The sequence below is a fragment of the Chiloscyllium punctatum genome, chromosome 11 (assembly GCF_047496795.1).
Source record: "Chiloscyllium punctatum isolate Juve2018m chromosome 11, sChiPun1.3, whole genome shotgun sequence".
Classification (NCBI taxonomy): Eukaryota; Metazoa; Chordata; class Chondrichthyes; order Orectolobiformes; family Hemiscylliidae; genus Chiloscyllium; species Chiloscyllium punctatum.
The window spans coordinates 39,617,231-40,770,663 of record NC_092749.1 but is presented as its reverse complement, the minus strand read 5'-3'; the positions used below and the strand labels follow the sequence as shown (position 1 = coordinate 40,770,663).

The 1,153,433-nt window shown below is 40.9% G+C and overlaps 5 protein-coding genes and 2 long non-coding RNA genes across 17 annotated transcripts; 3 read left to right on the top strand and 4 right to left on the bottom strand.

Annotated features, from left to right (window-relative positions):
- Nucleotides 1-142,879: 142,879 nt before the first annotated feature.
- LOC140482923 (uncharacterized) lies at nt 142,880-156,829 on the top strand. 2 transcript variants are annotated; one of them, XR_011961820.1, is made up of 3 exons: nt 142,880-143,022; nt 147,225-147,274; nt 156,175-156,829. It is a non-coding gene; the product is annotated as an uncharacterized lncRNA (long non-coding RNA). The 2 variants fall into 2 exon arrangements; XR_011961819.1 differs by having other exon boundaries at nt 142,880-143,031.
- A 234,761-nt stretch (nt 156,830-391,590) lies between these two features.
- On the bottom strand, nt 391,591-509,726 carry LOC140482922 (uncharacterized). The gene is made up of 4 exons (XR_011961818.1): nt 509,664-509,726; nt 463,352-463,407; nt 442,943-443,019; nt 391,591-391,870 (listed from the first exon to the last, which is right to left on the bottom strand). It is a non-coding gene; the product is annotated as an uncharacterized lncRNA (long non-coding RNA).
- A 53,114-nt stretch (nt 509,727-562,840) lies between these two features.
- zfp36l2 (zinc finger protein 36, C3H type-like 2) lies at nt 562,841-566,484 on the bottom strand. The gene is made up of 2 exons (XM_072580671.1): nt 565,862-566,484; nt 562,841-565,664 (listed from the first exon to the last, which is right to left on the bottom strand). The coding sequence occupies exons 1-2, from the start codon at nt 565,913-565,915 to the stop codon at nt 564,402-564,404; spliced, it is 1,317 nt and encodes a 438-aa protein (XP_072436772.1). The 5' UTR covers nt 565,916-566,484; the 3' UTR covers nt 562,841-564,401.
- A 32,004-nt stretch (nt 566,485-598,488) lies between these two features.
- thada (THADA armadillo repeat containing) lies at nt 598,489-953,769 on the bottom strand. Of its 4 annotated transcripts, XM_072580668.1 has the most exons (39): nt 953,710-953,769; nt 953,469-953,610; nt 951,261-951,355; nt 948,334-948,464; nt 938,745-938,893; nt 938,179-938,211; nt 936,648-936,696; nt 933,895-934,085; nt 933,640-933,734; nt 932,530-932,753; nt 929,000-929,700; nt 924,780-924,934; nt 921,649-921,804; nt 921,405-921,533; nt 911,505-911,628; nt 910,396-910,547; nt 906,325-906,565; nt 898,533-898,668; nt 897,486-897,622; nt 893,108-893,272; nt 886,798-886,955; nt 879,850-879,915; nt 874,017-874,126; nt 864,769-864,901; nt 864,103-864,225; nt 856,347-856,469; nt 851,834-851,925; nt 811,358-811,447; nt 808,391-808,522; nt 775,565-775,733; nt 733,610-733,725; nt 713,748-713,833; nt 697,836-698,266; nt 697,393-697,517; nt 673,368-673,440; nt 673,116-673,272; nt 671,235-671,366; nt 602,137-602,303; nt 598,489-599,185 (listed from the first exon to the last, which is right to left on the bottom strand). In XM_072580668.1, the coding sequence occupies exons 2-39, from the start codon at nt 953,542-953,544 to the stop codon at nt 598,856-598,858; spliced, it is 5,952 nt and encodes a 1,983-aa protein (XP_072436769.1). In that variant the 5' UTR covers nt 953,545-953,610; nt 953,710-953,769; the 3' UTR covers nt 598,489-598,855. The 4 variants fall into 4 exon arrangements, with proteins under 4 accessions (XP_072436769.1, XP_072436768.1, XP_072436771.1 ...); XM_072580667.1 differs by lacking the exon at nt 953,710-953,769 and having other exon boundaries at nt 953,469-953,703; XM_072580670.1 differs by lacking the exons at nt 879,850-879,915; nt 953,710-953,769 and having other exon boundaries at nt 953,469-953,703.
- Nucleotides 953,770-954,322: 553 nt separating this feature from the next.
- On the top strand, nt 954,323-1,070,319 carry plekhh2 (pleckstrin homology domain containing, family H (with MyTH4 domain) member 2). 4 transcript variants are annotated; one of them, XM_072580661.1, is made up of 30 exons: nt 954,324-954,644; nt 966,174-966,351; nt 997,043-997,105; nt 999,215-999,364; nt 1,001,862-1,001,945; nt 1,002,451-1,002,532; nt 1,003,464-1,003,604; nt 1,006,910-1,007,862; nt 1,009,660-1,009,735; nt 1,012,860-1,012,954; nt 1,017,429-1,017,579; nt 1,021,897-1,022,036; nt 1,023,376-1,023,486; nt 1,025,496-1,025,582; nt 1,029,854-1,030,012; nt 1,030,918-1,030,998; nt 1,033,723-1,033,902; nt 1,034,634-1,034,742; nt 1,037,534-1,037,646; nt 1,039,283-1,039,462; nt 1,046,137-1,046,234; nt 1,047,362-1,047,539; nt 1,048,111-1,048,266; nt 1,051,366-1,051,463; nt 1,056,896-1,057,037; nt 1,058,343-1,058,488; nt 1,058,791-1,058,920; nt 1,059,752-1,059,838; nt 1,060,771-1,060,920; nt 1,063,891-1,070,319. In XM_072580661.1, exons 2-30 carry the CDS (start codon nt 966,229-966,231, stop codon nt 1,064,074-1,064,076), a joined length of 4,449 nt encoding a protein of 1,482 aa, XP_072436762.1. In that variant the 5' UTR covers nt 954,324-954,644; nt 966,174-966,228; the 3' UTR covers nt 1,064,077-1,070,319. The 4 variants fall into 4 exon arrangements, 3 of the variants coding, with proteins under 3 accessions (XP_072436762.1, XP_072436761.1, XP_072436763.1); XM_072580660.1 differs by having other exon boundaries at nt 1,021,894-1,022,036; XM_072580662.1 differs by lacking the exons at nt 954,324-954,644; nt 966,174-966,351 and adding exons at nt 980,563-980,583; nt 995,096-995,155 and having other exon boundaries at nt 1,021,894-1,022,036.
- A 4,403-nt stretch (nt 1,070,320-1,074,722) lies between these two features.
- Nucleotides 1,074,723-1,089,089, top strand: mcfd2 (multiple coagulation factor deficiency 2, ER cargo receptor complex subunit). 4 transcript variants are annotated; one of them, XM_072580664.1, is made up of 4 exons: nt 1,074,723-1,074,793; nt 1,084,666-1,084,854; nt 1,086,267-1,086,426; nt 1,087,816-1,089,089. In XM_072580664.1, exons 1-4 carry the CDS (start codon nt 1,074,738-1,074,740, stop codon nt 1,087,945-1,087,947), a joined length of 537 nt encoding a protein of 178 aa, XP_072436765.1. In that variant the 5' UTR covers nt 1,074,723-1,074,737; the 3' UTR covers nt 1,087,948-1,089,089. The 4 variants fall into 4 exon arrangements, with proteins under 4 accessions (XP_072436765.1, XP_072436766.1, XP_072436767.1 ...); XM_072580665.1 differs by lacking the exon at nt 1,074,723-1,074,793 and adding an exon at nt 1,080,050-1,080,151; XM_072580666.1 differs by lacking the exon at nt 1,074,723-1,074,793 and adding an exon at nt 1,080,191-1,080,337.
- Nucleotides 1,089,090-1,091,418: 2,329 nt separating this feature from the next.
- On the bottom strand, nt 1,091,419-1,111,459 carry prop1 (PROP paired-like homeobox 1). Its single transcript, XM_072580118.1, has 3 exons — nt 1,111,323-1,111,459; nt 1,097,697-1,097,938; nt 1,091,419-1,091,954 (listed from the first exon to the last, which is right to left on the bottom strand). The coding sequence occupies exons 1-3, from the start codon at nt 1,111,432-1,111,434 to the stop codon at nt 1,091,562-1,091,564; spliced, it is 747 nt and encodes a 248-aa protein (XP_072436219.1). The 5' UTR covers nt 1,111,435-1,111,459; the 3' UTR covers nt 1,091,419-1,091,561.
- Nucleotides 1,111,460-1,153,433: the final 41,974 nt, after the last annotated feature.

Below are 1,153,433 nucleotides of genomic sequence, written 5' to 3'. Positions count from 1 at the left end.
AAGCTTCGGTGAGAGTCAAAAACAAATCTGCCAGATTTTCTATTTCATGACCCTGATGGATATCGGGTGAAAACACAAAGTTGTGACTCTCCTCCAAAGCAGAAGAGTTTGCCAACGTCCAACATGCATGAGACACTTCATTAGAAGATCATTGTAGCCCGTGAAGAATGGGTTAATGTCTTCAAAAGAAAACAAGGAGGGGAAATGTTCTAAAGCAAAGCATTCTCTCAGTCAGCCTCTCTAATACTATCAACTTAAACAAAAGAGAGATCTTCTCAAATCAAGTAAGAACCCACTCACAATCAAACACCCTTCTATTTACACTGGAGAGGGGCAAGATTTTTCAGTGAACACTCATTTGCTTTCAGAATGCATTGAGGGTTGAACTAAAGGAAAGCAGATAAATGTGGCAGTCAGCCGAATAAACTGGCTGTCCCAACTTGAATCTGATGTGATCGGCCAACACAATTTCCCCCAACCTTATCTCCCAGACGGAGAGCTACATATTTCTTTAGAACGTGTATGAATATTTCTTCTGGCATTTTATTGTGAAGACATTATTTGAAGAGATGAACATCTGCACTAGACAAAGTGATTTCCAAAAGATTCCTTGCATTCCTGTATGATGAAAAAAACAAAGGTAATGATTTAAGAAGTGGCTAGATTTTTATTACATGCTGATCACCCAATTTCTCCTCCAAGTTCCTATGTGCAGCGGAACTTTAAATTATTCAGCTTACAAAGGGACTGTTACATTTTCTTTCAAAATTAACATTTTGCTGCATGTGTTGCAGATCTGACTCCAGCAATGAATTCTTAGTCAAAATGTCTGCATACGAATTGAATGCATTCAGTTTAAAGAAAATTCTTTCTCAGTCTTCTGGATTTATAGAATCCCTTAAAACATAGAAACAGGTCGCTCAGTCCATCGAGTCCACACTAACCCTCAGAAGAGCATCCAACTCACATAGTCTGGCATTACCCATAGTTTAACCAACTTACCAGCACATTACTGGATACAATGGCCAAACCACCAAACGTGCACATCCCTGGATACTATGGACAATTCACCAAACCTGCACACCCCTGGATACTATGGCCAATTCACCTAACCTGCACACCCCTGGATACTAAGGCCAATTCACCTAACCTGCACATCCCTGGATAATATGGCCAATTCGCCTAGCCTGCACATCCCTGGATAATATGGCCAATTCACCTAACCTGCACATCCCTGGATACTATGGCCAATTCACCTAACCTGCACATCCCTGGATACTATGGCCAATTCACCTAGCCTGCACATCCCTGGATACTATGGCCAATTCACCAAACCTGCACACTGCTGGATACTATGGCCAATTCACCTAACGTGCACATCCCTGGATACTCTGGCCAGTTCACCTAACCTGCACAACCCTGGACACTATGGCCAATTGACCTAACATGCATACCGCTGGATCCTATGGCGAATTCACCTAAATGCACATCCATGGATACTATGGCCAATACACCAAACCTGCACATCCCTGGATACTATGGTCAATTCACCAAACCTGCGCACCCATGAAGACTATGCCCAATTCACCTAACCTGCACATCACTGGATACTATGGCCAATTCACCTAACCTGCATCACGAGATACTATGGACAAACCAGCAAACCTACAAATCCCCGGATACTATGGCCAATTCACCTGACCTGCACATCTCTGGATACTATGGCCAATTCACCTAACCTCCACATCCCTGGATACTAAGGCCTATTCACCTAACCGGCTCAACTCTGGATACTATGGCAAATTCACCAATCATGCACACCGCTGGATACAATGGCAAATTCACCTAACCATCACATCCCTGGATACTATGGCCAGTTCACCTAACCTGCACATCCCTGGATACGATGGCCAGTTCACCAAACCTTCACAACCCTGGATTCAATGGCTAATTTACCAAACCTGCACATCCCTGGATACTATGGCCAATTCACCTAACCTGCACGTTCCTGGATACAATGGACAATTCACCGAACATGCACATCCCTGGATACTATGGCCAATTCACAAAACCTGCACACCCCTGGATACAATGGCCAATTCACCAAATCTGCACATCCCAGGATACTGTGGCCAATTCACCAAGCCTGCATATCCCTGGATACTATGGCCAATTCACCTAAACTGCATAGCCCTGGATACTATGGCCAATTCACCTAACCTGCACACCCCTGGATACAATGGCCAATTCACCTAAACAACACATTGCTGGATACTATGGCCAGCTCACCTAACCTTCACATCAATGGATACTATGGCCAATTCACCTAATCTGCACATCCCTGGATACTATGGCCAATTCAACTGACCTACACATTCCTGGATATTATGGCCAATTCACCTAACCTGCACATCCCTAGCTAGTATGGCCATTTCACCAAACCTGCATAGCCCTGGATACTATGGCCAGTTGACCTAACCTGCACACCCCTGGATACTATGGCCAATTCACAAAACCTACACACCCCAGGATACTATGGCCAATTCACCTAACCTGCACATCCCTGGAAAGTATGGCCAATTCACCTAACCTGCACATCTCTGGATACTATGGCCAATTCACCAAACCCGCATATCCCTGGATACTATGTCCAATTTACATAACCTACTCATCCCTGGATACTATGGCCAATTCACCGAACCTGCACAACCCTGGATTCTATGGCCAATTCACCAAACCTGCACATCCGCAGATACTATGGCCAATTAACCTAACCTCCACATGACAGGATACTATTTCCAATTCACCTAACCTGCACATCCTAGGATACTATAACCAATTCAACTAACGTGCACATCCCAGGATACTGTGACCAATTCACCTAACCTGCGCATCACTGGATACTATGGCCAATTCACCAAACCTGCACATCCCCAGATACTATGGCCAATTCACCTCACCTGCCCAGCACTGGATGCTGTGGCCAATTCACCAAACCTACACATCCCTGGATACTATGGCCAATTCACATAACCTGCACATACCTGGATACTATGGCCAATTCACCAAAACTGCTCATCCCTGGATACTATGGCCAATTCAACTAAACTGCACATCACTGGATACTATGGCAAATTCACCAACCCTGCACATCCCTGGATACCATGGCCAATTCACCAAACCTGCATATCCTTGTATACTAAGGCCAATTCACCTAACCTGCACATCGCTGGATACTATGGCCAATTCACCAAAGCTGCACATCCCGGGATACTTTGGCCAATTCACCAAACCTGCACATCCCAGGATACTGTGGCCAATTCACTTAATCTGCGCATCCCTGGAAAGTATGGCCAATTCACCTAACCTGCACATCTCTGGATACGATGGCCAATTCACCAAACCCACACATCGCTGGATACCATGGCCAATTCACCAAACCTGCATATCCCTGGATACTATGGCCAATTCATCTAACCTGCACACCCCTGGATACTATCGCCAAATCACCAAACCTGCACATCCCTTGCAACGTTGGCCAATTCACCAAACCTACACATCCCTGGATACGATGGCCAATTCATCTAACCTGCACACCCCTGGATACTATCGCCAAATCACCAAACCTGCACATCCCTTGAAACGTCGGCCGATTCACCTAACCTCCTCATCCCTGGATACGATGGCAAATTACCTAAACTGCACATCGCTAAATACTATGGCCAATTCATCAAACCTGCACATTCCGGGATACTTTGGCCAATTCACCAAAACTGCACATCCCAGGATACTGTGACCAATTCACCTAATCTGCGCATCCCTGGAAAGTATGGCCAATTCACCTAACCTGCACATCTCTGGATACTATGGCCAATTCACCAAACCCGCATATCCCTGGATACTATGTCCAATTTACATAACCTACTCATCCCTGGATACTATGGCCAATTCACCGAACCTGCACAACCCTGGATTCTATGGCCAATTCACCAAACCTGCACATCCGCAGATACTATGGCCAATTCACCTCACCTGCCCAGCACTGGATGGTGCGGCCAATTCACCAAACCTGCACATCCATGGATACTATGGCCAATTCACCAAAGCTTCACATCCGTGGATACTATGGCCAATTCACCAAAACTGCAAATCACTGGATATTATGGCCAATTCACCAAACACGCACATCCCTGGATACTATGGCCAATTCACCAAACCTGCATATCCATGGATACAATGGCCAATTCACCTAACCTCCATACGAGTGGATAATGTGGCCAATTCAACTAAACTTCACACGGCTGGAAACTGTGGCCAATTCACCATACTTCAGCACTCCTGGATACGATAGCCAATTCACCTAACCTGCATTCCCTGGATACTATGGCCAATTCACCAAACCCGCACATCCCTGGATACTATGGCCAATTCACCCTACCTGCACATCCCTGGATACTATGGCCAATTGACCAAACCTGCAAAACCCTGGATACAATGCGCAATTCACCAAACCTGCACATCCCCGGACACTATGGCCAATTCACCAAACCTGCACATCCCAGGATACTGTGACCAATTCACTTAATCTGCGCATCCCTGGAAAGTATGGCCAATTCACCTAACCTGCACATCTCTGGATACTATGGCCAATTCACCAAACCCACACATCGCTGGATACCATGGCCAATTCACCAAACCTGCATATCCCTGGATACTATGGCCAATTCATCTAACCTGCACATCCCTGGATACTATGGCCAATTAACCTAACCTGCACACCCCTGGATACTATCGCCAAATCACCAAACCTGCACATCCCTTGCAACGTTGGCCAATTCACCAAACCTACACATCCCTGGATACGATGGCCAATTTACCTAAACTGCACATCGCTAAATACTATGGCCAATTCATCAAACCTGCACATTCCGGGATACTTTGGCCAATTCACCAAAACTGCACATCCCAGGATACTGTGACCAATTCACCTAATCTGCGCATCCCTGGAAAGTATGGCCAATTCACCTAACCTGCACATCTCTGGATACTATGGCCAATTCACCAAACCCGCATATCCCTGGATACTATGTCCAATTTACATAACCTACTCATCCCTGGATACTATGGCCAATTCACCGAACCTGCACAACCCTGGATTCTATGGCCAATTCACCAAACCTGCACATCCGCAGATACTATGGCCAATTAACCTAACCTCCACATGACAGGATACTATTTCCAATTCACCTAACCTGCACATCCTAGGATACTATAACCAATTCAACTAACGTGCACATCCCAGGATACTGTGACCAATTCACCTAACCTGCGCATCACTGGATACTATGGCCAATTCACCAAACCTGCACATCCCCAGATACTATGGCCAATTCACCTCACCTGCCCAGCACTGGATGCTGTGGCCAATTCACCAAACCTACACATCCCTGGATACTATGGCCAATTCACCTCACCTGCCCAGCACTGGATACTATGGCCAATTCACCAAAACTGCTCATCCCTGGATACTATGGCCAATTCAACTAAACTGCACATCCCCAGATACTATGGCCAATTCACCTCACCTGCCCAGCACTGGATACTATGGCCAATTCACCAAAACTGCTCATCCCTGGATACTATGGCCAATTCAACTAAACTGCACATCACTGGATACTATGGCCAATTCACCAAAACTGCTCATCCCTGGATACTATGGCCAATTCAACTAAACTGCACATCACTGGATACTATGGCCAATTCACCAAACCTGCACATCCCCAGATACTATGGCCAATTCACCTCACCTGCCCAGCACTGGATACTATGGCCAATTCACCAAAACTGCTCATCCCTGGATACTATGGCCAATTCAACTAAACTGCACATCACTGGATACTATGGCCAATTCACCAAACCTGCACATCCCCAGATACTATGGCCAATTCACCTCACCTGCCCAGCACTGGATACAATGGCCAATTCACCAAAACTGCTCATCCCTGGATACTATGGCCAATTCAACTAAACTGCACATCACTGGATACTATGGCAAATTCACCAACCCTGCACATCCCTGGATACCATGGCCAATTCACCAAACCTGCATATCCTTGTATACTAAGGCCAATTCACCTAACCTGCACATCGCTGGATACTATGGCCAATTCACCAAAGCTGCACATCCCGGGATACTTTGGCCAATTCACCAAACCTGCACATCCCAGGATACTGTGACCAATTCACTTAATCTGCGCATCCCTGGAAAGTATGGCCAATTCACCTAACCTGCACATCTCTGGATACTATGGCCAATTCACCAAACCCACACATCGCTGGATACCATGGCCAATTCACCAAACCTGCATATCCCTGGATACTATGGCCAATTCATCTAACCTGCACATCTCTGGATACTATGGCCAATTCACCAAACCCGCATATCCCTGGATACTATGTCCAATTTACATAACCTACTCATCCCTGGATACTATGGCCAATTCACCAAACCTGCACAATCCTGGATTCTATGGCCAATTCACCAAACCTGCACATCCGCAGATACTATGGCCAATTCACCTCACCTGCCCAGCACTGGATGGTGCGGCCAATTCACCAAACCTGCACATCCATGGATACTATGGCCAATTCACCAAAGCTTCACATCCGTGGATACTATGGCCAATTCACCAAAACTGCAAATCACTGGATATTATGGCCAATTCACCAAACACGCACATCCCTGGATACTATGGCCAATTCACCAAACCTGCATATCCATGGATACAATGGCCAATTCACCTAACCTCCATACGAGTGGATAATGTGGCCAATTCAACTAAACTTCACACGGCTGGAAACTGTGGCCAATTCACCATACTTCAGCACTCCTGGATACGATAGCCAATTCACCTAACCTGCATTCCCTGGATACTATGGCCAATTCACCAAACCCGCACATCCCTGGATACTATGGCCAATTCACCCTACCTGCACATCCCTGGATACTATGGCCAATTGACCAAACCTGCAAAACCCTGGATGCAATGCCCAATTCACCAAACCTGCACATCCCCGGACACTATGGCCAATTCACCAAACCTGCACATCCCTGGATACTTTGGCCAATTCACCAAACTTGCACATCCCAGGATACTGTGACCAATTCACTTAATCTGCGCATCCCTGGAAAGTATGGCCAATTCACCTAACCTGCACATCTCTGGATACGATGGCCAATTCACCAAACCCACACATCGCTGGATACCATGGCCAATTCACCAAACCTGCATATCCCTGGATACTATGGCCAATTCATCTAACCTACACATCCCTGGATACTATGGCCAATTAACCTAACCTGCACACCCCTGGATACTATCGCCAAATCACCAAACCTGCACATCCCTTGCAACGTTGGCCAATTCACCAAACCTACACATCCCTGGATACGATGGCCGATTCACCTAACCTCCTCATCCCTGGATACGATGGCCAATTTACCTAAACTGCACATCGCTAAATACTATGGCCAATTCATCAAACCTGCACATTCCGGGATACTTTGGCCAATTCACCAAAACTGCACATCCCAGGATACTGTGACCAATTCACCTAATCTGCGCATCCCTGGAAAGTATGGCCAATTCACCTAACCTGCACATCTCTGGATACTATGGCCAATTCACCAAACCCGCATATCCCTGGATACTATGTCCAATTTACATAACCTACTCATCCCTGGATACTATGGCCAATTCACCGAACATGCACAACCCTGGATTCTATGGCCAATTCACCAAACCTGCACATCCGCAGATACTATGGCCAATTCACCTCACCTGCCCAGCACTGGATGGTGCGGCCAATTCACCAAACCTGCACATCCATGGATACTATGGCCAATTCACCAAAGCTTCACATCCGTGGATACTATGGCCAATTCACCAAAACTGCAAATCACTGGATATTTTGGCCAATTCACCAAACACGCACATCCCTGGATACTATGGCCAATTCACCAAACCTGCATATCCATGGATACAATGGCCAATTCACCTAACCTCCATACGAGTGGATAATGTGGCCAATTCAACTAAACTTCACACGGCTGGAAACTGTGGCCAATTCACCGTACTTCAGCACTCCTGGATACGATAGCCAATTCACCTAACCTGCATTCCTTGGATACTATGGCCAATTCACCAAACCCGCACATCCCTGGATACTATGGCCAATTCACCCTACCTGCACATCCCTGGATACTATGGCCAATTGACCAAACCTGCAAAACCCTGGATACAATGCGCAATTCACCAAACCTGCACATCCCCGGACACTATGGCCAATTCACCAAACCTGCACATCCCTGGATACTTTGGCCAATACACCAAACCTGCACATCCCTGGATACTATGGCCAATTCACCAAACCTGCGCACCGATGGATAATATGGCCAATTCACCAAACCTGCACACCCATGGATACTATGCCCAATTCACCTAACCTGCACATCACTGGATATGATGGCTAATTCATCTCACCTGCACATCCCTGGATACTATGGCCAATTCACCTAACCTGCACACCCATGGATAGTATGCCCAATTCACCTGTACTGCACATCACTGGATGTGATGGCTAATTCATCTAACCTGCAAATCCCTGGATCCTATGGCCAATTAACCTAACCTGCACACCCCTGAATACTATGGCCAATTCACCTAACCTGCACATCCCTCAACACTTTGGCCAATTCACCAATCCTGCACATCCCTGGATACTATGGCCAATTCACCAAAACTACACATCCCTGGATACTATGGCAAATTCACCTCACCTGCACATCCCTGGATACTACGGCCAATTCACCAACCAGCACATCCCTGGATACAATGGCCAATTCACCAATCCTGCACATCCCTGGTTACAATGACCAATTCATCAAACGCGCACATCACTGGATTCTATGGACATTGCACCAAACCTGTACATCCCTGGATACTATGGCAAATTCACCAAACCTGCACATCCCTCGATACTCTGGCCAATTCACCTAACCTGCAGATCCCTGGATACAATGGCCAATTCACCTGACCACCACACGACTGGATACTGTGGCCAATTCAACTAAACTTCACATGCCTGGAAACTGTGGCCAATTCACCTTACTTCAGCACTTCTGGATACGATAGCCAATTCACCTAACCTGAATTCTCTGGATACTATGGCCAATTCACCTAACCTCCATACGAGTGGATAATGTGGCCAATTCAACTAAACTTCACATGCCTGGAAACTGTGGCCAATTCACCTTACTTCAGCACTCCTGGATACGATAGCCAATTCACCTAACCTGAATTACCTGGATTCTATGGCCAATTCACCTAACCTCCATACGAGTGGATACTGTGGCCAATTCAACTAAACTTCACATGACTGGATACTAAGGCCAATTCACCAAAGCTGCATATCCATGGATACTATGGCCAATTCACCAAACCCGCATATCCCTGGATACTATGGCCAATTCATCAAACCTGCACATCCCAAGATACAATGGCCAATTCACAAAACCTCCACATCCCTGGATTCTATGGCCAACTCACAAAACCTGCACATCCCCTGATTCTATGGCCAATTCACCTAACCTGCACATGCCTGGATACTATGGCCAATTCACCAAATCTGCACATCCCTTGATACAATGGCCAATTCACCGAACCTCCACACGACTGGATACTGTGGCCAATTCAACTAAACTTCACAGGCCTGGACAGTGGACAATTCACCTTACTTCAGCACACCTGGATACGATTGCCAATTCACCTAACCTGCAATCCCTGGATACGATGGCCAATTCACCAAACCTACATAGCCCTAGATACTATGGCCAATTCACCAAACCTGCACACCCCTGGATACCATGGAAAATTCACCTAACCTGCACATCCCTGGATACTATGGCCAATTCACCAAACCTGCACATCCCAAGATACAATGGTCAATTCACAAAACCTACACATCCCTGGATTCTATGGACAATGCACCAAACCTGTATATCCCTGGATACGATGGCAAAATCACCTAACCTGCACATCACTGGATACTATGGCCAATTGACCAAACCTGCACATCCCTGGATACTATGGCCAATACACCAAACCTGCACATCCCTGGATTCTATGCCCAATTCACCTGTCCTGCACATCACTGGATGTGATGGTTAATTCATCTAACCTGCAAATCCCTGGATCCTATGGCCACTTAACTTAACCAGCAAACCCCTGAATACTATGGCCAATTTACCTAACCTGCACATCCCTCAACACATTGGCCAATTCACCAATCCTGCACATCCCTGGATACTATGGCCAATTCACCAAAACTACACATCCCTGGATAGTATGGCAAATTCACCGCACCTGCACATCCCTGGATACTATGGCCAATTCACCAACCAGCACATCCCTGGATACAATGGCCAATTCATCTAACCTGCACATCTCTGGATACTATGGCCAATTCACCAAACCCGCATATCCCTGGATACTATGTCCAATTTACATAACCTACTCATCCCTGGATACTATGGCCAATTCACCGAACCTGCACAACCCTGGAGTCTATGGCCAATTCACCAAACCTGCACATCCGCAGATACTATGGCCAATTCACCTCACCTGCCCAGCACTGGATGGTGCGGCCAATTCACCAAACCTGCACATCCACGGATACTATGGCCAATTCACCAAAGCTTCACATCCGTGGATACTATGGCCAATTCACCAAAACTGCAAATCACTGGATATTATGGCCAATTCACCAAACACGCACATCCCTGGATACTATGGCCAATTCACCAAACCTGCATATCCATGGATACAATGGCCAATTCACCTAACCTCCATACGAGTGGATAATGTGGCCAATTCAACTAAACTTCACACGGCTGGAAACTGTGGCCAATTCACCATACTTCAGCACTCCTGGATACGATAGCCAATTCACCTAACCTGCATTCCCTGGATACTATGGCCAATTCACCAAACCCGCACATCCCTGGATACTATGGCCAATTCACCCTACCTGCACATCCCTGGATACTATGGCCAATTGACCAAACCTGCAAAACCCTGGATACAATGCGCAATTCACCAAACCTGCACATCCCCGGACACAATGGCCAATTCACCAAACCTGCACATCCCTGGATACTTTGGCCAATTCACCAAACCTGCACATCCCAGGATACTGTGACCAATTCACTTAATCTGCGCATCCCTGGAAAGTATGGCCAATTCACCTAACCTGCACATCTCTGGATACTATGGCCAATTCACCAAACCCACACATCGCTGGATACCATGGCCAATTCACCAAACCTGCATATCCCTGGATACTATGGCCAATTCATCTAACCTGTACATCCCTGGATACTATGGCCAATTAACCTAACCTGCACACCCCTGGATACTATCGCCAAATTACCAAACCTGCACATCCCTTGCAACGTTGGCCAATTCACCAAACCTACATATCCCTGGATACGATGGCCAATTTACCTAAACTGCACATCGCTAAATACTATGGCCAATTCATCAAACCTGCACATTCCGGGATACTTTGGCCAATTCACCAAAACTGCACATCCCAGGATACTGTGACCAATTCACCTAATCTGCGCATCCCTGGAAAGTATGGCCAATTCACCTAACCTGCACATCTCTGGATACTATGGCCAATTCACCAAACCCGCATATCCCTGGATACTATGTCCAATTTACATAACCTACTCATTCCTGGATACTATGGCCAATTCACCGAACCTGCACAACCCTGGATTCTATGGCCAATTCACCAAACCTGCACATCCGCAGATACTATGGCCAATTCACCTCACCTGCCCAGCACTGGATGGTGCGGCCAATTCACCAAACCTGCACATCCATGGATACTATGGCCAATTCACCAAAGCTTCACATCCGTGGATACTATGGCCAATTCACCAAAACTGCAAATCACTGGATATTATGGCCAATTCACCAAACACGCACATCCCTGGATACTATGGCCAATTCACCAAACCTGCATATCCATGGATACAATGGCCAATTCACCTAACCTCCATACGAGTGGATAATGTGGCCAATTCAACTAAACTTCACACGGCTGGAAACTGTGGCCAATTCACCATACTTCAGCACTCCTGGATACGATAGCCAATTCACCTAACCTGCATTCCTTGGATACTATGGCCAATTCACCAACCAGCACATCCCTGGTTACAATCACCAATTCATCAAACGCGCACATCACTGGATTCTATGGACAATGCACCAAACCTGTACATCCCTGGATACTATGGCAAATTCACCAAACCTGCACATCCCTCGATACTCTGGCCAATTCACCTAACCTGCAGATCCCTGGATACAATGGCCAATTCACCGGACCACCACACGACTGGATACTGTGGCCAATTCAACTAAACTTCACACGCCTGGACACTGTGGCCAATTCACCTTACTTCAGCACTCCTGGATACGATAGCCAATTCACCTAACCTGAATTCCCTGGATACTATGGCCAATTCACCGAACCTGCACATCCCTGGATACTACGGACAATTGACCAAACCTGCACATCCCTGGATTCTATGGCCAATTCACCAAACCTGCACATTCCTGGATACTATGGCCAAATCATCAAACCTGCACATCCCTGGATACTATGGCCAATACACCAAACCTGCACATCCCTGGATACTATGGCCAATTCACCAAACCTGCACATCCATGGATACTATGGCCAATACACCAAATCTGCACATCCCTGGATACTATGGTCAATTCACCAAACCTGCGCACCCTTGGAGACTATGCCCAATTCACCTAACCTGCACATCACTGGATATGATGGCTAATTCATCTAACCTGCACATCCCTGGATACTATGGCTAATTAACCTAACCTGCACACCCCTGGATATTATGGCCAATTCACCAAACCTGCACATCCCTCAAAACTTTGGCCAATTCACCAAATCTGCACATCCCTGGATACGATGGCCAATTCACCAAACCTGCTCATCCCTTGATACTATGGCCAATTCACAAAACCTGCACATACCTGGATAATATGGCCAATTCACAAAACCTGCACATCCCTGAATACTATGGCCAATTCAGCAAACCTCCACACAACTGGATACTGTGGCCAATTCAACTGAACTTCACTTGCCTGGACACTATGGCCAATTCACCTTTCTTCAGCACTCCTGGAAACTATAACCAATTCAGCTAACCTGCCATCCCTGGATACTATGGCCAATTCACCTAACCTGCAATCACTGGATACTATGTCCAATTAACCAAACCTGCACACCCCTGGATATTATGGCCAATTCGCCTAACCTGCACATCCCTCAAAACTTCAGCCAATTCACCAAACCTGCACATCCCTGGATACTATGGCCAATTCACCAAACCTGCACATCCCTGGATACAATGGCCAATTCACCTAACTAACATCCCTGGATTCTATGGCAAATTCACCGAATCTGCACATCCCTCGATACTATGGCCAATCCACATAACCTGCACATCCCTGGATACAATGGCCAATTCGCCTGACCACCACACGACTGGATACTATGGCCAAATCACCTAACCTGCACATCCCTGGATACTATGGCCAATTCACCAAACCTGCACATCCCTGGATACTATGGCCAATACATCAAACGCGCACATCACTGGATTCTATGGACAATGCACCAAACCTGTACATCCCTGGATACTATGGCCAATACATCAAACCTGCACATCCCTGGATACTATGGACAATTCACCAAATCTGCACACCCATGGATACTATGCCCAATTCACCTAACCTGCACATCACTGGATATGATGGCTAATTCATAAAACCTGCACATCCCTGGATACTATGGCCAATTACCCTAAACTGCACACCCCTGGATACTATGGCCAATTCACCTAACCTGCACATCCCTGGATTCTATGGCAAATTCACAAATCCTGCACATCCCTGGTTACAATGACCAATTCATCAAATGCGCACATCACTGGATTCTATGGACAATGCACCAAACCTGTACATCCCTGGATACTATGGCCAATTCACCAAACCTGCACATCCCAGGATACTATGGCCAATTCACCAACCCTGCCCATCCCAGGATAATATGGCAAATTCACCAAACCTGCACATCCCTTGATACTCTGGCCAATTCACCTCACCTGCAGATCCCTGGATACAATGGCCAATTCACCTGACCACCACACGACTGGATAATGTGGCCAATTCAACTAAACTTCACACGCCTGGACTCTTTGGCCAATTCACCTTACTTCAGCACTTCTGGATACTATAGCCAATTCACCAAACCTGCATATCCCTGGATACTATGGCCAATTCACCAAACCTGTGCACCGCTGGATACAATGGCCAATTCATCAAACCTGCACATCCCAAGATACAATGGCCAATTCACATAACTTCCACATCCCTGGATACTATGGCCAACTCATGAAACCTGCACATCCTTTGATTCTATGGCCAGTTCACCTAACCTGCACATCCCTGGATACTATGGCCAAATCACCTCACCGGCTCAACCTTGGGTACTATTGCCAATTCACCGAACCTCCACACTTCTAGATACTGTGGCCAATTCAACTAAACTTCACACGCCAGGACACTGTGGCCATTTCACCTTACTTCAGCACTCCTGGATACGATAGCCAATTCACCTAACCTGCAATCCCTGGATACTATTGCCAATTCACCAAACCTGCGTACCCCTGGATACTATGGCCAATTCACCTAACCTGCACATCCTTGGATACTGTGGCCAATTCACCAAACCTGCACATCCCAAGATACAATGGCCAATTCACAAAACCTCCACATCCCTGGATACTTGGGCCAAATCATCTGACCTGCTCTTTCCTGGATACTATGGCCATTTCACCTAACGTGCACATCCCCGGATACTGTGGCTAATTCACCAAACCTGCATATCCCTGGATACTATTGCCAATTCACCAAACCTGCACATCCCCGGACACTATGACCAATTAACCAAACCTGCACATCCCTGGATACTATGGCCAATACTCCAAACCTGCACATCATTGGATATGATGGCTAATTCATCTAACCTGCACACCCATGGATACTATGGCCAATTCACCAAACCTGCACACTCATGGATACTATGCCCAATTTACCTAACCTGCACATCATTGGATATGATGGCTAATTCATCTAACCTGCACACCCATGGATACTATGGCCAATTCACCAAACCTGCACATCCCTCAAAACTTTGGCCAATTCACCAAACCTGCACAGCCCTAGATAATATGGCCAATTCACCAAAACTGCATATCCCTGGATACTATGGCAAATTCACCTCACCTGCACATCCCTGGATACTATGGCCAATTCACCAACCTGCGCATCCCTGGATACTATGGCCAATTCACCAAACCTGCGCACCCATGGATACTATGGCCAATTCACCAATCCTGCACATCCCTGTTTACAATGACCAATTCATCAAACGCACACATCACTGGATTCTATGGACAATACACCAAACCTGTACATCCCTAGATACTATGGCCAATTCACGAAAACTGCATATCCCTGGATACTACGGCAAATTCACCACACCTGCACATCCCTGGATACTATGGCCAATTCACCAAACCTGCGCACCCATGGATACTATGGCCAATTCACCAATCCTGCACATCCCTGTTTACAATGACCAATTCATCAAACGCACACATCACTGGATTCTATGGACAATGCACCAAACCTGTACATCCCTGGACACTATGGCCAATTTACCAACCCTGTACATCCCAGGATACTATGGCCAATTCATCAAACCTGCATATCCCTGGATACAATGGCCAATTTACCAATCCTGCGCACCCCTGGATACTATGGCCAATTCACCTAACCTGCACATCCCTAGATACTATGGCCAATTCACCTAACCTGCACATCCCAAGATTCAATGGCCAATTCACAAAACATCCACATCCCTGGATACTATGGCCAACTCACGAAACCTGCTCATCCCTTGATTCTATGGCCAATTCACCTAACCAGCAAATCACTGGATACTATGGCCAATTGACCTAGCCTGCACAACCCTGGATACTATGGCCAAAATACCAAACCTGTACATTCCTGGATACTATGTCCAATACACCAAACCTCGACATCCCTCAAAACTTTGGCCAATTCACCAAACCTGCACATCCCTGGATACGATGGCCAATTAACCTAACCTCCACATGACTGGATATAATGGCCAATTCACTAACCTGCACATCCCTGGATACTATGGCCAATTCACCTAACCTGCATACCACTGGATACTAATGCCAATTCACCTAAACTGCACATCCCTGTATACTATGGCCAATTCACCTAACTAACATCCCTGGATTCTATGGCAAATTCCCTGAATCTGCACATCCCTGGATACTATGGCCAATTCACCCTACTTGCACATCCCTGGATACTATGGCCAATTGACCAAACCTGCACATCCCCGGATACAATGGCCAATTCACCAAACCTGCACAGCCCCGGATACTATGGCCAATTCACCAAACCTGCACATCCCTGGATACTATGGCCAATACACCAAACCTGCACATCCCTGGATACTATGGCCAATTCACCAAACCTGCACACCGATGGATAATATGGCCAATTCACCAAACCTGCACACCCATGGATACTATGCCCAATTCACCTAACCTACACATGACTGGATATGCTGGCAAATTCATCTCACCTGCACATCCCTGGATACTATGGCCAATTAACCTAACCTGCACACCCCTGGATATAATGGCCAATTCACCTAACCTGCACATCACTCAAAACTTTGGCCAATTCACCAAACTTGCACATCCCTGGATACTATGGCCTATTCACCAAACATGCACATCCCTAGATACTATAGCCAAATCACCAAACCCCCGCACTCCTGGTTACTGTGGCCAATTCACCAAACCTGCGCATTCCTGAATACTATAGTCAATTCACCTAAATTGCACATCCCTGGATACTATGGACAATCCACCTAAACTGCACATCACTGTATAACATGGCCAATTCATCAACCCTGCACACCCCTGGATACTATGGCCAATTCACTAAACCTGCACATCCCTCAAAACTTTGGCCAATTCACCAAACCTGCACATCCCTGGATACGATGGCCAATTCACCAAACCTGCTCATCCCTAGATAATATGGCCAATTCACAAAACCTGCACATACCTGGATAATATGGCCAATTCACAAAACCTGCACATCCCTGAATACTATGGCCAATTCAGCAAACCTCCACACAACTGGATACTGTGGCCAATTCAACTGAACTTCACTTGCCTGGACACTATGGCCAATTCACCTTTCTTCAGCACTCCTGGAAACTATAACCAATTCAGCTAACCTGCCATCCCTGGATACTATGGCCAATTCACCTAACCTGCAATCACTGGATACTATGTCCAATTCACCTAACCTGCACACCCCTGGATACTATGGCCAATTCGCCTAACCTGCACATCCCTCAAAACCTCAGCCAATTCACCAAACCTGCACATCCCTGGATACTATGGCCAATTCACCAAACCTGCACATCCCTGGATACAATGGCCAATTCACCTAACCTGCATACCTCTGGATACTAATGCCAATTCACCTAGACTGCACATCCCTGTATACTATGACCAATTCACCGAACTAACATCCCTGGATTCTATGGCAAATTCACCGAATCTGCACATCCCTCGATACTATGGCCAATCCACATAACCTGCACATCCCTGGATACAATGGCCAATTCGCCTGACCACCACACGACTGGATACTATGGCCAAATCACCTAACCTGCACATCCCTGGATTCTATGGCCAATTCACCAAACCTGCACATCCCTGGATACTATGTCCAATACATCAAACGCGCACATCACTGGATTCTATGGACAATGCACCAAACCTGTACATCCCTGGATACTATGGCCAATACATCAAACCTGCACATCCCTGGATACTATGGACAATTCACCAAATCTGCACACCCATGGATACTATGCCCAATTCACCTAACCTGCACATCACTGGATATGATGGCTAATTCATAAAACCTGCACATCCCTGGATACTATGGCCAATTACCCTAAACTGCACACCCCTGGATACTATGGCCAATTCACCTAACCTGCACATCCCTGCATTCTATGGCCAATTCACAAATCCTGCACATCCCTGGTTACAATGACCAATTCATCAAACGCGCACATCACTGAATTCTATGGACAATGCACCAAACCTGTACATCCCTGGATACTATGGCCAATTCACCAAACCTGCACATCCCAGGATACTATGGCCAATTCACCAACCCTGCCCATCCCAGGATAATATGGCAAATTCACCAAACCTGCACATCCCTCGATACTCTGGCCAATTCACCTCACCTGCAGATCCCTGGATACAATGGCCAATTCACCTGACCACCACACGACTGGATAATGTGGCCAATTCAACTAAACTTCACACGCCTGGACTCTTTGGCCAATTCACCTTACTTCAGCACTTCTGGATACTATAGCCAATTCACCAAACCTGCATATCCCTGGATACTATGGCCAATTCACCAAACCTGTGCACCGCTGGATACAATGGCCAATTCATCAAACCTGCACATCCCAAGATACAATGGCCAATTCACATAACTTCCACATCCCTGGATACTATGGCCAACTCATGAAACCTGCACATCCTTTGATTCTATGGCCAATTCACCTAACCTGCACATCCCTGGATACTATGGCCAATTCACCTCACCTGCTCAACCTTGGGTACTATTGCCAATTCACCAAACCTGCACATGCCTGGATACTATGGCCAAATCACCAAATCTGCACATCCCTGGATACAATGGCCAATTCACCGAACCTCCACACTTCTAGATACTGTGGCCAATTCAACTAAACTTCACACGCCAGGACACTGTGGCCATTTCACCTTACTTCAGCACTCCTGGATACGATAGCCAATTCACCTAACCTGCAATCCCTGGATACTATGGCCAATTCACCAAACCTGCGTACCCCTGGATACTATGGCCAATTCACCTAACCTGCACATCCTTGGATACTATGGCCTATTCACCAAACCTGCACATCCCAAGATACAATGGCCAATTCACAAAACCTCCACATCCCTGGATACTTGGGCCAAATCATCTGACCTGCTCTTCCCTGGATACTATGGCCATTTCACCTAACGTGCACATCCCCGGATACTGTGGCTAATTCACCAAACCTGCATATCCCTGGATACTATTGCCAATTCACCAAACCTGCACATCCCCGGACACTATGGCCAATTAACCAAACCTGCACATCCCTGGATACTATGGCCAATACTCCAAACCTGCACATCATTGGATATGATGGCTAATTCATCTAACCTGCACATCCATGGATACGATGGCCAATTCACCTAACCTGCACACCCATGGATACTATGGCCAATTCACCTAACCTGCACACCCATGGATACTATGGCCAATTCACCAAACCTGCACACCCATGGATACTATGCCCAATTCACCTAACCTACACATGACTGGATATGCTGGCAAATTCATCTCACCTGCACATCCCTGGATACTATGGCCAATTAACCTAACCTGCACACCCCTGGATATAATGGCCAATTCACCTAACCTGCACATCACTCAAAACTTTGGCCAATTCACCAAACTTGCACATCCCTGGATACTATGGCCTATTCACCAAACATGCACATCCCTAGATACTATAGCCAAATCACCAAACCCCCGCACTCCTGGTTACTGTGGCCAATTCACCAAACCTGCGCATTCCTGAATACTATAGTCAATTCACCTAAATTGCACATCCCTGGATACTATGGACAATCCACCTAAACTGCACATCACTGTATAACATGGCCAATTCATCAACCCTGCACACCCCTGGATACTATGGCCAATTCACTAAACCTGCACATCCCTCAAAACTTTGGCCAATTCACCAAACCTGCACATCCCTGGATACGATGGCCAATTCACCAAACCTGCTCATCCCTAGATAATATGGCCAATTCACAAAACCTGCACATACCTGGATAATATGGCCAATTCACAAAACCTGCACATCCCTGAATACTATGGCCAATTCAGCAAACCTCCACACAACTGGATACTGTGGCCAATTCAACTGAACTTCACTTGCCTGGACACTATGGCCAATTCACCTTTCTTCAGCACTCCTGGATACTATAACCAATTCAGCTAACCTGCCATCCCTGGATACTATGGCCAATTCACCTAACCTGCAATCACTGGATACTATGTCCAATTCACCTAACCTGCACACCCCTGGATACTATGGCCAATTCGCCTAACCTGCACATCCCTCAAAACCTCAGCCAATTCACCAAACCTGCACATCCCTGGATACTATGGCCAATTCACCAAACCTGCACATCCCTGGATACAATGGCCAATTCACCTAACCTGCATACCTCTGGATACTAATGCCAATTCACCTAGACTGCACATCCCTGTATACTATGACCAATTCACCGAACTAACATCCCTGGATTCTATGGCAAATTCACCGAATCTGCACATCCCTCGATACTATGGCCAATCCACATAACCTGCACATCCCTGGATACAATGGCCAATTCGCCTGACCACCACACGACTGGATACTATGGCCAAATCACCTAACCTGCACATCCCTGGATTCTATGGCCAATTCACCAAACCTGCACATCCCTGGATACTATGGCCAATACATCAAACGCGCACATCACTGGATTCTATGGACAATGCACCAAACCTGTACATCCCTGGATACTATGGCCAATACATCAAACCTGCACATCCCTGGATACTATGGACAATTCACCAAATCTGCACACCCATGGATACTATGCCCAATTCACCTAACCTGCACATCACTGGATATGATGGCTAATTCATAAAACCTGCACATCCCTGGATACTATGGCCAATTACCCTAAACTGCACACCCCTGGATACTATGGCCAATTCACCTAACCTGCACATCCCTGCATTCTATGGCCAATTCACAAATCCTGCACATCCCTGGTTACAATGACCAATTCATCAAACGCGCACATCACTGAATTCTATGGACAATGCACCAAACCTGTACATCCCTGGATACTATGGCCAATTCACCAAACCTGCACATCCCAGGATACTATGGCCAATTCACCAACCCTGCCCATCCCAGGATAATATGGCAAATTCACCAAACCTGCACATCCCTCGATACTCTGGCCAATTCACCTCACCTGCAGATCCCTGGATACAATGGCCAATTCACCTGACCACCACACGACTGGATAATGTGGCCAATTCAACTAAACTTCACACGCCTGGACTCTTTGGCCAATTCACCTTACTTCAGCACTTCTGGATACTATAGCCAATTCACCAAACCTGCATATCCCTGGATACTATGGCCAATTCACCAAACCTGTGCACCGCTGGATACAATGGCCAATTCATCAAACCTGCACATCCCAAGATACAATGGCCAATTCACATAACTTCCACATCCCTGGATACTATGGCCAACTCATGAAACCTGCACATCCTTTGATTCTATGGCCAATTCACCTAACCTGCACATCCCTGGATACTATGGCCAATTCACCTCACCTGCTCAACCTTGGGTACTATTGCCAATTCACCAAACCTGCACATGCCTGGATACTATGGCCAAATCACCAAATCTGCACATCCCTGGATACAATGGCCAATTCACCGAACCTCCACACTTCTAGATACTGTGGCCAATTCAACTAAACTTCACACGCCAGGACACTGTGGCCATTTCACCTTACTTCAGCACTCCTGGATACGATAGCCAATTCACCTAACCTGCAATCCCTGGATACTATGGCCAATTCACCAAACCTGCGTACCCCTGGATACTATGGCCAATTCACCTAACCTGCACATCCTTGGATACTATGGCCTATTCACCAAACCTGCACATCCCAAGATACAATGGCCAATTCACAAAACCTCCACATCCCTGGATACTTGGGCCAAATCATCTGACCTGCTCTTCCCTGGATACTATGGCCATTTCACCTAACGTGCACATCCCCGGATACTGTGGCTAATTCACCAAACCTGCATATCCCTGGATACTATTGCCAATTCACCAAACCTGCACATCCCCGGACACTATGGCCAATTAACCAAACCTGCACATCCCTGGATACTATGGCCAATACTCCAAACCTGCACATCATTGGATATGATGGCTAATTCATCTAACCTGCACATCCATGGATACGATGGCCAATTCACCTAACCTGCACACCCATGGATACTATGGCCAATTCACCTAACCTGCACACCCATGGATACTATGGCCAATTCACCAAACCTGCACATCCCTCAAAACTTTGGCCAATTCACCAAACCTGCACATCCCTAGATATGATGGCCAATTCACCAAAACTGCATATCCCTGGATACTGAGGCAAATTCACCTCACCTGCACATCCCTGGATACTATGGCCAATTCACCAACCTGCGCATCCCTGGATACTATGGCTAATTCACCAAACCTGCGCACCCATGGATACTATGGCCAATTCACCAATGCTGCACATCCCTGTTTACAATGACCAATTCATCAAACGCACACATCACTGGTTTCTATGGACAATGCACCAAACCTGTACATCCCTGGACACTATGGCCAATTCACCAACCCTGTACATCCCAGGATACTATGGCCAATTCACCAAACTTGCACATCCCTGGATACTATGGCCTATTCACCAAACATGCACATCCCTAGATACTATAGCCAAATCACCAAACCCCCGCACTCCTGGTTACTGTGGCCAATTCACCAAACCTGCGCATTCCTGAATACTATAGTCAATTCACCTAAATTGCACATCCCTGGATACTATGGACAATCCACCTAAACTGCACATCACTGTATAACATGGCCAATTCATCAACCCTGCACACCCCTGGATACTATGGCCAATTCACTAAACCTGCACATCCCTCAAAACTTTGGCCAATTCACCAAACCTGCACATCCCTGGATACGATGGCCAATTCACCAAACCTGCTCATCCCTAGATAATATGGCCAATTCACAAAACCTGCACATACCTGGATAATATGGCCAATTCACAAAACCTGCACATCCCTGAATACTATGGCCAATTCAGCAAACCTCCACACAACTGGATACTGTGGCCAATTCAACTGAACTTCACTTGCCTGGACACTATGGCCAATTCACCTTTCTTCAGCACTCCTGGAAACTATAACCAATTCAGCTAACCTGCCATCCCTGGATACTATGGCCAATTCACCTAACCTGCAATCACTGGATACTATGTCCAATTAACCTAACCTGCACACCCCTGGATACTATGGCCAATTCGCCTAACCTGCACATCCCTCAAAACCTCAGCCAATTCACCAAACCTGCACATCCCTGGATACTATGGCCAATTCACCAAACCTGCACATCCCTGGATACAATGGCCAATTCACCTAACCTGCATACCTCTGGATACTAATGCCAATTCACCTAGACTGCACATCCCTGTATACTATGACCAATTCACCGAACTAACATCCCTGGATTCTATGGCAAATTCACCGAATCTGCACATCCCTCGATACTATGGCCAATCCACATAACCTGCACATCCCTGGATACAATGGCCAATTCGCCTGACCACCACACGACTGGATACTATGGCCAAATCACCTAACCTGCACATCCCTGGATTCTATGGCCAATTCACCAAACCTGCACATCCCTGGATACTATGGCCAATACATCAAACGCGCACATCACTGGATTCTATGGACAATGCACCAAACCTGTACATCCCTGGATACTATGGCCAATACATCAAACCTGCACATCCCTGGATACTATGGACAATTCACCAAATCTGCACACCCATGGATACTATGCCCAATTCACCTAACCTGCACATCACTGGATATGATGGCTAATTCATAAAACCTGCACATCCCTGGATACTATGGCCAATTACCCTAAACTGCACACCCCTGGATACTATGGCCAATTCACCTAACCTGCACATCCCTGCATTCTATGGCCAATTCACAAATCCTGCACATCCCTGGTTACAATGACCAATTCATCAAACGCGCACATCACTGAATTCTATGGACAATGCACCAAACCTGTACATCCCTGGATACTATGGCCAATTCACCAAACCTGCACATCCCAGGATACTATGGCCAATTCACCAACCCTGCCCATCCCAGGATAATATGGCAAATTCACCAAACCTGCACATCCCTCGATACTCTGGCCAATTCACCTCACCTGCAGATCCCTGGATACAATGGCCAATTCACCTGACCACCACACGACTGGATAATGTGGCCAATTCAACTAAACTTCACACGCCTGGACTCTTTGGCCAATTCACCTTACTTCAGCACTTCTGGATACTATAGCCAATTCACCAAACCTGCATATCCCTGGATACTATGGCCAATTCACCAAACCTGTGCACCGCTGGATACAATGGCCAATTCATCAAACCTGCACATCCCAAGATACAATGGCCAATTCACATAACTTCCACATCCCTGGATACTATGGCCAACTCATGAAACCTGCACATCCTTTGATTCTATGGCCAATTCACCTAACCTGCACATCCCTGGATACTATGGCCAATTCACCTCACCTGCTCAACCTTGGGTACTATTGCCAATTCACCAAACCTGCACATGCCTGGATACTATGGCCAAATCACCAAATCTGCACATCCCTGGATACAATGGCCAATTCACCGAACCTCCACACTTCTAGATACTGTGGCCAATTCAACTAAACTTCACACGCCAGGACACTGTGGCCATTTCACCTTACTTCAGCACTCCTGGATACGATAGCCAATTCACCTAACCTGCAATCCCTGGATACTATGGCCAATTCACCAAACCTGCGTACCCCTGGATACTATGGCCAATTCACCTAACCTGCACATCCTTGGATACTATGGCCTATTCACCAAACCTGCACATCCCAAGATACAATGGCCAATTCACAAAACCTCCACATCCCTGGATACTTGGGCCAAATCATCTGACCTGCTCTTCCCTGGATACTATGGCCATTTCACCTAACGTGCACATCCCCGGATACTGTGGCTAATTCACCAAACCTGCATATCCCTGGATACTATTGCCAATTCACCAAACCTGCACATCCCCGGACACTATGGCCAATTAACCAAACCTGCACATCCCTGGATACTATGGCCAATACTCCAAACCTGCACATCATTGGATATGATGGCTAATTCATCTAACCTGCACATCCATGGATACGATGGCCAATTCACCTAACCTGCACACCCATGGATACTATGGCCAATTCACCTAACCTGCACACCCATGGATACTATGGCCAATTCACCAAACCTGCACATCCCTCAAAACTTTGGCCAATTCACCAAACCTGCACATCCCTAGATATGATGGCCAATTCACCAAAACTGCATATCCCTGGATACTATGGCAAATTCACCTCACCTGCACATCCCTGGATACTATGGCCAATTCACCAACCTGCGCATCCCTGGATACTATGGCTAATTCACCAAACCTGCGCACCCATGGATACTATGGCCAATCCACCAATGCTGCACATCCCTGTTTACAATGACCAATTCATCAAACGCACACATCACTGGTTTCTATGGACAATGCACCAAACCTGTACATCCCTGGACACTATGGCCAATTCACCAACCCTGTACATCCCAGGATACTATGGCCAATTCATCAAACCTGCATATCCCTGGATACAATGGCCAATTTACCAATCCTGCGCACCCCTGGATACTATTGCCAATTCACCTAACCTGCACATCCCTAGATACTATGGCCAATTCACCAAACCTGCACATCCCAAGATTCAATGGCCAATTCACAAAACATCCACATCCCTGGATACTATGGCCAACTCACGAAACCTGCTCATCCCTTGATTCTATGGCCAATTCACCTAACCAGCAAATCACTGGATACTATGGCCAATTGACCTAACCTGCACAACCCTGGATACTATGGCCAAAATACCAAAGCTGTACATTCCTGGATACTATGTCCAATACACCAAACCTGCACATCCCTGGAGACTATGGCCAATACACCAAACCTCCACATCCCTCAAAACTTTGGCCAATTCACCAAACCTGCACATCCCTGGATACGATGGCCAATTAACCTAACCTCCACATGACTGGATACTCTGGCCAATTCACTAACCTGCACATCTCTAGATACTATGGCCAATTCACCTAACCTGCATACCACTGGATACTAATGCCAATTCACCTAAACTGCACATCCCTGTATACTATGGCCAATTCACCTAACTAACATCCCTGGATTCTATGGCAAATTCCCTGAATCTGCACATCCCTGGATACTATGGCCAATTCACCCTACTTGCACATCCCTGGACACTATGGCCAATTGACCAAACCTGCCCATCCCCGGATACAATGGCCAATTCACCAAACCTGCACAGCCCCGGATACTATGGCCAATTCAAAAAACCTGCACATCCCTGGATACTATGGCCAATACACCAAACCTGCACATCCCTGGATACTATGGCCAATTCACCAAACCTGCACACCGATGGATAATATGGCCAATTCACCAAACCTGCACACCCATGGATACTATGCCCAATTCACCTAGCCTACACATGACTGGATATGCTGGCAAATTCATCTCACCTGCACATCCCTGGATACTATGGCCAATTAACATAACCTGCACATCACTCAAAACTTTGGCCAATTCACCAAACTTGCACATCCCTGGATACTATGGCCTATTCACCAAACATGCACATCCCTAGATACTATAGCCAAATCACCAAACCCCCGCACTCCTGGTTATTATGGCCAATTCACCAAACCTGCGCATTCCTGAATACTATAGTCAATTCACCTAAATTGCACATCCCTGGATACTATGGACAATCCACCTAAACTGCACATCACTGTATACTATGGCCAACTCATCAACCCTGCACATCCCTGGATACTATGACCATTTCACCAAATCTGCACAACCCAGGAGACTATGGCCAACTCACAAAACCTGCACATCCCTTGATTCTATGGCCAATTCACCTAACCTGCCCATCCCCGGATACAATGGCCAATTCACCAAACCTGCACAGCCCCGGATACTATGGCCAATTCACCAAACCTGCACATCCCTGGATACTATGGCCAATACACCAAACCTGCACATCCCTGGATACTATGGCCAATTCACCAAACCTGCACACCGATGGATAATATGGCCAATTCACCAAACCTGCACACCCATGGATACTATGCCCAATTCACCTAGCCTACACATGACTGGATATGCTGGCAAATTCATCTCACCTGCACATCCCTGGATACTATGGCCAATTAACATAACCTGCACATCACTCAAAACATTGGCCAATTCACCAAACTTGCACATCCCTGGATACTATGGCCTATTCACCAAACATGCACATCCCTAGATACTATAGCCAAATCACCAAACCCCCGCACTCCTGGTTACTATGGCCAATTCACCAAACCTGCGCATTCCTGAATACTATAGTCAATTCACCTAAATTGCACATCCCTGGATACTATGGACAATCCACCTAAACTGCACATCACTGTATACTATGGCCAACTCATCAACCCTGCACATCCCTGGATACTATGACCATTTCACCAAATCTGCACAACCCAGGAGACTATGGCCAACTCACAAAACCTGCACATCCCTTGATTCTATGGCCAATTCACCTAACCTGCACATCCCCGGATACAATGGCCAATTCACCAAACCTGCACAGCCCCGGATACTATGGCCAATTCACCAAACCTGCACATCCCTGGATACTATGGCCAATACACCAAACCTGCACATCCCTGGATACTATGGCCAATTCACCAAACCTGCACACCGATGGATAATATGGCCAATTCACCAAACCTGCACACCCATGGATACTATGCCCAATTCACCTAACCTACACATGACTGGATATGCTGGCAAATTCATCTCACCTGCACATCCCTGGATACTATGGCCAATTAACATAACCTGCACATCACTCAAAACTTTGGCCAATTCACCAAACTTGCACATCCCTGGATACTATGGCCTATTCACCAAACATGCACATCCCTAGATACTATAGCCAAATCACCAAACCCCCGCACTCCTGGTTACTATGGCCAATTCACCAAACCTGCGCATTCCTGAATACTATAGTCAATTCACCTAAATTGCACATCCCTGGATATTATGGACAATCCACCTAAACTGCACATCACTGTATAACATGGCCAATCCATCAACCCTGCACATCCCTGGTTACTATGACCATTTCACCAAATCTGCACAACCCAGGAGACTATGGCCAACTCACAAAACCTGCACATCCCTTGATTCTATGGCCAATTCACCTAACCTGCACATGCCTGGATACTATGGCCAATTCACCAAATCTGCACATCCCTTGATACAATGGCCAATTCACCAAACCTCCACACGACTAGATACTGTGGCCAATTCAACTAAACTTCACAGGCCTGGACAGTGGATAATTCAACTTACTTCAGCACACCTGGATACGATTGCCAATTCAGCTAACCTGCAATCCCTGGATACGATGGCCATTTCACCAAACCTACATAGCCCTGGATACTATGGCCAATTCACCAAACCTGCGCACCCCTGGATACCATGGAAAATTCACCTAACCTGCACATCCCTGGATACTATGGCCAATTCACCAAACCTGCACATCCCAAGATACAATGGCCAATTCACAAAACCTACACATCCCTGGATTCTATGGACAATGCACCAAACCTGTATATCCCTGGATACGATGGCAAAATCACCTAATCTGCACATCCCTGGATACTATGGCCAATTGACCAAACCTGCACAGCCTCGGATACAATGGCCAATTCACCAAACCTGCACATCCCTGGATACTATGGCCAATTCACCAAACCTGCACATCCATGGATACTATGGCCAATACACCAAATCTGCACATCCCTGGATACTATGGTCAATTCAAAAAACCTGCACATCCCTGAATACTATGGCCAATTCACCAAACCTGCACATCCCTGGATACGATGGCCAATTCACCAAACCTGCTCAACCCTAGATACGATGGCCAATTCACAAAACCTGCACATACCTGGATAATATGGCCAATTCACAAAACCTGCACATCCCTGAATACTATGGCCAATTCAGCAAACCTCCACACAACTGGATACTGTGGCCAATTCAACTGAACTTCACTTGCCTGGACACTATGGCCAATTCACCTTTCTTCAGCACTCCTGGAAACTATAACCAATTCAGCTAACCTGCCATCCCTGGATACTATGGCCAATTCACCTAACCTGCAATCACTGGATACTATGTCCAATTAACCTAACCTGCACACCCCTGGATACTATGGCCAATTCGCCTAACCTGCACATCCCTCAAAACTTCAGCCAATTCACCAAACCTGCACATCCCTGGATACTATGGCCAATTCACCAAACCTGCACATCCCTGGATACAATGGCCAATTCACCTAACCTGCATACCTCTGGATACTAATGCCAATTCACCTAAACTGCACATCCCTGTACACTATGGCCAATTCACCTAACTAACATCCCTGGATTCTATGGCAAATTCACCGAATCTGCACGTCCCTCGATACTATGGCCAAATCACCTAACCTGCACATCCCTGGATACTATGGCCAATTCACCAAACCTGCACATCCCTGGATACTATGGCCAATACATCAAACGCGCACATCACTGGATTCTATGGACAATGCACCAAACCTGTACATTCCTGGATACTATGGCCAATACATCAAACCTGCACATCCCTGGATACTATGGACAATTCACCAAATCTGCACACCCATGGATACTATGCCCAATTCACCTAACCTGCACATCACTGGATATGATGGCTAATTCATAAAACCTGCACATCCCTCGAAACTATGGCCAATTACCCTAAACTGCACACCCCTGGATACTATGGCCAATACTCCAAACCTGCACATCATTGGATATGATGGCCAATTCACCAAACCTGCATATCCCTGGATACTATTGCCAATTCACCAAACCTGCACATCCCCGGACACTATGGCCAATTAACCAAACCTGCACATCACTGGATACTATGGCCAATACTCCAAACCTGCACATCATTGGATATGATGGCTAATTCATCTAACCTGCACACCCATGGATACTATGGCCAATTCACCAAACCTGCACATCCCTCAAAACTTTGGCCAATTCACCAAACCTTCACATCCCTAGATACTATGGCCAATTCACCAAAACTGCATATCCCTGGATACTATGGCAAATTCACCTCACCTGCACATCCCTGGATACTATGGCCAATTCACCAAACCTGCGCACCCATGGATACTATGGCCAATTCACCAATCCTGCACATCCCTGTTTACAATGACCAATTCATCAAACGCACACATCACTGGATTCTATGGACAATGCACCAAACCTGTACATCCTTGGACACTATGGCCAATTCACCAACCCTGTACATCCCAGGATACTATGGCCAATTCATCAAACCTGCATATCCCTGGATACAATGGCCAATTTACCAATCCTGCGCACCCCTGGATACTATGGCCAATTCATCTAACCTGCACATCCCTAGATACAATGGCCAATTCACCAAACCTGCACATCCCAAGATTCAATGGCCAATTCACAAAACATCCACATCCCTGGATACTATGGCCAACTCACGAAACCTGCTCATCCCTTGATTCTATGGCCAATTCACCTAACCAGCAAATCACTGGATACTATGGCCAATTGACCTAACCTGCACAACCCTGGATACTATGGCCAAAATACCAAACCGGTACATTCCTGGATACTATGTCCAATTCACCAAACCTGCACATGCCAAGATACAATGGCCAATTCAGAAAATCTACACATCCCTGGATTCTATGGACAATGCACCAAACCTGTGTATCCCTGGATACGATGGCAAAATCACCTAATCTGCACATCCCTGGATACTATGGCCAATTGACCAAACCTGCACATCCCTGGATACTATGGCCAATTCATCAAACCTGCACATCCCAAGATACAATGGCCAATTCACAAAACCTCCACATCCCTGGATTCTATGGCCAACTCACAAAACCTGCACATCCCTTGATTCTATGGCCAATTCACCTAACCTGCACATGCCTGGATACTATGGCCAATTCACCAAATCTGCACATCCCTTGATACAATGGCCAATTCACCGAACCTCCACACGACTGGATACTGTGGCCAATTCAACTAAACTTCACAGGCCTGGACAGTGGACAATTCAACTTACTTCAGCACACCTGGATACGATTGCCAATTCACCTAACCTGCAATCCCTGGATACGATTGCCAATTCACCAAACCTACATAGCCCTGGATACTATGGCCAAATCTCCAAACCTGCGCACCCCTGGATACCATGGAAAATTCACCTAACCTGCACATCCCTGGATACTATGGCCAATTCACCAAACCTGCACATCCCAAGATACAATGGCCAATTCACAAAACCTACACATCCCTGGATTCTATGGACAATGCACCAAACCTGTATATCCCTGGATACGATGGCAAAATCACCTAACCTGCACATCCCTGGATACTATGGCCAATTGACCAAACCTGCACATCCCTGGATACTATGGCCAATACACCAAACCTGCACATCCCTGGATACTATGGCCAATTCACCAAACCTGCACACCCATGGATACTATGCCCAATTCACCTGTCCTGCACCTCACTGGATGTGATGGTTAATTCATCTAACCTGCAAATCCCTGGATCCTATGGCCAATTAACCTAACCAGCACACCCCTGGATCCTATGGCCAATTAACCTAACCTAACCAGCACACCCCTGAATACTATGGCCAATTTACCTAACCTGCACATCCCTCAACACATTGGCCAATTCACCAATCCTGCACATCCCTGGATACTATGTACAATTCACCAAAACTACACATCCCTGGATACTATGGCAAATTCACCTCACCTGCACATCCCTGGATACTACGGCCAATTCACCAACCAGCACATCCCTGGATACAATGGCCAATTCACCAATCCTGCACATCCCTGGTTACAATCACCAATTCATCAAACGCGCACATCACTGGATTCTATGGACAATGCACCAAACCTGCAGATCCCTGGATACAATGGCCAATTCACCTGACCACCACACGACTGGATACTGTGGCCAATTCAACTAAACTTCACACGCCTGGACACTGTGGCCAATTCACCTTACTTCAGCACTCCTGGATACGATAGCCAATTCACCTAACCTGAATTCCCAGGATACTATGGCCAATTCACCTAACCCGCACATCCCTGGATACTATGGCCAAATCAACTGACCTGCTCTTCTCTGGATACTATGGCAATTCACCTAACCTGCACATCCCTGGATACTACGGACAATTGACCAAACCTGCACATCCCTGGATTCTATGGCCAATTCACCAGACCTGCACATCCCCGGATACTATCGCCAATTCACCAAACCTGCACATTCCTGGATACTATGGCCAAATCATCAAACCTGCACATCCCTGGATACTATGGCCAATACACCAAACATGCACATCCCTAGATACTATGGCCAAATTCACCAAACCTGCACATCCCTGGATACTATGGCTTATTCACCAAACATGCAAATCCCTATATACTATGACCAAATCACCGAACCTGCACATCCCTGGATACTATGGCCAATTCACCTAACCTGCACATCCTTGGATACTATGGCCTATTCACCAAACCTGCACATCCCAAGATACAATGGCCAATTCACAAAACCTCCACATCCCTGGATACTTGGGCCAAATCATCTGACCTGCTCTTCCCTGGATACTATGGCCATTTCACCTAACGTGCACATCCCCGGATACTGTGGCTAATTCACCAAACCTGCATATCCCTGGATACTATTGCCAATTCACCAAACCTGCACATCCCCGGACACTATGGCCAATTAACCAAACCTGCACATCTCTGGATACTATGGCCAATACACCAAACCTGCACATCATTGGATATGATGGCTAATTCATCTAACCTGCACACCCATGGATATGATGCCCAATTCACCTAACCTGCACATCATTGGATATGATGGCTAATTCATCTAACCTGCACACCCATGGATACTATGGCCAATTCACCAAACCTGCACATCCCTCAAAACTTTGGCCAATTCACCAAACCTGCACAGCCCTAGATACTATGGCCAATTCACCAAAACTGCATATCCCTGGATACTATGGCAAATTCACCTCACCTGCACATCCCTGGATACTATGGCCAATTCACCAACCTGCGCATCCCTGGATACTATGGCCAATTCACCAAACCTGCGCACCCATGGATACTATGGCCAATTCTCCAATCCTGCACATCCCTGTTTAAAATGACCAATTCATCAAACGCACACATCACTGGATTCTATGGACAATGCACCAAACCTGTACATCCCTGGACACTATGGCCAATTCACCAACCCTGTACATCCCAGGATACTATGGCCAATTCATCAAACCTGCATATCCCTGGATACAATGGCCAATTTACCAATCCTGCGCACCCCTGGATACTATGGCCAATTCACCTAACCTGCACATCCCTAGATACTATGGCCAATTCACCAAACCTGCACATCCCAAGATTCAATGGCCAATTCACAAAACATCCACATCCCTGGATACTATGGCCAACTCACGAAACCTGCTCATCCCTTGATTCTATGGCCAATTCACCTAACCAGCAAATCACTGGATACTATGGCCAATTGACCTAACCTGCACAACCCTGGATACTATGGCCAAAATACCAAACCTGTACATTCCTGGATACTATGTCCAATACACCAAACCTCGACATCCCTCAAAACTTTGGCCAATTCACCAAACCTGCACATCCCTAGATACGATGGCCAATTAACCTAACCTCCACATGACTGGATACTATGGCCAATTCACCAAACCTGCACATCCCCAGATACTATGGCCAATTCACAAAACCGGCACATCCCTGGATACTATGGCCAATTCACCTAACCTCCACATGACTGGATACTGTGGCCAATTCAACTAAACTTCACACGCCTGGACACTATGGTCAATTCACCTTACTTCAGCACTCCTGGATACTATAGCCAATTCACCTAACCTGCAATCACTGGATACTATGGCTAATTCACCTAACCTGCTCACACCTGGATACTATGGCCAATTCACCTAACCTGCACATCCCTGGATACTATTGCCAATTCTCCAAACCTGCACACACCTGGATAAAATGTCCAATTCACCTAACCTGCACACCCCTGGATAAAATGGCAAATTTACCTAACCCGCACATCCCTGGATACTATGGCCAATTCACCAATCCTGCACATCCCTGGAAACAATGACCAATTCACAAAACGCGCACATCGCTGCATTCTATGGACAATTCACCAAACCTGTTCATCCCGAGAAACTATGGCCAATTCACCAACCCTGCACATCCCTGGATTCTATGGCAAATTCACCAAACCAACATCCCTGGATTCTATGGCAAATTCACCGAACATGGGCATGCCCGGATACTATGGCCAATTCACCTAACCTGCACATCCCTCGATACTATGGCCAATTCACCTAACCTGCACATCCGTGGATACCATGGCTAATTCACCTAACCTGCACATCCCCGAACACAATGGCCAATTTACCAAATCTGCACATCCCTGGATACTATTGCCAATCCACGTAACCTGTACATCCCTGGATACTATGGCCAATTCACCTAAACTGCAGATCCCTGTATACCATGGCCAATTCACCAACCCTGCACATCACTAGATACAATGGCCAATTCACCGAACCGCCACACTTCTACATATTGTGGCCAATTCAACTAAACTTCACACGCCTGGACACTGTGGCCAATTCACCTTACTTCAGCACTCCTTGATACGATAGCCAATTCACCTAACCTGCAATCCCTGGATACTATGTCCAATTCACCAAACCTGCATATCCCTGGATACTATAGACAATTCACCAAGCCTGCACATCCCTGGATACTATTGCCAATTCACCTAACCTGCACATCCCTGGAAAAAATGGCAAACTCACCTAACCCGCACATCCCTGGATACTATGGCCAATTCACCAATCCTGCACATCCCTGGAAACAATGACCAATTCACAAAACGCGCATATCGCTGTATTCTATGGCCAATCCACGTAATCTGCACATCCCTGGATACTATGGCCAATTCACCAAACCTGCGCACCCCTGGATACTATGGCCAATTCGCCTAACCTGCACATCCCTAGATACTATGGCCAATTCCCAAAACCTCCACATCCCTGGATACAATGGCCAACTCACGAAACCTGCTCATCCCTTGATTCTATGGCCAATTCACCTAACCTGCACATCGCTGGATTCTATGGCCAATTCACCTAACCTGCACAACCCTGGATACTATTGCCAATTCACCAAACCTGCACATGCCTGGATACTATGGCCAAAATACCAAACTTGCACATCCCTGGATACTATGGCCAATACACCAAAACTGCACATCCCTGGGTACTATGGCCAATTCACCAAACCTGCACACCCATGGATACTATGCCCAATTCACCTAACCTGCACATCACTGGATATGATGGCTAATTCATCTAACCGGCACATCCCTTGATACTATGGCCAACAAATCTAACCTGCACACCCCTGGATACTATGGCCAATTCACCAAACCTGCATATCCCTCAAAACTTTGGCCAATTCACCAAACCTGCACATCCCTGGATACTATGGCCAATTCACAAAACCTGCACATCCCTGGATAATATGGCCAATTCACCTAACCTCCACACGACTGGATACTGTGGCCAATTCAACTAAACTTCACACGCCTGGACACTATGTCCAATTCACCTTACTTCAGCACTCCTGGACACTATAGCCCATTCACCTAACCTGCAACCCTTGGTTACTATGGCCAATTCACCGAACCTGCAATCACAGGATACTAGGGCCAATTCACGAAACCTGCGCACCACAGGATACTATGGCCAATGCACCTAACCTGCACATCCCTGGACACTATTGCCAATTCTCCAAACCTGCACATGCCTGGATACCATGGCCAAAATATCAAACCTGCACATCCCTGCAAACTATGGCCAATTCACCTAACTTGTGCATCCCTGGATACTATTGCCAATTCACCAACCTGCACATGCCGGGATACTATAGCCAAAGCACCAAACCTGCACATGCCTGGATACTATGGCCAAAGCACCAAACCTGCACATCCCTGGATACGATTGCCAATTCACCAAACCTGCACATCCCTGGATATTATGGCCAATTCACCAACCTGCACATCCCTGTATACTATGGCCAATTCTCCAAACCTGCACACCCCTGGATAAAATGTCCAATTCACCTAACCTGCACATCCCTGGATACTATGGTCAATTCACCAATCCTGCACATCCCTGGATCCGATCACCAATTCACCATACGCGCACATCACTGGATTCTATGGACAATTCCCCAAACCTGCACATCCCTGGATACTATTGCCAATCCACATAACCTGCACATCCCTGGATACTATTGCCAATTCACCAAACCTGCACGTCCCTGGATATTATGGCCAATTCACCAACCTGCACATCCCTGGATACTATGGCCAATTCACCAAACCTGCACATCCCTGGATACAACGGCCAATTCTCCAAACCTGCACACCCCTGGATAAAATGTCCAATTCACCTAACCTGCACATCTCTGGATACTATGACCAATTCACCAATCCTGTACATCCCTGGATCCAATCACCAATTCACCATACGCGCACATCACTGGATTCTATGGACAATTCACCAAACCTGCGCATCCCTGGATACTATTGCCAATCCACGTAACCTGCACATCCCTTGATACTATGGCCAATTCACCTAAACTACACATCGCTGTATAACATGGCCAATTCACCAACCCTGCACATCCCTGGATACTATGGCCAATTCACCAAATCTGCACATCCCTGGATGCTATGGCAAATTCACATAACCTGCACATCCCTGTATAACATGGCCAATTCACCAACCCTGCACATTACTGGATACTATGGCCAATTCACCAATCCTGCTCATCCCTGGATACAATGGCCAATTCACCAAATGCGCACATCACTGGATTCTATGGACAATTCACCAAACCTGTACATACCTAGATACTATGGCCAATTCACCAACCCTACACATCCCTGGATACTCTGGCCAATTCACCTAACCTGCACATGCCTGAATACTATGGCAAATTCACCTAACGTGCACTTCCCTAGATACTATGGCCAATTCACTAACCCTTACCATCCCTGGATCCTATGGCCAATTCACCAAATCTGCACATCCCTGGATGCTATGGCAAATTCACATAACCTGCACATCCCTGTATAACATGGCCAATTCACCAACCCTGCACATTACTGGATACTATGGCCAATTCATCAATCCTGCTCATCCCTGGATACAATGGCCAATTCACCAAATGCGCACATCACTGGATTCTATGGACAATTCACTAAACCTGTACATACCTGGATACTATGGCCACTTCACCAACCCTACACATCCCTGGATATGCTGGCCAATTCACCAAATCTGCACATCCCTAGATTATCTGGCCAATTCACCTAACCTGCACATGCCTGAATACTATGGCAAATTCACCTAACGTGCACTTCCCTAGATACTATGGCCAATTCACTAACCCTTACCATCCCTGGATCCTATGGCCAATTCACCAAACCTGCACATCCCTGGATACAATGGCCAATTCACCAAACCTGCACATCCCTGGATACTATGGCAAATTCACCTAACCTGAACATCCCTGGATACTATGGCCAATTCACTAACCCTTACCATCCCTGGATCCTATGGCCAATTCACCAACCCTGCACATCCCTGGATACGATGGCCAATTCAACAAACCTACACATCCCTGGATTCTATGGACAATGCACCAAACCTGTATATCCCTGGATACGATGGCAAAATCACCTAATCTGCACATCCCTGGATACTATGGCCAATTGAACAAACCTGCACAGCCTCGGATACAATGGCCAATTCACCAAACCTGCACATCCCTGGATACTATGGCCAATTCACCAAACCTGCACATCCATGGATACTATGGCCAATACACCAAATCTGCACATCCCTGGATACTATGGTCAATTCAAAAAACCTGCACATCCCTGAATACTATGGCCAATTCACCAAACCTGCACATCCCTGGATACGATGGCCAATTCACCAAACCTGCTCAACCCTAGATACGATGGCCAATTCACAAAACCTGCACATACCTGGATAATATGGCCAATTCACAAAACCTGCACATCCCTGAATACTATGGCCAATTCAGCAAACCTCCACACAACTGGATACTGTGGCCAATTCAACTGAACTTCACTTGCCTGGACACTATGGCCAATTCACCTTTCTTCAGCACTCCTGGAAACTATAACCAATTCAGCTAACCTGCCATCCCTGGATACTATGGCCAATTCACCTAACCTGCAATCACTGGATACTATGTCCAATTAACCTAACCTGCACACCCCTGGATACTATGGCCAATTCGCCTAACCTGCACATCCCTCAAAACTTCAGCCAATTCACCAAACCTGCACATCCCTGGATACTATGGCCAATTCACCAAACCTGCACATCCCTGGATACAATGGCCAATTCACCTAACCTGCATACCTCTGGATACTAATGCCAATTCACCTAAACTGCACATCCCTGTACACTATGGCCAATTCACCTAACTAACATCCCTGGATTCTATGGCAAATTCACCGAATCTGCACGTCCCTCGATACTATGGCCAAATCACCTAACCTGCACATCCCTGGATACTATGGCCAATTCACCAAACCTGCACATCCCTGGATACTATGGCCAATACATCAAACGCGCACATCACTGGATTCTATGGACAATGCACCAAACCTGTACATTCCTGGATACTATGGCCAATACATCAAACCTGCACATCCCTGGATACTATGGACAATTCACCAAATCTGCACACCCATGGATACTATGCCCAATTCACCTAACCTGCACATCACTGGATATGATGGCTAATTCATAAAACCTGCACATCCCTCGAAACTATGGCCAATTACCCTAAACTGCACACCCCTGGATACTATGGCCAATACTCCAAACCTGCACATCATTGGATATGATGGCCAATTCACCAAACCTGCATATCCCTGGATACTATTGCCAATTCACCAAACCTGCACATCCCCGGACACTATGGCCAATTAACCAAACCTGCACATCACTGGATACTATGGCCAATACTCCAAACCTGCACATCATTGGATATGATGGCTAATTCATCTAACCTGCACACCCATGGATACTATGGCCAATTCACCAAACCTGCACATCCCTCAAAACTTTGGCCAATTCACCAAACCTTCACATCCCTAGATACTATGGCCAATTCACCAAAACTGCATATCCCTGGATACTATGGCAAATTCACCTCACCTGCACATCCCTGGATACTATGGCCAATTCACCAAACCTGCGCACCCATGGATACTATGGCCAATTCACCAATCCTGCACATCCCTGTTTACAATGACCAATTCATCAAACGCACACATCACTGGATTCTATGGACAATGCACCAAACCTGTACATCCTTGGACACTATGGCCAATTCACCAACCCTGTACATCCCAGGATACTATGGCCAATTCATCAAACCTGCATATCCCTGGATACAATGGCCAATTTACCAATCCTGCGCACCCCTGGATACTATGGCCAATTCATCTAACCTGCACATCCCTAGATACAATGGCCAATTCACCAAACCTGCACATCCCAAGATTCAATGGCCAATTCACAAAACATCCACATCCCTGGATACAATGGCCAATTCACCAATCCTGCACATCCCTGGTTACAATCACCAATTCATCAAACGCGCACATCACTGGATTCTATGGACAATGCACCAAACCTGCAGATCCCTGGATACAATGGCCAATTCACCTGACCACCACACGACTGGATACTGTGGCCAATTCAACTAAACTTCACACGCCTGGACACTGTGGCCAATTCACCTTACTTCAGCACTCCTGGATACGATAGCCAATTCACCTAACCTGAATTCCCAGGATACTATGGCCAATTCACCTAACCCGCACATCCCTGGATACTATGGCCAAATCAACTGACCTGCTCTTCTCTGGATACTATGGCAATTCACCTAACCTGCACATCCCTGGATACTACGGACAATTGACCAAACCTGCACATCCCTGGATTCTATGGCCAATTCACCAGACCTGCACATCCCCGGATACTATCGCCAATTCACCAAACCTGCACATTCCTGGATACTATGGCCAAATCATCAAACCTGCACATCCCTGGATACTATGGCCAATACACCAAACATGCACATCCCTAGATACTATGGCCAAATTCACCAAACCTGCACATCCCTGGATACTATGGCTTATTCACCAAACATGCAAATCCCTATATACTATGACCAAATCACCGAACCTGCACATCCCTGGATACTATGGCCAATTCACCTAACCTGCACATCCTTGGATACTATGGCCTATTCACCAAACCTGCACATCCCAAGATACAATGGCCAATTCACAAAACCTCCACATCCCTGGATACTTGGGCCAAATCATCTGACCTGCTCTTCCCTGGATACTATGGCCATTTCACCTAACGTGCACATCCCCGGATACTGTGGCTAATTCACCAAACCTGCATATCCCTGGATACTATTGCCAATTCACCAAACCTGCACATCCCCGGACACTATGGCCAATTAACCAAACCTGCACATCTCTGGATACTATGGCCAATACACCAAACCTGCACATCATTGGATATGATGGCTAATTCATCTAACCTGCACACCCATGGATATGATGCCCAATTCACCTAACCTGCACATCATTGGATATGATGGCTAATTCATCTAACCTGCACACCCATGGATACTATGGCCAATTCACCAAACCTGCACATCCCTCAAAACTTTGGCCAATTCACCAAACCTGCACAGCCCTAGATACTATGGCCAATTCACCAAAACTGCATATCCCTGGATACTATGGCAAATTCACCTCACCTGCACATCCCTGGATACTATGGCCAATTCACCAACCTGCGCATCCCTGGATACTATGGCCAATTCACCAAACCTGCGCACCCATGGATACTATGGCCAATTCTCCAATCCTGCACATCCCTGTTTAAAATGACCAATTCATCAAACGCACACATCACTGGATTCTATGGACAATGCACCAAACCTGTACATCCCTGGACACTATGGCCAATTCACCAACCCTGTACATCCCAGGATACTATGGCCAATTCATCAAACCTGCATATCCCTGGATACAATGGCCAATTTACCAATCCTGCGCACCCCTGGATACTATGGCCAATTCACCTAACCTGCACATCCCTAGATACTATGGCCAATTCACCAAACCTGCACATCCCAAGATTCAATGGCCAATTCACAAAACATCCACATCCCTGGATACTATGGCCAACTCACGAAACCTGCTCATCCCTTGATTCTATGGCCAATTCACCTAACCAGCAAATCACTGGATACTATGGCCAATTGACCTAACCTGCACAACCCTGGATACTATGGCCAAAATACCAAACCTGTACATTCCTGGATACTATGTCCAATACACCAAACCTCGACATCCCTCAAAACTTTGGCCAATTCACCAAACCTGCACATCCCTAGATACGATGGCCAATTAACCTAACCTCCACATGACTGGATACTATGGCCAATTCACCAAACCTGCACATCCCCAGATACTATGGCCAATTCACAAAACCGGCACATCCCTGGATACTATGGCCAATTCACCTAACCTCCACATGACTGGATACTGTGGCCAATTCAACTAAACTTCACACGCCTGGACACTATGGTCAATTCACCTTACTTCAGCACTCCTGGATACTATAGCCAATTCACCTAACCTGCAATCACTGGATACTATGGCTAATTCACCTAACCTGCTCACACCTGGATACTATGGCCAATTCACCTAACCTGCACATCCCTGGATACTATTGCCAATTCTCCAAACCTGCACACACCTGGATAAAATGTCCAATTCACCTAACCTGCACACCCCTGGATAAAATGGCAAATTTACCTAACCCGCACATCCCTGGATACTATGGCCAATTCACCAATCCTGCACATCCCTGGAAACAATGACCAATTCACAAAACGCGCACATCGCTGCATTCTATGGACAATTCACCAAACCTGTTCATCCCGAGAAACTATGGCCAATTCACCAACCCTGCACATCCCTGGATTCTATGGCAAATTCACCAAACCAACATCCCTGGATTCTATGGCAAATTCACCGAACATGGGCATGCCCGGATACTATGGCCAATTCACCTAACCTGCACATCCCTCGATACTATGGCCAATTCACCTAACCTGCACATCCGTGGATACCATGGCTAATTCACCTAACCTGCACATCCCCGAACACAATGGCCAATTTACCAAATCTGCACATCCCTGGATACTATTGCCAATCCACGTAACCTGTACATCCCTGGATACTATGGCCAATTCACCTAAACTGCAGATCCCTGTATACCATGGCCAATTCACCAACCCTGCACATCACTAGATACAATGGCCAATTCACCGAACCGCCACACTTCTACATATTGTGGCCAATTCAACTAAACTTCACACGCCTGGACACTGTGGCCAATTCACCTTACTTCAGCACTCCTTGATACGATAGCCAATTCACCTAACCTGCAATCCCTGGATACTATGTCCAATTCACCAAACCTGCATATCCCTGGATACTATAGACAATTCACCAAGCCTGCACATCCCTGGATACTATTGCCAATTCACCTAACCTGCACATCCCTGGAAAAAATGGCAAACTCACCTAACCCGCACATCCCTGGATACTATGGCCAATTCACCAATCCTGCACATCCCTGGAAACAATGACCAATTCACAAAACGCGCATATCGCTGTATTCTATGGCCAATCCACGTAATCTGCACATCCCTGGATACTATGGCCAATTCACCAAACCTGCGCACCCCTGGATACTATGGCCAATTCGCCTAACCTGCACATCCCTAGATACTATGGCCAATTCCCAAAACCTCCACATCCCTGGATACAATGGCCAACTCACGAAACCTGCTCATCCCTTGATTCTATGGCCAATTCACCTAACCTGCACATCGCTGGATTCTATGGCCAATTCACCTAACCTGCACAACCCTGGATACTATTGCCAATTCACCAAACCTGCACATGCCTGGATACTATGGCCAAAATACCAAACTTGCACATCCCTGGATACTATGGCCAATACACCAAAACTGCACATCCCTGGGTACTATGGCCAATTCACCAAACCTGCACACCCATGGATACTATGCCCAATTCACCTAACCTGCACATCACTGGATATGATGGCTAATTCATCTAACCGGCACATCCCTTGATACTATGGCCAACAAATCTAACCTGCACACCCCTGGATACTATGGCCAATTCACCAAACCTGCATATCCCTCAAAACTTTGGCCAATTCACCAAACCTGCACATCCCTGGATACTATGGCCAATTCACAAAACCTGCACATCCCTGGATAATATGGCCAATTCACCTAACCTCCACACGACTGGATACTGTGGCCAATTCAACTAAACTTCACACGCCTGGACACTATGTCCAATTCACCTTACTTCAGCACTCCTGGACACTATAGCCCATTCACCTAACCTGCAACCCTTGGTTACTATGGCCAATTCACCGAACCTGCAATCACAGGATACTAGGGCCAATTCACGAAACCTGCGCACCACAGGATACTATGGCCAATGCACCTAACCTGCACATCCCTGGACACTATTGCCAATTCTCCAAACCTGCACATGCCTGGATACCATGGCCAAAATATCAAACCTGCACATCCCTGCAAACTATGGCCAATTCACCTAACTTGTGCATCCCTGGATACTATTGCCAATTCACCAACCTGCACATGCCGGGATACTATAGCCAAAGCACCAAACCTGCACATGCCTGGATACTATGGCCAAAGCACCAAACCTGCACATCCCTGGATACGATTGCCAATTCACCAAACCTGCACATCCCTGGATATTATGGCCAATTCACCAACCTGCACATCCCTGTATACTATGGCCAATTCTCCAAACCTGCACACCCCTGGATAAAATGTCCAATTCACCTAACCTGCACATCCCTGGATACTATGGTCAATTCACCAATCCTGCACATCCCTGGATCCGATCACCAATTCACCATACGCGCACATCACTGGATTCTATGGACAATTCCCCAAACCTGCACATCCCTGGATACTATTGCCAATCCACATAACCTGCACATCCCTGGATACTATTGCCAATTCACCAAACCTGCACGTCCCTGGATATTATGGCCAATTCACCAACCTGCACATCCCTGGATACTATGGCCAATTCACCAAACCTGCACATCCCTGGATACAACGGCCAATTCTCCAAACCTGCACACCCCTGGATAAAATGTCCAATTCACCTAACCTGCACATCTCTGGATACTATGACCAATTCACCAATCCTGTACATCCCTGGATCCAATCACCAATTCACCATACGCGCACATCACTGGATTCTATGGACAATTCACCAAACCTGCGCATCCCTGGATACTATTGCCAATCCACGTAACCTGCACATCCCTTGATACTATGGCCAATTCACCTAAACTACACATCGCTGTATAACATGGCCAATTCACCAACCCTGCACATCCCTGGATACTATGGCCAATTCACCAAATCTGCACATCCCTGGATGCTATGGCAAATTCACATAACCTGCACATCCCTGTATAACATGGCCAATTCACCAACCCTGCACATTACTGGATACTATGGCCAATTCACCAATCCTGCTCATCCCTGGATACAATGGCCAATTCACCAAATGCGCACATCACTGGATTCTATGGACAATTCACCAAACCTGTACATACCTAGATACTATGGCCAATTCACCAACCCTACACATCCCTGGATACGATGGCCAATTCACCAAACCTGCACATGCCTGAATACTATGGCAAATTCACCTAACGTGCACTTCCCTAGATACTATGGCCAATTCACTAACCCTTACCATCCCTGGATCCTATGGCCAATTCACCAAATCTGCACATCCCTGGATGCTATGGCAAATTCACATAACCTGCACATCCCTGTATAACATGGCCAATTCACCAACCCTGCACATTACTGGATACTATGGCCAATTCATCAATCCTGCTCATCCCTGGATACAATGGCCAATTCACCAAATGCGCACATCACTGGATTCTATGGACAATTCACTAAACCTGTACATACCTGGATACTATGGCCACTTCACCAACCCTACACATCCCTGGATATGCTGGCCAATTCACCAAATCTGCACATCCCTAGATTATCTGGCCAATTCACCTAACCTGCACATGCCTGAATACTATGGCAAATTCACCTAACGTGCACTTCCCTAGATACTATGGCCAATTCACTAACCCTTACCATCCCTGGATCCTATGGCCAATTCACCAAACCTGCACATCCCTGGATACAATGGCCAATTCACCAAACCTGCACATCCCTGGATACTATGGCAAATTCACCTAACCTGAACATCCCTGGATACTATGGCCAATTCACTAACCCTTACCATCCCTGGATCCTATGGCCAATTCACCAACCCTGCACATCCCTGGATACGATGGCCAATTCAACAAACCTGCACATCCCTGGATACAATGGCCATTCCACGTAATCTGCACATCCCTGGATACTATGGCCAATTCACCAAAACTGCACATCCGCGAATACTAATGCCAATACACCTAATCTGCACATCCCTGGAGACTATGGCCAATTCACCTAACCTGCACAACACTGGATACAATGGCCAATTCGCCTGACCACCACACAACTGGATACTGTGGCCAATTCAACTAAACTTCACACGCCTGGACACTGTGTCCAATTCACCTTACTTCAGCACTCCTGGATACGATAGCCAATTCACCTAACCTGCAATCCCTGGATACTATGGCCAATTCACCTAACCTGCACATCCCTGGATACTTTGGCCAATTCACCTAACCTACACATCCCTGGATACTACGGCCAATTCACCAAACCTGCACATCCCTGGATACAATGGCAAATGCACCTCACCTGCACATCCCTGAATACTGTGGCCAATTCACCAACCTGCACATCCCTGGATACTATGGCCAATTCTCCAAACCTGCACAACCATGGATAAAATGTCCAATTCACCAAACCTGCACCTCCCTGGATACTATGTCCAATTCACCAACCCTGCACATCACTGGATACGATGGCTAATTCACCAAATCTGAACATCCCTGGATACTATAGCAAATTCACATAACATGCACATCTCTGTATAACATGGCCAATTCAACAACCCTGCACATTACTGGATACTATGGCCAATCACCAATCCTGCACATCCCTGGATACTATGGCCAATTCACCAACACTGCACATCCCTGGATACTATGGCCAATTCACCTAACCTACCCTGGATACTATGGCCAATTCACCAAATCTGCACATCGCTGGATACTATGGCAAATTCACATAACCTGCACATCCCTGGATACTGTGGCCATTTCATGAACCTGCACATCCCTGGATACCATGGCCAATTCTCCAAACCTGCACATCCCTGGATACTATGGCCAATTCACCGAACCTCCACACTTCTAGATACTGTGGCCAATTCAACTAAACTTCACACGCCAGGACACTGTGGCCTATTACCTTACTTCAGCACTCCTTGATACGATAGCCAATTCACCTAACCTGCAATCCCTGGATACTATGGCCAATTCACCAACCCTGCACATCCATGGATACTATGGCCAATTCACCTATCCTACCCTGGATACTATGTCCAATTCACCAAATCTGCACATCGCTGGATACTATGGCAAATTCACCAAACCTGCACATCCCTGGATACTATGGCCAATTCACCAAATCTGCACATCACTGGATACTATGGCAAATTCACATAACCTGCACATCCCTGTATAACATGGCCAATTCACCAACCCTGCACATTACTGGAAACTATGGCCAATTCACCAATCCTGCTCATCCCTGGATACAATGGCCAATTCACCAAATGCGCACATCACTGGATTCTATGGACAATTCACCAAACCTGTACATCTCTGGATACTATGGCCAATTCACCAAACCTGCACATCCCTGGATACTATGGCCAATTCACCTAACTTGCACATCACTGGATCCTATGGCCAATTCACCTAACCTACACATCCCTGGATACTATGGCCAATTCACCAAACCTGCACATCCCTGGATACAATGGCCAATTCACCGAATGCGCACATCACTGGATTCTAAGGACAATTCACCAAACCTGTACATCCGTGGATACTATGGCCAATTCACCAAAACTGCACATCCCTGGATACTATGGCAAATGCACCTCACCTGCACATCCCTGGATACTGTGGCCAATTCACCAAACCTGCACATTACTGGATACTATACCCAATTCGCCAAACTTGCGCATTCCTGGATACAACGGCCAATTCTCCAAACCTGCACACCCCTGGATAAAATGTCCAATTCACCAAACCTGCACATCCCTGGACACTATGGCAAATTCACCTAATCTTCACATCCCTGGATACTATGGCCAATTCACCTAACCTGCACAACCCTGGATCCTATAGCCAATTCACCAACCCTGCACATCCCTGGATACGATGGCCAATTCACCAAACCTGCACATCCCTGGATACAATGGCCAATTCACCTAACCTGCACATCCCTGGATACTATGGCCAATCCACGTAATCTGCACATCCCTGGATACTATGGCCAATTCACCAACCCTGCACATCCCTGGATTCTATGGCAAATTCACCAAACTAACATCCCTGGATTCTATGGCAAATTCAACGAACATGGACATGTCCGGATACTATGGTCAATTCACCTAATCAGCACATCCCTCGATACTATGGCCAATTCACCTAACCTGCACATCCGTGGATACCATGGCTAATTCACCTAACCTGCACATCCCCGAATACAATGGCCAATTTACCAAATCTGCACATCCCTGGATACTATTGCCAATCCACGTAACCTGTACATCCCTGGATACTATGGCCAATTCACCTAAACTGCAGATCCCTGTATACCATGGCCAATTCACCAACCCTGCACATCACTAGATACTATGGTCAATTCACCAAATCTGCACATCAGTAGATACAATGGCCAATTCACCGAACCGCCACATGTCTACATATTGTGGCCAATTCAACTAAACTTCACACGCCTGGACACTGTGGCCAATTCACCTTACTTCAGCACTCCTGGATACGATAGCCAATTCACCTAACCTGCAATCCCTGGATACTATGTCCAGTTCACCAAACCTGCATATCCCTGGATACTATTGCCAATTCACCAAACCTGCACACCCCTGGATACTATTGCCAATTCACCAAACCTGCACATCCCAAGATACAATGGCCAATTCACAAAAACTCCACATCCCTGGATATTTTGTCCAAATCACCTGACCTGCTCTTCCCTGGATACTATAGCCAATTCACCTCACAACCATCCCTGGATTCTATGGCAAATTCACTGAACCTGGACATCCCCGGATACTATGGCCAATTCACCTAACCTGTACATCCCCCAATACTATGGCCAACTCACCTAACCTTCAGATCCCTGGATACCATGACTAATTCACCTAACCTGCACATCCCAGGATACTATGGCTAATTTACCAAACCTGCACATCCCTGGATACTATGGCCAATTCACCGAAACTGCACGTCCCTGTATAACATGGCCAATTCACCAACCCTGCACATCCCTGGATACTATGGCCATTTCACCAAATCTGCACATCCTAGGATACAATGGCAAATTCGCCTGACCACCACACAACTGGAAACTGTGGCCAATTCAACTAAACTTCACACGCTGGACACTGTGTCCAATTCACCTTACTTCAGCACTCCTGGATACGATAGCCAATTCACCTAACCTGCAATCCCTGAATACTATGGCCAATTCACCAAACCTGCGCACCCCTGGATACTATGGCCAATTCGCCTAACCTTCACATCCCTAGATACTATGGCCAATTCCCAAAACCTCCACATCCCTGGATACTATGGCCAACTCACGAAACCTGCACATCCCTTGATTCTATGGCCAATTCACCTAACCTCCACATCCCTGGATTCTATGGCCAATTCACCTAACCTGCACAACCCTGGATACTATGGCCCATACACCAAACCTGCACATCCCTTGATACTATGGCCAATACACCAAATCTGCACATCCCTGGGTACTATGGCCAATTCACCAAACCTGCACGCCCATGGATACTATGCCCAATTCACCTAACCTGCCCATTACTGGATATGATGGCTAATCCATCTAACCTGCACATCCCTTGATACTATGGCCAACAAACCTAACCTGCACACCCTTGCATACTATGGCCAATTCACCAAACCTGCATATCCCTCAAAACTTTGGCCAATTCACCAAACCTGCACATCCCTGGATAATATGGCCAATTCACCTAACCTCCACACGACTGGATACTGTGGCCAATTCAACTAAACTTCACACGCCTGGACACTATGTCCAATTCACCTTACTTCAGCACTCCTGGACACTATAGCCAATTCACCTAACCTGCAACCCTTGGATACTATGGCCAATTCACCTAACCTGCACATCCCTGGATACTTTGGCCAATTCACCTAACCTGCACATCCCTGGACACTATTGCCAATTCTCCAAACCTTCACATGCCTGGATACTGTGGCCAAAATACCAAACCTGCACATCCCTGCAAACTATGTCTAATTCACAAAACCTGTGCATCCCTGGATACTATTGCCAATTCACAAAACCTGCACATGCCTGGATACTATAGCCAAAGCACCAAACCTGCACATGCCTGAATACTATGGCCAAAGCACCAAACCTGCACATCCCTGGATACTATGGCCAATTCACCAAACCTGCACATCCCTGGATACTATTGCCAATTCACCAAACCTGCACATCCCTGGATATTATGGCCAATTCACCAAACCTGCACATCCCTGGAAACAATGACCAATTCTCCAAACCTGCACACCACTGGATAAAATGTCCAATTCACCTAACCTGCACATCCCTGGATACTATGGCCAATTCACCAAACCTGCACATCCCTGGATACAACGGCCAATTCTCCAAACCTGCACACCCCTGGATAAAATGTCCATTTCACCTAACCTGCACATCCCTGGATACTATGGCCAATTCACCAATCCTGCACATCCCTGGATCCAATCACCAATTCACCATACGCGCACATCACTGGATTCTATGGACAATGCACCAAACCTGTTCATCCCTGGATACTATGGCCAATTCGCCAACCCTGCACACCCCTGGATACTATTGCCAATCCACGTAACCTGCACATCCTTGGATACTATGGCCAATTCACCAAAACTGCACTTCCCTGTATAACATGGCCAATTCACCAACCCTGCACATCCCTGGATACTATGGCCATTTCACCAAATCTGCACAACCCAGGATACTATGGCAAATTCACCTAACCTGCACATCCCTGGATACAATGGCAAATTCGCCTGACCACCACACAACTGGATACTGTGGCCAATTCAACTAAACTTCACACGCCTGGTCACTGTGTCCAATTCACCTTACTTCAGCACTCCTGGATACGATAGCCAATTCACCTAACCTGCAATCCCTGGATACTATGGCCAATTCACCAAACCTGCGCACCCCTGGATACTATGGCCAATTCGCCTAACCTGTACATCCCTAGATACTATGGCCAATTCACCAAACCTGCACATCCCAAGATACAATGGCCAATTCACGAAACCTGCTCATCCCTTGATTCTATGGCCAATTCACCTAACCTGCACATCGCTGGATTCTATGGCCAATTCACCAAACCTGCACATGCCTGGATACTATGGCCAAAATACCAAACTTGCACATCCCTGGATACTATGGCAAATACACGAAAACTGCACACTCGTTTGATACTATGGCCAATACACCAAAACTGCACATCCCTGGGTACTATGGCCAATTCACCACACCTGTACACCCATGGATACTATGCCCAATTCACCTAACCTGCACATCACTGGATATGATGGCTAATTCATCTAACCTGCACATCCCTTGATACTATGGCCAACAAATCTAACCTGCACAACCCTGGATACTATGGCCAATTCACCAAACCTGCATATCCCTCAAAACTTTGGCCAATTCACCAAACCTGCACATCCCTGGATACTATGGCCAATTCACAAAACCTGCACATCCCTGGATAATATGGCCAATTCACCTAACCTCCACACGACTGGATACTGTGGCCAATTCAACTAAACTTCACACGCCTGGACACTATGTCCAATTCACCTTACTTCAGCACTCCTGGACACTATAGCCAATTCACCTAACCTGCAACCCTTGGATACTATGGCCAATTCACCGAAGCTGCAATCACAGGATACTATGGCCAATTCACCTAACCTGCTTACGCCTAGATACTATGGCCAATTCACAAAACCTGCGCACCCCAGGATACTATGGCCAATGCACCTAACCTGCACATCCCTGGACACTATTGCCAATTCTCCAAACCTGCACATGCCTGGATACTATGGCCAAAATATCAAACCTGCACATCCCTGCAAACTATGGCCAATTCACCTAACCTGTGCATCCCTGGATACTATTGCCAATTCACCAACCTGCACATGCCTGGATACTATAGCCAAAGCACCAAACCTGCACATGCCTGGATACTATGGCCAAAGCACCAAACCTGCACATCCCTGGATACTATTGCCAATTCACCAAACCTGCACATCCCTGGATATTATGGCCAATTCACCAACATGCACATCCTGTATACTATGGCCAATTCTCAAAACCTGCACACCCCTGGATAAAATGTCCAATTCACTTAACCTGCACATCCCTGGATACTATGGCCAATTCACCAATCCTGCACATCCCTGGATCCGATCACCAATTCACCATACGCGCACATCACTGGATTCTATGGACAATTCCCCAAACCTGCACATCCCTGGATACTATTGCCAATCCACGTAACCTGCACATCCCTGGATACTATGGCCAATTCACCAAACCTGCACATCCCTGGATACAACGGCCAATTCTCCAAACCTGCACACCCCTGGATAAAATTTCCAATTCACCTAACCTGCACATCTCTGGATACTATGACCAATTCACCAATCCTGTACATCCCTGGATCCAATCACCAATTCACCATATGTGCACATCACTGGATTCTATGGACAATTCACCAAACCTGCGCATCCCTGGATACTATTGCCAATCCACGTAACCTGCACATCCCTTGATACTATGGCCAATTCACCTAAACTACACATCGCTGTATAACATGGCCAATTCACCAACCCTGCACATCCCTGGATACTATGGCCAATTCACCAAATCTGCACATCCCTGGATGCTATGGCAAATTCACATAACCTGCACATCCCTGTATAACATGGCCAATTCACCAACCCTGCACATTACTGGATACTATGGCCAATTCACCAATCCTGCTCATCCCTGGATACAATGGCCAATTCACCAAATGCGCACATCACTGGATTCTATGGACAATTCACCAAACCTGTACATACCTAGATACTATGGCCAATTCACCAACCCTACACATCCCTGGATACTCTGGCCAATTCACCTAACCTGCACATGCCTGAATACTATGGCAAATTCACCTAACGTGCACTTCCCTAGATACTATGGCCAATTCACTAACCCTTACCATCCCTGGATCCTATGGCCAATTCACCAAACCTGCACATCCCTGGATACAATGGCCAATTCACCAAACCTGCACATCCCTGGATACTATGGCAAATTCACCTAACCTGCACATCCCTGGATACTATGGTCAATTCACTAACCCTTACCATCCCTGGATCCTATGGCCAATTCACCAACCCTGCACATCCCTGGATACGATGGCCAATTCACCAACCCTGCACATCCCTGGATACTATGGCCAATTCACCAAACCTGCACATCCCTGGATACAATGGCCAATCCACGAAATCTGCACATCCCTGGATACTATGGCCAATTCACCAAAACTGCACATCCGCGAATACTAATGCCAATACACCTAATCTGCACATCCCTGGAGACTATGGCCAATTCACCTAACCTGCACAACACTGGATACAATGGCCAATTCGCCTGACCACCACACAACTGGATACTGTGGCCAATTCAACTAAACTTCACACGCCTGGACACTGTGTCCAATTCACCTTACTTCAGCAGTCCTGGATACGATAGCCAATTCACCTAACCTGCAATCCCTGGATACTATGGCCAATTCACCGAACCTGCACACCCCAAGATACAATGGCCAATTCCCAAAACCTCCACATCCCTGGTTACTATGGCCAACTCACGAAACCTGCACATCCCTTGATTCTATGGCCAATTCACCTAACCTGCACATTCCTGGATTCTATGGCCAATTCACCTAACCTGCACAACACTGGATACTATGACCAATTCACCAAACCTGTGCACCCATGGATACAATGGCAAATGCACCTCACCTGCACATCCCTGAATACTGTGGCCAATTCACCAACCTGCACATCCCTGGATACTATGGCCAATTCTCCAAACCTGCACAACCATGGATAAAATGTCCAATTCACCAAACCTGCACCTCCCTGGATACTATGTCCAATTTACCAACCCTTACCATCCCTGGATCCTATGGCCAATTCACCAAACCTGCACATCCCTGGATACAATGGCCAATTCACCAAACCTGCACATCCCTGGATACTATGGCAAATTCACCTAACCTGCACATCCCTGGATACTATGGTCAATTCACTAACCCTTACCATCCCTGGATCCTATGGCCAATTCACCAACCCTGCACATCCCTGGATACGATGGCCAATTCACCAACCCTGCACAACCATGGATAAAATGTCCAATTCACCAAACCTGCACCTCCCTGGATACTATGTCCAATTTACCAACCCTGCACATCCCTGGATACTATGGCCAATTCACCAAAACTGCACATCCGCGAATACTAATGCCAATACACCTAATCTGCACATCCCTGGAGACTATGGTCAATTCACCTAACCTGCACAACACTGGATACAATGGCCAATTCGCCTGACCACCACACAACTGGATACTGTGGCCAATTCAACTAAACTTCACACGCCTGGACACTGTGTCCAATTCACCTTACTTCAGCACTCCTGGATACGATAGCCAATTCACCTAACCTGCAATCCCTGGATACTATGGCCAATTCACCTAACCTGCACATCCCTGGATACTATGGCCAATTCACCAAACCTGCACACCCCAAGATACAATGGCCAATTCCCAAAACCTCCACATCCCTGGTTACTATGGCCAACTCACGAAACCTGCACATCCCTTGATTCGATGGCCAATTCACCTAACCTGCACATTCCTGGATTCTATGGCCAATTCACCTAACCTGCACAACACTGGATACTATGACCAATTCACCAAACCTGTGCACCCATGGATACAATGGCAAATGCACCTCACCTGCACATCCCTGAATACTGTGGCCAATTCACCAACCTGCACATCCCTGGATACTATGGCCAATTCTCCAAACCTGCACAACCATGGATAAAATGTCCAATTCACCAAACCTGCACCTCCCTGGATACTATGTCCAATTTACCAACCCTGCACATCACTGGATACGATGGCCAATTCACCAAATCTGCACATCCCTGGATACTATGGCAAATTCACCAACACTGCACATCCCTGGATACTATGGCCAATTCACCTAACCTACCCTGGATACTATGGCCAATTCACCAAATCTGCACATTGCTGGATACTATGGCAAATTCACATAACCTGCACATCCCTGTATAACATTGCCAATTCACCAATCCTGCACATTACTGGATACTATGACCAATTCACCAATCCTGCTCATCCCTGGATACAATGGCCAATTCACCAAATGCGCACATCACTGGATTCTATGGACAATTCACCAAACCTGTACCTCCCTGGATACTATGTCCAAGTCACCAACCCTGCACATCACTGGATACGATGGCCAATTCACCAATCCTGCTCATCCCTGGATACTATGGCCAATTCACCTAACTTGCACATCACTGGATACTATGGCCAATTCACCTAACCTACACATCCCTGGATACTATGGCCAATTCTCCAAACCTGCACAACCATGGATAAAATGTCCAATTCACCAAACCTGTACCTCCCTGGATACTATGTCCAAGACACCAAACCTGCACATCCCTGGATACAATGGCCAATTCACCAAAACTGCACATCCCTGGATACTATGGCAAATGCACCTCACCTGCACATCCCTGGATACTGTGGCCAATTCACCAAACCTGCACATCCCTGGATACTATGGCAAATTCACCTAACCTGCACATCCCTGGATACTATGGTCAATTCACTAACCCTTACCATCCCTGGATCCTATGGCCAATTCACCAACCCTGCACATCCCTGGATACGATGGCCAATTCACCAACCCTGCACATCCCTGGATACGATGGCCAATTCACCAAACCTGCACATCCCTGGATACAATGGCCAATCCACGAAATCTGCACATCCCTGGATACTATGGCCAATTCACCAAAACTGCACATCCGCGAATACTAATGCCAATACACCTAATCTGCACATCCCTGGAGACTATGGCCAATTCACCTAACCTGCACAACACTGGATACAATGGCCAATTCGCCTGACCACCACACAACTGGATACTGTGGCCAATTCAACTAAACTTCACACGCCTGGACACTGTGTCCAATTCACCTTACTTCAGCAGTCCTGGATACGATAGCCAATTCACCTAACCTGCAATCCCTGGATACTATGGCCAATTCACCTAACCTGCACATCCCTGGATACTATGGCCAATTCACCGAACCTGCACACCCCAAGATACAATGGCCAATTCCCAAAACCTCCACATCCCTGGTTACTATGGCCAACTCACGAAACCTGCACATCCCTTGATTCTATGGCCAATTCACCTAACCTGCACATTCCTGGATTCTATGGCCAATTCACCTAACCTGCACAACACTGGATACTATGACCAATTCACCAAACCTGTGCACCCATGGATACAATGGCAAATGCACCTCACCTGCACATCCCTGAATACTGTGGCCAATTCACCAACCTGCACATCCCTGGATACTATGGCCAATTCTCCAAACCTGCACAACCATGGATAAAATGTCCAATTCACCAAACCTGCACCTCCCTGGATACTATGTCCAATTTACCAACCCTTACCATCCCTGGATCCTATGGCCAATTCACCAAACCTGCACATCCCTGGATGCTATGGCAAATTCACATAACATGCACATCCCTGTATAACATGGCCAATTCAACAACCCTGCACATTACTGGATACTATGGCCAATCACCAATCCTGCACAACCCTGGATACTATGGCCAATTCACCAACACTGCACATCCCTGGATACTATGGCCAATTCACCTAACCTACCCTGGATACTATGGCCAATTCACCAAATCCGCACATTGCTGGATACTATGGCAAATTCACATAACCTGCACATCCCTGTATAACATGGCCAATTCACCAATCCTGCACATTACTGGATACTATGACCAATTCACCAATCCTGCTCATCCCTGGATACAATGGCCAATTCACCAAATGCGCACATCACTGGATTCTATGGACAATTCACCAAACCTGTACCTCCCTGGATACTATGTCCAAGTCACCAACCCTGCACATCACTGGATACAATGCCAATTCACCAAACCTGCACATCCCTGGATACTATGGCCAATTCACCTAACTTGCACATCACTGGATACTATGGCCAATTCACCTAACCTACACATCCCTGGATACTATGGCCAATTCTCCAAACCTGCACAACCATGGATAAAATGTCCAATTCACCAAACCTGTACCTCCCTGGATACTATGTCCAAGTCACCAAACCTGCACATCCCTGGATACAATGGCCAATTCACCAAAACTGCACATCCCTGGATACTATGGCAAATGCACCTCACCTGCACATCCCTGGATACTGTGGCCAATTCACCAAACCTGCACATTACTGGATACTATACCCAATTCGCAAAACTTGCGCATTTCTGGATACAACGGCCAATTCTCCAAACCTGCACACCCCTGGATAAAATGTCCAATTCACCAAACCTGCACATCCCTGGACACTATGGCAAATTCACCTAATCTTCACATCCCTGGATACTATGGCCAATTCACCAAACCTGCACATCCCTGGATACGATGGCCAATTCACCTAACCTGCACATCCCTGGATACTATGGCCAATTCACCTAACCTGCACATCCCTGGATACTATGGCCAATCCACGTAATCTGCACATTCTGGAGACTATGGCCAATTCAACAAAACTGCATATCCCTGGATACTATGGCCAATTCAACAAAACTGCATATCCCTGGATACCATGTCCAATTCACCAACCCTGCACATCACTGGATACGATGGCCAATTCACCAAACCTGCCCATCCCTGGATACTACGGCCAATTCACCTAACTTGCACATCACTGGATACTATGGCCAATTCACCTAACCTTCACATCCCTGGATACTATGGCCAATTCACCAAACCTGCACATCCCTGGATACAATGGCCAATTCACCAAATGCGCACATCACTGGATTCTAAGGACAATTCACCAAACATGTACATCCGTGGATACTATGGCCAATTCACCAAACCTGCACATCCCTGGATACTATGGCCAATTGACCAAAACTGCACATCCCTGGATACTATGGCAAATGCACCTCACCTGCACATCCCTGGATACTGTGGCCAATTCACCAAACCTGCACATTACTAGATACTATACCCAATTCGCCAAACTTGTGCATTCCTGGATACAACGGCCAATTCTCCAAACCTGCACACCCCTGGATAAAATGTCCAATTCACCAAACCTGCACATCCCTGGATCCTATGGCCAATTCACCAACCCTGCACATCCCTGGATACGATGGCCAATTCACCTAACCTGCACATCCCTGGATCCTATGGCCAATTGACCAAAACTGCACATCCCTGGATACTATGGCAAATGCACCTCACCTGCACATCCCTGGATACTGTGGCCAATTCAACAAACCTGCGCATTACTAGATACTATACCCAATTCGCCAAACTTGCGCATTCCTGGATACAACGGCCAATTCTCCAAACCTGCACACCCCTGGATAAAATGTCCAATTCACCAAACCTGCACATCCCTGGACACTATGGCAAATTCACCTAATCTTCACATCCCTAGATCCTATGGCCAATTCACCAACCCTGCACATCCCTGGATACGATGGCCAATTCACCTAACCTGCACATCCCTGGATACTATGGCCAATTCAACAAACCTGCACATTACTAGATACTATACCCAATTCGCCAAACTTGCGCATTCCTGGATACAACGGCCAATTCTCCAAACCTGCACACCCCTGGATAAAATGTCCAATTCACCAAACCTGCAAATCCCTGGACACTATGGCAAATTCACCAACCCTGCACATCCCTGGATACGATGGCCAATTCACCAAACCTGCACATCCCTGGATACAATGGCCAATTCACCTAACCTGCACATCCCTGGATACTATGGCCAATCCACGTAATCTGCACATTCTGGAGACTATGGCTAATTCAACAAAACTGCATATCCCTGGATACTATGGCCAATTCACCAAATCTGCATATCCCTGGATACAATGGCCAATTCACCAAACCTGCACATCCCTGGATACAACGGCCAATTCTCCAAACCTGCACAACCATGGATAAAATGTCCAATTCCCCTAACATGCACATCCCTGGATACTATGGCCAATTCACCAACCCTGCACATCCCTGGATACAATAGCCAATTTATCTAACCTCCACATCGCTGGATACTATGACCAATTCACCAACCCTGCACACCCCTGGATACTATTGCCAATCCACATAACCTGCACATCCCTGGATACTATGGCCAATACACCTAAACTACACATCCCTGTATAACATGGCCAATTCACCAACCCTGCACATTACTCGATACTATGGCCAATTCACCAATCCTGCTCATCCCTGGATACTATGGCCAATTCACCAAACCTGCACATCCCTGGATACTATGGCCAATTCTCCAAACCTGCACAACGATGGATAAAATGTCCAATTCACCAAACCTGCACCTCCCTGGATACCATGTCCAATTCACCAACCCTGCACATCACTGGATACGATGGCCAATTCACCAAACCTGCACATCCCTGGATATTATGGCCAATTCACCTAACTTGCACATCACTGGATACTATGGCCAATTCACCTAACCTACACATCCCTGGATACTATGGCCAATTCACCAAACCTGCTCATCCCTGGATACAATGGCCAATTTACCAAATGCGCACATCACTGGATTCTAAGGACAATTCACCAAACCTGTACATCCGTGTATACTATGGCCAATTCACCAAACCTGCACATCCCTGGATACTATGGCTAATTGACCAAAACTGCACATCCCTGGATACTATGGCAAATGCACCTCACCTGCACATCCCTGGATACTGTGGCCAATTCACCAAACCTGCATATTACTAGATACTATACCCAATTCGCCAAACTTGCGCATTCCTGGATACAACGGCCAATTCTCCAAACCTGCACACCCCTGGATAAAATGTCCAATTCACCAAACCTGCACATCCCTGGACACTATGGCAAATTCACCTAATCTTCACATCCCTGGATACTATGGCCAATTCACCAAACCTGCACATCCCTGGATCCTATGGCCAATTCACCAACCCTGCACATCCCTGGATACGATGGCCAATTCACCAAACCTGCACATCCCTGGATACAATGGCCAATTCACCTAACCTGCACATCCCTGGATACTATGGCCAATCCACGTAATCTGCACATTCTGGAGACTATGGCTAATTCAACAAAACTGCATATCCCTGGATACTATGGCCAATTCACCAAATCTGCATATCCCTGGATACAATGGCCAATTCATCTAACCTACACATCGCTGGATACTATGTCCAATTCACCAAATCTGCGCACCCATGGATACTATGGCCAATTCACCAAACCTGCACATCCCTGGATACTATGGCCAATTGACCAAAACTGCACATCCCTGGATACTATGGCAAATGCACCTGACCTGCACATCCCTGGATACTGTGGCCAATTCACCAAACCTGCACATTACTAGATACTATACCGAATTCGCCAAACTTGTGCATTCCTGGATACAACGGCCAATTCTCCAAACCTGCACACCCCTGGATAAAATGTCCAATTCACCAAACCTGCACATCCCTGGACACTATGGCAAATTCACCTAATCTTCTGTTCCCTGGATACGATGGCCAATTCACCAAACCTGCACATCCCTGGATCCTATGGCCAATTCACCAACCCTGCACATCCCTGGATACTATGGCCAATTCACCTAACCTACCCTGGATACTATGGCCAATTCACCAATCCTGCACATTACTGGATACTATGGCCAATTCACCAATCCTGCTCATCCCTGGATACAATGGCCAATTTACCAAATGCGCACATCACTGGATTCTATGGACAATTCACCAAACCTGTACATCCCTGGATACTATGGCCAATTCACCTAACCTACACATCCCTGGATACTACGGCCAATTCACCAAACCTGCACATCCCTGGATACAATGGCAAATGCACCTCACCTGCACATCCCTGAATACTGTGGCCAATTCACCAACCTGCACATCCCTGGATACTATGGCCAATTCTCCAAACCTGCACAACCATGGATAAAATGTCCAATTCACCAAACCTGTACCTCCCTGGATATTATGTCCAAGTCACCAACCCTGCACATCACTGGATACGATGGCCAATTCACCAAACCTGCACATCCCTGGATACTATGGCCAATTCACCTAACTTGCACATCACTGGATACGATGGCAAATGCACCTCACCTGCACATCCCTGGATACTGTGGCCAATTCACCAAACCTGCACATTACTGGATACTATACCCAATTCGCCAAACTTGCGCATTCCTGGATACAACGGCCAATTCTCCAAACCTGCACACCCCTGGATAAAATGTCCAATTCACCAAACCTGCACATCCCTGGATACTATGGCCAATTCACCTAATCTTCACATCCCTGGATACTATGGCCAATTCACCAAACCTGCACATCCCTGGATACGATGGCCAATTCACCAAACCTGCACATCCCTGGATACAATGGCCAATTCACCTAACCTGCACATCCCTGGATACTATGGCCAATCCACATAATCTGCACATTCTGGAGAATATGGCCAATTCAACAAAACTGCATATCCCTGGATACTATGGCCAATTCACCAAACCTGCATATCCCTGGATACAATGGCCAATTCATCTAACCTGCACATCCCTGGATACTATGGCCAATTCTCCAAACCTGCACAATCATGGATAAAATGTCCAATTCACCAAACCTGCACCTCCCTGGATACCATGTCCAATTCACCAACCCTGCACATCACTGGATACGATGGCCAATTCACCAAACCTGCACATCCCTGGATACTATGGCCAATTCACCTAACTTGCACATCACTGGATACTATGGCCAATTCACCTAACCTACACATCCCTGGATACTATGGCCAATTCACCAAACCTGCACATCCCTGGATACAATGGCCAATTCACCAAATGCGCACATCACTGGATTCTAAGGACAATTCACCAAACCTGTACATCCGTGGATACTATGGCCAATTCACCAAACCTGCACATCCCTGGATACTATGGCCAATTGACCAAAACTGCACATCCCTGGATACTATGGCAAATGCACCTCACCTGCACATCCCTGGATACTGTGGCCAATTCACCAAACCTGCACATTACTAGATACTATACCCAATTCGCCAACCTTGTGTATTCCTGGATACAACGGCCAATTCTCCAAACCTGCACACCCCTGGATAAAATGTCCAATTCACCAAACCTGCACATCCCTGGACACTATGGCAAATTCACCTAATCTTCAGTTCCCTGGATACGATGGCCAATTCACCAAACCTGCACATCCCTGGATCCTATGGCCAATTCACCAACCCTGCACATCCCTGGATACGATGGCCAATTCACCTAACCTGCACATCCCTGGATACTATGGCCAATTGACCAAAACTGCACATCCCTGGATACTATGGCAAATGCACCTCACGTGCACTTCCCTGGATACTGTGGCCAATTCAACAAACCTGCACATTACTAGATACTATACCCAATTCGCCAAACTTGCGCATTCCTGGATACAACGGCCAATTCTCCAAACCTGCACACCCCTGGATAAAATGTCCAATTCACCAAACCTGCACATCCCTGGACACTATGGCAAATTCACCTAATCTTCAGTTCCCTGGATACGATGGCCAATTCACCAAACCTGCACATCCCTGGATCCTATGGCCAATTCACCAACCCTGCACATCCCTGGATACGATGGCCAATTCACCTAACCTGCACATCCCTGGATACTATGGCCAATTGACCAAAACTGCACATCCCTGGATACTATGGCAATTGCACCTCACCTGCACTTCCCTGGATACTGTGGCCAATTCAACAAACCTGCACATTACTAGATACTATACCCAATTCGCCAAACTTGCGCATTCCTGGATACAACGGCCAATTCTCCAAACCTGCACACCCCTGGATAAAATGTCCAATTCACCAAACCTGCACATCCCTGGACACTATGGCAAATTCACCTAATCTTCACATCCCTGGATCCTATGGCCAATTCACCAACCCTGCACATCCCTGGATACGATGGCCAATTCACCTAACCTGCACATCCCTGGATACTATGGCCAATTCAACAAACCTGCACATTACTAGATACTATACCCAATTCGCCAAACTTGCGCATTCCTGGATACAACGGCCAATTCTCCAAACCTGCACACCCCTGGATAAAATGTCCAATTCACCAACCCTGCACATCCCTGGATACGATGGCCAATTCACCAAACCTGCACATCCCTGGATACAATGGCCAATTCTCCTAACCTGCACATCCCTGGATACTATGGCCAATCCACGTAATCTGCACATTCTGGAGACTATGGCTAATTCAACAAAACTGCATATCCCTGGATACTATGGCCAATTCACTAAATCTGCATATCCCTGGATACAATGGCCAATTCATCTAACCTGCACATCCCTGGATACAACGGCCAATTCTCCAAACCTGCACAACCATGGATAAAATGTCCAATTCCCCTAACATGCACATCCCTGGATACTATGGCCAATTCACCAACCCTGCACATCCCTGGATACAATAGCCAATTTATCTAACCTCCACATCGCTGGATACTATGACCAATTCACCAACCCTGCACACCCCTGGATACTATTGCCAATCCACATAACCTGCACATCCCTGGATACTATGGCCAATACACCTAAACTACACATCCCTGTATAACATGGCCAATTCACCAACCCTGCACATTACTCGATACTATGGCCAATTCACCAATCCTGCTCATCCCTGGATACTATGGCCAATTCACCAAACCTGCACATCCCTGGATACTATGACCAATTCTCCAAACCTGCACAACCATGGATAAAATGTCCAATTCACCAAACCTGCACCTCCCTGGATACCATGTCCAATTCACCAACCCTGCACATCACTGGATACGATGGCCAATTCACCAAACCTGCACATCCCTGGATATTATGGCCAATTCACCTAACTTGCACATCACTGGATACTATGGCCAATTCACCTAACCTACACATCCCTGGATACTATGGCCAATTCACCAAACCTGCACATCCCTGGATACAATGGCCAATTCACCAAATGCGCACATCACTGGATTCTAAGGACAATTCACCAAACCTGTACATCCATGGATACGATGGCCAATTCACCAAACCTGCACATCCCTGGATACTATGGCCAATTGACCAAAACTGCACATCCCTGGATACTATGGCAAATGCACCTCACCTGCACATCCCTGGATACTGTGGCCAATTCACCAAACCTGCACATTACTAGATACTATACCCAATTCGCCAAACTTGCGCATTCCTGGATACAACGGCCAATTCTCCAAACCTGCACACCCCTGGATAAAATGTCCAATTCACCAAACCTGCACATCCCTGGACACTATGGCAAATTCGCCAAACCTGCACATCCCTGGATCCTATGGCCAATTCACCAACCCTGCACATCCCTGGATACGATGGCCAATTCACCTAACCTGCACATCCCTGGATCCTATGGCTAATTGACCAAAACTGCACATCCCTGGATACTATGGCAAATGCACCTCACCTGCACATCCCTGGATACTGTGGCCAATTCACCAAACCTGCACATTACTGGATACTATACCCAATTCGCCAAACTTGCGCATTCCTGGATACAACGGCCAATTCTCCAAACCTGCACACCCCTGGATAAAATGTCCAATTCACCAAACCTGCACATCCCTGGACACTATGGCAAATTCACCTAATCTTCACATCCCTGGATACTATGGCCAATTCACCAAACCTGCACATCCCTGGATCCTATGGCCAATTCACCAACCCTGCACATCCCTGGATACGATGGCCAATTCACCAAACCTGCACATCCCTGGATACAATGGCCAATTCACCTAACCTGCACATCCCTGGATACTATGGCCAATCCACGTAATCTGCACATTCTGGAGACTATGGCTAATTCAACAAAACTGCATATCCCTGGATACTACGGCCAATTCACTAAATCTGCATATCCCTGGATACAATGGCCAATTCATCTAACCTCCACATCGCTGGATACTATGTCCAATTCACCAAATCTGCGCACCCATGGATACTATGGCCAATTCACCAAACCTGCACATCCCTGGATACAACGGCCAATTCTCCAAACCTGCACAACCATGGATAAAATGTCCAATTCCCCTAACATGCACATCCCTGGATACTATGGCCAATTCACCAACCCTGCACATCCCTGGATACAACGGCCAATTCTCCAAACCTGCACAACCATGGATAAAATGTCCAATTCCCCTAACATGCACATCCCTGGATACTATGGCCAATTCACCAACCCTGCACATCCCTGGATACAATAGCCAATTTATCTAACCTCCACATCGCTGGATACTATGACCAATTCACCAACCCTGCACACCCCTGGATACTATTGCCAATCCACATAACCTGCACATCCCTGGATACTATGGCCAATACACCTAAACTACACATCCCTGTATAACATGGCCAATTCACCAACCCTGCACATTACTCAATACTATGGCCAATTCACCAATCCTGCTCATCCCTGGATACAATGGCCAATTCACCAAATGCGCACATCACTGGATTCGATGGACAATTCACCAAACCTGAACATCCCTGGATATATGGCCAATTCATCAACCCTACACATCCCTGGATACGATGGCCAATTCACCAAACCTGCACATCCCTGGATACTATGGCCGATTCACCAAACCTGCACATCCCTGGATACTATGGCCAATTCACCTAACCTACCCATCCCTGGATACTCTGGCCAATTCACCAAACCTGCACATGCCTGGATACTAGGGCCAATTCACCAAAACTGCACATCCCTGGATACAATGGCAAATGCACCACACCTGCACATCCCTGGATACTGTGGCCAATTCACCTAACTTGCACATCCCTGGATACCATGGCCAATTCTCCAAACCTGCACAACCCTGGATACTATGGCCAACTCACCGAACCTCCACACTTCTAGCTACTGTGGCCAATTCAACTAAACTTCACATGCCAGGACACTGTGGCCAATTCACCTTACTTCAGCACTCCTGGATACGATAGCCAATTCACCTAACCTGCAATCCCTGGATACTATGGCCAATTCACCAACCCTGCACATCCCTGGATACTATGGCCAATTCACCTAACCTACCCTGGATACTATGTCCAATTCACCAAATCTGCACATCGCTGGATACTATGGCCAATTCACCAATCCTGCTCATCCCTGGATACAATGGCCAATTCACCAAATGCGCACATCACTGGATTCTATGGACAATTCACCAAACCTGTACATACCTGGATACTATGGCCAATTCACCTAACCTACACATCCCTGGATACTATGGCCAATTCACCAAACCTGCACATCCCTGGATACTATGGCCAATTCACCAAACCTGCACATCCCTGGATACTATGGCCAATTGACCAGAACTGCACATCCCTGGATACTATGGCAAATGCACCTCACCTGCACATCCCTGGATACTGTGGCCAATTCACCAACCTGCACATCCCTGGATACTATGGCCAATTCATCTAACCTCCACATCGCTGGATACTGCACATTACTGGATACTATACCCAATTCACCAAACTTGCGCATTCCTGGATACAATGGCCAATTCTCCAAACCTGCACACCCCTGGATAAGATGTCCAATTCACCAAACCTGCACATCCCTGGATTCTATGGCAGATTCACCTAACCTGCACATCCTTGGATACTATGGCCAATTCACCAAACCTGCACATCCCTGGATACAATGGCCAATTCACCAACCCAGCAAATCCCTGGTTACGATGGCCAATCCACGTAATCTGCACATCATTGGACACTATGGCCAATTCACCAATCCTGCACAACCCTGGATTCCATTGGCCAATTCACCAAACCTGCACTTCCCTGGATACCATGGCCAATTCACCTAAACTGCACATCCTTGTATAACATGGTCAATTCACCAAACCTGCAACACCTTTGGATTCTATGACCAATTCAACAAATCTGCACATCCCAGGATTCTATGGCCAATTCACTCAACCTGCACATCCCTGGATACTATGGCCAATTCACCAAAACTTCACATCCGCGAATACTAATGCCAATTCACCTAATCTTCACATCCCTGGAGACTATGGCAAATTCACCAAAGCTGCATATCCCTGGATACTATTGCCAATTTAACTAACCTGCACATCCCTGGATACAATGGTCAATTCACCAAACCTGCACTTCCCTGGATACTATGGCCAATTCACCAAACCTGCATATCCCTGGATAATATGGCCAATTCACCTAACCTGCATATCCCTGGATACTATTGCCAATTCACCAAACCTGCACTTCCCTGGATACTATGGCCAATTCACCAAACCTGCATATCCCTGGATAATATGGCCAATTCACCTAACCTGCACATCCTTGGATACCATGGCCAATTCACCTATCCTGCACATCCCTGGATACTATGGGCAATTCACGAAACCTGCGCATCCCTGGATACTTTGGCAAATTCACCAAAACTGCACAAACCTGGATACTATGGCAAATTCACCAAACCTGCACATCCCTGGATACTATGGCCAATTCACCAAACCTGCATATCCCTGGATACTATGGCCAATTCTCGAAACCTGCACTTCCCTGGAAACTATGGCCAATTCACCAAACCTGTACATCCCTGGATACTATGGCAAATTCACCGAACCTGCACCTCCCTGGATACCATGGCCAATTCACCTATCCTGCACATCCCTGGATACTATGGGCAATTCACGAAACCTGCGCATCCCTGGATACTTTGGCAAATTCACCAAAACTGCACAAACCTGGATACTATGGCAAATTCACCAAAACTGCACAAACCTGGATACTATGGCAAATTCACCAAACCTGCACTTCCCTGGATACTATAGCCAATTCACCGAACCTGCACATCCCTGGATACTATGGCCAATTCACCAAACCTGCATATCCCTGGATACTATGGCCAATTCTCGAAACCTGCACCTCCCTGGATACTATGGCCAATTCACCTAAACTGCACATCCCTGTATAACATGGCCAATTCACCAACCCTGCACATTACTCGATACTATGGCCAATTCACCAATCCTGCTCATCCCTGGATAAAATGGCCAATTCACCAAATGCGCACATCACTGGATTCTATGGACAAATCACCAAACCTGTACATCGCTGGATACTATGGCCAATTCACCAACCCTACACATCCCTGGATACGATGGCCAATTCACCAAACCTGCGCATCCCTGGATACTATGGCCAATTCACCGAACCTGCACATCCCTGGATACTATGGCCAATTCACCTAACCTGCACTTCCCTGGTACTATGAACAATTCACGAAACCTGCACATCCCTAGATACTATGGCCAATTCGCCAAATGTGCACATGCCTGGATACTATGCCCAATTCACCAAACCTGCACTTCCCTGGATACTATAGCCAATTCACCTAACCTGCACATCCCTGGATACTATGGCCAATTCACCTAACCTGCATATTACTGGATGCTATGGCCAATTCACCAAACCTGCACATCCCTGGATACGATGGCCAATTCACCTAACCTGCACATCCTTGGATACCATGGCCAATTCACCTATCCTGCACATCCCTGGATACTATGGGCAATTCACGAAACCTGCGCATCCCTGGATACTTTGGCAAATTCACCAAAACTGCACAAACCTGGATACTATGGCAAATTCACCAAACCTGCACTTCCCTGGATACTATAGCCAATTCACCGAACCTGCACATCCCTGGATACTATGGCCAATTCACCAAACCTGCATATCCCTGGATACTATGGCCAATTCTCGAAACCTGCACTTCCCTGGAAACTATGGCCAATTCACCAAACCTGTACATCCCTGGATACTATGGCAAATTCACCTAACCTGCACTTCCCTGGATACTATAGCCAATTCACCGAACCTGCACATCCCTGGATACTATGGCCAATTCACCAAACCTGCATATCCCTGGATACTATGGCCAATTCTCGAAACCTGCACTTCCCTGGAAACTATGGCCAATTCACCAAACCTGCACTTCCCTGGATACTATAGCCAATTCACCTAACCTGTACATCCCTGGATACTATGGCCAATTCACCTAACCTGCATATTACTGGATGCTATGGCCAATTCACCAAACCTGCACATCCCTGGATACGATGGCCAATTCACCAAACCTGCATATCCCTGGATACTATGGACAATTCCCCAAACCTGCACATCCCTGGATACTATGGCCAATTCTCTATACCTGCACATCCCTGGATACTATGGCCAATTCTCTAAACCTGCACATCCCTGGATACTATGGCCAAGTCGCCAAACCTGCACATCACTGGATACTATAGCCAATTCTCCTAACCTGCATCCCTGGATACCATGACCAAACCACCAAACCTGCACATCCCTGGATACAATGGCCAATTCACCAACCCAGCAAATCCCTGGTTACGATGGCCAATCCACGTAATCTGCACATCATTGGACACTATGGCCAATTCACCAATCCTGCACAACCCTGGATACCATGGCCAATTCACCTAAACTGCACATCCTTGTATAACATGGTCAATTCACCAAACCTGCAACACCTTTGGATTCTATGACCAATTCAACAAATCTGCACATCCCAGGATTCTATGGCCAATTCACTCAACCTGCACATCCCTGGATACTATGGCCAATTCACCAAAACTTCACATCCGCGAATACTAATGCCAATTCACCTAATCTTCACATCCCTGGAGACTATGGCAAATTCACCAAAGCTGCATATCCCTGGATACTATTGCCAATTTAACTAACCTGCACATCCCTGGATACAATGGTCAATTCACCAAACCTGCACTTCCCTGGATACTATGGCCAATTCACCAAACCTGCATATCCCTGGATAATATGGCCAATTCACCTAACCTGCATATCCCTGGATACTATTGCCAATTCACCAAACCTGCACTTCCCTGGATACTATGGCCAATTCACCAAACCTGCATATCCCTGGATAATATGGCCAATTCACCTAGCCTGCACATCCTTGGATACCATGGCCAATTCACCTATCCTGCACATCCCTGGATACTATGGGCAATTCACGAAACCTGCGCATCCCTGGATACTTTGGCAAATTCACCAAAACTGCACAAACCTGGATACTATGGCAAATTCACCAAACCTGCACTTCCCTGGATACTATAGCCAATTCACCGAACCTGCACATCCCTGGATACTATGGCCAATTCACCAAACCTGCATATCCCTGGATACTATGGCCAATTCTCGAAACCTGCACCTCCCTGGATACTATGGCCAATTCACCTAAACTGCACATCCCTGTATAACATGGCCAATTCACCAACCCTGCACATTACTCGATACTATGGCCAATTCACCAATCCTGCTCATCCCTGGATAAAATGGCCAATTCACCAAATGCGCACATCACTGGATTCTATGGACAAATCACCAAACCTGTACATCGCTGGATACTATGGCCAATTCACCAACCCTACACATCCCTGGATACGATGGCCAATTCACCAAACCTGCGCATCCCTGGATACTATGGCCAATTCACCGAACCTGCACATCCCTGGATACTATGGCCAATTCACCTAACCTGCACTTCCCTGGTACTATGAACAATTCACGAAACCTGCACATCCCTAGATACTATGGCCAATTCGCCAAATGTGCACATGCCTGGATACTATGCCCAATTCACCAAACCTGCACTTCCCTGGATACTATAGCCAATTCACCTAACCTGCACATCCCTGGATACTATGGCCAATTCACCTAACCTGCATATTACTGGATGCTATGGCCAATTCACCAAACCTGCACATCCCTGGATACGATGGCCAATTCACCTAACCTGCACATCCTTGGATACCATGGCCAATTCACCTATCCTGCACATCCCTGGATACTATGGGCAATTCACGAAACCTGCGCATCCCTGGATACTTTGGCAAATTCACCAAAACTGCACAAACCTGGATACTATGGCAAATTCACCAAACCTGCACTTCCCTGGATACTATAGCCAATTCACCGAACCTGCACATCCCTGGATACTATGGCCAATTCACCAAACCTGCATATCCCTGGATACTATGGCCAATTCTCGAAACCTGCACTTCCCTGGAAACTATGGCCAATTCACCAAACCTGTACATCCCTGGATACTATGGCAAATTCACCGAACCTGCACCTCCCTGGATACTATGGCCAATTCACCTAAACTGCACATCCCTGTATAACATGGCCAATTCACCAACCCTGCACATTACTCGATACTATGGCCAATTCACCAATCCTGCTCATCCCTGGATAAAATGGCCAATTCACCAAATGCGCACATCACTGGATTCTATGGACAAATCACCAAACCTGTACATCGCTGGATACTATGGCCAATTCACCAACCCTACACATCCCTGGATACGATGGCCAATTCACCAAACCTGCGCATCCCTGGATACTATGGCCAATTCACCGAACCTGCACATCCCTGGATACTATGGCCAATTCACCTAACCTGCACTTCCCTGGTACTATGAACAATTCACGAAACCTGCACATCCCTAGATACTATGGCCAATTCGCCAAATGTGCACATGCCTGGATACTATGCCCAATTCACCAAACCTGCACTTCCCTGGATACTATAGCCAATTCACCTAACCTGCACATCCCTGGATACTATGGCCAATTCACCTAACCTGCATATTACTGGATGCTATGGCCAATTCACCAAACCTGCACATCCCTGGATACGATGGCCAATTCACCAAACCTGCATATCCCTGGATACTATGGACAATTCCCCAAACCTGCACATCCCTGGATACTATGGCCAATTCTCTATACCTGCACATCCCTGGATACTATGGCCAATTCTCTAAACCTGCACATCCCTGGATACTATGGCCAAGTCGCCAAACCTGCACATCACTGGATACTATAGCCAATTCTCCTAACCTGCATCCCTGGATACCATGACCAAACCACCAAACCTGCATATCCCTGGATACAATGGCCAATTCATTTAATCTCCACATCCCTGGATACTATGGCCAATTGTCCTAACCTGCACCTCCCTGGATACTATGTCCAATTCACCAAACCTGCACACCCCTGGATACTATGGCCAATTCTCTAAACCTGCACTTCTCTGGACACTATGAACAATTCACGAAACCTGCGCATCCCTTGATTCTATGGCCAATTCACCAAACCTGCACCCTGCATACTAGGGCCAATTCACCAAACCTGAACAACCCTGGATACAATGGCCAATTCATCTAAACTCCACATCCCTGGATATTATTCCCAATTCACCAAACTTGCACTTCCCTGTATACTATAGCCAATTCACCTAACCTGCACATCCCTGGATACTATGGCCAATACACCTAACCTGCACATCCCTGGATACTATGGCCAATTCACCAAACCTGCACTTCCCTGGTACTATGAACAATTCACGAAACCTGCACATCCCTGGACACTATGGCCAATTCACCAAACATGCACATGCCTGGATACTATGCCCAATTCACCAAACCTGCACTTCCCTGGATACTATAGCCTATTCACCTAACCTGCACATCCCTGGATACGATGGCCAATTCACCTAACCTGCATATTACTGGATACTATGGCCAATTCACCAAACCTGCTCATCCCTGGATACTATGGCCAATTCACCAAACCTGCATATCCCTGGATACTATGGACAATTCCCCAAACCTGCACATCCCTAAATACTGTGGCAAATTCTCTTCACCTGCACATCGCTGGATACTATGGCCAATTCACCAAACCTGCACATCCCTGCATACTATGGCAAATTCACCAAATCTGCACAAACCTGGATACTATGCCCAATTCACCAAACCTGCACCTCCCTGGATACTATAGCCAATTCACCAAACCTGCACATCACTGGGTACCATAGCCAATTCTCCTAACCTGCATCCCTGGATACTATGGCCAAACCACCAAACCTGCATATCCCTGGATACAAAGGCCAATTCATTTAATCTGCACATCCCTGGCTACTGTGGCTAATTCACCTAACCTGCATCCCTGGATGCTATGGCCAATTCTCCAAACCTGCACCTCTCTGGATACTATGGCCAATTCACCAAACCAGCACACCCCTGGATACTATGGCCAATTCACCAAACCTGCACATTCCTGGATACTATGGCCAAATAATCTAACCTGCACATCCATGGATACTATGGCCAATTCCACCTAACCTGCACACCTCAGGATACTATAGCCAATTCACGTAACCTGCACATCCCTGGATTCTGTGGCCAACTCACTAAACCTGCACATCCCTGGATACTATGGCCAATTCACTAAACCTGCACTTCCCTGGATACTATGGCCAATTCACCAAACCTGCACTTCCCTGGTACTATGAACAATTCACGAAACCTGCACATCCCTGGACACTATGGCCAATTCACCAAACGTGCACATGCCTGGATACTATGCCCAATTCACCTAACCTGCACATCCCTGGATACTATACCCAATTCACCAAACCTGAACATTCTTGGATTCAATGGGCAATTCATCTAAACTCCACATCACTGGATACTGTGGCCAATTCGCCAAACCTGCACACCCCTGTATACTATGGCCAATTCACGTAACGTCTGCATCCCTGGACACTATGGCCAATTCACCAAACCTGCCCTCCCCTGGATACTATGAACAAGTCACGAAACCGGCACATCCCTGGATATTATGGCCAATTCACCAAACCTGCACATCCCTGAATACTATGGCTAATTCACCAAACCTGCACTTCCCTGGATCCTATGGCCAATTCCCCAAACCCGCACATCCCTGGGTACTATGGCCAATTCTCCAATCGTGCACATCCCTGGATACTATGGCCAATTCACCGAACCTGCACATCCCTGGATACTATGGCAATTCACCAAACCTGCACTTCCCTGGATACCATGTCCAATTCATCTAACCTCCACATCGCTGGATACTATGGCCAATTCACCTAACCTGCACACGCTGGATACCATGGCCAATTCACCTAAACTGAACATCCTTGTATAACATGGCCAATTCACCAAACCTGCAACACCTTTGGATTCTATGGCCAATTCAACAAATCTGCACATCCCAGGATTCTATGGCCAATTCACTCAACCTGCACATCCCTGGATACTATGGCCAATTCACCAAAACTTCACATTGCGAATACTAATGCCAATTACCTAATCTGCACTTCCCTGAATACTCTGGCCAATTCACCAAATCTGCACATCCCTGGATACTATGGCCAATTCAATTAACCTGCACATCCCTGGATACTATGGCCAATTCACCTATCCTGCACATCCCTGGATACAATGGCCAATTCACGTAACATGCATATCCCTGGATTCTGTGGCCAACTCACTAAACCTGCACATCCCTTGATTCTATGGCCAATTCACCAAACCTGCACATCCCTGGATACTATGGCCAATTCACCAAACCTGCACCCTGCATACTAGGGGCAATTCACCAAACCGGCACATCCCTAGATACTATGGCCAATTCACCAAACCTGCACAACCCTGGATACAATGGCCAATTCACCAAACCTGCATATCCCTGGATAATATGGCCAATTCACCTAACCTGCACATCCCTGGATACCATGGCCAATTCACCTATCCTGCACATCCCTGGATACTATGGGCAATTCACGAAACCTGCGCATCCCTGGATACTTTGGCAAATTCACCAAAACTGCACAAACCTGGATACTATGGCTAATTCACCAAACCTGCACTTCCCTTGATACTATAGCCAATTCACCTAACCTGCACATCCCTGGATACTATGGCCAATTCACCAAACCTGCACATCCCTGGATTCTATGGCCAATTCACCAACCCTACACATCCCTGGATACGATGGCCAATTCACCAAACCTACACATCCCTGGATACTATGGCCAATTCACCGAACCTGCACATCCCTGGATACTATGACCAATTCACCTAACCTGCACTTCCCTGGTACTATGAACAATTCACGAAACCTGCACATCCCTGGATACTATGGCCAATTCACCAAACGTGCACATGCCTGGATACTATGCCAAATTCACCAAACCTGCACTTCCCTGGATACTATAGCCAATTCACCTAACCTGCACATCCCTGGATACTATGGCCAATTCACCTAACCTGCATATTACTGGATACTATGGCCAATTCACCAAACCTGCACATCCCTGGATTCTATGGCCAATTCACCAAACCTGCATATCCCTGGATACTATGGACAATTCCCCAAACCTGCACATCCCTGGATACTATGGCCAATTCTCTAAACCTGCACATCCCTGGATACTATGGGCAATTCACCAAACCTGCACCTCCCTGGATACTATGGCCAAGTCGCCAAACCTGCACCTCCCTGGATACTATGGCCAAGTCGCCAAACCTGCACATCACTGGATACTATAGCCAATTCTCCTAACCTGCACTTCTCTGGATACTATGAACAATTCACGAAACCTGCGCATCCCTTGATTCTATGGCCACTTCACCAAACCTGCACATCCCTGGATACTATGGCCAATTCACCAAACCTGCACCCTGCATACTAGGGCCAATTCACCAAACTGGCACACCCCTGGATACAATGGCCAATTCACCAAACCTGAACAACCCTGGATACAATGGCCAATTCATCTAAACTCCACATCCCTGGATATTATGCCCAATTCACCAAACCTGCACTTCCCTGGATATTATAGCCAATTCACCTAACCTGCACATCCCTGGATACAATGGCCAATACACCTAACCTGCACATCCCTGGATACTATGGCCAATTCACCAAACCTGCACTTCCCTGGGACTATGAACAATTCATGAAACCTGCACATCCCTGGACCCTATGGCCAATTCACCAAACGTGCACATGCCTGGATACTATGCCCAATTCACCAAACCTGCACTTCCCTGGATACTACAGCCTATTCACCTAACCTGCACATCCCTGGATACTATGGCCAATTCACCTAACCTGCATATTACTGTATACTATGGCCAATTCACCAAACCTGCACATCCCTGGATACTATGGCCAATTCACCAAACCTGCATATCCCTGGATACTGTGGCAAATTCTCTACACCTGCACATCGCTGGATACTATAGCCAATTCACCAAACCTGCACATCACTGGGTACTATAGCCAATTCTCCTAACCTGCATCCCTGGATACCATGGCCAAACCACCAAACCTGCATATCCCTGGATACAAAGGCCAATTCATTTAATCTGCACATCCCTGGATACTGTGGCTAATTCACCTAACCTGCATCCCTGGATACTATGGCCAATTCTCCTAACCTGCACATCCCTGGATACAATGGCCAATTCATCTAAACTCCACATCCCTGGATACTATGGCCAATTTACCAAACCTGCGCACCCCTGGATACTATGGCCAATTCACCAAACCTTCACATCTCTGGATATTATGGCCAATTCACTTAACCTGCACAACCCTGGATACAATGGCCAATTCATCTAAACTCCACATCCCTGGATGCTATGCCCAATTCACCAAACCTGCACATTCCTGGATACAATGGCCAATTCACCAAACCTGCACACCCCTGTATACTATGGCCAATTCACGTAACGTCCGCATCCCTGGATACTGTGGCCAATTCACTTAACCTGCACAACCCTGGATACTATTCCCAATTCACCAAACCTGCACATTCTTGGAATCAATGGGCAATTCATCTAAACTCCACATCACTGGATACTGTGGCCATTTCACCAAACCTGCACATTCCTGGATACTATGGCCAATTTGCCAAACCTGCACACCCCTGTATACTATGTCCAATTCACGTAACATCCGCCTCCCTGGACACTATGGCCAAATTTACCAAACCTGCACATTCCTGGATACTATGGCCAAATCACCAAACCTGCCCTTCCCTGGATACTATGAACAAGTCACGAAACCTGCACATCCCTGGATATTATGGCTAATTCACCAAACCTGCACATCCCTAAATTCTATGGCCAATTCACCAAACCTGCAATTCCCTGGATACTATGGCCAATTCACCAAACCTGCACATCCCTGGATACTATGGCCAAATAATCTAACCTGCACATCCATGGATACTATGACCAATTCACGTAACCTGCACATCCCTGGATTCTGTGGCCAACTCACTAAACCTGCACATCCCTTGATTCTATGGCCAATTCACCAAACCTGCACATCCCTGGATACTATGGCCATTTCACTAAACCTGCACTTCCCTGGATACTATGGCCAATTCACTAAACCTGCACTTCCCTGGATACAAAGGCCAATTCATTTAACCTGCACATCCCTGGATATTATGGCCAATTCACCAAACGTGCACATGCCTGGATACTATGCCCAATTCACCAAACCTGCACTTCCCTGGATACGATAGCCAATTCACCTAACCTGCACATCCCTGGATACTATGCCCAATTCACCAAACCTGCACATTCTTGGATTCAATGGGCAATTCATCTAAACTCCACATCACTGGATACTGTGGCCAATTCGCCAAACCTGCACATTCCTGGATACTATGGCCAATTCACGTAACGTCTGCATCCCTGGACACTATGGCCAATTCACCAATCCTGCACATCCCTGGAAACTATGGCCATTTCACCAACCTGCGCATTCCTGGACACTATGGCCAATTCACCAAACCTGCCCTCCCCTGGATACTATGAAGAAGTCACGAAACCTGCACATCCCTGGATATTATGGCCAAATAATCTAACCTGCACATCCATGGATACTATGGCCAATTCCACCTAACCTGCACACCTCAGGATACTATGGCCAATTCACCTAACCTGCACATCCCTGGATACTATGGCCAATTCACGTAACCTGCACATCCCTGGATTCCGTGGCAAATTCACAAAACCTGCACATTCCTTGATTCTATGGTCAATTCCCCAAACCCACACATCCCTGGGTACTATGGCCAATTCTCTAAACCTGCACTTCCCTGGATACTATGAACAATTCACGAGACCTGCGCATCCCTGGATACTATGGCCAATTCTCCAATCATGCACATCCCTGGATACTATGTCCAATTCACCTAACCTGAACATTACTGGATACTATGGCAAATTTACCAAACCTGCACATCCCTGGATACTATCGCCAATTCACCTAACCTCCACATCCCTGGATACTATGGCCAATTCACCAAACCTACACATCCCAGAATACTATTACCAATTCACCAAACCGGCACATCCCTTGATTCTATGGCCAATTCACCAAACCTGCACATCCCTGGATACTATGGCCAACTCACTAAACCTGCATATCCCTGGATACTATGGCCAATTCACCAAACCTGCACATCCCTGGATAATATGACCAATTCACCAAATCTGTACATCCCTGGATACTGTGGCCAATTCACCAAACCTGCACATCCATGGATACTATGGCCAATTCACCTAACCTGCATATCCGTGGATACTATCACCAATTCACCTAACCTCCTCATCCCTGGATACTGTAGCCGATACACCTAACCTGCACATCCGTCGATACTATGGCCAATTCCCCTAACCTACACACCCATGGATACTATGGCCAAGTCACCTAACCTGCACACCCCTGGATACTATGGCCAAGTCACCTAACCTGCACACCCCTGGACTCTGGAGGAAACCCCTCCAGATACAGGGAAAATGTGCAAACTCCACAAAGGTTTCCAAGAATGGAGTTGAACCATGATTCCTGGCGCTGTGAGGCAGCAGTAATAACCACTGAGCCACCCAGATTGATGGATGACGTTTTTTACAGCATCATACAGGTTAATTCCTATGTGCCAATTTTTTTAAAGCTGAGTTCTCATGTTGAGTCTTACCATTTTCCTTTGACTATTATTATGGGAAGAGTCAATGGAATCACTCAGCTTATTTGTTTCATTAACACGTGTAATCTGAGAAAACTGCTCTCAAGTGTCGTCAGGCTCTTCCACTGTGGAAAATATCACAGCATCGATAAATTCTGTGCTCTCCTGCCATTACATAACTGCAGTTTCCACAACAACAACAAACCAGTTTATCTTCAAAATAGTAAAACTCAAGCCAAGGCACTTCACAGGAGCATTATCAAACAAACAATGACACCGGGCCATTAGAGGGGATATTAGGGTAGGGGATCAAAAGCTTGATCAACCAAAATGGTCATAGGGAACATCTTAAAGAAAGAAAATGAAGTAGAGAGCCATAGAAATGTAGGAAGGGAATTCCAAGCCCTTGACAACTAAAGGCACACCTCCAACGATGAAGCAATTCAAAGTTGGAATGTACAAGACTCTGAGCATTTAGGGATAGGTAATAAATGCTGGCCCAACTGGTGATGCTCTCATTCCACGAATGAATCAACAAGACTAGAATTAAAGTAGATATCTTGAAGTGTCGGTCAGTTGTGTATATTGAGATAGAGCAGGATAAAGCCAAGGAGGGATTGGAACAAGGATTCAAATTGTTAAAACAAATCCTTGTTCAAATGCGAGGCAACCAGTGAGCATAGGGGTGATAGGTGAAGCAGATGTGCCATTACAGTGTTGATTCAGACAAGTTTATGTCAGGTGGAAGATGGAAATCTGAACAAGAAAGACTGGAATAGTCAAATCTAACAATGGTAGGATTCAGCAGCGGGTGAGTTTCCAATAAGGATGACAGGAATCTGATATGAGAATCCAACCTGGTCCAAAAGCAGAAGCCAAATATAGAAAACTCGCCCCATTATCCCCTCTCCATTTCTTAAAGACAGCTAATTTAGTCCAGGTCAGAAGCCTGGCACCTTCCAGCTCCATATGAATTTGTGTTCTGACATGTTCAAGTATCATCTGAATGAAGATTGAAACAAATTGAGTCTTTGCACAGCAAAAGGAGATAGCACAGAATAGTTGCGTTTGTGTTTTCCTTAGATGCCAAGATATCACAATATCAACACACCAACTCCAAACTCCCAGCCTACCTCGACCCCCTACAATTTGCCTACCAATGTAACAGACCCACAGCGGATGCCATTTTCCTCGTCCTGTACTGATCTCTGGAACATCTGGATATTAAGGACATCTATGCCAGACCCCGGCTTATTGATTACATCTCCGCCTTCCACACCCATTATACCCCCAGACTGATCTCAAAACTCCGAGACCTTGGTCTCAGCTCTGCCCTCTGCAACTGGATACTCAGCTTTCTGACCTGCACACCACAATCCTTGAAGATAAACAACTGCACCTCCTCCCTGATAACACTCAACACTGGAGCCCCCAAAGGATGCATCCTCAGCTCTGGACAATACTCCCTATATACGCACGATTGCATAGCCAAATTCCAAACGAACACCGTCTACAAGCTTGCTGACGACACCACTGTGGTAGGATGAATATCCATCGACAATGGGTTAGAATACAGGAAGGAGACAGAGGGCCTGGTGACATGGTGCAAAGATGAGAACCAGTCTCTCAGTGTTAGCAAAACAAAATAACAGATTATTGACGTCAGAAATGAAAGGAGTTGAAAATGGCGCTGGAAAAGCCACCCTTTACAACGGGACTCTCCAGTAACTGCAGTCTTCACTTTCTCCTAGCTTCAAAAAGAAAGGAGGTGGACACCCTCATCTACGTCAGTGGAGTAGAGGTTGAGAGGGTGGAGAGCACCAAGCTCCTAGGAGTGACGATAACCGACAATCTGTCCTGGATCTCCCACGTAGATGCGACGGTCAAGAAGACACAACAGTGCCTCTCCTTCCTCAGCAGGCTCAGGAAATTTGGCATCTCCATAAGGACCTTCACCAACGTCTGCAGCTGCATCATGGAAAGCATACTGTCCAGTTGCATAATGGTCTGGTACAAAAACCGCTCTGCCCAGGACCCTAAGAAACTACAGAAGGTTGTGTGCACATCCCAGACCATCACAGAAGCCAATCGTCCACCCATGGACTCCATTTACACAGCCCATTGCCGCGGAAAGGCCATCAACATTATCAAAGACCCATCACACCCTGGTAAGACTCTCCTACAGCCTCTTCCATCAGGCAGACGATACAGAAGCTTAAACACATGCACCAACAGGTTCAAGAACGGCTTCTTCCCTGTCATTATTAGACTAATGAAGAGACTCTGCAACTTCAAATAATGCTGATCTTATCAATATTGATCTTGCTTCGCACATGTCCTGTACAGTGTAACCTGTACGCCTCACTCTGTCCAAGTTTTTTTTTCACCCTATGATCTACCTGTACTGCTCTCAAACAAAGCTTTTCACTGTACTTTGGCACACATGACAATAAATCAAATCAATCAATCAACAATGGTGTTTCTTTGGTTACTATCATAATATCACCATGACAACACACACCTCCTTGAGGTTTGTAGCTCGGACATGGCAGCAGCCCCCATGGAACCATAGGCAGAAGTCTACACCATCTTGTGAAGCAAGGAGAATATTAGTGAAAAGACGTAGGGCTTTTCAAAGCAGACTGTACTGAGTTTGCCCTAACCTGGCCAAGGCTGCCGTTTAAAAAGAATCTTGCACTTACATTCCATACGAAGTTTAATCTGCATTTGGTCTCCTTCAATACTCTGATAGGACAAATTCTTACTTCATAAAGTAATACATACAGCCTTGACAAATTTGGTAATTGTTTGATTTGGTATGAGATCACAACAACATAATTCCCATTGAAAATAAGGACAGCATCTCATGATAGACCACCAGTGCAAGGACATCTTGCAGTTAGCTGCCAGTGAAGTTTTAATCTTTCCCCTGACATTTAGATTTTCCTCCCAAGATCTAACTTTCATGACATGGCTGTACGTACAAGTAACTGTGAAGGTCAGATTGTAACCCATTCAAGTCTGGTAAACTACATTAGATTAATTGACTGCAGTAGGTTTTGTAGGTAAAAACAATGATTGCAGATGCTGGAAACCAGATTCTGGAAGAGCACAGAAGTTCAGGCAGCATCTAAGGAGCTGTAAAATTGACGTTTCGGGCAAAAGCCCTTCATCAGGAATAAAGGCAGAGAGCCTGAAGGGTGGAGAGATAAGCTAGAGGAGGGTGGGGGTGGGGAGAAAGTAGCATAGAGTACAATAGGTGAGTGGGGGAGGGGATGAAGGTGATAGGTCAGGGAGGAGGGTGGAGTGGACAGGTGGAAAAGAAGATAGACAGATAGGACAAGTCATGGGGACAGTGCTGAGCTGGAAGTTTGGAACTAGGGTGAGGCGGGGGAAGGGGAAATGAGGAAACTGTTGAAGTCCACATTGATGCCCTGGGGTTGAAGTGTTCCGAGGCGGAAGATGAGGCGATCTTCCTCCAGGCGTCTGGTGGTGAGGGAGCGGCGGTGAAGGAGGCCCAGGACCTCCATGTCCTCAGCAGAGTGGGAGGGGGAGTTGAAATGTTGAGCCACAGGGCGGTGTGGTTGATTGGTGCAGGTATCCCGGAGATGTTCCTTAAAGCGCTCTGCTAGGAGGCATCCAATCTCCCCAATGTAGAGGAGACCGGCACCACTCCCCACCTCTTCCTCCGTTACATTGATGACTGCATTGGTGCCACCTTGTGCTCCGTGAGGAGGTTGAGCAATTCATCAACTTCACCAGCACATTCCACCCTGACCTTAAATTTACCTGGACCACCTCTGACATCTCCCTCCCCTTCCTGGACCTCTCCATCTCCATTAATGACAACCGACTTGACACTGACATTTTTTACAAACCCATCGACTCCCACAGCTACCTGGATTACACCTCTTCCCACACTACCTCTTGCAAAAATGCCATCCCGTATTCCCAATTCTTCTGCTTCCGCTGTATCTGCTCCCAGGAGGACCAGTTCCACCACAGAACACACCAGATGGCCTCCTTCTTTAGAGACCACATTTTCCCTTCCCAAGTGGTTAAAGATGCCCTCTAATGCATCTTATCCACATCCTGCATCTCCGCCCTCAGACCCCACCCCCTCCAACCGTAACAAGGACAGAACGCCCCTGGTGTTCACCTTCCACCCTACCAACCTTCGCATAAACCAAATCATCCGCCCACATTTCCGCCACCTCTAAAAAGACCCCACCACCAGGGATATATTTCCCTCCCCACCCCTTTCCGCTTTCCGCAAAGACTGTTCTCTCCATGACTACCTGGTCAGGTCCACGCCCCCCTACAACCCACCCTCCCATCCTGGCATCTTCCCCTGCCACTGCAGGAATTGCAAGACCTGCGCCCACACTTCCTCCCTCACCTCTATCCAAGGCCCTAAAGGAGCCTTCCATATCCATCAAAGTTTTACCTGCACATCCACCAATATCAGTTATTGTATCCGTTGCTCCCGATGCAGTCTCCTCTACGTTGGGGAGACTGGACGCCTTCTAGCAGAGCGCTTTAGGGAACATCTCTGGGACACCCGCACCAATCAACCATACTGCCCTGTGGCCCAACATTTCAACTCCCCCTCCCACTCTGCTGAGGACATGGAGTTCCTGGTCCTCCCTCACCGCCGCTCCCTCACCACCAGACGCCTGGAGGAAGAACGCCTCATCTTCCGCCTCGGAACACTTCAACCCCAGGGCATCAATGTTGACTTCAACAGTTTCCTCATTTCCCCTTCCCCCGCCTCACCCTAGTTCCAAATGTCCAGCTCAGCACTGACCTCATGACTTGTCCTACCTGCCTATCTTCTTTTCCACCTATCCACTCCACCATCCTCCCTGACCTATCACCTTCATCCCCTCCCCCACTCACCTATTGTACTCTATGCTACTTTTTCCCCACCCCTACCCTCCTCTAGCTTATCTTTCCACCCTTCAGGCTCTCCACCTTTATTCCTGATGAAGGGCTTTTGCCTGAAACATCGATTTTACAGCTCCTCAGATGCTGCCTGAACTTCTGTGCTTTTCCAGCACCACTAATCCAGAATGCAGTAGGTTTTGTGACAACCTAGGCTATCTAGATTCTCAACTATAATCAGATTTAATAATATATAAAACAAATTATACTTTAGTATTATTTGAGGTGACTGATACCAGAACTGGAAAACATTGTGCTATGTGTTTCAACATTTATTTCCAAATCAAGCCCAAGGTCTGAGTATTTAATACATTACCTGCCTTATTTGTCTAATTGGAGCTTTGCTTCAGTATCCATGGGGCCCAGGATCTCAGACTGAATTGTTTGTGTGCTGGGTAATCACCCTATCCAACTTTATGAAAAATTGTACCTGCGGATAATGTGTTACCTGCAGAGTGAAGTGATCTGAGCTGTGACTGAACAATCTCTCTTCATTCCATCCTCAAAGTCTGATTGATTCTTCTTTGCAACACTCTCTCATTCAGTACAACCTACCTTCAGAGACTCACTGAGCCAAACTGCTTGCTTAGGTTAGTTTTCAGCAATGTGCCCAAACCCACCCATTCAGACCACCTAAGCCCATTTTATCATGGCTACTTCAATGCTTCTGCAAGCTTTTTGCATTAAAAAGTGGTCCCGTATGCGCACCACTCGCTGAGTGAAAACGTTGCCCCTCAGGTCCCTTTTAAATCTTTCCCCTCTTACCTTAAAACTATACTCTCCAGTTTTGGACTCCCCTACCCTGGGGGACAGGGAACAATGTGTAGAGCCACAGGGAGAAGGCAGGGGAATGATACGAGGTGAACTCATTGACTCCTGCCTTCTTGTCACTTGCCATTTGAATTCTCTTACTCGTTCCATTCAATGAAGAGGGTTATAGACATGGAGTCAGGCAGGTTAGAGGACCCAACATAGCAGTTCAGCTCACAGCATCATTTAAAGGCCTATAAATCTCTTCCATCTGTCCCTCACCAGGATTCACACCCTTACTCCCTCTGTCCACCTAGATCACTGTGCCACCTACATGACCGTCACCCACCAGATGCCTCTCAACCTAGTACCCTGAGCCCCCTCACCCACACTATGCTCCTCACCCTCTTATCCAGCTCAAGCCTCTTCAGAGTCCCCCTAATACTTCCATGCCCCCCTATACTCTCAGTTTCCTTTCTCCTTGAAAACATTTAAATGTCCATTTAAAAAGATTTATCCTTATTCATCCTTATTTAGAGGGGCAACTAAGAATCAATCACTTTGGTTGGTGAGGATTCACATGTAGATCAGACCAGGTAAAATCAATCTGTTATACTGGACTTCAAGGAGCCTGTTATATATTTTCACAAGAACTTGACAGCAATGTGTTCACTTTTCCTAACATCGGCTTTGTGTTTCCACATTTGAAAAAAAAAACTCAATTCAAATTTGCAAACTGCCAAAGGATGATTTCGAGTTGAGGCTTTCTGGATTATTAATCCAGTGACATTACCACTATTTGTCGGATATCTTAGCGTCAGCTCATCACTACCTCTGCTGCCATCATCTCATAAAGTATCACCCCCTCAACTATTATTCATTTCTTCACTGACATGTTTTGGTTCTCAGAGTTTACACTGTGCTCCTGCAGATCTTGCAGCTGACTCAGAGCAAGGTCCATGGACAAAGCTGTGGAAAGCAGGGCAGTGATTGGGCCCTGGTGATGGGGAAGGTACCATTGTTGAGGGTATGGAGGATTGGCCCTTGCAGTGACCTCTGTAGGCCACAAGCTGTACAAGCATGAGGGTCTGCTCCTGACCCTACAGAGAGAGGGCCTGCCTTTACTGAGTAGCCTTCCCATGTGGTGGCGTCCACTTAATAGTCTCAACTGGTTTCTGAACAAAAGACCTATTTTTTATTCATTCCTGTGACATGGACATCACTAGGCAGGCCAGTATTTATTGCCCATCTTTAATCATCTAGAGAACAATGATAAGTCAATCACCTTGCTATTTTTCTGGAGTCACACATAAGCCAGACCAGGTAAGGAATCATTCTACTTTCTCTAAAAGGGAAATGTAATTCAGTCCATTAATATTGCATTACAATTTCTATTCATTTTGTTCAGTACAGTATATCTTGTACCTCTTAACATCCAGGAAATAAGGAAATCATTTTAAGACAGATCAAATAATATTTAGGTCTTATTCCTCACGTTTATTCACTTTTCGCTTGTGTGAGATGCACTTAGCATCCCTTGATACTTTATTTCACAAATGTAGCCAGTGGCTTGAACATACATAAACACAGCTAATAGTACCACATTCAAGATTTTATATGCATCTACTTGTGCATTCTGACTGAATTTCCTACCAGACTGAGTTAACTTTATTTTATTTACTTACACTTCTAAGAAACTTGTTGTAGGGAGGTAGAATGCTTTCATATAGTTCCTAAATTTAATAATTAATGTCAATGATTATTAAATGTTTAATGGGACATTGTTTCCACAATTGTTGTATTTCACAGGTTAAAATTGTTTTCAGCAAAAGCTTCACTGATGTCCTTTCAAAAAGGCTATCTCCCATCATTACACTATATGGCCTGTATGTGATTTCAGTCTCACATTGGCAATGGATGACTAAAGCCATTGAAGTGGCCCATAAAGAATTAAACTGGACAGACATTCAGCTACAAGCAAAGCATTAACGAAAATAGTCAAATATTGAAAAAAGTACACCCAGTCCAAATGCCCCTGCAAAGCTCTGCTCACCCTGTTGACAATTCCTTATATCAGCGATGATTCATTCTTGCAGGTGACTGAGTGGAAGTGATACGTCAGTGTTGCCTGTGGGTTTGAAACTGATTTATAAGCCCTATCTTAACTTTACAGGCTTTCCCACAGGGAGGATATCGGTTGCCAACAGGTAGAGTGGTGGTAGATTGTTGGTTCAAGTATCTACCATTTCTCTTTCCATTCTGTCACTGGCTGCTGTTTTTGATAAAGAAAGCTTGACACCATCTTTGATGATGAATCACCATTTTGATTGCAGTTGGTGTGTGTAGTATAAGTTTCATGGAAGTTTTGAAATTATGTTTGAAACATTTCCTTCAACTTCCACGTCAAACAACTCCCAAACTTAGCTCTGAGTACAGCTCCTGTCGGGACAATCTGATGTCATGTCTTGGCCATCTGTGCTGATGTGAAATGATATGGCCTTGAAACCTGGGCAGGTCTATCTTTCATAGGACACTCATTTTCGTTCTTTTGTACTCCCACTTAATCACAACTTCCTTCTATGGCGGCAATGTTGATGTTGCACTGGGGCCTCAATATTTTGGCGATAGATTATCCAAGTTACACACTAACATCTGAGTGTTGGTGCCAATGTTTTGACAGCTGACCCATATCTTCACATAATAACTGGCAGATGCTACGCAACGTGTAGGCTTATGGTGTAAAATTGGATTAATGACCTTTTAATCTCACAAGATCTATTTGGTTTTAAATAAACAGCAAATGTATGCACATGCAAATCAGAGTTTCAGGTGTGGTTTAGTCAGGGAAGTTTGCAGATTGAAAAGTACTTCATTGAAATATACACACAATCGCACGATAACATTGCACAAGGAGAGGCAAAACCAAGTATAACAAAGACGTAAGAAAAGGTTTGAGGGCAGCTTTAACTGGACTGAGACACACAGACATATCACCATCCGAATTTCAAAGCCATATACTCTGTCCTTACTTTTAAAGAGCACTTTGATTTGCTGTGAGGTTTTTGGACAGTACTGTTGGTAAAATCATAAGGAAGTTTCTATGATGTGAAAGTGTGCACAGGCACTTAGGATACAGTACTCAGATGTGTCAAGCTACTGGAGATAATGCTTTAGAATCTCAGAAGCTCTGTGAGGGGGGCACACTGTGTCTGTAGCTGCTTTCTCTGTGGGTCACGAGGGCCCACACCAAGAAGGATGTTCCTTGCATGCACTGGAAGCTTTTGAGCTCGTGGTTTCACTATGTTTGTCAGCACCATAAAGGCATGTTTTTGTTGTGCATGTGGGAAGTTAAATGGGGGTCCGTTCAGTTATCGGACCTGTCCGATACCTCGAATGTATGGAACTATACCTTTATACAAGTAAGAAATGCCCTTGGTGTTTTTGCTGGATAGAGTCAACTCCAATATTTGTCTGTTTCTTCATATGCTACTGTACGGAACTTTAGGGGCTATGCATGTATTTAAAGACGTTTTATGAATAAAATATATTTTTGAAATAAAGGCATGTTGACCACGCAGTTTCATTCAACCTATTTGCTGGTCACTTCACTAAAGAACACAGGGAGATGTTGGCGTTAGTAGTAATGTCACTGAAGTATTAATGAGCTAATGGTCTCAGGCCACGGGTGACGGGATTAAAATTCAATTATAAAATCGGAAATTGAAAGTTAATCTCAGTAATAATGTCCATAAATATATCATCAATTTGCATAAAAGCCCATCTGAAGCACTAATGTCCTTCAGGGAACTAAAACTGCCATCCTTATTTGGCCCAGATCCAAAGAAACATAATGTCTTTCTGAAATGGTCTATCAAGCTATTCAAGGGCCACTGGGATGGACAACTAAGGCTGTTGTAAATAGCAATTGCCACATCTCTTGAATGAATAAAAACAAAACATGTGTTCAGCTGTCAGTGAGGCTCAACATCATCAAGGAGGATGTGGAGAAAGGTGAGAAGAAACAGGAACTGAAGAAGACAGGGAAGATGCAACCCAGACACCTTAACCAGGCAGACTGTCAGCATATTATCCAAAGTGCTGGAGAAGCTCAACAGTGTTGGCAGCATCCATCAAGAGAGAAACAGAGTTAATGCTTCAAGTCCAATATTCATACAGATTAACTTGTCATGGACTACCATATATTCAAAAACAAATAGGCAGCTGACAAATATGTTATAATGAAGATAGAGTCCTTTTAAATGTTAGCATTCAGACAAGGAACGTAAAGAATGCTGGCTTTTTCTGGCAGCATGTAACATCATCTAAATCCTTGATTTGATTATAGATGAGAAAGTGATCTAGTATCAACCCTGCATGTTGAAAACAAGAGAGATAATAATGTGATTCTGTGGACACAGTCTACAAAAATACTCTGTGCTTATTCTCTTCACAACTTGAAACCATGTTGATATGTGAGTAATGAATGATGCTTTATGGCCAATGCTGATTGGATATCTGTCAAACTTACCAAAATAAATCACTTGGTTCCTATCAGCTTCTCATGTGGAGGTTTTGACCATATCCCACTGCTCAATATGAATGCTCTTGTCTGGAAAGATATCCAAGTACATTTTACAATCGTAACCCCCCCAAAGTTTGATGTCAAATAAAAATGCCACGTAACTGGTTTTCTAGAAAACTTCAGAATCATTAAATGTTATTTCCTGAGCTTGAAACACATGGCAAGAAATAAAAGTGGTAAGCGCTGAGTTCCCACTACAGGTTAAGTGTGATGTGCTTTAAGTCATACAGGGCAGAATTCAATTGCAGGTCTGTTCCGAGGAAACCAATCTCATTAGTAGTCCAATCAAGTACTTACGTCTATTTAAAATGTAGTTAATTGTGCTAGAACTTATTAAAAATAGTGCACACGTGGATAGGGTAAATGCAGGATGTAGTTTGTTTCGAAAGCCTCTGGCACCATGCTTTACCATGCTGGCTTGTAAAAGGAACAAGAACAAACGTTCATAAAAGAAACCAGGGTTGAAGTCAGGGGAACCTTTCAAACAGCAAGTAGTTAGGTATGGAATGCACAGGCTGGACATGTGGTTGAGGCTGGTTCAAGTCTTCCAAGAAGACATTGGAGGATTATTTACATAAAAATAATGTGCGAGGGTATCGAGAAAAAAAGAAATTGCACATTGGCCATAATTAATGATGCTCATTTAATGAGCCAGTGTAGGCATGATGGGCCAAGTGGCCTCCTTCCATGCAGTAATACTTCTGGGATTCTGTAGTTCTGTGAAATACAGTCAAATCTTCCACCTACAGTCACTGTGTGGGTAACCACAAGAAGAAGGACCTCATTGGTGAGATGATCAGGAGCATGCTTTAAGTTGAAACCTGGTGTATGTTAATCAATGTGGATGGGAATAAAATTGAGTCTCGAGGCGGGTGAGAAATTCACAACACTGTGTAGAATTCAGTAGCAAAACATGATAAGTATCACCACAGTCTCATTTGAACAGATAGTTTTGTCAGATTGCTGGCCATGAAACATATTATATGTTTGTTTTGCAACACTGGGTGACCCATCATGGAATCAAGGACCAAACAGCAGGAATGAATGACATGACTCCATTGAGTTAGCAACTCAATGCTCACTGTAATTTGGCACCAGACTGCGCTTTGTTTTCTGTGACTATGCAACATCCGTTGATCGGTTGTCAGCTGCATCATATCAGGTTTAAGCAAGACTTCAGGCATAATGGTTAGAAACGTCCCTGAACTGTGGCAAAGAACTAATCACAGGAAGAGTAAAAGCATCCAATTAGACTAAACTAATCACAGCCCGGAGGAGGCTAGTCTTCCTGTATCTATGATATCAGAGACCTTCGGTGGGTAGGGGGATGGTTTAGAATAGAAGTCTACACAAACAACCATTTCAACAACAACAACTTATATTTATATAGAGCCTTTAATGAAATGAGACACCCTTCGACATTTCACAGCAGCATTATAAAGAAAAATAATCCATCAAACCACTTATTACATTCAGTCTGTGGGTGAGCTTCTCCAAGTTATTACAGTGCCAGACAGGATAGCCCCTAGTTGTTAACTCTCAGGTGACGAAGGATGAATTTGCTCTTCCTTCATCCAACCCCTTGGATGATCACAACATGGTGTATTTAAAAAAAGGTTCCCTTCCCTAGTGGATGTCTTTCTCCGTAACCAAATGAATTTATGTTTTAAAGAAGCTAATTTAACCAGGTTTGCGAGTTAACAAGAAGTGAGTTCATTCATTACTGAACACAAGGACAAGTAACAACATCACATACATGAACACAGATTAGGAATGAGTATAAAAACAGATAAAAATTTGAAAAGATATTAGGTCTCTGAGTTCCATGAAGAACAGGCAATGTTGCGTTAGGTAATAACTGTAGCACACATATTGGTAGGCCAGTAGCTTATTCTGAGATACATGGCTTTGCAGCTCAATTGAAAGGCCTTTGTCTTGTTTGCTTCTGAGCGCAGTTTTATTTGCTTTCTAGCTTTCAGCAAAGAGAAAGAGAGGACTTTTTTCCTTTTTACCTGCAACGTCGGGATAACCAAAGGTTCTCAGTGATGACACTCACAGCACAGACCTTCACCTGACAGTATGCACAGAGGAGGGTTGTCATTGCCTTTTAAGCTCTTTTCTTCTGGTTTCTTGAAAGCAGAGACCATGAACATGCCTGCAGAATTGGTTTGTCACTGAGAAGCTGAGGGGGTTAGCTGGCCCTGTCTTTATCTTGATGGCCACAGGAGATCATAGGTCAGTTTATTTTGACTTACCCTTTTTGTTTGAAGGATTGCTATCCCCCAAATATCTCTTGGTACATTCAGATGTGACATTCCAGAGTAGCTGCACGGACATCCATAGTCATCTTTTGTCTGTATATACTCTTTCTAATAATACATGCTGCAATTAAAAGTTCCATATGTCCATATGTACTTTTGAGTTCTGATCCATCATTGTGACAAACTTATGAAACTATTAGGTCAGATGAGCTAAAGCTTAGTTAAAGAAGTAAGTATAAGGAGTATATTAATGGAGGAAAGCAAGGTGGAGAAGTATAGAGGCATCGGGAGGGAACTACAGAGCTTGGGACCCAAAGGGAAGGCCAGTGACAGTGGAGTAATTAAAACTAAGACTGTACCATCTATACAAATTAGAGATTTGCAATTATTCTGCAGAGTTGCAGGCTGGAGAATATTACAACAATATGGAGGGGCAAGGCCATGAAGGGCTTTGAAATTTTCAAATCATAGTCATGAAATTGCGGTCAATTGTTGTAAAAACCCATTTGATTTGCTGACATCCTTTAGAGGAGGAAATGCCCTCACTTAGTGCAACCTAGATATGACTCCAGATCCACTGAAATAGCTGTGAAAGCCACTCAGTTATATCTAACAACTACTAAAATTGGAAAAAGAAATGAACCCAGATGGATCTCCCAGCATCAATGAAGGCACAGGACGGTAGCATATAAGTTCTCCCAATCTGCAATGTGCTCCTTACTAATAAAGGCAAGGTTGGGTGTGGGGTGGTGGGGTGGGGTGGGGGTGGGGGGGCGGGGGGGGTGGGGGGGATGGATGTTGGTGGGTGGGGGGGGTGCATGGTGCTTATGCTAAAATAGGAAGAGCTGTCCAAAAAATTAGGCAAGCATCTGACATGGTCATACTCATGGAATCATATCTTACAGATAATGTCTCAGACACTATCACCATTCCTGTCTCTCCAACAAGTCAGGCACAATAGAGGGGTTGACACAGTGTTACATCATCAGGAGAGAGTTGGCCTACAAGTATTCCAACTTGTCCCTGGATCTCATGAAGTCTCATGGCATCTGGTCAAACCGTGGCAAGGAAGTCTCCTGCTGATGACAATATTCTGCAACCCCTCAGCTCTTGAATCTACAAACACTCCAAGTTAAATACCAATTACATTACAACAACTCCTGGATGATATTCCCTACTTGGTTACTTTCCAAATGGGAGAGCACAGATTGCTAAATTTCAGCTGTAACACTTCCTTTTTATTAAACACATGTTCAAAATTTAAGTTTAATAAGTCCATAAATACTTTGGGGTTCTGATCTGTCATCATCATACTTGGAGGATTGTCTGGGTAGGAGACTTCAATGCTTATCAACAAGAATGGCTTGGCAGTACCCCTACTGACTGAATACTCTTATCTTTTTGAAATAAAGGACAACATTCTACTTATTTTTCTTCCTTGTTACCCACTGAACTTGTATGCTGGCTTTTTGTGATTTAAGCATGAGGACCTTAAATCCTTTTGTGCTATAGCTTTCTGCAGTCTTTCTTCATTTAAATATTATTCAATTCCTCAATTTGTCCCATCAATGTTTATAATCTTTTTTTTCCCCAGATTGTAATCCATCTATCAAATTTTTGTTGATTCATTTATTCTGTCTACGTTCCTTTTTGGACTCTGCGTTATCTTCACTACCTGCCTTCCGATTTATTTTGGTGCTGTCTATAAACTTGTCAATAGTATGTTCACTTTCCTCATCCATGTAATTAATATTGTCAATAATTGTGGCCCTACACCGATCCAAGTAGCACTTAACTGGTTACAGATTGTCTTCCTGAAAATGTCCCTTATCCCAGTTCTCTGTCTTCTATTAGTTAGGCAATTCTCTATCTCTGCTAATATACTTCCTGTAACATCATGAGTGCCTATCTTATTAAGTAGCGTTATATGTAGTACTTTATTAAATGCCTTTTGGGGATCCAGATATATTACATCTGCTGCTTCCGCCTTATCTATCCTACATGTTAATTGGCCGATCAATAATAAATTTTGTTTATTTTCTACTAGCAGGGTGATTAGGGAGGCAATTTCCTGATGTAATTTAGCTAAACTATTAATCCAGCGACTCAGGTAATGTCTGGGGACCTGGATTTGAATCCTACTATGGTCCTTGATAGAATTTGAAATCAATAAAAATTTGGATTTAAGTCTAACGATAACTGTAACACTATTGCCAATTGTTGGGAAAATCACATCTAGTTCACCGATGTCCTTTAGGGAAGAGAAAGACCATCCTTACCTGGTCTGGCCTTCATGTGACTCCAGACACTCAGCAATGTGATTGACTCTGAACTGCCCTCTGGGCAATTAGAAGTGGGCACTAAATGCTGACCTGGCCAGTGATGCACACATGCAGTGAATGAATAAAAAGTGTAACCAATTTAATAGCAACTGAAGTAAAATTTGAAGTTGGAGATTGTGAACCTAACCATTCATAGAATATTTGCTTTCTTGGCCACACTGGAACTGAAAGATCTACAAATCACTCAGTTGGGAGGATTTGAGATTGAGTATTGGTTGAGGCTGAGACTCACAATGATACACTTGGACAAATCTTCAACTTGCTGCTGAGAGGAATTCTGGTCCTGCAGCCTGACTGCCCATTGCAGAAACCATCTGATTTTTATTTCCGTTGAGTCACTTGAAAAAATATTCCAACCTTTTCTAATTCTTATTTTTTTCTCTAAAATAGACAGTTAATCAGTCACATATGTTTTGCAACAAATGGTTGATTGAAAATTCATCCTAAACATCACACTGAACTGAGAAGAGATTTGGATTTGATCAGAAATACTGACTAATGTTCCATTTGTATTGTGGAGGTGTAAAAATCTAACAACACTCTAAATTCACAATGTTTGCGTTAGGTATTCAAAGCTCCAAGAATAATTTTGAAGCAACACTTGTTGTATTCAGTTGCGTTAATATTTATTCCATTCTATACAGTACACCATACTCTGACTGAGTAGAAGGTGAGAAAAGTAATTAGTTCAATAAAAACAGCAAAAAATAAACACCAATGGATTTCACTTATTGAAATTCTCTTTCCCATTTTTTGTACACTCCAGTTTCAGACATGAGCAATTCAGTTCTGGGCGCAGTCAATGTGTGTTAGGCTTTTGATCATTAAGTTAAACCAGTAGGGGGATTACTCAGCCTGTAACAGCTGTGGATGACTACATCATGTTTTAAAATAACTCTTCCAATACAAATAACACCCCACTCACGCCTTTATCCCCTTTTCACTTCCCCTCTATCTCTCTGCACAACCATCTCTCTAATTCTTTTATCTATATATAGTTGCAAACCCGCAAAACAAACTGTTGCAATGTGGCCTAGTTAAATATTTGATAATAAGGAAAAAAATCATGGAAAATGCATGAAATGCTGTCAGATTATCAACTTAAGAAAATATGAAGTAATTGACTTATGATTAATTAACTTCAATTATTCCCTTGCTGCTCTCGGACTCTAATGCACCCTTCAACAATTCATAAACTGCTCTGATGCACTGCCAGCAAAAATGAGTGTTTAAACATCTTTCAGTATTAAATATGTCCAATAAGCTTGATGATGAAGCATCAGTAGACTTGAAATATTAACCCTGTTCTTCTCTCCAGAGATGCTATCAGACCTGTGGAGTTTCTCCAGCAATCTGTGTTTAAGCTTCATGTGTATCCCTTTGTCATGTGAGAATTGGAAGCCCTTCCATATTTGGAAAAATAACTGGCAAATGTAAATGTCATCTTTTTTCTTTATTTTTTCACCAAATATCTTCTCATTCTTTCCTGAATGCCAACAATTCCATAGAAACAAATTGAGTACGCCAACCTGAAGATATTGTAACGGCTATTAGAGCAACAACAAATGGGGTGATGTACAGAGCACAAGAGCAGGAAAACCTTACGATAGTAAATGATAAGGAGATCTGACCAGAGAGTCAGAAAGTATCATTTCTCTACTTTTAAAAGACTCCTGCCAATGCCCATCAATGATGTCCTTTCTTTTGCTGACTGCTGTGCATTATCCCTTTTTGTTCTTCTCAACCTATCTGCAACACTTGAGTGAGTACACCATCCTGTTTGAACTCTTCCGTAATCCAACTCTGCGAGAATGTCCTTGCATGGTTCCATCCTTACCTTTATCAAAATCCAATGACTGCATCTCCATCAATAGTCTCTACTCCCCACCATAATCTCCAGAATATCCCAAAGATATAGATTGAGTCCTTTCCTATTTTTGATCGATGTATCTCCTTAACAACATACTCAGATGTTAAATAACATCAACATGTGATTTTTTTTTTAAGCAATCTATTGTCACGTATATTTTTACAAAAAAACCAGTACGAAGGTTCATAAGTTGCCACACCATCTAAATTAATGACGGAAGTCAAAAATAAGAAGAAAATAAAGTAAAAGTTCATCACAGTTCAATTAACAGATTCTGGGTTTAGAGTAGGCTGGAAAACTAGGCTGATATGAGACCTCCACGCGGTGACTAGACCTCCATGCCATGCTGCTGGAACACCCAAACACCACCAAAGAAGGTCTCCATAACAGGACACGACCTCCACGCTGGGAGAAGAATGCTACTCCAATCCAAGACCACCTCTCCTGGATGAGACTGCCACATCAGGAGACTGCCACACTTGGAGGGAGACCACTCCATCAGGCCTATACTGCCATTCCAAGCTATTAGAAGCCACGTTCTCCATGGTCCTGGGCCCAGTAAAGACATCTACTGACAAAGTCAGCAAAAGAAGGTAAGGCTCCAACATAAATGGAAACATCCAATAAAAGGTAGACAAGCAGGAGGCTGGAAGAACACAACTCGACAGGCAGCATCAGGAGCTGGAGAAATCAACATTTCGAGTGTAACCCTTCTTCAGGATGGGATGTGGGTGTAAGGGAAGCTGCAGATAAAAGATGGTTGAAGAGATTGGGGTGGGGGGGGGGGAATAAGGGTACAACCTGGTTGGTCGATGGGAGGAATGAACCGGGTTGGTAGCTGGAAGGAAGGGTCAATCAGAGGAATGGAAGGGAGGGGGTGAGGCTGGGAAGGGAGTCAGGAGATGGGAAGGGAGGTTATTTGAAATTGGAGAACACAATGTTGAGTCCTCCAGGCTGTAGGTTGCCCAGGCAGAAGATGAGGTGCCATTCCTCCCATTTCCAGTCTGATTTGCTGAGGCTGTGGATGAGGCCAAGGATGGTTATGTCAGACTGGGAGTGAGAAGGGAAATTAAAATGTCGGAAAGGAAGTGGGAGGGTGACTGGGAGGTCAGGTCGGCCCTTGCGGGCCTAACTGACATGCTAGGCAAAACCTGCCCTGTGTTTATGTTTGGTCTCCTCGATGTAGAGAAGACCACAGCGAGATCACCAGACACTGAGCATCTCAGCCGGGCCCACAGGGGCTGACCTGACCTCCCAGTCACCCCCATTTTAATTTATTTTCCCACTCCCTTTCCTACATAAACATCCTGTGCTTCCTCCATTGCCATAATGAATCAGACCACAAATTGGAGGAGCAACATCTCATCTTCTGCTTGGGCAGCCTACAGCCTGGAGGATTCAACATTGAGTTCTCCAATTTCAAATAACCTCCCTTCTCATCCCCCAACTCCCTTCCCAGCCCCTCTCCCTCCATTCCATTCCTCTGATCGTTCCTTCCTTCCAGCTATCAACCGTATTCATTCCTCCCATCAACCAAGGAGGTCACACCCTCTATCTGTGTTCACTTATCACCACCACACCACCTCACTCCGTTCCCCATCCAAGCCTCCCCCCCCCCCCCCACCCCCCTCCACCTATCCCTTTATCTGCAGCTTCCCTTACACCCACCCCGCGTCCTGAAGAAGGGTTACACTCAAAATGTTGACTTCTCCACTTCCTGACGCTGCCTGGCTTGCTATGTTGTTCCAGCCTCCTGCTTGTCTACCTTGGATTCCAGCATCTGCAAAACAAAAGCATATAAAGAAAAAAAAGTGGACAAAATGAGCTCTGGGCACCTGGGCTATGGAGCCTCATGTTTCACTGCTACTCTGCTGCTATCTTGAAAATGCATGCATTTGTTTATCTATGCATGTTTGTGCAGTGGTATCAATGGAAACAGATAACACAAGGGAAGGGAAGAAAATCAGAAGTTGCGTTAACCCCTTGCAATAATTATAATGTAAATTAATCAGTGATTGATGGATGATTTCAGTGCAGCCAAAAAACACGTGAACCACTTTGCAAAAATGTAACAAATGTAAGGCAATGATTGTATTAGAATGTATGTAGAATCCCTAAAATTGTATTGCCACAGTCACAAGCATTGAGAATATAGGCTTTTCTTTGAAATATAAATAACTTTACGAATCAACTATATCATCAATAAAAGTCAACTTTCACTAATCATCTACTTTAGTTTGCAGTCATAAAGTAATAGAGATGTACAGCATGGAAACAGACCCTTCTGTTCAACTTGTCCATGCCGACCAGATATCCTAACCTAACCTAGTTCCATTTGCCAGCACTTGGCCTACATCCCGCTAAACCCTTCCTATTCGTACACCCATCCAGGAGCCTTTTAAATGCTGTAACTGTACCAGCCTCCACCACTTCCTCTGGCAGCTCATTCCATACACATACCACCCTCTGCATGAAAAAGATGCCCCTTCGTTCCCTTTTAAATATTTCCCCCTCACCCTAACTTATGCCCCCTTGTTCTAAAATCTCCCACCCCAGGAAACAACCTTGTCTATTTACCCTATCCATGCCCCTCATGATTTTATAAACCTCTATAAGGTCACCCATCAGCTTCCGACGCTCCAGGGAAAACAGCCCCAACTATTCAGCCTCTCCCTGTAGCTCAAATCCTCCAACCCTGGCAACATCATCATAAATTATTTTCCAAACCCTTTCAAGTTTCACAACATCCTTGTGATAGGAAGGAGACCAGAATTGCAAGCAATATTCCAACAGTGGCCTAACCAATGTCCTGTACAGCCGCAACGTGACCTCCCAGCACCTATACTCAATACTCTGTCAACTGCTAGTAATTCCTTGAACTCTTAATGAATATACATTTCTTTTCACACCTTTTTTTTAGAAAAGCAAAGCACTCTCATGTGGTACAGACTTAGTTAAAAATGTTTTATTCCCTATGGATGTGACACAATCAACTTCCACCGTGAGAAGAAGTTGAAGGTGAAGTCTTCATAGATGTTTAAATGCAGTGAAGTTCAGCCCCAACATTTTCTCAAGGGCTGGTATTAAAATTGTGCTATTGTATTAAACAGATCATAAGGTGGATGTTCTGGAGTTTGATCAATGTAGCAATTTACTAATCATTTTTCACTCACGGGACCTGAACTTGTTTCTTTGTCCCATCTGGCAACCAGACGCTTCAGCAGAGCAAAGGAGGATTACTGAGAGGGTAAGGCACCTCTTAGGTCTATTGGGAACACTTTTTAGGAGGCAGCATAATCAAGACAGTTAGCAGCTCACCCATTTTTTTTTCATAGGATGCGGGCATGACTGGCAAGGCCAGCATTGGCTGCCTATCTCGAATTGCCTTTAAACTGAGTAGCTGGCTAGGCTATTTCAAATGGCACTCAAGAGTCAGCCGCGTCTCTATGGATCAGGAGCCACATGTAAACCTGAGCAGGCAACATTCCCTCAAACTTCTTTGTCCACGCTGCGGATCTTGAAGCTGTGCATCGGCACCAGTCAGCATATGTGGAGCACTGGAGTGGCTGCATAATTTAGTACGAACATTGACATCATGTAAGGATGATAGATGTCCTTCCCTAAAGGCCATTAGTGAACCAGGTTGACTTTTACAACAACTGGTAGTGGTTTTATGATCACCATTTCTAAAACTATTTATATTCCTGATAATTCAACCAGCTACCATGGTGGGATTTGAACCCATGCCCTCTGAATGTTATATGGGGACCTCTGGATTATGTCCCAGTGACCAATGTGCTAGACTCCCCCCCAAGCAATCATGATAAGTTACATTGTTATCTGAACTGTCTACATTAGGAAAATATTAGAATTGAGATTTAAGATTAAAAGGTGAAGGGCAGATATAAGGAACAAAGTTTATTTCTGAGATATATCAAAACAGATGATATCTAAAACAGAAATGAATGAAACTTTATATCAAAGATAATGGATACATTAAAAAAATGAAAGAACTGCAGATGCTGTAAATCAGAAGCAAAACAGAAATTGCTGGAAACGCTCAGCAGGTCTGGCAGCATCTGTGGAGAGAAATCAGAGTTAATGTTTCGGATCAAATGATCTGCTGAGTTTTTCCAGCCCTTTCTGTTTTTTTCATGAGTAGGGCTGCCTCATTCACTTTTCATTGTCCAGAGTTGAAGTTTCTCTCTGGAGAGTGAAGAGTTAAAGCGTCAGAAAATAGTTCTTTCTTAAGTTATATTGATTGGTAAAGAATACATCTGTTTTGTAATTCATCGTATATTCCTGCTTACAAAGTCTGAACCAATTTAGACATTACTATTCATGATCATAAAGCCTAGTGGTCTCCTATCATGTTCAAAATGTGTGGTGCTGAAAAGGGACAGCAGGTCAGGCAGCATCCGAAGAGCAGGAGAGTCAAAGTTTCGGGCATAAGCTTATGCTCGAAACATCAATTCTCCTGCTCCTCGAATACTACCTGACCTGCTATACTTTCCTAATGCCACATTTTTCAACTGATCTCCAGCATTTGCAGTCCTCACTTCCTCTCGGCCTCCTATCATGGTTTCATTTGATGTCATGAACCATCTGGTGCTTTGCTCATGTTGTTATTCTTAACATGAGACTGAATACCATTCAGCCATTCGATCTTAGATGGCATCATTGCTGACCAGAATCCAGTCAATACCTTACACCCATGCAAATATAATTAATTCAGTTGGCAGGTTGGCTGGCTTGTGATGTCAGCAACATGGGTTCAATTCCCGTACTAGCTGGGGTCATTGTCTTACTCCTCAACCTTGCCCCCAGCATGAGATGTGGAGGGCCGTAGGTTGAACCATCACCATTGCCTGTCTCTAATGAGAGGGTGGGACTGGGTGATTTTACCCGCTTCAAGGACAAGATGCTGAAGCCTACTGTAGTCGCCCCCCCTCCCCCACCCCCACCCCGTCTTCCCCGTCCCCCCATCCCCCGCTGATGTAGAACAGATTATAGCTGGAACCTGATTGACGCAGCTGGGAGCTATTACTTTCTGTTTAATAATGCTAATACAAAAGCAGGAAGCTCCTGCTTTGAGGATTTGTAGTTGACCTTGGTGTATATATAGGGTAAGGGTCAGTTACTTTATGATGCAGACTGATGCCAACAGCATGGGTTCAATTCCCAAATCAGCCGATATTACCATGAAAGTTCCACCTTCTCAACATTGCTCCTTGTCTGATGCATCATCGCCCGAAGGTTAAACCACCATTTAGTTATTTCTTTCTGGTGAGACAGCAGTCTATGGTAACTCTACCTTTGTATCTAGGTTATATCAGAGAAATTAATGTTTTTCTGTTCTTCAGAGCCAGCAGCAGCAGTACGAAGGGCGGGAGCTTAGACCAGGGGCCTGCCAGGAGCGGTGAGTCACTGATGTGAGTTCTTACATTGGAGATCAGAGCTTTCTGGGAAAGGAGGGATTTTTTTATTTCCTTCCAGCTATATAAGTCAGTGTTTTCTAAACCCAAGACCCTACCTTTGTAGGGCCTCCCACCCAACCACCTCCTCTAACCTAAAACACCAGCGGCACATTAGGTAAGCTTCTCTTCTTTTTTACTTTCTGATAAGGGGACTAGCAGGGATGACAGTGCAGGGAGAGCAGTGTTCCTCCTGCATGATGTTTGAGGTGAGGGACGCCATTAGTGTCCCATCCAAGTCCATCTGCAGGAAGTGCATCCAACTCTTGCTCCTCCAAGGCCACGTTAAGGAAGTGGAGCGAGACCTGGATGAACTTCGGATCATTTGGGAGACAGAGTCTGTGATCGATAAGAGTTGCAGGGAAGTAGTTACTCCTCGGCATGAAGAAAGTTGAGTCACGTTGTTTCCCTGAAAAACAAGTATATCGCTTTGGATGCTGTTGGGGGGAGTGGGGGAGACTTGCCAGGGGCATGCATTGGGGTGCAGGTCTCTGGCACAGAGTTTGTCCCTGTTGCACAGAAGGGAAAGAGGGGATGGAGAAGAGTGTTTGTCATGGGGATTCAGTAGTTAGAAGTTCAGATAGAAGGTTTGTTGGGAATGAATGAGCCTCACATTTGTGTGTTGCCTCCCAGGTGCCAGGGTCCATGATGTCTCAGGTCATGTCTTTGGGGTCCTGAAGGGAGAGGTTGACCAGCCTCAAGTTGTGGTCCATGTAGGTACCAACAACATCAGTAGAAAGAGGGATAGGGATGTAAGGCAGGATTTCAGGGAGCTAGGGTGGAAGCTGAGAGCTAGAACAAACAGAGTTGCTGTCTCTGATTTATTACCCGTGCCACATAATAGTGAGTCAAGGAATGGGGAGAGATATCAGCTGAACACATGGTTGAAGGGATGGTGCAGGAGGGAGGGTTTCAGATACATGGATAATTGGGGCTCATTCTGGGGAAAGTGGGATCTCTACAAACAAGATGGTCTTCACTTGAACCCAAGGGGTACTAATATCCTGGGTGGGAAATTTGCTGGTATTATTCAGTTGGGTTTAAATGAGCTCAGCAGGGGGATGGGAACCTGAGGTGTTGTTCCAATGCACAGGAGGATGAGAGTAGGTAGGGCATGGACAGGACTTCATGGTCACAGGAATGTGCTGGCAGACAGCAAGCTGGTCTGAAGTGTATCAACTTCGACGCTAGATGTATCCGAAATAAGGTAGAGGAGCTTGCAGCATGGATAAGTACCTGGGACTTCAATGTTGTGGCCATTTCAGAGACATGAATAGAGAAGGGTCAGGAATAGATGGTGCAGGTTTCAGGGTTCATTAAGTGCAGGGAAGGCAGTAAAAGAGGTGGAGGTGTGGCCTTGTTAGTCAAGGACAGTATATCGGTGGCTGAAAGAACTTTTGACGAGAAGTAGTCTGGGCTGAGGTTAGAAACAGGAGAGAAGAAGTCACACTGCTGGGAGTTTTTTATAGGCCTCCACAGAGTTCCAGGGATGTGGAGGAGAGGATCAGCAAAACTATTCTGGGTAGGAATTAAAGGAACAGGGTGGTCATTATGGACTTTAACTTTCTCAACATTGACTGGAAATGCTGTAAGTCTCTTACGTCAGATGGATCAGCTTTTGTCCAGTGTGTGCAGGAGGGTTTCCTGACACAATATGCCAAAGGGCAGACAAGAGGGGAGGCCATCTGGTGTTTGGTAATGAACCAGGCCAGGTGTTTGATTTAGTGGTAGGTGAGCACTTTGGAGAAAGTGACCATAATTCAGTTACGTTTAGTTTAGCGATGGAAAGGGATAGGTTCATGCCACATGCCAAGAGTTATCGATGGGGGAAGGGCAATTATAATGCGATTAGGCAAGACTTAGGATGCATAAAATGGAGCAGCAAAATGCAGGGCATGGGGACAATCGCAATGTGGAGCTGGATAAAAGAACAGATATTGTGTGTCCTTGAGAGGTATGTCCCTGTCAGGCAGGGAGGAAGTAATAAGGTAAGAGAACTGCAGTTTACGACAGAAATTGCATCTCTTGTTAAGCAGAAGAAGGAGGCTTATGTGATGATGAGACAAGATGGTTCAGATGAGGCAATGGATAATTACAGATGAGCTAGGAAGGATTTAAAGAGAGTTAAGAAGAGTAAAGAAAGGACATGAGCAGTCTTCAGCAGGGAGAATAAAGGAGAATGCTAAAGCTTTCTATAGATATGTGAGGAATAAAAGGATGACTAGAGTAGTAATAGGACCAGTCAAAGACAGAAGTGCGAAGTTGTGAGTGGACCCTGTGGAGCTGGGAGAGGTGCTAAATGAATATTTCTTATCGGTTTTCACTCAGGAAAAGGAGAATATTGTCGAAGAGAAGAATGAGATATGAGATATTAGATTAGAAAGGATCAAGGTTAGTAGGGAAAAGGCATTATCAATTCTAAGAGTGAAAGTAGACAAGTCCCCTGGACCAGATGGGATTTATCTGAGGGTTCTCTGGGAAACTATGGAGGAGGTGTTGGAGCCTTTGGCTTTGATTCTTTTGTCGTCATTGTTACAGGTTTAGTGCTGGAGGACTGGAGGATTGCAAATATTGTGCCCTTGTTCAAGAAGGGCAGCAGAGATAACCCAGGTAATTATAGACAAGTGAGCCTTACATCTGTTGTAGAAAAAGTTTTGGAAAGGATTATGAGAGATAGGATTTCTAATCATCTAGCAAGCAACAATTTGAGTGCAGATAGTTAACATAGTTTCGTCAAGGGCAGGTCATGTCTCACAAGCCTCATTGAGTTTGTTAAGAATGTGACCAACCATGTGGATGAGGGTAAGTTGATGTGGTATACATGGACTTCAGCAAAGCCTTTGACAAAGTTCCACATGGTAGGCTATTGGAGAAAATGCAGAGGCATGGGATTGAGTGTGATTTAGCAGTTTGGTTTAGAAACTGGCTTTCTGCAAGAAGGCAGCGAGTGGTGGTTGATGGAAAAAATTCAGCCTGGAGTCTGGTTACTAGCGGTGTGCCACAAGGATCTGTTTTGGGACTACTGCTGTTTGTCATTTTTATAAATGACTTAGACGTAGGCATAAGACTTAGACTTGGACGAGTTGGTAAATTTGCAGATGACACTAAAGTTGGTGGAGTTGTGGGCAGTGTGGAAGAATGTTGCAGGTTGCAGCAGGACTTGGATAAACTGCAGAATTGAGCTGAGAGGTGGCAAATGGAGTTCAATGCAGCTAAATATGAGATGATTCACTTTGGGAGGAATAACAGGAAGACTGAATATTGGGTCAATGGAAAGATTTGTGGTAATGTGACTGTGCTGAGGGATCTTGGAGTCCATGTACATAGATCCCTGAAAGTTGCCACCTAGGTTGATAGTGCTGTTTGGAAGCATTGGAAAAGGTGCAGAGGAGATTTACATCGATGTTGCCTGGTCTGGAGGGAAGGTCTTATGAGGAAAGGCTGAGAGACTTGGGTCTGTTCTCATTGGAAGGAAGAAGGCTAAGAGGGGATTTGAGAGAGACATACAAGATGATCAGAGGATTAGATAGGTTAGACAGTGAAAGTCTTTTTCCTATGATGATAGCATCAGCTTGTATGAGGGGACGTAGCTACAAATTGAGGGGCGATAGATTTAAGACAGATGTCAGAGGCAGGTTCTTTACTCAGAGAGTGGTAAGGGCGTGGAATGACCTGCCTGCCAATGTAGTTAACTCAGCCACATTCGGGGGATTTAAACAATCCTTGGATAAGCACATGCATGATGATGGGATAGTGTAGGGTGATGGGCTTAGCTGAGTTCACAGGTCAGCTCAACATCAAGGGCTGAAGGGCCTGTTGTGCACTATAGTCTGTGCTCTATGCCCATTGTCAGTGGTTACTAAGTCATTCACTGTATTTAAGAATAAATGACAAATAAGTTTTATTTTTGATTATGGAATAAATTAGATTACCTACAGCACAGAAACAGGACCTTCAGCCCAACAAGTCCACACCAACCCTCCAAAAAGTAACCGACCCAGACCCGTTCCCCTACATTTACCCCAGACTAATGCACCTAACCTGCACATCTTTGGATTGTGGGACAAAACCCATGTAGACAGAACATACAAGCTCCACACAGACAGTCACCTAAAGCAGGAATTGAACCTACATCCCTAGAACTATGAGGTAGCAGTGCTAACCACTGAGCCACCATGCCATCCTTCCCACAAAGGCTGTCTTTTGCCTGGTTTTGTCTTTCTAGAGCAACTACACTGATGACATACATGCTTGATTTACTTTGAACACTTTGGTAACTCTTTGTGACATTATGACTTAGAAGTTCAAAGGAGGGCCTCTTCAATCACACTGTTATACACTTGCTGAATCTTTTAAAAGCCAGTTGAAAAGGGAGTATAAAATATGCTGGCTCTTTTACAGTTCCTACATCTGTGCTCTGCTCAGCTGCCTGTTAGCTTGGTGTGCCATGTTGCCAGCCTGATTAATGAAGGCCAAAGTTACCCTCCATATCACTCTAACTATGGCATAACATCTTTCCACAAACTCCATGTCAACATATACTGGAATGCTCTTCCTCCTATCCTTGTGCATCCAGAGGCTACATTAATAAGAAGAAATGTATTCTATGTTTTAATAGAAGATGAAATAAAAAGAATATTAACTTAAAATCACATTACGCTTCAGCATTACATTCTTGCAGTGTGTCAAGCACAGTCGCCAACCGGACTAATTGCAGCAACACAATAGCAGCTTTTATGACCTTCGGCAATTTAGCACCGCAAATTCAGAGGTACTGATGCTCCCTGCAATGTCTTTTTCTTTTAATGATTTCTGCTATCAATTGTAAAGACTGGTGGTAGCTCTAAATACCGTTAAATTCCTCTTTGAACAGGAGAATGCCCGTTTTCATTCATAATTAATGATTCAGTAAACCGTAATCTAACAATTGCAGGAACAAGTAACACTGAATCGCAGTTGCTGCGAACGAGATTCTGCAAGCGAGTCCCCAATTACAAAGAAAGCAGACAATCTCTCATTTCTCCTGAATAGAGAAGTTTCATCTCAAAATCTTGCTCATAATTGCCAGCTCAGTTCAGCCTCTTGCATTTCATGCTCTTAAACGATTCCCCAGCTCAGCAGAGCTCCCTGTAATGAGTGCAGCCTCCAGCACTTTGGGGAGTTTTCCAGAAGTACAACGCTGTCCTGAAGGAGCTCACTGTTTCCCAGGGTCAGTGCTGTACAAACTTGGAACCTTGCGGTATCTCACTTAAGCACATGTTCTTCAAGAACATGGGTATGGCCTATTCAAATTTAGATTACATCACAGTTGAAGTTGCTCTTCATCCAAAACCTGATTTTGACAAATTTCCCTCCTCTTTCTCTGTGTTCATAGGCACCCTGAGGGCAATTTTATCATCCCAGCAATAACATGGCTGAAATTCACTTATCCTATGTTGTTTAGTGTGACAATGAATAACAACCATTTAAATGTACAGCAACTCTGATGATGCCCTGAGATCCACCTTTTCTTGATCTATAAGTTATATGCAGGCACTGGGTAACTACATTTATATTGAGAGTGATGGTACCGAGCCTGTCCCTCTATTCAAAGAGTTGTTGCTTCCTCTTTATTTTAAATGCTGTTTATGTGATTTTATTCAGCGCAGATTTGAAGGCAATTAGAGTCATAGAGTCATAGAGATGTACAACATGGAAACGGACCCTTCGGTCCAACCCGTCCATGCCGACCAGATATCCCAACCCAATCTAGTCCCACCTGCCAGCACCCGGCCCATATCCCTCCAAACCCTTCCTATTTATATACCCATCCAAATGCCTCTTAGATGTTGCAATTGTACCAGCTTCCACCACTTCCTCTGGCAGCTCATTCCATACACGTATCACCCTCTGTGTGAAAAAGTTGCCCCTTAGGTCTTTTTTATATCTTTCCCCTCTCACCTTAAACCTATGCCCTCTAGTTCTGGACTCCCCCACCCCAGGGAAAAGACTTTGCCTATTTACCCTATCCATGCCCCTCATAATTTTGTAAACCTCTATAAGGTCACCCCTCAACCTCCGACACTCCAGGGAAAACAGTCCCAGCCTGTTCAGCCTCTCCCTATAGCTCAAATCCTCCAACCCTGGCAACATCCTTGTAAATCTTTTCTGAACCCTTTCAAGTTTGGAAAGACATTCTGGTTATTGAGGGAGTGCAGCATAGGTTCACGAGATCAATTCCTGGAATGGCGGAACTATCTTATGTTGAAAGATTGGAGCAACTGGGCTTGTATACCCTGGAGTTTAGAAGACTGAGAGGGGATCTGATTGAGATGTATAAGATTATTAAAGGATTGGACACTCTGGAGGCAGGAAACATGTTTCCGCTGATGGGTGAGTCCCGAACCAGAGGACACAGCTTAAAAATAAAGGGTATGCCATTTAGGACAGAGATGAGGAGAAACTTCTTCACCCAGAGAGTCGTGGGTGTGTGGAATGCTCTGCCCCAGAAGGCAGTGGAGGCCCAGTGTCTGCATTTGTTTAAGAAAGAGTTGGATAGAGTTCTCAAGGATTGTGGAATCAAGTGTTATGGAGATAAGGCAGGAACAGGATACTGATTTAGGATGATCAGCCACGATCATAATGAATGGTGGTGCAGGCTCGAAGGGCAGAAAGGCCTATTCCTACACCTATTGTCTATTGTCTATTTCACAACATCTTTCTGACAGGAAGGAGACCAGAATTGCACGCAATTTGCTTTGAGACTAGTTCAATACAGAAATTAGGTGGCCCGTGTGTCTGACACATTGAAACTATCTTGCCTGACTTCTTTTTTCGAAATGACAATTGATGTATGGAAGTGCTTTTAACCCTTTATTACTGCAGCAGCACATGGATCCTGTGCCTAGTAATCTTCATGGGCAGGTTATTGCTGAACTTGGCACTGTCTTACTGTTCACTGAGCACAAGTTACTTCAGCCCCAAATGGTACGAGCCTTGTTTGCTTCACCTGCAGGAATGACAATGTTTAGATTTGTGGATGCTTTTGAGTCACTTGCAACCCTTACTTGTTGAGAATTACTGTCAGAATGTAAAATGAAATTTTCATCTGCAATTTTCTTATACTCAGGCCAGGTACTTGGACACAACAACCTCCTGCTAAGCTAAGTCCCAAAAGAATTTGGACAAGAATTCCGTCAATAGGTGGTGCAAATAAGATACACAATGGAACACAATGATAAATTCCAAATTACAAACTTAGACTGTGCTTGTGCTTGAAACACATGTCAATAAGCGAATCAATACCATATTTTTTCTCTACATACAGTCTTTTAGAAACAAACTATTTCAGAGGGGCTTTTGACTCGGAGCAATCTGCTTTATCCTCATTTCAGTGACTTTTCTCTAGATCTTAGAAATTAAGCTGATCTATTCTAAACTGGAGATTTTTACCCAAGTAGATGACCCTATGGTGTGTTAACAATAAATTCTAGGGTGCAGTCTCTCTCTTAAATAACCCTACTTGTATTCTCTGTCTTGTTCCCTTTCTCTCTCACTCAGTTTATCTCTTGCCTTATTTCTCTTTCCTTTTCATTCTCGTTTTCCTTCCAGTGTGCTTGTGCTTCTTTTCCCTTCTTTCCAGAGAATGGGTCTGCAGAAACATTTAAGTCTCATTTTTATGATGGTAGATGTGGGAAAATGCTCTCTGTTGACTTCAGCTAGTCCTTTCACATTCCCTGTGCAATTCCATGATCTGATCACATTTCATCCTCATCTCCATTTCCACCAATTTCTACCATCTTTTCTCCAAACCTCCCCTTGAACTCACATATCACTGAGCTCATTCATCCTGTGTTGTGTTCTATCCTAACAGCGCTCTCTCATCTGCCATTGTAATACCTGGCTCTCTTGGCCCTACGACTCACTACTTCTTGCCAACCTTTAAGTTCCATGAGCCTACCTTCACCCACCCTTTTCCCTTCACTTCATTGCATCTTGCTGACCCAAAAGCCTGACATTAAAGGCTCACATTTCGTAGCATCTTTCTCCTTTTCCCCTAATGACATACTGTTTCTTCACCAGTTACCCACCATAGAGGCATAGAGATGTACAGCATGGAAACAGACTCTTCGGTCCAACCCGTCCATGCCGACCAGCTATCCCAACCCAATCTAGTCCCACCTGCCAACACCTGGCCCATATCCCTTCAAATCCTTCCTATTCATATACCCAACCAGATGCCTTTTAAATGTTGCAATTGTACTAGCCTCTACCACTTCCTCCGACAGCTCATTCCATACATGTACCACCCTCTGAATGAAAAGGTTGCCCCTTAGGTCTGTTTTGTATCTTTCCCCTCTCATCCTAAACCTATGCCTCTAATTCTGGATTCACCCACCCGAGGGAAAAGATTTTGTCTATTTGTCTATAATAGGATGGAGTCCTAACTGGTCAATTCCTTCAAAGAGTCAGCTCATACAAGTGCTATATGATTTTGACTGAGAAGCTGCCAATTTATTTTCTAACTGCCTTATAATACTATAACTAGAATATAATGTTATATTCTATTTATACAGCTATGCATTAAAATGAAACTCTGTTTGTTTCCTAATGTTGGTAAACTGGCAAAAAAGGACAAGTTGGCAAACCATGGAACTGGTGAGAAAAATGAGCACTAAACCACTATAGGAAGGGAATCAGAAATGGGGCATAAGGTGGGAAGAGAATCAATGAAGCGTACAAAAATAAGACAGCATGGTAAAAAGAGGCTCATTGTACTGCAGAGGCAGAAAATGATAAGGGAGATTAAGATTCATAGAATCCCTACAGTGTGGAAACAGGCCCTTCAGCCCAACAAGTCCACACAGACTCTCCAAAGAGTAACCTGCCCAGACCCATTCCCCTACATTCACACCTGATTAGGACCCCTAAGCATAATGGGCATTTGAGTATAGCCAAATTCACCTAACCTGCACATCTTTGAATTGTGGGAGGAAGCCAGAGTACCCAGAAAGAACCCATGCAGATATGGGAGAATATACATACTCCACACAGACAGTCAGCCAAGGCTGGAATTGAACCTGGATTCCTGGCACTGGGAGGCAGCAGTGCTAACCACTGAGCCACCATGCTCATGTGACTCAAAGATTTGAGGTTAGCAGAAGACTTCAGACAGGAGCTAGATGATGGACATGGGAGCAAGGTTCAAAGCTACCCTCTGTGTGAGTGGCATTTTGTATTGTAAGGACAATAGGACAATTTGAGCAGTTCCACGGTATTTCAGGATTGGTAACTTGTTACTATTCGTCTATTAATAATTTGTAACAATAACTTTTGAAAGGTCTAAAGTCTTCTAGGACCATTGCAAGCTCAGATCAGAGAACCAGGCTGCAAAGTAATTGTTCAGCTTCCAAACTGCACTAACAGTGGATGCCAACAAAGACCGCCCTCTCTCATCCATCCGTGTTCCTGCCTGGCCAATTTTTTTTTGTTGTTGAATCATCAGGTTTGACTCTTTTGCAATCTTAGATCTTTGCATTTGTCATATTTATGCCCCTAACTGAGAATGGTGATGCAGGTAGATGTTACAAATCTGGAAGTTATACAGAATGAGAGATGACTAACAAGTTAATTTTGTTATGAATTTCTAAAAGTACCTTTATTACAGCAAAGATGTTTAGTACCCAAGAGATATAGCCAATGGGGGACAAATTATACTCTTTCCATTATTTGAACTTCAAATCATAAATGCCTTACTCTTGGGAGGTTCTATCGTTTGAAAGGAGTTAGTTTGAGGAAGGTAAAGATGGGACATTTCTTTCTCTGTCTTTGGCCAGGTGTTGCAGTTTGGCAACTGGCTCACAGTTGTAAAACTACAAGTGGGATAGCAGTACATGGAGGTCACTGGGCCCTCTCTTCCCAAACAGGAATAACAAAAGCAGATAGTGTCTAAGTGTCTAAAAACATGCTTTGTTTGTCCTTTGAGTGAAAGGTGACCAGGTCAGCTGTGATGGGAACTGCTACAGAATAGTGTTAAAGCCAATCTACACCCAGGAGGTCCTGCTGCAAATAGGACAGGATGTCACAAATTGGGCGGTGGATGAGTGCCTGGTTCAGGATGTCGTCTGCCTGTGTTTTCTCTCTGCTTCATAGAACATAGAACATAGAACATTACAGCGCAGTACAGGCCCTTCGGCCCTCGATGTTGCGCCGATCAAAGCCCACCTAACCTACACTAACCCACTATCCTCCATATACCTATCCAATGCCCGCTTAAATACCCATAAAGAGGGAGAGTCCACTACTGCTACTGGCAGGGCATTCCATGAACTTACGACTCGCTGAGTGAAGAACCTACCCCTAACATCAGTCCTATATCTACCCCCCCTTAATTTAAAGCTATGCCCCCTTGTAATAGCTGACTCCATACGTGGAAAAAGGTTCTCACTATCAACCCTATCTAACCCCCTAATCATCTTGTACACCTCTATCAAGTCACCCCTAAACCTTCTTTTCTCCAATGAAAACAACCCTAAGTGCCTCAGCCTTTCCTCATAGGATCTTCCTACCATAAGCCTTTGCTTTCAAAGGTGGCTGCCTTGCCTTTGATTTGATTGCGTCAGTAACAGAGGTCCTGGGTGAAAGTGTACCAGACCCCAAAGTCGATATCAAAGTTAAAGAAGGTTTCAGAATAGAGCCATGAGAATGCACAGCAGATTCAAACTCTTCAGAGAAGATTTCCTTTGTAGATGGATGCCAGGTGTCCAGTCAGTATGACCACCCTAATTCAGTGGTGACTGGCTCAATATGCCACATCAGCTAGCTGAGCACCTCTGTGTCCGATGTTTTGTCTCATCTGATCTTCAAAGCTTCTGACGTCAACTCAAATGAAAGTGCTTGACTTTATTGGCATTGGTATCGACACCGGTGTTCACAAAGTCCAAGGCTGCCATGAGTGTGCAGAACTGTGGCTCCATAGAGTCTCAGTTAGGTAGTCAGATTTAATCATCTTCATTCCCAAACCGATGTTCAAAGTTTGCTGGAAGTTGCACTTGCTTTGGCAATTCTGGCATGACTCTGCCTTCAATGTAGACAGTTTGAGGGAGTGTGCTGCCTTGTTCAGTGAACTTATCCACTGTTGACACGTCAAATATATATAAAGGCTCAAAGGAATGAACAAAAGCCTCTGCAGTTCAAACAGTGACAACGAATTGTTTTAAAGTTGCTTGAAATTTTCCTCCATCAAACTTTTTTTTGAAAAGAGCTTAGTTCTGTTTTGCTAGCTTCCTCCTCCCACAACCCCTTCCCCCACTGGGAAGGGACATTCTGCTCTGTTTTCAACACAACATACAGAGAATTTAGTGAAAGACAGGTCGACCGTGAGCACAAATACTTTCTTTCACGGTCTACGATTTGCAGTGAAAGGAACAAATGAAACTTGGTGTTGTCATGGCAGCTGCTTTTATCTCCCTCCCTGATTGGCATGTGTAATAAATATGAATACCGTCGATCTTTCTTCCAGTGTGCTTCTTACATAATCCTGGATCTTATCCAGAACCCTCAACATAGCCCGTTCTATTTAGAATCCCGCTCTTCAAAAAATAAGATGCTGAAGTTCCCAACAGACCATTGCAAATTGAAAAGTTTCCGAAACTCTTCTTAAGAACATTTCCTAAAATAGCCAGTGGTTATTTCCCAAGTCACAATTTTTGTGCTGTCAATTCTATGTCATAAGCTAGGGACTATATGTTATATTTTTCTTTTTCTTTTTTCACCAATAGTCATCCTCCCATCACCTCATCCCCACCCCCATCATCTGAGGCTATTAACTCTTTGTCAAAATGGAGCAGACCAGCTTTTACTGCCCTGTCATAATTTACCCAAAAGGCCATTACCTATCTGTTGACCACAAGCCTAGTCCAATCAAGGGCTCTCTTGGCAACTAGACATGTGGGTGGGTGGGAGGAATCTCTGAAGAGAATTAAAAGGAGGTGGCTTGAGCCAGATTAGAGTCATACAGATGTACAGTACACAAACAGACCCTTCGGCCCAACTCATCTATGCCGACTAGATGTCCTAAATTAATCTAGACCCATTTGCCAGCATTTGACCCATGTCATTCTAAACTCTTCCTATTCATATACCGTTCCAGATGCCTTTTAAATGCTGAAGTTGCAGCAGCTTCCAATACTTCCTCTGGAAGTTCATTCGATCCAAAACAATGCAACAATTTATAAAACAATAATTACTGCTCCTAGAAATTGAGGAAATCATCTCCAACACGGAAAAAAACCCTCAAAAAAGGCACAGTTCTTCCAGATACAACTTTCTCCCTTCCTCCATCTTGGATTATCCAGAATTCCATATATTTTACTCTGTTGAGCTTTGTCTGTTATCCAATCTACTATCCATCAAATTTTCACTGTCTTTTTCAAGTCTTAATTTGAACCTGACTGTTGTGGCCACTGAAGAATCAGCGTATCTAGAACATTATATGTGCTGTGATGTTAGCAAAACTGCTATATTTACACATTCCTGCTGCAGACCATAGGTGAGAAAGAAATTTGTTTGACTCAGGATGATTACCAAGGTAACTACTGTTTTACTTTACAATGGTGAGTTACAATACAGGTTGATAACACAAATAGAACGGGCAAGGTTCTGGATAAGATCCAGGATTATGTAAGAAGCACACTGGAAGAAAGATTGATGGTATTGACGGTATTGATGGTATTGCCTGATATGGGATGGGAAGCATGAAGCATCCTGTCCACTCTTGTTATGACAGGGGGCTGGCTTCAATTTTCCCAGCGAAGTTCATCACCACAGTTCTTCAGTGAAGAAGCTGGCTGCAAGCTGTCTGTAATGAAACAAAGGTGTTTAAATTTGACAGCTGCATTTATTTATTACTGAGAAAAGATGAAGCTTTCTTTTTTAGAATCTGCTGCCCTTGTTTGTCAACTAATTATGTGCTTTTTTTCTTATTGATATGACAAGACCCAACTTACAATAAGTTGGTCTTTTTTATGTAATTGCTGTAGGTAACGGTGAGTGATAACCCTCGATCCTTTCTTTCTTTGAAAGGAGTTGTTTCACATGCACACACGCGCACACACACATGCACACACACATACAGACACATGTGAGCACAGCAGAATGGGATCCAGCAGCAAGTTTTATTTTCCTAACTAATCTGACCGAAGTGGAGCTCCGCGTGACCACTGGCTGAGCGGTCTTCAGGATTGACTTCAAAGTTAAGACTGCCACAGTGGCGATGAGGCAGCACCAAACAACTATCAATTACTCTGCAGAAATTTGATAGACTGAAATAAACAGTGTGTACTGGAGTTATCTTGTATGTAAACATGTTGTCAGATGCTGAATTTTTTTTTGTTTTTTTGTATTAAGGTTCAGAAATATTGATATATATGAAAACAATAAATGGAGGAAACCATTATCTCCCACTGAGAAAAAAAAAATTTGGGGTGGCATGGTGGCACAGTGGTTAGCACTGGTGCCTCACAGCGCCAGAGACCCAGGTTCAATTCCCACCTCGGGCGACTGACTGTGTGGAGTTTTCACATTCTCCCCGTGTCTGCGTGGGTTTCCTCCAGGTACTCAGGTTTCCTCCCACAGTCCAAAAACGAGCAGGTCAGGTGAATTGGCCATGCTAAATTGCCTGTAGTGTTAGGTTAGGGGTATGGGTGGGTTCCGGGTCAGTGTGGACTTGTTGGGCCTGTTTCCACACTGTAATCTAATCTAATTATATGTTTGTGGAGAATCACAGATAAAGCATGCGCCTCATTCTGACAACCATTTATGTATCTCTGATATACAGGGACGTGCTGTTGTTTTTCCTCTTCAACCCGCATTCCTGCCTTTAAAACAGTAGTGGAGATTTAACTGAACAAATGGAGGGAGATAAATAGAACCACCATCAATTTCAGGAAGGAGGTATCTGCAAATGAAAACTGAAAATGCTCGTGGGCCAGTCAGCAGCTCTGTGTCAGGCCAGATGGTCACTTCAATCAGAACTGAAGACTGGACAGCAAAGGTTATTAAGCTAGAGCTGGAACAAAACAGCTAGCAATAGGTTGGGAGATGATACGAAAAAGTACACATACAGCGAGCACATTCATGGATGAAGTGTTTTGCAAACCATTTAATAAGAAAACTTAGACGATAGGTCCAGTGAGATAGTGCAGAGGTTTGAAAAGAATAAATTAGTGTACATGGGAACTGAAAATGGGAAAGCTCTGCACAAATGAAAATATGAGAACTGAGAGGCAAAAAAGGAAGAGAGGAATAGTTGCAAATGTGGTGACGTGAAATTAAAACAGAAGGAACAGATAAAATGTGATGAATGCAGTTGTAAGTAGAGGACAACATCAGGTCCTGTCAGGTGGTCAGAGTTCACCAATATTATCCTTTGACACACAGTCCACATGACTCTAATACTCTTTGAGCTAAATCATACCAGAAATCGGCCAGGTTAGTATCATCAAGCTTCATAGAGAGCTTCTCTCCAAAAGGCTAAATGGAATTTGTCACCATATCGTCCCAAGCTCACCTGATTAACTGGACACCTTGTCTCCCTTCCGCCCCATTATCCAATGCTCGCCTGATTTTCCCAAATGCCGTAGGCAGAAATATTTACCACTGCTGAGATATCCCACAATCCCTGGCACCAGCACCATTGTTGTGCACCCCATAAAGTGCTGGCAGTCCAGAGTTGCCCTGCTCATTTGGAGACGTTTGCCCTCGACATTGCAGAGAATGGGAACTTGTTGCCTCACTTTGTGGGCAGACATCTGGACATCCTGGTGGACAGCATGGAGCAGACAATGGATGTCCTCTTCCCACACGAGTGACGAAGGAGGCCATAGCACTCAAGCCCTGCCAGCCTAGTCTGTGGTAGTCTTCTGGGTCAGAGTAGTCTCAACAATCTGGAGGGATGTGTAACAGTGCCACAGGAAGATCAATGGCCTTCTCCATTCAGGTATAAATGCCTCTGTCTTCGCTCTGCTAACTCACACTTACTCAATCTCTACTACTGCATCAACTTCCCAACAAGGGTCATGCTCTACCACTCGCAATGTTGCATGCAACATCTTTCCTCACTTGATCTTACCCAAACTTCCCAGCACCCCAGCCAAGCCATTAGTGCTGCATGGCCTCTGCACTGCCTACTCACTCCCTCAGGACATCTCAACACTTGCCAGTGTAAATACATTTTCAAATATGTGAATAAATATTCACTTAACTTCATGAGCTGTGTGCATGTGTCTCTGTCTAGCCGTATGTACAACATTGAAGGAACACAGCCTACCCGTCTTTTGTATTATAAAATGTTTGATGGTTCATGGTGTAAACTGAGCAGCTTCCACACCATGTGCAGGCTATTTGCAAATCGCAAGTGCTTGCTACTTTAGCAATGAGGGTCATTCCGTCCAGGAGCTAAACATTGCTATTGTACCAGAGCAATTAGTAAGATTCATTCGTAAAGTTCCATGAAATGGTCATAGAGTCATACAGCCCTGAAGCAGACCCTTCGGTCCAACTCAACCATGCTGAGCAGACATCTCAATCTGATCTAGTCCCATTTACCAACATTTGGCCCATATTCCCCCTAAATCCTTCCTATTCATTTACCCATCCCAATGCCGTTACTTTGGAAGGAACAATGACAAGAGACAACATAGAATAAAGGATACAATTCTAAACAAGATACAAAAATAGAGGGACTTGTGGGTATTTGTGCTTAAATCATTGAAATTGTCTGGACAGGTTAATAATAATGTTAAAAAAATACAGCATCCTGAGCTTTATAAATAGGCATAAAGTACGAAAACAACAAGTTATCATAAAACCTATATAAAACATTGGTTCAGCCTTAACTAGAGTATTACGTTCAGTTCTGAGCATCACACTCTAGGTAGGATGTGAAAACTTGAAAAAACTGAAACTGAAATGAATCAGGAGAATAATTCCAGAGATGAGGAACTTCAGTTATGTCAATAGATTGGAGAAAATAGAGCTGTTCTCCTTGGAGGAGAAGATTTGAAAGAGGCATTCGAGATTATAAGAGGCCTGGATAGAGCTGATAAGGAGAAATTGTTGCCATCAATAGAGAAAACAAGAATCAATAGACAACAATTTAAGACAACTGCAAAAGAAACAATGGCAAGTGATTTGGATCTGGAATCCAATGTTTGAGTGTGTTGGGGTGGCAGGCTCAATCATGACTATACGGTGATGAGAGATTGGAGTAAGGATTTGTACTGCACACAGGAGGTTAACGCATAAGGTTTACGCCATATTTATTGGTCTCAGGTGCCTTTCACCTGTATGTATGGATGTCTGTGTTGTACTGTTGCCCCTTGAAAGACCTTTCATCACTGAAGGTAGAAGCTCCCTTCCTCATGGCAAAAAACACCTACCTGTCCACTCTGGGTGGAGCTGTTTCTACCTTTGCTGCGCTTCCTATTCATTTACCCATCCCAATGCCGTTACTTTGGAAGGAACAATGGAAGGAACAATAGGTAATGGAAAGCAACAGCAGTCGCTCATCCTCATGCTCAGTTTCTTTTCAGAGTTTAACCCTTAAATGTGAATGTTCCCTTCTTGGTAGCCCTCCCCAGCAACGCTGATGACTTTGAACCTCCCCTCATAGAACCACCCAACACATCTATTTAAGACTGCACCTGCTCTCTACCCCAGGCACACCAAGTAAACCTGCCAGTTAAAAAAACATTTCTCACGAGAAGAATTACAATCTATGGAGCCGATGCTCACATGTAGCTGAATTTCTCAGTTGATAAATGGTCGGTGCCACAGTGAAAAGTTCTGCCCTAAACTGTACTGTAATCCACTGTCACCCCTATTGAAACCAGAGAGCTGCTGTTTGTTGATGAACTCCCCCCCTCTGCATTACCCCCTTCCATGCTCAATTATCTCTCCTTCCTTTATCTATTGAGTTGTTCCTCCTTGAATACTGTAACCCTCTCTGCATCCCAACATTCTAGTTGCAATCACAATAATTGAGTTCCCCAAGCAGCAGAACCTGATAAACACCCACCTCGCCTTATGGTGGGCAGACCCCCAGGACTGCTTTTGGTCCAGCCCCTTGAATGACTTAGCCAGACAGTCCTTCACAATAAGCAACCCTGACTGATATCTATACAGTTCCTTGACTTGTGTCTCAAGGTACTGGAATTGGTTGCACTGGATCCATAGGGCTGATGGTGACCCACTCCTCCAGACTGAAGAGGTATGGATCCCTTGACTCTGACTGACCTGACAGCTACCTGTACCTAGGTAGCTGTGTACGTAAGACGGTGGTGTAAATGGCAACGTATAAATTTTCTCTGTAGTCATTTGAGTACATGTGACAATAAAGCGAATTCAATTCAATGGTATTCACACTCACTGTGAAAGAAAACAGTTAAGACAATTACGTTCAAAAGCATTACAAACATTTACAAATTTTAACAAGTTCTGGAACAGATCTTGAAGTTTATGAGTTAGGACATAGGCTCTAACCAGAGACAATGTTAATAAAAGTCTACCCTACGCCATTATTTTAAATATTTAATTCTCAACGCCAGATTTCCAACTGAGCTTCTCATCCGAGATATTTTTAAGAGTTGATTTATTTTCTTCACTGGCAGACTAGCTCAGTGCCTCATTGTCCAAGTCATGCTGATTATGTTTTAAAAAAAAACTAACCCTGAGAATTACCATCTTTTTCGGATGGATCATTTCATGAATAAAGAATTGTAGCAGCTGGTGTTGATTTAGGAATTTGTTAAGTGATTTTTCCAAGATGTGATCATTTTTGCCAGGAGAAATTGATTTGGATGTTGGCACACAGAACGCATTGTGGTGTGCAGCCACACAAATTGTAGCTTCTTCCAATTTTTTTAAAGTAACTCCACGCATTGAACTTGTTAATGGAATAGGTTACAAATATGTAAATTTTCCAATCTATTCAGCTGGATATATTCAAGTAACATTCCTTAGGTCTGAAGTACATTTCCTCAATGCTAAATTATTGGATTCATGATTGCTTTAAGGTGTATTGTACTTTCAAAATATTTGGGAAGGTGTTTATTTAAGGCTGCTTTGTTGCGAAGAGCAGCAGTGCTCTCAGCGAAGTCTGAAAAGGTTTCTTAACGGCCTGGCTGAAGCAGCCTACGTTTCGGGGGGGTGGAGGTCAACAGGTCACACGTAGTTCTTCCTGCACTCAGCTAGTGAAAAGGCATTCAAAGCATTTTAAACACTGTCATGATATTGAATTAGAGCAAGCCTTAATTCCAGTGCTAAAAGGGCCTGTGGGAAGCTGGTCTCTGCACAGGACGATGATGGGGCTCCACGATTATTAATCAATGATGAAAAACAGACCCTGTTGGTGCAATTTAAAGATAGGCCCGTCTGTTTCATGCCGCTTCGGTTGACTCAGATAAAAAAAATGCTGCTCTTTGAATAGTGTTACTTGCTGTGCTTTTGTGCCTTTATAGTCATTGCTGGCCACAAAAGGTGTTATGTAACAACTGACTATCGAAAACATTTAGTCCAAAAAAGAAGCGAACAGTTACACACTGATGGTTTTCCTTCAATTAGTGATTTTACAAGGATTGCCAAATTCACAAGTATGAATGGCAAAATAATGTTTCTTCTGCTAGCTCTTGCAAATCACATTGGGTTCTAATTCAAAACCTCTTTTCAGATTATTTTTGCAGTTTTGTTTTTAAATGCTTTAACACGTAAGCCGACATTTGCAGTGCTAAATAACAAATAACATCATTGTCCCTCACCCCTCCATCAAAATAAAATCTACATTTTGAAAGCAGTTTTTATATTGGTAAGGATGAGAGATTTCAAAGAACATAGTCTTGTCTCTTTTAATGTTTCTTTGGGTACTGCGGAACGATGTAGTTCATTCACTTAATGATCCAAACGATGTAAGCTGCCATAACTGGTGAAAAGTTAGCAGTTTGAGTTGTGAGCAAATGAATAAGGAAGAGGGTGCAGACAACAAGTTTTATCTTCATTGCCCCTCACCTTCGCTACCACCCTCGATTTTCTCCTCTGCAATTTGCCTGTGGAATTGCTACCCACGTCAGCAGCAACTCCCACCTCCTGCAAGTGGGAGGCAAGACATTGAGTGCCAGTAGGTTTTCTAGCTCTGGGAAAGCAGAAGTTGATCTTGATTGCATTCTAGCTAGCATCTGCACATAGCACTTGATCACAAGCAGAAGAACCCCTGGCAGGTTTATCCCTCCCCTCCTTCCTTGTTGCACTGAGGCTGGTCACAGTCCCAGTTGCTTTATTTTGGCTGAGATCAGTTAACTCAGCAGTGACTCAGAAATCATGGGGCCACACATCACATTGGTTGGCACAATACAAAATCTACTTATTAAATTGTTGCATTCATGCTTACTTTTCAGAATGACTTTAATAAATCACAGTTTTAAGTAACTAATAACTGCAATCAGAATGAGTGAGTTTTGCCAAAGCTGTCACTTTTTACTGGCGAATCAGTTTTAACTTGAATCAATGAGCAGAACATGGCTTCTGCTCTCCCAGCCACAGGCAAGACTTTCTGTCTCCTAATGTATCAAATTATAACAAGTAAATAACAAATCAAACAATCGTTATGAAGCTTATTATTTTAAACACCGCAGTTAGATCACTTCTTAACATTATATAATCAAGGAAATATAAACTCTTGTCCATACAACCTATCCTCATATTTTGATCTTTGCACTTTCAGTTATCAAGCAGGTAAACCTGTAACCTATCCCCTCTGAGACAATCCTGAGCTGCGGGGATGAATTTTTGCAGAGGCGTACAGGTGCGATCAGCGTCGATGATGGGTATGTGATTTCCCACCTCCGCCTGGACTGCCAGTGCGCCATCGTGACACCATCTCTGAATGGGGTGGGGGTGGTGTGGTGTTGAGGGGTGTAGCTCCCTATCCACTGTCAGCAGGTAAGTTCTGACGAAGGGCCCATGCTCGAAACATCGACTCTCCTGGTCCTCGGATGGTGCCTGACCTACTGTGCTTTTCCAGTGCCACACTTTTTGACAAGGGCCTGTTGAAACCAATTTCCGAGTGCCATTTGTTTTTTACTTGCTCAGGGGGTCCCCAATTGAAGCAGCCTGCCAGCAGCAGGTTGGAGGAGCAACCAACATCCCATCCTGCTCAAAGAACACTCCCTTGCAAATCCACAATGGCTATTGAGCCAAAGCTGCAGCCACTGACCTTCCAGCTTCAGCGGGGTTGTCACTCCATGGCCATTTTAATGTTTCCACTTTTACAAATCTCTTGTAAAGGCACCTCCATCTTGAGGCCCCACCCCACACCTCTCCACATTTCTTAATTATATCAACAACAACCATATCTGATGGCAGGTCTACCAATCTGCCCATAAAGGAGGATCCTCCTATTGTACAGTAAACAGAGCAGCACCCTGGTTCCTAAATAGCTTGCTTGTCAAATTCAGACTGCAGACAAGGTAATGGGCCCAGTACCCAAACATTCACCTGACATTGAGGTCCCAGCTCCAGGACACAAATTCAATCTAGGGAATCCAGAATCGAACACAAAGGGGTGATGTGACCAGAGTTTTGTCTAATCTAGAATAAAACAAACACCTCCCCAACTACTTCAGGATTGGGAATCCCAGACGATTATTTCCTTGGTTAATTTGAGGAAAAAGTCAACAGCGCAGCAGAGAACCAACTTTGAGCATAGAAGCACCCAAGTCTGTAAAGCAGAAAATTGTCACAAAGTATTGACAGGCCCTTGTGAGACTTTAAATGAGCTCATTGGCATTAATTTTCAGTGAAATGGCAAACCGATCGTTAGCACAATACCATGAAATGTTTTTGGAAATACTAGAAACCAGAGGATAGTAGTTTTACAATAGCGACTCTTAATGACACGATAAAGCATCGTGCTTTTATTAAATAATTCTGTATCATAATTCAGCAGTAACTGTTGGTGGAACAAGGGGTGGTTAGAGATGGTTCAGGGTGGAGGTAACACCAGTCAAGAGAGAGTTATTAATCACATTAATAGAATGTATCTATGAATTTACTCCGTCTGTTTACTGTATAATCTAACAGTATAATTCTGCTCCATTCCTTTGTTTACTGAATGGGTCAGATGTCATTTTCTGGCGCAAGTTTATTTAGTTCTGTTTATGACAGCAGAAAATAATAAAATCTCACGTAATAGAAGATGAAGTCAAATGACTAATTTATCAGATTACTCAAAGAAATCCATTTCCTGCAAATAATTAAAAACATACTTTCTAAAACAACATTAGATATAAAAGTGTCTAATCTGCGACATGTAGCTTGTGAGATTTGACTGCGTGATGTTGAGAAGGTTTTCGCATTCTATATTTGCATTAGTTTGCAGACAAATATGAGATGTTCAAACCCTTACAAGTTTGTTTTTGCATTCTGATTTGTTAAACCCGTGCTTAAGATGTGATATTTGCTGAAGAATTCAGTTCACCTGCTGGTGGACCAGCATGTTTCTCTTCTTTGGCTGTCTCTCAGGACCCAGGATGATTAGCTTTCAGTGATGTTGGATTGGTTTGGAGGTGGCTGTTAAATTCAATGTGCAAGGCAGGCAGGGCAGGTGGTGCTTAAAGCTATTTGAGATATTTGGAGATTTGTGCACTCTCTCCAGTGCCTTGACTTCACCCCTGTGTCTTCCTGCAGAAGTCTCCCAACGTGTTTGATGTCTCCCTTAATGAGCTTCCCCTGTTTGGTCAGTCACAAGCCAGGCGAAAGTGGGTACTGCAGATGCTGGAGATCAGAGTCAAGATTCAAGTATTGCTGGAAAAGCACAGCAGGTCAGGCAGCATCTGAGGAGCAGAAAAATCGACGTTTCAGGCAAAAGCTCAGCCAATCTCTGTGAGCCAATGTGTATGTTCGACTTCTTTGGGGATACTTTGAGACATCCCTAAGATGTTTTCGCTGTTATCCTGCCACAACTAAGTAGAGAGTGGAACAGCTCCTTCAGGCATCTGATGTCAGGACTGTGAATAAAATGCATTATGCAGCAGAGTTCATTTCAGTACTGAGTGCTTTGGTGCTGAACATATTGGACTAGGAGCGTATGCTGCGGTGAACGTTATCCTTACCACCAGATGTGGAAAAATCTTCTGAAGGCACAGCTGATGGTATTTCCCTGATGCTTTGAGATCAGTAGGTCAGGCAGCATCCAAGGAGCAGGAGAATCACTAGTTTTCCTACTCCTCGGATGCTGCCTGACCTGCTGTGCTTTTCCAGCACCACACTCTCGACTTTGATCTCCAGCATCTGCATTCCTTACTTTCTCCTGGTGCTTTGAGATGCCTGTTTTATGTTGTCCAAGACTCCAAAACATTTGGGATTGTGAAGGTCACAGCTGCCTAGTAAATTGTACCCTGAGCAGAGTCATAAAATGCTCTTTTCCTCATACAACTGTAACCTGAGTTGGCACGCATAGTACTTTCAATTGAAAATCAAAATCCCTCCAATCTTGGCCATTGTGTACAATATCCAAGATAGTGGATAGGAAGAAATTATGGTTGTAAGAGCTGCTCCTTTTTTGAGGTGTTTTCAGTGAGGGAGTTGATTTCCTCGAATGTTTGGAGCAGTGACTATTTTTTTTAAGCTGTTGCATTGGAAATTTGGAAAAAAGTGAACAAAACAATAGCACTTTAATAAAGGAGAAAGAGAGAGAGCAGAGACCATGTTGGTTGTGAAACAAATGGTGCAGCAAAACTGCACAGCTGTCTGACCCAGCAGTGGCATTTAAAAGGCATCTGGATGGGTATAGAAATAGGAAGGTTTTAGTGGGATATGGGTCAACTGCTGGCAAATGGAATTTAGGTTATCTGGTCGGCATGGACAAGTTGGATCAAATGGCCGGTCTCCATGCTGTGTAGCTCCATGACTTTCTGACTGCATGAATGTGCAGATGACAATTGTGTACTCAGCCACATCATCAACATATCCTCCAAACCATATGGAAAAGCAGCTCTTTCGTAAATGCCACGAATTAAGGACCCCTTCTAACCCTTCTGATACCTCCTCCAATTTATTTAAATCAGTGGGAAATACGAACCATTTTTTGGGAGCCTCCTCTTGGTGAAGGCAAACCCAGGTGACAAATCGTCTCCAACAGCTGAACAATGTCGACTAGGAGGTTGTATACAGCATCTCCATTTCCTATTATATCAGGGAGGTGGTGGTGTAGTGATATTATCATTGGACTAGCAATCTAGAGTGGCATGCTAGAATTGGAATTCAACAAAATATGGAAATTAAAAAACAACTAGCCCCTCATATGACAAGCTCTATATCCTTGGGATCGTTCTTGGAAACCTTTTCTGAATCTGCTCGAAGGCCAGCACATCCTTCCTTAGGTACAGAGCCTAAAACTATTCATGACACTCCCAATGAAGTCTGACCAGAGCCTTATACAGCCTCAGCAATACATCCCTGCTCTTGGTGTAGCCCTTTTGAAATTAATGCTAACATTGCATTGGTCTTCCTAACTGCCAAATGAACCCACTTTGGGTAGCGGCTGAACCCGAGACACTACACGTCGAGTATCTTCCTCCCAAACTCCTCCTCTAACCAAACAATAAGGGACTCTGCGGTGAGTTGGTCAGGCAAGGATTTTCTATTTCCTCTTTTTTATTGTTTTATTGAGTGATTTGGTGAAAACTTTCCTTTTTCATTTACTTAAGCAAAGACTAAAGTTAAATTTACTGTTAAAAATGGTAGGAGATCTCAGACTTGTGTTATGGTCATTTTGCTCAATGTGGGAACTCAGGGACATAGCTGATATACCTAGCTCCTTCTCATGCAGGAAGCGTGTCCAGTTCCAGCTCTTGTTAGACTGCATGATGGCTCTGGAGTTGCGGATGAACTCACTTTGGAACAAATGTGATGCTGAGGGGGTCGTGGATAGCACATTTAGTGAAATGGTCAGACTGCAGATTAGGATTGCTGAGGGAGAAAGGGAATAGGTGACCAAAAGGCAGAGAAAGAGCAGGAAAGCAGTGTAGGTGTCCGCTGCAGTCAACTCCCTCCAAAACAGTATATTTGTTTTGGATACTGTTGGGGGAGATGGCCCACGAGGGGGAGGCAGCAGTAGCCAAGTCCATGGCACCGTGGCTGGCTCTGTTGTTCAGAAGGGCGGGAAAAAGAGTGGAAGGGCTATAGTCATATGGGGGATTGTAATTGATATTCAATCAATATGGGGGATTCAATATGGGGGATTGTAATTGATATTCAATTGTAAGGGGAGTAGATAGGTGGTTCTGTGGTTGAAAACGCGACTCATGAATGGTATGTTGTCTTCCAGGTGCACAGGTCAGGGATGTCTCGGAGTGGCTGCAGAACATTCTGAAGGGGAAGGGTGAACAGCCAATTGTCGTGGTGCGTATTGGCACAAACAACATAGGTGAAAAACGGGATGAGGTCCAACAAGCAGAATTTAGGGAGTTAGAAACCAAGTTAAAAAGTAGGACCTCAGCAGTAATAACCTCAGGATTGTTACCAGTGTCACGCACTAGTCAGAAGTAGAAATGATAGAATAAGCAGGATGAAGACATGGCTTGTGGAAGGGGTTTAGATTTTTGGGACATTGGGACCAATTCTGGGGGAGGTGGGACTATTAAAAATTGGACAGTCTCCACCTGGGCCAGGTTGGAATCAATGTCCTTGGGGGTGCTTTTGCTAACGCTGTTGGAGAGGGTTTAAACTAATGGGGTTTGGAACCAAAGGAAGTTAGAGGACATAAGGAAGCAGTAACTAAAGCCTGTAAGGAACTAGATAATGAAGTCACTGTGACTAAGGGGAAGAGGAGGCAGTGAACAGATGATGAATGCAAAGTGACTGGTGGCCTGATGTGCATTTGTTTTAATGCAAGAAGTATAGTAGGTAAGGCGGATGAACTTAGGGCTTGGATTAGTATCTGGGAGCATGATGTTATTGCTGTTACTGAGACTTGGTTGAGGGAAGGGCATGATTGGCAACTAAACATCCCAGGATATCGATTTCTTCAGGTGGGATAGAGAAGGAGGTAAAGGGAGTGGAGGAGTTGCATTACTGGTCAAAGAAAAAAATCACAGCTGTGCTGAAGGAGGGTACTATGGAAGATTTGAGCAGTGAGGCAAGATGGGCAGAGCTCGGAAATAGGAAGGGTGCAGTAACAATGTTGGGACTGCACTACAGGCCTCCCAACAGCAAATGTGAGATAGAGGGCAAATATGTAAAAAGATCATGGAAAGATGTAGGAGCAACAGGGTGGTGATGATGGGAGATTTTAATTTTCCCAACATTGAATGGGATTCACTTTGTGTTAGAGGTCTAGATGGAGCAGAATTTGTGAGGAGCATCCAGGAGGGTTTTCTAGAGCAGTTTGTAAATAATCCAACTCAGGAAGGGGCCATACTGGATTCGGTGTTGGGAAATGAGCCCAGCCAGGTAGTTGATATTTCAGTAGAAGATTACTTTAGGAATAGTGATCACTATTCCATAAGTTTTAGAATACTCATAGAGAAAGACGAGTGTGGTCCTCAAGGAAGAGTGCTAAATTGGGGAAAGGCCAACTGTATCAAGATTCAGCAGGAGCTGGGGAATGTAAATTGGGAGCAGCTGTTTGAAGGGAAATCCACATTCGATATGTGGGAGGCTTATAAAGAGAGGTGATTAGAGTTCAGGAGAGGTATATTCCTGTGAAAATGAGGAATCAAAATGGCAAGGTTAGGGAACCATAGATGATAAGTGAAATTGTGTGACTAGCTAAGAAGAAAAAGGATGCATACGTAAGGTCTAGGCTACTGAAGACAGACAAAGCTTTGAAAGAATATCGGGAATGTTGGACCAATCTGAAACGAGGAATTAAGAGGGCTAAAAGGGGTCATGAGATATCTTTAGCAATGGGGTTAAGGAAAATCCCAAAGCCTTTTTGTTCATATATAAGGAGCAAGAGGGTAACTAGAGACAGGGTTGGCTCACTCAAGGACAAAGAAGGAAAGTTATGTGTGGAGTCAATGAAAATGGATGCGTTTCTAAAGAGTACTTTGCATTGGTATTCACCGAGGAGAGGGACATAATGGATGTTGAAATTGGGGTAGATCTTTGAGTACTCTAGGTCAAGTCAGCATGAGGAGGGAGGAAGTCTTCAGTATTATAAAAGGCATTAAGGTAGACAAGTCCCCGGGTCTGGATGGGATCAACCCCAGGATACTGAGGGAAGCGAGAGAGGAAATAGCTAGGACTTTAACAAATATCTTTGCAGCATCCTTGAACATGGGTGAAGTCCTGGAGGACTGGAGAATTGCTAATGTTGTCCCCTTGTTTAAGAAGTATAGCAGGAATACTCCAGGTAGTTATAGACTGATGAGTCTGATGTCAGTGGTAAGGAAGCTGCTGGAGAAGATACTGAGGGATAGGATTCTTCCCATTTGGAAGAAAATGGGCTTATCAGTAATGGGCAGCATGGTTTTGTGCAGGGAACGTCATGTCTTAAAAAGCTAATAGAATTCCTTGAGGAGGTGACAAAGTTGATTGATGGGGGAAGGGCTGTAGATGTCATATGGACTTTAGTAAGGCATTTGATAAGGTTCCCCATGGTAGGCTGAAGGAGAAGGTGAAGTTGTATAGGGTCCAGTGTGTTCTATCTAGATGGATAGAGAACTGGCTGGGCAACAGGAGACAGAGAATAGTAGTAGAAGGGAGTTTCTCAAAATGGAGACCTGTGCCCAGTGGTGTTCCACAGGGATCCATACGGGGACCACTGTTGTTTGTGATATATATAAATGATTTGGAGGAAGGTATCCGTTGCCTGATTAGCAAGATTGAAGATGACACCAAGATTGGTTCAGATAGTGAAGGGCATTGTCAGAGAATACAGCAGAATATAGATAGATTGGAGAGATGGGCAGAAAAATGACAGATGGAGTTCAATCCGGGCAAATGGGAGGTGATGCATTTGGGAAGATCCAATTCAAGCGCGAACTATACAGTAAATGGAAATGTCCTGGGGAAAATTGACGTACAGAGAGATCTGTGTATTCAAGTCCATTGTTCCCTGAAGGTGGCAATGCAGGTCAGTAAAGTGGTCAAGAAGGCATACAGCATGCTTTCCTTCAGTGGATGGAGTATAGAGTGCAAGAGATGGCAGGTCGTCTTACAGTTGTGTAGGACTTTGGTTCGACCGCATTTGGAATATTGCATACAGTTCTGGTCGCAACATTACCAAAAGGATGTGGATACTTTGGAGAGGGTGCAGAGGAGGTTCACCAGGATGTTGCCTGGCATGAAGGGCACTACCTATGAAGAGAAGTTGAGTAGATTAGGATTATTTTCATTAAAAAGACGGACGTTGAGGGGGGACCTGATTGAGGTCTACAAAATCATGAAGGATATAGACAGGGTGGATAACAAGAAGCTTTTTCTCAGAGTGTGGAACTCAATTACTAGGGGTCATGAGTTCAAGGTGAGAGAGGAAAGGTTTAGAGGAGATATACATGGAAAGTTCTTTACGCAGAGGGTGGTGGGTGCCTAGAATGCATTGCCAGCAGAGGTGGTAGAAGCGGGAACAATAGCATCATTTAGGATGTATCTAGACAGATATATGAATGGGCAGGGAGCACAGGGATACAGATCTTTAGAAAATAGGCAGCAGGTTTAGATAGAGGATCTGGATCAGTGCAGGCTTGCAGGGCTGAAGGGCCTGTTCTTTGTTCTTTGTACATGTTGACCTTAAGAGAATCCTGAACTAGGACTCCCAAGTCTCTTTGTGCTTCAGATTCATGAAGCCTTTCCTCACTTAGAAAATATTGTGCACCTCTATTCTTCTGAGCAACGTGTATAACCTCACACTTTCCTACATTGTATACCATCTGCCACTTCTTCATCCATTCTCCTAGCCTGCCCAATTCCATCTGCAGCCTTTTCGCTTCCTCGACATTACCTGTCCCTCCACATGTCTTTGTGTCATCTGCAAACTTAGCAACAATGCGCTCAGTTCCTTCATCCAGATTGTTCATGTTTAACATGAATAGTTATGGTCCCAATACAGACTCCTGCGGAACTCCACTGCCCTTGGTTAACATCCTGAAAAATATCCCTTTATTCCTACTCTCTGCCTTCTGTCTGTCAGCAAATCCTCAACCTATGCCAGTAATACCATGGGGTCTTACCTGGCTTAGCAGCCTCCTGTGTGGCACCTTGTCAAACACCTTCTGGAAATCCAAATAGATCATGGTTATTCGCTCTGCTTTGTCTAACTTGTTCGTTATCTCCTCAAAGAATTCTAACAGATTTGTCAGGCACGACTATCCGTGACTAAGCTGTGCTGACTCAGCCCTATTTTTTGTATTTCTCAATCTCATCCTTAATATTGGACTGTGAAGATCTGCTCGAAAGGTGACTCTAAAGTCCAAAGATGTGTAGGTTAGGTGGATTGACCATGTTAAACTTACCATAGCGTCGAGGGCTGTATAGGTTAGGTGGGTTAGCATGGGAAGTGCAGGGTTTCAGGGAAAAGGTAGTGAGCTGAGTCTGGATGAGATGCTTTTCTGAATGTGCACTCAATTGGCTAACTTGCCTGCTCCCACACAGTAGGGATTCTATGATTCTAAACTGTTACTAACAACTGAGGTCAGGCTAACCTGAGTATAACTGCCTGCCTTCTGCCTCCTTCCCTTTTTAAACAGGGGTATTAAATTAACCATTTTTCAACGCTCTGGGACCCTCCCTAACTCCAGCAATCACTGAATGTTTATCACCATGCCTCTACAATCTCCTCAGCTATCACCTTCAGAGTTCTGGGGTCTAGTCTATTTAGTACATTTGGGGAGGTTATGCCTGACAAACCTGTTGGAATTCTTTGAAGAGGTGACAAGTAGGTTAGACCAGGGAAACCCAGTGGATGTGGTCTATCTAGACTTCCAAAAGGCCTTTGATAAGGTGCCACACTGGAGGCTGCTGAGCAAGGTGAGGGCCCATGGTGTTCGAGGTGAGCTACTGGGATGGTTTGAGGATTGGCTGTTTGACAGAAGGCAAAGAGTTGGGATAAAAGGTTCTTTTTTGGAATGGCAGCCAGTGACAAGCGGTGTCCCTCAGGGTTTAGAGTTGGGGCCGCAGCTGTTCACATTATATATTAATGATCTGGATGAAGGGGCTGGGGCATTCTAGTGAAGCTTGCCGATGATACGAAGATAAGTGGACAGGCAGGTAGTACTGAGGAAGTGGGGAGGCTGCAGAAGGATCTAGACAGTTTGGGAGAGTGGTCCAGGAAATGGCTGATGGAATTCAATGTGAGCAAATGTGACGTCTTGCACTTTGGAAAAAAGAATACAAGCATGGACTACTTTCTAAACGGTAAGAAAATTCATAAAGCCAAAGTACAAAGGGATCTGGAAGTGCTAGTTGAGGATTCTCTAAAGGTAAACACGCAGGTTGAGTCCGTAATTAAGAAAGCAAATGCAATGTTGTCACTTATCTCAAGAGGGTTGGAATATAAAAGCAGCGATGTGCTACTGAGATTTTATAAAGCTCTGGTTAGGTCCCATTTGGAGTACTGTGTCCAGTTTTGGTCCCCACACCTTAGGAAGGACATACTGGCACTGGAGCATGTCCAGCGGAGATTCACACGGATGATCCCTGGAATGGTAGGTCTAACATACGAGGAACGGCTGAGGATCCTGGGATTGTATTCATTGGGGTTTAGAAGATTAAGGGGAGATCTAATAGAAACTTGCAAGATAATACATGGCTTGGAAAGGGTGGACGCTAGGAAATTGTTTCCGTTAGATGAGGAGACTAGGGCCCGTGGACACAGCCTTAGAGTTAGAGGGGGTAAATTCAGAACAGAAATGCGGAGACATTTCTTCAGCCAGAGAGTGGTGGGCCTGTGGAATTCATTGCCGCAGAGTGCAGTGGAGGCCGGGACGCTAAATGTCTTCGAGGCAGAGATTGATAAATTATTGATGTCACAAGGAATTAAGGGCTACGGGGAGAATGCGGGTAAGTGGAGTTGAAATGCCCATCAGCCATAATTGAATGGCGGAGTGGACTCAATGGGCCGAATGGCCTTACTTTCACTCCTATGTCTTATGGTCTTATGGTCCAGATGATTTACCCACCTTCAGACCTTTAAATTGGCCTAGCATCGTCTCCTTAGTGATTGCCATTGCACTCACCTCTTCACCCCTGACCCTTGAATTTCAGGTATGCTGCTGATATCTTCCACTATGAAAATTGAAGCAAAATACCTATTCAGTTCCTTCTCCATTTTTTTTGTTCCCATTACATGCATCTCCTGTCTCATTTTCTAGTGGTCCAATATCCACTCTTGCCTCTCTCTTACCTTTTTGATACCCCAAAAATAACTTGCAATTTTTTTTATTACTAGTTAGCTCATATTGCATCTTCTACCATTTATTGCTTTTTGATTATCCTCTACTGGTTTTCAAAAGCTTCTCAATCCTCTGGCTTCCCACTTTGTCACCACATTGCAAACCTTCCCTTTTGCTTTCATGCTGTCCCTGACTTCCCTTGTCAGCCAAGGTTGCCTCATCCTCCCCTCAGTATGTTTACAGTCATAGAGATGTACAGCACGGAAACAGACCCTTTGGTCCAACTCGTCCATGTCAACCAGATATCCCAACCTAATCTAGTCCCAGTTTCCAGCACTTGGCCCATATCCTTCTAAACCCTATTCATGTACGCATTCAGGTACATTTTAAATGTTGCAATTGTACCAGCTCCTCTGGCAGCTCATTCATTACATGCACCACCCTCTGCGTGAAAACGTTGCCCCTTAGGTTCCTTGTATATCTTTCCCCTCTCACCTATCTACCTGCAACTCTACCTTCAAGGAGCTATGAACCTGCACCCCAAGGTTTCTTTGTTCAGCAACATTCCCAAGGACCTTACCATTGAGTGTATATAAGTCCTGCTCTGATTTGCTTTTCTAAAATGCAGCACCTCACATTTATCTAAATTAAAGGCCATCCGCCACCTCTCAGTCCATTGGCCCATCTGATCAAAATCCTGTTGTAATCTAAGGTAACCTTCTTTGTTGTCCACTACATCTCCAATTTTGGTGTCATCTGCAAACTTACTAACGATACCTCCTATGTTCACATCCAAATCATTTATATAAATGACAAAATGTAGTGGGGACTCAGCACCGATCCTTGTGGCACTCCACTGGTCATAGGCCTCCAGTCTGAAAAGCAGCCCTCCACCACTACCCTCTGTCTTCTACCTTCAAGCCAGTCTGGATCCAAATGGCTAGTTCTCCCTGTATTCCATGAAATCTAACCTTGCTAACCAGTCTCCCATGGGGAACCTTGTCAAATGCTTCACTGAAGTCCTTATAGATCATGTCCATGGCTCTGCCCTCAAAAATCCTTTTTGTTACTTCTTCAAAAAACTCAATCAAGTTCTTCTTCCTTGTGATGAATTTCTATTGTGTATCTTGAATTACCCCCAGAATTTCCTGCCATTGCTGTTCTATCATCTTTTGTGCTAGGTTAACTCTAGCCAGTTCCTCTCTCATGTCTTAGTAGTCACCTTTACCCAATTGTAATACTGTTACATCTGATTCAGCTTCTGCCTCTCAAACTGTAGGGTGGATTCGATCATATTATGATCATTACCCCTTAGGGGTTCCTTTACTTTAAGTTCCCTAATCAAGTCTGCTTCATTACCCATCACCAAATCCAGAGTTGCTTGTTCCCTAGTGATTATACCACAGACTGCTCCAAAAAAATTCTCATGGACATGCCATGAATGCCTTTTATTGGGATCCAATAGCAACCTGATTTTTCCTGACCATCTGCACATCAAAGTCCCCATAACTATACTGCCTTTCTTATATGCCCTTTCTATCTTCTGATTAAATTTCTTTCCCAGATCCTGTTCACTGCTGGGAGGCCTGTATACAAATCTGACTGTTTCCTTTGCAATCCTTAACTCTAACCACACAGATTCTATACCTTCCAACTCTTATCACTTCTTGTTATTGATTTAATTTCATTTCTTCCTAACAAGGCAACCTCACTCTCCCTATCCATCTGCCTGTCCCTTCAATATGACATGTATCCTTCGATATTCAGTTCCTAGCCCAGATCCCCTTGCAGCCATATCTTTGTGACACCCACAACATTGTTCCTGCCAATTTTAATCTGCACCAAAACTCATTCACCTTGTTTTGCATAATCATTCATTTAAACACAACACCCACACTCTGCATTGACTGCCCCCTTCTCATAATTGTCCCCTTATCTGCTGTGCCTGAAGTTAGATTCCCGACCTTTCACATACTCTCTGTCCTAATACTTGTTCTGGAAACTTTAATAACTCTGCCAAGCCCTCCTTGCGTTTAGCCATCTCCATAGTTTTTCATACAACTGAACCCAGCACGCACTACTTTGCTTAAAGCCCTATCCTAGTTACGTGATTCAACAGAATACTGATTCCAGCATGATTCAAGTGGGACGGTTCAATTGGAAAAGTCGCCTCCTTCCCCAGGACGGGTGCCAATGTCCCATGAATTTGAATCCATTTCTCCCACACCAATCTTGGATCCATGCGTTTACCTCTTTAATCTTATTTACCCTGTGTCAATTTGCTTGTGGTTCAGGTAGCAATCCAGAGATTATGACATGTTTGGTTCTGTTTCTTAATTTAGCTCCAACTGCTCATGTTCCCTCAGCAGAAGTTCTTTACTCTTTCTACCAATAACATTGGTAACTATGTGGAGCATGACAACTGGATATCTCCCCCCACCTCACTTCAAGTTCCACTGCAGCCCAGATCAAATTTGCTGAACCTGGAGACCAGGCAGGCAACACTGCATTTGCACTCTCAAACCTGGCCACAGGGAACAGCATCTATTCTCCTGACTACATTATCCCCCGATTACAACTACATTTCTCTTTTCTCCCCAACTCTTGAATGGCTTCCTATACCGAGGTGTTATGGGTAAATTCTCCCCACAGCCACAGCTCTCATCTGCACAGGGAACAAAAATCTCAAAACTGTTGACAAGCTCAAAGATTGAGGTTCCTTCAGCACTACCTCCTGGATCCTTCTACCTGTCATAGTCTCACACTCCCATCTCTGACCACTGACTGAACTTGAGGTGGCTAATCTGACGGTGTGAGTGCCTCCTGAAACACAACATCCATGTAACTCTCCCCCTCCCTCATATGTCACAGTATTTGAAGCTCAGACTCCAAATCATCAGCTCTGAACTGGAGATCCTCAAGCAACCACAATGGGGTCTACCAGCTCCCACATCATGCAGATATACAAAATATTACCTGGTCCTGCATCTCTTATTTTAATTACTTAATTCTTAATTTGATTTTTAAAAAATTGCATTGGTCTTTTAATTTGTAACCTTCAATCTGAATGTAACCTATAGTAGCTACTACCAACCTGTGATGTCTTGTACTGGACACCTAATTCCTGGGCTTCAATTTATCCTGCTTAACAAAAATGTTACAACCTATGAGCTAGAAAAAGCAATACAAAGCAACTCTTCCCCTCTGCACCGAATTCCCACATTGCCTTCAAATTTACTGAACTACATACTCACTCGGTCTGCGTCTCATTCCAGTTATCATCTCTTCATCCTAACCATGCAAAACTTACTGATCCAAAAGCCTTGGTTGGAAGCCAGCAGCATTGGCCAGAATGAGGATTGAACCCATGACCTCAGCACTATTAGCACCACGACCTAACCATCGGAGTGAACCTGCCACATCAATTACCGTCTACAAGTGGCCATGTGTGCTCTGGTCAGACTAACATATGGATTGTTGCTTCATCATTCTAGCTAACTTGTAGGATCAACAAAAGTGAAACAGCATTGATGATCTGCCCATTCCAACCACATACACAACTTGAGCACGAGAGAGACTGGGGAGCAAGGATTCCTCTCAGTCATAGTTGCTTCTGCAGAAGGTAGACCTTTCAGGGCCCTTCAGTATTTCAGGACATACTCTGATGTATAACAAAGAGGAACTCCCTCCTGAATTCATCATTATTTTTCATTTAACACTTGTCAGCCAGAAATCATTTTTGTTTCGAGATGTCTATTTTCTGTCAGGAACTTATCAGTTATATTATCTCTCCATGATTAACCACCTCCTTCCTCCTGGTATCTTAAACAAAAGAGTTGTTATGAATTCAGAGATCTCTATCAAGAAAAAGGATTCCTGAACATAATCTTCATGACATTCTGATGTAGTTGCTTCTCTAGTTTTTCTTGCTTCTGCAGGATTACCCAAGATAAAACTTCCCACTTTTCATTTTTTTTGACTATTTCTCCCCTTTCAACAAGAAAATAAATTTTAATGCTGAGTAATAGAACAGAACAAATTTTTGGCTCAGGCTTTCAATGTCAAAAACGTCATGGTTAGTTGCAAACAAGTAGTTCTTTCAATTGGACCAATGTACCTCAAACCTAATACCGGCAAAATATCTTCTTTCATTGCACTTGTAAGCAACACAGCAGTAACCCTTTTTAAGTGCCTGAGCAAGATTGCCTATTTTTGCTGAATTTTATCTTTGCTTATTGTATATGCTTACTTTTCAAACTCTATGTGTGTGACACTTTCAGAAATGAAAATTACGAGGTTTTGTGGTGACAAAGATGTACAGAAGAATTTTGTCAGTGTAGAGGGTTTAACCCTTGATTTTGGGGTCATTTGCATCTCCATTTTGCTGTAATCTAAGACAGTTTTCTAAAAAAAACTGTTGAACTAATATGTTTCATATTAAATGTTGTGTATTATTCTTCTGGAGCAACTTAGAGTCCTGCTGTCAGCTGGATTTGCACCCATAAGTGAAGTTAACAATGGGATTTGTATTTACTGGGAAGTTGGATAATTGTCTTTGTAGTACATTTGCAGATCAGGGATATATTTATATAACTACTTAAAACCGACAATTTATTTTTTTGTTCCATCACTCTGTGAAGGAGTTGAGTTTTGCAGCATTGCCATTTCACATCTGTTTGAAGCCCTGCAGTAACTTTCCAAAGTGCCCATTCTTCAGTGAAGGTTAGACTATCAACCCATAAAAGGGAGCATAAGTAACTCTGATGTTGTCCTTATGCGACATCCAAACACATATACTTTCTCGCAAAAGTCTTTGGAATAAACACAGAAGGAATCCCTGAAAGAATTTTCCCCTCCCAAAGGAATATGGGCTAAGTTGTACGTTATGGACTGTAATCAATTACAATAGTGCCACACAAATCTCATTCATTGCTGCATGTTTATATCTAACGTTTTCTGTCTAAACACTTTGCACATTTCTGCTCCTCCACGAACTTCATTCCTGAACCCCACATTTGTTCTGATTTGCTCTGCAGTGATGTGTAGGTTCATCTCCTGGAGTAACTTCTGAGAGCTATCCTTTCCTTCTGTTTATAAGCAAAGCAATTCCATTTTAAGATAATGCACCGACACAGGCAGAAGGAACAAGTACAAATAACTGCCTTTGATTAATGTCATGATGGTGATTTGTGTAACAAATCATTGACAGGATAATCTGTTATGGCCCCCTTACCAGTCTGTTCTTTAATGATCAAAACTGCTGTTAATAATCATTCAAGAAACACGCCAATAGAAACTCAAAACTATTTTAATCTCATGATTCTAAGGTGCAAAAATGGGTTCAATCAGTCACTCATGGACGAGTGATTTTACTGTATGCTTTTCAACAGAGGGAAATCACTTCTTAAAGAAACAAAGACAGATTCAATTACTTCAGTTATGAGATTTCCCTCAGGACTTGAAACACACACCCATGCTGATAAATATCCATGTAGAGAGGAGGTGGGAGGGAAATAAATACATTTAATCCATAGAGGATTAGTATAAGTAAAGTATGGGGTTCATTCTTGCCTTAGTCAGATTACTTAGTCAAAATCTAGAGTGGGAACAACAAATAATCTAGATTTTAGTAAAATAGTCCATCTTCCTGATGATGTAAGTTATGTGGTAAGTTTATGTTTTATGTGGGAAAGAAAACTAACTGAAAACAAAACACAGTATTATGATTTAACTTCAAAGAACAATCTGATTCAAATTCTGACTTTTACTGCGTGAGCTTATTTTAATTGGCCATCAGTTTGTTGTCTATTCTTGGGAGTGGGGGCTTGGGGCTAGAATAGAGGGATCTACAAATTAGCCTCTCAATAGCCCTGGATTAGGAATGGAACAAAGCAAGCTGTATTCCCATTCCTCATATCTTTTCAGGCGATCCTACTAGATATCACACGGATCAGGAATGACACTGATGGTTGCTTCAGTTAATTAGGCATGCCTTTGGTCATTGCCGAGTCTCCCACATGAAGAATTGTCATTTGAGTAAGATACTGAAGCCATTCTGTGCTCTTGGCACTATCTACCAGGACGGTTAGCACCTTCTAAAGGAGAAAGGGTGGAATAAAGAATAGGGGGAAATTCATTTTGATATATCAGTTCTATACTAAAATCCTGTTCATTACAATTTTGTATCAATATAGTTAAGTCAATACAAAAACTATCCTCAGAAATTAACTGTCAGCTGAACTCAGGCACAAATCCAATCATAGCCACTTGAAAACTGTCCTCTAATACCACCACAAAACGGTTACCACGCAGAGTGAGGCTATGATGTCCCAAGATATGCAAGAACAATTCATCCAATGCCATTCCCCACCTGTCCCACTGCAATGTGTCTCTCTTTGGATAATTATCCAATAAAATTTTGGCAGGCAAGAATGAGCCTTCCTCCAATAACTCACAGGCAGTGCTTTTCCAGTCATCACCATACACTCTTTTACTTATTTCTTTTGCTTTGTAATTAAAGTTAAATCACTTTTCTTTGGTACTCGACCCTTCCACCAAGGGGAGCAGTTTCTCTTTATCTGCTCTATTTTGGAATTCTCATGATTTGAACATATGCGTCTGCTCTCAACCTTCCCTACATTAAGGAACAAACTGATCTCTCTTTTACAAACTACCCACATAAATGAAGTGGCTCAAGAAACAAGGTCAGTAGTGACAGGAGTTACATAAACATAGTGGAGGATGAAATATGAGTGATTGAATTTGGACAGTTTGGAGTCAATGTAGAGTTGCAATTCAGAGGCCAGTGCAAGGTCTTCAAACAAAGTTTGGAAGGGACAAAAAAACATGGATAAGCTTTTTTTGCAATGTTGGAAATAAGGCAGAATGGATGTGGCAGTGGAGAATATATTTGAACTTTTTAATCATACTTAATGTTGCATATAAAAAAGTAAAGTTCCACTCCAAATCACACAGAATCCTAACTTTGACATATGTGACTAGTTTTTTTAGCATCACTGGACCACCATGCTAGAATTCACATAAAATATTACTACCACAAGAGCCACAGCATTGCAAGACCATTATAACCCTTAGTGTAAGTAAAGATGACTTTTAAAAGCACCAGCAGCCTAAGGATGCATTTTTGAAAATGTCAGTTCTGACTCAGCTGTGGCGCGGTTTAGAGCACACTTGCCTGTGAAGTTGAAGTGTGTCACTTCACATTCCTGCTCCAGAAACTTGAGTCTGAAAACTTAGGGCAACCCTCTCCTTCTCTCTCTCTCTCTCTCTCTCTCTCTCTGTCTCACACACATACACACCTCTCTGTCTCACACATACACACCTCTCTGTCTTTGCCTCCCTCCCTCTCTCGGAATCTTGATGGGCTAACGTGCCAGATGGAGTTTAGTTTAGATAAATGTGAGGTGCTGCAGTTTGGAAAGGCAAACCAGGGCAGGACATATACACTTAATGGTAACATCCTGGTGAGTGTTGCTGAACAAAGAGACCTAGGAATACAGGTTCATAGTTCCTTGAAAGTGGAGTTGCAGATAGATAGGATAGTGAAGAAGGCATTTGGTATGCTTTCCTTTATTGGTTAGAGCATCACATATAGGAATTGGGAGGTCATGCTGTGGCTGTATAGGACATTGGTTAGGCCACTTTTAGAGTATTGTGTGCAATTCTGGTATTTTTCCTATAGGAAGGATGTTGTGAAACTTGAAAGGGTTCAGGAAAATTTACAAGACTGTTGCCAAAGTTGGAGAGTTTGAGCTATTGGGCGAGGCTGAGTAGGCTTGAGCTGTTTTTCCTGGAGCACCGAAGGCTGAGGAGTGACCTCATAGAGGTTTGTAAAATCATGAGGGGCATGGATAGGGTAAAGATACAAACTCTTTTCCCTGGGTTGGAGGAGTCCAGAACTAGAGGGCATAGGTTTAAGTTGAGAGGTGAAAAACTTAAAAGGGATCCAAGGGGTAATGTTTTCACGCAAACAGTGGTGTGTGTAAGGAATAAGTTGCCATAGAATAAGTGGTGGAGGCTGCAATATTTAAGTAGGCATCTGGATGGGTATATGAATAGGGTTTTCTGGGTTTGATCAGATTAGATTAGATTACTTACAGTGTGGAAACAGGCCCTTTGGCCCAACCAGTCCACACTGACCCGCCGATTTAGATGGATATGGGCCAAATACTGGCAAATGGGACTAGATCAGGTTGGGATATCTGGTCTGACTCTATGATTCCAGTGTAGGACTGAGGAAGTGCAGAATTGTTGAAGGTGCTTTCATTTGAATGAGATGTTAAACCAAGGCCTTGATTACTTACCTAGGTGAATGTAGAAGCAATGCCATGACAATATTTTAAGGAATAACAAGGAAGCCATTCCAATGTTCTGGACAAAGTTAACACCAGGTTATAGTCAAATAGGTTTTCTTGGAAGCACTAGCTTTCGGAGCACCACTCCTTCATCAGGTGTTCTGGACAATATCTATCTTTCAATCAATATCACTTAGAACAGAGTATATCTATTCATCATTCCATTGCTTTTGAGGGGGTTTACTATGTATAATTAGCTGCCTTGCTTCATACATTAATCCAGTCAATACACTTCAAAACTAACTTGGCTATAAAGGAGTTAAGGTAGTGAAACGTCTTACATCTATCCAAGTTCTTTCTTCTAGGTTTGAATGCTGTTAAAGTGTGTGATCTCCCTGGACAATGCAATACAGCTATAAACCACTGATACAAATAAAAATATCATATCGAAAAAAGAGGCAAAATGTCCCTTGGAGAATGTAAAGACAAATGTTAAATTGATGATACATTGTATCAGGTCTATTTGTATCCCCATTGATTCAAAATTTCAACAATTGCTTTTCTTGTGGCATGACACATAATTGCTTTGACAAGCTACAGCATGGAGTGTGTGGACAGAGTCTATAGTCTGTTGATTCACAGTATTGTCTGTCCTGGATTTTAAAGGTAGCTGTCATCAGAGGTGTTAAATAGAAGAGAACCATTCCTAAATGAGTGGGAAAACAGAAAGTGAGTCAGTCCAGAACAGTCCCATACACCTCCTACTGAGTGGTACTGTCATCGGATGTTTGCCTGTGATCGCAATTGGGAAACCTTTTCTCCCAAGGAAGGGGTCTCATTAATAATGGTGTTGCAGCAGTTGGAGTAGGATTTAAGAAAGAAAAAAAGTTGCAAAAACTGTTAAGAAAAGACTTAACTTGCTAATTCATGATAAGCAAATTCTTTGACATATCACAATTTCCTTAAAGGCTGACATTTGCCAAATGTTGCAAATTAACAAAGTAAGGGAAATGTGACTTATGTGTTCCTTACATTAAATTTCATGATAAATGTTGCAAAACACAGAGTCTGCTTCACATGTGATTCTTTGTCTATTGTTCTGTACTTTGAATTAATAATTATTCTTTTAAGCAGTAATACAAGCAAAGGGGGAAGACTGGTTTGTATCAGTTGAATGGCCACCTGTGAAGAGTCTACGTGAAAAAAGTTTTGCTCAAATCAGCTTCTAAATGATAATAGTCAAGGTTACTGAGTCACAACTATTTAAAACTTTTCAATTGGTGTTATTTTCATTCTTACATTGCTTTCAGGCTTTACCACGGCTTCTCCTCTGATTTAAATGAGGAGCATTTCAGTTCCAGGGTCTGCTCTTTTCTTTAATCACAAGGAGGTCTCCTAATTCCGGGCTCTAAACTGTGTTCTGCAAAGCATAATGAATCTGCCTTCATATAAGCCCAGACAATGGCCTCTTTCAAGGCTGAAACCCTTCCTCCTGAGATATTGTTATAACTAATAACTCCTGCCAGCTGTGCTGAAGGGAACCTCAGCTCTGTGGGAGAATGAACAAACTCCAGCCCTCAGAGGATTTGAAGTAATTCTGAGCCGAAATTGGATTATGAAGGGGAAAAGGTCATTCTACGCTCACAACTTATCATTTATGTTACACCAAATGAGTGAGCATATTTATCCCATTATCCATGAATTAGTTGGAGAGAAATTCATAAGAGAAATTTGTACGAACAACTTGAAATATCTCGCAGGAAAATTAAAGGCAAAAGAAGCAAACAGACCTCACAGTCAAAATGCCAAACACAGGTAATGGCTGCAAATAATTCAGGTTTGATCAGACAAATAATGCATCCTGCAGTATTAATTCTCTAGGCTGACTGATTTCTTTTATAAGCTTTTCACTGAATGTTCTTGCTGGCTTGTGGATATCAAACTGTGCAAAATCCTACTGCTTCCTCAGTCCGAGTGTTGATCTCGAAAGAAAACTTGCCATGGCAACAGGTCAATGTGTTTGTCTCCTAGCTCTGTGAAATGTGAGAAGATATGAGCCTGACACCATATTTCACTCTTTGTGCTATCTTTGTGTTTGTATCTCACTGTAAATTATAAAGTGGAGGTGACCCTTTGTGGCTGATGGGATGTAGTGGGTATAATAAAGAATTAAGATTCAAAAAGTCTGTTTATACATGGAATGATTGAACAAGGGAGCAAAGACTAACAGATGAGACATCCTGCCTCTAATTCACTCCAGCCTGTAAACCCATCCCCCAGTAAGGTTCATGCTGAATTAACCATGGGTCTCATTCCTTTTAAGTGAAATTTGAAGATGTTTATTCAACTTGTAACATCCTATGCTTGGAGAGTAATAAGCTTGGTGGCATTGTTTAAAGAAGAAAGTGGCAAGAGAATTTAGAATATTGAAAGGCAAGTCAGGTAACAAATAAATAAGTGCTGTATTGTTAATGTCTAGATTCTGAAACACAGATGGTTAGCTACTGGGGTGGAGTTGTATTTAATCTTGCCTGTGCCTGTAAGGGGGTTTTATGGTGCACTTTGTGTTTTTCTGCCTTTGAGCCAACATCTCTGGGTTCAAAGACTTGATGGCCAAGGATAGGCTTATTGTAAATTGGCCAAATGGGGTTGATTATCAACTTGTCAGTCCTTTATAGAACGAGACACCATAGTTTAAAAATAAGGGGTCGCCCTTTTAAGACAGAGATGAGGTAACTTATTTTTTTTCTCTCAGAGGGTTGTAAGTCTTTGGAATTCCCCCCTCAAAAGGCAATCAGAATTTTAATACCTTTAGGGTAGCATTAGATCAATTCCTTATAACCAAAAGGTTGAATAATTATTGGAAATGTACAGGAATGTTGAGTTGAAACTAAACTCAGATCAGCCATGATCCTTTTGAATGACAGAACAGGCTTGAATGGTCGGTTGGCCTGCTCTTTTTCCTGTTTGTATGTTCATATGTTTCAACACCTGCTAGCGGCAGGTGGTAAGAGTGGGAGAGATTCCTCGTTAGCTATGCGATGGAAAGTTAGTTGAAGCCTCTATCATCACTATCTATAGGCTCCAGAAATACTTGTGAGACTCAGCCTCCATGAGTAACCTGTAACATGCCAACATTCCTTCAAGGCTGTGAAATACTCCTTGCAAAAAGGCGATCAGAATTAACCAATCCAGATGGAAGTGCCTGGTCAACCCTTGTAGTCACTAGCAGTTAAGTCGGAACTGTAAATTTATAATATTTGCTCAGAAGAACTCAGCAGATATAAAATATATTAATTATATAACTCGAAAGAACTGTGGATGCTCTAAATCAGAAACAAAAACAGAAGATGCTAGAAAAGTTCAGCAGGTCTGGCTGACTGGGAAGGGTCAAAGGAAGGGCCAATGGACCCAAAATGTTAATTCTGATTTCTCTGCACAGATGCTGCCAGACCTGCTGAGCTTTTCCAGTAACTTCTGTTTTTGTTTCTATTTACATAACCCCTCTATTTATTAAAGCGTTATATTTTAAAGTGTGCTGCACAAGGACATAGACTAATTTGTATTAGAGAACTGAACAACACAAAAGAGGCCTATTAACCCATCACAACCATGCTAAACCTTTTAAAGAGTCATTAGTTTGCCTCAGTATCCCTCTCTTTCCCCTTATCCCAGCAAACTTTTCTCCTTTCAAGAATATATCCAATTCTTTTCAGAAGTTACTACTCAATCTGTATCCATATTCAATCAAGCAGGGAATTCTAAATCATTACCATTCATGATGTAAAATGTTTTTCCTCATGTCACCTTTAATTCTTTCATCAATCAGCTTAAAAACATTCTTCATTATTGTGTCTTTATCTATTGGAAACAGTTTCTCTTTATTGACTCTAACTCTCCTGATTTCAATTATGCACTTCTTAGCACTTTATGGTTGAAGTACTAGTTTTTCAAATCTATCTATCAAATTTATCCTACATTATTGTAAACATTTCAGTAAATCTCTTCTTACCCTCACAAAATCTATATGTCCTTCGTAAAGTGTGGGTTGCAGAGTTGGGCACAATATTCCAGTTAAGATTGAACTGGTGTTTTATATGGATTTAGCTTAATTTCCTGGCTTTTGTATTTGATAGCAGAAATATTGGATAAAACAGGTACAACCAGGTACCAGATACACCCTTATCTATTGGATGTAATATGAGTGTTATGCTGAATCAGAAGCTCAAAGGTTTATTTTAACTTTTAGTTCCAAAATGTGTTGTTTTAAGAAGAGTTTAGATCAGAGTGGTGCTGGAAAAGCACAGCAGGTCAGGCAGCATCTGAGGAGGAGGAAAGTTGATGTTTCGGGCTGAATGATGAAGGGCTTTTGCCCGAAACGTCGATTTTCCTCCTCCTTGGATGCTGCCTGACCTGCTGTGCTTTTCCTGCACCACTCTGATCTAAACTCTGGTTTTCAGCATCAGCAGTCCTCACTTTTGCCCTGTTTTAAGAAGAGGCCTGGTACAGAAATTTGTAGATTTAAATTTGTAGACTGTCTGGTAAAGACCTGTGTGAAGCCACTGTATTATTGCATATGTAAATTGTCACAGAAATTCAAACAAGGAGATACTTAGCAAAAAGAGATAATGCAGTAGTTGGCTATGTCCCTCTCAGAAGAAATCTACCTCTGGCAGACATATTTGTTCTACTCTCCAGGAATACATAAGTGCCAGGGTTGTAAAGCCAATTTCAATTCTATTGGAGTGGACTAGTGGGACTGAACACTGTCACATACCAGCCTGGGTTTGAGTGTCAGCATGCAAGTTATAAATGAGGAATTGACTCCTAGTCACCTCTGTGTTGCAAATAAAGACCCTCTAATTTCATGTGCTGCAAAACAGTTTAAAAATCAAATGAGGCAACAAAGGACTCTCTTTCTCAACTTGAATGCTGGAATTCAGGATCAGAACTATAGAATCCTCATCAATTTACAGAACTAAGGATCGTGAAGGTGACTGTTTACCTAGCAACATTTACCTCGTAACTTGCACTGCAACATTCAAGTATCCACTCTTTGGTACATTTCAAAGACTGATCCTTTTTTTAACTTTTATATTTAGGACTCACCTCATGTATCCAATCTGTGTGTATGGGTATTGCAGCAGTATATCTTCACACATGCAGCAATGAATAAACTTGTTCTTTTAGTTAATTCAAGAAAGCATGCTTAAATTTGCCACTTGTAAAACCATAAATTCAGTTAGGTCTGGGAGTAAGGTTTTAGATCAGAGTGGTGCTGGAAAAGCACAGCAGGTCAGAGAGCATCCGAGGAGCAGGAAAATCAATGTTTCGGGCAAAAGCCCTTCATCAGGAATAGAGGCAGGAAGCCTCCAGGGTGGAGAGATAAATGGGGGCTGGGGGGTTGGGGGGGAGGGGAATGTGGCTAGGGTGAAGGTAGCAAAGAGTACAATAGGTGAACAGGGGTGGGGATGGAGGTGACAGGTCAGAGAGGAGGGTGGAGCGGATCGATGGGAAGGGAGATTGGCAGGTAGGACAGGTCATGAGGACAGTGCTGAGCTGGAAGGTTGGAACTGGGGTAAGCTGTGGGGGAGGGGAAATGAGGAAACTGGTGAAATCCACATTGATGCCCTGGGGTTGAAGTGTTCTGAGGCAAAAGATGACTCTTTGCTACCTTCCCCCACTCTCCCCTCTGACCTATCACCTCCATCCCCACCCCCATTCACCTATTGTACTGTTTGCTACATTCTCCCCAGCCCCACCACCACACCCACTGCTCCTCCCCCCTACCCCATTTATCTCTCCACTCTGGAGGCTTCCTGCCTCTACTCCTGATGAAGGGCTTTTGCCCAAAACGTCGATTTTCCTGCTCCTTAGATGCTGCCTGACCTGCTGGGCTTTTCCAGCACCACTCTGATCTAAACTCTGGTTTCCATCATCTGCAGTCCTCACTTTTGCCCTTGGGGAGTAAGATGACCACAGGGAAGGGATCCTTTTAAAATTGATCCTGTTGCAACAGGTTGAGGGGATGAGCAAGTGAGAACAGGATCCAGTTCAACCTGGTAGTACTACTGAATGATTGGACTCCTCAGCAAAAGATGGTTCAAGTTTGTCTAAGGTTAGTACCACCTTAAGAAAGGAGCTAAGGAAGAAGACCCGACCAACAAGAAGGGTAAATAGAGTCCTGCAAGACAGAGGTCATTCTCCAAGTTTCCCTAATAAGTCACTGGCTGCCTTAGTGCAGTCAAACGGAGAACAGAGGTCCCACTGAGCCAGAAAGCCACTTAGAAGACAGTTGTGAATGTTATTGCCAGACATTAAGAATCTTGATGCAGTGCTGAAAGATGTACAACATGAGTGGTCAAGGTCAGTGAAGTCATCTTTAAATGCCACCTGTCTACAAATAAACCACCAGCTTTACACACATACTGCTCTATTCATTCCCCATCTCATCACCATTCACTCACTACCAACAAGCTCTATCAAGCTTGATTCTTAATTTGCATTCATATGTTCCCTTCACTCTCTCCTACACTTTACTGTTGTAAGCCTCATTCCTATACCTCACAGCTTGCACACACTGACTATGACAAACGTATCACTATAACCTGACACACTGCCATTTTTTATTACAGGACAAAGCAGCACATAACAGGAGGTGGCAGCAGCAAGTAGCAGAATACAGGTATGGTTTCATGTCCCTCACCATGACAATGACTCAGTAGTTGCCATTGACTACAACAAAAGCTGTGACTAGCAGTGGGGCTAAACCATAGAAGGTGATATTCCCAATGAAAGTATCTTCCCACAACCTACTTCACCTTATCATCCAATCTCTTTTGATTAACAAGCTATAGATGTGTGAATATGCATATCCCTGTGCCTTTCCCCTTTCAGATACCCAACAGCTAATACCTGGTCAAACCATGGTGCAGGGCACTGAAAGCCAAAAGTCTGATGAAGATCAAACATTGTAGCTCAATCTCACACCAAAAGCCACCAGTTCAAAGAGTGGCATTATAATAACTTTACAGAGTACTGGATCAGCCAGGAGTATAAACATAACTTGAGTGTCTTTTCCAACTACAACTGTCTTCTTCAGTCCCTCTTGTTTCCTCCACCCTCAATTCCAACAATGTAGAATGAGCTCATGCATTTCTTTCTCACCAAAATCAGGACAACTTGATTAGCTCCCTCTGCTATTTTATTCCCTTCCCAGAGTCCAATAAGCCAAACTTCTTTATAGGATCCACCCAACCTATACTGAACTTGCGCCTGAGGATAGTTTCACTCATATTCACTCTAAGTGCATTTTAACCACAAGGTCTCATTGTCTCTCCCTCTCCAAATCCCATTAAGCTACTGATTACCTAAATCTATGGAGAATACACAGGGGACATGGAACAGGCATGGGAGGTATGCCACTCTTAACAGGTCACTTTATTCAGTTGTGGCCCATCTCTCTTTGTGGTGTAGGTCAATTAACTCAGATGGTTAGCATGTGGTGCTGATAATACTAAGGTCATGGGTTTAATCCCCATGTTAACCTGGTGTATTGTGGGGATTTCCAAGTCATGAGTTCATGTTTGTAGATTATGTGTTGGTCCTTATTTTAAGGGTGGCTCAGGGGTTAGCACTGCTGCTTCACAGCACCAGGAACCCAGGTTCAATTCCAGCCTCGGGCAACTCTCTGTATGGAGTTTGCACATTCTCCCCATGGCTGCATGGGTTTCCTCCCATAGTCCAATGACATACAGGTTAGGTGAATTGGCCATACAAAATTGCCTAAAGTGTTCAGGGATGCGTAGGTTAGGTGCATTACTCAGGTGTGATAGTGGGGTATGGGAATTAGTCTGGGTGCGTCGATCTTTGGAGGGTCGGAGTGGACTTGTTGGGCTAAAGGGCCGGTTTCCACACTATAGGGATTCTACGATTCTATCTCTAATTTAAAATACATCACCCCCAAAACTCGTACCCTTGTACTCTTGCTTCAGTTCATCTGCTGTTGCAAACTTCATTCATGTTTTTGTTTTCCCTAGACATGACCATTCTAGTGTACTTCTAGTTGGAGTCCTCCATTGTACCTTTTTGGAACCTTGAGATAGACTTAAACTCAACTGCCCAAAATCTTACTCACATCAAGTCACTTGTGGTCCAACACTGGTTCCTAACCCAGCAAACCTTTTGTTTTGAAATTCTGATTGTAGATTTTAAAACTCACTCTGGCTTCACCCCATCCTATCCCAAACATCTCCATAATTTCCACAATTCTCTGAGACATCTGTTTTATAAAGTCATAGAGTCATAAAGATGTACAACACGGAAACAGACCATTCAGTCCAACCCGTCCATGCCAGCCAGATATCCCCACCCAAACCAGTCACACCTGCCAGCACCCGGCCCATATCCCTCCAAACCCTTCCTTTCCATATACTCATCCAAATGCCTTTTAAATGTTGCAATTGTACTAGCCACCATCACTTCCTCTGGCAGCTCATTCCATACAGGTACACCCTCTGCTTGAAAACGTTGCCCCTTAGGTCTCTTTTATATCTTTCCCCTCTCACCTTAAACCTATGCCCTCTAGTTCTGGACTCCCCGACCCCAGGGAAAATACTTTGTCTATTTATCCTATCCATGCCTCTCATGATTTTATAAACCTCTATAATGTCACCCCTCAGCCTCTGACACTCCGGGGAAATCAGCCCAAAGCCTGTTCAGCCTCTCCCTATAGCTCAAATCCTCCAACCCTGGCAACATCCTTGTAAATCTTTTCTGAACCTTTTCAAGTTTCACAACATCTTTTCAATAGGAAGGAGACCAGAATTGCACACAATATTCCAACAGTGGCCTAACCAATGTTGTGTACAACCGCAACATGGCCTCCCAACTCCAGTAAGTACTCTGACCAATAAAGGAAAGTATACCAAACGCCTTCTTCACTATCCTATCTACCTGCGACTGCACTTTCAAGGAGCTATGAACCTGCACTCCAAATTCCCTTTGTTCAGCAACACTCCCTAGGACCTTACCATTAAATGTATAAGTCCTGCTAAGATTTGCTTTCCTAAATTGCAGCACCTTGCATTTATCTGAATTAAACTCGACCCGGACCCAATATACCAACCACTGCAGCGGACAGCTGGAACTGACAACTGGAAGTGGCAGGTACAAATCACTATAAATGCCGGAGGAAACATCACAGAAGCGCTTCACAGGAGGCTCCCAAGCACTGAGGATGTCACCTAGACAGGGGACGAAATGTCTGCAACACAAATTCCCAGCTCGGCGGACAGAACCACAACAACGAGCACCCGAGCTACAAATCTTCTCCCGAATTAAACTCCATCTGCCACATCTCAGCCCATTGGCCCATCTAATCAAGATCCCCTTATAATCTGAGGTAACCTTCTTCGCTGTCCACTACACCTCCAATTTTGATGTCATCTGCAAACTTACTAACTGTACCTCTTATGCTCACATTCAAATCATTTATATAAATGACGAAAAGTAGTGGACCCAGCACCGATTCTTGAGGCACTCCACTGGTCACAGGCCTCCAGTCTGAAAAACAACCCTCCACCACCACCCTCTGTCTTCTACCTTTGAGCCAATTCTGTATCAAAATGGCTTGTTCTCCCTATAATCCATGGGATCCAACCTTGCTAACCAGTCTCCCATGGGGATCCTTTTCGAACGCCTTACTGGAGTCCATATAGATCGCATCTCCCACTCAGCCCTCATCAATCCTCTTTGTTACTCCTTCAAAAAACTCAATCAAGTTTGTGAGACACAATTTCCCAAGCATAAAGCCATGTTGACTATCCCTAATCAGTCCTTGCCTTTCCAAATGCATGTACATCTTGTCCCTCAGGATTCCCTCCAACAACTTGCCCACCACCGATGTCAGTTTACTGTCTTGTCCTTACTACTTTTCTTAAACAGTGGCACCATGTTAGCCAACCTCCTGTCTTCCAGAAACTCACCTGTGACTATTGATGGTATAAATATTTCAGTAAGAGGCCTACCAATCACTTCTCTCACCTCCCACAGAGTTCGAGGATACACCTGATCACGTCCTGGGGATTTATCCACCTTTATGCATTTCAAGACATCCAGCACTTCGTCCTCTATAAGATGGACGTTTTTCAAGATGTCACCATCTATTTCCCAACATTCTATATCTTCCATGTCCTTTTCCACAGTAAATCCTGATGCAAAATACTCGTTTAGAATCTCCCACATCTCTTGCGGCTCCACACAAAGGCCGCCTTGCTGATCTTTGAGGAGCCCTATTCTCTTCTCAGTTACCCTTTTATGTATTTAATGTATTTAATTTATTTCTGGCACCTTAAGCTTTAGGGGGGAGGCAATAGCCTAGTGCTATTATTGCTAGACTATTCATCCAGAAAAGTAGCTAATATTCTGGGGACTCAGATTCAAATCACACCACGGCAGATTGTAGAATTTGAATTCAATAAAATATCTGGAATTAAGAATCTACTAATGACCACAAAACTGTTGCTGACTGTTAGAAAAATCCACCTGACTCACCGATGACCTTTGCCTCACCTGGTCTGGCCGACATGTAAACCCAGATCCAAAGAAATGTGTTGACTCTCAAAGTGCCCTCTGAAATAACCTAGCAAGCCACTCAGTTATATTAATCATTACAAAGTCTCAACAGACAAATGAAAATGGACAGAGCCCCCCAGCATATCCCCCATTTCCATCAAGCCAGGGGATCAACCCTCGGTCAATGGAGATGCAGGAGGGCATTCCACAAACAGCACCAGGCACACCTAAAAATTAGGTGTCCACCTGGTGAAGCTATGAAACAGGACTAATTGCAAGCCAAGCAACATAAACAACAACAGCATAAAGACAGAGCTAAATGATCCCCCAAACAATAGATCAGATTAAAGCTCTGCAGTCCTGCCGTGTCCATTCGTGACTGGTGGTAGACAATTAAACAACTCACTGGAAGATGTGGCTCGACAAATATCCTCATTCTCAATTATGGAAAAGCCAAACACAACAACGCAAAGGATAAGGCTGAATCTCTGCAGCAATCATCAGCCAGAAATGTCAAGTGGTTGATCCATTGTAGCCTCCTCCAGTGGTCCCCAGCATCACTGACACCAGTCTTCAGCCAGTCTGATTCATTCCAAGTGATATCAAGAAAAATTGAAGTCACTGGATACTGCAAAGGCTAAGGGTCCTGACAACATTCTGGCAGTAGTACTGAAGACATGTGCTCCAGAACTTGCCACTCCTGATGTCATGCTCTTTCAGTCCAGTTACAACACTGGCATCTACCCAACAATGTGGACAATTTCCCAGGTATGTCTTGTAAACAATAAGGATAAATCCAACCCAGACAATTACTGCCCCATCAGCCTACTCTCGATGATCAGTAAAGTGATGTCTTCATCAACAGTGTTATCGAGTAGCACCTGCTCAGCAATAACCTGCTCAGTGACGCCCGGTTTGGGATCAGCCAAGGCCACTCAGCTCCTGACATCATTACAGCCTTGGTTCAAACATGGACAAAAGAGCTAAATTCCAGAAGGGAGGCAAGTGTGACAGCTCTTGACACCCAATCTGCATATAACTGAGTGTGGCATCTAGAATGAATGGGTACCAAGTGGAAAAATCTCCATTGGTTGGAGTCATACTGGACACATAGGAAAATGGTTGTAGTTGTTGGAGATCAGTCATTTCAGCTCCAGGTTATCTCTGCAGGAGTTCCTCAGGACTGTGTTCCAGGTCCAACCATCTTCATCAATAACCTTCCTTCCATCATAAGGTCAGAAGTGGGGATGCTTGCTGATGATTGCACAATGTTCAGTACCAATTGCAATTCCTTAGATACTGAAGCAGTCCATGTCCAAATGCAACAAGGCCTGGACAATATCCAGGCTTGGGCTGATAAGAGGCAAGTAACATTTGCGCCATGCAAATGCCAGGGCAACAATCATGTCCATTAAGAGACAATCTAACCACCACCCCTTGACATTCATTGTGGTTACCATCACTGAATCCCCCATTATCAGTATCTTTAGGTTTACCGTTGACCAGAAACTCAACTGGACTTGCCACAAAAACACAGTGACTACAACAGCAGGTCAGAAGTTAGGATTATTGTACCAAGTAACTCAAATCCTGACTCCTCAAAACTTGTCCATCATCTACAAGACACAAGTCAGGAGTGTGATGGAATACTCCCCATTTGCCTGGATAGGGGCAGCTCCAACAATAGTAAAGACGCTTGATACCATCCAAGACAAAGCAGCCTGCTTACAGCATGCAAGTGCATGGGGACACTAAGGAGTCATAGAGCTACATATGGAATGTTTGAGGAGCCCCTCTGCTCACTCATATCTCCCATGCTTCCTCATTCACCCATATCTCCTCTCCTATTCCTTAATCTCTGATGGCCCTTCCATGCCCCATCCTATCCCAATATGTTTCTATGTGTGCCATGCATTTTCTGTACTCATTCTCCCTATATCTACTATATATGGAATTAATGAGACATTGGCAAATAAGATAAGTCTTTGAAATATGCAGAAACAGAGCATATGAAAACATCTTGAAAGACAAGTTAGTATGGAACCACGGATAGTCATAGAATCCATATCAGAAGCTTTTATCCATTTCAGATTTCCCTAGGTAGCGTAAATAATCTCGGACAGTGTAAAAAACCTTTCAAAAATTGCAGATTATTATAAGATAATAGAGATAATCAAACGAAACTGCCCATCTCTTCTGCAAATGTATAAATACTACTTGCTGAGATATAAGTGGATTAACCATTCTTGGAGCTCAGCCAAATATTCATATTGAAACCAAATGGTATCTGTATCAATAAAAGCATGAAGGCAAGAATCTCAGATTGGACCCTGCCAACCGTTTTAAATGTCTCCCCAGTCAGCTTGGCTGACTGAAAATCTGAGCCTTTCTACAACAGTGATATTTTTTGAATCAGTCTATTTAATTCTCCAGACCTATATCTTGCACTAGATGGGAAACACACTGTTGGAGAACACACTTCAGAGATTTCTCTTTTTCTCTGCTTTAACACAATCACTTCCCTATTCAAGTCTCCCAGTCATTCCTCCACAGTCCTTACAGGTCCCAGTGATTTATTTGTAAAATTGTCCCTTTATCTCCTGACTCTATTTGATGGCCTGTAAAATCATTATTAGATGAATAGCTCCTTTGTTGTTCCTCAATTCCAACTGAGAATGTTATCTTTGATTCCTCAAGGATGTTCCTTCTTTCAAACACTGAATAATTTCCTTAATCAAAATTGCTGTCCCTCCTCCCTTTTTCACCTGAACATACTTTATCTTGGAATACTAGATATCCATAAGATCATAAGATGATAAGATATGGGAGTAAGAGTAGGTCATTTAGTCTAGTCTTCTACAGTGTTCTTGACTGATCTTAAAATAGTCAACTCCACTGAAATGGACTTCCCATATAAATACAAAGGCTGCAACAACAAGCCAAAGGCTGGGAATGCTGCAGCAAGTAATTCACCACCTTACTCCCCAAAATCTGTCCACTATTGACAAAGAACAAGACAGGAGTGTGATGGAATACTCCCCACTTGCCTGGATGAGTGCAGCTCATACAACATTCAAGAAGCTTGACACCATCCAGGACAAAGCCGCCCACTTGATTGACATCACATCCACAAACATTCAGTCATTCCAGCGTATATCCTCACTTGCAGTAGCGTACAATCTACAAGATGTACCACAGAAATTCATCAAAGATCCTTAGCATCATTCAAACCCATGACAAGTTCCATCTGGAAGGACAAGGGCAGCAGATAGATAGGAATACCACCACCTGCAAGACCCCAATGGGATAAATCATCTTGACTGTGGAATACACATTCAAAATGAACCTCGAATTGAATGATGTGGATGCAGGTGTTGAAGCAGAGGTCATGCATGAGAAGTTCACAATTTCAATTAGTCACCGATGGTTATGAATCATAGTTAGAGATTTTTATGAAACACAACAACTTGACCACTAAGTCTCTTAAGAGAAGCCAAAAACTTTCAACAATCATGTCAGTTGCATAATTTAAAATCATGGTCATGATATCTAATCCATGAAGTAATTTTAAAGCTTGTTCCCTCAATAGCACAAAAGTAACATACTAATAGAATTCTGTTTTTCTTATTGAGTTAAGGTTTAGCAGTAATGGCAAGACCACCGTAATTCATCATATTTTATGGGCAGTTCTCTCAGCAACTTCTGGCAAGGACAGTTTCTGTTTGAGATGCACAGTAGCTCTCTTAGTTTCTGGAAAATGGCTTTTTTTTTTGCATAATCACCAGGCAAAAGTATTGAATGGTGTGAGGATCCTGTTCTTGCACAGTAGAGACAGTTAAACTCACCAGAGAAGCTAGAATTTGCTCATTTCAATCTGAGTATCCTTCTGAATGTTTGACAAGATTTAATTACTGGAGGACAACTTTCTCTCACTCTAAGTTGTCATGACAATGAATCATAGCTCTGAATTTCTTTAAACCGATTGAACCTTTAAGTAACTTCTTGTTAAAAAAAATTGAAAAATGAAGTATGTGCCAAAGAAGGCTAGGAATCTGAATTATGAGCATGTCATTCAGAAAATGTCTGGAAAATGTGCATGTTGATTATACTCTGTCCAGAGAGAGACCGTGGAATGTCTTATGTCAAGGGCAGAGAAATTTCAAAGGGAGAGATGCAATACAGAAATTGAACTGTAATCTCACATTATTGCAGAGATAATGGAGACCAATTACTAGCTCAGCAGAAACTTTCTCCCATGAGTCTTATGCCAGATTATGGAAATAATGTGAGGTAACATAAAACAGTTCTGGTTGAAAGATATGGTTGACTTACTCCTCTTTCAAACATCCACAAAAGAAAGGTTTAAAAAACAACTCCAGGCCTCATTTTTGCTGATCTGGTGTTCTAGTTGAATGGATTTGGTATTTTCTGTGAAGGTCACAGTTGTACACCAACTCCTAAACACCCCATGATTGCATGTAAAAGTAAAAAGCTTTCTCTCCCTCTCTCTCTTTCACTGATTGCTGGAAGGAAGTCGCAAGCCATCAAATTTATTGTCAAAAAGGAAACAGAGAATCTTGTTTCAATTAATGAGCAGAACTAAGGGTGTCCAGACTGTTCAACTGCCAAAGTTAGTAGTGCCGGAGACAAGAGTGTGTTGTTGGAAAAGCGCAGCAGGTCAGGCAGCATCCGAGGAGCAGAAAAATCAACATTTTGGGCCGGAAACAGTGATTTTCCTGCTCCTTGGATGCTGCCTGACCTGCTGTTTTTTTCCAGCAACACACTCTCAACTCTGATCTCCAGCATCTGCAGACCTCACTGCCCCCTAGTACCGAAGTCACCCAACTTAACAGCATTAACATTCCACTGCCTACTCCTCATGGACAAGACAAAGACTGATCCTTCTTTTTTTTCTTACAATTATGTGTTTCACATTTCTAAACTGTGTAACTGTATTATGTTTCTTTATTTTCCTATAAAACAATTAACTCATTCTTTCCTTGATCTGAGGAAACCTGTGTGAGCAGGGAGCCCGAGGCGACGGTGTGAGCAAACAGCCTGCGATCTCATAGTATCTGTAGTGACCACGAGCACAGGCAAGATGGATCCAGCGCAGGGAGATTGAGTGCTTGTGGGGATGGCAAGACCAGCATGACAAAGCACTTAAGAAGGACTGTAATATTGAATGGCATGGGCTGCATGATGGCGCAACGGTTAGCACTGCTGCCTCACAGTGTGAGGGACCTGGGTTTGATTCCAGCTTTGGGTGACTGTATGTGTGGAGTTTGCACATCCTCCCCATGTCTGTGTGTGTTACCTATGGATACTCAGGTTTCCTCCCAAAGTCCAAGTATGTGTATGTTAGGTGAATTGACTGTGCTAAATTGCCCATAGGGGTGTGTAGGTTTGGTGCATTAGTCAGGGTAAATGTAGGGGAATGGGTCTGGGTGAGTTATTCTTTGGAGGGTTGGTGTGGGACAAATGGCCTGTTTCCACTCTTAGGGATTGTATGAACTTTATTTCTTTTTTCTACTTTGTACTTAAGATTTTGTACCAAGATAATTTTGTACCTAAGTTGGCATTAAGAATGGTGACTTTGTACACTTTGCACAGTTCTCTTGTATCCCTACACTTGCGTACATATAACAATAAAACCTAATTCTAATTTTTTTTAGTCATGGGATGAATGACTAGGCCAGCATTTATCACCCAACTTTAGTTGCCTCGAGGGCAGCTAAGAGTCAACATTTTGCTGTGAGTCTAGAGTCACATGTAAACCAGACAAGGATGGTAGTTTCCTTCCCGAAAGGACATTAATGAACCAGATGGGTTTTTCCTCACAATCAATGGTGGATTCACGGTTATCTTTCAACTCTTAGTTCCAGATATTTATCAAATTCAAATTCCACCATTTGTTGTGGTGGGATTCAAACTTGGGCCTCAGAGGATTACTGCATCACTGGATAAGACCACTAGGGCATTGCGTCTCCTTGGCTCCCTCTAAATCAAAAGGAAATCAAAAACTTTCCAGCGATCATGTCAGTTTCATCATTTCATATTGGAACTGGGAAAGGTATTCTTGAGGGAGGGGATCCCTTTTTAAGTTGATCTTGTTGCGATCAATGAGGTGAGGGGACGTTGACTAAAGTTGGGGAGCTTGTTCATTCGGCCCCACTATTGACAGTAACCCTTCTGGAATCGTTACGAACATGGAATCTTTGCTTACAAACTGATCAGAACAAAATGAACTACTACAATTCATAACATTTCCATGCCACTTCCTTTAATGGGATGATCAGAATGGGCTCAGGTACCTGACACCTCCATAACTGCTGTCAATATTGACCAGTGATTGGATCAAGTTCAAGCATAGTCTTGGAAACAAATCTCTAACTTTAAAAAGGAAAATAGTTTGAGCCTAGCCATGATGCTAATGGACTGACTGTGAGAATAATACATTGTTCCTCCTCCATTTTTCTTGAGCTCTCCATAGACTTCTAAATGATTCTCCAACTCATTTGTTCCATTGGCCAGCTGGGTGAGGCTACTCTCAACAGGTAGCATTCTTATTTATCTGATTGCAGTTAGAAATTTTCTGTGATTACTCCTCCACTCCCTTCACTATTTCATGTGAAATCTGCCAAGGAACTAAACGATAAGGTGGGGGGAGGGGGTACACTGTAAACACATTATTGAGTTAGATGATCAGCTATCAGTGGAGCAGGCTTAAGGGGCTAAATGGACGTGTCCTGTTCCTACTTTCTATGTTTCTATCATTCAATTTCTCTTATTTCCCAATTGCATGCTACCCTTCAGGAAGATCAAAAGACATCCTATAAGGCTTTGCGTGTATAGTGACAAAAGCCAAACTCACCTCCATTGCTTCTTCATCCCTCCACTATCTCGACATTGCTTTTTCATCAATTTGTTCCATGGATGGGAGTGTTGCTTGCTCAAGCAGCAATTATTGTCCAATCCTGCAGAATGTGGGCATGAGCTGCCTTCTTCAACCACTGCAGTCTTTGGGGATAATTACATGTCCAGTGCTGTTAGGAAGGGAGTTTCAAGATTTTAAACCAATAGCAGTGAAGGAACAGTGATGGAGAGCTTGCAAGTCGTGGTGTTTTCATGTATCTGCTGTTCTTGTCCTTCTAGCTAGCAGAGATTTCAGAAGATACTATTGAGGGAGGCTGGCAAGTTGCTACAGTGGTGAAGAGACTGAATGTTGAAGGCAGTGGATAGCTTGCAAATCAAGCAGGCTGCTTTCTCAGTCAACATATTTATATCTAATCTTTAATAAGCTACAGTTTCCTCCAATAAGCATTGAGAAGTCCAAAGTTATTGTCTTTTGCTCCCACCCAGCTCTGATTTATCAGTAATTCCATTCCCAACCCTGACAATCACCTCAAGCTGAATCAGAGTGTTTGCTATATTAACATCCTGAGTGATGCTGATCTAATATTCTATCCTGCCATCACCGTGTCTTCTTATTTCCATTGCCATCACATCAGCAATCTCTACTCCTGCCTCAGGTCATCTACTGTTACAATCCCCATTCATGCTTTTGTTAGTTTCAGACACCCTTATGGCTGACAACATACCCTTTCATACTCTGTAAAACCTGAACTCATCCAAAGCTCTGTTACCTTTATCCTAACCAGCAGCAAGTTCTGCTCCCTTACTCAGTGTCTCATTGGCTTCAAGTGCATAGAACACCTCAAACATAAAAGAAATCTCTGTTCATAGCCCTTCGTGGTGTCACTCATCCTTATAATTGTAATCTCCACCAGGCTTACACAACCCAATGTTCCTCCATCCCCACTCCATTACTCATGACTGCCAACAGTCATGATCTAAGACATCTAAGCCATTATCTCTGAAGAGACTTCCATACACCTCTTTGCCCTTGTACCTCTCTGTCCTTTTTTTAATAAGGATTAAAGATGCCTCTTTGAATAAGCTGGTTGGCACCACGTTCTATCCCCTTTTTTGGATGAGTGTCAATTTTTGCTTGATTATGCTCCTGTGTAGTCCTTTGAAACGTTTCCTCCCTCTGTAAGGGCATTATTTAAATACAACAGTTGTTATTGCTTAGTCTTTGTAATGGATTCCATTTCCGGTCAAGTATTTAAAAACTAACATTTAAAAATACATGGAATATCATAACAATATTTTTGAAAGATAAACTCAGCTAACATTTCGATGGGAAAGGCCAGGGGGTCAAGTAGGGGGCTTCCTAATCCTTTGCATTTTCCATTTCTAGTACGACCGTTCAAAGAATTGATGAAGTGCCAGGAAGCAAATAAGTACTGACAACTATTGTTGGATGTGGCTCCAGCTGTTGCAGAGACAGCACATTATCTCTTGCATCCACAGCTTCAGTGCCAGTAATGCCCTGGGAGGGCTGCACTACCCAACGGTAACCCAACACCACAGTTGTTTCTTCCACTCAGGGAAAAAATTTGACACAGCCCTGGACTCCAGAATAGACAACCATGCTTTAGAATGTCAATGAAGGGGTCAGTTATAGAGCTAACAGTATATTTTCAATGCAGTTGTACACCGTCAATTTCAACCTTCTTGTTCATCCCTATGCAATATGTTTGTTTGAAATGGCCTCAGTAAATAGTTACGATACTGAGAAGTCATTCAAAAACAGCAGTTTGAAATTTGCAGCATGGTGTGGAGACTCCAATATGTATGGCTTAGTTAAAGAAAAACAAATTTTGTTGGTGGTAAAGATTCACCCATTACAGGAAATGATTCTCACACATAGAGTTTGGACCTACGTACACTGCACCTACGTCATTCCTGTTGTGTGCTAATAATTATTTGCTACCTACGCCATCCAGAACCCTCATGTTATTGAGTGCAGCTATCAAATCATGTCATAACCTTCCCATTTCCAAAATTAATGACCAATTTTCTGTTTTTGAGTATTGAGACATCCAGTTGGTGTGATTGTAGTCAAGGTAGGGTTTCCATCTGCCTTCGTACTGTGGGCAATGCCAATCCAGCAGTAGGATTGACAGCAGTGCCTTCAATGGGAGGGAAATGGCAGTAATTGAGGCAGAGCAAGCATCACAGAAAGCATCCATGGAATGGCTGCAAGGACATAGACCCCTTTTATGAATTACAGCCGACAAATAAATCCATGCCCTGAAATGAATTGCAGTTTGATCGTCTCTCTGTGAAGACATGTGCAATCCACAATGGTGTGCCCACATGCCAAAAACTGCATGCCTGTCGCAAAATACACCTCCATTGTCATCTTAATGAACTTAATTAACTGCACACTGCTTCTGGGTGGGTAGCAAACATCCCCAAGCTGCAGCTCCAGAAGAATTCCACAAAGGCAGCCCATTACCATGCAGCCAGCAAGTCACATGTTTGCGTGGAATTGCTGGCACACCAACCTCTACACCCATGTGTTCAACAGCAACCTGGGTGATAGCAGGGCTCCATTGTACGAGGTCAATGAAGAACTCTGATTGAGTTCAGGGGCCTAAGTGTCTCCAATAAGCAATCACTTTGTTCGGATTTTCAAATGCTGGAGGCATCTAAGATTAATATGGAATAAAAACATTTTGCGATTTTCACAAAATCATGGAGGTCCCATTTCTATTGTCTGAAACCACCGAGACATTCATGTAGAGACACTTCTTCCATTGGTACCTTTTCCTTTTCATACATGTATTTCAGTTGGCATTAAAGCTCAAATAGGCATGAACTTCATCTCTGCTGCTCTGTCCTCTGTCAGGTGGCAAACATTCTGCATTCTTCTGCATTTGTCACCTTCTTTCCATTGAGAAGGTGGAAGTAATATATACTCTGGTGAACATGCTCTTTTTAGGTTGCCCGATTTATTCAGGTACAAACTTCAGAACGGTCTATCTGACTGAGTTTGGTAATCTGACAGGATCTGGTAACAGGGAAGCCTAATGCTATTCTGACCTTCATGTTTATGGAAAAAGTTACATCAGTTGTCGCAAGTTGTCAGTAAGTTAGCCTGCAGACCACAGCATAGCTCTGTGTCTGCACTAGAACAGGGTTAGCGCAGCCTGGTTTCTTTTGGTAGGTGTGGCAGGCCTGTAAAGATGGGCCCTTTGATATTGACGGGAGGGAACATAACGCCTGAGTTGCTGTTGAGTGAACAACATTTTTGCACGCTATTTTGAGAAACCCAGTTGGATTTGTAGCTCTGATATAAGCATACACACTGAATTTATAGTGCCAATATGTGAATGGTAATATGAAGGCCCCGTCAGAAACCGTTTTGGATTCCAAACTGTGCTGTTAATAGCATCAAGGACAAGCACAGACATGCGATGACACAGTACATTAATCTGTAGAACAGTTTAGTTTCTGACACTAGTATGCTTGAAAGTCATCATGATGCCCTTTGAATGACAACCCTCTTCCTCTGACCTTTACCTCTTTCTATGAATTTGTAACATCTTTCTTCACTCCCTGTGCTCCTTTCCTCACACTTCTGATTATATTAATGTCAACTTAAGTTTGCTTGAGTCTCCAATGGATTTTCATTTATCAAAACCTTTCTCATGGCAAGAATATGTTTGGAATAATTGGGTTTTGGATTACTAACCAGAAAAGCTGGTGGAGAAGCTAAAACGAGGTTCTAAGAGAGGGGTGAAAAGTCAAGCTGGTACGAGCAATGGAAACAGTTTCGCATTATCGCAGAGGTGAACCTATTAGTGATGATGCGAAGATAAATTGTTGAGGCTGAAAATAGTGACCTTTGCTAAATACTTGGACTAGGCTAAATTTTGCAGGGTTAAGCTTGACATGGACAGTAAATTCAAACAGCAAAAGTGGTCATTCTAATTAAAACAATCTGACATGGAATAGGTTAGTCAAAGGAAAGTATGAACCCTCCCATCCTGGACAGGCCAATGTGTCTCTCATACACACAACAGTAAGCTTCGCAAGGTCAGGAAGGAGGGATCACATCTGGGGTGACACACAACCTGAGTTAGTACATCGTTCAGGACTTTGGAGGCAGCATGGGAATAGAACACATAAATCTTCCTTTCCTTTTCTATTTTAAACGTTCTGTAGTCTAATTGGAAGGTTAATAAGGGTCAAGCCTACACCACCTTCGTAGGCAGTGTGCTCCATATTTCCACCACCCTTTGGTGAAGAAATGCTTCCACAAATCTCCTCTAAGTCACTTACTCCTTAACTGAAACTTGCACCCGCTAGTCTGAGGCACGTTTACCATGGGGAAAAGATTCTCACGATCTACCCTGTCTATGTCTCTCATAATCTGATCCCCCTCAGCCTCCTCTACTCCAAGGCAAACGAACCCTATCCAATCTCTCCACACAACTGAGACTTTTTATCCCAGGTAATATCCTGGTGAATCTCCTCTGCACGCCTTCATGTACAATCACATCCTTCTGAGCGTGTGGGGACCAGTCATTACAGCATTATTTAAGAGGGAGCCTATTGAAAATGTGACAACCAGCAAGCTTTGCTCAGTCAGGAAAGAGAGATCACACTGGGGGTGAGGCACAGTCTGAGTGGGTATATTATTTAGGGACTTTGGAGGCAGCAGAGGAATTTGGTCCAGAGGGGAAGAAGTGATTTTTACTGCTCTCTTGCCTAATATTTTAGGGGATTTTTTTTCAACAGAATAAAGAGAAGATTGACATGGGGGCCCAGCACAATCAAAGAGTGACATTACAGGAAATTAAGTTATTGCTTGGTAATAGCTACTAATTTGACTATCTATTATAGGTTACTTTCAGACTGAAGATAAATCAGAGAAATATATACAGGTTACAAACTAAAAGATGAGTAGGAGATTTAATAAAAAACAAACTAAGAACTCAGTGAATAAAATAGAGTTGCAGAGCCAGGCAAAGCCATAAATGATATGGGAGCTGTTGGACCTTAGTGTGTCTCATAATTACAATATCTGTAGCAAGTGTGTGGAATTCTAGCTCAGAGTTTATGAGCTGGAATCGGAGCTTTGAGTCGTAACCCATTAAGGAGGGGAAAGTTACCTGGTTGCTGTGTTTCATGAGGCAGCCACACTCTTTAGCTCCTCAAATTTGATCAGTGGGCAGGGGCAGGAGGCTGTGTCTACAAGTGAGGCAGTTAGAGGAGGGAGAAAAGAGAAATGCAGTTGTAATTGGAGATAATATAATCAGGGAATAGACATCATTCTCTATGGCTGGGATTGAGTCCTGAAGACTGTGTTGCCTACCTGGTGCCCAGGCTCAGGATATCACATCTGTGCTGCAGAAGAACTTGGAGTGGGAGGGGAATGATCCAGTTGCTGAGCTCCACTTAGGTACCAATAATATAGAGAGAAAGAGGAAAGATGTTCTTCTGAGGGAATATGAGCAGCTAGAGGATAAATTAAAAGCACAATCAAAAAGATAATAATCTCCGGACTATTTCCTGACCCACAATCTAAATGGCACAGGGTAAACAAGATTAAAGAGTTAAACATGTGGCTGAAAGATTGGTATGGGACAAACAAGCTTGAATTCAGGAAACCTTGGCACCCCCAGTACTGGGGAAGGAGAGTGCTGTTCTGATGGGATAGGCTCACCTGAATCATGTTAGGCCCACAGTCCTGGCACATCACATAACTCGGGCTGTAGATAGGGCTTTAAACTAAATAGCACAGAAGAATGGGGTTCAGTTGCATAGAAAACTGGAAAAACATAAATGGGTGGGGAGCTCAGCAGAGGTTATTAAAACTTCTAGAACACGTAATAAGACAGGGTGTATAGAAAGGGTCAGGTATCTAACTCCAGGCACTGCAGATAAGGGGACAGCCATGAGCAGGAGACAATCAATCAATGTAGAAGTGAGAGTGTTGTACTTAAATGCACAGTCTATAAAAGAAGGTAAATAAGCTTGTAGTGCAGATTGAAATTAGCATGTGTGATGCTGTGTTTAATCACTGGGACGTGACTGCACAGGGATCAGGGCTGGGATCTAAATATTCAAGGATACACGTCCTACTGAAAGGTCAGGCAGATGGGCAGAGGTGGATGGGTCTGCTTTGCTAGTAAGAAATGAAATTAAATCACTGGCAAGATGTGTTATTGAGTTGGAAGGCAGAAAATCCGAGTTAAGGAACCACAAAGGAAAAAAAACCCTCATGGAATTATGTATATGCCTCCTAGCAGTAGTCAGGATGTGAGGCAGAATCTCTCTCACTGCACCCAAGGTCATCTCCTCTGCCCTGAAGTTACCTATTACCTTTCCAGCTACCTTCCCCCCAAGCCCCATCCCCACCCTCCTATTTATCTCTCAGCTCCCTTTGCCCACCCCAAACCCCCCAACATTCCTGATGAAGGGCTTATGCCCGAAACATTGATTCTCCTGCTCCTCAGATGTTGCCTGACCTGCTGTGCTTTTTCAGTGCCACACTTTTCGACTCTGATCTCCAGCATCTGCAGTCCTCACTTTCTCCTAGATAGAAAAGACATGGAAGAAAGGCACTATTACTATAAGTATGGGGGACTTCAATATGCAGGTGGACTGGAAAAATCAGGTTGGTAGCGAATCCCAAGCAAAAGAATTCATGGAATATCCACAAGATTATTTTTGGAGCAGCTAGTAGCAGAAGCCACTAGGGAGTAGGCAACTTTGGACTTGGTGATGGATAATGAGGCAGACTTGATAAGGGAGCTTAAAATGAAGGAACTCTTCATAGACATTGACCATAATATGGTAGAATTCACCCTGCAGTTTGCGAGGGAGAAGCTGGAATCAGATGTAACAGTATTATAATTGGGTAAAGCTAACGACAAAGACATGAGGGAGGAACTGGCAAGAGTTGAAGTGCATGGCAAAATAAGGATGAGACACCAAGGCTTTGTCAAGGGAGGTCATACCTGATAAGTCATTAGAATTCTTTGAGTAAGTAACAAGGAAGTTAGACAAAGCAGAACCAGTGCATCTGCTTAATGTCTTACGTGCATTCGATGGATGAATGCATTAAATGAGGGTGACTACGAGGCAATTCTGGACTTCGATCTATGTAATGAGCCAGACTTTATAAAAGATCTTAAAGTAAGTGAACACTTAGGGGACAGTGATCATAATATGGTAGAGCTCAGTCTGCAGTTTGAAAGAGAGAAGGCAAAATCGGATGTCATTGTGCTACAGTTAAATAAAGGTAAATACCGGAGCATGAGAGAGGAAGTGATAAAAATTGACTGGAAGCAGAGCCTAGTGGGGAAGACAGTAAAGCAACAATAGCAAGAGTTTCTGAGTTTAATTGAGGACACAGTACAGAGGTTCATCCCAAAGAAAAGAAAGGTTATCCAGGGAGGGGTTAGGAAATGTATCAAAGAAAAAGAGACAGTCTATAAAGTGGCCAAGAGCACTGGGAAATCAGAAGGTTGGGAAAACTACAAAAACAAACAAAGGATAATAAAGAGAGAAACAAGGAAGGACAGGATCAAATATGAAGTTAAGCTAGCCAGTAATATTAGGAATGATAGTAAAAGTTTCAATACAAAAGAAACAAATGAGAGGCAAAAGTAGAAATTGGACCGCTCCACATTGATGCTAGAAGGCTAGTGCTAGGAATTAAGAAAATAGCTGAAGAACTTAATAAATATTTTGTGTGAGTCTTCACAGTGGAAGACATGAGTAATATCCCAACAATTAAGGAGAGTCAGGGAGCAGAGATGAGTATGGTAGCCATTACAAAAGAAAAAGTGCTAGAAAAGCTAAAAGGTCTAATAATCGATAAATCTTCTGACCTCAATGGGCTACATCTTAGAGTTCTTAGGGAGGTGGTTGAGAAAATAGCAGAGGTGCTGACTGTGATCTTTCAAAAATCGCTGGAGTCTGGGAAAGTCCCAGATGATTGTAGTAACCCCCTTATTCAAGAAAGGAACAAGACAAAAGGTGGAAAATTAGACTGAATAGCCTTATCTCAGTTGTAGGTAAAATTATGGAATCCATTAGGATGATCATCCTTCATTAAGGATAAGATTTCTAAACTCTTGGAAATGCAGGGTCGGTAGAATAAGTCAGCATGAATTTAGTAAGGGGAGATTGTGCCTGACAAATCTGTTAGAATTCTTTGAAGAGGTGATAAGTAGATTAGACCAGGGAAACCCAATGCATGTTATCTATCTAGACTTCCAAAAGGCCTTTGATAAGGTGCCTCACGGCAGGCTGCTGAGTAAGGTGAGGGCCCATGGTGTTTGAGGTGAGCTACTGGCATGGATTGGGGATTGGCTGTCTGACAGAAGGCAGAGAGTTGGGATAAAAGGTTTTTTTTCGGAATTGCAGCTAGTGACAAGTGGTGTCCCGCAGGGTTCGGTGTTGGGGCCGCAGCTGTTCACTTTATATATTAATGATCTGGGTGAAGGGGCTGGGGTCATTCTGGTGAAGTTCGCCGATGATATGAAGTTAGGCGGACAGGCAGGTCGTACTGAGGAGGTGGGGAGGCTGCAGAAAGATTGAGACAGTTTAGGAGAATGGTCCAGGAAATGGCTGATGAAATTCAACTTGAGCAAGTGCAACATTTGGAAAAAGGAATACAGGCATGGACTATTTTTTAAACAGTGAGAAAATTCATAAACCCAAATTACAAAGGGATCTGGGAGTGCTAGTCCAGGATTCTCTAAAGATTGATTTGCAAGTTGAGTCTGTGATTAAGAAAGCAAATGTAATGTTGTCATTTACAAGAGGGTTGGAATATAAAAGCAGCGAAGTGCTTCTGAGACTTTATAAAGCTCTAGTTAGGCCCCATTTAGAATACTGTGTCCAATTTTGGGCCCCACACTCAGAAAGGACATACTGGCACTGGAGCGTGTCCAGCGGAGATTCACACGGAGGATACCTGGAACGGTAGGCCTAACATATGATGATCGTCTTAGGATCCTGGGATTGTATTCATTAGAGTTTAGAATGTTGAGGGGAGATCAAATAGAAACTCAGACGATAATGCATAGCTTAGAAAGGGTGGACGCTGGGAAGTTGTTTCCGTTAGGCGGGGAGACTAGGACCTGTGGGCACAGCCTTAAAATTAGAGGAGGGCAATTTAGAACAGAAATGTGGAGACATTCCTTCAGCCAGAGAATGGTGGGCCTGTGGAATTCATTGCCACAGAGCGCAGTGGAGGCGGGGACGTTGGGTGTCTTCAAGGCAGAGATTGATAAATTCTTGATCTCGCAAGGAATTAAGGGCTACGGGGAGAATGTGGGTAATGTGGAATTGAAACGCCCATCAGCCATGATTAAATGGTGGAGTGGACTCGATGGACCGAATGGCCTTACTTCCACTCCTGTGTCTTATGGTCTTAAATGTTTCAGGAGTGCTTCGGACATACATTTAAGGATGTGGCAAGAACTGAGCAATCTGATGCATGCAATCAGATAGCATGTGAAATGTGGCAGAGGGAGAATGGGGCAAGGGAATCTGCTGAAATATAAATTGATATGAGAAATGATGCAATGGAGTAGCCTTGACAAGGTACTGCAGGTATAGAGAGAGAGGTGAAGCAGGAGGTGCTGTTTAGAATTTGGGTGAACCTGCAACTATGTTCAACTTTCCTGACATGGTCAGACCACTAAATCATTTGCTGTATGGGATCCAGGCTCTATACTCTGTTACTGATTCCAGCAACCTTGGCAAACCACATCTTTTTAATCACAGCTACAGGTTTCCCCTTGCTGTCCCTTGGAGAGTGTACCTCCTTCAGGTGCATTTAAGACAATGAGCAGATCCACTAGTTTCTGCTTTGTCTAACTTCCTTGTTACCTACTCAAAGGATTCTAATGACTTATCAGGTATGACCTCTCCTTGACAAGGCCTTGCTGTCTCATCCATATTTTATCATGCACTTCCAATCAACTCTCACCAGTTCCTCCCTCATGTCTTTGTAGTTAGCTTTACCCAATTATAATACTGTTACATCTGATTCCAGCTTCTCCCTCGCAAACTGCAGGGTGAATTCTACCATATTATGGTCAATGTCTATGAAGAGTTCCTTCATTTTAAGCTCCCTTATCAAGTCTGCCTCATTATCCATCACCAAGTCCAAAGTTGCCTACTCCCTAGTGGCTTCTACAACAAGCTGCTCCAAAAAAAGTCTTGCGGACATTCAATGAATTCCTTGTCTTGCGATTCGCTACCAACCTGATCCTTCTCGCCCACCTGCATTTTGATGTCACCCATGATTATTGTAATAGTGCCTTTCTTCCATGCAGTTCTGTTCCATGTGAAGAGAAAAGGGAGCAGGCTTTGTCTTGATTGCATCTGTGAAATTTTGATCTTAATTTCTACTTTTCCTTCTTCAGGGTATTGTTGATAATTCGAGGGTCAACAAATCACAGCCTGTGCCATGTGTTTACTCCACACAGTTCCCATGTTGACATCATCCAAACAGGGATCAGGATGCATTTTGCCAGGATTATTTTGAACCTCATGCTAGCGGTCTAGATAAAGAAGCTATCTGCATCCCCCTAAAATGCTCTTACTGCTTCCAAATTCCAATTCTGCATGCTGTCCACAAAAGGAAAATGTTCTAAACCACTTCAGAAGTACCATCTACTACTATTCTAACATATTGCTAGTGAGGACTTGCTGTGCACAAATCAGCTGCATTGTTGGAAGAGCAGATATTATATTTCAATAGTACCTTGAGATGGTTAGAAGATGTAAAAAACCAAACCCTTTTCTTCTCTCTATGTTTTGCTAATTTTGCAACACAGAACTTTTTGTTACTCTTCCTCATTGTCCTCAGAAAAAAGGAGTGCATTCCTTTTCCTGTTTCTCTGGGTAATTTTTCTATTGCCCGATAATGCTCAGAGTTTACTGATAAACCTATACACCAAAACAAGCCATTGAACACACACGAAACTGGGAGAGCAGGGTTAAGCAATCAAAAGGACCATTTAATGTCTCCAGAAGATACTGAATGCTAATCACATTAAATATTTCTTTTACAACAGGAATATGTATTAATATAGCATATGTAACACATTTAAATATCCCAAAATTTTTCATAGCTCAGCTATTCTTAAAAAATCTTGCACTGAGCTGCACAAGAAGGCACAAGGATGGGTGATCAGAATTTTAGTCAAGGAGCTATAGGAGTAATTTTAAAGGAGAAGAGACAGAGAGTGATTACAGACTGAGAGGTTTAGGGCAAGAATTCCTTTGGTCTGAGGCAGCTGATTTGATTTAATTTGATTTGATTTATTGTAGTCATATGTATCTAAGTGCAGTGAAAAGCTTTGTTTTGTGAGCAGTACAAGCACATCATAGCAAACAAGGACATACAGATCCCAAGTGCTTAGGCAGAGCAGGTTACACAGCACAGGAGGTGCACAAAGCAAGATCAACATTACCAAGATCAATATTATGTGTCTTTGTTTGGCTTGTCCTAGGATGGATATATTGTCCCAGTCGAAGTGGTGTCCTTCCTCATCTGTATGTGAGGATACTAGTGAGAGAGGAACATGTCTTTTTGTGGCTAGTTGGTGTTCATGTATCCTGTTCATGTTTACACCACTTCGACTGGGACAATATATCCATCCTAGGACAAGCCAAACAAAGACATGCACGAGAATTCTTAGAAGCATGGCATTCCAACCGGAACTCTATCAACAAACACATCAGGTTAGACCCCATCTACCACCGCCTGAGAAAAGGAACAGGAAGTGACTTCACCACAGGAAATAACATCACCACAGGAAATGACAACACCAACCCAAAGAAACCCAAACACAAATAGAAAGCAGGAATTTTCAGCATTGCTTCGCGTGAGGCCCACTGAAGATGTTACCTAGCAAGGTAACGAGACACCTGGAAATGAACCTTTCAGTTCAGCAAACAAACCTGCACCCAAAACCTCAACCTGAGCTACAAATCCTCTCAAAACCTGCTTATTTCTATCATGTTTTTCATCTAGCCAGTCAAAAACCTAATTTTCAAGCATGCAGCTGTTTGTCACTTTCTTAAAAGTTTGTTACTCTTTAAAGAATCTGTCTTTAAGCTAAGAAACACAGCAGAGAGGAAACCCATAAACTACAAATTAAACAATCTCATTTTTATTATTGTTTTGTTTCATTAACTTGAAATTGCTCAATTGCTGTTTATCAGGGATTATGAACACTGCATTAGGTAAGGAATAAATGAATGGTGGTGTGCAAAATGGATGTCTCTAGGCTACACAATTAATTGTGTTACAAACTTTAACAAGTTATAGCTAACTGGAGAAGTGCTGATACTCCTTGCCTAATTTACCCTATTAGACTGAGAGGAATGGCTTCAATATGAACTCCATAGAGGGAGCGAGCTCGAAAACAGAAGGCCATGGTTTAAGTCCTACCTGGTCCAGAGGTTGATTTTAAAAATATCTACGAATTCCATAGAATGGATGGGAGACGGTCTGAGGGTCTAAAAATGAATCATTCAAAGGAGAAATACCCAAATTACCTCACACGGTTATTCCACCATTTTGAAGGGTCAAGCATCAAGGTGACCAATTTCCTGTGGAGATACTCAAGATTTTTAAAACAGATTCCTACAGTTCAAATGGGAGTCTTGTTAAATATTAACCAACTCCAGGTAACTCAACATTAGAATGGTAATGGGAGCTGACGGATCTCGGGGAGTGTGTCTTTCAGCCCCCTTTTGTGTGTCTGAAGATGCCAGAGGTAATCCCTTCAAACCAACAAAGGAAGCTTTCATTCTCCTCTACTTTCTGATTGCCAAGTATGCCCACCTCTTAATTCTGAATTTTTTGTCACAGGAATTCCTAGTGTTACTGAGTCATAGAGTATAGAGTCCTACAGCATGGAGACAGGCCCCTTGGCCCAAACTGGTCCATGCTGACCAAAATGTCCCTCCACGCTAACCTCTGCTGGTAGCTCTTGTTCTCTGAGCAAATGTCTAGTTCGTCAGCTGCCAGGTGAGAAACGGAGCTCTAAGATGTTAATGATTCCTGCCATTAGCATCAACATATCTTAGCAGGTTCTTCAGCTGTTCTGAGCCTCATCCTCTTCAACACATAAGAAACACTTGGGCCAATTTGTCAGGTACCTATGTATGATGTGACCTGAAGAAAAGTACAGAGAGATTGGCAATGGTAGGATTAAGCAAGAGCAAAGGGAGATCAGCAGTTGACCAGAATGTTTCCATCCTATAATTATTTTTTCATTGTTTTTCCACAGGACATGGTTCAATTATCCTTTTGTTTCTTGAGTTCATATGAGTAGATTGTAATTTAATATCATACAATAACGTTATGTTTGATCTTAAAGCAAAGTATCTTAAGTCGGTAATAGTGACAATGCCAAATATCATGTGGTTATGCTAAGCTGTGGTTTCAGAGTTTTTTCAAAGTAGTATAACTATCCATTCTGTATGAATCATGAGCTCATTCTGATGAAATGGCAGGACTTGAGTTGAATTCATTTGAAACCTTGACAATTGGCAATGACTCAGCAAATCCTGGCCCCCAATCCAGTGGTTTTGGGTTCGTTTTCACTAAGGCAACTTGAACAAAGTTGTATTCAGTAATCCCAGTTTTCAAGTTGCACATTAATATGGTTTATGGTGTGAGATACAGGAGATTGATCAATATGCGAATGAGTCACTGTTTTCCTTACTTCGAATCGTATTTGCTTAGCATTATTAGAAATGTTTAAGCCTAGGAATATTTTGGGGCAACTTTCCTGCAAATGAGAACTCTGGAAAGTTCCCAAATTACATGTCACCGCAGTATTAGCATGCACAGATTAATGGACTAGATTGTGGAATCTGGAGGATAAATGGATAAATTCTAGGAATAATGTTTGGTGGAAGATCAGATAGGAAAATGGCAGGCCTTGCAATCATTTCTGTAGAATCCGAATGCTACTGGCAAGGGGTGAAAAAAGTTAGGTTCAAGGTCTGGAGGAGATTGGGATGAAGGTTGGAGTTGAGAATGAGATCTTGGAATAACCTGAGAGACAATAACATGGCAAGGATAATAATAATTTTAAGTTTTTACCATTTTAAAACTTAACATGGGTTTTCCCAGAGACAATCAGCACTGCATGGCATTGGCTCCTTCCATGCAAATTGAAGATGGAGCAAGGACCAGAAACGATCATCAGGCCTCTTACTTCTTTCTGGAAATTGCCTAATACCTCCTTCATATGTGAATAATAGAACCACTTGTTTGTCCTTTTACCAAGATGATGTATAGCAAGATTCTCAACAGAAGTGTGCATGTACAGGTCAAGCAATATGTTGTGCCTAAAACTATGGCACTACAATAGGTACTACTGATGCAAATTTTGCCCTAACCAATATAAAATAAATGTCAGTTACCTCAATTTAAATGTAAACCTGAGAATGACACTCATAGCACAGATTGTCAGAATATGCTCTACTTTTATCAATTCCTATGGTACTCTATCATTTCCACATTTCATCTGTGCTTTTACATATCCTGCCCTACCACGACGACTTCATCTTTCAGCACAGAGAACAATAATCCTATTTATTTTTAAGAATGTGTATTTAGTTACATCTTTGGACTTGCATTAATCTAAGTTTAAACTGGTTTGTAACCCTGTCTCCCCACTCAGTGAGCTTTCTTTCTCTGCTGTGATTTACTGCAGCCAACACAGAAACTTATGTACACAAATGATATTGAATTTATTTTTTAAAACTCGCAAAGGGACACTATCCTCTGGCAAAATATTTTTCACAGCAATTTATTATCAATGGATGTTAAAGCATGTGCCATGCTATAAGAAGTCTTAAGTCAAGAAATGTGTACATCATTAATTTTTTTATCAAAAAAGGTGTGGTGATGGAGAAGCACAGCAGGTCAGTCGGCATCCAAGGAACAGAAGAGTCAATGTTTTGAGCATAAGCTCTTCATTAGGAATGAATGAAGAGCATATGCCCAAGACATCAGTTCTCCTCTTCCCCGGATGCTGCCTGACCGGCTGTGCTTTTCCAGCATCACACTTGGAGTCATAGAGATGTACAGCACTGAAACAGACCTTTTGGTCCCACCCGTCCATGCCGATCAGATATCCCAACCCAATCTATTCCCACCTGCCAGCACCTGGCCCATATCCCTCCAAACCCTTCATATTCATATACCTATCCAGATGCCTTTTTAATGTTGCAATTGTACTAGCCTCCACCACTTCCCCTGGCAGATCATTCCAAACACATACCACCCTCTGCATGAAAATGTTGCCCCTCAGTTCTCTTGTATATCTTTTTCCTCTCACCCTAAACTTATACCCTCTAATTCTGGACTCCCCGACCCCAGGGAAAGGACCTTGTCTATTTACCCTATCCATGCCCCTCATGATTTTATAAATCTCTATAAGGTCACCCCTCAGCCTCCAAAGCTCCAGGGAAAACAGCGTTAGCCTATTCAACCTCTCCCTATAGCTCAAATTCTCCAACCCTGGCAACATCCTTGTAAATCTTATCTGAACCCTTTCAAGTTTCACAGCATCTTTCCGATAGGAAGGAGACCAGAATTGCACTCAATATTCCAACAGTGGCCTAACCAAGTGACCAAACCTGTATAGCCCCAAGATGACCTCCCAAGCTCATGTACTCAATACTCTGGCCAATAAAGGAAAGCATACCAAACACCTTCTTCACTATCCTATCTACCTGCAACCCCACTTTCAAGGAGCTATGAACTTGCACTCCAAGATCTCTTTATTCAGCAACACTCCCGAGGACCTTACCATTATGTGTATAAGTCCTGCTAAGGTTTGCTTTCCCAAAATGCAGCACCTCACATTTATCTAAATTAAACTCTATCTGCCACTTCTCTGCCCATTGGCCCAGCTGATCAAGATCCAGTTGTAATCTGAGGTAACCTTCTTCGCTGTCCACTACACCTCCAATTTTGATGTCATCTGCAAACTTACTAACTATACCTCTTATACTCATGTCCAAATCATTTATATAAATGATCAAAAGTAGTGGACCCAGCACCGATCCTTGTGGCACTCCACTGGTCACAGGCCTCCAGTCTGAAAACAATCCTCCACCACCACCCTCTGTCTTCTACCTTTGAGTCAGTTCTGTATCTAAATGGCTAGTTTTCCCTGTATTCCATGAGATCTAACCTTGCTCACTAGTCTCCCATGGGGAACCTTGTCAAATGTCTTACTGAAGTCCATATAGATGGCATCTACTGCTCTGTCCTCATCAATCCTCTTTGTTGTTCCTTCAAAAAATTCTATCAAGTTTGTGAGACATGATTTCCCACACACTGAGCCATGTTGATTATCCCTAATCAGTCCTTACCTTTCCAAATACATGTACACCTTGTTCCTCAGGATTCCCTTCAACAACTTGCTCACCACCGACGTCAGGCTCACTGGTCTATAGTTCCCTGGCTTGTCCTTACCACCCTTCTTAAACAGTGGCACCATATTAGCCAACCTCCAGTCTGCCGGCATCTCACCTATGACTATCAATGATACAAATATCTCAGTAAGAGGCCCAGCAATAACTTCCTGAGCCTCCCACAGTGTTCTAGTGTCCACCTGATCAGGTCCTGGGGATTTATCCACTTTTATGCATTTCAAGACATCCAGCACTTCATCCTCTGTAATATGGACATTTTTCACGGTTTCACCATCTATTTCCCTCCATTCTATATCTTCCATATCCTTTTCCACAGTAAATACTGATGCAACATATTCCTTCAGCATCTGTTCCATCTCCTGTGGCTCCACACAAAGGCCACTTTGCTGATCTTTGAAGGCCCTATTCTCTCCCTAGTTACCCTTTTGTCCTTAATCCATTTGTAAAAACCCTTTGGATTCTCCTTAATTCTATTTGCCAAAGCTATCTCATGTCCCCTTTTTGCCCTCCAGATTTCTCTCTTAAGTATACTCCTACTGCCTTTATACTTTTCTAAGCATTCACTCGATCTATCCTGTCTATATCTGACATAAGCTTCCTTCTTTTTCTTAACTAAAACCTCAATTTCTTTCATCATCCAGCATTCCCTATGCCTACCAGCCTTTTTTTTCACCCTGACAGGAATATACTTTCTCTGGATTCTCGTTATCTCATTTCTGAAGGCTTCCCATTTTGCAGCCGTCCCTTTGCCTGGAAACATCTGCACCCAATTAGCTTTTGAAAATTATTAGATTAGATTAGATTCCCTACAGTGTGAAAACAGGCCCTTTAACCCAACAAGTCCACACCGACCCTCTGAAGAGTAACCCACCCAGTCCCATTTCCCTTTGGCTAATGCACCTAACACTACGGGCAATTTAGCATGGCCAATTCACCTGACCTGCACATCTTTGGACTATGGGAGGAAACCGGAGCACCCAGAGGAAACCCACGCAGACACGGGGAGAATGTGCAAACTCCACACAGACAGTCGCCTGAGGTTGGAATCAAACCTGGGACCCTGGTGCTGTGAGGCAGCAGTGCTAACCACTGAGCCACCATGCCACCCTTTCTTGCCTAATACTGTCAAAATTGGCCTTTCTCCAATTTACTACTTCAACTTTTCTTCAACACTGATCTCCAGCATCTGCAGGCCTCAGTTTCTCCTAATTTTGTTTTGTATACTCCAGTTTTATCCCTAATTTTATCACAAAAGCTAATCTGGTGACTGTCAAGTAATGATTCAGCAAGTCTCAGGTTTAATGTTAGGCTGTACTGAGTTAGCCAGTGAAGAAATAATGGTGCTCTTTGTGCCCACAAATGATCAGACAGCTCCAGGATACTATCCAAGGGCTGTAGATGCCAGGTTAGAACAAAATCTGTAATATCTATCCAGTGGTTGATTATTATTCCAAGTATCAATGCCAAGGTTCATAATTAGTCAATCGCATCTTGTCCCACAGGCTGGAATTTTAAACACCAAAGCGCAGGCCCATATGCAGGAATGTACGTGGCATACCCTGGATCCCAATGTGATGTGATTTTAAAAGCAAAAGGATATCTGGAAGCCTCTCACCTTCAGTTTGCTGGTTTTCAAGCTCACTAGCATAAGACCATAAGACATAGGAGTGGAAGTAAGGCCATTCGGCCCATCGAGTCCACTCCGCCATTCAATCATGGCTGATGCGCATTTCAGCTCCACTTGCCAGCGTTCTCCCCGTAGCCCTTAATTCCTCTAGACAACAAGAACCTATCAATCTCGGCCTTGAAGACATTTAGCGTCCCGGCTTCCACTGCACTCCGTGGCAATGAATTCCACAGGCCCACCACTCTCTGGCTGAAGAAATGTCTCCGCATTTCCGTTCTGAAATGACCCCCTCTAATTCTAAGGCTGTGTCCACGGGTCCTAGTCTCCTCGCCTAACAGAAACAATTTTCTAGCATCCACCTTTTCAAAGCCATGTATTATTTTGTACGTCTCTATTAGATCTCCCCTTAATCTTCTAAACTCCAACGAATACAATCCCAGTATCCTCAGCCGTTCCTCATATGCTAGACCTGTCATTCCAGGGATCATCCGTGTGAATCTCCGCTGGACACGTTCCAGTGCCAGTATGTCCTTCCTGAGGTGTGGGGACCAAAACTGGACACAGTACTCCAAATGGGGCCTAACCAGAGCTTTATAAAGTCTTAGTAGTACATCTCTGCTTTTATATTCCAACCCTCTTGAGATAAGAGACAACATTGCATTCGCTTTCTTAATCACAGACTCAACCTGCATGTTTACCTTTAGAGAATCCTCGACTAGCACTCCCAGATCCCTTTGTGCTTTGGCTTTATTAAGTTTCTCACCATTTAGAAAGTAGTCCATTCCTATATTCTTTTTGCCAAAGTGCAAGACCTCGCACTTGCTCACGTTAAATTCCATCAGCCATTTCCTGGACCACTCTCCCAACCTGTCTAGATCCTTCTGTAGCCTCCCCACTTCCTCAGTACTACCTGCCTGTCTACCTAACTTTGTATCATCGGCAAACTTCGCTAGAATGCCCCCGGTTCCCTCATCCAAATCATTAATATATAATGCGAACAGCTGTGGCCCCAGCACCGAACCCTGCGGGACACCGCTCGTCACCGGCTGCCATTCTGAAAAAGAACCTTTTATCCCAACTCTCTGCCTTCTGTTAGATAGCCAATCCTCAATCCATCCCAGCAGCTCACCTCGAACACCATGGGCCCTCACCTTGCTCAGCAGTCTCCCGTGTGGCACCTTATCAAAGGCCTTTTGAAAGTCCAGATAGACCACATCCACTGGGTTCCCCTGGTCTAACCTACTTGTTACCTCTTCAAAAAATTCCAACAGGTTTGTCAGGCATGACCTCCCTTTACTAAATCCATGTTGACTTGTTCTAATCAGACTCTGCTCTTCCAAGAATTTAGAAACCTCATCCTTAATGATGGATTCTAGAATTTTACCAACAACCGAGGTTAAGCTGATTGGCCTATAATTTTCCATCTTTTGCCTTGATCCTTTCTTGAACAAGGGGGTTACTACAGCCATCTTCCAATCATCCGGGACCTTTCCTGACTCCAGTGACTCTTGAAAGATCTCAACCAATGCCTCTGCTATTTCCTCAGCAACCTCTCTCAGAACTCTAGGGTGTATCCCATCGGGGCCAGGAGATTTATCAATTTTAAGACTTTTTAACTTTTCTAGCACTATCTCTTTCGTAATGGCAACCATACTCAACTCAGCCCTGTGACACCCTTTAATTTTTGGGATATTACTCATGTCTTCCACTGTGAAAACTGACGCAAAGTACTTGTTAAGTTCTCCTGCTATTTCCTTATCTCCCATCACTAGGCTCCCTGCATCAGTTTGAAGTGGCCCAATGTCTACTTTTGCCTGTCGTTTGTTTCTTATGTACTGAAAGAAACTTTTACTATTATTTCTAATATTACTGGCTAGCCTACCTTCATATTTGATCCTCTCATTTCTTATTACACTCTTTGTTATCCTCTGTTTGCTTTTGTATCCTTCCCAATCTTCTGATTTCCCACTGTTCTTAGCCACTTTATAGGATCTCTCTTTTTCTTTAATACATTTCCTGACTTCCTTTGTCAGCCAAGGTTGTCTAATCCCTCTCTGGTTAATCTTTCTTTTCTTGGGAATGAACCTCTGTACAGTGTCCTCAATTATACCTACAAACTCCTGCCATTTTTGCTCTAGTGTCTTCCCGGTTAGCCTCTGCTTCCAGTCTATTTTAGTCAGTTCCTCTCTCATGCCCTCATAATTACCTTTATTCAACTGTAACACCATTACATCAGATTTCGACTTCTCCCTTTCAAACTCCAGACTGAACTCTACCATATTATGGTCGCTACTTCCTAAGGGTTCCCTTACTTTAAGATCTTTTATAGAGTCTGGTTCATTGCAAAGCACTAGGTCCAGAATAGCCTGCTCTCTTGTGGGCTCCATGACAAGCTGTTCCAAAAAGCCATCCTGTAAGCATTCCATGAATTCCCTTTCTTTAGATCCACTAGCAACATTATTTACCCAGTCCACCTGCATATTGAAGTCACCCATGATCAATGTAACCTTGCCTTTCTGACATGCCTTCTCTATTTCCCGGTACATGTTGCGTCCCTGGTCCTGACCACTGTTAGGAGGTCTGTACACAACTCCAATTTAGCAGGTGGGACTGGTGTAAGTAATCTAAAATAGGTTCGTTGTGAGAGTAAATAAATGACATCAAGACATTGGATAGGGCAGTGCCATCAAAATGGAGGACAGTATTCATGATCTGAAGTTGTTGAGAGCTCAAATGCTGAATCCTGAAGGTTGTAACATGCTTTACTAGAAAATGAGGAGCTGTTCCTCCAGTTTGCAATGAAGTTTCACTGGAACACTGCAGCAGGATTAGGATAGAAATGTTAGCATGAGAGCGTGACAAAGCCCAACAGTCTTCAGGTTGCAACACTGAGTTCAGGAACATCAGAGCATGAACACTGCCCTGCATTTTAATTGTACTGCATTCTCCCTGGAATGTCATGCTCTTGAGAGGATGAGAGGGAGAGAAAGGAGAAGTGGTAGGGTTCCTCAACCCAGAGTCAAAATCCAGCCCAAAATGTTGAATTAAGCTTGCAAATCCATGTCAGTTTATAGTTTACGTAAATGACCTGGATGAAAGGATGACAGGTATGATTGCTAATTTTGGATTAGTGGTGCTGGAAGAGCACAGCAGTTCAGGCAGCATCCAAGTAGCTTTGAAATCGACGTTTCGGGCAAAAGCCCTTCACCAGGAATAAAGGCAGTGAGCCTGAAGCGTGGATAGATAAGCTAGAGGAGGGTGGGAGTGGGGAGAAAGTAGCATAGAGTACAATGGGTGAGTGGGGGAGGGGATGAAGGTGATAGGTCAGGGAGGAGAAGGTGGAGTGGATAGGTGGAAAAGGAGATAGGCAGGTAGGACAAGTCCGGACAAGTCATGGGGACAGTGCTGAGCTGGAAGTTTAGAACTAGGGTGAGCTGGGGGAAGGGGAAATGAGGAAACTGTTGAAGTCCACATTGATGCCCTGGGGTTGAAGTGTTCCAAGGTGGAAGATGAGGTGTTCTTCCTCCAGGCATCTGGTGGTGCAGGAGTGGTGGTGAAGGAGGCCCAGGACCTCCATGTCCTTGGCAGAGTGGGAGGGGGAGTTGAAATGTTGGGCCACGGGGCGGTGTGGTTGATTGGTGCGGGTGTCCCGGAGATGTTCCCTAAAGCGCTCTGCTAGGAGGCGCCCAGTCTCCCCAATGTAGAGGAGACCGCATCGGGAGCAACGGATACAATAAATGATATTAGTGGATGTGCGAGTAAAACTTTGATGGATGTGGAAGGCTCCTTTAGAGCCTTGGATAGAGGTGAGGGAGGAGGTGTGGGCGCAGGTTTTACAGTTCCTGCGGTAGCAGGGGAAAGTGCCAGGATTGGAGGGTGGGTTGTTTGGGGGCATGGACCTGACCAGGTAGTCGTGGAGGGAACGGTCTTTGCGGAAGGTGGAAAGGGGTGGGGAGGGAAATATATCCTTGGTGGTGGGGTCTGTTTGGAGATGGCGGAAATGTCGGCGGATGATTTGGTTTATGCGAAGGTTTGTAGGGTGGAAGGTGAGCACCAGGGGCGTTCTGTCCTTGTTACAGTTGGAGGGGTGGGGTCTGAGGGCGGAGGTGCGGGATGTAGACGAGATGCGTTGGAGGGCATCTTTAACCACATGGGAAGGGAAATTGTAGTCTCTAAAGAAGGAGGCCATCTGGTGTGTTCTGTGGTGGAACTGGTCCTCCTGGGAGCAGATCCGGCGGATGCGGAGGAATTGGGAATACGGGATGGCATTTTTGCAAGAGGTAGGGTGGGAAGAGGTGTAATCCAGGTAGCTGTGGGAGCCGGTGGGTTTGTAAAAAATGTCAGTGTCAAGTCGGTCGTCATTAATGGATATGGAGAGGTCCAGGAAGGGGAGGGAGGTGTCAGAGATGGTCCAGATAAACTTAAGGTCAGGGTGGAATGTGTTGGTGAAGTTGATGAATTGCTCAACCTCCTCGCGGGAGCACGAGGTGGCGCCAATGCAGTCATCAATGTAGCAGAGGAAGAGGTGGGGAGTGGTGCCGGTGTAATTACGGAAGATCAACTGCTCTACGTAGCCAACAAAGAGACAGGCATAGCTGGGGCCCATACATGTGCCCATGGCTACCCCTTTGGTCTGGAGGAAGTGGGAGGATTCAAAGGAGAAATTGTTAAGGGTGAGGACCAGTTCGGCCAAACGAATGAGAGTGTCAGTGGAAGGGTACTGTTGGGGACGTCTGGAGAGGAAAAAACAGAGGGCTTGGAGGCCCTGTTCATGGCGGATGGAGGCGTAGAGGGATTGGATATCCATGGTGAAGATGAGGTGTTGGGGGCCGGGGAAACGGAAGTCTTGGAGGAGGTGGAAGGCGTAGGTGGTGTCTTGAACGTATATGGGGAGTTCCTGGACTAGGGGGATAGGACAGTGTCGAGGTAGGTAGAGATGAGTTCAGTGGGGCAGGAGCTGGCTGAGACAATGGGTCGGCCAGGGTGGTCAGGCTTGTGGATCTTGGGAAGGAGGTAGAACCGGGCAGTGCAGGGTTCCCGGACTATGAGGTTGGAAGCTGTGGGTGGGAGATCTCCTGAGGTGATGAGGTTCTGTATGGTCTGGGAGATGATGGTTTGGTGATGGGGGGTGGGGTCATGGTCGAGGGGGCAGTAGGAAAAGGTGTCCTCGAGTTGACGTTTGGCTTCAGCGGTGCTAATTCTGTTGATGACACAAAAGTATGTAGGGAAGTAAGTTGTGAAAGGACATATGGAGAGTACTAAGGGATATAAATAGTTTAAGGGACTGGACAAAGATGTGGAAAATGTGAAATAGTTCATTTTGGCAGGATGATTAAAAAAGAAGCATGTGTCTACATAGCGAGAGATTGCAGAGCTCGAAGACACCAAGGGAGCTGTTTGTCCTAGTGTACAAATCACAGAAGGTTAGTATGCAGGTACAGCAAATAATTAGGAAAGCTAATAGAGTGTTATTGTTTACTGTGAACAGAGTTGATAACAAAAGTAGGGAGTTTACACTTCAGTTATACAGGGCATTGTTGAGACCATGTCTGTACAGTATTAGTCTCCTTATTAAAGGAAGGCTGAAAGTGCATTTGAAGCTTTTCAGAGAAAGTTAACTGGATGAATACCTAAAATAGATGAGTTGCCTTGTGAGGAAAGGTTGGACAGGCTAGAAATGTGTCTGTTGGAGTTTAGAAGAGAAAGAGGTGACTTGTTTGAACAAATACGATCCTGAAGAATCTTGACAGAGTAAATATGGAAAGGATTTTTTTTTGCGTAAGAATCTATAACTAGGGGTCACTGTATAAAAATAAGGGATTTCCCATTTAACACAACAATAAAGAAACACCTTTCTCTCAGAAATTCGTGAGTTGTTGAAAGTTGATGGCTTTGAGTATTTTTCGGGCAGAGGTTGACAGATCCTTAATACAGAAAGGAGTGAAAGGATATTGGGGTAGGCAGCAATGTAGAATAATCAGAACAGCCATGATCTTACTGAATGGCAGAGTAGACAAGTGGGTTCAATAGGCCTATTCCTATTCCCAACTTGCCTGAACATATCCAACCACAGAAATAATGGTTAACAAAGAAAAGTGAATTGTGAGGGATTTATTTGAATTTAAATAATTCAGGGGTAAAATTCTTCTTAATTTCCAAAGTGGTCTTCAATGGGGTTAACGCATGTAAGTTTTTTTTTGAACTGCAAAACATAGCTTCACTCTCACATCTGTTGGAAGCTTAGATATATTAGGGTCTTCTAAAAATAAGGTACAACTGTAGCCAATCCCAAAAATACCTGTAAGAATGTGAAACATTTAACTAAGCAGTGCTTTAAGAGATATAAATAGCAGCCTGAGCTAACGTATTCATGGGCAGTGCAATTTCTAGAGGAAATGGAGGCCTTGCACAGACAGCAGAAAGCATGCATGACAAACATCTGCAAATTTAGTCAACAATATGAGGGAAGTGACAACTCTTGTACAATACAGAAATGAAACCATGAATAGCCAGCTAGACCTACGGGCTTCAGAGGGCACCAGCTTCAGCTTGCATATAAGTGGAAATTCATGTGAATAGTGGGAGTTATGGACAAATGTGTTTAACTTGAATGACACAAAAAGCAAATGTGAAAGGTAACTGTGAAAGCAGGTGAACAGATACAAATCAATGGTCATTGATGCAACAAGAATCACAAGGGTTGTTTGCTTACCTTGGTATATTTAAAGTGAGTGGAGAATGACAGAATGACAGAATAAAGAAGGAGTCCATTTGGCCTTTTGAACATATTACCCAATTCATTCCACTCTCCTCTTTTCACTTAGTCCATGCCCCCCCCATCAAGTATTTATCAAATTCCTTGTTGAAAAGTATTATTTGATGTTTCTGATTCTGAAGGTGGTAATGTTCATCTCACATTAGCTCAATCCATTGTACTTATCTCTTACTGTTTGAGGGTGGAGCCAAAGGGCTGAATCTAACTAGAGACCAGTCAAGTGTCATGGATGGTTTCACTCTGGTGAGATTTCTTATGCTGTTGTCCCAAACTCAGTTCATTAACTAGGCACCACAACCAAATGGCAGCCTACCTGCTATACTCTCCCGCTTGCCAAAGTCATCACTTTGGTATTCACGACTACCTCGATATCCCAGCATCCCTGGCATTGGCACCATCTTTCAATCCCAGTTGTGCACCATCATTAGCAAACAAAAACGGCCCTTCACCATGCATGCAATGGGACAGCAAACCCCAGGTCTACAACTGATACCTTATCTTACACGTAATTGCACATTCATCCATCTATCACAGATTAAGCACCAAGCTATACTGTGTTTTTTACTGGAGCAAAGGAGGTTGAGGGGTGACCTTACAGAGGTTTAGAAAATCATAAGGCACGTAGTTAAAGTGAATTTCAAAAGTCTTTTCCTAGTGTAGGTGAGTTCAAAACGACAGGGCATATTTTTAAGGTGAGAGGAGAAAGATTTAAAAGAGACCTGAGGGGCAACCTTTTCCACACAAAAAGTTGACATGGGATAGTGGGATCCCCTTCTCCCAGCACTTTAGTATCCATCACACCCTCTCTTTGCCTGCTTCAATTGTTCAAATCCTCGTACTCAACGATTATACAGCTCATTGTGTCCAGTGTGTACAACAGAACTTTCCCATCCCATCTCCCCTCGCTAAACAGATCTAAGTATTGGAACCTTACCTTCAGAAGACCCATTGTCTCCTCTGCCATGGTCCTGCTTGAAGAATGGGTTACCTTGCACATAAGCTCTATCTTAGTCTGGGATTGCATAATGAACACGTCAGCCACAGTTGGAGTTGGTAGCCCTTGATTCATCATAACCATCCTTGTAAGACATCTGGTCCTTGAAATGCAGTAGGAACATGAGATGTCACATTGGTATCATGGCAGCTGCCAGTATACCTGGTGCAGACTTCTAAGATGCGGTATCAATGATCACAGACCTTGTACATTCATGGGATTGGAATCCTTTTCCTTTGATGAATTCAGTTACATCAACTGGAATTACATTATTCAGCTGTCATTTTTACTTCCTGCATTTAGTCCTATTCATTATCAATCTCCACATCCTCCAGCACCTTCCCCACTTCCCACCCCCACCAACCCCCCACCCCCAATTTGAGGCCATGATAGTAGTGACTGCCAATAATATCTGAGCTGAAAAATGTGTTGCTGGAAAAGCGCAGCAGGTCAGGCAGCATCAAAGGAGCAGGAGAATTGAGCAGGAGATTTCCTGAAGAAGGGCTTATGCCCGAAACGTCAATTCTCCTGCTCCTTTGATGCTGCCTGAACTGCTGCGCTTTTCCAGCAACTCATTTTTCAGCTCTGATCTCCAGCATCTGCAGTCCTCACTTTCTCCATTGCCAATTACATCCCCTGCTATAGAAACCCATGTCCATGTGTTCATTATTGCCTCTCCATCTTGATTCAAATTTCCCCTCTTCATTATCCTTGTCCCCTTTGCATTCCATGAAGTAGAGATGCTGGTGTTAGACTCGGGTGGACAAAGTCAGAAGTCACATAGCACCACGTTATAGACCAACAGGTCTATTTGAAATCCCATACCTGTACCTGACGAAGAGGCTACATTCCAAAAGCTTGTGTGATTTCAAATCAACCTGTTGGACTATAACCTGGTATCGCGTGACTTCTCCCTTTGCCTCCCAGTTGCTGCCTCCAATCCCAGGCACTGAATTCATCAACTGCCTGCAAACAGCAGTGTCCCCTGATAATCCCAGCTCCCCCCTTTAATTTTCACCCTACTCCCTTCAGGATTGACCATGACAAATCCCTTTGACTGACATCGACAGATAGTCCCGGCTGTCCTGAATGAACTGTGTGCAGCTCCCCGATTGACTGACTTATCGAGAATCCCCTGACTGGGTGCACGTGACCTGCCAGACTACCCATGGTCCACCTCCCATACTGTGATGGATTCTCTGACCATAACTGCCCAAAGCAGCTGACTGACTGACTGACTGCACACAAACCACTGGATTGAGATTGGGATGATGCTGTTAATTTCTGTACCAGACCCCCTGAGTAATGTTAGCCTCCCTTGCCATGACTGTGGATTACTCACATTGTACCTTGAGACATTGCCACTTCGTTGCAGTGAGCTTGCTGCGAGGTTGCTGGTGCACACTTTAGGAGTGAGATTGAAATTGTGCCATACAGCAATATGTTTGCCACCTTCCCAACATGTCCTACATAAAAACATAATAAGCAGAAGTATGACTTTTGTCCCTCAGGCCTACCCTGCCATTCTATAAGATCAAAACTAATCTGCCCCAGGCCTCAACTTCTCTTTCATCTGGATCAGCATAGCCATCAGCTCAATATTTCAAGTATCTATCTACCACTTAGTACCTTCAGTAATCAAGCCTCCACAATTCTCTGAAGCAGAGAACCCCAGACATTAACTACCCTCGAGGGAGAGACATTTCTTTGCATCTCAGTTTTGAATTAGTGACCTCTTATTTTGTAACTAAGTCCTCTAGTTCAAGATTCCTCTGTAAGTAGAAAAATCTTATCATCTACCCTGTCAGCCCTCTCCAAAGCATGTATGTTTACTTAAATCACATCTTATTCTTATAAACCAAATGAATAAAGGTGTAATTTGTTTCATCATTCTTGGTAAGTCAACCCCTTCATCCCAGGAATTAGCCTAATGAATCTCTTTTGAACAATCTCCAAGGCCAATAAATCCTTGTTTAAAACATGGACCAAAACTGTGTACAGTACTCTCAGGTGTTTTAAAATGCCAACATATCCATTTTGAAATATGGGGACAAAAGCGATGTACTGTGATTCAGGCATGGCCTCACCAAATACCCTGGACAATTGTACTAAAGACTTCTCTTTTTTTAAAAATTCCAGCCCCTAGCAATAAAGGATAAAATTTCATTTGCCTCTTTAATTGCTTGCTCCACCTGCATGTTTTGTATTTCATGCACAAGAATATCCAGATCCAGCTGCACGGTACTTTATTGGAATCTCTCTACCGCTTAAATAACAGTCGCCTTTTGGGTCGTCCTATCAAAGGTCAATTCGGTCTCCTCCAGAGGTTCACAGCATCACAGATGCCAGTCCTTAGCCAACTTGATTCACTCCACATGATTTCAAGACATTGTTGAAGGCATTAAGTTAAAAATCACACAACACCAGGTTATAATCCAACAGGTTTAATTGGAAGCACACTAGCTTTCGGAGTGATGCTCCTTCACCAGGTGATTGTACCTGATTGCACAACCACCTGATGAAGGACCGTCGCTCCAAAAGCTAGTGTGCTTCCAATTAAACCTGTTGGACTATAACCTGGTGTTGTGTGATTTTTAACTTTGTCACCCCAGTCCAACACCGGCATCTCTAAATCTTGAAGGCATTAGATACTAAAAAGGCTAGGATCCAGAGAACATTCTGGCAATGGTATTGAAGATTTGTGCTCTAGAACTTGAAAATTAACCCAAAGGTTTGTGGCATTCAATTTAACACACACAGGTAAAATAATAAAGATGATTGAAAATTATCACAACAAACCAAACAAGATCATTTACGTTGGTGTAGCTGAGAAAGATTGACAACTGACCATAATCATTCACACAATCCATTCCTGCCATTGCCTGAAAAGAACATGTCGTAAAAAAGTCAAATGTTATTGTAAAAATAGAAAGAGACAACAAGAATCTAGTCAAACAAGCTTAATGTCCAGAAGTAGGCCATAAGTTGTAAAATATCCCATTTTCAAAATATATTTATTACATTGTATATTATATAATTAAACTTTTGGATGAAAGAGATTTTGTACACACAGTGATGCAATTCTCTGTGCACGCATTCTGTGTTGACCTATAAAGTCCCAGCACCAATTTCAGGAATTGAACTGAGCTAAAATTTCCAGGCAAAATCCAAGTTCTTATATAATTTCTGATGTACCAAGGATACGCTGTATTACCAATGTCTAATAGCACATTGTGAAGGATTATTGTATGGTACACTAAAATGAATGTATCCTTGTTATCTGGGTGTCACTCTGACCTAGGCCTTAAATAATGTAGATTTTGAGCTGCTTCTGAAAACAAAACTCTCCTTAGCTATTTAATTATTAGATTGATTGAAGTGAGCTGTATTCCTGTAGCTGACCTGATTGCAGTGTCTACTTTGATGTTTAGTAAGGAATGATAGCTCCTATTTTAACTCTAGATGTTCCAAAATAGTATCAAATAAAATACAGAAATTTCCCACATTTAGGAATACAGGAACTTGGAAATTAAGAGTAAGGACAGACCGTTGGCCTATTAGGTCCATTCAACCATTCAACATGATCATGGCTGATCATTTATCTCAATGCCATTTTTCCAGTCTCTCTCCATATGCCTTGACTCCTAGAAATCCATCTATCTCTTTCGTTAATCTGAGTAGTGATTTGGCCTACACAGCTGCCTTTGTTAGAGAATTCCATAGGTTCATCAAACTCTGAGGAAATGTCCCCACATCTCGGCTCAAAATGGCCTACCATTTATCTCGAAACCATGACCCATTGTTCTGGAACTGGCCAGGGAAACATTATCCTTGCATTTAGTCTGTCCAGCCCTGCCCGAATTTCATACATTTCAATAAGATCTGCTGGATGTTCTTCTTCCCCAGTCACTGAAAGTAAGCATACAGGTGCAGTAGACAGCGAGAAAAGCAAATACTATGTTGATCTTTACTACAAGAGGGCTCCCAAGACGATTCAAGAGTATCCCATTTGATACTGCTTTTCACTCTGACAGAAACCCATTTATTCCTACTTTCTGTTTCCTATCTGATGAACATTTCTTGATCAACTCTAGTTTCTTACTATCAATCTCACGTGCTTTGACTTTGTGCAATAACCTCTCATAGGACTTTACCTAAAGCTTTCTGAAGGCCCATATATATTACACAGACTGGGACTCCCTTATTGTTTAACCAGTTACATGCTCAAAATATTCCATCAATTTATTTCATAAGTCCATATTTGCTTTGTATGAGACCCTTTTGTATTTTCTAAGTGTCCTGTTATCACATTATTTATTATATATTCAAGCATTTTCCCTACTCCTGACTTTTGGCTAATGGGTCAGTAATTCCTTGAGTTCTCCCTCTATCCCTTTTAAAACATTGGGGTTGCATTTGCCATCCTCCAAATCAGGGACTGTTCCAGAATCAGCAAAACTTAGAAGACAACAAGTAACGCACCCACCTATTTTCACGGTCACCTCATTTAGTACCTTGGAATATAGATTATCAGGCCCAAGGGATTAATTAATTACAGTTCCATTTATCTCTTCAGAACATTTTTTTATTAATGTTAATCTCTTTCAATTCCACTTTCCCAATAGACTCTTGCTTCCCTGGCGTTTCTGGGCATTTTTTAATGTTTGTGAAGATAGCACTAATTGCACCACCACTTCTTTGTTTTCCATTATCAGTTCTACCATTTCAGACTGGAGGACTTTACATTTGTCTTCACTAATCTTTTCTTTTTACACATGTACAGAAGTTCTTAAAGTCTAAGTTTATTTTCCTTGCAAGTTTATTCTCATACTTTACCCTGTTAATAAACCTCTTTGTCCTCCTTTGCTTAATTCTCCTTTGCTCATTGTCCCTAGGGCTGCCATCTTGCCCAACAACTTTCCGTGATTTCTCTTTGCATCTAGTTCTTTACTTAACTTGTTTCGTTAACCATGATAGGAACACTTCTCCTGATGTGTTCATTGACCCAAAATGAATTGATAGTTGCTGCAACATATGCATTCATTTCTAAAATATTAATCTTTGCTTGGCCACTGTCTTGCTTTTTTAACAAAGTTACCATTTCTATTACAGCCACTATCATACCTTCATAGTTTCCCTTGTTTAGGTTTAGGATCCCACTTTCAGATTGGATTACTTCATTTTCTATCCCAAAGAAGAATTCCATCACGTGATAGTCACTTATTTTTTCTCTGAAGCACCTCACACAAGATTATAAATTAGCCCTTCTCATTACCACTTTTCAAAAGGAGAGTGAGATTCAGGGTAGAATGGGAGAACAGTGAACTCGAAAAAGACAGAGCATTAAGTGAGAAAAGAAAAGCTGAAAGCTTTCAGAAGGTCAGACAGTGTCCTTGGGGAGAGGGCAGTGGGACCGACACTCAGATCAATGACCAACCCAGAGAACAGAGTCAGGATTTGAAGTATTAGCCAAAACCTCCTCTCCCTGTCTACAGTTGTTTTACCAGTTTTATTCTAACATTATAACACAACACTATGTCAGATCCCATTGGTTTTACTTGGTTTGGGTTTTTACCATTTCAGAATACATTGGAAAACTGATGTTGATATAAGCCTAATTGAAAGCACCTTCGATTTGAAGACATCATTCTATGTCTGTTTTTGGCAGAGGAGTGAAACACTGCTTCTGTCACTGTATAAATTCCAAGCATATTGCTCTTCAATGAGCTCTAAATCAGTCTCTGTTTACCATTCACAGAACAACTTTAGTAATAGTGGTTTTTGATTAGCTTTCTCCTTTTCCTAGCTCTTCTACTTCTCATTTAACATCTCTCCAGAAGTATTGTGTATTCATTTTGCACTTGTCCACCAAAGCATTTAAGTTGTTCCTTTTATTATCTCCCTCTGTGCTCCACGCTCAGCAATTGCCAGCTATCTTCAATTTCTTAATGTCACCTTTTAGAGTAAGTATTGTTAACATGATTTAGGCTACATAGTAAGTATTGTCAGTGTGATGTAGACTACAATGCAAGCACAAGTAAATCCAACTTTTAATTTGCATTTACCAAACCAAAAAACCCTTAATGCTGGGAATGTGTGTTACCGTGTGTGCTAAGCTGGTTTAGGTCTGAGACGAATTTTAGGAGCGTGGGAAAATTTACTCAAAGATCTGCTAAAGTCAATGAACGAAATTACTTTACATTAACACACTCTTAATGCGTCAGTTCAAATGCACAGAGGGATTTGACCCTTGTGTGTCAGCACACCACTTGACAATGGGAGCCATTTCAGTTATACCCGATAGAGGTATTGGCTCACTGTGGATAAGTACTTTCTGGTGCAGGTCACAGGATAGTGATTAAGAATACGAACCCAGGCTAACTTCTTTTTATTATCATCTGACCCCATAGATGCTGAAACCAATTTTAATGCCATACTTCTCTTTCAGATGAGATCTTCTCATCAAGCAAATCTAAGCAGGAATACAATTTTGGAGATTTAGCTAAGTATTACTCAGCATCACACTGTTGAAGGAGCTTTCTCTTAATGTTTTATGACTGACATTCAAAAGAAATAAAACAATAGATTGCAAAAGTCTGTGTTGAAATAAATGCCAGCTACAATTTGTCGGTAGCTCTATCGGCAAGTTGGTGAAATGACTTTGCAACTTGCACATCAGGAATTTCCAAGGAAATTTCTGCAATATGTAGACAAAGCCTTTCAAGCCAAAGCCTTTAGAAACACATGCAACAATCATATACTAACTCGCCAGTATCACTTGCAAGGTAGCTGTGTAACAGTGATATGTTTAACAAGTGATTATAGGCAGTATGGTTACTAAGTTTGCAGATGTCACCAAAATTGGTGGTGTAGTGGACAGTGAAGGAGGTTACCTCAGAATCCAATAGGTCTATGATCAGATGGGCCAATGGGCCAAGGAGTAGCAGATGGAATTTAATTTAGATAAATGTGAGGTACTGCATTTTGGAAAGGCAAATCAGAGCAGGACTTACACTTAATACACTTAATAGTATGTTTCTGGGGAGTGTTGCTGAACAAAGAGATCCTGGAGTACAGATTCATAATCCCTTGAAAGTGGAATCGCAGGTAGAAAGGATAGTGAAGAAGATGTTTGATATGTTTATCTTTAGAGGTCAGTGCTTTGAGTGTTGGAGTTAAGAGGTCATGTTGCAGCTGTACAGGACATTGGTTAGACCACTTTTGCAAAACCACATTCAATTCTGGTCTCCCTGTTATAGCAAGGATGTTGTGAAACTTGAAAGTGTTCTGAGAAAATTTACAAGAATGTTGCCAGGATTGAAGGTTTTCAGTTATAGGGAGAGGCTGAATAGGCTGAGGCTGTTTTCTTCATATACCCATTTGGATGGGTATATGAAGAGGAAGGGTTTGGAGCATTATGAGCCAGATGCTGGTAAATGGGATTAGATTTATCTCGAATATCTGGTCAGCAGGGACAAGTTGGACCAAAGGGTCTGTTTTTATGCCGTACATCTCTATGACTACAGAAGCTACTTGAAAAATCCAGATCACCAAAAGCAAGTGTCAACAGAAATAAGATTCACATTTCAGGTTGTGATGACTCTTGTTAGAATAGCTGAAAGATTATCATGACACTAGAGTGGATTTTACTCAATTCCACTTATGGGTTTGAAGGCAGAGGTGAACTAAAATCCATAGAAAGACCTTCTCATTACCTACTCGTCCACTCCCAAACTGTCTGAAATTTGACAGGGGTGCAGGGGAGGCATCGGGAAATTAATGCACAATTAAGGGCCTCCACCCACTGCCACTAATTATTCACTGCGTAGAAGAAGGCCTGTGTCATATGGAAAACCCTGCTGCTTTAGATGTGTGAGCAAAGTGATGAGCAGAGGGATTTACTTTGTGTGCTCCTGGCATATCAGAGGCCTTCCCAACAATATCATTTCCTCTCCCCTTAATTGTCTACTCAGCCTCTTGTAATCATCCCACTGCTCCTTCCCTGACAACACCCCACAAAGAGACCCCTAACATGTAGACTTTTCTGGGTTACTCGGTGTGTTGGGACTGTCTGTATTCCCAGCTGTGCTCACCTCTCCCAGCTGGGATTACAGGTTTGCCAGCCTTCTCATTGGCAGGCAACTCCAAGGCAGAGCGCCCAAGCAGAAGTCTAATCTTAAAGCATCTTATCTGCTCTCAGTATTACAGACTGAACCGTGGTCATTTTCCAAAGTCTTGGATCCATCTTGGTTTCAATCTGAACTGAAGATCTTCCGTAGATCTATGATTTTCAGGAATTGATTTATATCAACAAGAAACCCAGTGAAAGTCATCAAATTCTGTCCTTTACTTTTAAGCTGTTACCAATAGCAACACTTTTAAAATAAGACACCTCACTTCAGAGACATTTTTTTGTGTCACATGAATGTCTCAGTTTTTGGGATTAAGGGGATACAGTTCTAGTTCCAATTTATATCCTAAATGTTAACCAGTATTTTATTTTATTGCAAATGGATTATTTTTCAGTTTGTTAAAGAAACCTGAGAACTGTTTATTTTATTCAAGATAATAGGATGAAAGAGGAGCAATTGGCCAATTTGTTGATTGAATCAACACATTTAAGCTAATGTTGTGACTGGTGGAGAAGTGGGGCTTGATTATCTATACATTCCACCTATTACAGATGTAACATATGTAACTTTACAATTTACATATATTCTTCACATATATTCTTTGTGATGATTTGATGGATGAATTTCTTTACATTTATTTTGATGATGTCAAAGTTAAACCTATTATGAAATGCTTCTCCATATGAACAAGGTGTTCTATAACAAACACCTTGGATGCTGCCTGACCTGCTGCGCTTTTCCAGCAACACATTTTTCAGCTCTGATCTCCAGCATCTGTAGTCCTCACTTTCTCCTAATTCTATAACAAATACAATGGTACAGTGTTACTTCAAGAACCAGTGAGATAGTGACATGACAGTGTGAACAAAAATTGTCAAGAGTGTTTCAAACCTTGTTAAAGACAAGCAGAAAGTTAAAAGGAAAACATAAAATAGATTAGCAATTAGTGTCTATTGTCTTTGAAGACATGAAATGTTACAACTAGGCAAAGTATATGAGAGAAAATGGAATACAGTAAAATCACAATAAGGCAGCCTACAAATTCCTCTTAAGTGAAGTTTTCAGAAAGTCAAGGAAGCCCCCACGTGACATCATTTTCCAATGACAATGTAAAAAAAATTGAAAACATGATGTTGTAATATGCAAAAATTGTACTTTTTTCCAATTTATTCACAACTTACACAGGCCTGATCTTGAATAGTGAAAGATATTGAAAGCTGGGAGTTGTCTTTGCAAAAACTCAGTTTCTACTTATGATGGTGAGGAGTACAATGCAGTCTGCTCTGTTGAAAGCTCAGACTTTGAGTATATTTAAATAAGAGGTTAAAAAGTTTTGATTATCAATGGCACAAATGGTTATGGGGACAGGGTGGATAAAAGGTGTTAAAGTGTTTGAACAGTTATGATCATATTAAGTTGCAGAGTAGATGGGTTGAATGGTCTTCTCATGTTCCTATATTCTTATATTAGTACCCTGCAGTTGACCACTGAAACTAAAGAACAATTGGTGAATGTTCACATTTCCTAATCAGATGGTAATCCAGTAGAGAGCATTGTCAACCAGATGTAAAAACAATGAGAATGTGCATTTTCACAATGGTTTTTATAACCTCAGAGCATCCCAAGCCACTTTACAGCCAGTTAAATCCTTTTGAAATGTATTAACTTCTAATTTATATTAAAAAATCCAGAAGCCAATTTGGACACAGTGAGATAACCGAGATATGGAATGATAATCTTTTTTTTGTAGATATTTTCTAATTAATCTGTTCAGAAATGTTACTACACACCTCTGGAGCATGTGGGACTTGAACACTACCAGGGGCATTACCACAGCACCCCTACATCCTTAATCTATTTTAATATATACATTTGTGTCAGTTGTGGCTGAGTTGGTAACAGACTCACCTCAGATCCACAGGCTCTTGGGTTCAAGTCCTATGTCAGGGATTGAGCTCAAAGTCTCGGCTAACACACCAGCGTGATACTGACAGAGTACTGCACCATCAGATATGCTGTCCTTCCAGTAAGTAATTAAATCAGGCTCCACTCAGATGTGTGTAAAAGAACCCATGACAATATCTTGGAGAAGGATAGGGGAGTTAACCATGGGGTCCTGACCAATATTTCTTCCACTTGATAATCAGCAGATTATCGAGTCATTACTGCACTGATGATTGTGGAACCTTGATAAATACAAATTCAGAAGCCAATTTCCTAAATTCCAACAGAATTACAATTAGATACTTTTGTCACATGACACTTCAATAAGGACTTAAGTGACCGTACAGCATTTTTTGATATCGAGTAGTCACTTAAAGTGCTGTATAAAAACAAATCATTTTTTGAGTGATAATGTTTGAGGAATATGTATTGGTAACTGAATCAACACTGAATGAACTCCTCAGAGTCATAGAGATGTACAGCATGGAAACAGACCTTTCAGTCCAACTCGTCCCTGCTGACCATGCATCCTATATAAATCTAGTCCCATTTGCCAGTACTTGGCCCATGTCCCTCAACTCTTCCTATTCATAAACCCATCCAGATGACTTTTAAATGTTGTAATTGTACCAGCCTCCACTACTTCCTCTGGTAGCTCATTCCATACACATACCACCCTCTGCATGAAAAGATTGCCCCTTATGTCTCTCTTAAATCTTTCCTCTCTCACCTTAAACCTATGCCCTATAGTTTTGGACTTCCCCAAACTGTAGAAAAGACCTTGTCTATTTACCTTACCATGCCCCTCATGATTTTGTAAACCTCAATAAGGTCACCCCTCAGCCTCCAATGCTCTAGAGAAAACAGCCCCAGCCTATTCAGCCTCTCCCTATAGCTCAAACCCTTCAACCCTGGCAACATCCTTGTAAATCTTCTCTGAACCCTTTCAAGTTTCACAACATCCTTCCTATAGCAGGGAGGCTAGTATTGCACACAGTATTCCAAAAGTGGCCTAACCAATGTCCTGTACAACCACAGCATGACCTTCCAACTCCTATGCTCATTGCATGGACCAATAAAGGCAAGCATATCAAACGCCTTCTTCACTATCCTATCTACCTGCAACTCCATTTTCAAGGAACTAAAAAGCTGTATTCCTAGGTCTCTTTGTTCAGTAACACTCCCCAGGCTTGACCATTAAGTGCATAAGTACTGCCCTGATTTACCTTTCCAAAATACAACACCTCACATTTATAAATGTTACTCCATCTGCCATTCCTCAGCCCGTTGGCCCATCTGATCAAGATCCCATTGTACTCTGAGGTTTTCTTCTTTGCTATTCACTACACCTTCAATTTTGGTGTCATCTTCAAACTTACTAGCCATATCTCCAATGTTCACATCCAAATCATTTATATAAATGATAAAAAGCTGTGGATTCAACCCAATCCTTGTGGCACATCACCGTTCACAGGTCTGTAGTCTGAAAAGCAACCCTCTACCATCACCTTTTGTTTTCTACCTTTCAGCCAGTCTGTATCCAAATGGCGAGATCTCCCTGTATTAGGAAATTGGAGAAGTAGGCCATTTGACCTCTCGAACCTGCTCCACCATTCAAACACATCATGACTAACCTCGCAATGCTACTCTCATATCCTTTCTGTTGTTAGTATTCACATTGTGTCCCCTGTTGTAGGCTCCACAGCAGAGAATCATCATATCCCCCTGCCACACCTTGTCAGAGGTCTTTATAAGTTTCAGCGTGATCTTCTTTGAATTGTACCATTTGGTCTTTAATGCCCACCTTAAAAGGCAAATGAAGCCTCATCTGAAAGTTAGTACCTACACACAGCACTCTATTTTATTGAGTTAACAGGAAAGAAAATCTGCTGGCTTCTGCAACAAGCAGATGTTGGACTCTACACAATTCCCAGGTGAAGATAACAATCTATCACAACCTCCTTAACCTCTTCATCACCAGCCATCGGTCTCATTTCTTTGATTTGTGTGAAGACGCAATCATGGTGATGTTTCACTGTTAAAGTCACACTCTGATATCTCCCACTGCAATCACCTTTAGCTGTGAAGGTGGTTGAGCTGAAGTTTCAGATGTTTCCAATGTTGATTACGTGACAAAAGGTGTTTTGCTAAAGTATCATAGCCTTCCCCTGAATTCTTTTTCCCTAAATAAACTCTCTTTACTTCACTATCTTTAATTTAGCTTTTTCTGTTTGCATGATTTTATACTTCCGAATCCTCATACGTTTCACATTCATTTAGTTATGAAAGATAATAAAATCAAATACAGACATGCTCAAGTAAATATTGCTGTGAAAAGAAAAAAGAGAAATGGAGTCAATCTAAGTGCCCAAAACACTGTGAATTCTATTTATTCACATGAGCCTACTTCAAATTCAAACTCCAAATTAAAAGTTGCAACCATTAAGAGTATTTATGAAATTTTCTCTACACTGGAATTATAAAATTAAAAGGCTTCCCAAAGCACAATATGGAGTTTTCGAGTCAAAGAGATGTACAGCACGGAACCAGACCCTTCGGTCCAACTCGTCCATGCCGACCAGATATTCTAACCTAATGTAGTCCCATTTGCCAGCACTTGGCCAATATCCCCTTTTCCAAAATGCAGCACGTCACATTTATTTATGGTAGAGGTTACACTGATCTTTGAGAAACTTAGAAACAGCTTTCTATCCCAGTTATCACAGCTGATTGTCATTAGCAGCAATAGCTATAAAATGTGTGCATATATCATTATGCTAGCTGGCTTTATTAAGAGCCCTAATTACATTAAAGTGTCATCTTGATAACTAGCTGACAAGCTAAAGAACTCATTTTACTGCTTTAACATATAAACGCTGATATTTGGTGATGAGATTAGAGGATGTTGCTGCTTACCTATATGGTATCATTAGACAATACTTGTCATCCAGCAGTAATGATGTTAGAATTAAATGGTAAACACTGATTAATTGTATTTCCTTCTTTTGTATATGCATACTGAAACACATGAGGCTACCATATTAGCTGGTTGTTCATGGATTTGGTCATTATAACCCAGTGTTCCATTTTTACATTAAATAGTGATGTCAACATTTCGGAGTTAGTCTAATTTTCAACTTTAAATTTATAAACACAGAGTTGTATTGGTTATGAGTGGGATAGTGGCAAATTCCAGCCTTACACTACAAGCTAACCAATATATTTTTAAAAATGGCTTAAACATGTACAATTTCATCTTTCATTTTCATCTATATTCATCTTTCATACTAATGAGACAATCCAGCCAATTAATTCATTGATATGAATACTTCCATGTATAGAGCTGAAAGATATTTTGTACAGGTCCAAAAACGAATGTTAGATAGAAATCAGAAATGCTAGAAATGCATAGCAGGTCCAATGTTTAATTCAAAATTCAATTCCTGATATGGACAATAGAAAGATGTGAGGTGTTTGCAGAATAAAAAAACAGCAAAAAAAAAGTCACTTTGCTTCAATTTAGGTTTTGTTATCTGTAGGATTTAAACTTCTGATCAGTTTTAGTGTTAAGTGCTGAGGAACTGGGTGGTATACCTTGCAGCAGGAGTTGCATTGACACCTGGCCACTTAAGACTTACTGCTTCAGGCAAATGAAAACTCTAACAACTTCACTGTTGTTTAAAACAAAAACAACAAAATATATTAGCAAAGCACAATAGCAAGAACAGTCAGCTTAATGGCTTTGCCACTTTAAGCAAGAGCTTTAAGTGCAAAGAAATTTAACTTTGCTATGACTGGAGATTCCTAAAAAAGATGTTTTGCAACTTCTTGCCCTGTTGTGATAGCTACACAATGTATTAAACAGCTAAGCAAGGAATTGCTGAAATAATGTTAAGAATTTATTGAAATTGTAAAAAAAAACATTAACACTGGTCATAAACAACTGTGAAAGACAGCAAGACAGTGAAAAAATATATATTTAAAATATGGAAAATATCCACTCAAATAGTATTTTATAACTTCATGTATTGTTTATTTACATACATAAAATGCATATATATTAGACATCGACAACAATCTGCTTCACTCCAAGGACTGATTATCAATTTGCTACCAGGGCAACATCATATGAAGCTGCATTCAAAATGTATAGGGATTACTGGTTATCACCCTGAAATAGTCTAAGTGATGTCTAGTGACCTCATGATATAAGTGGTTAACAGCCATTACATACAGTTTTATTTAATCTTAAAACTATTCAAGGCAAAGGAAATGAGGAATGGCATCTTCAGAATAAAAATTTCACAAATTATAAAAGCTGTATTACAAATAGCTCATATTACAGAATTGGCCCCGTGATCTGTTTGTGCCAATTTTAGGGATTTTACAATGAAATAATTGACTGGTAGCTAAGCAACCAACCTGATGGCTACTGTGGAAGCACAATGGGCAGGTTTTTAGAGCAGACACTGTCATGAATTTCCAACACAGAAAAGTAATGTTCTTTCTCCAGGTTTCTATCAGCTACATTGGCCTTCTAGCAGTCAATATTACTTCATTCCTCTCATTACAACCTCTTTTAATGGCACCATTCCACATCCCCAACATCCTCTTTTGTTAAGTTTCCCACCCAGTGTTTTCCTCTTCCTAACCTCATTGTCAGTCCATTGACCTTTATCTGTTGCTGACCCTGTGGATTCTACCAGTAGGTCAACAACCATGCTCCTCTCCACATCTCCTTCCAGAATGTCTGTTCACTTGGCAAACAAGGTTCTTGTCATTTATGATCTTGTTGTTGATGATTGCATTGGCATTCTGGACTGAACAGAAACTTGGCTGCTGGGTGATGATACCTTACCTTTTATTGAAGCTTACTCACCTGGTTGTATTTTCCACCATCTGTTGCATTCAAACAGCTAAGGTGGTCTTCTCGTGGGGCGGCACAGTGGCTCAGTGGTTAGCACTGCTGTTTCAAAGCGCCAGGGATCTGATTTCAATTCCTGCCTCGGGCAACTGCCTGTGTGGAGTTTGCACATTCTCCCCGTGTCTTGTGGGTTTCCTCCTAGTGGTCTGCTTTCCTCCCATGGTCCAAAGATGTGCAGGTCAGGTGAATTGGTCACGTTAAATTGCCCATAGTGTTAGGCGCATTTGTCAGGGGTGAATGTAGTGGAATGGGCCTGGGTGGGTGGCTCTTTGAAGGGTTGGCGTGGACTTGTTGGGCCAAGGGGCTTGTTTCTACACTGTAGGGAATCTAATCTAATCATAAACTGCCCCTTGGTTTGTCCTCTTATCCTTTGGTACTTTCAGCACCTTCACTTAATCCAGTCCTCTTAAAATTCCTTGGTATCCATTCCACGCTTTTCTCTGTGAAAACTTTACTCCTTTCCTCCTTCAATCACTGCTCTGTGAAATTTCACATACTCTATAACTTCAAATCCAATTTCCATTAACTTTTCCCTCTCTTTATTAAGTGCTCTGTCCTAATGCCATCTGTTAACCTCTTCCTCCATAACCTCTTATCCATTTTTATGGAATCCTTGAACCTTTTCCCTCACATGGCTTCTCTATCCCTACCATCTCACCCACAATTGAAATCCTCTTGGATCATTCTCTTCTGACTATTAGCTTTTCTTCCATTTAAAAAAAACTTTTCCCTAAAACTTTTGAACTGTCAAGGGTCTAGCTTTTGGATCTCTACTCTTGCAATTCGTACTTCTGTACATGTTTTGATGTTTCCCCAGAAAAACCTTTAATCTCTGTTCCTCTGGTTATACCATCTGGGATAATCTCTAGCTATGCCCCATTATGTCCAGTGGCTGTAGACTTGAATGGATATGGCACACAACAGATGTAGTCAGTCATTCATCACCAGCTGGACAATCACCATCACCACGAGTCCTTGCTGTCTTCTGTAAAAGCTGCTCAACACTCCAAGAATGCATGAATGCAAAGGCAACCTCCACTTCCTTTTATCTAAAACCAATAATCTCCTTAAAACTCTTTTCCCTAACCTTCCTTGCTTCTAGCAGAAAAGATATGAAGCTGACAGACTTCTTGGTCACTAAGGTTCAGACTATCCATTTTGCTGTCTCTACCATATCTCTCCCAACTAACCCACAGTTCTCTTTTTTGCTTTTTTGTACTTTCCTGAACTAATATTTATGTTAGCTCTGCTGTCTGAGCTAATCTTTTCCTCTGCAAGCTCCCACATTGCTATTCTAACCGAAATGCTAAGCAACTAACTTCATTTCCAATATCCCAAGCTCACTGTTATTGAAAATGATTCCCTTTCCTCACTGCTGTCACACTTCCATACAAATGTCCTGTCTCACTCATCAAAAATAATCATCTTTTAATATTTCTTTCATTGTAACCAACCACCCATGTCTACTTTACAATATCCTGGGGGAGTGTGAGTGGGCGTGCAAATGTACAAAATCTCATGTGATTTCACATCTTCTCTACAACTGATGTGTGTTCAAATTTCTCCCTCACTTCATCCCTCCTTAGTCTGTAACCTCTTCCAGCCCTACAATACTTCAACAATTCTGCATTCCAACTTTGACCAACTCAATTTCTCCTGCTCCACTATTAGTTGTCCGGCTCTCAGCCATTTAGACAATGGAGTCTGAACTTTCCCCCCTAAACCTCTCTGTCTCCCGCCAACCCCTTTATATCCCCCTTTAGGAGCTCCTCATATGATCAAGCTATTAGATAGCTGCCATTATATTTCCCTCTTTGGCCTGGTCTTCATTTCAGTCTTCTTAAGCTTCCATGAATGCAAGATTCCATTGTTATTCCAGAAGCATCACTGTAACAAAAAAACAGTTGACACTGCTATCTCTAGAGCCAAAACAATCTATTGTACAAGATTTATTTTTAAGGACAAGGCTTAGTGGAAGCAGCCTTCAGCAGGGCTGGAATGCCAATCTGTGACAAAGAGGTCAACCTGCCCAAATCAGCTCATGATGCCCTTGTTTTTACTTCACGTATTTTGATCAGTGTAGACTTTCCTTGCCATCTCAGAAGGTCAGTTTCCAGACAAGTAAAGGTGCAAAAAAGACATTTGACTTGTTCACCACATGGGTTCATGATTGTAATTTTCCCATGAGTGAGTTAGCCAAATAAAAAATTAAGCTTGTTTTAGATATTATATTGCTACATCGAAAAATACTGACATGAGGAACAAGAGCGGAATCTTATCGTATTTTGACAATGTGTTACTTTCATCGAGTTTCTCTCCGCAAGCCCTAGCGAATTTTCTCATGTTATTGTCCCACACTTGACTCTTTAACTCCCTAACACCCCTCAATGATGCCCTCTCATCTGACATGAGCCTGATTCTCTCACTTGCTGTAAGTGAACATATATGCAACTGCTGGGATCCTTGGCACCAGTACAATCGTTAAAAGCTTGTTATGTCCTTGGTCAAGGACTATCTGTCTGGAACTGCCCTATATGTTGGATGACTTTGCTCCAGACATGACTAAGAAGGAGAAACTAACACTTAGCTTTGTGGAGAAGGACCTGGGAGTTCTAGCAGACAGGGTAGTGCAGAGGAGAGCACTGCTCCAAACCATGTCATCCCGGTCCAAGTTGCCACAAGGTCAGTGCCGTTACAGCCATCTGAAGGAATACCCAGCATTGTTGGAAAAATGTCAATGGGCATTCTTTACTGCTAGTTTATTCTCTCTGCTACCTCACACTCCAATCTATATCTGCTACTGTCCACACTTCCCACCAAGGCTCATGCTCGAACACTGTCACTATGAACTGCAACATCTTCCTTCATTCATTGTCACTCACCCCAAACCACCAGCTTTTCAAGCCCTTTGTGCTGCCTGCTCAATCACTCAGATTGCCCCTCCAATTTTCCTCCATATGCACTATCACTAACAGCTATCATCTCACTCAATCCCTCCCTATCTGTCATTCCAGAGGTAAACAGCCCAGAATAGGACGGAAAGAGCCAAGTGGGATGGGATGGTGGGTGCTCAACATTCTGCTCCTTATCCCCTATGAGGAGAGAATCCTGACCGTGACTGACCTGAGCAGCCATTTGACCATGCCCAAACCCTTGGACTAATGTCAGACCTGCCTTTGACTTACTGCCATGGTAAGCCTTGACTGATGGGTGTCTCTCTGGACTGCACAATGGACCTCTCCCCTTAGACTTTGAGACATGATTCTTTGATTGCAGCACATGCACTCTGTTTGCTGTATTTGCTGCTGATACATGCTGTGAGTGTGAGATTGATATAATAATGTCTCATTGAGCAAGATGCCCATCCCTTGACTGCTGACCAGCATGGACAAGATGCTTGGTCTTATGTCTGTGGTAAGCTGAAAGGCCATACAACATCATTCGGATTCTTTAAGAACAACTGAGGAGACAAAGCATCAAAAGTCAAAGAAAGGTGAGGCTGGGATGTTGTGATCATCCAGGTAGCTGCTAAGTAAGTGAGCGCCAGGAGAACAAGTAAACAGTCCTGAGAAGTAGCTTGTTATGGTCCTTGACCTGAGTGCCCGTTCCTGTGCACAAGGTGTCCTTACAGCAACATTGCAATGTGGGATACTGGTGTACTGCAAAGTGCACTGTGGAAGTGCAGAAGTAGGTCAGAAATGTTTCAAGATGTTGTGGAGAGGCTGATATGTGTCAGATGCCAGAATCTGTGGACACAGGTGTGTGGGGCGTCTGCCTATGAAGTGTGCCACAAGACATTGGCACCAGGTATCCAGGATGGAGTCCAACAAAGCAAGTGGTGAGCTGGAGTCACCGGGTACCCTCTCAAACTTTAATGTTGGGATTTCTCAGCATTCAATTCGAAAGGTGGTAGAATGGGTACCTACATACCAATGAGGTGAAATCAAGTGACAATTTTTTTTACTCTGTCATGGAATGAAGGTGTCACTAGCTGAGCCAGCAACTGTGCAGAGGGCAGTTTAACAGTCAACCACATTGCTGTGTGTCCAGAGTCACATATAGGCCAGACCAGGTAAGGATGGCAGTTTCCTTTCCGAAAGACATTAGTGAACCAGATGGGTTTTTCCAAAACTCAACAATGGATTCATGGTCATCATTAAACTCTTAATTTCAATTTTTTAAATTGAATTCAAATTCTGCCACCTGTGGTGGCGGAATTTGAACCCAGCTCACCACTTGCTTTGCTGGACTCCATCCTGGGTACCTGGTGCCAATGTCTTGGGGCACACTTCATAGGCAGAGGCCCCACACACCTATGTCCATAGATTCCGGCATCTGACACATACCAGCCTCTGCCCAGATTAATAGCCCAGTGATCATGCCACTAGGCCATTACCTCCCCCTTATAATAAAGGTGATAATGAGCATTGACTCTGTAATTGTCCTGTTTACTCTCACTTGTGAGAATTTTGTCTTGACATCCAGAACTCTATTGGATAATGTGACACTAAACATTGAGAAAGGCCTCACTCGAGCAATTCTTTCAAATTCCTCACCAGAACCCATGTCAACTAGGACCTGGGAAGATGCTGCCCACAACCCTTTAGACAAGTAAAACTTCACTTCATTTTGAAGTAAAGTAATGAAGAAAATGCTCCCTCTAAACTGTTGTTTGCTTCGTTGCTGTCTCTCAGACTAGTACATATAAACATCCCTGTGAATAATGGACACCACATCCTGTTTGTCAGCAGACACTCTGAAGAGATTTCTTAACAGCGAACATGATCCTGGTGAAATGCGAGCTGTACCCAAGAGGAGAGCATGTCAGGGCTTGGTGAAGCAGCAATGTCTAGAATAGCTCTAATGACTGTTATGCATTCAAGTTATCTTACATTACAGAGATAATTACAGTTGAAGGACTCACCCTGGGTCATGTTTTAACTCTTTTGCATTGGGTTAGTTGCCATAAACATTCCATGGAGATTTAGATGAGATAGAAGTCTACTTTCTTTTCTGCTTTATAAGCGCTGTATGTTATGGGGTCTGGAGTCTGGGCTGTTAAGATGCCTGACAACAAAAATAACTTCAGCTAAAAGCTACTTGCACCACCCTGGAGCTGGAAAACAGATGCATCTGATCATTGCTGTAAATATAAATCACAAGCTGCTTCCCAGGAGCTGTTTCAAGAGATGATCATGCTGACATCTTTTGATTAAGACAAATTGCAATTTACCCTTAAGATAGATGAATTCTAAAGATTCAAAGACAAAATGATCTGAGGATTGAATAAACAAAATTCTAAGTGGTTGTCTTTCCCTGCCAATATATGTTCCATTTGATACCTCCCAAAAAATTAATTCTCAAATCAGCGAGTGGTAACGTTACATGTTACATGTAAAACAATGGATAGTGAATGAAAGTGAGAACCTGTAATCTTCCATCACAGAAAATTTCACAGCCTATTCTGTATTTATTAACTATGATAATGTGGGCATATGCAGCAGCATTTGGTGGTCTATCCACATCATACAGACAGCAACAATTTGAGAAGGCAGCCCACCACCACTTTCACAAGAGCAACTAGAGCTGGGAAATCAATAAATGATGGCCCAACCCAGTGACCCCTGCATCCAATGACTTAATAAAACAAAAGCAGTTTGGGTCCTGCAAGGTGTCACAAACAGGAATAAGATATCAGGCAAGATAAATTATGTTGAGTGATGTTCCTTGAGGGATAAATGATGATCAGGACACAGGGAGAAATGCCTAATCCTTCTTCAATTGATGCCACAGGATCTTTTGCATCTAGCTAAGTTGGCAGATATGAGGCCTGAGTTAACGTCTAATCTAAAAGATAGCATCTTTTAACAGGGTCACAGTCCCTCAGCATTTTCTTGTATTTATGAGCTCCTACCTTACTCACAGTTGTTTCTGTCCGTATGATGTAGTCTCGTCCTCAACTTCTTGTCTGCATCCATACCCTTTGATTCCCTGAACAAAGAAATCCAAGAATCGCAGATGCTGAAAATCATAAACAAAAACCGAAATTGCTGGGAATACTCAGCAGGTCTGGTAGCTGCTGTGGAGAGAAAGCAGAGCAAACATTTCAGGTCCAGTGACCTTTCAGAACCTATTCTGACGAAGGCTCGCTAGGCCCGAAACATTAACTCTGCTTTGTCTCCACAGAATTTGCCAGACTGACTGAGTTTTCAAAGCGATATCTGTTTTTGTAGTCTCCAATCCCTGGCTGGTCAAAAATTTACCTAACTCAGCACTAAAATAAATTCAACAACCAGCTTCCACCAATGTCTGGGAAACAGAATTCCTCAGACTAATGACCAGTTGAGTGAAAATACTGTACCTTATTGCCATCTTAAAAGGGAACTTTCGTTTTTCTCTTTATAGTCTTACTCCATGAGAGAAAACATTCTCCCAGGAATCATCCCAGCAACTTTACATAAGATCTTACTGTGTTTCAATGCAGTGAATCTTCTCTGAATTGTTTCTAACACAACCACATAGTTTTTTTAAAATTAGGAGACCAAAACGAAAATTTCCTCCAGAGATCTTACCAAGACCCTATCCAGCTGCAGTAAGTTTCTCTATTATTCTATTCTAATCTCCTTGCAGTTCTCATCAATATTACATTTGTCTTCCTAATCACTTGCAGTAAAAGGGCTTTAGGATGACCTGAGAGCATTGCAAGATGTTATCTAATATAAGCCTTTTTTCTCATACTTCAGATCCATTGTCTATTACCCAATTTGTGAATAATACCTGGGCATCCTTTATTTGGTATAAGATATTAAGTACCGGTTATCAATTTTTATTTATTTGTGAAGATGAGGGAAAGCACATCTAGATTAGAGATTACGACACATCATTCATTCATGCCAATGGGCATGGGACATCACATGTTGGGAATTCAAAAATGCAAGGTGTTAATAGCAGCGTTCATTTACAAAAAAAAAACGAATGTACAATCAATATTTACTTTTAAAAGAAATCAGTTTTTTTTATTATTGTAAGCTGTGGAAAATTTGTGACTTAAGGGTGCCCTGCAAGAATAATACAATTGCCATTTACAGTAATAACAGGAACAATTGTGGCTTGCATAAGATTTTCTTTTAAAATATTTTTTAAACAAGATTTATTTCTCAATTCTGTTGAGAAAAGTTCACTGACAAACTTAATTGGTTCCATTGAGAACTATGGTTAGAGAAATTACAATGAAAGAACAAGGTATTTACGAATTATGATTTGCCAATATCTTCCTGAAAAAGAAAACAATATGTTGTGCAGATAAATTCTTTAAAGCTCTAAGACTAAAGCACAATTATGAAAATCTGAAATAAAAGCAGAAGATACTGGAAATTCACAGCAGGTTAGGCAGCGTCTAATGAGAGAGAAATTGAGTACTGTAAGCATTTCAGTTTAATAACCTTTTACCGGATCCGAAAAGTATTTCTGAATTTTATCAGGCTGGGAGTGGGAGGTGTATAAAATGGAGGTGGAGAGTGTTGGGAAGGAAGCCTCATGTGTTCTTCCCACCACAAGATAACAATCTGTCGCAGCAATAAGCAGCAGCTCAATAACCTGCTGACTGCTAAACAATTGAGGTGCTTTCACTAGGCTTCCAGGATTTTTGAAACCACGTAACCAAAGGTGTTAAGTTTGCTAGCTACACTGCAGCAACTTGCCAGCAGCTTCCCAGGCAGAAGGTTTTTGTTTCCAAGGTTTCGCGGCCCAGAGAAGTCAACAGGCAGTAATGGTGCCCCAGCCAACACTATGCCCTCCAATTGCTGTGTTCAAGCAATTTTTTTTTAAAAATCCATTACCTACAAGAGTGTCTCAAAACAGAGGCACCCTCTCCATCACCCTGTGACCTTAGCAGTGACTACCTTGAGTGGCCCAGAAGCTCTAAGAGGTGGGCTTGTGGTAGCAGCTGTCAGCTGATCAATGCCAGTGATACTGCTCACACAGCCCCGGGATCTGCAAAATGCCAATAAAATGCCTTTGGCCAACTCTATTTCCCTCTCTAGAGATTCCACCCAAAAAAGAAGTTCTTCAAGATTTTTTGTATTTTATTTCTTAAAGCCTGTTTTCTTTCAAAATCTTTTTTTGATGAGAATCCATTCTTGATTCTGCTAAGACAAGTTGAATAATTAATTTAATTGGTTCCAATGTGTACTATGGTTAGAAAAATGACAAAAAAAATGAACAAAGTGTTTACAATCTATGATTTGTCTTTACCTTCCCTGCCCCAGAGAAAAAAAGTCACTGGTTAAAACACAACCTTCAATGATGCAATATGTTGTCTAGATAAATTCTTTGAAGTTCTAAAACCAAAGCGCCATTCTACGGCTGCTGAAAATCTGAAATAAAAGCAGAGAATGCTGGAAATTTACAGCGGGTTAGGCAACATCTAATGAGAGGGAAACGGAGTAAACACTTCAATATTTTCTGTTTTATTTCTTATAGCCTGTTGGCCCACTCTGCGAGATTCAAATGACAGAGTTACTGAGTTTAAATGTAATCATTTTTGCTTCTGCACAAACAGGGGTTAAACGCCATTGCAAAATAAGTTTTCACACCACTGGGATTGTGATTTCCATATCTGTAAAACCACTTATATCAAAACACATCTTTAAATAACTAGTTGGTCTATATCCTGCCATGACGTGTTGAGGCATTCTGGCACAAAGTCAATGTTGTAATTTCCACAGCACTGCATGTTCATTTACCACCAGTGATACGTTAAACTATCCAGTAGTAAAATAGTTGAAATAATTTTGATGTAGTGCTCTAATAACAGGAAATGAGCCACTTAAACTTTTCGCATGAGTCTAGCTCATAGTACCTTTTGTACTAACAGTGACTGCAACCAAAGCCGCAAGAAAACCAAATGCTGCTTTAATGAACATGCATCACATATATTCATGAGGATAGTTATGTCAAGAAAAAAGATGATCCTTCATTCAAGCAGGACAATTCCAACCATCTGTTAGAGGTTGCACTCTAAGGCGGTTGCCTTAAAAATTGATTGTCATGTAAAATTGGCAATTCACGAAACTGAATCAGATTAGGGTGGCCCACATTAAATGCAATTGCTATCGAAAAGCTGCTTTGCCATTAAAAGAATCTAATAAGATGATAAGATAAAGGAGCAGAATTAGGCCATTTGACCTCTTGAATCTGCTCTGCCATTCGATCCTGGCTGATATGTTTCTCAACCCCATTCTCCTCCCTTCTCCCAGTAACCCTTGATCCCACTTACTGATCAAATCAATAATGGTTACAAAATGATAAAATGATGGTAGATGACCAGTGGTCCTATGATAATCATAGAGACTTAGAGATGTACAGCACAGAAAAAGGTCCTTCAGTCCATTGATTCTGCACTGGTCAAAACAAGCGGCAAATAGTCTAATCCCATTTTCCAGCATTCCACATCCTTGTATGCCATAGCATTTTAAGTGCACATATAAATGCTCCTTAAATGTAATGAGGGTTTCTGCCTCCAGCACACTTACAGGCAGTGAGTTCCAGATTCCCATCACCTCCCATCACCAATAAGAAAAATCCTCCCATCCCCTTGAAGCCTCCTGCCCCTTAGCTGAAATCTATGACCCTGGTCATTGATCTCTTCACCATTGGTGGCATGGTGGCTCAGTGGTTAGCACTGCTGCCTCACAACACCAAGGTCCCAGGTTTGATTTCTACCTCGGGCAACTGCCTGTGTGGAGTTTGCGCATTCTCCCTGTGTCTGCGTGGGTTTCCTCCGGGTGCTCCAGTTTCATCCCACAGTCCAAAGATGTGCAGGTCAGGTGAATTGGCTATGCTAAATTGCCCATTGTGCTAGGTGCATTAGACAGAGGGAAATGGGTCTGGGTGGGTTACTCTTTGGAGGACTGGTTGAGCTGAAGGGCCTGTTTCTGCACTGTAGGGAATATAATATAAAAGGCGAAAAGTTTCTTCCTGTCTACACCCTCATCATTTTATACATCGCAATCATGTCCCCCTCAGTCTCCTCTACTCCAAGGGAAACAACCACTGTTTATCGAATCTTTCTTCATAACTGAAACTTTCCAGTGCAGGCAAAATCCTGGTCAATCTCCTCTGCACCATCTTAAGTGCAGTCACATCCCTCTTATACTCTAGCTGTGGCCTAGCTAACATTTCATACAGATTCAGCATAACCTCCCTGCTCTTAAATTCTATACTACATCTAATAATGACATGTATCCCACATGCCTTCTTAACCATTTTATCCATCTGTCATACCACCTTAAGGGGATGTATGAATATACACACCAAGGTCCTCTAACTGTCAATACTTCACACCATTCATCATGAACTCCCTTGATATGTTTTTCCCACCTATGACCGTCAGCCCACTTTATTCAGATTGAATTCAATTTTCCATTTATCAATCCATCCATATCCCTCCTGTAATCCAAGGTTACCTTCCTCACTGTTTACCACCCCCATCAATTTTTACTGTATATCATTCACAAACTGACTGATCAACCCACCTACAAAAGATAGGCCTGAAGCATTTGCAGCAATCTTCAACTAGATGTGCCAAGTAGATGATTCATCTCTGCCTCATCCACTGGTCCTCAGCACTAAAGACACTAGTCTTCAGCCAATTCAATGCGATATCAAGAAATGGTTGGAGGCACTGGATACTGCAAAGGCTATGTGCCCTGAGAACATTCTGGCAATAGTACTGAAGACTTATACTCCAGAACTTGCCCCTCCCCTAGCCAAGCTATTCCAGTAACACTGGCATCTACTCAACAGTGTGCAAAACTTCCCAGGTGTGTCGTGTAGACAAAGATTAGGACAAATCCAATTTGGCCAATTACTGCTTCATCATTCTACTCTCAGTAAAGTGATGGAAGGTGTCATCAACAGTGCTATCAAGCAGTGCCTGTTGAGCAGTAACCTGATCAATGACGCCCAGTTTGGGTTCTGCTAGGGCCATTCAACTCCTGACCTCATTAGAATCTTGCATCAAGCATAGACAACAGAGGTGAATTCCAGAGATGACAGCCCTTCACATCAAGGCCACATTCGACCGAGTGTGGCATCATGAACTAGCAAAACTGGAGTCAATGGAAATCGGGGGAAAGCACTCCATTGGTTGGAATCATACTTGGCACACAGGAAGATGGTTGTGGTTATTGGAAGTCAATCATTTCAGCTCCAGGAGGTCTCTGCAGGAGTTTCTCAGGGTTGTGTCCTAGGCCCAACTATCTTCAGCTTTTTCATCAATGACCTTCCCTCCATCATAATGTGAGAAGGGGTGGTGTTCATTGATGAGTGTCCTATGTTCAGCACCATTCATGACTCCTCAGATAATGAAGCAGTTCATGTTCAAATGCAACAAGATCTGGAAAATATCTAGGTTTGAGCTGACTAGTGACAAGTAGCATTTGCACCACACAATTGCCAGGCTATGACCATCACCAATAGGAGACAATTTAACCACAGTCCCTTGACATTGAATGGTGTTACCCTCACTGAATCCTCCATTATCAACATCCTGGTGGTTACCATTGACCAGGAACTCAGCTAGACCTCCCAGATAAATACAGTGGCTACAAGAGCAGGTCAGAGGCTCGGCATTTTGCAGCAAGTAACTCACCTTCTGAGTCCCCAAAGCCTGTCCACTATCTAAAAGGCATAAGTTGGGGGTGTGATGGAATCCTCCTCACTTGCCTGGATGGGTGCAGCTCAAAAATATTCAAGAAGCTTGACACCATCCACAACAAAGCAGCTCAGTGATTGGCATTGTCTCTGCAAGTATCCACTCCCTCCAGGACCAGCAGTGTGTACTAGCTACAAGGTGCACTGCAAAAATTCACCAAAGAGCCTTAGACAGCACCTTCCAAACCCTTGACCACTTCCATCTAAAAGAATAACGGCAGCAGATACATGGGAACACCAGCACTTGTAAGTTTCCCTCTGAGGCATCCTGATTTGGAAATGTATACCATTCCTCACTGCCACTGGGTTAAAATCCTGGAATTGCCTCTCTAATGGCATTGTGGGTCAACCCACAGCAGGTGGACTGCAGTGGTTCAAGAAGGTAGCTCACCACCTCCTTCTCAAGGGCAAGTAGAGATGGACAATAAATGCTGAACAGCCAGCAGCACTCACATCCTACAAATGAATGAAGAAAAACATTTAAATTTGAATCATGTATGTATACCACAAACAGCAATGCTGCAACACTGATCCCTGTGAAACCCCGACTAAACAACAGCTTCCAGTCACAAAAACACTTTCGACCACCGCTCTCAGCTTCTTGCCACTCTGATACGAAAGGTTCTGCCAAGTGATATTTATGCATAATTGCAGCATCTGTACCACATATAGAGAAATATTATGCATAAAGGAATATGGTTGTGGTTATTGTAATGTAATCACTTTGTTGCAGGCTCTAAAAGAAACTCCAAAAACCATCCCAACTTTGTGCTGAGTTGGCTAATCTTAGCCAGGGGTTTGGTCGAGGTGTAACAATTCACCTCACTGTAGGCTGAATTGAGGAGGGAAATCTTTCAGAATTCCTGCTTCTGATGATTATCCATTGATCCCCTATCACATGTGGACATCAAGTGAGGATCACATTCACAGCCAAAGCTCCAATATAAATACTGAACAAACAGGATGTGGTGGTACCCACTGATCTGTATCGTAGCAAGAGACAGTATATTGCAAGGTGGAGAGGAAATAAATTATCATTCAGATATGTATTATACTTTCAAATTTGATCCTATTCCTTCTGAAGACTGACTTGTGAACAGCAGGTATTATTATTGTTACTTTGGGACAGAGGATTAGAGAGGAGAAAATTGGGTGGCAGGGTGCAGTAGGTGGGGGAGTGAGGGAGGGATCATTGAATTACTCGCATTATTTCACTGAGTGTGGGAAAAAAAATCTTACGCATGTGATAAGCTTGACTTAAAAACGGGTCATGTCCCTTCCACTGGATTAGTTCAACTCAAGTAAACAATTTAGATTTAGTGCAAAAACATTTTATATTAGGCCATTGTTGAACTCAGCTTTTTGTCTCCATTCAATGAAAAAAGCATGCAATGTGATATTGATGTATAGAATAATCTTTACTATATAGTCAGCTTCAGGTAAATACTGTTCAATGCAGCCAAGCAGATCCCATTCACTTTCATGTTATAAAATTTCTGGTCCAAGTACTTTAGGAGCTTAATCACTTTTGCTTAAAACGTAAGTTCCTGTTAACCGTTTCCTGATGTTTTTGTTGGAATTGAATTTCTAAATGAATGATTAAATAGCTGTCACGAGATGCACAAAGTGTCTCATTTTATCATCAGTCGAACTGTTTATAAAATGCTCCCCACACAATTGTCCAGCATATTGTGCTACCTTCTTTTCAAGTTTTGAACAGATCGAATTCCACGGGTATCAGCAGTCCTTCTGTACATGGGTACCAATTCCTCATGAATGTGTGTAAACAATGGCCTAGATTTTCATCCACACGTCAGGTGCAGGGACTCCAGGGAAAGTCTGCCCGCGTGTCAGATTTTCATCCAGGGCTAGTAGGGATCGCTGGGTCGAGCCAGGTGACTTTGGGCAAAGAACGGAGAATTCTGTCTGGTATTAACCAAACAAAGTATGTAAAAGCCTTCACCCTCAGATCTCATCAAACATCCCCCATATACTCTCCACGTGCCACCCCTGCTAACTCATGCCAAATCATGACATGGACCCAACCCCACGATAGCCCTTCATACTTTCCACAACAACTTATACACGTCATGTACATCTCCCATGATTTCTCATATTCCATTCCAATCTATGCCAGAGTACACATCCCGTTGTCTCTCATACCCTCCATGCTAATCCATGCCACTATACAGGTGGTTTTGCTATAACATGCGTTTCTTCAACTTGAATTGGCTATAACAGGATTGAAGATTTTAGACCATTATTTGTAGAATGCAAAGTTTCCCTACCTGTATTAGCCATAATGCGAATCCGGTTCAATTGGTTTAAATGGTGCTGCTATTACACAATTTATTTTATATAACAGGGGACCACACGGGATCAGAACTATCGTGTCATATCAGAACAGACTGTATCAAACTTCATGCCCTCTCTTACACACTATTTCGCCAAATGGCATTGGCGGTCCCTCACAGATGAGGACGACTCACTTCCATTCTCAGTGTGGCTGTACAGACCAATGCAGCTTCCACAGGCTCTGCTACACTTGGGGCAGAAGGAGGTCATGGGAAGGGGTGGGTGGGGCATTAATGTGGCAGTGCCCCCCCCCCCCCCCCCCACTTAGGGACATTAGAGTCAATCCTGAGATTGTTGAGATCAGCAGACGTCGATCCTGAAGTGTGACTGATGATAGCTTGCATGAAAGTCTTTTAGAAATCTAGGCAGCATCTGTCCATAATGGGTAAAGTCTTGATTTAGTACCCATTTAATCAGTTGGTCAGAGCCAGGAGCAACTGGCTACAATGTATCAAGTAACCAGCTCTCAGTAGCAGAGGCCAACCAGGTAGAGAAACAGAACTGAGTGAAAATAAGTTGGGACTCAGTGCTAATTTCGATAATCACAATGTTGAGCCACATGAAAGGAAAATTAGGAGCAAAATTGCTTTTGGAAATTAAATTTTCAGTAAAGGATTGCTAATAAAGAACTTAAGTATATATCTCAGAGAACCACATCAGGTATGTATATCTAACAACATAAACAAACTGAGCTAAAATAAATACTTTATGGACTGTACCTTACCATATTTCTAATTTTCATGTGGACGTCCCAAACTTGCCTCATTAAGTACCTACCATAACCCTATGATGACCCACTAATTTGATTCTAGACTAATTCTCCAACTTGCCATACCCAAAGATCCAGAATAACCCGATGGATACACTGGCATCCTTGGTGTTGGTGCCATTTTGGAATCTTAACTATGCAGATGGTCAAGTGTTGGAAGTCCGGAGTTGTCCTTCAAAAGCCAGCATAATAACACAGCAGCTGCAATCAGACACTTCTTGTGACACAGAGGTGACACTGCTGACACCTTCTTACACATACAACTGCACATCCCTACACCTACTGATGTTTAAGCACCAGGCCACACAGCTTATCTTTCCTTAGCTACAGCTTATCTTACAACCCTCTCTCAGTCACTGCTGCTCTTTCCCCAAGGTCCGCTGTAGCACAACAATTTATCATCATTCAATGCGGAACTATCACAGACAGAAAAGCCTTCAGTTACCTCAAAAAATCCACTTCTTTTCGCAAATATCAAAGTGAACAAACAGAAGCTGCTTTTGTCTCTATGAACTGGATCAAATTGCTAGCCACCAACAATTTTACAGTCAATGAGTGATCACTACACCCAACTTTCATCTTAGAATTTAGAGATAGGTTTTATTGTCATGCGTACTTAAGTACAGGAGTACAGTGAAAAGTTTACAATATCGCCCCTCGTGGTGTTACCTTAGGTACACAGTACCTACGTACAAATCTTAAATACAAAATGAGAAAAAAAAGAAAAATGTTACATTATCTTACAGTGATTCCTAGTATCTACTGGAACCGGGAATTCCTGACTGGCTTGAAGCTCCCAAGACTGCTGTGCACTGTCTGGCAGAAGATGATATAACTCCTGCTAAATATCCTAATTTTCTCCTTGGAAGTCTGCTCCCACTCTCCCACTTCATCTGCTTGCGTAAGCGCATGGGTGAAGGTGGGATAGTGCAGGGGGATGAGCTGAGAATAGTTCACAGATCGGTGCAATATTGAGGGCCGAAGGGCCTGTTCTGTGCTGCATTGTTCTATGTTCTATGTTCGAGGTTCTATAACCTTCTCACTCTGCATGTTCCAATTATACAGAGTACAGCATGAATGGATTATGCGGCACACCCTGTCTGGAATCTCATCTTCAACAGGCCTATCATCTGCTCCATCATGACACTGGTCAGAGAGCGTGCAGCATTGTGTGTGGAATTATGCTCCAGTCAGTGGGATTGCATATCAGGGTCAGCCATAGTGCAGTGCATTGGCCTCATCTCCCAAACTAATCTTGTAAGTCATCCAGACCATCAAATCCAGCAGGAACATGAGAGTTCTCAAGGATGTAGCTAAAATGGCAGCTTCGAGGTACTGGATGGAGACTCCTAAGAAGTGGAAGCAATGGTCATTGATCATTAGGGCAGGTGACTGAGGTGTCAGTGGGGGAGCACTTTGGGGCCAGTGACCATAATTCTATTCATTTTAAAATAGTGATGGAAAAGGATAGACCAGATCTAAAAGTTGAAGTTCTAAATTGGAGAAAGGCCAATTTTGACGGTATTAGGCAAGAACTTTCAAAAGCTGATTGGAGGCAGATGTTCGCAGGTAAAGGGACGGCTGGAAAATGGGAAGCCTTCAGAAATGAGATAACAAGAATCCAGAGAAAGTATATTCCTGTCAGGGTGAAAGGGAAGGCTGGTAACTATAGGAAATACTGGATGACTAAAACAATTGAGGGTTTGGTTAAGAAAAAGAAGGAAGCATATGTCAATTACATACAGGATAGATTGAGTGAATCCTTAGAAGAGTATAAAGAAAGTAGGAGTATACTTAAGAGGGAAATCAGGAGGGCAAAATGGGGACATGAGATAGCTTTGGCAAATAGAATTAAGGAGAATCCAAAGGGGTTTTAAAAATATAATAAGGACAAAAGGGGAACTAGGGAGAGAATAGGGCCCCTCAAAGATCAGCAAGGCAGCCTTTGTGTGGAGCCACAGAAAATGGGGGAGATACTAAATGAATATTTTGCATCAATATTTACTGTGGAAAAGGATATGAAAGATATAGATTGTAGGGAAATAGATGGTGACATCTTGCAAAATGTCCAGATTACAGAGGAGGAAGTGGTGGATGTCTTGAAACGGTTAAAAGTGGATAAATCCCCAGGACCTGATCAGGTGTACCCAAGAACTCTGTGGAATGCTAGAGAAGTGATTGCTGGGTCTCTTGCTGAGATATTTGTATCATCGATCGTCATGGGTGAGGTGCCGGAACACTGGAGGTTGGCAAACGTAGTGTCACTGTTTAAGAAGGGTGATAAGGGCAAGCCAGGGAACTATAGACCAGTGAGCCTGACCTTGGTTGTTGGAGGGAATCCTGAGGGACAGGATGTACATGTATTTGGAAAGGCAAGGACTGATTAGGGATAATCAACATGGCTTTGTGCGTGGGAAATCATGTCTCACAAACTTGATTGAGTTTTTTGATGAAGTAACAAAGAAGATTGATGACGGCAGAGCAGTAGATGTGATCTATATGGACTTCAGTAAGGCGTTCGACAAGGTTCCCCATGGGAGACTGATTAGCAAGGTTAGATCTCATGGAATACAGGGAAAACTAGCCATTTGGATACAGAACTGGCCCATAGGTAGAAGACAGAGGGTGGTGGTGGAGGGTTGTTTTTCAGACTGGATGCCTGTGACCAGTGGAGTGCCACAAGGATCGGTGCTGGGTCCTCTACTTTTTGTTATTTACATAAATTATTTAAATGCGAGCATAAGAGGTACAGTTAGTAAGTTTGCAGATGACACCAAAATTGGATGTGTTGTGGACAGCGAAGAGGGTTACCTCAGATTACTACAGGATCTGGACCAGATGGGCCAATGGGCTACGAAGTGGCAGATGGCGTTTATTTCAGATAAATGCGAGGTGCTGCATTTTGGGAAAGCAAATCTTAGCAGGACTTATACACTTAATGGTAAGGTCCTAGGGAGTGTTGCTGAACAAAGAGACCTTGGAGTGCAGGTTCATAGCTCCTTGAAAGTGGAATCGCAGGTAGATAGGATAGTGAAGAAGGCATTTGGTATGCTTTCCTTTACTGGTCAGAGTATTTAGTACAGGAGTTGGGAGGTCATGTTGCGGCTGTACAGGACATTGGTTAGGCCACTGTTGGAATATTGCATGCAATTCTGGTCTCCTTCCTATCGGATTCAGAAAAGATTTACAAGAATGTTGCCAGGGTTGGAGGATCTGAGCTACAGGGAGAGGCTGAACAGGCTGGGGCTGTTTTCCCTGGAGCGTCAGAGTCTGAGGGGTGACCTTATCGAGATTTACAAAATTATGAGGGGCATGGATAGGATAAATAGGCAAAGTTTTTTCCCTGGGGTTGTGGAACTAGAGGGCATAGGCTTAGGGTGAGAGGGGAAAGATATAAAAGAGACCTAAGGGAAAACCTTTTCATGCAGAGGGTGGTACGTGTATGGAATGAGCTGCCAGAGGATGTGATGGAGGCTGGTACAATGGCAACATTTAAGAGGCATTTGGATGGGTATATGAATAGGAAGGGTTTGAAGGGACATGGACCAGGTGCTGTCAGGTGGGACTAGATTGGGTTGGGATATCTGGTTGGCATGGACGGGTTGGACTGAAGGGTCTGTTTCCATGTAGTATATCTCTATGACTGTATGACTCTATTTGCACACTGAGGAATGGAATCTTTCCCCACTGATGAACTCAGCTCTGTTATAGTACGGTTCTCTCAGCACAGCATGTTTACAATCTATTCACCCTGCTCCTGAGAGAAGCCAGATCTGTTGGTAAATCCTACTGCTCAGGCTACAGCCACAATTAGAATGGTTCAGCGACTGTGTCTCAGAGCAGCCTCAGCCAATACCAACATCAAGCCTCATTCATCTAGAGGAAAGAGCATTGAGGACCAAGACTCAGGCTGTCTCTCCTGGGCTATCCAGACCCAAAGGGTCTGTTACCTCCAATCTCTTCCTGTGGTGATTTCTCAGTGTCTGCTGGAGATTGCGGCTAGTCCTGGGCTTGCTGGGGCATCTATTCCTCTTCCATTTCTCTGTGCCTTCGTTGCATCACAGAGACAATGATGATAACCTCTGTTGGGGTTGGATCCATCAGTTCCACTTCCAAGGACCCTGTATTAGAATATCAGAAACAGAACAGGTTCTTCACAATGAGAGCAGTCAGCATTCACATCACATACAACTTTACACGTTCCTCCACACAGTTGGATATGGGGGTCAAGGAGACAAGAAGGACTGTGGAATGACTCATTTTGGTGCTTTGACATTGGACTTTATTGTGATGAATGAATCACCAATGAGGCAAATAGATGGGAGATTGTAGTTGCTGCATGATTACTGAACCCTTTTGCTGCTGGACCCACATCATCCATAGATGGTATCATGCTTACTGTTCAGGATGAATCAGCTCCATGTCCCTGTGCACCCCAGGGCCTTACATTCGTTTCCCACAGGTGTCTCTTCAAAGGTTGCCTGTGGTTACTGCTACCTCAGAGATGCCTGTGTGCAAACTGCAATGAGCAATGACATGGTCACCAGGATTTACATACACACACACACACACACACAAACACACAACTCTTGAAGGACATCCTGTTGTTCAGAAGTGGAACCTACACTTTTTTCACAGTAAACAGATCGTGACTCTATACACTCCAGGTATTCTCCACTCATAGATCATTTACCACTTGGCAAATAATGGCAGGTAATACAGGTTGTGTTTGACACAGTGAGTACCAGGGCCAGCCTGTTTGTCAGGTCCCTACTCCTGAACCCCCAAATGTTCCCACACTCCACCTTGAACTACGACTCCAACTTTCATCCTTACTCCCTGAACTCAGTCATTACAGTTTGGTCACTTCAACAGACCCCCATCATGACAACAGTGATCACGATAGCCAAGCATCCCCTCCCACAGCATCCTATATCGTCCTGTGCACTAATGAGTCACCCCACTAACATATCAAATTCAGCCTCTTCACCATCCTTGTACTTTCTGAATCCCAGGTTACTGCCTCCAATCTTCAATGCTAAGTACTCCACCTCCCTACCCCAATAACATCTCCTGATAAGAATTCAGTCTGCTGACTCCCAGGCTCCATTCTCCTGACTGACCTGGATGGACAGCCCCAAATGATCACTGGGCCAGATCCCTGACTGATTTCCATGAATCTTCCCAACTGATAATCCACTAACCTCCTGACTGTGAGCAGGGGTGAGACCTCTAATTGGTTCTTATTATGGGGCCCAGTTGTGAAGTGGAGTGTGAGCTCCTTGCTGCCAAGTAGGAGTGTAAAGGCCAGGGTTATCATATCCCATGGATCATAGCTAGAAATTATTTTCATGATACTCTGCATAATGTAGCTCATTCATATCACATTTCCCCTGTCAACTATTTTGGTGGTGACCCTTAAAGGGTTAACACTTGGAATAATGAACAGGGAGGTGACATGCAATGATGCTACCATGATAAGAATTAGAACAAACATGGAATTTTGTAACATTTGACAAAAGCTCACAGACCTAAAATATAGGCAGGAATTTACCGGTCCTTGGCTGATGGGCTAGGAGACTGAAAGATTGACAAGATGATCTGAGATGACATCTAGTGTGGTGCTCAACATCCCCCAAAACCACATCATTTCTCAAGCAGCAAGAAAAGTGTCAGATCAACCATCTGCTGAATGCCCAGTTCAGCCAGTGTGCTGTCCACTGGAAGAATAACCCCTGCCTCCAGATGCATTTTTACCCGCTTCAAGGTGGACCACCACCACATGGGGAGGTCCCCATCCAAGACCCGGCAGCCACACAGCAGACTGCAAGGGACTCGGGACCTCATTTTTGGGAATAGCCCAGTAGCGGCAATGACCAGTCATTTAACAATGGCAGCACTTAACAATATACCAGCTCTCTTCCACTCCCCCCAAGTGCTTCCTCACCAGCAAGACCTCTCTGCCAGTCCCTGGTATCTCCCAGTACCATTTACCCACCTGAACTATTCCCAAGATTCCCTCCCTGTGCCGCTGCAGCTCCAGCACTGGCCACCTATGGGTGTTGCTGGGCTGGCAGCATGCTGACTGGGCTGGCATTCCTGGAGGCAGAGTTACAATTCTTATTTGGGATGGCAGCCCTTGTTGGCAGTCAGCCATCCCAGCAACATGCCAATAGCCGAAATGGGCACACCTTTCAGTGCTGATAGCAGAATATCTGCAGATATCTTTTTGCTTTTGTAGTTCAGAATGTTGGCATTTTGAGATTTTACCGTCATCTTCAGTTACACCATATCACCCTAAATATCCTTCAGGCTATCCACAGGTATGTGCTGCTTAAATTAATACCCATATAAAAATCACATTTTCCACAGCCTCTGCAGCTTCATGGGGCCCAGGCAGGAAATCAGTCCAAAGATCATGCAGATCATAAAGGCAACAAGATTGAGGGGAAGAGTCTGTACAGATGGAAAGAAAGAAGAGTTAGGAAGGAAAACAACTGAGGAAATTAAAATTTCTGGAAAGGGATCCTATTAAGTCATTTAGAAATCTGACAGAAACAGTTCATTGTCCATTGTTCAGCAGGTGGTGCAGTCAAAGAAAACAGCTTCACAAAATGGATAAAAATAAATCTTTCACTACACCAGAGTTTGAACATGCTGCACACGAGGGGCAGAATTTTACAGAGCCCTGAACAAAGTGGCCTATGGTGTGACTTGTGGCAGTAATGTCTCCCAAGGCCTCTCAATTCTTTTGTCAGCGGGTCCCAGAACAAGAAGTCAAGTGCTGCCTCTAATACCAGTTGAAGGATCAGCCTGGTCAGGTGTGTGGTTGGTGTGTGTGCGAGTGTGTGTGTGTGTGTGTGTGTGTGTGTTCTCAGTCAGGGGGTCTGTGCCCCTCTAGCCCATGGAGTGGATCTCTGTCAGTCTTGTGGTGCCACAGCAGCCAGTTGGACTTGGCTCTCTATTGCTGCCGCCAAGCTGTCTGCGGAGGAAGACAGACGGCTGCATATTTGGGGCAGGTGGGTGCCCATAGCATCACTGAATTCCTGCACAGATCTGGGTGCCCTCGTGCATGAATTGCAAAACGCTACTGGGCAGGTACTAATGTAGATGTCAAGCAGATGTTTCCTCTTGTGGAGCATTTGAGAACAAGAGATCATAGGCTTAGACTAAGGGGTGGCGGATTCAAAACAAAGATTGGGTCATGAATTTGTGGAATTCACTATCCCACAGTGCGTGATATATGCCAGGACATTGAATAAATTTAAGGAGGAGATAGATTATTATAGAGCAATAGGTTAACAGGTTGTGGGAAGCACATAGGAAATGGGAGTTAAGGTAGAGGTGAGATCACCCATGATCATATTAAATGGTGGAACAGGCTAAAGAGGCTGAATTATCTACTCCTGGTCCAGTTCCAATGTTTTCTCCTGGAACGAGGGCCAGGGAAGGATTGAGGGAACTGAAAATGGGTGATGTGGCAGTTAATGCTGGCCTAGGTGGTTGGAAGGTTGTAAGGCATTCTGAAGAAGTGAGGAGTCAGCACAGAGGACAGGATTAGGATTAGTGATGTGAGCAGTTGGGGAGGGAGTAAGAGCGGGTGAGTGAAGACTTTGCAGGCAATAGTGAGAGTGGCAGAGCATGAGCATTGGTGGGAATTGGGTGCAGTAGCAGAGACAGAGTAGGTGTGAGGCAACAGAGAGTGAGGTGTGGAATTTCAGTGGACTGCAAGAGGTTATTGACCTTCATGCCATACTGTTGGCTGTACCTCCATGCCATGGAGTCTACACAACTCAGCTGGTGACCTCAGACCAGGCGGCTGGGACCTGGTGTTGTGGCATCCTCTGCTGGTGCTCTGTGAGGACAATGCCTCTCCTATGCATCAGCCCCTCCAAAAGAAGTTCCAAGTCCCTGTTCGACAATCCCTCCTCTGCCATCTTTGCCCTGTGGGCCTCACCCAGCCGGGCAGACTCACTCGAGTGCACAGTGGCTTTTAAAGATGGCAAGAGCACCAGGGATGTTGGTCTTTTGCCAGTTTTCTGCTGTGCAATGAGTTGTTCCAAGAATGTCTCATGGTAAGATGGGCATAGAGTCAGACAAGAGGGACACCACAGGGGCAGGGGAGGTAGTTAAGGAGATGGGTTTTGTATAATACAGTGAAAAATCCCATTCAATCTTGTGGCAAACAAACCCTCTAAACACCTGATGGAGCTCACACTTAGCCAAAAAAGAACCAAAAGATTATGTCAATGCCATAAACCTCCCACTCCATCCTGACTATCTACAGGAAAACTTGGCAGGGAATAGCTATATGTTTACTCGCTGCATAGATGTCTCATTGTGAGAAATAGGTCAGTGGCCTGCAGATGTGAACACACTAACACATAGGAGCAAATTTTATCCAGCCTCTATAAACAGCTAAAAATGCCAAACCTTCATTACTGTTAATACTTGGTCCATTAGATTCTTCAGTGTAGCGGATTCTAATAATTTCCTATTTATTATTTCAGTGAAGATGAGACATAATTAATAAACTAACACGTATGTTAAACAGCAGGGAGAGAAAATTTGAATCTTTCAGGTAATATTGCTCACAGTAATCTTGCTTAGAACTCTTTTGACTGAATTATTGGGAGAAGGCCCACATGGTCATTTAGGAAGAAGAGAAACGAAACAGATCGCAGCACTGATATTCTGTGGAGAAAGTGAGGACTGCAGATGCTGGAGAGTCAGAGTCACAAAGTGTGGCGCAGGAAAAGCACAGCAAGTCAGGCAGCATCCGATGAGTAGGAGAGTCGATGTTTTGGGCATAAACCTTTCATAAGACATTCCTGATGAAGGGCTTGTGCCCGAAACGTAAACTCTCCTGCTCCTCGGATGCTGCCTGACCTGCTGTGCTTTTCCAGCCACAGTTTTCGAATGTGATGTTCTGTGGAGGGGGGGTGTACTGTCTGAGTAAGCTTTGGTCTTGTTTGCAGTGGGCACACAGAGGCTGCAGTCTTGCAGCCTGACTTGATAGGAAAGAAAGGAATGTAGAAGCCAGAGATATCCATGATCAGACTGTGAAGTGCTCTGGTCAGACTGCACATTGCATTGAGTACTGTGCTCAAGGTCTTCTAGAAACAAGGAGACATTTAATGTTTCGAGGCAGTGCATAGATGAGTTATTGGACTGTTGCAAGGATTAAGTGAGGACTGCAGATGCTGGAGATCAGAGCTGAAAATGTGTTGCTGGAAAGCGCAACTGAAGAAGGGCTCATGCCCGAAACGTCGATTCTCCTGCTCCTTGGATTCTGCCTGACCTGCTGCGCTTTTCCAGCAACACATTTTCAGCTGTTGCAAGGATTGGCAGCAACGTAATGCAGGATGCTGGGGGTGATTTCAGCTTTTTCAGCCCAGGAAAAAGACATCTAGGAAGTGATTTTTAAAGGCTGATTAGAACTGTAAATTGCAGTGAAACAATTAATCCAGAATATTATTTTCAATTGAACTGTGAGATAAGGACCAAGATTTAAACAAATAAAAGACTAACTTAAAGAAGATATTACCTGGTTTATTTACCATGCAGAGAATGATTGACATTTGACATGAAATTCCATGCACAATATTGATGGTGAAACACTGGAACATATAAAAAAAATGCAGTAAAAGACAGATATTAGGATTTCTCTGGACAAATTAAGATGGCCGCCTGGCCTTCTTTATCTGTAAATAGCTAGTGATATTGAAATTTTGTGTGGCTACCAACTTGGGCTTGTTAAATATATCAGCTTTTCAGGAAAATATTAGCATTCATTTTCAAAAGACCATGTGCTATCAGAGCAGAATTAGGCCATTCAGCCCATCAGGTTGGTCCACCATTGGATCATGGCTCTTATGTTTCTCAACCCCATTTTCCTGCCTTTCACCATAACCCTTGATCCCCTTACAAATCAAAATATTATCTATGTCTGTCTTAAATACGTTAAATGACTTGACCTCCATTGTCTTCTGTGGCAATGCATTCCACAGATTTAACACCCTCTGACTGAAGAAATTCCTTCTCATCTCAGTTGTAATCGGTCGCCCCTTCACTCTGAGGCTGTGCCCTTGGGTCCTAGTCTCCCCTACTAGTGGAAAATACTGTCTTTATGTCCACTCTATCAAGGCCTCTCACTATTCTGTCAGTTTCATCCTTGTAAGTACCAACAAGTACAGACTAGAATTCACAACCACTCTTCATATGACAAGTCCTCTGTCCCCAAGATCATTCTTGTGAACCAATTGTGAATCACCCTCCAGAGCCAACACATCCTTCCTTAGATACGCAGTCCAAAACTGCTCATAATATTCCAAATGCAGTCTGATCACAGCGTTATACAGCCTCAGCAGTACATCTCTACTCTTCTATTCTAACCCTCTTGAAATTAATGTTAACATTGCAGTTACCTTCCTAACTGCCAACTGAGCCTACATGTTAACCTTAAGAGAATCCTGAACTGGGACTCACAGTCCCATTGTCCTTCAGCTTTCTGAAGCCTTTCCTATTTAGAAAATAGAAAATAAGTCTTTGTCACCCCAGTGGAAGGGTTCATGCATCACTTTGGGAGGTTTGTGGAATAATGAAATTAAAACAATAGCTGTTTATGAATTGTCCTTCTGAGTAGCAGCATTCTAAACGTAATCAGAATATATTGTTTTTCCAGTTACTGTTCTAAGTGGGATTATAAATACATCAAAAAGAACAAATTTGATCCCCCACAGCAATCCCTCACCCAATCCAATGACATGACCTTAACCTTGTCGGTCTAAACTTCTCCAGTTGAAAAAGGAACATTGAGCTTTTGATCCTTTCCCAAAGCTTTCCAAGAATACAGCAGCACCTTTGAACAAACATAATGATGCGACAGCAAATGATGATTCATATGTTCCTAAATGGTTGAGCAACTAGTTGAGAAAAGAAAACGATTCTCAACAGACTGTTCATGTACATATGGTGGCAACAATTATTACTTGCAATAGTTCTATAAGAGGTTTATGTATGCCAGAATGTTCAGACTTGGTTACCAAGGTCGAGTTCCATTAGAACAAACAGAATGGCAAAGTGCTGCGGATGCTGGAGATCTGCAATAAATACAAAAACTGCATGAGATGCCCCTGGAAGTACCAGTGGAGAGAGAAACAGAGTTAAATTTTTGAACTCCACAATGATTCCTCAACATTTCCAAAGTACAGTCACACCTAAGTCAAAAGTCACACCTAAGTCAAAGTATTAACCCTTCATCTCTCTGCTGTATTGCTGCCAGACTTGCTGACCTGACACCAGTGCTGTTCTCTAAATTTTATTTCTTACAAGAAATGATAGTGGGGCAAGTCCTCTTGACGATGTCCTGAACTCCCAGCCCCAGCACGGACTCAGACTCTGGACCTCAGCGCAAACCAGGCATGGCAATCTCTCGGCATGTTGTGGCAATTTCTCGGCATGCCGTGGTGGCCTCTTGGCCCGGTGTGGCAGTTTAGCTTGATGGTTCCTCGGCACAGCATGGCCGGTACAGTGTGGCAGTCTCTTAACGACCCGACAAGGCAGTCTCTGAGCGGCTGGGTGTGGCAGTCTCTGAGCGGCTGGGCGTGGTAGTCTTTTGACAGCCTAGCATGACCTCAGTGAGGAGTTCCAGAGCAGTTCCTGGCCTCGGGAGCCTCAAGGTGATGCTCAGCATGGTCTGGAGTCAAAGCCTGATGCAGACAAGAGGCTAGGTGCCAGCATGAACTGAGTTGGAAGGACTGTTAGTCTCAACTTTCTATTTCTTTATTTTTCTATTTATTTTCTCTGACAGTTTGAATTTAATAATCTGTACCAAGGTGCTTTTGTATCTAAGATGGTAAGTGGCGACTTATAAACTTTTCACAGTACTCATTTAAGTACATGTGACAATAAAGCTAATCCTAATTCTAACATTGAGAACCTCATCACTGTTTCTGAGAAAGCTTTCAGATTTTGTAAATTTCAATAGCCAAAACAGAGACTGATCCTTCACTGGTTTTTTTTTAAGATCCATTAGGAGGATTGATATGGAGGAGCCAGTATTGGACTGGGGTGGACATACCACAGCAAGAAACCATAATGATCTCCTCAGGAGACAGCCAATAGGCTAGCCTTCGTTGTCCAGTACTTCACAGGCTGCAACACATTATCGATGAGGATGAGCACCTCACCAAGACCTTCTCTGCACTTCCACCTCTTGCCTTTAAACAACCGCCAAATCTTAAACAGGTCATTGTTCGCAGCAAACTGCCCAGCTTTCAGGACAACATCAATCACAACTCCATACAACCCTGTCATGGCATCCACTGCAAGACATGTCAGAGTGTCAACATGGATACCACCATTACACGTGGGCCACCACCCATTATGTACATGGCAGGTACTCGTGACTCAGCCAACATTGTCTCTCTTATACGCTGCAGGCAAGGATGCCCCAAGGCATAGTACATTGGCAAGACCATGCAGATGCTATGACAATGGATGAATGGACACCACTCACAATCACCAGGCAGGATGTTCCCTCCTGGTCAGAGAACACTTCAGCGGTCAAGGACGTTTGGCCTCGGATCTTCAGGTGACCATCCTCCAAAGCAGACATCGGGACAGGCAACAACACAAAGTGGCCAAGCAGAGACTGATAGCCAAGATTGGAACCCATGAGGAAGGCCTCATGGCTCATGTCACACTACAGGTGACCCCACTACACTATACACTCTTTTACACACACACATATACACACACACACTTAGATATTCACACACTCATGCAGACCCTCTCTCATACGCACGCTCTCTCATACACACACATATACTCCACACACTCACACCCATGCACACACCCTCTCACAGGCTTATACCCCATCACACTCACACACACATTTTACCAAGCTTGCACACACGCAAACACACACTCTCTCACATGTACTCACATTCACACTCACATGCACATACTCACATGCACATACTCATTCTATCTCTCCCTCTCTCTCTCTCTTTCATGCATGCCCAGACACATGTAAGACTATGGGGTGAATTTGTATTTGCAGAAATATATTTGCAGATACATTTTATATTGCTCAAACAATGCACAATCTGCAGGCAGTTAATGCAGGAAGTTAATCCATATTTGTAAATTCCACCTTGGAAATAGAACCAGTCTGACTCAAGATTGGGATACAGACAGACTAACCTCCCACCTTTACTGCATTGTCTGAGCTGAGATGTCACCTGTTTTTTTACCTTAAGTTATCTCGAGAATGTGACTTAGAAGAAGTTCTGGGATTTACATATTAATGAATCAAAACCTGCAACCCATTCTAAAAGATGAAAGACTTGACAACAATCTGGATTTGTTTAATACATCATTCTACTTGCACGACACTCTAATCCTTTGCTAAAAATTCTGTGTCTTATGGTCCTGCTCCACAGCTACCTGATGAAGGTATTGCTAACCACTGAGCCACCATGCAGCCCCAGTTTGGGGTCTGCCAGGGGCACTCAGTTTCTGACTTTATTACAGCCTTAGTTCAAACATAGATAAATAATATGAACTCCAGAGGGGAAGTGATAGTGAATACCTTTGATAATAAAGCTGCTTTTGACTCACGGCAGCATTAAGGAGCCCTAGCAAAACCTGCAAAAATGGGAACTGGTGGAATCAGACCTGGCACATAGGAAGATGGCCATGGTTGTTGAGGTCAGTCATTTCAGCTTCAGGCCATCTCTGTAGGGTTCCTCACGGAGGTTTCCTAGGCCCAACATCTTAACCTTCTTCAACTTCCTTATCATAATGTCAGAGGTGAGAATGTTCGCTGATGATTGCACAATGATCAGCACCATTCGCAACTCTTCAGACATGGAACTAGATCATGTCCAAATGCAGCAAGACTTGGGCATTATTCAATTTAGGGCTGACATGTGGCAAGGAGCATTCATGCCATACTGTTGCCAGGCAATGAACGTCTCAAACATGGAAGAATCTAACTTTCAGCCCTTGACTTCAATGGCATCACATCACTGAATCCCCCTCTATCGTCATCTTGGGATTTACCATTGACCAGAAACTGGAGTGGACTCAACATCCAAATACTGTTGCTACAAGAGCAAGTCAGAGGTAAGGAATCCTGCAGGGAGCAACCCATCTCCTGGCTCCCTATTGCCTGCTCACCATCAAAAAGTCACAAATCAGGAGTACAATGAAACATTTCCCATTTGGCTGGATAAATTCAGCTCCAACAGCACTCAAGAAACTTAATACCATCATGGACAAAGCAGCTCGCGTCTTTTGGCACCACATTCTCAAAATTTCACTCCCTCCAACACTAACGCTCAATAGCAACAGTATATACCAATCTACAAGATGCATTGCAGAAAATCACTTTACCTTTACTGGAGCTAAATGGCACTTTCCGAACCCATTACTATGAATTCTCCTTTCCACATCTAATTTCCACTTTACAAACTTGTGACCTCTGCCACCTAGGAAGGTAAGGGCAGCAAATACATGGGATTATGACCATCTGCAAGCTCCCCTCCAAGCCACACAGCAACTTGACTTGGAAATGTATCGCCATTCCTTTAGTGTTGCTGGATCAAAATCCTGGAACTCCTTCCATAATGAATGTCCTGTATCAAGTAGACTGCAGTTGTTCGAGAATTAAGCTCACCACCTTCTCAAGGGCTACTAGGGATGGACAATAAATGCTGGCCCAGATAATGAATTCCACATTCCTCAATGAATCAAAAAGTCTGTTGAAAATAAACAGGATAATTAAGGATTAAATCTATAACATTGTAGGTTTTTAAAACTACAATGGTACTGATATGTTCCTTTCTTAGGAAAATGTTAGTACATTAAGTGGAGTTGGTGGAAATAGGCTGCTTCACTGGTTGGGATGGTTGGAGACAGGAAATCATGTAATGAAACCTCCAGGAATGCATCCAACTGGAGTTGGCAACTCTGACTGACAATGATTCAGTAAAATTGGGAAACGATCTCTGAAGCTCTCCATTTTGGCAGCATCTTCGCTCATCTTAATTTGGTGCTTTTGTTATTTAACTGGGTAACCATACTCCATATAAATCAAACTTACATCTCACCTCATCTCTACTCAACGGTTCAGCTTGTCTCTCTATTACCATTTTTCTCATCTGTTCATTTACTTTCTAAATTAACTGCACACAGGCTGATATCTCATCATCAAGTCACCTTGTATTTACATGTACACAGTACATGGGCTCTGACCAGCCAGCTCAGGGCCAGTCCTTAGAATACAGAGAGTCGCTAACACTCCAGCTTATTTTTTCTTTTTTTTTCTTTTTTAAAACCCCCACACTATTGCCTAACTGCAGTAGTGCTTATATTTTCCCCAGCACCCATGTTGTGTTGTGCAGGTGTGAGACACAGTGAAAGGCACAAAGTGTATGAATCTTTATTCAATTTCCACCACCAGGAAGAAAAGAAACACCAAAGTGGCCAGCGATAAGCAGTGCCCTTCACATCAAAGAGCAATGCTGCATGATCAAACAGTGAAGGGGAGGGCAGGGATTAAACCAAAATAGAATTGGACGGGGAAATAATATACTCCACTCCCTGCGGCGCCCACCTCTCCCTGAACAACTCCACCACGTGCTCCTTCTCCAGAGATACCCGGGCTCTAACATAACCGTGGAAGAGGGGCAGGCAGTCGGTCCTAATGACCCCCTCCACGGCCCTCTGCCTGGACCTGTTTATGGCCAGTTTGGCCAGGCCCAGGCGCAGAACACTCCTGCTTATGTTTTTTGCAGCTGTGCGACACAATGAAAGAATGTCCTATTAATTTATTTGTCTTTTTTCTTTGTTTTTGACTTTTTCCTTTTTTTTCCCTTTTACCCCCCCACACTACCGTCTAACTGCAGGTGCAGGTGTGGGACACAGTGAAAGACACAAGGTGTACAAATTTTTATTCTATTTCCACCACTAGGAAGAAAAGAAACACCCAAGTGGCCAGTGACAAGCAGTGCCCTTCTCATTAAAGGGCAATGCTACGTGATCAAATAGTGAAGGGGAGGGCAGGGATTAAATCAAAATAGAATTGGATGGGGAAATAATACACTCCACTCCCTGCGGCACCCACCTCTCCCTGAACAGGTCAAGGGTGTTGGTGGACACCATGTGCTCCTTCTCCAGAGACACCCGGGCTCTAACACTCCTGCTTATATCTGTCAGCCAGGCCTCCCAGTTGAACAACCCCAATCAAGGATCACATAATCAATTCAATCCACTAGTCCCTCATTCCAATCACTACACCTTCCCTTTGAAAATATCTAGTTATTTGACACAACACTTCTTGTGGCAATGAGTTCACCATTCTAACTATTTCCTGAGTAAAGAAAATCAGACTTATCATCCTCTTTGATTTCTTAGTGACTACCAAATATTTGAAACCATCATTATGAATTCTCCCAAAGCTGAGTTCCTTCCACATTCTCCCTTGTCCAAACCATTCACAATTTTAAACAACTTTACTATATTACCTTTAAGTCTTTCCTTTTCTGAAGATAAATGTTCTAAATGGCTCAATCTTTTACAAGAACAGTAATTTCTTAGTTCAGTTATTATCCTTCTGATTTGTTTTTGCAATTTCTCCACTTTATCCAGTTGTTTTATACATTTTAGAGAGAGAGTCAAGGAAAACTGTGCCCAATACAATGCATTCAGCCAGATCAGGGTTCAAAACGCATTTAATTCAACTTGCCTATTTTTGAATTCAAGTCCTCTAGCAATAATACACTGTGTTGTGCTAGCATTTTGTGCTGTTGACCTCCAAAGTTGTTTTAATGAGTGGTATCCATGGATGCCTTTGTGAGGACACTACTTTTGACTGTAAACACCAGCACAAAGTAATTGGACAGAATGGCCCTATTTGTGCTGGACATTGTACATACGTACTTACATGTTTTTTAAATGAAAGACTTTAAACTAACCCCATTTTATGATTTGTATACATTTTGTTCACCATGTGTATGAGCATTTCTCAAAGGGACAGGATCTTTCATCTACTCTATTGTCTATTGTATGTTTTGAATGAAATGGGGATATATTTTCACTAGGCAGAATAGACTCCTTAAGACATAGGCATTCAGTGCACTACATGAAAGTCTAACAACATGTAAACAAGGCCTTTGCTCAAGATGCAGGACTTTACCATGATTTAGTCACTGCTACATAGTGAAAAGGCCTAGCGCTGTAACCTAATAATGTAATGTTATATAGCTGTGAACATACCCTCGCTTGTTCTATTGAACAGGTTGCAGAAAACAAAAATGAACAAGGCAGTCATTCATTATTCATCTTTAACCCTCATCTTACTGAAAGAAATTACACTCTAAACAGGTTGCTTGTGTTTAGGAAAGAAAGCTTGCATATACACACTGCCTTTCACGATCGCAGGACATCCCAATGCACTTTTACAGCCATGTACCTTGGAAGTATAGTCACAGTTGCATTGCTAAGTTACATGGAAGTAAATTTGCAAACAATGAGGTCCTAAAAGTAACATTTAGACACTTACTGACAGGGATGTATCAGAGAGGAATCTCTGCACTTTTGGATCATCCTAGGGGATTTTTTTTATATCCACATAAGAAGTCATACCAGGATTTAATGCAATTACTTCTGCAAAATATTGTACATCCAGCAACACAACATTTGCTCTGTATAGCAAAGCAGTGTCAGCCTGGATTATGCTCTAAAATCTCCAGTGCCTTCTGAGTCAGATTTGAAAATACTGCCACTGGGGCAAGGCCTATTAACCTAAAGATGTACGTTTCAAATTAGTACCTTGGGAAGATAATAAAAGCCCAAATCTTCTAATCTGGAGCAGCATCACTAACTCTGACCCAGCTAAGAGAAAACGTTAAATATATGTCTTCCGACAAGTTTCAGGCTTGAGTTCCAGTGGAAGATCCTTCATAACAGTGTGATACAACAAATTTCACGGGCACCAGCTCAGGGAATCCACCCCCACCACCCCACATATGGCAGGAGTTGCTGTGTTCCGATAATCAAGCAGAGTTTAAAAGTAAAGCACCAAAAGAAGGTAAGTGTGTAAGGTAAGGGGCTGAGGGGAATGGGGTGGCAAATAAGTAGGTGTGGAGGTAAGGCAGCAGGGGCTGGTTGGTGGGGAAGGGTTTAAGGTGACAATTGCACAAGTGCACAGCATGGATTGGGAGCTCATGAAGGAAATCACATCATGACGTCAGGTCAGCCGATAGGTGCAGGTGATGAGTTAGGTGTTCAGCGATGATCAAGTGACCAGAGATTGGGATTTGGGATTTGTGGTGTCTTGGGTTAATCATTCAGATTCAAAGTGAATGAGTAAGATATCAGTGATACAGTTATCCAGGAATCAAAGCAGATTGTAATCTGTTGTGAGTAACAATCCAAGTAAGTAAGTCAGAGCACTCTAAACTCTCAAACTCTAAATAAGAGTTGAAGAGATGTTTTCGAAGGGTTCCGGATGCCAGGTAATTGCCCATTGGAGTTTCCCAGGTAATTACCTCATACTTTTTGCATTGTTATTTTTGAGGTGACACAGCCCACATTTTCCACGTCCAGTCTCCAATTATTCAGGAACCAGAAGATCTGGACCAGCTAGTTTCTCAACAAGTCCTTCAAAAACGCTTGATTCACTCAAGGAAGTGTAATTGGAGATTTCTGTGTAACAATGAGGAAAGTGAGCCAGCTGGCTTCCTTCATCTATATTTATTTCTGGCATTTGCCTTATCTTATTCTGCATTAAATGATGGCTGCACATGTGTAGAAATAATAGTCACTATATTTCAAAGTAACTGATAGCATGTGTGGTAGTTGGAGAATGTAATAAAACGCTGAATAAATAAAAAATGCTACAGAATTCCACAAATGCACTTGGGAGGAAAAGCATCCCTACAAATGTAAAATCAGTATCTTTTTGTCTTTATGAAATCTTTCATAGGAAAGCAGGCTTTTTGCTGAAGTATGCTTTAATTTTTTTGTTATGCAAAAGCAGAACTGGTGCAATCCATAGCGCTTTGCAGGTTCATGCAGTTTCTCATACTACACAAACATCAATGGGAATGTAACAAGAACCAATACACTCTAGAGCACAAACACACAAACACAAACAGAATGAGAAAAGCTAAACTATCTGTCCTTCATCTGTATCGAACGAGCCACAAATCAAATGTATATTCTTGAAGAAGATAATTTTTGTTCCACTTTTGTCACCTGCTCTTGGACAAAGGGTAGATGGAGAGTCATAGAGTCATAGAGATGTACAGCATGGAAACAGATCCTTCGGTCCAACCAGTCCATGCCGACCAGATACCCCAACCCAATCTAATCCCACCATTTCCTCTGGCTGCTCATTCCATACACATACGACCCTCTGCATGAAAACATTGCCCCTTAGGCTTCTTCTACATCTTTCCCCTCTCACCCTAAATTGTCCTCTAGTTCTGGACACCCTCATAATTTTGTAAACCTCTATAAGGTCATCCTCAGCCTCCAATGCTGTAGGGAAAACAGCCCCAGCCTATTCAGCGTCTCCCTAAAACTTAAATCCCCGACCCTGCAATAATACAAAATCGCCCTGCATCTACCTAATAACTGACTGCTTGGTTTCCAATTCTCTAAATAGCTGGCATTCATCGTCAAGTCTTGGCACCCGACTGTAAGAGGGATATGAAGACATTAGTAACAACGAAGAAAAAAATTCACTCGAGTTGTCCTATGGATAAGGACCTTCAGTTATGTTGATAGATTGGAGTTGGGACCATTCTCCTTATAGAACAGAAGATTGAGAGGATATTTAATAGAGTTAAAAATCACACAACACCAGGTTATAGTCCAACAGGGTTTATTTGGGAGCACTAGCTTTCAGAGCGCTGCTCCTTCATCAGGTGGTTGTGGAGTATAAGATCATAAGACTCAGAATTTATAGCAAACGTTTACAGTGTGATGTAACTGAAATTATATCTTGAAAAAGATCTGGATTGTTTGCTCAGTCCCTTACCTTTTAGAATGACCATGTTAGTTCCAGTCCTTTCACATGTAAATCCTAGAACTTTTTTTTTTAAAGTTATATTTTCAAGTGAACTTTAACAGTAGGTGCCATGTCAGTTCAGATAACGCATTGAAGGTGTGAGGTTAAAGTCTGTCTGTCTGTGCCTCGATGTTCAGACTGATTCAATTTCTAAACAAGGGATTTACAGAATCTACCATGGATTCATGCAGTTTTTGAGCAAAATAAAATGTAATTCTGCAAATATAAATTCATCCAACAAATTTATATGTGTGTGTGCATGTGGGTGTGTGTGGGGGAGGGGGTTGTGAGTATCTGAGACAGAGTGTGTGTATGTGTATGTGTGTGAATGTAAAGGGTATAAGTCTGTGAGAGGGTACATGTGTGGGTGTGATGTGGGGGATGTGTATGTGTAAGCGTATGAGAGGGAGCTTGGGTATGAGAGAGGATCTGCGTGAGTGTATGGGTCTGTAGGAGTCAGTGTGTGTGTGTGTGTGTGTGTGTGTACGCATGCGCGCACTTGCATATGTGTGTGTAAGAGAGTGCATTGGTGTCACCTGTAGTGTGACATGAACCCAAAGTCACAGCTGAGGCCATCCTCATGCATACCGAACTTGGTCCTGCTCGGCCACTTTGCATTGTTGCCTGTCCTGAAGTCCGCCTTGGAGGATGGTCACCCGAAGACCCAAGGCTGAATGTCCAACACCGGCATCTCCAAATCATATTTAATCGACTTAGTCATAAGTGAACAGAGTAGATTAGGAATGATTGCTCCTATTGATGTAAGGATTGAGAACCAGCAAGCGTGGATATGAGGCAAATGTTTTACATGCAACAAATGGTTAGAATCACGAATGAATTGTCCAGATTCATTCCAATGGAGGCAGGTTCTACCAAGGCATTTAAAAGGGAGTTGTATTATAATTTAAAAACTGAGGAATGTACAGGCTGTAGGTAAAAGTTAGGAAAATGGTTCTGGGTGGTTTGCTTCTTCAGAGAACCAGTACAGAAGTAAAGGATTGAGTCTCTTATTTTTTGTGCTGCAACCATTCTATGAATTTGTGCTTATGGATTTTCCTGTTCTTTTGATGTCTCAGTAATGAATTATTACTAAAGACAGTTAGGCAGCAATATTTAACTGGTTTAGCTATTTACCATTAGTTCTGGTGGGGCTTTTACAAGCAATATTGGAATCTGCTCTTGTTTGCCGAAATAGATCATTATTCTAGCATTATCAAAGAATGCAAAGATAAACCCTGGGTTTATCTTTTTTCACTGAAATCACCTTCTTTAATACCTCTCCCTCAACTCCCCACTCCCCACCTCCAACAATGAGTGCCAGAAGTTCATGGTTCAATTAGTCACTAAAATTGGGACCATTGGATAAGCTGATCAATAAAAATTGCGGACCAACTTCCAGTGTTCCACTCTCCATATATTTGAGATCATTTAGAAAATTGCTGCCATGTGCTATTTACCTTTGTATTTTACCAGCTGATGTAATGATTGGATGCCAAACTGAAATCTGACATGATAGTTTTTTTTGTCTTTAGCACTGTGATCTTGAGCTGAAACATAATCATGCAACATTACAGATTTGGTATTAACAATAAAACAGAAGTTTATTCTAAAACAGAAATAAAAATAAAGAGAACATATTTACATGCAACAAAATTTGGAAGACTTCAAATACATGGCAAAACAAAATCCCATCATTTCTCGTTCTCAATATCAGTGAGAGTTCCCTTCTCTCTCCCATCTGTTGATTAACTTTCTTTCAATTCCACCTTGAGAACAGTATAGACTTTCTAACAAGGTAAAAACAATGACTGCAGATGCTGAAAATCAAATACTGGATTAGTGGTGCTGGAAGAGCACAGCAGTTCAGGCAGCATCCACTTTCTAACAACTGAGCCAAAATATTCGTTATTGACCAATATGCCCAAGTCCACTTCCCGTTGGGTTTTGTTTTGATGAATTCTCATCATGAAGTCTAGCAAGTTTTCTCACTCTATCTTACCAAAGCTGCCTCCTTAATTATCGACGACAGCCCTATGACATCTCTCATATCTAATTTCTGCCTCATGTTACCACATATTGTTCACACAGCAACTCACCATTCAGTGGCTGTCAGCCAAAAGACTGGCATCCCTTGAGCACACTATGTTTAACATGCTAAAGTACATCCAGACAAGCATGAGAATTCTGGAGCTGTCCTGCTCTGTCATGGACCGAGTCAGATAAGAGGAAGATAGCATTGTGTTTCTCCATGGACATCCTGGTGAATGGGATGGTGCACAGGAGAGGAGTCCACTTTGCAAGGTGCAGTTGAGGACATTAAGCCAGGTGACCATGCCAGGCTGATCTGAGGTCATCACCTGAGTCAGTGCCATTTCCAGGGTGTGGAGAAACAGCAAGAAATGTAGAAAGAAGATCAATAACCTTCTCCGCTCCTCCAAAGTAAAACCAACATATATAGGATTTAGGAGCAAACTTAGGCCTTTCAGCCCATCAAGTCTGTCACCACTTCTCTCTGCCATCTCACGCCTGATTTATCACCGCTCACACTTTGCACCAAAGCTCATGCCCCTCCATCCTCACTGTTGGCAGCAACACATTCCCTCCCTCACTCTTCCCCTTTAGCCTCCCACCCCACCACCCTTGCATGCCCTCCATGATGCTTTCTCAGTCTTTCCGAACACCTCAACATCTTTTCCCAACATGCACCACACCTCCCACTGTCACCTCACTCTTACCCACACGCTCCCTCCACCCCCTTTTCTCATTACAGCAAAACAAAGTGGCACTGTGCTCAGTGGTTAGCATGGCTGCCACACAGCACCAGGGAGCCGGGTTCAATTCCAACCTCAGGTGACTGTCTGTGTGGAGTTTGCACATTCGCCCTATGTCTGCGTGGGTTTCCTCTGGGTGCTCTTGTTTCCTCCCACAATCCAAAGATGTGCAGGTCAGGTGAATTGGCCATGCTAAATTTCCCATAGTGTTCAGGGATGTGTAGGTTAGGTGCATTAGTCAGGGGTAAGTGTAGAGTAATAGGATAGTGGAATGGGTCTGAGTGGGATACTCTTTGGAGGGTCCGTGTGGACTTGTTGGGCCAATGGCCTGTTTCTACATTGTAGAGATTCTATGAAAGCTCATAACAGGGCAAACAGATTTGACATGGGTGGGACTGTACCGATATCCATGTCCTTACCCCTTATGAGGGGAGAGTCCTAGACCTCACATGTGAAGACTAGGGCCACTCCTGCCAGGGTCCCACCAAATGAGTAAGCACAACTCTGCGTACCACTCTCAATCATCGCACACCAAATCCAAACGTTGGCCACAGCACCTTTTATGTTTTTTAACTTGTAGGTTGCACAAGCCTCCCAACGACGGAGCCTCAGCAAGGCTGCCGCCTGCAAACTCCCTCCAGCCTAGATACAGACACCTTGCTGGGAGTGGTGACTTTAGAAAATGTGAGTACACAATGTGAGTTAGTACATCACTGCAACAGTTCTAGAGCTGACCGAGGGAGAATTCCTCCAGTTTGCTGGTGATTGGTGGACTGTTGGAGACCAAGCAACCAGCCCAGTGCTCGGCAGGAGACAATCCTGTGGTGTCAGCAATCAGAGACTTTGTCCACATGCACAGGAAGGAGCAGCGGCAGCTCTCATTGTTCAAAAGTTGTATTAGGCAGCCGGTCATGTGATCATTTGACTGCCTCCATGGACAGATTGGTGACTGTTATGGAAACCCATGCCCAGCATCCGAGACCCTGCTGGAGAGGTGCACATACCTGTCCTCCATCACTCCTGCCACTGATGGTGGGGGGCAGGGGGAGGCTGCAGGAAACTTTGACCCGAGTTCAGGTTCCCTTTCCAGAAAATCAGTCGATAAAACCAGAGGTAACAGAGCTAATAAAAGAACAAAACTTAAGGCACTGTATTTGAATACCTGTAGCATTTAAAACAAAATAGATGAACTTGTAATACAAATTTAGATCACTAGGTACAACCCAATGGCCATTACTGAAATATGGCTGCAGGGTGTCCTAGATTAGCCCCTGAATATTGAAGAGTATGTGACATTTAGGAAGGACAGGAAGCTGGGAAAGAGTGTGAATCTGTTCACTAAAGATGATGCTAGAACAATAGAGAAGAAGTATCTAATTTCAGGAGACAAGAATATAGAATCAAGCCAGGGTGGAGATGAGGAATGAAAAAGGCCACGTGTGGGAGTTGTGTACAGGCCCCCTGACAGTAACCACATGGTAGGACAGGATATCAATGACATCACTGGTGACACCACATTTGGGGTACCGTGTGGAGTCTTATTCCACCATACTTACAGAAGGATGTTAATGCATTGGAAGTTATCCAGAGAAGGTTTACTAGGCTAACATCTGGAATGAGTGGATTGTCTTATGAGAAAAGGCTAGTTATGCTAAGTCTGTGTTCTCTGGAGTTTAGAAGAGTCAGATCTGATCCAATTGAAACATGTGTGATCCTGAGGGATCTGGAGTAAGTGAATGTTGAAAGGATGTTTCCTCTTGTGGGAGTATCTAGAAGTAAGGATCATAGTAATAAATAAATGGTTGCCCATTTATGACAGAGTTGAGGAAACATTATTTTTGGAATTCCCTTCCTCAAAATTAAGAATCTTTAAATCTGTTTTTAAAGGCAGAGATAAGTTGATTACCAAGTGGATAGAAAATTATCAGGGATATACAGGAATGAAAATTTGAGACTAAGATCAGATCAGTCATGATTGTACTGAATGACGGAACAGGCTTGAAGGACAAAGAGGCCTACTCTTGTTTTTTTTGCATGTTTGCATTGATTAAATAGTGCCTGAGGTAGAAAATTAGTCGGAGCCCTCCCAATTAAATATTCCCCCATCCACCTCCAAACTCTCCACAAGAGAGGGCATTAAATTCTTCCTCAATTGGAGAGGAAGGACATCGGGACAGGCATAAAGCATTCCTATTGGGGTTTGGAATAGAGGGGGAGAAAGAATCCTCCAGTGACTGTAAGGACCGGGGTAGATCATTACAGACTTAGAAAAACTGAGCAAAATGTGTGCAAAGTGACTTCATCCAATATTTGCTGACTTCAGCAGTAAGGTCCTAAAAACGGCAGTAGGCATCAATGACCACATTCCAATGGACGTATGCCTAGGTGGAGTTGGAGGTGATGCAGACATTGGCTGCTAAGTTGATGCTTGGCAATCTTAACCAAAAATTGGTCGTCATATCCAATTTCTCACATAGAGACAGATGTGACAGAAATCAATTTCTACGGCTCATAACTGCCAGTGAAAGCAGATGTCCGTCTTAACTGAGTTGTACCACAGAATGTTTTCCCACAGCAAGTAGTAAAGGTATGGAATGCACTGTTGGAAATAAGGGTGAAGACAGGTTTTAATTGAGGCTTTAAAGGTGGCACTGGAACAAAATTTGGATAGGAATAATGTGCAAGGGCATAGGGTAAAGGTAGCAGATTGGCACTAGGTAATAGTACTCGATTGAAGAGCCGTTGCAGGCATAATGGGCTAATTATGCCCCCTCCATCTTCTGCACCATATCATTGCTGAGCGTCTGTGACCTCCCTAACTGACAAAATTGCCCAAGGTGTGTCTTTATCCAATTCATGGAAATTGCTTGTGCAGGTCCCATCAGTCAAGACCTCGAGCAGTTCTGGAGACAAAACTGACAGAATTCAGTGAAAAGCAGCTGTTCTAGCTTTGCAGCTGGAAAGCCAATGAATAGGCATGAGACAGTAGGATAGAGGATCAATCTTCTTGCTCCCAAGTTTTCAATTCCACCATGGCCAGGATATTGATATATACTAAGCACTTTCCCTCCTATGGGAAACAGATGGCAGGAAGAGATTTTAGGCCAGTTACCCCCACCTAAGGCCAATTAAAACTCTTGAAACTTTCAACTGGTGTCAACAGGTTTTTCTTCTTCATTATTTCAATATTTCAATTGCTTAAACATGTTCCAGTTTTCTGCCTGTTTGGACCCATATGCGATTTTCTCGGCTATGATTGAGCTGTTGAAAGACGAGTTATGGTCAGCTCTCTTGTTTTGTTCCTTTGCCGTTTTGGCAGAACACCCGATCCTGGAGTGAGAAAGACACTTCTCGACATAGAGTCATAGAGATGTACAGTATGGAAGCAGACTCTTCGGTCCAAGCCATCCATGCCGACCAGATATCCCACCCCAATCTAGTCCCACCTGCCAGCACCCGGCCCTTATCCCTCCAAACCCTTTCTATTCATATACCCATCCAAATGCCTTTTAAATGTAGCAATTGTACCAGCCTCCACCACTTCCTCCGGCAGCTCATTCCATACATGTACCATCCTTTGCATGAAAAAGTGGGCCTTTAGGTCTCTTTTATATCTTTCCCCTCTCACCCCAAACCTATGCCCTCTAGTTCTGGACTTACCCTATCCATGCCCTCATGATTTTATAAACCTCTATAAGGTCACCCTTCAGCCTCCAACACTCCACGGAAAACAGCCCCAGCCTAGACCATAAGACCATAAGACATAGGAGTGGAAGTAAAGCCATTCGGCCCATCGAGTCCACTCCGCCATTCAATCATGGCCTGTTCAGCCTGTCCCTATAGCTCAAATCCTCCAACTCTGGCAACATCCTTGTAAATCTTTTCTGAACCCTTTCAAGTTTCACAACATCTTTCCAATAAGAAGGAGACCAGAATTGCATGCAATATTCCAACAGTGGCCAAACCAATGTCCTGTACAGCCACATAGCGATGTCCCAACTTCTGTACTCAATACTCTGACCAATAAACGAAAGCATACCAAACGCCTTCTTCACTATCCTATCTATCTACAACTCCACTTTTAAGAAGCTATGAACCTGCACTCCAAGGTCTCTTTGTTCAGCAACACTACCTAGGACCTTACCATTAAGTGTATAAGTCCTGCTGAGATTTGCTTTCTCAAAATGCAGCACCTCGCATTTATCTGAAATAAACTCCATCTGCCACTTCTCAGCCCATTGGCCCATCTGGTCCAGATCCTGTTGTAATCTGAGGTAACCCTCTTCGCTGTCCACTACTCCTCCAATTTTGGTGTCATCTGCAAACTTACTAACTGTACCTCCTATGTTCACATCCAAATCATTTATATAAATGACAAAAAGTAGAGGGCCCAGCACCGATCCTTGTGGCACTCCATTGGTCACAGGCCTCCAGTCTAAAAAACAACCCTCCACCACCACCCTCTGTCTTCTACCTTTGAGCCAGTTCTGTATACAAATGGCTAGTTCTCCCGTTTTCCCATGAGATCTAACCTTGCCAATCAGTCTCCCATGGATGGGGAACCTTGTTGAACGCCTTACTGAAATCCATATAGATCACATCTACTGCTCTGCCCTCATCAATCCTCTTTGTTACTTCTTCAAAAAACTCAATCAAGTTTGTGAGACAGGATTTCCCATGCACAAAGCCATATTGACTATCCCTAATCAGTCCTTGCCTTTCTAAATACATGTACATCCTGTTCCTCAGGATTCCCTCCAACAACTTGCCCATCACTGACATCAGGCTCAACTGGTATATAGTTCCCTGGCTTATCCTTACCATCTTTCTTAAACAGTGGCACCACGTTAGCCAACCTCCAGTCTGCCGGCACCTCACCTGTGACTATCAATGATACAAGTATCTCAGCAAGAGGCCCAGCAATCACTTCTCTAGCTTCCCACAGAGTTCTAGGGTACACCTGATCAGATCCTGGGGATAAATCCACTTTTATGCGTTTCATAACGTCCAGCACTTTCTCTCTGTAATATGGACATTTTTTTTAAGATGTCACCATCTATTTCCAAACATTCTATATCTTCCACATCTTTATCCACAGTAAATACTGATGTTAAATACTCATTTAGTATCTCCCCCAGATCAGGATTAATCCCACTTTGCAAGATTGAGACAAGCAAGAAGGCTCAATTTCAAGTACTAACCACCCTGCATCTCAAGGACCTTAGAAAAATATCTGGCTCAAAATTGAGCTATTTATTAGGCATGTGGGATGGGCAACTAAGAAAGATGTGATGCCCCTTGCATAGTCTAATTGGTATCAACTGCTTATTTTAACACCCCTCAATGAAACTCTGGTATGCTGCGACGAAACAGCCATGAAATAACTCTTCACTCCTCGGGTTTTCCATGTGTCGATACTATTCCTGTGGATACTATTCCACAAAGGTAACTAAATCATTTTGTTAACATTCGTGTGGAGAGTGAGACCATTCCTCCTCGTTACTGGCCTGAAATGCGACTGCAGTTCATCCAAGTTTGAAATGTGGACTCAGGCACAATGTTGGCAGATGAAGCATATACAACCTGGGCAGAGTTGATTGTGGACCCAGGTTCTGCAGCTAATGTAACATGCCTATTTAACAAGGGAGGAAGGCAGAACACAGCGAACTATAGGCCAGTTAGCCTGACCTCAGTCATTGGTAAAAGTTTAGAGTCCATTATTAAGGATGAGATTGTGGAGTATCTGAAAGTGCATGGTAAAATAGGGCTGATTCAGCAGAGCTTTGTAAAGGGGAGTTCACGCCTGATAAATTTTGTTGGAATTCTTTGAGGAGGTAACAAGTAAGAGAGGCAAAGGAGTGCCAGTGGATGCAATCCATTTGGATTTCTTGAAAGCCTTTGGCAAAGTGCCACACAGAAGGCTGCTAAATAATATAAGGGCCCACAGTGCTCGGGGCAAGGTATTGGCATAGATAGAGGATTGGCTGACTGGCAGAAGGCAGAGAGTGGGTATAAAGGGGTCTTTTTCAGGATGGCAGCCGATGACCAGTGGAGTTCTGCTAGGGTCAGTTTTGGGACCATAACTACTCATGTTATACATTAACGACCTGGACAAATGAAATGAGGGCACTGTTGTTACGTTTGCAGATGACACAAGAATAGGTAGGGGGCAGTGAGTGTTGAGGAAACCAGGGAAGCTGCAGAAGAACTTGGACAGGATTGCAGAGTGGACAAAGAAGTGGCAGATGGAATTCAATGTGGGAAAGTGTGAGGTTATGCATTTGGATAGGAAGAGTAGAGACATAGACTACTTTCTCAACAGAAAACGTTTGGAAATCTGAAACACAAAGGGATTTCAGAATCCTAGTTCAGGGTTCTCTTAAAGTTTACATGCGGGATCAGGTGGCAGTTAGAAAAGCAAATGCAATGTTAGCATTCATTTTGAGAGGGTTAAAATACAAAAGCAGATATGTACTGCTAAGGCTATATAAGGCACTGGTCAGACCATATTGGGAATATTGTGAGCATATCTAAGGAAGGATGTGCTGGTCTTGAAAAGGACTCCAAAGGTGGTTTACAAGAATGATCGTGGGGATAAAGGGCTTGTCATATGAGGAGTGGTTGTACTCAGTGGCTTGAATAGAGTGGAAGTGGAGAAGATGTTTCCATTAGTAGGAGAGACGAGGACCAGAGGGGATAGCCGTCTGAGTGAAGGGACGACCCTTTAGAACCAAGTTGAGGAGGAATTTCCACAGCCAGAGGATGGTGAATCTGTGGAGCTCATTGTCGCAGAAAGCTATGGAAGCCAAGTCATTGAGTATATTTAAGATAGAGATAAAGAGGTTCTCGATTAGTAAGGGGATCAAAGGTTGCAGGGAGAAGGCAGGAGAGTGGGGTTGAGAAACATATTGCCATGATCAAATGGTGGTGCAGACTCGATGGGCTGAGTGGCCTAATTCTGCTGCTATATCTTAGGTCTTACAGACTTATGTTCTATATTGTTCACTTACAGCAATCATTCACAGACTTCCTACTTATATCTATAGCTGCTTCATTCCTCAGCCAAATAAGAGCAGTCAAATCAGATCTTTAACTGAAGTGGTAATATCACCGGACTAGTAACACAGAGACTCCAGTTAATCCTCTGGAGGTGTGTGTTTGAATCTCACTGTGGCAGATAATGAAATTTGAGTTCACTGTGTGTGTAATTAAATGATAGTCTAATGTTGACCATGAAGCCATAGTTGCTTGTTTTAAAACTTCATCTGGTTCATTGACACCCTTTAGGGAAAAAAGATCTGTCGTCCTTACCTAATCTGGCCTACATTTGACTCCAGACCCAAAGCAATGTAGCTACTGTTCTAAAATGGCCCACACAGTTTAAGGACCAACTCAGGATGGACAATAAATATGGACCCCGCCTGCTACAATCACATTCATATGAATGAATAAAAACAAATTCCTGAAATTCCAACAAAAAAAGTCATGTCCATGACTTCGTTATCTCGTTTTCAGCAGAAATGTTGTTTGCTGCGAGTCAGTTGAACAGTGTGAGGCGTGGTACTTAAAACAAAATGTCCAACTCATCACCCTGCATGCCCAGTTATTTTATAGTGTGGTTGTAACAATTCAAGAGGAAGCAGGCCCCAATCCTTTATAAACTCTGCATCCTTTATAAAATCACTGTTCTGTGAGCACTCAAGGCCCACCAACGGGACACTTCCATGAAATGTTGTTCAAAGCCATCAAGCAGCAACAGCAAACCCTTTGATGTAATCCCATGCACAAATGAACCTTTTGAGTTTAAGCAATTAGCGCTGAAGGAGTACTTTAACCCAGAAATCTGTGTATAGGGCCCGTGGTGTGCAGCTCGAATCCAATTGGTGGGTACAGCTGTGCAGATGTTAAGTAATGCTGATTGCTGCCGGAGCAATGAGACGAAATGTGAGGAGGGTCCAATTGAACTCCCATAATCTCCCTGTCAACCTTGTTTTTATGGTGGCGCAAATGCCATCAGCTGCTAACTCGCCTGTGACAGACCCAAACAGGAAATTAGCACCCTGCTGCTCTGCAGTCTGAGCCCTTGGGGATGAGCTGTTGATTGTGTGAGGCCTGCCAGACAGGACTCTATAAACGTAAGTGCTCAGCCCAGCCTAGCTTTCCTTCAGTGTGGGCTGCCAAGGTGGGGAGATGGGTTGGTAAGTAAATAAAACCCTGATCCCAAACCTTACACTGAGGCTTAATTCTTTTGATCCCGTGATTTCATAAAGGGCAGAGTTTATAAAGGATTGGGGCCTGCTTCCTCTCAAATTGTTACAGCCATGCTGTAAAATTACTGAGCATCCAGGTTGATGAGTTGGGCTTTTCATTACTTGGCAAGATTCTGCCACTGCCCCAGTCTGTCACAATCTTGCTACAGCCCGGGTAGTGCCCTGCTGTTGAAGGTAAATGTTGAAGGCATTTTGCCAAGTCTTCTTTGGCCATTTCCATTTTCTTTTATCATCTGGTGCTGTGTCCAATCTGTATGTCCAGGAGGCAAAATATATGTCCTGGCATTGTCAGAGTCTCTCCAGCAGTCTCTTTGTGATCTTACAGGGAACTGAACGACATGGGCTACGATTAAATGTTGGGCAGAATCAGGCAACAAGTACAACAACTCGTGCCATCCTTTAGGCTTTTCACAAGTGGCATGCTGAGATTCTCACTAGGCAGTGCCCAGTTGCCTCACACTTCCTCACATGTGCACACACACACACACACACACACACAATCTATGGGGTGAATTTGCAATTGTAGATTTGTATTTGCAGAAATATTCTATTTTGTTCAAAAAGCACACAATCTGTCGGCAGCCAGACCATATGACATTTTATAAATTCCTAGTTTGGAAATAGAACCAGTCTGACTCAAGGTTGAAATACAGACAAACTCTACCTCCATACCTTTCTTGCATTGTCTCAGTTGAGATCTCACCTTTAAGTTAGCTCAGGAATGTGACTTGAAAAAAGCTCCTGGATTACATATTAATGGCAAAACCTGCAACCCATTCTAAATGATTAAAGGCGTAACAGCAATCTAGGTTTGTTCAATACATCACATCGGTTTTATAACACTTTCACCTTTTACAATAAATTCTGTGTCCTATGATCTTGCTCTACTAGCTACTTGCCGAAGGAAAGCTTGCTCCGAAAGGTTGTACTTCCAAATAAACCTGTTGGACTATAACTTAGTGTTATATCATTCTTAACAGTTGCCTATTGATAGAGGTTATTGCTTGTTAAACACCTTGTCGATTGTATCACTTACCTTATTAATACCCAGCCTGGTGTCATGCCTACTCCATCGCCACTCCCTAACCACCCAACGCCTGGATGATGAACACCTCATCTTCCGCCTCGGGACCCCCCAACCCCATGGCATCAATGTGGATTTCACCAGTTTCCTCATATCCCCTCCCCCACCTTATCCCTGATCCAGACTTCCAACTCAGCCCTGCCGTCATGACCTGTCCTACCTGTCATCTTCCTTCCTACCTATCTGCTCCACCCTCCTCTCTGACCCCACCTCCATCCACCTACTGCACTCTCAGCTACCTTACCCCAGCCCAACCCCCCTTCCATTTTTCTCACCACCCTCTTAGCTCACAGTCTCATTCCTGATGAAGGGCTTTGCCTGAAACTGTTCCTCGGATGCTGCCTGACCAGCTGTGCTTTTCCAGCAACACACTCTCAACTCTAATCTCTATTTAAGAAAGGTGGTAAGGACAATCGAGGGAACTATAGACCAGTGAGCCTAACCTCGGCGGTGGGCAAGTTGTTGGGGGGAATCCTGAGGGACAGGAGGTACATGTATTTGGAAAGGCAAGGACTGATTAGGGATAGTCAACATGGCTTTGTGCATGGGAAATCATGTCTCACTAATTTGATTGAGTCTTTTGAAGAAGTAACAAAGAGGATTGATGAGGACAGAGTAGCAGATGTGATCTATATGGACTTCAGTAAGGCGTTCGACAAGGTTCCCCATGGGAGACTGGTTCGCAAGGTTAGATCTCACGGAATACAGGGAGAACTAGCCATTTGGATACAGAACTGGCTCAAAGGTAGAAGACAAAGGGTGGTGGAGGGTTGGTTTTCAGATTGGAGACCTGTAAACAGTTGATTCTAACCAAACTTGTCAAACAAGATCGATATGAGGTAAATGAGAACAGAGCAGGTAACAGGTAGATTCAGCACGCCACTTGTTCCAAACCACCTGCTTGTTGCTGATGACAAACTGCAGCCTGGGCATGAGCTCCAAGTACCAGTGGCTCAACTAATCTAGCACCTACCTCTTGGCATCAGTGCCTTGCCTTGTCACGCTGTGCCAATGAGTACAGTCACACAATCAGGCAGCTAGCCTTGCTGCTCAGCAGTCCTCAGTCTGGGGGATGCACTTGTTTTACAACAGTGTGTTAAGTTAATCTCACATCTGCACCATGTGTCAGCACCTTATGTAGCCAACACACTGCATGTGCAGCAGGCAAGTAGCCATGTCTCAAAGTGTTCGGGGAGTAATCCCCATTGAAGCTCACGGAGATGCCCATAACTGTGAGTCAGGGGCAAACTCGAATATCAGTATAGGGAATCGGCCGCAGTCAGGCATCCAGTCATGGTGTGATCAGTTGGGTGTCCATACCTAGAGGTGGGTCCCAGTGAGTCCTGAGGCTCCAGTCTGGGGGCTGGGCACACCTTGTCTGGAAATGACTGGTCAGGCCAGTTAAGGGAGGGGACACAGTTAGTCTGTCCTATCCAGCCACAGAAATGAAGCAGGAAGGGGGCAACCTGGGGGTTGTGGAGTAAAGGGTGGCCATTACCATGAGACCAAGTCTTAGCAGGTTACTCCCCAGAATGAGACCTTCAGGATCTGAGGCATGATGCAGTATAGTTGTGAAATCAAACAGTAGGATTTACAAGGAAGGGGGCATGGTAAAGCAGAGCTGGGAAGGCGTCAATGGTGGAGGGTGTGGGGAGGAGGAGGGGAGGATGTTGGCCACAACGAGGGGCACCCTGCCTTCAAATGGGCTGCAGTGTACGACCACACCAAGCATGGTCATCTCACATGCCAGGAACTGAGTGGGAGAGGTGGGCAAGTGTAATGTGTTGGGTCGGGACTTGGGGAAGCGTGAACCCTGTGTATTTACAGCATGGGCCACGAGGTAGAGGAAATGGATATCTAGGGGCTCACCACTATATTCAGGCTGTGACTGGAAGCTGCTGCAAGACGATGCACTGACTAACACCTTCCATCATAATGCAAATCGAAAATACATCAAATAAAATTGGTTAGGAGCACATTCAGAGTGGGCGTAGAAGTGATGTGACCTGGGAGGAAGGGGACTGCAGCAATCGGTAATCTTTTAAAGGGAAAGAACATTGGCCATAAACCCACATAATGTCCAGCAGGTCAGGCCTGTATGCTGCCTACTCCCTGCTCATCCTCCAGCATTGACCCATTCTGTATAGTGCACCTCCCTGGCACAGCCACTGCTGGTCAACTCATTGACAACAGCACATTTGTGTTCAGAGGAAGCAAAACATTAGGGATGATGGACAGGGAGTATCAAAGATGTCCCCATGACCCAATGCCTTTTTTATGTATTGTTGCAGATGTTGCCTAAGGCTCTCAGCATAGATCCCCCTAGCAGGAATCTCATCTGTGGCCATAAAGTGATGCTGGAAGATGTGACAATGCATTTAGTTCCTACACAGAGAGACTAACAACAACCACATAAAAGGTACAATCAGTGACATACACAGAAACCGAGAATCACATACAAGCCATCATCACCCAGGCCATAAAAGTGCCCAAAATAAGTTTTCTTCTTCCTCTCCCTCCCACTATGTTGTAGGCTATCCCCAGGCTCAGCAGCTGGGGTGGAGGGAGCATGCTCAGCTTGGAAGCCTATTGGCCCTGGAGAATTGGTCAGGAAGCCCTGGGTGTGATGGGTCACATGCACAACAAGAGGAAATTGACATTCCTCAGCTTAAACCTCTGAGGGTCGGGGCGGGGGGCGGGGAATCAGGCAGGTTGGACAAGGAGAGCCCAGTCACACCACAGGATCCTGAGTGGAAATGCCAAAAGGATTGTGTGTGGTTTCTCCTCCAGCTGGGTACCTCCTGGCACTGCCCTGTCACCTTGTGAGGAAAGGGTACCTGGAGTGGGGTCAAGATTCCCTATCTCACTGTCTCTGCGCCTTCAGCCCTAAAGACCAATGACTAGACTAATGGTCTGCAGATATGTGCAGCACTCCAGCAGCCCCTGAGGATGCCAGTCCTGACCCTCCATGGCAATGCCAACCTGTGAATGAACGAGAGTGACAGCAGCTGAATATGAGTGTTGCTGTGGAGTTAAGAGTGGCACAGGGCAATCCCACAGGAGATGTTCGGTGTCCCTCACCCTATTCAGGCTCACTACTCCCTGTTATGGACTGAGAAAATAGGTGAGATTACAATGTTAATGCTGGTGCATGTGAGGGATAGGCACTGAGGTGGTCTAAAGGACTGAGGAGGCAGCACAGAGGGCCTGCAGGATTAGTAATGGGGTAGTTTGGGGGATCGAGAATGAAGGAGGCAAACTGTTGTATGCAGTCGTGAGAGTGAGTGAGCATGAGCCTTGGTGGAGAGGGATACAATGGCAGGGGTAGGTTGAATGTGAGGTCGTAAAGAAAAAGAGTGTGGCACATACCCCCGGTGGAATGGAGATGGTCATTGAGTTTCTTATGACCCTGCTGGCTGTTCCTCCGCGCTGTGGAATTGGCAGTGACCTAGGACTGGGCTGCCAGGGTCTGGGTGGCTGAACTTTCTTTGGGAATAGGACAGCGATTTCCTGATGAAGGGCTTTTGCCTGAAACGTTGATTTTCCTGCTCCTCGGATGCTGCCTGACCTGCTGTGCTTTTCCAGCATCACTCTGATCTAAAGTCTGGTTTCCAGGATCTGCAGTCCTCATTTTTGCCCAATATTCCACTGGACCACTCCTCGGGTCCCTGTTGAAGAATCATGGTGCCATTTTCTTCTTCTCCGCCATGTTCCAGCTATAGCTATGACCACGATTGAGAGTATGGTGTTGGAAAAGCACAGCAGGTAAGGCAGCATCTGAGGAGCAGAAGCCCGTAATGTCGATTTTCCCTCACCTCAGATAATGCCTGAACCTGCTATGCTTTTTCAGCACCGCACTCTCAACTCTGATCTCCAGCATCTGCAGTCCTCATTTTCTCCTATGTCTGCGACCAAGCAGGGCAGCTTCAGAATGCCAGGGATCACCTAGGCCTGTATGTGGCAGCCTTTCAAAGATGCCATAGAAGGATGCCATTGGAGTGTGGTAGCTTGCAAGTGAGGCAAATTTATCAAGATACAGTGAGAAAATTTACTAGGCCACAAGTTGCATAATCTTCAAAACTCAGACTTAGCCAAAGAAACATAAGCCTTAGCTCTATATTCTTGAGTGTCAAGATCTGCTTGTATCAAAATCTGCCAGCTGTGAAACCTGCCTGTGCTTCACAAACAACACTGTTTATTTCTGTTTTCAATCTGTTGGGAAGGACCATGCTGTGGACCTTGCTGACTGTTGATACCAGTACTGTCCTTCTAGCTGTTCTAGTCACTGAAGATCCCTTTCTCTGGCATCTTGATGATTATCCCATGCCTCCATCCAGTTATCTGAGATGCTCTCTGCAGTTTGGATCTCCTTCTCTTGTGGTACTGTTCTTTCCATGTTTCAACAATTCTTCTGGTATCTCATCAATGCCACCTGCCCTTGTTGTTCTTCAAGCTCTTAATAGTTCCTTGATCCTCTGTCCTGGCCATTTCTCACAAGTTGACATTCAGCTGTCGTAGTGCAGTGTGTTCATTGAACCTCACTATGGAACTAGGGTGAAGCTGGATGGGGATCACCTGAAGCACCTTACATTCTACTGACCAGAGATCATAATACCAGATCACCTCAAGGCATATCAAACTTGTAAAGCCCAACAAATGTTTTTAGAACAGAGCTGATATAACCAAGATGGCCACATATGTAAATTCAGTGTCTAGCTGAAGAGAAATCCTGGAATGTCACACCCGTGCTGAATCAGCGGAACTTCAAAAGCAAGGTCTAAAAAGGAAGAGATAATGAGAGACTTACTACCCAACCCTTTCACAAGGGAACGCTTTCTTGCATATATTTATGTTTTACTCTTCCAGGGATGTACAAAAAATTGAGTTTAAAGTGAGTTTCAAACTTAATCTGTTTACGTAAGTGACCTGACATCCTAATGTGTGTACTAGTGTGCTGTGAAGGTCATAGCTTTGAGAATAGCAACACAAGTAAAGAAAAGGGAGAAGGCAATCTCTCACTTTGAATGCTTAAAGCCAGCTAGCCAGCAGACACTATCGAAAGCAACAGATTGACAGAGTATCAATTAAGCCACAAATTGATGGTTCTTGATCATTCGAGAAAACCATGTTCGATTGATTCCTTTTAAAGTATAAATTAATCTGGAAGAATGGTATTCTCAAGAGAGGGGATCTGTTTGTAGATTATTCGCCATGCAACAAACCAAAGAATCCACTTCACCCCCTCCATTATCCAGCAGCTTAATAGTGTGAGATATTACCACTGGAATCATAACAAATTATAGGATCTCACCCCAGGGACAGATCAGAACAATATTCCTTGTCCCTACATCCCATTGTCTTCGATTGATACAATGGTGTTGCTTTTTGTGTGAATTAGCTCTCAACAGGTGCTGCACAACAGAGTCCAAGAGTTATTCGGATTTGCTGCTCTCTGTGCCTTTTAACTCTAACTTTCCTTGTCTATCTCTCCTGTTCCTCTCCATGGTTTTATCTAGTGTGCCTTCCTTCTCATTATCTTCTCACATTTGCTCAATGTTCTGTTCCTGGTTCCTCTTGCTCTTTGCCAGCTTTCTTTTACCTATCAATTGTGTCAGTGATCCAATGTTCTCTCCTGGCTCCACTCCTCCTTCTGATGGTAACTTCTGCAATCTCTCTATTCCTCTTTGGAAGATTTTCCACTGCTCCTCAATGTTTCCTAACCTGATTAGTACTTCACTTCTGATGGAAAGGGCCAGCTGGAGATTGTCCAGCATATTCCAATGTTTCAGTTTCTCCCTTGTTAATGGCTATTGCGAATTTCTGTTTGTGATCTTCTTCAGCTTCAAGTGGATTTCACCTAAGACAACTCGACATGTCTTGTAGGAGTATCCTCAGTACTGCTGATGGATATGAAAGCAGTCTCTTTAAGAGTGTTATGTTTCTGGAGACAACCATATCTATTTGTTGATGTCCCTAAACAATGTACTGCACAGAAAATGGGTGCATGCTTCCTGTCCACCAGACTGGGCATAGTACATTAGAAATAGGCATTATGTGGTCAATATCAACAGCCATTGTTTTTTTTGTCACTTCAGTTACATTGCATTAGGGAATTCCTTGTTTTATTTCTCAATCTAGCTTGTTTCTTTTTCCTATGCTGCAATTGGTATCCCAATTTTTTTTTCTGATTTAATAGTAGGTGGCTGGAGCTGAAATAAATCGCTTAATGCTTTCTGTTAATGGCATCCTTGGGCAAATAATCATTTACTGTCTTTTTAAACTAATTTACAGGCGTTACAAGTTGTTTGTGTATACTTGCAGGTATACACCAGAATATTAGACTTCTACTGATTTTTGAAGTTAGTAATGGTGGAACTAAAAGTAAGAAAACACCATTTTCCTTCTTTAAAGATAGGCACAATGTGTTCAGATAAAAACCATAATTTTCACTGTTTTCTAATTGCTACTCATCAGTCCCATCTGACATTTGGGAATCTAATTGTTTGGAGAAATTAAATGTACAGTACTTTCAATACACTAACTGGCTTACATAGTCATGTAACCTCCCTCTTCTACTGTATGTAGCTTTGTGGGTAGTCTATGGGAGCTATTAAACACACCACTTTTAACAGGGTGTCAGCACACTGCTGCTAAAAATGTGGAGATTTTCAGACCTGTAAGGTATCTGTGATTGAAGGAACAGCAAGGAAGAATGTTTTTTAAAAAAAATCTGTAACTTTGAATTCCTTGCTGAGTCAAAATGGCTGCACATTTTCCATTCTCCGCTGTTGATGAAAGGAGATATCAGACTGGACTGGAATTTCTTTCTATTCTTAGTGGTAAAACAATTAGTCCACAGCAGAATTATTTTTATTTATAAACTGGCAATGTAAGAATTGCAATCTTGCTGTCACTGCTGTGAAAAGTGGGTGACGAGCTGCATTGAAGCCTAGAGCTCAATGAGGAGCAGAAAAGGCAGAGAGGAGATAAATTACAGGCTTTGAAGCACATTTTAAAATCCAATATTAATGTCACTTATGAATGATATGTGTTGAACAATGGAGCTGAAAGGGGTAAGGAGACAACTGAGCAGCACTGAACTACACTAACACATGTGGATTTACATTTTGGTTTCAGTTTTATTGTCAAGTACAAGTTCGAAGAATACAGTGAAAAGTGTACGATGTCACTACACACCATCTCAGGTACAAAGTATCTAGGTACAAAATCTTAGTTACAGAAATAGAAAAGCAAATAAATAAGTTAAAAGGGTCAGCACTACAGTTTTCTTAGTATAAAAGTAGAAAAGTAAAGAAATAAACTTAATTTTTCTCATTGGAATGAAGAATGAAGAGATGACTTGATAGAAATGTACAAGATGATGAGAGGCATAGATGGATAGCCTGAGACTTTTTCCCAGGGCACAGGCATAACTTTAAGGTGATTGGAAGAAGGTTCAGAGGAGATGTTAGGGGTAGGTTCTTTATACAGAGAGTGGTGGGTGTGTGGTATGCACTGCCAGTGGTTGTAGTTGAGTCAGGTACATTAGGGGCATTTAAGTGACTCTTGGATAGTCATATACATGATAGCAAAATGCCAGGTATGGAGGTTAGTTTGATCTTAGAGTAGAATAAAAGATCAGCACAACATCGAGGGCAGAAGAGCCTGTACTGTGCGGTACTGTTCTATGTTCTATGTTCTAAAATTAACAAGTCAAACATTATAATCCTTTCTTAAATCATAAGCCTGCAGATGCTCCGAATTGGGCTTTCCCCAGGCGTGCTTGCTCTCCCCTGCGCTGAGCTAAGACCTGCCTGTCCTCGCCAGTCGCCCCTCGGACACATGAGGCTTCGCCACTGGATCCTGTGCTGTAGCTGGACTCTGTGCTGTAGCTGGACTCTGTGACTTTGGACCACTGAGAGACAACCTTATCAGAAATAGGAATGTTCTAGGTATGAGAAATCCTACTGTGACAGCAGACTTTGGATTTCCAGTAGGGATTCAATAAGGTGCCACATAAAGTGTCATTGCACAAGATTGGAGCTCTCTGTATTGGGATTATGTATTAGCATGGGTCAAGGATTGGTTAACACACAGAAATCCAGAATTGGGATTAATTCATCTTTTCAGGTTTGAAAGACATAACTTGTGGAATGCCGCAAGTATCTGTCCTAAGCCATTAATTATCTACTATCTATGTTATTGACTTGGAGGAGAGGACAGAATTTAATGGTCCAACATTTGCTGATGATACAAAAACAGGTGTGAGTGCATGTTGTAATGAGGACATAAGGAATCTGCAAAAGGATGTGTTGAGTGAGTGGGCAAGAAGGTCACAGATAGAGGATGTAGGAAAGTGTGAGGCCATGCACTTTGGTAAGAAGAGCTAAAAGGCACACAATTACTCAAATGGAGAGAGACTCCAAAAAGTTAGCATGCATGGGCAGTGAGTAATTAAGAAGGCAAATGGAACATTGTGTGTAGTTTTGGCAAAGCAAGCTATTGAAACATATAAGGTTCTGAGGGACTTGAAAGGGGTAAATATTGAAGAAAGTTTCCGTTAGTGGCTGAATCTCAAACTAGGGGACGTAGCCATTTAAAACTGAGATGCAAAGAAATTTCTTCATACGGAGGATAGGTAATATCTACAATTCTGTACTCCAGTCAGCTGTGGAGGCTAGATCACTGGACGTATTTAAAAAAGAGAGCGTGATTTTTAAAAAAAATATCAGGGCATTGAGCGCTGTGATGGGCTGATAGAAGACAGGAGTGGAAGCCTGGGGTAGATCAACCATGATCTCGTTGAAAGGTACGGTGAGCTTGAGGGGCTGAATGGCCTACACTCCTGTTCCTATTTCTCATGTTTTTATGTCTGCTGATGGGGGGAGTCTTACTGTTTGTTGATAGCTGTTGTCATGCGAGGAAGCTCTGAGATTGTAAATTATTTAAGATTTAGATTAAAACTTTTGTAGTATTTTTGCTCATATCTAGGCACAGTGAGAACTGGGTAATATTGCCACATTCGGCGCCATCTTGGATTACAGAATAAATTAATGTATAAATTGTACAAATGATAAAACGGTGAATAAATTAATGTTAAATTTATATTAATAAAACCAAAACAACTTCAAAAGTTCATCCTTCTCTCTCCATAAACTTAACCCTCTTTGCTCCTTCAATTGATGCCATCCAACATCGTCCCTGGGATCCTGGAAATGTGCTCTTTTTCTGCCGCTACCAGTGCTATTGCTTCCACGTCAGCCATCTCTGAGCGGAGACAGTCACCTTGCCTCGGTCCTGTACCTCCTCCGACACTGGACATCGACTGAGGGGGCCCTGGTTCCAAATTGTCCTTAATTCATCTTCCGATGCCGCTACCCGAGGTGGAGCAGGAATAGAGGCCCCAGGGCAACCAAAACAAAAAAAAATGTGACCGAGCTAGAAAGGCAATGATCCAGCCGTGTGGATGCAGCAGAACCCAACACATGAACCATGAGCGGCCAAGCCCCGCGGTCAGGAGCCAAACGCTGCTGACCCTGCTGTCGCCGCCATCTTGGATTTCAGCTGCAGCATGTTAATGTCAGAACAAAAGAGGATTTGCACTAAGGCTAAGTGACTTTCCAGGTGGACTGAGATCTACTGTTGGAAAATAAAGAAATATTTGCCAAATGAAACAGCAGAAAGATCAAGGCCAGAGGAGAGGAAGCAAGTACCATAAAAGAGAAGAAAGCTGTGATCTAACTGCAAGAAGCTAAATCACTTTCCACACATTCGTTTAGCGAGAGAGGAGCAAAACAAACCAATAAAAATGGCTGCTGGAGAACTATCAGCAAATGATTCTGATTAATCATTTTAAACCACATAACAGATTGGTCTCGTCAGGTCGAAAGATGCTAAATGGTTTGTGACCTTTAGAATGATGACTGCAGAGGAAGAACAGAGTGTGAAGTATCAGAAGACAGTGCTTCATACAACATCATGAGTATCACAGATCTGCTTGAGATGTTAACTCAAAAGTAAAGCCCTCAAAGGTAAGGGTGAAGTAGCGCAATGGAACAACACTCATTCCAAGAAGACAAATGAAGCTGACAGCTCAATGTACTGGGAGCAATGAAGATTTACAGCTCCAGATAGCATTCAATAAGCAAAATGTGCTCATCTCAGCTATTCAATTCTTACTACATTATTAAATGACAAATCAATTCTTTTAAGCTTTAGCTATGATTGAACTTTAAGCAAACTATATAGCAAGCATCTGAATCACTAGAGAAAAAGAAAACTGTTTAAAAACTTTTGTACATTCATGTTTTTTGGTGCTGCTATGTGCAAAAAATTTACAAATGCAGTTTAACACAGTGAAAACCCAGAGCAATGAGGCTGTGAAACCACCAAGAAAACTGCAACGTGCTAATCATCTCACTTTTATGACACTTCCTGCTCAATGTAGAAACACACGAGTACTTAGCACAAGCCATTCAAATTCCACGAAACGGTTTTGTGTAATCATTAAAAAAAGTAATCATTTTTCTAATAAAGTCTAGAATGAGAGTGGTGGTCACACATGATCAAAGCTCCTAACCACAAGCATGACCATTTGTCAATGGTATTGATATTGCAGCAAATAAATAACATGTTTCACAGAGCACTTTTCTTGAGGTCAGGATATCACAAGGCACTTTGCAGAAAGTGTAATACTTTTGAAGTGCATGTATTGTTGTAACGCATGAAACACAGCAATTAATCTAGCTACAGGAAGATCCCAAAAGGACTCTCTTCACGTGATTTGAAGCTAACAGCTGAATATTCTCAAAATCGTTGCACCATGTTAACATGGACAAGTTGGACCGAAGGAGCTATTTCATCCTAATTCATCAAGTTCCATTTGCCAACATTTGGCCATATCCGTCTAAACTCTTCTTATTCACATACCCATCCATAGACTTTTAAAATGTTACGAGTGTATCAGGCTCCACCACTTCCTGGCATCTCATCCCATACACCCACCACCTTCTGCGTGAAAACATTCTGCATCCCTTTTAAATCTTTCCCCTCTCACCTTAAACCTATGCCCTCTAGTTTATGACTCCCCCACCCTGGGGAAAAAACCTTGTCTTAGCGGGTTTTGAGAAGATTTGTAACTGAGGTTGAGGTTTTGGATGTAGGTTTGCTCACTGAGCTGGAAGGTTCATTTCCAAACGTTTCATGACCCTACTAGATAACATCTTTAGTGGGCCTCAGGCGAAGCAATGCTGAAAATTCTTGCTTTCTATTTATATGTTTGGGTTTCTTTGGGTTGGTGACGTCATTTCTTGTGGTGGTGTCATTTCCTTGTTGAAGTCACTTCTTGTTCCTTTTCTCAGGGGGTGGTAGATGGGGTCTAACTTGATGTGTTTGTTGACAGAGTTCCAGTTGGAATGCCATGGTTCTAGGAATTCTCGTGCGTGTCTTTGTTTGGCTTATCCTAGGATGGATGCGTTGTCCCCATCGAAGTGGTGTCTTTCCTAATCCGTATGTGAGGATACTAGTGAGAGAGGGTCATGTCTTTTTGTGGCTAGTTGGTGTTCATGTATCCTGGTGGCTAGTTTTTTGCCTGTTTGTCCAATATACGGTGTTTTGTAAATGACATTAGTTTTGCTCGTCGTCTGTATAGGATCTTTCAAGTTCATTAGCTGCTGTTTTAGTGTGTTGGTGGGTTTGTGGGCTACCATGATGCCAAGGGGTCTGAATAGCCTGGCAGTCATTTCTGAGATGTCTTTGATGTAGGGGAGAGTGGCTAGGGATTCTGGACGTGTTTTGTCTGCTTGTTTGGGTTTGTTGTTGAGAAATCGGCGTTCGGTGTTCATTCGGTACCCAATCTTTACTCAGTCATGCAACAGACCATGAATGGATAGATACAGTACAACAAGCCATAGATATTAGACAGCAACAAACACAGGAAATGAAAAAACTAGACCTACAGAAAAAACTAGACAAAACTTACACAAAGTAACAACACTGACAACACAGAAGCATGGATTAAAAACTTATCTGACCCTTAACAGACACTGAAAAAGCCATCTTTGTAAGAGGATTAAATTACAACTGCCAGGATGCAGACAAAAAAGATTTCTTAGCACCATTAGAAACAACACCAAAAGCAACCAACTCACAGACGAAACCCAGCAAACCATCAAACAGGTAGTCGCACCAACATTAAGTAGAAAAAAGGAAGGAAACACACTCAATACACAAGAGAGAAAGGCACTAGAAAGACTAAAAAAAATACTGTTATCCTACCTGCAGACAAAGGACGCTTGACAGTCATTCTAATTTGAAGAGACTATATTTAAAAAGCGAACACACTACTTACAGATACCAACACTTACCAACGGTTGGTGATAGACCTGACTCCACAACTAGAGAACCGAATCACAGCCCTACTCAAAAACCTCCAGAAATCTGGAGAAATAAGTAAGACTGACTTCCAAAAAATGAAACCAGACAGATCCAACACACCACGCTTCCATGGATTACCCAAAATTCACAAACCAGGAGTCCCCCTCAGACCCATAGTCTCACTACATGGAACACCAACTTACAGGTTGGCCAAGGAGCTACACCAAAGACTAAAATGCATAGTAGAAGATTCACGCCACTCCATCCACTCCACCCAAGAATTCCTGAAGATCATCAAGTTGTAACAAACACTACATTGGACAAACAGGCAAAAAACTAGCCACCAGGATACATAAGCAACAAACAGCCACAAAAAGACATGACCATCTCTCACTAGTATCCTCACATATGGATAAGGAATGACACCACTTCGACTGGGACAACACATCCATCCTAGGACAAGCCAAACAAAGACACACATGAGAATTCCAAGAAGCATGGCATTCCAACTGGAACTCTGTCAACAAACACATTGAGTTAGACCACATCTACCACCCCTGAGAAAAGGAACAGGGAAAAACATCATCACAGGAAATCACATCACCAACCCAAAGAAACCCAAACATGTAAATAGAAAGCAGGAATTTTCAGCATTGCTTCATCTGAGGCCCACCGAAGATGTTACCTAGTAGGGTAACGAAATGTCTGGAACTGAACCTTCCAGCTGAGTGAGCAAACCTACATCCAAAAGACCTTGTCTATTTACCTTATTCATGTCCCTCATGATTTTATAAACCTCTATGAGGTCACCCTTAGCCTCCGATTCTCGAGGGAAAACAGACCCAGCCTATTCCACCCCTCCCCATAGCTCAAATGCTCCAACCCTGGCAACCTCCTTGTAAATCTTTTCTAACCCTTTCAAGTTTCACAACATCTTTCCTACAAGGGATACAAGAATTGCATGTAATATTTCAAAAGTGGCCTAAACAACACCCTGTACAGCCCAACATGACCTCCCAACTCCTATCCTCAATGCACTGACTATTAAAGGCAAGCATATTAAACATCTTCTTCACTGTCCTATCTACCTGTGACTCCACTTTCAAGGAACTATAAACCTGCACTCCAAGGTCTCTTTGTTCAGCAATACTCTCCAGGACCTTACCATTAAGTGTATAAGTCCTGCCCTCATTTGCCTTTCCCAACTGCAGCAGCTTGCATTTATCTAAATTAAACTCCATCTGCCGCTCCTTGGCCCATGGGCTCATCTGATCAAGATTCCATTGCAGTCTGAAGTAACGTTCTTTGCTGTCCATTTCCCTCCAATTTTGCTGTCATCTGCAAACCTACTAACTATACTTCCTATGTTCACATCCAAATCATTTATATACATGATGAAAAGTGGTGGACCCAGCACCAATTCTTGTGGCACTCCACTGGTCACAGGCCTTCAATCTGAAAAGCAGCCCTCCACCACCACCCTCTGAACCAGTTCTGTATCCAAATGGCTAGTTCTCCCTGGATTCCATGAGATCTAACCTTGCTAATCAATCTACCATGAGGAACCTTGTTGAACGCCTTACTGAAGTCCTTATAGATCACATCCACTGCTCTGCCCTATCAATCCTCTTTGATATATTTTCAGCAAACTCAACTAAGTTTGTGAGACACTATTTTCTCACATACAAAGCCATGTTGACTATCCCTAATCAGACCTCTCCTGTCCAGATGCATATAAATCTCATCCATAAGGATTCTCTCCAACAACTCCGATGTCGGACTCACCGGTCTATAGTTCCCTTGCTTTTCCGTACCACCTTTCTTAAATAATGGCACCACGTTAGCCAAGCTCCAGCCTTCGGGATTTCCCCTGTGACTATCGATGATACAAATATCTCAGCAAGGGGCCCAACAATGTCTTCCTTAGCTTCCTACAGATTGCTTAGGTATACCTGATCAGATCCCAGGTATTTATCCGCCTTTATATGTTTTAAGCCATCTAGCACCTCCTCTTTTGTAATATGGACATTTTTCAAAATGTCGTTATTTATTTTCCCATGTTCTATATCTTCCATATCCTTCTCCAGCTCTGATGTAAACCTTGCAACATTTTCTAAATTAGAGATAATTGAGATTGCATGAAATATTCAACAAAGTAGAGCACTGAAAAAGTTAATTAATTGCAACAAACCTGTCTTTTGTGAGTTCAACTCCACTCCTCCACCTTCTGTTTAAATCTTCAATTTATTTTATATTTGCAAAATTCATCTGAACATCCTCTTGACATCATTTTTTTAAAGAAAATCTTATAAGGATTTATATCAGTGTCTAATAATCCTAATTTTACTATCTTGGTCAAGATTTATTTGCAATATTTTGTTGAGGTAGCAGGAAGCAGTTGTGATGGAATGTGTAAAATGTGTTGGCAAGGTGTAGATGAATTTATGTCCATACAGTTCAATTGCAAAATCTTACAACCCCAACCTCCCAATGACTAGTCTGCCTTGTTTTGCATTTATTTTTCTATTTTACCCATACCAACCCAACTTGGAAACGGTACACATAAATATTCATGATATTGATCAGAACCCCTGATCCCAAAAGGAACATAAGGCCCAATGTTGACTACAGATGTAAATTCAGTGGTTGTTGAAAGAAAGAGAGAGAGATCTTGGAATATCACACCTTATGAAGTGTCAAGGAAGCTTCAAAGGAATGGATTTCATAGGAGAGAAATAAACCACAAATTGAACTGTAATCTCCAGAGAGTTATCTCAAACTGGGAATGTGATGGGTGAAAAGATTGGGATATGCACAAGTGACAGTAACCAGGTTATATGTGTGAACAGGTGCTTTATCACAATGCTTCACAATATTTGCTGTGTCACGTTTACTGCCTAGTTCAATTCATGTAACCACAGCCATATTGTTGCATACCAGCATAGAATGGTGACCAAATACACAAATCAAACACTGAAGAATTGACACTGTTTTGCAGTTAGGTTTTTGAGAATGGGAATGAAAGCAGATTTAAAGGGAAGGTGAACTTAAATATAAGGAACTGATTCCAACAGCTACTAATATGGGTGACTAGAGAGAGGGTTGAGTATGTAACAATTTAGTGAAAAGAGAGAGAGAGCAGGAAATATGTATAATGGAAAAATTAACCTTTAACAGAACATGGGGAAGAATAGGAAAGAAAATAGAAAAAGTTGCATGTTCAGATATAGGATATTAGCTTTTCCTTCCAAATCGCTTTACTCTGTGTTACTGGACTAGGTATACTACTGTTTGGCAATTATTTTTCAATAGCTACTCAATTACTCACAGTCTATCCTGTTGAAGTGATTTTATTGTATAATTGGCTTCTAGCACAGCTTGGTAATAAACAGTTGGATTTGCTATTGATGGAAACACACTAAAAACAAGATTACAGAAGGACTCTGCACACAGATGCTATCAAAGGGACTAATACTGCTATGACTACTCTGACATATAACATAGTTTTATATATATATTACTTCCTGTGATGATTATGCTCTCTCAGTATATACATGTCCAGCTATATGCTAATCAGAATATTGCATGACATCTATGTGGGTTGCATGATGCACTTTCTATCATATCATATGAAATCTCTGTATTGAGGTTAGGATTGTTGTCATGTCAAAAAACGTTTGCTTCTCCATAAAATCTTCTTTCAGATGTGATCCTCACTGCTGTGTCAGATGTAGAAGGGAGAGAAAGGCAAAATAATTCGGATAGTATTGGGAGTCTCCATAACGGTAGAAAGCATACATCACAATCCACTTTGTCATGGAGACATTAATTTGATGTTTTGCTTGAGTTTGATAAATATATACAAGTAATTAAGGAAACTTCTATACAGTGGAGCAGATATACATTCCTTTATTTTCTGCTACTTAGTGTCGTACAGTCATATAGCACATTCAGTCCAACTTATCTGTGCTGATCAGACATCCCAGTCTGACCTATTCCCATTTGCCCCATATCCCTCTAAACCCTTCATATTCATAAATCCATCCAAATGCATTTTAAATGCTATAATTGTCCCAGCCTCCACCAATTCCTCTGGCAGCTCATTCCATACAGGCACCACCCTTTGCATGAAAATGTTATCCCTGACGCCCCTTTTAAATCTTTCCTCTCTCACCTTAAACCCATGCCCTCTTATTTTGGACTCCCTCCACCCTGGGTAAAAGAACTTGGCTATTCACCCTATGCACACCCCTCATGATTAAGTAAATCTCTATAAGGTCACCTTTTGGCATCTGTTGCTCCAAGCAGAAAAGCCCCAGCCTATTCAGCCTCTTAAGACCATAAGACCATAAGACCATAAGACATAGGAGTGGAAGTAAGACCATTCGGCCCATCGAGTCCACTCCGCCATTCAATTATGGCTGATGGGCATTTCAACCCCACTTACCCGCATTCTCCCCGTAGCCCTTAATTCCTCGAGACAACAAGAATCTATCAATCTCTGCCTTGAAGACAGTTAGCGTCCCGGCCTCCATTGCACTCTGCGGCAATGAATTCCACAGGCCCACCACTCTCTGGCTGAAGAAATGTCTCCGCATTTCTGTTCTGAATTTACCCCCTCTAATTCTAAGGCTGTGTCCACGGGTCCTAGTCTCCTCAACTAACGGAAACAATTTCCTAGCATCCACCCTTTCCAAGCTATGTATTATCTTGTACGTTTCTATTAAGTCTCCCCTTAATCTTCTAAACTCCAATGAATACAATCCCAGGATCCTCAGCCGTTCCTCATATGTTAGACCTACCATTCCAGGGATCATCCGTGTGAATCTCCGCTGGACACGTTCCAGTGCCAGTATGTCCTTCCTGAGGTGTGGGGACCAAAACTGGACACAGTACTCCAAATGGGGCCTAACCAGAGCGTTATAAAGTCTCAGTAGCACAACGGTGCTTTTATATTCCAACCCTCTTGAGATAAGTGACAACATTGCATTCGCTTTCTTAATCATGGACTCAACCTGCATGTTGACCTTTAGAGAATCCTCGACTAGCACTCCCAGATCCCTTTGTACTTTGCTTTACGAATTTTCTCACCGTTTAGAAAGTAGTCTGTGCTTTTATTCTTTTTACCAAAGTGCAAGACCTCGCATTTGTTCACGTTGAATTCCATCAGCCATTTCCTGGACCACTCTCCCAAACTGTCTAGATCCTTCTGCAGCCTCCCCACTTCCTCTGTACTACCTGCCTGTCCACCTAACCTCGTATCATCTGCAAACTTTGCTAGAATGCCCCCAATCCCTTCATCCAGATCATTAATATATAATGCGAACAGCTGTGGCACCAACACTGAACCCTTCGGGACACCGCTCGTCACCGGCTGCCATTCTGAAAAAGAACCTTTTATCCCAACTCTCTGCCTTCTGTCAGACAGCCAATCCTCAATCCATACCGATAGCTCACCTCCAACACCATGAGCCCTCACCTTGCTCAGCAGCCTCCAGTGTGGCACCTTATCAAAGGCCTTTTGGAAGTCTAGATAGACCACATCCAGTGGGTTTCCCTGGTCTAACCTACTTGTCACCTCTTCAAAGAATACCAACAGGTTTGTCAGGCATGACCTCCCCTTACTAAATCCATGTTGACTTGTTCTAATCAGACTCTGCTCCTCTAAGAATTTAGAAACCTCATCCTTAATGATGGATTCTAGAATTTTACCAAAAACCGAGGTTAGGCCAATTGACCTATAATTTTCCATCTTTTGTCTTGATCCTTTCTTGAACAAGGGGGTTACAACAGCGACCTTCCAATCATCCGGGACTTTCCCTGACTCCAGTGACTCTTGAAAGATCTCAACCAATGCCTCCGCTATTTCCTCAGCCACCTTTCTCAGAACTCTAGGATGTATCCCATCGGGGCCAGGAGATTTATCAATTTTAAGACCTTTTAGCTTTTCTAGCACTATCTCTTTTGTAATGGCAACCATACTTAACTCAGCCCCCTGACTCCCTTTAATTGTTGGGATAATACTCATATCTTCCACTGTGAAGACTGATGCAAAGTACTTGTTAAGTTCTCCTGCTATTTCCTTATCTCCCATCACTAGGCTTCCAGCATCAGTTTGAAGTGGCCCAATGTCTACTTTTGCCTGTTGTCTGTTTCTTATGTATTGAAAGAAACTTTTACTATCATTTCTAATATTACTGGCTAGCCTACCTTCATATTTGATCCTCTCCTTTCTTATTACTCTCTTTGTTATCCTCTGTTTGTTTTTGTAGCCTTCCCAATCTTCTGATTTCCCACTGCTCTTGGCCACTTTATAGGATCTCTCTTTTTCTTTAATACATTTCCTGACTTCCTTTGTCAGCCATGGTTGTCTAATCGCTCCCTGGATAATCTTTCTTTTTTTGGGGATGAACCTCTGTACAGTGTCCTTAATTATACCCACAAACTCCTGCCATTTTTGCTCTACTGTCTTCCCTGCAAGCCTCTGCTTCCAGTCTATTTTTATCAGTTCCTCTCTCATGCCCTCATAATTACCTTTATTTAACTGTAACACCATTACATTCGATTTTGCCTCCTCTCTTTCAAACTCCAGACTGAACTCTACCATATTATGATCGCTGCTTCCTAAGGGTTCCCTTACTTTAAGATCTTTTATAAAGTCTGGTTCATTGCAAAGCACTAGGTCCAGAATAGCCTGCTCCCTTGTGGGCTCCGGGACAAGCTGTTCTAAAAAGCCATCCTGTAAGCATTCCATGAATTCCCTTTCTTTGGATCCACTGGCAACATTATTTACCCAGTCCACCTGCATATTGAAGTCTCCCATGATCACCGTGACCTTGCCTTTCTGATATGGCCAATCTATTTCCCGGTACATGTTGCGTCCCTGGTCCTGACCACTGTTAGGAGGTCTGTACACAACTCCCATTATGTTTATTTTGCCTTTGTGGTTCCTCAATTCAACCCACACAGACTCCACATCATCTGACACTATGTCATTCAGTGCCAGAGATTTAATTTTGTTCTTAACTAACAAGGCAACCCCACCCCCTCTGCCGACCTCCCTGTCTTTTCGATAAGTTGAAAATCCTTGGAGGTTTAACTGCCAGTCCTGACCCCCCTGTAACCAAGTCTCGGTGATGCCTACCACATCATAATCATTCACTATGATCTGTGCCATTAGTTCATCTGCTTTGTTATGAATGCTATGAGCATTCAGGTAAAGTGCCTTAATGCTAACTTTCTTATCATTAGAGATATTGGAAGTCATATGATGTCCTAAGTTATCCTTGCTTTTTTCTGCATTCCCAGTCTGCCTCAATTTTAAATCCACCTGGACACATGCTATCCTGCTGCTTATCTTTCCATTTAACGCCATACTCTCTGTCGCTTTCCCTTTCCCTTCCCCCCAGCTCAGAAGTTTAAAGTCCTACTGACCACCCTATTTATCCTCTTCGCTAGAACATTGGTACCTGATCGGTTCAGGTGGAGAGCGTCCCAACGGTACAGATCCCCCCTGTTCCAAAATTGATGCCAATGCCCCATGAAGTGGAATCCCTCTTTCCCACACCAATCCCTTAGCCACATGTTTACTTGCCTAATTTTCTTGTCCCTATGCCAATTGGCACGTGGCTCGGGCAGTAACCTGGAGATTATGACCCTTGAGGACCTGTGCTTCAATTTCCTGCCTAGTGCTTCGTAATCCCCAAACAGATCCTCCTCCCTAGTCTTGCCTATGTTGTTAGTACCAACATGGACCACAACAACTGGATCCTCCCCCTCCTGCTCCAATACCCTTTCAAGCTGGTCGAAGATGTCTCGCACCCTGGCACCGGGCAGGCAACACACCATGCGAGACTCCCGATCCGGCTTGCAAAGGATACTATCTGTCCCCCTAATTATAGAATCCCCTATAACCACTACTTGTCTATTAACTCCCCCCTCTTGAATGGCCTTCTGCATCATGGTGCCTTGGTCAGTTGGCTCATCCTGTCCAGAGCCCTTTTCCTCATCCGAACAGGGAGCAAGAATCTCGTACCTGTTGGACTAGGTCAAGGGCTGAGGCTCCTCCACTACTGAACTCAAGTTTCCCCTACCTGCCTCACTTACAGTCACACTCTGATGTCCCTCATCACGAACTGAATGTGAATTACTTAATCTCCCAGGTGTGACTGCCTCCTGAAACAAAGCGTCCAGGTAACTCTCCCCCTCCCGGATGTGCCGCAGTGTTTGAAGCTCAGATTTCAGATCATCAACTCTGATCCGGAGTTCTTCCAGCAACCAACACTTGCTGCAGATGTGGTCACTGCCATTCACAATGGGATCAGCCAGCTCCCATATCATACAGCTACAGCACATCACCTGCCCAGCCATCTCTGCTTAGTTAATTAATTACTTAGTTACTTTGTACAAGTTTGAGTTAGAATACTTTGATACCTCTCTGCTATAGTCTTTCCCTAAAAAAGAATTTCTATATATATATAATATATACACACAAAAACAAAGTAAAGTTTTAACCAGTCACTGGTAAAGAAATAGAAAATCCTTACCTTAAAAAAAACCCTGTGTAGTTAAGGATGTTAGAGGAGGAGGGTGGGTGGGAGATACTACAGGTGTAGAATCTCGGGTTTAGCCGCCTTCCTGATTTATATACTCACTGCTTTCCTTCCCGGCTGCCCCTCTTCCTATGGTTCAAATCCTCCAAACTTGGCAACATGCTTATAAATCATTTCTGCACTTTCTCAAGTTTAACAAAACCCTTCCTTTCGAAGGGCAACCGGGATTGTATGCAGTATTCTAAAAGTGGTCTCACCAACGTCCTGTACAGCCACAACATGATGGCTTAACTCCGATACTCAACAGTCTTACCAATAAAGGCAAACATGCCAAAACCTTCTTCACCACCCTGTCAACCTGCAACCCTACTTTCAAGGAACTATGCACCTACACCTCTAGGTCTCTTCATTCGGCAACACTTCCCACTGTCCTACCATTAACTGTACAAGTCCTGCCTTGATTTGTCTTACCTCACATTTATCTAAATTAAGGTGAATCTGCCACTCCTCGGCCCATTGGCTCATCTGATCAAAAGTACCTTATACCCTGAGATAATCTTTTTTATAATCCATACACCACCTACATTGGTATCATGTGTGAACTTATTAACCATGCTTCCCATATTCACATTCAAATCATTTATATAAATGACAAAAAGCAGTGGACACAGCACCGATCCTTGTGGGCACACTATTGGTCACAAGCCACGAGTCTGAAACCGACCCTCTACCACCACACTCTGTCTCCTACCTTCAAGCCAATTTGTGTCCAATTGGCTAGCTCAGTCTGGATCTTATAATTTTACCAACCAGTCCATCATGCAGAACCTTGTCATATGCTTTGCTGAAGTACACACAGCCTTCATCAATCACCTTTGTCACTTCTAAAACAAAATCAATCAAGTTCATGAGACACTGACTATCCCTAATCAGTCCTTCCCTTTTCAAATACATATAAATTTTTTCTCTCAGAATTCCCTCCAACAACTTGCCCACTGCCAATGCCAGACTCACCAGTCTTTTCCTGGCTTTCCTGGCTTCCTGGTTTTTCCTTACAGCCTTTCTTAAATAATGGCACCACATTAGCCAACCTCCAGACTGCTGATTCCTGACCCATAGCTGTGGATGACACAAATATCTCAGCAAGTAGGTCACCAATCTGTTCCCGAGCTTCCCCTAAATTTCTGGGAAACATCTGATCAGATCTCGCCGATTTCATACAATCCCGACAGTGTAGAAGCAGGCCATTCAATCGATTGAATCCACACAAACCCTCTGAAGAGCATCCAACCCACTCTCCTACTCTATTCCTGCAACACTGCATTTCCCATGGCCAATCTACCTAACCTGCACATATTTGGACTGTGGGAGGAAACCGGAGCACCTGGAGGAAACTCATGCAGACATGGGGAGACCGTGCAAATGCAAGGGTGGAACCAAACCTGGGTCCATGGTGAAGTGAGGCAGCAGTGCTAAACATTGAGCCCACCAGGCTGCCCATTTATGTGTTTTAAGACCTTTATCACCTCCTCTTCTTTAATAGGAAAGGCTGCATGGTCCTTTCCCATTTTTGTTCCTTGCATAATTATTGTGCTCCAATATTTCTTGCAAAAAAAGACAAGAGTCAATGAGAGGATGATGGACAGGAAAGTGTGTTATCAGGTTTTCTTCTTATTAAATCATGTGATGTGTGTTGCTAGCAAGGCCAGCATTTATTGCCCACTCCACATTGCCCTGGAGAAGGCATGACAAGGCTGCTTTCTGGAACTGCATCTGTCCATATGATGTATGTAAACCTACAATGTTGTCAGGGAGACATTTCCAGGATTTTGATACCATAATAGTGTTAGAATGGCAATTGAGGAGAGGTGTAACTTGGAGACAAGCTTGCAAGTTGTGGTATTCCCATACATCTCCTGCTTTTGTCCTAGATGGGAGACATTTCCAGTTTAGAAGACACTATTATGAATGGCTGGGTCGGTCACTGTGATACATTTTGTACCTCATACATACTGATGGAGGTGATGGAGGCATTGAATTTTTTAAGTATGATCAAGTAAGTTGCTTTGTCCTGGATGGTGTTGAATTCTTTGAGCACTGAAGCTCACTCAAGTGAGCAGACAGTATTCCATCACATTCCTGATGCGTGCTTTGTAGCTGGTGGATAGACATTGGAGAGTCACTGGGGTTGGACAGACATTGGAGAGTCACTGGGGTGGGTCATTTGCTGCAGTAATCTCAGTCTCTGACTTGGCTTTTGTAACCCCAGTATTTATAGGGTTTGCAGGTCAGTTTCTGGTCAGTGTAAGGGTTTCAGTGAGTGTAATGTCATTCAACATCATCCGGTGATGGTCGGATGTGTTCTTTGCTGTGGTCATTGCTGCGTTTGTTACAAAATATTATTTGCTATTTACCAGCCCCAGTTTGAATGCTATCCAGGATTTGTCACATGAGGGTACAAACCATTTCAAGTAGCTGCAAATGATATTGAACATTATGTATTCATCAGAGAATAACCCCAAATCTGACTTTATCACAAAGGTAAACACAGTGATGAAGCAGCTGAAGACAGTTGGATATCTATATGTTGAAAAGGTGAAGACATATGAAGTACATAGGACTTCATAGGACTGTACATAGGACTGTAAAATGGGAAGAAAATCTATGATGTTCGATGTGAACAAAGAATCTGGAGAAGTTATCAATATTGAATACGCTACCAAGTGAGAGGAGAATGCTGCTACTATGTGGCAAGTGAGTAAGGAAAAGGGACTGTGATTTTGGAATGAAGGTAACATGTGGTTTCTGAATCCTTGAGAAGGATGGTGAAGAATCAGATTCAAGAAAGGAAATTATTGTTGCCATGTGTTCAAGGGCGTAAAGGATATATGAAGAATGGCACTCACTCATGCTATTCCAATGAGATCATAATGAGTCTAAGCTATACCCTGGTGTTGAAGCTGACAGTGTGGGAGGTGATAATATCTGCATTCACTCTTCAAATCTGATGAATGCTGAGTTCTCACCACAACAAGCAAGTTTTAAACAAATTGTGTCTGACCCAGACAAACCCACATGGATGTTAAATTTCGAACCATTGTCCCTAATTGATATGTGCAAGATTCAGTGCTGAATTCGTTGTTTCTAGCAGTTTTATTAACCTCAATGAGTGATATCCACTCCAGATAGATGTCAATCCATCCACACTGAAACACTAGGGAAGGACATTTCTGACCTCAGTAACAATGTCATTCACAGTTGGTACATGCGCTTGCTCCCAAGCTTATTCATGAATAATAGCCACTTAGGTGAGGTATCAGAAGACACCTGTCACCTTTACAGCTGCACCCAATGAGGGAATGCATGCCTTGTGGTAAAGAGATGAGTGTGTAGAGAAAAATAAAAGTTCATCTCAAAGTAATGGACTAAAGATCCCTAGTTCTATTTGCATGTTAACTCATACTTGCATGTGCACTTGAATCAGAAGATAATGAATTGAAAATTGTTCTGTGGAATTTTTTTATATTTCAGCACTGTATTAAGGTGACAAGATTGGGAGAGCATTACTGCCCTGGCTAGTGTGTGGGATCTAAATGAACAAATTAATCATTAGCATGGCAACACAGGTTAATTTTCCTATTTGGATTACGTGCGACCTAATCTGTCTTCACTGGGTTCAGTAATTCGTCAACTGAATACCTCAGAACTTGCTTATGTAAACAAAAATGTATTTCTTTTAATCAAAAAAGACAGAAACCAAACATAAGTCATTGCAGATGTATGACCTTTAAAAGAGCTAATGACAAAGCTATGTAGATGAATGTTGACAAACTCCTATCTCATTTATCAAAATGCATTGCATGTTTTTTCCAAACTTCCCTCTTCACACTGATAATTGCTGGTGTATGTATTAACCAAGGAATTTTGGGTCCTTCTGGTCTGTGTCACTAACATTTAAAGACAAAACCATTTCAGAAATTGATAAGTCATATTTGATGTGGAGTTTCATAGACTGAATGTGAAATCAGTCTCTCCAGAAGACCCCCTTACTCTTAATTGTCACTCATTCAACAAGTGATTGTGAAGTAAAGAAGAAAAATCAAGATTTCACTCAAAACCAATCTCAAAGCTTTAGATTCTGCTATAAACACTTGGAAGGGCTGAGTAGTGGGTTGACCAATAACAGGCAGAGATGGAGGAAGATTTTCTGCCTGTCACAGGATTTTGTGTTCAATGTTATACTTGGATCAGGAAATTTACACAATAGGAGTGAACGGAAAGTGGTTTTGGCTCCCTGGAATTCCATGCTTGGATCAGAGTTATTCTTGGATCAGGTATGTGTTTATCTGGAGCCAGGTGGAACAGAATTTCTCACCAGTGTAAAAGTTAGAATATTGTGACAATCATTAGTGCAACCAACGTCTCTAAAAAAAAACTGCTGGACTTCCTTGTTTCTTCACTGTTATTTTGGGCATGGTTGATGGATTTTGTTGCAGTTATGTTCTGAATTTGTAAATTTGTGTTCTCCTTTTATTGGAGAACTGATTCTGATAGCAATGATCATGTGATTTGATGAGGTTCTGGCCTGTTTCGTTCAGGGTAGAAATTAGAAATACTGACAGCTAGAAGAAAGCATCGGCCCACTTATTTCATTCTGAAAGCAAGTTTAATTTTCTGAATGTGGAGATTACTGAATGGAAAAATCAGCAGAGTGGAATTAGTACCACTGACCACAAGGGGAGATGGTGACTTGTGGCAGCTTACCTCATCAAGACTGGCAATATACAGAGAAGCCTCGATTATCCAAAGGACACAGGCAGGGAGTATTTGGCTTTGTTAATTGAATTCGGGATAAGCAAATGCCAGACAACATAGTTTAGCCAAGCATTGGAACCTTGCAATCTTGCCGGATAATCCGATATTCGGATATTTGAATGCCGGATAATCAAGGTTCCTCTGTATGTTTGTCACTAGAGGCATAGAGTAGGGAAGAGTTAATCTCCTGTTGTGATTGAATACTGTTGCTAAAATTAAGGTTGCCATTAGTGATAGCAAATGACCTAACAGTTTTCTTTTACTGTACTCTTTAACTGAGTAACCCTAACACATTTGCTTCACAAGAAGATTATTAAACAAAATTTGGCATCGGTCCATTAGGATAGTGGAGAGGGAGATTTAAAACAGTATCTCAACAGGAGAGAGCTAGAGAAGCAAATTCTTTTGAGAATAAATTGTCATACTAAAGGCCTAATGATAGAGTGCTGGAAATCAGGAATGCATTTAGAGTCAAGAACTGGATGGGAGGTTTTAGGATTGCAAATGTAAAGAAAGCTGATCATTAGCTTTGCAGAGTTGACATGGGCAAGAAAAAAATCACAGTGACCATCAAAGAAGCTGTAAATAAAGGCATGATGACCTGTGAGAACCATAGGTTAGTCTGAAAATAAAACTGGAAATGGATTTGTTCTAACTAAAGCTACAGGCATATCAAATATGCCATCAGTGTTTTTGCAAAAGGAATGCAAAGGCAGAACACTGGCAAACACATGAAACTGCTGGAGGGTGAAATTATGAAATTTATTGCTTCATGTGGTCTCTTATTACCCTTAGACAATTTTGATCTTTGATACTTTAATCGCTGCATTGCTCATGATTTGACCTTACTGCAATTGTGCCTTTCAATATATCCTGGGAGGGCTACAGGAATTTCAAAATTTCAAAAATGTCAGCAATTGTAGTTTTGCAGTATTAAAAACTTTTTAAAAATTAATACCATCTTTCGAAACCTAGCCGAGATACAAAATGTTAAATTGTGAACTGAAACTTAACTATTCCATCTAAAATTAATTTGAGGCAGAAGGTTATGGGTGATCAAGCCTTCTTTTAATGTACATACCAGCTAAACACGGAGATTGCTGGTGTAACTCAGCAGCTCTGGCAGCATCAGCGGAGAAAGAAACAGAGTTAATGTTTTGAGTCTAATATGGCTCTTCATCAGCTCAACTGGCCATGCAGGTGACATTGGAGCTGCCATTTCTTAAATGAGATATTGGGCAAAATCTTGTGGTTTTTTTATCACAAAGTGTGAGTCACACTGAGTTTTGTGGAAGGATTTTTGTGTGAGGCCAATCACATTTTTTCAGTGTATCTAATTAAACTTGTCACATTAATCAGCATTTCCTGGAGACAAACATCTAGTCTGATTTCTGCCTCATCTGACCATGCACCAACTGACATGTGGAAGCTGAGCTGCTTGACTATAGAAGGAGTCAGAAGTGATCAGAACATGGGATGAGTTGGGATGTCAACAAGCGATAATGAGCATCAACTGGGAACATGCCACTGCCCAGCGAGAAACTCTCCATGCCATTTGAGAGAAGTGAACAAATTATGAGCAAAATGATCGTGATGTCAAGACGGTCCTCACAGAACATGCCCTATTCTACCACTCATCTCACCATAGCCCATATTGCACAGAGTCTGGTAAGATGCCAAAACTTGATCTGAGGCCTCATTTGCCATCTTAGATGGCATAAAAATTCTAACCGAACTCTTTGTAGAAAGACAAGAAAGTTCTCCAGTGAGCTGGACTATTTGTCCCTCAATGAGCATCACAAATAGCTCCAGATCATTTAATATAGATTAAATTAGGAAATGCTGGAACCACTCAGTAAGCCAGGCAGCATCTGTGAAGGAATGATTAGTTGATGTTTTAGACCAAATGAGCTTTCATCAGAATTAAGAGGCATTTCTGGGACCTTGTTGTCCAGTTCTATGACAACAATAAGAAAGCAGGTGTGAAGGAAGGCAGCAGGGTATGGATATCCTGGCAAGATTTGAAATGCGAGTAACACAGTTGCCCTGGCACCATTGTTGCCTTTCTCCTTCAGCTCCCACCTGAAAACTGGCCGAATTCACAATACACCTTGCCAGGTGATCCAATGGCAAGAGACTGCAACAGATCTTTAAAGACATTTTCTGGCAAGGAAGGTCAATGTTTGTATTTACGGAGGGCAGGGGAATGTCAGAAAATTGGGCCTGCTGTGTAAGATGGGCTATAATTGACAAGACTGGATGGAGAGAGAGAGAGAGAGAGAGAGAGACAAGGACACAGAGAGAGAAGTGTTGGGGATGAGCAAAGTCATGATCAGCAGAGAGAAGTCAATGGGTCACTTCAGTTCTGCTTCACTGGGTCCACAAGGCATGGTGCAAACCAGCTGACTGACCCAGCATCCAGTTCACTGCTCCAACTCCTGACACATGGGAAACATTTGAAGCATCTATAAAATTTTAGTCACAGTCCTAATTATACAGTGCTAGCCCATGTTAAATGTGCTAATGAAATGATCTGTCCTTTCAGGGAGCATCAGCAGGTGCTGAAGAAGGCTTACACCCAAAATGTTGACTTCTGCACCTCCTGATGCTACCTGGCTTGCTGTGTTCTTCCAGCTTCCAACCTGGTCTACTTTGGATTCCAGCATCTGCAGTTTATTTTTGTTTCTAACTGTAAAAATGGTGAGCAGTATACTGAGTTGAGGGAGCATTCTCCACTTTTACTTTCTAAACTAACCCTCGCACGCCTGTTGATTTAATATCAAGGTCAATGTTTCATGTCAGAGGTGCACAGTTAGCTGCAAACCAGTCTGAGCTGCTCCTGGGTCCTGATAGAATTGCTTTCATCTAACTGATAAAATAAAAAATAAGTAAACAGCTACAATTGCAGTTTCTCATTTTCCTTTTCTGCACATCCATATTGCTGTCTTTGAGGACCTAAAGTATGTTTTCTTTTTAAAAGAACACTCTTCTGTGTTTTTTAAAACAAAACCACACTCCTAAACACTGGTAAAGTGGAATGAAAGCAATATAAGAAGCATTTTCAAATGAATATTGACCTCATGGAAAAGCTGAGCAATTCATTGTTGTTGCCAAACATATGTCAATTTATGTTATAGGCCATGTCTTAATTATTGTTATTAGAAACACTGGAAATACAAGTGAACAGTCAAAGTCCTTGGTATAAATCAACAAGATTGCAAAGACCACCAAAAGTTATGAAATAAGTAGAAGATCATCTTAGACTGGCCCCACACGTTTGAGGATGACTTGCTTCTATACTACAAATGAGTTCTCAGATGACTGAAGTGTCCAATGAATAACCTATTTAACTGCATTTTGAATATTGTGAGCAGTTTTGGGCTGGAATCTAAGGAAGGATGTGCTAGCATTGGAGGGGATCTATAAAATATTTACAAGAATGATCCTGAGAATAAAGGGCTTGTTATTTGAGGAGCAGTTCAGCATCCTGGGACTGGACTTGATGGAGCTTAGAAGAATGAAGGGGGATCGCATTGAAATGTACAGACTACCGGGGAGTCTGTGGACACAAAGAACATGTTTCCTCAAGAAAGCAAGTCTCAGATCTGAAGTCACAGCTTTGGCCAGGGTTTCTCAGCTATCTATGTTATACTTTCTCAAGGAGGCTTTTAGACTGTTTGTGAAGCATTTTTGTCTGCTCTCAAGGGATTGACATGCCATGTCAGAGCTACAAGTACAGTGTTAGTTCTTGAGAGATGTTAATACTTCAATGCTAGGGACATTGGCCTAAGTGAGAACTCAGACGATAGTACAACAATCCTGCCAATGGATTTACAGGATATTGCAGAGTCAGCACTGGTGGGCTTCTCCAGGCTTATGAGGAGCCTGCTGTACATATTCTACATTTCTGAGTTGTGTGGGAGGATGGATGTCACTACTGTCCTGCAGAGCATGCAGTTCATGTCAAGTTTGTGATTCTGGTCATCACACACTGTCTTCCTTAAGCACGGGAACATTGTTGGACCTCAGTATCAATGTTTGCACTCATTGAAAGCTTCCATAATATGAAAAGTGATTGAGGTTATCCAAGGCCTTATCATGGATTCTGATGACCAAGGGGGCAGTAAAGTGTATAGCAGGCAGGTCGGTAGACTGATAGATTCCTATGAATGTTTAGTGTAAGACCCATGCTCTCATATGCCTCAATGACAATGGTTTGGAGCTCAGCCTCCAAATGTGTGTAGAGCCATCTGCATATTGTGGTTCAATGACAGAAGATGAGACAGCGTTCTGTCTTGACCAGCAGTAGAGTGGATCCCTAAGTGCATGAGCAGTAGGTGATCTTCACAACTTTAAAAAACAGCCATGTATATTGTGGTTATCAGCTAACTGATGGATTTCCTGCAGCTTCTGCACTACTATCTGTTCTTGAAGTCAAAGTGTTTTTTTTAATCTGGTGGACTACAGATGTTAGCTGTCTGTGGAACTGCTTTCTAGTTCTGTAGGTGGGGTGCTGTTTCAGAAATGCCTTGTGCTTGCCACTTATCAAGTCCTGGAGCTCTTGCTCTTGCTCATGTTCATCGAAATACAGCCTTGGTGTTTCTTGAAAAAGAGACTGATTATCTCTTCACAGATTCTGATTATAGACCCCCTAAGAGCAGACTGAGCACTGTGGACACCCCAAGTCTTCAGCTTGGCAATGAAGCACAGACTGAAAAGGTCTCTCCTATCAAGGTCTACAAGTGTTTCCGCATTGATATTCATCGCTGCAGCGTTGTTTCTATTGTTGACAATGCTTTGAGACAATGTTGATAGTAACAGAGTGAATCAGACAATAGTCCTGCCAGAAGTCACTGGCTCCTATCAGGGCATGGGTCAAACACAAGTCCTTGCAGTTCCTCATGTGGATAAGGGCACAGTTGAGCTGGTGCCAGTGTTTGGAGCAAGGATGATGCCATGAGGCTTTGGACTTGTCTTTCAGAGATAATAAAGTATTGGCTATGATAAAGCCATGTTCTTGCCATTTTGTAAGGACTAATTGCTATTGGATTTCCCTACACCGTCTCCGCCAATTACATCTCCCCAGAGGTCTGTATCCTTTTCAACTCTGATATTGAAGTTATCAAGGAGGATCAGCTTGTCATCATTTGCAGTTTGGGGCAGGACTGTGCAAGGTTGGTGTCAATTCCCCTTTGGACTCAGCTGCACTATACAGTACAGGGCTGTACACACAGAGAACTATAACTTACTGGTGCTGGGCAAAAGTGAGACAAATGCTCATGCAATATTTGTTTATCTTACAATGCAAACCTCTGAGATGGCTAATTGGTTAATTTTCAACAGCAAAGCCCATGGAGGTCATTCTCCTCTTCTGAAGGGCAATCCAGAAGAAGGTGTAACTGCCACCTTGTTCCTTGGGCTGGCCTGCCCCTACCTACTGGGTCTCCCACTGGCTGGGCATGTCAGTGTCAAAATGTCTATGCACCTGCTCAATGATGGCAGTATGCCATTCAGGTCTCTTACTGTTGGGGTTGGCCTTGTGGGTCCTGATATTCCCAGTTCTGAACTTCATTTTGAGGGTGGAAGATACCTGTGCAAGAATTATTTTAACATGGGGTGTCCATTCAACACAGACTTGGTGGAGCTTTGGCCCAGTGGCAAGAGTGTCCAAGATAACTGGAGACCAGGCCCTGCTGCATGAGCCGAGGATATACAAACCCATACATTCTATTGTCCATGACAAAATGTTTCTTGATGTTGATGAGGTCTAGATTAATCAATTAGATACACAAAAGCTGATGAATAAGTGACACCAACTTAGTTTCAAACCACAAAACATTTGGAGAGGGTGATGATTGAGAGTAATGCTGGAGCCTTGAGAAAGATGCAGGAGGAAGCACAGTGACAATTGAGTGTAAATGTGAGCAACACTTGAAGAACACTTGAGGCATAGTGGTTAGCACTGCTGCCTCACAGCGCCAGAGACCCAGGTTCAAATCCCACTTCAGGCAACTGTCCATGTGGAGTTTGCACATTCTCCCCATGTCTGTGTGGGTTTCCTCCAGGTGCTCCGGTTTCCTCCCACAGTCCAAAAACGTGCAGGTTAGGTGAATTGGCCATGCTAAATTGCCCGTAGTGTTAGTTGTAGGGGAATGGGTCTGGGTGGGTTGATCTTCGGAGGGTCAGTGTGGACTTGTTGGGCCGAAGGGCCTGTTTCCACACTGTAAAGTAATCAAATCAAACCAAGGAATTTTGTTTCGGGGGACAATTGATTCAGCACCTACGAAGAACATATTCACAGAAAAGCAATTACCAAAGTCATATTGTTAAATTAGAGAAGCCTACAACATCAAAAAAACCTTGAAGTCAACCTTTGTTGATTGCATAACAAGTAATATACAATATGTGGTGAGTAATTTTCAGAAATGTAAAGTTTGACTTGTTCCTTGAAAAACTGTTACTTTTAACAAAAAATAAGTTGCACACCTGACTGTCCCTAAAGTTTTTGCCTATGCTATATTTGTTTACTAATATAGACAACTGTTCTTTGATGATATCTTGATAGTACCTGTTGAAATATACTTCCTTCAAGATAAAAGACACTGCATTACTGATTGTGAGAGTACAAGAATCTGAAGGACACAGGCACAAGAGAAAGACAAAAACTGAAGAAGATGTGCAACTCTTCATCATCTATGGACTCTCCAACTAACTGACTCGTGACTCCTATCAATATGGAATAGGATTTAAAAAGTTGTTTTTCTCACCCCTTCCCCTCTTAATGCTGTTACTCCCTTTAAGTCTTTCACCATTCTTCTTTTATACATGTTTAATCTTGCAAAGATCTCACTGCTATTTTTATAGCCTCCCTCATTTGCTCTCCCCCTTTCTTTTCCTCTCACACCCACACCACATATACACATCCCCCCACCCCCCTCAACCACCTCCACCCCACCTCTGTACTCCGAAACTCAGTGGCCAGCATCCTCCTTGCTGTGAGGGACAAGTAATGATCAGAAGAATCTGAGCCCTTTCAGGAGAAAAAGAGGAAGCAGGAGATGAGTGAGTGGACATATACTATATATAAATATATATTATAAACATATATATCACTATGACTCACAGATTATAGTTGTGCTGAGTGCATATTTGGGTGCATATCCAGCTGCCTGTAACTTTTCAATCACCTCCTCCATAATTAAAACATCTACCCTGTCGTGAACTTGGATAATAATCATAAGAGCTGAATTTCTTTTGTGTTTTACCTTTTTTGTCAAGAAAATCAATATAGCTATTTTTACTTACCTTATAGTGTCAAAAATAGCCCCGAAGTGTTTAACACCTACAGCTCTGCCTGCAGTCACTGTGTTGGCAGTGTGCATAATATTTTCCATACAGCATTTCTAATGAGTGACTAACTGTTCGGAAGAATTACAACATCAAAATGAATGAGTCAATTTAACAGCAACATAAACATCTTAAATTGAACAGCAGTTCTCAAAACTAAAGAAACTGTAGGTTGCTGAAAGTTACCAATGATCAGACAGAAAAGGTCAAGCTTTGCTTTTAAAGTTAGGGCTGAAATAAGCCAATCCAGAACCAGTGCAGGATCAGACCAAAGAATCTGGAAGTCAGCATAATGTCAAATTATTTTAAAACTTACTTGTCTCTGTGAAAACTATTCTATTTCAAATCATTTATTTTTGGCCAAAGAACAGAGGTGACATATTGTATGGAATCATTCAGTACCAATCTTGTTTACATGGCTCTGCTAAGGTCAACTATTTTCATATTCCAGTAATAGTAGAGAAAAAAAGGTAAGTTTAGAATTAAAAGTAGATTAAAGGAGAACTGACTTCAAAATTCGAAATGTTCAATGTTATTCATTCATTCATAAACATCATACTTTATGTAAATCACTTTAAAATCCATTATCTTTATTATGGTCTCTGCACATAATTTTACATTGAATTCAATATTCTAATTTACTCTCCCCGGATCAGACTCTGCCTGCCTCAGTTAAACATAATTGCCTTTCCAGACTTACCAATCTGATTGGTTAAACGGGCACAGTCTCATAACACAGTTACCAGATGCTCTATAGAGGGCGCTACACTGTCTCAGACTCTTGATAACTGTAAGTTGTCGCACAAAAGGTCATAAAAACTCGTGGGCAGCTCTGAGCGTAATGAACAGTGAGCTGCATTTGTTAACCGCACACTGCTGAGAAATGGCAAGAAAGAAGTCAAGCTGAAAATGAGCAGAAAGTGTAGTTAGGACGTACGACAGATGAGGTATATGATTAAACTAACTGAAGCCAAAGACTCTGGTCACCTCAGCAATTGATTAAATTAACAGCGTGAATGATACTTCCCATAGGCCAAAACAGGAGTGGCTATGACTGCTGAGGGTAACACAAAGAGAAAAGAGGATCATAGAGTCACAGAGATGTACAGTATGGAAACAGACCCTTCGGTCCAACCCATCCATGTCGACCAGCTATCCCAACCCAATCTAGTCCCACCTGCCACCATCCGGCCCATATCCTTCCAAACCCTTCCTATTCATATACCCATCCAAATGCCTCTTAAATGTTGCAATTGTACTAACCTCCACCACTTCCTCTGGCAGATCATTCCATACACACCACTATCTGTGTGAAAAAGTAGTCCCTTAGGTCTCTTTTATATCTTTCCCCTCTCACCCTAAACCTATACCCTCTATTTCTGGACTCCCCGACCCCAAGGAAAAGACTTTGCCTATTTACCCTATCCATGCCCCTCATAATTTTGTAAACCTCTATAAGGTCACCCTTCAGCCCCAGCCTGTTCATCCTCTCCCTATAGCTCAAATCCTCCAAACCTGGCAACATCCTTGTAAATCTTTTCTGAACCCTTCCAAGTTTCACAACATCTTTCTGATAGGAAGGAGATCAGAATTGCACACAATATTCCAACAGTGGCCTAATCAATATCCTGTACAGCCACAACATGACCTCCCAACTCCTGTACTCAATACTCTGACCAATAAAGGAAAGCATACCAAACGCCTTCTTCACTATCTTATCTACCTGCGACTCCACTTTCAAGGAGCTATGAACTTCCACTCCAAGGTCTCTTTGTTCAGCGATACTCCCTCAGACCTTACCATTAAGTGTATAAGTCCTGCTAAGATTTGCTTTCCCAAAATGCAGCACCTCACATTTATCTGAATTAAACTCCATCTGCCACTTCTCAGCCCATTGGCCCATCTGGTCCAGATCCTGTTGTAATCTGAGGTAACCCTCTTCGCTGTCCACTACACCTCCAATTTTGGTGTCATCTGCAAACTTACTAACTGTACCTCTTAAGCTCGCATCCAAATCATTTATGTAAATGACAAAAAGTAAAGGACCCAGCACCAATCCGTGTGGCACTCCACTGGTCACAGACCTGCAGTCTGAAAAACAACCCTCCACCATCACCCACTGTCTCCTACCTTTAAGCCTGTTCTGTATCCAAATGGCGAGTTCTCCCTGTATTCCGTGAGATCAAATCTTGTTCATCAATCTCCCATGGGGAACCTTGTTGAACGCTTTACTGAAGTCCATACAGATCACATCTACTGCTCTGGCCTCATCAATCCTCTTTGTTACTGCCTCAAAAAACTCAATCAAGTTTGTGAGACATGATTTCCCACGCACAAAGCCATGTTGACTATTCCTAATCAGTCCTTGCCTTTCCAAATACATGTACATCCTGTCCCTCAGGATTCCCTCCAACAACTTGCTCACCACCGAGGTCAGGCTCACTGGTCTATAGTTCCCTGGCTTGTCCTTACCACCCTTCTTAAACAGTGGCACCATGTTTGCCAACCTCCAGTCTTCCGGCACTTCACCTGTGATTTCAGTTTTCTAACCTTTTTAGCCTTAATGATGCTGCCTCGTTCTGCCTTGGCACCACTCTAGCTGGTACCTTGTCAAATTAAACATTTGAATCTTAGCAATAGCTGGATGTCATTGAACTTTGGATGTCACATCCTGTCTTCGCTGTGATCAATCCTTGGCAACCCCTGATGATACAATCTCAAGGCACAGCCTTAATCTTCACACCCATACACTGTTGACACTCAACTCTACCTCACCATTACCTCATTAGCTTTTGCTAATTATTCAATATCTAGTACTGGATGAGCAGAAGCTTCTTCTCATTAAATAGTGACATGATTGAAGACATTTGTTTTCAGTCTCTGCTCAAACACTAATTGCTGGATATCAACTCCATCCCTTTCCCTGATAAGAGTTTGAGCATAAATGAGGTTTACAAATGTAATGAGGCTGGTGTGCCCACTTGGCACACCAACCGCATTCCTGAAGAAGGGCTTATGCCTGAAACGTCGATTCTCCTGCTCCTCGGATGCTGCCTGGCCTGCTGCGCTTTTCCAGCACCACATTTTTCAACTCTGGTCTCCAGCACCTGCAGTCGTCACTTTCTCCTCCTTTACAAACGTAATGTCAAATTTTTTCATTTGATGAACTTCCAATGGTAGTTTGCATGATCAACTAGGACAACCTATTTCAATTTCTACAAAAACACTTAAGCTTTTCCTCATCTCAACTCACTGCTACTTGGACCTTCATGTTTTTGTTATGTCTAGCCTTGGCTATTCAAATGCATTCCTGGCTGCTCACTGCATTCTGCTCTCCATAGTCAATAGACAATAGACAATAGACAATAGGTGCAAGAGTAGGCCATTCAGCCCTTCGAGCCTGCACCGCCATTTAATATGATCATAGCTGATCATTCCTAATCAGTATCCTCTACCTGCCTTATCTCCGTAACCCTTGATTCCACTATCTTTGAGAGCTCTATCCAACTCTTTCTTAAATGAATCCAGAGACTGGGCCTCCACTGCCCTCTGGAGCAGAGCATTCCACACAGCCACCACTCTCTGGGTGAAGAAGTTTCTCCTCATCTCTGTCCTAAATGGTCTACCCCGTATTTTTAAGCTGTGTCCTCTGGTTCGGCACTCACCCATCAGCGGAAACATGTTTCCTGCTGCCAGAGTGTCCAATCCTTTCATAATCTTATATGTCTCAATCAGATCCCCTCTCAGTCTTCTAAACTCAAGGGTATACAAGCCCAGTCGCTTCAGTTTTTCAATGTAAGGTAATCCCGCTTGAATAGTCTTGAAGATAGTATTCCAAATTTGGAAACATGAACCAAACTAGAAGTAGTTCACCAAAACAGTTGGCTAAAGCTGAAAGAAAAGCCCATGATTTGGACAAAGAAGGCAGTCTATATCTTCAATAAATTCAACTCCTTACTACTTTCATCACTGCATACACACACGTGTGCCTTCAAAAAGATTTTTCTGTGCCCTAAGGACGTGGTAACACTGATAAAATCCAATAATAGCAAGACTCTTCTCAAAGACAGACAGCATCAACACTTGCTGGAAAGAACACTTGAACTAATCAAGTATTTCTCTACATCGGGCAGGTTTCAAAGTTTCCCATGTCATATGGTCAGATGCAGTCCAACCTGCTCCAGGTATGTACACAGTAACAGCATCTCTGATTGATTAACAACATACAGTCAGAAGTGACCGAGACAATGATTCACAAAGTGATAATTGCTATCAACCAGATGAAGAAATAAAAAAACTTTCAGTACTGACAATACCTCTGTTGAAGTACTGAAACACATACGCAATGTACTGATCTTTTATGTGAATCTCTGGCACAACGAAGGCATTCTAAGTGACTTTGGAGATGCTCACAACCTTCAAGAAAGGAGACAAGTCAAACTGCAGCTGATTCCGGGACAAAACATTATTTGTGACTAATAGCAAAGACCCAGCTAGATTATCTCTTAATTGCAGTGGAGATCCTTCCAGAGACCTTCTTTGAAACGGACTGAGGTAAAACCAACAATGATCATCCCACAACACGCCAGCTTCAGGACAGTACAGAGAGTGGAACATCCCCCTGGACATGACTTTCATCAGATTCATAAAAACCTTCCATTTAGCAAAGCTAATGGAAGACATTACAATGGTATGGGTGCCCAACCAAGTTCACAAATATCATTATAGCCTACATATAATATGCAATTAACTGGAGCTTGCAATGGCTTCACCGCCGATAACATTTCACTATCAAAACAGGCCTCAAATAGGGTTATGTCATTCACCCACAGTATCCCCAAGCTTTCTTGCCACAATGTTGCAAATTATTACTGACAAGCTCTCCAAAATGTGTTAATGTATCACACTAAAAGCAAACTCTTTAACTTCAACTGGCTGAAGACTTCAGTGAAGGCATTAATCACTTCTGTGATGGGCCACACTGTGCTGATGATGCACAAGTCAGTCCTCACTCTGAAAAGCATTATAATAGATCATTGGCATATTCATTGAGGTCCATGAAAGTATGATACTTCCCCTGAACATAAAAAAAATTAAAATTCTCTACCAACCCACATCAATGTGCTCAATACAATGCTTACAATCGAGATTAATGAAGAGTTGTAAAAGCCCCTAATTCCCATTATATGAAAGTCAATTATCCCAAAAAGCTAATGTTGGATTCAGTGCTATACATCTTTATCAATGTGCTAATCCAGCCTATCATAACTTAAGAATCACGATATCAGACCTGACATTAAACTCAAACTCCATCCGGTAGTGATTCTCCCTACACTTCTCCCTGTTGCTGAAACCTTGGTAACTTTCAGGTACCATTTCAAAGTTTCGAACAATAACATCAACATTGTCTTAGAAGGATCTTGCAAAACAATGGGCAGGACAAAAGAACAAGCACCGGTATTCTCCAAGATAGAGAGTTATCAAGTATAGAGGCCATCAAAATCTCACAGCAGTTGAGACGGATTGAAACATAGCATTAGAATGCCCAAAAAATGCATGCCTCAGAGCTGTGCCAGGGAGTTAGGTTTACAATAGGAATGCAAAGAAACAGCTCAAATAAAATCTCCGAGTCTCCATGAAGATCTGTTCTCTTAATATGTGGGAAACAATTATCCAATCATGATCAAAATGGTCATTCAATACAAGAAATTGAGCCAAAAAAACTAAGAGGAGCAGCCACAGAGAGAGAATACTGAGAGGGATGGATGCTTGAGCCAGCATTCTTTCATTGTCTCCCATAGCTGACAGCTAATGTCTTCATTCTGCAGTAAAGATAGTGCTTACAAATCACCTGTCAACCCATCACTAGCACTGATAGATCACTTCATCCATCCATCTACAAGAAGGAATCATCTTCTGAACAAAGAATTGTCAACAAAGAGATTATCTAAATCTCAGGTCCATTTTAATTCACACCAAGTCCAGTCTCTTGAGCATCCCCCATATTAATGATCCACCATTGATGGCTGTACCAGTCACTAAGTTCGAGAATTTCATCGCCATACTGCTCCATCTCTCTCAATTCACTTTCTTCACTTAAGATGCTCCTTTTAGCCTACCTTTTTAACTAAGCTTTATATCATGTGACCAAATATCTCCTTATATTCCTTGGTGCTTCTGCAAAGTGTGATCCTGTGAAGTGCTTTGAGGCACTTTTATGAGAACTGCTAAATAAATATAAGTTACTGTTGTTCTGCATGCTTTCAAACATCAGTTTCTGGAGAATGAGTTAAAACTAATTTCTCTCTGCTGAACCTGGAGCCCTGCCTAGAAACAGCTAATTCAGCACAGACAAGGGATTGTATCTAAAGTCTCTTTGTTAATTAAATCACTAGCCCTTTAAACAGCAGTTATCCTGAAATCTAAACTAATCAGTTAAGTACCCTCCATAAAACTGCAGGAACATCACGAGTAAACCTTAGCTGCTTTTCGTGAAGCATCTGTGGTATTTCTCCAGACAATGGAAAAGGTGAACATAAGAACCAAAATATATGTGGTTGTGGATAATTATAGGTGATTAGTAGTCATTTAATCAAGGGATTAAGGTGGCAACCCAGCAACAAAGATGATTCTTTACTCCAACCCACATTTTCCCGAAACCAAACAATGGAAGCTGTATGAAGTGCAGAAAATGATAGAAAATACTGAAAACTATCAGCACACAACATGGGCATGGGTATTATGCAGGGTAGATTTTCCAACCTTTTTTAACTAGTAACGTGAAATTTTCAATAAGAGGTTCAAAAAATTAAATACATTTTTTGAAAATAAACTAAAACTGATATTAATCATATAGACTTAGTAGTTTATTAATGGTACCTATGCTGCTTAAGATTTGTTTCCCATTGAGACAGCTAGTAATATACATCAACGACTCCTTGGGCTTTTCTCATAAATCCATTGCTCTCTGACTTTCACGTCAAACACTTCATTGCCTGAAGGGGAGGAAGGTGTGAGAGGAATACTTTCAGTTTAAATTAGTCTCCCAAACAGTCTCCTGTAAAGATGGATTTATAACCCTTCATGTTGCCTTGTTTAAATATCTTTAATGCTAGTACCCTCAAGGAGGTTGGCTTTCTGTACCTCTACATCCCTTCACATTGCTGTAATAACACAGCAAGGTGTGTTCATAGTGACTCCATTAATTTTAATGGGGCCAACACCTGCCAGTGGGTCAATTCAGAATTCCTCTAATGGTAAAAACTGTATTGCTTGAGTACCTAGTCTGTACTGATATTCTCCAGTACATAGCATCTAATGTGCAAATACACGCACGCACAAAGACAGTGGTTGGAAATGTTTTCATTCAAAGAGTTCTGAGCATACAGAATAAATTGCGTTATCAAAGTCCCATCTGGCACAGTATTCAAAAGGGAATTAGACAAGTACTTAAAAAGAGAAAAGATGAAAGTGCACAATGGAAAAGAAAGAAAATGAAATTGAAATCGGTGCTTATGACACACAGCTTGATAAGACAAATGGCCTCTTTCTCTTTAATAATATGCACATTAACATGAACAACTGGGCTAGATTTTTGCCATCAAGATCAGAAGCTCAAATTGGGAAATTTGATGATTTGTTGGAGTCAACTATGTAAAAATGGCCTTAGCCTGCACTACTTTTTGCCCTAGAGAAATGGGAACAGGATTTACTGCTCACTGAGCAAGTAATTCAGCTGTGGCTATGGAGGGATATGAGAATAGACTAGTTAAAAGGCCAGGACTTCATCCCAGTTGTGCTAAAGACTGATAGGCCTCAAAACTGTGTCATCAAACCATACTCCAATCCATTTTGATAACCTCCCTGTATCCTCCATCCCCATTCCCCCATATGCATTACATCACCAATGACTATATAGTAATATAGGAGGTCTCAAAATTCACATTAAAAAAATCATCCATTCAGAAATCTCCTTTGAATGAAAAGCTATAGTTCTTTCAACCTTACAAAAGAAGTGTAGTCAGACAGAGCCATTGTAGGACAAGTAGCAGAAGCTTCACTCCACTTCACACTTTTTAATCATCTTTAAATAAACAAACATTAAAAGAAACAATTCAAAGAAAGAATAACTTGTCATAACCTCATAAAGATTTCAAAGAAAACACTCCGTTTAATCTTATTCAAACAGAGCCCCTGCTTTGCTCATATGTTAGTGAGTCATGGATCTCAGCCAAGCATTCAGAATAGTGCTGTCAGGAACATCAGGTTCTGTTGATGCTGTTCATTGGCTGAATGTTTGGCTGAGCTCTAAGCCTCGTAATAGATTAATTCAACAGGAGCCTGTGTTCAGTGCCAGTGTTGCCAGTGCCAGGTATAGAAGCAAGAATCCCAAAATCAGGTCCTGCTCACTATTTTTAAAGGAATCTGGAGATGACCCAATTCTATGAAATTCTGGTTCTGTGTCTATGTTTCAAATTAATAATGTAAAATAGGCAACTGCTTTCTGACTATATGCAAATAATTGTATAGTACAAATATAGATAGTAGAGACAGTTTATGAAATTAGAAGTCTGCGTATATATGGAGGTAGTATTTAACTACATCAGGGACAGAAATTGAGTAGCAGTATATTGTTCATCTATTGAACACCACATTTAATTTTCCCTTCAATTGGTTTCAATTCGAATCTTATCTCAATATGTCTGTATGTATATAGAACATAGAATATCACAGCGCAGTACAGGCCCTTTGGCCCTCAATGTTGCGCTGCCCTGTGAAACCAATCTGAAGCCCATCTAATCTACACTATACCATTCTTTTCCATATGCCTATCCAATGACCATTTAAATGTCCATAGAGTTGGCAAGTCTATAACTGTTGCAGGCAGTGCATTCCATTCCCCTACTACTATCTGAGTAAAGAAACTACCTCTGATATCTGTCCTATATCTACCACCCCTCAATTTAAAGCTTTGCCCCCTCATGCTAGCCATCACCATGCTAGGAAAAAGGTTCTCACTGTCCACCCAATCTAACCCTCTGATTGTCATATGTCTCAGTTAAGTCCCCTCTCAACTTTCTTTTCTTGAACAAAAACAGCCTCAAATCCCTCAACCTTTCCTTGAAAGACCTTCCCTCCATACCAGGCAACATCCTAGTGAAACTCCTTTGAACCCTTTCCAAAGCTTCCACATTGGTCCTATAATGCGGTGACCAGAACTGCATACAATACTCCAAATGCAGCTGCACCTGAGTTTTGTACAGCTGCAGCATGATCTCATGATTTTGAAACTCAATCTCTCTACTAATAAAAACAAACACTCTGTATGTCTTCATAACAGCTCTATTAAGCTGGGTGGCAACTTTGAGGGATCTATGAACATGGACAATGACATATGTCTGCTCATCTATACCACCAAGAATCTTACCATTCACCCAGTACTCTGCATTCCTGTTACTCCTTCCAAAGTGAATCACCTCACACTTTTCTGCATTAAACTTCATTTGCCATCTCTCAGCCCAGCTCTGCAGCTTATCTACCTCCCTTTGTAACCTACAATATCCTTAGACACTATCCATAACTGTACTGACCTTAGTGTCGTCTGCAAATTTACTAACCCATCTTTCTAAGCCCTCTTCCAGGTCATTTATAAAGCTGACAAACAGCAGTGAATCCAAAATAGATCCTAAATGTACACCACTAGTAGGAGTGGATATGGTGGCTCAGTGGTTAACATTACTGCCTCACAATGCCAGGGACCCAGGTTTGAAACCAGCCTCGGACAACTGTCTGTATGGAGTTTGCACATTCTCCCCATGTCTGCATGGGTTACCTCCCACAGTCCAAAGGTGTATAGGTGCATTAGTCAGGGGTAAATATAGGGTAGGGGAATGGGTCTGGGTGTGTTACTCTTCAGGTCGTTAGTGCAGACTTGTTGGGCCAAATGGCTTGTTTCCAAACTGTAGGGAATCTAATCTGAAAAAAAAACTTAGGTCTGGGATGAACAATTCCCATCAAGCATGACCCTCTGTCTTCTTTCAGCTAACCAATTTATGATCCAACCCGCTAGATCACCCTCAATCCTATGCCTCTGTATTTTGTGCAGTAGCCTACTGTGGGGAACCTTATCAAATGCCTTACTGAAATCTATATATACCACATCAACTGCTTTACCCTCATCCACCTGTTTGGTCACCTTCTCAAAGAACTCAATAAAGTTTGTGAGGCACGACCTACCCTTCACAAAATCGTGTTGACTATCCCTAATAAACTTATTCCTCTCCAGATGATTACAAATCCTATCTCTGATAACCTTTTCCAACACTTTACCTATGACCGAAGCTCACTTGTCTATAATTACTAGACTTGTCTCTAGTCTCCTTCTTGAACAAGGCAACAACATTTGCTATCCTCCAAGCTTCTGGCACTATTCCTGTAGATGACAATGTAAAGATCAAAGCCAAAGGTTTGGCAGTCTCCTCCCTAGCTTCCCAGAGAATCCTAGGACAAATCCCATGTGGTCCAGGGTATTTATCTATTTTCACACTTTCCAGAATTTCTAACATCTCCTCCTTGTGAACCTCAATCCCATCTAGTCTAGTAGCCTGTTTCTCAGTATTATCCTTAACAACATTGTCTTTTTCCAGTGTGAATACTAATGAAAAATATTCATTTAGTGCTTCTCCTATTTCCTCTGGCTCCACGCACACCAAGATGTGCAAGCCTGTATGTATATATGTAGGTTTGTTTTGTTTATGTGCACATATTCCTAAGCATCAAAGTTTGGATGTCTTTACGCATGTGTACATGTACATACATATATAGAGTCATAGAGATGTACAGCACAGAAACTGACCCTTCAGTCCTACTCATCCATGCCCACCAGATATCCCAATCCAATCTAGTCCCACCTGCCAGCACCTGGCCCATATCCCTCCAAACCCTTCCTGATGCCTTTTAAATGTTGCAATTGTACTAGCCTCTACCTCGTCCTCTGATAGCTCATTCCATGCATGTACCACCCTCTACATGAAAACGTTGCCCCTTAGGTCTCTTTTATATCATTCCCCTCTCACCCTAAACTATGCCCTCTAGTTCTGGACTCCCCCATCCCAGGGAAAAGACCTTGTCTATTTGTCATACCCATGCCCCTCATGATTTTATAAACCTCTATATGTTTGTATGTCATCATGAAGCCAATGAAAATAATTAATTAAGACTGGTAAAATATTTGAAACTGCCTGTAACTTAGTCCTGACCTTCATCCAGTATGCTAAAAATATGCAGAGCAAGTAACTCTCCTCACATAATGTCTCAAAATGTTTACTGAAGAAGGTAAAACCTAAGAGGAAATGTGAAAAGGGAGAAAGTTGCACTTAGGAACTTTGCCAGATTTGCTTACTGTCTAATTACAGTAATGGCATTTATATATGCCCCTGTTTATTACTACGTACTAAATATGGTCAGCTGATGATGAAGTAGAAGGGATTCATTCAGTGCATAAGCATTTAAAGATGTTACCTAAGTGTGTCAGTTTAAATTACACATTACACATTTTAAATTATATCTGATAAATTATATATATTCAAGACCTGCAGGCAGGCTTCACTTCTCAACTTTCTGATGTAGAAGTAGGACTGTCATCACTGAACCAAGCTAAACATTTATCCTGGTGTTATGAAGGAATTTGCTGAACAAATAATGGTGTCTGGACAATGCATGCTGTAGTAATCAATGCACAAATCAGTCTGCAAATTATGATAAGGAAGAAGGTGCCAAGCATTGTAAATTGTCATGAAAGAGGCGCAAATGATTTGCACCATTTCACCATCAGAAAATTGCACCTTTGACCTCCCTTTGAATTTCACATTACATTCCTTAATTATCCCTAAACTCATTGGAGAAAGAAAGAATTCATTTGGCAGCCATTTGTCTCATGAGATGATAGTTTGTGCTGTGATGCTGATTAAGGCTGGATATCTGGTGAAGCTCAGTCATCACAGTCTATATTGCATTTGTTGCAGAGAAAAACAGTGGGTTGAGAAAGTATAGTGTTTGCTAGCCTTTGTTTGACACGTCTTCTTCTCACCCAACTGAGCTCCCATTCCTGCTCCCCTTATCCAATGTCCCTTCAGTCACTCAGCCTCCACAGTCCATTGCCATTGGTGATCCTCTCCCAGTGTTTCTGATTGTCTTTCACATTGGATGTTAAATCGTGTTCCAATCTGCCTGCTCATCTAACTGTGAACGCTCCAGGATATGATCATTAACAGGATAAGGACACCATTGACAGTGTGATCATTGTTAATGACTGAAAATCCACCCCTCCGGTTGAGAAAGTGAAGAATTAAACATTCAAAGATGAGAGGTTTTGCGGAACATGTTGCAGGTGACACCAAAATTGGAGGTGTAGTGGACAGCGAAGAGGGTTACCTCAGATTACAAGAGAATCTGGAACAGATGGGCCAATAGACTGAAAAGTGGCAGATGGAGTTTAATTCAGATAAATGCGAGGTGCTGCATTTTGGCACAGCAAATCTTAGCAGGACTTATACCCTTAATGGTAAGGTCCTAGGTAATGTTGCTGAACAAAGAGACCTTGGTGTGCAGATTCATAGCTCTTTGAAAGTGGAGTGGCAGGTAGATAGGATAGTGAAGAAGGTGTTTGTAATGCTTTCCTTTATTGGTCAGAGTATTGAGTGCAGGAGTTGGGTGGTCATGTTGCGGCTGTACAGGACATTGGTTAGGCCACTGTTGGAACAGTGTGTGCAATTCTGGTCTCCTTCCTATCAGAAAGATGTTGTGAAACTTTAAAGGGTTCAGAAAAGATTTACAAAGATGTCGCCAGGTTTGGAGGATTTGAGCTATAGGGAGAGGTTGAACAGGCTAGGGCTGTTTTCCCTGGAGTGTTGGAGGGTGAGGGGTGACCTTATAGAGGTTTACAAAATTATGAGGGGCATGGATAGGATAAGTAGGCAAAGTCTTTTCCCTGGGATGGGAGAGTCCAGAACTAGAGGGTATAGGTTTAGGGTGAAAGGGGAAAGATATAAAAGAGACTTAAGGGGCAACATTTTCATGCAGAGGGTGGCATGTGTATGGAATGAGCTGCCAGAGGAAGTGATGGAGGCTGGTACAATTGCAACATTTAAAAAGCATCTGGATGGGTATGTGAATAGGAAGGGTTTGGAGGGATATGGGCCGGGTGCTGGCAGGTGGGACTAGATTAGGTTGGGATATCTGGTCGGCATGGACGGGTTGGACCGAAGGGTCTGTTTCTGTGCTGTGTATATCTAGGACTCTCTGAAGTAGTGTCCCTAATTCTGGGTCAGAAAGTTTAAACAATTGGAGTCTCAGTCTTTCACAGAGTAATTATTTTTTTATTAGGTAATATATTTTTATTGAGAAAAAATAGATTTTTAAATATTACAACAAATACAAAACAATGCAATTCAAAACAGTACAAAAATAGTACAAAGCTAAACCCAAATAATAAAATTAATTCCCCAGCCCACCCTCCTTTACGAATGTATAAACATATAAAGAGAAGTAGAAAATTAAAAAAAAAACCTAAACTAGCTATTTAACAAACTATATAAATACCTAACAACAAACAAATAAATAGTAATAACTCAGCCCAGCCAAACAAAACACTCATACATTCACAGTTCCTCCTCCCTGGATATTAGATTCATGAAACACAATCGTTACGGCTATATAAAAGCCCTTGTTCGTGTGGCAGATAAATCTGTGTCCAGGTATTTCAAAAAGGGTTGCCATGTCTGGTAAAAATTCTCAGTTTTGTGGTGTACCATATTTGTGAGAAAATCCAGGGGAATATGCTCCATAACAATCTTCCGCCAACCCAACAGGCCTGGGGGGTTTTCTGATATCCAACCTAGCAAGATATTCTTCCTTGCACAGAATGTAAGAATATTGAAAAGTTTTGCAGGAAATATAATGGGTTGGCCCAAAATGAGCGAAATAGGGTCCTTCTCCACCCCTACACCTAAAGTCCTCTTCATTGCATGCACCACAGTGCTCCAATATGTTTGAAGCTTGTCACAAGACCAAAGACAATGGGTAAGAGTACCCGTACAGACCTTGCACTTGGGACATGCTGAAGATACCCCTGGTTTAAATTTTGACAAACGGTCTGGGGCGAAGTGGACCCTGTGGAGAATCTTCAACTATAAAGCATGGGTCCTATTGAAAATTGATATCTTCCTCGCATTCTCCCAAATATCCTCCCATGCCTCTGAAGAAACTTCAACACCCAGCTCTCTTTCCCACATCTTGCAGAGTCGATCAGACTCATCTGAGGTGGCACCCCCCAATTGGTGATATAGAGTACTGACAGAGAGTTTACTCTTAGCCCTTAGTACCCCTCCTTCTATGTCAGATTTGTAGGGATCAGTCAAAAGTGTGGTCTTTTTTTGAATAAAATCCCTAACTTGAAAAAAACGAAAGAGGTCTCTATTAGGTAACTCGTACTTCCGTACTAACTGATCGAAGGACATCATTACATCTCCCTCAAATAAATCACCCATGCAAGATATACCCCTAGCTGCCCAACGTTTAAATCCTGAATCCATTCATACCTGGTTGAAAACTCGGCACACCCACTAAAGGTGTAAACAAAGATGTTTTGCCAATATTACCTTCCCTCTGCCGAATTGCCCTCCATGCTTTAACAGTATTGATGATGATTGGGTTATGGCAATATTCCCTAACTGTCCTCACCTTGTCCAATAACAGCAAACTGGTAAGGGGGCACCTTGCCTGGGAGACTTGGATATCTATCCATATTGAAAGAGGGTCCCCACAAACCCAATCACTTACGTAGGTCAAAAGCGAGCTTAATTGGTAATTTTTAATGTCCAGAAGGTCTACTCCCCCCAATCTGTGAGGCAACTGCAGTTTGGCTAATTTAATGAGGGACCGTTTATGGTGCCAGATAAAGGAGCTGAACCAACTGTTCAGTCTCCTGAGTGTTTGTTTATAGAAAATCAGGGGGGCCATCTGTATAGGGTATAGCAAACGAGGGAGAATATTCATCTTAATAAGCGCTATCCAACCCAACCATGAGACTGGAAGTGCCTCCCATATTTGGACATCTTGTTTAATTTTTTTCAAATAATTGAGTAAAATTGGCTTTGGATAGCCAATCCAGAACTGGAGTAATGAATATGCCCAAATACACAAAACCTCCTGTGACCACCTAAATGGGAATCTATAGTCACTCTCAAGAGCCAACTCTTTCGTAAGACCACCCATAGGCATAGCCTCTGATTTAGCAAAACCAATCTTATACCCTGAAAAAGCGCCAAACACATGAATGCATTGTATCAGGCAAGGCACTGAATCTGCTGGATTTGTCAAGAAAATTAGAACATCATCTGCATACCCGGGAGCTTCAGATCTCTAAAAAAGGATTCCATTTTGGCCTGCCCCTCCTCACAATTCTCAGACTGATATAATTTAGAGTTAAATCTCTGGAATGTCATATTGATCATTTTAGAATCACATGTTAGGTTCCCAGACCCTTCCCGAATCGCTGTAATGGTTTGTGGGGCACTTCTCTTTCTGGCAAGGTATGCTAAGTATTTGCCTGGCTTGTCACCATGCTCGTATAACCTTTGCTTTGCAAAAGCCAGCTCCTTCTTTGCCTTCTGTGTGAGCACGGAATTTAGTGCAGACCGCAGTGCCGTAATTCTCTGTAGTTTGACCAACGAGGGTATGTCAAAATAGGCCTTCTTGGCTGCCTTCAACCGTGCTTCAAGGAGACGTTGCTGCTCACCCTTCTGCCGCTTCCTACTTGTGGAATTTGAAATAACTAACCCGCTGGCATAAGCTTTGGCAGTTTCCCGAAGAACAGATGAGCTATCAACCGAGCCTATGTTGATGTCTAGGAATGCCCGAAATTCCCTGGAGAAATACTCCACAAACTTGTTGTCCATGAGAATAAAGGGGTCCATTCGCCAGTACCTTGAATCCACTGTAACATCCTTAATTTTAACCATAAGGTACACTGGAGCATGTTCAGAGATGCCACCAGATCCAGGGTTACCGCAGGGGTCAGAAAAAAAATAAATCCTTGTGTGACATCTGTGCGGATTGGAGAAAAACGTGAAATCCCTACCTGTAGAGTGGAGACACCTCCAGATGTCCACCAATCCTAATTCCCCACATAAACCCAATAACTGTTTAGTTTGTGCAGAGGGTATCGAGAGACCTTTAGGCAACCTGTCTACTGTGGGATCCATGAGGCAGTTAAAATCTCCCCCTATAATGATGTGCCGAGACTTGAGACTTATCAGTTTAGAAAAAGCATTTACCAAGAATTTAAGAGGATGAGCTGGGGGACAATAAACATTTAAAATGCCATATTCTTCCCTATTTATCTAGGCTTTAAAAATTACAAAACTCCCGTATGTGTCTTTAACACGTTCCAACAATCTAAATGAGAGATTTTCCCTCACCAATATAGCCACTCCCCTACTTCTGGTATTAAATGATGAAAAATAAACTCACTCAAAGCTATTCTGCTTTAATTTCAGATGCTCCTTGTCATCCAAATGTGTCTCCTGTAACAAAGCAATATCCACCTTCTCCTTTCTAAGACTCAAGAATACCTTCTTCTTCTTAATTGGTGAGTGACTTCCCTTGATATTCCAGGTACACCATTTAATCAAATTATTAGCCATAATCTTCTGCAATTACATTTAAATTCCAGAGAGGAGGAACCCGAACCACAAATTGCTGAGCCTTAGTGTCGCATGGTCTACCAAATATAAAAACTACATAAACTAAAACCACTACATTTAACAAACATACAAAATTATTAAAAATAAAAAACAACAAAAACCAGAAAATAAACCAACATATAAAGCGCTAATAGCGCTGAGTAGGGGAACTCACCCCCTGCCCGGAGGGGGCAACTACCCGTCCCGAACTGCCCATATATAGGCATCTAACCATCTCAACCACCTTCACTTCTCCCAGCTAGAGCCGCATCGCAAGCACAAGCTAAAAAGAATAAACACCCCATAGAATATCAATATGAATAAAAAAAACATTCTTTTATAAAAAAAGGGGGAATAAATACCCCACCCATCCTTTGGTATGTCCTAACTTAGAAATTTAAAATGTACACCTTAACCACCGCCAGACATAGTTTGAACCAAATTATTATCAATAGAGGCAAAAAAAGGGAGAAAAACAAAGCTCCAACCGGATTTCCTCCATTTCTTTTACAGAATGATAAACACATACCCAAGCAACAATATTTATACATACTACAATTGTTTAAATTAGGTTAGTTTGTCCACAAAGTCTCTTGCCTTCTCTGATGTGTCAAAGAGATGCATGGATCCATCTAAGGTGATCCGAAGCACTGCCGGATATCTCAGGGAGTACTGAATCCCGAGCTCCTTCAATCTTCTCTTGACACCATCATACGATTTTCGTTTCTGGATCACTGCCACTGAAAAGTCCTGAAAAAACATGATCTTAGATCCCTCGTAAATTAGGGCCTTTGGATCCTTCCCCTGGAGTCTGAAAGCCTCCATGACTCTCTCCTTATCCCGGTAATGATGGAACCGCATCAGGAACGGTCGAGGGCGTTGACCCAGACCCAACCCCCGTGCTGTGACCTGGTGAGCCTTCTCTATCTTCAATCCTCTCATGCCAGTCTCCAAGTCAAGGAATTTCGGAAGCCAATCTTCAACAAATTCCGCAGACCGCTCACCCTCCTTACCCTCAGGCAGACCGATGATCCGAATGTTTTTTCTCCTGCCCCTGTTTTCAAGATCATCCACTTAGTCACGCAAATTACGAACCTGCGAGTTCAGGGCTTGGATCTCTTCCTTGAATGAACTGGCATCAGCTTCCACCACTGTGACCCTGTGCTCCACCTCATCCGTCCTCTTCTCCAGGTCTCCCAGCTGCTGCTCATGCCTCTGCAGCATGAGAGAGACTGGAGCCAGCTTCTCTTCAATCTGTTTCCCCAACATCTCGCGAGATTTCGAGAGCTGGTTCACCAGGTCCTGGAGAGTAATCTGCTCTGAGGCTGCTGCAGGCCCGGCCTCAGATGCTCCTCTCCCTTTTTTAGGCATTTCTGGACAGTTGAAAATACAGGTAAGTCAATTTTTAAATGTTTCTTGGGGCTCCATAATCTTTCCAACACCCCAAGAAATCCTGATGGCCTGGGTTGGGCAGGTTAAAGGACCGTCCTGCTCCTGCTGCGATGCGAAGCTCTGCAGTGTGATCTTCTCAGATCGCCGCCATCTTCAATCCCCCCGTGAATTATTATTTTAGAGGTTTAACAATATAGTTTGATATTTTTTTCCTTCGTTCTCTATTCTGACTCTTTCTCCTCTCCTTTCATCTGCTTCACTGTCCATGATATCTATTTACCAAGCTTGAAATCACATTGATTAAGATGATACACCAATGGTCCCTTGTTCAGCAATGTTCCAGATGCCCTGTCGGCCTTGTCATGCTGTTATCAGCTCCCATATCCCAAGAATGGACAGGGCAAAACAATTTGGACTGAAGAGAACAGGAAATCATTTTATTTATATCCAGCAAAGTCAAGCCTATTATCATTTATGTTTCAGAAGGTCAACAAACACAAACACAATTCCAACATTTGAAATGCAAAGTCTTATCAGAAAACTATATATACAGAAACTGGGTCTGTGCAGCCACTGTCATGAAGAGAGAATGCTGGAATCACTGGAAACTGTACAAACATGAGGAGTCAGCATGTGATGGCTGGAGAGGATGGCATTATGGCAATATCAACAGACAGCCATCCAGAAGCCCACACCAATGCTCGGAGGACATGGTTCAAATTCCACCATTCAAATGTGGTTTATAAACCTAGAATATAAAACAAGTCTCAATTGTGGCCACAATTAACTATCATTGATTTGCATAAAAATCCATGTAGTTCCATAATGTCCTTTGAGGAACAAAATTTATCATCCTTACTCAGTTTGCCCTATATGTGACTCCATAACGCTCAACTCCCCTTTTGAAAAGGTGTACCAAACCACTCAGTTCAAGGGCAGGCCAGAGCCAATTGAAGAAATATTAGTTGCCAGGTCAGTGTGGGAGAGAGACAGAGGTTAGAGGTGGAGGGAAAAAGGCTACAAAGGTAAAAGCAGGGAAAGAGACAGATAGGGGTGGCTATAAAGATGAAAAAGGAGGAAGAGAAAGGACAGAGGCTTCAGTAGCGGAGAGAGGAAGGAGGACAGAGGAATGGCTCCAGGTGTCAATGGTGATGATAGAGAGAGAGAGAGAGAGAGTATCTTCAAGGGTAAGGGGGGAAAGATTGCGAGAGTGATGCTGGAGTGTGATGGGAGAACAAAGGGAAGAGGCGTTTGCAAGGATTGGTTTGGAGGACAGATAGAGGGGATGCTACAGGAGTGGTGGTAGAAGATGGAGAGAGTAAGACACTAAAGGCATTCGTCAAAGAGAGATGCTGGAGGGACGCTGGAAAGGACAGGGAAATTGTAAGTGTGGCAGGGATGGGAGGGAAGTTACAACGTGTAGGTGCAAGATAACAGAGGCTGCAAAAGACAGCAGTACTATACCTGACAACAAAATAATACTCGGCCAACAGGAAGCCAGGTTAACCAGAAATCATTAAAACCAGAAAACAGTTAATACCCTCCTGAATGTCTCAATTGAACCGGTCTCAATCACATTTTGAAGCAGTGCTTTTCAATCACTAACAACTCGCTGAGTGAAAAAGCCTTTTCTCTCCTCACCTTTGTTTCGTTTGCTCATCACTTTAAAGCTAACTACGTGCATAAATTAGTAAGTTCATTAGTGCATGGGTGGGTCGTCAGGTCAGTGAGCAGTCGGGTCAGGTTGTCATGGATATTTGCATTAGGTCAGGTCAGGGGTTAGTTGAGTAGTTGGCTGAATAGTCAGGTCTAGTGGCAGCCAGGTCAAAGCACAGTTGTCGGGGTGCTGTGAGGCATCAGGGGCGTTAGTTGCATTGTTGCGGCCTTTTTGCAGAGCGCTTCAGAGAATATCTCCGGGATACCCGCACCAATCATCAACCCCACTGCCCCGTGGCCGAACATTTCTACTCCCCCTCCCACTCTGCCGAGGACATGCAGGTCCTAGGCCTCCTCTATTGCCATTTACTTATCACCCAACACTGCGAGGTAGAACAGATGAACGGCTCATCTCCCGCTTCAGGACCTTTCAACCCCAGAGCATCAATGTGGACTTCACCAGTTTCCTCATTTCCCCTCCCTTCACCTTACCCCAGTTCCAACCTCACACCTCAGCACCGGCCTCATGACGTGTTCCATCTGTCAATCTTCCTTCCCACCTATCTGCTCCACCCTCCTCTCCGACCTATCACTTTTACCCCCACCTCCATCCATCCATTGCACTCTCAGCTACCTTCTCCTCAGCCCAAACCCCCTCCCATTTATCTCTCCATCCCCGAGGCTCCCAGCCTCATTCCTGATGAAGGGCTCCTGCCTGAAACATCGATTCTCCTGCTCCTCGGATGCTGCCTGACCTGCTGTGCTTTTCCAGCAACACACACTCTCGACTTTGTTGAGGTCAGAGGTCAGGAGTCATGGACGGGGCCGTTGAAGAATCAGTTGTTTAGTTACCCAGTTCTTAGACTAGGTTTTAATCTGCCTGATATTTCCTGGATAACCATCCAGTTCTATACTAAGAATCCAACTCTAGCTCAGAGCTGAAGATTTCATGGACAGCTCTTGAGAGCAGGGACTGTCAGAAGTTTAAACTTCCCAGATATTCACACATAGATATGTGGATCGGGTTTAAACTGGATCCTGATACAGTCATACGTTCAGTCTCCAACTGATCTGATGACCAGAAAATTTGCTTCATGTGTTGTGTCTTTTTTATTATCTGTATAGTGGAGCAAGATCTTTGTTACATTAAACATGGAATAATATAACAATAATATGTTATATGCAGCAGTGATGTCAACAATTTGTTGAACTGGCAAGGTTTAATTTTCTGTACTCATTCTCCTGTCAAGGAGCCTTGCTGTATTTTGGAAATTTGAATTTCTGCACCCATGCAATTTTCCAGCCATTGAAAGTAAATCTCGAGTTCCTAAATTTCCATTAATATTGCCCCATTGTACACAGTGGGTGTAAGTAAATTGTACCCTGCACATTCAGAAAATGATAAAGTTATTACCACTTGCCAAAGAGAATGCAAGTCTGAAAGAGAAAGTTATGCTCCTTTTCCTACATCTTTCAATATGAAGGTGAACTTCAAGCCGGGCTATAATACTCTTCTTTTTACCGGAGAGCACAATTTGATGTGAAAATATTAAACATTTATAAAGAGTCCTTTCTTAAATTCTCTGCATAACAAGTTGTTCTTCAGAATAAAATTAAATAAAGGCACCTCGGAAATTTGAGTTCAATAGCTAACAAGAACATGTTCGAGTGAAAGTACAGTGAAAATTTGATAAGCTCAGGATAAAATTGTGGCTGAAAGCAACCTGTGACCTTTATTCCTCTCTTGCACTAAGTGGGTGTGTATGAAATGGGACTTTCACATTTGCAAGACTAACTAATTTGTCTCGGTCACATTTTGACCAGAATTTCCACTTCCTACAACTGCACTAATAAACAAGGTTATCACAGCGCTGTAAAGCAAAGTGCTCCATCTCAGTCAGTGGATAGATTGTGCTCTGGCCTGTACAGTAAACACTGGTCATTTTTCAACATCATGTGATGATTGAAGTGCCTCCTTTGTTGTTTTCCACTCATTGAGTTTTGAACTATTGAAAGGCCTTATAGGTTAAGATGGAAACAGTGTGAGGGATTGTGTGGAGGCACAGCATGTTATAGTTCCATGTGCAGTTCTGCAGCATGGCAAATTGTCCTTGGGATGCCCCCACATGATTAGTTTCCACTCTCAGCGATTCTGTCCTCAGTACTTCCAGAGTGGACGGTAACAATAGGACATGGAAAATCTAGGCAACATCACCCAAGTCAGTGCTGCCTTTCACACTTGCCAGTTATGAATTATTTAATTGTAGTGACCAAGCAGTAAAGGGAATATTCAAATTTTGAAATGGGGACCTGAAGATGAAATATTACTGGTTAAAGGTTGTGAATGAAGGCAACACATTTATCCACTGGAAAAGACAAACTGGATCAGAAATATTCCCTTCCTCAAGATCATCCACTGAAATGTAATCAGTGTAGGAGCTAATGGAAGGGATATCAACCTGGCTGGATAGAATTCACTGAATGAGCATGAGGAAGAAGGTATCTCCAATGTAGGTTCTCTTTTCCAGTGGATAGATGTGTTGCCTGTAAACTATGAATATGAACTAGAATTTTAGCAATGGAGTTCCTAGCTTGGGTAAAATGAACCAAACCCACCTTACATCTAGTTACCTCAATTACTAATACCCAATTATTGCCTTCCATACATTAACATAACCTAGCAAGTATTGTGTTTATTGCTTACCTTCAGGCTTGAATATAATTATTTCATTACATGCTATTTCTTCTTAGAAGTTATTCTCTCTCATCCTTTTGTTATTTTTACTTTCTTCAGATTATTCTCCATAATGGAGAAGGCAAATCAACTGTGCCGTTTTGCTCTTCAAAGTTGCCTCTACCTCTTTCTTCCCACATACATTGTTCTTAGCTCCCTGGAAATCGGAAAGCTGGAAATTGCTATAAGGGTGGCACAGTGGTTAGCACTGCTGCCTCACAGCACCAAAAACTCAAATTTGATTACCTTGGGCGACTGTCCATGTGAAGTTTGCACATTCTCCCTGTGTCTGCATGGGTTTTCGCCAAGTGCTCCTGTTTCCTCCCACAGTCCAAAGATGTGAAGGTTAGGTGGCTTGGCCATGCTAAATTGTCCCATTGGGTGGAGAGATGGGCAAATTAGGTGGGTTAGTCATGGGAAATGTGGGGTTACAGGCTCAGCATGGAGGAGCTGGATCTGGGTGTGATGCTCTTCAGAGGATCAGTGCAGACTCAATAGGTCAATGGCTGCTTTCCGCACTGTAGGGATTCTATGAAGTGTGTTACAGATGCAGATTACAGCCTATGATACATCAGGTTAAAAATCACACAACACCAGGTTATAGTCCAACAGGTTTAATTGGAAGCACTAGCTTTCGGAGCATCGCTCCTTCATCAGGTGGTAGTGGAGGGCTCAATCCTAGCATCCGTTGTCGTAGCCTTTGCTCGGTTTCCCCAATGTTCAGTATTTCCCAGGAGCTGAAAAACTACGCCATGTTCTTCGTGATGCAACACATTATCAATGAGGATGAGCACCTCACCAAGGCCTTCCCCACACCTCCACTACTTGCCTTTAAACAACCGCCAAACCTCAAACCGATCGTTGTTCGTAGCAAGCTGCCTGGCTCTCAGGACAACTCCATACAACCCCATCATGGTAGACACTGCAAGACGTGTCAGAGTGTGGACATAGATACCACCATTATGCGTGGGGACAACTCCCAACTCGTACATGGCAGGTAGTCATGTGACTCAGCCAACGTTGTCTATCTTATACGTTGCAAGCAAGGATGCCCAGAGGCATGGTACATTGGGGAAACTGAGCAAAGGCTACGACAATGGATGAATGGGCACCGCACAACAATCAACAGACAGGAGGGTTCCCTCCCAGTTGGAGAACACTTCAGTGGTCCAGGACATTCGACCTCGGACCTTCAGATGACCATCCACCAAGGTAGACTTCGGGACAGGCAGCAGCGAAAAGTGGCCGAGCAGAGGCTGATAGCTAAGTTCGGTACCCATAGGGAGGGCCTCAACCGGGACCTTGGGTTCATGTCACACTACAGGTGACCACCATTGCACTATACACACACACAGATACTCCTACACACACACACACACTCTCACACACACACAGGCACTCCTATACACACATATACACGGACACACATATACACAGACGCACACACAGACACCCACATACACCCTTACAGACACACACACTCCCACACTCACACATGCACCCCCTCACAGACTTAAGACACTCTGCACTCACTACATACACACATATGCTTTCTCACACTCACAACCCCCAACACAGACACACACACACAGACAGACAAAGACCCACATGCACACATATATTTTGTGGGGTGAATTTGTATTTTCAGGGTTACATTGTACTTGTCTCAAAAACTGCATGAATTCACGTAAAACTCCATTATCTCACTTTTTAGATTAGAATCAATCTAAACATCATGGCATAGACAGAGAACACAGGGGGTTAACACCTTCAACATATTGTCTAGCTAACACCATTGTTAACAGCTAACCTTTTTAAAAAAGATGTTGTGATTTACACACGAAAGAAGTGAAACTATCGTGATATTCTAACAGATGAAAGGCTTAACAGACAATAAATTTTTCAATGTATAATTTCAGTTACATCACACTGTAAATTTTTGCTCTAAATTCTGTGTTAGGATTGAGCCCTCCACTACCACCTGATGAAGAAGCAACGCTCCAGAAGCTAGTGTGCTTCCAATTAAACCTGTTGGACTATAATCTGGTGTTGTGTGATTTTTAACTTTGTACACCACAGTCCAACACCGGCATCTCCAAATTATGATACACCAACTCACAATATTATCAGTGGCTAATCTTTACAGTTTCTGTGGAATTGTTAGCACTTTCTTTGATGTTGAAGCTATCTACATTGTGAATGTGCTCTTTTGAATATTCATTTTTACTATCATAGTATCAGTATGACTTTGTTTTAAATGATTGGTTAAACTGTCGCCATAGCAATTAAGTAATTGATGACAGGACAATATATATCACCTGACTATTTCTGGTGACAACTTACCAATATTTAACTGCTCCATTCATTACGGGATCAAATGATGTTCTGGTAAAATTGATTGTTGATAAAATATCTTAAAGGGTAGAGGAAATGTGCATGGAACTAAAAACAAAAATTGCAGAATTTCTGACACACCCTCATGTTCTTGAGCTCGGTTTTTGAGCCATTATAGCTCTTTGGTCTGTCCAGTGCAAAGAGTCAACCTCAACCAAATATTACACAATGACACATTTCTAGGTCGAGGACTACACGCTGAGGGACACACTAAAGCCTGGAGCAGCTGCCGCCAAGTTACAGTGGGGAATGGCTACTATCTAATGTCATTGATATAATGAGGGTCTGTAGCTTTAATTGCAACTGAAGTATATTCTTATTGTGTGTGGTAGAGGTTACATTTTTTTGCACCCACTTGGTGAGCAAAATTACGAATGTCATAATTTCACTGTACTTTCTGCAATGTCCATACTGAACTATTTTGTATTACACATAGATAAATTATGAATAAAGTATATGTTCACAATTAAAAATTATAACTGTTCGTAAATTTCTGACGAGATCAGAAAACCACAGTCAAAAATGATTAACATTCTTTCTCTTTTACAAAGATTTTGTTTTGTATTTGCCACAAAATGTGACAGGTTACTGGCTTAACATATCTACATAAAAGTAGATGACTCAAGTTTGTTTTTCATTTCTTTTCAGTCTCAGTGCTATCTACAAAATTCCACACATTGCAGGCAGAACGTCTGTTTGTTTTTTTCACAATCTTCAGGGGTACAGAAATCTTGAATTTGCTGCTTCATAGCACTGACCCGTCTCTGTAGTTGTTATTATGTGGTGGTTTGTGGCTATCGCAGACGCAATTGTGAGCTGTTACACCTAAATTAAGACAAAGAATACAACCTTTACTACCTGTGAGAAACATTTCTAGATCGAAGTGCATGACAAAAAAAAATGGGGTCATAGGACTGTTGCTCTATCTCTGATGCAAATTGGGAGGAGAGGGAAAAATTACTTAGATGTGTCTTCATGATGATAATAGGATCAAAAAGTAACACAATTAAAGAATTAGGTCCTTTAATTTTCATGACCTAGAAAAGTGTACAGTGTGGATCATGTATGGACAGCAGTGAAGCTGCTGTAAGAGTTTAATGCTGACATAATTACACATTACTAAGTAATCAATCAATTAAGGGTGCATATCATCATAGAATTGGTACAGGGCAGAATGAGGCCATTCAACCCATCATGCCTATACAGGCTCACTATATAAACATCATTAATTAGTGCCTACCTCTTGGTTATCTTCCCCCATATCCTTGCACATTATTTTTTATCCAAATACTCATATACTCATTCAATGCTCTCTTGAATGCCTCAATTGAACCTGCCTCTACCACCCTTCCAAGCCGTGTATTCCATACATTACTCACTGACCAAAAACATTTCACCTCATTTTACCCTTGCTTCTTTTGCAGGTTACTTTAACTCCATGCCCTCTTCTTCTTACTCCTTTTACAAGTGGAAACACAAGGTTGGATCCAACCTTGGGATGACAGCAGAAATAAATAGATCATTCACACTGGTACCAAGAGAGATGGCAGGATTTCAGTTTACAATCAATTCATAGAATCCTTACCATGCAGAATAGAGGCCAGTCAGCCTATCAAGTCTGTGTTGTCTCTCCTAAGAGCACCTTTGTCCAATCCCCATAACCCCAAATTTACTGTGGGTAACCCACCTCACCTGCAATTTACCACAGCTAACCTGCACATCTTTGGACTGTGGGAGGAATCCAGAGCAGCTGGAGGAAACCCACACAGACACGGGGAGAATGTGCAAATGCCACACAGTCACCCGAGGCTGGAACCAAACCTAGATCTCTGGCACTGTGAGGCAGCAGAGCTAACCACTAAGCCACCATGTTGCCACAGTTGTCTGGAAGATTACAAAATCCTTGCTCTTCAAGCAAAAGAAGTCAACAATGCAACTTTTTATCATCACCAAAGTCAGGGCTGTCTAGAGATTGGGGCGGGGGAGAGGGTGGTGTATCGGGGTGGGGGTTGTGTTAGAGAGGAAGGCAGGGGTTACAGTGGACCAGTTGGGGAAGGTGGTAAGGAAATCAAAGGCTCTCTGCCCGCGAAGGTTCTGTGTTTATACTGCAGCATTCATGCCTGCTGTAACATTTCCTCTGAAGCGATTTTTATCTCATGTATATTCCTGAACTAGACCTGATAAATAACAGGGAAATGGAGACAGGATCTATGTGTTATACATGAATCAGTATGCCTTACATAAATCTACACTCAGATCATAGTGAGGGAAATGCTGTCTGTTTTGCCAACAGCCGTGAGCTGACAAACACAAATGTGTTTCAATTTGGGTGTGGTAACAAGTAGATTTTCTTTTCTCCCACAATAAAAGGAGCTAATGAAGAAAACACATATAGCCTGTATATATCTGCAATTCAAGTTACATTGCATCAAGTGCATCAAAACTCTATTCCCCAAATCACTCAGAAAAGCCAAGACTGCCCAGCTCCTGCTTACCAGGTCCCATTGTGGATGACATTGTTGAGGTCACCCACCCATTAGCTACCACCCACTTGTCTCCCACCTAACTAATGTTCCACTGCATTGTCAGGTTTGTTGATTTTCTGCTTACCTGTGTAAATATTGTCAGCCCTTGCCTTCCACCCACTCAACTCAGCCATTCCATCCACCCTTTAGCAACACTTCAGCAGCAGTTCCCACCAGCCCTATTGCCTGCCACTTTGGAGCACTTTGATTCCAATAAATTCCCTTTTCCCACCAAGCAATAATTTGGTTCTCCTCACCGCCAACGACGAACAGCCAATCTACCTCAAAGTGACAAGATTTCAGTCTCTGCCCCACTTTCATTGATTGACTTTTGCCTATATTGCCCTCTCCACTCCTGATTAATGATCTGGCATTTTCAAAAGAACTGCCACAGTTGATTATAACATCTTAAAACATAATAACATATTTCTCTATTCCTACAGCTAGCCCAATGCAAGATGCCAATGTGAAGGTAGAGGAGAGAAAAAGGTGAACAACTGTCTTTTGTTTAGCCACCCACACTTCCATTGTCATCACCTTTTCTTTCTCAGTTACTAGTCCAGGGAAAGTTATTTAGTGAACACAAGTATTTCTGGTGAGGGATTGTTACTGTGTGAGGTGCAACCCATGCAATGTCAGAAGTGAAAGTGGAATTTGACAGTCTGCAGAGCTTGGCCCTACCTGAGGGCTGCTGAACATGTCCTGTGAGAGTGCTTCTCTAAAACGATAGGCATGGAATCACTGAGGAACTGAGTGAGGATTCTCTAAAAAGACTTGGCAGGCGTCACAGCAAAGTTCAAAGTCATCTTCACTGCTAATAGGTGAATATTCAATGAACATCAACACTGCTTGAAGTTAGCAACTATCTGGAATTCTTCAAACCCTCACTGTTTACAGAAATGTCCAGATTAAGCAGATTATCTAACATGGATGTTTCAATCACTGGCCTGGTGACCTATCAAGTGACCGAAGAGGCTCCATCTCATCTTTTTCCAGTGTTTATTGAAACAGTATTTTACATTTTCTTGTCTGTTACCTTTTGTCTCCTGGGCCAGTATGAGTTGTGCCCACTTCAGGTGAATTTTCTCTCCGTATGCCAGTGAAATGAAAAGCAAATGTCAGAAAAAAGCTAAGACTTGGCCCTAAAAATGGATCACACTAGATAATGTAATTGCCAAGCACAACTAAGAATTAACAAATTGTGATTCGAGTAATGTCATATTATTAACAGTTGCATCCTTCAGACAGGCATTTAACAAAACTGCATTGCAACTTTATTTGTCAATGAGATGCCATCGCTTTAAACATGGAGTCTCAGTCCAGCAGCTTTGTTCTTCCGGTTAAAGACTGAATTTCCTCAAGCTGATTAATTGGAAGCTTTCCTAATTACTCTGAAAATAAATATTCTTCAGGGCGTAATACCTTGCTGTCAGACCTGAAATTTCCAGTTTTAACTCTATAAAAGGTGAGAATTGAACTAAGGTTATCTAAGTCAGTGCATTAGTAAGGCACTACAGTTGACCTCTGTGTATAGAAGTGGAAACCATCAACCAGTTTTCTGCTTTGGATGACTATTGGATGGTCAGATAGCCTCTTGTCATTCAGATGTAAGACACACACATAGATAGACAGACACACACACACAGAAACACACCCCACCATTGGAATTTAAGTGAATTACCAACCGACAACATTTCTGGAACTTTAACTCAGTAAGAAGCAACTCTTGAAGGAGAGAATTGGAAAAAATATGTAATTAAAAGCAATGCAAAATATCTCATATATGCATTAAAATAGCAATGATGTTGAGGAAGCTCACAAGAAAGAGGCTCCTATGCAGTAACAAATACAATGAGTCATAAGGAGCCAATAAGGGGGCCAAATTTTCTTCCGATAGCAAATGTGTGGTCATCTAGTGGAACAGTTTGGTCATTTATCCATTACTTAACTCACCCAATTTTCCACTGACGGCATTACAATTATTGGGTGATCCACTGTGTCAGATGCCACTCAGATGGTGAATGTGGAAATCTTTTAACCAGGTGTCCTATATTTTGAAATTTACTGTGATTCTTAAACAACTTTAATGTTTAAATTGACAAGTGCTTTATGTTTTGTAAAATTGACTACATTCTGAGTATCATTAGCAAGATCAGCACTTATTGCCCATTCAAATTGCCTTCTTAAAATGCTGCGGTCCTTGCATTGTAGGCAATTTCAGGATTTAGAGCCAATGAAAGTGGGTCTAAAGTCAGGATGGGGTGTGTGTAGCTTGGAGGGAAACGTGTAGGTAATGGTGTTCCCCTTATTGCTCAGGCATTAGCACATTGTGTTTGTGGGACTTTATGATGTGCAGATTGGCTGCCACATTCCCTACAAGGTGGCAAAGGCTGCACTTCACAGAAAGTACTTCACTGACTGAAGTCACTTCAGTACATCCTGAGATCATAAAAAATGTTTTATGAATGCGGCTCCTGTCTTTATCATTTACTGACCCAGGGTGAGCATTTGCATCTTCTGCAATGGAACCTTTAGATAGAATTGGACAGCAATGTTTTTAAATGCATTCCCTGCCAGGAATTTACAAAGTACTTTGCATTGTGTGTTTTCACAGAATGATAAATTATGCTTTCTTCAGTTCAATTGCACTGAGCTCGGATTCACTCGAATTAAGGTTGCTTATAGTGTTCTGCTATAACCATAATTTGCACCTAATGTTGCACAGTTTAGCTCATTTAGCAGCATTTGCCACATTGATTTTTTAATGTCACAGGGTCACGTTCCACTGCATCAGATTTGTGAGATAAGTAATATTTCCAGCAGGTACCTCATACATCCTGTACTTTTATTAAAAGATCAAAAACTTAAATATCAATGTTTTAATATGCAAATAAAGTACAATCCAAAATTACATTTTACCAGACCCCCGAACGCGAAGAGAATGCAAAACAAATTGAAATAACAGCTATGATGCCGATGCAAGACTTCTTAAATAAATTTCGTTCAATGGAATTGCTCTGCACGCAACAACAATGAGGTCCATTCAAGTCACATAGTAAGCTCCATAGCTCTGATCGAAATATTAATTTATCTATACTATTTTTAAGTATATCAGTGAAGCTTCCTCCATCATTTAGACCTCTTGAATATAAAATCATAGATTTGAATTTAAAAAAAAACATTAAATTCTGCATTGCTTAAACCTCAAATGTCATAATTCACAAAGCAAACAACCTAATTATCTATTGATTCAGCGTAGAGCTGAAATCCAAGGCAACAGATTCTGTTGAAAGATCGCCTAGAAAATGCTTATCTACCTCCTTTCAGATCCAAACTCTTTGCGATTTCAGATTTTCTGTATTTAGCTTTGCTAATGTTTAAAATGTATTAAAATGGCATTCAGTTAAATTGTCATGCACCTGCACGCAATACTCTTGTTGCAAGTTATTTCAGGTGAGTGCAATGAAAAGATAAAAGTGGAACATAATAAAACCTCACTAATTACACTGCTCTCAGTTTCAAATGGAACATTTCCTTTCACAGGTTTTATCACTGCATCCTCCCAAGAGGTATCTGATGGAACATTGAGCCACAAATTAACCATGGCTATACCCACCAACCTTACAGCCAATACACTCAGCGCACAACCTGCGTCACCTACTAAGTCTTTAGCCTCAAATTCTAGAAAACAACAGTTTGCCTGCTTCCCCACCGATGCATATCGTCAGCTGTTTCTTATTGCAGCCAGCAAACTTTGTTGTGGGTCAGAGGTGCATAGAGGAAGCTGAAGGAACGCTTGATAAAATCAAGTAAGCTGAAATATGCAAAATCTTCCAAAACATCTGAAAAGTGCTCATGAGGGGAAATATGTTCGTAATGGCACACAAACTAATTAAATTAATGGCTTGAATGATTTGCTAACTGTTGGGCTTGAAGGGGAAAATATTCAACCTTTGAATAACTTAAAAACAGGTAATCAGTTTGACAATAGCTTATTATAATGAAGAACCCTTATCATTACTAGTGTTAGAGTGTGCATTCACTACTTTCTCACATTTAGTGTACTGTCTAAACTGGGGTAGTTTCCCTAATTTGAAAGAAAAGATAAAAAGCAAAAGCAGACAATTACACCTCATTCCAAGATTAAGACAAGACATAACAAGAAGGCTTACGAAATGAGCATAAGTGACAACTAGATCTTCCTGTCACAAACTATTTCTCCCTCTAATGCTTCACCTTCTTACAAAGTCATAGAAAGTTACAGAACTGCAAGAGGTCCTTCAACCCATCATACCTGTGCTGTTTCTGGAACTGTTGATTTGTTTGAGACTGGAAGACCCCTTTGTAATTCATGCATGTAACATTCCTTCCAAAAAGCTGGCTGGGGGAGTAGTTTTTGTAGACCTACAAAGGTAGGCAGCATGGCATGTGGACTGACACAATTAGTTGGCATGTGAAACCTTGATGTCCTGACAGTGGGTTAAGATGCAGAGATAAAGTAAGCAATGTGTTTCCAGCGTGCCAAGCTGGTCAGTGATAGGTTCATAACCAAAATACATTGCACCCCTGAATACTCATTAGCATTTAACATAGAGAAAATGATTCAAAGACATCAACACCTCTGAAAAAGGCCCTTCAACCCATCATGTCTGCATCAGTCAAAAACAACCATCAAAATATTCTGTTGCTATTTTACCAGCATATTGTAGCTATGCCGGACATTCATGATAAGATCAGCAGCATATCACAGTCATGTTGCATTCAGTTCACTCTTGTTTAAAGATAGCACGCATCAGTTAGCTTTCTGAAGCAGTGTTCAAAGTTAGCAGGTTTCCTTGCTGAATTCTGTGACACAAGGGACAGAATGGTGAACGGTGGCTTGGGTGGAAGGTAGAAACCAGCAAGGGTGAGTCGGGTTGTGAGGGGCAGAGATGTGGAGTTGGGGTCAGAGGCATGGAGAATGGAAGAGGGAACCAGGTGAGGACAGAAGATGGAGTTGGGGGCCTAGATGCATGGAGTTGAAAGGGGATGATGTCCTGGGTGGGATCAGTCAGTCAAGCTAAGAAAATGAGAGCCTGAAAGGCAGTGTGAATGCTGTCCAAATGTGTTTGTGTCTCTTAAGATGTCAGCTGCAGGGTCCTTACAGCACTTTGAGTTCACCTACAATATTTGATTTATCTCTGCTGAAGGTGATTTCAGAAAATATCCAATGCACAGAAGGAGGCCAACTAAGGCTGCAAGTTCAGTCTACAGAGTGATAAGTACAGATCTAATGTGGAGTTTGCACATTCTCCCCGTGTCTGCATGAGTTTCCTCCAGGTGCGCCAATTTCCTCCCACAGTCCAATGAAGTGCAGGTTAGGTGAATTGTCCATACTAAATTGCCCATACGCTTCTGGGGTGAGTAGGTCAGGTGCATTAGTTAGGGGAAATGTAGAGTAAAAGGTAGGGGGAACACGTCTGGGTGGGTTACTCTTCAGAAGGTCGGTATGGACTTGTTGGGCCAAATAGCCTGTTTCCACACTGTAGGGATTCTATGAACTTTTAATAAAGACAGTGAACAAAGAAAACACAACATTGTTTGTTTCTTGAATAAAGGATATATCCATAACTCATCTATAGCCATCAATACCTGACAGCCTTGAGGTGTGCCAATACAGTTAACTTTCTGATCATGTTGATCATAGAGTCATACAGATGGACAGCATAAAAACAGATCCTTCAGTTCAACTCATCCTTCCCAACCAGATATCTTAAACCAATCTTGTCCCACTTGCCAGCATTTTGGCCCATATCCTTTGAAACCCATCCTGTACATGTACCCATCCAGATGCCTTCTAAGTGTTGTGACTGTACCAGCCTCCACCACTTTCTCACCCATGTGAAAAAGTTGCCCCTTAGGTCCCTTTTAAAATTTTCCCCTCTCACCTTAAATCTATGCCCTCTAGTTTTGGACTCCCCTACCATGGGGAAAAGTTTTGGACTCCCCTACCATGACTGTTTACTTTATCAATGCCCCTCATGATTTTATGAACTTTTACAAGATCACCCCTCAGCCACGGCTGCTCCAGGTAAAATAGCCTGAGTCTATTTAGTCCCTTCCTATAACTCAAGCACTCTAAGTGAGGCAACATCCTTGTAAATCTTTTCAGAACCCTTTCAGGTCATACAGAACAAAAGATGATGAGTGCCTATAAAACACTCAATTGGAGTATCATATCCAATTCTTGAAACCATTTTTTAGAGAGAATGGAAAAGCATTAGTGATGATGCAGAAAATATTTACTGAAATGGTTTTGGGGATATGGAACTGTAGTTATGTGGATAGATTGAAGAAGCCTTCATTGTTCTCCTTAAAGAAGAGGTGAGAGGAAATTTAGAAGCATTGCTGTTATTTTTAGTTTATTTGCTACAATAACCATCATAAAAGTTGAATTCTTGCTATGAAATCCTTCCAGTCAGTCACTGGAAATTTGACTATCTTTCTAGAACTTATTGGTCTCCAATAATTGTCATTATATGGACCGCTAAGAGAACAATGAGATGAGGAAAGCAAAGATTGAAAGGAGCTTTGATATGGGTTTTATAATCATCAGGATTCCAGACAGGCAAACGTGAGGACTGCAGATGCTGGAAACTGGAGTTTCGATCGGAGTGGTGCTGGAAAAGCACAGCAGGTCAGGCATCCGAGGAGCAGGAAAGTCAACGTTCCGGGCAAAAGCCCTTCATCAGGATTCCAGATTGGGTAGATCGGGAGAAACTGTTCCTGTTGACGGAAGGACCGAGAACCAGAGAACAAGAAATGAAGATGATTGATGAAAGGAGCAATGGTATCATGAGGAAAAATATCTTTACACAGTAGTGTTTAGGTTCCGGAATGTGCAGCCCAAAAGGCAGATTCAATTATGACTATCAAAATTATACATAACCCTGAAGAGAAAAGATTTGCAGGGCTAAGCAAAAGGGCCAGGGAGTGCACTCTTCTGCTCATTATTTGTTTCCATTAAAATACATCTTTTTAAAATAACTTTTCCATTCCTTTTTGACTTGGCATCAATAATGGATTCTGGCAAGAAGTTCCACAAACTAATCAACTTCTTAGTAAATAATTCCTTTTTTTAACATTTCCTTTCATTCAATTTCAAATTCTAATCCAGAACATGCAATTGAATAAATTCCAAGATAATTATTTAAAAAAATCAAAATACTGCGGATGCTGGAAATCTGAAATTAAAAACAGGAAGTGCTTGTTGCTCTGGCAGTCTCTGTGGAAAAGGAAATAGGAATAACATTTCAGGTCAATGACCTTTCATCGGAAGTGGGAAAAATTAAAGGTGTGATAGTGTCACAGGATGTACAGCAGTGAAACAGACCCTTCGATCCAACTCATCCACGCCAACTCATCGATGCCAACCCTTCGTATTCAGGTACCCATTCGGATGTCTTTTAAATGTTGTAACTGTACCAAACTCCATCAGTTCTTCTGGCAGCTCATTCCATACACGTACCACCCTCTGCGTGAAAAAGTTGCCCCTTAGTCCCTTTTAAATCTTTCCCCTCTCACCCTAAACCTATGCCCTCTGGTTCTGGACTCCCCCATCCCATGGAAAAGACTTTGTCCATTTATCCTATTCATGACCCTCTTGGTTTTAAAATACCTCTATAACATTACCCCTCAGCCTCCAATGCTCCAGGGAAAACAGCCCTAGCCTGTTCAACCTCTCCCTTTAGCTCGATAGGTTTTAAGCAAGTGAAAGGGGGAAGGTGAGAGAAAAAATAAACAACAACAAGGGATGTCTATGATGGAGTGGAGAGCAGGAAAGATTAAATGACAAAGTATTTCACTGTGTAAGGCCAATGGGAATCGTAATGGGACAAGAAAAAGATGTGTCTAGAGGAGATGTGGACAACTATCATCTAAAAGCAGTGAATAGTAACGAGAGAAAAGCAAAGGAGGGAAATAAAAACAGCAAAAAGGAAGGAAACAATTTTGGACAAAGGTTACAATCTAAAATGGTTGAACTCAATGTTATATTTGAAAGTCTGTAAAGTGCCCAATTGAAAGATAAGAGTGGGAGCAAGGTGAGAAATTAAAACGACAAGTGACCGGAAGCTCAGTGTCACACTTTGCAGACTGTGCAGATATGTTCAGCAAAGCAGCCACTCAATCTCCATTTGGGCCTTCTAATTTGGAGAACTTGTTCATCAAAAAGTGCAGAAGAGTAGGCCGGGAAGAGCATAAGGAGTAACCTGATGACACTGCATGTGGAACAACTCATAATATACAGCATAGCATGTTCCCTCAATGGACAGATCAGATCATAGATCTACTGTCTAGCCATATCCATGCGTGAATGATATTGAATAATTAAACACTAAGTGGGATTAGGAGGTTGCATGAATATCCCAACCCCAGTGAAGAGCAGCTGGGTGGGTGATCCATCTCAGCTTCCCCCTGAGGTTCCCAGCATTACAGTTTCCCTTCTCCAGCCAATTCCATTCTCTCCATATCAAATCAAGAAGTGCTGAGCATACTGGATATGACATGGTGCACAAATTCATATCCCAACTTTAGCTGAAGTCTTGCATTTCAGAACTAGCCACTCTCTTGTCAAGCTATTCCAATACCTTTCTAACACCAGTATATACACGACAATTGCAAGTTGTTATGCAGATATGGCCCATCGCCAATAAAAAAGGACAAATCCAATAGAGCTAGGTGCCATCTAAACTATCAGCAGAGTGATGGAAGTTGTTATTGATAATGTTTTCATAAAGCACTTATTCACCAGTAACGTCTTCATCACTGTTCAGTCTGGGTTCCAGCAACAAACTCTTGACTCTGATCTCCAAAATCTGCAGTCCTCACTTTCTCCTACTACCAGAACAACTCAATTTCAGACTCTATCACAATCTTCATCCAAACATAGACATGAATCCCAGGGATAAGTAAAAGAGTGATTGCCCTTGATATCATGGCAGCATTTTACTAAGTGTACCATTGAGGTGCCTTATGGAAGTTAATGAGAGTGAAGGGGAAACTGCATAGTACATGGTGTAGAGTGATTTGTGGTGATTGTTGGAGGATAATCATGTTGGCCCCATAACACCATATATGAGTTCTTCAGGGTAATAGCTTACACTCATCCATTTTTAACTGCTTCATCAATGACCTCTTCTTCATCCTAAAGTCAGAAATTAGAATGTTTGCCAATGTTTGCAAAATGACTCATTCACCATTCCTCAGGTAGAGAAGCAAACTGTATCTGCATATCTCACAACCCGACTAACATGCAGGATTGATAAGTTGAAAGTAATATTTGTGCCATACAAGTACCAGGAAATGATGCCTCCAACAAGAGACAGTCTGACTACCTTCATTTGACATTCAATGGCATTACTACCTCTGAATGCTCCACCAACTGGGGGGGGGGGGGGTTCAACATTGACCAGAAACCTAACTAAACCAGTCACAAAACTACTTGTAGCCCAAAGAAATGGAGAAAAACCAGAAACTTGCATCAAGTGATGCACTTCCTGGCTCCCAAAGCATTTGGGAGACATGTATCCTCTATAAATTTGCACCACAGCATCTTACCCATGCTTCTTTAACAGGCACTCCCAATCCAATGAACTCTGCCATTTGGAAGGATAAGGGCAACTGTTGCCAAGGAACACCAGTTATTCCAAATTTTTCTCAAGGTAATACAATCAAGTTGTAACTAGATTGTTTCATCCCAGGGTCAAACTCCTTGGGGTTCCAGCTTCACAATACACTACACCTATTTTCACCACACAAACTACAATAGTTTAAGAGGTGGCTCACTAGCATGCTGTGAATTATATTTAAGAGCAGGCAATAAAGTATAGGTTTTCCACTGACACCCAATTGTGTAAGACTGTGAGTACCTGAAAGGTAACTGATGGTATGATATAGGCTCCACCTAAGATTTAAAGGACTGTTCCTGGGAAAAGCTAACAAGCTTTGCACCAGTTTCTAATGTCTTCAGTTCTAGTTGTTCTAGTGCTAAGTCAACATAGCTAACAATAATATGTACTTATTCTTAAGGTGAGCCTGATATCTCACCAGTGTCCATCATGTAACTCAGATATAATGTAACTAGATAGTAAGTATTATGCAATAAACCTTTATTGATTATCAAGGTTAAGCATATTTTCTGCCAACGACTTTAGGTGGGCATCCTTCCTACTTAGTATCAGTAACTTTGACTAATACTAGTAAGATGTTTTGTTGTAGCAAATGATTGGAGAAGATGTGGTCAGACTGTAGTGTAAATTGGTGTTGCAGTGATGATTTTGACCAAATATAACTACACCAGCAGCCCTTAAAGAATACAAAAAATTATACTAGGTACCTGTTCAGCATGAGAACCTTGGTTGGTTTCCCCTTTTCCCTCATCCAGGACATCAAGTCTAATTGTAGCTGTAGTGAGGCCTTGGTACAATGCTGTATTAAAATAGATTAATTTTAAGCCATAAAATATAAGCAGAAAGGGCAGAACATTTCATTAAATCCAATTGTAAGCACGTTAGCATTTTAGGTTACTGGACTATTTTGACAGTGATTCGTCCTTGTTGAGACAGGAGGCCAGATAAGAGCTGCAGGCCTGCAAATTATTTACAAAATTTCACCATTTATTTGGCCTGTAATACAGACAATCACATATGAGTGAGTCTGCCATTTACTCTCTCCATGTAATCTAAATAAACTCAGTAACCAGGTGTCAACTCTTTGCTCAAAAAGGTGGTGGAAAATGGACAGTAAAAATTATAATCTTCAAATTGATTGTTCCAGTTTACCCAGTTTTCCCATGAGTCAATTCCATTTGTGTCTATGCATAGTTAGATATGCACATCCCTGTATTAAAGATTTGTAGAGAGTAAACAATTATTGCGCACAAACCTTATTTGCTGTTTCTGCAATTTTTTATCACACTTATTTACTATATCAGCTCTCCAATGCCACTTCACCTGAATACCGTGTTTATGTTTTATACCACATGCAATGTCAGAGGAGATTGTCTAATATATCATTAAAAATATACTCTAAGGCACAGAATTCCCATGAAAATCTTATTTTTCATTGTCACAACCTTCAGTCAGATGTATTACTCAACATTTCGCAAAGTTCTTTATAAGTCAACATTTTGCATGTGACTTGGCTTTCAATCAGCATGATGCTATTGTAGGCTCTAGCCACTGAGTGGCTCTATGGAGAGACTTTCTGAAAACTCTCGTCCAGTTCCATTTCTCTGTTCACTTGTAGTTGGGGAGATGCATTTTTGTTGGGCTTGCAATAATGTACAGTATACGACCGGCAGATATGAAAAAATAAAACCAATATTCAAACCAATGTCTCGTATGCTAAGATAAGGCCTTTTCCAAAGAAGTAGCCTCTTTTAGTCGTCTTATTGTGTGAATGTGTGCAGTATCTCTATCCTGTGTGAAATAGGTCAATGTGTTGAAATTTAGGTCATGAGACCAGATAAGAAATGTGACAGACCCAGCTGGTGCCCTGAGTGAATCAAGGTTAAGCATGAAAGTAAAATGTTCTTTACCACTAAACTTTTAATATGACAGTAACAGCCCTGACCTGCACAGAACATAGTTTCTAGTAATATGGATCAGCAAAATGATTCTGCTAATTGTGATGTTAATTGAAAATCAGAATGAATCTCCGTGTTCAACTGTGGCTGAATTGGTAAAATGAAGAAAAAGTAAACCAAAGAGGTAAACTACACATGCAATCTTAACAGCAACGGTCAGAAAATAGGGCTTAGCATCAGGGAGCCTGGCTGATTTCTCATCCACTCATGCAGAAGCACTGAAACATATTATCTCACAGTCTCGCTTATATTGGCTAGGTCAACTAACTCAAGAGAGCCAAATCAAAGATGGGTCCTTTATAAACTGGGTGGCTCAGTTCCACAGTGGTACACCCATTTAGCCAAGAGCCATTAAGTACCTGCATTTGCCACTATTGCATATCACATGCCCAATTATTTGTTTTTCGCTTCTTTAATTTTTTTCTCCCTGATAAACATTACATTTCAAATTAATTCTTGGCATGGGAAGTGACAAGATATGATCAAGGCTGTGCTATGTAAAAGCAATCTTTCTTTCTTCATACCACGTGCTATTCCCAATGAAAAAGATAGCTAAGAAACGTATTGACAAATCAAAGAATGAACAGCACAGAAGGCGGCTGTTCAGCCTATCATACTTTTAACAAAGACAAGCAATTAGTTGCATTGTCCTATCCTTTACCCATAGACCAGTAGCTGTTTTAATCTGCTTCCTTTCCAGCATTGCATTCCATATCACAACAATTTGCTACGTAAGCAAAATTATGTTTTCTTTTTAATCACTGTATCTCTGGGAGTTGCTCCCGAATGGTCATTATTTACAGGCTGGTAAGTTTCCCCATCAGTCACCATGTGAGAATGCACCTTTTAATGTTGTGCCATCAAACAGCAAAGGTCAGGCCCGTTGACAAAGAATGTGCCCACTGGAATGCGTGAGAATGGATAGAAAGTATGTGCAAATCATGGAAATATCTTCTGTGGCCTATTTTATTGGACTTGCATCATTTAAATGCTGACTGCATTGAGCCCAATTGAGGGCTATTTTTGATATTTACAGAATTCATCAATATTGTCAATAATCATCAACCGTCTGCTAAAATTAAAGCCACAACACACAATGAAGGCATTAATTTCCTAGATACTGCAGTATTTACATTGGTTCAAGGCAACAGGCATAAGTTAGCAACAGAAGTTTAATAAAAAAAGACACAATCCTATGTACAAAAAGCCATCCATTAAACACACTTCTGAGATTGGTGAAGTTATAGCTAATGCATTCACATTGCACATTCAAAAAGCTGATATATTTCAAATAGGCATTTTCCACCCATTTTACTTCACCTCAGATCACAATGTCAGATCTAAATTTCAGAATCAACACAGCGCTCATTGTAATAATGATGATTTGGAGATGCCGGTGATGGACTGGGTTGTACAAAGTTAAAAATCACACAACACCAGGTTATAGTTCAACAGTTTTATTTGAAAGCAATAGCTTTCGGAGCGCTGCTCCTTCATTAGATGGTCACGATATTCCTGAAGAAGAATTCATGCCCGAAACGTCGATTCTCCTGCTCCTTGGATGCTGCCTGACCTGCTGCGCCTTTCCAGCAACACATTTTCAGGTCACGATATTTTACCTTAGAATAGCTCCGGAATATCTGAAGCCTTAAGCTGGAGATACCACATTCTTTTGTCAGTGGTTCATTACCTCAAAGATTTCAAGTTTTAGCAGCCCCTCTGCAGGGTCTATGGGTTCAGCTCCTGTATTTAAATGATTCCAAGGTTACACTTTCAGCAGTGCTGAGATACATATCTGTGGTAGGCAGAAATTCCGCCCGGCCGTCAATGCAGCCAATTCAAGGCCACAAAGCTGAGGGCACCTAGAGCCCTGGTCTTGGAAATTGCCAGTGCAATTCCTAATTCAAACATTTCTTTCTCATGCTGGTGTTTCTTGGCCTGGCCTCAATTCTGCCTTCATTTGAATTTTCTGACATTTTATTTCCCCATTTCTACCAAAACTGCCACAGCAATAAAACATCATGAAAATACATATTGAATAATACATGAAAACACTAATGGTTCAATAAAGGAAATTCACAGAGACAGCGGTATGTTTCAATGTTGAAGCTTAAAGAAGAAAATGTTGTTTTGGTTGAATATCTACCAGGTCAAATTGACAGTGATCTCACACACTCTCTGCGAATGCACACGCACTCTTGCTTGGATACAGTGAAGGTTATGAGTTCTGAGCCAGGGATTTTCTGGCACATAGTCACATTTACAGGAATGTAACCTTAAAACAATTACACTCCGGGAGCTTTCAAACGCTTAATTGTGAACCAGAACATCAGAGCCCACAGTCACAGTTGGAACTTCTTCTGTGAATAAGAAACAAGGGGGTAAATTTTGTGTTTTACCCCAACTTTGAAGTTGGTGGTGGCGCGGGAAACTCATAAAATGATGAACACGTCCTGCTCCTGTCTGCCCCCTGACCTGTCTCTCATTTTACTGTAGGTGGAGGAGGAGGAGGCCTGAGGCAGTCCACAGAATGAGCACTTAAGTATCTTACTCCACCTGCACAACCACTTTTCCCCATACTGGGGGAAGGCCCGCAAAAAGTCAATTGCACAATAGCTTTTTCTGTATGGGTTAGTGTTGGGCAAGTAAAGGAGTGACCTCTTTTGGGGATCCTTGTTGTATCTTTCTCCCTTGTTTTGCCTCTACTCTGAATGATCACATCCAAATTTGATCACTTGTATTTACTTTAAAGCCATTTCTGCTTTGCTAACTTTGCAACTCACTAGAAAAACATCCCCAGCACAGTTAAGATGTAAACTGTTCCCAGTGGTCCAGATTCTGATTTCCCAGGACTGGAACCTATTTCTCCCTCACTAATCTTTGAGCCATAGATTCATTTTGTTAACTTTGTATTTACTATCCCAATTTATTCCTGGCTAAGGTAATAGTTCGAACGCTATTTGAAGTTCGGCGTTATAATTTGTTACGTGGTTCCTCATACTGTTTATGCAGAAGCCCTTTTCTTGTCCTGTCCAAATTATTGGTACCTGAATGGATCAAACAGTCATATAGCAAAGAAACTGCCCCTTTGGCCCACCATGTCTATTCTGACCAATAAACACCAAATCAAACAAATCCAAGTTACTTGCACTTGGTCTATAGCTTACTTTGTCCTGACATTTTAAGTGCTCATCAAAATGATTTTTACATGTTGCGAGTGTACCTGCCTCCCACCACCCTTTCAGACAGCATGTTCCATATTTCCACCATTCTGTGGGTGAAAAATCTTTCCTCAAATCCCCTCTAAACCACCTACTCCTCACCTTAAACTTACAGCATCTGGTTTTAGACATGTCTGCCACAGTAAATAGATTCTTACAATATACCCTAACTATGCCTCTCATGGTCAGCGCAGATGAGTTGGACCAAAGGATTTATACTTTTGTATACCTCAGTCAAATCCTCCTTTCAGCATTCTCTGCTCTTGGGAAAACAAACCCAGCCTATCGAATCTCTCAGTGATAACTGATTCTCCTGCTCCCACTGCAAGTACTCTCTAGCCCTAAGCAAATGCTGTGAACCTGGCACCAGATAGGCAATATAGCCTTTTGGACTCTCACTCTTTGCTGCAGATAACCATGTCAATCTCTCTTGCTAATCTATTCCCGACTACCACCACATTCCTTCTCACTCCCCCTAATGGAATGGCTTTCTGTAGCAAAGTGTCAGTTAGCTCAATCACCTTGAAGCCTTCATTTTCATCAAACCTGTTGAACAATTGCAAAGGCAATTGTAGATCCACCATCTCTTGAGTCCCTATGCCTGCCTCACTTGCAGTCACATACCTGTGGACCTGATCACTTACCAAGTCCAAAGATCCAATCCTAAAGCAGTGGAATAAAATGTGCGGGTAACTAGCCCTGTGTTTGATTCATCGCACTGTGTGCAACTTTACCTCGAGCCCATAAAGTCTGGGTCGAAGATCCTTGAATCACAAACATTTGCTGCTGACGCGTTTGGCCTGGATCACATTGTGTCCAGGAAGACCAACATCCTGCAATCACACCATATCACCTACCCTGTCATCTGTTTTGTGTCTTAACTGATGTGTACTTATTAATTAATTTAAAATGAATAAATCCTTCTATTCTCAAAAAAATTATTACTGCTCATAAACTTTGCTAAAGCTAATAAAACCATTACAATTACCAAGACATTTCCTGGCTTTAAAAGGTCATATTATTGAGCAAAATACTCACTGACAAATTGATTAACTGTTTTCCGGAGATGTCTCCATTTATCTGAACAGATTTTGGGAGTGGGAAGATCTGAACCACCAATGGTTCTCTGTCTATCTTGTGCAGCTTTTCTGCTCCTCAAAGTCAGAAGAGGGAAAGAACACTTCATCGAACTCCATTACTCACCAAATTCTTAGGTATATAATCTGTTTCAGCAGGACTCCCTGAAACCCTGTTGACGAGTCTAAAATAAGGTAAGTGTAAAAGACCTTGACACCTTCAAATGCTAATATTTGGTGTTGTATTTTTATGCTGCTGTGTTTTAATGCAGCTATTCATTATGGGGATCCATTGCACTAAGTTGACATGGTGATCAGCAGGGTGTAATTGTTCACATGCATTGTGGTTCTTTTCCAGAGGAAAACAATCATCATTCTATTTTATGATGTGTTTTTCCCTGAACAATTCACCATTCACTAGATATCCTAGAATTCCAGCAGTCTAAGCACTGTTTACAAATCTGTTATATACCTGAATAAGCACTGTCAGTCTGGAACTGCCCAGTGTGGTTGCAGACAGTTGCACTGGATATGGTAGGCGGGATCACAGACATTCTGCTGATTGGGATGGTGCTTCTCCAATCCATTAGAGTGTCATCATTGTCTTCCAATAATTCATTTTCACTTTATGTCTGCTACTGGACCCTCGTCCCAACATGGCACATGCTTTACAACTCTCACTATAGCCTGCAATATTTTACCTCACTCGGTCTCATGCGCTCCAGCCCTCACATCATTAACCTTGCGTGCCCTCTGTTCTGCCTGTTCATTCACTCAGAATAGAAATAGTTATGTCGCCATAGAGACGTACAAGCATAAACAGATCCTTCAGTCCAACTTGTCCACGCAAACTAGGGGGCAGCATGGTGGTTTAGTGGTTAGCACTGCTGCCTCACAGCACCACGATCCCAGGTTCAATTCCAGCCTCGGGCGACTGTCTGTGTGGAGTTTGCACATTCTCCCCATGTCTGCATGGGTTTCCTCCGGGTGGTCTGGTTTCCTCCCACAGTCCAAAAATGTGCAGGTCAGGTGAATTGGCCATGCTAAATCGCTCATAGCGTTAGGTACATTAGTCAGAGGGAAATGGGAGTGGGTGGCTTAATCTTCAGAGGGTCGGTGTGGACTTGTTGGGCCGAAGGGCCTGTTTCCACACTGTAGGGAATCTAATCAAACTAGATATCCTAACCTAATCTAGTCCCAATTGCCAGCACTTGGCCCATATCACGCTAAAGCCTTCTTATTCATGTACCCACCCAGATGTCTTTTAAATGTTGTCATTGTACCAGCCTCCACTACTTTCTCTGGCAGCTCATTTTATACACGCACCATCCTTTGTGTGAAAAAGGTGCCCCTGAGGTCCCTTTAAAGTTTTTTCCCCTCAACCTAAGCCAACATTCATCTCCCACAATACCTCTCTCTCTGTCTCTGTCGTACCATTAGGAAAATATTCCAGAATAGGGCACAAAAAATCAAGACAGTGCCTGACGTTCTGTTCCTTACTCCCTGTGAGGAGAGGATTGTGACTCTGACCACCTTAGGAAGGGCCTGGACTAATATCAGAGGCTGCCCTTGAAATGACTGTACCAGTAACCTCCTTGATTTGCTTGAGGGTTTTTGACATTTATGACGAGCTAACTGGCTTATGTCCATGCTAAACGACATGACAAGGCAGCAGTAGAAATGAGAATAGCATCACTGGCTGAGGCAACAAGTATAAAGGGCAAGGCAATACAAGGCAGGGAAGCTGTGAGCATCCAGGTAGGCTCAGAGTGATTGAGTGTTATGGCAGCAAACAAAGAGAATGGTGATGAAGCCTGGTGCTGTCAGTGAGCTGGGCATGTGGCCCTGTGTGCAAGGTGTCCTTGACACAGCATTAGAATGATAGTTGCTAGTGCAGTATTGAAGAGCAGAAATGCCCTGTAAGTGGATTGAAGATGCATTTTGAGAAAGCAAATCAGAGCAGGACTTATACACTTCATGGTCAGGTCCTAGGGAGCATTGCTGAACAAAGAGACCTTGAGTATAGGTTCATAGCTCCTTGAAAGTGGAGTCGCAGGTAGATAGGATAGTGAAGACGGCATTTGGTATGCTTTCCTTTATTGGTCAGAGTATTGATTACAGGAATTGGGAGGTCATGCTGCAGCTGTACAGGACATTGGTTAGGCCACTGTTGGAATACTGTGTGCAATTCTGGTCTCTTCCTATCGGAAGGATGTTGGAAAACTTGAAAGGGTTCAGAAAAGATTTACAAGGACGTTGCCAGAGTTGGAGGTTTCGAGCTATAGGGAGAGATTGAATAGGCTGGGGCTATTTTCCCTGGAGCATCAGAGGCTGAGGGGTGACCTTATAGAGGTTTATGAAATCATGAGGGGCATGGATAAGGTAAATAGACAAAGTCTTTTCCCTGGGGTGCGAGAGTCCAGAATTAGAGGGCTTAGGTTTAGGGTGAGAGAGGAAAGATATAAAAGAGACCTAAGGGACAACATTTTCACACAAGGGTGGTGTGTATGGAATGAGCTGCCAGAGGAAGTGGTGGAGGTGGGTACAATTGCAACATTTAAAAGGCATCTGGATGGGTATATGAATAGGAAGAGACATGACCTGGCTGCTGGCAGGTGGGACTAGATTGGGTTGGGCTATCTGGTCGGCATGGACAAGTTGGACCGAAGGGTCTGTATCCGTACTGTACATCTATATATGATTCTATGACTGTATGTATCACAAGAGTTCTTAGAGGCTGACACATGTTGAATGTCAATTTCCATGCATGTGCGTGCCTGTGGCTGGTGCCCCTGGACTGTGCCCCAAGATGTTAATACCCAATTTCCAACGTGGAGGTCTTTTGGAGCAAGTGTGAGCTGGATCCATCAGATTTTTGCTCTGGTTTGCTTGATGAGTTTTCCCGATGTTGGAGGCTGCTTGATGAGTTTGGTAAAATGGAAGGCTGGATATTAATGAAATGAGTTGTGCTAACAAGTAATAATCACAGTCATTTGGCATCCCACCCTGGGTACTGGTGATGCTGAGTCTTGCCGTGAATAAACGACATGGAGCCAGGCCTCACCCAGACTTTGGATGTGATTCTTTGTTTACAAAGCTCATAGGCACTTAAAAGATTACAACTTCTTTTCCTTGGGTTTTTTGGTCCAGTATCAATGATAGTAAGTTTTAGAGTTTTCTTAGGTTTTTTGAGGTTTAATAGTTTTTTCAGTGTTTTTCAATAATTGATATTGATATTGCATGGATCCTGAGATTGCATAGTGCACATTCGCTGAGTCATTATGGAGGACTGATGAGCAGACATTGAGGTGACATATTGTAGCATGTGGAGTGTAAGGGGACATGGGATGGTATTCGGATGGGTAAGATGGTGAGACTAGTGAGGATTGAAGATTTGGGGGCTTTTACACTATTCTGAGAGCTATATGTTGGAGAACCAAGGTGGGCTTTCAACTGGTCCACATTCATACAATACACCCCATATGGCTCACAAAATGCACTGTGAACTTGGCCCTTGTGTAGAAAACAAAAGTCCCTCTGAACTTAATGCAAGAATCAGATGTGTATTTTGCATGACAGGAAAATGTGCAGATTGTATTTGCCCGAACTGAGCCCCTAGTCTCCTGGCCGCGTACACGTACTAAGGAAGCATACATTGTTTTTCTCCTTCAACTGTGCCACATATCTGTATACTATATTTCTCTGCAAATTTCCACTGCATGCTGTCTTCCCCAAACCTAGTGAATTGTCCATGACCCTTCTCATTGTTTTTCATCCACAGAGTTACACTCCATGCAGCCATCCCTTGGTTACCCACAACACTGAGACAAACTTTACCAGGAATCCATGGATACAGTTTAACCCTTTTTGAGGCATTGGCTGATTCGAGCGCGATTAATGCAGCTTTTCTACGCGTTGATTGCTTTCAGTGCGTGTCGGCTAATCTCTGCAGGAATGGCAATTTCCTTTTTCTTTAATTTGGCACCATTGTATGCTCCACAAATTTGATGCTGACAGCCATTTTCCACTGTGTCCCTGCGGTTTCAGCAATTAACTGTTCCCTGTGTATCAAACCGGACAATGTTTCATTAGGTCATCACTACTGAAGATTGGATTTCGGCCACCACTTCCTTTTCACATACAGGCTGTTTTGTGAATTCTATTGAAATTGTATTTTCCTTAGTAGCCATATTGGAAATTCCATCAACAGAGTTAGAAATTATAGACAGATACAAGTCCCTAAACAGTGCCCTTATATAATTTGACACTAAGTTTGTTCCAATTGCTTTTCCTGCAAATATTTGACAGGGTATATTGTCAAAATGAAGGTTACTGGAGCTCTTGACTCTGTTAGAGGGTGACAAATGAAAAAGTGCTGAAGCGAAAGTGGACTAGCTCTGAGTATAAATCTGAATAAATGCTACAAATAAGAGGTTGTGGAGTTACATTGTGTAGCTTGCATAATCATATTTCTTTTTACAATAATTTATGACAGGACAGTACATTAATATAATGGTTAATGTAAATTGCTGTGACAACACTCAATACAGAAAGAAGGAGAATCTGTGTTTTTAGTTATAAAAATTGTCCTCACATAAGGATTCACTTGCAGATGCAGAGTTTTTATTTAGCTGGGATTTTTCTACAGGTGGAAAAAAGAAGATGCTATAAAAAGTGCCATATGTTTTCCAGGCATTACACAGAGCAAATTGCCTAAAATTAACAGCAGGTTTGCAGTTAGGTCTACAAGTTGTTTAAAACTTCATCAATTATTTCCAATTTACAGAAAGAAGATAATTTTACTGATGCCAGCAATGGTCCAGTAGCCTAGTTGTATAAATGGAAATTGATTTTATGGCTTCAGACAAAAATTGTCTAAGCATTTGCAAATCTGAAAGAAGTTGGATTTGCATGCTGTGATTCGGTTGTCGTGTTGTCAATTGCATGTGACCCCTGGGCAGACAATATAGGAGAGTGGGTCCATTCCCTGGACTGGATTTGAGATATTCCATTTGTTGGTGATGTTTAAAAGATAAATTGATTGTATTATTTGTTGAAGGACAGAAATATTTTCTAAGTTGGTCTCATTTGGATTAACAGCATTTTTTGAAATTGAATTTTGTTTATCTTGCAGAACTTTTAAACTTATGACAGAAGCAGTTTAAATCCTTAGACAGGATTTAATAGTTGCCAGGGCTGACAATGTCAATGGATTATCTTCTCCTACTCTGGCAAGCTGCCCCACATTTGAAACTCAAGAGGAGCATTGAGTGGCTTGGGGTAAAGCTACTGCCACCAACTGAGGAGGAAGTTCTGCATCCAGCCCCAGTGAAAAAAAATCACTAGCCAATGATGGAGAGATGTGTTGGGGACTTTTCAATAGGGCTAGGGTCGATTTGTCCAGTAGAGAGGGGCAAAGGATCCTGGGAGTGGATGGAATAGTGAAAATCATTGGAGTGCATTTCGATGTCTAGATTGGCAATAAAGGAAGTGGGATCTCCTTCCCGCCTATTACTCCAGGAGTAGGACCTGGCTGATTTTACACCTGGTTCTACCTTTCACTCACCTTGTGAAGACATTGCAGGTGGGTTAGCGGAGATCCTTAAGTGGCTGTTACCGGAGCCTCAATTGGCCTAAAGGTGAGTGGGCACAGTGGTTAGCACTGCTGCCTCACAGCGCCAGAGACTTGGGTTCAATTACCGCCTCGGGCAACTGTCTGTGTGGAGTTTGCACATTCTTCCCATGTCTGCGTGGATTTCATTCGGGTGCTCCGGTTTCCTCCCGCAGTCCAAAGATGTGCAGGCTAGGTGAATTGGCCGTGCTAAATTGCCCATAGTGTTAGGTGAAGGGGTAAATGTTTGGGAATGAGTCTGGGTGGATTGCTCTTCGGAGGGTTGGTGTGGACTTGTTGGGCCAAAGGGCCCGTTTCCACACTGTAAGTAATCTAATCTATGCCATCATGTCATGCATGAAATTTGGGTTGGTTCACATACTGATGGGAAATTAGCAAAGCATCACACCATGTTGTAGTCCCTTCTCCATGGCAAATATAAAATCTTGCTCCTGCTCATACAATTCACATTGCTAATTAACATTAATGTCTTGAAACATATAATCACACCAGTTAGAATGTTTCCTGCAGACACACCATTTGAGAACATGAAGGAAACAGAACGGTCGATGACAGGCAGCTTCCCACTGCTTTTAAGTTGGTGACACATGTTGTTCCATTCTTGAAGGTAACTTCTTGAGCGGAATAATAGATTGTCACCATTGATAACCTTGCAGAACATTATTAGCCAAACACTGGAGAACTCAAAGCTTACAACACTATTTCCAAACATTCCGTACACGGAAGATCGTAGTTGCAAGATTGGCCTAGTGTCTTAAATTTTGAGAAGGAAGTTCTTAGGAAGAGGGGAATGGGGCAGGTGAGGTACAAAAATCTGAGTTCAGAAAGGCAGGACAAATGTTTGATTTTCATTCCAGCTGCAGCCTGTCGAACTGGTGCGAGTAACAGGTTGTGCTCCTGATATGTCTCATTAGGGCAGCATGGTGGCTCAGTGGTTAGCACTGCTGTCTCACAGCACCAGGGATCTGGGTTCAATTCCCACCTTGGGCGACTGTCTGTGTGGAGTTTACACGTTCTCTCCAAGTCTGTGTAGGTTTCCTCCTACAATCCAAAGATGTGCCGGTCAGGTGAATTGGCTATGCTACATTGCCCATAGTTAGGGGTAACTTTAGGGTAGGGGAATGGGTCTGAGTGGATTACTCTTTGGAGGGTGGGTGTGGACTTGTTGGGCCATATGGCCTGTTTCTATACTGTAGGGAATCTAACATACATACAATGTGTCACATCTTAATTAAAACTAATTTTAAGAAGTAATCACAAATCTTCTAAAGTGGTTACCTCAAATCAAAGTCTGTTATAATATATGAAGAATTATCTCAAGGCAATGCTAACCAATATTGGACCTGTAAATTCTCATTTAAAAACAAATATTAGTTATATAAGCTTTCTAGTGCATAAGATGCAGAAAACAAGGCCTAAATATTACTTTTATTTCTGCTCAGGTTCTAACTGTAAGTTACTTTGTTTCTTAGTGGCTGTCTAAGAAAGCCAGTTCCAACACAAGTACCCCACCAATGAAGTGCGAGAAGTCATGAGAACACTGATCAGCTATTATGTGCTTTCAAATAGGCATTTAAACTTGTGCAGGGATGATCGCATCTGCTGTTTATTCTGTGACACCGACACAAAATCCAAGCGTCCAAAATTCGCAAGAGAAAGAACAAACACAGGAAACCTGATTCAACAAAAATGTGAGAAACAGGAGATCAGGTTTGTCGGAAGGCATCCTCCCCAGGAGCGTTTATCCATGTAGGATTGGAAAAAAAAGCAGAGTGAACACAATCTGCAGAACAAAGTGAACTTGGTCTGATAGGAGGAAACAGATGGCTGACCTCAAGAAAGCAACTCAAGTAAATCTCAAGTACAGTTTAGCATGAGGAACACCTGCTCCACGTCACCAGACTAGAAAGTATAAATCATTTTGTGCTGAATCATTAGAATCATTGATAGAGGTTTATCTTGTGGGGTAGAGCCACGGTAAAGAGGCCACCAGATGCTCACCATAGACAAACTGCAACTGCATAAATCAAACTACAGACACCCAAAAATCTTAAATTTCAGACAGGAAATTCTTTTATGCCAGCCAATGATGCCTACTTGTTCAGTCATTCAGACAGAGTGGCCTACATAGCTGTGTATGAAAGTCTGCACTACCTAAACTAGAAGCCCTTACCAGTTTGTAGAATAAGATAGTGCATTACAAAGAGCAAACTGGGGAGGATTTGGAGTAAGATCCCTGGAATTATGTGCCTTGACATCATTTGAAGAAGCTACCTTCACTGGGCAGTGATAACATAGGGAGTGTAGTATACGGCTATGAAGCTAAATGGTTCCTGAAGGTCAAGGTCCACACCATCATCTTGAAAACAAGAGTTATTTCAATTTCAATAACATCACTGTCCCAATCCAAGGGTGACTCTCCTCGTGCAGTATATTTCAGTGAAATCCCTCCATGAAGTTGCTTCTTCAAGGCAACATTTTGTTGATCTCTCTAGTTTTTGTCAACCTGAACCAATTGACTAATGTGCAATCAAGATCCATTAGTAAACTGCAACTCACTCACAAATAGCATCAGCATACATATGCACAACCTGTAAAATGGGTATAATTAGCTGAAGAGGTATTTTTTTCTGCAGACTAACAAATTGTCTGACTTTTCAGAATGAGGTAGAAGTTCCAAGAGTTGATGGTCATAGAGAAAATGCAGAATATTTTATTACTAATGAGGTTTGCTCACTTCATTTCATGAATTTGAACTGAATTCTTTAAAGGCTATTTCAGGCAATCAGTTAAATTTATCTTGTTTGAGTGTATGGTGCAGCAGTCTTTCTAGCTGTTTGGCATTTAAGAAGTTATATCCTAATTATCTGGAGTTGTTTCTGAATTGCCTTCTTCCTTCTCAATGGTATGGGCTCTTTCTATAGCAACATCAAAGAGTATAGAACAAACAGTACTGATCTTGGATATTTTAGCAAGTGAGATGATGTTCCCAATTCTCAAGTGTACACTCAACAATCATGCAGTTGGTCACTCTGACTCCATTCAGTTGGTTTTTAGCACGTGGCATTCGCCAAGGATGAAGAAAATATCTCAGGAACCCCATTTCTAGTTTCTCTTGCCTTTCAAAGTAAACACCATGCAGTTAATTGGCATGAAACAGAAGCCTTGAGGAAGCCACCATAATAGGCATTGATTTTTATGGATTATGTGTCGAACTAGAACACCAGGCTGTACATGTTTGGAGTTAAAAAGCCTTTTTGTTAATTAAGCCCTCTAGTGGGGGTTGGATATTCACATTGGATGAGAATAGAATACACTAGCAATTAAAATGGGGTGGCTGTATTTTCCACTCCACCCCCATCATTCTCTGACTTTAATGCTATTGGTTTTGGAGAAAAGGTGATGGGCATCAGTGCAGTTGGTTTGGGAGTCTAGATATTTTAACCAACTTCTTCAGGCACGTTACAACACACATGTGGAGCAGGTGGGAAGTGAACCGGGCCTCCTGGCTCCAAAGTTTGCAAATCTAGCACATGAAGGATAATTTCCGAACTAATCTGTGCCGCATAGTTATTACACACCTCTGATACAGGGTTGAATCCAGTTTCAAAGGTAGGGACACTTCCAGTGCTCCACAAGAGACACTTCTAAATAGTTTCTAATCAACCTTTTCAAGACATTATTACACACTTCTGGAGCAAGTAGGACTTCAACCAGGGAACTATCAGCTTAGCAGCCAGGACACTACCACAGCACCACCATAGTTCCTAAAAGGCCCTTCTAATGTGATAATGTTAATTTGGGGTTGATAATGTCAATTGGGTCACCAAGACCATTTTAATTGGGGCCTCACATGGAAGCTACTGTAGTTTTCCTGCCAAGTCGAAGGGGGTGGGAGGTGGGAAGACATATTTCATGCAGTTGAGGAGGTTTCACTATTGGACAAGGATTGACAATTACATTTATGTTGTGTGTACAGCCATCCAGATCTTCTAAGGGCATGGGTTCTTTAGGGGTTTATGTGGTCTAGTGTGTGTGTGAAGGTAGCCACCTTCTAGTCTTATGGAGTAAACAAGGTGAAGTTTAATCTTTCTCTGCACATATTTACAGGTTACAAGCATAGCTCTAAATTACAACAAAAGACTGAGAACCTGGTCTTAGATGTATCTCTTATGAGATCCTACTTTACTCTCTCACCAAGTCTACATGACATAATCACAGTGGGTAGTGCCTATCGCAGTCAATCAAGTATTAACCCTTTCAGACCTATACCTAACAATTTACCTGGAAGATTACAGGCAGCTGTTCCTATTCCCACATTTTCCTGTTGGTGGTCACTCCATAGCCTGTTCCCATTTGTTTTAGGCTGAAGTCAAACAGGTGGCGCACAGCTGAGGCAAAATAACCTGGACCTGAGATCTTTTTTGCTTAAAGTTAGAGTACAGCCTGAAGCAAATGGAAGTCAGAAAATAAAGATATACAGTGGAAAGTTATCTCCTAACAAAAGTCATTTTCAAATCTAAAAGGAATGTAGATTTGCAATTGCAAGTTTCACCGGTCTCTTACTTTTGTACTTTTAAGCAGAAGGAGGTGGTATCACCAGGTTTCAATCACCAAGCTGTAACAGCTTGAAGCTCTTCCTCCTTTATCTGTGAGATTGCAAGATTTGATCTGATTGACGTCACAGTGGTAGATAGCAAAAAACCAAAAGTGAGCCTGTGGTTATTGGTGCCTGTATTAGTGCTTTCTGCCCCAGTAAGGATGAAAGAAACCTTCCTGCTCTGTTTGCCATGTCTGATTCTGCTACCACTAAATGCATGTCAGGTTCTTGCACAGCAGTTGCTGTCTATAGTTGATTGAAACCAGATTATGGTGAAGACCAAACTAGCCTTCAGTTATTTGATTCAAAATTGGAGGCTCCACATGGTACTGTAAGTCAGTACTTTCTAATCATTGGAGGTCTGAGTTCATATTTAGTTCAAGAGAATAAGATAGAGACTGTCAATCACTTTACAATTAACTGGAACTAATGATAAAAGAGAGAGACTGTGACCAAGCTCAGAACTGTTGCTTTTCAACTTGAGATAATGATAGCACTAAAATTAAAACACACCAAATATTTTCATGCAACCTTTAAAATTTTAATTCATAAGTCATTTCTTATTCTGCAAGAGAAATGTTGCAACATAAGTGCTGTAGTGCTGTGTGACTGATAAGATCAGCAGAGTGTAAGGTAAACCAGTCTGAAGGATGATCCTTCCTGTTTGCTAGAAGTTCTGCATTGCATGGAGTCCTTTGTTCTGTCTGTTGCAGAAGGATGTAAGATCCAATTAGTTGCTTCATATTTGTCAACAGCAAGCTCTTTGCTCTTACTGCATTTCAAAAACAATATTTGGCAGGAGTTGCAAAGAGACTGAGGAAATTATGGGGAGAATTGACTCACTTATAATATTTATAGAGGCTAGCCACTGACATGATGTTTTCCTCATGATGGGCTCTAGAAGTATCATTTTGGTAAACAAGGGTTTCCAATTTAAATTGGAGATGAAGAGGAATTTCTTCTCTCCAAAGAAAGAATTCCCCACCTGGAGATTGGGCTGCACCACTGAATATGCTGAAGACTGAATTAGACAGATTTCAGATCTACAAAGGAGTCATGAGTTCTGAAGGGCAGGTAGCAAATTGGAGGTTAGGTCATATCAAATCAGCCTTGATCTTATTGAATGGCAGAACAGACACAAAAAGATGATCAAGTCCACTGTTGTTCCTGTTTCTTATGTTCTTATTTTAAAAACAAGTCACAGAAGTTACAGATGCAGCACGTTTCTTCTCTTAGAGATTATGTGAATCTTTTGAACCCACGTTACCAGAAAGGCGATGAAAGCAGAATCTTTTAATATTTTAACCATGATATAGAAGTGTCAGTTTTGGACAGGGGTGGACAAAGTTAAAGATCTCACAAACACCAGGTTATGAACCAATAGGTTTATTTGGACGTATGAGCTTTTGGTGAGCTGCTCCTTCATCAGGTAGCTACAAAAGCTAGTACTTCCAAATTAACTTGTTGGCATATAACCTGGTGTGTGATTTTTAACTTTAATATTTTAAGGCAGAGGAGAATAGATTCTTGGTAAGGAAGGGGGTGAAATGTCGCCAGGGATCAGAAAGGAATGTGGATTTATGGTTACAATCAATTTAGCTAAGAGCGTTTAAATGATAGTGCAGACCAGAGGGGCAGAATGGTCTTCTCATTTTTGTTGTTCGTATGTAATCTGCATTTAAATAACACCCTCAAAATGTCTCAGTAATGTTGCATTAGTGTCAGAACTTTGAGCTAGGAATTAACTCAGTGCTCCCTGCACCCAATCTTCTTCCTGCAATTTTGTTTCCTCCATTATTTCTCCTTCTTCCCCTCCGATGGGACTGCTGTTGCATTCTCTTTATCCACCTGTGCCATGATTATTAATTGGTGCGATTTGCAGCTCTCAGCAATTCCTACCTCAGTGAGGACACCCACCAAAGCTGCTGAAAAGAAACAGAAGAAATCTGGTCTTCCAGGAACTTAAGTGATGATAACTGAAACAATGTTAATTCCATCCACTTTTCCACAATAATAGTATTTTACAGTCTGGATGATGATTCATCCAATACGTCGATAGGCATCATCGAATATTCATAAAACTAATGTCTCTCTGTTTAGGCTGGAAATTGTGTTGATGTAATGTTCTGTTGCTGACTTGAGTATTTCTATTTCAAACTCTTGGAAATCATGTTGTCCAATGAATGATGCATGCCCTGTCCAGCTTTGTAAATGATGAATGTGCTGTCTTAATAGAAGTAACATCTATTCACATACATTTGTCATAAGTATAATTTGGTAGTATAAATATGCTAATATAAGCCACCTTAAAGGGATTACGCGGGTAGAACATAGAACTGTACAGCACAGGAACCAGCCCTTCAGCCATGATGTTCAGCCAAACATGACCCCAAATGAGTAAGACTCAGCTACTTAGTATTATACTTGTTAACCACTTACCACCATCCCCTGCCTGACTGTCTCCCAATCACTGCAGGCAGAGCATTAATATCCAGACCTATTAGCTTTCCCAACCACTGCCATAATAATGGAAATATTCTATCAAATAGAGAATATGACAAGGGCAGCAGTTACATGAGAATACCATCTCTCTGCACATTCAGCTCCAAGCCACACATCATCCTGTATGGAATTTGCATGTTCTCCCCATGTCTGCGTGGCTTTCCTCCAGGTCTCCAGTTTCCTCCCACAATCCAACAATGTGCAGGTCAGGTGGATTGGCCATGCTGAATTGCCCATAGTGTTAGGTGCATTAGTCAGGGGTAAATATAGGGTAAGGGAATGGGTCTGGGTGGGTTACTCTTTGGACGGCCAATGTGGACTTGTTGGACCAAAGGGCCTGTTTCCATACCTTAGTGAGTCTAATTTTTAAAAAAAATTTAAATCCTGACTTGGAACTAGCTCACTGGTCTTTCACTCTTGCTGCATCATGAACATAGAACTCCCTCCCTGACAGCACATGGATGAGAGTAGTTCAAGAAATTGGTTCTAGGGCAATTCAGTATGAGCAACAACTGCTAGTCCTGCCAGTGATACTCACATCCAGGAAAGAATGAAGTAACACATCTTCTGGAATATTTAGGTCCACGTATTCTAGATTGTTTAGATCAGAGTGGTGCTGGAAAAGCACAACAAGTCAGGTAGCAACCGAGGAGCAGGAAAATTGACGTTTCAGGCAAAAGCCCTTCATCAGGAATAGAGGCAGGAAGCCTCCAGGGTGGAGAGATAAATGGAGGGGGGGGGGGGGGGGGGGAGGTGGGCGATGTGGCTGGTACAGCTACCATCACCACGGCGATCGATGACATCACTTCCAACCCCATCATGGCCACTTCCACAGCCACTTCCCCTCATGATTCCTCATGCACCACACGTGATATCACTTCCGACCCCCCCACATCATCGCTGACGTCACACGCCACTCACCTGCATTCTGCTGACACGGCCCCCAAAGATCCCACTGTCACCATCCCTGCCCCCCAGAACCCTGAGGGGAACACCATCCCTGCTCATGACTCCACCCCCATTCCCCTACCACCACACCCACTCCAGTTACAGGTTCCGCCCCCACTCCCAGCTCCACACCTACACCAGGTCCTAGCTCCCAGCCCTGCCAAGTTTTCACCATCCCCGCACTGAGGACAAACAATCAGTCCTCAGCAAAGGCCTTTCCTTTATCCCCCTCTGTCCACACATCAATGAATTTAATACACATCGTGACGTTGAACACTTCTTCCGCCACCTCCACCTCCAAGCTTACTTTTACAAGGAGGACTCCTGCCCATCTTCTGAGGACCCCTTCACTTGTCTTCAACATGCTCCATCCACCTGCACACCCCACGCTGGCCTATTACCCGCTCTCGACCTCTTCATTTCCAACTGCTGCCAAGACTTTAACCGCCTCAACCTGTCTAACCACCTCCCCACTCCAACCTCTCACCCTCACAACGCACAGCCCTCCATTCCCTCTGCTCCAATCCCAACATCACCATCAAACCACCAGATAAAGGGGGTGCAGTGGTAGACTGGCGCACTGACCTCTACACCGCTGAAGTCAGACGGCAACTCGAAGACACCTCCTCCTGCAGCTCCCTCAACCTTGACCCCACCCCCCCATCACCAAACCATCATCTCCCAGACCATACAGAACCTCATCACCTCAGGAGATCTCACACCCACAGCTTCCAACTTCATAGACTGGAAACCCTGCACTGCCCGGTTCTACCTCCTTCCCAAGATCCACACGCCTGACCACCCTGGCCGACCCATTGTCTCAGCCTGCTCCTGCCCCACTGAACTCATCTCTACCTACCTCGATACTGTCCTATCCCCCTTAGCCCAGGAACTCCCCACATACATTGGCTCCACCCACACCCGCCACCTCCTCCAAGACTTCCGTTTCCCCATCCCCCAACGCATCATCTTCACCATGGATACCCAATCCCTCTACACCTCCATCCGCCATGACGAGGGCCTCCAAGCCCTCTGTTTCTTCCTCTCCCGACGTCCCCAACAGTACCCTTCCACCGACACTCTCATTCGTTTGGCTGAATTAGTCCTCACCCTCAACAATTTCTCCTTCAAATCCTCCCACTTCCTCCAGACCAAAGGGGTAGCCATGGGCACCCGTATGGGCCCCAGCTATGCCTGTCTCTTTGTCGGCTATGTAGAACAGTCCCCACCTCTTCCTCTGCTACATTGATGACTGCATCGGCACCACCTTGTGCTCCCGTGAGGAGGTTGAGCAGTTCATCAACTTCACCAACACATTCCACCCTGACCTTAAATTTACCTGGACCATCTCTGACACCTCCCTCCCCTTCATGGACCTCTCCATCTCAATGATGACCAACTTGACACTGATACTTTTTACAAACCCACCGACTCCCACAGCTACCTGGATTACACCTCTTCCCACCCTACCTCCTGCAAAAATGCCATCCGATATTCCCAATTCCTTTGCCTCCACCGTATCTGCTCCCAGGAGGACCAGTTCCACCACAGAATACACCAGATGGCTTCCTTCTTTAGAGATTGCAATTTCCCTTCACATGTGGTTGAAGATGCCCCTCCAACGCATCTCATCCACATCCCGCACCTCTGCCCTCAAACCCCATCCTTCCAACTGTAACAAGGACAGAACCCCCCAGTCCACACCTTCCACCCCACCAACCTTCGCAGTAACCGCATCATCCGTCGACATTTCCGCCACCTCCAAACAGACCCCACCACCAGGGATATATTTCCCTTCCCACCCCTTTCCGCTTTCCACAAAGACTGTTCCCTCCGTGACTACCTGGTCAGGTCCACGTCCCCCAACAAACCACCCTCCCGTCCTGGCACCTTCCCCTGCCACCGCAGGAATTGCAAAACCTGCGCCCACACCTCCTCCCTCACCACCATCCAAGGCCCCAAAGGAGCCTTCCATATCCATCAAAGTTTCACCTACACATCCACCAATGTTATTTATTGTATCCGTTGCTCCCGATGCTGTTTCCTCAACATTGGGGAGACTGGACACCTCCTCGCGGAGCACTTCAGAGAACATCTCCGGGACACCCGTACCAAGTAGCCCCACCACCCCGTGGCCGAACACTTCAGCTCCCCCTCCCACTCTGCCAAGGATATGCAGGTCCTGGGCCTCCTCCACCACCACTCCCTCACTATCCGATGCCTGGAGGAAGAACACCTCATCTTCTGCCTCGGAACACTTCAACCACAGGGCATCAATATGGACTTCACCATTTTCCTCATTTCCCCTCCCCCCATGTTACCCCAGTTCCAACCTTCCAGCTCAGCACTGTCCTCATGACCTGTCCTACCTGCCAATCTCCCTTCCCATCTATCCACTCCACCCTCCTCTCTGACCTATCACCTCCATCCCCACCCCCATTCACCTATTGCACTCTTTGCTACCTTCTCCCCAACAACGTCCCCCAACCCCAGCCTGAACTGCTGTGCTTTTCCAGCACCACTCTGGTCTAAACTCTGGTTTCCAGCATCTGCAGCCCTCACTTTTGCCTATATTCTAGATTGTTACCTACTTCAAATTGCATGCACTACAGTGTATATACACATTGCAATGCAAGTAAAATAATATGAGATCCATTACGTAAATCAGATATTGGCTTAATTTGTTAACTTTGAAAATACGCTTGGGGCACAAACACCTGAATTCTTTTTGGCCAGAATTTACTTTCCCTTGCCCTTCATCCCCACACCACAATCTCATCCTCCAGCCTGTCCACCCACTATCCAATCTTAAATCTGCCTCAGAGCCTGTGAAAATTTAATGCATCCCAATGCACTTTCCCAGTGATGAAAGAGGGAGATCAAAGACCAGTGACAAAGAGTATGAGGGTAGTGATGCCAGGGGTCCAGGCAAAGGTTGGAGCAAATGGAAGGAATGTCCAGTTTTAAAAGGAAATCATGCAATTGCATGATATCAGTAGGCAGCAAGTTGGAAGCTTGCACACTTTTCTGTTCTTAATAAATTAGATTGCTGCCTAGTAATGCAGCTGGAGTGACATCCAACAGTGCTCAGCCACACCGTAATTATTCAGAATGGACCCTCACTCTGCCAAGAATGACAAGAGCGATCACCCACGGAGTAAGTAAATTTTCCAAGTGTCTTACCTTATTTTATCCAGAAAGTATTTGTACAAAGGCACAACGTTTTCATCCCTTTAAATTTCAATGCTTAATACTTTATACAAAACAATAATCTCCTGTGTTTTTGCACAACCGCTATTTATTTTAACATGTACCATACTATGCATATTATAACAAAACCTTACAATATGTCACACTATGTCTTATGATATATTTGATACGTTATTGTATTTTGTTGCAGTCAGTTCAAGTTTTATATAAATTCCTCCCTTTTTAAGTCGCAACGGCTTCCTTCATGAATCTGTAATAACCGTTACACCTCATCCAGGAAATTGTGGTTAAGAAAGCTGAAACGTTTTATGTTTGACAAATCATCTGAGTAAGAAACCAAAATAGATCTACTGTCCTGCCGCAGGTCCAGGGAATGTCAGTGTTTGGCTTCCAAATGTGGGATTGTGAAACATATGGAAGGCAGGCATGTGTAGCTTAGAAACCGTTATTAACTGCAGACAGTTTTGAGGTTGGGTCTGTGGGTATGCTGACATGCAAGTCTGTGTAACAGTCCCTTAAGTAATCTTGTGCACAAGCAAAAGATTCTCACGATCAGAATAAAATAGAAAAAAAAGAGAATGTTTCATTTCACCAGTGTTACATTTTGCCCTTTTACTGGTTAAGACAAGAAAGGAGTGGGACTGTTCTAAGCCATATAACTCAGAATGTAAAGCATTATGGAATATTGAACGATAAAGTGTGGTTTCTGTTGTCATTTATTGAGCTGCAGAAAGTAAAGTGCGCTGTTTGGGGTTATCTATTATAACAATTGAGGCTGTGGACACTTAACACAATATGAACTCAATGGGGGCATGGTTGGATAAGACGTGCTCGGATCACCGCTCAATAACATGCGCCCATTTATTGTGTTGCAAACTTTGTGTTACAATTGCTAATTTAAATGATAGTAGCACACAAGGCAGACCTAAATGTGTTACTGAGTGGTTGCATTCCTCAGCAGGGGCACAGGTTCATGTGAGGCATGCACCACTTCAACTTAGCCTACATTTTTTAAAGAGGATGTGCATTCTGACCGAAGCGACAGATAATAACACCAAAAGAATTAGGAATAGGAGAAGGCCATTTGGCCCCTTAATTCTGCCCTACCACTGAAAAGGATCATGACTGATCCAACATTACTCACACCCATTTTCCTGCTCTTCCTGCATAACCGCTGATTTCTCTGCTGATTTAGAATTTATCTTTCTCAGCCCTAAAAGTACACAAGGACTCTGCCCCCATGGCTCTCTGAAATAATGAAATCCAAAGGTTCACAGATCTCTGAAAGATGAAATTCCTCCTCATCTCAGTCTTAAATTGGTGCCCCTTTTTGCCCTCTGGCCCTAGACTCCTGCTTGAGGGGAAACATCATTAACCTTGTCAGATACTGGAAATCTTGACTGCAAGAAAAGTGAATATGGTGCAACAAGAGAGAGAACATGCTCCAAGGTTCTCAAGATGGATGGGAGGAGAAATATTCTGTCCCCACAGGGGGCTTGGAGGAGCTCCAGACAAACACTGGGAAGGCAGTCAGAGCCAATAGCCATCCCTGCCAGTAGCAGCAGTCCAGATCTAGTGAGTTTGATGCAATGTTGCAAGAAGTTCAATAGCTTCACTTAAGTGTCAAGGTCAATAAAGGTATCTTGGAAGGCCATATCCTTCAGCATGAGCTAGGCAGTCTGAAGAAGATTCACTAAACTGGTTTAGGTTTGGAGAGAATGGGGTTGGGGAGATTGGGTCTGCACTCATTGGGTCTGCAATCATTGCACTCACAGAAGAATGAGAAAAGTAACCTTTTTGAACCTCATTGTCTTAGCGAGTTTGACAGGGTGGATGAAGATAATTTCTCTCGCCTTATTGGAGAGTCTAGGCCAGAGGGCATAATCTCAGAATAAGGGGTCACTCATTTAAAACAGAGCTGAGGAAGAACTTATTTTCTTAGAGGGTTGTTAATCTATGGAGCTGTTTGCCACAGAGGGCTGTTGAGGCTGGGACAGGAAATATATTCAAGGTTGAGGTAGGCATACTTTTAATCAGTGAGGGAATCAAAGCAAATTGGGAAGAGGCAAGAAAGTGCAGCTGAGGATTATTAGATCAGCCATGATCTCATTGAATACCGGAGCAGACTCAGTGGGTTGAATGGCCTGTTTCTGCTGCTATGTCTTGCTGTCTTATGGATTCCCAACCTCATACACTGCTCCATTTACCATTGCCCCCTTCAACCATATACTATCATTATCTGGCAAGACTCATCCTATTACTCATGGCTTCATTTCACCTTCACATATCTAACTATATGGGAATCATCACACACACATTTCCCTAATGTCACTATGACAGGCATGTCACCAATAAACACCCACTGATGCACTTTCTTCTTGTTGGCAGGATAGGTATGACTGTACTGTGCCTTGAAGAGATTTTATTCTGTGTTGTTTCTCCTACTGGATGAGCTTGCCACAAAGGTACTGGAATAGGTAAAAACAATGACTGCAGATGCTGGAAACCAGATTCTGGATTAGAGTGGTGCTGGAAAAGCACAGCAGCTCAGACAGCATCCAAAGACAAAGGTACTGGAATGTCAGCTTCAAACATGCTTTTGATTTCTCCCTGGATGTTTTGTTTATAAATCATACTATAGATTCATGAGTGGACAGGGTCAGGGCTCACACAGACCCAGGAAGGTGTTGAGTTTTGCTTTCAGTCAGTTGAAGGTCCACTGGCATCTTAAACTAGAGGCTTCCTTTTAAAAAAACAACAGGGTCAAATGGTGTCCTTTTTCTGGATTGGACGGAGACAGCAAGTAAGAACCAAAACTGCTTTGCTGAATTGCATTTTGCCAAAGGGTGTGTTTGTGGGGTGCTGCCTATATTGGAACAGTTGATGACCAGTGGTTAAATAAAACATGATCTTGTTAAGTATTTCAATAGAGTTAAAATTACGCCAGTTCTTCTTTTCATTTGTATTTTAACTGTGTTCTAAAAATAAAGCGTGTTTTGCTTAAAGCCTAGTTGTGAACCATTCAACACAGTGTTTTATACTTGCCTTTAAATAAAAAATGGAAGTTAATGTCTAGGCTATCTCCTTACTATGTTTTGGGGGGTTCTGGTCTGGTCCATAACAATGGTGACACATAAAGGGAGGTGATAACTGAGTGTATTATTATTGGATGATTAATTCAGAGATCCAGATAATGGACCTGGGTTCAAACCCTGCCATGGTAGATGGTGGAATTTTAATTCAATAAAATATCTGGAGTGTATTGTATATTCCAGATATAAGAATATATCAGTGATCATGAACCCATTGCCAATTGTCAGAAAAAAACCCATCTGGTTCCCCGGTGTCTTTTTGGGAAAGAAACTGCCATCCTTTCCTGGTCTCCAGACCCATAGTAATACCATCCTCTGGGCAATTTGCGACTGGCAATAAATGCTGACCAGTGATGCCCACATCTTGTGAATGAATAAATAATGCTACAGGTGGCAGCACCTGGCAGGGAAGGTTCACCCCAAAAGGGGACAGTGGGGATAATTATTAATACAGTCACAACCGAACCTATGGCCAGCAGTGGAGCTGAAACATAGAGGATAACAATATATTCCTAGCTGATCCATTGTCTCACATTCCTACTGTACCTTCATTTAATCTCTTTTCCGATACCCTAGAACTCCCTTTCGCTGGTATGGTAACATGAAGTCCAAGAGGTAGAATGCACCAATGATAAAGACATGGCTTGATTTCACAGATGCAGCACGTATCTCAGATCCTGACACTGTGCAACTATTGGAGGGCAACATTAAGTGGGATTGCATGATTTGGCAGAAGGTATTAACAGTTCTTGATGTTCTTCCTGTTCAGCATGAAAGTGATGGAATTTACAGAACCAAGTGTGATGTAGGGTTTGATGACTAATATCTCAGTTTTCATTGCAGCACAAGCAGCAGCCATTCAATATCAGCTCAGACAGAGGTCATGAAATCTCAGTTTGTTGCCATACAGGCTCACGTTGCTCCCATTGTGACTTTGGATATTGTGGAGGACTGGCCATAATTCTCCAGTCCTCCTGAACATCAGGAATGGTGTCAAATGACAGTTGGAATGCAAAGTTGCAGCCTTGATCAAAAATGTCTGTAAAGATAGCTGAGTAACTGCGGGTCAGTTTAACATCAATGGTGGGGAGAGAGAACAGATAAAAATTATTCTTCACTTAGGTGATACTGGGTTAATTAAGGAGAGCTGGCATGGATTTCTTGAGGGCAAATTATGTTTGATGAGTTTGATAGATTTTTTGATGAGGATAATGGTATTGATATAGTGCCCATGGATGGGGTGGAATGGTAGCTCAGTGGTTAGCACTGCTACCTCACAGCATCAGGGTCCCAGGTGCGATTCCAGCCTTGGGTGACTGTTTGTGTGGAATTTGCACATCCTCCCCGTGTCTGTGTGGGTTTCCTCTGGGTGTTCCAGTTTCCTCCCACAGTCCAAAGATGTGCAGGTCAGGTGAGTTGACCATGCTAAATTGCCTATAGTGTTAGGAGGTACATTAGTCAGAGGAAAATGGGTCTGGGTGGGTTACTCTGCAAAGGGTCGGTGTGGAATGGTTGGGCCAAAGGGCCTGTTTCCACACTGTAGGGAATCTAATCTATGAACAAAGCACAAAGAAAATTTACAGCCCAGGATCAGGCCCTTCGGCCCTCCAAGCCTGAGCCGATCCAAATGTACTGTCTAAACCTGTTGGTCAATTCCTAAGCATTTGTATCCCTCTGCTCCTCACCTGCTCATGCATCCGTCCAGATGCATCTTAAGTGAATCTACCATGCCTGCCTCTACCACCTCTGCTGGCAACATGTTCCAAACGCCCACCACTCTTTGTGTGAAGTACTTGCCGCGTGTATTCCCCTTAAACTTTCCACCTCTCACCTTGAAAGCATGACCTCTCGTTATTGAATCCTTCACCCTGGGAAAAAGCTTATTTCTATTCACCCTGTCTATACACCCTGTCTATGATTTTGTAAACCTCAATCAGATCCCCCCTCAATCTCCTTTTTTCTAGTGAATATGAACCTAACCTACTCAACGTCTCTTCATAGCTAGCACCTTCCATACCAGGCAACATCATCATAAACCTTCTCTGCGCCCTCTCCAAAGTGTCCACATCCTTTTGGTAATGTGGCAACAGAACTGTACACAGTATTCTAAATGTGGCCGAACCAATGTCTTGTACAATTTTAACATAACTTGCCAGCTCGTTTATCCCACCCAATGAAGGCAAGCATACTATATGCCTTCTTGACCACTCTATCCACCTGTGCAGCAACCTTCAGGGTACAATGGACCTGCACTCCCAGACCTCTCTGCCCATCAATTTTTCCCAAGGCTCTTCCATTCATGGTATAATCCACTCTAGAACTAATGCATCACCTCACATTTGTCTGGATTGAAAGCCACCTGCCATTTTTCTGCCCAACTCTCCAGTCTACCTATATCCCCCTGTATTCTCTGATAGTCCCTTATGCTTTCTACTACTCGACCAATCTTTGTGTCATCTGCAAACTTGCTGATCATACCAACAGTGCCCTCTTCTAGATCATTTATGTATATTACAACCAACAGTGGCTACAACACTGACCTGTGTGGAACACCACTGGTCACCTTTCTCCATTTCAAGAAACTCCCTTCAACTACTACTCTCTGTCTCCTGTTGCTCAACCAGTTCTTTATGCACCTTGCTAGAACACCCTGCACACCATGTAACTTCACTTTCCCCGTTAGTCTACAATGGGGAACCTTATCAAATGCCTTACTAAAGTCCATATATATGACATCAACAGCCCTTCCTTCATCTAACAACTTGGTCACTTCCTCGAAGAACTCTATTAAGTTAGTAAGGCATGATCTCCCCCGCACAAAACCATGTTGCCTATCACTGATAAGCTCATTCTTTTCTAAATATAAATAGACCCTATCTCTCAGTACCCTCTCCAGCAACTTCCCCACCACAAACGTCAGGCTCACTGGTCTGTAGTTACCTGGAATATCCCTACTACCCTTCTTGTACAGGGGACAACATGAGCAACTTTCCAGTCCTCCAGCACCTCACCTGTGTTTAAGGATGCCACAAAGATATCTGTCAGGGCCCCAGCTATTTCCTCTCTCTCCTCCCTCAGCAACCTGGGATAGAACCCATCCAGTCCTGGGGATTTGTCCACCTTAATAACCTCTAGCATACCCAATACATCTTCCCTACTTATGCCAACGTGATCCAGACTAATCAAACTTCTATCTCTAATATCAAGATTCATCATGTTCCTCTCCTCAGTGAACACTGATGCAAAGTAATCATTCAGAATCTCACCCATTCTCCCAGGTTTGGCAGACAGCCTTCCTTCATTATCTTTTAGTGGACCACTCCTTTCTCTAGTTACCCTCTTGCTTCTTATATAAGAATAAAATGCTTTGGGATTTTCCTTAATTCTGCTTGCTAAAGCTATTTTCTGACCCCTTTTCGCCTGCTTGATGCCTTATTTAAGACTTGTCCGACTCTTCCAATATTCCTCCAGGGCCCGTTCTGTTCTTAGCTGCCTAGACCTTATGTACGCTTCCTTTTTCCTCTTGGCTAGTCGTACAATTTCTCCTGTCATTCATGGTTCACGAATCTTGCCCTTCCTATCCTTTGTCTTCAACGGGACATGCCTATCCTGCACTATCTGTAACCTATCTTTGAAAGCCTCCCAGATCTCAAATGTGGACCTCCCTTCAAATAGCTGTGTCCAATCCACATTTCCCAGCACCTGCCTAATTTTGATATAATTGGCCTTGGCCAGTTTAGTATTCTTCCCTTAGGACCACTCTCTTCTTTATCTACGAGTATTCTAAAACTTACAGAGTTGTCAAACAAATCCCCCACCGCAACTTCTACCACCTGTCCTGGCTCTTTCCCCAGGACCAGGTCCAATATGGCCCCTTCCCTCATCGGACTATTGACATACTGCTCTAGAAAACTCTCCTGGATGCTTCGTACAAATTCTACTCCATCCAGACCTCTGACGCTAAGTGTATCCCAATCAATGTTGGGAAAATTAAAATCTCTCATCACCACTACCCTATTGCCTCTACATCTATTCATAATCTGTTTATCTATTTGTTCTTCTACCTCTGTAATACAGCCCCAACAATATAACTGCACCATTCTTATTTCTCAGCTCCACCCATAATGCCTCACTACCCAAGACTGCCGTAGTGTCCTCCTTTAGCACAGCCGTGATATCGTCCTTGACCAGCAATGCAACTCCACCCCCTCTTTTACTTCCCTCACTGTCCTGTCTGAAGCGTCTAAATCCAATCATCGTGCCCTTCCTTCAACCAAGTCTCTGTGATGGCAATAATGTCATACTCCCAGGCACCAATCCAAGCCCAAGTTCATCTGCCTTACACTCTATACTCCTTGCATTAAAGTAGATGCATTTCAGGCCACCAGTACTTTTGCGCTCACTTGCCCTCTGCCTATTCTTCCCTTTATTAATGTCATCTTCATAATTCTTGCAGTCTCCAGTCTCCACCTCGCTGCCTACTTGTTTTCTCTTCTGGTTCCCAGTCCCCTGCCACATTAGTTTAAAACCTCCCCAACAGCAGTAGCAAAAACTCCCCCAAGGACATTGGTTCCGGTCTGGTTCTGATGTAGACCATCCCTTTTGTAATAGTTCCCACCTTCGCTAGAACTGGTCTCAATGTCCAACAAATCTGAACCCCTCCCTTCTACACCATCTCTCAAGCCACGTGTTCATCCTGCCTATTTTTTCATTTCTACATTGGTTAGCACGTGGCACTGGTAGCAATCCCAAGATCACTACCTTTGAGGTCCGCCCCTTTAACTTCTCTCCTAGCTCCCTGAATTCTTCTTTCAGGACCTCATCTCGCTTCCTACTTATATCATTGGTGCCTATATGCACCACGACAACTGGCTGTTCTCCCTCCCCTTTTAGAATGCTCTGCAGCCAATCAGTGACATCCCTGATCCCAGCACCTGGGAGGCAACATACCATCCGGGAGTCCCGTGTTCGGCCACAGAACTGCCTATCTACTCCCCTCACAATAGAATCCCCTATGACTAAGGCCCTACGAGTCTTTTTCCCGCCCTTCTGAACAGCAGTGCCCACCACGGTGCCATGATCTTGACAACTGCTGCCCTCCCCTCATGAGCCAGCTCCCCCAACAGTATCCAAAACGGTATACCTGTTTTGGAGGGAGATGACCACAGGGGACACCTGCACTGCCTTCCTACTCTTTTTCTGCCTTTTGGTCACCCATTCACTATCTCCCTCAGCAATCCTAACCTGCAGTGTGACCAGTTCACTAAACGTGCTATCCATGACCTCCTCAGCATCACGGATACTCCACAGTGAGTCCATCCGCAGCTCCAGAGCCATCATATGGTCAAACAACAGCCGCAGCTGGACACGCTTCTTGCAAGTGTAAGAGTCAGGAACATCAGACACGTTCCTAAGCTCCCACATCAAGCAAGAGTCACATGCCATGGGTCTGAGGTCCCCTGCCATTGTAAGCTTAGGAACGAACTAAAACAATGCACTTAAATAAATGAAAAAAAGAAATAAAATCCTTACCTTACAGGGTCTTTTTCTTCCGGTTAGAGGTGGGGGGGTGGGGTGGGGGTGGGGGGGGGGGGTGGGGGGTGGGGGTGGGAGGGACATACTACATGTGTAGTATCTCGGGTTTAGCCACTGCCCAAATATAAATGAAGCCCTTACCTTCCCGGCAGCCCTCGCTTCACTCCTCCTTCTCTCCTCACCGCTCTGGCAAAATGGAGGCCCGACTCCTGGGTAAGTCCCTTTTTATGCGAGAAAACTTACCCTTTCTGGCAGCCCTCGCTTCACTCCTCCTTCTCTCCTCGCCACTCTGGCAAAATGGAGTTTTGACTCCCGACTCCAAAAGATATTTGATAAAGTGCCACACAACAGACCTGTGAACAAATAAAAGGTGATGGAATTAAAGATACAGTTACAATTTTTTGACTGACATGGGACAGGGAGTAATCGTGAGTAGTTATTTCTCAGACTGGCTGGAGATTTACAATGGAGGTTCTCTGGTGTTGCTGTAAGGACCTTTGCTTCTTCAGATATATATTCACGAACTTGGTGCACAGTTTCAAAATTCGCTGATGAAACAAAATTTGGAAACATTGTGAAATGTGAGGATAGTGTATAATTTCAAAAGCACATGGATAGGAGATCAGAACTAGGAACACTAGGTTGTTTTTTTCTGCTCACTGACCCAAAGATACCAAGAACAACTGTAAGCTTATTGGCACTGGGATAACGTAACTAAACAGACAGGTGGAGGTTGGAGGGATAGGGAAGGGAAGGATGTTGGTAACAGAGAATTATGTTTGTGTCTTTTTAAAATCTCTTTGACTCATATGGTATCAAATAGTGCATTTTCAATTCAGTCAAGGGATGAAAATGAGAACAGGAGTCAAAACAAAAGTGAGTTGACCATGAATTCAGTCGGTACTACATTCAAATTAATTCCTTCCACTGGAATTAGAGATAATGACACAGATTTTCCCCTAAAACAATTCAAGGAGTTAATACCCATTTATCCATCTCTTTATCTCCTGTTTAAGAACTTAACAATATTCATGTGGAAGTCTACTATAATGTCACTTTCAGCTGTCCTGATCGATGTTCAATACTGTCATTTTTCACCAGTGGGTAATGAAGTCCCTTTGAGAACCAAGAAATATGACTCATTTCTAAAGCCACTAACTCAGATTAGAAGTTTATGACAAAACAAAAATGTTTGGACTGGCACAGAAGTACGTCACTTGTGCAGAGGAGTCAGCAAATGTGGATTGATTCATTGGATGAACTGATCAGTTTGCACCTTATCATTTTTTTGCTGAAAGATCAAGAGGAAGTATTTTTAACTTCTGGCTTTTTGAAATAATTATGCACTTACAATATGCGAACATCACGACCAAGACCAACATTTATTGCCCATCCTTAATTGCCCTGGAGAAGGTTGTGTATGCCACCTTCTTGGACCACTGCTGTCCATTGCAGTGATTTTTATATAAGTAAGTGTCCTGCTAGGCCATTTCTCAGAGCAATTAAGGATCAGCCATATTGCACATTTGTTCATGCGGCACTACGAAGGGTAGGAGATGAAGCTGAGATGCCAATGGAGCCTGGTCTTAACATTGGTCTGGGGTGTTGCAAGGATCAGCTGGCAGAATCCAGTGATACTGGAATTGACAAGGCAGTGTGTACTATCCACAAGATGCACTGCAGAGATTCACCAAAGATTCTCGGACAGCACCTTTCAAACCCACAATCACTTGCATGGAGAAGAACAAGGGCAGCAGATATAGGGAAATACCACCCTGACCATGCCACTCACCACCCTGACTTGGAAATTTATTGCCATTCCTTCATTGTGTCTGGGTAAAAATCCTTCATAATGGCATTGTGGGTCAATCCATAGCAGGTGGACTGTAGCTGTTCCAGAAAGCAGCTCACCACCACCTTCTCAAGGACAACTAGGGATGGGGAACAAATAATGGTCAGCCAGAGATGTCGACATGCTATAAATGAACACAGATAAATAAGTAAGGGAGTCTGAAGAGGATAAGGTGGGGAAGGGAATTGGAATTACCACGGCAGGCCATCTGACACTTCCCCAGCTGATAGTCATATTGCATCTGGGCTGGGTTGTAGGCATTGGACATGTTATCACTGCCGCATTGACCAGTTAGTTAGTTGGTCAAACCAGACTTGACCATGTTGACCCCATCCACATCTGTGGTCTCAACCCCATGGGGTCATTAAGTCCCAGCCTAGCTTTCTGCATTGCTATGATACCTTATGCCAACTTTCTGCCTGTCCCTGAAAGTCATAGAGTCATAGAGTAATAAAGATGTACAGCATAGAACTAGACCCTTGGGTCCAACCCGTCCGTGCCGACCAGATATCCCAACTCAATCTAGTCCCACCTGCCAGCACCCGGCCCATATCGCTCCAAACCCTTCCTATTCATATGCCCATCCAAATGCCTCTTAAATGTTGCAATTGTACCAACCTCCACCACTTCCTCTGGCAGCTCATTCCATACACGTACTACCCTCTGCATGAAAAAGTTGCCCCTTAGGTCTCTTTTATATCTTTCTCCTCTCACCCTAAACCTATGCCCTCTAGTTCTGGACTCTCTGACCCCAGGGAAAAGACTTTGTCTATTTATCCTATCCATGCCCCTCATCATTTTGTAAACCTCTATAAGGTCACCCCTCAGCCTCCAATGCTCCAGGGAAAACAGCCCCAGCCTGTTCAGCCTCTCCCTGTAGCTCAAATCCTCCAACCCTGGAAACATTCTTGTAAATCTTTTCTGAACCCTTTCAAGTTTCACAACATCTTTCCGGTAGGAAGGAGACCAGAATTGCACGCAATATTCCAACAGTGGCCTAACCAATATCCTGTACAGCCGCAACATGACCTCCCAACTCCTGTACTCAATACTCTGACCAATAAAGGAAAGCATACCAAACGCCTTCTTCAGTATCTTATCTAACTGTGACTCCACTTTCAAGGAACTATGAACCTGCACTCTAAGATCTCTTTGTTCAGCAACACTCCCTAGGACCTTCCCATTAAGTGTATAAGTCCTGCTAAGATTTGCTTTCCCAAAATGCAGCACCTCGCATTTATCTGAATTAAACTCCATCTGCCACTTCTCAGCCCATTGGCCCATCTACTCCAGATCCTGTTGTAATCTGAGGTAACCCTCTTCGCTGTCCACTACACCTCCAATTTTGGTGTCATCTGCAAACTTACTAACTGTACCTCTTAAGCTCGCATCCAAATCATTTATGTAAATAACAAAAAGTAAAGGACCCAGCACCAATCCTTGTGGCACTCCACTGGTCACAGGCCACCAGTCTGAAAAACAACCCTCCACCACTACCCTCTGTCTTCTACCTTTGAGCCAGTTCTGTATCCAAATGGCTAGTTCTCCCTGTATTCCATGAGATCTAACCTTGCTAATCAGTCTCCCATGGGGAACCTTGTCGAAAACCTTGCTGAAGTCCATATAGATCACATCTACTGCTCTGCCCTCATCAACCATTTTTGTTACTTCTTCAAAAAACTCAATCAAGTTTGTGAGACATGATTTCCCATGCACAAAGCCATGTTGACTATCCCGAATCAGTCCTGTTTCAAGTTTCCTGACTGAACAGATATGCCAACTGCTGGCTAAAGAACTGCAAGCCACTTACCAGCAGGAGAATGGCGCCCTTCCTCATTCATACCCAGCTCCTCATTCTCTCGAATGTTCCATGATTACGTCAGTGAGACATTTCTAACTCTATGAGTGACTGTCTCCTGAGTGGCTGTGGCTTGCCAATACTGCAAAATCATTCTTAAATTTTAAGGAATGATTGTCTAATCTCAAGGATGTTGATGTGTGCAACCCAGGAGTAAACACATAGGAACATTTATAGATTAAAAAGGTCTTTGCATATTATTGCTTATTAGTCCCTAAAAATAATTCTTTTTATCTACCTCACCAGAGCCAGGCCCCTATATTGCCTTCTCCTGAGCTGGCTGCAGTACCGAAAGTGGCCACATCCCCCTACAGCACTGTTGATACTGAAGACCTGCTGGACACTGATAGCTGGAGAATTTGTGTTTAGGTTTAGATCAGTGCCTTATTGGCTCTTGATCATATCAGGACACCCAAGAATGGTTACAGCTGGGTTGTTACCAGCTATCCAGCCATGGAGAGACTGATGGCAGTTATCATTAGTTATAGCCTATTAATGTTTTTGTTTTATTCATTCACAGGATGTGGGTATCACTGGTTAGGCCAGCAATCTTTGCCCAACCCTTATTGCCCAGAACACAATTAACTATCAAACACATTGCAGTGGGTCTGGAGTCACATGCAGGTCCAACCAGGTAGGTGCGGCAGTTTCCTTCCATAAAGGACATTAGTGAACCAGATAACTTTTTCCAACAATCGACAGCAGTTTCATTATCACCATTAGGCACTTAATTCCAGATTTTGAATAGAAATGCCACCATTTGCCATCGGGGGATTCAAGCACGAGGTCCCTGTGGATTAATGATATGGCAATAATACCAGGAGGCCATCGTCTCTCTGATAGCGTTTCCCGATCTGCCATTGCTGCCTGACCTGTTGAGTATTTCCGAATTTGATTTGGTCCTGATATTTGTCTTTGAGTTTGAAACTTGCAGATGACCACCTGAATTCTGCATTCACTGGGGAACAAAAAAAAAAGTCACAGGCTGCCATATACAGTTTCTGGATGTTGCATTACATTTTCAGCATGAATGTTTTTGGGGTGGGTGGAGGATGGAAGGTAAGGTAGCTGCAGGACCATTAGTTCTGGTTAGGCTGCGTTATGATCGTTACCTCTGGCCAGGCATTGTATGCAGTACACACTTTCCTCATTATGCATTGGAAAATCGCAATCTTTCTGAGTACTCTGCTGAATGGTAAGTGCAAACCACAGTGATTCTCACCACTAGTGGGTCAAGGAGGCAAATGTCAAATCCACCCCGGCAGAAAAGGAGTCGAACCTCGTGCTGCTGGAACCAGTCTACTCCAAACCAGCTGGCCTGCTAACTGAGCCAACCATAGTAGGGCTTGAACCTGGAGCTTCTGGCTCAGCGCAGGGAACACTTTGCCACAAGATCTCAATTTCCCACAATCTACACTGGATAACTAAAGACTCCTACTTGTTTTAGGCAGGATGGCTAGCCATCCACGTTTAGGGCTGCAATTCTCAGTTTGCCGGTCATTCCTGATGAAGGGCTTATGTCTGAAACGCCAACTCTCCTGCTCTTTGGATGCTGCCTGACCGGTGGTGCTTTTCCAGCACCACACTCTTTGAGTCGCAGTTTCCATACCATGGGCTGGATTGCTGCTTTCTGTGGAGTAAATTTTTGGGCTTCTGTTTCCACTGATCAGTGAGCCATTGGCCTAAACTCAAAATACTCTCAAACAAAATCAATGGGAATTTTAAAAATATCTTTCTGGTCGATGAGAATGTGGAATTGTCTGTCACAAGCCACTGAAGCAAAGACCAAAACTTACTCAAGAGGCGATCCAATGGATGTTTGAGAAAGTAGAATCTTAAAGGTTGTAGAAGTGGAACTAAATGAATAGCTTTGAAGAGAAAACACAGGCACAGAGCTGATGGATACAATTTCTTTTTCCTTGAAGGTGGCAACAAGGGCTGATAAGTGGGCAGGTTGACCCTGGAGAGATTCCCAACCCATTCCTGCCACATCAGTGATTAGATTTTGAACAAGGGTTTACAATGACAACATTCCAAAACTGTCACTGACCAAGGCCCACTAAGTAGTCATCTGAGGACTACTTAAAGGGCTCAACTGACTACTGGCCTGATTTTCAGGCAGGCAAGAAAGTGACCACTTCTCCCACATGGGACCCAGACTGACCTACCTCCTGGGTTATTTGGATGGGGGCTGTCTGCTCCATTTTAGTCCAATTAAGGGGTAAATCGAGAGCGGGGGTGGTAGGGGGCGGTTGCCACTGAAATCTAGCCCCCATACCCAAACTTCTCTGTAGCTCCCCACCTCATAACCCACCCCGTCTTCCAATCTCCCCACAAAAACAGACGTATCTGCTCACCAGTGCAGCTCTTCAACAGAAGGCCTTGGTCTCCACAGAACTTCCTTCTGCTCCCTGAGGCTACCGGCCTCTTACTGACCAGGAGCCTTAGGTGGACTTGGTCTTCAGTGGGGAGGCTCACTGGATCCACACATAAATGTCCAGTTAGTCCTCAATCCAATGAGTTTTCTCAGCATTGAGAGAGGAGGGTCTCTCAGTTTTTAAGAAACCCACCCCACTTCAGTGAAAAGACCATCAAAGTCTGGCTGATGGGTCAAATTTGCTTGTTTCTAAACTGTAACCCACTATAATTTGGAACACTACTGTAAGGTGTGTTGGTATAACAGGACAAGGAAGAAGCCTTAAAGAAGGGTATTTTTGGTGACAACACTAGGTTCATTCAAGATACAGTTAGACAATTTGATGCAGGGACAGTAACTACTTTCTTGTGCTGGATTGAATGAGTTAATGGGGTTGAATGGCCTCCCACAAGTATGACTTTGTAACTTGACATCAAAGCTTCAAATACCTTCAGATGTAGAATTGACTATGTAAAATGCTGCACAAAGAGCTAGAGTAAGAATACAATTCAGAGTCAACTTCTTTCCTGGCACAAGGTTAATAACTGGCTTAAATAAATGACATCATTGTGTCAGTCGAACCAAAACAAAATACACACACTGTTTCCACCTTGAACTAAAGTGAGCAAAAGCCAGGATGCAGCTAGCTACAATGACACGCAGTTTTCTTTCATGAGTAATCTGTCATGGGCTGGAAAACACGTCCCCCTCAGAATCTTAGTCAGAAAAAGAAAATCAAAAAGGTCACTAATATTTCTGTTTCAAAGTTCATTATATATTGATATTTATTGTTTCCAGTCAGGTGTAGCTTTCTTACTTGAAACGCCGTAAATTATAAAAAGAATGCTCATTCTGAAACAAAAACGTAGAAACACAAATCTGCAATAAGACGTCACTGTGATCAATTGAAATTTCCAATATATTATTCTCTGACGTTTGAATATTCATTTTATTATCCTCCACTTCTCTTTCATGCCCTGTTCACCTTGAAGTGGTTCAATGGATTGCTGAAACTCCTGGTGTTGTGTAGCCTGATCTATTTATGCTCCAAGGTGATTCCGTAACATTGCTAACAACAGACACAACATGTGTAATCTTGCTTAGATTGTCGACAATTGGTAATTCGAGCTCCAGTCAGTTGGGTCAAAAGAGAAAAAGAAAAACTTGCATTTGTATAGCACCTTTAACAGCCTCAGGACATCCCAAAGTGCCTTCCAATCAATGAAGTCCTTACAGAAGTGATGTGGGAAATGTGGTAGCAATTTGAGCTCAATAAACTCCCAGAAACAGCAACATGATAATAGCTATATCACTTGGTTGAGGGGTATCTAAAAAGACAAATACACAGGAAAACATTCAACTTTTAACTTAGTCGCAGGGGTCGAGACAAGATTCTCACTAGACCTATTAAGTTGTCTATTAAATGGGATTAAGGCTTGCTTTTGACATTATTATCTGCACATCTCAGCTTCCTATTCAGCACCTGATGTGAGCAAACTAGGTGCCAAGAATTCTCAACATAGAGATCAGAGCAGGTACCTGGTGACTCCAGCTTATATCAGAGCCTCCGTGTTGGTCACCATACACCAGCACCTCGAGACACGCTCCTGGGCACCAGCCTCTCATCCATGTACATTGGAACCTGATAATTGCCAACTCCACCACGGTATCCCCATGGAACCGCTCCAATCCACATGCAGGATGTTTGAGAAGTACACATGTACACTGCAGGGTACCCCGAGGTGTAGCATTGAAAAACTACTGAAAACACACAGCACTAGGACATGCACCCAGATCACGGACTGAACAGAGTTGCGAATCAGGGCTGCTTGCTTGCTCTCTGGGCGTTCACACAGTTAGCACCCACCTGCATGCTGTAAGCATCCAGGCCTTGCTGTGCCATGAAATGTCAGTGCTTCAACAAAGGCCAAAAGGCTGTTCATTCTGCTTTATTGATGTGCTGTTTTTCTCAGGCACACAGACCCGCTGCTTGCCAGTGGGGACCTATCTATGCTTGCTGTATGGCACACTGCTACATCAATGTAAACACCTCAGCTGCTTGCACAGCAAGCACATTGCGGGTTTGGTCAATTAAATGGCCACGGCAGAAAGGAGATGAGACTTGATCTCATTCCAGTCAAAGAGTGGAGGCCGGTGGAGTGGGAGGGTTGTCTGGGGTCCTAGTACCATCAGTCAGGGGCACAGTCCACAGTCTAGGAGCTTGGCTGTGGTCAGTCATTTGTTCAGGCTGGTCTTAGTCAACGGCCTACTGTCTGACTACAGCCTGGTACCAGGCAACAGTCAGTCCTCTAAATCCATCACAAGTACTGAGGAGATTCACACATCATTGCTCGGGGATCTGGAAAGACAACCGTCACAGGTAAAGACTACAGGCGGGTCTAGTCACGTCTAGGGGCTATTTACTGAAATCAGTCTGAGATCTGAGGATGTCTGTGTGTTGCTTAGTGCTGAGGATGTGAGGGTTAATTGTAGGGCATTGGGAGTCTCAATGTCAAAAGGATGTAGGGCAATCAAGGCTAGGGGCTGAAAGCAGAGGCATGTATTGACTTAAGGACAAGACAGTGACAAGGGCAAGTCAAGATACAAGAAGGGTATGCAGTATAGCGTCAGAGAGCATGGTGGGTCACATGATGGGGGGTTATTGGCAGTGACCACCAACGTGGCTCCAGTGAAGGAGCATATAGGTCCAGAGTAGACATCATTAAGTATCATCAAGGAGTACAGAGGACTGTGGTAGGCAGAGTTCAACGTGGTAGGTCTCCAAATGGGAAAGCTAGTTGGAAATTGGCTATCAGGAGATTGCAATGTAAAACAGGACATGGAGGGTCTGGAGGATTACCAGATAAAGCCTGGGGCTAACAGAGTCCAGCATGGACATTCTCTGTCACCACTTGCTATTCACTGGACATTAACGGCAACTGGAAAATAGCTGGGACAATGCGCTGAACACTTGTGTCAGTGTTCAGTTTGATGGGTGAAAGAAGAGAATCCATATTTTCTGGACTTATGGTCATTGAAGGGGCAAATGCATGAAGCATACATTTGCAAATCCCAGCCATGTTAAATTTGCAATTGTTTCATCACTCACTTGCAATACATGGACTATGAGTAGGCAAATGACGTTTGTTTAGAATGGCATTTGCAGTACATACAGAGTGATTATGCTTAGGCTTCCAATATTGGTCAAAGGCATTTTGCTACATGTTATTCAGCTTTGCAAATGAACATCAGTATCTAAATGGTGCAAAAGTTAATAGCAAGGATATAAAAAGAGGTGAATGATGGACAAAGGCAAGACATAACTTGTGACGCTTGCAAGCGTGCAGTGGGTGGCAGAGACAATTGCTTCACTATCAGCCAGCATAAGTATTATGATGGATTCTAATGAATGCAATTATAAGTTTCCTTTTTTGGTGTGAGCCTGGGATAGGAAGTGGGCCAGTGCCAATATTCTCTCTAAGTTTCTTTCTGGCTGCATGGGCCTCTGAGATGAGTGCAGCAGTAACTTCTCGAGGCAGAGGTCAATACAGAAATGCACGGACACAAAATGCCATGGGCAGAACCTTGGAGCATACAGCCTAGAGAGATTGTTGGCTAGAAACTGAAGGACCAGTACATTTTTTTAAAAAATTAAGAACTAAATAATTACAATTGACGTGCTGGTTAAGGTGATGTGTTATAACTGCCTGATGCGGGAACTGGTGGATCTGACTGTGGTTCATAATGACCACATTTGTGAGGGATATGGACTATGTACAGACAGATGGCATTTGTTTAGAATGGCATCATGGTCAGCACAGAAATGATGGGTTGAAGGGCTTGCTCCGCTACTGTTCTCTGTTCAATGAAATAAAATGTCCAAACCCATTTCCCAGGAACAAAATTTTACACCAAACCACAAAGAGATGTAGTAGCTTGGTTCAAGTGGTTGTTTTAAGGAGTGTCTAAGGGAAGGAAAAGAGGTAGAGAATGGACAAAATTTAAGGAGGATGGTCCAGCACGTAGGACCTTGGCATCTGCAGGTATAGCCATGTGTGACAGAGCACTGGGGCTTGGTGGTGAATTTTAAGAGGAGGTAAAATTCCCCCCTCCCACCGTCCTCATTCCACCCCCCCCCCCCCCCCCCCACTCCCCCAAGGTCAGTCTGCTCCCCATCAACATGAAATCTGGTTGGCTGAGATCGAGAATACACTTCCTTAGTTCATACAGTATGGGACTTCTCTCCCTCGGGAACGGGGTGACAGTATGGAATAAGACAATAGAGAGTTTTATTGATGGTGGGGCCACGTGGATTAAAGTTTATGATACCAAGGTTGCCAACTACTCATTCAGTGTCAGACAGCCCCGGGTATAGGGCTGAAGATAGTGGCTGGAGAATGGAATGTGGTGAGGACTCAAGACAGTGGTCCTCCCAATAGTTATTTGGAGAAAATGTCTGATTGTCCAATACTGCACCTTGGATAAGCAGGGTGCAGTCTGATAATCCGAGTGAATAGAAAATGAGAGATCATATAAAGAAAGGAACAAATTTTAAAAAATGAGAATAAAACATAAAAGACAAAACATGAGAAAAATAAAGAGTTAAATACAAAGCTGAGGGAAACAGCACAGAAAAGAGAGAGGTTTCGATTTCAGAAGATATAATTTTAAATCATCAAATTCATGCTTAGAATATGGGTACTAAAGGTTAAAATTAGTTGCTAAATATATATAATATATGAAAGAACTTGACCAGCTCAAGTCTAGATCTATGTGTAATCTTTCCAATGAGGGTTACATTCTGGGATATTCCATCCACACACTCTCTGCTGAAGAGTCTCCTTTTCTCTCCACAGTGGAGTATACACTGGCATGCGGAAAAAGCATGAAGCTCAGCAGCTTCTTAGTAACAGGATTAAGGGTTAGGTCGGGTGGAAGATCTAGATGACTAATTACAATACTGGAGGAGGGGATGGCTACATTCACATGGATTTCAAACTTGCTAAAATATGACTTTTACTTCTTCACAGTGTACACATGCTTCAGAAGAATTTGTTTGCATGAATTCTTAATGGGCTCTTATGCGTGACACAACTAATAATGAAACTGCAAGATGTGACCGATAACTGTTCACACAATATTCCTATTCGTAATTGCATAATGGGGTTGTGTTTGCAGTTTCAGATATCAGATTATTGAAGCTGAAAAATGAAATAAAGCAACTTAATTTTTACTGTAATAGGCCTGAGTATTTATTAAGCATGTGACATTGATGCCCAACTTGCAAATGCTACACAGCAATGTCACAGATGTTGATGGCAAAGTTAAGGTGGGTCTAATTGATACATTGTTCTCAATGAGTAAGTAGTCCAGCAGCTTGTGGTGAGAAAGGCATGCCCTGGGATGTAAATCACCACATGCCAGCTCACTCTCAATGTCCCAATAAGTTTTAAGAAATTGTTGCATTTGTTTATTAATTGTCAATTAAACCCACCACAGGAAGCGAGAGCTAGTCATTAACAACATTAGCATCTTCTTAATGGTGAGGTTTGTGTTCCTGAAATGTCACTCAACCTCACCATTTGAGAAAGGGAACAAATTACAGACCAAAATAAAACAGCCAAAGTGTGAGGGAATACTAACTGACCAGATACGTCACAAGATGCTCTGCTCAGAAAGTCTGGGCCAATATGAAGTCATGGATGCAAATAAGGTAAAGATGAGGGTAATGGCATGAATGAACAAATATTTTGCTATTGGCTTCACTATGAAGGATATAAAAATAACTTCTGTAACAGCTGTACACCTAGAGGTGGAAGAGAGAAGGAGGAAATTACAAATGACACAGAAATAGGAGGTGGAGGCGCCCGAGTTGGACTGTGGTAGATAAAGTTAAAAATCACACAACTTCAGGTTATAGTCGAAAAGTGTGGGGCTGGAAAAGCACAGCCGGTCAGGCAGCATCCAAGGAAAAGGAGAGTCGACATTTCGAGCATAAGCTGTTAGCTACCTGCTGAAGGAGAAGCGCTCCGACAGCTTGTACTTCCAAGTAGACCTGTTGGGCTATAACCTGGTGTTGTGTGATTTTTAACAAAAATAGGAAAGTCGGCTGTAAAGAGAACAGTAGGATGATACAGATAGAGGTAGTTTAAGTGAGTGGACATAAATCTGGCAGATAGAATATAATGTGGGAAAAATTGTTCATAATAGCAAGAAGAATGAAAAAGTAAATTAATGCTTAAAGGAAAACAACTGCAGAAGTCCATGATGTAGAGAGTTCTAGGTGTTTTGGTACATGAGTCACAAAAATTGGTATAAAACTACAACAAGCAATTAAGAAGGCTAATGGAATGCCATCCTTTACTGTAGAGGAATTGGATATAAAAGTAATGATGTTATTCTTCAGTTGTACGGGATATTGGTGAGACCACTTCTCAAATATTTTATACAGTTTTAGTATTTTATTTAGGGAAGGATGAAAATGTACTGGAGACAGTTCCAAGGAAGTTTACTAGATTGACAACAGGAGTGAATGGGTTGACTTATGAGGAAAGATTGGACAATGTTCTTTTCCCACTGGTGTTTATAAGTCTGAAAGGCTACTAGATTGAAGTGGAAAAGGTCCTGAACTACCTTGAAAAAGTACATGTGGAAATAATGTTTCCTCTTGTGGATGAATGCAGAACTAGATGATACTGTTTAAAATGGGGGTTGTCCTTTTAACACAAAGGTAGGGAGAATTTTAACTTCCTCTCAAAGATTGTGTGACTTTCAGAAGGCAGTGGAGGCAGGTGGCATCAAATATCTTTAAGGTAGAGGTGAAAGATTTTTTTGTTAGGGAAATGTAAAGGTGATTGGAATATATGGGAGCAGATCAGCCATGATCGTAATGAATGCCCAAACAGACTCAAGGGCTGGACAGCCAATGTGTCTGTTCTAATGAGTGGAGTAGCATTTGTATGAACATTCCCACAATTTCTGCATTTCACAGTTGTTGCATTCAGTGTAGTGTTGCTTTGCTCAAACTTAGTCTTCATTTTCTGAGGTCCCACCTTGGTCACAACATATGTAGCAAAACCATGCAGCTGAGCTCCTACATATCACCTTGAAATGTTTCACAACTTCAAAGCCGTTATTTAAGTGCAAGCTGCCATTGGGAGATTGGGAGAGCTGCAGATAGTGGGGAAGATTGCCAGAAGATAAAGCAAGAATAGATAGGGTGGAGACTTGGGCAGAAAAATGGCAGAAGGAAGTTAATCCAGACAAATATGGAGTAATGCATTTAAGAATGTCTAATTCAGAAGGGGAGTACACAATAAATGGCAGAATCCTTTGAAGTATTAACATACAGAAGGATCTAGGTGCACAGGTCCACAGTTCCCTGAAAGTGGCGACACAAGCGGATAAGGTGGTCTAGCAGGTGTATAGCTTGCCTTCTTTTGCCAGGAAGTGGAGTATAAAAGTTGGCAAGTCTTGTTGCAGTTGTGTAGAACTTTAAACCACGTTTAGAATTAGTTCTGGTTGTCACGCGACCGGAAGGAGGAGAGAGGGTACAGAAAAAGTTTACCAGGATGTTGCTTGGTTTGGAGGATATTAGCTACGAGGAGTAATTGGGCAGACTTGGTTTGTTTTCCCTCAAAGTCACAGGCTGAGGGGGCGACCTGACAGAAATATGTAAAATTATGAGAGACGTAGATAGGATAGATAGTGGGAGTCTTTTTCCCAGGGTAGAAATGTCAATTACCAGGGGACGTAGGTTGAAGGTAAAAGGGGGAAAGTTTAAATGCAATATGAGAGGCAAATATTTTTTTACACAGAGGGTGCCTGAAATGCATTGCAAGAGGAGATGGTGGACACAGACACAATAGCAATGTTTAAGAGGCATCTTTACAGGCATATGAATATGACGTGGGAATATGAATAGGCGGAGAATAGAAGGATACGAACTGTGTGGAGGCACAAGATTTTTAGTTCAGAGAGATGTCATGTGTTGGCTTGTTCCTGTTCTGTACTTTTATTTGTTCTTGTTCTTTGTACTCCAGCACTGTGTAAAGACTGCAACGATAAGTTTTGGTGAATATGCTTAAAATTCTTAAATGAGCTTTCTCTGTGCATTCTCACATTAATGGGATAGACAAGCTTCATCGCTTGCTACGATTTCAGCAGAGTTGTTCGATCTGCACAAATTGTGCAGCATTGCATTGTGCAGAGGACCAGTGCTGCAAAATACTTCTCAGTACTATGTCAACACAAAGGCCAATTCACATGTATCGGGTTCCTGAAAACCACATGACTGACAGGAGTCACACCCGACTGCATGTAAACCGCAGCTCAGTAGACCAAACGTGTGGTGAAGCAAATACAATGATTGATCAAGTCAGTCATCATTACGTGTCAAAAATCTTTGTGCACATTGAAACCTTCTCAGAAGAGTTATTAATTTTGGTAAAAAAACTGATGTTTCCCTGGGCAAACTTTGCATGGTGATTCATGCACAGACATATGGTGGGTCATATAAAGTATGCTGAGGACACAGATGGAGTTGGAGAATGAGAGAAAGGATTTTTCATTTTTTTAATCACAAAAGGTTTTAGTGCCAGCTATCAAATCTTAATCAAAAGCAAGAAAACGTATTGAAACGAACAAAACGAACTGAATTTTAAAAAAAAGACTTTTACAGTTTGAAGCTGATTTAAATATTTAGATAAGATGGGTATGGAATTACAGCGAATTTGTTATAGAGCAAGGAACAGTTATTCAAATGGCTCATTCTCAGTGTTTTCCTATTCATTGTTATCACATGCACAGTAACTGCAGGAAGTACAATCTGGCTTCAGAAAAACTCACAGTAAAATAGTAAACAAGGTTTCCCCAATTGTTTTCGAGGTGCAGGGCTGAGGCAAACAGAGCAGGAGAGTTCTCAGTTCAACCTGTGCTAAGGTGATTGACTTGAACTGTTGCAGTGATTGAACTGCTGTGGTGATACACTGGGGCCAACATATGAAAATATTTCCGATTGCTGAGAGTCACACATATGGTGGCATTGGGTGAGGACAGAATGGATGTGATTGTGATGCCCTTCAATGCCACTCGCTGGTCCATGGTCATGTGAAAAGATTTGTCATTTGAATGATATACCAGAAGATGATTAAAATCTGTCAAACTGGTGAGAAAGGAGCAAAGACCATAGGAATTTTGAGGAAGGATAAATTAATTGTTTTGAATGTATTATTTGTTTATGAGGGCATTACCAATAATAAGTTGAACCTCGAAGATTTGGAGGAGATCTTTTTTAATACTTTTGTGGGACAAAATGCAATTTAAATCTGAAGTAAAATTTTGAGACTGTCAAAATTGGCTAATTTCTCCCAATTTGTAAAATGAGGTGTTAACCTTCTGAAGGCAGATTACAGTACTACATGCAAGTTGAACAGCAGAAGCTACATGATATAGACAAAATTAAGCCATGAATCAGATCAAATTTCTAGAGTCTTTTTATAATGAGTTGTGAGTGCAGTCGGATAGTTAGGACTGAATCTGTTTTATTGGCTAAGTGTGAATAACGTTTGGTTTTTTTGGAGGGTTTTTAACCACAAAGCCTAGTGGCTTCTCTCACCTTGTTTTCTTCTAACTTACACATCACCCTGACCTAAAAGTATACCATTATTCTTTTCATCATTGCTGGATCCTAGAACTCAAACATTATGAATGTACATTCACCACATGGATTGCAGCAAATAAGGACCCAGCTTATGACCACTTCACAAAATCAACTAATGATCGCCAATCAGATACGAATGTCGGCCCAGTCTACATTCAGTTTAGGGGCCTGGCCATGATCAGTTAGCTGAATGGTAACTCACAGTCAGGGGATCTGTCCAGCTGCTGTCTGAGGAGTGGGCAGCAATCAGTCTTGTCAGGCCATCACATGCAGTCAAGGGAATCGTTTATATGGGAGCTTCAAATACTGCAGTCAGAGGTCTGGATAGTCGTGCCTCGGGGCTGCTTATCAAAATCAGTCAGAGGTCTGGAAGGAATACAGGCCTGGGACTCAGTCAGTCAGTAGTTCAGGAGGACTCACATGAGCCTCGAGGTAAAAAGGAGGGAATCGATGCCAGACGAGTGATAGAGTTAAGGGTTGGGGTGGAGGTGGGAGAAAGCAGAGGCGTTTGTAGACCTGTGGAATGGGACTGTGATGGCGAGGGTTTAATTTAATTTGTAATCATTTCATTGTCCATTTGCAGAATGAATATGATTACGGTTTAAAAACTGAATCAAGGCAATTTGCAACATACCATTAACTCTTGAAAATTGAACATTGGCATTTCAGTTATACTCAAGTTAACATCAATGACTTTAAAAAATGAGTGTGAGCCTAATGCAACTAATGCCGTTAGTGCAATTTCCAAAGATGCTGCAGGAGATGGAATCCATTTCTTCACCATCTGTCATGTAAGTGTAATGATGGTCAGTATTGAACACAATGAAAGCTTGAATGATTGACATGAGTCTGGATGGGAAGGTGGTCGAAACACATCAAGTGGAATGAGCTGCCAGAGTAAGTGGTGGAGGCTGGTACAATTACAACATTTAAAATGCATCTGGATGGGTATATTAGAAGGAAGGGTTTGGAGGGAAATGGGCCAAGTGCTGGCAAACGGGACTAGATTAGGTTGGGCTATCTGGTCGTTATGGATGAGTTGGACTGAAGGGTCTGTTTACGTGCTGTACATCTCTGTGACTCCATAACTCTAAGTACTCTTTTTTTAATGACATGCATAGGTCACTCAGCCGCTGTGGCACCCTCACCAAGTTGGTGCACATTCTGAGACTGAAACAAAAAGAATAATGGAGATGTATCCCTCGTAATCATTGTACATCTCACTGTACGGCCAAATATGTGCAGCCCTTAATTCCAGGACGTGCCACCACTGACTCTTCTCAGAACTAAGAGCCTGTTTTGCTTCTTATATCCCAATGTAGGTCGTTTCCAAAAGGAATCTTGCACCCAGTCATAGGTGGGATGAAAGTCTTCCTGGAGGTATGATGGAAGAGAGTCTGAAGGCTGATGCAGGAGGACCACGGCCAATTGCAAGCCCAGGTGCAGCAGAAAGCCATACAGAGACTGAGGAGTACAGTGCTCAAGTTGAGTTTGCAGCCTCTCAGGATGCATGAGGTCCACAGGAGAGCTCTCAACTCTATTTCTGTTTCCTGGGAGTGAGTGAGGCACAGAGTCAACACAGGCTCTGTTGGTCCTGGGACACCATGAGAGAACTATGCTGGGTAAGGGAGCACAACCTGAGGACTTCAGAAGGAAGATGACAGTCGCTTTGAACCTCTATGCAATTTGGCTCCTTCCAGGAAGCTCTGGGATCTCTCAGTTGTGCGCCGATAAATGCATCAAAACAGTAAGCGGTGCCATCCGTGCAAGATCACGGTTCACTCCGCTCCCCCAAGACTGCAGCTAGGGCAGTGGCATTTGGAAACATAGCTGGCTTCCCCCAGTGTAGGGTGCCATCAACTGCCAGACTGGATCACACTGCTGCGGGATTCATAAACAGGAACATGCTCCATTTCATTAATGTTCAGGTGATCATCGGTACCATATTCTGGAAGGGTGTGCCAGAAGGGCAGCCGCTACAACTCATACATCCTGGAACACTCTCATGTAAATGGTGTGTTGAGGAATTGGGTGCCTCATAAAGCTGGTTACTGGGGGACAAGGAAATCCCACTGTGACCTTGGCTCATGACACCATCTTGCAAACCTGACAGATATGGAGCTCAGGTATATGCTGCCCATGCTTCAACCAGGGCCAGGGGTGGAGGAGATGGTGGGGCTGCTGAAGATTTGGTTTTGCTGCTTGGACCTGTCTGGGAGGACCTACAGGACAGTCAGATAGAGTGTGCTGCATCATCCTAGTGTGCTGTGCCCAGCAAATTGGAGCAGACATTGAGGCAATGTGGCAGATGCTTAAAGACCTGGCGGAGTGGGAGCAGTCAGGTGAGGAGATGAATGAAGATTTTGAGGAGGATGAAGCTCTCCTTGTCCGTGACAGAGTTCAGATTGGTCGGATGCTACAACTCAGCTGTGAGAAAGGGTTCCTGTGTGCGAGGGAGTGTCAGCCATGAGCTGTGAGCAGCATAGCTTTGTGGCTGCTGGGCCAATGCATCACTGGTGTGGGGCAATGTTGGCATGCCATTTATCTGAATGCATAGCCCCTCCTTTTAAAGAAGTCATGGCCACAAGCGATGTCAGTATTTGGTGGAAATATGGTGAGTGGTGAATTGTTTCAAGTATGGCCCATGGTAAGATAAGGATAGAAACAGATGTGAGGGATGCCATTGGGCAGAAATGGGTAGTTAATGACGTGGGTTTGGTGAGGTTTGGCGAGAAAGCTCACTCAGTCTAGTGGTGAGAAATCCACTGAGAAAACTTGATAAAACTCGCACTTCAATGAAAAAGGTAGGATTCAGCCCCCACTCTTTAAATTACTCAGAACTATTTATGCTGTTGGCAGAATCCAGACAAGATAATCTGAAAACTAGAGTGAGTCAGTTTAGGAATGAATCAGGAAACAAATCTGGAATTTTCTTTCCCAAGAGGCAATGATGTTGAGTCAATGAGTATGTTTGAAGACTGAGATCAACAATTCTTTTAATCAGGTAACGGTCTCAAGGGATGTGTGTCAAAGATAGGAAGTGGAATTGAAGTACAGATCAACCTAGAAGAGGCCTGTGGGGTTGTTTAACGAGCTCCCTTTATTTATTTATTTAAATCCATTTTAAGGAATTTACCTCCTGGCTAACCTACATTTAAAAGATGGAAGTTTAAAAAAGAAGGTTGTTAACTGGTCCATGTCAGGCAGAAGGCCCTAGGATTACTATTATCTGGGATTGCTCCATTATCTGATCCAGGCTTTCTATCTAATGTCTTCAGGTTTCTGTCAGGCAGAAGACAATTAACCTGTTTCCTCTCTGATGATTCCTCTGCAAGACTGAGAAGTACGGGCAGTGGGTAAGGACAGCACTGTCTTCAGCTGTGTTCTGGGAGGTGGCCAAGCTCATTGTCCAGGGTCACGCATGTCAGAGAAAGTGAGGACTGCAGATGCTGGAGATCAGAGTCGAAAAGTGTGACACTAGAAAAGTACAACAGGTCAGGCAGCAGCCGAGGAGCATGAGAATTGAAATTTCAGGGATAAGCTCATTCCTGATGAAGGGCTTATGCCAGAAACAATGATTCTCCTGCTCCTTGGATGCTGCCTGACCTGTTGTGTTTTTCCAGTGTCACACTTTTCCACTCACATATGTAAGATATCCACTTGGGTGAGGTACCTGAGAGCATGTGGAGATTATTGCAACATTCAAGAGGCATTTGGATGGGCATATGAATAGGAAGGGTTTGGAGGGATATGGGCCAGGTGCTGGCAGGTGGGATTAGATTGGGTTTGGACATCTGGTCGGCATGGATGGGTTGGACCGGTGCTGTACATCTCTATGACTCTAAGGTGGTGAGGATTAGGAAAAGGTAACAGACACAAAAAAAAACTGACATCAGTATAAAATTGATTAGGATTCAGCAGCAACTGACAGGAAAATTTTAAATTGACCATTGACAATATTGATTCAATGAGTTAATAACAAACAGATTAAATCCTTTGCTGAAATAATAGACAGGGAACATTTGATGAAAAGATTAGCTGTTTGTGAATGTTAACAACAGTGACTTTTAGGATGAACTGACAACTTCATAAGCGTCCTGTCATATCAAATACTGGAGGGGACGGGGAAAAATAACATTTTCAAACCAGAAGGATTGTGAAGGATTTTATATAATACTGTGTATAATATTCAACTTTTTTTTTTATCTTTTATCTATCTCTGACCTGAAAGTGCCATTTAGTCATTGCCAAAGAAAGATGGAACATGGGAAAGAATATTTGCCTGCTTGTGTGCTTCATTTTGTTTTCAGTTCATTTCATTGTCAGCTTCTGGCTGCATACATCATATTCTTGTTTTTACATACTGTCTTATTTAATATTATTTCCCAGTCTTTTGTTTTGCATCTCAAGACCATTGAGGTTTTACACCCATTACGAAAACAAGCTTCTGTAGCATATTTTCAGTCAAGAAAGTGCTGTTCTCCATCAGATGACATCAGCAAAGTGATAATATTGTGCCATCCTCCAGAATGCTAGTAAATAGAGCTAGAAAATCTTCCTTTTTTTTGTTCAAAGTGTTCCCACTTAAATAAAATGTTGGTTGTTATTCTTATTTGTGGCATAGATTGCTATAATTCTCTAAATGTCAATGGTGTTGGACGTCTTGATCGGAACTCCTGTAAAAACTTTCCTGTATGTGCGGAGAGTTTATATTAACTATAAATTTCTTTGGGAGGTTTTCTGGGATAGTGGAGTGTGGAGGAAGGTGGGGAGTCTGCCAGGTCCAGTTCAAGGTCTGTTAACAAATTAAGGGGAACAGGCCAGCAAGGGGTTTTCTTCCAGTTTGAAGGAGCTATCAATGAACTGACATCTTAATGTAGACAGCCCGACATTAAATAAAAGGGGCTTCATCAGTCATTTGTTCTCAGCTGTGGAATGTAAATGTTATCCTTCATGTTCCTCAGATTAAAATGTACTGTTAATTAATAGGAACTCAAGAAAAGAAGAACACCATTGATGTTAAAGTCTTGAGAATATTTTGATATTAAGCAAAAAAGAAAAGTTGGGGGTCCTTCGATCAACCCTGATCTTTTCAGCCACAAATTGACAGCTTGGAAGTTCTGAGCACAGAAACAAATACACATGTTATACTTTCAACATAACCCCTCTGCTAGATGAATAAGACTAACAATTCAAACTTTTTTTCCCATACACCAATGACACAATAAGTACCATCTGGAACAGTCTTACATTACACTGGCCCATAAACCACACCATTCTATTCCTTGACATAAATTGACCAATTAAAGCATGTACTCAATCATGTTGGCAGTTTACAGTAAACCACAAGCAACATTTACAGTTAGCCTCCTTTATAGCATTAAAGTGCACAGACAGAGTTGCTTGTCATTGTTTTCATATTCCACTCTGTTTCCTCTTCTCCTGCTTCCTTTGACAGAAGTTTGATGCATATTTATAATCACATTCCAATATAACTGCGAATCAAGAGAGAAATCTCCACTGAAAGCAACAAATGAACCAGATGGATACTCCAGTGGATAGGTATTTCAAGTCAAAACAAGTCACTGAGGCAAGATAATTCTGCCTGCCGAAGAATTAGTCACTATTAGCATGTAATATCAATTGCACTCTATGCAGGCTTTTCAAACAGCTGTTGGTTCATTGATTTCTTGTGTTTCATAAGACTGCACCTGGCAAATCCTCAAACTGATGGCCTAGAATTGACTTGTTCTTAAACAGTTCTATTCTAATTAATATTTAGTCTATGTTTAGACCAGGAAAGTTTCTTCCACACATAACTTAGTAAATTACGTGAGAGTCCTGCAATGTCAGTCAAAAATCTCATATGCAGCCAGCAACAACAATAACAGTTACATTCACGTAATACCTCAAATATAATAAAACACTGCAAGGCACTTCGAAGAAGCATTATACACCAAAATTAGATCCTGAACTACAGACAGCTATAAAAGATAAATTGCCTTATGCTTGATCATAACGGTACATCTTAAGGAGAATTTTAAAGGATTAAAGAAAGGCAGAAATGCAGAGAGTTGTAGGGGATAGTTCTAGATTTTAACTTATTGGAAAAATTTCTAAATATCATAGAATTTATTGATTAAGTGATGGACAGATTTCCTTCTACCTTTTCAAAATGCTCTGGCTCAATTGAAAGCCCAACTCATGAAATGGACCTTGTAAATTTTACTCTTGATACATGTGCAACAATCACAAACCAGTTTTTTACAAAGTTTCACAACCTAATTACACATCATTTGCGGCAGAAGTGTTTCCCATGAGTTCATGTGTGTGCCTGCACATAACTCTCCCATGCCTCCAACCTTCTCTCCACTCCTACTGAAGGTGTCAACAAATGCTGAGGTGCAATTTCCAAGGTCACTGTAATCCCCTGGTAGCTCCTCTGAATGTTCTTTTGATAGATATTCACAGCAAATGCTATTAGTTTGCACTGTTAGTGACCCCCAAGGATGTAATCTTCTCCAGCCCCACAAACCTCCAAGGGTTTCTGCCTCCTGCCATTTTGGCGTTTATAAAATCCACAGTTCTAATTGCTCCACTACTGATGGCTGTGCCTTCATGTGTCGAGTCCCATGCTCTCGAATTCCTTCCTAAAGTTTTTGATTGCCTATTCTCATATATCCTTTGATTGCTTAACATTAAATATTGTCATAATGTTCCGTGACAAATCTGTTATTGTTGTTGAACCATAAGGGACAACAGTGTCAAACTGATCATGCTTTTCCTTGGCTGGGCAACATATCCAAAATCTTTCCTGTAGGAGCAATCATGGCTAATGCTGCTTTCCTTCTTTCCTAGCCAAGAGATGCCAAGATGGAATGGACACTCCCAAATGCTATTTAGTTCATTTTGCAAAGATTTGAATTCAAAATTGGCATCTCCTTGCAGATTGGGTGAACCAACAGAAGAGGGAATGTAAATAATTTTCAACAAAAAAACTTAAAATTCATCTGCCACAGATTCTATCTTAATGATGCAGTGTTGACATTACTCACAACATTAATGGATGACATCACTATGTTGAGAACTATTATATAGATCCTGACATTTTTGCATTTGACTTCAATAAAAGTAAAAATTGAAAAAGTTGTAATGCAGGCTGCCAGTTTGCTGCACTATCACTCAGAGTCATGATCTACCACTTGAATCTCAGAAATGATGAGCAGAAGTTTTACCAGAAATTGGTTTAGTGTCAATTTGTGGCATATTTCATGGAGGGATTCTCTCTGTTAGACCTAGCGAGATTTCTGACATGATTCTCAAGTGACTCAGCACCTACGCACCACACTTCGGTGGTGTTCCATTTGTCCTAACTTCCTTCCTGCCAGAGGTGGAAGTAATCGGTATTGCCAGGATTCCCTGCATCATTTTTAAAGTGCTCGGTGCACCAGGCCAAGAGCTGCCAGCCATGAGCGAGGGAACCAAAAAAGATGAGCATCTTTACAAGTACACATTTCTAAATTTATTATTATTCAAGAACCAGCTATACAGACTACCTGTCCTTGGCATTATAGCATCTTCGAATACCTTTTCTTCATTCATTCACCAGATGTAGGCATTATTGACGAGGCCAGCATTTATTATCCACCCATTGCTCCCCAAAGGACAGTCACATTTGTGTGTCTGGAGTCACAAGTTGGTCAGACCTGGTAAGGATGACACTTCTCTTCCCGAAAGGACATGAGGGAATCAAATGGGCTTTTCTAACAATTGGCAATGGGTTCGCAGTCATCATCAGACTCCTAATTCCAGATATTTATTGAATTCAAACTCCACCATCCACCATAGCAGGATTCAAACCTGGGTTCCCAGAACATTACCAGGATCTCTGGGTTAATTGTCTAGTGATAATACCACTGGGCCATCATGTCCCCCAATTACCGTCACGCCTGCATCCTAGCATGCTGCCTTCAATCCTTACAATGGACTTCACTAGCTTCCCTCCCAGAACAGTGGCACTGACTAACCCTCCTTTGACTTTCATTAAGGAGATGGCCTGGAATCAACATGGTCCCTCACCAATCTACGTGGAGTTTCCCATCTGACATACTGTGACTCTCTGGACTGGTCACACTAGACCTGCAATACTAACAGCAGCCCATTTCCCACACTCTCGAGGTATGGGCCTCCTGACCCTGAGTCCCCAAGTAGCAGGTTGACCATATCCAAGACCCTGGACTGTTCATTGATAATGTAGATGAATTATTGTGCCAGGACCCACTGACTGAAGACAATCTTTCCAGACATGATTGGTTGGTACTACTTCCTACAGACTTTGCAATATAGCTATTTGGTTTGCTGTATATTTGCTCTTTGCTGTGTGTTTGCTGTATACATTGCTGGAACATGGTATACACTGGTGTAAGTGTGACATTGATGTGGCCACCCTCTTTACCATGACAAATGTCTTGGCTTTGTGCCTGCACTAAGCAGCAAGGCAAAACAGAAATAGTGGGAGTCTTTTAGCTCTAGCTGAAGGGACAAAGTGCAAAAGGACAAGGCAGAAGTATTGTGAGCTTCTAAGTACTGAGCACTAATGGAGCAACTGGCTATTCCTGAGATATACTCTGATTGATTCCATGAGTTGGGTGCCTGTCCCAGTGTGCAGATTGTCCTGGCAGCATTATAGTGATGGGTGCCGGTCGATTCCAAAGTGTAGCACTAACATACAGAATCACATTGTAAGTGGCTCAGAGACGTGCCATGTTGGTACAATGAGGCTGGTTCATAACCGATGTCAATGTCCATGGATGCGTGTACGGGCAGTCAGTACACATGAAGCATATCCTGAGAGGCTGACTGCTGTCCAAGATGGAGGCAAAAAAAAACTGCTGATGTTGGAATCCAAAGTAGACAGGCAGGAGGTTGGAAGAACATGGCAAGCCAGACAGCATCAGGAGGTATAGAAGTTAACGTTTCAGATGTAACCTTTCTTCAGGATCGACTTCGACACCTCCTGATGCCAGGTGTTGAGCTGAAGTCACAAGGTACCTGTTATGATTTACATATTGGGAACTAGCACAGTTTCTGTCCGAGGTTAGGGTTAGGGTTAAATTATGGAGATCTCAATCTCTGTGGGAGATTGGTAATCTGCAGATCAATGAGGCGGGATTAGGTAACATTTGCATGTTAATACATGCAAATGAACGTAAAAGACCTCTCACCTCTCATTAGCAAGACTCTCGTCTCACGATTCAAACATTGGTTGGAGAGTTGGATCTCCTTCTCTCATTGGCAAAAATTCCAATCTATTGACCTTAATCAATTTTCCTAACTGACTCGAGAATGCCCACATTTGTCAGGAGCTGGGGTGATTTCTGCTGAAGTTTCTTTACTCAACAACTCTATGGGAGGGAGATCGGGGAAAGGCAACATTTTGATTTAGAAAAGAAGTTCATTGGGGGGTGTTCATGCTGATAAGAATTGTGTTATTTCTTTTATTGAATTCTGTCCATTCAGTTCCTTTTGTACATCTATTTTTTTTTGTTTGTTTTATAGTGGTCACAGGTCATTGAATAGTGAAGTTCTTAGAATGAATTCAATGTACCTAGCTTAAATGGGAAGGAAGGTGAGTTACTGTATGTCAATATATGCTTACCAAAGATAGGAGTTGTACTTTTCTCCTGATGTTGGTATTTTTAACATTGTATTAAAAATGAATAAATTTATTCCAATGAATATAACCATAGGCCCTTTTCTTATGTTTTATGCATTCACTGAACTGTTCAATTCTCGTTACCCTTTACTCATTACTCATATACTTTATTCCGTTTTCACACAGTCTTTCCCTTTCATCTATTTCCATAACATTTTGTCCAGGTTTTCTAGCAGTTCTGTGTTCAAGCTTTCCCAGCTTTAATCGCTGAAAGACCATAACACATCTGACTCGCATTTCCTGCAAAATCGCAACTGTCTTGGACTTGCTTAATGAGAAAGTGTCTCATTCTGAACAGCTAAGCCTGTTTTCTGACAGAAATGACTGTATGAAGCCAATAAAACAGCTGGAACTGTGTGACCCACCATTACTGCATACTTTCAGATTGGGTTCGAGGACAAAACTAATTGCCATAATCCTCTGTGTTCTAATGAAACACGTCTGTATGTAACAGCCAAGCAGAGAAATGCCTGCTTCTTCCATTTACTAGGAATATAATGATGGCAAAAATATTTTAATTTTCTCCCTTGACCTTTCCCTCTGAAATTAGTGACACATACTGGGTTACAGTTAACCCAGGAGGCCTCCAGCATTTTGCTCAGTGGGCTAGTTTCCAAGAGCATCTAAGTAGTGAATACTACCATGCTATTTACCCACACAGGGCATCACAACCCAGTCCTTGCCATTTTTTCCATTTAAATATGCATACAGCAGGAGTTATTGAATAGGAATTAGGAAAATGGATCTTGTCAACCAAATGCAAGAGCATTTGCCCAGAAGAGCTTCAGGCAAATTGTTGCCTTCCTACTTCACTGATTGGTTAATTCGTTGCAGACTGAGATCAAATCTGGAGCTTTCTTGGTTTATATGGCTTTAAACCAGGCATCCAGAAATTTTGATGGAATGTGTTTGCAAAAGTGAACTCCAGAAGGTGTCTGATTTTGAAAGGAAACTGGCCTGGTGAGGTAGTGAGTAGGGGAGTCTTCCCTACAAAGACTACTTTAGGCATTCCTGTGGTGCCCTCAGATATCCGCAATACTGTTCCTTTAGATGTAATGAAACCACAACAGTTGAAAAGATGCATAATTCCCTTGTGAGTTGCAGAAAGGTCCCAGAATTTATAAATTGAAGAATAATCAATAATCTCTTCACTCTGCTTCAATTCATCCTGTGGGGGAAAAACATATTTATAAAAATCTTCAACAAAATATTGCTTCAATAACCAGCTGTGTACACTACAAAGAATTGTGGAACTGAACCCTAAAATTCCAAGTGAATGTCTATGCACCATTCTTGTCTGCTTTTTGTTATAATAAACTCAAGGGGACCACAGGGGCCATGAATCATGTTTGACAATCATTCTGAATAAAATAGGTTTTATTGAAACATAAGAACCATGTGGAGCCAGTCACACATTCCTGCGTAGTGGTGCCATTAACCAATCTCATCCAACTGAAACCTCACAAGTCACTCTGGGATTTGTATTTATGATTAAATTGCTTAGCTGGTTACTCCACGGTAAAAAGAACATGCTGTCCTTCATATTCTCAGTTATTTCGAAGATGATCTGGCAGAAAATAACATTGCGTGGTTTCTTGTATATTCAGCCCATACATTCCTACTACTGCTTATTGTGAATTGGAATTTCTATGTTTATTATTTTATTGAATGCTTACATAAGAAGAGAAAAGATATACTTTTCTTGGAAGGAGTGCAGCGAATGTTAACCAGACCGATTCCTAAGATGGCAGGTTTGTTGTATGAGGAGAGATTGTGTTGACTTGGAGAATGAGAGGGGCTTTCTGACGTTTCTGTACAGACTGGATGCAGGGATGATGTTTCCTCCGACTGGGAGGTCCAAGATAAGGTATCATGGTCTCAGGATAAGGGTTATGCCATTTTGGACTGAAAGAAGGAGATATTTGTTCACTCAGAGAGTGGTGAAGTTATGTCATTCTCTGTCACAGAAGTCTGTGAAGGCCAAGTCATTGAATTTGTTTCAGAAAAAAAAATATCAAGAGTCTGAAAGCATCAAATTTGGAGAGAGAGTATGGCATCAATGAATCAGCTATAATCATGTTGAATGGTGCAATGGATTCAATGTGTCAAATGGCATACTCCTGTTACCTTTTTCTATATTCCTATTGAAAATGAGCTAAGCAATGTTTTAAGTGGTTACCAGTTTTTGTCTTCACTTCTCTGAACAGCTAAGAAAGTGAAATAAAATCAAAGTATTTTCTTACTGCCATTGCAGTTACACTAGCTGTAAAATTCAAACCACCAGACATTAATCTAAGTATTATTATAAATCCAACACAATGAAATGTAAACTAAATGGTAGTCAAAAAACTGTTAAATTTACCTTGCATGAAGAGAAAATTGCACATAAAATATTACTTACTGGAACTAAAGTCATGTCAATCGTAGACAAGCGTTTTCTTTTTGATTATTCTAAAATAGGATCTGGGTGTCACTAGTAAGGCCAGCATTTGTCGTCCATCCCTAACTGTCTTGATCCCACTGGCTCTCTAAGTCATTTCAGAGGCAGGAAAGAGTCAACCACACATTTATGAGTGTGGAGTCATATGTAAGCCAGCCCAGGTAAGGATGGCAGATGTTCCCTCCCAAAATTAATGAATCAGATGTGTTTTTATGACCATTGCTCTAGCTTTTATTTAAAATTTTGCATTTTATTGAATTCAAATTTCACATATAACTTGATGAGAGTCAAATCCATATACCCCCAGCATTAACCAGGGACTCTGGTTAATGAACTAACAAACTAATAGCTTCTGGAGATTTATACTATTGGTCAATTCTTTGCACTTAACAACAAAATTCCCAACAAAGTAGAAACAAAGTACCAATCTACTTTTCACAAAGAAATCCTGCAGGATTTGCTTTCAAGATAATTGCCAGTACTGTTAACAATGGGCATATATGGTTGTAAAAGTATAGTTTAGGAAACAAAATTTAGTGAATTCTAGTTTAGGGAATATTTCCTATCCTTGGGCACAAACTATAAAATGGATAGCCATGATGTGGAGCTGCTGGTCTTGGACTGGGGTGGACAAAATTAAAAATCACACAACACCAGATAATACTCCAACAGGTTTATTTGGAAGTATAGGTTTTTGGATCACTGCTCCTTTTCCGATAGCTAGTGGAGTAGGATTTCTAGCTATAAAATGGATGGCATGTTATACTATCGTGAATAGTTCATGTACAAAGACAAACATACTATTCCCCAAGTGTAAATTATACACATGCCAAGTTCAAATAATAAAAAACCTCGTGAAAATGGGGATGGAATGAGAATTTTAAAAATATGTCTACAGTGGTATTGTTTAATCAGATAAGAAATTAAAACTGTCCCTTCATGGTTCATGTTGTCAAAATGGAATTGCTGAGTCATCAGGCCAGCAAGTTCTGTTTTGGCTGAGGTGGGGACACCAGTTCATATTAATGGAATAAGCAGATTTTCAGCTCCATTGTTATTCTGTTTATAACCTACCTGGGGGTAGGGAAATTTGGTGAGAGGTTTCAAGTTTTTGCAAATTTCCATTCTGCTAATTCTCCCCTTGCTTCAAAAACATCGAGACATGAAAATAAAAGCCACATAGAGAAAAAAAAACAGAAGTTCAGGTTAATTATAATAAAACATAATTTAAAGGATTAAAGGTGATTTTATTGAAGTTTGTGAGATATTAAGGGAAACTGATAGGCTAGATAAAGCGAACAATTTGTAGTAGTTGGGGAAAATAAGACGAAGAACCACAACCAAAAAATTAGAACCAGACCTTAGAGGATTGAAATGAAGAAACACTGAAACAAAATGATTGTAAATTGTCAAATGTAAATTTTAAATCAGAGATTGAAAGTTTTTTTTGTAATTGAAATGTGAAGAAACACAGATATAGTTAGGTCACTGGTCAGCGATGACCTCAGTGAATGGCGAAGGAAGAGAATCATCCTGTTAAATGTCCTACTCCTGTTCCTATCTGCAAAGAATCCACTGTCAACCCAACCTGATTTTAATATAAAAGTCAAAAGCATATCATACTTTACTTTGGATTCCTTAACTGAAATTACAAATGCTGAGTTTTGTTACTGGTCACTCTATCAGTGAAACAATAAAGTATAATGAAGGAAGACTCATTTTTGACTCTGGTGATTTTAATGTCTGCAATTTGCTGTTTTAAAATGATTGCAGTGTGTAATTCAATTTCTTTTAATGATGCTCCATTAAAGTCTTGTACACTCCTTCCCTTGGGAAAACGCAACATGGAGCCGACATAAATTTTGACCTAGCAATGTCTGACATTCCAGAAATCATTGCAAAAGGATTAACTGACTTGATTGGGTCTAATTGCATGAACTTTTTCATTTACTGAGAAGTTAATACTCATTCTGTACTCTTTTCTTTCCACTGATGATATTCACAAAGAATTTCAATGTCAGTTTTCTGGAGTTGAATTTTACAAGTTAAATTTGTTACAACAGTAACACAAGATGATATGTGGCATCCTCCCATTAAATCATTTTCAGATTAAACTTTTTGCAGAAAATAAACAGGTTCAAAAAATGTTTACCAGAAGTAAATGTGTGTTTTCACTTTAAAATTATTTTTACCTTTTTCCACCTGGTCACTTATCCTTACTGGTGACGACAAGCCATCGGAAAGTACCTCAGGTGGCCATTTTTCATTTATGAGCCTAAACAGTGGTGTGATTCCACACTGGGTGGCATTGCAGTAAAACTCAATCCTGGCTTCACTTTTTCAGTAGGTCATAGGAAAATGTAGATTTAAATATCAATCCAGAATTTGAGTAGATTGTTAGAGCTAACATATTAATATTGGTACTGTGATAGTGCTGAAATGATATAGATGATGTCCCTTGGATGAGCCATAAATCTCTACCTGTCTAATTTCAGTAAACATTTGAAAGCCCATGACATTATTTAAAGAATTGTGTGTTGACCTGATCAAGTTTATTTCCATAATTGGCAGCAACTGGTCATTGATATTTTTGCTCTATTTTTGGGTTTCAAAATTGCAACTTCATTTGCTTACATTATACTAGTATCGATCATTAATTATATGACAATGAGGCTGTCCAAATCTCATTTCGTGTTGATCCTTAAGGCAACAGACATTCTTCATATCAACCTGATTTGAATCCAGGTCCCATCAGCAAAAATCCAATAACCACCTTATCCTTCACATTGTATTTTCTGAAAGCAAGAAGCTAAACTTTTTTTTATTATTGTAATGAAATGAAGCTTTGGTGCTTTTAGGTTTGGAAATGTTTGCCTTCAAGTCCATGCCATGAGACAAAAGCACTAAGAGAGACAACTACTCCTCATAGTTGGGGTAAAACCAGAAGAACACTTATTGATGTCACACTTGAAGAATGATCACCTGGCACCCCTCAAAAAAGGATAGTGAGAAATGGGAAAGGTAAATAGTAAAAGGATTAGTAACATTTCAGAATGTGCCCATAAGAGAGAAACAAAAAACCTGAAGATTAGATGGTTAGTTTTAATGTAAAACCTCCTCTTAAATGTAGCCATCACTATTCCAGCTAGGGTAATAAGGCTAAGATCTCCCAGATGCACACTGTCATAAAGACTTAAGCATGCAGCTGCATGGAATGCTGATGCTAGCAGGGCTGTCAGTAAGTTTACTTAACACTCATTTGTCTCAGTCTGTTTTAAATCATAAATGTGCGTGCAAAGAGGCCTCCATATCCATTGACATCATTTGGATAGTGCTGATGGTAGACTTTGTGCACGATTGTCGAGCTCTTCAATTCAGTTGATATCCAGACCAAATAAATTTCTTTTCTATCAAACAAGGATTTGGCCTTCGATGAATTTTTTTTCTAGATTCCTTGCCTCTAATTTTAAAATAATATAAAAATTTCAGTTCTGTTAGCAGATTTTCATATAATGCATCCAAGTTATGCCACATATTCAGTGCAACACACACAATTTGGATAGCAAACATATCTATTCACTAATGGTTAACAGATTATTCTGATCTGCAATTCAAATCACGAATGTTAAAAATAGATAAATGAATTCACTATCATTAATCTAATTAGTTTTCTCTGTCCAAGAAGGGTACACACAGTCAACTGATCATGATGACAACAAAGTGACCTCAGGTCAAATCAACCTATGGCTAAAAACGTTGTTGTGGGGGCAGAAGATATCTGATAACAGAGAAAGTGGAAATATATCAATTATAGTACCTTTTGGACTCACATGGAAATAGTGTAAAAGGGCATACATTCATACTTTTATTTTGCTTCTGACTAAAGGTTATGCATCACTACATGCCTCAGTTGATGATCCACCTTTTCCATGTGGGTTATTTACAGCAAAGCTGCTAGCATGATCCAAATTGTTTATAGCTCTTTCGTTAGTAAGGCGACCTAGAGTTGCCTCAATAATTCAACAAGGTAGTTAAGGAACCTATTTATCAGTTGCTAGTTACAAAGTCAAGAGCCAAGTAGCATTAAATTTAAATTAACTTTGAGAGAAAATTTATTCTGAATGAGCCAGATTGAAAATCTTATTTATGAAGGTTGAAGTTGAGCAGAGCAAAGGGTAGTTAAGGGGGTAAACTAATTGGGGAACATATTCAATCCTGTGAAGTACTTGCTACAGAACAACATCACTGAAATATCAACAATTTGACTGAGACTGAAATCAAAGAAGCTCAAGGTCATGTAGTTATTGTCATTAAGAAATTTTTTAAAAATGCTATTTGTTTCACTGAAATAAACTCCTCAACAGAATCTCAAAAACAGAAAGAGCATTTTGAATTTAGTAATGTTGAGCGAATTATAAGCATTGATGTGTATTAAAGCTATCAAAGAGGGGAGCTCCTTGGAACCTCTTTACATTAATATTATCAGTTCCTGTGAAAATTTCCCACATAAGAATTATGTGGACGTCACTGCAATGAATGAGAAAACAAACATGTCTTTTACAGTGAAATATCCCATATAGTCACATCTACTTGCCCACACATTTACGGTCAATGTTTCTGAATAAAGTACATTTTCAACATTACTCATCACACCCCTTTAATAACAGTTGGGTAAGTACAAAATACACTCATGACGTGTTCAGAATATATTCTTGAATGAAAGCTGAAATTTCCACCACAGATTGGCAAATAATCTAAAAGTCAAAGTATGAATATATTTTCAAAACACTGATAATTGTCCTGATAAGATGCACAGTAAAGTCAATTCTGTTTCCTACAGGAGGTTTGACATACGTAAGTAGCAATGAATAGCTCCAAAGAGATTTTTGATATCTGGAGATGAAGAGTTAATGTGTCCAAATTCTACTGGTACAGTACAAAGGGCACCAGCAAAAATAAAATGCTATCCAACCTGAAGGAGAATAAGATAGGTATTAAGATGATCATTTTAACCTAACTCTCAAAAGTGAGAATCCATTGGGATTGGATGGATAGCTAGATTTATGTGACACCCTTTTTATTTTCTGTTTACTCAAAGAGCAAATCAGCAAAGCACTGGTGAATCCTACTCTGGCATATTGATAATGGCAGTGCTGGATCAGGGATGTTTCTTGCCAGTATGTTAAGACAGTTACCCTACTTGTAAACTGGTACATGGTCACTTGAGGAAAGTGCGTATAAAATAAGAAAATGTCAAGATGGCAAGGATTTCAACTGAAAATTTAAATCTGAAATTTTGAAAATTGGAAATGAATGTGCACCCTAATAAAATATGGTTCATGTACAAAATACAAGGGAAGTAATGTGAGGGTGTTCATAGACAAGAAAGCTTTAACAATACACTTAGGCAGTCATTATATGACCAAAGAGAGCCGATATGGTTTTGCAAAAGGGAAATTGTGTTCAACAGATTCTTAGAATTTTTAAAGGTATAATTCATAGTGTAGATTAAACCTGGAGCTAATACAAATAGCAAACCTGGATTTTCGCAAGACATTTGATGAGGTGTCATGCAAAAGGTTAGAATGCAAATTAAATCTCTTAGATTTGGTGGCAATTAATTAGCAGGGGTAGAAGTTAACAGGTAGGAAGCAGAGAATAGGAACCAATGAAGCATCTCAGGTTGGAAGAATATAATTAGTAGAGTGATGAGTGTTAGACAGAGAACCTTAGCTATTGACAACCGAGTTTGAAGACTAAGATGGAAAATTCAGGGATAATATTCAGCATTCAAATTAGCAGGTGACACAAACTGAGGTGGAAATGTAAGTTGTGAGAAGGTCACAAAGAGATAATATTGAGACATGCACAAGTTAAGGGACTGGAGACCAAGAAGGCAGATTATGTATAATGTAATGAGGTGTGAGGCTATTCACTCTAATAGTTAGAAAAGAAAAGCATAATATTTTTCAAAGATGTGAAATTTCTCAGTGTTCATGCTCAGAGAGGCTTGATTGTACATACAAAGAACAACGAGCATGCAGATATAACATGCAGTTATGAAAGCATATGACACATTGGCCTTTATTGCAAAGGGATTGAAGTGTAAAAATAAGGGAGTTTTGCTGAAATTATACAGTTTTAGACAGACCACATCTGAATGACTTTGTGCAGTTTTGAACTCAATATTTAAAGAAGGACATACTTTCCTCAGATACAGTACACTGAAGGTTCGCGAGATTGGTTCTAGGATGAAAAGTCTGTCAGTATATAAAAGGCTTCATACATTGGAGCTATGTTCTCTGCAGTTCAGAAGAATAACTATCTCATTCCAACATACAGGATTCTGCAAGGGCTTGACAGGGTAGACACCAAGAGATTGTCTCCATGCCTGGAGATCCTAAAACATGGGATCACAATCACAAGATGAGGAACTGATCATTTAGCACTGATATGGGAGGAATACATTTCTTAGATAGTCAAAGTCCTTGGAAATCTCTTTTCCAGAGGCTTGTAGATATTCCATCACTGTCTATGTTAAAGGCTGAGACAAACAGATTTCGGTCTCTGAATGCTGTGTAGAATGAGCAAAAATGTCAAGTTGAGACAGAAGATCAGCCATGATCATATTGGGTGGCAGGCTAAGCATGGGTATTGTGTGTTCTACATCTGCTCCACGTTCTTAGAGTCATAGAGACGTACAGCATGGAAACAGACCCTTCGGTCTAACATGTCCATGCCGACCAGATATCCCAACCCAATTGCGAGTCCCACCTGCCAGCACCTGGCCCATATCCCTCCAAAACCTTCCTATTCATATACCCATCCAGATGCCTCTTAAATGTTGCAATTGTACCAGCCTCCACCACTTTCTCTGGCAGCTCATTCCATACACGTACCACTCTCTGCGTGAAAAAGTTGCCCCTTAGGTGTCTTTTATATCTTTCCCCTCTCACCCTAAAACTATACCCTCTAGTTCTAGACTCCCCGACCCCACAGAAAAGACTTTGCCTATTTATCCTATCCATGCCCCTCATCATTTTGTAAACCTCCATAAGGTCACCCCTCAGCCTCCGACGCTCCAGGGAAAACAGCCCCAGCATGTTCAGCCTCTCCCTGTAGCTCAAATCCTCCAACCTTGGCAACATCCTTGTAAATTTTTTCTGAACCCTTTCAAGTTTCAAAACATCTTTCCAATAGGAAAGAGACCAGAATTGCACGCAATATTCCAACAGTAGCCGAACCAATGTCCTGCACAGCAGCAACATGACCTCCCAACTCCTGTACTCAATACTCTGACCGATAAAGGAAAGCATACCAAACGCCTTCTTCACTATCCTATCTACCTGTGACTCCACTTTCAAGGAGCTATGAACCTGCACTCCGAGGTCTCTTTGCTCAGCAACACTTCCTAGGACCTTACCATTAAATGTATAAGTCCTGCTAAGATTTGCTTTCCCAAAATGCAGCACCTCGCATTTATCTGAATTAAACTCCATCTGCCACTTCTCAGCCCATTGGCACAGCTGGTCCAGATCCTGTTGTAACCCGCTTCTCTGTCCACTACACCTCCAATTTTGGTGCCATCTGCAAACTGACTAACTGTACCTCTTATGCTCACATCCAAATCATTTATGTAAATGACAAAAAAAGTAGAGGGCCCAGCACCGATCCTTGTGGCACTCCACTGGTCACAGGCCTCCAGTCTGAAAAACAACCCTCCACCACCACCCTCTGGTTTCTACCTTTGAGCCAGTTCTGTAAGAAAATGGCTAGTTCTCCCTGTATTCCATGAGATCTAACCTTGCTAATCAGTGTCCCATGGGGAACCTTGTCGAATGCCTTGCTGAAGTCCATATAGATCACATCCACTGTTTTGCCCTCATCAATCTTCATTGTTACTTCTTCAAAAACTCAATCAAGTTTGTGAGACATGATTTCCCACGCACAAACCCATGTTGACTATTCCCAAATCAGTCCTTGCCTTTCCAAATACATGTACATCCTGTCCCTCAGGATTCCCTCCAACAACTTGCCCACCACTGAGGTCAGGCTCACTGGTCGATAGTTCCCTGGCTTGTCTTTATCGCCCTTCTTAAACAGTGGCACCACGTTTGCCAACCTCCAGTCTTCCGGCACCTCACCTGTGACTATCGATGATACAAATATCTCAGCAAGAGGCCCAGCAATCACTTCTCTAGCTTCCCACAGAGTTCTTGGGTACACCTGATCAGATCCTGGGGATTTATCCACTTTTAACCGTTTCAAGACATCCAGCACTTCCTCCTCTGTAATCTGGGCATTTTGCTAGATGTCACCATCAATTTCCCTATATATATTCCCTACAGTCTATATCTTCCATATCCTTTTCCACAGTAAACACTGATGCAAAATATTTATTTAGTATCTCCCCCATTTTCTGTGGCTCCACACAAAGGCCACCTTGCTGATCTTTGAAGGGCCCTATTCTCTCCCTGGTTACCCTTTTGTCCTTAATATATTTGTAAAACCCCTTTGGATTCTCCTTAATTCTATTTGTCAAAGCTATCTCATGTCCCCTTTTCACCCTCCTGATTTCCCTCTTAAGTATACTCCTACTTTCTTTCTACTCTTCTAAGGATTCACTCAATCTATCCTGTCTATACCTGACATATGCTTCCTTCTTTTTCTTAACCAAACCCTCAATTTCTTTAGTCATCCAGCATTCCCTATACCTACCAGCCTTCCCTTCCACCCTGACAGGAATATACTTTTTCTGGATTCTTGTTACCTCATTTCTGAAGGCTTCCCATTTTCCAGCCGTCCCTTTACCTGCGAACATCTGCCTTCAATCAGCTTTCGAAGGTTCTTGCCTAATACCGTCAAAATTGGTCTTTCTCCACTTCTCAGCCTATTGGCCCATCTGGTCCAGATCCTGTTGTAATCTGTGTTCCTGGATCTTCTAATTCTAAATGTTTGAGCCAGCTTGCATTGCCAGGTTTCATTTTGTCAGAGTGCAAACTTTGTCCTGCACCTTTCTCCATTAGGCAGGTGCCATACACAGCTTTGAACAGAGCTGAACTGCCGGTTAGTTATACAGAGGACCCTCGATTATTGGGCATTCGATTATCCAAATATCGGATTATCCGACAAGATTGCAAGGTCCTGATGCTCGGCTAAACTATGCTTTCCAGCATTCGATTATCTGGAATTCAATTAACCAAATGAAAATACTCTCTGCCCATGTCCCTCAACTAATTGAGATTCCTCGTATTGTGTCGTCATTATGTGAGGATAATGCCAATCATCCAGCAGGATGCCAAGTTCATCGACCATGAAAAAGGGATTGAGATCTGAGGTGCACATCCTTCACTTGCCCATGGAATCTATACCATATTTCAAACTTGTATTTCTTGGTTTTTTTGGCCTAAGGTTTCTTCCGTCCATTAAGATTAAGCAAAATGTCTAGAAATGCCTGGAAGAGTTAATTCCAAGATTCAATGCATTCGGTCTTTATGTGGATGATATCAAGAGCCATGTCTTATTCCTTTTTCAAGACAAATTTGCTTTACTTATTTGCTTTACCAGACTTATTTGCTTTACCAGCTTATCTGAATATAAATTCATTACTGTCATTTCTTTAGTTATATAATTTTTGAGATTATGATAATCTTCATTATATTTTTGTATTTGAGATGTCTTCACAGAAAAGCTGACTGTATTAGCAAAGTTCCTATCTCCTGCCTGTTAGTAATAGTTTAATCCAGCAATAGGCTGTTCTGTCAACTTTTGAAACCCTATATTTAAATGCAATTTAAACAAAATTTCATTGACGGTTTCTAGACTTTTTTTATGAAGGCCAATAATCCATTCAGTCATCAGACAGGAGGAAGAACAAATAATACAATTGTTTTAATAGATCAAATACCAAGCATAATGAAACATCTTCAGGGCAATTAGGGATGGGCAATAAAACTAATCTAGCCAGCAATTCCAGCATCCATTAAATAAATAAAAAAAAGGACATTGACGACAGATTGGTCAACTAAATGACAGCTTCAACAGCTTACGAAATAAGAGCATTCAATTTTCCATTTTTATTTGTTTCTTCTCCTATGGGATTGTGATCACCATACAAAGACAAAAAGGCAAAATTAATTATGCCAACTCATTGTTAAATTTTTGCCTTTGAAAGGAAACACATAAAATGCTAATAAGAATTAGGGGCTGATTTTCCCTGATGGAGACTTCTTCACCATTCAACAAGATAATGATTGATCTGACTGTAACCTTAATTCCACTTTCTTGCCAAATGCTATCCCACTCTTCAATGAGCCTTGTCTCCTGTATAAATCAAATATCTGTCTAATTCAAACCTTGCAACTCTCCCCAGCTCTCTGTAGAAGCAAATTCTAAATCCTAAAGACACTCAAAGAAAAATAGAATTTCCGTCACCTCCATTCTAAATGGGAGATGTCCCATTTTTAAACTGTGTTCCTTTGTTTTAGATTCCTCCTTGAGGGGAAACATCCTCTAAGCATCTACCCTGTTAAACCCCCGTCAGAATTTGATTGTTTCAATAAGTCATCTGTTTTGGTAAGTTCATAAACTCTAAACTCAAATGAATGTAGGATATAAAAGTATATTATTTTCTATTATAAAACAATAAATGTGCATAAAGTCATTAGTAACCAAAATCAACAATTTGTGTTTCAATTTCTTTTTATATTCATAATCTATTCAATAAGCTAAAGAAGATTGTAATTAGTTACTGAATTCTAAAACTGCTTCCATACAGGAGATACTAAAAATGGAATCTTCTGTGAATACAAGTTTAACAGGGAACCCAAATTCCAACACAACCACAGTGTTTAACAAATTCAAAAAAGCCACCCAGGGACAATTAGCATTTTTCACAATAAAATTCCATTCTCTTTGTAAATCTTATATTGATATTGAATAACATGTGGGACAGCAGCAACAACAAAATGTTCATTTTGGGAGGTCTAATGCCAACATTGATGATCGACCACATGAGAGATAGTGTAAAATATAGAACAACATTCCTGGAGAATTACAATCTCTGCTTTTCTCTTGAACTTATAGAAGGTGCCAATTCTCCCATCATAGTTGTCTGGTTGATGTAGAAAATTCTAAAACAGATGACAAGAAGAAATAATATAAAGATGCTTGACTTGTAGTCCAGTACTCCTCTGACAATTGTTTATGATATATATGATTAACTTAGATGAGGAAAGTAAATGTCCTGTAGCCAGGTTTGTGAATGATGAAAAAGATATAGATGGGAAAGCGAATGGTGAAGATTCACTCAGAGTCTGTAGCGGGATAGGGACAGTTAAAGTGAATGGGAAAAAACTTGACAGATGGAATATAACATGGAAAAATAGGAGGTTATGCTCTTTGGCAGGAAGACTAGAGGAGCTGCATATTATTTAAATGAAAAAAGATTGCAGAAAGATACAGCACAGAGGGAGTCCTTATGCATAAACCATAAAATGTTCTCTCAGAAGGTAATGAATCTATGAAATTCTTTACTGAAGAGGGCTGGAGAGGTTGGGTCATTAAATGCTGTGAAAGACAGATTTTTAATCTGTCGGGGATCATGGGTTATGGGGAAAAGACAGAAAAGTGGATTTGAGGATTATCAAATCAGCCATGATTTCATTAAATGGTGGAGCAGACTGATGGGTTAATGACCTACTTCTGCTTCTACATCCTGTGGTCCTATAGAAGGCTACTAGCTTCAAAGACAGATCAAAATTTATGTTCTCTAACATTTACTTGAAAGCTTCCCTTATAGACTAATGAGTGATCTAGCCTAGTGAATTATAACGTGGAACAATATATGGCTTAACGAGCCATACTCAATTCCTGTCTGTATAGAACTAACTGAGCCCATCTAGGGCAATGCTAGGATTGCAACAATTGGCCTTCTCCCACAACTAGGGAAAAGGAGGAGTCACCCAAGACTTCTGTTTTTGATTGTTATCCAAGGAGCCTGTCCTTGAAAATGTATGCATGCACGCATACGTTTGGGCTCAGTCATTACTACACTAGAATTGTCAGCAAAAAATTTACTTTTTAAGTTCACTTATGATGAATGATTCTTTGAAAAAGATAACACCTCTGCCAATAACACCTCTGCAATTCAGCCAAGTTTTGGTGCCTTGAGGAGAATAGAAGCAAAAAATGGATGAATGTTCTCTCCTCACTTACAGAGGACAAATATCATAGTAGGGGCTGAAACAAGCACCTCACATCTCCATCTGAACTTCCAGCCCTCAGAGACAAACTGATCCTAATGCCTTACAGTCACCTTCTGCAAATACTGTCTTTCCTTGCCATCCATGCAAGCCATAGTAACATGAGTAACTTTACCTTCTGTCCTTGGAGAGAACAGAAATGCATAATATAAGGCGAGTCAGAGACCTGACAGAGGGTAGGGGTAACCCTCCAGTGACTGTCACCTTGTCAGTTACAGGAAATGTGGGGCCACTCTGCCCATTGGAAAGGAGACACAGATGTCAGGCACGACCTTGCTGTGAAAACCTGAGCTCCTGAGGCATTAGCAGTCACATGTGGAGATAACTAATCCTCTGTCTGTAGACCCCGTGGTGGAGATTTTACCTCCTTGGACGTGGATCTTAGTGTTCATCCCCTCTGCTGCATGGAGTAAGATCTGGAGGTGTAGCACTCCGACTTAAATTATGTAGTAAAGAACTCACCTCTCCACTATCTGCCACTGCAAAACGGGTACCTGCGCATTGGGTCAAGGGTGCACTGTGTGCATTTGACTGTTTAACCCCCAATCCTCTCCTGCCTGTCATTGGGGTACAATGAAGGTGTTAAATATCAAGGCCACTACACTTTCAGCCAACCTGCTTTTATGCTTAGAACTTTTTCCATGGCTAATTTAGTGAAGCTAGTACATAACAATAATATAAAACTGGGCATCACACCTTTGAACCCCTGTTAATGCTCAGTCAACCAATCTCATCCAGGGTAAAGCTTGTGATACTACAAATAGCTGCAAATAGGGATTGAATTCAAGAGTCGTGAAGTGATGTTGCAGCTGTACAGGACTTTGGTTAGGCCACAGTTGGAGTACTGTGTGCAGTTCTGGTCGCCTCACTTTAGGAAAGATGTGGAAGCTTTGGAGAGGGTGCAGAGAAGATTTACCAGGATGTTGCCTGGAATGGAGAGTAGGTCGTACGAGGATAGGTTGAGAGTTCTCGGCCTTTTCTCGTTGGAACGACGAAGGATGAGGGGTGACTTGATAGAGGTTTATAAGATGATCAGAGGAATAGATAGACAGTCAGAAACTTTTTCCCCGGGTACAACAGAGTGTTACAAGGGGACATAAATTTAAGGTGAAGGGTGGAAGGTATAGGGGAGATGTCAGGGGTGGGTTCTTTACCCAGAGAGTGGTGGGGGCATGGAATGCGCTGCCCGTGGGAGTGGTAGAGTCAGAATCATTGGCGACCTTTAAGCGGCATTTGGATAGGTACATGGATGGGTGCTTAATCTAGGTTAGAAGTTCGGCACAACATCGTGGGCTGAAGGGCCTGTTCTGTGCTGTATTGTTCTATGTTCTATGTTCTAAGCTACATGATCCTCAGGCAGAGTTGTTGTTCTTACAGCTATTCACTGAGTTCTGCTATAAAGTGTAGCCATCATGAGGATGGTAATCTAAATGAACAGATCAATCACCCATTGAAATTAGGAGGCTAAAAGTGAGGGACGTTCTATAACAGATAGGCAAGCTGTTCCACCAGTTCACTGCCTGGACAATGAAGGTGGAAATTTCCCCCGCTGCGATGTAATTACCTTGCTACTGCTGTGTCTAATATCCTTAAAAGCTTCAAAAGCAGGTAAGGCCTTCATTACCCAACACACAATACTGAACCATCACAACTTAGACCAGTATTAACTAAAATATTTCATATATACAAAGACACTTTTGATGTTTGCTTTTATCTGCTTTCAGTAATTGGAATCAATGCAATAGTGCTTTAAATGGATTTAGTATGACATTAAATGGGTCAATGGCATTAACCGTAGTTTATTAAACCATAGAAATTTTCAAAGAAGTGCACGTAGTCAATCATTTGCTCAAGTATAACCTAAGAAACAATTTGGTTCAAAAATTGCCAAGATTCACCCTGATGACTCAGATAAAGTATCCAGCTCTGAGCCAACCAAACAAGTTACCAGTCGCTATTGAGTCAGCTGATCTCAACAGTATCAATGTTAAAAGCACAAATATTGGCTGCAGTACAGCGAGTTCCTGGAATCAAACCCGGTGTGAAAACCATACCCGGAAAGGGAAGCATACCCCACTGAGAGAACAATATCGTGAGAGGGAAGCATACCCTGCTGAGGGAACCATACCACAGTGAGGGAACAATACTCCATTGAGAAAATTATAGTCCAGTGAGGGAACCATAACCCACTGAGGGAATCATACCACACCGAGGGAACCATACCATGAGAGGGAACCATACCTCACTGAGAGAGAACGATACCCGAATAGGAAGCCAGTCCCCAGTGAGGGAACTGTAACCCCAGTGTGGAACCCACATCCAGTTGAGGGAACCATGCTATAGTGAGGGAATCATAACCTAGAGAAAGGCATACCCCAGTGAGAGAACCATGCCTCAGTGAGACAAATATTCCACAGAAAGGGAGCCATGCCCCAGGTGAGTGAACAATGCCCCTTTGAGAAAACCATGCATAAGTAAGGGAACTATACACATGTGAGAGCATCTTAACCCAATGCAAGTATCATCTAAAATAAGAGAATCTAACCCAGTCAGAGAACCATACCTTACTATATACCTTTGAGAGGATCAAGTTCCAGCGAGAAAATTATGACCAAGTGTTTAACACATTCATTAAAGGAGGAAACACAAAAAAATGAATGAACAAAAATTAATTTGGGATGATAAATGACTACGTGTTTGGGAAAACTCTTGAAACAGTCTGACACTGAAGTGTTAACTTTCACAGTGTTTATTTTTAGGTGCAGGACAGAGGAATGATAATTTTTAATACAGAGTTGCTGAGTACAATGACTCTGCATTCACTTCTGTTCTCAAAGTGACAGAACAAGTTGCCTGTGAAAGAGAGTTACTTTAAACTCCAAAGATTGAAAGAATCAGACAGTAGACTGAATGGCTGAAAGAAGATGACTTCACCTCAATTGTTTTTAAAGAAAATTTGCATGTAGTTTCATTGAAAACAAAATACACTCGTGCTGAACTGCCTGCAGCACAGAAACTGTTCCAATGTGACATATCAGTATTTCATGGTGACGTATCACTCCCAATGTTATGCTCCATATCTGGTTCTCTAAATATCATTTATGGTTACAATTGCAGACTAACACAGACAAACACATTTCAAATAAATTTTGCCTTGAAAAATTTACTCCTCAAACAATGAGGTAACTTTGATTTTGTGTGTTTTATGTATTTGCCCATGGGATTTTGTTTGCCCTGGCCATCAGCCAGTTCTTATTGCACTTGAGAAGGTGGTGATGAGCTCACTTCTTGAACTGTTTCAGTCCATGTGGTGCATGGATATCCACAGTGTTGTAAGTGAGCGCATTCCAGGATTTTCATCTAGTGACAGTAAAGGAACAGCAAAGTAATTCCAAATCAGGATAGTGTGTGGCTTGGAGAAGAATTTGCAGTTTTTGGTTTTTAAGAAGTACTTCGCAAGATTTTTCATAAAATAACTTGTTGCTTGTACCTCAGGGTGGTAAAGGTTATGGGTTTGGAAGGTGCTGTCTAAGGCACCTTGGTGAGTTGCTGCAGTTTATCTTGCAGGTGGAACAGTCTGCTGTCACTATGAATCCATTGCGGAGTGTATCAATTTTTAAGGTGGTAGATGGGATGCCAGTCTAGCAGGCTGTATGTTCTGGTTGGTGTCTTGAGTGTTGTTGCAGATGCAGTCATCCAAGCAACTGGAGAGTCTTCATCACACTCCTGATGTATAAATGAGAAATGGTAAATTAGAAACATGAGTTTTTGCCTATTTGAGATCAGTTTGATTGTACGATCGAAAAGCCTGGTTCCATGTTTACAGCAGACTAACATAATCTATCACATTTTATCGCAGAGATCTTCATCTGACTTCTGTTAGACTACTCCATGCAGCTCTGTTCATTTCGAAAAAGGAGTCTCGTGACTTCAGAGTTAGAAACCAGGAATCAGGGCAATTTGCAGGGCCCCGGTCTGCCCCGGGGGTAACAATCGAGATGTTGCCTGTGTTATCCCTGAAGTTAGCATGGAGACAGGTTCCCTGTCCATTTATGGGTGACAGGCAAGATCTTGAACCTGAAGGCCCAATCATAAGTCTTCCAATTCAAGAGGCCAGCAAGCTGTAATAGGGATAAAAAACTGAGAGTGCAATTCAACATGGAGGTGACCTTCCATTCAGTTTTTTTTCCAAAACGGAATCCTTCTAAACCCACAACCTTTGATTTTGCCAGCACCAAGGCAGACAGGAGGGCCTTCTGTGCTTTTCCAGCACCACTCTAATCCAGAATCTGGTTTCCAGCATCTGCAGTCATTGTTTTTACCTAGGAGGGCCTTTAGGGCTGCCTGCTGTGATGGAACACCAGCCCGACATTTGTTGCCTGCCTTCCAGACAGTTAAGCTGCCCCCTCATTTCAGGAAACTGACCCCCAAGCTGCTTCACATAAAATAGCTGCCCTGGGAAAGGGGTCAGGAAAGTAGTGTGCTGGTTGGTTCCTCTTGCTTTGGCTCTGTCCAATTCCATTCTCAACATGAGCCTGGCCCATTAATACCAGAGGTCAAGCAAAACAAAAAAAAGGCATTAATTGACTGGAACCTGAAATCAGTCATATCTACGCTCAGTTTAATCTGCAATTAAAAATAGCAACTTGCTCAAATTGTGGACTGTAAAGAGGCAGTGACCTTGTTATAATTTAGAGTCCAGTTTAAAGCTTGGGGGGCATGGCAATATATCCCACTAAGGAAGATGGTGAAATTTTAACTCAGTAAAATCTGAAATTAAAAAAGCAAATTTCATGGTGATCATGTCGACTGTTGTAAAACAAAAGCATCTGGTTCACTAATGCACTTTCGGGGAAGGAAATCTGCCATCATTACCAGACTGGCCTACATGTGACTCCTGACCCACAGAAATATGATTGAATGATGACTGAAATGGCCTAGAGAGCCAATTGGTTCGGGGCAATTTGGGATGAGCAATAAATGCCAACTTTGCCAGTGATACCCACAACTCATGTGCGAATTTTTAAATACTTTAAGGAACGAGCCAAGGTTGTGACTAACTAACTTAATCATGCTTCAGTGAAGAGACTACACAGGAGCAAGACATTGAGAAATCAATTTGTTTGGGTATAGTTTTATCCTGAAGTTTTCCCTGCAAATTGGTTGCACTATTTTGAAATGCCTCCATTTAGAAATGTAAAAAAGATTTGAACTTCTCCAAAATGCTGCTGTGCCTTAACAGTTTCTGCAGGGATAGATCTCAGAATCAGTGGTGTGGTTTGTTGTATTTATGGACTCTGTGAGTCTGACTCAGCAACAGAAGAACAGGATGGTCTCCTGTGGACTATAATGTCAGCACAGTAAATAGCATAAATAGGTCGGGTTCTGGCCTGTTTTCTGTTGATTCTGTTGTTTATTGATCTTTTATCGGTCAATATTTGATCTATAGTTTTAGATTTAGGTTATGTTTGTGTTGTTAGAGTGATGTTTGGACAAGAATAGAAGAATTTCTGCAATGTTTTGGTGATGTAGCCGATCATTGTATTGTATATGATAAAGAGTGTTTCAATGGTAGTGCAGTAAGGAAGAGCTCAATGTGATATCATGGGCAATACAACCTGCATTTGAATCCTACCTCTGCTTTGAATTCTACGGAATATAGAAATATTACAAAAACCATTTCATATTTCCTCTGAAGTTTAGAAACTCACTTAAAATAATAATTTCACAAAAGGAACAAAAAGCATGCAACAATGACAACTATTTCCATATTAATTACAAATTTGTTAATGGTAAGTTGCATTTTGATAAACTTCGCAGAAATCTGTTGGAGACATGACTGATTGGGAAATCCTGTATGTACATGTAATGTATGTGGATAGTCAGAAAAAATTAGCAAGTGGCTTGTTAGAAAACACAGGCATATGGAAATATGAACTCCTGCATCCCCAATGAGCAGGAAAAGGCATGACAGGAGGATTGAACCATAAAAACTGAAGAATGAATCCAAAACCCTACTGTTATTAGTACGCAGTATGCAAAGAGACATGCAAATGTCCTATCTTGGAGAGGGGGGATTCCCCATTAACATAGTTAAATTGGGTTCCCACAGTATAATTGAAAGTCTGACTTATACTTCGCTCAGAAGATCCCATGGGGGTGGAGGAGGCAGCTGCTGCTTTCAGACGCAAAGTGCTTTTTATAGCACTCCTTGTGATCCAATAGGAGCAGCAATGTTCCTCAGAACATCTCTGGCATCCCCTTTGCTGATTACAACCTCTCTCACTCTGTCACAATTGTCACGTATTCACCCAATCCCAGGAGATCTGAGCTTCAACTGCTCGCACACCCATCCTCATATCTTTCATGCTGATGAAACAGGTTGATTATCAAGGAGCATTCCCAAGGATCTACAACTATACTTCTCTACTAAGCAAAAGTGAGGACTGCAGCTGCTAGAGATCAGAGTCAAAAGTGTGGCACTGGAAAAGCACAGCAGATCAGGCAGCATCCAAAGAGCAGGAGAGTCAACATTTTGAGCTTTCCCACATTATACTTCATTGGAACAATTTTCTCATTTACTTAACCAATTAGTATCCCTCTGTAAACTGTTTGCATCCCTATCACAAAATGCATTTCCCTTTATTTTTGTGTCATCTGCAAATGTGGCTACAGTTCATTCACTTCCTTCCTCCAAGGTATTGATATATATTGTAAACAGTTGCAGTACCAGCACTCATCCCTGTGGAACCCCACTGGTCATGGATTACCAACCTGAAAAAGAACTCTTATCCCACACGCTATTTCCTGCCCATAAGCAGGTTGTCTATCCATATCAATACATTGCCTCCAAAACAGTGGCACTCTTAAGACTTAACCTCCTATGAGGTAACTTGTTTAATGCCATCTGGAAGTCCAAATTCAATACATCTACTGGTTCTCATCTATCTACTCTTACTGAGACTTCCTTTGAAAATCTCCAATATATTAGTCAGACACAATTTCCCTCTTATGAAGCCATACTGTCTGTGCTTGATTAATTATGATTTCCCAAATGTTCTGCTGTTACTTCCTTAACAATTGATTCCAAGAACAGCCAAATAATGTGCTTAACTAATAGATAAATTAGACTAATATTTGAAAAAGAGGAAAAGACAATGCATTTGGAAGTGGTACAATGAGTTTTAGCTTAGTATAGCATAGTGCTTCCAGAAGGGAAAGCCCGTTCAGCCCCAATCCCAAGTACAACAAGTCCTGGACAACATCCAAGCTTGGGCTCATAATTGGCAAGTAATATTTGTGCCACACAGGGGTCAGGCAATGACATCTTAAACAAGAGAGAATCTAACTGTCCCCCTTGATGTGCATTACTATTATAGCAACAATAAATTTAACTCACTGCCTCCAGAGGGGAAAACCAACCCACTCATGGTTAAGTCATACTCAAACGATAAATGGGATTGAGCAGACTTCCCTCAATTGGAGCTTTGGGCTCAGTTGTGATGCAACCCCGATAGCCCACTTACACTCATTGTGAAGACTCATTGTGAGAAACTATTACTTAGACAAAGTAACAGTGGGCTGTTAACATTGTTGGACTGCATGGCAGGAAGAACCAGCATCTTTAACAGACTAAAATATGAAAAACTGATAAAAACAAAAGAGAAATAGAAATTAGAACAAAATGGTACTTTCCTTTAAAAGGAGAGACAATGGTTCTGAGCATTCCAATGGATTGGAAACTTCCTTCACTACTGGAGACTGGCTTTGAGAGGAACCTAATATCCCCAGACACTCTCCTCTCAGTATTAGTTTCCTCTCTATAATACGCATTTATGTAAGGAAATTATACTGGTAGGCAAGGGTCCATTTCACTGAATTTAACTCCAATTGGCCTAAATTGAAATTTATTTTGAGATGTTAGATGTGCATAGAATTTACACACCATTCAACCTAATTGGCCCATATTGTGTTCATGCTCCAAATAATCTCATTTCTCATTTTACCATTTGGGATCTGTATCCTTCTATTCCTTTCTCCCTCTTGTACTTTGCTTCCCCTTACTGGCATCTATGCTCTTCTCTTCAATCACTGTTTGATGCTGACACACAGTGAAAAAGTCAGAACATTTTTCATTGCTGATACTGGCAACAAATTGTGGGCAGCACGGTGGCACAGTGGTTAGCACTGCTGCCTCACAGCGCTAGAGACCCGGGTTCAATTCCCGCCTCAGGCGACTGACTGTGTGGAGTTTGCACGTTCTCCCCATGTCGGCGTGGGTTTCCTCCGGGTGGTCCGGTTTCCTCCCACAGTCCAAAGATGTGCAGGTCAGGTAAATTGCCCATAGTGTTAAGTAAGGGGTAAATGTAGGGGTATGGGTGGGTTACGCTTCGGCGGGGCGGTGTGGACTTGTTGGGTTGTTTCCACGCTGTAAATAATCTAATCTCATTGGAAGTGACAGTGATTATAGTCTGAAGCCCTGTCTCATTACTCCAAAACCAAATCTATGGACTTCAGCCCAACATCAAAGTATTCAACCACATCAAGCTTAATGATTCATAAAATATCACATTTAAATTATTAAATAAGTACTTTCATTTTGGGAGGGAGTGGGTACAAATCCCAAAGAGATCTTGACAATCTTCTGCAAACTATTTTTACTTACAGAAACAGCGACAATCAATGGAAATTTGAATTTTTTATCCTGGACATTAAGACATTGATGCAGAATCTAATCTAATCTAAAAATAAATCCTAAGAAAATAATTATGAAACACATCTTTGATACCACGTAACCAAAATGGAAAGAAGTGGGAAGGAGTACCAGACATATGCATTAAGTGTGATACTAGCATGTGTTATGAAAAGATTGATATACAGTATATAGATATATAAGTGTATGTCTGCAGTCATTTTATGTTACTTTTCTTGCTAATAACCATTCTTGGCAAAATTGCATTAGTTGAACAAAATAATTCCTTTCTCACTTCTTTCGATTACCAATTCATCGCAAAGGGGGATATTTTTATGAATAAAATATCCACCAATACAATTTGTGCACTGTTATTGCAGGCAATGCCATTTCTGAGACTCTCAGTCATAGAGCCCAAGCCTGCTATTGACAACAGCTGCTCATGTGACCATGAGTCACTGGTGTTCAATAACAGTCTTACTCAAAGAGACGTGGTGTGTCAGTGTGTGGTTTTAGTATCGTCAGTGACATGTGTGCAGAACTATGAGACAGCAGGAATAGCAATTGGTGTGATAAAAAAAACCTTATTAACACTTCATATGCTTGTCAGTATCAGTCAGCATAATCTGCAGCAGCCCTCACCCAGTCATTTTTTTTTAATTGAGGATTATCTTAACTGCATCACAATTTTGGAAGTTAATATCCAGGTGCTATATCCAAAAATAATGTTCCTGATTGATAATCCATTTCCTTAATAGCCAAGTGGTTCTTTGATAGAGTGATTAAGGTTCAATTGGGGCGATTGAGAGTTATAAGGTAGCCAGGAAGGATCTGAAGAGAGAGCTAAGAGCAGCAAGGAAGGGACATGAAAAGTCCTTAGTTGGTAGGATTAGGGAAAACCCAAAGGCTTTCGATAGGTATGTCAGGAATAAAAGAATGACTAGGGTAGGAATAGGTCCAGTCAAGGATAGTAGTGGGAAGTTGCGTGTGGAGGCTGAAGAGATTGGGGAGACACTGAATGAATACTTTTCGTCAGTATTCACTCAGGAACAGGACATTGTTGCCGATGTGAATACTGAGTCACAATTAATTAGAATGGATGGCTTTGAGGTATGTAGGGAAGAGGTGTTGGAAATTCTGGAAAGGGTGAAATTAGATAAGTCCCCTGGGCCTGATGGCATTTATCCTAGGATTCTCTGGAAAGCAAGGGAGGAGATTGCAGAGCCATTGGCCTTGATTTTTATGTCCTCGTTGTCTATAGGAATAGTGCCAGAAGACTGGAGGACAGCAAATGTGGTTCCCTTGTTCAAGAAGGGGAGTAGGGATAACCCTAGTAACTATAGGCCGGTGAGTCTCACTTCTGTTGTGGGCAAAGTCTTAGAGAGAATTGTAAGGGATAGGATTTATGAACATCTGGATAGGAATAATGTGATCAAGGATAGTCAGCATGGTTTTGTGAAGGGCAGGTCATGCCTCACAAACCTTATTGAATTCTTTAAGAAGGTGACTAAGGAGGTGGTCGAGGGGAAAGCGGTAGATGTGGTGTATATGGATTTTAGTAAGGTGTTTGATAAGGTTCCCCATGGTAGGCTACTGCAAAAAATATGGAGGTATGGCATTGAGGGTGAGTTGGAAGTTTGGATTAGGAATTGGCTGGCTGGAAGAAGACAGAGGGTAGTAGTTGATGGTAAAGGTTCATCTTGGAGTGCAGTTACTAGCGGTGTTCCACGAGGATCTGTTTTGGGACCATTGCTGTTTGTCATTTTTATAAATGACCTGGAGGAGGGGCTAGAAGGTTGGGTGAGCAAGTTTGCGGATGATACGAAAGTCGGTGGAGTTGTTGACAGTGAGGAAGGATGTGTCAGATTACAGCGGAATATAGATAAGCTGCAGAGCTGGGCATAAAGGTGGCAAATGGAGTTCAATGTGGGTAAGTGTGAAGTGATTCACTTTGGTATGAGTAACAAAAAGATGGGGTACTGGGCTAATGGTCGGATACTTGGTAGTGTGGATGAGCAGAGGGATCTTGGTGTCCATGTACACAGATCTCTGAAAGTTGCGACCCAGGTAAATAGTGCTGTGAAGAAGGCTTATGGCGTACTGGCTTTTATTGGTAGAGGAATTGAGTTCCGGAGTCCTGAGATCATGTTGTAGTTGTATAAGACTCTGGTGCGGCCGCATCTGGAGTATTGTGTGCAGTTTTGGTCGCCATACTATAGGAAGGATGTGGAGGCACTGGAATGGGTGCAGAGGAGGTTTACCAGGATATTGCCTGGTATGGTAGGAAGATCGTATGAGGAAAGGCTGAGGCACTTGGGGCTGTTTTCATTGGAGAAAAGAAGGTTTAGGGGTGACTTGATAGAGGTGTACAAGATGATTAGGGGTTTAGATAGGGTTGACCGTGAGAACCTTTTTCCACGTATGGAGTCAGCTATTACGAGGGGGCATAGCTTTAAATTAAGGGGTGGTAGGTATAGGACAGATGTTAGGGGTAGATTCTTTACTCAGAGAGTCGTGAGTTCATGGAATGCCCTGCCAGTAGCAGTGGTGGACTCTCCCTCTTTATGGGCATTTAAACGGGCATTGGATAGGCATATGGAGGATAATGGGCTAGTGTAGGTTAGGTGGGCTTGGATCGGCGCAACATCGAGGGCCAAAGGGCCTGTACTGCGCTGTATTCTTCTATGTTCTATGTTCTATGATTGTATCTAAACTTGGTGGTGAGTCAAATGGCTGTTTTGCTCCATGCTTCCTCATGTTCCAGTAATGTGCATATAGCTCTAATGATACTCAAAGGTTATTTCCTTGATGGCTCAGATTGCAAAGATTTCAGCATTACAGATCAGAAAGTCCCATTCCCAGATTATAATGAGCTAACCAATCTCATGATTTGAGGTACTCCACTACCTTGGGCTAAAAAGCAGAGAATTATCAAGGAATAATGAACTTCCCAACAATACATAAATATATGAAGAACAACAAAGAGTTCTCCCAGTATCCTGACCATTTCTTTTCTCTCAGCCAAAACCAAAACAGATCAACTGTTCATTTCATTGTGTTTTATTTTGTAATCTTACTACGTGCAATTACAGAACTTGCCAACATAATAGTGATTATGTTCAAGGTACTTTACGAAAGGAAGTGTTTCGCAATGTTTCTGGAACACAATAGTATACAACACAAGCTTCTCAGAATCATTACACCATTATGACAATACATATAATTAAGTATCTGGTATTGTCAATATTACGGAGTGCTAATAAGGTCTGTATTGATTTACATAGTATTTAGAGGAATTAATGACATTGTTGACATGGCAAATGAGGCATTGCATTTAGCCTGACCCTTCCCACTAAACGAGAGTGGAAATGGAATGTTCAGAATGTTTAGACTGTTCAAAGGTTCTCCTGGATTTTATTTTACATTATTTTGTTGAATCATTTCTTCTTTCAATGGAATATGCTTTCAATCACTTGATAGAACAAAGAAGCAATTGATACTTTTCAGGCAGTGAAAACTGATTTGTTGCGGTTGCTCTCCTAAATGTTGCAGTGAGAGGTAGTGAAGTTACTGATAGACCAGCAGCACACAACTGCCACTTAGACCTTTGTGCTTTTGAGCACTCGCTTGACAAGGCCATTTTTTTCTCTTTTCAGTCACTTGATTTGAATTGTTATGTTAATAAATGTAAGAGTATTTGAACCTTAATGTGGAATGCTTAATTAAAACAAGCTTCTGAAGTAGTTTTGTTCCTATTCAAAATATCTATTAAAATAAAAAAGTCTTGCATTTACCATTGCTTCAGTAACATTCCTCCTTCAAACTTAAATATCAGGTTATGTGAAGAATATTGTGAACCATGTTAGTGAAACACAGTATGCTCCATAATAATGCAAAGACCATAGCTCAACATAATTAGCAATAGCTTTAATTGCATTGACTTTGGATGATAGTTTCATTTAATAAAAGTTGAGTCAATTAATTATCTCAACTTGAAAGCACAGCTTAGGTAAAACTGTTTTTAGATTTAAAATAAAAGTCTATTAACATATTCATTTTAAAATGGAAAAGTATTTTATTAATAAGAATTTTAAAAAGTTATCATTTCTTGCACTTGCCAGAATCTGTGCACTAATGTTTATCATTATCTATTTGCAGAGAAGCATTATAATAGCCAACATGTATATTTTGGATGTTAGAAAGAACATTAAAGTGATAACCAAACAGACCCTGGGTTTACAAGCCAATAAATTGCTCCCACACATTGAATAAATTGTGAAGAATTTATTGGCGAGCATGACCGCTTTTCTGTATGCAGGCTTTGCCCAGTTTATTGCTATTGTGCTGAGGCTTTTAAAATCATTGGTGTTTTTCTTTGAGGATTTACCTGCTGTTTTGGGTCAAATAGAATTTCATCTTTGAATTTTTGGCTGGTGGAAAGCAGCAGAGGTCACATTGCACCATGTTGCTTGTTAAATCTTCAAAGTCACTTGGGTTACTTTAGCACATCTGTCACATTTTATTTGTTGGAAAAGAGAGTATATTTTTACTTTCCAGTTTTCATTCCATCCTTTTTCCTTGCCCTCTTAGTCGAACTTATTTGTCTAGATATGGTGGCACAGTGTTTACAAAACATCCTAGTACTTTATCCAAATAGCTACAATGTTTGTTTAATCCTAGATAGTAAATGATGGTGGGCCATCTGACTGTGGAAGCAAATCATGGTTAAGTTAAATACTGAATTAGTCTGATATCCCTAGCCAAGCATTTTTGCACAGGGATCACCATATAATGACCAGGGTTCTGTCTGAATTTTTTGCCTACTGTTAACTTGTTACTTTGGTAACCGATTGAAGTAACACTTGCCCTTGCAAACCACACTGGCTCCTCTTCCCACAGTGCCTGTGATTTAAGGTTATCAACCACATGATAAATATCTTCATAGCCTTGTCCCTTTTAAGTGGATATCTGTGACCTCCACCAATACTGCACCTGCCACCTCCCCTAACCGGGCCAACCCTAATCCAGCTCCAGATCGGTAAACCTTCAGACATCTAAGCTTTATACTGTGGAATTCCTCTCTAAACCTGGAACTATTATGAAATGTATTTTTTAAGAATAGTTGAACCTACACGGAGTAGCAGGTTCAACTGTTCTGCTGCAGATGGACAGGACAATTCCTTGTTCTGTGATATGAAATTAGATTCTAAAGTTTAATTGGGTCTGAATAATTCGCAATTTGTAAGATTTTCAGAAGAATCATTGCCAAAAAGACAGAAACAGTAGAAAAAAATTGAATTCTAACAAATTTGCACCATGATAACTGAGCCAGCTTCCCAAGTTCAATACTTATTTTAGGCTCAGATACCTCTGCTAGTTTAACTATTTTGATCATTTAGTCATTGTTGATACATTTCGCATGGTGACAGAACTGCAAAAATATTCACATCTGCAAAACGACACACTAAGAAACTGTCATGAGACACAAACTGTGCACATTGCAGAGAGATTTAAGATGATGAACCATATATAATTTTATTAAGAGGCAGTGGAGATTGGCTGAGGATAGAAAAGCCCAGTTGTTGTACAAAACTCCAGACTAAGCTTTAGGTGATCAGGACAATGGCAAGTTTGCTGGGACTGAACATCTACTTGTCCAATTATTGTGTTAAGTGATATGTTTGTCTGGATAAACTGGACTAATTTCATCAAATGCTCCTATACATAGTGAGCACCCTCTTACTGTTTCCTTACAGAGGATGTTATTTCCCCTCACAAAAGGAGGCAAACCAAAAATAAAGTTTTCTTGGAATAGACCTGGAAGTTAGATCAAGAAAAACATTGGCAGATAATTTGAGTGAGCTCACCAGTCTGAGAAAGGAATGTAGGAGGGCAGATGTGCTTACAGTAATGTAGAAAGACCTGTTTATATATAATACACTTCATTCTAGACTCAAACTAAAAGGGTGGAAAGTGGTGGTAAACAGAGATACACAAATTCAACCTTTCAGAGACTGACCTCTGCTGCAAAAATGTGAACATCTGGCATGTCATAAATTTTAAAAGCAGCAGGATGCATCATACAAGTTGCTGATAAAAAAAAAAGAAGACATTTTACAAGCATTATGGCCATATCTGTGAATAATAAGTGTTTTTACTGGATAATTCCTGACAAAATTCACCTTAACGTTTTTCCTCAAATTTTCTAAACAATATATAGATCAAAGCTTTTGCAATGGCCAAGTGTCTCTACCACAGCAAATGCCAGAAGAATTGGGGAATTTCAAACCTTGCTCACAAACCCAGCAACGCTTAGTTTTGCAGGATGGCATTTGGGGAAGGGGTGGCAGTAGTTGCAGCCCATAGTTAAGATATGATTGCTCTCAGCGGCAACTACTTCAGTGATCAACTACTTCCACTGAAATCAAACATTGGCCTCTGAAACCCAGAGGGTGGAGATTAGACCAGGTAAGAGGGGATCTGTTCTCAGTGCTAGAAAGATAGAAGGTATCCAGAAGTATCAACAAGTGTTGGCCAGTCAAGAACAGCCAGGAAGTGTCAAAGTGTGTTTTTCTTTTATGAATGAGGGACCTTTTCCATAATAGTGTGTATTCTGCAATGTAGAACACAAACTATTAGGATTATATGGGTTCTGTGTGCATGTGAATACTCAATGAGTTGGCAAGAAGAGGGAAAAGTGTGGAGAGTGGAGTCGACATGAAGTTGGAATAAGGTATAGGGTGTCATGGGGATAGGAAGAGGAGCACTGTGTGGGTATGTAGGATGTGAGGAGCTATGGGGATGGGTAGAAGGTATAGGCCGCATGGGTTGACATGGGGGAAGATTGGGGAATGTGTAAAATAAAGGCAACGTGAGTGCTGAGAAGTGGAGAAATGATTTCTATTACTCACCTTTTGGCAAGTGGCAGGCAAGCATTTTGATGGACAGCTCAAATTGCTTTTGAATGGAATTGATCTTTACATAAAGGGTTAATTGTTTCAGGGATTAAATATTTAATTAAATATCTGCAGTCCTTACTTTCTCTTATTAAATATTTGAGTGAAATGTTTATTCTCATAAGGGATTAGTTAAAGACAATTCAATTTATTTAAATGTTTTTGAATATATTGAATATATTTTCTTATTATTGGGGATGGGTAGATGGACTTTGAGTAGCACTGGGAGCAGATAGACTGTTATATAGTGTAGGAGAGAGTGAGGACTGCAGATGCTGGAGATCAGAGTCAAAAAGTGTCGTGCTGGAAACGCACAACTGGTCAGGCATCATCCGAGGAGCAGGAGAGTCGACGTTTTGAGCAAGTGCTCTTCATCAGGGTTGGGGGGAGCCCAAGGAGGCTGAGGTATAAATGGGAGGGGGTTGGGGCTGGGAGAAAGGTAGCTGGGAATGCAATCGGTAGATGGAGGTGGAGGGTGATGGTGATAGGTCGGAGAGAAGGGTAGAGCGGATAGGTGGAGAAGCGCGATAGACAGGTAGGACAGTTCAAGAGGGTGGTGCCGAGTTAGAGGGTTGGATCTGGGATAAGATGGGGGCAGTGTAAATGAGAAAACTGGTGAACTCAACATTGATCCCATATGGTTGGACAGTCCCAAGGCGGAAGATGAGGTGTTCTTCCTCCCCAGGTGTCATGTGGCTAAAGTTTAGCTGTGGAGGAGGCCAAGGATTTGCATGTCCTTGGCGGAGTGGGAGGGGAAGTTGAAGTGTTCGGCTACAGGACAGTGGGATTGTTTAGTGCGTGTGTCCCAGATATGTTCTCTGAAACTTTCTGCAAGTTGGCGTCCTGTCTCCCCAATGTAGAGTACAGCAGACACAGTAGATGAAGTGTGTGAAAGTACACGTAAATCTCTGTTGGATGTGGAAGAATTCTTTGTGGCTTGGACGGAGGTGCGGTGGGGGGGGGGGGGGGGGGGGGGGTGATGTGTGGGCACAGATTTTGCACCTCTTGTGGTGGTAAGGGAAGGTGTCAGAAATGGATGATGGGTTGGTGGGAGGCACGTGGACCTAACAAGGGAGTCATGGAGGGAATGGTCTCTTCGGAAGGCAGATAGGGTGGGAGGGAAATATATCGCTGGTCTGTTTGTAGGTGACAGAATTGGTGGAGGATGATGCATTGTATTCGAAGGTTGATGGGGTGGATGGTGAGGGCCAGGGGGGTTCTGTCCTTGTTGCGATTGGAGGGATGGGGTTCAAGGACGGAGGTGCAAGTAGAGGAGATGTGTGGAGAGCATCGTTGACCACATGGGAAGGGAATCCCTGAAGAAGGACACCATCTGGGATGTTCTATGGTGGAATTGGTCCTCCTGGGAGCAGATGTGGCCTCCTCTACATTGGAAAGACAGGATGTCAACTTGCAGAACATTTCAGAGAACATCTCTAGGACACATGCACTAAACAACCTGACAGCCCTGTGGTCGAACACTTCAACTCTGCCTCCCATTCTGACAAGGACATGCAAGTCCTTGGCCTCCTCCACCGCCAAACTCTAGCGACCCGATGCCTGGAGGAAGAACGCCTCATCTTCTGCCATGGGACCCTCCAACCAGCCTCTCCCCCCTCTCATTTATCTCTCAACCCCTTTGGGCTCCCCACCATCAGGAATGGTGATGAAGGGCTTTTGCCTGAAATGTCGATTTTCCTGCTCCTCGGATGCTGCCTGACCTACTCTAGTCGAGACGCAGCACCACTCTAGTCGAGATGCAGAAAATACAACGCCATCCTTTGCAGACAACAACACTTGCAAGCAAAGGTGAGTAGACACTGTATCCAGTACATATAACGCAAGCAATTTATGGCAAGTGCAGTCTAATACACCCATTGCAAAGACCTCTTGAATTCTAATATCGGTGTAAGACATGCAATACAAAAAGGGAATGATCCATTACCCCAAGAAATCTGGCTCCAAAGTTGTAACCAGAGGCTATACCAGGGCAGAACCAAACAGAAAACACAGCAGTATGGCAAGAATTTATTTGAGTAAACCTAAGCTGATACATGACATTCAGAGTATAACAGGCTTGAGTCATGACCTATGCATGGATTAACCTCCAACCAGAGGATAAACAAGCTTTCCATATTCTGAATGTAACACATTGTGTGGATGAAGTCAACCAAGTAAATGCTTCGGTACAAGCAACATTATTTGCCCAAAGGAAGCTGGTAAAAACACAGCAAAGCCAAGATTGATATGGGAGATTGTAAAAATATCCAACCCACCTGAATTCTGTAGGACATGTACCAGGATGATTAGAACTCATTGGTACAACTGGCGACCACTAAATTAACTGCACACAATGAGTCAGCAAGCCCTTGCATTGGTACACCAACAATGTAACACACCCACAGAAATTCAGCATGGAAACCACAACTTTTAGCACAAGGAGATTGGCAAGGACAGTGTACATATACTTCTCAACATTGCAACCACCCAAGACAACCTTGTAGTAAGACTTTCCTATTAGTGTTAGTGTTTTCCTTACCTCAACAGATTCTGTCAATATTCTGCAACAGCCAAACAATGCCAAGAATATTATATTAGGAGGGGAATGAACATTGTTGAGAAGTGGGAGAGGAGGACCGAACATTGTTGGGAGGGGATGAGCATTGTTTGGGAGACAGGCAGGGTGGTGAATGAGTATTGTCAGGAGGCGAGATGACCATAGTCAGAGGTTGCTATAGTTGCTGATGTATTTTGATACTCCAGCTGAATTGCTTTGAGCTTCATCTGTGAACAGGTTTTAACTGCGAGCAAAAACTCTTTGATAGATCTGTGTAAAAACAAGGGTAAGTTCAGGGCAAACAGCCCTAGTTTCCATGGTTGTGGTCAACTGATCCCATTGCCATAGATAATCATGCAGCAGTTGGAGCTGGGTAAACTGCAAGTCGAAAGTTTGTACTTCCTTGTAAATTCTGTGCATTCACATGGGCCAAGGCTTCCTTAGGGTTCCAATGTACATTGGCAACTGAAAATGAGCCATTCATTGCTCCCCATATTTGAAGAATTGTCTCAATAGTTCACTGCCTTTCTGATTTTTATCTAGGATTGCCCTCAAGAGAATCATGAATGTTCACCTTTAAGTTTGTGCAGATGCCTGGAGGGTCGTTAACATTAAAATCTCAAGAACAATCAAGTGAGAAAGATCAATTTCTGCACATTACTAGGGCTGCTCAAACCATAGAGAGAAAGTAGCTTTCGGGTAAGGTCTAGATGCCTTTACCAAAGCTTCGGTGATTTTAATTATAGCTCCTGAAAGGGAAGTAAACAGTTAGGTTTTTTTTGTGTATGAGCTAAGAATGACTAGTCTCTTTATCCAGATTCTGTTGTGGTCTAGACTTCTGTGTGAAACTTTGCCTTGTGTGGTTGAAGTAATTCCCTGCACCTCCACTGCATTCTGTAAAGCCACATAACAGCAAATAGCAAGGGCAAAAATACACCTCCCACCAGAGCTTCCAACCCCCACTCTGATTTCTAATAACCTGAAGACCTGGTAACCTCAAACATCTGCAAGGCATTTCACTGGTAGCACCATGTCAGCATCTGCCTTAACTGCCACCACACTGGTGTGAAAAACTTGAGTATATACAAACGGCCTAAATAGGAAAGAGTATTTATCCCTGACAACACCGCAAGCCTGGTGCAGTGTGGTTTCAGGGTTTCCCACAGATAGAGCATCTGGGCAGCGTTAGCTGCGGCACTCCATAAACATTGACTTGGAGATAATCCCCAGAGTACTGACCACAAAGCACATAAACGGCTGTTCCCCTGTGCCCTCAGTGTAATCACTACACCAGCTAAAGAACCAAGACAACAAAGAAACAAAGCTGGGCTTCAAGGCCTGGTAAGGACATTCCTTCAGTTAAACAACAGGTGCTTGCACCACAGTGAGCTCACTTGTAATCGTTATTCAATTGATATCCTGCTCCGTACCTGACTGTACTTATCACCCGCTTGGCACCCCCTCCCCCACCACCAAAGAGCACATCTGTAGAAATACTTTGACAATTTCAGATACATTTTCAAAGTCTCCAGTGATACTCAGGGAAAAAAATCTTTTCAATGCCTGTCAGAAAATAGACAAAACTGATATATGTGTTCCTGCAGCTTAGTGATGGCACTAATAATGTAGTAGATAATTAATTGTACCAGAGCTTAAGCTAACAATGCAAGAATCAACCCTGCGATGTTTAGTGCTTTGATGAAACTTCCCTGGGCTGGTTTATTTCTCACTTTACAGCACAAATGATCAGCATTATGGAAATCTGGGTAAGGGCTTTTGCAACATTGCTAGTTGGAGCATGTAGTCATGCGAAAAGAAAAAGTCTAAAGGAGAGAGATTATTTGTTTCAAATGAAGTAATGTTGCTCCTGTAGCTTGAATAAAGGCCCCAAACTCAAATGGCAGCTTCAGTCCACATTCAGTTCTAACATCTACCATCCAGACTTTTCTGTGGGAAACTTTGTAAAACCAGACAGCTTATTCTCTCATGACTTATATGTTTCTGTTTGCCAAGCTAACATGAGGGAAGTTTACCATCTCATGTGGGAATAATGTATGTTTGAAAATTTAAGCAGGCAGTATCTTGAATAGAATGCTGAATTAACACACAAGATTCAAACAGTATAATGTCCTAGGGTTAGCAACAGTGTCTCATTCCCAATTCCATCAGTTTATTAAGTCCCCCATGCCTATTTCATCTCATTAAAAATACCAGCAGTAGTAAATCCTAATTAGACACAACACAATAGCCGTGAGAAAATAGAAGTATAAAATATGTTACTTTTCATTGGGTAAGAGGAAAGCATTCAGTGTCTTTTGACATCACAAAATCACATCTGCTCCAAAGTTTCAGGCTCCACTTCAGCTGCACACTCCTGGTATTTCACCATCATGCAAAGGAGACGCAGATGAATTGCAGGAACCTTTAGTAGGTGGCGCTGGAAAAGCACAGCTGGTCAGGCCACATCCGAGGTTTAGGAGAGTTGATGTTTCAGGCATAAGCTCTTCATCAGGAATGTTGGTTCCTGATGCAGAACTTATACTGAAAATGTCGACTCTCCCACTCCTCGGATGCAGCCTGACCTGCTATGCTTTTCTAGTGCCACATTTTTTTGACTCTGATCTCCAGCATCTGCAGTCCCCACTTCCTCCTGGCCAATTATAAGTTCAGGTTGCGTGTTTAATTGCTCCAGTTGCCTGGCTTTGTTCCATGCTCATATCTGTGCCTGTATAGACTCGAAGAAGGAACATGTAATGCCTGCCATGATTTTGTTCCAGTCTTATTTGAACTCCCACCCGCTCTGATGATATTATTGGTGCAGCTTCCTGATCTTGCCTGGAATTAGAAAAATTGATCATTTTTTCTTCCAATTTCCATCAATCACTCTGCTTCCCTTGATCCATCTCTGACACTTCCCTTCTTTTACTTGCTTTCACTTCTGGCAATAGACTGTCCACCATTATTGGATTAGTGGTGCTGGAAGAGCACAGCAGTTCAGGCAGCATCCAACGAGCAGCGAAATCGACATTTCAGGCAAAAGCCCATCATCAGGGCTTTTGCCCGAAATGTCGATTTCGCTGCTCGTTGGATGCTGCCTGAACTGCTGTGCTCTTCCAGCACCACTAATCCAGTATTTGGTTTTCAGCATCTGCAGTCATTGTTTTTACCTTGTCCACCATTATTCATTACTCACTCACACACTGACTCCCAATGTTACCTTGCCTACACTTCCTCATATCCTGCTTCCTCAAGGTCTCAGAAGAAGAGTCATACTGGACTCAAAACGTTCACTCAGTTTCTCTCTTCACAGATGTTGCCAGACCAGCTAAGTGTTTAGCAGAAAAGATGTTTGACGAGCAGTGGCAGATGTTTAAAAAGAAGCTCATGACTCAAAACAAAGACATACTCTGATGAAGAAGAAGGACTCTTGGAGTAGGATAAACTAATCATGGTTAACCAAGAAAGCTAAGTAATGCTTTGAAAGAAAACTATGCAGTATGGCAAAATTTAGTGGTAAGCCAAAGGATTGAGAAAGTTTTAAAAATCAACAAAACCTGACCAAAATAATAAAAAAGTGTGAGAAAATAAACTTTGAGGATAAATGAACAAGTAATATAAAAAGGATTGTAATAACATCTTAAAAAACATAAAGTAAAAGAGAAGCCAAAGTGATGGTAGGCCCCCTTAGAGAATAAGGGCAGTGAAAAATAATGGGGATGCACAAAATGGCACAGAAGTTGAATAAATCATTTCTACCAGACTTCACAGTAGAGGATATTTAGGGGAGGCAACGGTCTAATGGTATTATTACTAGACTATTATTCCAGAGACCCAGCTAATGTTCTGTGGACCTGGATTCAAATCCTGCTACAGGAAGTGGTGGAATTGAATTTAACAAGAATGTAGAATTCGAGTCTAATAATGATCATGAAACTATTATCAACTGTTGAGAAAAACAGATCTGGTTCGCTAATGTCCTTCGGGAAGGAAACTATCACCCTAACCTGGTTTGGCCTATAGGTGACTCCAGACTCCAGCAATGTGATTGACTCTTAACTGCCCTCTGGGCAATTAACAAGGGGCAATAAATATTGGCCTAGCCAGAGGAACCATTCATCCTGTGAATTAATAAAAAAAAATTAATGTAATTCCAAAAATACAGAATAATCTAGGAACAAAAAAGGTGGGAAGAAATGAATCTAATAATTTCACCAGATGGGAAGAATTAGTGAAACTGACTGAGAAGAAGACCCCTAGACCTGATGGATTACATCCTCACAGGGTTGTTACAAGTACAAAAGAAAGCTATTCAGCCCATCATGACGACATTGGCTGTCTTCATGCTAAATTCCTGCTTTTTCCCCATGACCCTGCACATTGTTTCTGCTTAAATGTACTCAGGTACTTCATTACCTGCTTCTACCACACTTCCAGACCCTGACCACTCGCTGTGTGGAAGCCTATTTTCTCACCTTGCACTTGCTTCTTTTGTAAAACATTTTAAACTATGCTGGCTGGTTCTCAACTCTTCAACAATTGAGAACAATTTCTCCCAATCTGCTCAGCTCAAACCTCTCTTGATTCTAAAAATATCCCCTCAGTGTTCTCCACTCTGAGGAAAACAGTACCAATTTCTTTAAATATTCCTAACAACTGACATTTCCAATCCCTGGAACCATAAACATAAGACTCAGAGAGTCATAGAAATACACAGCATGGAAACAGACCATTCGATCCAACTCGTCCATGCCGACCAGATATTCTAAACTAATCTAGTTTCATTTGCCAGCACTTGGCCTATATCCCTCGAAACCCATCCTATTCATATACCCTTCCTAATGCCTTTTAAATTTTGTAATTTTACCAGCCCCCACCACTTCATCTGGCAGCTCATTACATACACACACCACCTTCTTTGTGAAAACATCACCTCATAGATCCCTTTTTAAGTTTTCCCCCTCTCATCCTAAACCAAGCCCTCTAGTTCTGGGCTCCCCTACCCCACGAAAAGATCTTCTCTATTTCTTCTGTGCTCTCTCCAATGCATTTAATACCCTTCCTAAAATGTTGCCCCTAGAGCTGGCATGTTGTGCCTATAATGTAAGTTTAGCATGGTAGCTCAGTGGTTAGGTCTTTTGCTTCATAGTGTGAGGGACCTGGGTCCAATTCCAGTTTTGGGTGACTGTCTGTGTGGGGTTTACGCTGCCCCACCTCTTCTCTGTATTGGTTTCCTTCAGGTGCTCCAGTTTCCTCTTACGGTCGAAAGATGAACAGGTTAGGTTGATTGTCCATAGTGCCTAGGTGGTTTAGCCATGTTAAATATGGGGTTACAGGAATAGGATGGGGGCTGGTTCTGGGTGAGATGCTCTTCGGAAGGTCGCTCTGGGCTGAAGGACCTATTTCCACGCTGTAGAAATTGTACGCAATATTCCAACTCAGGTCTAAGCAGTGTGCTATGTAGGTTCAGCATAAACTCTCTGCACTTGTATTCTTTGCCCAATTAAAAAACATGTTTTATTAACATTTCTTTCTACCTGTCCTGCTATCATAAATGATTTGTGCACATACACATCCAGGTCTTTATGGTCCTGCACACCCTTTAGAATTGTGTTCTTTATTTTATAACACTCTCTTCATGTTCTTTGTATCAAAGTATATCATCTCACAACTCTCCACAATGAACTTCATCTGTCACCTGTAGGCCCACTCTGCCAACTTGTCTATTTGAAGTTTTATATCCTCAGATTTTAGAGGAAGCAGCTACCATAAGCAATATTCTAAGAAATCTTGAATTGTCTGAGGATTAGAAAACTGCCTGTGTAATAACTTTACTCAAAAAGGGAGGAAGACAAAAACTAGTTAACCAAAGGCCAGTTAACATCTGTCATTGAGAAAATGTAAAGGATGTAATAGCAGAAAATTTAGAAATTTTCAAAACATAATTGAGCAGAGGCAGCATGGCTTCATTAAAGAAAAAATCATGTTAGAATTCTTTGAGGAGGTAACAAGCAGAAGAGATAAAGGGGAGCTAGTAGATGTAATATATTTGGACTTCCATAAAGCAATTGGCAAAATACTGTGCATAAGGCTACTTACTACGAGAAGAGTGCTTGATGTTGTGCGTAACATATGAGCATGGATAGAAGATTGGCAACCTAAAAGAAGATTTAGAGATGAGATAAGGAGGGCATTTCCAGGTTGGTAACCTATAACTAGTGGAATGCCACGGGAATCAGTTCTGGAGGCCACAACTACTTACTGTATATTAATGATTTGGATGAAGGAAATGAATTCACTGTTGCTAAGTTTCGGGATGACACAAAAGTAGATGGGAAGCCAAGTGGTGAGGATAACACAAAGAGTCTGCAAACAAATATAGACAGGTTGAGTGGGCAATATCTTGGCAGATGGGAATATAACATGGAAAAATATGAGTTATGTACTTTGTTAGGAAGAATAAGGGAATTGGATATTATTTAAATGGAGAATGACAGTACGAAGCTGGATTTGGAGGTTCTCACAAATCATTTATAAATCCACATTTAGCAGATAATTGGGATGATAAATGAAAATTGGCTCTTCTTTCAAAGGGAATGGAGTATATAAATGGGGAAGGCTTGCTGACATAATACATGGTCCTAGTTAGAGCAAGTTTCGAACACTGTGAACAGTTTTGGTCCTCTGATCAAAGGAAAGATTCACTGGCTTTGGAGACAGTCTGGAGAAGGTTCATAAGTTTGATCCCAAGCATGGAAGGATTTTCTTATGAGGAGAGGTCGGGTAGGATGGGTTTGTACTCATTACAGTTTAGAAAAATGAGAGGCATCCTTATTAAAACATGTAAAATTCTTAGCAGCTTGACAGGGTAGATACCAAGAAGTTTTTTTCCCCCTTCTGATAGAATCTAGAGCCTGAGGGTCTAATCACAATGTAAAGAGTTATACATTTAGAAAAGAGATGAGAAGAAATTTCATCTCTCAGTCTTAATGGCTGGGTCATTTAATATATTCAAGGCTGAGGTAAACAGATTTTAATCAGTGAGTGAATCAAGAATGATGAGGATAAGGTTAAAAAATGGAGATGTGGATTATCCGATCAGCTATGATCTCATGGAATGGTGATGCAGACCCGATGAGCCGAATGTTTTACTTCTGCTTCCACCTTATGGTGTTCTGGCCCCGACAGCTGAGGAGATTTTTTAATATGTTCTTTGAACTACCATTTTCAAATTCACGTACATTTAGTTAATGCTGATTAGTTGTAAATGTTTCATTTCATGGAAAAAATAATATAAGCAATATAAATTTAAACATTATTGTTCATGTTATAGATAAAGAAACATTCACATATATTTAAGCATTCATCCATTAACATCACCAGCAAGTAATTTCTATGTTGCACGATACTGGGTTGTAACAACAACTGGTACTTCACGGAATTATTGTATTTTCCATGCCTTCAGAATGGTGGACACCTTGCTATTGAAAGTTAAGGGTGAAATAGACTGTTTACTTCAACTTAATGTTCAAAGCACCTGGACATCTGAATGTGAGTTTGATCTGTTTTACAAACAACAGGGCATTATTTTTATTATTTTTTCAAACTATTGCTTATATTGTTACAAAAAATGCATTTATGTGGCACCATCACCTTAGGAAAGCTCCTGAGGCATCTCAGTCATGTAATTAGGTAAACACTGATAGCAATCAAATCTACCCCAGAGGAGGTTGTTTTTGTTTGGATGGCTGGTTTGTGATGCAGAGTGATACCAACAGTGTGGGTTCAATTCCCACAGCAGCTGATGTTATCATGAAAGAATCTCCTTCTCAACCTCTCCTTCCACCTGAAGTGTGGTGACCCTCAAGTTAAACCACTGCCAGTCATCTCTCACTAATGAGAGAGCGGCGTTATGCTATGGTAAGATCATGGTAACTTAATCTTTACTAATTCCAAGGCAGACACACAGAAGCTGGATTGTACTTTAGTGAGGGCATAATTCAAAAAACAAAAGTTCACTTTGGGTTACTCAAGATACCCTCAAGATTCTGCACAGATGTGCCAACTATACAAACTTTGGAGCCATTTGAAACACTGTTCAATGCTGTGATGGAGGAGTCAGCATGTTGTACAAAATGTCTTCCTTCATCTCACTTTTGTGTAAGAAACAGAAAGTACTGCCTCAGATCAAGTCACTGTTTTTGCTTCAATGAAAATAATGGGTCAACTTGTTGGAAAAGTGATACAGGTAGTATCCCAAATACAGCACTCTCAGGACTGAGACTTTGCCAGATTTTGCATTTTTTCAGAGATTTTGTTATCAATTCCTTCACACAGCCTGTCTCTATAGCACATTCTGTACTGATCATTAATGTCATTGTAAATAACTCAGTTGTGGATCATGGAATAGGGCATGTTTGCGTACAAAAAGTCCTCAACCATTATGGTCAGAAACATTGAAGATTTAAAAGTTTTGATAAGGCAAATGTTTAAAAACTCTTACAGTTTAGTGATTCTTACAAGAAAAGAGCATTTTCCTGTACTACAATAAGCGAATTGAGAGACAGTGATTTAAATGGCTGGAAATGTTACAATCTGAACATTCCCATCAGTGGAACAGAAAATCGTGTTGAAAAGTAAGGATGGTTTGAGGAGGCATATCTTAAAGTGCTGGAATGGACTCAGGTCCTGTTCGTGCACAGCCCTCACCAATTCCATTCCTCTGAGGTTAATCCTTCATTTCCATGTTTACTCTGTTCCAAGAGCACTACCCAAAAGAGCAATGTCTACTTTTTGCACAATTCCAGTTTTTGGATAGCCTGATTTGAGACACACTATCTGTTTCTGAATTAAAACACAAGTTCCAACTTCTGAGGATTGCAAAGCATTTCAGGTTAATGGCTGTGGCTATATTAATTCACTCTCATGCATTGGATTTGATGACGTTTTCACATCACTTCTCTGCATCAGCACATTCTGTTTAAAATAAGTAAAGATCAACCAAACTGAAATTATGTTGAAAAGAGTTGTAACTTAAAATTATCGTTTTTTAAAATTCTTTAATAAGTCTGTTTAAACTGCTCTCCAAAAGCTTGTGTGATTTCAAATAAACCTGTTGGACTATAATCTAGTGTCATGTGTCTTCTGAGTTTGAACTGACTTTGGCCAGTTGTAAAAAGGCTACCAATGGCGATAGAACTACTCGACCATGGGGGAAGAACCTCAGGAGAGAATGCAAATAGCCAGAAAAAATAATACTATTGTACCCAGTCGACCCATTAACCCTCTTGGGCATAAGCAGTCAGACATGATGTAACAGATTAAAATATCCAATTACTTTGCATTCTGTACAAAACTGACAGAAAGCAAAGACTTTGTAATGTGGGTTTGCATCAATCATTTACAATGACAGGTTATTTTAAACATTGATTACAATTTCACAACTTGCTTCCAGTTTTCTTTAATGTGTAAATTAATATGTAAATTAATAGTATAATTCAATAATACTTGGGTGTCAATTGCACATTATCAGGTGAGGTAATGATGCCCTCCGCAAAACTAAATAGTCGGTTGCATTGTTCTTTAATTATTCTATATCAGATTACTTTGGCAGGGTTAGCTACGTCATTCAGGAGTTTATTACCCCTTTATGCCGCAGTGTGTTTTTGTCAAAATTCAAGAGGACAATGGAGCAAAACTTTTTCTGTCTATCAAAAATCATAACAGATGGATTGAGATTCTATATTAAAGCAACAGTTTTATCCCTTCCATTAAATGTAAGTTTTGGACATGCAGGGTGTGTCAAAGCAGCAATGGAGAACATTATAATGAGGGATTGTTTCCTGAATTTGCCAAATCCACTGCTACCCTGACCACCACCACCTCCCATCACCAGACACCACTAATGGCAGCTAAGTTGAAAACAGTTACTTCACTGTCAAAAGAAAGACAAAAATAAAATGCTGAGTATTCCTGAGGGAATTAACTTTGTCAAAGTTCCAGGAACAGATGGTGCTGTATAGAAGGCAATTAAACCAGGAGATCAAGAAAAGATGAGTGAAGAAATTTAAGAAAATACAAGAGTGTTTTGCAATCTTGTCTTAATAATTATGCACCAGTTTTTTTAATGCTGTGTTTTGATAGAATAACAACTGTCATGACATCTTATCTCATTTTAACAAGTTCCCCTCCCTTAACACAGTCACGAGCTGATAGAAATTAGTTAGTCATGCAAGGCAGGCTTCGGTTTACCTGAGCATCTTAAAACCAAAACACTGTCCCACAACATAATAAACTTTGTCATCAAAGGGATGCCTTACTGGACCATTAGGAACACAGGTGAAAAAGCTACTCTGAAAGCAGAAGCGGAGAATTGTTGGCACATATCTGTACTGCAATGCAAGCTTTTACTATTGTTAATTTGGATTAGATGGGACAGTCAAAAATGCTGTGCTGTTGGTGTCATCATCTGCTTCTTCCTACAGAGAATATGGAATGACTTCCTACAGTTTGCTCAATGATGCGAGCTGAAGTATCAGGAAAGTTGACTTCCCAGTACAAATTACATCGAATCGCATCCTTCCAGCTGGAGTACAAATCTATTCTCGCATTAAAATTCTTGTACATCTGAAACCAACTTCCTGCTATAGCTATAGGTTGCTTCCAATTCTTTGTGCCCTCATATCAACAATAGGCTCATATATGGAAACATTTTGACTGCCTTGTTTAATTAGAGAATTTGAAATTCTATATTTGGTTGAAACATGCATTTAGCTTAGAAGAATTTAATCACATGAATTGAAGCAGGGTCTACTGTATTTGTGAACAAAATGATTGTCAATGTAGTTCTAAACTTGTTTTAAACCAGAATTACTAATTATGAGGTGAGTGGAATCTTTCTCTTGACAAGACTCTCAGGAATGTGTGCCATAATAATTGTTATAACAGTTGACAATTGAAAGAAGAACAAAGAGTTACCATTGCACTATCGTCACCGATTAGACTTTCACCAGTCTCAAACTTGTCAACAATATTAAAAACCTTAATGTTACTTGCCTTGTGAAAATGAATCAACTCAATGATGGAAAAATATTACATAAACTTAAACCAATTCTAAATTGCATGTATTATTCCAATACCAATGCTCCTTCAAAGATGAGTGAAGTTTAAAGGCATCTTTACCAATTCTGGACTTGTAATTTAAATGCAACTTAACTTTTTTTGAATCTTTTTGGTTTCTGAAAGTATAATTGGATTTCAGTAGCATTAGGGTTAATTTGTAACATTCTTGTCCAACTCCTACTATTTTTATTTTGCAAACTGAACTGATTTGCTGAAATTTTCCTGCTTCAGCATAACTTTCACCAGTGAAACTGTTGATCTTCCTCATTCCTGTTTTGAAAGAAATTTGCTCACTTCCTGCTTGTGTTCCTTGAATACAGCAGAGGAAAGGAAGTTACAATTGTTGAATAAAACTTTCCATGTGCGTAAGAACATTTCCTAAGTGTAAGGGGTTCAAAGGAACCAAGGACAATAGTAAATCAGAAAAACAAATGAAGGCATCGTTATAAATGGAATTTAAAATCATGACTTACATTGAACACTAGCAATCTTGGGTCAGTATTGCACTGAGAGTTTTTCAGGCCAGAGGCTTGAGTGCTGATCATTCAGTACTGGGTTAGAAAGTCAAATTAACTCAAAACGCTCCTTTTTTGAATCTTACAAACTATTTTTGTCACTCCTACATCAGAAAGAATCATTGTCAAAACAGGCTGAAATTGACAGAAAAACATAGCTTGCATTTTTATATCACCCTTCACATCCTCAGGTTGCCCTAGCGTGCTGTGCAACAGATGATGTTTGAAGAGTTGTCAATGTAGGGAAAGAAACCCAAAAACGAATCTACTACTGTTACATTTCAGAGTGTCAGGCTAATTCAATGCATCCTGATCGTAAGGTACCTAACTTACACAAGAAAATCAACAGAGATTCAATGATTCCTAAACTAGAAGGTTAAAACTAATTTATATAGTTTTACAACATGAAATCAAGGAGACATAGCCCCAAATTTCACAACAAAGATACTGAAGACTTTGCTATTTGACTAATAGCTAAGCTGTTTAGTAAATCAAGCACTAATGCAATCAGCTCTGCGTTCATATAAGGTCTAAACATGTAAATGAGGACCAAATCAATCCTGCTTCATAGACTGAAGAGAATTCATAAGAAGCTTGTGTAAAGACTGAGAGGAAAGGCAACGTTTTAATTTATATGCCTTCTCGTAACACATTACGTCAGAGATTACAATTCAACAATTCATGGTCCAATTGGATACCTGAAGGCTAATAGGATCAACAATCTCATTATTATCCACCTAATTTGAATTAGTAAACACTTAATCATACTCCTGACATTAGTCAGTTTAAGACTAGAGTGGTGCTGAAAAAGCACAGCAGTTCAGGCAGCATCCGAGGAGCAGGAAAATCGACATTTCGGGCAAAAGCCCTTCGTCAGGAATACAGGCAGAGTGCCTGCAGGGTGGGGAGATAACTGAGAGGAGGGTGGGGGTGGGGGTGGGGAGAAAGTAGCATAGAGTACAATAGGTGAATGGGGGAGGGGATGGAGGTGATAGGTCAGAGACGAGGGTGGAGTGGATAGGTGGAAAGGAAGATAGGCAGGTGATATTATGAAGTTTTTACCTTTATAAAACCCCAAAGAAAATAGACAGATTTGCAAAGATCTAGGCCTAGACATCTGATGGCACTAATCGTTCACTTGGATGCTAAACTGACATCCAAGTATAACAAGCTGAAAACAAATGTGCATTTCTAGTCAGAGTGATAGAGTCATAGAGATGTACACCACAGAAACAGACTCTTCAGCCTAACTTGTCCGTGCTGACCAGATATCCTAACCTAATCTAGTTCCATTTGCCAGCACTTGGCCCATATCCCTCTAAACCCTTCCTATTCATATTACCATCCAGATGCCTTTTAAATGTTGAAATTGTACCAGCCTCCACCACTTCCTCTGGCAGCTCATTCCATACACTGGGTGTACAGTCTGCCACATTAAACTTGAATTACTCATGGACTTTGGAATTCTGTGTCAGAAACGTATAAAGTACTGAATAAATTTGTCAATTAACTTCTGGTGTTTGTTACAGGGTCATTTTCAGATTGGTTATGCTCCTGTGTCAGATGTGCCAGAACAATGAATGTGGTATCTCTGCTCTATAAAGAGACTACCACCAAGTTATGCCATTTGCTGCTCTTACAACATGAGCTTCACACCATGTACACTGAGAACTTTAACCTTTAAGGTCTTCTCTACATTGGTGCGACCAAACGTAAACTAAGGGCACATTTGCAGAGCATCTCAGCCAGGCCCGTAATGGCAAGCCTGACCTCCTGGTCACCACCCATTTCAATTTCCCTTTCCACTCCATCTCTGACATAACCACCCTCAGTCTTCCAAATTGCTACAGTGAATCAGACAGCAAATTGGAGGAACAAAACTTCATTTTCGTCCTGGGCAGCCTACAGCCCTGAGGAGTCAATATTGAGTTCTCCAATCTCAAATAACCTTCCCACCTTTCCCCTGACTCCCTTTCCAGCGATGCCTCCTCTCTTCCATCCCTTCAACCAACCCATCCTTCTGCTACTAACTGGATTCATTCCACCTTTCCACCTACCAGATGGCACCTACCACCTGTATTCACCTATCACCACGTCAGCACTCCTTCACTCTCACCACAGAGCACATGTCTGCACCATCTGCAAAGACTTTACACAACTTGGAGGTAGGACTTCCATGATCTGCAGCATTGGTGTGCAAGCTCAATGGAAGGTTTCTCAGTGCAACCAAACTCCTAGCATTTCTTTCCTCTGATACTGCTTCCTACTATTGACAAAATTCTTGCTGGAAGGGGTCCCCAAACCCTGTTTCCCCTCATAGGAGACCACTACCTGCATTAGGACCTTAAAAGAACATTGGTGGTCTCCGTTTTTTCAACAGGCGTTTTTCTCTTTGCGTGTGTTTTTTTCATTGATTTTTTAGCCAGTTTATTCCTTCCCTTTAAAAGGTTGATTTTCTCTAAGTGACGTCAATGACTCCCTTCCCATAAACAAATGTGCAGCCAACAAATAAGGTGGATAGCATTGGCTGCACACCTAAATGATGAAAATCACTATGATTAAACATTATGTGCTGCCTGACATAATTCCAACAGGATTTAACTCCCAAACATCATTTACATCTCCTGGTACTGACTCTTGCCTGATGCCATTAAGAAAATATTGTTGATAGCTTGAGGGTTCAAAACTTAAAACATATCATTGGGAGGACAGTCAGGATAGGAGGGAGTTCTCACGATTTTGGTCCTGAACAGTTAGTGAAGAAGAAGTGACAAGATCAACAAGGTTCACTATTGAAAGAGAGGAGTGACGAAACGCAGGGTAAGGCCAATCCAGGATTTCTACGTTGAACAAAGAGGACCACTCCTGCTACTCCTTAGCTGTAACCAATGCATGAAAATCTAAAGTTTCTAGGCTTCCTCTACCCAGAATGGATGCCTCTTGTCAATTTTTGCTAATGGGCATGAATCTGTGAAAGGCCTATTTAGCGTTAAACCTATGTACCTCCTGGATGGCAACCTCCCCTTGTCTAATTTCAGTTAAGGTAAACAGAAGAGAGTTGCAGGGGGTCAAAACTACCCAACTACATTATTTTATTTACAATTGGGAAATATAAAGAAATAAATCCAAATATCTTAAGAAATTCACTTCAGTATAAAGCTTCATAAAATGCCCTATTTAAAAACAGAACTTTGCCTTGTGTTTTTGAAATCTTTGCAATTAATAAAATAAATACTTAGCTCATGTTTCATAAGGAGACTGCCTCTTTACCAAGTGATTTGTAATTCTTGGAATAAGGACCTGTACTTTAGCTTCATTTCTAAACCGGGAATATAGTATGAAACAAGTACTTAAGAAGTCAGTAATTTGGAATCATATATTTGGCAGTGCATGCATTTACTTTAATTTGACTCATTCAAAATGACAGTAAGATGCAGTGATACCTTTGTGGCTAATAATCAGCAAATAGAATCCTAGAGTCATACAGCATGGAAATAGGCCATTTGGCCCAACTCGTTCATATGGGCCAAGTTTCCTCAACTGAACTAGTCCCATTTGCCTGCATTTGGCCCATATCCCCCTAAATCTTTCCGATCCAAGTACCTGTCCAAATGTCTTTTAAATGTTGTAATTGTACCCACCTCGATCACTTCCTCTAGCAGCTCATACTTGACTTTATTCACTCTAGGTTAGTTTACCTGTGGCTCAGGTAATACTTTCAAGATTATTACCTTGGAGTTCTACTTTTGAGTTTAGTCCCTAACTATTCTCACTCTTTCAGCAGAACCTCCTTTCAGGTCCTCATATGGATAACGCCAACTGGATCCTTACTCTCCTGTTCCAGGTTCCTCTCCAGCCATGAGGCGATGTCCTTAACTCTTGGCACTGTGCACCCCAGCATTCAGAATTCATACTGACATTTCATAGGACAGCATCTATCACCTTAATTATACTGACCTCTATCATGACTAATACTACTCCAATTTCCTCAGACCATTTGAATGGCTTTCTATACTACAGTGCCATGGTCAGTTCACTCATCCTCCCTGCAGTCCCCATGCTCATCCACACCCTCTGCAAGCACCTCATAACTATTGAACAATTGCAGGGACTGACGCTTCACGAACATTACCTCCAGGTCCCTCTACTTGCCTCACCTACAGTCACGCTCTCTTGTCCCTGATCACAAACCAAATTTGAGTGACTATCTCTTGGAATAAAGTGTTCAGATAACTTTCCCCTCTTCTGAAGTAGTGCAATGTCTTTGTTTTGTACTCCAACCCCTCAACTTGCATCAAATGGACCTGTTTGATGGCCTCAGTTTTTCAGATTATTTATTAACAACTTGGATAAATGGCATTGAAAGTCATTGATCTAAATTTGCTGATGACACAGGGTTAGGCAATGTTTTAGATATTATAGATGATAGCATAAAATTACAAAGGGCTATTGACAGATTACATGAATGACCAAAACTGTAGCAGATGGAGTTTGATGTAAACAAGTATTATGAAGATGTGGGTGTACTGTACTTTTAAGTGGGTTAAAAATGAGCAGAACTATCTGACAGCACCAAGTGTGCTGAATAAGATACAATGTGACATGTGATCCAACAGTTAGGGTAGCGGGTTGCCTGGAGACAAAATTAGGCCAATCAGTTTAAATTAAACACAAAAAAGAAACCAAACTCCAATCAAGTTTGAATTGACTATATTGACAATATGAAAAACCATTTGACACAAGCTGATGCTTTGGAGGTATAAGACTGGGAAAAATTGAACAGTTGAGGGAGAACTGCCAATGGATGTAGGCTGTCTGTGAGGTACCTGTCTAGAGAAGGTGTTTGCACAGAGAAAAACATCAACACCAACCTAGAGAGCAACCCTGCAAAGGGAAGATTCGAGAGCTGGCTGGTTTTGAAATTTGAACTTTTCAGGAAATCTTAATCAGGAGTTTTATTAAACTAGTATTATAGAAGGGAAAGTAGGTTAGATGAAGAGTTGTAAATAGTTGTTAGTTAATTATTCTCTGTTATACCTTAAGAAATAAAGTTATTAATTTTTACTTTAAATACTTCTTGGCCTCTCAGAGTTTCACAGATTATTCCATGGGATAAATCTTTTCTGCGTCGCTGGTTTAAATTAAGCAGGAGGGTTTACATTGTTTGGGGGCTCATTGCTGAGATTTGAATGGTTTGGGGGCTCATCATCAGAATTTGAACAGGTTTGGACAGATTTGAATAGATTTGGGGGGTATGAAAAATCCCAGCAGATTTTTTTTTTTATATAGATATTTTTATTGAAAAAAGAAAACCATTTAAAGATTTTTTTACAAAATTACAAAAGTAATACAAGCAAGTATAAACACCAATATAAAATTAAATAAGTAAGAAAAAAATATAAATAATAACCGAAACGACGAACAAAAAAAGGTGTAAAACCCAACTAACTACTGATCTATCCTACAAACAACCAAAACATAAAATAGGATATCGTACATTAGTAGCGATAAACAACAAAATAATTAAATAACTAAGTACATGCTCAAAATAGATTTACATCAAGTCATAATAAAACTCGTATTTATATGGGATTCCTCGTCCCGGGAGTCCCCAGACCAGCCAGAACCACTACCTCAGCCAGCCAAATGCCCTGGACAATATGGCCGAAATATCTGTGTCGATATAATTCAAAAAGGGCAGCTATGTTTTAAAGAATAATTCAGTTTTTTGGTGCACCATATTTTAAGGAAGTCAAAGGAGATATATTCCATGATTAACCTATGCCAGTTTGAAAATCCTGGAGGGCCTTCAGCTGCCCAATTCACTAAAATATTGTTCCTTGCACAAAAGGAGAGAATGGAAAATAGTTTCCTCCTGTGCACGTTCAGGGAGGGAAAATCTGAAAATCCCAAAAGTAGAGACACTGGATCCAGTCTAACCTCCGTATCTAAGATCTCTGTCAGGGCATTCACTACTCTATCCCAATACCTGCAGATCTTATGGCATGTCCATAGACAATGCGTGAGAATGCCAATTTCTATTTTGCATTTAGGACACAGTGCGGATGCTCCGACCTTAAATTTTGCGAGTTGTTCAGGTGCTATATGAGCCCTGTGGAGTATCTTTAATTGAATAGCTTGAGCTCTATTACAAATAGAGATCTTTCTGGCATTTTCCCAGATATTCTCCCATATTTCTGAAGAGATTTCTAACCCCAATTCTTGGTTCCATTTCTTAAATAATCATTCCATGTCTTTTGATACATCCTTATGTAATAAGTGATAAAGAGTACTGACCGAGGACAGCCCCATCAGCCATAGCACTCTTCCTTCCCTATCCGATTTGTAAGGATTGACTATCATTGTAGTGTTCTTCTGCATATAATCTCATATTTGGAAATACCAAAAAAGATCCTTGTTAGGCAGTCCAAACTTCTTGTGCAACTGCTCAAAAGACATCATAACCTTCCCATCAAACAGGTCCCCCAGGCAAGAAATACCTCTGGACCTCCAAGTTTTAAATGTAACCCCACCCTCCTCTAGCTTATCTCTCCACACTTCAGGCTCTCTGCCTTTATTCCTGATGAAGGGCTTTTGCCCGAAATGTCGATTTCGCTGTTCCTTGGATGCTGTCTGAACTGCTGTGCTCTTCCAGCACCACTAATCCAGAATCTGGTTTCCAGCATCTGCAGTCATTATTTTTACCTATGAGATATACCCGTAGTGCTCTTAGGTATCCTATCTGTCTCTGGGTCCATAATGCAGTTAAAATTTGCTCCTATAATTATATGACGGGCCCCAAAAGCCATCAATCTAGAAAATGCTTCCGTTACAAATTTATAGGGGTGCGCCAGGGGCAACAAAGATTCAAAATGCCATATTCTTCTCCATATATTAGGGCTTTGATCAGTATGTACCGTCCAGACTCATCTTTTAACTGGCTTAACATTTGGAAAGGAAGATTCTTCCGAGTGAGAATAACTACTCCCCTACTTTTTGAACTGAAGGATGAGAATAAAGTCTGACCAAATCCGCCCTGTTGTAGCTTTAAGTGCTCTTTGTCGAGTAAATGTGTCTCCTGTAAGAGAGCTTTCTTTTTTGAGACTTGACAATATCTTTTTCCTTTTGGTTGGTGATTTATTCCCCTTGACATTCCAGGTGCACCACCTAAGCGAATGGCTACACATGATCGTCCAGGAAAGCCCGAGACACCTCCCCCCAGGAGGAAGAACCCCACCTAAAACATCTTGAATAAAAACCATAGAAAATTCACAAATGAAAGAATTCTTTACAACAATTACACCAACACAATTAAAAACTATTCCTAAGTAAAAAGAAACATAAAACATATTTGAAGGGAGACTTTCCCCCTTGCTCCCAGGGGCTGTGACTACCTGTCAATAACCCCACCATAATCTCTCCTCCTCTCCTAACTAGTGCCCTGCCTTTGGCCCAGGCGTTATAGAATGGAGGAGACAAATTAAAGTGTTCTATAAAAACAAAGTTAAAAGTGAGTGACCCATCCCCACCCCCATACCAACACTTGGGTGCATTTAACAATCGTAATACAAAATATAACTATATAAAATTACAAAGTTACTATCCCCGCAAGTGTTAGGTGACTGAGTAAAATGACAAAAGAAGAAAACGCCGCGCTAAAGACAGATAAAACAGAACAAACACCCCTCCCCAAACACAAATTGAATAAGCCGCACGACCTGTAAAAAAGAAACAAAAGGGAGAGTAAAGAATGAGTCCCCCCTCCCACCCCCATGGAATTAAAAAAAGGAAAAGAGATAAAGAAGGGTAGACAGGGGGAGGCAAAATAAAATTGTTATCCATACGGGGTTTAAGTCTATTTAAGAGAGTCCAAGAACTCTTTAGCTTTGTCCGGTGATCCAAAGTTAGATACTGATACTTCGTGGCTGAAGTGCAGCATTGCTGGGATCCTTCCCCAGGACTCTGGAGGTTTCCAGAAGCATTTGTTTATCTCTATAACATTGGAGCCGGAATAGAACTGGGCGGGGGCACTGGTCCGACCCAGGCCTGCATATACCAACCCGGTGGGCCCACTCCACCCGCACCTGGCCTGATCCCAACTCCAAATTTAATATTTGAGGGAGCCATTGCTCCAAAACGACTGCGAGCTGGCCTTCCTCTTCCCGTTCGGGACTGCCCAGCAACCGAATATCTTTTCAACGGCCCCGATTGTCAAGGTCGTCAATGCACTCCTCCAGGGTCTGGATTTGTTGCTCGAGAGCCCAGACCCGATCCACAGATGACTCAGCAACCATCTCCAAGGCTGTGGCCCGTTGCTCCGCCCCTCTGATGCGCTGTTCAAGTTTTTCAATTTCTCAGTCATGCTTCTGCAGCACGACTGTGAACGACTCCTACCTGGTCCTGGACACTTCAATGAAGGTGTTGATCTTTTCTTGAAATTTGTTGATCATGGAGATCAGGCTCGCCTCTGCAGGTAAGTCCCCCGAAGAGGCCGCGGATGTCTCTGCTGCTATGTGGGAGGGATCCCTGCCTGTTACGAACTGTGGGAATTTTTGCCCTTTGTCATTTTAAAAACAACACCAAACTGTCCAAGTTAGATGTAAAATGACTAACTATGCTGGCAAAAGCTATCTAAAATGATTTAAAGGGTGTGGTGAAAACGGATGCCCCACTTTGCCTGAGTCTTAGGCAGAGTACTACAGACTCAGACTTGCTGGGTCACCGCCATCTTGAATTCCCCCCCTACCCCCAGCAGATTTAAACACTTGGAGAATTCAGGTCCTAGATCTTTAAATAAATCGTAGGTGAGACAATTTGTTTAATTTCAATGACTTCTGGTTGATTAAATTAAAAGTGAGAGAAATGGCTCTTAAAATTGCTAAAAAGGTTCTGGGATTTGAAGATGATTCTCAAATTTGCCAAGAAAGCTTAGAAGGAAAGAAATTAGTAAGTAAGTTAGATTTGGGTTTAACCAAGGACAAAAGTAAAGCTGAAATTGTAAGGGAGTTACTCATATACTTTGGTGTGTCAGAGAAACAAATGAGTGCAGTAGAGGTAGAAAAACTTAAATTACAATTGAGGAAAATGGAGTTAGAAGATAAACAAAGGGAGAGAGAAAGAGAAAGAGGGAGAGAAGAAATAGACAGGATAGAGAGAGAGGAAAAAGAGAGCGAGAGAAGGTTCTTGGCTGAGCAAAGAGAGATAGAAGAAAGGGAGAGAGAAAGAGAAAGAGAAGAGAGAGAAAGACAGAGAGAGGAAAAAGAAAGAGAGAGAAAGTTGTTAGCTGAGCAAAAAGAAAGAGAATTTGAATTTGAGAAGTTGCAACTTAGTCAGCAAAGTCAAGTTAACAGGATAATGATTTACAGAGAAGGTAGCGATATATACAAACATATCAAAACTTTGCCACATTTTGATGAGAAAGATGTTGAAGCCTTCATTTCATTTGAAAAATTAGCTACACAGATGGAGTGGTCCAAGGAGCTAGTGAGGTATTCGGCGCCAGATTCACTGTCAGATGAGGGGTCAAACAATTATGAAGAGGTGAAGCAGGCTATTGTAAGTGCTTATGAATTGGTACCAGAAGCATATAAACAGTGGTTTAGAAACACAAAGAAGGAACAAGGTCAGACTTATGTTGAGTTTGAAATAATTAAACATAGTAATTTTGACAGATGAGTGCATGCTTTGAAAATAGATAGGACCTTTGAGGCTCTACAAGAAATCATTCTGCTGGAGGAGTTTAAAAACTCACTCCCAGAGATGGTAAGGATTCACATGGAGGAACAGAAACTTCAGGAAGTAAGAAGGGCAGTAGAATTAGCAGATGTGTACATGCATAAGACAAGCTTCCAGCCAGAATTTTGTCCTGTGAGGGATAAAAGTTGGGAGAAGGGGAGATCCTACACTACGAAACCAAGAATAGAGAGCACTGGTAAGAATAGGGCGGCACGGTGGTGCAGTGGCTAGCACTGCTGCCTCACAGCGCCAGAGACCCGGGTTCAATTCCCGCCTCAGGCGACTGACTGTGTGGAGTTTGCACATTCTCCCCGTGCCTGCGTGGGTTTCCTCCGGGTGCTCCGGTTTCCTCCCACAGTCCAAAGATGTGCAGGTCAGGTGAATTGGCCATGCTAAATTGCCCGTAGTGTTAGGTAAAGGGGTAAATCTAGGGGAATGGGTGGGTTGTGCTTCGGCGAGTCGGTGTGGACTTGTTGGGCCAAAGGGCCTGTTTCCACACTGTAAGTAATCTAATCTAATCTAATCTAATTCACCACAGGATAAAAAAGAAGCCCAAGAGGGTGGAAAGGAGGTGAAAGGCCTCAGGTATTTTGACTGTAACAGTGCCGATGGTTTCAGAAAGGCACTGGGAAAAGGTGTTTTCACTGCCAGAAAGTTGGCCACATAAAGTCACAGTGCTGGGTGTTAAAGAAAGGCACTGTGGGAAAAGATGAGGTAAAAGAAGCTAAGCCAGTGGCGTTAGTGAAGGTAGCAGAGGACACCCCCAAGAAGAGCTGAGGAGCTGCAGGAGAGTGCACAGCCAAGGCGCGGGCTGGGTATGGAGTTAGTACCTGATCACTACAAAGAATTCACCTCTGTGGGTAAAGTTTACTCAGAAAGAACAGGGGGAGAAGGGCAAGAAGTTATCATTTTGAGAGATACAGGATCTAACCAGTCACTGATAGTAAGGGACGAGCGAAAATGCACTCTTTCTGACCTGTTACCCAAAAGTGTCATAATTTGTGGGATGGATGGACAGAAATTTAGCACTCTCCTATGTCAGATAAGGTTTGAGTGCCAACTCAAGACTAGGGAAGTTACAGTGGGAGCGATTGACTGAGTGTCAGTTCCAGGAATTCAGTTTTTTTTCTTGGGAACGATTTGGCAGGATCCAAGGTGGGAGTGACGCCCCTTGTTGTGGAGACCAAGAAACTGAGGAGTTAACCAGAAATATCCTGGTATTTTCCCAGACTATGTGGTAACCAGATCTCACTATCATAAGTCACAGCACAAAGCAAAAAGTAAAGAGTAAGATGAAGGAGTTGAGGTTCAGTTAGTGGATACCCTGTTTGACGTAATGGTACAGGAAAAACCTGAACAGGCAGAGAGTCAGACAGAAGTGTTCAGTCCTGAAATGTTAAGGATTTGCAACAGAAAGGCAAGACGTTAAAAGATATATATGTGGATGCGTACTCCGAAAAGGAGGCAGAGAATATTCCAGAGGGTTATTATCTGAAAGATAGAAATCCTAAAACAGAAATGGAGACCACAGCAGATTAATGCAGAGGAGAAATGGGACAAAGTGCACCAGATTGTGTTGCTGATAGCATACTGACAGGAGGTGTTACAGGTTCATCCCATGAACTATATCTAGGAGGTCACCTAGGTGTATGAAAGACTCAGGCTAAGGTACAAAAACATTTTTAGTGACCTGGAATGCACAAGGTATGGTTAACATTCACTGTACATTTCATACATGCCAAATGGTAAGTAAGCCACAGGCGGTAATAAAACCAGAGCCTTTGTTGCCAATTCCTGCATTTGAAGAACCCTTCACACAGGTTATAGTTGATTGTGTAGGTCCCCTCCTCAGAACTAAAGGCGGGAACGAGTACTTGTTAACCATAATGGATGTGTCTACCAGATTTCCAGAGGCAATTCCATTATGGAGTATCAAGGCAAAAATGGTAGTAGAGACATTAGTAGCTCTCTTCATACAGTATGGTCTACCCAGAGAGATTCAGTCGGACCAAGGGTCAAATTTTACTACTAGGCTGTTTAAGGAAGTAATGGATAGCTTAGGTATACAGTGCTTTAAATCCAGTGCGTATCATCCTGAATCCCAGGGAGCTTTAGAAAGGTGGCATCAGATCTTGAAGACCATGTTGAGAGCTACTGTCAGGATTCCCAAATGATTGGGATAAAGATATCCCATTCGTATTGTTTTCCATTAGAGATGGCCCAAATGAACCTACTCAGTTCACTTCCTTCAAGTTAATATTCAGGCAGGAAGTGAGAGACCCTTTGAAATTAACTGAAGAAAAATTGACAGGACCCAAGTCAGAGATCTCACACTTAGATTATGTATCGGAGGTGAGGGAGAAACTAAATCAGTAGGTGAGTAAAGAGTATACAATGTAGAATAAAGCAGGTGGCAGATAAAAGGTCGGAGACGTGGACATTTTCCCAAGTGTTAGTGCTGTCACCAGTGATAGGAAATCCCTTCAAAGCCAGGTTTAGTGGTCCCTATCAAATTGAGAAAAAGTTGAGTCAAAGAACTGTCTAGTAAAGATGCCAGATAGGAAAAAAAGGTATTGCGTATGTCATGTGAACATGCTGAAACCGTATTGTACTCGAGATAAAGAACTGGAGAAACTGGTGTTAGTGACTGCTCTGTAGAGTGAGGAATCAAATCCAGATGATGTGGATTTTAATGTGCCTCAAAATAGACTAGAAAATGAAGAAGTCCTTGAGGAGTGGGATAGGTTAGTAAGCTAGCTGTCTCAGGAGCATAGGACACAGTTGAAAGATTTGTTACTGCAGTATAAGGACATATGTAAGAATCAGATGGGGAGGACTAATGCTTTTGTACATGAATTGACATAGGGAATACTGCTCCGATAAGACAACACCCTGATTGACTGAATCCTTTCAAAGCCAGCCAAGTCCAAATGGAGGTGGAGGCCATGTTCAATGAGGACATCATCGAACCAAGCTAGAGCAAGTGGAATTTGCTGATTATCTTAATTCCCAAACCGGATGAGACTGAACGTTTCTGCATGGATTATCGGAAGGGCAATGCCATTACAAAATCAGACTCATGTCCAATCCAAGGACTGTATTGAGAAAGTCAGACAAGCTGGTTACATCACCAAGTTGGACTTAATGTGTGGTTACTGGCACGTACCTTTAGAGAGTCAGCGAAAGAAATTTCTGCGTTTCTCACCCCAAATGGACTATGTCAGTTTAAAGAGATGCCCTTTGGAATGAAGAACGTATCCGTCACATTCATGAAGACTCATGAAGAGGGTTGTAGCTGGGTTAGTCTATTTGGATGATGTAGTGATCTTTAGTAAGTCGTGGAAAGATCACATGATACAGTTTGCAGAGCTCTTTGGACAACTACAAGAAGCCAAACTGGTGATAAACTTTAATAAAACTGAAAGCAGAAGTGACGTTCTTGGGACATAACATTGGTCATGGAAAGTTGACCCCACGGAACGCAAAGATGAAGGCCATTAATAAATTTCCACGACCAACCTCGATGAAAGAGATGCTTTGATTCTTAGGACTCAGCGGATTCTATCGGAAGTTTGTTCCAAACTTCATCAGTGTAGTGGCACCGTTAACTGATTTGCTGAAGAAGAGCACAAAGTTTCGATGGACAGAACAATGCCAGGAGGCAATTGATCATTTGAACCACCTAAACAGTTATAGCTACACCAAACTTTTCAAAACCTTTTAAAGTCACCATCGATGCTAGTGACATAAAAGAGTTGGAGCTGTACTCCTACAGGAAGATGTGGATGGTATTGAACCGCTAGTTGGTTATTTTTCAAAGAAGCTCAACACCCACCAGAGGAAATACTCCACGATCGAAAAAGAACTATTGAGTTTGGTACTGGCCTTCCAACATTTTAATATATATGTCATGAATGATGTGTCAGAGATGATTGTGTACACGGATCACTATTTGCTTACCTTCTTAGAACACTTTGAAGATAAGAATATGAGACTATTTCATTGGACTCTTATGTTACAGACTTTTAATTTAAAAATCATACATGTTGCAGGTAGTAAGAATACAATTGCAGATGCGTTATTGCAGATTTAACTGATAAAGTTTAGATGAGATTTGTATTGATTTAATATTTTATATATACATGTCATATGGGAAGAAGTTTAGGTGAACTTGGATTCGAGTTATCGGTATGTTAGGGTAATGTGTTTAAAGAATAGAAAAAAAAATGAAGCCATCTTTTCATTATGATGGTTCATTTTTTTCTTAAGGGGGGCGGTGCTATGAAAATGTGGGTGTACTGTACTTTTAAGAGAGTTTAAAGAGAGTAGAACAATCTACAGCACCAAGTGTTCTGATTAAGATACAGTGTAACATGTGGTCCAGCAGCTAGGGTAGCTGGTTGCCTGGAGGCAAAAACAAATTTGAATTAGGCCAAACAGTTTAAATTACACTCCCAAAAAAAACAAATTCCAATCAAGTTTGAATTTAGTATATTGACAATATTAAAAACCAATGACACAATCTGATGCTTTGGAGGTTTAAGACCGGGAAAAATTAAATAGTTCTTGGCCTCTCAGATTTTCACATATTACTGCACGGGATAAATCTTTTCTGTGTTGCTGGTTAAGTTAAGAATGAGGGTTTACCCCGTGTCGTAACACAAGTGTGATATTATCAATTTTGACCAAAAAAGGATAGATCTGGGTACTTTCTAGATGGTGTGAAGTTAAATGCAGCGGATATCCAAAAAGACATAGAGGGGATTCAGGTGCATAGGCGTTTAAAATGTCACAAACAGGACCAAACAACCTCAAGAAAGTTAATAGAATTCTGGCCTTTATACTTAGAGGACTGGAGTATAAGGATGCAGAAGTTTATTACAGTTAGATTCCATTACTGTGAGCATCAAGTTGCCAGGATGAATGCAGCTTTTATCTTATAGCTGTCATAACTACGTCAGACTATGATGTTATATTTATTTATTCTTTCACAGAGGCGATCATCACTGGATAGGCCAGCATGCATTGCCAATCCCTAATTACCTTTGAGGTAAGGTGGTGGCCATCACATACTGAATGTGCTGCAGATCATTGTGCTGTTTGGAAGGCTGCTTACGAAATAGTGATGGAAGGGCAAGATCACTGAGCTAGCAATTCAAAACAATCTAGGCTAATATGGGTTCAAATCCTATCAGATCTGGTAGAATTTAAATCAAACAAATCAATGTGGAATTAAAAGCTGGTCTCAGTAAAGGTAACTGTAAAACCATTGTTGGTTCATTAATGTCCCTTATTATCTATGTGTCACCAGACCCACAGCAACATAGTTGATGCTAACCTGACCTAGCAGGTCTTTTAGCTTTATCAAACCTGCTGCAGAAAAGTCGACACCAACACATCAATTACCTTCCTGTAAGGCAAGAACAACCAGTCAGATAACAGTCAAGGTCAACAATATCTCCGAATGAGTAAGAATGGTAGAGGATTGGAATCAAGCTAAAAATGGGAGACAAATATAAGGGAAACAAAGAAGTTCGCGTGGAAGGAAGCAATGTGGAAACTAGAGAGTAACAAGATACCGCTAACAGTCTAGAGCCAAGGGAAACTCCATCGATCATAGAATTTTGAAGAACACCACATAGATGTGGCCAATGCAAATAAAACCAACTGAAAAGAAATTCCAAGTGTCAGCTTTGAAATTTTGAATAAATTTGATCAGATCAAATGCCTTTTCAAATTAGACAAGCCAGTTTGTACTTGAGTGCATTGATGGTCATGATGGAGACACGATATCCAAATCTTAAAACATATTGAGTGCTCCTATAGGTAAAAGCCTGGGTGGATTCAATATCCAGAGACATGTATTTTTGGCAAAAGGATCTGTGATGTTCTGCGGTAGTCAACAGCATGTAGACAATGAAGATATTGTGTTAATGAAAAACAGTCAAAATAAAATACTACTATTAACAACAAACCACTAAGAGGTAGGCAGACCTGACAGTGCACTAAGAACTGGATAGGTATCTTGTTTTGTAATCCTGCTGCAGCAACTATAGCTAAATGACCAGGAGAATTACATACAATAATATTTTCATTCGCATAGGTTACACTTGACTAGAAAATAAGAATATGTTGTGTATTTTATAGTACAAGTTATAGCATGTCATGTGCCAAAAAGAATCTTTAATACATTGAACCAACATCAAATATTTGTATAACAGAAAGATTACAACATCAAGATTACAACATCACAGAAACTGAGAGATTTTTTTCATTAAAAACATTATCATGCATAATAGAGATAATGGGTCCAATTAGCCAGTGAACCATTAATATCCAGTAGATGTTTGTCCACCTTCCACATTATTTCAATCTGAAAGAATTAGCTTGAACTGATATGAAGTGGTGTGGGAAAATCCAGGGAAATAGTACCTTTTTCTAAAGCTGACACGACCCTGAACAACTTTGGAGGAAGGTTCCTCTGGCCACATAAAAGCTCTTATTTGAGTTGTGCTCTGTAAATAAGTCATTTGTAATGTTTGCCCAAGATTAAGACATAGGTTTAAATTGTCCAAATAGCCAGCAACTGTTACAACAGAGGGAAATAGTGCTCTGTGCGCAAAGGCTCAAGTATTAACTATGGTCCTGCATTCATGTGGGGAATGTGAGTGGTGTGCTTAAGGGCTTTGCCCCCAAGCAGAAAGAAGGTTAAAAGTTAAAACAAATTGGTACTTGCATTGATAGAACACAACATTATGTTCGATATTTCAAATTATTGCCTTCACTGGCCAGAATTCTATTCTAATGTTGAGTGTCTCAACAGCAGGTTGTCTGCATGATCCACAGCAAGTTTTACTGGAGGACAGTGGGCAGTCAGCTAATTAGTTGTCATCGCGGCTGCCATTCCATTAAGGATAGTCGCCTAACCCAAGAGTTGTAGATCAACTGAAAAGCTGGCAGCTTTGCAATCTCAGTTGTGCTGCCAGTTGTGCAGAAGTGAGACTCCTTCATGAACTAAAGAGACTGGATGATTTCAGACCTAAGATAATGAGACGCAACTAGTGTTTACTAAGAGCCTACTCACTGCTGATTATATGCTGGCAGCGGTAGGAACTGGCCCTTAATTGGTCACAAGTCACTCAAGTAACATGGCCTGGTAGTGAGAAGGCAATGGGCTCTCTTCTCTTCTCCCTGCCTTCTTCTGTCATCTTACAGCAGCCGTGTCTCCCAACCCATAGCCAAGGGATTGGTAAAATCCATTCCATTGAGTTACATTCGAAGTACAGTGAATGTTGGTGTGACTGTTCAATTTTACTCTTTCCCCACACTTATCGTACAGACTTGCATGTTCTGAAAACTCACACTGAAACAATTAACAACTGACGTACACTCACGATGCGAATCTTGGGGGTGCAGGGGACAATTTCATTGTTTGCAGATGATACAAAACTTTGAAGAATTTGTAAACTGAGGAGGAGGATAGTATGGAACTCCAAAAGGACATAGACAAGTTGATAGTGTAGACATTTAGATGGCAGATGAGGATTAAAGCAGAGAAACATGGGGTGATGTATTTTGGTAAGAAGAACCATTATATTAAGAGACAGTATAAAATAGAAGATACGGTTCTAAGTGGAATGCTGAAGCAAATGGACCTGTGTGTGTATATATATTATATATATATATGTGAGGATAGCAGGGTAGGTGGAGAGAACAGTAAGTAAAGCAAACAATATGTTCAGCTTTATTTTTAAGGGAACAATTGTAAGAGCAAGGAAGTATTGTTGAATGTGTATAAGACACTTGTTAGACTTCAGCTGGACTATTGTGTACTGGACGTTGAGTTCCCTTGGTCACATTATATGGATGTGAATGCATTGGAGAGAGTACAGAAGCAGTTTGCAAGAATTATTCTGTTATGAAGATAGTTTGGAGAAGTTGGGACTGTTCTCCTTAGAGAGAAGAGTTTTCAAAATCATGGATAGAGTGGAAAGGGAATAACTATTCCTGCTTGTAAAATGCACAAGAATGAGAGGGCATATACTTATAGTGATTTGCAAAAGAGGCAAGGGTGAAAAGAAGAACCCTTTACACACAGTGACTGGGTATGGTGTGAAATCCACTGTTTGGAAATGTAGTGGAGGCAACTGAGCTATCCAAGAGAGCATTGGATAATTATTTGGATAAAATAATGTGTAGGGATAGGGGAAGAAAGCAGATTTACATTAAATAATGATACTCTCTTCAAAGAGCTGGTACAGGCACAAATGGCCTCCTTCTGTGCCATAAGACTTCTTTGATTCTGCAGCATAGTAGCCAAAATCAGATTCCTAGAGTTACACCTAACTTCATTCTTCAAAGTCAGAATAATCTTTGATCATTCATTGATAGTCTTCAGATAAAATATATTTGATAAAAGTCAGATTTAATATTCCTTGATAAGCCTTCAGCAAAGGTCAGTTGCTCCCAGATTTGGGAGTATCAGTAGGCTTTTCACCTCCTTCACCCAAGACTCCTGGTGGCACTTTGGGAAGTATTTTTGCTTGTATAGTCTTCTGCATAAGGTGTTTGATTCTGGAAGAGTTAATGCCTGAGGAATACATTGACTTTCAACCAACATTTATGAGTGGGAGAGGAGCTCAGAATTCTTAAGGAATATTGACCCGCAATTTAGGACTCCTCATAGTCTTGGTAACAACATCAATCATATCAAAGTAACTTGTAGTTGATCATTATTATGAAATCAACTACATCTTGTTTAAGACAAATGCTTTTTCTCATTTGATATTAGAGGTTTTCCTCCTCCACACCAGACAAATTAAACTCTCTACAAGACAAACTAAAAGGAAAATGCTGGTAACTGTCCTATCTCAAGATATCAAGAGTGTGTTGCTGGAAAAGCACAGCAGGCCAGGCAGCATCCGAGGAGCAGGAGAATCATTGTTTCAGGCATAACCCCTTCATCAGGAACGAGGCCTGATGCCTCATTCCTGATTAAGGACTTATGTCTAAAACGTCAATTCTCCTGTTCCTCGAATGCTGCCTGACCTGCTGTGCTTTTCCAGCACCACATTCTCGACTTTGATCTCCAAAATCTGCAGTCCTCACTTTCTCCCATCTCATGATGACCAAGAATGCAGCCAACTCATACAGCAGCGGTGAGAATATATCATACAACATGAGGCCAGTGATGGCCACTGCCTGATCTTCCAACACTCTCCCACGGGCAACCTCTTTTTCTCCACTGCATAACACTTTTCTGAATGGTAGCAGCTCCAGCAGCCAGAATTCTCATTTCCTTTCAGGACAGCTTTAAGTACAACTGGCAAATAACAATATTGAGCATCTACTGATGCATGTGGCTATTGAACAGTGTTGCTAGCGTAAGCTACGTGAAATTATCATTGCTATTAGTAGCAGGAGGGTGGGATGCTGCTTGTGCTGCACGAATAGATGGAGGAGTTGGGGAAGGGTGTTTGGTAATGATGCATCTTGACTCCTATGACCATTTCTAGCAGTTATACTATTTTGATGCCCTCAACACGCCCAACACCCCCACACCCACAACAGCATCCTTTCTTGGAGAGGGGAAACACTGAAGCAATCATGTATCTCCAAAGAAATCATTCCCAAGATATATGCAGTACTTTATATGAAACAATGGTGCATGATATATATCACTGTATCATTAGGTGGAAAACATAAAAATTAGACTTTCAAGAATTATTCATAAAGATGGTGCATTCTTAATAAAATAGACTATTACAATTTCACCATAATATTCTTACCAACTTTCTGTTGGAGGTTCTTACATTGGGCTCTAACTAATTCTAGTTCTAGGTAATATCATATCTCCATGTATTTATTGGAACATTGGACAGCCTGTACAGTAGATTAGCTGTATGCACAGATAACAATAAGCATCCAGTAAGTTGAAACACAGTTAAAATGGAATATGTTCTACCTTAACATGTAATAGCTTGTGTTAAGTAATAACTTATTATACTTATTAAAGAGACATTGTAATTTCCAGCTGCGCAATTTCCATTGCAATGGATATCATCATTAAGCAACATTAAAAAATAATTAGAAAAATAAGTGCAACAGCCTTGGGCACAAAATAAACTTTGCATGAAATTACAATTTCAGTTTGAAATGTGGGTATTATTCTGCCGGAGGATGTAAGTTGCCTGATGGAACCTGAGACAGAACCAGGAACTGCATGCAAAACTTTAACATTATATCATCACATCAGGATGGCTCATTTTGTTTCAATAATACCCAGAAAATATTTTGGCTTTGAAAATTGCCAAATATTGGGATCCTGCTTGTAATGCCTGGTTTAATAAGTTCATAACCCCAAGCCAAGGGGATAGTGCTGAGCAGAGGCAAATTAATTTTGCACAGGTAGAGAAGGAAAAGAGGTGAGTCAGTGTGCAGTCTTCCAAGTGGTTGATTGTACAACAGTACGGTTAGAGGCTGACTGGTAAACAGGCAGGTTTTGCACCAAGTACACCAGCTTTTCAGTGGTGAATCCAGAAATGTCTCCAACAAAGACCTGGATTTTCCCAGCCATCACCAATCTCTTTTCTTCCTATCCAATGTGCTTAATGTGCTATCACTTCCCAAATCCATACCCATCTTTCCCAGAACTCCATGTCTGAATTATTCCAATCAGGTTTAGATGTGTCCTTGTGATGCCAAAGCGCAAAAGACTATTGGCCAGGCACTGGAAAATGGGATTAGAATGGTTCGGTGTTTTTTTTATGTCTGGCACAGTCTCAATGGATAGAAGGGCCATTTCCTGTGCTGTAGACCTCTATGATTCTATGACAGAAAGGTAGCAAGGCAGGGAGACTTCAGGAAAGCAGCTCAGAGCTGAGGCCTGTGATGAAAGATCATGGCCCATGTTGAAGTGCTGGAAATTAAAGATCCACAAGGCTTCACATCATCAACAGCAACTATTTCCCAGCTCCTGCCAGCATCTGCATTAATCAGAGGTACTGGTAGAACGTATGAAGGGACTGCTTCCTATTGCCAGCGTTGGTGAATGCATAATGTGGTCAAGCCTATGCAGACAATACTTAAAAAGCAATATGCTAAAGTCAGGAGGTCAAGACCACAACCTACGGAGCACCTGGGTTGACTGAAGATTGTATGTGACAGTATAAAACTGGTTTGTGTCAGGTAGCTGTTTGCCATTTCATTTCATCAGCAGTACGGTAGAAAGGCGATTCAGGGAGATTTTTGGGTGAACCATTCATCTGCCAGTCCAAACAGAAGACAAAGCAACAGGCATCAGAGAAAAAGAGGTTACTGTTTTCAGAGATATTATGGAAAGCTCTTTGCTAAATCTCAAAAGTTCCACAAAAAAATCCTTTCTGTTGTTTAAAACCTCTTGTATCACCTAAGAGCGCCTAGTTTTGATCAGTCCAAGGCTGCAAGTCAGAGTCAAACATTCAAATTGCATCACCAAAAATCACAAGGAGATCATTGAGTATGTGTAGGAATTAACACAATGGCAGAGCAATCTGAGTAATAGAACCTATCACACTAAATTGTAAATAAAACCAGAAGCAATCAAGGAGATTTTAAAGACACATGAGGACATTTCCATGTAATGTTTTACTTATTCTGTGAAGGTACATCAAGACAGCCCTGGGTCATTTGATATCACCTTGATCTCATCACACTCAAATTGCTCAATATCTGTTTGAATGTTTGAGAACAGATTTTACCAGCACTTGTTTGAGCACAGTAAAATGTAACCACTGCAAATGGTCATTAAGCAAAAGAAGTTCAAAGAGGTTGACTTTGCTTTTACAAGTGATTTAAGGTTAAGCAAATAAGAGCTCATCAAGACGATGGTGATACATTATCAACAATCAAACTAGCGACCGATAGATATATTACAGAATGAAAACAACCAGGCCAAGAGATGAAGGCCCTTATCAGATTCCTGAAAGAGACCCAGCAGCCGGCCAGCCTCAGCTTGTCTTCCTGGCAGTTGGCGACAGGAGTTTTATCTTTCTCCCCTGTATCAGCAACACTAAGTGCTCACTCAAATCTTCAGATAAACCAATTAATATTTTGCTTTTAATTCAACCGTCTGCTTCACCAAAGCATCAAAATAAGCAGGCAGGAGTGGCATTTATGGAAAAAGTCAAACGCCCCAGAAGCAAAGTGTGCACCGAGTGACAAAAGTAATCAATTACAACTGATTAAATCACTACATCTCCGCGAAGGATGGTTTGCCTAAACACTGCCTCAAAAAGGAATGAATAAACGAATGAAGAGAGTTTTATGCTGCAGCCAGGCCACATTTAAATGGACAGGAATAGCAAGTGTGATACATTAGTCTTATGTCTGATTAGCAAATTATACTGGGATTTGGGACACATGAAGTGGGCTTCTCCAAAAACCTAGATTACAAAGCGAGACAGAAAAAAGACAATCAAATCTGCTCTTTAGTTATTTCATAGAACCCCTACAATGTGGAAACAGGCCACTTGTCCCAAGAAGTCCATACCAACCCTCCAAAGAGTACCCCACCCAGACCCATTCCCCTATTACCCTATGCATCTAGACTACACATTCCTGAACACTATAGGCTATTTAGCATGGCTACTTCATCTAACCTGCACATCTTTGAACTGTGGGAAGAAACCAGAGCACCTGGAGGAAACAAATACAGACACAGGGAGAATATGCAAACTCTACACAGACAGTCACCAAGGCTGGAATCAAACCCAAGTCCTTAGCGCTGTGAGGCAGCAGCGCTAACCACTGATCATTATGACTAATCAATCTATTCAGACATATTGCCATACAGCTCTGGAGCAGTTGGGACTTGAACACAGGCATCTTAACTCAAAGATAGGAACACTACTACTGTACCACAAGAGCTTATCTATTCTGGTCATTTGCTTTGACATAATAACATACACCTCTCTACACATCCTGCATTCATTACATCTTCATGACTCCAGTGGTGTCCATGATGACACAGCTCCCACAGCAAGCCTGACTGCACATGACTGCTTCCTTCTAAAGTTGGATCCTCTTCAGAAATTTTGAACAGATGCTATTTGGGTCAGCGAGTGACAACAGGAAAAAATTAGTTTTGCATTCAGCACTTCCATGAGCAGAAAGTGCTCCAAACTGCACTACAGTCAATTAAGTGAAATGTGGGCCACATTGCTATGAAGGATTAGCAGCCAACCTGCGGACAGCAAGCTCCAACCATCAGCAACAAAATAACTGTTTTTTGACATAATAAGATTGCCTGGATTCCAAAGTTCTTACCATTGAGACCATAAGATCATAAGATGTAAGAACAGACACAGAGTTTTCAGTGCATCACGTCTGCACCACCATTCAATGGGATCATGGCTGATCTGATTATCCTCAACTCCACTTTCTTGACTTTGCTGCTTAGACTTTTCTATTTTTATACTGCATTTCCTTTTGGATAAAACAATAATTTGCCTTCTCTATCGCTTGGTGAACTTATATGTTGATTTTTAGTGATTTATGCATGAGGACTCCAAAATCCCTCTGTGTTGTAGGTTTCTGAAATTTCTCTCCATTTAAAAAGAATTCAATTCTTCTATTCTTCCAGCCAAAATGCATAACCCACATTATATCCCATCTGACAGATTTTAGTCCACGTACTTAACCTGTCTATATCCCTCTGGAAATTCCTTACATCATTCTCACTACTTGCCTTCCACCTATTTTTGTTTCATCCACAAACCCAGGTATTGTACATGCATTTTCCTCATCCAAGTCATTAATATACATATAATAAATAATTATGGCTTCAACACTGATTCCAGTAGCACCCCACAAATTATTGGTTGCCATTCTCAAAATGCCACCCCTGTCCCACTTTCTGTCTTCCATTAATTAGCCAATCCTCTATCCACATTGATATACTACCCCTAACACTTTTAACTTATTCAGCAGTCTAACATGAGATTCCTTCCGAAACACTTTCTGAAAATCCAAATATATTACAATGACTGCTGCTCCCTTATCTCTACTGCTTGTTATCTCCTCAAAGAATTCAAATAAATTTGTCAGGCATGATTTCCCTTTCATGAAGCCATGCTGACTCTGCTTGATCATAGCATGCATTGCTAAATGGCCTGCTATTACATCCTTTATAGTATTTTCCAAATAACGGATGCTGAGCTAACTGGCCTATAGTTACCTGTGTTTTGTCTCCTTCCCTGTTAAATAAAGGTATCACATTGTCAGTTTTCTTATAATTTGGGACTTTTCCAGAATGCAGACTCTTGGAAGGTTAGCTTTAGATTTAGGTTTTATTGTCACGTGTACCAAGTAAGGGGTACAAGAATACGGGAAAAGTGATCGGCGTCGTCATACATGGCGCCATCTTAGGTACCAAGTACCCAGTTACAAACATTTAGTTACAGAAGTAGAGAAATAAAGAAATAAGTTAAAAATTTCAGGATTACAGTCTTCTCAGCAAATAAGTGGAAAACTAAAGAAATAAAGTTAAAATGTCAAACATTACAATCCTTTCTTGAGACATGAGCTTGCAGATGCTCCAAGCAGGGCTTCCCCAAGAGGGCTTGCTCTCTCCTGTGCTGGGCATTGCTTCTACCTTCACTGGGCATAAGACCTGTCTGGGTATAACAGGCTTTGCGATCTCATGCAACAGTTCAGCCACTGCCACTATTGTTGCTGACCATGGCTCCACACGCTAGGTCCCAGCCATTGTCAGACTCCATTGCTGCCGCTGCCTCCACGCACTGGGCCTATTCTCCTCCACGCAGACGTCACTCAAGGTCTGCTCAGGTTCACCCCTGATGCCAGCTGAGTTCAAGATGTAAGCAAGGCAGTTAAGAAACTAAGAAAAGAGGAATCAATGAGCTCTGGCTCAAGAACCCTACTCTGTTGCCATCTTGGATTACGTACTATTATCTCAGTATCTACTCCTTTCCATATCCTAGAATCTATCCTATCAAGACCAAGGGGCTTTGCTTCAAAATTGTCCTAAGGAATCTTTTACACCCACCTGGAAGGGCAGGCCTCAGTTCAACATCTCATCCAAAAGGCGTCACTTTTGACAGTGCAAGCCTTTGATAAATCTTGATTTTTTTTTATCAAGTTGTGGAATGGGATTTGAGCTCTCAATGTCTGGCATGGATTTCAAAGGATCAATAACTGAGACACGGCTGATCAAACCACACTTACTGACGAAGGTCTTGCACAAGCCCTGGTCTTTGCTGAGTCTGCTGATCTTAGTTGGATGGACAGTTGGCTTCATTCCCCTGGAATGAAAAAGAATCAATGTAGGTTTCCACTCGGTCACAATTTTAATCTCTTATTGATCAAGAATATGAATGCTTGATATATCCACCACTACCTGCCATGACGGAATGGCAGTTTAATATGCACTCTACAGGTATATAAATAAAGAATGGTTTTGGTGCAAGAGTTTGAGAGCTGGCTGACACCTGTGCATTGCATCAGAGAAGATCAGCAATTCCTGTGGAGAGACAATATGATGATCATGATGTATTACAGACTGTGCATGCACATGAAAATTTCAACTTCAAATGTATATCTGTGGTGGACAAATTCCTTTCTGTCCCTCAAAGACAGCTTGCCTTTCTCTTGTGGGAAAGGATAATAGCATAAATTACAAATAAGTTATGTTATTGTTTGACAGTAATGGGACTTGGATGTCGTATACCATGGTATTTAGAAGGCTTATGTGACAACACTTGAACCTATGAATCATGTCAATGCCTTGAAAGGATACAAAAGCTTCTTTGATAAACCACAACAGAGATAGTGATGGAACTCATTCTGTCTGCTGGAGTCTGCACAGATCGGAAAATTAGTAGACAATTAACTTTGATTTTAAATATGGCTGTGAAGTTGAATGAGAGAAATACAGCTAACATCGTGTCTTCAATTGTCGACATTTTCTAAGCTATGAGTCTCAAATTCTATTATTAGAATAATTATAAATTGACACAGGGAGCAGAATTTAGTGGTCGCAACAGCTTGCCAGTTCACTAGCTGGAGTCACTGGTAAGCGTGCTGTGACCTTTTCCAGTCTCAGGCAGGGGTTAGGTGTAAAATACAGGACAATTTCTACAGGCAGTGCGTCTCTGTGCCGGGCGCAAGATGCCTGAGAGAGTGACTATTATCCCCCCCCTACCATGCTCCACACCACAGACAGGCCTATGAGGATATTCCTGTAATCTTGTCCACAGAGTATAACCCCATGGTGCCACTGGGTTGAATACCAGCAATAACAGAGTGAAACCCGTAAGAAACCCTTAATTAGTCACTTAAAGACTTTAATTGGCCACCAGGCAGGAAGACAGTTCTTGTTATAACTGTGTAAAATCAGAAACACAACAGGCTCCCCACTATACATCTTTCTGCTCCATTATCTGGTCAGGGAAGCATTAAATGAAGTACATGGTGTTTGGATCTATCTTTCAATCTTGTGCAGTGATGTCAGAGTGTACCTGTTGCAAATATTTACAATAAGAATGTACCATTTACAATAGGAGTACATTGACAACAAAGGTAAAAAAAGTTTTATTTATTCAAAGCAGATTTCTTACTTTTTCTTGCACACAAGCCAGTGGCCTTCTTATAATACAGTGAGTTTAATTTTCTTTTGCTTCTTGACACAAGTCTTTTGGTAAAAAAATGATTGGGAAATCCTGGAAGGATATCATCCATCCCCAAGGGGTTATTGTTTGTGTCAGTGCTTTGGGATAACAATGGATGTGATGTTCACTATGCAAAACCCACTCTAGGCCATGATCATGTCCTTTCCCCACATTGAGTGCAATATGCTTTTTCAAATGTGCAGTGTGTTATATATAACTGAATAAGAAAATAAAATTTGGTTCGCAGAATGGTCATGTGGTATGACTAAGATACCTGGAAGTTGATATCTATGCATTCAGGATGAACACAAGTTCAAGAAGGCACCAATTTTGTTGAAAAACATTTAAGCAATCTTTTTTGCATTCACTAAAAATCAATCGTCTGACATATTTTGCATTGAAACACTTCAATGCATTGCAAACATGTCACTGTCACTCTGTGTCCTGTTGTAGTTTTTCTGCTTCCTCAACAACTGAGACACTATTTCTTTAACTGCTTTAGAATAATTGGAGTCTATTGCTATCTGGAAGAAACCGAAAACTCATTTCTGCAATCTACCAAAAAAGGGAAAGAGTTACAACTACAGGAAGAATGTTTCTGAAAGGATGAAACACAAGTGGATGTGTTTAAACTGGTTAGTAAAATATTGAAGGAACTAGGTGAGACTTGAGCTCATGTTCCTCGATCTTTAGCTTGGGTTGCTGGATAACTATTGAATTGATATTACCACTATGCTACCACCTCCCCTATTCAGGTAGGTAAATTAAGGAAAATTGGCCACTTAGGGAAACATGAAAACCAGTAACATCAATCAAGTGTGCCTCCTCATGGTTGATCAAAGAGCAATGTTAACTAATTCCTATGGGAACCTATAGGCTAAGATGGGGGATACTCCGACTAAAGAGAGAAATGTAGATCCAAAGGATTAAACCCTGCAGGGGAGAGGAAAGGTAGTAGAAAAAGTTGTAAAAGACTGAAAGAAATTTAAAAACCGTTGATATTTATGCCATACAGCTTTTTTTTTATATCAAAGTAGAGCGGTGTGATTTAACACAGGTTTGAAAACTCCAGAAGCATAGTCAGGCTATTGCCCTGAGAATACTTCCAGATGATAGCCTCCAACTGTTTCAGCTTCACACTCACTGCAATATAACTACAACTGGTGCACAGCAGCATTTAAAAAGTTGCCAAATTTCATTCTTTTATCTTTTTATGGTTAGTGAAGACTGACTTTGAACAACTGTTTGGTGATTTTAAAATTTAACTGGCTGCTGATTAAAACACCATGGTAATAAAAATGACCAATGGAAAACAAGATTCTTTTGCCAGTGCCTCATCATCAAGGAAGCTTCAGATCAGCACATATCATATAACCATGTCCAAACATCGCCCACACTAAAAAATGGTTAGCTTTATTAAAGCTTTCAAACAGCCATTTTTGATGAGACTCAGAAGTCTTCAACAATAAAACGCTGATTAAGCAACTCCTTGTTGTAGCTGTCAAGCAATCCTGGGCACAAGTCAGCTAGTTAATCCTCGGACATTCAGTCTTACTTAAGATAATAGGCAAAAGATGAGGCAAAATTGACCCAGAAGTTAAAGGTCGTGCCCCCCCCAGGGGTTTGACCTATTCATTTGTAATCTGCAATGAGTGGTGCTGTCTAAAAGACTTCTTCCCCCAGACATCTGCCATTATCCTCCAGAAAGGAGTTAACACAGATTGCCAACATTCATTGCAGAATTCTTATGTTGATGGCTGAGACTTGCTTCAGCTGGCTAATATTTAATTTTGTTTTACGTTTAAGGAAGAGAAGACCCAGAAGTAAAAAGAGAGAACAGGATGGAGACCATCAAGGCTATGCTTCCATATAAACAATGGCTGACTGTTTTCATCATTTCTATGGCTCATTTCCCTCCAAGACATCAAAGAAAAGAAAACAAATGCAGGATGCTTACTCCCTTTAAATAATGTTAGGACACACCATCTTTCAAGTCTTCTATTATTTCTGGGACCTTGTAGCAATACAGCAATGTTTACTGTTACAGTCCTTGTCCGGTTCAGCTCATTATTTACTTAAGGGGGAAGTCAACTGTAGGAGGAGGTACTTTCAATTTAACGTCTTTATCCATTTGTTTGTTTTTCATTGTTTTCTTATAAGCATTCTGTTTCTGAATAGAGGGCCTTAGTTGAAACAGGGCTCCCCTGAGAGATAAGAATATAGATAGTTCAATCAAAGGAACCTGCTGTGTTGACATCAGGTGAGAGAGAGGTGGCCTTGAGGAGTGAGTCCAATAGCCAGTGTCAGTATGGAAGGGTCTTATAAAACAACTGGGTCTTATCGTTTTCTTTGTAGCACAGCTCCTGAATGATATTTATCATAAATAGACAAAAATTATGCTCATGTGAGGCAGGAAGTAGGTACAAAATGGATGAGTCAAGAGTATGGTGCTGGAAAAGCACAGCAGGTCAGGCAGCATCCGAGGACCAGGGAAATAGATGTTTTGGGCAAAAGCCCTTCATCAGAAATGGGCTTTTGCCTGAAATGTCGATTTTCCTGCTCCTCAGATGCTGCCTGACCTGCTGTGCTTTTCTAGCACCACACACTTGACTCTAATCTCCAGCATCTGCAGTCCTCACTTTCACCTACAAGTGGATGGGATAAACCAACAGAGAACAATTCTTCAGCACACTGATGTCACTGAACAGCAATCACATGATGTAGAACAGTTGGTACGGATGGCGAGTTAAAATGGCTGTTCTCCCAATGTGCTTACAATCCTAATCTTCATTCTGTCACACACTGAAATTTAATCAGAAAAAAGTTTCCTTTCCTGACAGGAGTGAGGGTCTAATTTAAATAGCAGGCAGGACAGCATAGTGGCTCAATGGTTAGCACTGCTGCCTCTCAGCGCCAGGGACCTGGGTTAGATTCTAGCCGTGAGTGACTGTGTGGAGTTTTGTTCATTCTCCCTTTGTCTGTATGGGTTTCTGCCATGTATAATGGTTTCCTCCCAAAGATGTGCCGGTTAGGTGGAGTAGCCATGGTAAATGTGGGATTATGGGGGTGGGTCTTATGTGGGATGCTCTTCAGAGGGTTAGTGCAGATTCAATTGGCTGAATGGCCTCTATCTGCTCTGAAGGGATCCTAGGTCTGACTGATTTGAATTTTAACAATTGGCCCAATTAAGGCCTACAGATTCTTTAATCCAAGTGAGCAGGTTTTAATGGAACAATTGGAATCTTGTTTATTGGCTGGAGTGTACTCTGGGAATCCTGCTAGGTGAGATGGCGTGGGTTTCCTCCCACAGTCCAAAGATGTGCAGGTCAGGTGAATTGGCTATGCTAAATTGCCCGTACTGTTAGGTTAGGGGTATGGGTGGGTTGCGCTTCGGTGGGGCGGTGTGGAGTTGTTGGGCCGAAGGGCCTGTTTCCACACTGTAAGTAATCTAATCTAATCTAATCTAATGGCACCTGATCAGAGGGCAGCAGCTGTCATGGAGAGCACCCACCAGTGGGGGAATGGTGGTAATTGTCAGCATTGTACCCACCTGAGGCTCAGAATCTTAAAAGGATTTGCTTTTTGGAATTCTGACATTTTGACTTCTGATGTGATTTTGAGTATCAGCAGTGATGAACAGAAATCTTACCTGGGTATTAAATTTCCACTTAAGGGCATTCTTGCATTTGTGCCATGGAGGACCTTTCCCAGGGATATGCTTAGAAATGGAGGCTTCATAGAGGCAGCTATTATGAAGCAGCTGTTGGTTCAGTAGTGGAAGGAGCTCCATCTCCCAAACAGGGGCCCAGAAGCAAAAAAGGCCTCACTAAAATGTCTGGCTGAAGGGGTATATGTTGAAGTGCCTCATAGTGATTATGCAGCCTCAGTGGCATCCATATCTCCCTGTTCAGCTGCCAAAATTCCAGGGGTGCCAACCCTCTCATTCTGCAGCATCAGGAACCCAATCATTGGACAGTGAGTTGCTACCTCCCAGGAAAATAGCAAAGCCAGCCTCGTTGCACAAAATTGTGGGCTCACAATTCTAGCATTGGTGTTCTGATCTGTTGACTACAGTCTGCCTTTGTCATTATTTCAATAAATCTTTCTCCCACCTCTTTAACATTACATAAATCTATAACTCCTTCAATCAAATGACCATCTGAGAGCACCACATACTCCCCTATCATTCTAAACTTCAAGCCTGTTTTTATGATCTCAAGACATCAAAAGGAATCTGCATTGCAACCATTATAGCTTTTGGATCACTACCTCAGGGTATGGTGCTGGTTTCATGGTAATGTCTCTAAACCAGAAATGCAGCCTAATGTTCAAGGGACTTCGGTTCAACACATTTTTAAAAAGTTAGTTGAAAAGTGACCACATTAACATTGTTGTAAAAATCCAACTGTTGCACTAATGCCCTTTCAGGAAGGAAATCTGTTATCTGTACCTGGTCTGGTGTACATGTGACTTCAGACCCACAGCAATGCAGTTGACTCTCAACCATATCCTGAAATGGCTTAACAACCCACTCAATGAGAAGGGGCAATTAGGGACAGGCAATAAATGCTGGCCCAGCTAGTGACACCCACATCGCATGAACAAATAAACAAAAGCTTCTTCTTTTCTGGTACTGTTGCATTCTTTAAAACAAACAATAATAAAAATGAAACTTGTCAAAATGTATCAAGGTTAATGCTCAGTGCAATCTTTCCAAAACTAAACATAGGTTTTCCCAGTGGAAATGCGTTAAAACAAAGTAGAATGTTTTTGACAAACACTGGCCAACTGAGCGATACTAAAACCCAGCAGAAAGCTACACAAGCTGCATCTAATCTGATATGAATGTGTCTGACACACAAGGGGAGTCCTGTTCATTTGGACGGACAGTTAATATTAGGCTGTCTGCCCATGGGCTACAAGTTGTTCACAGGTGTTCTCAAGGATAAACAGCTGCTGTGTGCTGCAATTTGAACAGCACAAAGTGGTACTTTGCCTCCAGGTGGGGGAGGGGAAAAACAGCTCCAGCAAGAAACTGGAGACAGTCTGCTTCAGGAACAACACTGTTAAGCAGGATTTTATTGCCTCACCTATTCGTCTCACTGGATTACTTGACCTGACCACTTGGACAAAATCAGATGAATGAAATATACAAGAAAATCATTCAGCAATTCCAGCCTTGAGTGGTTGATTTTTTTTTCTCTTTACTTCCTGCCAACATCTGCTACTTTCAGCAAATGTATTCTAAACATCTGGAAAAGTCAGTAATTAATCCTTGATCGTTTGTTTGAAGCAAAAGTTCAATTATGAGTCTGAAATTTTAAGAAGAATGGAGATAAGCAGCGAAATGGAAAACCTGCATTTTCATACCATACCCTGACTGACTTCAGAACATGGAAAGTCAATGAGGTACTTTTGCACTGTAGTCACTCTATTTAATTCCATTCACCCTGCATCTAATTTTAAGCCATTTAATTCAAGCACCCCCATTTGACACATCTTCGCCAAATTAACAGGAGTTAATTGCAGCTCCAGGCACCACATCATTGTCAATATTCGAAATGGGGAAAGCAGTCCTTTTCCTTTGTCTCTCCTCAATTTTGGATGGCATGGGCTTTTTAAGCAAAGGTTCCATTGATGGTGGCAACTCTCTGGGACCTTAAACAACTATTTTTCATCTTCACCATTACAGCCTCCTTAAAGCTCTGCACTCTCCTATTTTCAGCTAATGCTCACACATACATGCCTCTTGGAACTCCAGAATAGTGAACAAGAGTGAGTACGCTGACTTTATCCCATGGTCCATGGCGAATGAGGTGACCCCTAGCATTTCTAGAATTCATGTCTAAGTAACTTGTAATAGGCAATAAAGTGGTAGAGGCATGTGCAATCATAACATTTAAAAGGCATCTGGATGGGTATATGCTGGCAAATGGGACTGGGTCAGATTGAGATGTCTGATTAGTGACTTGGACTGAAGGATCTGTTTCCGTGCTGTATGGCTCTGTGACAACACAAAAAGTGGCTACTCAGCCCATCAGATTCATGCTGACACACTGCAAGAGTAACTCAATTGGTCCCAGTACCCATTCTTTCATCATAGCCCTGCAAATTCTTTCCCTTCCAGTACTTATCCAAAGCCCATTTAAAAGCAATGATTGAATCTGCCTTCATCTCCCTTAAGGCAATGTATTCACAATCATAACCACTTAGTGTATAAAAAGATTACTACATACCACTTTTGTTTTATTTTGTGACTCTCCTTAAAGCTGTGTCCTCTGGTTCTTCAGTATTTGCCAACAGGGAAATATCTCTTTACTTACAGTGTCTAGACCCCTGTAATGTTTGAACACCACAAGAAAATTGCCTCATAACCCTTTCCAAGAATAATCACAAAATTTTCAATCTACTGACATCACTGGAGTCCCTAATTTTTGGAACCATTCTCACAGATCTTCTTTGCAGCCTTTATAAAGTCTACACAATCTTTTGAAAATAGGGTGCCCAGAATTTACACAATACTCCATAAATGCCTCTGCTTTTAAAACTCAGAATCCCTTTGGCTTTTTTAGTCCGTTTCTCAACCTGCTTTATTAACTTCAATTATTTGTGTACATACAATACGTCCAATGTGCTATCTTTAAAGTTATACTTGTTACCATACATTGCCTCCCCTCCTTCTTTTGACCAGAATATATCACTTCACACTGCATTCGCTGAATGTATCACTTCAGACTTTAAGTTTATCATTATCTTCCTCTCAATTGACCCTTCCAACCTTGGACTTAATTGTCAGGGGGAGAGGTGGGAAGGTGACACTCTAGCCCACAACCTCCCACTATATCATATTGCCTCCATGTGCCTTTCAGACCCTCTCTGAGGTATATTCCAGCTCTAGTATTCAGAAATATTTAATAACCACTGTCCATTTCTTGATCCTTAAACTTCAGTTAGTTAATGGTTTATTGGTGCTACTATGATGTCTTTGTTACAGGGCTATCAGGGGCACCAATGTGCCTAATATGTTGTTATTTGATCAATCTCTTTGCAAATAATGACTCTTGTGTGAGATAACCACTGCAGGTAAACAATGAAGTTTAATCTAAATTTGGTAGATTAAAACATATCCTAGCAACTTTTAAGATACAAATTTGTATTACCATGCTTCTTTTCAGCATCATTCATATTTTGTGCAATAAGAATGACATACCAGGTGTAATTTAATGTAGGCTTTAGCCCACCAGCGTAAAACCTAGACGAGGGTGAAGCTCCCAGTCACCTTCACCAAGGATTATTGCTTAATCCCCAGAGACAGGGTGAGTGGGAATAGATTGGGTTCAAAGGGAGAAAGTCCCTGACAAGGAGAGTCCAATGTAAGGAGATGGGTTAGGGTCTCAGTGGGTACCTCCTTCCTGATGTCAGGACACTCGATTAAATACTTTGATAGGGGACACATTGTACCCAACCTCCTCTTCACTGGTCAGATGAACTACAAAAGTTCAAGTGAATCCCTGAATCACCACTAACTTGCATTGAGCTCTGAATTTATGGCCTTTTAAGTAGCTCAATATTGAGCCCATTTAGCCTCAGTGGGTCAGTACCTGATGTCAGTCCATTATCACCACTAAATAAAAGGAGTGGGTCAGTTTTCCTGATGGAAGGAGTGGGCTGCGTAGTCATCAATTGATTACACAAGCCATTCTAACACCGAAGCCACTCTGAGTGACTCTATTAAATCTCAGTTACCGTGGGCGGCACAGTGGCACAGTGGTTAGCACTGCTGCCTCACAGCGGGTTCAATTCCCGCCTCAGGTGACTGACTGTGTGGAGTTTGCACATTCTCCCCGTGTCTGCGTGGGTTTCCTCCGGGTGCTCCGGTTTCCTCCCACAGTCCAAAGATGTGCAGGTTAGGTGAATTGGCCATGTTAAATTGCCCGTAGTGTTAGGTAAGTGGTAGATGTAGGGGTATGGGTGTGGGTTGCGCTTCGGCGGGGCGGTGTGGACTTGTTGGGCCGAAGGGCCTGTTTCCACACTGTAAGTAATCTAATCTAATCTAACCTCAGTCATTCTTAAACACCCTTTCATATACCTGTTGGGTTTTGAGTCTTCCTTGGTCCACTGTCCAACCACATGTCACTGTTCTCATCAGCACCATCTGCCTTATTCCTTTCAAATCCAGCTTTAATACTGCCCTCACAGATGGGAATAAACTCTCTCGTAGCATCCTAGGCCATGGACAGGGAACAAGCTATCATTGAATTAGATGCTTAACCATGATTGTAATAAGCAGGAGCAGGTTCAAAGGGTCAAATAGCCTACTCCTGCTCCTATTTTCTATGTCTATGTCTAAGTTTTAAGTTAATGTATGGTGGCTCAGTGGTTAGCACTGCTGTATCACAGTGCCAGGGACACAAGTTCCAGCCTTGGGTGACTGTCTGTGTGGAGTTTGCATATTTTCCCCATGTCCGCGTGGGTTTCCTCCGGATGCTCCGGTTTCCTCCCACAATTCAAAGATGTGCAGGTTAGGTGAATTGATCATGCTAGATTGCCCACAGTGTTCAGGGATATGTAGGTTAGGTGCATTCGTTCGGAGTAAACGTAGAGTAATAGGTTAAAGGAATTGGTCTGGGTAAGTTGCTCTTCGGAGGGTCAGTGTGAACTTGTTGGGCTAAATGGCCTGTTTCCACACTACAGGGATTCTATGATCGTGCTAAAGTGTGGGAAGAAGGGGCAGCAGGTCTGTTTCAAATGGTGGAAAGTGTTGAACTTGAATAATTTTAAGTTTTTTAAAAATTGGTTGTTGCATTGTTGAAAGAATGGCGTTTGTCAGATGTTGATTTATGGGAGTGAGGGTGGACTCACTTACTGGCACTGTTGGAGTTTTGTGCAAGCTGCGTGTCAGTTGATTTTGCAGTTTCATGGTGCTGTGGATTGAGTGAAGGGTTATAGTTTGTGAGTCCTATTTGTGCAGATGAAACAGGGAACTGTGGTTTTAGTCAACTGTTGCTGTGTGGTGTAGGATAAGGAATTGGCTTGATAGAAGGAGATCGTTGACAGTTGCTTTCCCTGATGGTTGGGATTTGAATTGGGTGTAGATAAGAACCCATAATGTAATGAAAGGTGGTTTGTTAGTACAAGATAGTGACCGCTATCCCCATCTGCTCTCATGACTCTTTGCTTTAACTGTAAGTGGGCACAGTTGCTTTACCACCCCACAAACTTAGCCATCCTGGACTATGATCAACCACAAATCTCAAATAATTTATTGCTGAGCAAATTATCTAAAACTTCAAAAATCCTTGGCTTTTATAATTTACTTCTGGCTAACTGAACAGTCCCTTACTTTAACCCTTTTTTTAAACTGCAACATCTCTTGTTTTTTTTTCTTTCATTCACCAAAGTTCCTCCATAAACTATCTGGGTTTCCACCATCCATTCATGTTACATCAATTATTTCCACCAAAACACCTATAATTATCTTCCTCTTATCATCTCTCATCTTTCCTTATATTATAGGTTCTTACCCATCACGAGGCATCATAAATGCTGTAGACATGGGTCTTTATATTATTAACATGCTCGTTAAACTAAAGCTCTGTCGAAAGCTCCTCTTTTGAAATTTAATCCAAATTCCTGTCCACAAAAAATTTCACACAGGCCAGTAGGTAGCTATAATACCTGGTGTGAAGCTGAGCTGGATGTCTGCAAGATCATATGTTTGTTCCCTGTTCAGTTTACTGACTCAGAAGTCACAGCACCAGACTGTAATCCAACAGCTTTATTTGAAATTACAAGCTTTCAGAGCACTGCTCCTTCACCAATTTACTGATCTCAGTGGTAGAAGTGGTTTCAGTATCACAGAGTTAGCAAAGGTAAATTTAGACACTTTTGTTACTGTTTGCTAGTTTGTGGACTTAATGGAAAGCATATGTTTGCCAAAGACAGGTGAGCACAGGATTTGACTCAGCTGTGATTCTCCCTCAGTCCTGCCATGTTTCAATATATCTGTGATCATGGGCGTGTCCTATTTGAACTGCACTCACAAGAGGGTTAAAGTTTGCTGAGCGGCCTTATGATTTGACAACTGACATTTTGTAAAACAAATTAATTAATAGTTTCCTAGTCCTTAATACATCTGTGACGTACATGAAGGGTTGCTCGAGTCAATTTCCAACAGCTGACAACAACTTGATATGCTTAAATTACATCTTGCATTACGATTTTAATTTGGTGTTGCAACAAGATTACACACTGCGCCAGTCTGAGTGTTAGGGAGTGAACAAAAGCTTAAAGCAAAGGTGTGGCAATACAAGGAAAATAACAACTGTGAAATGTTTTCACATGTGATATCAACTTTGCTATTTTACTGTTTAGCAATATTAAGAATCTCAATTTCTACGCAAACCAAGTCATGACTCTCAGGCCCAGATTTTTTGCCACCAAGAGGGTCTCTCTGTCATTTCAAAAATGGTAGCTGATCCTGGAGAGGGTCCATTCCTGAGAGTTGCATTTCCCATTTTTAGGGGATGCGGGAAAGGAGTTGTGTGGTTGGGATTTGTACATAGCCAGTTCATGGAGGGAGATGGCCACTTAAATCATTTCTTGCATTCGATTGAGTCAGACTTTGGTAGCCCAGGAATATGAAACCCGAAATCTGCAGAAGAAACCTGGCAGGGACAGTTCTCAACTTCATGCATTTCTTTGGAGAGGTAAGGATCCCCTTTCAAATGGTACCAGAACACCTTTAGGGGATGTTACATGCCTTTGTCGCTGGGGGGACAGGTGGTGTTGTAAAAGTCTCTCTTGGAACAGCTATAAAAGCTGGCATAAATATGCATAAGCTCATTAACTGTAGTGCTCCTTGGAATTGTTAACAAACCTGTGAAAACACAAAGGTCAGAAATGTGACTAGTAAGAGGTCCTATCAAAAGAATACAATAAGGGAGCTGTCAAAAGTATCAAATGGAAGGGCAAAATTGTTAACGGAACCTTGGAAAGGAAGTATCAAAGGGAGCTATGAAGCTGTTAAGGCATTTAAAAAGGTAAAAACAATGACTGCAGATGCTGGAAAGCAAATACTGGACTAGTGGTGCTGGAAGAGCACAGCAGTTCAGGCAGCATCGAACGAGCAGCGAAATCGATGTTTCGGGCAAAAGCCCTTCATCAGGAAGGGCTTTTGCCTGACACATCGATTTCGCTGCTCGTTGGATGCTGCCTGAACTGCTGTGCTCTTCCAGCACCATTAATCCAGTAAAGGCATTTAAAAATCCTGTCCTTTAAACATTTCAAAAAATAGCTGGAATGCTACAAAGCAAAGTTTTTTGTCATATGCTGTCTTTTGGCATAAACCTCAGGTATTCCATTACTGGATTACTGCTGCATGGCTGATTTCATAACCATCAATTATCACAGTAGGGTGCCTGCAATTTCAAGTCAGACAGCATCCGAGGAGCAGGAAAATCCATGTTTTGGGCAAAAACCCTTCATCAGGAAGGGCTTAATCTTGACTCTGATCTCCAGTATCTGCAGTACCCACTTCTGCCTGCCATTTCAGTTTTATTCATAGCTCCACTTACATTCTTATCTATTTTTGTGTCATCTGCAAACTTGACTATAGAACATTTACGTTTTGCATCCAAATAATGAATATATATATAGAGTAAATAATCATGGCCTGAGCACTGATCCCTATGTTTTTACATTTTGGGATGAAAGTCAAGATTAGAGTGGTGCTGGAAAAGCACACCAGGTCAGGCAGCATCTGAGGGGCAGGAAGATTGATGCTTTTAGGCAAAAGCCCTTCATCAGGATTCTTGGGATGAAAGTCAGCTGCAGGTTACCTAAATCAATGATGCCAGACACAGATAAACACAAGCGAACAAAGTATTCCTGGAAACTGCTTTTGGGCAAAAAGACAGAGGATGATAGATTCATAACAGCAGAACGGGAAGGCTTGCTTTCTATCACTGTTTTTCTCATAGCCTCTTGCTCTTCATTTTTGTAGTAGACACTCTCCCCTTTTTAAATTTTATGCCCACGATACTGTGGATGTTTTATATTGCATTTCATTATTTTTATCAGAATTATTAAGCAATAAAATTCCTTTTCTTTCATTCCAGGAAATCTTGCAATTGACTTGACCATTTCTGAACTGGTGAACTATGTTTAACTGAAATGTGATGTAGCTGCATGCTAAAAAAAATTAGAAAACCGTCATTGTGGCCAACCAAGGGAGTTAAAAGAAGGGGAGATGATGCACCCCTCCTCACGTGGTTATAGATAAACATCGTCATAAAGTAAGGATAAAAAACAATTCCAAAGTTTCTGTTTTATTTTTGGTTTCCAAAATGTGCAGTTTTCCTTTGTTTCCAGAAAAACAGAATATTCTTGTTGCTGTAAGGCAATACTATAGACCTGTGAGTCTGACATTGGTGGGTAAATTGTTGGAGGTGATTCTGAAAGATAGGATTTACATAAACTGGAGAGGCAAGGATTGATTAGAGATAGTCAGCATGGTTTTGTGCGAGGAAGATTGTGTCTCACAAAATTGATTGAGTTTTTTAATGAAGTAACCAAAAAGATTAATGAGGCCAGAGCAGTAGATATTGTTCACTCGAACTTTAATAAAGGCTTTGACAAGGCTTGATGTGGTTGACTACTTACTAAAGTTGGATCACATCGAATTCATGTCCGCTTACCAATTGGATACACACTCGGCTTTACAGTAGGAGATGGGCTGGTGATGGAGGATTGAATTTTGAACTGAAGGCCTGTGACCAGCAGTGTTCCACAAGGATCAATAGTGGGTCTACTTTTGTTTCTCGTTTATATAAACAATTTGGATGATAATATAGGAGGCATGGTTAGTAAGTTTATGGATGATACCAAAATTGGTGGTATAGTGGACAGTGAAGAAGGTTATCTAAGATTACAAAAAGATCTTGATCAAGCAAGTCAAAGGGCTGAGGAGTGGCAGATGGAGTTTAATTTGGATAAATGTGAGGCATTGCATTTTGGTAATACAAAAAAGGACTTTTATGATGAATGATAGGGACCTGGCTAGTGTTGAAAAGCAGAGAAACCTCAGCGTTCAGGGACATAATTCTTTGAAATTTGTGTCACAGGCACACAGGGCGGTTAACAAGGCCTTTAATATGATTGCCTTCATTCCTTAGACTATTCAGCATAAGATTTGGGATGTCATATTGAGGTTGTACAGAATGTTGGTGAAGCCTCTTCTGGAGTACTGTGTGCAGTTCTGGTCGCCCTGTTATAGGAAGGATATTATTTAACTAGAGAGGGTTCAGAAGATGTTTACCTGGATGTTGCTGGGAATGGAGGGTATGAGTTATAAAGATGAACTGGAAAGGCTGCGACCTTTTTCACTGGAGCATAGAGGTTGAGAAGTAACCTTAGAGATATTTGTAAAATCGTGAGGGGCATCGATAAGGTGAACTGACAAAGTCTTTTCCATAAGGTGGGGGAGTTCAAAACTAGGGTGCATATTTTTTTAAGGTGAGAGGAGAAAGCTTTAAAAAAAAAATGACATAAGGGGCAACTTTTTTTACACAGACATTGGTTCATGTGTGGAATGAACTGGCATAAAAAGCAATGGACGCATGTACAGTTACAATGTTTAAAAGACATCTGAATAAGTTTTGCAGGGATGTAGGCCGAGCACAGGAAGGTGGGGTTAGTTTACTTCGGGAACATGTTTGGCGAAGGGTCTGTTTCCATTCTTATGATTCCTTGACTACTTCAACAGAGCTGAAAATGTGTTGCTGGAAAAGCGCAGCAGGTCAGGCAGCATCAAAGGAGCAGGAGAATCGAGGTTTCGGGCATAAGCCCTTCTTCAGGAATGGGGAAAGTGTGTGCGGGACACACTTGCGTGTGTGAGACACACTTTCCTCATTCCTGAAGAAGGGCTTATGCCCGAAACGTCGATTCTCCTGCTCCTTTGATGCTGCCTGACCTGCTGCGCTTTTCCAGCAACACATTTTCAGCTCTGATCTCCAGCATCTGCAGTCCTCACTTTCTCCTACTTCAACAGAGCCTTTGTCCACAAGGTGACCAGAAATTTGCTTTTCTTTTTAGTATTTTCTTAAATAGCTATGAGTCTTGATTGTTACCAGTAACTGATTTGCCAACTGCTAGATGTATTAATATAATTAAGTGTTTCTTATTATATTATGAATGGTCCTTTTAGCTCTATCTCACTGCATTAATCATTCCCAGCTCCTTTGATTATGTCACTATGTTGTTCTGATAAACTAATGTTGAACAAAGAGACCTTGGAGTACAGGTTCATAGTTTCTAAAGTGGAGTCGCAGGTAGATAGAATAGTGAAGAAAGCGTTTGGCAGGCTTTCCTCTATTAGTCAGAGCATTGAATAGAGGATTTAGGAAGTCATGTTGCAGCTGCACAGGACATTGGTTAGGCCACTTTTGGAATATTGTGTGCAATTCTGGTCTCCTTCCTAGTGGAAGGATGTTGTGAAACTTCAAAGCGTTCAGAAAAGATTTACAAGGATGTTGCCAAGGTTGGAGGATTTGAGCTATAGGGAGAGGCTGATGGGCTGGGGCTGTTTTCCTTGGACCATCAGAAGCTGAGGGTTGACCTTGTTGAGGTTTATAAAATTATGAGTGGCATCATAGGGTAATTAGACAAGGTCTTTTCCCTGGGGTGGGGGAGTCCAGAACTAGTCGGCTTAGGTTTAGGGTGAGAGGAGAAAAATTTTAAAAAGACCTAAGGGGCAACTTTTCCACACAAAGGGTGGTGCGTGTATGGAATGAGCTGCAAGAAGAAGTGGTGGAGGCTGGGACAATTGCAACATTTAAATTGTAACATTTATCTAGATGGGTTTATGAATAGGAAGGGTTTAGAGGGATATGGGTCAAGTACTGGCAAATGGGACTAGATTAGGTTAGCATATCTGGTCACCATGGACAAGTTGAACCAAAGGGTCTGTTTCCATGCTGTACATTTCTATGACTCTATGACCCTAAATGTATTCAAAAAAGTGGTTAAGTAAAGCATATTTCTTCTCTCTGCAATGCCAGTAAAGTAAATGGAAATTCATTAAAACTTCATTCTTAACAAGAGGCGTATGAAGAAAGGAGAATTGAAAGTCATGCTTCAGTATTCAGCTAATGACCTCCAGAGAGATGGTGGGGATTCTTGATGCCACATGATTTCAGAAATGAGAAAAAGACCAAATTATTTGAACAATCTTCTTACTCTAGTAAAAATTAACATTTCTATTGCAATTATGCCTTGCAAGATTCTTTTGTGAATGTGCCATAAGTCAGTAAACAAAACCACAAAAGTTTAACGTCACAATCTTAATAATACTCTTGCTGTAGAATCATTTATATACAGATGTACCATGGATTTACAGGTATTTTACTGTGCAGAGGCAAGTTACCTAGCAGACTTAAGACAGTGGTAACCCAACAGAAATTACAAGTTACCTTTGTTGAATTCCTCCCCAGCGCAATTCCCCAGGACCAACCAGTGGAGAATTCCACATGACTCATTTGACTTCCCAAACACAGTGTCACATACAGCCTAGCAAACTAGACAAAAGGATTTCTTAAAACTACAGTATTAGTACTTCCTTCAAGAGTAAATTTGAGCTTCCCACTTGGCTCAACTGTTTAAGGCAGTAACTGATTCAGAGATACAAGGTTGGTTCTTCCTTTACTGAGTTGAACTGCATGCCAGTTTAATGAATTCACCAATTGCCATTGGCACACCCTCACTAAAGAAGGAAATTAACCCAGGATTTGCTCATTGGAACAAACAAGAAAAGTGACCACAAACATGGATTTAAAGCAAAGCTAGGAGTCAGCACTTTCAACATGTAGTGGGAAAGGGATGCAAGAAGCTTTCAAAGTGTACACATTTCAAATTAATGGCTGTTAGCTTTTCAGCTGCCAGGTGGGTGATACTGGCTCTGAAGATATTTTTACGCTGGTGAGATTCTTGAAATCTGACATCTGTGACCTAGCACCTGACAAAATCCATCTTGCTTATCCCAGCTGCAGAATCGTAGACTCACAGGAAGAAAATGGCTTAAGATTAGGCGTGTTAAAGGAGTCAAATCTAGTAGTGGAAATTATATGAACCAGTATTGAGACATCAGTCTCAAAGAGTACAAGAGTATAAAAGCAGATTTAGTGTTATTCTACTTGAGGTTTCAGCATATAGGTCAGATGTAAAATGATTTAAGCAACCAATGGATTTTATCAGGTTTTTTTAACATAGAAATTACAATATCAGAACAGGCTCAACCTCTTTAGCTCAGTCAGTTTGTGTAGGTAGAAAAGTGAATTTAAGGTCCATTGCTGCTCCAATTTCTTAAATTCTTAACTTCTTATATCTTGGTCTATAGTAGCCCTATACAAGGAACCTTCTGAATTTCACGCATTTGCCTTTCTTCATATCTTTTAATTTCCTTTATTTTTGACCATCCATCTATTTATTCTTAAATATTGGCAGGATCTCTGCTTTAGTCACTAACATTCCTGACCTCATAACCTTCTGTGCAAATAAGGTTTCACCTAAATTATTTCCATTTAATCTCATATCAAAATCTTCTTGTTTCTAGACCTCTCAATCATTAGAAACAATTTGTTTCTATCTAATCTGTACCACCTTTATCAAAACATCTTATGATCTCTTTTGTTCTAATGAATAAAGCTCCTGACATGACAATCTTTGTATTTCATACCAAATGACATTCTGGGGAACCTACGCTGCACCATTTCCTTTGACTGAATATTCTGCCCTTAGAACATAGAATATTACAACACAGAAACAGGCTCTTTGGCACACCACTTTTGTGCTGACCATGCTAGCATTGTAAACTAATCCCTTCTGCCTGCATATGGTCCCTGCCTGTTTATATGTCTGTTTATATGCCTCTTAAACTTTGCTAATGTATCTGCTTGTACCAACATCCCTGACAGCACGTTCCAGGTACCTACCAACTTCTATAAAAAAAAATTTTGCCTCACACATCTTTCCTTTCACCTTTAACCTATGCCCCCTAGTATTTTCCCCCCTGGGGAAAAAAGACTCCAAAAATCTACACTTTCCATGCACTTCATAATTTTAGATACTTCTTCTCTGAAATGCACAAAATAGGGCAAGCATGGATTTATAATGGCCTTATTTGGATTCAATATTATGTCTCTATAATTGTGTGGCTTATCTGTTTTTATAAAACCTATAATTTCAATTGTTTCTTTTCAAAATCTTGTCTACTTGATAATGCTCCTTTTAATTTCTTGTGAATGGGAATTCCCATATCCTCCCACTCATCCACTTCATTCAGCCTCTCTCCACAGATGCTGCCAGATTTGTTGGGTTTCTCCAGCACTTTATGTTCTCATTTCAGATTTCCAGCATCTGCAGCTTTTTGGTTTTATCAGTCAGCTTTCTCCAACTCCATTCGATCAATATTCCTCCATGCTTCACTCCTCAGAATCATTTACCATACCTCCTATTTGGAACCAAGGGCCATTTGACCCCTGTCCCTCCAGCCTTATATCTAACTAATTGAACAGTGAACAAGAGAGGACCAGAACAAAACTGGACAGACAGTTTCGACAATTCTACAAATATTTTTGATTTCCTCCATTTTTATCAGATTTAATCTGATCACTCATCTCCTAACTGTAAATCTTTTAATCTTCTCCAATAGTCTTCTTGAAAGTCCCATGCTGAAGCTTTCAGAGAATTCAAGTGCAGATCATTCTGCTATAACGCGCATTTTGTTAACACAAATTCACTACAACACGATTGACGAATTGGGGACACTGTTTCTAAAGTGTGAAGGTTTAAACCGTGTATTGGTTATGACGCGATTCCAGCCCCATTACTATTAAATGCTATTTCATGATTTTTTTTTATCACATGGGATTGAACGAGACAGGAACTACCGCATTACAGAACTAACTGTACATGACATCTGCTCATTTCCTCCATTTAATTACGTGTAAGTTCTCTAAAGAGCATTGCCAAGCCTGCTCTTCCTCTTTGAAGGCTATGTTGACTACTTTGTGTTATATTGTCTTCACCCAGATGTTTAATTTCTTCTTTAATTGAAGATTCCCAAATTTTCCCTATCACTGAAAATAATTGTATTATTCAGGTTAGTTTTGTCTTTCCTTTTAGAAATGGCACTTGGTCACTTTACAGTCCTCTGGTACACATCCATTCTCAATGATCTTTAAAATATAGTTCTTCAGGCCCCCATAATTTCTTCCCTATTTCCATTAGGATCAAATGTATCCTGTCAGATCCTGGCAATTTGTCATGCCTTAACATAACTGAGCTTCACTTCAGAAGTCATGATGGTATAGTGCTAATGTCTCTAGGCTAGTAATCCAAACGCTCATGCTGATGTGCTGGGAGCATGTGTTCAAATTCCATGATAGTAGATCATCAAAATTTGATTTTAAAAAATCTGGAATTCAAAGCCAGTCAAATGTTCACCATTCAGCCATTGCTGAATATTGTAAATATCTATCTGTTTGGTTAATGTCTTGCCCTTTAGGAAGAAAATCTGGCATTCTTACCTCACCTACATGTGACTACAGACCACAGCAAATGTGGTTGATTCTTACTGCCCTCTGAATGATAAATGTTGACTTTATCAGCTACACCCACATCCCACAAATGTTTTTTTAAAAAGATATATTCATTTATTTCATTTATTGTTGTAGTTATTGTTACAAGGTCAGCCAGATGGACCTCGTAGCCCCTGATTGGGGCTATTAATCTAGCCCGATAGAGAATCCTGGCTGACAGATACAAATAGCAATGGCAGACATCATGTTCACTCTGAGAACTGGCTCTGATGGGGCTGGATTGGTGTCAAGAATGTTCCACATGTAAATAAAGGGTGACTTGGTGGCCGGATTCCGGCCTCTGTGGAGTTATTTCAATTGTAATATCTCACCTTAGTTTTAAGACGTGCAGGATTTACTTCTTGCATGTACAAGGGAAGTGTGGTTTCTGTTGACAAAAGAGCAAAAGTGATAATCAATATTTTCTTCTTTGATCCAGAAAATCCATAGTTTATCATAGCATCAAAAGGCATCATCCCAATAAGGAAATAACTAGATGCATTTTAATGATGGGAACCTATTTTCCTTCTCTTTGGAGATTCTCTGATCTGAAAGTGGCATGTGTGTCTGATTCATTCCACGTCACAATACTATTGGTTCCAACATGAAATTTTGTTCTTGGATATGGTGTGTGGTGAATGGAAACGGGGAGGCTAAAGAAGAAGAGAACATAGGAAGATGAAATATATCTTTCTAACAATGAATCTGCCATATATAATTTACTAGCATAATCCAAAATTACACATTGGAAAAACTCTTCACAAGACAAAGCAACAACAATAACAGTTGTTCATTTCCCTGTTCTGCACTACCTCAGCCACAGCACAGTAACAGTCATGATAACTGATATAGTGAGTCATAAGTTTTGCAAGATGCAGGGAATATTTTCAAATTGGGCCAGTAACAGATGGTTTTATGATGCCATGTCATGCCGTCAAGCAATATGTCTTCAGGAATCCACCTTGTAACAGTAGGTAAAGGGAGTTTTTCTTTAGGAATCCATCACTCTGCCTACTATGAACAGGTGAATTCCTAAAAATGCCCAACTGCCTGCAGAGATCAACAGAATCTTCCTGATACTCCAGTCAATGGGATTTTGCAGCAACATTTATTAATGAGCTTTGGAGCAAGCTGATTGGAAAATCCAAATTGTTCAGTCAGTTATGCACAAAAGTAAATGGTGACTTTGTTTTTCTTTCTATTTGAAAGGTGATGTAGCAAAAAGACTTCATTCCAAGGGAACAACTGTGAGGAAGCTTTCTTTATATGCACAGTGATGTGATGACACACAGCTGGGGTGATCAGTGAGGAAGTAACCTGGTTGTAGTGGATTCAAGGAGCAGCTACCATGATTAATGTTCACTGATTTTAAAAGCTTTGAAAATGGATCTTTGTGGTAAAGAATATACAGTATAAATATAACTGGTATTAAAGGTGCTTCTGTCAGTGAAGGTTATATAAATTTTCCCCTATTTGATGAGAGTAAAAACTTTGAAAGCTCTGGGTTCAAATCATGGATGAGGCCAGAGCACTGTAGACAGTGAACAGAAAGAAAGGAAAAATGCAGGCAGGCATCTTACTGCTGAACACTATCTACTGATGATGCTTATATGAATGTCAGGTGAGGACAAGACCAAGAAGTTATGATAACCCTGACTGGCAACACAACCTGTTGATCGTCACTGTCAAAGTTCAGACTGTCAGCACTGCTGGACCAGAGCACTGGTGTCCAGAGAGAAGACTGAATTTCTTTTCAAAGACCTGCTCTACAGTCATTGTTATGGACGTAAGGATTTTATATGAACTGCTACATGATCTTAAGAGTCAAAATGTGCTCCTTTCAGAAACAATCAATCTCAAACAAACCATTGATATGCAATCCACACACACGAGACACATTTCCCTGCATGTCAACTCTCTCGACTCCAACCGGCCTGTTCTGATATCCATCCCCCCCCGACATATCTTAAACAGACAGATGACAGTTTGTGTTTAACAGATGTCACCCAAAGACTCCAGATCACCCAAAGCTCAGCAATTAAGTACCGGAATCAACATTTCAAAGCACCTCGTAAGCATAACACAGATATCCATTAAATTAATATGTTTTGCAGCAGCCTCTGGAGATGTTTAAGCACCATATCTGTAATCCCATTGTAAAATTACAAGTTCCTTTGTACAAGGAATAGAAATGCTCTATTCCCAGCTGCATTACTTTGCACATGAATACTATTTCCATTTTGTTTGGTTTTTAAGCAATTATTAAGAAAATATTTTAATTAAATTTTCCTGAGGGAATGTCATAGTTTTAAAGAGTCATCAGAATGTGACAAAACATTTACCTCAGGTTAGTTTTAGATGCAAAGGCACTGTGCTGATTTGGACTATGTCCAAACATTTTCTATTCAGTGGAGGTATGTCTCCACTTCTAACTTAATTTTTCTTCCAACTCCTTATTGTTTACTTCTTGTGAAACAAAATCTTCTTATTTGAAGGATAATTGTAATCTGCAATCATTTGCTAATAAGTATAATTCACAGTCAAAAGGTGTGGTGCTGGAAAAGCACAGCCAGTCAGGCAGCATCTGAGGAGCAGGAGAGTCAATGTTTCGAGCATAAACTCTTCATTCCTGATGAAGAGCTTAAGCTCGAAATGTTGACTCTTCTGCTCCTTGGATGCTGCCTGTCCAGCTGTACTTTTCCAGCACCACACTTTTTGACTTTGATCTCCAGCATCTGTAGTCTTCACTTTCTCCCCCTTTTTTAACAAATATAATTGTCCATCTAGGAAATTTTGTTTCACTGATCATGAGTTCTGCAGGTCCTTCTAAGTCCAAAGAGCTGATCTTAGAGCTGAGGAAGGACAATATACAACAGCAAAAATGCATGGAGAAGATCTGTCAAAATGAGGATGACCAAGTTCTAGCATCAGTCAAGAGTAGGATTTAAAGTCAGAAAGTGCAGGAGAAACTCTGCCAGCATCCGCCTGGACTCAAAATGTTAATTCTGTTCCTTTCTCCACAAATGTTACCAGATCTGATGAATTTCTCCAGCACTTTCTGTTTTTATTTCAGGTTTCCAGCATCCACAGTATTTTGATTTTATTTGAGGGTTTGAAGCCAAATTTGGTATTTCTATTGTGCAAACTATTCATGATACCACATTTAGTGTCAACTGTATACCCATATTTCTGCAAATGGGAATGCTTTATAAAGGGAGTACATTTTGAACTCTAGATTCAGGGGAAAATTGACCCAGTTTTTATTCATTAAAATTACGATATTGCTTATTGTTTTTTGAATGGAATTCTAAATCAGTAAGTCCAAAGGCTTACTGAAGAAAGGTAATGCTCACTTAATATTCTGGGAAAAATCATCATACCCAATTGAATGTTGGAATTGGCAGAACTAGAATATAAATCCAATATTTGTTTGTCAATTTAAACAGGGTATTAAGGAAACAGACTGCATCTCTCATACTTTCCCATTTCTTCAAAGCTGTTTAATCTCTCCAACATATTTATCTCAGACATTAATTAACAGTTACTGCTGTAGAACCAGTTTGGATAATCACTGATGAAACACTGATTAAATTAGTACCTCATCTGTAATCTCAGATTACATTTATTTGTGCCTGTACCATTAAATATACTTGTCTTGCTTTTCCTCTTGAATTGATGTTATGTGAGGCTAAAGGGCTTTTTATTACAGCATGTCAAGATTATCCACTGGCTTTATCACTGGCTAAATATATTTACTAACCACTAATTATCCTTCTTTTTCAAAAGCATATTGTTTACAAAGCCAGGTACTGTATTGCAAACATACTCAGAACAAAATTCATTGTTGACATCAGAGAAATAGTCATCTGGCATTCTATTTTGTGAGGCAGATATCTGAAATTTGCTCTCAAATTACATACATAATCTTACATTTTTGTTTTATCATGGTTAGCAAAGCATAAACCCTGGAATTTAAATCTTTTTGAACATGAAAACTTCATAATGTAATTTTATATATTGCATTAGCCCCTGCAAATGCATTCAGTGAGAAACGAAAAGAGATGTGTATTTATATAGTATCTTTCATGATTATCAAGCCTATCAAAGCACTTTATTACCAACTAAACATTTTCTGAATGTCATCACCATTGTAAAGTAGGAAACCTAATGGACAATTTGCACGCAGCAAGATCACACAGAAAGTAATGTGATAATGACCAGATAACCCATTATTATGATGTTGATTCAGGACAGAATACTGACACACATGAGGAATAACACCTCCTCCTCTTCCCCCCACCCTGCCTGATTTTCTTCAAAATACAGGTGGTACTATGAGATGTTTTGGATCCATGGAGGTGATTTATAGGGACTTGATTTTTTGAATTTCTGAATGAAAACATGACATCACCAACAGAGCACTGGAATGCCAGTCTTGAAGAGTCACATTAGACTCAATGTATTAACTCTGTTTTGTCACTCCTCAGATGCGGCCAGACCTGCTGAGTTTCTACAACACTTTCTGAGACAGCTTGCTGTACAATACCATGCTACATCCACCTCACAGCTGCATTGTGTGCCAGCACTTTATGTGGAAAACACACCATTCATTCAACAAGCAAATGATCCTGTCTCAAACCTGAAGAGTTTGGTACTTAAAAGTCCATGAAGGCACGTATCAGTTAGAATCCTGGCACATTTCCTGTTCCTCGAATGCTGCTTTTCCAGCACCACTCTAATCTGGACTCTGATTTCCAGCATCTGCAGTCTTCACTTTTGCCACATTAAGTCAAGGGCAGCCTCTAACACCAATCCACGAGATTAGTCACAGTCAGGCATCTGGTCAGAGTGTTCTCAGTCATGGGGACCATGCTCTGTAGTCTGGGAACTGGGTCACAGTCACTCCTGTGGCTCCATAGTGGCCAGTCCTTTTTGGGGTGTAGGTGTCTCCAGCATGCAACAAGCAAAAAACAACTGGCTCCGATTCATTCCAACTTAAGGCTTCAGAAATTGTTTACAGCACCTTCGTTTTCCTCACTTGACTTTGGCTAAAAAGGTAGAATTGTTCTTTTTTAAAAATGTGCTCAAGAATATCAATGGTTTTTACGTGTGCCTGGGCAGCTGCATCTATCTGAGTAAAGTAAGAGTGGATAGTCTATTGACTGTTGCCTGTCCATTCCCCTCGCTGGAAATCAAACATTCAGCTAAAAGAGAGATTTGCTCCAAGCACAACAATCTGCAAGACAATGAACTGAAACATGAAGTTTGAAGACAGCACTGGCAGGCATAGACTTTCTGTAGGAATCTGCCACCAGAGATTTGTTAAGCAAACTCATTGTGGCATTCTGCAGCCTAAGGCAATCTGAACAGGTTGGGGGTGGTGGGATAAGCAAGACCTTGGAGACTTCATTAAATAATAAGCTTCACACTGCTGTTAATTAGAGGTGCTGGGATAATTACAGTAATTCTAATTACACTGCAAATCACAGATAACACAAATCAGGTAAAAAGACATTTTTGTTAAAGTGAGTACTCCAAACATATTATTGCCCTTTATTCTTTCATGGGATGTGGGTGTCCCCAGCAGGGGCACCATTTGTTGTCCATTCCTAATTACCCTTGAAATGTGTGTCTAGCTAGGATTTTGGAGGATAATTCAGAGTCTTCATGTTGCTGTAGATCTGCCATCACAAGTAGGCCACAGCAGGTAAGGACAGCTGGTTCCTTTCCCTCAAGGTCATTAGTTAATCAGAAGCATTTCTATGACAATGATAGTTTCATGGTCACCATTTCTGCCACTTTTAATTTCAGGTTTTTAAAGCATTAATTAAATTTTAATTCCACCCAACTGCGGTCATTGAAATTGAACCCAGCTTTTACACTGACCTCAAGAGGGAGTCTCTTTTTTTTAACAGTGAAGGCATTATATTTATTCTGAGTTGTTGTGGGAGCACAAGCTGAATCTGTCAGCGACACAATTTAAGCATCCTTCTGACAGCAATGCAAAAGTACTGGAAGCCTGCCTTCCATTGCACCCAGTCTTTCTCACTAGGCCTCAGATTTGAACTTCCCACATATGTTTGAGACACCACCCACGCCCTCCACCTCCTCCAAGACTTCCGTTTCCCCGGCCCCCAATGCCTCATCTTCACCATGGATATCCAATCCCTCTACACCTCCATCCACCATGACCAGGGCCTCCAAGCCCTCCATTTTTTCCTCTCCAGACGTGCCCAACAGTACCCTTCCACTGACACTCTCATTCGTGTGGCCGAACTGGTCCTCACTCTTAACAATTTCTCCTTTGAATCCTCCCACTTCCTCCAGACCAAAGGGGTATCCATGGGCACACATATGGGCCCCAGCTATGCCTGTCTCTTTATTGGCTACATAGAACAGTCGATCTTCCATAATTACACCGGCACCACTCCCCACCTCTTCCTCCGCTACATTGATGACTGCATTGGTGCCACCTCGTGCTCCCGCGAGGAGGTTGAGCAATTCATCAACGTCACCTACACACTCCACCCTGACCTTAAATTTACCTGGACCATCTCTGACACCTCCCTCCCCTTCCTGGACCTCTCCATCTCCATTAATGATGACTGACTTGACACTGACATTTTTTACAAACCCACCGACTCCCACAGCTACTGGATTATACCTCTTCCCACCCTACCTCTTGCAAAAATGCCATCCCGTATTCCCAATTCCTCCACCTTCACCGTATCTGCTCCCAGGAGGACCAGTTCCACCACAGAACACACCAGATGGTCTCCTTCTTTAAAGACCACAATTTCCCTTCCCACGTGGTTAAAGATGCCCTCCAACACATCTCGTCCACATCCCACACCTCCACCCTCAGACCCCACCCCTCCAACCGTAACAAGGACAGAATGCCCCTGGTGCTCACCTTCCACCCTACCAACCTTTGCATAAACCAAATCATCCACCGACATTTCCGTCACCTCCAAAAAGACCCCACCACCAGGGATATATTTCCCTCCCTACCTCTTTCTGCCTTCCACAAAGACCATTCCCTTCGTGACTACCTGGTCAGGTCCGCGCCCCCCTACAACTCACCCTCCCATCCTGGCACCTTCCCCTGCCACTGCAGGAACTGTTAAACCTGTGCCCACACCTCCTCCCTCACCTCTATCCAAGGCCCTAAAGGAGCCTTCCACATCCATCAAAGATTTACCTGCACATCCACCAATATCATTTATTGTATCTGTTGCTCCCGATGCGGTCTCCTCTACATTGGGGAGACTGGACGCCTCCTAGCAGAGCGCTTTAGTGAACATCTCCGGGACACCCGCACCAATCAACCACACCGCCCTGTGGCTGAACATTTCAACTCCCCCCTCCCACTCTGCCGAGGACATGGAGGTCCTGGGCCTCCTTCACCACCACTCCCTCATCACCAGACGCCTGGAGGAAGAACGCCTCATCTTCCACCTTGGAACACTTCAACCCCAAGGCATCAATGTGGACTTCAACAGTTTCCTCATTTCCCCTTCCACCACCTCACCCTAGTTCCAAACTTCCAGCTCAACACTGTCCCCATGACTTGTCTTACCTGCCTATCTTCTTTTCCACCTATCCACTCCACCCTCCCCTGCCCCCGACCTATCACCTTCATCCCCTCCCCCACTCACTCTATGCTACTTTCTCCTCACCCTCACCCTCCTCTAGCTTATATCTCCACACTTCAGGCTCTCTGCCTTTATTCCTAATGAAGGGCTTTTGCCCGAAACGTCGATTTTACTGCTCCTCGGATGCTGCCTGAACTGCTGTGCTCTTCCAGCACCACTAATCCAGACTCCGATTTGAATTTCCAAATTCTCTCTCTACAGGAACTCACAAGATTACTTTTATTGGAGCTGTTGGCATTGTGGGACAGCTACAGAACAACATTGCAGCATAGATTCAGCAAACAGAAATGCTCTGAAGCTCTTTTCACATTTAAGTTTCCGTTTTAGCAAGAAGAGAGTTTGCGGTGACCAAGTCAGAAAGGAGGTGCCCACTTAAGGTGATACCTTTGACATCATTCCCCAGGAGATCTTACATGAGCCTGTTTTGTAGAACAGATGTCAACTCACTGGAGGCAGCAGATAAATGTAAGTATAGAATCTATAGCAAGGCCCGTCAAATATATAAACTGGGTTGGATTGTCTGGTTGTAACAATTTTTATGACAATTCATTCAAAAAATTAACATACAAATGAACAGCTTCTTCTCGTTATTTTCTCTTCTACTTATGGTTGGTGCTCTGAAAGAATCCACTTTCAAGCTGTCTCTGCATTCTGGCTGACCTGGCACTGTGTCTGTAATTGTGTTGAATAAACTGAGGACTAAATAAAGATAGTGCAAAATAAAAGGTATGCTCTTCAGTCACCTCAAATTTACTGTGTTGAATATTTTAAAGTTCTGATGGTATGCAAAAGTATTTATATCAAAATATTCATCGTATAATTATGCACATATATAATTTAATGGAAGTGCTCCAGACATGCACACCATTTTAAAAGTAAAACTATTCTTAGTGAGGTATGGGTTAATATCACTGAGGAATGGAATGTTTCCCATTTTCCTGGCCTCGGGAATCCAACAGGTACATTCAGGTAAGGATTGCTGAATGCAAGAGTCTAGCATCTTTATGCTTTCCTAAACTTCTCCCATCACCCACAGCCTTCCTCACAGGGTCTCTGCACAACCCACAACATTTCCCCAACTGTCCCACCTTTCTGAGAATTCCAAAAACTGCTAAAGTCTTCATTCGATTCCAGCGAACAGCTGCCAAGGTTCCAATCCATTCCTCAGGCCTTATTCTCACTCCAAGCCCCAGGTTTCCAATTTCACTCTTAGCTCCCAGCTTGCCTAGGCTAGTGTACTGAATCTATTAGGTAAGCATAAACCCCTGGATGTAGTAATTGTCACCTTGATGTAGCTACCAAGTTCCTGAGGCATTGGACATTGAAAATATCCCATTCTCAGTGCTATTTGTTTAAAGTATCGCATTATTCCCAGAATGTCTGGAGTGTATGCAGTGTACATTAAATCAGAAGATGAATTAGCTCATCCTCTTAGCCAGGATTGCACACCAACACACACAAACACACATACACACACAGACACCTCCCCATTCTCCTGTGTCCTGACCTGCTTCATCCTGTGGCTTGTGGTTTTTCACCCTTCTGTTCTCTTGTCAACTGGAAGCTAAAATCTTTCAGTCAGGCTGATTTCTGATTCGAGAACATGCAGGTGAATCCTGACTCCTGGATAACCCATGCTTTACTGACTGACCTACTCCCAGCCAATTGTTAACTCAAGTTGTTAACTTGAGATGTGAGTGTTGCTGGCTAGACCAATATTTATTGCCCATCACTAACCTAGTCAACCACATTTGTGAGTGGAATCACATGTAGGCAAGACCAAGTAAGGATGGCAGATTTCCTTCACTAAAGGACATTAGATGATCAGCAAAGAGACACAGCTTTTCTGGAGTAAATACTAATCGGTCTTGTGTTTGAGAATTCTGTCTAAAGAGGTACAAGGAGAAAAATAGCTTTTACTCTGTCCCACATAACGTCCTTCAAAACCAACTCCTGATTAGCAATCTCTACTGACATTTGCTATTTTACCACAAACCATCCAGATGGTCAAGTCTTTGGGCACTCTGCCAAATTTTTGATAGTTTTGATGTAAGTGTCCAAAATGGTTAGTCAAACTTATCTTCCAGAGGCACTTTGCTGCCACAGAAATTAATGAAAATAAGTCAACGACCATCAGTGAGAGCAGTTAAAGTTGACCCTCACTGTAACTCACTTCAAAGTTGTACGTTTTCTTACACAGCTCCCAAACCAAGCCCTAGCTTCTGCTGATGTGCAAACTCCCCTTTTCAAAGTCATTGAGTATTCCCAGCTGCTTAAATGGATGCACAAGGTGACTTATCTTTTGAAGGTGACAGGTGATACAGGAGAAGGGGTGTAAAACTTAGCATGGCATGCAATAAATTACTTCTTTGTTGAATGAAGAAACATTGTCAATAAAAAGTCAGGATACAGACTTATGTAACATAGTTTATTAATGAAATTCACTACCTTGGCTTTAGCAGGAATGTTGACATAAAGCAATGGGTAATGTCCAGGCCACACATCTCTAGCCTGTTGCCATTGCTGGAATAGCAAAAAAAATCTGGCAGATCTCCCACAGTGCAACGTGGAGGGTCTTCTTTATTCTTCAAAAGTGTAAGGTGCTCTCCTGATCACTGCTGCCAGAAAAATAGCTAGGAAATAGATCACCCAACCTTGCTCACCCAACACCACCTGCATCTGGAGGATCATCAACTTGGTGAAAGACACACCTTGTTCTGCCTGAAATTTGTTAATCTTCCAGCACAAAGAGTGCTGCAGGCCAGGACATTCCAAGCTTCAGGTCTCCATGCTGACGAACACACTAAAATGCAACTAGGCGAAAGTGAGGACTGCAGAGGCTGGTGAGTGTGGTGCTGGAAAAGCACAGCAGGTCAGGCAGCATCCAAGGAGCAAGAGAGTCGATGTTTTGAGCAAAAGCCTGTCAACATTCCTGATGAAGGGCTCTTGGGCTCTTGCCCGAAACATCGACTCTCCTGCTCCTCGGATGCTACCTGACCTGCTGTGCTTTTCCAGCACCACACTCTTGACACTAAAACTCAAAGCAGGCATTGCAGATGGGCAATTGGGACAGCTCTCTGTCCAAGGCCTTTCAGCCATAGACAAATGAGGGGCTGGAAACTGAATACCCCTCGGGCTGTAAGCCTTACAAAGAATGTATTTTGTCGTGCAGTTTTAATGTCACACAATGAGACTGTGTTTTAGTCAAACTGCTTTAGGAGAACTGTGTTCAGGCTGAGACTTGAAAGTAACTCGATTTATGATACACTGATACAAAATGCTGCTATATATTAATCATTGATATGTACATGCTAATCATTCCTCACATGTTCATGTCCACGTCTTCTCAAGACTCACAAAATTCGTCTGTTGTTGTGTAGTCTGTTTTAATTGTTGTAGCTCTACCCATGTGCTATTTATGATCAGTGATGTGCAATTTCATGAAATCAGCACAAGGGTGCCCCAGGATCTTGAAGCCCTTACACAACAGAATGTACATTTTGTATTAAGAGAACTTAAAATGTATTAGGGCATTGCAGCATGGAATATGTGTACAGTAAAAAAAAATCTGTGGTACTTCTTTTAATGTCCAAATTTTATGTTTTGCCCCTGAGATATATTTCTTACATTGAATGTACTGTTACAATTGAGCAGAGTGAAACATACTTTATGGAAATGAGATGAATTTTATCATTGTAATATTCAAGCCAAAATATTTTGTCATGTACTTTACTTTTTGGGCAAAGAATGCACAGTGAGCTAAAAACATCACTTGGATAAGATAATAAGGGGAATGGCAGAATCAGAACAAAAACCAATGCCTTCGGGAGAAGAACGGAAAAATTCACAAAAAGAAAATGTCAGAAATTGTAGCGTTTGCTATTGGTAGTCACACTGAACTTAGTGTTTCACATGAAGTTCTCTGTAGCAAAGTGCAAATAATGCCATTAGTATTTCTTAGCTTTTTAATTCATAATTAATGGAGATTATCTTTTATATGACCTTTTTAAAAAGCAATTGTGCTGGAAAATGAGCATCAAAAACAAAGCGTTGTCTTTCTATTAAGCTGGGTGATAAAAGCTCCAAGATGTGTATGTGTGTGAGAGAGAAAGAACAAGAGGGAAAAAAAAGTCACATCACATATTCACGCTGGATACTGCACGGATACCACAAATCGCAGTCTTGTCAAGAGAAGTCCTAAAGACATGCTTTGCAAAAATGGGAGTATAATAGCTTTTGGTCCTCTCTCAATGGAAAAGAGAAACTTTTTACACCAGCTGGTGCTCTCCAGGCATTTGTGTTTGGTATGTGGGCTTGGGAAAGTGGCATTCAAGTGAAAGACCTGGGAGCTAGAGCAAGTCTCTTGTGTTTTACTACATCTGAATATTGCTTGTCCCTGTTAGGAGGCCAATAAAAAGCGACACTTGTCTTCCACACCTCCAGTCTCTATTCTCAAAATACATAAAAAGCTGAGACCTGTTGCTGTTGGAAGTGTAGACACACTGCAGTATAAAAGTGTTTTTGCTAAATATAACACAGAAAATCTAAAGAATTAGTTTGATACAGTGAAGTGGGGAAATGTTGTGAAGGGCTTTGTGCATAATGAAAGCTTCAATACTCCCTTGTATTTCTACAGAAGAAGCTTCTGCAATCTATGTCATTTTTGATTGAGGTATATTCCTGAAATATTAATTGTTTATTCTCTTTCGGACGCTGATCAACATTATATTTTCCCAGCATTGTTGTTGTTTTATTTCAGATTTTGTATCAGTTTCAGTTTTGCTTTTTGTCTGTCCTGCATGTTGAACTTCATTATGAGATTTGAAGACAGTGAAAGAAGCTTTTGTGCATCTTTGATCTGCAAGTTCTCAAGGACAATATTAGGAGTCTGAATAGAAAGAACACTGCCGCTATTAACATCACCATGACCGTCAGATCAGTTTGATACAAATAGGCCACTGTGCTGTTTCACAGAACTGCTAAAGAAGCATATCAGTCATTTGACCTACCTAACAGTAAGCACATCTGATGGAGCCTCTCTGGCCATTGCTTCAACTCTGTTACACCTTTTAAATGAATGCTTTTCAGTAGTGTTTTTTTCTCGAGCTAACTATGTTGTTTCTGTGATATCTGCATCATCGGCATTTAAATGGTGTTAACATATGAATGGCTGTCAATGTGACAAGAAACAAAGATGTCGGAATATTTGTTTCTACGGTCTCCATGGCATGAAGTGAACTTCTGTGTGAAGGCCCGTGATCAACAGGGCAGTCCAAGCATTAGTCACAGAATGTTTGTACTCAGGCGCTCTGCAGGCAGAGCAGCAGATGATTGTATTGAGTGAATATGATGCCAAGGACTAGCAGCTGGGTCAGCTAATGAATTTGCTAATTAGGCAAGTTGCAATTAGTGCCTGGTTATCCAGTCAGATGACTTAGAGTATGTTACCCGGTTTTGAGATAACACCCTCTTGGAATTTTTAAAGCATTTGTATAATTTCTCAGCAGATCCTTTATTTAAAAAAAAGACTTTCCCAGCCCCCTCACCCCTACCATGCCATCCACTTTCCTTTCAACACTGAGTACTTTTGCCCTACTTTTGACACTCGGTGGAGTCAATATAAAGTAAAAATTGGGCTCTGTGAAAGACGGATGGTCAATTCAGTTCTGTCATTTTGCTGATGTGTAGGTTTAGGTGAAAAAGGCCCCCAGTGACAGCATAAATCATTTCAAGGTCAGGTAGAGGGTAAATCTCTCTATGAATCTCCTCCACAAATAAATTCTTTAAACCGGTCTCTACAAGAGCATCCATACAATTCCAATGATTCCCTTTCAGTCTGCCTCTGACCCATTGGAGACCACCAAGACTTCTTCTGTAAATGTTCTTGTTGTGCTTACAATATTGTTAATACATAGCAACCTGATGGAAGAGTTCTCAGTATCAATAATGTGCAATTTGAGTTGTCAACTTGCACCTTTCAGACATGAACAGAAACTACATTATTTAGTTTATTTGGCACTTCGTAGCCCACACATGGCCCATTATACTTTAACCCAACCATTAGAAATAAAATGTTCTTTCTCAGTGTTTAATAATTGGCATTGGTCCCAAAGTCAGTATTTATTAAACATCACTAATTACACTGAGAAGATGGCAGTAGGTCTTCTTTCTTCAGTTCTTCAGTCTATATGGTGAGATGCTCATCTCCGAAGGTTTTCAAATCAGACATATATTTCTTTGCTATCAAATAAAAGCAAATACAGTTGGTGCTGAAATCTGATGTAAAAAACAAAATTGCTGGAGAAACTCAGCAGATTTGACAGCATTTGTGGAGAGAGAAAGAGTTAACATTTCAAGTCCAGTATGACACTACTCTTGACGCCAATAGTCACTGGTGGTTCAAATTTTCACTCAGTTTCTCTCTCTGCAGATGGTACCAGAGCAACTGAGTTTCTCCAGCATTCTCTTTTTACACTTCTCAGTTGTCAACAACTGACACACTGTTCACCTCCTAATCTAAGTCTGCACTTGTGGCTGCCCAAGTTAGCTGATTTGTGTGAGGGCTTCCTTTTGCAGAACCCTTAGTCCATTCCACATGAGATCCATTTGGAGAATTATTCCCTGAATATCCCAGAAAAATATGGCCTCCTGCTCAAACCCCTTCTTCCCCTGCACTTCTTTTGACTTCTAGCAGTTTGTCCTGCCTGGTGTGACCTCTGCTCATTCTGCTTAGCATGGTCTATTCCAGGGGAATCATCTTCTAAATATAAATCCATTTAGTGTTTGCTTCCCAAACTTATCAGTGATTTTTTCATGGGATTCAGGCTGGATTTTACAGCAACATGCCACATATGGTTTTGGAGGGGCAAGTGAGGGGGCATTGTGGAAAGGGAGAGTCATGTAGAATAGGATAAGTAGAGGGTAAATAACTTATTTTTGATCCCAACTTGGTTCCCATGATGAAAAGGTGGGAAGAAAGGGAGAGGGATGCTCTGTGCTCACTAGGGCACCCCCTAGTTCAAACACCCTCTCCTTTGTGAATCTCCATCTGGCCCGCAAAACCCAGAACTCTCCTCAGCATGCATCTCTCCCCCTCAACAAGCACCTACGGTGCACAATCCCTCCTCACTGAAATGATCCAACTAATGCAACTCTGTCCACGGTGCATCTTTATGGGCCCCACTACTTGCTTCTGGCACTGCTGCAGCTGCTGGGCATACAGACTGGATAGCAGTTCTTGAGGGCACGAGTTTGTTCCACTGTGTGTCAAAGACTGGCACTCAGCTTGTTTAAGCCATCCGCCACACTGTGTGGCCACTCTTAAACCTTGGTCCATTTATAAGTAACTTTTCTTCTGGTTGGGGGTAGGTGGCAGAAGAATTCAGTCTTGGATGCCAGATCATGGGTGGCACGGTGGCACAGTGGTTAGCACTGCTGCCTCACAGCGCCAGAGACCCGGGTTCAATTCCCGCCTCAGGCAACTCTCTGTGTGGAGTTTGCATATTCTCCCCGTGTCTGCGTGGGTTTCCTCCGGGTGCTCCGGTTTCCTCCCACACTCCAAAGATGTGCAGGTGAGGTGAATTGGCCATACTAAATTGCCCGTAGTGTTAGGTAAGGGGTAGATGTAGGGGTATGGGTGGGTTGCGCTTCGGCGAGTCGGTGTGGACTTGTTGGGTCGAAAGGACCTGTTTCCACACTGTAAGTAATCTAATCTAATCATAGTTTCTGTACCTCTTTACCATGGAAATGTGAAGTCAGACATCAGATTTCACCAGAAAAATCTAATGGTGCTATTGATAAACTGTGATCATTCTATATTTTCATGAATGTCTTTCTCTCTAGTATCCTGCTCTCTGGAGATTCACTAGCAGCAGGCAAAGTTTGACTAAGGAGAATACAGGAAAACCAGACTATACATTAATGGGGAATTGTTATGAGCCATTGAGTTTGCGATCTATTATTTCTCCTTTAGAAGTGAGATATAAAGTTGAAGTTCTAAACTGGAGAAAGGCGAATTTTGACAGTATTAGGCAAGAACTTTCGAAAGCTGATTGAAGGCAGATGTTCGCAGGTAAAGGGATGGTTGGAAAAGGGGAAGCCTTCAGAAATAAGATAACTGAATCCAGAGAAAGTATACTCCTGTCAGGGTGAAAGGAAAGGCTGGTAGGTATAGGGAATGCTGGATGAATAAAGAAATTGAGGAGTTGGTTAAGAAAAAGAAGGAAGCATATGTCAGGTCTAGACAGGATAGATCGAGTGAATCCTTAGAAGAGTATAAAGGAAGTAGGAGTATACTTATGAGGGAAATCAGGAGGGCAAAAAAGGGACATGAGATAGCTTTGGCAAATAGAATTAAGGAGAATCCAAAGGGTTTTTACAAATTTATTAAGGACAGAAGGGTAACTAGGGAGAGAATAGGGCCCCTCAAAGATCAGCAAGGCGGCCTTTGTGTGGAGCCACAGAAAATGCGGAGATACGAAATGAATATTTTGCATCAGTATTTACTGTGGAAAAGGATTTGGAAGATATAGAATGTAGGGAAATAGATGGTGACATCTTGCAAAATGTCCAGATTACAGAGGATGGAGTGCTGGATGTCTTGAAATGGTTAAAGGCGATAGATCCCCAGGACCTGATCAGGTGTACCTGAGAACTCTGTGGGAAGCTAGAGAAGTGATTGCTGGGCCTCTTCCTGAGATATTTGTATCATCAATAGTCACAGGTGAGGTGCCAGAAGACCGGAGGTTGGCAAACGTGGTGCCACTGTTTAAGAAGGCCGGTAAAGACAAGCCAGGGAACTATAGACCCGTGAGCCTGACCTCAGTGGTGGGCAAGTTGTTGGAGGGAATCCTGAGGGACAGGATGTATGTGTATTTGGAAAGGCAAGGGCTGATTATGGATAGTCAACATGGCTTTGTGTGTGGGAAATCATGTCTCACAAACTTGATTGAGTTTTTTGAAGAAATAACAAAGAAGATTGATGAGGGCAGAGTAGTAGATGTGATCTATATGAACTTCAGTAAGGCGTTCGACAAGGTTCCCCATGGGAGACTGATTAGCAAGGTTAGATCTCATGGAATACAGGGAGAACTAGCCATTTGGATACAGAACTGGCTCAAAGGTAGAAGACACTGGTTGGTGGTGGAGGGTTGTTTTTCAGACTGGAGGCCTGTGACCAGTGGAGTGCCACAAGGATCGGTGCTGGGTCCTCTACTTTTTGTCATTTTCATAAATGATTTGGATGCGAGCATAAGAGGTACAGTTAGTAAGTTTGCAGATGACACCAAAATTGGAGGTGTAGTGGACAGCGAAGAGGGTTACCTCAGATTACCACAGGATCTGGAGTAGATCGGCCAATGGGCTGAGAAGTGGCAGATGGAGTTTAATTCAGATAAATGCGAGGTGCTGCATTTTGGGAAAGCAAATCTTATACACTTATACACCTAATGGTAGGGTCCTAAGGAGTGTTGCTGAACAAAGAGACCTTGGAGTACAAGTTCATAGCTCCTTGAAAGTGGAGTCGCAGGTAGATAGGATAGTGGAGAAAGTGTTTGGTATGCTTTCCTTTATTGGTCAGAGTATCGAGTACAGGAGTTGGGACGTCATGTTGCAACTGTACAGGACATTGGTTAGGCCACTGTTGGAATATTACGTGCAATTCTGGTCTTCTTCCTATCGGAAAGATGTTGTGAAACTTGGAAGGGTTCAGAAAAGATTTACAAGGATGTTGCCACGGTTGGAGGATCTGAGCTACAGGGAGAGGCTGAACAGGCTGGGGCTGTTTTCCCTGGAGCATCGGAGGCTGAGGGGTGACCTTATAGAGGTTTACAAAATGATGAGGGGCATGGATAGGATAAATAGACCAAGTCTTTTCCGTGGGGTCGGGGAGTCCAGAACTAGAGGGCATAGGTTTAGGGTGAGAGGGGAAAGATATAAAAGACACCTAAGGGGCATCATATTCACGCAGAGGGTGGTACGTGTATGGAATGAGCTGCCAGAGGATGTGGTGGAGGCTGGTACAATTGCAACATTTAAGAGGCATCTGGATGGGTATATGAATAGGGAGGGTTTGGAGGGATATCTGGCCGGGTGCAGGCAGGAGGGACTAGATTGGGTTGGGATATCTAGTCGGCATGGACGGGTTAGACCGAAGTGTCTGTTTCCATGCTGTAAATCTCTATGACTCTATACCGGAGAGCTTTAATAGATTATTGACAACAGTAGGACAAGTGTTTGACCTTGAAAAATTAAAAGCAGAAGTATGCATTCACTGTATTATAAATTAACTGTCTTATGTATTGTTTTACACTTGGGATAACACAGAGTTGGAAGTGAAACAAAGCAGTAACATGTCAAACATTAAAAGCAGAGCTTGAGCAGTTCATTGATGTCATGAGACACAGTTGTGTGTTACTACCTACTCATCTGCTCTTGTAAGTAAAAAGAAACCCTGCCACATTTAGTTCCTCATCATGCCCAGAGTGCTTCACAGTAAATAAGCTATATTTGAAGTACAGTCACTGTTGCTACATAGGAAGACATGGCTGTCAATTTGTTGTGCATTACATCCTCACAGACATTTACCTCACAGACTAGTGAGGTAAATGATCAATTAATCTATTTCATTTGAGTGATGAACATTGGCTGGGGTACCAGCAGAATTTGTTACTTTTTTTTTTAGATTAGATTAGATTACTTACAGTGTGGAAACAGGCCCTTCAGCCCAACAAGTCCACACCGCCCCGCCGAAGCGTAACCCACCCATACCCCTACATCTACCCCTTACCTAACACTACGGGCAATTTAGCATGGCCAATTCACCTGGCCTGCACATCTTTGGACTGTGGGAGGAAACCGGAGCACCCGGAGGAAACCCATGCAGACATGGGGAGAACGTGCAAACTCCACACAGTCAGTCGCCTGAGGCGGGAATTGAACCCGGGTCTCTGGCGCTGTGAGGCAGCAGTGCTAACCACTGTGCCACCGTGCCGCCCCAGTATAACTGAGAGATATTGTACATTCACTCGAACAACTTGAGTCTTGAGCTCAACTTAACATTTCATTCTCAGACAATGCACAGTCCCTCAGCACTCCTCTGTAGTGTTAGCATACATTTCTGCTTATGTCCATAATGTGCCTTGAGGGTTTTTTTCTTATTTTTTTACAGAATAAACACAGGTAGATTTACTGTTTTGACAGAAACTTGTAACAAAGATGAGCAGTAGCCTCCACAATATTCATGTCACTTATGTTTCAGAGTTGACTCATTCAGCAGCAGTATGCAATTTAGTGTATGAGTCTTTCATTTCTTGAAAACATTGTCTTTTGTTGAAGTAGCCCTCCTTGAGCATGTATAATCCATCACCACAATCAAGTGGTTATTGATTGCACCTGAATCCAAACCGACCTTCACAATCTGAGGGGCAGGATGGTTGATGACCAATCCTGACTTTCGAGGAGTCACCACTCAGCAATCAGGAATGCTGATTCTGACAACATTTTCCTTAGGTAATCCATGAAATACCAGTTGTTGCACTAAAGTGCCACACTTTCAATCATAGTGGTTAATAATCAGTCAATCTATTTTGAGTGATTTTTATATGAAGGATGTGGAAGCTTCGGAAAGGGCTCAGAGGCGATTTACTAGGATGTTGCCTGGCATGGAAGGAAGGTCTTATCAGAAAAGGCTGAGGACTTGAGGCTGTTTTCGTTGGAAAGAAGAAAGTTGAGAGGTGATTTAATTGACACATATACGATAATCAAAGGGTTATTTAGGACGGATAGTGAGAACCTTTTTCCTTGGATGGTGATGGCGAGCACAAGGGGACACAGCTTGAAATTGAGGGGTGATAAATATAGGACAGATGTCAGAGGTAATTTCTTTACTCAGAGAGTAGTAGGGGTGTGGAATGCCCTGCCTACAACAGTAGTAGACTCACCAACTTTAAGGGTGTTTAAATGGTCTTTGGATAAACATATGGATAAAAATGGCATAGCATGGGATAGATAGGTTTCAGACTGGTTCCACAGGTCAGTACAATATTGCAGGTCAAAGGGCCTGTACTGCGCTGTAATGTTCTATTTTCTATATTCTATGTTCTAACGTTGGCTGGAGAATTCCTAAGTCTTCTTCCAATATGGGTCATAAAGAGCAATTGCAATCCTGCTGCTCAGACTCAACACAGAGAAGGGACACCCAGAAGCATTTTCTTCTCTATGATTTAGTTCTACACTGAACACCATGTTGACCAATTAAACCAACATGGGCTTTAGCACGGAATTTCATACAAGTTTACAAGAAAACATGCTTGATCATATAAATTTGAAAGGTTTAACAGGGTTTCAGAATTCACTCCAGCACATTAACATCCAGTTAAATGTCTCTTCATTTGTGCTACAGTGCTGTTTGTACAGTCCCAGACAGATATTATTCTCTCTGACTCGAGCAGCAGTATCTTGGGAGCTAGGCATAACAGGTTTTTATATATTTTACCATTAATATCCTCTCAGTGCAACTTGTCGTCACTGTTTATGTTGGTTTGGTAAAAATACATTAGGTGCACAAACATTCATTTCCTCACACCAGCTGAGATTGTATCAATATTGGCTGTGTTTATAAAATATGAATTGCATTCTCAACCATAGCATAAACATTTCCTTGTGCTGATGGCTGCAGTTTTTTAACCAAGCGGACTTTAGTCCTTTCACCTTTCACCTTACAAGATTAAATATCTGTTTCCTGTCAGTGCTAGTAAGTTCTTTCAACCTTTGGCATTATAGTTTAAAAGTCTGTTAAATGTTCACTCGCACATTATTCATTTGGTCTCAGTCCTCCTTGAACCTTTAATCACACCAGATAATGCAGCTACAAAAAACACATTTCATTATTTATGAGAGAAAAGTCACATTACACTAATCTTCAGTTAGCAGTAACATTAAGCGACACATATATTGTGCACTTAATACAAAAGAATGCTTGCTATTACTCAATGGTTCATGTTATAAGTCAGGGGATACCCTCCAGGTGAATTCTTGCTGGAGTAATAAGATCATGACAGGAGGCAAATTGTTGTCTGAATGGTCTCCAAGCAGGCTTCAACTGGAGATTTTGCTGTCAAACTGCCAAATGAAACTGTTGCAGGGGAAATAAAATATTTTGTAAAAGTTACCACGAGACCATGACAACTGAGGTGTATGAGGGAAATTCCCTTTATAAATGGGGAAACTGCTTGTACTTTCCTTTCTTAACCCTTTGGTTTGTAAAAAGAACTATAGTACTCTTAATTCTTTGTTCCTTTTTCAGTTAAGTATCTGCATTTCTTTATTTCTCCTATTTTAAAACATTGTTTTGGCACCTTTCTTTCATTTTTTAAGGATCTATGATCAACCACAAAACTTTCATTTGTTTTGTACTTTTAATGCATCAAAATGTTTGAAAGCATTTCAGAAGAGCATTATTGGACAAAAATCTGAAACTAAGCCAGGAATGAAGATAGAGTTAGGATTATGCAGGATTCCAGGAGGAAGGTTAATGGCTATGAGCAGATATCCCGGATGTTTTTGGGAATGCTGAGAACATTCCTAAAATCTTTGGAACTGAAACTACCTGATCCATTGAGAGTGACTGGCTTTTAACCTGAACACTCACAACTGCTTCTGGTTTCAGTTAAAACAAAGAGCACTCATGATTACAAAGATGTCAAGAAGAGCTGAATTTTACAGAGTGGGTGGCATACTGTCCACTCACCCAGAGGAAAGTTCAGTCCCGAAAAGACCGACATTGTACAAGGCCACCTCACACCCATATTTTGTTCCAGGTGGTTTTAAGGTACAGGGAGATGATGGTCTTGTGGTTGATTAGAAAAATGGGTTGAATTGAAAAAATCTTTGAGGCACCTATGTTCAAACCCTGTCAAGACAGAAGGTGGAATTTGAAATCAATAAAGATCTGGAATTAAGGGCTTAATGGGGACCATGGAACCATTGCTGATTGTCAGAAGAGGAAAAGCCCACCTGTTGCTTTAGGGAAGGAAACTGCTGTCATTACCTGGTCTGGCCTACTGACTCCAGGTTAGTCAGTCCAGGAATGAATTACTGACCAATAGTCAGATTTCCACCCCACAGTGGGAGGAGAGCTGCCAGCCAATCTGATTGTTCTAGCAGTACCAGCAGTACTGACCTTTAGTGGTAGGCTCTGCTCAGACTTCTAGGTTTACTGATGTGGCCTGGAACCAGGTGTTACTGGCTTTTTGAGAATGAAGGGATTGGGGACTCTTAGGATATGGCAAATGGATTTTGGAGGAGTGACAAGAAATGTCAGAAGTGAAGTTTGGTGACACCCTGGGGACAGGACCATTATGCACAGAGGGACATAACCCTTTCTTCCTTTGTACTTTTAACCAGTTAAAAAGAAAAGATAACCTTCTAACTCATACTTACTTGGCCACATATGTTATGGCACGAAAAGCATAATAATCAGGTCAGTAGAGTTCATAACAAGCTCACTTGCTCTTCCCTTTCTTAAATGAAGGGCAGGTTACCTGTTTTGTTACATGCCAGCCTGCTATTTTATGGAGGCCAAGTCAGGGCTAGGCAGGAATGCAACATGACTAAACCCAATATCAACAACATCTATATTTTAACAAGCTGAATTGCATATTTATTTTTACTGTAATCACACCAAAATATATGACTGACACTTCCAAATTAATTTAGATGTAAACACTTTTCCTTAATCAACACCAGTTTGCGTTTAACATAAATATAACTTGATAAAAAAAATGCAAAGAACACAAATTTCTTTCTCTTTCTAACATGCATTCAATTAATGTCTGTCTCTTTCTGCCTGGTCACTTCTATGACTTTGATTCTTTGTCTGTGTGAACTCTGAACTTTGATTACCAATACCATTTAATAGTTGGTACCATGACATTCATTGATTTGTGTTAATTGAAAACCCAGGTTAATTTTGCTCGACCAGCAGATTCAGCAGTATTAACAAACTTTCAAGTTATTCAACAAAGAACAAAGAGTGAGAATAAAGAGCAATACAGCACAGGAACAGGTCCATTCGCCCCTCCAAGCCTGCACAATCACACTTTGCCCTTCCATACTAAAACAGTCTTCACTTACAGGATCTGTATCCCTCTTCCCTTCCTATTCATGAATTTGTCTGCTTCCACCATTTCCTCTGGCAGCATGTTTCCAGTATTCACCACCCTTTGAGTGAAAATCTTGTTTTGCATATCTATTTTAAACTCCCTTCCCCCACTCTACATCTTGAACCTGTGTCCCTTATAATTGACCCCTCCACCCTGGGAAAAAGCCCTATACTTTCCACTCTATCTATGCCATTCACAATCTTATAAGTTTCCATCAGGTCATCTCTCAACTTTCTGGGTTCCAGTGAAAACAAACCCAGCTTATCCAACCTTTCTTCATAACTAAAATCCCCCATACCAGACTGCATCTTGGTAAACCTTTCCTGTACTGTCTCCAAAGCATCCACATCCTTCTGATAGAACTATACGTGATGTTCCAAGTGTGGCCTAATCAAAGTTCTATAAAGCTGCTGCATCATTTGCCTATCCTTTTAGTCAATGCCCCTTCCAATGAAGGCAAGCATGCCATAGGCCTTTTTTTATACCTTATCTACCTGTGCTACTAACTTCAGTGATCTGTATATCTGCACACCAAGATCCCTCTGCATATCAATGCTCCTAAGGGATCTGCCATTCACTGTATAATTTCCACCTGTACTTGACCTTCCACAATGCATCACCTCACACTTGTCTGGATTAAATTCTTTCTGCCATTTTTCTACCCATGCCTCCAACTGGTTTATATCCTGCTGTATCCTCTGACAATCCTCCTCACTATCTGCAACTCCACCAATCTTTGTATCGTTCACAAACCTACTATTTAGACTAACTACATTTTCCTCCACATCATTTATAGATTACAGAATCTGAAAAGACAACATAAAATAGGGGATACAATCTAAGGAAAATACAGGAGCAGAGGGACCTGGGTGCACATTTCATTGAATGTGGCAGGAAAGGTAAAAAAAAGAGTGATCTTCAGCTCTATTAATAGGATCATAGAGTACATGAGTAAGGAGATGATGTTGAACTTATAAAAGACACTTGCCAGACCTCAGTTGGAGTATTGAGTCCAGTTCTGAGTACTACATTATCGGAAGGATGTGAACGCTTTGGAGAGAGTGCAGAAGTGGTTTACAAGAATGGTTCCAGGGATGAGGAACTTCAGTCATGAAGATAGATTGAAGAATTTAGAACTGTTCTTGAAATGAAGAGGCTAAGAGGAGATCTGGTAGAGGTTTACGAAATCATGGGCAGACTGGATGGAATAGTTTGGGAGAAACTGTTCCCCATTCATAAATGGAACAAAATTAAGAGTGCCTAAATTTAATGTGACTGGCAAAAAAAAAATCAAGCAGCAGAAAGGAAAAGCTTTATCACTCAGTAGGTTGTTGAGATATGGAATGTACTCTGGAAGTGGGATGGAGACTGGTGTAACTGAGTCACTCAAGATGAGATTGGATGTTATTTGGATAGAAATAATGTGCAAAGGTATGGGGAGAAAGCAGGGGATTGGCACTGGGTAATGAAGTTTATTTGATGAGCTGGTGCAGGTATGAGGGATTGAATGGCCTCCTTCTATGATGTAACAATTGTATGGTTCCAGTTTGCTTGTTATTTTCACCTTATTTCTGACTATCACTTTGAACTGTAGGAAGCATTTAGATGATAAGACGTTTATCATGCTTTCCTTTGTCTAATTTCCTCTTTCAAGCAAATAATCCAAATGACACTGACAGGGTCTACAATTTTCACCAGATGTGTGATGCACATAATCTCTTTACAATAACTCCAATCACATATTTCTCCTGATCACTGGTTTTTCACAATGACCATCAGCCCAACACTGAACCCAATAGATTCCATACCTGGCTCTATCATGATTCATTTTCTTTTTTTCTTGCTTTTCTTTTATTTTGTTATTGATGCCAGACTTGAGCAAACTAATCCTTGTGCTAGGAATGTGTTTAAACACACAAAAAAAGCAATCTGTTGTAGACTGTAGAGTTGTACCATTAGGAACTGACAATTGCCTTGTCTGTGGCAAGGAGAAACATAGAAATTGCTGCTTAGTTTGTCACCGAGAAAATACATCTGAAAAGACCTCTTTACAATGGGTACACTTATTTCTGCAGCACCACTCAATGCTTGGTGATGCTTTGATATGTGTGAGAAGAATCCATTCATAGTTAGAATATAGAAATATTTCAAGTTTCTCTAGTGCAAACTATTGATGATTATCTGACAGTAATACCTCTAGGAACTCTTAAATGAGGTACATCTAATCTCAATTTTCAGCCAATTTCTATAGCTATTGACCTTACCTTTCCACTTTGGATATCAATATGTACTCGTTCACATGATTTTTTTGTGTGTGGCCATTGAGTAAAATGGATTATTTCTCTCTCTGAGAAACCCTTCACAACTTTTCACCAACTCTTCAATATCTCTATCCATTTCCAAATACCAAAAAATAACTTTCTGCCACTGCTTTCAGATGGGCTATTTCTGTGTGTTTTGATGAATTGCCTCCAATAACCTCTCACTAAACTTTGATGGAATCATAACTCTATCATTTATTTGCATGAATTTTGCAATTTCTGATCATTACACTCCTTAGGCCAGCCATCCATGACATAATTGAACATTTTACTAAGCAGCACATCACTGAGTTTCTTTATTTTTCTCGGCAACAAGCAATGGCATATCACTTGAGTCTGTAAATTCATTCACAGGTAAATCAGTAGCTAAAAATAAAGTAGTCTTCATGGGAAACCTCAAAAGAATGTTTCTAAGTGTGTTACCAACTGGCTGTGAAAGGTATGTTTCTCCTTGGTCAAAGACCCACTCTGTATTCTTTTAGCAGTTCACCAATTACAAATACTCTTATTAATTCCCTACTATAAATAACTCAGCCTAGTTTGACTCTGTATTTCTTAAGCAATTTCTTCCAATCAAGGAAACTCTCTTCTAGCCTATTGTACTACAAAGTTTTATCCTAATGCTAACTGTACCCAACCCTAGAATGCTGTTATTGGAATAACTAGGAAGTTTCACATTGTTTTGCATATGGACAAAAAAAAATGTGATTTAGGGACTTTGTGTACTCTATATCTGAGATAACAGACATGGCTGCAGCTGTATCAACTATGAAAGTAAGTTGTGAATCTCTAACTTTTACTTTTACTGTTAGTGCTGGAATGATAGCTTCAGCACTTTTATCTTCCATGTGCTGTTTTTTTGGCTCTCTGACTGAATACAACTCTGGATGTTCTAGCTGGATAACATCAACTTTTGTTTCCAGACTTATCACAAGTCACTCAAGGATTTTTCAGTCCTCCGAACTAGCTTTCAATCGATGATGATCTCAGCCTGGAATATGGCTGAGATGTGGAGCTTTACCACAACTAGGAGTATGACTGTTTCCTGTAACCCAGCATGGCATCAGGATATGACTGACATTCCCGTAGATAAAACACTATTAATGGAAATGAGAATGTTTAAATAGGTGTAACATCTAAATTTCTGAATCGGACTCTGAACTTGGCTGCTATGGCCTTGATTTCACTGTAACGGTGCAACTCCCCCATTGGTTCAGAAAAAGAATCCCCCAGGCAATTTGCAACTAACTCTTTGTTTCATTTCCGTAAGTGTGGCATCATCATAGGCCTCATTTCTCAACAGCTTGCACCTTCGCTCCAAAGCTTGGCCTGGGTTTTGTTGTTCTTTAGGTCTCCTACAAGTGTGTCTCTGAGTTTATACTATACCCGCTGCGATGAGAGAGTTTATTTAATTTAGGAGCTACTTACTTTAGCAGTCTGCAAGAGTGTCTTTTGGCAACTATTTTCTTTCACAGAATAGAACTCTCACTGAATTTTCATTCTTAGTCTTGTCATAATATGAGGCCAGTGTCTTATTCATTTCTGTATGTTCCATCGAAAGAACAAGTTGCCTAAAAATGATATCAATAGAGTCTAGCCCCATATATGGCAGGAAAACATTTATTCAATCTTCATTTGTTGTTTGACTTACTTTCAGTCTTTATTCATAGTTATACCAATCCTCTTTCTTAGGGATGAATTCTCTCATGAAGCCCAAATATGTCATCAATGCCATTTTTCCATTAGATTCCAAGTTAACGAATTGAAATATGTGCACAGAACAATCTTTCAAATTGCTCAAAATTTGTCAAAATTAACTGTGGCAGTCCCAAAATGTGTCACAATGTTCTTCAGACCTTAATTTTTCAATGAAAATTTTCTAAAATAAAAACTCTTTCCAGCCTCGTCGTCATCTTTCCATTGAGGATTGCACTAAGTAAAACCAATACATGAGGCTGCCCTTTACCATATTTTGGTAAAGTGTCACTTTTGTTGAGTACACAGATGGTTTATCACCATGAGGCCTAGTAAGTTTTTTATGCTATTGACTAAGTTCCTTTTGTTGTGTGAGGCTCATATTTGTCTGACTAGGTTCTCACAATTATGTTTCTTGCTCATCAATCTTTTAAATGAAGTTTAATAATGAACTTGCAGCTGGCTAAATTAGACAGAGACTTGAAGAACACAACAGAGCACAGTATCAAACAAACTGGTACGCTGAAGTTCCAATCCAGGAATTGTCCAAAACATCTGAGATAACATTTCAATGCAGTGCTGTGCTGTGTTAGAAACTATTCTTCAGATGATACATTAAATGAAGAGCCCATTGCCTATTCTTAGAAACAGAAAATAGGAGTAGCAGTAGGCCATTCAGACTTCTGAGCCTGCTCTGATATTCAATGTGATCACGGCTGATCATCCAACTCAGTTCCCTGCTCCTGCTTTTTTTCCATAACCGTTAATCGCTTTAGCCCAAATAACTGTATCCATTTCCTTCCTGAAAACACTCAATGTTTTGTCCTCAACCACTTCCTGTGGCAGAGAATTCCATAGGCACATTATTCTATAGATGAAGAAATTTCTCCTCAAATCAGTCCTAAAGTGGCCTACGCTGTATCCTTAATAGGTGACTCCTGGTTCTGGTCGACCTGGTTACTAAGAACATCTTTCCTCTGTTTACCCTGTCTAGTCCTCTTAGAGTTTCATAAGTTTCTATGAGATCACCGCCTCAACTTCTAAACTCAAGTGAATATTGTCCTCACCAATCCATTGCCTCTTCATATATCAGACCAACCATCCCAGCAATCAGTCTGGTAAATTTTTGATGTACTCCACCCAGAGGCAGAATACCCTTTCTCAAACAAGAAGACCAAAACTACACACAATACTGTGGTCCTGTGGAATTCCAGCAGGACAGCCCTGCTCCTGTGCTTGAATCCTCTCCCACTGAAAGCCAACATACCATTTGCCTTCTTCACTGCCTGTTGCACCCACATGCTTACCCTCAATGACTGGGGTACAAGGACACCCAGCTCTCATTGCAAGTCCCCCTTTCCCAGTCCATAGCCATTCAAGATAATGATCTGCCTCCTGTTTTTGCTACCAAAGTGGATAACCTCACATTTATCCACATTAAATTTCATCTACCTTGTATTTTGTCCACTCACTCAACTTGATCAAATCACATTAATGCATCTCTGCATCTTCCTCACAGCTCACCCTCCCACTCAGCTTTGTGTTATTTGCAAACTTGGAGATATTATATTTAATTCCCTCATCTAAATCATTATTATATATTATGAATAGCTGAGGTCCACGCACTGATCGCTGCAGTACCCCAGTGGTCATCGTCTGCCTTTTGGATAAAGACCTGTTTATTCCTATTCCTTGCTTCATGTTTGCTAGCCAGTTTTCTATGCATGTCAGTACATTATCCCCAGTTCCATGTGTTTTAATTTTACATGCTAATCTCTTCTCTGGGATCTTATCAAAAGCCCTCTGAAAGTCCAAATAAACCACATCCCCACTGTCTAACCCATATCAGCTCTCCTAGTTTTATCCATAATAATTTGTCAAGCATGATTTCCCTTTCTTAAATCTATTCTAACACTGTCTTATCATGACACCATTTTCCAAGTGCTCTTTTATAATGGACCTTAGCATGTTCCCCCACTGTCAATGCCAGGCTAGTTGATCGATAATTTCTGCTTTCTCTCTACCTCGTTTTTTAAGTAGTGGGGTAACTTTAGCTATCCTTTATTTGATAGGAATTGCTTCAGCATCTATAGAATCATGAAGGATCCCACCAATGCATCTCATGACATTTCCTTAAATACTCTGATTTGTAGATTATAATGCCCTGGGGATTTATCAGCCTTCAACTGCATCAATTTCCTGATACCATTTCCCCACTGATACTGAATTCCTGTGGTTTCTCCACCTCGCTAGACACTGTGATCTCCAATATTTTGGAACCTCATTTGTGTTTTTCTTTGTGAAGACAGAACCAAGTATGTATTTAATTATTCTGCCATCTTTTTGTTCTCCACTATAAGTTGCCCGTTTCTGATTTTAAGGGACCTAAATTTGCCTTTCACTCGTCACAGTTCAAGTAAATGTGAGGGATGCATTTGGCATCTTGGGAAATATCCTTTCCTCAGACAAGAGGAAATTAATTTGTTATTTGTAGTGTGCAAGCTGGCTGCTGTGATGGCTGACAAAGCACACCGATTGCTCTTCAAAGTTATTGTATGTGTGTGAAGCATCTATAGAATGATGTGAAACTGTCCAGTATAAATGTAATTTTTTTTTTTCCGTGTCTCAACGCAAGGCAAGAAGTGTTCTAAGGTGATGTAAAAATGATAGAATACCCAAATCTTTAAACTTATGGAAGAAAGCACAGTTTGTATGCAATAAATATACTGCTGTTCAGCTACATCTCCTGCCCTTCCTTTTTCTGTTCACATACTAAATGAAACACGGATTTATGGTCACTGTGTACAGTCAGAACAAAGGTCAATGGCGGAAGTTATATGAACAACATGACCTAGCGATCTCCTTGGTAACCCAAACCCATAGATTAAACCTCTGCAAAACAGAAATAAAAATAGCAAGCAATAAGAATAGGCATCTTCAGATGAGCTATCGTGCAGGCACCATTCAGAACCTGAAAAATCCCCATGTTTGCTTATCAAAGCCTTTGTTTATTCAATGATCTCTATCTAGTCTTGGTTTTGATTGTCCAGAGAAAAAGTAACGTGAAGAGTGTTAGAAAAGAAAGATAAAAATCACACAACACCAGGTTATAGTCCAATAGGTTTATTTGGAGCACTAGCTTTCAGAGCGCTGTTCCTTCATCAGGTGATTGTGGAGTATAAGATCGTATGACACAGTATTTATAGCAAAAGTTTACAGTGTGGTTTAAATGAAATTATATATTGAAAAATGCCTGGATTGTTTGTTAAGTCTCTCATCTTTTAGAATGACCATGTTATTTTCAGTTCTTTCAGAAAAAAGGATTTCCAGTGTTTTAACCCAACACTGTGAATTTACGAGTCATATCTGCTGCCTCTGTCATTCAAACTAGTCATAGAGTCATAGAGATGTGCAGCATGGAAACATACACTTTGGTCCAACCCGTCCATGCCAACCAGATATCCCAACCCAATCTCGTCCCACCTGCCAGCACCTGGCCCATATCCCTCCAAACCCTTCCTATTCATATACCCATCCAAATGCCTCTTAAGTGTTGCAATTGTACCAGCCTCCACCACATCCTCTGGCAGCTCATTCCATACACGTACCACCCTCTGTGTGAAAAACTTACCCAGTAGGTCTCTTTTATATTTTTCACCTCTCACGCTAAACCTATACCCTCTAGTTATGGATTCCCCGAACCCAGAGAAAAGACTTTGTCTATTTACCCTATCCATGCCCCTCATCATTTTGTAAACCTCTATAAGATCACCCCTCAGCCTCCGATGCTCCAGGGAAAACAGCCCCAGCCTGTTCAGCTGCTCCCTATGGGTCAAATCCTCCAACCATGGTAACATCCTTGTAAATCTTTTCTGAACCCTTCCAAGTTTCACAACATCTTTCCGATAGGAAGAAGACCAGAATTGCACGCAATATTCCAACAGTGGCCTAACCAATGTCCTGTACAGCTGCAACATGACCTCCCAACTCCTGTACTCAATACTCTGACCAATAAAGGAAAGCATACCAAATGCCTTCTTCACTATCCTATCTACCTGCGACTCCACTTTCAAGGAGCTATGAACCTGCACTCCAAGGTCTTTTTGTTCAGCAACACTCCCTAGGACCTTACCATTAAGTGTATAAGTCCTGCTAAGATTTGCTTTCCCAAAATGCAGCACCTCGCATTTATCTGAATTAAACTCCATCTGCCACTTGCCAACACATTGGTCCATCTGGTCTAGATCCTGTTGTAATCTGACGTAACACTCTTCGCTGTCCACTACACCTCCAATTTTGGTGTCATCTGCAAACTTACTAACTGTACCTCTTATGCTCGCATCCAAATCATTTATGTAAATGACAAAAGGTAGAGGGCCCAGCACTGATCCTTGTGGCACTCCACTGGTCACAGGCCTCCAGTCTGAAAAACAACCCTCCACCACCATCCTTTGTCTTCTACCTTTGAGCCAGTTCTGTATCCAAATGGCTAGTTCTCCCTGTATTCCGTGAGATCTAACCTTGCTAATCAATCTCCCATGGGGGACCTTGTTGAACGCCTTACTGAAGTCTATATAGATCACATCTACTGCTCTGCCCTCATCAATCCTCTTTGTTACTTCTTGAAAAAACTCAGTCAAGTTTGTGAGACATGATTCCCCATACACAAAGCCATGTTGACTATCCCTAATTAGTCCTTGCCTTTCCAAATACACGTACATCCTGTCCCTCAGGATTTCCTCCAACAACGTGCCCACCACTGACGTCAGGCTCACTGGCCTTTAGTTCCCTGGCTTGTCCTCACCACCTTTCTTAAACAGTGGCACCACGTTAGTCAACCTGCAGTCATCCGGCACCTCACCTGTGAGTATCGATGATATAAATATCTCAGCAAGAGGCCCAACAATCACTTCTCTAGCTTCCCGCAGAGTTCTAGGGTACATTAGAGATCACTGGTTTATAAATTGCTGTTATAGGCTCCTTGCCCGAGTTACGGCAGTTCGCCTGATAGAGGCTACACACTACAGCTGCTATACATCATTGCTGAAGGGAATGAATGTGGAAGGTGATGGATAAGTAGGGTGTCCTTCAAGCACGCTGCTTTGCCCTGGATGGTGTCAATGTTCTTGCACATTTTTAGAGCTGCCCTCATCCAAACAAGCAGGGACTATTCCATCACATTCCTGACTTGTGCTTTATACAGGATGGATAAACATTGGAGAGTCAGAGATAATTACCCATCACAGAATTCATACCTTCTGACCTGTTCTTGTAGTTAGAGTATTCAAATAGACTGCCCCTTTCAGTTTCCGTTCAGTTGTACCCTCCAGAATGTACATAGTGGAGGATTCAGTGATGGTGAAACCACTTAACATCAGGAGATGATGGTTAAACTCTCCAATTTGAGATGGTCATTGTTTGGCTCTTGTCTGGCATAAATGTTACTTGCCACTGATCAAGCCAAGCCTAGATGTTGTCCAGATCTTGCTGCATTTAAACACAAGCTGCTTCAGTACCTAAGGATACCTGCTCAGTGACACCCAGCTTGGGTTTCACCAGGGTCACTCAGCTCCTGATCTCATTATAGCCTTGGTTCAAACATCGACAAAAGAACTAAATTCCAGAGGTGCGGTGAGGTGAGAGTGACAGCCCCTGACATGAATGGCGCTGAATATTATGCAATCATCAGTGAACATACCCATTCTGACCTTATGATGGAGGCAAGGTCATTAATGTAGTAGTTGAAGGTGGGTGATCCTTGGACATTATCCTGAGAAATTGGGGTTCTTGTGGTGCAGTGGTAGTGCTCCTACTTCTGAGTGGAGTTTATGTTTGGTATGTTGCCTCCCAGGTGCAAGGGTATGTGATGTCTCTGATCGTGTTTTCCGGGTCCTTAAGGGGGAGGGGGAGCAGCCCGAAGTCGTGGTCCACATTGGCACCAATGACGTAGGTAGGAGGAGGGCTGAGGATGTTAGGCAGGCTTTCAGGGAGCTAGGTTGGAAGCTCAGAGTTAGAACGAACAGAGTTGTTGTCTCTGGTTTGTTACCTGTGCCACGTGATAGAGAGTCGAGGAATAGGGAGAGAGAACAGTTAAATGCGTGGCTACAGGGATGATGCAGGAGGGAGGGATTCCGGGGTTCTTTCTGGGGAAGGTGGGACCTCTATAAACAGGATGGTCTACACCTGAACCTGAGGGGCACCAGTATCCTTGGCGGGAGGTTTGCTAGCGCTCTTGGCGGGGGGTTTAAACTAACTCTGCAGGGACATGGGAACCTAGACTGTAGCTTTAGGGTGCAGGACCTGGAGTGTAGGGAGGTTAGGAACATGGCATCAATCTCAAAGGAGGGTGCCTGTAAACAGGAAAGTGGCTTGAAGTGTGTATACTTCGATGCAAGAAGTATACATAATAAGGTAGGTGGACTTGCAGCGTGGGTTGGTACCTGGGACTTCGATGTTGTGGCTATTACGGAGACATGGGTAGAGCAGGGACAGGATTGGCTGTTGCAGGTTCCAGGGTTTAAATGTTTTAGTAGGGTCAGAAGTGGGGGTAAAAGAGGGGGAGGTGTGGCATTGCTTGTCAAAGATAGTATTACAGCGGTGGAAAGGACGATGGATGAAGACTCGCCATCTGAGGTAGTTTGGGCTGAGGTTAGGAATAGGAAAGGTGAGGTCACCCTGTTAGGAGTCTTTTACAGGCCTCCTAATAGTCCTAGAAACATAGAAGAAAGGATTGCGAGGATGATTCAGGAGAAGAGTGAATGTAATAGGGTGGTTGTTATGGGGGACTTTAACTTTCCTGATATTGATTGGGAAAGCTGTAGCTCAAGTTCGTTAGATGGGTCGGTGTTTGTCCAATGTGTGCAGGAGGGTTTCCTGACACAATATGTAGACAGGCCAACAAGAGGTGAGGCCATACTGGATTTGGTTCTGGGTAACGAACCAGGCCAGGTGTTAGAATTAGAGGTAAGTGAGCACTTTGGGGCCAGTGACCATAATTCGGTGACTTTTACTTTAGTGATGGAGAGGGATAAGTGTGCACTGCAGGGTAAGAGTTACAGCTGGGGGCAGGGAAATTATGATGCGGTGAGGCATGACTTAGGATGCGTGGCTTGCAAAAGTAGGCTTCAAGGCAAGGGCGTAATTGATATGTGGAGCTTGTTCAAGGAGCAACTATTGAGTGTCCTTGAAAAGTATGTACCTGTCAGGCAGGGAGGAAAGGGTCGTGTGAGGGAGCCGTGGTTTAATAAGGAATTGGAATCGCTTGTTAAATGGAAGAGGGCAGCCTATGTAAAGATGAGGCGTGAAGGTTCAATTGGGGCTATTGAGAGTTATAAGGTAGCCAGGAAGGACCTGAAGAGAGAGCTAAGAACAGCAAGGAGGGGACATGAAAGGTCCTTAGTTGGTAGGATTAGGGAAAACCCTAAGGCTTTCTATAGGTATGTCAGGAATAAAAGAATGACTAGGGTAGGAATAGGTCCAGTCAAGGATAGTAGTGGGAGGTTGCGTGTGGAGGCTGAAGAGATTGGGGAGACACTGAATGAATACTTTTCGTCAGTATTCACTCAGGAACAGGACATTGTTGCCGATGTGAATACTGAGTCACAATTAATTAGAATGGATGGCTTTGAGGTATGTAGGGAAGAGGTGTTGGAAATTCTGGAAAGGGTGAAAATAGATAAGTCCCCTGGGCCTGATGGCATTTATCCTAGGATTCTCTGGGAAGCAAGGGAGGAGATTGCAGAGCCATTGGCCTTGATTTTTATGTCCTCGTTGTCTACAGGAATAGTGCCAGAAGACTGGAGGCTAGCAAATGTGGTTCCCTTGTTCAAGAAGGGGAGTAGGGATAACCCTCGTAACTATAGGCCGGTGAGTCTCACTTCTGTTGTGGGCAAAGTCTTAGAGAGAATTGTAAGGGATAGGATTTATGAACATCTGGATAGGAATAATGTGATCAAGGATAGTCAGCATGGTTTTGTGAAGGGCTGGTCGTGCCTCACAAACCTTATTGAATTCTTTGAGAAGGTGACTAAGGAGGTGGACGAGGGGAAAGCGGTAGATGTGGTGTATATGGATTTTAGTAAGGTGTTTGATAAGGTTCCCCATGGTAGGCTACTGCAAAAAATACGGAGGTATGGCATTGAGGGTGATTTGGAGGTTTGGATTAGGAATTGGCTGGCTGGAAGAAGACAGAGGGTAGTAGTTGATGGTAAAGGTTCATCTTGGAGTGCCGTTACTAGCAGTGTTCCACAAGGATCTGTTTTGGGACCATTGCTGTTTGTCATTTTTATATATGACCTGGAGGAGGGGTTAGAAGGTTGGGTGAGCAAGTTTGCGGATGATACAAAAGTCGGAGGAGTTGTTGACAGTGAGGAAGGACGGGGCAGATTACAGTGGGATATAGATAAGCTGCAGAGCTGGGCAGAAAGGTGGCAAACGGAGTTCAATGTAGCTAAGTGTGAGGTGATTCACTTTGGTAAGAGTAACAAGAAGATGGGGTACTGGGCTAATGGTCGGATACTTGGTAGTGTGGATGAGCAGAAGGATCTTGGTGTCCATGTACACAGATCTTTGAAAGTTGCCACCCAGGTAAATAGTGCGGTGAAGAAGGCATATGGCGTACTCGCTTTTATTGGTAGAGGAATTGAGTTCCGGAGTCCTGAGGTCATGTTGCAGTTGCATAAGACTCTGGTGCAGCCGCATCTGGAGTATTGTGTGCAGTTTTGGTCGCCATGCTATAGGAAGGACGTGGAGGCACTGGAACGGGTGCAGAGGAGGTTTACCAGGATGTTGCCTGGTATGATAGGAAGATCGTATGAGGAAAGGCTGAGGCACTTGGGGTTGTTTTCATTGGAGAAAAGAAGGTTTAGGGGTGACTTGATAGAGGTGTACAAGATGATTAGGGGTTTAGATAGGGTTGACCGTGAGAACCTTTTTCCACATATGGAGTCAGCTATTACAAGGGGGCATAGCTTTAAATTAAGGGGTGGTAGGTATAGGACAGATGTTAGGGGTAGGTTCTTTACTCAGCGAGTCGTGAGTTCATGGAATGCCCTGCCAGTAGCAGTGGTGGACTCTCCCTCTTTATGGGCATTTAAGCGGGCATTGGATAGGTATATGGAGGATAGTGGGCTAGCGTAGGTTAGGTGGGCTTGGATCGGCACAACATCGAGGGCCAAAGGGCCTGTACTGCGCTGTATTCTTCTATGTTCTAAATCCCACCTGTTCCAGAGGGATGTAATAACATCTCTGAACAGGTTGCTTAGAAAATATATACCCTGGGACCAAATATATACCCTGAGAAACTTCTGTGATGATGCTCCAGGATTAAGATAATTGACCTCCGACAAACATCATCAGTAGAATCATAGAGTCATAGAGATGTACAGCATAGAAACAGACCCTTCAGTCCAATCCGTCCATGCCAACCAGATATCCCAACCCAATCTAGTCCCACCTGCCAGCAGCCGGTCCATATCCCTCCAAACCTTTCCTATTCATATACCCATAAGCTGATGTGATTTGATTTCTTGTTGCATGTATTTATTACAAATACAGTGAAAATTGTTTAGTGCCACCATTCTCTAATGCCATCTTAAAACACAGAAAATAAACCAAAACTCAGAATATAAAACCAGAAAAATAAAACATTAAAGTTCATCTTATAACCTTATCTCAATAAACATAGACGGTCATTGGAACAGCTCTCGCTGCTCGCTCAGCCAGGGCCAGGATCCAGGCTCCAACACCCTGTTACCTCCAGTTCCTGCTGTTAAACTGATGTCATTGCTGCAACCTTGCTTCATGACCCCAGCCACTGGAGAAAAAGAGTCATCGCTCTCTGCTGCAATCTCACCTCCACCAACACTGCCACCACCACAGGTTCACATTTGGCCAAATTCACCAATGCAGCCACTGCCAGTGCCACAGGGACCTGCACTGGGACCAAACTTGCTGCTGTCGCCACCTCCGCAGTCACACGTTGAGGCCTAGCCACGGACCCAGAGACACAGCTCAGCCTCCGAGTCTGCATCAAGGATCATCTCACTTGGTGCTGGGTTTGGCCCCAACCAGTGGTAACTTAACACACAATTCCCATCTATTTTACTCTTTCCAGGGCTCCCTGATACCACACTCAGTCAAATGCTGGTGTTGATGACAAGGGCAGTTACACTCACGTCACCTCTGATGAAGTTCAACTCCTTTGCCTATATTTGGTCCAAATTTGTCATAAAGACTGAAGCTGAGAAGCCCTGGTGAATCCAAGTTGCAGTTAGTAGGTTATTACTCAGAAAATGGCACTTGATAGCACTATTGACAAGCTCGTCCATCCCTTTTCTGATGATTGAGAGAGCTTGATCGGGTGTGGTTTTCTTGGTTGAATTTGTCCTGCATTTTTTGGAAAGAGCATATTTTCAAATTGCCAGGTGGGTGCCAGTGTTGTAGGCGATGGATTTAGACTTTGACAACAGATTATAAGGAACTACTTACACATTCTATTGATTTCAATGGGAATGAAAAAGAAATGGAATGCCTTAGGAGCTGTGAGAACTATCACCTGCACTACTATCAAAGACCAATTTCAGCATCATTACCATTGTTGCTATTGTTTTTGTATGTCGCCAGCATTTCTTATACAAATTGCCCTTCCAAGATCAACTTGCTGTCAACAGATATCTAAATATATCATGATTACGAAACGAAAGTTGCAATTTTAATGATTAATTAGAAAAAACATAACACAAGAACCTAAAAAATAGGAACAGGAAACCATATGACATTGAGCCTGCTCAGCTATTCCATTTGCTTTCCTAACCACTTGCCGTATCTACATACTAACCATTTGTGTTATTAACCTCACAATTCCCCACTATGTACACCATTTTGTTGCTCTTAACTCTTCACAGCCCTTTGTAGTCTTCTCATATTTTGCATTCCCGCCTGGTGTGATTTTGTCAGGAACCTCTGATACATTGCTCTCTGAGCTGAATCTTGTGTTTGTTTTGGCTAAATATGAAGTGCTGTATTTTTGGGGGGTATTTTTCTCACCGTATCTTACCAAACTCATCGCATTAATTAGCTGCTCCATCCCTATGACAGCCCTCATATCAGTCCCATTTTACCATATGTCATTCTGAAACAACTCACCACTGCCAGGATATTCGGGATTGCCCACACCATCTTTAAAAGCCCAACGTGCACTCAAGCAAGCACTGTCTATTCAAAGCTGCCGTACATGGTTCCTGACATTTGCCTCGGTCATAGCAGGCAAAGAAAAATCAACACCCAGCTTTTTGGGCAGGGAGCTCGCTGTCCTACTGGAGAGAGTGGTGCACAGGCAGGACTTTCCCATTTCCCAAGACCAGCAGAGGATACCATGATATCAGAGCACGCTGGTCTGGTCCAAAATTGCCACAGTTTAGAGCAGTCTCAGCTGTATGGTGGAATGTACAGCAATAGGGAAAGAATGTCAAAGACCTTCTCCATTCCATGAGTGTAGTGTCACCATGTTTTGTCCAATATGTCACACTCACTCTATCTATTCTACTGTTCCCCCTCCCACCAAGATTCACACTCTACCACTCTCACTATTACCTGCAAAATTTTCCCTTGTTCACTGTTACCCATTCCAATTGTGACACCACTAACCCTGCATGTCCTCTATGCTGTCTAAGCATTCGGCAGGATACCTCCTGTCTACAACAGTAATAGGGTCATAGAGTCATTAAATATACAGCACTGAAACAGATCCTTTAGTCCAACTTGTCCATGCTGACCAGATATCCCAACCTAATCTAGTCCCATTTGCCAGCACTTGGCCATATCCCTCCAAACCTTTCCTATTCATTAACCATCCAGATGTATTTTAAATGTTACAATTGTACCAGCGTCCACCACTTCCTCTGGCAGCTGATCCCATATATGCACCACCTCCTGCATGAAAAAGTTGCCCTTTAGGTCCCTTTTATGTCTTTCCCCTCTCACCCTAAATCTATGCCCTCTTGTTCTGGACTCCCCCATCCAGGGAAAAGACCTTATCTATTTATCCTATCTATGCCCCTCATATTTTCTAAACCTCTATAAGGTCACCCCTCAGCCTTTGACGCTCCAGGGAAAACAGCCCCAGCCTGTTCAGCCTCTCCCTATAGCTCAAATCCTCCAACTCTGGCAATATCCATGTAAATCTTTCACAACATCCTTCCGATAGGAAGGAGACCAGGATTACATGCAAACCAGTCAGTTTCGTAATAGTTTCTACCCTATTATTGTTCGAATATTGAATGGACTCACAAACTTTTAATATTTGCCTGTACCTGTGTTTTTCTTTTTGCCGCTGTTTACCTATTATTTACTTTTCTATGCTACTTAACTCTGTAATCTGCCGGTATTGCTCTCAAGACAAAGCCTTTCACGGTGCCTCGGTACACATGACAATAAATTCAATTCAATTCAATATTCCAACAGTGGGGCCTAACCAATGTCCTGTACAGCCACAGCATGACCTCTTAACTTCTATTCTCAATGCTCTGGCCAATAATGGAAAGCATACCAAACACGTTCTTCACTGTCCTAATTACTATGCTACCCATTTCTTATCTCCAGTAATACATGCCACTCTCTCATTTCAGAAAAAAAATAGCCTATAACTAGGCAGATGATGGGCTGCTTGACATTCAACTCCTCATACATTGTGCTTCCTGACTCTGACTGCCCTGAGCAGCTGACTGACAACATCCAAGATCTTGGACCAGTATTGGAGACTGTCATTGAATTATCATTCCGGGACTCCCTGAGAAAAGGCTATCTCCATTGTCTTGAAGCTTGCACATAATCATGATAAGCTTCCTGCATTTGTGTTTGTGCTAAATGGCAATCAAAACAGCAGTTATATGAGCCTGGTAGCTCTGGCAGACGTGCCAAAACTTGCACAAAGGCAATGTAAGGCAGAGATGCTGCAGACATCCAAGTACGTTAGAGTGAGTGAATGTAATGACAGCATGTAAATATCCCAGAGATATAGCCTGGTCCAGTCCATAAGTTTAGATTACTTACAGTGTGAAACAGGCCCTTCGGCCCAACAAGTCCACACCGCCCCACTGAAGCGTAACCCACCCATACCCCTACATCTACATCTACCCCTTACCTAACACTATGGGCAATTTAGCATGGCCAATTCACCTGACCTGCACATCTTTGGACTGTGGGAGGAAACCGGAGCACCCGGAGGAAACCCACGCAGACACGGGGAGAACGTGCAAACTCCACACAGTCAGTCGCCTGAGGCGGGAATTGAACCCGGGTCTCTGGCGCTGTGAGGCAGCAGTGCTAACCACTGTGCCACCGTGCCGCCCAGTTGGATGTATGTCCCTAAGCCATGGTGTCCTTGCTGCAGCATTACCGTTGCCAGCCCAGCCTGAAGTGTAGCATTGAAATGCAGAAGCATCCTGTAGGTGAATCAGAGATGTTCAATAAGGGTTCTCAGAGACGGGCACATATCACATTGCATGTCTATGGATGTGGGGTGTGTGTGACAGAAGCCCATGGTGCATATCCTGAGATGTGGGCACCTGGTGTCCAACATGGATGTCTTTTGGAGAAAACAGCAAGTTGAATTCACCAGGTACCTGTGCTCATTTCCATGTTGAGTTTCCTCAACCTCGTCTTGTTTGGTGCATTGTGTTAAATGAGTGGCTGAATATTAATGAGGGCAGGCTGTGCCATTAACAAGGTGCTTTATAAGTAATAATCCCTATGGTATTACAATGCTGCTGCCTGGAGAGAAATTTGTCTAGCCAATTGTCAAAGTATAAAAGACGGAAGATGGAGATGATCCCAATTTTGAGATAGCCCTCACCAGACATCTGGTCCAGTTCTGCTAAAACTCTCTTGGAGCTCACATTGCTCAGACCCCGCCTTACATCTTCAATCTCTTTGTTTAAGTCATTATTATAGATTGTATGTCCTAGCACTGAAATTGCGATACTCCCCTACTCACTGTCTGCTAATTTGAAAGTGACTTGTTTATCTCTAGTCTCTTCTCCAAGTCCATTACCTCATCCAATAACTGAGGTCATTGTTATAGCCTGCTAGTATATTAATCACAACTCCATAAGCCTTAGTCTTGTGTGTTAACATTTAGTTTGGCAACTTGTTGAATGCCTTTTGTAAATCCAAGTACACTGCATCTACTGGTTATCCTTTATCTACCCTTGTAGTTACTCCCTCAAAAACGTTTTAAAAATTGTCACAGGGAAAACCATGTTAATAATCATGGTTCTAATCATATTATACTTTTCTAAGTGCATTGTTAAGATTTCCTTATTTATAAATTTTTTGGATGACTGATATCTGTTTTTTCCCTCCCTTCATCCTTCAATGTTACATTTGCTAATTTGCAATCTGTTGGGACCATTCCAGAATCTAGGCTATTTTAGAATATTACAACCAGTATGTCTACCACATCTGCACTCTTTTATTATCCAAGAACGTAAGTTATCATGTCCTGGGAACTTTTTGGATTTTAGCCCTTTGAGATTCTCCAGTACAGTACATGTTTACTACTGATATTAATTGCTTTATTTACTTATGCCTATTCGCCCCGAGATTTCTCTCTATTTCTGGTTTGTAACCTTCATCTACTACTGTGAAGACAGACACAGTATTTTTTCAAGGTCTTTTAAATGTCCTCATTCTCCATGATGATTCTTCCTATTTGAGAATCTGAGGGACCAATGTTTAGTTTTACCTACTCTCCTCCCTTTTATATATACTTGTAAAAGATTTTTTTGATGATGCTTTTTTTTTCTCATACACTCACAATCCTCAGATTTCCTAAGTTCTTTATACAGTATTATAAGCCTCTTCTTTTAAGCTAATAATATTCTTATCCCTCAGAAGCCCATGGATAAATCTTTCAGACTGAGATTTTGCCTTTTGAGTGTGTATTTTTATTGAACATTTTGAATTGTTTAATTTAGGGTTTGCACTGTGTATTTACCACTATACCTTTTAGCTACTTACCAAACCAACTTGGTACAGCTCTTCTCCCATACCGTTAACACTGACATCGTTTAAGATTCTTGTTTGTGATTACAGTATACCATTTTCAAACTTGACATGGAACTCAACTGAATTCTGATACTGTTTCCTATGGTATAACTAATTCAGTGCACAATACTAGATTTAAAATAGTTTTATCCCTACCTGGTTCCACAACATATTGTTCCAAGAAACTGTTACAACTGTCTTTGTTCTGCCTATGTTTCACTGGTCTCCATTTGAACAATGGCAACTTAGATGCTTCCCTTTCTACTCCAACTTCCTTGCCAGCTTGTAGATGTCCTTACCCTGGCAGGCGGTAGACAATACAGCCTTTTACAGTCACGCTCCTGGCTTTGGAGAACAACATTTATCTCCCTGAATTAACTGTCTCCTACCACATCTACATTCATTTTTACTCACCTCACCCTCCTTGAACCACAATGCTGTGGTCAGTTTGCTCAACCACCATGCAGTCCCTGCTTCTGTCCACACAAGCTGCAAAAATGTCAAACTTGCAGTACTATTGCAGGGGCTGAGGCTCCTCCATTGCTACTATCTGGTTCCCCATAACTGCCGCATTCACAGTCACACTCTCCTGCCCCTGACCATGGATCTAAACACAAGTACATAACTTCAGGTGTGACTGTCCCCGAAACAAAGTGTTCAGGTACCTTTCCCAATCCTTAATGCATCACAGTGTTTGAAATTCAGCCTTTAGCTCATCAGCCCTGAGTTCAAGTTCCTCAAGCTATAGTTAATTAATGTAGATGTTGTTGATATCTACCATCCCACAGGCTACAGCTGCAATATATCACCTACTCTGACTATTACTAGCACTCTTTTATCCTTCCTGCTAAACTGATTCTATTCTTCCTCTCACTGCTACTACCATTCTTCTACCTAATCACTGGTCTCACTCCATTCTACATTTAACACTACAACATACCATCATAGGATCAATATACATAAGTGCCTAAAATCAATAAATAATTGAGATTAAATTAATAATTAGAAACAATTTGTATTCTAATCTAAATATAAGGTACAAGGATATAGCAACACTGATAAGATCACACAATTCAGTAGATGATGACTTTGATCTGTCCCGATGTTGTGCTATGATCAATCAGGCCATATATGAAAGTCTTTGCATTAGATATGAAATATTCAACTTTACAAAGAGCCAAAATCTGTTACTGTTTGAGACAGTATTTTCATTCCCAGAAATGATGTTGTTTGATCAGAGCGTATTTATCCAAAACAAATCGACTTTGAAATAAAAACGGAAATGCTGGAATCACTCAACAGGTTTGAGAAACATCTGTGGAAGGAGGAAAACTATGGAGATGGAAAAAGATTTCAGGTCATGTCCTTTCAACAGAACTCATATCTGAATGCATCAAATGAACTGTTTAAAATGGAATTAGCATTCCTATTATTTTTAATTTCCTGTCTCTTTGACATAAAGACTTGGCTATATTTATGAGGTAAAATCTGTTGTAATATAACTGACACCTCTTCATATATACATGTTGACACAAACATTTGTCAATTCTTAAATATATATTAATGTGTAATTGGATGTGTTCAAAGAGAAAAAATGAAATCTGTGGACTTAATTCAATATTTTTCTTTCTCAGAGATGTGCTGAGAGTTACTTGTTCAGCAGAATTTATGATCAAGATGACAAGAATCCAGTGAGTCGGTGGTTGAAAGGCAAAGCATGGTGAAGATTCACATAGGAGACCAGACAGGGGACACAAGAAATCAGCAGTGGGTAAAATAAAGGGTAATCTAAAGTTATTGGATATAGGTTTGCTCACTGAGCTGCAAGGTTCATTTCCAGACGTTTCGTTACCCTACTAGGTAACAGCTTCAGTGGGCCTCAGGTGAAGCAATGCTGAAAATTCCTGCTTTCTATTTATATGTTTGGGTTTCTTTGGGTTGGTGATGTCATTTCCTGTGGTGATGTTATTACCGGTGGTGAAGTCACTTCCTGTTCTTTTCTCAGGGGTGATAGATGGGGTCTAACTTGATGTGTTTGTTGATAGAATTCCAGTTGAAATGCCATGCTTCTAGGAATTTTCATGCAGTGTCTTTGTTTGGCTTGTCCTAGGATTGATGCGTTGTCCCAGTCAAAGTGGCGTCCTTCCTCATCCGTATGTGAGGATACTAGTGAGAGAGGGTCATATCTTTTTATGGCTAGTTGATGTACATGTATCCTGGTGGCTAGTTTTCTGCCTGTTTGTCCAACACACTAAAACAGCAGCTAATGAACTTGAAAGACCTGACACAAACAACAAGCAAAACTACAGTCATTTACAAAATACCGTGCAAGGACTGTGACAAACACTACTTTGGACAAAAAGGCAAGAAACTAGCCACCAGGATACATGAACACCAACTAGCCACAAAAAGACATGACCCTCTCTCACTAGTACCCTCACATACAGATGAGGAAGGACACCACTTCGATGGGGACAACACATCCATCCTAGGACAAGCCAAATGAAGACACACACACGAATTCCTAGAAGCATGGCATTTCAACTGGAATTCTATCAACAAACACATCAAGTTAGACCCCATCTATCATCCCTGAGAAAAGAACAGGAAGTGACTTCACCACCGGTAATAACATCACCACAGGAAATGACATCACCAACCCAAAGAAACCCAAACATATAAACAGAAAGCAGGAATTTTCAGCATTGCTTCACCTGAGGCCCACTGAAGATATTACCTAGTAGGGTAACGAAACATCTGGAAATGAACCTTGCAGCTCAGCGAGCAAACCTACATCCAAAACCTCAATCTGAGCTACAAATCTTCTCAAAATCTAAAGGTATGCAAGAGCCAAGAAGAAAGAGTCAAGAGTGTGGTGCTGGAAAAGCACAGTAGGTCAGGCAGCATCCAAGGAGCAGGAGAATCGATGTTTTGGGTATAAGCCCTTCATCATGATGAAGAGCTTATGCCCAAAATGTCAATTTTCCTGCTCATTGGATGCTGCCTGACCTGCTGTGGTTTTCCAGCACCACACTCTTGATTCTAGCCTCCAGTATCTGCAGTACTCGCTTTCTCCTAGAGGCAAGAGGATAACCAGGAAGTAAGTAGGAGTGAGTGGGACTGTGATGAACCTGAAAAAGTTAGCATTGAGAGGAAGGAGGTATAGGGGGTTTAGAACATTAAAGTTGGATAAGTATCCAGTCGCAAATGAGAAATATCCTAGTATGCTATGAGAAGCAAGAGTTGAGGTTGCAGGGATCTTGACATGAATTTATAAATCCTCCTCGGATGCAAGAGAGGTGGCACCGAACTAGAAGACAGCCAATGGCGTACCATTATTTAAGAAGGATAAATCAGGGAACTATTCAACATTGAATCTAATATCAGTGACAGAGAAACAATTGGAAAAATTTCCAAAGGACAGATTTCATTTTTGTTTAGAGAGGCAAGGAGTAATCAAATATAGTCAGTATGGCTTTGTCAGTCTGGGAGGTTTTGACTGTTTCTTTCAAGGAGGTTACTACTTGAGTAGATGAGTGTAGTGTTGTTGATGTAGTCCAGATAGACTTCAATAAGGCTTTTGACAAGATGCTGCATAGGAAACTGTTGAAGAAAGTAAGACCCATGGAATCCCATGTAATTTGGCAAATTGGATCCAAAATTGGCATAGTGACAGGAGAAAGAGGGTTCAGCTTGAAAGTTTATTTTTATTGGAAGCCAATACCCAGTGATGTACCACAGGAAGTGGTTTGGGGTCCTTTGCTGGGATTGGTGTTAGGACTCCTGATCTTTCTGCTTTGTATCTAGATGTTGGCATACAGACCAACATTTCAAATTTGTACAAAACTTGGATGTATTATAAACCAAAGGGGAATAATTTAAAACTACATCGAAAGTCAGAATAGGGATATAAGTGACAAACTACATAATATGCAGTAAAGTGTGAATGATTCAAATTGGTAGGAATTATGCTTTGAGATAATATAAACCAAAAGGATGTGTAGAAGCAAACGGACCTGGCTATGATTGTGTATGAACCATGGAAGGTGGCAGGGCAGGTTGTGATCACTATTTATAAAGTATCCTGGGCTTCATCAAGTGTATGATAAACCTATATAAACACTAGCTCAGACTCAATTAGAGTACTGTGTCCAATTCTGGCCAACAGACTTCAGGAAGGGCATGCTGGCATTTGACAGGGAGCAGAATAAAAATCATGAAAATGCTTCCAGGGATGAGGAACCTCAGACACATAGAAAGATCAGAGAAATTGGAACTGTTTGCTTTGGAGAAAGGAAGGTTAGAGGAGATTTGATAGAGGTATTCAAGTCATTAGGGATTTGAACAGATCAGGTAGGGAGAAACTGTTAGCATTGATGGGAGAATCAAAGAATTAGAGGGCACAGTTTTATGGTATATGGTAAAGGAAATGGCAAAAATGAAGGGAAATGTTCTTACCCAACAAGGAAAAAGCAGGGGAAAAGCACTCCTAAACTGGTCATTCCCAGGGGCAGCACAAACAAGGCCTCCGCTGAATCAAGCAGAACATTGAAGAACATACTACAAACAATAGCCGAGTACTCACTGTAGAATTCCTGGCCTCTGACCTGATCTTAGAGCCACAGAATTTATATGGCTGGTCAAGATTAGTTTATTGTCAATGGTAACATCTAGGATCTAGATTATGAAATGTCAACTAAATGTGGCTAGGTTTTTTTTGTGGAGATGGTCGTTGTCTGGCATTTGTATGGCATAAATATTACATACCAGTTATCATCCAAAGCCTGAACGTTGGTCAGATCTTGCCTCATGTGGAATGCATAGCTTCAGTAGCTGAGAGAAAAGAAAGACTTTCATTTACATTATGCTTTTCATGACCATTGGATGTATTGAAGTGCTTTACAGACAAAGAAAAGCTTTTTGAAATGCAGTCAAATATCATAATATAGGAATTGCATCAGCCCATTTGCACAGCAAACCAGTACTGTGACAATGACCAGGTAGTCTGTATTTTTTATGATATTAATTGAAGGATAAATATTGACTTGGACACTGGGGATAACTTTCTTGCTGTTCCTGCTATCAAAATAGTGCTATGGAATCTTTTACATCACCTTATCAGACTGATGGGGTCTTAATTTAATAGCTCTTCTGAAAGACAGTGTCAGCCTTGGTCGCTTTGCTCATATCCTGGAGTGTGACCTGAATTAAGAGATCTCGGGGCAAGAGCCATTGAGCCATGACTCAATGATTCAACCATCATTGAAGGTTGCCTCTTCTGATCTAATCATTGGAGGCAAGTTCTTTGATGACGCAGTGAAGTTGGCTGGGACTAGGTCTTTACTCTGAGGAAGGCCTGCAGCAATATCCTCGGACCAAGATGAGTGGCGTCCATAAACCACAGCCATCTTCCTTTGAGCTAAAGTATGAATTGGAGCAATCTTATTGTTCTCCAAAACCCTTAATATCCTGTCTTGGATATGTGTAGAAATATCAGGTCAACACTCACTCAAGTTTCTCCACCTGAATATTAACTATCTTTATTAAGTACAAGTATATACAAGGAATGAAAAGTGAGGATATCTTCAGACTCAGAGTCCAGTTGCATGATATCCAACTTACAACATAACTCCTTATGCACTTGCTCAGTAACTATTCTTAAAGTAAAGGCACAGTTATCCCTTTACTCTGCAACCTACATCACCATTCCTAGAGTGTTGCTCAGTTGCAATCCTTGACATTGTTCCATAATACCATTTTGGATCCATCTTCACAAAGATTGCGGCTCACTGGAGCTGAAACGTTAACTCTGATTTCTCTCCACAAATGCTGCCAGACTTGCTGAGGTTTTCTAGCAATTTCTGTTTTTGTTTCATATTTCCAGGATCTGCAGTTCTTTCTATATTTTTTAATAATTAATAATAAAGGACCATATCTCTGTATTAAAAAGAAACAAATAATTAAGGAGTTTGAGGGCCCCTACCTGCTTCAAGCATGGAAAGACAAGGGGATAGCCACCCATGGATTACCACAGCCATTATTAGGTTTGAACCTATACCATTAGACATCATTCTACACAACAACCCAATTACCTTTCAAACTCAGCTCAATAACTGCTATGCTATTTTTCTAACCAACCTGTTCAAAGATGTTATTACACTCATCTGGAGCTGGTGAGACTTGAACCTGTGTACCTACAAGAGGGCCCTAAAAAACTCCTACACCTATTTTTCCTAATTAACCTGTTCAGATTTTATTATACACTGCTGGAACAAATGGAATTTGAACCCAGGCCTTCAGGTCCAAGGGTAGGGACTCTAGCACTGCACTACTAAAGGGCCCCTCAAATAACTCCTACAATAGGGCAATCTTGATGTCAAACAGCTGTGCCTTTTGTTAAGTAGAACATAGAACATAGACCATAGAAAAGTACAGCACAGAATAGGCCCTTTGGCCCACAATGTTGTGCTGAGGTTTAATCCTAATGTAAAATATAATAACTTAACCTACGCACCCCTCAATTTACTGCTATCCATGTGTATGTCCAGCAGCCGCTTAAATGTCCCTAATGACTCTGCTTCCACCAACACCGCTGGCAACGCATTCCATGCATTGATTAAGAAAAAACAATTAAGTATTTATTCACATCAACTTTTAATTGTGCCCCCATAAACAGGATGATATTTTTTTCAAGAATAAGAAAATAATTATTTTTTGATTAGCAACACCGCTGTTACATTATTCTAAGCTTATGAACACGTAATTGAGATAAAGAGGGATTTATTTGGACAAAAATTACTGCAGTAACGAACTGCAATCATTTGAGATCCTGCTAAAACAATCAATAAGTTTTCAAAATTCTATAATTGTTTCCAGGTGGAACTCAAGCTTTTGTTTAGATTTTCAAGATTCTTGCTAATCCTTAGAGTTTGCTCCAAGTTTAATCACACATCACTGACTGTAGGCCAGAGCTGACACAAGAGACACAAACAACGTTTTGTTAGTTCATATGAAATAAATGCAATCTTGGTCAACATTTCTTTTCTCCGCCTGAGAATTTATCAAGGTACCACAATAATTGTCACCCAAGAGAAAGCAACTGCAGCTTCTGATCATTAAATGGTGAATAATCTCTTGGAAAGTGTGCATGTCAATGATAGGTGAGAACAGGATCGGACACAACTGGGGTGATGTTGTGCTGACATTCAGAATGAGGGCTCATGTACAAGTATAGCCCTGAGAGGGAAGCTGGAGACAGAAGCCCCAGGTTAATGCTGTGGAGACTAAGTTCAATGCTCCCATGGCAAATATTTGAATTCAACAGAATCTGTTCTTTTTTTAATTAGCCCTAATTTCATACTAAACTATGTCAAAAACCTATCTAGTTCACTAATGTTCTATAGGGAGGGAAATCTGCTATCCTTCCCTGCTTTGGCCTACACATCAATCCAGACTTTCAGAAATGAAGTTGACTCTTAGCTATCTCTGAAATGGCCTGGACGGCCAAACGGCTAAAGGGCAATTATAGACTGACAGCCTTGCCAATAACACTCATGTCCCATGTCAGAATTTTAAAAACAATGTCTTGTCACAACAGGGATTAAGGTAGGAAGTTAGAATATGCACAATAAGTATCAATTGTAGAAATAAGCAAATATTCCATCCTGATTATCATATTGTAAACATCTTTGGTGAATTTTATCATTTAGGCATGGACTAAAGTGAACCACAGCCAAATAGACGATCTTCATACATCCAGCCAGAACTTTCTTTCCATTGACATTGAGTAGGGTGTTCCATTTCCTCTTGTCCAACACTCCTCCACAAGTTGTAAGTTGCATCCCTTGGATTTTTAAAATTTAGTGGTGAATGTTCCAGGTCGTATCTACAGACTTAGAAAACAAATTGCAAGTTTCCCATTACACCAAATACAAGAAGCTAAGGAAACAAAAAAAGTGTCAACGTGTGATTTTCAAAATATGTACCTAAGCATTTTTGTGACGAATCTATAGCTTGATCCTCAATTTTTGAACAAAAACAGACAACATTTCATTGGCATATTAATATAAAACAAAGAATTGCAGATACTGGAAATCTGAAACAAAAGCAGTGACTACAGAATCACTGGATTTGAAATGTTAGCTGTTTCTCTCTCCACAGATGCTACTGACCTGCTGAGTTACTCCAACACTTTCTGTTTTTGTTTAATATCTCATTGACAATTGACCAGGAAGGAAAGATGCTTTTGAACAACTATTTGAGAACAAAATCAAAATGTTGCACATGCTGCATGTTCAGAAGGAAGTTATAACAGTTTACGAATTGCACAACCATGAAAAGGGGAAGTTAACTATGCTACATTGCAGAAAATGCTATTTCTGAAGATCAATGTAAAAAGCGGAATCTGTATTTCCTCACGTCCAGCGTATTTTCCATGTCACCAAAGATGAAATACCCTTCAACTCCAAAACAAGTTTTATCGTATTTATTTACATCAAGTTTAATTATATTAAGTTTTGCGGTTTTGAGGTTACCTATTTATAGTCCAACTACAATGTTATGTTGACAGAGATATGTAGATTGCAAAGGGGAAAACAAAGAGAGATGCTATTTTCTCAATGTTATTAAATAAATTTGTCAACTCTGTCAGACCTAAGGGGGAACTATAAATGATGTCATATTCCTCAGGATGTTCTGAAACATTTTACAGCTAATTAAGTTCTTTTTGAACTCTAGTCTTTACTGTTATATAGAAAAATCCTGCAGTCAATCTCTCAGAGATCCCTCAGTGAATGAGGTAAATGATCAAATGACTTCTCCCCAAAACTCCACAATCACAACCAACAAAACAATGAACTTGGCTTCAATCCAGGTATCATATATGACAATGGTACACCCATACTGTTCAAAGGCCTTCTCACTAACATCTGGAAAGTTCTCCCAGAGGTTTGTCAAGGAACAGGTTGGTAGAGTAATTGCAGAATCATACCTCCCAGCCAATATCCCAGACTCTTCCATCACCAGGACAGATTCGTTAAAGGTGTTTGACACATTGGATTACATTTGGGAGAGGATGGTGCTGGTTGACCTCAACATTGACTATGGACCAGATGCAGTCTCATGTCATCAGATCAAATATAGGCAAAGTAATTTCCTGCTAATAATCAATTGTTGTTCTCCATCAATTGAAGAATCAGCATTGCTCTGTGCTAAACATTGACACTTGGAAGAAGCAATCAGGTTAGCAAAAGCACAGAATGTACTCTGGTTGAGTGATATCCATTGCCAAACATTGTTTGCTGCATACTCAGCTGACCAAACTGACAAAGCTCTGAGGGACATGTCTGCCATATTGTAGGTGCAGCAAGTGATGAGAAAGCCAACATGAAGTAAAACCTATGTCCCACTCTCACCAATTTCCCTGTCCCAGAACATGTCCGTAATAGTAACGGTAACTGTGATCACTGCACAATGGAGATAAAGAACATCCTCTATTGGGTGGCACTACCACCAAAGCTACATTGGGTATTCAGAAAGAAAGCATAGCAACTCAAGACTGGACATCCATGAAGTGTCATCAGTAGTAACAGAATTGCAATCCATATCAATAATTTCTTGGCCTGGCATATTCCTCACTCTATCATTACTACCAAGCTGAAGTAAATCAGGAGCAACTGCAGGCATATCTATAAATGAAATACCAAGGGACGTTACAACAGATAACTGAAAATCACAAAAGCAATATGCTATGGAGAGAATTAAACAATTCTATATCCAACTGTTGAGATCAAAGCTCAGTAAACCTATTACATCCAGTCAGAAGTATGTGGATAATTAAACAATGGGAGCAAGAAACTTCATGAATAATTCCATCCTCATTAATGAGAGAGTTCAACGTGTGAGCAAAAACAAAAACAAATGTTAAGGCATTTGGAACCATCTTCAGCCACAGCACTGAATGAGTGATCAATCTCAGACTTCTCCCGAAGTCTCCACTATCGTAGTACCAGTTTTCAGCCAATTTGATTCAAGCGTGTGATGTCAAAAAACAGCTCAGTGCACTAGATGCAATGGGCCTTGACAACATTCCAGTTATGGTTCTGAAGGTTTGTACTATACAACTAACCACATTTCTAGTCAAGATATTCCAATACAGCTACAGCATCAACCTGACAAAGTGCAGAAAAAGTCATTTTCATCCAGCCATTGTTCCACTTTGAGACTACCTCCGATCATCAGCAAAATTATGGAAGGTGTTGTCAACCATGCTCCAGCATCAGTTACAGAATAAGAACCTGATACCAATGCTCAGTTTTGGCCCAGCCAGAACCATTCAGTTCCTGATGTCACTTGCAGAAGCCAAGAGTATGATAGGAGTGAATGCTCTTGACATTACATCTGTATTTGACTGGGTATGACATTAAGGACCCTTAGTAACTGAATCAGAGAAAGCACTCCACTGGCTTGGGCCATAACAAGGGAAGATTATTGCGCTTGTTGGAGGTCAATCATTTCAGTCTGAAGAAACTACTCCAAGAGGTCATCAGGGTGGGGTTTTAGGCCCAAAACTCTGCTTCATCAACCCCTCAATCATAAGATCAGAAGTAGCAATGTTCTCTGATAATTGCACAGTGTTTAGTTCCATTTGGATTTTCATAGATAATGGAGTAGTCCATGCCCACCTGGAGCAAGAACTGATCAATATTCAGAGTTGGCTAGTAAATGACAAGTAATAATAATGCCACAGGCAGTATCAGGCAATGTCCATTTCTCATAAGAAACATCTCCTTTGACATTCAATAAATTATGATAACATAGCCACTCTGAAGGTCATTCTGATTAGCATGATGATGCCTTGCCAATGCATTAACTTCCAGTTTCTCCAGCTGCTGCCATGCAAGGATCTTGAAAGATTCCTGATGAAGGGCTTTTGCCCGGAATTTCAATATTCCTGCTCCTCGGATGCTGTCTGACCTGCTGTGCTTTTCCACCACCACTCTAATCTTGACTCTTGAAAGTTTGTGCAGTGGCTGGAGAAATTAGAGGGAACTTACTTTATCATTACTGAGTACACCCATCAACGACATCTTGGGCATTGCCATTGACTAAAACTGTAGTGGAGCAACCACAATATTGTGGCTACAACCCAAAGTCAAAGTGGATATCCTGTTGTGTGCAACTTAACTCCTAACTCACTGCAATATTTCCAACACCTACAATGCACAGTTCTAGTGCATAATGGGCTAGAGACAAAAAAGTTTCAGATACTGGAATCCAAAAATAGACAGGCAGGAGGCTGGAAGAACACAGCAAGACAGGCAGTATCAGGAGGTGGAAAAGCCAATGTTTCAGGTGTAACCCTTTTTCAGGACCTGCAGAAGGGGTACACCCAAAATGTCGACTTTTCCATCTTCTGATGCTGCCTGGCTTGCTGTGTTCTTCCAGCCTCCTGCCTGACCACTGTGTAATGGAACATTCACCATTTGCCTGGTTGCATGCAGCATCAACACTGATGAAACTTGACACCATTCAGGACAAAGCAGCCTACTTGGTTAGCATTGCATACACCACCTTATACATTCACTCCCTCGATCACTGGTGCACAATAGCCATCTACATGCTGCACTTCAGAAACTTCCTATAGATTTTTGAAACCTATGGCTTCTATCTGCATGCCATCTGCAAAAACCTCTTGATTTCACACACCATCCTAGCTTGCAAATATCATTGTTATTGCTGGCTTAACATCTTGGAATTCCCTATGTAACAGCACAGTGGGTGTGCCCATGCTGCACAGACTGCAACAATTTAAGAAGATAGCTCACCACACCATGTCTAGAGCAATTAAGAGAGTGCAAGGAGTCATAGATGTGCCACCAATACCCACATCCCATGAGCAGACTGAAAAAGACTCCTTGATTTACATTTGAAGAATGACAAATAGTCTTTGGAAAATACTTTATAAGGAGATTAAAATGGGTAAAATGGGCTTCGTAATGGGTAGTGCCACTGGCATGGTAATTATACTTCCCCAACACCACATATGCATACCTGCTGGTTTATCATTACTTAATGATCATGCTTATGTAACACGTTAATTGCTGCCTTCTCTGAACAACAGGGAAAGAACACAGTTAATTTCAACATTATTTTTCTAATATACTGTATGAAATGTCATTTAACTAAAGTCTTGTAAAAGGTCTTAATAACAGTTTAATTTGTGATACAGTAGTGTATGCATGCTATGCATGTTTGCCCTGACATGCCCTAATATCCTAATAATGGGAATATTCACATAATATTATGATTTTCCTTTTAAGTAGAGCAGTTGTATCTGTAATGTAAACAGCAGATCATGCCTCACAGGCCTCACATGACCCCATATTAAATTCTTTTAGGATGTGACAAAACACATTGATGAAGGTAGAGCAGTGGGTGTGGTGTATGTAGATTTTAGCAAGGCGTTTGCTGAGATTCCCCATGGAGAGCCCATTTAAAAAGTAATGAGGCATGGGACACAGGGAAACTTGGCTGTCTGGATACAGAATTGGCTGTCCCATAAAAGATAGAGGGTAGTAGTAGATGGAAAGTATTCAGCCTGGAACTTGATGAACAGTGATGTTCTGCAGGGATCTGTTCTGGTTTTTATGATTTTTATAAATGACTTGGATGAGAAAGTGGAAGGGTGGGTTAGTAATTTTGCCAATGACACAAAGGTTGGTGAAGTTGTGGATAGTGTGGAGTACTGTTAACAGGATGCAGAGCTGGACTGAGAAGTAGCAGATAGAGTTCAACCTGGAAAACTGTGAAGTGATTCATTTTGGAAGTTCGTATTTGAATGCAGGTTACAGGGTTAAAGGCAGGATTCTTGGCAATTTAAAGGAACAGAAGGATCTTGGGTCCACGTCCATGAATCCCTTTGATGGGGTTGTTAAGAAGGCATATAGTGTGTTGGCTTTCATTAGCAGGAGAATTAAGTTTAAGGTAATGCTGCAGTTCTATAAAGCACTGGTTAGACCACATTTGGAATATTGTGTTCAGTTCTGGTCACCTCATTATAGGACTGATGTAGAAGCTTTAGAGAGGGTGCAGAGGTGATTTACCAGGATGCTGCCTGCACTGGAGGGCATGTCTTACATACAGGACATTTGGCTAGACCACTGTTGGAATATTGCTTGCAATTCTGGTCTCCTTCCTATCGGAAAGATGTTGTGAAACTTGAAAGGGTTCATAAAAGATTTACAAGGATGTTGCCAGGGTTGGAGGATTTGAGCTATAGGGAGAGGCTGAACAGGCTGGGGCTGTTTTCTCTGGAGCGTCAGAGGGTGATAGAGGTTAAACCTTATAGAGGTTTACAAAATGATGAGGGGCATGGATAGGATAAATAGACAAAGTCTTTTCCCTGGGGTGGGCAGGTCCAGAACTAGAGGGCATAGGTTTAGGGTGAGAGGGGAAAGATATAAAAGAGACCTAAGGGGCAACTTTTTCACACAGAGGGCGGTACGTGTATGGATTGAGCTGCCAGAGGAAGTGGTGGAGGCTGGTACAATTGCAACACTTAAGAGGCATTTGGATGGGTATATGAATAGGAAGGGTTTGGAGGGATATGGGCCAGGTGCTGGCAGGTGGGACTAGATTGGGTTGAGATGTCTGGTCGGCATGTACGGGTTGGGCCGAAGGGTCTGTTTCCATTCTGTACATCTCTATGACTCTATGACTCTAAGAAAGTTTGAGAGAGCTGGCGCTTTTCTCATTGGAATGAAGAACAATGAGACGTGACTTGATAGAGGTGTACAAGATGATGAAAGGCACAGAGACAGTGGATAGCCAGTGACTTTTTCCCAGGGCGGAAATGGCTATCACAAAGGGGCATAATTTTAAGGTGATTGGAGGAAGGTTTAGGGGAAATATTAGTGGTAGATTTCTTTTTACAGATGGTGGGGGGCGGGGGTGTGTGTGTGGATTGCACTGTCAGCAGTGGTAGTAGATTCAGATACATTAGGGACATTTAAGCGACTGTTGGCTAGGCACATGGATGATTGTAAAATGAAGGGCATGTAGGTTAGTTTGATCTTAGAGTAGGATAAAAGGTTGGCTCAACGTTGAGGGCCAAATGGCCTGTATTGTGCTATACTGTTCTTGTTCTATCTATGTTCTAACAAATTATGCTTATACCAGTTGGTAAACAGTGTGGAGAGAGGCTTTAGTGTGACATTATCCTCAAAGAAGTAACAAATATGGATTAAAGGTAAATGAAAGATGAATTTTGAGAACAACAAACAGAAGGGTTTGGTCTCACTGACAATTTTCGTTTCAGACATAGTGAGAAAATGCCATAAGCCTTGGGAATTAAATACTAGCAGGAATGTTTTGCATGTTAAATACAAATTATTTTGATCCTTGGAATCCCAAATGAAAGATGACTCAGTAGTTAGCCAGCTGTTATAGTTATTCAAATGAACTGGTAATCCTCTTTTCTTGAGCAACATAAAAAAAAAGTGTTTGTCAGTATGATAGCAAACACTTTAATTAGGTAGAAGTACATTATCATGTGCATATTAAAAGAGGGGGAATCCTATAGCATTTATAACAATATAAGAAATGTGCTGCAAATTGTCCACTTGGAAGTAGATCTTCAAAGTGCCATGCCAGGAAGGTTGATGGTAAGAGGTGAAGAATGTGAAATGTAAAGTTGGATGGTTGGTCTTGAGTTTTATTTAAGTTTCACAGCCAGAACCTTCACTTAAGTCGAACTAGTACATTGTTTCTACAAAGGTGCACGGGTGCATAGTCAGTCAGCAATCAGAATGTGCACATTAGGAATGAAGAAGGCGCGCAAGAGGGCCAGGTACAGTTTCACAGACAGAATGTACGTTTTCTTACCTGCCCATAATCAATAATTTTGTATGAAGGAGGTGTGTCTTTTCTGAATCTTTTACCCATGATATATTCAGCAGTATGGACAACTAGGGATGGGAAAGAAATGAATGAATAAAGAGAAGAGGAAACTTTTGTGAGTTTAAATAAAGATGATCTAATCTTGCGTATTTGCCTTGAATAATTATAATTGCACATATTCTCCCATGCAAATATCACACATACAAGGACTAGATACAAAAAAGGGTACTACACTTTTACAGATTGCAATGGTCCCAGTCTCCAGGTTTTCATTTCCAATCTTACATGTGGCAGGCTTACAGCTTTTTGCCTGATTTGATGTTTTAAAATTGAAGTGAGGGTCTTGTAAAGAAAAGTTATCAGCAGATTTAAGTTAAATTTCCAAGAGGTTGCATTTCAGGTGAGCTTCTCATTGAATCCTTGGCTTCCCGATCTCTCTCAGTTTATTTTGAAATTGGTTCATAGTCTGGCTAAATCCAGTGTTTCTGTTGGCTTCAGTGGAATTAAATGTAAATATCTCCTAGGTGATCTTTTAAAATAGACAAAGACAACATGGCCACCTTAACGTGGCTATTCTCAAGTTCCGAGTCTTTTTCCAGTAATATGGGCTGTTTGTGTGATTATACATCCTGGGTTGAAGGTTAACACTTCTGAGTATTTGATACAGACATTATGTTACAATAGAAAACAGGGGCCATTTACTTCTAAATGGCACCAATTCAATTTCAGCTTCCCACTTTTTCAGTAGAACATGGAAACAGTGACCGTGAAATAGTATAGTCCTTTTATACTGGTACATCCGTAGACAAAGAGATATGTGATTTTCCCAATGGCTGAGAAATATCCATATTTAACTCAGTAATCATCTGAGAGTTGGTACTGGCTGTAACTCAAAGGCCAGAGTTCACCTGATTTCCAATATCCATTTTAATAGCCTGCTCATGCCCAATTCTTAAAAGTATTGACTGAAAGTTTATAATATACTATACATGACAATAGCAATAGATTGATTGATTGATAGATTGATTTATTGCTGTCTCATGTAGGAAGATAAAGCAAAAAGTGTGTTACAAAGATAGATCCTTCCATACAAACTGCATCAGGGTAGCTGAACAGAGTGCAGAATACAGTGTTACATCCACAGAGATGGTATAGAGAGAGAGTCATAGAGATGTACAGCATGGAAACAGACTCTTCGGTCCAGCCCATCCATGCCGGCCAGATATCCCAACCCCATCTAGTCCCACCTGTCCATATCCCTCCAAACCTTTCCTATACATATACTCATCCAAATGCCTCTTAAATGTTGCAATTGTACCAGCCTCCACCACATCCTCTGGCAGCTCATTTCATACATGTACCGCCCTCTGTGTGTAAAAGTTGCCCCCTAGGTCTCTTTTATATCTTTCCCCTCTCACCCTAAACCTATGCCCTCTAGTTCTTGACTCCCTGACCCCAGAGAAAAGACTTTGCCTAATTACCCTATCCATGCCCCTCATCATTTTGTAAATCTCTATAAGATCACCCCTCAGCCTCCGATGCTCCAGGGAAAACAGCCCCAGCCTGTTCAGCCTCTCCCTGTAGCTCAGATCCTCCAACCCAGGCAACATCCTTGTAAATCTTTTTTGAACCCTTTCAAGTTTCACAACATCTTTCCGATAGGAAGGAGACCAGAATTGCAAGCAATATTCCAACAGTGGCCTAACCAATGTCCTGTACAGCCACAACATGACCTCCCAACCCCTGTACTCAATATTCTGACCAATAAAGGAAAGTATACCAAACGCCTTCTTCACTATCCTATTTACCTGCGACTCCACTTTCAAGGAGCTATGAACCTGCACTCCAAGGTCTTTTTGTTCAGCAACACTCCCTAGGACCTTACCATTAAGTGTATAAGTCATGCTAAAATTTGCTTTCCCAAAAATGCAGCACCTCGCATTTATCTGAATGAAACTCCATCTGCCACTTCTCAGCCCATTGGCCGATCTACTCCAGATCCTGTTGTAATGTGAGGTAACCCTCTTCGCTGTCCACTGCACCTCCAATTTTGGTGTCATCTGCAAACTTACCAACTGTACCTCTTATGCTCGCATCCAAATCATTTATGTAAATGACAAAAAGTAGAAGGCCCAGCACCGACCCTTGTGGCATTCCACTGGTCACAGGCCTCCAGTCTGAAAAACAACCGTCCCCCACCACCCTCTGTCTTCTACCTTTGAGTCAGTTCTGTATCCAAATGGCTAGTTCTCCCTGTATTCCATGAGATCTAACCTAGCTAATCAGTCACCCATGGGGAACCTTATCGAATGCCTTACTGAAGTCCATATAGATCACATCTACTGTTCTGTCCTCATCAATCTTCTTTGTTACTTCTTCAAAAAATTCAATCAAGTTTGTGAGACATGATTTCCCACATACAAAGCCATTTTGACTATCCCGAATCAGTCCTCAGTCATAGAGATATACAGCATGGAAACAGACCCTTCAGTCCAACTCATCTATGCCGACCAGATATTCCAACCTAATCTAGTCCCATTTGCCAACACTTTGGCCCATATTCCTCTAAACCCTTGCTATTCATGTACCCATCCAGATGTTTTTTAAATGCTGCAATTGTACCAGCCTCCACTACATCCTCTGGCAGCTAATTTCCATACACACACAACCCATTGTGTCTAAAGTTGCCCCTTAGGTCCTTTATATCTTTCCCCTCTCACCCCAAACCTATGCCCTCTAGTTTTGGACTCCCCCACCCCAGGGAAAAGACTGTATCTGTTTATCCTATCCATGCCCCCTATGATTTTATAAAGCTCTATTAGGTCACCCTCAGCCTCTGACACTCCAGGGAAAACAGCCCCAGACTATTCAGCTTCTCCCTATAGCTCAAATCCTCCAACCCTCGCAACATCCTTGCAAATCTTTTCTGAACCCTTTCAAGTTTCACAACATTCTTCTGATAGGAAGGAGACCAGAAGTGGCCTAATCAATGTCCTGTACAGCCGCAACATGACCTCCCAACTCCTATACTCAATGCTCTGACCAACAAAGGAAAGCATAGCAAATGCCTTCTTCACTATCCTATCTACCTGCGATTCTACTTTCAAGGAACTATGAACGTGCATCCAAGGTCTCTTTGTTCAGCAACATTCCCTAAGACCTTACTGTTAAGAGTACAAGTCATGTCCTGATTTGCTTTTCCAAAATGCAGCACCTCACATTTATCTAAATTAAACTCCATCTGCCACTTCTCAGCCCTTTGGCTAATTTGATCAAGATCCCATTGTTCTCTGAGGTAACCTTCTTCACTGTCCACTACACTTCCAATTTTGGTGTCATCTGCAAACTTACTAAGCATACCTCCTATGTTCATATCCAAATCATTTATATAAATGACGAATAGTGGACCCAACACTGATCCTTGAGGCACTCCACTGGTCACAGGCCTCCAGTCTGAAAAGCAATCCTCCATCACCACCCTCTGACTTTACCTTTGTGCCATTTCTATATCCAAATGGCAAGTTCTTCCTGTATTCCATGAGATCTACCTTGCTAACCAATCTCCCATGGGGAACCTTGTCGAACACCTTACTGAAGTTCATATGGATCACGTCCATCACTCTGCCCTCATTAATCCTTTGTTACTTCTTCAAAAAACTCAATCAAGTTAGTGAGACATGATTTCCCACGCATAAAGCCATGTTGACTTTCCCTAATCGGTCCTTGCCTTTCCAAATACATGTAAATCCTGTCCTTCAGGATTCCTTCCAACAACTTGCCCACCACCAACACTGGGCTCACCGGTCTAGATTTCCTTACCACATTTCTTATATAGTGGTACAACGTTAGCCAATTTCCAGTTTTCCGTTCAAATGTCTGATAACAACAGGGACGAAGCTGTTCTTGAATTTATTTGGATGTGTATTCAAACGTGTATTCAAACTTTTATATCTTTTGCCCGAAAAAAGAAAGCGGAAGAGAGTATAACTGGGGTGGGAAAGGTCTTTGATTATGTTAATTGCTTTCCTCAAGCAGCAAGAATTATAGACAGAGTCAATGGATGGTAGGCTGGCTTCTATGATAGATTAAGTTGTGTTCATGATGCTGTAGTTTCTTGGGATCTTATAGCCTATTCCCTTCAGATTCTCGATTGGTTTTGGTAAACATAGAATCAGACAATTCACTAACTCTTGACTAGTTCCACATGATCAATGCTGCTTGTTTAGTTTATCATTTGTGACCGAGCTCCCTGCATTAACAATAATAAATCCAGCTCTATTATGGTGGTTGCAAAATTGTAAACAAACAAAGAACTGGATTATGTATACATCAAATAGAATCTAATTAATTAAATTTCCAATAGGCTCCTTGAAGTCATATCATAGACTCATAGAATCATAGAGATTGTACAGCACGGAAACAGACCCTTCGGTCCAAATTGTCCATGCTGACCAGATATCGCAACCTAATCTAGTCCCATTTGCCAGCACTTGGCCCATATTCTTCTAAACATGCCCTATTCATATACCTATCCAGATGCCTTTTAAATGCTGTAATTGTACCAGCCTCCATCACTTCCTCTGGCAGCTCATTTCATACACTCACCATTCTCTATGTGAAAAAGTTGCCCATTAGGTCCCTCTTATGTCTTTCCCCTCTCACCCTAAAGTGCCCTCTAGTTCTGGACTCCCCCACCTCAGGAAAATGATTTTGTCTATTTATCCTATCCATGCCCCTCATGATTTTATAAACCTCTATGAGGTCGTGGTTAATTCCTGGTACTAATGCAACTTTCACCATTCTCCGGATAACCCACCCACTGACTTCCGACAGCAGTTAGTATTTTGGAAACAAAAACAGAAATTGTTGGAGAAACGCAAAAGGTCTGGCGGCATCTGCAAGTTATAATGAAGGCAAAACAATGTCTCTGCTTTATATTCATAGTTGCTGACTGCAATTTCTGTTTTTGTTTCATATATCCAGCATCCAAAGTTCTTGGTTTGATGTTATTGGCATATTGGTATCACTATCTATACTATATGTATTTGAACACTTCCAATATCAATCTACATTGTATATTTCTACTCAGTATATGGACATCACTTAACTTCTCCAGTATATTTTACATCATGATGCTGTAAAGCATTTGCCTAGTTTCCATTTACTTGGATGCTCACTGCACACCTGGATTTCCATGTCTTTTAGTATATTGTTTTTCATTGAAAACCTGCAGGATCACAGCATCCCTGGCTTCAGTATACTTTTTAGGATAGACAGAAAACCAGACGCTTTTGTCACATTGGCAACACTTAACTGTCAAAGAAGTGGACATGTTATTGTGTTGTATTAATGTCACACCCATGGAATATGCTTGCAGCTTGTGTGGCAAACGGCTATGTTTGAAAGTCTAAGGGGAATAATTCTTTATGAAGTAAAGCCATCTGGGATGCTTCTGAGAGATTAGCAATGCCTCATCAATATGATTGCTCCCCTCTTTAGGATCTGTGAAGAGGCTGCTTAACTCTGACATGGTGGCTACTTACAAACACAAAAACAGAAACTGCTGGAGAAACTCAGCCAATGGTGGCATCTGTGGACAGAAATCAGAATTAATGTTTCAGGTCCAGTAACCCTTCTTCAGAATGGTTTTACAGCGGACTCAAAACATTAACTCTGTTTCTCTTTCCGAAGATGCTACCAGACCTGCTGGGTTTTTCCAGCAATTTCTGTTTTGTTTCTGATTTCCAGCGTCTGCAGTTCTTTGTTCTTTTTAAATGGTAGCTACCCAATTAGGTCCTATTCCTACAATGACAGACAAAAGGTCATTTGACAATTGAAAGTTTACAGATCTGAAAGAATATTCACACTAATGTGTCACCTGTGCAAGCTACATGCCCTCTGACCACTTTCCTTCTGTTGCTCTCTCACTATATCTAGGTGCAGTTCCAAGGTCCATAGCTGATGTGATGGAAGCCTGCTTTGTAGTGAACCTTGTTGACCTGGAAGATTTTGGTCGCTGATCCAGGGGCATTTTTTCCTATCGGGCCAAGAGATGCTGAGACTGATCTGCTCAGATGAAGGCTCATTGTTATTGGGTTTCATCTTCTACATGGCTGACAGTCACAGACAGGATGAGGGTGGAAGAGCTTGCTGTCTCTATAGTGTCCTGAGGGCCGTGTGTTTAATCCTTTGAAAGGATGCCTGCTGCCCCATCCAGTCTCTTTGAGAGGAAAAGGCAATTGGAGTGAAGTGGAGATCTCACATCCTTCTCTCATAGCAGATAGTTTGTGAGAGTTAGTAAAGTGAATTATTTGATAGACACCCCAGCTCATAGGAAGAAAATTGGCTATGTCAAGGAAATATGTCAAAACAACATCAAGATAGAAAGGAAGATAAGAAGGAGCAAATAGTTAAAATAATGAAGGTGGTAAAAAATAATGGGGAATGCGGAGAAAATCAGAGTGAGGCAGAAGGAAATGTAAAGAGTTCATACAGTGGCTCAGTGGTTAGCACTGCTGCCTCACAGCACCAGGGTCCCAGGTTCGATTCCAGCCTCAGGAGACTTTCTGTGTGGAGTTTGCACATTCTCCCCGTGTCTGCTTGGGTTTCCTCCGGGTGCTCTGGTTTCCTCTCACAGTCCAAAGATGTGTCAATCAGGTGAATTGGCCATGCTAAATTGCCCATAGCATTAGGTGCATTAGTCAGAGGGAAATGGGTCTGGTGGGTTACTCTTCAGAGGGTCGGTGTGGACTGGTTGGGCCGAAGGGCTTGTTTCCACACTGTAGGGAATCTAATCTAAACCTTCCATTATCCGCTAAACTAATTACTGAGGCACTTGGTCAGCTAGACACCATATTCACGTACTTAGAAGAATAACAATGGAAAGGTTTAGTAAAGTTATATTGAATTCAAGGAAACCTGTAGAGATAGACTCAAATGTACAACACGAGCCATATGTATTATGGATGTAAGGGTTCAACACCAATAAAACATGTTCTGTTCCAACCTAGAAAAAATCAGAGATTAGAAAGGAAGGTTTAGTACAGATTAGAAAATAACTTGATTGAACATAGTCAAAGCATTGGAGTTCACCAGTGGCATTAATTACTAAACCTAATGGTTCAACTAGATGCTGAATAGATTACAGGAAATTAAAGGCAATAGAATTCATATCCAATTCCTCAATTAGATGGCTGTATGAATAGGGTTGACAGTGCCAGATTCCTCATTAAGATTAATTAACTGAGGAGGTCTATCACTTACCATGGACTTAACATCTAGAAGGACACCAACTTTTGCTACATCAAACCAGTCATATCATTCTCAAGTCATGTCATTCATGTTTAAAAATGCTCCAACTATAATTTGAAAACTGATGAACCAAGTTATCATTAGTCTATTCAATTGTGTAGCTTAATTTGATGTTGTATTAATATATCACAACAGCTGGAAATAAAATATCACTTAATTCAAATTATACTATAAGAATTGTTCATAACACTGGAAAAGATCATGTAATTGCTGGTGCATTATCACAAATGTAATTATGCTGAAATAGCTTGGAAAAAGAAGTGGCAAGACATTGTTGAAATTTTCTACAAAGAATAAATGTGAATGAAGTAAATTAATTTTTGTGTTTTGATGTACACGTATCATGTTACATTGTGATGAAACATATTTGAAAATGGCATTTCTTCTCTCAAGGATAAAAGCATGTTGGGAATACATATACTTATGGATTATGAGAATTGGAATATGGACATTACTGAGTTGCAAAGAATTTGTCAAGTAATTGTTTGGAACTGAGAAGTCAAAAGGCTAAAGGAGACTTTTTTTCTGCTGTTTACACATAAAGCTCTTTAGAACATAGTGTCCAGCAAAGTTTTAGAGAGGGATAAAGGTGTAGTATTATTGCTCTAATTGTTGAGCAAACAGGCCTGAAAACCCTAATGGATCTATGCTGCCGTTGCATAGCAACAGCTTTGGCCTGAGGTAATTGCTGTACTTTTCAATAAGCACCTAGAAGCTGTGGGTAGTTCCTGGAGAAGTTTACAGGGAGAGGCAGTGTAGTCTCTTTCTGTCATTAAGAGCGAGAGTGTGGAACTGAAAACAGCACTGTCTGACCTGATAAAGTTTCAAATATCAGGACTCCTAACTGTTTCTCAGCTAAATCTGAAATCTAGCCTGAAGATTTTCTGTTATTCTACAATTTGTCAGTAACTGGATCTTGTCAAAAGGAATTCAAAGGAACTGTCAACTCATTATTGTAATTTGAATTCAGCCTTTGACCTATGGAGGTATTGTTTTTATCCCCTGTTTACCTAATCTTTTCCCCACTCACAATAATACTGTAGAGGTATGTACATTGTCTTGCCTGTGTTTGAATGTGTGTGTTTGAGATTAAGGGGAATAATCAGTTTTCCACTTTGCTCGAAGATATGTTTGCCTGTAATGAACATGTTATTTTTCAGTTTATTGAAAAGCTTGGTAGGAAGAAACAAAGTTATAAATCACACAACACCAGGTTATAGTCCAACAAGTTTATTTGGAAGCACTAGCTTTTTGAGCGCTACTCCTTCATCAGGTGATTGTGGAGAAAGGGAGAAAGAAATTGACTATTTTTCATGATTGAATAAGACTTTTATACTTTTGTTGTGGCTTGTGGAGTGGTGGGATTTGATTTCTAGCATGCACCTCCCACTAAAATCTTAATACTATAGTCTGCAAAACTCAGTCACCAATGTTCCTTCCAGTCAATGGAAGACCCAAACATCTCAAGCAAACTCAAGAGCATCTTCCACAGAGTTGATGGTTCTCCAACAGCAGTTGATCTTTGTTCCTCAGAGTGGTCCTTGGAGCACAGAGTCCTGCTTCATGGAATAGTTTGACGTGGAGTTTGACAAAATGCTCTGCATCTTTTGCAAGGCCACAGGAATCCTATTGACTTTATTTGTGAGAATGGATATTATATATGTTAATTATGGTCACAAGTTCACAATGGAGGAGAAGTGATGGCCGAGTGATATGAAGACTAGACTATTAATCTAGAGACCCAGGCTAGATAATTATTAAAGACCAGGTAACCATGGCAGATGGTGGAATTTATTTTTTTTTAAATCTGAGAATAAGAATCTAATCATGACCATGCAACTGTTGCTCATGGGTAGGGAAAAGCCCATCTAGTTCACCAATGTCCTTTGGGGAAGGAAATCTGCCTCCTTACCCAGTCTGGCCTACATGTGACTCCAGACCCACATCAATGTTGTTGACAGTCAACTGCCCTCTGGACAGTTGGGGATGGGCAATACATACTGAACTGGCCAGTGATGTTTATGCCCCATGAATGATTGAAAACAAAAATGAGCTGCCCAGAAGTTACTGTACTTCACAGTTAGAAGTGGTGAAATGTGACCTTTGAATCTCTGCCAACTACTCATTTATGTTGCTCCCCCCACCTCCTGCCTTTAGCAATATCTCTGCTCAGTGATGCACCATCAACAGCAATTTGAAACAAATTCTGACACCAGTGTGAAATACTAACAAGTGATAAAAGACTACTTTACAATATTTCATGCCAGTGAGTATTGTAGCATAATGAAATACGAGCATTGAAATAGAGTGTCAATGAAGCTATATCAGTTATAAAAATCTTTCCATTCTATTCTCAGTACCTCATCTGAAGGCATTGCCTCATGTTGGAACATGGCATCCCTCCTCTACATTCTCCAAGGAGTTGTTGATCATGTATGGCTCCAGACAGTGAGTATCGCTGATCTGTTCAATTGCAGACATCAGAGCTGCACCTGATTTTGTCCCGCCAGCAGTGATTGCTATCACCAGTGGGAAGTCAGGCTTCTATTTCCCAACTACAGCTGAAGGAAATAGAAGCTGATGGTAGAAATCCCTTAGTCATACTGATGATTCATCCAGCAAGGAGTGGAGATCAAAACTAGGAAAGGCAGGTACTATTGCGCTCAGTACCACACCACACAATGTTTCTGTTTTAGTGAGCCATCAAGGAAACTAGTTGCAAAAGGTTCAAAAATATTTGATATGACACATAGCACCACCAGCCAAAACACCTACAACTAGCACATCAATTTAAGAGCTGCAATGAACACTCAAATAGAAGTCAGTAATAAAGACTCTGCTAGTACATTCAGATGAGACATTAAGCCAAAGTGTACTCATTTAAGTGGACATAAAAAGAAATCTCATGGCATTGTTTTGTCAAAGAGAGGCAGGTTTCCCCATTGTCCTGACTAGCATTTATTCTCCAATCATCAGAAGCAATTTTTAATTTTTTTTGTGTGGGATCTTAGTAATACTGTCAAAACAGCTCTTGTTGCTCATCCCTAATTGCCCTGAGAAGCTGATGGTTTATCTATGATTCATCTTCTTTGTGAAACATCAATGTGCACAAAACTGCTGACATATTTTTTCACAACATAAATGACTCCATTCAAAAGTAATGAATTTGTTATGCAGTGCATTGGGACACCTTGTGAACGTGATAAGATGTTATTTAAAAGGAAGTTATTTCTTCTATACAATAGGGAAGAGCCAGTCTTGTGATGATAGTTAGTGCAGACCTTAAGAATTCAAAATTGTGAACATGGGTGCAATAAAGAAGTATGGTCGGAAGTATGACTATTTGAAAAGGAAATAAATCTTACATGGGGAGGGAAATGACACCAGTGATTGTACAGTCTTTGTATTGTGCTGAAATAGGACACAGTGGGACTTAGGCACACCCAGCCCACAGCTTGCACAAAACATGAGTAGCTTATCCATCCTGGCAGTTGCGCCTTAAAGTGCAGTGATGATCCAGACAGGAACAGCATAAATATTCTCGCTTTGGTTCTTTCCTGTCCAGTCACTCCCCACTTGAACTATTTCCCTGGCTTTTATCCTTGCTGGCTAGGAGTTGTTCCTTCATGGCCTTCATTGCCTTTAAAGATTTCTTAACCCCTGTCACAGACATATTCACAAACCGAGGTTCACCTATTGTCCCTCTCCTATGCTGTCACATTATCTTTATCATAATACCTGCCTGTTGGTATGTTCCTCAACAAACTGATAAATTTAAGACTTCAATAAAAAAACCAATTAAAAACATAAACTTAAACTTAAAAACGATGATGCACAGGAGACAATCTTTGTGGTACTTTAATCCTTGGGATTACTTGCCACCAAGCTTTCCTTCACTCACAAATCTCAGCAACCCTGCAGTTCCAGTAACTCAGTGAGCGTGAATGCAGATCGAGCCGCTCAGCTCTGCGACATGCTAAGGAGAGATATTTCAAAGGAAACTGAGAAAGGGGTTTAAGAGATTTCAGCACTTGGTGTACAAGTTTCCCTGTCACTCTGTGCAATGACACTGTCAGGATAAACTGAAGCTACCTCGTCTATTCTGGGATAATGGGGGCACAAGTCATTGTCTGTTTCCTGCTCCAAAACCCTAGTCACCAATTTATGCTTCTGCTGCCCCTGTCCCTCTAGTTAGCAGAAATTGTGGGTTTGGAAGATGCTGTCAGAAGAGCCTTGGTCAGTTAGTACAGCGCATTGTGGAGACGGTACAAATTGCTGTGATTATGTATTGGTAGTGGAAGGCATGAAAATGGAAGGTAATAGATAGGGTGCCAATAAAGAGTAGGGTTGCCTTTGTCCAGGGTTGTCCAACTCCTGGAGTGTCATACGAACCACATCATCCAGGCAAGTGGAGATTATTCCATCAAAGTCCTGATTTAAGCATTGCAGCTGGTGAACAAGTTTTGTGGAGTTCGGAGGCAAGTTACTTGCTGCAGAATTACCACCCTCTGATCATTCCTGTAGGCACAGTATTCATATGACTGAGTCAATTCGATTTCTAGTGAATGGTAAGCCTCAAAAGGTTAATAGTAGGGGATAAAGTGATGATAACGCCCTTGAATGTCATGGGGTAATGGTCTTGTTTGGGGTGGTCATTTCCTTGACACTTTTGCATGGTGTGCATATTGCTTGCCACTTATCAGTCCAAGCCTGGATGTTGTTTAGGTCTCGTTGGTGTTTGGACATGGACTGTTTCAGTATCTGAGCAATCAAGAATATGCTGAACATTGTACAATCATCAGTGAACATCCCCAGTTTTGACCTTAAGATAGAGGAATAGTCATTAACGAAGCAGCTAAAGAGGGTTGGTTTACAAATAAACACCTGCAAGGTTCTCCTGATGCTGCAATGACAGACATCCAACAAGCATAACCATCTTCTACAGTCCTGTCACATCCAGTCATGAATGGTTGGAGGCAATTCAACAACTAACAGGAGGCTGCATAATTATCCCCATTCTCAATGATGGGGAGTGTAGCAATATAAGGGCAAAAGATAAGAATAATGTAAATGAAGCTTTATGTTCAATTCCTCAATATCCATAGGGCCTTTTAAACTGAACCTTATGTTACTTTGCATCTTCTAGCTGCAGGTATCTCAGGATATCTTTCCCTAACTCTTAATTTGATAAGATCATTGCACACAGTGTGATAAGCAGAATTCTTGCTTATAGTGGAATACCACCAATTCCTCCAAGAACTTAATCGAAAACCTTAGTGAACTGGAACTGTGGGGAAGTCCCAAGTTTGACTGCTTGTTGGTGCTAAGTTGACAGATTTTTCCTGGGCAGTACAGGTCACCACAGTTGACTTCAGTGTTTGTAGATTAACTGTATGATCGGGCCAACTTAATGAATGAACCCATCTAAATTTGGTATTGCCATGAAAGCTGTTCCATGGTCAGGGAACATTCCAGTAGGATTGCATAGTGAATAATTTGGAAACAGTCTTCTCTTTTTTACGTGGACGATAATTATTGGAAATGTACATAGCTCCGCTCATCTATAAATGTTTCCCAACACTAGCTGAGGTCACGACTGCACTACATTCTCTTTGTTTCATTAGTACTTTGCTTTATTAGGCAACTGCCAGAAGTTTATTTATTTTGAAATAGCAAATTTCCTCAGTTTACTTACAGGTACCAAACCTTTGCCAAGTATTTTTTTTCAAATTCTAGTGATTACGGTCTTGCTAAGCCATTTTACATCTTACAGCAATAGGAAGGGCTAGAAGGAAAGGTCAGACATTGTGTAATAAATTCACTTGAAAATGATAAGAAGCTTTCTTTTTATTATTCCTTCTTGGTGAATCTTATGACAAAAATGTGTATTTACATAGCATCTTAATTATAATAAATGTACTCAATAGAAGCATTATAAAGCAAAACCTGATAGCGTGCCACATAAAGCAATATTGGAGCAGATGGAGAGGCAAGTTTTAAGGGCCATCTTACAGGAAACAAAGGTAGAAAGGCAGAGAGATTTAAGGAAATAATTTCAGAGTATAGAGCTGAGGCAACTGAAGGCACAGCAACTATTAGTGGCATAATTAAAACAAGAATGCCCAAAACTAGCACAGACATTTTGCATACAAAGATTCTAAATGCTAGTGCTAAATATTGGAATGCATACCTATGTATCTATGATTTGACAAGTTTAGAGAAAAGCTTCTTACCACATTCTGTGGCACTCGTGTAATGCCATGTCGGCTCTTGCTGATTCAGGAGAACAAATTATTTTTTTATTGGATCCTCACAACTAGCAGATTTTGTCCAATAGTCAAGACCATTAGTCTCTATTACAGAGGAGGAAGTGCTGGATGTCTTGAAACGCATAAAAGTGGATAAATGCCCAGGACCTGATCAGGTGTACCCCAAAACTCTGTGGGAAGCTAGAGGAGTGATTGCTGGGCCTCTTCCGGTCATATTTGTATCATCGATAGTCACAGGTGAGGTGCCAGAAGACTGGAGGTTGGCTAACATGGTGCCACTGTTTAAGAAAGGTGGTAAGGACAAGCCAGGGAACTATACACCAGTTGAGCCTGATGTCGGTGGTGGGCAAGTTGTTGGAGGGAATCCTGAGGGACAGGATGTACATGTATTTGGAAAGGCAAGGACTGATTAGGGATAATCAACATAGCCTTGTGCATGGGAAATCATGTCTCACAAACTTGATTGAGATTTTTGAAGAAATAACAAAGAGGGTTGATGAGGGCAGAGCAGTAGATGTGATCAATATGGACTTCAGTAAGGCGTTCAACAAAGTTCCCCATGGGAGACTGGTGAGCAAGATTAGATCTCATGGAATATAGGGAGAACCTGCCATGTGGATACAGAACTGGTTTGAAGGTAGACGTCAGAGGGTAGTGATGGAGGATTGGTTTTCAGACTGGAGCCTGTGACCAGTGGAGTGCCACAAGGATCGGCACTGTGTCCACTACTTTTCGTCATTTTCATAAATGATTTGGATGTGAGCCTAAGCGGTATAGTAAGTTTGCTGATGACACCAGAATTGGAGGTGTAGTGGACAGCGAAGAAGGTTACCTCAGATTACAACAGGATCTTGACCAGATGGGCCAATGGACTGAGAAGTGGCAGATGGAGTTTAGTTTAGATAAATGTGAGGGGCTGCATTTCGGGAAAGCAAATCTTAGCAGGACTTTTACACTAAATAGTAAGGTCCTAGGGAGTGTTGCTGAACAAAGAGACCTTGGAGTGCAGGTTCATAGCTCCTTGAAATTGGAGTCGCAGGTAGATAGGATAGTGAAGAAGACGCTTGGTATGCTTCCTTTTATTGGTCAGAGTATTGAGTACAGGAGTTGGGAGGTCATGTTGCAGCTGTACAGGACATTGGTTAGGCCACTTTTGGAATATTGTGCGCAATTCTGCTCTCCTTCCTATCGGAAAGATGTTGTGAAACTTGAAAAGGGTTCAGAAAAGATTTGCAAGGATGTTGCCAGGGTTGGAAGATTTGAGCTATAGGGAGAGGCTGAACAGGCAGGGCTGTTTTCCCTGGAGTGTCGGAGGCTGAGGGGTGACTTTATAGAGGTTTATAAAATCATGAGGGGCATGGACAGGATAAATAGACAAAGTCTTTTCCCTGGGGTGGGCAGGTCCAGAACTAGAGGGCATAGGATTAGGGTGAGAGGGGGAAGATATAAAAGAGACCTAAGGGGCAACTTTTTCACTCAGAGGGTGGTATGTGTATGGAATGAGCTGCCAGAGGAAGTGGTGGAGGATAGTACAATTGCAACATTTAAAGGGCATCTGGATGGATATATGAATATGAAGGGTTTGGAGGGATATGGGCCAAGTGCTGGCAGGTGGGGCTAAATTAGGTTGGGATATCTGATCGGCATGGAAGAGTTGGGCCAAAGGGTCTGTTTTTGTGCTGTACATCTCTATTACTCTATGACTGTAATGTACCCCATGTTCCCAGTGGTAAAGAGTAAGTGCACATCAACTAATTACCCTTTTTGGATCCATTACTTAATCAGGAGCATTGCATGAGGAATGGCCCATATTGTTTAAAATTGAAAATTTTATTCCAGGATGTGAATCTCTTATTAGAGTGTTTCGCAGTTTAAGAATATGGTATAGCCCATTTAGGACTAGATGAGAAGAAATTTCTTCACCCAGAGAGTGGTGAGCCTGTGAATTGCTCTGCCACAGAAAATGGTTGAAGCCAAAAGATGTTAGATATAGTTCTTAGGGCTAAATGGATCAAAAGGTATGTGAGGAAGTGGGAACAGGGCATTGATTTAGATGATCAGCTATAATCATGTTAAGATGTGGAGCAAGCTCAAATGGCCGAAAGGACTGTGTCTGCTCCTATTTTCTGTGTTTCTCTGCTTTTTGAAACCTATTCATGGGTGGCCACTGCTGGCCATTCATTCAGCTGATTCTGACAATGCATGAGTAATACGCCCTACATTGGTTACAATAACAGTGAGTTGAGTAATAGTTCCTGCTCCTGACCAGTAAATTTGGCTGGTTTCCAAGAAAGAACAGGTGATGCAGATAGCTGAGATGTCTCCAATTACGGATTTCTTGGCACTCTGATGATCCACAGCTAATTAGGTAAGGTACTGGAGGCCATTTTGGATCTCAATCTTCAACAGAAAGGGAAGGAATAATCTAATGGAGGAAAAATAAGCAAAAATAAAAAGTAATTGTTTGTACTGACAATAATCACTACATTGTGCATTTAAAGCAGTTGGATATTTGTTGTGGATATTCAGCTTCTATTAAGAAGCTCCTTTTGAGTGGTTTCAATTCATACAGGTCAGAACAGGCATTGCAATTGACATTCATTCGCAACTACAAACTGGCTTCTGAAATCTCAATTCCATTTTTCATTTGACAACACTTTCTTTTAAAATGTAATTCAGAAAGCAACAGCTTCATGAAACAAAAAGTTCCATAAAGATTTCTCTTGCTTGTTATAAAATGATGATATAAACACCTCGAATAGACCCATAATGACTTCATAAGAAACAAGGGTATCTGACATGCCAACAGAAACTCATCGTCAGGTTTAAGAGCCTTTGAACCAAATTATTAAGTATTCCTTATTTTGTTTGTGTAATAAGGGTAAAAGAGTGGTTATAGTTCTATGGCTCACACAACTAAAAGGCCCAATACTCCCCTAAAATTCAGCCTTCAGTCTCATTTCAGTAACTTTGGTAAGTTGCCCATGCTTGTCCTGTTAGCTTGCCTATTGATGACATTCCAATTTGACAGCACCAGCTGTTCTTCATTTAAGTTCTAAAATGCAAGGAGTGAGGCTTGTGAGAGCACTCAGACACTTCCTGGTTTCACAATGACCTTTTACCTATGAATCAAGATCCACTTTCTAGACAATATCGTGACAGATCACCTGTAGTATTTAATTCCAATGTGTTATTTTGACAAAGGAGATGCAGCCAAAAGATGACTGTGAATATAAATTCAGTGGCTGTATGGAGACAAATTCTGAAATGTCACACCATGAACAGAAACATGCAAACAGAAAGACAAAAAGAAAGGGATAATGAGGGGCTAACCAGCTAACATCCTGGAGGTAGGAGGCCATCTCCTGGAGCTGTCTTTTGTGCTTTTCTTTTTCAGGAATATACAAAAAATGGATTTAAAAACAAGCTTCATCCTAGATCGGGATGTGTTTGTGGTCTGATACCCTATTGTGTGATCTAGTGTATTGTGAAGATAATAGCTTTGATAACAGCCATTAAAAAAACCCTACAACACAGGTAAAGGGAAAAGACATGTCTGAGTATTGCCAGTCAGCTATTGTCAAAAAGAAGCAGGACGAAATAATTCTCATCAACCTGAAAAGACAATAGTCTTGAAATCAGCTGTTCAACTACCAAAGTCAACACCACCAGTAACAACTACTATAATGACAGCAATGTTCTTTCAGCTATTCTCCATAAATGGCTATTGCTTTTTTGGGCTCACCACCTATTTATAGTGTGTGTGTGTTGATTCATTAATTCTTCTCACACTTAGTAACTAATAATTTCATTCAATGTAACTCAAGAAAGCATGGTTACATTTTACTCCTTTTAAAGCATAAATTACTTTGGTCTGGGAGAAAGGTATCCATGAGGGAAGAGACCCTGTTTAAATTAATCTTGTTTTGACCAATCAGAGAGGTAGGTGAATAACTAATAGGAGTCAGTTCATCCTTTCTCCCTGGGAACTTAACAAGTTGAGGTAACCCATCTGGAACTGTAACAATTTGGAGAACATTGCCTGGGGATTGGATGTAACATATTCCTTTCTCTTTCTTTTCTCTTTGAATTCCTTATCCTAGTGGGAATGTGATAGGCTAAACAAGATGTTCCAAACTCTCTCACATTTAAACATCTTCAGTCTCTTAAATAGTCCATAAAATTCCAACACACAAGTTTTACCTAATAAGTGGCAGTTAATATTAACTTCACACAAGTTAGTGTAATAATGGCTTTGGAGAGAAAGTTAACCCACTTTCTCCACCATTGAATGGCACCCAACATTGGCCAAGTGTTCTACCTTTAGAATCTTGGGACCTCACTTGCCCCGAATCTACTTAAACCTGCTATGTTTACACAATGGCTACAAAAACAGTGCAGGTGTAATGCAATGATTGGCTCTCTTCCCAACTCCTCAAAACTTCTTCTGTCGTCTACAAGGCTCAAGGCAGGAGTGTGATAAAGTGTATTATTTGCCTGGATGGTGCAGGCACATTGGCTTGGCATTACTTAAGATGGAGTCAAAAAATGCGGCACAGGCAAAGAACAGCAGATCAGGCAGCATCCAAGGAGCAGGACAGTCGACATTTCGGGAATAAGTCCTTCATCAGGAATGCCTTAAGGTAGAGTCCAATTCAATTCATTACTTAAAATAGAGTTATTTGTTTGGTCGACATTTTTCTTTGAACTTAGTACCCACTCCCCTCTATTACCGGAACATGAAGGTTGCACTATGTATGGCCTATAAGATGCAGTGTAGCAGTTAATTAAATACGTTTAACAGCAATTGCCTCCTTGTAGTGGGTGCTATTGAGAAAGATAAAAGCAATACTGGGTCATTGTAATTATTTCCAAATCTTGATCTTGTTTGAATACATCCGCATTCCATTGCATTGCCTCTACTCGATTTATTTGAAGTAGTTGAGGCTGGTTACTGAATGGAGTGAGACTTGAATGTGACGTTTATCCCTACAAATTTCTCTTGAACTATAAGGTTCCACCCTCCCTACTTTTAACTCTATGCCACAGGTTTATCACCAGATAGAAATGGAGGCCGATCTATTTTTAAATTTTTACCAACACTGAGTCTGCTACATTGGTCCTTGGAGTAAGTTTGTGTGTCGAGAAATAAATCTTAACAAAGCTTTTAATTTTTTAAAAAAAGTTCTGTTGTTATTAAAAGTGTATTATTCTGGGTATTGCTTTTGGTTATGGGCTAATACTAACTTTCATCCCTTCAGCCTCGACTGGATTTAAAATCAAGGCACTAAAGTGGAGGAGTGGTGCTTACTCAGTATACTTTCTTGTCTTCAATATTTGCAAGAATTGATCTTTACTTATTTAGATCTCAATTGTTCTATGTTTGCACTTGGAGCAATTGAATTAGATTAGTGTCTCCAGAGTAATGCCATTCACCTTACTCAAATATCCTCTGTTTGTTGTGACCAGAGGATTGTCTGGAGGATTAGAAGCATGGAACAGGAACAGAAAAAGGATAGGTGGCTCATCAATTCCCTTCAAATGAGCATTTTTGCAATCAGCCTCACTTTACCAGATAAGGTGTGGCATGTGCTGTGAAGAATCTCCCAGCTTAGTTTGGGTGGGGCATATTTACTAGTTATTTTTTCCTTCCTTAGAAAAAGAGCCTCAGGAAAATTAGAACAGCTCTAGCCGGGTATTGTATATTGGATTACCATGGTTTATAAAGTAAGCATGTCATTGTGTGGTCAATCCAATGGAATATAAATGCAAATATTAGTTGATAATTATTCAGCATTTGCAGTCAAGCTGTGATTAGCAACATGGTCACATAATGATGGCATCCTGTTGTGATGCTCTTACAAACTAAGCTACGGATAGAGGAGTTTTGGCACCTCCTATCCCTGAGGAATAGGAGGAGGAATTTGTGGTAAACGTAGAGATTTCTGAGGCATTGAGGCAATAAGTATAGTGTTGCTATGGGAGCCAATTTAAATGAGTAATTACTCGCCTGGATTTTGTGGTTTAATGACAACAAAACTGTCAACCTTCACCATCGTTACAACTGTGAAGTCAATACAATCGCTGATGTCTGCACATGCTCAGTTAAATATGGAAATCCAGAAATCGCTGCTAATGCCTTCCCCACTCCACCACCGGGTGAACTGTTGAAGTCCTCACAATGGAAAACTTTAGAAATCACTCAATAAATGTGCACTATTGCACCTATGTTATTAAATTCATTGTAAAAGTCCTTGATAAAGCTTTGGCTTGTTGATGGAGGTGTAATATTTGTGATCTACTAAGTGCATAATTATTGGTGAACAACCTCTCTAGCCCTGTAAAAATACTTTATATTCATGGTATGTCAAATTTCTGCATTACAGCAAAAAATGAAAGCTAATTTATGACACTTCAGCTTCAATCTTAGTTTCATTTTTTGTTTGGCTGCCTTTAAAATAATTTAAAGGAAAATCAGTGATTTTTATTTCTTGGTTTGCTATCTGTGAGAATTCTTCAATGAGATTGGGAGGGCTAGTCTGCTGATGACTCAAGTCTTTCTCGGCACCAGTGATATCCTGGCGTTGACATCAGAATCAATAATATGTTGGGAAAAGAAAAATCCGTGCTACAGGGATTGCGAGAACTTTAAGGGCAGCTTTCAATTTCAGCAACAAGTATCACCACTTTGTCATTTACCATAATGTCAAGGCCATTAGATATACAAGGTTCCATATATACAGCTGCATTTGCAGTTACAACTGTTAGCAGTAAGGTCCCTGATATCCAGTGCTTACATGAGCCTTCACAATCTACTTTCTTCTGGTTTGCAGTCACTGACATATATTAAGACAGATTTTGCCAGATGCCCCTTTAACTGGTTCAGCACTTTTATACTCCAATGCCGTTCCACTTCTTGTGGTTATATAACTGATAATTGCTTTGAAATGTTGTTACTTTTTTTATTGGGCTGCATCTGTTTCATTTACAGGTTATTAAGAGGGTGTCAGGCAGCCACTAGATTTCATTGCTTCCATTGAAGCAAGCCAACAGATGTGTGGAGCAATAAGCAATTAAGTGCATAAAGTGGACAAGGAATTCCATTCACAACAAAATCAAGGTGTGTAGCAATTAAAGATCTCCATGGAAATTTTATATTTTCTTTCTCTCATGCACCTTCTCCCCAGTATAAAGGTACTATCTCTTTCATTTTCTGCCAGACAATGCCGCAATTTCAAAGTGAGATGTCAAACGGACATTTCTACGTCATTGTGCTCCCTTTGTAAGTACATTCACAAGTTTGGATGCTACAATGCTGCACCTTCCTAATATGGGTCACCACATCACGCAAGAATGAGGGGAGAATGTCAATTAGTGTTATAGGGTGACTCTCTGAATAGTTCGAGAAACAGGAGCTGGCTATGAAACTACCTGGCATCATTGGAAGGTGTGTGACAGTAAAGATAGATCTGGATATTAAGGCTGGTTTCTGACTGCTGGATGTGAAATAGTGGATTGAACAGGTTGAGTGGTTGGTGGGTGTGGAGGCATCTTTAAATATGGAGTCACTGCCCTTGAACAACTCTGAATCCAGGAAGTTTCTTATAGCACTCTTATCATCCCTTCAGACCAGACTCTGCAACCAGTGTCAGCAGAGACAGTCAGCAGCTGCTTCCTTCAATAGAATACAAATCCTCTTTAGAAGAAACAACTTTCTTAAGGAATTGCAGGCTAACTGCAAAATGGAACTGGAGGCCTGGCTATGAGTCCCATCTGATCCAAAGGTGTATAAAAAACACCTGAACATGCTGGTTGGAAAGAAGAGTTTATGTTTTTCGGCCCCCTGCTGAGTTCTCATGCAGACAGGCCCTGGTTGAATTTAATTTAATTGAGGTATGTAAGATGCTAAAGGGGATTGACAAAGTAGCTGTACAGCAGATGTTTCCTCCTGTGGGGCAATCTGGAATGAGAGGTTACGGTTCTAGGTTAATGGATGACAGATTTAAAGCAGAGATAAGGAGGGATTACTTCTCTCAAAGGGTTGTGAATCTCTGGAATTCAGTACCCAAGAGGGTGGTGGACATCAGGACACTGAATAAACTTGAGGAGGAGATAGAGAGATTTTTAATTAGTAATGGGTTTTGGGGAATGGGCAGGAAAGTGGAGTGAAGGTTGAGATGTGATCAGCCATGAGTATATTAAATGGTGGAGCAGGTTCAAGGGGCTGAATTGCCTCTTCCTGCTCCTAGTTCTTATGTTCTAACATTAAAGGGGTAATGCTATGTTTAGGTGCTGCCTGCTTCAACAGGAATGGTTGCAGACACCTCCCAAATATGGGTGCAGACAGTTTTTTTGGCTCACAATATTTGATCCTAACTTAATAGATTTGTGCCAAGTCAGTATGGCATTCTGAAACAGCTAACCTCAGTCACCCTGCTGAGCTCTTTCCTGTGATCAGAGAAACACTTCTGGAATATTAGATTACAGCACAATACATGCCATTTAAGCCCTTTCTTTCATTATAGGCCACATGGGAAGTATAAAATGATTTGTATTTTCATCAGTTTATATTCAAACACAATTAACCATTTAGCCAGACAGTCAAATACTTGAAGCAACAACAACTCCTAAAAAAAATTAAACAATTCATCTTGGCCTTCATAAAATACAAATGTCACCATGAAATGTGACATAGTCCAGGCCACATTGATTCTTGTTAAGATATGAAGTGCATTTTACTTGCACAATAAGACGAGGCAGCTGGGATATTAAATGGCCCAGTAAGTTAATACATGGACTTTCACTGCTGGGAGCTCCCTTCAAATCCTTCAAACTGTTATGATGAAGGTTACCTCTCGCCATTAGTAAGGATACCAAATGTAATGAAGTTGGCAAGTTTTAATGTATTGGAACAGACCTAACTGCCCCAAATTTAACACTGGTAGATAATTTCACTGAGGTGTAATGTTTCTTCACAGGAAAGGCTAAATTGTCAAACATGTGTTTGTGCAGTGTTCAGTTTAACTTAATATTGGAGTAGTGCAGAATGATTTTCTCTCTTTATTTTATTGTATCCTAAAAGGGATGCTTTCTGGAAGTGAATGTGCTTTTGTTTCTCCCAGGACAAACACTTTTTGCCTTAATAAACAGAAAACAGTTCACTAAAACAAAAGTGATATCACTTATTAATCCACTCCATACTTTGGATTGTTTTTTAATGGCAGCAGAAATTCATTTTATAGCATGCATCTTAATAATTGCTATATTACAAAGAATGCAAATACAGAACAAGTTTTTGTTTCAGTGAGAATATTGGCTAACATTTTTAATTTGATAACCTTATGGACATTCTATGCATTCATTCACTGAAAGATTAGTAGTATTTGAATTTATATGTGTGTTTCTCTTAAGTCTTAAGCTCAAGAAAAAAAGCAGAAATAGATACCTGGTTCTTCCTATAAGCTCAGCAAGAGGCCATGCTGATATCAGGAGGACTTCAGTAGAATGCTCCCACTCCTGTTAATTATTCTACTATCATGCTGTAGTATATTGTGAAGATTCAGTCAATGCTTTAATTTATCCTTTTGTGGGATATAAGTGTTGCTGGCTAGTTTAGCATTCATTGACAATCCCTAATTGTCTTAGAGAAGGCTGTCTTTTCCAACCATTGTAGTCCAAATGGTATAGGAACACACACAGTGTTATGAGAAAGAGAGTTCAGGATGTTAAAGGAATAATGATATAGTTCCAAGTCATGATGATGTGCAGCAACTGGAGGGTTTGGAAGGTGCTGACAGAGGAATATAAATGAGTTACTGCAGCTCGTCTTGTAGATGGTACACACTGCTACTGTGCATCAGTGGTGAAGGGAGTGACTGTTGAACATGGTAGATAGGATGCCAGTTAAGAAGTCAGCTCTGTCCGAGATGGTTTCAAGCTTCTTCAGTGTTGTATGAAGTGCACTCATCCGAGCACTTATCAGCCAAAGCCTGGATAATATTTGGTCTTGCTGCATTTTGACATGGAATGCTTAAATACATGAATGGTGCTCCACATCAGCAAAAAACCCACTTCTGACCTCATGATGGAGGAAATGTCACAAATGAAGCAGCTGAAGATAGTTGGGCCTCAGACACTATCCTGAGGAACTTCTGTGGATCTCTTGGAACTGAGATGACTGACTTCCAACAACCACAGTTTTTTTTTGTGTACGAGGTACGACTGCAATGAATGGATAGTATTCACTCTGAGTTGGGACATTGTTGTTTCCAGTACCTAGGTCAAAACTGGGTGGTCTGTCCAGTTTATTTCTTTTCTTTAGACTTTGTAACTGTTTGAAACAACAGAATGACTTGCTGGGCCATTTCCAAGGTCAGTTAAGAGTCAATCACATTATTGAGAGTCTGGAGTCACATGTGCAATCTACAGTGGTTACATGATCACCATAAGGCCAGCTTTCAATTCTAGATTTTTTTATTGAATTTAAGTTTAATTGTTTGCCATGATGAAATTCAAGCCCATGTCCCAGAACATTAGCCTGGGGTCCTGGAATATCAGCCCAAAGTCATTAACATTATGCTACAACTCCACTAAAATTGGACACAAAGGTATTTAAATTGGCCTCTGCATATCTTGTAACCTTTGCCATTTGATCTTCAGGCAGTCTTAAGTCTCAAGTAAATCCCTAATTAAAACTAAACAGTCAGAGCCATCCAGGAATTTGCACAACCCCTTGTTTAAGGATGGTCGCCATAAAACAACACAGCAATTCCACTTAGTTCTCTCCCTGTTTCACCTAAGATAGAAGGGGAACATGGAAACTCAGCGCATGTAAAACAGCTGTGAATCGATCATATTAAACCTCTGTTATATGATGATGGTGTCCCTCATCCAAGTTCAACTGGTGACCACCGATATTCATTACAAACCCACCACCTCCCACAGTTACCTGGACTAAACATACTCTCACACCCTGATTCCTGTAAGGATTCCATTCTCATAGTTTCTCCATCTTCATTCTATCTGCTCTGATAATGCCAGCTTTTTCAGGGGTGCCTCAGAAATGACCATATTCTTCTTCAACTGAGGATTCCTTGCTACCATAGTTGATATAGCCTTTATCTGTGTCCAACCAATTTCTTAGAATTCTGCCCTCACACCTTCTTTTCCCTCCCACACCACCAGTCACCCGGTCCTCTCTTACCACGCTCCAGCCTTCACATTCAAAGGATCATAAGCTACTATTTTCACCACCTCCATGTCACCATTAGACTCATTTTCCCTTCCCTTGTCAGCATTCCATAGAGACTGTTCCCTTGGGGATACCCTGGTTGACTCTTCTTCCACTCCCAATATCCTCCCACACCCCCATGGCACTTTCCCATGCAATCACAGAATGCACATCGTTTCCCCATTAATCTTCTCCATTCTCACTTCCAAGTTGCCAGACACACCTCCTAGATAAAGCAGTGATTTAACTGTCCTTCACTTAATCTAATGTGCTGTATTTGCTACTCACAATATGCTCTCCACTACACTGAGGAAATGAACTGCCCTCTGGAAAATACCTAAGCTCTGTCTGCAAAAAATGACCCCGAGCTTCTAGCTGTCTGCCACTTCAACACACCGCCATGTTCCCTGGCCAATGTTTCTGCCTCAGGCCTGATGCAGAGATCCAGCGAGACTCAGTGCAAGTTGGAAGAACAAACCTCATATTCCACTTTGGGAGATGCCAGTAATAAGGACTCAATATTGAGTTCAGTAGAGCTTTCATGTCGATTGCCCTCCCCACACTCCAGGTCCTGTCATAACATGGGTTGCTTTCAGCAAAGCCAACCCATTTTCGCCCACTCAAAGCTCTAATCATCATCTATCAATCTTCTCTTCTTCCTTGGCTCAGCAATACCTTCGTCTGCCTAACTAGTCTTTCTCTCTATCTCTCGGTTCTGTCTCTGTCTATCTATACACTCCATTTCTGCCCCTTCTCCCATACCCACTACAACCCCATTACCAGCACACATACCACCTTCTCCTAGCTGCTTTCAGTTCTAAAGAAGGGTCACTGGTCTTGAACCCTTAGCTCTGTGGATTTTTCTCCACAAAATCTGCTGAGTTCCTCCAGCAATCTCTGTTTTGGGGTGAACCTCAAGTTGTGAAGCAATTATACAAGATGCGATGAACAACATATACCAAACGCTTTGTTTGTAAAACGGAGTCACATGATGAGGAAGGCAGAAGGAGGCTGTTTTGCAGGTAGAGAATGATACAAGAAAACCATGAAACAAGCTGCGAGTCTTTCGAGTGGATATAGTGAAAAGCAGCAATCCCTCATAAGCGGGAGATCCTAACAGAGAGAAGAATTCCCAAATCTGTTCCAAGTTCACCTGACAACCATTCTCCCAGAAACTCAACAAGAACCCTTGCGGGCTGCTGAGAATCCTTCATTCCCAAGATCGTTGCTTCATTCTTGAAGCGTCAAAAGCATCTAAGAAATGGTATGCCTGTCATTGAAGAAACTGAGATTTCTGTCAGCTGTAAAATTATATTAACTTCATCCGTATCTAGGCTTTCCAACTGTAAGGAAGTGTGGTTGCAATGAGTGAGTGAAATGCATTATTTTTGGGGTGAGTGAGTGAGAATAAATTACCTTCTTTATTTTTCAACCTCACCAAAATTTTGCTGCTAGATATATTTATTACATACTCCAAGGTAAAAACATGCACCTCTTCAACTCAAGCAATCTCAGTCAGTGAAAGGGAATGCATGTATTTTGTCTATGATGCACATGATTAGTGATTATTAGCTACCCTCCCGCTACCTGGGTCAGTTATCTTACTCAGTTGTCTCTTGCGTGATTGACAAAATGAAAATATGGAGAAAGTGAGGACTGCAGATGCTGGAGATCAGAGTCGAGAGTGTGGTGCTGGAAAAGCACAGCAGGTCAGGCAGCATCCGAGGAGCAGGAGAATTGACATTTCAGGCAAGAGCCCTTCATCAGGAATGAGGCTTGTGGGTCGGGAGCTGAGAGATAAATGGGAGAGGAATCGGACTGGGGGCAAGGTAGCTGGGAGTGCGATAGGTAGATGGAAGTGGGGGTAATGGTGATAGGCCGGAGAGGAGGGTGGAGCGGATAGGTGGGAAGGAAAATGGACAGGTGGGAGAGGTCATGAGGGTGGTGTCGAGTTGGAAGGTTGACCTGGGATAAGGTGGGGGGAGGGGAAATTAGGAAACTGCTGAAGTCCACATTGACGTTGTGTAATTGGAGGGTCCTAATGTGGAAGATGAGTGCTCTTCCTCTTCGGGTGGTTAAGGTAAGGCGATGGAAGAGGTCCAGGACCTACATGAACTTAGTGGACTAGGAGGGGGGAGTTGAAGAGTTCGGGACAGTGGGGTTGGTTGGTGCGGGTGTCCTAGAGATGTTCTCTGAAGCGCTCTGCACGTAGGCATCCTGTCTCCCCAATGTAGAGGAGACCACGTCGGGAGTAACGGATACAGTAAATGACATGTGTGAAAGTGCAGGTAAAACTCTGATGGATGTGGAAGGCTCTTGCTCCTCGGATGCTGCCTGACCTACTGTGCTTATCCAGCATCACATTGTTAACACAAAAGTGAAAATATATTAGGCTGAAATTTCCAATTACCCTGCTGATGCTGCTTCTAAACCATCTTCAAGGATCTTTTAAGATTCCGCCCTTTTGATCATATCTTTATTCAGCAAGAATGTTTGGAGATTGATGAAGACCATCAGACCCTAACAAAACCAGCCCTTCTCAAATACTATCTCATTAATCTTTTATCTTTCCAGACACAAATCTAAATCTTCCCTGAAATGTTTGTACGGTGTTGAATCAGTGACCTCCTAACCTTTGGATTAAAAAAAAGGTTCTAGCTCATTTCATTGTATCCCTTGACGTTCCAATGTTTCACTTGTGTGTTCTGTCATTTGATCCTTTTATCACAATGAATAATTTGTCAAGTTTAATATTGCTAATTTCCTCTTTTAATCTTGGAGATTTCAAATCATCAATGGACAGAGTCTTTATTTACACACAAAATTGCAATCCACCATCCACACAATTGTAGAAATTCATGTCAGAGCACAGGAAATAGTTATTATGACCATTGCTTTGGCATCTGTTTCTTCATGGCTTACACTGGACTATCTTCAATGCTCCTCACAGCACTACATACTATTCCTGGCCAGGAGGAATAAGGGGAAGCCTGGCTCTCAGGTCTCAGCCAACTATGCTGTCTAATCTGACTGCTAGAGCGTTATGTGTGAAAGGACCAAGATAATTTATCTTTCCTCTGCTCCACTGCACCATGTCACTGATGAAATGGGGTATTCTCTGGACAGGCAGGAGTTTATGTGTTACCAGGTTCTATTTGTCTCTATTTAATCATACACTCCAGTGTGTTGAGATTGTCTGGGACTGTCAGCTGACTGAATTTAAATTATACTCATAAACAGGATGCAACTGCTCATTCTTTATCTAACATGGGACTTCCTCACTTCCCTCTTATTCCTGATGGCTGAACTCAGTCGGGTCTGCAGAGAGACACCATCTGGCCACTGAGCTGCCATCGCGTGACATTGTGGATAGAGCTAAAGTACTTTTCACTGCCTAACGTCTTCATAATAGCTCCCATGGGAAAATCACTGCCACAAAATTCCTGTAATTTATTTTGTACTTTCAAGAATACAACAGAGTTTATTGCACTTATGAAAACATACTGCATAACGCACTCACTCATTGAGTGAGCTCGCTATCCCAATTGCTCATGTCTGGGAGAGTCAGTCACAACTCCAATGCCCATCCCTCTCAGAAACTCATTCTTGTTTGGGGGATAGCTGGCTCAGTGAACGTAACATTGATATTTTACCTTTGTTTTGAGATTGGATGAAAGTCCACTTTGCCCATTGGCTGTGCAGCCACAGCCCAGTTGCTGCTATCCAACCAAAGACGGTAAAGTCATCCCTATTTCAGCACTGTGTCAATTTTGGTCAGGAAGGCAGCACAATAATCACATTTGAATGGTAATTCAGACAGTGACAGATCAGTGGCATAAATCATTCATTACACTTACACTTGTCCACAGCCATTCTATGTACTGTTGCAATGGAATTTGTGGACATTAGAAATCTATTTTGGCACAGTCCTCTCCATCGAGGGGCTGACATCCATAAGAATAGGACATAAAACTCTGCATGATCTTAGCCAACATGGTTGAAGACTTCTTATAGAGATACGAAGAATGATTCAATACCAAATCATGTAGATGAAATAAAGAAAGAGAAAGAAAGTGAAATTTAGAGATAAAAGTGACAGAAAGAAAAGGTTTATTTATTAGAACAAGTCAACAATGAATCAAACTCCATATGTATAAAAGGTAATTTTTCAGTCTCAAAGAGGTTTTTGATAGTAATTCATTTGGGTCACACCATAGAAAATTTACCTTCACTGAAAGTTTCAAGCCCTAAGAGTTACAGCCTGGTGTGTTATTGCGTTTCTATACTGCAGATATTGCAACTTTGTGTCCACCCATGTGTTTCAGTGTGGAGATGCAGTCTCCATGCAGACTCAGTGAGATGCATGCATGGTGAAGTTTCTAAAGGGGCAGGACTGCCTGATTTCAGCATTTAACTTCATAGTCAAGGTTAGAGTGGTGCTGGAAAAGCACAGCAGGTCAGGCAGCATCTGAGGAGCAGGAAAATTGATGTTTCAGACAAAAGCCCTTCATCAGAAATTCCTGATGAAGGGCTTTTGCCTGAAACATCGATTTTCCTGCTCCTCGGATGCTGCCTGACCTGTTGTGTTTTTCCAGCATCACTCTAACCTTGACTCTAATCTCCAGCATCTGCAGTGCCCATGTTTGCCTATTTAACTCTTTAGGTCTAGTTGTCAGAAGATATCGTTAGCTTTACACTTTAATACTGGTGAATACCAAAAGTCTTTTTTTAGAGGATTTGTAGAGGGTAGAGCTAAAGCACAATGTTTCTCCAAATAGTGGGGTGTTTTATTGTTCCAAAGAAATGTTCAATAATGGCACAAACAGGTAGATTTTGACTTTGTGAAATGGATAATAGTGAATCAGTACAGCAACAAGATTTATGTCTCTCCTGAATTTTATTTCTATTAAAGTCAAAGGCTCTGAATGGGATAGAGCAATTTAATTCCAAATCAGTGGTGGCGACCACAAGAAACATTGGAAGACAGGTCAATATCAAGGGGAGCACAACTGCTCACCAGATGAAACTTTTAACATAATATTTAAAGGTTATTTAGGATTGCATAAGAAGGTCGGGAAGGGAAATATACTGTTCATTCCACTTTTCTTGCACAGCTATTTAATAGCACCAGGCAGCGATTTATTTTCTTAACTAACATCTCAGCTTCACAAAACTCCCTCTAAATCCCTGTTGAATTTTTTACAGATTTGTCTCAGATGGGGGGGAAAGGAAGGGCTAACATTACATTCAGCCCTGCTAGTCAAACAATTTTCTTTGCAAGAAAGCCAAGAAATAAAAGCAAACCACAACTAATAGGCCAGTTTCTTTTCAAGCTGAGTTAAAATGTTTGCGGCGGATCTTCCAATAAACTGTACAACAAAAAAATCTTTCCCATAAAATGCAAGAGGAACAAATGCAAAAGAAACAGAAACATGTGGTGTACCCACAAGATAAAGTAACTGCACTTCCAATCTCTTAGGCTCCAAAGAGTCTGTGGAAATAACTGCAAAGTTTTTTAAAAAGCCAGAAATGGTCACCACGCACAAAACGACAGAATCCAATAGATAAAAACTGGAAAAGAATTCATACCGTACCCAGGAAGTTCATGTTGCTGGAAGCATGTGAAGAGTGATTACTGCATCCATCCTTTAGACCTCAGAAGGCCATAATTCATCTGTGGAATTTTTGGGTTTTGCAATGCAGATGGAAACAGCTCTTGCTTTCTAAAAAATATTCTGTCTTCAAATCCTGCCGATGACAAACTGCGAAGGAAAACCAGATCTAACAGGCTGCAAAGATTAATGAGCTGTGGGAGTTCTTCAGTGTGCATATCACTCTCCATATTTTGAGAATGGAAAAAGTACTGAGCTTGGTTGTCTGCCCTTTCTTCCTTTTAGAAATGCACCAAACTGCATGAATGCTATATCCTCTTTAAAGGCCCACCCATTCCTCCATTACATTTTTGCTTGCCAGTCTTTGGTTCCAACTTCCTGGAACCAGATTCCACCTCAATTTTATGAAATCATCCCTCCTTCAGTTTGGTATTTTAATCCAATTACTCCTTGCCTTTCTCCATAATTAATTTAAACCTTTTGATATTATGTTCACTGTTCCTGAGCTATACTCCACGACACCTTTTCCATTCTTGGGCTCTAGTTCCAGCAATGATTCCTTCCTCATTGAGCAGGAAACTTAAAGATCAAGAAAGATTTCTTAAGAAATTCCTCTTTTTCTTCTGTCTTTAACATGATCATTGTCCTATTTAATACCAAAGTTACTATTGTTTTCCATTATCACTCACCTATAATCATTGTACTTCCCAATACATTTGCTGCAAATTTGCTCCTCTGTCTTCTCCCTACTGTTTGAAAGCTTATCAAATGCAGCAGTGGCATAATAGCTCCTTTACTGTTTCATAAATCCAACAAATAGATTCTGTTTTAGATTCTTCAAGGACATTCCCTCTTTCTCGTATCATAATACTTTTCTTAATCAAAATTGTTATCTTTTTCCTGATCATTTCCTATCTTTCATAAGAACATAAGAACTATGAATGAGAGTAGGAAATTCAGCTCCTCAACCCCAACTCCCCATTTAATCATGGCTTACCTCAGCTCAGCTATAATTCACTTTCCTGCCTGCCCCCCATAACCTGCTACTCTATGTGCTCCTCAAATTTATTCAGTATCCTAGCATCTACCACACTTTGAGATGGTGAATTCCACAAATTCATAACCATTTGAGAGAAGTATATTTTCATAATCTCTGTTTGAAATTTGGTACCCCTTATCCTCAAACTATGCAGTCTCATTCTAGATTGTCCTAGAAGAGGAAGCATCTCCCTTTCTTCTCAACTCTTAAGCTCTCATCATAAGACAAATTCCTCATCTCTGGAATCAATCTAGTGAACCTTGTCTGACATGGTTCCTATGCAACTACATGCTTTCTCAAGTAAGGGGATAAATCTGTACGCAATACTCCAGGTACAGTCTCACGAATGATTTGTACAGCAACACTTCCCTGCTTTTATACCCTATTCCTTTAACAATAAATGTAAAAATTCCATTTGCCTTCTTTATTAGATGCCGTACCTGCATACTGATTTTCTGCAATTCATGTACGAGAACACCCAGATCCCTCTGCACCAAAGCATCCGAAGTTTCTCTCCATTTAGAATATAATTGTCTTTCTATTCTTCCAACCAAATTGGATAACCACATTAAACTTCATCTGCCACATTTTGGACCATTCACTTAACATATCCATATCCACTCGTAAATTTTTCATTTCTTTACTGCAATAATAGTTGGGGCCCAAGGACTGAACCCTGTATCACCCCACTAGTTACCTCTTGACAACCAGAAAAATACCCATTTATCCTGACTGTCTGCTTTCTATTGGTTAGCCAATCCTCTATCCAACCTAATAAATCACCTCTAACCCCATGTGATCTTACCTTATATAGAACATAGAAGAGTACAGCACAGTACAGGCCCTTCAGCCCGCAATGTTGTGCTGAGCATTTATCTTAATCTAAGATCAACCTAACCTACAGACCCCTCAATTTACTGCCATCCATGTGCTTGTCCAGCAGTTGCTTAAATGTCCCTAATGTCTCTGACTCTACTACCAATGCTAGCAGTGCATTCCATGCACTTACCACTCTCTGTGTAAAGAACCTGCCTCTGACATCTCTCCTATACCTTCTACCTTAAAATTATGACCCCTCGTGACAGCCATTTCTGCTCTGGGGAAAAGTCTCTGGCTATCTATCTATGCCTCTCATTACCTTGTACGCCTCTATCAAGTCCCCTCTTTTCCTTCTTCCCTCCAGTAGTGTACTGAACCTCTCTTCACAAGACAAGTCCTCCAATCCAGGCAGCATCCTGGTAAGTCTCCTCTTCAAACTCTCTAAAGCATCTACATCCTTCCTATAATGGGGTGACCAGAACTGGACACAATATTCCAGGCATGGTCTAACCAGGTTTTTATACAGCTGCAGAGAAACCTCCCAGCTCTTAAACTCAATCCCTCTGTTAATGAAAGCAAAAACACCATACACCCTCTTAACAACCCTATCAACTTGGGTCACAACTTTGAGGGGTCTATGTACATGGACACCAAGAACCTGCTGTTCCTCCACTGCCAAGAATCCCATCTTTTACCCTGTATTCAGCATTCAAATTTGACCTTCCAAAATGAATCACTTCACACTTTTCCAGGTTGTCTCCAGCCCAGCTCTGCATCCTGTCAACGTCTTGCTGTAGCCTGCAACAGCCTTCGCACTATCTACAACACCACCGACTTTTGTGTCATTGGCAAACTTAACAACTCATCCTTCCACTTCTTCATCCAAGTCATTTACAAAAACTACAAAGAGTAGAGGCCCAAGAATAGATCCCTGAGGGACACCACTGGTCACTGACCTCCAGGCGACATACTTTCCATCCACTACCACTGACTGTCTCCTTTCGGCCAATTCTGTATCCAGACAGCCAAATTTCCCTGTATCCCATATCTCCTAACTTTCTGAATGAGCCTACGTGGGGAACCTTATCAAATGCCTTGCTGAAATCCATATACACCACATCCACTGCTCGACCTTTGTGAACTTGTCTCATCGCATTCTCAAAGATCTCAATAAGGCTTATGAGGTATGACCAGCCCCTCACAAAGCCATCCTGACTCTCTTTAATCAAACTATGTTTTTCCAAATAGTCATAAATCCTATCTCTCAGAATCCTTTCCAGTACCTTGTTTACCACAGACGTAAGACTGACTGGTCTGTAATTCCCAGGAATTTCCCTATTCTCTTTCTTGAACAAAGGAACAACATTCACCTCCCTCCAATCATCCAGTACTAATCCCATGGAGAATAAGAATGCAAAGATCATCACCAGAGGCACAGCAATGTCATTCCTCACTTCCCGTAGTAACCTCAGATATGTCTGGTCTGGCCCTGGGTACTTATCTATCTTCCTAGAATTTCCAGCACATTCACTTCCTTAATATCAATCTGTTCAAACCTATTAACCTGGTCCACGGTGTTCTCACTATCAACAAGGTCCCTCTCTCTTGCGAATACTAAAGTAGAAAACTCATTTAGGGCCTCCCCTACCTCTCCAGACTCCAGGCACACACTTCCTCCACTATTCCTAATCAGTCCTACCCTCTCTCTGATCATTCTCTTATTCCTCACCTATGTGTCGAACACCTTTGGATTTTCCCTAATCCTTCCTTCTTTTTCTTGCCCCCTCCTAGCTTTCTTCAGTCCATTTTTGAGTTCTTTCCTAGCTACCCTGTAATCCTCTAAAGCTGTGCCAGATCCTTGTTTCCTCAACCTTAAGTAAGCTTAAGTAAGAAGGTCTCTTGGTCTTGTCATCCAAGGCTCCTTCACCTTACCATTCCTTGCCTGTCTCAGTGGGACAAAGTTACCCAGCAGGTGCTCCTCAAACAAGCTCCTCAAACAAATTTTTATTGTGCATTTCCCTAGAACAATTGTTCCCAATTTATACTCCACAGCTCCTGTCTAATAGCAGTATAATTTCCCCTCCTCCAATTAAATACCTTCCCATACTGTCTGTTCCTATCCCTCTCCATGGCTATGATAAAGGTGAGGCAGGTATGGTTACTGTCACCGAAATGCCAAGAGATCTGACACCTGATCTGGCTCATTACCTGGTACCAAATCCAAAATGGCCTCCCCTTTAGTTGGCCTATCTACATATTGAGTCAGGAATTCCTCCTGGTCACACCTAACAAACTCGGATCCATCCAGAACATCTGCATTAAGGAAGTCATTGAGGAAGTTAAAGTCACCCATAATAACAACTCTGTTACATCTGCACGTTTCCAAGATTAGCTGTTTAGCTGACCTCTTCTATCTCTCTGCTGCTACTGAGCAGCAGGGGTGGGGGGGGGGGGTTCTGTAGAAAACACCCAGTAAAGTGACTGCTCCTTTCCTGTTACAGACTTCCATCCATGCTAACTCAGTAGACAAACCCTCCTCAACAACCACCTTTTCTGCAGCTATGATGCACTCTTTAATTAACAATGCTACTCCCCCTCCTCTTTTACCCCCATCCCTGTTCTTTTTAAAATATCTAAACCTTGGAACATCCAGCAATCATTCCTGCCCCTGTGAAATCCATTGTGGTCACAACATCATAGTTCCAAGTACCGATCCATGCTGTAAGTTCATCACTTTTATTCCTGACACTCCTTGCATTGAAACAGACACACTTTAATCCACTCCTTTGCCCTATCAACTGTGTATCTTTCCTGACAGACTCTCTGCATTCTATTTCTGCCCATTCAACAACTACCCTCTCGTCTGATCTGTAGCTCTGGTTCCCATCCCCCTATCAAACTAGTTTAATCCATCCCAAAGTGCTCTAGCAAATCTCCCCCCCAGGACATTGGTGCCCCTCCAGTTTGAGTGCAACCCTTCCTTCATGTACAGTCCCACCTTCCTCAGAAGAAAACCCAATGATCTACGTATCTGAAGCCCACCCTCCTGCACCAGCCCTGTATCCACGTGTTTAGCTGCACTCGCTCCCTTTTCCTTGCCTCACTAACATGTGGCACCGGTAACAATCCTGAGATTACTACTCCACTCATCTTATATTTTAACCTTTTGTGTGGCACCTTATTAAATGCCTTCTGGAATCCTGATGTAATATACCTACAGGATCTCCATTATCCACTTGTTATATCTTCAAAAACCTCTATCAAATTAGTCAAATACGACTTATCCATCATAAAAGATTATGCTGACTCTGATAGATTGTATTTTGACTTTCCAACTATCCTAATGCTGCTTCCTTAATAATGGATTCTAACAATTTCCCAACAGTAGATGTTATAATAATTGATGTATAGTTTCCTACTTTCTGACTACCTCACTTTTTGAAGAAAGGTTTTATAATAGAATTCTTTCTAATCCACTAGATCCTTCCCCACACCTAAGGAATTTTGGAATATTTTGATAAGTGGATCTACCTATCTCTGGTGCTACCTTCCTTTATGACCTGAGGATGTAGGCCTTTAGGCCCTGAGGAGTTGTCTACCTTCAATCTCAATATTTTGACAGTACATTTTCCTTGGTCTTGATGGTTATTCTATGTTCCTCCCTTTCTGTAATCTTTGCATCACCTGTTACTATTGGGATGGTACGGGTGTGCTCCATCGTGGAATTAAGACAATAATTGATTTAATTACTCCCCCTTTCTATGTTCCTTACTCGCTGCTCCACAGTCTCGTCCTCCAAGGGACAAACTAGGAGAAAGTGAGGACTGCAGATGCTGGAGATTTGAATCGAGAGTGTGATGTTGGAAAAGCACAGCATTCGAGAAGTGGGAGCATCGATGTTTCAGGCATAAGCCCTTCATCAGGAAAGAGGCTCACTCACTTTAGCTACTCTGTCCCTTTTTAAACACTTACAGAAACTTTCTCTATCCATTTTTATATTTTGCACTAGTTTTCCTTCATAATTTCCTGAATGACTTTTATCCAGGAATAGTAACCATGCATGCCTCCCCTTTTTTGAGCAGGGTTTCAGTTATTACTACCATGACATATTTCAATAAGGTTACTTGTGCCTGCAAATGAATAATTTTATAAACAACATTTCAAGCATTCACGCACACGCCCTTCAAAACTAATTTATCCTTCCTTGTATTTGCTATGACAGAAACATCGAAAATAGAAGCAGGTGTACACCATCCAGGCCTTCAAGCTTCCTCTGCCATTCACTATCATCATCATCCACCATGGTACCCTGTTCCCACTTTCGCTCCATATCCATTGATCTCTTTAGACTTGAGAAGTATACCTATCTTCTTCTCGAAAACATTCAAAGTTTTGGCATCAACTGCTTTCTGTACAGAGAATTCCGCAGGCTTATCACTTTCTCGGTGAAGAGATTTCACCTCATATCTGTCCTAAATCCCCTACCTGGTGACTGTGATCTCTGGTACAGGATGCCCTGGTCATTGGGAACTTCCTTCCTGTGTTTACCTTGATTAGTCCTGTTTGAATTTTTAAGGGTTCTTTAAGATCCCCTTCATTCTTCTAAACGCCCAACTGACCCCACCTAATTCTACATTATTTCTTGCGGTGTCTCTCCCAGTACTCTGTACATTTTGTTTCTACTTCGTATTGCTACACCTTGGTGTTCAAACCCTGTTAAATTCATATAGTCCCTTCCTCCCAATTGATGTTGACAGTACTTCAAGCTCTCCTAGTACTTTAAGCTCTGTCTAGATGCTGGATACCCCTTGTGTAAACCCCGCTATATACTTGAACCAGCTCTGTGAAGTTATCCCTCCTGAGCCAAGTGTCTTAACCACGCATTAAGCACACATTAATTTCTATTTATTTCTGTACTCATTGGTGCCATTGTATGGCACCACGAATAATATAGAAAATACTATTTTTGAGATAATGCGTTTTAACTTCCTCCCAAGCTCCTTAAACACTGACTGCAGCACTTTAATTATATGTTGCTGGTTCTGACCTGGATAATTGGTTTTGGTTATTTTCCTTCTCCTCGCAGAATTTTCTGTGCCACCTCAATGATTCTCTTATGCTGGTTTGAGGGGGTGAACATTCTGTATGGCATCACTCTCTATGACAATGTCCTGATGATGAAATCCCACTTTGCTACTGCATTTCTACACTTTCTGCAGTCCCTGTATAGATAGTCATTTCAAACCTGCAAGTTACAGATATCGATCCAGAAAGCAATGCCAACTACTTTTATTTTCTAAACATCTATTTCTGGCTAATTCACTTTTATGAAACAAAAAAAATTAACTAATATCTTATCCATTAACTGCAACGTTCAGCAACTCTCCATAAAACTCGATAGATAATACAATTACAACATTCTTATACATTCATTTTAGCACCTTTAACATGTTAAACATCACAAAGCACTTCAAAGGAATATTATTAAATAAAATTTGATCAAGATGCATCGGGGGATGACCATAAAGAAGGCACTAACTTTGTCAAGAAACATCTTAATGGAGGAAACAGTAGAGGAGCCAAAGGAGCGAACCCAGAGCTTAAAGCTCAGGCAACACAATGTACAGCCACCAAAGGTGAAGCAATTAAACTGAGGAATGTGTATGAAGCCAGATTGGGTGGAAACCAGAACTCCTAAAGGTTTATAGGGCTGGAGGAGATTACCGAGATAGGGAGAGAGAGAGGGATAAAACCATTGAGGAATGAGAATTTTAAAACTAAAGAAACCAATGTAGGCGATGAGTAGAGGGTATACTGCTGAATCTGATTTTAAGTGAGTTAGGATTCTGTTAACAGCATTTTAATAACCTCAAGGTTCTGGAGAATGGAAAATGGAAGGCTTGGTAGGATAGTGTTACAATAGTCAAGACCAGAGGTAGGAAAAGGCACCAACAGCAGGTAAGCCAATAGTCACACTATTCACTTTTTCAACTTCCTCTCCTCATGACACTGTCTCATTGGTTTGGGTTTCTACTGATGACATCCATCTCCCAGACAGTGATCATCTTGGTATCTGAGCTTGACAGTAAGAAGAGGAATTGCTGTAACTTCAGCAGGAGATGAATAAGAACCATATATTGGCTTTATTCGATTATTTTCACTTAAAGTTGCATGAACAGCTTAGATTCTATTATTTGTGGAAATTCTTTGAGAGCAGTGAATTTGTATAAATTAAATAGAGTCATAGAATCATACAACAGACCCTTCGGTTCAACTTGTCCATACTTACTAAGTTTCCCAAACTAAACTAGTCCCATTTGCCTGTGTTTGGCCCAAATCCCTCTAAACCTTTCACGTATCTATCCAAATGTCTTTGAAATCTACCACTTCATCTGACAGTTCATTCCACACACGAAACAACCTCTGCGCAAAAATGTTATCCCTCAGGTCTCTTTTAAATCATTCGCCTTTCACCTTAAAAATATGCCCTTTTCTTGAACTCTCCTATGCTTGCAAAAAGACCTTTGCTATTCACTTTATCCACGCCCCTCATGATCTTATTAATCTTTATAAGATCAACCCTCCACCCCCTGCACTCCAGTGAGAAAAGTCCCAGCCTACCCTTACAACTCAAACCCTCAAGTCCTGGTAACATCCTTGTAAATCTTTTGTGAATCTTCTCCAGTTTAATAATATCCTTTCTATAGAAACCAGGACTATACAGACTACCCCAAAAGTGGCTTCACCAACGTCCTGTACAACCTCAACATTATATCCCAACTCCTTTACATAATGGTCTGAGCAATTAATGCAAGTGTGCTAAATACCTTCTTAACCACTCTGTCTATTTGTGACGCAACTTTCAAAGAACTATGTACCTGAACCACTGGATCTCTGTTTGACAAAATTACCCAGGTCCCTCCCATTAATTGTATAAGTACTGCCCAATTTGCTACAGTTTTCCCACCCGTTAACAGGGTTTTATAAATGTTTATAGAAATGAAACAGGAGAAAAATTAAAATTGAATGCTTTGTATCAAATTCAATTAAAAAATAAAAATTAACAGATATGTGAACCCACTGAAGGTCCACGATAATTTTTAATGCTGCAAAATGATAATAGCTAACATAAATACACTCATCGAGATACTATTGTATGAAGAAATAATAAGAAATGAACTTCAAATTGATCAACCAGTCCTTCCACCCAAGAATAATCCATTTTAGTTAAAAATATAATACAGAAGATGTAACCAATACAGCTAGATATACAATACATAATTCTTGTGTGATTTGAACCCATCTTCGGATTTATGGAGCTCTCTTATTTATCAAGGTACTTTTTTCAAACAGAATTGAAGACATATGTGTACCTTTCAGGCTGAGAAAATATTTGTTGTACAACATAGCTTTTTTTATCCCCTCATCCAATTACTTTTCCTCTTCATTACGCGATGAATCATGCTACAAGAACCCTTGGATACTTTTTACACGTGAGAGTCTGGATTGTGAGTGTTTGCAGGTTTGTATCCCTGTCCTCACCTGGCGTGCACATGTACTTCCATGAGAGGTTGCTGGAATGCTATTAAGGAATGCCAACACTGACTTTTTTTTTCCATTTCTAATCCATGAGCACTGAAGCTTGACTGGGAACTTCAGGATCCCTGTGGCAGAGTACCACATTATGATGTAAATTCACCCACTGAGCCAAAACTCAGACTAAAAATTTGTTTCACCACCAAGAATTCAATTCTACTTTTTTGATGAGCTTTCAAAAAGTTCCACAGGGTACATTCATTGTACTGCAAGAGGTCCATGTTTTTTAAAAAAAATCTCATTCCAAATATATTTTCATAAACAGTGTGAGAATTTATTGGTTTTGTGAGGCAATTTGTTCAAAGTGCTTACCAGTAAGCGTCCTTTCTTCCCACAACTACCTTTTATTTAGCACCTTCAACATAGTAAGATGGTCTCAAGGTGCATCAGGAGAATTAACAAAGACTGAGTTTCTTGTGGCATTTTGAAAGAAAGATAGAGAAGCTCAGGCCCAGGCAGTTGAAGATATACTCACCAGTGATGGACTTATTAAAATGGGGTGAAACATGAGAAAGCCAGAATTAGAAACGTGCAGAGTACTTGCTGGCAAGGCCATGTAGATGTTTAAAAACAAGATTGAGAATTTTACGAGTTTACAGATGTGAGGAGTGGCCAAATATTAATACTTCAGTTATGACATGCTTTGGTAGAGGATATAGAATGTTTCTTCCCATAGGGCAGAGTGTAACAAGGGCAAGAATATGAAATATGTGACCCCAAAGAAGAAAAAAAAAGTAGATAAGTTTAATGGGAAGTTAACCAGACATTTGAGGGAGATGTGATATATGGGTACAATGATAGAATGAGATAGAAAACAGGAGACTAGAATGGAGCATTAGCACTACGTAGACCGGTTGAGCCCATTGGCCTGTTACTGCACCATATATCCTTTGTAATCCAAGTAATTTGCCTGAGGTGGTGGGTGTACAAGAATTGGTATGTTAGGATAAGGACAGCAGTACTTTGGATCTAACTCCAGTAAGATCTGTTACTGTAAATAAATCTGTTACTGTCTTATCAGTATTTCATATTAGAAATGTACAAATAATCATTGAAATATCAGGGTGAACAAAAAGGGTTAAAATTTTGAAGAATCAATGAGCACAGTATATTTAAAAGGGCTGAACAGAAGGACATTGGATTTAACTGTACTTCATTGCCAAGCCAAACTCAAGCATTATCTTCAGGCAAAGGGTGACATGATTTATTGATGGCAAAGGACGGTTTACATCGATGTGAAAATGAGACATGATATAGCAAACATAATGAAATATTATGTGGAAGAACAAGAAGAGGTGTCACACTTTTAAATAATGTATGCTACACATGCTTGGGAACAACAAATATCCCATGTAGAAATATTATCACATGTGTAAAGTTAGAAGCCTGAATTATTGCCTCATGGAAATGATAGCAATATCTTAATTTCTGTATTAAATCCAAGGTACAATGCAATATTGTTTTAGCTTTTGGTTAATATTGGTTTAACTCTTAACCTTTCAGTATCTCACGAACAAAGTGACCATCGAGTCTAATGACTCTTCAGATTGAAAAATTGGATCATTGGACTTCAAAGATTGTTTCTTTTTTCACAGATGCTGCCAGGCCTTCTGAGCTTCTCCAGCATTTTATTAATGCATTCACTTGGTAGGCTTTTGGATTAATAACTGATCAAAGTAACATTTCATCCTGATTGGATCACTCCAACTTTAGATGCATTACATGGCAGTTATATCCTCATTCAGATGGTTCCATCCAAAAAGCCACTAATTCTGAGCAACTATCTCCTCCTACACATTCACATTGTCTTGTGAATCAATCAGCTTGCAAAGTAGTTGACTTAATAACTAAAAATAATATCTCCTAATTAAACCTCATTTAGGGGTGCAAGTAAATGATCCACTTGCAACCCTCTACATTGTTGGATCAGAAATGTAATCAGCAGCAGCTTGTACTTATGCAGCAATGTAATGCCCAGTAATTTCACTGTATTATTATAAACTGTCAGTGAGCAAACATATACTAGGCCAGAAAACCTAAAAGCTTGATTAAAAATGACAAAAATTTAAGAATTTAGTGTACACATTCTAGCAGTCACCTTGGGTTCCATTTGTAAAAATATGCATAAGGGAAAACAATACCTGTATTGCTCTTTTGAGTTTTGAGGTTTGTAGTTAAGTGAAAAGAACAGCTATATTACAGATTCACTTGAAATTTCAATCTTTTACACATTCTCTATGTACAAAGTAAGCACTGGCTTGGAGGCAGTCTGAAAAGTACTGCCAATCTAGTGTTTATACACAGTGATAAAGGACATGAACTAATTCACTTTTCAAATTTCTAAGGAAGTAAGCAGAGGTGAAGCACAAACACCCAAAAGGCAAGTTTTATCCATTTTGCACTCAAAGGTACTTTAGTTGCAAGTAGTGGTTGTAACAGGTTACTTAAACTTATTCCAGATAACTTAAGACTTCAGTACTTTCTAATCACTGATTGATGCTGCTGACAGGGTACTCCAATTAACTCCAATCCCAAAAGGGGACAGCTGATAACTTTTCTTAGATTAGAAGAACACAAATTTAGTAGGTTGTCATGATGGCCTTCTACTGTACACAGATTGTAAGGTTTTTTTTCCTGGGTGATTCAAAGTAAAGACAGCTCATATTTACTTACAGCTCTGTTATCCATTGCTATTGTGAGTTGCCCTTTTTACCAACAGGGCAGTTTCATAGACATGATACTTTTGATTACCCATCCTCGTAACCACAATTGTTTAGTTACAACACATAAGAATTAGTTACTATTTATGTTTTAAGGCTGTCTTTAAATGGCATTTGATAGTCATTTTGGCTGTGCATGCTACAAAAACTTTATTTGTAATAACTTATATGCCATAGAAGGGAGGTGAAACAGCAGGAGGTGTGCATGAACTTCATCTCCTTTTTAAGTAAAAAGATAATTCCAAAGCTTTCAGCTGGAAGTGTTATGTAAAACTCTGCCTCCCACAATTAAAGATCGGGTGGGGCACTGATTTCTCCCCATTCTCAACTGTAGGTTGCCATCCAAATCCAAGGCACCTCACCACATGTTTAAAATACAAAAAGAAACCCCAAACTATTGTCAAAAAAAGTTTAGTTTCACACATCCAAAAGGACACTACACAACTCACCTTTCTTCAAAAATGATTTTATTGGGAGAACTACAAAAAATTTACAGTACAAATTTTACAGTCTCACACTTAATCTGTAGTGAACTGACACCCCAAGTATTTTAAACAAGTTTTTTTTTCCTTTTGTTACATTCAAAGGATACTTCTGTTAAAGTAGTCAAAAGAGAGTACATAGTGCTCATTATCTGTACCTACTATGTACAAACTAAACCTACCATCATTCACCCACTGTCTTGGAAAATGAAGTTTTTTTTTCCTTTTTTTGTTTAATAGTAAATCCCAGAAAAAAACAAAAACCCAAAAGCAGAGTTCCATTCTCGACATTTCAGATTTACTGCAAAAAAAAACTGTTCAGACCTAGAGGTGGCCCCTCACTAATCAAAGTGGTGGCAATGTCCATCATTCCCATCTGCCTCTCTCTGGGAAGATAGGTTGCTTTACACATATTAAGTTCACCTCCAAAACTATTACATTCAGAGAACTGACATCCCCCAATTATTAAAAAAATACTTTTAAAGGGAATGCGTGTTTGTTCTGAAACTTGAGCTTGTTATTTTGGTTAAGAAAAAATAAGAACTCTGTCTGCAACTGGACCCTGAAGGCACTGTCAATATAATACTGGGTCCAGGGTGCTACATATTTTGGCTCTTTATTGTTTTATTTTTAAAAATATCACAGTGTCATTTATACAACAAAAAAAACAAACTTATGATGCCACTTTGACTTAAGAATGCCACATGAAAGTCTGATACTTGAAGTTTTAACCACTGACTTTGGACGGTCTAACATCCCGTTACATTACATTCTTAAAAAAATGCCTACCATCTTCAATCCTAACTACTTCCACAGCATCAAGAACTGATTTCTAGAACAGAAACCATGCAATCGTCCATTTCGTAAACAAGGAAAAAAAATTAATGAAATAAATATTACATACAATCTCTTAAATTAAGATTTTATCATTTACAAAATAACCAAGTGAGTTACAAAACAAAAACGGCATATATTACTGTGAAAAGAACACACTCCACATTCTGCAGATTAATAATGGCAATCATAATTTAAACATAATAAAAGAATATATATCTATTGTTTTCATCATACGCGATAAATACAGTATGAACAAATTACCAATGTATACTTTCTTGAGATAATAAATAAGTTAAATAGTTTTATAGCGAGTTGTGCTGCGATGTGCTATCACAACAACTCAACAGCTAAAAAAAATTTAACAATCAGCAGTTATTTCAACAATTACAACTAACTCAACGAACGAGTGCTCGACGAAAAAAAAAATCTGCAACACAGTTCTCTTCTCTATAAAGGCAAACGGGCCACTAGGTGGCAATGGAAAATAGATCAACTTGCAACAAAGTTTGGAATGAAGTTTTTCTTAAACAAGGCAAAAAAAGCAAGTCCTGTAATATTTGTTTCCTTAACGAAGGCATTTTCTTGGCAGGATTTCTCTTGTTGTTGCTGTTGTTTGCAATTCGTAAATAAAAGTTATGTTAAATAAAGAGTGGAGTTTGTGTGTTTGTCTGTGTGTGTGGCTCTCTCTCTCTTCAATCTTCGGAAATGGAAAGCCTGCTGAAGATAGGGAGGCGCCTGCCCGGGTCCATGCTCGGGGACTCGGAGCCACTCAGGCTGCCCGAACTCAGCGAGCCGCTCAAGTAGCTCTCCCGGTCGGAGAGGGAATCAGGGGGGCTCGGCGGGGCATCGAAGACCGGGGACTCAGCCAGCCGCCGCAGGCACGACTGCATCTGGCTCAGGATGTAAGGGGGAGACGGGGGGCAGACGTTAGCGGGTTGCTGCTGCTGCTGCTGGCTGTAGCCTGCTCCTGCTCCCCCGGCGGCGAGCTGCTGGGTCTGGATGGCGAGCGGGGTGAGCAGGTTACTCAGCTCCTGGCTGGAGAAGGTGAACGCGTTGTTGGCGCACACTGGCAGTGTGGGCGACAGCAGCTCCTCGCAGAACATGTTGGAGCCGGACGAGGACGAGCAGGACGACGAGGAGGAGGACGAGGACGAGGAGGACGACGAAGACGACGAGGAGGAGCAAGGCGGCGGCGGCGGCGTGCGGGAGGTCGGGCTCTCCAGCAGCGGGGACTCGACTCCGCTGGAGCCGCTGGGGAAGCCGGAGAAGCTGAGGCTGTGGTGAAGTTTGGGCCGGGGCTGGTGCTGGCCTCCGCTATGCTGCTGCTGCTGCTGGTGGTGGTGGTGGTGGAAAGAGTTGATGGCGTTGTTGTTGCAGGGCGCCTGCCTCCTCTCCTCGGCGTTGTGGATGAAGTGGCAGCGGGGTCCGTAAGGGCAGAAGCCGATGGTGTGGAATGTGCGGCACAACTCCGTCTTGTACTTGGGGTGGCGGGTCAGGCTCCGCAACTCGTGCATGCCGTGGGCGAACTGGCACTTGTCGCCGTACTTACAGGTGCCGCTCTCCTCGAAAGGCCGGCACAGCTCGGTCTTGTAGCGGGTGGAGTTGACTTGGCCGCCGGCCGCCGCTTTCTGCTGCTGCTGCTGGACCAGATGCAATGGGCTGAGCGGCGGCTGTTGCTGCTGCTGGTGGTGGTGGTGCTGGCGCTCGGCGCTCTCGCTGAACGAGCGGTCGCGGAACTTGTTCTCTTTGTTCAGCATGGCCGTGCTGCTGGACTCCTTGATGTTGGGGAAAGAAGAACTGGGATACTTGGCGGACGAGTTGTTCGCCAACGCCTGCAAGTTGCTGGTCGAGTGCCGCCTCAGAAATCCCGGCCCAAAATCTGTTACTGGGGTCCCCACTGCCTTCTTGTCCAACATACTGTTAAAGTTATTGTAGTTGTTGAGGGATTTTTCGTTCTGTTTATACATTTAAAAAGAAAAGAAAATGCAAACAGAACAATTAGAACACGAACATTTAAAGGGACGAGTTACACAAGAATGCAATTCAGAGAGGCACGTTTGTAAAGTTGTTTGCCACCGCCCCCCTCCCCGAACTTTTGGAAAACTTTTCCCCTCTCTCAACTTTCAGAAATCCGTTTCCTTTCCCGTTTTACCTTGCAAAAGAAATCGTTGATATCGTAGAAAGCAGATAGAAGAGTTGCAGACATCTTCAGGCAGTAGTTTCTACAACTTGAGATCCTGCTCTCGCGAAAGGGCTGGAGTCACAATTGCTTTTTTCCCCAGCAAAGAAACGTGAGGTCCGAATGTATAAAGAGAAAGGAAAAAAAAATAAAAAAAAGTCTTGTTTTTGGTGGTGGCGAAGTTGAACTGCTAGAACTGCTGGCTGTGTCTGCCTTGTTATAAATATTGAGCGCTCGGCAGTGGGCGGGATTTAACCAGCCTGCTTTCGAACCCTGGCCCGGAGTCGTCAGGACAACAACCGCTTGATTGACAGGCGCTCCTTAACTCGTTAGCATAGGCTAAAGTGCAAAAAAACTCTTATCTTACGAGCTGGGAAAGTCAATATTACTTGGTCAAAAAAAAAATCAGTCTGACTCAAGCAGATGCCCGTCTAAAGGCTTTTCTTTTAAAAAGCACGGCTGCAAAGGGCTTTTGCAACTTTTGGGAGGGTTAGCAGTGTGTTGGTCTTCAGTGAAATACCGATACACAAGAGGGAATGCGTCACTGCTGCTGTGGCTGCCTCTCTGCGAGCGGAGACTTTGCTTTGAGTAAACTGGCGGGATTTCATACCCACCCTCCCTTCCTCTCGTCTTGAGCTAGAAGGGGCTACTTGATGGAATATAAGGTGTCTTTCTTTAAAGATCCCACTTTATTCGCTGGGGGACTAACATGTGCACTGCTGTGTAGCGTCTCACTTCGCTCTAAATGTCTTATAAAAAATAACTGATTTGCATTACTTGGTGGCAAGACGCACAACTTTTTTTCAGTCCGTGAAAGTCGCAACTAACGTATAGAGCAAAAAACCCACTTTATATATAGTGTAGGCGTTTATTTTCCTTTTAAACTTAGAAGACCGAATGTTTAAGTTTCTTTAAACGATAATATCAAAGGCATGAAAGGAAGTATCGCCTAAAACTATTCAATTGCACGTAGTCAGCTGCCAAGATGCATAAAGTAAGAGGTTTTCCAACTTAATGTACAATGAGATTAGATTTGTCATTGCAACTTGGAGGCATTTTTTTCCTAAGCCTGTAACAGGGAAGAGCATTAATGTAAAATACTACTTTTTAAAACGAGATTGTCTTCAATAAATCCGGACAATTACTGGAATGGACGAAAAGTAGACAGTTCCAGAAATGCACATTTATTCCCGACAGAAAACCAGGAGAAAATGACACGCAACCAACGTGCAGCGCGACTAATTACAACTGCGTGTTTCTTGCAAGCACCCAGCCCCCTCCGCGGCTTTCATGATGGGTGGATCCAACACTGACAGGAAGTGAATATTGACAAAAAAAATATGCCGAGAAGTCTTTTGAATTCTTTGCCCTTTGCAACGTCTCGATGACTTTTCGTCTATTTCAAATGCTAATTTCACGTGGATGCTACACCACGACCAGGAACTGGCTAAATTAAGACTGAAGTTTTAGCGCTCCCAGAAGGGAACTTTAGTCCATTTTCTGGCCCGTACCTTCCCAGCTGATCTGACCATGGCCACAGCCACTCCTGACAAAACTGGTTACAATTTGGCGGAATAAGGCAGTGCCCCACCTTCTCCAACTCGTAGATCGCCCGAACGTGCTTCTTCATCCATTACTTTTTTTTTGCATGGAATGACGTACAATTGAAGTCTCCTATTTTGGAAACTTTTGAAATGAACGTTTAGAAGCAGGAGATGATAAAACTTGAAAGAACAACCGCCTGCTCTCTCGTTACCAGAATTTTTCCAACCAATAAAAAAAACTTTAACTCAATTGTACGTTAACCAACCATTCCGCACGGGGCAGTTTAATTAGAGAGAGTTTAATCAGTTAAAGTACGAACCCCCTCCCCCTCCGTGGTCTAACTTCATTCAGGGTGTGTCATTTATTCATTTGAAAGACTTAAAACTGCATTTGCTTTACCCGTTTCTGCCACGTTTTCCTGAGCGGTTTTCACTCTCCCATGAGGTTGTTTATATGCCACGTTGGTTCCCCCACACCCCTCCAAGTGGGCAACGTTCAGTAAAAAGCTTGCCTATTTTCTCCCCCCACGGGTAAAATCGAATTATTAAAAACCGACTAGGCTCAGTTTTCAGAAATAACTTCAATCGCCGCCCTCTTCGCCCCCCCAAACAAAAAACTGAATAACGTTTTTGCTTTCAGGATTTGACTAATAAGAGCTGCAAATACAATTAGAGAACCCGTCTCGAAACAGATCCGAGCGCTCTCGTGTGCAACATCTCCACCCTATGGTAGCAAAAGACCAAAGATGTAGCAAAGGTCATTAACCCCTCATTGGCTGAATGAAGAAAATTTAACACGTGATGTTGCCCTTTATTAAATACTGTCCATGCATTGTTGCCAATAACGTCACAATTTTCTAATAAATATTTTTAACATCAAACAAACCCTAAATTCGTGCAAGTAACTTGTGCTTTCGCCAGATGTTACATTTCTCAATTGAGCACCATTTTAGTTTAAGGCCTGCTTTCCTAAGGCATTACTTGTACGTGATAGGGTATATAAATTGTCACTGTTGCACAACTAATGGGCTTTATGCCGTCTGGCAATTAATTATTTCACACAATCCTAAATGAGTGGGAATATTTAGTCATCAGATATTTTTAGTGCCTGACTATTATAAAATGCAGTCTCTCCAGACCTCTATCATTGCCAATGTATTACTGTACTCTTATGGCAATTAAAGCAATTGAGAAAAACGATTACCTGTAAGGCGTTGTCTATCTTCACACTGTAGCATGAGCTGACCATGACAATGAACAGTTCATTCTTGATCTTTTTATATTAACATGTGCTATGTCAGTAGAGTTGACCCAGCTGGTTTGGCTGACATTCAGTTTTTCTGTTGGAGCATGGTACATGGTGATCTTAAAGGTTAAGAGTCATAGCGATAATTTCTAGAATAGGAATAAAAACCTAATTTATAAAGTCTCAAAGAAATTGTATAAGTGGCCACAAAACAGGAATGAGGGAACACTTCAGGAAGGTGAGAGTAAGGACTGCAGATGGTGGAGATCAGAGTTGAGAGTGTGATGCTGGAAAAGCACAGCAGGTCAGGCAGCATCCGAGCAGCAGGAGAGTTGACGTTGCGGGCAAAAACCCTTCATCAGGAATGCAAGATATCTACAATATGGAAAAATGTAGGTTTCTGATTGGCAGAATTTTGTATTTTCAACTAAGATGATTTCATGGCTGGCTGACGTAATGACCAGGGACATGGATATAATACAAAGGGTAGGTGATTTAAGGCTTATAGGGGATGAGAGGAAATGATTTTTCACACAGAGCATGGTGGAAGTCTGGAACTCACTTCCTGTAAGGGTGGTGGAGGCAGAAACCCTCAAGGCATACAATGATATGGGCCAAGTGTTAGAAATGGGATTACAATGGTGATTGTTTCTGATCAGCACAGACTGAATGGATCAAAGGGCCTTTTTCTGTATTGTAGTCCTCTATGACTCAAGAACTGTTTAGTGCTTCAAAAATTAGAGTTAAATGACATCTGTAATTGATGGGACACACACTATGCCAGTAGACAACTTAGATTATTTGAACGATCGAGAAGCCCAATGATCAGAAAATCTAACACTCACCAGTACAAAGGAAATTCAATGATGTGCCTTCTTATCAATTATAATACTTCCAAATAATTCACAGTATCTGAATGCATAGCTTCAAAATATTTGAAATGAGGTGATAAGGCAATATACTTATTTTTGATTTTGTTTCTGATGATGGATAAATCTTTTCCTCATTGTCAATTCTAAACTAACGTGTAACATAGGTATGTTTGTAAAGTATATAAACATTTCTTTGGTGCGTCTTTTGCCATCTCTAGTTATATTTCTATAGAAAAATATTGGAAGTCCCACCACCTATACTTTGGAAAAGAGGAGCTGCTTGTAAGTTGGACTTAAGTAGAGACCATCTACTTATTTGTGTGGACTGAATACAAATATTTTAATATTCCTGAATAAAGTGTAAGATCTATGAATCTACAAAATCTTCAGTACACCACAGTTGTATTATTTAGGTTTACACTGTGCCACAGGGCCTCTTTATAAACTATGTCTTTTTGATCATGATTGATGTCTTATCCAGCTTTGGTATTTGCATTTCCACAGTATAAACAGTTGAAGTACATCAATATTTTGCAAATTGCATATAACTTTATACTTGTTTTGGGTCTTTTTGAGTGCACTGTATAAGGAAACTTAACTGCAGCAAGTGTTATATACTGTGCAAACTTCCCGCATTTCTAAATAATTCTAACTCTGCATTGCTTTTTCACTTGTAGTTTGCTATTTAAAGAGAAAACTCCGTTCAGAACGAATACTTTGACTTACTTTTGCCTTTGTGTTTTTTCTTCTTTTGCAACATTGGAAATTATTTGAAGTTTAGTATCAGAAAAGAAAACTACATCTGGCTCATTTTTATTCAGAAAAATTGCTGCTGGCATCAGCACACAAGTTACAAGTTAACTTCCCAATGCATTATAAAAATTACCCATTACCCTTCTTGGTATCTGTTGATACAATTGGAATTTATGAAAACCCAAGGTATACTTTACCATCAGCAAGTAATTGTGATGTTAATATATTTAATTTGAAATATAAATATAAGATATATAATCTAAAAGTATTAATTGCATACCTCTCCTTTCAGGTATCTTGGGAAACATAAGAAAGCAATAATAAATGTAACTTAAAACATTCTTTAAAAATTTTTAAACTATTGAGTAATTTACATTTTCTACTGCCTGATGACTCAAGACTGCCACCCATCCTCCCTCTGGCAAAGTGCATTCAACTGTTAATGTAGCCACAAATAACAATTTAAAAGTATGCACTGAGGTTCCCCTGATCCTATGACAGTTTATTGAACAAGTAGCTAACTACTTTAGATTTGATTATCAATGGTGAGCTCACTGATCTCATCAGGTGTACTCAGAAGAGGTGCTGTAATTCTACTCAATGTCTGTGGACCAGAGAAGGGAAATTAGCCAGGATTTCAACTTCTGATTGCTGAGCAACAGTTCCTTCTGGAAGTCCAAGTGCACACATGACTTGTAATAAATGTCTCTCTTCTCAAAATTCGTCTAATGCTTAGTGTCAAGTCTTAGTTAAGAATAACAGCAGGGTTAAAGTGAGGCACTGAAAGATGCCCATTGGAGCAATAAGGAAATGGGCACTTCCTGGAGTCAGAAGGAAGAAAGCATCAGGCCAGAGCAGGGAATAGATGAAAAGTGGATCTAACTCGAGAAATTTATGAATGAGTATTAAAATTAATGGGATGGAGCATAACAGTGTGAGGTGTATAAATAAAGTTAAAATGAATTGGAGCTAATGTATGCTGAAGCTTGGCAAACTTGAATGGACTTTACTATTACATATATTGATCCTGAAAAAAAACATCATTTTGTCAGGAGTGGAGCAATTAATCTCCTTGATGACCTGTGCAATATAAAGATATAAAAAAATTTGCAATCTACATTTAAAAAAATTAATTAAGTTAAATAGGAGCTCCTGGCAATAGTCAGCATGTCTGGTAGCACCTTAGAGAGAGAACAGAGTTTAAAAAATGCCCCTTTTTAGTTATATTCAACTGACAACATTAATTCAGTTTCTCTGATTGCAGATTTGTTGAGTATCTCCAGCATTTTCTGTTTTTATTTCAGATTTCAAACAGCAGAAATAAACAGTTAACTTTTACATTAAAAAAAAATCCCATTTTGTAATTATTTGTGAGCAGTGTAACTTTATCTTAAAAAATACTAAGATGTCCAATAATTTCCTTAATGTTAAAAAATATTAATCTTCTTTCCCTCAAAATTATTCTCTCCTGGCATGTTGACTTTTGCTGAGGTTTAATTTCACTGGTCTTTCTATACTTATCATGGAAATGGGGGTTTGCACATTTGAGCAGAGAACTCAGTCTTTCCCACATTCAAATCAGAAACCTTTGGATAATAATCAGGAGTAGTATGTCTAACTGATGTCCCCATCTCGGTTATAGCCCAACGACAAAACTGTAGCATGCCCACTGTCCCATTGACTGAGATCAGTAAACTCACTACTGACTAGGGATGAAGTCAGGAGTTTTTTATTAATTCTAGGAGACAGCATCAAAGTGGATAATATATTTATCAAACAAGAAAAGGTGGGAAATATATATGTTTTAACATTGTTCCTGAAGTCTTTAAATTTAATCAATTACCAAAAACCCCTGAACCCCTGCCTCGGATCTATATCCATATGGAATGGAATGACATGGGTTCATTCTTTTCCTGATGACTAAAATTGGAGAAATTTATTATTACCCTTTCACTTATTCTCCACACTTTTCTGCAGTTTAGCGTACAAGGGCACTAAATAAATCAGTAAAAGGGCTCTTACAAACTTGGGACTCCCTTTTTTTTCTACTGACACGTATCATCATTTGCATGAACAACAACACATTATTGCTTGATTCTGAACTACGAGGAAAGTACAAACATTTTATGAAAGATTTTAGCCTTAAAATTTGCTATTGTTCTAACATCATTAAATGGGACTCATTCAGGATGTGCATGCAGTGATCCTTGTGAATTATGGCCATCTGAATCAGTTGCAATTTATTGTTGACATGTAGATAGAGTGCCACCACCTGAAAAATACTGGTATTACAAAGACAGCAAAATAAAATCCTATGCATTCTGAGTGCAAAAGAATTTAAAATCAACTGATAATAATCATTTAATTATGAGTTAGAAGGGAGCCAACTTCAAATAAATAGAAAGGACTGAACGATTAGAAGTATTATAAATTCTGAGATGCAACTGGATAGTTGTGGATCTCTAAAATTCACTTTTGGAAGTTGGGCATATCATTTTTAATATTTACATAAATTATTAATATTGATCAAAAATATACATCTAATCCATGGTATTTTAGCAACCAGTAAATTTATATTCTTCACAACAAATCCTGAAGTCCTGTGCATCCCCATAAAATCAGACGCTCATTATTTGCATAAAGTACAATTCACATTTTCAACGTTCATGACCTCAGTCACTATGCAATGTAAAATGTCTTTGAATTTACATTTGTCCATTCCTCCCCCTCAACTCTCCGGTGCTACCCACTATTCCCCAAATACCAAGAAGCAGGAGACCTGTTTGTAACCACTGTCTGTACAGTTGTCATCTGGAGCTGCCTGTTCTGTGGTTTTCATTAAGCTGCCCAGAAATAATTGGTCTTTGAAGGGCATTTCATGCATGCATCATGGAACATCATAAAATGACCATTTATATATGGTATTCATCAGGGAAACTTTAATAAAACAAATATTGGTCACAGTTTCTCCAAGATATTTCTTTTCCCCAAAGTTGAGTGCAACTGAGTGTGCAATACCTTTTGTGTTATAATAAATATGAAGTATAAAGTTAAATATAATACCGTCCAGCATAAAACCATGAAGTGACCTGTGATTGCATGCAGTTTGCAATGGTTGTTTGCTCAAGCAATTGAAATCATATGTTCCCTGAATTTCACCTCATACTCTTGTAACCTTTCTCTTCAAATATCTATTCAGTTCTTCCTTAAATTATGCAATCTCTGTTTCAACCATTCCTAATCTCCTTACACTTCCTTACTGATTATTCTTAAGTGATCATCCCTTTTCATAAATTTCACATTCAACAAAAAAATACCCTTTTTAATCTGTCAAAGTGCTTCAGAAGTTTTTTTTTAAAATCAACATTTCTTATCTTGGCCTTCATTTGTCCAGTGAAAATCTTACAACACATGCCTCATTCAGGTGAAACTATATTAATACCCATAATGGGATTAACAAAACTTAATAAAGTACTCAACTGTTGCCCAGCTAGTGCTTTTTATAAATAAATTCATAATTAATAGACTGCAATATTAATATATATTTTATAAAAAGCAATAATTATATTAATTAAGTTGCTTTGATTACCATTAGCCTTTTTGAACTCTCAGTTTTGGTTCTTACTCACATTTCAGAATCTTTCAGCTACGTTTATCATCCCATTCCCTTTTCTTCTAAAATGTATTCCCTCACATAATCCACATTAAACTGCAGCCGACACTGCCTGCTAATTTATCTCTATTTTCCAGTTCTCCTCACCGTTTGCCAATTGTTCGACTTTGGTTTGATCAACATGCTTCAAGGTTATGGCGCATATGAATTCTGAATTATTAATCAACGTTAAGAAGAAAAAATGGACCCTGCGGTTAACTGCATCATCTCGCGGCCAGTTCAAAAGTGGGCTCTCTTCGCTTTTTGTTTATAAAACACAACCTTTCCTCCATGTTTCTATATTTCTTTATGCATTATTGCAAACTGTGGAAAGAATAATTTTAAGAACTATATACAGTGTATAGAGCAGGGTGGATAAATCAGTCTCTTGTTCAAATGATGGACAGTTGATGCTGAATTTAATGGAAGACAAAGTAAAGGTTTCTATCAATTGTTCGACAAAGGAGGCAGCTCCTCATCTAAAAGGTAATGACTGAGTTGCTGCTGGCATATGACACACAGTGGAAATAATGCAAAGATTATTTCGTCATTTTTGGGAATGGCATGTAGCTGGAGACTGAGTGATTGTTGTCACATGTACCAAGATACAGTGAAAAGTGTTGTTTTGTGTGCTATACAGAGTTGATAAAGTGTGGTGCTGGAAAAAGCACAGCAGATCAGGTAGCATCCGAGGAGCAGGAGAGTCAAGGTTTCGGGCATGAGCCTTTCTCAGGCCTGAGGAAGCGGGCTGAGAAATAAACAGGGGAGTGAGGTGGGCTAGGGAAAAAGTAGGTGGGATGCTGATAGGTGGATGCATGTAGGAGGTGATTGTGATAGGATGGTGTGAAGTGTGGAGCGGATAGATGGGAAGGAAGATATACGGGTAGGACAGGTCAAGAGGGCAGTGCTGAGGGGGAGGGTTGGATCTGGGATGGGGTTGGAGGGGTTGCAGAGATTTGGAAACTGGTGAATTTGATATTCAATTCTGGTTGTAGGCTCCTGAGGTGGAAGTTGAGGTGTTCTTCCTCCAGCTTGCAGGTGGCCTTGTTTAGGTGGTGGAGGAGGCCCAGAATGGACATGTCATGGGGGGAGAGAGAGGGGGAATTGAAATGGTTGGCCGCAGGAAGGTGAGGTTAGTTGCTGCATATGGACTAGAGATGTTCCCTGAACCATTCCACGAGCTTGTGCTCGATCTCCCCGGTGTTGAGGAGACCACATCAAGAGCAACGGACGCAGTAAATGAGGTTTGAGGATCTGCAAGTAAATCTGTCAGATTTGAAATTATGCTTTAGGACCTTGTCAAACTTCTGACTCAACACCGCCTTCTTGAACTGTCCAACCTGTCCATCTTCCTTCCCACCTATCTGCTCCACCCTCCCCACCGAGCAATCACAAACACCTCCTACCTTCACCTACCTATTGCCATCCCACCTACCTTTCCCTGAGCCCCAACACTTCTCTCTCTATTTATTCCTCAGCTCCCTTCCCCCTCCCCAGTCCTGATGAAGGATCATGCCTGAAACATTGACTCTCCTGCTCCTTGGATACTGCATGACCTACTGTGCTTTGTCCTATGCCACACTTTATCCACTCTGACTTTCCGGCATCTGCAGTCCTCACGACCTTTTAGTTGTACGCTATACAGGCAGATCATACCATACAACGAGCACTAGGGTAGCAGAACAGAGTGCAGAATGCAATGTTACTGCTGCAGAGAGGGTGCAGAGAGAGAGATCAACGTTAACATTTGAGAAGTCTGTTCAAAAGTCTGATAACAGCAAGAAAGAAGCTGTTTGTGAATCTGTCTGTATGTGTATTCAAACATTTATATCTGCTGCCCAAAGACAGAGGGTGGAAAAGAATATAACAGGGATGGGAGGGGTCTATGCTTATGGTGGTTGCTTTCCTAAGGCAGCAGGAAGTAGAGTTGGAGTCAATGGTTGAGAGGCTGGTTTGTATTATGGACTGGGCAATGTTCACGACTAACTCTGTAGTTTCTCACAGTCTTGGGAAGAACAGTTACCAGGAGAAAGTGAGGACTGCAGATACTGGAGATCAGAGCTGAAAATGTGTTGCTGGAAAAGCGCAGCAGGTCAGGCAGCATCCAAGGAACAGGAGAATCGATGTTTCGGGCATAAGCCCTTCTTCAGGAAGGGCTTCCTGAAGAAGGGCTTATGCCCGAAACGTCGATTCTCCTGTTCCTTGGATGCTGCCTGACCTGCTGCGCAAGAACAGTTACCATACTAGGTTGTGATGCATTTAGTCAGGATGCTTTCTATGGTGCATCTATAAAAACTGGTAAGAGTCCTTGTGGACATGCTGAATTTCCTTAGCTTCCTGAGGAATTAGAGTTGTTGTTATGCCTTCTTGACTCTCGTGTAGACGTGGGTTGACCGGGACAGATTGTTAGTGATCAGTGCTGCCAGGAACTTCATACTTTTGACCGTCTCCACCTCAGCACCATTGATGCAGAGAGGGACGCACCCTTCACTCTGCTTCCTGAAGTTAATCACCAGCTCCTTCACTTCACTGATGTTGAGGGAGAGATTGTTGTCTTTACGCCATGCAACTCAGCACTCAATCTCTTTCCTGTATTCTGACTCATCATTGTTTGAGATCCAACCTGGTGTCATCAGCAAGCTTGTAAATGGAATTGTGGTGGAATTGGCCACACAGTTGTGTGTATAAGGAGTATCGCAGGGGGCTGAGTACACAGCCCTGCGGACCACCAGTGTTGAGGAATATGGTGGAGGAGGTTTTGTCCCTTATTCTTATTGATTGTGGTCTATGAGTCAGGAGCCCGAGGATCCAGTTACAGAGGGGGGTGCTGAGATCTAGGTCTGGTAATTTAGAGGTGAGTTTGTTTGGAATTATGGTGTTGAAGGTGGAACTATAGTCAATAAATAGGTGCCTGACACAGGTATCCTTGTTATCTGAGACTGTAAGGATGTAATAAGTGTTCAAAAAGGGAAACAAACCAATGCAGCAATCACAAAGGCTTCAGCTTACTGGCTATATTGGGAAAAGTATTGATTGTGATAGATATGTGTCTGTTCCTGCATGAAGAAGAACTGGTTTTAGATCATAATAAAGAACAATCAATCAACTGTTTGTGATAAGACTGATTGCAGAAAACTATATTGAAAGTAATTTCATGGATTTTAAGCTGGTCTTTGACAATGTATGACAAGAGGGATATAGCATTCTTTGTATTAAGGATGTATGAATATTCCTAAGAAATGTGGCAGACTGATGGAAAACAACCCCGTGTCTGTGTGGGTTTCCTCTGGGTGCTCTGGTTTCCTCCCACAATCCAAAGATGTGCAAGTTAGATGAATTGGCATGCTAAAATGCCCATAGTGTTTAGGGCTGTGTAGGTTGACTGCATTAGTCAGGGGTAAACATAGAGTAGGGGGAATGGATCTGGATGGGTTACTCTTTGGAGGATCGATGTGGACTTGTTGGGCCAAAGGGCCTGTTTCGAAGCTATAGGGATTCCATGATTCTATGAACTATAACATATCCGCGATCTCAGTGTGAATAGTAAACTCATTTTAATTAACAACTGGGTTTGAGACAGGATATGAACGATCCAATAATTTATTTAATCTAGCATTGAAACAAGAATATATCTTACATTTGAGGATGATATTGGAGGAGTCACCTTATGTGGCAAAATTTTAAGCAATTTTAGATTTGCTGATAACATTGACCTTATGGTAACATCTAAAACAGATATGTGGTGACTAACTGCTAAGGTGTACATGGAGATTTGAATATTTGAAATACAGATGACTCAAAAGATCATGTAATTCAGGAAATATCAGGATGGTGTACACAATACAGTTGGAGCAATCCTAACAGGTTTGTATGCTTTGGTACGTTTATGTCAGAGAATGGGAAAAAGGCAAAATATTGCTGAAAAGCTTAAATAAACCAAGAAAGTGCTGGAGAACTCAGTAAGTCTGGCAGCATCTGTGGAGAGAGAAACAAAGTTCACACTTTGGGTCCAATACGATTCTTCTTCAGAACTTTGGGGAACGGGAATTGTTAAAATGATTGGATTGATCTCTGCCACTTTTGGAAAATTAAGCAAGAATGAGAAATCTGAAACAATTTATAAAAACAAAGCAGATAGTTTATAAAGTCATTGTTATTTCTGTATGGCTCTAAGTTCAGGACAATGAGGAAAATTGACAAGCCAAAGATACCATCAGCAGGGATAGGTTAATTCAGATAAATCCTAGAGGTATCCACAGTGCGAAGAATCAATAATCATTTAATAAAAGCGCAACAGAATAGAAATAATTTTTAGAGAAAAGATCCAAGAAGATAACATACAATTTTTAAGGAAAGCTTTCATTTTTACGGCACTTTTCACCATCACTGGATATCTCAAAATACTTTGCAGCGAATGATGTATTTTTGAAGTTTAGTCACTGTTTAATTTTGGAAGCATGGCAGCTAATTTGCACACAGAAAACTCCTACAAATAACATTGCGATAACAACCAGATAGTCTCCTTCTCTGAAGTTGATTCAGGGAAAAATATTGGCCAAGACCCCAAGGAGAACTCCCTTGCTTTTCCTTTGACATAGTGCCATGGAATCTTTTCTATTCGCAAGCAGACTGACAGGGTCACTGTTTAACATCTCATCCCAGGGACAGTACCTCAAACAATGCAGCATTGGAATGTTAGCCTTGACTTCTGTGTTCAAGCCCTGGATGTGATTCAACCTTAAACCTTGTGACTCTGACAGAATATTCTGACCAAATGAGCCATGGCACATTTCAGGAAAGGTAACATCGACATATCGAGGTATGTGGAACAAGAAGGTGAGGGAAACCAAGGAAATATTAAAGGGAAAATGTCAAGAGTGACTTGTCACAGCAAGTTATACAGATGTCTGAAGTAGCCAATCTAATCCGGAAACAGACACTAAGGGAGAGAATTAATTCAGACCCATTAATGTTGCTGAGCTGATGTACAGGAAGTCAGAAGTAACACCGCAAAAATGTTTTTTTTCAAAAAAGCTTCTTATGAGTGATCTCCTTGAATATCTTCTGAAGTAAAAACAATCTACTGCGTTTCATTTCTTCAACTGGTCACTTTGTTTTCAAGCATGACTTTTTTTTAACATATCTGCAGGCTGCCCTTCATTAACCAATATATTCATAGTTAAATGCTTACTAATTTTAACTCACATTCTAGATTCAAAATGGTAATATTATTGGACTAGTAAACCACAGCCCAATTCTCTAGGCACATATATTCAAGTCCCATCATATCAGCTAGTGGAATTTAAACTCAATTAATAAAGCTGGAATTGAAAGCTTGGCTCAGTAATGGTAATCATGACATCATCATCAATCATCATAAAAACTCATCTGGTTCACTGGTGTCCTTTAGGGAAGAAAATCTGCCATCCTTATTTGGTTTTGCCTACCTGTGACTCCAGCTCTATAACAATGGGATTGATTGCCCTCTGAGATGACCCAGCAATCACTCAGTTCAAAGGCAATTAGGAATGGGCCACAAATGCTAGTCTTGCCAGCGATGCCCATATCTCATCAAAGCATAATAGATTTGTTTCAGACTCGAAGCATTAACTCTGTTTTTCTCTTCACAGATGCTGCCAGACCTACTGAGTTTCTCAAGCACTCTCTGTTTTGGTTTGTATCATACAGGCCCGATCCTACCTTTTCCATAAAATCCGCAAACAGGACTGTCCGAGCAGTTCCTATTGTTGCTGTCTGCTCCTGGCCCACAGAACTTACTCCTTCCTACCTTGATTTGAATTTTCTCCCCTTTATCTAGTCTTTTCCTTCTTACGTCTGTGATTCATTTGATGATTTGTGTCTGTTTGAAAATTTCCTGTTTATGGGCCTCAGCTAGCTCCTTTTCACGTGAACATGTAATCTCTTTATATTTCCATCCCCCATTGGGATGATCGTAGGGCTTTCAGCTTCTTCCTTGAAAAAATACCTGAACTGTCCCCATCCACCACCACCCTCCTCTGCCTGGCCAAGTTCTACTCCATTTTTCCAGTTTCTCTATCTCCGATGCATCTGTTCTGATGATGCCACCTTCCACAGGGGCTCTCAGAGATGCCCACCTTTTACCTCGAGCCAAGATTCCCCACCACCATGGTTGACAGGATCATCAGCCATGTTGAATCTATTTCCCACACTTCTGCCTTCACATCTTCCCTCCCACAACATCAATGTGGGAGGTCTCCTTGGTCCTCACTTACCATTCCACCAGATTCAAAATCTAAAGCATCGTAAGCTGCCATTTTCGTCACCTCCAGTGAGGTGTTGCCAACAGGCACATATTCTTCTCCCCTCCTTTGTCAGCATTCTGCAGGGGCCATTCCATCTGGACATCCTGGCCCACTCCACCTTCATTCCCACACCCACCTGCTCTTCCCCAGCACCCTTCCAGCACGTTCCCATGCAACCACATAAGATGTAACACCTACCTGTTTACTTTCCTCCCTCCTCACTGTCCAAGGCTCCAAACACAACTCCCAGGTGAAGCAGTGATTTACCTATACTTCATTCACACTAGTCTACTGTACTCACTGCTCACAATGTGGTCTTCTCTACGCTGGCAGAGATTGGTGACTGTTTTCCTGAACACCTATGTTCTGCCTGTAAAAATAACCCTGAGCTTCCACTTGCCTGCCACCTTAACACACCACTCTGTTCCCTGGCTAACACCTCTGACTCAGGCTTGCTGCAGTGCTCCAGTGCACTTATAAAAGCTATTGTTGCAATTTATTGGCTAGCATTACTCATATTCACTTTCACCCATTTATTTTCATCTCCCTAGAATATTGTCCACGTGACTTAAGATTGTCTTATGTGCTGCTAACCCGTACTTTAATATTTGTTTCATTTTTAAACTTCAGTTTTATTTTGATTACTCAACAAACTTTATACTTTGATGTGCCATCCTTTTCCCTTCAGAATTAAATTTACTTTGTACTTTGTACATTTTTGCAATGAGTTCTCCCATAAAGTTGTAGTCCTGAGAAGTGCTGTTTTAAATAGAATAACTTTAAGCAAATTATATCTTTCCATTAAAGTCAAAATAAAAATTGTAATTAAGTTCTTTCCAGCCTTGCTCATCAGAAAAATAATCCTGTGAAAATATTACATTCTGTGAGTTGAAATACTTTATGTTACTAAATTCCTATTAAATGAAATAGCTTTTAAAACAAACTACAATTAAAAATATAGAGAAATACAATATGGTAGCTTTCTCCTTAACACTTACTCATTGCTAATCCTACTTCCGGAATCTTCAGCTTGCCACACATGTTTCTCTGGTCTTCCTGTTCACTGCATATGCTTCACTTGCTGACCCTTCAATTTGCATCCTCTTGTCTAATCTGTGGGACTTGATAAATCCACAAATTTGAAGGCTGGCAGCACGAGATTGAGTTAGACAGTGGAACATGTCATAAGTTAGGGATATGGCAGCATGAGGTCGATTTGGGATTGGGAGAGGCCATAAGCCATTGTGCTGGGAGCAATTGGTTGAGCTAAGCAGAAGTAGGGGTTGCAAGTCAGAGAGTGGTCGGTCAAGGAACAGGAGAGCTTGTTCCAATTGGCACTGATTGGGTCACGTGGTTGTACATCAGACTGGTGTGCAACAACTTTAAAACAAACACTGCAAAGCTAAATGAGAATATAGGTCCCATTAACTGATTAACATTAAAGCAAAACTATGTAAAATAAGATCCTGTTAAATCTGTACCTATTATATTTGTTAAACAGTTGAGCCAAGTACTTCCTTTCATTTACTTGGACCAGATACTCTTTTAACTCATTGAACTTTGTCCAGCAGCTTTAACTTTCACTTTTTATTGTCCTTGATTGAACTTAACTATTTCCAACTTTCCTACTCTCCAACTGTCTTCCCATTCTCTCAGCTGTTTACTTCATTTCCTAAAAATAAATTGAACGTTGCTTTTCTAACTGGATCATAAATGTACAAATCTAGACATATAGAAATTATTGAGCACAATGACTATATCCATTATACTATAGTCCTCCAAACTTTATCTTTGATAAAGTCATATAATATATTGCTTTCTCTCTGAGCTCCTTGAAGACCTTCACTTCTATCATTTCAATTGCTTGGCAGCCTATAATGCACATGTAGAACTTCAGCATTTCTTTTTCTATTTATTCCTTTTTCCCATGTGGATTTTGTCTTAATACAGTTTTCAGGGATTTCTTTACATTTTAATGCTGAGATAGAACCCTTCATCAACAATGCTCCTTGTCAAATTTCTTTCCCAATCTCCCAAAAAATGTAATAACCAATAATTTTAAATTCTCAATCCTGTCTCAATTTCCACCATCTATACCTTAAGTATTTATTAAAAGTTTTACATTTTCAGTTTTAGGTGTGCAATTGAGAATTATATATATATATTCACATATGTACATATACATCTAGAATGAATATGTAGCAGTGGCTATTTGCTATTGAACCAAATGTAAACAAGGTTTGACAACAATATCATGGCAAATCTATGGCTATAATAATAAAAGATGGGAGTCCCACACATTTTTGGTGGAGATGTTCCTCAGGTATTTTTGATTAAAGTATCAAATGCAGTATGTAAAAATAAAACCTGATTCAACCAAATATCTAAAAGCTAAAACAGCAGTCCTAAACATTCTGCATTTTATGATTTGATTTTAGATTGTTGTGCAGCAAAAAATATAATTTTCATCAAACCTGTTACTTGACCAGAATATGAAGATCTTGAAAAGTGTGAAGCTGGAAAAACACAGCAGGTCAGGCAGCATCTAAGGAACAGGAGAACAGGGGGGTGCGGAATGGGGAAGGGGGCTGATGGATAAATAGAACAGTGGGGGTGGGGGTAGTGGTGGTGTCGGCGGGGTAGCTATCTGGGAAGGCGGTAGGTGGATGAGGGTGGGGAGGTGATAGTATTAGGGTGGAGGAAAAGTTGGAGCAAATAGATGAGAAGGAAGATGGCCAGGTCGGACAGTTCAAGAGGGCGTTGCTGAGTTAGAAGATTGGATCTGGGATGAGGTGGGGGTGTGGAGGGGAGATGAGGAAACTGGTGGAGTCGATGTTGATGCCGTGTGGTTAGAGGGTCCCAAGGCAGTAGATGAGGCGTTCTTCCTCCAGGCGTCAGGTGGCTTGGATTTGGCAGTGGAGGCGGCCCAGGACTTGCATGTCTTTGGCAGAGTGGGAGGGGGGGGTTGAAGTGTTTGGACATAGGGCACCTCAAATGCTGCCTGACCTGCTGTACTTTTCCAGCTCCACAATTTTTGACTCTGATCTCCAGGATCTGCAGTCCTCACTTTCTCCAGAATATGAAGATGGTTAACCTTAAGAACCATTGATCAATTGTGGCATTCCATCTTACTGACGTTTAATCCTATTAAGTGATCATCTTTTTCAGAGTCAATGAGTAGACTTATTCATAAAGTTTTTTAAAAATTTCCTTTGGATCAGAGTTAAATATGCTGGTTTCTAAGTTCTGCTCAAGTCACCTTGTTAATCAGCAAGGAATATAAATTCTATTCTTAATGAAACTTCATTAAATTGTCATTTTGAAACTGCACCTTAGAGGCACAAAACTATTTAATTATTAGAAGTGCTGATCTTAAAGGAAACTGAAATATTTATGAGATGGAATATATTTGTCAGAACTCGTATGATAAAATTTCATGCTATTTTAACATTTCAGCTGAATTGGGTACAAAATATTATTTAGTGTTTCAAATAAAGAATATATTATGAAAGAGTAATAATGTTCTTTAAAAACAATCAAATTAGTATGAGGTAAACGTGGCATAATAACAAGAGGTTGGTTCCTTTGTGGAATATTTAATCTGTTATGTTGGTTTTTAACCTGTTGCTTCCATAGTTAACAGTTTTGGTGCCGACGATCTGATAGATTATGTGATATAATTCAGGTGAACCAATGTAACTTCATGCATATTAACCTCCCAATCTGAATCCTGTCATTTAGAACAGATGCCACATTGATGGAAAAGAACACTCTTGATAACCATTGAAAAGGGGTTGTCTTTAGGTTTTCTTAATCAACAACAACTTGCAATGTTAAGCATCTTTAGTGCAAAAAGATGACATTGGCACTTTAAAAATTCAATAGGAGAAACTGAATACTTCATTAAAGAAGTAAATATTGAAAGGGACTTGTGCCACTCAGGATAGGTTTATCACAAGGTGTCTGCATTGAGCCTGGAAATTTCTTGTCCTGGTCTACCCACCATAGGAGCAAAAAATTCAGCCCGTAGTGACTCGGATAAGTGCATGAATAAGAAATGTTTGGAGGGATATGGGCCTAGCGCAGGCAGATGGGACTACTTCAGTTGGAATTATGGTTGGCATGGACTGGTTGGACTGAAGATTCTGTTTCCATGGTGTATGACTGTGATTGGGAGAGCCAAAAGTAATTCTAAGTCTGTAGTTTTGCCAACAAGCTTTGATTTTCAAGAACTGCTAACAAGAAAACCATGCAAATTAATTGTCAACCTCAGATTTACTTGCTTTGGTTTCTAATATCAGGTTCATAGCGATAGAAGTTACACTGTCATAAAGTCATACAATGTCAGGCGAGAAACCTTTAGTAAAATGGTATTTCATTTTTGTGATCAATAAATTTAGCATCAGGGAGTACTGAATTTCTTAATTAGATAGTCATGGGTCCTAGTACATGGAGAAATATATCTTTTACACGTTCCTGATTTAATAAAACCTTTGAACATTTTTCTACCTTTGGATGTCTTTCTAATCATTCTAGACATCTCTGCAAGGATTTGTGAAATTGAAAGATTAGGTTTTCACTTGGTGTTATCATCAAAATACGGTAAAGCATAATAGTTGAAATACTAACTCTTCATTTAAGTTGAAGTCATCAGAGCCCCTGCACCTTGATTGAAGCACATCTCCAGTGGCTAAATATTTAATCCAATCCAAAGATGCTCCAACCCCAGGGAGTGAGATCTCGAATCTCCAACAATCTGGAGGCAGAGATTAGTTCCTGTTCATCTTGCAGGATTTAATCTTTCTGACGTAATCTATCACTTATTCTCATCACAAACATACCAACAGCACTAACCATTTACTAGAAAATTCATGATTTTTTTGCTTTGGATTTGAAGCTATTAAACAGCTATTTAAAACGTGCGTCATAAGAATATTGGGTTTCTAAGATTTACAAATGTATTCTGATGCCAGAGAGAACTAACTTCTTTAAACTGACAGAACATAATTTCTTTGAGACCTTTTCATGAATTTATAGTATACAATTCATTTCTAGCCAAATTGCACTAGCATGCCAGTCTGAGTGTATTAATATTTGTTAAAATGTAGCAATTAGTCATAATTTTGAAAAACAATAGCTCTAAAGTATGGGTAGTAGCTAATTTATCAAACCTATTATTCTTAGTGAAATAACTCCACAGAGGCCAGTTTCCCATCACCAGGTCATCCTTTATTAACACATGGAAAGTCCTCGACATTGACCCAGCTCCCTTGAGCCAGCCTGCAGAGTGAACAGGATGTCTGACACTCCTGTTTTCATCTGTCAGCTGGGGCTCTTTATTTGGACCAGATTAACTACCCCAATCAGAAAACTCATACTCTATAAGGTCCACCTGGCTGACCTTGTTACAATAACTGCATCCTTCCTTCTTGGAGTCTGAGGACAAGGGCCAGATCTTTTTGTGGTAGCTCCTCCTGCGGCATTTTAGCACTCGGTCAGGTTCCTTCAACTCTGCCTTGAACACGGGCAGCGTGTAACACACAGTCACTCGCCTCTTGCACCCAGAGCATCTCAGAAGAAATTCACTCTCTTCTCCAGGTGGTAAAAGTGTTGAAATGGCGACTTCGCTGTGTACACCTCAGATTCAGAGGTGACGTCCTGGTATCTAATTAGGACTTCAGTCAGGCAGCCATTTTCTGATTGAAGAATGTTAAACCAATATAGGTGAGTTTTTCTCAACCATTTTCACCCCATCAAGCTTGGGTCTGAGCCTTTTAGGACAATCAGTACTGACCAAAACAGCTGCTCCTCGTAAGAGACCGGAACTGAACTTGTACACTTAATCTGTAAAAGTTCCCTGGTATAGGTCCTCAGTCTAGCCAAGTTCTTGTGCGAATTTAAGGGTTGGAGTCCAGAGCGAATTTTGTTGAAGGCTGGTTCTGCATTCACTGAAATGGTTGTGCTAGTATCAACCTCAAAGGTTATGGGGAGAAAGCAGGATTAGGCCATTGAATTGGACGTTTAGACATGATTGTGATGAATAGTAGAGCAGGCTCAAAGGGCTGAGTGGCCTCCTCCTGCTCTTATCTTCTATGTTTCTCTGACGTCCATGAGAACTGAGTGACCATTTTGATTCTGATTTGGATATTGCTAAGCAATTCAACTGTTCCAAATCAAATGTAGGTGGACTTTCCAGGGTGTGCACTCTCCTGGATACAGGCCTATGAGTTCTCTTACTCAATTTAGGTCTAGTGGGACTCTTCTGCTATCGAGTCTGAATACTGGCAGCAACTACAATGGCTTGCCAGCCTGGATCATGAAGAAAATATTAATGTTTCGCTGAGGTTTGGCTTTGTTTTGGGTTTTTACTGTGGGCTGACCAAGATTCCCTCTGTTCACGATATGTCCTGAGAGAGGCAATATAATTGCCTCAGCAATTGGAGCTCCCCAAGCTGTCAGACTGGCGAGAATATCCACCTCCATTAGAATACTGTACAGCTCATGCTCCACTTGCCACATTTTCTAAAGTAAAGCCAATTATAGTGTCTGTATGAAGTCCAGTTAGGCCTTAGCTAGTAGCTGTTTTTACATGGTTACATCATTAATCCCATATGTCAAGAGGTCTCTCTGCATCTCATTAAGGGTTAAACCAAAGTCACATGCTTCTTCCAGTTGTCTTAACTTAGTCAAAAATCCTGATCTGGATTCCCCTGGTTCTTGAATTGCTGAGTAAAACTGATAGCATTTCAGAATTAGAGGCGTCTTGAGACTGTAATATTCTTTAACTAAATTCATCAACTCTTGAAAGGTTTTAATATCTGGTGTCTCAGGGAAAGTTTAAGCTCCTAAAAAGCTATGGGTCCTAGGTGTGTCAGGCCAATTACTCATTGCTTTTCATCTGCCCCAATGTCATTTGCCCAGAAAATATAACACATTCTTTTTACATATTGGGCTCAGTCTTCGACAGCAGGATTGAAGGAGTCAAGCTTCCCAAATTATGGCATGACGCCAGAATTGCTTACCCCAATAAAAAGATGACTGTTGCGAGCGAATTTCATCAGGTAATTGCTTTATTCTCGTCACCGCTCAAAATAACTCCATAGAGTGTCGGTATCCTATAAGATTTACTGAGAAAGGGTTACTGAGACTAGAAGGTTTGAGTTATAAGGAAGTGCTGGGACTTTGTTCCCTTGAGTGTGGGAGGCTGTGAAATGACCTTATACACGTCTATAAAATCATGAGGGACATAGATAAGGTGAATAGCCAAAGTATTTTCCGCAGGTAGGGGAGTCCAAAACTAGAGGGCATGGGTTTAAAGTGAGGGGCAAGATTTAAAAGGAACCTGAGGCCAGTCTTTTCACACAGATGGTGATTTGTGTGTAGAATGAACTGCCAGAGGAAGTGGTAGAGGCAGGAACAGTTACAACAGTTACCATTTGGACAGGTACATGGATAGGAAAGCTTTAGAAGGATATGGGCCAAATGCAGGCAAATGGGACTTGTTACATTTGGGAAATCTGGTCAGCATGGACAAATTAGACTTAAGAGTCTATTTCTTTGTTTTATGCCTCTATGACCAAGTCCCCCTTTATTTACATGTGGAACATCCTTGACATGGATCCCACTCCCTCAGAGTGCACAGGATGTTTGACACTCCTGGTTTTTAACTGTCAGCCAGGGCTCCCTGATTAGACAAAATTAACTGCCCCAATCAGGAAACTCATATTTTGTAAGGTCTACTGGTTAACATCACTACAATCACTACACTTAGGAAGATTGACTTTGTTGATGAAAGTACTTTTCAGGGTACGTGGCTTGAAGACCCGGTAGAGTCATAGAGATATACAGCACAAAAACAGACCCTTCGGTCCAACACGTCCATGCCAATCAGATATCCTAAACTAATCTAGTCCCATTTGTCAGCACTTGGCCCATGTCCATCTAAACCCTTCCTATTAATTTACACATCCAAGTGCCTTTTAAATGTTGTAATTGTATAAGCTTCCAACACTTCCTCTGGCAGCTCATTCCATACACGCACCACCCTCTGCGTGAAAAAGTTGTTCCTTAGATTCTTTTTAGATCTTTCCCCTATGCTTTCTAATTCTAGACTCCCCCACCCCAGGGAAAAGCACCTTGTTTAATAACTCTATCCATACCCCTCATGATTTTATAAACTCTATTAGGTCACTCCTCAGCCTCCGATGCTCCAGAGAAAACAGCCCCAGTCTATTCAGCCTCTCCCTATAGCTCAAATCCTCCAACTCTGGCAACATCCTTGTAAATCTTTTGTGAATCATTTCAAGTTTAACAACATCCTTCCAATAGGAAGGAAACCAGAATTGCACACAATATTCCAAAAGTGGCATAAGCAATGTCCTGTACAGCCACAACATGACCTCTCAACTCCTATACTCAATGCTCTGACCAATAAAGGAAAGCATTCTTCACTATCCTATCTACCTGAGACTCCAGTTTCATGGAACTATGAACCTGCACTCCAAAGTCTCTTTGTTCAGCAATACTCCTCAGGACCTATCAAGTCATGCCCTGATTTGCTTTCCCAAAATGCAGCACCTCATATTTATCTTAAATTAATCTCCATCTGTCACTCCGCGGCCCATTGGCCCATTTGATCAAGATCCCATTGTACTCTGAGGTAACCTTCTTCACAATTCACTACACATCCAATTTTGGGGTAATCTGCAAATTAACTAACTATACCACTTATGTTCACATCCAAATCATTTATATAAATGATGAAAGGTAGTGGACCCACTCCACTGTTCACAGGCCTCCAATCTGAAAAGCAACCCTCCACCTAACCCTCTGTCTTCTACCTTTAAACCAGTTCTGTAACCAAATGGCTAGTTCTCCCGGTATTTGATGTGATCTAACCTTGCTAACCAGTTTCCCATGAGGAACCTTGTCGAACACCTTACTGAAGTCCATTTAGATCACATCCACCACTCTGCCCTCATCAATCCTCTTTGTTACTTCTTCAGAAAACTCAATCAAATTAGTGAGACATGATTCCCCATACACAAAGCCATGTTGACTATCCCTAATTAGTCCTTGCCTTTCCAAATATAAGTAAATCCCATCCCTCAGGATTTCCTCCAACAACTTGCCCACCACCAACGTCAGGCTCACTGGTCTATAGTTCCCTGGCTTGTCCTTACCACCCTTCTCAAACAGTGGCACCATGTTAGCCAACCTCTAGCCTTCCGGCACCTCACCTGTGACTATCAATGATACAAATATCTCAGTAAGGGCCCAGCAATCACTTCCCTAGTTTCCCACAGAGTTCTAGGGTACACTTGATCAGGTCCTGGGGATTTATCCACTTTTAAGCATCTCAAACATCCAGCACCTCCTCCTCTGTAATATGGACATTTTTCAAGATGTCACCATCTTTTTCCCTACATTCTCTATTTTCCATGTCCTCCACAGTAAACACGGATATAAAATATTTGTTTGGTATCTCTCCCATTTTCTGCGGCTCCACACAGAGGCTGCCTTGCTGATCTTTGAGGGGTCCTATTCTCTCCTTAGTTACCCATCTGTCCTTAATGTATTTATAAAATACCTTTGGATTATCCTTAACTCTATTTGCCATCTCATGTACCCTTTTTATCCCCCTGGTTTCCCTCTTAAGTATACTCCTACTGCCTTTATACCCTTCTAAGGATTCACTTGATCTCTGCTGTCTATACCTGACATATGCTTCCTTCGTTTTCTTGATGAAAACCTCAATTTCTCTCTTCATCCAGCATTTCCTACATCTACCAGGCTTGCCTTTCCCCCTTACGGGAACATTCTGTCTCTGGGCTCTCATTATCTCATTTTTGAAGGCTTCTCATTTTCCAGCCGTCCCTGAGAACATCCACACTCAATCAACTTTTGAAAGTTCTTGCCTAATACCATCAAAATTGGAAATCTATCTGTATTGATATTTGAAGCTATGCTTTTTCAGCCCAGTGTTTAATTCATGTGGCACTTGAAAAGCACAGACAGCCAAATGGGAGAAAGTGAGGACACAGATGCTGGAGATCAGAGTCAAAAGGTATGGCATTGGAGACGTACAGCCGGTCAGGTAGCATCTGGGAGCAGCGGAATCAATGTTTCGAGCATAAGATCTTCATCAGGAAACTTTTTTGATGTCAGAGTGACCAATTTTCCTGTGGTCTTCACAATGTGTCTACAAATTATTTTCTCAGGTCTTTGGTTTTGTTTTAAATGGACACCCTCAGCAATGCCTTTTTGGTAAAGCACACCCCTTTGAATGAGCTGATCCTTATTCTATTTATCTTATTACCCACCCAGTCTTCTCCACAGAATACTTGTATTTATTGCATCATCTACTGGTGGTTCTTTCTAGACTTTCCAAATTGTGTTTCCCCCCACCCACAGAAAAGGAAGGCACTAAATAAAGAATGATGCTGAAAGTTGTTTTTAAACTAAATGTTTTAGTAACTTTCCACCTCACCCCTCTCTTATTTCTTGTTTGTCATATTTGCCTTCCTACATTTTTGTGCAGAATGACTGAGCTTCTGACCTGCTCAAAAGTAAAAATAAGGTACATCTAATTGATGAACCTTTGAACCATTCTCCTCGTGAGGAATCCTCACTCATTTTAAAGCTGCCTGTTGTTAAAGTGAAATGATTAGGCTCTGGAACCAAGTGAAAGCTGGAGTCTTAGCCCTCTTTGCTTGATGAGTAAGTCAGTTCGGTAGCAACATTTTGTATTGCTTTATGTGGGTTAGGCCCACAAGCTGGTGTCAGTCTGGATTTTTTGTCATTTCTAAGTTTCAGTACTGTACTGTTTGCAGAACACCTCAGTTGGAGTTTAGCTAACTATCTGAATTTAAAAAAACTTATTAAAAACTTTTTCAAATTCAAGCATAACTATGTATTTATAAAAAATACCAGAATACAAAAAGATAGAGGTAGTGCAAGTGTCATATCACAATGCTATTCAAAATAAACTACTTACTATTCTACCAGAACAAACGTGTCTACTTAAACTGAACTACAATCAGATTAAATATAAGTTAAATTAAGTTGAATTCAAATGAACTTAAATTGCATCACATTACTTTATTCTATTTCACCCATTGCTCCTCCACTGAAGCTCCCACCCCCTGGGAGCACCAGTCGTTGTACCCATATTTTCCCAGCTTTCCCCTCCCAGTGCCTCATAGGCTGCCCAATCTAACTTCCATGGCTATACCAAGGCCCTGGTTAACATTGCCGAGAAGTCTGCGTATGTATAATTTAGAAAGGGCCACCACATCTTCTAAAACTGCTCCATTTTGTGGTGCACCATATTTTTGAGGGAGTCTTGGGGGAGATGATCCATCATGAGCCTGTGCCACCCCATAAGACCCTCGGGTTTTTTCTGACATCCAATTCATTAGAATGTTCTTCCTCGCACAGTGGGTAAGAATGATACACAGTTTCTTCCCGTGATCCCCCAGAGAGGGCAAGTTTGGCAACCCCTGGAGAAGAAACACCGGGTCCACCTCGACTTCAGGATTTCCTTCAGCTCCCTTACTATGGCACTCCAGTATCTCCGGATCTTGTAACATGACCAGTAGCAGTGTGTAAGAGTGCCTATACTAATTTTATATTTGGGACACCCTGGAGACACTCCTTTCTTGAACTTAGCTGGCCTCTCTGGTGCCATGTGAGCCCTGTGTAAAATCTTTAATTGCATGGCCTGTGCTTTGTTACATATTGAGATTTTCTTACATTTTCCCATCTATCTTCCCATGTTTCCAATGAAATATCCTGTCTTAGTTCCCGATTCCAAGTCCTACAGAGTCTCTCCACATCTCCTAAGGCACGGTGCTTTCTGTAAATAATACGAAGTACCAACTGAAAGAGCGCCCGTGCACAGAACATTCTTTTCTCGATGTCTGACTTGTAAGGCTGAGCCAGGAGTGTGGTCTTCCTCTGTATATAATCCCTTGTCTGAAAGTATCGGAAAAGGTCCCTATTAGACAATCCATATTTCTGACTTAGTTGGCTAAATGACATTGAGACCTCCCCTCAAAGAAATCTCCCAAATAAGAAATTCCCTTATTCTCCCATGCCTTAGAGCTGGAGTCCATTGCCCAAGTTTAAATGCTTCAGCTCCCACCAATAGGGTAAATGGCGAGGTCTTAAGCCAATTGCCCTCGTCTTACCTCATTATCCTCCAGGCTTTAACCGTATTTAAAATGATTGGGCTCTTCAACCGCTTGGTCACGGATTTCATCTTATCCATAAATAATTGATTAACTAGGGGACATTTTGAATGTGAGACTTCAACGTCAAGCCAAATCGACCCTGAATCCCCCATACCCAGTCACCCACATATGCTAACAAAGCACTTATTTGCTACCTCTTCAAGTCTGGAAGGTCCACACCCCCCTCAGCTCCCCCAGGAGCTGCAATTTGGTAAATTTAATTAGGGAGTGCCTACAACACCAAATGAAGGATCCAAGCCAACCACTGAGCCTCCGTAACACTCGTTGGGTAGCAACAATGGGAGCATTCTCATGGGGTACAACAGGTGAAGAAGAACATTCGTTTTAATCAGGGCTATTCAGCCTAATCATGATAATGGTAATCCCTTCCACCGCTGCAAATGCTGTTTTATCCCCTCCAGTAACTGTGCATAGTTAGCTTTATATAGCTGGTAGAAGGCAGGGGTAATAAAAATTCCCAAATACAAAATAACCATTTGACAACCACCTAAACGGGAAATGCATTCCATTCTTCAGATCAGGCACCCCCAAACAGCATGACTTCAGATTTTGTGAAGTTGATTCTGTATCCTGAAAAACTGCCAAATAAATTAATTTTTTGTATCAATTGGGGTATGGATTCCTCTGGATTGGTCAAGAACGAAATGACATAGTCAGCGTATAGAGTGATCTTATGGTCCCCCATTCCCACCCTTGGCGCCACTATTTCAGGGTCCTTCTTGATAGCCTTTGCTAACGGCTCAATTAACAAGGTAAATGACAGCGGTGAGAAAGGACATCCCTGTCAGCTACCTCTTCCAATACTAATGTTATCTGACTTAGTGCCGTTTGTGGTGATTGCTGCCTTAGGATCATTATACAACATCTGGCAAAGGGTCCCCGCAGGACCCCAAACAGATACAGCCATTCTATCCAGTCAAGTGCCTTTTCCGTGTCTAGGGAGGCCAGCAAACCTGGCATCAATCTTTGCTGGCAAACCTGCACTATGCTCAGTACCCTCCTGATCTTGTTGGAGCAGCTGCAGCCTTTGACAAAACCCGTTTGATCTTCTTTTATAATATTGGGCAATACCTTTTCCAACCTCAGGGCCAGCACCTTTGACAGAATTTTCAAGTCCACATTCAACAGTGAAATTGGTCTGCATGAAGCACATTCTTCAGGGTGTTTCCCTTTCTTTGAAATGAGGGAGATATCAGCCTCCCTAAGGGAGGGCGGAAGACAATCCTGTGTATATGAATGACTATATATCCTCATAAGTGACTCCGCCAACACATTTATGAGTTCCTTATAAAACTCACTCAGGAATCCATCTGGTCCCGGTACTTTGCCACGCTGGAGATGCTTTATTGCTTCCTGCACCTCCAGTACCATCATTCAACAGGGAAACCTGTTCCACGTTTATACTGGGCAGATGCAGGTTCTCAAAAAAGGACTGCATTCTCACTGCACTGTCTTCGCCACCCTCCGACAAGTATAACTCTGCAAAGTATTCCCTAAATCTAACATTGATCTTCTTCATTTCATCGGTAACCGTACCAGCCCTCTCTCTGATAGATATAATGAATTGTGAGGCATTTTTCTTTCTAGCCAGATATCTACCTGGCTTATCTCCAAATTCAAACAATCTTTTTTTTTGCCACTTGTGTATGCACTGAGCCAAGAGCAGCCCGGAGAGCTGTGACCCACTGCAGCTTGACCAATGAAGGTCTACTATAATATGCTTCCTCAGCTACCTTCAGCGTCTGTTGCTGCGCGCCCCCTCTCTTTCTAATCGTTGAATATGAAATGATCAGGCCTTGTAAATATGCCTTAGTGGTCTCCCAAAGTACTGATGGATTATTGGTCATATCAGAGTTGATATCCCAGAAGGCCCTCAACTCTCTTGTAATGTACTCAACACATTTGCTATCCCTTGACAGGAATGGATCCATGTGCTATCTATTCCGGCACCATTAATTTAGTTATATTCCCAATTTTGCAAGTCAATATTCTGTCCAAATAGACCAATGGCATAAGGAACATGTCAATTCGCATATGACACTTGTGTGGGTTGCAATAGAAAGTAAGTCTCTTCCATTAGGATGGAGATACCTCCATACATTCAGCAATCCCAACTCCTCACACTAGTCAACAAACTGTTGAGATTCCATGGTCTGGGCCCCTTGGCATCCTGTGAATCCCGGGATCCATTAGGCAGTTAAATCCCCTCCTATAATCGTACAGTGCACCCAAGATTAATTAATTTAGCAACTGCATCAATTAGAATTTTAAGAGGGTGCGCCGGGTGACAATAAACATTCAGGCCGCCATACTCTTCTCCATGTATTAGAACTTTAAGAGTGATGAACCGTCCACATTTGTCCATAATTTGCTCAGTTACCTGGAATTGGAGGTTCCTTCTTACCAGTATAGCACTCCTCTACTCTTGGAGCTAAAGGAGGAGGAGAATACCCTATCATTACCTCTCTGCTGCAGCTTCAGATGTTCCTTATCAGTTAAATTTGTGTCTTGCAGCAGGGCAATGTCCATCCTTTCCTTCCTAAGGCTTGACAGCACCTTCTTTATTTTAATGGGGAATGGCTCCCTTTTGATTTCCAGTTGCACCACCTGAACAGATCACTAGCCATGGTCGACCAGGGCAGCCTGTGGCTTCCCAAGAGGTGTAGCGAGCTTATCTGAGGTGTAGCGAGAGAGAAAAACATTTAAGTCTATAAAATCTAAAAACTACTCCTGTGAAAACAACTACAAATAAAAGACTAACCACTACATTTAACTTAAACAAACACCCAAATAAACCCCAATTCAATACAGAACTCCCCCCTTGCCCATGGGAGGGGGGGGGCGATCCTCCCAATTCTTGCAACCATCCTGGCTCCTTCCAGCTGAGGCCGTGCCCCATTCCCAGGCAATTCATAGACAAACAGAAAATGTTATTTACATTCCTGAGAGTTACCAATAGATGCCCACCCTCTCCCACTTCACACCTCTTCTCCATATATCCATAGGTATAGCCACCCCTATCCAGAAAAGGAAAACAAAAAAAAACCCAGACAATAACCAACCAACTGAAATGTTAAATAAGTCAGGTTTTACACCAAGGAATACAGAATCTATAAAACCAATAACCACACAAAGGGAGAGAGAAAGATAAAAGGGCAGAGAAAGTAAATAAAAACTGTACCATTGTCCATAACAGTGCTCCTGCCCCCTAAACCAGAGACCTTTATTTCAAAGAGTTCACAAAGTCCTTTGCCTTTTCTGCCAAATTGAAATTATAGTCTGTCCGTCCGTGAGCAAAAGGTAACATCGCCAGATACCTCAAGGGACCTAAACATTCAATATCCCTTAAGTTCCTCTTGACTTCATCAAATGCCTTTCTCTTCTTAATTGTGGCTCCAGAGAAGTCTTGAAAGAACATTATTCTTAAGCTTTTGTGCATTAAAGTCTGTGAATCTCTTCCCAGTTTTCTTGCTGTTTCAATCACTAACTTTTTCTTTATAGTTGTTGGAGTCACACTAGGACCGGGCAGGGGCGTGGGTCTGGCCCGGACCTGCGCATTGCGATCCGGTGGACCTGCTCCACACTCACCAGGCCCGACTCCAACTCCAGCCCCAGGAACTTCAGGAGCCACTTCTCCAGTAAACCAAGGATATCCTCGCCTTCTTCGCGCTCCGGGAGACCCACAAGCCATAGTTTTTCCTTCTACTTTTATTTTCCAGGTTGTCCACTTGTACTTGAAGGACCCAAACCTGGGCTTCCAGCATTCGGATCTGTCCTCTTAAGACCTCCGCCGCGGTATCCGATGCTGCAGTCCTCTGCTTGACCACTTCCACTCGTTGGTCCAGTGTTTGGATCTCCTGCACATGCTTCTTCAGCATGGCAGAGATCGGCTCCAGTGCTGTCTCAATCTTTTCTTGGAGTTTAGCAAACTCCAGGAGTAAATGCTGCTGCGCCATTAAATCCAAACGGGCCACCCTGGGAGTTTAGGGAATGGCTGTGGGCACCCCTGACACAGTAGGGGAGTGCCCTGCACGCTGTACTCCTTTCGCCCCTTTTCCTTTATTCACCTTCATCCTGCTCTTAGAGCTGTCAAATCACAGTTTTAGCAACTCTATATTATCAATTTTTCTCCGAGGGGTGGTTAGCAAGGTGTTGGGGGGGGGGGGGGGGTGGGGGGTGGGGGGAGGAGGTCCACCTTGCCCAGGTTTATGGCACAGAGCTCAGCACAGAAGACCACTCAGACCGCCGCCATCTTGGATCTCCAAATATCTGAATTTTAAACTTCATTAGCTACTTTTTGTTTTACCTGATAGCAGACTTCTGTGCATTCACTCTGCTGTTCAGTAACTAGAATGTTAAAGTCCGTCTGGTCAGAATGATTGCATTTTGCTTCCTTACATACTTTTTAAAGGATCAACCCCGTGGGCAGATTCTTCTAGTCCCAAAGGAGGTGAGGGAGGAGACATTACAGAAATCCATCACCATTCCACTTTTAACCGAATTATATTCTGGGCAGGAGCATTGTGACTAACCTTCCTGGCTCACTGTTAGTTGAGGCCTTAACTCATCAACAACTGGTCATTTGTAAGTGGGCTTCTGACAATTGTTTCTCCTGGAGGGAGAAGGATGATAGAAAGATTGCTGCTTGTCAGCTTCAGAGGTTTGGGGGTCTTGATCACCTAGCTGCCTGTTCAAGGCCCTTTACATAGGGCAGGAGTTGACCACCAAGATCCACCCTGTTCCTTGCTTCTAACCTCTGTGTCCACCAACCACTTTCCCCCATACTGCACAGACCACTGCCTTTGGCCTAGAACCTTGGTCTCTGAGGTTGTGATGCTCGCAGCAGTCACAGCTTTTACCCAAGGATTGTCAGCCTAAGCTGTTTGGACAGACCTCTGGCTCTGGGATACCTGATTTGTGACAAAAGCTCACTGGTGGCCTAACACTACTTGACTGGCAAAATATTGAGCGGGCTTTCATCTTAAACGGCAACACAGGCGTCTTAACATTTTTTTCAAGCGAGTGAGTGAGATACCCACCAAACTTGAGGATTTCTCTCCTTGACTCAGTTAAGTACAGAGTTACACATTATGCAATTTAAAAATAAAAGATGAGTAGCAGAGTCATAGAGTCATAGAGATGTACAGCATGGAAACAGACCCTTCGGTCCAACCTGTCCATGCCGACCAGATATCCCAACCCAATCTAGTCTCACCTGCCAGCACCCGGCCCATATCCCTCCAAACCCTTCCTATTCACCCCTATCCAGAAAAGGAAAGCAAAAAAAAAACCCAGACAATAACCAACCAACTTCCTATTCATATACCCATCCAAATGCCTCTTAAATGTCGCAATTGTACCAGCCTCCACCACTTCCTCTGGCAGCTCATTCCATACCCGTACCACCCTCTGCGTGAAAAAGTTGCCCCTTAGGTCTCTTTTATATCTTTCCCCTCTCACTCTAAACCTATGCCCTCTAGTTCTGGACTCCCCGACCCCAGGGAGCAGAGGTAGGAGGATGGAGCTAAAAGAAGTGAAAGAAATCAAGTGTGATTAACATAGTTCAGAAAGGAACACAAAATTAGTGAAATAAAGACAAAAGGAATAAAAGCAGACTTAAATACACTTTCCAGAACATTATTCAAACTTGGATTGACTTACAAATAGGCAATTATGCAAATTTGATAGTTGGTTGCATTCACTCTGCGATTTTGAGAAGTGGGAATCTCACTTCCGGATTTGTGGGAAATAAAATGAAACTGTCATTCTTCTACTTCAAGGAAAGTTCTGGTAACAAAACATGTGACAGTTCCTTCATAAATTTAATAAATCACACTGCAAGATAATTTCTTTTTAAACTTGGGTTGGCCCTGACTTGGACGTAGGATGTGTTAGAGGTGTCTGATGTTTCGATGAGAAAAGATATAAATCCTCAATGCCGTTTTTCTACATCTGGCTATCAAATCTTTGCAAAGTTGAGAAACACACCTATAAATTAAAAATTACATTTCAATTTATTTGATTAAAATATAACATAGAACACTTGAATGATTAATGATCCATACTTTTCCCTTGTCCTAGTTATAATGTATAATTCTAAATTACAGGTGTGCGCACTACCATACTTAGACATGAACAAAAGTTCATTTTTGTTGCCAACACAATCCAGTGTTCAACAGTGAAATGAGGAAATAGCTGTCATGTAATTACTGTTGGCACAAAAATCTTCTTGCGGTAAGACACACACATCTATAGGATACAGCCTTTTCAAGTCCCAACAAGCCTCTCTTTGTCAAGCGTTTGCTTCAGTTGATCTGTTTTTCCTCAGTTTCTGGCCAAGTCAAATAATGAGATCATTCACTTCAGAAATGTCCTGTAATAACAGCACCCAATCCAAATAGGCTCAGTAGCTCAGCTACATTCAAAAGCCTCACTTTTTGAATGCTTAGCCTTGTGTAATCTGCTGTTCTAGAAAATTCTGGTGCAGGTGGTAGGCCCTTTAAGAGTCCCGCTACACGCTGGGCTTGATTGGCAGCCATCGTTGTTAACCGGCGGAGTCCTGGTTCATCGTCTGGAACCACGTGTGACTCGGAGATGAGGTTTAAAAGATGCTTCTGGAGTAAATTGGCAAATATAATCTTTTCTGCCCAAAGGTTAAATTCACCTTTATCAAAAAGCATGTCATAACTTTCCTAAAAATAAAGGAAATATATTCAGTCAGCAAAGGAAACATAATCTGAAAATTTGGCATTTGAAACTAAATCTATAATACATTTTTATTTGTTAATAGTCATTGTCACTGGCAATTTAGTGTCCATCCTTGTCCTTGAGAAGGTGATGGTGAACCACTTTCTTGAGTCACTGAAATCAGTGGGCGAAGGTATTTGCACAATGCATTAGGTAGGGAGTTTCAAGATTCTGAACAAATGCTGATGATAAATCCTTATGATCCTGATGATAAATCAATTCTGATAAGCCTTGTACTAGTTCCTAGTTTATAAAGTGTAACAAAAGTTTATATTTTTTCAAATAAAAAGGAACTGAGCAGGCAGTATTGTTTTGTTAATGTATCAACTCCGCCACTACGGTTAGAAATATCCTGCAACAATGTACAGTTTTAAAACTAATGCAGAATGTTGCTATGCTTACAGCAGGCCTGAATTCCAAGAATTAAACCAGGAGAGGGTAGTGATAATTCTGCAGTCCCTACATTCTCTAGAGGAATATTTACACAATAGTGAGTGGGCCTAGATGTTGAGCATGCTTTTATATTTGACAGTGAAGGAAGGCAATTTCAGTAGCCATTATTAGCTTAGAAACAAATGAATAGTAGGCTACTGGTATAGGAGTTGGGACATCATGTTGTGGCTGTACAGGACATTGGTGAAGTCACTTTCAGAATACTGCATTCAATTCTGGTCTCCTGCTATATGAAAAATGTTGTTAAACTTGAAAGGGTTCAGAAAAGACTTACAAGGATGCACCTGGGATTGGAAGGTTGAGCTATACGGAGAGGCTGAACAGGCTGGGGCTGTTTTCCCTGGAGCATCAGAGGCTGAGGGGTGACCTTATAGAGGTTTATAATATCATGAGGGGTATGGATAGGGTGAGTAGCCAAGGTCCTTTCCCAGGTTAGAGTGGACCAAAACCAGAAGGTATAGTTTTAAGGTGAGAGGGGAAATATTTGAAAGGGATGCGAGGTGCAACTTTTTCACACAGAGGGTGATACACAAATGGAACCAGCTGCCAGAGGAGGTGGTAGTGGTAGTACAAGACAACATGTAATAGGCATATCAGTACATGAACAGAAAGGGTTTAGAAAGATATGGGCCAAATGCTGACAAATGGGACTAGATACAGTTTAGGATATCTGTTTCGTGCAGTCGAGTTGGATTGAAAGGTCTGTTTCCGTACTGTACACCTCTGTGACTTTATGGCTCTGAGATTCTTGTAAATACAGTCAGTCGAATGTTAGTACTTGTGCTTAAGCTTTTCTTCCAAATACTTATAGCACACACAGCACAGGTGAGATTAAATTAGGTGTCAAGATGGACTGCAGAAGATTAAAATAAAATGTATATAAAATGAAAAACCTTTAAAAAGCCTGTTTCTCTTCAGCAAAGGGAAAAGATAAACAAGCTAAACTTAGAATACACTGGGTTAAAAGGTTCATGATGGACCTGCTCATGGGAATAACAGCTGCTTTGTTGTCATTTAATAGTCAGCTGGCAGTTAGAAGGGTAAGGCCTGAATTCGGCCCCTCTGGAACAGAAAGTCTGGCCAATTAGAGCTGCTGATTTATCAGATAGCAGCTCTTTAACTGAACACCCATGTAAAAAGGGGCGAGGGTGTGTGCACGTGCAGCAGGGAGGCTAAACGATGAGTGATCCTGGATGAGGGGTGATCTCACTGCAGGATGTTTGTAATGGGCACAGAGGACCAGGGAAAGAGCTACCACCCCTTCACCTTTGCCCAAATCTACCCATGCAGCCACAACTTGTTGGGAGCTTCCTTCTTCTGTGGGTAAAATCAGTGACTACCTAAGTTTTAATTATGAATTAATTTCTAAATTCTGCAGGCTAGTCTCTTGGAACATGGGGAAGCAGAGCTTGAAGGAGACATTTTTGCCCATATTGGGCTTTAGCTTTTGTCTGCATAAAAGCAGTGAACTGTGGACACTAATTTAGAATGGAAGTGGAGCTTGTAGGTTGGAGCAGTAGAAAATTTAGTTAACATCACTGAGATTCCAATTACCGGATATGTCATGGAAGCAGTGATGAATTGAATTAGACATGGGTAAGCATAGACAGGCATCTGAAACTAAGGTGAATCAATGGCCTCCAACAGAAAGGCACAGATCCATGAACTAAGTGCCTTTATTGCACGCTTTCTCTGCTCCAATTCTGCTAAGCTGACTTTCAAGCATCCTTCCCCAACAACCATACATTCCCCACATTCATAACTAGTTACCAACCTCAACTCTACACTATGCCAAATCTACTTGCATTTTGTTTCCTAGTTGCTCTGTAACTCCGCAATTACTAAATAGAGCTACGTGGTGGCTGGACAAGAAAACTGTTGAGGCATTTTAAATCAGGCCCTGTAGTTGAGGAGACGTCACAGGTAACCCTTATATCCAACATTTCCATCTGCAACCCCGACCCTCCTTTCTCTTTGCAGTTCTGTGTTATAATTTGGAGTACTATATTTTGTCAATGTGGATCTAAGCCAGTCAGTAAGATCCAAAGCCAAGTAACCTTGCCTCTGTGTCCAGTTTATTGACTACTCTCTCTTATAGCTCCCTCCACTTTCAGTGTCACAGGTGCTCCTCCAACCCCAACTGAAAAAGTGTATGGTCAGATATTGGGTTTCAGCAATTTTAGACTTGGTCGCAATATTTTCTCAGTAGCTCCTGTGTTCACATCTCCTTTTTCTTATAAAATAACAAATAGCTGGTTATGTAAAGAGGGTAGTGATTGGTGCCCACTGATTCAACCACAGATGTGTCAGCACCTTTCTTAGAATGTAGTAAAAAAGAAAAGCAAAAATCATGTGTGTTAAAGTACGGGTGTGGATGGTGGAAGAAGAGGGTTATACATTTGGCAAGCTTTCTAAACAAAACTTTTATTCCTTATAAACGTACCACATCGTCATTTGTTGCATCTCCTTCCATATTATCTTCTCCGAGCATCCATTCTATTAGGGTTACAATTCCAAGGGAAGTTTGATTCCAGATCTGTAATAGTTCACACAGCACACCAAGGCCAAGATCCATAGCCCGGGATGGATTAATGACAGAAAATGAAATATCTGCATGATGGGTTAAGGAGGAATAAAATGATAAAAATACATTTAATTGCAAAACTTTACAAATATCTAATAATGAATTATTAATTATTAAAAATTATTTAAGATATGTGGATATCACAGGCCAGGTCAGTACTTATTGCCCATCCCTAATTGCCCAGTTAAGAATCAACCACATTGCTGGGGGTTTAAAGTCACATGTAGGCCAGACCAGGTAAGGATGGCAGATTTCCTTCGCTAAAGAACATGACTGAAACAGATGGTTTTCTGACAATCAGCAATGGTTTTATGGTCATTTTTAGACTCTTAATCCCAGACTTACTAAATTCAACTTCCAACATACAAAATTGGCACTGAAATGGTCTCTTTGTTTAGAAAGATTCAATGACAGAAAGGTTGCAGAAGAAACTACTAAGATAAATAGAGTCACATAATTTGTATTTGATTAAGAACACACGTTGAATCTTCAATGTTCAGTCCTAAGCCCCATTACTGCTATGCATTGACTTGTAAAATTGTATGAAAAATTCTAACAACTGGCACAGTAGACAACACAAGCAGGGAAATGTAACACCAAGAAAAAACTTCTTTACTATTACACCAAATGGCAAGAGTTCCATTTAGCTGCTGTTAAAATAAAATTAATTCAGGAAACATGTTCTTATGTTTTGCATTATTTGAGTGGCAGAAAGACAATATCTTGATAGCTCAATTTCAACATCGAACTTAGTGCAATTGTTCCAGTGGGGGAGGAAGGAAATGTGTAAAACTAAATTTATCCAAACTTGATTCCCTTAGAATCCAAAAAAATCTATCGATCTTCGGCTTAAACATAGCATGACAAAGCATTCAGAGCATTCTGGCATAAAGAATTCCAAATATTCACAACCGTCTGAAGAAACTTCTCTTCAATTTAGACCTAGTCAACCTCTTGTCCTGAATCTATGCCCTCTAGTTGCAAGTTCTCCAATTATGCCCTGTGAAGGCTTCTAGGAAAGCTATGTATTTCAATAACTTTTACCAAGTAATGAGTTTTTTTCTGAGTTAGCAGTCAGTAGAATTATACTTAAGGAGATAAAAGATATTTACTAAAATAATGAGCCTGGAAATGGTAGTGACAAATCCAACTGATTAAATTTATACTTGTTTTTGTTTTAAAATGGCTTTTTTGGATACTATGCTATACTTTTCACTACAGTATGAACACTTCAATGATGGGATACAGGCTCTCACCAGCAATGTTTTCAAATGCTGTGTTCCTGATTTGTGTGTATTACCAGAAAATACTGAGCAGAGATCAGATGTTTCCTCATGGAATAAACAGTCACCCTAAAGATGTTGTACTCCTGAAAACACCACAGGAAGTCGAAAGTATCATTTTTCAAGACAGTGCTTATATTCATGTAGCATGTGGCATGCAACAGTTGTAGAAGGAAGGACATATAAGCTGTTTAAAACAAACCAATAGTTTTCAGTCCATCAAACACTACTCCTATCTTAAACAGCATAAGGCAATGGCACTGCCATTAGTCCTTTAACTATTTGTTACTTATCAACTTGTTTCTATTTTAATAAGCAGAGGAAAAAATGCACCCACACATTTTCCTTTTTGTCAATATCAATAAATATCTCAAAGTATAAACTGGGCTTTTCTCCTTTCTCATCCATTATCTTTTGTTTTAAAACCAATGCAAATTTTAAAAAATCCTAAAATGGAGAACAAAAACTGAAAACTAGTTTATATTGCATTTACTGGAATACAACATGGGTGAGTTTTGAATGGTTTTATTGAAATTCTTGTATGAGGGCTTTCCCACCAGCTGTGTAGATAAACACATATCATTGCATCACTGTGGTTCACAGTCAAGAAAGAAAACACCCAGTTGCAGTTGGAACACACTTCTTTCAACAATAAATGCTCACTGTGAACTAAAAGCACGTAGTAGTACAGTTAGTAAACACAATAATGGGCAACTTAATTTAAATGTTAAAATGGGAGAAAATGAACTACTAGTTCATACAACACGTGTACACTAAGTCTAATGCTTCATGAGCACAACTCTTGACTAGCATTTCAAAAATTTTATTGAACAGAATTAAATGATGGACTCTATGTGAGGCAAAGAAAAACACACACTGAAGATAATTCCATGTAATATTTTTAAAAAATGGATCTTTAGTAGAATTTTGGTTACATTATTTTGCAAACAGATCAAATACAGTTATGGTGATTTCTTGTTTTACTAGATCTTTGCACAACTCATGCAGCAAAGTATCCAATCCTGAGAAGTTCAATCTTATTGCTGCAACATTGACTTGACACATCACTGAATGATGGGATTGAAAGAGTTACCTAGATCCTCTCAGATAATGGAGGAAACACACATGTATTACTGATGCAAATCCGCAGAATTTCCATTTTGTTTTCAGGCATGAGTTGGGCAGTGTGACAAACACAATAGTTTATTGTCCCAGCTTGATTTATGAAGTCTGCTTCACTTACATAATATAAGAAAGCTTCCAATCCATACTGAGCCTAAGGGTGGAAGTTCTCTGAAAGGAACTGGGAAATATAATGTATTGGATAAATTTAAAGCAATGAGACTATGTCTCCTTCAAGGTATTTACTGACAAGGCAATGTAATCTGGTTCCCTCCATCTCAAACAACAATTTCTTCATTTTGTCCCAAATACATCCCACTGGTTGGATCCGCACCTTGCATATGTCCTTTAGGAAATCCTTGTAATACATGACAAGGGAAGTTTGAACGGTGAATTTTTGGAACATATCTATATTACAAAAACTTTAGCCTACCTTGGTATGGAGTAGTAAGTTTTAAATAATGAAGATGTGAGGACAAGTTAGTATTTTGTTACATTTCCAAGATGATTAAAATTGGTGAGAAGGAATCCATGGTTTAATTATGAGTGAAAGGCTGTGGACATTTTGCACTTGGTTGGTCCAGCTGCCTCACCTCAAATGATATTTTCTTATAAAATTTAGAAGTGCTTAAAATGTCTGCATTTGCAATCTGCTTACGTTCTCTTCCAGTTGACTTCATGACTCAGCAGTTAACAAAAACAGAACAATGTTCTCTCTCAACAGCTATGCAGTTCGAAGCCAGCCTCGGGGGACTGTCTGTGTGGAGTTTGCACATTCTCATCGAGTTTGCATGGGTTTCCTCCCACGGTCCAAAGGTGTGCAGGTCAGGTGAATTGACCATGCTAAATTGCCCTTGGTGTTAGGTACATTAGTCAGAGGGAATTGGGACTAGGTGGGTTACTCTTCGGAGGGTCGGTGTGGACTTTGGGCCGAAGGGCCTATTTCCACAGTGTAGGGAATCTAAAGACCAATCGTTAATAAAAAGTTCTAATCAGCACAACGAGATACTTAACTTACACTACTCAGTATTTTGTGACATGATACTGATTACTGAGACACAGTCAGGCCCTACTACTATCCATACAAACTGAAAGAGTCACTTAATGAATGGTTATCGGAAAGACGTTGTGAAACTTGAAAGGGTTCAGAAAAGATTTACAAGGATGTTGCCAGGGTTGGAGGATTTGACCTATAGGGAGAGGTTGAACAGGATGGGGCTGTTTTCCCTGGAGCATCGGAGACTGAGGGGTGACCATATAGAGGTTTACAAAATTATGAGGGGCATGGATAGGGTAAATAGGCAAAGTCTTTTCCCTGGGATCGGGGAGTCCAGAACTGAGAGCATAGGTTTAGGGTGAGAGGGGAAAGGTATAAAAGAGACCTAAGGGGCATCTTTTTCACACAGAGGCTGGTATACGTATGGAATGAGCTGCCAGATGAAGTGGTGGAGGCTGGTACAATTGCAACATTTAAGAGGCATTTGGATGGGTATATGAATAGGAAGGGTTTGGAGGGTTATGGGCCAGTGCTGGCAGGTGGGACTAGATTGGGTTGGGATATCTGATTGGCATGGACGGGTTGGACAAAAGGGTCTGTTTCCATGCTGTACATTTCTATGACTCTATAACTGGATCAAGATAATTTTTGCTTCATTTTAGGATTTTGCAATGTCTATTAGGAGAACTTAGTCAAGAAATGAAGTCAGTACTCACCCACCTGGGGAGGGTGGCAAGAGTCTGTGTTGTCCCCAGTGGGGAAAGAGGCTACCATTAGTGTTGCCAATGGTGTGGTTTATCTAGGATCAAGGACCCTGACAATGGAAATTCCCCTCCCCCACAGCCAACCAAACCGAGGCCAACAGCTAACCGCTGCTGTCAGTGCCATTAGGGAAACAGTGGTATCAGCCAGCAATGCACTTATTAAAAACTCATTATTCAACAAGGGACCTGGGCCACAGGTCAGGACAAAGGTTGCAAGGAGGGGGTTGCAGACTGAGGGGTAAGGCTATCAGAAGAAAGGTTCATCGACCAGGCACTGAGTGCATGACAATGAGGGCTCTCCCACTCCACTTCTCCAGGAACCAACAACCAAGACAAAGTTTGCTTTGTATACTTCCCATGTACCAAATGCCTGCCTCTCACTAGAATAAAGCAAGCATCAGCAGGTCGAGGCCCTTTGTGGGAACTGACTAAGCTGTCTGTGAGGCTTCTACTTCCCCTGACTTAATTGAGGAGAAGCTAGAGAGTGGTGTTATCTGCTAACTCACCTCACGGAAAGGCATTAAATTTGAACTTTCATTCTATTTCAGCACATTTGAATATCTCTGAAACTACTGAAACTCCAGGAACCATCACTAAATGATTTTGTCCTCAAAAAAGTGTGTATCTGAAGTGTGTAGTATGTGCAAATATTAAATATCACATGAAACAACTGCAGTAACCCCACACTGATAACTGCAGTAACCCTACACTGATGTGCATATGTATTCTCTTAAGGACTCACAACATTTATGAATGTCAATCCATCAGTGACACTTAGTCAAACTTAATGCACATTAGCTGCAATGAAACTTAAAAATTCAAAAGAAGAAACTATTAAACTGGATAAGATGAGACAGCAATGTCTACTGTTTTCATAATACTGATATATCCTAGAATGAATGAATAAATGATATTATATGTATACTTGATAAAGAACTTGAAAAGGCTTTCACAAACACTAACTGAAGTATACCTTTTTAAACCTTTCTAAAATAGTTTTCAAGTGAAAGGAATGCAAGACCATCCATCTCAAACTTTGCCATTCATGGCAAAACCAATAATTACACATAATGAATGTGATTAATGAGTAGCATTGCCCTTGTATTAACTAGCTTGCAGCTGTTATATGTTGCAAGCTAACATATAGTGGCGCCATGTTTATCTCCTAGTCTTGAAACTATAATCATTCACTACATGAATACCTGTGAGATAATAACCTCGTAAGTAGCAGTCACTGTAAATTTAGTCGAGGAAGGTCCGCCTAACCTGCTCTAATTGATTCTGTTTACCCTAAGTATGTGACATACTCAGTGGACTGTGGAAAAGCCTGGAGTGTTGCTCTTTAATTTCTACAAAAAAATTAAAATTATTACATAAAAGCCTAAGCTTAAATTGATGTGCATTCTTGGTAAAACTTTGAATAGCTAAAGAAAAATGTTCGGAAGCAATAAGAAATTGTTAGGGGAATGGTGCTGAGGTAGAAGTACCTGGTGAGAATTTGACATTAGAACACCTACAATTTTTAATTTAGATAAATAACTTAAAATCACCAATTCAATATAAAATGATTTATCCTGTATAGATATCTAAACTGAGAAAGACAGCTGATTCCTAAAAGATAGCTTGTGTACTACAAAGTAAGGCAGCATCCTAAATCACAATGAAGATACGCTTAATGTGGAGAAGCCCTCCATCAAATGGTGTCAAACTAGCAAACAACACCTTGAAAGGAATCTTCAGGTTACTAGAATCAACCAATCATTGTGGAGTAGTAATCAACCAGGCAAATAGCACTAAACTAAATGGTAACATAAGAGAGCACAATTTAAAGGAAATTATATTGAAATTGCACTTTCAGCTGGTTAGACTGTATATTGTGTTTCAGGTCCAATCTCTCTACTGAAATATCCAGGAGACATTCAAGTACAGAGGCAGTGAACAAAGAAACCAGCTGGCTGATCTCTCAAATAAAAGGACTCTACTGAGGAGAAAGGGAAGAAACTTGGACTTTTCACCCTGAAATCATATGATCGAAAGATACAACAGTTAGTAAACAGAAAGGAACAAAAAGTAGAATATGTTTCAAAACCACTTCAGGACAAAGGACCAGGAAACAAGTTCAAACTAGAAAAAGAACAAAGAACAGAACAACACAGGAACAAGCCCTTCATCCAACCAAGGTTGTGCCGACACATGATGCCTTTCCAAACTAAAAAAACTTTTCCTTCTACAAGGTCTGTTTCCCTCTATTCCCTGTCGATTCATAAACTTGTTAAGATACCTCTTGAATGTTACTATTCTATCTGCCTGCACTACTTCTTCTGGCAGTGCATTCCAGGTACTTAGCACATTCTGTGTAAAAAAGCAGCCTCTCACATCTCCTTTAAACTTACCCCCTTTTACTTTAAACCTATGTCCCCAAGTAATTGACATTTCTACCCTTGGAAAAAAATTTCAACAGTCCAATCTATCAATGCCTCTCATAATGCTGCAAATTTCTATCAGGTTGCCCCATCAGCCTCTGATGTTCAAGTGAAAATAAGTCAGGTTTGTCCAATCAATCCTCATAATTAATACCTTCCAAACCATGCAACATCCTGGTAGACTGTTTCTGTACCCTCTCCAAAGCCTTCACATCTTTCGGGAACTTGTATATGAACAGAACATTCTCCACATACTCATCTCAAGGTAGGTGGCAATCAGAACTGTACACAATATTCCAAATGTGGCCAACTGAGGTTCTATAGGGCTGCAACATAATTTTCCAATTTTTGTACTGTATGCTCGACTGATGAAGGCAAGAATGCCATATGCATTCTTGACCAGTTCATCCACTTGTGTTGCGACTTTCAGGTACCTGTACATGTAGGTCCCTCTGTATGTTGACGCTCTAAAAGTTCTGCCATTTATAGAGGAACCTTGATTATCTGAATGCCAATTATCCAAATTTCGGTATATCCGAACAAGATTGCAAGGTCCCAATGCTTGTCTAAACTGTGCTATTCGACATTCGATTATCTAATCAAAATACTCTCTGCATACGTCGCTCAGATAATCGAGGCTCCTCTGAACTGTATACTTCCCTCCTGCATTGCAAAAAGCATCACCTCACATTTGTCTGGATTAAACTTCATCTGCTATTTCTCTGCCCAAATCTTCAGCCTATCTAAATCCTGCTGTATATCCTGGCAATCCTCCTCACTATCCACAGCTCCCCCAATCTTTGTGTTATCTGGAACCATACTAAACAGGCCATCTACATTCGCCTCCAAATCATTTATATATATTACAAGCAACAGGGGTAACCAGCACTGATCCCTGCGCAACACCACTGGTTACAAATCTCCAGTCAGAGAAATACCCATCCATTGCTACACTCTGTCTTCTTTAGGTAAGCCAGTTCTGTATCCAACTTACCATCTCACTGAGGATCCCATGTGACTTCTCCTTTTCTATCAAGTTGCCATGAGTGACCATGCTAAAGGCCTCACTAAAGTCCATATAGACATCTATCACCTTGTCCTCATTGATCATCTTTGTCACTTCCTAAAAAACTCAATCAAGTTTCCCCATACAACCTTCCCCTTAGAAAGCTATGCTGCTGATCGTTAATAACTCCATATTTTTCCACGTGAGTAAATCCTGTCTGCAAGATTCTTCTCCAATAATTTCCAGACCACTGTCATAAGACTCACTGGCCTGTAATTTCTTAGATTATCTAAGGGTAGCATGGTGGCTCAGTGGTTAGCACAGCTGCCTCACAGCTCTAGGGTCCCAGGTTCAATTCCAGCCTTGGGCAACTGTCTGTGCGGGTCTTCTCCGGGTACTCAGGTTTCCTCCCACAATCCAAAGATGTACAGGTCAGGTGAACTGGCCATGTTAAATTGCTCATTGTGTTAGGTGCGTTAGTCAGAGGGGAAATGGGTCTGAGTGGGTTACTCTTCAGAGGGTCTGTGTGGACTGGTTGGGCCTGTAGGGAATCTAATCTTTACAGCCCTTCTTAAACAAAGGAAAAATGGCTATTCTCCAGCCCTCTGGGACCTCTCCTCTGACTAAAAAGAATATAAGGATTTCATACAAGCCCCCAACAATTTCCTCACTTGCCTTCCACAGTATTCAGGGATAGATCCTATCAGGTCCCAGGGACTTGCCTACCTTAATGATTTTTAAAACACCCAACATATCCTCCTTTTTTACATTGACATGCCCTAGAATACCAACATACCACTCCCATGACTCCACCATGACCTTCTCCTTTGTGAATACCAATGCAAAGTATTTGTTGAGGACATTGCACAATTCCTCTGGCTCCATGCATAAATTTCGTCCTTTGTCCTTGAGTGGACTTACCCTTTCCATAGCTATCCTCTTGCCCCTCAAATATGCCCAAAAATGCCTTGAGATTTTCCTTAATCCTTTTTGCCAAAGATATTTCATGGCTTCTTTTAGCTTTCCTAATTCCTTTTTTGAATGTTCCTGCTATATTTATAATTTTTGAGGTCCCTGTCTGTGAAAAAGGCACAGCTAATTTAAATGAAAGAAAATTTGGTGCAGGGTTTTTGGGGGTGGGAAGAATGTGCTGTGGTGGTGGTGGAGAGGATGGGGATTTCAATTACCTCACAAATTATTGGATAGAAATGGGTAGGTAAAGGGGAGTAAGGGAATGGAGTTCCTACAATGTCTATAAGACTTCTTTCTGACTCAATATGAAAGAACCCAACAAAGGAGGATTCACAACTGCATCTAGAAATGGGGAATGAACCAGAGCAGATACAGGAAGTAGAAGGGTATCTAGGCAATAGTGGCTATATTGTAAAACACTGTAATATAATAATTGGCAGGGGTAGGGGTGCTGTGTGTGTTGGGGGGGAGGGGGTGCGAATTTGGGAAACAGATGCCTAAAAAAAACCAGGGATAAGCAAACAGTTAATTTTGGGAAGGGCACTTTTCACTGATTGTTTGCATTTGACCTATTGCTTGGCTGTAAATGATGCTCCCTACTGGACAATGACAAGCTGTAGGTGCACAGTGGGCACTGGGGACAGGATGGTGCTGAATCCAAAACTGTTCAGACAATATGTAGCTACAGACTGGTAAAATGTGTGGTGTGATGGTTAAACAACTACAAGGGTGAGAGAGTGATGTTTTAAGAGTGAGAAAATGTCAGTAAAGTCTGTAATGTGCTGTGAGCAGTGCAGTTTTATGACTGTTGTGTCATGATGTTGCAAGATTGCCAACATTTGTCAACGTGCACAATGGCCTTTCAAACATGGCGCTGATGCAAGAGACTTCAGTCTTTTGGTGGATATCTGCTGACTAGTGAGTTGTTGTGGGAATGGAATGGCACATGGCTAAGATGGAGCTGGAATGAGACATTACAGACACCATAAGAGTGAGGCAGATAATTAATTCGGCAAGTTTGGTAAAATATGACAAGAAAACCAGCTAGATCTCGCATCGGAAAGCCCTCCAAAAAAAAAAACACAACCAAACTCTGACTTTGTCACAAAATGTAAGGTTCAGGCTCCAAGATATCAAATAGGGAATTCAAAATAAAACGATCTAAAGGATTGTGAGAATGTGTAACATGCTACTGAAGAGAAGTAATTGACAAAACAATATGGCTGATACAAGGGGTGGTTGAATCCAAATAAAGTCGAAGGGTATGGATGACTATGTTGATTGACCAAGATGAAGAAAGATGGGAAGTGGCTTGAATGATGTATATTGTAAACAGCGAGATGGTCCTATTGGATTAAGTGACTGTTTCTGGGCTACATCTTTTATGGAAAATGTTAATCTTCACACAAAGCAAGAAAGAACTTGCATTTGTATAGTGTTTTTTCTGGCCTTAAATGACTGAGCCAAAGAAATACTTCACAGCAGTAATCACTGATGTATTTTAGATAAAATGTGTCACAAACCTTCACACAGCTAACCTACTATCAAACACGCAGACATTAACAACAAAAATTATTTAGGACCATGGTTTAGTGTTTTATTTTTAAAAATGGCATCTCTGACAATATAGTTATCGATCAGCATTATACTGAAAGGTCAACTTGGTTTATTTGCTCAAGTTCTGTTGTGGGGCTTTAAGTCACAATTTCTGACTCAGGCCACTTGTTAATACTGAGCCAACGTTTACAAAATGCTTCTGGTTAGAGTAGTGGAAACAAAAGTGCTGGCATAGTTTATGACATAGATGGGGACTGTGAAATTACTGAGTTTTTATATGCCTCCACAGTTGTTTTCTCACATCTTCAAAAAGTGGTAAAATAGCACAACAGAGGTTTACACTCAGACTTGAACATGTAACCTAGATTGACACCATAGTGCAGAACTGAGAAGAGTAAGGCCATGTCTGTCCTCTTCAGTGTCTGTAAAAGATATTCTACCACTGTTTGAAGAGATGTGTGTCCTAGTCAGCCTTAAGTTCTAAATTATTATCTATAAAGCATTATACAAATATTTTACTAATTTTTTTGCAAGACATTGCTATGTGCAAATTGACTGATGTTTATCTACATGATAACAGTGACCACACTGTAAAAGTACCTATTTGACTATGAAATGCTTTGGATATTCTGAGGTCATGAGAGATGCCTAAGGCAAATAGTTCTTTCCTTTGTATCTTCTGAAATGATTCAAATTATTGAATAAAATATGAGTAAATGCTCACATTTGTCAGTTGATAATCTACAAACAAGCTGCTTGAGGAAATGATTGAAAACTATGTGCTCAGTTACTGCTTCACAATGAATTTTCAATTGTGGTTCATCTTCATGAAACCTTACAACAGTTAAGCTGATCTTAGCTATTGTTGTCTGAAAGTTCCAAGTAACTAAGTTGCTTACACACTTTGAACAGTTTCAGTTCCTTAAATTCTCCTGAATACAGTTGTTCATAAGTCTTGAATTTGAAAACTGGTGGTTAGATTTAAAAGTAATTCCAGTTATACATTTAACTGAGTAAATCAACTATCTATCTGAATGTGTCTTAGCGCCTCCTTTAAACTTTGGAAGCAAATGTTTTCAACTTAAACACAGAGCTAAAGCTGGAGGCATAATTATGACTACAGCTGGCATTGAAAATCCTTATGTCTTCTTACTCAGTTAAGGGGACCACAACAAAGAGAAGACACTGCAAGAATGCTTCAGTTTGGTCATACAGCTTTCCTCATTTACATTAAGAATACAGGATCCCTTGAGCTTCCACCACCACTCAACTAGGCTGATCTAATACTTTACCAGCATATTCCTGTACTATCCCTCAATAACTTTAGTATCTAGAAATCTACTGATCTCGGTCTTGAATATAGTCAATAAGGCAAACAATTCCAAAGATTCACCATCCTCTAAGTGAAGAAATGCTGCCTCATTAACAGCCTCTTAATCTGATACTCTGTTTCTAGATACCTGGCCAAGAGAAACACTCTTCCATCATCTATCTCTGTCTTGTAAATTAATAATTGGTGTTGTTACGCAGATTAACCAACTTTCATATATAGTGTTTTGATGTACTAAAACACCTCACAGTATCTCATAGGAGCATTGTTAAACAAAATCTGACACCACACTACAGATACAAATATTAAGTCAGGCGGCAAAAAACTTGGTCAAAGAGGTAGCCTTTAAGGAATATCCTAAAGGAGGAATAGGCTGGAGAGGGGATAAGAATAAATTGAAAGATGATTCCAGAGTTTAGGGTTTAGACAGCTGACAGTAGTCTGCTAAAGGATGAGTGATAAAAGTTGTTCCATCCACAATAGCCAGAACGGGAAAAAGCTAGAGACGTCAGAGATTTGCAAGGAGTTTCAAGGTGGAGATCAATGTGGATGATACAAAGCTGTGGAAAGATTTCAAAAAAAGATTAGGATTTTAAATTAAGCTTTTTCCGAGCCAGGACCCAATGTAGGTTACAACATGGGATTGATGAGTGAACAGCACTTACTCCATTTTAAAGCAAGTTTTGTTCTCCAGAAATAGCTTGTTAACTTCTCCTGATTTCTGACTTCTTCTGTCATTAAGCTCTTGTTGACAGACGTTCCAATTACAACCACATTGTTTTTCCTTTGACAAGTATTTTTACATTAGGTAAAATATTAATAATGAAAACAGGAATTTCAGCTTAGTCATATTAATGAGATGTTTTGCTGGTGGAAAATTCTATTTACATAAAAGGAATATAAAGCTTGCCTGTAAACCAATGAACTTGATATCAGGGCAAAGTACTCACATATAAATCACAATTTATTCTTCAATTAATTGGTACTTATATAACTGCTTTTGTACAAATGTACATTTAACAGTTTGAAACACTGTAGTTTCAAATTAAGATCTTAAAGATACGTACTTACAATACACGCAAAACGTGATGTGAGCATTTAGTAAATGGTGAACTTCAGAATTGTGCACACTTGTCCAAACATACTGAATTGAAAGTTTTGTCACAAACAGGGCGGCATGGTGGCTCAGTGGTTAGCACTGCTGCCTCACAGCACCAGGGTCCCAGATTAGATTCCAGCCTTGGGTGGCTATCTGTGTGGAATTTGCACATTCTCCCATAGTCTGCATGGGTTTTCTCTGGGTGCTCCGGTTTCCTCCCACAGTTCAAAGATGTGCAGGTCAGGTGAATTGGCCACATTAAATTGCCCATAGTGTTAGGTGCATTAGTCAGAGGGGAACTGGTTCTGGGTTACTCTTCGGAGGGTCAGTGTGGACTTGTTGGGCCGAAGGGCCTGTTTCCACACTGTAGGAAGTCTAAACACATGCACATTTACATCTTCCTAGATGGCACGGCAGATTTAAAATAATAAATGGAAATGAGTAGCAGCCCAGTTATTTCTGGCAGAGAAAGGTGGATTTTGATAGAAGGTTCCACAAATCTTTTAGGCAGAAGTGGGCACTGCAGATGCTGGAGATTACAGTCAAGATTAGAGTGGTGCTGGATAAGCACAGCAGTCATTCCTGATGAAGGGCTTTTGCCCGAAACGTCGACTGACCTGCTGTGCTTTTCCAGCACCAATCTAATCCCCACAAATCTTTTACCAAGTTTTCTCTTTCAAAGACTGTCTCATCTCTTCCTGGCATGTTTATTTCAATACAGTTGCGGGTGTATTTTTGTTTAGGGATATGCATTTGCACTAAGGTGAGGCTTCTGAAATACCTGGATAAAGTGAAACAGCACACAGTACAGAAAACATTGGAATATTACAAAAAGAAACATTTAAAAGGCAAGGAAATGGTATTCCTGACAGGGAGAGTATCTTTGTATAATCGAAGGCTAATAATGCCCTAGTCTGCATGATCAGACTCTGACTGGAATCAAGTTTTATTGATCATGTTGACTACGCAATCACTGAAATGTAGATGATCACATTATAAAGACAAATTATAAAGATATCACTGAATACATTCTTGGAAAATACATTAACAATCTTCTAGTTTTTCTCATATTTTAAGTCACTGTATGCAAGAAACTACACACTCAAGGAAGGGCCTGGACTCAGCTAGCTTTATTCAGTAAAGAAGTAAAGAATTTGTTATAAATGCTTCTGCAGACCGATTCAAGATAGTCAAATGCTTAATCAGGAAATTCCCCTAATTTCCTGCAATTTTTAAAATTTGAAGTAATGTATACTTCCAAGGCATTCTAAAATGCCTGGCATCTTGTTATCCGTTATCCCGAGATGTTTGTTACTTAAAATGGATTAATGCAGCTTGAAAATTTGCCAGAATTGTGCAAAGAGGATAAGTCTAACACTGCACTGTTTTAAAAATGGAATAAAGCTGATGCATTTCTGGTGAACTGCATGAGGTTTTTCATCTGGTTCTCATTTGACTGCTTTGTTCTTTGGTTTGTAGTTTATAATGAAAGGTTTTAAAGTTAAAGTCATCTTTACATGATGTTTTGCAATCAAAGGGCAAAACAAACAAAACAAAGAAAATCTCCCAAGTATAGGATGACAGGCTACTTTTAAATATATTCTTGATTTCCTAACAAACTTCCTGGTATAATTCTAATCAAATTCTATGCATTAAACACAATCAACTAAGGAATTTCCAGTCTCTTGCTGCATGTGAAATAACGACATTAAGGTCTGCAATGTCACAAATGCCATTTATATGGTCTCTCCTTTCCCACTCTCAAGAGAGAACCTTTCAACTATACACCTTTCAGAACTCTTTTACGTAATACTTAATGAGCTTGGTGTGAAATTATTAACAAAACATTTATATTATCAATAGTTTTTGATGTAGATTAGAAACAGCAAGGCTCATGCTGCCTACTAGCAAACTACAGATTAAAAATGATGGTAATATTTGTGCATGAAAGTTTAGTCTGTTTGCAAGACAATTTTCTATCTGCTACAAGTGTGCTAATCAGTTTATTTTGAGCAGGAAAAATGCCTTGGCAATATGAGACTTCTGTCCCACTCACCATTAATATAGCAAAAATGAAGTTCCTATTTTCTATTGGGTCAAAGGATTTGTTTCACATTTTAAACATTTTCCTAGGGGACATGAGCATCTCTGGCTGGCCAATATTTACTGCCTGTCCCTTGTTGCCCTTGAGAGGGTGGTGGTGAGCTGCCTTCTTGAACAACTGCAGTCCATGTGCTCTAGGTAATGCGACATAGATGAGCAAGGTACTTATTTAGACCTCCAGTATAGCTGCATTAGCTGCTATTAGCTTGGGCAGCAGCTAGGACACTGCAATTAGCCTCACTATCTCAATTTAGCCAAAAGCAAAATAATAGCCTCAAAATTACGCTCCTGGGTGCTGTTCAGTGACACCTGGTGAAATATATACTTGTTCAAAGATTTGGTTAGAACAGAGTTGAGCTCAGCTGTGATATGCTTTGTGACTGAACATTGTAAATATGCATGAAAAATATTTGCTTAAGTGAGGTACTATAGATCTAAAATAAATCCAACAGGAGACAGCAGGAAAAGTGGAGGTATAAGTATCTCAGATTCCACTGTACTTCCTAACAAAATGCAAACTTACACTACACTTTACAGTTTTTGGGATTCTGGTGCAAATAATGTGCCGAACATTACTGCTTTAGGCTGTCAATTTTATCATGTTTCATGTAATGTTATTCTCCACAGGGCCCAGTGAGCTCTCTCACTGTCTCTTACCAAACTCACCTCATTAACTGCCTACCTCACACCTATGGCACTACTCTCACCTCATCATATCACTTTCTGCACATTGAACAGCTGACCACTGCTGGGATATCCCACAATGAACAGTCATTCATATTTAAATGGCTGCTGCGTACTTGAAAAAGCACTGTCAAGCACAAGAGTTGTCCTACCCGCTTTCTGACATTTTCCTGAGACATAAAAGGGGAAATTGGCATTCCACTTTGTTGGTTGAGAACTAGAGTTCCTGTTGGATGGTCCATTTCTTCCAGGATCGGCAGAGGAGGCCACAACACCAGACCATGATACCCTTTCTGAAATTGTCAATTGAGTAACTGCAGTCACAGTCTTTTGGAGGAAGGCACAGCAATGTAGGAAGCTCAGTGATCTTCCCCATTGTACCAGTGTAAATGCCACCATCTCTCCAAATCCTCACACTCACTCCATTCACCTCCTACCAAGGCTCACTGCCAATATTGCCCGCAACCTACTCCAACCCCCAACACCACCAACCTTGTCTGCCATCTGCAGTGCCTGCTCACTCAGAACACCTAACTTCACCAAAAATGACATCTGTGCCACCCATTTTCCTCTCCACTATTACCTGCCTCTCTCTCATGCCAGAAGGAAACCAGCCCACAACAAGAGAGAAAATGGAAGGGTGGGTGCTGGCTACTCTAATCTGGAAAGTATCCTTTATCTGTCTACCCTAAACAGTTGATTAACTGTGTCCAAAGCCCTGGACTGGTATTGGAGGCTTCTCCTTGTGACTTACTATGCCAGGACATCCTGCTAGAAAGCCACCCCCCTCGACTTGACTAAGGGCTACGATCAACTATGGCACTACCCCTAGATTTGTGTATATGTTAAACAGCAATAAAGCATTACAGTAAGAGTAGTATCTTTGGTTGAAGAAGAGCTTATGCCCGAAACGTCGATTCTCCTGTTCCTTGGATGCTGCATGACCAGCTGCGCTTTTCCAGCAACACATTTTCATCTTTGGTTGAAGAACAAGGCAACCTGCAGTAAGCATCCAAGGAGGTTCAAAGTCAGTTAGTGGAAACTGAATCAGTTCAGAAGCTGAGTATGAAATCTGGTCCAGTCAATGTATTGGACGTCTGTCTGTGAACATAAAGTGTTTCATAGAATCCCGACAGTGTGGGAGGCGCCATGTGGCCTATCAGTTCACACCGACATTACTCTATCCCTACAACCTTGCATTTCACATGGCCAATCTTCCTAATCTGCACATTTTTTGACTGTGGGAGCAAACTGGAGCACCTGGAGAAAACCCACGCAGACATGGAGAGAATGTCCAAACTCCACACAGATAATCACTCGAGGGTGGAATCAAATCAGAGTCTCTGGTGCCGTGAGGCAGCAGTGCTAACCACTGAGCCACTGTGACGCCCCCATTTCAATGCTAGTTGTTGCTACATCTAGAGGTGCAGCATTGAAGTTCAGAAGGCTATTGTAAGTGGAGTAAAAATATGCCATGATTATCTGAGGTTGGCACATCAGATGCCAGTGGCTGAGGATGTGGCTTGCCGTGCAGCTGGTGCCTTGAGATGTTGGTGCTGGTGTCTGACATGAGAGTCCTTTGGAGGAAGCGGGGAGCTGATAAGATAGGAAGCTGGCTATTAATGTTGTAAAATCCATCTCATTAATAAGGTCAAGTAATAATCCCCTGGAACAGGCGACTTGTTGCTGCTTTGTGAGAATCACATTTCAAAGAATTTAACTTTGTTAAAATACATCAAGGTGACCTCACTGGACTTCTCATGAAATTCTGCCTCATTTCTTGCTATAGCTCATGTCATTCAAGCCTCTATAAGATACTGCACAATATCACACTGGCTTCATATAAAGAGATTTTAAAAGGCATATTAATATTGATAATCCATTTCCTATAACCCAACAATGGGTTGGAAATACTCTTTTTCGTTTTTCCATTTTATGAACAAATACATGAAAAATTAAAGCTGTTTAATCACATCTAGATAGTACTACTGTAATTGGTACTGAGGACACATGTTCAACAATTATACAGTATTAAAAAGTCCAACTTTTACATCTTGCACTTAGGACAATTTACAAGAAATACCAAAGCAAAGGAAAAACAATATTTATACCATAAGAGAGGAGTGTGCTAAATAGTTGACAAATGGACTCGAATTCAGAGAGATGTTGCCATGAGGAATACGTTAGTTGATGATGACTGACGGGTAACTGCCAAGCTTTGTTTAAATTTTAAATCTGGCAGGTTGGCTTCGACTGGTTAAGGCTGAACATGATTTAGAGAATAGCTGTCATCTAGTTTGCTGAGTTTTAAAAGGCATTGTGCAAACATATTATTTTTATATGCAAAGAACTAGCATTATATCACTATACATAACTGCCAGAACATGGAAGTACACCACAACGTGAGCCCAATTGACAATCCTGAATTGGTTGTCAATGTAATTCTTCACACACTCAGGATTATTTCACTAATGTTCTCCCAATCGTAGAATTGGATTTAATGTTAGATACTGAGTTGTCAGGTTTGCAAGTGCAGGTTGAGTATGGTCAGTACCTTGCTTGTTAAGAACAACTGAAGCGAAATGATGTTTAATACGATCTGTCATTCTGTGGGGGACACAGTCTACATATCTAGCAGCACAGGTCAGGCAGCATCCAAGGAGCAGGAGAATCAATGTTTTGGGCATAAACCCTTCATCAGGAATGAGGCTTGTGGGCAGGAGGCTGAGAGATAAATGGGAGGGGGGTAGGGCTGGGGGGATGGTAGCTGAGAATGCAATAGGTAGATGAAGGTGGGGGAGAAGGTGATAGGTCGGACAGGAAGGTGGAGCGGATGGACGAGAAAGACAATGGACAGATCAAGAGGGCGGTGCCGAGTTGGAAGCTTGGGACTGGGATAAGGTTGGGGCAGAGGAAATGAGAAAACTGGTGAAATTCACATTAATCCCATGTGGTTGCAGGGTCCCAAGGCAGAAGATGAGGTGTTCTTCCTCCAGGTGGTTAGGGTTTGGCGATGGACGAGGCCCAGGACCTGCATGCCCTTGGTGGAGTGGGAGGGGGAATTGAAGTGTTCAGCCATGGGGCAGTCATGTTGATTGGTACGGATGTCCCAGAGATGTTCTCTGAAACGATCTACAAGTTGGCATCCTGTCTCCTCCATGTACAGGAGACCACATTGGGTGCAATTGGTACAGTAGATGACATTTGAGCAAGTACAGATACATTTCAGTCAGGTGTGAAAGATCCTTTGGGGCCTTGGATAGAGGTGAGTTGTGGGTGCACGTTTTGCACTTCTTGCGGTGGCAGGGGAAGGCGCCAGGAGCAAGGTGTGGGCTGGTGGGAGGGGGCGTGGATCTGATAAGGACATTATAGAGGGAATAATCTCTCCGAAATACTAATAGGGGTGGGGAGGGAATATATCCCTAGTGGTGGGGTCTGCTTGTAGGTGGTGAACGGTGCAATGCATACAGGTGGTGGGGTGGGAGGTGAGGACCGGGGGTGGGGGGGTGGGGGGTGGGGTTCTGTCCTTGTTGCATTGGGAGGGGTGGGGTTCAAGGGCAGAGTTGCAGGAAATGGAGATGTGCCAAACAGAGGGAAATTTGCGGTCTTTGAAGGAGGCCATCTGGGATCTTCTATGCTGGAATTGGCATCCTGGGAACAGATGTGGTGGAGGCAGAGGAATTGGGAATGAGGGATGGTGTTTCTACAGGAGGCAGGTTGAGAGGAGCATGGCTCAGGTAGCTGTAGGAGTCGGTGGGTTTGTACTAGATGTCCATGATTAGTCAGTTGCTGGAGATCGACAGGTCCAGGAAGGGGAGGGAGGTGTCCGAGATTGTCCAGGTGAATTTGAGTTTGGAGGTGAAAGGGATTAGTGACTTTGATGAACTGTTCAACCTCCTCATGGGAGCACGAGGTAACGTCGATACAGTCATCGATGTAGTGGAGGAAAAAGTGGGGCATGATGCCGGTGTAGCTGAGGACAATGGACTGTTCCACGCACCCGACAAGGAGGCAGGGTAAATTCTCATACTACATTTCTCATTTGTACAATAGGAAAAAAATCTTTTCAGCTTGATGGCATCTCGTTAATAGCAAACACTACTTGTTGTTACTGCACAGCAATGGCTTGAAACAATAAGATTCATCTGTTGCTCAAACTTTTGAGAGACCTTCCTCTTTCAGTGTAATCTGAGGTAGAATGAGCACACATTAGACTGCAGTCAGGTCTGTTTGTAAGATTGTATGATATACATTGAAAATGATCTGGTGACAGTAGCCATTATCCTGCTGGCTGACTCAGATGCGCCCTATTCCAACATCAAGCTTGCACGGTGAACAATTAGCTCAGAACCTATTTACACAGTTGTCAACAAGGCTAATCTTACAGCAAGTGAAACTGTAGGAATCCCATTTTCTGTATTGACCACCAAAGGCAAGTTTGCATTAGACAGTAGGAGAGAACCACCGGTCAAATTCTCAACTAGGAAATAGATAAAAGAGAACTCGTATGGCTGTTCCACTTCAAAACTGGGGGCAGGATGGAATTAATACGACATTAAAGAAAATTCATACAATTTTCAAATATAGCAAACTAATAATCTATACTTTGTAAACATGCAAAGGGTATGGAGGTTAGGTGCCATTCCAATGAAAGCCCATTTCTCATCGAACCCAACAAACTCAGTACATTGACAGGCCGAAGGGGGGAGAGGCCATTTTGGATTTGGTGCTCGGCAATGAGCCAGGGCAAGTGTCAGATCTTGCAGTGGGAGAGCATTTTGATGATAGTGATCACAACTGCCTCACATTCTAAATAGCTATGGAGAAGGAGAGAAGCAGGCACAAAGGGAGGATATTTAATGGAGGAAAAGGAAATTATGATACTATCAGACGTGAGTTGGGAAGCATGCACTGGGAGCAATTGTTCCATGGAAGGGGCACTATAGACATATGGAGACTGTTTAAGGAACAGTTGTTGCGAGTGATGCACAAATGTGTTACTCTGAGACAGGCAAGAAGGAGTAAGATAAAGGAACCTTGGATGACGAGAGCGGAGGAGCTTCTCGTCAAAAGAAAGAAGGCAGCTTACGTAAGGTGGAGGAAGCAAGGGTCTTGCTCAGCTCTAGAGGATTACAGGCAGGTGAGGAAGGAGCTCAAAAATGGTCTGAGGAGAGCCAGGAGGGGGCACGAAAAAGGCTTGGCAGGAAGGATTAGGGAGAATCCAAAGGCATTTTACACGTATGTGAGGAATAAGAGAATGATCAAAGAAAGAGTAGGGCCGATCAGAGATAGCATAGGGAACTTGTGTATAGAGTCTGAGGAGGTAGGGGAAGCCTTAAATGAGTTTTTTGCTTCTGTCTTTCCTAAAGAAAAGGTCCTTGTAGTGATTGAAACCATTGAGGAGCAGGTAAGCATGCTGGAACAGATAGAGTTTGAGGAAGCTGATGTCTTGAAATTTTTGACAAACATTAAGATTGACAAGTCGCCAGGACCAGACCAGATTTGTCCTCGGCTGCTTTGGGAAGCGAGAAATATGATTGCTTCGCCACTTGCGAAGATCTTTGCATCCTCCCTCTCCACCGGAGTCGTACCTGAGGACTGGAGGGAGGCAAATGTAATTCCTCTCTTCAAGAAAGGAATTGGGAAATCCCCGGCAATTACAGACCAGTCAGTCTCACGTCTGTCGTCTGCAAGGTGCTGGAAAGGATTCTGAGGGATAGGAGTTATGACCATTTGGAAGAGCATGGCTTGATTAAAGGTAGTCAGCATGGCTTTGTGAGGGGCAGGTCACGCCTTACAAATCTTATTGAGTTCTTTGAGGATGTTACTAGACAAGTTGATGAGGGTCGAGTGGTGGATGTGGTGTATATGGACTACAGTAAGACATTTGATAAGGTTCCCCATGGTAGGCTTGTTCAGAAGGTCAGGAGGAATGGGATACAGGGAAATTTAGCTGTCTGGATACAGAATTGGCTGGTCGACAGAAGACAGCGAGTGGTAGTAGAAGGAAAATATTCTGCCTGGAAGTCAGTGGCAAGTGGTGTTCCACAGGGCTCTGTTCTTGGGCGTCTACTCTTTGTAATTTTTATTAATGACTTGGATGAGGGGATTGAAGGATGGGTCAGCAGGTTTGCAGATGACACAAAGGTTGGAGGTGTCGTTGACATTATAGAGGGCTGTTGTACGCTGCAGCAGGACATTGACAGGTTGCAGAGATGGGCTGAGAGGTGGCAGATGGAGTTCAATCTGGATAAATACGAAGTGATGCATTTTGGATGGTCGAATTTGAAAGTTGAGTACAGGATTAAAGACAGGATTCTTGGCAGCGTGAAGGAACAGCGGGATCTTGGTGTGCAGATACATAGATCCCTTAAAATTGCCACCCAGGTAGACAGGGTTGTTAAGAAAGCATATGGCGTTTTGGCTTTCATTAACAGGGGGATTGAGTTTAAGAGTCGTGAGATCTTGTTACAGCTCTATAAACTTTGGTTAGACCGCACTTGGAATACTGCGTCCAGTTCTGGTCGCCCTATTATAGGAAAGATGTGGATGCTTTGGAGAGGAGGTTTATCAGGATGCTGCCTGGAATGGAGGGCTTATCTTACGAAGAGAGGTTGACTGAGGTCGGACTTTTTTCATTGGAAAAAAGGAAGAGAGGGGACCTAATTGAGGTGTACAAGATAATGAGAGGCATAGATAGAGTTGATAGCCAGAAACTTTTTCCCAGGGCAGAAATTGTTAACATGAGGGGTCATAGTTTTAAACTGTTTGGCAGAAAGTATAGAGGGGATGTCAGAGGCAGGTTCTTTATGCAGAGAGTTGTGAGAGCATGGAATGCATTGCCAGCAGCAGTTGTGGAAGCGAGGTCATTGGGGATATTTAAGACACTGCTGGACATGTATATGGTCACAGAAATTTGAGGGTTCGTACATTAGGATCACCTTACGTGAGGATCAATGGTCGGCACAACATCGTGGGCTGAAGGGCCTGTTCTGTGCTGTACTGTTCTATCTATCTATCCAACTAGATGTTTGAGAGAGCTGGGTCTTACAGAGATACCGTGACAACTCCATCTGTTTGGGTATATATAGTCTCATGAAGTAAAGCTGAGCTCAGCTACATGAATTGCTGAGTTCATAAGTTCAATGGATACTGATTCACAGTTTTGGTGGTGGGTCTAGAATGCCATGATATAGTGCTACAGTGCAAGCATCTTGATCACTGAATACATTGAAAGACGCTTTACATAAATTTTTGATCAACAAATCAAGGGCTATGGGGGAAAGTGAGGACTGTAGACGCTGGAGATCAGAGCTTAAAAATGTGTTGCTGGAAAAGTGCAGCAGGTCAGGCAGCATCAAAGGAGCAGGAGAAAGACAGGAAAGTGCAGTTGACATGGATGTTAGAGTTGTGTAACTATTCTTTAGATCCCAAGCAGTTTACATATTCTGAGATTAAACACATTTAAACAGTTTCAACTTCCAAATAGTATTTTGCCGGTCCAGGACATTTATTTACATCAACAATCTTGATCGCTTCCCTCTCAAGTTTCTGCATAACACTATCCACGCAAAAGAAACTACTGATTATAACTTTGATCATGCATAGCAAGCTTGACCCAAGAGATTAACATAATCAAAAGTTACAACAAACAAGCCCAAAATTGATGGCAGAAATGCACTGATAATTTATCCACGGCTTAATTTTGAAAAAAAAGGTTTTGAAGGTTATTAATGTGATTCTAAAAATACCGCTGTCAGAGGTGGAGGACAACCATTAAATATGATAGCTTTCACCTCTCCTCATAGTTTGTGGCAAAGTGAACAGAATTTAGGGAACTGAAAGTGAACACAGAACTAAAATGATGTAAAACAGACTTCTGCCCTTCGCAGGGGAAATAGAACAGACCAAAAATGAGAATTTTGTTGAGGGAGAGACCTCTTCCTCTTTCGTTTATTTGTGTATTTTCTCTAGTCCCTCTTTAGTGTTATTATATCAAGTTTGACTTGATTGATGTCCTGATTGAGACTTTTGGCAGAAACCCTTTGTGTCTGCCAATAAGTCTTCAAATTTTCTCATTAGTTGCACTTGCTTACGAGTTTAGATTAGACTCCCTACAGTGTGGCCTATTTGGCCCAACATATCAATACCGACCCTCCGAAGAGTAACCTACCCAGACCCATTGCCCTACATTTACCCCTGATTAATGCACCTAACACTATGGGCAATTTAGCATGGACAATTCACCTGACCTGCACATTTTTGGATTGAGGGAGGAAACCGGAGCACCCAGAGGAAACCCATGCAGACATGGGGAGAATGTGCAAATTCCACACAGACAGCTGCCCAAGACTGGAATTGAATCCGGGTACCTGGTGCTGTGACGCAGCAGTGCTAATCACTGAGCCACCGTGCCACCACGGTGTTAATTTTGCATAAACCCTGTGTGATAGCTCAGAGTATTCTTCCAACTTCCTGCTCTACAGCAACACTCTGCACATGGAGATTCATGGGCACAAATGTACATCCCATCAACGTGTTTACCAAAGTGGTAACCCTTAGGATGTTTAAATTGAGGCTGTCAGTGATGGCAATGCCAATGAATGTCAAGGGGAAATGGTTAGATTCTCCTTTGGTCCTTGCCTGGTACTTGTGTAGCAGTATTTCACTTTCTACTTGTCAGCCAAACCTAGATATTGAAAGGCTGTTGCTGCATTTGTACATGGACTCTGAAGAGTCACGAGTGGTGCTGAACTTTGCTCATTGATGATTGTACACCTATACTTCCAACCCTATGATGGAGGGAAGGTCATTGATGACGCAGCTGAAGATGTATGGGCCTCGGACACTCCCCTCAAACTCCTGCACATGTGGCCTGACACTGAGATGGCTACACTGCAACTATCTTCCTTTGTGGTAGATAAGACTCTCGGCATTAGAGATCACACACACACCCACCCCCACCCCACCATAGGGCTTCCCTATTATTACGACTGGGAATATTTGTGCAGCCTCCTCCTCCAGTGAGTTGTTTAATTGTCCACCATATGTGCCACACGCTGGAGCTCTATTGCATCATACCATCTGGTTAGCATTTTGGAAAACTTTGATGTGATTGTGTTTTCTAGCTAAATGTAATATAGGCTAATGTTCACAGATTCCATAGGAACTATGGAGGGAGGTAAATGCAAACTGTTGAAAGTGATTGTACACACAGGTTTCAGCAAGCTTTCATTTAGAAACATTAGTACAATACCATCTAATAGTGTAGACATTGCTGCTATTATTTTAAATTATAATTTAGTTCTGCTCATACTAACAAGAAGTTGTTGAAACAGATGGTACTTGAATCTATCATACTGCTTATTCATCTCTAAAACCAGTGCTTTAATTCAGACCAAATAATGGGGTAAAAATTCTTTTTGTAGTAGAATTAAGGGTTCCAAGAAAAATGAGTCTGGAGCTTCTCAATCTCAGTTCTAGCCAAAAGCCGATACACTTCAAACTGAAAACAATCAGTAATTATACTTAAGACACAAGGCTGACTGGTCTACAAAATGGAAATATCACACTAGCACAATAATTGCTTCCCTTCTGTGCCAAAGCCACGTTACAATATCTCTGTCACTCTCATGGGCACATTTGTTTTTTAAACGCTCTGTGCTAACAGATACTGATTTGATGGGTTTTGTTGCTAATTGGTGTTAGAAATCTTGCTTAAATCAACCCTAAGCCCATTCTCGAGTTTTGAGCATCTAATCCAGGATGGTACTTCAGTGAAGAGAGCTGCAATATCAGAGAAACTGTTTTTTGGATGAAATCTTAAACCAAGGTCCTGCTTAGCCAGTTCTGCTTTATCAGACGAAACCAGAAGATCCCTTGGAAAGAAGAGAAGGAAAGTTGTCCCAGTGTTCTGTCCCTTATTGATTACATTTTAGACTGTAAGACATTAGAGCAGAAATAGGCCATTTGGCTCATCTACTCAACCACTTAACGAGATCATGACTGATCTGACAATCCTCAATTCCCACTTTCCTGCCTTTTCTCCATAACCCTCAATCATAGACCTCAGATTCTCCACTCTCTAGCTAAGAAGTTTCTCCTTATCTCTGCTCTAAAGGGTCTTGCCTTTACTCTAAGACTGTGCCGTCGGGTCCTAGTCTCTCCTGCCAATGGAAACATCTTCCCAACGACCACTCTGCCCAGACTATCAAGTATCCTGTGTATTTCAATCAGATTCCCCCTCATCTTTCTAAACTCCATTGAGTACAGTCCCAGAGTCCTCAAACTTGCCTCAGATGTTAAACCTTTCATTCTGGGGATCATTCCTGGGACAAGTTCCAGGGCCAATATATCCTTCTTGAGGAATGGGCCCAAAATTGTTCACAATAATCTAAACGTGGTCTGACCAGAACCTTATAAAGCCTCAGAAATACATCCCTGCTTATATATTCTAGTCCTCTCAAGATGAATGACAACATTGTATTTGCCTTCCTAATTACCGACTCAACCTGCAAGTTTACCTTAAGAGAATCCTGGACTAGGACTCTAAAGCACCTTTATACTCCAGATTTCTGAATTTTCTCTCCATTTAGAAAATAGTCCATGGCTCCATTTTTCCTACCAAAGTGCATGACATCACACTTTCCCACATTGACTTACTATTCTGAATTTTAGTGCTCTCTATCTCTCATAGTATTTTGTACCCTATTCTGAAAAACTCTTTTCTGGTTCTCTCATCCCTTTTAGTTTAGTTTTAACACTCTCCTTGGTGGTCTGTATGATAGCTCAGAGGAATCTCCATGTGCAGAGTGTTACTGTAGAGCAGGAAGTTGGAAGAATACTTTGAGCTATCACACAGAGTACAGGAGCACCAAGAAACTCTGACCCAGCTCTGTATAGGTATCACAGCATTTAGATTAGATTCCCTACAGATTAGATTACCTCCAGTGTGGAAACAGGTCCTTCGGCCCAACAAGTCCACACCGACCCTCCGTTGAGCAATCCACCCAGAGCCATTCCTATACATTTCCCCCTGAGCAATTCACCTAACACTTTGGGCAATTTAGCATGGCCAATTCACCTAACCTGCACATCTTTGGAATGTGGGAGGAAACCAGAGCACCCGGAGGAAACCCACACAGACATGGGGAGAATGTGCAAACTCCACACAGACAGTCGCCCGAGGCTGGTATTGAACCTGGCACCCTGGTGCTGTGAGGCAGCAGTGCTAACCACTGAGCCACCATGCCACCAGCATGATGGATGGTATTCTCAATTTAGAGGACTAGATTTTGTCTTCCCCAAGTCTGTATGGGAGTTCTTTCTATTGACCCTGGCGTGGACAGATGTATCTGCAGCAGGCAGAATAATGTGGATGAATTAAGGGATGCTCTTCGGAGGGATGGCGCAGACTTGATAGGCCAAATGGCCTGTTTTTACACTGTAGGGATTCTATAACCTTTGATTCCCCATAAACAACATCTTATCAGGGTACATTTATACTTATTTATGAATCTTGCTGTTGCAAATTGGTTAGCTTTCTAATTATAATTGTAACTATATCTCAAGTCTGTAAATACAAGTACCTCACATTAAATAAGATGCTAATACAATTTTCCATTTGCCCTTTGTCACTAGGACTTCACCAAAACAGAGTATAAACAATAAATCAATCTAAGCTCAATATTTTCTAAGCTTAATAAAAAAAAATTGAGCAGAATCTGGACCTGAATGATGTGGCCCATGGTGAGGCCTCTGGGGAATCATGAGAGAAGTTGGGAGAGGCCTTTCTTAATGCTGAAAGCAACCGGTTGCAAACAGAGTGGAAAGCACCATTTTAGCTTAGTAAAATGCTGCAGTCTCTCAAAATTGTTTATTTAGCTCCTTCCTAAGAATGTAAATTAATTAATTTGACAGGAGGTAAAAATTATGAAGCGTTGAACAATAAGATCAAGCTATTCTATACTTCGTTCACCAAGGTCACATTTTCCCCCCAATTTTATACCGATATCATTTTACTAATTATTTTAATTTCATAGTATTGACTGACACTGTGGGCAGTAGCTCACCCAGTGGATCAACAGCATTCAAATGTGCTAGTATAATCAAAATACTTCTTTCCCATTTGATATATCTCAGTTAATGATTTCCACACCAATTTGCTCTGGTGATCATAGCAGCTCCACCTAATTTGAAAAATAATTATCCATGGTAGAAAGAAAAGCAGTCTTTAAACAATCAACTAATTTGTTAAGATCTTCCCTGGGTTCCCTGACAACATGGTTGTTTAAAGGCTTGTCTCCTTAAAGGTTTAACTGGAAAAATAAGGAAGCTCTTTGGTTCAATCCTTAGTCTGTGCTGATTTGTGTTCCCAAGTTTAAATGACAGTATTTAATGGAAAAGTCAAGCGATGATGTTGGAGAAGTGTCTAACGCATTCATGTTGAGGTCACTACAATTTCTAATTTGCATTGAATATTTAAAGCACCTTCTTCAATATCCAATTTAACTGCAACTCCACTTTCAAGGAACTTTGAATCTGCATTCCAAGGTGTCTTTCATCAGCAACACTCCTCAAGACCTTAACCATTAAGTGTATAAGTCCTGCCCTGATTTGCCTTTTCAAAATGCAGCACCTTACATTTATCTAAATTAAACTCCATCTGCCGCTCCTCGGCCCATTGGCCCATCTGATCAAGATCCCATTGTACTCTGAGGTAATCTTCTTTGCTGTCCACTATACCTCCAATTTTGGTATCATCTGCAAACTTACTAACTATACCTCCTAAGTTCACATTCAAATCATTTATACAAAAGACAAAAAGCAGTGGATCCAGCACAGATCTTTGTGGCTCACCACTGGTCGCAGGCATCCAGTCTGAAAAGCAACCCTCTATCACCACCCTGTCTTCAATCTTTGAGTCAGTTCTGTAACCAAATGGCTAGTTGTTCCTGTAGTCCATGTGATCTAACCTTGCTAACCAGTCTATCATGAGGAACCTCGTTGAATGCCTTACAAGTCCATACAGATCATGTCCATAATCAAGTTAGTGGGACATGACTAGCCATGCACAAAGCCATGTTGACTATCCCTAATCAGTCCTTGCCTTTCCAAAAACATGTCAATTCTGTCCCTCAGGATTCCTTCCAACAATGTGCCCATAACTGATGTCAGGCTCTATAGTTCCCTGGCTTTTCCTTACCACTTTTCTTAAACAATGGCACCACATTACCCAATTTCCAATCTTCCGGCACCTCATCTGTGACTATTGATGATACAAATATCTCAGAAAGGGGCCCAGCAATCACTTCCCTAGCTTCCCATAGAGTTCTAGACTCCACCTGATCAGGTCCTGGGAATTTATCTACCTTTATGCATTTTAAGACATCCAATACCACCTCCTCTGGAATATGGACATTTTTTAAGATGTCACTATCTATTTCCCCACATTCTATGTCTTCCATGTCCTTCTCCACAGTAACCACTGATGCAAAATATTCATTTAGTATCACCCCCATCGCTTGCAGTTCCCCACACAGGCAGACTTGCTGATTTTTGAGGGGCCCTATTCTCTCCCTCATTACCTTTTTGACATTAAGGTACCTATAAAATCCTTTTGGATTCTCCTTAAACCTATTTGCCAAAGCTATCTCATGGCCTCTTTATGCCCTCTTGATTTCCCTCTTAAGTATACTCCTACTGTCTTGATACTCTTCTAAGGATTCACTCGATCTATCCTGTCTATTCCTGACAGATGCTTCCTTTATTTTCTTGATGAAAACCTTATTTTCTCTTGTCACCCAGCATTCCCTATACCTACCAGCCGTGTCGTTTACCCTAACAAAAACATTCTGTCTCTGGTTTCTCATTATCTCATTTTTTTTAATAGATATTTTTATTAGAAATTTAACATTTTTACAAGTTTACAAAAATAAACAAAACTCTCAAGTACAAACATTGATATACAATTAAATCTTAAATATATAATAACCAAAATTTAACAAAAGAAAAATACTGAGAAAAATAAACAAAACTCAACTAACTACTAATCTAACCTACAACTAACCAGAATGTATATTTAAGTCTCTTACATTATTCAAATAAGAGAAGGAGAAAAAAAAACAGCGGATAACATAGAAATTGGGTAGTGATTATCTCATCTTTGAAGCCTTCCTATTTTCCAGCCATCTCTTTACCCGTGAACATCCTTCCCCAATCAACATTTGGCCGAATACCGTTAAAATTGGCCTTCCTCCAATTTAGAACTAAGTTTTAGATCCAGTTTATCGTTTTCCATCACTATTTTAAAACTAACAGAATTATGGTCATTGGCCCCAAAATCTCTCCCACTGACATTTCAGTCACTTGCCCTGCCTTATTTCCCAAGAGGTGGTTAAGTTTTGCACCTTCTCTAATAGGTACATCCACATATTGAATCAGAAAATGTTTTTGTACAGACTTAACAAACTCCTCTCTTAACATTATGGCACAAATAAACCTGGAAATCCTTGATTCTGTGCTCAACCAATACAAAGCAGCAATCAAAATCCAAGAAAACTTTAAAACTTTATAATCAGAACAGTAGAATAAAAATTAAAAAGTTATGATCAAACTGAACTGTAATTTTTTTTCAGACCACACCTTGACTACTGTTCCAGTTCTAAAGAGACAAAGGGATTTTTGGCTCTGGCAGCAAAATGTAATTTTGTAGGTTTATGTTGGATAGCAATTGGCAGGCAAAGTAGAACTGAAAAATTAATGATAGCTTTTTTGTTCATTTATGGGACTTGTGCATCGATGACTGGGCCAGCAGTTATTGCCCATTCCTAGTTGTCCACGAGAAGGTGGTGATGTGATGCCTTCTTGAATCACTGCAGTCCACTAGGGGGAATTTCAGGATTTGACCTAACAACACTGAAGGAAAAGCAATATGTTTCCAAGTCCGGATGGTAAGTCACTGGGAGTGTATTTGCAGTTGGTAGTGTTTCCATGTATCTGCTTGTGTGTCTAGATTGAAGTACTTGAGGGTTTGGTAGGTTCTGTCTCAGGATCCTTGGTGGTTTTTGGAGTTCCATTTTGTAAATAGTAAACACTGCTGCCACTAAATGTTGGTACCGGAGGGAATGAGTGGTTGCGGATGTGGTGTCAATCAAGCAGGCTTTGTCCTGAATGGTATTAAGGTTCTGGAATGTTGTTTGGGCTGCATTCACCCAGATACTTCTAACTTGTGCCTTACAGATGGCAGACAGGGTTAGGAGTGTCAGGAGGGGAGTTAATTGTTACAGGATTCCTAGCCTCTGACTTATTCTTGCAGCCACCGTACTTCAGTTCAGTCTAGTTCAGTTTCTGGAGAATGGTAACACACCCCCTTGTCCCCAATGGATGTTGATTGGGGATTCAGTGATGGTAACACATTGAATATCATGGGTTAATGTAGACAAGGGATACAAGTATAAATTAATAAAGTGAGTATTTCGCACCAATTCGGGAATATTTTCACACAAATAGTGATCAGTAAATGGAATAGATATTGGGTAAAACATCTGTGTTCACAATTCTGGAATCATTTTAGAAACACCAGACGTTGGATTTGGGGGACGATCAGGCTTTTTTTGGATGAATTCAGTTGATTACATGACATTCCAACAGTTACTGTATAAATTACTTAAGCACTCAAACTGATTCTCAACTTGCATGGACTAGGGAAGGGAAGGCGGGCCAGGTTTCACATTTGAATTGTTATCCAATAATCTCGAGGACAAAGTGTGTCTGCGTCGATGTTGGCTGAGCACAGAACTGGACTTGGCTGTTGTACTTCCTGTGGTCAAGTTGATTTCTGACATGGACATGTACTGTATAGGTTCATAAATAAAGAATGCAAGGGGAGTGAAGTATTGAAAGATCTTTGGTATCCATGGAAATACAATCCATCAACCTTCAGGTGAGAAGGATAGAGGAAAGTTGTTGAGGGGTAAGAAAACAAAAGGACAAAATCTATTCTACAAGAATGAAGAACTGGTTCTGGCTGCAAAATCATCAACAGGATACAGCAGCATATGAATCAGTGCAAAGAAGATTTACAGAGATATTATCACAACAATGAGAGTACACCAATCAGAAAAGAATGAACAGATTGGTTGCTGGTTTTTCTTTTCTCTTAAAAAAAAGAGAAGGCTGAATTTTTACAAGGTGTGGATGAGCTGAATAGTAGAGACCCATTTAATGAGAGGGTAGATAAACACAGTTGGGAAGGGATTTCTGGGATATGCTGATAAATTCAGTTGATGAAGAACAGTAGGAGGCTTTGAGTGCAGTAAACACAGGCATGGACTGGTTTGGCCAAAAGGTTTGTTTCTGCTCCATATGAATGCTCCATGATGATCAGGCATGCAACAGTGATGGAGCTATATTATCTTAGATCTGAATTGTAAGAATATGCAACCAGACCATACATATGAACAATATTAACATAACGTAAAACTTATGTAGCAACTATAACCTAAATATGAGAGTCCATTATACATAGAAAACAACCACACTCCCTGTTTGTTTTGATGATTGCAATTGTTAATTTATGGTGAACTCAGCTGACCCTTTTGGGGATATGGGGAGAGTTGAACGAGGGAAGACGTTCAACAGGTTCGTTGTCAATGTGTCTTCTTGATCTTTGAGTACACTGTACCTCCAATTTCCCTCACATTCTCTTTTAGTGTGTCTTAAAGAGAGCTGAGATCTCTGTACTGAACAGATTATGCCATTTTGTTTGATTGATTAAAACAGGAAGTTAACAAATATTTAAACATACGCCAGAAAGATATGTCAGTGTGCTAAATGCAGTAAAATTGTAAACACAAGTTAAAGAACATAATTAGGATTTTGTTATACAAAGTGGACAAAAAGTTTCTCCGGCTCACTATTTGTCAGTATTTGAAAACAGTCTGTCAGAATCCTTTAAAAATTGTTGCATAAGAGACACAATATCCACTGAAATTTTATATTTACAGCACTCTCAGCCCTCTTGTGTTTCGGAAAATTGCATATTTGTTAATCAGAGAAACGTTTGGTGAGAAACAGTAAGTGGATTCCAATGGGGAACAGCAGCCTCTTTGGGCTTGTAAAAGCTGCTCACAAACATATTTCCACCCACATGGACATACACTAAAACTTACACAGAAACCTCTAAGTAAACAACTGAAGCTGACTTTTTCTGATTTTTTAAAAAAATCTGAACTTTTGTAATCATAAGCAGGTTTCTGACATGGCGCAGTGACATGACCGAAGACCTCACATGATCTTTTAAAGCAAAACAGCAGCAATCTAGAAATGACTAAATCATCAACCAAATAAACTTTTAAATAATTTTGAACAAGCTCTTCTCCCTTTTGAAAACACTGCATTGTGAGAAAAACTTCAGTTTTCACAGTACTCTAAGATGTTTCTCAAAATTATGAAAAAGAAATAATAACCTTCCCAAATGATTAATGTACTTATGATTCATAAAGGATGTCACTACTAACAGATTCTGGTTTCTCTGCTTCAAAATGAAAGAAGCACATGTTATTCATTAATACAGTGCAGCAGTCCCTAAAAGCACTCAGGAGGAAAATGAGTTATGTGAAAATGAGTTTAAAAGAGAAAAAGAAAACAAACTAAAGATATTTTCCAAATAACTCTGCTCGCAACATGTATCAGCATAATCTAAAAATAATATAGCATTTATAACCAAAAACAGCTGCACTTTCAACCTATCTTGTAGCACAAATTAGTAATACAATTTATAATTCATGAGTGAATTTACAAATGTATTCTGTTGAGCAGCCCAGGGCCAAGAATTCAACATATGTGGGACCAAATTGTGACCTTTATTGTACAAAGTTTCAAGAATTTAAAAAGATACAAACTCTCTACTCAAAAAACATTTTTCTTCAGCATTGATTTTTGAAACTTGTATCTTTTCAGAGAAGAAAACTGACAATTTGGCCCACTACATTGCTCAGTAAATTACATCTCAAGAATTATTACAAATTTAAGTGTTACATCTGTGTCTTGGCTATTATAGCATCTTGATCTTTTACTTGTTGGAGCTAGTGTAAACCCTTAACTTAGAACAAACAAAAACTATGTGGAGGAGGGTAAACGATCTAAAAATCCTGAATAGAAAATGGCAACGTTACCTGAGACAGTAGCCATACCATCAAGAGTTTACAGAAACACTATTCATAATTTGTTTCTTTAACTTGCATAAAGGCTGATGAATGAAAGCAAAATAGTAGCATCAGAGAGACAGCCTACAAAATACAATCCTCACAATTCCCTTTGGAAATGTGTAATAGAAGGCTGAGTGTTAAGCTAAAGATGTTGCCAGGGTTGATGAATTTGAGCAACAGGGAGAGGCTGAATAGGCTGGGGCTGTTTTCCCTGGAGCATCAGAGACTAAGGGGTGACCTTACAGAGATTTATAATATCATAAGAGGCATGGATAGGGTAAACAGACAAGGTCTTTTCCCTGGTTTAGGGATATCCAGAACTAGAAGGCATAGGTTTAGGGTGAGAGGGGAAAGATATAAAAGGGACTTAAGAGGTTGGGGCAGGTGTGGAATGAGCTGCCAGAGTGTGGTAGAGGCTAGTACAATTATAACATTTAAAAGGTATCTGGATGGGTATATGAATAGGAAGTATTTAGAGGGATATGGGCCAAGTGCTGGCAAATAGGATTAGATTAGGTATGCTATCTGGTCGACATGGATGAATTGGACCGAAAGGTCTGTTTCCGTGCTAAACAGCTTTATGACTCTGTTATTTCAAATTGCCTGTACATTAGGCAGAATCCTGGGACTGGTGGTCAGCTGAGGCAGAGAGATAGAAATTTCATTCTCAAATTGAAAGAGGGGGAACACACTTCCAAATCTATTGCTGTCTTCCGTGTTTGCATTTTATATTTTAAGTTTTTGTTTCAAAGTGACGGGTCACTGAGGACAGGCCCAGTGAGCAAATGATATTGTTGGTGATGATGATGCCATTGTCACGAATAATAATCCAGAGGAAAACTTTAAGTAAGTAAATAAGTCCTTGATTACTTTCTTGTGTGTACATAACAATTTACTTTTATCCAGTATCCTTTTCTCCCTTTCTGAGCACGAGCCCCTTGTTAGTGCACAGTTTTGAAGGTTTTTACAGTGACCTGTCCTGTCTGTACAAGTAGTCATTTTTTACTTGTGAGCCTGGAGAATCTGAGGATTCCATTGAAACCTAAAGGGCCAACCAATCTCACCTGGAACGCTGGAGGTATTCTTTGGTGGCTATTCAGTGGTGTGGGGAAGAAAGGCCACAGAGGCGCTGATATCCTAATGCCTCAATTGCAGAGATGATGTGCTGAACTCATCCTCTGGAGGAGTTATCCTGCACTACAGTGGCCCCACTAGCTTCGGCCCTTTTGATTTTTTGTGTTACATTCACTTCGGAGGATCTCTGTTTCGATCCACTCTTGCTTTTGCCTCAGCTGACAATCAGTGCCAGGATTCTACCTAATAACGTCCATTAACCACTTTGCTGAGAGGAGAAATTGAGTCTAAGATTCATTTTTACTTGAGAGCTTTTTCATTCCAAATACTAGTATAAACTCAAGTGTAGTAAACAGTGTCGAGTGTGGGGGCTTCTGCCTGAAATGTCGATTCTCCTGCTCCTTAGATGCTGCCTGACCTGCTGTGCTTTTCCAGCACCACACTCTCAACTCTGATCTCCAGCATCTGCAGTCCTCACTTTCTCCTCTTCAATGTAGTGAGCAACCAACTTATCAATAAGCAACATAACAAATTAAATATCTCATCTGATATGTTAGCAAGGCAAATATTTCATCTGTATAATTTTATACCTACTATGGTAAGTTCAGACAGAAATACATTTGAAGGGCAAATATTTTACAAGAAGGGTTCACACTTTTTAAACTTTTCAATTTAAACATGTGCTTTTCAAACTGATCATATTAATATAGTACAGATTGCAGAGAAGTCACGTTTTTACCATGCTTTCTTAAAATGTACCCTACCTTTTTATAAAGGTTTTTCTTCCTCTATTTAAAGATTAATTCTTCTACTGGGCAAAGAATGTAAACAGATCCCTTTCTGAACCCTTTCAAGTTTCACAACATCCTTCCGATAGGAAGGAGGCCAGAATTGCATGCAATATTTCAAAAGTGGCCTAACCAATGTCCTGTACTGCAGCAACATGACCTCCCAACTCCTATACTCAATGCTCTGTCCAATAAATGAAACCATACAAAATGTCTTTTTCACTATACTATCTACCTGTAACTCGACTTGCAAGGAACTATGAACTTGCACTCCAAGGTCTCTTTATTCAGTAACACTCCCCAGCACTGTACCATTAAGTGAATAAGTTCTGCCCTGATTTGCCTTTCCAAAATGCAGTGCCTCACATTTATCTAAATTAAACTCCAACTGCCACTCCTCAGCCTATTGGTCCATCTGATCAAGATCTCGTTGTACTCTTCGTTGCTCACTCCACCTCCAATTTTAGTGCTCTCTGCAAACTTATTAACTATACCTCCTATGTTCACATCCAAATCATTTATATAAATGATGAAAAGCAGTGGATCTAGCACTGATCCTTGTGGCACTCCACTGGTCACAGGCCTCCAGTCTGAAAAGCAACCCTCCACCACCACCCTCTGTCTTCCACCTTTGAGCCAGTTCTGTAACTAAATGGCTAGTTCTCCCTGTATTCCATGAGATCTAACCTTGCTAAGCAGTCTACTATGAGGAACCTTGTCAAATGTCTTACTGAAGTCCATACAGACCACATCCACTGCTCTGCCCTCATCAATCCTCTTTGTTACTTCTTCAAAAAACCCAATCAAGTTTGTGAGACATGATTTCCCATGCACAAAGCCATGTTGACTATCTCTAAACAGTCCTTGCCTTTCCAAGTACATGTGCATCCTGTCTCTCAGGATTCCCTCCAACAACGTGTTCACCACCGATGTCAGGCTCACTGGCTTTTCCTTATCACCTTTCTTAAATAATGGCACCAAGTTAGCCAATCTCCAGTCTTCCTCACCTGTGACTGTCAATGATACAAATATCTCAGCGAGGGGCCCAGCAATCACTTATCTAGCTTCCCACAGAGTTCTAGGGTACACCTGGTCAGGTTCTGGGGATTTATCCACTTTTATGCATTTTAAGACATCCAGCACCTCCCTCCTCTGTAATATGGACATTTTCAAGATGTCACCTTCTTTCTCCCCACATTCTATATCTTCCATGTCCTTCTCCACAATAAACACTGATGCTGATTACACATTTAGTATCTCCTCCAGCTCCTGCGGTTCCACACATAGGCTGCCTTGCTGATCTTTGAGGGGTCCAATACTCTTCTTTGTTACTCTTTTGTCTTCCGTATGTTTATAAAATCTCTTTGGATTCTCTTTAATCCTATTTGCCAAAGCTATCTCATGTCCCCATTTTGCCCTCTGATTTCCCTCTTAAGTATACTGCTACTGCTGTTATATTCTTCTAAGGAATTACTTGATCTCTGCTGTCTATTCCTGACATAAGCTTCTTCCATTTTCTTGATGAAAACCTTAATGTCTTTAGTCATCCAGCATTCCTAACACCTCCCAACCTTGTCTTCCACCCTAACAGGAATATGCTGTCTCTGGACTCTCGTTCTCTCATTTTTGAAGGCTTCCCATTTTCCAGCTGTCCCTTTACCTGAAAACATCTGCCCCCAGTCAACTTTTTAAAGTTCTTGCCTGATACCATCAAAATTGGCCTTCCTCCCATTTATAACTTGAAAGTTTAGATCAAGTTTATCCTTTTCCATCACTATTTTAAAACCAAGAGAATTACGGTCGCTGGCCCAACAGTGTTCCACCACTGACACCTCAGTCATCTGCCTTGCCTTATTTTCCAAGAGTACGTCAAGCTTTGCACCTTCTCTAGTAGGTACATCCACATACTGAATCAGAAAATGCTCTTGTACACACTTAACAAATTCCTCTCCATCCAAATCCTTAACACTATGGCAGTCCCAGTCTATGTTCGGAAAGTTAAAATCAAGTACAGCCATAATACTATCACTTATCAAAAACGCTACTTCCCCATCTCTCTTGCCCCCCGCCCTTTCTATCCTTCTTATACCATGTGTTTCTTAGAACATTAAGCTGCCAGTCCTGTCCATCCCTGAGCCATGTCTCTGTAATTGCTACGATATCCCAGGCCCATGTTCCTAACCATGCCGTCAGTTCATCTGCCTTCCGTGTTAGGCCTCTTGCATTGAAATAAATGCAGTTTAATTTATCAGTCCTACCTTGTTCTTTGCTTTGCTCCTGCCTGCTCTGACTTTTTGACTCGCTCCTTTTCCCAAGTGTACCAGTCTCAGATTGATCTCTTTCCTTACTATTTCCCTCGGTCCCATGCTCCTACCTTACTGGTTTAAATCTTCCCGAGCAACTCCATCAAATCTCCCTGTCAGTATATTAGTCCCCTTCCAATTTAGGGCAATCTGTTCTTCTTGAACAGGTCACTTCTATGCCAGAAGAGATTCCAATGATCCAAAAATGTGAATTCTTCTCCCCTGCACCAGCTCCTCAGCCATACATTCATCTGCCATATCCTCCTATCCTTACCCTCATTAGCTTGTAGAACTGGGAGTAATGCAGATATTACTACCCTCAAGGACCTCCTTTTTAAATCCCTGCCTAACTTTTTATGTTCTCCCTTCAGAATCTCATCCTTTTCCCTTCCTATGTCGTTAATTCCAACGGATACAGTGACCTTCTGTTGATCCCTATCCTCTTTCAGAACCTTCTGTACCCTGTTTGAGGTATCCTTGATCCTGGCGCCAGGGAGCAACACGCCATTCTGATTTTTTGCTGTCGGTTGCAGAAAAGTCTGTCTGTGCCTCTGACTGGAGAACCCCTATCACAATCCTTCGCTTGGAACCTGGTGTACCCCTCATTACATTAGAGCCAGTCTCGGTACCAGAACTTTGGCTGTTCTTGCTATGTTCCCCTGAGAGTCCATCACCTTCTATATGTTCCAAAACAGCATACTTGTTTGAGTTGGGGTTAGCCATGGGAGATCCCTGCACTACCTGCCTATCCCTCTTCCCTTTTCTGAAGTTAACCTATCTACCTGACTGTATCTGTGGCTTTTCTCCCTTCCTATAACTACCATCCATCACACCCCTAGCTCCTATAAATTCCTTATTGCTTCTAACTGCCAATCCAACCAATCCATTTGATTTGACAGAATTCACAACCAAAGACACTTCCTGCTGACATAATGATCAGTAACATGGAAACTCTCCCTAAGCTCCCACAACCAACAGGAAGAGCACATCACTCTACTCAAGGCTATCCTTGCTCCTTCACAATCTACAGGTCCAGAAAACAGCACCATCTTATTGCTAAAAAAAAACATTGCTCCAGGTTAACTTAATACTTGCGGCATATATTTTAAAAATTTTATCAAGAGATAGATCTCAATAAAATATATAATCAAGAAAGAACCCACTCTACTCACTATTGTAGATTTATAGCAAGGCTACAATTAAAAACTATGCACTTATCTGTTCCTGTGCTGTGAGCTCTCCCATGCAGGTTCCTCCAAGGTCAGCTGTGAATTTCACTGTTTGTTAATTTTTCCTAGATGCACTCTGATGTCCAGAGATACTTGAACTCAAACAGCAAAGGGAGTAACTGTGCAGATTCACTGGTGTGTCTGACAGCAGTATAGGTTTCTTTCTCTGGCCATGAGGTCACTGCCTTTGTCTGTCTTCCTCCTTTTTAAAGTGCCGCTGTTTTGATCTTTTGTCCCCCAGAGTTCCAAAACAATGCAGCAGCATATAACACAGTAATTGCTGCTCTTGGAATTCAATGAAATCACCTCCAGCACCTAAAATACCTCCAAAAAAGGAGCAGCTATTACAGCCACAATTCTTTTCCTCCTCCATCTTGGATTACCCAGTATTAAATTATCGTTCTACTTAGCTAAGAATAGTTGGGGGGGGGGGGGTGTGGAGGGAATAATATTCTTAATTGTTTAAATCTCTATTATAAATTTTAGCATCTTTTGACTAAGATGCCATCATTTGTATGAGGTGTTGAAGCTGCTTATTCAGATATGTGTAAAGGATTCCATCGTGCCATTTAAAGAGTAGGAGTCTGTGTGTGTGTGTGTGTGTCTGTATGTGTGGTGGGGGTGGGGGAGAGAAGGGGAGATGGGGTTGTTCACCTGGTGTTTTGAATCTGTGGTCAGCTTCACCAACACCAAAACAAATTGATTAAGGATTCCTTCCATGACTGCTAAATGCAGCCATGCATGTGTAAATTGTTGAGATTTCCTACTAAGAAAGACGCAACTTCAAATTCTTTATTTCTTGTGAAATGCATTGGTTCACCAATAGGTGCAATATGTACACATAAAGGGCAGTATATAATTGGAAGTTGTCTATCAAATACAGCTACAGCTCGTCATGAAGTGGTTTTACATCTGAATGCAAGAAGCTATGGACCACACATTTTAAGTAAAACATAAAATATTATAGTGAAATGGATCATTATGAATGAAGCATCAAGCTGAAACTGCTTATAAATCATTAATAATAATTGCAGAGGAAATGGCATCATTTTAGTTTTAGGCAGTTGACAAGTCTGTGTTCAATTTGGCCAATTATAGGATTCATGTTCATTAAAGAGTTCATTAGTCCTCTGCCGAAAACATTTGTTTTGGCTCTGTTTCCTACTCCACCTTTTTGTGCTTCATCGCTTGATTGCGAACAATCTGAATGCTTCAAGGCCTCCATTAAATATTGTTCTTAAGCCTGTTATCAAAATGAGCACAACTGGATGATTTCCCTAGTCAATTCCTTCCTCTCTCTGGCTTCCATTCAATTCAGCTACTGCTGTGTTCTGAAAAATTGATGTAGTCCAGTGTCATGTTTAAACTGCTTGATGTCACCGAGAAATTTGCCATTTTAGAGTATAACACTTACGACATGGAATAGTACAAAAAGTAAATCCATTGTAGGCTAAAAGATTTTGCAAATTTAAGCTTTGTTCATTTAGTTAACAAGAGGTGTGAGGTTATTAAGTCATAATGAGCAGAAGCCACAAGCGATCAAAGGATGTCGTTAGACGAGGAGACTAGGACCCGTGGACACAACCTTAGAATTAGAGGGGGTCATTTCAGAACAGAAATGCGGAGACATTTCTTCAGCCAGAGAGTGGTGGGCCTGTGGAATTCATTGCCACGGAGAGCAGTGGAAGCCGGGACGCTAAATGTCTTCAAGGCCGAGATTGATAGATTCTTGTTGTCTAGAGGAATTAAGGGCTACGGGGAGAACGCTGGTAAGTAGAGCTGAAATGCGCATCAGCCATGATTGAATGGTGGAATGAACTCGATGGGCCGAATGCCCTTACTTCCACTCCTATGTCTTATGGTCTTCATGTTTACTCAACCACAGTGCATCTTCGATAAATCCAGCTTGACAGATAATTCACAGAACATAAGTAAAAATGTGTGACAAAAACAGCAATTGCTGATAAAACTCAGGTCTGGAAACGTTTGTGGGGAGAAGGCAGAGTTAATGTTTCGAGTCAGCTGACTCTTCAACTGAACTGACAACAGTCAGGAAAAAGTGATATTTGTGCTGAAGACGAAATGGGTGATGGGGGGCTGTTGTAAGCAAGTGGATAATATGGAGGTGGAGCCCAGAGAGAGAGAGAGAGAGAAATGAAAGGGGTAGCCAGATGATAGTAAACCAGGATAGAAGAGAATAAGTGATAATGAGAGCTGAAAGTGGAAAAGAATGTGCTGAAATCAATCCATGCCATATGAAAAAAGGACCAAGAGTAGGTGAGAATGGGTTGGCTACGTTGAAAGCAATCCATGTCATGACAAGACCAGGGTGTGGGGGCTAGGTAAAAAAACATCGAAGAATGGAATCAGGCTCTAAAGTTATTGACCTCATATCGAGTCTGAGCAGCTGCAAGGTCAACAAGTGGAAAATGAGATGCTGTTCTTTAAGCTTGCATTGAGGCTCACTGGAACACTGCAGCAGGGCCAGAGACACAAAAGTTGGCCTGACCACACGGTGGTGTGTTGAAGTGGCAGGCAACTGGGAGTCATTTTTAAAAACAAAACATAGGTGTTTTAGAAAGCAGTCACCCAGTCTGTTTTTCATCTTCCCAGTGTAGAGAAGACTACATTATGAATTATAAGAATCAAGAATTAGTTGTATTGTCACATGCACTCACATGAATACAGTGAAAGTTTACAAAGTCGCCACTTAAGGTGCCACATTAGGTACCAAGTTACCTAGGTACATATTCTTAGAGAAAAAAATTAGAAGAATAAAGAAATAAGAAGTCTAGCAATACTTTAGAAAAATAGAGAAATAAAAGTTCAGGATAACAGAACACTGTGGAGTAGATTGAATGAAGTGCAGGTGAATCACTACGTCACTTGGAAGAAATGTCTGGGGCCTTGGATAGTAAGGAGCAAGGAGGTAAAACGGACAGGTATCACATCTTCCACAACTGCATGGAAAGGTACCATGGGGGTCTGGTGAGGTGTTCAGAAAGGAAGAGATGTGTATTCACATGTCCCAGAGGGAATGGTCTTTCCGGAGTGCTGACAAGGGAGGGGAGGGGAGGGGAGGGGAATGTGTGTCTGGTTGTGGCATCCCACTTGAGGTAACACAAATAGTGGCTTATGATCCTTTATATGCTGAAGGTGGTAGGGTGGCAAGTGGAACACTATCATTGTTTCTTTTGGTGGGGGGAGAAGATAAAGGGGGCAGAAGTGCAGGAGATGGGTCAGACATAGATAAGGGCCCTGTCAATCACAGTTATGGGGAATCCTTAGCTGAGCAAAAAGGTGTGCGTTTCTGAGAAAACCACCACACACACCCCCATCCCTCTGCGTAAGGTGGTATTACTAGAACAGACATGACAGAGATAAGAAGCTGAAAGAATGGGATGGAGTCCTTACAGGAAGCAGGTTGTGAGTAGAACCCCAGTAACTGTAGAAATAGGTGAATTTGTAATGGATATCAGTGTGTATGTACTCAATTCAGAGAAGCTCCATAACTTGGTACAAATGTAGGCTTTGCACTGCACTGCACTGCAGGTAGACCAAGACCCAGAAAGGTAAATTCTTGAAATAGGCATTAAGGAGAGCTGTGATATCGTTACATACTCACAATAAAATATGCACATCTCCAAAACAATATCAAAGTTGTCCATGATCTTCAAAAGGAATGCATAGCTTTCCTGGCAAAGATGTCCTTTTGATTAAAGTCAATTTCCAAAGTTTTCAGATGTTATTTAATTGAACTTAGGTCCCAAAACAAATCAATAGGTCTAGACTTGAAACAGCCAAAACTCTTTAATTCAATTATTTTCTCCAAGAAAGAACCTTAATTTATATTATTTCAATTCAGACTCTCTTACACACACCCCACACTGGGAGCAATAAAACAAACCACACAACTTCATCCCTCACTGGTTAAAAAAAAAGACCAACAATAGAGGCAAGACACGCACAATAACCTTCTGTGTGGATCCAAATTGCAAGCGTTGTTAATTGGTGCTTCAGCTACTTGACACAAATTTCTTTTGGGGCTACAGGTTTAATTGAAATAACATTTCTAATTAATTCTTTTTAGAAATAACTGTTTCATGCACAACAGTAGACCGTGTTGCAACATAATTAAAATAGAGCAAGTCAGGAATTAATTATGTTTTCAAATCATGGAACAGGCTTTTAGACATGATGCTAGGTTTTACAGTGAGGATGGGCTCCCTGCATCCCAGTTTTGATTTTGGAAGGAAGCCTGGCTCTACTTGGTTAGATTGGCCCACATTAATTGTTTTAGCCAACAGCCCTTTAATTACTATGTATCTAGACTTTGGTCCATCTCCAGGAGGAAACGCTGCCTTGTAGAGTTGCTGGACAATCGAAGACCAGCAGCTCACCTCACTAATATCAGTGGCCAGTGCGAACATCGTAGGAGGCTCAGGGAGAAAAGGGACTATGGATATCATGGATTTGGCATCTCCAAGACAGGGGCCAGCTCATCCGGACCTCATGAGTTGTGGGAGAAGCATATTGGACAAAGTTGGGAATGGAAGCTCTGTGGTTTGGGAGGACGGTAAGAACTCTGGTAGGGGTCCTAATTAGTATAAGAAACCTGGAAAGGAGGCACAATCTTATCTTTCATGGACCACAGACTGTAGATTTAAGCAACAGGCTGGGGCTATTAATTTGGTTTTAATTGCCCACGGAGGGGGCCTTAGTAATTGGGCTCCAGACAATTGTCCACTGGCACCTACCTAACAACTGTAAAATTGTAGCTGGTCTGAGGTAGTCAGTGAGCATGCCATTGATGTCTGGGCAGCTCTATTTTACAGCTCCATTTGCCGGTTTCCCTGCCCACCAGTGGCTTACAAATATCAGCCGTAGGCTTTTCCTGGTCATCAACCTACACCTTTTTGCAACATTAAATGTTTTACCGGTTAATAGTTCCTTTTCCTTCAATTTCATTACGGAGATTATTTGTACATTACCAAGCCAGCATTTTAGTGAGTAACTTTTAGTTTGCTCATGAAACAGAAGGCTAACTTTGGGAAGTTCCAAAAGCAAACTAGAGGGAAAAAAACACAACTGGATGTGTTAGAAAATCTCATTAAGTCCAATACCGGAGTTGTTGCAGCTACATATATCAAAGCAAATATACTAGTGGTAAATAAAGGAAGATGCACATGTGAATAGTGACAAAGAAAGCTAAATGGAGAAACTTCTGCAGTAGACCATGCAACCTGTTCTGACATCCAATTAGATCAGAGCCAATTTGCAGCATAACTGCATCTACCTACCTCAAATCTTTCCATTCGTTTTGCACAAAAATCCATCAATCTCACTTTTGAAAACTTCAATTGACCTAGCCTGAAAAGTTGTACTCATACTAGAGTTTCAGATTTCTATTAAACTTCTTATGAAGAAGTGCTTTCTGACATTACCCTTAAAGGTAATGACTCTAATTTTAAGATTCTATTCTCTTGTTCTGGACCGATTTTCCAGAGGTAATAATTACAGTCAATTTGTAACATTCATTAAACAACTACAACACCTTAAATAGGGAGAGAGAGCAGGAAAGGGGAGTGGAAAGTGCAGTAGCAGATTTTGTGCCCACGTCCTAAGGCCTGAGCTCATCTGCTTCCATCTGCCTTTACCTTGTTCCTTGTTCTCTCACTTTCTTTGTTTTTTTTTTCTTTTAATGGCAACATCAGTCCCCCTCTCAGAGTGTCAGCAGTATGGGAGTGGCCCCTACCCTGGAGAGTCGGCAGTATGGCAGCAGTCTCCTTCCCCCAGTGTCAGCAGTGTGGCAGAAGTCTCCCTCCCCAGTGTCAGCAGTGTGGCAGCAATCTCCTTCCCCTAGTGAAGGCAGTGTGGTAGCAGTCTCCCTCCCCAGTGTCGGAAGTGTGGCAGCAGTCTCTTTCCCCCAGTGTCAGCAGTGTGACAGCAATCTCCCTCCCACAGTGTCGGCACTGTGACAGCAGTCTCCCTCCCCACTGTCGGCAGTGTGACAGCAGTCTCCCTCCCCCACTGTCAGCAGTGTGGCAGCAGTCTCCCTCCCCAGTGTCAGTAGTGTGGCAGCAGTCTCCTTTCCCATAGTGTCGGTGGTGTGACAGCAGTCTCCTTCCCCCAGTGTCAGCAATGTGGCAGCAGTCTCCTTCCCCCCAGTGTCAGCAGTGTGACAGCAGTCTCCCTCTCACAGAGTCGGAAATGTGTCAGCAGTGTGGCAGCAGTCTCCCTCCCCAGTATCAGCAGCGTGACGGCAGTCTCCCTCCCCAGTGTCGGCAGTGTGACAGCAGTCTCCCTCCCCCAGTGTTGGCAGTGTAGCAGCAGTCACCTTTCCCATAGTGTCAGCAGTGTGACAGCAGTCTCCTTCCCCCAGTGTCTGCAGTGAGGCAGCAGTCTCCCTCCCCAGTGTCGGCAGTGTGACAGCAGTCTCCCTCCCCCAGTGTTGGCAGTGTAGCAGCAGTCACCTTTCCCATAGTGTCGGCAGTGTGACAGCAGTCTCCTTCCCCCAGTGTCTGCAGTGAGGCAGCAGTCACCCTCCCCAGTGTCGGCAGTGTGACAGCAGTCTCCCTCCCCAGTGCTGGCTGTGTGGCTGCAGTCTCCTTCTCCCAGTGTCAGCAGTGTGGCAGAAGTCTCCCTCTCCAGTATTGGCAGCGTGACAGCAATCTCCCTCCCCAATGTTGGCAGTGTGGCAGCAGTCTCCCTCCCCAGTGTTGGCAGTATGGCAGCAGTCTCCTTCTCCCAGTGTCGGCAGTGTGACAGCAGTCTCCCTTCCCACTGTGGGCAGTGTGACAGCAGTCTCCCTTCCCAGTGTGGGCAGTGTGACAGCAATCTCCCTCCCCCAGTGTTGGCAGTGTGGCAGCAGTCTCCTTTCCCATAGTGTCGGCAGTGTGACAGCAGTCTCCTTCTCCCAGTGTTGGCAGTGTGACAACAGTCTCCTTCCCATAGTGTCGGCGGTGTGGCTGCAGTCTCCTTCCCCCAGTGTCAGCAGTGTGGCAGCAGTCTCCCTCCCCAGTGTCGGCAGTGTGGCAGCTATCTCCTTCCCCCAGTGTCAGCAATGTGGCAGCAGTCTCCCTCCCCTAGTGTCGGCGGTGTGGCAGCAGTCTCCCTCCCCCAGTGTTGGCGGTCTGGCAGCAATCTCCTTCCCCCAGTGTCTGCAGTGTGGCAGCAGTCTCCTTTCCCCAGTGTCGGCCTCTTTCCTTAGGTGTGGTGTCCAAAATGGAGCACAGCACAGAATCAAACCAAAAGTGAGCAAAGGCAAACTGGAGTCATGGTAGAGTTTAGGGAGTGTCAATAGAAAGGGTTGGGGGTGGCTCTCAGCAGGAGCCCCTCCCATTATTAGGTGCCCTGATTAGGCACTGAGTACCTTTGTGAGAGACTCACCCTGATGTCTGCAAGCAAACTAGAAGTATTATTCCTTTTGCTCTCAATGCGTTGTGATTCTTCTGCCCAATGCTGGTTGGATATCAAGCTCTTCCACAGCATGAGATTCTTAAATAGGTGTTAATTGTACACTTATGTGCCTTTCTTAGGCAAGGCTGGAAAACCATCTGTGAACCCTCACAACCTAGACTTAATTGGCCAAGGTCAGAAGTCACACGACACCAGATTATCATCTAACAGGTTTATTTGACAAGCTTTTGGAGCATTGCTCAAATAAACCTATTGGACTACAACCGGGTATCATGTGACTTCTAACTCGTCCACCCCAATCCAACACTGGCACCTCCACATCATGGCTACCATCGACACCACAAACTGCCCGCTAAAAGTGAAGACTTCACCTGATGAAGGAGTAGTACTCCAAAAGCTTGTGATTTCAAATAAAACAGTTGGGCGACACCCTGGTGCTGTGTGACATCTGACCTTGTCCATTCCAATCCAACACCAGCACCTCTACATCAGGGGCTTAATTGATTGAAGGTGGTGGTGTGTTCATCCTAATTATTCCTCATTCCTCTCTCTCTATATGATTAATCATACCCTGCCTCCAATAATGCCACTGGGGTGGAGATTCAATTTTAATCACTGGCGGTCAGTTGCAGAAACATTAAAATAAAAACAAAACCTTGTCACTACATCTAGAGGACAAAGTACATGTGTGAGCACCATTTTAAATTAACTGTCTGATGTAATAAAACAAATCATGTGCAAATTATACTTTATAAGCAATTTCTCATCTCAAGAAGAAGCATATGTCATCAAGTATTTTGCTCCATATTTACTTCTTTCACATTCAGGACTTTGTCATATTTGACATTCAGCAATTAGGGTTTTGCTCAGTACTCATGTACACAAGCTGAAATGTCACGCTGTACTTTTGTTTCCTAAGGATATGCTACACAATGAGAGGAAGTCACGTACGTGCTTGGTTACAAAAGAATGAACTCTGCCTTATTGAGGTCACAAGACTGTGTTTATTGGTGCAGAAACACAGTTAAGACTTTCAACTCATAACACATCAAAAAAAATTAATGACTGATGGCAAAATTATATTTTATGAAGTCTTGTGAAAGTTTGGACTTGCGTTATGGAGGTGGTAACTTCATATTCTCAGGCAGATAGAGAAAGAATAATAAGAAAATCAGGGTAATAATCTAGTATTTATTTGGGTACTGTCCACTCATTTGTTCTTAGTATTGCAATGGACAATACAAAACACAAGCTGTATGATAATCTAATAATCAAAGGTATAATAAATTATACTACAATATAAAGTATAAAATTAATTGTGAAATTTTCCATATTATAGAATATACATTAAACTGGGTCTACACCTTTTAATTCAAAAGAAATAGAGTGCTAAAGCACTCAATGTCTGAGCTTAAATTCCAGTTTTAACAGTAACAGATATGTCACAAGATGAGAAAATAGGTGAAAGGACTGTACCTGGATTTGCAATAAAAATGTATTTAAAAAATGTTCTGTGCTTTGCAAAGTTGTCTTGAATTAACTGACTCAATGATAGCAGACAGAGAACCACTACCTCTGCAAAGTGCTTCTGAGCGCAGCCTGGCGTGTTATGCGATTCAATATTCCCTCTTCCTCAGGAATGTTTATTTGGCTACAAACGCAATCAACTTCTGACTATTGGAAACTCACTATGAAACAACAGTTATAAAAAACCTTATCCAGTTACCTTAGGTAGTGTGTTTTTACACTTTATTTAAATTGACTCTTCTTATGTTACATTGCAGATTCACACTTACATAAAATCATACTAAAGTAATCGAGTTTTATTAATGCAAACTCCAACCATGAAAATATTGGAAGACTACTTTTTGCTGGAAAATATACAAATAGAAACCCTGCAGCGTTTGTTAAGCTAGTACAGTATACATGATATGGTCTGGCAGCCAAACACATTAATCACAAGCTGGTAGTAATGGAGGTGCTATAGTTGATTGCAGCTGAGCCAGATTATGGCAAAAAAGCCCTGGCTCTGTCTCCTGATTTCTGTCTGGTAACTTCTACAGGGAAGTGGTACATATATGTGGGCTTTATGTAAGGACAGAAAGGATTATACAGGAAACGGAGAGTGGCGTTTTGTAACTGCAAAAAAGGTAAAATCACCATAATCCCAGAGGGCCATTATACTTCAGATGAGGACAGTGGTTGACAATCCCTCACGGCGACCTCAGCCAGTGTGGGAATTGAACCCCTGCTGTTGGTGTCACTCTACATTGCCAACCAACCATCCAACTAACTAAATCCCCTCAGTATACACTTTTATAATGAAATATTCAGAAGAAAAGTTTAAGTTCTTTACACATCTATCAGAGTAAAGGTATGAAAAACTACATCACTGTGTACAGACAAAGACAAAGGAACACATGGTATGCTTTTCTTTGTGAGAATGGAAAGGGAATAGAAAACAGCACAGGCAGCTAAATTCATGGAATCCCTACAGTGTGGAAACAGGTCCTTCGGCCCAACAAGTCCACACCAACCCTCCGAAGAGTATCCCAGGCAAACCCATTCTCTATTGCTCTACAATTACTCCTGACTAATGGACCTAACCCACATAGCCCTGAACGCTATAGACAACTTAGCATGGCCAATTCACTTGACCTGCACACCTTTAGACTGTGGGAGGAAACCACAGCACCTAAGGAAACCCACGCAGACACGGGGAGAATGTGCAAACTCCACACAGACAGTCACCCGAGGTTGGAATCAAACCCAGGTCCCTGACGCTGTGAGGCAGCAGTGCTAACCACTGACCCACTATGCGTTCAGATTGTTACACTCAATCTTGGTGACAATGAAGTCCATGAATTGTTTGCACATTAGAGTGAAGCTAAGGAACTTGATTTCAGAATCAAAACATCAGGGAAACAAATGTATAACAATATATCAAATATTTAGTTTATATCTAGTTTATATAAAGGATAGGCCATCAACAATGGTCTTCATGGCTATGGATTATGTTAACAGATGCACATAAAAACAAGTCACAGAAAGATGTTTATTAGATCTTCTTGATGATACACAAAGGGACAAACACAGAAATTATTCATCTAAAGGACAGGTTGTCACCAATGTATTAGGATTTGAAATCAACATGGTCATTTTAAAAGATGAGAGACTTAACAAATAATCCAGACATTTTTCAATATATAATTTCAGTTACCTCACACTGTAAACTTTTGCTATAAATTCTGTGTCTCAATCTTATTCTCCACAACCACCTGATGAAGGAGCAGTGCTCTGAAAGCTACTGCTTCCAAATAAACCTGTTGGACTATAACCTGGTGTTGTGTGATTTTTAACCAACATATTAGGTCCTGAGGATTACATCCCTTGTGATAAATCTGCACAATGGGGCTGTTGACTAGACCTGCAAATGTATAAACATATAAGTACTTGAAGACTACAATAAGAGGTTTGGAACTACTGGCCTTCATTTTTGGCCCATCATGTCTAATTTACACAGCAGTTGCGTGTTTATTTTTGTGTGAAGTGTAGATGCTATAAATTAAAATGTACCATCTAAATGGTGCAATTGTTTTTAACACCCTAGGTTGCCACTAAGTAAAAAATGGTCACCTCATACTGCAGGCTTCACTAACAAATCACTAACAAATACATAATGGCTTGTATTAAATTCAAGTGTACAGTACAAGTTAAACTCCCAGGTTTTAAGTTGGTCTCCAATCCACATAATTAGATGCATAATGTATTATTATTTAGAATTATTTAGCATGTTCCTCCTGGGCATTGAACGCTTGGATCAATAATCTGCACAGCGTTCATTTATATTTATTTCCTTTGCTTCCAGAATTTTGAAATATAAAAAAAGTTCTTCAGTCCAAACCAGCAAACTGTTTATTGTGCAGTTAAATGAAACAAAAACAAAAACAAACAAAAAGATTCTGAGTTTAATCTTCAGGTCATCATTTTTATTGTTGCCTTTAGAGAACAACTTACAAATTTGTTGTTGCCCTGTGGTACCAGGTGACACAAGCAATCTATTACATGATCCATTAGTCAATTTTCTCGGTGTCTGCCAACATTTTGTATCAGTAACTGGCGTGTGTCTAAATGATCACATTATAGCACAAATGATTACTATATTGCTTTTTGCACCACACATGCCTGAGAGATTGCGTCCTTGCTACTTTGTATTTTTCAAATTTCTAATCCTACATGTAAAATACAGCTAAGTTAGTAACTATCAGCATAATTAAATTACTCTTGTTCAGATATTTCAGAAGAATGCAAGACAAAAATTGAATTTAATAGTTTAATTTGGGGTTCAGAGAGATAAAAAGGTGTGCAGGGCTACAAAGGATCATTGTGGTACATGGTATATTGTGTTAAGGGACATGGAATGTTGGTCTTTATCCTAAGTGAGTTGGTAATCGAAAAAAGCTACTGCTTCAGTTCACTACAGATTGCATTTACTTGCTTGTACTCTCTAAAGTGTAGGAGGTCAAAGAGTTTCTCATTAAAAGAGAAACTAGTAACTATAATGGAGGAAATCAAGACCAATGACAAGAGATGATTGGATTTTCCCGTCCCAGCAGAAAACAAACCTACAAGGGAAGAGTGAAATAGAGGAGAATGGGATCCCATATAAACAGATCAAATCCTGCTTCCTGTTGCTGTCTCTGCTGATCAGCTTGGGAAAGGCGTGGATCACGAACCCATATGTAGTACTGCTGATCCTTATTACTCCATTATGGTGATGGACATTAGAACCTTGACAAATTTCAGGGAATTGGATCAGCTTCTGAAGGTGCTGTGGTTCATGACTGTTTAGAGATATTTTAAAGAATGGGGTAATCCTAGCATGGAGTCAGGAATCTTTTGACAGGCAAATTCAAAGGTAATGATAACTTTATATTTTTTAATTTAATGCTGTTTGCTTAAAAAGTTTTAATAGTGATTAATGTCAGGGCTTTGTTTTCAAAAGGGAAATGCTCATTAAAATGACTATCTTTGTAGAAGTGGAGAAGTGTTCTAAGCATTATAGTGCATTTTCCAATGGAAAAGTGTGTTCTGAAACATACAGATTTGACTGCACCTCCTGTGATTTAACCTTTCAGTTAGGTCAGAGGTCTGATACCCCGATGTTAAATGTGACTAGACGGCTGAGGTTTCTTAATGACTTCAAAGGTTTTAATGCATTCAACTCTGGAGGCTTTATTCATACAAGGCAAAAGTGAGGATTGCAGATGTTGGAAACCAGAGTTTAGATTAGAGTGGTGCTGGAAAAGCACAGCTGTCAGGCAGCATCCAAGGAGCAGGAAAATCGACGTTTTGGGCAAAAGCCCTTCATCAGGAATAGAGGCTTTATTTATACACCTATGTAATGAAGTCCCACTATGCATCCTTGAGTTGTAAACCTCTACAATAGTTTCAGTTCAGGAGACATTGCTAGAATTTGGCAGAAGCTCATTACGGATGCTTGGATGAGCTCCAAACTCGATTCAGGTAAGGAAAGATCATTGATAAAGATGTTGACGGGACTAAGTGTTTATTTATCTTGATAATCTACTTAAGTGGTCGTAAAATTGTATTTTGAAGTGTTTTTTGAATGAGTGCTTGCTTATCTTGGTTATTTCATAAATGTCTCAAAAAAACTTTCCAATGTTATTGCATAGGTTACAATTTTTCTATGTACTGGGTGGCTGGCATAAGGGGGTGAAGGTGCTGAATATGAGGAAGGCAGAGGAGACATAGAGGGCTTTGGCAAGGCAACAGGTCCATGAGGGATATGCAATCTCAGAGATGTGGTTTAAGAGATAGCAAATAAAGATTAAGTGCCCTCACACTCAACTACTCTCGCAGGCCAATCGATGGAGGAAAGCCTTCTAACCTGACCAATTAGGCAAGTCAGAATTTGTGGACCTTCACAGAGGAGAAAGTATGGTGGGCAGGCAAAGCCACCCAAGTGGCAGGAATGCACTGTCATTGAACAGTCCGAGAATCAATTACCAACTTAAAAGGGAAAATCTTGTCCAAGATCTTTAGAATTAGAGTCAAGCTTTCTGGGTTTGAAATGAAGTAGTACTCTTTTAAATGGATAGTAGAAATCTGGAACTCTTCTCCAACTCTCCACTCCCCGCTATGGATGCGAGGTCAATTTGATCTTTCAAGCCAGACACCGGTAGACTTTTATCAGATTATGGCATTATTGAATATGGAGCAAAGGTGGCTTAGTGACATTGAGATATAAATGAGCCATGATCAAGTTCAATCGAAGAGCAGGTCTGAGAGGTGATATCTGAGCGGCATGGTGGCACAGTGGTTAGCACTGCTGCCTCACAGCGCCAGAGACCTGGGTTCAATTCCTGCTTCGGGCAACTGTTTGTGTGGAGTTTACACATTCTCCCCGTGTCTGTGTGGGTTTCTTCCAGGTGCTCCGGTTTCCTCCCAAAGTTCAAAGATGTGCAGGTTAGGTGAATTGGCCATGCTAAATTGCCCGTAGTGTTAGTTAAAGGGGTAAATGTAGGGGAATGGGTCTGGGTGAATTGCTCTTCAGAGGGTTGGTGTGGACTTGTTGGGCTGAAGGGCCTGTTTCCACACTGGAAGTAATCTAATCAAAATAGCCTATTCCCATTAGTAAGATAATGCATCACCGTACCCTTTCAAGAATCAACATTCTAATTTTTACACCTCAATCTCACATATCAATTCAGCTGTCCTTAAATGCATCACCTCCAATGTTTGTTTGTCAACAACACTGACCTCTACAAGCAGATAAGACTCCACGTACTCGGTCTAAAGCAAATTTGCATCATTTTGTTGCTAGTAAAGACCACAAGAAATAGGAACAGGAGTAGGCCGTTCAGCCCCTTGAGCCTGCTCAAAGGTGATCTGAAATCCCTCATGTCCACCTTCTGCATTGTTGCAATTATCCTTGATTCCCAAATGATTATCAATCTCAGCCTCAGACCCCCAACCCTCAGAAGAAATCCCTCATTTTAGACTGAAATTGGCACAGGTCTATGCCTCTGGTCATAGACTAGTCCATGAGGGGAAACATCATGTCAGCATCTGCCTTGTCAAGCACCAGCAAAAACCAATATGTTTCAATGAGATCACTTCTCATTCTTCTAAACTCCAGTGAGCAGAATCCTAACTTGATTAGCCTTCGCTAATAAGACCTTCCTTCACCAGGGATCATCCAAGTGAAACTTCTCTGAACTGCCTCCAATGAAATGACGTCTTTCCCTAAATAAATGGTTCAAAACTGCACACACAGGTATAGAAGTCGTCTCACCAATACCTTGTACAGTTACAGTAAAACTTCTCTACTCGTATACTTCAGTTATAGTTAGTAAGTTTGCAGATGACACCAAAATTGGAGGTGTAGTAGGCAGTGAAAGTTACCTCAGAGTGCTACAGGACCTTGATTAGATGGGCCAAGGAGTAGCAGTTGGAGTTTAATTTATGTAAATGTGAGGTGTTGCATTTTGGAAAGGCAAATCAGGGCAAGACTTATAAACTTAATGGTAAGGTCCTGAGGAGTAGCAGGACTGAAACACTTAATGGTAAGGTCCTAGGGAGTGTTACTGAACAAAGACACTTTGGAGTGCAGGTTCATAGCTCATTGAAAGTGGAGTCAACAGGTAGATGGGATAGTGAAGAAGGCATTTGGTATGCTTTCCTATATTGGTCAGAGTATTGAGTACTGGAGTTGGGAGGTCATGTTGCGGCTGTACAGGACATTGATTCGGCCACTGTTGGAATATTGCATGCAATTCTGGTCTCCTTCCTATCGGAAGGATGTTGTGAAACTTGAAAGGGTTCAGAAAAGATTTACAAGGATGTTGCTAGGTTTGGAGGATTTGAGCTATAAGGAGAGGCTGAACAGGCTGGGGCTGTTTTCCCTGAAGCGTCAGAGGCTGAGGGGTGACCTTATAGAGGTTTACAAAATCATGAGGGGCATTGATAGGATAAATAGACAAAGTCTCTTCCCTGGGGTGGGGGAGTCCAAAACTAGAGGGCATAGGTTTAGGGTGAGAGGGGAAAGATATAAAAGAGACCGAAGGGGCAACCTTTTCAAGAGGCTGGTACGTGTATGGAATGAACTGCCAGACGAAGTGGTGAAGGCGGATACAATTGCAACATTTAAAATGTATCTGGATGGGTATATGAATAGGAAGCATTTGGAAGGATATGGGCTGGATGCTGGCAGGTGGGACTAGATTAATTTAGGATATCTGGTCAGCTAACAAGCCTATGGTTTTTGTCAAACCCCTCTTTTTGAATAGTGGTGTCACATTAGCAGTTTTAAATCCTCTGGTACTTCTTTAATTTCTCAAATTTATGGAATCCCTGGTTTTCAGACCTATGCTGGTGTCACTGTAGACATTCGGCCAATGATGTGCCATTCTTGAATCATTGTTACATTACCTCAATCAATTACTATTTTGGCTGCCCTTCAGCACCTCTACGTAGTTTAACATCCTGTTACTGAGTGGCTTTTGTGAAACCTCATTATAAAATATGTTTCAGTCAATCAGTTAATAGTTTGAGATGGTCTCTGAAATTTGAACACAGACCAATTGTCATTATTTTGAATTGAAATCAGCATTTCAACCAACTTGTTTACTTGCATTTCACAGTGCATCTTTCTTTTATGGGATTAAAGGATGTCTGGATCAACCAATCTGATTACAGTTCGAAGGAAGGACAGGATGACAAAGAATTACACAGGTTGGTTCAAGGATGATAAATTGTAATTATTTTGAATTAAAATAGGGAATGGAGATGAATTTCACTTCACTTAAAAATTCTTAATGAAACATCTGTATTAAGGATTTCATAATATCTACAAGCATGATTTACATTCTTGTCTGTTTATGGATGAGATGCAACATACACTCATGTTCTGCTCCCTGAAAAGCTGTGTTAAGTTTGTTTGTGCTTGTGTTAATAGTTGTTTTGTTACTGTGCAACAGCTGGAGAAAGTGTCCTCACCATCCAAATCAAAGCAGTCAAAAATATGAAAAGTGACATTAATAAATCAGAGTATAATGAAGTATAATAACCTCACCCTGGTCCACTGGTAAGACTATTGATGCAAACCATGTTTCTCTGAATTTTAAATATCTTCAATAACTGCAGTGCATAATGTAATTTCAACTTCCTGTATAAGAAACAAAGTCTGATAAACAGCAAGAAACATGAGCATTCACTCTTGATGCTAATACTTAATTAATTTAAACAGTCAATTTCTCTGTTAAGACAATAGACTCTTACACAGTTAGTTTAGTGTCCATTAGTGTTAAGTGTTTTAAAGTTTTTAAAAAGCTAAGACAAGAATTTTCCTTTGTTTTTTAAAAGCTTGGGAGGCGGGCATCTTTATGAGCGAGGCAGAACTATCCAGACCAACTGTTGGTGCCAATCAGACACTTAAATAGTGACGTGGTGGGCTGCTTGGTCAATTACTTCCAGGGGCAGTGATATCTTGCCCTACCTAAAGTGCTGGCCAATGAAAGGCCAGTAGCTATTGTGACAAAACTGCTGGCTGTAGAGTAGTACTGAAAACCTGCAAGTGCAGAAAAGCAAGTGACAGTGTGTGTGTGATGCGCATGTATATGGGATGTGTATGTCAGAGATAGAGTGAGTGAATGATGGAGACATCCTTGCCTCTCCATCTGTGTTCCCAATGAGTCCTGGACTGGGAAAATGCAAGGTGACCATGTTACTTTCCCCCATCAACAGTTGAGAATGCTGCCACGAACACAGTAAAATGAGCCAGTGGCATAAGGGCTTTAATTAGCAGTGTGTCAGGAAAGTTGAACATGGCCCTCCAGCCAGGAATTGAATTCCTGAGTTCATAGGAAGGAGAAAATCCAAATTTAATGAAGAAGCAGCAACACGATTTAACCAAAGATTTTGGTATGACTGTTTCACAGGTTTGTTTCAATGATGTTGATTCACCCTTAACTCTCTTTTTAAGCTAGATAAAATGATGCTCATTTGAAATGAGTAGTATAGATAAATCAGCAGGCCCTCAATCCAATTAAGCATTCATCTGCCTGTGGTTACTATGGAAACCAGATAAAACACTCAAAACTGTCTTTTGTGAATGTTGAATAGACTGCTGATTGGGTTACTGGCGGTGGATATTATTAAAGATATACTTCTACAAACTGAAATATATCAAGCTGAAATACATTCCTAATAAAAGAAGTTGTATAAAAAGTGTCTAAACTTTTTATAACAATTGGAGAAGCAAGATTTTTTTGTCTTAATAAGCAGAAAATAGCACACATTACAGTGTTGGAAAGTATGTGAAAGAGGAGTGGAGAATGTCCCATGAAGCTAAGTGCTATTAACTCAATCTTCAACATTCATGAAAACACACGTAATTTTTAAAATAATATATTGTAACAAAATCTGCTTTACTGTGGTTTCATTGCTTTTTTTGGTTGTCACCTATATTAATAGTAAATTGTTTGGAATACAGTCAGCTTAAATATTAAGCCATTTCGCTTTGTTTTTGAGCCAATTACTTCTCTTCATCTGGTCAGAAGATCTATGTTCAGGACTGCCTTTAAGGTGACAAATGTTAGCTAGACTTTAATTTTCTGTGTTCATCTTATTATGGCATACTTGCTGCTGCTTTCCACTCCTACTGTGCCTTCGTAGCATTATCTCAATTTTCCTTGGACAATTTTCAAGACTGGAGCTTTGTCTAGTCTCTGACATTTTGGTAAATGTTCTGTGTTAATATATTTATAGGAATACTTTTCCAACTCCTGCCTCAGGCAACTGTCTGTGTGGAGTTTGCACATTCTCCCAGTGTCTGTGTGGGTTTCCTCTGGGTGCTCTGGTTTCCTCCCACAATCCAAAAATGTGCAGGTTAGGTGAATTGGCCATGCTAAATTGCCCGTAGTGTTAGGTGAAGGGGTAAGTATAGGGGAACAGGTCTGGGTGGGTTTATCTTCGGAGGGTCGGTGTGGACTTGTTGGGCCGAAGGTCCTGTTTCCACACTGTAAATAATCTAATCTCATTTAAACTGCCAGGAAGTGACAGTGATTATAGCCTGAAGCCCTGTCTCATTACTCCAAAGCCAAATCTATGGACTTCAGCCCAACATCAAAGTATTCAACCACATCAAGCTTAATGATTCATAAAATATCACATTTAAATGATTAAATAAGTACTTTCATTTTGGGAGGGAGTGGGTACAAATCCCAAAGAGATCTTCACAATCTTCTGCAAACTATTTTTACTGACAGAAACAGCGACAATCAATGGAAATTTGAATTTTTTTATCCTGGACATTAAGATATTGATGCAGAAAGTTAAAATAAACTCTTCGAAAGTCATGTGTGTTGTTAGTACAATGTTGTTGCAAATAGTAAAACTATTTATAGCTTTTTATGCAAGCTTCTTATTATGGCTTCCAATGGCAAAATGAACATTCAGTCTGAACTTAAATTAAAATAGCAGTTAAAAACCTGGAAAAAGAATTTTGCATTTCTGATTTGTTTGCAAAATATAATGCAGCCATTCTGAGTGGAAACTTATTGACGTTTTGGAGGACTTGCCTGCCATTGGAGAACTGGTGAGAAATTTGGGCTATGTTTTAATGAAGGTCTGCCTAACCAAAAAGAACTCAAAGTGGCTATGCCTTCCTCTGGAATCAACATGGCCTCCATTTCTCCAGGGTGAAAATCTTGTCTACTGAGTGTTACCAGCTAATCACATCCTGGAAATTCTTATGGTCGGCACTGCTACATGGGAACTGTGGCTGCCAAAGGAAAAACACCAGAGTTCCAGAATCATAGAGCCTGTAATGTAGATTTTTTTGGGGGTGCATTGTTGTGTATGTTGGATTGTCACTTTAAGAGTTCAATCATATGATATGCTGATGATGTCATCAGCCAGTTTGGTAGGAAACAGTTCAGCCCAGTTCTCTTCTTTGTAAACATCTCTTAAATAAATACTGTTGCTGTTTTAGATGCTGTAGCCCGTAGCCCTTTTTGAAGTGTAAAAGGTAGGAAGACTAAATATCTGTAGACTGGGCACTGAACAGCTACAATACAAAGCTCCTTTTTTTGTTGTTAAAATTGGTTTTTCCAAGAAAGAAAACCCTTCTCTCTTCAAAACAAAACCTAGTGCCTACATTTACAATTTTTAAAAAAAGACGGTCAAGTTCTCCCCATCACACAGCTATTAAGCTCTCCTGAAAGAAATACAGCTAAAGAAACACTTTCTATTTAAGAAGGATTAATAGTATGTAAAAGCTGGTTCTTTTCACTATTTTGTACCTTCAAATTGAAACCAAGTATATGTGAACCCATGAATCATAGTAATTGCTTATTTAGTGCAAACGCCACCTAAAGGGAGAGCCTACTGCTGCAAACCTGTATTTCTTAAAGGAATAGGTTTAAATTGACAAAGTCCAAAACAGGAGTGCCAACAAGGGAAACCGAGGCAGAAAAAGTAAAAATTGGAGAGAAAAGCAATAAACAAACAATGCTTTGCATTCCACTTCTTTTAAAAACAAATACATTCAATAAAAAATAGAAGGCAAACAATCAATTATGGACTGGACAGCCAATGTTAACATTACTGAATTACAACTGTACAAACAACTCATGCAATTTTATTTTGCAGTTCAAGTCATAAGATGAGGAAAAATGCTGGTCATCAATAAGGAGGAACTTCATAGAAAATAATAATCTGATCTTTCCATTAATGATCAGAAAGATCCAAAAAGTATTTGGAAGTTACTGAAAACCAATTTGAGGTAAGACTTAGCTTGAGGATTAATCAACTCCAAATTATATCATACATTTAGGAACTCCAGAGCCAATTAATGGGTTGTCAGAAGATGCTGCAGTAAAGGTCATGAGTATGACCTTTCCAAAGAAAACCTCTCAGTAAGGCATATTGAAGTAGTGATCACCTGTACAACAATTATAGAAAAGATCTTCTAGACAACTCAAAGGACAATATCATTGATGCATTACTTAACACAAGTATGAAGCATCAGTCTCAGGCCAACAATAATTACATGCATTACGCACAACCAGTGCGATTGCTATGGCCAACAAAGCGTGTGAAACTAACAATCTATATAAATATTCTCAAAACTCGCTAAAATTTAGCACAAATAGAGTTATACACTTTTTCATAATTTCTGCAAAACATGTGGGCCCATTCACTGATCTGAGTTTGGGGGAGTGGAGGCTCGAGTGCCATGTGATGCTGCCTAATCTTCTGAACAGGGAGCAGACTTAATAGAAAACTCTAAGCCTCAGAGGAGAGGTATTGAATCAATTAACTGAATAATCAATTATCCGAATGAAATAGTGCCCGCCCCTCTCATTCAGATAATCGAGGTTCCTCTGTACTATATTCAATTCTGGTCTCCCTGCTATAGGGAAAGATGTTGTTAAACTAGAAAGGATTCAGAGAAGATTTATAAGGATGTTGCCAGAGTTGGATGGTTTGAGCTATAGGGAGAGGCTGAATACACTAGTACTATTTTTCCTGGAGCGTCAAAGGCTGAGGGGTGACCTTATAGAGGTTTATAAAATCATGAATAGGACGAATAGCCAAGGTGTTTTTCCAGGATAGGGGAGTCCAAAAGTAGGAGGCATAGTTTAAGGTGAGAGGAGAAAGATTTAAAAGGGACCTGAGGGGCAACTTTTTCACATAGAAGGTGGTGTGTGTATGGAATGAGCTGCTAAGGGAAGTGATGGAGACGGGTACAATTACAACATTTAAAAGGATCTGGATGGGTACATGAATAGGAAGGGTTTAGAGGGATATGGGACAAATACTGGCACATGGGACTAGATTTGGTTAGGATATCTGGTCGGCATCGACAAGTGTGTGAAGGACTGAAGGGTGTGTTTCTGTGCTGCATAATTCTGACTCTATGTGGTATCAAAGGACACTGGGCACACCTGCAAGAAACGTGTTTCCAAAGGCCAGGTCAGACCCAAATTAAAACACAGGTGACCAGCAAGAAAGTAAATGATCATAGCACTGATAAGTGTTAAGTTTGTGAAGAAAGACAAGTGCACCAATAAGGTTCAGAATCAACCAAGGAAAAGTTGAATTTCAGAAGATGATTAATCTTTCTATATTGTTAACCTTAGACTCATGCCAATGATGTAAGATGATCAGAGCATTCTAACCATTAACACCATATGTCTTGAAAAGATAGGATGGTACATCTTGAAAGGAAAAATTTAGACTGAACCTGGTGCCAGCATATTACCAAATGCATCCTTGAAGACATGTCCCTAGGCCAGGGGCACATTAGGGTAGAATCTACCATAAAACTGTCTCAAGCGTTTAACAGATTATCAATTGTATGAACTAGTAGAAGCACATTGTCACACATGCCAATAGGTAAGCCCATCTTCCTGAAAGCTTTTACCCGTTGGAATACTGGTGCAAATTTGAGGTGAGTGAAGGAGCAGAGGAGCCTCAGGGTTCACGTACATGTTTCTTAGAAGCTGGCCATGTAAGTTGAAACAATTATTAAAATGGCGTATAGAATTCTTGGGCACCTTCTTTAAGAAAGGATGTTAAAGCCCTAGAGACAGAATTACTAGAATGATATCATAAATGAGTGATTTAGATACAAGGAAAGATTAGAGAAATTGGCTTAATCTCCTTGGAGCTGAGAAGATTAAGAGTTGACTTTATGGAGGTGTTCAAAATTCTCAACATCCTTGACCGGGTAAAGAAGGATATCCTGTTTCTGCTAGTTGTTGTGTTACAAGTCACAATTTCAAGATTGTCAGCAAAACAGCTAAAAGTGAAATAAAGAGAGACATCTTTACTCAGAGTTCTTAGGATTTGGAATGCGTTACCTGGGAGAGTGGTGGAGGCAGATTCCATACAAAGTTTCAAAAGAGAGCTGTATAGATATTTGAAAGTGATGAATTTAGAGGGTTATGGAGGTAGGGCTGGAGAATGGAACTAGGTGGGTAGATCTTTCAACAGTTGGTACAGACACGATGGGTCGAATGGCCTCCTTCTGTACTGTAAAATTCTCTGATTCAGCAAAGGCAGGACTACCAATATGTACAGAATTCAGTATAGTCAAGAGATTGAAATGGTGCACATTGTTGTGGAGAGACAACAACTAGTGGAATCAAATCAGTTGAAGATATTTTCAAGGTTGAACTGATATACTTTGGTCACAGCTAGGACGAACAGTTACAATTGGCAACTGCTGAAGGTGAACACCTACAAGAGTTGCAAAATACTGTTATCCAGGAATGGCCTTACAGTACCTAAAAATAGTACATTTTGGCGACATAGAGACAAACTTGGTACAGTCAACTTTGAATGCACCGGCACTATGGGACCAGGGGTACACTGTATATTCAAATATTCTGGGTAATTAAGAGCTCCACGTAAGCAATATAAAAACACACACTAAGTAATAAAAACATAATCCAAAAGGTATATACATCACTTAAATAATAGTGTAACTTTGTCTTAAATAAAACTTACTGGCAGGCAGCCTTCTCACTCGCACCTTCAACTGACAACTTGAACACCGCAGTATTTAACAAGAAATTGAATCAACTGTTGATATTCACGTGGCCATTTGATTGAACAAGTATATTTGAGGTAAATAAAATTTTAAAACTATAATAATTGTACAGAATAATACAGTAAACATTGTAGTATTTGAGGTATATAATTTTTGCTGGTTTATCAAGAGGGCCGGTTCATAAGGTACTAGTTAAACAAAGTTTTCTGTATTTCAAAAAAAAAATTATTTTCAAGAGCAAGCACGTCCCAATATCAAATGCATTGTGCCAGAGTATCATATTTGTGATATACCAGGGCACAAGAGTATTGAACACATAAGATGGCTAGCATATGAATCCTTATGCTGGCCAGAGATGAATCAGGATATGCAATGACTCATGAAAGCACATATAAATTGCAGATACATTGAACCCAACAGAAGGGGAAGCTTCATCCACACAGTATTCCATTCCCTCCTTGGTTCAAGCTAACAACAGACCTATTCCCAATGCACAGGGAAGATTACTTCTTTTTAATTAATTACTTCTCCAAATTTCCACTATTCAATGAGTTAGCAACACAGAGGGTACAACCATCTCTGACATGATGACTGTTATTTTCGGTTTATTTGGTGTCCTGGAATGGGCATAATCTGACAATGGAGTGCAGATCATTGGAATAACATTTATAGAGATGTGCACTGAAAAGGAGTTATGCATATCACATTGTCACCTCAGGTTCCATGCTTAAATGGTCCAGCAGAAAGTATAGGTCTATGATCAAATCAATGGTTAAATGTTGAGTAATAAACAAAACTTTCATATTGCTGCATTTTCATGAAACACCAATGGAGATAGATAACCAACCTCAGCATAACTTATGCTCAGAAGTTAAATATGAACAACCTTGTGTAATGACCACAAATCATAAAACCAGATCACCAATACACATATCCGGCTTTAATTCCAAAATTATTGTTTTTTTTTAAATAAAGTCCATATGACCAAAAGATGCCTATGGATTTAACTTCAGTGCTGTCTAGAGAGAGAAAATCCCTGTAATGTCAGACTTGAGAAGTTTGTAAAGAAAGCATTAAAGGGATGGACTTAAAATGGGAGAAAGGAGTACAAAAAACCCAAAAGAACTGTGGATACTGGAAATCTGAAACAAAAACAGAAATTGTTGGAAAATCTCAGCAGGTCTGGCAGCATCTGTGGAAATTTAACATGAAAGTTTCTGTTCCAGTGACCCTTATTCAGTTCTGATTTCTCTCCACAGATGTTGCCAGACCTGCTAGGATTCAGAAAAGGACTACAAACTGAACTATAATTTTATGTTAATTCAGACATGATGTGTGTGTGTCACTGGCCAGGTCAACATTTCTTGCCCTTCCCAGCTGCCTTTGGGAAAGTGGTCGTCTGTTGCCTTCTTGAACCACTGCACGCCATGTGCTGTAGGTTGACCCACAATTCCATTAGGGAGGTAATTCCAGGATTTTGACTCAACGACACTGAAGGAACAGTAGCATATTCCCAAGTCAGGATGGTGAGTGACATGGAGGGAAATCTGCAAGCAATGGTGCTCCCAAATAACCTCCTGGGAGTTCTCAAACTGTGAACATGGGAGAAAAGACAGTATTCTGGCAAGAGGTATGTTTTATATCTTGTTTTCAAGAACAAACAAGAACAATGGTTAAAATCCAGTTCAACGAGTTTGTATGTGATGGTGGAAGAAGGTGTGCTACTGAAGTGAGGTGCTTTTGTGCACCGGTGGACTAAGGTGCTGCTGTGTACTAGCTTGGACTTGAGCACTAGTGTGCTGCGGATGTCATAGTAAAGTACCACCTGTAAGTCATGCCTGCACTGTAGGAAGAGGACACACTCATTCTGTGCGTTAGAAGCCAGCTCGTCATGAAGCCAGTCAAAAGGGCACAGGAGAGGACACACACTCTCTCATTATAAGTGCTGGCAGCTAGTCAACATCATAAGGAAATAGGATAAATTGACCTCAACTAACCTGCAGGAGCTCAAAAATCTTAAATTTACTGTTGTTTTCAATGTCTTACTATCTTCTACTCCCATAAGGCCAGAGAAGCTGATCCTTTAATCTTTTAACTCTTATTTTTGAATTTACTTCTCATTTCTAATCAGTGTAAGTGTGTATATTATTATTTCCTCCCGTGTTTAGTAACAAATAAGCTCAGTCTTTTATAGACCTGAAAGCCTGGTTAAACTGGTTTTAAAATATAATTTTATTTGGTTTGGAAGAAAGACATCTCCAGGTATAAGATCCTTTGTAAAAAGGTCTTGTTGCAGTCAACTGAGGGAGCAGTGTAATAGAAAAGGGGACCCAGGAGCTTGACAATTTGGGTATCCTGTCTGGAATCAGAATAATTTAGGGAACCTTGCCTGAAGTCTGTTTGTAGCACTTGCTCAGCCGTCAACTGTCTAACCATTTTGAGATAGAGAGAAGAAAGAAAAAAAATACAATGAGTGAGCAGATAAAGAACTATCAAAATCGAACATGAGACAGAGAGTGAGAGTGAGAAATGCACATATAAATACCTGGATACCAAAGATTTCTAGTATATGCAACCTGTTCAAGTCATGTTGAGCACGGTGCTGCATTGTGAAGGAACAGAGAGCAGCTCACACAAATGTACAAATTACCAGTTGTGTATGAACAGAATAACAATGTTAACTCCAAAGATGATGATTGTCGGTGACACTGAGTGACAATAACCAGCAGCAAAACAGCCAAGGTGTCAGACAAGTGCACAGAGCAAATGCGCATCTCTCCAGACAGGCATATGATTACCAGAGTAAAAACAATGACTGCAGATGCTGAAAACCAAATACTGGATTAGTGGTGCTGGAAGAGCACAGCAGTTCAGGCAGCATCCAACGAGCGCTGCTCGTTGGATGCTGCCTGAACTGCTGTGCTCTTCCAGCACCACTAATCCAGTATATGATTACCAGAGCAGAGTTGTGTCAAACCTCCAAACCAACACATTCAAGTTAGAATGTTAATCTTGTAAACTTTATTTTACCTGTTGGCATAATTATGAAAGCAGCAAAATGTACCTATGTGCAACCATATATATCTGTTTGGGAATTTTTTAATCTGGAAAAGGGGGACATTACGTGTGTCACAGTCAGTACTTGGGCCAATTGGAAAATGAGTCGCTGACAAAAGCATGTTACTCTTAGTAACCAATCAGCTTAATATCAGCCTGTGAACTTTACATTTGTATATATTGGTGAGTTGTAATAAACATTTGTTAGCCACATCCAAATTTTTAATATTATGAGGAATAAAAGAATTACCAAAACAGGCAAAGATACCTTGCTGGAAACAAAACACATCATGAACATTTATTCAAGGGACATCCTCCACTGAGTTGCCAAGATGGCCATTTGGTTTCAGCCGCCATGCATGTCACATATTAATAGGCATGCTTGGAGTTGAGTGAATATGGATTGCAGCAAGGTTTGACTGTAAAGGTGGTCATTAGTTGCCACGTAAGGACCTCAGGCTGTGGAAGTGCAGGAATGTGGACCATGAGCCAATTTAGGTGAGGCGGGAAGGTAGTAGTGTTCAGTTGTGCCATCACCTGCCTACTTAAATATCTTTCCTGCTTCCACTTTCACTAGCAGTGGGAACTGAAGGTTTCGCTTTCTGAAATACATTAGTTATGTTTCTCAGTCATAGAATCAACTAGGACAGGAACATTAATAACACTGTAACTTACAAGTGACAGAATCCCAGTGTAAATCCCTTTACTATTCTAACTGTCATTGGGGAATCAATGGGCACAAACTCCATAGTGGAAAGCCAACATTAATTATGTTTGTTTTTACTAGTTGATATAATTATTGTAATGTGTATGACTCACAGAAATAAAAAGGAGAAGCAAAAAGTATTCCTCTTCTTCCATTTTGTTACTATGAAATGCAGGGTCTAAAGAAGTAGTATCGGTCAACAAAATATTTTTGCTGGCAACACTGTAATGTGTGTGCTAACCACATTGACACATCCTGTAAAACAGCTTTTGGAGCATGGTTAAAAGCATGGGTTAGCTGCAGGCTATAACACGATTTAAAAACCTTTAAATGCTAAATTGTTACAAAATTCTTGTAATGTAATTCTTTAAGAAAGAGACAACTTGTGTCATCATGTTCTTATATTTGAAAAAAATCTTCCAATTTTTTAGGTTTTCTACAACCGGAACTTCCTTTAATAGTAAAGCTAACATGGAGTCAGTATAAAGGTTTACGGATGCAAATTAATGCCATGATACAATGCAACTTAGCCTGTTGCAAGTCCAAGCACAGAACAGCATGCTGCATTTTAATTAAGTCAAGTACAACATTGTCAAACATAAATGCTGGCCAATGAACCATGCCCAGGTCCCACGAGTAACTTTTAAAAAAAATCCAATTTCTTGTTCTCTGCTCCATCTTCTCATCTACTAACTGTCATAAGAACCATATATGCCACGTTTCAAAATAGCTGTGCCATTGTGTTATGTTACCCTGAGTATCAATGTTCTGTAAGAACACAGTACACTCAAGGCTATTTATTTAATTTTGAAATTTTAGTCTGTATATCAGTAATTAGCTTTGACTAAATGCCATCTATTTTCTTACTGCATTATTTGTTTCTTCATTGCTGCATGAGGGAGTATCAGCATCAAGGAGGTAGAATGAATTACAGACAGCAAGGAGGAAAAAATACAGTGCAGCGTTTCATTTAATGCACTTTGGCAAAGGAAAGTAAATACTCAATTTCTTAAAGTCCAGTCTGTCAAACTAGCACTAATCAGCTTCTGACAGAGGGAGTTCATTGATGAAGTCTACATCCAAAATAAATATTTTTTTGTTTGGTGAAGGAATGGAGGAAATTATTGGAAGGAGGGTAAAAGGATAAAGGAACTATATTCAGTTTCATTAACTCAAAACATTGCCTTATCTTTAATACCCCAGTTGATCTATAATGGAAATAACATATCAATTATTCATGATACGTACTTTAATTAATTTATGTCAAAGTATTACTTCTTTTATAAGTGAAAATCCAAATAATCACTTTGATAGACCTTAGAAGATATTAATGCCCCATCTAACAAGCACGCAGTTCTTTGTAGGGTCTAGTTTAATGAACATACCTTGCACCTTCCACTTTGTAAACAGGAATAATCCAACTTAGAGTCATTATGCAAGCAAAATGTCATATTAGATCACTGTATTAATATAAATAGCAATGAGCATACCAGTTACAGCATATCTAAATATCTATTGTGTAACAAAAGAAAAATGTTAAAATGACAAACTATCAAACCGTTAAGTTAGCACTGAAAAATGGATAACAGTTTGTATCAGTTGGTTTACAAATGTAATTAACATGGAGATATAAATAACAGGGATATAGCTTGACTAGAGTTTCAGGTTGATAAAGTGATTGAGACACAGAGATAATGCTTGTCCTTATTAGCTGAGGCAATGAATACAACAGCAGTTAGAGCATAGAAGGTTGAGGGCGACATGATAGATATGTGTAAGATTGAAGACCATGGAGGGGTGAATAGAATGCAACTGTTCCCCCTGATTAAAGGGTCAATAAAAAGGAGGTATAGGTTTAAAGTGAAAGACAGGAGTATTAAAGGGGAGTCGAGGAAAAACATTTTCACCCAGAGGATGGTGTGGAGGTCTGGAGTGCATTGCCTGTGAGGGTAGTTGAGGCAGGAAATCTCACAACTTTCAAAAAGTATTTGGATGAGCACTAAAAGTATCGTTAAGATTCAAGGTTGCTGGGCCTAGTGCAGGAAAGTGGGGCTGTGTACGTAGTAGTATATTTTTCGTGGTACAAGCTTGATGGGTCAAAGGGCCTCTTCTGTACTGTATAATTCTATGATTTAGTGAGGTTATGATGGAACTGTATAAAATGTTAGTTTGACCTCAGCTGGATTACTATGTTCAGTTCTTTTCACCGCACCATAGGAAGGATTTGTTTGTACTAGAGAGGATACAAAGGACCTGCAGGCACAGTAATGAACCCTCAGATATGTCCCATTTCCAGAATGTGCTCGATTAGCTGCTTTCAACTTGGAAATAAACTAGTGCATTTCATGAACCTAAAGCTGAAAGGCAAAAAGAAATGCGCTTCCTTATAATTGCTATCTAACAATGGCTACTGAAAAAGTGTGTGTGCAAACCAAGCATGGCAGCTTTACCAACTTCTGGAATAGAGTGGTGCTGGAAAAGCACAGCAGTTCAGACAGCATCCGAGGAGCAGTAAAATCGACGTTTCGGGCAAAAGCCCTTCATCAGGAATACAGGCGGAGTGCCTGAAGGCTGGAGAGCACCAACTAACTAGCTACTGACACACCAATTATCTGAATTTAATTATTAAGAATGAGCACTTTGGTTAGGTATCAGGACTTTGTACCCCCAGTGAACTAGAGTTCAGCATGAGGGAAAACTCTGTGGGAGAGAAAGGGGAAAAAAAATGTCTTAACCGGCACGAGGCTTGAGGTTCTATAATACACCAGTGATTGTAAATAAATAGGAATTGTATTCTTGAAATTAAAATGAACAATAGTCAGAGACATCTTCCATTCTACTAGAGACATTTATGAGTTGACCAATCCGCAGACAATTTCTATTCAACCAACCAGAGATAATTTCCATTCTATGGGAGATGTTTTCATTACTACAAAGCAGATGTTTTTCATGTGCTGATTGTAAACTAAATTGGTCATAATTGTGTCCTGATGTTGAAAAATTTGAATCTTTACATATATCACTGAAGTACTGTACATGTGATCTCTTTCATAAATTATGCATTTGTTTTGAAGTTATGCCCTTTATAAAACAACAATGGATTTTTCATTCTCTCTTCAAAATGCATGTTTTATGGTTCAATTTTGATTGGTCATTTTTATAAACTAAATGCACATACTTTTGTATGTGCAAAAATTATTTTGGTTACATAATCAGCTTCTCTTTCACAAATAGAAAAAGAAATCATACCATCTTCCTTAAGAGCCTTCAGAAAAGGTGGAATCGTCTGCATAATATCTGTAGCCTTATCCCTCACCACATGTTCTTCATCTTGCAGAAGGGTGAAAATACATCTCCACAGTGTTAACGTATTCAGAAGATCTGTATAACAGAAGTAGGTTTATAAATTAACTGTGAAAGCGACTCATTTTAGAAATTTTAGGTCCTGATTTACAACAATTCGATTTTTTTCCCCAGATCCCAACTAACTTTCAACTTTCACTTGGTTTTACAGCAACCTGATAAAACCCAACTAAATATAAAAATTTAAATTTCAGATTAGACAATAAAAGTAAAATGCTATTTTACTGTAAAAGCTATCCTATCCTCAACATTCCAAATACTTTCTCGCTTAGAAATTAATAAGCCTACTTTGGACATTCCCAGGCAGTTAGCTAGCAAAGGGGATTTCAATGCTGGTTGCCAAACTATCAGTAATGGTTCTCAGGTTGCAGACTGGGGAGGATTGGACAGGAGAGTTATCCTGAAGACAGGATATCCAGGAGAGTTATCCTGAAGAAGACAGCAATCAGAAGTGGAAAGAAGAAGAAAAATCAGGAGTGAGATAGGGTTAATGATTAAGAGTGGGATATGAATATGAACAAGGGCTATCTGTATTACCACCTGGATATTCTAATACAATATTGCACCTCATATAAAAGAGCTCAGGATCATGGCACTGAACTGGCACAGAACCTGGCAGCACCAATTTGTATGTCTATCAATCTCTGATCTAGATTCTAACCTCTTAAAATTCCAGCTCTTTCAACTGGCAATGGCCTATGGCAATCTAATTTTACAAAAGGGGCCTCTAATTCTCCATGGGTCTGGATACCACTATTTCTACATTTATAATATGGCAGGTGGCATTATTCCAGTGCTTCCTGAGAGTCAGCTTGTGCACTCTATGAGCTGCTTACTTCTGAGTCCAAAAGCAGCATTGTGAACAGCTTTTCTGGGTCATACTCTCCAGCATTGGTCATTCGATTCCGATTGTGAACAAGATTGACTTCTCTCACTCCTAAATGGTAAGACCATAAGACTGTCTATGGCACCTGACTGACTGACTGACTGTCCTGAAATCAGCAAAGTACGAATTAGGAAGTTCTGGTCTGTTTGGGCTGGTAGTACTTGGTTAACAGGTAAGCACATAATCAAAATTAATCTGCAACATCAACTTTTGTTGACAACAAATTGTAACAATTTTTTAAAAAATCAGCTTCCAAAAGCTGAGTTATATTAATACACCATTCTTGGTACTGAAATGTATTTTTACTCTCCTGCATCCAGATAAACCTGACTGCAATATTCTGCAGCATTCAAAGTTGCGTGTACTTTTTTGTTCAGAATATTTACCCATCAAGGGCAGGTAGATAAGATTTGGATCGATTAAGCCTCCAAAGGAAAACAATAAATTCTACTCAAGATTTAAAATCAATTAGGAATAATTAGAACTACTTTTCATGAACTGATATATTTTAGACACGTTCAGACCAGTCAAGGTGGGATCTTCAACTACAATTAAGTAACATATTACCAAAAAGATTTTAAGGGCTGTTTGGCATGTTTACAGCAAGCTTTCATCAACTGTGAAGAAGCATTGCAATGAATGCAGTGATAGTGCAAAAGTTGTAGCAATATTAAAGTTATCAAAGAATGAATTGCATTATAAATGTATGCAATATATAGCGGAAGCTAAGATTGCAGAACAGAGTTTTTACAAATAACTTTGAGGAAGAATATAACCAAATCATAGATGCAAATATATTTGGAATCATGTATCTATTCACAGAGCATTAGCAAATATATTTCCTGCCTACATCTTCTATTTAGCCTGAAGTATTTACTCACCAAAATAAAGTTGTTTATTGGCAAGCAAAGATGGGATAATCTCAATGAGAACTTTTGCAGCTGTCAATCGAATTTCTGTCTGCTGCTCAGCTCCACAACTTTGTGCAAGTAAATGAATCCACTGTCTAAGATCTTGACTTATGGAATCCAAGGATTTCTGTTGAGAAAGAGCCATGTATGAGAACACGAAAGAAGCCTCTCTCAGAAGTAGCACATTCATTTATCATTATACAAATGTGTAATTTCCATTACCTCCTGTTTCTTCAGCATTAGATAGTTCACTAACTTTGAAGCCAATGTGAGAGTAACGCTTTGCATCTCAATGCTAAAAATTAAAAGAAAAAAAAGCAATTATATCTATATTTAGCTAAATTTCAAAATAAAAGTACAACCATTATCCATGTTCAGCTGAAATAAACAAGAAGCAATTTAGACATTGCCATTTTTATCCTTTTAACTAAATTTCCTCAAATATTTCTGTTTCATAGATACTGACATCTTAGATGCCCCACTAGCCATCATAATTCAAATTTTGGACCTTGCATACTTGAATTATGACTTTAACTTGGAAGAAAATGTCACGTGTAAAACTTTAATGTTCTACTGCTGTTCATTATTACTGCAGATAACATCTCGTGAAGCCAGCTACTCGATGTTGAATTTCATCTGATGAGGCAGGCTAATTGTGTGTAAATTGATCCTAAAGTAAATGCTTAAGAGCAACTATTGCCAAATTTTAAGAAAGTTTAACAGTATGCTCAACTCATTGGGGAAGAGAGGGAGGAGAAATTGGGAAATTATACCTTAGTTTCACACTCAAAAATTGTGTGCACTTCAAAGCCAGGAAGCTGTGACAGTGTCTAATCCTCTCAACATGAAAGTTAAAAACTCTTTGAATGGATGGAGATGTTGCCCAGAGACAAAGGGGGGAAAAAAAAGGAAGCAGACAAAGGATGGCTTATAGTAAGCCCAGCAGAGGTGAATGCTGAATTGGTGATAACGGGAAGAGTGAATAGTTGAATATTGGTTGGTCGTGTTAGGAAAAACCCATACAGAACAGGGCCCGGGGTTGTGGTGGTGGGTAATGAACATGGATAGAGGTGTTTGTACTCTGAAATTGCTAAACTAAATGTTCAGTCCCGAAGGCTGTAGGGTACCTTAACGGCAAGGATATCAATCCTCAGGGCTAAGATAAAATGTAAAACACTTCGAAAGACAGGAATGGGGGAAAAAAAAATAAAAGCTTGCCAGAAATTATTTAAGTCTATGACTAAAAACTCACATCCAGGAGAGTGAATATAACTACTTCATGTTGTGTTAATGATGTAAAATTAGTATACTTCTGACCTGGGACTCAGCCACTGCAAAATTAACTGAAAACATCTAGAAGCATTTAATGTACATCTGTAAACATTTACTACAGAATGGAAACATTTCTCTCTTCTGGGTACTGGATTGAACTAGTTGGTGTTCTATTGTATGATAATGATCCTAAAATTGAGTTTCAAGAGCAAAACAAGTTATATTAGGAAGTCTTTACACTGCATTGGGTTTTATTACACCCTTTTGGAGATTGATAAAATCACAGGGTTTAGACAGGAAGTAAAATTCTATCCATAAGAACCACATTGCTCACTGTGAAGGAAAATTATAGCATAAATATACAATATATTTTTGTTGAAGGAAGCCAGGAATCCAAGCTGGGTTTAAGAGGTAACACTGACTGAGAATCATTTCCTACCTCTACCTCCTGATTTCACGCTGTATAGCGAAGACGACTGACTACGGCCATATTAAAAGCTAAACAGCAGATAGAACAACATTTGACAATAAATTTGAGAAAATCAGTGAGATTCCAGTAAGAGACTGCTCCATGTGGAGACGAACATGTCCTAGTTTCCATTAAGTTTTGGAGATCTAGATAAGAGTCTCACTAGTGAGTGGCGATCTGCCTATTAGAATGTATCATAATTCATTAACACTCATTGTTATTTAATCTTGCCTCATTAATATGCCAGATTAATAACTAGATGCTGGGAATTCCCAATGTAAAAATCAGAGTGATAATTTGGTGACTTGCTTCTTTGAACCTCCATCTTGAAAACCTGGCACCAGCAAGTCAAGGCAATCCACAAGACATAGCCGCAGACACTCAGGGTCCATGGACCTTGGCATCAGATACATACCAGCTTCACTGCATCATTATGGCACATCTCTAAATCACTTACAGGATGGCTCTGTATTTCAAAGTACACCGACACCTATTACAATGCGCTACAAGGACACTTTGCACCTTGGGATGAGCACCCAGCTTATGGATTAAACTGGGAACACCTTAGGAATGCTCATTCCCTCTGTTCGTCTCCAACTGTCCAACTTGGCAATGCCCTCTTGACCTGTTCATCTTCCTTCCCACCTATTCGCTCCACCTTTCCACCAATCTATCAGAATTAACCCCCATCTGCATCCACCTATTGCCTTCCCAACTACCTTCCCCCACCACCTCCACATTCCTGATGAAGGGCTTATGCCCGAAACGTAGACTGTCCTGCTGTTTGGATGCTGCCTGACCTGTGTTCTTTGCAGCACCACACTTTGACTTTCACTCACCTTGTGCCTACTTTGATGTTCATAACATTCCTGCCTTGCCTTGTTGCACTTTACCTTCTTAGCCAGAGCTAACAGTACTTCTACCTTGACATGTGTTTCAGCCCAGCCATAAAGCCAGACAGTGTGTCTTGGTTATGAACAGTCAAGGGGACAGACATGTTGCTGTATGGCAGAGCTACGCCAATCTCACACTGGTAGAACACGTTTGCAGTTTATTTAGCAAGCAGACTGCATATGCTTCTGTGACAGTACAGAGATAAACAACCAAATCAAATCAGCCTTTCTATCTTTGCATTTGAAGCAGAGTAAAAATGGAACCTTAAAAGACCCTCAAAATTGACTCCAATAGTTCCTAACCAAACTTTTTGTATAAACAATCTCAGACTCTGAATAATCATTCTAGACACTGGTTTTGTAACTTCAACAAAAGACTTAGCAATTTATTAACAATACCTTTTGCAGAGCGAATTTGAACAACAAAGTAATCTAACTAATGTATATGATTAAACCCAATAACGTTTGCTTTCAACTCCATTCACACAAAAAAAAAGAGACAAATGAATAGAGTTAAGGAATAAACAAAATAAAACAAAATAACAGAACTGCCCAGATTACTTAAGTGGTTTATATCATGCCTTGTTCCCCAGGCAATATGGTTGTTTCTTGGTTGCTTTTCTGAAGATGTCAATCAGGGGCCACCTTTTCAGCCACCTCAGAGGAAGTTAGTAATATGTATAACTTGATTTTTATTCTCTCAACTGCCAATAGCTGATAACAGGAGGTTAGGTAGGTAGCTTTCAAATCTTCATGCTGTATCATCAACAGCCAAACTCATTTTCCCAGTACATACAGTCCAAAACCTGGCCTCTCCCTATCAGACTAACTGTCTCCCCACAAGGTCTCAGTTACTATTCAACGTTGCTATCTGCCAGAACATAAGTCTTTCCCAGACTTACTGGAACCAATTCCCAGGTACTGACCTTGTTAATGGCAACACCTACTATCTGTTTAAACATACTGCTCTCCCCTGCTGTCAAAGCACTTGACAGGTTTTGAAGAAGCACCAACCTGCAATTAACTTCCAGGCTTGGCCTCGCAAACAAACAATAGCTTGTTTTTCTTTTTATTTTAATATATGCTGTTGTCCACAGTCCAATGGTCATTTTCAGTTCAGTTCTCAATTTAGTGCTCATGACCAAAATTGATAAAAGAATAACAAACATAATGAAAAATCAGGGAGGGTTCTAACACATCAACCAAATGGCCATGTCTCAAAATACAAGGGAAGTAGTTCTCAGTTAAGTCAAGGGAGATACCCTTTAGTCAAGGATAGCCTCTGAAATCACTCCATGGCTTACACACAGTTTGGATTCTAGCTACAAATAAACAACTATAAACAGTTGACACATAATTCTACTGGTTAAAACCGACACCTCATAAAACTCTCCCTCCAAAACAGATAGAAGACACACAAAATAAATGGTGTTATTAGTAGGGGGGAAAGTAAATATGAAGTTAGTTCAATGGCTCCTGACCACAGGGTCCACTGAAATTACTCTTTTGCTTATCACGACTTGCTGATCTTCAATTTCTCTTCTCCAGAATCTTTTCACTTCTTTGCTGGAACACAAAGTGACTGGATCACAAATGACAAAGCCTCTGCCTCACTGGTTAAAATCAACAGCTTACAGCAACTCATGAGGCAAAGAAAAACTAGCTTTCTTCAGGCTTTGGGCATTTTCTACTGCAAAGACATACCATCTCCTTTCAATGATCTGAAATTTTGTGATTATTATTCTTCACACCCATAAGCCAATCACATAGTTATTGGCAGGCAGATGGCCATTGTAATCAACAGCTGTGCACAGCTTCACAAGCCAATAAACTGGCTGAATCTCAGTTTGCATATACCCCCGGTGCCTGCCTGTCTGCAACCAGCCTCCCACAAAGATTGAACATTGTAGTAATGTAAACCTCACTTCCAATGAGTTTCAGTAACTTGCTTTTAAAAAGTGCAGCAATCCCATCCACAATCCTTGGTTTTTTTTAAATCAGTGCTTCTCATTTCAGTCCATTATCCAAAATACAGAAGAATAAAAAGGGAAGACCTTTGCATTGCATGTGAGCAAGTGAAAGAAGTTATTGCATACAATAGTGAAAGTGGTAAATCATGAGCACTGGTGGAAGATGTGTGCAGCAGCAGACAGAGATGATGGTGACACTTATGCTGATGAAGTAGTGGAGGTCATCGACATCCTTGCAGCATTGTTGGTCTTTCCCCCAGACAGTTAACACCACATTGATGAGGTAGGAATTTCAGACTAAACTGGCAGGGTTTAGTATAGTGACATCGCCTGTCAGCCCTGGGAGAAAGTGGTGGCCTTCCTCTGCACTACCCTGTTTACCAGGACCTCCAGATCCCTGTCCATAAAGTAATTTGCCAAACTCCCCTTATCTGCCATGCCCAGAGCAAAGGTCATGACCCAAGCAGAACAATCGAGCTGTTGCTGTAAACCCATTCAAGTGCTATAATGGTAAAGATGGTGCCAAGGCCAGAGATCCTGGGAAGTCCTGGCATTGATGAGTATTTCTGCCTACTTAGAGTGGGAGCTTTGGGCTAGCAATAGACAAACAGGGCATGACAGGGGTACGGTACCTAGTTAATAAACTGAGTTTGGGATGATGGCTAGAACTCAAGAGAAAAATCCTCCATGAAACACAATAAAAAGTACACAGCCCATTACTGCTAAAATTCAGTCAAGTATATCTTATCCAATCTTGAAAATCTTTTTGAGAAATTTAAACCATGTTGTTGGAATATGGTTTACCAATTAAGCAATTATTTGCTAAAATACATAAATTATCTACAGAAGTATGGAATAAACAGTTAGATTTTATTTTTTCAATGTGCTCAAAACCATAAAACATTGTGAAGATTACCAACAGCTTTTCTTTTGAATTCTTTGGGAGCTAATTTAATCATCATTGAAACAAATAATGTTTCTAAAATACTTTCATACACAGGACAACACTAAGGACAAAGTGGTGCAATTGAATACATTAGTTTAGTGATCAAACAATGTATTTTAATCAACAATTTCAAAACATTATTTTGATTTGCCTTGGTTGCTATAAGTTTCCATGTAGGGTAGTCTGAATTCTCATAGCATGCTAAAACCTCTGAGATAACTGGAGTGTATAAATCCAAGCGTTTGTGCAAGATAAAAAAAACTGAAACATTTCAAAAAAACTTCCATTCACTCCTTGATATTTAAAGCTTTTGCACACATATGGTAATACATTAATTTCCTCTGTTAAACAGTTTATTATGATGGCACATGCAACAGGCATTATGTAATATTACTATTTCTAACCTTTCATTTATTTACTGGTTGGATCACAGTTGGGGGGAGTATGGATATGTTATGAGCATAGAGCTACAGTAATATATGATTTCTCTTAGCAGCAGTAGCACTTGCAATTGTGCAATATTGTAAGAACCTCTATAAATATGCAAATGGAAAAATGTCTATGAACATACAGCAAACAACCACTCCATTTTGAAATGCACAGAAAAACTGACAATATTGACACAACATTTAATCTGAAAAAGAACAAGCTAGAATTTTACACATCCACCCCTGACATAACTCTACAGAGACCGATATCCCGTCATCAAGCGCCCCCTAACTTACATGTGCATAGTACTTGACAGTGGTCCAGCTTCCTCAGAGCCAGCTCTCAGAGTGAACAGAACCTCTGAGACTCCTTTTTATGTCAGCCAGGGATCCCTAATTGGACCAGGTAAACAGCCCCAATCAGGTCACTCATATTCTATGAGGTCCACCTGGCTGACGTTGATGTAATCACTACAAATCCCAGCCTTGGAGTGGGCCAGGTGGTCTCAGCGTCCTCAGACTGACAAATTTACTGCTCCTTGGATGCTGCCTGAACTGCTGTGCTTTTCCAGCACCGCTCTAATCCAAAAACACTTATATATCCAGCAACGAATGAGCATTTCACAAGTTGGGAAGGCTGTTCTTTGAAATCTGGCAGCCTTAAGGAGGATTTCCTCCTGATCAGGCATTCTATGGCTAATGGAGGCAGACATTCCCCTAACATAGGCTCCACCTCACTGGTAGAGTCTTCTTCCTCCCAATGCACCACTGCAGAGTGCAGCATTCCTCTCCTCTGGCAACAAGTGGGATAAATCAAGAAAGAAAAACAATTTCTTAGAATTAAATGTACTGGACATACTGTAGCTCCATTTTGAGATACATGAAATAAATCAGATCAGTATGTGTCCTTGATCTTTTATTGTTTTTTCCTTTCAGGCTTCCATCCTCTTTCACATGCCACAGTCTGCCAGAGTAGTCCTGGTGAACATCAATCCCTTTTATTTGACCACCAGGCTATTCTGATGGCTGTTGGTCCACAGCCTAATACAGTTCTAGTAGTGGCCACTGCCTTTGATTACGCTGCTAGGGATGAATAGCTGCTGGCCCTCTGAATAGTAATAACAGGCATGCAGGCATGATATTTTACCTTAGATGGGTGTAAACCACGACTACAGGCAATTCAAGAAGGCAGCTCACCATCACCTTCTCAAGAGCAAATAGGGACAGGCTATAAATGCTGGCCCAGCAACAACTCCCACATTCCACAAGTGGATTGTAAAAAGATTAGATGGAAAAAGACGATAAAATCCACTGAGAGCTTCCAAGGTTGGCAGATGCATGTTATCCTTGATCATGTCGAGTGGATGGGATCACAACTTCCATATAAAATCCTGGTCATGGTCTTCACTTACAGAACAGTTCTTTACTTTCAAGTGTTAGTAAAAGATTCATCCAGAAGACACTTAAACATTACTGATGACATGGTGTTTAACATCTAAACACAATATCTATATCTGAAAGATCTGAAGAGGAAAATTTAATAGAAGTGCAAAAGGAAGTTCATAAGTATAACAGTGCATTTTAGATATAAATGCTCCATAATGTTGTAATACATATCTAAAATATTATTTTACCCAGCAATTAACTAAAATAAACATATTTACATATGTATAAAAATGAAACACTTTTGGGAATGAATCACTTGTGAATTTACTGACCAGAATTTCTGCTTTGTAAGTCACTGAACATATATAATTAAGTCAACTCTGACTCAAGAGTTATATTTTAAATTAAAGATGCAAGTTATGATGATGACTTTCAATCCAAAATTCTGGACTAAAATACTTTTCACTTAACATTGTCATCTAACAATGTGAAAATATCTATGTTACCAAGAATTTTAGGATGCTAAAATCTGGTTAGTTTATTGACCATTTTAGCAGTTATTGCCCATGTTATATTTTTCCAATGAGCATTTGCAACTTCAACTCTACCCACAATGCCTTTTAAAGATTTTGAAAGAGTTACCAATCTTTTATCAAAATCTATAGATGTTTATTAAAGCACCCACAAAGGTTGCATATGACCCAATGATTTACAGACCATTGTGACGGGTTGTTTGGGACTTTGAGATTCATTTTGAAGGGATGTTATTTCTTACACATATTGTGTCAATACAATAAATGTACTACATGAGTCATTGTTGATGGCAAAATAACTGAAACCTTTTGCAAGATATTAACCTACACACTGACAATTGTTCTTCAACTCCGATAATACCCATACAAACAGCAGTATTGGTTGGTATTAATGGCTTTGCATCAATATCTAGGAAAGAAAGTATGCCAATTGGCTAAATGTCATTATCCCAGAAATTTAAACAACGGTTTCTGCAAGTAGATTCAATATGCTTGGGAAAAATAATTCCCTCAGAACTAAGTGTAGGCTATATATGTATTTTACTTATATTTATCCAAGTTTAGTAACAGGAAGTCTGTTTTACGAGCAATGGCATGGCTCTGTTAGTTGGTTTGACAGTTGCATCTTATAAGCATTTTCACTTAAAATATAGCGGCAGAAATGAATTTTATGTGGAAGCTCCACCATCAAGAATGCTTCAGTATGTACCGTAATTTTGTTATTCTGTTCAAGTTACAGCTTATGTTATATAAATGGAACTTTATGCAGTCATTAGGTTAATTGTTGTGTGCTTCCCCATAAAAGATTGATTTGAATATAATGAAGGAAATACAGCAAAATAATGTTTTGATGATGGCAGTAATTGATAAAAATTGGATAGAACAAAAGGAAGGGATGCCTTGCTTGGCTTCAAAATGTGTCATGAGATCTCTTGCATACAGTGCTACAACACTAGCATCTGCCCAACAATATGAAAAATTGCTCAGGTATTTCCTGCACACAAAAACTAGGACATATTAAACTCAGCTGAAAATGTGTTGCTGGAAAAGCACAGCAGGTCAGGCAGCATCCAAGGAGCAGGAGAATCGACGTTTCGGGCATGAGCCCTTCCGAAACGTCGATTCTCCTGCTCCTTGGATGCTGCCTGACCTGCTGTGCTTTTCCAGCAACACATTTTCAGCTCTGATCTCCAGCATCTGCAGTCCTCACTTTTTCCTCGAACATATTAAACTCAGCCAATTAATGCCCCATAAATCTATTCTCAATCATCAATCAAGTGAGGCCTGATTAGGGATAGTCAGCATGGCTTTGTGCGAGGGAAAGGTTCCACATGGTAGACTGGTTAGAGTCATAAAGATGTACAGCATGGAAACAGACCCTTCGGTCCAATCTGTCCATGCTAACCAGATATCCCAACCCACCTAGTCCCAGCTGCCAGCACCCGGCCCATATCCCCCCCAAACCCTTCCTATTCATATACACATCTAGATGCCTGTTAAATGTTGCAATTGTACAAGCCTCCACCATTTCCTCTGGCAGCTCATTCCATACATGTACCACCCTCTGCGTGAAAAAGTTGCCCCTTAGGTCTCTTTTATATCTTTCCCCTCTCACCCTAAACCTATGTCATCTAGTACTGGACTCACCCACCCAGGGTAAAGACCTTGTCTATATACCCTATCCATGCCCCTAATGATTTTATAAACGTCTATAAGGTCAACCCTCAGCCTCCGACACTCCAGGGAAAACAGTCCCAGCCTGTGCAACCTCTCCCTATAGCTCAAATCCTCCAACCCTGGCAACATCCTTGTAAATCTTTTCTGAACCTTTTCAAGTTTCACAAAAAATGGAAAATGTTAGTAAAGTTACATCACATGAGATTCAGGGCAAGCTTGCCAATTGGATGCAAAACTGGCTTGACGATAAGAGATACTATGTGGGGGGTGTAGGGTTGTTTTTCGAACTGGAGGCCTGTAACCAGCAGTGTTCTGCAGGGATTAGTGCTGGTCCACTGTTGTTTGTCATTTACATAAATGATTTTGATACAAATTTAGAAAGAATGCTTAGTAAGTTTGCAGATGATCCCAAAATTGGTAGTATAGTGGACAGTGAAGATAGATACAAGATTACAAAGTGATCATGATCCATTGGGTCAATGGGCCAAAGAGTGGCAGGTGGAGTTTAATTTAAATAATTGCAAGGTATTGCATTTTTGGTAAGGCGAACAATAGCAGGACTTATATTGGTGGAACCTTGGGGAGTGCTGTGGAATAGAGAGACCGAAGGGTTCAGGTACATAGTTCTTTGAAAGTTGAGCCACGGGTGGACAGGGTGGTTAGGAAGACATTTAGCATACTTATCATCTTTGCTCAGACCACTGAGTACAGGAGTTGGGACATTATGTTGTAGTTGTACAGGATACAGGCCACTTTTAGAGTACTGTGTACTGTACTGGCTGCCCTGCCACAGAAAGGATATTATTAAATTGGACAGGGTGCAGCAAAGATTTACAAGGTTTTTACCAAGACTGAATGGTCTGAATCAATAATGAGAGGCTGGGATTTCGTTTCCTGGAGCATTGGAGATCGAGGGGTGATCTTACAGAGGGGCATAGATAATGTGAATTGCAAAGGCCTTTTCCCTACGGTAGGGGAGTTCAAAACTAGAGGGCATAATTTTAAGGTCAGAGGAGAAAGATTTAAAAAGGGACCTGAGGGGCAACGTTTTCACACAGAGGGTGGTTCGTATGTGGAATGAACGGCCAGAGGAAGTAGAAGATGCATAAGAACAGTTACAACATTTAAGAGACATTTGGACAGGTATGTGAACAGGAAAGATTTAGAAGGATATGGTGCAAATGAAGGCAAATGGGCCTACTTTGTTTAGTTTGGAAACTTGGTCGGCATGAATGAGTTGGACTGAAGGGTCTGTTTCCATGTTGTATGACTCTAAGTAATGGACCATGTCATCAACAATGCTATCCAGTAGCACCTGTTCTGCAATAACTTGTTCATTAACACACAGTTGGGTTCCACCCCGGCTACTTAGTACCTGACTACATTATAGCCTTGGTTCAAACAAATATAATAAAGCTGAATTCTAGAGATGAGGTGAAAATGACTGTCTTTGAAACAAGACTGCATTTGACAAGTGTGACATTGAGGAACCTTAGCAAAACTGAAGTCAAAAGCTATCGGGTGAAAAATTCTCCTCTACTTGGGAGCCTTATCACAAGGCACAAAGGTTATTGTTGTTGCTGGTAAATTATCTCAATTCCAGAACATCTCTACAGGAGTTCCTTAGAGTAGTGTTCCAGGCCGAAACATTTTGGACTGCTTCATCATTGACTTCCCCTCCATTATAAGGTCAGAAGTGAGGATGCTAACTGATGATTGCACAATGTTCAGCATCATTCATGACTCCTCAGATACTGAAGGAATCCAATATCCAAATGTAGCAAGACCTGGATAATATTAAGGCTTGGGATGACGTGGCAAGCAACATTCATTCACACATGTCAGGCAATGATGATCTCTAACAAAAGAGAATCTGACCATTTCCCCTTGACATTCAATGACATTATAATCACTGAATCCCCACAATCAACACCTTGTGGCTATCACTGACCAGAAACTGAACTGGGATGAGCCACATAAATACAGTGTCTATAAAAGCAGGTTCGAGGCTCAAGATCCTGAAGGTTTTACTCACCTACTGACTTCCCAGAGCCTGTCCATCATCTACAAAGCATAAGTGAGGAATGAGATGGAATATTCCCCATTTGCTTGGACAACTGTGGCTCCAACAAGCTCAAAACATTTGACACCAGCTCAGACAAAGCATCCCATTTGATTGACATCACAATCACAAACACCCACTCCCAGTACCAGCATTGTGTACCATCAACAAGATGCACTGCAGAAATTCAGCAAGTTTCTTTAAATAGTACATTCCAAATGCTACAATCTACACAGGATGATGGTGGCAGATACAAGGGAATATCAATACCTGAAAGTGCCTTCCAAGCCACCCACCATCCTGACTTGAAAATATATTACCATTCCTTCAGTTTTATGAGGTCAAAATCCTGGAACCCCTTCCATAAGAGCAATGTGGGTCTTCCAGCAGCTCATGGACTGCAGCGGTTCAGGAACATAGCTCACCACCAAATTTTCAAGAGCAAAACAGAATCTAACCACGTGCCCGGAGTGCTGCAGGACAAGGGAACTTCTATCAGCCTACAAAACCAAGTATCTCAAAATTCATCTGTTCAACTAACTAATATGAATGCTATGGTACATCACAGTAACAGCCTCGATGTCATCTTGTCTGTTCTTCACGAACAATTCTGAGACTGATCCATATAACATTGCTTTTTACTCTATTTTTGGACTTGCCTCTTATTTCCAATCTTTATAAATGTGTCTTGCATTAGTATTTCTTTTCATGTAATTAATAAACTCAGTCTTTTAATTAGCTTAAGAAAACCTGGCTAAATTGTTTTTAAAAGCATAAGCTAATTTGACCTGGGAGAAGAAGTGTACAAGTTTTTTAAGTTAACCTTTTTGAAAGCTGAGGGGGTAGGTGAATAAAGAAGGGAGTCAGTCCATCTCTCCATACCTGGGAGTTTAACAGTTTCGGGTCTTACCTCTGGAACTGTAAAGAATTGTGGAATCTTGCTGGGGTCTGATTGTAACAGTAAAATTGTTTCTGGGCACAATGCTTTATCTCTACTCGAGTACTGTAGCATCCACAGATTGTTATTGTTGTTCGAAGGTATAAGTCATGGATTAATAATAGCACTTTGGTTTTGAGTTTGAAGGCTGTGGGATCAGACTTAGATGATGATTTAGGCCGACACACCCATGCACTGTAGAGGTACTGCTGAACTGCCAGAGTTGCAATAATTCAATGAAATGTTAAGCTGAACCTTGTCTGCTATCCCTTTTCTTTAAAATTCAATTATGGGATATGGGCATCAGCTGGTAGTGAGCTATCTTCTTGAACTGCTGCAAACCATTTGGTGTAGGTGCAACCACAATGCTATTAGGAAGGGAGTTCTGGGATTTTGACCCAGTGACACTGAACAAACAGCTTTATATTTTGGCTCAGTGGTTAGCACTGCTGCCTCACAGTGCCACGGACCTGGGTTTGATTCCAACCTCAGATGACTGTCTGTGTGGAGTTTGCACATTTTCCCCATGTCTGTATGTTTTTCCTCTGGGTGCTCCGATTTCCTCCCACAATCCAAAGATGTACAGGTTAGGTGAATTGGCCGAGCTAAACTGCCCATAGTGTTCAGGATGTGTAGGTTAGGTGCATTAGGCAGGGGTAAATGTAGACTAATAGGGTAGGGGAATGGTTCTGGGGGGTTACTCTTCCGAAGGTTGGTGTGGACTTTTTGGGCCAAATGGCTTGTTTCCACTCTGTAGGGATTCTATGATATTTCCAAGTCAACATGGTGAGTGGCTTAAATGGAAACTTTCAGGTAATGGTACTCCGATGTATTTTCTGACCTCATCCTTCTAAATGGCAGTGCTCATCCATTTGGAAGAAACTGTCTAAGAAGCCTTGGTGAATTATTGCTGTACATGTTGTTAATTCCATGCACTGTTGTTGCTCAGGTTTGATGGTGGAGGAAGAGACTTCTTGTGGTGGCTGTGATGTCATTCAAGTTTGCTGTTTTGTCCTGGATGGTGTCAAGCTTCTTAGGTACTGTTTGAACTGCACCAATCCAAGTAACTGGGGAGTATTCCATCACACTTCTGACTTGTTTCTTCTGACAGGCTTTGGGGAATCAGGTGGTGAATTACTTTGTGCAGTATTCGTAGTCTCTGACTAGCTCTGGTAGCCACTATTTTTATATGGCTAGTCCAGTTACGTTTCTGGTTAACGCCACAACATTGATAGTGGTGGATCTAGTGATTGCAATGCAACTAAATGTCAAGGAGGCAGTGATTAGATTGAAGATCTTACTGAAGATGGTCATCAGCGAGCACTTCTGTGTTACAAATATTACTTGCACTATTCTCTCATGCACAACTGTGAAATCAAAACTAGACCTGAACCAGAATTCTTCGGCTCTTTTATTAAAACTTACATCATGACTACAATAATAATTTATACTTGTCACATTTCAAGTATGTGGCCAAACTACTCAATTGGACTGCTGTCACTTTACATATTCTGTTATTTTGCAGCAGCTTTTTCTTCTATGATAGCTGAAAGTACCTACAGGTTTTCATTACAGAAAAGAAATAAATTGGCAAAAAAGAATATGCACCAACAAAAAGGAATACAGCTTGAAGTATCAAAGCATGGAACAATAGGCAACATAATCTTTCTGCTATGAAAATTGTTAAGTTGATTTTTAATTTTGTTTTTTGCATTTCACTAGTTTTTGCTCATCAGTGACAAAAACTGAGATCAGTAATTAAACTTTACAACCAAATTAGTCATCCAAGGAGCAGGAGAATCGACATTTTGGGCATAAGCCCTGCTTCAGCACAAGAAGGGCTTATGCCCGAAACGTCGTTTCTCCTGCTCCTTGGATGCTGCCTGACCTGCTGTGCTTTTCCAGCAACACATTTTTCAGCTCTGATCTCCAGCATCTGCAGTCCTCACTTTCTCCTAATCAAATTAGTCATTCAGCATGTAAACAGAAGAAACCAAACTCCTCCTGAGGTAAGAAAAAAAAACTGCAGTCAGAATTTTCTGAAACACTGTACATTAATATGGATTATGCTTATGACTGTCTTACTGGAGTTTACCACCACCTGAAATGATACACTTTTAAGACACACCTTTCTAAATGTTCAACGGTGTTAAAATAAAATAACTGTGTTAAAATCAGTGACCTGATTTTTCAAGTATCCATATTTTTAAAAAAAATACTGTATATGTATTCACATAACAAATGCAATGAAAGGCTTCCCAATTGTGGTTGGAGAGCCAGGCATTTGAATTACATTGTTTTTGTACTAACTTTTAGTTCCTTTGAAGGGCTTAAAACAAAATCAAATATTCTTGGCTCCAGAGGCTGCAAAGATTCAGCTGCTGTGTACATTCAAGATTGAGATCTATAGAGTTCTCAGACACAGGGATTGCGCAGAAAAATAGTGTAGAAAGAAAAGATGAGCCATACTCTTTGTCAATGGCAGACAGACACTCAGATTCCCAAACGTTTACAGTATCAAAGGAAATCATTTGGCTCACAATGCCGGTGAACAGAGATTTGACTACACTAATCATATTTTCCAGCTTTTGGGCCGTAGCCCGAGAGACAATGGCAATATAAGTGAATGTCTAAGTATTGCTCAAATGTTGAGAGTTTCTGACTCAACCAACCTTTCAGGCACTGAGTTCCATACTCCCACTATTGTGTGAGATAAACTTTCTCCTCACCTCCCCTCTTAAACTTTCCTCTCTCTCACTTTAAATCTATGCTTCCTGATATTGACCCCTCTACTTATGGAAAAAATGCCTTCTTATCCACCCTATGTATGCCTTTCATAATTTCTTACATCTTTATTTTGAAAGGAATGCAGCCTTACTGATTTGAAAAGCCATTTTCAAACATTTATGTACTTCAGGTCTCTCTCTTCTTGCACCCCCTTTAAAATGATACAAATGCTTTTTTGTACAGATAATAGCAAAAGCCTGTAATTCTTTACCATAGTGGAGCAGAGACCACTATATATTTTAATGAAAAATTAGATAAACATTTGAAACCAAGAGAAGATAGTAGGTCAGGAGGATTATTTTGGATTCGCCAACAGACTGCACAGGTATGTGCTATAAATGTCCACATTTTTATAATTCCTTGGGAATATTTTGTTTCACATGTGCAAAGGTAAAGTACAACCTCAGCTTGGAATATTTCTTGAAGAATCTCAGGAAGTTCGAATACTATTTAAAACAGAAAAACCATATTTGGTTTAAATAAGGTTGATTAAGTGAACTCATGCACCAGCTATCAAATTGAGCACAAAACACATTTTTTTCAGTATAGCGAAGGGCTGAGAGAAGTCTTAAAACATGCCTTATGCAAATTACATTGATTCACAAATAACATTTAATAGGTAGTGGAGTTAGTATCCTTTTGAAAAAAATAAGAAGTGTGTCCTGTTACAACCAGACCACAAGTGAAGCTCTCCTGCTCATTACATTTCCAATTGGATACCTAACACTGACAAGTTCCCAGGTGAGGGAGGATGAACTGGCACCTATTCTTTATTCACCTGCCCCTCATTTAGTCTCTCTACAAGGTAAATTATGAAGGATCCTCTCCCAGATCAAATAAATTTATTTTAGGAGGAGAAAATTTAACTTGGTTCTTGTTAGTTAACAAAAAGAGTATGAATTTCTTTATATGTCATTAAAGTTTAATCCTCTTTTTGCATTTCTATGCAAACTCCCCATGCTTCTATGTGTATTTCCTAGGATATGGTGACTAAAGTTTAACATAGTGAATACTTTGAGACAAATTTGCCCAAGGCACTGGTCAGCCTCAGGAGAACATTTGGGTAACTACAGTCTTTTGATCACACATTCTACTTGCTTTTGCTACTTGCTTTATCCCAGAAGGCAAGAAGCCCATAATTATTCTCTGGACCTTTATGTCTCCCTCCATCATTGCATTGTGCACGGTGATGTTCTTTTTTTTCTACCAACGTATATTGCACTAAATGTTTCAATCCAAACTCAAAGAGAAATACTAATGCTATATACACAGATTAGAAATAATTGGGGCGGCACGGTGGCACAGTGGTTAGCACCGCTGCCTCACAGTGCCAGGGACCCGGGTTCAATTCCCACCTCGGGCAACTGTCTGTGTGGAGTTTGCACATTCTCCCAGTGTTTGCATGGGTTTCCTCCAGGTGCTCCGGTTTCCTCCCACAGTCCAAAGGCGTGCAGGTTAGGTGAATTGGCCACGCTAAATTGCCCGTAGTGTTAGGTGAAAGGGTAAATGTAGGGGAATGGGTCTGGGTGGGTTGCTCTTTGGAGGGTTGGTGTAGTCTTGTTGGGCCGAAGGGCCTGTTTCCACACTAAGTAATCTAATCCAAAAAAAAAGTGTCAAAAGCAAATTGAAGTAACAAAATGTACAGATCAGACAGTGAATCATTTGTTAAGACTCAATAGTGAGACAGTTGACTTCAAGATTTTTGGTTTTGCACACTGACTGAAATTCTTTTGTCCTACTTCTTTTTGATTGGCTTGCTGGCTTTTAGTAGTTAGGGTGTGGGTCTCCTTTTCCTGTAAGGCAGGCATGACCAGTGGGTGGTTTGTCAACTTTGACATTCACAGCACACAAGCACTGGAATCTATACTATTAGATGAGTACTTCAGCCTATCGGCAGAAATCACAGCTTCTTCCACTAGCGCACACAGACTAAGATTGATCTGGCTTTTAGAACCACATTCTTATGTATTCTCAAAAGAGGAAAGTGACTGTGAATTACTATCTTTCCTTCCAACATGTCTACAGTCTGAGATAAATCAGAAAAGATTACAGTTCAGTTTGTAGTGCATTTTCTTCCTTTTACGTCCATATCATTTGAAGCTTCCTTAACATCTCATCAGGAGTAACATTCCAGGGTCTCTCACCAAACAGCAAATAAATTTACATCCTGAGTCATTTTTGTTGAATCAGTCCTCTTCTAAAAAACACGTCAGAATTCAAGCTTGATATATCCATAAATTGATCTGGGGTTGTAACACATGACCATTACATACAGAAACAACTGGAACATGAACAGGTTTCTCCTAAATATTGAATTTCTATTTTATTACATAATTTGGAGATGAAAAAGATGATGTGTAACTGTCTGTCTATCTGAAGTGTAATACAATCAATTGTGCATAGGCAATTTATTAGGTGCATATTAATTGTGAATAATTGTATGCTGATAATGGAGATGAACTGGGCATTCACTCTTGCCCATATCCATCGATACAGGCTAAAACTATGGAAGGCATATGCTTAGAATATGTATCTTTAGAAATAAAACATATGTAAAGAATTATTCCAATTCTATCCTTCACATTCTAGAATACAAAGTGGAAGCAGAAAATGATTCACTTAGGGGGAATTATGGAATTTATGCAAAAACCATTCAGATATAAACTTATAATTCTAGTTACAATTGTGAAAAATGGTAGAGAGTGAGCGTAAACTGTAGGGATATAATTGCCTTCCAATGTTAACAGAGACAGTACATAATGATTAATAGGATAATGAATTAATGAAGTGGATATGATTGGCAGACATTACTTTCTTCCCAGACAGGAAACAAGGTATGGCCTTGGTATTATTGCTTCTGTTCAGAAATATAACTTGAAGTAAATTACTTTTTAAGTAATTGTGCCATCAGTTATATCGTAATAAAAATTTGCATCTTCTACTAGAGATTTGGCTGAAATTTACAAAAAAAGATGATCTGCTAAACGTCTTTGAGAAATTATAACAGATTGCATTAAATACTGAAAAAAATAATATGGGGAACTATGGACCCATCTAAGTATTTAACTTGCTGGATTGGGCTAAAGTGCTTAGTGCAGACAGAGTCCTGGTTCTAACTAGAATTCAGTTCTTTGAGTGGAACATTTTGTTGGATCGGATGGCTGTTGTCTCATTGGATTCCTTCTATGCAGATTATAGAGTCTGAATTTCTTCATATATTATTAAACTTTAATCCTCATTTTGCACTTCTTTGCAAACCCCCCAGTGCTTTACCTCATAAGGCAAGAAGCCCATAACTATTCTCTGGATCCTCCTTGCATTGTGGATGGTGGTGCTTTTTATTTTCTACCAATGTATATTGCACTAAATGTTTCAATCACCATTTGCTCTCCCATTGTAAAACAAACTAAAATATACAGGAAACATTTCACATCATCCTCGGTTTCTACAATTTCTAATATTTTAGTGCTATTAGTGATTAAGAAACTTGTATTATTAATGCAGATTAGAAAGTTGACGGGTCCAGTGAACGCCTCAGCTAGGACATTGTAGGCTAATTGCATCCAGGTTAAAGTTGAAATCAATTATCTATCCTTAACAACATCCCATCTTCAAATCATATCTAAGAGAGTGATACTCTTTCCCCAATGCCCTCCAAAGCTCAACACCTTCTCATTGTTCAATGTACAACCATCACATACTGGAAAGATTCAAACAGATGAAATCTTTTACTTTTATTTGGCAACAGCAAAACTGAGGAAAAAAACAAAGAAGAAGTTTCCATGCTAGATGACTCTATAAGAACTGGAGTTGCTTCAGTGAATAAAACAGTCCATGAGTGAGCACTGCACCCAACTCACATCTATTGGAACCAGGTATTAATCAAGTCCTGTCTGGCTTGCTATGCCTGACATTACCTCTCAGAGACAGTGAGATCTGCAGATGTTGGAGATCAGAGTTGAGACTGTGTTGCTGGAAAAGCACAGCAGGTCAGGCAGTATCCGAGGAGCAGGAAAATCGACGTTTCGGGCCGGAGTCCATCATCAGGAATTGAAGGTACAACCCAATTCATGGACTGTAGATGATCAGGAAGTCTGCATCATTAAGTGGCCAACTGACCGTGTCAAAGCCCCTGGGCTGATATTGGAATCTGCCCCATAGCTTACTGTGCCAGAACCCCCTGATTGAAGGGTGTCTTTCTTGACTTGACTGGGGACTACTCTTTATAGGCTTTGAGACAGGCCCATTTAGTTAAAGCACATGCAGCTCATTTGCTGCATACACTGCTGACACATTTAAGGTGTAAGACTGACGTAGCATGGTGGTGTATAACAATATTTTTACCTTCTTGATTGATAATTGCAGACACCCATGAGGAGCTGTCTGTCTTTGCATCAGCACCAAAAGGCAAGGTAAGGAACAACTAGGTAAGTGAATGCCAAGACAGGAAACAAGATGAACCATGGTCAAATCCATGAGGTGGGTGCCTATCCATATGGCACACCACTGGTCACAGGCCTCCAGTCTGAAAGGCAACCTTCCACCACCACCCTGTCTTCTATCTTCGAGTCATTTCTCCCTGTATTCCATGTAACCATCTAGCCTTGCTAGCCAGTCTACCATGAGGAACCTTGCCGAATGTCTTACTTAACTCCATATAGATCACATTCGCCAAGCTGCATTCATCAATACCCCTTGTTACTTCTTCAAAAGACTCAATCGAGTTAGTGAGACATGATTTCCCATACACAAAACCATGTTGAATATCCCTAATCAGTCCTTGCCTTTCCAAATACATGTAAATCCTGTCCCTCAAGAATCCCTCCAACAACTTGCCCACCACCGATGTCAGGCTCATCGCTCAATAATTCCCTGGATTTTCTTTACCACCTTTCTTAAATATTGGCACCACGTTAGACAACATCCAGTATTCCAGCTCCTAACCTGTGACTATCGATGATACAAATATCTCAGCAAGGGGCCGAGCAAACACTTTCCTAGCTTCCCACAGAATTCTAGGATACACCTGATCCGGTCAAGTATTTACTGATATTTGCAGTTTCCTAAAAGTAAACATCCTGTCAAGTTGACCAGGTGGGTATGCATTGTCAATTATGGTCAAATTGACCAAGGCGCATCATTTCTTTTTTGCTAGTTTCTGGATACAACACCTGTACAAATATAGTGGCTTACTCTGTTTATTCTATATAGAAATCACCATTCTTTTTAGTGACTTGTTATCCCAGAAACTCAAGCAGGTAGAACTTCCATTTTTCTTCATCTTACTGAGATCCCTTCTATTTAGGACTCCAAGTTACATTTCAATCTATCCATTTCACATACTGACAGTGTGTGACCACTGTCTAACATTCCTTACCAGATTGATGCTTCTTGTACCAATGCAATTCCCTCAGACTGATCATTATTCTCAACTTCCAGGTCTTTACCTCCAGGTCATGCCTTACCTCAAACATTCTGTTGTTTCATTTTAGACAGTTTACCAATGAATAGTGAACCACATATGCAACAGCAATCGATAATTTCCTTGGCTTTCCTGAGATTCAATCTTTTGTGATTACTACTAAATCACTGTGATTGAGTGGGTTTACTAAAAAGGTTTCTATCCCATATCTGAGTGGCCATGGAATAAAGAGAGTACTGAATTCACTATATTTTGTGACAATGCCAGATGTCCTATTTGTACCATGAAGGCTGTTGGAAATGAATGCTTTCCTATTTTTTTAAAAACAGATTCAGACATCTATTCCAAAAGAGGACCTGGTTCTAACTCATGTTAAGGCCAGGAGCCTGTCCAGGTTCGATATTTGAGCACAATCCAATGATCTGAAAGCACTGAATTAGGAATTTTGAAACAGAATTTCTGCAATTTTTGATGTATGTGTTAAATTCCATGATATATTATTCTTCTAAGAAATAAACATCTGTCTCTTGAAATTTATCAAACTCCGATCAAGCCTCATATGCAATAGATCTTTCTTCTTCTCAACGTTCTCTAAGTTGTTATGGACCATAAAAACTTTCCTTAGGATCCAACTGATGATTCTCTAGCTCTAAAAATACAGCTAATGCTGATTCTGGTGGAAAGTGACAGTGCCAAAGGTATAACTTGTTTTTGTCTTACTAAGTATATAATCCATGTTCACATATTCATTTCATGTATCCATTGGTCATAAGGCTATTCATGGTCACAGTAACACGTCTCAAAAATAACTAGAGTTACAATCTTCTCAAAGGTAACTTCAGTAATCATCTTATGTCTGTAAAAAAAAATCTTAGTTTCTAATGTTCATGTTTAAGCAACCATCCTCTGCTGTTCAGTGAATCTGAGACTGATGCTGAATCAGGAACAAGGCACAGAGCTTCTCCTCAATAACAAACTTTTTGGCATATTTACAGTGTCATAGATCCCCAAATTACAAACCCCAGTGTCCCTGCTGTTGCCTTTTAATAATTATTTTTAATCATTCTGTTTGGACACGTTATGACATATTTCTGAGGCAAATGAGAATTAGAACTCAAATATTCTGGCCCAGAGATAAAACTGCACCATAAACTTCTTCTCCCCTTTTAATACGTGATCAAAGAAAAGTAATCAAGAAACACCCATAACCTGTTTATCCTTAAACGTAACTATATAATTGATTTGATATTAAAATACAAGCATGATTCTAAGTTTCTAGTTGCTTGTCTTTTTAACTCTCCATTTTACTCTCCATCTTCACTCTCACCAATTTGCAGTGCTATAATAAATCTCAATGAATAGTACCTCATTTTCTGATTAGGTACTCAAAACTTCTGGACTCAACATCGCGTTTAACAATTTTAAATCGTAAACTTTGGCCCACTTAACTTCAGATTTTTTTGTGTGTAGTAGCTTTATCTTTGCTTTCCATGTTTTATTTTTGGGCACAGCTGTTCATTATTCTGCCACTCACATCCACTCTAGCAAAATATTTTATTTCTTTCCTACAACCATTACCCCTTCCTTCACTTTTGTAACATAAACTCTTTCTTTCATATAACCTCTTCTGTAATACACTTCATCAACATTCCCTTTTATTTCTGCCCACTTCCATCTAATGTAGGCATTAACCATATTACATTTAGATCTTCCTTCAGTTCTGACAAAATATCCATGACCTGAAACATTAACTGCTTCACTCTCTACAGATGTTGCCAGACATGCTAAGTATTTCCAGCTTTTTCTGATTTTATTTCAGGTTTCCAACAACCGTAATATTTTGTTTTCACTTTGGTACCCCACATCCCTTGAGGCCTCAACTATAGATATTTATGAATGACTTTGATGAACTGGAGAGTTACATACCCATGTTTGCCAATGACAATGTGAATGGAAGCATGACATTACAAAGAGATAGTGATTATGTGGAATAAGCAAAACTGTGACAAATGGATTTTGACATAGGCAAGAATGAGGTCAACAACTTTTGAGCTTAAAAAAAAAGTCAGATCAAAATATTTTCTAAACAGTGAAAAACAAAATGGAGGTTTAAAGAGATGTGGGGTCTGTGCATGTAGATAGTTAAATATCATGGACAGACACAGAGAATATATGCCTAGTGGTATGCTAGTCTTTACAGTTACAGGACTAGAATACAAAGGGATTGGGCTTGTGCTACTGCCATTCATAGCCCTAGTTAGACCACAGCAGTAACTAAAAAACATAATCAAAATAATGTGAACATTGGAATGCTGAGATATAAATAGAAAATGCCACAAACATTCAGCAGCTCTGGCAACACCTATAAAGAGACAGAAAACAGTTGATATTTCAGTTCTATTTATATTCCTGGAATGATTATGTTTTGTTCTGAGCATTATACCTGAGGAACAATATGTTCACCTTAGAAAGGGTGCAGCATAGACTTATCATAATCATGCCTGGATTACAACAGTGCAAAAATTAGCAATGTACTCCATGGAAGTTGTAAAGGTTTTCAGGTAATTAAATTCAAGGTTTCAAATATCAAGAGGAAATTGATCATTTCTCTCTATCAAGCCCAATTTCACTGAATGGGGTGTTCAGAGTTAGGCGTTATAGCTTAATAGCCAGAGTCATTTTTTCCAGCAGCAATGTCAGGAAATACTTCTACACCCAAAGGATGGTAAAGATTTGGCACTCACACTTGGTCCATGCCAAGTCAATTGTAATATTAAATCTGAGGTGGGCAGACTTACTTTGTCCCAAGCTATTAAGGATATGGGCTAAGATGAAGTGTGGTCATCAATTAGCCAAATAATCTTGGTCTATGCTCTTAATTCTGCATCCAATGTTTTAAGCTTGACATACTCTTCTCGTGCAGCATGTGATTGTGACACTGTCCCTGTGAGTGTGTCTTGATATATAGCTAGGACTCATCCTGACTTGCAAAAGTGAACTTCAGTTTTTCAGAAATTCTCTAACAGAGATGTTTCAGCAGTCGGATGAAAGCAAAAAATAACAAAGATAACATAAATGCACATTTAATGTAACAGTCATGCAAGAAGTTTAGTTGTGTAGAATTGGCAGATAGTCCTGTCTCTGACCTTAGTTGATTTTGAGTACAGAACTGTGGTTGCGATAAAGCTCAAGGTCTCAAACTTCCTATGGTATCGGTTTCCCCGAATGCAAACTTAAAAAGTCTTGAGAATAACATATTTTTAAGCTTTATGCCACACCTACTTTCCAAAGATGCTCCACATTTCTGAACTAGTCCTTGAACATAGTAACAAATATGGTGATATACACAGCCACAGTGATATGGGTATGCTAAAATCTTTCATTAAAATGTGGACTAGTGGCAAACAAATAAGTAGCTGAAATTTCAACATCATCTTAAACTGAAATAAAATATTAGAAGAGTACCTGTTTTTTCCAGTTTCTGCTATTGACAAGATCCACTTGAGAAGTTTGGCCTCACTCATCACTGATGTATTCACGATCCAGGGAAACAGTCTATCTATACTTAGATGGCACAATATTTTCAGGATCTAGAGTATTTCGAATATCAGTAGTTAGTTATAAAATTGTACAGAGACTCCATTTGTGTTTCAAGCTAAATGTCAACATCAATTTACCTTATGGTTTCAGATTGAACTCTTAACTGGTTTAATAAAGTGATCCATTCTATTAGTCCATTAGTTTGACCAAGTTTATTCATACTTTTCATTTTACATACAAAAGTACTTGGGCTATTTTCTCATTTTATTTGCAAAGCTATTGGCAAAATTTACAGAAGCTATAAGTGAAATATTTACTAATGAACTTCTCATTGATATTCCATGTTACTATATCAGATCATCCCTTACCTTGGCAAGACATTCTGGGTGTTTTTCCTGCATTGCTAGTTTTTTCAGACTGTCCTCAACTTGTGATAACAGGAACAGTACATTCCCATTTGTCTCTTTGACCTGGTTGGAATCCATCTCCTCCAGCCACAACAACACTGTTTCCAGGGTCAGCAAACGCACTTCAAGAAATTCTGAACATAAGAGATGAGAAAGCAACAGGCTGGATTCAACTTCAGCAGTTCCAGAAGTCAACTTATGAATGGCATCTGGTGTCAATGACATTGCTTGTGGAGAAACTGATATTCCCAATACTGACAATGTTAGTTTAGTAATGTTTCTTTGCCACTGAATCAATCCAGGCACTGGAGAAAACCTCTGCTCATTTGTAAATAGTTCTGATCCCAATATAATGTTGTGGGCAGTCTGCCAGAAGTTTAGGATCTCTGGATCTGAAAGAAAGCATTTACAAGTTAAGGCTTCATAACTAAAAGAAAGCAATTTGCTTTTGAATGATCATCCTAATACTTATCAAACCAATTTTTAAAAATAAATTTTAAGAACTTTCATAGATATTACATTTAGAGCCAAAGGTTCTGCTTCCAACACAGCTCCATTTGGAACACCTTAATCAAGGCATTTTGCCCTAAGGATTGAAACAATTTCAACCCTGCCCGTGTTGCTACGTTCAATCTTAATCAGCTCAAATTAACATTTGTTTGAAAACAACAAGATCTACATTTAAAAATCATACATTGTGGGTGTGAAAATACTATGGCTTTAACAGGTTATTTTGTTGTCTCTTAAAATAAAGGTTTTAAGCCAGAGGTGTTGAGCAGGCAACCAAAACCATTTCAGCAAACAGCTTGTGCAGTCTTAGGTTTTTATTTACATTATAACAACAGAAACAGCCTGAATGGGTCTGGTCAAGCTCTCACAGAAACAGGATTTTTAGCTCATTCAGCATCAATTGTTGCTGGGGTCTCAGCAGGGTTGGAAGCTGCAGTGAGTCTCTTCTGGCTGCTACACTCTCTCTGAGTTTTCTCTGAATACATTTCTTCCTGGTCTGCGAGAGTTGCATGTGAGTCAGTTCAGTTGTCTGAATGTGCCTTTTGCCAAAGGCGTATTTTGGCATTTACGATATTGAAACGGTTAGCTTTAGTAGTAATCTATTATTCTGTTAAGTTTTCCAGTAGATTTAAGTTATTCCAAGTTCTTCTTCCTTTTGTTGTATTTTAAGTATAGTGTCTGAATAAATTGTGTTTTTCTTAACATCGAGTAGTTTGATCAATCAAATTGCATCCGGAACACAGCATCTTATATTTACCTTTAAACTAATAAAAAGAGTCAAGACCATCTTCTCAATACTTTGAGGGAGTTTGGTCTAGTCCGTAACATGGTTCAATGGCATTAATGTAGATCAACTGCTATTTTAGCCAGTAACCTGAGTGGGAAAGCAGGTACAATGTTTCTGTCTGGTGAAGCTTGTTAAAATAAGACTAGGGTCCAATAGAGACAATTTTAAAAAAATTATTAAAATTATTTCTCAAAACATATTGCCAGCAAGACCATCTATTATTTCCCATCCCTAGTTTCCCCAAGTCAGTAGTAGCCCTATTTCTTGAAATCCTGCTTGTTAGTATGTGAAGTGGTTTGATGCAGTTGACAGTCAAATAGGTTGATCTGGGCCTAAAGTGAAATGTAAGCCAGACCGGATTAGTATGGCAGATCTGCAAACTTCTCTAATGAAACAAACTGAGAGTGTCCTTCTGAACTATGAGGAAAATCTACGTCACCTCATCGTCTCCTGGTAGCAAAACTCTACGTAAACACACTCTCCACGGCCTCCGTGACCACATATGAACTATTTCTTCGGGTGCTTCTATCAGCCACTCTCAGTTGAAGGCCAGTCACAGTTTCAAACCTGTTTCAAGCAGGAAACTAACCAGGCACTTGCATATAATTAATATTACTCTGGGCTATGTTGGTGAATTGGGATAGCTAATAGCATGCATTCAATTGAGTAAATTATTCCGATTCTGAGGAAGGATCACTTGACCCAAAACGTTAACTCTGATTTCTCTCTATAGGTGCTGCCAAACCTGCTAAGCTTTTCAGCAATTTCTATTTTTGTTGTTATATTTGAACTCTCAATCCCACTTCAAAAAGTACATAGTGGTTTAGAGCTCTCTACCAAAGTAAACTAACTGGTGTCCTAATGCAATATCATAAGTTGTGAAATCAAGCATGCAGCACTAATCCTGTAACTATACCCTTCAGGCTTATACCAATAGACAGTGAAATAACACACTGTAGGCAGTTAACAAAAAGGCAGGAGTTTTAAATGCTTTGACAGCTAAAATCTCATGTTAAACTCTTAACAGATCCAATGAACCTGACAATTGCAATATGTTTATGTGTATTTTAGGTACATTTATGTCTATTTTAGCTATTACCAAAAGGCAAAACGTGTCCCAGGACCCTATCCAAAAGGGTATCTTGCCTATCCAAGGAACTCTGGTAAAGTTAGAACTTCTAGGAGAAAGTGAGGACTGCAGATGCTGGAGATCAGAGCTGAAAATGTATTGCTGGAAAAGCGCAGCAGGTCAGGCAGCATCCAAGGAGCAGGAGAATCGACGTTTCGGGCATGAGCCCTTCTTCAGGAATGAGGAAAGTGTGCCAAGCAGGCTAAGATAAAAGGTAGGGAGGAGGGGCGTTGGAAATGTGATAGGTGAAAGGAGGTTAAGGTGAGGGTGATAAGGTGAGGGTGATAGGCCGGAGTGGGGGTGGGGGCGGACAGGTCAGGAGGAAGATTGCAGGTTAGGAAGGTGGTGCAGAGTTCGAGGGTTGGGACTGAGACAAGGTGGGGGGGGAGGGGAAATGAGGAAACTGGAGAAATCTGAGTTCATCCCTTGTGGTTGGAGGGTTCCTAGGCGGAAGATGAGGCACTCTTCCTCCAGCTGTCGTGTTGCTATGGTCTGGCGATGGAGGAGTCCAAGGACCTGCATATCCTTGGTGGAGTGGGAGGGGGAGTTGAAGTGTTGAGCCACGGGGTGGTTGGGTTGGTTGGTCCGGGTGTCCCAGAGGTGTTCTCTAAAACGTTCCGCAAGTAGGCGGCCTGTCTCCCCAATATAGAGGAGGCCACATCAGGTGCAGCGGATGCAGTAAATGATGTGTGTGGAGGTGCAGGTGAATTTGTGGCGGAATGGAAGGATCCCTTGGGGCCTTGGAGGGAAGTAAGGAGGGAGGTGTGGGCGCAAGTTTTGCATTTCTTGCGGTTGCAGGGAAAGGTGCCGAGAGTGGAGGTTGGGTTGGTGGGGGTGTGGACCTGACGAGGGGGTCACGGAGGGAGTGGTCTTTTCGGAATGCTGATAGGGGAGGGGAGGGAAATATATCTCTAGTGGTGGAGTCCGTTTGGAGGTGGCAGAAATAACAACGAATGATACGATGTATCTGGAGGTTGGTGGGGTGGTAGGTGAGGACCAGTGGGGTTCTGTCCTGGTGGCGATTGGAGGGGCAGGGCTCAAGGGCGGAGAAGCGGGAATTGGAGGAGATGCGGTGGACAGCATCGTCAACCACGTCTGGGGGGAAATTGCGGTCTTTGAAGAAGGAGGCCATCTGGGTTGTTCCGTATTGGAACTGGTCCTCCTGGGAGCAGATGAGATGAAGGAATTGGGAATATGGGATGGCGTTTTTACAGGGGTCAGAGTGGGAGAAGGTGTAGTCGAGGTAGCTGTGGAAGTTAGAACTTCTCCAATCAGATCTAAAATGTAATGTCATGCATTAGACAGCCAACTGATGAAAACTTGGGAGTTGCACTTTAATGAGTAATTGCCCAGTGAATATACTCCCATTGCACCCTGCTGTGAAAATGACAGATGCTAAAATCACAGGAGAGACTTCTGGATTTGTTCCATTTTTGCTGTGACTGAAAAGTTTCTCCATCTGCACAAAGATTCATCATGCAAAATTTGTCAACTACATTAAGCATCTTTAAGCAGCAATATCTAAGGCTGTAAGTTTGCTGTTTTAGAAGCACAGTAAGAAGAGGTTTTGTGCGTTTGTTGTAGCAAGCATGTGTGTAGAAAGATATTGGCCTTGATTTTGCAGTCAGCAACAAATGAAGGCTTTGTCACACAGATTTTGGTTTCTAGCCTTTTTCACTGGAAATCAGCTATTTGAATGGTAAAACAGCTATGTACCCTCCATAGGAAATATGGAACTTGTGTACAGGAGAAATAACTGTGAATCGCCTTAGCCAATCAGACTAAGCAATCCTTGGATGTAGGTTTGCTCGCTGAGCTGGAAGGTTCATTTTCAGACCTTTCGCCACCAAAGTAGGTAACATCTTCAGTGAGCCTCTGAATGAAGCACTGGTGGTATATCTGGCCTTCTATTTAGATGTTTGAGTTTCCTTGGGTTGGTGATGTTATTTCCTGTGGTGACATCATTTCCTATGGTGATGTTATTTCTGGTTCTTTTTCTCAGGGGGTTGTAAATGGAATTTGTTGATAGAGTTCCAGTTGGAATGCCTATTCAGACCCCTTGGCATCATGGTAGCCCACAAACCCACCAACACACTAAAACAGCAGCTAATGAACTTGAAAGATCCCATACAGACAGCAATCAAAACTAATATCATCTACAAAATACCTTGCAAGAACTGTAACAAACACTACATTGGACAAACAGGCAGAAAACTAGCCACGAGGATACATGAACATCAATTAGCCACAAAACAACATGACCCATTCTCACTAGTATCCTTACATATGGATGAGGAAGGACACCACTCCGACTGGCACAACACATCCATTCTAGGACAAGCCAAACAGCGACACGCGCGAGAATTCCTAGAAGCATGATATTCCAACCGGAACTCTATCAACAAACACATTGACTTGGATCCCATCTACCCTGAAAAAAAGAATAGGAAATGATGTCACCATAGGAAATGACATCACCAACCTAAAGAAATGCAAACATATAAATAGAAAGCGGCCTATATTACCAGTGCTTCATTCGGAGGCTCACTGAAGATGTTACCTAGTATGGTGATGAAACATCTGAAAAATGAACCTTCCAGCTCAGCGAGCAATCCTACATCCAGAACCTCAACCTGAGCTACAAATCTTCTCAAAACTTGCTAAGCGATCCTTACTGAGGCAAAATTAGAAGTGTAAGTTAAAATATTAAAAATCAATGTCAAATCATGCACAGAATATAATAAAAGGGAAATTAAGATGGAATATGAGAGAGGATAGAGTATACAATATATATTTATTATATATAGCAGACAGAAAAAAGTAAAACAAAATTAAATCTCCACCGAACCCAAAACATTACCTTTAATTTCTCTTCACAGGTACTGCCAGACCTGCTGAGCTTTTCCAGCAGGATGCCATATTGTAGCTTCGTAAGACTTAGCGTTCAGTTCTGGTCACTACCAGAAGGATGCGGAGGCTTTGGACGGGGTGCAAGAGTGTTTTACCAGGATTAGAGGGTATGAGCTCTAAGCAGAGGCTACAAAAACTCAGTTTCTTTTCTCTTGAGGGGAGAGGCTGAAGGGAAACCTGATAGGAGTCTATAAAATTGAGAGGCATAGATAGAGTTGATGGTCAAAATAATTTTCCAAGAGTTGAAACTAGGGGGAGGGAGGGGTATGATTTAAGGAGATGTGAGGAGCAAGTTTTTTTTTTACACAGAGATTGGGAGGAGTCTGGAATGCACTGCCGGGGTAGTGGTTGTGGCAGATACAATAAGGGTGTTTAAGGGACTTTTAGATAAGCACATGAATATGCAAGGAATGGAGGAATACAGACCTAGGGCAGGCAGAAGGGATTAGTTTCATTTGGCATCGTGTTCGGCATAACATTGTGGGCTGACGGGCCAGTTCCTGTGTTGTACTGTTCTATGTTCTGAATATGTGTAATTTGCAACTATTTTAAGTCTACAGATCTCCAAATTGCAGAAATAAAACTTCTGTTGAACTTTGCAACTGAGCTCCTTATTCTACTTGAGTAATAAGAGCTCAAAGTTGGTAATCCCAATGCAAACATTTGCTAATTCTCTTAGTAACACGAAAGTGCAGCAAATAAGACTTTTTCAAACGTCACTATATAACTTAAGTCTGTCATGGTGGTGTGCCTTCATTGTTTATTCTTAAAGTCAACAATGTGCTCTTGGCTATTGATTCAGGGACTGTATACATGATTGCTGAACTGGAAAAGAAGGTGAATAAGACAGACAAGATCTGTATTCACTTTACAAACTTTGACAAGCACAGAGAGATAAAATGAACAAAGGGAAATTGCTACGAGATTTCATGATGATGACAGAAATAGAAAAGATACACAGAAAAGAATGCTTTGAAAGTGCAACAGATACAATTTCTCCAGAGTTCCTGCAGAGGAGCAATAATTCTGTTGTAGTTGCTCCAAGTTGCTACATGGGATAACAATCAGGAAATCCAAAGGCTTTTTGTGAGGTAGTTATTTCAATACTAGCCATGTTACTGTATTCCAAAAGAGTTTTCTTGACTGGAGACCCTCACATTCAAATCCACACCCACCTCTACCATGAACAGACTATGGTTGCAATATATATGATCTACAGCATACACAGTTGCACTATCAAATAATACTGACCACAGCTTCTTTCCACGGGCCTCAACCAAGAAGCCAAACCAGGACATCAACATGATGGGAACAGCACCACGTCCAGTCTCTCCAAGTCAGATATCGTCCTAGCTTGCACATACATCAACTGTTCATCATCACTGCAATCTCCTGAATTTTCCTATTTAACACATTCGTGGAAATACCAACAAAACAAGGGCTACAGCACTTCAACGTGAAAGTTCATCACCACTTTTGCAGGCTACAACGGGTAGTACTGTCAACAAGTGTAGCTCTGTCAACATTGTCCTCTCCCAGGATAATATATACAAAAAATTAATTGGTGGGTTTCCCTCATTAAACACATTTATTGCTCTTATAGGAATGTAAAATTGAACCATACAGACATATTACAAAGCAATTGGGATGGTTTGCAGTGTAAAGAAAACCACTGTTTAATAATGAGCTGAGATTAGCCATACACCACCAACCCTTTATATGACTATCCTTCCCTAATATTTGGGAAGACAACTTGTCTTTTGTTTAAAAACACCTTTGCCAAATATCCAAGTTAAATAAACATACATTTAAGAATGCATGGTTAAAACAACACAGATTTGATGAAGTAAACATTGTTTCAAAAACGAATGAATGGCTAAAACGGTAAGGTTCAATTCCCAGTTTGTGCTTTGTTGGTTTCTTGCAGCAGGCCAGTGTGAACAACTGGCTTCAGGATACGGATATTCCACAGCTCCTGCTGACATGGGCCTCATGGAGTATAGCATTATGGAATCATAGAATGGTTACAGCACAGAATTTTAATATCTTCAAGCATTTATCCAATTCCCTTTTGAAAATGACAACTGAACATACCTCCACAACCCTCTAGGCAGTGCATTCCAGATCCGAACCAACAGTTGTGTAAAAACGGTTTGCTCATGTTGTCTTTGGTTCTTTTGTCAATTAATTTAAATCTATGCTCTTTGGTTTTCTGCCCCAGTGCCAAAGAAAACAGTTGCAGTCTATGCTATCCAGACCTCATGATTTTGAATCTGTCTATTAAATGTCTCAACTTTCTCTTCTTCAAGAACAGCCATAGCTTCTCCAACCTATCAACAAAATTAACGTTGCTCATCCCTAAAACCACTCTTCTAAACTTTATCTGCACTCTTTATACATTCTTGAGCTCAGTTTTCTCTCTCTGTCAAATTATGTGATAAATATAAGACAGATCAGGGAATATTAAGAGCAAGGTATTAGAGTATCGTTCATTCTTTATCCAAACATTCAGGCGTATCAAAATTGAATCAAAATGTTTAAGAAGGGGGTGCAATGATGGTTATACTGACCTTTCTTGTGAAGGGAGCACATCATCAACATTTGTTGCCAACTCAACAATAGCAGGTTTAACCAACACAGGATATCATTCCTTAAGGAATAAAGGTTCAAGAAAACTTAAGAAGTTGGGAGGCAGAATTAAAATGTAATGTTTTGTGGATAATTGTGAAGTATTACATTTTAGAAGGAAAGATAGTAGCTATATATGGAAATAGGAGGAGTAGGCTATTTGGTTCACCAAATCTTAAATGGCTTGCCCTTATTATAAAATAGTGTACTCTGCTTCTAAACTCACCAATCAAGGAAAATATTCTATCCACATTTATTCTGTCAAGCCTTGTAAAAATTTTGTAAATTTTTAATAAGATAAACTGCAGTTGGGGAGGAAGAGTTTCCATATGTGCTGTGGTTATAAAATTTGAGAGGAACAGCAAAGAACCAGAGACTTTACTTTATATTTTACTCTGAAGCAGTAAGCTAATGACCTAGATTGCAGGACCACAAATGGTTGCAAAAACTGATCCAGTTGTAACTTTCAAAAGGGAGTTTGGGTTTCTCTTTTTGCCCATGGCCAAAATATTCTCTGTTTTCTTGCCCACTTAAATAAATGCTCCAACTAAATAATTCCCACAATAGGCTTTTGAGTGTTTTAAAAGATGACCCTATTTGCCGTGGATTTTTAAACATGACAGGTCACTCATGTGTCTCATATTATCTCTCAAAGATTAGATAGTGTATAAAAAACACTGAACGTTATTACCTTCTCATTCGTTTTTGTGTTAAGTCTGTAGTCATCTTAGATGGTGTTACTATTTTAAAAGGTGAAATGAAAATTTTGTAAAACCAAGGAAACTCAGCAAACTGAGGTTTGTTCAAATTTCAGGAGGTTGGTTGTCATTAAACTCGAAGATGGCTCAGGTTAAGACAGTCATCTCTTGTATTTACTGGCTCCTCCTTTCATGATGTAGCTGTTTGTTATTTGGCTGCTTGGAACACTGACTGGTTTATTGGCTTTTGATGGAATTCTCCATCTGCAAGTAGCATCTTGGTGGTTTTAAAAAGTCAACAACAAAATGGCTTGTCAGGTGATGTTCAAATGTTCAAACCCCCTTTTTCCAACCAGAGGGGTGCTGTGTTAGTATTAGCATTTGAATCAACCATTGTAGTTTAGCTAAAAGATTATCATAATACAGTGGAAGTTTATAGTATCAATCTGCCTTACAGACACCTTACATCTCAAGATTTTTCTTTATCCATGGTGAAAGAGAGAGACAGGCTTAAGAGAATGCTGTAGTTATCTTGGTGTTCTATAATTCATGTCTTTTTACATGAATGTTCACATTTACTTTGGTGTTTATTTGAGACTGAGAATTAACTGGAGTTCAAAATGGTTAGGATCACATAATTTGAACAGCCATTTTAAAAAGCTGTTTCTGCCCACTAATTCCAAATATTGACTAACTGACTCGCCTTACAAGGAAAATTTGAATAGTCTAGGCTTGCATCAGTTGGCATTTAGGGGAGGAAGTGGCAACTTGACCAAAAAAGTGAAGATCCTGATGGTGTAGCCACTTCGGAGACATGGATAGAGCAGGGACAGGAATGGTTGTTGCAGTTCCCAGGATTTAGATGTTTCAGTAAGAACAGAGAAGATGGTAAAAGAGCAGGAGGTGAGGGATTGTTGGTCAAGGACAGTATTACGGTGGCACAAAGGACGTTTGAGGACTCATCTACTGAGGTAGGATGGGTTGAGGTTATAAACAGGAAAGGAGAGGTCACTCTATTGGCAATTTTCTATAGGAAGGCAGGGTGGAGATTGCAGAGCATTTGGCTTTGATCTTTGTGTTGTCATTGTCTTCAGGAATAGTGCCAGAAGACTGGAGGATAGCAAATGTTGTCCCCTTGTTCAAGAAGGGGAATAAAGACAACCCTGGTAATTATAAACCAGTGAGATTTTCTTTCGTTGTGGGTTAAGATCACCTCTCATTGTTCAACATTCTACAAAATAGAATCCTTAGTGTGGAAAGAAGCCATTGGGCCCATTAAGTATGCAGTGACCTTCTGAACAGCATCCCATCCAGATCCAGCCCCAACCCTATCTCCTTGACCCATGTTTACCATGGCTAATCCACCTCACCTGCTCATCCCTGGACACTACGGGACAATTTAGCATTGCCAATCTACCTAACCTGCACAGATTTGTAGAAGGAAACCAAAGCACTCAGTAAAAATCCATGCAGACATGGGGAGAATTTGCAAATTCCAACGGGCAGTCACTAGAGGATGGAATCGAACTTGAATCTCTGGCGCTGTAAGGCAGCAGTGCTAACCAGCAAGCCTGTGTGTTGCCCCAATAGCTCAGTGGTTAGCACTGCTGCATACAGACGCAGTTTCTTCAATCACTATGATATAATCAATAAAAAGGCCATAGTATTCAAATATATAATCCTTTGAACCAAGCAGTAGGTAAATTAGCCAGAAAATAGGCTAAATTTGCAGCATTTAAGTTTGTTATACAAGACAGATAGAATACAAGATTACACCACTTACAAAATAAAGTGAATGCCACTTAAAGACCCAGAGAATGCTTTTTACTTGGAAGATTGCAAATCTTTGGAATTCTCAAGGAGCTGTGCAAGGTCAGTATTTGACCATGTTTAATGTAAATGTGGATAGATTTCTGATGAAAAGTGATGAAAAGGGTTATGGGGATGTGTTGGGCTAAAGGTATTAGATTAACCACAATAGTATTGAGTGGTGGAGCAGCCGCAATGGGCTGAATGGTCTACTCCTGTTCCTCTGTTCCTAAGAGGTGAAACCATGGTTGACTTTTCTACTTTTTTACATACAGAAAAGGTCAATTGTGGAAGCTCTACTGTCACCCCAGCTGAGATCAGCCAACTCCCAAATACAGTGGAAATTATTTTGATTTGATTTATTATTTGCATTGTATCTCAGTATATGTGACAAGTATTGTTTTGCGTGCTAACCAGACAAATCAAACCTAACATAAGTATATTAGGGTAATAGAACAGAATACAGAGGTACCTGGATTATCCGAACAAGATGGACGGGCACTATGTCGTTTGGATAATTGATTATTCGATTAATTGACTGATTCAATGCCTCTCCTGTGGGGCTTGGAGTTTTCTGTTAAGGCGGTTCCCCATTCAGGAGACAAGGCAGCAGCACAACACCCCCCACCCCCCCCCCCCCCCCCCCCCCCCCCCCCCCCCCCCCCCCACCACCACCCACCCTGTAACCCTGTTTAACACCGCTCCCATCTGCCCCCCCAACCACACATACACCCACCCCAAAACCCTCCACCGGGGCAGCCAGACTGGATGCCAACAGTAAGATTACTGCTGCCTTTTTTTGGGGAGGGGGTGTGAGTCTCCAAATAGCGTCACACACACACACGCAACCTTTTACTGCAATCTTTTGACAGCTTCCACCTTTGCCCTGTACAGGACAACGTTGGAGAGATTATCTGGGGAAGGGGGGTTTAGGGTTCACCCCTGTGAAGAACTCCAGGGAAAGTGTGGAGGGAGAGAGAAAGGGGAGGAGATCAGTCATTTGGAGACAGTACCTGGGCTCCCATCAATGTACAGGACAGTTCTCGGCAGCATTTCAGTAAGCTGAGGTCACTTTTAATCACTGTAAACAAAAGTCGTGATCAATGTTGTGATGTGATGTTTCTGTCAGGACCTTGAGATCTTCTTCGGATAATCTGAAATTTGGATAATTGATATTCGGATAATCGAGGTTCCTCTGTACAGTGTTACAACTACAGAGAAGGCACAGAGAAAGATCAACTGTAAAATATGAGGGGTCCGTTCATAAGTCTGATAACAGTGGGAAAGAAGTTGTTCTTAAATCTGTTGGCATGTGTTTTCAAACTTCTGCAGCTTCTACCTGATGGGAGAGGATGGAAGAAAGTATAAATGGGTAGAAGGGGTCTTTGATTACATTGGCTGCTTTCCTAAGGCAGTGGGAAATGTAGATGGAGTCAATGGAATGAAGGTTGGTTTTCATGATGGATCAAGCTGTGTTTACAACTTTCTGTAATTTCTTGCAATCTTGAACGCAGCAGTTGCCATACCAAGCTGCGATGCATCCAGATAGGATGCTTTCTGTGGTGTATCTATAAAAATTGGTAAGAGTCATTGTATACATGCAGAATTTCCTTAGCCTTCTGAGGCAGTAGAGGTGTTGGTGTGCTTTCTGACTAAGATCAGCATAGTGATAATCCATTGAATAATCTTTGTTGGTGTCCTCATTGGTTGTTTTCAATGCCAATGTTTGGAAATATCTCTTTGGTTACTGACTTTGATTTTGATAAACAAACAAAAGAGCTATTCAAATTTTAAAACCTATCAAAGATTTTTCTTGTTGCCATTTTATCATATGCTTTGTCACTTCAGCAGTTTTCGCAATGTACATCAATCCAATGGTTGGAATTCCAATTATTGCGATCATGCCTGCAAGTTACAGACAAGGAATCATCATACTTCTGTTTATGTATAATACTAATATTTCAACTCTTTCAATCAGAGAAAGAAAAATAAACCTTTGACCGCTTGAAGGTTTTTTTTAAAAACATACCCAGGTTGGGGGAAAAGGCTTAATTTTGGTGGATGAATACCAGAGGAAAGACAAACAGAGTGGACAGTGATAAAGTCAGATTGCCAGAGAAATTAATATCAGTATTGAATAATAGCCCGAAACCCCCCTTGCTCTTAGTTTTGTAGAGATGCCCACAAAAAATATACTCTGCAGTTCCACCATAGCCTGCAGCATAAAAGAAATGGAAAACCACAGCTGCAGGATTTCAAAGATTAGAATAACCAAATATTTAAGTTAAAGTGCACTACGTAGTTATAAAAATAAATCAAAAAGGCAGGCAATTAGGGTAAAATGTTTCAGTGACCTAGGTCTATCAGTACAGTTTGTAACCAACAGCACAGCTGCACTAACAAAATTCCTCTTGATTAGCTAAACAAGCAAAGCATGAGGTCTCTTGATGGCTTTCTCCAACTTTGCCTTCAATTCAGCTGCAAAGATAATTCAACAGTCTGTATACACAATGCTACATATAAAGTACTTTGTGAATGAAATAGGTTTGTTTACCTTTTGCATTAAAACTTGGCAAATGCTCAGCTTGAAATTAAGTCATTTTTACGTCATTTCTTTACATCCTCACTCTCAGCTTTTTGAGTGGATAACTTAGAAATCTATTCATACAATAAAGAGCATTTTTTGACAAAAAGTAGTCTTCACTTAAAAACTGAATTTTTCTGAATTAATCTTGAACAAACTTTTGAGGTTTCACATGACTTTTCTTTAGATTTAGTTTTGAAGCTAAATAAACTCAATTACATTATTGCCACCCACAAATAGTGACTTTTCCCTTGGATAACATAAAACTCAAAACTTTCAGTATGAATCCTTTCAACGTTGCCAAAGATTTTTCTGACTAATTGAACTTATCCAACTCAAGGCGTTGCTTTGCCTCACTGATTTCATCAACTCCACATAAAGACTGCAAGAGCTTAAAGTTCTAAATTAACACCTAAATCAACTGGACCTACCAGAACAACAGGCTGCTAAGGTATTTTAAACATCGATAAGACGAAAACAAAATGCTCCAGCAGAGAGGCAAAGTCCCTACATAACAATAGCATGTTGTTTAGCTACAGTAATCTATATAGTTCTACTTACGTTTTAAAACCATATAATTTCAGCAAAAGTATTAAGTATGCAGAGTTTGAAGTCATTGTATTTCTGGATCATTGGAACAATTTACTGTTGTGCATTATTATAAATCTTACCCTTCTTTTCCTTTACTTTTTTCCTCTACCTTTCCTCTACCTTTTTTCAAAGATAAAAGGCAGATAAAATGCAATAAAGTTAATTTTGGAACTCAAAACTAAGAGAATTTAGATTTGTGCCTGTGTCAGCTCTCTAAAGAGTGTTTTTCTTGACTTTTTCCTATATCCATGAAGTTTTCCCTTTCTAAAATAGCAGCATATCTAATGTATAACAACCAAAGACAGTTCTCCTGTAGCATTTTCCTTTGTGGACATAGGTCTGTGTCACTCTGAAATGCTCCATTTACTTACCAACTAATGAAACTCAGCAGCACAATGGTGAGCATAAAAAGATTTAGCTACATAAAAGAGGATGAACTATAGATTATATGACATTATCAGCAATTTTTGTGCAAAGTTTCCTTTGTATTGTAAATTTTTTTTACTGTTTATGAGGGTTGAATACCAAAAGTTTTAGGTTGACAACCAATGGTGGTTATATTGATGAGCAATAGGAGGTTTTGAATTAAGGAGATTGACTGTACTGGGAAAAACAAATTCCACGATTCCCTGTTACTGTAACCAACAGTGCAGTTACTCTTGCTGCCTATCACTCATTGCAATATAATAAAAGGTTTGCTGGTGACATGGGTTTTCCTTATGCAATTAAGGGATGACTGGACAGATCTGAGAAAGTGAAAATATGATAAAGTAATGATTAAAATATACTATTTTATTATTAAAGCCCAACATCAGACAAAATTAAATAGTAGCATTTCCTTAAATTAAACTCTGTGGCGATCAAAAGTACCTAGGAATTTGTTTAAGATCAATCAAACCAAAGGCTGATTGATTTTGATTAAAAGAAACAAGGTCAGTAATTTTACAGATAAAGCAAAACATCGGAGTTATAGTTTAAAGAAAAGGGCATTATGGAAATCAAGGGAGAGCTAACTAAAGGGTGTTCAAAGTCAAAGGTTGGCTGATGGAAGTTGCTTCATTTAGTCACTAACAAACTATCTGAAGCAAAGCAAACACCAGGTCAAAGCAAGCCTCACATTAAAGCAATCTCTCCAACTTTTGCACTAATGTGTTATGCTTTTAGATGCACACCAGTTTTCTAACACCTGGTTACAATAATAAACATATAAAATAATTCCACTTATCGTGTGTCTTTAATTTGAATAATCACACAAAAGCCATTACAAGTGGTGTAAGAAAAAAATGGACACCATAACTAAAAACAGAAATATTAGGAAGGGTCACCAAAATAAAATGAATAGTACAAGTGAATGGATTCAAGATTGGAATTGCCTAGCCTGTGGTCTAGGTGTCTAGTGACAGGACTGCAAATGATGGGACAAGGGAGAAGTATCCAAGAGGACAAGCTAAGTTTTGGGAAGAGGAAGCGAAGCTGAAGCAGTGTATACTATATAAAAAGGTCATGGAGTGGCTTCAAAAATGGATGAGACTTTTAAATTCTCAGCTCAAGGGTACTTGCATTTGGTGTAGGTGACCAAGTGATGGGGCTGGAGGAGGGGTACAAAATTGGATTGGGATGTGTTGGGGAGCCTGACATTTAACATTTACCCAGCAGTTAAAATTGCCCCATCATCCCTCAACTGCAGTCTAACATCACCTTGACTTTCATTAGAGTGTCATTTCAACTCAGTGACAAACTACATTTAAAGTACTCAATAAAGGTAGTGGGCAGTTAGTGAACTTTCATTTGAATAATTTTGAAAAGAAACAATACTCCTAACACTGTCTTGTAACAACTAAATCTACTGAGTTTAGAACGTCTGCACCACACAATTTGTTTTTGAGGTCAACATCATCTACAATAAGGTGCAGTCATCAGCGTCATTGGAGGTTGATCACTGAGTTTTGCTATCTACAAACCAAAAACAGGAGTGGTCATTTGGCCAATTATGTCTATTCTGCAACTTTTGTCAACCATGACAAGTGTTCATCTTTTTTTAATCACAACAGGAACGTAATATTCTATGTTAGCCATAATACACACATTGAATGGGCTTAAAGATCCCTCAGGATCTTTTGTTAAAATACCTTAATTTGTCAAAAACATGTACAAGTCAGAACTGTTGTGATTAGTGATATATTGAAAACACTGCAATGATTTGCAATTTGATTCTATAAAATCTTACCTATTGTTTTTGACTTATCCAACTGATGACAAAGGATATTGAGAATATCAAGAAAAGTTGCTCTGGTAAGGAAACAGGAGTTCTGCCTAGAAAACAATAAATAAAGAACAATCAACAACGTAAACTAATTACAGGATAAACATCTATTAGGTTTCAACAAAAGCAAACCATCATGCAACTAGTGAGAAAATAACAAATTGAGTTCATGATATCCACAAGAGGGAAAGGGAAGTGGATCAAAATCAACACTGGAACGTTGAATTGTATTAAGTTGAGTTGAAATGATTAAACGGTAGCAAAATCAGAACAAAAGATTTAAAAAAAGATTTACAAACTTGACTAAGAATTTTTGTTATTATAATCGGGGGTATTTTCTTTGCATACTGTGTTGTTTTTTTACATATCAGTGCTTAGCCAGATCAATTCTGAAAATATGCTTACCTTTATATTTTTATCAAGAAATGGAATACATTTAAACTATAAGTGGGCTTTAAAAATGCTAAGTTTTATTTTTGATAGACCAGAGCAGATGTATTCAGGAAAAACCCGAGTCATTGACAAGCAACATTTTTTTTTGTTCAAGGATCAGCAAAGTATTTACAGTTGAGACTGTCCACCCTGTATTTAAAATAAAAGTCTGTCACAACTTAGTTAGGTTGTAGCTCTTATCTCACTAATTAACAAAAACAAAGTGACAGATGTCAAATACTTTTCATCAATAGGTTCTAATTATTGGCAGCTATGACTTGGACTAATGCATAATGTACAAGACCTAAAAAAAAACAATAATGCTTACCCATGAAAACTGGGTGGTTGAGTGAGCAAGAACAAAACCTTTCACTTTTAGGAGTTAACTAAAATGCAATCCAAATTGATGGGAATAAAAATTTATCTCTCATGGATGGTTAAAATACTTCCAAGTGAAATAAGTGTAGGCAGTTTCAATCTATCCCAGAGTATCAATCTCTCACTGATTGAAAACTGATAATTCAGCCATGTCATTCAGAGACCACAATGGTGGCTTGGATGGGACATGAAAAATGGTGTACTGATAAAGTGGGAGCGTTGGATTTCAAACCTGTTGGTAGTGTTAGTGGACCTTTAGTTTGTAACCAATGCTTATTATGGTGGCTTGTACAAAAGTAGTCAAATGGGTTCAAAAGCTTGAAGTGTTCTATTGTCAAGTATCAATCTCTCTTCAATTCATAAATTTAAGTGAAATTCATATTGGTTCATTCTACCACTTTAAGAGAATATTGGGGGAGCTATAGTGCACTGACTAATTGAAATGTATAAAATTACAACAGGGTTAGACAGACCCATGAAGAGAGGGCGACTTCCCTGGTTGGGAAATCAAGAACAACACAATTCAGGATACAGGGTAGGTCAAAATGAGGACCAAAATGAGAAAAGATTTCTTCGCTCAAAGGATAGTGAACCTGTGGAATTTCCTATCACCAAAGATTGTGGAGATCAAGTCACTGAATATATTCAAGAGAGGAAGACACAAACTTTTAGATATGAAAGACACTTTGGGATATGAAGAGAAAGTGAGAATATGGCATTGAGATAGAGAATCAGCCATGACCATACTGAATGGCAGAGCAGGCTTCTAAAGGTGAATGGCCTACTCCTGCTCCTATTTGCGATGTTTCTATACCATAAACTCTGATTAATTTCACAAAAATCACACTACTTTCCTCAAGAGTTATTCTATTCCATGGTGTAACCAGGGCTTCTGCCAAAGTAACTAATAGAATGGGAGAATCTGGAGCAAATTCACTCAAATTTTCTTATAGAAAACTGTTCAAAACTCATGACATTTTCTTGCATTTCATACAAATCGTGCAAACTCTTCAAGGTACACTCATTTGTGTCTTTTCCTCATAAAGACCACTAATCTTAAGAAGGTGATTAGTGTGCAATTTTTTCTTTAAGTCAAGAAAAGATATTTTATTGTTATGTGATCATGAACCAAACAATCAAAGGAAAGCTTCCCCACTATGTGGGTTCCTTTTGAGAATCCAGTTCCATCACCTGTTGCATATGATATTCTCCAGTTATGTGCCAATGTTGGCTTTAGAAGTAAAGTGGAGCTGCGACCCCAAGTGGCTTTATCAGCTGAACCTTTAGCATTGTGAGCTTAGAAGTAGGAATGGCCTCTGTGGAGCTCTAACCAAGTTATAACAGCTGTAAAATTTTCATCCCATCTAACAGTTCTCACTGTGGAATTACAATAACCTTCAAGCTTCAAAATGAGATCACAGAGGGAAAAGTTTTGGGAAGCACTGAAGCAAAAGTATTGCTGAATGACAGGTGGTGGTGCACATGAAAACTTTTGGCTGTGTATTCTCTCTTCCATCATACATTGTATAGTACAATTAGAACATTTCCGATATTTTTGTAAATGTCCGCATGAATATAGTACTGTTAAAATATCTCTAACTACTATCCTTTATGGATAGATATGTGCTGTTATTTATAGTAGTGTTTGTGCCTTAACTTGACAACTTTTCTTTGGTGGGGGGGGCGGGTGGAATATTAGGTGAAAGGATAACATACCACAGTTGCAGTCACACAGAACATTAGTGGCTTTGGCCAATTTGCAAAATAAGCCTTTTATGTGCATAAGCACTATGTGAAAGAAAGCAACAATGGATAGGAACAGTCAATTAGAAGTGACAATATTGAATAGATCTGCTGAATTGAACTTGCATGCTAGAAAAATAATTTAGGAAAGAAAAATCAGTGGAATCTACTGTGCAATATGAGTGTGAAAACAACTTCACAGGATTATATATTGCAAGTTCCATTTTAGATTCACTATATGAGTGCTATTCTTCAGTTGCATCACTTAAAGCTTCAAAGCCCAATAATTTTTTTAAAAATCATTTCCATATACATAACATACCGAGCATGTTCTTGTGTGTCAGCACACTGCAACAAAGTAGTTGAGTCTACCTTTTTATCAAGATTATCATGAGAGAGACTGGTCGATGAACTCAACTGAAATTTACATTTCTTTTGTGAAGTGAGTGTTGGAGGGTTTCTCACTGTAAGGACCAGAGACTTCTCTTGCTATAGCTTACCAAACCTGTGTCAGTAATTGTCCATCACACCTTTATGGAGTCTCTCACATTTGATTTCCACTCAACCGTATCAAATCTATTCCTCGGCTAAACATGCCACTCATTGGCTGTTTCAGAATTCACTGGCAACCCTTGTGGTTGTACTATTTTAAACAGCCTGTTGCAGACGTGAACGGGCACGGTCAGTCTGGAGCTACCCTACACAGATGCTGACATTTGCCCCAAACATGGCAGACGTGAAACTGGGGATCTTCATTTTGTGGACAGGGCACTGGAGGCCCTGTTGGACAGAGTGGTGCCAACATAGGACTTCATCCACCCCCACAACCAGCAGTGGAGGCCTCAACACCATACCATGTCAGTCGGTCCAAGGGTGCCTGGACTGGTATCAGAGGCTGGCCTTCACTTCCTGTGCCAGGAACACTAGAGCAAAGACCTGCTGACAAATATATTAACTTTTCTGGATCTGTTTCTATGTCAAACAGCAAGGTAAGCCAGCAGAAGTATGAACATGTTATATCTAACTGAGGGGACAAAGTGCAAAAAGGCAACACAAAACAAGATGTGAAGGAGGAGCAGGTGTTGGATTGGGTGAACAAAGTGAAAAATCACACAACACCAGTTTATAGTCCAACAGGTTTACGTGGAAGCACTAGCTTTCGGAGTGCTGCTCCTTCATTAGGTAGCTAGTGGGGCAAGATCATAGGACACAGAATTTATAGTAAAAGATCAAAGTGTTATAAAACTGATGTGATGTTTTGAAAAAACCTATATTGCTGTTAAGTCTTTAATCACTTAGAATGGGTTGTAGGTTTTGATTCATTAATATGTAAGCCCCAGAACTTCTTTCAAGTCACAATTCTGAGATAACTTCAGGTTTTAATTTTAAAAATGGTGACATCTCAGCTCAGACAATGCATTAGAAGTGTAAGGTTAGAGTCTGTCTGTATTCCAAACTTGAGTCAGACTGGTTCTATTTCCAAAGTATGACTTTATTACATGTCACTCTACTACCAACCTTCCTCTGACTCAAAAAGAATCCATTGACATTATACTCCATTTTCTGCAGTACTGCCAACTTTGCATCCACGTTGCTAATGTCCCTTTTATATCATATGCTAGAACCTTTTTCACAAGTCTCTTATTTCGCACTGTATCAAATGCCTGCTGGAAATCCATTTATATCACATCACCAACATTACCCTCAGGGGGAGGGCAATTTTAATATGTCAAGACTGGATCTGATCAAAGTGGACTGGAAGCAGCTACTTGCAGGAAAACATTCATTAGAATATTTGGACTCATTCAAAAAGGAAACAATGAGAATGTTAGCTAACATGTTGCATGTAAAAGTGAAGAGAGACACTATCAAGTCCAGAGAGCCCTGGATTTGGAGAAATGTACTGGATTGGATATGGAAAAAGGGAAGCTTGTGGTAGATACTGAGAGTTCAAAATACCAGAAGTCCTCGAAGGGTATAGAAAAAAAGCATGGTGTACTTAAAATTAGGAAAAAGGAAACATACAAAATACCAGCAGTTAAAAGAGAGCAAATTTGGAAGGCATTTTAGCAATATATTTGGGGCAAGAGGGTAACCAGGGTAAGAGCAGGGCCCTTTAGGGACAGAAGTGTGTGGAGTTGGAATACGTACATAAGGTTTTGAATGAGTACTTTGCATCTATTTTCGTCTTAGAGATAGTTGATATAGGAATTAAATTAGGTGGGGGGACTGTGATATTTGTGAACAAATTACAGGTTGGGGGGAGGGGTTACCCATTTGAAAGAATTTAAGATGAATAAGTTGCTAGGCTCAGATGAGATATATCCCAAACTGTAGTAGGAGGCAAGGAAGGAGATCGCAGGGGCCTTGACATTAATTTTGAAAATCTCTCTGGCCACAGGAAAGGTGCCAGAACACTGGAGGACAGCTAATGAAGTAATATAATTTAAGAAGAGTGTTAAGGATAAACGGGATAACTATAGATCAATGAGTCTAAAGTCAGTGGTCGGGAAACTAACAGGAAAAAAATTGAGGGACAAAATTAATGTGTATTTGGGAAGGGAAGGATAGTGAGCATGGGGATTCATCAAGGGGAGATCATGTCTTACAGGTTTGACTGAGTTTTTTGATGTGGTTACCAAGTGTGTCAATGAGGATGGTGCAGTTGGATTTCAGTCAGGCTTTTTACAAGGTGTTGCATGGGAGACTGGTCAAAAAGGTAAGAGTTCATGGGTTCTAGGACAATTTGGAAAATTGGATCTATAATTGGCTTAGTTCAGGAAACAAAGGGTGATGGTTGAAGGCTGTTTTTGTGTCTAGAAGCCTGTGGCCAGTAGAGTACTGCATGATGTGGTGCAGGTTCCCTTTTTGTCTGGAGTGTACATGAATGATTTAATCACAAATCTGGGAGGTTTGGTCAGTAAGTTCACAGATGAAACTAAAATTGACCATGTGGTAAATAGTGAGGATGAAAGCCTTGAAGTATAGGATAATATAGACAGGATGGTCAGATGAGCAGAATAATGGCAAATGAAAATTAATCCACATAAGTGTAAGGTGATGCATTCCGGGAGGACTAAAAATCATGACAATATATGTTAAATGGTAGGACCCTAGTAAGTACAGACATACATTGCTGTGCATGTCCACAGGTCGTGACAGGACAGGTGGATAAGATAGTTACAAAGGTATATGGGATACTTGCCTTTATTAGTCAAGGCACTGATAAGAGCAAGGATGTTATGATAGAACTGTAAAAGATATTAGTTAGGTCAAATCTGGACTATTCTATGTTTTTCTCATCATCACAATACAGGAAGGATGTGATTACACTAGAGAGGACATAGAGGAGATACATTAGGATTTTGCCTGGGCTGCAGTGTTTCAGCTACATAGAGAGACTAGATAGGCTAGTGTATTTTCCTCAAAGCACAAAAGCTCAAGGATGGATTTGATTGAGGTATACAAACTTATGATGACCATAGATAGGAAGAATCTACTCCCCTTGGTTGAGGGGTTAATAACCAGGATGCAGGAGGTTTAGAGGGAATTTTTTAAGGTAAAGTTAAAGTTGTCAGTCCCAGGGGACCACAGGATTGCTCTCTCATTAAAGAGACAGACAACTGGTGGTGGTTTAATCATAGGATCAGCAAGGGAGGTTGAGAAACAGAGACCTTCATGGTAGCCTCAGCTAGTGCTGGAATTCAATTCACAGCATGGGCATCACTCTACTCACAAAACAGCTGCCCAGACAACAGACCTAAGGAAGAATCTTTTCATCAACAGGGTGTCAGTATTCACTGTGTGAAACGGTGGTAGAGGCAGGGACCACCACACCATTTAAAAAGGATTGAAAATACCACTTGAAATGCTTTAGTATTGCAAGGCTATGGGCTCATGGCTAGAAAGTTGAACTAGAGTAGACAGGTACTTGATGACCACTGCAGACTTGATGGGCCTTTCTACTTGCTGTAAAAATCTATGGCTGTAAAATTTCATAGCACCATCTCACAGACTTAAATTGTCTGATAAAGAGGGGAAATGCAGAGAAACTTGCTGGGCTGAATGCTTATCATGGGTTTTGCCAGCTGTGGTTAAATGCTGATTGTGGCAAGATGAGGCTCTTAAATAAGATGTAATTTCCAATTTAAGGGCCTCACTGGTGGGCAGCCTGCTTAACACTATCCATGCTGTTGATGTAATGTTGAAGAGGCAGGAGCGGGCAAGGAGGTTGCAGGTAGGCTGCCCCCTGGATTTAAGGAGTGTGTCCTCCCACCCTCCCAACCCCCATTGGCCTTCAAACCTGCCAGCTGTGAATTCAATCCAGTCCTATACCTGCTGTGTCTCAACCCTTAATTCACAAATAACCTGAGATCGAAGAGTTTTCCTACACAATAGGCAGAAGTACCCAGTCAGATTGAAACATCACTAGATTTGCATCTTAACCTCACTTTATTTGGGTCCTCTTAAAAAGACAGAACTCAAAACATTACATTTCCATTGCCATTACATATTGCATTGCTGGGTGCCAACTGTACCCCACCTCCCCACAAAGGCTATAGTCGAGCTGATGAACCAACCCACCCTCTTGGTGACAGACTAAGACATTTGGACTGGGCAAAGGAAAGGGGAAGGGTTTCAATGACTCATTAAATTTAATCTCTCCTTAATCCTTTCCCAAACTGCTGTAATTGGGCATAGTTGCAGTTGTAGGCGAGGTTTCCTCTTCAAAATATTCTTCAGAAGATACATTGACCTCAAGCTCTCTTTGATTCCCCGACTCTGCATTGTCACCTGCACTGTCAGTAGTAGTACCTGTCAATCTTTCTGTGCTTCCATTCTTAACAACAGAATCAAGAGCAGGGAAACAAAATACAATTTGGGTCAAATAACAAACACACTTTCATTAACAGAATTTCTGGTACATCAGAAATTCTGGGCTCCAGACCACATAAGTGCCTTGATCTGGAAAATGAGCACAAGAGCTAAATGCAAGAGACCAAAGAAAACCAATAGCATGTCACATTAAGGCAGCATTTGACTGATCATGACACCAAAGTGCTAAACAAAATTTAAGTTAATGGGAACATCGCCCAGAATCTGCAGTCATAACTGATGCATGCAAAAGCAACTGCAGTTGTGGTTGTCAAAGGTCAATTATTACAGTCTTAGGATATCAATTCAATAGTCTCTCAGGACATGGTCTTTGGTTTCACCATCTTCAACTCCATCATCAAATATCCCAATCATAGGTCACAAGAGCAGCATTAGTTTAGAACAAAGGCGAAGGAACTGCAGAATAGTTCCAGTGCAAGTAGGAGTATACATTTAATGGTAAGGTCCCAAAGCATATGGATGAAGACTTACTTAGAGACTCAAACCATCATTGCCTAAAGGACAATAATTTCCACAAATTATTGAAGATATTTAGGGGCAGAGGTTAAAACTGTGTGTAACTTTACATTACAATTTACAAAATACATAGACCTTGATGTTGTCACATAAATAGAGAAATGTGAAATATTGGGACTGGTTCTGTAAAGAAGAGATGGATAAGGAAAAGAAAAGATGATTTTTAAAATTATGAATATTCTGATTGAATGAACAGGAAAAAGTCAGATCAATGATATGTTCAGTTTCTTTAAAATTGTCACCAGTAGATAAGGATGCCAGTTTGGAGACATTGCTTTTACAGATGGTTGTTGGAACATTGATTGCTTTGCTGCAGGGAATGGTTATCGGTGAGACCAACACAGCTTCAAAGAGAAAAGTGGACAAACATTTGAAGCAGATGAAAACACAAGGACGCTGGGAGACTTAGCAGGACTATTAATTTCCTACTGCTATATTAAAGAGCCAGCACAAACATGGTGGGAAAAATTACCTCTTTCTATTTGGAATCTTCTGTGGTTCTGAGATAGCAGAATTGTTTGGGTCAGAGATCTGGAGAAAATCTTTGGGCATTATCTCTAGATAAGTTCATAAGGTATAGGAGCAGAATTAGGCCATTCAGTCCATCGAACCTGCTCCATCATTTGATCATGGCTGATATACTTCTCATCCCCATTTTCCTGTCTTTTCTCCATATCCCTTCAATTTATTACAAATTAAAAATCTGTCTAACTCCTCCTTAAATTTACTCATTGTCCCAGCATCCACCGTACTTTGGGACAGTGAATTCCACAGATTCACAACCCTTTTTTCTCCTCAACTCTGTTTTAACTTTGCTATGCCCTATCCTAAGATTATGACCTTTTTTCCTAGAATGCCACACAGAAGGAGCTCCATGTCTATTTTATCCACACCTTTGGTCATCTTGAATACCTCAATTTGATCTACCTCATTCTTCTAAATTTCAGAGAGTATAGGCCTAATGTATTTAATTTCTCTTCAAATTACAAACCCCCCATCTCCAGGATCAATCTAGTGAACCTCCTCTGAACTGCCTCCAATATCACTACATCTTTCCTCAAATAAGGGGACCAAACTATTGGTTTCACCAATACCTTGTACAGTTGCAACAATATGTCCTTAACTTTATATTCTATCAAAGCCAATATTCCATTCACTTTATTATCTGCTGTACCTGCATGCTAGTTTTCTGTGACTCATGAACTAATACACCTAGATTCCTCTGCACCAGAGCATCCCAAAGTCTCTCCCCATTAAGATAATAGGTCGCCTTTCCATTTTCTCGATCCAAATGCAGACCTTGTACTTATCCATGTTAACTCCATCTGCCACATTTTGGCCCACCCTTCTAACCTACCTAAATCCATTTAAGGTTTTTATTTCCTAACTGCAATTTACCATCTGCCTATTTTTGTGTTGTCTGCAAATTTGGCTATAGATCATTCTATTCTTATATCCAAGTCATTAATGTAGACTGTAAATAGCTAGGATCTAAGGACCGAACCCTGTGGCATCCACTAGATACATCTTGTCATCCAGAAAAAATAAATCCCAACTCTGCTTTCTGTCCCTCAGCCAGTCATCTATCCAAGCTAATAAATACCCCTCATCCAATATGATCCAACCTTGTGAATTAACTGTTTTTCAAACGCCTTCTGGAAGTCCAGATAAATTACATCTACAGAATCCCCATTATTCACTTTGCTTTTTATTTCTTCAAAGAACTCTAGCAAATTAGTCAAACATGATTTGCCCTTCATAAAACCATGCTATGGATAGCATTTTAGCTTTCCAAAATGTCCTGATATTGCTTCCTTGATAATTGATTCTAACACTTTCCCAACAATAGATGTTAAACTAATTGGCTTGTAATTTCCCACATTTTATCTCCCTCCCTTTTTGAATAAGGGCTTTATATTAACCACTTTCCAATCCAGGAAATTTTGGAACATTGTAACCAATAGATCCACTATCTCCGCTGCCACTTCCTTTAAACCCCAGGATATAGGTTCATCAGGCCCAGAAAACGTATCCGTCCTCAATTCTAATAGTTTGCTTAGTACCTTTTCCATGCTGATGTTGACTGTTCTAAGTTCTACCTTATCTATTGCCTCTAGCTTGTCTGTTCTAATAGGAATGGTAATATTATCCTCAATCGATGATAACAGAGGCCAAATATTGAGTCAGCATCTCTGCCATCTCAGTGTTCTCCATCTTTCTCAGATGGATAAATATTCCAGAAATTACTTTACAAATGAAAGAACATTAATGCAGAGTACTGTCTCAGGAAATTACACAGGAAAGTTAAGGTTCATAAAAAGAATGAGCTAAAAGGACTTCTTCACAATTGGTATTTCTATTTTTATAACCATACTTTTGTCTTCCTATTGATAACATTCAGAAAATTGTGAGATATAGCATAGATTTCGGAATCTTTGAATGGTAAATTCAAAAGGTCTTACCCAGGCCCCTTCCATTCAAACTTCATGAAAACTAATACTTTTATTAACCTTCAAGCTTACTCATCCTACATTCCAACTCATGGCTCTTCCATTCTTTCACCAATCAAAACACTTCACACAGAACCAGTGAGCCATACACACGGATATTGGAATTGTTCATAAAGATAAAAATACATTCACAAATCTTGATTCCAAAACAAGTTCTTCTAACTCTATAAAAGCATCTGAAAGACCATTAAAATATCAAAACTAGAAGATTCAAACACTTCACATCTTTGCAAATGAGCACTGCATCATTGATAAAAGAAACCACATAAAGAACAATTTATTACATAACCATTTCAAGTTATCAATCCTCGCTAACCGTCAAAACAGAACCACTTGCTAAGATAATTCTTTTACAACTCTGGCATCTTAGTCAAGCATTCATAATGAGGACAAATGTAGAAACTCTTTCTGGAATGGTGCTGCTGCCTGGGTAGAAAACATCAAGCCTAAAGTTGTACATTTACTAATTGAGCCTAAATATTATAGTTACAGAATTGGTGGTGGGTTGCTGAATTTATTTAATAAAGGTTACATTTTGGACTGAGTTTTGTTTGTCTGGGTTAAAAATATTTGCTATATTCTCTCTCCACATGCACATTTGATCAGGTGGAAGAACATTTTTCTCAATTTCTTACTGCAGTATTATCTTGCATTGCGCAAATTTTTTTTCTTATTCAACTATACGCAACAGATTTAAACAGAGAAAGTATAGCTTGGCACATCTAATGAAATAATTCCAAAGTTCCCTTAGAAAATGAATGGCACTGGGTTTAATCTTTCATAAGATAGGCCAGGATAGAACAATTGTATGAATTATATTTCATTGTATAATGAAGTTTGATAACATGAATTCACAATCCAAAAATAATATACAAAAATGCCAAAGGTTCCAAGAGATAGGAGACAGATGGTTTATATAACTTTCCAACAAATTACTTGCACTTGCATTGAACTGAAGTTAAATCTGCGCAGTTAGTAAAATGGCACCAGGGTCACATTTGAACTTTCTGGCACACTCTACTGCACTAAACACATTTTTACTTGCATTCTGATTGAGAATAAGCTTTGATCCAGAACAGGAAGCTTAAAAGGTCAGGATGACATTTTTTTAAAAATATGATGCCTGTAAGAATTTGTCGAGTTGCATATTTGCAACTGGTTTCAAAATATTACTGACTTTACAATTAAGTAGGATCCCAATTATAAGCATCAGTTTGGGGTTGTCAAGTTCTGCTTCACAAAACTAAAAATGTTATTACTTGCTATGCATTAAAATAAACTTGAATTTAGAAGCAAAACAGTTTGCATTTTAACCATACTTCAGTTTTACAATAACTACACTTCAGTTTTACAATGCTCAAATTGCTTAACTGAACTCAGCAAATAAGACAGAAAGTTGTTTCTGTATTTTTATACATTTTATTTTCTCCCTTCAGCATAACAGGCTCATTACGATCAGAAAAAGTCTCTGAATTAATATAACTTTTCAGAGAAAATCAATAATCAACTGGAAAATATTATTAAAATTGCTGCACAATTTGTTCACAAGTGATGAAGTAAAATTTTGCACTAATTTAACATCACTTAAACATTTTCACTGCGTTCATGAAGCACATTCTCATGGACCAGCCTTTATGTTCCAGACAGTATATGATTGTATCTGTGTCGATCTGTATCACATTCGGAACCATTCAAAACCAGATGTTTATCCAGCTTCATTTAAAAGCATAAATGTGGGAGAGTTATAACATCTAATTACATTTCAGTACTTGGAAAGCTTTTATTGGTTTGTTCTAATGCAGAAACAACAGCCTAGTGGTATTATAGCTGGACTGTTAATTTAGAAAATAGGTAATGTTCGAGGGACCTCTGTGCAATGGAAGAAAACTGCCATTCTTACCTGGTCTGGACTACATGTGACTAGAGCAATGTGATTGACTCTTAACAATTAAGAATGGGCATAAATGCTGGCCTAGCAGTGACACCCTCATCCTGTGAATGAATAACTAAAAAAAAAAATCAGCTGATGGTGAAGGTTCCTTTCATTAGCATGTAGTTGATGGAGAGGAAAGCCAACACAACTCATAATACAGCAGTCAGTCAGTCAACATCGTCAGAAACCACGAGAGTAACAATAAATGTGCGTAAGTCAGATTGAACACAGAAGTGAAAACTGAAAGAACTGCAGATGCTGGAAATCAGAAACAAAAACACAAATTGCTGGAAAAGCTCAGCAGATCTTGCAGCATTTGTGGAGAGAAATCAGAATTAACATTTTAGGTTGAGTCACCTCTCCTCAGAACTGCAAAGTTTCTGCAAAGTGCATGCTGCTTCTCAGATTCCTTCAAATGTCGCCACAATCACCCAAAATGATTAATTCCACATGACAGCAAGAAATGGCTGAATGGTCCAAATACAGCAAAGGCAGAGCTAGCTGCAATTGCAATTAAGCTGTTCCAGTAACACCAGCACTTAGTGAGTTTTGAAAAGATTTGTTGCTCAGGTTGAGATTCTGGATGTGAGTTTGCTTGCTGAGCTGGAAGGCACTTACTTGCCAATGTGAAAAATTTTCTGAGCAGGCATAATCCATGTCATCCCACTATGAATCTCATGTCTTTATCACTCATTAGTAATTTCTAAATTCATATCCAGTTTCAACTGTGTTGCCCATGCAATATAAATTGTTGTGTCAGATGTAATCTGGGTAATCCAAGATGGAGGACGGGAAAAATTTCTGGCTGTAACAGCTGCTCCTTTTTGAGGTATTTTAGGTGCTGGATTTCCTCGAATTCCAGGAGCAGCAATTACTGTTTCATATGCTGTTGCACTGTTTTGGAACTTTGGAAAAAAAAAGTCAAAACAACAGCAGGTTTAAAAGGGAGAAGGAACAGACAAAGGAAGCATATGGTGAGGACAATGTAGGAGAGAGAGGACCTGCACGGTTACTGCCTTTACTGTTTTGAATTCATGTATCACTGGACATTGGAGTGTGTCTGGGAAAATTAACAAACAGTAAAATTCACAACTATTCTTTGAGGAGCCTGTTTAGGCGAAGTTCACAGCACAGAATCAGAGAAGTTAATCGTTGTTTTAAGTGTGTCCAACAGAAAGGCTGCAGTAGTGATCAGAGTGGGTTCTATCTTGACTATATGTTTTTGGAGATATGTCGCTTGATTAAACTTAAAATATAAGCCATAACTATTAATTTAATCTGGGGCAGTGTTTTGTAGAGGAATAGAGTTATTTTCTGGGTCTGTAGATTGTGAAGGAGCAAAAATGGCCTTTAGTACAGTGACATGTACTTCTTGTCAGATGTGGGAATTTAAAGAGAGTTTAAGGGTTACTGCGGATTATATCTGCCATAAATGCTGTTGGATGCAAATCTTATCAGATCGAATGGATCGGTTGGAGAGACAGTTAGAAGCAATGAGGAGTTTCAAACAGCAACAGTATGTGATGGATGGCAGTTATAGGAAGGGGGGAAAGTCTCCGATACAGTCACATAGATGGGTTAACTCCAGGAAAGGTAAGGGAGGTAGACACCAGTGCAGGAGCCTTTTGTGGTTACACCCATTTCAAAAAGGTATGCTGTTTTGGAAAATGTAGGGGGGTGATGGATTCTCAGGGGAACGTAGCACAAACAGCCAAATTTCTGGAATTGAGACTGGCTCTAATGCAATGAGGGGTAAGTCAGCTTCCGAGAGATCAATTGTGTTACGGGATTCTGTAGTCCGAGGTACAGACAGACATTTCTGTGGCCAGCAGTTTAAAGTCAGAATGGTACATTGCTTCCCAGGTGCCAGGATCAAGGATGTCTCAGAGAGGGTGCAGAATGATCTCATGGGGGAGAGGGGCCAGCAAGAGGTCATTGTCCACATTGGAACCAACGACATAGGAAGGGAAAAGGTTGAGATTCTGAAGGGAGATTACAGAGAGCTAGGCAGTAATTTAAAAAGGAGGTCCTCGAGAGTAGTAATGTCTGGATTACTCCCGGTGCTACGTGCTAGTGAGGGCAGGAATAGGAAGGCAGAGCAGGTGAATGCATGGCTGAGGAGCTGGTGTATGGGAGAAGGATTCACGTTTTTGGATCATTGGAATCTCTTTTAGGGTAGAAGTGACAAGAAGGATGGATTGCATCTAAATTGGAAAGGGACTTATATACTGGCAGGGAAATTTGTTAGAGCTGCTCGGGAGGATTTAAACTAGTAAGGTGGTGCGGGGGGTGGGGGGGGGGCGGGGTGGGGGCTGGGGTTTGGGACCCAGGGAGATAGTGAGGAAAGAGATCAATCTGAGACTGGTACAGTTGAGAACAGAAGTGAGTCAAACAGTCAGGGCAAGCAGTGACAAGGGAGGACGAATAAATTAAACTGCATTTACTTCAATGCACGAGGCCTAACCGGGAAGGCAGATGAACTCAGGGCACGGTTAGGAATATGGGACTGGGATATCATAGCAATTACTGAAACATGGCTCAGGGATGGACAGGACTGGCAGCTTAATGTTCCAGGATACAAATGCTACAAGAAGGATAGAAAAGGAGGCGAGAGAGGAGGGGGAGTGGCATTTTTGATAAGGGATAACAGTACAGCTGTGTTGAGGGAGGATATTCGCGGAAATACATCCAGGGAAGTTATTTTGGGTGGTACTGAAAAATAAGAAAGGGATGATCACCTTATTGGGATTGTATTAGACATCCCCAAACAGTCAGAGGGAAATTGAGAAACAAACTTGTAAGGACATCTCAGCTATCTGTAAGAATAATAGGGTGGTTATGGGAGGGGATTTTAACTTGCCAAACATGGGCTGGGACTGTCATAGTGTTAAGGGTTTAGATGGAGAGGAATTTGTTAAGTATGTACAAGAAACTTTTCTGATTCAGTATGTGGATGTACCTACTAGAGAAGGTGCAAAACTTGACCCACTTTTGGGAAATAAGGCAGGGCAGATGACTGAGGTGTCAGTAGGAGAGCACTTTGGGGGCAGCGAACATAATTCTGTTAGATTTAAAATAGTGATGGAAAAGGATAGACCAGATCTAAAAGTTGAAGTTCTAAACTGGAAAAAGACCAATTTTGATGGTATTAGGCAAGAACTTTCGAAAGCTGATTAGGGGGCAGATGTTCACAGGTAAAGGGACGGCTGGAAAATGGGAAGCCTTCAGAAATGAGATAAAGAGAATCCAGAGACAGTATATTCCTGTTAGGGTGAAAGGAAAGGCTGATAGGTATAGGGAATGCTGGATGACTAAAGAAATTGAGGGTTGGTTAAGAAAAAGAAGGAAGCATATGTAAGGTATAGGCAGGATAGATCAAGTGAATCCTTAGAAGAGTATAAAGGAAGTAGGAGTATACTTAAGAGGGAAATCAGGAGGGCAAGAAAGGGACATGAGATAGCTTTGCAAATAGAATTAAGGAGATTCCAAAGGGTTTTTACAAATGCATTAAGGACAGAAGGGTAACTAGGGAGAGAATAGGGTCCCTCAAAGATCAGCAAGGTGGCCTTTGTGTGGAGCCGCAGAAAATGGGGGAGATACTAAATGAGTATTTTGCATCAGTATTTGCTGTGGAAAAGGACATGGAAGATATAGACTGTAGGGAAATAGATGGTGACATCTTGCAAAATGTCCAGGTTACAGAGGAGGAAGTGCTGGATGTCTTGAAAGGGGTAAAGGTGGATAAATTCCCAGGACCTGATCAGGTGTACCGTAGAACTCTGTGGGAAGCTAGAGAAGTGATTTCTGGGCCTCTTGCTGAGATATTTGTATCATCTATAGTCACAGGTGAGGTGCTGGAAGACTGGAGGTTGGCTAACATGGTGCCACTGTTTAAGGACAAGCCAGGGAACTATAGACCAGTGAGCCTGACCTCAGTGGTGGGCAAGTTGTTGGAGGGAATCCTGAGGGACAGGATGGACATGTGTTTGGAAAGGCAAAGACTGATTATGGATAGTCAACATGGCTTTGTGCGTGGGACATAATGTCTCACAAACTTGATTGAGTTTTTTGAGGAAGTAACAAAGAGGATTGATGAGAGCAGAGCGGTAGATGTGATCTATATGGACTTCAGTAAGGCGTCAACAAGGTTCCCCATGGGAGATTGATCAGCAAGATTAGATCTCATGGAATACTGGGAGAACTAGCCAGAACTGGCTCAAAGGTAGAAGAATGGTGGTGGAGGGTTGTTTTTCAGACTGGAGGCCTGTGACCAGTGGAGTGCCACAAGGATCGGTGCTGGATCCTCTACTTTTTGTCATTTACATAAACGATTTGGATGCGAGCATAAGAGGTACAGTTAGTAAATTTGCAGATGACACCAAAATTAGATGTGTAGTGAACAGCGAAGAGGGTTACCTCAGATTACAACAGGATCTTGACCAGATGGGTCAATGGGCTGAGAAGTGGCAGATGGAGTTTAATTCAGATAAATACAAGGTGCTGCATTTTCGTACCTTGGAGTGCAGGCTCATAGCTCCTTGAAAGAAAAGTCGCAGGTAGACAGGATAGTGAAGGCGGCGTTTGCTATGCTTTCTTTTATTGATCAGAGTATTGAGTATAGGAGTTGGGACGTCATGTTGCAGCTGTACAGGACATTGGTTAGGCCACTGTTGGAATATTGCGTGCAATTCTGGTCTCCTTCCTATTAGAAAGATGTTGTGAAACTTGAAAGGGTTCAGAAAAGGTTTACAAGGATGTTGCCAGGGTTGGAGGATTTGGGAAAGGCTGAACAGGCTGGGGCTGTTTTCCCTGGAGCATCAGGTGCTGAGGGGTGATCTTATAGAGGTTTACAAAATTATGAGGGGCATGGATAGGGTAAATAGGCAAAGTTTTTTCCCTGGGGTTGGGGAGTCCAGAACTAGAGAACATAGGTTTAGAGTGAGAGGGGAAAGATATAAAAGGGACCTAAGGGGCAACTTTTTAACAAAGGGCGGTGCGGGTATGGAATGAGCTGCCAGAGGAAGTGGTGGAGGCGGATACAATTGCAACATTTAAGAGGCATTTGGATGGGTATATGAATAGGAAAGGTTTGGAGGGATATGGGCCGGGTGCTGGCAGGTGGGACTAGGTTGGGTTGAGATATCTGGTCGGTATGGATGGGTTGGACCGAAGGGTCTGTTTCCGTGCTGTACATCTCTATGACTCCATGTACTTGCAGTGACAAGTTATAGTGTACTATGCTGGAATGCAGTCTCTTGCCCTTGTGTTGTATTCAGGATGCATTTGAGATGTTCGCTCGTTGCACTGGTTTTCTACAGTCATTCGTGTGTAACTGTTAGATGACTGGGTAATCATGTGACAGAGACTCTTCACAATTGATAGTATTTTATTGTTGTTACACATATTATCAGAATCTTCCTAGATTCAGACTTGCATCAAATCCTGAAAACACTATAATAGGAATTCTGTATTTGTAATTTTCAGAATTTTAAAAGGACGGAATCCTTTTAACAAATTCCTTTTTGCACTTGACTCATGCTCACTTCACTTGTCCCATCAACAAAAACATGGAGATCACAGTATCTTGGCATAAGCCAAAAATTAGGTTAACAATGTAAATGAAAGCACTGGCATTGAATAGCTAGAAAAAAAGTACACACCTGCATAATAGAAGATGCATAATGTAAACAATAAAATGTAGTAAAATCCCACCCCTTAAATGTGGTGAAAAGATGTATGCTGTGGAAAATCAGCAAATCACCCCTTTGGAAAATTAAGTTGCTTGTTATTAGGGTCAAAATCAAACAATAACATGCAGCAATAATTTAAGTTTAGCTGAGCCAAATGTGAACTTTTTGCATAATTATATTCTAATTATCTCACTCAGAAAAACTTTTCTTTTAAGGTACTTATTTTTAAACAGATTTTTCTCAAGAAAATTGTTTATTTTTTTAAAAAGGTGGATGGATTAAAAAACTGTACTTGGTTTTAAAATATTAAACAATTTTTATATTTAAACATTATTGACTACTTGTGTTGCTTGCCTTAACTAATTGGTTGTTCAAACCCTCATCTGTGCCTTTCATTCTCTCGACACTATTGTAACATTCTTATGCCTGGCCTCCCAATTGCATCTTCTGTACATTTAACGTTGTCCAAATCTCTATGACCATACCTTGCACCAAGCCTCTTTTACACACTATCTGTGCTCACTAACCTACAGTGAATATGCTTACGAAAAGAAACTGAGTAGGTTCGGCCGGTACTAATTGGAGGTTAGAAGAGAAACAAAAAATTCTTAGGGAGCTTGATAGGGTAGTTGCTATTTCCCCTTGAGAGAGTCCAGAGGATATAATCTCAGAATTAAGAATCGCCCATTTAAAACAGATGAGGCAGTGTTTATTCTCTCAGACATCTGGGGAATCTTTTACTGCAGAGCTGTTGAAGCTGGGTTATAAAGGATAGCCAAGGCTGAGTCAGACATTTTTTTAAAATCAGTCCAGGAATCAAGGGTTATGGGGAATAGGAAAGAAAGTAGAGTTGAGGATTATCATGTCAGCCATAATCGCATTGAATGACAGAACAGACTCAATAGGAGTAGAAATATGGCATTTCGCCCATGTCTTGTGTTCTTCAAGTAGCTCCCATCTCAATTTTGAAATTCTCTTCCTTGTTTTCAAAATCCCTCTTTTGCATTGCCTATCCCTATTTATTTAACTTCTTTAAGGTATACAACCCTCAGATATGTGACTTTCAATTCTGGCCTCTTGCACATTCCTAATTTTCTTTAACTCCACCAATGGCAGCCAGGCTATCAGCAGCTGCTTAGAATCTAAGCCCTGGAATTTTCTCCCTGAGTCTGTTTCCATAGTTCATTCTCCTCCTTTAAGTTGCTCCTTAAAGCCTAGCTGTTGAACAAGCTGTTGCTTACTTATCTCAATACCTCAAGTAGCTCAGCAAAGTTTGTTTGATAATTGTTCCTGCAAACTGTCATGGGAGGTTTTACTACATTCATTGTGCTATATAAATGAAAGTTGTTGTTAGTATAGAAGTAGAAAATGAAGAGTCAAGATTGTAAAAATTACTTCCAATGTATATTGGCAGAGATTGAACACTTGTTATTTTACCTTAATAGTGAAATAATATGCAGGCAGTTTTGCCAAGAACTTCACAAAACTCAAGATCTAAAGAAATGGCTTTCCATTCTGGGTGTAAACCATGGCAATTGGATAAAAGCCATGAAAGGAAAAAATAAATTGTACCATTAAATCTGCCAACACTTGGACAGATGTGAGAATTCACAAAAAAAACACAATAATCTTTTAAATTTTAACAGGAGAATTTAAATATATCGACTTAAAAAAACTGAATAAATTACTCCTAATTTAGTACTGACTTGGAATAAAATTCAAACTTACTGAGTTGCCAACCATATTTTGGCCCTGGTGCAACCTATGATGTCATGCAACTCTTTGGGAAGGCTTGAATTCATCCTTTGTTTTGTGTCAAAGAAAGACCGCAGTAAATGAAGTGCCTGAATAAATGAAAGCAAAACAACAAGTTATTGGCTCCACTGACAGCATATGCTTAATTTAATAAAATTCTAATCTTGGCAGCTGACAAGTATGTGACAACTCTTCAGCATTTTCTCAAAATTAACTTGAAAGACACACAAAAGTGCGTGTGGTTTACAAGCTAAAGGTGATTACAATTTGTAATGAAATCCACAGAGGGTTAATGTACTATGATGGTCTTTAATTTAAATGTATTAACTTTGAAAGCAATATCCCTGTGAACCTCCTTCAGGGAAAGAAGTCTGCCAATCTTACCTGGAGTGGCCAACTTGTCATGAAGCTAGAGTTATAAATAGGCGACTTTTAACTGATATTGTCTAGAAGTCCCTCAATTGTGTCCAAATGCTAGCAAGAGTCTAATATGAAAAAAATTGGATATAACAGCTGGCTTCAACTTTGGCATCAGATACAACAAAAGCAAAATTCATCCAGTCAACTCTGCAAAGACTCTGCCAGTTGGATATCTCCTACTGATTACATCTTCACACTCAATATTACTTGAAGGAAACACTGAATATCATTTGAAAATAACACTGATACTAGCAAGGGTGCAGAATGTACTCGTCAGAATGACGTCAATGCCCATCAAGCATGACTTGCTAACACTACGTCTGCCAGAGTTAACAGAGGTTTGAAGGACAATCTGTCACACTTGGCCTGCAACAGGTGCTGCAATAACCAACACGAGGGAAAACCCTGTTTAAAGTAAACAGCCTGGACATTAGCACACTGACCAGAAGCTGAACTGGAGAAGTCATATAAGTATTATGGCTACAACAGCGGGTTAGAAGCTAAAACTCCTTCAACAATCATCTCACCTCCTGAGTCTCCAGTGCTTGTCTTATTATCTACAAGGCCTAAATCAAGAGGGTGATGAAATATTTCTCACTTGCCTGAATGAGTGCAGCTCTAATTGCACTTAACAAACTTGACATCATCTTGGGCAAATTAGCTCACTTAACTGGCTTCATTTCCACACATTCATTCCCTCCACTACCAATGTCAGGAGCAACAGTGCATGCCATCTACAAGATGCACTGCAGAAATTTTAAAAGAATCCTTAGACAGAACCTTTCAAACCCATGACCACTCTCATTTCGAAAGACAAAAACAGAAAGTAAATGGAAGTATCACCACTTGTATATCCAAAATAAAGATGCCAATCTTGTGAAGGTACAACATGATTGGAACAGTGTGTACATTAAACGGCAGCATCAGAAAGCATACAATGCTAGGCAATTCCACAATGATCGGTTCAGATCTATCATTTGCTGTCCTGAATGGTGGTGGACAATTTAATAACTGATTTGACAAAGATAGTAAATATAACAGTTTTATACAAGTGAAATATTTGGCATTTATCTACTGCAAGTCATCTGAGGTCAAATGTAAAGCTGATAACATTAGTTATATCTGGTAGCCATAATAGCCCAGACATTGCAGTGGTAATGGCAGAGAAACTGGTGGTGTTTTTCATTAATGCTTCACTGAAGTTGACAGCCACTTTAGGAATTTGCTCAGAAGCAGAATAACACAGAATACCAGAAGTTGCTGTCAGCGATTCAATCTTCCTCCGAAGGCTGTGCTTTAATACCATCAGCCAAAAGCAGTGAATTGGGAAAACATTTCCTTTTATGTTGCTGGTCTTGGTGTGAAACCCTTGTAAAAAGTTTCCTTCATTGACTGAGGGGTATCTATGTTTTTAAACAGTCTACTAACTTCATAATTTATAGTAAAAGCCTGTCAGTCACCGTGAAAGTTAATTTTACATTTGTAGAACCTCAATACCAATATTAAAAATCTGCATAGTTTTAAAATATTGTTTTCAGTTATAATTATTTGAACCATTTAATAATATTAAATTTTTAGACTTAAAAATAAAAAATGAAGGCTTTCAGTATTTTAAAACTTTGTTTTGCAGTTTGATTGGCTGCTGATCCAGCTTGCCTATGACTCCAATAGGACCCTGTAGTGCCATGTTGGTGAACTGACTGGCCTCTATCCTTGACAAAAAGTCAAGGTATCAAAACATTATGCTAGATGCCTGGAGGTCCCCAGATTTAAAACTACAACAGGAAAGGGGAAGACATGCCACAAAAGATTGCTTCATCTGTTGGCAGCTTTCTTTGATGTCAACCACAAACACAGTTGTTTTATTGCTGATCATAAAATCTAGTCCGTTTTATTGAAACATCTTCCAAATGCAGTAACCGGTTATAGTTTAACCCATCAATGTTACAGGAATGCAACGAAAATCCCAAAAAACTCAATCCCATTTGTTTGCCAGCCCATCAAAATATTTCCAGAGCAGTTTCAAAACCCAATCCAGAATCACAAAAAGCTGGCTCAAACATTTAGAATTAGAAGATCCAGGAACACAGATTACAACAGGATCTGGACCAGATGGGCCAATGGGCTGAGAAGTGGCAGATGGAGTTTAATTCAGATAAATGCGAGGTGCTGCATTTTGGGAAAGTAAATCTTAGTAGGGCTTATACACTTACTGGTAAGGTCCTAGGGAGTGTTGCTGAGCAAAGAGACCTTGGAGTGCAGGTTCATAGCTCCTTGAAAGTGGAGTCGCAGGTAGATAGGATAGTGAAGAAGGCGTTTGGTATGCTTTCCTTTATTGGTCAGAGTATTGAGTACAGGAGTTGGGAGGTAGGGCTTTTGTCCAAAACATCGATTTCGAAGCTACTTGGATGCTGCCTGAACTGCTGTGCTCTTCCAGCACCACTAATCCAGAACAGGAGTTGGGTGGTCATGTTGCAGCTGTACAGGACATTGGTTTGGCCACTGTTGGAATATTGCATGCAATTCTGGTCTCCTTCCTATTGGAAAGATGATGTGAAACTTGAAAGAGTTCAGAAAAGATTTACAAGGATGTTGCCAGGGTTGGAGGATCTGAGCTACAGGGAGAGGCTGAACAGGCTGGGGCTGTTTTCCCTGGAGGATCGGAGGCTGAGGGGTGACCTTATAGATTTACAAAATTATGAGAGGCACAGATAGGGTAAACAGGCAAAGTCTTTTCTCTGGGGTCGGGGAGTCCAGAACTAGAGGGCATAGGTTTAGCCTGAGAGGGGAAAATATAAAAGAGACCTACTGGACAACGTTTTTACACAGACGGTGGTACATGTATGGAATGAGCTGCCAGAGGAAGTGGTGGAGGCTGGTACAATTGCAACGTTTAAAAGGCATTTGGATGGGTATATGAATAGGAAGGGTTTGGAGGGCAGGTGGGACTAGATTAAGCTGGGATATCTGGTTGGCATGGATTGGTTAGACCGAAGGGTCTGTTTCCATGATGTACATCTCTATAACTCCATGACTCTAATTGAAATGGTGCATGGGTCCCACACATCAGCTTTGACTTAGTGCTCGTATTGTCACTTCTGAATCAGAATATTATGGGCTCTGAATATATAATTTAGGCTTGGTACCCAATGCATTACGAAGGAAGTGCTGCATTTTATCCGTTTCAAACATTTGGATGGGATGTTAAGCCACGGTCCTGTCTGCCTCTTAATTGGAATTAGGAGATATTTGCTGTGGCTTGACTAACATTTAAATCATTAAACATATAGATTAGAAGGTGTAAGAAGAACATATTTCCTTCCCTAAATGGCATTAGTAAACCAGATGAGCTTTTATGACAAATGATCATAGTGTCATGGAATGCAATTTTCTCCTGCCTAGAGTTGGCAGGAACTGTAAATAACTTGGTCAGTTGGGCCCAAAGAGAAATTCACCCTGCACAATTAAGTGTTCAGTGAGAAGGTCCATCAGGGACTTGTAAATTAGGGCCCTTAACTCGCCACCAGCCTTATTACTTGCCTGTATTCCTGATGAAGGGCTTTTGTTCGAAATGTCCATTTTACTGCTCCTCGAATGCTGCCTGAAATGCTGTGCTCTTCCAGACCACTAATCCAGAATCTGGTTTCCAGCATCTGCAGTCATTGTTTTTACCTACCTGATTACTTCCCTTCTCAATTGGTAGAAAAAGTCAGAAGTCACACATCACCACGTTATAGTCCAATACAAAACAACAAATGCAGGATATCACAGGTCAGACAGCATCCATGGAGATGACTTCTCATGAGAGCTGAACAAAAGTATGAAGGGGACAGCATTAATGCTGTAATGTTTCTTTTTTGGGTGGAGGGGAGGTTGCGTGCTGCTGGGAATAGTGGGTGTCGGGTGCCGGTGAAGAAAAGATGTTTATATTTCGGATTAAAATTATTGGAATATGAGAATGGCAGAACTGTGGTGTGTCTTATGCTAGATATGAAAGGACAGTGAGTGGGATGGGGGCATAACAACATTCCCACCCACTTTGATAGGGCCCTCAACCATAACCAAGCTACCATCTGTGCTTCTGCTCTTGTTCTTCCCATCACTCTCAACAGGGTGATTGGGTCCCTCTCGTCTTCATTTTTCATCCCACTAGCCTCCACATTCAAAGGATCATTCTCTGCCATTTCAGACAACTCCAACAGAAGGTCACAACCAAACACATCTAACCCTTACTCCCCCAGTCTGCATTTCGCAGGAATCACTCCCTCCAGGACATCCTAGTCCATTCCACAACCAACACCAACTCCCCTCTCCATGGCACCTTCCCATTTAACCACAGAAATGCAATACCTGCCCCTTCACCTCTTCCCTGCTCACCATCCAAGGGCCTAAACAGTCTTTCCAGGTGAAGCAGTATTTCATCTGGACCTCTTCCAATCGTGTGGATTGCATTTGCTGCACCCAATATGGCCTACTCTACACTGGAGAAACCAAACACAGACTGGGCGACTGCTTTGCTGAACACTTCCATCGGTGCGCAAGCAGGACCCTGACCTTCTCGTTGCTGGTTATTTTAACACAGCATCCTGTTCACATGCCCAAATGTCTGTCCTCGGCATGCTGCAGAATCCCAGTGAATCCGAGCACAAACTGGAGGAACAACCTCTCATCCTCAGACTAGGTACTTTACAGCCTTCTGGGCTTAATATGGAGTTCAACACCTTTAAATTGTGAACATTTCTTTCAGCTTGTTATCATGTCCACCCCTTCCCTCATCCCAGTTACTGTCCTTTCAAGTGTGGCAGGAGACACGCCATTGTTCTGACATTCTCACAATCGGACCACTTATTCTGAACTTTCAATATATCTTTTCTTCACTGGCACCCAACGCCACCATCCCCAGCTCCTCCCTGCCCCAAACTATAGCATAAATGCTGTACCCTCCACACTTTACTTCAATTCTTATAGAGACATCTAGATCTGAAACACTAGCTTGCTCAATTTCCATGGGTGTTGTCTGATCCGCTGTGATTGCCAGCATATTTTGTTTTCAGTACAGACTCCAGCATCTGCAGTAATATGTTCCAACATCATAGTCCAACAAGTTTATTTATAATCACAAGCTTTCGGACCGCTGCTCCTTTGTCATGTAGAGTGGAAGGAAGTGCACAGGAAAAGAATATATATCCACCTATATATTCTGGGCTTGTGCATCTCCCTCCATGCCACCCGATGAAGGAGCAGTGCTCCGAAATCTTGTGATTTTAAATCAACCTGTTGGACCATAACCTGGTGTTATGTGCCTTCTGATTTTGTCCACCCCAGTTCAACACCAGAATCTCCACATCATGGCAGGAAAAAATGGTTAATTTTGGCTGACCTCAGTCTAACTTGCAGTTTCCAGCAAGGTAGGGCTTCACATCAACATCAAGGCCAGCACATCACTGAGAACCTCCTTGGTCAGCCCTTAACAAGCTGAATGGATATTGATCTGCCAAGCTCTTACTTGTGGTGTCCAAGAGTCACTTGCAACTGAAAGTACTTTGGATTACTAGTTGAATGAAATTACCACGAGGCCACCACCTCCCATGTTATGATCAAATATATTAAATATCATTTTTTTAAAAAACAAGCAGATTACAGAAGCCAACTCTCACAATTTCCTTGTATTGTCACATTTCAGCAAATGCACAATTCTTATCTAATAAATGGTGTAACTGACTAACTAAACACTTTGTTTTGTGTTAAAATTAGCTCAATTTACATGCAAAGTACTGTTATTTAGGCTTCTATCCTTGGCAGACGGTCAATCAGTTCACTAAAACTGCTCCACAGTGTTATTATAGACAAAAGGAAAACATGTGCACTAATCTTTTCCTATTTCTTAACCAAGCAAAACGTTGCAAAGTGTTTCCTACAACAGCAGCTACACTTCATAAGAATTTCATTGACTATAAAGTGCTTTGACTTACCAGCGGTCTTAAGTATTGCTATACAAATGCAATTCTTTTTTATTAGAGAATGTTAAACTATGTCATAAGAATACTTAGAAGGAAAGGTGTCCACTATAAAGGAAAGACAATATTGGATGCATCATTCATATTAATGTAGACTAATTGACGGTGTGGTATATTTCAAATTGTAGTTTAAAATTGAAAGCATACCATTTTGCAAAACACAGATAGAGATTCCTTCCTTCTTCAAAAAATTTAATCTACTTTCATTTTTTTTCTGTCTTAATATGATGCCTCCAATTCACTTCAAAACCAAGTGTAATTAAATTTTGGCCTTTAGTTAGTGAATGAAAGCATATCCAACACTGAGATCACATCTTCCATTTCTAAAAAAAAAGTGATATTATGGTTCATAATTCAGTAATTCTAAATTTGCTTCTCATCTTACCAACTTGATAGAGTACAAATGTTATTTATGTATGTACAGTATATTTGACCATTTTGTACAGTGGCTTTTGTAACAGTACTGCATTTCAGAGGTAGGAGATGAGGTAACTATGTATGTGGGTTTTGAACATGACCCAAAATGGCAAACAACTGAAAAGATTTGCAGATGTTTCTTTGTGCAGAATCTATATCCTTATCATTTTGGTTAAAAGTCCACCATTAAAATATGTATCACATTAAAACAAAACCCTGGCTTCAACAAACTTTGGTCAATATGAGATTGGCGCTCTCTTTTGTGCTAAATTAATGAATTTTAGCCTGGGCAGCTTAAGAGCCATTATAGTTATTTATTCAGGCCAGATAGGAATGAGGATTCTACCTGGTTACTTCTGTCAAAAAATGCATTTGTGCAGACATCAAGCTAGGATGGGTTCAGGCTGAGATGTGAAACCCTCCAAAGTGCAAAACCTCATTAGCTTATATATAGAAAGTAGCCAGTGTTATGTCTCAGCTTTTACTCAATTTTTGTTTACTCTTATTCACAAATTACATATTGCTATGAGAAAAAACAAAAATATTGCTGAAAAGGGCATGTGTCAAAGCTTTTCATTATGCACTCACCAGGACAAATATAAAAATGCCAAAATTCAAATGATCATAAAGATTTATACTAACTGTAACCCGATCACAGGAGAAAATCATATGAATTGGTTGGTAATTGAACTACAACTGGCTTTCCATGTTCCTGAGTAAAGGAGGAATAATCACTTTTTATTATACAGTCATAGTCATAGAGATGTACAGCACAGAAACAGGCCCTTCGGTTCAATTTGTCCATGCCGACCAGATATCCCAACCCAATCTAGGGCCACCAGCCATCTCTTGGCCCATGTCCCTCCAAATCCTTCCTATTCATATACCCATCCAGATGCCTTTTATATGTCGCAATTGTACCAGCCTCCACCACTTCCTCTGGCAGCTCATTCCATACACATACCACCCTCTGTATGAAAAAGTCGCTCCTTAGTTCTCTTTTGTGTCTTTCCCCTCTTACCCTAAACCTACGCCCTCTAGTTTTAGACTCCCCCACCCCAGGGAAAATACTTTGTCTATTTATCCTATCTATGCCCCTCATGATTTTATATACCTCTATAAGGTCATCCCTCAGCCTCCCATGCTCCAGGGAAAACAGCCCCAGCCTCTTCAACCTCTCCCTGTAACTCAAATCCTTCAACCCTGCCAACAGCTTAGGGAAGCTTCTTGAAGTTTGCTTTTGACAAAACTACAAATTCCCTCCCTCCCCCTCCCCCATATGAGAAAGGAACGGCATGTGACCATAACAAATTAACCAACATGCATGTGCGTTCTCCAAGTTTCAGGAAGACAACAGTGATAGCACCATATGCAATATATACACACAAGAATGGGGATGTACAATTGACTGTCGTGAAGGTGTTTCACTAATGTTTTAAATCTATCCAATCAAACAAATAGAGAGTTAGATAGGGTTGACAGTGAGAACCTTTTTCCACGTATGGAGTCAGCTATTACAAGGGGGCATAGCTTTAAATTAAGGGGGGGTAGATATAGGACTGATGTTAGGGGTAGGTTCTTCACTCAGCGAGTCGTAAGTTCATGGAATGCCCTGCCAGTAGCAGTGGTGGACTCTCCCTCTTTATGGGTATTTAAGCGGGCATTGGATAGGTATATGGAGGATAGTGGGTTAGTGTAGGTTAGGTGGGCTTTGATCGGCGCAACATCGAGGGCCAAAGGGCCTGTACTGCGCTGTATTCTTCTATGTTCTATGTTCTATAACAGGCACAAACTTGGGCGAATACATTATTTTTTTCTCCTTCAGTCGAACAATGGATTATATTTGGCTTCAACTGGCCACTGGGAACAAGCAAATGAGATTTCAGAAGTCTGCGGTAGAAGAATGTAGAAGTGGCAAGAATTATTATGAAGCAAACATTGTACCGATATACATTTAAGAAGAAGTGGTGATGCAGTAGTAAAGTCACTGGACAAGTGATTCTGAGACCCAGTCTAATGTTCTGGAGACATGGGTTTGATTCCTGATATAGCAGATGGAGAAACATGAATTCAATAAAATCTGTAATTAAAAGCTGGTCTAAAATAACAATGTAAACATTGTTGATTGTCATAAAAATATAACTGGTTCATTAATGCTGTTTAGTGAAGAACATATGCTGTCTGTATTTGCTCTGGCTGACATGTGATTCAGCAATGTGATCAACTATATATATTGCTCTCTGAAGTGGCACATGGAGCAATGGTTTAGGGTGGGGTGAGATAGGGAGGGGAGGGGTTGGGTAGCTCAACTAGCACTCAATGAGAAACAGGTGCTCGGGGAAAAACATCCCCGCATTTCAGCTACCAAATCATGACCGGGACTTATCCCAATGCCCTGACCAAGACCTTTGCTCGCAAAAACATCAAACCATGACTCACCTACCACCATAGCAGTATCATCGAGTAATGGCAAGATATCAAGTCCACAATGAACTGAGATGAACATAAAGATACTATAACCTTTACAACCCTAAAGTCAATACCTGACCACTTTTTATGGTTGCTATGATGTAACACAGGTGGACAAAGTCAGAAGTCACTCAACACCAGGTTATACTCCAACAGGTTTATTTAAAATCACAAGCTTTCAGAGCACTGCTTCTTCATCAGGTGAAGTCCTGATGAAGAAGCAGCGCTCCAAAAGCTTGTGATTTTACATAAACCTGTTGAACTATAACCTGGTGTCGTGTGACTTTTGACATTATCTACAGCTGGCAGAACACAACAGAAAAGGGCAAGGTCACTGTTGGCAACTTCTCGACCTTTAGATTTTTCTGTCCCTTGTGTGTACTTGGACCCATCACAAGGCAACAGTACAACTTTTATTTAACTTTTTTTAATGCATTGGTCCACTAACCCATTTTCGCATGGCAGGAGTTTCAAAACATTCAAAATGCAGTCAAACAAACAGGTCTCCAGACTCTCTGGTACAAAGCCTAGAAAACCTTAAAAAAAAAGAAAATAAAATCATCTCTCCCACCCTGAACATAAAAATAAGTTAACCTTAAAATTATGCACTCTTTTGAAAAAAAATTGAAGAATTTTGCTGTGCACACATTAATTGCTTACATTTATGACACTGATTACACTTCAAGAGTATTGAAATTGTGAAAGACAAATAAATACAAGTTCTTTCATCCTTTTACATCCTATGGAAGGACGTGCCAAATATCTAGATGATGGATGCAAAGTTCCATTCTTCTTCATTTCCAAAAAAGATCACACAAAGGAAATGGAGAAAATTATTTTTTTGTCATAGCCAAGGAGGCAAGTACTTGAAAATCCCCTGCTTCCTATGGAATCATACCTCAACAAAATACCAGTGCCTTCATGAGGTGATTGTATTAGGCAAAGGAAAGGTTAAAAAACAGTGGTTTATGAGGTTTCTGTTGGCACATCAATACTTTGTTAGTTCATGCAGGATTGTAAGGAAGTCTTTGTTAATTTGCTTGTGGGATCTAGTTCTACAGGATCACATCACTGCTGGCATAAACTGACTGAACTTTGCAGAATATCAGATTACATGGCTCTAAATATAATTAACAGAATCTAATATTACAGGAATTGAAAATGAAAGGAAAAAGGAACACCTAACTTAGGAATTACTGTATTTGGAATTTTTGAAAATGCAAGTCCATGAAGAAAAATGAAGTCACTCACACCACCAAGTTGGAATCAATTCAATGTTTTTTGGCAAAAGGTTTCCAAAGCTAAGGTGTACACAAATTGAAGTACTGAACCACTCCTAAACTGTTAAGTAATGCAGTCATGAGACAGCTTTATTTTTTGAATGGAGTACAATAGAATCCTTGTCAGAAACGAGTTGTTCCTTGCTACCATTCATAGTAATGGTATCCAATATTGAAAGTTGTTCACTACATTCATACAAATTATAACTACTGGCAGATAAAACCAAAACCAAGCAGGTCCATTTGTATTCCAAGTATTTTAGTTTCCCTTTTATATGCAAGAACCTCAAGTTCAGATGTTTTGATTTATGTGACATTAAGGCTGGTGATAACCCATTTTAAATCCAACTTAAAAATCCAGACTTTATCCTTCAAATTAACAACTTTTGAGGGAATAGAGGTCATCACCAGAAGTTAACTTAATTCTTCATCATGACAGTTATGAGGGGAGCTATTCTGACCAGAATCTTGCTGTGTATGTACAATATGATAATCACATCAGTGGAAGAAAGCTGTTATGAACTAAAAAACACTTTTATGCCTTTTCAATATACTTAAAATACACAGTGTACTGCGGCTCTCTGAGTAACACTTGTATAGGTAGATCATTTCAGATTAGAAATGAACTTCAGTGGAGTCAAGTGAGGTAGATCAGTTACAAATTTGGACTCTGGGTCTCCAATGGACTACAGAACCTTGCAGAGGTACTGACTGCGTTGTTGGACAGATAGCCCCACATTTCCATGAAACTTTATGCTGTGATGTGGACAAATGCAAATATGCTCTGCATCTGCCAGAAGAATCAGCACAGTTCCTATTCTGAGGTCAGACAGTTCTTCTGCTGTTTGACACTAATTTCACAAACCTGGTCTGCATATTTGCACTAGACAGACGTGCTAAACAATCACCAGCAAAAAGCTATTGAACTGCACAAGTGACCTACCAACAGCATTGTTTTAAAAGACAAACAAATTGCAAGTGAGATACTTTCAACATATTTCTACCTTGGCAAAGTACTGGATTACGTTTCAAGCTTGTTTAGTCGTCTAAATTCTGCTCTCTACAAACATAAGGTCAATCAAAACTCTGCTGTCACTGTCCGAAACTGCAGTAAGCTCTCTTCCTATATCATCCCTAACTTTGTGAACTACACCGGTCAAGCTCGGCCTTGAATGTAAGTTTCATTCTTGTTTCCAAATCCCTTCATAGGTTTAGCCCCTCCCTACAAGTATTATTTTTCCAGTCCTACAACCCTCTGACACATCTGCTTTCTTCTAATTTTGACCTCTTGCATATTCTCAATTATAATTGATAGTTGGGGCAGCATGGCAGCTCAGTGGTTAGCGCTGCTGCCTCACAGTGCCAGGGTCTCAAGTTCGATTCCAGCCTCAGGTGATTTTCTGCATGGAGTTTTCATATTTTCCGTGTCTGTGTGGGTTTCCTCCCAGTGATCCAGTTTCCTCCCACAATCCAAAAATGTGCAGGTTAGGTGAATTGGCCATGCTAAATTGCCCATTGTGTAGGTTATTAGTCAGGGGTAAATACAGGCTAGGGGAATGGGTCTGGGTCGGTTACTCTTCAGAGGGCCGGTGTGGACTTGTTGGGCCGAAGAGCCTGTTTCCATACTGTAGGAATTCTAATTCTAATTGTTCTTTCAGTTGCTGAGGTCTCAAGATGTGAAATTCCCTCCCCACACCTCCCTGCTCTCCAACTCACTTTTCTCCTTTAAGGCACTATTTAAAGCAGAAATCTTTGAACAACATTTTAGTCATCTGATCTAATATGTCATTATGTGGCTCGTGGTCATATTTTGTTTTATAATGCACCTGTTGGAATGGCTTGGAATGTTTCATTTTATGAAAGTAATTATCTAAATTGATGTTGAAGGTCTTTTGGAGAGCTGCTTTACACATACAGGGAGGCAACAAGATTTGATGACCCCACTTTGCACAAAGTTGAGGCTGTCAATGTGTAATGCATCTAGGGCTGCAGCATGCAATTTGAAAATATCTATGTCCCTCAGTTAATTCTATAAATGACAACTGGTTAGGTATAATGTCCAGAAAGTTTCCAAGTATCAGAGGAGGTCAGTCCACAGAATGTTCCAAGAGTAGCATGTAGGAATGAGAATAATTATAATGCACATAATTTAAAACCATGCACAAAACTTAAATGAACTTTATGAATCCACAAATTATTTTGAATCAAGGTTTGGAAAAGGAGTGGTATCCACAGAGAGGGAAGCTTTGTGAAGAAAGGAGGATGGCAACTTTTGTGTAAAACTCCATCGACCATAAAGTTTTCCAAGAATACTTTTCTCATCTCCATCTCACCCAGAATAATGCCTGTGGTGATGCTAGCAGCAATACAGCATGCAGTTCTGGTCTTTATGCCATATGAAGTTTGTGGGGTGGCACGGTGGCTCAGTGGTTAGCACTGCTGCCTAACAGCATCAGGTTCCATTTCCGCCTCGGGCAACTGTCTGTGTGGAGTTTGCACATTCTCCCTGTGTCTGCGTGGGTTTCCTCCCACAATCCAAAGATGTGCAGGTTAGGTGGATTGGCTGTGCTAAATTGCCAAGTCAGGGGTAAATATAGGGTAGGGGAATGGGTCTGGGTGGGTTTCTCTTCGGAGGTTCGGTGTGGACTTGTTGGGCCGAAGGGCCTGTTTCCATACTCTAGGGAATTTAAGCTAATCTAAAACAAATTATAGGAGGTATGTGATTACATTACAGAGGGACAGAGGAGGTTTACCAAGATGCTGCCTGGGTTGGTGAGTCTGAGCTATGAGGAAATACTGGATAGAATGTGTTGCTTTTCTTGGAGCAGCAAAGGATCAAACAGGACGTGAAATAGGAATTTTAAATTGTGAGGGGCATAGAAAGGTACATCTTCCAATAACAAGGCAGCATTGATTAAAGTTAAGAGGTCGAAGGCTCAGAAAAGAGTTGAGGAGAATGTTTTTTTTCCACTCAGGTGATGGGTGTCTGGAATTTAGTGCCCAAAAGGATGGTTGGGTCAGAAATTCTTGCAACGTTTAAGCAGTACTTAGATGCTCACTTGCGTTGCTGTAGCCTCCAGGGTAAAAGGCGGGGGAGCTAGAAAATAGCATTAGTGTAGTTAGACCTTTGGCAACTGGCACAGACATGTTGGGTTAAATAGCCTATTTCTGTACTGTAAATGTTTGAGGTGCACATTCAGTTAATCCAGTGAACATAGTGCTGCACATTAACAACCACAGTGAAGAGCTCAGCATTCCAGTATCTTTTTTGTGTGGTTAACTCTTTTGCAAAATGTTGGGAAATTATAATCCTTGTTACTCCATCCTGAGTTAAAACAATGACAAGCCAAGCATATACTGTAACTTTCAAGTCAATTCAGGACAGACCCTTTACACTGCACTGTCAATTATAATTGCAGATGCCGGTATATCTAAATAACATCTACTTAGTATTTCACTAGCATGCCCACAGATCTCTTTCATCATAAAACACACGAGGGTTATCATCCCCTGCTTGCCTAGTTTGAACTACGCTAAAGGAGCAGGAACAAAACTCCAATTCAAGTAAGTTCCCCAGTGGGATTAGTTTCTGTTGCTATTGGATTTTAATGTCATGCTTCCAGCTGAGGCTTTAGTGAGCTCTCTGTTAAAAATACACCACTTGCTTCCCACATGCATTCCAATGATTCAGCTTAGCAATATCTGATATTTTATTTGGACTCTGTATACAAATGAAGAGTGACCCCAGAGTCTCTGGAATTAGTACTGACAAACTGATGTAAATCTCAGTATGTATAACTGCCAATTGCTTTCTGAGTGCACATTGTTTGAGCTATGCTTCAAGTACCTTGACAGATGGGCTACAGCTGAAATACATTTAGCAACATATTGCACCGTGGGCAGCACTGCCTTCACTGGCTCTGTTGACTTAAATTGCAATTTCAATTCATTTATTTTTCCAAGCTTTTCATTTTCACAAGAATTAATGGGCTGCCTGTAAAGGAAAGCAACTTTCAAAGTCTGTTGAAACAACGAACTGCTGCTCCGTTTCTAGAAATTGCTTTTTAAGGAGGCTAGGAGCCAAAGAAATAACTTTATAATGTAAATTACAACATTCAGCAGAGTTAAGCATATGTGTTAACTGGCAATTTAAAAAAAAACACCAATAATTTTAATTGCCAGTATGGTTAAGTGCCTATTTTAATTTTCCTGTAAATGGTGATCATTTTGCACATTGGAGTGTTTTATCGCAATTCTAAAACGTCTATGCCCCCACAGTGAATTCTATAACTGAGCACAGGGGTAGGTACAAGCTGCAGTGATGTCAGAATACTTAGAAGGGTCAGAGTAGAACAGTCCAAGGGTTGTTCTAATTTAGCACACAGGAATGTGAATATTTATAGTGCACATATAATTAAAGCAAACAGAGCTGTAGGCATGTTAATAAATCTATTTATTATTTTGAACCAGGATTTCGAATAAATTAAAGGATCTTAAATGTTCGAAAATGGTGGGTAAGGACCACTTGGCTCCAATAATTTACCAGCAGCTCTAACCAAAGTATGCCACACACAGGACTGAGCTGGAGGCACATAAAAATGCATAATTAGAACGTCAAAATTGGATAAATATAATTATCAAAGAAAAGTTTTCATGTAATGAATAGATATTTTTTGAAAATAAAAATTGGAAGGAAAACACCACTGTAACTTTGCTTCATTTTACAGGATTCCAAGCAAGTTTCACAATTTTATTGCATAAGGTTCCAAATTAATAATATACTATTTCCCTCACTAGAAAATATATATTTAAGAACCCCTTCGTGATGATGACAACGTGAAAAAAGATTTCTCATGTTTGTTGCCACTACACAAATGCACTGTACTTTTGACTGGGCAGTTTTACTTTGCAAAAAACCTTTGAAAGTAATCTATATCTTAACGGGCAATTATCTAACCATTTGTAACTATAAAAGTAGTTCACCCTCATTTCTCAACTAACACTAATTTCCTATATGTGACATGGGGTAAATTTGACTAATATTTAAGCAGGAGAAAGTGAGGCCTGCAGATGCTGGAGGTCAGAGTTGAAAAGTATGGCGTGGAAAAGCACAGCACGTCAGGCAGCATCCGAGGAGCAGGAGAATTGATGTTTCGGGCATAAGCCCTTCATGAGGAATGTTTAAGCATCCTATTAATTGTATCTATTGTAACAATAAACAATGGTACACAGACTGAGGATGAGGGACTTTAAATAATACATTTGTACATGCATTCTATTGATGGTCAAAAAGATTTCTCATGTTTGTTGCCACTACACAAATGCACTGTACTTTTGACTGGTCAAATAACAGATTCAAATAAGGCCAATCAGTTTAAATTATACCCCAAAAAAACCAAACTCCAATCCAGTTTTAATTTAGTACATTGACAATCTTAAAAGCCAATGACACAAGGGATACAAGACTGGGGAAAGTTGAACAGTTGAGAGGAGAACTGCCAAGCCATCAGCATGTAAAAAGACTGCCCGAAAAAGAAAGCTCTCTTCAAAGGTACCTTTACCGATCAGTAACCTCTGAAGCAGAATCTGCAAGAAGAAGAAAAGAAGACAGGAATTCAGAGAAAACTGAAAGCTGCCTGGTTCTGAAATAAGAAGTTCTGTTTTATAAATCTTAATTGGGGGGTTTTAGCGAACTAGTATTGTGGAGGGGAAGTAAAAGATAGGTTAGAGGAAGGAATTGTAAATAGTTGTTCGTTAATCATTCCCTGTTATACTTTAAGAAATAAAGTTGTTAATGTGTACTTTAACTAGCTCTTGGCCTATTGAATTTTCATAGATTAACGCAGTGGATAAATCTTTTCTGTGATGCTGGTTTTAAATCAGCAAAGGGGTTTACCCAGTGTCATAACACTGGCGAGTATTTGTATGGTTTAGTACATTTATTTCAGGTTTCCAACATTTGCACTATTTCTAGTCAATTTAACTTAGAGAAAGTCTTGTTTCTTTTATTGAATGACTTAAAGAAGAAAGTGAAATACAGAGATGGAAAGGTGGAGAAAATTCCAAATTGGGAACTAGGCAATGGAGGACATAGAAACCAATCCTACTGGGAATAAAACTAAGCATTTCCAAGATGCCTGAACCTGGAGAATGTTGAAAGTTTGGAATTCTATAGGGATAGGTCAATTATAGAGATAGGGGGTACAAACAGTGGAGTGATTTGAAAACCACAATGGGAATTCTAAAATAGAGGCATTAATCAAGAACCTATGGAGGGTGATGGCTCAGTACAGTGAAAACTGTCCAAGTGTACTGTGAAATTTTGTACAAAGGTAATGAATATCAATATATAACAAACAAATTTTCTAATTTTCCATGCAGCTGAACCCACCCTCACTGTTCATCTAGCATTGCAAGTTATTGGTGGGGCTTATTGATACCAGAAAGTAAAAGAACAGGACAGAACATGTAAACACTATATCACAGAAAGGAACCATAAACATGTTGGGAAATTTGATAACAGAGCGAACCTCAAGGCTTTGTATCGTAGTGCACAAAGCATTCAGTATCGGCAGATTAACTGATGGTACAAATCACGGTAAATGGATATGATTTCATAGCCATGACAGAGACATGGTTATGATGAACTCTAAACTGGAATTTAACATTCAGGGATATTTGACCTTACAGAAAGACAGGAGGGAAGGAAAAACGTGGTGGTGTGGCAGTGTTAATAAGAGAAAAAAATGAGGACAGTTGTGACAGATGATTTAGGCGCGAATGGTACAAGAGTCCATACGGGAGAAGGTTAAAAGACAGTCAAGGCAAAGACATTGGTGGGAGTAGTGTATAACCCTCCAAACAGTAGCACTCCATAGGAAAGGCTGCAAATCAGCTAACAATAGACTATGTAAAAAGAATAGAGCAGTAATTATGGGTGACTTTAATCTTCATGTCGAATGGATTATTTGGATTAGAAAAGGTAGCTATGAAAATGAATTCACACAGTGCATTAGGGAATAGTTTCCCATACACTTTTAAAGAGAGATGGTTGTGCAGTGGGAAAGTCACTGGACAAGTGATTCAGAGACCCGGTCTAATGTACTGGAGACATGGGTCAGAATCCTGCTTTAGCAGATGGAGAAATAGGAATTCAATAAAATTTGGAATTAAAAGCTAGTCTAATGCCAACCATGTAATCATTGCTGATTGTCACAAAAATACTAATGCTCTTCGGTACTAATGCTGTCTGTATTTGCTCTGGGTGACATGTGAATGCAGACCTATAGCAATGTGGTCAACCATTTATTGCTCTCTAAAATGGCGCATGGAGTCATGGGGTGGGGTGGGGTGGGGTTTGGTTGGCTGGCTCAACTACCACTCAGTGAGAAACAGCAGCTCAGGAAAAAAAAACAGTCCCACATTTCAGCTACCAAATCATGACAGTGACAAAGAATTCATAAGGCACAGTTTCCCAGAGCAATAGGTCATGCAGCCAACCAGGCTACCTTGGATCTGGTAATGGTTAGTAAATTTAAGAGATGATCTCAGAGTAAAAGATTCACTCAGAAGCAGTGATCGTAATGTGATGGAATTTAATAATCAATGAGAGTGAGAAACTTGGTTCAGAAACAATGATGTTTGACTTAAATAAAAGGGAGTTACAGTGAAATGAGGATAGAATTATCTAAAGTGGACTGAGCGGACAGATTAGAAGGAAAAATAGTAGGCAAGCTGTGACAGACATTTAAGGAAGCAATTTGTGACTCTCAGCAAAAACATACGCCAACAAGGAGGAAAGATTCTAAGGGCGGGATAAACTACGATGGATAACCAACAAAGTTAAAGAAAATATTAAATTGAAAGAAAAAGCAAGTAAGGAGCAAAAGTCACTGACTGCCCGGAAGACTGAGATAAATTTAGAATTCAGCAAAGGAAGACTAAAAAGATAATACAGTGAGAGAAAATAAATTATGAGGACAAATGAGTGAGGAATCTTAAAACTGACAAGAGCTTCTTTCCATGTATGAAAAGGAAGAGAGATCAAAATGAACGTAGCCCCCTTAGAACATTAATCTGAGAGTCATGGGAACAAGGAAATGGCAGAGGAGTTAAACAAATATTTTGCTCCAGTTTTTACATGGAAGACACTAAGAACATCCCATTAATACTGAAGAATGTAGGAGAGTAATTAAGTACTATCACATCACTAGAGTAGTAGTATTACACAAACTAATGGAGCTGAAGATAGGTAAGTCCCCAGATCCTAAAAGAGGTAGTTGCAGAGATAGTGGATGCACTGGTTGTAATTTTCCAAATATCCATGGATTCTGGAGAAATACCAGTGAATTAGAAAACTACCAACATGACACCATTATTCCAAAGGAAGGGAGACAATAAATTAGTAACTATGGGCCAATTAATCAAACATCTATTGTTGGAAAAATATTGGAATCAACTTTTCAGGAAGAAACAGCAAACATTTGGAAAATCAACCTAATCAAGCAGCATGGCTTCATGAGAGGTAAATTTTTGCTGATTAATTTATTAGAGATTTTCAAGCAAGTTTCAAACAGAGTGGAAAGAGGGAAACCAGTAGATATGTTGTGGACTTCCAGAAGGCATTCAACAAGGTGCAGCACAAAAGCTCAGATCATAAGATAAGAGACCACTGTTTTGAAGGTAGTATGTTAGTATGGATAGAGAATTGGCTTTTAGACAGGGAACAGGAGAGAGATATGATAGGATAAATGGGCAAAAAGTTGGTAAATGTATTATGATGTGAGAAAATGTGAAGTTGTTCATTTTGGAAAGGAGAACAAAAGAACAGAGTATTATTTAGACAGAGGTAGATTGTGGAAAGCTGCAACATAAAGGGATTTGGAGGTGCTTGTGCCCAAAACACAGAAAGCTAGCACACAAGTGCAGTGGGTAGTCATAAAGGCTAGTGGGATATTGGCCCTTATTTCCAAGAGTTTGGAATATAAGAGCAGGGAAGTCTTACTGCAACTGTACAAGTTGTGGTGAGACCACATCTGCAGTACTGTGTGCAGTTTTGATCCTCTTATTTAAGGAAAGATACTTCAATGGAGGCAGTTCACAGCTTTACTAGGATGATTCCTGGATTGAAACAAAGGTTATGAACAAAGGTTAAAAGGGTTGGGACTTTACTCATTGGAATTTAGAAGAATGAGAGGTGATCTTATTGAGACATATAGGATTCTTAATGGGATTGACAGAATAATTACTGACAGAATGTTAACCCTTGTGGGAGAGTCGAGGACCGGGCAGAATCTCAGAATTAAGGTATGCCAATTTAAGACTGAGATGAAGAAGAATTTCTTCTGTCATATGACTAAGTCTTTGGAACTCCTTGCCATAGAGAGCTGTGGGGTCAGAGACCTTGTATATATTTAAGGCAAAGATAGTTTGATTTTTGATCAGTTGGGGAATCAAGAGTAAAGGGGAAAGGACAGGGAAGTGGCCATCAGGAGTGCCAGATCAGCCATGATCTTACTGAATAGGAGAGACAGGCTTGACAAGATAAATGGCCTACTCGTGTTCCTATTTTTTGCTGTCTCAAAAGATATTCTATCTAACCAAAATTATAACTCATAAAACACGTGAGAGTTAATCATCAAATTAAAAGTACAATATTTTTATTTGATTTCAAAACATAAAAACATTCTAGACTCATATGACCAAAGAACTAAATTTAAAGGACAGTAGAATTGTTTATTTCAGTGAAGTGTTCCATGTTATTTAAAAGGTTAAGAACCACTGGGCGAGTTGCATTTAGGACATAGGCAGCAAAGCTTTGGAGAAGTTAAGTTTGTGGAAGGTAGAATGTGGAAGGTCAGCCAGGAGTGCATTAGAATAGTGTGGAGATAACAAGCTCACAGATGAGAGTTTATCCATTAGAAGAGATGAAACAAGAATGGAGCAAAGTCATACTATGGAGGTAAAAGTAAGCAGCCTGCAAGGCAGTTTTAAAAATTGCTGTGACACATTTTTTATTTGTAACTTGCTCTTTTGCAGTAGCAGTTAAAACATTGATTTGAAGAGATTACTCCTAACCCCTGCACTCACTATAATTCTATAAACTACCTCATACGGTTTGTTTGATGTGTTTCCTGCCTGCTACTTAGTTAGTACCAGTGGTGTCAGGATGATGCCCTTTAGTGGGTCTTAATTGCTATGTAAACGGCTCAAATGGCCCCAGAGCTGAACGGCAAGCATCCTGCCTTGGAATTAACTGGATGGAGGTTATGCAAGGTGATGCAGTCCATACCTGTCCCTGCTCACCAGATTAAACTGCCTCTGTCATCCAATATGCATGTAAGACATTAAATTCTCACTGATTCCAGGAAACACTGAAAATTGTTGAATCTCTAAGCTCTAGTTACAAAACAGAGAGCAACTACGAATTTTGCGTGTTGTGGCAGTGAGTTTATCTGCATCTTCTCCATCCCAAAGATAATGGCTTGCCATGTGATAGAAACTACTTTTGTTTGTGTTGCTCATGCTTCATGTCAGATTGTCAGTGTAATTCTATGAATGAAGATATTGTAATTCTACAATTATATTTTAAGACTACATTTTTAAAAAGACTTCCTTAAGATGGCTTCTAAGAACTACATGATGATTTTGTGGACCAAACTGTCTTATCTCTTATGAGGACAAATTTAATATTTTATTTGGTTATGACACATTATGGCTTTGGTCAGGTATACTTTGGAGTAAAAATACTGATTGACTTGTTAAAAAACAGCAGGTTTCAGCCAAATAAAACCACAGGCAGGACATGGATAAAAAACTAGGCAGAAGTGGGTACTGCATATGCTGGAGATTAGAGTCAAGATTAGAGTGGTGCTGGAGCAGGTCAGGCAGCATCTGAGGAGCAGGAAGATCGATGTTCCAGGCAAAAGCACTTTATCAGGAATCATTCTCAACATTTGTTATAATGTTATATGGGTAAGGCTTGCAGGAACAGGGAACAATGCATAAATAGAGATATTGAGATTCTGGTCAAAAATAAGGAGGAGGCATATCAGGTATAGACAACTGGGATCAAGTGAATCTCTGACGAGTATAAGGACGGTGGGAGTACTCTTAATAGGGCAATCAGGAGGGCATAACGGGGGTATCAGATAGCCTGTAAAGTGAAGGATAATCCAAAGAGATTCTACAAGTATATTAAGGGCAAAAGAGGAACTAGGGAGAAAAAGGGCTCCTTAAAGATCAACAAGAAAATGGAAGAGATACGAAATTAATATAAAGACAAAGAAAGGTAAAGAACCTGGGGAAATATTGACTTCTTGAAAACAGTCTACATTACAGAAGTCCAAAGATGTGCAGGTTAGGTGAATTGGTCATGCTAAATTGCCCATAGTGTTAGGTGCATTAGTCTTGGTAAATATAGGGTAGGGGAATGGGTCTGGGTGGGTTACTCTTTGGAGGGTCGGTGTGGACTTGTTGGGCCGAATGACCTGTTTCCACACTGTAGGGAATCTAAATCTAAATAGGAGGTGCCGAAGGTCTTAAAAAGCGTAAAGGTAGATAAATCTCTGGGACATATCCCAATGTATTCCAGGACACTGTGGGAAGTTTGGGAAGAAACTGCAAGGCCCCGAGCAGAGATATTTGTATAGTCTACAGTCACGGGTGAGACGCCAGAAGACTGGAGGGTGGCTAATATTGTGCCTTTATTTAAGAAAGGCTGCAAGAGGAAGTCTGAGAACTGTAGACCAATGAGTCTTCAGCACAGAATCAATCCAACTCGACTATGCTGACTACGATATCTGAAATCGATCTCGTCCCATTTACCTGCATTTGGCCCATTTCCCTCTGAACCTTGCCAATCTATGTACCTGTCCAAATGTCTTTTAAATATTTTGTTTGTACCTGCATCTACTACTTCCTCTTGTAGTCTGGCATCAAAGGTGGGTATGTTGTTGGAAGGGATTCTGAGAGATAGGCTTTACATGTATTTGGAGAGCCAAGGACTGATTATGGAAAGCCAGCATGGCTTTATGAGTGGAAATTCGTGTCTCTCAAAATTTATATGAATCTTTTGAGGTTGATCCCAAAAGACAAATGACAGCAGAGCAGTGGACTTTTTCTATATGGACCGGGGCAAGGGCTTTGACAAAGTTCCACTTGGTAGACAAATTAGTAAAGTTAGATCATATGGGATTCAGGGAGAGCTTTCTAATTGGACACAAAATTGGCTTGACAGTAGAAGACAGAGGGTGGTGGTGGAGGTTGCTTTGCGGACTGGAGGCCCGTGACCAGTGGTGTTCCGCAGGGATTGGTGCTGGGTCCACTGTTGTTTGTATTGTATTGTTCTTTAACATAATGAAATACTCCAAGGTGCTTCACAGGAGCTATAAACCAAGTTATAAAGCATAATATGACACCTAGTCACACAATAAGATGTTAAGCAAAATGACTAAGAGCTTGGTCAAAGAAGCTTGTTTTGAGGAGTATCTTAAACATATACTGGTTGCCCTGCTAAGTATTTTCAGCCTTTCTTGCTCACTATGTATCAACTACCTGTATTTGTAAAGCATCTTTAAATATAAAATATACTGCTCTACAGGATGAAATAAACTTCAACAGGGCCATATAAGGTCAAAGAGTTAAGTTTTACACGGATGTCTTAAAAGAACAAACGTATGTTCGAAAGATTTAGAGAACAAATTCCAGAGTTTAGGGCCAAGGTAACTGAAGATGCACTTACCAATTGGCTAGAATGAGGGGAACATATTCCTTAGAGTATTATGGGATTGGAGAAGACTAAAGAGACTATGAGAGTAGGAAAAAATTTGAAAACTAGGATGACAACATTCAAAAAGGTGCTGCTTAACCAGGAGCCAAGTCACAGCAGCCAGTACAGGGATCGAGGGTGGTAACAGCTGTGACGAAGGACATTAGCAACAGTTTTGACAGACCTCAAGTTTACGGAGATCAGATAATGTGACACCAGCTGGAAGGACACTGCATTAATCAAGTTTTAAAAAAGGCAATTAAAAAAAGGCTTTCAGCAGAAGATGAGCTGAGGCAGTGGCAAAGTCTGAATGTTATGGCGATGGAAAGTGGCTACCAAAGTTACACCCAAAACGTTCAACTTCGCCACCTCCTGATGCTGCCTGGTCTGCTGTGTTCTTCCAGTGCCCTACCTGTCTAGTTTAGACAGGAGTGAAGGCAGCAGCTAGATACAAGATGGCAGCACAGGAGGACATTACTTTCAGAGCTCCTCTGTACTTTTTATTTCTTTTTCTTCTCTCTCCTCAGCACCAGAGACAAATACTAGCGCAGTGACAGGAGCTGGCAGCATGTACCTGGAGAAATGAGCCCTGGAACAGCATGTGGACTGTGAGCCTGGAACACTAACAGCAGCGAGCCCAGAGCAGCACATGAGCTGCAAACCGCAGAGTAGCATTTGTGGAAGCAGCCTTTTAATGTTGTCCTATTTTTAAACTTTTTTTTAACTCTAAGTAATGCAACTACTTTTATTCTTCTGCTGTACCCAAGAATTGTACCTCTGTACCTTTACCTAAGACGTCACCATAAGGCGGCAGACATTGTAAAATCTTTTCAGTGTACTCCTATAGTGGAGTACACATGACAATATAACTATATTGTACTGTATAGAACAGCTTGGAAAGGGGGCTGCAGACAATGACTTCAGTCTTCTCAATATTTGATTAGACAAACTTTCTGTTCATCCAGTCCAGGAAGTCAGTTAAGTTACACAGCAGAAGGACCTAGAGATACTGTGATGAGGAAGAGCAGAATGTAGTAGACATACACATGGAAACTGGGAAAAAGTGAGGACTGCAGATGCTGGAGATCAGATTCGAAACGTGTGGCACTGAAAAGGCACAGCAGGTCAGGCAGCATCGGAGGAACAGGAGTGTCATGGAAACACACAGATACACATGGAAACTGACTGTTTTTGGCAAAGATCATCAATGGAAAGCATAGAGATAAGAATTAAGAGGGGATCAAGGATAAATCCCCGTGCACAGCACAGAAAATTATGCCACAGTGGGAAAAGACATTGGACTCTGCAAATGACTAGACAGATAATTAAAAATAGGACCAAATAGGTGCAGTGCCATGAACTAGATGGCACGAGAGTGATGTTGTAGGAAAACTGTCTAGTCAACTGTGTCAAAGGCTGCAAACAGATTGAAGAGAATTAGCATATATTTGGCACAGTTACAGAGGACTATTTTTAAGTGACATTTTGGTTCTGCAGCTGGGTAATCTGATTGCAAGGATTCTAATCAAAGTACTGGGACAGATAGGTGTGCAAGGTTGATAAAATGTTCCAGGACATGGGAAGCAAAATGTTCCAGATCTATTAATGAATTTTCACCCAATGTTACAAATTCTCTAATTAATTTCCTTCCCTCCTGAAAGCAGACATCCATTAGTACAGTATGGTTGGCTCCTTGGGTACTTGTAAGATCCCTACTTCTAGTTGAGTAGATTTTATTCATAAATTAACATAGTGAAAGAACCTTCATAATTTATTTGATCTCGGAAACCACAGTTAAGGCTGACACTGCCTCCACCATCAATGTGAAGCAAAAGCATTTACAATTGTATTCTCTCTAAACCAATCTCTGCTATCGATTATAGTTATTGAGGTCTCTGCTAAAGGTGACTTTGCACACATCAGAAACTGTACATGCTATCTATCCAGTATTAATGCTTATTTTAGTAAGCTTGCTGAACTACTGTTGGGAAGCTCACATAATCATTTCCAATGGTCCTAAGCATTACAGATACCAGTCTTCAGCCAATTCGATTCATACGACATGATATCAAGAAACAGCTGGAGACACTGGGTCCTGCAAAGGCTACAGGCCCTGACATCATTCCAGCACAGTACTGAAGACTTGTGCACCAGAATTTGCCACTTCCCTAGCCAAGCTGCTCCGATTCAGTTACAACATTGACATCTACCCAACAATGTGGAAAATAGTCCAGGTACACATAAAAAGCAGGATAAATCCAACCGAGTCAATTATCACTCCATCAGTCTACATTCAATCATCAGTACAGTGATGGAAGGTGTCATCAACAGTGCTATCAAGTGGAAATTGCTTAGTGTCGCCTACTTTGGGTTTCGCCAGGGCCACTCACTTCCTGACCCCATTCCAGCCTTAGTTCAAACATGGTCAAAAAAGCTGAATTCCAGCAGTGAGGTGAGGTGAGGTGAGGTGAGGTGAGATGAGGTGAGGTGACAGCCCTTGCCATTTTGGCTGCAATCAACTAAGTGTGCATCCAGAAACCCCAGCTATGGGTATCAATGGGTAAAATCTGCAAAGTTGAAAAGTTTCAATAGTTGTAGATATAATATTAAGACATGTTATAGTTTAATTTGACAGCTGTTATTTGAAGCTCATAAAAATAGAATGTACAATGAAACCCAACACATTCTTGTACTGAATGAAGATTTTTTTAAAAAACCCTGTTTAAAAAGAATAATTTTGTGCTATGCAAAAAATTCAAGAGGTTCAAGCCAATAAATTAGAGCAAAATGCTTAGGCCTTGATGCAGGTGTAATATGGAAGCAGGTGCACAGAAATCTCATTATCTAAATCAATATGCAAATCTAAAACTATCCTGTCACAAAAAACCCTACAGTACAATTACATGTTTCAATTGAGGTTTTTGACTATTAAGTTGAGCTGTTGCAACTATAAATGATCATATTTGAAATGGTCAGACAGCATGAAGAGAATACCAAAGAAAAATCTGCTATTCTCTTCTATACTCTCAGATATAAATTCTGTTCTTCTTTAAAGATGTAAAATTTTGCTGGACTTATGAAATGGCTGAAGCTGATCACAATCTTATTTTCATAAGCTCCGGAAACTCCTGCATCATATAGGCATTTTGGCTAAAGCTCACCCAAAAGGATTGGAGGTGTGCCTCCAGCCAGCTCTGGACAAGGGAAACCATCAAGACACATGAAGTTAAAATAAGCATGACATCTTTTATAGTTACCTCTTCACCAAGCAATGGAAACACTAATGGGCAAGGTGAAGTTATACTATTCACTTAATGATCAGAAGTGGGCCATGATTACCTGAAGTACTGGTTATTGTCACCTTACTGAAATGTCTGTTTATGATTTTGGGATTCCCAGTCAGATGCTGTTCGAACTATGGAGCACGAGCAACATTTCAAACTACCTCAGACGCTCCCTCTTTGTTTCCAAGTTATTGGCAGGAGAGAAACCCACGTGCTTCCACAAAGGAAAATTACTGGGCCCAGTTCATCATGAAAGCTACTATTGGACACTGACCTCCAAAAGTTCTAACTCATGTGAATTGATTTTTTAATACATCTGGATTTACAAAGGTTGTAATCTATAAGTTGCTCCTCTCCTGCATTGCCATCCTTAATTTCCAGAGTGTATATGGGGAATAGCAAATCAATTTCCTCATGAGTTGAATGTTTTGATAGATCTTTTCTTTTATTTCATCTGAAAGGATTATGTTATCAGTCTGATGACACTACGTGGAAGAACTGTAAACTGTGAGGACAGTGAGAAACTCCAAAAGGACATTGAGAAGTTGATGGAGGGAGCAGAAGGGTGGCAGATCAGTTTCAATACAGAGGTGTAAGATAATGCTCTTTGGTCAGAAGGAACATTAAAAGACAATATAAAACTGTGCATAATTCAAAAGAGGGTGTTGGAGCAGAGGGACCTGGTTGTGTATGTGCACCAATCACTGAATGTGGCAGGACAAGTGGACAGAACAGTTAATATACCATATAGTAATCTCTGTTTTATTAGTAGCAGTTTGGAGCTGGGAGGTGATGTTGAACTTGTACATGTCATTTGTTAGACTCAGCTCAAATACTGTGTACAGTTGTGAATGATTTTGAGACAGTGTAGAGAAAATTACATGAATGATTCCAGGAATGTAAAACTTCAGTTATGAGGATAAATTGAAGAAGTTAGGACAGTTCTCCTTGGAGAGAAGGCAACTGAGAGATGATTTGAGAGGCATTGTCAAGATCACGTGCAGGCTGGCTTAAATAGATAGGGAGAAGCCATTCTCGCTTGTAACAGTAAAAAAAAACAAGAGAGCACAGATTCAAGGTGATGTGAGAGAAAAACAAAAAATCACACATCAAGTACTTAGGGTATGAAACATACTGCCTGTCAGTATGGTGGAGGCAGGTTCAATTGATGCATTCAAGAGGTCACTGGATGATTATTTGGAAAGAACGAGTGTATAGGAAAATGGAGATTAGCAATAGGTAATGGAACCAGTGCAGGCACAATAGCAATTCTGTGATTCTGAAATTAGAATCAGAAAACCACCCTTCCACCCTTCTGGTAACCACCCTTCCACTAACCTCGCTAAGGAATGGTGGTGGCGGTGCAAAAAGGTAAAGATGTAAATCAAACATTACCTCGCTATCTCAAGCTTAAGAGGGGAAAATCAATCACAATTTAAATTCACCATCATTCCCCCTTTATCTGTGACAGAAGAAAATAAACAGCTTTTACACAAGACTTTTCATATCCCTGGAACATACAAGGCTGATGTCAGCCATGATTATTCTTTTTTCATGCTAGTTAGCCCAAATTTTATGGTAGTTTCATTGGTGTCACTATTAACCTTCAGGGATAAACTTGCGAATGCTGACAGCAACATTTGGAGTTTACAAATATATTACTAAAGGTGCAAAATGTTTTCTATCAATAATTCTACACTTCTGCAAAGGATATGCTGAAGTGTCCTCAGATTGGAAACAATTAGAAATCACTAAACTGATGGGAATTTGCCTTTTCACATCATTAGTCTCATTGTAAAAGTCCTTGAAAAAGTCACATCTTAAAATTCAGAATTAATAGTGAAAACCTTATGGCTCAAATAAATAATTTTATATTTATGGAATAGCAGTTTTTTCAATGTTAAGACTTCCACATAATTTTTTGCAAATTTTAGAATGCAATATACAGTATTTCAGTTTTGAACCTAAACCCACATGTATGCCTGACTCCTTATTCCAATTTGTAATTTTACTTTTCAACCTTAAGATAATTTCATTCCTTCAGTTTTAATTTGTTTCACTGAAGAGATTTCATTCACAATTTTGCACCTGTCACAAACAGAAAAAAGATACATGTTGCATTTACTCCCATGATGAGAATATTTGGATGCGAGATTAGAGTTTTCTTATCCTGAATGAATTTCCAATTAAATAATTTAATCAGCAAGCTTTTTGTAAGTTCTAAAATAGAGATCATTATTACAATCAACCTGGATTTTTAAGAAATCATATCTCACTCATGTCTCACACATACAAAAAGATTCAGTACATACGAAACTAATATACTGGAATAGTTTAATAATATCTCAGTCTTACAATTTTTTAGATAATGTTGATGTTTTAAAGTTGAAATAAAGGTCTGGTAAACTGAAAGATTCTCAGTGAGTCATGAAGTTTTGGGCTGGGGAGGGAAGATCCTTCTCTCTGTTAGGGTCTTCCACTTTCAAGAGATTGGAGTTTAACAACCTGGCTATTTGGATGATTTACAGATAATGTGATGGCCTTCTGGAGAACCCTCATCCACAAAATTGCTCGTTGCTGATTTAAAAGCAGAAGACAAAATGGTTCCATCATGCAAACTTCACAAGTTCGAAGGCCTCTTTCCAAACACAGGAGTGTGTGTATATTGATTTTAATCATGTGTTGCTACTTAATATGGTGAGATCAACCCTGTCTAATTTGGATTGGCGGAAGCCCATCTTGTGCTTGAGTTGGGGGAGGGGTGTCATGTGAAAGCTAGCTAACCCTTTCTATGTTTTAACATCAACCCCCTGTACAGATCAGCACAAACACCACTTTTTTCTTCCATTCAAGACAGGATAAGCTCCCAATTTAATTTACTACATACATGCTGAAACTACAAAGACACTACAGAGTTGTAAGCAAGGGAATTTCAAAAGTTAGGGACTTGCTAACTGAAGGCATTCACCATTGATGGTGAAGCAAATATAACTGAAAACACACAGGAGGCATGTTGTGCAGTTGGAGGTGTTTAACTAGATAGGGCCTTGGAGGAATTTGGAATTTGAAAATAACTGAGTTTTCAAATCATGATGTTGCTTCACCAGGAACGAATGCAGATTTAGCAAGCACAAGAACGATAGGGGAATGGTACTCACTAGAAGACCTCACTGTGGAGGGTAGAACGTGGCAATCTACAGCAGGACTGTACTGGAATAGTTGAATCCAGAGTTAACAAAGATGTGTGAGAGGGTTTGAGTGCAGATAAGCTGAGACAGAGGTGAAGTTAAATGATGACAAGGAGGTGAAACAAGCTGAGGGGGTGGTGCAAATAAGATAGTGAACTCATCTTGAATCAAATGATATCAAGGTTGCAAATGGATTTCACACAGAGGGTGGTGTGTGTATGGAATGAGCTGCCAGAGGAAGTGATGGAAGCTGGTACAATTAAAATATTTAAAAGGTAACTGCATGGGTATATGAATAGGAAGGATTTAAAGGGATATGAGCCAAGTGCTGACAAATGGGACTCAATTAATTTAGGATATCTCGTTGGCATGGACAAAATGGACCGAAGGGTCTGTTTTCATGCTGTACAATTCTATGACTCTTATGAGAAGTTCTGGCTATGATTAGTTAGATAAAACCTAGCCCTGAGTCAGCTTAACAAGTTTAACTTATGAAGAATCTCCTCTCTTTGGATAGATTTCTCCAAGACCAAATGAATTACTTTGTAGAAGGAAGATATTTAACCAGGCTTTGTTGAGAAGAGTGAGTTTACTGGTGACCAAGTGCCAGGATGCGTCAGGCTCACTGTGCTTAATTGACGCTAAATTTCGGCTCATGCTTGGAGGGCCGAAAGGCCTGTTCCTGGGCTGTAAACTTTCTTTGTTCTTTGATGCACCATAAATACAGATAGAAAAAAAAATCCAGTCCCCAAAAAAAGGTTAAAGATATATGGATCAGTCTCTATGGGCAGTTTGTGAATAGCAGGTAATGGAACATTGATAGCTGAACAATCAATTTCAGAATTGTTGGCTTTACAGGTTAATTAAAATACTTTTATCCTGTTTCCTGGTTTCTAGCATTAAGGGCAAGAGGGTGCAATGCAGAAGTGACCAGTGGATTATTTTTCAACAGTGACCTTCACGACATACTAGCACTCAGGATACGGTACGTGTGCAGCTCAACTCACTGGCGCACCTTCTTCTACAAGCATATACAAACCAGGGTTGAATTGCTTTCTAACCCCTGATCTTGCGTGTTTTTGAGAGTGGAAGCTACAAAACATGTCTGTGGACCAGGTCTTTTGTCCCATCATAATCACAGCTGAGCTAACTTGCAGGAGATTACAATTCAGTTTGCTGTACATTTCTCCCTTTAAGCTCCTCCCTCTGAAGCTCCCTTGCAACCTTTACAGGTGTAACATTTCAGGGTAGGGGAATGTGTCTGGGTGGGTTCTCTTGGAAAGTCTGTGTGGACTTGTTGGGCGATTGGGCCTGTTTCCATACTGCAGGGAATCTAATCTTTCACCATGACAGAAAACCCAGATTGGGCTTCCACAGAACAAGATTCTTCTTTAGGAGGTGGGGGGGGGGAAATGAAATCTTTATTTGCAATAAATTTTCCAAGTACAATTAGGTTTCTGCTCTCTCTGGCAGGCTACTGGACTGGGACTCATTTGACCCTAGTACAGCACTCTCCTTTCCCAGTGTCTCTCACTCTTGCTAATCCCTACTGTTCATACCTGGCCTACTCTTACTTTCGTCTGACAGCAGCAGCTCTGGTAGCAAAGGCAGCTATAACTAAGACACCCTACATGATGTATGGGGGAATAGCAGCCACAGGTTGGCCTGGCCAGTGCTACTCCCAGTTGGGGGTGGGGTAAGCTCAGTTGGGTGGACAGCTGGTTTGTAATGCAGAGTGATGTCAACAGCATGAGCTTAATTTGGTTGAGGTTACAATGAAGGACTCTCTCAACCTCTCCCCTTGCATGAGACATGGTGATCCTCAAGTTAAATCACCACCAGTCATTTCTTTTTAAAGAGAGCACAGCCCTGTGGTCTGGTGACAATATGACAATATTTTACTCCCAGTCAGACTGGTGGAAAACTCAACAAACAGGAACGTAGTGCCAGCTTGCTCAGGCCAGATGGAGAACAGGAAAAAAATTCAAATGGCAAAATGTTCTTTTCAAAACATTAGAATTCTGCCAAACAGCAGAGATTTTCTAACCTTGCGAAATTTTAGTTGAGAGTGGGGTCGGGAACAAAGAGGGAAATCCAAGAACTAAGAGTCTCTGCATCAGGTGTAATCTGTGATTAGAGTACAAGATGCACTCAAAACTGACCTAGCTTCGCAAAGTGAAATTTTCTGCTCTAGATTTTAGACAAACTTATTTGCATATCACCCAACCAAAAATCTGCAATGATTCAATGCAACTGAACAGTGTTTTTGAAATAACTTTTATAAAAGAATTGGATTAAATAATAAAGCTATATTAGAAGTGGTATGCTGATGCAGGTTTATTAAAATGACTGAAAACAGACCTCTGGATTTTTTTAAAATCAGAGGTTCTGCTTTACCACCTGCGAAAATCTAATTTAGTATTCACTGAAAATTATTCTGCAAAGTACTCTGATTTGTGTACAGAATAAATTTATTAGTAAATTAAAATTAAAAACTATATTTATCTCCTTAAAAATGTCACAGATTATCTGATGATAGTCACATTGAAATTTGTGCAGGTTTGGACACAAATACTGTAATCTGTCATGCATTACAACAGTGAGTACATTTCAAAAGTATTGCATTGGCTGTGATACACTTTTAGATATCTGGTAGTTGTGAAAAGCACTATATAAATACAAATCTCATTCTTTTTTTGAAAAGTTTGCTGTTATAGTATTGTAGGAGCCGCAACAAAAGTCTGCCAAATAGCACAATAAGTGGAAATTTGGCATGGTGATTAATTCAACCTCAGCATGGTCAGTTTTGTACCCGTGTTAAACTGATGCAAAAGGTTACATAAAGTCAATTTGCCATGTAACAAATATACTTTACATTGATACTATTTGGAGACCTTAAATTTTGAAGATTAGATTAGATTAGATTACTTACAGTAGTGGAAACAGGCCCTTCAGCCCAACAAGTCCACACCGACCCGCTGGGGCGCAACCCACCCAAATCCCTTACCTAACACAACGGGGAATTTAGCATGGTCAATTCACCTGACCTGCACATCTTTGGACTGTGGGAGGAAACCGGAGCACCCGGAGGAAACCCACGCAGACACGCGGAGAATGTGCAAACTCCACACAGTCAGTCGCCTGAGGCGGGAATTGAACCCGGGTCTCTGGCGCTGTGATGCAGCAGTGCTAACCACTGTGCCACCGTGCCGCCCAAGTATTTGCGTAAAAAAATTTATTTCAGTCACATGATTTTATCTCGAGTATTTTCTTTAAGGCAGGATATTGAAAGATCACTTGGGCATTAGAATATTTTTTAAACGGGACTTCTCAGAAATGACATCATAGATAATAACTGCATGCTTTGCTGTGGACCCTTCAACAGGGATAGGCTTTGGAAAGGTTCTTATTTTATCTGGTTCACGTGGAGGATAAGCCATGTTGGAGGAAGGCTAGCTCAGCTGATCCTTTCCATTTTTGAAAAAGATAGTATGCATCTAAAATCTATTTGTTCTTTTGAAAGACTGATTTAAAGAACATCCACGATTGTACTTCCTGAGCTGTATCTGTAAGACCTGAGAGACAATTATGTATGTTTGCTGACTTGACCACACATGCCAAAACATCAGAGCAACAGACTCCAGAAAATTCTACGTTTTATCTTTTTGCCTTCCAAAATAAACTATTGGCCAAAGTGTGGCTGTCAATCTGCTTTTATTTTTCTCTTCCTGAAGAATCTGTGTATTTGGGGATTGTAACAGCAATAAGCATTTGCACATCTATAGTACTCTCCATGTATTTTAACTAAATAGTCACTCTTTATTGAATAAGTTTTATTTTGCTAATTAATCAGAAATGGTGTTTATTAAGAAGTCTGGTTAATATTGAGAGCTCTTTTTATTCAAAATCTGACATAAAAACATTTAATTGGTTACCCTGGTAATGGAAAAGTGTTGATTTTTAATATTGTGGCTTGTGAAGCAGTGGCAGAAAAGCAACAGTACACTGCTCCAGAATTACATCTGGGTTGTCACACCTGGACGTATCAGTGTGAAATTAAACAATACATTCCATTGTCCAAATATACTCAATAAGCACGGCAATCAGTAAAATGCTGTTGGATTTTCCATGATCCTCCAACAGCGGTATTGTAACAGTACTTTCCCAGTAGATTAAACATTAAAATATATGAAGGACAAGGAATTGCAATATTTAGCCACTGGTTAGGATTGCAACAATCCAGTAAAAGTGTTTTTTTAAAAAAACAATATGGTTAGTTTTAATTTCTAATGCACAATCATTCTATCCCTGAAAGTTTATTTTTATACATGTAGCGTGTCAATCTTCCAGAACTAAATTATTTTTGAAGATTCCGAAGTATTTAATTTTTCCCCCCCCACTTTTTCTTTATTGATTTTAAACCTACTCTCCTAATCTCCTACTGCTTTCCTTCATTTTATTTGGATTTATATATATTTTACAATGAATGAAATATTCCAATTTATACATCCTGGCTTAGATTCTACATGTCTGACTGAGGATTTTTTAAAAATCTGTATGGTTGAAGAGAGAATCTATTGCAGAATTGCTGTGGCAGCTATAAGCACAATACCAGCCATTGTCAACAATAAAATCCTAGCTTTTTTTTAAGCACAAAGTGGAGGCAGAGAGATTGGCAAGGAGAACATGTAATGAATCAGAATTTGTAGAAAGTACAGACATCTATACTCTCTAATCGTGATAAAGAGGAAGCGTGAAAGAATAAATCCACAAACATTTCTTCATCTTAGAATGAAGAAAATATACTTCCAGGGTAGTAACATGGTCTGATTGTATTGTCTGACACAGTAATATAATCTGTCAACGTATGAAGAAGGGTTAGTTGGAAGAGACAGTGGATCATCAATGCCCATGAATATGTATGCCAGCAACAGTGGAGAAGAGTACAGAAAAATATTGGGCCTCAGTAAAACTACACATATCAATTGTCTTCCATATAATTAATATATTTGGTGCATTAGCCTCCTTTCATTCATGGCCTAGTAGGTTTAAAAAAAACCTTTGAGTAGAATATGCTTTAAGAGATTTAGCGATTTAAAAGACAAATTTAGGTTAATTACTACTGCATAATTTATATATTAAGAGCTACCTTATGGAAGTCTCTACCAAGCAGAAATATATTTTCAATAAACACTTGTACAAAGTCAGGAAGCATAAATGATTCACCTGAAAATGCTTAAATTAACTTAAAATATAACAGACACTCTGGAACAAAGATAATCGAGGAACACTGAAGCTATCAACTCTTCAATTTTCACATAAATCAGCAGCAAGGTCCATCTATCAAGTACTCACCTGATTGATTTGGTGAAAGTAAGGGGTATTCAATGACAAGGCAGAGGGGTATTAATTTCCACTCAGTTTCCTCAACATCCCAATTTGCAATATCATATAGAAACTCCACTTTATTATGTTTCTGTGCTAGAACAAAAAACATTTTGCCAACTGCATATGTCTCAAATTGCTTTCATGACTCGAGGATTAACTGGAGATTTATGGTATAGTCAGTACAGTGGTCACATTTCAATAAAATTGAGGTGGGTTTTTAGAATGGATCATTGCCTTAGAATATATGGTATTTATTTCATTTGTGTCACCAGATGATGCACTCTTTAATCTTTGGGGAATATCCACAAACATTTTAAATAGTTCCTGTTGTTCTTAAGTGCAAGGTAGTTGCAGAGAAGTCATTGGTTGCAATAGTACTGTTCTCCCAGCTGATAAACAAAACTGAAATCTTCAAAACCATAGGATCCTGTATGTTTCTAAATAAAACCACAATCAATATCGGTTACTAAAGTTTTATTAATCCAAAAATAATCATTTGGCACCTCTTGGTGAAAGTTAAAGGTATTAGACTACACTACCGACTGCACAATTGTTCTTTGTAAATCAGAGGAATACAAGTTATTCTAGCCATTTTCAACTGAAGTTGTTACTTTTTTCTGTGCTATTCCCTATTTGATTGTAGTTATTTCTTCAAATTTAAAAACCTATCACATGTAACGGCATTCTCCTGTGTCCACGGGTCCTAGTCTCCTCACCTAACGGAAACAATTTCCTAGTGTCCACCCTTTCCAAGCCATGTATTATCTTGTAAGTTTCTAATAGATCTCCCCTTAATCTTCTAAACTCCAATGAATACAATCCCAGGATCCTCAGCCATTCATCGTATGTTAGACCTACCATTCCAGGGATCATCCGTGTGAATCTCCGCTGGACACGCTCCAGTGCCTGTATGTCCTTCCTGAGGTGTGGGGAACAAAACTGGACACAGTACTCCAAATGGGGCCTAACCAGAGCTTTATAAAGTCTCAGTTGCACAATGGTGCTTTTATATTCCAACCCTCTTGAGATAAATGACAACACTGCATTCGCTTTCTTAATTACGGACTGCATGTTTACCTTTAGAGAATCCTCAACTAGCACTCCTAGATCCCTTTGTACTTTGGCTTTATGAATTTTCTCACCATTTAGAAAGTAGTCCATGCTTGTATTCTTTTTTCCAAAGTGCAAGACCTCGCATTTGCTCACATTGAATTCCATCAGCCATTTCCTGGACCACTCTCCCAAACTGTCTAGATTCTTCTGCAGCCTCCCCACTTCCTCAGTACTATCTGCCTGTCCACCTAACTTCGTATCATCGGCAAACATAGCTAGAATGCCCCCAGTCCCTTCATCCAGATCATTAATATATAACGTGAACAGCTGCGGCCCCAACACTGAACCCTGCAGGACACCGCTTGTCACCAGCTGCCATTCTGAAAGAGAACTTTGTATCCCAACTCTCTGCCTTCTGTCAGACAGCCAATCCTCAATCCATACCAGTAGCTCACCTCGAACACTACGGGCCCTCACCTCGCTCAGCAGCCTCCCGTGTGGCACCTTATCAAAGGCCTTTTGGAAGTCTAGATAGACCACATCCACTGGGTTTCCCTGGTCTAACCTACTTGTCACCTCTTCAAAAAATTGCAACAGGTTTGTCCGGCACGACCTCCCCTTACTAAATCCATGTTGACTTGTTCTAATCCGACCCTGCTCTTCCAAGAATTTTGAAACCTCATCCTTAATGATGGATTCTAGAATTTTACTAACAACCGAGGTTAGGCTAATTGGCCTATAATTTTCCATCTTTTGTCTTGATCCTTTCTTGAACAATGGGGTTACAACAGCGATCTTCCAATCATCCGGGACTTTCCCTGACTCCAGTGACTTTTGAAAGATCTCAACCAACGCCTCCGCTATTTCCTCAGCCACCTCCCTCAGAAATCTAGGATGTAGCCCATCGGGGCCAGGAGATTTATCAATTTTAAGAACTTTTAGCTTTTCTAGCACTTTCTCTTTTGTAATGGCAACCATACTCAACTCAGCCCCCTGAATCCCTTTAATTGTTGGGATATTACTCATGTCTTCCACTGTGAAGACTGATGCAAAGTATTTATTAAGCTCTCCTGCTATTTCCTTATCTCCCATCACTAGGCTTCCAGCATCAGTTTGAAGTGGCCCAATGTCTACTTTTGTCTGTCGTTTGTTTCTTATGTATTGAAAGAAACTTTTACTATCATTTCTAATATCACTGGCTAGCCTACCTTCATATTTGATCCTCTCTTTCCTTATTTCTCTCTTTGTTATCCTCTGTTTATTCTTGTAGCCTTCCCAATCTTGATTTCCCAGTGCTCTTGGCCACTTTTTCGTTAATACATTTCCTGACTTCCTTTGTCAGCCATGGCTGTCTAATCCCTCCCCGGATAATCTTTCTTTTCTTGGGGATGAACCTCTGTACAGTGTCCTCAATTATATCCACAAACTCCTGCCATTTTTGCTCTACTGTCTTCCCCGCTAGGATCTGCTTCCAGTCTATTTTCGTCAGTTCCTCTCTCATGCCCTCATAATTACCTTTATTTAACTGTAACACCATTACATCCCATTTTGCCTTCTCTCTTTCAAACTGCAGACTGAACTCTACCATATTATGATCGCTGCTTCCTAAGTGTTCCCTTACTTTAAGATTTTTTATAAAGTCTGGTTCATTACATAGCACTAGGTCCAGAATAGCCTGCTCCCTTGTGGGCTCCGGGATAAGCTGTTCCAAAAAGCCATCCTGTAAGCATTCCATGAATTCCCTTTCTTTGGATCCACTGGCAACATTATTTACCCAGTCCACCTGCATATTGAAGTCTCCCATGATCACCGTGACCTTGCCTTTCTGACATGCCCAATCTATTTCCTGGTACATGTTGCGCCCCTGGTCCTGACCACTGTTAGGAGGTCTGTACATAACTCCTGTTACGGTTTTTTTGCCTTTGTGGTTCCTCAATTCCACCCACACAGAGTCTACATCATCCGATGCTATGTCATTCAGTGCCATAGATTTAATTTTGTTCTTAACTAACAAGGCAACCCTGCACCACCTCCCCCTCTCCCCCCACCCCCACCCCCCCCCCACCCCAAGTTTAAATCCGCCTGCACACATGCTATCCTGCTGCTTATTTTTCCATTTAACTCCATACTCCCTGTCGCTTTCACTTTCCCTTCCCCCCCAACTCAGAAGTTTAAAGTCCTACTGACCACTCTATTTATCCTCTCCGCTAGAACATTGGTACCTGATGGGTTCAGGTGGAGACCGTCTGATTAAGTGCTACAGAACCTAACTGCAGCAGTTTCATTATGAAGTACATAGTTTTTTTTCCCACTTTTCAGGTTGCAAGTACAATTTTGAATGAGAATTTACTGACAGATTAAAATAACACGCAGCTGCAAGAATTACTTCAGTCATACCTCATCTTACACTTATCTCAGTATAACTCAACTTTATACTATTAAATGAAGCAGTTTGGTTATGAGACTGAATAAAGCCACATAATGTCATTAGTTATTCATTGCAGCAGCTTTACCACCAGTTAGAGGCACTCCAGTGTGATTTGCAGAATTCAATTTTGATGATGAAATAACTCCAGTTCTCAATAAGTAACCCTTTATTTACTCATGAACAATCCTGGACTTTAGCACTGCCTCAGAATCAGCTCAGAGTGGCAGTATCTCTGACACTCCCCATTTTATCTGTCAGCCATAGCTCCCTGATTGGGCCAGGTTAAGTGTGATGATGTCGAGCAGGCTGACGTAGGTTACAATCACTTCTTCCCTCCCCTTTGGAGTCCAAGGACACGGACCGGTCCTTCTTATTGGAGAAGCTCCTGGTGCATTTGTGCACTGGGTCGGGTAATGCACAATAGTTCACCTCTTGCGCCAGGAGCACCTCAGAAGAATTTCACTCTCTTCTACTGGTGGCAAAGGGTTGAGGCAGTTACATCCTGATTCCGAGGACTCATCAATGCTCAATGGAGAGGGTGAACCCACAAGTTCCTTTCGAATTCCGAGTGGTCAAGTTCCGAGTGGTCAAGCAAGTTTTACTCCCACATCATTTACAAATTTGTGAGTTGTTCAGAACCATGGCGCTTATTAAAACTTTATATATCATTGGTTCTGATCTCGCAACAACCACACCTCTTACCCATGCGGGGCCATTTCCACGATTCTTACACCAAACTTTGTTTGAAGCTGTTTTTTGTCCTTGTTGATAGTCTGTGCACTGCCCCACCAGACATAAACTCTCACCAACATCCAAGATCCCTGGATGTCCCTGGTGGAGTTCAGCCAGTATTTCACAGCATCCTTTGCTCAGGACAATTACCCTTGCTTCCCATAACAATATGCCATCCTCTACCACAAGCTGGTCTCTCAGGGTCCTATAAGGTTTCAATTTGAGTTGTGATGCCTCTTTGGTTTTCCCTATCACCACCAGTTGCTTTAGTTTAGAAAGGACTGGATCTTTCTACAACCAAAGTCTGACATTATCAGCTGTGACTGGAAGCATGTCCAAAAATTTAAATATCTTTACCAACTCTTCCACTGGAAGTTCCACTGATCGTGTATCTGCTAATGGGAGGTGGCTCAATTCATCCGCACTCATTACTCACGAGTGTCATAACTTGTAATTTTAAGCACTTAGCATTACAGCCCACCACTGAATGCGGTGCAAAGCTAACGTCAGCACTGCCCTGTCCTCTTTAAGCAGTCTAAAAAGGTATTGGCGGATCATCCTGACTCCAAATTTGACCGCCAATTCTTCTTTTGCTGTCTGAACGTATTCATGTTCTGCATTATCCAAAGTCCTAGTTGCACACAATGTTGGGCATATCTCTCCCTTAGGTCATCTATGAGCTAATAACACCTCGATGCCATATGGGGAGGCTTCGCATGTCAATACCATTTCTTAGGATCATAATTTCTCAACATCTTACATGATGATAGCCGATTCTTTACTGAAAGCTCGGGCTTGTCTTTGTGACCATTTCCAAGGCTGACCCTTTCTTTAGGTGTCAGATACAAAGGTGTCAGGATGGAGGCCAGGTTACATGAACTTCCAATAATAATTTACCAGCCCAAGAAACTTCCTAAGTTCCTGGACAGATGTGGGAGCCATGGCATGTTTGATCATCCTCATTTGTTCTTCCAAGATGTGTAATATGGTCTTGCCAACTTTGTAAAGCTTGGAACACACTCTTTTCCCTTCTTAGCATACACCCACCTTGGAAAAATGTCTTAGGATTTATACCCCAGTTCTCTACGTGTTCCTTAGTAGTTTTATTTTTTATTAGAATCTCATGTAGTAAATGGCAACCTGAGATACCCTTGTAAAATGCTTTCTATCAACTGCTGAAAAATTGAACAGGGCAATGATACCCCAAATGGAAGTCCTGTATATTCATACAAGCCCTTAGGACTATTATTTGTGACATACTTCTAGAAATCCTTATCTGTGGCGGCACAGTGGCTCAGTGGTTAGCAATGCAGTCTCATGGTGCCAGGGACCTGGGTTTGATTCCAAGCTTGGGCAATTGTGTGGAGTTTGCACATTCTACCCTTGTCTGCGTGGGTTTCCTCTGTGTGCTCCAGTTTCCTCCCACAATCCAAAGATTTGCAGGTCAGGTGAATTGGTGATGCTAAATTAACCATAATGTTAGGTGCATTGGTCAGTGGGAAATGGATCTGGGTGGGTTACTCTTCGGAGGATCGGTGTGGACTAATTGGGCCGAAGGGCCAATCTGTTTATATCTGTCAGCCAGGGCTTCCTGATTGGACAAGTTTCACAGCCCCAGTCAGGGAACTCTTATTCTATGAGGTTGAGCTGGCTAAACTCAATAGAGTCATGACAGATGAGACTACAATAATTTGTGAGTATTGCAAGGAATTTTCTTGGTGTCAGAAAAACAAACATTGAGATTCACAGGAAAGAACTCTGACTTACTTACATTCATTTTATAGAAATTTTAAATAGTGACAGCACAAAAACAGTCAACCCATTAAGCCCATGTCTGCTTTCTGCAAAAGTAATTCAGCTCGTACCACTCCCCTTGTACCTGGAAATATTTTCCCTTCAGGAGTAGTTAGCTATTTTCTGCTGAGAACAAAGATAGAATTTACTTCTATTACCCTTTACGTGGTGCTATTCAGATTGTAACCTTTTTGAAGTTTGTGAGTACTCAAAATATCTCTACTTTTTCATTTAGATGAATATTGCCAGGATTATGGATCAGAGTTCTGAATGTCTTACAGACATATTGCATTTTTGGATATGGTCATGCTTATTTTAAACAAAGGAAACAAGCCCAAGCCTGGCTGATAATATAACTAAGCATTATTGCTGACTGCTGAAAGACTGCTGTATAAACCCCTCCTGTGGATTATATTCCACACTGGGGACATGAATCAAAAGACAGGCTTGTGTTTTGTATATTCCAGAGGTTACACGTCACTTACAACCGTGGTCAATGGATTGATGTGCTAATGGGGCTAACGTGTTGTGTAGGTTACAGCTTGAGGACAGCCTTTAAATACCCCTGAATTGCAGTTAAAAACTAAAAGACAAACTACTTTTTTTTTTGTTATCAAAGCCCACTTAATCATTTAACCAACAAATGAAAGCCACTTTCAAACTCCTATGATTTAATGTGTAGACTCTACCTGCAGCAGTATCCCATGGATGTGGTTCTGTCGTATGCGCGGATCTGTGGCAGCAGGTAAGCTTTCCATCAAAGACATTGCCATAGGAAGTATTTGATCCATTGCAACAAAAGGAACTAATGCACGAGCTGCCATTTCACGAGATCGATACACAGGTGAGTGACCACACCTGCAGAAAATAAATTATATAGATTTGACTGAGAAATATGGACACTTATCCTCGTCTTACTTGAGTAGTAACAAATTACAAGTGTGTCTGGCATACTTGGGACAACTTTGGTACAAAATGCTGAAGACAAAATGCTGGTAAATTTGCCACAAGCCTTGACCACCATTAGATGTGTAGATTTTTTAAAATACTGATGTTTTTGAAATTTATTTCAATTTGCTTCCTGTAATTGAAGAAATCTGCCTACCTTGTGATAAATTTACATAATTTCTTCAATGTTGATTCAATTTGCAGCAATGCAGAAGAGATTCTTAACAATGTAGATATATCATTACAAAGGTAAGCATATGGATTTGATTTTGTATTCACTAAGACTTTCCTTGTGCAACAACACTCCTAAGATTTCAAAAACAGAAAATAAACACATACATAACTCAGCTACTTCTGTTACATGTTTTAATTTAGGAATTCAGAGAATTAAATGGTTTCTACCTATAAATTGTCCACTGGAACCTATATTAGATGATCCATATGATACCAGTTTGGTAAACTCTGAACTCACATCTTACATATTTTTTAAGACCTGTGTACCATCACAATCCATTTCCTGATCTCATAATAGATACAAAGGAAGGTATCCACCATCCGGTGTTTGATTTGTTCCTATTTGTCTCCCATTGTAAAATAGACTCCCTGATAATTTCCATTTTATTGGTGTATAATGATTTACAACTATTAAAACTTTTCTACTCTAATGAGCTGTTGCAATCAACTCCACATGCAGTCTTTTCCAGTCCATCAATCTAATCAAATATGCACTATTAGGACATGGGATTTTTTTTCTTTTAATATAATGGATAAAGGTGACATCAATACTTTAAAACTTTTTTTTCAAAAGTGTCTGCATAGTCTTTCAATGAAGAGGAATTACATATAAATATGACCTTTGAACTAGTTAATATTTTGTTCTCTTGATGATGCATCCTATTGTAGACTTGTTTTGAATTTTTTTAAAATTCTATATACAGAAATCATTACCTTTTTGTTCCTTCCAGGAGTGAAAAGATGACTCATCATATTACCAGCAACTAAGTAGTTCTTTCCCTTTTATTACTTCTAGTCATCCCTTCTTCACAAAGTCAACTGGCTTTTAAGATCAAAGTATGGCATAATTAAGCTTTTTGAATTATTGACCTTCCCAGGATCTCTCTAACAATTTCACAATTACTAAAATTTTATATAATGGTTACAACCATGGAGATTATGCTAGTAAACATTGATCAGCAGTAACTCAGTTTCAATTTAAGTTAATTTGAAACTAGCAGCAACACAGGACCAGTTTTATTTTCCAATGCAAGTCTTTAGGAAAATTTCAAGCAAGTGCTCTATTTCCTATGACTCACCCATTACTTTAGAAAATAGAAAATCATAGCTATTTAAGTGTGCTCAAAACACAAGTTTTTACAAAAACCTAGAGCTGAAGTTAAATGTACAAATGGAAATGTAAAGCCACAAGAAAATCTTTAATTCATTCTAGTATTAAAATGAAAATAAACAATTGATTTTGTCGATAGAATAAGCTAAATTAAAGTGGGGCATATATATGTATATTGTGTTTTGGATGCATTACAGATATTTCTGCACCCAATGAAAGTGATACAATATGATACAAGGCAGAACAACTACGAAACATTTGTTCGACAGTCCACCCAATATATTTGCATTCTTAAGACTCATTAGCTTGGAAACTTGGCTAGAGAACTGAAGCTTTAAATTTGATAATCAGCTAGAGCTCAGGCATGGTCATCATTTTCTTTGTTTGAGCTCTTAGCCAGACTCTTAAATAAACCACTCTTGAAAGCTCATCCATTTTAGCTGAGGGAGGTGGCAGCAAGGTGTGAGGGATAGAGAGAAGGGGAAAATGAATCACTTATTGCACAGGAACATACCATTCAGTAAGTACAGTACATGCCTTAAGCTATACATAACTTTACAGTTACATTCACATAGGTTTGGCAAACAAAATGTGCAAAGAATTGATTTAACTTAAAATTAACAAAAATAAAAGTTTTAGCATGGAGTCAACATTCTTTTACTGTACAAGTATATACACTTTCAAGGGAATTTTAACAAGAGCTCCAATTTATTCAACAATTCATTACTTTGTTTCATAACATTTTGAATGATCCATTTACTTCTTTTCAGGACATACACATTAACCCTTCGATACCGACAATTCTTTTCAATCAATTAGACAAGGCAATGTGGAAAGAACAACAAGCGTAGGAGGCAACAATAATTTGAATTAATTGATGTAATAAAATGTTCCAAAGTGCATAATAAAGTGGGGGAAGAAATTAATAATCAAAATACTTAAAGTGAAGAGATACCAAGTAGTGGAAGCAATGTTCACAGATGTAACTGAACAGGATAAAAGGTTAGGTTTTGATGATAAAAACTGCAAAAGCTGGAGATGTTCAGTAGGTCTAGCAGCATCTTCGAAGACAGGAACAGAATTAGCATTTCATATTGATGATTTTTCTTCAAACTGAACATCAACTCTGTTCCTTTATACCTGCTGAGTATTTCTAGCATTCATTATTTTTTGTTTCAGATTTCCAGAATCCACAGTATTTTAATTTTAAAAAAGATTAATGGACAACTAGCAGGAATCGAAAATTGTAAAATACAGTATTAATGATATAATGAAGAACGAAAGATGAGAAAGAAAATAAATGTTCTCATACTAACAACAGCAACATCTATTTGCTTAAATAAAACAAATATATTGGAGATTGCATCTGTTATATGTTTCCTAAATTACCAATCATGAGGTTTTATGGAAATGGACGATATCATTAATGCAATATAGAATAAACTTTATTGTCTAGCCCACAACACTATACATGATTTGGGAAATAAATGCCCAGTCATAAAAATTATTCCATTCCCCAGCATGATCACCTCCATTAGCACAGACGTTCACATAAAAAGACAACTAAAGATGACAATAAAGCAACTTTGACAGTTTTTCAGCAGAAAAATTGAAGTGATCTAAATTATATTTTGTCAATTACCATCCAGTCTGACCTGAGTCAATATTTGTACAAAAAAATGCAGATTTTATTAAGTTTGCCAGTACTAATTTACAGGACTGACCTATATTTTGCTGGATGAACAGCATGTGATGTCATTCACAAACATTAAATTGTAAATTACAACTTCTATATTTTAGATAGCACTTTTACCCAAATGTTGTTACATTTTTGTTCACTGATGACTTCTGTAACATTCAGCATTAAAATAAAAACCACTGTGTTTAGGAATAGCTAGAAATGCACCTTGACCTTTACTTGTGTAGCTTCCTAAAGCTTCCATCACAAATAATGGAAAATGGGAATACAGCCAAATGTTCTTGATCCAAAACACTCTGCAGGAGAGCACTTTCCAAAATGCTCAAGTCATTACTTTTTTACGTAATACAAGGCATATTAGTGAGAGTTACATATACATGTCTCATTGTAGTTTTACTGAACATTAGATGAATGACAAATATCCACAATTTTTAGTATTTCATTGTCAATTGTTAATAATTGAGTCACTACACTGTAAGAAGGGTGTGATATCACTTGAAGAGATCCAGAAGAGACTGACCAGGATGTTCCCTGGGATAGAGCAGTTTAGCTGTGAATAAAGGCTGGATTAGCTGGGGATTTTTTCTTTAGAGCACAAAAAGGCTGAAAGGGGACCTGACTAAGCTGTATAAAATTATGATGGCCATGGTCAGACTGGATAGAAGGTAGTTGTCCCCTTTAGTTGAAGGGCCAATAATAAGTAGGTATAATTTTTAAGGTGAAAGGCAAGAGGTTTAGATTGGATTTCAGGGAAAACAAAAATTCACCCAGAGGATGGTAGGAATCTGGAATGCACCACCTGAGAACCTTTACAGAGTAAGAGTACAACTCTGTAGAAGGAAGGTTTTCTCACCTTGGTTTCAATTCTGTTACATCGATCTTGTGTCTCTGGCCTTCTGTTCCATAAGTTGCATTATTTTGACTTTTTTACCATCTTGTTCCATAATCTGTATTATTCCAACAAGGTAGCAGTCTAGTGTATCTGTCAAATATCAGCTCTAAAGCTTCAATGTGTTTCCTACGGTACAAGGGTCAGCATTTGGACCTCAGCTCCTCACAACAGATATTAATAATATAGATGAGAGAGCTGTATGTAAAATCTCCAATTCTGCAGATGACACAGAGCTGGGTGATGGGTGAATCATGCAGAGATGCTTCAGTGTTATTTGGACAAGTTGAGTGAGTATCCAAATGCATAGCAGATGAAGTATAATGTGACTTAATGGGAAGTCATTCATTTTGGTAGCAAAAGCAGGAAGGGAGATTATTATCTAAAGGGCAATAGATTGAGAAAGGAGAAGATGCAATGAGACCTGGGTGTCCTTGTGCATGAATCAATGAAATTAGCCGGACAAATGCAGCAATGGTGAAGGCAGCATTTCATATGTTGACTTTCATAACGAGAGGATTTGAATACAGGAGCAGTGATGTCTTAGTGGGATCACACCTGGAGTACTATATGCAGTTGTAGTCTTCTTTTCTGGGGAAGGACGTCCTGACTTTAGAGGGAGTACAACAAAGGTTTACCAGACTGATTCCTGGGATGAAGAGAGACTAGATCGATTTGGCCTAGCAGGGTATCGCAAAGGAAACTATAAAATCCTATAAGACTAGACAGGTAAATATAGGAAAGATATTCCTGATAACCGGGGAGTTTAGAACAAGGGGTCATAGTTTAAAGATACAGGATAAGTCATTTAGGACTGAAATGAAGAGCAATTTCTTCATCCAGTGTGGTGAACCTGTGGAATCTTACCATAGACAGTGATTCAGGCCAAAACATTGAATGGTTTTGAGAAGGAATTAGACAGTTCTTAGGGCTCAAGAGATCAAATCTATGGTGCAAAAGTCAGAACAGGGTATGGAGGAGGATGATCAGCCATGATTATATTAAATGACTGGCTCAAAAGGGCCAAATAATCTCCTACTCCTCCTATTTTCTATAATACTCTGACTGATATTCACTGTCGTTTATTATGTTCTGGGTGGGTTGCTCTTCGGAGGGTTGGTGTGGACTTGTTGGGCTGAAGGGCCTGTTTCCACACAGTCAGTAATCTAATCTAAAAAAAAATGTTTTTCATGCAATTGCACTTTGAATCAAAGTTGCCCTACTTCAGTGTATAATGCCACTAACCCTTTGAATTATCATCAATTACTCTTTCAAACAGAATTGTGACATTTAGTACCTCTAATTCAAATAACAAATCTCCAATTTGGAAGTCAAAATATTGTCTCAAAATTATCAGAGAATGTCACCAATTAATAATACTTTGGAAACAACTATTCTTTAATTACAGAAAGTAATAATTGACCAAAATAATTACATTAGCTAAAGTTTGAAAAATATCAACATTCATTATGGGATGAATAACATGCAGGATTTCGTTTAAATAAACAATAAAAACTACTTTTAGTTACAAGATTTCCCTATGATTAGATTAGATTCCCTATAGAAACAGGCCCTTCTGCCCAGCACATCTACACCGACCCTTCCAACAGTAACCCACCCAGACCCATTCCCTTAGCCAAGATTTACCCCAACTAATGCACCTAACACTATGGGCAATTTAGCATGCCGATTCACCTGATCTGCACATCTTTGGATTGTGGGAGGAAACCGGAGCACCCAGAGGAAACCCATGCAGACACAGGGAGAACGTGCAAACTCCACACAGACAGTCACCTGAGGCAGGAATCAAACCCAGGTCCCTGGCACTGTGAGGCAACAGTGCTAACCACTGAGCCATCGTGCCGCCTGAAACACAAGTGTCTGCCTAACAATCACTCTTCGTGCAATTAATTCAGTTGGAGACATTTCAAAGTGAAATGCATTTCATGTTTTACAATGAAGAATATGACAAAAGTTTAAAGTTTTACATTCAGTGGCAATAGAAGAGTACTCACCACTTACTGTACTTACACAAAATATGTACTACAGACTTTCAGGTGAGTTATAGGAGTTTGATATCGCGCAACACCCCCTGGAGGGTATCTGCGACTTGTTTTAACAGGTCAAGTAATTATGCACCTCTTCAGTCATTTAATATTCAATCACATAAATGAACAAAAAAAAAAGGATCTTAGAGATAAAACTGACAAAGAAAAAAAGTCATTTAAAATCGTCATCCACAATAATTAAAATCTGGAGCAATGAGACACCACACTTGTAAAAGAAACTTGTCAGTGTTTCGCTCTCCAGTAAGATCAATCAAGTATTGTTTTTCTCTCCAATTCTGGATTCAGCTGGAGCATGTAAAATAAAAAAGCTCTACAATTTATATGATTTTTAATATATTTTAATTTCAAAATTTTCATAACTCTATTTGTATACATAATAAAGGTAAATACTATACCATTATCTGCAATCACTATGTGTGATCATACAAAATAGCTCAGAATTACTGAAACAAAGAGAAAAAGAATCATGATAAAATGTAACAGCAAAACAAGGGAGAAAAGAGTGTTAACTAAGGAAGTAACTACATGTATAGTTACAAACATATGAATAGGAGTAGATCATTAAACTCATCAAGTCTGGTCTGCAATTTAATTAGATCATGGCTGATCATGTAGCTCAATACCTCATTACTGTACTATCCACACCTCTCGTCATCATTATTATCCAAAAATCTGTTGATTTCTGTTTTGAACATGCTCTACTACTGAGTTTCCACAGTCTTCTGGGGTAGAGAATTCCCACTCTTGAGTGAATAATTCTTCTGTATCTTTGTCTTAAATGGCCTAGCTCTTATTGAGATTTTCCCTTTTTAGGACCAAGTGTAAGAGGGGACATGTGAAGTGCAGACTAATTTGCCACCAAGAAAACTTGACCAATCACATGCCAATCAACATAACAGCTGAATGGATCTTGTATCTTGATTTAGCAGAAGCCTAAACAGTGGCATCCCAGCTGCTCAGAAGCTGGCAGTTTTTGAGTCCTAAAGATTATGGGTCTCTGCCTATCCCTCACTAGATCCAAAGGCAAGACTAAACCCCAGGAAGTAGAGTGCTGGGAAAGATGGTTTCTCAGGAGAATACAGCAATAGCCAAGTCTGTGGCATCATAAGTGCCTCAGCTGCACTGGGGAAGGAGGGAGTGATCTTAGGAGGGACAATTAGACATTACAATAGTGCAGACTGGACCAATATTGCCTCCCTGGTGCCTTGGTCAATGATGTCACTGAGTACCTGCAGGAATTCTGAAAGGACAGGAGGGACAGCCAGAGACTGGTATAAAATTTGTCAGTAAAGAGGATAAGATCCTGTAAGCAGAAAATAGGAAACTGGGGAAAACCTAAAAATCAGGGCCTCAAGGTAAAAATCTCCTTGGGAACATTTAGGAGGCAGTGATCATAATATGATTGAATGTACTCTGCAAATTGAGAGGGAGAAGATAGAATCAGAAATAACGGCGACACGGTGGCTCAGTGGTTAGCACTGCTGCCTCACAATGCCAGGAACCCGGGTTCGATTCTCGCTGTATGTGTGGAGCTTGCACATTCTCTCCGCGACTGTGTGGGTTTCCTCTTGGTGTTCCAGCTTCCTCCCACAATCCAAAGATGTGCTGGTCAGATGAATTGGTCATGCTAAATTGCCCAAAGTGTTAGGCGCATTAGTCAGAGGTAAACATAGAGTAGGGGATTGGGTCTGGGTGAGTTGCTCTTTGGAGGGTCGGTGTGGACTTGTTGGGCCAAAGGGCCTGTTTCCATACTGTGAGGAACCTAATCTAACGGTATTACAGCTGAATAAAGGCTGTAGGAGGCATGAGGGAGGAGATGGGCAGAACTGATTGGGAGAGGAGCCTAGCTGAAGCCTAGCTTCAGAAAGACTGTGGAACAGCAATGGCAGGAGTTTCTGGGAGTAATTCAGGAGAAACAGCAAAAATTCATCACTTGAGGAAAAAAAAAACAAGGTACAGGGAGGATGAGGTGACCACTGCTGACTAGGGAAGTCAGGGACAGCACAAAAGCCAAAGAGAAAGCATACAATGTAGCGAAGGGAAACCAGAGGATTGGGAAGCTTACAAAGGCCAGATGGCAACAAGAAAAGAAATAAGGAATGAGAAGATTAAATATGAAGGTAAGCTAGCCAGTAATATAAAGGAAGACTCTAAGAGTTTCTTTAGATATGTAAGAAACAAATGTGGACATTGGACCACTGGAAAATAAAGCTGCAAAGTGAGTAGTGAGGAACAAGGAAATGGCTGAGGAACTGAGTAATTACTCCATATCAGTCTTCAAAGTGGAAGGCATGAGTAATAGTTTAAAAATTCAAGAGAGTCAGGGGGCAGAGTTGCGTATGGTGTCCATCACCAAGGAGAAGGTGCTAGAAAAACTGAATGTCCTGAAAATGGATAAATATTCTGGATCAGATGGACTACACCCCAGAGTCCTAAAGAAGATAGCTGAAAAGGTGGAGGAGGCATTAGTGGTGATCTTTCAGGAATTGCTACAGTCAGGGAGAATCCCAAAGGACTGGAAAATTACTTATGTGACACCCCTATTTGGAAAGGGAGTAAGGCAAAAGGCAGAAATTTATAGGTCAATTAACCTAACTTAATTGTGGGTAAGATTTTGGAGTCCATTGTGAAGGATGAGATTTGTGACTATTTGGAAGTTTATGATAGAGTAAAGTCTGCACAGTTTCCTCAAGGGAAGGCCATGCCTGACAAGTCTGCTCGAATAATTTGAGGAAGTAACAAACAGATTAGATTAAGGAGAGCCAATGGATGTTATCTACTCGAACTTCAAGAAGGCATTTGACATGGTGCTGCACAGGGGCCTGCTGAGTAAGATAATGGCCCATGGTGTCAGAGACAAGGTGTAAGCTTGGAAAGAAGATTGGTTGTCTGGCAGAAAGCAGAGAGTGAATGACTAGTGGTGTTCCACAAGGGTCAGTGTTGGGACCACAACTTTTCACTTTATACATTAATGATCCAGATGAAGGAACGGAGGGCATTCTGGCTAAGTTTGCAGATGATACAAAAACAGATAGAGGGACAGGCAGTATTGAGAAGGTGCGGAGCTGCAGAAGGATTTAGACAGGTCAGAAGAGTGGGCAAATAAGTATCAGATGGAGTAAAATGCTGCAAAATGTGAGGTCAGGCACTTTGGTAGCAAGAATCGAGGTATGGGCTATTTTCTAAATCAGGAGAAAATTCAGAAGTCTAAAATGCAAAGAGACTTGGGAGTTTTAGTACAGGATTCTCTCAAGATAAACTTGCAGTTTGAGTCAGTAGTTAGGAAGGCAAATGCAATGGTAGCTTTTATTTTGAAATGACTTGAATATAAAAGCAGGGATAGACTTCTGAGGCTCTAAAAAGGCTGTGGCCAAACCATATTTGGAGTACTGGACGCAGGTTTAGGCCCCATATCTCAGGATGGATGTACTGGTCCTGGAGCAGGTTCATGAGAATGGTCCCAGGAATGAAAAGCTTAATATATGAGGAACATTTGAGGACTCTGGGTTCATACTCAATGGAGTTTAGAAGGATGGGGGTGGGGGGGGGCGGGGGGGGGGGGAAATCTAATTGAAACTTACAAAATCTTGAATGGCCTGGACGGAGTAGATGTTGGAAAGATGTTTCCATTGGTAGGAGAGACGAGGACCCGAGGCCACAGCCTTAGAGTAAAGGGAAGATCCTTTAGAACGGAGATAAGGAGAAACTTCTTCAGCCAGAGAGTGGTGAATCAATGGAATTCACACTCTCAGAAAGCTGTGGATGCCAGGTCATTGACTATATTGAAGATAGATAGACAGGTTTTTGATTGTCAAGGGGATCAAGGGTTACAGGGAGAAGATGGGAGAATGGGGTTGAGAAACTAATCAGCCATAATTAAATGGCGGAGCAGACTTGGTGGGCTGAATGGTCTAACTTCTGCTCCTATGTCTTATAGTCTTATGATCAGCCCTACACTGATGAGATCAGGTACAGGAGAAAAGACTGGATGAACGCTTGACTAAGAGACTGTGCAGGAGGGAGAAATTTTGATTCTTGAGGCACTGACCAATTCTGAGGGAAATAAAACCTCCACAAGCTGGATAAATTATATCTCAACAGAATGGAGGTCAGCTGGTGGTGGGGCATGACTCAAAATGTTAAATGAATACTTTGCATCTCCTTTTCCCAAAGAGGAAGTTGCTACCAGGCAACAGTGATTAAGGAGAACTCAGTCACTGGAAAGATTCAAAATTGATAGGGTGGAAGTGTTGGATAGAGCTTTGGTATTTGAAATTAACAAGGCATCAGAGGAAGTAGAAATTTCCAGGATGCTGACCACAATTGTTCAGTCTTCCTTAGATGTGTGGGAGATGTCAGAAAACTGGAAAATTGCAAACATTACAGCCTTGATTAAGAAAGGTTTCAAGGATAAGCCCAGCAATTGTGGGTGGCACGGTGGCACAGTGGTTAGCACTGCTGCCTCACAGCACCAGAGACCCGGGTTCAGTTCCCGCCTCAGGCGACTGACTGCGTGGAGTTTGCGCATGACTGTGTGGAGTTTGCGCATTCTCCCAGTGTCTGCATGGGTTTCCTCTGGGTGCTCCGGTTTCCTCCCACAGTCCAAAGATGTGCAGCTAAGGTGAATTGGCCATGCTAAATTGCCCGTAGCCTTAGGTAAGGGGTTAATGTAGGGGTATGGGTGGGTTACGCTTCATCGGGGCAGTGTGGACTTGTTGGGCCGAAGGGCCTGTTTCCACACTGTAAGTAATCTAATCTAATCAATTACATCAGTGGTGGGAAGTTTCTTGAGACATGTTTTTGGGTTAGAATTGTTGGTTACATTGGAAAAAAGCAGGTAGATGTATGGCTAGGTACATTGTAGCTGGTATGAAGTTAAATATAGTGGGCATCCAAGAGACTTGGGTGTTCAGTTGCGTAAATCTTTTAATTATCATGAGCAAGCGCAGAAAATAATCAAGAAAACAAATGGATTGCTGGTGTTCATAAGTGGAGGACTGGAGTAGAAGGATGCAGAAGTTATGCTACAATTATACAAAATGTTGGAGGACCACACTTGGTCTGAAAGCAGAACTGGGCACCACACCTCCAAACCTTGGAGGGAACACAACGTAGGTTAATAAGATTGATACCTGGACTTCAGGGGTTAAGTTATGAGGAGAGAGTGTCCAAATTAGGCCTTCTTTTTTTACAATCTAAAAAGGTTAAGGGATGAATTGATTGACGTCTTCAATATATTAGCAGGAAACTTCAGGGTAAATAAAAGTAAATTATTTCCACCGGTTGGGAGTTCTACAACTAGGGTTATTGTCAGACAATTAAGGCCAAACTGTTCAGGATAGACGTTAGGAAGCATTTCTACACACAAATGGTGGTAGACGTTTGGAACTCTCTTCCACAAACAGCAGTGGATGCTGGATTAGTTATTAATTTGAAATTTAATTCAGACCAATTTTTGTTAAGCAATGGTATTAAGAGATATGGGCCAAAAGCAGGGATGTGGAGTTAGGTCACATATCACTTCAAATATGTTAATTTGTGATTAATAAAGGTCCAATTGTAGTGCAGTGACAGGCTTATATTAAGAGTTTGTAACAAAGAGTTTTGTACATAGACTATGGACAAACTTGATATTTATGTTCTCAACTAATAACTTTCCCTCAACATTTTACGTAACTCAAACTGAAACCATTACTCTGCAGAAGGCAGAATGGACTAAATTTACTTCTCACTAAACCATTTCAAAAAAGTGATGCAAAGACCATTCTGCACTCAGATAGCTCATTGGCCTTCACGGGAAGCAAAAATGCAATCAAGCTGAGACGGGATTTAAAACTCCAGCAAACTAATAGCACTGCATTTTGCCTCAAGTTTTAAATTAGAGAACCTAAAGCCTGGTACATACTTGTGTCCTTACTTCTTCACTTTTCATTCCCAAATATATAGAGATCACAGTAAATTAAAACTGTTCTACATAAAGGACTATACAACATTCATCTCAGAAGTGTACTATTCTCACACCATTTTGAAAAATAATAGATTATAAAAGGGGATTATTAGGCCAACACCAACATATTTATCTCAAAGCATATAATTTCCAGAAATCTGTTGTGGAAACATATCAGGAACTAATATTTATTGGGTGCATACCGAAATTAGTAGCGGCCTGACACGATAACTTTGAAGTGTTTTACCTTTCTCAGAAAAATCAATGGTGTTATAGGTTATCTATAGTTAATAATCCTTGTAACTTCTTCTCACAGATTTCATACACAATAAGTAATGCAATCTGAGATCATTACTATAAACTTTTCTAATCATAAGTTGAATCACTTGTGCAAAGTGTTGAGTGACACAGAAGTTTAGAATGCTGGATGTCCTGTTGAGTGATGTTAAAAGGTTGTTACTTAGCCTGGGGCACAAAAATGAAAACCAGTTATTATGGTTATTGAAAGCAGGTGAAAAAACAAATGGTTTACTCAGTGGATTCCAACATATAGTGTGGGGGAGCTGGATGAACACCAGAGTCATTCAGATGAGAATGGATAGATATATGAATTTTTCCCATTCTGCCAATATCAATGTAAGTAAGAAGATTACTTTTTTGAAAAGGCAATCAATCAATAAATAATAATAAATGCAATTTGCCTTACTAAAAAAAACATGAGCTGAACTAAGGATTTTTCTTGTTTGGATCTCTCCCAGAGTACCAGGTGGCTGGGTTAGCACATTTAACCATCACCTCATTAGTTTTGAAGCATGACAGTAATGATACTGGCATTTTGTATTTTGCAATTGTGCTTCCTGATAAAATTTCACTTAAAATCATTCAATTTACCAACCTCATCAGGCCATTTAACAAAAACAACAGAGGATACATGGATTAGTGTTCAAATTCCAGTAGAAATATATTAAGAATCCTGAATGCTCTAGGCAGTTCCACGAATGTCATACATTACCACAGAATAATTTAGTTTGGAGTATCTAAAGAAATTAGAGCAATTATTACATGATAACAGTGTTATCAATAAAAACAGTATGGCTATGGTAATGCTGAGCTGTGCTGGAGATTGGAGTGGTTCAGGAGAATCAGTGAAGAGAAGAAAATATTGGCATATTAAAACTTAATTTATCGCTTCAAAATACAACATTTCTTGTTAATGCCAAGAGAATAAAAACATTTTTAATAAAAATGCATTCAAATATTTCAAACTGGAAGGACAGCTTTAAGCAGGTCACGGCTGTTTTCTAAAAGCTCTTATTCTTAAAAAAAAAGGTCAATTTTAGAATTTCTCGCCATGGATTTTTTTTGCAGTTCTGAAGTGGTGCACATCAGCAACCTAGTTAGCCTAAGGCGGACAAAATACATTTGCTCAAAAAGTGAGCTAATGAGCAGAAGACAGAAACAAATTTAGTTACAGTGGAAAAGGATATGGAAAATATAGACTGTAGGGAAATAGATGGTGACTTCTTGCAAAATGTCCATATTACAGAAGAGGAAGTGCTGGATGTCTTGATACGCATAAAAGTGGATAAATCCCAGGACCTGATCAGGTGTACCCTAGAACTCTGTGGGAAGCTAGAGAAGTGATTGCTGAGCCTCTTGCTGGGATATTTGTATCATCAATAGTCACAGGTGAGGTGCTGGAAGACTGGAGGTTGGCTAACGTGGTGCCACTGTTTAAGAAGGGTGGTAAGGACAAGCCAGGGAACTAAAGGCCAGTGAGCCTGACGTCTGTGGTGGGCAAGTTGTTGGAGGGACTCCTGAGGGACAGGACGTACATGTATTTGGAAAGGCAAGGACTGATTAGGGATAGTCAACATGGCTTGTGCGTGGGAAATCATGTCTCAAAAACTTGATTGAGTTTTTTGAAGAAGTAACAAAGAAGATTGATGAGGGCAGAGCGGTAGATGTGACCATAAAACAGTTACTCATTCTTTTAAAGGGACAAGCTGTTTGAAATTAAGCCCAATCTATCAGTTTAATCACCTTCACCCCTACATTGGTACAATAAGGTTACTTGGATTGAAATAAGGACTCGGTCTTCGGTTTTCACCATCATATTTTAAAACAAAATCCAAAGCTATAGTGTTAATTCTTCTGTGATCTTTTAATAGATTATCTTTACTACATATGGTCTGATTATAGCAATATGAAACCATCCAGAAAATTTTAATCAAATTTTCAACATGTTTAAACTGGTCTCACAAAGGAACAGTCAATCTTGCTGATGGTGTGGTGACTTTTCTATCCATTGGCAATCAATAAACTGCTAATCTCACCACATCATTGTGGTGAGCTACTGAACAAGGGCATAGCTCATTGCCAGGCTACTCTCCTGTACTTCCAGAGGGCAACAGCAGTAATAATTCAAATTATAGGAGCAGTTCATTCACAGAATCTTCCTAGGCATGTATCTAACAACATAATTGAAGAAGACAGCCTCAACAGACAACCTCATGCTATTCTGGAGGAGGAAATAAAGCAAGCCTTATTAACTGTTCCTGATGAATAGCATCATTTTTAAAAAGCTTCTTATTAAGAATATCTACTGAACTTAGCAACCACCAGAATCAATGGTGGGTCAACCAAGCACATTTTCATGAATGTTACAATTCTATTGCAATAATAAAGCAAGTGAAATAGAGTTGAAATATTCCACAACATTAAATGTCACAAATGTGCAGAGCATATTTCGTGTATTCTTTTTGTAGATAGCAGAGCATATTATTCTCTACAGATAGCATGAAATTATGAACTGTTTATTATAGTGTGTTTGCTTACCATACAGACACACACATGATCGATCCGAAAATGATGTGCTCAACTTGGATAGTGATCCTTGTAATAATAATACATGAGAATGAGTCAAGAATGTTTTTGAAAGGTGGGAGTGGTGTTGGAAAGAAATAGAGAATGAGAGAAAAAAAGAGACAGCTTACGATTAGCAGCTCAGTGAATTCTAGTCATTTCTTTACTATCTAAGCATCCAATAAAACTACGTCCTTTCACAATAAGACAATAATAGGTGGCTCAATTTAATGTAGAAAAAAACACACACAGTGAGGTGAAAGCATGCATTACTGAAGGATGAAGTCGGTCTTTCAGATACTAACTAATAAGGTTATGAAACATGTTTCATCACAGGCTAATTCAAATTCTAACTCCTACTTGATGGAAAATTCCACTTTTGCTGAAGTGGAACAATCTAAGCCTCAGCACATTCCAGCCAATCAACCAAAGAGAGAGAAGCAAAACAAAACTTTACCCACACTGCTGTTATTTATTAGTAAATAGATTATTCTCAATAGTTCCTCTGTTGAGTGGCAGATTTGTTCTATCCAAGAGCATTACTCAATGCATAAAATGAAAACAAACTAAAATGTTCAATCAGTTGATACATATTTCGCAGTTACACTATTATAATCACTTGAAACTTACGAACATCTTTGAAGACAAATAAATTGCTGTCTACAACTACTACATATTTTTAATTGATTCAAGCACGGATAAGTACAAGACTAGCAATGCACAATATTTCATTTTTGCCAAAATACATTTATTAGGAAACACAGAATATAATACATTTAATTAAATGGAGGTCTAGGCTAATTACTTGAAAACTTTCGCATTTGAAAGAATTTTCAGATAAGCCTGTAAAGGAGATCCAAGGTTTTTTTTGTTTTATTGGCCAATGTGCTTTCCTGGTACCAAGAAATAGTTTCAATTTTATTTATGCTTGCCTACTATCCAGAAGAGAATTGAACGGAAGTTTTTAAAATTATACAGCCTATACAAAACATCCATCTACACAAATCACATTAAAAATATTTGACATCTTCCACATGAAAAAACATCTTTCCTGAAAGTGTCACTTATTTCTTGAAATAGTTCCTGGTCAATTTCCATTGCTGCTATATTACTTTGAACCAATCCAAATTGAAAAAGGTTCTTTTTCAGAATGGCAGCCAGTGACGAGCGGTGTCCCGCAGGGTTCAGTGTTGGGGCCACAGCTGTTCGCATTATATATTAATGATCTGGATGAAGGGACTGGGGGCATTCTAGCAAAGTTTGCCGATGATACGAAGATAGGTGGACAGGCAGGTAATACTGAGGAAGTGGGGAGGCTGCAGAAGGATCTAGACCGTTTGGGAGAGTGGTCCAGGAAATAGCTGATGGAATTCAACGTGAACAAATGCGAGGTCTTGCACTTTGGCAAAAAGAATAAAAGCACAGACTACTTTCTAAACGGTGAGAAAATTCGTAAAGCCAAAGTACAAAGGGATCTAGGAGTGCTAGTCGAGGATTCTCTAAAGGTCAACACGCAGGTTGAGTCCGTGATTAAGAAAGCGAATGCAATGTTGTCACTTATCTCAAGAGGGTTGGAATATAAAAACACCGTTGTGCTACTGAGACTTTATAAAGCTCTGGTTAGGCCCCATTTGGAGTACTGTGTCCAGTTTTGGTCCCCACACCTCAGGAAGGACATACTGGCACTGGAACGTGTCCAGCGGAGATTCACACGGATGATCCCTGGAATGGTAGGTCTAATGTATGAGGAATGGCTGAGGATCTTGGGATTGTATTCATTGGAGTTTAGAAGATTAAGGGGAGACTTAATAGAGATGTACAAGATAATACGTGGCTTGGAAAGGGTGGATGCTAGGAAATTGTTTCCATTAGGTGAGGAGACTAGGACCCGTGAACACAGCCTTAGAATTAGAGGGGGCAAATTCAGAACAGAAATGCGGAGACATTTCTTCAGCCAGAGAGTGGTGGGCCCGTGGAATTCATTGCCGCAGAGTGCAGTGGAGGCCGGGACGCTAAATGTCTTCAAGGCAGAGATTGATAGATTCTTGTTGTCTCGGGGAATTAAGGGCTACGGGGAGAATGCGGGTAAGTGGAGTTGAAGTGCCCAGCAGCCATGATTGAATGGCGGAGTGGACTCGATGGGCCGAATGGCCTTACTTCCACTCCTATGTCTTATGGTCTTAAAATGGAGAAGCGAGTTTTGAGCTGATTTGTAGCTCAGGTTGAGGTTCTGGATGTAGGTTTGCTCGCTGAGCTGGAAGGTTCATTTCCAGACATTTTGTCACCCTACTAGGTAACATCTTCAGTGGGCCTCCGGGCGAAGCATTGTTGATAATTCCTGCTTCCTATTTATATGCTTGGGTTCCTTTGGGTTGGTGATGTCATTTCCTGTTTTTCTTTCAGTGGGTGGTAGATGGGGTCTAACCCAATGTGTTTGTTGATAGAGTTCCAGTTGGAATGCCACGCTTCTAGGAATTCTCGTGCATGTCTCGGTGGCTTGTCCTAGGATGGATGTGTTGGCCTAGTCGAAGTGGTGTCCTTCTTTATCTGTATGTAAGGGTACTAGTGAGAGTGGGTCATGCCGTTTTGTGGCTAGTTGATATTCATGTATCCTGGTGGCTAGTTTTCTGCCTGTTTGTCCAATGTAGTGTTTGTGACAGTCCTTGCACGGTATTTTGTAAATGACAGTAGTTTTGCATGTTGTCTGTACAGGGTCTTTCAAGTTCATGAGCTGCTGTTTTAGTGTGCTGGTGGGTTTGTGGGCTACCATGATGCCAAGAGGTCTGAGTAGTCTGGCAGTCATTTCAGAGATGTCTTTAATGTAGGGGAGAGTGGCTCGGGTTTCTGGATGTATTTTGTCTGCAGGAAGACAACACATACGGACCAAATATTGAATTACAAAATCACCCATCCCAACATCCACAAACGAAGCTGCATCAGAATATTATTTCAAAGAGCCACCACACACTGCAGCACAGAGGAACTATGCAGAGCAAAGGAAAATCACCTATACCCTGTATTCAAAAAGAATGGGTACCCAATGAACACAGTCTGCCGGTTTCTCAGCAACAAACCCAAACAAGCAGACAAAATGCATCCAGAAACCCCAGCCACTCTCCCCTACATCAAATACATCTCGGAAATGACTGCCAGACTACTTAGACCCCTTGGCATCACAGTAGTCCACACACCCACCAACATACTAAAAACAGCAGCTAATGAACTTCAAAGACCCGAGACAGACAAACAAAACTAATGGCATTTACAAAATACCGCACAAGAACTGTAACAAACACTACACTGGATAAGCAGGCAGCAAACTAGCCACAAAACGGCATGACCCTCTCTCACTAATACCCTTACATACAGATAAGGACAGACACCACTTCGACTGGGACAACACATCCATCCTAGGACAAGCCAAACAGAGACACGCATGAGAATTCCTAGAAGCATGGCATTTCAACCGGAACTCTATCAACAGATACATCGAGTTAGACCCTATCTACCACCCCCTGAAAAAAGAACAGGAAATGACATCACCAACCCTAAGAAACCCAAAAAGATAAATAGAAAGCAGAAATTATCAGCAATGCTTCGCTTGGAGGCCCACTGAAGATGTTACCTAGTAGGGTGATGAAACATCTGGAAATGAACCTTCCAGCTCAGCGATTAAACCTACGCAAAAATGGAGAAGATTGCATCAATTAAAAGTAAAGAAATTACAGATATTTTATTATATCACTTCTCTACTTTTCTGAAAGAACTCTGTTTTAGAGGAATAATTTAAAGGTTTGAATTGATGAGCAACTAGGAAAGCATTGGAAGGCTATGGCTGATAATCCACAAGAAAGAAGAGATTAATTTGAGGAAAAGAATGATATGCAGTCGAGGAGCAAAGATGGACGCAATGACATCAAAGATAGCTTAAGTCTTCTTCTCCAGTACACCTCTCAAGACTGCCAGAAAATGCATTCTTTAACAGGACAGATTACACGAATCCCTCAATATTAGTGGATTAGTTTCACAGACTTGATCATCCTCTTCAGGACCATCACTCCTTCCAGGATCCCTCTACCTCACAAAACAAAACAAGGCACATACTCTTTTCTCAAAATATACAGAGACACAGCTTGGAAAGATAGGACACATGCCATGCTCATACACGAACTATGAATATCAACAATGGACTATTTCTGAGAATCAGCTTAACTGCAATAATTATGGTAAGCTCCCAGTGAGACATGTACAAGGATATGATTCAAGAGTCACACTGCCATTTGTCAATGACTGTGCCTATGAATAAAGCATACACATTTTGATATCAATTCTATTATTATCAGAATAAAGTATACCAGCAGGCAAAAAGGAAAAACCCCAAACAACAAGCAATAATGAATAAAGGCATTCAGCAAAGATATAAGGGGACAGATTCCAAGGAACGCCAAAGATGAACACAGGTAACTAATTTAATTTCTCTGATCTCCTTAAAGCACGCAAAAAAACTGACAGCAAGCCCAAGAGTGGTACATGCAAAACATGTTCCACATACCTTGAAATTCTGAATCTAAACAGATTTTTATATTCAAACTGCGCCAATAGTTTAAAAGACAGGTCAACTCCAAACTAGCTCTGCAAGGTGATACCCCAGTGGTATTATTCAGAGATCCAGATAACATTCTGGGGTCCTGGGTTCGAATCCCACCATGGCAGATGGGGAGATTTAAATTCAAGAACGATATCTGGAATTAAGAATCTAGTGATGATCATGAATCCATTCTCGATTGTCGGAAAAGCCCCTCTGGTTCATTAATGTCTCTTAGGGAAGGAAGCTGCCATCCTGAGCTGACCCACATGTGACTCCAGACCCACAGCAATGCAGTTAGCTTTTAATCGCCCTGTGGGCAATTAGGTGTGCCTAATAAATGCTGCTTAGCCAGCGACACCCTCATTCCATGAATGAATAAAACAAGAGAATAGTAGTTATATCTGTCAATTTTATGATTAATGACCAAGCTTTACTATTCGCATTTCATAACAATATTCTCAAGAATTTACAGTACTAATAAAGTTCCTGACTGAAGAGAAATCTTAGTTCAAATTAATGCTCGACTTAGAAGATGAAGCAGTTGAATGTTGGACCTCAACTTGACAATCGTATCTTCTCCACAAGTACTTTAAGTACCAAAGTAAAATTTTATTTTAATAATGCAAACCGTACTCCCACCAGATTGAAAGAGGAAAGATTAGCTGTGCACTTTCACTTAAATTGTGGTTATTATAAAAATGAGAAATGAGTTGCTCTCAAATGCTAGAATTCTAAAAAGTCTCATATTCTAGAAATACACAGCAGATTTCTCAAAATGAGAGCTTGCATTTTGAATAGAGGAAATAATTTGCTTGTGGATTTCAGGACCCTGTCACTTGTACAGTAGGGAAAACAGGCTGTGATCTTCCACAAATTGGCCACTTGGAAACCATTGTTAGAGGGCAGATTGGCAAGTTTTCAAAGTTGGATGGCAAGTCTACTCCGAGAAAGACTGCCTTCCCTATCATCCTCTTGAATCCTCCATCATCTCCTTGCTACCAGAATGCTTGCCCAACATATATCCTGCCTAAGCCACAATTGTCGCCAGCTAAAAATTGGCAAAATCCAAACAACCAGTTGCTAGCAGTTGTCACAAAATCCATACCCTTTCAGTGCCTCCGTGCCCGAGTGACATAGGGTCAGACGATGTGGAGTCGAGGATCCACAAAGACAAAAAATCCACAATGGGAGTTATTTACAGACTTCCCAGCAGTGGTCAGGACCAGGGGCGCAAGATGGGTACCAGGAAATAGATAGGGTATGTCAGAAAGGCAAGGTCACAGTGATCATGGGGATCTTCAATATGCAAATGGACTGAGTGAATAATTCTGCCGGTGAATCAAAGAAAGGGAATTCATGGAATGCTTACAGGATGGCTTTTTGGAACAGCTTGTGATGGGGCCCACAAGGGAACAGGCTATTCAGGACTTAATGCTATGTAATGAGCCAGACTTTATAAAAGATCTTAAAGTAAGGGAACACTTAGGAGGCAACGATCATAATATGGTAGAGTTCAGTCTGCAGTTTGAAAGAGAGAAGGCAAAATCCGATGTAATGGTGTTACAGTTAAATAAAAAGGTAATTACAGGAGCATGAGGGAGGAACTGACGAAAATCGACTGGAAGCAGAGCCTAGTGGGGAAGGCAATAGAGCAACAATGGCAGGAGTTTCTAGGTGTAATTGAGAACACAGTACAGATGTTCATCCCAAAGAAAAGAAAGATTATCCGGCGGGAGATGGAGGGTGGCAATTAGACAGCCATGGCTGACAAGGAAGTCAGGAAATATATCATAGAAAAAGCGAGAGCCGATAAAGTGGCCAAGAGCACTGGGAAATCAGAAGATTGGGAAGACTACAAAAAACAAAGAGGATAACAAAGAGAAATAAGGAAGGAGGGTATCAAATATGAAGGTAAGCTAGCCAGTAATATTAGAAATGACAGTAAAAGTTTATTTCAATATAGAAGAAACAAATGAGAGGCAAAAGTAGAAATTGTGCCGCTCCAAATTGATGCAGGAAGGCTTGTGATGGGAGATAAGGAAATCGCTAAAGAAATAATAAGTACTTTGTGTCAATCTTCACAGTGGATAACATAAGTAATAACCCAACAATTAAGGAGAGTGAGGGGGCAGAGTTGAGTATGGTAGTATACTACAAAAGACAAAGTGCTAGAAAAGCTAAAAGGTCGAAAAATTGATAAATCTCCTGGCCTCGATGAGTGACATCCTAGAGTTCTGAGAGAGTTGGCTGAGGAAATAGCACAGACATTGGTTGTGATCTTTCAAATATCACTGGAGTCAGGGAAAATTCCAGATGATTGGAAAATTGCTGTTGTAACCCCCTTATTTAAGAAATGATCAAGACGAAAGATGTAAAATTATAGGCAGATTAGCCTAAACCTCGGTTGTAGATAAAATCCTAGAATCCATCGTTAAGGATGAGATTTCTAAATTCTTGGAAGTGCAGGGTCAGATTAGAAAAAGTCAGCATGGATTTAGTAAGGGGAGGACATGCCTGACAAACCTGTTAGAATTCTTTGAAGAGGTAAGAAGTAGGTTAGACCAGGGAAACCCAGTGCATGTTATCTATCTAGACTTCCATGGTGTTCAAGGTGAGCTACTGGCATGCATTGACGATTGGCTGTCTGACAGAAGGCAGAGAGTTGGAATAAAAGGCTCTTTTTCGGAATGGCAGCTGGTGACAAGTGGGGTCTCGCAGTGTTCAGTGTTGGAGCTGCAGCTGTTCACTTTACATGTTAATGATGTAGATGAAGGGACTGGCAATTCACCGATGATATGAAGTTAAGCCAACAGGCAGATAGTACTGAGAAGGTGGGGAGGCTGCAGAAAGATTTAGACAGTTTAGAAGATGCAATTCAATGTGAGCACATGTGAAGTCTTGCACTTTGGAAAAAAAGAATACAGGCATGGACTATTTTCTAAAAACGATGAGAAAGTTCATAAAGCCAAAGTACAAAGGGATCTGGGAGTGCTGGTCCAGGATTCTCTAAAGGTTGACTTGTAGGTCGAGTCTGTGATTAAGAAAGCAAATGTAATGTTGTCATTTATCTCAAGAGGGTTGGAATATAAAAGCAGTGACGTGCTTCTGAGACTTTTTAAACTGTAGATAGGCCCCATTTAGAATACTGCATCTAATTTTGGGACCCACACCTTAGGAATGACATACTGGCACTGGAGAGTGTCCACCAGAGATTCATAGGGATGATCTCTGGAATGGTAGGCCTAACATACGATGAACAGATGAGGATCCTGGGATCATATTCAATAGAGCTTAGAAGGTGGAGTGGAGATCTAATAGAAACTTACAAGATGATGCATGGCTTAGAAATGGTGGACGCTGGGAATTTGTTTCCCTTAGATAGGGAGACTAGGACCCGTGAGCACAGCCTTAAAATTAGAGGGGGTCAATTCAGAACAGAAATGAGGAGACACTTCTTCAGCCAGAGAGTGGTGGGCCTATGCAATTCATTGCCACGGAGCGCAGTGGAGACCAGGATGTTAAATGTCTTGATGGGCCAAATGGCCTTACTTCCATTCCTCTGTCTTATGATCATATGGTCTTTTGCCACTCCCTCACACCACAGAGTGAACAAGATCATTTGCATGCTCACCATTCTGTTTTCAATCCTGTGCAGAACTTTTGATCCTGCATCCTTTCCATCAAGACTATTCATACCCCCTTCTATAACATTATCCATACGTATCCCTATATCAACTCAGCTGCCAAACATCAATCCATGCTTTTACCATCCAAAGAATCAAGGACTCCAATACCGTCCTGGCCAGTCTCTAATATTTTACTCTCCTTAATCTTAAGTTCAATCAAAATTGTTGTTTTTATCCTACCAGGCACCAAATCCAACTAAAGCATCAGCCTTGTCCATACTTATGGCTTATATGTGCCATCTGGGCTCCAAATGTTTTATGATTTAAATTCTCATCCTTGAGTTTAAACCTCTGAAAAAGCTTTTAGCCGTTTCTCCCAGTGTCTCTACCTTTTTATTTAATTCACTTTATTGATATACACTAGTGAAAACATTGTGTTTTTCTTTACGATAAGAGAAAACAATGAATAAATGCTGACAATTGCTTTTCATCTTACCTTCAAGGTAGTGATCACACAGCACCAGTAGGAAATAACTATCTATCAAATTTGTCATCTAACATTGAGTTACACCCTTGCATTCAAGGATAATAGTCGTACCAGAAAAAAAAACCTGACATAATTCTGCTTTTGATCACATGGTCTGTGATCATCTGTGCTCAAAAGTGTCCAATCTGGGTTCCAAATTGTTCATTCAGTCATCATTTTGTAGTGATCTATTGGAATCAATGAACACATAATGCTCCAAGCACATCAATGCAAACAGCTATTTTCCTTTAAAGCACTCAGCAGTGATCAACCAAAACCACCAGAAACTGACTGAAACTAAAGTAAGTTGAAATAAAAGCTTAATCAACCCTTAAGTAATCAAGAGAAAGAAAAAACTCAGATCAAGGCTTTCCTAAATCCCAGCTGCAGGCTGCTTAAAAAAGAAGGCTGAGTTCTCCTGTTTTTTGTAAAGTTGAATTGCAAATATGATAATTTCATGTGAACGATTCATTGCAGTGATCACAACAGTGTTATCAGCACTAGTTGTATTTGGTTTTGTAGTCACAGACCGTAATCCTGCCACCTTCTGTCTTCCTTTTATCACCACTTGCTCGCGCTCTCCACGGTACACTATTAGTCTTTTTCTTAAAACTCCAGTCCATTCTCTACACCCCCTCTAACTAGGTATTCCCCATCCTAGCCCCTCCATTCCCCTTAGGGTCAAATCAATTGAAGGGTATGAGGAGAAAGCAGAAATAGGGTATCCAGTTGGATGATCAGCCATGATCATATTGAGTGGTGGTGAAGATTCAAAATGGCCGAGCATTAGAAATGTATAGCACAAAAACAGACCCTTCAAGCCAATCGTCCATGTCGACTAGATACCCCAACCCAATCTAGTCCCACCAGCCAGCACCCGGCCCCTATCCCTCCAACCCCTTCCTATTCATATACCCATCCAGATGCCTATTAAACGTTGCAATTGTACCAGCCTCCACCACTTCCTCTGGCAGCTCATTCCATACACGCACCACCCTCTGCGTGAAAAAGTTGCCCCTTACGTCTCTTTTAGATCTTTCCCCTCTCATCCTCAACCTATTCCCTCTAGTTCTGGACTCCCCCACCCCAGGGAAAAGACTTTGTCTATTTGTCCTATCCATGCCCCTCATGATTTTATAAACATCTAAGGTCACCCCTCAGCCTCTGATGCTCCAGATAAGACAGCCGCAGTCTATTCAAACTCTCCCTATAGCTCAAATCCTTCAACCTTGGCAACATCCTTGTAAATCTTTTCTGAACCCTTCCAAATTTCACAACATCCTTCCGATATGCAGGAGACCAGAATTGCACGTAATATTCCAACAGTGGCCTAACCAATGTCCTGTACAGCTGCAACATGACCTCCCAACTCCTGTATTCAATATTCTGACCAATACAGGAAAGCATACCAAACGCCACCTTTACTATCTTATCTACCTGCAACTCCACTTTCAAGGAGCTATGAACCTGCACTCCAAGGTCTCTTTGTTCAGCAACACTCCCCAGGACCTTACCATTAAGTGTATAAGTCCTGCTAAGATTTGCTTTCCCAAAATGCAGCACCTCACATTTGTTTAAATTAAACTCCATCTGCCACTTCTCAGCCCATTAGCCCATCTGATCAATATCCTGTTGTAATCTGAGGTAACCCTCTTCACTGTCCACTACACCTCCAATTTTGGTGTTATCTGCAAACTTACTAACTGTACCTCTCATCCAAATTATACACAAAAATGAAGAAAAGTAATGGACCTAGCACCAATCCTTGTAGCACTCCACTGGTCACAGGCCTTCAGTCTGAAAAACAACCCTCCACCACCACCCTCTGTCTTCTACCTTTGAGCCAGTTCTGTATCCAAATTGCCAATTCTCCCTGTATTCAGTGAGATCTAACCTTGCTCACCAGTCTCCCATGGGGAATCTGGTTGAACACCTTACTGAAGTGCATATAGATCATACCTGCCTGGAATATACTTTGTCTGGACTCTCGTTATCTCATTTCTGAAGGCATCCCATTTTCCAGCCGTCTCTTTAACTGCAAACATCTGCCCCCAATCAGCTTTTGAAAGTTCTTGCCGAATACCGTGAAAATTGGCCTTTCTCCAAATTAAAACTTCAACTTTTAGATCTGGTCTATCCTTTTCCATCACTATTTTAAATCTAACAGAATTATGGTCGCTGGCCCCAAAGTGCTCCTCAATTGACACCTCAATCACCTGCCCTGCCTTATTTCCCAAGAGTAGGTCAAGTTTTGCACCTTCTCTAGTAGGTACATCCACATACTGAATCAGAAAATTGTCTTGTACACACTTAACAAATTCCTCTCCATCTAAACCATAAACAATAATCACCCTATTATTTTTACAGATAACTGTGATTTCCTTACAAATTTGTTTCTTAATTTCCCACTGAGGATTGCGACTTCTATAGTACAATCTCAAGAAGGTGATCATCCCTTTCTTATTTCTCAGTTCCATCCAAATAACTCCCCTGGTTGTATTCCCAGAAATATCCTCCCTAAGTACAGGCTTAATGTTATCCCTCTCCTCCTCCACTCCCCCTCCTCTCTTGTCCCCCTTTCTATCCTTCCGATAGCATTTGCTTCCTGGAACATTATGCTGCCAATCCTATCCATCCCTGCGCCACGTCAATGTAATTGCTATGATTTCCCAGTCCCATATTCCTAACAATGTCCTGAGTTCATCTGTTGGTCCATTTACATTCAAATAAATGCAGTTTAATTATCCGTCCTAATTCATCTCTGCTTTGTTCCCACCTGCCATGACTGTTTGACTTGTTCCTTTTCCCAAATGTGCCAGTTTCAGACTGATCTCTTTTCTTACTATTTTCCTGTGTCCCACCCACCCACCTTACAAGTTTAAATCCTCCTGAGTCGCTCTGGCAAATCTCCCTGCCAGTATGTTAGTCCTCTTCCAATTCAGGTGAGTCTGTCCTTCTTGTACAGGTCACTTTGACCCCAGAACAGATTCCAATGATCTAAAAATGTGAACCTTTCTCCCCTGCACCAGCTCCTCAGTCATGCATTCATCTGCTCCCTCCTCTTATTCCTCCCCTCATTAGCTCATGGCATTGGGAATAATCCAGATATTACTACCCTTGTGGACCTCCTTTTTAAATTCCTGCCTAATTTCCTACATTCTCTCTTCAGAATCTCATTCTTCTCCCTTCCTAAGTCATTCGTTCCAATGTGTACAAGGACCTCCTGCTGGTCCCTCTCCCCTTTGAGAATATTCTGCACTCTTTCTGAGATATCCTTGATCCCGATACCAGGGAGGCAACACACTATTCTGATTTCTGTCTGCCGGCCGCAGAAATGTCTGTCTGTGCCTCTGACTAGAGAATCCCCTATCACAATTGATTGCTTGGAAGCTGATGTACCTCTTGTTACATGAGAGCCGGTCTCAGTATCAGAAACTTGGCAGTTCTTGCTACATTCCCCTATGAATCCATCAGCCCCTACATTTTCCAAAACAGCATACTTGTTTGAGAAAGCGATAGCCACAGGAGACTCCTGCACTACCTGCTTCCCTCTCCTACCTTTTCTGGGGTTAACCCATCTACCTGACTGTATCTATGGTTTTCCTCCCTTCTTATAACTACTATCCATCATACTCCCTAGCTTTTGTACATTCCTCATCGCCTCTAAACTGCTGCTCTAACCAATCCATGCAATCTGATAGGACTGAAACTGAAAATGTGTTGCTGGAAAAGCGCAGCAGGTCAGGCAGCATCCAAGGAGCAGGAGTATCAGGATGCTGCCTGACCTGCTGCGCTTTTCCAGCAACACATTTTCAGCTCTGATCTCCAGCATCTGCAGTTCTCACTTTCTCCTAATCTGATAGGATTCCCAACCAAAGACACTTTCTGAACACATGATCATCAGTAACATGGAAACTCTCCCTAATCTCCCACATTTGTCAGGAAGAGCACGCCACTCTACTCAAGGCCATGTTTGCTCCTTAACAATCCACATACCCAGAAAATAGCACCATCTTACTGCTCTAAAAAATACTTCTCCAGGCTAACGTAGTACATAAGTTTTATATTTTTAAAATTTACTCGAGACAGATCTTAATAAAACATATCAAAGAAAACCCCACTGTACTCACTGTTGTAGATCTATAGCAAGGTTACACTTAAAAACCATGCAATTAGCTTCTCTCTTGCTGTGAGCTCACCTACACAGGTTCCTCCAAGGTCAGCTGTGAATTGTGCTGTTTGTTAATTTTTTGTTAGATGCACTCCAATGTCCAGAGATACTTGAACTCAAACAGCAAAGGCAGTAGCTGTGCAGATTCACTGTTGTGTGAGAGAGCAGTGTAGGTTTCCTTCTCTTACCATGTGGTCTCTGCCTTTGTCTGTCTTCTTCCTTTTTAAAGTGCCGCTATTTTGATCTTTCTCCCCCCAAAGTTTCAAAACAATGCAACAGCTTATAAAACAGTGATTACTGCTCCTGGAATTCGAGGAAATTACTTCCAATATCTCAAAAAGCAGCAGCTGCTCCAGCCACAATTCTTTCCCATCCTCCATCTTGGATGGGTGGTGACAAAGCATGAGACTCTTTGCTACATTGCTGCCACTGCAAAAGAAGTCACCACTCTTTGACGCCATCTCACCTCCACTGACACCCTTGCCGAACCTCACCAACAGATGCCAATGATGCTGCCAGGAACCCAAAATCACCACTTCAGCCATGAGTTGGTGCTAGTTCAATACTCCCCTTTCCTTCAGCTTTTCTAGCTTCTTAATTTAACATATAGCTAAGGAATGGAAACTCCAAATGAATCTGCCTCTCCCAAACTTCAGACATCAATGATAATCACAGCATTTCAACTGTTCTTCAAGTTAGATGAATTTGGGCAGTGCAGACTGGTTTATCAAATGTACAGATGTAGTTTGCTTTCGGGTACATTATACACAATTATTCTCTGGACGTATGCCTCGGTTAATGGATTTTTTCTAGACGATTCTCATCCTATCTTCCTGGTGAGTAATTTTTCTGAATATCATATAAAAAAGCAGCCCTTTTTATTCCCCACAGATTTGTGCCTTTTAATTAAATATCTGTAACATTGGTTTAATTTCCTACTGTAAAACTGATAGGAGATTATGGCATGACTTTTATGATTATATCATTTGCTTTAACTTTTGCATTTCTTCATGATCAGCCTTGTGAAAACTGTGTGAAATTGATTCCTGAGTCAATAGCAATCCCAAATTTTCTGGATTAATGCCAGTTTGTTCGGTGCAGTTGCTTACACCATGCAGAATGGCACAGGTGTATTTATCTAAATTCATTGATTCATGGGGTCAAGTTAATTGATAAAAGTGAAATGAAATCACTGATTGTTCCTAACCTGTTTAATTTTAAGCTCAAAAAAAAATCAAGCAGCTTTTCTATTTGTCATGGCATGCTAGATTTGCAAATTGCAGTTACTCCAGACATTTTTTAATGGAACTTAATCAAGATTGTTTGAAGTACTTCACAACAATTTTCTTCTTTCTTATTTTACTGAGGATGACACAGAGAAGGCATATGTTTGTGAAACCAGAAAGTGTTGGAGAAGTTCAGGTCTGGCAGTATCTGTGGAGAGAGAAACAGAGTTAACATTTTGAATCAGATCTGATTTTTCTTCAGAACTGAAAACTCCTAATTTTTATGTTTTTGATTAAGGGGAACATGGAATAAGTGGAACAGGTTGTGAAAGTGCCCACAGCAAAAGCCTGAAGGAGTTCTAATAATAGTAGAGGTAGAAAGATGTAAAATGGGTATAAATGAAGGCGTGAAAAGGAGAAAGTGGATCTGCTCTGCTGAGAGCAAAGGCATAAACCAGACACTGCAATTGGAGGTGGGGAGGCTCTAACAAAAATAAAAGATAGAGGTCATTGTTTGAAGTTGTAGTACTTGATATTGAATCCGAGAAGCTGTACCCTACCTAAGCGAAAACTGAGGTGTTGCTTTTCCAGCGTGCATTGAGTTTTGTTGGAACACTGTAGCTGATGTAGGACAGAAATGGGTACAAGGTGGTTTAGTGAAATGATAAACAATTAGAATGTCAGGATCATTCCTAGGGAATAAGTAGAGGTATTCTGCAAAGTGATTGCCTAGCTTCCATGTAGTCTCACCAATGTAAAGGAGACCACTTGGTGAGCAGTGATTGTCGGAGTTTAGATTGAAAGAAGTACAAGTAAAATGCTGCTTCACTAGGAAAGCGTATTTGGGATGTTGGATCATGAGAAGGTGAATTGGCAAGTCTCAGATTTAAAAGCACTAAGATGCCCAAGTTTTATACTGCTGCCTTTATACAGGAAAAATATTCTGTATAAAGTTTAAAGCCTTTCACTTAAAAAAGGGCTAAAAATACTAGCTAAGTTTTTAGAGGTGGAGTTCAGCTGCATGTTAAGAAAATGAAAATTACAAAGTGGCTGGTAAAATATGCAGAGCTGAAAAATGAGGGTTTTGAAACAGATGTATGATTGGAACAACTAAGAATAGAACTGGAATTTCTGGAAAAGGGTGAGAAAAAGAGACAAGAAAAGCAGCCAAGAGGGCCAATATCAGGCAAGGGAGAATTAAAAACCCGCTGTTGAGGAATTGCACCTAACTCAGATTAAAGGCCAAGTTATTCAGGTTTTCCATTTAATTCCCAAGTTGGATGAGGAAAGTTGGACTGCACCTTTATCCATTTGCAAGATTAGTACAACAGTTAATGGTCAGTTCATTGTTGTTTCAGAGCAGACTGATGGAAGAATAAAATCTGCTGTAGACAGCTTGCAAAATGTTTCCACGCTCTGGTGCTATCTTAAATCTGAGATTTGCTGAAGGCGGATAACAATCTGGAACTCCATATAGACCTCTCAGGAGTGCTGTTTGTGGAAAAAGTTACTAGACTAGAATTTGCTGAAAAATTCAGCCCGAATGACCAACTGCATCCTTTTTAATATGTAAATTGACCAAAGAAAGGATTCCCTTTGACCATCAAAGAAGAGATTCCTTTTGAATTGTAAGCTGCTGGTCAGTTTGTGTTGCACTGCTGTTAAGAACTTGCATTATGGCTTTACTTGTGTCACTTTGCTCTGGCCTTCTCAAAGAGACCCCCTAATAGTCAGAGGGAAATTGAGAAACAAACTTATAAGGAGATCTCAACTATCTGTAAGAATATTATGGTGGTTATGGTAGGGGATTTTAACTTTCCAAACATAGACTGGACTGCCATAGTGTTAAGAGTTTAGATGGACAGCAATTTATTATGTGTGTACAAGAAACTTTTCCTATTCAGTAAGTGAATGTATCTACTACAGAAGGTGCAAAACTTGCCCTCCTATTGCAAGGTAAGGCAGGGCAAGTGACTGAGGTGTCAGTAGGGGAGCACTTTGGGGCCACGGACCATAATTCTACTAGTTTTAAAATATGATGTGGAGATGCCCGCGTTGGACTAGGGTGGACAAAGTTAAAAATCATAAAACACCAGGTGACAGTCCAACAGGTTTATTGGAAGTACAAGCTTTTGGATCGCTGCACAGATAGTGATGTCCCATGGATTTGCTGTTCATGTCCTTGTGGTTTGGAGAGATCATGGATTTGGAAGATGCTGCTGATGGAACCTTTATGATTTGCTGCAATGCATTTTGTGGATGGCAACATAGAAAATAGGAGGAGCAGGCCTCACAGCCCTTTAAGTCTGCTCCACCATTCATTATGATCATTGAACTCAAAAGCCTGTTTCCACATTCCCCCCATATCCTTTGATCACTTTAGCCCCAAGTGCAATGTCCAAATCCTTCTTAAAATCATGCAATGTTTTGATATTGACTTCGTTCTTTGGTTAGTAAATTCCTTAGACCTATTACGGAAACAGACCCTTCGATCCAACCAGTCCATGCCAAACATAATCCCAAACTAAAACTAGTCCCACTTGCCTGCTCCTCGCCCATATCCTTCCAAACCTTTCTTATTCATGTATTTATCGAAATGTCTTTTAAACATTGTAACTGTGCTTGCATCCACCACTTATAGATTCAAATTCAAATGCATTGTTTCTAAAAGCAGGAATGCAAATATGCACATTTTGTTCAATAGCTGCTCCTTGTTTGTTTCTCAAAATTGCAAACTATCACAAATCCACAGATTTTTAAATTAAAAAAAAGAAATTGATACAGAAAAGCATATATAGATTTTCTGGCCAATTATCAATGATACTTCAGCCAGCTTTAAAAGGCTCTGCATTTGTAACTTAGGAAATGAAAAGTAAAAGCAATTTCAATGATTAGATTAAATGAACACGAGACTTCAAGATTCATGTTTAAGGTTAATGCCATTCCTAAATGTTATTTTCATTAGTCAAAATAAAGCAAAACTTTTGAATGCAAACTATTTATTAATGTACGCTAATTTATCTAAGAATAGAATTATGCTAATATTTATTTTTCTATTAACATTCAAAGTTATACAGAAAGCCTTCTGAAGTTAGTGCTGACTATTAACAGTTTACTCTTATTTGTTGAAGTTTTCCAAGGCTCAAGTAACTTCATATATATCAACTGAATGGATAGTTTCAACATCCTTATGTAAATAATTTGTTAGATTTGCTTCTTATTCTAACATTCAATGTCTGTACAGCCTACATACCACAGTGTCAGACTTGATGCCATACTGTTCGAGCATAACTTTTATTACTCCATAGCTCAAAAGAGGTGATAGATCTACTATGTTTGAGCAATGCAGATTAGTACAGTAGCAATCTTTGCAATTGGAACTCAATATTCACTCAGCTATATACTAGTGAAGATAATTTATGTGATATTAATTGTGCAATAGACTTAAACATAGATAATGGCAATACATACAGGTGCATAATTGTTTGCTTTTCCATCTTGTCATAAAAACATGAAAAATAACTTAGTTAAAAGAATCAGATTAAAATATATAAAAGCACATTTTGTGTTGCATCACATTCATAATTCAAAAGCTTACTCATAATTGATGCCTTACCTTATGATGAAGGGCACAAAGGGTGCCAGACTGAGAGCTGAGGAAGTGCCATCTAACGGTGATGGATATAACCGACCCAGAACTAGCAGCAACAGGAACAGACTAGGATGGAGCTTCAGCACACCAGAGTCACTACATACATTGGGTAAGGGAACAAGAATGAATATCTACAATCATGATGGGTAAAATGAACAGATACAGTACAACAGTGTTATCACTTGATGGGATTCCTAATATTTAGCCAAAGGAACATTTTGGTTAATTCACATTAATAAGTGATATTAGATAAATTTAACACAGAAGAGCATAAAACCCACCAAACTTCCAGGTTACAAAAGTGAAAACAATGTTAACAATTTGTGGCTATTAAAATTCCATCTTTCAAATACACACTATTACTTTCATTTGTGCAAGCACCTCTATGAGGCCTCTTGGTGCTATTAAAAAGCACCATTGTTTTGGCACACATTTATCCATTAACCAACATCAAAACTGATTAATAAAACAAAGAAATGCAGATGCTGGAATTCTGAAACAAAAGAGAAATTGCTGGAGAAACTCAGGAAATTTGGTGGCACCTGTGGAGAGCACAGTCAACATTTCAGGTCCAATAATCCTTCATCAGAACAGATCAAAATTGATTACCTGATTTTCATCCCATTACTGTTTATGGGTCCTTGCTGTCTGCAACATCATTGCTATGTTAGTCTATATGATAGTGATTGCAGTCCAATTGTTATGAAGTTCCTTGTAACATTCCATGGGCATGTAAGATGTTACATGCATACTAACTTAACCTCTGCAGCAGTTAAGAACAGCAGCATCTTCATTCTATGTCCTCTGTCTTTCTGCCATTATTTGGGGCGATTCTTTCTTATTATAATTAGAATATATAATCAATCACAATTCGAACATTTCGAGCAATAATTTCTCTTTCCACCTGTGCGTCTTTACTTAGGATCCCTTTTGATCTTCTCTTATGTTGTCCTTTGATTACACTGGCTGATGACACGGAGTCAACATGGGCGCAGAAGACAGTCACTTCTATTTTTCCACCATCTCTCTCAATTTCTCCAATGTATTTATGTTCTCAGACTTTCAGAACCATACACAGTCTTCTACGTATCAACATTTCTTCAGCAAATTACTGAACAGACCAAAGCTATGCATTTAGCTTCACAATAAACTTTGCACTTACTCCAGAAGATAGAACACACCAAGCATCATGTCTGTGTCCTAACTGATAAGTAGCTTATCTTTTGGCTTCACATTCTCTTGTTCATTTGTCCATTCAAAGGTTGCCTACTTGTATTTCTCTGACACAGCTGCCTCAGCCCATCTGCTTCCCACAAATCATTTTTGGTCCTGAAAAATGCATAGTCTACCACAGATTATCTTGGAAAGGTAAGATGTCTCAGAAGTCTGAGTAACAAGTGAAGCTATCTGTTCCATACTGCTGTTAAGTGATATTTGCTACTAACATGCTGTTCCAGTCAAGCCAAAATAACATTCTGTTTATCACACAAATGACAAGCATGGCATACAAATTTCAGTGATATTAACTATGTAGTCCATACATCCTAAAGCCTGACTGTTTGCATCAAACTATGTATCCCTTTGGTTGTGCGTAACAAGCAAAGTACTCAATATACCCAACTACTTTGTGGTTGCAAAACAAGTGTTCAATATTAGATGTGATTCCACAATTACACACTTGCTAAATAGTCCAGAGTGTGCAAAACAAATTTCAGAATATCAGGCTCACAGTGTGGAGCACTTGTAGCTTCCAGTGTGCAAATATCTTAACACACATGACCCTGTTCTTTGTAGAAAGAAAGAAAGAACAAGTACACATATTGCGCAAGTTTCAACTCAACTAAACTAAACCTGTGCTGGCTATTCTTTGGTTCATTTCTTCAGACATTATCGTGACCAGAGTCAATGTGCCAGTTTAAACAACACTTGATAGTTAACTGTCATTCTAAATCTAACTGGATCAACTGCCACATAATACTTCTGTCAGAATCTATATGCCAACCAATTAGCATGCTCTTCCCAAAGTTTAAAAAGGCAGTCTTCTTTTAGGTTGGTATTTCCTGCATATTATCCTGATGAGTGCAAAGTGAAAAATGTTGCCAAAGTTTATTCAGCAATACTTAAGTTCTGTACTACAAAAAGACTGTTTATTAATATATTAGCTTTTGCTATTCTTACTCAAGTCTCAACAGATCATCTTTTGATCTACAAATGCCATTACTAAAGTATAGTTAAAACTTAATTTCCTACCATTATTGGCTTACTGTAACTTTTGATCTATAATGATCCTTATCTTGGTTCCTTCTTTAAAATACTAGATCAAGAAAATCTTATTGCAGAATATTACCAAGATAAATTATCTCATCACAATTTTAACAATCCTGGAGGAGGATACGGGAGAGGGGAAAAGGATAAAGAACACACTGTTCATTTCAGCAATTTAAAAAGGCAGAAAGTACATGTATAACATGACAGCAATAGAGATAAAGACTTATCAAGATTGTAACTACTGTTATGAGCAGACTTAAGATACTGCATCCAAATATTGATTGATTAAATTAAAAAAAGCTATTTTGTTGGGGGGTGTCAGTCATGAGGACATTAATTTAATATTTTCCTGGAACAGAGTGAGAAGAGAAAGAAAATTTGTTATGCCCATGGATATGTGAATATATGCTGAGAGAGGACAAATTTTAAAGAAAAAGTAAATAAACACAAAGTAACAGCAAAATCTACAAGGTGAAGAAACAGCAGGGTCGTGGGTTTAATTTAACAATGTTCCAGCCAACAACTATCACAGACAAAATGGGATCACTTCCTGTACTCTAATATCCACATTCTAAAATAGAAAACGTAATAGATTTTGCAATGATAAGCTTGTTAATGCAAAAGTTTCCACAAATAGTCAAACTCAAAAACTTAGTTTCTTACCTGTCCATCGTGTTTGCCACCGTCTCCAGTTGTTTTAGGAGGAAGGGATAAAGTGTAGGAAAACGAGTGAAGAATTCTCTACCTGTCATCCTACATAGGGAAAAACAGTAATATAAAATGAAACATTGCATATTCTTTCAAACTACCTTTTTTCACAAATTTACAAGTCTTATCAGTGCAATTGTTGGCTACAAAACTCCTGAAGAGCAAAGATGTAACGTTTTACTGATTTCAATCACAGAAAAGTCAAATGTATGTTGTAATTATCATGGGTATTCTGCCAAGTGCAAGTTACAAAATTCAATGCGTGAAAAAAGATGTACGTAGATAACCCATCTAAACATTCCATCAAGAATACAAACGAAGAACATTTCATATGGCTTAGGTTTCACACAAGTTACTTTTCCCGTGAAGACTTTTTTTCTCCATCAAAAAATTAACTTAACTCAATCATTAAAAGTAAATGAGAATTAGAAAAAAAATAGGAAAGAAATTTATTTGATCTATTTTCTGTCAATAGGGAGACAACTTAAAAAGATTCCATGACAACATACAGTTACTGACATTCTGCCCTATCTGTTACAGGAAAAGGTAGTCCTTGACAAATAGTAGGAGAAAGTGAGGACTGCAGATGCTGTAGAGTCAGAATCGAAAAGTGTGGCACTGGAAAACACAGATCAGATAGCATCCAAGGAGCAGGAGCTTTCCTGATGAAGAAGGGCTTACGCCCAAAACGTCTACTCTACTGCACCTTGGATGCTGCCTAACCTGCTGTTTTTTCAGCACCACGCTTTGCAACTCCTTAACAAAGAGTCAACCTAAAGTGGTTTCATCAGCTCATCACCATGAAGGAAACACTGCTTAGGATAGTGGATAACAATGTCAGAACACCTGTGGCTCTCAGCATTGCAATGACTATCCTGAACAATACTGGACTGTTGACTCTTGCCTCCACTCTTTGTCTTAGCATAAAAGGCACCATTAAATGGAATCTACAGATGGACTGACCACAAACCTATTTCCCTCAGCCCTCACTCCTCTCGGTTATCAGATATATGGTAGTCAGGATTTAACTGCCTGGTCAGCAGCTGCAGCTTCAGCAGACCTCAATATTATCACTTGACATTACACTCTCAGCCAATAACCAAGACCCTATCACTTTGTGTGTCTCATGGACTAATTCAGTTAAGAGTTACACGTATCGAGTCATCAGGACAAATAGTTTGCAATAAGGTCAGTGATACAGAAATATTTTTGTGCGAATCCCAATAATGGCCATGTCATACACCAGCTCTGCAGGAGAAGGCTCAGATGTGCATTTCATTAGAAGACTAAAGAAAAGCACTGCTATTGTTGTAAACCAGAGACACCTGGTGTACTGGCCTGCCAGTTAGCCTCCAATCAATGGCTAGGAGCATGGAAGGAGCATTGTTCCACTTGTAACAGGGCACTGCGCAGAGCTAGGAATGCATCCTTTCCATTGTGGAAATGATAGGTTCCATCATAGCAGCAATGCCAGACTAATGATTAGTTTGAGAGAGACTTATGATTACATGAAAGCCAAAAAGGGAGTTGCAAGTGTTAAAAGTGCATGATTTATTTTCTACAGGAGAGTGGCAGCTGAGGTCATATTTCACCGACCCCTCAAAGTTTAATGTTTGACACTTGATTTGTTGCGTTTTTCAGTAATGCAGAGTTGATAATGAATTGTATTTTTTTTTACGACCATGCTCAATTTTAATGAAAACTTCGCTGTCTCCTTTGATGTTTTTAAAATGATGTGTTTTCTTTTTTAATATTACTTTCTACCAGTAGCAGAAAATAATCAGATAAAGTACTGGGAGCTAAAGGAAGTTCCTTTTGTTTAAAAAAAATAAATGACCAATTTAGAAAAGGATGTTCAAACAGTCTTATTGACTGATCATTGCATTGTCCCAGTTCAAAGACGCTACTCTTTTAAATTCTCCAAAAGCTCTAACTGGTAATGCATTTATTGGAAGATCTGGGGCATATTGACCAGAAAAAAAAATTAAATTTTGCTGTAAAAATAGCTATATGTGTTTATATTCCATAATTAGCTATCCTTGTAAATCAGAAAATGTATTAATTTTCACCACTTTCTTGTAGTGCCCATTCTTAACTAGGTAGCAAGTACATTTTTCCTTTACATAAATTAATGAATTATGGATTGGTTGGGGTGGAGGGGTGGGGGGAAGCACTTTGAATGGATTATTGGTTGTTCACAGGTTTCTCTGTCAGTTCTTTGTTAGGGAGTGAAGGTTGGTGGACAATGTGTGGGTATTGGATGTAATTCTTACATTTCCATCTTTAGTAGCAACAAGTGAATTTGACATTAAAAGGTATCACTAGCACCAACGAGTTTATAACACTAGGTTTATCATTTTCATTTTCTCAGATTCTTCTACAGATTGTGCACTCTGCAACTTATTCCTTCCCCTCACTGTCTTGCAATTTGTGCAGACCACAGCAAACTAGAGTTTGAGACAATCTAGAACTGAAGGGCACTTCCAGATTTATCCAGGCACCTGAAGTGCGTACTCAGCACGCAAATTACTTGCTCAGTAACACATCTAATATGATTTACATAGTACCATTCTTGGGACATAATCAGTTGGATGTTTCAGAGTTGTCATCAGTCAACTCTGAAGAGGATACTCCCAGTCTCCAGGCAGTCACACTTGATATCTGTTTCCAGACCAAAAGATATTAGGTTGCTTGGACTGCCAAAGGATGAAAGCATCATGGCAATGCGCAGGAACCGGAGTTTTGCAATCTTTTTCAATTTGCACATTAATAGCACTTGATGGAATGGAACCCCTTGCAATTCTAAAATATCTTGGGTTATACTGAGGACAAAATTGATGGCCTATGAGAAACAAGCCAGAGATACAAAAATGAGTTCATCTTACTGGCATCACCAATAATGAAGTCCTCAATTTCTCATCCTAGTAGATACTGTATCAGCCACTAGATTTTTATACTTATCCAGGATCCCCTACTCAGTGTCACACATCTTCAGCAACGCCTTGAAATGAATCCAGATACCAATTAGTTGAGGATAGTGTTGACTTTGATAGCCACTTGAAATACATTGTCACCAGCTCCAGGAAGGAGCAAGTTTTCACCTATTTGGCTGTACACGTCTGCCAACCTGACACAGCAATCAGAACATCTGGAATCCCAGTCTTCCAGCAGAGCAAGAAAGCTAAACCAAAAACAGAAATTGCTGGAAAAGCTGAGCAGGTCTGGCAGGATCTCTGGATAGAAATCAGAGTTAATTTTTCTGGTCAAGTGTGTCTTCCTCAGAACTCAGAAAGCTGAGTATCTACCTATCCAGCTGAAGCTCTGGAAACAGCAGGATGCTGTTACTGCTGGTGGTGGTATCATTAGAGTTCCAATATCAGGTAGCCAAAGCTGATCAGTGATTTGAAAAACTCTTGACATTGGGCAGTGAACTCTTAGTGCAACTGCACCATGAATAAAATACTCCCAATTGGTAGTAAGAAAGCTGTAATCACTATATTGACTGGAGCATTTATCTGACTTTTAATGTGCAAATTACCATTGCGTTATCGCTTTGCTTTCAATGGAGAGCTTCAGGTACCCCAGGAAACCAATAGAGAAATTGTTAGATTCAAAACTGGGTTGCAATTGAATAATTACAGTATTTAAAATCACTTAACCACTTCATCCAAGGTTGTTAAGCACATCCAATATAATGCACTTAAGTTAAAGGGGGCAGGTTGACACGTTCAAGCTGGCATCCAGACAGACTTACATTTTTGGCCCTTTTGATCTCCACACACTTTTCTAAACCTACATGTCACTCCTGGTTAAAATTCACCCCAATACAACTATTTACACTTCTGACTTATTTCCTAATCATAGTCTCTGAGAAAAGCAAAATGGAAACAAAAAAAGTAGCCCATTCAGGGAAATCACTGACAATTTCCTACCCAATTGCAAAAGACAACACAGTAAGGTTCCAGTTAACAACCAAATTACCCTCTATAATTACAAACACCCACTTCACTCCAGAATATGTTGAACTTTGCTTTCAAGGAACGTAATTAAACTAAACTATTCACAACATCTTTATATTATTTAAATCACATGGGATTCAGGGTGAGCTTGCCAATCAGATACAAAATTGGCTTTATGATAGGAGACAGAGGGTGGTGGAGGAGGGCTGTTTTTTCAATGCCGATTTCCAGCAGTGGTCCACAGGGATTGGTACTGAGTCCACTTCTGGTTGTCATGTACAGAAATAATTTGGATGAGAATATGAGAGGCATGGTAGGTAAGCTTGTGGATGGCACCAAATTTGGTGGTATAATGGACAATGAAGCAGCTTATCAAAGAGATCTTGATCAACTGGGTAGATGGGCAGAGGAGTGGCAGATGGGCTTTCATTTGGATAAACGAGGTACTGCATTTTGGTAAAACAAACAAAAGCAGGACTTATACAATTAACAGAAAGGCCCTAGGAAGTATTGTGGAACAGAGAGACCAAGAGATTCAGGTACATAATTCTTTGAAATTTGTGTCACAAGGTGGTGAAGGCGGCATATAGCATGCTTGCATTGCTCAGACAGTTCAGTACAGGAGTTGGGACGTCATATTGAGGTTGTACAGGACATTGGTGAAGTTTCTTCTGGAGTATTGTATGCACTTCTGGTTGCCCTGTTATAGGAAGGCTATTATAAACTTGGAAAGAGTTCAGAAAAGATTTAGCAAGATGTTGCCGGGAATGGACAGTTTGAGTTATAAAAATAGGCTGGGCAGGCTGGGAATTTTTCACTGGAGCATAGGAGGTTGAGGGGTGACTTTATGGAGGTTTATAAAATCACAAGGGGCACAGATAAGGTGAAATGGCAAAAGACCTTTTCCTAAACTGGGATGAGTTCAAAACTACAGGGCATATTCTTAAGGTGAGTGCAAAAAGGTTTAAAAAGGAAATGAGGGGCAACTTTTTTTATACAGAGAGTGGTCAGTGGTTGGAATGAACTGCCAGAGGAAGTAGTGGATGCAGGTACAGTTACAATGTTTAGAACACATGAATAGGAAAAGTTTGAAGGATATGGGCTAAATGCAGGTAGGTGGGACCAGTTTAGTTTGGGAACACGGTTGGCATGGAAAAGTTGGACCAAACGGTCTGTTTGTTGTATGGCTCTCTCTGTTTCAGTGGACAATGATTGTCAGTAAAAGGAAATACCTGTTGGCATCAAATATATAGTTTTGCTTATGAATCCTGTATTTTTTTTTCTTTCATAACCCACTTTTTGTTTATGGGATGTTACTAGCAAGGCTAACATGTGATGCCCATCTTTGATTGCCCTTGTCTATGTAAGGATGAGTTAGCTATTTTCTTGAGCTGGTGAAGTCAATCTGGTGTAGGTACACTCACAGGGGTATAAGGAGGGAACGCCAGGATACTGATCTAGTAATAGTTGTATAGTTGAATTAGGATACTTTATGGCTTGGAGGGGAACTCAACAGGAGACTGTGGTATTTGCAAGTTGCTGCTGGCATTTGTCTTTTTTGTAGGCAAGGCCAATGTCAATTTCAGAAATAATGATGAGCCAAATAGCTAATGAAAAGAATGACTTTAAAGATGATAATATTAGTTTAAAACAAAAGTACTGGAGAAATTAAAGGGAATACATATTGAAAATGTTGGCCTAGAATTTTAGAAGAAAAATGGCTGAAGAAATAATGTGTGCATTAGGTTCATCTTACAGAATTTCCAAAATAATCCATTAGTCTCTTTTGATTTGCAAGTAGAAAACATTCCAATCCAATTGATGCTCAGCACAAACTATACTTTACAAATGCAGAATAATAAAAGCCTGAGGATACTGAAAGACATTAAAACCAGTGATGGGATTTACAAAAAAATCTATTTCAGAAGTCCACCTATAAAATATTCCAGTCATTTTTTTCTCCCCTTTTTAGCAGTTGGCTGGATAGGTAGAGTGCAACACAAACTGTTATTAATGGCCAAAATTAAATCCACTCACAACTGTGATCGTTCATGGAAACCTTTCTCATTTTGCATAATGGTTTTTTAGATTACATTACATTAGATTAGATTACAGATCAGATTAGATTACATTACAAACTTGAAAGGGTTCAGATAAGATTTACAAGGATGTTGCCAGGGTTGGAGGATTTGAGCTACAGGGAGAGGCTGTTTTCATTGGAGCATCGGCGGCTGAGGAGTGACCTTATAGAGGATACAAAATTATGGGGAGCATGGATAGGATAAATAGGCAAAGTCTTTTCCCTGGGGTCAGGGAGTCCAGAACTAAAGGGCATAGGTTTAGGGTGAGAGGGGAAAGATATAAAAGAGACCTAAGGGGCAGCTTTTTCACGTAGATTGTGGTACGTGTGTGGAATGAGCTGCCAGAGGATGCGGTGGAGGCTGGTACAATTGCAACATTTAAGAGGCATTTGGATAGGTATATGAATAGGAAGGGTTTGGAGGGATATGGGCCGGGTGCTGGCAGGTGGGACTAGATTGGGTTGGGATATCTGGTCGGCATGGACAAGTTGGACCAAAGGGTCTGTTTCCATGCTGTACATCTCTATGACTGTATGGTGGCGCCTGCTATAATTACAACATTTAAAAGGCATCTGGATTGGTATATGGTTTAGAGGGATATGTTTTAAGTACTGGCAAATGGGACTAGATTAATATAGGATATCTGGTCAGCATGGACAAGTTGGACCAAAGGATCTGGTTCCATGCTGTACATCTCTAGGATTCTAAAACAATAAAAGAAACAGAGTAGGCAGAACAAAGATAATTTTTCTTATTGTATAGGCCACACCCAAGTCACTGGCCTGCTCTGCACAAAAACATTGGATCCCAATTCAAGTTCCTTCATCCCATCTTTTTTATTTTCGTTAGTAAAACGACAGCCACAAAATGATCCCCCTGGAATCTCTCATTGCATGAAGTAAACGTCTGCTTCAAAAATAAACAAGAACATATTAACAGAGATTACGAGCAGGCCACTATATCCTTTGAGCCTGCTCTGACATGTGAGGAAAGAAATTCTAACGGTCTCAATGTTAGAAACATTGTGAAAACAATGTTTCATCATCTCTGTCTTAAATAAGTCACTCCTTATTTTTAAACCATGATCCCTCGTTCTAGATTCTCCAAGAGGAAACACCTTAACATCCACCCAGTGAAGTCCCTTCAGGATCTTACATGCTTCAACTGAGTCACACCTGACTCTTCTAATTTCCAGAGGATACAGGCCTAGACTATCTAGCCTTTCCTCAAAAAGCAATTTGCTCATTCCAGGTATTGGACAAGTAAACCTTTTCTGAACTGCATTAATATCTTTCTTTAAGTGTAGTGTATGATGCGGTCTCATCATTGTTATATAAATGAAAGATAATTTCCTTACTCCCGCATTCAATTCCACTCACAATGAATCATAACAATCTGTTAGCTTTCTCAACTATATGCGAGACTTGCATTCTACCCTTCAACGATTCTTGCAAAAGTACACCCAATACTGTCTGCATCTTAGCTCTGCATCCTCTCACCATTGCTTCTTTTGAAAAAGATTTTATACTTTTTCTGCAAAAATGGACAATTTTGCACTTTCCCACATCACATTTGCCAAACCTTTGCTAACTCACTTAGCCAACTATATCCCTTTGTACACTCATGTCCTCTTCATGAATCACTTTCTTACCCAACTTTGTGTCATCAGCAAAATTTAGTTACCATACCTTCGGTCCTTTCATCCAAATCATTGATATAAATGTGAAGAGTTGGGGCCTGAGCACCATCCCCTGTGGCACACCATTCATCATATCCTAGCAGCCCATAAAAGACCCATTTCTTCCTACTATTTGCTTCCTGGTAACCAACCAATTTTTAATCGAAACCAGCATGTTACCAATGTTACTGCTACACCATGAGCTTCTATTTTCACAACAGCATTTCATGTGGCACCTCATTCAAAAAGTTAAATACAATTCCCCTTTGACAAAATTATCATATCAATATCATATTATCAGATCAACCATCTCACTTGTGGGTGGCACGGTGGTTAGCACTGCTGCCTCACAGCGCCAGAGACCCGGGTTCAATTCCCACCTCAGGTGACTGACGACTGTGTGGAGTTTGCACATTCTCCCAGTGTCTGCGTGGCTTCCTTCAGGTGCTCCGGTTTCCTCCCACAGTCCAAAAATGTGCAGGTTAGGTGAATTGACCATGCTAAATTGCCCATAGTGTTAGGTGAAGGGGTAAATGTAGGGGAATGGGTCTAGGTGGGTTGTGCTTCGGCGGGTCGGTGTGAACTTCTTGGGCTGAAGGGCCTGTTTCCACACTAAGCAATCTAATCTAATCTCACTGAATGGTACAACAGGCTTGATAAGTGCCCGAAACATCGATTTTACTGCTCCTCGGATGCTGCCTGAACTGCTGTGCTCTTCCAGCACCACTAATCCAGAATCTGGTTTCCAGCATCTGCAGTCATTGTTTTTACCTTGATAAGCACAATGGCCTACTTCTGTTCCTACATCTTCTGGTCAAAACAGCCTGATTACCTTGAAGTTGTCTTAGTGTCCTGTTATAACATCTTTAATATCAGCTTGTAACACTTGCCACATGACAGTTGTTAAGCTCAGCGGCCTGTAGTTTCCTTCTTTCTGCCTTGTTCCCTTTTGAATAAAAGGAGTTACATTAGCTATTTTCCAGTCGAAAGGAATCTTCCCCTCATCCAATGTGTTTTAGAAAACTAAAACCAACACATCAATATTCCACTACTTGATTTAAGACCCCAAGATGAAATCCATCCAGGTCTAGGGACTTACCAACCCTCAGTTTCAACAATTTACTGAGTACTACTTCTCTGCTGTTAACTTTTTCGGTTTCGTCCTTTTCAATTTCTGATTTGCAGCTATTTCTGGGATGCTACTTGTATCCCCTCTAGTGAAGACCGATACAAAGGTATCTGTTCAATTCGTCTGCTACCTCTTTATCCTCCGTCACTAATTCCCCAGACTCCCTTCCTATAGAACCAACACTTACCTTGTTAACTCTCTTCTTTATTTTCTTTTAAAAGATCTGAAGAAAGGCCATCTATTTTTATATTTTTGGTTAACTTTTTCTTGTACTCTGAGTAGTTTAAAAAATATCTGTCCAATCTTCTGACTAGCCACAGTAGTCAGGTCTATCCCTCAGAATGCTTATTTGTTCAAATGTGTCTATTTTGTTGGTAAAAACAATGACTGCAGATGCTGAAAACCAAATACTGGATTAGTGGTGCTGGAAGAGCACAGCAGTTCAGGCAGCCGAGCAGCGTGTCTATTTTGTACTTTCCGGAATATCCACCTAAATGTTTGTCACTATCTCGATTGACCTATCCTTCAACCTAAATTGCCAGTTCACTTTCACAAGCTCTGCTTTCAAGCCTTCATATTTGTCCATGTTTAAGTACAAAATGGTAGTCTTGGACCCTCATCTCTCCCTTAAAATATCTCCCTGAGCACCATCCCCTGTGGCACACCATTCGTCATATCCTACCAGCCCATGAAAGACCCATTTCTTCCTACTATGTAAAATTAATGTTATGGTCACTGCTATCCAGGGGCACTTTCACTAGGTCAGTAATCAATCCATTCATTTGTCAAAACCAAGTCTAATCCAGCCTGGTTGCTACTATCACATGCTGGTCTAAGAAAACTGAAATTGAAAATGAGATGCACTCAGGGCTCTTAACCAAAAGCAAAAGCATACAAAATAGGGCGGCACGGTGGCACAGTGGTTAGCACTGCTGCCTCACAGCGCCAGAGACCTGGGTTCAATTCCCACCTTAGGCGACTGACTGTGTGGAGTTTGCACATTCTCCCGTGTCTGCGTGGTTTCCCCCGGGTGCTCCGGTTTCCTCCCACATTCCAAAAATGTGCAGGTGAGGTGAATTGGCCATGCTAAATTGCCTGTAGTGTGCGGTGAAGAGGTAAATGTAGGGGAATGGGTCTGGGTGGGTTGCGCTTCGGCGGGTCGGTGTGGACTTGATGGGCTGAAGGGCCTGTTTCCACACTGTAAGTAATCTAATCTAATCTAATCATAAGAGTCCCTGAAAAATACTCTTGTTGCAGAGTTTATCAATAACTATTTGTAATTTTATGTTATCATCTACATCTTACAATCCTGCCTAACTTTATGTCATTAGATTAGATTAGATTTCCTACAGTGTGGAAACAGGCCCTTCGGCCCCACAAGTCCACACCAACTCTCCAAAGACTAAACCACCTAGATCCGTTTCCCTCTAATTAATGCACTGAACACTATGGGCAATTTAGCATGGCCAATTCACCCAACCTGCACATCTTTGGACCGAGAGAGGAAGCCAGAAGACCCGGAGGACATGGGGAGAATGTGCAAACTCCACACAGACAGTCGCCCAAGGCTGGAATCGAAGTAGGGTCTCTAGTGCTGTGAGGCAGCAGTGCTAACCACTGAGCCACAATCCACATTAGCAAATGTGGATATATGAGTTTCTATCCATTATCCAAGTCATTAATAAAAAAATGTGAACAATTGAGGCTCTAACACAGATCGTTGTGATTTCTGCTGCTCGACTTGATTAACTGAAACTTTGTTAGCTTTTCGGTTACCACCTTCTTGATTATAGAATACAATAATTTCCCCACCACAGATGTTAGACTAACTGCTCTCTATTTCTCTAGTTTTCCTCTTTCTCCCTTCTTAAAAAGCAGTCACGTGCATTTTTTTAAATTTCGAGGGATGACTCCTGTATATTTAAAACTTAAAAGACTATATAGTTAGGGTATCTATAATGTGCTCCCCTATTTCTTTTAATACCCTCTTGAGGAAATGGTGGCACAGTGGCTAGCACTGCAGCTTCACAGCACTAAGGACTTGGGTTTGAATCTAGCCTTGGGTTTTTGCACATTCTCCGTACGTCTATGTTGGTTTCTTCTGGGAGCTTCGGCTTCTTCCCACAGTCCAAAGATGTACAGGTCACGTGAACTGACCATGTGAAATTGGATTCAGTATTCAAAGATGTGCAGGCTAGGTGGGTTAACTATGGTATTTACAAGGTTACAGGGATAGGGTGGAATGCTCTTCAGAGGGTCAGTGCACACCTGCTGGCCTAAATAGCCTCTATCTGCACTGTAGGGATTCTACAATTCTAATTTTCTACATGGTTGGGTAGACACCAGTGATGTAGCTGTACCGGAACAGTTTGGTGAGTAGCATGGAAAATTCTGGAGGACAAGTCTTCAAGTGCTATTACTGGAATGTTGTCACTGTCATAGGCTTTGCAGGATCCAGTGCCTCCAACAATTTCTTGATATCACATGGAGTGAACTGAATTGGCTGAGGACTGGCAATGTGATGCTGAGGACCTTTGCAGGAGGTGTTGATCCATTTCAACCTCTTGCTGAAGGTTGTTGCAAATACAATCAGCCTTATCCTATTTCACTCCAGACTAGGCTCCCCATTATTAAGGATGGGGATGTTTATCAGTACAATAGTATAATAAATCATTTACAAGATAAAAATTGATTTTGATTTCCTTTAATTCATTTTTTCAAATCTTCAGCTATCACATTCTGATCACCCGTATTTTAACTTAAAATTTGAACAGAATATAATAACCGATTCAGTGATTTCAGCCTTATTTTTTTCTTAATTGTTCAGAGACTGATGACATAGCAACTTGTTATTGTCAATCAAATGAGGGAGAGGATATCAAAAGCTGAGAAATACTCTGTGTTTTGGAAGCGAAACATTCTGGTGTCGGAAAAAAATTGAAATGCAAAATGCAAAACTGTAACTCCCCTGGACACACTCAGTGTTAGCACATGCGAGGAGAGGTTTCTATTGAAAAGGGCTTATTCTCACACTGCAATCTACACTGCCACAAGGATATCAAATACACCAAGGAATTGACAGATCCTAAAGGTTCGCAAGAAGCTTGTTTCAACCAGGAATGTGCCAATGGAAAAGAGCTAATGGAAGTCTTGACATTCCAGAATATGAAGAAACAGCAGCAGCAGAAATGTGGTGAGTGGGAGCAGTGACGAGAGAGAAGTATCCAGTAAAGGGATGAGTGAAACCTGGCAACCTTACTGAGTGAATAATGGAAGGTTGTTTCCACTGCTGAATGAATTGGGGATACAGCCTTGGATTTGTACTGCAAGAACCAAGGGGAAATAAATGCTTTAACCCTGAATGTTATTAGAGCCATAGATATTTCACAAAAAGTCACTATTAGGACAGTACTTGGAATATAATTTGAAAGAAAATAGATTAAAGTAGTTGAAAAGGAGGAACTGTAAAAAGATCAGGGAAACAGGTTTACAGGATAGAACATTAATATGCTTCCAGGACTTCCTCCCATTTTGTAATTCCATTTACTGGATTCAAGCCAAGGGAATAGTTTGCAAATGTTGGAGACAAGTTGAGGATAAATTGTCTTGATACAGGTTACCTAGACACAGAGCCCGAAATGTCAATTTTCCTGCTCCATAGATGCTGCCTGCCCTACTGTGCTTTTCCAGCACCACTCTAATCTTGACAGAGCCTGTCAGCTTGGTTCAAGTTCATCTGAGCCAACCAGTTTCCATATGTGGACGCCAAGTACAAATCGGTTTCCAGCAGAGTCACCATCTTCATACAGAACCAGAATCCAAATTAGAGTCTCAGAGTCCAGAGTCCAAAGAAACAGGGAGAGAGGAGGATTGTTTGTTATATCAAATGTACATTGTGCAGTGCAAGATGTTACAGGTTGTAATTCCAAGTGTTTAATGATGTAGAATCTTTAGCACCATAAAATGTCACAAATTGCTCCACAGGATTTGGCACAAAGCCACAAGAATTTTGTGCTCAGGTGATCATAAACTTGAAAAAAAAGGGTTAGCTTTGACAGGGTGGGGGAGATTCAGGAATGGAATTCCAGAGCTTAAAGCTTAGGCATCTGAAAGATACAGGAGGCAAGAAAAAAAGAAAAACGCGATGGAGAAGGGATCAGAATAAGAGGAACGCAGACTTCCAAAGGGTTGTAGAGCTGATTTACTAGTTATAGATAGTTTGTACATAAATGGTAGCAATGCAGCAATTATACAATAAGGAATGTGTGTTAAAATTATCAATTCTCATTGGATGTATTCCAGGAAGTTTCATCACATGAACTCCCTTCTCCAACTGTCTGGACCAGTTATTCCATCTCTAGTATTTTAGTAACTAAGCATTCAAAGCATATGAAAAATACTACAATTGTTCAGAACACCTTATGATTTTATTCCTAGGTTGCTCCATGCCCAGAAGGCTAATCTTCAATTCCTAGCAACTCTAGAGCAGTGCTGGGAAGTTGATAATATTGTGTATTATCAGTATTAGCGACTGCTATTGATATAATTCCAGTCAGTTGCTATCATTACTATTACTCATAGAAACAAATATTCTTTCTATTCTTGGATTTTCCCCTATCAATCTATCTTCCACCTTCAGTTTCCCCCTCTTCCCCACCGTTGATTTCCTTTCTTTGTCAACTTGTGGTGGCCATGTAGTTCCCATAACCTTTTGTGCAGCACAGCTATTGCAAAATCATAGGCAAAGATGTACAACTAAATGAGATCTAGCCTTCATGGCATAAATGCAATAATCTATTTAGGCATTATGTGATGAGAGTTTCAAGACTAACTCCAAGCAAAATTGATAACCCGAGCTGTAAAAAAAAAACTTATTGTCAGAAGACAAAGGTATTCACTGTTAAAACTGTTTAGAACCATTTAGTGGTTAAAGATGGCAATTTCCTCACAATCCTATGGCCTAGAAATTTCACAAAGCCTTAACCATCCTGTAAAGGTCCTTTATTCTCCAATAAGCAATAATCAAAAATTCATTTTGAGTCAGACAAATTCAAGACATCCAAGAACTAATTAAGAAATATGCAGTTGATTCTTTGCATATACAAATAAGATGATAATACCAGCAAGAGATCTTGCATCAGAATAGGTCATTCCAGGTTCAAATCATTGGTTTAGGTGAGTGGAGCAATCACTTTGAACCATCCCTCTAAATTGATCTGAAGTAATGCTCACTGAAGGCTGTCTCTGACCTCTGCCAATCAGCCCCTACTCCCTTCTCACACCCACATGCCCACGAACTGATAACTCATTGAGTACACTAGAACAATTAGACAATAAAAATGCCTGGTCAAAGGCTTAGTAAGAAAAATACCACATGATATTGTCACTTTAGGCATAAAGACTTGAGTGTTTGAGATTTCTGATCCATGCTGAATCAATAGGTCTCAGTCACTTCAGCAACTAAACGTCCACAATAGCTTCAGTGCTCTGATTAAGCAGAACTGAAACTAAAAAACAATCTAGGGATCCATTGCCAGATTGGGCAACCTAGACAAAAATGAGGACTGCAAATGCTGGAAGCCAGAGTTTAGATCAGAGTGGTGCTCAGAGTGGAAGTTTCCTGATGAAGGGCTTTTGCCTGAAATGTCGATTTTCCTGCTCCTCGGATGCTGCATGACCTGCTGTGCTTTTCCAGCACAACGCTAATCTAAAGATTGGGCAGCCTATCATACTATAAAGTGAACATAAGTGAACATAGTTGTGATTGTGCTAGACTATTATGTCCTTTACAACTCAGTAGATTCTGTCTAGATTCAGTGATAAGAATGGTAATTTTGATTAGGCACTAGGGTGCTGCTAGCACACAAACAGTTGCTCTTAAGTGTCACAGTATTTAAGAGGGAGAAAAATTGGCAAAGAAAGTTGCAATTGTGCCACTTCAAGTTCAGGATTGCACGTAAAATTTACATTTTCAAATGTATAGTTAAAACAATAGCAAGATACTGTGGAGAATGAATGCCAGACATAAACACGAGTGAATTAAACTAAGGCACCATCTGCCTGCTCACATGGACACAAAAAATTTATTCTAATATTTTTGAGGGAAGACATCCCTTGTTGCCTTTTCAAAATTTATTCCTCCATCAGTCTCACAAAAACAGATTATCTGGTTATTTCCAATTTGCTGTATGCAAATTAGGTGCTACATTACTTGCATTATAACAGTGGCCATATTTCAAAAAGTACTTCTTTGGCTGTAATGTACTTTGAAACATACAGTTGTGAGAAAGCTTTTTTTTAAATAAATGCAAGTCATCGTTTTAATGATTCCAAGGACAAAACTGCTCTATTTTACAGCTCATCAACTGCAATTTTACTTAAAACAATAATGTACACAAAGATCTGCCAAAGCAAGCAACAGTGAACATTAGAATGATGCAGTAATGCAAAAAGTTATTGAATAAAACATCAAGAGAATGAGTGAACTCAGCTTTTTCCCCATTTCGTGGACATTCAGGGTTTCCAAAACTAAGTATTGCACCTAAATTGGAAGGGGACTAATAGACCAGCAGGGAGATTTGCTAGAGCTGCTCGGGAGGATTTAAACAAGTAAAAGGTGGTGGTGGTGGGGGGGGGGGCAGGAAGATAGTGAGGAAAGAGGTCAATCAGAGACTGGTATATTGAGAATAGAAGCAAGTCAGTCAAGGCAGGCAGGGACAAGGTAGGACTAATAAATTAAACTGCATTTACTTCAATGCAAGGGGCTGAACAGGGAAGGCAGACGAACTTAGCGCATGGTTAGGAACATGGGACTGGGATATCATAGCAATTACAGAAACATGGCTCAGGGATGGGCAGGACTGGCAGCTTAATGTTCCAGAATACAAATGCTACAGGAAGGATAAAAAGGGAGGCAAGAGAGGAGGGGTAGCAGCGTTTTTGATAAGGGATAGCATTACAGCCGTACTGAGGGAGGATATTCCTGGAAATACATCCAGGGAAGTTATTTCGGTGGAACTGAGAAATAAGAAAGGGATGATCATCTTAGTCAGATTGTATTATAGACCCCCTAAGAGTCAGAGGGAAATTGAGAAACAAACTTATAAGGAGATCTCAGCTATCTCTAAGAATAATAGGGTGGATATGGTAGGAGATTTTAACTTTCCAAACATAGACTGGGACTGCCATAGTCTTAGAGATGGACAGCATGGAAAAAGATAGTGTTAAGGGTTTAGATGGAGAGGAATTTGTTAAGTATGTACAAGAAAATTTTCTGATTCAGTGTGTGGATGTACCTACTAGAGAAGATGCAAAATGTGACCTACACTTGGGAAATAAGACAGGACAGGTGACTGAGGTATCAGTGGGGAGTATTTTGGGGCCAACGACCATAATGAATAGGATAGACCAGATCTAAAAGTTGAAGTTCTAAATTGGAGAAAGGCCAATTTTGACGGTATTGGGCAAGAACTTACGAAAGCTGATTGGGAGCAGAAGTTCGCAAGTAAACGGATGGCTGGAAAATGGGAAGCCTTCAGAAATGAGATAACGAGAATCCAGAGAAAATATATTCCTGTCAGGGTGAAAGGAAAGGCTGGTAGGTACAGGGAATGCTGAATGACCTAAGAAATTGAGGGTTTGGTTAAGAAACAGAAATAAGCATATGTCAGGTGCAGAAAGGATAGATCGAGTGAATCCTTAGACGAGTATAAAGGCAATAGGAGTATACTTAAGCAGAAAATCAGGAGGGCAAAAAGGGGATATGAGGTAGCATTGGCAAATAGAATTAAGGAGAATCCAAAGAGTTTCTACAAATATATTAAGGACAAAAGGGTAACCAGGGAGAGAATAGGGCCCCTCAAAGATCAGCAATGTGGCCTTTGTGTGGAGCTGCAGAAATTGGGGGAGATACTAAACAAAAGTATTTTGCATCAATATTTATTGTAGAAAAGGACATGGAAGATATAGAATGAAGGGAAATAGATGGTGACATCTTAAAAATGTCCATATTACAGAGCAGGAAATGCTGGATGTCTTGAAACACATAAAAGGTGGATAAATCTCCAGGACCTGATCAGATATACGCCAGATCTCTGTGGGAACTAGGGAAGTGATTGCTGGGCCTCTTGCTGAGATACTTGTATCATTAATAGCCACAAGTAAGGTGCTGGAACACTGGAGGTTGGCAAATGTGGTGCCACTGTTTAAGAAGGGTGGTAAGGACAAGCCAGGGAACTACATACCAGTAAGCCTGACATCGGTGGTGGGCAAGTTGTTGGAGGGAATCCTGAGGAACAGGATGTATTTGGAAAGGCAAGGACTGATTAGGGATAGTTAACATGGCTTTGTGTGTGGGAAATCATGTTTCACAAACTTGATTGAATTTTTTGAAGTAGTAACAAAGAGGATTGATGAGGGCAGAGCGGTAGATGTGATCTATATGGACTTCAGTAAGGCGTTCGACAAGGTTCCCCATGGGAGACTGGTTAGCAAGGTTAGATCTCATGGAATACAGGGAGAACTAGCCATTTGGATTCAGAACTGACTCAAAGGTAGAAGACAGAGGGTAGTGGTGGAGGGTTGTTTTTCAGACTGGAGGCCTGTGACCAGTGGAGTGCCACAAGGATCAGTGCTGGGTCCTCTATTTTTCATCATTTATATAAATGATTTGGATGTGAGCATAACAAGTATAGTTGGTAAGTTTGCAGATGACACCAAAATTGGAGGTGTAGTGGACAGCGAAGACGGTTACCTCAGATTACAACAGGATCTTGATCAGATAGGCCAATGGGCTGAGAAGTGGCAGATGGAGTTTAATTCCGATAAATGCGAGGTGCTGCAGTTTGGGAAAGCAAATCTTAGTAGGACTCATATACTTAATGGTAAGGTCCTAGGGAGTGTTTCTGAACAAAGAGACCTTGGACCACAGATTCATAGCTCCTTGAAAGTGGAGTCGCAGGGAGGTAGAATAGTGAAGGTGGCGTTTAGTATGCTTTCCTTTATTGGTCAGAGTATTGAGAACAGGAGTTTGGAGGTCATGTTGCGGCAGTACAGGACATTGGTTAGGCCACTGTTGGAATATTGCGTGCAATTCTGGTCTCCTTCCTATCAGAAAGATGTTGTGAAACTTGGAAGGGTTCAGAAAAGATTTACAAGGATGTTGCTAGGGTTGGAGGTTTTGAGCTATAGGGAGGGGCTGAACAGGTTGGGGCTGTTTTCCCTGGAGCGGAGGCTGAGGTGGGGTTTACAAAATAATGAGGGGCATGGACAGGATAAATAGACAAAGTCTTTTCCCTGGGGTGGGGGAGTCCAGAACTAGAAGGAATAGGTTTAGGGTGAGAGGGGAAAGATATAAAAAGAGACCTAAGGGGCAACGTTTTCACGCAGAGCATGGTAAGTGTATGGAATAAGCTGCCAGAGGCTGGTACAATTGCAACATTTAAAAGGCATTTGGATGGGTATATAAATAGGAAGGGTTTGGAAGGATATGGGCCGGGTGCTGGCATGTGGGACTAGATTGGGTTTGGATATCTGGTTCGCCTGGATGGGTTGGACCAAAGCATCTGTTTCCATGCCGTACACCTCTGACTTTGTAAATGAAAAGTTTTTTTGGAACAATTAACGCAACTTTAGAGACCAGAAAATACTGGCACATTATGTTTGTTTATTGCCTGGTGAAAATTTCTAACAACTTTATTGCTGATGCAAGGTAGCAAAATCTACACAAGTACTTAAGACCATGAATAACAGTGAGGAAAAGCCAGTTGAAAAATACTTCATAAGTGAAGCAATTTAAAAGAAACATATCATGCAGAACTCTCTGAATTTTGTAATGTGATTCTTATAAAGCAAGTACGCCGCTTTCAATTATGCAACTTAAGTGAAATAAATTAGCTGAATGGAAGAAACCTTTCAAAAAATCTAAATTGCAGTTTGCCCACTCCTTCAGCATACAAAAACATGTCTAATGCATTCCGTAAAAGGCATTTTGTTATTTAATCATGCAGAAACACAATATCTACTGGGCATTTTGTACTGGGGTACCAAAAATTCATTTGACAGCACATGATTATTTTTAAATTAAATAATTAATGAAATGAATAATCACCATGAATCAACCCAGATTTATTTTCTATGATACAGATAGTAAACACACTAGCAAGATTGACTAATAATCTACAGCTTTGTTAAATTAATAACACTGTCTCAGATGGGAAACTAATGCACCAGTAAAACAAAAACATGTTAATATTCAAAATTCTGGCACAGAAACATTTAGCTTGCCTTCAGATATCTGTCTCCACTTTATGTATTTTATTTCATGTCTAGTCCTGCTTTATATAGTAAAACAATACTTACAAGAGTACTTGTCTAACTTAAATCATAAATAAAATATAATCGTCTGAAAACTGACAGCATCCCAACTTGCAGCAATGACTGTGGTTTCGAGCAGTGTCAATTGATATCCTTGCATCGGGGAGAATTATTGCGAATGTGGCCTAAGAATTTGGTCCACTTTTGATGGTTGAACAAGTAAATTGTGGAAAGAAAAAAGTCTACCACGAGTGCTGCATGCAAGACTGTCCCTTAATAGTGTGAAGGATAATCTCTTCTGATGTCTTGTTTGCTGGTCTTGGATCCATTTGGAGCTTTTGAATCCACATTTAGCTGAGGAGAACTCAAGCTCATAGTTGGTATCACCATTTGTACTGGTGTCAACCAGCATTTCCTATTTTTGATTGATTTGGTATGTTTTCATGTCTCTTTTGACCATATCCTTGAATCAGAACTTCTGGCACAGATTACCCCTTTGTATAGCATTTTTTTTTAGGATATGGCCATCTTTCATTATGTTCACATGTCCAAACAAGCAAAGGTTTCTTTGCTTGATTAAGACTTGAATGCTTGTTACATTTGACTTTGAAAGACTTGCTTCATTGGTGATGGTTTTTCTATGTGACATGCAGGATGCTTTGTAGACACTAAAAGATGGATAATACAGCCTTTTTTTATGTCATATAGCAAAATGCTGACCTTCTAGATATCTAACTTTGCTCCTGTTCGTGAGCTTAGAGTCAGAGACGTACAGCACAGAAACAGACCCTTCGGCCAACTCATCCATACAGACCAGATTCCCAACCCAATCTAGTCCCACCTGCCAGCACCCAGCCCATATCCTTCCACACACGCATGAAAATGTTGCCCCTTAAGGCTCTTTTATATCTTTTCCTTCTCACCCTAAACCTATGCCCTCTAGTTCTGGACTCCCCCACCTCAGGGAAAAGACCTTGTCTGCTTATCCTATCCACGCCCCTCATGATTTTTTTAAACCTCTATAAGGTCACCTTTCAGCCTCTGATACTCCAGGAAAAACAGCCCCAGCCTATTCAACCTCTTCCTGCAGGTCAAATCCTCCTACCCTGGTAAAATCCTTGTAAATCTTTTCTGAACCCTTTCAAGTTTCACAACATCCTCCCGATAGGAGAGAGGCCAGAATTGCAAGCAATATTCTAAAAGCAGCCTATCCAACGCCCTGTACAGCCGCAACATGACCTCCCAACTCCTGTACTCAATTCTCGGTCCAATAAAAGAAAGCATATCAAATGCCTTCTTCACGGTCATATCTACCTGCAACTCTATTTTCAAGGAGCTATGAACCTGCATTCCAAGGTCTGTTGTTTCTCCATGCCTATTTTCTGGTTGGAGAACGTTGGGGTTGCCTTTCCATTACGAATACTGGACTCTTCAGCGAGATAGATTGCATGTCACTCAAGATCTAGATATTAGAATTTGCTGATTATTTCAAACAGTGTGGAGTCTAAACATAGGCACAGACACAACATCATGTCTTATTATGGCAGTTTTCTTGACAATGATTGTAAAGGAGTACATCACACGGGCATAGGACAGATAATCCATAACCCTTTGGAGTTGTTCTTCTGTTTGTGCAACTAGTACAACAGAAGCATAGAGAAGTTCTCGGATTATGATATGCTACATTTTTGTCTTGGCTTTCAATTTTGATAGCTTGCTGAGTTTTCTATTGATCATGCAAGGAGTGCATCCTTCCAAGGGAGGGAAAGCATAGGTGTATGGAACAGAGAACAAGATATGACAGTAAAATTGAAAAGGCAGACTAGTTTTACCCCATTCTTGACCTCAAACCGGTCAGATGTGGAGCTGTTGACATGAAAACAGCAATTTTCTCGAGCATTCAATAAAAGCTCATCCTGCTCAGTGTCAGATGCTTTTCTAAGACCCACAAAAACAAGAACGAGTTTAACTTGAAGCTCTCTACACTTTTTTCAAGGCTGATGCACAGAAAAGATAATGACCATTGTAGATCTGCTTGATCTGAAGCCACACTGTGCCTCCACATATATTCTGTTGGTTAGCTTGTTACAATGACTCAAGCAAAGGTCTCAATAATGCTGATGAGCAAGATGACCCAGTAGTTGTCACTATCTCCTTGATATCCTTTGTTCTTTCATATTGTGATGATTGATTTAATTTACGATTGTCAAATGTATCTAGGTATCGTAAAAAGTTTTGTTTCGTATGCAGTACGTACCATACAAAGATCATAGGGTGATAGAACAGAGCGAGGAATACAAAAGTTACAGCTGCAAAGAAAATGCACAAAAAAATTGACATTAAATTTGAAATTTGAGAGGTCCATTCAGAAGTCTAACAACAGCAGAGAAGAAGGTGTACTTGAACCTGTTGGTACACGTATTTAAGCTTTTGTATATTGTGCCTGATACAAAAGAAGTCGGAAGACATAATAACCAGAATGGAAGGGGTCTTTGATGATGTTGTCTGCCTTTCTGAAGCAACAAGAAGTGTAGATGGAGACAGTGAATAGAAGGCTGGCTTGCGAGATGGTCTGGGCTGTGTTCACAACTCTCTATAGATTCTTATGGTCTTGGGCAGAGTAGATGCCCTACCAAGTATTGATGCATCCAAATAGAATGCTTTCCATGGTACCTCTATAAAACTCAGCGTTACACAGATCCTTTGAAACAGAGTCTTATCTCCAGCAAATGTGCTGTTGTTGTCGAGGTATGGTAGCAGGTGGGATTCTTTGCATTTGAGTAATCATGTTGATATTCTGTTCTTTCAAGGTGTTTTCCTTGCTCCTAGGAAGTTAATGGCCTTTACACACTTGAGTTCTCAATCAAGCTCATTCATCACAAACAGGCAGAAAGATATCTATTGTGTCAATGTGAGTGGAAGTAGTGCTCCACCCTGCGGGCCACTTGCTTGGTCTTGTCAGTGAGTATTTCCCCTTCAACTGACTTCAAAGGGGCAATTTGGATGATGGTGGGCCTGAATGCTCTTTTGATACTGTAATACACAGTGCAAAATTACCACCATCACTTTACTATTTCTTTGTACAGTTTAAGCTAATATTCATTGGTCCAATTCATTCTGCACAATTACCTAAGGTAATATGAGACTTTCACATGTTATAGGGTTAGAAGTCAGATTGTAAGTCAGGTGAGCTGAGCTCTGTGCTTCAGGAACTAGAATTGTTTTGGCAACCTAAGTCTCAAACTAATCCTTGCTCCTGATTCTTCATTTGCCAAATGTGGTTGCTGCAGTTTACATGACAATTTGAATGGAAAGACGGCTATGTCTCATCTGTGTAAGTAAGCTAGTGAGCTCACAGGGGAAAGGGATCACCCATAAGCTTCTGAGAGCTTCCTACATTTGTTGTAATTCCTTATGCATGGAATGTTGTTGTATAACATGTTGTTGTAGAGCATGCCATAGCATTTGGACTGGGCAGCACGGTCGCACAGTGATTAACACTGCTGCCTCACAGCACCAGGGTCCCAGGTTCAATTCCAGCCTCGGGCAACTGTCTGCGTGGAGTTTGCACATTCTCCGAGTCTGCGTGGGTTTCCTCTGGGTGCTCTGATTTCCTCCCACAATCCAAAGATGTGCAGGCCAGGTGAATTGGCCACGCTAAATTGCCCATAGATGAAGGGCTTTTGCCCGAAACGTCGATTTTATTGCTCCTCGAATGCTGCCTGAACTACGGTGCTTTTCCAGCACCATTCTAATCTAGACTCTGGTTTCCAGCATCTGCAGTCATTGTTTTTACATAGTGTTAGGTGCATTCGTCAGGGGTAAATATAGGGTAGAGGATTGGGTCTGGGTGGGTTACTCTTCGGAGGGTCGGTGTGGACTGGTTGGGCCAAAGGGCCTGTTTCCACACTGTAAGGAATCTAATCTAAGATAATCATTATTGTGTCTTCACCCTGTTATCAACAAATGCATGATGGCTAATGCAATTGCTGACAGATGTAAAGAATGATCAATAAATAACAAGTCCTTTGATGATTAGCAGGACAAGTTGGTACCAATGGTCAGATTTCAGATTACACATAATACCCTGTGCCAATGTCTGCTCTGGAAGAAGGTGTTCGTAACACAAAGTCCACATTACATACAAGTTTTAGTCACCACTGTCCATATATATTCATCTTGTCAGGATCAAGACAGGGGGGTGGGGGAGACACACATTTACCATGAAGCTCTGTTTGATTCAATTCTTGGGGTAAAATTCTCCATCTGACAAGTGGCCTAGAGTATCATCAAGAGAGATACAGAAACTTGTCATTGGTACTGGCATGTAAGATTGGTGCATACATTTCAAAAACCATTATCTGATGAATGCATGGAGAGATAAGAGGTATTCAGAAGTCCTGATTAAATGTCCTGCCCAAAATGTCGACTCTCCTTTCCTGATGCTGCTTGACCTGCTGTGCTTTTTCCAGTGCCAAACTCAATCGATTCTGAAGTCACAGGCAGGTCTGGCATTACCTGTTTCAGTTCTTTGTTAACAGCAAACCTCATTTCACATTCACAATGGTCATCTACTCTTTTGCTATGCTAAAGGGTGGTGTAATTGGCCTGACAAATTGATGCAATGCCAGTCAATCTAGTGTTTTGGAGAACAGCAATGTTGACATTGAACATGTGTAGCTTCCAGTTGATCAATACCATCTTGCCTACATTGTCAAACAACTTCAAGTCCTTATAGATGACAGGGTACACAGTCCTGATCAAGCTTCCAAGCAAGCAAATCTTCATCTTTGGTATCTTGGCTATCAATTTACCATCTGCTTCTCAGGATAGTATCCCTAATCCCCTCATACCCATATTGAATAGTAGAGGTTGTTAGGATAGTACTTTATTAGCTGGGGGAGTCCAACCCAAGATTGGCAGTGATTGACCAAATGAATGAAATGTTTCTCCGCAACCTGGCAATCTGCTTTAGACCAAGTGAAGTGGATTTATAACTTTCAAACTTCCAAATTCCATGTTGGTTTCCTCACTGACAAGAGCAAGAGCAAGAGGAAGTGCAAAACATCCTCTCCACTGATTTTGCTACACAACTTCAACAAGATTTGGAAACATAGACACAGCAACAACATCTTCGTCTTATTGACTGAACCCCTAGGATTGGCTGGAGCCTCTACATCTGGAACCTACTTGGTTACAAGCGTCACTGATAGGTAATTGTTGAAAAAGATAATCATCCACTGACAAGAGTCCGTTCCAGAGCCATTGAATCTCCTGAGCAGGACCCACAAGACATTGGGTTCTATTCAATCCATAACTAGCAGGAGATGATGAATGTCAGACTCTGTCCACATGCTAGTCAGCCTGCTCTCTACATCTCTTTGGGGCCAAGGTTCCTCAGCTCTCTTGCATTTCAATCGAGAGCCATAAGATTCTTATTTGCCATAGAACATAGAACATTACAGCATAGCACCAGCCTTTCGGCCTTCGATGTTGCGCCAACCTGTGGAACCAATCTGAAACCCATCTAACCTACACTATTCCATTCTCGTCCATATGCGTATCCAATGACCATTTAAATGCCCTTAAAGTTGGTGAGTCGACTACTGTTGCTGACAGAGATTGGTAGGGGTGTGGCACGCACTGAGTAAAGAAACTATCTCTGACATCTGTCCTGTATCTATCACCCCTCAATTTAAAGCTATGTCCCCTCATGCTAGCCATTGCCATCCAAGGAAAAAGGTTCTCAGTGTCCAAGCTATCTAACCCTCTGATTATCTTATATGTCTCAATTAAGTCACCTCTCAACCTTCTAACTAAAACAGCCGCAAGTCCCTCAGCCTTTCCTCATAAGACCTCCGCTCCAAACCAGGCGACACCCTAGTAAGTCTCCTCCGAACCCTTTCCGAACCATCCACATGCTTCCTAATAATGCGGTGACCAGAACTGTATGCAATACTCCAAATGTGGACACCAGAGTTTTGTACAGCTGCAGCATGATCTCATGGTTCTGAAACTCAAATCCCTCTACCAATAAAAGCCATGCAGCTTTTATGGAGGGATTACAGATTGTCTTGGTAATATAAAGGCTGCATACTGACAATAGAGACTTATGTACTCCGCTCTCTCTTCAGAGTAAAATAGCCATTCACAAAGCATGAGACTACTAGACTTGATACATAACAATATCCTGATGCAAACTACTGGCACAGCATAACATGCCTGAGTGTGGTAACACTGGTTCATTAAATGGGTAACAACCAAACAATATTTATTCTGGTTATTATACTAATTATTCTGGTTTATCCACCAAATAAGTATCCTGTCTTTAAAAAGCAACCAAGTATTTTGAATAGTTATGAATTGTTACTTTCCCTCATTTAATTAACTTCCAATAACAATGCTTATGTTAAATGCAGAATATGCTGTTTGCTTTAATCATCATTGTTTTATTTGTATTGCTAGGTGCACCTCCCTCTTTCATTTTGTTTATTTCTATTGTGCTTGGGTGTCTCTTTGTGGCCTCTTATTTCTGTGTCTTTCGAGAGTCTCTTTCGACTGTGTAATTTTACTGGTCCTTTCTTGTATAATTTGCCACTTCTATGCTATTTTCTTTTGCTGTAGGAAAGTCTAGCTGTTAATTAGTGGTAAATATGGGTTATGGTTGGAGAATGGCCTAGAAATGGCCACAAGAGACTTTGGAAACGCAGATCTGATAGAGGTTTAGAGTAGGGTTTGACCACTGTGTGGAAGCAGCAGGAAGCCAGATTAAGGATGCGCCCTTCAATATTTGCCCATCTTGTTAAGTACCCTCTGCTCATGCTGTCACCTGCCTGTTCACCTATGTACCCACATGGCTCTGTTTTCTATATGTGCATGCTATTGTTAAACTCTATCCTCTTATTGCATTCCTTCATTCTTGCCATATCTTTCCTTGCAATTTTTCCCACTTGAATTATCTTGTTTTCCCACGTGCTTTGTTTTCCTATCTCTTTATCTTGAAACATCTTCAACTTCTTTCATTAACTAATCTTTCGCCCGCTCCCTATCTTCCTCAGCAACTGCTTTGTATCTTCATGCTCCTATTCCAAAGTTATGATGGTCTCCCCCAAAAAATGCAAATTTCATGTACTTTTCAGACCCTCCATTTACATTAACGCCACACCTCAGTGAGGGTAGAAAAGGCCGAAGTGTGTGGGCAAAGGAGAATAAAAAGCTCAGAAAAATGTCCAATGGAAAATAAAAACTTCCTAAAGAGGGAGTGTGTTGTGTATGCTGTGATGTCAACTACCACTAACTTTGGGTAGTTTGTTACCAACATCCTTTTTTTCTTGACTGGGTCTGGAGGCCTACTTAGAGAGTCATACAGCATAGAAACAGACTCTTTAGTCCAGTCAATCCATGCCGAATGTAACCCCAAACTAAACTAGGCCCACCTGCCTGCTCCTGGCTCATATCCCTCCAAATTTTTCTAATGCAAATACATATCCTAATGTGTTTTAAACGTCGTAATTGGACCCTTAGCCATCATTTTCTCAGGAAGTTCATTCCACACACAAACCACACTGTGTAAAAAAAAGTTGCACCTCATCTTTTTAAAATCTCTCTCCCTCACCTTAAAAATGCACCCCCTAGTCTTGAAATCCTCCACCCTAGAGAAAAGTCAACTACCACAAGAGTTGCCACAAGAATATACCCTTCATTATTTTGTAAACCTCTTTAAAGTCGCCTCTCAAACTCCTATGCTCCAGTAAAAAGTGTCCCAGCCTCTCCCTATAACTTAAATCTTCTATAGCCAGCAACATCCTGGCAAATCCCTTCTGAACCCTCTCCAGCTTAAAAATATCCTTTCTATAACTGGGCGACTAGAACTGGATATGGCATTCCAGAAGCGGCTTCACAAATGTCCCATACAACCTCAATATGACTTCCCAACTCCTACACTCAAAGGACTAAGCAATAAAAGGTAAGCATGCCAAACAACTTGTTATCCACCCTGTCTGTTTGATTTGGGAGAGCAAAACCACTAGTCAATCTTAATGAGAAGTGGATCTTGTCTTAAACATGCTGTAGTTTACTGTATGCCAGCAATCAGGTACAATTTATATTACTAACTTAATCATTGTTATGGAGACTGAGCAGACTATGATAATGGATCTGTTCTCTTTGAGATGCTATGATGTTCTGCATTTCCCTCCAAAGTCGTTATGACATTCAGGTTGGAACTTAATGCAGTCTCCAAACTTAACTCTTGTGGGGGTTTACCTTATTATTTCCTGATACATTATTTTATATAACAAAAGGGAAATGAAATTTTGAGGTTCAACTGCATTACCAGTTATCAAGAAGTCTGAATATTGCAGCGTTAAATACACCAATTATACATTTAAAAATCAGCAACCAAGCGGAAGTAGTGTAGACTTAATTCAAAATTGTTAATGCATCCTTAATAGATCTCTTACAATGTTAACTCAAAAAACAATCTGTTTCTAATCTGTTTGCATTCATTTTCTTATTTCTCCTTTAATGTATTTTCCATCCACAGCTCATCCTTTCTGCTACTGTCTGTTCTTTTGTTTTTCTTTCATGAGGGTAGTATGGCAGAAAGAAAGTTGCCAATGACTACAACCATTTTTTTAAAAAAAGTGTCAAAAATGCAGACTTCAGTCCTCAGTTGCAATCTTTCCAACCCTTTCCTTTTGCTTCCCTTGCCTGACACAGTTTGAAAGATCAGCAGTGCCATCTAGTGCCACATACACTCATACACAGAGTCACAGAATCTACAGCATGGAAACAGACCCTTCAGATCAACTAGTCGACAATGACTAGAATCCCAAACTAAAGGAGTCCCAGCTGCCTATTCTTGGCCCATTTCCCTCCTAACATTTTCTATTCATGTAGCTATCCAAATGCATAATAAACACTATAACTGTACCTACATCCACCACTTCCTTTAGAAGTTCATTCCACACACAAACCACCCTGTATGTAAAAAAAAGTTGCCCCATGTCCTTTTTCAATCCTTCTTCTCTCACCTAAAAAAAAACCCCTGTCTTGAAATCCCTTACCTTAGGAAAAAAGTCACCTGCCATTCTAACAAATCTTCTCTCAGTAAATTCTTTCCAAGGGGAACAGCCCCAACTTCTTCAATCTATCTCATAACTGAAGTTTCTCATTCCTGGAACCATCCTTGTAAATCACTTATGCACTTTTTCCAATGCAGTCACATCTTCCCCATAACGTGGTGCCCCATCTGCACACAATATTCCAGCTGAAGTCTAGAAAGTACCTTGTATAACTTCAACATCACCTCCTTGCTTTTGTACTCTATGCCCCTATTATTATATGCAAGAACACTGTATACTCGATTAACTGCTCTCTATAACTGCCTTGCCACTTTCAATTATTGGTGGACATAGACCTGTTCCCTCTCTTCCTGCACCCCATTTAGAATTGTACCCACAATTTTATATTATCTTTCAATATTTTCCTGATTGAAGTGCATCACCTCACATTTCTCTGCATTTAACATCAGCTGCCACCTATCTGCCTACTCCACCAAAACTTATCAATTTTAAAAAAAAATACCCAAACCTCATCCATGCATAATATCTAGGACTAAAATCATGATATAGGTATTAATTGAGGCAAACAGAAAATGAACAGTAGCTAAAAGCTAAAAAAAAATTTTGTGTGAACACATTGCATATTATTCCAAATGGCACACATTAAAATTGTATTAAGCTTTGGCTCGTACTTTCCACGTTATACCAATTCTGTGCAATAAGATGCACAATTGCCATTAATACAAGTTCTTGAACAAACTGCAGACCTAATCTCAACCACTTAGGATCAAACAGAGAGCATAGAACAGTACAGCACAGTACCAGCCCTATGGCGCTTATCCCAAAAGAGAAAATGCTGGAAAATCTCAGCAGGTCTGGCAGCATCTGCAAGGAGAGAAAAGAACTGATGTTGCGAGTCTAACTGACCCTTTGTCAAAGCTTTGGCATCCATGGGAAGGTCCGGGAACTATGGCGCTTATGTTGTGTCGATCTTCTATCCTACTCTAAGATCAAACTAATCTACATACCCTTCATTGTACTATCTTCCATGTGTCTATCTAAGAGTCACTTACTTGTCCCTAACATATCTGACTCCACTACCAACACTGGCAGTGCATTCCATACTCCCACCAATCTGTGTAAAGAACCTACTTCTGACATCTCCCCTAAACTTTCCTCTCATCACCTTAAAATTATGCCCCCTCGTGATAGCCATTTCAGCCCTGGGAAAAAGTCTCTGGCTATCCACTCTATGCCTCCCATCATCTTGTACACCTCTATCAACACTGATCCTTCTTCGCTCCAGTGAGAAAAACTCCGCTCTTTCAACCCTACATCATAAGACATGCCCGCCAGTCCAGGCAACATCCTGGTAAATCTCCTCTGCACCCTTATTAAAGCTTCTATATACTTCCTAGAACAGAAGACAACTAGAACAGAACACAACACAATATTCCAAGGGTGGTCTAACCAGGGTTCTACAGAGCTGCAGCATAACCTTGTGGTTCTTAAACTCAATCCCCCTGCTAATAAAAGCCAACACACCATATGCCTTCGAAACAACCCTATCAAGTTGGGTAGCAAATTTGGATGATATATGGACATGAACCCCAAGATCCCTCTGTTCCTCCACACTGCCAAGAATCCTGCCTTTAACCCTGTATTTTACATTCAAATTCCACCTTTCAAAATGAATCACTTCACATTTGTCCAGGTTGAACTCAATCTGCCACTTATTGGCCCAGTTCTGCATCCTGTCAATGTCCCGCTGCAACCAACAGACCTCCATGCTATCCACAACTCCACCAATCTTCTTTTCATCAGCAAACTTATTAATCCAGTCTTCCACTTCCACATCCAGGTCATTTATAAAAATCACAAAGAACAGAGGTCTCAGAACAGATCCCTGAGGAACACCACTGGTCACCAAGCTCCTCACAAAGCTATGCTGACTATCTCTAATCAAGCTATGGTTTTCCAAGTAATCATAAATCCTATTTCACAGAATCCTTTCCACTAATTTGTATCTTACAGACATCAGACTGACTGGGGCCTATAGTTCCCAGCATTATCCCTATTCCCTATCTTGAACAAGGAAATAACATTTACCACCTTCCAATCATCTGGCACTACTCCAGTAGACAGCGAGGATGCAAAGATCATCACAAAACAAACAGCCATCTCTTCACTCACTTGTAGTAACTTTGGGTATATCCTTGGGTATATCCCACCTGGCTCAGGGGACTTACTTATCCTTATGTTTTTCAACATTTTCAGCATATCCTCCTTCTAAACATCAAACTGTTCGAGCATAGCAGTCTGTTTCACACTGTCCTCACAAACGTTGAGGTCCCTTTCAGTAGTGAATACTGAAGCAAAGTATTCATTAAGGACCTCCCTTACATCCTCAGTCTCCAAGCATAAGTTCCCTCCACTATCCCTGATTAGCCCTACCCTCAGTCTAGCCATTCTCTTGTTCCTCACATAAGTATAGAAAGCCTTAGGGTTTTCCTTAATCCTACCCTCTAAACGTTTTTCATGCCCCCTCCAACTCTTCTAAGTCCATTCTTCAGTTCTTTCTTGGCTACCTTGTAACCCTCCAGAGCTCTGATCAATCCTTGCCTCCTTGACCTTAAGTAAGCTTCCTTCTTCCTCTTGACGAGATGGTCCACATCCCTTGTCACACACAGTTCTTTCAACTTGCATCCTTTCCTTGTCTCAGTGGACAAACCATTCAAAACTACCAGCAAGTGCTCCCTGAACAATCTCCAAGTCTCTGTCATGCATTTCCCTGAGAATATCTATTCCCAACTTAGGTGTCCCACTTCCTGCCGAATAGCATTGTTTTTTTCCCCTCACCCAATTACATACTTTCCCATACTGCCTGCTCCTATCCCTCTCCACAAGTATAGTGAAAGGTCAGGAAGTTGTGATCATTATCACCAAAATACTCTCCCACTGAGAGATTGGACACCTGGCTTGGTTTGTTGCCAAGCACCAAATCCAGTGTGGCCTCCCCTTTGGTCGGCCTATCTACATATTGAGACAGGAACCTCTCCTGGACATACCTGTCAAAAACTTCTCCATCCAAACTATGAGAACTAAGGAGGTTCCAATCATTAATCAGGGAAGTTTAAGTCACCCATGACAACGACCCTGTTGCACCTTTGCTTCCCAATCTGCTTCTCCAGGTCTCTGTTGATAGCTGGGGAGCTTGTCTGTAGAAAAGTCCCAATAAAGCGACTGCTCCTTTCTGACTTCCATCCATACGGACTTTGGAGACAAACCCTCCTCATCGACCTCCCTTTCTGCAGCTGTGATACTATTTCTGATTAGCAATGCCGCTCCCCCTCTTTTACATCACCTACCCCCTCACCAGTGGTGACCCTTAGTTCCCATATCCTGCAAGAGGAGCCTAAGTATATCACAGAGATTGCAAAACAGGTTGCAAGACTATTCAATCAAAATCATCTTTTGGCATTGCAATAAAGAACTTATAGTATTTAATTAACTGTAAAACATGCATTTTTAATTAAAAACGTTTTAGCCAAGGCACCTGGCCCAGATGGTTTTCAAGCTGAATTCTATAAAGAATTTACAGAAATATTGGCTGGTCCACTTATGGACATGTATAACTATGCATATAGTCAGGGCTGTCTCCCGCCTTTGCTGAACGAGGCAAATATCTCTCTTATCCTTAAAAAAAGGAAAGGATCCAGAAGACTGTACATCATCAGACCAATATCCTAGCTAAATGCTGATTTTAAAATCCTTTCCAAAACGTTAGCATTGAGACTAGAAAGGGTACTGCCATATATCATAAAGGAGGATCAGACGGGGTTTATTAAGGGCTGTAGATCATCCAATAATATTAGAAGGGTTTTGAATATGATTCAAGCCTGCCATCAGGGAAAGATACCAGGAGTAGTAGTTTCATTAGACGCGGAAAAGGCATTTGATAGGGTTGAATGGTCATATTTGTTTTACACATTGGAAAGGTTTGGCATGGGAAAGGTGTTCACCAAATGGGTCTCAACATTGTATAGTGATCCCAAAGCAGTTGTGGTTACCAATGGATTAGGTTCGGATAGCTTCAGTGTGGGTAGGAGCTACCGTCAGGGATGTCCTCTCTCGCCATTGTTATTTACGTTAACAATTGAGCCACTAGCAGAAGCTACACGGGCTGATCCTAATATAACGGCCCCGAGGATTGGTACAGGTAAACATAAAATTACCCTATATGCAGATGATGTTCTTCTAGTCCTCAGTAATCCTCTGATGTCCGTACCTCACTTACTCCAAGTTATTAATACATTTAGCGCATTCGCGGCTATAAAATTAATTTCTCAAAGTCGAAGGCTATGACAATGGGTGGCCTTGCTATGATACCCCACTTTAGTGGACGGACCCCATTTTCCCTTTCGGTGGTCCCTGGAGGGTTTCTTATATTTAGGCATTTTTGTTACCCCAGTATTTGGTCAGTTGTATAAGGCTAACTTTGTGCATTTACTGGAAAGGATAAGGCAGGACCTCCAGCGATGGGGAGACCCTCCAATTTCCTGGCTGGGTAGAATAGCACTAATTAAAATGAATGTCCTGCCCCGTCTCCTATACCCTATGAGAATGCTTCTGGTGATGCTGCCGAGGCTGGCACTACGTAAACTATATGGCTGGTTGGGTTCCTTTATCTGGAATCATAGACGACCCCTCATTAAGCTGAAGAAGCTACAGCTTTCACAGGCAAGGGGAGGATTGGACTTCCCAGACTTTAAGAAATATCAGTTAAGTTCCTTATTAAGTTACATAGCTGATTGATTTGATCCACAATCAATCTGGCTGGACATCGAGGCTTCAAGTAAAATGCCCACTTATTAACCTTTTATTTTCAGACAAGAGAAAAATCATTACGGATTACTGTAAAAACCCTATAATACTAAATACAATTAAAGCTTGGAATATAATGCGGCAAAATGAGGGCAATTCACATAAAATATTCCCCTATGCGCCGATAGTGGGAGCATGGGGATTCCAACCGGGGTTTACAGACACCACTTTTAAACTCTGGTGATCCAGGGGTATCTCACGTCTAGGGGACCTATTTAAAGATGGTGTCCTGATGTCTTTTGAACAGCTGCATCAGAAATTTGGATTACCTAATAAAGACCTCTATCGATACTTCCAAATTCAAGACTATATACAGACTAAGACTACGTTATTAGATAGTCTTTATAAATCAGATTGAGAATGTAGAGTACTACGACCAGTGGGGGTATCCTCCATCAGTACCATTTATCATTTACTACATGATGAAGTATCGGGAGATATGGACAATCTACTTAAAACATGGGATCAGGAATTTGGACTAGAAATCTCTATAAAAACGTTGAATGACATTTGGGAAAATGCCAGAAGAATCAGCATCTGTAACAGAACTCAGGCTATCCAGCTGAAGATACTTCATAGGGCCCATATAGCACCGGATCGATTGGCAAAATTTAAGGCAGGGGCATCTCCAATGTGTCCCAAATGTAAAATAGAGGTGGGCACTCTTGTACATTGTCTATGGACCTGTCTTAAGATTCGTAGATACTGGACTAAAGTAGCAAGTACCCTGACAGAAATTTTAGGAACAGAAATTAAAGTGGATCCCGTATCTCTCCTTTTGGGCTTTTCGAACTTATCCTCCCTGGACATGCATGGGAAGAGACTATCTTCTCTTCTCTCTTTCTGTGCAAGGAAAAATATTTTGGTAAACTGGGTGGCTGAGGCCCCCCCTGGACTTTCAAATTGGCACAGATTAATTATGGAATGTATTCCCTTTGACTTCCTTACAAATATGGTGCACCGAAAGACCGAATTATTTCATAAAATATGGCAGCCCTTCTTGAATTATATGAATACAGATATTTCGGCTATCCTAACAAGGGCTTTTATTTAATTGAGATTACGAACCTGGCTGGTCCGGGGCCCCTTGGGAGAGGAATCCCGCACGAATACGGGTTTTGTTACATTTATGTTAACACATTCCGAGCATGTATCTCACTATCCAATTTCTATGTTATCCACATTTTTTTCCTTTTCCTTATTTGAGAAATGTAAGAGACTTAAATATACACTCTGGTTAGTTGTAGGTTAGATTAGTAGTTAGTTGAGTTTTGTTTATTTTTCTCGGTATTTTTCTTTTGTTAAATTTTGGTTATTATGTATTTAAGATTTAATTGTATATCAATGTTTGTACTTGAGAGTTTTGTTTATTTTTGTAAACTTGTAAAAATGTTAAATTTCTAATAAAAATATCTATAAAAAATGTTTTAGCCAGCAAAATAAAAATTGTATTTAGCAGCAATAGAGGACAAATACATGTCTTTTGTACAGCAAAAATAATATACACAAGTCTTTAAAAAACTTAAATCATTAACCAGGTGTTAAAATTATATTTCTTAGTTAATATTTTGATGTACTCAAAGTACTTCCTGATTATGATAAAAATGCAAAAATTATGTATATATCAGGCTACAGAATGTTTGGAGATGAGCATCTATTCAAAGGTTGTAGCTGTGAATGTTAAAAAATATTCTGATTTCTGGTTAGTGTAGATATTTTTGATCTAGAATAAACATTCCATTTCTCACTTTTGAAAATCACACTCTAAAATCAAATGATCTTAAAATCAATTTGGATTAGACTCTTTCATAAAACTTTAAGTTTTGTTTTAATCATATTAACCATCTCTTGCGTTCTCATTCATAAATATTTCAAATAAAATTTTCTAACTTCAGGAAAACAATGTTGTCAAGAATTCAAAAAGATTATAAGCCAAGCTAATCCTCCTTGTCACTGCAGCCTTTCTTCAAATAAGTCACAAACAATGAGAGAGATATCAGCAACCAGAGCTCATGTTACAGCACTGATCTTAAATTTCAAATTTGCTTTTCTCTATTATTGCAAATATCCAAGAACTGTCTCAGAACCAAAATTTATCCTGGAAGAAAATAATTCTCTTCAGCATGAGCTTTGCTAAACAGATCAATGTTTCCAGCTCTGGCTGTTCCCTACTCCACAAAATACGAATTTACAATTACTATCACGGCACTCAAACTCCCATACACTTTTACAATAAACAATGAACCCACTGATTTACATTACTTGTCAAAGCGTATCAGCTAATCTTTGTAGGATTACAATATAATTTCAGAAATTCAATTTAGCCTGTTACTATGGTAATGTAACACTCTTTTGTAATATAAGATGAATTAGTGCTTACCATCTTTTTGTCAGGTCTCACTAAGTTGTCCTGGTTTAGTCCAGCTTTTAATATGATTGGAAGCTTTTAATATGAAGCCAGCACTGCAACTGAATATATCAGTTTTTTCAGAATTCTAAAAGGCATGAAGATTACCTCATAAGTTTCCGAACCTTCCTTGCATCTTAGGTAGTACAACTACATTTTTCACTCCGGTCCAGTACTATCAAATCAGAGAAATACAGCACAGGAACCGACCCTTCAGTCCAAATAGTCCATGCCGAACATAATCCCAAACTAAACTTGCTCCACCTGGCTACTCCTGGCCCATTTCCCTCCAAACCTTTCCTATCCAAATACATATCCAAATGTCTTTTAAATGTTGTGATTGTACCCACATGCACCACTTCCTCAGGATGTCCATTCCACAAGCAAATCACCCTCTGTTATAAAATATTTGCCCCTCATATCACTTTTAAATTTCTCTCCTCTCGCCTTAAAAATGTGCTCCTTTGTCTTGAAATCTCCCATCCTACGGAAAAGACAATTGCCATTAACTCTATCTATGCCTCTCTTTATTTAATGAGCTTCCAGAAGGTAGCCTCTCAATCTCCTCCGCTCCAGTGAAAAAGTCCCAGCCTTTCTTTATTACTCAAATCTTCCATTTGAAACATATTTTTGTAACTTAGTTGAAATAAAACTCCACTTGTGTTGATTTATTGTTCTTGTAATCTCAAAATGAAATTTCTATTTCCTACTCCAATTGTTCTATTTTATAGATTGCCCACCCCTCAATTATTTAGCTTCTTGTGTTCACAAATGTAACAGGGTTCCTACATTTCACCATATCCATTCATTTCCCAATCTCATATCTGCTGTGTGACGATGCTACTCCTTTAACAAGATTATGGTATCCTTGGCATTTTTTTTCCCCCCCAGAGAGATTGTAAAAGCAGTGATTCTGAAAAGTCAGGCTTGGATGAGTTAGGGCCCAGTTTTACTTTGGCTAACAGATACTGCCTTGGGCAAGAGACTTTCAGGTTTGGGGAAAAAAAACACTTGCACAATGAAATGGGAGTGGCCAGTTCTCCCAGTTCAGCTTTTCTTTGGTTTGATTTTAGCAGTCTGTACACTGAAAGCAGGTAGGTAAAAACAATGACTGCAGATGCTGGAAACCAGATTGTGGAGTAGAGCGGTGCTGGAAAAGCGCAGCAGTTCAGGCAGCATCCGTGCAGTAAAATCAATGTTTCGGGCAAAAGCCCTTCGTCCGGAATTCACTGAAAGCAGTCAGTTCAGCTTGAGGCTGCTGATCCAACGAAAAGGTTGCTAGACCCAAAGAAACAGATCCATGTTGATCTTTCTCTGACTTCTCTCTTGTAATACCCTGTGTTTGATTTTGCCAAGGGGTGTTTATGGAGATCGTTGCAAGTATTGGGAACAGCATCATTAAGTTGGGATGCTCTGCTGGGTTTTTGGATAGGTTAAGTTATTCTGTTCTTTTTTGTTTGTTTCATTCCATAATCTTATAAATAAATTCTGTTTTGTTTAAAAATAGGTGGTTTGACCACCTGCATCACTCCTGGAATATCCAATATACACCTGCTTAAAACAACGAGCAAAGTCCGGATCTGGGCCAGTTTCTTAAAATGTTTTGTTGGGGTCTGCCCTGATTTGTAACAGTTGTAAATGCCATGTTCATCATTGCTACATTGCTAGTTTCCAGCTGTTAGTAATTAGTAAATGTATATATATTTCAGTATCCAGGATTTTAAAGGTGTATATACTTCAAGGATAATAAAACTTTCAACTGAGATGATGCCATTTGCTTTCAAGCTCCCTACTGCTAGGTATTTATTTATGTACTCAGCTGGAATTTGGATTTTTGTTTAGTTTACGATAAGGAAATAGATATCCTGTGCCGTTTTAATAAAACCATCTCACAAATGACTGATACTTCACTGATTAACAATTTAATATACTAGATGACATTAACTTCTCAGAACAGCAAAACTTCACCCAAGGCACCAGCACTCTCCATAAATCAGCAAATGTATAAACTTGAACCACCAGACATTTATTGTATTATTCCAATCTTCACAATGTTCAAGTAGTCAGTTGAAGATGTGAGTAAGAAGGCTCTCTGCTGGTAAGTTTTACTCAAGTTATTATTTAAGTGATTTATGCTGCAAATAAAGTATAATGATTTGTATACCCCCCCTGCATTATATTTCTACTGTTGTGTTTTTATATTGATTATGTGGACCACTTGATCAACTGGTACATACTGATCTCATTGGTGCAAGTTAATCAAAAGGTTTGCTGTAAATCAATACAAAATCTTAACCAGATTGATACCTGCTCTAAAAAGGGATAAATTACAACAGACTGGATAGATAAATTTTGCATTCCTTTAAGAATAGAAAACAAGATGGTTTTGTAATTGATAACAGAAATATTTATGAAGCATTACTATTCCTGTTGCTTAATTATCCACCACAATTCATGAATGGATGCAGCAGAACTGTAGCATTTTGATTTGAAATGATTTGGGGTCATGCAGCTCTCTCAGCATGCAGTCTTATGTTATAACTCACCAGATATGTACCTTATTTTTGGATATGACTGCTGCCAGTCCTCACATGTTGTTCTATGTTCTTCACTGAACTAATCATGCTAATTGTATTATACTTATTATTTAATCGTATGCAGGTCATTCGTATTAACGGGAGATTCACTTAGATTTGTGCTATTTTATATAGGAGCAGACAAATTGTGGTTTCAATATTGTATATCACTGTGAATAAAAGTTTGTAATAATAATAAAGTTTGAAATAATCAACGTAATAGTGTATCATGGTTAGGCTCTCTTGAATATAACATGATCAAAAATGATGACTTTGTAAAACCAAAAAGTGGAAACAAATAAATATTCAGACAGAAAACAAAAATCTTTGGGCTATTGTGGAAAAAAGCAAAAATTACTTTAAATTTTCAAGACAACGTGATATTTTTCAGTCCTGAGACACATGACCATGTGAAAGAAAAAGGTGCCTATGTAGGACTGATTGCAATTCTACCAATGATAAAACAAGTTATGGACAATGTTGCTTGCTACAAGAATCGGTTGCAGAGACAAGGGGGATATTGTAAACAAAATTATACAGAAACGGATAGGATTTGATTTGAGACCACAGCATAGTTTTGGATTGGCACCAGCAATGAACTGTTAATTACAAGTTCAGAAATGTGTGTAAACGTGAATATCTTGATCATAAATAAAATTGCAGAGAGCTTTGCCAGCAATGTACTTTGTGAAAGGAAGATGGGTATTGGTTTGATACTAAAACAATTATTGGTTGCTCTACTCTAACTAGTTTAAATTAACACCGGTGTCTATTTGTAAATAGAGGTGAGCATACTGATGTCTTTTGACAATGCAATAGGAATAGATTTTTGCAGTATGATGATATGATGATCTGATCCCCAAATGCTTTTATAATGAGGTAAAAGGACTGGTTCCTTCACAAGAGAAGAGAACACTGCATAACTACATCAAAAATGGAAACATATGTTTAAAAGGACAAAAATATGAAGACAGTCTGCACCACAATTGGGTCTGCATTAGTTGGACAATTGTGTCATTCAGTAACTGAATAAGTCAGAGAGGTAAAACTTAAAAGTGTCAATCTGTACTCAAGACGTCTATAACTGTCATCCATGTATTTAATAGGTTTTTCCGAATTTAAAAGGGTTTGTCATATAATCTAAATGCATGATAACTATATAAATCGTCTAAGAAAAGTTGACTATTTTCTTTAATTTGTAAATAATTAAGGTGAGGGCCAATGGAATAAAAGAGATGAATCCGTTAAAGCTCTTCGATTTTCAGGACGGAAGGACAGTACGGTGACTCAGTAGTTAGCACTGCTGCCTCACAGCACCAGGGACCTGGGTTCAATTCCCACCTCGGGCGACTGTCTGTGTGGAGTTTGCACATTCTCCCAGTGTCTGCGTGGGTTTCCCCCGGGTGCTCCCAAAATCCAAAGATGTGCAGGTCAGGTGAACTGGCCACATTAAATTACCTATAGGACTAGCTACATTAGTCAGAGGGAAATGGGTCTGGGTGGGTTACTCTTTGGAGAGTCGGTGTGGATTTGTTGGGTCGCAGGGCCTCTTTTCATACTGTAGGGAATCAACCTCTGATCGAAGTGATTTTTCCTGATCTCCGTTCTAAATTGGGACGGCATAGTGACTCAATAGTTAGCACTGCCGCCTCACCGCACCAGGGACCTGGGCTCAATTCCACCCTTGGGAACTGTCTATATGGAGTTTGTACATTCGCCACACGTTTGTGTGTGTTTCTTCTGGGTGCTCCAGTTTCCTCCTATAATCCTAAGATATTCAGGTTAGATGGACTGGCCATCATAAATTGCTCATAGTGTCCAGAGGTATGCAAGCTTGGTGAATTGGTATGGACTCGCTGATCTAAATTTATTTGCACACTCTGCATGCAGAATGTTAGATATCAGAGTAACAGGTAGACTTCTCCATTCTCTAAATCACGTTCAGACTACACTCTCTCAGAAACCAGATGATAAATGGTGCAGAATCAGGCAAAATTGTTCTGCTGGTCTCATTTATTTACTATTAGCCAGCAGTCACTTTCAATTGCATGAAAATAACTGAAAACAACATGCAGGGCCCATCATGGGCATGAACCCTGAACACCAAAACTGCTTACAGGAGCTGTCACCAATAAGACAGGCAGCGCACTTCTGACAAAATGTGTGTGCACTGCTTGCCATACTGCATCTTCATTAAAAGCAGAATAGTGCCACCAAATTTCAAAGGTGCAAACAATGAATGCAAGAGCAGCTGAAATCAAGGACAACAAAGTTTACTTGGGATAGTTATTCTTTGGAAAATAAATTAACAACAAAATAAACATAGGTGAAACAATACCTGTTTTTCTTAGAATGTTCATCTTTTCCTCTTTTGACGCCAAATATCCTAGTAATCAGTGCACTAAACAACAAAGTAGAAGAATTTCGCACCTGGTAATCAAATGCAAGGAGAAAATGTTATGAATGAAACCTTCCTTGTCCACTTTTTAAAAAAGTTGTACACAATATAAACCTGATTAAAATCAAAGAACAGAAACAGTTAAGTTTTAGAAGAACCCAAAAGTGATACACATTATGGAGGAATCTGAGACATTTGGAGATCCAATGGCCTGTATGGCAAAAATATTCCTCAAGAAAATTAGCAAGTTATTTGAGAATACAAAACGTAGCCAATTAAAGGTGATTCATAAGCTGTCATTACTGATACTGACAAATCAATCATCTTCCACGGTCTCAAACAAAACTCTAAATTACGTTATCCAAGCCATCTCCAAGGCACAGGTCTTTCTTTCCCCCTGTTCATCTGTGGCTGATTTGTTCAAGATATTTAAAGGTTATTTATTTCAGTGCTGGTTTTGAAAATTTCAAGTTTCTGATAAACCAGATGGTTAAGAACTAGGAAAGTTAATGGTACAAGCAAAGTAAGTTAATCAATTGCTTTGTTCTTTATCCCAGAAAGATCTCAGTTTCATGTCTTATCCAAAAGAGGATACCTTTGGCACAACAACACTTCCTCAGTACTGTCCTGAGTCCAGTGTTGATTGTGCTCAAGTTTGTGGAATTTGATACCATAACTTTCTGACTAATGGATAAAAGGGCTAACAGTGAGCCAAGTAAAATTTCTAGTTTTATTGGCAATCTTTGCCAAATTAGGGATATTTCTGTGCTGTGTGTTCCTGCTATTTAGGAATTGGACTGACTTTGCAAAATGATTTCATACAGAGCTGGCAGAGGTGACACTGGATTTGACTTCAGGGTTGAAATGGCTGAGTGTGACCTGCTACTTCTGTCCCCAAGCTATAAACAACCATCTGATCTAAATTGGAGATTCTGGTTTTCAGTGCTGTTGATTCTGGCTGCCCCTTTTCTTTAATATTAGTTCAATAAACAACAAGGTGCAATTCAATTTACTGGAACTAAAACTGTATACTTAATCCTGCCTCAGATCTGAGAAGTCAGTTCCAAGTCAGTGAATAAGTGTAATCAAAAATAAACCTACATTCAGGAACATTAAAACATACTAAACAATAATGGTTAAATACCTCACAGTTTGAGACTGTACTCAGTAAATGTAATATAATGCCATCTTTGTGCAGCAACGACACGTGAACTCTACAAAAACCACAACTAGTGTGCCTTTTTCCCTTAACCCAATAATTAAAGATTGGAATAAACAGGACCTTTTTTTCCTTCGGTAAACAAATTAAGGAAGGATTACATCCACAACCGACACGTCTTTTGGAGACTTTTAGATTACACTTTGTGTTTTTGGCAACTTCGGGTTATTTATTTTAGAGCAAGTTTGTTTGATTTGGTTGGTAATGCAGTCATTTCCGCAAATATCACACTCCACAAAAAGACAGCTAGACTTCTTAAAAACTCTTTCTTACTCTACATTTGTTTCAGTGAAGAAATTTTCTGAGCTTTAATAGGATCTTGCAAATTTTCCATCAGGCAATGAATCAATGAGATACAATTTCTTTCAACTAAACTTAATCCTTCATATTTTAGAATCAATATTATTTAATATGGATATTGTTAATTCTGCTTCCATGCGGGTTGAAAAAAATTGAACAAGCAAACTGGGTACAGAAGAAAAAGCTTGCACACTGACAACATCCAACAGAATAAAGACTCAACTATTAAACCAACCATTTAGAAATACTGGAGATCTGAAATTTTTAAAAAAGTGTTCAATAGAGACTCAGCAGATCTGAGAGCAGCTATGAAGAGAGAGACTGCTCCAGAGCTCCGAAGAAGGCATATCAAACTTGGAACGTTAACTTTGTTTCTCCAGAACATTGATTTTAACCAACTATCTTCCTGGTCGCTGCCTGAGTAGCTTGGTCAATTAAAATGCAACCTGTAGTACGGTACTTTTATAAATTTAAAATCACTGCCAACCTAATAACAATGTGTGGCCTGATGAAATAATAAATAGAATGTTGAACTTGTACATCAGCGCTTCAGTTAATCTCTATTTTGGTACCTTTAGCAATTATATACTCAAATGTTTGACCACTGAAATAGAAATTAATTGGGGGTTACAATGTAAAGCTTTAAACTTCTGAGTTAGATAGTCCTGCTGCATCATTGCCAGAAAACTAAAGATGTCAGTTTTAAACATGTTATGTATCAATTTTAATACTATCACATGAACCCTCCTAAACATTTTATATTGTATACACAAATACTTTTAACAATAAATTTATTCAGATTATAATTAGAACAAAGGACACAGCACAGGGACAGCCCCTTCGGCCCTCCAAACCTGCGCCGATCTAGATCCTCTATCTAAACCTGCCGCCTATTTTCTAAGGATCTGTATCCCTTTTCTCCCTGCCCATTCATGTATCTGTCTTGATATATCCTAAATGACGCTATCATTCCCTCCCCTACCACCTCCGCTGGCAACGCATTTCAGGCACTCACCACCCTCTGCATGAAGAACTTTCCACGTCTATCTCCCCTAAACCTTTCCTCGCTTACTTTGAATTCGTGACCCCTAGTAATTGAGTCCTCTACTCTGGGAAAAGTTTCTTGCGATCCACCCCGTCGGCCCCAACCTCCTCCTTTCCAATGAAAATAATCCTAATCTACTCAACCTCTCCTCATAGCTAGCACCCTCCATACCTGGTGATCCTCCTCTGCACTCTCTCCAAAGCATCCACATCCTTTTGGTAATGTGGCGGCCAGAACTATATACAGTACTCCAAACGTAGCCGAACCAAAGTTTTATACAATTGTAACATGACCTGCCAACTCTTGTACTCAATACCCTGTCCGATGACATGCCGTCTGCCTTCTTGACCACTTTACTGACCTGCATTGCCACTTTAAGGGAACAACAGACCTGAACGCCCAGATCTCTGTACAATTTTCCCCAGGATTTTTTCATTTACTGTATAGTTTGCTCTTGAATTGGATCTTCCAAAATGCATCACTTTGCATTCGTCCGGATTGAACTCCACCTGCCATCTCCGTCCAACTCTCCAATCTGTCTATATTCTGCTGTATTCTCTGACAGTCTCCTTTACTATCTACTACTCCACCAATCTTAGTGTCATCTGTAATTTTGCTAATCAGGCAACCGACACCTTCCTCCAAATCCTTCATGTATATCTAGAACAACAGTGGCCCCAGCACAGATCCCTGTGAGACACCACTGATCACTGTTCTCTATTTTGAGAAACTCACTTCCACTACTACTGTTGCCCAATTGGTTCTCTATCCATCTAGCTAGAACACCCTGGACCACATGCAACTTCACCTTCTCAATCAGCCTACCATGGAGAACCTTCTCAAACACCTTATTGAAGTCCATGTACATCTACATCCCTTTCCTCATTAATCAACTTTGTCACCTCCTTAAAAATTCTATTAGGTTTGTAAGACATGACCTTCCCTGTACAAAACCATGTTGCCTATCACCGATAAGCCCATTTTCTTCCAAATGAGTATATATATCTTATCCCTCAGTATCTTCTCCAGTAGCTTCCCTTCTACTGATGTCAAGACTCACAGGTCTGTAATTAGCTGGATTATTCCTGCTAGCTTTCTTAAAAGGACAACATTAGCAATTCTCCAGTCCTATGGGACCTCCCCCATGTTCAGGGATGCTGCAAAAATATCTGTTAAACCCCCAGCTATTTCCTCTCTCGCTTCCCTTAGTAACCTGGCTGAGATCCCATCCAGACCTGGGGACTTGTCCATCTTAATGCATTTTAGAATACACAACACTTCCTCCCTCCTTATGTTGACTTGACCTGGAGTAATGAAAGATATATTCCTAACCTCAATACCCACCATGTCTCTCTCCTCAGTGAATACCGATACAAAAGTCATTAAGAATCCCACCCATTTTCTCTGACTCAATGCATATATTTCCTCCTTTGTCCTTCAGTTGGCCAACCCTTCCCCTCGTTCCCCTCTTGCTCCTTATACACAAAGGAAAGGCTTTGGGTTTTCCTTAACCCTGCTCGCTAAGGATATCTCACGACCCCTTTGATTGGTCCTACATTCCAGATATTCTTCTAAAGCTTCATCTGTCTTCAGTCCCCTAGTCCTTAACATAAGCCCACATAAACTGTGTACAGCTCATCATTCTGCATCAGGGCAGAGGATTGCTGTTCTGCCCAACAGATGTGTCTTTTTGATGGACATTAGCATTACACCTTGAAAACAAGAGATTGATAAAATAACATCCTTAGAACCAGGAGACTATGCATTTTACATGAAGTGCTTTGTGTGTATTTTGGTTTCACTTTTATTGGGTTTTGGTCATATTAGTCTTGGGGGAAAAAAAATCTAGTTACCAGATTTACAAAGAATGTTAAAAGGTTATGACTTACTGCCCATACAGGAGATGTAAAGCCAAGGATGGCTGCTTGCATTCCTTCTGGCACGTATGGAATGATATTTTCACCTAATTTGGTGTCTCTAAACAGAGCTCTCAAGATATTTAAAGAATGCACCTGACAAAACAAAAATGTATACAGAAGGAATTGTGAAGATTAGCATTAAGTGCATTTTTTTTCCCTGCAAAGGGGAAAAAAACCCTCGCTGCTACACCCGCAAAAGAAATGCAGTTTAAATATAATACCCTTGTATTTGTTTCATGGAATATGCAAGACAGTTTATAGTGGAGAAGTGGACACGATGCAGTTGGAAAAAAAGATGACTAAATGTGTACCAAAATAATTAGGCTTTGAGGGAAGTTCTGAAAGTGAAAGTAGCAGTGATTTAAATAAGAAGAATTAGCAGGGATATGGGAAAGAACCGTTCCACCCAGAGGTTGGTGGGTGACTGGAATTCTCTGCCCAGTTTAGTGGTTGGGACAGAACCCTCAACCATTTAAAAGAAATCTGGATATGCAGCTGAAGTTCTGTAACCTCCAAACCTGTAGACCAAGTGCTGAAAAGTGGGATTAGACTGTATGGCCAGTTTATTCAGCCAGAATTGACATCATGCGCTGAATAACCTCTTTGCGCTGTAACTTTTGTATGGTTCTAAAGTACCTAAGCAAAGGGATTTAGGGTAGAAGCTCAAAAACAAATGCTCTAATAAAAGCAATTCTGGCTTGTCAGCAACTTGATGGTCAGGTAAGCAAACTAAAGTTGAAGAGAACGAAGCGTTTGTTGCAGGGGCAGATGATAATTAACATTTTGAAGGGTAAAAAGAATGGTGCCATAACTAACGGAGCCACTAGCATTATCAGTGAGTAATAAAACAGAGAAAAAAAAAACAAGAAGTTCCTGTAAATACTGTGAACATGGTAAAATAATGGTAGAGAGATAGATGAGGTGCCCATCAAGCACATCCCTTGGTACGTGATAGAATCAAACTTCTTGAATAAAGTTGCATCTGCACCAGTCCAGACAAATGGAGAATATTCCATCACATTCCTGATGTGTCTTTTTAGGTAAAAACATCAGGGAAGTTACAAAGATCTGCCTGTATCAAGCGGTTTTCATTCAATTCCTTCCAAGTGATATCAGGAAGGGCAGAAACTTAATCTGGGCAATTACCAGCCTCCACCCAATCAGCAAAGTGATAGAAGATAGCACCAATAGTACTATCAAATGGCACTTTACACAGCAATAACTTACTCACTAATACGTGGTTTGTGCCCCCCAGATGAACTCAGCTCCTGATTTCATTAAAGCCTTTCTCTAAACATGAACAAATGATTGAACTCAAAGAGTTGATATTAGAGCGACATCAGGGTAGCATATGATCAAGACTGAAATCAAGCAACCATGGAATAAATTTAAGTCAATGGGAAACATCTCCACTGGTTGAAGCCGTACCACAGGAGCGCTGGGAAATAACCATTTTAAAAAAAAAAGAGAGAATATAACTGTAAAGTTCTTGGGAATAAACAGTAAAATACAGCAAAATACATTCAGAAACAGATCTATATGTACAGTTGAAATATGGATTCCTTTCTTCTTCTGGATTTCAAATGGACAAAGTGCATAATGCAATGTTCAACACACTTCTTTTCCAGATGGCAGAGGGTCCACCTCCTGCAAATGAATCCACCTCAGAATAACTTTTTCCAAAACATCCATTAAATTTTGTAGCATTATTTCTTCTGCATTTTATGCTGTTCTTTATTGCAGAACTTAACAAATTGGCAGTTAGGAACATGATAACCTTAATCTGCGTCACAAAACTGTGAAGTAATTACAATATTATAGCTATCTAACAATTTTGGGCAATAGTACACACGGATATCAGAATTCGCTCCACAATTTCAGGGGTTGTTCTTAACTCTTAATTATTTATATATTGAGACCAGCAGGTGTTATAGTAAAGACAGCAATACAGAGAGCATGCAAACAAGGAGCATAAAAAGCTGTAATTTAATCAGTTTAATTGACTCCATATGACACTCAAGTTTGGCTTCAATGGTAGCCTTGTTACTTAATCATACATAATACTGAATTCTATATTTAGCTTCTTCTCCTTCTATTTATATAAAAGTACCATGACCAAAGTGAAGCTGTGCTCAATTTCTCAATTTATGCAATACAGCATTCAACATTAAATGGAGTTACAGAATAAGTCTATTTTCAAACAGAAAAACTTCTCTCCTCAACTAAGTCTATTGATTTTAAAACTCAAATTGGTTTTAAATGTCAGTTACAAAGCACTAACATAACATCTTCTTGATCACACACTTGCTTTCGATCAAGATTTATTGATGTTCTGTATACTTTTCATTCAGTGAGGTTATTTAGCAAAGTTACTAAACTTCACATTGAGGGGACATACACCAACTAAGCAATGGCATGTTATTCCAACCTCTTCAGTAATTAGCAGTTAGTTTTTGAATTTTAATTCAGTTATCTCACTTGAACAAAGAATGTTGTCTGAATCTTTGTAACTAATGTTTATTCTTCAAGAACCAAGCAGCGAAAAAGGCAAACTGATAATCTCCAGGTTTTCAATTTGCAATTCTTTCACACAATTCATCATGCAAAAAAATCTTGATAAACATCTTTCAAAATATCTATGATGAAGCTTAAAGTCTAACACGAAATTAAATCACTTGAAGTATACTCTCAATACCTAATCCAAACTTTGATCCAGATCTCTTCACAGTCTCAGATAAAACAGCTGTAGACCAGAAGATGATGACTTCCCCCTTATATCAGAAGATGATGACTCCTCTTTGTATCAAGGGAGCATTAGATGGAGTACGTCACCAAGCAGCCAGAGTAAAAGTAAAGGTCAATAAAAATGAGGAATTTTAGGTCTTATTGTGCTAGTGCACTGGAAATCAAGCCTTTGCTGTTAACAAAGTTGTCTGCATATCAATGCTCTCTTTCATTCCCTGGTTGCAAATTCACCCTTTCACCATCTTTGAAGTATTTTAGTCCTCCTTCGATAGGGGATTAGGCTCAAACAGCTTACTCTTGACCATATATGTAAAGTAAGGTGAGCAGAAGTTACTTGATATATTTTGGTGTCCCCACACAGAGACCGAGAGAGAGAGAGAGAGAGAGAGAGACTTTTTGATGCTCTCTCTTTGCAGGCTTCATGGTTCTTTGCTGATAACTAGGAGACAATCAAAATGTTGCTGTCTGTTTTTTCTCTCTGCACCTTTGAGCATTGTATACGATGTGCGCCAGTAAACATGATTTTTAAAAAACTGTAGACGTGTTCTTACAATCTCCTTGTTTAAATCAACATATTCTATTTTAGTCCATAATCCAAATTTAATGAAAATAAAAATACATGGTCTTAAAGGGATAAAGTTCACCCGATCCTGATTCGTATGTGGCGTAAAGCAAGATAGCCGTTGTTCTTGGAGCACTATCATCTCAGTCCCAGGGTACCACCACAGAAGTTCCTCAGGGCCAACTGACTTCAGCAAGTACTGGCACTACTGGAATTAAAGAGCTGTTAGCCCATCAACTAGTTTCAAACTCATTCCTTAAAAGGGAAAGGAGCCCCATCCATAGGTATTTGATTGCCTGCCATATCAGCTAGGGGCTCCCAAAATTAGATCATCACTGTAATTTAAACTTCTAGCCTACATCTTTGATTTCAAGGTCTAAATTATTAGTGCAAAAATTGTGAACACTGGTCCCAGCACGGATTCTTATGGGATGTGACTGCCCACACAGAATAGTTATCTTTTTTGTCCTGATGCTCTGTTTTGTGCCTTGCAGACAGCTCGACATTCATTCTACTTTGTCCCTCAACTCTGATGCCCTAACTTTACTCATTGGTTTATTATGAAATCCCCAGCAATTACAGACCAGTAAGCCTCACGTCTGTCGTCTGCAAGGTGTTAGAAAGGATTCTGAGGGATAGGATTTATGACCATCTGGAAGAGCATGGCTTGGTTAAATGCAGTCAACACGGCTTTGAGAGGGGCAGGTCATGTCTCACAAACCTGATCAAGTTCTTTGAGGATGTGACTAGAAAAGTTGGATGAGGGTCGAGCTGTGGATGTGGTGTATATGGACTTCAGCAAGGCATTTGATAAGGTTCCCCATGGCAGGCTCATTCAGAAGGTCAGGAGGAATGGGATACAGGGGAACTTAGCTATCTGGATACAGAACTGGCTGGCCAACAGAAGACAGCCAGTGGTCGTAGAAGGAAAATATTCTGCCTGGAAGTCTGTGGTGAGTGGTGTTCCACAGAGCTCTGTCCTTGGGCCTCTACTGTTCGTTATTTTTATTAATGACTTGAATGAGGAGATTGAAGGATGGGTTAGCAAGTTTGCAGACGACACAAAAGGTTGGAGGTGTCGTTGACAGTATAGAGGACTGTTGTAGGCTGCAGCAGGACATTGACAGGATGCAGAGATGGGCTGAGAGGTGGCAGATGGAGTTCAACCTGGATAAATGCGAGGTGATGCATTTTGGAAGGTCGAATTTGAAAGCTGAGTACAGGATTAAGGATAGGATTCTTGGCAGCGTGGAGGAACAGAGGGATCTTGGTGTGCAGGTACATAGATCCCTTAAAATGGCCACCCAAGTGGACAGGGTTGTTAAGGAAGCATATGGGGTTTTGGCTTTCATTAACAGGGGGATTGAGTTTAAGAGTCGTGAGATCTTGTTGCAGCTCTATAAAACTTTGGTTAGGCCGCACTTGGAATACTGCGTCCAGTTCTGGTCGCCCTATTATAGGAAAGATGTAAATGCTTTGGAGAGGGTTCAAAGGAGGTTTACCAGGATGCTGTCTGGACTGGAGGGCTTAGTTTATGAAGAGAGGTTGACCGAGCTCGGACTTTTTTCATTGGAGAAAAGGAGGAGGAGAGGGGACCTAATTGAGATATACAAGATAATGAGAGGCATAGATAGAGTCGATAGCCAGAGACTATTTCCCAGGGCAGAAATGACTAACACAAGGGGTCATGGTTGTAAGCTGGTTGGAGGAAAGTATAGATGGGATGTCAGAGGCGGGTCCTTTACACAGAGTTGAGAGAGCATGGAATGCGTTGCCAGCAGCAGTTGTGGAAGCAAGGTCATTGGGGATATTTAAGAGACGACTGGATATATATATGGTCACAGAAATTTGAGGGTGCATACATGAGGATCAGTGGTCGGCACAACATAGTGGGCTGAAGGGCCTGTTCTGTGCTGTACTGTTCTGTTCTATGTTCTTATCAAAGGCATTTTAAAAGCCTAAATATCTTAACATCTATCAAACTTGTTTTATCTTCAAAAACTTCAATGAGGTTAGTTAAGCAGGGCTTCTAATTTTGAAATTCACAATGACTTAATATTATAATATTTTTGCATTCTACATATTTTTCTTTTCTCATGTTTCAATTATCTTTGCTTCCACCAAAATTAAGCTGACTGTTCTATCACACCCAGAATAGGTTTATCTCCAAGTAGTAAGGATACTTATTGGCTGTCTACCAGTCCTCAGCCACTCCATTTTTCTTTTAGCAAAGTTTTAAATATTTGTTGTGTAATCTCTTCCACATGATCTTTTAAAACATATGAATGCAAACCAGTCAAACCTCTTGTTTTTAATATTTAGTTAATTAATTTAACATTCCTCCTCATTGATTTTCAATACAATACTAGAATTATAGAAGTGTACAGCATAGAAACAGACCCTTCGGTCCAACTCTTCCCTGCCGACCAGGTATCTTAAATTAATCTAGTCCCTTTTGCCAGCATTTGGCACTTGGGAATTAATGGAGACTCAAGAATTTAATGGGAGTTGCAAGGGTCTCTGAACTCCTCAAAGCAGCCCAGTACCCATCAGGTTTTCTTCTGGCCTTGTAAGGGAGGCCATCATTCACAAGCATTTAGTTTCTAATCAAAGGACCCAGTATTGGGAAGCAGTACTGAAAGCTACACCATTTCCTTACATCTAATCCCTCTACCCTACCACCGTCGCCAGTGAACCACCTCGCCCCTCAAAAGGTACCTATCCTACTCCAGGGACAATTCGTGGTGAAAACTTCAGTAAATGATTAGCAACTGACACTGCCCCCAGAAGCATGGCTTGTCTCTGATTGGCAGCTCCCCGAAGATGGATTTTGAACCAAACTTGGGGCGTTAATATAGTGGGAAACCCAGTGCTGTCCATTTAGAGTCTGAATGCAGTCAAATAGTATTGGGCCTCCTAGACAGAAGCAATGCAAGGTTCCTGCCAGTTTTGCATTCAGTGGGTTGGGGGTGGGAGACTCCCAACATAAAAACTAAATTCACTGACTACGGAACCCACTGTCTGGGAGTAAAGTACTGATGAAATACTTATTTTGTGGCATGAATTTATGGAGATGCCAGCACTCTGAAAATAGTGACATCTAGGGTACAGGCAGTTCCAATGGCTTGCTACAGTTGACTGTTCCAAAATATTGTATCAATACTATCGAGAAACAAGGATGGGGCTTGTTGCAAAGTTTTCAACAGGTCACTTAAAACAGTTCATGGTTATTAAAGTACAGTTTCCAGGTCACAGTTAGAGAAGACAATAGATAGAAATTGAAATTTCATGAAGAAAAGAACTGTTTCGCTGCATTGCTGAAAATGTAACAGAGCCACATGGAGTGTGCAGTTGGACACTCAGTGACAATTAAGAGCATTGGATAGCTGTATTCTTATAACTCAAGAAAGTTGTCGGAGGTAAGAGTTTGCAGCCAGCGATCCAGACAAGTGCTGGGAGCAGCGAAGGCTCAGAAGAAGCCATATGCCACTAGTAATGCAGATTAGCTGAGAAAAAGGACAAAGGAAACCCAAATCTGATTAGAATTCAGGAAACCAACTCAGGGCAGCAAGGGCTTGTGAAGCTTACAGTTTGAGAGAAGTTGGCGGTTGCTTGTGAATAAGTGTTGGATAGCAGTTTCCAAGAATCTAGGACAGTATACTCCCAGAAAATGAAATTGAACAACCAAAATGGGAGCAAATGTTAGGCAGTTTGTGATGGAGCTAAACTTGAAGAAGTTTCCAGGTCAGATCATAAACTCATGAAGTTTTATTAAATGTTTGTGACTCAGTCTGTTGATGGTGATTTACTAGAGCCCCTTGCGATCTCTCTCAATTGCAACTGCTGTTTGCTGTGTTCAATGGGGGTGTTTGAGTATTGAACTGTTATCCATATTTGCCTCATGTTAATCTTAGAATGTTTGAACATACTTCATCACAAAGTTTGTACAGTTTAAACTTTTTTCTGTCTATAAACTGGTCGTATTACCAACTTAATTACATATAACTTTTTTTTTTGTAACCAGTGGAGGAGCAGGACTGGGAAGAATCAGTGCATCTTCGTAACTCTCATCATAACATAGTGGAAGTAATTAACACTGGCAAATTTCAAAAGGAAGCTGGGGTGTAGTTTTGACAAGACACATCAGCAAGGAATACACGAAATACAACCTGAAATATCAAAATCATCTCCACACCACAAGGAAAAGCAATTATTTCAGTTCTATCACTGCCAGGGAATGACAATAACTGTACAGAGATAAGAAAAAAGTTAAATTGTATTTCAGCTTCTGTTACATTCAGAAATAGACTTGCATTAATAACTAATTAAGAATGAGGTTTTAAAGAACATTCTTAACAGGCTCCACCATTAAAATATAATCTAATATGTAGAAACTATAAATTTATGTCTCTTTGCTACCTGTGGAACAGAGGCAGTCTCATCTTGGCATTTTGATGATGGTATGGCAAGTGAAATCAGTTCCTTCATTGTCAGTTTCAGGAGACTCATATTGGAGGCTCTAGGTTCTGAAGACACTAAGGCCTGTAGAGGGAGAAAAACAAAATGTATGATTTTTAAAGACATCTTCTCTCCTTTCACACATGAATGGGATGCCTTATCTTTAAATTACATCAGAATTAACTAGATTTGGTTTCTGATTACTTTTTTTTTCATTCTGTTCATAAATGTATCTGTCTTTCTTGAATACCTTTCCACACTTGATAAAGTAAAAGATATTTTACAGATCGGCACAAAATTCATGTCTTAACACTGCATAACAATATTAATGGGCATCCTGAGAGGAACTGCTTCCCACCTTGCTTTGCTGTCAACTGAGACAAAGCAAAAAAATGAAGAAAATATAACTATTAGGGATACGGTCTATTGCTGATCACATTTTCTTAACATGAAATGTAAAGTTACACTGTCCAAGTGAATTTAACAAAATTAAGCTAAAATTTTGTTTCATAATTTAAAAAAAATTCAGATCTACTCATCTCCAATGATAAGGTTGTGGCATTTTACAGTTTCATAGAAAGCAACAAATTTATTTATGTTAAGCAACAAATCCAAACCTTCCCATACCTGAATATAAAATGGAATGCCAGCACTACGTCGGGTAGCACAGAGTTTGGATGTAGGGATACTGGACTTAACCTCATGTAGAACTTCTTCTAACCACCGCTGAGGTAATTTCTGCAGATCGCTATTTTTACAACTAAAAATAGGAAGAAAGGCAATATCTTTAATTGATAGCTGTAGTTACTATTATTCTTCCAAATCTTAAAAATCAGCCTTACATTCATGCTCGCAGCTTCAATCTGCGAACCAAATTGGCACAGCTTACTTTGAGGGCTTTTATAGGAATAGGTTGTTCATCATTTTCAACAGGTCAGGTGTGCGCTGTGGACATCTCGAGAAAAACCTGATTCGGTATAAAATATTTTACTGTGATAAAGGTGTACAATACATTAAACTTCTTTTTGAAAGAGATCAGAAAGTCATTTGGAACAGTGACCTAAATACATAATTTCCAAAGCATTTTGAAACTCTTAATTGTCTGGCAGAACACCTGTGCTGTTAATAAATGAAATCTTTATTTTGTTGAATTTATGATAGAGTAAACAAATCAAGGACCTCTAGCCTGGTTTTGACTTCAATTTAGGAGTACCATTTCCTCAGAGTAGAAGAATTGAGTTTTCACTACAGTAGAGAGGTCTCCCAAGTGCAAACGTTTTAGTTTGTAGTCTCTAAACAGAGAGAGGTTGCATAGAAGTTTTCAATTGTTGAAAACTGAGAAGGGATTTAGGCCAGCAGAACTGGAAGTAATTTGGAAACTTATCTCACCAGTCCATGGAAGAGAACTAGAAAGAAATTAAAGAACTTAGAGCAGTGGTAGCTCTCTGGAATCGAATGCCTGTAAAAGCATATTAAGGGAAACAGGATGAATCTTTGTTTTGATGTTAGTTTAAAAAGATGTTAACACAGTCATTAAAGCATTTTTTTCCTCGTGTAATAAGCTTGAGTTCTTCTGTTAACATTGGCAACCTCTCATCAACGCATTCAGTGACTGACCGCCATAATAATTAATTGCAAACATTAAACTAATGAACTGTAAAGCCAGGTTTCACTCTGATCTGACTTGTCCAGTATTATCATCAGCAAACAGCACAAGAATGCAACTCCCGCTTAGAATAAGGATCAATTTCTGCCCACCTATTTACAGGATTAGATACCTCAAAATATATGTATAGAGGAATCAAATTTCTAAGCCAAATTATGAACATAATATCTAGACACCAAAAAATAGTCTATTATTAACACTCAACACATTAAACTCATCTTCTCACTGACTTGTACATTTCCAGTAATTTGTTTTCAATTCTAACAACTTTGACCTGCCAAAGGTAGAAATGATCAGTGCATCAGATGTCAAGGGAATTCTTTGACATATTATGACCAGGTGTAAAGATGGAATGGTTTTCCATGTTTTCCTTTATTATTTGACTGAACAGGTATACTTAAAATTTTAAAGGATGACATTGCCAATCAAATGTAATCACATTAGTGTTTCCATGGATGTTGTAAAGAATCAGCCAGACAGGATTTAAGTTTTAACATAGTAAGAAGTCAAGTTTATGTCAAGTAAGAACATTAAACAGTTAATATCTGTACCGAAATGCAATGAATGCACATGAAATCCATGCTATTGCAGATTAGAAAAATAAAAGGTAAGTAAATCATGAAAAATATGAGACAGTTCATATTTACAGCTCATATCCTAGTCTAGCTGTGAGTCAAAGACTGTTATTTGCTTTCAATTATTTTCAATACGAAGCTGGAATTTTCCTTTCCTTCTGAAGACATTGCTCTCAAAGTTCTGAGGTACAGATAGAGGCTCAACAAACTTAAAAGAGGAGAGAAGTTTTTTCTCATTCCTGCTGGTACGCACAAAGCTTAGCTGGTAACAACAATTTCTTCAAGACATCAGTACAAGTTCAAAATACCACTGCATATTCCAAAAGGTGTCTTTGCGTTAGTTCATATAGGCAGTCATTTTAGTAAGTTTTGTGGCCTTAGATAATTAGCTTTTGATGCCATATTTCCAATCTTCATTTGTCACAAGACTGAAAAGAAGCTGTTTTCACCTCTTCAGTGTCTTTGGTAGTCTTCGTGAGTTTACATGGTAATGTAAATTGGCAGCCAATTTAAAGGGAGTTAGAGTTCCATTGTTTCAGTAAAATGTTGCTTTTCCAACAAAAAACTGCAAAATTCGAATACAGCCAAAGCAATATAGAATTAATATTTTATATAACATACCTTCATGGCAATATATAAAGGTTTAAACATAACTACGTCAACTAGAAATTAATCTACTTTGCCATGGACTTTGACATCTACAACGCTCTTCTGCATTACTTTCAGGATGCATTGCAGCAAATTAGCAAAACGTTGAAAGTAACCCCCTTCCGTTCTTGGGACCTCCACAAAGGAAGGCAAGAACAAAGAACAATAAGATGTCTGTTTCATTTGGAAATGCAAGCTATGTCATATTTATCACATGCCAAATGGATGATCCATCTTGCCTCCTGATAATGTTCCCCAGCACTGCAATTGTCCACCTTCATTCAATTCCATTCAGTCCACGTAACATAAAAAAAAACAACTGAAAGGCAATGGATACTGCAAATGTGATCTGGTAACATCCCATTAATAGACCAGAAGATTGTGCTCCAGAATTAATCACGTCCCTCAACAAGTACAGCTACAACACTGACATCTTACCAAAGATGAGATATGGGCAACAAATGCTGAAGCTGCCAGTGATGAACATATCCCATGAAAGAATATTTATGAACCTTGCTGGAACCAAATTATTTAATGTATAAAAAACAAATACATTGAAAAAGGGTGTACTAAAATCAAATTCTTCCGTATGACACAGTTATTTATGTAGAATGAAGTTTATCAGGAGACTCTCTGATCTATCAATAATCTGACAGAAATCCGAAGCAAAATTAGCGGAGCCAAACAAAAATCTTATAACGTATGCAATACTTCTCAAATATTGCTCATGTGTTTTAGCAGCCTGATGGCTTTTCAATCTCCTATTTGCTGCATTACAGTCATGCTCATATTGTAAGCACATGAACATCTATACTTTGCCCTTTCTGGTTTTACTTTGGAAGGCAGAAGCCATCTATGCTTTAACTGATACCTCGACTAACCACACCCTCACTATTGTCAATCTTCCACTACGTTTCAGATTTTCTATGGCACAGATTATTGCAAGAGCTTGAAGTAATGTTCACGGTAGCTAAACCAAAAACAATTCTACTGAAATGCAGTTGGACATGTTCAATTAAAGCATTCAAAAGGGCATTGGCTATTTAGATACAAATGGTGTACAGAGATAGAAGGGAAAAGTTAGAAGATTTGTTCAAGGTAACAGAACCAGTGCAAGCATATTGGACAAAATGGCCTCCTTCTGCAGCCTAACAATTCAATGATTCATACAGGGTGACTGACTAATCAAAGTTGCTCATTTCTGATACTGCCAACTTTATTTATGAATACATATCATGAGCTTGTTTTAACGAAACAATGCTTCACAGTTAGTCCCAATTATACCTGAACAAGGCTGCACACCAATTTGAAGGCATGTTACATGCATTCATACACAAGTTATTCAAGGTCTGCAGGCTGTTCTTCTCAAGCAATTGCATTGTAATTCCCAAACAAAGAATTCCATATTTCCCAATTTATTCTTTACCGTTCGGACAAGTGAGACGTGATCTCCCTCTGAAAAGAGGGAGTCTTTCTGAAATGCAATTTTAGGAGGACAGAGGAAAGTTGATAACAATTCCACATTTTTCTAGTTTCCATTTTCAAAGTGAGTAGCGACCACTAAGCAATGCCAGTTCATCAATTTCTGTTTTTAATTCTGGACAGAACTGGGAAGACATTGGTTTAAAGACCAAGAATTGTTGAAGGATTTCTGCACTTTTTGAAAACAAGTAATGTGACACCCATTGCAAGTATTGGTTTGCACAGTTGATTAGTCAAGCAATGGAAGCTGTAGTGACTGTAATGAGATCAGACAGTGGACCTTATGGAACAGGAGTTTCTTGCCTGGGGCTGTTAATCGGGTCCAATCAGGGAGTTTTGGCTGACAGATAAGAATAGGAGTGTCAAAGGTTCTGTCGAGTTGAGAGTTGGCTCTGGGGAGCTGGACCAGTGTCAAGGACTCTCCATGTGTAAATAAACCGAGTTAGTGACAAGATACCAGCCTCAGTGGTGATGAGAGAAAAGCACACTCCTGAAGAAATTTGCGTAAGACAGTTGTCATTGAGTTGGGGTAAACATTTCTGGCGTCCTGCCATTATTTAGCAAGCTTGATTTGATCCTGCCAAAGACTGGGCCCAGCATGTGGAAGGAATGCATTATTTTTTCCAGGCAAATGACACTGGGACAGATGAAAATAATGAGCAATTCTCTGAACAGTTTGGGGCCTGAAACGTTTTTGGTTATTAGGAGCCTAATTTTCCCTGAAGCACAACATACTATAAGCTTTCAAACCATTGATGGATTTAGTTAACAAATATTATGACCCCATGCCTTCTCCAATTGTCAAATTGTACCAATTGTAATCGGCAATTTGAGAAACAGGCAAATCCGTACCAGGATTTTTGACTAGGTTAAAACAACTGGCTGAGTCATATGACTTTGATTTAATCCTTAATGGGATGCTTAGAAACCACTTGGCATGTGGGATTATGTAATCAAGCAAAAGCACCTACTCGTGGATGCCCAACTGGACCTTAAACATTGACTTTGTCATTAGAAAATGCAGCAAGTCAAACAAATGAGTTACAGGGTATTCTAATGTAAGTGGACGCCCTCATCAGTCTGACTGAGCTCAGAGAACACCACTTGAGTAAAGGCAATTTTATAGCCTCACTCAAGACATATTCTGAACAGAGGGACTCGAGGTCAGCCCACAGCAAAACCCCAAAACAAAGCCAAGCATCAGCCAAACATTTAAAATTTTCTTCAGATCCGGGCGAACAAACCATTGTAGTTGCTGCTTGTAGGCAGACTCAAAACCGCACGAGAGCTCCACTTGACTTAAACCAAGTAGGAGAACTCACAGGCTGGTATTCAGGAGGACACACACCCTGGAAAGTTAATCGACATCTGGTCTGGACCAGTTAAATTGCTTAGCAATATCCTAATCCAGAACCAATCAAAATAAACGTACAATTAAATGGTCACCCGGTTCTAATGGGGGGGGGGGGGGGGGGTGTGTGTGTGTCAAAGGTGTCCTGGCTCCCACAACTGTAGCAGACCTTAGGTCTTTCCGTGGACTGCTGAATTATTACAGAAAGTTCATATTTAATCCAGTCTCCATCCTTGCACCATTGCATCAGTCTTAAAAAAGGGTCAGCCTTGGAAATGGTTATGTAGCCAAGTTGTAACTTTCAGGGAAGTGAAAAAACAGCCATCATTCTCTAAGGTGCTAGCACACGAAGATCCCAAGCAAGATTGGGTAATGCCTCCCGTGCTGCATCAGAGTCATATTAGTTCATAAGTGGCCCATGGAGAGGAATGCCCAATAGCATTTGTATCCAGGATTTTGGTTAATGAAGGGCAAAAATATGCCCAGATGTAGAAGGAAAGTTTGATGGTCATATTGGGAGTCCAGAAGTTCCACCAATACCTTTAACAGATGTTCATTTGTAATGATAACAGACCACATAGCCCTACTAGGTCTACTTCAAAATGACAAGGCAGTGCCACCCATAGCTTCAGACCAAGTTCAGCAGTAGGTTCTAATACTAAGTACATATGATTACAAGTTGGAACATCATCAGGCAGGCAAAGTAGCAAATTGGACACATTGAGCCACCTCCCACTAGCAGATACACCATTGGTGATACCATCACTGAAAGAGTACAGAATTGCAATTTTCTGGACACACTTCCAGTCACAGCTAACAATATCAAACTTTCTACGCAAAAAGAGCCAGTTCTGCCCAAACTGAAACAGCTGGTAATGATGGGGGAAATCAAAGCAATTTCACAACCGGAACTGAAACCTCTTTGGACATGGAGAGACCAGATCACAGTAAAGGATAGCATATTAATATGGGGAGCAAGAGCGATTGTCCCGAGCAAAGGCCGCCTTCAGATATTCTGAACTCCACCAGGGTCACCAGGGGTTTCCAAAATGAAGATGCTGGCAAGAAGCTATGTCTGGTGGCTGGGATTGGATGCAGACATAGCCACATGGATCGGGTAGTGCCCAGAATGCCAACAAGAACAAACATTATCGCTAGCAGTTCACCCACATTCGTGGAAATGGCCGGATAAACTCTGGACTTGGTTACACATCAACTACACAGGTTCTTCTGTGGGCTCAATATCGAAGGACATTGTGAATGCCAACTCAAACTGGCTGGACGTGCATAAAGTTCATTCGTCAAACATAAGGGGGGACGATAGAAAAATTGTGCGCATTGTTTGCAATACAAGGCCTCCTGGAAACAGACACAGAATTATCAAATTCTGAGAGTGAGAAAGTTGACCATTTAGCCCATCTAATACACAAAGACCGTCCGAACAGCACACCGCCCAGACTCACCCCCTATCCTATTGCTGTAACCCCATATTTTCCATGGCTAACCCACCTAGCCTGTATATCCTTGGATACTATGGACAATTTAGCATGACCAATCTACCAGGCCTGCACATCTTTGGACTGTGGGAGGAATCAGGAGACAGAGGGAAAGTGTGCAAACTCCACACAGACAGTCACCAAAGGCTGGAATTGAAGTGCTGTGAGGCAGCAGTGCTAACCACTGAACTACTATACCACCCTGAAAGGAGTACCATGCATTGACTGGGAATGTGTTGGTTACAGATAACGTGTCATCGATTACCAGCAGGGAATGTAAGTACTTCCTAAAGTTGAATGGTATTTGACATACAAGGACAGATCCATATCATCCATCATCCAATGGTGTAGCAGAAAGAACAGTCCAAACTTTGAAGGCAGGTTTAAAGAAACACCTTACAGCTTCACTAGATACCAAACTGTCCCGGATTCTATTTGAATATAGGACTATCCCTCATTAACCTCTAGGGTTGCACCAGCAGATGTGCACTTAGGAGTAATCGTGTGCATGTATGTTGAAACAGCATCAGGAATGCACAAGCCAAACACAAGACTAAGCAGGAGAGACAGTTTACTTCAGGGGATGAAGTTTGGTGTGGGAATCATAGGATTAACCCTGCATAGGTAAGAGGTCAGGTCCAGTGATGAAAAACGTTTGGGTAGGTGCGATAGCACCAAGCAAGCACATGGACTGCACGAAAACTGCACAAAGCCATCACTAATGTCAATGATATACCATTGCATACCAGACTCCAGTCACACAAGCAACCTTCCACCACTGTTTCAGATCCAACTTGCCAAGTTGGATCGTGGGCGGCACGGTGGCACAGTGGTTAGCACTGCTGCCTCACAGCGCCTGAGACCCGGGTTCAATTCCCGCCTCAGGCGACTGACTGTGTGGAGTTTGCACGTTCTCCCCGTGTCTGCGTGGATTTCCTCCGGGTGCTCCGGTTTCCTCCCACAGTCCAAAGATGTGCACGCCAGGTGAATTGGCCATGCTAAATTGCCCATAGTGTTAGGTGAGGGGTAAATGTAGATGTAGGGGTATGGGTGGGTTACGCTTCGGCGGGGCGTTGTGGACTTGTTGGGCCGAAGGGCCTGTTTCCACACTGTAAGTAATCTAATCTAATCTAATCTTATGCTGGACCCCAAGAGCTTTTAATCTTCTTTATCAGCTTCCCACATGGAACCTTGTGAAAGGCCTTGCTGAAAACTTGTCAGAGTAATGCTGTAAACAGTTCTGGGCCAATTATCAAAGGAAAGATGCACTGGTATTGGAAGCAGTCCAGAGAAGATTCATCCAGCTGATACCAGATATGGAAGAACTGTCTTGAGTAATTGGGTAGTCCAATAGATTGGGCCTATATTCATAGTAATGTGGAGCTACAGGGAGAGGCTGAACAGGCTGGGCCTGTTTTGGGTATATGAATAGGAAGGGTTTGGAGGGATATGGGCCGGGTGCTGGCAGGTGGAACTAGATTGGGTTGGGATATCTGGTCAGCATGGACGGGTTGGACCGAAGGGTCTGTTTCCATGCTGTACATCTCTATGACTCTATGATGAAGAGTGAGAGGCAATTTTGACAAAACGTATAAGTTCTTAGAGGATTTCACAGTGTAGATGTGGAAAGGTTTCCTTTCTGGGAGAATCTAGAACCAGAGGGCATAATCTCAGAATAAGGGGTTGCACATTTAAGACAGAGATGAGGAGGAATTTCTTCTTTCAGAGGGTTGTAAATCTGTGGAATTCTTTACAACAGAGGTCTGTTGAGGCTGGGTCATTAAGTATATTCAAGGCTGAGGTAGCCTTTTGAATCAGTCAGGGAATCAAGGGTTATAGGGAAAACATGACACAACATGTTTCTCTGCTGCAGCTCCATTTTAACCTGGTGTGGATCTATCATTTGTAGATAGCAAAAATAAAATTCTTACCAGAGCACCTAAGGGAGATCCAGGCCATTTTAACTCCCTCTGCTCAAGAGAGAGATCAAAATTTCCTTCAGGGATCTGCAGAAGAACTTCTGTTCTTCCCTGACCACACGAAAATCCTTAAAATGTGGAAGGAATCTTTTACTGGATTTAGGCAGGCAGTGTATTGTGTTTGCAGCAACTTGTCCTGGCAACTTCACCAATATGAATCACTGCCCTATGGCTCAATAATTACAGAAGCCAGAATGAAATGGTTGGTGTTCATACATTTGCATACTAATAATTGGTCTCAGTTTGCCTATGATAGTCAACCACAATGTTCCACAACAGTCAGGAGTTGAAATAGCAGCAAAATGGGTTGAAGAGGAATGTTTCAACTGTGTTAAGCAAAGTGTCCAACTGCAATTTTAAATCCCCCCCACCCCATTCTACTCATCCCATCAAGCAAGACTAAAATCATTAAAATGAAAAGAGTTTGCATGTGTTATCCAGCGAAAATGTCACCAGTTTATATGCACTTCTTTACGAAAGTTAATTCAGAAGAGAGGTGCAATTAGCACGTTCTCCCAACACACATCTGTAACGTAAAAAGTTTGTAAAGAATTTCATCATTTACAAAGTATAATCAGCTGACAGCACAGCAAACAAACAAACTGTCTTAACTGTTCATTTACATAGAAAGTAAAGTATCGAATCAGAAGAAAAACACATAGTCTAACTGCACTTTACCTGGTAAGTCTTTCAGTGAGTTTTCCAAATCCAACGTATGCTAATTCAAATGCACCTCTATGTCTGGATTGTAGAAGCTGACATTTAAAATACTCTCCAATTTCTCCAACCTATATTGCAAGAGAAAAAGTCAGAAATTATGTTTTATTTAGAACATATTTAGTGCATAACATGGTCATTTTATTCTGAAAAATCTCTATTCGGGAGAATGGAATACAAGTTGTCAGTTTTTGTGCAAAACATTAAGTAATTGTCATATAATTTAACTTCGTTAAATTCGCCCATGGAATGGCCAGTGTTGCTGACTGGGTCAGCATTTATTGCTCATCTCCAGTTATCCTTTAAGGTGGTGATAAGCTGCCTTCTTGAATCACGATGTCCAAAAGCTGTAGACAGACCCACAATGCCCCAAGGGAGTTCCAGAATTTTAACACAGTAATACTGAAGAAACGAGTGACTTGGAAGCAAATTGCAGGTTGTGGTGTTTCCATGTATCCTTGGAGCTTAGATGCCTTTAGCCAAAAAAATACAAATATCTCCCTTTTGTACCAGCTAGGACTTCAACCAGACAGTATTCCAAATTCCCCCGGATGTCCAGTTTTGCAAAGGTTCCTCGATGCCATACTCAGTGAAATGCAGCCTTGATGTCAAGGGTAGTCACTCTCACCTCTGGAATACAGGTCAGTGTTCAAATTAAGGCTATAATAAAGGTCAGGAAACAGTGGCCCTGAAGGAACCCAAACTGGGTGTCAGTGAACAGGTTATTGCTGAGCAGATGCTACTTGACAGCATTGTTGTGCTACCTTCCATCAGTTTAAAAATGATCAAGAAGCAGCTGTTGAGGTTGTAATTGGATAGGTTAGATTTGGCCTGCATGACATACATGGGCAATTTTTAATATTGACGGGTGGATGCCAGTGTCGTAGCTATACTGCAACAGTTTGGCAAGGGATGCAATAAGTTCTGGAGCGGACGTCCTCAGTAGTATTGCTAGAATGCTGTCAGAGCCCACAGCCTTTGCAGCATCCAATGCCTCCAACCATTTCTTCATACCACATGACGAGAATCATATTGGCTGAAGATTGCCATCAGTGATGTTGGAGGTTTCGGGAGATGGCGAAGGTGGATCTTCTACTCAGCATTTCTGGCTGAAGAGTACTGCCTTATTTTTTGCACAGATGTGCTGGCTCCCCTATCATGGAGGATGAGAATGTCTGTCAAGACTCCTCCCCCAGGGGTTATTTAACAAAATAATGTGGCAGGACTGCTGGGCTTAGATCTGATCCATTGGTTGTGGAATCGCATGGCTCTATCACTTAGCTCTTATGCTGCTTCACACACAAATAGTCCTATTTTGTAGCTTCACCAGGTTGACTTCTCACTTTTAGAGATGCCTGGTGCTGTTCATGGCATGCCCTTCTGCACTCTTCATTGAACCAAGATTCATAGAATCCCTACAATGTGGAAATAGACCATTTGGCCCATTGCTGCCACACCCACCCTCCAAAGAGCATCCCGCCCAGACCCATCCAATCCCTGTAACCCTGCATTTTCCATAGCTAATCCACCTAGCCTGCACATCCCTAGACACTATGGTCAATTTAGCATTGCCAGTGCACCTAACCTGTACATCTCTGGACAGAGAGGGGAAACCTGAGCACTTAGAGGAAACCCACACAGACACAGAGAATGTGCGAGCTCCACACAGTCACCTGTGGGTGGAATCAAACCCAGGTCTCTGGCACTATGGGGCAGCAGTGCTAACCACTGAGCCAACGTGCCACCCATGGAAGTGCAAATCAGTCGTCTGACCTTGGTATGGGGCGAAAGACTAATCGAACCATCTAACAACTAGTTCCTTCCAAAGTTTCCCTCACAATAGCTGGTGCTATCCACCTCACAAAACCACAAGGCACAATGAAGGTGAAGGTCGACAGAGGCCAACCAAAGTAGGATCCCACCACCCAGCCTCACCGGCAGCAGTCAGACATGCAAATTGATCACCCAACCTGGGTATGGTGGCAGATCCCCTGTCTTGATGCCACCTGTAAAGTAGGGATAGGTCAGGCCATCAGGTTGCAGATAGTGTTTGAGCAATATTAGAAATATTGAAAATAGAAGCAAGTGCAGGACATTCAACATCATGGCTGATCATCCAACTCAGTACCCTATTCTCACTTTCGCCCCATATCTAATCCCTTCTTGAAAACATTCCAAATTTTGGTTTCAACCACATTCTGCGGAAGAGAATTCCACAAGCTCACCACTGCATGAAGACATTTTTCCTCACCTCAATCCTAAGTTGCCTATCCTAAATCCTGGTTCAGGACTTCTGATCATCAGCAACCTTCTTCCTGCATTTACTCTTTCTAGTACTGTTAGAATTTCATGTTTCCCAAGATTCTCTCTCATCCTTCTAAACTCCAGCGAATACAGTCCTCATTGATCCACTCTTTGTTCATATGTTAGTCCTTGACTGGTAAACATTTGCTGCACTTCCTCCATAGCCAGAACAGTCTTCTCAGATAAGGAAACCAAAATTGCACACAATACTTCAGGTGTGGTCTCAGCGAGAGAACCCTGCTCGAATCCTCTTACTATATAGGCCAACATACCATTTGCCGTCTTCACTGTTCGTTGTATCTCAATATTTACTTTCAGCAACTGGTGTACCAGGACATCGAAGTCTCATTGCACCTCCCTTTTTTCTATCCATTGTCATTCAGATAATAATCTGCCTTACTGCTATCAAGGTTTACTAATGTCTACCCATTTATACGTCCTCTGCCATGCATTTACCCACTCAATCAAGTTGCTCAAATCATATTAAAGCAGCATTGCAGTCTGCTCAAAATTCACCCTCCCACCTAACTTTGCATGTATTGGAGACATGGCATTTCATTTCCTCATCCAAATCATTTATATATTATGAATAGCTGGGGTCCCAGTATTAATCCCTGGGATGCCCCACTGGTCACTAGCTGCCACTCAGAAAATGGCCCATTCATTCCAACTTGTTACTTCCTGTCTGCCAACAGTTCTGTATCCACATTAGTATACTAGTCCTAATCTCATGCACTTTAATTGTACATTGTCTTATGTGCGACCTTCTTGAAAAGCCTTCTGACAGTCTCTGTATCAACTCTACTAATTTCATCCTCAAATTCCAGTAGATTTGTCAAGCATGATTTCCCTTTCATAAATCCATGCTGACCCTGTCCAATCTTGTCACTGTTTCCAAGTGCTCCGCTATTAAACCTTTTATAATGGACTCCTGCATTTTTCCTCCGACTGATGTCAGGCTAACTGGTCTATAGTCACCTGTTTTCTCTCTAGTGGGAGAACATCAGCTACCCTCCAATCCAAAGGAACTGTTTCAGATTCCATAGGATCTTGAAAAATGACCACCAATGCATTTCTAAGACAACTTTGTCAAGTACTCTGGATGTAGATATCAGCTTTTAGTCCATTCAACTTCTCAAAACCATTTCCCTACTCCGATTGCGTTCAGTTCCTCACACTCAAGATTCTGGTTACCCAAACATTCTGGAATGTTATTTGTGTCCTCCTTTGTGAAGGCAGAACCACAGTATGCATGTATTTGAGCCGGTGTCCATTTGTTCCCCATTGTAATTTCATCAGTTTCTGAATTTACTAATCTTTCTTCCTCACATATCTACATATCTATAATAAAATTCATATGTCTGCACAAACCTATTCTCGCTCTATTTTCTCTCATAACCAATCCATTTGTCTTTTGCTGGAATCTAAAGTGTTCCTAATCCTAAAGTTGCTGTAATTTTTTGGCCCTTTGTTTGAGTGTAACACTGTCTGCAATTTCCCTCATTAGCCATGTCATGGCACCCAGAGTGGAGTAATCTGAACTCACTGCCTGCCAGTGCGGTAGAGGCAGAAACCCTCAGCATTTTAGCAGCACTCAGGTGTGCATTTATATGTATTGGCATCACAAGGCTATGGACAAAGTACTGGAAAATAGGTTTAGAACAATTAAGTGGTGGGTTATGACCGGCAAGGATGCAATGGGTCAAAGGACCTTTTTCTGTGCTGTATATCTCTATGATTCTATATTGTTTGAGCAGTCTGTGAGACAGCTCTTCCAATTTTGGCACCAGTCCGTAAGTCGCAAGAGCAGAAATTGGGCAATTAGCCCAGTATATCTGCTAAGCCATTCAATGAGTTTGTGGCTGATTTGATAATTCTCAATTCCACTTTCCTACCTTTTCTCCATAACTCTCAAGTCTCTCTTGATAAAAAAAATTGTTTATCACAGCCTTGAATATACTTGATGACCCAGCCTCAACACCTCTCCACTGTAAAAAATAAAATCCACAGATTCACAACATTTAGAAGGAAGGTTTCATTGCATCTCTGACTTTGTCTCAAACATGCAACACTTTTATTCTTAGATCATGCATTTTGGGTGGTAAAGATTTCTATAGATTTAGAGAAGAAATTCCTCTTCATCTCCATCTTAAATGGGTGACCGCTTATTCTGGAGATGAAGCTCTCTGGTCTAAATCTCAACCACAAAAAGGAAACAACTATCCACACTGACCTTGGCAATCCCATAAGAATCTATGTTTCAATAAGGTCACCACTCATTCTACTACATTCTAAAGAGTACAGATTCAATCTATTCCAATTCTCATCAAAGGACAGCCACTCTACACCTGGCATCAGTCTGGTGAAGTGTGCAGGGTTAACATGACTGTTTGCCATTGTTCCTTCCAGTGCCAAGTTGTTGCCAGGTTGTCTGTCCAGTTTCATTTTTTTTTTAAAAACAGCTTGTCTAGCAATTGACTTATCCTGCCCAAGTAGATTTTTTCCAATTACCATTCTCAATGTGCAATCTTGATGTGGTCAAATATAATTTACTGTCTCAGACATTTCATCCAAAAATGGCTTTACTTCTGAACCTGCTTCCAAATGAGAATCTTTATGCTTTATAATGAAGGCAGTTGTACTATTTTAATTTGAAGCAGCTTCTTGCTAATCGGTACTTGATAAACCACACAATTAAGCAAAACAAAAAGAACCAGGAAATTACAAATAATCCCATTCCAACCTCTTGATATGAGCAGGAAGGAAATTGTGTGAAAATACCAACAGTAAATTCTCATGTACTTGCTGCCCCTGCATGCATTAAAATGACAAATGAATTTGGAGAATACATATTGTAGTTAAGCAGCCATAAAACTAACTAGGAAAGTATCAGATTAAATTCCAATTTGTGCTGAATTAACTGATTTCTGTCAAGTTAAAACATTGATGTTACAATGACATCAGGGTCCCAACTTTAATGAGTTGGTGGGGATGGGATAAGAGTGGAAAATATCAGTCAAGGTTAGGGTTAAAGTCAACACAATTGCTATCTACTAAGTAGAAATTTGGACACAGGTGAGGAGAAATGGGAATTGTTTCCACAGAGATCACAGCAATCAGATTTAAACATACATCTTGTCAATTAGGTTAGGTTCTGACAGTGACTAGCACTAGTAAAACTAAAGCTTTGCCAGTAATTTTCAAATGGGTGGTGGAGAATTTTGATTGAAAAATAACTAAGGTTTTCAGAAGCTAAGACTCACTACACCAAGAGCAGCTGTTCTGAGCTGAACCTTCTTTTATTTTTCAATTTGTTATTTAAAAAGGGGCAAATGATAAGCTGGTTCCCTCATTGTCTGAATCTAATTCGCATTAGTTATTTATGCCCAAAATCATATTAGATATTTAAGTATTGTCCAATATTTCCATTTATGTTATTTCAGGTAAAATATGACTACCTATATTTTCAGTGTTAAAAAAGGAAACTTACAACTCGGACTGATGAAACACTGTTCAGAAGGTGAGTGAGAATTTGAAGCAACGTCGCAAGGACGTTCTGAAAAGGATTAGAAAAATACTGATGGAGGTTTAGCCAAAAATATTTCACGAGAAGTTATGAAATCAAGGGACACATAGTTAACAAAAAAATCTCCTGAATTGACATTCTGGCCTTTTCATAACTGAAGTTGTCTGTTAGTCTGCACAGAGTCCAACATTCCTTTTAGGCATTGAAATATCAGTTACTGCACATATTCAGTTTTGGAGCAAGTCCATTATAGTAAAACACAAGGAAATGTTTCACTTACTGGTCCTAGTAATCATTAAGAAGAGAAATTGAATATTTCAGCTAATCTATGGAGAACAATCCTTAACTAACTTTTTAAAAAAGGGACAGATTACGTGAGTTAAGATAATCTATAAATGACCTAAACGGCGGTAATTAACAGTAAAACCATATGATACAGGAGCAGAGGTAGGTCATTCAGCCTATGGAATCTGCTCTACCATTCAATGAGATCATGGTACTCTGATAATTCCCAACTCCAGTTTCCTGCCTTTCCCCCCATAACCTGAGATTCCTTTTCTAATTATAAATCTGTCTCAGCCTTGAATATACCGAATGATCTAGTTTCTATAACCCTATGCAGGAAAGAATTCCACAGGTTCACTAAATTAATTCCTCCACAACTTATACGGGTGACCCCTTATACTGAGGTTATTCCCTCTGGTTATAGACTCCCCCACAAGAGGAAACATCTTTCCACATCTACTCGGTCAAGCTCCTTAGGAATCTTCTATATTTCAATGAGTTCATCTCTCTTCCTCTAAATTCCAATGATTACAGGCCCAATTTTCTCAATCTCTCTTCATAAGACAGTCCCTCCATACCTGGTATTAATCTAATGAACCTTCTCTGAACTGCCTCCAATGCCAATATATCTTTTCTTAGATATAGGGGCCTAAAACCCTTCATAGTATATACAGTTATGGTCTGACATGTGCCAACACACAGGTTTAGCAAGCAACCCCCTCCCCATTTTTATACTCCAGTCCCTTTAAAATCAAGGCTAAAATCCCATTTGTTTCATTATTACTTGTATGCTATCATTTTGCAATTTATCACAAAGACTCCCAAATCCCTCGGTGATGTAGCTTTCTGCTGGCTTTGTCCATTTAAATAGTATTCAGTTCCTCTATTCTTCCTGCCGAGATGCATTTCCCACAATATATTCTATCTCCCAAGTCTTTGCCCATTTGCTTAGCCTGTCTATATTCCTCTGCCGAGTGAGTCATCCTCACCACATGCCTTTCCACCTATTCATATGTTAACTGCAAATGTGGCTACAATGCATTCACTTTCCTCATCCAAGTCACTGATACTGATGTAAATAAATAACTGTAAATACTGTGGCCACGAAAATCCCTGTTGCACTCCACTCGTTACACTAGTTGCACTCCTTCACTCAACTGTTTTCTACTAGTTAGTCAATCCTCTATTCATGCTAACGCACTACATCCAACACCTTGGGATCTTAAATTATTGAATAGTCCAGTATGTAATATCTTATCAAACGCCTTCTGAAATTCTAAATATATTATATTCACAGCTGCTTCTCCTTTATCTATCCTGCTTATTACCTTAAAGAATTCTAATAATTTGGTTAGGTATTATTTTCCCTTTCTGAAGCCATGCTGACTATGTTTCATCATACTATGTATTCCTAAATGCTCCACTATTGTATCATTTATACGAGACTCTACCATTTTCCTCAACAGATGTTAAACCAACTGGCCTAGAGTCATCTTTTTTGTTGTCGCATTCCCTTTCTAAGAAGGCAGTTTTCAACGCTCTGGGATCTTTCCAGAATCAGAGGATTCTTGCAGGATTACTACCAGCAGTCATAGTTCATGGGCAGAGCTGGTCTCCCATTTTGTGACTTTAGAGGAATAAATATTTAATTGAGGATGTATATAACAGATATTGATTAAACCTTACACTAATGCTAGGTCCTTCAAGTAAAATAGTTGATTTGTTGAATTCCATAATTCAATACAGTATCCAGAGATGTGACCGGACAGGCTGTTCAAAGTGATGAGTTTATGTGGATTTTACAATTTATCACAAAGACTCCCAAATCCCTCAAAGGTTGGACAATAACAAAGTCATGCTCGGAAATTGGGGAAAGCCATGAGCAAAGTGACTGCGCTAATAAAAATGCTGCAGAATCCAGAGAGGCTGCTGCTACAAGCAGAGAGTATACAATCAACATGGTAGCCACAGACCACACAATACACACTCGAATTTGGGTTTGAATGGAAATGACCAGAATGCACTTCTCATGGTGTGTACCAGACACAAGGGTGCCTCATACTCTTATTTGGAGGGAGCTATATGCACCCAGAACCTCCAGGGATGGATGCCTAAGGACCACTCTAATCATCAACATATGAACATCTGGTGGAGTACAATCAATCAATGTGATCAAGCCTGATTGATCCATTGGTGGACAGTAAGGACCCCCTCCAAAAGTCACAAAGACTTTCAGGTACAAGAATTGTAGCAACTCCACACTCAGGGGCAGTAACACAAGACCAACCACTGAGAAGAAAAGACATCCATGGGACTGCTGGGAGGAGACTAGAAGATCATCGCCACATGTATCAAAGCCAAGATCTAGTGTGGTGGGGTATGATCATCCAGAGTGAAGTTAAAGTACAAGATAGATTTGTGGTGTAGAGCGTTAGTAGATAGAGTATTCTGTTGCTATAGAATTAATGGTGTCAAATAAATGAATATTAATTGTTTATTGTTGATAGGAGTCGACTTGCAGTTTCTTTGCTAGATAGGAGAGTTAAACACACTACATTGCAGATGTAATAGAGAATATAATTCATGCAAGATTTTGATGATTTGGAATATTAAACTGGACATTAACAGAAGGCAATGAAGTCATTCCTTTTCATCTATTTGCAGTTCATAACTACATTGGTGCACCAAAGATCACAGGCTCTTGTAGAGAGTGACAAACACATAAAAGTCTAATAATGTGATACTCTCATATCGGTGTGGAGTTTGCCCATTCTCCCTCTGTCTACTTGGGTTTCCTTCGGGGGCTCTGGTTTCTTCCCACAGTGGAAATATGTGCAAGTTAGGTGGACTGGCCATGGAAAATGCGGGGTTACAGGTGGGGGGGGGGGGGGGGGGGGGCATCTGGGTGGGATGCTTTTTGGAGAGTTGGTGTTGACTTCTTCAGCCAAATAGAATCCCTACAGTGTGGGAACAGGCTAAGAAAAATAGGAGCAAAACCACTAATGAAGCAATTATGCTAACTTCCAGACCATGAATTGCATACACTTTTGATTGTGTATATTAATTTTGGAGTTATGTTTGCAAATTCACTGCAACTTAAATTGGATATGGTTGCAGATCAAGGCACAAAATTAAATAATTCAAATTTATTTAATCCAAAATATAATCAACCAGTTAACCCATACAACAAAGTGCAGTCTCTTGCAACAGAAGCAGCAAAAATGTTGAAAGTTGTAGCACAAAATTAAAAAAGGCATCAAAGTTTTGTTCAAACTGGACAGTTTGCACTAGCAGCAAACTAAATTTATTTTATACCAGCAAAGCAAACTCATTCTCAAGCTTCAAATTTCAGGTACTTACGTTAATGAATAATATAACAATAATGATCACCTAACCCTCTGCAGTAGGCCTGATGCAGATTACACAATGCCTATATTTGTTTTCTGTTCTTGCAGTAGACTAATTATTAGTTGACAGTATCCAGAGTCAGTCTGCATATAGTCCAAATGCAATTAGAATACTTTTGTATCACCAATGATTTTTTCCATATTTGTAGTTACACGCAAAATTCCAAAAACATGAACAGGCATCTGCACCAAAACAAAGCACAACATATACCCAGAAAACATGGGATTTAGATCCTGCACCATGTGTATCTATATTGATCGGATCCCAACTAATGGTACAAGTCAGATCCCAATGAAACCTCGCTTGAATATCATATATTCAATTTTTTCAGTTGGCTAAAGTGGTGGTTAGTTAGAGGACAAATTTCCCATGAGGCTGCAGGTGTTCTCGTACAACAGAACATAAGTTTATTGTACAAAACAAAACAAACAATCTAAGCCATATATTGTAGTTAGAAAGATCTGAACACAAAGTTTCGATGTTTCCCGGCACCATCTGTTAGAGACTTAAAGCTCAGAGAAGTATCAATCCCATCTCAGCTTTTGAATATTTACCGCATTGAAGATTTCCAGTTTTTTTAGTTTGAAATGCTGAAACAATTTTACTATTCCTTCCAGAATCTGATGACATGAATCTTTCATAATTCTTAAATTCCAAACTTTTTCAGTGCTAACAATGTGAAGATTTCTATACCAAACTCTCCTGGCTTGGAAACTTCACAAACTAAGGTGACTGGTTTGCCTGAATGGAACAGAACAAAAACCTCCTGTTCAGAGATGCCTTTTCCTTTTGAAATAAACGCTTGCTTTCTTCTGACCTGATATCCAAACAAAATTAATGGTTTTGTTCTGTTTTCTCTACCTGTCAACCTCAGAAGTGTAAATATATTTTTCATTAAGACTACAAGGGTTTCTCACAGGCCTTGAATGTAGCCATATGCCTTCTCGGAACTAATGCATTTCAGTCAGTGTCCAAATTGATTTCTGACTTGTTTGTTTAAAAAAACCTTCAGAAAACAAATCCACATCCATTATTTCATCAATGGAATGTTACACTGCACCTGGTGGATCACCAGTAGCCCATCCTTTAAGTCAGGTATTGACTGAAGAGACAAATGTTGACACAAAAATTCTAAAAGCAAGGAGATTTCCTTCATAATTCAACAACATACATGAATATATTTAAATGCCAAAGGATTTAGCATGTATCAATACTTTTCTTTATTAATATGATAATATAATCTAATTAAAGGTGTTTCATATATTAAACAAACATGAGTAACTTCTGTTTATGTATCTTATCTGATATCTTCAACAGAACTGAACAGGGAGGTACGGTGGTCTAGTGGTTAGATCTGCTGCCTAACAGCACCAGGGACCCAGATTTAATTCCAACCTCTGACGACTGTCTGTGTGCAGTTTGCACGTTCTTCCCATGTCATAGAGTCGTAGAGATGGGCAGCACGGAAACAGACCCTTCGGTACAACTCGTCCATGCCGACCAAATATCCCCACCCAATCTAGTCCCACCTGCCAGCACCTGACCCATATCCGTCCAAACCCTTCCTATTCATACACCCATCCAAATGTCTTTGAAATGTTGCAATTGTACCAGCCTCCACCACTTCCTCTGGCAGCTCATTCGATAAACGTACCACCCTCTGTGAAAATGTTGCCCCTCAGGTCTCTTTTATATCTTTCCCCTCTCACCCTAACCTATGTTCTCCAGTTCTGGATTCCCCCCACCCCAGAGAAAAGACTTTATCTATTTATCCTATCCATGCCCCTCAATTGTGTAAACCTCTATAAAGTCACCCCTCAGCCTCTGACGATCCAGGTTAAACAGCCCTAGCCTATTCAACTGCTCCCTACAGCTCAAATCCTCCAACCCTGGCAACATCCTTGTAAATGTTTTTTGAACCCTTTCAAGTTTCACAACATCCTTCCAATAGGGAGGAGTCCAGGACTGCAAGCAATATTCCAAAATTGGCCCAACCAATGTCCTGTACAGCCACAACATGACCTCCCGACTCCTGTGCTCAATGCTCTGAACAATAAAGGAAAGCATACCAAATACCTTGCTCACTATCCTATCTACCTGCGACTCCACTTTCAACGAGCTATGAATCTGCACTCCAAGGTATCTTTGTTCAGCAACACCCCCTAGGACCTTACCATTAAGTGTATAAGTCTTGCTAAGATTTGCTTTCCCAAAATGCAGCATCGTGCATTTGTCTAAATTAAACTCCATCTGCCACTCCTCAGTCCACTGGCCCATCTGGTCAAGATCCTTTTGTAATCTGAGGTAACCCTCTTCGCTGTCCACTACACCTCCAATTTTGGTGTCATCTGCAAACTTACTAACTATACCTCTTATGCTCATATTCAAATCATTTATATAAATGACAAAAAGTAATGGACCCAGCACCGATCCTTGTGCCTCTCCACTGGTCACAGGCCTCCAGCCTGAAAAACAACCCTCCACTACCACCTTTCACTTTCACATCAGTTCTGTATCCAAGTGGCTAGTTCTCCCTGCATTCCATGAGACCTACCCATGCTCACCAGTCTCCCATGGGGAACCTTGTCAAATGTCTTACTGAAGTCCATGTAGATCATGTCCACTGCTCTGCCCTCATCAATCCTGTTACTTCTTCATAAAACTCAATCAAGTTTGTGAGACATGATTTCCTATGCACATGTCTGCATAGATTTTCTCTGGGTACTCCAGTTTCCTCCCACAGTCCAAAAATGTGAAGGTCAGATGGATTGGCAATGCTAAATTGCCCACTGTGTCATGGGACGTGCAGGCTAGGTGAGCTAGCTAATGGGAAATGCACATTTAAGGTCTGAATGGGATGGTCTTTGGAGGATCGGTACAGTCTTGATGGGCCAAATGGCCTGCACCGTAGGGATTCTATGATTCTAGGAGAACTGAACTTCCTCAATCTGATACCATTCTAGTAAATTTCTTTTATACCCTCTCATCAAGCCACATCATCTTACCTTAAAGCGTGGTGTCTAAATTAGGAAAAATAGCCTAACAAGTAAAACTGTTCATCAAAATGTCATTGTTTTTGTAATCTTAAGCCTCTATTTATAAAACCAAGAGTTTTATCATCTCAGCAGCTTTCCCAACTTGTCCTGCCACTTTCAAAGACTAATACATGGAGATATCATATGCAACAATATCAAATAGAAACAGAATTGTGAATAATACCTGGTGGATCATCAGTAGCCCATCCTTTAAGTCAGGTATTGACTGAAGAGGCAAATGTTGACACAAAAAGCCTAAAAGCAAGGAGATTTCCTTCATACTTCTCCAACAACATACGAGTACCATCTGGGCAGTAACCTGGCAAAACTGGCCTGCCTGATCTGCATATGATAAACAAAGACAAGTATAAAAATCAAACACTACTTAATTTATCAATAGAATTATTACAAGGCTGATATCCTCTATCCAATTTTTAAAGAGGTGTTTTTTTTAAAAACTAAATCAGTGAGCAACAATTATTGGCACCCACCCTTAACATAATTTGCATTTACTATCCTAAAAGAAAATCTTCAGACTCTTCTGGTTTGCATCATCTACGTCATGGATACATCCAATGCAGAAAGCAAAAAGGGTTCTCCCAAAGTTACTCAAGTCAACCACAAAGTTGAAAGAGCAATAGACACATTTTATTTCTCTTCCTTGCACACCTTATCAATAAAAGGTTCAACCTCAACCACCTCACATGTGGCATCCTATGAGCAAAGTCCTATCAGGTTGCTCTGGATGCAAAAAAATGAAGGTACCCATCATATGGCAACACTGCACTACCACAGAAAACACACCTGTTATCACCGTACACGGAAACAAAGAAATTGCTTGGTGAGGTTTACAGATTTACTTTGCTGGAAATGGAGACAATCCAATTAACTAATCACTCATTGGATGCAGATGTCACAGGCTAAGCCAGCATTCATTCCCACCTTCCACCCCCCCCACTACAAGTCAGGTTGGAGTGTGGCTTGGAGACGATCCTATCGGCAGCATTACCATGCATATGTCCACGTCATCGAAAGTGGCAGAACCTGTGGGTTTGCAAATTGTCTCAGAAGTCTTAGTCAGTTGTTTGTGCTGCCACTCTGGTGCTGGGAGTGAATGTTGAAGGCTTTAGATGAGGTGTCAATTAAGAGGACTGCTTTGTCATGTTAGATGCCAAGATTCTTTAATATTTATCCAAACAAATGAAACGTATTCTATCATACTCCTAACATGTGCTTTATAGATGATGTACAGACTCTGAGTCAGGTGAAAAGTTGCATGTTTTTACATTGGCATGCTGGGCTCCCCCATCAGTGAGAATGGGAATGTGTGAGACACTTCCTTTGTGAGTTTAATTGTTCGCCATAATTCACAACTGGATGCAGAAGAACTGATCTGTTGGTGTCCCTTAGCTCTGTCGATCGCAGGTTTTTTTACACTTTCTGACATGCCCTCTTGCACTTTTCATTGAACCAGGACCGATTCCCTGACTTGGTGGCAATGCTACAGTGGAGAATGTGCTGGGCTATATGCTTACAGAAGGTGGAGTGCAATTCTGCTTCTGCTACTGACCCGCAGTACCTTACAGATGCTCAGATTAGAGTTGCTAGATCTGTTCAAAGTCCAACCCCATTCAGCATCATGGGTATGCCACACATCATGATGGTAGATATCTTCAATTACAAGGCAGAACTTCATCTCCACAAGGACTATGCAGCATTCACTCCTACCAATATTGTCATGTACAGATGCATTAGTATGGCTGATTAGGTTAACTAATGAGGATGAAGTACACAGTTCCCTCAAGTTGGCTCCTTCATCATCTGCACATGCCCAGTTTAACAAGTCTGTTATTAAGGATTCTGACTGCAGTGGTGGTACAAAGTTACTCAAAGATATCAAAAACCTCTACCCAGGTAGGATCTGTCTCTTGTTAGTCTCAATAGAATCCTCCGAGCATGTCCAACGTGGTGGAAAACTATTTCAGCAGCTGAGGCGGTGGCGAGAAGTGATTACTAGCAGATTTTCTTGCCCAGTAATAAACCTGGATTTATTTTCACAAATTTTGTTTTTGTAGTATGAGAAATACCAAATAATAGAGATGTTTAACTGTATTATAGCACCACCAAGTGGCTACATGCTTTTAATTTCAAAATGAGTTCCTGAAAAATGAACTAAACATGATATTGATGTAATAAAAAAATTGTTCTTTGCACTATGTTTTTCTCATGAAGTAGAATACTACTTAGCTGTACAGCAGGCACAAATGAATAGAGGCTGGAATCGATAGAATCAATTTACAATCTAGGTCTATTTATTTAGTACTGCCATTTGAACTCTCAAACATGCCACCAGATGGAGCTTCACCCAGAAATAAAACAGCATGTCCTGCCATCGCAATGGAACAGGAAGTCAGTGCTACTGACATCAATGCTGTGCACTGGGAACAGCAACCATTCTGTCTCTGGATGCGTGCCTGGTTTAGCTGAAGTATACACTCATTGTCTATTGAAATGAACGTTCAAACCTGCTTGTTTGTTCTGTATGCTGGCTAGCTTGACACTCCTGCCGTCGCCCCCTACTCAAAAAAATTGAACACTTAAATCAACATAACTTGTACTTCAAATATATATCGAAGTTTTAAATTAACTGTTGATGTAGAAAGCACAGTTTATTTTATTGCAAACCAAAAGGGAAAATGCTGGAAAATCTCAGCAGGTCTGGCAGCATCTGTAAGGAGAGAAAAGAGCTGACGTTCCGAATCTAACTGACTCTTTGTCAAAGCTCTGACAAAGGGTCAGTTAGACTCGGAACGTTGGCTCTTTTCTCTCCTTACAGATGCTGCCAGGCCTGCTAAGATTTTCCAGCATTTTCTCTTTTGGTTTCAGATTCCAGCATCCGCAGTCATTTGCTTTTAATTTAATTGTAATGTGCTTCAATGCAGACAACAACCTGCTGCATCAATGACAGTGACATTGTAGGCACTGCAATTGCAGGTACAGCGAGTGCATTGCCTTAGTTGTTGCAGCAGCAAGCTGCCAAAATAAAATGAGCTCCCTACAAACCGATCACAAGGTTGTTCTATCTCTATGACGCTAACCTACATCAAACAGGCCTTGAGCAACGAGCATCTGCTGCAGGAAAAACTCCAAGACACTGTCAATAAGGTGGCTCTCGGCTAAACGAAGCAGTTAGTAAAAGACATATAGAAATCAACTGGTCCAATACTGCAAGAGTCCAAGCAATCTTCATGTGCCATAATTATAGTACTAGTGGTTCAGTGGTTAGCACTGCTGCCTCACAGTGCCAGGGACCCAGTTCAATTCCAGCCTTGGGTGACTGTCTGTGTGAAGTTTGCACATTCTCTCCGTTTCTGCGTGGGTTTCCTCCGGGTGCTCCGGTTTCCTCCCACAGTCCAAAGATGTGCAGGTTTTGTGAACTGGCCATTCTTAATTGCCCATAGTGTTAGATGCATTAGTCAGAGGGAAATGGGTCTGGGTTGGTTACTCTTTGGAGGGTCAGTGTAGACTTGTTGGGCCGCAGGGCCTGTTTCCACACTGTAGGGAATCTAATTTAATCTAGTGAAACCTTCTCGCTCACATACTTCAAATCCTGCCGACATGCTGAGTCCATATGTTTAGCAAAAACTGACTTACCAAACATGGAAATCAGAGTAACTGTTGAATCTGACTTTAAGTTTTAAATCTCTTTATTTCAGAAAGAGAATTTTTTGAAGAAATCCACATTGGCAAAATGTTAGAGACTGATCTTACTTTCATCCTAAAAGTTTATTTTATCCATACCTACTTACAACCTTTATTTGTATTTTACTTTTTTTAATTAAATAACTTTCATCAATAGTTAGATTAACCTTTTGTCTTGTTTACTAAAATACTAAAACTGCTCAAAGTTATTTTCATATTGAAATACTCAAAATGAAAAAAGGCTATAAATGGACTTTAAAAACATGCAACACACAGGTCGCTGAGGTCACATGTGGAATGCAGTCATGAAAAACAAAACAAAGGTACAATTATAAAGGTGATCTAGGAGTACAGTGATGTGGGGGGGCATGTGCACAAATTATTAGTCGAGCAGGGGAAAAAAAATTACAGGGCTATCTGCATTTGTGCTAAGTAAATTGCTCTTGCAAATAATCAAACAAGATATAGGGGTCCAAACTGCCTCCTCTTGTACATAACCATTCTGTGTCATACTAGCACAGTAAAATATACCATGTGACAGTAGCTTCAGATAGAAACAATTTTCAAAATATCAAATTAGCAAACCTCCTTCATCCCATTACCCCATGGTACAGCTTGAAGGCTAAAGTGGAAGTTTAAAGAGTTAATAATAGTAGTGGCTTTTTGTCATTTCTACCATATACAACTGATGCAGTAAAAAAAAAAGACAAGTGTTCCTCCAGGACCAAGGGTGCTACAAAGATGGCACAACCTACACACAAAGTACATAAGAGTGCAAAACACACAAGTTACAGTATGACTGTAGAAAAATGATAAATAATTGAATTGCTGCTAGAAAAATGTCTAAGTCGTACAAAGAATTTCAGATGGGAAAGAATTCGATCATACTGTATTAAAGGGACCTGTTGGCTTAGGGAGAAGAAACTGTTGTGCCGAGTAGCCGTGAGAGACCGATTAGTCCGGTATCTTCTGCCAGATGGCAGGAGGGAGAAGAGTTTGAGTGAGGGGTGTATGGGCGCTTCCACAATGCTCTTAGCCTTTTGGATGCAGCATGTGGTGTAAATGTCTGTAATGGAGGAAAAAGAGAGATCATGATGATCTTCTCAGCTGTCCTCACTATCCGTTGTAGAGTCTTATAAATTGAGACGGGTGCAATTCCCAAACCAGGCAGTGATGCAGTAGCTCAGGGTATGCTCGATGAACCCTCCGTAGAATGTGGTGAGGATGGAGGGTGGGAGATGGGCTTTCCTCAACCTGCGCAGAAAGTAGACACAGCTGGGCTTTCTTTGCTATGGAGCTGGTGTTGAAGTTCCAGGTGAGATTCTCCACCAGGTGTACACCAAGAGATTTGGTGTTCCTCATGATCTCCACGGGGGAGCAGCCGATGTCCAGCAGCGAGTGGTCGCTCCGCATCCTCCTGAAGTCAACAACCATCTCTTTCGTCTTGCCACAGTTCAGAGATAGGTTGTTAGCTCTACACCAGTCAGTTAGCCGCTGTACCTCCTCTCTGTATGCTGACTCTTCGTTCCTGCTGATGAGACCAACTACAGTCATATCATCAGCGAACTTGGTGACATGATTCAACCTGTGCATCGCTGCACTGTTGTGTGTCAGCAGTATGCTTTGATCATAAAAGAAAAGGGAAAACAGCTCTTATCTTGCATGTTCTTATCTGGCCACTTGTGTCCACCTCTGGATCTGCCATCCTGAAGATGAGAGGTGGCATTCAGAATTATTACCATTTTTCTTCACATATTATGCAAGAAAGCCTCTTCCAGGTTTCCTCTCACGGTCCCAAGTCTTGTATTCATTCATTACTGTTGAGGTGATTAAGCGATTCTTGAAATCACTTCTGAATGGCTTAGCTCTAATTTTACTGTTATGCCTCTATTTTTTCCCCCCGACTTTCCTACCAGAGGATAGATTCTCTTCATTTACCCTGTGAACTCTTTAGGCATCTTAAACATGTCAACGAGACTGCCCTTCAAATTTATGCACTCAAGGAAATAAATGCCTCTGCAACTTATTATTTACTTTTTTTCTTAGCCAAGTAGTATTCTGGTACCATTCTGTTCTCATCTAAGGCCAAAGTATCCTTTCTGAGGTATAGAAAAACATACAGTATTCAGTCTCAGTCTAAGCAGAGCTCTGTACCACTACATCACAAATTCCAACCCTTTGCATTTCAGACTTTAAGATAAAGAACAGCACTCTATGTTTTTAATTTTCTTAAATCTACTAGATTTAGTGAATGCTGTATTTTGACACTTAAATCACTTGCCATCCTCACTATTCTTACCATTATCTTTGTGCAGGAATACTTTTTGAAGTGGCTAAACCAGTACTTTGACTTTTTTTTGCCCAGTGTGACCAATGTTAATGTCTCAGATTTAGTGTAACATTGAGGTTAGAAGTTGGGAGGGTTTGAAAGTTGTAGAACTAGAAAGAGAGGTTTCAGTTCCTCAATGGGTGGGTGGTGAACAATTGGAAGGAGGGGTCGGAGAGCAGCCGAGCGAGGGGGAGATGGGGGGGGTCAACCAAATGAGCAGGAACTGGGTGGGAATGAGGTAAGGTGGAAGCAGGAGGGGAGGGCAAAGGGGAGTGAGGGAGAGAGGACAAGTGAGCAAAAGGGAGAGAGGGAAGATGAGTTGGAGGAATTGAGGGAGTGCAGGCAGGTAGATTGAGGGTGAGGGCTGGACAAAGGGAGGCAATTTTTATTTTTCTTATACAGTTGTTGAATCTCAAAATTATCCTTATATGTACAAATGTTTATATGAATATTTGACCCTTACCCATCATTGCCATGCTCAAATTTTCAGAAGGTTTGCAATCCTCAAAGGCATTTTTGCCCAATTCTTGGTCTTCCTCACTTTTCAGCAGTTTTGCTTGCGTAAAATAATCATTTGTGTCCCATGGTTTTATTTCATTTAGAATCTTCTGTAGATTTCTGGCTGTCTCTAAAAAGACATGGAGATGTTGCTGTATGACTTTTTACTTTATTATTGGTGAATGTTATTTATAAAGCAAAGAAAAACAAAGAGCTGAGAAATAGAATCATTTTTTACATTAACTGCTACCAATAAGACCGATTAGGCCAGCTATCACAGAGTAAGTTTTGGATTGAATGCTCATTGTATCACCTCAAGGCTTGATCTAATCAAAACCTGAAGGATGATTGTGTGTGGCATGTCTGTTTTCACATTAAATCTGCTTATAACTTCTCTTAACAAAACGTCACAAAATACTCATTTATGAATCTTAATAGTCAAACCTTTTTTCTTAAAAATTATAAAAACTATAAAATATGATTACCTTCAATTGGGAGAATTAATTCTATTACAGAGTTACAAAAAAGGACATTTTAAAAGTTACCCAAAGAAATAACTAATACTGTAAGTGGAGAAATTCTACCCACAATGCAGATCAAACAATCCACTTTTTTTTTCTTTTTGTTTTATAACTTACTTTCCTTGTTTATATTTATTTATATTTGCAATGTGTTGTTGTTTATCACAAAAGAAAATAGTATGATTAATGGTGGCTGGAGTATCGTTACGATTCGAAGGATCTTTTGAACTTCTCGTTTTCTTGAAAGTAGTATATAAAATTATGAGGGGCACGGATTTGGTGGATAGCCAGGGAGTCTTTTTCACAGTTTGGAAATGTCAAATTCTAGGCAGCAAATGTTTAAGATGAGAGAGAGAGAGAGAGAGAGAGAGAGAGAGAGCGCGATATTTAAAAGATGCGAAAGGCAAGCTTTTTTTCCCCCACACAGGGTGGTAGGGGCCTGGAATGCGCTGACAGAGAATGTGATAACAATGCATAAGAGGCATTTAAACAAACAAACAGGTAAGGAAGACAGAGTTGGCATAATAGTGAATACAGACATGGTGGGGTAAAGGGCCTGTTCCTCGGCTGTACTGTTCTGTGTTGTCAGCTGAAAGAACTACAGCACAAATTTCGCATTTTAAACAAAAACTCTTATTTAATTTCTTTTACAATAGAAGTTTAATAATTTAACTCTCTCTCTTTATATAGGCATTTTGTAAAACTTGAGAGTTCCCTGATAATTTCCAGGATTTTAAGGGTTCTTTCACTTCACACAAACCAAGGTACGACATAGTTTTCAACAATTCACCATGACACTCCTCAGCTTTCCAGTCTGTTGCTTAGACTTTCTGTCAGGACACCACTATCTTTTCCATAAACTTTATCAAACGAACCTAATCATTTTAATTCCTCATTAATTTTGAAATTCTTGGAGAGTATAGGCCCACTCTCAATTCCTTATGAGTGACTTTGGATCCAAGAATTTCCTTGGTTCCTAATGATCTTTACACTCCCTGTTCTGGTTTCTGGCAAAAACACAACAGCTTCACATTGTCTTTCAAGAAATCAACTACTTCTGTCAGAAAAACATACAGATAAACCTCCAACATAAGACTTTCTTCCTGCTATCAACCTCCATGGCAACAGCACATCTATGATCGCACAAATATAGATTTCAATTAATCACCTTCAATTCCCAAATTTTTTCTTTGGTCAGAGAAGTATATAGATATTTCAATATTTTTACTTGTTTACCCTTTGCTTTCAAACACCTCTTTCCTCTGGGATCCACATGAATAATTTAAACGGATTATAAAAGTAACTACAGATATATTGTCTTTATCAAGCAACATGGAAAGAGATTACCTATTGGTTAGTGGTTTCACACTATTTCTGAACTTTTTAACTAAACATAGAATGTTTTTGTGAATGCTGTTGTGATGATGTAGTGGCAGCATTCCTACCTCTGAGCCAGCAAGCCGTACTTGCTCCAGAAATGTACAGTAATATCTCCGAACACAATTTTTAAAAATGTCTGGAATATCCTTTGAATGGGAAATGTCACAAGGGGATTTGCCAGTTTTCAAATCCAACTTTTTCCACATAATCTTGAATTTAAAAATCCAAATTCCCCAAAACTAAATGTTATATCCCTGCAACCTACGTTCCCTGTAACATTTCCTGTTGCCATGAGGACCTCAAAGTCTATGCACAGTAATGGTTTCCAGGACTGATATCAATTCACTGGCACATGGGGATTCTACACATGTCAATCTGAGCAGCTGGACAGCTTAGAGGGAACAGTGCCTGTAACACATGAACCATATGGAATATTTCAATTTGTACCTCAGTACCTTAAGGATTTGTATTTTTTGATTGGTCCAAGTTTTGATTGACTTATTTTAGTGGTACAAATGTAGGTCAGATCAGGTAAAGCTGGCAGGTTTCCTTCCTTAAAACATGACTTATACTACTGAGAATACCTTTCAATTCCTGATAATATAAACTGAATGCATATTCAATCTTCTGCCATGGCTGGATTTGAACAGGTATCACCAGAGTGTTAGCTGGGGCCTCTGGACTACTAGTCCAGTGACAGTGCCACTACATCACCATCTCTCTACGAGATGGCACAATCTGTGAACTTTGAAGGTGCTACTGCAGAAGACTCAACGATACACTGCAGACAGAACACACTATTGCTGCTAGGGCGGGAAGACAATATTTAACGTTACTGGATGAAGTGCTGACAAGGTGGATTGCTTTGTTCTAGACGGTACTGAACTCCTGTATTGTGTCAATTGGAGAAAGTATGAAGAACTGATCGATTCCATTTCTGTACTTTCGGAGTATCAGAAGTATCCACAATATTCATCAAGTGTCAAAAATATTATGTTCACAGATTTCACTCAATCCATTCATCCTGTTTGAAGGACAATATTACAGATTTAACAGATTTGAAAGTATTGTAACCGAGTGTGATTAATTCAAAGTTGAACTGTATTAAACCTGGAAACAAAGGTATCAAGAGTAAAACGGCAACAAAGGAAAATAAGAACACGATACAGGACATGCAAGCCCTTGGATGGCAAATTTCCAATATAAGCCCTCTTAATGGGAGGCTTCAAGTAATTCCAAATAAATGTGAAGTTACTCTACAAAACATATAGAATCCTGCACATTGGCATGAATAGAGAATTGGCTAATGGGCATGAACAACAACACGACCCGTGACCAGTGGGGTTTCACAGAAGTCAGTGTAAGGAATGTAACTGCATGCAATATTCATTAATGACTTGGAGGAAGTGAATACAGAGTACCCAAATTTGCAGCCGACACAAAAATAGGTGGAAAGGCAGGTTGTGAGAGTAAAACAAACAGTTTACAAAAAATATTAATAGGTTAACTAAGTGGGCAAAAAGTTGACAAATGGAGTATAATTTGGAAAAATGTGAAATTGTTCTTTTGAAAAAGAACAGATTATTATTTAAATGGAGAAAAACTATAACTAACATTGCTACAAGAGACGACTTTGGGTACTCCTAGATGAAACACAGAAAGGTAGCATACAGGTGAAGCAGGTAATCAGGAGGGCTAATGGAATGTTGGCCTTTATTTCAAGACAGTTGGAGTACAAGAGTAGGGCAGTCTTACTACAACTGTACAAGATACTGGAGAGACTATATCTAGAGTTCTGTAAGCAGTTTTGGTCCTCCTTTTCAGGGAAAGATATCATTTAATTGGAGGCAGTTCAGAGAAGGCTCACTAAGACAACTCCTGGTATGGAGGGAGTGTCTTACCAGCAAAGACTAAACAGATTGGGATTCTACTCACTGAAGTTTAGAAGAATGAGAGGTGATCTCATTGAAATATATAGGATGCTTAAGGTTCTTGACAGGGTAAATGCTGAGAGGACACTTCCCCTTCTAGGAGAGTCCAGGACCAAACGGCATAGTAACAGAATAAAAGGGTGCCAATTTAAGACTGAGATGAGGAGGAATTACTTCTCCGAGTTGCAAGCAATTGGAACTCCTTGCCACAGACAACTGTGGAGGCAGAGCTCTGCTGTATATTCAAGGCCGAGATAGGCAGATTCTTGAACAGTGGAAGAAATCGAGGGTCCAGGGAGAGGATGGGAAAGTGGACATGAGGAATGCCGGGTCAGCCCTGATCCTATCAAAAGGCTGAACAGCCTACTCCTGTTCCTATTTCTTATGGTCTTAAGTTCACCTTAAAAAGCAAAAAAGAGATCATACATTCAATTAAAGTTCAATGCTGTCAACAACACTCTAGTAACATTCTGTTGCACTATCCTGCAGATTTTAAAATGTAATGTCTTACCAAGGTCTGTATCCATTGGAATTAGTCCTTCTGGTGAGGAACTTTGACAAATAGGAGATACAACTGCAGACAGATGGAAGGCCATTAAAATCAATTTTGCTACAGTCTCCCTCCACTCTGCTACTTTTGATACTGACCTAAAAAAGACATTAAAACCACTATTAATATAAATAGCAACATAGTGTGTAAGCAAACTGGTTATTACTAAATGGTTATATTAAACAAGTTAAGGTTAAGGTTAATTTAAGGATGGTCATCCAAGTATCAGATATACAAGATCACAATCAGCTCTCTTCAATTCAAGTGTAATTTGAATTTAAATGTTAAATTGGGCTCTTTGGAAAATATATAACTAAATTATATATTTAAATATGCATTACAACAATAGCAGACAGTTCTATTTGTAACTGGAAGTGTTCATGTGGCATTGCTCATTGCAAACTGATTTTACACAACATGAGCACTGTAGAACTAATACACAACACGACTGTAAAAATGCAGCTGTCCTCTTGAAACCACTAAAGCCAAACTGCTGGGTAATGCACATGCTGGGATAATTGCTAGTAATACTCAAATTCCCAGCTTTTGGAATGTATAAAATTGTCATTCAGAAGTGGCAAGTTTACGCTGTGTGACAAAACTAAGCTGTTGCACTATCTCCACTGCGTTGAGTAGTGAACCAGAAATGAAGCTGCTTTACATCGTGCAAGACACAAGATAGTACCACTTACAGATTGAATATCTGAAGATACATTTTCATTGATGTGGAAACTGTGGGTGGTCAGTGCTATTGTAATGAAGCTGTACAATAACATGGATGCTAACCTCAAGGGAAAAAGTGCAGTCACAATGCCAGAGTTCGAGCCAACGTTGCATGGTACACCACCAATGTTGCAATCACAACATTACCTACAGAACTGACACTCTTGGTAATATAGATGTTTCAGAAATGAGTTTACCAGAGACCAAGACCAAAGTTAGTACCTTCAAAACATTTGACCATGGAATGTTGCAACCTAGTTGACGTTAAACAGAAAGATCACTTACTTTAGTGACAATTGTTGTAGAGCTCCAATAATGCAATGGACTCTTCCATATAAGGGGTTGGAGGCTGCAGTATGCACCAATGATCTTTCAGCCTGCCTGATCTCATCTGACAGACAGTTTAGTAGGTATTTAATAACTAAAAAATTAGAAGGAAAAGTGAATACAGACTAAATAAAAATAAACAAGTAAGTACTCTTTCTATATACCGAAGTATTTTCTGTACAGCTTGACTGTTTCTCTATATTAAGACAAGAAGGTTTAAAGCATCTGTTAAGGTTTCGCATTTACATTTTAGTTATGATAGATTAGGTTTTATAGCAAACTCTTCATGAAATTGCCTTCATATTTGAAATAGTTTTCAAATTGCACATTTATCTGTCCCAAAGTTCTGCAAAGTTTTTTTTAAATGTTATTAGCAAGAAGCCAACTGCTGCCAAAAATGTACAGCCACATCCCTCAGTGATACATGCCAAAAGGAGAAACGTAACTTAAATAAAGAGCTTTTCATTTTCAGCATTTTACATTTTAGAAAGTATACAGAAAAGACATTTCCCCAAAAGACCAAAGTAACTATTTAATAAATACGTACTATCGGTTTCTGCTTTCAAACATTCTATTTATTGTCCTTGCCTCCATGAAAAGGAAACTTCAAATTAGTGTTTGTGCTGTAACTAAACTTCAGAAAAATCGGAGCTAATCAGCTTTAGCACAGAGGTCTAGCCAAGCGGGCATGCACAGTATGTACTCTGGATGATCAAACATCCATTTCTAACAAGAAGAGTTGGTTGGTTGCCAAGTATTAAATAAGCTAACCAATCTCAAAAGAATGTCGTTACTTGCCTGTGGCAAGTGCTGAGCAAACCACTATGACAAATTAAACTACTTGACCATTAACTTGTTAAATTCATGTTAACGTATAATAAAGTTTAAGGATATACAAGTGGAGAGCATCAACCAAGTGCCTTAAACACAGACACCTCTGGAAAGCGGTGTTTGAGGAGGAGACAGACATTTGTAATGGTGCATTCTACAATAAAACTTAAGTAAGCATCTAGTTTGATAATTCCCTGTGACAATACTGTCACTTTAAAAAGGTTATATTGTCCTGGTTTTTTTTTGATTTAGTGAAAGTAGCGGGACACTATACCTTGACAATTTGTACTTGCCATCTGCTATTCTTCTTCAAAATAACTCAGATTACAGTCTGGAAAAAATATCTTTGCTTTCATCTTAACTTTTAAGCAACTGTTCTCTGCTGCAATGTTAAATTTCTGAAAGGTGTTATGGACCAGCCGAGACCCCCCTCAAAATATTTTATGAAGGTAGCCTAGGTCCTAACTTTTTCCTATTTTAATGGTAGATGTGAAATGGATGTTTTCCAGATATGATGGGGGATCTGCAACTGATCAAACCACTTGGCTTTAAACAAAACATAATTTATTTAAATATTATCGTTGAAACGAACAAACAAAAACGGAATTTAAAATAACTTAACTATTGGAAAACTTAACCAACTCGATACAGCAACGTAACCAATTAACTGTTTCAACATCTAGTAACATCCCATAATCACACCTCTTGACAAGAAGGTAAATTCAAACACAGATTCTTACAGGCAGGAGTCCAAATCAGGAAGTAACAACAACAAGGGAGATTTCAGAGAAAGTTAGTTAGGAGTCATTTACTGAATCTTGCAAACCTACTTGCACATCTTCGTGAGTGCTATAGCTAAAAAAAAGCTAGGAAAACCTGAACTGAGAACTGGCCACTCCCCTTCCATTGTTAAACTTGTTTTTTAAAAATTCCGGCTCCTTAGACTCTTTGGCATCTCTTCATAAAATATTTTGAGGGGGGTCTCGGCTGGTCCATAACACCTTTCAGAAATACATGCCTGTCCACATAACTTTGTATCATCAGCGAACTTCACCAGAATGACCCCAGTCTCCTCATCCAGATCATAAATATATAAAGCAAACAGCTGCAGCCCCAACACTTAACCCTGCAGGACTCCACTTGTCACCAGCTGCCATTCTGAAAGAAAACCTTTTATCCCAACTCCCTGCCTTCTGTCAGACAGCCAATCCTCAATCCATGCCAGTAGCTCACCTTGAACACCATGGACCCTCATCTTCCTCAGTAGCCTCCCGTGAGGCAACTTATCAAAGGTCTTTTGGAAATCTAGGTAGGTCACATCCACTGGGTTTCCCTGATCTAACCTACTTGGTACCTCTTCGAAGAATTCTAACAGGTTTGTCAGGCACGACCTCCCCAGAACCCTAGGATGTAGCCCATTCGGGCCAGGAGATTTATCAATTTTTAGACCTTTTAACTTTTCTAGCACTTTCCCCTTTGTGATGGCTACCATACTCAACTCTGCTCCCTCACTCTCCTTAATTGTTGGGATATTACTCATGTCTTCCACTGGTGAAGACTGACACAAAGTACTTCTTATTTCTTCAGCTATTTCCTGATCTCCCATCACGAGCCTTCCTGCATCAATTTGGTGCAGCGCAATTTCTACTTTTGACTCTCATTTGTTTCTTCTGTATTGAAAGAAACTTTTACTGTCATTTCTAATATTATTGGCTAGCTTATCTCCATATTTGATACCCTCCTTCCTCATTTCTCTTTGTTATCCTGTTCGTTTTTGGAGTCATCCCAATCTTCTGATTTCCCAGTGCTCTTGGCCACTTTATAGGCTCTCTCTTTTTCTAGGATATATTTCCTGACTTTCTTGTCAGCCATGCTGTTTAATCCCACCAGCCCCCTACCCCGGATAATCTTTCTTTTCTTTGGGATGAACCTCTGTACTGTGTCCTCAATTACACCTAGAAACTCCTGCCACTATTGCTCTATTGTCTTCCCCACTCGGCTCTGCTTCCAGTCGATTTTCATCAGTTCCTCTCTCATGCCCTTCTAATGACCTTTATTTAACTGTAACACCATTACATCGAATTTTGCCTTCTCTCTTTCAAACTGCAGACTGAACTCTACCATATTATGATCGCTGCCTCCTAAGTGTTCCCTTACTTTAAGAAAGATCTTTTATAAAGTCTGGCTCATTACATAGCACTAAGTCCAGAATAGCCGGTTCCCTGGTGGGCTCCATCACAAGCTGTTCCAAAAAGCTATCCTGTAAGAATTCCTTGAATTGCTTTCTTTGGATCCACCAGCAAAATTATTCACTCAGTCCATCTGCATGTTGAAGTCCCCCATGATCACCATGATCTTGCTTTCTGACATGCCCTATTTCCTGGTACATCTTGCACCCCTGGTCCTGACCACTGCTGGGAGGTCTTTACATAACTACCATGATGGTGTTTTGCCTTTGTGGTTCTCAACTCCACCCACACAGACTCCTCATCGTCTGACCCTGTGTCATTCAGTGCCATAGATTCAATTTCATTCTTAACTAACAAGGCAACCCCACCCCCTCTGCCCACCTCCCTGTCTTTTCGATAAGTTGTAAATTCTTAGACATTTAACTGCCAGTCCTGAACCCCTGCAACCACATCTGTGATGCCTACACATCATAATCATTCACAATGATTTGTGCTGTTAATTCAACTACATTGATACAAAACCACAAGCATTCAGGTAAAGCACCTTAATACTAATTTTCTTATCCTCATGATTTCCATCATCTCCAGTAATATGTCCTACATTTCCCTTCCTTTTAGCTTCATTCCTAGTCTGCCTTGAATTTAAACCCTGCACACATGCCTAACCTGCTGCCTATCTTTCTACTGATTCCAGACTCCCTGTTGCTTTCCCTTTCCCTTCCCTCCCAACTCAAGTTTAAAGTCCTAGCGACCACCCTATTTATCCTTTTTGCCAGAACACTGGTTCCAGATAGATTCAGGTGGAGACCGTCCCATTGGTACAGATCACCCCGGTTCAAAAACTGATGCCAATGCCCCATGAAATGGAATCCCTCTTTCCCACACCAATCTCTTAGCCACGTGTTTACTTGCCTAATTTTCTTATCCTTATGCCAATTAGCATGTGGCTTGGGCAGTCATCCAGAGATTCTGACCCTCGAGGACCTGTTCTTCAATTTCCTTCCTAGTGCTTGATACTCCCCAAACAGGTCCTCCTTCCCAGCCTTGCCTATGTTTTTTGTGCCAACGTGCGCCACAACTGGATATTCTCCCTTCCACTCCAATATATACTTTTAAGCCAATTGGAGATGTCCTGCACCCTGGCACCGAGCAGGCAACACACCATGCGGAACTCCCAATCTGGCTCACTATGTGTCCCCCTAATTATAGAATCCCCTATAACAACTACTTGTCTTTTGGCTCCCCCCTCTTGAATGGTCTTCTGCACCATGGTCAGCTGGCTCATCCTCATTCATACAGGGAGCAAAAATCTCATACCTGTTGGACAAGGTCAAGGGCTGAGTCCTGAACTCAGAATCCCTCTACCTGCCTCATTTACAGTTAGATGTTCCTGAATTACTTAATCTACTGGGTGTGACTGCCTCCTGAAACAAAGTGTCCAGGTAACTCTTCCCCCTTCCGGATGTGCCGCAGTGTTTGAAGCTCAGATTCCAGATCTTCAATTCTGATCTGGATTTCTTCCAGCAAACCAACACTTGCTCTAGATGTGGTCACTGGTCATTCACAATGGGATCAGCCAACTCCTATTATACTGATGTTGTCCAAATGAGGGACCCTTGCTGGTGAGCAAGCCTTCTGTGAAAAAGGCACAAGACAAAACTGGACATGGAACACAATAAAGTAATTTTTTTGTAATGTCAGTAGATCTGGAGTTTATCCAATCATGGCATTACTGCATCCCCTTTAAAAAGGCCTGACTGAATGGGTGAGTGGAAAAACAAACAAGTTTTCATTGAGGGACGGAGAGTGACTGTTACACTAAATAATGATCAATGAAGAATTCCAGTAGTAGTAGTAGCACAAGTAGCCATCTCCAAAGGTGTTGAATTCCACTGAAGCAGAGGCTATAGTTTCAATAGATTTTGCAGTAGAATAAGGACAACAGAATAATGAAGAAATATTGTTAGTAAGTAAAAGCCCTAAAGACTCGAAGTTCTGATCAGTGCCAACAATTCAAAGATAAATCAGAAAAAGGGAGGCAAAACAAAACTGGTTGGACAGTTGGAAGGAATTTGTTGTTTATTGTGACGTTCCAGATGAGATTCAGCCAGATGTACCCCATAAATAAATGCTTACTGGAAAAATACTGAGGCTTGATTGAACATCAGAATACACAAATTACAGGGACAGTTAGACATTTTGGCCTTTTGGGCATGCTTCCCCCATTTAACAAGATCATGGTTGATCCGACTGTGGCCTCTGTTTTAAAGCAAGACTGTTACTTTTAAACTGTCCCTTCCAGTTTTATTCACCAACCACCCTCCACCACTGCAAGAGTAAACATACTTTAATCCTCCCTCAAGTCCCCTCAGGATTTAATATGCTTAAATAAGGTAATCTCTCATTTTTCTAAATTCTAATAAATGTTGGTTAAGCCTGTCCAACTTTTCCTTAAAAGGTAATACCTCCATTCCAGGTATCAATCAAGTCAACATTCTCTGAAATGCCTCTTTTGCATATGCATTTATAATCCTTCTTAAATAGAGATCAAATTGATACACAGTATTCTAGATATGGCCTTCACGACATCATAGGCGATAGTAATAAAACACTCCTATTTTTAGAATTTATTGCAAAGGGAAGGAATATAACAGCCATGTCTTCTTAATCACTTGCTGTATCTGTATACAAATGTTTGATTCATTTAGCAGGACACCCAGCTCCCTCTATACATCAGACACCAACAATTCACTTAAATCATATAACATGTTCTTCTTACCGAAAGATGAATAAGTTCATATGCACACACATTATATTTCATCTACCAAAGTTTTGCCCACCTATATCCCTTTACAGATTATTTACACTCTCTTTATAACTTAGCTTAATTTGTTGATGACGCAAAGAAAAGGTATCATACATTCAAACCTGCGTGCAAGCGTTTGAGATAAGTGACTGCAGCATTGATCCCGGTCACACTCCACTAAACATATCTTGCCAGCCTGAAACAATTTGTTAATACTTATACTGTTTCCTATCACTTCTCCACCCATGTTGATACATTCCCCTCTACACTACGTGTTCGTATTTTGCATAGTAACCTTTAATGTGGCACATTGCCAAATATCTTCCAGAAATCCAAAAACAGCAATTCCACAAGTTCCCCTTTATACACATTGTTTGTTACATCCTCAAATATGTCCAATAAATTGGTCTCCTTTTCAAAAAGCCATGTGACTCTGCTTGAATTTTAAGTGCACTGCTTTTACCTCCTTAATAGGTCCAGTATTTTCTGTACAACAGATGTTAAGCAAGCACGCCTTCACTTTTATCATTTCTTGAATAAAGGAACCTCATTTGCTATTTTCTACTTTTGTGGGATCTTTTAAAATTGGTGGAATTTTGAAAAATTAAAACCAAAACATCAACAATCTCAGCAGCCACTTATTTTAAAACCCAAGGGTAAAATCCATTAAGACCTGGGGACCTGTCAGCTTTCAGTTTTAATAATTTACTCAGTACCCTTTCACCCCTCAGTAAATGTACTTGTTTTAAAGTTCCTTGGGCTGTTTTGATTAGCTTAAAACATTAGTCTTAGATCCAACTTTCTCTCCCTCAACCAAATGTAAAATTTAATTATATTGTTATCACTGCTATGTAAAGGCACCTTAGCAATAACATTATTAATTAATCCTACGTTGTTGTATAAAATCCAGTTTAGCCTATTCATTGTCCAGCTCTAGAACATGTTGCCCTAAGAAACTATCCTGAAAATACTCCATGAATGTATCATTCAAACTACTTTTACCAATTGACTTTTCCCATATACAGTAAATTAAAATCACCCATGATAGTCATTAGAGCTTTCTTACAAAATCCATTATTTCTGGTACCATGTCCTTTAAAATGCTTATTGTTAGGGAGCCTAGAAATTACTCTAAAGTGACTTCATACCTTGAAATTTCTTTCCTCACACAAGCTAATTTCATAACTTGATGTTCAGAACTAAGATTAGATTAGATTAGATTACTTACAGTGTGGAAACAGGCCCTTCGGCCCAACAAGTCCACACCGACCCGCCGAAGCGCAACCCACCCATACCCCTACATCTACCCCTTACCTAACACTACGGGCAATTTTAGCCTGGCCAATTCACCTGACCCGCACATCTTTGTGACTGTGGGAGGAAACCGGAGCACCCGGAGGAAACCCACGCAGACACGGGGAGAACGTGCAAACTCCACACAGTCAGTCGCCTGAGGTGGGAATTGAACCCGGGTCTCTGGTGCTGTGAGGCAGCAGTGCTAACCACTGTGCCACCGTGTTATCTTTCTTTGGACAAATGTCATTTTTAATTAAAAAAAAACAGCTACCCCTCCAAACCTTTCTTGGCTCCCTGCCCCTCTTAACATAACGCGATCCTGCATATTTGGGTCATATGTACATACAGACTAGCTGCAGAGATAAGCCATTCAGCCCCTCAAACCTATGTAACCATGATATATTCGATTTGAATTCTACATTCCATGTCACACCCATAATCTTCCCATTGCCTTGGCTAATGAGAACCCAAGAATTTTTATTACAGATTAATTAATGAATTTAATTTAAATTCTCTCAGTGGCAGGATTGGATTTGTGCCTCTGCAGCATTAATCCATACAGCATGGCATGGAGGGCAGCAGAAGAGAAAACAAACTAAAATATATTAAATTGCAAATGAACACTAACCTTCTAAAACATTGGTTTCTAGTACTTCCTTATCTGTAGATTGCTTTCCACAAACCTTGCCGAGGTAATCAATCTGGTGACCAGTCTGCTGTTTCAAAGGGCAAGCACTTAAAGCTGGCATTAAGCCTTCTTGCTGTACCAGAAGAGACAGGAGGTATGAAGCAGTGATGCAATCATAAGGTTTGGTACTGGTTGACAGATCCAAAGCTGTTTGCAAAAGTGTTTGCAATTTTTCACTGTCCTGTAAGGTGAGGTGCAGAGTAACAAGTAATAAACATTTCCAGGCAAAAGAAACAGCCATGTAAATCTGCCAAAAATACTTTAAGACTTGCTCCAAATCTAAATTTCTTAACATATGCGTTATGGAACGGACATTGCTACATAGATAGACATGCCATCGTATAACAATGGGGTAAGCTTAAAAATTAAAAAGAATGAGACAAAGTCACTTAAAATTCCTGAGACTGAAATCAAAGGCCTAAGAAAAGTATAAGATAATACAGTTCACTGGCAGATCTTGTGAGCAGAACTTGCAATGTTTAAGTAGGAAGACATCATTCTAGTTATGTGTTACCCAAAAATCTGGAAAATGCGAACAATTTCACAAGACGGCATGAATGGATATCCACAACAAGGGTACATCTAAATACAGTACGTCTTCATATGATTCACTGAAAGTTCATCAAGGTTAAAACCGGGTAACTAAACAAAATAAAATACGGTAACTAACAACCCTGAAAGTTTACATTTATTCATTTCTAGGAAGCAAGCCACAGAGCCATATTTGTTTTAAATTGGCTGATAGAATTTGGGGATATGACTCGACCCTAGCTGTCCTTCAGAAGGTGGTAGCTGGTAGTGAGTTGCCTTCTTGATCCATTGCAATCTACGGATTCACAATGCCTTTAAAAGGAGGAAATTTCACCAAAGGACACAGAAGGAACTAAAATATATTTCCTAGTCAGGATGGAGAGCAGCTTGAAGCAGAACGTGCCTGTGCATTTGCCGACCTGGTCCTTCGAGATAGTAGTGATCAATGCTCGAGATGGTTTGGAAGGTGCCATCCAAAAGGAGCTTGGTGAATTTCTGCAGTGCATCTTGTAAATGGTAAACACTGCTTCTACAGCATGTCAGTGATGAAGACATTGAATTCTGCAGATTTGGTGCCAATCAAGCAAGCTATTTTGTTCTGTATTGTATCAAACCTCTTGAGTCTTGCTGCGACTGAACTCATTCAGGTAAGTGGCGAGTATCCCATCACACACCTGATTTATGCCTTGTAAATGATGGACAAGTTTTTGGGGATTCAGGAGCCGAGGATCAATAGCAATCAAAACTAGAGACCCAGACAAACACCTGGCGACTATGGCAAGGACTGAATGACATCACAGGATCTAAAAAGAGACAGTGCCAGATAGCAGACGATGACACATCCCTCCCAGATAGTCTCAACGCCTTCTCTGCTCACTTTGAGCAAACTTTCGAAGAAATAACACCTATTCTGACAAGTCCTGACAAACCTTTCCCAACAATTACTGCTTCAGAGGTCAGATCAATTTTCCTTTAGTGTGAGTCCAATGAAAGCGATTGGGCCAGACAAAGTACCAGGCTGTGCACTCAGAGCGTGTGCAGATCAACTAGCAGAGGTTTTCTCTGACATCTTCAACCTCTCTCTGCAGCAGGCAACTGTCTCTGCCTGTTTCAAGAGGGCCAACATCATCCCTGCGCCTAAGAAGGCTCAAGCAGCAGGTCTAAATGACTACTGCCCAGTGGCCCTAACTTCAGTGGTCATGAAGTGCTTTGAAAGGCTGGTCATGGCATTAATCAACTCCAGCCTCCCCACTACTCCTGACCCAGTCCAATTTGCCTATCGAACCAACAGATCCATGTCAGATGTCATATCACTTGCCATTCACTCCTTCCTACAACATCTTGACACCAAGAACTGCAACATAAGAATCCTACTCACTGACTACAGTTCAGCCTTCAACACTATTATCCCCTCGAGATTACTAAATTTAGTAATCTCAGACTAAGCCTCTCTACAACTGGATCCTCAGTTTCCTGACCACAGGCCACAATCAGTGAAGACTGGGGACAATATTTCATCCTCACTAACACTCAACACTGGAGCCCCCCAGCAGTGCATCCTCAGCCCTCTATTGTACTCGCTGTATACCCATGACTGCATCGCCAAATACCAGACTAATGCCATTTACAAGTTCACTGATGACACCACCACAGCCAGTCGAATCTCAGTTGGCGAGGAAACAGACTACAGATTGGGGGGTGATGGAAGACCTGGAAAAATGGTGCACTGAGAACAACCTCGCTCTCCAAGGAATTCATTATTGACTTTCAGTGGGATGTTACTCATGACCCCCTACACATTAACATCATAGAGGTGAAATGAGTGGAGAGTGTTAAGCTCCTGAGAGTAGTCATCAACAACAAGCTTTCTTGGACTCTTCATGTGGACGTAAAGGCCCAACAACGTCTCTTCTTCCTCAGGCAGCTGAGGAAATTTGGCATGGATATATCACTACCTGCATAGCAATCGTACCATTCAAGATTGGAGACGGTTACAGAGAGTGGTGAACTTGGCCCGGACAATCACAAAGATCAACCTCCCATCTATAGAATCCATCTACCAGGCCCGCTGTCAAGGAAAAGCCGTCAGCATTTTCAAAGATTCATCCCACCCTGGCAATGCTTTTCTACAACCTCTACCATCAGGGAGAAGGTACAGAAGCCTGAACACACACACCCACCAGCCAGTTTTGAAACAGTTTCTATCCTACTGTTGTTAGAATACTGAATGGACTGACAAACTCTTAGCATTTGCCTGTACCTGTGTTTTGGTTTTTGTTATTGTTTACCTATTAATTACTTATCTATACTATTTAACTATGTGATCTGCCTGTATCGCTCGCAAGACACAGCTTTTCACTGTGCCTCGGTATACGTGACAATAAATTCAGTTCAAGATTACAGCCTTTAACCTGCTCTTGTAGACAGAGTTTGAGTATTAGGGTTGGAATCAAAGACAATAGATGCTTTCAAGAAGGAAAACAATATAGTTCTTAGGGCTAACAACATCAGAAGATATTGGGGTGAAAGCAGAATAAATCAACGACAATCATACCAAACAGTGAAGCAGGCTCAAAAGGGCTTGAATGCCCTATTCCTGTCCTATTTTCTATACTTCGACGCTGCATCATTCCAAGCTTCTATAAAATATGCACAGTGGTTACTTAAAAGGGTGGAGCACTGACAATCAACACAACAGTGTCAGAAAGCAGAGGCTGAATCTCTCATATATGCCAAATACAGAATGTCAGGAAAACTGGAGTGTTGTTTGTTCCTAATTGCCAGACAGACAGGCAGACAGACAGACACACACACGCAGCAGCTGAGTGATGTGCTAGGGCAAGGGCACAAGAGGGAAACAAATACTCAGACAGTGAAAGCAGCTGACAGAGACATAGACACTACTAACACACTCATGAGCAAATCATTTCCTCATTCTGACCTTTCCGAAATAGAAAGCAAATGATCTATTGAGAATCAGGACAAAAACATTTCATATCACCTCAAAATGGTTGCATGTGTATATGCAAAGGTTTTGTTTTCAAGCAATTGCTCTTTGACTTGATGGACTGAATGGCCTCTATCCGCATTGTAGGGATTCCATGAACTTTGTGGAAAAAGCATTTTAAAATCTAAATATGTACTAAGTGTAATTAACAGGGTATGTTCTGAAATGCCCATTCCAGCAAAATCTGATCCAGTGTTTATTAGTAAGCATCCATTTAATCCAGTTTCCGATTCTTGTTGTTTATACAACTTGAAGCCAAGGCAGACACTTCTAAGTATTTTAAGATTAAACACTGAGATGAGGCAAATATTCAAGAAGCAATATTTTTCATTATATTTACTTCATTGATATCTACAAAATATCAAAAAATATATTTCAAAAAATCAAGAAATCTTAAAACAGAACCTGCTTTAAGAAATATAATTAGAAACTTAATGAACCATCACTAAATAATTGCCTCTCAAGAAGGTTACCTGTAATCCTAAAACTGTAGGTGGAAGTTTCTTCAAAATGTCATAGGCTAGTAACTTCAATTCTTCAAAAGTGCTGCTCAAACACCCGAGTAAAGCATCAACATTGGCTGGTTGCAAGACATCAGTCATTTGCATCACTCTATAGGTCTGACCTGCAGAAAAAAAGTTATAAATAAAGTTACTGAATCCATCATCGGGACAGTGAATTTTTTAAGTTAAAACAACAGCAAACTTTACAATACTGTGTATTTAAGTTTAATCCCCAATATGGCTAACAATGCACTTCTGGAGCCAGACTTCTAGACATTTCGAAACTGAAGTGCTGTGTTTTTTGAAGACAGAGGTGCAACAGTTTTGAAATCAAGAGGAAACCACTTCCAATATCCGTTAGCATAGAAGCCAGGAAGAGAATTAAGATGGCCACGGGCTTAGTGGGAATATGTTAAGGAACCGGCTCATGGAAAATTAACTTGGAAAGAATACGGGAAGATAAAAAATAATGCTGACCAAAATGTGAAAGTTCAGAGTTAGGGTAAGCAGATGAGATGAGGAGGGAGAAGCAAGACAGGCAGTTGAAACTGTCATCTCAAATTAGAAGCAATGAATTTCAGAATTTCTTGACAATTGTTGAAAATTAAGTCAGGGCAGGCAAAAGAAAGGAGTACAAGGGAGATATGGTGGCACCAAAAGGAACAAGAGTTTATCCTTCTCTCCAAGATGATCCTGGATTAATGTAAGTTTTGGCAGGACAGTGAACTATAACAGCATGTTATATGGCAAAACAATAACAAAACCAGTTGTGTACCAAATGACTATAACAAGAAAAAGTTAAAAACAATGACTGCAGATGCTGGAAACCAGATTCTGGATTAAGACAAGAAAAAGCCATACAAGGACAAAAACTGGAACAGGAGAGTGCAAATATCAAAAAAGTGGGACACAACATTGATGGTTACATTACCACTTCAGAAAATTGAAGGAGGCAAGGTCAAAAGGCAGTGCAGTTATGTTTAAGAAAGTGCAGCTCTAAATATCATGAAACATGCACTTTAGCCAGGGGACTCAGGATCCTGGACCCACAAGCATACAATTAAAATTATCTAACTTACCCTCCAAATTTTCAAAAACCTCAGCAATTATTCCTAGGAGATTCAAGGCAATGAATTTCCTAGGAAATGAAGCACCTGGAAACAGAGCTTGTAATAGTGTGTCACATATCCAGACCATAAAATCCTGGAAAATAAAAATGAAAGGCATCATTATCGAAATTGCTGCTCCTACATTTCAATTGCAATCTGCTTTTTGTCTCAGTACTTTAAAAAAAATGCTGTAACATCAGCTGCAGCACATCTAATTCTAGGAGAAAATGAGGACTGCAGATGCTGGACATCAGAGTCAAGATTAGAGTGATGCTGGAAAAGTACAGCAGTTCAGGCAGCATCCAAGGAGCAGGAAAATGGACGTTTCGGGCAAAATCCCTTCATCAGCAATGAAGCAGGGTGGAGAGATAAATGGGAGGGGGTGGGGATGAACAGAAGATAGCTAAGTGTGCAATAGGTAGATGGAGGGGGGGGATGAAGGTGATAGGTCAGAGAGGAAAGTGGAGCAGATAGGTGGGAAGGAAGATTGGCAGGTAGGACAGGTCATGAGGATGGTGCAAGCTGGCAGGTGGAACTGGGGTAAGGTGGGAGGAAATGAGGAAACTGGTGAAGTCCACATTGATGCCCTGGGATTGAAGTGCGCTGAAACGAAAGATGAGGCATTCTCCCTCCAAGCGTCAGGTGGTGAGGGAGTGGCAGTGGAGGCGGCTTGGGACCTGCATGTTCTTGGCAGAGTGGGAGGGGGAGTTGAAATGTTCGGACACAGAGCAATGGGGTCGATTGGTGCGGGTGTCCCGGAGATGTTGCCTAAAGCGCTCCGAGAGAAGGCGTCCAGTCTCCCCAGTGGAGTACTGTGTACAAGTACTGGACTAGGAAAAGGATATTAATGCAGTGGGTGCAGTCCAGAGAAGGGGGACTAGACTAATCCCTGGAATAAGGAGATTGCCTTTTGAAGAAAGCCTAGACAGGCTGGCTCTATATCACCCTCGAATTTAGAAGAGTCAGAGGTGACTTTATTGAAAAATTACAAGATCCTGAGGAGACATGACTTCCAAAATGTAAAAAGGCATTTTCCTCTTCTGGGAGAATCTAGAACTAGGGGTCATACTTCAATAAGCGTTGACTGTCTGTTGAATTCTCTTCCTCAAAAGGTAGTAAATGCAGAACCTTTAAATATTTTCAACACAGAGGCAGACAATTCTTGATTATCAAGGGATTGAATGATTATCAACAATGTTCAAGAATGCAAAGCTGAAGTTTAAAGTCAGATCAGCCCTGATCTTGCTGAATGGCAGAGCAAGCTCAAAAGGGCAGAGTCACTTACTTTTGTGCCACGTCCATATGACCATAGCTGATCTGACAATTCTCAACTCCACTTTCCTGACATTTCCCATAATCCTCAAATACTTTACTGGTTAAGCATCAGTCGACCTCAGCCTTGAATGTGCTCACATGACTTTGCAACTTTCTGGTAAAGAATTCCACAGATTTACTACGTGCAGAAAAGAAATTCCTTCTGATTTCCATCCTAATTGGACAAACCCTTACTCTAAGATTGTACCTTCTGCTCTTAGATTCTCTAACAAGGAGAAACAACCTATCATGACCTACCCTCTTCAGTCACCTAAGAATCCTGTATGTTGCAATAAGGTTGCCCTTCATTCTTCTGAAGTCCAAAGAGTACAAACCCAACCTCTCCTGATAAGATCATTCCCCTATACCAAGGATCAGTTCAGTGAACTGCATCCAATGCCAGGATACCTTCCCTTAGATAAGGGGACCAAAACTATTCACAGTACTCTGGGTGTTGTCTGATGCATGCCTTGTATAGTTTTAGCAAGATAACCCAACTTTAACAGTTAATTCTCATTGAAAAACTAACATTCATTTTCCCACCAGATTATCTGCTGAAGTTGGCCATCATTTTGTGATTTACACATTATTCCCCTCAAACAACATTCGCTCTAAGCTCCTGCAAAAGGTGGACCATCGTAAATCGCAGCATTGACTTCCGGTTGGGAAGTCTCTGTTGGACATGGACCCTGGAGGTCTGCACAGAAGAAAAGTAGAGGAAATACTGCTCCCAAATCTCAGTGCTATATATTTCCACAGTCTTTCTCCATTGAAGTTATATTCAGCTCATTTACTCTTTCTGACACATTTTCTTTTTAAAAACACATTACATTGTATCTATAGTAGAGACAATTTCAAATTGTGGCTTTCAAAAGCGTGCTTTTGAATAAAAATAATCTAGAAAGAAAGAGTGTGCCTGAGTATAGAGAGGTAGCATAAAGTAGTAGGCTGTTCAGTCCCTTTAAGCCTGCTCTGCCATCCAATAGATCAGGGCTTATCCGACATTCTTCATGTCTACTTTCCTGCCTTTTCCCCACAACTCTGGATTCCCCTACTGATCATGAATCTATCTCAGTCTTAAATAGACACAAGGACTGTGCTCCCACAGCTCTGTGGCAAGGAGTTCCAAAGACACTCAACCCTCAGAGAAGAAATTCCTCCTCATCTCAGCCTCATATTGCCACCCCTTTATTCTGATACTATGCCTTTTAGTCCTGAACTCGCCCAGAAGGGGAAACATCCTCTCAATCCCCTTAAGAATGCTTCATGTTTCAATTAGATTACTTTTTTTTTTAAGATTAGATTACTTACAGTGTGGAAACAGGCCCTTCGGCCCAACAAGTCCACACTGACCCGCCGAAGAGCAACCCACCCAGACCCATTCCCCTACATTTACCCCTTCACATAACACTACGGGCAATTTAGCATGACCAATTCACCCAACCTGCACATTTTTGGACTGTGGGAGGAAACCGGAGCACCCAGAGGAAACCCACGCAGACACGGGGAGAATCTGCAAACTCCACACAGAGTCGCCGGAGGCGGGAATTGAACCCAGGTCTGGCACTGTGAGGCAGTAGTGCTAACCACTGTGCCACCGTACCTCGCATTCTTCTAAATTCCAGTGACAAGAGTCTCAACATACTTAGCCTTTGCTGATAAATGTGACAAAGCTGCTTTTTTAAAAAACAAGACTGTGCAGTCCTTGGCTGTTTTTTTCCCCAGAGAGGTAGTAAATGACAGAGACTCAGAAGAGTCTGAAGGTGAAGGTTTTTAAGGCCAAGTTGATGATGGACAACAGAGACTGCCTCAGCCAGAAGGCTTTCAAGTTTTAAAGAAAAGACTTGTACAGTGAAAGGGGTGCGGCCAGTTCACCCAGCTAAGCTTTTGTCTGGTTTATTTTTTTTTAAAGCAGTAATATGTGAAGAAAGGCTGCTGGACCCAAAGACGCAGGTCCAGGTTGGTACTCACTCTCTGACTTCTATCGTGTAAGACCCTGTGTTTGATTTTACCTTTTGTGCCAAGGGGTATTTGCGGGGATTGTTGCGAGTATTTGGAACAGCATCATCAAGTTGGGATAGTCTGTTGAGTTTTTGGACAGGTTAAGTTACTTAGCATTCTGGTTTTTGTTGTTTCGTGTTTCATTCAGTAATCTTGTAAATAAATTTTGTTTTTATTTAAAACTAAGTGGTTTGACCAGCTGATTCTCTCATGGAATACCAACTTTACGCCTGCTTAAAACAACTAGCAAAGTTAGGGTCTTGGCTACCTTCTTGAAATGTTTCGAGGGGTCTGGCCTGGTTCATAAACTGGGGGCTCATTGCGGGATTTGTTCTATAGTTCCAAACTGGGATTAGGTCTGTTGGACTTGAAGGCAGCAAGTGGTAGGGTGTTAATGTCTCTTGTTCTGGGTGTTGATTTTGGTTGGTTTAAACAATGCTTGGGATAAACAATGGCTATTTCAGTCACCAAGAATTTCCTGGGGGTGGAAGAAGTGACCTTGGGGGCTTTACAAAAGATGGTTAAGGCCAAGCTGCTGGAATTAGCAGACAAGCTGGAATTGGAACTGCCTCGTTCTACGAGGAAAGGAGAGATAATTACTGCAGTAGCTCAGCATTTAAATTTGCTGGAAATAAAGTTTTTAAGAGATGGCGAAAATTCAATTGCAAATGAAGCAGCTTGAGTTAGAGGCAAAAGACAGGAAAATGCAATTAAAAGCAGGAGAAAGGGGAAAGGAAAGAGTTTGAATTCAGAAATTGGCACTTGGACCGGAGTTCAAAAATCCACTTCCTGAAGTAGTGAGAACTCAAGTTGAACAGCAGAGTGTTAAAACAGCAAGATTAGCAGCTGAAATGGCTGATGATTATGAGTTACCCCATTTAGCAAAGTTTGGCTTCCAGAATCAATTTCAATCATTTAGGGATAGAAATTGGGGAAATAGAGAAACCCTTACATGGAAAGGGAAAGGTAGATCTCGGCGATGATCATAAGGATAACTTACCACATGGTAAAAAGGAAACTCTTTAGGGGGCAGAGATGTTAAAAAAGCTCTGATGTTTTCATTACAATAAAGTACACCTCAGGAAATCAGTGTTGGTGGATTAGGAGAAGCACTGTGAAGTCAGATGTAGGAAAACAGGATAAGCTCGTGAATTTTGTTGGCATGATAACAGAAAGCATAGTGGAGGCAAGAAAGCTGCACCAGGATGTACCATCTGGTTGGAGGTTGGGTTAAGGAGAAGGTGTCAGATCTTCTTAAGCCATATACTTGCAAAGGTAAAGTTTATTCACATAGGCCAGAAGCAGCAAGTAAAGAGACTAAGAGAGACCGGATCCTCTTAGTCTGTGACGCTGAAAGTTGAGGAGGTATGTACTTCTAAAGGACTATTGCCAGAAAAGGTGTGAGTAACAAGAATTCACGGTGACACAAGAAGTGCAAATTATGTAAAGTGAGGTTACAGTGTCCAGTGAAGAGTGGAGAATTTGTGGTAGAAGTACTGGACAAACTTTCAGCTCCAGGAATACAATCGGTCCTTGCTAATGATATAGCTGATTCACTGGTAGGAGTACTGCCTACTGTGGTTGAAAAGCCAGTGGAAACTCAAGCAACGGAACTACTGCAGGACACATATCCTGGAATGTTTCCTGACTGTATGGTAACGAGGTCACAAAGTCACCATTTGAAACATGAGATCAAAGAGTACAGATACAAAAGTTGAAGTGGAATTAACAGAGATCCTGTTTGATCAGATGGTTGGCAAAAACCAGGAGCAGATAGATGACACAGCAGACATTAGATGTCACAGATGAAAACTTAAAGCAACTGTATCAAAAGGCATACACGGAAAAGGAATCTGAATGTATCCCTGAATGTTATTATCTTAAAATGATGTCTTAATGAGGAAATGGAGACAATCACATCTTCACGCAGATGAGAAATTGGCAGAAGTTCATCAAATCATATTGCCAGTGGGGTATAGAAAGGAGGTGTTGAAAGTGGTGCATGTGCTACCACTTGGGAGTCACTTAGGATTGAGGAAAGCACAAGCTAAAATACAAAACCATTTCTACTGGTCTGGACTGCACAAGGATGTAGCTGAATTTTGCCAGACATATCAGACATGTCAGGTCTGAGGCAAAATCACAGGCAATAATGAAACCCACACCTTTAACACCAATTCCTGCATTTGAGGAACCTTTCACAAGAATCTTAATTGATTTCATAGGTCCCCTACCTCAAACAAAAAGTGAGAATCAGTATTTGTTAAAAATAATGGATGTGTCGACCTGATTTCCAGAGATATGCAATATCACAGCTCAAAGGATAGTAGAGGAGTTACTCAAATCTTTCTCTAGATACAGATTACCAACAGAGATACAATCATATCAACAGTAAAACTTCACATCAAAATTATTCAATGAAGATATGGGCAGCTTAGGAATAAAACAATTCAAATCTATTGTGTACCATCCAGAACCGCAGGGAGCACTAGAAAGGTGGTATCAGACATTAAAGACCATGTTGAGGGCTTATAGTCAAGACTATTCAGATGATTGGGATAAGGGAATTCCATTTGTGCTTTGTGTGATCAGAGCTACACCAAATGAATCTACCAAATTCGGTCCACTTGTATTAGTTTTTGGGCATGAAGTGGGAGGACTGTTAAAAACGATTAAGGAGAAACTGGCAAGTCAGAATTCAGAGATGACATATTTGGACTATGTGTCAAATTTTAGGGAACGATTAAATAGTGATGGGGAGTTGGCTAGGTCACTTTTAAAGCATCACAGCATACAATGAAACAGGAAGCAGACAAGATATCAAAAATTCAAAATTTTGCTATCGGGGATAAGGTTACTTCCAGTGATAGGTCAACCTTTAAAAGCAAGATTTAGTGGACCTTATCAAGTCAAAAGGAAATTGAGTGAGGTGAACTACTTGATAGGGACTTCAGACGCAAAGAAATCTCAGAGTATGTTATGTGAATATGCTCAAAAGGTACTTTGACAGGCAAAGAAAGCAAGAGGAGAACGTGTTAGGGTTGCACACAGAGGGAAGAACCAAGTTCAGACCATTCTGGATTGGACATTCCTCAAATTAAATTGAACAATTAGGAAGTTGTTAAAAAATGGGATAAACTATTGAGTTACCTTCCAAAAGAAAATGGAAATGACCTAAAAGAGTTATTACTACCACATGGGGAGATGTGTGAAAATAAGCTGGGAAATACGAACCTAATTATGCATGATGTAGATATAGGAGATGCTGTGCCAATTAAGCAAAATCCTTACAGGTATAACCCTCTAAGGCTGGCACAGGTTCAAAAGCAGATTGAACACATGCCCCAAAAGAAAGTGCAAAGGCATTTTTGGCTTTCGTTATGCCAAGTGGACTGTATCAATTTAAAGCCATGTCATTTGGCATGAAAAATGCGCCAGCCACATTTCACAGACTAACCAATAATGTAATTGCAGGATTACCCAACTGGGTCGTATGTATTGATGACATGGCAATTTTTAGTCACACATGGAAGGAACATTTATAGCATTTATCAAACTTGTTCTATCAACTTCAGAAGGCAGGCTTGGCGATAAACCTGGCTAAAACTGAATTTGTCAAAGGCCGAGTAATTCGGGAGTTTCCCATACCATTAACAAATATGGTTCCTGAGATTGAGTGAACTTTATTGAAAATTTATATCAAACTTTAGCAGTGTGGATGCTCCACTCACTGAATTATTAAAGAAAGGCAAGAGGTTTCACTGGACAGTGGACGGTGAGAAGGCATTTAACAGCCCGAAAGCTGTGTTAATCACTGCCTGGTATTAGCCACACCTAATTACGCAAAGCCATTCAAGGTGGCTATCAATGCTAGTGATGTGGGTATTGGTGCTGTGCTCTTATAAAAAAACTATGAGAAGGTAGAAAAACCTATCGGATATTTCTCCAGGAGGTTGAACATTCATCAACAGAAATATTTAATGGTTTCGACAGTTGAGAAGAAGATTTTAAGCTTGGTGTTGGCATTATAACATTTTCAGTGTTTGTCTCATATATATTACTGGTAGCATAATCATATACACTGATCATAACCCATTGACGTTTGTGGAGAAATTTCAAGAACAAAGATGCCAAACTGGTTAGAAGCTTGTTACAGTCATTCAACTTGAAAATTGTGCATGTGGCAGAAAACTTGACTTCCTATGTAGCATTGGTACTGAAATGAGAAGGTTATGTAGTTCTTGGCTTTTTTCTTCCCCCCCCCCACCAGAGATATTGTCAGTGACTCAGACTACAAAAAGCCTGGAGGTGAAGGGTTTTAGGGCCAAGTTGATAACAGCCAACAGAGATTCCCTCAGGCAGAAGGCTTTCAAGTTTTAAAGAAAACACTTGTACAATGAAAGGGATGTGGCCAGTTCTCAGAATTCAGCTTTTCTCTGGTTTGTTCTTTTCTTAGCAGTAGTGTGAAAAAAAAGGCTGGTGGACCAAAAGCAGCAGGTCCAGGCTGCTACAGTCACTCTGATGTCTATTCTCTAAGACCCTGTGATTGATTTTACCTTTTGTGCCAAGGGGTGCTTATGGCAATTGTCGCAAGTATTTGGAACAGCATCGTCAAGTTGGGATAGTCTATTGGGCTTTCGGATAGGATAGGTAACTGAGTATTGTTTAAAATTAAGTGGTTTGACCAGCTGATTCTCTCCTGAAATATCCACAATACACCTGCTTAAAACAACTAGCAAAATTAGGGTCTGGGCTACCTTCTTGAAATGTTTTGTGGGGTCTGACCTGGTCCATGACATAAGACACTCCCTCCATACCATACAGCATCTTAGTGAACCTTCTCTGAGCTGCATCCAATGAATGATATCTTGCCCCGAATAAAGGGGACCAAATTGCTCAAAGTACTCCAGTCTCACCAGCTTCTTGCACAGTTATAGTAAGAATTCTCTACTCTTGTCCTCCAAACCCCTTGAAATAAGAGCCAACATTCTGTTAGGCTTCCTGAACCTGTTTGCATCCTTGTTCTAGCTTTCTGTGTTTAAAGCACAAGTGCTTCCAAGTTCTTTTGTGCTGCAGGTTTCTCCAGTTTTCCTCTATTTAAAATGACAACTTTTTGATCTCCCTTCCAAAATGGATAACTTTACATTTTCTCACATTATACTCCATAACTTTTAACCTACTTACTTAACCTATAAATACTCACTGTAAACTATTTGTACCCCTCTCACAATTTGCACTTATATCTATTCTATGTCATCGGCAAATTTAGCTGCAGTACATTTGCTTCCTTCCTCCAAGGCATTATTACATAGTGTAGACAGTTGACAAACTTATGTGAAGTGATTTGTTAAATGCCTTCTGGAGGTCCATTTATTGGTTCTCCTCTATCCACTATATTTGAGAGTTCCTCAAGTAACTCTAATACAACATAGAACCCCTGCAGTGTGAAAACAGGCCATTTGGCCCAACAAGGCTGAGGGGGGACCTTACAGAGGTTTGCAAAATTATGAGGGGCATGGATAGGGTAAATAGACAAAGTCTTTTCCCTGGGGTGGGGGAGTCCCGAACTGGAGGGCATAGGTTTAGGGTGAGAGGGGAAAGATATAAAATTGATCTGGGGCAACTTTTTCACGCATGTATGGAATGAGCTGCTAGAGGAAGTGGTGGAGGCTGGTACAATTGCAACATTTAAAAGGCATTTAGATGAATAGGAAGGGTTTGGAGGGATCTGGGCCAGGTGCTAGCAGGTGGGACTAGATTAGGTTGGGATATCTAGTCAGCATGGACGGGCTGAACCAAAGGGTCTGTTTCCATGCTGTACATCTCTATGACTCTAAGTCCACACTGACCATCTGAAGACTAACCCACCTAGACCCATTCCCCTAACCTGACTAAAGCACCTAACCCCACACATCCCTGAACATGATGGGCAATTAAGTATGGCCAATTCACCTAACCTGCACATCTTTGAATCATGGGAGGAAACCAGAGCACCCGGAGGAAACACTCCCAGACACAGTGAAAATGTTTGTGTGGAGATTGCAGTCACCAGAGGCTTGAATCGAACCTGGGGCCCTGGTTCAGTGAGGCAACAGTGCTAACTACTGGGCCATTATGCTGATGTCAGATAGGATTTCCCATTCAATGAAACCTTGCTGACTCTGCTAGACTAGATTCTGATTTTCCAAACTTCTATTAATGCATTCCTTAATACGGGATTCCAACAACAGATGTTTGGCTAATTGGTCTATATTTACTTGTTCTCTACTTCCCTCTCTTTTTTGAATAGGCAGTTTTCCAATCCTCTAGTACTTTTCCAGAGTCTAGAAATTTTTGGAAAATAACCTATTTACCTAGTTTTGGGAAAAAAAAACTAGAGACACTAGGTGAATTGCTCCTACAGCAGGCTAGCACAGAAAAGACAGGCCAAGTAATCTCCTATTGCATTTTTTGATTCTATGAATTACACACTGTGTACATCCCATCTTCGTTATACATAAAATGAGTCATTTACTTATATATGCCACTGAAATGTTGAATGAAATCATTTTGAACCTTGTATTGTTGGAGCTGAATTTCTGCTTGTTGAGACTTTGGACTTTTTTCACACAGGGCATTCTTCTGCTTAGTAGGCTGAGTTTGCTTATAAAGCACTTGGGAACTGTCCCGCAGCCTGGAGAAAAGCTATGTAGAAAATTGAAAAGATATAGTCAATATCAAAAGTAATCTAAACACAATTTTAAATTCCTCTGGTTATGCTAGAAATAATAACTAAATCAATTCAAAAATATTCACCCACCTTTTTCATTAACCATACGATCTGCTGCCTCATTGCAGGTGACTGACTGTTCATGTTATATGGAAGGAAATACTTGATTAAAGCTATTTCTTGTTGTGAAAGAGCTTCTGTACTGCAGTGTGTCTCACATATCAAACCCAACGCATCTAAACAGACCTGCAATAAGCAAAAGATTCATCTTTTTTAAGCTTTTCTCAATGTTTTTATGTTACAATTTTCCCCTATCCTGCAAATACTGTACCATCTATACCTACGTGACCACTCATCAGGAAAAGTCCTGAATGGTCAATTGTCCTGGTCTAGACCAGCACTTCATGCTAGTACTGCTATAATCAAAGAAAAAGAGTAATAAGAACCCAGCAGCAATCATTCACTGCCCTTCTCAAAATGAGCATTTCATCAAATAAACAGAGTAGTCTAGTCCAGATATGTTATTCATTGTTCAATTTTGAGCCAGATACAATTTACACATTTCTACAGTGTAACCAAAGGAAACTCTTCTCAATAGAGAACCATTATTCAGTTCAAAGGCAAACCCTTATATCCAATAACAATGTTACATAGGAATCACAACAATGTAAATAATTCATTGTATGTTCAGCTTTATGGATGTTTTAAAACTGGGTGATTCAGAAATTGAAATGCCACAAAACAAAATACAGAACAAAATCAATTATCTGAATGAGACAGGCACGGAGTATTTTGTTTGAATTACTGCTCCAATAGTAAACAAGGAAGCCATAGTGAATATAATTATGTCAAAATTTTTATTTCATTCAATTGATAAAATGTGTACAAACACTGGACATTGCTTACAAATTCATAATAGTTTACAAATAAAATCACTTTTTGTTCTAGAGTTTGACTGAAGTCTGAAATGTTTTGCTGATATTTTCCTCGGTTTATCCTGTCCTCAACAGCAGCCAGCATCTCTGTTCGGTGTTGTCCCATCGTCCAGACTAACCAAGTGTTGTCCTTCCCGCCCCACCGACAAGTCCTTAGAGAAAGCGAGAGGGAGAGAGGCACAAAGGGGAACACTAGAGAGGGGGAAGGTTTTCTCGCTGTCTTCAGTTTCCATCCTCTCATCAATTTTCTTTTAGGGGGGTAATGTCTTCCTTTGGTTTCCTCCCAAGTTTTCCTTCTGTTTATTTTCATATGTGCTAACTCACTGCGATTTGCTCTCCACCATCAAAAAATAGTTCCATTAAATTTTCTTGTCAGCTGCAAGATATTGAACTCCTTTTTGTTTGGGGAAAAAAGTCTTCATGGGATAACGGAAGGAAAAAGCAACGGAAATGAAAAGTGCGAGCACATTTTTTGATTTAACTGTCCAGAGAATGAGCTGAGGAAATAAACTGTTGGGTTTGCAAAATGGAGCAAGTCAATGTTGAGAGGGAATCTTGCTGTTAGAGCGCATAGCTCAGGCTTGCACGCATGTTCTTGTGTGTTCAGTCACAAACCTTCATCCTTGGAGAGAATAAGTTTTTATAAAAAGGCTCTCCAAAAGTGTAAGACTTAACTCGAACATCATGTCTCGAGTATCTATTTCAAGTTAATTATTTATTAAAGCATGTTTGCATCTATATTCCTGTTCAAATTCATAAAGTGATGCATTAAATGGATGTAGAGTAGAATTTTCCCAACTCAACTGAAATACATGAAAAGGGACCTGGAGACCTTGTTCTGATAATCTGAAATTTGGAAAGTTGATGTTCGGGTAACCAAGGTTGTTCTATATAAAGAAATATTTTTTAAATGCTCTGTGCATAAACATATATCTATTTCACACAAGACAGCATTAAATTCTAATTATCAATCTCAGTATTCTAAACACAACTACTGACAGTTCCTTAAAGTGACATCAGTTTAAGGACTCCCCAGATCTCAAGCTCCAGGGAGGAAAATGGGAAAGACATAAAAAGGACCTAAGGGGCAATGTTTTCACGGAGAGTGTGGTGCGTGTATGGAATGAGCTGCCAGAGGAAGTGGTGGAGGCCGGTACAATTACAACAACATTTAAAAAGACATCAGGATGGGTGTATGAATAGGAAGGGGTCAGAGGGATATGGGCCAAATGCTGGCAAATGAGACTAGATGAGGTTAGGATACCTGGTCGGCATGGACGAGTTGGACTGAAGGGTCTGTTTCCTTGCTGTACATCTCTATGACTCGAAGTGCACAACATGCACAGAAACTTATTATGCTTTAAAATTTCCAAACCAATGAGATTCAGCTCATATGGAGCTGCTACCTGCCTAATAACCAGTACAATTCCTCTCCTCAAAGTAACAGACCTAACTCAAATCCAAAGAATTTAGGTGAAAACAAGCAATTGCTAATGCTTAGGGATCCAAAACATTCCTTGATCTCTCATGTGTGAAACTTAACTTATTGAAACTGCCCAATTTACCAGCACAGAGTACTAGCAAATGCAATGATTTGCAGGGTTACCTGGTGAAAATTGTTCGAGAACATTTTGTATGATGTAAAAAATACTTTCAATACAAAGTTTTAATCACTTAAGATCAAAAAGACCAAAACGGATCAACTCCCATTTTCATGATATCTTCATACATCCAGAATCTCTACTTGTACCCCCCCACTTAACTCATTCAATATCCCTTCATAAACAGTACAAAATACAAAACTTTAGGGTATATATTATCTTTTGGCAGAGATGAACCCATTACTCATTGCTCAAAATGAATAGAACAGATACTCAAATCCTATTTAGTCACTGTCCCAAAGAAGTGAACAATTTAATAGGATTCAACTGATCAGTTACAGGGGGAAGGGTCCAACCTAAATCACACTGCTCCTCACTTGAAACTTGAAATAATGGAGTAACATCCTAAGGTTTCACACATTGCCCTCAACTGGAGATAGAACGGAGGTTAATGGAGTCAATAATGTCATGCTTCATTCATCTTTTGGGAGCGAAAAGGAACTTATTTGTCCTGATCAGTTGCAGTTCCCAGCAATGCTTTCCAAGACCATTTTGTATTCATGAATTTCAGGAGCATTAAAGAGGGAAGGTTTATTATAAATTTAGAATCACGTGCAGAGAACAACAATTTAACTTAAGTTCACAGATCACAATTTAAGAACCTACTTAATACTGTTGTACATACCTGTTCATGTTTATGAACTAAAGCCTGCTTTATCAGGCTAATGGGTATCAGTTCATCCCACGCAGATTCCTCAGCAGTGCTCAACAGTCCTTGAGCTCTAGCTGCTCTCAAGCAGGTCATGAGTGCTCCAAGAGCACCTCGATTGTTGAAAGGACCTAATTCAAGCAAAACAGATTCTAGAGCATCAGAAAGGTTAAACAACCTAAATATTGAAATATATTTCACCAAATCACTCAGCAGCACACTAACTTAATAAAAGCAAATTCTTATATGTCAGTGGTTTTCAGTCAGCAAAATAATACACACATTGTACAATTTCAATTGGTTCTGAAGACTCTATCCTAAGGGGGTGTAAACCACCTCCTCAAATGAAGGTAAAAACAATGACTGCAGATGCTGGAAACCAGATTCTGGATTAGTGGTGCTGGAAGAGCACAACAGTTCAGGCAGCATCCAAGGAGCTTTGAAATCGACGTTTCGGGCAAAAGCCTTTCATCAGGAATAAAGGCAGTGAGCTTGAAGTGTAGAGAGATAAGCTGGAGGAGGGTGGGGGTGGGGAGAAAGTAGCATAGAGTACAATGGGTGAATGGGGGAAGGGGATGAAAGTGATAGGTCAGGGAGGAGAGGGTGGAGTGGATAGGTGGAAAAGGAGATAGGCAGGTAGGACAAGTCCGGACAAGTCATGGGGACAGTGCTGAACTGGAAGTTTAGAACTAGGGTGAGGTGGGGGAAGCGGAAGTGATAAAACTGTTGAAGTCCACATTGATGCCCTGGGGTTGAAGTGTTCCGAGGAGGAAGATGAAACTTTTATCCACCCACCTCCATAACCAGCGCTCCTCAAACATTCCAGAAGATTCCCCTGGCCTCGGAATCTATTCCGACATTAGCCATGCAGCTGATACCCCCATGCTGATTGATGATGTCACTTCTGCCCCCATCATGGCCACTCCCACAACCACTTCCACCCCTCACAATTCCTCATGCATCACACATGACATCACTTCCGCACTTCACATCATCGCTGATGCCACATGCTCAGTGACGCCCGCCACCCCTACTGCCATGGTCACCACCACTTCCACCCCCACTCACCTGCATTCGGCTGACATGCCCCCCACAGACCCCACTGTCACTATCCCCACACCCCAGAACCCCGAGGGGAACACTACCCCTCAGTCCTCAGCAAAGGACTCACCTTCATCCCCCTCCGTCCACGCATCAATGAATTTAATACACGCCATGACATCGAACAATTCTTCCATCGCCTCCACCTCCGAGCTTACTTTCACAATCAGGACTCCTGCTCACCTTCCGAGGACGCCTTTGCCCACCTCCAACACACTGCATCCACCTGGACACCCCGCGCTGGCCTATTACCTGCCCTCGACCTCTTCATTTCCAACTGCCGCCGGGACATTAACAACCTCAACCTGTCTACCTCCCTCCCCCACTCCAACCTCTCATCCTCACAACGCACAACCCTCGAATCCCTCTGCTCCAATCCCAACCTCACCATCAAGCCAGCGAATAAAGGGGGCGCAGTGGTAGTCTGGCGCACTGACCTCTACACCACTGAAGCCAAACGTCAACTCGAGGACACCTCTTCCTAGTGCCCCCTCGACCATGACCCCACCCCCCATCACCAAACCATCATCTCCCAGACCATATAGAACCTTATCACCTCAGGAAGAGATCTCCCACCCACAGCTTCCAACCTCAGTCCGGGAACCCCTCACTGCCCGGTTCTACCTCCTTCCCAAGATCCACAAGCCTGACCACCCTGGCCGACCCATTGTCTCAGCATGCTCCTGCCCCACTGAACTCATCTCTACCTACCTCGACACTGTCCTATCCCCCTAGTCCAGGAACTCCCCATATACGTTCAAGACACCATCCACGCCCTCCACCTCCAAGACTTCAGTTTCCCCGGCCCCCAACGCCTCATCTTCACCATGGATATCCAATCCCTCTACACCTCCATCCACCATGACCAGGGCCTCCAAGCCCTCCATTTTTTCCTCTCCAGACGTGCCCAACAGTACCCTTCCACTGACACTCTCATTCGTGTGGCCGAACTGGTCCTCACTCTTAACAATTTCTCCTTTGAATCCTCCCACTTCCTCCAGACCAAAGGGGTATCCATGGGCACACGTATGGGCCCCAGCTTTGCCTGTCTCTTTGTTAGCTATGTAGAGCAGTTGATCTTCCGTAATTACACCGGCACCACTCCCCACCTCTTTCTCCGCGACATTGATGACTGCATTGGCGCCACCTCATGCTCCCACGAGGAGGTTGAGCAATTCATCAACTTCACCAACACATTTCACCCTGACCTTAAATTTACCTGGACCATGTCTGACACCTCCCTCCCCTTCCTGGGCCTCTCCATCTCCATTAATGACGACCGACTTGACACTGACATTTTTTACAAACCCACCAACTCCCACAGCTACCTGGACTACACCTCTTCCCACCCTACCTCTTGCAAAAATGCCATCCCGTATTCCCAATTCCTCCTCCTCCGCCGGATCTGCTCCCAGGAGGGCCAGTTCCACCACAGAACACACCAGATGGCCTCCTTCTTTAGAGATCGCAATTTCCCTTCCCACGTGGTTAAAGATGCCCTCCAACGCATCTCGTCTACATCCCACAACTCCGCCCTCAGACCCCACCTCTCCAACCGTAACAAGGGACAGAACGCCCCTGGTGCTCACCTTCCACCCTACCAACCTTTGCATAAACCAAATCATCCGCCGACATTTCCACCACCTCCAAACAGACCCCACCACCAGGGATATATTTCCCTCCCCACCCCTTTCCACCTTCCGCAAAGACCATTCCCTCCATGACTACCTGGTCAGGTCCACGCCCCCCTACGACCCACCCTCCCATCCTGGCACTTTCCCCTGCCACCGCTGCGCGGTGTGCCACTGCGGCCACACCTCCTCCCTCACCTCTATCCAAGGCCCTAAATGAGCCTTCCACATCCAAAGTTTTACTTGCATATCCACTAATATCATTTATTGTATCCGTTGCTCCTGATGCGGTCTCCTCTACATTGGGGAGACTGGGCGCCTCCTAGCAGAGCGCTTTAGCGAACATCTCCGGGACACCCGCCCCATCAACCACACCGCCCTGTGGCCCAACATTTCAACTCCCCCTCCCATTCTGCAGAGGACATGGAGGTCCTGGGCCTCCTTCACCGCCGCTCCCTCACCACCTAGAGGAAGAACGCCTCATCTTCCACCTCGGAACACTTCAACCCCAGGGCATCAATGTGGACTTCAACGGTTTCCTCATTTTCCCTTCCCCCACCTCACCCTAGTTCTAAACTTCCAGCTCAGCACTGTCCCAATGACTTGTCTGGACTTGTCCTACCTGCCTATCTCCTTTTCCACCTATTCACTCCACCCTCTCCTCCCTGACCTATCACCTTCATCCCCTCCCCCATTCACCCATTGTACTCTATGCTACTTTCTCCCCACCCCCACCCTCCTCTAGCTTATCTCTCCACGCATCAGGCTACTGCCTTTATTCCTGATGAAGGACTTTTGCCTGAAACGTCGATTTCAAAGCTCCTTGGATGCTGCCTGAACTATTGTGCTCTTCCAGCACCACTAATCCAGAATCCTCAAATGAGGGGTCCAGCTAACTTCCCACCCCTCCCTGACGACCCATAGTGTCTGCAGCTAAGCCTCCTATTTCTATTATCTGTTCCAGCCTTTCAAGCCTCCAACATATCGGTTGGAGGAATTCTGCTCTCTTGATTTTCATCACCACAATTGGTCACTGAGTCCTCAGCTGCTAAAATGTTAATCCTTGAATGCCCTTCCTAAAAACCTAATTCTTTGACCAAAACATTGAGATATGAGGGGAGGTGACTCAATGACAAAAATTAACATTTGCAAAGGCCAATTGTGGCCTCCTAATATATTAAGTAAAACAAACAATATTCAATAATATTAAAGTTGAAAATGCTTAGATGAACTAACACAGATTTACAAGAGGATTAGGTTTTCTTATTACAGTTTCCCAAATCAGTCCACAGACAAGAGAGGGTCATTCTCCCTTTCAATAAGTATTTGTTCACACTTTGGCATAACAGAAGGAAAGAATTAAACAGGTGCAGATTTTCACTTCCGAAAATAAAGTTTTAAATTGAAAATTTAACACAATCTGCAGGATGATAGCAGTTACCTACGTTCTTTTCTTCTACTCACCAACGTTGCTGGCTTTGTCAGAAGACTGAAGCTCTTTGATCATGAAGGTCAAGCTGTCAGGATTGCACTTCAATAGTTTGGGAAGGTAACATTCAATAATATAAGTTGTTCGGCTTGGTTTTTCCTCACACAGCTTCATAAGAAATGGAGATACCCAGATGTCATGCCATCGTTTACTCCAATAACCAGACTCGGATGAAGATATTAACTGATTCTTATGACTCACAAACATTTTTTCCAACAAGTCAGTTGCATACGTAGCTAGAGATTGTTCAAGATTTATCCCCAGAACTTGTTTAGGGATAGACTCGTCCACAGTTAATATATGTTCAGTACCAAAATATTCCACTAAACAACCTAGTAAAACATATTTTCCTTTGACATGCCATTCTAGACTCATTAAGTTGTGTGTTATATTTAAGAAGAAAGGATCTGTTAATACACAAGTATCATCAATGGTCTTCTGGTGAATTTTTAAAATGTTTTTAAATATTGTTTTAGTCTGATGCCTCACACCATCCAAAGGATGTTCCCAATGTGTCCATATGTATTCAAGCAGCTTCTGAATGGCTTCAGAGTTTCCATTCAGTGAATTTTTCAGATACTGAGAGCACGTATCTACATGGAGAGCATCTAGTGCAGAAGTAGTCCAAAGACTCAGATTTCTGGAAACTGTCATTGCCATACTGGATTCCTTTAAGCTAAAACAAGAGTAAAACAAAGGCATAAATTTTACTTACGATACCAATTCATTCTTAAAAATCTTAAGATCCAAAAGAAAGCAAATAAGGACATTCCCCCCCAGTCACAAGAATGCAGCAGTGCGGATTTATGGGAGTGGTGCAACACTGAGACACAAGGTCATCCTCTTGCAAACATCTCTACAGTATCACCTTTGACTTCAACAGTTTTGAAATAGGTATCTGGTACTGAATTGGCTTGTCACTATTTTAAGGAACATGCCTGAACAGAACTCCTTTGCATTTAGTTTGTCTTTTACATGTTAACCCCTTCCCCTTCAATCTAGGAAAAAACTGCTAATGGATGGAGATAAACCTTTTGAATTAAAGCATATAAATCTTATTTTTGCCTCCCTTAAGCAACTTTACTCTTTAATAGACACTCCACCATCCCGAAATTTAGATTAGATTAGATTCCCTACAGTGTGGAAACAGGCCCTTCAGCCCAACCAGTCCACACCGACCCTCCGAAGAGTAACCCACCCAGAACCATTTCCCTCTGACTATGGGCAACTTAGCATTGCCAATTCACCATTTATTTGAAGTTGAATTAACAATTATTATGCAAAATAGCTATCAATCAGGCAGGGTTCAAACATATTTTCAATTATCTAAACTTTGATTCACATCAGTTAACTACATAACAATCAGCTCTAAGATGTCTAACAAATAATGCACAATTAATTGTAAAAGCCTGGCATACATGCACATTCACTCACATTTTCTGCCTTCTTAATACTGAACAATAACTTACGCCCCTCAAGGTGAGGATTCTGTTGTGTTTTCTTAAAAAAAACCTGTCTGAAAAATACATCAAACTGATTGCACTAAATTCAAGAGTGATGGATGAACAATTAGACTAAGGTACACATCAATTTCTTCTCTCGATTAGATTCAGAAGTATCGATATAAAATAATAATAGCTAATCAAGTTAGTCAGGAATTGGTTCTGAGATAAACTTGAACATTGAACCAACAATTTGAGTCAGAGCTTGTGACTGAATTCAAAATCGATATCATAATATTTTGTTGACTTTTGATTGGAAAGTGAATCTGAGTGACCATCTTGACTGGTTTTAAAACTAAATTTTCACACGAGTTTCTGTTACATTGAAATCAGTTGGATCATGCAGAAAACAAGACAGACTGAAAATGGCACAAAGCATTACACAGGTAGGGCACATGGTACAACAACCAAGGAGAATTGCGATAAGTTCCATACAGAACTTGAGTAACTTGGCAATCCTAAACTTTGAATACAGTAGGGATTCTATTATCTTCTCTATCCAATGTGCGCACAAAGATAATAAGACTTCTAATTATGGGAAAAAGTTGATCAATTAATTCTAAAATCAGACTAAATGACCTAGCAAAAGCTAAAATGAATTATTTACTGTGAACCAACTACTAGTTCACTGGAAATGTTCACAAGGCTCTAAAATTGTACTATGGATTTGTAAGTTCAAAATTGAGTCAAAAAAATGGAAAATACAGCTTCAAAAATAACAAAGTTTGCACATTTACAATTGCCATTGGATTTTCGGCACACTTTAAAATAAGTAGTAATTTGTATTACATTTGGAATGGAAAATTGCTTCATGACTTCAAAGAACATTTCAAGGATTACAACGCGGGATTAGGACACAAACTAGTTGTCACATTACTACATGAAGGCAGCTAGTGGATTCATAACGATATTGCCATTACATTGTCCATTGATTTGTTTTAACCTGATTAATTTCTAATAAATTAAAATGCTTATTTGCATTAGCTCTTGCTAGCTGAGCAGAAAAGAATGCCTTCCTAATGAAGGTAACAATCAAATGTGGAACAAAATAGAACCTCGGATAACTCCAAGCTTGTTATCACAAAAACATGCAACCATCTTCAACAACTGGAGCTACAGTTACATGACGTTTGATACAAAATCCCTCTTAGCATTTGTTTTTAATGAAAACAAAATTTAATTAGTGACAACAGATTATATTATCATAGTGAAACACTTCAAGATGCTTCACAAGAGCGTTAAGCAAAATTTAACAATAAACTATAAAAGGATATTCATACAGATAACAATATGTTTCTTTTTGGCCAAACATTTAGAGGAAGGAAAGCAAAGGAAGTTGAGTTATTGCAAAAATTAGGACAGAAATTTTGGAAGATATTGGTTTGTCAGCTAAAGGCATAGCACATATGCTGCAAAATTAAAATCAGGCTGCTCAGGAGATCAGAAGTTGACCAGCATAGATTTCTCACAGAATTATAGACAAAGAAAATTACAGTAGTAAGTAGTGGTGAAATCATCGAAGGATTTGACAACAGAGTTGACAGTTTTAAACTTAAGGTGTTTTCTTAGCCAACAGGGCTCACAGGGATGATGGGTGACTGGAACAGAGCTGGCTGGATAGGCAACAGAGTATTAAATGAGGTCAAGTTTCCACAGCATACAAAGTGGAAAGCTGACAACTGTGCTAAAATTATCACATCCAGAGCTAACAAAGAATGAATGAGGGTTTCAGAAGCAGGTGAGCAGAAACAGAACAGGAATCAAGATGTGTTACAGAAATGAAAATAAATTACTTTGCGTTAACGCATAACACAGTTTTTACATTACTAAGTTTCAGGTAGTTACCAGTCTGCACTAAGACTAAAAGACATGAGGGATGAGTTCGCGATTTTATCATTGCACTAAAAAATTGACTTTTCTAAAAAAAAAAGACACTTGGAAATCCAACAGCACACATGAAAAACATTTGACTGTAGGATACAAATGCTCTATCTTTCACTTACCGTGTGTTAAGTGAAAGGAGAACAGTCAATATATCTAATAGTAGATGTTCACCACTATTTCTCATTTTTCCACCTTTCCAATCTAACATGGCCAGGGATCCCTGGCTTAGGAAAAGAACCACATCATCGGGAGGTGGAGTACTGTAAAGTTGTCCACAACTCTGAATTAGCCATTCTGGTACATCATGAGCTCTTTGATTTGAGTTAAAAAGCAGATCATGAACCTTCAAAGAAGAAGAAAATCAATTCAAGTATAAAAATAAAGACTTTTTTAAAAAATGGTCAAAAATAAAGGAATAAAGCATCTCACAGCAAATGATGCTAGAGATACCTTCCTCCACCTGTCAGCTCAAAAGGTTTATTCTGTCATAACTTGCAAAGAATACAAGCTGAAAATGGTGTTGGAACAATGGTGAGCAGTAGGACCAACAGTATATCTACGCAGAAAGGCATAAGTTCCATTCATGTTCCAAATTTTACAATGTTTCCCTGACCAAACATCCTCAAGTGCAGGCTTTACCCATCCAAACTAAAGCCAGTTAAAAACAAGCTGAAGCCAGGTAGAAGTCAAGGCGTCCACTTTTTATATTAAAATAGCAGTCTCCAATACCACACCTCCACACAAAAAAACACTTAAATTTCCCAACTTGCCCTGTTGTTAAAATCACAACCATCATTTCAGGCAGGAGAAAATCTTTAACCCATCTAGCCCACAGTAATCCTTTGGTATATTTTCAATCATTATGTGTGGATTTAAGTTGAAAGATCTGGTATCATGATAAAGCATTAAGTTCATATAGAAAATTGTTCTCCATTTCTAAAACATACAATTAAGTTCAACTAGACATAAAATTTGGGCACAGATTTTTGAAATCCTGCTTTAGTTACAATACCTCTAAGTATTGTCAATTAAATTAATTCTTTCATTTTGTATTGCTTATTTAAAAGAGTATAAAGACAGGCTTTAAAGGAAACGTTAGTATCGTCAGTATAGTAGCAATCTTAAAGACCTGGCAGAATGGCCTAAATCCACATCAAATGATCATCTTCCAAAGCTTTAGGTCAAAGTCAAAATTAGCTTCTAGGTCTCTAAACAGCAGACCCACTCACCAATTTTGGCAATAATTCATCACAGTCCGCAATAGTCTTGATAAACAGAAGTGCAGCCATCCCTGCTGTACTCTGAACTGTCTGTAAGAAATCTCCTGAAAAGTAAGGAAAAAAACAAGAAGAAAGTGGGAAGAAAGGTACAAGACATGCAGCCAACCTTAATAAATCATGTGCTTTGATTTAAGAGGAAAAGACATTTGATGTCCACTCCCATTGCCCCAGTAAAATGCAATTATTCATCAAACATTAGCTTACCATCTAGGAGTATTTCAATAACGCATGTGAGCAGCCCACACATAGTTTCCCAGAGAGATGACTCAGTATTTCTACAGAGAACGTCATGTATTTTCTCTTGAACTTTCTGAACAAGGACCATTGTAGCTTTCAAGGCTGCCAATAAGTCATGCATCAGCTTGTTTTGCAGAATATGCTGCCCGCCAAGGTTCCTAGAGCAAAATTAAATATAGTCATCTTTCAACCCCAAAAATACATTTTAAGAAATGATTATATCTGTTGCAAAAAAATTTTAAATTTAATAGAAAATCTGTAAAGTCTATGGTTTAATGAATCAAAGTCATAAATACGAAATTTACAGGTTTTTCATCCCCTTTAACTGCATTTCAGATCAGAAATGAATGCAATAAAATATATTATGCTTGATCTTAATCAAACTTGGATCAGAGATTTAAAATTTTATTTGGAATATGACTTTGAATATGATTACTCTGCAATTATCGGCAATTATTTTTCCATGTGAAAAATGCATAAAAGCATTTCAAAAATCATGCAACACAATCGAGGAACCTTGATTATCCGAATATCAATTATCTGAATTACGGACTATCAGAAAGAGATCTCAAGGTCCCGATAGAAACATTAAGTCAAAGAGCTGTTTCAACCCTGATCGTGTCTTTAGTTTACATGTACAATGATTAAAAATGAACTCGGCTCACTGAAATGCTGCGGAGAACAGCCCTGGACAGTCCAGGCACCGTCTCTAAATGACTGACCTCCCACTCTCTCTCTGTCCCCTGCCCCCCCACACACTTTCCCTGGAGTTCTACAATGAGGTGAACCCTAAACCCTGCTGTTGCAGTAAAGAGTTATGCACGTGCTATTTGGAGACAAAGGTAGCAGCAATCGTACTGTTGGTGTGCAGTCCGGCGCCCGTGTGGCCGGGGGGGGGCGGACGGAGGTTGGACGGTGGGTGGGGTTGGAAGACCAGGCAGGCAGGTGGTGGTGTTGGACGTGGTTGGGGGCAGACAGTATTGGATGTGGTTGGGTGGGGTCTGTGTTGGGGGCAGGACGGGGGTGGACATGGGTCATTGTTGGATGGGGCGGGTAGAGTTGGACAGGGTTGGGGGGACGGGGTGGGGGCGGTGTTGGACGGAGTTTGGGGGTGGGGACTCACGTGGTGTGCTGCTGCCTAACCTCCTGAACGGTGAGTACACTTCACAGAAAACTGAGCCCCAGAGGAAATCAATTATCAATTAACCGAATAATCAATTATCCAAATGAAATAGTGCCAGCCTATCTCGTTCAGATAATCGAGGTTCCTCTGTAATGGCATATTTACATCGTGCAGATGACCTAGAAGCAAAGCTCTTGGTGCCTGGTTATTCACCCAATTTGAAGTAGTGTGGGATGGTATTTTCCAAGCAGCAGCAACATGAAAACAATCAAACATACAAATGCGGCCTGGATCTTTCAATGGGAAGAAATTAACTGCAGCAATTAAGAGGCATTATGATTCAGGATTATAAAGAAATCCCATCAAAACTGACTCAGTGGGAATTGCCTGGGAAGCAGAAATTTCTGATAAGCAATTATACGGCATCTGCAAACATTCAAAAAAATTCTCTAATTCGGAACTGGAAGGATAGACTTCAAATGATTCCAGTTCACTGACCAAAACAGTTAAAACAGGAAACGTTTGAAAAACTATAAATTCCTCCAACTCCTGGCCAACAATAAAACTGATATCCCAGACTCACCAATGACAGCATTCCCCTACCTGGGACTCCAAAGAGACCTGAAACTGTCAATCATCCTGATCCCCAATTCAGTAAACGGCTTCCAAACACAACCAGACCTGACCCCACCCCATTCTGTCCAGATCAAGCAGCCCCCCCAATCTATTTGGGAACCCCTTTCAGACCCATGTTTCCCTAACGTAAATAGAATGGCAACAACATCCTAATCATCCCCTGCTTGAAACCACTGGTCTCAACACCCATCCTCCTAATCAAAATATGGACCCAACTCCCCTGACCAGATCCAACCTCCACTCTACGCACATCCCATGAAATTGCGTGTGGAATCCACCTTCCCCCCTCAACCCGCTTAGCTTTCATAAGTCTCTCAATAGCTGTCAAAATGGCTTAAAGACCAGTAAAACATAGCACTTACTCCAATTTTTTTTTTAAAAACAGGTGCTGCTTCAGTATATTTGTGCTGTTGACTGCAAGGATTCATATGTGGACTCATATATGCTGCATCAGGTGGAAGGTCCCCTTACCCAGATGCTTGCTCAAAAACGTTGGCAAATTTTAGTCTCGTCTGGGTTCAAAATAGGGATTCTGACCCAGATTGAAAGATGTTTGCCAGTAGTATGAACTGTGATTAATTATTGGGTTATGGGCTTTTCCCAATATTAGTGGACGTTCCTGCACACAATGTAAAAATAGAATACTCAGCTCATCGCAGCCTCAAAAAAATGCATCAGTTCATGCTACTCAAGCATTATATATTATCTGCACATGTTTAATACCTAGCTTCTAACCTAGCAAAGGCATTTTTATCATTCCACTTGTAATGCAACATCCTACACTGAGTTAAGGCTGCCTGTGGCACTTAACACAAATGCAGAATAATAAAAACTGTAGGTTTGCAATCAAATTCATTAATTTTATAGTCTTTGAATAATTGGTGAATTTTGCCTAATTCACATACTTTGATGTCTAACCATATCTGAGCCCTGAACAAAGTTAACTTTTAGAAATACTCACATATTTTGAAGCTTAAAATCCACTAATGTCATATGCAGAAACTGAAGAACTAGAAAGTAAAATAGAAGTATTTACAAATGCAAATTTACAACTTACTTCAATGATTTTTATGCTAAGTTATAAGCAGTTATATTTCTAGTCATTGACTATTTTTCTATAGAAGGACTTTGGAAAGGGCCTCTTTGAATACAACTGTCTTAAATGCAATGTGGAGTCTCATTATTTTACAAAAAGGTGTCCCAGCTATAAGGTGCTTAGCATACAAAGAATATGTAGTGATTATTTCTCCAAAGTTGAAATAACAAATAATTCATGACAATTCAGAATGGCACTATCATTAGTGTTTCAAAGTCCCTTGACTGGTCTCAGAGACGGCTTTTACCAAACAGTAACAGGCTTTTCAAACCAAATATGACTCCAAGGTGAACAGTCAGGCTTTCTGAAATGGGCAACTGCAAGTGGGAAAAGACAAGGGTAAAACATTTTGCCCAGGACCTGCAAAGATGTCATTCTGATTGAGCAATAAACGTAATCTACTAAAATTGTGGTAGTATTGCACATTTTTCAATTTTTTTTTAAATTGTATAGATACATGTGGGATAGGGTACTAAAAATGCTCAAGCACTTCAACAAATAACCAATGTTACTGGAATCTTTTATGCATTAACACCAACCCAAACGTGTTCCAAATTAAATTCAAAGTAAAGCATTTCATTTTAGTCTTAAACAACTGTCCAAAGGTTATCACAAATGTTCGGACTAAGCAACTTAAGTTGATTGGTTTAACACGGAAGACAAGGTATGCATATGGTGAGTCAAGACCAAGAGGATGTGGCCAAATTTCATAAATAAAGAGAGCAGTTCACTCAATTCCACTTTGTGTACAACTTATTGATGAAAGATTACAAAGGAAGTGGAATGATTGTAACAAAATAAAACTAACAGATATAAGAGAACATTCCAAACTCAACACTTGAGCAAAGTGTTTGTGCCAATACAAAATGGATACTCTGATCCATCCATGTATGCACAGTTGCACCAGTGATGTCATGTCAGAGTATACTACAACAGCAATAACAATAATTTGTTTTCAGCTCCTGAATCTGAGAAACTGGAAAACTTCAACCATCCCTCGAGAATACAGCAGAATAGAAGGTGAACTTGCTATAAAGCAGAAAATATGGTTGAAAGGCAAGTATTCAGATTGGTGGAACATGTAAACAGATTTTTTTCAAGGTGCAAAGCTGAGACCAATATTATTAACAACTTACACAAACACTATGGACTCAGGAAGGAGAGCAAAGTTTAAACATTTTCAATTGAGAATATGGTTAATACAGGAGGTGAATGAAACATGGTATAATAATAAATGAATAAACTTGCTAAGTATTTGCAGCTGTTAGCTTGAAACAACTCTGGAATTAAAATTAATTGAAAAACAATGTTGCAATTTTTCATATCTGCATTTGTTGCTCCATCTAACACTGTCATCGCCTATAAGTGCAGCCAAATATAAAACAGAACAACCTACCCTCCAAATAGAGGTACTGTGTACACATTTCACCTGTGTGAGGATACAAATCAGAGTGATTACTTTATTAAGCATGCATCATAATTAGAAACAATGATAATACATTATCAATTTCCTATTCATTCCTGTCCAGGACCTCAGGTTGGTCTTTTCTTTCTCGAAAACCTTCATTTTTTTTAAATCAAAAGCCAGGCAAAGTCTAATGATAGAAGGCATAGGAAAGGCAGTTTTCCACCAGCTGGAAAATTACAAGGGATAATCAATTTTCAATATCATACAGAGAAAGAGTAAAAAGCAGTTTGAAGAAAGTCATCAACACAGAGTATTGCTTTATCACAGTTATTAACATTGCATTAGTTTGGATTGTTTCAAGTGAAGAACCAATTCAAATGTAATTGGCTAAATAGTGTCCTTCTAACTGCTAGAGTTCAAAGTTCATGCACAAATCAGCTGCATACACACCAAAGAAAAATGTAAGATGTAGGAAGAACATAAGATTTTAACAAAGCAATATAGAAGTCTTGAACATAAAAATATTCAATCTCATGCAATTGATCAAATCTTACCCAGGCTAAAATTCTCCATGCAAGCTGCAATGGAATCAATCACCTTCCTGATATGGGATTTATCCACAATCAACATTTCTTTCTTTAGGCAACTGATTAGACAACTAACCACTTCTTCCTTCAAGTTTTCAGGAATGCCATTCAATGCACTGCAAAAGGATATTAGCGTTAATTGTGAATGAAGCATTTGGTGTAAAAATGTTAAAAATAAGCATTTGGTGCTGGTGTGCTCCATATTAAAATTTTTTACATAGTACAAAAACTGCTTTGTTGGAAGTCATAGAGTCATAGAGATGTACAGCACAGAAAGAGACTCTTCGGTTCAACCTATCCATGCCGACCAGATATCCTAACCTAATCTAGCTCCATTTGCCAGCACTTGGCCCATAGCCCTCTAAACCTTTCTATTCATATACCCATTCAGATGCCTTTTAAATGCTGAATTGTACCAGCCTCCACCAATTCCTCTGGCAGCTCATTCCATGCACGCACCACTCTCTATGAAAATGTTGCCCATTAGTTCCCTTCTATGTCTTTCCCCTCTCACACTAAACTATGTCCTCTAGTTCTGGACTCACCCACCCCTGGGAAACGACCTTGTCTATTTAACCTATTCATACCTCTCAATTTTGTAAATCTCTATATGGTCATCCCTCAGCCTTCGACGCTCCAGGGAAAAAAAGTCCCAGCCTGTTCAGCCTCTCCCTATAGCTCAAACCCTCCAACCCTAGCAACATCCTTGTAAATCTTTTTTGAACCCTTTCAAGTTTCACAACATCTTTCCGATAGGAAGAAGGAGACCAGAATTGCCCGCAACATTCCAAAAGTGGCCTAATCAATGTTCTGTACAGCTGCAACATGACCTCCCAAATCCTAACTCAATGCTCTGACTAATAAAGGAAAGCATACCAAATGCCTTCTTCACTATCCTAACTACCTATGACTCTACTTTCAAGGGACTATGAACCTGCACTCCAAGGTCTCTTTGTTCAGCAAAACTCCCCAGGAACTTACCATTAAGTGCCCTGATTTGCCTTTCCAAAATGCAGCACCTCACATCATTACACAACAGATGCAAGTCAACATGCCTCATATTAATGCAAGCCCCTTGTTTGGCAGCAAGTTATTTTTACATGTTAACAAATAAATCAAACAAACAATGTGCATGTATCAGACAGTATCAACTCAAAAATATTAAAGACAGATTAAACTGTTGAATCACATTCTACATAAATAGTTGGTCAACTCTTGCATTGAAATGTAAACATTTCAAACACAAAGAAAAACAGAATTTTTGAAAATTCATTCACAGGATGAGGGGATCACTGGCTAGACCAACATTTATTGCCATCCCTAATTGCCCAGAGGGCAGTTGAGAGTCAACGACATTGCTGTGAGTCTAGAGTCACATGTAGTCTAACCCAGGTAAGGACAGCAGATTTTCTTTCCTTAAGGACGTTAGTGAACCAGATGGGTTTTTCCAACATTCAGCAATCGTTTCATGATGGTCATTAGAACATGAACAGTACAGTACAAGCCCTTCAACCCTTGAAGTTGTGCCGAACTTTCATCCTGCCCTAAAATCAAACTAACCTGCATATCCTTAATTTTACTATCATCCATATGCTTATTCAAGTGTTGCTTAAAATATCCCTAACATATCTGACTCTACTACCACTGCTGGCCTTCCTGATGAAGGGCATTTGCCCGAAATGTCGATTTTTCTGCTCCTCAGATGCTGCCTGACGTACTGTGCTTTTCCAGCACCACACTCTCAACTCTTACCTCCAGCATCTGCAGTCCTGACTTTTGCCTACCACTGCTGGCAGTGCATTCTACACACCTACCACTCTGTGTAAAGAACCAACCTCTTACATCTCTCTAAAACCTTCCTCCAATCACTTTAAAATTATGCCCCCTCGTGATAGCCATTTCCACCTGGGAAAGTGTCTCTAGTTATCCACTCTATCTATGCCTCTCATCATCTTGTACACTTCTATCAAGTCACCTCTCATCCTTCTTCACTGCAATGAGAAAAGCCCTAGCTCCCTCATCCTTTCTTCCTAAGACCTACCCTCTAATCCAGGCAGCATTCTGGTAAATCCCTCTCTAAAGCTTCCACATCTTTCCTATAATGAGGTGACCAGTACTGAAAAAAATATTCCAAGTATGGTCTAACCAGGGCTTAGACTCTAATTGCAGATTTTTAAAAAATTGAATTCAAATTCCATTATCTACTATGGTGGGATTCAAATCCAGGTCCCCAGAACATTGCTTGGGTCTTTGGATTAATAGCCCAGCAATAATACCACTGGACCAATGCCTTCCCATGGTAATGGTACATTTAAAATTAGCTTGGGTAGAGTAATGATGAAAATAAATCTCTTGATGTTGGCAGTAGAAATCTCTTGATTTCTACTGGAGTGTGGAAATATAATATAAAAGTAGAACTTGCCAAAATATACTTCATACAACAGTTTTCACTCATCTCTGACAACCATGATTGAAATATAACCAGATTTACTCTGAAATAATGCATTTTAAAACTTAAACCAAAAATATAAAATAATATGAACACAAAGTCTTTCAAAACAAAATATACATTTGCAAAAGTATTAACAGTTGCTCCTCGACACATTGCAAATCTTAGCAAATTTTGAGAAGATCTGTAGCTCAGGTTGAGGTTCTGGATGTCGGTTTGCTCACTGAGCTGGAAGGTTCATTTCCAGACATTTCGTCACCCTATTAAGTAACATCTTCAGTGGGCCTCCGGGTGAAGCGCGGTTGATAATTCCTGCTTTCTATTTATATATTTGGGTTTCTTTAGATTGGTGATGTCATTGCCTGTGGTGACAAAATTTCCTGTGGCAATGTCATCTCCGGTTCTTTTTCTCAGGGGGCGGTAGATGGGGGTCTAACTCAATGTGTTGGTTGATAGATGTCCGGTTGGAATGCCATGCTTCTAGGAATTCTCATGCGTGTCTCTGTTTGGCTTGTCCTAGGATGGATGTGTTGTCCCAGTCAAAGTGGCGTCCTTCCACATCAGGATGTGAAAATACTAGTGAGAGAGGTCATGTCATTTTGTGGCTAGTTGATTTTCATGCATTCTGGTGACTAGCTTTTTGCCGGTTTGTCCAGTGTAGTGTTTGTTACAATCCTTGCACGGTATTTTGTAAATGACATTAGTTTTGCATGTTGTCTGTCTAGCGTCTTTGAAGTCCATTAGCTACTTTGTTAGTATGTTGGTGGGTTTGTGGGCTACCATGATGCCAAGGGGTCTGAGTAGTCTGGCAGTCATTTCCAAAATGTCTTTGACGTAGGGGAGAGTGGCCAGGGTTTCTGGATGTGTTTTGTCTGCTTGTTTGTGTTTGTTGCGAGAAATCTGTGATTGTATTCATTGGGTACCCGTTCTTTTTGAATACACTATGTAGGTGATTTTCCTTTGCTCTGCATAGTTCCTCTGTGCTGCAGAGTGTGGAGGCTTGTTGGAATAATGTTCTGATGCAGCTACGTTTGTGTCTCCTTTAATGTAACAGTCCTGTTTACATCAAACAACATTAACCTGGCCAAGGAAACACTGACTACTCTATTAGAAGACCCAAAGACACATACACCAAACACCACTAACTTCATCAACAAGGACAGTATCATCAAGCTAGTGAACATATGCCTTACCACACACTCTTCACCTTTAAATAACAATACCTACAGACAAACCAACAAAACACCCATGATCAGGGTTCTTAGCAGAGGCAGTCATGCAGAGACTTGAACAAACCGCTTTACCAACCATCCAACCTAAACTTTGGGTCCGCTATGTGGATGACTCCTTTGTCATGACTGAACAAAACAAATTAGAGGAAACCTTCAAGACCATCAATAATACCCTTACTGGCATAAAATTCACTAAAGAGGAGGAAAACAACAACAAACTGCCATTCCTAAATGTTACAGCAAAGCGAAAAACCAATGGGGAACTTCAAACCAGTGTCTACAGGAAAACAATACATACAGACCAAATATTGAACGACAGAAGCAATCACCCCAACATCCACAAAAGAAGCTGCATCAGAACATTATTCCAATGAGCCACCACAGAGGAACTACACAGAGCAGAGGAAAATCACCTTGTGTATTCTAAAAGAACGGGTACCCAATGAACGCAGTCCGCAGGTTTCTCAGCATCAAATCCAAAACAAGCCCAGAAACCCTAGCCATTCTCCCCTACATCAAAGACATCTCGGAAATGACTGCCAGACTACTCAGACCCCTTGGCATCACGGTAGCCCACAAACCCACCAACACGCTAAAACAGCAGCTAATGAACTTGAAAGGCCCTATACAGGCAACATGCAAAACTACTGTCATTTACAAAATACCGCGCAAGGACTGTAACAAACACTACATTGGACAAACAGGCAGAAAACTAGTCACCAGGATACATGAACATCAACTAGCCACAAAACAGCATGACCCACTCTCACTAGTATCCCTACATACAGATACAGAAGTACACCACTTCAACAGGGACAACACATCCATCCTAGGACAAGCCAAACAGACACGCATGAGAATTCCTAGAAGCATGGCATTCCAACCGGAACTCTATCAACAAACACATAGATGGGGTCTAACTCAACCACCCTCTGAGAAAAACAACAGGAAATGACCGCCACAGGAAATGATATCACCAACCCTAACATATAAACAGAAAACAGGAATTATCAACAGTGCTTCGCCCAGAGGCCCACTGAAGATTTTACCTAGTAGGGTGACGAAACATCTGGAAATGAACCTTCCAGCTCAGGTGAGCAAACCTACATACAGAACAATGTAATAATTGCCAGATTTGCAACCACAAATTCTCAACTAAATACATTGGTACCAATTACTCCCATGGATGACGCAACAGCAATACTTTTAAGGGACTGGATTCCCAAACTTTTTTTTCATCTTGTACAATAAGCCAAAATCAAAGCAATAGCACGAATAAGATCTATGCTAATTCACAGTCAAATCAAGATTTGAAATGGCAGTCATAAAGGCACAGTGTTAAACCCCTGATAGCCAGTCTATGAAGGAAGAAACCATTGCTAATTTTTATTCACAAAATTAATCATTTCAGGACTTACTTTGTGTTATTAACTGCCTCTTTATAGGTGAACAAATAACTACAGAGTCATTACCTTCAATCTGCAAATATTTAATCTCAATTGACACAATTACCATATACCCCATAACAACAGTATTGTGCAAAATAAGGGACATTTCATGCTTCTCCCATGGGGTTCATGGTATGGTGGCATTATCACTGGACTAGCAAGTGAAAGACTCAGTGACTGTTCTGGGGACCTGGGCTTAAATTCAATAAAATCTAGAATTCAAAATCTAATGACGACCATGAAAGCATTCACAACTATCATAAAAACCCATTGCATTCAGTAATGAAAATGCTATTCTTAGCTGATTTGGCCTACATGCAACTCCAGATCTGCAACAATGTAGGTGACTCTTAACCACCCTATATATCAGATTGTTAAGATGTCTCAAAAATGAAAGGAATGAAACCAACAGATCACCTGACATCAATCTAGAAGACAGATGAGAAAACAGAGACACAAATAGAGACACATGCCAAGATTTGGAGAACTGTCTTTCAGACTGTTCATGTAAATAGAACTGTACCTCACAATCTTTGGGTATGCTCTGTTCCACCCTGTAGGAGACCCTAGAGAGATAGTTGGCAGAACAGTTTGGACAGAGTTATCCTGAGAGTCTTCAACACTGACTCCAGATCCAATTAAGTCTCATGACATCATGAAGAATTAGTGTTCCTCCATGCTGAACACCACTAGAAAAAGCACTAAGAGTGGCAAGGGTGAAGAATGTACTCTGGATAGGAGACGTCAATACAGCACCACTTCTGCCCAAGCTGGTCAAATTCTAGAACTGCTAAATTAAGTCTGTGGCAGGTGGCAAGGGATGAACAAGAGGGGGAGAAAAAAAAATTCGCAATTCACCTCATCCTCACCAACCTTCCTGTCATAGATACACCTGTCCATGACAGTATCAGTAGGAATGAACACTGCACATTCCTTGTGGAAAGGAATCTCACCTTTACGTTGAAGGTGGAACACTGTTTGACACCATTAATTGGAACATACTTCAAACAGATCGACAAACTCAAGTCTCAGCACCCATGAGGTACGGTGTGCCATCAGCAGCAGACTTGCACTGAAACACAATCTACAACCAGATGGCTTATTTATACCCCATCCTAACATTATCATTGAGCTAGTGGATAACTGCTTGCTCAATGAAGAGTGCAGGAGCACATACGAGACACAGCACCAGGCAGACCTAAAAACGAGGTGAATCTATAAAACGGAACTACCGACTAAAAAGCATAAGCTGTAAGTGATGAACAGGGTTACACGATTCCATAACCAGTGAATAAGATTTAAGCTCTGCAATCCTGCCACATCTAGTTGTGAATGGTCGTTGACAATTAAATCACAGGAAGTGGAATATCCTCAATGATGAGCTGGATTACTCTCATCATTGCAAAAATAAGGCGAAAGCATTCGCAACATTCTTTAACCAGAAGTACCAAGCGGATGATTCATCTTGGCCTCCTCCAGAAGTCCCCAGCATCACCAATTCAGGGAATTTGATTCACTTTCAGAGACTGATATCAAAAACCTGTTGGAGATGTTTGAGCTTATTTGCTTGTCAGTATCCAATAACATTCTGGCAACAGAATTGAATGACTGTTCCAGAATCTGCCAAACTCCAAGCCAAGCTGTTCCAGTACAGCTGCAATAGTAGCATCTACCTGACAATGTGGAAAATTGCCAAGCATATCCTACACACAAAGCAGAACAAATCCAACTCAGCCTCTTACTACCCTATCAATCTACTCTCAATCATCAGCAATGATGAAAATGCAGCATTAAAAAACACTAGAAAACCTATAAGCAATGGGAATCACTGAGAAAATTCTATGCTGGCTGAAGACTTATCTAACATAAAGGAAGATGACTGACTTTGTTGGAGGTCAATCATTTCATTTTGAGAGCATCAATGCAGGAAATCCTCAGGGTAGTCTCCCAGACAAACCATCTTCAGCTACTTCATCAATAATCGTTCCAGCATCATAAGGTCAGAAGCGAGGATATTCACTGATGATTCCACAGTGCTCAGCAGCATTCATGGTTCTTCAGATATTGAAGCAGTTTACGTCCAACAGCAACATCACCTGGACAATATCAGGCTTTGGCTGACAAGTGGCAAGTAGATACCGTATCACATAAGTGCCAGGCAAAGACATCTCCAACAAGAGAGAATCTAACTACAGGAGAAAGTGAGGACTATAGATGCTGGAGATCAGAGCTGAAAATGTGTTGCTAGAAAAGCACAGCAGGTCAGGCAGCATCCAAGGAACAGGAGAATCGACGTTTCGGGCAAAAGCACCTTCTTAAGGAAGGATTCCTGAAGAAGGGCTTATGCCCGAAACGTCGATTCTCCTGTTCCTTGGATGCTGCCTGACCTGCTGCGCTTTTCCAGCAACACATTTTCAGAATCTAACTACAGCCCAGAATCCCACGGTCATAGCGGGGTGGGGTAAAGGCTGTCACTATTGACCAGAAACAGAACTGGACTAGCCATATAAACATTCTGAGCAGAACAGCTGATCAGAAGTTAAAACTCCTGCTGTCAGAAACTGACCTCCTGACTCATCAAAGCCTGTCCACTATCTAGACAGCACAAGTCAGGACTAAGAAGAAATAATGCCTTTTTTTTTTTCGATGAGTTCAGTTCCACACAGCACTCAAGAAGCTTGACACAATCCAGTACAAAGCAGCCAGATTGTAACCACATTTAAAAATGGTCATTCTCTCCATCACACTGATGTTAACTAGCAAGTTACAAGGTGTATCGCCGAATTTCACCAAAGTTCTTCAGACAGAGCCTTCCAGCAATCAATACCATCTGGAAAAGGTACGGTAGCAGATACATGGGAACATTACCAGCTGCAACCTTCTCTCCAAGCCACTGACCATCCTGACTTGGAAATGTATTGCTGTGCCTTTTGTGGCATTAGGTCAAATTGTAGAACGCTCTCCTGAATAGCATTGTGGGTCTATTCACACCAAATAGACTTCAGTGGTTCAAGGTAGAGGCTCACACCCACCTTCTCAAGGAAACCTTGGAATAGGCAAATAAATGCCGTACCAGCCAGCATTTTAAAGTTTAAATGCTCAATTCCCATTTCAAAAAGCCTATTTCCATCTGTTGATCTTGTTGTTTATCCACAAACAGGTGTCAAATAATTTCCTAGCACAATCACACACAATGTTTTTCTCAACTGCATGACAAAGTGATGAATATTCTGGAAAATGTCCAGAGGATCAGGGAGGTCAGCAGAGTGAGAAAACAGAGTTAATGCTTCAGATCAATAACTTCCTTCAGAACAGAAGCATCTCATGAAAGATTATTAACCCAAAACATGAACTGTGTTTCTCTGTTTCCAACATTTTCTGTTTTTATTCCAGGTTCACAGGATGTTTCACGGTTTGGTATTAGCGATAAACTGCTGGTTTAACTTTAAGATTGTCATGATAGTGGTAAATCACGGAAAATCAATATTCACCTTCCAACATTTGATTTTTAATACCTGGAATTTTCTTGGACTAAAACAGCTTTAAACTAAAAAAAAGGAAAAAATACTGACATAATGGCTGCAGTAGTCACATGACCAAATTGAGCCTTGCTCACGATACAAACGCACTAAACAAAGAAAGTGTGAACCGAGATTAACTTTTGATAAAAAGGCACCAAAACTCATTCATGTGTTGAGAAATCCTTGCCTATTTTTAACTTACACCTCTGAAAATTTCACATTTTGTAACGAAGGTCACCTGCAGATTGTCCAAATTGGAATACGCAAGAGAACAATATTCCAGTAAAACAACTTTTGAGCAGAAATGCAAGATGTATGGGTAACACACAACTGAAAGACTATTTCCTGCTTGTTTGCCCTCAACTTTCATTAAAACGATGATCGGTGAATTAGTAAATAGGAGAAAGATTTATTCACGCAGAACTCAACGTTATTCACAGATTTCAATGCTGCTGAAGAGACAAGTAATTCATTAAATAGTCACAGTCTTAGGTTAAATACTAACTCAAGGATTCAAAGGACCTTTTTTGAAAAGGTGTGCATTCTTGACTTCTTACTTTTGTAACAGACATACACGACTTTGTAGACTTTGCACCATTTGATTGTGTTCAATGTTTTATTTTATTATTTTTCTGAGTGTAAGTAAGTAATAAAATTCCACATTCTTTTATTCAAGGAAGTCTTTTAGTTGGCTCCTTCATTATTATTAAGCAAACTATAATTATATAGTGTGATACAGAAACAAGCTAAAAGTAATTCCAAGTACTTCTTGTGGTCAACATGGGGGTTAAAAAAAGGAGGGGGGGGGGGGAGCAGATTCATTATCCCCTCACCTGGTCAAAACAAAACCTCAAAACTTTTTAGGTCACTTGTAAATGCACTGAAAAGAAATACTCCATGGGTTACCTTGCTGTTGCTCTTTTCAGGGGGCTTCTGGATTCTAGACCCCAGTAAATTCTAACCAATATTTCCATACAGGTACTGCTCTGTGAATGATGCACATCATCTCCGCCTAGTTTTCTTAACATACAACCAATCTGAAATGTAGAGAAAAACATAGCGATTCGTGGAAATTTTAGATTGAATAAAACATGACATTTCAAGCTTCAACAGGAGGGAAAGTGTGGTCAATTCAAATTTGACTCACCTTCAATAAACAAGTGAAAAGCCAATGAAATGCGTTCAGATTTTTAAAAAGTAAATCATGCTGTAGCTTACCCAAAGAACAGAGTAACATAGCTTGCAAATCCCAGAGAGGAATAAGCTAATCAAACTATTTGTTGAAAGGCTTTTCTTGAATATGATTCCAATAATGATTGTGAAAAAGAAACAAAGTTTTATATTTACCAGTGAGACAAGTAGATAACAGAAAGTAAAAGAATGCTACTCTTTTGTCTATGGTAGGAGAAACACATGGTGGAGGGAAGACAGAGACTTAGTTTACATACAGTAGTGTAAATAATTGTACTGAAGTATTAGAAATGGTGGCTGATATCTAAGGCAGCTGTTATAAAGTCATAAAAATGTACAGCACAGAAACAAACTCCTTGGTCCAACTTGTTCATGCCGACCAGATATCCCAACGTAATCTAGTTTGATTTGCCAGCACTTGGCCCATATCCCTGTAAACCCTTGCTATTCACATAGCCAACCAGACGCCTCTTAAAATGTACCAGCCTCCACCACTGTACCAGCCTCCACCACTTCCACTGGCAGCTCATTCCATATACACACACACCCCAACCAACTTCTACATGAAAAAGTTGCCCCTTAGGTCCCTTTAAAAGAGTTTTCTCCTCTCTCCCTAAACATATGCCCTCTAGTTCTGGACTTATCCCATCCCAGGGAAAAGACCTTGCCTATTCACCCTATCCATGCCCCACATGATTTTATAAACCTGTATGAGGTCAAGCCTCAGCCTCTGATGCTCTCGGGAAAACAGCCCCAGCCTATTCAGCTTCTTCCTATAGCTCAAATCCTCCAACCCAGGCAATATCCTTGTAAACCATTTTTGATCCCTTTCAAGTTTCACAATATCCTTCCAATAGAAGGGAGACCAGAATTACACACAAGATCCCAAAAGTGGCCTAACCAACATCCTGTACAGCCGCAACATGACCTTAGTCTATGAAATCAGTTCCTGGGAGTATAGGCATAGCAACCATTTGTCATTAGATGGCAAACACCTTCCCTCCACCACAAGGTCAGAAGTAATGATTACACAACATTCATGATTTCTTGGACACTAAGCAGTCATGTTCAAAGGCAACACGTTCTGGACAATATATAGACTTGGGCTGACATGTGGCAAGAAACATTCATGCCACACAAATGTCAAGCAATGACCACCTCCAAAAGGAAACAATCTAACCACCATCCATTGACATTCATTCATGTTACCGTCATTGAATCCCCTACCATCCAAATAGGGTTACCAATGAACAGAAATTCAATTGGACGTCCCATATAAATATAGTGGCTACAAGAGAAGGTCAGAGACGAGGAAAGCTGCAGCAAGTAACTTACATCTTAATCCCCCAAAGCTATCAGGCACATGGCAGAATTGTGATGGAATACTCCTCACTGGCCTGGTTCGGTGCAGCTCCAACAACACTCAAGAAGCTTGATACCATCCAGGACAAAGCAGCCCACTTGATTGGCAACACATCCACAAGCATCCATTCCCGCCACCACCAACACTGTGGTGTGTACAATCTTCAAGATTCACTGCAGAAATTCACCAAAGACACTTCGACAGCAACTTTCAAATCCATAAGCACTTTTATCTAGAAGGAAAGGGTAGCAGATACAGTGGAACACTACTCACTGAAAGTTCCCCTCCAAGCCATTCACAACCATGACTTGGAAATATATTGCTGCTCCTTCACTAGCGCTGGGTCAAAATCGTGGAATTCCCTCCCTAATGGCATTGTAGTCTACCTAGCCTGCAGCAGTTCAAGATGGCAGCTCACCATCACCCTTTCAAGAGAAACTGGGGATGGGCATTTAATACTAGCCAGCCAGCTACACCTATGTCCCATGAGCAAATTTAAAAAGAGAAATTCTAAAGTAAAGTAACTAGAAATGGCTGATACACATGCCCTCATTGTTGTGTTAGAAAGTCAGGTCATTGAAAGGTCAAATAGAACAGCTCTAAAGTAGACTGATAGCAGATGATGCTCATTGGACTTAGTACTTAAGAGCTGGTTTAATTGCCCTTGCCAAGCTTTGCATATAAATTGATTAATTGGAGATGGTGATTTATTAGTGGTCTATAATACATGAAAGGTATCTGGAGTGATTTAACAGTGTGAAAAATGCCATACAGTTGTGCGTAATAACATCTCTGGATATAAAGAGAAGAAAATTGGAAAAAGACAGAAACAACAATGAGTTGGATAATCTGAAGGGTTTGCATCCATACTGTATGACTCTGTGGTCTGTTAAACATACATTACAAAGGTAATTTCAAGACTTCAAACCTAACCTCCAGAAAAAGTAACAAAACATTTTAGAAGTACCAATTCGGTGATCACATTTTCTGTTTGTTACAAATCCTTAATGTAATCCAATAATGTTTTGAGTTATAATTGAAATGGAGTGATGCATTTACATGATCATTACTTAATAGCACTGCAGCATGATTACTTGCACTAAGGCCCTTAACACATTTTTTTTTAAAAGTCAACTGTTCAAATCACAGTTGCGGAAAAGATGTGAACATCACTTTCTGAAAACATAAATTGTGCCTTCAACTTCATGACTATATTTGTCTGATACTGTTGCTCAGAGAAGTGTTTGAAATGAAGCCCAAAGGAGCAAAACAAACTGACCTTCTTTAATAAACACAGTTGTTGTATTCCCTCAGTGAGCTGTGCACATTCCAGCAGAAGATTTGCAAGATCATTCTTCTCAACACTTACTATGCCTGAGGGTAAAAAGATACATTGATTCTCCAACAGTCTAGTGAGGTATGGTTAAATGTGACTTGCTTGTGTACTTGTGGTAGGATGTTTGCACATTATTCATTACAATCTATTGTACTTGTAAGTGGATGCAAAGTGAATAAAATCACTTACAGAATTAAATTTAAAAGCATTTTAACTTTTCAGATCAGGCAAAAACACGTGTAACATCTTTAAGGAGCTCATACTGTTGTAAATTCCAGGAACAAAGTTAGAGTAGCTTGCAGCAACCTGAAGTATATATCACAAACTGCAAAACAAAAGCTCACTGGTAAGAAGGTGGCTTTACTAGTTAAAAATATCAGCATTTCAGTTAGTATCAATACTGCATCCAAACTGTACAACAAGAATTCACCATATGATTTAAAGCATAACTTCTACAGAATACAGACAGGTTGCTTCATTTTCAGGGATGCTGCCTTTTGGATGAAGCATTAAGATAACAGTTGTTCTAATAGCTCAGGTACACTTGAAATGTTTGACACTATTGAAAATTCTAAATTTTTGGCCGATAGTCCAGTTTGTTACAATTCCAATTCATCCCTTCACTTTTGTAGGATCTTATGAACAAATCTACTGTCACAATTAGATTAGATTATTTACAGTGTGGAAACAGGTTCTTCGGCCCAACATGTCCACACCGACCCTCCGCACAGCAACCCACCCAGACCCATTCATCTACATTTACCCCTTAACCTAACACTATGGGCAATTTAGCATGGCCAATTCACCTAACCTGCACATTTTTGGACTATGGGAGGAAACTGACACACCCGGAGGAAACCCACACAGACACGGGGAGAACGCGCAAACTCCACACAGACAGTTACCTAAGGCGGGAATTGAACCCGGGTCTCTGGCACTGTGAGGCAGCAGTGCTAATCACTGTGCAACCGTGTAACAGTAAATGCACTATGCTGATTCATTATATGTGTGACATAAATATATGTATTGCTCAATGTTTGAAGTCATATTTACAGAATCAGAGTGCAATCATCACAGGAGGTTGATATTTGGCTCATGTTCATGCCAGCTCTTTGCAAAAGTAACTCAATTAGGCCCATTCCTAGTCCTTTTCATGTAAGCCTGAAACAATTTTTCTTTTCAAATGATTATTCCCTTTTAAAGTCACTGTTAGATGTCCACTTCCACACTCAGTCAGTGCATTCTAGATTCAAACAGTGTGGTCTTTCTGCTGCCTTTGGCTCTTTTACCATTCATCTTAAATCAGTGTATGCTACAAACAATTCTGAAAAGGAGGTAGCCCCTCAGGTATAATGGAATCAAAACATTAACTTTACTTCCCTCCCCACAACTGCTACCAGACTTGCTAAGTTCATCCAGTATTTTCTGTTTTTATTTCATAGAATCCCTACAGCATGGAAACAGGCACTTTGGCCCTGCAAGTTCATACCAACCATCTGAAGAGTATCCCACCCAAACCCATTCCGCATTACTCTACATTTACCCCTAAACTCCACATCCCTGAATACTATGGGCAATTTAACATGGCCAATTCACCTAAGCAGCACATCTTTGGATTTCAAATTTCTAACATCCACAGTGTTTTGCTTGAAATGTCATTTGCCCCTTCAGCTCATGGAAACAACTTTTCCCGATTTACTGTTCGAAATCTTCCAAACTTTGAGTCTCTAAGGAGACAACCCCAGTTTTCTCAAGCCATTCATGTTAACTGAAATGCCTCATCCCCAGAACCCTTATGTAAATATTTTATGTGCATTATCCAAGATCTCCACATACCCTCGATGTTACAAATTCAGGATAAAATACCCTTTAACACACGGGCCCTACACCAGGGTTTTCCAAATTGAAATTAGAAACCCATATGCACTAATACTTCATGCAATTCGGATTTCTTAATCGTGAGCTCTGTTTGCAAAGTGCTGCTGCTGCTGCTTCATTGCTGGATAAATACCAGATCTTCCAAGGCCTGCACACAGTGTCCATTTGGTGCCGGGTTACACACTGTATGTATCTGCGGCCTAAGCTTGGGCACTGTGCCTACAAGCCCGGATTCCGGATTCTGATGCCTGCAATAGACAAGTGTTTACTCACATTGCAATCTCTCTAGCTGATGCTGGTCAAGCACAATTCGACCAACCTCGAGGACCTTCTTCTTCTTTAGAACCATCTCCACCACAGTTGTTTTCCCGCTTGGAAACTAAGAACTCCCTTGGAGATAACTTCAGGAAAGGGACTGGAAAACAATATTCATTAAAAATTAAAAGCATTTAAGAAGGTGCTTCCATTACAAGAGCCGGTTCCTATTCGCCGCCACGCATCAACGATAACCCACATGAACGTCAAAAGCATCTCTTCACGTCCAAACGTCTCCACGCGAGACTCGATCGCAAGGCCCGCCCCCCTATGCGCACCGTCCGCGCTCACTGGTCCGCCCCCCGCGAGACTCCATCGCAAGGCCCGCCCCCCTATGCGCACCGTCCGCGCTCACTGGTCCGCCCCCCCGCGAGACTCAATCGCAAGGCCCGCCCCCCTATGCGCACCGTCCGCGCTCACTGGTCCGCCCCCCGCGAGACTCCATCGCAAGGCCCGCCCCCCTATGCGCACCGTCCGCGCTCACTGGTCCGCCCCCCCCGCGAGACTCCATCGCAAGGCCCGCCCCCCTATGCGCACCGTCCGCGCTCACTGGTCCGCCCCCCCGCGGGACTCAATCGCAAGGCCCGCCCCCCTATGCGCACCGTCCGCGCTCACTGGTCCGCCCCCCGCACGCTTTGACCCCGCCCCCGCGCGCGCTGATCCGCCCCTTGCACGCAGCGGCCCCGCACCCTCACGCACAAACCCCGCCTCCAGGCGCGCCGATCCGCCCCCCCCACAGCTCTGACCCCGCCTTCCCGCGCACCCCAAACTAACTAAAAGGCGAGCACGTTCGGACGGCCACCCGATTGGTGGAAGGGTACGTCAATCAAAGAATGTCATTTAGCATGTATGACCCTTCCTCTATGCTCCCAGGTGGATACACTGCGCTAAGAATCCGCTGACAGCCAGCGAGCTGAGTGTGGGAAAGTTATCGCCTCTTCGGTGCAGTCTCATCGGCATGGACAAGGGGAGAGCAGTCGTACCATCAGCCGGGGAGACCGCAGCTCGCCCCACGCCCAAAGCCCGCTTTGACATCTGCCCTCAGTTTCTCCTGGCAAGTTTAACGGAGGGGAATAATAGCACATTGAATTAGTTAGACGGCTGTGGCAGTAACCGAGACGTGGAATCTTGAAAGTGAGTACAGCATTTTTTCCAAGATTAGTTGTTGGATCTGATGTAACTTCACTGACAGCACAGTGTAGAAAAGATGAGGTTAAGGCGCACTTTGGGAGTTCTCACAAATGTAGCGGTCATGGTTTGAATACCGTTCTCCCCCAACAAAGAAACATTTAGTGGGAACTATTTGAACAAGTTGTTGTGAAAGCATTACTCAGATAGTTATTTCGAGTCAATCATCTATTTGTTTAGTGTTCGCTTTCTTTTAAGAGTGGGTGTTAATGAAAAAATACTTTGTCACACATCGTCAGCGAATATTTCGAAGTGTGGTTATATTCTGGGTTTGGACATTCTAGTCACTCGCTAGTCTTTTGAATAAATACAATAAAGGACCTTTTTTGTGAAAGCCGCTGCAATGTTTGCAGAACTTTTGCGTTGTCTACAGTTTTGCTCCAGACCAGATAACGGTTTAGCATAATTATGCATTCAAAATTTATTTATTTCTACATGGATCGGAGGGTTTACTTTCTTTAGCGATAAACTAATAGAAGCCACTAGAACGTGTATTCTGAATTTAAAACAGAATTTATGATACGTTTTATGATAGATAAGATAGCAGTAGAGAGGATGTTTGCACTGGCGGGTGAAACTAGGACAAGAGGGGTAGCAGATTTGGGACCAAATTGAGAAGGAACTTATTCACCCAGAGGGTTATGAATCTATGGAATTCCATGCTGAGTGAAGTAGTTGAGGCTTCCTCATTGTTTTAAAGGCAAGATAGATAATTATTTGAACAGTAAAGGAATTAAGGGTTATGGTGAGAGGGTGGCTAAGTGGCATTGAGGCCACAAAAAGATCAGTCATGATCTTACCGAATGAGAGGGTGGGCTCAAAGGGCCTGATGACCTACTCCTGCTCCTATTTCTTATGATCTAATTCAGGCTGTACAGAACTTTATGTTCTTACACAGTGGTTTTCAGGTATTTTCAAATTTTAAACCCTGACTGGTTTTCCAATATCCTTTATGGAAGGAAACCTGTCATACATCTCAGTTTCACTGAAATGCTGTTCCGGACCCCCATCAATGTTGGTAATTCATTCGTGTCTCTTTTGGACACATAGTGATGAGCAATAAAATGTTGAGCATGGGAATTAAGACTGTTTTTAAACCCATCACAGTTAATGGTTTAAACCTGTAAACAACTGAAAATGCAATATTAAGGTATGTGTCAAAAGTATTTCTTCTTGACTTTTGGACAGATTATTAGTCTTAAAAATAGTAGGAATTTGGCCTATTTTTCAGCTGACTGTGAACTAAAAAAGATCTTCACCCACATGGACATGATGTACTTTTATTTTGTTAACCCAAGAATCCTTGATTGCTTTGCAGCTCAAATATCTGCCTTACTCACCCTTTTTAATATGTTCTGTGGCCCAGCATCCACTGTTCTCTGTGAAGGAAAATTCCAAAGACTAATGATCATATGAGAAAATAAATTCCTCCTCATCTCTGCCTTTAAATTGGAGATACCTTTTTTAAACTGTGCCACACCCAGTTTGAAATTCCTTTAAAAAGGAAACAACTTGGGGTATATTTTGTCAAAGTCTCTTAGAATCAAATGTTTCAACAAGATTGCTTCTCATTCTTCTAAATATCAATTAGTACAACCTGCTATACTCAATCCTTCCTGACAAAGCAAACCCTTCATCCTAGGAAATAAGATGCAAGTTGTTTTCAGGATATTGCTATTGCTGTTGCTTAGGAGTTTTAGATTTGGATTTACCTGATAAAGAAGCCTTTGTCTACATTTTTCTTTTAAAATAGAGTTTTCTGTATTGCCTGACTGTCTTGTACAAAATGTTCCCCAGACAGGAATGTTGCTACCAACTTCAGGATCCCAATATGAAGAAATGATAAGGGTCCTGATTCAATGCTTGCAGATAGCAAGACCAGTTCTGGGAGATGGCCACTAATTTGCTGTCTTCACAATCACTGATAAGTTAAATTCTGTTAAGTTAAAAATCACGCAACACGCAGGGTATAGTCTAATAGTTTTATTTGGAAGTACTGGCTTTCGGAGCACCACACCTTCATCAGGTGGTTGTGTGATGGAGCGGCGCTCTGGAAGCTAGTGCTTTAAATAAACCTGTTGGACTATAACCTGGTGTTGTGTGATTTTTAACTTCGTCCACCCCAGTCCAACACCGACACCTCCAAGTCATGCCCTGATAAGGATGACAAGTAAGCTTTTATGTTGGAGGCTCAGTCAGTGTACTGGTAAGTCTGCATCCTTGCCAGCCTGAGGAAGAGAGGGGAGTGCTGCTATGGTAGGTCACCCTGTTTGCACAACAATGAAGAAGTAAGCAACATCTAGACGCACAGGTCAATTGGGATGAAGGAGAAACACTTCAGGTGGATTGGAGTGGGATGTATAGCTTCTGGCCTCAAATCTCGTGTGCATCGTGTATCCTGCCGGCCACCCCCCCCCCCCCCCCCCACCCTCCATCCCACTTCACACACAAAAATGTCTTCAGCAACAAAGTCACTATTATTGAATTGACATTGTTGGGAATCCTGCTCTGCCAGCAACAAAATATTGGCAAAGCCTCAACTAACGTATTTGGAGACATGACCCTGTAAACTGGAAAGCTGATCTGACTCCCAGCAACCTCACTCATGCAGGAAACTTCCCTGAATGTGGGAATGCATTAGGAAATTGTTCCATCAAGGCCCCACTTCCATTTTTACAGTTCCCTCTGCCTCGAAGCCCATCAGCACAGGGTCAGGAAATGTATCCACTGGTTTTCAAGCTCATTTTAAAATATGTACTTTTTCCATTAGTTAAGTGGACTATCCATGTTATCTGAAACCCTTTCAGAATGCAGTTATAAAAGTAAATTTAGGAATCATATAGTTCTTAGGCTTATGATAATTATATACATGTATTTGGCTTATATTTGAGACATTTCACCGCACACAGACAAAGCCCTGTACAGTACTTTTGAATGTAGAGTGTAAGTAAACAATTTTAGGTTCTTCTCATTGTTTTTGCATTTGAAGAGATATAGCAAAATGTATTTACTAAGTGAGTTGTTAATGTAACAGACCTTTAATTGTTGTTTCATATATGGTGAATCTTGAACCATTGAAGACATGGGTTATATTTGCTTGGAGATAAGTGGCTTCAATGAATAAAATTCCCAAATGTAATGAATAATATTTTACTCATTCTGTTTTATTGGTAATATGTGAGAAAGGATATGCATTTTTCAGTGCTTCATCACATTTCTCAAATGCCAGAAAACTCTTCTTAGATACTTTTTATTCATTCATAGGATATTGGCATCACTGGCTAGACTACTATTTATTGCCCAGAAGGCAGTTAGTTGTCAACCACATTGCCATGGGTCTGGAGTCATACATAGTCCAGACCAGATAAGGATGGCCCTAAAGAATGTTATTGAACCAGATGAGTTTTTCTGACAATTGACAATGGTCAACATTAGACTCTTATTTCCAGATTTTTATTTGATTCAAATTCCACTATCTGCCATGGCAGGATTTGAACTTCCATCCCCAGAGCACTACCCGGGTCTCTGGATTAATAGTGCAGTGATAATATCATTAGGCCATCACCTCTCCAGAAACTGGAATCTAGAGACTGTTATAATGTCGAAAAAGCTAACCTTGCTAACACTGCATCCAATTGTTGTTTGAATAATTTCAGTGTCCATACTCCCAAACTCTGCCTAGGAGTCTCTTTCAAATATTCATGACTTTGGATGTGATGGAAGACTTCCTTGAAGGATTGAGTATAGCAGGCTGTACTAATCCTTGACTTCCTTAGTATCGTCTTGAATGCGTTTGAACCTGTATCCCCATATATTATCGCAACAGTTTAATTTAATTTAAAATACTATTCCATATTAACTTTCTACATAATATTACTAACGTATATGCTTATATAAAATTACCTTGTGAGCCAAAAGTTCACACTGATGATGCTAGAAAGCAATCTTATGGCTACATTTCTGAGCAGTTTCTGCTTGCTTGAATATCTCCCCACTCCCTTTGCAGCTAGATCTGAAAAATGTAATCAGGAATCAGTCAGACCAGAGCATTTTCCAGTTTGATCATCACTTCTTCTAATTTTGTATTATTTGCATTGAATAGGTCAGGTTTTTTTTTGGCTTTGTTAATTGTTGTTGCTTTGTATTGATTTGTCATGTTGAATCTACTGAAAATCTTGGGCTCTTCTGGAGCAGTGATAGTGTCCTTACCGCTGAGCCAGAAGGTCTGGCTTCTAGTCTCACCAGTTTCAGAGGTGTGGAACAATGTCTCTGAACAGGTTGATTAGAAAATATCAACTGAAAGTTTGGGAGCCTCCCCTTAGCTATTTCAACACTATGCAAGGATGTCTACATCTCCCTTTTTCTCTTCTGATATGCAATATTTTCAACTTGTCTACATCTGCAAATTATTGCCTTAATATATATTTAGAAAGAGATAATATCTTTGAAAACACATAACATAAATTCGACTTGAAAGATAGCCTGCAGGGAGTTTTCGAATAATCAACTTGAGATAAATAAATACTGAAAATGATGGAGGTAATCAGCAGGTCAGGCAGTATCTGTGGAAATAAACATAATTAATATTTCTGGATGGAATATTTTGTCAGCACTGAAAAAGGTTCAGTAAGTAAGGAAATACAAAGGCAGTGAAAGGGTGAAAGAACAAAAGGAACGTCTAAGATGGGTTGGAAGGCAGAAAAGATTAAATGATGAAACGGATGATCAAGAAAAAGAAAATAAGTAGATAATGGGACAAGTGGAGAACCAAACTGTGGATCCAGAGAAGTGTAAATGGGAATTGCAGCATCACCAGCAATAACAACTGAAAAGATTTAAGGGAAGAAAGAAGGCATATTACATGATCTGAAATTGTGGATCTCATTGTTGAGTACAGAAATCTGTACAGAAATCTGAGTTGAAAGATGATGTGCTGTTCCTTGAGCTTATGCTGAGGTACACAGAACCAATGTAGGAGGCCAAGAAGAGAGCACTGTCATGACTCATCGGGAAGCACATTGGAAATCAAGCCCCACTATTCTCACATATGTCACAAAATTTAAACCTTTTCAAATGTATACACACTATTCCACTGATTGTCAGGCCCGGGTTGATAGAATATATGAATCAGGTTTCTGTCCTCTGTGCACAATTTTTTAAAAAGCGCAAAACTAAAAAGGCAGTGTTCACAGCAGACAATGGGCAGGCAATACATCTCCTCTACATGCTTGGTAAGGTGCTATGGGGGTCAAAGGGAATGTCTGATGAGCAGGCAGCTCCTTGCAAAGGGAACAATTCCTTTGGAGTGCTGAAAAATGAGGGGAGAAAAGATGTGGTGCTGTCATTATACCAGAGGTGGCGTGGCAATAATGTCATTGAGTTTCAGATGATAAACACATAATGCTTGTGTATCCAGTCCCTCAGAAACTAAGCTCCAGGTCATTTGCTTCTCTGAAGCACTAATAAAAATGGAGTGTTCCTAAGGTAGAAGATGAGATTTTACCATTAAAGCGGTTGCCATGATTTAAGGTGTGCAGTTGATGCATGCCTGTTCTTTCACTAATTACATCAGATGACAAGAACATGGAATTAAAAGAAGTTAAGTTTCACTTATTTGGAGTTGTGCCAAATTTTAGGACTGGAGAATGTAAACAAACTTAGCTAGTCTTGTGTTTTCCATTACAAATTCTCTCCATCTACTGTATGGTCTTAGACCTGGCATTAACATGTTCACCGTGCACTGCCTTCTATCCTGAAGGTGGCAAGATCCCCAAGCGGAAGATGAGGTACTGTTCCAATGCAAGCTAAATTACAAAAGGAGCAAGAGAGTGCATTCTAACGCATCACGAAATAGAAATCGTCAACATTTTACCATCTCTGAAAAGAGACACAATCTAACCACCGTCCTTGACATTCAATGGTGTTATATTACTTAATTCCCCCAGAGACGGGGCAATATTATCTCTGGCAACAGAGGGTGTGTGTATGGAATGAGTTGCCAGGTGGTGGTGGAGACTGGTATAATTACAACACTTAAAAGGCATCTGGATGGGTACATGAATAGGAAGGGTTTAAAGGGATATGAGCCAAGTGCTGGCAAATGGGACTAGATTAACTTAGGATATCTGGATGACATGGACGAGTTGGACCAAAGGGTCTGTTTTCATGCTGTACATCTTTGTGACTGTCTGGCTGTATGTTGAGGAACATCTACTGTCGCCAATTGGAAGAAGCATAATCTTGTGATGCTCCATGCTATAAATAAAATTGAGAAAAAGGGCTGGGTTCTTTTCAGGCTGTTGTGGTGCAGTGGTCTTGTCCCTACCTCTAAGCTAGGAGGTGTATAATAATATCTCTGAAGTAGATTTATTGAAACTAAAAGAACCCAGCTCTTGAGATTTTCTAACCATCCTGTTCAGAGATGTTACTCTGGAGCAAGTGGGACTTGAACCATGGCCTCCTTACTCATAGGTGGAGACACTACCACTGAACTTGATTTGATCTCCGACCTCTCAATCAACCCTGCCTTTAGTTTTATTATTGTCACAGTGAACTTGGTATGCAGTACTTGTAATTTGTCACTTGTTTTAATTTGTTAACTGGATGATGTGGTGGTGAATTGTTTTTAAAAAGTGTTGGATTCTTGATTGAAATGGATAAGTTGAAGGATTTCCTTGTGGGTATGCACCTGGGCCTGGCTAAGGAGCTGAAGGCAGCAAGCCGTATAAGGGTCACAGTTTCCAATTGCCTATCCCTCTTTTACTTGTGTCCAGGTCTTCTTTGTGGAGGGAACACAGGGTGTGTACCAACACCTTTTGAGGCTTTTAGAGAGAGATGGGAACTGTGGGGGCTGGAGTGCATTAATTCCACCTCCAACTCCATTTTAATTTCGTGACCTCCCTCCTTCCCACCCTTCCTTCATTTTTTTTTTTGTGATTGCTGTAATTCCCTGGTTAACTGTTGGAAATTTATTATTTGTATTAATTGGATAATTGGGTGACATTGGTGGAATTCTAAAAACAAAACCTGGGTTCATTAGAGTCATAGAGATGTACAGCAAGGAAGCAGACTCTTAGGTCCAACTCATCCATGTTGGCCAGATATTCTGAATTACTCTAGTCCCATTTGCCAGCAGTTGGCCCATATCCCTCTAAATCCTTCCTATTCATGTACCCATCCAGATGCCTTTTTTAAATATTGTAATTGTACCAGACTCCACCACTTCCTCTGGCAGCACACTCCATACGTGCACCACCCTTTGCTTGAAAAAGTTGCCCCTTAGGTCCCTTTTTAAATCTTTTCCCTCTGACCCTAAATCTATGCCCTGTAGTTCTGGACTCTCTTTCCCCACACCACCGCCCCCCCCCCCCCCCACCCCCCCCCCCCCTCCCCAACCCAGGGAAAAGACACTGTCTATTTATCTCCTGTCTCTTTTCCAACCCTTCTACTGTTGTTTTGTTGTGCCTAGGGGGCAGTACGTGTCATTGTTGCTTAAGGTAAGCAGATGATTTGATGGTAAGTTTTTTTAAAAAAAAGTTCTTTCCCAGTGGGGGGGTTGCCTTCTGACAGGGAACGAGTCCAAAAGGGAAATATAGAAACTGGTATTTGTGCTAAACTATAGATTTATAATAAAAACCCTTAGACATCTCTGAAAGTCTCTTTCTGTCTAATTCAACTTATGAATATTGTTCTGTGAACCATAGTTTAGTCTTCAGCTGACTGAGGAAAAGAATATTTGAATACCACGATTTTGTACCTGAGATTAAGGGTTTGTTTTACCTGACAGCAATGATTCCTACACTCCACTATACTCCAGAGACCTGCAATGATCTACAGCAGATATCTTAAGAGTGGAGAAGTACCCCCTATGGTCTCTTCATAACAGCCTCCAACCTTATTGGCAGGAAAGGTCATCCAACGTTTTCCAAGCCAACTTGCTCTGCATTGAGATACTAATTATTCAAAACCTGCTTTATTGGCCAGCACATATCATTTGTATGCCTGACACCAAACTCCCAACTGAATTGCACTAGTCAGAATTCAGTCATGACATATGATTCCTAGCAGGCGATCATAATGATTTTCTGAGTCCTCCCAACACCCCTGAAGAGTTTATACATACTGCTGGCTGAGTGAGTGGGAATAGATTTGCATTATGAGTTGGTGGTACTGAAAAACATACGAGCCATTCATGCTATTCAATCCTATTTTGGGCAGTTCGCCAGCCAGAAGCACTGTAACAATCTGCTGAATGCTATTATCATTCAAAGTTTGTCTGTGCTGCCTGCCTCAATAGCTCCAAGCACAGACTAATCAGAATTCATGGTTTCCCTGTCCAAAATCTGAAGTGATTTCCATGTTAAGATCATGGAGTGTAATAGAGTAAAAAAACCTCCTCAGAAACATTGATGCTTTATTTATGTTTTGAACTTTATTGAGATGGATTTAATTTGTTTTCTATATTTTACCTTTATAATCCATCAAAGTTGCTGGGTGTTCCCTATGATATTTCATCCACAGGACTATGTAACACATTGAATGCTGCACGCCTTAACACTTTATGTTCACAGAAAATAAAAGTATTATGCTGCAAACAAGAGAAATGTATCACAATAGTGGAGTTAAATTAATGCTTTACCACAATGCTGCTGAACACTTGTACGTTTAGAAAGCAGGCAATGGAATGTAGAAGCTGAACGTGAAACTGTTGACCCCAAAAAACATTGTGGAGCTCAAAAGGGATTACACAGGTTGGAGAACTGTGAACCCCTCTTCGAGTCTCCAGTGGGCCAATCGGTAACAGTCAGGAGGTTCTTGATCCTCAAAGATGTTGAGAAGGTGAGAGACAGGAAAAACTGTCATTCCTCCAGAGAAGCCTGCAGAACCTCTTCCTGCAGTAGTTGATGGGGTCAGTGTCACAGAAGGTCTACAGGAGGTGAAGCCAGCAAGCCTCACTCTTTGCCTCTGAGGCCTCCAAGATAATCTTCCAGCCCAGGATCTGCATCATGTTCGCATGCTCATGTTTCTTCTTCCAGAAGGTGCACAAGAAACGCTCTGTGCTCAGCAGCCTGAAGGAAAATTATGGTTCGGTAATGTCATCTCGCTCTGATATCCTGAAGATCAATAAATAATCCTATGCCAGACTGAATACATGAAGTCCACAGACAGTGCGGAAGCTGAACCAGTCATTATCTCTGGATGAGTTGACCAAGACCCTCTAGTCCTTCAAAAAGAATAAAACTCCTGGAAGCAATGGCCTATCAACTCCAATTGTACTTAGCTCTATGGGATTTGATTGGCCAGGAGGTGTGCGATAGTATGCTTCTGGCAGGTAGCATGAGTGAATCCATGAGGAGAGGTATCATCACCCTCATCTACAAGTGGAAGGGGAAAAGGAAGAAATTAGAAATTTCACTGCTGAATGTGGGTTACAAAATATTGTGTAAGGTCATCGCCAACCAGATCAGGCCTGATCTGGGATTGGTAGTTCACCCTGACCAAACCTGTGTTGTATCAAGCAGGATGATCTCTAAGAACCTCGTGCTCCTCAGGGATATGATCACCTACGTGCAGGACAGGGATATGGACTCCTGCCTCATCAGCCTGGACCAGGAGAAGGTCTTTGACAGGATATTGCACACCTGCATGTGTGACATGCTCTCCAAACTAGGCTTTGGGGAGTGAATCCACAATCTGATCCAACTGCCCTACATCAACATCATTAGTGCATTGTCAATCAACAGATGGGAATCAGAAAGCTTCCTGAACAGATCTGGCATGAGGTCAGGCTGGCCACTCTCTCCTGGTTTGTTTGTGTGTTGCATAGTGCTGCATCCATCAGGAGGGATATAAGCCTGAAAGGGGTGACTCGACCAGGCAGTGGAGACATGCAGGTCATAGCCTCCCTGTACATGGATGACATAGCTGTTTTCTGCTCAGATCTGCTATCATGAACATCTGTGACCAGTTTGAATCTACCTCAGGAGCCAAGGTAAATCAACGCAAGAGCAAGGCCATGTTCTTTGGGAACTGGGCTGACTGATCCTTTTATCCCCCTCACCGTCGGGACAGATTACCTGAAGGTGTTTGCAATATGGCATGTAGGGGCCAGGGCATGCGCAAAACCCCAAAGGAGCATATTGCCAAGATAAGGCAGAAACTGAGCTTTTAAACCCCCATTACAGGCTTAAAAACCTGGTCATCAGATGTGAGGCACTCTCTCCATTTGCTGTATGTGGAGCAGGTCTGATCCATTCGCTGAATCTGTGGCACTGACGTTACCCAAGCCATCTTCCACTTCATCTGGAGGTATAAGATGGACCGTATCTGCAGGGACACCATGTCAAAAAGCTCTGGATAAGGGGTTGGGGAGGTGGAGAACTTACCAAATGCTGCCCTCATCGTTATGGCCACCTTTTGTGTTGTGTGTGGTTGCATCAAGATGAGCGTACACCCTCGATGGGCAAATACCAAGTATCACTATGTACTGAGATTCTACCTGTCCCGGATTTTGCGAAGGATAGGATTGGCCTCATTGCCAAGTAGTTGGACCATTCCTTATCACCTATCTTTTTCAGAGAAATTTGCAAAGAAAATCACTTTTTTTGATCACAAGTCCAAAAGAAGTGGTCAGCACATAGCATCCTTAAGACTCTATGGGCAAAGGAGTGGGTGGATCCTGTCTGGCTGTTCCTTCAGTCATTTGGCAGAATGCCTCTACACCAGAACTTTCCAACAAGTACCAAGACCTTGCTTGGCTGGTGGTGAGAACAGGACTGTATATCCAGACTCAGTGCCACCACACTCTGCACTCAAAGCAACTGCAGGGGATTGAGACTGTCACACATCTCCTGCTGGAATGTCACTGCAAAGGAAGTCTGGTGGAAGATGCAGTGGTCTTTGCTGAAGAGCATACCGACCAGCTCCATGACACAGGATTCTGTGCTCCACAGTCTGTTCCCCAGGACACTCACTGAGACAAGCCTTGACTGTGACTGAGGACTGTGACTGTCAGCTTAGTGAAAGATGCTCTTTGGTCTGCCTGAAAATTGTTTGTCATCTACAGCATGGCATTGATGTTGACCAAGTGTTTCACACTGGCATATCCCAACATCCTGGACTATGTGCTGACTGATGCACTAAAGCTGGGGCAGCTGGTGCCAAGGTGCAGTAGGGAAAGACCACTATCTAAGGTCTTTCTACCGAAGTACAATGGGGGTCCGTTCACTTATCAAACCTTTCAGTGTCTCAAATGCCTTCTATAAGTAAGAAAAGCCTTGGGTTTGTTTGTTCTCCATATGTAAAGGCTGTGCACCAGATAGAACTGCTGTAGTGACTATATGTGTATAAAGACTTCTTATGAACAAAGTATATTTTTGAAATTAAAAAAAGTTATCCTTAGTACTGTTGAGTGCTGAAATTAATTTATGTTTACATCTGTACAATTTGTGCTCAATCCTTATATTTTTTTCACAGCATCTACAATTCTGGATCGCAACGTTTAAGTTTTTTAACCAGGCAGAGACTGACCATGGCTGAGGAGTCCGAGATGACTGGAGAGATAAACTGGAAAGACCGGTGTATGACTCTTGAGTCACAACTGCTCAAGTTTCGTGTGCAGGCTAGCAAAATTCGAGAGCTTCTTGCAGAGAAGGCAAGTAAATACAAATAGTTGAGATGGGAATGGGCATAGGGGAGGGCTGCATTGCAGCAGGGTTACTGTCTTTAGCATTCATAGTTGATCTGCTTTCTTTATGCTTGTCTGTAAGATCGGTGGAATATATAGCTTTCCTGGGTTTTCTTGTTCTTGACATTTAAATGAAGCTGAGGCCTCAAGAAAAATAAAAGTTCCTACTGGATCACTGGCTTCTAGTATAAAGTTAAGAATTTTGTAAAGTTGATTGCATTTTCTTTTATGACTAAGAATTTGCACAAAGGTATAGCCATTTCATCATCAAGGTTAAAGGTGAAGTGATGCTATTCTGACTTTATGCATAATGACAAGAATAAGTTTAGCTATTGGCACGATATGGGCTCATTTACTGTAGTCAAGGCTGGCTATGCTATCATTTGTTGCCTATCCCTAATTGGCCTTGAGAAGGTGGTAATGAGTTGCCTTGTTGGAAAACACTAATCCATGAGGATTATGTACATCCACAGAGCAGTTAGGAAACTGTTCCAGGGTTTTGCCTCAGTCACTAAGGGAACTGTAATTCTAGTTCCAAGTAAGGATGTTGTGTAGTTTGGAGGAGAACTTGCAGGTGGTGGTGTTACCATGAAACTTGTCCTAGTGACTTCCGCTATGCCAAACCTGATTACAGAATTTTAACCTGTCTGAAGCTGGCAGTGCCTTCCTTTATTTATGCACATTGTGGTCTACTGAAGTCATCAAGCCCCAAATACATTCTCTTCCTGGTAAGCTGAGCAGGAAATGGCAATTGGCTTTCCCATCAGATGAAGATTGCTCAAGTTGGTCTAGAAAAGGATGTTTTGATTTTAAAAATGTTCCATGCAGTCAGGAATGCTGTTCTGTTTTCTGCTAGTAAACTTTAAAACTCTGTGACAAATTCAAACTCTCCTCCCCACAACTTAGCCTCATTGCCAGTGATAGATCTTCCACATTAGCTGCCCATCCCTGTCACTTGAGATCTGGAGGGAGACTTGAACATGCAACCTTGGACCAAGAGACAAAAGTGCTGTCACTGAATCAAGGCTGAAATCAATTTAACATTGGAAGCTGTTTTTAAAAACCACTTCATTTCAAGGCTTAAAATGAAGTCTACGGTATAGACCATTAGAAGATTTGTGCCCGTGAAATATAGCATCTTGCTACTATCCACTCAGTGAACTGAGAAGGGTGGACACAAGATCATTGCAAGTTTTTTAAAAAAAAGGGAATTCGGGTGAAATTCAAATCCAAAGTTGTTGAAATATGGAATTTGTTACTACAAAGCTTCCACACCTTACCAGGGAGATCCCACTCCCCCAAGAAAGGTGTGAAAGTCTTGAGTGTTGTATTGTTGCCAGGCAGTAGTAGGGATCATGGCTAAGCTTCCACAACAGAGGTCTAGTCAAGGTTCAATGTACATTGAGCATAACTTGTTTACTTTTCCTTTTCACATTGCACTCTGCACTCTGTCTTCTGGGTGTTGATTTGCTGTAGTTCATTTTTTTAAAACTTTCAACAATACATGATTTTAAAGTATTTGTTAATTGTATTCTTTCTCTATTTGTTTAGCACTTGAATGTATTCCTTCCTTAAAGCATGTTAAATGCAAACACACTAAATGAAATTACTTTTACACAAAAACAATGGTATTGGTTACATTCCAACACATGGCGATTAGTCTCCGCTCAGGAGGATCGCAGAAGATTAGAGAAGTGATAGGCACTTTAATAATGACTGCAACTGTACAAGTGGTCAGGGGGACTCAAAGATGAGAGAAAAGCAAATTATCCAGAAATATTTTTAAAATTCATAATTTTTACATTTCAGAATCTATTGGCTGCCTTGCACCTATCTTACCTAATGATCCTCTTATCCTTCCACAAGCTGCCTCTCCTGTTCATGACCCTCCAATTGCTGCATCGTTTCAGCAAGAGGAATGAACTGAGGAAGAGAGTAAGATGGGTTATCAGTGGGAGAGTCCGAAGGAAGAGACCAGCAGTGAAGGGGGCAAGTGCAGGGATGGCAAGCCAAAAAGGCAGTTGGCAAATGGGAGAGGAGGCAAGTGGTCTAAGAGCCCTTGAATACCACTGGGTTAAATGAAAAAGGATGAGAGGAGGTTAATGTGGAGTGGAAAGATTGAAATTGTTGTCTAGTCTCCTCTTAAAACAACTTCACACTTTTCTGACCAGAATATTATGAATTAATTTGCCCAGGTGTCCCACAATACCAAAGCAATATGCAATAATCGTTAATAGTATTTGGCCCCTTAAATTTACAATTCTTCCTGAGTCTCTTTTAGATTTACACAGTTGTGCTCTCTCTGTCTCTGGGTCTGTGGAGCTGCTTTCTTCCTCTCTCTCTGGATGGTCAGCAGGTCTCTGCCTCTTGCCATGCTAGTCCCCTCAGAAGGCCTCAGAAGCTTCCAAGAGTGAGGTCTGCTGCTGAACCCTATTTTTAAATATCTTTTGGATAGTTTACTGGAACTTACTATAGTTCTGACCAATCAAGGATGTACATGTAATGGTTTGAAAAACAGAATCAATCATTTAGTTTCTTTGTGTAGCAGAACCTGATGCCTTTCTGTCTGGGTTCTCAATTGTTTTGTGAATAAGTTGTTAGGTATGTCTGACCAGAATAACTGTTGCCTTTTACATTATGCTATTGTTATTAGCACCAGGCTTCTGTGTTTACACTGTCTTGACTAGGTTTATGTGATTTCAGCATTTTACTTGTTTTCAAAGTCATGGAGATTCCAAAAACTTCTAAAAATTGAGAGCAGAATGCAGATCATGGAGACACCCAAGCCCCTGCCCTTTCAAGAGATCTTATTTTCACTGTAATAGGGGGAGGGTTCCAGAGACAGAGCATGGTTCCCAAATGAAAGATCTCCAAACTCAGCAGAGTGATTATAAACCATATGCTGAGTTCAGTCAGGCCTCATTTCCACAAGAGCCAGGGCTGATTATGGGTTCTGAATTTTTATGAAATTATTTAAATATCCTGGTCTTTAAAATTTAAAAGTCTGTTTGCTTGTATTTGGGAGTTTAAGAAAATGTACACAGCAGTTCTAATATAGTGGTAGCACAGAGTTATGTCAATAAACATAACTGTATTACTGCTTAAATCATTATTATTAGGGTTGCTGTCAGTTCTTTTTGATTGACAGATCAATGAGGTTGCTGCCTTTTGTGTGGAGTGATAACTACTTATTTGTTCTTAGAAGGAATTAAGTACTTGAGAGAAATTAAATATATAGAATGCATTTTCATAACTAAGTACATTTATTTAGAAGAAAGCTGTTATATATATTTGAACTTTGACTTGTTTCACCTCTGCATGATTTCTGAGATCTGTCTATTGTGGATACAGTAATAAAAACAGGGATTGCTGGACAGGCTGAGCAGACCTAGCAGCATCTGTGGAGAGAGAAACAGGATTAACATTTTGAGTCCAATGACTCTTCAGAACTTGAGGTCTGGAGGGTCAAATGTTTAAGGAAACCACTGGGACAATGCCCCAGAGCACCAAGGGTACACCATTTTTAGCCCACCCCACTTGACACTCACTAATCTCTGTTGCCACCTCTGCTTTACTTGCAGCAGAGGCAGCCCTGACTCTGTCCTGTGCTCCCCACCTGTGCTATTAAGGGCATTTCTATTTGAGCTGAATTCAGTGAGCCAGGTGATTTCCCACCTTTGTGCACATGCGTCAAGTATAAAAATCTAGGTTTGTATAATATTACAGAAGCTAAACCATTGCAAGGACCGTAATGATTTAAAGGCAGATAGGTATAAATGGAGTGTGTTTATAGTTTGAATTACACCCTTGTAAGCTTTATCGCTTAAATGGTTAATTTGTTAAATGTCTTACTATATCTGTTTCTAAATATAAAAGATATTAAATGGATGTAATTTAATGTGTGCTATAAAAACATCAATGACTAAAAGTATAAAAACAAAATGTGTTTTCCTTTCAACACCAGTGTATTTTGTATCAAAACAAGACGTTAGTTCAGGCAACTCAACATTAAAAACATTTCAATATTTGGAGTTGGTATTTTGTATGAAAACAAAATTTGAGTTAATTCAGAAGTTCAGGCAATTGCACAAAGACCGTTGACCTCATTTTTAGATAATTAATCAGACTGTTGTTTATTGTCTCCAGGGTAGGAAATGACATAAATGAATCTTGAGATTCAATGACCTAGCCCAGAGGCTGCAATAGTCCTAACAGAGGATATGGAAATGTTTAAAATGATTTAATGCTCTGTAACAAAAATACAGAAATCATATGTGATTCATATTTTTAAAATTAAAATTATGGTTCACATGTTGTTCACGGATTTGCGTTTTCAATTTCGGAAGAATGCTTGAGAGCGAAATAATATTTTGCACTAGTAATGAATTCTTTGAGCTCACAGGGAGAAGATGCAAGGTTAGTTTGACGAATTGCTGATGCCTGGGTAACATCCAAGGAGGTGGATGGGTGGATAATTACTCAATATCCCAGGCTACGGCAAATACATAATCAGCCTTTGTGTCCCAAGCAAGTTTTTTTTTGTCAAAACAGTTGACAACTTAGCAATAAATATAGGAATGGCCTTTCACTTAGTTTCCTTCAAGTAAACACACATTTACAAAAATACACCCATGTAGTCAGTTATAAAGCAAGTATGAAGTTGTAGTCAAGTTCCTTTAAATGTGCAACTTTAAGTGAACAACTTAAGGTTTTTCCATTAAAATAAGTGTAAAAACTATAGTTTCTGCAGGAACATTTCTCATCAAGGAAAGAAAAATAAATACGTTATGTGTTACAAATTGTCATACTTTTATATTGCTAAATTCTTACACTGGTAAATTAACTTTAAGAACAAAATAAATTTTAAAATATAAAAGAAAATATGCTAACACTTACTTATCTCCTGCTCATTGCCAATCCAGTTCACCAAACCTACTGCTCGCTATACTGTATACTGTATCTCACTCCCTTGTCCTCCTTGTTATTGTGATTCTTCCTCTTGCTAACACTTCAGTTAGTGGACTCTGCCACATTCCGTCCTTCCCTGTCACTGGCAAACCTCCTCATTTCAGCCTTTGTTGCTTCCTGACCATCCCTTCTTGCTGGTTGAATTTGTGTGAGGTCTATACTTTCAGAATTGAACATTAATAGGCTTTTGACAGCATGGCATGGTAAGTAGGGACATCCTGTTGGTGCCTTACAGACTCTGATCCTAGCCCTCATAATGTGACATCACTTTAAAATAGCACTCTTTGCACATGCTATTCTAAGAGCAAAGGTTCAATAAACCACTTTTTCTAAATTGCTGAACTTCCCAACCCTCAGGTTTATGATGTCTGATTCTCTTTCTCACTGTCATCCCTCTGTTTTCAAGGTTTCTGCCATTTCTTGGGTGTCTTGGACTGTTCTTGCCTGACCTCCTATTCTCAGGCTATCCAACTCAGCACAGCCCTCTCGCTATGAGTGGGCTCTGAGCATGAGAGTCTCTAAGTGCAGCTTTGATTTGCAAGAAGTCAGCCATGAGCTGGAGAGATCGGAAGAGGCATTGTTAGGGAATGGCAAAGTCCATGAGTTAAAGACGTAGCGAGAGGGAATGGCAGAGAACAGCAGTGAGACAAACACATAGAACAGACTTCTCTCCAAATTTAATTCTGAGCCAGTCTTGCAGTTGTATTTCAGAACCATGGTGAAATAGCTTTAAAACAGCTAAACAAAAAAACAGGCCTATTAAACTGACACATGTTAAAACAGAATGAGCCCAAATGGGCCAACTTAAAACAATGATTTCCTAGGTATAGCACTTTTTAAAATCATTGCAGTATTTTTCTTAACAAAGTGAAAAATTACATAAATATGTTTTTTTTACAATATTTCGCTGGATCTTTAAATTTAGCAAAAAAATGGCAACAGTTTGAAGTTGAACTCTTTCTCTCTTGCAGCTACTCAACTCAAATTGGATCATTCTGATGGATTTAAAATCCTGGTGGGATGGTATAGAATGCCATTAACTCATTGTCATGTCTTATGTCCACAATTTTCATCTTTTTTTTGCTTTTAATATCTAAGACTATTCCATATATTATTTTTGCTAGGTCAGGAATGCATACTAAAACCCAGCATCAATGCTAATGGAAAAAAAACCCAAAGAACTGCAGATGCTGGAAATCAGAAACACAAACAGAAATTGTTGGATAAACTCAGCAAGTCTGGCAGCATCTGTGGAGAGAAAAAAAAACAGAATTAACATTTCAGGTCCAGTGATCCTTCTTCAGAATTGATGGTAGCTAGAAAAGGGTTGGTATTTATAATAGAGAAGGGCAGGGGGAGAAGTAAATGATAGGTGGAGACAAAACTGAGAGATAAACAGTTGGACAGATGAAGGAATGGGTAAAGGACTATATGGGAGAATCAATAGCTGTTAATGTGGACTATTAGTGGCTGACAGTGGGTTGTTTTTGGTAGCAGCCCTTGTGCTGATGAGGCCTGATATGTGCAGGTTGGGATAAGGACATGGGAGAAGGCAACCTTCTGGACCCAATATTGAGTTCAATTACTTTTTAGGGCCTGAGTACCTTCTCCCATGTCAGTCACTAACAGTCCCCATTAGCAGCTATTCATTTTCCCAGGCTGACCCTTAACCATTTCTTTATGTCCACAACTGTTCTCTCTCACTGGCTCCATCTCCATCTATCATTTACTCTTTCCCCCACTCCCTCCCAATTCTTCCTCTAGTATATACATCAACCTTTTCCTAGCTAAGATCAGTTCTGAAGAAGGGTCACTGTACCCGAAATGTTAACTGCTTTTTTTCCACTGATCCTGCCAGACCTGCTGAGATTCCAGCAATTTCTGACTTTATCTCCATTAAACTGATCTATAAGGATGAGCACTTCATCGGTGAGAAAGGTCACCCTAATAATGGCAGTTTTCTTTCTTTCTTTCTCTCTCTCTCTCTCATATAATATGGGCTGACTCCCCTCTGAGACATAGCAGCATGTGGAAGCAAAGCTTTCAAACTGTACCATTTGGGAGAGAGCTTCTATTATATATTTTTAACAGAATAGGGTGGATAGGATAAATGTGCTTTTAAATAAACTTCAAGTAGCTGTAGCCAAAACAAAACTTTGTCTCAGAAGAATGGATAACGTGAAAAGTTATATAAACATCTGCACTGTCACATGGAGAAGCAACGAGAACTTGTGTTCAAGAACAAATGTGATCAAGTTTTGTTTTGGTGACCAGGCAAGGTATATGTGACAGCAGATTGCAATTGTAGACTAAATTCATTTGAGATTAATTCTATATCTGGCATACATCAAATGGTTAGTGGGCAGGACTGTTACTCCACCTGGAAGGCTGTTGGCGACAGGCCCCATCAATTTTCATGGGTGTGCCTTATTCACATAGAACAGGCAAACTGCCAGTGCTAATCTTGTTGTTTATATGCAACTAGTCAGTTGGAAGTGGTGAAACATATATAAATATATATATATATATATATATATATCGACTGATGTGAGTCTCCAGCAATACCACCTTAAAGAAAACAGGGCTGAATAGATCACGGGAAAGGCAAATGAAAGAGCAGTTATAAACAAACAAGGAAATGTAAAGATCATAACCTATCAAGACATTTAATACTCAAAAGTCCAGAAATAATTATTGATATGCATTGCCAAATCTGCTTTCAACTTTGCCTGATTGTTCTTTATCGTCCCTTTAAATAATGCTACAAGTTACCATTTGGTAACATATATTATCCATGGTCAGTGTGCCAATTGAATAGGTAAATCATGGTACTGACTGACAATAAAATTTAACTTGTTTTCAATGTAATAATGAATTCTGATCATTTTTCTGCCTGAAAATTAGAGCAGTCTCCTATTGAATGGCATGTTAACTTTTCCTTCCTTGACCCTCCAAGAGGAAACAGCGGCATAGTCACTAGACTAGTAATCTAGAGACTAAGGCTTTGGGGAAATGGGTTCAAATCCCACCATGGCAGATGATTAAATTTGAGTCTATGTGAATATGGAATTAAAAAGCTACCCTAGTAGCAATAAATCCCATCAGGGTTCATATTATCCTCTAGGTAAGGAAATCTGTTGTTTCTTGATCTGGCCAAATGCAACTCCAGACCCACCACAATGTGGTCAATTCTTAAATATCATCTCGAATGGCCCTAGCAAGCCAATCAATTCAAGTAGAAATTGGGAATGGCAACTGGCCTAGCCAGCAATGCCTGCGTTTATTACTATTCTCAATTTCTACTTGATTGGCTGGCTTGCTAGGATCATTTCAGATGACACTCCAGATACACAGCAATTTTTGACTTGCATTTGGCCAGATCAGGAAATGACAACAGATTTCTTTCCTTAGAGGATAATATTTAATTCATTCATGGGACATTGGCCTAGCCAGCAATGCCTGCACTTGTGTCCCATGAATGAATTAAATATTGAGAACTCACCAAGACTCCTTCAACAGCTTCTCCTAAACTAGTGACCTCTACCACCAAGAAGGATAAGGGAAGCAGTTACCTGGTAACATTCCCCACCAAGTCGCACAACATCCAGTCTTCGAACTTGTACTTGTAGCTCAATGGGTCAAAATCCTAGAACTCCCTTCCTAATAACATGTAGAATTGTCTACAGTAAATGGACTGCAGCAGTTTAAGAAGGCAGCTATCACTGCCACCTTCTCAAGGACAACTAGAGATGGGCTATTAATGCTGACCCAGCCAGTGCCATCCACATCACATAAAGTAAACAATTGCTATTTCTTCACCAACACTAGATCAAATTCCTGAATCTCCTTTCCAAACAGCACTGTGAATGTACCTAACGCAACATGGACTTTTTTGGCTACTCAAGATGGTCACTCATAATCATTTTCTCGAGGGCAGTTAAGTGATTGCAATAGATGTTGGCCTATGAATGGATAAAAAAGAAATATTCTTAAGACAATGAGTGTTAATGTCTCAATCCTAGACCCCCTGACATTGGAGTCCTCCATGACATAATTGACTCTATTCTGTTCAGTTCAGCTTCTTAAACTGGCGGCCTGTAAGCCAGCATAGGAACTATTGTACCTATGTACAACATTGTGCCATCATTGGTCTGTGACAGAAACCTGTAATGAACTGTTTTAAATACAATCAGGAAATGATATTTTAACCCAAAGGAAAATCTTTGTTATTTATCTTTTTACACATATTTGCACTAACAGAGAGTGGATTCACAAAGGGACTTTGAGATAAAAGGGATTTGCTCAGCTTGGGGAGGCTGGATTGATATCTTAACATCAGAGTTGACCCTAATTGTGCTCTCACCAGACATCTATTTTATGCACTCTCTCGCAGGGTCATAGGATAGTAATTGAAAGCAGAAATTTTTTGAGAGTTTCTTTTGGCTGGATTGCTGAAATGACTTGTGAAACTGCTAAAATGGGTTAGATCAATTAACTCAATGCAGGTCAGGGATTGAAACTAGTAGTGAGGCCCAGTACCACAACACACAATGTAATTACCCATTGTTTGGTTCATTATATTCTGTGATTGATTTAATTGTCAGTAGTAGTTTAGTAGCCTATAGCATCACTTAGCTATAGGAAATAAATGCATTTTCTAGCAAAGTAAAATGTGCAGAATATTGCATGTGGCTAGAAAGAGACATCAGAAGTAGTGCGGGAGACAGCCAATGCTTTCCAAACACAGCAACGTTTTTGTTGATTCATACATGATTCATATTAAGTGTGGTGATGTTAAAATAGCTTCTTGCAGTCATAGTCATACAGCACGGAAACGGACCCTTCAGTCCAACCAGTCTCTGCTGAACGTAATCCCAAACTAAAACAGTCCCACCTGCCTGCTCCTGACCCATATCCCTCCAAACATTTCCTGTTCATGTATCTATCCAAATCTCTTTTAAACGTTGTAATTGTACCTGCATCCACCACTTTCTCAGGAAGTTCACATGCGAACCACCCTTTGCGTAAAAACAATTTGCCTCTTCTGTCTTTTTTTAAAATCTCTCTATTCTCACCTTAAAGATTGCTCCCTAGTCTTGAAATCCCCCATGCTAGGGAAAAGATAACTATCATTAACTCTACATACCTCTCATTTTCTTATAAACTTCTATCAGATCACCTCTCAATATCTTACGTTCCAGTGAAAAATGTCCCAGCCTAGCCAGCCTGTCTTTATAACTCAAACCTTCCATACAGGCAGCATCCTGGTAAATCTCTTTTGAACCCTCACCAGCTTGAAAATATCTTTCCTAAAACTGGGCAACCAGAACTGGACACAATATTCCAGAAGAGGCCTCACCAATGTCATATACAACCTCAGCATGACTTCCCAACTCCTATACTCAAAGGACCAAGCAATGAAGGCAAGTGTGCCAAATGTCTTTTTAACCACCCTGTCTATGTGTGATGCAAACTTCCAAAAATTATCTTCCTGCAGACCTAGGTCCCTCTGTCCTATAACACTACCCAAGGCCCGACTATTAATTGTATAAGCCGTACATTTATTTGTTGGATCAACGTGCAATACGTTTCGTTTGTCCAGATTGAACTTCAACTGCCATTTTTCAGCCCATTCACCCATTTGTTCAAGATCCTTTTGTAATCTTAGTAAACCTTCTCCACTGTCTACTATGCCACCAACTTTGGTGTCGTCCACAAACTTACTAGCCGTGCCTTCTATATTCTCATCCAAATCATTTGGATAAATGACAAACAAAAGAGGAACCACAGCTGATCCCTGTGGAACACCACTGGTCACAGGCCTCCAGTCTGAAAAGCAATCATCTACCATTATTGTCTGTCTCCACCATTAAGCCAATTATGTATCCAATCAGCAAGCTCACCCTGAATCCCATGTGATCTAACTTTACCAATTAGGCCACCATGCAGAACCTTGTCAAAGGCTTTACTAAAATCTAAATAAACAACTTCTAGTGGTCTGCCATCATCAATCTTTTTGGTACCTTCCTCAAAAAACTCAATCAAGTTTGTGAGGCACTATTTTCCTCATACAATACCATGCTGAAAATCCTCAATCTGTTTTTGCCTGTCTAAATGTCCATAAATCCTCTTTTAGAATCATCTCCAATGGTTTACCCACAACCAAAGTCAAACGCATTGGTCTATAGTTCACCAGTTCCTCCTTAGAACCTTTTTTAAACAAAGTTACAACATTAGCCACCATCCAGTCATCAGGCACCTCACCTGTAATTATAGATGATGCAAACATTTCTGCAAGAGGTCTTGTAATTTCCTCTCTTTCTTCCCATAACCTTCTGGAATACATCAGATAAAGTCCTGGAAATACATCCATCTTTATATTCTCTAAATCCTCTGGAACTTCCTCTTCTGTATTGTGAACTGTTTTTAAAACATCTCCACCGTAAAAAGTGATGCAAAATATTCATTTATCTCTCCTATCTCTTGGGATTCAACACAAAGATGACCTCCTTGATCTATAAGAGGCCCTACAGTGTCTCTAGTTACCTTCTTGCCCTTAATGAATTTGTAGAATCTCTTTGGCAGATAAGGTCAAGGATAATCCAATGCTATCTCATATCCTTTCTTTGCCTCCCTGATTTCTCTCTTAAGAATACCTCTCCACTCTTTATATTGATTAAGCGATTCAATTGAACCAAGTTGTCTATATCTAAAATAAGATTCTCTTTTATTCTTGACTAAGACCTCCATATCTTTATTCAACCATTGTCCCTTAATCTTACCAGCCTTACCCTTCACTCTAACAGGAATACAATGCCTCTGAACTCTTGTCATCACACTCTTGAATATCTCCCACTTGTCAGATGTCTTTTTACCTGCACCAGTCTACTCCAATCAACTTTTGAAAGTTCTTGACTCATACCATTAAAAGTTGCCTTACTCCAATTAAAATCTTTAACTTTTATGGTAGGCTTATCCATTTCCATAACCATTTTTAAACTAATGGAATTATGATTGCTAGCCCAAAGTGTCCTCCTACTTTTACATTACTTGCCTGCCTTGGCTTATTGACCAAAAGAAGATCTAATTTTGCTCTTTCTCTAGTGGGAGTATATACATATTGATAAAAATTTTTTTGAACGCGTTTGACAAATTCTTCACCATCCAAACCTTTAAAACTATAGTAGCCCAGTCAATGTTTGGAAAATTAAAACTCCCCATTACTACAACCTTATTATGCTTACATATATCTTTGACCTCCATACATATTTGTTTCTCAATTTCCCTCTTACTGTAGGGGGGCTTATTGTATGACCCCATCAAAGTGACCTTTCCTTGCTTATTTGTAATTTGTACCCATATATTTTCAGTGGATGATTTTTCAGAAGTATGTTCTAATTACAGCAAAATGTATTCTTTAATCAAAAATGACTGCCTCCCCACAAACCCTACCCCCTCACCTTCCTTTGTTGCCTCCTTTTCTACCCTTTCTATTGCATCTAAAACCTAGAACATTGAGCTGCCAGTCTTGCCATCTCTCAGCCAAGTGTCTGTAATAGTTATAGCGTCCAATCCCATATTCTTAAATATGTCCTGAGTTCATCAGCCTTACCTGTAAGATTTCTTGCATTGAAATAAATGCAATTTAGTTCTTCAGCATTACTACATACTCTGACTCTCGCTTGTCTTTTATAATTGGCATTTTCTCCTCCCGTTCAGAATCTTCCCATCAATCCTTCTGTTTACACTGCTACTTAGAATTCCTCCACCAACCACCCCACCACCCTACAGCTGCTTTAACAGTATAAGGTCTCCCTTACTGCAATGAGCAAATTTCCCTGTTAAGATATTGCTAATCTTTCCAGTTTAGGTTAAACCCATCCTTTTTGAACAGGTCTTTTCTATCCCAAAAAGCATTCCAGTTGTCCAAAACCTTGAATCCCTGAACCATTCATCAGCTCTTCAGCCATTGATTTATCTCCTCCTTAACTTTCTGTTCCTTCTTTTGTTTGAGTTTGGCATTGGGAGTAAACCACAAATTACTCTTAAGATTTTTTTTATATATCTTTGACCTAACCTCTTAAATTGTACTGCTTTAATCTTTTCCCCAAAAATTTCATTCCTACCAAAGTGTACAGTAATTTCTGCCTTCTTAATTTCACCTTTTAACAATATATTAATTTAACATCCTTTGATTTCAGTAAATTCTAACCTTCAATCCTGATAATTAGCCCTATAACCAGGAGTTACGAATATAAACTGTACAGCTCAACATTTAGTGACTGTATTTGATGATTTTTTAACATCGTAAAGGAAGCGATATAATGTGTAGATAAGAGATCTGTGTTTATTCTGGAACTACAAAGGCTTTGATTTCCACAGTCACATGATTGCCTTATCATGTTGTCATCGTGGTCTGTGAAACTGGCTCAAGTTATGGCAAATCACTCCTTAAAGTTTATTTTTGATTTCTGGTGAGCATTGTTCGAAATGGAGGAAAGCTTTACAATTTGCAAATGTTCAGTTCCTTGGATTTTAGTAAATTCTAACTTTCAATCCTGATAATTGCAATAAGTAGCAATGTATTTGCTGGAATTTTATAATGAATCATTTAAAAAGACTTTTAAGTATCTGTATTACTATTTCCTCTTACCTGGACTTTGCAGTAATGGTTGACCAAATACCTCTGTGTCTCTTCACCTCTCTGGGAAGGTAGGTTCATCCAATAGAAATCAAGCAAAGTTTGGAAGCTTTCAAAACGAGTGTATTTTCAAAATGCAAATGCACATCTTATCACCCCATAACAAAATATAATTGTATTCCAACAGTCATGTTTATTTTATTGGAATCAACTTCTTAATCTTATTCAATACTGTACAAGCCAATCATGGCTGCCTTCAAGGCTTAAATGAATGATCATTTAATACATGCATTCTGCATACTGGAAAGCTCTAAGTGCTTTTAATGGTTCTAAGTAAGAGCTAATATTTTAATGTTTAGAGTTGAGTGCAGATTTATATTTGAGGACTATGTGAAAAACTGAAACATATGGAACTTTTTGTATATAGTATAATTTGAAAAGGTTTTTCCAAGTGGTTCCTTGGAAATCAAGTCAGGAGTTTAATGAGTATTGTGGTTTACCTGCTGTTTATAGGTTTCAGCACAGACAAGTTGGACCAAAGGGTCTGTTTCCATGCTGTACATCTCTATGACTCTGACTTTGGAGAAAAGGTGAGCTAAGTTTTAAGGGAGATAAGCAATAGGGTTTATGGCACTTATTTGCTGGAAAAGCTGGTTTTGAAAAGACTATGGGTCCTGTATTCCAGTGGTTGCCTTGCAACCCTTTTCTGGATTTTGTTTTCTTCCAAAGTAGTCCATAAGGAAGAAACACCAGGAGCTGCAAATGTCACTCCCTCTCTAGGATCAAGATTCTGGGAATTAAAGTTTCTAAAAATCAGTATTTCTGACTATCTGATGAACCCTTAAAGGATAAATAATGGTCACTTTCCAAACACTTAAATTAGCTTAATTTCAACATGAACTGAAGATCATCCATCAATCTACATCTGACAGAGGTCCAGTTTCATCACCAGAAGACCCAGTGGATCATGAGAACTAAGCATATTTTATCTTTTGTTTTCAGATGCTTAACCAACAATGATGTTTTTCCTTTTGCCGTTTTTTAAAATCACATCATCTCTGCAGATTGTTATCTTTACATTGTGTGAGTGTGTCTGTGTTTAGGATCATGGATATCAGTTCTAATTCTAGTCTGTAGTTCAGCATAGATCGATTTAGGTTCATGTTGACAGTGTATGCCACTTGTTTTAAGAATAAGATTACTGTTATAATAAATGGATTATTGCGAGTTCATTAAAAAAAATTGGTGACAGCCTCTTTTAGTCTAAATATTATTACAAAAAAGAAACCATTCACCATTTTAATGATTAAATTATTACATTAGCACTAATGGGTGCAACAAGCCGAGTAGTGGAGCTTGATGACCAGCACCACCTCCAGTCAGTGCGAACGTTGAATTCAGCTTTCTGAGTAAAATTGCTTGCTATTGCAATAATCAAAGTAAACTGGCTTCAGTTAAATGAATTCCCTCTTTTTGCCAGATGGATTACTGTCCCAATTGCGCTCCCACCCGAGCAAGTGATGTGAGGAAGCATAGGGATGTGATCCTACTACTTCTTAGTTCAACTTTGCACCCATGTATCCCCCCCACCCCGCAAGCCACCTCCACATGGATGGGAATACTCTATCCCTGTGACTGCAACTTAATTTGTCTTCAAAGCTGAAACTATACAATAAAAACTATGGCATATCTTGTACAAAAATTAATAATCAAGTTGCACACTGCAGTAGAGAACAGAGACTGGCACAATCCTGACTACAATTCATACACTTGGGAATTAATACACAATTCAAACAATGTTGAATGTTTTGCATCATCTGCATTTTCAATAAAATAGCAGGGTCCTTTTTGACAGATGAAGAGGAATATTTTCTTGTAGCAATCCTTTTATCTGTATGAAGTTGCTATTGGAATCTGTGGAATGGTGAAGTAATTGGCAGAGTATGGAATGCAATGAAGGAGTTTTTAAAAAGATCAACAAGGAACCCTTCATTGGAGTTTGAAGTTTTGTGTGAGAGCATTGGTTTATGAAACCCTGAGAGGTTACTGTAGGGTAATATTTACTTGTCCTACTATGTCACAAAGTCTAAATGTTCAGTATGGAATGAACCTTCATGACGATATAACAATTACTAGTACTGTGAGGGTTTTCTCTCTCTCGTCAACATTTCCAGTAGCTTAAATCAACATCCAAATTAGAAATTCTAAGAATGTACCTCATTGAACTAAAAACAAATTGAGCATTCTGAGTCAAAGTCAAACTAGTTCATGCATCACTAGAAAGAATGTGTACAGCAGTGTGTGAATTGTTGAATTGGCTATTGGCCTGTACCTTGCTTAAAGTATTTGTAACACTTTTAAATTTCAGTCACATATGAACTCAACGCAGGAAGGAAAGGAATGGAAGGAGTTGTTTGTTCAGTACCTGAAGTGTTTTTCTGCCATAGAGCTACATCATTATTGATCTTGTAGCTATTTATGCATCTATGATATAAATCCATTCATATTCATAGCTAATTAAAATCCATTTATTTCAGAATTTAAAATTTCAATTAACTTAACATCTACCATAGTCTGAAAGAGAGGACTATGGACTTGAACTGTGCTTAGTTCAATCCAGAATGACTTTAAAATTTAGTTTTAATAGTAGAATCGCAAACGGGAAGAAATCTCTGTATCCACTCTATTGAATCCTTTTTACTATTTTCAACACCTCATCTAGATCACCACTCAAGTTTCTAAACTAAAACAAATAGAAGCCAAGTTTATGGAATCTACCCTCAATTTAACCTTTAAGCCCTGTTACCATTCTGGCGACTCCACACTCTACACATTCCAAGGCCAATATCTCCTTCCAGATCTAAGCACAATGGCCTGAATTTTCATAATGATGGCAATTCAATGTGAAAAATGTGCCTAAATCTGGATGATCCAATCTAGACTATGGCCCCTACAATATTCATGATGATGGTGGGAGAGTGAGGTCTGGTTCCAAATTGCACATTGTGATTCATGGAGGTAGATGCCTACAGATAACTGCTTTAGCTAGGAGAAGGAACTACAGCATGTGTGGATAAAGAAGTGGCAGATGAAATATAACATGGTAAAGTGTGAGGTCATGCACTTTGGTTCGAAGAATAGAGACATGAAATATTTTCTAACTGGGAAGAAAATTCAGAAGTCTGAAGTGCAAAGACACTTGGGAGTTCTAGTCCAGGATTCTCGCATAGTAGGCTTGCAGGTTGAGTCAGTACTTAGGAAGACAAATACAATAATGGCATTTATTTTGAGAGGACTTAAATATAAAAGCAGGGATATACTTCTGAGGCTCTGTAAAGTTCTGGTTATACCACATTTGGAGTATTGTGTGCAGTTTTGAGTGCCATATCTCAGAAAGGATGTACTGGTCCTGGAGTATGTTCAGAGCAGGTTCATGAGAATGGTTCCAGGAATGAAAAGCTTAATATAGGAGTAATGATTGAGGGCTCTGGGTTTATACTCAATAGAGTTTAAAAAGATGAGGGGGGATCTAATTGAAACATAAAGATTACTGAATGGCCTGGACAGAGCAGATGTTGGAAAGATCTCTCCATTGGTAGGAGAGAGACTAGGACCTGAGGGCATAACCTTAGGGAAGACCTTTTTAGAATGGAGAAAAGGAGGAAATTCTTCAACCAGAGAGTGGTGAATCTGTAAAATTCATTGCCACAGAAGGCTGTGGAGGACAGGTTATTGAATATATTTAAGACTGAGATCGATAGGTTCTTGAGTACAAGGGGATGGGCTGAGTGGCTTAATTTCTACTCCTATGTCTTATGGTCTTATGATTAGATCTGGCAAAAGCAGGGCTAATTTTTTTGGAGCCTATTAGAGGGGAGGTTATCCTTCTAGAGAGGGAAGATATGTCTTTAATTATGGCCATACAACAACTATATGGGTTCTCAGGCCCCCTTTGGGAATGATATGATATCCGTTGGAACAGGAACTCTTGTGGAATTGTTAGAAGTAGACATGAATGTGTTAAAAGGGCACAACCCCATTTAGAAATTTCATTTGGATGAAAATGCCAAGAGAACTTCAAAAGGAGCTGTCAAGGTATTTAAAACCATGTACATTTGTTTAAAAAAAAAACTGTGGAGTGTTCAAAAATTCAAAGCTTGCTTTCTCATTTTATCTGTTCTCATGCTGAAGGACTATTCATCAGTAAACTAGGGCTGCGTGACTGATCTCTCAACCTTCCAATATCCGAGTAGGTGTCTGCAGTTTCACAATTTGAAATGATTACTGCACATAATTCTAGATACTAAAGTAGGAACATTCCAATATTTATTTTATAAAGAATTAAGCACTTGAATTAAACGTTTGTTTTAAGAAGGGATTAAGCAATTGAATATTTGCTATTTTTGGAGATTATGTACTTGAAGGAGGATAATGTTGTGAATAAGTTTTTCTTTAAATAAAGCCTTCAACAGACACTTGGAACTTTATTTTGTTTGAATTCAGCAAGGGCCCTGCAGTTTGCCACTGGTGGATACTGGATAAGTTGGGATGGTGATGGGTGAAAAGGACAAAGGTTGGCATGAGAAGGCACTAAGTTTGCATAAGATCTGTAAAGGACCATGGGTATAGTAGAAGTGCATGTGATGGGCCTATGGAAGTGAATAAAGTGGCTTAGGTAGACAAGGAGGTTTGAGGGTCTTTGGGGATGGGTGGAGTCATAGATTGGCATGAATTATAGTGTGGAGGTTAAGTACATGTGAGGAATGAGAGTTGGGAGCTGAATCATAGAATCCCTACAGTGTGGAAACAAGGCCATTTGGCCCAACAACTGACCTTCTGAAGAGTATCCCATCCAGATTTATTCCCCTACCCTATTACTTTACATTTCCCCTGACTAAAGTACTTAACTTACACATCCCTGAACACTATGGGCAATCTAGCCTGGCCAATTCACCTGGCCTGCACATTTTTGAACTGTCGGAGGAAACCCATGCAGACATGGGAAGAATGTGCAAACTGCATACAGACAATCACCCAAGGCTGGAATCGAACTCGGGTTCCTGGTACTGTGAGGCAGCAGTGCCACTGTGCCTGATTTTATAAATTTTAGATAAAGTGATGGAGCATCAAGGCAGGCCTTCTGTCCAGCTCACCACCTCACCCAGCAGCCTCTGCACCAACCCCAAATCCCTAGCCCCAGCCAACATTTCAACGCTACTCTTCCAATGCAGGAGCAAAAATTAATAGCCAGTACTCTAGACAGCAACCAGTTAAGATTCTGTACAGATCAACATCCTTGAGATAAAGGAAAACATTTCAATTATCTTTGCAAATACCTTTTAATTAAACTAGCTTTCAACGATCGCTGTAGTTGAGTACACAGATCTTTTTTTTTCCTTCCACAATTCTTAGTTTCTCTTCATTAGGAAAATATTCCAGTTTGTCTTTCTTGGATCTGAAGTGACTTAAAAGAAAGTGGACCTCCAAACTAGCTCATAAAAAACTGTACCGATCACAATTTTGTGCACTTCTCTAATGTGTCTCTGTGACTTTCTACCCATCTATGCAACTTACCACATTTGTAAACTTAACACTACTAACAAAACTGGATATGGAGCTCACTAATCCTTCATCTAGGTCTTCATAGTATATGGTAAAAAGCTGAGCCCTCTATACGTATCTCTGTGAAACACTAATTGTAAGTAATATGCTTGTTGTTGATGCGGTTCAGTTGAACAAAGTGCTCACTATGCACTGCACAAAGCTTTTGACACAAGTTGAAGTCCAAACTTCTTGATACCTTGGAACAACTTAGGTAAAGTAACTGGCCGGTTGCTCAGTGTATTTCATTCTGGATAGTCACTCAGTGAACATCTAAATTTCTCTGCGACCCAGATAATATTTCACATTGGCGAGCTAGCACCTTTATCATCTGACAGTCCTATCCTAGTTGCATGTATGGCTGCACTTATCTACCCCAGTCCTATAAGCTTGATTTTTGGCTGTGGTCAAATATTTAGGCTCTACCTTTAATTGATTCAGAGAAAGCATTGACATGTTCCTGCATTTACATATTTTTTCAAGGTAATGTGTTAAATTTACTTTGGTTTTGTTAATAGATATGATTTAAACCTAGATTGAGACTATCCTATATTTTGGTTAGGCTTTTGGGTGATTTTTGTGCAATAGTAAGTGATATTTTTGGTCTGCCCCTAACCCCACATTTTCCATAGGCCGCATTATTTCTGTTAAGTGATTTTCTATTAAATGGGGTTTTGCTGGAATGCAACCATGACGTTATAGGAGAACTACTTGTATACTTCTTCACAGAAAGTATGTCAATGTCAAAATATAGGAAAGGGTCTGGGCAGATGCAAGAAAGATCAGGAGAATGGAACGCAGTGTGCTGTGTACCTTTCCTTCCCTCCCTCATCTGATCTTGGGTTTCTGAATCAGGAACTTGGGTACCATTTGAATGAAAGATCCTGATCCCCTTATCCCTCCTTACCTCAAAATACAACAGAATTTTCTTTGAGCTTCCTACATGATGACTACCCTGCCATCACTGGATGAGGATATTTTCTAATCCCTGATCAGAAACATTATAACACAGCAGGAGAGCAGGTGTAACTTGATCCCATGCATCCTAACTTAGAGGTAAGGACACTAGCACTACACCAGAAGAGCTCTACCACTCCATTGCTTGAATACCAACAGTAGAGTGAGGTCCTTAAGTGTGTATACATTTTTCTCCTTTAGGACCTCCATTGACTGTGAGATAGAAAAGATGAACATTCCAAATATGGAAAGGTTCAGGCCAGATGCTGGAAGATGAAGGGTCTCATCCACATCTTCTCTGGCTTGAATTAAAGCCCTGTGCCTCTAACGTCACCTTGAGAGGGCATTAAATTCTACTTCAATTTCTGGTTTACCTGTTTGTTTTGTTTTTACCTATTTTACTCCAGTATAATTTGTGTTCCATTTTTCATACAATGTTTATGATTCTGATCGTCCACAATCCAATTAACTCCGGAAACAAAAAAAGCACAGACATGAGAATGATAAGCTGAAAGGTCAGTAGTGAGGTGAAAATTTTCTGTTCGAAGATCTGAACCTGTTCACCAACCTAACTTTGATCTGGTCTGATCTTCATGTTGAATAGATTTGCTGGTTTAATTATGATTGGCACTGTTCCCAAGTGGCAAAAAGAGCAAAGATAATTGACAGAAAAGATAAATATGATAGTTGTACAATATTCCACTGCAATATTAGCAAGGAAACTCTTTTTTTTTATTAAAATGTTTAGGTTTTTTTTGTTTTTATAAACCTACTATACAATAGTGCAAGTAATTTTTTTGTTATTTATTCACAATGTCAGTGGAACTAATATAAAAGTTTGTAGACTGTTCTCCACCAGACTGAAAGTGATTTGCCAAGTCTTTTCTAAACAAACAGAGTGAACATCAGTTTTTTAAAAAATTCTCACAAATGCAGGGAAACCTGCCATTATTGGGAAGCCACTTCAGGAGGTTTACAGCTCCTGTCATCAGGAGGGGGTGCCCTCAGTTAGAGGGTGATGTCTACTGAGTTTCTAATGTAAGTCTTTGTGTGGCTGAACAGGATGATTGTACACCTCAAGGCTTTTGGTGAATGGGGCAGAACATCCTATAAGGTATTGGAATCCAATGCGCAGATTTGCTTCCTTTTCTTTTCATCCAACTTTCTTTACGGCTCATGTGCTGTAACATTGAAGATAGTATTAAATTTGCAGTCATTACTGCTGAAATTGTTGCCAATGAATACTTGTTTGTATTCTTAGTACACATTTCATCATAATGCTGTGGCACGGTGGTAAGCACTGCTGCCTCACAGCACAAGAGACCTGGGTTCAATTCCTGCCTCAGGCAACTGTCTGTGTGGAGTTTGCACATTCTCCCAGTGTCTGCGTGGGTTTCCTCCAGGTGCTCCAGTTTCCTCCCACAGTCCAAAAATATGCAGGTTAGGTGAATTGGCCATACTAAATTGCCCGTAGTGTTAGCTGAAGGGGTAAATGTAGAGGAATGGGTCTGGGTGGGTTGCTCTTCGGAGGGTTGGTGTGGACTTGTTGGGCCGAAGGGCCTGTTTCCACACTACAAGTAATCTAACCTTAAAAAATCTTCCGGTCAAGATGCTCCAACTAGAGCTCCTTCGCTCCATCTGTTATTTATTCTTTCCTTATTTTTTTCCTTTTTTTTAGTGTTTTTTTTTCTCCCCCTCTTTGTGTTCACCTTCCTGTAGCATGTCCCAGCCTGGTCTCTCAGCGACTCTCAGCCTGGTGTCTCGGCAGCATGTCAGCCAATCTCTCAGTGGTCATGGCGGTGTCTCAGCTTGCAGTGTGAGTGAATCTTGCCCGGGCATGTTCCCGAGGCACCGGGAGAGATCGGAGAGGAGGCAGTTTCAGCAGCAGCAGCAACGGTATCCGCAGCAGCGGCCACATTGAGAACAGAGAGCTGAGGTCTCCCGGGAGAGCGAGTTAATTGGAGGATTCATTAAATACTGTTGAACTTTTAACTTTATTCCTTTATTTTCTGAGTTTAAGCTATGAAAGACTATAACATTACCTTACCTATTTCTTTATTTTTCTACAATCCCATGAAGTAATGCTTAAGTTTCTAATTCTCATTTCTCTTACTCTTTTTTTTTTTTTGTACCTACATTTTCTTTTTGTACCTAGGTACCTTGGTACCTAAGATGGCGCCATGTGTGGCAACATTATACACTTTTCACTGTACTCCTGTACTTCTGTACTTGACAAGAAAACTAAAATCTAAATCTAAAATCTTTATTTTAATGATACGGATGTTGTTGTCATAAATATGTAGGATTCCATAGGATATTTGGCATAACAGTTAGCTAACCGATGACGACCGACTTGACACTGACATTTTTTTACAAACCCGCCGACTCCCACAGCTACCTGGATTACACCTCTTCCCACCCTACCTCCTGCAAAAATGCCATCCCGTATTCCCAATTCCACCGCCTCCGCCGTATCTGCTCCCAGGAGGACCAGTTCCGCCACAGAACACACCAGATGGCCTCCTTCTTTAGAGACTGCAATTTTCCTTCTCACATGGTTAAAGATGCCCTCTAACGCATCTCGTCCACATCCCGCACCTCTGCCCTCAGACCCCACCCCTCCTGGTTACAAGGACAGAATGCCCCTAGTGCTCACCTTCCACACTACCAACCTTCACATAAACCAAATCATCTGCTGACATTTCTGCCACTTCCAAATAGACCCCACTGCCAGGGATATATTTCCCTCCCCACCCCTTTCTGCCTTCTGCAAAGACCGTTCCCTCCATGACTACCTGGTCAGGTCCACGCGTTTCCCCCCCACCCCCCCCCCCCACAACCCACCCTCCTCCCATCCTGGAACCTTCCCCTGCCACCGCAGGAACTGTAAAACCTGCGCCCAGACCTCCTCCCTCACCTCCACCCAAGGCCCTAAAAGAGCCTTCCACATCCATCAAAGTTTTACCTGCACATCCTCCAATATCATTTATTGTATCCGTTGCTCCCGATGCGGTCTCCGCTACATTGGGGAGACTGGATGCCTCCGAGCAGAGCGCTTTAGGGAACATCTCCGGAAGACCTGCACCGATCAACCACACCGCCCCGTGGACCAACATTTCAACTCCCCCTCCCACTCTGCCGAGGACATGGAGGACCTGGGCCTCCTTCACCGCCGCTCCCTCACCACCAGATGCCTGGAGGAAGAACGCCTCATCTTCTGCCTCGGAACACTTCAACCCCAGGGCATCAATGTGGACTTCAACAGTTTCCACATTTCCCCTTCCCCCACCTCGCCCCAGTTCCAAACTTCCAGCTCAGCACTGTCCCCATGACTTGTCCTACCTGCCTATCTTCTTTTCCACCTATCCACTCCACCCTCCCACCCCCCCCCCCCGACCTATCACTTTCATCACTTCCTCCACTCACCTATTGTACTCTATGCTACTTTCTCCCCACCCCCACCCTCCTCTCACTTATCTCTCCACCCTTCATGCTGTCTGCCTGTATTCCTGATGAAGGGCTTTTGCCTGAAATGTTGATTTTACTGCTCAGATGCTGCCTGAACTGCTGTGCTCTTCCAGCACCACTAATCCAGAATCTGGTTTCCAGCATCTGCAGTCATTGTTTTTACCCAGTGGTTAGTACTGCTGCCTCACAGCGCCAGAGACCCGGGTTCAATTCCCGCCTCTGGCGACTCTCTGTGTGGAGTTTGCACATTGTCCCTGTCTCTGCGTGGGTTTCCTCTGGGTGCTCTGGTTTCCTCCCACAATCCAAACAAAAATGTGCAGGTTAGGTGAATTGGCCATGTTAAATTGCCCGTCGTGTTAGGTGAAGAGGTAAATGAATGGGAATGGGTCTGGGTGGGTTGTGCTTCGGCGGGTCGGTGTGGACTTGTTGGGCCGAAGGACCTGTTTCCACAATGTAAGTAGTCTAATCTATGTAAGTAATCTAATCTAATCTAACCTATTTCATCCAACCAATCTGTAGTAATGTTTCTGTTCAACTTGAACTTCCTCCAAAATTTTCTCATGAAAATATCACATTGTAACAATCCATTCCTTTTTCCCTCATATATATATCTTTGTAATTTCTTCACATCAGCTGCTCGCTACAGTAGCAAGTTTCACATTTTTGCCCCTATTTGGCTGAAGTTTCTTCTGAATTTCCTATTGGCTTCCTTTGGAGACTATCTTGTACAGATGGCCTCTGGTTATGCTCTTCCCCACAAGAGGAAAAATTCTCTATGTATCTCCTCCAACAAAATCTTATGACATTTTAAAGAGCTCAATTAGGTCACTGTTCAGAGATTTTGTCTCAAGAGAAACAATCCAGCCTGTCAATTCTTTCCTGATATGTATACTTGTGCATTTCTGGTATTATCCCTGTATATTGTATCTGTACTTTTTCCTATGCCTTTATATCCTTCTCATAGTATGATGATAGAACCACAGGGGTCTAATTATGGGGTCTACCTAAGGTTTAACATGGGTTCAGCATAATTTACCTACTATTCAATTTTATCCCTCTAAAAATGAAAAAAAAGCATTTTATAATGATGTGCATTTTATAAAACCTTGCTAACTTGTGACACAACCTTTAGTGATTACAGTATTTGTGCTCTGAGATTTCTCTTGTTACTCCACCTTACTCAGATTTACATCTTCCAATTAATAGTGATCTACTTAGTCTTCCTACCAAAACGAGCTTGCTCACGTTTATTTGTGCTGAACTTCATTTGCCAATTATTCACCGATTCTGAAAGTTTATTACTATAGTATATAATTTGTAACTTTTTAATCTAATTTCGTCTTGTGCAAATGTTCCAATGATAAACTTTTGTATCTGTAAAAATATAATTTGAAGTAAATGGATTCAATGATTTTTACTTCATGATTTACAATCTGTGAGAATCCTTCAATCTAATTGGTTACATACCCTGCTTGATGGTATCCTTGTTGATGGGTGCCTGAAGATTGCTTTGTGTGAAATACAAATGCACATCGGGAAAAGGACAATCTGTGGTATTGAAATTGTTAGATCCTTGTGGGCAACTTTCTTCAAAGACATCAGTCTATTACTCTGCCATTGACTACAAAATCTAACTTAACAATAATTATTATTTAGACCAGATCAAGCCTATTTGCTTTGAGAAGACTACAAAATAAATCATGACTATATATGTAACACAGTGAAAGTTCATTTATTAGTTTAATTGTTTGAATTTCAACAATAGATACTTGTTGTTTAGATTCCATTATTTAAAAGATATTGCTTGAATATAAAGTGCAAATAAAGTATCTTTTTAATTTAGCAAATCATCAGAAAGAAAACATTTTAAGGTTAAATTTATGTGCATGTTAGTATTAATGTAAGGCAAATCCAGTGGGTGGTATTATTTGTGTTTCATAATTTGCTGATTCTAATATATGTTGCACAGATGTAGCCTCCAGTGTCATTGCAACAGCTGTCTAAACATCTTTTTATTTAGTGTGATGTGCTGCAATGAAGACAATACCAGAATTGATGACACAAACCTAATGGTCTTAGCATGTTACTGAGAACCTATTCCTCAAATTAGGTGCAAAATAGAACTTGTTCATGTTGAACATCTGACTTATTTCAATAATGAGTTATTGTTTGGAAGTAGAAAATTTGAGCATTGCCAAAGAAGCACTTTTTATAAAGGCTTTTCACCTTCAGGACATTTGCTAGAATACCAATGTAAAGGGGAAGAGAAAGAGTGCTGATTAGTTGGCAAATGGATTCTAATTGGTAAAGATGTTGTCATACAAATCATACCAATTAAATGTCATTAATCATCAGTTAGAATGCAGAATGAATCTGACTTCATATACTGTATATTGAATTGTTTAGTTGTTAGTTATCATGGTGGGTAGTCACTGAAACATAATCACAAGTCTACAGATATTATTTAACAACAGAACAAAAGAAAGAAAACAAACAAATCAAGCGACTTAAAGTACGGGTTGAAGGATCTTAAAAGAACCATTTTAAAAAAGTTTTGAATTGTTTCCCAATATTCTTTATTACATACTCTAGTCCCTATCCCAACGTAGCACCTGCTAAAGTGATGCCTTCTAGTTGCTCTTTATTGAGCTGTAGAGACCATTTTACAATTCCTCTCCATGTCTGATGGCATAAATCTTTCACAATTCTCATTGTCTAAACTTTAGCAATCCTAACAACCTGAAGATTTCTATCCTAAATGCTCCTGTCTCAGAAACTTCACAAATTAGAAAACAAACACAGCTGCAGCAATAACTGGTTTCCTCTGAATTGAAATGAACAAAACAGACTCCTGCTAGGTTAGAAACTAAGAACTAGCTTTTGAATACAATTATTAATTCCTTTCAACTAAGAATCTGGTGTTTTCTAAACCAAACTGAAAACAAATCTCATACGTTAATGTGCTTATGCTGCTTGTCATAAACCCATTAACACTCCAAGCCATTGATCGCAGATGCATCCGCTCACATGTCTCTTGGAACTGGTGTATTTAGGTCACTGCTCCACAATGACTTTCTGACTTTCAAAGTTTAAAAACTTCATATCCATATTCTTTAAATCAATCCAACTTCCAAAAATGATAACATATTTTAAGTGCTTTTCATCATAATGGTGACACGTCTACTAGTCAGAGCCCATTTGCTTACCACTCAGAACTGTCTTCTCAAGCAATATAAATGTTTTTCCCCTTTATATTGTTTTTCATGAGAAAGCCCTGATGAGAGTAAACAGAGGGGCACTGACAAAATGTGTCTTTTTTTTTTTCTCAAGAATACCATTTTCCAGTGTAATGCTTTCCCAACAATTGTGGACCAGACCAAACCCCCTCAAAATATATTCAGAAAAAAGCCTAGACCTAAACTTGTTCATAATGTTAAATGTAAATGAAAAGTGTTGTGTTCTGGATTCAATTTGATTAGTCAAACTATCAGACTTGAAGAAAAATACACTTTATTTTAACTAGAGTGTTAAAAATACGAACAAAAGAATGAAGAATTGAAATAACTCTATTGGAAAGTTAACAGAATAATAGATTATATAATTACTAAACATCAACTATTCAAATATAATAACATCCCATAAATAAAGGCAAATTCAGTCAAATAGTCTCTCTTCACTTCTCCAGTCTAGGAAGAAAGAACATCAGAGGGAACTCGAGCATTTTGCTGTAGCAAGGAGAGATGTATAGTAGTTTCCAAACCTCAACAGCTACTGAAAGTTAAATGAAAATTCTGGTTTTGTGGCAACTTGACCCCACCCCTTCATGATGCTTCAATTAGAGTCATACAGTCATAGAGATGTACAGCATGGAAACAGACCCTTCAATCCAACCCATCCATGCCGATCAGATATCCCAACGCAATCTAGTCCCACCCGCCAGCACCTAGCCCATATCCCTCCAAACCCTTCCTATTCATATACCTATTCAAATGCCTCTTAAATGTTGCAATTGTACCAGCCTCCACCACATCCTCTGGCAGCTCATTCCATACACGTACCACAATCTGCGTGAAAAAGCTGGCCCTTAGGTCTCTTTTATATCTTTTCCCCTCTCACCCTAAACCTATGCCCTCTAGTTCTGGACTCTCCGACCCCAGGGAAAAGACTTTGCCTATTTTCCCTATCCATGCCCCTCATAATTTGGTAATCCTCTATAAGGTCACTCCTCAGCCTCCGACGCTCCAGGGAAAACAGCCCCATCCTGTTCAGTGTCTCCCTATAGCTCAAATCCTCCAACCCTGGCAACATCCTTGTAAATCTTTTCTGAACCCTTTCAAGTTTCACATCTTTCCGACAGGAAGGAGACCAGAATTGTACGCAATATTCCAACGTGGCCTAACCAAGGTCCTGTACAGCCACAACATGACCTCCCAACTCCTGTACTCAATACTCTGACCAATAAAGGAAAGCATACCAAATGCCGCCTTCACTATCCTATCTACCTGTGACTTCACTTTCAAGGAGCTATGAACCTGCACTCCAAGGTCTCTTTGTTCAGCAACACTCCCTAGGACCTTACCATTAAGTGTATAAGTCCTGCTAAGATTTGCTTTCCCAAAATGCAGCACCTCGCATTTATCTGAATTAAACTCCATCTGACACTTCTCAGCCCATTGGCCCATCTGGTCCTGTTGTAATCTGAGGTAACCCTCTTCACTGTCCACTACCCCTGCAATTTTGGTGTCATTTGCAAACTTACTAACTGTACCTCTTATGCTCGCATCCAAATCATTTATGTAAATGACAAAGTAGAGGACCCAGCTCCGATCCTTGTGGCATTCCACTGGTCCCAGGCCTCCAATCTGAAAAACAACCCTCCACCACTACCCTCTGTCTTCTACCCTTGAGCCAGTTCTGTATCCAAATGGCTAGTTCTCGCTGTATTCCATGAGATCTAACCTTGTTCCAACTTTAACAAAAAACAAGGTCTCATAAGCTGTTTACTTTATGGGCTTGGAACAGACCAAGCCATAGTATCGTCACGCCAACTGATGATGACAATCTTCTTAATTGCAGATCTCATAGCTGTTTTATGTGGCAGAGTATCTTTTACAGAAAGGATATTCACCCTCTGAGGTAAATAAATTCATCTTTGTCTCAAATCTAACTGGCCTATCCCTTAGCCCAAGACTATGACTCCTGGATTTAGACTATCCAGCCTGGAGAAACAGCCTCTTAGCATCTAACCTTCCCAGTCCTCTAGTCAACCTGAGTTAGAACCTTCATGAAGAAATCAAGAAGGTATTGTCAGGCAGGACTTTTCCAATCTAAAGCCATGTTAACTACTGTTTAGTTTGTTCAAGTTGTATAGCTATCTTTCAAGTTTACTCTTGATAATTGCTTTGTGTCATTGCATATAGAAATAGCCCAGGGAGGAATCCTGGATGCATGCTAAAAAGCATTAGCCACTCTGACTGTATGCATTATTTTTGTTCCAGTTTTCCTTGGAATGGTTTAAAAAATGATTATTACCCTATTGTTGCATATTTCCTTGAACTATCTTCAATCTCTACCTCCATCTCATCTCAACTGGTCAGTGATCTGAAAGACATGCCAGGAACTATACCAATTATTTTTCTATTAATGGATTACACTAGATTATTGTAATAATCTGAAAATTACTATTTCCATTTTTTTATATTCAATATATTGCTTATCATAATGAAGAAGAAATCCAAAGTGGAATTTACATCTGTAACATTGATGCTTCAACTGCTGTATGGAGAGACAGAATCAGTCGTGCATATGCTGGCCATTAAGTTCAGGCCAGGTGTACGTGTACAACCATTCCTGATGTCTTTCTGGTCAGTAGCAGAAATTTGCGATGGTAGAGTCAATTATTAACACTGCTACTAGATCATTACTTTTCCTCCCTGTGTAATCAGGAATATTAAGATGCCAAACCACTCCAACCTTATGCTACATCTCTTTTATCACTTTTACCACAGTTGTTCATAATTTTAACATTCCAATTCTGTTTTCGAAAAGTTCTGATTTTATACAAATTCTATTTATTGTTTTGCTTTCACTATCTCTGCAACAAATAGTCATGAATTGAACAGTAAAGCACACTAACGTTTAGAAATTTATAATTTGTTAGATCTCTACAAAAAATGGCTTGCATTATTCAAAGCTGACCCCATTTTATGAATAATCTATGACATGAATCTGCCAAGTTGTAAGATAGCTGCAATTGTTCATCATTAAAAATTGTATGGTATGGGTGGGAGGGGAGCTCTAAAATCATTTAAACTAGTTCCAATGCTATACTTCTACAGTGTCAGAATTTGGAGACATACTTCATTGACTCCCTTTTATGTTTCACACTCCATTGCCAGCCACTCTCTATTCTGCAGAACTACTGCATTGTGAAGCAGTTCTATGTATTACCTTGTTATGTTATAGAGTGGATTTAAAGCAGTGTTTGCTTCGCACCAGCAGCACTTCTGAAAGCATGGGGGGAAAAAAGAGGATCCCTCCAAGCGGTACTCCATTCAGTGGGAAAACGTAGTACTGCCTCACATGTACTCAAATGCAGTTTCCAAAGTTGAGCTCTGTGGAACTGCTTTCAATACTTTCATAAAATGCAGGCTTTAATTTTTAAAAGTAACTTAATTTCAACCTTGAATAATGCCTGAAAAATATAATGATATGTAGCCTGAATTGCCAATTAAAAAAATAATTGGCATAGTTCCTGGTATGAATTGCCAAAACGCGACTACATTTAACACATAAACTGGTAACGTTGATTTATGTGTTTAAAAAGTTATCTTGAACCATATGCTACAAACATTTTTATTAGTGTTGGATTATTCAGTTTTCCTTTCCCAACTCTTCTATCATTATCCATAAGTTTTCTTCTGGGGAAAATAAACCACCAATATTTCTAAACAATTTTAGGAAGTGTCAATAGAATTAATATTGTAGCTACCTTCACATTTTAATGTGTTTTCTGCTTTCCAGATGCAACAGTTGGAAAGACAAGTAATTGATGCCAACCGTCGTGCTGAGAAGGCTTACCAGCAGGTGGTGTATAAGCAAACATACTCTTTCTCACCTATGGCATAGATTATGTTATATCGTCACAGACTTTAAGTGTTACAGCTTTGTGCTTACCGTGATTATTCTTGCAAGCATACTAGTACTATCTGATGCAGGAATGGTTGACTTAGGTGAGAAATAACACTGGTGCTTTAGAAACAAGCCTGCATATCTGATTGGAAAAATATCTCACCCTGAATCTCTCAGTCCGTCAATTAACAACTGTTCTCTATTAAGGCAAAATAAAATTAAAAACTACCCTCACTTATAACTCTCTCATGGATCCATCTTACTACAGTGTACACTGATGACACCAAGCGTTTATCACTCCCGACATCCATTCGGATTGGTCTAGATTGTTCATGTGAGCTTAACATTCTGTTTGATCTGCTCTTAAACATTTGATGAGCCAAATGCACACTCTTGTTCCTTCTACTCCCACAAGGAAACTTAAAACACTTGCTATAATCTTCTGATCCCCAATTCTCCTCTTGTTTAACCTCGCCTGGAAACAATTATTACACATATTTAGGCAAAGGCAGTACTTATTACTTTTTTATTCCTGGAGTAAGACAACAGAAAATGGCAGAAGTACCCAGTGTGTCAGACACCATTTGTAGAGAGAAAGAAAGTTAACAGACAGAATCTTATAAGGATCTGAGCAATGTGGCATATGGCGAGATTTGTGATTGAATCAGATAAGAAATCTGGCGATGTCAATCTTGACATCTGGAGATTTTCACTCCTTTTTTTATGTTTCTTCCAAATGGTGTGACAAATTTCTTGTTCGGCAGGAGTGAATTGCCAGTTGAGCAGTTTTATTGCTGGTTTTATTGATGACCACCCAGCTCACCTTGTTTATAACTTGACATGGATACTAGAGCATCTGCAGGCACAGTCCATGGGCACTGGCCACATGCAGCCCATATCCATAGACAATGTGTCAGCCTCTAAGAACTCTAGTGACACGTGTCCACCCTACCTACAGGAAGCTTCTGCACTTCAATACTGTACCTTGGGCTGCACCAGCAACTGTCATTGTAATGCAGAAGCACTGTGCACTTAGCTTATGGACCAGATCAGTCCAAATCTGTGGGCTCATTGTTTGCTGACAAAGCGCACACTCACTCTCCACCTAGCCAGCAAAGCATCCCTGCTTTGCCTTGCCTTTTTGCATTTCATCCCCTCACCTTTAGCTGTGCTCTGTCCACATTCTGGAAACATTGCAATTTGGCGATCTGTAACAGGTCCTCCCAGCCAGTGTAGCTCACTTCCTATGCTGATCTAAGACTGTAAGATAAACACTTTCAAGTAATTATACTTAAAAGACTACAGTTCTCAAGATCTATGACATGATGTGCTGTAGCAGTATTTGACATCTATTTTCAGCATTCTGGTTTCCATGATTGCTGTTTAGCTCTCTGCTCACTGGTGGGGAAAGAAGAGAAATGTCTGAGATGAAAACAGAAATTAGAAGGAGAGAGAAAAATGTTGGAGGAGAGTGAAACACAAAAGTGAAGGAAAAATTGTGGCCATTACCATTTGTATTGAGAAGGAGTTGCTTACATTTTAGTCCATTTTCTTCGTCTTTTTAGCATTTTTAAACTTGTCTGCAGATAATTAATCATTTTACTGTGCTGCCATAATAACAGAGCGTTAGACATAAACAGATACAAACCAACAAAACCAAAATATTAGTAAAAGAACTGCAAGTGGTGATTAAGAAACAACAGCTGCAAACATTTGCTTCCCACCTGGTTACAAAGGGAAAATATTACTAAGCAGTTGAATGAAGTCATTCTTAAAATGTGATGATTTCATTCAGGAAAATCAGTGTCTGGATTTTACTTTGGCATGGAGCTATAGCACATTAAAATACCAGGAAATAACTGTCCGATTGAGATGTTACTGGAATTTGAGATCAGAAGTGAAATCTCTCATTCGGATAGCAGAGAGTTTTGCCATGAGTTAGCAGGACTAGCCAACCTTCCTGCAATGGCTTTCCAACAGCAGCAATGGCTATATGTTTTATAATTCATTTTATGAAGAATTTTATTGCATTTCTTTAGTGCGTGGTTTTTATTTTGATCCTAGGTTTGTGTCATGGAAGAGAAGCTAAAAGCAGCCAACATCCAGACTGGTGAATCGGAGAATAAGTTGTTTAAGAGCTGTCAGGAGCTGGAAACTCTTATACTAGAAAAAGATGATATCATACAACGTTTAGAGCTACAGCTGGATGAACAGGTTAGCTATCATTACTTCAAATTCTAATTGAATAGCTTGTTACTAAATACTTAGAAATGTGCATTGCTTAAATATGAAATACTTTTTGATTTAATAAACTGAATAGCTTTTTTTAAATTATGATCCTTTTTCTCTAGGTGAAAGTGTGGACTACAGATGCTGAAGATCAGAGTCAAGAGTGTGGTGTTGGAAATTACAGCAGGTCAGGCAGCATCAGAAAAGCAGGAAAATTGACATTTCGGACAAAATTCCTGATGAAGGGCTCTTGCCTGAAATGTCGACTTTCCTTCATCTCTGATGCTGCCGGGCCTGCTGTGCTTTTCCAGCACCACACTCTTGACTCCACTTTCTGTACTCAATCTCAACATTATATTTCTTTAATGCTTTCAGTGTAATAAAACATTCTAAGGTGCTTCACTGAAGCATTATAAAACAAAAAATGACGCAGAGCCACAGAAGGATGTATTGGGTAAGATAACCAAAAATTTCGTTAAAAGTGTAGCTTTAAAGGTGTGTCTTGAAGGAGGGAAGGAAGTTAAGGTGGTAGAGAAATGTAGAAAGAGAATTTCAGAAACTAAGACCTACACAGCTGAAAGGACAGCCAACAATCCCGGCTTAAAATTGGGTTACACACAAGACCAGAATTAGATGAGTCAGACTATCTTGAGAAGTTTGGTTGCTGGAAAAGATTCCAGCAATGGAGAAAGGAATTTGAAAACAAGAATCAACATTTAGTTTTGAATGGAAGGCAATGCTAGTCAGCTACTGTGGGATGCTTGGTGAACACAGTTGGCGAAAATGACAATAGGCAGCAGAGCTTTAGATGGCCTCAAGTCTAAGGATGGTAAAATGTGGGAGGCCAGCCAAAAATGGATTGGAATAGCTTAGAGCTAACAAAGGCATGAATGAAGGTGTCAACAGCAATTGATACGTGACTGGACGAAAACTGGTAATATTACGGCAGTAGAGAAAGACAACCTCATAATGGCTTGGAGCTATGGTCAAGACGTTCAGCTCTGTCAAGACACCAGGATTGCAAACTGTCTGCTTAAGTTTCACATAGTATGCAGGGAGTAAGAAGAAGTCTGTAGCGGGGGTAAGAATTTGGAATGGGGATATTATTTAATTAGCAGAAATTTATGCTCATCTTTTACTGGATGTTAAATAAGAAGTCTAATAATTTTGCCAAATAGAGAATTCAAGGAAGACTGGAAAGAGTTTTTTTTTGGCAGCAGGATTTCCTGCCCTGCTACTCAGTTGTGCAGGTCACATCCAGACTGATGCTTTCTGCCATGTTCATATAATGATCTGAGGTACATTAATTGATTGGAGGCAGGACTTTTGTCCCTTATGTGGGAAGAAATCCCCACTTAGCTGCTAGCTAATCAGATTGACTGGCAGCTCTGCCATCTTAACAGCAACACTGGGTGAAGTGGCCTCTTCTGGGACTGCAAGTTGTTCCACCAGTCTAAGTTTGTGCTGTCTAATCCCACAGGAATAGATGGGTGAGAGTCTCGTAGCAGTAAAAGATTGGAGACCCAGGAGGAGGGGTAGTAGAGGTCTTGGTTAAGAGAAATTTCTCCAGACAAGTTCATTTCTTTAAGCAGCTACTTAGTCATCATCAATATAGAGTAATGCACATCTGGGCCAAGTTTCCAGGCAACTGTTATGGTTCTCTCATTCTGCTCCAATAAACCATCTTTACTGAACATGACACAAAATATGAGAGATTGATTACAAGGGATCAAATGCCACCCTTCACGAATTGCATATGACAAGCCTCCATCACCCTCTCTTGTCTGTCAAGATGAGGTACAAATTACCATGGGATCACCAAAGTGATCAAGCAGACAACTGAGGCCTTGAACTAAGCATTGAGTTACAACCACCTGTGTGCTGCGTGTGCTGCAAGAGTGTGCTGTGTCACAACCACCTGATGAAGGAGCAGCGTTCTGAAAGCTACTGCTTCCAAATAAACCTGTTGGACTATAACTTGGTGTTGTGTGATTTTTAACATTTGTATGCTGGTTTACCAAATGAGCTTTTTTGGGAGGAACTTTAATTCTGTTTTGATAAGATAGCAAGTTCAAGGAGGTGTGAACCAAGTACATGTCGGGTGACAAGTCTAAGCAATATAATCAAATAGAATCCAAAAAATACAACTGACTCTGATTAAATTTTAATATGTTATATACCAATGGTAATCTAATTTGAAGAAGATAATTAATTATGCACTTTGTTAAACCACTCAGGTCTGAGAGCTTGCCACATAAACTTGTAAATAAATAAGTACCTACTTACTCCCGTACATGTTATTGAATATAATTAAAGATAGTTATGTGAAACTACTTCCTCATCTAGCTTTGTCTTATGTTATAAGATTTTATCGCATATATGTCAAGATTACTGTGGGTTTGATTTCTTCTATTCCTGTGTTCTGTTGCACTGAAGTTATCACCTATCTACAGAAAGTTAATATTAAGTATTTGATTTTCAGAAGCACCTGCGGATGCAGGAGGCCAAAATAATAGAAGAGAAAGCAGCTAAAATCAAGGATTGGGTGACAATGAAACTTCAGGAGGTACCTTAGTGTTGCTAATGCATATTTATAAGAGAAAGAAGTTCAACATTTTGAATTAGTCGTAGAATTCTTTTTGTTTTTTTATTTATTTCTCCTACTCTTGGAAATTTTAAGCTGCAAAACAAATCTTTGTGCCTTTTAGATGCTTTTTTTTTGGAAAAAAGTATTCCAAACTGCTCACTATAAAATATAAAATTATTGTTAAGTCCATTGAACAAAATCCTCCAAAAAAGTTTATATGCATACACAATAATTACGTGCACTTATGTAATATTTGTATGAACTCATTCAGGTGGCTATTCTATCTATTGTTAGAAGCATACCTAGAATGTAGTTGTATTTACAATCTTAGTTTTTGAGAAGAATAAAGTTAAATTAACATTATGTAATATAATTTTTGATAAGTGTTTTCAGTAGACCATAGATTCTTATCTTAATTTTCTGTTTTAATGTGGAGTGATATATGTAATTTAATACCACATTTACATCCTCTCTCTGCTCATAGCTTGAAACGGAAAATCAGAGTTTTAAATTTACTAACCAGCAACAGGTGGAACATATTCAGATCCTTCAGACCAAATTACAAGGTTAGAGCCAAGATTTTCCAACATATTCATGATTTACTGAGTAAATTCAGTTATTTACTATGACTACTACCAGTGAATTCTTACAAGGGTGATTACTCTACACATATGTATCATCTACTTCCCCTCCGTTCTCGACTGAAACAGTTGGGCTGGAACTACAGTGGTCCTCATGCTAAAATTAAGCTTAAATGAATGCCCGTTTTAATGACAGATTTACCTAAAAAGCTCATTTTCCAATTTAGGAATGTGAAAACCAGCACAATGCAAGTGCAAATGCTATGCCACCAAAATATTGGACTGCTGAGTCTCCCCTCCAAAACTACCTTCCTTTGGTTTTTCTGTTGCATCATGGTGCAGAATATTAATTTTCCTGTTAGGAAGGCAATTTCTGCAGTTTAGTCTTTGTGAATGGAGATGAGCAAGGGTCCAAAACCATTTTTCTCTGTTTGTTTTCATAATGTCCATTTTCCACATACGTCCTAGTATGTACAATAGTGTGACATAATGTCCTTCTTTCACCTATGCTGGGTCCGATCAGATCTATTGGAGTAGAGGAAACTTTTCTTTACAATTTTTAATCAGTTATTTGCAACAGAAATAAAATCAGTTTTGCACTTCAGTCAGAAATCATCTAGAGCAATGCTTAGATAACTAGTAATAAAAACAGAAATTGCTGGAAAATCTGAGCAAGTGTTGCAACATCTGAGTAGAGAAATCAGAGTTAATGTTTTGGGTCCTGAGATGATTCTTCAGAACTGGGAATGTAAGGTTCTCAAAATCAGAAATGTTAACTCTGACTTCTCTCCACAGATGCTGCCAGACCTGTTGAAATTTTCCAGCAATTTTTTTGTTTGTCTGTTTTTGATTTCCAGTATTTGCGGTTTGTTTGGCTTCTTAAATAACCAGTTTTTGGGTGGCTGCTATCTTTTAGCTTTAACAGGGAATCGAGGACAAAAAACATCAGGGGAAGCACAACGGCTCAGCAGCCTAACTTTTGGATATTTTAAAGGAAACCCCAGAAGTCTACAGCAGAATACTCTTGAACCAGAGTCACTGAACATAAAGTTTACAGGTGGGTGTGGAATCAATAAAACTGATTATGTCAAATGGTAAATCCTGCCACATTCATAAGCTTAAATATATTAAGTAATTATTTCACTTCTGAAGTGAACAGACTTTATTTCTTTCTTCTTTTTAAATGTTTTCCTTCTCAAGACTTTTTTTTTAAAAAAGACAGTATTGAATTGAGAGGGTGCATTGTTTACATTCTTTCCAGAAATCCAAAAAAAAGCAACAGGAAGAAACTGAATTAAAGTGCAAAGTTAATTTATATTTTGCACTGTTCACCACCATTTATGAAGGCACCAACAAGAGGACAATATTATTTGTTGTTTTTAACATTCATCATTTATGTAAAACAAGAAAATTAAGACGTTGCTTTGCATTAATACATAATTCAATGAATCTATATTCTATCAATAATGAAAGCTGGGAGTTCATGTCAGAAAAGTAGTGCAGTTAAATTTGTAGACATTAAGATAGCATATTAAAGATGGAGAATGCTATTGATCACTCGTAGAAGAACTTAGATTGCTTATGAAATGAACAGGAAAATGTAAAGTTAAGTTTATTACTGACAATATTATGTGAAAAGCAACAAGCGATATATGAGTAAATGTATGAACAGGAACAAGGATTAGGCAATTTGGCCCCTCCAGTCTGCTCCACCATTTAATATGCTTATGGCTGATCTCATTTTGGCCTCCATTCCACTTTCCTACCCTTTAATACATTACTAATTAAAAATCTGTCTATCTACTCCTTAGGTTTATTTAGTTTCCCAACATCCACCATACTCAAGGGTATTGAATTCCACAGATTCATGATCCTTTTAAGAGAAATAATTCCTGTTCATCTCTGTTTTAAATCTGACACCACTCAGCCTAAAGGTATGACCTCTCATTCTCTAAATTGACCCACAACAGGAAATGTTCACTCTGTCATCTTTATCAGTCTCCATTTAGGCCATCAGGCCCTTGGAGCTTGGCTTCTTTAAATCCCAGTAGTTTCCTCAGTACTTTCTCCCTCGTGATGACAATCATTTTAAGTTCCTCCTTTTCTAAAATCTCTGTATTGGGATGGTTTCAGTGGCCTCCACCATGAAAACTGAGGCAAAATATTGATTTAGTGTCTCTGCTATTTCGGTGTTCCCCATTATTTAACTCCCCAGTCTCATCCTTGAAGGGACCAACATTCCCTTTAGTTAGATTCTTCCCTATTATATACCTATAAAAGGTTTTGTTATTTGTTTTTATATTTTGCACTAGTCTTCTTTCATTCTTAATCTTTGCTCTTTTTATTGCTTTTGTTTTAGTAACCCTTTGGTCATTAAAAATTTCCAAATCTTCCAGCTTGCTACAGATCTTCGCAATATGGAATGCCTTAGTATTTGCCCCATGTTATCTTTAACTTCTTTGCTTAGCTATGGATCCTTTTTCCCCCTCTTACGATCTTTCTTCCTCTCTAGAATATGTTTTAGTGGGAAAGATATAAATATCTCCTTAAATATCTGTCACTGTTTATCAAGTGCCTTATCTTTTTTAGTCTTTCTGCCCAGTTCAGTCTGGTCATATCTGTCCTCATGTCTACTTAATTACCAAGCACCAGAATATTAATGTGCAATTCAAATTTCTTGTCCTTCTAAACTAAATTTGAAATTCCAACTTGCAAATGATCACTCTTCCTTAGAGGATCTTTGACTATGAGATCGTTAACTAATGCTACCTCATTACACAATGCTAAATCCAAAATACCTGATCCCTGGTTAATTCCCCAACATTTTGCTCCAAGAGACAACCTCTAATACACTATGTGAACTCTTTCTGTCCCCCTAACCCCCCACCCAGTCAACCCTGACCAATTTGATTAAACCAATCTAAATGCCTACTAAAATCACCCATGATTATTGTACCTTTCTTACAAGATCCCAATGTTTCCTGGTTTCTAATGTGGAACTACTGTTAGGGAACTTGTACATTACTCTCACTAAGGATTTATTTCCCTTGGCTATTTCTTATTTCTGCATTTTAAAAAAAAATATTTCTTATGTTCAGTTTTGGTCGCCCTGTTATAGGAAGAATATTATTAAGCTAGAGAGGGGTCAGAAGAGATTTACCAGGATGCTGCTGCCAATGGAGGACTTCGTGTATAAGGAGAGGCAGGATAGACTGAGACTTTTTCACTGGAGCATAGGAGGTTGCGGAGTAACCTTATAGAGGTTTATAAAGTCATGAGAGGCATAGATAAGGTGAATGGAAGAAGTCTTTTCTCTAGGGTGAGGCATGTTTTTAAGGTGAGAAGAGAAAGATTTCGAGATATGAGAGGCAATTTTTAACAGAGTGGTTCGTGTCAAGAATGATCATCAAGAGGAAGTGGTGGATACCGGTACTGTTAAAACATTTAAAAGACATTTAAATAAGTACATGAATAAGAAATGTTTGGAGGAATATGGGCCAAGCACAGGTAGCTGGGATTAGTTTCGTTTGGGATTATGATCGGCATGGACTAGTAGGACCAAAAGGTCTGTTTCCATACTTTGTGACTCAATGACTCCACCCAACTTGTTTCCACATCTTCATCGCCAAAACCATTTCTAGCTACAACACTGATCTCACCCTTTACTAACAATGCTACACCATCTCCTTTTTCTTTCTATCTATCCTTCCGAAACACACACAGTCAGGTTCAATTTTCAGACCAGGTCCCCCTATAACCACATCCCAGTAATCACTCCAAATCAGAACCAGTTGTTTCTATTTGCATTGTTAACTCATTATAGATATTTTTAAATGCTACATTCCTTCAGGTAAGTTTGTCCTATTATTAATTTTCCCTACTCTTGAATGATCCCTTGGTGCTCTATGACATTGTATGGAGTGCGGTGAATAGAATTAGCACAAGGACACATTTGAAATAAATTTTAAGTTACATTACCTCAATATTGAAAGCATTTTTAAAAAATACGATGTTTGGGAGTGTAGTTTGAGCATTGGAGCATAAATCTACATGGTTCTGCTGAAATTCTATCACTGGTTAGACCAACAGAGTATTCCGTTCACTTTTTGTCAGCATACTTCAGTTAGGAATTATGGGAACATCTATCTCTGGAATTGACTTCCTCAGATTTTCTGTCCCTCTCTATAGGTCAGCAAAATGACTTCCTCAGTACTTTAGAAATTTCTAACTGTTTCATGCATGATTTCCCCAAACCTTATATCCAAAACACAACCACATACTATTTTGGTCATATAACCCAATGTACCCAGTGGCTTTAAAAAGATGGGCAAAATTTAACTTGTGCAATTCTCTATTTTTCAGAAAATGAAATGAACAAGAAGCCACAAGTTAATTCTGTTCAAAATACTGGAACAGATCAAAGGGGCTTTGCTCAAAACCATTGTGGACCTGAGCTACAAGATAGAAAAAGACTACAGATTTTAACAAAAGACGACACAGCCTTTAAATCTTTAAATGATGGTAGTTCTGATGAAGAAGATGAGAGGAAAAAGCATCTAAAATCCAAATGTTTGTCCAATGTCTCTAATCACATTGGGAGTGACACCTATTTGACAGCATCTGGTGACAATAACTCTGCTTTTGATGATGAGAGTGCAATAATTCAGCAAACTGAACAAGAACAGCCCTTTCAAGCTGCAAATACAGAAACACTGCAAGTAGTGGATTATTTTCCAAGCATAATAATGAACTCTAAAACAATGATTAAAAGAATGGATCATGATACTTCTGCTGATGAGTTGAACAAGAAATTTGAATCCCAAAGGCTAGATTCTTCATCATCATCCAGTGGAACAAATACTCCAAACCTAATTCTAACATCTCCACTTACACCAAAGCATCTAATCCCTGTAACTACCACTAATAACCAGACCATGCAGTCCTCAATTGGGGCAAATTCATCTTCCAACCTAACACCTCCAAGATTACGTACTCCTAATGTATTTAGTGTAAGCATGACCAAATCAAAGAAACATTTTAGCCAACCACAATTAAGTACTGATCATCTGTTTGGCAGAAACCGAAATGCTATTAGTATGGTGAGGCCGATTTGTCATGAAGAGACGGACATCGATATCGATGAAGGTGGAGATGATATTCTGGAGAAAATGGAAACTGGCCTTGATGAGGAAATGTTTTTGTATGATTCATCTGAAGGACAAATTATAGAGGAGAAACCAGAAACCGGAGACACAGCGGGCAAAGTTTCCACCAGCAAGCCACCAACTCCTCCTCTACACAGATTCCCTTCCTGGGTAATATTTATTGCTGTGTTGTTGTGATAATTAAAAGTGCTTCATTTGCAGAAATAAAAATATTGGCAGATGTTTTGAAAAGCTAATTTGATATTGCACTGACAGTCCTCACAGTAACAATAATCTTCCTGATCGCAAAGATTTCAACTGACTTGCATTAGGTTGGACCGGTGCTTAGGCAACATGAACATTTTCGAAGATCTGGTCATGTCTTTTTGACAATCACCCTACCAAAACACAAAATTGAAGTAATCTTTATGCTTTGAAGGTGGTGTTCAAATTTATGGTTAATTTTGCTGGAGTAAGCAATGAGGAACTAAGTAAAGCTGATTGGCAAATGAACTGGAAATGACATGAGGAAAAATAATTTACTCACCAGTTTGTGATCTGGAATACATTGCCTGAAAGAGTAGTGGGAGCAGAATCTGTGGGTGTTATTTATTGTACGTGATTGTGATCTTATGCTATATTTGGCATGCTAGGTTTGCAGTGTTCTTTTTAACATTGCATTATGTTGGTGGAGATGGTGTAGTGTTAATATCAATGGGCTAGTAATCTAGAGGCTCAGGCAAGTGTTCTGAGAATGTGTTCAAAGCCCCACCAGTATCCAACACTAGTTAGTTCACTTCCCCTCATTCTGTACGCGAGTTTAGCATTTACAATTATCAAAGCAGTGCTTTGTAGTCCCCGCAGGGCAGCTGTGTTACTTCTTCACATTACTGTGGGAGCTCCACTGCTAAATAGTGGAGAGGCAATGAGCACCAGTTGTGAGGTAGAAAGTTTACCTCATCATCATCAATTAACCTTCCTCTCCCTTTGAAAAACTCAATTTAAACTAGGGCAACTTGTACTCATACAAATAGAAGTCATGATCGGTATGAGAATTTGAACTCTGCTTGGGAGAGTTGAATATTGTTTGGCAGGTTCCCTTAACCTCTTAATCAATGCTAGCAAGATGAACTTTCAGAATCTCTAACATTGTGTTACATTAGCATTCATTAGTCACGGTTACTGGCAACACTTTCAAGATAGAATGACACAATCTGTTGAAGTATGTTGAATTATTGTCAGACAAATTGTACTATCATTTTGTACTAGAATGCTACTCTAAATCAGATGTCACGGTATCTTTTATTGCAAAGAATGCATGTTAGATAAAATGGAAAACACATTTCGATAAAATACAAAAATGTGATGAATTCCTTTATCTGCTGCAAATTCCAAAATCATATCAAAAGTTATGTCTGATTTGACTACACTAACAAATAATAAATGCACAATGTGGAAGATAATTAAGTAATTGATGGGGAAGACCCTACATGCAGTCATTAATTTGTGCTTATGTTTCTCTTAACTGAGATATTAGTAAACCTTGAGAAGTACTTGTTTTGGAAGGGAAGTAAAATTAACGAAGAACCTTGCTAATATACATTAATAGGGTAGAATTGAAAGTTGTTTAAAGGCAAAATCCAACCTACCCATGACACACCCACTAAAGTTCAATTAGCCTGCTGACCACTACATATCTCACCTTACTTCCGAAGAATGACCATGTAAATGAAGAATTAGAAGATTGTAGATGCTTCTGTTCTTTCATCCCAGTAAGTGTACATGTTATCACTAGAGAATGAAAACAAATTGAAGGAAAGTAATGGTCATTTCGCCTGCACCTTGTTCCGGAAACCAAATTCTCCTTGTATTTAGGGACTGACATGAAAGGTTTTTGGCTGATTTATAGCTCCAGAAATCTCTCAATCCATATATATTAAGAGCTGTTACTTTATCTTCTGCACCCAGGAAAACAGAATTTATGCAGTGGCCAAGTCAGGTATGAGGATGTCAGAGACTGTTTGTGCGGACCCAAGTAACAAATGTGAGTTTTCTTATTTATGAGAGAGAGAGATGCTTACTGTTTAATGGACAAACCCATTCTGTATTCTTAAGGTCTAACCTATTGGTTTTGTTTCCAATGCTTTCCTTCCTTGACTTCTATCCCTGCCTTTCTGGATATAGGCTATCAAACATATTCACTGTCTCAATATTGTCTTGTCTACATGTTCTCATGCTCTGGTTCCTGTAAAGACTGTGTTCTTTAATCTGGTTCAGGTGATGCCACCTTCCACACTAGTGTTCTATTATGTTCTTCTTTCCGTACAAGTGAGAATTCCCTCCCACCATGGTTGTCAGCAAGGCCCTCCAGTGGAGCCTGTTTGAATTTCTATACTTGTGCTCTCAGCACTTTTCCTTTCAACATGATGGTGGGGCTCCCCTTTGTCCTCACCCTCCATTCCACCAACCTCAATGTTTTGTTGATCATCCTCTACCATTTCCATCATCTCCAGCATGACGCCTCCAAATGCAGCTACTCGCCATAAAGTCATAGAGATACACAGCACGGAAACAGACCCTCCAGTCCAAGTCGTCCATGCTGACCAGATATACTAAATAAATCTAGTCCCATTTGCCAGCACTTACCCATATCCCTTTAAAGCCTTCCTAATCACATGCCTTTTCAGTGTTGTAATTGTACCAGCCTCCACCAATTCCTCTGGCAGCTCACTCCATACATGTATGACCCTCTGCGTGAAAATGTTGCCCCTTCGGCCCCTTTTAAAGCTTTCCTCTCTTACCTTAAGCTTATGCCCTCTGGTTTTGGACATTTCTTCACCCTGGGGAAAAGGCCTTGTTTATTTACCGTATCCATGCCCCTCATGGTTTTATAAACCTCCATAATGTCACCTCTCAGCCTCTCCCTATAGCTCAACCCTTTCAACCCTGGCAACATCTTTGTAAATCTTTTCTGAACCCTTTCAAGTTTCACTACATCCTTCCTAAAGCAAGGAGACCAGAATTGAATGCAGATTTCCAAAACTGACCTAAACAATGTCCTGTGCAGACAAACCATGACCTCCCAACTCCTCTACTCAATGCACTGACCAATAAAGGAAAGCATAACAAATGCCACCTTCACTATCCCATCTATCTGCGATTCCACTTTCAAGGAACAATGAACCTCCACTCCAAGATCTCTTTGTTCAGTGACACACCCCTTGGCACTGGAAGGGACTATTCTTTTAGCATTACACTAGTCCACTCCTCAGACACTTCCTTGCACCCTCCTCACTTTCCTGTGGCACCTATCCATACAAGTACAGGAAATATGCCTGTCCTTTTTTTTTATATATCTCTTCACAAACAACTCATCTAAGTGAAACAGCAATATGTATGTTCTCCTTTCAGTTTAGTATTGTGTATTTGCTCTTCATGATGTGGTCTTCTGAGCACTGGCAAGACCAAATGCAGGCTGGGTGACCATTTTGGGGAATACATCCATTTAGCGTGCCAGTCATTTTAATTCACACCCACACTGACATTTCCATCCTTGTCTTGTTACAGTGGTTCCGTTGAAACTCAACACAAATATTTGAACAGCATTTTATCTGGGTACTTTACAGCTTTCTGGAATCAATATTAAGTTCAAACAATTTCAATGATAAACTCTGCCTTCATTTTGTTTTGCTTTTCTTTTTGAGTTTTCTATCTTGCAAGTCTTATTGTCTTTTATCTTCTATCAGTTGGGAGCTATTCAGGACTTTTTCCTTCACACTTCCTGCAGATATTTTTTTAATATGTTTTTGTGATCTAATACTACTCTCTTTGGCTTTGTCCCATGAAACCTTTTGACTTTTAATCTCTCCTGCTGCCCTCCCAATCATAGACCTTCCTTTTTTGTTCACCTCCCCACCTTCCTCTCTGTCACATGCTCAAAGCTTGTCACATCTCTAATTTTTTTTAGTTTAGATCAGAGTGGTGCTGGAAAAGCACAGCGGGTCAGGCAGCATCCATGGAGCAGGAAAAGTTTCCAGCATCTGCTGTCCTCACTGTTGCCTACATCTCTAATTTTTTCCACCTCTGATGGAAGGTCATATAACTGAGATATTACATTTGTCTGTTGTTCCACAGAAAGCAGGCCTTCTGAGATTTTGTGGGATTTGCTATGTTTATTGTTTTTATTCCATTATGTGTAGATTTCTACATTTTTTTTTCTCTTGGGATTCTAAAATTAGTCTTGCTTTTTTAAGGCATTAGTACAACAACAACATCTTGTCCCATTGTGTTTAAACACTATATCTCATGGCATTGCCACCAGAGTATTATAATGTAAAACATTGCTTTGAGCCACATAAGAAGTTAGGAGGAGACGCAATCAAATGCTTGGTTAGAGGTAGTTTTCAAGGAGGGAAATGAAATAGAAAGAGTTAATTTTTGTCTGTAAAGACCATTGAAAGGAAATCTGAAATTCCCATAAATAGCTGAAAACATGATACAAAAGGATTTATGTTTTAACATGTTTACTGTAACAGACAGATTATCAGCACTATTTACTAAATAGATTTTGGAGGCAACTTTTACTTTAAACTACAGAACAGAACTTCTTACACAAGCAAAAATAACCTCTAAACCAGGATATGTCTCTCTGTCCTTTTTTAAGTAGGCATTCAACTCTCCTGGATTATATAGTTATTTTCATTTTTCAGTGTGGTAACTTGTTCTCTCAGAACAGTTCTTCGCACTAAAGGATTACATGAGATCCTTACACAAGCTAGCTGAACAATTCCTCTCAAATTTGGTGTTTCCAAACAAAGCATGAACTTCCACTTTACACTTCAAATATGCATGTAAAATTAATTTGGACAAGATAACTAAAATAGAGACCTTCAAAAGCAGAACATTTTAATTTTTAGTTACTGATCTTGTTCTTTTACTGAGATCATCTCGATCAATATAGATCAGAAATTATATCAATCATCTTCCTGTTTTTTACAGACTGATTCATCCTCTTCCTATAAGCTCAACTGGTATAATAAAACATTATCTGTCCTATTTTTTGTTTAAAAAATGTCTGACGTCTTATTTGCTGTTTAGAGCTTTTAATATAGAATATTAAAATGAAATAAGCCTCCATCATCTATGCATACATTTTCTTTATTTCCTAGGCACTAGCTTCATGTCTTCAAATTCAACATCAGAATCTTACACCAGCTTGATTTATAAGAGTGTGACCTCTCCAGTTTACACTATTTTGAAAGGGGTGAGTGTCCTCCTTAAAGCCATGATTTCTTTAAGTAATTTAGACTAAAGGAGTTGAGTGCAACCATTTGCAACTATATCTTTATTACTCCTCACACATTTTAGCTAAAGTTTTTAATGAAGCATTTTTGCCTGATTTTTAAATTCCTTTATTATCCTAGTTTAGTGTGTGGGTAGGTAAACCTTTACCGTGAAGTATGTGCACAATCAAGGATGATTGTGAGGATGCATACAAATGACATGTCATTATGAAAACAATCTTTAAAACTGTAACTATTAGGTGAAATCATTGATGGAAGAATCACAAATTTGAAATTCTGCTAGAAATCTTTTTTTTTGCCAAAGGATTACCTCAAGTCCATTGCACCATCTTTGATTAAAAACCTATTTCTGCTATGAAAATTGTTCCCATGGACTTTGTGTTTCAGTGAGTGAAGTATGTCATTTCTATTTTGTGTTTCCCAAAAACTGATATTGTTATTATTCATATTTGTCCCTTTTTTTTTGCTACCATTATGGCCCATTCTGCCCCAGCACCAAAGCTGAGAGCCTCCAATATGTTGAATATTATTGAGTGAAAAAAGATTGTCCTACAATCTAACCTTAATTCACCTTTTCTCAAGTTTTGCTTTACTATTCCTTATTATTGGCCTTCACTGACCTTAATATATTGCTCCTAATTTGATTCAAAAATACTATTTAATATCTTGCCTCCTTAGATGTTGCTTCCTCCCGCTGCCACCCTCACTTCTCATAATAGTAATGGCATTTATTCAAAAAGAGAGGGAGGCAGAAAGTAGAAAACTGTAGACTAGTTAGTTTAACATCTTTCATTGGGAAATTGCTAGAATCAGTTATTAAGGAAGTAATAGCAGGTCATTTGGAAAGTTAAAACTCAATCCATCAGAGTCATCAAGGTTTTATGCAGAGAAAATCACGGTTGACTACTTTACGAGAGTTCTTTGAGGATGTAACGAGAAACGTTGAATTCTGTGGATGTAGTATAGCTGGAATTCCAGAAGGCATTTGATAAGGTGCCGCACAAAATGTTAATACACACGGTGAGGTCCCATGGGATTACCGGTAATGTATTCAACTTGGATAGATGAATGGCTAATTAACAGAAAGTAGACAGTCAGGATAAATTGATCTTTTTCTGTTTGGCAGGATGTAACTAGTAGTGCGTCACAGGGTTTGATCATCAGGTCCTAACTGTTTACAATCTGTTAAAGGCTTGGTTAACCAAATATACAGACAACACGAAAGTAAGTTGCAATGACAAATAAGAAATTTAAAAGTGGATATGGTTGGTTAGGTGAATGAGTCAAAATTTGGCAGATGGAATTTAACACGAATAAGTGTGAGGTTACCTTTAGTCAAAAGGTTGGAAAAGCAACTTATTATCTAAATGGACAGAGACCTCGGAGCACTTCAGTGCATGGGGGATCTGACTGTCCTTGTGCGTATATTGCAGAAATGTATTCTGTAGGTATAGCAGGCAATAAGGAAAGCAAATTAATTTTTTGGCAGTTGTTGCTGAAGGAATAGAGTTTAAAAGTAGGAAAGTGTTGCAGCAACTGTACAAAGCATTTAGTGAGTCAATTCAGAGGAGGTTCACTTGATTGATTCAAGGATTTGTTTTATAAAGAGAGTTTCGGCCCATACTCCTCTAGAATTTAGAAGAATGAGATGAGATGTAACTGAGGTATACAGGATGCTAAAGGAGATTGACAAAGTAGACATAGAGAAGATGTTTCCTCCTGTGGAGCAATCTAGAATGAGAGGTCATAGTCTTAGAATATGAGATAGCAGATTTAAAACAAAGAAAAGGAGAAATTCTTCTCTCACAGGATTGTAAATCTGTGTAATTCACTGGCACAGATGTGGTGGATGCAGGGGCATTGAGTAAGTTTAAGGAGGGGACAGACAATTTTTTAATTAGTAATGGATTAAAGAGTTATGGGGAGTGGGCAAGAAAGTGGAATTGAGGCTGAGATGAGATCAACCATGATCATATTGAATGGTGGAGCAGACTCAAGAGGCTAAATTTCCCACACCGACACCTATATTTTATATTCCGTTCATAATTTGTTGAAGAAACATTTTCACATTGGAAAGGCTGAATTGCAGAGTAATTTAGATGAAAATTACATAGAATTTCTTTATATACACCAAGTGGATTTAAAAACATGTGACAATTATGTTGTAACAAAAACAAGACACTTTAGTTCACCATGTAACAAGGAAGTAGTAATCTAGATATGAAAGAATAAATATGGAATTCAAATTGTTTTAAAATTATAAATCAGTACACTGTTTGTATAGTACAGGTGCTGGAATATATAAAGATATTAATATTTAAGTTATTAATTAAGGACACAAACTATTGAAAGAAAATTACATCATCACTTTTTTCCATCCCTTACCTTACAGGGATGAAGTAAGCTGAACCTCTGAGTTGTCTCAATCATTCTGTATGTGGTGGTGGGAACCAGTTTTGAAATTGAACAGATTGCATAAGGGATTTTCAAAATTCAGTACAAATATTAACTCTTCACATTTGTAGAATTTCAAGCACCAGCATAAAGCCAGCCAGCTAACTCTCTGAAAGGTACCTGCCCATAAGAAATTTGTGCAGCAGAACACCCCAGCCAACCTAGAGAAATCTACAGAGAAAGTTTGACATTCGAAGATGACAACTAGATTTGAAAGTGATTTGCTGTAAATTTAAGAGAGAATTTCTCAGACCAGTATTGTGGAGTTGGAAGTAGAAAATAGGTTTAAGAGAAAGGGGTTGTGAATAGTTGTTGTTTAATATTCTCTTTTGGACTTGAAGAATAAAATTATTAATTTTTTTCTTTAAATATTGAAATCTGGGTTAGTTCTTTGCTTCTCAAAATATAACCGATTGCAGCATGAGGTGAGCTTTTCTGTGTGTTGGGTTTATGTTATCAGAAGGGTTTACCCCGTGTCGTAACTAGCCACTCTCCCCTACATCAAAGACATCTCGGAAATGACTACCATACTACTCATACCTCATGGCATCACGGTAGCCCACAAACCCACCAACACACTCAAACAGCAGCGAATGAATTTGACCCTATATAGATAACAAACAAAACTAATATCATTGACAAAATACCTTGCAAGAACTGTAACAAACACTACATTGGACAAACAGGCAGAAAACTAGCTACCTGGATTTAAGATCATCAACTAGCCACAAAAAGACTTGACACACACTCACTAGTAATTTTACATACAGATGAGGAAGGACACCACTTCAACTGGGAACCCATCCATCCTAGGATAAGCCAAACAGAGAAACAGAATTCCAACTGGAAGTCTATCAACAAACACACTGATTTGGATCCAAATTACCATCCCCTGAGAAAAAGAACAGGAAGTGACATCACTGGCCCAAGGAAACCTAAACACACAAATAGAAAGCGGGCCATGCCACCTGCGCTTCATCCGGAGGCTCACTGATGATGTTACCTAGTATGGTGGCGAAACATCTAAAAATGAACCTTCCAGCTCAGCAAGCAAACCTACATCCAGAATATGTGGATGGGTATATGAATAGGAAGAGTTTAAAGGGGTACGGACCAAATGCTGACAAATGAGACTAGATTAATTTAGGATATCTAATTGGATTGAACGAGTTGGATCAAAAGGTCTGTTTCCTTATTGTACAGCTCCATGACTCTACATGTTAAGTACCAACTTTGCAAACACCCTAGATACTTCTCAAATGCACTTCTAGTTACTTTTGCTGTTGCCATGATATGTGTATATTGATCTTTCTACCACTGTGCATTTGCTGATTCTTGCTTTGTCAGACTCCACTTTCAACAGTCATTTAGTTACAACATCAGTGAATCAGTTCTGGCATTTACAAATAACATTGCATTATTTTTCAATATCTAAGAGAACCAGAAATCCCTCTAGATTTTTATGTTCAAGTCCATAACTCTCCACACACCAAATTTCTAAATTAATTTCCTTGGTCATTTTCTGATGCGTGCAGATGGTAAACAAGATATCTGACTTCCACTGTTGGCTGCAAGGTATCACTAAGTTCTAGGTTTGAGTAAATGATCTCCTTTAAAGATTGCTGGGTTGTATTGCCTTTGTTTATGTCTGTCGTAACATTTAAAATATTAAACTTATGGTCTGTAATTTAATCCAGTCATAAACCTTTACCTTTCCCTTTCCCTTAGAAATATCTCCAAAAACATCTGATCAGAAGAAGTATTTCACCCACTAACTCAAATGTATCCCATTGATATGGATGTTTATTGATCAATGATTGGCATTTTCTTCCATTGTTAACTGACTCTGTAATAGATTCATAGATATATATTAAGTTGCTAATCTATTATCCCAAGAAGGGAGAAGTTCTGTTCCATGTATTCTAACACAACACACAATGACATAGAAAGCTCATTTGCAGATTTTGCTTAATCTTTAAGAAAGCAGCTCAGATTAGTACAAGCCCTTTCTCAGATGAGCTTTCCGAAACTGAAGAAAGTGACAGCTCAAGAGGAAGTTCCAGGACTTCATTGACAGGATCAGACTCTCGCAAAGGCAGTAGTCCAAGCAGTCCACGGGCCATGAAACGAGGTGAGATTTCCTTTGGATTTGTATAAAGCAACACAGATAAATGAGAAAATGGGAATCTGTGTAAGCAAATGATAAAATAAGGCATTAATAAGAGTTTCCAAGATTAATTAATTTCTTCATTGTTAATTAATTAATTGCTAACCTATGTTCTGATGTTAATAACCTTTAAGCGGGTTAGTAATAACATGTTTATAATAGCATTGCCTCCATGTGCTCCATTTTTGCATAGTATCACATGACTTATTTCAAATAAGCACCATGAAATAGAAACAATGACAACTTAATGCAATGAAATACAAAGGAACCAGAGAATAACTTACGAGTATCAGGAATGTTATCCTGGCCCATTCTCTTGGGGTTTCTATCCTGTTTTCCATTATGATAACTGCAACACATGCCTTGCTATGTTCCCAAGCCTATCTGGCTTGTCTAGTACAAATCTAAAACTATTCTCCTGTCAAATTCTACAGTAGAGGAACATTGCTGAAACTACATATTTCCTATGCTGTTGGGCCCATATAAATAGTGCTGGATGTCATTAGTTCACACTCAATATCTGAAACTTGGAGAAAAGCTAGTGATAGACCATCACAGAGAATCTTCACAGCATTTATACCAGTCAAATCAGGAACACTACCAATACCCATGTAGCAATGTGGGGACAACAGGATATGTTGCTGGATATTGCAGGAGAACAGAGCTGTTAATCTGCAAATGCGTGTATCTAAATGGCAGTGTCAAAATATAAGTAAATAAAATTAAATCCCAGGGTCTGGTAGTACTGAAGAGGCAGAGAGGCTGGAGATAGATTTAGACCAGTTAGCAGAGTGGGCAAAGAAACGGCAGATGAAATACAACATTGGAAAGTGTGACACCATGCATTTTGGCTGGAGGAATAGAAACATGGACTATTTTCAAAATGGGAGAAAATTCAGAAATCTGAAGTGCAAAGGAGCTTGGGAGTTCTAGTCCAGGATTCTCTTAAGGTGAACTTGCAGGTTGAGTCAGTAGTTGGGAAGGTAAATGCAATGTTGGCATTTATTTTGAGATGACTAGAATTTAAATGCAGGGATGTACTTCTGGGACTTTATAAAGCTTTGGTTAGACCACATCTAGAGTATTGTGAGCAATTTTGGGCCCCATACCTCAGGAAGGATGTACTGGCCCTGGAGCATGTTCAAACGAGGTTCACAAGAATGGTCCCAGGAATGAAAAACTTAACATATGAGGAATGTTTGAGGACTCTGGGTTTATATTCAAAGTAATTTAGAAGGATGAGGGGGGGATCTAACTGAAACATATGGAATACTGAATGGTCTGGACAGAGTAGATATTAGATGGTTCCATTGTTAGAAGAGACTAAGATCTGAGGGCACAGCCTTAAAGGGAAGACTCTTTAGAATGGATATAAGGCGAATCTTCAGTTAGAGAGTGATTGCCACAGAAGGCTGTGGAGGCCAGGTCATTGAGTCCATTTAAGACAAAGCTAGTTAGGCTCATGATTGTCAAGGGGATCAAGAGTTACAGGGAGAAAGCAGGAGAATGGAATTGAGAAACTAATTAGCCATGATTGAATGGCAGAGAGGGGTTGAATGGCCTAATTTCTGCTCATGTCTCTTATGGTCTTATGGACCTGGGGAATGTGAACAGTTCATTGCATCAAGATATTCAATATGTCAAGAGTTCAATATAAACAGATGCTATTTAATAACCTTTGGAATGTCAGAGATGGTAAGTTAGAAATACTATTCACTTGCGCAGAGGAAAACTCTGGGACACAAGCACTATGCTTATACACCAATATTATATGAAAGTGAATTGGATAGTCTGCAGATCCTTCAGAATAATCTCCATATTTAAAGGAATAAGCTTTGAGGATAAATATTTTAAAGTTGAATCACATTAGCTTGAGTGTTGAAAGATTGAGAAGTGATCTAGTCAAGATATTGAAAAAAGATTTGACAAGGGCAGATACAAATAACTATTTCCTCCGCTGGCAATCCAGAACAAAAGGCACAGTCCTTAAATTAGAATGTGAGCTCTTTAGGGGAAAAATTAGGGAGCACCTCTCAACACAAAAAATCGTTCAAAACTAGATTTCTGAGTAACAAAGCTGTTGATGTTACACCAATTGAAAACCAAAAGATTGAAATCAACAGATGTTTAGTAGGTACGGCTCTCAAATATATTAATCAAATTTAGGATGGTGGCGTTGAGTAACAGGTTAGAAATGCTGAATCTGATCAGTTGAACAGGATTGTGGAGACAAATAGTATCCTTTGCCCTACATTGTTGTAGAAATCACTAAACTGAGTTCAATTTGAAGTGGGAATGTGGTAATAATGTCTAAGGAAACAACACCATTTATGAAATATATTATGAGATGCACAGTTGCATTATCTTGTGGATGCACTGAAGACATCCTTCCTATAGAAATTTTTAAAAATAATTTCCTCAGCAAATGTCTGTCTTAATTTTGTTTTTTTATTGCAGGGGTATGTCTTAAATTAAAATACTGACAGGATTAAAAATATTTGCAAACGCTCTTAAATATGGTCAATACTCCTGAATCTGGAGAGCTCTATAATCAGAGAATCGTTCTCATTGTGGGAATACAAGGCATATGTATTCTATTGCATGTTTTACTCAAGATCAGAATGCAGTGCAATGTAGTGTGAATACAGTTGTGCTTGAATATATAAAGCAATAAAGTTTGTGGATGTGCAGAGCTCTTGCTAACCCCGTTTTCATAATTTAGACATTATGCACTCTTAACTTGGGCTTAAATTTTGCTGCTGGGTTGGGAGCAGAGAGTGAAGACAGTTTCTGGCTTTGCAAATGGAACTCTGAGAAAGTACTTCAGAAATTTGCAGTTTGGTTCCAGAGGATCAAGGTTTTGTGGGAATTGTGACCAACAACCTGTGAAGGAATTCTGGGTTCCAGATGGAGAGGTGGATTTGACAAAAGGCTGACTTCCATGCTCCAGCACTAGTGTGAAAAAAAAATACCAAAGGCAACACTCACCCCTAATTCTTCATAGTTCCAATATCTAACACCACCTCCATGACTTTGTCCTTCTATCCTTCAAGCCAACTCACCAGCATCCACCAGGGGCTATCTTTAGGACCCATGCTGAGATTATAGATCAAATTCTGTGTGTTGATTGACTACTGCACTTTTTCAAAAGCTCTCTCATTGATTTTTCTTTTGAGAAATCACTGTATTTAACTTTCTTTAATCCCTGTAAAAAGAAACATTCGTTGTTGTACTTTCATCTTAGAATTTTGTAATTAATTATAGCTGTTAATCAACCTGTGAACTGACCAGCACCCAGTGTGAATGTGACAAGTTATGAAATCAGTCATCTAGCATGATTTCTGAATATTTAACGACAGACTTATGCCCACAGACAGACTGAAAAAAAAAAGCACTGAATCATTTTTAATAATGCAGACATTGCTTCAAATTCTTAAAGGCAGGTGATTTAAAAGCATTGAAAGCTTGATGGCTCCAACTGACAGCTCCCCTTTACAATTCCAGTGAACTTCTGTTCCAAAGGATTTATCCACTTTTTACTTGGTCACATCTACTTTGAACAATTGTAAAAGGAACTTCTCCCAGAGATATCCTGACCGCACAGCCAAAAGAGTACCTCACCTTTCCAAAATGATACCGTACCTCTGCATAGAACTCTGATGAGCTTATATTTTCTCCTACCGGTTATGTTTTTAGAAATCCTGACAGTCAAAATAAAATCTGACAAAACAGCTAAAGTTTAATTTGTGGAGTTATCTCTGGACCACAGATATGCACAGTTTAACCCACCAACCCTCACCAACCCCACCCCCTGACCCACCTCTGCTGCTCTCCTGCAAAAATGGCAGGAGCTGGGTTCATGGGAAGGAGTTCCTGATTTTGGCCGCGAGGGCCATTTTTATGGATGTGGATTCTCTCTGCCTGTGAAAGAGTAAAGGATTTTATCTTCTCATGTTACAACAAGCCTTCAGATTATTTTATTTTAATTAAGACACAACTAAAAGGGCACTTCCATTTAGGCAAAGTAAAATTAACCCATATTTCCTAAACCTGAAGTAAAACATCGAGGTGTTGCATAGTCTAGGGATGTATCTTAAGTTCCAACAGTTGAGAACAACAAAATTCAATCTCAATGCATGTAAATAAGAGGAATTCATCAGCTCAAACCTTTGAGCCCTGAGGGGGATATTCTGTCTTTTCATTTTGTGTGGAAGATTGCTTTCTATAAGTATACAGTTTGTATGAATATTAATGAACATATTCTATGAATATTTTGAGCAGGAGTATCGATGTCTTCTATGACTTCAGAAAGTGATTACGCCATTCCACCAGATGCATACTGTACAGACACAGAATGTTCTGAGCCAGAACAGAAACTTCCAAAAACATGTTCTTCCCATTCCATCGATAGTGGCAAAAATGTAAGTATTTATTCTTGTCAAGTATGAATACTGCTCACGAGCAGATCAAAGTAACATAGCAATCATCATTCAGAGATCAAAAGTTCTGTGGTTGATCCACTAGCTGTGCTTCAGTTATTTATCTTATCACAGACAATCCTTAAACATTGGGAGTATTACACCTAATCCCATTACTCCAGGCTTAGATATAAGGAAATCAATTAGTCCTCAATCTTGATCATTATCCAGTGAGCATCATTTAAAGTTTTATGTTTTCGATCACTGACCAGGAAAAAGATTTTAAAAATCATCCGTCACCAGGTTTTAATCCAATGGCATTATTTGAAAACACTAGGTTTCAGAGCACTAATACCTGATGAAGAAACAGCACTCCAAAAGCCAGTGTGTTCAAATAAACCGATTGGACTATAACTTGGTGCCATGTGATTTTTGATCTTGTCCAACCCAGTCCAACACCACCACCTCCACATCATGGTGTCCAGGAACAAAATTAAATTCAGCTTAGGTGGCCAAAGTCAATAGCATAAACACTACAGAGGTGGGTTTGTTTACGTCAACATCGTAAACGATGCATGACTAGAATTGCCACAAGTTCCAGTGCTTCCTATTCCATCTTTCATTCCCTGTGGTGCAAACTACAAGACTTGGTACTTTCTTGCTGGTAGTGAAAAACATTATTATTTGATTCGAGTCCCACTCTATATACTTACTGCTCAAAATGTTAGTTGGTTTCAATTAGAAAGTTGTTTTACCATGTATTGTTTATTTAATGTTACCTTATGTAAGAATACATTCTTTCCAAATCACCAGTAAAATGACTGGATTGAAATGCTGAGTTTGAATGTTGTCTGATGTGCTTAAAAATGAGTTCTGTTATTTTCTTCAAATGCATATTTTGAATAGTGTGACCTCTTTCTCTGTCTGAAGGCAGATGTTTGGAGATTATCCATTGGTGCTTCACTTTATAGTTTTGATCTGAATTTTGTTACTACAATTTATGAACTCCTGAAGGTCTTGATTGGAAATTTGACATCCACACAAATATACAAAATTGACCTGTTGAAGATGAGCAGAAATTCTCTTAAAATTGTCATCAACATCTCTGAAGAATATGCTCACTTCAAACTAAATAAATCTTTTTGCAAAGTGCAAGTAGTGATCCCAATTACCATCAATTAGTTTGTAGTTTCTCTTTTTGAGACAGATGCATCAATTGGATAAAAAAATAGGTCCAACTAAAATTTGCTTCACTCCCTATCCAGTTATAATGTGACAAAGTAAAACACAAAACATTTTTCCAGTAATGCAAAAATAATGTGCACAATGATCCATTGTACAGGAACTTTTAGAAAAGTCTGGATATTTGTTAAAAATGGGAGGAAAAGTGAAAACATGGAAACGGCGATGGTTTGTCCTTAAAGGTGGTGAATTGCTGTACTACAAATCACCAGTAAGTAACCCTGTTACTACTCTGTTTTAAACTTATAAAGTAACTAGTTTAATGCTATCCAGTAAAAGCATTACAAATAGGAGTCAGCATGTGGGCATCAAGCCCTGTTCTGCCATTTCATATAATCGTGGCTGATTTTACCTACCAATTTCCCTTGCTGCCCTATTCCCATATGTCTTGATGTTGTAAATGAGCAAAATTTCATCTCTGTCTTGAATGTAATCAGCCACATTCCACAGCTCTCTCGAGTGGAAACTTCCAAAAATTTACAATCTTCTGAGTAGCCAGTATGAATGCCATGCATCAAGTGGCCTTCTGATGTGCTGTAAAACCCTGTAAGAAATTTATGATTCATTGAGATTACCTCTGATTCTTCTCAGTCCCAGAAATGTTTCTACACGTTTTTGATTTATGGCTGAAGTAATGGAATATTGTCCCTTGTGATATCATTCACTTTACCTGCATTATCTTCAGATTTAAAAATTCTGAATCCAAATTATTCTTTAGCAGTGATGTGCTGAGCGATATGCTGGTTAATTTCATATGAGATTGGGTCAGAATATACCAGTGTTACTTCTATAACCATAAGACCATAAGATTTGGGAGCAGAATTCAGCCCATCGAGTCTGCTCCACCATTCGATCATGGCTGATATGTTTCTCAACCCCATTTTCCTGCCTTCTCTCCATAGCCCTTGATCCCCTTACATATCCAGAACCTATCTATCTCTGGCTTGAATACATTTAATAGCTTGGCCTCCACGGCCTTCTGCAGCAATGAGTTCCACAGATTCACCACCGTCTGGTTGCAGAAATTCCGCCTCATCTCTGGTGGAAAGAGTAATCCCTTCACTCTGAGGCAAGTGCCGTTGGGTCCTAATCTCTCCTACAAGTGAAAACATCTCCACTCCACTCTATCCAGGCCTATCAGTATTGTGTAAGTTTCAATGAGACTCCCCCACCCGCCCCATCCTTTTCATTTCCCACCCATCTGTAGGGTGGCTCATGGTTAGCACTACTGCCTCACAGCACCAGGGACCAGGGTTCAAGTCCAGCCTTGGGTGACAGTGTGTGTGTGGAGTTTTCACATTCTCCTCTTGTCTGTGTGGGTTTCCTCAGGGTGCTCCAGTTTCCTCCCACATTCCAAAGATGAGCATATTAGGTAGATTGACCATGCTAAATTGCCCCGCAGTATCCATGGATGTGTAGTCTACATTAATTTGCTCTGGGAAATGCAGGGTTACAGAGATAGGGTAGGGATGTGTCTGGTGGGATGCGTTTCAGAGGGTTGGTGCGGACTCAATGGGCTGAATCGCCTGCTTTCACACTAAGGATTCTATGATTCTAAACTCCATTGCGGACAGACCCAGAGTCCTCATTCTCTCCTCCTATGACATGCCCATTGTCCCTCGGATCATTCCTATAAACCTCCTCTGCACCCCCCTCCAAGTCTAGCATATCCTTCCCTATGGGGCTCGAAACTGCTCACAATGTTCCAAATGCAGTCTGACCAGAGCTTTATGCAGCCTCTGTCATACAACCCTGGTCTTGTCTTCTAGTCATTTCAAAATGAATGCTAACATGGCAGTTAAGAAGGCAAATGCAAACTGAACCTGCATGTTAACCTTAAGAGAATCCTGAACTCTGACCCCCAAATCCCTTTGTGCTTCAGATTTCCTTTTCCCATTTAGAAAGTAGTCTATGCCTCTATTCTTCAGCCCTTAGCCCATCATGCATACCCAGTCAATAGAAGTTGTGGCAGGAACGACTACACACTACTCTGTTTTCGGCAATTATTAGCTTGCAATAATTGAGTGACTCCATCAGGTGATGAGGATTTTCATGCAGAAAGGATAAGAGTGGGAAACCCAATAAAGCTTTCATTCATACAGCCTGATCTGCATTTCAATCTAGAAAATATTAATAATCTTCAGACTACCCAGATTAACTCCTGAAAATGAGCCTATATTGTATACACTAAAATCTGGTTTCTCTTATCTCTAAATCCAGAGTGATGTCATCCGTAAACCACAAGGTCAGATTGAGCTCAATGTCTCAAATCACATTGTCAGGTGTGACGGAAAACAAACAATTCAGGTAGTATTTTTAGTCACATTTCTCTAACACAGTGCTCCTTTCAAACAACTTTGCAACATTAAGTCATTGAATTTGCAAGTATCCTCTGACAACTACATGCTTGAAGGTGCTTATACTCTATGTATTTCAGGGAAGTGAAAACAATCTATTTTTTAAAGAAACGTTTTTGGAGGTTCCAAGCTTCAATGGTGTGTCCCTAGAATCTCCAACTTTTATTAATGCAAACCATGCTATATTTGATTTTCAAGTTTAGGTTGATAATAGTTTAGTACGAGTAGAACTTCCCAACATGCTACAAGCCTGCAACAATCTAAAAAGGCACATGTACATAGAACTGTACAGCACAGGAACAATCCCTTTGGCCCATGATGTTGTGCTGAACATGACGCCAGATTAAACTAATCCCATTTGCCTGCCCTTGGTCCATAACCCTCCATACTTTGCATGTTCATGTGCTTATCTAAAAGTCCCTTAAATGCCCTATCGTATCTGCCTCCACCACCACCCCAGCAGGGTGTTCCAGACTCCTCCCACTCTGTAAAAAAAAACTTGCCCCTCACATCTCCTTTGAACTTTCCCTCTCACTTTAACTGCATGCCCTCTAGTATTAGACATTTCAACTCTGGGATTCTGACCGTAGACTGTATCTATGTATCTCATAATTTTATAGATTTCTTTCAAGTCTTCCCTCAGCCTCTGCTACTCCAAAGAAAACAACCTGAATTTTTCTGGCCTCTCCTTACAGCTCATACCCTCTAATCCAGGCAGCATCCTGATAAAGTCCCACACAAGAGGTTAGTGAGTAAAATTAGGGCGCACGGGATTGGGGGCAAAGTACTAGATTGGATAGAGAATTGGTTGGCTAATAGGAAACAAAGGGTAGTGATTAACGGCTCCATTTCGAAATGGCAGGCAGTGACCAGTGGGGTACCGCAGGGATCCGTGCTGGGACCGCAGCTTTTTACAATATATGTAAATGATATAGAAGATGGTATCAGCAATAACATTAGCAAATTTGCTGATGACACAAAGCTAGGTGGTAGGGTGAAATGTGATGAGGATGTTAGGGGATTACAGGGTGACCTGGACAAGTTAGGTGAGTGGGCAGATGCATGGCAGATGCAGTTTAATGTGGATAAATGTCTGGTTATCCACTTTGGTGGCAAGAACAGGAAGGCAGATTACTACCTCAATGGTATCAAATTAGGTAAAGGGGCTGTTCAGAGAGATCTGGGTGTTCTTGTCCACCAGTCAATGAAGGCAAGCATGCAGGTACAGCAGGTCGTGAAGAAGGCTAATAGCATGCTGGCCTTCATAACAAGAGGGATTGAGTATAGAAGCAAAGAGGTGCTTCTGCAGCTCTATAGGGCCCTGGTGAGACCACACCTGGAGTACTGTGTACAGTTCTGGTCTCCAAATTTGAGGAAAGACATTCTGGCTATTGAGGGAGTGCAGCGTAGGTTCACAAGGTCAATTCCTGGAATGGCAGGATTGCCTTACACGGAAAGACTGAAGCGACTGGGCCTGTATACCCTTGAGTTTAGAAGACTGAGAGGGGATCTGATTGAAACGTATAGGATTATGAAAGGACTGGACACTCTGGCAGGAGGGAACATATTTCCGTTGATGGGGGAGTGCCGAACCAGAGGACACAACTTAAAAATACGGGGTAGACCATTTAGGACAGAGATGAGGAGAAATTACTTCACCCAGAGAGTGGTGGCTGTGTGGAATGCTCTGCCCCAGAGGGCAGTGGAGGCCCAGTCTCTGGATTCATTTAAGAAAGAATTGGATAGAGCTCTTAAAGATAGTGGAGTCAAGGGGTATGGAGATAAGGCTGGAACAGGATACTGATTAGGAATGATCAGCCATGATCATATTGAATGGTGGTGCAGGCTCGAAGGGCAGAATGGCCTACTCCTGCATCTATTGTCTATTGTCTATTGTCTAAATCTCTTCTGCACTGTTTCCAAAGCCTCCATATCCTTTCTGTAATGTAGCTACCAGAATTGAATGCAATACTCTAAATGTGGCCTAACCAAAGTCTTATAAAGCTGCAACATGACATCCCTGCTCTTATATGCAATTCCCTGACCAATAAAGGCTAGCATGCCATACGCCGCCTTTACCACTCTATCTACTTGCATGGCCAATGATGTACATTGGAGAATACAGTCTCTCCTAATGACAGAGGTACCAATATTGTGTGATGGAGCACTTGAAGATGTGTGTGCAGCCCATAACAAATTCAATTTTAGAGAATTTTCTCCTCTTTGAACTTGTGCAGCTGGTACTGTTGGATAGTTCATGGAAAGGAAGAAGATGAAATTGATTGATTGCTCAGACAAGTAAAATATCTGTTGTATATTGCATATCTCTGAGGATAGCTGTCCTCAGTAGTATCCTAGAATTTACACAGGCTATACCTGTGGCAAGGTTTGGTTATAGTTCAGCTTGAAGTATTTGATACAACTCTGTAACAGCTTATTATATTAAATCAAAGCTCATTTGACAAAAGGAAATTTATGCATAAGTTCATCTGGTAAATTGAAGGTTAGAGATCTCTGCTTAGAGATACAATGGGAAGGTTAAGTGGGAAGGTTATGTAGAAGTGTACAAAGATCCCTTTCCTGTCTGTCATCCCTTTCTTCATTGTTTCCCACCTGCAGCAGGCATAAATGAGGTTTTTCCATGGGGAAACTTCACCTTCCTCAACTGCTCCAATAGTGGGACAGAAAAGCGCACCACAGTAATTGACAGAAAAGTTTGTGAATAGTGGATGAGCAATAGGAAAATGCAAACTAAGTGAAAAATGTATTTAAAATCTTGCTAAGATTTAATGAAATATCCTGATGAATTACTGTCTGAATGCAACTCAATGTCTAGTAACCCTGGATTTCCATTTATTTAAGCAAATAGATAGCTCTATGTTAGACATCGATGAAGACCAGGAAAATAAATAGACTTAATCATAGTATACAGATTAAACATCTTTTTTTAATTGGCAACTTCCTACCTCATTTATTCTTCTATCAGAAACCTAAGAGAAATGTGGAATGATAGTATTCCCCTTTTATTCCTCTCATTATTCCATCATTTGTACCTACGTATTGATTATTATAAATGTTTCCTTTTAGTAACTAATGTTATTGTGCCAGTTTCAGGAATATTCTATGATGAACTCCTCAAGTTAAAAAAAAAATGTGACAGAGTGTTTGACTTTTACATACATATATTTAATATTATTTATTGTAACTTTGTATTTTTGGGTTCTTAAAATAGTAACATGGGTATTTTGTGTGTCTGAAGTTAATATTCAATTCACAATTATGTAGGCTGTGGTGATTTGTTTTAAAACCGTTTTTGAGGCCCGTCTTCAGAACTAATGAGGTTTTATGTTCATTGTAGGGTTTCATGACCAAACAAGATAAGCAGGCTTCAGGTTAGAAGTTAAGAAATACATTTTTAAGTGTAAGAAAACATTCAAAGCTTAGAGAGATAATCTTTATTAGTTTGACTTTTGAGCAGTTCTTTGAAGACACTTCTATAGACCAGTTTTCCTGAGAAAGGAAGGATGTAGTGAAACTAGATTTTCTTAAAGTAAAGAATTAGTGATCGTCCCAGACCAGAAGTTGGGATAAAATCCTAAAAAGGTTTCTTGAAACTCAGAGGTATAATAGTTCCAGGAAGAAGCAGTTCTAGTCTATAAGTTAAACTCATAGTTAACTTTGTCAAAGTGCTGAAGACAGGGACTCTGATGCATGTACTGTAGGAGTAGTGTTTGAAGGTACAAGGTGTAGTTTTGGGTACTATACAAAAGCTGTTGTTTTTGTTTTCAATTTATAAAGGAGTGTTTTGCAATTGATGGGATTATACTGTGTGTTTAAAAATCTTTAGATTTGTATTATAAATAAATAGTTGTATTGAAGGTGCAAAATTTGTAGAATTATGTGCTTATTTCTGACTGAGAGATCACTTTGTTCAAACCAGACCAAACAAAATGATATTCAGCAAACTAGGTTTCAATCTGGGATCTGACATACCCAGTAATTACATCAGCTGGATTCGTCACAATATTTGTTTGAAAACAAGTTGGCTTTTGTATTTGGGAGTAAAACATTCCCCAAAAGACTGGCAATTTTGATTACAACTGTTATTTTTGCATACTTTTGTAAGTTAGTGTGTTCATTTGACTGTCAGTCCAATCATTTACCCAACTGCAAAGATTCAGTGTCAGTGTAATGACATGTTTATTGTATTTTCTATCCAAGCTCATTACAGAAAAGAAGACATACTACCTGACTGCAGATTCTCCAAATATTCTTGAGGAATGGATTAGGGTTTTGCAGAATGTGTTACGTGTCCAAGCTGCTAGCCCTCTTTTCACACAGCCAAATATCAAGCCATCAATTGAAGGTTTACTAACCAAGGTACTAATTCTTTAATTATATATACAATAATCGATGGCCAACTTGAATGACCAGAATGTGCATTCACCAATTTGGAACTGAAATGTATTAATTCGAAGTATGTTGTTTGTGATAAACAGCTTATGTTCTAAACTTTTGATCTGGACAAATATTACCATATTACCTAAATGTCTAATTCTCATGTATTTAGGTAGCTGTAAATGTAGACACACAGGTGACTAACTAATCCAGCATTGATTGAGACAATTCATTTTCAAAACTATGTATTTCAGTTATGATGAGCTTAAAATATTAATCTAAAGAAATCAATCCTTAAATTACTTACAACAGAAGGTTTTGTTACTGCTGAAAACTGTAAAAGGTATTGTTTAGGTATGAAGATATTTAGAGGTTCTGTTGATGTCTCAAGGACAGCACTTACAAAGGTGTCATACAGCGCTGAGGTTTATTATTCAATAGCTTAAATCATCAATAATTTAAGATAGTGTTGAATGTAAAAGTTACAATAATTAAAGTCACAGAAAACCTAGCTATTGATTTAATTCATAAACAGTAACCTTGTCATATTTATTTTTTGACAAAAAATGTTGTTCTAGGTTGGGTAATCCTGCGCATTGAAATGTCAAATGAATGTTGCCAGTTATTTAGTTAAGACCAAAAATATTCAACCTACAGCAGAATAAAAGACATATCAAAAACTTGGCCAAGTTTTGGTGATTTGTTCTGAAATAACAGCCTAGCTGCATATTTTCTCACTTGAATAGTGGCACACCAATCAATTAAAGAAGATGAAAATACAAGTTTTAGGAGGAGCTTTTTGTTTTTATTTCTTGCTGTTAATGCAATGCATAGAATCAGATACCAGGCTATTGTGTCTTAAACTGAATCTAACAATTGCCTTGCAGGTAAAGCATGGTTACTCCAAGAGAGTCTGGTGTGCACTTGTTGGAAAAATTCTTTATTATTTCCGTAATCACGAAAATAAGGTAAACAGCACCTTTAAAGTGATTTTGTCTTTTCCACCCTCCATATTTTGTTCACTGATCCACAACCTGCCTTACTCTCCAGACTTGAAATATGTTTTGCTCAACATACTGAGGACTAAAGATTTGACAAACTCTTTGACAGGTTGTATGTGGAAGAGGCTGTTGTAATTTTCATACTCTTAATCGGCCCAGACAATTTTTTTTTCATTTCAATTCTTCATCTGCTTTTCCTGAACAGCTGAGGTCATAAATTTGTCATATGATACTCAGCATCTTCACAACATAACCCAATTTACCTTTTGTCTTTTTTTTCAGTGATTTTTTTTTTCTTTTTGCTTTTGCTCGTGTCTCCTTTTCTTCCTGCATCTTTTTAATTTGTTCCCTTGCTCTGTCATTTCCTTTTGTGTCCCTTGAGTCTGTTTTGTGTTTTGGCACTTCATTCATCATATGTTTGCAGATTCTCTTACAAATCAAAGATGCCCTTTTGACAAGCACTGAAGGCATAGCAACTTCATTTCAAAACTCTCATTAACAGTCCCTGGAACCACTCCATATGAGTAATCTTCCCTAGTCATATATTCATGCCCATATCTCCTACATTATTTGTTATTGAATTCTGGAATGTATGCCCTCCAGAATGAAGGTCAATCTTTAAGCCTTACCAAAGCTAACTCAAATGCTCTTCCATTCTGTTTTGCTACCACCTGACCTGCCCTTAAAAGACTCCAACAAGCACACCCCTTTTGCTGTCTTTAGAATTGCACTCTCAAGTCCCATTACTTTTCCCCTGAATGTCCATCTCCCAGACCTTGAGCTGGTCTATTAAATTGGACTGAATTTGAGGTGGTCTTGAGGGTGAAGGTAAAGTCTGTAAAATCTGCTTGATCAACTGCTGCCAGATTGTCCATTTATAACTTAAATTGAAGTGGAATCTGGGTGGTAAGCCAATCTGTTCCAAGAAGGCAGGTTGGAAGTTAAAGGACTGCCATTTACCTCATTGTCTGCAGTTTTTTTTTAAGTTTATCTATTGACTGGGTATCCTGAACCTCATGGAACCTATCAGCTTCACTGTAATAATGACGTAGTAGATTGAGAAGTTAAGTGCCTTCAACCCAACTCCTGGATCCAGGTGCTTGCTTGGGGAAATTTACCCATCCCTTAACCATCACCAGCTTTTTCCCCCCCATTTTGCCATACCTCTGATGCCAACACAATTCCTCCAAATGAAAGGCTATCAGAATAGGCAAGAAGGTGGAGTTGAAGTTAAGACCAGATGAGCAATGATTTTATTCAATAATAGAACTGGTTCAGAAGGCTGAGTGGCCGACTGTTGCTTATAATTATATGTTTGAATGTGTCATCAGCAATTCATTTGCCCCAGATATGTTTTGTGATTCCATGCACATGTTGCTGGATCTTGACCAACAAATAAACCAAAAGCAATATCTTCCAATGATGTTCCAAAAGTAAGTAGTTTCCTTGGCTAACTGTACTGACCAATATCCATGTTTAGTGTTCACATCAGAGAAGAATTTGGCTCCTGTGAACTTCCTCCTGTGTTGAAATTTTGAATGGGCATCCTCTTAGGGGGAGGCTTAGAGCTGTCTACTTTGGACAAACTATGATGTTGCTGTCCTTGTTAACTCCACCTATTTGTGATGATCCATATGGCAAATAATACCATTTTTTTTCCATGCAATCCAGGTCATATTTAAGTGTTTTTTGGACATGAAACTGCATCTTCTGGGAAGGTTAATCAGTGGAAATGCATCTTCTCTGAATTGCAAGACAACACTGCTTTTGAAATGTCCTAAGGCATTGTTCCTGTCTGCTCACAGCTGTGGTAAATTTTGGACTGTCACAATGTGAACATTCTTGGCCTTTTCTGCTTGTATGGGTACCCCTGTGATCTGGAGGATAGTCGCAATATTGAGAGCTAAACATGCTGGTAGTCCTGACTCTGCAGGTCCATTTCTGTCTGAGGCAAAACGTTTGTGGTTGCTGTGCTGAATTGCCATAGCTGTGTTGCATTGTTAGTGTTGGTTGGATGGTGAAGTTACAATGATCCCATTACATGTCTTTCAGAATTCAGACTGGTAGGATATTTGTAATAACACTCATGTCATTCTTCATTTTAGTGTATCTGCCAGTTTTATTTGGCTAAGTGAAGTTGATTGAGGCAAAAGATTTTAATGGTGAGCTTTGTGACTTTTTTGTGTGTATCATGTCTGCAGCTTTTTATTGGGTGACAAAAAGCAATCATTGTTAATGTTTGCCTGTTATTTTGCGTTAATGTAAATTCCGATTTCCTCATGTTTGTGGCATTGAGTTTAATAGAGTGGTTATGATTAGTGAGGATATTGAGAAATCTTTCAGTTCTGCTTCTGCGAATAAAAATCTCCCAAATGTCAACACAAATACAGAAGTTATTGGTACAATGTAACTGTATCGACTAGTGAAGGAATTAGTGAAAACCAAAAGGTAGCCCCTACAAACCAAGAAGTAGCCTTTGAGGAAATCTCAAGTACTTCCCCTGGGGCCCATACCCCTTCAATCTCATTTCACACACACCCTTACAAATAAGAGAGAAGCAGTCTTTCATCCCATCAATTTGCTAGCCCCATGTCTATTCTCTGTATTAAAGGTGGTTTTAAAAATATTTGTTATGCACTGTACTACAGTGCCTTTATTCACAATCTGTAACACATTTTGTTTGTTTTCAAGTTCCCATTAGGTCAGATAAACTTGGTGGAAGCAAGAGTCGAAGAAGTAGACCGATCGTGTGACTCAGATGAAGACTATGAGACGAGCAGTTGTAGCCTTCTGTCCACACATTACACAATTTCTATATATCCCAAAGAGCAGGGGCCTACCTATCTCCTCATTGGCTCCAAACATGAAAAGGTAAACTTAGAGTTGTTTAATAAGCATACCACCTCTTTTATATTAATCTATGTACACTTAGATTTGTAATTAATGTTCTTCAGTATTATACAGTGACTTCATGCAGGACTTGCATTTATGATGTGTGGTTACAATGTTGAGAAGTCCCAAACAGGTTTACAGCCAATTCCCTCTTGTGAATGTAGACATGGCAGCCAATTTATGCACAGCAAGATCCCACAAAGTGATTTGAGAAAACAAAATTCTAAGTATCTGTTTCAGCTGTTGTTTGAGTAATTGTTAGCTGGAAAACCAGGAGAATTGCCCTGCCCTTCATTGAATAGTCTCAGGGAATCTTTTCAACCAAACTCTGAGAGACCAGACAGGACTCCAGTTTATAGTTCCAGCCAAAAACAGTGGAGCACACATTCAGTATTGTAATTAATTACCAGTCGAGTTCCTGTTCCCATCTCTGAAGGGGAACCTGAAGCCAAGACTGGCCCACTCCAAGACAATAATGATATTGCTAAGACATTGTTGATACCTCAATAAAATGAGAAGGAGAAGGAGATATGTAGTTTGATTACTCATTCACAGTGATCATTTTTCCATCAGTTGTTATCAAGTGCTGGAGTATAGTCACTGTAGATTTTTGGTTAAAAATCAGACCAGTTTGAACATCACAGAATTGGTTATCTAACTGGGGCTTGAATGAAGTACTGGTGTTTTAATATGTTTTGTTTTCTTCATAGGATACCTGGTTGTATCAACTAACTATAGCTGCAGGCAGCACTAATGTAAATGTGGGAACTGAATTTGAACAACTCGTTGGCAACCTGTTTAATGCAGATAGTGATACCTGTAAGTAATATTTTGGGCACAGAGGGAGGTTATGTTAACCAAAATAAACAGTTGTGTCTGGAATCAGATGAGGGTTTTAACTCCCTTAAAATCGGATTCCTGGCCTAAATCCATCCACTCCATCTTTAATAAAGGCTGGAAGAGTTGATGGGAAACCAACCATGAAAGTAGTTAATGTGTAAACAAAATATGATAACAAGGCTATGAACCTCATAGTCATTCAACTTTTCATCATTAATTGTTTCGGCTCTGTCTCTGGACCCTCAGGAAATGTGGCAGTTATATTCCTGCAATGATTTGTCAGATTCAGAAGGTGAGTGCATTTAAGTGTACATCCTCACATCCTTCTCCCTGTAAAGACTCCATTCTATTCTACCAGATTCGCCATCTCCACCGTATATGTTCTGTGATGCTGCCTTCCACAGGAAGACCTCAGAAATGTCCTCGCCCTCGCAGTCTTCAAGCATGCCTGACCCTTTTCCTGCACTTCTGCCCTCATCTCTTCTCTTCCTTCCCACACATTGATAGGGTCTCCCAGTTCTCACTTTCCACCCCATCAGCATTCACACCCAAAGGATTATAAGCTGCCATTTCCACCACCTCCAGCAAGATGCCACCACCAGAAACATTTTGTGTTCCCCTCCCTTGTCAGCATTCTACAGACCCCTCTGGGACACCGGGTCCATTTCGCTTCTACTCTCTGCATCACCTATATCTTCCCTTGCAATCACAGAAACTGTAACACCTGTCCATTTACTTCCTCCATCCTCACTATGCAAGATCCAGACACACCTTTGAGGTGAAGTAATGATTTACTTGCACTTCTTCAATCTAGTTTACAATGTGGTCTCCTCTACACCAGGGACATGAAGCACTGTGACTGATTTGCTGAATGCCTACATTACGACCTCAATAATATCCCTGAGCTTCCAATTGTCTGCAGCTTCAACATGTGGCAGGAGTATTTCCTGGCCAACATTTCTGTCTTAGGCCTGTTGCAGTGCCCCACTGAAGCTTAATGCAAACTGGAAGAACACCATCTCATTTTCCACTTGGGGACTCTGTAGCATTCAGGACTTAATATTGAGTTCAATAATTTTAGAGTCTGAGCATCTTCTTCCATATACTTTACCCAGCCCTTATTACCACCTGCGTTGCTTTCATTCACAGCCACTGTTTTTCACCTACTAATTGTCCCCATTGTCAGCTTTTCTCCTTCCTTGATTATCCATCTTCTTGTTCCCCAACTGTCTTTCTTTCCCTGTGGACTCCATCTGCACCTATCCTCTCACTTCTTCAACCCCCACCCCACCACCCCTCTCTCCATCATATATAACACCTTTTATCTAGCTATTACTAGATCTGAACCCCAATCATCGACTGTTTTTTTTCCCACAGATGCTGCCAGACCTGCTGACTTTTTTCAGCAATTTCTGTTTTGTCCCACAAGGAACATTATGATAATGACTAGATAATTTTATTTAATTTCCTGTTGAGAAATAAATCATGGGGACAGTGGGGATAACTTACTGTTCCTCTTCAAAATAATGCCAAGGGTTCTATCAGAATAAGCACCCTGATAAATGGAGCCTTAGTTTAACATCTCATCTGAAAGACAGCACCTCTAACAGTGAAGTACTGCATTGGAGTGTCATGTTGATTTTTTTTTATGCCCAAGCCCTAGATTGGGACTTGAATCTGTAACCAATTTAGAAGCAAATATGCCACTATCTGAGCCACAACTGATGTGGACAAATTAAGCAAGATCCCAATGTCTAGCCTCTGCATCATTCAGTCACATTTATAAAAACTAAATTAGTTTTATTAAACAGTTTTATCTGCAGTCTCAGGGTTGAGTCCTGGCAAGTAATGAAAATTCTTAGGCTTGTATGTTTACTACTTAATTCATCATCTTGATTGTTGTTAACCTGTAGTCAGATGTGGAACTAAATTGACTTAATTTCTCAATTTTAAACGACTGTAGTAATTGTTATTATGCTCTTCCTAGAGATCCATAAATTTTAAAATGAGAATTTTACTTCCAGTTGATTGCTGAAATTGGCTGGGTGCTGGCAGGTGGGACTAGATTGGGTTGGGATATCTGGTCGGCATGGACGAGTTGGACTGAAGGATCTGTTTCTATTCTGTACACCTCTGTGACTCTATGTCTCTATCTGGCAGCAATTGTTTAAAAATTCAAATAGCTTCTTATCTTTCTAAGTCGCTCTTTGATCTATAATAATCAAATCAATGTCAATCCAATTAAATTAATGTCAGACAGAATGGCAAGAAGGTCAAGCCTTCTTGTTGATGGACTGTTAATCCAGAGACTCAGGTTCGAATTCTGCAGATGGTGGAATTTGCATTCAATAAATATCTAGAATTAAAAGTCTAATGATGACCATGAATCCAGGGTCAATTGTCAGAAAACCTCATCTGGTTCACTAATGCCCTTTAGAGAAGGAAACTGCCATCCTTACCTTGTCTGACCTATGTGTTACTCCAGACCCACAGCAATGTGGTTAACGCTTAACTGCCATCTGGACAATTAGGGATAGGCAATAAATGCTGACCTGGCCAGCAATGACCTCGTCCCATAAATGAATAAAAAAAAAGTCTTCTTCATTTACCCTAAACGTAAAGCAACAGTACCAAAATATAATAATCTTATTAAGCTCATAAATTTAACACTGTAATGATTCAAACATGAATAATATGACTTTTTATTTAATTTATTAATTTTTACAGTCAATTTATTCAATTATTTTACTCTGATTCTGCTCTTTGACAGATTCCCAGTTGTGGTCACACCCTACTCTGTGCTATAGTAAAGATGGAATAGTGTCTCCTCTTACCACACTACCATCTGCAGCTTTACAAACTGAAGCGCTCAAATTGTTTAAGGTAACATTGATTCACATTGATTAGTACGCACTACAATTTGCTGCCAAAGTAATGGCAAGACTATAGGCACTTGCTTTACATGTGCTAAAATAACTTCACCTTAAGGTAGTTACATGCTTGAAGGCAAAAATCCAAGAATTGACATGCATGGATCAGTTAGTTGCTTCATAAAAATGTCATCCCGCTGTCAGATTCATCATTGAAATACATTATTTGTGTCAAGTTGCTGTACTTGTATAATAGAAACAAACTGAACTCACCACGGAATGTTCATCCATTTCTGTCTAATAACTCTTTTAATAAAATGATAGTAATATTTACTATTCCAATGTCTCTTGAACTGAAAATTATAATTACAACTGTGGAGTCCATTGCTTTATGCTGAAATTATTGGTGATTGTAAAAACTTTCTCTTTAAATAAAGATCTAATAAACAGAAGACACGCCGCACATCATTAGATTCACTGCTAGGGCAATCATAGGCCAATGTATTTCACCAGTGTATGGGATGATATATATTGAATATGTTTAGTAGATTGGGTTGTATTGTTTTTGCAATATTCCCCAGGCTAATATTTTCATGTTGATTGATGGTAACATAAAATGCAATAGTAATATTTCGAATTTCATTGTCATTCATAGAATCTGATGTTAAAAATTGCATTGTGTTTGGTTATGTACCACTGAACAAATATTAAACTTCTCTTTTGGCATGCTTTCACCCAATTGTCATGAATATATTTTCTGATACAGCACTGGGGAAATATAAATGAACTGATGAATTGGAACTCAATTTTTGCATTGGGAGAGGTATTATGAAAGTACTTACTGTCATAAATGCTACTGAAGACAATATTTTGTTAAATGCAGAAGACATTTGGCCTAATGTTAAAAGTCACACAACACTAGGTTATAGTCCAACAGGTTTATTTGGAAGCACTTGCTTTCAAGTGCTGCTCCTTCATCAGGTGGTTGTCAGGTGTAACATAATTGTTGGGATTACATCTGAAGCAAAGAATCATCACTGACCCTGCAAAAACTTGGATATTGAAACTTTGAACATTTATATTAAATTATACTTGTGAGGGCAAAGAGAGGTGGGAGTCCCATTTTCACTATACATTTTGTGAAAAAGTATTTCTTGATGGCTTGTTAATAATTCTTTGAATTATGTGTCCAGTCCCCCAAAGTGAATAAATCAGTACCATCTATCAATTCTTCGGGTCAATAATTAGATAGTTCAACCAAACTGTGATCCCATGACTATCAAAATATATGTAGCTTTGCTGAAGTGTAAGTTTTTAAACTTCCAATTACTCATGTGACCTCACCCAAAATTCAAAATGGTCCCTCCACATTTCCTCAGAATTCAATAATGTGGTTTGATGTTCTTTGTCTTACAAAATATAGGAAGCATTTTCATACTATGTCACACCAGCTGATCTTGTGGTTCCCAAGATAATTTAGTCCAATTTGTGGGCAGTTCTTTTGCTGATGACTTGCATCCAACACGAGTTTGATTTCAGACTAACCTGAGACTATAATCTTCAGAAAGAAGAGATTCCTATTTTTTATCACCAATAGCATAAAGTAGTTAACTATTGTCATAAAATGAAATATTTGTTTTATTCTACAGACTTCTCAGTTATTCATCAATGTTGCTATTGATGCCCCTGCAATTGATTATCATGTATCACTGGCTCAGAGTGTTTTACAAGTGTGTCTCACGCATAAAGAGTTGCAAAATGAAATCTACTGTCAAATAATCAAGCAAACAAGAAAACGACAAACCCAGAACCAATCTGCATGTATACAGGTATTGTGTATGTGAAGAATTTTCAAAATAAAATTTGCATTGTTTGTTAGTAAAAAAAACAAATGTGCTGCTTAGATGAGAATTCTGAGCTACTCAAGAATGTCAGTTATGACTTATTCATACATTCAAAGCTCAGTTTCTCATTATATCTGGTTGGTAGTGCTTCACAGAAGTGCACATCTTGTGAAACAAATAAATAATTGCGAGAGCAAGGTTGGATTTTTAATGAAAATTAAGAAAACTGTTTCAGCAAACATTAAAATGTTATATTCCTGTTGTTCCCATACTTAACTGCTATCTTATCTTCCACCATAGTTTGAATATTATTTCCTTTAAATGGAAGGACTTTGAACTTTAGATATTTATCACCTGGTTAATTACTGGGATTGTGGAGACATCCTGAAGTGAAATCTAACGGGAAACTGAAATGACAGGTTGGAAGGATGGTTCAAATGTTTCTAATTGTAAAGATTTCTACTAGGTAGATTAATTGTTGATTTCTACAAATTTTAAAAAGTACAATTAATGATGTGAGCAATTTGTGGAGCAATGAAATATTGATATATTCTTTAAGGCATAGAGTTGTACAGCATGGAAACAGACTCTTCGGTCCATCTCGTCCATGCCGACCAGATATCCCAACCTAATCTAGTCCCATTTGCCAGCACCTGGCCAAATCTCTCCAAACCTTTCCTATTCATATACTCATCCAGGTGTCTTTTATATGTTGCTATTGTTCTAGTCTCCATCACTTCCTCTAGTTCATTCCATACACGCACCACCCTCTGCGTGAAAAAATTGCCCCTTGGGTCCCTTTTATATTAGATTAGATTCCCAACAGTGTGGAAATAGGCCCTTTGGCCCAACAAGTCCACACCGACCCTCCGAAAAGCAACCCACCCAGACTCATTCCCCTACACCTAACACTATGGACAGTTTAGCATAGCCAATTCACCTAACCTGCACATCTTTGGACTGTGGGAAGAAACCAGAGCACCCAGAGGAAACCCACGCAGACACTGGGAGAATGTGCAAACTCCACACAGACAGTTGCCTGAGGTGGGAATTGAACTTGGGTCCCTGGCGCTGTGAGGCAGCAGTGCTAACCACTGAGCCACCCGCCCTATCTTTTCCCTCTCACCCTAAATCTATGCCCTCTAGTTCTAGACTTCCCCACTCCAGGGAAAAGACCTTGTCTATTTATGTTATCCATACCCCTCATGATTTTATAAACTTCTATGTGGTCACCCCTCAGCCTTTAATGCTCCATGGAAAACAGACCCAGCCTATTCAGCCTCTCCCTAAAGCTCAATTCCTCCAACCCTGGCAACATCCTTGTAAATCTTTTCTGAACCCTTTCAAGTTTCACAACATCTTTCAGATAAGAGGGAGTCCAGAATTGCACGTAATATTCCAAAAGTGGCCTAATCAATGTCCTGTACAGCTGCAACATAACCTCCCAACTCCTGTACTCAATAAGGTAAAAACAATGACTGCAGATGCTGGAAACCAGATTCTGGATTAGTGGTGCTGGAAGAGCACAGCAGTTCAGGCAGCATCCAAGTTGCTTCAAAATTGACATTTCGGGCAAAAGCCCTCATTCCTGATGAAGGGCTTTTGCCCGAAACGTCGATTTCGAAGCTACTTGGATGCTGCCTGAACTGCTGTGCTCTTCCAGCACCACTAATCCAGAATCCTATACTCAATATTCTGACTAGTAAAGGAAAGCATACCAAACACCACCTTCACTATTCTATCTACCTGTGACTCTACTTTCATGGAGCTATGAACCTGCACTTCAAGATTTCTTTGTTCAGCAACACTCCCTAGGACTTTACCATTAAGTGTATAAGTCCTCCTAAGATTTGCTTTCCTAAAATGCAGCACCTTGCATTTATCTTAATTAAACTCTATCAGCCACTCCTCAGCCCTTTGGCCCATCTGATCAAGATCCCTTTGTAATCTGAGGTAACCTCCTTCTTCAATGTCCACCACACCTCCAGTTTTGGTGTCATCTGCAAATTTATTAACTATAGCTCCCATGTTGATATCCAAATCATTTATATAAATGACAAAAAATAGCAGACACCGCACTGATCCTTGTGGCACAGCACTGATCACACAGGTCTCCATTCTGAAAAACAACCCTCCAAGACCATCTTCTGTCTTCTACCTTTTAGCTAGATCTATATCCAAATGGTTAGTTCTCCCTGTATTCCATGAGCTCTAATCTTGCTAACCAATCTCCCACGGGGGTGCCTTACTGAAGTCCATATAGGTCAAGCCCACCACTCTGTCCTCATCAATTCTCTTTGTTACTTTTTCAAAAAACTCAATCATGTTCGTGACACATGATTTCCCACACACAGTCATGCTGACTATCCCTAATCAGTCCTTGCCTTTCTAAATACGTGTAAATCCTGTCCCTCAGGATTCACTCCAACAACTTGCCCACTACTGACGTCAGGCTCACTGGTCTATAGCTCCCTGGCTTGTCCTTACCGCCTACCTAAAATAATGGTACCATGTTCGCCAACCTCCAATCTTCTGGCACCTCACCCCTGTGGCTATCGATGATACAAACATCTCAGCAAGGGGCCGAGCAATCATTTCCCTAACTTCCCACAGAGTTCTAGGGTACACCTGATCAGGTCCTGGGAATTTATCCATCTTTCTGCATTTCAAGACATCCCAGCACCACCACCTCTGTAATATGGACATTTTTCAAGATGTCACCATCTATTTCTCCACATTCTATATCTTCCATGTCCTTCTCCACAGTAAAAACTGATCGAAAATACTTGTTTAGTATCTTCCCCCATCTCCTGTGGCTCCACACAAAGGCTGCCTAGCTCATTTTTGAGGGGCCCTATTTGCTCTGTAGTAAACTCTTTTGTCCACTAATGTATTTGTAAAAACCCTTTGGATTCTCCTTAACCCTATTTGCCAAAGCTATCTCATGTCCCCTTTTTGCCCTCCTGATTCCCCTCTTAAGTATACTCCTACTGCCTTTATAGTATTCGAAAATTCACTCTATCTTTCCTGTCTATACTTGACATATATATGCTTCCTTCTTTTTCTTAACCAAACCATCAAATTCTCTAGTCATCCAACATTCCCTACACCTCCCAGCCTTTCCTTTCACCCAACAGGAATATACTGTCTCTGGATTCTCGTTATACCATTTCTGAAGATTCCCATTTTCCAGCCTTCCCTTTACCTGAGAACATCTGCACCCAATCAGCTTTTGAATATTCTTGCCTAATACTGTCAAAGTTGACCTTTCTCCAATTTAGAACTTCAACTTTTAGATCTGGTCTACCCTTTACCATCACTATTTTAAAACTAATAGAATTATGGTCGCTGGCCCCAAAGTGCTCCCTCACAGACACCTCAGTGACCTGCCCTGCCTTATTTCCCAAAAGTAGGTCAAGTTTTGCACCTTCTCTAGTAGGTACATCCACTTACTGAATCAGAAAACATTCTTGTACACTCTTAACAAATTCTTCCCCATCTATAAACACTATGGCAGTCCCGATCTATGTTTGGAAAGTTAAAATCCCTGACCATAAACACACTATGATTTTTACAGATTACTGAAATCTCCTTACAAATTTGTTTCTCAATTTCCCTCTGACTATTATGGGGTCTATAATACAATCCCAATGAGGTGATCATCCCTTCCTTATTTCTCAGTTCCACCCAATTAACGTCCCTGGATGTATTTCCAAAAATGCCCTCCTCAGTAAAACTGTAATGCTATCCCTTATCAAAAATGCTAACCCCTCCTCTCTCGCCTCCCTTTCTTGAGAAATGCACACTAATTCATACATAAAATGCAACTTATTTACTGTAAACAATATAACAGATAGAAAAAGTTTCTATAGATATATGAACCGAGAAAGAGTGGCTAAGGTAAACATTGGCCCTTTACAGGATGAGAAGGGCGATTTAGTAATGGGATTTGAGGAAATGGCTGACGCATTGAACAGGTATTTTGTGTCTGTCGTCACAGTGGAGGACATGAATAACATGCCAGATACTGATATGGCGACGAAGATAGTTGAGGACCTAGAAAGAGGTAGTGAAAGAGGTAGCATTTGACAAGCTAATGGAGCTAAAGGTAGACAAGTCTCCCACCCCTGATGAAATGCATCCCAGGGTACAAAAAGAGATGTCAGGGGAAATTGCAAATTCACTTGTGGAAATTTTCCAAAATCTGCTGGACTCTGGAGCAGTTCTAGCAGATTGGAAAACAGCAAGTGTGATGCCACTGTTTAAAAACACTGGAATTCTATAAAGACATTATGAGCAAGGTGGACATCGGGGACCCAGCAGATGTGGTGTATCTAGGTTTCCAAAAGTCATTCAACAAGGTGTCACACAAAAGGCTGCTGCATAAGATAAAGATGCATGGCATTACAGGTAATATATTAGCATGGATAGAGAATTTGTTAACTAACAGGAAGCAAACAGGGGGAATAAATGAGTATTTTTCTGGTTGGCGATCGGTGACTAGTTGTGTGCCTCAAGGATTAGTGCTAGAAACGCAATTATTCACAATTATACAAAGATGATTTGGAGTTGGGGACCATGTGTAGTGTGTTAAAGTTTGCAGATGACACATAAGATGAGTGGTAGGGCAAAGTGTGCAGAGGGACATTGTTACTTTAAGTGAATGGGTCTGGCAGATGTAGTACAATATTCATAAATATGAAGTCATCCATTTTGGTAGTAATAACAGAGAAAAGGACTGACTTGAATGGGAAAAAAAATAATTACAGCATGCTGCTGTGCAGAGGGACCTGGGTGTCCTTGTGCATGAATCACAGAAGTGATTACAAATGCAAATGTAATTTTGTCCTTCATTGCTAAAGGGGTTGAGTTTTAAAACAGGGAAGTTATACTGCAACTGTACAAGGTGCTGGTGAGGCCACACCCGGAGTACTGCTTGCAGATTTGGTCTCACTCCTTGAGAAAGGATGTACTGACACTAGAGGGGTGCAGAGGAGATTCACTAGGTTGATTCCAGAGTTGAGGGGGTTGGCTTCTGAGGAGAGAGTGGGATTATATTCATTGGAATTTAGGAGAATGAGGGGGGATCTTATAGAAACATGTAAAATTATGAAGGGAATGTATAAGATAGGAGAGAGGATGTTTCCACTGGCAGGTGAAACTAGGACAAGAGGGTATAGCCTCAAAATTAGGGGGCGCAGATTTAGGACTGAATTGAGATGGAACTTCTTCACGCAAAAGGTTGTGTATCTATGGAACTCCCTGCCCAGTGAAGTAGTTAAGGCTTCCTCAGTAATGTTTTTAAAGCTAAGGTAGATACTTTTTTGAACAGTAAAACAATTTAGGGCTGTGGAGAGAGGGTAGGTAAGTGAGGCTGAGGCCATGAGAAGATCAGCCATGATCATATTGAATGGCGGAGTGGACTGTAAGGGTGAGATGGCCTACTCCTGTTCCCAGTTATTATGTAATGCACAAAGACTGGGTGGTGCATTGGATTATCATCTTGTTATTTTGTGTCTATAACTTGAGTTCAAATCTAACCAAGGTGATGTATCTAAAGTCTCTTCACTATATTATCTACACTATTCTCAGTGATTTAAATCTCAAGAGGATGCCGCTTGATGAGAACACTGACTCAAATTTATTAGCACGAAAGATTAAACGAAAGCAAAGTCAATTGATTCAATCTTAATTTCAATATTTCACTTAACATGAAGTCACAAATACCAAACAACGGAAGTTCCAAATGTGTAGTAATTTTGTGGAAAAAATGGAACAACTTTACTGAAGACTGAGTGCTTCTAAGGAATGTTGTGGTTCTGTTCGCCGAGCTGGGAATTTGTGTTGCAAACGTTTCGTCCCCAGTCTAGGTGACATCCTCAGTGCTTGGGACTCTCCTGTGAAGCGCTTCTGTGATGTTTCCTCCGGCATTTATAGTGGCTTGTCTCTGCCGCTTCCGGTTGTCAGTTCCAGCTGTCTGGTGCAGTGGCCGGTGTATTGGGTCCAGGTCGATGTACCAGCACCCTGTATAGTTGCAGTATAACTTCCCTGTTTTAAAACACATCGACCTGGACCCAATATACCGGCCACTGCAGCGGACAGCTGGAACTGACAACCGGAAGCGGCAGAGACAAGCCACTATAAATGCCGGAGGAAACATCACAGAAGCGCTTCACAGGAGGCTTCCAAGCACAGAGGACGTCACCTAGACAGGGGACGAAACATTTGCAACACAAATTCCCAGCTCGGCGAACAGAACCACAACAACGAGCACCCGAGCTACAAATCATCTCCCAAACTTTGCTTCTAAGGAATTTCATCAGCCAGAGGGTAGTGACTCTGTGGAACTCATTGGCACAGAAGGCTGTGGAGGCCAAGTGATTGAGTGTATTTAAGACAGAGATAAATATGTTCTTGATTAGTAAGGCAAACAAAGTTTATGGGATGAAGGCTGTAGAATGGGGTTGAGAAACATATCAGCCATGATCAAATGACAGAGCAAGTTCTACGGTTGAATGGCTTAATTCTGCTCCAATATTTTCTGGTCTTGTGATCATTTTACCAATTTTACAGTAGGTCTAATCAGAGAAATGGTTTTAATAGTTTTTAATATTTTTTCCCAAAAATATCTCTTTAAAATTAACTTTTATACCTTTTAGGGATTGCAGTTCTTGGCTCTGTGTGTTGGTCTTTTTCTTCCTCAGCATCCTTTCCTTTGGTTGCTCAAACATCACCTGCAGCAAAATGCAGAACCTAGGTATGTAAGAAGTTATAAAATAAAGATGGTCAATAATTTCAGTGTAAGTAATGGTGGTACGGTAAAAGGCACTTTTTATATCAATTGCAATGTGAGACAATGACAGATGCAAGATTAAATGTACAGATCCAAAAGTTATTGTTTGAGCTCCCCTGCTAGCATTACGAAAATGCATTCACACACACAAAATGCTGGAGAACAAAACATAGAACTGCATATGCTGGAAATCTGAAACAAAAACAAATTGCTGGAGAACTTCAGCAGGTCTGGAAGTATCTGTGGAGGGAAAACCGAATTCTGAGGAAGAGTCACTGAACCTGAAAAGTTGACCTTGCATTGACTCCGCGGATGCTGCCAGAAATCCTGGAGAACTACAGGCAAGCATGGAAGATCTGTGGAGAGAACATGCAGCTCTGAAGAAGAGTCACTGGACCTGAAATGTTGACTCTGCATTCGCTCCAGATATCGCCAGAAATGCTGAAGGAAATCAGCAGAACTAAAGAAAAGACAGACTGGATTTGAAATGTTAATTTTGTTTCTCTCTTCAAAGATACAGACAGACTTTGAGTTTCTTCAGTATTTTCTGTGTTTGTTTCATATTTCCAGCAGCTGCACTGTTATTTTTATGAAAATGTATCTTTGCATCTACATTGAAATGAATTGATTGATGTGAGATTCCTGTATTTGCATATCACATACAAATAAAACTCATCATAAAAATTTGAGCCTCATGCTTGATCAGTCTCAGGCCGTTAATGATGTGCTGTATGAATGACTGTGAATCGAACTTGCATGGGAACTGAAAATGAACAATTATAAATGAGGTATCTCATTCCTTCAGGTTTAATTGTCATAGATTTTAAGAATGAAACAGATTGAATTTCAAAAACAACTTTTCATTTCAGTCACTTTTTCAGCAATTTCTGAAGTCTAAATGGTGTTTGTCAATTATTGTCTGAATTATCCTGTTCATCCACTCACTGCACCATTACCTTATCATAGAAATGCCTGTAACGGCAAGAAATTTAAATTGATTTATGAATATCTTGCTGATTTTTGTTATTGAACTGTACAGTTTCACATTGTTCCAGACAAAATAACAACACCTAACTGTATTCAAATTCCAGAACGGAAATAGGAAAGTATGCCATATACTGCCAACGGTCAATGGAGAGAACTCAGAAAAATGGCGATCGTGTATCAAAGCCTTCCAGGATGGAAATCCTATCAATTCTCTTGAGAAATCCTTATCACCATTCCTTACCTTTCAGCATTCCTGTACATTTCATGAATGGCACATACCAAGTAGGCATCTTGCTCACATCAGTTTAAAAAAGTGACTTTTATTGGATGTGAATTGCTGCAGGGCATCCTGATAACATGATAAAGACATGCAATATAATGTAAAGTTATTCTTTATTATTTAACCAGTAGTAAAAGTTATGGTCCTGAATATTGTATTGTAAATTTAATAAAAATTAATTGTTGAGTCTTGAAAATGTGCTTTTCTGCATGGCAATACTGAAGAAACCTTACAGCTGATTATTTCAAATGTTTGGAAGTCAAAGTTCTTATCAAAGTTGAAACTTGTTGCTCCAATGGAATTCCAGTCAAGCTGAGGGCAATGAATTAACTAATGGTAACAAAATGAAATGTAACAATGGAACTCCACTGTCCACAAAATGATTGCTTAATGGTTTAGAAAAAAATGTGAAAAATGTGATTGATGTTTAAAGCACTGATTATATTTTAATTTGTTTTAATAACTTAGTATGTTAATTATCTTTTCAATTGTATGAGTCTTCCTCCAAACATAAGCAAACTGAGCCATTTTGAAGCTTCATTAACTTTAAAATTTTTGTGTCAAAAAATATAGGTTGTGGGATTTGATGCATCAACCACAGTGGAAGAATTTCTTCACACTCTGAATCAAGACATTGGCATGAGGAAACCAGCGCAGTCTGGATTCTTTCTTTTCACAGATGATCCCTCAGGAAATGACCAAGAACACTGTCCTCAAGGAAGCATAAAGGTAAATGTGTGGCATGAAGAAATAATCATATTGACTTACCATTAGTTGAAGGACTTAATTTATTGGAGTTATGAATCTGTGGATGCTAAATATGAGCAACCAGGAACTGGAATTATGTAGTAAATCGACAAGGGCATCAGACACTCTTTTTAACAGTGACCCTTCTGTAGTCCTAAATATTGTATTGTAAATTAATACATGGTCAGCCTGGAGAAGTCCCTTTTTATTGTCAGCACTTTTTACAGAGCTGAAAGGAAAAGTCAATATTTGCACAAGAAGGAATAGGTAATTGAAAGAACAGGAAAAGTAAATATTAAAACCTACTAACTGCTTTCACAAAAAGGCAGTTGTTGGGTTTTATAAATTAATAAGAACGTTAGAAAAAAGTCATGGATAGCAAAAAGCTATTTGATTTCAACCAGTCAAACTTGGCATCTCTTAACATCATTTGTTCTACCACTTTAACTGGTAATTCATTCAAACATTAACATTACACTCATTCGCTGTAAAATGCTCTGGGATTCTTGGTTTATACTGAACAGTGCACAACTTTTGATATACAAGGTAAGCGTATCATTGCAACTGTTACCTCAGTAACAGATCTGTAAACATATTCACACAGCTGTCAAGATGGGCTTTTGACTAAAGTATCTGAAACTATCACAGCAATCTTTGCATTAAACATTCATGAAACAAAATTATAATATCAAATCTACTGCAGAGTGAATGCTGAGTATATGCTCCTGAGATACTTACACTTATTAACAGCGTATATTCATATACATAACATATGAAATGATACATCATTGCTGACCTGTTCCAAGCTTTGTGCTTTCTCTATGTTCTAACGTCCATAAGCATATTTATGTCTTTGCGTAGATATCCCTTAGTTTGAAAGTGGCCCAAATTTCCTAGTATGTGCACCCTGATATGGAAATACCACTGGCCACACCACTTATGCAGGGTCAGGTTACTCGAGCAGTAGCATATTTTCCATCATGTGCGCAAGTATCCAAGTTACTTGCTGACTTGGAGAGTTTGGATGAAGTCTGTTCTGTGAGATAGCACCTTAAAGCTTTGCCTATGCCATCCATATTTCACCGCTAAGCTCTATCTCCTATTAGCCACTACTGACAGAAAAGCATTCTCACTCATACCAATGACATTAGTGAAGACCTGACTTGTAGTTCTGTGTGATTTGAGTCTGGCAAAGCTAGAAAAAAATAATTCATCTAATGGAAAACCAGGCTTGTATAGAATCCCAACAGTGTGGGAACAGGCCATTCGGCCCAACAAGTACACACCACCCTTCTGACGAGCATCCCACCCAAACCCAGCCCCTGTTCTGTCTCCCTGCATTTTCCATGGCTAATCCATCTCACCGGGACACTATGGGCAATTTAGCATGGCCACTCGAACTAGTCTGCACGTTTTTTTGAATTGTGGGAGGAAACCTCACACAGATGCAAGGAGAATGCGCAAACTCCACACAGTTGCTCGAGGCTGGAATCAAACCCAGGTCCCTGGTGCTGTGAGGCAGCAGTGCTAAGCACTGAGCTACTGTGTCACCACACTACAACAGCTTGAAAATATTGGAAACATCAACACTTATTAACATCCATGGCTGTGGATGTGTTCTTTATTCATTTGTGGGATTGCTGCCTTGGCCAGCATTTATTGCCCACCTCTAGTTGCCTTTTGCAAGTTGATGGCAATGGATTAGGAGGGATTTGCTGAAGTTGTGCAATGATCCAAAATGGTCACATAAGTTTATTACATATTGCTAGTGTTCATAATATATCATGGCTCTGCCCCTCTCACATAATTGACTCACAACTTAATTTCAGAATTTCCACTGGTATAAACTTCTTATTTTTAAAGGACCTTCCAAGAGTCATGTGAGTTACTTAACTGGTGTTTTAATCATTCAGTTCAAGAACTATTGTACTTTGCAGAGGATCTTGATCAAAGGAGGCGATGGCTTAGTGGTATTATCACTGGACTGCTGACCCAGATAATGTCGAGGGACATGGGTTTCAATCCCACCATGGTGGAATTTGATAATAATATTAAGAGTCTAATGATGACCATGAATTCATTGCCGATTGTCGGGAAAAATCCATCCGGTTCATTAATTGTCTGTGGGGAAGGAAACTACTGTCCTTATCTGATTTAGGTAATTAAGAATGGGCAATAAATTCTGCCTGTCCAGTGATGCCCTCATCCTATGAATGAATAAAAAAAAGATGGGCCAATGGGCCGAGGAGTTGCAGATGGAGTTTAATTTAGATAAATGTGAGGTGCTGCATTTTAGAAAGGAAAATCAGGGCAGGACTTATATACTTAATGGTAAAGTCCTGGGGAGTGTTGCTGAACAAAGACCTTGGAGTGCAGTGTTATACTTCCTTGAATGTGGAGTCACAGGTAGGTAAGATAGTGAAGAAGGTGTTTGGTATGCTTGCCTTTATTGATCAGTGTATTGAAAATAGGAGTTAGGAGTCAGGTTTTGGCTGTACAGGACATTGGTTAGGCCACTATTGGAATATTGCATGCAATTCTGGTCTCCCGCCTATTGGAAGGATGTTGTGAAACTTAAAAGGGTTCAGAAATGATTGGCAAGAATTAAAGCAGAATACTGAAGTCCTGAAGAGGTATTGAACTGGATTCAGAATGCTAACTCTTTTCTGTCTCTGCAGATACTGCCAGACTTAAGATTCTCCAGTACTGTTTTTATACCAAATGAGCCTATTTGTATTGATGAGTTTAATTTAAAACTTGTTCAAATTAATTTATGTAAAAATTTAAAATTTATATAGTCTAGTTGATGATTATGATTTTAAATTGCAATTTAAATTGATTATTGTTCAACTCAAGAGTTTTCAGGGAATTTTCCGTATCTTTATTATGAAATTCCAGTAAGCTTTGTGACCAAAATAACTACAAATGCTGCATTTAGCAATTTACATTCTTGGTTCAGATTTATTTTGCCATTACAGAACCTTCTGCAATATTATGCAACATGAATCTAATGTTACTTAGTAGTACATTGTTACTAACTTGATAGAAAATCAGTTCAATAACTTTTGTTTCTTCATTCAGATTTGTGATATAATATGCAAATGGGAGCAGGTTTCCAAGGAACAGCATCCTGGCAAATTTGAGGGAACTAGGACTGTCCGGCTCACCTATAAGAATAGGTAATGTTTGAGGCAGATACAGTTAGCATAACAATCTTCATCTTCACCATCTTCCTTGCAAAGGTTCTACAATACAATCAATTTCCTTTATATTATTCTTCACTGGTCATTTTATTATATTCTAATGGAAAATTAGGAAACATTTTGCAATTGACTTGTGCATTTATTTTAATATCATCATAAAAGTTCTCATCTAACAGAAAGAGTACTGATGAGAGTGGAACATGTGCAAAGTGGGAACTGAGCAGTTTGTGAACTTGTTGATTTCCCACTCAGTGCATTGTTTAAAATCCTATATCTGTTTGCTAACTACTTATAAATGCCCTTTTATATTGCAGGATAGCTTCATTTAAACAACTACCTCATGTAAATAAAGAAATATGTTGTATTTGTGTAGTGCTTTTCATGAGCTTAAGACACTCCAATAGCATCACGCAGATGCTGCTGCTTTTCAGACAAATATAAGAGGTTGCATGGCATTATTCTGAAGAAAAGATGGTTGTTCTCTCTAGTATCTTTGTCAGTACCTCCATCCTTCAACCAACATTCCTAAAACAAGGTCTGTGGAACCTTGATATGTGCAAATGGGCTGTCCCCATTTTTTGATTTAACAACATGGGGGCGGCACAGTGGCTCAGTGGTTAGCACTGCAACCTCACAGTGCCAGGGACCCAGGTTCGATTCCAGCCTCTGACTATTACTGTGTGGAGTTTGCACATCCTCCAGATTTTCTCCCACAACCTAAAGATGTGCAGGTTAGGTGGATTCGTCATGCTAAATTGCCCGTAATATTAGGTGCATTAGTCAGGGGAAATGTAGAGAAATAAGGGAACGGGTCAGGGTGGGTTACTCTTTGGAGGGTCAGTGTGGACTTGCTGAGCCGAAGGGCCTGTTTCCACACTGTAGGGATTCTAAGTTCTAAGCACATTCAGAGAACATAGTGATTGCACTTCAAATTACTTCAGAGTCACAGAGTCATACAGCATGGAAACAGACCCTTCGGTCCAACCCGTCCATGCTGACCAGATATCCCAACCCAATCTAGTCCCACCTGCCGGCACCCGGCCCATATCCCTCCAAGCCCTTCCTATTCATATACCCATCCAGATGCCTTTTAAGTTTTGCAATTTTATTAGCCTCCACCAATTCCTCTGGCAGCTCATTCCATACACGTACCACCCTCTGCGTGAAAAGGTTGCCCCTTAGTTCTCTTTTACATCTTTGCCTTCCCACCTTAAACCTATGTCCTTGAGTTCTGGACTCCTCCACCCCAGGGGAAAGACTTTGTTTATTTATCCTATCCATGCCCCTCATAATTTTATAATGTCACCCCTCAGCCTCCAAGACTCCAGGGAAAACAACCCCAGCCTACTCAACCTCTCCCTATAGTTCAAATCTGCTGACCCTGGCAACATCCTTGTAAATCTTTTCTGAACCCTTTCAAGTTTCACAACATCCTTCTAATAGGAAGGAGACCAGAATTGCACGCAATATTCCAAAAGTGGCCTAACCAATGTCCTGTACAGCTGCAACATGACCTCTCAACGTCTGTACTCCATACTCTGACCAATAAAGGAAAGCATATCAAATGCCTTTCTACCTGCAACTCCACTTTCAAGGAGCTTTGAATCTGCATTCCAAGGTCTCTTTGTTCAGCAACACTCCCTAAGACCCTACCACTAAGTGTACAAGTTATGCTGAGATTTGCTTTCCCAAAATGTAGCACCACGTATTTATCTAAATTAAATTCCATCTGCCACCCCTCAGCCCATTGGCCCATCTGATCACGATCCTATTGTAATATGAGATTACCGACTTCACTGTCCACTACACTCCAATTTTGATGTCATTTGCAAACTTACTAACTATACCCCTTATGCTCACATCGAAATCATTTATATAAATGACAAAACGTAGAGGACCCAGTACCGATCCTTGCTGCACTCCAGTGTTCACAGGCCTCCAGTCTGAAAAGCAATCCTCCACCACCACCCTCTGTCTTCTAACTTCGAGCCAGTTCTGTATTCAAATGGCTAGTTTTTCCTGTATTCCATGAGATCTAACCTTGCTAACCAGTCTCCCATGGAGAACCTTGTCGAATGCCTTACTGAAGTCCATAGAGATCACGTCAACCGCTCTTCCCTCATCAATCCTCTTTATTACTTCAAAATACTCAATCAAGTTAGTGAGACATGATCTCCCATGCACAAAGCCATGTTGACTATCCCTAATCAGTCCTTGCCTTTGCAAGTTTTGAGAAGATTTGTAGCTCAGTTGAGGTTCTGGATGTAGGTTTGGTCACTAATCTGGAAGGTTCATTTCCAGACGTTTCATCACCCTAATAGGTAACATCTTCAGTGGGCCTCCAAGCAAAGCACTGCCTTCTATTTATATGTTTGGATTGGTAATATCATTTCCTGTTATTCTTCTCAGGGGGTAGTAGATGTGTTCTAACTTGATGTATTTGTTGATAGAGTTCCAGTTGGAATGCCATGCTTCGAGGAATTCTTGTGCGTGTCTCTGTTTGGCTTGTCCTAGAATGGATGTGCTGTCCCAGTCAAAGTGGTGTCCTTCCTCATGTGTATGTAAGGATACTAGTGAGAGAGGGTCATGTCATTTTCTGTCTAGTTGATGTAGCCATGAACTTTGTAAGGAATTTTAATCTTGGGTTTCAGATGGATTTTTCACCCTTGATCTTAAATCCTTAACAAAGCATTCTCAGCAATTAAGGATCTTTGAACGTAAACTGATCCAAATTATATTAACATTTAGATTAGATTACTTAGTGTGGAAACAGGCCCTTCAGCCCAACAAGTCCACACCGACCCGCCAAAGCGCAACCCACCCAGACCCATTCCCCCACATTTACCCCTTCACCTAACACTACGGGCAATTTAGCATGGCCAACTCACCTAACCTGCACATTTTTGGATTGTGGGAGGAAACTGGAGCACCCGGAGGAAACCCACGCAGTCACTGGGAGAATGTGCAAACTTCACACAGAGAGTCGCCTGAGGTGGGAATTGAACCCGGGTCTCTGGCGCTGTGAGGCAACAGTGCTAACCACTGAGCCACTGTGCCGCCATTACCAATTTTCCATTTAGATACTAAACTCTTGTCAGTGAACGAGTTAACCACTTCTTGTCAAAATAATTCATCAGGAAAGTCAGGCAAGTAACATTTCTTTGTTTCACCCTAAATTTGTTAATAAATAGCTTCTTAATAATAAAAAATATTCAAGGTACATGAGAATACTTGATTAGTAAGCATAATTAATATTCATTCCCCAGCTCTTATGGCAAATATGGCTTAGTGTTAACAACATGTCATGGCTCTGTCTCTCTCACATAATTGACTCACAGCTTAATTTCAGGATTTCCATTGTTACTAACTTTTACTCTTAAAGGACCCAGCCTGGGAGAAAGTGTCCTGGGAGGTCCCAGGGTGACCAGGTTCCCCTAAGAGGTTCCCCAGAATGAAAGTGAAGATTGCTGACTGAAGCTGTCCCTGTGCACCTGCACTGCAGAACAGAAAAGAATAAAACCAAAAAATCCCTCTTACACCTCACCACTCATAACTCTTCTCCCACATAATGCTAATGTCATCCAATCCTAGGCATGGCCCCATGATGGCCTGGAGTAATCAGATCCAAATGGCGGAGTAAGCTCAAAGGACATCATCTTTTCCAGCTCCTAATTCATAGGTTCTTTGAAAGCTTTGACAGTTCCAAAGAAGAGGTTTGTACATTTTTAGATTGACATTTGACATAATTTTGCAATCCCAAAAGATACCTGACAATCCCACAAATGCACTTAATGCCCCACAGAAGGGCTTTGGATACCCTGATATGACCTGGGGCAACACCTAGAGGGGCATCACCTCTCCAAAGAGATTCCTCAGCTACCCAAAGTAAGTTCACTGGAACAAACCTACGCTGACCTGTTTTGCTTTTTGCGCTCTGTATTCCATACAGCAGGAATACCAAACTCCAATGAATGACAGCTGGCCATTTAAATGATCAGCTCTATCTAGGGTATGCACACAGATGAAGTTTGAGACATCCACAAACTTGCCCACACAGAAATCTGAAATGTCCACATGTCAGGACAAAGTTCTGACTCTGGGTTTTTGAAATTTTCAGCTATTCATTGTGATGACAGTCTGGACCAAAGTCTGCAAGGTTTGTTTAAAATAGATTCTGTATAAAGCTAATAATGTAATAGCTTTTCAAAACATTACTCTATAGTGTTTTAGTTTTCCAGTTATTAGTTTCTACTGATAATTTAAGAATTTTAGCTGAGATTTCCAGATTTTAATACAACCTCATTTTTGCATCTTGGTACACTATGGATGAAGGTGTTGCCTTTCTTTAGATTATTGGGACTGCCCAGTATCAATTTGACAGTCTCATTCTCATGAGCATTCTCATATCTGTTGAGCATTCTCATATCTGTTTTCTCCTGTTAGTGCTAACGTTCTAAAAATCTTTTCTCAGGAACTTAACTTACATGCAAGAGACACACTGCATGATTTGCTTCTCTCTGGCTAGTTGAGTTCTTCAAACTCTCAGAGCTTCTATAACATTCCCTACATCAGCAAGTACCTTTCTTTCCCTCCTCTGAGTGGTCTCTCTTCAAACATTTCTGTCAGAAATATAATTTTGACCTTTCTATTTAAAACATTTCTTTTGTTCATAATCACCAATAATTCTCTTATTTAGGGAAATACCTTATTTAAATGCCAAATCATTATAAAAAGACAGGGAGACAAGCCTGCCATTGACACTGGCTTCCACTTGGGGAGGCTGTTTAAAAACACTGAGCCATTGAACTAAAACTGCACAATGTTCAAGAAAAGCGAGATTTTCAAATCAGAACATTTCCTGTATCAGTTAGAAATTCCACCTAGTCCATATAGGGACTGCATTTCTTTCCAATTCAATTATGGAGCCATTCTTCCCTTCCCTTCTCTTCTACTGTCCAACCAGTCTCTTAGCCTGAAATTAGCATTAGTTTGTAAATAATAATAAGATAGGTACTGTTAGGGAATTTTTCATTTTAAGTTTATAATCTACAGGTCATTCTCCTGTAACGTGCGTTTCATTAACGTGAATTTGCTATAACAATTCATGAGTTGGGGATACTGTTTCTAAAGTGTGAACTTAGAAAACATATGTTGGCTGTAATGTGATTACATCGTCAACACTTTTAAGTACAGTTTCTAAAGCTCAATTTTTCTATAATGCTGGCTGCACAAGAATGCAACAATTGCATTATAGAAGACTTACCTGTACTTGGAAGTCTATACGTTATAGTAGGTACCTTGGTAGTTGAGAAGAAAAGAAAGGTTAGTGGTTTGGCTGGGAGTCGTCTTCAACATTGGCAGAGACTTTGATTCAAAATGACAGAATTTCACTCTTTTCCCATTCACAGGCTCTACTTCTCTTCTCAAGCTCGTGGAGAGACGGACAGAGAAAAACTATTGCTGATGTACCAAACAAATGTTGAAATTGTAAATGGACACTTTCCTGTAAACAAAGAACTTGCATTAGAAATGGCAGCACTACTAGCTCAGGTAAGAGTGTAATTAACCTATTAACCGATTCCAGTTTCAACAATTTATCACTTTTTAATTCTATGAAAAGAAAATGTACATTAGTTAATTTCATGAGATGTGTTTAGATTTGTAAAATACCATTATACTAAAATAGTTTTCTAAGTATTTGGTGTTGCTTTTTTCTTTACATTGTTTTTTTTTAAATCATGCCACAGTGTAGCACACTTCATGCTGTACTATAGAGAGATTTCTAACATTCCAAATATCATGGAATATTAGATTCCTGCCATTCGTGATACTACTGATTTCAACATTTTCTCAAAAAAAACTTGTGAAGATTAGAGCGCAACATCACAACAATTTAACATTTCACTACAAACATATGTGACTTTTGGCATACTAACAATGCTGTGTAGTAACCTAACAGTTCCTACTCTCAAAGCTCATAAGCCCCAGATTGGAAACTAGAATTTTGAATTCTGAAGCTGCTTGCTTTTAATCACAGGAATACAATTTAAATACTTTTTCTTTAATATTATTTTAACAACAATGGCACCATCTACATATACAATTGATTGGATTTTTTTTGTCATATCTGACAGCCGGTCTCACTTCCCACCAAAACCAGTATTGTTAAAATCCTGATTTTCTTTTTCCTACTAATTCAAAAAACATACTTTATACTTCAGATAAAAGCTTGGAATATATGACCCTCTGTCCGTCTCCCCTTAACTTCTTTACTTAAGCCAGTGACATTGGTTGCAGTTATGCTATCCGCAGCTCTACAAAACCTCATAAATTACTCTTTTTTTTCCTCTGTGTAATTCTCGAGAATAAATGCTAAGAGCTGTTGTGCTGCATTTGAGCATTCCTACACCCAAATTGCTTCCAATAAGAGTTAATGAACAGCAATTAGGAGCGGCATCCTGGTCAATTGTTTTAGTACCTGGTTAGGGCTGCTAAAACCAGAGAAAGTACCCAAGTTGCTGCCTGAAGCTAGTGGAGCACAAAGCAGTAATTGTACCATTGATCATTCTGATAATATGACAGTAAGCTTTAAACCACTGCATACTGAAAGGATGTAACTTAGATTGGCATTTTAGGTGGATATTTGTTTTCGAGTAAAGCGAGCAATTCATTGATTTTTGCCAGTTTGTGGATCTTAGTTAACATTATAGCTTTGTTCAGCAAGGATGTTTAGGATGGGAAATCCAAATTAAACTGAGAAGTTTGTCACTTAATCTTGTAGTTATTGTAATAATCATTTTAAAAAGCCTTAGGGCAAGATGGCAAAACAGCAGTCAATTGTGTGTTTTTCATTAGGTGGAGTTTGGAGACTTTGAACGACCATTCTCAAGTCCAGCCAGTCAGGTCTCAGTGCAATCCAAATCAAACCAAACTCTGAAGCAAGTAATAGAGAAATTCTATCCAAAAAGATACAAACAAGGCTGTACAGATGAACAAATTAAGTATGTATGAAGCCCATTCAATATAAACACTATGACTGCCAGTTTTCCGTGATGTTACCATTCTTTTCAGTAAATATTCAAATGATTAATTAGATAGCTCTTTATTATTGTTGCAAAGCTCAGTAGGTTTATTTGAGATTTACTTGTATTGAGTGCTGAAATTAAGTCACCAGTTTTTCACAAATGGGATTTCAAAACATAGTTCATGGAAGTAAAACTAAAATAAAATGTGAAAAAAAAATTTGCACAAATACATTCAGTAGAAAATATTGTGCCTCCATACTACCATGTGTCTACTTTAGACAGCTATGTCAGCGACTTTCGACTAAATGGATGGCTCTTCGAGGACGTGCTACTGCTGACTGTGTGCGCATTTACTTTACTGTAGCCAGGAAATGGCTGTTTTTTGGAGCAAAACTGTTTACAACAAAGGTAGGTTCCTGTTTTCTCCTATCTAGACTTGTTCCCCAAATGTGAATTTTCTTTTAATATTATGCTGTATTAAGTGTTTCACAGAAATATCAAACGTTTTCTTGGCCCATTGTATTAAAGCACCAGCTAAGACCTTGTATATAATTCAGCTTTGTTCCTTCCTTCCATTTGTTCATTCTTTCTAAGATGGAATATTCCCAATTTCCCCATTTGTGGGGAAACACTGAGCAGAAGAAGGCACTTCTTCATCAAAGAGCAGTGAATATGGAGGCATTCCTATTGAATGTTCATAAATCTGTCAATAAATGGCTACTGACAGAGGCAGAAGCAAGGGAACAAATGGCCATCAGACTGCCCTGATGGATAATGATGGGAAAAGATGAAAATGCAGAATAGATAGTCTTTATTCAGCTCAGAATGTTACTGGGGAAATCACAAGCAAAAGCTTAATGAAAAATGATGTTGCTGCATATAGGAATATTCATCTATATGGTGGATGACGGTCAAAAATCAATAGGAATTTCAGAATAGACAAGTCCCGGAATTTTATTGAAAACAATTACTATGTAGTATATATGATAAATAATAAGGGCTACATCAGTGTTAGTGCTATTGAATTTTCTAGCATATCAAGAGACTATTCTTTTCAGTAGCAATTATGTTGGAAATTTATCTTTTCCCTTATAAACACTGATAATTTGGATATGACAGTGAGCCATTGTGAATAAGGGGTCAAATTGTCAGTTCAACTAATTTTAATTTGTGTTCTTTTGTTACCAACACATTTTATATGGAGATGTGATTGTCCTTGCTTTTATTTATGTTCTCTAGCCTGTTGCTCCACCGCTATCTGACACTGCACCCGTTTGGTTAGCTGTGAATGAGAATGGAATCAGCACGTTGGAATACAATTCTATGGTAAGAATAAAAACTTCTAAACATTATACCATAATATTTGCTCCTTTTATTTAATTGAAAAATACAGTACTATCCTGTTAAACTTAAGTAAGGCTTTCTGCTGTTGAAAAGGAAATATGGTTTTAGAAATGACCTCTGATACACACTGACTAGAAGGGTTCAGAGATTACTTCAAGCTTTATCAATAAAGGGTGAAACTATGGAACCAACAAACAATGAAAACTGATTAGTTGGAGCAAACAGAATATTAGAAAAGTCTGCAGAAATGTATTACAGCTATAACCAAGGAAGTGTTACTTACTGTCAGCTGTTATTTCAACTAAACAAAACCAAGTTTATACAATAAGAGAAAACACAATATAGAGTCATAGGGTCTGCAGCATAGAAAAAGATCCTTTGGCCCATTGAAATATGTATGATTGTTTGACATTTGATTTGCATCAGTTACTCTGCCACTGAAATTTACAGCTCTAACTATTGTGGAATTTTGAAATGTAACAACACATGCAGTATTTGTATGAAATCAAATAATTCAGGAGCAAGGTCCACCTAGGGAAAGTCCAGAGCTTTACTGTCCTGGAATCTATTCTCCTACCCAGTTACATTTGCATCACTCCTGAACTCTCCATGCTGCCTTCCCCTGATGCTCAGACTTTCTCCCTCTTCCAGAAATGACGAAGTAACTGATGAGTGCTGTTGAGATGAGATTAGGCAGGGAAAATCTGCAAGATCTAAAACCCATGTTTATGGCAGGCATGCTGCCTCATACTTCCCACTAAAAGTTGAAATTGCCCCAGAGAGATTTACCTGTATGAAGAAGGTTATCATCAGTAGTCATTTAAGGTACAAGCAACACCAGGAATTAAGAAGTATTAATATAATTTTTGTATTTGTTGCTCCTAAGTAGTGTATTCGATTTTCTAATTCCACAGCGCTTGATAACAACATATGCGTACAAGAATATCATGACCTTTGGAGGCTGTTGTGATGATTTTATGCTTGTAGTTGGAAAAATAACAGATGGTGGATGTACTAAAGGCAAACAAACACAAAAACTCCTGTTTTCCATGGCTAAACAAAAGGTCTGTATGATTATATATTAAATCTATCATAGGACAATTGAATATATAAAAATATTCACATTTACATAGGACCACTAACATATAGCAAGATGCCTTAAAATCCTTGAAATACTTTTGATGTAGGCCTGGGTAAAAGGGAAATTAGGAGATGCACATTGGGTACAGTTCAATTGGTAGAATATAAGGCACCTTTTGTAGGTGAGGTGAGACATACCAAGCCAATGAGAGTGTAGGAGGATTACAATATCATCGCAGCCAGGACCTGTAGTATTTTACCTTAGTGTTTCCTAGCCAATCAGCAAGGGACATGTGTAGATTCTGTCAAATGGTGGTATTCTAATTAAAGGGAATAGAAGCAAAATATTGTGGATGCTAGAGATCTGAAATAAAAATACGAAGTATTGGAGAAACTCGGCAGATCTTGCAACATCTGTGGAAAAGGTAATGGAGATAAAGTTCCAAGTTCAGTATAAATAATTTTAAATTCAAAACGTTAAGTCTGTTTACCTTCTCCACAGATGCTGCCAGAACTGCTGAGTTTGTCCAGTATTTTGTATTCTTATTACTACTTAAAGGAACTATGATATCGATTAAAATGGCTGAACTGGACAATTCCTGAGGGTACAATGACTGCTGTGGTGGTGAGGTGCCCCTTCCAAAGGACAAGACAAAGAGATCAGCCTCTCAAACCACGCCAACATGTATGAAAGTCACCAAGGAAATTAGCAGCAAGTGTCAACAGCAATCCTGATTAGTGCTGAACCTAGCTCTCCATGACAGCTGCCAACCTGTCCATCGAGGCAGCCCTACACTTGCATGTCTGAGGCTGCAAGGTCCCAACCAAATTGCTGCAGTCCTGCAGAATTTGTTCCAGGCTGCCCAGTGCCCCAGCAAACGTGTTTGCTGGTCCTTTATGTACTTCATGGAATCCCTACAGTGTGGAAACAGGCCATTCAGCCTATTGAATCCACACCAACACTCCGAAGAGCATCCTACCCAAACCCAACTCCCTACTTTATCCCTGTATCCTGCTTTTCCCATGGTTAATCCATCTAGCCTGCACATCCCTGGACACTTTGGGCAATTTAGCATGACCAATCCACCTGACTTACACATCTTTGGACTGTGAGAGGAAATGGAGCACCCGGAGTTGTCTAAGATAGCAGAGACAACATACTGGCAGTTACACTGACAGTGAAAATCATTCACCTTTTAGATGATTTCCGTACATCCGGACTTTGAAAACCACACTACCCCATGTAGCAACTTTGGACCAGGTGGCAGGACCTGTGGTTGTGGCCTTCAGTGCCAGTCCTAGTAGAAGAGGAGATGCCTACTCCGTACAACACCAACCACTAGAATCTTCAGGTCCTTGTCTGCAAAGCAGGGGTACCAATTTCACCTTGTCTGCGATGAATGCCATGCAGGGCTGCTCCAGACTGCCAGAGCTTGACCAGCTGCACAACAGCTTTTTAAATATGGCACTGGCATCAGGGTCACCAGTGGTGATTACTTCCAGCTACAGCGAGTGAGAGATTCAGGCTAGCATCGCACAAGATGGTTGCCATAGGGACGTGCCACTCACTTAATGAAACAAGTTTGGGATGATCGCACAAGCAAACCTGGCAAAGGAAAACCCTCCATAAAACAAAATGAAACTGACACTTAGCCAAAATTATAGAAATATTCGGTCCATAATTACAGATCAATGACTTTTCATCAGAACTGGGAAAAGTCAAAGGTGCAACATCTTTCAAGGAAGTGCAAGGATGGGAGAACCACTAAAAGGAAAATCCTTGTTCAGATTTAAGTGAAGAGAGACTAAATGACAAAGGTTTATGTCAAAAGGCCAAAGAGAGTTGTAATGGAAAATAAGGAGAAAGAGGGTTGGATTTATGCTTTTCCATAGGCAGGTTTGAAGACGGGAGCACCTGCACACAAACAGGTTGACTTATTTTTCGCCTGCTTCGAACCTGTCTGAGGGGGTTGGGGGTGAGGGTGAGGTTGGCTATTCCTTCCTTGGGTCTATTGACTATTCAAAGGCTAAAAACTATGCTTTAGGTGCATGAGCTGGTGATTGGCAAGGGACAATCTCCTTTATAAACCTGATGGGCCCATTGGAGAATTTCCTCCCTTCACTTGTTACCAATCCTTCCCCTTAACCTTATCCCAGGTCTTTTGAACACTGTATCTGCCCCATGCTCCACCCTACTCATGCCTTTTATCCCCACTCACCTCCTTGCTGTAATCTTTAATCTCAGAATTACCTGTCAGTTTGTGTTCCTCAGCGTTGGGAACTACTTATAGTTCCAAGAGTGGCTCCTAGTTTCATTACTGGAACTACAGTCCTGCGGAAATGTCTCTCAATAAAGAGAAAGAAGTCTCACCTTAAAGTAGTTGCTAAGGAGCAGCCATCAGGATCATGAGCGGGCTGCCTCTCAACCTTTAATGGTGCCTCTTCAAATCCAACCCTAGATGTGTGCACAGAAATTGTAAATGGAAAAATTATGATCGTCTGCCAGAAGCAAAGTAAAGAATTTTAAACAATACATGAGAAAGAAGCCAAAACCATTCAAGGAACAGGAAACAAAACAGGGCAATGTTGCCTCTGGAAGGGCGTAAAGTGTTCATTCAAAGACCACTAAGGCCATGGACAGAAAAGTCAGAGTAGAAGCGAAATGAAGAGCTAACGCTTAATTGTTCAATGTTCCCCTATGTATGTAGGCTATGAAAATGTTTGTTTGCTTTGCTGTGCACCCAGAGCACAGAAGGAAAAATCCAGCCACATATTTGTTATGTGGTGATTTGTTTTTATTCTTTGCACTGTTTAAAATGACATTAGATATACTGGAAATGCTGTACCTCTCATTTGCTACATATTAATGTCTAGAAGGACACAGCTGAACAGTACTGTTTTACATTAAAAGAAAATTCTGTGGTGAACTTGGACTGATAAGTTTTTCTTTACAGATTCTAGAGATCACTTTGCTGACAGCCAGTTATATCAATGGTTTCCATCATCAGAAAGGGACAATTCACCACATGTCACTTCCATCTTCACTTTCTGTTCACACGGGAGGACACAAATTAAAGAACATGGGAAGTCAACCATTACTTTCATATTCCAGGCCAACGAAAGAACCAACATTGTTATAGTTTGTGTTGTGTAGCAAATATTTCAATGTTAAAATGTGTCCTTACCTGTGCCAAGAAAAACAATTTGAGGTTTGTGTGCAACTCACCAAACATGCATATCTGAAATTTTAAATCAATTTCAGTAAGTTCCCATTGTGTCATGCAGGATAACAGAAGTAGTTCAAGCAAATGAATAGCAAAACATTTATAGAGTTGTGTCAAATAACTAGGATTCAAGTTCTCCTGGTCAAAGGACTGCCTACTACAGAGGAACCTCGATTATCCGGCATTTGATTATCCGAATTTTGGATTATCCGGCAAGATTAAATGGTCCTGATGCTTGAGTATCAGGCATTCAATTATCCAAACATTCAATTATCTGACAAAACACTTCCCGCTCATGTCATTTGGGTAATTGAGATTCCTCTGTACTGAGAGTCACATACTTTTGGTTGTGACCTCTGAAACAGTTCATTCTCTCATTGAAAACAAACAATAGGCTTGCTCTGTCTGAACATATGGTTTTAATTTTAATCAAATGTATATTATTTCCTATGTTTTGTAGCGGAACTATCATTGTAATTTGATAGGTTGTTTAATCAATTGTGGTACAACTTCCTCATAAGCAATTTTTCCTTATTATTTACTTGCGATAATTTTTCAAGTACTGTAACATATTTTTAAATTTCTACATTTTCATCCCAAACTGTAAACCCTACCTCTATTTAACAATTTTATTGATATTGGTGAATAATTATGTAATTTTTATAACTTACATCGCCAACCACTAACCTTCCTGTCCTGGACACAAATTATCATGCAACAAGACTGAGACTAAGTTCAAAGCACAGGGATTGTAGGTTTTCTAAGGCATGAGATGAGAAAGGTAATTCACTTAGTTTATCCTATACGGCCCTATAATTCCATCTCTATAGAATCCAAATATTTCTTAAATTATTCCAGAATTTATGCTTCTACTAAGCCACCCAGAATCTCTCCATGAGTTGTTCACCATTGGGAAGAAGAACCATCTGACATCAATAATTTTTTTAAATGTATTCATAATGTCACAGCTTGAAGTTGTCCAAAGAGGTACATTTATATAGCAATATAAAGTTCTCTCTAAGATTAGATTACATTACATTACATTACAGTGTGGAAACAGGCCCTTCGGCCCAACAAGTCCACACCAACCTGCTGAAGCGTTTAGCATAGCCAATTCACCTGACCTGCACATCTTTTGGACTGTGGGAGGAAACCGGAGTACCCGGAGGAAACCCACGCAGACACAGGGAGAACGTGCAAACTCCACACAGTCAGTCGCCTGAGGCGGGAATTGAACCCGGGTCTCTGGCACTGTGAGGCAGCAGTGCTAACCACTGTGCCACCGTGCTGCCCACAAAGAGCATCCCACCCAGACCCATTCCCTACCCTGTAATCTGGCATTCCCCACGGCTAACCCACCTAGCCTGAACACTGTGGGCAATTTAAAGTTTGGCCAATTCAGCTAATCTGCACATCTTTGGTCTATGGTAGGAAACCCACAGAGAAACTCTACACAGACAATGGCCCCGAGTGTGGAATTGAACCTACGTCCCTGGAGCTGTAATTCAGCAGCGCTAACCACTGAGCTACCGTGCTACCCCTAAGGAGGCTACTTGGTCATTTTTCAAGTCTAAAAGGCTTATCTATGCAGCATTTCCACCCCAAATAAATACGCCAAACCAGATTCCTAAATCAAATTGTATCATATTGCACACAGTAGTAACCAATTCATTCATCCTTGTACACTCCTTTTTTTTTCCCCCCTCTGCATTCTGGGCATCCTTGCCTGTCATCAATCTTCAAAACAGCGTTGTCCATGGCTGGTGGAAAACTGCTCATTTTCAGTCGAGAAGACTACAGCTGGTCTTGGAATACAGCCTTGAGCAGCTCCCAAACACCATTGTGGACTGTATCTTGGCAGGGGTAGTGACAGTCCATAAATGCTGGCTGGCTGATGGGCAACAATAAAAGCATTTGCAGAGTGGTAGTGGTGGGAAGACACATGCTACTTTCACGAGACAAGATAACAACAGCGTAATCAGAGGATAAATTACTGTAAAACCCTGTCCACAGCTTAAGATGGCAAAAAACTGAATTGCAATCTGATCTTTTACTGAGATGTTGGTACTGCAGTAGAAGCTGCATACCACCAATCAGAATCTACTATATATTTGGGTCCACAAGTGGGCAAGTTGATTTATCTAATATTCCCACGTTGGAAAAAATAACCTTCGTACTCTGCAAAGCTCTTTTCTGAACAAATGCTGGACTTCTCTATGCTCCTTGACATTAACTGTACACTTTCTGACAGGATTCTTAATGCATATCTCTTTGTTGAGGTCAGAAAACAATGGCATGATGCTCGGCAGTAAGGTCATTGTCCTAGAGGACAGAGGAGGAAGACTTGGAGAGTTGGTGTTCAGCCTTTGCAAGGCAGAGTTTAATTCACTAGACAACAACTGCAATCTTCTTGTTAGCAAATTTCAGTAGATCAGGATTTGACTTGAGAGAAAAGAATGCAGCAAGATCTGAGGAATCAGGTTAGGGTGGGTGATGACAGCAGGCAAATTGAAACAACCAATGTGTTTTGAAAAATAAATAAAAGTGTGTAATGTGTGTTGTGATCCACTTGCTAATTATTGAAAATTCAATTAACTTTGAAAAAGAAATAGCAAAGCTTTTAAGAAAAGTAACAAATCACGTTTAGTTGATGAACAAACTTGGCTTGAAAGAAAAAGGGCCTATGTCTGAAGGTTGCCTAGCAACACTAGTCTTAATTTGTTTTTTCCAAGACACTTGGTCAGTAGAAAGAAGAGTTTTCCAAATCTTGCAGTGTTTTTTTTATTTCTTGACTAAAAAAGCGCACAACCAGCTGAATAGGTCTCTCTGAAGTAATTGTAGGTACCTAAGAATATTCCCAAGTATCAGTATTTATGAATATCATATAGGGGCCATTTCGCAGCTCAACTACAGGTTATAGTCTCAAAATTGGGAGTTCCAATGATGGTCAGTGTCATGGAAATTGAGAGCCGAGGTAAGAACGAGGCCATGTTCTTTGGGAACTGGGCTAAGCAATCCTCTATCCCCTTCACCATCAGGACAGGTTACCTGAAGGTGCTGGGAATATGGTTTGGAGGAGTGAGGTCATGCACAAAAACTTGGGAGGAGTATATCACCAAGGTGAGGCAGAAACTGGGCTTTTCAGAGCACTGCTCGCTCTCCAATGTGGATAAGAACGTGATCATCAGGTGTGAGGTACTCTGTTGTACGTGGCGCAGGTCTGGCCCATTCTCAGAACGTGCACTGTTACAGTCACCAAAGCCATCTTCCACTTCATCTGGAGGTCTAAGATGAACCATGTCCTCAGGGACACCATGTACAAAGCACTATTTGGGGGGGGGGGGGTGGTAAGAATGTACCCAACCCATCCTCATTCTGATGGCTACCTTTGTGTGTAGCTGCATCAAGATGTGCGTAGGCCCGCGGTACGCAAATACTAAGCATCACTATGTACTGAGGTTATACCTGTCTTGGTGTTGCATAGGATGGGTCTGGCCTTGATGCAGCAAAACACTCCAACTATTTGGACCATTCCATATCACCTGTCCTTCATGGGGACATTTATAAACAAAAACACCTTTGACCACAAGTCTATCAGGAAGTGGTCAGCATGCAGCATGAGAGAGTGGATCCTGTCAGGCTGTTACCTGAGCAGACTGTCAAAGTCATTTGGCAGAATGCCTCATTATCAGAACTTTCCAACAAGCACCAAGACCTTGCTTGGCTGGTGGTGAGGGCATTACCTGTGAGATCCTTTACTTCTGCCCAGACTCTGCACCACCAAGCGCTGCCCTTGAAGCGGTTGGTGAAGAGACTGTCAAACATTAGATGGAATGTGCCTTTGCAAAGAAAGTCTCGAGAAAGATCAGTGGTTTTTGTCCTGAGCAACTCTCTGTGATGCAGAGTCTGTTCCACAGTTCGTTCCCATGAAACATCCTGCACTGGGGTCACACTGACCCACACATTGTTCATTAAACACCCTGCACTGGGATCACACTTACCCACACACTGTCCACTAAACGCTGCTCCACAGTCCGTTCCCCAAAATGCATACCAAACCAAACATCATCTGCAGCTGGAGGACCATCAACTCAGTGAAAGACACTCTTTTGTCTGCCCAAAGCTTGTTGGTCTTCCAGAGCAAGGAGTGGACCTCAACCAAGTGTTGCAGACTGGCATATTCCAGGGTCCAGGACTACATGCTCAGGGATGCACTAAAGCTTGGGACAGCAGCCACCAAGGTGTATTTGGAAAGATCACTGTCTAAGGTCTTTCTGCCGAAGTTAAGTGGGGGTCTGTTCAGTTATCAGATCTTCGCCCTGAGCCTCAAAAGTATGTAAATACAGTCTTGTACACTTAAGAAAATATCTTTGGTTTGCTTGTTGTTTACAGTCAATGTCCAATATTTGTGTATCTTCATAGGCTACAGTACAGGACTGCTTCAGTGACTATGTATATAAGATTTTTATGAATACAGTATATTTTTTAAAAATACAACAACATTCAGGCAAAGATCCAATAAACTTGGATTTTGTGCTTTCTGTGCCTTTCTCCTTTTTATTTGCCACGTCAGAAAGTCTTCATTTATGACTCACAGCAATTGCTCCACGAAGCGCGGACTATCTTTAAATAATTCTAGCTATTCGCCCCCTGCTGCTTTGTCTCGCAATCAACAGCATGGTCAGCGTTCGCTGGCCGCAGAGACCATGGAAGCAAACAGATAAAACGTCACACTGTTTTTATTTCCGGGGCCATCCAATGTAGTCCTCGTTCTTTATAAAGTGATTTTTTTATTGTTGTTTCCCCTAGGTATCGTTCAGAATAATTATTGTAAGTTGCTACTTATGGACTGTACTTTTGAATCAATCCAAATTGCTACACTTCAGCTACATTTGTCAGCATACATAGTGTTCATGCAAGTTTTCTGAATGTTGTTTCTTGTGACACGTCAGGCTGGTAAGGACTGAGCAAGCCTCTTGATTAGGTTTTTATTTTGAAAGACTTAGGAACAATGACCAACAAAACGCTAGTCGAGAACGTTGTTCATGTTTGTGACCTTTTAACAGTGAGTGTACATGTAAAATGAACAGTAATGAACAGAAATACCATTTTATCATGCCGAAAGACATGATTGTTCGTATTATGAAAATATTTCGTATTTAAATGTGTTTTTAAACGTGAAAAATAAATATTCCGCACCTTTATCGGAAAGTGGGTTTTTTTGGAAACCATTATTTACATAAATTCACAGAATTATTCAAGTTACCGATCATAAATTAAATTGAAAGGTGGGAATCGAAGCACGCACGTTTTCCGACAAGTAAATCAAGATTCAGCTTCACGATCGTATGAGTTGTTTTGGACTGTGTTTTTAAAAGCATTTTGCCAGTTGCATATTTTTCCTTCTCGTGAAGTGTATTCCAGGATAGATTACATAACAGCAGCCAATCTGTTTTCGGTATGTTATGATAATGTTTTTCGGATAAATATATTTAGGATGCTGAGAAGAGTTTATAATTGTGTTGATCAGACCTCTTCATTTAAGGGAAGAAAATTCATAAAGTTTTTTTTAACCTACAAGTTCAGATCAAACTCTTCCACCTTAACAGTCACACATTTCTATTATTTTCCTTGCAATGCATTGTTCTCTTAAATCAGGATTCCCCTTTTTTGATAATGAATCATTGGCTTTGAGGAATTTTGATATTATGGAACTTCAAACATTTGAGACATGTTCTGTAAGGAGATTGTATATTATGTGACGGCTGACGTATCATGTTGTTTAATGCACATAAAATGTTATTGTTCGCTGTGTCATAGTAAGTCAAGGTTCACTTGGAATATTGCAAGATAAGCTTCTGTAACAATGTAGTTATTAATTGTTCACAAGCTTGTTTATATATCTCTGTCTATTTTTTAAAAATTAGCAAAATGATCTACACTGTTTTAAAATGTTTGTTACATGGATAATTGTAATAACTAAGTAAGTGTGAGATGATCTGGTATACATCTCCACACTTGTATTGTTTTAATATGTGACATGCCATTAAAACTATTTTTAGTCTTTTTCCTATTTAATACACAGCTAATATTCAATTATTTATTTTGCTATAAGAGTGAGAATACAAACTGATCATTTCATTGAGTTATCTAACATTTAATAAATAATGCACTGCTACATTTAAAATGGTTGTCACTTGTCTTTAATATGCTGTTAGTTAATACGTGCATAGAGATAGTATAGCAGTCTTGTATGTCACACAGTATATTAAAATGTCATACACCATGTTCATCAACATTTTTGGTAAAGATATATGGAATCATAATTTGTAAATTTGCTAAGTTATACACCTATTAGGATAGAGGACCTGATTTTCAACAATAGTTTAACTGATATTCAATCTGACACCATTCTCCACATCATTGGTTTCAAACATGTACCTTTCCAACTTCCAGTCTGTTGATTACTTAATTTGAAAGTAACAACTTCGAATGATTTTTTTGCCTGTAACTCTTAAAGCTCTTGAAGTATTACCAAATGAAAACACGAGTTAGAACATAAATTAAGATGTGATGTTAATACACAAGCAACTGGATAACTCCTGTTTCAAAAACGGTCTGTGGTACTACGGACCACACAATAAACAAGATTACTTTTGAAATTGATTCAGCATATTCAATCAAAATATAACTAATTTCAAAAATAAAAGTCATTGCAAAAGTTAAAGATATTGAACGACTCCAAGTAGAATAATTAGGGACTTGCTAAAGATTAAGCCTAATCTGCTACCGAGAACAAAGGGTCTGTATTTGGGGAGCAGAGGTGAGGGGTTTGTCTGTTTAATGGAGAAAAGGTTGTGCCAAATAAACTGAATGGAAGACACAAGCTGTAGGTAGGTGTCTAGAGGAGAATTAATGAGTAGGACTGACTGAATATGTTAATCCCTGACCGAGAAGATGTTGGGTACTCACAAGAGTGAATGAAAAGTAACAATAAGTGGGAGATAAAGCAAAGACAAGATTAGGAGAATTATTGTTCAGCAAGTAATTATAGTTTGGGATATATTGCCTGAAAGGATGCTGACAGCATATTATATAAAACACTTCAAAAGTATTTGTATTAAACTTGTAAAGGAAAACTATGATAAAGGGACCAGGGATTTGAACTAATTGGATATTCTTTCAAAGAGCTATCAGTGACACATTGGATCAAATGGCCTCCTTCTGTGTCAATGATACTATAGGGTTAGCAGAGTGAGGCTAGTGAACAGGGGTTGCAATTAATAGTTCCAGGTCATTGAGTTAGAGGCAAGAGAATAGATAGTGAGCCCTCCAACTACCCTGTTAACTTATTTGCATAAGCTAACATACAGCAGAGGTGAAAATAGCAAAATTTTACATGCATAACAATCTTTGTATATGATTTGGACATGCTGGTATCTATGTATATATTGCTCAAGTCAACCTTCATCACAAATTAACCATCATCAGGGAGGAGTTTTCCAAGTTTGGAAATAATCTTGAGGTTTGCTAGCTGAGCTGGATTACTCAAGTGAACATTATTGAAGTGAGGATCTATCATGCTGTAATTATAAAAAGATCTTGCAAAAGTTTTCTTTCAGATTAAGTGAAGGGAATTAGTTATTGATACAAATAGAATAAAGGTAAAGTTACCTTTGTCTTACCAGACCATCAGGCTACTTTCCCATTACAGAGAAATGGCTGGTAGTAGTTTAACCTGAGGAGTCACCACACTTCAGCGATGGAAAAGGTTAAGAAAGACAGTCCATCATGATAACTTCAGCCAGTGTGGGAATTGAGCCCATGCTATATCAGTCTATATTACAAACCAGCCTGAGCTAACTGAACCACCTAAAAGTAGAATATAAGTTGAACAAAGGAGGAGATAACATTAGGTGGTGGAACCTCTAGTAAGGTAGATTATACCATGATATGTGAAAGATACAGCTTTCTCAAACAAACTAATTTTTTTCAGCCCATGATTATGTTGATAGTATTTTGGCCAAGTATATATGAACATTGCAACCCAGAAATTGTTGCAATTGGTTATTTGTTTTAAAGATCATTACAACTACTGAATTTTCCTTCTTGACTTTCAATTGATTTATTTTAGTAACTGATTAAGCTTATTTTTTAAATCTGGACTCTGGTCTGATTTTGACTCATTTCTTGTGGATAAATGACAGACTTGAATCTCAATTTCTGATGCAGATAGGGGAGAGAGGTAAATTGAACAATTTTATTTTTCTCTCTGTCTGTAGGCAAGGATCTTTTGATTTCTTTTGAAACTGGCTGTGGTGTGTTTCCTGAAATCCTGTTCTTTAAACAACAAACTCCCTCTGGGTTAAATTAGAAGTATGGTTTATTCATGCAGTCAAACTCAAGTGATGGTTGTCGCAACACCTACACAAGAAAAGAAGGAAGAAAAAGGAAAGGAAAGAGCTTACAATGAAGAAAAATGTTTTAAAGTACAAACTTACAGAAAAACATTAATTGATTTTCAAACTACAGCAAGTTTATGTCCAGTAGAGGATCTGTCTTGCACAAACATTTAAACAGATTTAGCTAGCTGAGGCAGAAGTTAGCAAAATTAACAAAGACACAGCAATATGAGGTTGGTGTATAAATACTTAATTCACTTTTCAGTTGAGGATAAGGTCTAAGAACTTTCAAAGGAGGCTTACCTGGGCTGGAACATTTGCAGCAAGAATGAGTTTTGATGACATGTTAGCAGTCTTGTTCTGTTGTATTTGTTGATTGCAAAATCCATACAATGCAGTGCTGTGAGATTCCAGGAGGATGGTGCCTAAGCTTTGTCCAAGTATTTGCTGATTGAAACTTTACAGAATTATAGTCAGAGCATCATACAGCATGGAAACAAACCCTTTGGTCCAACTAGTCCATACTGACCATGTTCCCAAACTAAACTAGTCCCAGCTGCCTGCACATGGCCCATATCCCTCCAAACTTTTCCTATTCATGTACCTATCCATATGTCTTTTAAACAATGTAACTGTACCTGCATCCACCACTTTTTCTGGCAGTTCATTCCATCCACAAACCACTATCACCTTAAAAATATGCCCCCTAGTTTTAATCTCTCCCACCTTAGGGAAAAGACCTTCGCTATTCATCTTATTTATGCCCCTCATGATTTTATAAACCACTATAAGGTCACCCCTCAACCTCCTACACTCTGGTGAAAGAAGTCCCAGCCTATTTGTATAACTCAAACCCTCCATTCCCAGCAACAACAGTAAAACTTACATCATGCACTTTTAGCAGCCATGTTTTTGACCAGAAAACCCCACTTCAAAGACTGAAAAAAGTATAGATTTTAAAATATTTCACGATCTCTTTCAAATCTTATCAACCTCATGTATTTAATAATTTCTTAAGATTAATATTGATGAAGGCATGCTGTAAGCTGTATTACATCCAGTTCCGCTGCATGAAATTTGAGTTGAATAAATCAAAATTGCAATAGAAAATGGAATAAAAACCCATTATTGTCCATCTAGTAAACACTTATACAGTGCATACACAAAAGTTATGATTTTTATTTAGGAAGGCATCCAAAACTAGCAGCTATAATTATAAGACAGTCAGCAATAAGTACAATAGAGAATTCAAGAGAAACCTCTATCCTCAGAGAGTAATAACAACATAAAATTTGATGTCAAATGGAATGAGTGAGGCAATTAACATAAACTCATTGAAGGAGAAGCTATATAAGAAGATGAGAGAGAAAGGGATAGAAGGATAAGTTGACATGGTGAGATGAAATTAATTGGGAGGAAGCCCATGTGCAGTAAAAACAATGGCACTGACCTGAGATAAAAACAGAAAATGCTGAAATACTCAACAGTTCAGCAGCATGCCTAGAAACAGAAACAGAGCCAACATTCAAACAAATAACCTAACCTAAAGCTCAGGAGCAGACATGGGCCATTTGGCCCACAGAGTCTGTTCTACCATGGCTGATCTGATAAAACTTTACTGCTTTTCCACATAATGATTGCTGTACTGATTAAAAATCTATCTATTTCACCCTTGAATATATTTAACACCACAACCTCTACAGCCCTTTGTCGTAAATAATTCTACAAATTCGCAGTCTTCTGAAAAACAATTCCACCGCATCTCTGTCTTAAATTGGTGATCCCTAATACTAATAATATGCCCTCTGGTCCTAGACTCTCCCACAAGGGGAAACCAGCTCTTGGCATCAACCCTATCAAGGCCATTAAAAAACATTACAGGTTTCAGTAAGGTCACTTCTCATTTTTCTAAACTTTAATGTGTTGGCCTCCCCTCATAAGAAGATCCCTCCATACCCAGGATCAACCTAATGAACTTCTGAATTGTCTCCAATGGCAGTGTATCTTTTCTTAGGGCACTAAAACTGTTCACAATACTTCATATGAGGTCTTACTAGGTCTTGTATAGATTTAGGAAAACGTCCCTATTTTTATATTCTGTTCCACATTAGCTTTGTCTTCCTTTTCACTTGCTAGCTATTTGTGATTCATGCAGGAGGACTCCCAAATCCCTCTATGCTGGAGCTTTCAGAGGTAGACAAGCAGGAGGCTGGAAGAACACAGCAAGTCAGGTAAGCATCAGGAGGTAGAGAAGTCAACATTTTGGGTATAACCCTTCTTCAGAAGCCTTTCTCCAGTTACATAACATTCAATTCCTCTAATCTTCCTGCCAAAGTGCATAAGCTCACACTTTCCCACATTACATTCCATCTGCGAAGTTTTTTGCCCACTCACTTAATCCAACTATATTTCCTTGCAAACTCTCTATCATCCTCAGTACTTGCCTTCACAGCTATTTTGTGTCATCTGTAAATTGACATTCCAACTCATTAATATATATTGTAAATAAAGATAGCCGCAGTACTGATCCCTGTGGCATTCCACTAGTTAAATGTTTCCGCCTTGAAAATCCCCCTTATCCCAACTCTGTCTTCTTGTAAAAACTGAAAGAACTGTCGATGCTGTAAATCAGAAATAAAAACAGAAATTGCTTGAAAAGCTCAGCAGGTCAGACAGCATCTGTGCAGGGAAATCAGAGTTAAGCTCCAGTGACCCTTCCTTCGAACACTATCTTCTTGTAGTTAGTTATTCCTCTATCTAATGAAACCAAAAGAGAAAATGCTGAAAATACATAGCTCACTAATCAGTATCTATTCAGAGAACAAATTCAGTCACAACCTTTTACAGGACGGAAGACAGCTACATATCTGCCAACTATCAGGAAAGAGGCAGGGCTGAATTTTAACAAAAATTGAAGAAGTGTCAATTTCAGGGAATTTAAGAAGAATTTTTCTACATAAGCTCTTACAAGTTATCTCTACTGCTCATTTCATATGTATGTATGCCTTTAATGGTACCATGCTCATGATGATCTGTACTCTCAAACAGAAGAAGGCCCAGAAGAATAACCCCTGTCCTCAATGGATTGTCGTCTCTCACCCTTAGATTTTAAATTTCCACATAACAATATTGTCACCTAGGCGACAGCCTCCAAACCCCATAACTGAACTCCCTATCTTTCCTACCACAGTTGTAGCCATTGATAACCCACTTTGACTTTCAGTGAGTAGACTCCCAAGGACTGACCTTGTCCCACGCCCTTACCAACTTGGAGGGACAGCACGAGCTAATGATTCTTGTCAGATGTGTGTGCAGCTCTTTGATTTATCACTAATCCCTGACTGATTGCAGTGGATCTACAAGACTGAGCTGTGGCCCACTCTCTGGACTGTCATGATACAGAGCCCTTTACCCAAGTGGCTGACTGCCCTTGTTGAAGCCCTAGGACTGAGAGTGGACACTGTCCTTGGCTGACTGTGGTGGAAACCCCTAACTGACAACAATTTCCCTTGACATAACTGAGACGACTCCCATTTGACTTTAAAACGTTTCCATTTGGTTGAAGCATATTCAGTATGATTGCTGTGTCAGCTGGTGACACATACTGTAGGTGTGATATTGACATAGAATGGTGCCACAATAGCAACATTATTATCCCCTTGACTGATCACTACTGACAACCATGACAAGCTGGCTGACTTTGCATCTGCACTAAAAGGCATGCCAACAGGAGAAATGCTGAGAACCTGTAAGTTCTGAATGAGGTAGCAAAATGGAAAAAGGCAAGAAAATAAAGGCAAATCAAAGATGGTGTGAACATGCAACATGCAAAGGCAATGAATGCTTAGAAAGCAAGCAAAGAACCCTGACACGCACCTTGTTTCAATTGATGCCTCTTCCTGTGTACAAAGTAGCCTGACAGCAGCAATACATGAAAGGTATCAAGGTCCTCCACTATTGAAGTGGAATACTATTATAAATTGGATTTATGTTATAATCATGTGGTGAGGCTAGTGTGTGTCTGATGCCAATCTCCATGGAAAGAGTGGATAGGGCTTGAGGCTTGTCTGTCCTGAGTTGGCTGATATGTAGATGTCTTCCGTACCATAAAATATTGTAACTGAATCATTTATCTATCAATCATTCATCTATTCTCTGAATGGATACTGATTAGTGAACTAAGTATTTTCACTACTCATGGAGGGTGCACTAAAGTATTGCAAACTTCTGATCAAATGAAGGCCTTGAAAAGCAAGTTGAAAATTTTAACTTTAACTTTCGGGAATAATCACTGTTTAGAGCATCCACTACATGACAGAACAATAAACTGTGTATAGGCAAAAACAGGTAATGATGAGCTATTAATGCATGTATAGAGGGGTATCTCTGTTCATCATTCAAACAGGTGGAAAATTGGAACTTTTTCCCCTCATTGTTGAAAATGCTTTTCTCAATTTTGCCATATTTTCCCAATTGACTCATCACTGCTCACATCATTCAGCAACTGGGAGAAGATTTCTCTATCACAGCTGCTCAGTGCTGCCTTACAACACTCGATTCCACCCTCCTGTGACTGTCTGGGGTTTGCACATTCTCCCCATATCTGCATGGGCTTATATGACCGCACCATTTTCCTCCCATAGCCCAAATATAGATCAGGTGGATTGGTCACAGTAAATTGTCCATATCATAGATAGAGTCATAGAGATGTACAGCATGGAAACAGACCCTTCGGTCCAACTTGTCCACACCAACCAGATATCCCAATCCAATTTAGTCCCACCGGCCAACACCTGGCCCATATTCCTCCAAACCCTTCCTATTCATATACCCATCCAAATGCCTCTTAAGTGTTGCAATTGTACCAGCCTCCAGCACATCCTCTGGCAGGTCATTCCATACACGTACCACCCTCTGCGTGAAAAAGTTGCCCCTTAGGTCTCTTTTATATCATTCCCCTCTCACCCTAAACCTATGCCCTCTTGTTCTGGACTCTCCAACCCCAGGGAAAAGACTTTGCCTATTTACCTTATCCATGCCCCTCATAATTTTGTAAACCTCTATAAGGTCACCCCTCAGCCTCCGATGCTCCAAGGAAAACAGCCCCAGCCTGTTCAGCCTCTCCCTATAACTCAAATCCTCCAACCCTGGCAACATCCTTGTAAATCTTTTCTGAACCCTTTCAAGTTTCACAACATCTTTCCGATAGGAAGGAGACCAGAATTGCACACAATATTCCAACAGTGGCCTAACCAATGTCCTGTACAGCCGCAACTTGACCTCCCAACTCCTGTATTCAATACTCTGACCAATAAAGGAAAGCATACCAAACACCTTCTTCACTATCCTATCTACCTGCGACTCCACTTTCAAGGAACTATGAACCTGCACTCCAAGATCTCTTCTTTCAGCAAAACTCCCTCGGACTTGACCATTAAGTGTATAAGTCCTGCTAAGATTTGCTTTCCCAAAATGCAGCACCTCACATTTATCTGAATTAAACTCCATCTGCCACTTCTCAGCACATTGGCCTATCTGGTCCAGATTCTGTTGTAATCTGAGGTAACCCTCTTCGCTGTCCACTACACCTCCAATTTTGGTGTCATCTGCAAACTTACTAACTGTACCTCTTATGCTCGCATCCAAATCATTTATGAAAATGACAAAAAGTAGAGGACCCAGCACTGAATCTTGTGGCACTCCACTGGTCACAGGCCTCCAGTCTGAAAAACAACCCTCCACCACCACCCTCTGTCTTCTACCTTTGAGCCAGTTTTGTATCCAAATGTTCTCCTTTTATTCCATGAGATCTAACCTTGCTAATCAGTCTCCCAAGGGGAACCTTGTTGAACGCCTTACTGAAGTCCATAAAAATCATATCTACTGCTCTGCCCTCATCAATCTTCTTTGTTACTTCTTCAAAAAACTCAATCAAGTTTGTGAGACATGATTTCCCACGCACAAAGCCATGTTGACTATCCCTAATCAGTCCTTGCCTTTCCAAATACATGTACATCCTGTCCCTCAGGATTCCCTCCAACAACTTTCCTACCACTGAGGTCAGGCTCACCGGTCTATAGTTTCCTAGCTTGTCTTTACCGCCATTCGTAAACAGTGACACCACATTTGCCATCTTCTGGATTAGTGGTGCTGGAAGAGCACAGCAGTTCAGGTAGCATCCAAGGAGCTTCGAAATCAACGTTTCGGGCAAAAGCCCTTCATCGGGAATAAAGGCAGTGACCCTGAAGCATGGAGAGATAAGCTAGAGGAGGGTGGGGGTGGGGAGAAAGTAGCACAGAGTACAATGGGTGAGTGGGGAAGGGGATGAAGGGAGGGAGGAGAAGGTGGAGTGGATAGGTGGAAAAGGAGATAGGCAGGTAGGACAAGTCCGGACAAGTCATGGGGACAGGGCTGAGCTGGAAGTTTGGAACTAGGGTAAGGTGGGGGAAGGGGAAATGAGGAAACTGTTGAAGTCCACATTGATGCCCTGGGGTTGAAGTGTTCCAAGGCGGAAGATGAGGCGTTCTTCCTCCAGGCGTCCGAGGCGGAAGATGAGGCGTTCTTCCTCCAGGCGTCCGAGGCGGAAGATGAGGCGTTCTTCCTCCAGGCGTCCGAGGCAGAAGATGAGGGTTTGCCATCATCCAGTCTTCCAGCACCTCACCTGTGACTATCGATAATACAAATATCTCAGCAAAAGGTCCAGCAATCACTTCTCTAGCTTTCCACAGAGTTCTCGGGTACACCTGATCATGTCCTGGGGATTTATCCACCTTTAACCATAGTGTCCAGGAAGGTGAGGCTAGGTGGGTTAGCTGGGAGAGATGCAGGGTTACAGGGATAGGGCAGGAGGGTAGGTCTGGGTGGGTTGCTCTTCAGAAGGTGGTGCGGACTTGATGGGCCGAATGGCCTCCTTCCACACATTTTAAAAAATTCTGTCATGAGTTCTGAGCCTCATGGTCTCATGCTGGAGTTTTCAAATCTTTTGTTTTAGCTTAGAATTGTTAAGACCATATTATTTCATTTTCTGTGTTGTTGATTGTGGACTAAAATGAGAATAGGATTGTCCTAAAGCCACGACAGGAATTGCTGTGATTTTAGAAACAAGTTACGGAAATTCATTATCTATGATGTTTACATTGCTGCTTCGTTCGGGGATGGGTACTAGTGATGTTATACACCCAAATGCGTTTGTGCTATGTTGTACACTTTTGAGAATTCAGCATGCATTTGCTCCTAACAGCGTTTTTTCTCCCTCCATCACAAGTTAAGCCTTTGGAGAAGGTCGAGAAAGAAAATGAAACTCTTGATCTGTACAGCCAGTATCTTAAGTTTGTAAGAATGATGTGTGAGGCGGGAAAACTGGCACGGGTTTGTGGTTGGTTCAGGACGATTTGCATTAACAGCACTCGCCACCTCAATCAGGGCGTGGAGTACAAGGTCCAGCACACACACACATACACACGTGGCGAACACTGGGAAAGCCGACACGTGACCGCGCCGCCAATCAACTCACATGTGGGCGGGGCATCGCGAGGTCAAAGGTTTATCCCTCTCCCGCAGACGCGGTTGTCAGTGAGTCGCGCGCGAAGGTAGGTTCAAAATAACGGCTGTCGCGCGCGTTAGCGAAGCACAGGAAAGTCTGAACGGAGGAGATCAATCACAGTTGTCGCGAATTCCGCAGCGGGCGCCGATTTGTTCACCGGTGGAAGTTGTTACCTGTTTCAACGGGGAGGGAAGAGTCCTTTTGACGGGAGAGGCGAGCCGAAGCGGTCACGGTCGAGTGCGGCTTTTCTTTTGTTTTCCCCAAAATTGCCCTAATCCTGGCAAATTTCCTGCTCTGACTGTCCGTTTCTGTGGGAGACACGGCGGCGGGATGATTGATGGGTGCGACTGCCAGTCAGAGCTTGGACGTCACAAAGAGTTCGGAATGTCCGTTTGGGCCAATCAGAGTTAGGGGTGCGAGCGGCTCCCCAGCTGGCTGCCTGTCTTGTCTCTCGTCTGAGTGAAAGGGGGTGAGGTCTGGGAGTCCAAGGTGATAGGGTTTCTGCACTATCCTTACCCTTGTGCCTGATAGTGGATTGTTTTCCTTCGGAACCTGAAACCCTTCTCCTCACTCCCACCAAGACATCCTTCTGATAGCCCTGAACCAGCGGATTTCTTTGTCTAACATTAAGACCTACTTATTGAGCAGTTGTGTGAGCAGTGTTAACTAGTGATCGACGTGCAGGGTTGGGGGTGTAGCTGCTGTGAAGGAGTTGTGAGAGTCTGTGGAATAAATTTTGGAGTTAGGTTCAAGCTTACATTCCTGTGACTGGGTTGCTACGTCCTCCTGTAATTGGGTTGTACACCAGACAACAGTTGAAAATAGGACCAACCAGCTATACTAAGTCATACGAATTCGTTTTTTTTAAGGTGAGGAAGAAGTTGTGGCTTGGAATAATCTTTAGGCCAGAATGTGCTATATATTTATGTTTTAGTGCCTATTACAGATATGGCCAAAGCAGAACGAGTTCTAGGGACTGGAATATATTCACTTTGTAGCTGGCAAGTACCTTTGCAGGATATGCCAATCAAGCACCTTGATAGCACTTTTCCGAGTGAGTGCTCTCTGGCTCTAAAGAATCAAATGTATGTCATAGTCATAGAGATGGATGGCATGGAAATAGACCCTTCGGTCCAACTCGTCCATGTTGACCAGATATCCCAACCCAATCTAGTCGCACCTGACAGCGCCTGGCCCATATCCCTCCAAACCCTTCCTATTCATATACCCACTGAGATGCCTTTTAAATATTGCAATTGTACTAGCATCCTCCACTTCCTCTGGCAGCTCATTCCACACATGTACCACCCAATGCATGAAAATGTTGTCTCAGGTCTCTTTTTATATCTTTCCCCTCTCACCCTAAACCTATGCCCTTGAGTTCTGGTTTCCTCCAACCCTGGGAAAAGATTTTGTCTATTTACCCTATCTATGCCCCTCATATGATTTTATAAAAGTCTGTAAAGTTACCCCTCAGCCTCTGAAACTCCAGGGAAAACAGCCCCAGCCTATTCAATCTCTCCCGATAGCTCAAATCCTCCTACCCTGGCAACATCCTTGTAAATTCTTTCTGAACCCTTCCACGTTTCACAACATCTTCCAATAGGAAGAAGACCAGAATTGCACACACTATTCCAAAAGTTGCCTAATCGATGTACAGCTGCAACATGACCTCCCAGCTCCTGTACTCAATACTCTGACCAATAAAGGGAAGTATACCAAACGCCGCCTTCACTATCCTATTTACCTGCGGCTCTACTTTCAAAGAGCTATGAGCCTACACTCCCTCAGACCTTACCATTAAGTGTGTAAGTCCTGCTAAGATTTGCTTTCCCAAAATGCAGTATCTCTCATTTATCTAAATTAAACTCTCATCTGTCACTCCTCTACCCATTGGCCCATCTGATCAAGATCCTGTTGTAATCAGAGGTAACCTTTTTTGCTGTCCATTACACCTCTCATTTTGGTGTCATCTGTGTTAGGCATTTTTGAATTTGGGAGTTGTTTGGCATGAATTACTGCTTGCAAATACAGCATCCACCTTTGATACAGCACTATCTTTCAGCATTACAACCAAATAATGGATATTTGCTACAAAATTGATCGTAAGGAGTCATGCAGCTAACCAATTTAAGATTGTCATTCAGGCCCACATTATAGTGCATTTGCATCTGCTAGGAGCTACATATTATTAGTACACTGAGTCCTGTTCTTTGTATTCAAACAATGTATGAACACTGAATTATGTCAATGCAATAAAGTACGTGGCAGCCATTCTATGGTTCATTGCTGCAAGGAATGCCTTGAAGAACTAGAATTCACCTGTCTTGTTTAAAACTTAAAGAAAGTTTTGCAGTTAACTGTCAATCAATAACTGGTACATTTTAAATGGCAATGTCTCTAACAGTCAGTCCACTTGCCAACTAATCGATACTCTTCTCTCATGCAATGTAAATATTTTTGCCTTTACATTGGTATTTCTTGCAATTTGCCATGATGAGTGCAAGGCAAAAACCTTTGGCAATTCCTTATTTCATCAATGCTCAAGTTTTGTGCTGTAAAACAACTCTTTACAAAGATAGAATTGAACACTCAGACAAGTGTTAAATTCTATAATACATTGTGAAAATCTGATGTTAATGTTTTAGGAATCTAATCTGTTGTCTTAGGAATTATAATTTTTGAATGCAAGTTAAATGGCTAACAAAGCTAAGGCAATTAGTAATCATAAGGTTGCAATCTTGCTTTAAGATATAAGAGCTAGAAAGAATAGGATCATAAACAAGGAACTTGCTCTTAGCTTTGCAATTATGCCAAAGTCTGGGAATCATTGTTCTGTATTTGTTGAAGATCTGTTGCTCATGTGGTTACCCAAAATCATGGAAATTTTGGAGTTAAAAGGTACTTAAACTACATTTTGGCTTGGAAATAGGCATTGTGAATTGGGCTGCAGTGGCAATTGTGATTCAGGGTGCAGCCTTAATTGGAAGGTTTTCATTTTTAATTTCTGTTTGCTGACAGAAACGGGCAGTTTGATTTAGATTTCACAAGGTAAAACATCTGGAAGACGTGCTCTAGCTTGCAGCTAACAGAAGAAATCTACAATGGTTTTCTGCTTTGCAGAGGAAAGTAGTCAGTTTGAATATTGAGCTTGGAAACAACAGGTGTGCAGAAGGAGAAGAAACAGTCTGTATGTCTAAAGCTGAGGAAAGGAGCTGAAAAGTTCCACTTCTCTTCAGGACCTGATGAGTGTGAAGACCAGTTAGTCAAAAACTAAGGGAAGGATTGCAATGTAATTTCTACTTGGAAGAATAGCTGGAATACTAAGGAGAATTAAGAATGGCACTGCTACTTCACAGCTCCAGGGATCTGGGTTCAGTTCTAGCCTTGGACAAGTTTGCACAATCCAGGTGGGGTGTTCTTTTTGAAGGTTGGTACAAACTCAGTAGGCCAAATGGTCTCTATCTGCCCTGTAGGGATTCTGTGAATTAAAGCAAATTCCAGAAGGCTGTGGCTGAATTTCTGGATGGTCCTAGAAAAAGTGAATACTCTCCAGATTCATGGGAACGGAGTTTACAGCATAAGCCTTCTCAAATAAACTTAAGTATAATGTTTATTAATGCTTGTTTTAATTTCTTAGTATGTACAATTATTGTTTTTCTCATTAAAAGCTATCTTGTGGTGCAGTTCTGTCACATAATTGTTGTGCATTCAGTTACTTTAAACATTTATCAGTCTGTAATAAGATTGTGCAAAGTTATTTGGTTCATCAGTTAATGATTGTCCTCTTTGAGGAAGGAGGTAGAATGACTGATACTGGAACACGTTCTTTGTCCTGACAATTGAGCACATAAACAGTTAGGTCTGCACTATCCCAGAATAGTCGTCATGAATGATTAGTCAGCACAGTTTGTTGAAACTTGAGTTTTGATTTTGTTAACTTGTAAGTAAGCGTACTGATCCTAAGCTAGGTGTTAATGTATGTTCCATCTCGCCTCCACCTCTGTCTCCCATTTAAATACACTTCAAAACATTTCTTTGTGAGCCAACTTGATCTCATATCCTAATATCTCTCCCTTTGTGGTATGGTGTCAAATTTTGTTAGCAGACCTGCGACTGACCTTGATATGTTTTACCCTGTTAAACAACTTGTGATTATAAAGAGCTTTTAATGTAGAGTTAGTAGTAAATAGATATTGAATCCAATAAGTATACTGTGGGTGAAAAATAGTGTATTAGAGGTAGTTTGAATGAAAAAAAATACATTGGGAGGAAAAAACGATTGCTTTATTTTGTTAGAGAGACAATACCCTGTTTAACTTGCATCTGGGGAACTGAATTTGAGTGCTTTATAAAGTTATCTCTTAACCAAAACAGAATTTTCATCCTGTTGGGAAGTGTTAAAACTTCAAAATGAAAATTAGCTGCATCCAGGTTAAAACTATTATCCAGGATAAACTATTGCAGCATATCAAAATACTTATTGCTTTGTATAAAGTTAAGACTTTCAAATGTAAAGTGCCAAATGTGAAATAACTATGATATATCATTGTTATGCAGGATCCACACCATGTTGTACTGGAATAGAATTATGAGGAGCTGTTTCATAGGCTTTCTATGTCTTGTCCTGTGGAGACAGCAGTATCTGCATTCAACTCTTGCTCAAGGTCATCTGCCACCTGATTTTGAAGTCACTGAGGGCCATCGACCAAACATTCGTTTGGATAAGAACCTTGTTCAAGATAAAGAGTATGTAACTTACTGTTTTCACTGTATGCAAATAAACTATCATTTATACTGAACATTAATTCATTTTCAATTTTGTTTGCTAAGGTGTACAGAAGTGTTATAATTACCAAAATGTTTTAATTTGGAAGTTGATTTTTTTTTCCTCATTTACATTTGCACATGACATCTGGCTAGTCGTTTGTCTTCCACACAAAATGTTTTGAGTTGGTGCTTTGAGGTTCTGACTCCTTTTCTGTCTGTTACTTACTTGCACTCTGTCTCTTGCTGTTTTATTCATAAAACAATTTTATCAACTCCTCTCAGTCCTCCAATAGTTTAATTTAGAAGTTATTATCTGGGAGATATTATGCATAATCATGAATATTACCCTGAGAATTAGATGAGAATTAATGCAAATGTTTGCTTAATTCTACACTGGCTCCTGGAACACAATGGGGTCTCAATATGTTGTTTTACTATACCACTACTTTAAATGTACTGGTTCAATAAGCGCTTGTAAGAAATGAGCTGGTATACCTTCATCTTGCAAAGACTAAAATGGAAGAATAGCACTACTTGGAATTCAGGATGGAGTAATTTTAAGCATATGCAGAGTTAGTGAGACTCTGTACGTTTGTCATGAATAGATTTCCAAACTTTAACTGTATCTGAGAATTGTACTGAATGCTTTGTTTCCTGATATTACTGATATTAGGAATAATTTGAATTTTTTCAAAGTATCCTACAGCAAGTATGCAGATTTGGGTAAACACATTCCATTTGTGGCAACAAACACACACAGCTGTTGAAATGTAACAGGTCTGGCAGCATCTATGGAGAGAGATGGGGTTAACATTGAGTCCAATATGACTCCCTCCTTCTGAGGAGATAAAATTAGCATTCACAGCACAGGAAAAGGAGAAAACCATTTTATCGGACCACTACCTGTATTACCTTGTTCAGAATTTCCTAGAGCTTTGCCTGCTAATTAACTAGCCCCACATCTAGAACAGGTAAAATCCAGCACTCATTGTAATAAGATGGGAATAATTCTTGAAAATTCTCTCATTTTGGTGATGATTATGGTCATTAGATGCTCCAGCATAACAACTCCTTCAAGATATTTGATAAGTGAACCACCTGCAAAATTTCTCCAGTAATCCTTTAGAGTAAACTGAAAATGCAACCAAGTTTCCAATCTATGTAGCACCCTTCTGAACAATTTGAAGTGCTTGAGATCTTGGCTCCCATGTCAATAGCAAAGGCATAACTATATGTTTCAGGCCTGCAAATATATTGTTTTCCTTGATGCCTCTAAGAGATGTAACCTAGCCAGAGGTCTGATTACAGAAAGGGAATATTAGAGGAGAGTAAAGGGCGAGTAAAAGAAAACTGCATTGTAAGTAATTGATATGCTTTTATTGATATCGCAGTCACATTATGGAACACTTAGATGGTGTGATAGACAAACCAGAATCTGAGATGACACCACAAGAACTTCAACTTCATTACTTCAAAATGCACGATTACGATGGAAATAATCTTCTTGATGGACTTGAATTAATATCAGCCATCACACACGTACACAAAGAGGTAAATACTGTGTCACTGGGAACACTAATCTTTCGTCTCTTAGTAACCAATTTTATTTTTTTTTAATGGGTTGGCAATTAAATTTAAGATCTGATTCTGTTTGACTCGGTCATTCACCCAAAGTGGAAGTTATTACTAGATCCTTTTGAAGTATCTTAATTTTTGAATGCAGATTGCATCTTAGGGTCAATGCACATTACAGAAGTAAATTTAATTTTCTTATCTGTCAGCAATACATATCAACTTTATACACCAATTTGTTAGGTTTCAGATGCTTTACAGAACCAGTTTGAGGCTGAAGACCGTACTACTCCAATTCTGTTGCAAGCTGAACCTGCTTGCATATGTCAAGAATTGCACTTACCTGGTAGTTACTAAATATTTAAAGTCAAGTGTACTTTCCCTAATTATCAAAAGTGCAATGTTACATTGAACACCTTTTTATAGGCCACTGACTAAGATGAAGTATATTCCACCCAGTACAATGGTCTCATAAAGGTAGAGAGAGAGCTCATTGCTTAGCTATTTTGTGCTGTCAGGTTCTAAAGATGTGGAATTGCTGGTATTGGACTGGGGTGGACAAAATTAAAAGTTACAACACTGGGTTATAGTCCAACAGGTTTATTTGAAAGCACTGGCTTTCAGAATGCTGCTCCTTCATCAAGTAACTATGGGGCAGGATCATAAGACACAGGCAGTTGAGCGAAGCTTTCAGTTTAAAATGCTTCTCATTTAATAAAATTGCAATCTAGATTGTGTGGCTCAATTTACTTGATATGCAAATTGTTATGATTAATGTGTCAGTATGCAATCTGGAATATTAAAAACAAAAGAACTGCAGATGTTGTAAATCAAAAACAAAAACAGACGTTGTTGGAAAAGCTCAGCAGGTCCAGCAGAATCTGTGCAGAGAAATCAGTTAACATTTTGGGTCAAGTGACCCTTGGAACAGTTCCTGAGGAAGGGTCACTCGACGTGAAATGTTAACTGATTTCTCTCCGTAGTGCTGCCAGACCTGCTGAGCTTTTCCAATAATGTCTGTTTTTATTTGTGGAACAGCATAGTCAGCCACTTGAAGTTCTTGGCTGCAAAATATGATTTAATGAAACAAAAACAGAAAAACTTGAGTATGGATGAGTTAGTCCGCAGAGAAAGGATAATATTTCTGGTATAAGCTGCTTCAGCGTATTTATTTTTGGAATTGGTTGCCTGCTTTGCGGTACAATACATTAAAATATATAATTAGAGCTAATATATCATTTTTAACTGTAACAATATTTAAACCTACTGATTTTTTTTTTTTGCTTTCATTTGGGAAAATTGTGCAATTTGACTTTTGTTCTTCTTAGCTTCTTAAACTTGTTTCTCTGTGTTGCCTTTTCTGTACAGGAAAGTGGTGGCCAAGGACAGCCCATGAGTGAAGAAGAAATTGTTAGTTTAATTGATGACGTTTTAAGAGATGATGACAAGAATAACGATGGATACATTGATTATGCTGAGTTTGCTAAATCACTAGAGTGAAAAGGACAAATCAAGGAGTGATAATACCCATTTTCTGATACCCATAGCGGAAGCGATTTAAATATATTTTTATTATTGGTGAAGGTCAGTTAACTTTATTTTCTTAACAACTGAGCCAATCATAGGTTATCAGCCTCTTAAAAACACAGAAGGTTAGCTTTTGTGTAATGACTGCAAACATTTTAAACTTTCACTGGATACCTGTGAATATTTTTGTGCAATTTATAAATGAAATCTGTACAAGGGTAGTGTGTTACATTGCTATCCAATGTTGTGAATTTTTCATTAGCAACATACTAAAGTAAAACTAACTCTGAAGTGTTGACATTTCACTTTAGATCATCACATTGAATAATTTGTATTTAAAATGTTATTACAAAGTTACGTAAGTCAGAATTTTATTTAGCAGTATAAGGCAAATGGATAAATTAGAAAATTATAATTCTTCTCGTAAATACTTTCATGTTCAACGTCTGTTATTTCAAACCTGCAAATCAAATGTGGGTGGCCAATACATGCACTAGTTATATAGTATTACTGTACAAATGAAAATTGATAGGTAGTGCTTTGTGAAATAAACTATACACTTTTAGTTTCAGGAGCTCAGCTGTGTAATGTAATGTTGTAACTGCTCATCTTTTTGTTACAATTGACTTTTAGTTAAGACATTGAACTGTTCAGTGGTCGGTTTTTGGTATACCATTTGGTAGTGTAGGACATGGTTTTCCACCTATCATTCTGTGCTGAGCCGTCAGAAGCAAAAAGAAGAGTACATGCAACTGACTGAGTGTTTAAGCAGTTCTGTGGTATTTGTGATACAGCATCAGTGTTCGTTTAAAAGCTATATGTTTACAAGAGCTTTAGTTTTGTCATGTGTCGATAAAATGTATTAATTTTAAAATGTTTGGCTTTTTGAAAAGATTGAGTATTACTATTTTGAAATCTGTTAATGTTCTATCTTCAGCAATACATCATTTTTTTTAATTGGTGGTTCTGGTGAATGGAGCAGAGTTGCTAACTATAATTCCAACCTAAAGTGTTGTATGTACTTGAATGCACAAACACTTTGTGCATTGTTATTGGCAGTTTTATTTATTATGAAGTATAAAATCACAAATAAAATTTATGGAGTGTATATAATATTCACAAACTAATTTCGAAACTTCATGGGAGAGTTAAGAAGAAATGGATTTCTGTGATTCAAAAACATTTTAAACTGCATTTAAAGTCTTGAGCACTGTAAATTTATTTTCAAGCACATTTATGACTTCACTCTTTCCCCATACTAGTGTACTAAATGGTAGTTGGTTTACATCAGTCTTATACCTTTTTAAATATGGTGCATCTTGTGTCCATAGTTGTATTTGAGAACAAACTGGCTTCCTAAGTCAGTGATTAAATTTTTTTTCCTAAGGTCTTCCTGTAAATTAAAATAATAGATCATCTGACAAGCTTAACTGAGCTCTTTGGTTAAATTGTTCAATATACCAGTTTCAGATGGAGGTAGTTTGAAAGTGCTGAAGGTTGGCCCAAGGAAAAGGTCTACAGATAAGTGTTGATTTCTGTTGGGAATCTTCTGCAACAGAAAGCTACAGCTTTTCTTTGTGTCTACTTTACTTTTAATTCTTCTCTCCACTGTTTTTTAAAGCTCCACTTTGTTCACATGAAGTGTTACTCCTGTTGTTGCTTGTGATGTGAAGGAAGAAAATCAGACAGTATTCTTGCATGAATTGATCTGATTCCATTAACAAGTGCTCTGAATAGCCTTCTCCCAAATGAAGGATAGTCATTTAGACTCTAACTGTATGATAGCAAGCTATCACCTTCTAGAATTTGGAGAAAGGGGATGAAAACTGCAAAAGAAATCTATCTAAAGTGAGTATAATTTCTCCTGTGATGGAAATGAAAGTCAGTTTGGTTAATATTCTTTCAGAACAAGATGATTAACTCAGTTACATAAAGCATGGCATTATGGGTATTTACTGATGATGTTATAAAGTTTTTGCAAAATGTCCTTGGTTATCAACTTTTAAGTAAACAAAGCTTAAGGATCCCTATATCTTTTAACAGGTCATTCAACATGTTATATACTTAATACTCACTCAATATTATTAAACCTCACCTAAAATAGCAGTTGAGACAATGCTTTATCTTCGTGCTTCATTTACAGTTGTCTTTCCTATCAAGATTTAATCAGTGAATATCTGCATCTCCAGATATTTGATGAATTGAGTATGAAACCTTGAATATCTGTTTTCTCAAACTTGTGTATTGTCAAATGTCCATGTTTAAAATGGACTAAGCTAAACAAACCACTGATTTTATTACCTCTTTGCATTATTCTCCCTTTTTTTTTGTTTCAACCTGATTTGTACAAAGTGTAAATGGAGTTTGACATTAATTTGGTGTTGCTTATCTACTAGTTAGAGCCTGATTTAAAATTTACAGTGAACTATTACTTAAACAAACAAGATTTTAAGCTTTTTGCTTGCCCCTAAGTAGTAATTGTGTTATTTTTTTAAATCAAGTACGCACATTGATTTTGTAGTGACAACTTATCTGTGAAATGGGCTTATTTTAGCTGTAGAGAAAATGAAGGATTTTTTGAGAATGTTGAGAGATCATCCCTTTGTGTACTCTCAATTAAAACATTCCACTTTGGGAACAAAGTGTGTGTTCTGTTAAGCAAGATGACAAATATCATTAAGATTCATTTCCTTCCCATAGTCTTGCTTGAGCATTAGATACTGTAGCAGTTTTTACTTGAACTCCAATGCCAATAAAATATTTGAAAAGGAAATTTCAATTTCTTTTGCCTTTCGGTCTTTTTAACATTACTGCTCCAACTTTAAGCATGCTATTAAAAATAGACCATGCCAACAATCAAATATTGTGACGTTATGATGATTCAGGAAGCCAGTTACAGTCTGGAATCTGGACAGCAAATGCTTAAATCATTAGGTGGCTGGGCCTTCAATTTAGCTAAGATGATTGGGAATAAGAATCTAGTTTAACATCTCTCAATTACATTTGTTTTTAATTAAGTACCGCAAAAAAGGAGATAAATACGCTCAACAACGACAACCTATTTTTTTTTTTTTTTTTTTTTACTACTATTTTCTTAGCAGTTTGCTATGGCCTTACTTGATTCAAAGGAGTTATCTGCAATACAAAACTTACAAAAAATTAGAGTATTAATTTTCATTTTGATGCATGAATATTTGACTACTTTACTCTTCATAATCATTGAGCTTCTTTTCTCTCTTCAACTCAATCCCTCTATTATTCATTTCTCTCAACTGGCAATGACCAGTTTAATTTATCAAGGCAATGTATACTTTAATGTACAAGAAGCACAACTACATTTGTTAAAAGGCATTACGCAACAATGGACAAGAATTGTAAATTCTTTCTTTAAAAACGTAGGAACATTTACAATATTTTCTTATCTGATAACTGGTTTTCCCCATGACCTTCAATAATTCAACTGAAAAACAAATATTGATTTCAATATGTTTGCTTGAAAGGCAATTTTCAAGCCAATAATGAGGGCAGCTGTTACAATAATACACCTTGATTTATTCTGGAAATAAAGAATGATTTGTTGTTAGCACTTAGTTCCAGTGAGGTGGTGGATCAAGACCTGGCATAGGTCCTAGGGAGAGCACTGATGAGGGTAATCCAGCCGTGGGAGAATTAATTGAACATAGAGGACTGTACCAGTCGTCATGTTGCCGTGGTGGTGGGGCAGATGCCAAGTGTGCATGTGTGTTAGTGCAGGTAAACTGGCTAACAGCTGCTGGAGAGCCATAAGCATTTGTCGCCATCGAAGAGAAACGTGGTATGTGATTAATGGCATGTGGATAATGGTAGGGCCTAGCTGAAGTAGACACAGAACAAACCCCTGATATCAGACCACTGCAGCCTGAAATAACAGTTGGAGGGATTGACTTCTGATTAGCTCGTTCTTGTTTCCGATGCTTTGCACGTCTGTTTTGAAACCATACCTGAAAAAATAAGAATTGAATCAACAAAGAGTATACTGCAGAATTTTATCGTGTTAACATCATCACAATATAAACTTGGGGTCAGAACTAAAGATACTCCACATAATTAAGGGTAGGGAGTCCTACTAGGATGCATTATAGGGAAGGTAAAAACAATGACTGCAGATGCTGGAAACCAGTTTCTGGATTAGTGGTGCTGAAAGAGCACAGCAGTTCAGGCAGCATCCGAGGAGCAGTAAAATTGACGTTTCAGGCAAAAGCCCTTCATCAGGAACAAAGGCAGAGAGCCTGTAGGTTGGAGAGATAAGCTAGAGGAGGGTGGGGGTGGGGAGAAAGTAGCATGGAGTACAATAGGTGAGTGGGGGAGGGGATGAAGGTGATAGGTCAGGGAGGAGGGTGGAGTGGATAGGTGGAAAAGAAGATAGGCAGGTAGGACAAGTCATGGGGACAGTGCTGAGCTGGAAGTTTAGAACTAGGGTGAGGTGGGGGAAGGAGAAATGAGGAAACTGTTGAAGTCCACATTGATGCCCTGGGGTTGAAGTGTTTCAAGGCGGAAGATAAGGCGTTCTTCCTCCAGGCGTCTGGTGGTGAGGGAGCGGCGGTGAAGGAGGCCCAGGACCTCCATCTCCTCTGCAGAGTGGGAGGGGGAGTTGAAATGTTCAGCCACAGGGCGGTGTGGTTGATTGGTGTGGGTGTCCCGGAGATGTTCCCTAAAGCGCTCTGCTAGGAGGTGTCTAGTCTCCCCAATGTAGAGGAGACCGCATCGGAAGCAACGGATACAGTAAATGATACTGGATGTGCAGGCCCATACATGTGCTCCAGACCAAAGGGGTAGCCATGGGCACATGTATGGGCCCCAGCTATGCCTGTCTCTTTGTTGGCTACGTAGACCAGTTGATCTTCCATAATTACACCGGCACCACTCCCCACCTCTTGCTCCGCATTGATGACTGCATTGGCGCCACCTCATGCTCCCGCGAGGAGGTTGAGCAATTCATCAACTTCACCAACCCATTCCACCCTGACCTTAAATTTACCTGGACCATCTCTGACACCTCCCTCCCCTTCCTGGACCTCTCCATCTCCATTAATGATGACCGACTTGACACTGACATTTTTTACAAATGCACCGACTCCCACAGCTACCTGGATTACACCTCTTCCCACCCTACCTCTTGCAAAAATGCCATCCCGTATTCCCAATTCCTCCCGCCTCCACCGTATCTGCTCCCAGGAGGACCAGTTCCACCACAGAACACACCAGATGGCTTCCTCCTTTAGAGACTGCAATTTCCCTTCCCAAGTGGTTAAAGATGCCCTCCAACGCATTTCATCCACATCCAGCCCCTCTGCCCTCAGACCCCACCCCACCAACCGTAACAAGGACAGAACACCCCGGTGCTCACCTTCCACCCTACCAACCTTCGCATAAACCAAATCATCTGCCGACATTTCTGCCACCTCCAAAAAGACCCCACCACCAGGGATATATTTCCCATCCGCTCCCCTTTCTGCCTTCCGCAAAGACCGTTCCCTCCATGACTACCTGGTCAGGTGCACGCGCCCCTCCCCCTCCACAACCCATCCTGGCACCTTCCCCAGCCACTGCAGGAATTGCAAAACCTGTGCCCACACCACCTCCCTCACCTCCAAGGCCCTAAAGGAGCCTTCCACATCCATCAAAGTTTTATATGCACATCCACCAATATCATTTATTGTATCCATCGCTCCCGATGCGGTCTCCTCTACATTGGGGAGACTGGACGCCTCCTAGCAGAGCGCTTTAGTGAACATCTCCGGGACACCCGCCCCATCAACCACACCGCCCTGTGGCCCAACATTTCAACTCCCCCTCCCACTCTGCAGAGGACATGGAGGTCCTGGGCCTCCTTCACCGCCGCTCCCTCACCACCAGACGCCTGGAGGAAGAATGCCTCATCTTCCGCCTCGGAACACTTTTTCAACCCCAGGGCATCAATGTGGACTTCAACAGTTTCCTCATTTTCCCCTTTTTTCCCCCCCCCCCCCCCCCCCCCCCCCACCTCGCCCTAGTTCCAAACTTCCAGCTCAGCACACTCCCCATGACTTGTCCGACCTGCCTATCTTCTTTTCCACCTATCCACTCCACCCTCCTCCTTGACCTATCACCTCATCCCCTCCCCCACTCACCCATTGTACTCTATGCTACTTTCTCCCCACCCCCACCCTCCTCTAGCTTATCTCTCTACTCTTCAGGCTCTCTGCCTTTGTTCCTGATGACGGACTTTTGCCTGAAACGTCTATTTTACTGCTCCTCGGATGCTATCTGAACTGCTGTGCTCTTCCAGCACCACTAATCCATGTATTATAGGGAATTGCTGGTGTTCTATTTAACTCCTACTGGTTTAGTTCCAATGATACTCCTGCACTTAAGAATCCCTGGATTTGGACTCTGGTCAGCCTATACTGAGCTCCCTGATTTTGTTGTCCCGACTGAAATAAATGCAGCATGCTGTACGAGGTAGGCAGAAATTCTGTTTGAATGTGAGCTTCTTGTTAATGTCATGTTTCCAATTATTTGAAATTTTCAGTTGTGACGTCCACCAGCAATAAGTCAGATTTGTATAGCACTGTTAGTTTAGAAAGTGTAGAAAATAATGCAAAGTATGAGAAAATTATAAAAGGTGTTATTGAAATAGTTTAAGAAACAAAAGTGAGTTAAAATGTAGTATGGTATTTTAAGGAAGTAATTCCAAAGAGTAGAATTGAGCAGTATGCAGGAGATCAGTGATAAGAGATCTGATGAAAATGAGCTCCAATTTGAGGCTGAAAGAAGTAACTGGCACAAAGGTGGTTGAGGCCATGCTGAATTTTGTAATTAATTTTGATTACAATACATGGCCACTTTTGATAGCATAATGTTTGTCAAAGTTGCAGATCATATTCAGATAAAACAGAATATACGCAACACAACTCCTGTACTCCAAGTCAAAATGCCATATTGCTTTGAGGATATCTTGCTGATAGTGTTCCATTGAATCTGCTACCCTTGCTCTAGACAGCAAAGGTCACCAATTTGGAAGGTGCTGTTGAAGGTATTTGCTGAGTTGCTGCAGTTTGTGTGTCATCAACAGCACACTGCTAGCTACCACTGTACATGGAGGGTGGAGAGAGTGAACACTGAAGGTGTCAGAATTGACATTAAGTAAATGGGCTGCTTTGTTTTAGATGCTTTCAAGCTTCTGGAAACCTTCAAACTGCTGACCACTCAACTTCCTGTGCCCTCTGCTAACTGACCTCAATACAGTCTTGGTCCAAACATGGGCAAGGTCAAAACAATGACTGCAGATGCTGGAAACCAGATTCTGGAGTAGAGTGGTGCTGGAAAAGCACATCAGTTCAGGCAGCATCCGAGGAGTAGGAAAATCTGACGTTTCGGACAAAAGCCCTTCATCAGGAAAGGGCTGCTTCCTGATGAAGGGCTTTTGCTCGAAACGTCGGATTTTCCTGCTCCTCAGATGCTGCCTGAACTGCTGTGGTTTTCTAGCACCACTCTACTCCAAACATGGACAAGATAACTGAATTTTTAGACAAGGGCAGCAGATACATGGAAACACCACCTGCAAGTTCCCCTCCGAGCCACTCACAATCCTAACTTGGAAATATATTGCTGTTCCTTCACTGTTACAAGGTCACTTCCTTCCCTAAGCTCATTGAGTCAAACCATAGCAGGTGGATTGCAGTACTTCAAGAAGGCAGCTCACCATTCACACCTCAAGGGCCACTAGGGACTGGCAAAGAATGCTGGCGAGCCAGTGACACCCCCCTCTCAAAAATGAATAAAAGATTTTTAAAAAATAAAGGTGAGTTGAGAATGACTGCTCAATATAAAGGCAGTATTTGAGTAATTTTAGCGTCAAAAGAGGAGAAAGTGAGGACTGCAGATGCTGGAGATCAGAGCTGAAAATGTGTTGCTGGAAAAGCGCAGCAGGTCAGGCAGCATCCAAGGACCAGGAGAATCGACGTTTCGGGCATCAGCCCTTCTTCTTCCTCATTCCTGAAGAAGGGCTGATGCCCGAAACGTCGATTCTCCTGTTCCTTGGATGCTGCCTGACCTGCTGCGCTTTTCCAGCAACACGTTTTCAGCTAGTGTCAAAAGAGTTATAGCAAAATAAGTTGAGAATCGTGGAGTAATAGCTAACACAAAGGAAGTTGTCATGGTGGTTGGTAGTCTGTCATCTCAGCAGAATTTCCTCAGGCTAGTGTTCTCAGCACAAGCATCCTTAGCTACCTCCTCGTTGACTTTTCCTCCATAAGGTCAGAGGTGGGAATATTTGGAGGTGATTGCACAGCATTCAGCACTATTTATAACTCTGATGCTGAAACAGTTAATGTCCAAAAACCACAAAACCTGGACATTATCCAGGTTTGAGTTAGCAAGTAGCAGGCAATGGTCATCTCTAATCACTGTCCCTTGACATTCAGTTGCATTGCCTCTGCTGTCATTTACCTGGGGGTTACCATTGACTGGAAACTGAATGGACTATCTATTTAATTACTGTGCCTACAAAAGCAGATGAGAGGTTTGGAATCCTGCAGTGAGTAACCCACCTCTTGTCTCCCCAAAGCCTGTCCACAAGTCACAAGTCAGGCAATTAATGAGTGCAGCTCCAACAACACTCAAAGCCTGACACTATCCAGGACAAACATTCACCATCCTTCCAACACTGATGCTTTGTTACAGAGTGTCTCAATAAGATACACTGCAGGAAATCAAGTACCATCAGACAGCATCTTCTAAACCCATGATCACTTCCATCCCGAAGGACAAGGGCAGCAGATACACAGGACCCATCACCATTACCTGCAACTTCTCAGCCACTCACCAAACTGACTTGGAAAAATATCAGAGTTCCAGAAACCTAGAACTCACTCACTAACAGCATTGTCGTCCATTTGCTGTAGATAGACCCACAGTGGTTCAAGAAGGTAGCACACAATGACATTCTCAAGGACAACTAAGGATGGACTATAAACGCTGGCACAGCCAGCAATGCCCACATCCTATGAATGAATCCAAAATCTGTGGCTACAAGAGCAGGTCAGAGGATCGGAACTTTGGTAAGTAATTCATCCCTTTATTTACCTATGCCCTGTCCACCAATTACAAAGACTGAAGTTGGGAGTTTGATGGAATTTTCTCCATTTGCCTGGGTAAATGCACTTCGACAGCATTAAAGAATCTTGACTTTGTCCAGGGCAAAGCAGCCTTCTTTGAAGATTTCCCATTCACCTTCATCAGCATTCACTCTCTATCATCAATACACAGTGGCAGTAGCATATGCTATCTACAAGATGCAATGCAGCAACTCTGTTGAATTGTCTGAGATAACACTTTTGAGAGTTATCCAAAACCACAAACAAATTTCAGCCAAATCTCTATCCAAAGTCAGAAACCTAAACATAAGTGAACATTTTGCCAGCATAGCAGGACTTTAGAATTTCAGCAAAATAGCCAGGGTTCTGCCAAGACACAGCCAGGAGTTTGATTATATATTTATATCAATAACTTAGAGTGCTTTGCCAATACTAAAAAATAAACTTATGACATTAAAACTGTAAATTAAAAGTGTTTAATAAAAAAGACAAAGTAACATGAAAAGTTGAATACCAGCATATTGCAACAATAATCCATTGAATAGTTACACATTTTAATTTGGCTTATGGCTCTGTTCAAAGAACTGAATGGATCTAATCGCTGACCTGAATGCGTGCTTCATTAAGTTTGGTGATCTTGGCTAACTCCTCCCTACAGTAGATATCTGGGTAATGGTTTTTACTGAAAGTAGCTTCCAAATGTTCCAGTTGCTCCTGGCTGAATGTGGTCCGATGGCGCCTGCGTGCAGGTGTTGGGTAGTGAGCCTGCTCAGGTATATTATTCACCAGCAGGGAATTGCTTCCAGCATTTGAACTTCCAGGGAACTTCTTGTAGACGTTGTTATCAACTGAAATGGAAACATTCACATCGCTGCTGTCAATATGTTGCATTAGAGAAAGGTTATACTGTATTAAAAACCCTTTCTTCTTAAAAGGAGAAGTGCCACACAAAACAAGGGAAACCAGTGTCAGTAAGAGCATGGGTTTGTGAACCTGTGCAAATCTGTGCTACTTCAGCAGCAGCCATAATATTTTCAACCTTGGCCACACATCCATCTTCCCATTATTCTACTCCTCCACAACTACCAGAAGAATGATCACTCTCGGGCAGGAGAAACCCTCTCCACACCTACCTAATATATCCACAGCTAAATCACAATAGTTCCCATAGGATATCATTGAACAGTCTGCTGGCATCTTAAAGCTAAGGTTTTTGACTGAGGCTTCTCTGCAATATGTTTCCATACGAGTGTGTTGTACGTTTGAAATGCACATAACATAGCTATACAGTGAGATTTGGAGGACGCATAATTGCAGCCAAAGGCAATTTTTGGTAAGGAACATTTTGAATGATTGCTTGATGAATAAGGGGTATCATATCAGTGGTCAATTGATCTCTGCACCTTCCTTATGCAGGCCAATCGGCTCATGGGGCAGAACAGTGGCTCAGTGGTTAGTACTGTAGCCTTGCAGTGCCAGGGACCCAGGTTAGATTCTGCCTTGGATCTCGTGTGTGTGAAGTTTGCACATTCTCCCTGTGTCTGCCTGGATTTCCCCCCAGTGTTCCAGTTCCCCAACACTCCAAGGAAATGCAGGAGAGGTGGATTGGCCCTGTTAGGTTTCCTCATGGTGTCCAGGCTTGTGCAGACTAAAGTGGGTTAGCATTGGTAAATGTTGGGGATAGGATTGGATTTGGGTGTTGGTATGTTCTCTGAAGGATCAATGCAGACTTGATGGGCTAAATGGCCTCCATTTGCACTATTGGGATTTTATGATTCTGTGGTCTGAGTGATGATATTTTTCTGCAATGGCAGTTTTTGTACCTTCTCCCCACTCCATATATTCTGTATCTTAAAATCTAACCAGTCAGCCAACCTCTCGATCTTTGGTTTCTGACAATGCAGGTTAACCAGGTACAAAGAGGAAAAAAGAGACAACACGCACAAAACTGCCAAATATAAGAAAGGTACTGAATTTATTGACAAACAGAAGGTCAAACTAAAATTGCTTGAAAACACATGCTGAATCCATTGTGTTTAACAAAAAGGTTTTTCAATCTTCTCTCAACACAGTGGCTTGTGTAGAGCTGGCAGAAAGCTGCTCTTTTTTTACATTAGGGTAAAATTTGGCAATATCCAGTGACTTCAGGTTGAGGTTGGGAAGTCAAAACATTGCACATCCACTGGCTTTCCAGCACCTTAGTGGGTTTTAAATAAGGGAGGTGGTGAGGAAGTAAACAGCCTGAGTGGGCAATATCTGCTATTGCATTAGGGCAGGAGCTAAATACTTTCCAATAATCTGTGGTAGGGCAGACTGCAGAAGACGAATGATTCCTTGATAGCTACATCCACATGTTGCACTTTTCTTGTCATGATAGATGCCAGTGACTGTATTCACTGTACACAAATGTAGTCTCTTATACATTGGGGAAACAAAGCATATGTGTTCTGCAAAGTGGTCACCCAGTCTATGTTTTGTTTTGCAAAAAAAGATCCTAAGCTTCCAGTTGCCTGTCACTTAAAAAAACTACCATATTCCCTGGCCAACGTCTGTCTTAGGCTTGCTGCAGTGGTCCAGCGAAGCTCAGTGAAAACTGGAAGAACAGTGCTTCATTTTCTGCTTGGGAACTTTGCAGCCTTCTGGACTCAATCTCAAGTTCAACAATTTTAGGGTTTGAGACACCTTTTCCCATGTCCTGACCTCAACCCCCACACACCAAACCTTGTCATCACATAGGTTGCTACCCCACAGAGCATAATAGTCCCCATTCACAACTATTCATTTCCCCCCATACTGACCTTTATCCACTCCTTTGTCCAAAGATTTTTCTTTCTTTGGTCTTTATCTCTACCTATTGTTTATTCTCCCCATTCCCACCACCCCATTTTCTGAAGAATACCAACCTTTTCCTAGATACCATCGATTCTGATAAAAGAGTCACTGGACCTGAAATATTAATTCTGATTTCTCTTCGCAGATGCTGCCAACCTGCTGAGTTTTTCCAGCAAATTCTGTTTTGCTTCTATTTCCAACATCTTTCAATTTTTTCCAATATTTTTCCATCCTTGCTATTCTCCAGGTGCTGCTGAACATGGAGAAGTACCAATTTATTGGAGTCAGAGTTGAGGCAATGCCCTCCTGCCTGTAAAGCCATTGTGCCTCCATTTCTGCTCAGGGACAGTGATGGTGTTTTTTGGGACGTTGTCTGTAAGTTATGTGAATCAGAATGTTGCTTGACCAGTTGGAGAAAGAGCTCTCCCAACTTTGACACTATCTCCATGCTGTAAGAAAGGAGAACTTTGCAGGGTTGAGAGTGCTGTGTTTGCTGTTGTCATTTCTGGTGTTGATCAGGTTATCCACCTGGTTACATTTGTTTCTTTAGGTTTTATAGTGGTCATACAGCTAAGTGGCTTGCTCAGCCATTTCAGAAGGTACTTAAGAGAATCAGTCACATCACATGGAGGTCAAACCAGGTAAGCATGGTAGGTTCCTTCTTTGAAAAAGGCATTAGTCAGCCAGATGAGTTTTTAACAACAATAATTTCACAGTCATCATTACCAACCATTGATTTCAGATTTTTATTGAATTTGAGTTGCAAATGGTGGTATCAGAACTCCAGTCCCAAATCCAGGTTTCTGGATTAGTACTCCAGCACAATATCCTCTTTATATCACCTTTTACAAAATGTAGAACAGATCTAATCCTGTCAATTACCGATTCTATCAGCACCTTCCTAATATTCAATGAAGTGGCAAACGGAATCAGCTAGTGACACTTCTACTACTGTTCAGGTAAGTTTGTCAGAACCACCTAATTTATTATTTATTAATTCAGGTATGAATGCAGAGGCAGGCAACACCTTATTGAGGAGCCCCAACAAAACAGAAGAAAGAAAATCTTTCCAGTGGCTAGAGTCATGCCTGATCAATGTAGTTAAAGGCCAATCTTTGCAGCTTTGGGGCAGGAACTGCTCGGATAGGAATGCTAAGCCCAAACATTTTAAATGTTTTATCAATGACCTTTCCTTCAACACACACAATTTGATCTGATTCTGTTTATTAACAAATTCACTGTTTCTCTCAACTCAATCCCACTTGATTTTAGCCTTCTTCAAGCAGTCTGCAAAGTCTACGATACAATGGAAGATGCTGAGCTTTCAGATGACATGTCTTTTGACATGTTCAGAAGCTGATCCTCTGCTTGTACACCTGACTTAGTGTATATAATCTCTTGCAGCTGCAGCTCTTTGCTCATCCTCTCTCTCTCGCTCTCTATCCCTCCCACCACTATTGAGAGCAACAGGTCTGCAAGAAGGCAGTGCTGGTGGTATTCTAAGAAAATGTATTGCCTCAAGTGTCTTAAGAATCATAGATATCATATGACAAAAGATAACATGTCCATTTTGAGTAGCTTGCAAAAAAGGAGTCAACCTAATAATATCAAGCAGGTTTGCTAGCAATAAACTATTAAATGAAAAAAAAGTTATGTAAATGTATACAGTAAGCAATGGTTAACAGGGTTCTATCATTAAAATTATTTTAAATTAGACCATATAGGACAAATATGACATATGAATAAATTATTTTCATCACTTACTTTCTTAGATGGATTGCAACACCTAACCTATGATAATATAACCTCTTCATAACAAATATTTTCTGCCATTGTTGTCTAAATTGACTTCTAAAGTGATCCTATTTCTATTCCAAAATTAAATCTATGTCTTAGGTTGGAACATAATGGGTTTAATTAAAGTATTACTTTTCACAACATTTATTAAAGCAGAGTCATTGTGCATTGCACTGCCAAACCTTTTCTGATTGTAAAGAAATGCAATGATAGGAGCTTAGTTTTGTGTTCACTTTCTTTTATCAGTAGACCAACAAATATAAAAGAGAATCAGCTTTACATTTGACAATAGGTCAAGTCTTGGCTTCAGGAAACAGAACAGAGCTGAACCACAATCTGATTGTTCATCCAGACATGAAGATGGTAGTGGAAACATTCATTCAGCCCCTGAATCTAGGGATTAACTTCCACCATACCCACTATACCAACCTTACTGGGAATGTGGAATCTGATCATCACATGGTTTTAGTTCAAATAATTCAATATCGTGAGAAAGCGTACAAAAGCCACAACTAGACTGTTCAGCCACAAAGAACAAAACCAACAAAGAGACTAATTTGGCTGAAAAGGATGGTGAGCTTACTGGTGCTACTGATTAGCGAGGAAGTCAATTGACTGTGCCTAAGTAACAGGCTTTAAAATTAGAATGTAATACTGTACTTCAAGCTTTGTGCAAACTCATTAGTAATCCTTCTAACTTGATACACATTAGAAATTAGTCTTTGCTGCAGGAAACAGTATTTCTGCTTACATTTAAAAAATCATAAATAAAATGCACATATGCAATGAAATCCTCCTTTTGCAAAGCTGCATTTCCTTAGTTGATGGATGAATTAAGCCAAGAACAAAGCTCTGAACCAAACTAAAAAATCAATTTAAACAATTTAATTAATTTGCCTTGCAGCATTTGTTCTATCCCTATAAACACACACTTTGTCCAATCTCAGATAAATTAATTGCAGGCTGATATAGTTGAAAAGCTACAGACTCACAAATTTCTTCAGGCATATACAGCTGGAATTTAACCAGCTTGCCTCCAAACTATGACCAGTTTATTCATCATCGAATTGGCTTGGTAGAAGACTTAAAGTTAAGTGGGAAGGATGATGGAATTCACATTTACACACAAAAAGGTTCCAAGGCACTGAACAAGGATGTGACCCTGATAATTGAATGCTTAGCCCAAGTTGGAGATATCCGGAAGGGTGGCAAAAGATTGGTCAGAAAGAAGATTTTTTTAAAAATGTTTTTGAAGAAAACAGGTTGAGGAGGGGTCTGGTCAGTTATGTGAAAGGCTGCAGGTGAAGAGAGATAGGGCATCATGGTTACAGTTATTGGAAGATGACTATGACTGATTAGACCATTCCCATGATCTGACACGGGTGGAAACATGATTGGAGAGACTCACATGTAGAGCTGTAGGTACAAAATTTGGAGGCAACATGACATTAAAGGATATGCAAATAAAAGGTTTTTGGATTGGGTAGAACAGGCATTTGGATGCTAAATTAATTTCCATGTAGGCACCTGTGCTACATTGCATTTCTACGAGAAATGGGGCGGCATGGTGGCTCAGTGGTTAGCACTGCTATCTCACCGCCAAGGACCCGGGTTCGATTCCAGCCTCAGACGACTCGCTGTGTGGAGTTGCACATTCTCCCTGTGTCTGTGTGGGTTTCTTTCAGGTGTTCCGGTTTCCTCCCACAATCCAGAGATGTGCAGGTTAGGTGAATTGGCTGTGCTAAATTGCCCATAATTGCTGATTGTTCAGGATGTGTAAGTTAGGTGTAGTAGTCAGGGTTAAATGTAGAGTAATAGGGGAATGGGTCTGGGTGGGATACTCTTCGGAGAGTTGGTGTGGACATGCTGGGCTGAAGGGCCTGTTTCCACACTGTCGGCATTCTATGAAATAAGACAGCATTGGAAAGAATGCACCTTAAATTGAATAGAAGTGTACAGGGACCTTGGAGTACAAATTTAAAATTATTTTTTAAAAATTAACAAGCAGGTTAGTGTAACCTTAAGTGAAAGCACATCATTGTAATTAAATTTCCAGAGGTCTATAATTCAAAGTGAAATTATGCTAAGTGTATGAAACTTTTTTGAAGATTGTCCCTGGACTATCGTTTGCATATGGTCTCCATACTATATAAAAAAAAAGCACTGGAGAACTTGCAAAGAAGATTTAAAAGTCTAAAGCCAGAATTAAAGTTTGTAACAATCATGGAAAACTAAACAGGCTGAGGCTCTTTTCTCCAGAATAAAAAGGATGAAAGATGTCCATCTTATGAAGGCTTTAAAAATAATGAAATACCTGTAGTGAGATAGCCTCTCTCTGCTTACTCTTTCCACTTCAGAGGATGTTCAAAGCAAGAGGCAATAAATGACCTTATTGAAGTGTATAAAATCATGAGGGGCACGGATAAAGTAAATAGACAAAGTCTTTTCCCTGGGTTGGGATGTCGAGAACTAGAGGGCATACGTTTAGGGTGAGAGGGGAAATATTTAAAAGGGACCTAAGGGGCAACTTTTTCACGCAAAGGGTGGTGTGTGTATGGAATGACCTACCAGAGGAAGTGGTGGACACTGGTATAATTACAACATTTAAAAGGCATCTGGATGGGTATATGAATAGGAAAGGTTTGGGCCAAGTGCTGGCAAAAGGGATTTGATTTATTTAAGATAGCTGATCAGCATGAACGAATCAGACAAAAAGGTTTGTTCACTTCCTGTACATCTCTATGACTCTAAGTATGAAAGAGTCTCTTAAATACAATGGGAAATTCAGTAGAAATCTCTTTACCCAAAAAGTGGAGAGTACATGGAACATGCATCACAACATGCATTGGTTAAACTAAAGAGCGTAGCTGCATTTAAGAGTAACATGGATTAGTACATCAAGAAGAAAGGATGAGTCTTACAAACCACAATAAGTTCCTGATTATTGACTCTGCTGATTTCCTGCACTCTCCACTTTTAAATGAAAGAATGAGGTTGAGTGTTTTAAGCATTAACCAGAAGGCAGTCCCTGATTCAAGACAACATCAAAAGATGCTGATGTTGAAGAAAAAGCTTCAAAGAACATCAATGAGTTGATTAGAGATTGCAATGTCCAGTTATGGTCTCTGATGGTTGCTCTTGATCCTTAGAGAGACAATGATATGATTTGTGAAATCAAGGAGCCAGATAGTTTGTATCAACTTCAGCACTAATTCAATGAGTTTTAAAGGTGAGAAATAGGAGTAAGAATAGGCCATTTGGTTCCTTAATCCTGCTCTGCCATTCAGTAAGATCACAAATGATATTCTACTCAGTTACATGATCTCACAATATCCCATATCCCTCAGTTCTGGTCACGTCCAAAAACCTAATATGTACAGGTTAAAAAGCTGTTAGTATACACCTGAAGTAGAGAATTCTGAAAGGTTCACAGTCCTTTCACTGCAAAGGTTTTCCTCATCTCAGCACTAAATAGTCAACCCCTCATTTTGAAATTGACTCTCATATCCTGGACTCTAGTCAGGGAAACAGTCTCTCAACATTTACCTTGTCAAGCTCCTCAAGACGTTATTTTAAAATATCTATTAAGATAATCTCATTCTTCTAAGCTTTAGGGAACAAAGGGCTTGTCTATTCAATCTCTCCTCAAAAGGGTAGTTCTCTCATCTCAGTAAATCAATCTAGTGAATCCATGTTGCACTCTAATACAAGTAAATCCTGCTTTAGGTGAGATGACCAAACTGTACATAGTGCTCTCCAGGTGTGGTCTCAAAACAATTAGTGAGACTTCTTTACTTCTATACCCCAATCTCTTTACAATGTGTCATTTGCTTCACGATTGCATGTTATCTTTGTGATTCAAATATAAAGAGGCCAAGATTCCTCTGAATAACAATATTTCCCAGTCTTGCTTGCACCATTTAAAATAAAACTGTTCCTCTCTTTTTCTCCCAAGGTGAATTATTTCAGATTTGTCATTATTGTATTTCATCTGCCAGAGCCTTGTCCATTCCATCAAAATCTTTTTGCAGCCTCTTTGCATCTAAAGGTTCATCTGATTCATTCTTGGGATGAAAGACATATGAGGAAAGGTTAAAACAGCTTGGGCCAAGATCCGTTGAAGCTAATATGAATGAGAGTTGACCATATTGAAACACAAGATTTGAAGCATTTTCATAGGGTGGATACCAGGAGGATTTTTTTAATGTCTCTGAGTGGGGAGGTGCAGGGTACTCAAACCAGGAGACAAAGTTTAACATTAAGAGGTTTCCCTTTTAAGACAGTGAGGAGGAATATATGAGTGTATGAGGAATTCTCTGCAACAGAAAGCAGTGCAGATGGGTCATTAGTATATTCGAGACAAAGTTAGATAGATTTTTGATGGAACCAAGGGTTGAGGGTGGGACAGACAGTACAAATGGACGAGGCATGATTTTATTGAATAATGGAGCAGGCTCAAAGGGCCAAATAACCTATTTCTCTTCTTGTAAACTTACATTATATCAGAAAATATCAACGTTTGCTCACAATATACTCAGTTTCCTCATTTAAGTCATTGATACAGACTTAAAACAGCTGTTGACAGGTATTAGTCTTTGTAATATGCCACTAGATACATCATATTATATCCATTGCTCCCGATGCAGTCTCCTTGACATTGGGGAATCTGGACGCCTCCTTGCAGAGTGCTTCAAGTATCATCTCTGGGACACCCGCACCAATCAACCCCACTGTCTTGTGGCCCAACATTTCAACTCCCCCTCCCACTCTGCCAAGGACATGCAGGTCCTGGGCCTCCTCCACCGCCGCACCCTCACCACCTGTTGCCTGGAGGAAGAACGCCTCATCTTCCGCCTCGGAACACTTCAACCCCAGGGCATCAATGTGGATTTCACCAGTTTCCTCATTTTCCCCTCCACCCACCTTACCTCAGTTCCAACCTTGCAGCTCAGCTCTGTCCTCATGATCTGTCCTACCTGCCAATCTCCCTTCCCATCTATCCACTTTACCCTCCCCTCTGACCTATCACCTCCATCCCCGCCCCCGTTCACCTATTGTACTCTTTGCTACCTTCCCCCACCCTCTTCTTTGACCTATCACCTCCATCTCCACCCACATTTACCTATTGTACAACTTGCTACTTTCTCCCTAGCACCCCCACCCCCAGTTTATCTCTCCACTCTGGAGGCTTCCTGCCTCTATTCCTGCCCAAAACATCGATTTTCCTGTTCCTCGGATGTTGTCTGACCTGCTGTGCTTTTCCAGCACCTCTCTGATCTAAACTCGGGTTTCCAGCATTTGCAGTCCTCACTTTTACCTACTAGATACATCCTGCCAAATTAAAAATGACTTTTTTTTTCAACTGTTCTTGTTCCATTAACCAACCCTCAAATGTATGCTACCTTCAATGTCTTCTCATCCCATATACCTCCTAATTATACTTCTGGTCTTATCAAACACTTTTGAAGATAAGGATATACTGCATTGTTATAGCGATACTCAGTTGGGCATCACTGGCATGGGTGCATTTTGTCCACAATAGTGTACAATATTCATCTGTAAAAACAAGGACTTAGGTGATGGCTGCAGGATGTGTGCCTCGTTTCCCCAGCTAATTTATGATTTGAAAACAATAATAACTGTATCAGGTGATAGTTAAGTCGTTCTGAGCCCAATACAATCAAGTCTTTTTAACTCAAGGAGTGAAGAAAAGTTTAAAGTATAGTTGTAAATAAATTGCCAGGACAGCCCACTGCAGATCCCAGTGAGCAAACTAACCAATCAGTTACCAAAAGGAATTCTGGGGTGTTAAAGATCTGCATTGCTGAATCAGTGCCACAGATTAATTTTTCATTGCTAAGATTATCATGCTGTCATTTAATCAAGAATCACAATTTGAAAAGTAGATAATAGCAGGTGTAAATCGGAACTGTTGTTAGATGGACAATACAAGCTTCTCCTTTCTAAACAAGTCTTCCAATTGGCATTTTAACAAATGCCTTTTGAAAGTCCCGATAAAACATCAACTGCTGTATCTTCATCAACCCTCACTGTTACTGCAAAAATAATAGTCAGGTTTGTCAGATAACATATGAACTCTGGTAATTCAATATCTAGTTCAAACTGAGGTATACACTTTATACAATCAGCTTCTGTTACAAGTAGTCTACATTTTTGTTTTAACTTTAAAAGTTAGAAATCAATTCACATAGGACTATATATATATATATATATATATCTACCCAACACTGTCTAATACCACTTCCAGGGGAACAGATTAAAAATTGAGAGTGTTCAGCTAGTCTGTTTGGGTATTAGCAATTATAGAAAGGCATTGATTACCAATGTAAGTCAAAGATGATGGTTAGCATGCAAAGTCCCAAGAAGGCAAAACAAACAGCTTGCAAAAGAAGGTAAGATATCCATTATTGTCATGGCAAATAATATTTTCAGAAATTTGGCTGTATTTGATATAATTTATTGCAATCTAGCCATTATTCATTTGGTTGTAAATTAATATCATAAAATGCTCAGAACCACAATCTCAGAATACACAGAAGCACAATAAATGCTCAATTATTGAACACAATGTGATATTTTTTGATGCAAATTATACAGATAAGATCATAAGAAGGAACAGAAGTAGGCAATCTGGCCCAATGAGATCATTGACTGATATAATAATAGTCAACTTTTTTGCGTTATCCCAATACCCTTGATTCTTTTATTAATTAACAACACATCTTAACAACATAACCTTGACAGTTCTTTGTAGTGAAGAATTCCACAGATTTACTACCCTCATAAGAAATTTCCCCACATCTGAGGGGAACCCCTTACTGAGATTGTGCTCCATAATCCTGGACTCTCCCACGAGGAGAAACACCCTCTCCTCATCTTTCCTGTCCAGACACCCAAGAAACTTCTGTGCTGTATATGTAGATTTTAATCATCAGTGAAATGCTGGGTTATCTTTGGCTAAATGTTTGCATCAATCTATTCTGATCTAAAAGATTATTTTGAGAATAAAAATTTGCTGAGTCAAAGTATAACTTGGATTTGTTTTGAAAATGAAATAAATCCCCCCCCCCCCCCCCCCCCCCATACCACCGGTATTCATTTTTAGAAGATGCAAGTTCTTGTAAGCTGATTTCCATTCCAATTTAAAAAATTTTCTGCCCTACATTTTTGACCCAAGTTTTTGATTATCTTACCTATTATTTTATTCTGTAGCTGAAATTGTTTATTTTATGGAAAACCTTGGAACATTATGTTAAAAGGTTGTATGAAGACAAGTGAAGATATCATTACAAAACAAGACAAAAGATGTATTATCTTGAAATATCTAACCTAACTAATTACTGGCAGAATAGTTAATATTGTATTACATATTGATCTTTATTTACTAACTCCACACTTCAAAACCATGTGAAAAAATATATCTTACCTTATGTATAATTGTTATCTATCATGTACAAAGGGATAATGACAAGACATTATTCTTTGCTGGTCTTCATCTCTCCACATCCATATTCCTTTAACAATATGCTTAATGGAGATAGGCATATGTGCCTTCCTATAATACTAACATAATTTTTATACCTAATTTTAACTTTCTAATTAAGATGAAGGATACTTTTTTTTATTCAAATTAATAATTTAAGGCTTTTTTAAAGATGATCATAGTGACATGTTAGATTCATTCCTAGGGTTTTGCAGTCTTTAACTGGCTCTCATTGATATTGAATTTATTGCTTTGAATTTTATGAGAATCAAATTGTATTGATAGAAATTGGCAGTGGAATCATTTTAAAAAGACTTGGGTTCTTAAGTAGATTCAGGCAGCACAGAAGGAAGTCGGTCATATCCATGTCCAACAACAAATGAATAGGGAAAATAATTCCATCAATATTTAGCACATATCTTTACATAAATAAATTGTCAAGTTCTTAGTAAATTAACAATATTTGAAAGTACACCTATTTGTCGTTACATGCGCTGTTGACTTACAGCGATAAGTGAATGATAATGCCCAGAGTCTGATTGGGCTTAAATCCTTAATATTAAACTAGCTGCGCAATCCTACTGTAGAAAATTATACATCTTCTATGATTACAAAAGGAAATTATACAAAGTTTTACAATTTGCCTGTTTTTGCAATGGTTTTCACTAAAGCGGTCTCATTACATATTTCTAAACCGTGCACGTTTTATTTGTTCTTTAAAAATAATGGGGACATTGTGTTAAAAAAAATCAGAAAATTGTACAAGCATATTTTTGCACAAGAAAACTCAGCCACGAGGTGCTTAATACGATATTAAATGGAATAATAATTTCCAAACTACATGGTGATATAAATTAATATTCATATCGGCACTAAACCTATCCTACTTTAAAAAGGTGCAAATATATATTTGGCATCGAACACAATGGATTTAGACTAAAATATTGAGCGGCACTCTGAACCAGACTGAAGCCTTGGACCAGGGCTCCTTAGTATTTGCAGGCGACTGATTAACAATGAAGCGCGGGTACATCCACATGACCGAGGCCCGGCTTTTAAGACGGCTTGACTCGCACCTGGAGTGAGATTCTCAGTTTTTCCCCTAACTCAGCTACAATTATAGTTTTCCTTCTCTATGTTTGATGAGTGACATCCGCTCATTCTTGTCCAGAGCCTATTTTGATCTAACCTCTTGACTTTCTACAGGTTTAGAACCTCTGACTAAAATCAATAGTTTATCATTTACAAGGTGAAATAGAGCCTATATATTGGAAGAACTTTGTGTTTCTTCACCGCATCGGAAAGCTTTACAGGATTTGAAGCTGATGTACTTGGCCACCGCCGTGAAAGATTCCCAGAAGATTGCGGATGGAACTCTCTGCTGTCCTAATCAGTTGTACAACTGAAATTCTATTCATCTCCGCTATATTATCGTCCAGATAGATTTTAATATTCGAGGAAACAAAATAATTATTTAATAATATAAAACAAAGAACCGCGAATGCTGGAAATCTGAAACAAAAAACAGAAATTGCTCGAGAAACTCAGCAAGTCTAGCAGCATCTGTGGAGAGAAAAGAGTTCATATTTCGAATCCAGTGACCCTACTTCAGAACGGGTATTAATTCTGTACCTTGTTTAATGTGTTGCTTAAACAACCAGTATACAGTAGTGAACAGAAACTAATTGTAATTACTTCCGCTTAATCTTTAAATTTCCCATAAAAAATATAAAATGGGAATATTTTAAAGTGAGACTGTAGGCAGGGTAAAATATAGACGAGATAGTTTATCTTTTCCAAGAAATGTTAAGCAACAACTTTTCAATATCTTCCGTTCCATTAAACATACTGGTCTGTACACATAGAGGCTAACCTGGAGCATATTGCCTTGAATCTCCACATCAATTTGCCATATAAACGTTTTTTCATATGAATCTGTGATGGCTGAATGGATTCAATATTCCTTAGGAAATATTCATTATATGACTAAATTACTAATTCATTATGACCATGTTGTAATAAAAGTATGAAATAGCTGGAATTAGTTCCAGAAGTGTTTCCGATGTGAATGCAGAATTATATTTCTGCAACCTACTCACCTGTAGTTGAATTGACAGAATTGATGTGATTTGGATAAAGATCTGGGAATTCATCCCCTTTTAGCTTGTCTCCCCGTCCACCAACTGGCAGCTCTTCTTCAGCCATTCTCATTTTACAGAGAAGCACCAAAATGTTGACCCTCCAGTTCCAAGGAATTATCCCCCTTCTTCAGTTCTGGTCGCAGTTTGACAACTTTACTTGACTCACTCCATGACATCACCAGGACCCCATTGGCCTTGAGCAACCAATCACGGTCCAAAACAAAACTAATGAAAGTGGTTGGACTCAGTAATGAATTTGGTGACCTCTCCATTACAGACAAGCAGTGGCAAGGTTGAGGGACAAGTGAATGGGCTTGTGCTTTAATTCGAATAATTAAAGTGCGCTGAAGTGAAATGCATGGCTAGGAAAGTCAAGGGAAATCGAGGTGGGTGGCTGTATGTCAGCACTCAGGTGGACAGGCGTCAGGTTTAAACTAAGCGTCCCTTTTGTAAAAAGCTAATTCATCTCTAATAACCCAAATGACATACCCCTAACTGGCAGCATATACAAAAATGAGATGTGTCGACGAGGCAGAGCAATTTATTAAAAGACAATGGCGAATTTTCGAAAAAGCTGTTCGCTCGACAGATATCTGAGTTTCCTCTGGGAGCTTTCCTCAGTCTTTAACCTATACTATAATTATAAAGACAATAAGCTGCAGAGTTGTAATCAAACATGCAATTTTCTCGTGTTACTTTAAAGTGTTACTTTAGTCTCAGATCATACATGTCATTGTGGAATTCCATTCACGAAATATTTCAGTGTAATTTGAACACGGGCTGCAAACGATGCTGAGACTAATCATTTTGTTGTAGTTTTGTTCACGGTGTTCTTCCTTAATGATTGCATCTTTATTCATCAGGATTGTAGTGTTTACACCAGTTTCGCTAGGATGAATCTGCACCTGAAATATTTAGCATGGCTCCAAGACAATTATTTTCTTTTCGGCCTTAATGTTGCAATTGCATAATTAATGTATACCTAGACACCCAAACCGACTGTATGTTTTATTAACACACGCAGGAATGTTGTAAATTCGTATTTTTAAATTTTCTATAGCAGGCACAGAAATTACAGACTATGACAATAGGCTTTATGTCCCTACCCATTTGTTTACTTTTCATTCAAATTAGGATGCTGAACAATCAAGCTAAACTGGAATCTGTCTAAAACGTGTATATTTAAATATACGGGAAACTGAAAGCTGGCTTCATTAAGCTTTTAGATTGCTGTTCGACGGGACAGTAATCGTGTTAAGTTGTTAATTATAAAGCAATTAATGAGAAAAATGGAGCTAATTGCTTCTGTACAGAAACTGATGATTACGAACAAAACTCCGTTAAATGTAAATCGATTGAAACGAAGTTAAAGAAAGAGGAGAATTCGACTGTATGCTGCTAATTTGGCTTCATCTAGCAATGCCTACAGGCAGGTCATGGCAAAACCAGGAGAAATCAGGAGAAAAAGAACTTAATTTGAAAAAAAATCTCTTTATCTGTTAGAAAAGTGATGGTTTGCCATTTCAAGTTGCATTGGGAAAATGTAGGATACATCAATAGCAAACTGTGTGGAGTTTGCACATTCTCCCCGTGTCTGTGTGGGTTTCCTCCGGGTGCTCCGGTTTCCTCCCACACTCCAAAGATGCAGGTCAGGTGAATTGGCCATGCTAAATTGCCCGTAGTGTTAGGTAAGGGGTAGATGTGGGGGTATGGGTGGGTTGCGCTTCGGAGGGGCGGTGTGGACTTGTTGAGCCGAAGGGCCTGTTTCCACACTGTAAGTAATCTAATCTAAAACATCCATGAACACTCTTATGCTAATCCTCCATGTCCTATGTAGACCTAGAAAGTTCCCTGCTTTCAAGATGACTTGTATTACAATTGGTTTTAGTTATGGATAAAGAAAGGTCCACATTATGATATTTTATAATTCTCCTGGCATTTATTAGATTAGGGTCTAGATTAGTGTGGTACTGAAATAGCACAGCAGTTCCGGCAGCATCGGAGGAGCAGTAAAATCGACGTTTCGGGCAAAAGCCCTTCATTATAAGACTGTCTAAATAATGGCGGACTCAATTTACTTCCTTAAACATAAACATATAATTGCTTGTTGGTACAGATGTTGAGTTTAGCTGAGAAAGGGACCTGTAGGGGAAGCTTTTTTAAACCTTAAACTCATCAAGACGGATGCAAGCTTATCAAATTGTAAAGGGACCAACAATTTATACTGCTTGAGAAACAAGGTAATAATTAGTTGGCAACTGGACTCTGACCAGTCAAAGCATTGAAATGGAGACTGCAACAGTGTATGGTTACCCCAAAGTTCCTGCTTTAACGTATTTTTATAAAAAGGCATGTTGACTCTGCTTGTTCAAGACATGCTATTGGGAACGCATGCTATAGAGGAGTTGTCTCCCCTACATTTTTGTTTAATTGAGATGGTGCAATGTTTTGACCTGTAGAGAATTGGCTCTGCTCATGAATATATATAGGTCTAGCAAGCATGATTGATTCACAGTGAGAACAACTAGATCTTAAATTAATTCTTAATATAAACCTGGGCTCATTAATAAGTGCTTTCCAATCATGAATCAAATTTAAAATGATCACAACAATTTATACTTCAGGAGAAAAGACTGCTGATTATTTTTATTAATATGCAGAGCCCAGGAAATTTGATGTTGGGGAGTGAACCCTGTATGGCAGTTTCAGATCCACAGACATGGACATTACAGTTGGAATTGTCTGTTCTGTGAGCCATGGAACATTCAGAAAGCAAGCTCATCTAATTAAATTTAATATAGTCTAAGTGTTATAATTACTGGCATTCTGAAAAGGTGGTGGCAGAGTGGTAATGTCACTGGCTGGTAATCTAGAGCCCTAAGCTATTGTTTTGGGGAACATAGTTTCAAATCCCACCATGGCAAGTAGTGAAATTTAAATTAATTAAAATCTAGGATTAGGACAGGTGTATATAGAGCACAGAAACAGATCTTTTGGTCCAACTCGTCCATGCCAATCAAATAACCCAAACTGATCTGGTCCCATTTGCCAGCATTTAGCCCAAACCCCTCTAAACCCTTCCTATTCATGTACCCACCCAGATGCCTTTAAATGTTGCAATTGTACTCACCTCCACCACCTCCTCTGGCAGCTCATTCCATACATGCACACAGTAATTGTGAAAATGTTGCCCTTCATGCCCCTTTTAAATCTTTCCTCTCTCACCTTAAACCTATGCCATCTAGTTTTGAATTTCTTTACCCTGGTAAACAGACCTTGGCTATTCACCCTATTCTTGACCCTCATTATCTTATAAACCTCGATATGTCACCCTTCAACTGCTGCCGCTCACGGTAAAATCCCCAACCTATTCAGCCTCTGCCTATAATTCAAACCCTCTAGACTCCACGACATCCTTGTAAATCTTTTCTGGCCCCTCTCAAGTTTAACAACATCCTTCCTATAGAAAGGCAAGCAGAACTTAATGCAGTATTCTAAAAGTGGACTCATTAATATCCTGTACAGCTGCATCATAACTCCCCAACACCTATTTTCAATGCAGTGTTTTTGACTGGCATCAATCTATTGGGCAGTAGGTCTCTATGACTCTATGACCATGTCTTTAACATTGAAAATCAGCCCAAGGCTCTTCAAAGGGATGTACTAAAAATCAATGACTCAAATAAGGAGATACTAGAATAGGAGATCAGATAGAATAGATTCAGAAGAGGACAGATATGGAGGAACAGAGAGTTTGACAGTGCTTAGTACATTACAGAGGAGTGTGACTATGATGAGTTTTAAGCAATAAAGATTTGGGAAGCAATGTTGATCAACAAAGACAAATTTTCTGTTTGAGCTGGACTTATGCATTTTGGAATAGCAACAGAAAGGTTTTGGATGCTGTATTTTACAAGACAAGGCAGATGGATGGTCAGGAGAGCTTTTGAATTGTCAGAACTAGAGAGGAAAAAAATCATGCTGCAGCAGCAAATTAGCTGAGGCAGATGTGGAGACCAGTGATGATACAAATGTGGATACTGACAAATTCTGGGATTTTAGCTCAGGGTTTAATAAGTTAACAAGATAGTGTGTACAACCTGATACAGTACGCTGACAGCACAGAGGCAGTGAAGGGGCATGAGTGATTGAATATTAGAGCTGAGTGTCATTAAAATATAAGGAGAAACACACCCCATATCTGCCAATGATACACCAAAAGACAGTAAGAGAACCAAAGGGGCCAAGAACAGATCTTTGAGAAACTCAGAGAGATAACAATATTGTGGCAAGAACTGGAGCCATTGTTGGAAATACTCTAGTACTATCAGTGTTAGTTCCTGTTAGACTAATATAATTATGATCATAAATCCTACAACAGCTTTTTGAAAGGGGACTCAATGAACTGTTACAAATATATTTAATCATTTAAAGGAATATCCATTGTGAAACACTTATAATTAGGATGTTATACCAGCTGCAGTCATATTTATATAGCACCTTTAACAAAATTTTACAGGAGCACGATAAAACAATGACTGAAACCATTGACTGAGATATTAGGTCAGATGATCAAAGCCTTGATCAAATAAGTAGATTTAAAGGAGTGTCTTAGAGGAGGAAAGGCATGGAGAAATGTATGGATGGAGTTCTAGAACATGAGGACTAGGCAAGTGAATTCGAGGCTAATAATTACACAGCAATTATATTACACACCAGAGTATCAGTGACTTCAAAATTACCTGGAGTCATAGAATCATATAGCATAGAAAGAAACCCTTCCGTCCAACTCGTCCATGCTGACCAGGTATCCTAAAGTGAACTAGTCCTATTTGCCCATATCTGTTTAAACCTTTTCTATTCAGGTACCCATCCAGATCCCTTTTAAATGTTCTAATTGTACGTACCCTACCACTTTCTCTTGTAGCTTATTCCATACATGCACCACTGTCTGTGTGAAAAACTTAGGACTATTTTAAAGAAACTATGAAGCACTGGAGCTATTAGCAATAGCAAAATCATACTCCAACACAATCTGCAAGCTCATGTCTCAGTGTCATTGGCTACAAAACAATAGAGAATGCTTTGTTCACGGTATTATTAGGAATGGAATCAGCGACAACACTGACAACACTGTCCTTGAAAATAACAACCCACAACACCTGACAATCATTTCATTTACAGCAGTTCTCTTGTAGCTAGATTGGTGGACCGAGAGGGGTCACTTGTGGTGCAGTGTCCTTAAGTGTGGCCTCAAGTCCACCTGTTCCAGAGGTGTAACATCTCTGAAGAGAATCATTCAGGAATATCTTGATCCAGTTTGGTCTCTCCAGCCATTAGCAAAATTGTTCCATGTGAAATGACTCCATTCCCAGTGGACCTGTTGGATGTCCATCATTTAATAGAGGTGGAAGAATGCTGATAAATGGGGATAGTCAGCAAAACATTGTTGAATATTTTACCAGTAAATGTAGTGTCAAGATTGTGTATTATTATAAATATTGTTTTTAAACAGGAAAAGTCAAACTTACAGCCAGTTACCCCATTTTATTATAATGCCTCACAGGGGTAATAAATCAATGCCTCTGATGAATGGTAAATGTGACAGGCAATAGTATCTAGTTAAACCAATGGGAGAATCAATAACACAATTTGGCCCTATTAGGCATGAAATGAAGCCCAGAGGTATTTACCCTCTATAGTTTAAGCAGTAAACAGATGTTTAGCTGAGGATTAAACTCTCACTATTACTACAAAGACATCAGTCTAAAAACAGCACAGCAGGGTAAAAGAGAAATTGTGTTTCTGATCTCTCACATCTGGCATGTATGCACAGGAACCCTTAGGATTTTAATATTGTCCATCTTAAAAACTTATAATGGATTAATTTTTGCAGTGACTTTTGCAGAGAAACTGTATTATATTTTAGTGTCCAATGCCCAATTTAAAATAAAATATTTAGAAAAAGGCTCACGAATTTATATTTAAAAAATTGTTCTCTCTCCAAATCTGTTGTTTCGCTCACTTTCAAAGCTGTTCGTTTAATTCCCTCAAAAATATTGCTACAATATCTTGGTTCTCGTTCAATACTCCACCATCTCCAATTTTGTTTGAATGGAGTATCACCTTCCAAGCCCATCTTTCCCACAACATGTTTGAATCTATCAAATTAGATTTCCCACACCTGTCAGAGCATCAAGGTGGTCCCAGCCAAAGTCAGTTACATTCTCTGTGATTCTAACTTCCAAGTTTGACTTAGCTATTTTCAAGCCAAACTTTTTAAGCTATCTTTTGGTCACCCCATCATGTTGATTTACCTCTTGTTGTCTATTTATTTTTTGGATTATATTTCTGCAAAATGTCTGGTAATATTTTTCCACATTTAGGTTGTTAACAATTCATATGGCCCAGATTTGGAGGCAGTTGTTGTGAGCTGCTGGATCCAAAAGTGGATGAGTACCCAGTGGATATGCAACTGGAATTTATCTGATGGAACTGAGAGCTGAAGACATAAAATAGCAGGTGTGACATGTAGCCCCTGGAGCTTGCTCTGTCATTCACCTGTCCACCTATTGTCATAAGACAACATATTCATTCCAGGTATCAATCAGCTGAACTACCTCTGAACCACCTCCAATGCATGTACATGAATGGAAAAATGGACAATTAGCCAAGAGCTCACAGAGATTCATTTAAAGATCCAGGTAAGGTGCACAGCAGCCACTATTGTTAATGTTGCATATCAGTTAAGGAGAAATGCCAGTGAAGCTCAAGGTCCAAGTATCAGGGAGACAGGGCAAGGTGAATGATCAATCCATGGGTGAGTCAGGAAACCCAACTGTGGATTAACAGTGGGAGGAAAAGTGAAGAGCACACAAAAGCAAGAACACCAGTGTTAGCAATTTGACCAGCTGGTGCAACCTGTGCAGCAAAGATGATTCTGAAGGTCAGTTGAAGCAGATCAGAGCCACCTGCCCGAGGTAGCAAGTAGATGGCAGTGAAGCAGTAGCATGGAAACAGTAGTATAGTGAAAATTCACAATTAAGGTATAAAACCATGCTTGAAGAAGTAGATCACACTCTTGGAATAAAGGCTGTCTAACAAGTTATTAATAATTAGTTACTTCAAACTACTTATTGACCAACATTAAAAATGCATAATTGTAGCATTTCCTTGTATTCCCCCCTAAAAGGAATGGCGTATGAGTGGCATAATGTTGATTTTAGTCAGGAGATTTGTAGAAGTGATTGCTTTTTTTCCATTTAAGAGACACTATACATGTTCCTTTTGGCCACTTTTGTCCTCTATCTACAAAACTTATTTAACTGCATAATCATTCAACAGTGCAGTTGATATAAATTGCCTTCTTTAACACAGCCAATGCACTGACGCTTTAGATGTAAAAGGAGTGATATGTCCCCAACAAATGATTTGGATGTACTGGATCAATCAAGGAATACAACACTGCAAACAAATGTAATTTACAGCAATACTTAAAAGAACTTTTGGGCCAAATGAATTTAATATATTCGATTTGGATAAAGGTTCAACAGAATTGAGATTCAAAAGAAGACTGGTAGAACATAATGTACTCTGCAATGCAATTAATTAATATTAACAATGAGTAATGTGTCATAACTCTGTCTTCCCTGTACTTTTCTTTGGGAATTTTGGTTGCTTTTCTAAACCATTTTTAATATATTAAGTTCACTCTTTTCTCATTTCATATTCTGAAATGTTTCTTTCACTCTTCTTTGTTTCTCCCTTTATTAAATGCACAAATGTGTATTAAGGATCTCTTGTTCCTCTTGATTTACATTTATTGTAAGTTACTACATTGAATGCTCCAAAACAAAATTCCAAAGCTGTACAAGGGTTTTTTTTTTTCAGTGGCTTTTAATTGAACACAGTCCAGATTAATAAAGATTTGCATCTGCTCAATACGTAAAGAAGGCCCTGAAAACATTTTTCTCAAATATTTGGCAGGAGATGAAAAAAATCTTGGCAAGTTGAATTTCTGCAGAACTGTTCTTGCTCCACCTGCATAACTTCTTTAAAGACAGCAATATTGAGGTCACCTGTTTTGTGGGCAGTATCTGGATCTGTTTATACTGGGCAGCCAAGCTTTTGCAGAATAAAATAATTAAGCTCTCAAATACAACATTTTTAAAATTCTTAACATATTGATATATAACACAGACAATTGGTAAGCAAAAATTACACTTTAAAACAATTTTATGTGAACTCAATAACTGTTTAACTTTTGTCTGATTCAATGCATAAGATAATTGTTCATTTTAATAAATTTGAAAATATGACTTACAGAATAGAATACTAGAATGGATAAAGCTCAGAAAAAGGTCATTTACCAATTATACCTCTGCCAATTTGTCAGCAAGAGCAGCTAGATACTTCCACTCCTCTGCCTTTTCACCTTGACAGTGCAAAGACTTTTATTCAGATAATTCACTTCAAAAGCTACAATTGAATCAGCCTTGCATCATACTCTTAGGCAGTACACTGCAAATCTGAATTACTTGCTGTGGAGAAAAAATAAAGGTTTTCCTCAGGTTACCCCTTTTCTTTTGCTATTCACCTTCGATTGGGAGTCAAGTAAATGTTGAAAAGTGTGTGGCCATATTCTTTGGGAACTTGGCTAACTAATCCTTCCCTACCTAAATCATCAAGTTTGGAATTTTTAAAATTTCTGAACAGATCTTTCATATATTAGAGTTGATATTTCTCTACACCTTCTCTATAGCTGTAACGCTATATTCCGCATTCTGTTCTACTACTTTGATATACTTATGTAAGATATGATTTGCCTATATAGCATGCAAAACATTTCACTGTATATTGGTACATGTGACAACAATAAATCAAATATGGTTCTGAGGAGATGGCATATATACTCAAAACTGAAAGCAGCAGATAGTGAAGGAAGACAGTAACTGGTCGGATGGGAGTTATCGATCTTCTCCATTGCAGTTCGGAACTTGGATATCAGGTGTGAGGTGTTTCCGCATTGCTCTGTGACACAGATCTGGCCAAACCTGGTTTCTGTGCCATAGTGGTCATCTGAGCCATGAACTATTTTATATGGAGATCAAAAAAGACTGTATCTGTAGGGGACAATTAACAAATCTCAGGTTAAAGGGAGGCAAAAACCTCACCTTGATGTGTGCCTGCATAGAAATATGTACAGATCCTCAGTATTCAAACAGCAGATGTCACTGTATACTCAGGTTCTGTCTGTTTCAGTGTTGAGATGATTTGGAAGTGTCAGTGTTGGACTGGGGTTGCCAAAGTTAAAAATCACACAACACCAGATTATTGTACTCTCGGTTTCTTTGGAAGCACTAGCTTTTGAGGCACTGCCTCTTCATCAGGTGGCCACAAAAGCTAGTGCTTCCAAGTAAACCTAGAGGAGTATAACCTGGTCTTGTGTGACTTTTAACTCAGTGTTGAGAGGAATTGATCTGGCTGACTTTCCACCACATGCTCCAGTTAATTGGATTATACCATATCACTTGTCCCTCACGGAAATGTTTGTGCAAAAAAAACACATCCTTGACCGAAGGTTCATCAGGCATTGGCCTGAACCTAATACCCTCTAGTCACAGCAGGAAAAGGACTCACTAAAGTTGATGACAGCTGCTGGTAAAAGACTCACTATCTGGGGAGTCTGTCAGCTTTACCTACAAGGGATCCCTCATTCAGGGGCACTCTGGTGAACTAAAGGACCTGGCCTCCGGAAGAGCCTGCTCCAAATAGGAAGCCACCCTACTGTTCTTTCTTCTTCTCTCCCCTCTTTGGCAAACTTTTTACTGTGAATCCTACCCCATCAAAACACACTTCTCTCCACCGATTCATTGGCGAAGGTCCCAGTGCAATACTACATTGGTCATTGGTCCCAACAGCGCTGGGTTTTTTTGAGTACAGTGGCTATATGGCCAGCTAGCTCAGACTCAGTCCACTGATCTGAGGAGATTCTAATCTCCTGGTTAAATATTTTTAAAAATCCGCTCCCCACACTACTGCCAAATGGCCATAGTGCTTATTTCTCCCCAACACCCATGTTGTGAAGGCACTGGCAATTTTTCTTTCTTACACTACCACCTGACAGTGGTAGATGGCACTGGTGATATTTGACGGCTGCCCACTTGTGGTTGGTAAGCAGCTCTTTGTGTTCTGTAAAGGGCGAGGTGAGATCCAATGCTGCCCAGGTAAGTGGCCACTGTAGGTATTGCACTGGAGCTTTCACCTGGGATTGTCGATGAATCAATAGAGAGAAGTGAGTTTTGATGAGGTAGGATTCACAGATTGAAATGTTAAAAAATCACACAGCACCAGGTTATAGTCCAACAAGTTTATTTGAAAGTATTAGCTTTCAGAGGCTGCTCCTTCATCAGGTAACTATTGGGACAGGATCATAAGAGACAGGATTTATAGCAAAAGATGCCATTGCAATTAAAATGATGTATTGAACAAATCTAAATTGTTGTTAAGTCTTTCATCTTTTAGAATGGCTTACAGATTACGGTTTATTAACAAGTAAATCCCAGAATTTCTTCTAAGTCACATTCTCGAGATAACTTAAGGTTTTATATATAGAAAAGTGACATCTCAGCTCAGACAATGCATTAAAGGTATGAGATTAGAATCTGTGTGTATTCCGATCTTAAGTCAAACTGGGTCTATTTCCAAAGTAGGAATTTATAAAATGTTGTTATGTGGTTTGAGAGCCTGCAGGTTGTGTGCTTTTTGAGGAAAAAGAAATTAAATATATCTGTAAATGCAAATTCACCCCATAGATTTGTGTGTGCGCACGCATGTGAGAGTGAGAAAGCAAGCTTGGTAGAGTGTGTGCATGAGTGAGACGGAGTATAAGCCAGCACCCCAATATGCCAACATTTTCAAGCACTAGTTTGAACAAGATTTCTTTGCTGCACAGGACCTCCAACAAGCATTATACACCAGATATATTGACAACATTTTCTTCCTCTAGACCCAGGTGAGAAGTTACTGAAACAACTGCACAGTGATATCAATAAGTTCCAATTCAACAATAGACTTACCATGGTCTACTCTTTAGTATCTATCTCATTCTTGGACACACGCATTTCCATCAAGGACGAGTACCTCAGCACCTCATTCTACCACAAACCCATGGATAACCTTGCGATGCTGTACTTATCTAGCTTCCACCTTAATCATATTAAAACAGCCATCCCTACAGACAAGCCCTACGCATACACAGTCCTGTTCAGATGAGGAGGAACACGATGGACACCCGAAGGTGCTGAAGAATGCTCTCATAAGAACAGGGTACAATGCTCAACTTATCGATCGCCAGTTCCAACATGACATAGTGAAAACTGTAATGACCTTCTCAGGAGACGGACACAGGATGCAACTAATAAGGTACCCTTCATTGTCCAGTACTTCCCAGGAGTAGAGAAACTATGCCATGTTCTTCGCAGCCTGCAACACATTATCGATGAGGATAAGCACTTTGCCAAGACCTTCCCTATGCCTCCACTTCTCGCCTTTAAACAAACTTCAAACAGATCATATTTTGCAGCAAACTGCAATAAAAATCAACCACAACACCGTCAACCCTGTCATGGTAACCATTGCAAGACATGTCCAGAGTGTCAACATGGATACCACCATTACATGTGGGGACACCACCCACCATTTATGCAGCAGGTACCCATGTGACTCGACCACCGTTGTCCATCTCACATGCTGCAGGCAGGAATGCTCTGAAGCACGGTACATTGGTGAAACCCAGCAAATACTACAACAATGGATGAATGGACACCGCACCCAGTTGGGGAACACTTCAGCGGTCAGGGACATTGTGCCTTGGATCTTTGGGTGACCGTCCTCCGAGGCAGACCTTTGGCTATGCAACAACACAGAGTGGTTGAGCAGAGGCTGATTGCCAAGTTTGGTACCCATGGAGATGGCCTCAACTGGGACTTTGGGTTCATGTCATACTACAGGTGACCCCATTTCACTATACACACACACACACACAATTACATACTCACCCAGACCCCCTCTCTCACACACACACACACACACACACACACACACGTACACCCCCCTCCCACACTCTCACCCACGCACATATCCTCACAGGCTTATACTCCATTACACTTACGCACACACTCTACCAAGCATGCGCGCACACAACCACACTCTCTCACGTGTATTCGCAATCTCACTTTCTCTCTCCCTCACATACACATAAAAGTCTAAAATTTGCATTTGCAGGATTGTATTTGCAGATATATCTATTTTTGCTCAAAAAGCACACAATCTGCAGGCAATCAATCCATGTGACATTTTATAAATTCCTACTTTGGAAATAGAACCAGATTGAGATACAGACAGACTCTAACCTCATACATTGTCTGAGCTGAGGTGTCACTTTTTTTTAAATAAAACCTCAAGTTATCTCAAAAATATGGCTTAAAGGAAGTTCTGGGATTTACATATTAATAAACCAAAACCACAAGCCATTCTAAAAGATGAAGGATTTAACAGAAATCTAGGTTTGTTCACTGTATCCTTTTAATTGCATGACACTGTGACCTTTTGCTAAAAATTCTGTGTCTTATGATCCTGCCCACTAGTTACCTGACGAAGGAGCAGTGCTCTGCAAGCTAGTATTTCTAAATAAATCTGTTATACTATAACCTGGTGTTGTGTGATTTTTAAACTTTGTCCACCCCTGTCCAACACCAGCACTTCCACATCATGGTTGGAAGGTAACAGCGTCAGACCTCCTGGAGTCCCCACTAGTGGGGGAGACTGCTGTAACCAATATAAATTCCCAAACTAAGTGTCCTCCTTTTGACTTCAACTTTTTGAATCAAACTTGCCTGAAAATTTAATGGAGGTAGAATAAAATTCTGTTTTACAAAACCGGATTGGATAATTACCTGAACAGAAACAAATTTTCAGAGCTGTAGGGGAAAGGTAGGAAATGGAATTAAGTAAATACAGAGAGCCAGGACAGGTACAATGGGTAGAATGTCCTTCATTCTGCACTGTAATCCTTCCATAATTTAGAGAATTTTAAGTAAGTTGTCCTGGTAATGCAGGTCAGTCAGAAGATGGTGATAGACTGGTCAAACTTTGAACAAAATGGATTTGACCAACCAGAGATTGAAGCTTTGCGAGACTACAAGGCCTAAACACATCTTCAGTTCAATTACTCTCTCCCAATAAGTACTGTAGTAAGTCAGTTCATCTTTAGGTTATTTATTTAAATCAGATTTTAGTTAGTTGAAATGACCTGGAACTAGAGACAGGGTAAACACCCTTTGAAGGAGACTTCTTTAAAAGGAAAAATACTAAAACTCTAAAAATGTCCAAATCCCCGACCTAGTATTTCTAATAGATGATCACTTTCACTCATATGACCTGTAGATAGCACTGGAATTCTTCGGCGAATGAAGAGAAGCCGCACGGCGAAGCATGGACAAATGAAGTAGGTCCTGCCCATGGATACAGAGATCAAACCGAACTCCGCCGGAGAGGGGTATTTTCAAAGGTTGCTGTCGCCACTTTGGACAATAACGCCCAGAAATAAAAGGCCTTTAAAAACAAAACAACACGGTTTTAATTTATTGGCTGTCCCTGTGGAATTAATGACTAACAGTTCCTTGAAATAACTCCTCTGAGGCGTTACACCTTCATAGAGACAGAAAATCTTTACACAGGTTAAAATTGCTGGAAATATACTGATGAGGCTTTTATTATTTATGTGAACATCTTCCACACAGTCACGCAACAGTATAACTCTAGCGAGATGTTGATATTTCTGTCGCAGTTCTCCGCCTATCAGTAAGGTGCAGAACTCTCCCCAGCCTCTCCTCACTCTGCACTCCAACCGGCTCACAGTTCCTCATTCAGTTCGCAGAATTAAATTAGGTTGTTTTTTTTAAAATAAAAGTCCTTGTAGAATACAGGAACTCAGTCAGCCAGCAGGAGGCAAATTCTGAAGCAAGTTTAAAGTTGTCGTTTTCCCCTACTTCAGAAACTCTGAAGTCAACAAACTTTAGACTAAGCGTTCATTAAAAGTGAGAACATCTCTCCGATGGAACCGAATGCTCATTTCCGATTGCTTTGTCGGTGTGCTCTGACAGGAAATACAACTTGAGACTTCTGGTGTCGATTCTTTCCAAGATAACTCTGTCACTCCTTATACTTGCCCCAACCCAACCTGAATCTACTTTCCAGGGTTGACTTGCCGTGTTTATTTCCAGTAGTTTGAAGCTGTGACTTCAGACCTCAGTGGCACATCTGTAAGGCTTGATTCTATGCCTAAGTAACTCGGCTTAATCACGGTCCGTGCAATACATGAAATGGAAGGTGCGAGACCGGATTCTGCTAATTAATTTTGAAATAAACAATCGCATTGCACGTTTTCTTTCAGCGAAAAGCATCAATATTTCAATATCTTCACAGTGTGCTAATTACCCAATCTGGTCAGCTCTCAGAGGAGCTGAGATCACAGGTGCTTCTCGATAGGTCCATCATAAATATCCCCTCAGCCCTTTTAGGTGGAGAATGGGTGGTCTGACGGTAGATGATAATTTGTTGATTGCTATGGTTTGAAGTGCTAAGGCAAGGACGTTTTTAAAATGTATTTTAAGGTGTATTATAAACCCATAGTTAGTCTATTTACTTTAAGATATTGAGTAAACCTGATAGGTCCTCTCTAATTAAAATGTGTGACTCTGTCCCATTAATTGCAATTGATACTGGGTCATTTAATCTTTAATGGGAATGATGAAGGTAATGCAAGTATATGGAGTTGGGTCACGGGTCACCCATTATCTGATAGAATGGCGTCCTCTTCTTCCTGTAGGTCACCTGTCAGCTTCAGTGGGTTTAATAACGGGGTCGCGAATGCAGGCTCCAAATGTCTTAACATCGACGTAACAAATGCAATGTACGTGTATTGAAAAGTTTTGAATTCTTATGGCGGAATTAATGCGATTCTGACTCGAGATCGATATCGTTGTCCAGGGAATGGGCCCAATTGGTTCACTCCAACAGCCAGACACAAATGAAGGAGTGAGTTAGCTGTAAAACCAAAAGGAAGTGATGGCTCCGTGCTGTTATTACTGGGCCATTGGGGACCTGGGGTTGAATGGAGATTTGATTGCAATAAAAATTTGGATTTAATGAGCACGTGAATATTGTGGATTATCGAAACCTCCCATCTGGTTCACTGACCTTCAGGGAAGGAAATCCATGTGACTCCAGCCCCACAACAATGTAGTTTACTCTTAATTGCCCTGTCTGGATAGTTAGGGATGGGTAATCACTGCCCAAGCCAACAATTCTCTTTAAGGAATAAACAAACATTGAGTGGAAATATTTTCATCAAAGGAGGAACAGGTATATTTGTTAGGTGGCGGGTAGCAAGTGTGGGATGGAGTCACATTCTCTGGAGAGAGATAAAATCAAGGACCAGCTTTGTGATAACAAAAAGTCCATCCAAATGCCTGAAAGGCCTTGTTTATTGGACCAACAGATCCATGTCAGATGCCGTCGACACCAAGAACAGCTACATAAGAATCCTACTCACTGACTACAGTTCAGCCTTCAACACTATTATCCCCTTGAGACTGATTACTTGGGCTAAGTGAGCTTGGACTAAGTCCCACCCTCTGCAACTGGATCCTCAGTTTCCTGACCCACAGGCCACAATCAGTGAAGATTGCGGACAATAGTTCATCCTCACTAACAATCAACACTGGAGCCCCCCCAAGAGTGCATTCTCAGCCCTTTACTGTACTCACTGTATATCCATGACTGCATCACCAAATACCATTTACAAGTTCACTAATGACACCACCATAGTCGGTCAGTCTCAGATGATGGCAACAAAACAGATTACAGATGGGAGGTGGAAGACCTGGAAAAACGGTGCACTGAGAACAACCTAGTTTTCAATGCTGGCAAAACCAAGGAACTCATTATTAACTTTCAATGGGATGTTACTCATGCCCCCCTATACATTACAGCACAGAGGTGGAATGAGTGGAGAGTGTCAAGCTCCTGGGAGTGGTCATCCACAACAAGCTTTCTTGGAGTCTTCATGTGGACGCACTGGTTACAAAGGCCGAACAATGTCTCTTCTTCCTCAGCCAGCTGAGGAAATTTGACATGACAGTGAATACTCCTGCTAACTTTTATCGGTGCACCATTGAGAGCATTCTGTTTGGCTGTATCACTACCTGGAATGGCAACTGTACCATTCACGATCAGAGATGATTACAGAGAGTGGTGAACGCAGCCCAGACAATCACAAAGGCCAATCTCTCATCTATAGAATCCATCTACCAGGCCCACTGTCAAGGAAAGACCACCAGCATTCTTAAAGGTCCATCCCACCCTGGCAATGTTTTTCTATAAGAATCACCATCAGGGAGAAGGTACAGAAGCCTGAACACATGCACCAACCAGTTTCACAACAGTTTCTACCCTACTGTTGTTAGAATACTGAATGGGCTCACAAACTCTTAACATTCGCCTGGACCTGTTTTTGTTTTTGTTTTTGCCACTGTTTACCTATTATTTACTTATCCATGCTCCTTAACTCCGTGATCTGCCCGTATTGCTGGCAAGACAAAGCTTTTCACTGTGCCTAGGTACATGCAAAAATTAATTCAATTCAATTGTCTGAAAAATAATCTAAGTTGAAAAATTTATTTTCAAATTAACTCCAGATGTTGAGATTTAAGGAGCTTGTGGACATATCTGCATGCACTTTATTTCTCTAAGTGCATCGCATCTCATGATGTTCTGATTTTTCTGCTTCTAATGACAGATGATTTTCCGCAAAGGAATCTGGCCTCTTGTGCCAAGTCAAGCGATGCCGAGTTTGATCATGTCTTGATCACTGAATCCCCTAACTGTTGTCTCAATCTGGGCTAAAAACTCATTTCCCCATCGGGTAGGCGGCAGAGCGATGATATTCTTATCCGATAGACCCGCCCGGCGGAGTCAGGGAACATTGAAGTCAACTTAACGTTATAAATCTGACCAAAGTAAACGTGAGAACCTTCAGTCAGTATCAGATCCATCTAATTCTCGGTGTAAAGCCTCTTCGGTGGCAGAACCGTGCAGCTTCCCCCTTTACAAAAACCCACTCACGGGCCTATTGAAGCAGCTTGAGGTTTATCTAAAGGCGGGATGATTGGCGTTTCGAAATGGATCACTGAAGGTGGAGAGAGACTGACCTATTCTCATCCTCTAATTATTTACAATACAAACAAATGGTACTTGTTAAAAATGATCTGCAATGCCATTTCCCCAAACTGTCACAACTTGCAAACAAAATCAATCGAATGGGATTCTCAGAGGGTTGGGCAACTGCAGATCGGGCCGGTTTGCAAAGGCAGCTGAGGTCAAAACCAAAAGTTGCTAAAAATACACAGAAACAGCATTAATACGGCGTGCTGTCAGCTGGACGTGTTGACTGCAGACAAACGCAATTTTTAAAATGGGACCATGACTTATAAAGCACTTCGGAATAAATCAATGTTTTTTAAAACAAAAAAGAAAGCGACAGTATATTTGGTGCACTAACTGGAAGTGAGCTGACGGGGGTTGTATCGAATTGGTGTACAGCACATTTCCCACTAACTCAGTACACACAGGGTGAGTCTCGTCCCTGATCTATCGACAATTCTGCCACCCCCTTTCCCCCTGTTTAGTCCCACTGTTGGGATTGCAGTTGCAGACGATGCTGATGCTATGAGGGGATCAAACTATGAGTAACCCCATTCTTTATCAAGAATGATCGTGTGACATGTATCCACAAGAATTCGCATATGTAACGCCATGTGTTTGAAAGTGCTGCAGCTACACACTTCAGAAATCGGGGAGCAAATAGAACTTCGCAAACAACCAGCTCTCTATTAACTGTCTGTATCGGGCGATGTTTAACACAACCACGTGGAGACTTTTCACTGTACTCCTGTGCTTGAGTACACGTGACAATAACATCTAAATCTAACTGCGAAACCTCTTAACTGTTTTTCAACAATTTCATCTCTCCATTCAAAATAATTATTGTGAAGTTTCTAAGGAGTGCAAAAGCAAATCCGATGAGCAGAACGTTCAAGTACTTGATAAAGGTAGATAAAGGATGGCAATGGTCATTCTCAGGTAAAACAGGTCTTGTTCATTTTCAATGGAAACGAAATAAACTGAAGTATTCGATAGAAGCAGCATATGTATTTTAAATCCAGTTGTTATTTGGAAGTGAATTGAATCTGGAAACGAGATTAAAGTGATTGAATTCACAAATACAGAATGTAAATGATGTGCTATGATATTGGCACATTTAGAAGTCGAAGCTAAAACTGATGGAAAGCGGTGAGCGGTTAAATTGGATTCTCCGCTGGTCCCCCAACCGCAAAAAGAGCTTTTGCCCGAAACGTCAATTTTCCTGCTCCTCGGATGCCTGCCTGACCTGCTGTGCTTTTTCAGTGCCACTCTAATCTAGACTCTGTTTCTAGCATCTGCAGTCCTCACGTTTGCCTCGCTAATTGCATCTGCTTTGGCAAATACCACCAGAACAAACTGGAGTAAAATTATCTGTGGATTTGAATCTGAAAACAATCCTGTGGTAAAACCAATAGGTGAAAAACATCCAGTAACCACAAATTACAAAGCTTCCCAACCCCACGACTGCTTTCCTCGCTAATGTCGAAGGCCCCTACACACTCCCAACACATTATAATGGCTTCATCCAGGATTAAAGAAACACCTTTTTTTTCTGATCTTTTTATTGCAATTTTACAATTCATCCTAACTGGAATTTGCTGTTCCAAGTGACTCCGTGCTTGGACTGGACCGGACTGTAGTTACTCTTGCAATGGGAGCCCAGGTTGAGGAACGCATTCAAATCACCCCAATGGGATTTCCAGGCTGTAATGACTGAAGTTCACTGGCAGTCAGACCATTAGTTCAAGTGAAGATTACAAATTGAGAAACTACTTCAGCTATTAGCACTGCTGCCTCACAGCGCCAGAGACCTGGGTTCAATTCCCGCCTCAGGTGACTGACTGTGTGGAGTTTGCACGTTCTCCCCGTGTCTGCGTGGGTTTCCTCCGGGTGCTCCGGTTTCCTCCCACAGTCTAAAAATGTACAGGTTAGGTGAATTGGCCATGCTAAATTGCCCGTAGTGTTAGGTAAGGGGTAGATGTAGGGGTATGGGTGGGTTGCGCTTCGGCGGGGCGGTGTGGACTTGTTGGGCCGAAGGGCCTGTTTCCACACTGTAAGTAATCTAATCTAATCTAATCTAAGTAAGGGGAATGTCCTTCTGAAAGCTTGGCCATTTATTCTGTTGAATGCAAACGACATATTATTTAGTACATGCAGGATGACAAGCTTCAGAACCAACCCTCTCCTTTCAATCCTGTCTGTACTATCAAGCATTGCACACAGCTCGCTCATTTTGAGGAGTCCCCTTTTCCAAAGAAAACAATCCTGACCCAAAGTACATATATGAGGAAAATTTGAAGGAAATCCTTATTAGTATCGTGAAGGGAATTTTAGTATTTGCTATTGACTATTTAACATTTTAGGAGGCAGCTTGGGTTAGGATTGGTAATGGGTTCAATTCAAATTGAACCAAGTAATTGTTTCATCCCCAAACCACTTCTTTCTAAAGAGCGGCACGATGGCAAGCTGGTTAGCTCTGCTGCCTCATAGCACAGGTTCGATTCCAGCCTCGGGCAACTGTCTGTGTGGAGTTTGCACATTTTCCCCGTGTCTGCGTGGGTTTCCTCTGGGTGCTCTGGTTTCCTTCCACAGTCTAAAGATGTGCAGGTCAGGTGAATTGGCCATGTTAAATTGCCCGTAGTGTTAGGTACATCATTCAGAGGGAAATGGGTCTGGGTGGGTTACTTTTCGGAAGGTTGGTGTGGACTAGTTGGGCCGAAGGGTCTGTTTCCACACTGTAGGGAATCTAATCTCCATAATACTCCTGGTGTGTATCCTTACCTTGACTACTCTGCTGTAAGGCTATCATAGATGTTGTTACCACCTCCAGACTTCCTACTTCAATGCGGATGGTGATCTCCCTTAGGCCACACAGGCTTCAGCTCCTTGTGTCCAATTTTCACAGAGCTCCTTTCCCTCTCACTTCCACCTTTTAAATACTTTCTCACAAACTTTCTTCAGTCAATATTTTTGACTTCTCCCTTTCTCATTTAGATTTAACCTCCCTTTTGCTGCACAGGCATTACGCACATATATTCCTGTTGCCATTGTTATTGTACTGATGTTTTATGAATAGTTTTTCCAAGTGTTTTAGTTCAAACAATTTAATTTTCACACCAACAGTACAATTGGTAACATCTACTTTATCTTGTAGTCAGTTAAATTATCCCCTGCTAGATGAACGATAAATACAATGGTAATGTGATTGTCAAAACAGTTCTTTAAAATTGCAAGGATCAGGAATCTTCTAGAGCTTTGCACATTCCTAAGATCTGTGATGTATTTAATTTTAAATCAGCTTGGGATTATTTTTCTGTTTGCATCATATGAATCTCTTTGGTTACCTGTATTACTCCAGGAAATCTAGTAAGTTCAATTGACAACCTATGGACATGAGAACAATTCGTTGGGGTCCCATACTTCACTCCAAACTTCCATTTGGTCATTAATAGAATGGTCCACATTGCTGGAGGTTGTCAGGAGCAGAGTGAAATTAGAAATTTTTCATTCACCAAATTTCCCTTCATTCTCTGCCATTCTAATTCTGGATGATGGTTTACAGGCAAAACATTGTGGCATGCATTAATGGTCAGACTATTTGTTATTTCCCCTTCCCCCACCTCACTCCAGTTCCAAACTTCCAGCTCAGCACTGTCCCCATGACTTTTCCTACCTGCCTATCTTCCTTTCCACATATCCACTCGACCCTCCTCTCTGACCTATCACCTTCATCCCCACCCCCACTCACCTATTGTACTCTATGCTACTTTCTTCCCACCCCCACTCTTCTCTCATTTATCTCTCCACCCTTCAGGCTCTCTGCCTCTATTCCTGATGAAGGGCTTTTGCCTGAAATGTCGATTTTCCTGCTCCTCTGATGCTGCCTGAACTGCTGTGCTTTTCCAGCACCACTCTGATCCAGAATCTGGTTTCCAACATCTGCAGTCATTGTTTTTACCTACACTACTGATTTCCATAAATGTGTCACCTTCTTCTTATTTGTAGTCAGGCGCTATAGGTTGTGTCCATGTATCTTCAGTGTACCATGGAATAAAAAACTGGGAATGCTTCTTTGCATCCATTTCCCGTACAGCACCTCAACCTTTCCAATCATGAAAACATAGGTTTGATATTTTACTATATTGCCACTTAATCATAGGCTCTATTTCCTGCCCTGACATTATTTTATTCTTTCACAGGATGTGGGTGTCACTAACAAGGAACATGTAAAATGGTTTATTTGATTTAAATGATAGATTTGTTGCTCATCTCTAATCCTCTTTGAACTGTGAGGCATGCTAAGTTCTTTCTGAATTGTTAAGAATTGTCACCTTGCTGTGGGTCTGGGGTCACATGTAGGCTGGATCCAGGAAGGATGATGAATTTCCTTCCTTAAAGGGTATTAGTGAACCAGATGGGATTTTGCAACAATTGAAATAGTTTCATGGTAACCATGACTAGCTTTCAATTCCAGATTACTTATTAATTGAATCTAAGTTCCATCAGTTACTGTGGTGAGATTTGAATCCATGTGAACATTAACCTAAATCACTGGATTACCAACCCAATGATATTACCACAATGCTACTATCTCCAATCTCACCGAACGTTTGACTGATATTTTACCCTTCTCTTGTTCTTTAGTATCTGTCAAAAGAGTAAGAATATCCTCAATATTTCTCCAGCAAATAGCAACTAGCAATGAAATTTCATCATAAGTTTGAAGCAGCATTGAAATAACCACACTCGCCACAAACCTAGAAGAAATAGGAACAGGAGTAAGCAGTTTGGCCCCTTGACTATGATACTCCATTCAGTAGAATCATGGCTGGTCTGATGTTCCTCATGTCTACTTTCCTGGCTTGATTCCATTACTGATCAAGAGTGATTTATCTCAGCTTTAAATATGCACAAGTACTCTACCCTCACGATTCTCTGTGGCAAGAAGTTCCAAAGATTCTCAACCTTCTGAGAGACAAAATTCCTTCTCATCCCAGTCTTAGATTCAATTTCCTTTCTTTTGAGACAATGCAGTCTGGTTCTAGACTCTCCCATGAGGGAAACATCCTCTTAGCGTTTACCCTATCAAGCCCCTGAAGCATCCTGTAAACCTCAATGAGATCACCTTACACACTTACATCTCTTCACACTTTCATCTTAGTCTGGTCCAGATTTAAGCTTTCCTCAGTACTTTGCTGGTGTTTGATATCTTTTTACATACAATTTCTGCTAAATGTACACCACGTCTGGAATTTTCAGTATTGGATAATCTTCCTTTTTAAATGATTTGGAAATTGCAACATGAACTAACAAGTCAAATCCAGATGGAGGCGTTGCAGCATGCAAAATAGTTATGAGGATTGTCCCTGAACTTCATATAAATTGTTAATTGTGGAGTATCGAATAGTTCCTTGCTAGTTATATTTATTAGTTCAGGGCCAGTTTAACATGAATGTGAGCTTAAATCTGACATTTTGGGAAATAATATATACCTACACACATTTGCATCTTTGTTTTAAATGCCTGTTAACATTTTTAATTACGTTTAGAATTAGATAAAGGAATTTCAAATACAACAGATTTCTAGCAAGACAATATGATTCTTTTCTTTCAAAAATTCTCTACTGTGCTACATTTCTAATCATTTTTAAAACCCTGCCAAAAAGTGCTACTTCCATCATCTCTCCAAACTCCCTCCAATCATGGTTCCAATATCTCTGTCTTGTGAAGCATCTTAAGATATTTTGCTGCATAAGATACCTTTCTAAGTGGAAGCGTATCATGAAATAATTGTTATTGAGCATGCCCAAAGGAATCTGAGGAGACTCCATGAGAGATAAAAAGGTTGCATATTCTGGATATTTTCCCTGCAGCATAAAGATTAATCATTGATATAAAGTTATTTAAGATAATTAATAATTAAGATAACTAATAAGGTGGTGATTTGTTACAGTTTAGTAAGGGAGTTGGAGTTGCTGTAGCAGCATGTATTTTTACAGACTGACCAGAGACCTGTCTCTTTCTTCCCACCTCTCATTGGCATATAATCGGAAACATTTGCAGGTTGCTACTCATCCTGTTCGGTTGTTCCAAAAATATATCATTACTGGCCATCAAGTCCTTGAACCTGGAGCTCTGGGCTTAGAGGCAATCTTAATTTGATAGGCTAGATAAAGAAATGATTTCCCCAGTGCAGGAGTCAAATAAAACGTGACATAACTTGAAAATAGGAGTTAGGCTATTCAGTGGCAATGTCAGTGCGTATGTCTTCACGTGAAGAGTCGTGAAAATCTGGAACTCAATCGTCCAGGAGGTGGTTAAGGTTAGACTAATGATAAACTTAATTTCTGACATTAATGGAGTGTTGTACATCAAGATTATTAAGGAATTATTAAACCAAGGAGAATGGGGTCAATATAATCATAAATATGTAGTGAAAGAGGTGGCCATTCAACCCATCATATATGTGCCAGTCAAAGGACAGCATTCTAGCCTAAACAAACTTTCTAGATTTTGATCTGTAGCTTTGTAGATTCGAGCACTTCAAATGCACTTGTCAATATTTTTTAAAATGCAATTAGATTCCTGGATTCAAACATTCTTTTAAGCAGGGAATTCCAGACTCCTCATCCCCTCTGGATGAAAGATGTTCTCAACTCTTTTCTGATCCTTTTATTGCTTAATTTAAATCCCTATCCCCTGTTTATTGACTGCCGGGAATGATTCATCCTTTTTATTCACTCACTCCGTGCACATAACACCTCATTTAACTCTCTCCCCATCCTTCTCTGTTACAAAGAAAACAACTGCAGCTTAAAGTTAAAAACTACACAAGACCAAGTTATAGTCCAACAGGTTTAATTGGAAGCACTAGCTTTCAGAGTGCTGCTCATTCATCAAGGAGCAGGGTTCCAAAAGCTAGTGCTTCCAATTAAACCTGTTGGACTATAACCTGGTGTTGTGTAGTTTTTAACTTTGTACACCCCAGTCCAACACCGACATCTCCAAATCATCACTGCAGCATATACAGTCTTTCAGCATCACTGAAATTCTCCATCTCTGGCAAGAATCTCTGCTACCTGTTATGTTCCATTCAGGGATGCATGGACATCCATTCTGGGGTCCTCTGTTCTCCTACACTTCTCAGTATTCTAGATTTATTATATATTCTCACCTTGTTTGCCACCCCAAAAATTCATTACTTCACTTTCCTCAGATGGAATTCCATTTGACACTTTTCTGACCACTGACTGAGTTTATATTCTCCTGCAGTCTACAGATATCTTCCCCACTATCAATTATACGATCATTTTTTGTGTCACCTACATAAGTCTTAATCATAGCCCCTACATTTGTGTGAATAATCAATATATGTCACAGCATGTCAAGGACCTAGTTCTGCGCCGACTGGAACCCGAATGAAAACAACCTCCAGTCACAAAAACACTGACTGAACATTATACTTTGTTTTCACTAATAAGTGCTGTTCATATTCATTAGTGCCAGGCAATGATTATCTCCAACACAAAAGAATCAAACCTCCCTATGGTATTATAATCACTGAATACCCCAACTGTCAACATCATGGGGCTTACTATTGACCAGAAACTGAACTGGACCAGCCATACTTCAAGAGCAGGTCAAAGGCTAGGAATTCTGTGGCAAGTTATACAGTCCCTGACAAAACAGAGCCTGTTTGTCATTCACAACACAATGGACAAAACAGCAGTGTGATGGAATGCTCTCCATTTGCTGGAATGAGAGCAGTTCCAACAACATGCAAGAAGATTGACATACCAACCAGGACAAAGCAGCCCTTGACTGGTATATCAACCATCACCTGCAGCATCCACTCCCACCACCACTGACGCACGAATGACAATAACGTGTATTATAGAAATAATATGCTGCAAGAGGCTCCCTTAGCAGTAGTTTCCAAGCCTACAATCTCAGCTACCCAGAGGGAAAAGAATAACAGATGCATGAACATCACCATCCACAAGTTCCTCTCTATGTCACATGCTATCCTGACTTGGAATTATGTTACTTTTCCTTCATTGTTGGTCAAAGATCTGAAAGTCTCTTCCTAACAGCTGCACCTACACCATGCTCTTTGCAAAATCTCAAGATAATGGCTCATAGCAAACCTTTCAAGGGCAAATAGAGATGGGCAATAAACTCTGGCCTTGTCAGTGAAGCCCACACCCCACGAAAGAATAAAATAGAATTCTGCTACTGAACCTATCTGAATCCAAGCCGCCACCTTTCCCTGGATCCCATGGGTTTCTGCTTTTCTGACCAGTCTTCCACATGGGACTTTCAGAAAAACATTACTACAATCAATTTCAACTACATTAAATGTGCTAAACATATCGATGTACCACTTCACTTTCTCAAAACAATTTGATCAGGTCAGACAAAATGTACTCTTAACAAATCCATTTTGATTATTTTTGATTAATTAGTGCCTTCTCAAATAACAATTCATTTCATGACTCCAAACGTATTCCAATAATTTGACCAATACAGAGGCTAAGCTGACTGACCTGTAATTACTGAAAGTATCCTTTCTCAATATTTAACAATCTATAGTATTTCCCAGAATAATTGAAGACTCATCATCAGCTGGGGATCTGGTGAGAGCTCTGTGTGCCTTCTTTTGTGAGAACTCAATTAAGTCCCAGTCAGGCACTTTACTAGGCAGCAATGGTCCTTACCTGGGATAAAGTACCATTGGAGTAGAGATGACACCCCCGAGCTGCCAGTTAATCAGAGATCAGTAGCTGTTTATTGCTTGACAATGCCAGTACTGAAGGTCCATTATCATTGATTGACCATCGATGGGGCAGATGAGTTATGGTAGAGTTTTGTGGAGAGGGTATTTCAGGATAGGGATGGGAGATGGGCCCCTTCTTGATGCTAGTTTGCCCAATCAGGTGCTGAGAATGACAGACATCCTTCCCACTCAGAAACCTGCATACAATATCCTCAGGTTGTTCCCATATGGTGAGTTCCCCCATCTGTGACTGGTTGGATAGTGAGATGAGACCCTTGAAATGACCACTGATTTCCCACGTTGGAGTCTGAATTGGTGATAGTCCAACAAGAATTTCTAAGGGGCTTCCTACCCTAGACATAATTGGGACAGAGATGAGGATTCCACCTACCCAATTCCATGTCACCTCCCCCCCACCCTTGAACTCATCATTGGGGAGGGCATTAAATTCTGCTCAGTGTTAGCAGTCCTAACACCAGACTTGCAGCCAGGAAAGATTGGGAAATGATTGTCAGAGTCAAAAGTGTGGCGCTGGAAGAGCACAGCAGGTCAGGCAGCATCCGAAGAGCAGGCAAAAGCCCTTCTTCAGGAATGAGGCTGGGAGCCTCGGGGCTGGAGAGATAAATAGGCGGGGGAGAGGGGCTAGGGGTAAGATAGCTGAGAGTGCAATAGGTGGATGGAGGTGGGGGTAAACGTGATAGGTCAGAGGAGAGGGTGGAATGGATAGATGAGAAAGAAGATTGAAAGAAGAATGGGACAGGTCATGAGTGCGGTGCTGAGCTGGAAAGTTGGGTGACAGTTATCTCCTGTATGCTACAGTGCGTCTGCTCTGTGCATCTTAACATTTGTTGAATTTTATATTTAGGAGGCATGTTTCTGAAGGCTAAGACAAATCAGGGCAAAGGACTGATTATTGTTTCTTGTGGACCTTGCAGACACCAGGAGTAGACAGTTTGAATACTGGGGGAATAGAATCCTGCACATGACTGCTCTGAAAGATGACTTAATAGCCGTATGAGTGCAGTCTATCACACCTCTTCCCATACCTGAGGGAATTGTGCCATTGTTCTGAATTTGATTGCCCTCTTGGTCTGATTTGGCTAATCAGTGTGAAACCTGATATATCCCCCTGGCCTTTGGAACAACACATCAGTAACCTACTCAATGTAGCAATAGGTGACTGAGTAAGAGATCCAGTTAATGTCTTCAGCTGATCCCAGGCGTAACATTGGAGTGAATAGTTGAACAACATGCCCACCTTCCCTGGCACAGGCAATGGATGTCTCACCACATCCCAGTGGCCTCATCCCCTCTTCTAGCATGTTACATAGGTCAGTGTCCACGTATCTTGACAGGTGCAGCTTCTTAAGACACTGGTGCCCTGGCATCTCCCTGAAGCTAAACTTCTGATTTTAAATTGTTTATGTTGAGTACAACCTTCTTTGAGCATTAGCTTAACTTACTGCCCTTCTCAATCACACCCCGCCACAGAGTCCTGCTGTTCTGCCCACTGCTGGCATTTGGCATGTGGGTGATGCCTTCTCTTGCTCTCACTCTCGCTCTCTCGCTCTCTCTCTCTCACTCTCTCTCTCTCACTCTCTCTCTATCTTTATCTCTTTCTCTCCTTTTGACTGATGGAGTCAAACGTGAAATACAAAGTACCCATCTCCCTTTCGAGTCTACATAGTGCAATGTCACTTTCCCCCTGCTCCACCATTCCCCTACTTCTCCATTCCAGTTAAAAATCTCCACACTGGCCTTCATCCCAACAAATCCTCCATAGGTCTCAGGCTTCCAATCTCTTCCCTGAACCACCCTGCCTGTTAATGCAGCAACACTGAATGGCTGGGACCTACAGCCAACACTTAACGTGTCCCTCAGCTCTCACCTCCTTTGAATTGGCAAGCCTTGTACCCCATGGAAAATTCTAAATGCAGTGGAACAAGATCTTCTGAAGATAATTTAACAGGTTCAATTGGATGCACAGTCCCGATCCCACTGCCCATCACTACTGAGAAAATGGGATGTCCTGCATCCACTCCAATGCATCCTTTCACCATTTTCCATTTCAGTTTCACCCTAAATGTCTCTACACCAATCTCTATGCAGTATTAAGTCCCCGATTCATTACACGAGTTTCCCTTTGATTAACATTTGGTCATGTTTAAAGTGCCAATTCTCTGGCTAGGGGTGGGTTGTTTCTGCTTCCATTAAAATTGGAAGAAGGTGAGTTGGAGATGGATTCAGATTTTTAATATCTAACCTGCCAATCTGACCCAAATCTTCCTGGTTTATACAACAACAGAATCATAAAATGGTTACCGCATTGAAAGAAACCATGTGGCGCATTATGATCATGCTGACTCTTTGCAAGAGCAGCTCAGCTAGTCCCACTCCCCTAGGATTTCCATGGAGCCCTGTAAATGTCTTCCCTTTAAGTGTTCACTGAACTCCCTTTGAAAGATATGACTGAGTCTGCCGCAATCATACTCTCAGTCATAGTCTTCCAAATCCAAGCTACTCACTATGGACTGCTATTGGTTATTTTGTCAATCACGTTTAATTGGTGTCTCTGGAACTTCAAGCATCTGCCAGTGAGAATAGTTTTTCTTTGTGAACTCTGTCTATACCTAGGATTATTTTAAATACCTCCATCAAATCCTCTCTAAGTAGAACAGTCCCAGCCTCTCCAATGTATCCATATAAAACAAGTCCCTTATTCTTGGGAACAATTCTTTTCAACCTTTTCTGTGCTAAATCCTAAGACTTCACATCCTTCATAAAGTGCTGTGCCCAGAATTGCACCCAAAACATCATTGAGACCAAACCCAAAATCTTCGAAAGGTTCATCATAACTTCATTGTTCTTCTCCATGCCCCTAATTATAAAAATTACCTTGTAAATCTTTTCTCAAGTTGCTTTGCCATCTTCTCCCACTTCTACATACTTACCATCAGATCTCTGATCCTTTATCCACTCTTGAATTGTGCCCTTTGTTTTACATTGACTTTCAGCATTCTTCCTATTGAAAGATATCACTTTCCACTTCGCTGTTTTAAATTTTGACTGCCACATGATTGCCCATTCCACCAACCTGTTGATGTCCAGCACTATCTTCCTAACATTTAACAATGGGTCCAAGTTTTATATCCCCTGCAGATTCTAAAATTGTATCCTGCATACCCAATTCAAGGGCTTCAACACATATCAAAAAAACAATGGTACCAGCACTGACGTATGAGGAACTTTAGTCTATAAACAACAAATCACCATTCCTCTCTGTTTCCTTTCATTCTACCAACTGTGCATCAATGCTGCCACTGTCACTTTTATGCCATGCCTTTGACATTTGTTGGCATGTCGGTTATGTTACACATTATTAAGGCCTTTTCCAATGTCTGTACATGCTACATCAATTGCATTACTCTCATTAACCATGACTGTTCCCTCATCAATAAACACAATTGAGCTTTTAACAATCAAGTGGGTTTTCACAATTAATTCATGTTTGACCCAGTGACTGTGAGAATTTGTTCTGGATTTTGTACCTAAAAATTGATTCAACATCAAAGTTAAACACTGCCCTTTATTGGCTGGACTTATCCTTAAGTCCATTTCTAGACATAGTTATGAAATAATACATAAAATTTGCAGTCCCATATTTACTATTCTTGGCATTTACACTTCTCTGCAAGTTTCCTGAAAATGTGCTCCCCAATATCTTTCCCACTCATCAGCGGCCTATGTAGTGTATTGGGAGAAAGTGAGGGCTGCAGATGTTTGATCTCCAAGTCGAGAGTGTAGTGCTGGAAAAGCACAACCAGTCAGGCAGCATCCGAGAATCTGGAGAATTGACATTTCAGGCAAAAGCCCTTAATCAGGAAGGGCTTTTGCCGAAACGTCAATTCTCCTGCTCTTTGGATGCTGCCTGACCTGCTTTGCTTTTCCAGCACCACATTCTCGACTATGTAGTGTACTGGTGCATCAATTGTTTCCAAATATAATCTAATACATTCAGTTGTTGAGCCCTCCAGGCAATCCTCTCTCCCTCCAGTGCTACTATGCTGATCATTATCACCACTCAGCCTCCTTCTTTTACTGTGATTAAATGTCCCCTCTATGTTTCTCCATTTCTATATACACACATTTTCTCATACTTTTTTCTTGCAAGATTGGAAAACCAGGTCAACAGAAGACGGGCATATTAACTTTTCTCCTCAGGTTTGACTGATTTTTGATCATTCAAGTACCTGAACAGGAAGGGACATCTTCAATCAACTTGTAATGGTTGAGGTGGTTCAGTTGTGGCTATTTAAGTGCAATGGCAAAGGCACTCAGTGCTTGTGGAACTATGTCCTAGAAAGTAGTCAATAGGGGACCATTTCTGTTAGTAATCTTTTGCTCTTTGTTAGAGATGGTTCAATAAAGCTTCTGTTAATTTTAAGAAATGCACGTGAAACTATTTTGGATTTCATTATACACTTTACACAAATGTAAGACAGGTTGCCAAAGCACTGTCTAATGGAGACAGTGCCCATTGAAATGTAATCAGAGTCAGCAACAGGAGCTGGCTTTTGTTTGGGGTCCCTCTGTCACACTTCTGCCAGTGAAATATGGCATTATCATTATTATGATTGTGTGGCTTTTCTACAAGACAGATTACATGACTGTTGCAGATGTCTATTCTCAGCATTGCATAGTTGAAGGTTTTGAATACAGATTGAAGCTGCCAGTTCTAGGAGGATCAAAGCCCCAGCACAGACTGACCACATAGGAATTTTGCTTTTCTGATGCTTGCATGAATGAGCGGATTGTTAGTTCTTCAAACCACTTTGATCAGAAATTCTTGTATATGGTTCCCAGCCAGAAAAACATGACAAAACCCTAGTATTCACCATTTAGACTGTAAGTTTCTAATTACTGCACCAATGTTTCCATTGTTTTCACAATAAATGCAAGTTAACTTCAGGGTCAACAGAACATAGACCATTTATTTATTTTCTCAGATTCGATGGATTTTTGACTACTTTTATTTTAACCATGTGATTTGCTGTAAGTCTGCACAAGGCTTGATAAGGACTGATACACATGCTTTTCAGTACATTTCTACCCCATTAACTTGCAAAGGAAGCAGTATTAACTACGTCTGTCATTTTGGTTAATATTGCTTTTTCTACAGCTTTATTATTAAATATAGCAGATTGTCAGAAACAATCTTCTCCGGTAACAGAGAAAAAATCTGTCAAGCATAATGGAAAGGATCAATGTGTCATATGGGCCAGAGTTCATAGAACTGGAGAAAAGAAAAATTGGAAAGGAGTATTTAGGCAGTATGTGAGACACAAAAATATGGAATTGCTTGGAAAGCTTCATGGAAAATGCAGTTCTTTTTGTTGCTCAGAATCAGACAGACTTTGGAAGGTCTCTGGTGCAAGTTAGTGCATGCTCACCAGGATATTGACAATGAGATTTCAATTGATCTTGCATCATTGAGCTGGAGAGGAGAGATGTCATCTTGGTGTCCCAGTGTTGACTGGGATCCAGTGATCCTTGTTGAAAAACGTATGCATAATGGGTGTGACTTGAGGGAACAGCAATGATACTCCTGAAGGTTTGATCATCCATTAAATTACTCTATTGGCTCCTGCACCAAGAATGTTTTTGCAGGTTGGTCAGTTAAATCATAGTCAACAAAAGTCAATGCCAATGAGAACGGAGAAGAAGTTTTGAGATTTTCTTCAATAGATACCAGAAATACAGCCTGAAATGATATTGCTTTCAAGTTCTTAAACTACAATCCTGATAAAACTTTTATTGGTGTAATGTATTAGATTGTAGTCCATTCTTTCTTTAATTTTGTCAGTCTAAAGTGAATAGAAACTTCCTTCCATCTATGCAGTGTTCCACTGAGAAATGTAAACAAAAAACTGATATTCTGTATTGATGATCTCTATTTCCCATTTGCTGTATTATTGTTGAATGATGAGAGGAACGACTTGAACCTGGCAATATATATTTTGATTATGTAACTTGGATGCTGACATTTTATTTTTCCTCTTCCTGCACTTCATTCCATCCTGCCATGGAAGCATAGGAATTCAAAGATAATAGGAGATACAGTTTGGCAAAAAGTTAGAAAATCAATCATTTATGACCATGTTGGTTCCCTTGCTGATGCACCACCCAATGTTGCAGGACTACGCTGCAAATGTCAACTGGAAAATACAACATCTGTGAGCTAGTAATTGGAACACTGTAGCCTCCAAATGTATAATAAAAATAACTTCCTGTTGAATATATTTCTCCAGTGCCATTCTGATGTTCATCCATGGAGGTAGAAGTCTGCTATTTATATTTGTTTGAGCTATAACCTAAGAACCTAATAGTCTATTTGTCTTTGAACAATTTAAAATGTCACTTTGGACAGATCTTCCTGGGAATTCCTATGGTGAGCTGAGCTTGTGCTGTTCCAAGGTGAGGGAGGGGTATAAAGTTGGTTTGGAAAGCACACCGTCAATGATCGCATCAAACAAAGGTTTTTTAACAGTTCTTCTGAAAACTGTGCTATATCTAGTTTTTGGTTTGTTCCTGAAAAGCAAACAAATAAAAATAACATTATCATTGTGTCAGATAAATATGTTTGATGAGCAAAAAAGGAAGTAATAGCAATTCCACAGTCATATAGACCTATTGTTCTTTTGAAACTCTGGTAGCAGTTCAGTTGGACAGGACAAAACAATGCACTTAACACTATCTAAGTGTTCATGGTAACAGTCATTTAATTAAGTTTGGCAATTTGCAGTTTGAAGTTTACCTGGAAGAAGCAAAGAAAGTCCATGATAGGTTAAGAAGCTAGCAGAGGTGTAGCATCCCAAAAACACTTCAAAACAGGAAAGCTAAAAGATTAGAAGTTGGAAGGATGCCAGGTATTCTTAGGAAGTCTGGTTGGCTCGTTGGCATACCCATGGAGTTATTAAGACTTTTGTGTTACTATAGATGGGGTACTTGATGAATTCATAGAGATGTCCTTAAGCTCCTCCTGCCATATTGATCCTGCGGCGATCCTTACTGGATACCATCACTGGATTTCAAGGAAAGACTATTTTCTTTAACTTTCACAAATTGCATTACCTGGGTCTCATCTGTGAGTCAGGATGTCCATTTCATACTCCAGATCTTTGAGTAATCTTGCTTTAACGATCTTTTTCAAAAATTTAATCAGTTTTAAAGCTGACCTTTTAAACTGTGGCAGGCTTTTAAAAAACATTCTGCGAACTCGGCTGACCCTGGGAAACTGGAGGAACAACATCTCAACTTCAGATGAGGCACTTTACAGCCTTCTGGATGAAATATCAAGTTCAACACCTTCAAATTGTGAACCAACTCCCATTCCTTCCCTTTCTTTTAGCTTTACTTGTTACATTCTGTCTTATCATGTCCTCTCTCCCTTCCCCTCACCCCAGTGGGACTATCAGTTTTTCCAGTCTGGCAGTTAGGCACACCATTATTCTGTCATTCTCACATTCTGATTACTTAATCTGAATAATCAACACTTTTTTCTCCCCCAGCACTCTACAGCCACCGCTCCCAAATGCTCTGATGAAGAGTCATTTAGACACAAAGCCTCAGCTTGCTTTCTCTCCATGGATGCTGTCTGACCCGCTGTAATCTCCAGCAGTTGTTGCCAGCATATGCAGTAATTGAGTTCCCATTCTGTATGTAAGGAAACCTCCCTCTATATTTTTATGTGCCAAAGTTTTCCCGAGCAGAAAATCCAGACTTTTTTATGGGCAAAAAGCATACTTGTCATGTAAGATAGAACTATTGGTATCAGAGTTATTGGTTTACAGTATTGGAATAAGTTAAATGGCATTATTATTCAAAGTTTGTAAGTAACAGTGTGCAGATTGAACTCTGCAGCTCATATATTAATTTTGGCAATGCTCAGAATTCAATATACCCATGTGATGGTGAAGCCTGCATCACCTTACCTTCCTGGCCCTCTTATGATAGTTGGTGTGCCCTTCCAATTGCCCGCAAGAATGGGAATCCCATCCCTCTTGCCAGGGCACCTCCCCACAACCACTGCTCATTACATTCTGAACATTTTCCATTTGGGGAGGAAGGGGGAAGGCAATAGCAAGGCTTCCATGCAAGCTGCAGCTACCTCCAACTCCAGGATAAAGCAAGCATGGACTAAGGTGGCTGGAAGAGTTGTGTCTTCAGCTTCAGTTCAAGAATCCAGCTGCTGTGTGAGAACAGATTCCTTCACACAAGAGTAGCAAGGATGAGTATTCTTCCTAATTTGTCCCTCTCCCTCAACAGTATTTTATAAAATTTTCCACCGACTGCCCCACTATTCTCAACAATTCCCTCGCCTCAATCACAGAGTACATCATACCTCTGCTCATCCCCTTTCCAAGCACACGTGCTTCTGCAATTCCTGCTTACACAGCACACACACTGTATTGGTCCAACATAGATCCTTCTGGAACACCCATGGGCTGAGTTTTCAGTTGCAAGTGGGGGCTGAAATAGGTTTAGATGCAATTTGAAAATTTGTGTTCACAGTAGGCAAACTCTGATAGATTTCAAAGAACTTGCAAAGGAAGTTGGGGAAGTTTTAAACTAATGTGGCAGGGGACTGGGAACCAGAAGAGTAAACAAGTAGGCAGCGACGTGGAGATTGGAAACTGTAAGAATCATGAAGATAGCATTAATAAAGGGAAGAGTAGGCAGTGAGCAGATGAATGCAAAAGAACTGATAGCCTGAAATGCAAGGAGTATAGTGTGTAAGGCAGATGAACTTAGGGCTTGGATTGGTGCTTGGGAGTATGACGTTATTGCCATCACAGAGACTTGGTTGAAGGAAGGGCATGATGATTGGCAACTAAATGTTCTGGGATATAGACGTTTCAGACATGACAGGAAGGGAATTGAAAGGGGAGCTGGAGTTGCATTGCTGGTCAGGGATGATATCACGTCTGTGCTAAAGGAGGACACTACGAAGGTCTTGGGTAGTGAGGCATTATGGGTAGAGCTGAGAAATAAGAAGGGTACAGTTACATTGTTGGGGCTGTATTACAGACATCCCAACAGTGAGCGTGAGATAGAAGAACAAATAGGTAAACAGATTATGGAAAGATGTAGAGGCAATAGGGTAGCGGTGATGGGAGATTTTAATTTTCCCAACATTGACTGGGATACACTTAGCGTCAGAGGTCTGGATGGGGTAGAGTTTGTACAAAGCATCCAGGAGAGTTTTCTAGAGCAGTATGTCAATAGTCCGATGAGGGAAGGGGCCATATTGGACCTGGTACTGGGGAACAAGCCAGGACAAGTGGTAGAAGTTGTGGTGGGGGATTTTTTGGGGAATAGTGACCACAATTCTGTAAGTTTTAGAATACTCATAGATAAAGAAGAGAGTGGTCCTACGGGAAGAGTACTAAACTAGATCAAGGCCAATTATATCAAAATTAGGCAGGAGCTCGGAAATATGGATCAGACACAGCGATTTGAAGGGAAGTCCACATTTGATATATGGGAGGCTTTCAAAGATAGTGCAGGATCGTCCCGTTGAAGGGCAAAGTTAGGAAGGGCAAGATTTGTGAACCGTGGATGACAGGAGAAATTGTATAACTAGCCGAGAGGAAAAGGGAAGCGTACATAAAGTCTAGGCAGCTAAGAACAGAACGAGCCCTGGAGGAATATTGGAAGAGTAGGATAAGTCTTAAACGAGGAATCAAGTGGACTAAAAGGGGTTGTGAAATAGCTTTAGCAAGCAGAATTAAGGAGAATCCCAAAGCCTTTTATTCTTATATAAGAAGCAAGAGGGTAACCAGAGAAAGGATTGGTCCACTAAAAGATAATGAAGGAAGGCTGTCTGCCGAATCTGAGAGAATGGGTGAGATTCTGAATGATTACTTTGCATCAGTGTTCACTGAGGAGAGGAACATGATGAATGTTGATATTAGAGATAGACATTTGATTAGTCTGGATCATGTTGACATAAGTAGGGAAGATGCGTTGGGTATGCTAGAGGTTATTAAGGTGGACAAATCCCAGGTTGCTGAGGGAGGTGAGAGAGGAAATAGCTGGGGCTCTGACCAATATCTTTGTGGCATCCTTAAATACAGATGAGGTGCCAGAGGACTGGAGGGTTTCTCATGTTGTTCCCCTGTACAAGAAAGGTAGTAAGGATATTCCAGGTAACTACAGACCGTGGTGGGAAAGTTGCTGGAGAGGGTACTGAGGGATAGGATCTAGTTATATTTAGAAATGAATGGGCTTATCAGTGATAGGCAACATGGTTATGCGCAGGGGAGATCGTGCCTTACCAACTTAATAGAGTTCTTTGAGGAAGTGACCAAGTCGATAGATGAAGGAAGGGCTGGTGATATCATATACATGGACTCTAGTAAGGCGTTTGATAAGATTCCCCATTGTAGACTAATGGAGAAAGTGAAGTCACATGGTGTGCAGGGTGTTCTAGCAAGGTGCATAAAGAACTGGTTGAGCAACAGGAGACAGAGGGTAGTAGTTGAAGGGAGTTTCTTGAAATGGAGAAAGGTGACCAGTGGTGTTCCACACGGGTCAGTGTTGGGGTCACTGTTGTATGTAATCTCCATAAATGATCTGGAAGAGGGCACTGTTGGTACGATCAGCAAGTTTGCAGATGACATGAAAATTGATGGAGTAGCAGAAAGCATAAGGGACTGTCAGTGAATACAGGAGGATATAGATAGACTGGACAGTTGAGCGGAAAAGTAACAGATGAATTTCAATCCAGACAAATGTGAGGTGATGCATTTAGGCAAGACTAATTCCAGAGCAAATTATACAATGAATGGAAGAGCCTTGGAAAAAGTTGATGGGCAGAGAGATCTGGGAGTGCAGGTCCATTGTACCCTGAAGGTTGCTGCACAGGTGGATAGAGTGGTCAAGAAGGCATATAGTATGCTTGCCTTAATTGGACAGGGTATTCAGTATATGAGCTGGCAAGTCATGTTAAAAATATACAAGACATTGGTTCGGCTGCATTTAGAATACTGTGTACAGTTCTGGTCGCCACATTGCGAAAAGGATGTGGACTCTTTGGAGACGGTGCCGAGATGTTTTACAAAGGTGTTGCCTGGTATGGAAGGTGCTAGCTATGAAGAGAGGTTGAGTAGGTTAGGTTTGTTTTCACTAGAAAAAAAGGAGATAGAGGGGGGACCGGATTGAGGTTTACAAAATCATGAAGGGTATAGACAGGGTGGATAGAGACAAGCTTTTTCCCAGGGTGAAGGATTCAATAACAAGAGGTCATGCTTTCAAGGTGAGAGGTGGAAATTTTAAGGGGAATACATGCGGCAAGTACTTCACACAAAGGGTAGTGGGTGCCTGGACTGCATTGCCAGCAGAGGTGGTAGAGGCAGGCACGGTAGATTCATTTAAGTTGCGTCTGGACAGATGCATGAGTAGGTGGGGAACAGAGAGATACAAATGCTGAGGAATTGACCGACAGGTTTAAACAGTAGATTTGGATTGGCTCAGGCTTGGAGGGCCGAAGGACCTGTTCCTGGGCTGTAAATGTCGTTTGTTCTTTGTTCTTGGGAAGCCTGGTGCCAGTTAATGACCACTGATGCCTCATTGAGAAGCTTGTTCTGGTATCAGTCGAGAACGGAATTGTATTGTAAATCCTTTTTTTCTGTTATGAAGCTGAACAGACTGTTGCACATCATCTGTGGGGCAAGACAAAATTCGTACAAGGACATAAGAACTAGGAGCAGGAGTATGTTATCTGGCCCTTTGAACCTTCTCCCCTATTCAATAAGATCATGGCTGATAGTATTGTTGACTCATATCCACTTATCCACCCTCCCAACGTAACCTTTCATTCATTTTCCATGAATTGCACAACTTGGTGAAATTTGAGGTATCACCTAATTCATAGGTGAACTCTCTAACTCACTAGGCATCAGTGAGGACATTGCTCCAACATTATCCTGCCTGGTCCTTTTGTGTACTGCCTGCTCTCCTCAGTAGGCAGCTTCTAATGTGGGGACAGTGCTGATTGGTGAGTAGTAGCAGTTGAGTGTAAAGATGTCGAGTATTAAGATACTGACAGCGGGTTTTCAAGGAACTCAAGTTTATGGAGGGCGAAAGGTAGAATTCTGGATAGAAAAACATTAAAGTAGCTGAATCTATTGATAACAACCCCACATTAAAAGATTATAAACTGTTCAAAATTCTTAATCATCTGCAAAATTGTACTTTAGATTTGTGAGTGTAATTGTGGTAATATTCCAGCAGTGATTGATTAATGTTATTATTACCTATCATTTCTAGGCATACCTATGTTTTCCCAAAAACTGGAAAGTCATAGTTCTCAAATAACATTCAACCATTTCATGATTAAAGACTCAGATGCTGGCTCAAGGCCAGATGATGATTTGCTTGCCACTGACTTTTTCTGTGAGAATACAGGTTAAACACCTACCAGTAATAGTTAATGTGCGCTATTAAGACTAACAAAGATCATCCCTATCATCAGACATCCAGTCTTTATTGCATGGATCATAGGAATCAATGCATATCACAAACCATTTGCTGTCTGGTCTGTTGGCTCTCGAAAGTGAATGAATCTGCCAGCCTTCTGGTATCGGTGAATCAATTTATTTCTTGAATGTAGGTGGACATGTTGTTTTGACTAATGAGGCCAAAATCAAACTTCGGAACAACCTATAGTAAGGAGATTATTGAGTACCATTCAGAAATTATCTACAGAGCAAATAGTTGACTCATGACCTCTTTGCTAAAACCAAATCTTTAGAGATACTGCTTTTCTAACACTTGCTGATCATTCCTCCCCATAGAATATATCTTGTTTTTATCTTCTTCATAGATTAGCTTAAACTAAAATGAATAAAATGCATAAAATAAACTGAATCATCCATTGTATCAAAGCATTCTTGACTTCAGAGCTGGTAATAATCACTGGTTGAAATGCATTTTATAACACAGGTGGCATTATGCTATTGGAATAGCCAGAAAAAGTCCAATATTTGATGGTTACATCCTTTTACATTCGGCCCAATTTGTGTTTCGCATCCAATGTTGAGAACCATCAGCAAAATCACTTTGTGTTGTTTAAATATCAGGGAAAGAAATGTCAAAAAACATGATTTGGTACAACAATGTCTAGACATACCTTTAAGCCAAATGCATTATTTTCCAACTGGCACTGCTTCAATTTAAAAACTGATAGTTATAAGTTGGACCATTAGGTTAGAAATAAAAACAATACCATAAGTTGTAGTATTTTAAATCCATTTAGCATATGAATAAATAAACAATTCTGACATCAGATTCACAACTTGGCATTGTAGGTGGTACTTAGTCATCACCATATTTCAGTAATGTCAATGAGGATCTGTTTCAGGAGTGCTCATCATTGAGGGTTGCAATTTAAGTACACTTATTAAGTCCCTTGTCAAAATTGTTACAGTCAATGATAATAGTGCAAACAGCTACTCTACTTGTAGGCTAAGAAATTCCAAAGCCTCCATTAGATGCATGAAACAGGAGTATAAACACTACATAGACCTTGAGGTTTAGGGAGATGACCCAACACTATCTCAATGCTATTACAAGTGGACCTTTGGTATAGTCACATCTTTAGAATTAACAGACCAAAAAGGAAGGACAACGCAAATCACAAACTGCTAGCAGGTTGATCTTTCAGTGCTTACATTTTTAGTCATTTTACAGCTTGCATAGTATGAATTCATAAGAATAATTATGCCAGTATTTTCATATTTCCTTTGCCATATGGGAGATTATTTTCTCAAATGAGGCTGGGAGACATTGGCTGCTAGTGAAGACTAATATAAGTTTGAATGCCCATTCTATACCTTCCCGCACTCTTGGGAATGTGAACTGTGAATGATATGGTTCAATTCACCAACATAAAGCTCTCAGCTTATAGCAGATCACCAATATATTGTCTGGTATTTATACCTAGAATGCAAATAATCAACAATGTAAACCAAAGGTCAGACTATTGTCTATAGGAGTTGGGAGGTCATGTTGCTACTGCACAGGACATTGGTTAGGCCACTGTTGGAATATTGTGTGCAATTCTGGTCTCTTTCCTATTGGAAGGATGTTGTGAAACTTGAAAGTGTTCAGAAAAGATTTACAAGGATGTTGCCAGGCTTAGAGGATTTGAGCTATAGGGAGAGGCTGAATAGGCTGGGGGTATTTTTCCTGGAGTGCCGGAGGCTGAGGGGTAACCTTATAGTGGTTTATAAAATCATGAGGGGCATGGATAGAGTGAATAGACAAAGTATTTTTCCTGAGGTGGAGGAGTCCAGAACTAGAGGGCATAGGTTTAGGGTGAGAGGAGAAAGATATAAAAGAGACCTAAGGGGCAACTTTTTCATGCAGAGGGTGGTGCATGTATGAAATGTGCTGCCAGAGGAAGTGGTGGAGTCTGGTATAAGTGCAACATTTAAAAGGCATCTGAATGGGTATATGAATAGGAAGGGTTTGGAGGGATATGGGCTGGGTGCTGGCAAGTGGGACTAGATTAGGTTAGGACATCTGGTTGGCATGGACAAGCTAGAATGAAGGGTCTGTTTCCGTGCTGTACATCTGTAATGCTCTATGACTCTATAACTGCAGATGCTGGAGATCTGAAACAAAAATAGAAATTGCTGGTAAGACTCAGCAGGTCTGGCAAAATTTGCATTCTGAAGAAGTCACCAGACATGAAATGTTTACACTGCTTTCTTCCCACAGATGCTGCCAGGCCTGCTGAGTTTTTAATGCAAATAAGCAAACTGGTCTGGGCAGCCATTTTCTAGAGTGGAATTGTCAGGACCTGTAGGAGCAGGATTGTCAATCTATAACAGGCACACAAAAGGAGTCTATCCATGGGAATGGTCCTGTCAAAAGACCACAGCAATCAAAGCACATGCAGACCAGTGGAGTCAATGCACAATATCCAGATATTGTACCGAACTGGAGTGACATGGTTGAACTCGAACATGTTGACATAGCACATCACTCCAAAGAAAGGACTATTAATGTTCCAGAAATATCTGTGCATATTCAGGAAGAACTGAATAAATGACATGAAGGGATAATGCATGTTAGTGGAGTACAACAACATGTGGATTCCTATAGGTACATGGCCATCATCATTGCAATCCAATCATATTTGGACCAAAGAAGGCAGAACAAAGTCTTGAAGAGATGTCTTGACAGACCTCTTTGTATCCTCTTTGGCTACAGGTGAGGTCCCAGCAGACTGGAGTATAGCCAATGTTGTCCCATTGTTTAAGAAGGGTAGCAGGGATAATCCTGGAAATTATGTGAGTCTCACATCAGTTTTAGGGAAATTATTGGAAATTATTGAAAAAAGGTCTTAGGGACAAGATCTACATGCATTTAGAAGCAAATGGACTTATTAGTGATAGACAGCATGGTTTGTGTGGGGGAGGTCGTGCCTCACTAACTTGATTGAGTGTTTTGAGGAGGTGATGAAGACGATTGAGGCAAAAGTGGTTGATGTTGTCCACATAGACTTCAGTAAAGCCTTTGACAAGGTCCCTCATGGCAGACTGGTACTAAAGGTGAAGTCACATGGTATCGGAGTGGACTGGCAAGATGGTTACAGAATTGGCTCAGGCACAGGACACAGAGGGTCATGATGGATGGATGTTTTTTTGGGAATGGAGGGTAGTGACTAGTGGTGTTCCACAGGGATTAGTGCTGGAACCTCTGTTATTCTTGATCTATATAAATATTTTGGAAGAAAACGTAGTTGGTCTAATTAGTATGTTTGCAGATGATACAAAGATTGGTGGAGTTGCAGATAGTGAGGAGGATTGTCAGAGGATACAGCAGGATATAGATCCTTTGGAGACATGGGCAGAAAAATAGCAGATAGAGTTTGATTCAGACAAGTGTGAGGTGGTGCATTTTGGAAGTTCAAGTATAGGTGGATATTATGCAGTGAATGGCAGAACCCTTAGGAGCAT

Bases quoted from the DNA above. Each gene is read 5' to 3' on its own strand.
- plekhh2 (XM_072580660.1), top strand. From the start codon at position 966,229: ATGGCTGAGGAGTCCGAGATGACTGGAGAGATAAACTGGAAAGACCGG. The intron at 1,012,955-1,017,428 runs GTGAGTGTCCTC...TTAATCTTTAAG, and splicing joins TTTACACTATTTTGAAAGGG to AAAGCAGCTCAGATTAGTAC. The intron at 1,022,037-1,023,375 runs GTAAGTATTTAT...TCCATTGTACAG, and splicing joins CCATCGATAGTGGCAAAAAT to GAACTTTTAGAAAAGTCTGG.
- zfp36l2 (XM_072580671.1), bottom strand. From the start codon at position 565,915: ATGTCTGCAACTCTTCTATCTGCTTTCTACGATATCAACGATTTCTTT. The intron at 565,665-565,861 runs GTAAAACGGGAA...ATGTATAAACAG, and splicing joins TCAACGATTTCTTTTGCAAG to AACGAAAAATCCCTCAACAA.
- prop1 (XM_072580118.1), bottom strand. From the start codon at position 1,111,434: ATGAGAATGGCTGAAGAAGAGCTGCCAGTTGGTGGACGGGGAGACAAG. The intron at 1,097,939-1,111,322 runs GTGAGTAGGTTG...TTTCCATTTCAG, and splicing joins TTCTGTCAATTCAACTACAG to TTGATAACAACGTCTACAAG. The intron at 1,091,955-1,097,696 runs GTCAGCGATTAG...TTATTTTTTCAG, and splicing joins TTAATGAAGCACGCATTCAG to GTATGGTTTCAAAACAGACG.
- thada (XM_072580668.1), bottom strand. From the start codon at position 953,544: ATGGTTCTAAAGAAGAAGAAGGTCCTCGAGGTTGGTCGAATTGTGCTT. The intron at 936,697-938,178 runs GTAGGTTGTTCT...TTTACTTTCTAG, and splicing joins ACAGTACCTCTATTTGGAGG to TTCTTCAGTTTCTGCATATG. The intron at 698,267-713,747 runs GTAAGATTTTAT...GCTTTCTTTCAG, and splicing joins GGATAAGTCAAAAACAATAG to ATCCAGAGATCCTAAACTTC.
- mcfd2 (XM_072580663.1), top strand. From the start codon at position 1,083,445: ATGGCACTGCTACTTCACAGCTCCAGGGATCTGGGTTCAGTTCTAGCC. The intron at 1,083,516-1,084,665 runs GTGGGGTGTTCT...ATTGTTATGCAG, and splicing joins GACAAGTTTGCACAATCCAG to GATCCACACCATGTTGTACT. The intron at 1,086,427-1,087,815 runs GTAAATACTGTG...TTTTCTGTACAG, and splicing joins TCACACACGTACACAAAGAG to GAAAGTGGTGGCCAAGGACA.